This window comes from Nomascus leucogenys, chromosome 17 (assembly GCF_006542625.1).
Source record: "Nomascus leucogenys isolate Asia chromosome 17, Asia_NLE_v1, whole genome shotgun sequence".
NCBI lineage: Eukaryota > Metazoa > Chordata > Mammalia > Primates > Hylobatidae > Nomascus > Nomascus leucogenys.
In genome coordinates, this window is record NC_044397.1 from 9,634,727 (window position 1) to 10,619,653 (window position 984,927).

Consider the following 984,927-nt stretch of genomic DNA (forward strand, 5'->3'; position numbering starts at 1 on the left):
TCACATGTTTTGGAGCTCCAGAAGCCTCGACACTGGATAAAGTGGAGTTTCACTAGGTTACAGAATTCTTAAGGGCTGAGATCCTTTAATCTATTTTACCCACAGCAGTTGGCAAAGTGCCACACACTTAATCCTTAAGAATGTATTTATAGAATGAATGAATATTAATTAGTTAAATTGTGTTTTATTACATACATCCTTTTTAATAAGCCAGGCCAGTCCCTGGCCCTCCTTTATTTTTCAGAATACATGCAACCCAAAATGTCTCTCCAGGTAAAGATCTGAATCTGGCAGGGGAGGCCTGGGGCAGAGCTAGAAGAGTGTTTAGGGCTTATGGTGGTTTTGGTGGGAAATTTTTTGAATAGAAAAGAAGTAAAAGGCTTTCAGACATCGTTGGTATTTGTAAGAATCTGAAGGTGAGAGGGATAAACAAAATATTTTCAGAAAGCGCTGTTTCATGTGTAATGAATGGATTCCTCTTGAAGTGGTTCTTCAACAGAGATTGCACTAAAAAATCAATTGCTTGAAATTACATTTTTATGTCATTCTGCCTGGGACGGGATTATCAGGCTTTAGACAGATGACAGCATGAAAGAAATATGTATGCCATATAGATGACTATAATGCCCTCTGGTGTTTTAGCCAAGGGCAATCCTTGCTAAATATGGAAGTCTTCCCCTATGGGTAGAGACAGTAGGGCTCCTAGTGAATACTCTATCAGTACCCAAATCAGGGTCAGAAACTTCAGAGATTAATAAAAAGACATTAACTGTCACCAGAGCTATTTTGTGTGTACTATAAAATGCAATAGAAAGTCAATTTCAATAGCTGGTTGGGAAATAAATGAAAACACGTCTGGAAATTATAATTCTTATAAATTTAACCATTAAATCCATGTGATTAATTTAAAATGCAATGTCTCTGCAATAATTCAATCTAAAATAAATCCTCTTTCTGTTTATTGTTGGGAAATAGGTAGTAATGACACCTGAACACTAAATTGTGCTAATCCTAATAAAATTGAGTTACACCAGCTCTGGACTTTGGGTAATAGCATTAGTTGTGTCAGTGGAAGGCACATGACACTTCTGTTATTATGTTCAGTGCGAGATGGCTTGGTTTTCAAAGTTGGAAAGGGTCATACATTTTCAAATGCATTTTTCAGATGGACATTTGCTGTCACTGCTGAGAATTCATTCAGATAGTTACTATGTTTGCAGTTTTCTTCTCATTTACAATAATATTAAAAGCAAGCTGTGAAGTCCAGGGCTTTGGCAGAGAGTCGGTTCTAAAGCAGTGGCTAATTTTCTTTTTTTTCTTTTTTTTCGAGATGAAGTCTCACTCTGTCACCCAGGCTGGAGCGCAGTGGCATGATTTCGGCTCACTGCAACCTCCGCCTCCTGGGTTCAAGCGATTCTCCTGCCTCAGCCTCCCAAGTAGCTGGACTATTATAGGCGTCCACCACCATGCCCGGCTAATTTTTTTATTTTTAGTAGAGACGGGGTTTTGCCATGTTGGCCAGGCTGGTCTGAAACTCCTCACCTCAGGTGATCCGCCTGCCTCAGCCTCCCAAAGTGCTGGGATTATAGGCATGAGCCACTGCACCCAGCCAGCAGTGGCTAATTTTCATTAGTGCTCACTGCTAAAGCCAGTTCAAATAAAATGCAACTGGCTAAAGAGCAAATCCCATAATTCCACTGTCTAGTTTCCTAAGGCTTCTGAAAGTTGTCAGAATCAAAACGGAGTTGTGGCAAAAACCCTGACAAGTAGAACTGAGAAGGACAGGAAGGGAGGGCTCTCATGCACAAAAGGCTGCAAAAACCACAACCTTGCAAAAAGGCCATTGCAACTTTATACACACACATATAGGCACACAATACTTCTGTGAGGACATCTGCCCAACAACTGCCTGTCCAACCTCAGACTGGTATTACCCCTGTTATTCATCCTTGTAGCCAAGGATAATTGTCTGAAAACAATTATTGACTCCTCATTTTAAAACAAACAAACAAAAAACCTTTGTCTTCCTTTATCTCCCTGAATACCCACAGAGTTTACTATGTACATGAACACCTATTCCAAAATAAGCATAATTTTCTTTTAGAGTCTCCTTCTGTGTTTGTTATTTAGGTTGACAGGCTGCTGTAACCAATACACATACTGGGGGCTTAAAACAACCTAAGTTTATGCTTTCACAATCTGGAGGCTAGCTGTCCAAAATTAACCCTTTGGCAGGGTTGATTTCTTATGGGAGGCTCTGAGGGAAAATCTGCTCCTTGTTTCTTTCCTAGCTTCTGGTGATTGCCTGCTATTCTTGGCATTCTTGACTTGTAGACACATCACTCCAATCTCTGCCTCCATCATCACATGGCATTCTCCTTGTGTGTGTGTGTGTATGTGTGTGTGTGTTTCTATTTGTCTCTGTGTCCAAATTTCCTCTTTTATTATAAGGATACCAGTCATCGTATTAGGGCCCAGACTAATTCAGTCTTTGCCTCTGCAAAGACTCTATTTCCAACTAAGTTCACATTCCCAACTACCTGGGCTTAGGACTTCAACCCTTTTAGCAGACATGATTCAACCTTAATACCTACCTTTCCCTGAGACTGCTACCCCTGTGCCCTCCTAGTCAGAAATTCTGGAGCCATCCACTGTACCACTACAATGTATGTGTGGGTCAGGCATGTTGCACATACCAGCTCATTTAATTCTTACATAGCTCGTATAGTCCTGGGCTAATTGTCCCAATTTTAAGAAAACAGAGGCTTAGAAAATTTAGACTACCAGCTAGAAAGTGTAGTACAGGGATTTCAATTCAGCCGTGCCCTTTCCACCATGCCCTACCATCACCCTCATTCAAAAAAAGTTTGATCTTTGTCTTTGGAAACAATTATTATAACCCAAGTCCAGCTCTTTCACAACTTTTCACTCAGAGTTACCAAAATAGTGGGTAGGAAAGAGTTAGTTGGCCATGACAAATAACGGTGATCGATTTTCTTCAGACCTTAGAATATCTGACTATTTTCCACCATGCAATGACGGTACTTTTGTGTTAGATTACATTTTAGCCATAGGAAAATGATCATCTGTCAAGAGAACCTCTCACTTCTCCCATGGATGCATTTCTAAAACATTTTATAAATTGCATTTGTGCACATCCACTTTTTTAATGCATTGGGGCAATTTGACTTTTAAAAGAATCTTATCTGTCATCAAGTTCTATTTCTCTGCTCCGTAAAAAATTCTTAAAGCCACTTTCCTCATCATTATCCTCAATATAATAGCTAATATTTACATTTCTCTAACTTGACTATTGCAATGGCTTCCAAATAGGTCTCTCTGCCTCCAATTTCCTCCCATACAATCCACCCTTGACAGTGCTGACTCATTCTGATGCTTAAAAGCATGTTTTATGTATTTAAAAAGTGTTATATTAACATTTAACAAATATTTACTGAGTGTCCTCTGTGCCAGGTGTTTATCCAGGTACTGGGATACAGCAGTAAACCAAAGGAACAAAAAATCCTGCCCTCAGGGAGCTTCTATTCTGCAAAGTTGATTCTTGTAATTATATATCTTTGCACTACAAATTTTGCTACAACTCTTGGCAGACAGGAATAATGATGATGATGGTGGTGGTGGTTTCCATTTTGTTAAACTTCTATTATGTGTCATCCATTATCCTAAGCCATTATAACAACCCATGTGGAAGCTATTATTGTACTGATTTTTGCACAGGAGAAAACTGAGACTCAGAGAGTGAAGTAAGTCCAAAGGCAGAGACTTAAAAAAAATGAGGCTAGGCATGGTGGCTCACACTATAATCTCAGCACTTTGGAAGGCTGAGGTGGATCACCCGAGACCAGGAAGTTCAAGACCATCCTGGGCAACATAGCAAAACCCTGCTTCTCCAAAATGAAATGCAAATTAGCTGGGCATGGTGGCGCACACCTGTAATTCCAGATACTTGGGAGGCTGAGGAAGATGGATTGCTTGTGCCCAGGAGCTCGAGGCTGCGGTGAGCCATGATCATGCCACTGCACTCCAGCTTGGGTGACAGAGCAAGACCTTGTCTCTAGAAAAACTGTTGAGCTGGGCACAGTGGCTCATGCCTGTAATCCAAGCACTTTGGGAAGCCAAGGTGGGTGGATCACCTGAGGTCAGGAGTCTGAGACCAACCTGGCCAACATGGTGAAATCCTATCTTTACTAAAAACACAAAATTAGCTGGTGTGGTGGCACATGCCTGTAATCTCAGCTATTCAGGAGGCTAAGGCAGGAGAATACCTTGAACCCTGGAGGCAGAGGTTGCAGTGAGCTGAGATTGTGCCATTGCACTCCAGCCTGGGTGACAAGAGTTAAGACTCTGTCTCAAAAAAATACAACACGAAACCTCATCTCTACTAAAAATACAAAAATAGGCCAGGCGCAGTGGCTCACGCCTGTAATCCCAGCACTTTGGGAGGCCGAGGCGGGTGGATCACAAGGTCAGGAGATCGAGACCATCCTGGCTAACACGGTGAAACCCCCATCTCTCCTAAAAATACAAAAAAACTGGCCGGGCGTGGTGGCGTGCGCCTGTAGTCCCAGCTACTCGGGAGGCTGAGGCAGGAGAATGGTGTGAACCCGGAAGGCAGACCTTGCAGTGAGCTGAGATCGCGCCACTGCACTCCAGCCTGGGTGACAAAGCGAGACTGTCTCAAAAACAAAAACAAAAACAAAACAAAAAAATAAATAAAAATACAAAAATTAGCTGGGCGTGGTGGCGGGCGCCTGTAGTACCAGCTACTTGGGAGGCTGAGGCAAGAGAATCGCTTGAACCCGGGAGGCGGAGGTTGCAGTGAGCTGAGATTGTGCCACTGCATTCCAGCATGGGCGACAGGAGCGAGACTGTGTCTCAAAAAACAAAACAACATCAAAGGCTAGATTTGAATCCAGCACTTTCTTTCTTCAAGGCGTTGGCCACTTCACTACACATCCTCTCTTAGATGTTCAAAGGGTTTATGAATAAATAATGGAACTCTATGAAACCTCTTTATAATACAAATAACCACTGCAATAGTCTGTTTATAAAATGAAAATGTTGTATACTTACTTCACCTAAAGCACGGTTTACCCTCCAGGGGACATTTGGCAATGTCTGGAGGCATTGTTGATAGTAATGATGTCAGCAGCAGGGGTGCTACCGGCATCTAGTGCATAGAGGCCAGGGTGCCTTCGTCTGCTCTGGCTGGTATGACAAAATACCTTAGCCTGGGTAGCTGACAAACAACGGAAATTCATTTTTACAGTTCTGGAGGCTGAAAGTCCAAGATCAAGGTGCCAGCAAATTAGGTATTTACTGAGGGCTTGCCCTGTACTTCATAGCTAATGCCTCTAGATGCATCCTCATTAGGTGGAAAGAGTCATCAAGCTCCTTCCAGCCTCATTTATAAGGGCACTAATCTAACTCATGAGGGCTCTGTCTTCATGACCCAATCTCCTGCTAAAGGCTCTTAATACTATTACACTGCCGATTAAGTGTCAACATATGAATTTTGGGGGGACAGAAACATTCAGACCATACCACAGGAGAACAGACCTCTACAACGAAGAGAACTATCTGACACAAAACAGCGCTGAGATTGAGAAACCCTGACACATTATGAGGCAGTTGGATACACTTTAAAAACATTTGGACCCTTATTTTTCCTTTCTATTTTTAACATCGCTCACTGAATGTACTCTTTATGCATTGAAATAAACCTTGTTTATATTTTAAAGGCACCCGCCTCCATCCCCATCTTTCAATTTAAATTTAGTAATGGATTTTCCGGGAAAAGTGCGTATCAGTTGAATACATTTAAAAAACATATTCCTAAGTTTTAAGTACTATTTTACCCAACTGAAACATCAACTTAACTCTAATGCTTTTGTATAATTTTAAAATATTATTCATATTCTGTTCTTCATTTATAAAAATGATGCCAAAGAGCAATGCCAGGGGACATTCTTCTTTAAACCGATTTACTGTAGAAATGATGGATGGGCACTGAGTCATCCGCTCAAGCAAGTCTTCATCCTGGTAGCCATTTGGAAAGCGGTTGAATAGAGACCTACATGTAGTCTGTGACTGTGGAACAGTTGTTTTTTGTGGGAGACTACTTGATCTGTGTTTGATTCAATTCTGTGATATTGATCTTGACAGCATCATGTTTTCCTACTAAGTCCCAAGAACATTCCTGGTCTTCATGATCCCACCTCATGGTTTGAAAGTCAAAAATAGAAATTCATATGACAAAATAGAAGTCATATTCATTTGATCATTTTTCTTTTCCTTTAAAAACAGTCCGTAAAAGTTCTTTGGGGTAGGGTGGAGGCAGCACTTGAAGAGGTCAGCAACCATGGCTTGGTATAAAGAGCTCCCCTGTCCTCAGAGGCCTAGAATTTGTTTATGAAGGGCTCTGTTTCTTGACAGACATGACAAGACACAGTTTTTGAAGCCCTCTGCATCAAAGAATGTACACTTAGTTCAGCATGAACTTCTGCTTCAAGACCAGAGCGAGGTAGCTGCTTTACTCCAACTTTTGTAATGCTCCAAGAGATTAAGTGCCCTCATCTTCAGTGGACATCAATGTTTTGATTAGACAACTAACTTTCCTAATAAATTTCTGGGCTTCTTCTGAATAATCTTTCAAAAATTTTAGGGAGATTTCTGTACATACACTCGGGAGACAAAATCTTGATATCCCTAGCGTTTTTATTACTTCCTCGTTATTCTTACCTATTTCTTCAGTAGTCCTAGCAATGAGAGCCAGACAAGATCATCTTGGCCAGACTACCAATACTATTGGTTTACTGCCCCGTTTCAATTAGAGACAAGAACGTGGATCCTGGTCACCTCCACGGAGGGAACACAGAGAACATTCACTGTTAAATATGACACCTATAATTAGGAAAACCTATGGTTTTACCATAGCAGTTTTACAGACGAGGTTATTTTTGGGGTGTTGAAAAAGCAGCAATTAAAAGTTTCCAACACAGTTTATTCATGCCCCAATAAATTATTTCCCCACCAAGTATACTCTGTTAAAGAAACGCCTGATGTCTGGCCTCAGTGTCCTCACGGGCTAATGTGGCAATTATTAAGGGTGTAGAATTTGAGCAAACTTTCTAAACCTCTCCTGCATGTTTTATTCTAATTCCACAGCCCCTTAAATCGCCTCCCTGGGATCCAAGCGGCTTGGAAAAAATGAAGAAAGTCTGAACAGCCAGGGACCTAAGGAATCAAGTGTCATTTACTAAGAAAAACTAGAAGGACTGCGATTAGATTAGGGAAGGTGGGAAAGGGATACCGGCAGGTAAAGCGCCGGAAAGTTACAACTTGGGTTATTTTCTAACTGGCGTCTTGCAAAGGGACACCGTGTAGGTATCCCGCTCGCTAACTTGTAAATGAACTTCAGGTTCTCTTTGGTGGCAGGAGAATTCTGAATGTGAGAACCTGGCCGCCGTTCAACGACCCCGCCCTCGGGGTCCCCAGGGAGCGTCCTCAGGCTAGTCTGATTGTCTGGGGCGAAGGCGCAGGCCGAGCAGGGAGGGAGGAGGAGAACCAGGGCCGCTGGCCCCGAAAGTACACACAAAGCGGCCTGACTCTCCTTTGGTGGGAACTTCCCCGGCCGCCAGCGGAGCAGGAGCGGGAGGGGGCGGCGGGTGAGGCGGGGCGGCGGGGCGGCGGTTGCCCTCGCCGAGGCGGAGAACAGCGCGCGCTAGGCTCCGGGCGCGCGGCGAGCGCAGCGGCCGCCGCCTCCTCCCTTCTCCGCCTCCGCCGGCGCTGCCTCCTCCCTCCGCCCAGCTCGGCCTCCCTTGCTCCCTCCCCTCCTGGCTGGCTTCGGCGGCGGCGGCGGCGGCGGCGGCTGGCGGGGAGGGCGTGCGCCGGCCGAGAGGTGTCGGCGGCGAGGCAAAGGAAGTTTCAAGTGGAAGGTCGTCCGTCGGCCGGCGCGTCCTCCTGCTCTCCTCCGCAGCATCATGGCGGAGCCGAGCGGCTCGCCCGTGCACGTCCAGCTTCCCCAGCAGGCGGCCCCGATGACAGCGGCGGCGGCGGCCCCGGCGGCCGCGATAGCAGCGCCGGCCCCGGCAGCTCCCGCGGCCCCGGCCCCGGCCCCCGCCCCGGCCCCAGCCCCAGCCCCGGCGGCACAGGCTGTCGGCTGGCCCATCTGCAGGGACGCGTACGAGCTACAGGAGGTTATCGGTCAGTGCGGCGGGCGCGGCGGGGCCGGCACAGGCCGGGCGCCGAGGCCGGGCGGGAGGCGCGGCCGGGGGCGGGAGGGGGCGCGGGATGCTCGGCTAGCCTGCATGCACGCCCTGGAGGCAGAGAGGCCGGCTTCGGGGCCTACCGGCTTCAACAGTTTTTTTAAAAAAAATTTTTTAATGTATTTGTTCGTTCTCTGAGCACTGGTGCTGCAGGAGGCGGCGCGGCGGATGTGACTCGCACTGCAGACGAGCCGCATGCTGCAAACTTTTATCTCCGGGATCGCCGGGGCGGTGGAGCGGAGGACCCGGCGGCGCCGCCGCATCTCCCTCCCCCCGCATGCCGGGGCCGCAGCCCGTGGCCGGTGGCCACGCGGACAGGCAGCCGCGGGTGGGGTGTGGTTGCGGGGGCGCCGCCCTGGGTTTCCAGTGCCCCGGGGGCCGCTTCCTGGGGGACTCTGCGGGCGCAGCCGCTCCTTTGCCTCCTGTAGTGACCCTCTCGTCGTGGGTAACGGGGCCACGTAGAAGCCGCGGAGGCCCCAGTGCTTTCTTGAGGCCGGGGAGGATGCTGGCCTCTCTCCCTGACAGCCGCCACTCCACGCCCGCCTTGCAGCCCGGCTCTCCGCGCCACTCGGCGCGCCTGGGTACCCGCCTCCCTCCGTGCCAGGGTGCGCCGCCTGCCGCCCATTCCGGCCCCCCGAGGAAAGCGGGTGCCCTGGCGTCCTGCCCTGCACCGGGCCGATGCTTCCCTCTGTTTCAGGCCGAGCTGCAAGAGTGAAATCCGAGGCTGCCGGTGATCTGCTCCCTGCCTTTCGATGCCTTCTGGCCGGCTCACAAATATCACCTTATCTTACATTTTTAAATACCTGGCAGAGTCGCAGGGCTCGGCGTTACTTTTCCTTGGGCCAAGCACAGGAAGGGCCGGGAGATTTGTTTTGTTCTTTAACTTAGAACCTTCCCTATTGGATCATCCAATTTGAGAGTCTTGTCACTTAGGGAAGCCTCCAGGTTAAGTGGGCCCTCAGCGTCTAACCTTGCTGACGCAGGGATGGGATGTTGCCTTCCCAGAATCTTGGTATATAAGTACAGCGATGAAAAAGGAGTTCAGAATATTTATCTTAAGTATTTTTTCTAACCTTCACTTCCAAAAATTCTTCACCTCCTTTTAAAAAAATTAAAACAGATATAAAAATTTCACTAGGTGTTTAAATCAGCCTTTATCACCTGCTATTGTGGAATAAAACAGCATAGACAGAAATATATATATATATATATAAAACTATATACATAGAAATATATATGTATATATATATATGTGAGAAAATGTTGGGCAGGTCAGTAACCTAGGATATATACAAGCTTCAGATAACCTATAATAAGCATCTGTAGACAAAATTCTTTGAAAACCCAGATCTTTCATAATTTTTGACCAAAGACTCTCAAGGGATGAGTCTTCATGTCACTGCCTGAAATAGCTTCAGGGGCTTCTCAAAACCTGGAATATTCCATGGAAACCTCTTTAACCTGGCATATAAGCCCTGTACCCTCAACCTGCCTGCCTCCTCCCGTTGTCTACTCTCACTGATTGCTTCCTGAATACACCGCTGTCTTCCGCACATCTGGTCTTCCATTCTTTGCTGCCTTGCAGAGGCTCTTCCCTCCTGTGAGTGCCCATCTTTGTGTACTAAATCTCACTCCGCTTCCAAGGTGAGTGTGAATATTCCCTGAGAAGACTTCTGCTTCTTTCAAGGCAAAACACCGTGGTTTCTTCTGCCCCTCGTTTTACAGACCTCATAGCTTGTAACCTCATAGTTGTTATTTGCGCAACAAGATCTGAAGGCCTGCTGTGTCCCAAGCATTGCCCCACTTGCTAGCAATATAGAAATTAACAAAAGTGATCCCTGCCCTAAGCTGTTAGGAGACATAGGGAAAGGATCCTATAGGATGTGATGAGTAAGTGCTGGGAGAGCCCAAAGGAGGAAGTGACTGCCAGGAGAGAGAAGGAAGCAGAGTATTTCTTAGTAGAGGTCATAGTTGAGCTGGGTTTTAAGTCTTGAGTTTGTAAGGTGCTTAATTATTTCCACTGTTGCCTTCACTAACCAGCTGTGAACTCTGTTTCTGACAGGAAGAGGTGGGCCATAAAAGTTGAATAATGGTTATCTGCCACATAATTCTCCATAGAGTCCAATTTGCATACCTACTTGGTTAATTATTAGGGTTAAAATACAAACGTTGCCTTTTGAAAACAGTATTTTTTTGTGAACTAATAAAATCTTAGTTTAAGTTGAGTGGGATTAATGGCAGGACTTCTTTCTGTTTGCAGTCCCAGCAGTGTTAATTATGGTTGGTCAATTTACTGGAAAAAAAGAAATTTACCTGAGGAGTTTGAGAACAAAAACACCTGCTTATTCTACCCTGGCTTTTGCACATTTGCATTGTGGGAAGGGCTTTTCTACATTTAAAGTTTATCTCATGTTTTCCCAACTAAAAGAGAAGGCGATGGCCTGTGTGGAGGCCCTGTTATTGAAAAATCAAATTGCTGGAATAGGTTTTTCGCAAGGGCTTAATGTTTATAAGGAATTACAAACTTGTTTCCATTTAGGGTTTAATGCTAGTTGAGAGATTAAGACTGAACTTGTGGTTAAGCACTTTTGCTTAAACATTACACACAGAAGTTAGCAGTTCAAACACTGAACCAGTTTCAACATGAATGCCAGTTGACAGCCTTTGCTTCTACCCGTCATACGGCAGGTGTCATATGATATGACTCCAGCAGTGTGAACCGTGACCAGCAGCAGGAGGCTCAGATGTGCCTGAACAGAAAGCCAAAGGAGGCACCGTGTTTTAACTTTCCAGCGTGGCACGGGCACAGAGGACTTTTTCTTCATTTCCTTCTGGGCAGAGTTTGGGGCCCCTAGGATTAAGAGAGAATAAGTTTACTAAAATCCCAACAAAGCAGATTCAGTTGTTTGACTTCTGTTTTAGAAAAATAAACACAGGATTTTGCAAACCTAAAAATAAAGTTTTCTCTTTATTGTATTGTATTGTTGTGTTTTAAAAGGTCAGTGGAGAAATTGTAATGCTCTTAGGAGTATTCTGGTTCAGAAGTTTATTCATGACCTGGAAATGATGTAAAATCGATTGGAGGGAGCTTTATATTTACAGAGGGGTTAAAAATGTTGGAAATTATTAAATTCCTTCTTCCAGCCATTGGTATCCTTGTCTTAGTAGAGTTCAAATATTTCTGTCTTTTTGGAGGCTTTCTGACCTGTTTATACTCTTCAGCCTTGTTAATCTTTGTTCCTTACCTCTCTAAAGATGGAGTTTGGGGGTGAGTTGAGCCCCCAAAGGTAGGTACCCCTACCTTTAGAAGTATAAGGGGCACTTAAAGCTATGCCAGTTGAAAACTTAGTTTAATTGTTGGTGGTATTAATAATATTACCTAGGTTTGCTAAACAGCGAATGACAGTGAATCATGTGTTTTCTTGGCCATCCGTAATGGAATGGAGCAGCGTCAATGAGCTTCTCATTTAAAGAGTTGTAGTCATTGAAGTACTAATTTCAGTATTTGAATCAGGTGATGCCAGCAGTGTTGTTATCTTTGCTGAATTTCTTCTGAGAAACACTAGACTCCTGTCTCAGCGTATGTTTGATTTTCTTAGGGTTTTTGCAGGATGCACCTTTCTTTATGTAGTTTTATACTAGATTTCTCAGCATTGCTTCACTTTTGTCCCGGGTGGTCATTTAGAATGACCTAAAAGTAACCAATTGCCATCTTAGTCAACACGAAGAGTTTGAGTTCTAGAATCCTGGACATGGTTTGACAGAGGGTTCCTTTGAATGCTTTATTTCTCTCCTGTGAGGCTTTGTTTATCCATTCAGGTACGTTTTCCTCAGGTCCAGGTAATAGCACATATGGCCAGGTCTTTAAGGAACATCAGCCTCTCGTAAAACAAGACCGTAAATAGCCCCGGGCATTCCCACTTTGCTCTGTGCTCTCAGAGTTTCTGTGGATTTCTATGGTTTGGGGGTTAGAATTGGTTTTTATAGCTATCCTAGAGGTAGTTTGAGGACAGTGATAACTTCGCTGGCACTGGAGTAAGGGAGCCGGAGCACTGAGTGTGTGTTCTGATCTCCCAGACCTTTACATCAGGCTGCCTTGCTGCTGCAGTGCGTTCTTTGACCTTGACTAGTTTGTTTGTTGTTGTTTTTAAAATACTAAATAATGCCTGAGATGCTTTGTCTCAAAGAAGACAGAGCTTTGGTTTTAATTTCATTTCACTTATTTTTTTATAAATAGAAAAATGTGTATAGAAATGTTCTTTTGTATTTTGTATTTTTATTTTTGATAAAGGGTCTCACTCTGTCACCCAGGCTAGAGTGCAGTGGTGCAATCATACCTCACTGCAGCCTCGAACTCTTGGGCTCAAGTGATCTTCCCACATCAGCCTCCTGAGTAGCTGGGACTATAGGTGCAAACCATCATGCCTGCTTAATTTTTTTAAATTTTTTTATTTTTAAGAAATGGAGGTCTCACTGTGTTGCCCAGGCTGCTCTTGAACTCCTCAGCTCAGCAATGCTCCGGCCTTGGCTTCCCAATGTGTTGGGATTACAGGCGTGAGCCACTGTGCCTGGCCTCTTTTTATATATTTTTTATATATAAATATATATATATATATTTGTAAGACAGAGTCTTGCTCTGTTGCCTGGGCTGGATTGCAGTGGTGCCATCTCAGTTCACTGCGGCCTCTGCCTCCTAGGTCCAAGCAGTTCTCCTGCCTCAGCCTCCCGAGTAGCTAGTATTACAGGCCTGGCTAATTTTTGTATTTTTTGGTAGAAACGGGGTTTCACCGTGTTGGCCAGGCTGGTCACGAACGAACTCCTGGTCTGAAGTAACCCGCCTGCCTTGGCCTCCCAAATTGCTAGGATTACAGGTGTGAGTCACTGTGCCCGGCCTCCTTTGTATTATTTTTATTGTGGTAAAATTACACAACAAAAATTGTACCATTTTAACTGTTCTTAAAGTGTGCAATTCAGTAGCATTAATTATATTTACAAGATAAATACTTTTTTAAATGTGCTGTCATGGGGCTGGGGGGAGAGATCTCAAGATCTCTCTTGAAACTGTGGTAAAGTGACTGCAAATCCTTTATGCATTTGATTTTTAACTAGTGATATTATGAATTCTTCCCTGACTTTTATGGTTTATTGTATACTACATTTTCTGATGGTGTTTGAAAATAAGTTGCAGCAGTGCCGGCTCTGGAGTCCGACAGCCTGGCCTGTTTCATGTCCTGCAATGGCGGTCACTGACGCTGCGACCTTGAGCAAATGACTTAGATCTGTCTGCACTCAGTTTCCTCATTGGTAACATAGAGATGATAAAAATAGGGTTGTGAGGAATGAGAGAATGTAAAGCACTGAGAATCGTGCCTGGCACACAGCATGCTTTCAATTAGTCTTAGCCATAACTTCTATAGACTTCATTTGCTAATCAGATGCAAGTTATCAGGAGAGAACACAGTCCTATCTTTGGCAAGATTCTGGAGTGGCTTGAAGATTTCTGTGCTATGTTTCTAGCAGGGAGGAAGTGGGAAGGAGAGGTTGTTCCCTAGTCCCACTCTTCTGCTGGGCTGCTGGAAGGCACCTACAAGGGGAGAGGCCCCCGGGGATCTGGCTTCCCCTTGCACCTCCACTGCTGTGGGAGGAAACTGAAGAGACCTGTGGAGCTCCTGGCGATTTGGACAGCTCAGGGGTTTAGGTGCCAAATGGCCCTCTGACAAGTGATGAGAGCATCCTGCGGGAAGGTTGCTGAAGAGGAGCAGCCCATTATGAGAGGGCTCCGAGAACAACCTGCTAAGACTGCACTTTTCCTCCACCTCTGAGTTTGCCCGGAGGCTGCCATGCTGGCAGGAAATGCTGCTGACTAAAAGAAACGCTCCCTGTGTGTCCCAGCCAGTGCGAGGACAGAGGCCTTCATTTTCAGATAAAGTCATCACCATTGCTTCCCTGTCTCCTTCTTTCCCTCTCTGCTTTTCCCTCAGTTTATAAGTATTCTCAAGCCTGTCCCTTATCTTTAAATGACAAAAGAGAACAAAACAACTCTCCCCACTTCTTTCTCCTCTGGCTACTCCCTTATCTCATTTCTTCCTTTCACCGCTGAACTGTTGGAAGGAACCTCCCATTCCCTCTCAGCCCACTGCAATCTGGCTTCTTCCCTTTCCCTAAGAAACCCAAGTTACTCTCTCTGAAATCACTGTGACTCTTCTGTGGCCAGAGCCAGTGGACACTGCAGTCCTTCTCTCTGCTCTCTGCAGGGTTAGGTGCCATCTTTCATTCTCCTTTTGGAAAGGCATTTGCTTGAGCTTCCATGCCATGCCTTCCTTCTGGACTTCCTGTACTCCCTTGCCTGCCCCGCATGCAGGATCCACATCTCTGTCTGTCTGAAGCTTCAATTACCACATCAAATGCCGAGGGTCTTCCTGACTATATACCAGTGTTTGGACTACCTTTTTAATGTCTTCGTTTGAATGTTTCACAGGAACTTCATACAGTTAAACTCATTGTGTCTCCACCCTTGCCTCAGTCCTGATCTTGTTTCTTCTATATTCATCTTCTTTAGAACCCTCAAGGGCAAAACCTGCTGGCCATCCTATACTTTCCTGTCTTCTTCCATCTCTCACAACTATTTGGTCACCAAGTCCTAAATACTCCACCTCCTTGAAATCATCTTTGATTTGACTCTGACTCTTCATGTCAGCCACCACTGGTTTAGTTCAGGCCCTTACCGATTCTTATTTGGATTATTGTAATAATTTCCTAACCAGGTTCCTTTTTTCCATTCTTGTTTCTGGCTGTCGTGCGCATTGCTACCAGAATGATACTGCTATACCAAAATTCTTTATCACGTTGCTCCCAGGCTGAAATGCCTTTAGTAGCTCTCCCATCACCCTCAAGACTTAATTTGAAGCACGGTGCTTAAGGTCTTTTGGCAATTGTCTCTTGCCTCCCTTTTCAGCCACATCTTGTCATTTCCAGTCTCAGGACAGACTCTCCAGCCAGTGGGAACCTTTTGCAGTTGCTGAAATGCCTGTTCTAGGCAAGATTTCCCTCTGCTTGGAACACCATTCCAAGACCCTTCCCTTCCATTTTTCATCTATGTAGCAAAGAGCTCTGTCTCTTCTTTTAAATATTGCCCTTATTGAAGTATAATATGCATGTGGAAAAGTGTACATACAAAAAATGTATATCTTGGTGCATGTTCATGAATTGAACACACCATGTAACCAGCACCCTGACTGAGCCTCCCGTCTCATACCCTGAACAAGTGATTTCTTGTCACACAAACAATCTCTGCCTCTAGAGCCCCTCTCCCTCCCTTGCCCTTCAGGCTCTGTTGGGTCTTTCGCTCCCTGGCAGTTGTCATATTGTCTGCAAATTGTTTTTGCCTTGCCAGCCTGGCTCTAGACTGTTAAGTCTTCCTTGAGGACACGGTCTCTCATCTCCATACCCTGCATGTCATAATAGATATTTAATAAATGTTTTCTGGATGAAGGTCTGAGTTTTGGGGATAAATATTCCTTCGCCACCTTGTGGAAGAGGAACATTGCCTGACGTCTAAAAATTTGCCTCACTGGATCCTGAGGATTTGATCTTGCCTGTGGTTAATGATGGTGCTTATTTAGTTGCGTTTGGGCCAATCAGCTTAAAGGGCTCTGTAGAAATTAGCTCATTAATCCTCACAGATCAAGAGTAAGCACTTTGAGTGCGTCCACCTGCCTGTGTTGTGGAGGTAGGCAGGCAGAGGCCTGGCTCTCCTGAGGTCTTAGGACTGAGAGGTGGCCTTTCTGGCTGGATTAAAGGACCCAGAGCTCCCTGCCACAGTTCTGGCATCCATAGACATTGTAGGGTGGAGTGGGGGAAGTCCCACACTGCCCTTCAAAAGCTCTAGAGCTTTCTTTTCTTTTCTTTTCTTTTGTATATCAGTGATCTCTCTCTCTCTCTCTCTCACTGTTCATGTATTTATATATAACACCTTGAAGTTCTGTGGAGCCTCTTCCTATGTGGGAATCAGGGCTGCTGGAGACGATCAGGGATGCAGGTGAAACACAGGAGCAGAATTGCAGAACAAGTGGCTTTCAAAGGTTGTTAGGATGGCAGGAGTCCTATTTTTATAAATTATAAGGGACTGACATGATAGGATGGGTGTGGTACCTGCTAAGACCATAGAACCGGGTTATTCTAATAGATGTTTTAGTTCCTTTACAGTGTACTTTTTGGGAAAGTTTTTTTTTTTTCCTATTTAAATATAATTCTCCATGTAATCATGTGAAGTCATACATTTTCCTCTAGGATAGTTTTGTTTAGATTATACCAAAACAGCTCTTAGTTGAAGTGATTCAAGTGTTTCTTTTTTCCCTATCTGCCATTGGCCAAGTTTTTGATACTAGACAAGAATTCAATATATTAATTAAAAAGGCATTTCAGACTTGGCTTAACTGAAAAGCAGAAGAGAAATAAAAATCCTTTAGAGAATGGATTGGCAGTACTTTATTTCTAGAGTCGATTTAGATAAATATTTCGGAATCCGATATGAGTAAATGATACATTTCACATTTCTTCTCACTTGCCAAACAGTTATTTGAGAATAAACTCTGGCTTAGCTTTAAGAAACTTCTTGGACATTGAGGATTGAGATTAATTGACCTTTTAAACTGATGTGTATTTTGATATATGGGAAAACATTTTAAGATAGAAATGGTAGAGACCTCTACATTCATATTATCCCTGACTTTATTTTCAAACTTCTTCCAGGTAAGTGGCATTTAGTATAACTCTCAGAAGCCTAGTATTGGGGGTGCTCATGTGATTCTTCCCTTAGGTAAAAAATATACATTTTATTGACATTTATGGGTTTAGGTTTCTAACCTTTAGTTACCACTGGAGCCATTTGTCAGAAAAAACTAGATGGAAAGTAGAGGTGGATGACTTTCTGCCCTGTGAATGATAGATCGTCATTCGGGGAGTATTTTGGAAGCCAGTGACCTGTGACAGTTGTGAGACTTCTCATAATCATTCTGTGGATGGTTGGGATCTTAGAAGAAGTAATGATTTTGTTTTGAACTGGTTGCATCAGTTTGAACCAGAGTTTGTACTAAGGATATTCCAACTGCTTTATTTCCTACTCTGTTTAGTCTGGGGATTGAAAAAGGATTACATTTTGAGGGGGTTGGTCCCTATTGACCTATCCTGTGTAGCTTAGATTTTAATTTGAATCATCTGGTTCTCTTTCTTTCTCTCAGGCAATGTCACTATCTCTCTTTGTTTAATTATGGGGTGACTCAAGAAAGCAAAGGAAGAGGAGCAGCAGACTGGGTTTCCTGGGGAAGGAATGGCAGGTCATGGCTGGCTTTTATAAGTAAGTTCCTAGGTAAGAAGTGGCACAAGAATATAGAGAGAATTAGGAAATTTAATTTTAGAAGAGACCAAAGGAAAAAAAAATCCATCCCAGCTGCTTTGTCTTATAACTGAAAACTCTCTAATGGCCAAAGTTGAAGAAACTTGCCTATGGTCCCAAAGTCCTTAGAATCCCAGGCTCCAACCCTTCATGCTAAAAACTCCCAATAAATTAGGTATCGATGGGACGTATCTCAAAATAATAAGAGCTATCTGTGACAGACCCACAGCCAATATCATACTGAATGGGCAAAAACTGGAAGCATTCCCTTTGAAAACTGGCATAAGACAGGGATGCCCTCTCTCACCGCTCCTATTCAACATATTGTTGGAAGTTCTGGCCACAGCAATCAGGCAGGAGAAGGAAATAAAGGATATTCAATTAGGAAAAGAGGAAGTCAAATTGTCCCTGTTTGCAGATGACATGATTGTATATCTAGAAAACCCCATTGTCTCAGCCCAAAATCTCCTTAAGCTGATAGGCAACTTCAGCAAAGTCTCAGGATACAAAATCAGTGTGCAAAAATCACAAGCATTCTTATACACCAATAACAGACAGAGAGCCAAATCATGAGTGAACTCCCATTCACAATTGCTTCAAAGAGAATAAAATACCTAGGAATCCAACTTACAAGGGACGTGAAGGACCTCTTCAAGGAGAACTACAAACCACTGCTCAATGAAATAAAAGAGGATACAAACAAATGGAAGAACATTCCATGCTCATGGGTTGGAAGAATCAATATTGTGAAAATGGCCATACCGCCCAAGGTAATTTATAGATTCAGTGCCATCCCCATCAAGCTACCAATGACTTTCTTTACAGAATTGGAAAAAAACTACTTTAAAGTTCATATGGAACCAAAAAAGAGCCCACATTGCCAAGTCAGTCCTAAGCCAAAAGAACAAAGCTGGAGGCATCACACTACCTGACTTCAAACTATCCTACAAGGCTACAGTAACCAAAACAGCATGGTACTGGTACCAAAACAGAGACATAGACCAATGGAACAGAACAGAGTCCTCAGAAATAATGCCGCATATCTACAACTATCTGATCTTTGACAAACCTGACGAAAACAAGCAATGGGGAAAGGATTCCCTATTTAATAAATGGTGCTGGGAAAACTGGCTAGCCATATGTAGAAAGCTGAAACTGGATCCCTTCCTTACACCTTATACAAAAATTAATTCAAGATGGATTACATGTTAGACCTAAAACCATAAAAATCCTAGAAGAAAACCTAGGCAATACCATTCAGGACATAGGCATGGGCAAGGACTTCATGTCTAAAACACCAAAAGCAATGGCAACAAAAGCCAAAATTGACAAATGGGATCTAATTAAACTAAAGAGCTTCTGCACAGCAAAAGAAACTACCATCAGAGTGAACAGGCAACCTACAGAATGGGAGAAAATTTTTGCAATCAACTCATCTGACAAAGGGCTAATATCCAGAATCTACAATGAACTCCAACAAATTTACAAGAAAAAAAAGAAACCCATCAACAAGTGGGCGAAGAATATGAACAGACACTTCTCAAAAGAAGACATTTATGCAGCCAAAAGACACATGAAAAAATGCTCATCATCACTGGCCGTCAGAGAAATGCAAATCAAAACCACAGTGAGATACCATCTCACACCATTTAGAATGGCCATCATTAAAAAGTCAGGAAACAACAGGTGCTGGAGAGGATGTGGAGAAATAGGAACACTTTTACACTGTTGGTGGGACTGTAAACTAGTTCAACCATTGTGGAAGTCAGTGTGGTGATTCCTCGGGGATCTAGAACTAGAAATACCATTTGACCCAGCCATCCCATTACTGGGTATATACCCAAAGGATTATAAATCATGCTGCAATAAAGACACATGCACACGGATGTTTACTGCGGCACTATTCACAATAGCAAAGACTTGGAACCAACCCAGATGTCCAACAATGACAGACTGGAATAAGAAAATGTGGCACATATACACCATGGAATACTATGCAGCCATAAAAAAGGATGAATTCGTGTCCTTTGTAGGGACATGGATGAAGCTGGAAACCATCATTCTCAGCAAACTATTGCAAGGACAAAAAACCAAACACCACATGTTCTCACTCATAGGTGGGAATTGAAAAGTGAGAACACATGGACACAGGAAGGGGAACATCACACACCGGGGCCTGTTGTGGGGTGGGGGGAGCAGGGAGGGATAGCATTAGGAGATATACCTAGTGTTAAATGACGAGTTACTGGGCGCAGCACACCACCATGGCACATGTATACATATGTAACCTGCACATTATGCACATGTATCCTAAAACTTAAAGTATAATAATTAAAAAAAAAAAAAAAGAATCCCAGGCTCGTGATTCTGCCCTAATTCAGTGTTTTCTTCTACTTATATCACATTGTTTCCTTGTTGGTGTGAAGGCAGATGTTAGAAATATTATTGACTCGGGCCGGCCGTGATGGCTCATGCCTGTAGTCCCAGCACTTCAGGAGGCCGAGACAGGCAGATCACAAGGTCAGGAGTTCGAGACCAGCCTGGCCAATATGGTGAAACCCCGTCTCTATTAAAAATACAGAATGATTAGCTGGGCATGGTGGCACATGCCTGTAATCCCAGCTACTCGGGAGGCTGAAGCAGGAGAATTGCCTGAACCCAGGAGGCGGAGGTTGCAGTGAGTCAAGATCACGCCACTACACTCCAGCCTGGGTTACAGAGTGAGACTCTGTCTCAAAAAAAAAAAGAAAAAAAGATTATTGACCCAATAAATTTTAAAGTACTATTAAATTTTTTTTTTTTTTGGTAGACATGGAATCTTACTGTGTTGCCCAGGCTAGTCTCAAACTCCTGGCCTCAAGTGATTCTCCTGCCTTGGCCTCCCAAGGTACTGGGACTACAGGCATGAGCCACTGCATCTGGCCTATGACTCAATTTTAATAGAGTAAAAATATGTCAATAAATAAATAGAGTAAAAACATGTAGGAATCAGTAAAAATCTTACGTGTTTAGGGGCATTAAAATGATTTTTATTTGCTTATATTTGTTTCTTCATCAGAGCATGTTTATCTAACATGTAACCAGGTTATATGTAAATGTACAATGTCTTCATTTCAGCCATCACCTTTTGCCTGGTCTATTACAGTAGATTATGTTTTTAATCTTTGGTTATAATCTGTCAGTGAGGTGGAGGTGGGTGTGTGTTGTAAAGTAAGGTCGAGGAACAGGAAGTTGAGGGTTGAAGAAAAGTACGTGAAATAGACGTACTCCATGACTGATCATTTGTTGGAGGGAGGTGGTCCCTTATGCGGGGCTGATATTTTATAACAGAGCAGAAGCAGTGTTCCCAGAAGAAAGGGGCTGGCATCACACTGTCCAGCTTGGTAGCCACTAACCATATGTGGCTATTTACATTTAAATTAATTAAGTAAAGTTAAAGAAATAGGATACAGTCCTTTGGTTACACTAGCCACATTTCAAGTGCTCAATAATGAACTGTGGCTACGACTGCCTTACAGGATAGTGCAGATACAGACTGTTTCCCTCATCACAGAAAGTTATATGGGGTGGTGCTGGATGTTAATTTCTCGGAAATGTTCAAAGACTGGCTAAATACTATTATAATGGCTGTAAGTAGTGTGAGGCCACCTTTTAATAACATGCAAAGGTATTGCCACTGACTTAGTACAAAAAGGAGACAGTCATCACCTGATTTTTAAAAAATGTTTTGTTTTCACCCTGTGCCTATTTGCAAGCTAGTCAATTCATCTCTTCAGAAGAAGAGTATTCTTGTGTGTGGTGAAACAGATACCCCTGTCGACTTAGGAAGATGGTTTTGAAGTATAAGTTTTTATCTTACTGACTTACCTCATTTTGGAAATGTTCTTGTGATGACTAAACACAGATTCTGTCCAAATGAAACCCAATATTTTCAGAAATATCAAAATGTGTCATTTCTTAAAAAAGATCATTTTAGACTCTTTGGGTTGCATATCGTAGTCAGAATCACTTCAGTTTGTCTTTTATGTTATGAAGAAGGGACTGATTATAAGGTTTAAAAAATGAAATTACAAAGCAGTTCTGAAATTAACCCTAATTAGGAAAAATAATACCAAAATTAATTTCAGTCACTTGAACGGTGAATTTGAATCGTAGTCCCTTCTTTTCCTTTGAGTTAGAAACATTTTGGTATTTTAGTGAGTCAAGGGTTAATAGTTTATCCTAAGTTATAGATCACAAAGCAAGTAAAACATCATTTAAGCGAGTACCTTAATAGAAATTCAAACTCAGCAAGCACTATTTGGGTAGGATACCTGCTCTTTTGGGAGAAGGAATTAATGACTGAGGGGCGGGAAAGAAATCTATGTGGGGAGATTAAATGGGTTTAATTTTGGGCAACTCAGGAACAGTGTGTCCTTTCTCACATTTAGTGTCCCTTGAGTGACCGGAGCTGTAACAGAGAATGTTTTACTATGTAATCCCTTTAAAATTTTTCCTTGTATATGCCCTTTCAAGTTTCTGAAGTCTTAAACCCAGTGCCTGACCTTAAACACCAGTTGTTGTGGAAACGTTTTTAATGTGGCAGCTTTCCTGAGGAGTCGGGTGGCTGAAATAGGACTAGGGAAAAGTGTTTCTGTGTAGTTTCAAAATGTGATCATTAGGATGAACTTAAGAATGGTAATATTTTTGGCATAAGTCAAGATCGGGGCTAGAGTGTTTATCTTTAGTAAAGTAAATACCCATCAGTTGTTTAAAAAGTGACGATCTCTGATCTCTAGGGCCAAGAGATGATGAGCCTCTCAGTTCATCTATAGCTATTTTTCTGATTGTCTTCATAAATGCTGCAAGACTTTCTGAAGGCTATAATTTCATGTCCTGTTCTTTTTTCTTTTTCTTTTTTTTTTTTTTTTTTTTGAGACGGAGTCTCACTCTGTCGCCCAGGCTGGAGTGCAGTGGCGTGATCTCGGCTCACTGCAACCTCCGCCTCCTGGGTTCAAGTGATTCTCCCTGCCTCAGCGTCCTGAGTAGCTGGGATTACAGGCACCTGCCACTATGTCCAGCTAATTTTTTGTATTTTTAGTAGAGATGGGGTTTCACCATGTTGGCCAGGCTGGTCTGAAACTCCTGACCTCGTGATTTGCCTGCCTCGGCTTCCGAAAGTGCCGGGATTACAGGAGTGAGCCACCGCGCCTGGCCTTCATGTCCTGTACTTTAAAGCCCATTCGAAATAGATAATATAGGCAGCTTCGTAACTTATATTTTTGCTTAAACAGTCTTTATGGAAAAGGGGGATAATTGAAGTTCCAGTGACCAAGACAGGTAAAAGTTACAGTTGGGTGCTTGTTTTGTTCGTCTATCATATTAAAAAATGAAATTATTTTTAGCCATATGTAGTTGTTTAAAATTAAGTATTTCCTTGTCTTTTGGAGCTACCTGGAAGAAAGGGAGTGACAAAAATAGGAAAGATGACCTTTATGACTGACCTTAAATTGATCATATCAGAATTTTTATATACAGAAAGTGTTCTTTCCTTCAGGGGATGTGTGGGAGGGTGTCCATTCTTACTTTATAGCTACATTTTATTTTAAATGAAAACTTAGATCTTTTGCCGCAAGCAGGCTGATGTTGCCATCGGAAGACTACTTGAAAATTGTGACGGCAAGTGTGTGATTTGTGACCCCTGTGTGCATCCCTGCACTTTGGTGATGTGATGAGTGTAACTGTGGATCTTACCGGGGCACTGTGTGGTCTGTGGAGGTCCTGGAGTCTCTGATGCCTGTTATTGTAAGGAGTGCACCATCCAGGAGAAGGATAGAGATGGCTGCCCAAAGATTGTCAGTTTGAGGAGCTCTAAGACAGATCTCTTCTATGAACGCCAAAAAATACGGCTTCAAGAAGAGGTGATTGGTGGGTGGCCCCTTCCTCCCCCACCCACATCAAGCTGCTGCAGCTGCCAGAAAAGATGCCTACTACTACCAGCAGAAAGGAAGCAGAGCCCAGAGCATCACCAGGAGTGCCTGCTAGTGTACTGGCACTTTGCCACCCCCTCCTCTCCCTTCACCCAGACACATGGTAGGGATGGAAAAGGATTCTTCACAGAGCACTCTGGCACACTGTATCAGAGAAAAATTGATAGATTAGTTAGTGGTTTTTCTTGAATTCGAGAAGCAAAGATCTGTTCTCCATATTGATATGTTCTCCCTCAACCAAGATCTTCTAAAAAGAAATATATTTTAGTCTTCTGCTTGAGGAGTTGACTGTGAAGCTACGCCCAGTGAGAAACATGTTCTTGCAGCAGCTCTGGTGGCAGCTGTCCTTGAGGAACCTTCAGCGTGTGGTGGGAAGCTATCAGAATAAGAAATGTGGCCATTTAACACTTAACCATTTAACATCTTTTAACACTTGTGCTGGTGTCATGTTATTTTCCTTCTGAGAAATTGGAAATCCTTTCTGTAGTTATTATGTTAATAAAGGTGGTGTTTATTTTCTGGTAAAAAAAAAAATAACAAAAAAAAACTTAGCCATTTCTATCAGTCCTCCTGTGAACAAATGAGACTAATTTTCTAAGGTGACATTAATTTGCTTTTAAAATACTTCAAAAAATGTTTTAAGCAGTGGTATTTGTATTGGAATAAGTATGTAACCTTACAAAATGACTCTTTAGCATGACAGTGCTGTTGTTTACCGTCAGTTTTGTTTACTATTATTTGTAGTAAATTCTGGATCACTATTTCATAGAAGTGATAAGACTGGGACTTGGTTGGAGATTACAGTGAGCTGTTGGCATAGAGGTAGGGATTGCAAAAGTAAAAGCTGATGGTGGCTGAGAGGAGTCTGGTGGCAGAGTGGTGGGTGGGATTCTACAGTCAGGTCTGTGAAGCCAGGGAGAAAATGGATGGGCTCGTTCCAAGGCAAAGACTACTACACAGCAGCAAGAGACCTCAAACCTGAGCAGGCCTGAGAAAGGGGGAGAATAAGAATTTGGGGGCGTTTCCAAGTTTACAATTTGCAGGACTTGACAAGGGGTCAAGGCAAGGGAATTGGTAGGGAGAGTGTAATTTTTCCAAGGATGATTCAGCAGCAGCCTCTTGTTGAGGTAGGTGCCTCTTTTGAAGTTTTGCCATCAAGGGTGCCTCTGACAGACTGAAAGGATAGGTTCTTTCATCATGGATTCTGACATTCCCTGTATCAGCTATCTATAGCTGTGTAACAAAGCACCCCAAAACTTAGTGGCTTAAAGTAAGGACCATTGTACGTGCTTATAATACAAGTTAGCAATTTGGGTTTGGCTGGGCTGGGCATTTCTTCAGTTTGGGGTCAGACCCGTGGTCAGCTTGGTTGGGGCTCTCTTTTAAGATGGTCTCACTCACGTGTTAGGTGGTTGGTGGTGGCTGTTGGCTGGCCCTCACTTTCCACTGATGTCTCATCCTGAAAGAAACTTGCCTGTACTTTGTTTCTTGGCTGCAGCAGTGTTCTAAGATAGTGGGAGTGGAAGCTGCAAGGACTCTTGAGGCCTAGTCTTGGAAAGTCACACAATGCCACTCTGCCACATTCTGTGGGTTAAAGCATATCACAAGGCCAGCTCAAATTCAAAGGGAAAAGAAATAGATTTTTCTACTTTTTGGGAGGAGTGGTAAAATCCCATGGCAGAGGGATATATATACAAGGATGGAAGGAATTCTTATTGCCATTTTGCAAATTCCTTGCCACAGCAGCTCAATTTAGCACAAGGAAGATGAATATACAATGTTTGTCATTCATCTAACTTTTGTTTTTCACACGTGTTAGGGGAAACTATTACCCAACTACCCTTGTGTACACTCTTGTTGTTATAGTGCCATTGATTATAGGTTTTATAGACTAATTTGCTGTGTGAACTAAGCATCAGAGTGATTTTTGCTATGGAAGTGGCTTCAGGAGTGTATCGCTTGCTAAACAATCTAAAGATGTTGATTCCAATGTGATATTTGAAGGGTGAGGGAGGGTGTGTGTGTGTGTAATGCTGATCCTTTTTTAGCCTTGAGGTGTTTTATTCCAGACTGACTTTCTTAAAACTCAACACCACGTTAAAAATATAGATTGTTTGCATGCATATGTATTTGTTTCTCCTGCCACCTACAAGTCATGAGCTAGATTTGTCACAGCCTGAAAAATAACACGTTGTCTGTGCATCACTCAATGTAAAGGTAGGTTTTTGCTTAATTAAGAAAGTTTCTTTACTTTGAAGTCAATCCAGCAATATTTTATTCCCTGTTTCACAGTTTTTCAAAAAGAATTGCTAGCCTATTAGGATGGAAATATTAGAAGCTTTGTAATAGTTACTGACAGAATTACAGAGTTTGCCCCTCTTCATTTTTTTTAGTTCTTGTTTTAGTTTTTTTTTTTTTTTTTTTAGTTTAGAAATAATAGAAGGAAGGGAGATGTACTGTTATACCTTTTATTTATTTATTTATTTATTTTGAGTCAGAGTCTTGCTCTGTCACCCAGGCTGGAATGCAATGGTGCGATGTCAGCTTACTGCAACCTCTGCCTTCTGGGTTTCAAGCAGTTCTCCTGCCTCAGCCTCCAGAGTAGCTGGGATTACAAGGCACCTGCCACTACACCTGGCTAATTTTTGTATTTTTAGTAGAGACGGGTTTTGCCATATTGGCCAGGCTGGTATCTTGGCCAGGCTGGTCTCAAACTCCTGACCTTGTGATCCATCCACCTTGACCTCCCAAAGTGTTGATATTACAGGTGTGAGCCACCGCGCCTGGCCTATTTTACCTTTTATTAAGTCATAAAGTCTTTCTGGTAAAAGCCCTTATCATAAAATATTATATGCTTTTAGATGTGAGAAGAGGGCTAAGTGTTATCTTCATAAAATTAGAGATTTAAAGGCTAAGTGACCTGTTTATTACATTGGAAGACAGGTCTGGACGTGGGATTAGAATTGTGGAGTGTCCTTCCTGTGGCTGGCCTGGGTTCCTTTCTCATGTAAGGAAGAAGCACTGAGAAAAAGATGTTATCTGGATCTCTGAGGTTATTAAAAATTCCAACCTTATTTTATTTATTTATTTATTTGAGATGGAGTTTCACTCTTGTCCAGGCTGGAGTGCAATGGTGCAATCTCGGCTCACTGCAACCTCTGCCTCCTGGTTCAAGTGATTCTCCTGCCTCAGCCTCCTAAGTAGGTGGGATTACAGGCATGTGCCACCACACTAGGCTAACTTTGTATTTTTAATAGAGATGGGGTTTCGCCATGTTGGTCAGGCGGGTCTCAAACCCCTGACCTCAGGTGATCTACCTGCCTCAGCCTCCCAAAGTGCTGGGATTACAGGTGTGAGCCACCGAGCCTGGCCCTATTTTGAACTTCTCAAATATTATACAAACAATAATATAAGGTCATTGTAGAAAATTTATATAACACTGATGAGTGAAAAGGAGGAAAAGTAACCTCATCACCCAAGGCTAGACACTGTTTGAATTCTGATGTAGGAGCATATATTTACATGGCATAGGACTTTAAAAAAGTGTAAATTGATATTTTTAGAAATGTCTACCTTTTTTGTATTCCCAGTACTTTCACATTTAATTTGCTACAGCAAGTAAAATAAACTAGTCTTAGATTAATACTTGCTTGGCAAAAGTGATTTTTTTTCTTGAGATTTTGGCATACACTGATAGACAAGCGTGCCTTATGATTACTGCAAAGTGTGTAAGTGTATTTTTTCTCATACTTAAATGTTTTCAGAATCACAGAATACATCTAATACAATCTACTCTTAATGTCTGTGTTACGATTTAGATTTCTTAGGAGTGTCTATTATACTTTGCCTTTTGTCTTCCAGATACTGCTGGATCACCTTATTCTGATATTTGGCACTTCGTCGATTGGTAGAAAAATCGTTTTGGCCAGGCGCGGTGGCTCACGCCGGTAATCCCAGCACTTTGGGAGGCCGAGGAGGGTGGATCATTAGGTCAGGAGATCGAGACCATCCTGGCTAACACGGTGAAACCCCGTCTCTACTAAAAATACAAAAAATTAGCCGGGCATGGTGGTGGGTGCCTGTAGTCCCAGCTTCTTGGGAGGCTGAGGCAGGAGAATGGTGTGAACCTGGGAGGCGGAGCTTGCAGTGAGCTGAGATTGTGCCATTGCACTGTGAGACTCCGTCTCAAAAATAAATAAATAAAAAAGAAAAATTGTTTTACAAAAAGTTCTGGCACAGAGAGAAGTTAAGAGTCAGTAACTTTCTTACTGTTTGTGGATGTGTTTGAACAGAGTAGTGACTTTTGGATTTCATAGTGACTTTGTATCAAACCTAGAGCTGGCAGCGTGAGGATTTTCTAGATGAGTTAAATATATGGTATCTTTTTGTAGAACTAGCTATGTGATTTCATGCGGATGTGGGAGAAATGAATAGGAATTTAATTTGATGATATAAATATTGAATTTTGTGGTCTTCTAAATTTTAAGGATTTTGTGGTATTTAGAACAAAAGGACAAAATAGCTTTTGGCATGACTAGTCTTTATTTAAAAAGTTTTTTAAGTTACAAATGTATAATATTTGTGAATCAAGTAGATGAAAGTAACTCCCAACTTTCATTGCCCAGAGATGGCCTGTATGGCCACTTTGGTGTGTATCCTTGCAGATGTTTTTCTATGTGTACATCTACATAAAGATTTTTCCAAAATGTAATAATTTTACATGTAATGTGGAAACTATACATATTGTTCTGCAATCTGTAAATTTTACTTCTTCAAAGTAATATATAACTTGGGTATTTTACTTCTGTATATTTTCTGTAAATATTTTTAGTAAAGTATACACATTATAAATATTCACAGCTGTCATTCCAGGCCATTTCTCAGAGATCCATCTCCTTTAAAAATGCCTATTCTGGATCCATTTCTATTCTATGAGTGCAGCTTAATTTACTTAACTAATTCCTTTATTGATGAACTTATTGATTGTTTCCAAGTTTTTATTATTTCTGTGGGATAGATATCCAGAATTTTTGATGGCCAGGGCCAGTAGTATCGCCTTTATACTTTTGATAGATACTGTGAAAATTTCTTCCAGTTGTACTAATTAAATGCTAGCTTATTTGCTCCCATTACTGACTTTAAAGGTAAGAGGGAGCTATAGTGAGAAGGCATCTTGTCTTATTCCCAATTTGACCCAGGCCTAAAATATCTAAGGTCAGGAGAAAATGGTGGGTGGGGTAAGGTGGGGTGGGATGGTTGGGTAATTGTGGATTGGAAAAGAAAAAATTATTGCCTCAGTTTAGGGAACGAAGATTGCATCACTTATGGTCTAAAAAATGAAGTGTGATGAAGTTTATTCCTATGAGCAAATTTATGGAAAGATTTTTTTGAATTGGTGAGAAGTCTGGATTATGGAATATAACAAAATTGGTTAATCTGCCCTTTAGATTGTAAGGAACAGGGACTCACTAAAATTACCCAAATAATGGGGCATTCTTTATAAAGGTAGATGTGGGAATAGGGGGACAGGAATCTCATCCATAATCCTGGGTTTTCTAGCATCCCTGGAAAAGTTGAGGGTCTCGGTCTTGGGAATTGCAGTGAAATGTCTACGTATGGACTGGGAAGTGGATAAGACCTCAGCAGCAGGAAATTTTGGATCCTCACTATTCTGGATCCTCTAACCTTAGTGTAACCGGCCAGTCAGCGTGTGTTTGCTTTGCTCATGCCCACCTGCTTCTCTGGCTGTTTTTACCTGGCTTTCTTATCTACTATCTGTGCATGTCTTCTCTGTCGTTGTTTCTACTTAGTCAGAATTTTGGCTCATTCATAGCTCCTTATGGCCCATCCAGCTTCTCTCTTCTTTCCCTGTTAGCCACAACTATGGCTGCTAATTGCTGGATTCTGTCTTTATTTCCCAATCTTAATCCCAAAGATTGAGAATCTAGTTTTTAGCGAGTCCCTTTGTAGAACACCTGACTGCCCTAAACTCAGACACCCTCCTTGGAGAAGGGTGTAGCATCGGAAGTTCCTGCCTGGGAAGGAATCACAAGTGTGGCAGGCACCACTAGTGAGTGTTTTATGTAATACTGCTCTTAGGTACGTAACTGGTCATGAGACAGAGATGACATGTCACCCCAATCAGCAAAATGTAATCCTGATCTAATGTACTTTCTTTGTTAAAATATATACTTACAATGTGTTTAAAGAGGAGTTTATTGTTTTGAGTCAATAAATAACTTTCTTCCCTGGGAAGAACCTCCCTTTTCCCTTATGGATTGTAAATCGGGAAATCTTATGCCCAGTTTCAGTTGTAAATTGTCTTAAATTCTGAAATAATGATACCCGAATCCTGAGATATGGTCTGGTCTTGCCTTTTCTGCTGGATTTAAAGTACTATGAAGTAGCTCATCCTGTTTATGTAATGGTGATAAAATTCTGAAAAATATACCTGGAACCTGATACATTTTGAGGAACTAACTTTCCTGTGTCAACAGTTTTCTCAGCAGTATCTTCTCCATGGATATTGAGGCAGAATCTGATCCTCTCAAATTTTATGATGTATTTGGTGGTCCAGTGTTTCAGAGATGCAAGTTTGTTAATATCCTCTGGAAGATTTCTCAAGGTTGCTTTGTTTTCCTCTTGAGGGTCACTATTAAGTATCCCTTTTTTCCCTGTTCTCTTCCTCCTGAACCCCATTCTGCTTCACTTTCAAAACGATGGCTAGAGGGTTGGATGTGTCAGTGATCATGAACTGCTGAGTCCTAAACTTTGGTGTCTGTTTCCCTCAGAACCTCAAAGGGCAGTTTCCCTGCGACTTTTTAAAATGAGAACTATGTTCATAAAGTGCTGTCTTAGTTTCAGATCACTTGAAATGTAATCTGATTTGAGAGGCAGTGTTTAAGCTCCTGTTTACCAAAAGGCTGTTTGGATTATCATTTTGCAGGAATTGTTGCTGGGTAAAAGACAAATGAACAACGTACTCAGAAGAGATGACCAAATGGTCTGATTTCATATTGGAAGTTTTCTTCTGGTGGTCTTGAATCTGCGTTTTAATCTCCTTAAAAATGCCTTTTTAGCACATAAGCAAAATTGAACATTATTATTTTATTAAAAACTATGCAGTGCTCCTTATTAGTTAGGAGAAAAATCTCTTAAATTCTTTTTGGTAAGGACATGTGTAATTTAAGGCTTTCATTTTGACAGCCTGGTTTCAGCTGACAGGTATGTTAATCTCTATTTGATTGCTTTGGTGAGGAGTTGAAAATCACCTAATGCCTGGCTTAGTGTGCATTTGTAAATGCGCTTTCTTTTGGTTTTCATTTCATGCAATAATGAAATGAGTTTTCCTACTGTTATTTTATTATAGATTGATGGTTTATCTGATTAGCAGATTTAAATAAACAGTTGAACCATATTCCCTTTGACTATGTCCCCTTGTTTATCCTTTTTTTTTTTTAATGCTGATGGGTCTTTATAAGCATTATTATCAGCATTATTATCAGTACATATGTATGTATAGAGCCTCTTCATCAGTTATCTTGTAGCATAACAGTGTTCTAAGAAAGCGACTTTTTTTTTTTTTAAGTTTAAGAATTTCCTATTCTTTTCTATTTTGGTTTAATTTTCATTACACTCTTTTCTTTCTTCCCTTATAAGTGGCAAAGTTTATGTGAATATGATTATATATAGAACATATGACTATATATAATCTTTTTTTATATTTACAGAGGCAAAAGATATATTTGTGTTTATGTGTGTAAAGTAACACGTGACAAAAGAAAAATCATGTGTAATAGAAGTAATTTGACTCTGGGGAGAATTTTACTTTATGTTTTGAGGGTAGAATAAGCTTTAGAAAAAATATTCAAAGTCAAAATTCTGGGAGGGATTTTTTCCTCCATACCAGGAGGACTTTTAAAAGGAATTCAAGTCCACCAGATAATTCTGATACAAACACTTATGGGGCACCTGCTGTGTGCCAAGGACTGGACCAGTTACTCAGCATACTTGATGCCTGATCCTTTCCTCATTCCTGTGAGGGTTGGTGTGATTATCTCAGTTTTACAAATCAGGAGGCAGAGACTTGGATGATCACAGTCTGTTGAAGGTCACGCAGCTGGATCTGAACCTAGTCTTGGCTGTTTGCAAAGCCCTCACCCTTGCTGTGGTCCTCTTTGCCTCCTCTACTTTTGCTGTCTGACCTAGCTTTACAATTCTCAAACTTCAGGACAAGAAGTGAATTTCTTTTTTTTGAGACAGAGTCTCACTCTGTCACCCAGGCTAGAGTGCAGTGGCGCAATCTCGGCTCACCGCAACTTCCGCCTCCTGGTTCAAGCAATTCTCCTGCCTTGCCCTCCTGATTAGCTGGCACGTGCTAATTAGGTGGCACGTGCCACCACACCTGGCTAATTTTTTAGTATTTTTAGTAAAAACAGGGTTTCACCATGTTGGCCAGGCTGGTCTTGAACTCCTGACTTCAAGTGATCCGCCTGCCTCGGCCTCCCAAAGTGCTGAGATTACAGGCATGAGCCACCGTGCCTGGCCAAGAAGTGAATTTCTAGAAGAAAGGTCCCTATTTTTAAAGTAGCATCACTTGGCAATTGGAGGAAACTCCAGGCAGACCCTGGTTCAGAGCCCAGTGGCATCATTTGCTAGCTTTGTGACTGAGAGCCAGTTACTTGGCCTCAGTGTGTTTTGTGGTGTTTCAGCACCAAATCTGGACCATCATATTGGCCTTGCAGAGTTGTTTTAAGGATTAAAGATCGTGAATGTGCAATACATAGTAAATGGCGATGATGATTATGATAATAGCAGTTAGCACTGAGGAGTTGTTATTACTTGTCAGCTCCTGGGCTAAATGCATTTCATATTTAGCTCATTTAGTCCATACAACAACCCAGTGGACAGGTATTATTGTCTCTGTTTTACGTGGAAAGAACTCAGTGTGTGAAGTCTCTTGTTATTTATATTTTCCACATCAGTGTACCCTTCCATTGGTATGGCTAATTGAGAATTCACCCACTAGAGAATTCACTGTCATTCAATAAACATTAATTAAGCACCTCCTATAGGGTAATTAAGATAGATAAAAGTTCTCTTTTCAAACCTTATATTTTAGTGATCACTTTTTACCTATTTATCCTTTAACTGGTTTTATTTGTGGCGTTAAAAAAGGATTAATCTTATGGTAGCTTAAGCACTTAAACATTTCACATACAGGGAAATCATGAACGGAAATGCTTACATTCCAAACCACTTTTTATGTGTCTTCAAAATAATTAATGCTACTACATTGGTAAAAAGGCTCAGAAGATATGAGGAGATGAGGAATCTTCTAAAAATACCCTCTTACTACTCCTCTCATTCTTTCTTCCATCACACAAAGTACCTAAAAATGCAATTGATAAAATAAGTTGCATAAAGCAGCAATCCTCATGGCCTGTCATCTCTCCAGAGCAATGGTGGGGACATTGGGAGGTTTAGAAAAGTTATTAGCATTAAGGCTAAAGTGCTGACAGCTGAAAAGAGCACAGAGGAATTCTGGCAGTGGACTCACAGTTCATTATAGCAGGGAGAGAGATTCCTACACGAAGTGAAAACACTGTAGGGTTTCGCTCATGTGCTTCCCACCATTGAAACCAGACTGGAATATTCAGCCAAAACAGCAGACTGTTAGACATTTAAAAGAAGGAAAAAAGATGCAAATACACTACTCTATAAACATGCCTGTCATCTCCTGGCTGGTAGTGCAAGGCACCATGTGGATTAGGAAAGTTCTTCCTTCCATGTTAGAGAAAGTGGAACCATACTTGTTAAATTGTGAAACAGGGTGGGAAGAGTGGAGAGTCTGTTCTTTAGAAAGACCTGAGCAACTGTGAGCTGGCTGAAGGTCAGAATTTAAATCTCCCTGCTTTTTCTTGACTGGACGATGGGTTAATTATCCTCCATCTCTTTATTCGGTCTTTGTTGCGCTCCGGTCAGTGCCAGCGTTGCTACATGTTGGTGATCCAAAGAAGAAGCGCCCTTTGTGGTCTGACCTTGAGGAACTTGGAAAGTCTGCAGGAAAGAAACAAACAGGGAAATGATTATACCCTGTGAGGTAATTCTCTGGTGGAGGTGTGGTAACTAATCATTCCATCTCCAAAGTCCTTCTGTCTTTCGTCAGTAGCATGTTATATAGTTGTACTGTTGATCCTAAAGGAAGGGATTTCAATTCCAACTTAGAAATTCCAGCCATCTACTCTGTCTTGCAGACTAATTTTCTTGTTCCCGGATAGACTAGTAGTGAGAGACAGGACTAATGTTTTCATACAACTTTGCAATTTTGTTCATAAAAAGTTTTTGAAGTTTAGTGCTGCCTATACAAGCATGGGTTAAATGCTAACAGTAACTGAATATACGTGTAAGTGTGTGTGAATTTGTTTTTTGATATGCATGTATTAACATCATGTTCTAGCTTGTATGTAAACTCTGGACTCTGAGACAATGTTTAAACTTTCAACAAGGAAGAGAAATAACGAAAAGAAGCAATGGTTTTTTTTTTGTACCCAGTAACTAAATTTACCATTGTTCTAAGAACTCGACAAATGACCACAGGATGTGAATTTAATCAAGTTGTGCCTTTGAACAAAGGTATCCTGGTTATAGTGGAATTTTTTACTTCCTATCATCCTGCTCATGTGTTCACTTTCCTGCCTTTTCTGAAATCACCAGCAGTTCGGTATGACTTAACCAACTAAATGAATTACTGCAATGCAAAAGAAACCAACCCAGGAAACAAAAGGAATCACCATTATTTCTGACTCTGTCTCCTAGATCAGCATTCGAAGCCAAAGATTTCTACCTTTTACTGGAAAAATACTAAATGAAGTGACTCACTTTAAAAAAATGACCCCTGCAGTGCAACCTAGATTTAATTGAAGGTGGTATTTAACTGAAGGTGAGGGCAGTGTGTATAATTTTAATCTCCTCAGTCGGACACATGTTCAATTATATTATCTTTGACAAAAAACTGGAGAACTGTTAGGAACCAAAATTTCCCTAGAAATATTGCCTTTGATTTTATGGAATATTTTTCTTGATGCAGTTGAAATGGCTTGCCTTTGATTTTGACATCTCTTTTGGCATTGACTATACATGTCATCTCTTTGGGAGAGGAGAGCTGTATCCATGTTGTTAGTCATCTCTTCCACCTATCAGTGCTGTATTAATCGCTGCTCTGCCAAGTACTTTTTACATGCACATCTCATTTAATATTGATATTAAGCCAATGAAGAAAATGAAGCCGAAGATTTAAAATATTTGCTAGGGTCAAATTGAGTTTCTCGCTCTCCGGAGTCTGTAAATCCCCTCTTAACCATTATGCTGTGCTGCTTAGAGTGGTTTTCTCTTTGCCCCGGAGAACTCTCAGTAGATAAACCAACAGCATATTCATTCAGTACATGTGTGTTGCTTCTCAGCAGAGAACTTCTCAGCTTTGTTGGGCATTTGTTGCTGTTGCTAATTGAGTTGTTTAGTTTCCTTTCATTATTGGCACATGCTTGTGATCCCAGCACTTTGGAGGCTGAGGCAGGAGGATCGCTTGAGGTCAGCAGTTTAAGACCAGCCTAGGCAACATAGTGAGACCTTTATCTCTATTTATAAATGTATATATTATTCACATTAAAATTTGTTAGCAAAGAACAACTTTGATTATCATCATTATTCAAATACTCAAGCAAAGGAAGGCTCTTCATCTCTTTCCTTGGACAGTACCTCATAGCATGCCATTATGTTTCAAGGTTCGTTCTATAGTAAGATGAGCAAATAATGCTTGGATGATAAAGTTTAAAGTAAACTTGTAAATCGAAGTTTGCAAAAAAAAGAGAAAAACTAGATGAAAGCAAGAAAAGTAGGTTAAAGGAACTTGATGTCTCGTTTTTAATATCAAGGTAACTTGTGAGGGCCTGGAAGGGATCTATCAAGTTGTGAACACTGTCTCATCTTTTTATTTATTTATTTTTTTAAATTTTTTTCTTTCCAAAATTTAAAAAAAGAATTTTATTTTATGTCTCATCTTTTTAAATGGTGATTCTAATAAATGGCTTTTTTAGTTTCTAAACCTGGACCATTAGACAACACTGAGATTGGTAGGAGAACAATTGTGAGACCAGAGTTTTGTTGCATTGAGAGGAGTGCTTGCTTGCCCCAGACCACTTGGAGAGAAAGTCAGGAATGGGTTGGATATGTTTTCTTTTTCTTTAGCTAAGGGCATCTGTCTGACTGGCATTGGGTTTGGACAATAGAGGGATAGAGGAGACCTACACACAACTCTCTGTGATTTAGTAGGAGGGAAGGAAGTAAAAGAAGTCACAGAAAAGCCTCCCTCTCCCTGAGAAAGTGGACAGAGAGAGACCTCTTCCATCCAGGGTAGGAAGTCCCCATAGTACCTGACTTATCTGTATTCTGCTAGGCTTTTGAGCAGTAAATTGAGAGTTAAGTGTATGTGGAAAGTATCTGAACACACCGAAAATATCTGAAGATTTTTTTTTTTTTTTGGAAACAGAGTCTCACTCCGTCACGCAGGCTGGAGTGCAGTGGCGCAATCTTGGCTCACTGCAACCTCCACCTCCTGAGTTCAAGCGATTCTCCTGCCTCAGCCTCCGGAGTAGCTGGGATTACAGGCGTGAGCCACCACGCCTGGTCCCCTGCCTACTTTTTAGAGTGCTATCATCTCACTTTTTCTTCCTTAATATGCAAGTTATGTGAATCTTTCAAGGTTCAATCTAAATGCCCACCCCAAATTCTTGATTCATATGATTCTTAGGGAAAATCACCTGTAGCTGTGTAATGTAGCAGCTTGGGCATAATTATAGCTTATTTCCTCTGGTAGCTTTTTAAGTTCCTGAAGAATAAGAAGCTTGCCTGTCCTGAGTTTTCTGTAGTGAGTAAGATTTAACACGGTTCATACCACTAGTTGGGAGCTGGTTGTTATTTGTTGAATGGATGCATGAACTTCTGTCAATCTTTTGATTCTCCTAATAGCTTTCTCTGTGTTTAATTGAGGCTTTCCCCACGTCTTTTTCAGAGTCTAGACCTTTTGGAATCTGCTTTTATTTCTTACACTTGATTTTTTTGGGGGTGGGGGAGGAGTGTATTCTGTGTTCTTCTCTTTGCTCTCTATGGCCGGAATTACTTTTGGAAAGATGTGACACTGTTTCGATTTTTTCTCTGAGCCTTTTTACTCAGACAAAATCACGGGAGTTTCTCTCAGGACAGTCATGTTCTTTAGGTGACTTGACCCTTGCTCTAGCAAATCTACCTTGGTTGAGCATTCGGCTAGGAGAAGTGGGAGAGTAGTTGACGCAAATACCGCTGTCCTATGACCTGACCCTGGTATGCATGGTGCTGTGCCCTACGGTCACTATTTTTGATGGTAGGACTTTGTCCAGTCAACTTAGCGGAAAAGATCATACATGTTGAACACTGCAAAAGTGAACTTTCCCAAGATATTCTTTTGGGGAATTTTCTGAGCTTTTGTGGTTCTTTACAAGTTACTTGTCTAATTTGTACATTCACCTCTGCTGTCCCATGGGCCTTGGCAAGTGACAGCTGCAGTGCCGATGTTTCAGAGTAGAGAAGCTTTGTTAGAGCACGGGGTTATCTGGGAACTCTCTTCCAATTTATGTGGTCTAGTTCTGTTTAAATTCTTTCTCCATTACAATTCCCGTTAGCAAAAGTTATGCCAGTAATTTCCATTTATTGCCTCCTTAATGGTGACATGGTGTTAAAAGATGTTTATATGATCCTACATATCTTAGTACTTTCAAAATAAAGAGACTTTTAGTGATTTACTGCTAGGAGGCTATTTCTGTCTAAATCATGATAACATGGACGTGATCTTAGAATTGGTAGTTATGCTTTTTTCTTCCTCCCCTCCATAGGACATTATGTTTCTAGGGCTGGCTTTGACTATTAAATATGTATACAGTCAGTCCTCCATGTCCATGGCTTCTGCATTTGTGGATTCAGTTAACTGTAGATTGAAAATATTTGGAAAAAAATGGATGATTGCATCTGTACTGAACATGTACAGACTTTTTTCCTTGCCATTATTTCCTAAACGTTATAGTGTTAACAACTATTTACAGAGCATTTACATTGCCTTAGGTATTACTCTAGACATGATTAAAGTATACAGGAAGATATGCATAGGTTATATGCAAATACTACATCGTTTTATACAAGGTTCTTGTATAAAATCCATGAATTTTGGTACCAATCCAAAATTGGTACCAATCCCCCACGAATACTGAGGGACAACTGCATATATTTTTTCTTTTGTGGGATGTGGGGCCAAGGATAGGATAATCTGTGATCCTCACATAATAAAAATATTCTGAAATGTCAGTTTATATGATTCTTTGATTTTTCCAGATCTATATTTCCGTGGTATAGGAAGGTAATAAAGGTTATGATAAAGAAACAGAGTATTCCCCTTCCTGCATCCGGATACTGGCCTTTTTCTGATTGATAGAAATCGGGGTTTTCTAATTCATGCTGAATCTGAATCTCCTCCTCCAACAGTGAAGGTCCATAGGAAATTCTACCAGGTGGATCTGTAATGGAACGTGTTCCCTGTGTGACTTAAGGAATTCAGACTCATTACTTTCTAGGCACCCTTGGTGGAATGTTCTTCAATAACATGGGAGAGTGGGATGCTTTTGAAGACACAGGTAGAGCTGCAGGGAAACACATAATCACTGATTTTCGTGTTGTGAGTTTATTCACATCATAAGATGATGGCTCGTGGAAATACAATCCTGGCAGGTCTGAGCAGTCTCCTTTTCCCAACAGAGCATGTCTGCTTCTGCTGAGAACCTAGGACTGGAGCTCACCATATTCCAACCAGTGCCCCTCTGGGCTCCTGGGCTGACTTTTAAAAAAGCCTTGTTCCTAGCAGGTTGGTTGGGTGAAGCTTCCTGATATGGGAAAGGGGCAGGTATGCAGGTAGTCACCAAGCTGGGGAGTGCCTGGCACAGAGCCGGTAACCAAGACCTCTCAGGAGATGAAAGTCCGCTGCTGTTCATGAGATCATCCATGCCTAAGAGGTATGGCGGTGGCATTAGCCTTGGCTTTAGAAAGTTGAAAGCGCACGAATAATGTCTTCTTTTGGAGGTGGCTTATAACAACCTTTCTCTGCCTAAAAACTCGTATTTCTGTCAGGTTTGCTCAAGCTGAGGATGGCGATTTGCCACGTCATTAGATGACTCACGTCACTGAAAAAAGACATTTAGCCCCCTCTCCTGGACTGTCCAAACCTAGGAATTTCCTGCAGGAATGCCAAGGAGATCTTCAAACAGCCAAACACAACTTTTGCCTTGGTGTGCAGGCATGCTTCTGTTTCTGTCAAAATAAATTAGGCTGCTAAGTCGTAAATTAGGAAAATATTTTGCTACTTGTGTTTCTTATTTAGCAAGTAGAATAAATAGCTGGCCTCAAAACAAAACAAAAACCCAAACCAACCTCAAGTCGATTGACAGAAGATGATTCTGCCTTTGCCAAGAGTGAGGACATACCTTCTCTGGGAGACAGGAAGCCTTCATCTGTCTCCCTCTGATTTGACTCAGTCCTTACCTTCCGTGTACCTCTGGTCAGGTCACCTTGCTCATTTCTCCCATTGCCCCTCATACTGAGTTGGGTTTGCAGGCCTAAGGAGGAAGCGTCTGGGAGGCCTATCCATATCTGAACTCTGTTTCCTGTCTCTCTTCCACCAATGTGAGGTTTCTCCTCACATTGCTTTTACCCAATACATGAAAGATTTCCTTTGTCAAGCTTATTGGAATGCCCTGTGGGAGGGATGCTGTGCAAAAACATGAATGTGTTGCATAACTGCCCAGTCCTTAGAGATGCTAGAGCACCCTTGGCACCTTCACAGACCCCACTCTCTGGTCAGTCCCCAGAGAGCAGGGTGAGGTGCACTTGAGAGGTGGCTTTGTCCTCTACCCCAGTACCATGGTCCGTGGTGATGACCTTTATCCCAGCTCTGATAAAAGGCTATTTTAGGTTTTCTAAAATACAGTTCCTTACCTATCCCAGAAAGGAATATTTCCATTTTTTCCCCCTTTCCTCTTGTCTGATTCTTTCCAGCTGCTGTTCCTTTACAAATTTCAGATTTGTTTCTCCTGTGTCACCTTGAGGCAACTGACATTCGTGACTAATTATTAGGGCAGCCTTGTAGTTTATTTTGATGAAAAAGTCTCAGAGAACTTTGTTAGATAACAGTGTATTTGAGCAGGTGACATGTTGATGTTTGGGATTTGGGAAACAGATCCAGCAAAAGTAGACTTTTTAGCATAGTAGTTGGAGGAGTCAGAAGGTCCAAGGCGAGCTTCATGAACTTATTTATTACTAACACCCTGTGTTTTCTCTGAACTAATTCCAGTCTTTTAAACTTAATACCAAACAGCCAGGCCAGGTGGTCACGGGGCTTACAGAAGGGTCATCTTGGAGCAAAGAACCACACAATGAACTCTTATCCAGCTAACGTTTTTTTTCTCCCCTGTAAAATCAAATTAAATCAACCTCAGTTTGGAGGATGTGGAAATGGGGGGAGAGTATGATTGGAGTCCTGGCCATTTGGTAATGCCAATGGTTTGTGGGAGCAGTCTGGCTATGAAGGATGCATAAAAAACAACTCTACAATTTAAACTTATTTCAGAAAAGGGCTTTTTGTTTGGCACACACTGTTGCAAGCCATTTTTGATCCTTCATTATGAGACCTTCATTCATTGGCATATTATATAAGATCAGCGCAAATACCATGTTGAAAACACGTGGATCATGGTACATCCCTAGAGCTGTAAAAGAGACTGATAAAAGATGGCATGTACTAACATGAAGAGAGCTCCAAGATATATACTACTGGGTAAAAACAGCAAATGACAAAATGAAGAATAGAGTTGCTACCAAAAGGGGCAGCAAACCAATACAGTCTTTTGGATTTCCAGTGTAGAGGAAAATCTTACCTCAGTTCGTGGCACACAGTTATCAGTGGTCTGGGCAGGACCTTTTTCAGAATTATCCTGTACAACACTATTTCTTGACTTTCTTTTATCCTTATTCCCTTACTCATGCCTTTCCCCCGTAGTCAACCTTTTGAATATTTATGTATATCCTTTGTATATATTCTTGTAAAACATGTAATAACATGCTTCTTTTTCTGAGGTGAAATCCACATAACAAAACTATCCGTTTAAGATTAACAATTCAGTGGCATTTAGTACATTTCACAGTGTTGTTTGACCATCACCTTTGTCTAGTTCCAAAACACTTCCACTGTTCCCCATGCCATGAAACAGTTACTCTCCATTTTCCCTTCTCCCAGCCCCTGGCAACCACCTCTTCTGGATATACGTCATATCCAGAATACAAATGGAATTAAACAGTATGTGATTTACCTATTCTGGATATACTATCCAGAATATAAATGGAATTAAACAATATGTGATCTTTCGCATGCATGTATTTTCAAATCAATCTTTATTGAGATCTAATTTACGTAGATAAAATGTACCCACTTTTTAGTGGACCTTGTGTTTTTGTTGTTTTGTTGTTGTTGTTGTTATTTTTGACATCTTTCACATTTGCTTACAGCAACCCCACTAGGCAGGCACCGTCATCACCCTGTTCTGCAGATGAGGCTTGAGGCTCAGGGACGCCGAGTGACTTGCCTGGGATTGCATGACAGCTTAGGATGTGGAGGTGGGCAGACTGGCTCTAGAGTCCACGCTGCTCCACCGCTGTCGTCCACCGGCCTCTCAGGTCTTCACGGGGGCGATTTCAGAGCCTGCCTTTTTCCACACAACATTATACTGTTTATCAGGTTGATAAAAAGTGGCTATAGAATATTCTACTATTTGTATATACCACAATTGAACTACTTAGCCTTTGATGGATTTTTAGGATGTTTCTAATTTTTGTTTGTCATAAACCATATTGAAAGGAACATTAAGGATTAAAGAAAATTCTAAAGTCATATATATTCATTATAGAAATATGAGCAAGCAAGGAAAATAAGCTAAAAACGTATAAACATTCCCCCCAAAGTTAACTGCTCTATGCAGTTTTTCACATGGTGTTCCAGTTTGTCTTACACTTTTTTTTTTTTTTTTGAGATGGAGTCTCGCTCTGTCGCCCAGGCTGGAGTGCAATGGCGCAATCTCGGCTCACTGCAAGCTCCGCCTCCTGGGTTCACGCCATTCTCCTGCCTCAGCCTCTCCGAGTAGCTGGGACTACAGGCGCCCACCACCACGCCCGGCTAATTTTTTTGTATTTTTAGTAGAGACGGGGTTTCACCGTGGTCTCGATCTCCTGACCTCGTGATCCGCCCACCTCGGCCTCCCAAAGTGCTGGGATTACAAGCGTGAGCCACCGCGTCCGGCCTTTTTTTTTTTTTAAATGTGGTCTGGCTTTTGTCACCCAGGCTAAGCTGGAGTGCAGTGGTGTGATCTTGGCTCACTGCAACCTCCACCTCCTGGGCTCAGGTGATCCTCCCACCTCAGCCTCCCAAGTAGCTGGGAATACAGGCACACATCACGATGCCTGGCTAATGTTTTTGTTTTTTGTAGAGACAGGGTTTTGCTATTTTGCCCAGGCTGGTCCTCTATATATATTTTTTTTTAATAGGAAAAAAGCACTTGAGAAAGGATGATATCATAAATGAAGTTTTGTAATAGAAAGTTTATAGTATACTGTGAACATCTTTTTATCTAACAATAGTGAATATTTACTAAGTGCTTAACACATGACAGGGAGTATTTTCGTGTTTTACCCTACTCATGGCAATCATTTGAGGTATGTGGTTATTATGGCAGATGAGATTTGTGTATTTTTAAATCTACACTAATAGTTTTGTGCTCTAGCACTTAGTATTTCTCACTTTTTAAATTCAGCGCTATATTCTTATGATTAATCCATCTATCTACCTTGCTAGACATTTGCTGTCACCTTGGGTTTCCTTATTTCTTGCAACTCCCAGTTTCCACACACAGCGTTTCAGGGAACATCTGTGAACATGCACTCATGGATCTGTGGGTCGTGTCACTGGGAGACACATCCAACAACAGGATGAATGGATCATGGGATATTTATGAACTTCATATGATTAAATATTGGCAGAGGCAGATTCTCCTCCATAATGGCTATCCTGGAGTCTACACTCTTATGCTTTATCTTTTTTGTGGTTTCAAGGATGTATGTATAAAATGGCTAGGAAAAAGGACCAGAAAGAGATATACCAAACCAGTAACACTGGGAACATTTACAAGGAACCCAGGACGGAGAGGATGATCGGAGGACCCTTAGGCTGTACTGGTCATGACATGATGTGTTGTAAGCACAGTGTCTTCACGTGTAACTTACTATTATAATTTACTGTTTACAAAAAAGGTCTGAAATGTGACCTTTACCTGAAGTTTACAGGGCTGTGCTATGAACACATTTCAAATTGTGAATGCCTGGGTTGAGGTTAGTCATGGAGCATGGAATGAGTTCTTCTTTGCAGCTTGGTGCTCTTTGAGGCATGCTCTAAACAGTTATCAGGTTATACCAGTGAGCCCTCTTCAGACATTTAACTGAAGTTTTTCACATCTCAGATGGCTCAGAGAGGTTGAGTAATTTTCCCAGGAGCACGGGGTCAGGAGAGTTGGCCAAGGCAATGTGGAGAGGTGGGTCAGAACAGACAACTTCATGAATGAAGGCTTGTTCAGGAGGGCTTATTGGTCTGTACTTAAGGTTGGGGAGGAAGTCGGTGCTTTTTACCTGCAGGTGAGATGGGGAGGAAACATTCTCAAGAACAGTAAGTTTCAGTAGCTTCCTTATGCAAACACTCCACTGAACAAATATATTTGTCTGGTCTGTTTACTAAGCACAAGGTATTCAGATTATCTTTGCCTGACAAGCTGCTTTTGTTTCTGTAAAAGGAAGGTAACAGGAAGGTCTTCAATTTATGACTCAAGCTTTCTTCTTTCACCTCTTCTAAAGTGAGAGAAACAGGTTCTGGATGACTGGATGAGATATTTTTTAAAGGTGCCATTCAGGTTCCTTTTGGGTATTAGTTTCAACTGAGATGTCTCATTCTTTCTGTAGAACTAAAATGAATAATGATCAGTAAGTCATTTTTGAAAGTAACTGTGACAGAGTGGGGAAGTTAACTACCACCTCTGCATTCCCGGCACCTGGTTACACACACCCTGATTATGGTAGAGACTTAGTTAATAAGAGAACCAGTGAGTGTTTGTGTCAGAATTTTACTTTCAGAACCAAGCATAGGAATTTATACATGAACGCCCTGTGCAGAAAGAGGAGGTGTTTGCACACAGCTACACCGATAGGTTATTTTCCACTCTTGCACAGTGACTAGTACAGATTCCTCTCATGAACTCCTCAGAGACAAGACAGGGCATTGATGATACTTTATCAAGTGGACAGTATGTTTGCTACTCACAGCTAAGTAAAATTAAAATATAAGAATAAATTGGAAGGCTGATGCAGATATAAAGTCCCATCTTTAAGGCAGGAATACTTCCTACCATCAAATATTACCCAGAACTCACTGGTTTAGAGGTTGAAGGCACAAAGCATGGTTCAGAAGGCTGAACTCCTGGCCTGTCTCTTCACAGGGTTGGTGAACTCTGGTAAACTCTAGAACAGAAATGACTCTTATAAACAGGTGCACATATGTGGTGAGTACCTGATGAATGTGTGCTGACCAATAAATAATTAATACTACTTCCTCTTGACTCATGTGTTTGAAATGAAGAACAATCACTCTAGTTGTAATCTATACTTGTGTGGAGAAGGGAAGTTGAGCAATACACCCATATTTAGTAACACTCGAGATAGATGGGGTGGGAGAGATAACAGTCATTCTTTGCCTTTTGGGTGGATCTAAGTTAAAATATTTTTATTGTCTAGATTTATAGCTAATTAATAATTTTTTTTTTTGCCCTAGAATATTGAGGGTGCAAGATTTTAAAGTTGGATTTAGAGGAACTGAAGTTTCAGTTTGTTCATTGTGATTACGTAAATAGAGAAAACGGACTAATACATTATACTTTCTCTTTTTAACCATATAATGACTACTCACCATTGAAATTTTGATGAGCATTGTTTTTGCTTTATTTCACAGAAAGACAAGTGAAATTATAATTAAATTGTATATTATTTTGTGTAGATGGTCTTTTCTCTAGTGTTCCTGCTGGAAACAGAGGAGATTAAAGATTTTCCTGTTCAGATTTTAAATCCGTTATTCAAAGTTTGAGGCTGGGCATGGTGGCTCACGTCTGTAATCTCAGCACTTAGGGAGGCCGAGGTGAGAGGATAATTTGAGGTCAGGGGTTTGAGACCAGCCTGGCTGACATGGCAAAACCACATCTGTACTAAAAATATAAAAATTAGTCGGGTGTGGTGGCAGGTGCCTGTGGTCCCAGTTCCTAGGGAGGCTGAGGCAGGAGAATTGCTTGAACCCGGGAGGCGGAGGTTGCAGGGAGCTGAGATCATGCCACTGCACTCTTGCCTGGACGACAGAGCAAGACTCCATCTCAAAACAAAACAAAACAACAAGGTTTGATAGTTTGCTTAATTAATGGGAGTAGGTGTCTTGATGTGTGTGCAGCTTTTATGATCCAGGAACTGATAATAAAGTTTGCAACATCTCTAAGCTAGAAATTTTAATGAAACCACAACATATTTTCTTTCATAGCAATTCTCTGAGCCAGCATTTCAAGAAGGGTGGGAAAAAAATGGTGATAAATGACCTTTGAGGTGAACTTTTGATATTTGCGTTGCAATTCTTTGGGTTTACACTTTTAATTTTTAAAATTGTATGTGATTTTTGTGAAAAGTGTCAGTTTCCACTATGTTCACAGTAGTGATAGTAGGACCCTTAGAAGTAGGCACATATATGCCTATTTTATCAATGGATGTCTTCAGAGTTGGTGTGCCATTTTTGCAGCATGGGTGAGAATTGAGATTGAGAATTGAGATTTTTCTAATTACATGAGTTTCTTTCTTTCTTTCTTTCTTTCTTTCTTTTCTTTTCTTTTCTTTTCTTTTCTTTCCTTTTTTTTTTTTTTTTTTTTTTTTGAGATAGAGTCTCGCTTGGTCACCCAGGCTGGAATGCAATGGTGATCTTGGCTCATTGCAACCTCTGCCTCCTAGGCTCAAGCAATTCTCTTGCTTCAGCCTCCTGGGTAGCTGGGATTATAGGCGCCTGCCACCATGACTGATTAGTTTTTATATTTTTAGTAGAGACTGGGTTTCACCATGTTGGCCAGGCTGGTCTCGCGAACTCCTGACCTTAAGTGATCTGCCTGCCTCGGCCTCCCAAACTGTTGGGATTATAGGCGTGAGCCTCTGCGCCCAGCCTAATTACATTAGTTTCGTTCTTTTCATTTGTTTCTGAGACAGAGTTTTGCTCTTGTTGCCCAGGCTGGAGTGCGGTGGTGCGATCTTGGCTCACTCCAACCTCTGCCTCCCGGGTTCAAGCGATTCTTCTGCCTCAGGCAACCGAGTGAGTAGCTGCGATTACGGGCATTTGCCACCACGTCTGGCCAATTTTGTATTTTTAGTAGAGATGGGGTTTCTCCATGTTGGTCAGGCTAGTCTCAAACTCCTGACCTCAGGGGATCTGCCCGCCTCCGCCTCCCAAAGTGCTGGGATTACAGGCGTGAGCCACCGCGCCAGGCCTTACATTAGTTTCTTATAGTAAGAAAAAGGTTTCAAGGTTATATATATCTAAGAATACACCTACCTTCATAGTTGAGCTTTTTTCCCCAAAATACATGTTTTTCTGGTGGTCTCTGTATTTTCCATCACTTTAAAAAAATCTAACTAATTTATTAAAATTAATTTGACTTTTGCTTAAGACTTTCGTCATCATCAGTAAAAATTTATGAAACTGCTTCTGTGCATTTGCTTCCTACGGGCCTAGGGGTGCAAAGGAAAGGGGTAGAATCTAAGATTCTAGGGTTAACCAAAATCTAAGGTTTATAGGCTTCTCTGAATTTAGGTGGAAGAAGGTGGAGAATGTGATTCTGGGTGGTTTTGTGCTATCCTCGGGATAGCCACTAAGCTTGTTCTACCAGTCAGGCTGGGCTGAGCTACGGTATGGTAGCAAACAACCCCACATCACAGGAGATTAGCACAACACAAGTGTATTTCTTGCTCTTGCAGTTCCCTGTGACTGTGGGAGATATGTTAAGTCAGCTGTCCTTCCTGCAGCAACTCAGTCAGCTTCAGTCTTGTGGCTCCATCCTCTGTTATCTCTAGCAGCAGGAGGGGAAGAGTCATGGGAGCACTGCTCAGGGGCTTCCCTGCTTCAGTGATGGAGAGGTGCTCATCATTGCTCACATTTCGTTGACCAGAACGAGTCACGTGGTCCTGCCTATTGCAGGGTAGTGCAGTGCTTTTGTGCTCAAGAAGGAGACATTTGTAAGCCCTAGTAATGTCTATCACACGTGTCTAAATGAGAATTGGGATCTTGGAGAAGACATCGGAACTAGAGATGAGAATGTGAAAGATGTTATGTACAGAAAAGAAAATGGTGGAGTGGATTCATAAGGGAAAGCACATAATTGCGGAGGGTACAGTTTTCCATGATGGTGTCTCTGCATGTATCTTTATTCACAACCCAAGCAATATGCTACTCTGGACTAAAAATATAAGGATAGTCGTAGCCACTGTCAGGAAAGTCAGAAAGTTTCTGTTGGTTCTGTTGTTGATTTGTGTGCTATGTGGACATTGTCTGCCTCCAAAAGTGTACTTTCACTTGATCATTTTAGGGTTATATAGTCCAATAGGTTAGCAGATCCTTAAATCTTGTTGGTGACAGGTTGTATTGGCCAGAGCTTAGGTGGTAAGCTGGTGAAAATGCCTAATTTTAAATCTCAATGGGATTAGGAGAGAGTTTATATATCTTCTTACACATATTAAACATTATGAGCACACCTTCTATTATGTTTTTTCTCAGGAGTGTTCATTACATGACCTTGACATTGGAATGTATGACCATATTTCTGCTCCTATCCCCAGAACATCTCCGGAGAAGGAGTCTGCTGGGTCAAATGATGAGCCAGTTTCTGTGGGTTTTACTGTCCTGGTTCTTCCTCTCTGATCTTGCCTTTCCCACTACTGTTCTTCCTTCTCAGCTATTCTTCCAGTTTACTGTTCCCTCCACTTTCGCCTATTAAGGTGTGGACTTTGGGAGTAGGCCGACCTCAGTTGGGATCTCATTCCTGTGATTAGCTCTTTGACATTGGAAAAATCACTGTCCAAACCTCAGTGTCCTTATCTGTAACACGAGGCTAAATATTTGTAATTTATGCAAAAACACCAGACACAGTACCTGGTATGTTTTTATTGCTCAGTAAATTTTAGTTAACCATTAGCATCATTGTCATGTTCATTTCAAGGCTCATCTCAAATAATTTTTTCATGATAGCTTTAAAATTTTTTTTATATTTCACCAAGCCTGTGGATATGATTTACTCCGTGGAGCTCAGATATCATTTTATATCTCCTCTGACATTTCATATTCTTTGTGTGTGAATATACTTGAGTACATCCCATAGGGCAGTGGATATCGTTTCTTCATTGCTGTATCTTCTGCATTGCCTTCATTTAGGTGGTGCAAATGATATGTACTCAAAGTTGAATTGAGTCAAAATGAGACATAAGGGGGGAGGCCTATCATATATTTATAAGGCAGTCCACCTGGTTGAGTGAATTCTCATAAGCTGGAAATATAACTACCCTTGGCATAGTATTCAGTTACTTCCCTCGTTAGGGTGTGTGTATGTTTCTCAATGTTTATATGTAATTGAAACTGTAATGCAACAACAAAAAAGGAGAATTAAAGAAATAATAAAAATAATGCAAATGTTATAAAAGACAATCACTATCATAGGGTAGCAGTTTACCAGAACTCAGAGGAGGCCTTAGTGTGATCTTGGTCATTTATACTGCTGAAAAGGTAGCTTTCGTACCTTTATGCTCAGCTGTTTGCAAGGTTCACAACTTTAGGATTGGTTTTGCATGTGTAAAGCTATGCCTGATAAGGCAAAAGAGGGGTATAAATGAATCTCACCTGAAATTGGAGTCTTGTACAGTGAATGGGTTTACCTGGAGTTGTGCTCATATTATGGACCCAGCTTGTTTTAATGGAGGTGTCTGTTAGTCTTCCTGCTTCTGTTCTCAGGGTATTATAAGAAGCATGAAGATGTGTGTGAGCTTTCTCTTCCTTAATCACTTGAAATTGATCACTGTCTTTGAATACTGGACCCTTAAAGATATCCGTTTAAGAAGTCCTTATTTTTTCATTTCTTTAATTCTCTGCCAGAAGTGAGTGGAATATTGGGTGTCTGTTTTGTAGATCCATAGCACCATAAAATGTTAAAGGATGTACTATGCTGAGAAAAGTACTCCCGTTTTATATTTAGGGATTATGTGATCTGCCCAAAGTCACACAGGGAATCAAGAGTCTAGATCTCGGCTGGGCGCAGTGGCTCATGCCTGTATTCCCAGCACTTTGGGAGGCCGAGGTGGATGGATCGCCTGAGCTCGGGAGTTGGAGACCAGCCTGGCCAACATGGCAAAACCCCGTCTCTACTAAAAATAACAAAAATTAGCTGGGAGTGGTGGCGGACACCTGTAATCCCAGTGACTTGGGAGGCTGAGGCAGGAGACTTGCTTGAATCCAGGAGGCGCAGGTTGTGGTGAGCCGAGATCACGCCATTGCACTCCAGCCTGGGCAACAAGAGCGAAACCCCGTCTCAAAAAAAAAAAAAAAAAAAAAAAAAAAAAAAAAAAAAAGAAAGAAAAGAAAAAGTCTAGATCTCGTTTCTGCTGCAACACTTGACTCATCAGGTGTTTTTCTGTGCTTGTGCCAGAAAGGTAGGAATTGTGCTGTATGCACTGGATGTGGATAGATATGCCAGCTGTGGGCCTATGTGGAGGCAAAAGGAGGCCCTCATGAGGACATTGCTGTCAGCGATTGTGGTAACTACAGAGTATGCCATGCCTTGGTGGTAGACCAGATGAATATTATGGGACTAGTAGAGTTATTTGAATCGGGGGCTTTGATTTGAAAATCTGTTTAAAGGGAACTGATTGCTAAAACACATTTCGTTGTTTTTCTTGCCTTAATTGCTGAGATAAGGGATTATAGGATTGTGTTCTACTGAGACACTTTTTCAAAAAGGGAATTGAATTCATATACAAAAAATTCATTATAATGTATTATAATTGATAAAATTTTCTTTATTTTTAAATTATTTTTTATTTTGTTGAGACAGGGTCTTGCCATCTTGCCCAGGTTGGAGTGTACCATCATGGCTTACTGCAGCCTTGAACTCCTGGGCTCAAGCTATTCTCCCACCTTGGCCTCCCGAGTACCTGAGACTACAGAGACGTGCCACCACACCCGGCTAATTTTATTTTATTTTTTGTAGAGTTGAGGTCTTGCTATACTGACCAGGCTGGTCTTGAACTCCTGGCCTCAAGCAATCCCCGCCCCTCCCCACCTTCCTCAGCCTCCCAAAGCGTTGGGATTATAGGCATGAGCCACTGTGCCCAGCCCATATATAAAATAATTTTCCATAGCAAGTAATTTAGATTTGGCTTCAGAAATTTTATTTTTTTAAGATTTAATATTATAAAGTAATTTTTAAATTGCAATTCAATATATGCTCATTGAAGAAAAATTGGAAAATACACAAAAGGACAAAGAAGAAAGTAAAAGTCACTCATAATGGTATCTTCAAAAGATAACCACAATTAATATTTTGGTGTTTCCTTTATACTCACAAATTTGCAATTAAGTTGTACATAATGTTTTATAACTGGTTTTAATACATTTTCTCCTTCTAAAATGAATGCAGTGTTATTTAAAAATTGCTTTCAACATTTTCATTAAAAATTTTCAAACATGCAGCAAAGTTAAAATTGATACTGAATACCCATCTCTCCATCACCTATATTCTACCATTAATATTTACCATACTTGCTTTATCACTTACCTATTCATCTCTCCACCCCCTCTATTCATCCATTGATCCATCTTGTTTGTTTTTCCATACATTTCAAAGTAAATTTCAAAGTAGTGTATTACGTTTAACCAAGCTGGTTTACCTTCTTAATTGTTTTTGGTTTACACTAGTATACAAAGGAATTGGTGTTCTCTGAGCATATACAACTGACAGCCCAGGGAACTTGCGGAGAGTATTTTGTTGGGTGTAGTGAAAAAGGACATCCAGGGATTTAAAATTTGCCTTGGAATAGAGTTAAATGTATGCATTATTAGCATTTGAGATAGCACAAAAGAACCATTAAAAACGATCATCTCCTTTTTACCTGCTGTTATGCCTAATTCAGACTCTAGCATGGGGACAAGGAAAATCTTTAGAGGGGCTCATACTTTCTGTAGCTTTCCTCACTGCTAGAGACCTCAGTGCTTGGTAGGTTGTGAACATGGATTGACTTGTTGGCAGGAAAAGCCCTTCAGAATCGTTTCCTCCAGCCTACCAGTGGGACAGTTCAGTCCTAAATGTCCTGTGGATCCAGGTCTTGCATTCCCTGGGCAGGGGGTTGAGGGACTGTTGGTCTCGTCTGTAACTTGACTCTTGTTTCTGATGTGGCTAGATTTCCTGCCAGTTTACCAGGTCTTCCTATGTGAATGACAGATTCTTTCCTTTGTATTGGCAATGGTTGGTGGAGGATGGGGAGTGAGGTGGTGGGATAACCTTGGTGGACTGAGGAAGCCCCTGCTTGTATCTCTCTACCGCCTCCTTTTAAAGTTGCCTTAAGGTGCCTGTCCCACGGGGTGAGGCAAGGTATGGTGACCTTGCTTTATGTACAGTTCCCAGCATAGCACGTTGTGTATTTAGGCATTTAGTAAATGTCCCTTGACAAGTAGACTGTCCCTGTTAAACCCTCAGAATCCCTGTAGTTGTTCTACTTTGCCAGCTAGCACCTGGTGCCTTTCACACACATTTCAAGAACACATATCCGTTCTTCAAACCTTATAATCTTAACTGTGTTTTCAAGTGGCTGGAGGCCCTTAAGATAGAGCAGCCTCTGTGTTTTTCCCCCTTTCTTTTCCCATGTTTCACATTCCAGGGTGTTCAGTCTCACTATCACGTCAACACCATTTTAAGTGATAAGACGACTCAACTCTGGCTGGGTGCAGTGGCTCACGCCTGTAATCCCAGCACTTCGGGAGGCTGAGGCAGGTGGATCACCTGAGGTCAAGAGTTCAAGACCAGCCTGACCAATGTGGTGAAACCCCGTCTCTACTAAAAATACAAAAAATTAGCGGGTCGTGGTGGTGGGCTCCTGTAGTCCCAGCTACTTGGGAGGCCGAGACAGGAGAATTGCTTGAACCCAGGAGGCGGAGGTTGCAGAGAGCCGAGATCGTACCACTGTACTCCAGCCTGGGCGACAGAGTGAGACTCCGTCTCAAAAAAAAACAAAGAAGGGTCAACTCTGACACTGGTGACAGCTCTGACGTGTTCTTTCTCGTAAACTCTACCTTGGATAAAGCACCTTCCTAGGAGTGGGTGTCTGTGGAGCCCCAACTTTATATGACCAAGGCAAAATGATCCTGTTTTTTTTTTCTTTTGTCTTCATCTTTTCTTTTTTTTTCTTTTCCTGAGGGCAGTTGATTCTTGGACATCTTAGGCAGATTATTTTGTTTTTGGATAATCCATGTTCCTCCATGTTTCCTTCGGGCAGTTTTAGTTCTCCATGACTGAGCTAGCCAGGACCTTAATGGGTCGAAAGGACATCTGGTTCTTCTTTTACCCCGCTCCCCTTTCTCTTTCTTCTTTCAGGCAGAACCCGTCTAACTCTTAGAGCTGTGGTCCTCAGCTGAGGGAGATTTTTTCCTCTCTTCCCTGAGCCTCTGAAACAGTTTCCAGTGTCTGGAGACATTTTTGGTTATTGCGCCTGGGGAGAGGTGGGGAAATGCTACGGCCAGGGATGCTGCTAAACATCTGCAGGACATAGGACAGTACCCCACAACGAAGAATTATCCTGCCCAAAATGTCCGTATTGCCAAGGTGGAGAAACGCTGTTCTACTGATAGAGGTGCTATGTTCAAAGTCTTCCTGTCAATAGCATTCTGTAACCTCCATGGCAGCATTGCACTCGTCAATATATCTGACTTGAGTCCTGCATGCTTCCGTTTGTTGCTCTTAAGGGGAAATGGAAATGCACACTCACCATTCTATGCATATGATCATACTCTCCCAGCTTCGTCTCAGTTCACTTTTAAAATTTATTGTTTTACAGCCTCTTTACTCTTTTTTTTTTTTTTTTTTTTAAATCTCTCTAGATGTTTCCCAGATTCTTCACATATTATGTTTCTGAAGTTATAGTGACCCAATCCAGGCACAGCATTCTAGCAGTTTGGTTGCTGCTGCAAATGATGGAAGTGGTTATCTTTGGGCTGGGGTTGGACAGAGCATCATGATCAACCATCTGTAAATGACCACTAGGAAAGCAAGAAGCAGTTATGTCTCCTGCTTGTTAGAGGGAGTCATGTGGAAGTAAAACTTTTTCATGTCAGAGAGACCTGGAAAGAAATCTTTCTTCTGCCACTTAAGAAAAGTGTGACCTTGGGCCCTAGTTTTCTCAGACATAAAATGGGGTTAAAATACTTCATAGGGTTGTCAGGAATATAAAGTGAATGTGTCTGTACTAACGATAAGTAGCACGTGTAAGAAGAGACTTTGTGTTTTACTGTACTGTAGCCATGATTTCTGTTGGAGAAAATAGAACTCTGGGAAATATAAAAGTATAGTTTGAATTTGATGATGGTTTTTCAAATGTTACTGTGCAGGAGAGTTCCTGGGAGCTTGTTATACATGTATGTCCTCAGGTTGCATCCCTAGACATTCTGTTTAGGAAGTTTGGCTGAGTCTGGGAATTTGTCTTTGTCACAGTAACCCAGTTGGTTCTGATGCAGGCGGTCCACAGATAACACTTGGAGAAATTCTGGCCTTATGGCAACCAGGTGAGCATGTAGCGGGGGCGGGGGGCCCAGACTTCTCAGGAAGCCCCAGCTCTGGCTAGTTGTTTTCTGTTTCTCTGGGCTCACTGACAGAGAATAATCTTTCAGAGCTCTTTCAAGCAGGACAAAGCTGTTCTTTGTTCTTGCTTTTAATGACAACTAGAGATATCTTTTTATTGGATTGTCTCCTTGAACATTATTTTGACTCAGTGTCCTAAGAAGTCTTTTGGGAACCAGCTTAGGAACTCAGGGTAGAGAAATCTCCTTGTTCATTGGCTGAGGGAATTGTGACTTGGGGTGAGGAAGGGCAAATTAGAAGGGGGGTGATTTTGATTCTCAGTGGGTCTTGGAAGGGTTTGGGAACCAGAAGTGAAACATGGACAGGATCCCTCCTAGCTCTAAACTGAATTCCTTTAGGAATGGGATGAAAAATGACCGCATTCCTTCTACTCGTAAATTATTTGTGTCTAGTTTATCTCTTCTTTCATTGAATTATGCCCGGCAATCTATAATATTGACTGCTTTGTGATTTTAAGGAGTTTCTTTTTGCAGCTGTGGTTTGAGGGATGTGAGGCCAGCTCACCGAGTGGACCCATGATGGCCAGAGCTTGCTAGCTTCTGAAACGAATGTTTGTAATTTCCTGACATAGGGACAAAATAAATGGCCCAGGCCTGCCCATAAATATGCATCAGTGCTTCTCTGTGCTGGAATGCTGGGTCTGCGTGTGTTCTCAGAGGTCTCTTTCTGTGGGACATGCTCTACCCACACCTTTCTGCCAGACACAGTGTCTCACTGCCAGCTATAGTTTGGCCTCTGCAGCGTGGGCTGCGAATCCAAAATATTTAAAAAGAAAATCTCGGAGGAATTTCTAATCATATATTTAATAAATGAAAGTGTGAGGTAGAAATTAAAAGTCCACTGGGGAGTGTAGTTGGAAAATGTAAACTATATGAGATGTGCCTTTAAAGTTTGAACTCCTTGTTGGCAATTTTCTGCCATGGGAACTCCCTTTAAAGTCCTGTCGGTTGAATTTAGAGAGTTCTAAGCTGTGAATGTAAACCTTAGATGAAAAATGTGAACCCAAGAGCTAGGTTGTTCTGGGTTGCTAATTTTTCCACCCCTGCATTTAAGATGTCTGTCAAATAAGTCTTAATGTACCTGAGTTAATAATAGGAGAGTGTTCTGTCTGATGATGATGGGCCCCTGAGCCCATTGGCAGGTGGACATTTCTGTGGATTTCATAAAAATAAAACTAAAGGCCATATAATTCTTTATAAACTGAAACAAAAATAAAAGGTAAACACATAATGGTTAAATGGTAGTGAAAAATGAGAACGTGTTTAACAGAATAGATTTTTAAGTTCCAATTTTATTTTATTTTATTTTTATGTTTTGAGACAGAGTCTTGCTCTGTTTTCCAGGCTGGAGTACAGTGGTATGATCTTGGCTCACTGCAACCTCTGCCTCCTGGGTTCAAATGATTCTGGTGCCTCAGCCTCCCAAATAGCTGGGGTTACAGGCGCATGCCACCACACCTGGCCAATTTTTTTTTTTTTTTTGTATTTTTAGTAGAGATGGGGTTTCACCATGCTGGGCAGGCTGGTCTTGAACTCCTGGTTTCAAGCAATCCACCTGCCTCAGCCTCCCAAAGTGCCGGGATTACAGTTGTGAGTCACCATACCCGGCTTAAGTTTCAATTTTAACTGGCGGTTTCCTTGGAATATGCTTCTTTTAGGGTTGAGAGTGAAGTAAGATAGTATTTTGGCATGTATGTGTCTTGTAAGTTTAACGTGTGCTGATCCCTAAGGCTAATTTCATGGCATTTAATATTTCCATGGATGTTTTTGTCTAATCACTCATAGCCTTTCCCACTTCTCATGTGTTTTGATGTATAGTTTTTGATGCATAGATTTTAAAAGTTCATGAAAATGTTACTTTAATGTTCAAGAGAGAGATGAAGGTGAATGGAAAATGGAACATTATTTTGTTGGCCTTATTTGGTCATTCTGGTTGTTGCTGGAGAATGTGAGAGATTGTGATTCAGGTCAGATACTATCTTGAAATCAAATATGAGTTCCAGATACTCTTATAGCCCAAATATTTCCAAGGCTTTGCTGACAGCTTAATTATTTCAAGCAATATTTGATATGGCTGAAGACCTGTTGTCCAAAGAATTTGGATGTCCTTTTGGGCTCTTTTTTCAGTGTAAGCCTTGCCAAAAGATGTGAAAATCTGCATTAATATAAATGCTAAAATATGGCCAGGCACAGTGGCTCACGCCTGTAATCCCAGCACTTTGGGAGGCCGAGGCGGGCGGATCACAAGGTCAGGAGTTTGAGACCAGCCTGACCAACATGGTGAAACCCCATCTCTACTAAAAACACAAAAATTAGCTGGGTGTGGTGGCGTGTACCTGTAATCCCAGCTACTCAGCAGAATTGCTTGAACCTGGGAGGCAGAGGTTGCAGTGAGCCGAGATCGTGCCACTGCACTCCAGCCTGGGCAACAGAGCGAGACTCAGTCTAAGAAAAAAAAAAAAAGTTAAAATACAGGATTACCATTTCCTTTTACAAAGTAAATTATCATGGAATTCCTTGAAGTGGCACTTCTTCATTTGTGGCTTTGAAATACAATACAATTTTGCAAAATGGAACAATTTTCCCAGTTGGAGTCCAGTTTCTCCTGTGATGGTGTCTGATCTGTAGTAGCCACTTCTTTTTCTTCTTCAGATGTTCTCCTAAAAGGTTGGGGCTCACAAGTTAAGGTTTGCAAATAAAAACAGAGAAGAGGTGACATGCTGCTCCAGGGCTGTTTGAGAGTTTTCATAGAGAGGCTGCTGCTGGCTTTTTTTTGAAGCTGAGAGCAAACCTCAGTGGTTTTAACTCATGTCCACTGAATGATGTAACCCCCTAAGTATCAGGGTATAAGGAATATAGGATTTTTATTTTAAACATTGCCTGAAGCCTGAAGGCCCTGAAGTTTCTCCCGCCCCCTGCTACTTTTAGCATTGCCCAAAATATGATGCCATAGCAAAGAATCTGGAGACATCAGGGAAACTTGCAATTGCATAAGCATGTGAAACTTCTTTAGATGTGCATTGAGGAGTTAGCAAGCCTTAAATAAAAGACACCTTTAGAATACAGTATAGTAATCTCTCTCCCTGTAACATTTATCTATGTGTTATATATACAGTTCTAAATTTACTGAAACATGTTTAAATATAGTAAACTGTTTTAATGTGAAACTATCCTTAAAACATTCAGAGAGTTGTCTCTTGAAGCGTTTCATCTGTGGACTCTTGCCAATAGCACTTAGCCATCTAGTGAACGCTGAGACTTCGGTGAAGTTACAGTGCCAGTGAGTGCGATGTGCTAAGTCCATATTTGATTCGCCAGTGAGGACAAATGCACACACTCTGGTTTAGATCAGATTCAGATGATTTCCTACTGTGCTTTGTGAGTCATTCTAGTATCATCGGTAAATAATTCCTAAATGAAATCTATGTATTTCTTTTTTACTTACTTGGGTTGGGAAGTCATTGACAGGTGAATGATTTTATAAGCAATGTAATGAGTTGCTAAATACAGCAACTTTTCAAGACACTTGAAGCTTACAAACTTGACATTGTTTTAGCTTTAATTTGCACCAAACATGGGTTATCCCTTTGAAATTATTACACAACACTGAGATAGAGAATTCAAGTGCTCAGTCTTAGGGCTAAAGGCAATAGTTTATGGTTCAATAACATGTTGGGATGTTGTGCCACAATTAATATAATTATTAATAGGTTTTAGAAACATGAAAAGTGGGATCTAATTCTCAGTGACAATAGCAGAATTGAAAGTCATAATTATTGTGGCTATAAATGTGAGTACATCATGTGCGTGTGTGTGTGAGTAAAGATTGCAATGGAATATGCATCATGAAAATAGTTGTGTTTGGGCAATGGGATTTCTAGTACACTCTTTGTCATTGTTGTTTAGTATGGTTTTATTTTTACTTTTTTTTTTTTTTTGAGACTGAGTTTCGTTCTTTTTGCCCAGGCTAGAGTGCAATGGCGCAGTCTCGGCTCACTGCAACCTCTACCTCCCGGGTTCAAGTGATTCTCCTGCCTCAGCCTCCCAAGTAGATGGGATTACAGGCACCCACCACCATGCCTGGCTAATTTTTTTGTATTTTTAGTAGAGATGGGGTTTCACCATGTTGGCTGGGGTGGTCTTGAACTCCTGATCTCAGGTGATCCAGCCACCTCGGCCTCCAAAAGTTCTGGGATTACAGGCGTGAGCCATTGCATCTGGCCAGTATGGTTTAATTTTGAGGAACAAGTTAATTATTTCTTTTAAGCCTTTACAAGAGAAAGAGTTGGGTGGAAACAATACCTACAAATACTGGATATTTACATACATATTTTTTGGTTATACGTAACATTTGTTTATAGGAGGGCAGTACACATGAATACCCATTTGTAAGATGTGATTGGACAGTTCTTTCCCCCTAAAATACCTCTTGAACACGGGGTAGTACATCCTCTTCTTGGTTTTTACTGTTGCTTTCCCTGCATCCTCACCCTTCCTTGTTCCTGATGTTGGAGGTTCATTGAGCAATATGTGGCAGCCCGAGGCTTTCAAATTGACATCTGGAGCACGCAGAACATATTCCGGTGGATGGGCCAGCATTGGCAGGGTTTTGGGATAGATGAAGAGAGAATCAAGGCCTTTCATTATAAAATGAAGTGATGATTATAGTAGAGGTGATTACATATTTAGTTTTAGTACCTAAATGTCTCCTCTGCATTTAACTTCCAATCTATCAGCAAGTCCTGTGGCTCTACGTCCAAATATATTCACAAATCCAACCACTTTACTTTTCTTCTTCTCTACTTGCCATCGTTGATTCATGCCCACACATCTACAGCAACACCCTAAACAACCAGGCTGTACCTACTTTTGCCCTGCATACAATCTTATCTACACATAGCAGCCAGAGTGACCTTCGTACAATGTAAGCCAGATTCTGTAATTCTTTTTTTCAAAATCCTTTAAAGTACTCACCTTGGTCTACAGGACTCTCTCCCTGTATTTGGTCTCCTGCCAACCTGTCCTACCACCTCTTTCCACCTGCCTCTTAGCTGACAAGCACCAGCCACACCGCCTCTGTCTTTGTCCCTTGAGCTCTCCAAAATCATTCCTATCTGAGGCCTTTTGCCCATGCTGCCCTTCATCTTAGAATGCTCAGATCTTTGCATGGCCAGCCCCTTCTTGTCAGCCCACATGTCACCACCTGAGAGAGGCTTCTCTGACCACCATAGCTCAAGTATTGTCCCCACCAATTTTATTTTTGTCATAGCACTTATTACAATCTGAAATTATTTATATTTTCCTTTTTTTTTTTTTTTTTTTTTTGAGACAGTCTGCTCTGGAGTACAGTGGCATGATCACAGCTCACTGCAACCTCTGCCTCCCAGGTTCAAGCAATTCTCCTGCCTCAGCCTCCTGAGTAGCTGGGATTACAGGCACCCGCCCCGCTAATTTTTTGTATTTTTAGTAGAGATGGCATTTCACCATATTGGCCAGCCTGGTCACCTGACCTCAGGTGATCCACCTGCCTTGGTCTCCCAAAGTGTTGGGATTACAGGCGTGAGCCACACCCAGCCATTTATGATACTTTTAAATCCACATCCCCTCTCACATAAAATGTAAACTCTAGGAAGGCAGATACTTTTTGCTCTGAGCTTCCTTTCTACCACCCTAAATAGCACATGGCACATACTAGAAGCTCAGTGAAATATGTTCAATGAATGAACAAGTACATATTCTTCATTATTGTATAAGATGTAAATTGAGGTGATCATATAAACCATAAATCGAGGTTCTTTGCAACGCCAAGATGCTATTATTCTTAGTGTGAGGAAGGCATTATTATAATTATTACACGTAATCAGTAGATCATATGTGTTTGATAACTTCTTCCCACTCCATTCCCATTTATAGTGGTAGAATTATTTTCTTTTGCTTTTGCAATGGAGTTTCGCTCTTGTAGCCCAGGCTGGAGTGCAATGGCACGATCTTGGCCCACTGCAATCTCCACCTCCCAGGTTCAAGCAATTCTCCTGCCTCAGCCTCCTGAGTAGCTGGGATTACAGGTGCCCGCCACCACGCCCAGCTAATTTTTGGATTTTTAGTAGAGACAGGGTTTTGCCATGTTGGCCAGGCTGGTCTTGAACTCTTGACCTCAGATGATCTACCCACCTAGGCCTCCCAAAGTGCTGAGATTACAGGCGTGAGCCACCTCATGCAGCCAGTAGTGGTGGAATTCTTACACTCATCCATTCATTTTGTTCTTGTTACTCTAACTGGGTGGACTTAAGTATTATCTTTCGCATGTAACAAAGTGCAGCTAATTGACACATCAGGAGATTGAATCTGAATCTTGGGCTTTTACAGAGATTGAATCTGAATTTTGGGCTTTTACAGGATTTTCGTTTGCGTACTGTAGCTAGTAGGCTACAGCTTAGAGTTCAGACTGAAAAGCATGGCCACCCACCAGACTTTATTAAATTATATGCAGGAGAGTTATCTTGGCAGCAAATGAGGCAAATCAATGGTAGGTAGCTGTCTTTTGGTGGTTTTGTTTTGAGACATGATCTTGCTCTGTTGTCCAGGCTGGAGTGCAGTGGTGCCATCATGGCTCACTGCAACCTCAACTTCCTCTGTTCAAGCGATCTTCCCACCACAGCCTCCCAAGTAGCTAGGACTACAGGTATGTGCCACCATGCCTGGCTAATTTAAAAAAAAAATTTTTGTAGGGATGGGGTCTCATTATGTTGCCCAGGTTATGTCTTCTGAGAGCTTAGAGTTCAAGGTAGAAACGTTAGTTACAAAAACATGACAACGAGGATGTAAAACTGAATACTTCCTATCATTTGAGTAAATGAGAGAGGAAATAAAGTTCATCTGTGAAAATGTCAATTTAACAAGTACTTATCAATCTAATCAGCCTAGCTGTTAAAAAAAAATGTGAATGTGTGACTGTAAGTCATATTGAAACTCATGCTATCCTAAGCAGCTCTCAGTCTGCTTCTAGTTAGAGATGTGTCATACATCTGGGGACCTGGGCCTCAGGCTGTAAGAAAGTAGTTTCAATTTAAAAAAAAAATCAATACTTGTAATGGTTTTCTTTCTTATAATATCATACCCAGTAACTTGTATAGGTTGAATTTAGACATAGTGTTATAAAGTTTATTTAATGTGAGTGTGACTGGAGGCTCAACATTAGTTGAATAAAAGCAGATGCAATCAGCTGGCTGTTCAGCTTTGTTTATATCTTTACCCATAATGTTTGAGGTATCATGTTTTCTGGATTAATAAAATAAATTTCCAGATAAATAAAGTCCAACTTAATTTCAACCATAGGTGCTGGAAATAATTCTGAAATTTAATTATGCCTTTTCTACTAATTTCTACTAAGACTAAGACAGGAGTTGTCTTCATCTTTCATTTGTAGTGAATTTCTGAAAAACGCACCCAAAAAATCAAATAGTAAACTTACATGTTATGAGATAGAGGGAATGTTGAATCTTCATTTTTGTTTTTATTTTACTTTAATTAATTAATTTATTTTGAGACAGAGTCTCGCTGTGTTGCCCAGGCTGGAATGCAGTGGCGTGATCTTGGCTCACTGCAACCTCTGCCACCCAAGTTCAAGCTATCCTCCCACCTCTGCCTTCCAAGTAGCTGAGACTACAGGCCTGCACCACCAAGCCCAGCTAATTTTTATTTTTATTTTTTAAATAGAGAAGGCATTTCGCTATATTGGCCAGGCTGGTCTTGAACTCCTGACCTCAAGTGATCTGCCTACTTCGGCCTCCCAAAGTGCTGGGATTACAGGCATGAGCCACCATGCTAGGCCAAATCTTCGTTTTTGAATAGCCCAATACACGTAAATTTCTTGATTATTATTCTTTGGAGTGGATCTGCTCCTTCTGGATGCTTACAGGCAGGCGAGACCCTTCCCAGGCTGGCACCTCTTGTCCCTGACGCCAAGGCATCTGCTTTTCCATGCTTCAGGCCTCCTTTCCAGTTCCTTCCATAGGGGCCTAAACTCTATTCCCTTATTAGGAGGTGGGTACCTGGCCCCTTTGGGGATAATTTAGGGAAGCTATGCCACCTCCGTGGTAGCAACTGAAAATGTGGCCCATGGACCAGCAGCATCACATCACCTAGGAGCTTGAGAAATGTAGAACTCACCCCCATCCTGTACTAACTAAATAAGCAGCGACGTTTTCACAGCACACCCAGGTGACCCCTTATGTTGTCTCCACATCTTTCAATACGACACAGTCCTAACACTTCAGCCCCCAGCCGCAAGACTAAAGGAGGGAACATTCTCCTGATGTCCTGCCAGGCTCCAACTCATGGTATTGGGGGATCTGCAGGTGGCCTCGCTTAGGAGGAACTCTGGGCTGGGGCTGCTGGAGGCAGAGACTGCAGCATGCTGCTGCTTCCACTGGGGCTTAGCAGGTGTTCCGTGCCCTTCATGAGGGTGTGTCTTAATTTTCCTTCTCACTCAACGATGTTCTCAGGGCCTCCTGGGGTTGCCAAGACACTGCTTTGCACTGCACTGGACATTTGCGTTCCTGCAGTTCATATGCTCTTCCCTTGTGGCTCTTATTTTCTGCCATCATTTCAGACTATGGCATCATGCCCCTGCTTCTGGGTGAGAGTGTGTCAAGAGAGGGGGAAGGAAGACTTCTACCATGCAGAGGGTGACCTGACTTCCTGTTTTGCGGTTGTAACGTAGGGGAGGACCTCAGGTTGTCAGAGGAGACAGGAAAAGCAGGAGTTGGATTATAAGTGCAATCAGATCAGATGGAGAGGTGGCATTAAAGTGAATGGACTTTCTTTTCCTGTGTCCGTGAGTAGGAGAAATGTTTTAGTTACTTGCGTCATGGATGTGGTAGCCAGGGCTGTTTACCTGAGAAGTGGGGCTAACTGTATCTTGAACAATGAATCACTTTCCTGGCGTAATTTTCTCTGTGCCCAATCATTACCATATAAAAGTTGTCAGTGCTGGCCCTCAGGAATGGGGTTTGAAGAGGGGGAGTTAATAGGAAGCTGGCAGAGCTGGGGCTGAGTGGGAGCAGAGCTGATCATAGGGAGGTGAGGATAAGTAGGCATTTTCTTAAAAGGTTGTAGTGGACCTGGTTCTAGTTTCTATCCAGGTATCTGGGATAATCGTGTGAATACTATTAACCCCAACAGTCAACATTATTAAACACTTCAATGCCAGACATGTACATTTATATTATTACGTTTACATGTATAGTCTCATTTAATATTTACAGCCCTCCTGTGAGGTAGATGCTATTGTCATTTGCTTTTTGTAGTTGAGCAATGTGCAGCACAAAGCACACAGGCAGCTTGCCCGAGGTCACATAGCTGGGGGCTGTGTGACCCCAGACCCTCCGTCATAACCAGCACTCGATCCAGAGGAAGTAGATCGGGGTGGAATTGGGCGGGGTTTGCAGGTACAGAGTGAACATTTGAAAAGTGCTAGATATTAAAAAGGGTCATTTTAGGAATTGTGTTGGAGAATAGAGTGAAATGAGAGTTTTTTTTAAAAGCCTGGCCATTGTTAATGGAGCTTGGAAAAGCCCCAGCCTCTTTTTGGAGCTGGTGGAGGTCACACTCCCTTGGCTCCTTATTAAGTGATTTCCTCTAAGCTCCAGATAGACCTTGCTAGAATCTGCTTGTGGTGTTGGGTTGGTAGTCAGCAGACCTCCTTCCATGTTCCTTCTTTGCCTGCTGTTTCCCTGTTAAGCTGTGCTAATGGGGGTACCAGGGGAATTCTGGAAGACTGTAGGAGGGAGAAGGGACATGCTTCATCCTGTTACTGTTCTTGTCAGCTTAGCTTTGGAAAGGGTCTTTCCCTCTGCCAGCAGTAGTTGGTTTCCATTTCCAGTTTCCTTCTACCTCCTGGAGCCAGCCCCCTGCCACCCCCTGAGATGCCATCCCAGTCCCATGTGGACCTTCAGAAAGGCCTTCTCTTCAGGTCAGGGTCCCAGCCCTGCAGGTTTCCTCCTAAATGTGTAGAGTCTAATAACCCCCACCTCCTCCCTTTGATTCCTGCAGTCCTACTCCAGGAGTGGTAGCTGCTTCCTACAGCTTCCTGAGTAACTCTGTGTTACTCAGTCTTTTCCATTCTCTAGCACCTGTTGAATAAGATCTTCGTATTAAATAATATCTGTCGCATTACATAGTATTGCTTCCATTTTCCTGATAGCCCCTGACTGATTAATTTCCCCAAGCCCTAGAATCCTGGCAGAGGTGTGGCGAGAGAAGCTGATATGCAGGAGGGAACCATGGTTCTCAAATCTAAGGATATGGGTGAATTGCTGGAGAAGCTAATTAAAAATGCAGATCTCAGGCCTCCAGTTGCAATAATTGTGATTCAATAGGTTGGATGTAGGGTTAAGAATCTGCTTTTTAAACAGACATCTTAGGTGTGGCTGATGTAGTTACCCTCTTCCTGAGGCTTTGAAAAAATCTACCCAAATCCAGGGCCTTCCCATGGGGTTATTTCTTGACTCTGGAGTTGTTGTACTGGGGCTTAGACACCAATTTTAATTTTTTTTTAATAGGGCATGGGCTGTGGATATGCTAATAACCTTTGATTGAAGACCACTAAGGTTATATGTTGCCCCTGGAGGCTGAAAATCCAACCCTTGTTTAGCCCACAAGCTCTGATGCAATTAGCTGGGAGAAAAGAGCTTTTCCCCCTAACTGGGTATTGTCCACAGGTCAGGCCCTGCACTCCGTTGTGTCCAGTCAGAGGGATTCCTTTTTCTTATTTATGCAAAGCCAACGTGCCTATAGCTGCAAAGAAGGGATGGAATGGGACTGACCTGGAAGTAGGGACTGGCTCTTCTTTTTGCATTTAGAGCCCTTCCCATTTACAGGTGGCTTGAGGTTGAAGCAGTAAGGAATCAGAAGCCATCACCACACCATACATATTCAAACCAGGACACTTGTGCCTTTTGGCCTTGCCAGTGGGTGTATCCGTTTATCTGCGTGAATAGCAATAGACATTTCTTTGTGGAATGTTGGCTTCCATTTGGTTGATTTAATCAGTAAAACAAGTGGGTTTTGCTGGGAGGAGCTGGATTATCCCTTCCAAGCAGAACAGGAAGTTTTTCAATATTGCCAGATCGTTGGACTTTGAGTTTGCAGGGGGCAAGGACTTCAAAGTGACCTTTTACTGACTATAAAAGTCAGATTTTCTCTGTAGGAGTGTGTCCAGCCTACAGTCTAGTGCCCGATGCAGTGTTCCCTGACATGGATTTCGAGGGCTGTTGTGGGCTCTTGTCTGTCCTTCATGTTGTTGTTCAGTGTTTTATATCATCTCTCTATGCTCACATAGAATTATTGAAGGCCCTAGTTTATATTAGCCTGCCACGTTTTGTGTGGCTCCTACATGCTGAGCAGGGGCCAGTGGATTCAGTTTTTAAAAATTGAAATTCGGATGGAACATTGCTCTTCAGAATGAGCTCTCCTATGAGACCTGACTTTAGAATTGAACTGGATGTTCTGCAAATCAGAAATGCCTGAAGGCAGAGAGCCTCCCTAGGCTTATGCCTTGAAGTTAACTGCCACATCCCCCACAGCGACCTACTTAGAGATGACACATTGAGTAAAAGTGCTCTTCCCCTTGCTTTAGGTTATATAGCCCACTAGTGCCTACTCTCCTCTGTGTAGACCTGACTTGGAGCACACTTCACCTCCCTTGTCTGCCGGTATCTTCCCCAGTGATGGGCTGATGTGCATTCCATTCACTTAGCCAACACTTGTGGAGGCCTCCTGTGTTCCAGGCAGTGGTCTAGGTGGAAGGGCTGATTCTAGGAATAATAAGGCAGGAGGAGACGGCTCCACAGCATGGAAGTTCTAGGATGAGGTACGTAGAGAGTCCCTGCCTGGGAACCGTGAGGAAGTGACTGATTGTCCTTGGGGTTGTTCAAGAAGGCAACATCTCAAGTAATTCATTCATAGCTCGGGCGGGCTAGGTTGTCCTCTCTTCTCCCTATACTCCCCATCAAAATGAAGTAATCTTTTTCTTAAAAGGTAAACAGCTTCACTGGCAGAAAGGTTATGTGTTTTACTCCAGGTTGCATGTTCGTCAGTATCAATATTAGGACTAAAATCCTACAATAGAGTTTTAGCTTTGAGGGGCTGAACCTCTGAGTAAGTGTTACTCTTGAGACTAATGTTTTTGTTTTTGTTTTTAAACCAGCAAGCAATCATATTCCCAGAGTGATTTTTAAAAAATCTATTGTGTTTCATTAAGAAAACAAAAATACCTAGAAATAAATTCCAATATTAATCACGTTGAATTGATGGAAATTAGAGTCTGTTCTTTTTTAGCTGCTTATCTCACACTTGCGACTCATCTGGTGGCTGGCTTAAATTTACCTAGACTCCCTAATGATAATTTTCATTATCATTGAAAGTTATTACAATTAGTAAATTATTGAATTTCTTTATATTAGGTATCCCAATCCACATACTTTCTGCATGTTCAGTAAGTGTACTCACTCTAGGGTTTTTTGTTTTTTTTTTTAGTTGTTGCTTGAGATGTAGCTTGTGGTCCAAGGTGAGTTTATTTACGTTTGTTCTGGTTTGATTCCTCTATCTCTTTTAAAATCAGAACTGAGGACTACTTTTTATTTTTCTTTGGTATTATCAGATGGTTCTTGATGAGTTATATACAAGGGCTGCTTTTTTTCAGTGAGGTCTGTGACCTCTAAATGTTTTAACAGGCTTTCTCAGGTAAGGTAGTTTATCCAGGTCAGTGGTGAAACGTAAGTACATTTCACTGAGTGGCCATTAATCCACCTCATCCTACTCTTTGCTTTTTATATTTTATTTTATTTTATTTTTTTGGTAAGCTCTAAATCTTTTCCAGCAACCCTGGAAGGAGGCTCTACTAACTTGTTCTTTTGACGGAGGCAGAAGGACAAAACTCAGTCAGCATGGTGGTGACACAAACCAGGTCACTTAGGAGCGTCACCAGTTTGTAGCTGCCTTGAGAAACATGGTCTGGCTGTGCTGGGCTCAGTGGAGGCGAGCGGTTTGTGCACTGTTATCCAGACAGGCCAGCAGGAGTGTCTGTTTTATAAATTAATGCGTAGGGCAAGTTGTGTGTGTCTCACCGTTACTGTTCTTTGTCTTTGACTTGAGATTGCACTGTGCACATGTTCCTGCCACATAGAATGCGCCAGATGACAGAAGCGTCACTGTGATAAGGTTTTCTTTCTGTGTGAAATAGTAAGACGAGGAGGATGGTGACATGTAGTAGATCAGTTTGGGTCAATGTGCCGAGTACATGCTCATACTATGTTGAACCATATGACATGACCATTTTTGATCTAGAGAAATGGCAATTTCACACGTGCAATCTAATAATTTAAAATTGGGACCATCAGGTAAGAAAGGGTGTACCTTTGAAGGCGAATAGCAGTAACACACTCAGGCAAAATAACAGCCTGTGGTGAACTTTTGTTAGACTCACAATGCTTTTATATTTAAAAAATTAATCGTCAACCTTATTATATTAGGAGATGTCACACAGAATTCTGGATTTTCAGCCTTTCTGCAAAATTCTGACTGTCTTGCTATGCCAGGTCAACGATCTCAGATGGTGACAGTTGGCTGAAGCAGAGTGGCAATTGTACTCCTGTAGAGCTCACATGTGTGTCCATTCGTCCAAGTCCTCTTCTGGCCAGCTTCTGGTTCTCATGTGACTGACTGGCCTGTGGGCTTTGAGGTTGGACACATGATATAAATAGAGCTCAAAGAGTAAGCTGGGGAAAGGAAGGATTAGAATAAATCAGCTGAACCAAAGCCATTTGTTTTGTTTACTATCCATCACCAGCTAGCACCTCTAAAAAGAAAGCCTGAGCCCACTCTTGATCTGTTCACTGGTAAAGGACAGCTAAGCATACTTAAGGAGTCCTTGCACGTGCTAAGAGATGGTCAAACTCTTATTAAAGTTCCGACTTTGTGCTTCTCATTTAAATATAATATGGTGATTAGAACTTCCTTCCAGGGACCATAACTAATGTTACAGGCTAATGTGATGCTTTGAAAAAAATTTTGCCATTTATGGGAAGGGGTGACTGGACAATTGACATCTTAACTTTAACATAAAGTTCTTATGGACTAATTTTATTTTAAAAAGTACTAGATGTTTATTGCTACATTGTTCATATGGGGATGAAAACTAGAAATAAAGGGGATACTCATCAACAGAAAGAGGGCTGAATAAATTATGGTACATTAATACTATGAAATATTACGTGGTGTTAAAATGACAGATTGACAGGACACCAGTTGACCTGGAGGGATTTCCCTAAGGAGCAATGCTAGCTATTATTGCCATCTTACCAATGAGGAAACTGAGGCATGAAGAAATTAGGCAAGTCATCCAAGCATAAGCAGTTAGTATGTGGTAGGGCTAGGATATGAACCCATGTAATCTGGATTGACATAGATATTTTAAAATCTTTTTTTTTTTTTTTTTTGAGGTGGAGTCTCACTCTGTCACCCAGGCTGGAGTGCAGTGGCACTATCTTGGCTCACTGCAGCCTCCACCTCCCGGGTTCAGGTGATTCTCCCGCCTCAGCTTCCTGAGTAGCTGGGATTACAGGTACGCACCACCACGCCCAGCTAATTTTTGTTTTTTTAGTAGAGACGGGGTTTCACCATGCTGGTCAGGCTGGTCTCAAATTCCTGACCTTGTGATCCACCTGCCTTGGCCTCCCAAAGTGCTGGGATTACAGGCGTGAGCCACCATGCCTGGCCTTAAAATAACTTTTTAAGGTTAGATATCAAAGTGCATTATACGTGACAATCTTTACTATGGAATATTAATTCACAGCTGTTCCTGAATTGGATTATCTCTTATATTTTAAACTCTTATGCTCATCATGCTGTATCAGACTTTAGAAATCATTTAGTTCTTTGGTTTCCAAATTTAGCTCTCCTAGCCTCTCTTTTAAACCAATCGAATCTTCCTGGTGCTAAGCAAAATGAAACTCAGTTCTGACCCTGAGCCACTTTGCCCTCTTTTCCCTTGGGTGCCATATAAACAGTAGATATAGTTTACTTCCTTTATGTCACAGATGGAGAAATGAGTCCCAGAGAGAGAGCCTAACATTTATTGAGTCGATATTTTCCAGGGACATGAAACATATTATGTTATGAAGCCTTAAAGGTGTATTTTATTATGCCCATTAAGGAAGCTGAAGTCTAGATAGCAGTTAAGTCCAAAGTCACAGAGGGATTCAGTACCATGTTTGGATAGAATCCCTGTCTAACTTTCTTTTCAAGGCCCCCACTAACCTAAGATGGGAACTACAATGAGCTACCAGAGGCCTTTCAGTTGAATCTTGCCATTTGCTGTTGACTTAATCAGGAAGTTTCTAAGAACTTCTAATTAGTATGGCATTCTCTGCCATAGGTGTTAGTGGAAGAATGACTTTGAACAGACATTTCAAGGCTTTTGTATTAGTCTGCTTGGGCTGTTGTAACAAAATACCATACACTGAGTGGCTTAAACAACAGAAATGTATTTCTCACGGTTCTGGAGGCTAGGAAGTCCAGATCAATGTGCTGACCAATTCAGTTTCTGGTGGGCTCTCTTGCGGGCTTGTAAACAGGCACCTTCTCGCTGTGTCCTCATATGGCAGAGAGGGAAAGTAAGCTCTCTGTTGTCTCTTCTTGTAAGGATACTAATCCTATTGGACCAGGGCTGTGTCCTGATGACCTCATTTAACCTTTAATTACCTCCATAAAGGTGGTAATTATCTGTTAACCGTATCTCTAAATATAGTCACGTTGGGGATTAGGGCTTCAACATAGACATTTTAGGGGAACACAGACATTCAGTCCACAACAGCGCTTCAGTCATCCCTGTTAACCTCTGCAGAGGAAGTGATCCTATAGAAGGATTTATTCCACTTGAAACAGGAATGGTCACCTTTGGCACTTTATTATCTAGTGAACTGCCTGCTACATGGCACGGATTTAATTACTGTTTGTTGATGAATTAATATAAGCAAATATCTTTTTGCTGCTTTTTTTTGTGCCTAAAGTTTTCTTGGAGCTGTTAAGCACATTCTTTCACATTTGGTGATCAGGTAGTGATGTTTCAAGAAGGTTTTGCTTTGGTAGACTCTAGGAACATTGCGTCATGTGATGGAAGTACCACTAAATTAAGCATAAAGGAATAGGTGCCATGTAACAGAGAGGGCAAGGAGAAGAAATCACGGAAAACCTGGGTTAAGGAGAGTTGCTGTTATTAAACAGAAAATTTAGGTTTGAGCTTTGTGACAGGACAAAAAAGGAAAATGTGATGTGACGTATTTCTTATTATCTGTTAAGTTACTTGGGAGGAAGACATTTTTACCCTAGCACTAAATGCAAAGAGGAAGTTATTGTGCGAGTCATAGGAATAGGGACTTTGAACATACTGTTGAAACTGCATTTGACAATAGTAGTGATTTTTGCAAAATAAACACTGCAGTTTTTCATGTTAATTTTATATAGACCTTAGTGAAATGCAAAGTTATAATACTGAATTATATTTCCATGAAGTATTTCTTTGGATAACTGAAAGTATAAAATGCAGGCATGCAGTGTTCTGGTTATTTACCTTAATACCAGCAGCAGTATGGAGGGGAAAATGAGAAGAGGTGTCAACTAAAGGAAAAATCTGCATCATGGTAATGAACGTGAGGAATCTCTTACCTCTGATTGCCATTGACATAATCACTATCTAAAACTTCCAAGTAGCTGTTCTTAGTCGGGAATTACTTAGCAAAAGTGAATTGAGATACAGTGACTTAAAAGAGTGAACTGAAAAGATTTAAAGCCACGCCCACTTAACTTGTGCATATGTGCATACAGGCCATAATCCTATAGAATGATTTATTGCACTTGAAATAAGAGTCAGGAATAAAATGAGAAATTCATAAAATGTTAAGAACTCTTATTCCCAAAGTGGTGCATGATACTTCATTGAAAATAGCTACTAATGTTAATGAGTCATGTGTCAATATCATATATTGTTCAAAATAAATACAAGGTGTTCAGCATAGTAATTGCTCCTATTTTATTTCATGTTGCTAACACTTGTCCAATTCCTATATTTACAAGCCCCACATTTTTTAGCTTCCTCTTAAACTAATCAGCAAAGTGCATAAAAACCCTTAAAGCAAGACAGTCTTGGTATTATTTCTAAATGTCCTTTAGAATTACGCAGTTAGGTCACCTCCTTTCCTTTCAAAGCATGGATTTACTCTAATCCTGGGAATCCTAATCTAGTACTAGCAGACTTCAAACTTTTGATCATCACAGTAAAACGTGTCATACTAAAGCTTGGGCGTAAGTGAAACAAAAGTTTCATAAAGCAGTTTTTACCCGTAGTACATTCTGATGCTTCCCTTAAACAACGCTGGCCTCCACTGAGTAAGTGGATTTCGTGACCAGTGGATCCTCACTGGCAATTTGAAAAAACACCAACCTGGTGCACAGAATGGTAGATAAGGAGTAAGGATGCCTAGGGTCCTAATCTTGTGCTTTCCAGTTGCTGCAGGAAACACATCCCTATCCTTCACAAGACCCTGTTTAATCATTCATAAAGTGAGGGGGTTGGACTTGATGCTCTTTAAGGTGCCTTTCCACCTTTAACTTTGTTCTTGGTCTCTTCTATAGTTGAAGGGTAATCTTTGGATTTAGAGTAGAATCTCCCAAATTGTTTAATGAATGATTAAATCCATTCATGTTGTGACAATGATCTCAGGTCACAAAGCTTCATAATTATTCTGTCTAGAGATGAGAAGTAGCCAGTTGTTCCTTAGTCAGCTGTGGTTGTAAAGCAGTAACAATTCTCTAGTTGTAAAGCTCTAATAAAAGATTTTTCACACCACCTACCCCTCCCTGTTTTTAGAATTCTTATTTTTTGTTCCTTGGAGGTGAGGAGACTTTTACTGTCAAGGACTTAACTGACTGTGAGAGGTATCTCTGTATTACATACGCTTGTTTTGTCCTTTCTGGGAATTAATTTATTCTTTCCTGTTTTTTGAAACTCCTTGATTTGAGAATGTTCTGGAATGTGGATTAAGGATGGAGAAGTTGAGCTGGGGGGAGACTTATTGCAGGTAGAGCTGAGGATGGTTTCCCACCAGCAGCTAAAGATGTTAGTTGATTTCTCTGCTGGGTAGCAGGCCCAGTGCCAACCAGCTGCATAGCACTTTCTCTGCGGCTCCCTTCAGTTGATAGTGTCTTGTTCCGGAGACTGGAAAATATACTTTGCTATCAGCAGACTTTTTGTAGCGTTTGGCTCTGCCATCTGGACCATTCTGGATTGAACCCAGTGGGCTGTGATCTGCAGGGCCAGTGAAGCCAACCTAGTGGGACCTGGAGTAGCAGCCAATGGGGTAGCAGCTGATGGATGAGCAGTGAGATTAGGGAGAGGAAGGCCCTTTGAAGCAACCTGTCCATAGCACTCTCTTCCCAAACAGCTCTAGCAAGTGAGGTCATGCAGACCTTCCTCTGGGTTGTTTATCTTCTGTTGAACCATATAGGATGGAAGAAAGGTTTTTCCCAGCAAGGCCAAAACAAGTGAGGAAGGGAAGCATGTGCTCTGGCTTGTGGGAAGTAGAACAAAAGCACAGATCTCGGAGTCTGGCAGACATGATGCTGATACTGGCTCAGGTACTTATTAGCTCTATGTGACCTTGGGCAAATTTTCTGAGTCCCAGTTTTCTCACATGTAAAATGAGGCTAGTAATAAAAACGTACAGGCTCATAAGGAGTCAAGTGCCTACTGTGCGGTGGGTGGTCAGTATGTGTGTGTGGATTTTCTTTCCCAGTGAACACAAATTGGGCTTCCCTGGAATGGTAGTCTTTAAGTTGGAGACCTGGGTTTGGAGGAGTAGGGTGATCTGCTGGGGTTGCCAGATCGGGGGCCAGACCTGATGATGAGGCCACAGGGCAGAAGAAAGGGCAGAGCTTCAGCCCTGTAAACACCCATTTGGGCCCTTCCTTGGGGTGGGAAAGCCTTGACTCGCACTAGAAATGTCATGCCTTTCTATCACATAAATTAGGAAAGCTAATACTGATCTTTCTTGTTGCCAAATACTCCCCTGCTTTCCCTTTTATGATGCTATTTGATGAATCATTTGAGAAGTATTACCTGAAGAAAAACTTTAGGGAGAAAGATTGTCACCTCTGACCACCTTTGCACAATCCTGAGTGCAGGCTGTTTCTCTTGTTGGCTATCTTGCAGTGGTGGAGGATTTATGTGATGAGAATGGCATTTTTGGTATTATTTGCAGAATTGAGATGCCTTAACCTGAAAACCTTTTTGCCCCTATGGAATATAAAGCCGATTAGGAGCTCTTTGTGCTCTGCCGCAAATCATTACATGTCTACATTTTGCTCTTATAAAATACGGATAATGACATGACTCTGTCTCTTAGGAGTCTGAGTGCATTAGCTAATGATCATGAAACCTTAGAAATAGAAAATTTATATGACTGTCAAGAGCTTTTGTAATTACACATTTGCATCATTTTTCTTGGCATGCTTGAAAGTTGTGCTTTCAACATGAGAATACTAGGGTTGATTCTTGTTTTTCTCATTGTGGAGCAAGCTCTGAAAAAATAGGCCCAAAGAGTGTTCAAACAGATCAATTATCTCAGCTTCTCATGAAAGCCCTGAAGTAGCTCAGACCACAGTGGTTTGGTTTGGGCTGAGGTGGAAGAAGAGCTTGAGATATTTTAAAGGCACTCAAGCTAGAAAATACCAGGAACTGAGGATGGAAATGGCTTTCATGCAAGGTTGTATGTAGATGCTCATGTCCCTTGTCCCCTGTGTCCTCAGACATACATTGTCTGGAAAATGCAGTTTTTTTTTCTCCTCCAGATAATTATTTTAGGATTTAAGAAACTCTTTAAAAAAAAGATATCAAATGGTAATGTTCTGAATACCCCGAGTAGAAGAGTTTAAAAAAATTGATCTTTAGGAAAATAGTTACAGATAGTAACCTCACAGTGTGCCGTTTGATCGCTGATGTTGTTTTTATTTCATTGCAGGCAGTGGAGCTACTGCTGTGGTTCAGGCAGCCCTATGCAAACCCAGGCAAGAACGTGTAGCAATAAAACGGATCAACTTGGAAAAATGCCAGACCAGTATGGATGAACTATTAGTAAGTAACAGTGCAGGGAATACCTGCTGGTTGCTTTTCTTAATCTATGAGTATATGGGGATGGTTGGGAGAAGAGCAAGGCGTTGTCTCCTATTTTGACTTATGCATTTCTTGGAAAGCAGCCCCTACCACTTCCTGCTCCCCAGATTAATGGGACTGTACCTTATGATTGTGTTGTATAATGAACACCTTCCCTTGCTTTGAGAAACAGTATTTTGTTCAGTTCGAATAATCCCAAGGTGAGAATGGCCTCAGCGTTGGCACTCCTTGCTGTATCAAGGGCACACACTGTGGCGTGACCTAACGTGACAGGATTACTGACAGCAGTTTTGGATGGTGAGCTTCTGGCCCTCCATCTAGAATGTGTGACACAAATGGAAGTTGTCTCCCAAACTATTTGTTGATCATTTTAGCTTTCATAAATTATAGCATCACACAAATTTGAATTTTTTTTTTTAAATGCTCTGTAGCTTTCATTTGGCTAATGAGAGGAGTTTGTTTTTCTTAATGTGGCAATTTGTACTTCTTATTCTAAATGAGTACCTTATATAAATAATCGGAGCTTGTCAGTGTGGATATGACTATAGTGGCAATGGTTGGTTGAAGGAACATTTGCTTTTGGCTTAGCTGACTCATTATTAAATGAACAGCTTGGCAAACGGTTATTAGTTGCCCGGCAAACTGTGAAGGGTTTGAGGGTTTAATCTCATAAATATCGTTGTTGTTCTACCGGCCAATTTTCTTTTTTTCCCTTTTGGCCATTTATTTGAGGATAATAGAAAACTGCAGTGGAGGAGTTAACTGATTGGTTATCCCCACGCTAATCCCAGTACAAATATTAGTCCAGTAGCTCCATACAAGCTACAAAGTATAATGACAGTTGGCTGCAAATGAAGAAGGCTTTTGTTACAGTCTACATTGAGAATGGAATGTCATTAACAACAGCTTTTTGTCTTTACTCAGAATATAGCTTTTATTTTAGGCTTAATTACAGTACAGTATAGTATAAATTAAGTACAAGAATAAAGCTGTACTTTTCCAGATCTGTTTGGCCTTACATTTTAAATTGGGCTACACAATGCATAGATTTCATTGGGTTTTATTGAAGCAATGGATTGCCCGCTAAAACTCAGAAGAGAACCAGGGCTTCCACAATTTAATGTTAATTTTTGAAATTTGCATACATTTAAGGCTTTTACGGACCTTGAAATTTCAGCTGTGCTTTGTTCTTACTGAAATTCCTACTGCATGCTACTTGTCTGTTGCGTGCTATCCTAGTGACCAGTAATATTGTGCCTTTGTCACCCAACCAGTTTTCAAGGTCACTTTCTCTGAGTTGGAAAAACCATTTAATAAACTGTGGGGAGAGTTGGGTCCTACTTCTGCAACTAAACTTGTTTTCACTTTAGTAGAGTTACACAACAGCTCTGCGTGATTTAAAAAGAGTTGAATTGGAAGTTTTCTTCTAAGATCCCTTTAGGAATCCTAAAATTCTGTGGCTATGCATAAGTGTACTTTAACATTTAAAAAAAAATTTGGAGTATGCAGTTAAATGTATGTACTGTTTGGATGTATCACTCAAGAATTTGCCTATGATAGTTGTGTTTTTTTTTTGTTTTTTTTTTTTTTTGAGATGGAGTGTTACTCTGTTGCCCAGGCTGGAGTGTAGTGGCGTGGTTTCGGCCCACTGCAACCTCTGCCTCCTGGGTTCAAGTGATTCTCCTGCTTTAGCCTCCCGAGTAGCTGGGATTACAGGCATGCACCACCACGCCCAGCTAATTTTTGTATTTTTAGTGGAGACAAGGTTTCGCCATGTTGGCCAGGCTGGTCTCGAACCCCTGACCTCAGGTGATCCGTCCGCCTCGGCCTCCCAAAGTGCAGGGATTACAGATGTGAGCCACCGTGCCCGGCTGATACTTGTGTTTGATTGTGGTATTCTTAGAGGTCTCAGCCATTTTTTTGCCATTAGCAGAATATTGATACAGAATATGTGTAAGGCTTGTGTGTACTTGTGCCTGACAGTTCTGGAGCCTGCCTTCTGGTTTGATGCTATGGTCTCTGGTCTCTACCAAGCCCTCAGTTGCCCACAGCCTTCACGTTTCCCTCTGCTGGCGTTTCCTCCACAGTGTCCAGTGATGGTAACTGTGTAAACGCCTGGGTGGAGGTCAGCAGGGAGGCTGGTCATTCCGGTTTCTTTCCTTTGTTTTCCTGGAACCAGTAAGCATAGCAGTGTCATTTGGAGCTACTTGTAACTTAGGTAGAGCTGTCTATCTAAGGACTGGTGCTTTTGTGGCTTTGTGCTTTGCTCCATTTGTCTGAGGTCTTAGGATTTATGAGTTTGCTTATTAGGAGTTAATTTATTTTCTCATTCTTATTTTCTTTTCTTAATGCCCGTGTTGCAATAGAGTATAATATATTTGCATTATTTATTTTTCGTTTTATATTGATTTATTGCTTTGATCTTTCCTTATCTTTGAACCTTTGACCTTTTGGTGTGTTCATATATTTAGAGAGGGGGGAAATGGCTATGGTTCTTTAGGATGTACAACTCTCAGGTCCTTTTCAAACAAAAATAAATAGAATTTACAGAGTATAGCCTGCCTGATTTGCCAGGCTTCTGTAGCCCAGTTATTGGCACATGAGATCGTGTGGAGCACAGTTGCTTTCATCTTTTCAATGTCTAATACTGCTGTTGCTTGCACTTTTATTATTTCAGAGGGCTCACATTTTGGCAGTGTTTGGACATCCGGTATCCTAATAATCCTTTAATTCCATGAATGTGTATTATATACAGGTCAGTGCACTGCATCATCTCACAGACTGTGCCATGTGTTAACTGGAAACCATTGTTCCTAGAAGAAACAATGGCCACTGGGATCTTTTCTTGTGAGAGTGTTGTGTCATAGAAATCACAATTATCAACTATTTGTTGGCCACTGGGACATGTTTCTCCCTTGATGAAACTGTATCACCTCCTGACCCCCACTCCCAGCTCAGCCCCCACTGAATACCTATCCCCATCCTGTCCCCACTCCCTTTGTCCCATAATAAAGGGGGATTTACACACACAGGTCAGAATTGATGGCACACAACAGTTTTAGACAACTGGGCCAGAACTCTACTTCTTTATGTGGTAGGGGCTGGCAGTTGAATTTCCTGTAGGTCATGGAGCTGGATCCAGGGTTTGCTGAAGAAGGAGTCAAGCGGTCATCATTTCTGAAGGGAAGTGCTAATTACAGTGTCAGTTTCTCTGTGAATGAGGAGAGGAAAAGAAGTGTTAGATAAGATCATTGGTGCTAAATAATTGATGATTCAGATTTATACTCTTGAAATGAGTACTGTAATATTCTGCAAAGATAAGTTAGTTACAGATCAAATAGGCATTTATTTATTTATTTGGTAAATACTTACTGAGTTTCTGTATTATGCTTAAGCCCATCAAAAGGATGACTTTTGGGTGTGTATATGAGAGTACAAGGCTTTATGCCCACTAAAAATTCATTTTAGTTTAGCAGCAATTAGATTAGAACACTCCCAAATAAATGTTTTTCTTGGTATGATATGAATAGCAATTAATCTAATCCTTTTTTGTTTATTCTTTTGAATTTTCATGTATGTTTTGGAGTTTGGCCTTTTAACTGTATTCTGATCTCTGAAGGTATAATGATCTTAGTGTTTAGTTTTCCAGGAGCCAAGGATATGTTCTGGTTTGTTCTGTATTCCTTACTGCGCCACATAGATGCTTTGATAATTTCTGAAATTTGTTAACCCCACATTTGTTGTTAACTCCACATTTGTCAAGCCCATTGATGGTGTAAATGACTAATTATAACTAGTTTAATGCTCTCTAGGAGATACTTACAGTTTTAGAGCAGAACTTGTTAACACCAGAATTATCAAACCCCATTAGATGCTAGGCACTGACTTCGGTGATGGGAAAACAGAATGGATTCCTATTTTTGGGGGAGACCATGGACTAGTGAATGAGTCTCTTCATTTTTGTTTTGGGTTGGTGAGATTTTCGAACTAAGAAATGTTTTTCTGGACCTTTTGTCTTTATTTGCCCAGAAATGGTTTAGCAGATGACCAGTTTACTTTTGTCTAATATGTATTCCCTTGAGGGAGTTCCTGCTTTCCAATAGGAATTTAAGATTTGCTCAATGGATCTGACCCATTGTCTTGCAGACTAGTATATTCTGTGTCAAGATGGCCTTGAGGTTTCCTGCAAGAGCTTGGTTCTCTGGTTTGTGGTCAACCTCAAAGGCTAGGGATGCTACCCTGGGGCACTCTTGACTTCCCTTAAAATCCATCACATGAGTGCTTTTTCTTGCAGTCATGTGTCTTTTCAGCCTTTATCACCAGGTGACAAAATGAAATCCATAAATATAACAGTCCTTCCTTCTATTTACCCTAACCCCACTTTTTGTGATGTTCAGGTTACTCTACTTTATCCAGGGATTGATGAACATTTTGGTTCATCACCTTATTTGACTTTATGACTTTTAGACTTTAAATAGATCCCTTTCAATTTTTTCCTATTGCCTCAAGTTCTCATATTTCTAGTCTGCCTTTGGTACCCATTCACAGAGAATTCAGCCTCATTTGCTCATTCCTACACACACATCAATGCCATCAAAATTTACAGTTTAATTCTCAGGGGCAGGAGAGTCATAGGAGAAATCATGGCCCAGGGACCAGGCAAAGCATTTGTGTCATTAAAAAAATGAAAGAAATAATTAACTGATTACATTATGAAATTATGGAATGCTTATTCCATAATTTCCATATGTGAATTCCATATGTGAACAAAGCCATTTCAAGAAAACACTGGCTATAAAAAAGTGATGAATGTTGATCCTTGTTATAGAAGGAAAGGAACTCCCTGGGTCAGGGGGCTTGCTTTCTTTACTTGACTCCCCTGCAGAACTGCTCATTCTGGAAAAATCACCTTCACCACTGGTCCTTATTTGTGTGATGAGAAATTCTGGCAAAATTTTATTTTTATTACCCAAGTGCTATGAATCTATGTATTTAAAAGTATATTAACAAAACCCCCTTTTCAATTCACTTAAATAAAAATACTAATTACTAGCAAATCATGCATGATAATTCAGGATAGAGTCAATTCACTATAGCATTACGGTATGATAGCAGAAATCTACTGTAAATTCATAGATTTGGGTACACAGTTTATCATTTTTTTCTCCTATGAACATAATGAAAGAGTTTCTCTGTCGTTCAATAGTCTTCAACTGGCATCTGCTTTTTTCTTCCTGTATCATCTTTCTCTAGGGATTTTGGTCTATCTCACTGACGGTATTTATAGATAAAATCAAGAACTTTTTCCTCAGAACAAAGCCACTGCCCTCATTTTGCTTTCTGCTGTAGTGTTGTTTTATTGTTTCTCCTTTCTCTTGATCTACTATTCACTCACTCCCTCCCTCCCTTCCTCTCCTCCCCTCCTCTCCTCCCCTCCCCATCTCCCTCCCTCTCCTTAGAGAAGTGAGTTAGCTATGATTTGTGGGTATTGGAGAATAAAGCTCTAGATATCTTTGTGGCTTCATGATCATTTGAGAAGAACTGTTATCCCTAACCATTATCTGATGCAGGTTGCTCTCATCCTTTTTAATTTAAAAGATTTGGTGACCTCTGAGCAGTTCCTCCAGTCAGAAGTTATTTTTTTCTCTTCCTTTTAATTGAAGTTTAAGGGGGGGAAAAACTCTCAAGACCTTTTTTGCAGTGTTTTAGCAAATTTATGGAATTATGTTAATACTTTTGCAAATCTTGTTTATTCTAGAAAGATAGTGATTAAAAAACTTCCATCTTTTTAAGTTGACCCTAAAACAGTATAATTTTGTATGTGTGTGTTTTCTTTATTGCATCTACAAAAGTATGTTTCCATTCTTTTTGAAGTTAAGAATTTTCTAATTAGTAAATTAATAATTCATATCCCAGCTCATTCATCATATGTGGTAACAAATTGCATTTAGCTATTTGTTGTAGAGTTTTTTATATTAAGGATATAGCATTAACATGCAAGCCTGCTTCACTGAATATAGTACTGTTTTGAGCATTTCAGGTTTCAACCATTAAGTTTTGTTCTGTCATCTGTCTCAAATTAGTTTTGTAATTATTTTAATATAATTTGTAGTACTATTTCGAGCATTTCAAGTCTCGACCATTAAGTTTTGTGCTATTATCTGTCTCTTGCAACTTAACTTTGTAACTATTTTCACATAATTTGGTGTTTATGATTATCCAGGTATAGTCCAAATGAGGGCAGGATTGGAAATAGAAAATTTTTGGATATTTTGAAAGCACAAAGCATTCTTAAGGAATTAGAGAATAAATACTATACTGTATATGCAAAACTAACATTTTTAGAGCACTAAAGTTATATTAGCTTAGGAACATGTATAATTTGGTTGGAGAAAACAACTTTTATTTTTGGAACATCAAATTTAAAAGTTATGTAGCTTATTTGGATACTAATTAAATATACTAATTGAATTTACTTTTAAGTGTTTTCTACATTTGTTAGAAATAGCTCATTAAAATGGCTAACATCTCATGCTATTTTTTCAAAAAGAAAGAAAAAATTAACATTGCAGAAACACTTATGTTTTGGGGCTTATATGTTTTCAGTAACAGGGACCCAGCACACACTCATTTTCAGAGTAGGAGAAAATGGGGAAAACATGCCCAGATTGAATATAATTTTAGTTACTTCTTTTTTAATATCTCACTTTTGCCATCCTCCTAGACTTCAGGAAAATGTTGCTTAGGTTGAGACAAATGCTTTAGTTCTTTCCTATGTTATTGTCATTCTTATTTTGGTTTGGTTATTTCCATAATTAATTAAGCTGTTGCTGAAAAAGGAGGGCTGTGGAATCCTCAGGAGAAAGGTTGGAGAGTATTAAGAGGAGTCTGTGCTGCTTTTGCAGGAGGGTTGTTCCCTGGCAGAACCCCAGATGGCACACAGTATCCAGGGTGCCACAGGGGATACCACAAAAAGAAGACACGTTGCACCCTATGTTGTCACTGTGTGGTGGTGAACCCAAATACAGCAGCAATGGTAAAAGTTGGCCTCCAGGTTTCCAGCAGTACAATTTGGCTGACAAGAAAAGTTCTTCCTGTTTCTGGTTTTTTGTTTTTTTGTTTTTGTTTTTTAAGAGATGGAGACTTGCTATGTTGCCCAGGCTGCCCTCGAACTCGTGGGCTCAAGTGATCCTTCCACCTCAGCTTGTTGAGTAGTTGTCATTACAGGTGCATGCTGCCAGGCTGGCCATCTATTTCTGTTTTTGATGACATCTTCAATTTGAATTTTTTCTGTATTCCCAGTCACAATTTCATGGTCAAAAAGCGATTGTTCATACCTGAGTCTGATTCTGATTCCACTGTGGCACTCTCAGCACTTTTAGAGCCCAAAAGACATCATTATTGTTTGTTGAATAACTTTTTTAGCTAACTGTAAAAGAAAATGGCACCTTCCTATTGAGTTTTCATATAGTATTTCAGTATCACTACTGTATTTTTTGCTTTCTCCTCCTTGTTTCATCTGAAAAAAATAACTATACATGTGGCTTCTTCATTTCCGAGCAAATTTATTTAGTTTTTTAAGACAGTTTTTGCAGAGCACCCAATTTCATGACATTATAACGAAGCAAGTAGGCCTTGGGATATTCATTCTGTTCTGTTAGCAAGTAGATGTTTGCCCATCAGGATTTCTCTGCTACTTCTGAGAGATTTTCCAGACCTCACATTGCCCTGACACTTTACACTTTTATAACTGCTCCTCCCTAGTTTTAAAAACTTCTCTACAAACACCAATTAAGGCTATCACAAAATTTATGCTTCCCTTTTCCTGATTTCTTAAAAATGTTTCTCTTTATTCAAAATACCTAGTTCCCATTTGTAAACCTGCCTTCCATTGGACTATACTTCGGTAAATTCAGACACCAAATCACATGAAAATAATTGTAAAGTTAAGTGGCAAAGGACATTCGTTGATTGATTTGTAAGTGGTACAAGACAAAATGTTTGACTCTTCCTTGAATAGGTTTTTCTCTGCTGGTACTTTTCTTATAAAGGAGGCAAGAGTTTGCTGTATAAATGGTATATCATTTTTACAATTAAAAAAATTCATGACTGGGCACGGTGGCTCACGCCTGTAATCCCAGCACTTTGGGAGGCTGAGGCAGGTGGATCACCTGAGGTGAGGAGTTCAAGACCAGCCTGGCCAACATGGTGAAACCCTGTCTCTACTAAAAACATAAAAATTAGGTGGTACACACCTGTAATTCCAGCTACTCGGGAGGCTGAGGCAGGAGAATCACTTGAACCAGGGAGGCAGAGGTTGCAGTGAGCCGAGATTGTGCCATTGCACTCTAGCCTGGGCGACAAGAGCAAAACTCCATCTCAAAATGAATAAATAAATAAATAAATAAAAATAAAAATAAGAAAAATTCACAATGACATTTTCATGATTGAAAATGACAGTCCAGAAAAATACGTTGCTCTTCTAAGAGCTTTATTAATCCTGTTCTTACATGTCTTGGTTGACATTTGAAATCATTGAAATTTGTTTTTGGTTACACCTGCTACTTACAGTATTTGGTTATTTGTGAATATTGATTAGGTTACCTTTCATAATGCTGCTAAAAGAAGTGCATGCTGGAGAATGACTTTCTGAAAAGTGTTTTTATTTAACAAGATTACTCCTATACCATTTAAAGAATTCTTTAAATGTTTCGAGGGTATTGCATACATTTTACAGATGTATTTGGTCATCTCTTGCATTTGGAAGTAGATGTTTTATTTGATAGTATTTGTACATTGTACATAGATTTCCTTTGTTGATTGCATCGCAGTGGGGAAATGTGCCTGGGAGCTAGATGTTTCTCTCACCATTTCATTGAAAGAAAAATACACTTCAGCCCTTAGCTTGCAAGTAGGGGTTCTAAGCTTTGGCTGCACATTAGAACCACCTGGGAGCTTCTGAAAATGTTCATTCCCAGGCTGTCTCCTAAACTAATTTACAGCAGCCTCCCTGGGGCCAGGACTCAGGCATGGGTGTTTTTCAAAGCTCCCCAGGTGATTTCAGTATGCAGCCAAGGTTGCGATCCATTGCTTTAGAATAAAGTTAGAAGTATCTCCTCAGATTTAACTGCATACAGTTTTGGAGCTTGAGTAGGTTTGGTTTCTTAACTAAGTACTTGAGTAGAATATTTTGCCATCATTATCAGATAAAGAAGAATTTATTTATTTAGGATTTGTATAAGTTGTAAAATATGCAAATTTGGTCAAGTATAGTTTAATATTTTGAATTCAGAATCATTTAAACTCTTCCCTTTCAGTAATAAAATCTCTTTCCTTTTAGTGCTTTATGAATCTTACGGTCTTAGGAACAAAAGAAATCAGGTTTTAACTTTTTTCTAATTCTTATATCTTTAAACTTGTACTATTTCTCTTTGTTCTGAACCCTTTGCATAAGTATCTATTTAGATAACTTATTCCAGAAGAGTTTGAGGCAATTTACCAGGATACATGAAGTATGACAAGGTGGTATAAATTAAATACAGGGTGAATTAGGAAAAACATGGGTTGGGACAATGTAGAGGTTAAAAATTCATGACTAAGTGACCTATCCATGCATTACAGCAAACTCCTTGAGCCAGTGGGACCAACAGATGTGTCCTGTGACATTTCTATTGGAAAAACTGAGGGCTGCTGCCATGGTCTGTCTCTGTGCCTTTGAGGCTTAGTCAGGAATTGGGACACTTGAGATTAGGGGGATTCTCACACGCAAAGAAGAAAGTGAGACATTGAACAGACTGAATTAACTTTGAACATTTGTGTTATGTGCTAGGCATTCTGCAAGGAGTTTTATACATCTCATTTCCCCTACCTCACAATAATCTCATGTAGATGGTAGTAATCTCCTTTTACAGAAAAGGAAACTGAGGCTCAAAGATGTTGGATAACCTGCCTAGGTAATCAAGCCAGTAAATGGCAGGGCCAAGCTAGCTGTGACATAGAGTGCGGTCCTTCTGTAGTAGATCCTGGAGGATCAGATCCTTGCTAATCACAGTTCCTGATTGGCCTCAGTACTATTTGTAGGAGAAATAATGTTTTTTTTTTTTTTTTTTTTTTTTTTTTTCTGTGGGGAGATGAAAGGCCGTATAGCAATATGAGAAAATCTCTTATTATATTTAGTTATGGCAGGGTACAGTGGCTCACAGCTGTAATTTCAGCACTTTGGGAGACCAAGGAGGAGGATTGCTTGAGCCCGGGAGCTCGAGACCAGCCTGTGCAACACAGTGAGACCCTGTCTCTACAAAAAATTTTAAAAAATTAGCTGGACGTGATAGCATGTGCCCATCACCCCTGCTACTCAGGAGGCTTGAGGTGTGAAGATTGCTCGAGCCAGGAAGGCCGAAGCTTCTGTGAGCTGTGATTGTGCCATTGCACTCCAGCCTGGACAACAGAACGCGATTGTCTAAAAAAAAAAAAAATTAAGTTTTTTTTTTCCATTTTTTTTTTTTCAGTTCTGTTATTTTTTGGGGGAAGGGGAAGTTTTTTTCCTCCCAGCTCCTCATATTTGTAGGGTAGGATACTTTATATATTTTGTATTCCTCACCACAGCTAGCATGCCGCACGTAATGTCTGGTTTGGCAAATTTTGCAGGGCTGGCATAACAGCAGGGTGTGGGTGTCCTTCTTTGATATGTCTTTCTTGCACATGGCTCCCTGCAGAGGGGTGCTGCTGTGGCTGCCACTTCAGTTCTAGCAGATGGATAGGGGATCTTCCATGCTACCCCATTTTAAGGTTGGTCTTCCCACTCTTGTGAAATTTCACTTGTGATGCATTTCAGATGGAGATGCATGAACAGCTCTGTCAGCCTCAGAGAAGATTAACTACTGTGCCATAGCTTGGCTTGGTGCTTGTGACATGTCTAAGTCTCATTTCCTAGGTTTCCAAGGGAGCCACTGTGTTCAATTCCTTGACTATATCTTTGGCAAATGTGTTGCCTGGATTTCAGAGTTCTGTAATTTCTCCCATCTTTGACCTCGTGGGATATTTTTTTGTTTGTTGGCTTGTGTTTCTTTTTTAAATCTCAATGAAGTTTTTACCCTTTTCTGTCCTCGTGAAATTCATACCACTTTAGTACAACAGTCTCCCTTATTTCCAGCTTTGCTTCTTACCCCTCTCCTCCAGTTAGACTGTCCTCCAGTTAGACTCAGCCAGGCGGTACTGTCGGCCAGACCCCCTACTGGGCACTTTTGACACTGTCGGCTTCATTGCAGTCATCTGTGTCCCTCCTCTCACATCCCCCAACCTTCCTCTCTGCCTTCTTTCAAAGCTCAGTCTACCACTTGGCGGCTCAAAGTCTGGTTTCTGGGCCCACAGCATCAGCATCACATGGAAGCCTGCTAGAAATGCAGATTCTCAGGCTGCACCGCAGCCCTTCGGAATGGGAATCTGCATCTTAGCAAATTGCTGAGGTGATCTACATGTCCATCCAAATTAGGGAAGCACCATTTAACTCACGCTTCTGCCTCAGGTTGTGACCTAATTAAGAGAATAGGATGTTGGAACCCATTCATTCTGTCGAAAGAATCAGCTAAAACATTTTTATATTTTCAAGTTGTTCATCTTTAGGCAATAGTTTTGTCATTTTTAGGGATAGGGACAAACAAATATGTCTGGTAATGAATGTCTTTTCCTAACCATATGAATGCGGTTAGGGCATTAGGAAAAGCTTAGATAATTTACCTGATAGATTGTTACCAAGGGAGCATTCAAATAACACCCATCATTGTTTTGAAAAGAATGGAGGGGATAGTTTTGTGGAAAGATTGCTAGTTTTCAGGTTTTTAACTTTATGTGGAAATATTACTTACCCTGGGGATCAGTGATAGCACAGTTCATATCCCAAGACAGAGCGACAGGTGTTTCTCCCTAAGGCGAGTTTCATCATGTCCTTAAGCATTGATGCTTGTGGAAAAGCTGCTGTGCAGGACAATGGATGGTGCAGGAGTTGGGGACATGGACCCCCTAGCCAAGAAGTGAAGAGGGACGGCTCAGCTGCATAGAAGAAGAATGTGAGATTGAGTGATCAAACTGATGCAAAGCCACTCTCGGGCCCCCTGCCCCTTCTTTTACCTGTCCTTATACTGCTCCTGTGGTTGTGTTGGTATGGCAGTATCTGTGACCCCTCATCCCCCGCTCATTTAAATTCTGGAACCTTTTAATGTCCAGATGGTGTCTCTAAGACTCAGAGTTTTGAAGGAATAGAATTTGCTAAGTTATATCTATAGGTTCTACAGGTTTTCTAAAGGAGTTACACACACACATACACACACACATACACACACGCTCACTGCAAAGTCAGAGAACCTGATACTCTGGGTGGGAAGTGATACTGGCCATCTAAATGCAAAGGGCTAAAAAGTGTGTTTTTCTAGACTGACTCAACCTTGCCTTCAATGTAAAAGAATTTCCTTTTGTATGACCATTAGTTGCTTTGTGCATTTTGATAAATTATTTAAAAGTTTGGAGTTACAGTACTAGAAAAGCATTCACTTACATTTAGAGCACAGCTGCATTTAAGAGACATTGTTCTCATTTCTTTGAACACTAGGCATCTGTTTAAACTGGACCCTACCTAATGCTACAGACTTTCCATGTGGGCCATCCCCTCACTGAGCAGATGCTATTGACTTGAAATAGGAGTGGCCAGGGTAGTGTTCCATTTCTCCTTCAGAAGCGTCTTATGGCATCAGAACCTAATACCGGAAACAGATGGAAACTGAACCTCAGGTTTCAGATCTTATTCAAAGGATAAGAGTTGCTGAATTGAAAAGTGTCAGATTTAGAAAGCCTGTGATCGGTCAAATGGATGAGGGGAATGATGAAGGAAAAACATTGTTATATACTGAAAAGAAAAAAGAAAAATTAGTAGTTTGTAAGGAGTTTATCTTTGGTTAAAAGCACTTCATTTTTATTATTTTTAAATTTTTTTTTTTGAGACAGAATCTTGCTTTGTCACTCAGGCTGGAGTCCAGTGGCACGATCTCAGCTCACTGCAACCTCCACTTCCCGGGTTCGAGTGATTCTCGTTCCTCAGCTTCCTCAGTCACTGGGACTACAGGCACACACCACCACACTCAGCTAATTTTTTTGTAGAGACAATGTTTCCTCATGTTGGCCAGGCTGATCTTGAACTCCTGACCTCGGGTGATCCACCTGCTGCGGCCTCCCAAAGTGTTGGGATTACACGTGTGAGCCACTGTGCCCAGCCAAAAGCACTTTAAATAAACATATATATTAGGGAACGTACGAGTGTTACATGTTACAGAATTTTGGCCAAGTTGTTGGATATATAGGATCTTTTTAGTAGTATGAGGATTAGGCAGTACTGGACAAGCAAAGATAACGTCCAAATTGAGATGTTCTACTTGGGTAACTTTGAGTTAACGCGAAGCTTATTATTATTGAATATATTCATAGGATGCATAAATGTACTCTTCTTTCATCAATACATAATGGCAAAAATGAGGTTTCTTTGATCATTTAGGTTATTCTTGTCCTTTTTGTAGCACCTTGAAAGTGAGTTACACTGGTCTGGTGCCTTTGATTGAGAGTTACATTAGACTGAAGCTTTTATGGGAGTCATCCAGCAATAACTTAAAACGACAAACTGAAATCAATATGAAACTGAATATTCCAGAAAAATGTGGTTTATTGAAAGTTTCTATTTGTTTTATTTCCCAGCTTTGTTGTTTTATGTCTTTATATAAAACAACAAAGAATAAAATCTATTTTATTCTCTATAGCAGTGTTTCCAAGATGTGACCCACAAAGCATTCTTTTCCTGCTTTGTTAATATGGATTAAACTATGGCAGTTTATCTACTGCAGGACTTCTCAGAGCCTTTGACAGTACTAATATTCCCTGTGATTCTTTTAGAATGAGATATAGTATCTGATCTTTCCCAAGCTTGTTTTACTTCGCCTGCCGCTCTCTTCCCTGCCACCTCATTTTTTTAGTTAATGGAATATCTACTATGGCAGATAGCTTGGAAATAATACTGTAGCATTTTCAAATGTATTTTCTTATTTACCATCACAGCAGTCCTGAGAAACAGAGACAGTTTTGTTGTTGTTTTTTGGATGAGGGAGGAGCTAAGATCCACCAGAGTTCAGGCTGGCACCAGGATGCAGGTGTCCTAGTAACTCACCCAGTCTTTTATCTCCCTGTCAAGCCTTCAGTTCAGGTATAAGGCTCTTAGTCCTATGTGGCAGGGCTCTCTGCTGGCAGAGTTGGGGGGTCATCTGGGTGATAACAGTGATCCGAAGTTCCTGTGTCTGGTGGCTGGCCCACAGGGCTCTGTGGTCTCCTGCAGAGAACTGTCTAATCTGTGTTGATAATGTGGGTGAGAGAGTTGGTCCTTATATACCTTCTTTGAAGTAATGGCATAGGCAGCCCCTCAGGTAGGCTTTCGAGTAGGAAAGTTACCCAGGTACTCAACTGTGATTCACTTGTGTTTTGCTTGCCACCTTTCACCCCGTGGTACTATGTCATGTTTTGCTCTTTTTATAGAAAGAAATTCAAGCCATGAGTCAGTGCAGCCATCCCAACGTAGTGACCTATTACACCTCTTTTGTGGTCAAAGATGAACTTTGGCTGGTCATGAAATTACTAAGTGGAGGTAAGTGGATTTTGTTGTTGTTACTTGTTTGCTTGTTTTCTCTCCTTTTGTTGGAACCAGCATGTTGGAGAAGACTTTAGATTGAATCCTTTCTCTCTCTGTGTTTGAAAGTTTGTTTGGTTTCTCATTGCCTAGAGGATAACGTCCAGATTGCTTCACATTGATCTTCAAAGCTTTTCATAATTTTGCTTAACTTCCGAGAATATGTATGTCCTCTTCTCCAGGTATGAAATGCCCGACCTTCTAGGTTGAGAGGCAGCCCCCGGAATGTATTATGTGCTCTCATGCCTTTGCCCCTGACCTGTCCTCTTTCTCAGCCTTGCAGCTCTCCTTTGTTTTCCATGTGCTCAGGCCTAAAAGGTCACATCCTCTCCACAGTCACCGCTTACTCTTCAAAAAAGTTAGTCAGTCCTTTCTCCTTGAGTCCTTTCTTTTTAACATTGTTCAGGTCATTAACACATTGCAGTTTGCTGAATTATCTCAGTGCCGTTTATCAGAATGTTCTGTGATGATGGAAATGTTCTGAGGCGCTGCTATCTACTTTTTACTAATCTCATGTGACTCTTAAGCACTTGACATGTGGCTAGTGTGACTGAGGGACTGAGTATTCAATTTTAATTAACTTACATTTAAATCACCTTGTATGGCTCCAGTATTGGACAGTGCATATTTAGGTTGTGGACTTCGTGAAGATTGTCTAATGCACTTTGAATTCATTGAGCTTGGCACCCAGTAGGTGCTCACTAAATGTGGTTCCAGTTGACATGGGGAGAAATGTGTGCTACATATTCACTTGCAGTGTTGATCAGAAGTGGCACTATTCTCATCCTATTGTTGGATTTGGGAAGGGAAAGTCACTTCCTCTCTCTAGCTTTAGATCCCTGCAGTGATGCAAGCCATTGACAATTTAATTTACAAGGTGCTTTCACATCCTGTATTTTATTTCTTTTAATCTTCTAACATCATTATCAGTGAGGGAATGATAATGATAACCATTGCCTTTTTTGAACACTTAATCTGTGGCTAGATCCTGTCCAAAGCAATTTACTGACCTTATCACATTTAATCTTGACAGTATCCCTGAATGGCCTGTGTCACCATCCCTGTTTTTCAGAAATTACACCAAATCTCAAGGGAGTTTAGCAACTTGCCCAAGGTCACACACACAGTAAATGTTGGTGCTGGAATTTGTGACTCTAAAATCTGTTGACTTAAAAATTAGTATGCCGTGCTGCACGTATTTACACCTTTGTTTTGCAGACATGGGCACTGCAGCTTAGAAAGCCCAAGTGATTTCCTTGGGAACGCCCAGCATACTCACATCTCTGGTGTGTTCTCTTTAGAGGGCTTCATTCTCTGTGTATCTTTCTGAGACATGAAGTATGGTTTAGGATCAGAGGAGAACATTTTGCTGTGCCTGGACGACACAAAACTAGCATAGCAGAATTTATATGATAGAGCCCATTTTAATCTGCAGATGTCGAGGGAGGTGTCTTAATGTTTTCCTTTTTTAAAAAAGAAACTCCCTTGGATGAAGCAGAAGCCCAAAAATGAGATGACGAAGGCATTGTAATTGGCTTGGGTCTGCTTGTGTAGGTCTCAGTGGGGAGCCCTGGAGAGCTTAGTTCTGTTCTGTTTTCAGTCTTCCTCAGTCTTATTAGTCATTGTTTCCTTGAGTGCCTACTTCAGTTTTTAATTAAAAAGAAAAAAAGAAAAAGGAGCCTGCCAGAGCTGGACTGCAGTGTTGAGTGCTGGGACCGCCCCTTTATTCAGCAGAGGAACTTGTGCTTTGCCAGCAAGATGATCTTAAGCCATTCTCTTTTTGTGGGGTTCCACCAACTCTGGGGAAATGAGAAATTCTGGTGACTCGAGACCCTGAATAGTCCCAAATGCTCTGCTCAAGCTGAAGATTTTACCTTTTGCTTTTATGAAGCTGAGAATCTTCTGTTTTCTGAGCAGGATCTGACAGAAAATTTCTTTGTCTTTTTAAGAGTCCAATTTAGCCTCTGGGCTTTAGGTAAGAACAGGTTTTAAACGGGTTTCCACAGGTGAGGACGTGGGCAGACGTGGACTCTTGTCCATTTTTCTCTTAGCAGGGCAGAAATGCATGCATGTGTGGTATATCCTTATACAATAAAAAGAAAATGTTTTTGGAATTACCATTTTTTAAATGACACAAAAATCTAAGAGGCAACAAATAAACAGAGTTTTTTTTTCTTCCTCTGGGGAAAAACATGCATTTGTTTTCTTCTGTTTCATTACATTGAATCTCTTAATGAGGGGCAGGCAGCTATATCTGATGGGGAAGCTCAATCCTCTTAGTTAATTATAAAGAGCCTAGAGCCAAATTCAGGTCCTGAGGTAAGCCGTTTGTTAACTCTTCAGAAATGTCAAACCCCCAGGTAATTTTGGCTTTTAAACTGACCCAGGGGTTTGGAATACTAATTAATATGTGTTGAAACATGAATTCACAGTGCCAAGGATACTAATCTGTATATGGTAACAAAGTACTAGGTATTTGTTTGTTTATTGTGTTAGTGCCTCAAATATATCAGGTAAATGAAATAAAGATCAGCCAGGCTCAGTGGCTTATGCCTATAAGCCCAGCACTTTGGGAAGCCAAGGTGAGCAGATCACTTAAGCCCAGAAGTTCAAGACCAGCATGGGCCACATGGTAAGACCCCATCTCTACAAAAAATACAAAAATTAGCCAGGCGTGGTGGCATGTACTTGTAGTCCCAGCTACTTGGGAGGCTGAGGTGGGAGGATCGCTTGAGCCTGGGAAGTTGAGGCTGCAGTGAGCTGTGATTGCTCCACGGCACTCCAGCTTACATGACAGAGGCAGACTCTGTCTCAAATAAAAAAAGAAAAAGAAGGAAAGAAAATAAAGATCATGTAGTGTCACAGGAAGGAATCTTCCGGTTATAAGCAGAGGTCTAGAAACAACATACTTCTTTCCCCCTCCCAACTGTGATTTAGGCCCTCAAAGAGTTGTTTTTTTTTCTCTCAGCAGTTCACTTCTGCCTTTCCTCCTGGCCTCATACTCCTTTCTTTGTCACTTCAGACTTTTTGCACCCTCTTTGGAGGGTTGCTCTTAGGAATTTTTGGGAGAAATACTGGAACCGGTATTTCTAGGGAAAAGGAGCCAACCATGGAATGACCATCCACAGCCTTCTGGTCCCTGACCCAGAATCCTTCTCATTAAATTCACACTGAAAATGCTCTTGCAGACTTGGATTTAGTGTTTTTGGTCATGGGGCTCCCATTCAATTGTTTGTTTGCCTTGGGAATATTCGCATTAAATAAAGCCCATATATTGATGTTTCCATTTAATTTAATTTTTTTTTTTTTTTTTTTTTTTTTTTTTTTTTTTTGAGACGGAGTCTTGCTCTGTCGCCCAGGCTGGAGTGCAGTGGTGCAATCTCGGCTCACTGCAAGCTCCGCCTCCTGGGTTCACGCCATTCTCCTGCCTCAGCCTCTCCGAGTAGCTGGGACTACAGGCGCCCGCCACCACGCCCGGCTAATTTTTTGTATTTTTAGTAGAGACAGGGTTTCACCGTGGTCTCGATCTCCTGACCTCGTGATCCGCCCGCCTCGGCCTCCCAAAGTGCTGGGATTACAAGCGTGAGCCACCGTGCCCGGCCAATGTTTCCATTAAATTTTATACATAATGGAGTCTTATTCTGAAAAGGTGATGAAGGTGCTTATGTTTTAATTCTTCTGTTTGTCTACTTAGGTTCAATGTTGGATATCATAAAATACATTGTCAACCGAGGAGAACACAAGAATGGAGTTCTGGAAGAGGCAATAATAGCAACAATTCTTAAAGAGGTTTTGGAAGGCTTAGACTATCTACACAGAAACGGTCAGATTCACAGGTATGACCTCTGCAGAGATGTTTAAATTCAGCTGTTCATATCTTCAGCCCTAGTTTGTAAAGAATGTTAAGGAAACACATGTTGCAGGCAGGTATTGACATTACTTAGGCTAAATAGATGGAAAAAAAGTACTTAAGAAAGAAACAAGAGAATACATTTTGATGAATTATATTGGTATCCTTGGGATTGCTTCAGTTGCTTTCACTGAAATAAGAGTGGAATCTAAAAAGGACTACATGGACTCATTTAAAGAAATCAGTTTTGATAACTACTCTTGAATTATACTAGTTGAACTAGACAGCATCTCTATCTTTCTAATACAAGCAAGACTATCCAAACATTGTACTATGCGAATTATTTTTGATATGGTGGTGAGAGGGAAGGAGGAGGCACTCATCTTCTTTTGTGACATAAAATGTTAATTCTTTATATAGTCAAATCACATAGAATAGGAGTGCTTGATGTTTCAAGTGAGTGAGTGCTACTTGGGCTCTTAGGAATTATTGCAAGTAAATAGCCATTTACTAGTAATGCTAATAATGTAATTCTCCTACCCTGAAATTTATATTTAATTATTTCTACTATATTTTTCTTTTTTCTTTCTTTCTTTTTTTTTTTTTAGACAGAGTCTTGCTCTGTTGCCCAGGCTGGAGTGCAATGGTGTGATCTCAGCTCACTGCAACCTCTGCCTCCCGAGTTCAAGTGATTCTCCTGTCTCAGCCTCCCGAGTAGCTGGGATTACAGGCATGCGCCACCATGCCTGGCTAATTTTTGTATTTTTAGTAGAGATGGGGTTTCACCATGTTGGCCAGGCTGGACTGACACTCTTGATCCCAGGTGATCTCTCCGCCTTGGCCTCCCAAAGTGCTAGGATTACAGGCGTGAGCCACTGTGGCTGGCCTATATTTTTCAATAATTAGAAAAAAGTTACTTTAGAAATCAAACTTATAAATTGCAAATTGTCATTTTTCAAAGTACTAAGATTACACAGGTTTTATATGGTGAAGAAATATAATATCTATTATTATAATTAGTATTTATAATCAGTCTCTCACCAGAGGAGAGAAGTTCATTTTTCAGAAAGAGAATTAAGTTGGAATTGCACCCCAAATTTAAGTGGAAGTAGAGGAGCTTTACATAGACTGGGCTTTAATACCTGATAGAATGACAGTAGTGTGAGTTTATGGGCAGTCTCTAACTCTGAAGCATAAAATAGAGAGTCTACTTACTGATGATTTAATTAAATTTGGATAATTATTTCATAGAAAATATTTCTTTCTAAAATCCTGACTCTCCCCCATGAGTAAACTATAAAATGACAGGTGGATCCTCATACCTTTTTTTTTTTTTTTTTTTTTTTTGAGACCGACTTTCACTCTTGTTGCCCAGGCTGGAGTGCAGTGGCACGGTCTTGGCTCACTGCAACCTCCACCTTCCAGGTTCAAGTGATTCTTCTGCCTCAGCTTCCCAAGTAGCTGGGATTACAGGCACCTGCCACCACGCCCAACTAATTTTTGTATTTTTAGTAGAGATGGGGTTTCGCCATGTTGGCCAGGCTGGTCTCGAACTCCTGACCTCAGGTGCTCCACCCACCTTGGCCTCCCAAAGTGCTGGGATTACAGGCGTGAGCCACTGTGCCCAGCCTATCCTTATAACTTTTAAAATCTGTGATATAATCTTAATATTTATGAAATTATTATGTCAAAGAGCTACGTTGTATGATATGTTTTAAAATCTTCCTGAGTGAATCAATACACTATAAAGTCTGTACCCTACAATTTATTTTATTTTATTTTTTTCTAATAGGGATTTGAAAGCTGGTAATATTCTTCTGGGTGAGGATGGTTCAGTACAAATAGCAGGTAAAGCTGATAAATAGAAAAATTTTTTACTTGATTACAGAAGTGTTACAGTTTCAAGGAATGTAGACTCATTCCTGAGAAATGAATAAATGCATGTAATCTATTTTCAGAATGATATTTACGGAATGTTTGGGTCCGAAGGATAACATGTTTTCCGTATTGTTTTGATAAGTCATTAGATCATCCTGTGAAAAATGCCATTTTAGTACATAGCTTTTTGATAAAGAATAATTTTATTTTCAATTTTATTATGTTTTCTACCTTTCACATTTTATATTGGTAATACTCATATAACTTCAAGAAATGCACTTGTAAAAACGTTTTTCGATAGGTTTGAAAATTTAAAACATCGTACACATCAATTAAAAACTAATTTATTTCTTAAGAGATATCTGAAAGAATTGTGAACATTAAAAATCTGGGCCTTATTTTGTTCTTAACTCTGACCCAACATGGCTATTCTTGACAAAGCTGGTAGCCTGGGGATGCAATGAATGTCTTTTACATGAACATGCAATATCAGGTGAACACCTTTCATGTTCAAAGCCTCTATTTTGTTATTGGCCCTAGAGTAACCTTAAAGGCCTGGGATAAGATGTAGCCACACCCATGTTAACTCTTGCTTTACCCATGTCGTTGAAAGTCTGTCTCAGCAATCCTTTTAGCTTTCATGGTTTCTTAGGGGAGTGTTCTTGGCATTTTTTGGCTAGACAGTCCTTCCCTGTACTGAACTGACCCTGTCATTGCAGAGAAGAGTAAGATGAGCCCACTTGTACCCATCACCTGGTTTCAATAATTATCAATCTTTGGCAATTCTTGATTCATCTGCTGCCCCCACCCCCAACCCCTAGACTCTGGTGCCTCTCCTCATCGTGGATGCCGGATTTTGTTCTTGAGCCATCTGAGTTAGTCCTTTGTGTGTGCATATCTTGTCCTCACGAGTGGACCTTATCCCATAGGCTAGGGACAGTTTGAAAAAGTACTTCAGTTAAACAAGTAACAGCTGAGAAACATCTGTGGGCAAAAATTTCAAACTGTCCAGCCCCAAGCAGTCTAGTTGTTCAGAGTGCAGGCTCTGGTGTCAGCTGACTTGGTCGAAATTCTGAGGCCACTGCTTAGTAGCTCTACCACCTTGGGCAAGTTACCAAACCTTCTTAAGACTCAGTTTCCTTAAAGGGGTAAAAATATAAACTACTTCATCTTCTTTCGTGAAATCAAGGTCCAGTGATCTTAACAGTGGCCGACACATAATAGGCAAGCAGTAAATATCAATAACTGCTGTTCTACCATGGCTGCTGCTGCTACTACTGTTGCTACCGTTACTACTATTACTTCTGTTACTACGACTAACAGGATCACACTGATACTCCCTTGCACTGACTGGAGATCACGTGACCCTCAAATTGTCCTGCAAGAGCTTCAGCTCTGAGGAGAGTTTATGACTTATCAAAAGGTAATACTTACTAATTATGGAATTTGGAAGCTAACTTGCCATTAATCTTGCTCTAAGATGATAAGGAAGTACAACTAATTTTCTGTTTTATGATGAAATGATGATTTCTCACTAAAAGGGTCAAAATAGCAGTGAACTGCCTTTGAAATGTGAAGGCTGGTCAGCCCCTGCCTTATTCTGTTACTTAGTCCTCTGCCAGTCATCTCGTCCCATTATTCTTGTCAGATTAATGATCTGAGCCTCTCCCTGAGCCTTCTGGAACACACTGTCCTTTTCTTTTTTCCAGTAGGAATCCCCCAGGTAAGATTTCCTGGCTTTTTCCTTCCATCACAGGCCTTTGGGTTTTTCCTTACTGCCGAGGAGTCTGTTGTGACCCAGTACGTGCCTGCACTGTGGGGGCTGCTGAGTTCAGAAGGGCTCAGGCAGGAAGCCCCTGCATGGGGTAGGTGTGGGAATTAAGTGAATTGATGTGTAGAGAGGGCTATGCCTTTTCTGTGCCTGGCATGTGCTGAGGACTTTGTGTTCCAGCCATCCGGGGCTTCCTTGGTATCTTTTTGAGTATGCAACTTCATGCTTGTGTAGTAACACAAACTGGAATGGCCATTTCCCAGATGTATGGTGGCTGCTTGACAGGCACCTAAATGTACAGCTTCTGCATTTCTGGAACTATCGCTTTCTGGAACTCACATTTAATTTCTCCCATATTCTCTGACCTGATCATAACATCCAACTAATACAGTATTTAAAGTTTGAATTTTTAAAGTGTTCACTATAATATAAGGTTATTGCCTTAAAGCATTTTTAATGTCTCCTTGGAAAGGTAGATGTTACTGCTGTCCTCATTTTATAGGAGATTGACTTTCTTGGTCAGGTACTTGGTTGCTGCCTGAACAAAAATGAGGACCAGGAGTCTCTGGGTCTTTTACTGGCATCCTTGTCGGTGGGCGAAGCAGGCAGGGTGGGGGGGAAGAGTGGAACGTGGAGACTCAGCAATGGCAGGGGTGAGACAGTCCCTTTTCGTTGCTACCTGGCCAAATAATATATCATTTTTACCCAGTCTGTTTTTGCTCTTTTCCCTTTGTATCTTTATGCCTCTGCAGCCATGTAGTTTAAAATAAAAGTTAAGCAGGGGAGAAGTTAAGTTTGCATTTATTTCTTTGAGTGTAATATACATTGCCCACCTTGAGAGTATTATTGTGTGCACTGTTTTTAAGAAAGGGCATTTTTGCTATCCTAATAGAAAACATGATTTTTGTTTTTTTAGGGGAAACACTCACTTTTACATATGTATAAATTCCCTTTTTCAGAACTTTTTATCAGAAAACAGAAGATTAAAGGGCCTGATTTAGACCATGAGAAACCCTCACTTTATTATGCAGCTAGAAGTGTGGTGGATAAGATAATGAGCCTGGTTCTGTTTAACACAGTCCAAATTCTCTGGAAGAATGTACATTTCTATTGAACGTGGGTAGAAAATCAGGAACTAACGTGTCTTGAGTGCTTCCTGTGTGTCAGGCCAGGTTTTGGGTTCTGAATGCTTTGAGTCTCATTCAGTCCTCAGCACAACTTCATGGGGAAGGTACTATTGCATCCATTTTACATAGGAGAAACTAAGTTACAGTGGGGAAGTCAGTTGCCCAGGTCACACGTAGAATAAGCGGTGTATCCATGCTTTGGGTTTGGACAGTCTGACTCTAGAAACTGTCAACTCACATCTGTGGGATTTCCAGGAGGAGGACCTTAAATCTGGATTTAAATGACCTCAGTTTCAGATGGAATATACCACAGCGATCGCTAGCTCTTCTGTGTCTCTGCATAAATCAATTCCCCTTTGGGTCAGGGAACATATTCAGCACCTTCTTCCTCTTTGCTCCTTTAGGTTGAAACACAGGGGTATCCCTGGTAAGGTTTCAGGGGATAGGAGAAGCAGCCATCTAAGCGTCATTTGGTATAGAATTAAGCTCAATAATGACACCACTCTCTTTTCAGATTGGAAAACTTCAGGTTTGACGTAGTGAATTAGAAACTGAGGACTGCCTACTCAGGGTTTAAGAGAAAATGCTTTCCTTCTTACTGTACCTTCTATGCTTAGAGGTCCAGTGTGTGTAACTTCCTGATAATCAACTTGGGTGCCTTGGAAAATGTAATAGGTTTTGCTGCACTGTGTGATAGAAGGGGGAGTGGCTACTTGAAAGTCCTATTCTTCCCACGGCATAGCATTTTATCTTCTGATTTGATGCCCTCTCATATTGTCAGGAAGAGCTTAGTGCTTTGGCACATGACTAAGCCTGTTTGTCCAGAATTAATGAGAGACACTATTTTGAGCAAACAGAAATTCATATGAAACAGATCACTTTGGGGTGATTTCTGCTAATCTTTTTAATCTAAGATTTAAAAAAAACAGTGGCTACTCTTGATGTTCTATAAAAATGTTGATTTCAACACATTTGATTTATAAAGAACTTTGTAGAAGTTTACTACTACATTATGTAAGGTAGGTCTCATGCTCATTTTCACTTACTTTTGCCTTTTAGGTGTGTGTGTGCTATGGTTTGAATTTTGTGTGCCCTCCAAATTCATATGTTGAACCCTAATCACCAATGTGATGGTGTTAGGAGGTGGGGCCTTTGGGAGGTAATAAGATCATGAGGGCTAAACCCTCATTAGTGGGGCCAGTGCCTTTATAAAGAGGCCCCAGAGAGCTGCCGTGCCCTTCTACCATGTGAGGACATAAACAGAAGGCACCATCTATAAACAAGAAGGTGGGTCCTTACTAGATGGTGAATCTGCTGATGCCATGATCTTGGACTTCCCGGCCTGCAGAACTGTGATAAATAAGATTTTGTTGTTTTTAAGTCACCCAGTCTAAGACACTTTGTTATAGTAGGCCCAACACACAAAGACAGTGCTTATGTGTGTGAATGTCAATTTCCCTTCCCTGGTTTTACATAACAGAAATAAAAACTGGTACTGAGCGAAAGCAGCCTGGAACTCTAGAAAGTTACCATCAAACTGCCTCACATATGTGCATCCATTCAAATCAAGCTTATGCCCTGGGTTTTTCACTGTCCAAGGTACATTGGTAGAACTTTGGGTAGCATCTCTTATTTACTGGGAGGGAGATTATATCCTTATCAGCCTTGAATACATCTTCAGTTTAAGTCTGCATCTTGAACACTGAAAACCCCATGACTAAAAGTGCTAGGAAAACATGCAATGAAACTTAACTTGCTTCTGTCACTTAGATGTTATCCATAAGGAGCTAGAGGAAGATGTGCAAGGTGGTGGAGTTTTTACACCCATAGCTGCTGGGTTCTTTCATTTTCCTTCTGTGCTCTTTGGCCCTCATAAAGTGCACTTTGATGGGGAGGGTAGGGGTTGAAGAGTTATTTTTTGTGTTGTAGGGAAGAGAGGCTGCTGCTTTGAGCAAGGCACCCGAGCAGCCCTGGAGTCAGCTTCTGATTAGTGTGGGAAAGCGCTGAAAGCCCCGGAGGCATCCAATCAGGAAATGATGTCATCACATTTATGAGCACCTTGGCCCAGAGCATGGGCTCTGACACCAGACAGCCATGGTGCAATCCTGGCATTGCTCCTTCTAGCTGTGTAACCAAGTTACAGCTTTAGCTTCTCTGTGCCTCACTTTGCACGTTTGTGTAATGAGAATATACTACAGCATTAAAGGAGTTAGAATTTTATTTTAGAATTTGCTAACTCATTGCTTTCGTATTGAAATTGGGATGGTGTCCTCTAATTACTTAGGGTGTGGTAAGCTCGCGGTGGCTAGGGAGGCACGAGGCCTTAGGCACTCCATCTGACCTCCTGCCATGTTGTTTTGCTCTTTTCTTTTTCCCATCAGTTTCCTCAATATCACCAGAGTGAAGAATCTGCAGTGTAGACCTGACTGTATCTTCCTCTTGCATAAAGTTTATAAGCATTGTTGATGGAATAAAGCATTGCTGATGGAGTAAAGCACCAGCTTCCTACTAATGGCAGATGAGGGACCTGCCCGATTTTCTGGCCATGTCTGCAAGTGCTTTCTGCTGTGACTTGAAATGCTTACAGCTTCTTGTTCAGGGTTCCCCTTTCTTACCTGAGTAACTTCTTTTCATGACTTATTCATGAAGAATTCTTTCCCTGAGAAACCTTTCATGATCATTTCCTCCACCATGCCCACCTGCACTGGGTTAAGCACCTCACCCTGGTGGTTTGCAAGGGTTCTGGCCATACTCTAGCTAGCCTATGACACAGCACTGAAATTGGGCCTCTACTTTCTCATCTTCCCTTCTGACTGGATACTTCCCAGAGGGAGAAACTGTGTTGTTCATCGCAGCATCCCCAGATAGTACCTGATACATGGCAGGTCTTCCTGAACTTTGGGTCAGTGCACTCTGCCTAGAGGCACGCGAGACACGCTGTCTCAGCGGCAAGTTATGCAAGTACACGTGCCTGTCGGTGGCAAAGGGAACAGATGTAAGGCATAGCTGAGAGTTCAAATGAGTAAGAATATATCAGCTTAGGATGGAGGGAGGCAGAAATATTTTAAATATTTAGGTATGTATACTACTGCATATTTTAAAGGCTGAAAATAGTTTTTAATGAGAAATATCACTTCTGATTTTGGACAAGCACTGCCCTAGCCAGCAAGCCATGAAATGATAAAGTTAAGGAAGAGTGAAGCAGAGAACATGAATGAAGAGGCACTGGTTATACTCAGAAAATAGAATACACGTGAAAATTAAAATCTGTTGGGGGGGTTTCCAGTGCTTTACAGTGAATCAAAATATTTGTTTTGAGTTTCAGGAACAGTTTATAACTATGTGAATTATGATTTGATGAATTACAACAAAATTCTCATACATGAATTTTTTTTGGCATAAGTGAATAAGGACAGTAAATTAATGTGGTTCCCTGATTTTTGGTATCTCGACAAATGATAACATTTGATGAAAGCTCTAGAATGAACCAAGAATGTAGTCAGTTCTGGAAACTGAGTTTTTCATTCCAGCTACACACCCATCAGTGAGAAATACTTGGGGAGATTATAAGCAGCTTCTCATGCTTTAACAGCTGCTAGCAGTTGTTTGAGCAACAGCTTAAGGAAACGTTACTGGGTGAACCCGGTGGAGGAGAACCACTTTGCTCTACTCCCCTGCTGGAATTTTTGCTCAGCTGTGCACGTTTAGCTGCAGGGGGGACAGGGTTGAGCTTCACAGAAGAGTGTCTAGGGGGGCATGAGGCAGATGGGACTCAGTCTCCCTCCTTCCCTCTCGTTTTTCCTTCCTGTAAGGGCCTGCAATTCATTATTAAATTAAATTTCACATATTACCAAAAGCTACGGAGGTCTGCCTAAAATAAGAGTTTTTAGACATGAAAGCAGAGCAGTTCGGTCCTTTGCTTATTTTTTCGTTTGTTTTTCTTTTTCCCAGAACCTCCATTTGTATAGCCTGCTCCTTCTGTAGGGGAAAAGGTAAACATTAGGTGTTTGGTTTCAGTGTATCCTCAGCGGTTAGTTGACAGGTATTTACTGAGCATTTGCTATGTTGTGGGCACAGTCCTCTGAGCTGACACAGTGGTAAGCAATGGAGACATTGTGTCTACTGTCATGGAGTTTATAGTTTAGGTGACACATTAAACAGTCAACTACATAAATTTAAAAAATGTGTTAAGTGAAGGGAATGCCTATACCTGGGTAACTTAAGTTATCCACATTAGGACTAGTCAAATAGGTTATAATGGGGATAAATTTTAAATATGTACTATAAATAGGAATAGGTTTTGGTCAATAACATCTTATAAGTTATTGCATGTATCATATGTTGATTATAGATTTTTAGGACATTTAAATAGTGTTAACCTGTGGTTACATTCTATGGAATATGATTTAACACTTGATTGTATGTAGTACACTTGAGGACACAGTAGCCCGTCTAGGCCCCCCGTGGTCATTAATTTACTGTCCTTACCCTTTGCTGGCCATAGTTTGTATCGCCTGTAAAATGATGTGCTTAGGCTCTCAAATTTCCTTTCAACTCTAACAAATGGATAACTTCAATAGAGAACTCTATGACCCCTGTGCTCCTGAACTGCGCTTCTCGCAGTCTTTCCCAGTTGTTTTAGTGGGAGAACCATTCTTCCATTGAATGGGCCAGAAATCTTGATAGTCCTTGATCCTTGTCTTTCTCTTGGACCCTATATCCTGTCCAATATGTTAGTAAATCCTATGGTTGACCATATTTCACCAGCTCCCTGTGTCATCGTGGTCCATGGACCCATCAGTTCTTGTTTGGATTATTATGGCGGTGTCCTGAAAGGACCTCTTCTGCCTTTGCCCCTCTGTGGTCTGTTCTCTACATGGCATCTGGAGTAATGCTGTTAAACTAAGTTGACTTGTATTATGCCTTTCCTCAAAACCCTCCAACCCCTTGCCATTTCAGAGTGAAAGTCAAAATCCTTAAGGTGGCTCACGAGGCCTTACAAGATCTGGCCCCTCATTATGTCATTGATTTTGACTCTTACATCTTCCTCTTCAGTCAAATCGGCCTCCTTATCTTGCATGCTGTTGCCTCAGGATCTTTGCATGGGCTGTTGCTTCTTTCTGGAATACTCTTTTCCTTATCTCCTTCAGATCTTGGCTCAAGTGTCACATCAGTGAGACTTCCAGGCCTCATATTGTAACCCCCCCCCCACCCCATATTTTGTATTCCCTGCCCTGCTCTATTTTCTTTATTGTACACATCAGCGTACTCTCTATCAGTGGCTCTCTCAAGGTGTGCTCCTAGAGCAGCAGCAGCAGCATAAACTTGATAAAAATGCAAACTCTTGTGCTCTCCTACCCTAGACCTTCTGAATCGGAAACTCTATAGGCAGGGCCCAGCAATCTGTGTTTTAAGAAGCCCTCTAAGGGTTCTGAAGCAGGCTGAAGTCTGAGAACTACTACTATGTATTATATTTTGCCATTTTGCTTTTATCTGTATTTACCTGTCCCCCTTACCCCTGCCCCAACTTAAAAGTCAGCTCCGTGAGAGCAGGGGTTTCTGGTCTACAGTCCCAGTACTTAGAACTGGAAGTGGCATTTAGTAAGATCTTGGCAAATAGTTGTCAAATGAATTAATAAACATCTGAGTAGTAAATTTAGATTAAAAGAATATTGAGCAATAGTTCAGTGACTCTTTAATGTTAGGAGTTTTCAGTGTGAGGGTTTCTTTTATCACAGATTTGGAAATCTGCAGATTCTTTGAAGATTCAACTAATCCTTCTGAAAACTTTATAAAAAAAAATGGTGTGCATTGTTTCCTTAAATACTTGTAGCAACTGGAGTTGTGTTATTTTAATCTTCTCCCGTAGGGATCATATCTTTAACATGTACAGATGGGCTATTGTGGCTTAATGGAGGCTTCTGATAGTAGGGCTGGTTGAGTGAAGATTTGTATAAAAAAGAAAAAGATCACCTGCAGGTATATGAATATTGCATTGGAAATTTAGACATATTAATATTTGATCTAAGTTGTTCGTGCCTGTCTCTGCGGATATGGCCGGCCAGGAGCCCTCGCTGACTTTAGAAGCTTGCCTTTGGTTTGGGAAACAATAATACCTGTATAATATACTTACCTGGTGCTCTCCTTACAACAACTGTGTCGGTTCAGCACAATAGTTCCTTCAGATGAAGCATCTGAGGACTGCTGAGCAATTGTGGACTTGTTGAAGGTCATTCTGAAAGTCATAAAAGCATTTCACTCTCAGATCTCCTCAGACTTCACTTTCGCTTCTTGCCATTAGGTTTCGCCCCTACCCCACCAATATACTTCTTAACTCTATGCCTTTTGACAGTCCAGGAGCCCCAGGGCTCAGTTCCTTCCGTTGTAAAGTAAGGAAGGTTGACAAGATGTTCTCCAAGGACCTACCTTGCATCAAAATGTTCAAATAACCCTTCATTAGCTGCAGTCACTAAAGACATTCTCAGTATTATTTTAAAGAATTCAAATCAGAGGATTATCTTGGGCATGGAGAGGAGAGTAAGCCAAGCTTCTGTCTTGTGGCTGCTTTTACCAGAGCATCTTTAAAAATAGTCCTCCCACCTCACATTGGGGATCCAGGGAAGAATGGATATGTGGTGTGGGAATTATCTGTGTTTTTCCTTTGTTCAGTGTAATTATCTTATTTAATAGAAAGCTGACCACTAGTGAACTCTTGAAAAAGCTGTCTCTTGGCCTGGAACCTTCAGCACAGCTGGGCTGGGACTCCTGCTCCAGCCTTCCATTCTGTTGCTGCTCCAGGTGTGACCAGTGACTCTACTTCTTACTGAAAATTCACCTGCTTTGGGGCAAGGGTTCTGTAGCTCTGACATAGATGGGCAGATTATCTGTGGTTTGCCATTTTGTTCAACTGGTGCTCTCCACTGCTGTGGCTAATTGACTGTATCAGTCAGCTGAACTTTGAGCCAAATATAATTGGCATTGACCACCACTTATTCTTTTTGTCCCTTTTAAGCCTGTGGTGTCTTGATTGAGAGAATGGCTGAGGAATTGGGGAGGGAGTAGCAGCTTCTGTGTTTTTACCAAGAATCATCCTGTTGAATTTTTTTTTTTTTTTTTTTTTTTGAGACCGAATCTCACTCTGACGCCCAGGCTGGAGTGCAGTGGCGTGATCTCGGCTCACTGCAACCTCCGCCTCCTGGGTTCAAGCGATTCTCCTGCCTCAGCCTCACGAGTAGCTGGGACTACAGGCACGTGCCACCACCACACCTGGCTAATTTTTTGTATTTTTAGTAGAGACGGGGTTTCACTGTGTTAGCTAGGATGGTCTCAATCTCCTGACCTCGCGATCCAACTGCCTCAGCCTCCCAAAGTGCTGGGATTACAGGCATGAGCCACCGTGCCTGGCCTGAATTTTTCTTTCAGTTTTTCTGTCGTGAATTGATTTGATTCCTTGTAGAAGGTGCAAAGGATATAGCCTATTTGAAGGAAACTGGTTGATGGCAATGTCAAGAGTCTACATATGAGACGCCAGTCATGGGAAGGCTTGCTTCTTTGTGTTTCTTTTATTTTAAAAGATGAAACTCTGCCTTTATGGACTGTCTTATGATTTCTTCTTTTGCTGTCAGAAAAGGCTGTGAAATTGTCATTCTCTGATGTTTCAAAGAAGGTTATGACTACTGCTCCCTCATTAATAGGCATGGAAGATGGATTTGTCTAGAGCAGTTGATAAGTGACTCTCCAGGGCCCAGACTCAGGAAATGCTGTAGGATTATGTTTTTTTGACTGTGAATGACTTGGACACCGTGCCATGGTTGGGGCCATGGTGTATAGAGCCAAACAAGGCCATTGAGCACCATTTGCTTTCAAGAAGGAATAAACAGAAATGAAAACGAGGAGCCTGATGTGGGGTGAGGGGAAGGGATTGGGTGGGAGTGAGGGTGTCAGAAGAACCTCTTTGGTTCTACCTGGTTCCTCTTGGGGTACCAGGTTCTCTCCCAAGCAAGAAGGGTGGTGTGTCCCAGCATGTAGTGGTGTGTGAATAACTGATTACTAATAGTAAAGTGCCAACATATTTATTGACTTGCTTAAAAGATAAGCAAATTCAAGGTTATCACTCTAATAATATGATATCAGGTTGGTGCAAAGGTAACGCGGTTATTGCCATTGCTTTTAATTTAAAACCGCAATTACCTTTGCACCAACCTGATATCACCCTTACACAGTTCATTAGAGGTTTTCACAAATGAGAGAGAAAGGAGTAGTGCCACATAAATCTGTGCAAAGAATCATGTTTACCTATAGCCTCTCCCAGTACCATCACACCTGCAGTGAGCAACTGTTACTGATAAACTGTTAGTAAGTATTGTGATTATAAATTATTTTCATGCACTTAAAAAAGATTTCATAAAAATCTGTGTATTCCCAAAGAGGTGTGCCATGTGTATGAATTTATTCTACTGCACATATGAGACACAGTTGAGAATCGCTGGGTTAGATAGTTCTGTGTGGGATATGACTTATGTTTTTAGAATTGCCCTTGAACTAACTGTGTCATAAGATACATGAATATGCACACATAAATACTTTTTTCCTGCTACTCTTTCTCGACTGCCGTGGTTCTCTTCATCTGAGAGGTGAAAGAGGAACCTGTGGAGTTGGCTGTGCATTGAGATCTTCCAGTCCCACTGAATCATGCCACAGTGCCTGCTAGGAGGACAGTAATCTAGAGTAATGCTTCTCTTCTTCGATGTGCATTCAGTCAGCTGGGGATCCTGCTGCAATCCAGATTCTGATTCAGTAGGTATAGAGTGGGACTCAAGATTCTGCATTGAAAGCCTCACAGGTAATGCTGGTCTGGCTTATGGACCCCACCTTGAATTACAAGGGTCAAGACTAGGATGGCGAACTTACTTCTGTCTCCTGTTTTCCTAGAAGTGTGCTATTTTCTTTGTTGTAGGTTTATGTAAATATAGCCCCAGCAGCAACTATTGGCAAAAAAGTGAATTAGATTCTTCTTGCAGTATGTTTTCTTCCCCCTTGAGATGCCTCTGCATTTGCTTGTTTTAATTTGTGCTTCTGGCATGAAAAGTCATACTTGATACTGGAGCTGTTTTAAAATCCAAAATTGCACTGTGTGCTAAACTGTTTTCTTGCTAATTTTTTACCAAGTCCTTTTGGGGATTGCAGTGACTTTGGCCTCTGATGCAATGGTTAACCCTTAGCAGTCAGGAAGTATGAATCAATGTGGCTAGACTGAGGAAAGGCAGGAGACTGTAAGAGTTAAGAAGCCTTTAGGTACAAATAACAGAGTACTGGTCTGAAAGGAGATTAAGCAGCAGAAACATTAATTATCTCACGTAGCAAGAAGTCTGGGCATTTGGTTTCAGAGTTGGTGCAGGGGCCTAGAGATGTCACAGAGGTCAGGGACTCTTTCCTACTCTCCCTTCTGCACTGCCAGTGGGGATTGGGCAGCACCTGTCAGCATGGGCTGTATCACTCCCATACATCACATCTTCATGGGCTGTTATCACTGCCAGCATCATCTCTTCACATGACCATTCTCAAACAGGAAGGAGAATGGGGAGCAAAGGAGCCTTGTAGGATGGTTCTTTTATTCAGGAGAAAAACTTCCCTGCAAGAGCCTGTACTGTATTACCTTTGGATCTTATAGGTCAGGACTAGGGCAGAGCCACAGACCATTCACTGGTGAAAAAGAACCATATGCCGTTATTGGCTTAGATCAATAAGATGAATCTCCCAAGGCCTGGCAAACAAAATCAAGATTCTGGTAGGAAAGAACAGGATATGGATGTTGGGTAGTCAACCAACAGTGTGTGCTGCAAGAACTGATACTGAGAACTTACCATATTCTAAGCTCCTCATGGTAAAGCTTGAGGACCTGTTGCTCAAAGAAGGAAACGAGCAGGGAGTGTCATTGGGACTTAACATTCAGGCCTGTTCAATTTTAAAGCACCTCTTTGGAGCAGAAACATGGCTCCTTTGTATGCACTGTGTCTTCCCTTGCTGCCTGTCTTCTTTCTGTTAGTTTTAGGGATTGTTGATGGTAGACTTACTAGAATCAGGATCCCACAGTATGCCTCTGAATAGCGGCCACATATGTTACATCACACACATTGCTATCTGGCCTCTTTGGCTGTGGGTGTGCTGGAATACCACTATAATAATAGGAGGAAAACTACTCCTATGTGCAAAGTGGCATTATTTCAAGAAGGACGCCAGCTCAGTGAGTGTGGGTGGCTGCTGCTCCAGGTCTTGTTGCATCTTGACTTGGCCTGCTGGGCTTTCTGCTCTGCTTCTTGCCCTGAGCTATGCTGTGTTCTGCTGAGCACAGCGCAGGTGCCCAGAAGTGCACCGTCCACCTGGAAGACTTAAGTTATCCCTCTGCCTCCTTTAAGTCAGGACAGCAGAAAGCTTTCTCCTGCTTTGGGTTGCAGGGTTTCCTAGTAGGTTGGAGGGAAGGGGTGGCCCTCCCAGTTTGCACTCAGAGTTGGCTTTCAGTGCCCAGAGGTCTGGTGACATTCTGATGATGGTCAGGCTCCAGGAAAAAGTTGCGCCTATTTCCTCTATAAACAAAAAGAAAACAGAAGAATTAGTATCCAAAGGCTGGATTTAATTATACATAAACATAAAGCAGAAATGGTGATTTGGTCAGTTAAAGGAGCGAAAGCACTTTGCTAAAGTATACCATAATTGAATAAGCATTGCAATCAGAAGGAAACAATACTAGAATCCTGTCGGCTTCCATATAAATGCTGAATTATGGCCTAGGATGAGCTTTCTTGTTATTCTCAAATGCCCTGGAGGGAGAAGAATTTTGACCAGAGAGTGCTATGATTAGAAACTGCACTTTAGAAAGATTAATCTGGATGTAATAAGTAAGTCTGGATTGCAGTTGGAAGAGGCATGCCTCTGATTCTGTAACTGCTAACTGCTAAAGCCCTGACTTTCCCTGGTCTGTGTTTTTCTTCTTTCACCAAGGAAATTGGGCGAAAGGGCCCTGGGAATAAGCAGCAGAAGATGGTGCTTTCAGTGCTGAGTATAGTATACTGGGCCCATTAGTATGTTTCTTGTATTTATGTTGTTTAGGTCATGTCATAGTCATTCTATTTTAGTTAATATATTCCCCCATGTTAGCTCTCACTGCAAGGCCAGGATTATGTCTAAATCACAACTCTGTTAGCCCATGGTATCTAAACCCACACCGTGCATGTACGCAATTGTGCACACCCATGCGTACCGGGCATAAGTAGGTGCTGCACCACTGACACACATCCTGGTACAAAAATAATATGAAAATAAGGAAATACATGGTTTAAAAAAAAAGCTCTCTTTAGTCTGTTCCGAACAGAATTAAGAAAATATTTGCTTCTGTTTTCTACTCATTATTGTACAGTTTGCATAATTGAAGTCACAATGTACTTCTTTAATCATCCAACGTTGGTGGTATAACATTTTAAGGAAACCTGTGGAACTTGGGAAGGCTGGATGCTGGCAGCCCTGAAAATGTTCCCGGGTGTTTAGAAGAACATTTCAATTTTGTCAGTCAAGTCCTGAGAGTCTCTCATGAGAAAAAAACAACTGGGAATCAAACCACATTATAAAGAGATTGGTTTTGATGATACAAATATGACATTTAGGATTAACCAGTGAACCTCAAACCAGTTTTTCTGTGTTGGGTAACCACAACTTGATCTTTACTCAGAGAAGAGCTTTGGAGTTGTGGAATCTTAACCCCATTATTGCATTTTGCATTTCCTTCTCAATAAAGAAAAATACACTGAACTTTCTGGAAAAGAAGACTAGGGCTAAGTGGCTGAATCCTTTCTGAAGGACTGTGAATTTTATTCAGACCCTCAATAACTTGCTGTGTGTTCCTTGGCAAGTCATCTAATCTTTTTTATTCCTTCCTCTTTTCTTAATTCCAATAATTACTAAGTCATCATATTTTCTTAAGAATTGGTCTGATCCTCTCCATTTCCAACCTCTCTGTTCATATACAGGCTTTGTTGATTTTGCTCCTGGGCTATGGTTGTGGTCTTCTCTGCTTCCAGGCTTTTTCCTTTCTTGAACATCCATGCATGGTCACTTTTTCCAAGTGTTGTTCTTCTCTAACGAGAGAGGGAACAACGGCTGTTAATTGAATCAGGTACAAGTTCCCTTACCTGGTGCTCAGATTCTGTGGTTGGTTGGGCCCCTCAACAATCTCACCCAGTACTTCCCTGCTTTTAAAAATAATGGCCTCTGTGGAAAAGAAGCTGCTTGTAGGAAAGAACTCTCAGGGTCCCCTGAAGCTATGGGGGCTCCTATATTGCTCCAGACTCCCACCCAGCCACTTAGGCATCAATGTCTCTTTTAACTCATTGTAGCTACATTTTAGGAAGCTCTGAACTCTCAAACATTGATCCGGTTACTCTCTGATCAAAGAGAGTCAATGTTGTTCATGCACAACTCAGGTTCCTTTTTAGAGAGAATAGCAGATACTGTAGAAGTTTGAGGTAAGTGAGGCTTCGGTACTCACCCACAGCCTCCCTTACAGGTTTTAGAGAAATCAACTTTCAGACCAAATTTTGCCCTTCATTAGCAAGCAAGCCCCTAAACAGTTCTTACAATTTGTTCTGTAAGCTCAAGGAAATCCCAGTTCTTTTTCCGCATAGGTGAATGAAAAATTCATTAGAGGCAGACATGCCAAGATTCCAGATGCAGTTTTTGTTTTATCCTTACACTTGCTATTAGGAATCCAACCATCCACAGAACTGGCTGGGGTATAGTTTACAGTCGAGCTGGGCTGGATTGTTTTATTCTGTTCATGCAAGAATGAGGAGTATATCTAAAATATTTTAGCCACTCTCTGTGTGCTAAGAACCTTTATTTTCAGCAGTGAAAGCCCATTTCTAACATGTATCATACCTCTCAACAGGTTGCTGTTTTCCCTAATAATAACCCCTTTGGACAGTCAAGTCACCTGGCTTATACTCATCTATATTTAGATTTGGATAATAGAAATACTTCCAGCAGCTGCCTCTGGCATCCTGAGTCGAGTGCTATCGGAACCCCCCCAGCACTGGACATTCTTGGTTAGAATGCCAGCTGACCACCTAGGTTGTGGTATCACAAACATAATATCACATGGCATATGTTGAAGTATTTTAGGTACATTTTAGACATCATAACCACACAGTTGGCAGACTTTAGTTTTGTGGACTAAATTAGGCAGGAGAAATCGCTTTTCGAGTTTTTTAAAAATGAATTTATTGCCAACTACAGTAAGAAAGGGAGCTTTTTCATAAAGATTCCAATGTTTGGCTTCCCTGGGAAAACTGGGATATCCAGCAATCCTGGGTCTACATTTCTCTATGGCAACTTTCTTCTGGTGCCAAGCAGCAGGTGCCTGCCTTGGACCTTGGTGGGAGGGTGCTGACAGTGGGCTCCAGGGCTTCACACAGGGCCCAGCACTCCTAAAGTCTCCTGTCACAGAGACTGAGTATCAAGGGCCCTTGTTACTGAGACTGTAGCTGTTGGTTTTCAGGACCCTCTTTTCTCCATTGTATTCCTGCCTGGCTGCTGTAGGTGTTTTGAGTTTTTGACCATTGCAGCTGTCAGTTTTTCTTCTTGGCTCCACACTTGTGCTTTGCTCATGCCGTTTCTTTGTCTGGAATGTGTTTCCTGTTGGGCTTGCTCATCCAAGTCTTCACCTCATCTTCAAGGCTGGCTCCAAGGCCCACTTTGGAGATAGTCTTCCGTGACCATTACGGTTATAGCTCCTCTGCTTCTACACAGACAATATAGTATTTGATTTTATACATCTTATCCTACTTAGGTGGGAATATGCTTTTTTTTTTTTTGGATACAGGGGCTCACTCTCTTGCCTAGACTGGAGTGCAGTGGCATGATCATGGTTTACTGCATCCTCGACCTCCTGGGCTCAAGCGATTCTCCCATTTCATCCTCCTGAGTAGCTGAAATTACGGTTGCATGCCACCACACCCACCTAATGAACCATCATGCCTGACAAATATTGTTAAAGTCAAGAAACATGTCTTCTCCTATTTTATCTCTGCCACTGTAAAATACTCATGCTTATCCCCTCAGCCTACTTGCCTGCTTATGAAAAGGCAGTGAGTAGCTTATTGATCTACCTAACAGTTGTTGTAAAGAATAGTCATACATGGTTAAAAAAAAAATATGAGTCTTATAAATATGAAAGTAATATAAAAATTGAGGCTGGGCCTAGTGGCTCATGCTGATAATTCTAGCATGTTGGGAGGCTGAGACAGGAGGATCTCTTGAGCTCAAGAGTTTGAGAACAGCTTGGGCAACATAGAGAGACCCCATGTCTACAAAAAATAAAAATAAATTAGATGGGCATGGTAGCACATGCCTGTAGTCATAGCTACTTGGGAGGCTGAGGTAGGAGGATCACTTGAGCATGGGAAGTTGAGGCTGCAGTGAGCCATGATCATGCCACTGCGTTCCACCTTGGGCGACAGAGCGAGACTCTATTTCAAAAAAATAAAATAATAAAAAAAGGCCTAAATAAGAAGCCCAATAAGGCCCAGAAAGTTTAAGTCCCTTTCTGGAGTCATACAGTTGGGTAACAGTCTAGCCTTAGGCCTAATCGCTGTTAACACTCAGATCTTGCCCATTAGTCCTGTGGTGTTTCCTAGTAGATCTGCCACTCTCCAAATCAGATAACCATACCTGCAGATCCTCCTCAAGGCTAAGTAGCATTTACACATCAAAACAAGACCATGAACAATGTTACTGAAATCAAATTATGCAAAGGTGATGAATGCACATCAAACTACTCACCAAGAGCCAGGGTGCTGGAGATGCTGTGTCATTAACAAGGCCATGCAGAAAGCCTTCTGCTGGTGCACCTGTTCAGCATGGAGAGTTGATGTACCTAGACGACAAAGCATCATGTGCAAGGGCAATGCTGGTGAGGCCAAGGAGGTGATGGGATCAGGGAATAAAAAGTAAGTCATTCAGTAGGCTGGAGCTTACTGTCTGAAGCTGAGAGTAGTGATATAGGTAGGGCAGAAGAGGAAAGGGCAGTCAGGTTTACATGTTATGCTGAAGGATTTTGACCTTTTCCTGAGGGGACAGGGAGCCTTGAAAGACTTTTTTTTTTTTTTAGACAAAGTCTCGCTCTGTTGCCAGGCTGGAGTGCAATGGCATGATCTCAGCTCACTGCAACCTCCGCCTCCTGGGTTCAAGCGATTCCCCTGCCTCAGCCTCCAGAGTTGCTGGGACTACAGGCCCGTGCCACCATGCCTGGCTAATTTTTTGTATTTTTTAGTAGAGATGGGGTTTCACCGTGTTGCCCTGGATGGTCTCGAACTCCTGACCTTGTGATCCACCTGCCTTGGCCTCCCAAAGTGCTGGGGTTACAGGTATGAGCCACTGCTCCTGGCCTGAAAGACTTTTAAGGAGGGCTCAGACATGTGACATAGAAAGGCCTGGTTGCTGGAGCCTGGATTTGGGGAAAGAAGAGAGATGGGAACTTAGGAGGCTGCTGCAGAAATCTTGGCAAGAAGTAATGGTGGATTAAATGAAGGCAGTGGCTGTGGAGGAGCAAAGAAGTGAATGGATTCAGAAGGTCTTAGAGCCTTTTTGTTATTAGGATGACAGCATTATTTGTTGTTGTTGTTGTTGTTCTTCTTAAAGCAGCTTTTACCCATATCCTCCAGTTATTCCTGGAGGCAGGGAGATGGACTGGCTAACTTTATGTGTAGCCTTTGATTCTGTGTTGCTAGAGAAATGTCCGTGGTTTTGGACACAGGTGAATCTGGCTCCATTCCCTTTGGCTGTATAGATGTACCCCTTAGGAAACAAGGACAGCTTTTCACTGTTACTGTTCTGCCACCTTGTTCTGTCATATGCAAGCTATCTCAATATAATATACCAATTTTTTGTTTATATAACATAAGCACACTATGTACTTTGCTCAAAATGTTCTGTTACTGAGTACATATAATCTATATACACATCAGCCATACATAGGAGCAAATTGTGTATTTATTCTGTAGTCATAGAGGGAGTAGATGTCAGGATTGGTGTTTTCTGCTCCTGAAATTTTTGTTCTGAGTTTTAAAGACATTTAACCATCTGTTTATGACTTTAAAGTGAGTGTTCAAAGTGGAGGCTCTGAATAAATATATGAATCATGACAGATATATTGAAAGTGTATTGTCAGTAATAAGTTGCTACTATACATCTTTTTCAGCTGTTTTTCTAACTTTTTAAAATGTGTAATGTAAGCAGGTAGTATTTTTAAGGAAGTGAAAATATATCTAACGTTAACTATGGATTTTTACCTGGATTATGTCTTTTAGGAAGAGACTTTAGGGTGCAGAGTTGCTTCAATTGCATTTAAAAGAATCAATTTTTCCTTAAAGCAGCTTTTACCTGTATCATTAATTTATAGATGATATGTATTTATTTCATAAAATATTTATTTCATATTATATTATAAAATCATTTTTTAGTAGAGATGAAATGAATTTGTTAAACTTCTTTTTAGAAATACAAATTAAGCTGAAATTAGTAGCTTTAAAAGCTTTATCATATATATTTTTTTCCAGCAGATATAGTAGATGCTTACAAATATTTTAATTCACCTATCTCTTCTCTAAGAGAATGAATTGTATCTTCACCCACAGGAGACTGACTGGTTTCAGAAATTTCTTTTCACAAGACTTCAGCTTTCTGGCTGCAGTATAAGAATTAAAAGGGCTTTAGAGTTGGAAACATATATGCATATTAAGTTATATAGCAGTTTAAACATATATACTTTTATTCAATATGAACATGAGAGTAGTAGTTGGAACAAAGACTCCATTTGTCAATTTTCATTCCTTTTATTTGTAGTTGAAATCCTGTTGGGAGTAGGAGTAAATTTAAATATAAATTAAATGCAACATTCAATATATTTCTACTCAGGAAACTAGTTACAATGTTATTAAGTCGCAATTGCATAAACTAACCCTATAGGCCTACAGCAAATGCTAATACATTTTGACCTTGGTTTGTACTTGAGGTTGTTTTTTGGTAATTGCTGTCACCCTGACAGCCAACGAAGGGGACCAGCAAAGGAAAAGTATATGAGAGCGATTTGCAGGGGCTCAGACTGCACAGTGCGCTGTGGTGTTTTGATGTGTTGACTGCCTATTTTTATTACTACCCACCATCTCGCTATCAAGCAGTCCTCGACCTGGCTATCATTGATAGGTACACTAGTCTTGAGTAATTGGTACTTTAACTTATTAACTACTTTTAACCGTTGTGTAAAAATGAAAGCAAGAATAGTGCATTAATAATTGCCAGGCATTCCCTTCTGTACTGTACATACAAATAGAATTTTTACACACGTGCCCGTATGTATATATAGGTTGAGTATCCCTAAATCAGAAAATGTGAAATCCCACATGTTCCAAATTCTAAAACTTTTTGAATGTGAGGTGACATTCAAAGGAAATGTTCACTGGGACATTTCAGATTTCTGGTTTTCGAATGAGGGGCACTTAACTAGTTTAGTATATAATGCAAGTATTTTAAAATTAGAAAAAATCCAAAATCTGAAACATTTCTGGTCGCAAGCATTTCCGGATGCTCAGCCTGTACAGTATGCCTAATTAATTCATCTTCTTATAAAATTAACTTCTAGTATATAATGAGTTAAAGTTAAGAAAAATATTGACTTGTACAATCCATTGCCTCTGTACTTCTGAAAATTGTCCAGAAAATCAGTCTTTGCTGGCTAAGCTTTTTTGCATATGGACAAACTTGGGCATGTTGGCTTTATGTGTCTTATCTTTATATACCTCAGCTAAAAGCTAAGACCCTGTATATTTAATCTGGTATGCTAAGCTTTTGGACCTGCAGGCTTGTGGCCCATTACCAGTGATGGTATTCTCCAAGGTGTAGGGGATGGCAGAGGGCAGGTCTGCCTCTTTTTTTTTCCTGAGAGGGCACCGTAGACATGTTCGGAACAGTTCATCACCACTGTAAAGCTCACAAAGAAGAGACATGCTCAAAAAATCACAATTTATAAGCAATAATGTCTTACATAAAATAAAGGTGATTTTTTTTTTCCCTTTCAGATTTTGGGGTAAGTGCATTCCTAGCAACAGGGGGTGATGTTACCCGAAATAAAGTAAGAAAAACATTCGTTGGCACCCCATGTTGGATGGCCCCTGAAGTCATGGAACAGGTAAAAAACAAAAAAAAAGTGACTTTTTGATGGACATAGTACAATCTTACAGATCATTAATACACTAACATTTCATTTGTATCTAGCATTTTAGTAGAATGCATCATGTAACTAAGATTTAATTCTCGATTGCTAGCTAATTAGCAAACTAACGTGAAAGTTATACATCAACAGCTGTGGATTTCTGACATGACATGGACTTGATGATGTGTAACATGCCTGCTGTATGATTGTGTTTTTTTCCTACTTTCTTTCTTAGGTGAGAGGCTATGACTTCAAGGCTGACATGTGGAGTTTTGGAATAACTGCCATTGAATTAGCAACAGGAGCAGCGCCTTATCACAAATATCCTCCCATGAAAGTAATTACAATTGGAAATACTACATCGGGGTTGAAATGTGGTTGGACAGAATCTGTTTTCTAATTCTCTTCAACATCTTCATTCTTCTCTTAGACCTGAGGAGAATTAATGGAGGAACGCAGCCAAGTTGAACGTTGTCTGATTTTCTCAGTGGACAGAATAGGACAAAAGTAGCATAATTCCCAGCTTTGAAGTTTGCTTTATAGTCTCAGCACAGAGTTGAGAAAATAATGTGATCAGATTGGTCGATGGAGGTTGATAGCTATGACAAATGCTGGTCATTACTCTTTTGATAGCAGAACAACGCCAGGTTCCCAAAGAAAATCTCAAAATAGATTATAGTGATGTCATCTCTGCAAATGGATTTCCCAGATTTTCAGGGCTTTTTTTTTTCTTTCCTTTTAAGTGGACTACAACATTTTTACCCCTGCTCTCATAGTGTAATGTTGGCAACTCATCTGATATAAGTGAGCCACAGTGTTTTTAGGATGCTATTTTCACGTTTCTGCTCTTTTTTTAACTGGCTTATACCTCATTATTTCTCTTAGTCCTGAGAGAGTCGTATCAGGGCTCATTTACCCAACTGGATTTTGTTTTGAGGCTGAAATAGTTTAGTGAAATTATAATGCTATTTTACATAGAGCATTACATAGGTCTATGATTGTTTCATGGTTATTGGAAAAATTGGGGAGGATTTATTTTAAAAACCCAAGAATAAAAAGTGAGTTTTACTGATTAAAAGAAGTAGTATACTCATATTGTAGAAAGTTTGGGTGTGCAAGTCAGACTAAAGAAGAAAAACAATCATCCGTAATCTCATGAACCACAGACAATCTCTACTAAGGTTTTAGTGTAATTCATTTTATTGTTTTCTATACATATATATATATATATATATATATATTTAACATAGTTAGGTTTTTAGTGTATATGTGTGTGTGGGTACATATACCGGATTTTGCTAGCAGAAAATTTAAAATTGAAGTGTAAACAATTGAAGTGACCTCTTGGAGAAAAAGCACTGAAGTAACGCTAAAGGATTTTTTCTTTCATTCAGTTTTTCTTTCTTCATTTTCTTTCTTTTGCCTCTTCTTAGTGTTTCCCACCTGAATTCAAAGTCGCTCTTGCTTGTCCCAGCCTGAAGTCCTCTAGGACTTTTCTTCAGAGTTCCCAGTCCCCCGCTTTCTCCTGTGGGCTATTATCCTCCAGAAACAATAAGCCGGCACTTTCACGCTTCATCCATTCACACATCTGAAAGTGTTTGAAAAGAGGCTTGACATGTATAGCATTTGCATAAATTAAGGCTGAATTATGCATTAATGAGGTTTATTGATTGTACAGGCTAGTAGTTTTCTACACCTTCCACTTTTTTTTTAAAGCAAATAATTTTGAAGTTAGTATGAAAGAGTGGAATTGTTACCTTTTTGATTTAAAGTAGTATTTTATTTTGTTTTGTCCCCCTCCAAAAGCAGCAAGGACTTTGGATTTGATGGCAGTTTGTAGCAACTCAGTTATATTCTGGCTGTCCTTCAGTGTCTTGCTCTTGCCAAGCCTTTTAGCAATTTTCTGTATGTTTTCTCATTTTTTTAAAGGAAATCATGTTACCTCCTGGGATGTTGTGGTTTTATTTTTAGGGCTAGTAATGTGTTACAGAAGCCTTGAGTACAGGCAGTTCCTTACTTATGAATGACCTGTACACATGAACAGTCACTGCCTCTCTGGCCCTCTCTCTCCTCCTCCACCCGCTTTCCCAACCAGCTGTACTGGAGCTACGTGCTCCCAAGGCGGTACACGAGCCAGTTCCCAGAAAGCTCTGTCCGGGATCATTCTTAACACATAGAGCAAGTTTTGTAAGTTCTGTCAATGGAATAACAAAAAGGTTAAAGGGGGCATGAACAGATTTGCAGTGGCAATGAATACTTTAAATACACAATTTCTGCAAAGTTAAAATCATGGGAAAGCACTTTGTATCTAATCAAGGATGGTTTTTTACACTTTTATGAAAAATTCAAAACTAGATTGTAGCAATTGCTATACTGAGATTCTGTCTTCATGTTTGTTTCTGCTGCAGGTGTTAATGTTGACTTTGCAAAATGATCCACCCACTTTGGAAACAGGGGTAGAGGATAAAGAAATGATGAAAAAGTACGGCAAGTCCTTTAGAAAATTACTTTCACTGTGTCTTCAGAAAGATCCTTCCAAAAGGTAAGTGAAACTTAGTGGATGAGTTAATGACCTGGTTTGAGCCATGACAAAGCTTTTTTTGTAGATGGGGAAAGGCTTTGTGAGGACACTAGAAAGGTATTTCTTGTCTGGGAAACCCTGCTGTGGTCCCCAGATTTCCAACCTGTTAGCGAAAGACAGTGTGGGTCCAAGAGGGAAAGAAGTGGGTGAAGAATGAAGGAGAGGCAGAGGAAAAATTGTGGCGTTAATAAGATTCACTGTGCTTGTTAGGTGTGGGCTCTGTCATCAAAGGAAATGAAGTAAAACAGAAATCAAAAGAAACTGGCAGTGCTGCATTCAGAAGCTGAGCTAATATTCTGCACTGTGTAGGTTGAGCTGACCTCTCAGGATTTGAATATCCTGCTAGCTCCAGTCTAAACTAGGCAGAGCTATTGAATTTTGCATGAGCTTCCTGTTAGTTGCAGAACAAGTTGTTGGTGCTGTTTAAAAGATTATCAGTAAAGAAGATTAAGGAGATTTTTTACCTTAAAAAGATTAATCATGTAAACAGAAGCAAATGACTTTAAATTGACATTAGTGTTTCCTATTTATTCTTGGGTTATTGCCCTGCGCGGTAGTGTGTCTGTTTTCTGAGTTCCTTTTCTTCCTTCTTAATTTCTGTGACTTTGAAATATCCTGGTTAGTGATCATGGAGCCCACTGTTCTTTGTCACCTAGAGGAGATTGTTAATTATGTGAATGGCCTTGCCTGGGTAAGGTCCCTTTGTGGTTACTTGGTTGTATGTGGCGTTATCCTAGCATAGACCAGGAGAGGCCTCTGAGAAGTTCCTATCTATCCTAATCCACCTGAGGATCCAATTTGATCCTTAAATTTTAAAACGTAATAACTGACTTCTCTTCTGAAACCTTCTTTTTCAGGGAAGGACTCTGCTGTTAGAAGTGATTCCTTTATTTTGATCTTAAATTTTTATGAAACTTGTTAAGCCTTTACACAGTAACTTACTGTTTGAGTAGGCAAGCCTTCTCTAGATTAAACACAGTTTCCATAATTGTACCCATTCTTTGCAGCTGCTCACTTCATTCCTTTACATTTGCTGAATTTGCCTTGAATCTTTTCCGTATCAATCACTTTTCTCATGGAGCCTGGAATGAAGACTGCTATTAGCCATTTTGAATTATTTATTGTAAAAGGGATGATTATTTTGTCATGCCTATGTACTATTTCTATGTAAACATCTCATTTGTTATTTATATTTGATTCGTAGGGCTTGTTTTCCTTCTAAAATTTTTTGATCTTTCATTGAGATTATTTCTTCAACCTCCATTTGGGTGAAATGCTCTTAGATTCTAATTTTGTTTTCCAACGTTTGCTTATCTTCCCCTTGAATTTGGTGTCATCTCCAGTAAAATTTTTTGACATCTTCAAGAAAACAGAATTTGATCCTTCATAGCCCAGCAAGAGAAGTTCTTGTCTTTCCAGTTAGCACTAGGTTATTACAGATGGTCTTCCTGATTCTTGAACGACAGTAATTGAGATTCCACCTAGTGGTTGTGACTTGTAATGTCACACAATTCCAGCTTTTTAAGAAAATTGTTCTGTAGGGTAGAATTGTTAGTGTACTTAATGGTGTAATAGTATATTTCTTTAGGAGATTCGTATGTGATTTGCTCAAAACAAATTAGATTGACATACATTATATTTAACAAACCATTTTTATTTTTTTTTTCTTTTTTCTTTTTTTTTTTTTGAGATGGAGTCTTGCTCTGTCACTAGGCTAGAGTGCAGTGGCACGATCTTGGCTCACTGCAGCCTCCACCTCCCGGGTTCAAGTGATTCTCCTGCCTCAATTCTCCCGAGTAGCTGGGACTACAGGCATGTGTCACCACGCCAGGCTAATTTTTTTGTATTTTAGTAGAGACGGGGTTTCACCCTGTTGGCCAAGATGATCTCGATCTCCTGACCTCATGATTCTCCCGCCTTGGCCTCCCAAAGTGCTGGGATTACAGGCCTGAGCCACCGCACCCGGTCCATTTTTATTTCTTAATAAGCTTGAAAGTCTTTCCGGATTTTATTCATTATATGAGCTTAAATATCAGGTTCCTTCTATTCCACCAAAAAAAAAAAAAAAATCCTTTAGAAGAGAGTCATATACCATATATTCAAAATCTTCAAATCTTTCCTTCAGAGACTACTCTTTTAAAAACACTGTTGATGTACAAAGTATTAATCGTTTAAGGTCTTCTTTTAGATATTTTCTCTGTAACTTAATTTGTTCTCACTATTGTGCAATTGTTCTCTATACCAAACAGCTGTAGACTGTTAGTGGCACATCACCTTCCCAGGTAGCTCTTTCTTATAATGAAAAGACACATAGGTTGAGTTTGGGTGGGGGTGGGGGGGGGAACCTCTGCAATGTAAGAATGGAAAAAAGCAACATTGTTGAATTACTTTTTAGATAGGATGCAATTTCAACATATGAATTCATGACTAATTTGATAAGTAAACATTGAATTCCTGCACAATAATAAAAGAAACCAGGAATATTTTCTGCCTTTGCTTTTGTCATTCAAGAGTTCTTGCGCTTCCTCTGTCCCCTTTCTATCCCTCTTTTTGTGCTTGGTTCAGGTGCCACATCCTCCTAGAGTTAGGTACTTGTGGGTGGGATTCCTAGCTCTACTTTTTCAACATCTGCATGACTTAGCTTTCTTGTCTGTACAGTGGGCCTTAAAATACCCACTCCATAGGATTGCTATGAGGATGGGAAGAGAGAATGCACTTCAAACACATAGCACAGTGCCCAGGGAGTCTCTAAGTACTCATGAGATTAAGATTGCCATTCATTATTTGCCTTTTTTTTTTCTGACCAAGTGGAGTTGTTGAAACTTTTATGCAATAACTACAGTATGTTGAAAATATGTCTTTTGTAGCACTTATTACACTATGTACTCTTATTGATTTACACACCCCAATTCCTCAAAAGTTTATAAGTTTTTTTGGGAGAACCTGTGCCACTTATCCTTATATCCAGTGTCTGGTCTGTATTATATACTCAGTACCATTTCTTGAACAACTGGAGATGATTGGGAGCTTGCAATTTGGGAGTGATTTGGACCCATTGAAGAGTGTTTCATAAACAGAAATCAGATTTGAGTAGGTTGAAGAGTGAATGCAAAATTTTTGCCAATTTTTATTATTTCTGTTGCCTAAATGTAGATCGTCTACCTGTAACCTGAAAGTTTACTGGTGCCAAAGCCCTGGTATTGCTAAGGACCTTATGAGCAATGAGTGAAAAAATATTGCGAGAAAACAGCGACCAGGACAGATTCACTCATACGCATCAATTCTCAGGCCGCTGAGAGTGGGCTGTGTTTTTTTGTCAACGATGAGAGCTCATGGGACTTTCCTCATAAAAGGGAGCTGGAGTGTTGCAGCCCTTTGGTTCATCTGAGTCTGTGTTCTGCATTGACGTAGACAGAGAGTTGCTTATATTTGCATACCGGAACATCTTGCTATTCCTTAAAAATAAAAGAGCCTTAATCTTGTAGACTACATGCTTTGTATGGCTAGCAACTGTAAAAAGAACCAACTTTTTTTTTTTTTTTTTACAACAAGGGGATGATGTTGCATTGATAAATCCTTAAGAAAGGAATATGACTTGAATATTTCTTTTGTGGGGAGTGGTGTGGGGAGGAAAGCAGCTCTGCTTGAGGTCAAAGGGCTGTTGGAACTTATTAATGCAAATTGTTAGAACTATTTAAACTATATCATATTCATCTTGAATCTTTTGAAAATTATTTTAAGTCTCAGTGGACTTTGGTTCATCCATATGTATTAGCTGAATCCTTTAAGAGATTTTCTTCTGAGAATGTTGTTACTTGCAGACTGCTGCATTGTTTTTAAGGATTTAAAATTGAATCATCATTCAAAGCCTGGACCATTATTTTGTTTGCTGGTAACATTTTAGCATTTCTCATAAAACTGTTTGTACTTACATTATGCTGAATTGTTTGATGTTTGCTAGTGGCCATGTAAGACGTGACTGTGCTTGCAGAATTTTCTTCTGTGGCACTCAGCTAAAAGGTAGGCAGTACTGGTGGTTCCACATTAGCCAGGCATTGATAGTCGCTATGGCATAAAATAAAAATAGATAAATGAGAAAGTAAAAACCAAAAAACCCTAAAATCAAATGGGCAGCAGGACTTCAGCTTTTCTCACACTTCCTGTCACTGTCTTCCCTCTGTCATTTTCTTTTTTTTTTTAGACAGAGTCTCGCTTTGTCACCCAGGCTGGAGTGGAATGGCGTGATCTCGGCTCACTGCAACCTCCGCCTCCTGGGTTCAAGTGATTCTCCTGCCTCAGCCTCCTGAGTAGCTGGGATTACAGGTGCCCGCCATCACGCCCGGCTAATTTTTGTATTTTTAATAGAGTTGGGGTTTCACCATGTTGTCCAGGCTGGTCTTGAACTCCTGACCTCAAGTGATCTGGCCTCCCAAAGTGCTGGGATTACAGGTGCGAGCCACTGCGCCTGGCCCCTCTGTCATTTTCTTAATTTCTTCCAGTTCCATTCTTTCATTCTTTCTCGTGGAGATAGTTTGGCATATGTAGGATTTTATCCCAAAGTGATAAACACTTCAGCTGATTTGAGCAAAGAGAAACCTCTGATCTGCTATTTAGTTATTCTCTGTATAAAGTTGGAATTACCTATTACTTAACAATTAAGCCTATAAAAAAAGAAGGCAGGTTGTTTAAACCAATTCTGTTTTGTTACCTTATTGTGTTTTTGTACTTACTGATGAAGGCTGAGAGTGGAGTGGAGCGCAGAGAAGGGAGTTTTCTTTGCAGCATGCTTTTCCCTTTTACGTTGTTGGTTACCATGGCAATGACCTTGCTGGAGAAGGCAAAGTATTTTCCCAGCCCTGTATCTCAAGGTATCCCTGGTACTTCCCAGCTTTCTCTCTACATCATCCTACACTTGACCCTTTGTGTATGGGGAGGAGGATTTTTGGTGGGGGTATGGTGCAGAGGAGACAGGGAGGCACTTTGCTTCCTTATGTTGGCACTTCCTCTGTCCTCTTTTTTTGCTAGCACAGGTCTCATTTTCATTAAGTCTTTCCCTGTTCCCCACTGTATTGAACAGATGCTTAGATTTTGGTGCTAACTGAATCTAGCTCCAGGAGTTGTAGTGCTGTGTCCAAATGTGTAGCAGCATCACTTTCCCCCGTATTTGATTATAGTATGAAATTGAGCTGTAGCAGTTTCTGTTCTGTGCTAGGTATGGGAAACATACAAAGGAATCCTATGAGTTGCCTGCCTTGGAAGGGCTCATATCCTAGTGGAGTGAAGCAGGGAGACATAGGAACAGATAAATACATGATGGGAATGTGGGTAGCATGGTGCATGAGTGCCAGTAGGGAGCAATGCCTTCTACTTGCAGGAGCTAGGAGGGGTATCTTTGAAGATGACATTTAAATTGGCTCTTGACTGATGAGCGAGGGTGTGCCAGTTGGTTATGAAAAATTTGGAAGCAAGAAAAGCAGTGTGTGCTTTGTCACGAAAGAGCAAGAGATGAGTGAGAACATCGTTGCAGTTGAAGGGTGGCATCTCCGGGGGGTGTGGGGAGATGAAGATGGAGGAGTCAGGGCCTAGAATACTTGCTTCTGTCTCAGGCCACTGAAATGCATCAGGATAGATAAAAGAGGATGAGATTTTTTTTTAAGATGCTAATTTGGGAAGCAGTGGGGATGGTGGATGATGGGTTGGAAATAGCAAGGGAGAAGTAGTGAGACACTAGCTGGGGGGCTGTTTTATTTAACTATATTAGCCAGAGATGATGAGGGCTTCAATTAGAACAGGGGCCTTGAGTTTTTTCATCATTCTCATTTTCTTAGGGTTCTTTTCACATTAAAAAAGAACACTTGGATTTAATTTTTTTAATGTGAAAAGAACCCTAAGAAAATCAGAATGATGAAAAAACTCAAGGCCCCTGCTCTAATTGCAAATCCAAGTTATTTTATATGCTTCTTGGTTTTTAAAATGTTGTTTCATGTTGTGAGGTTCCCAAACATGACATTTTGGTCCATTTCTGAGTCTACTGTAAAGTGGTTCTACTACATGTTCCCTCAGGAGCCCTTCTCCTTCTTCCAAGGTGTTTGAATGTGCTGCTGCCCCTCTTGCCGTTGAGCAGCACACTGCTCTTACCTGCTAGATAGTGACTTGTTGGAGGTATTATTTATGTCTGCCATCTTCATCATAGTATGCCTAGCACCTAGCATAATGCCTGACAAACAGTGGGTGCTTAGTTAATATTTACTGAGAGAGTGGAAGGATGAATTTGGATTAGCTAGAGGTGAAAACATCTGCTGGTGATCAGGAAGAGTATACATTAAAATAACAACCAAAGTTGAATCATTTGAAAGAGTTATGCTATAGTGTTTAGTTCTAGGGCCTATTTAACAAGGTGCAGATTCATGGCCTACCTGTTGTTTAGACCCTTAGTTACTCAAAGCAATTAGCAGGTAGATATGGAGATCCAGGGTTCTTTGTCACGTACCTACCCGTAACCGGTGTTCCACTTGAAATCTGAGGAAAAAAACAGTAATGATTTACACAGAAAATTTATTTGCACAGACATAGTTTCTGGGGCCCCTGTAGACTTACACAGTTTGTGTACTGATGCACGTAATGACATTTTCTAATTCTTTCTATGCTTGGGTTTGATCCCTGGGAATATTTTAGTGGAGCTTCCTGATTCCAAAGCAGCGGTTTCCAATTGTTTCAAGCGTGAGGATTCCTTTTCAACTTGCCCCGCCCCACCCCCCGCTACAATATTATTTGTGCGTTTGGTAATTGTTGCCTAAGATAATGCCTGATGATATTCAATAATGCATCCCTCCTCCTTTCTCTCCCAGTATCTTATTATGAAACATTTAAAACATATGGAAAAGATAAAAAAGTAGTGCAGTTTACTTCTATACCATCACCTAGATTAAACAAGTATTAACATTTTCTATAATTGTGATATCTATCTATGTTTTATTTGCTGAACTCTGAAAGTAAAAGACTTAATACTTTAGCTTGCATTTTTTATAAACAAGGACATGTTCCTACACAACTACAGTACTTTTCCACACCTAAGAAAATGAAGAGTACGTTCCTAAAATTATCTAATATTTAGCATATTCACACATCTCTAATTATTCCCAAATGTCCTGTATAGCTTGTGCAGCTTCTTTCTCAAGCCCAGGATCCAGTCCAGGGCTGTGTGTTACATTTGGTTTTAATGTTTTGTAAAGTCTGTTGAGTCTAGAACAGTTCCTTCAGTCTCCCTGAAAGAGATCAGGCCAGTTGTCTTGCTGACCAACCCTACACTCTAGTTATTTGATTCTTTCTCATGGCTGCCTTTTTGGAAGGAACTATTGATGAAGGAAGCTATTCTTTGTGTAAGAATGTCAGTCAGTAAACAAGGAAGATAGAAGTAGGAACTCAGTATTCTGCTACTTCCTATAAAATAACTATTGAAGGCAAAGATACGAACACAATTAGCAGAAAGGTTTTCAGGAACAGGATATTCATAAAATGTCAAAGTATTACCCAACAGAACACTTGCTAATTGCAGTGGGGGAAAACATGACCTTTGCAAGGGAGAGATTTGGTGCCTGGGGACCGATGGTTAAATTTAGCGTCACTAACAGTGGAATGACCTAACAGGACCTGCCTCTGAGGTGCTGCTGTAAGAAGTGTGTGCTATTGTCTATGAAGTATTCTTACCCCAAATGCTTAATTAAATCTCTTCAAGCCTTCAGTCCTAACTTAGAGTTTACAGGAAATATGGGCTAGAGAAGCAAGTTGAATGACACCATGAGGAAATAATCACACCATCTAGTAATGCTTCTAAATGAATTTGCATTTTATTAATCATGATCACATTTACCTTCACCTGGCAAACAGCAGTCCATATGCACTTGAGACAGGTTTATTGAGCAGGCAAACAGAGCGTGGACACGATGTGTGGACCCCTTGCAGTACCTGCTGCTCTTGGGGAAGCATAGAGCACAGTAGAGTATACTTTCTTTGACAGGGTCATATTGTAGCTTGTATGGTTTCTTAATAAATATAGAAATTTAGCTCACAGATGTGTCAGTCTGCCCCCTTTTAGAAACACTAAATTCACTTAGTTAAGTGTAACGATGAAGGATGGAAAATTGATTACGCCCCAAGCACTTAACGTACAGGAGTTTATGTGTTTTGCAGTAGAGGTATTTGGAAAGAACTGGAAAATTGGCACTATTTTATTTGGTGGCAGCCTGTGATTAATTTGGTTCCTAGTTTTGCTATTCCTGAAATTGGTCTTCCAGAAATACTCTTAAGGTTAAGTTGTTTCATCAAGGCAGTGCATTTATTAAGTGGTCATTGTTTCAACTCTAATTTATTATTGATCTTTCAGGCCCACAGCAGCAGAACTTTTAAAATGCAAATTCTTCCAGAAAGCCAAGGTAACATGCTTAAAAACCCAAGTAAATCTGCTATTTTTGAAATCACTGTGAATTTATATGTATCATATTTGATGTTAAACTGTTGGGAATATTTGTTTTGCAGAACAGAGAGTACCTGATTGAGAAGCTGCTTACGAGAACACCAGACATAGCCCAAAGAGCCAAAAAGGTAAGTGCCATTAGCCTTCATGACCGTGTAGGAACCAGTCCCCAGGGAAATGAAACCCATAGAAAAATTGGAAAAAGATTTCCACATATGCAGGATATACTATTCAGAGGCTGTATCTCATTAGTGGTTACTCAGATAACTGCATTTGCCTTTTCGTTATCTCAGCTAGTTGTTATACATTTGGGTGTGGAAAAAATTTGAATCTCAAATGATTTCATTTTTCCCTTTATCAGCTTTGCTTAAAGAAGGTCAGAAAGGAGGGGATGTGATGAGGTTTAAATACTGGAGAGGTAAAATATCCTTGAACGTCTTTCCTTTCGGTTTTACAGAAGAGGCATGATCACTTTTTAGATACAGTTTGTAGTGATGAAGATAAAAAGCACAACTTTTAATGGTTTGAATAGCTGTGAGATAGCATTCTTTCCTCATGAAAGACCTATGGTCCCTTTTTTAGTTTACCTTATGTTAACTAAATTATGGTAATGATTAGCTGAAAAATTTTCCATTCTAGGTTTTAGATTTCTAAAATGGCATGTATGTATGTATGTATGTATGTATTTATGTATTTTTCCAGACTTATTTATTTGTAATTACAGATTTCATCATGGTGTGAAACCTAATACAATTTAACCTCTGGTTTGGTTTAGTTTGGTTTTTAAATTATATTAGATATTTATTAAAAATATGTATATAGTCACATATTTTAAAAAGGAGGTTCTTCCCCCCCATTTACAGTTACAGAGAAAGCTGACATGAATCTGTGTTGTCTGTGCCGTAAATAAAAATGGCAAAAGAAATGTGCTTTAGGGATTGCATCTCATCTTGCCAAGGTATACATAACTGAATATTAAATTCCAGATACTGCCTTTTCTAAAATACTCTGCAGAAAATGCATTAGCTGATGCTTTAGAATTGTTTTAAACAGATTTTCAAGTGGACTTTAAGAAATGTCCCACTCTGTGAAGGTATCTGAGCTTCTCTCCTGGACCAGAAGAATTCTGTGGGGTGGGCTGGTTTCTGGGCTGTGGTTGGGGAGGATTGATGTGTTGACTTTGGAGATATGAGCCCAGTTGGTCTCTGAGGGGACAGCGAGCACTGAGCAGACAGTTGATCAGAGTGGAATATCTGAAGGGGAAGCACAGGAAAGCTAAAGCTTCAGTTTGAGGCCACCAGAGTTTGAGGACTCCTATCAGAAGACTGAAAGAGATGCCTGGAGAGATTCCCAGGAGTGTTGGAGTCTAGCGTGGGGTCTTTTGATCAAGTTATTTAAAATGTCAGCCAGAGTTGAGAAAGCTGTTCGAAAGCCATTAGCTTATACATACATGTCCTCAAAAGACTTTTTCTTTTTCTTATTTTTGGGTCCACACTTCTTTTGCTAGAAGTGTCATCGGATCCCATCCTGTTAGCTGGTCCCTGAGAGGTGTTTTCCAGGCTGCTTTCTCTCTGCAGCTTTGGCGCTAACACTCCAGCTCCTTGTTGAGTGGCCTGCCAGCCTCCCTGTCACAGTGACTCCACCGGGCCCACCTTCCCTCCCAAGCCTTACCTTCCTGTGTTCTGTATTTCTTTCTGAGCCCCCCAGCCTCAGAACCCTGGGACTATATGTGAGCCCTCCTCCCCTAGCTTGTCTTCCCCATCTAACCACCCTCCACATCTTCTCTATGATTCCCTCTGCAATTTTGGTTGAAGCCTTTTTCTCCACTATTTTTAACTGGACAATTGCAATAAATTTCTAACTATTCTCCCTCCATTCCCCCTTTCTGTTCTTTCTTAGGCATTTCTAACAAGATTTAACTTTCTGGTCTTAATTGCTCAAAAGTCGTTTCCAAAATTAAACAAAACAACCAGAAGAGCAAATAAATGAAAAAATAGAAATTTAAAAAATAGTTCCTAATAAAGACCAAGATCCTTAGCCTCAAATTTATGGCACTATTTCAACTTCCAGTCTTATATTCTAACCTCCAGCCAAACTGAACCATCTGTGGTTCCCACTGTGTAACCCATACTTTCCTTTGGAGCTTTTTGAAATTTGAAAAAATGAAGAATCTGTTCAGGCTGTAACCCTCATTTCTTTGAAGAAAAAAATTACTTGGCTGGGCGCGGTGGCTCACACCTGTAATCCCAGCACTTTGGGAGGCCGAGGCAGGTGAATCACAAGGTCGGGAGATCGAGACCATCCCGGCCAACATGGTGAAACCCCATGTCTACTAAAAATACAAAAATTAGCCAGGCGTGGTGGTAGGCACCTGTAGTCCCAGCTACTCGGGAGGCTGAGGCAGGACAGTCACTTGAACCAGGGAGTCGGAGGTTGCAGTGAGCCGAGATCGTGCCACTGCACTCCAGCCTAGTGACAGAGCAAGACCCTGTCTCAAAACAACAACAACAAAAAACTTATTATATATTAGTGCGCTGTGTGTTCCAAATCCCAGTTTGCATCTATCTTAAACAATAAGCAACTAGAGTTTTGTGAGATGTGATTTTTCAACCATGTCTTCTGCCATTTGCTTACTCTTTGCTTTTAAATGAACCTCAGGTCTTGTTCCATCATCCATTCCTTCAAATGCAAGGTGGCCGCACAGCTCAATGTCACATAGGAGTGGAGGGAGAATGCAAATTAGTTCTTTAAGCATCCTAGAGAAAAGAGAGTGGCCTGTTTTGATGTCATCCTGGCTCTCTAGTTTCATAATATTGGCTGTTTTCCGATCATAATTCTAATTTTAATGAGCAATTGGGTTGTCAGCTACACTCCACCCCTCACCTGTAGGTTCTTTGGCATACTCTTCCCGGGACAGCATCGATCATGGCACATTTCTCATTCATAGTAAGTGCCCACAAATGTTTACTGACCGAATTGTCACATGCCAAGGAAAAGCCCTTTGGAACTATTTTGCACTCATTTGAATCCCCAGAATGCTTGGCATACACATGTTCCTAGGATTCCTGTTATTAGTGGGTAGTCTCCCCGCAACCCCAGCTCTGGCTTGTGATTCCGATAAACAACCATGATCATCCTAACGGGAAACTTCGTGCAGACATGGCTGCTGGAAAGTAAATGTGATTTTAATCACCCTGTGCAATGAAATGAAAACGTTTCTGTAGGATTCTCTGCTTGTCTTAGGTTGTTCCAGTGTTTAAGTAACTTCTGTTTAGGAATTGGTTCAGGGGAATCGTTAATTTATTTGTTCTTAGACTGTCTCGATAGAGATCTCAGCCATTCTCCTGTTCACTATGGCGCCTCCCAATTGATCTTGCTCTGGCTTCTGTGGTATAGACTGCTCCTCAGAGGCTACTCGTTGATGTTGATCCATTGATTTTTGTCTCATTAGTTTGCTGTTTTTCAAAGAGAAACAGACAGTCCATTGATACTTGAGTGTTTAAATGATACCTGGGCCTGTGGGCAGGGCTCTTGGGCATGGAGGCAACCATGTTGATTAGAAATTTGCTGTCATAAACAGCATTCTCTTCTCCTCTCTTCTGCTCACCAACATTAAGAGATAATTTTCAACGTGCATTTTTCTTTAATATGAACAATTTTCATATTTAAAGGAGAAGAGAGGCTGGTATTGTGGCTGTTCTTAACGCCATGGAGCCCACCAGTGCTGCCCTTTAGCAGGAGAGAAGCAGAGGCCCATCATACTCATGTTTGGCCAAAATGGGATGTTTTTGTTGGGAGCCACATAATTCCACGAGGGTAGGTGATCTTGTCTTCATCCGGATTGACTCCTCTAAATCACGAAAAAATAGAAAATGGAAAAAGATCAATGTGGCCTCTTTGGTAATTTAGTATGCAAAACAATTTTTTTGGTGTGTGTGGTAATTGTAGAAACTGAGGATATTTATTTTCTTCCTACAGGCAGAATATTTGGTCCATTCTGGGTTCTTTTGCTGACAGTGTTGTTTAGGGATCATCTTGATTTTCTTTGGCTCTAGTCTGACCCCAGGCATGTGGTGAAGGGTAATATAAGATTGGATGTTCCTGGACCTCAAGACACTCTATATATTCTAAATGAGAACATGCTAGTCATGACCCATGAGAACAGAGCTAAGTGCAGCTGTATAACTTTTTTTTCAAGTTTTCACTATCTTTGTGCATGAGAATAAAAGGCTTCGTAGCCATCGCTGCCTCTCCTGTGATTTTCTGAGGGGCCTGTTTCCAGCCATCTTTTGGGGTTTGAAAGCTTACCATGTGGTGTTCCATCTTTTACTGTACTGAATTAATTAGGTGGGGAAGGGAGTCAATGGTTTGGTTAAAATTGAATGTAGATGCTTAGAGCTGTGTGCATCTTCTTTTTTTTTTGGATTATCAAAATCAGTTATTATTATATCCTTTTCTTTGTATCAAAGACAGTATCTTGCTATTTTTACCCATGTTTCACATCAACTCTTTTGTTTTATTATTATACTTTAAGTTCTGGGTACACATGCAGAACGTGCAGGTTTGTTACATAGGTATACATGTGCCATGGTGGTTTGCTGCACCCATCAACCCATCATCTACATTAGGTATTTCTCCTAATGCTATCCCTTCCCTAGTCCCCCACCCCCCTATAGACCCCAGTATGCGATGTTCCCCTCCCTGTCTCCATGTGTTCTCATTGTTCAACTCCCACTCATGAGTGAGAACATGCAGTGTTTGGTTTTCTGTTCCTGTGTTAATTTGCTGAGAATGATGGTCTCATAATCTGTGTGCATCTTCTACAGGAACATTTAACCCTCAGAATTGGCTGATGTCTAAGTTTTATGTTAGTGATAACATACTTGAGACACCACACTCACACTCATATTCATATGCTTTCTGTGGCTTTCTAAAACCAACATATGGGTTGGGCGCAGTGGCTTACACCTGTAATCCCAGCACTTTGGGAGGCCGAGGTGGGAGGATCACTTGAGGTCAGGAGTTCAAGACCAGCCTGTCTAACATGGTGAAACCCTGTCTCTACTAAAAATACAAAATTAGCCAGGTGTGGTGACACTTGCCTGTAATCCCAGCTACTCGGGAGGCTGAGCAGGAGAATCATTTGAACCCGGGAGGCAGAGGTTGCAGTGAGCCAGGATCGTGGCACTGCACTCTATCCTGGGCAACAGATCGAGACTCCATCTCAAAAAAATAAAAATAAGAAATATAACCCACATGTGGCAGGACAGAGGGCAAGGGGCTCGTAGCTATGCAAATGTCTGAATGCTCGCTGCTTATCCAAAAAACATTGGCCATAGGAGGGAATGAGGAGGAAACATGTAATAGGCAGTTCTTTCCCTTCTTATGGTTGCCTGTGTTTTCACTGGAAGTAGATTTACTGGAGGGTTATTGCTTGAACTTTCTTAATCACGAAATTAAGTAAGCAATTAACCAAACAGTACAATGTTTAGTCATTATCAGAAGGAGGTAAAGGGTATCACATCGCTGCTGTCTTTGGGTGGAACCGCTGTGAAGTGGAAAGACTGGGATGTTATTTGTGGGTCCTAGAATTTCTAATATTAGGCTGTAAGATTGGTTTCATGCCAAGGCCCCAAGGCCCCTGGCCCCACTGGATCCACTGATATGCTTAGGAATCAGTGGGTAGGGATATTTCAATTCACATTTATTTAATACTTACAAGTGTTGAGAACTTGTCCTGTTTGTTTTTATCTTTTTTTTTTTTTTTTTTTTTTTGAGATGGAACCTCGCTCTTTTGCCCAGGCTAGATGAAGTGCAATGGTGTGATCTTGGCTCACTGCAACCTCCACTTCCCAGGTTCAAGCAATTCTCCTGCCTCAGCCTCCTGAGTAGCTGGGATTACAGGTGCCCACCACCATGCCCGGCTAATTTTTGTATTTTTAGAAGAGACGTGATTTCACCATGTTGGCCAGGCTGTCTCGAACTCCTGACCTTAAGTGATCCTCTGACCTGGGCCTCTGAAAGTGCTGGGATTACAGGCATGAGCCATTGGTGCCTGGCCTATTTTTACTTTTTATTATGAAATAATTGCAGACTTACAAAAAAGTTAGAAAAATAGTGCCAGGAATTTTTGTATACGTTTTCTCTTACTCTTTATTTTGAAACATTCCACAGTAGGTTGCAGACAGAATGCCCTTTACCTCTAAATATACTTCACTGTATATTTCCTAAAAACGAGGATACTCTCTTACCTAACAACAGTACAGTTTTCAAAATTAGGAAAAGAACGTCGATGTAATACTATTTTTTTTAGATCTTATTTGAATTTTGCTACATTTGCCAATTTTCCCATTCATGTCATGTATCTGGTCCAGGATTCAGTTCAGAATTATTGAGTTGTTACATCTCCTGTAGTCTCTTTTAATCTAGAACAGTGTTTCTTTTCCCAACTGTGACTCCTTTGAAGAGTGTAGGCCAGTTATTTTTATAGAATGTCCCTCCGTTTAGGTCTGTGTGATATTTCTGAATGATCAGATTCAGTTTATGCACTCTTTGATAGACATACCTCAGAAGTGATGTTGGGTTCTTCTCAGTGTATCATATTAAGAGGCACATGGTATTGATTTATTCCTTTAATGGTGACGTTCACTTTGATCATATGCATAAGGTGGACCTACCAGTTTCTTTACTGTAAACACAAGTATTACTTCTTAATAGGATGGATTTATTTACATTCACTGATTACATTAAACATTAAAAGATAAAGTGAATATATTTACTGTATTGAATCATTAATCTTTTTTCAAGGAAACATACTTTATGTCATGGCTGTACATTCATAGGCTATTAATGAGGAATTATATTAATAGATAGAATGATAGAAATCTTGTGTATAAAAACACCTTGTTGGCTGGGTGTGGTAACTCACACTTGTAATCCCAGCACTTAGGGAGGCCAAGATGGGAGGATTGCTAGAACCTAGGAGTTTAACACCAGCCTGTGCAACATAGCAAGATTCTGTCTCTACAAAAAAAAATTTAACTGGGCATGGTGGCGTGTGCCTGTGGTTCCGGTTACACAGGAGGCTGAGGTGGGAGGATTCATTGAGCCCGGGAGGTTGAAATTGCAGTAAGTCATGATCACACCACTGTACTCCAGCCTGGGTAACAGAGCAAGACCCTATCTCAAACAAAATCAAACCCCAAATGACAGTAGACTGGATAAAGAAAGTGTGGCACATATACACTATGGAATACTACACAGCCATAAAAAGAACAAGATCATGTCCTTTGCAGCAACATGGATGGAGTTGGAGACCATTATCCTAAGCAAACTAGCACAGGAACAGAAAACTAAATGCCGCATGTTCTCACTTATAAGTAGGAACTAAGCACTGAGTAAACATGGACACAAGGGAACAATAGACATGAGGGCCTCCTTGAGGGTGGAGGATAGCAGGGGGTGAGAATTGAAAAACAACTTACTGGGCACCACACTTATTACCTGGGTGATGAAATAATCTGTACACCAAACCCCTACAACATGTCATCTACCTGTAAAACAAACCTGCACATGTGCCCCTGAAACTAAAATAAAAATTTTACAAAAACCAAAACAATACAAACCACTTTGCTAGCAGATTTAGGCAGGAAGTGGAGGTGCACCTGCTGCCCCAGTCTCTATGCCTGGTCTGGAAACAGCAAGAGCTATATCTATATGTTTTGTTGGGTGAGCTGCCTAATCTCTCTGAGCCTAACCTGTAAGGCAGAGCTGACAATACTTACATTGTGTTGCCGTGAGGATGAGAGATGGTTTGTGCAGGATGTCTGGTGCTGTGTTTGACATGTAGCGGGTGCTCAGTCAACAGTGGCAGTGTGATTGTCATGTAAATAAGGAGAATGATTATTGTGGCTACGGAACACTGGACATTTTAGAAGTATGTAGTGAAATCAGGAGTGAAGAGAGTGTCCTGTGGGTGGGGTGGGGTGCAGATGGGTATTGAAGGTTGTTTCTGCATTGCTGTTGCTTTGGGTGAAATGGAGGAAAAGCCTATGGATGCCTACAGAAAGAAGGAAAATAATTACAGTAGTTAGTTCATTGCCATTGCCTATTCACCTGTCTTCATGTTTTCTTTTCTGATCCATCAAGGTGCTGGCAATGGGTGAGAACCAGGGCTTTCTTTCACTACAGGAAACCCTCCCTGCCCTGAGAAGGGGCGTGTGTGTGTGAAGAGCCTCAGAGTAATGACAATTAAATACAAACACAGCCAATATTCTTTCACAGCTTTCAGATCACTTTCATATATGCTTCCATATTTGTCCCAAACAATTGTTCTTGAAGACAGGTAGAGCAGGTGTTACTGTCACACTTTACAGATGGGAGTGTGAGAGGTGAAAAGGACCTGGCCAAAGTCACATGGCCAATAAGCAGGAGTGAACTCTAGTTCTTATTCTCAATCTGTGCTCTTTCCACCAAATCATACCTCAGAATGAAGAAGAAGAGAAGGGAGAGGACAGGAAGGAAATATAGATGGAGAGAGTAGGCAGAGTTAAATGGCATACACAGGAAAATGGGAGCGCATTTGTCATTCTCAGAGTGAGTCGGCCACCATTTAACATGTGTGAGGAGGATGTCTGTGCCATTCACAGGCACTAGGAGATGCTGCAGGCATCATTGCAGGAATCTGTGAAGTTTGCCAGGGTTCTAGCAAGTATAGAGGGAAGGAGGTGACAAAAGGCCTTTGGAGATTCTGTTGGGGAGAGAGATGGCTCGTGAGAGTTTGGTTAGCATCAACAGTGGTTAGATACCGTCAGAAGCTCAGCTTCTCACTCATGACGTGGCAAAGGTAATAATAGCTATGTTTGGGAGGACTAAATTAGGTAATACATAATATAATAGTGGCTTGGACAAAATAATAAGTGGCACAGGTTATAGCAAAATTTTTTATAATCACATATATTGCTTTTATTACTATAGTTATTATAGTCAAGATTGTTTTTGTAACATTTATGATTGCTGCCACAGCTGTGGGCACTCCTGCTGCTGTTCCGATTTCTGCTGCTGCTAGAACAGCTGCTTCCATTACAACCACTGCTACCAGTAGTGGGCACTCAGGTACACGTGATACAAGGACATAGCACAGACAGTGAAACTCACCTTTCTGTGAAGAACGCACAAACGTCATAAGACATGCAAAACTCAAAGAGTAACAGAGAATAAGTGCTTTGGTATGTGGGCATAGCATCTGTACTACAGCTATGGGAAAGGTCATGAAGCTGGTAGATGGGGGACATGTGAAGGGGGAAGAGAGAAAAATAATATTTATTGTGCACCTTTATGCATCCTGCTAGATGCTTACTTCACATTTATCTCAATTACTGCAGCCATACAACAATCAGTAAAGTTCTGAGTATAAGATATGTTAAATAGGTTAGGCCAGAGGATAAGATACATTAGACTATTAAGAATGATTTGTAAAAAGCTATAAATATTTTGAAAGATCAACAGAAAAGGAAAAACCATCTATTAAAAGTGAGTTAAGCTATCCCTAAAGCGTTACAGGATTTTGAAATTGAGAAGAACCATAAATAGCTCCTGGTTTGCCATGCTTCTGTGTACAGGCCTGAAAATTAAGGCCTACGGAGATCGAGCCTTAACCAAGGCCAACTGCCTCATCGTGTCCTAACAGAGTCCAAAGCCAGTATCCCAGTTTGTTAACCATTTAGTTTCTTCTTTTAGTCGATAAAGAGGGAAAATTACCCTGAGTTTCTACAGGATTGCTTTTTTCCTCTTGGAATCTTATAATTAACTTATAAAATATCAAAGGTTGTGCATTGTCATTAAAGCAGAGACAGTGATTTCAAATGCTTGATGGAATGATGTTAGTCTTGTTCCAAGTTTCCCCAGTAGAGGGCAGCAATGAGTTTTAAGTCTGTGCCATTGTGGAAAGCTAACTGAGCAAAAGTTTTGGCTTTGTCGAAGGTCTCAGACTCGGAGTTGAGGGATCAAAGGGGTGTTAGGTCCCTACTGAGCCATGAACACGAGACACCTTAGTCAGTTGGGGTGTTACTTTACTGGGCAGGAGATTGAAGGGTGATGGTTTAACGACTTTTCACTATTACTATTTTTAAGTTACATTTTCTATTAGCCAATCAAAGCAATCTAACATTTGCATTTTGCATAATTCATGTCAGAAACAAACATCTCAGTTTTGAAGATGGGATTGGAGAGCTTCCAGTATTTTGTGGTCTCAAGCTATTTTTAGAAAATTCTTTGGTTTCTGCAGTTCTCCTTAGAGCTTGGTAAATACGGGCAGAGGAGAGTCAACATGTACAATAATAACAGTGGAGGAGAAGTGGACCCATTTCTGCAGTTACTGTGCATATTATGGGTTTAATATAAAATACTCTCAGTGATCCACATAGGCCTGAGTGCACATGTCCTCTCCCCACTTTGTGTTTCCTTTTCCCATCCTCTCGCTTAAAACCGACCATGTGCCTTGGGAATAAATCTCACTGAGGAACTCACATGCTCACAGGGAGGAGGGCAAGGGTGGTTGAGGATATTATTTTTCCTATTTTAGAGCTGAGAGAACAGTAGGCCAGAGAGGTTAAAGTTACTGATTTCACTGGGGCTGTTACAGGGACAGGCGTTCGCAGAGCGTGAGCTCATTGATGTTTTCACTGCTTTTTTATTTTAAATGCATTGCTTTTTAGTTATTTGAGAACTGAGAGTTCCTTTGGTCAGAAAAGAGCTTTTGGTCACTAGGGGGTGCTATTAGAACAGTTCATTGACTAAGAATCTGGACAGGAATTGCTTACTAGTCTGTAAAAAGCCTTGCAGCTGTAGATTTTCTCCTTTTGCTCTGTGTCTGTGGCTTGATTGGCATTTGCGCTGGGGGTGAATTAGGCAGAGGTGAGGGTAGAGGAAAGAGCAAGGGGGAAAAGCATCTTACAGAATTACTTTCAATTCATTTGGTGAATTGAGTTTTTTTTTTTTTTTTTTTAAAGCATATGTTCTGGGAAAGTGACTCCTTTCTGGTTGCCTTTGACTGGGAGCTGAGAGGATCCACTCTGGAAATTGTAATTTGCTGATCCCCATTTAGGGAGAATGTCTTTATTTTTAGATTGATCTTAAAAGACAGTGAGCTGTGTAAACTTTCACAGACTTGGAGGTCCAGTTTTGGATATTTAGAAATAATGACACATACTCTGAAATTATTGTAAGAGATACTGTTTCTACAAATTTAGTTTGTAGAAAACTAATTGTTACTGGAAATCCCATCCAGTTAGATTTGTGAGGTCTGGATAGTCTTCAAACATATTATGTGCTTCCTTTTTGCCTTTGGGAAATTTGCTAACTTTTCCCAAAAGCTTGTGTGCATGAGCTAGCTTTTCTGGAACTGAAGTGGCGTGCTACGTGCTGAGAGAAGCTCCCGACTGCCTCCTCCTCCTCCACCTCCACCTGTCCATACAGTGCTCCCCGAGCATCTTGGTAACCTACTAGGTGCTGACCTTCCCTACGGTAGGTGGCCTTTATTCAGCCTCTCAGCTCCCTCTAATCCTAGCGTTCATTTCTTTCCTTTCTTCCGAAAGGAAAAGAATTTGGCTAGACTTGCAGAAAAACTAATATAAAATGTTATCAGCAAATGCCCTTTTGATCTTGTCAAAACTCTATTGTGGTTGTACTGTCTTTTCTCCCTGATTGAAAACTCAATGGCTTCTTGTCATTAATAGGATAAGATGCAAGTTCCCACCACTTATAAGATGAGGTGCACATCACTTGGAGTTAAGGGATCACTCCAGGGTCCCATGATCTATGTCTCCAGGCTTTCTCTCAGCCATGGGCCACCTCGGCCTTTGACACAGCTTTACCAAATTAGGTGTGTTTGGTAATTGCACTTTTCTACCAGTACACTCCTGCAATCCCCACAGGCACCATGAAGGCCTCTCCCTACACTTGTATCTCTCCCAGCCTAGCACCTTTTCTGTGAAGCTTTCTGATACTACCCTCCCCGCACCCCAGGAGGTTCATCAGTCTGTTCTCTGTACTACTCCTTACCTTGAGCTTAAATATGTTGTTGCACTTGGTGTCATTTATAGCTTACTTTCTGATACTTTTACCTTCTGTAGCCTACTATCAATTCTTGTGGAGCACGGATGGTGTCCTTTTATCTCTGTGTTCTCAGTACCCAACATAGTATTTTGGTCAATTAGTAACTATTTTTCAAATTGAAGTTTAGCAAGCAAGATGGTGATGAGGATCGCCTTCATGGGAGCTGGTGTGAGAGTGCAAGGGGAGGTAGAGGAAATCTGCTTTTAGTTTTAAAGAATAGTTAAGATATTTTTCAGCTGGTGCTGTATTCTTGTATTTGAAGTCTGGGATTCAGGGTTTAGCCGACCCTAAATTTAAAATCAACTTTTTTAGCACCAACTTGTCGAGAGTCTTGACTGAGCCGTTAACTTGATTCACCTTTGCCACATGATCATAGAATAGAATGGTTAGATTTTATTAGGTAATAATTGTGAATTATGCACTTTGCATTATTTGACAACAAAAATGTAGTCCCTACCATTCATAGATATTGATATTGTCTATATCATTTTAATAATAATAATAATAATAATAGATAATAGATATTGTCTAGTATCATTTTCTTCTCTGAGCCAGGATGCACATACGTTTTCCTGTTACTTGAAGCTGCATTTAATTAGGAAGATATTCCAAAACTAGCTTTAAATTAGGTTTTAGTATGCTCCACTTTTGGATTACCTCTTACTTATCTCCTCACTTAGAAGAAATAACTTAAACTTTTTATATCATGATCCTGCAAGTCTTTAAAATGAGTAAGATGTTTTGGAGTAGGGAAGGTGAAGGGAATGGAAAGTAATGGAACTTTTATGCATCATGGGGAAAGGAAGGGGTCTGTCATCTGTGGGAGGAAGGCAAATGTTTGCCCCTCTGCCCTGGCCTCTTAGGTTGTGGTCATTCAATCACGGAATGTGGCGAGGCCAGCAAGGGGTGTGGTACATATGTTTGAGACATCATTGTTGGGGGTCGGAAGTCTGCTTGTTTTAGGCTAATCAAACTTGATTGACTTAACAAAGATTCAGGGCTCTATTTATTTTAAAAGGCTAGAAATATCTTGTTTTTAATAATTTATTTTTTTACTTTGAAATCCAGTAGTTCTAAAACAAATTAAAATTCAAGGGACTCGATTAAGGTTGCACTTTGATATAGAATTTTCTAAGCTTTCCATTGAATTACTTCTGACACATTCAAATACCGATTTAGAAGAGTGTCTAATGACTTTTAATTTTGTTCTTCACATATAGACATATACAAAATAAAGGCGCCCTTGTACAACTTTCACAGCAGTCATAGAGCTAGGAAATGCAAACAGTAGCCTTTAATTTAACGCAGGTTGAAAAGGCCAGTTGAAGTTGTTTTGGGTGAGGGGTGGGCTTTCTCTGTGACTGTGTGGAAAGCTGTGAGAGGTAGATGAAGGAGGGAAAGGCTCAGGAGTAGCTCTCGCTCAGGAAGCTGGGACCAAAATCTATGCTTGAAGGTTAAGACCAAGTTTTGGCTCTTGAGACAGACTCCAGCCAGCCCTGGCTTCACCACCCACTCATGGGGTAACCTTGAATGGCAGCTGAGCTCCCCAGTGCCTTCTCTGTGACATGGAGACTGTTCAGTGGCTTCTTGTTCTTCGTGGGTGAAAACTAAAATCTTTAACCGGGGTTCCAGTGCTTGGCATGGTCTAGTCCCTTCCTCGCTCTTCAGCCTTGTCTTGCATTCTTCCCCCTCAGTTCTCTGTTGTCCACTTGCCCATAGCCCTTGTCCATGCTGCTCTTCCCCCTGGAAGTGTCAGCTCTTCTCATCCTGAGCAGACCTCAGTTTCAGCTCAAAGAGTCATTTCTCCAGAAAACAAAGTTGGAATCATGCCATATTTATTGTCCTGCAATCTACCTGCAATTTCATTTAAGATATAATATCTTTGGACATCTTTTTGTGTCAACAAACATAGATTAGCATAATCAAATGGCTGCATGAAATTCTGCAAGAATGACTATAATTAAGAATCAATTTTTTCTTGGTAAACACTAAATTGTTGCCAGTTTTAAAATTGTTAACCACACTGGGATGAACATCATTGTACTTGCATTATTACATAAATGTTACCTATTTTGTGAGTCTATTTCCTAGGAACAGGATTGCTTGGTCGAAGAGTATATGGTTTATAATTATTGACATGTATCACCTTACAGATGTTTAAAGTGAGAGGTGTTATATTTCAAATCCCAGCCTGAGTCTCAGGTCCCTCATCTGTAGAATAATATATTACTTATGTATACACCCATGCACATGGGTGCATGCGTATATATGCTTAATTCAGTGCCTAGCATATGGTATTTAATATTATTTATTTTTGGCATTAAAATGTTATCCATGAACACTTACTTAATTTCATTTTTTTTCCTAGATCTACAGTTAGCTGTTTTGTAGAGAGAATTCCAGATCTTCTGGCGGTTCTGCAACCTTGAGACTTTCAGTACTTTAGGAGAGATTAGACTATACCAGGTACTTCAGGCTAATTGACCTAGAGCCTATTATGTAGATCCCGGCTTAGGGTCCTGAACTCTTGGGGCCATTAAAATTAGTTAGGAGAGAGCCATTGGTAGTAAAACGTATTGAAGTCGTTTTGTTCTGCGGTCTGTTCTTGGACACAGACCGAGTGTGCAGCATTACGAGGTGTTTTGCCCATTACTCTGTCACTGTAATCTCTTCTGTCCAGAACAAACAAGTGATAAACCAGCTGCCTGCCTGAAAGTAAGACCACGCCATTTTCATCATCCTCTGGCTTCTGGTTGTAGATGCTTGTTATGAGGTCCGATGTCAGCCATTCATGCGGTGCCAGGTGTTGGTCTGACCAGTGCCTACACTCAAGGATAGCACTGCAGTTTCCATAATCCTATGATCTTAACCATTCATAACTTTTAGAGTTGAGAACCCTATTTTTCTTTTTTCCTGAATCATTGCATTGTTTTTAAAAAGAACATGTAACCTTGAGATTACAGCCTCACTGGCCCTGGGCTGGTTTTGAACCTCATGTAATCACATGGCTTCTCTGAGCCTGGATTTCCCCACCTTCCCAACCTCCAAGGGTTTTTATGAAGTTGAAATGTGACAGTTTATATAAAACACTTATGCAGATTATAATAGAGATTCTAAAAATGCTTTTTTTGCCTTCTTCTCCCTTCCCTCATTGTGCGTCAGGGAACATTTTGTAAGGAAGGAGTTGTGTATTATACAAGTGAGCATAAGGAAGCATTTAAATGTCATGTGAGAATTGTCTTTTATTTTCTTAAGGAAATTATTGTCTAAGGTTAGTGAATTTCATCCTGCTCTTTCGTTCTTCCTTCCTGTCTCTGTAGAGCACAATAACCCAACAGCTACAACCTTGTGCTTTAGATAAAATCGTTCTTGCTCTTCTGCCAACATACACAGTCCTAGAAGTTTCCTTAAGGACTCTGAATTACTGAAGCTTATTTGGAACTCTACCATTTATTTTTGTTTTAATTGTATAATTTCTGATTTCTTAATTTACTGATGAAGTTTTAAGTTGAAATTAGAAAGTTAGCCTATTGAGTGTATTTTTTAAACAGTTACAATGAATGCATCTGTTTGAACAAAGTAAACATTTTCAGGAATAAATGACATCTGAATCAGCTCGTCTTCCTCTGAAGTTTTCTGTGATATGTTATTTCTATGGGGTCTGTCCTGCTTTTCTCTTTCCTTCTCAAGAGATATTTGCCTGTCCCCCTTTTCCTGACAGAAGCTTCATGCCTAGTTCAGTGGTTCTGAAACTTACTGTGAGATACCTGGGCCCTTTAACCAGAGATTCATATTCTGTAGGTCTGGTGACAGGATTCAGGACTCTGCATTTTTAATAAGCAAGCCAAGTGAGAGTGGTGCGAGTGACTGAGACAGCCTCTTTGTTTTGTCTCTCTGTTGGAGAGGAAGCCATATGGCTAAGTTCACTTTACAAAAAGAAAAATTTGGTAGTCCTGCCATATGATTATATAGCTTTAACAAAAATGCCTATATTTCACAAGCTACTTTCCTCTCTTTGCCCACCAACCCACCTAACTGTCATTTATAATTCTCTTTTTTCACTCTGAATGTCACTGGAGCAGCCCTTCCTAATTGTTGCATGTAATATGTGTCTTATCCGGTAATATGCCATGTGTCTTCGCTCTGTTACACCACGTGAAACAGAGCTGCAATATCTCCTTAAACCATGGCCTCTTTTGGTATTGTTTGATAGGTCTTATATTCATTATTAAAGTGGGCATATCTATCTCCAGAGAGCTCTGACTTTGCTAGCATTATTAATGTAGGCACTCATTTACCATCGACATTATGCTCCTTCCTTTGATGTATAATAGAGGCAGGGATGTGACATTCTTGCTTGTGGAGGAGGCAAGATGGATGAATGAGCCTTTGACATATCCTGGTATGGACATAGAATGGTGTGGAGAGTTTCTATTTAGACAATGGAGAAGAGGTCTGGGAAACAGTTTAGGGCTCATTTTATAGGAGAGTTTCTAATCATGGAAGCTGGGCAAAGATTAAATAGACTGGAACTGCAATCATAAAGGATCTCTAGAACTGGAAGATACCCTATTTGTCCTTTCAACCAGAGCTTCCCACCCAGTGGCCAGAGCACACTGGTGGACTGTGAGTAGGTGTAGTGAGCCAGGAGAGTAATCCCCTCATCCCTCAGGGCAGCTGGATGAGGCCTGGGATGAATGACATTCTGGGGCCAGTTGCTGCGAATCACTTCATCATTTGATTCTAGTATGCTGTATAAATATCATCATTTTCTATGTGCGCCATGAGGTAGACAAAGGTTGTAAAACAATGGTCCAAACCACTGGTATTAAAATTCTGTGAACCATTAAAAAAATCTTACTGGAAGTTCAAAATTTTGAATATAGGGGTTGTATTAGTTTGTCTTCATATTGCTATAAAGAACTACCTGAGACTGGGTAATTTATAAAGAAAAGAGGGTTTAATTGACTCACAGTTCCACATGGCTGGGGAGGCTTCAGGAAACTTAAAATCATGGTGGAAGGTGAAGGGGAAGCAAGATGCATCTTACGCGGCAGCAGGAGAGAGAGAGAAGGGAGAAGAGCTACACACTTAATCAAAACAACTAGGTCTTGTGAGAACTCTATCATGAGAACAGCATGGGGGAAACCACCCCCATGATCCAATCACCCCCTGACCAGCCCCCTCACCTGACCCGTGGGGATTACAATTCGAGATGAGATTTGAGTGGGGCCGCAGAGCCAAACCACATCAGGGGTTTTTGAAGAACCTTAGGAGTCCCAAGAGTCCAGTGTGAAGACCACTGCTCTGAACCTGTCCTCTTGGAGTAGAGAGGAGATACTGAGTTCTGTAGAGATTGAATGGATTTTTAATAGGTGACTAAGATCTGGATTTCCACTTTTGGCTCCTGGTTCAGTGTTGTTTTTTTTTTTTTTTTCTTTTTCTTTAAATGTTGCTTAAGCTGAAACTAGATGATAAAAATAAGAATTAATGGATTGTTAGTTAATCAAAGAGCAGGGACCATCCTAACTGGTCCTCTCTCTTCAATGCTTAGCATGGTGTATGCCAAAATAGTTGCTGAGTAGTTGCAGGTCAGGTAAAATGACTGTGATGGGACTTATTTTGTCCATATTGGGAGGTTGGGCCAGATGTGTTTCAAGCTTCCTTCAGTAAAGATCCAGTGAGGTTTTTATATTTATCAGCATTTGGATGGAGGGTGGGCAAGTTTTTTCTATTGAAATTGAGAATAGCAAAAGCTCTTACATTGCATATCACATTTAAGCTTCCAAGAGCCTTAGGAAGTACAGAGGAATTGAAAAGTGGAGTGCAAATTGATATTGAAAACTTCTCTTTGAATTTATAAGGAGAAAATTGCTGTATTTGTAATGAATTTACTTGTTTTAGAGTACTTTTCCCCTCACTGTATACATGTGAGAAGTAAAATAAGTTGGGTTATTTTATCAACAGCACAGAAATAAAGAGAAGATCCTAAAATCAGCTAGAGAAGTAAAACAGATCATCTATCAGGTAATAATAACTAGACTGACAGCAGGTATCTCAGTAACAACAACCAGTGGCTGAAAACAGAGAAATAACTTGATATCCTCAAAGTATTGGGGAAAAGTTAAAATGTTCAAGAATGAGGATAGTGAAAAGACATTTTCAGATTAACAAAACTGAGAAAATTTATGTTTACTGGGCCTGTATTAAAATAACATTCAGGAAGATGGAAAATGAAAATTAACAAGCTCAACATCTAAATTGAATTAGAAAAGAACAATGTTAATCTGAAGAAAGTGGAAGGAAGTTGATAAAGGTGTGAACAAAAATTAGTGAAATTTCAACCAACAACCAAAAGGATATTGCAAATAAATTATAGCTTCAACAGAGATTTTTAGAACCCTATAATGAACTATGAATTACTGTATGCCAAATGTCTAGACAAGATGGATAAATTTTAAGAAAAATATAACTTACCAAAACTGAGACAAGTGAAAAAATAGAAAGATGAGTAGTCCTATAAGATGAGGTTTTTATTATTTGTAGTTTTTATTAAATAAATCTAACAAAAGGTATATAAGAATTTTAGGCAGAAAAAGTATAAAATTTATTGGAAGACATTGAAGAAAACCTAATAAATAACAGCAAAACTTTGCTCATGGATGAGAAGACTCAATATAGGAAGGACACCATTTATTTCCAAATTGATTGAGTCAATGCTGTTCCAAATTAGGCTTTCCACAAAGATTTTTGAGAAACTCGACAAGCTGATTCTAAAATTTATTTGAAGATTTTAGGCTCAAGAATATACAATGTAACTCAATAAAACATTGTGATATTAGGGATAGACAAATGATAAAGGGGATAAAATAAAGAACCCAGAAGTAAACCCTCAGGTATAAGGAAAACTTGATGTATGACAGAGATGTATTATGGATCTGTGTGGAAAAAAGGAGGGACTATTCTATCAAGTAATAGTTCTGGGATGAGATATACATCTATATGAAAAATAATCATTGGCAAGGCACAGTGACTCATGCCTTTAGTCCTAGCACTTTGGGAGGCTAAGGCAGGAGGATCTCTTGAGGCCAGGAGTTTTTGAAACTACCCTGGGCAACATAGCAAGACCCCGTCTGTACAAAAACTAAAAATAAAAAATTAGCCAGGCATCGTGGCATGGTCCTAGCTACTGGGAAGGCTGAGGCAGGAGGATTGCTTGAGCCCAGGAGTTTTAGGTTACAGTAAGATCTGATTGCACCACTACACTGCAGCCTGGGTGACAGAGCAAGACCTTGTCTTCAAAAATAAATAAAAATAAATAAATATTTTAATCTCACACCATACATACATATAACTTCATTCCTAACAGATTAGAAACTTAATGTAACAGGCCAAACTTTAAATCATTTAGATAAAGAAAACCTATTGCTTTGGAACTCAGGTTTTTTAAAATAAGAGTCAAGGGGTCTATCTATAAAAGAAAAGACTGTTAAAGTGACCCGCATTGAAATTAAGGACAACTGTTCATCAGAGGATACCATTAATGTAATAGAAAGACAAACCTCAAACTGGGAAAAGACATTTTTAAGACATACAGCCAACAAATGATTGGCATCTGAAATAAAGAACTTCTTCAAATCAGTAGAAAAATGAACATAAACACTCAAAAAACAGGTACTTCCCTGAGGAAGAAATATGAATGGCTCAGGATTATATCAAAGGATGTGCAGCATCATTAGTATTTAAGAAAATGTATATCAGAAAACATGTTCCATTTTACCCCTAATTGATGAGCAAAAATTAAGAGGCCTGGTAATACCGTATTTTGGTCAGGATGTGGACTTGTTGCATGTCTTACAACAGCTGGTAGTTGTGAAAACTGGCAAAACTGGCACAACCAATTTGGACAAGAATGTGGCACCTTCCTGTAAAAGGTATTTCTATATCCTGTAGCCCCACAATTTTACACTTTGAGAATTCCACACCCAGAGAAACTTTTGCACACCATGCCGGCAGATATTTGCAAGAATTTTCAAAACAACAATGTATAAACTCAAGAAAATAGCCCAGATGAGAATGAGTAAATGCTGTCTATCCACACATTAGAGTATCATACAGCAGCGAAAATGAATAGCATAGATGACTTTCAGAAATGTAATACTGAGTGAAAAAGAGCAAACTATAGAAGACTGTAGTCAGAGTGATACTATTTTTGTAAAGCTAGAAAATAACACTAAGTGATGTCCTATTTTAGGATATACATTTGAGATAATATTTTTTAAAAGCAGGTAAATGATAAACACAGAATTCATGGTAATGACTGAGGCTAGGGTACGTGCCATGTAGCAATATTTTAAGTTGGGTGTTATTGTTCCAGTTCATTACTTACATATATAAATGTATGTTGTTTGTATATATTGAATATTACATCGCAACAACATGAAGAGTCAGACTTCCAAGGTTCCAGTCATGGTACTCTGTTCAGTAGAGGTTCAACAAAGGGCAAGGCACCTAACTTCTTCAAAGCTCAGTTTCCTCAACTGAAAAGTAGGGTGGTAACAGTACCTACATATTGAGTTGTTATGACTATTAAATGGGACACTCCACAAGGATTAAGTTAGTGCCTAATACACTAAATTTACAGTGCAGCAAATTTAGCTTTTGTTATCTTTTTGTTAAAGCATGAAGTGTGATGGTTTCTACTTCCCTTGGAATTAAAGTAGATAGTGTTTCTGTGCAAAATGCACTTCTAAACTGATGATACGATAGAAATGAGGTGTTGGCAAGATGAATTGAAATATGCATGAATATTGCTTATCGATTCATTGAGAAGGTTTAGTGAGTTTAGTACAGATTTCTTACCTATGACAGACCAAACAAGAGGCCTGCTGAAGGGAGGAATGACCTTTATGGACTCCCAAGTCTGTGAAATTCTGGAACATTAGCAAAAGTACCCCATCGATTCTTTTCTTTTCTTTTTTCCTTTCTTTTCTTTTTTTAATTTTGAGACAGGGTCTCGCTCCATCACCCAGGCTGGAGTGCAGTGGTGCAGTCATGGCTCACTGCACTCTTGACCTCCCAGCCTCAAGTGATCCTGCCACCTCAGCCTCCCAGGTAGCTAGGACTACAGGTGCATGCCGCCACGCCCGGCTAATTTTTGTATTTTTTGTAGAAACAGGGTTTTGCCATGTTGCCCAGGCTGGTCTTGAACTCCTGGGCTCAAGCGATCTTCCCACTCCAAGTGCTGGGATTACAGGCATCATTCACTGCACCCAGCCTATGTTGTTTCTTGCCTGCAGCGAGAGAACACTGGAGAAAGGCAGTTTTTCAAAAGTTTGTCACAAGTTGTTATACCATCAAGTCAAACTGTGCTCTTGACACAGAGGTAATCACAATTACAGCAGTTATGATTTAGGTTTAATAACCCCAGAAAACATTTTAGAAAGCTTGTTCCAGTATACAATTTAAAATGTCATACATATTCTGTAGTAAGTGGGATTTTGCCAGGGTTTTTGAAACAGTTGTTTTGGAATTAGGATGAGAACATTTAAAATTTGGTTGGCTTGGAAATGATTTGACCATACACGTTGAGAATCACTAACTGGATTCCTCGATAATGCCGTTAGTGATGCGAAAGCAGGTGTCTCTATAAAATGAGTGATTCTTGAGCTCTTTACCCAAAGTTTAGGACACTATAAACATTTTTCACATGTGTCGTCAGAGGGCACAGTCACTATGAACAGTGTTACAGTACCTATTACCACTTGGTGAATTGATAGGGAATGTGAAAATGAGTACATTTTCCAATAATGCCCCAGAGTTTGGGTTATATTCCCATGCATTTTCATTTTAGTCTTCAGTGTACCTGTGAAGCAGAGAAAAGGCTGGCTATTTATGGGGTGGTCTGTGTCTTACAAAGTTAAATAGATGTGAAATGATATTTTTAATGTCAAGTAGTGAGTCAGTCCAGACTTCCTTTATTTGATGGCAATTCCCTGATAAGAGATATTTGAGCTAATTTCATATTTAAGTGCTTTAAAGAGGATGACAAACAGAAATAGTGCTTGTCATGCACTAAATATAATTATCCTAACATCTTTTAGGACAGATATTTTCTTCTTTCAAGAAGGCACGTGACAAGCGAGGTTAGACATCCTTCTGGGAAACTCCAGATTCCCAAACCTTTCAAAGTATTTCCCTGCATCGAGGTGTGTTACAGAAAAGCCCTCTAATTCAAGACCAAAGGTTTTTATAAGACCCATTCATCATGTTGTGAAGTTATTCATTTGGGAATTAGGACCAGAAGAAAGCAAAGTTGAGAATATTTGAGAATAACACCTGAGGATAAAATCACAGTCACCTTCTGGCTTTTGATTTAATAGCTATGAATTTAACTAATGATTATTTTAAAAGCAGGAAGTATTTTGTAAGCAGTGCCATTAATGCTAAGTAGATGTTTGTAGTAAAATAACCACCTGAGATGACTTTTTAAATTTAAAATTATGTGACATGAAGCAACCACCCTTCTCCAGGAGACTAATCTGTTATAAAAATAGCAATCTTCAAAACATTTTTTGATTAACAAGTTCTGCTTGAATGAGTTTTATATTATGTATTCCACGTAGTTCTAGATTATATACACATACTAACATATGTATGTATGTATACATGTATGTATGTCTACATAAGTGTTTTTTCTTTGAGACAGGTTCTCACTTTGTAACCCAGGCTGGAGTGCAATGGTGTGAACATGGCTCACTGCAGCCTTGACTTCCTGGGCTCAAACCACCCTTCCACCTCAGTCTCCAGAGTAGCTGAGACTACAGATGTGCACCACCACGCCCAGCTAATTTTTCAGTACATTTTGTAGAGATGGGGTTTCTCTGTGTTGCCCAGGCTGGTCTCCAACTACTAAGCTCAAGTGATTCTCCTGCCTTGGCCTCCCGAAGTGCTGGGATTATAGGTATGAGCCACTGTGCCCAGCCTGGATTATATTTTAAGCTTTACCCCACATGTAACTAATATAGTACATAATCTATTCTTTTAAATTTTAGTTTTAATATATGTATATATAGCCAATAGGAGAAGAGGTATGGATAAAAGCCATAACAGTAACACGAGTAATAACAGTAATTATTGAGTTTAAACTAAGTCAAAGATTGCGCCAAGTGCTTGACTGATATATTTTCATTGAATCATCACAGGATCCCTATAAGGCAGGTACTGGTGTATCTCAAAATTGCAGATGAGAAAACTGAGGTGCATAAAATGTAAGTAATTTATCCAGAGGCTCACATCTGGTGTTAGAGCAGGGATTTGTACAGAAGCAGTCTGACTCCAAAGCTAGTGTTTTTAAGTATTATGCAATCTTGCCTTCTGATTGTCATTACTTTAAAAACATATTGGAGTCAATTAGCTGGGCATGGTGGTGGGCATCTCTAGTCCCAGCTACTCAGGAGGCTGAGGCAGGAGAATCACTTGAATCCGGGAGGCGGAGGTCGCAGTGAGCTGAGATTGCGCCACTGCACTCCAGCCTGGCGACAGAGCGAGACTCCGTTTCAAAATATATATATAGGAGTCATGATGTATTCCTGTTTTCAGGGTTTGTACACTAGAACTGCAAGGTAACCCTGCCTTAAATGAAACCCTCATTGTTCTTTAAGGAACACAGAGTTCTTATCTTGAATTTCAGTGCTAAAGTGAAGTTCTGGAATAATTATAGCCCTTCAGTAGGGCACAGCCAATTTCATTTCTCCCAGAATTGGAGTCATTTCTCACACAACGTCTTGCCCTTTTGGTTATTAATCCTGAAACTCTGGCTTTAAAAATCTCAATTAAACGGGCATGCAATCCTTCTAAAAGACACAATTGGTATTTCCTATGGATATTAGCTTCTTTAAGAAATGGTGTTTGCTTGTTTAACATTTTCCCTTTGATTTTCCAAGGTATACAGCTGCACCTTCTCCGCCTGAGCTTGCATTTGAAATTGACTTTCAAGCCCAGGCTCCCTTTCACAAGGCCCCTTCTTCCTATGCCAATTAGATAACATCACACCGTGGGAATTTTCTGAAGTGGGCCCCCTGAAACAAGGGAGCCTGCCTTTCAGATTGTGTCTGATCTGCAGACTTTGTTGTTTTATCAAATGACTTCCAGTTACCTGCATGGTCTGGAGCTGGTTCTCAGTTTGTTGATCATTGAGTTATTTTGTCCCTAAGAGAGCACAGGCCTTTTGTTCCCAGTGAAGATTAGGTTGGAGGAGAGTGTGGAGAAGCTGTGAAGTTCATCAGACTGAGTATGGTGGACTGAGTTCTCTTTCATTCTCATACTAACAAACTTTCAGGCAAAAACTAGAGGTTATAAAAAAAGAAGTGCTTTGAAAATTCAACTTGCCTAACCACTGTCAGGTTCACCTTTTTGAAATTGTTCTTCACATGTTGTTTATCTGCTCAAATATGAACACACAGTCTTAGTATTTATTCATTTTAACTCCAAAAGGTAATGTACTATGCAGTTCTTTGTCTTGCTTTTTTTCCACCGATTATATTTCCACATCTGTACATGATTTCCTCATTCCTTTTTGTTACTACCTAATGTACTACTGGGTAGGATATACTATAATTTATTTAATCTGTCCCTTGTTGGACATCTAGGTGTTTGCAATTACAAACATTGCTTCATTAATTGTTCTTGTGTATGTGTCAGTTTGCATGTGTTTACCTTTTTCAAACTGTAAATGCAAGGTCAAAGGGTATATACATTTGTAATTTGGGTAGATACTGGCAAATTGTCTTCCAGAATGTCATGGTTTTCAAAACCCTCATCTCTTACTACTCACCAATCAGAATGGTAAGCTTCAGCTACAATGAAGCCCTAATTAGTGGCCCTGGAAAACATGATGTAGATTTTTACCCCTACACTCATTTTCTGGAAATATTCCTTTGTTCCATTCCATTCTGTACCTTTTATCCTACCCACCCCTAAGCATGTGCAGGTGAACACACACTCATACATACACACATGTAACTCCTCCTATGGGCTCACACCTTCACAGTTCCTGTTGCTTTTCTTTTCTGAATTTTTGTGGTGTGTTCACACTGTACTCACTTTGACAATCTTATACTGCTTGCAATAATGGTTTCTTTGGCAATGTCTTTTTTTCATTGTGAGTTCCTGCTTGATGACTAGGCCAGTGTTTTGCATGTTGTGGGATTTTTTTTCCTAATGATTACAGGAAAATAGATTTATTCTTCTGGTAAAAATAATACTTATTATGAGAAAAAATCAATTGGTAAATAAAAGTGCTCAGATATGTAAACATTCCCTCAAATACTGCCATCCAGGAATAATTACTCTTAGAGTTTCGTTACACATCCTTTCAGCCATATCTTTATGAATATATGTACATATATATCCCCAGATAGGTGTGCACAGTTTTACACATGACCTTATACTATTCTGACTATTGGGTACCTTGCTTTTCTTAGAACTTTTCCCATGTCGGCTGGTGTGGGTTTATTTAATTCTTAATGGCTATATGGTAGCTGTTTCTATGCACATACCATAGTTCAACCGGTGCTGAACCGATTGACATTTGTGGTTTATAGTTTTCTGTCTGAGTGAATACAACTTTTGACATTAGTGCCTCATTCTTTAGATAAGTTAAAGTCTTAGAAATGAAAGAACTGTTTTAAAGTGTGGATACACAGATTGTGAGATCTAATTAAGTAATTATGAAAGAGAAGAAAGTTTACAGAAATGTTGAGCCTTTTTCTTAGGAAACTGTCAAATTCAAATTGGTATTCATGGCCTCTGGTACCACCACTCAGCCATCAAAAAGTATTGAGAAATCTTACACATATATAAAAGAAAAAAATGTTAAAGAGGTAGTCTAAGAGAAATAACCTTTCCATGTATTCATGAATGTGCAAAGAATCATTGCTTTCTTCCTTTATGCTGCTGGGCCCTGACTATCTTTCTCTTTCCCCAGATTATTTTGGAACACTTGTGTAATTTAGAATATTATAAAAGCATTTTCCCTCCTACTAAGGTACAAAGAAGGGCAATGTTTTCTGTTTCTTGGAGAATAGTTTGCTCAGGAAAATACACAGTCTAATGAAAGGGTCTGCAGCTGTGGGCTATTTTGAAGCCTACTTGAAAACATTTTGATGTGTTTATTTCTTTACTACTCTATTTCAGAAAAGATTTGAGATGGCTTACAAAGATGCAAACAGTGTAGCTGGGTAAAATTTATTTGATAAATGCAAAAAGGAAGGTAAAGGAACATAAGGATAAGAAAGTAAATAGAAAGTCAGGAGTGAGATTAGTTTACGAAATACACGTGAAACATGAAATTATCATCAGCAGTCCAGAATGGTTCAATATGGGTGATTTTGTCTGGTGCAGCCAAAATACTAAGTTCAGTGTACTTGCTCAAGTTAGACCTCAGATGTGACCCTGAGCCAGTGTGACAGGGATGTAGCCTCATCATCCCTGTGATTGGAACACAAACCTCCTACACAGAAGGAGTCCAAATAGTCCTCATATTGAAGCCAAAGAGAAAATTCACCCAGAGAAGAGATTTTTTTTTTTTTTTTTTTTTTTTTTTTTTTGAGACGGATTCTCGCTCTGTTGTCCAGGCTGGAGTACAGTGGCGTGATCTTGGCTCACTGCAAGCTCCGCCTCCCAGGTTCATGCCATTCTCCTGCCTCAGCCTTCCTAGTAGCTGGGACTACAGGTGCCCACCACCATGCTGGCTAATTTTCTTTGTATTTTTAGTAGAGACGGGGTTTCGCTGTGTTAGCCAGGATGGTCTTGATCACCTTACCTCGTGATCTGCCCGCCTTGGCCTCCCAAAGTGCTGGGATTACAGGCGTGAGCCACCACGCCTGGCTGAGAAGAGCTTTTTAAACAGTATAAATTCATGGTCCCAGAATGTCATAGCTGGAAGAATCTTGAAGGGCTGGCTTGTACAACCTTCTCAGAATTTGTGAGACCTTGTAGTCTCAGCCCCTTTCTTCAGCTGGCTGGAATGGGCTCTGGAGAGTACAGAATCTGCATATGACTTTTATCTTTAATCAGTCACTGAACCTTTCCAATCCAGTTTCCTTGTATACCAAACAGGAATACGGATTGGTTTTTACCTCATAAGATAATGCAAGGGAGGGAAATGCAAATGAAAATCACAACAGGATACTACCTCATACCCACTAGGATGGCACTAATAAAAAAGATGGACGATAGCAAGTGTTGCTGAGGATGTGGAGGAACTGGAACCCTCCCATGCTGGTGGGAGTATAAAATGGTGCAGCTGCTTTGGAAAACAGTCTGGCATTTCCTCAGAAGGTTAGCATATGGCCCAGAAATTCCACTTCTAGGTACAAATGGAAGAGAAATGAGAAGGTATGTCCATTAAAAAAAAAGTGTGCATGAATGTTCAAGGCAGTATTATCCATAGTAGCCCAAAGTGAACACAACCCAACTGTCATCAACTAATGAATGGAAAGAAAGACCCATATTGGATGATTCCATTTATATGAAATACCCAAAACAGGCAAATCCATAGAGATAGAAGTAGATTAGTGGTTGCCTAGGGCTGGTGGGTAGGGGGAAATTGGGGAATAACTGTTAATGGGTATAGGAGTTTCTTTTTGGGGTGACAGCAATGTTCTAAAATTGATTGTGGTGATGGTTGCACAATTCTGTGAATATACTAACAATTGACATTCACATTTTACATAGTTGAGTTTTATGGTGGATTATATCTCAATAAAAATGTATATACTTTATTTTAATTTTTAATTTTTTTTTTTTTTTTTTTGAGACAGTCTTGTTCGGTTGCCCAGGCTGGAGTGCAGTGGCATGATCTCGGCCCCCCCTGCAGCCTCTGCCTCCGAGGTTCAAGCAATTATTGTGTCCCAGCCTCCAGAGTAGCTGGGACTATAGGTGCATGCCACCATGGCTGGCTAATTTTTGTATGTTTAGTAGAGATGGGGTTTCACCATGTTGGCCAGTCTGGTCTTGAACTCTTGGCCTCAAGTGATCCACCTGCCTCATCCTCCCAAAGTGCTGGGATTACAGGCGTGAGCCACAGCGCCTGGCCAATGTATATATATTTTAAAAACATAGCACAGTTCTTAGTGTAGTGCAGTAAGTAGTATACCAAGTAAGCTCTCAAATGTAGGCTTTTTCTTTTTCTTTTTATTATACTTTAAGTTTTGGGATACATGTGCAGAACGTGCAGATTTGTTACATAGGTATACATGTGCCATGGTGGTCTGCTGCACCCATCAACCCATTATCTACATTAGGTATTTCTCCTAATGCTATCCCTCCCCTTGCCCCCAACCCTCCAACAAGCCCTGGTGTGTGATGTTCCCCTAACTGTGTCCACGTGTTCTCATTGTTTAACTCCCACTTATGAGTGAGAACCTGCGATGTTTGGTTTTCTGTTCCTGTGTTAGTTTGCTGAGAATGATGGTTTCCAGCTTCGTCTATGTCCCCGCGAAGGACATGAACTCACTCCTTTTTATGGCTGCATAGTATTCCATGGTGTATATGTGCCACATTTTCTTTATCCATTCTATCATTGATGGGCATTTGGGTTGGTTCCAAGTCTTTGCTATTGTGAATAGTGCCGCAATAAACATACATGGGCATGTGTCTTTATAGTAGTATAATTTATAATCCTTTGGGTATATACCCAGTAATGGGATTACTGGGTCAGATGGTATTTCTGGTTCTAGATCCTTGAGGAATCACCACACTGTCTTCCACAATGCTTGGACTAATTTACACTCCCACCAACAGTGTAAAAGCATTCCTATTTCTCCACATCCTCTCCAGCGTTAAGTTTTTTGTGGATTCTGGATATTAGCCGTTTGTCAGATGGATAGATTGCAAAAATTTTCTCCCATTCTGTAGGTTGCCTATTCACTCTGATGCTAGTTTCTTTGGCCATGCGGAAGCCCCTTAGTTTAATTAGACAAATGAAAAGGCTGAGTGAGGTGACTCACACCTGTAATCCCTACACTTTGGGAGACCGTGGCAGGAGTATCGCTTGAGCCCAGGAGTTTGAGACCAGCCTGGGTAACATAGCCCAGGCCTCATCTTTAAAACTAAGTAACTAAATAAATAAATGAAGAAACTGAGGCTCAGAGAGGTAAAATGACGTATGCTGATCATGTGGTTACCTTTGGCTAAACTAGAACCCAGATCCCCTGCAGTCTAAATCTGCATGCTGTCCCCCAGCAGCACAGTTAACAAAGGCTGGCAAGGCATCTTCTTTTTTGTTCTAATGTGACCCTCAGTCGTTTTGACTTTGGTTGGCCTTCCTTTGGTCTTGAGCCTTTCTGCTATAATTATTTTCAAGTTTCCCAATTGTGAGTGCAATATAAACCTTGAAATAGTCTGTAAAACTTGTAATTAGCCATGATAAACTGTATGAAAAATTGATTCATGGCCCTGCCTGCTATTGACTTTTGAGATACTTACTAGCCCATCTAAGAATTACCCAGGCATTTTGCTTTTTCCCTTTTTTTCCCATGTGGCCTGTCTTTGGCCCTTTGACTTTCAAATTTTTCCACTTGAAATAGGCTGGATAGATGGGTCTCCATTTCAAAAGCAACGGAGACTCTTGTCTCTTGAGTTTTCTCAGTAGCAAGCCTGGCATAACTTTTTGAAATTGCATTGTTGCTATGAAGTGAAATTTGGGTCTCCGGTATGTTTTTGTTATGCTGCTAAAAACATGCTTTTTTGTTCACTGCACATGGGCATTGCCAAATTATTGTGACATGAAGAAATTCTGAAGGTCAGTATCAACCTGGTATTCTCAATTCAGTGAAACTGGCAAGATTTTGTATAACTTGAATTATATTAATTTTCTCTAGACTGGTGTTAAGAAATGTATGAATTGTCACAACCTGAAAAACATGTATGTTTAACTTACATTGTCGAAAGTTTAGTCCCCTACAGGCACAGCTGAGGTTATTGACAAATACTATGGTAAAATCTAAGCTTTCTGATAATTAGATGTCAGGAATACCCAGGTTTCCAGAGTAGCTTTCTCTTCTTAGAAGTAGTTAGGGAATGAAGCCATAGGACTCTTCTTGGGACCATAAAAGTAGCCACTTGGTAATAAACATTAATACAAAGCTAACAAAGAAGTTAACTCTTCAACCTAACAACCCCTTTTGTGTTTGGATTGGTGATTTCGCTCTCTAGATGTTAAGAAACACTCTGATGTATTAGATGACTATTGATGATCATTATCTATTGCTGCATGACGAATCACCCCATCACTTAGTGGCTTAGCTCAGCAACAGCCATTTTATTATTGTCTCTCTTGGTTCTGGGGTTTGACTGGGCTGAGCTGGGCAGCCTTTGCATGGGCTCTCTCATGGTGTTGTACCTGTGAGTGACTGGTGGCTTCTCAAGGCTTGCCACTCACATGGCTGGAGGCAATTGTAGACAGCCATTTGCTGGGACCTCAACTGAGATGTCAGCTGGACACCTACACCTGACTTCTCCACGTAATCTCTCCACCTTACAGTGTAGTCACTGGATTCCAAGAGTGAGCTTCCTAAGGAGACCAGGCAATGCTCTATGGCCTGGTATGACGGAGCCTTGGAAGCCACGTAGCTCCACTTCTGGTGTCGTTACAGGATTCCCCAGATTGGCGGGGAGGGAACAATAGATTCTACCCATCAGTAGTAGAGTGTCAATGATATTAATACATTGTTGGAAGAGTGTGTGAGATGGGATATCTTTTTTTATTATTTTGAAAAACACAATCTTATGCAGTCACTTTTTGACTTAAAGGTAACGTTAGGAAGAGGAGACAGGAAAAGAAAGGAGGAAAGGAGCCCCAGAGTTTGGTAGTGGAGTGACAGCAGTCAGCTGCAGATGGCAAAAATGGGAGCAGAAAATAAAAGCAGGGGATAGCACAGTTCAGATGGTGTGGGAGAGGCAGGACAAGCAGCCCCTGTCAATAGCGTGTCCCTGATGCTTATTGGGCTGCACTTGACATTGTGGCTTTGACGGTATCCCAGTCAGGCGTACGTGGTGCATTAACTGATCACGTTCAGCATCTGGGAGGCAGTGGGGCCGCTCTTTTGTTGCTGTAAGAAGCTGGCCAAGGTAGCATATGGTAAAGTGCAATAGGTATAAAACCACCTTGTGATATGGATTTCTAATCTTCCTTTAGAGGGAAGTAAAGGATGCTAGTATAAAACGATTGTGCTGACCTTGAAGGAGAAAATAGGCACTTACAATTGTCTTCTCTCACCCCCTTCCCATGCAACAGATATTTGATTATTAAAAGTACATGTACACTTGATTTTTAAAATCCTCAAATATTTATTGGGTGCTGAAAATATGCTAGGCACTAGCTAGGCACTATTCCAGGTTGCATATTTGACTAAAGAAGAATGATAAAACAGAGTAAACCTAGTGATTACTTAGTATTGTTTTACACAGTTGTTTCACTTACCCCATATGATTTCTAAGAAAGGGTTAGTGTACATTTGCTATGAGGCTTCTAGAAAATCATTTAGCTTCTATTAGACTCTTGTTTTACAGACTCTATCTGTAATACCTATTTGTGTGGCTCTTGTAAAATTAAAAGCACACAGGAAGTATTTAATAAATGCTAAATATTTTTACCTTTAGTTCCTTTAAAGACTGTGATTCAGACAAATGTTCTATAACAGAATCACATGACATACTTGGATAAATTCAAGCATGTAACAGTTGCATCCATTTATTCCACTAGTAGTAGTCGTCGTCGTCGTCTTTTTTTTTTTTTTTTTTTGAGACAGGATTTTGCTCTGTCACCCAGGCTGGAATGCAGTGGCATGATCATAGCTCACTGAAGCTTGCACTCCTGGCCTCAAGGGATCCTCCCACCTGAGCCTCCTGAGTAACTGGGACTACAGGCATGCACCATGATGCACGGCTAATTATGTGTGTGGGAGGGGGTGTGGGGGGAGATGAGGTCTGGCTGTGTTGCTCAGGTGTGTCTCAATCTCCTGGCCTCAAGCCGTTCTCCTGCCTCATCCTCCCAAAGTACTGGGATTACAGGTGTGAACCATCATGCCCAGCTATTCCACTAGTCTCAGTTGAACACCTGGAATGTGCCAGTTAGTGAGCCAGGTGCTGGGGATTCAGGGATGAGCAAGTCAGATAAAGTCCTCCTGCGTAGAACCTAAATGAGGTGGGCTCCTCCATGAAAAGGGGTGGCAATGCCTAAGGCTTGGTAAAATGGATACATGAACAAATACAGTCAACTGTGCATTTGCAGAAGGGGCACTTTACATACCACATCTGTCTGAAATATTAAAGGATTTGAGTGACTAAAAAACAGCCACGATGTAGTAGAACTCTGGCATTTTCAAAGAAGTCATCTCCAAGTGTGGTGTATTGCCTGAGTTGTTTCAGAGTGCTGGTAAAAGTGGTATACTTGGTGGTACTTGCCAACTTTAACCCTGGGTTGTGCTAGGAATGAAGTTCAGTAGGACAAGGACCCGTAGTAGTATGTGTTAAGAAAGGGCCATAGAAGAGTAAGTTAATAGCGTTTTCTGCTCTCTCCTCTATAGTATTTTGGGCACATTTATACCTATTGAAAGGTGGTTTTTTTTTTTCTATGTTTATTGATTTAGCCTATCTATTTATAACAGTATAATTCAGAATATAAATATGGAACAAGTCTCATAAGGAAGTTTATCTTTAACTCAGACATTATATCATTAATACTTTAAATCTCATTATACCATTATAACCTGAATGCTACATTTTTCTTCCTGTATGGAGAGCTTGGGGAAAAATTGTGGCCTGATGTCTTCATACATTCACTTAACATCAGTGTACATAATGATCTCAAATATCCACAAATGGTTACATTCAGCTGCATATTTCTAAGAAAATAGATAGGTCCACAGCAGGTTTTTAAATTCTACATACTTGGATGTAGGACACAGGGATTCATTCCCTGAGAGTTTTTGAAGCTGAGGAGACACCCGGGTTTTGTTTTTCCAGGCTAGAATTCAGTACAAATCAGCAATTGTTGAACACATACTAAGTTGTGGGTACTGGACTAACTGTTTCACCCACATGATCTCATTTGTCTACATAATAACCTGATGAGGTAGGTATTATCACTCTGTGTTACAGGTGAAGAGACTGAGACTTCATGGTTAAGTCATGATGACTAGCAAGTGGTCAGGTTGGAACTTAGTGCCAAAGTCTGATGCAGAGGCCTTTTATTGGTAAACACTGTGCTGTACTGTCACCCAGTGGAAGGATTCTAATCATATCCTTGTTCTAGTCTTTATTTTCTAAATTCTCTGTAATAAACACGAATCAATTTTAAAGTGAAAAAAATCTTAGCCAATATAACTTAAAATAGGTAATGCAGTTAGATTACAAAAACTTATATTTGTGTGTGTGGTATGAAAATATAAAACTATATGAATCTGAACACTGTAACCCTATGTTTAGCAATTATATAGATATTATAATTAATGCTTCTTAAAATGCAATAGACATATGGATATTAAGGTTTCTGCTTCAGTTATTTTTCTTGGGAAAATAACACCTATTGATTTAAGATCCTTAGTCCCAGATTCTAAATTGATTTTCTTATTTCATTGTCAACATGATTGGGGATTTGTCTTTTAACAAAAGAAAAGCAAAGCATAGTCTCCATCTTGGTAGACATTTATGTATATAGGAAGGTCATAGGTGATTTTTGAGGAAGTTTGGTGATTAAAGAAAGAGATAGACAAGTGGCTAGCAGATTCAGCACAGGCGTTTGATGATAGTGGGGATTTGAGTGTTCTTTTCTTCTTTTTTTCCCCTTCAATGCCACAATTTTATTTGTGATTGAAGGGGAAAAAAAGTATTCTGGGAGACTAATTGTAGATCATTGAATCAGAGAATTGAAGATTGTTCTTTAGACCTCTTTGGAGGTCTTGCCTTAGTGAGTGTTGGGTAGAACTCAGAAATCTACATTTTTAACACATGACCTAGGTGAATTTTATGATCAGGCATATTTGAGAACTGGGCTAGAATAAAGCTTGCATGAAAAAATGCAGTAGAAAGTGAGGTTGTAAAGCTGGATCGAGTCCAGAATGTGGAAGCCTTAGATCTTAAGCCATGGGGTTGAGATGCGGTGCTGTGAGCTATAAGGAGCCCATGACAGGTGCCTTGTAAGCAGAGAAGCAACCGTAGAAGTTGGCTCAGGAGTGAACAGTAGAGAACGGTCTGAAGGAGGAGATCAGACTGGAAGAAGCTGTTAAAGACAGCTAGGCCTGAGGTGATGGGGGTCTGAACTAGAACTGTGGCAGAGGCATAGGACAGGGTACAAGTGACATTGAAGTGCTAGACTTGGCATAGCCTAGTAAGTGATTGGACATAGAAGGCAAAACAGAAGGGGGAAAGACAACTGGAAGGATTTGAGGCTGTATGGATAGGAGGATTACAGTACCTTTTCTGAAACTGGTGGGAACTGAAGGGGGCCTGTTTTGGAGGGAAGATCAGGAGTTCATTAGGATGCATTTGAGTTTGAAGTTCCATCGGGATTTCCATTTGAAGGTGTCTTCTCAATGGAGGTGATTGTGGAAGCCATGTAATAAGATTACATGACAGAGAGAACAAAGGAGCCCTGGGGAGTCCTGGGGGGAACAGTTACAGGAACAAGTGGAGGATGCAGAGAACTATGAGAGGAGGAAAAGAAAGTGCCATCCCAGGAACCAGGAAGGTGAAGGTGGTCAGCAGTTCTGAATGCTGCAGAGAGGTGAAGGAAAATGAAGACTTACAAAAGGACATTGGATTTAGCTCGTTTTTCACAGTAAGAGAGAAAGCTGGACAGTCAGAATTAATGAGTGAAAGGATGAAGAAGTGCAAGTGGGTAATTTTTCAAAGTTTGGTTGTAAAGGGCAGAAGACACACATAGCTTGGGATGTGCAGAGGCTTCTGAGGTCAGTGGAGACCTGTGTCTATTCAAAAGCTCAGTGTGGAGGGGGAGAAAAATATTGAAAATGCGCAAAGACAACTTTTCATTTGGTGCACATTTGTTGTTCATATATCAAGTACCAGGACTGTGTTGAGGCTACAGAGATAAGACTTACTCTTACTCTGTAAGTAACCCAAGAGAAGAATGAAAGTTGACAATGTGAATTTGAGCCTGGATGATTGCGAGGGTAGTGGCCCCCACAGATCAGGGGAGGACGTGGCCCGGAAACAACCACTGAGCATCAGGATGAATGCTGGGTTGGAATGGCGCACAGCATGCTGGGGAGGGCTGGGGAGGACCCTGTGAAGGACTTGGTCCTGTAGTTGTCCTGTGTAAGATATGTGGTGGTCTTCCTTTCCTAGAGGCAAGGAGGCCCATCTCAGGTGGAGGGACCAGCATGGGCAAGTGCTTGCAAATGTGTTGGACAGTAATTGTGTGATTGAAATAGAGGGAAGATACGCAGAAGTGAGCAGGAGCCAGAGCAGAAAGTGTCTCTGTGTCTTGATGAGGAGCTTGGGCTTTCCCTCCACCACCCACAAATCAGGAACTGTGATAAGAATTTCAGCAGAGACATGCAGCGACCAGTTTGCCTTTAGAAAGAGCTCTGAGGCAGCAGTGTGGCAGTGTGTTGTGGTTTAGAGGGATAAGACTGGAAGCAGGGGTCAGGTTGGCTTGTATATGTATATGCATATTCTCACACGGTGAATAAAGATAAAATACAGTTTTATCTGGTAGTGGACTGGTAGTTGGCAGACTTTGCTGTGCAAGTGAGGATAGGTGGGAACAAAGGCAGAGCAGGCAGAGAATAGGTAGAAGAGATATTTAGGAGGCAGAGTTGACATGACTTATGGTTTGGCTGTGTCCCCACCCAAATGTCATCTTGAATTATAGCTCCCATAATCCCCACGTGTCGTGGGAGGGACCCGGTGGGAGGTAGTTGAATCATGGGGGCGGGTTTTCCCGTGCTGTTCTTGCGACAGTGAGTAAGTCTCATGAGATCTGATGGTTTTATAAAGGGCAGTTCTCCTGCACATGCTCATGTGCCTGCTGCCGTGTCAGATGTTGCTTTAGCTCCTCCCTTGCCTTCTGCCATGACTGTGAGGCCTCCCCAGCCATGTGAAACTGTGAGTCCATTAAACCTCTTTTTCTTTATAAATTACCCAGTCTTGGGTATTTCTTCATAGCAGTATGAGAATGGACTAGTACAGCTTAGGTCTTGAAAGGTTTTCATGGGAATGGGAGTTTGAGAAGATGGTGAAGGATAAGGAGAGCTTTACGGAGAAGCTCAGACTGACTCCCTGCTTTCTGACTTAGAGACTGTTTGGAAGGTGAGAGGAGACATTTCCTGGGAAAGATGCTGAACATTCTGAATGTGCTGAGCGAGAGATGCTTGCAGGGCTTCCAGGGGGAGATGCATAGGAGACCAATATGCATGTCTCCAAATCACAGGAGAGTGTGGCCTGGAGAGAGAAATATGTGTGTCCAACTATGGGAGTGACAGTTGAGAACGTTGTGTGCAAAAGATTCTGTACCCTGGGAGTGTGTAGCCTGCACACAGCCTCTTGACTCAAGAACTGATTCTCTTCCGTGTTCTGAATTTTCTGAGTGCCTTTTTGCCCTTCTGCTTTTAGCCATCTACAATACTGCCATTGGACTCTTATTGGGATTAGGCAGAAAAGGAAAAAAAATGATGGTACTCAAATATACTTAGTTTTACTAACGATGAGCAGATGTGATGAGAGGATTAGATCCTTAGATAAAGAAGCTTAGGTCCTGCAGTGTGACCTGGGTTACTTGTGAAACTCAGTTTTTGTCAATACCTGTTCTCCTCTGTCTTACCATGGATTCTGAAGCTTGAATTTTTTAAATTGTATTTTATCTTTATTCACCGTGTGAGGATATACATATACAACTATGTTATTTCTTCTTTGTTTTTAAAATCAGTGGCTGGCCCTTGTGAGGAAAATATATGAATTAGAATACATAGTCTTTGAGAACCATTTACAGGTAAATCTGTGTTATTTATTTTGCTGCTCTGGCAGTCTCCTGTTAGTATGAAATGAATTAACCAGATAGAATTTATGGCCCATTTCAGTATTGAATTCGATCACAGTTGAGACATTGCCCCTGAAATAAAACTCCTGTCTGGAGCATTTTTACAGTGGAGCTTCCATCATTGCTTTCCTTGAGGACTGAGAATTGTCCTGATGATGTAAGGAACAGGTGTCTGATCCCTGTGAAGATGGTGTTTTCTGTTAGCAATAGGAAAACACTGACGTTCCTACTCTGTCCTTTTGGCTGAAACAGCAGCATCTAAATCAGAGCTTGTTTAAGTGGATATGATGGCTCTAAGAGAGACCCTGACAACAATGGTTATAGATTTCAGAGTGTGGACCACATTTGGATTTTGGGGGGATGCTGTTTTGAATAAGTAAACTGAAAAAGTCATTTTTGAGACGGTAGGACAAAACTGAATGTAGACTGATATTAGATTCTAAGGAATTATTGGTGATTTTGTTCTTTGGGAAAATGATATTGTGATCATGTTTTCAAATGTCCTTATCGGAGAAGCACACTGAAGTATTTACAGGTAAAATGATATGATGTTTGAGATTTAGTTTAAAAATACTGAAGCCAAAGAGTTGGAATGTATAGATAAAATCAGATTGGCAAAATGTTGATAATGTTGAAGGTGAGTAAAAGAGGTTTATTATACTATTTTCACCTTATGCATTTATGAACATTTCCATTAAAAAGTATTCCATTAAAAAGTATTCAAAAATGAATATAGTAGCCAAGAAGAAGAGAAAGTTGAAGGTCTGTTTCTCTCTCATTTTGACACACAATGTCAGTGTGTCACACCTGTTAGTCTTTCTGCACATAGGGTGATAATCTTTCTGCCTTTCTGACCCAATAACTGAGGAATCTGACACCACAGCTAAACAGTTTGTGTGATGACAACACTGTCCCACCAGGACTTGGGGCAGCTTTCTGGCAGTTCCTATCTCATCTCCCTCAGAGGCTCTAGCCTCCAGTGGAAATGGGAATTCAGGGGATTCCTTGTCTCCCTATATTTTTGTGATTTTTGAATGAGAGAGACATGAGAAGATAACTTGGGTGGAGTGAGCTGTAGAGATGGAGTTGGAGAGAGTAGAAGTTTAAATGTGAGGCATGTTTCTGCATAGAGACCTTGTGATGCGGTCATTGGCTCTTCTTTCATATCAATTTAAACTTGTGCTGGAATCAGACCCTTCAGTCTTTCAAACCAGAGTGTAAGTCTGTGCTGTATTGTGTGTGTGTGTGTGTGTGTGTGTGTACCTGTTTGTGTTTCTAACCTCACATCTGAAGTCTCTGCCCTTTGCAGACAGCACGATAGTGAAATGAGTTGATTACAAGGGGAAAAGGATTTTAGTGAACCAACATGGGTCTGTTTGCTTCTTTGAATTATTCCCAGCACGATAGGATGTTAATATGTCATCTCAGAGGCAGATGGGCCCATCTATTTTGATCATCAGCTCTGTCATTATTTGGCGTTTAGAACCATGCCTTTCCTCGCAGGATCTTCAAGATACTCAGAGGAAGGCCCAGAGTTTTCTTGACACCAGCTGCTGCTTTGCTTAAGCAGATGGAATAAATTAAGCCCCTCAGCCTCCCTATACTCATCACTATTAACCACATCCCCACAGCGAAAAGGCTGGTGATGGCCAAAGATGGTTGTTTTCTGAGGACATGGTAAAATGCCTTTGAGTCTCAGGGTGAGACTCTTGGCCCAGAATGTTCCTGTGTCTTATGTTTTAGCCTAGGGTATTTATTTATTGACTTGTTCAACTAATATTTCTACAGTACCTGTTGTGCACTAGTAGTGTCTGTGTTGAGTGCTGGTTCACAGAGGTGAACAGTTTCACAGAAAGGTTTTCTGTTGACTGCCTGAGTTTCAGTTATGTTGGATCTGGGGAACTAAAGGGTTTCAGAAACTAATGGAGTCCTCTTTTCTTTTTCTTCATATCCCTTCAACAGTTCTAGGATACGATGTCACTAGCTCCTGACATTCCTCTCTAAGGGGAAAGCATGGGGGAAGATGGGGAGAAGTTTCCTTGTGGTGCAGGTTTGTTCTGGCAAGACCTTCTTCAGGGAGCAGAAAATTGCTATTCATTCATTCATTCATTCATTCATTCAACAAATGTATGTTTGGTCCCTACTAAATGCAGGATACTCTAAATATAGGGACACAGAACAGATGTAACTGCATCTTACTTTCGGGGCACATGCTTTCCCACTTCCAAATTTTCTTATATGCTAGAACATTTTCTCAATATCTTTGGAATTTTGTAGCAAATGCCACCTTAACAAAAACAACAGTATCCATTATTCTGTAGACAGAATGTAGAAGAACACAAACTCAGCTACCTCTGAGAGGAATGGAAAAGCAGAGTATTAATAAACATGAACTCATATCTTTACATTACTATGCATTCAAAAACTTAATGGCAGTTTCATTGACCAAACCAAATAGCTTATTATAACAGTGAGTCTTCATTCCAGAATTTGTTACATAAAAATAAAATATTAGACCAGGCATGGTGGCTCATGCCTATAATCCCAGCACTTTGGGAGGACAAGGCAGGCGGATCACCTGAGGTCAGGAGTTGGAGACCAGCCCAACCAACATGGAGAAACCCCATCTCTGCTAAAAATACAAAGTTAGCTGGGCGTGGTGGCGGGTGCCTGTAATCCCAGCTACTCGGGAGGCTGAGGCAAGAGAATTGCTAGGACCTGGGAGGCGGAGGTTGCGGTGAGCCGAGATTGCACCATTGCCCTCCAGCCTGGGCATCAAGAGCGAAACTGTCTCAAAAAATACATCTATTAAAAATGTTAGAAATCCTAAGTTGGTACATGTATTGCAATAAATGCAGGTGAAAATAAGTTGACATTCTTGATTTGACCATATTGTCATGTTAAGGTTTTAGAAATATTTTTCATTTTTTAGTTCTTGAAAAGTCATTAGGCAACTTATCTTTCCATTGAAAGTCACATCTTTGTACCTTGTTTAGAAACAGGAGGTGGTTACTTATACTTTCTGTTTTATCTACTTCCATGTTGTTTGTGTTTTTTAAAAGAAGTATGTTTTTAATTTTTAGATACTTCTGTTTTGACTGACAATGTAACTCATAATGATAAAAATCCAAATGATGCAAAACCTTTACTGGGCAAAGAAGGCAGGGAGAATGTTGCTTTTCCACTCCTGATATTCCTTTAGCAAAACATTCTTGGACACTCTTCGCCTAGGAACTTACCTCATTGATGAATTTGGAGGGAAGAATCAGAAACAAAAGTGTGGCCCCACCCCTTCTTCCTCACTTTCTCCTGGAGCTGGCCTGCTCACCCAGGGAGGTGCCCTTGGTCACTGAGGACGGCCAGTGTGAGGGAGGAACGTGCTGATTAACATCACTGGGAAGCCCTAGGGAATCTCTTCGAAATCTAGAGATCAGTTCCTCAACTGAAAAAGAAAGGCCGTTCACTCAGTGTTTAAGCCACAATCTCATATATCACCTTTATAAGTAATAAGGGTGATTTTTAGTCCTTTTATGCTTACTGGTCTTATTTCTAAATTCGTTTAGTGATAGGAGGAGAGAGGGTTATTTATTGGGCCTCCTTGAAGTGTACAACATGGTGAAAAAGTCCTGCTTCCAACCCAGTAGGCATTACCACATCCTGTAAATGCTTCCCGAAATGCTATGTGCATGTACGAACATATCTAGAAACGTGTATGTGTGCCTCTCCTCATTTTCTTTTACACAGTGGTGGATGCTGTTCTCTATTAGCCTTTTCTACTTACTACATTTTGATGGTCTCTGATACTTGTTACTGGCTGCATACTATTCCATAATATGGATTTGAATTAATTTTCTAACCAGGAAGAATAAAAACATGCTTCTATTTGAAACTCACATTCTGATAAACAGTGAGGAACTGTGAATTTCTGCTGCTGGGGGACAGGATAGCAACTGATTTCTGTGCTTCCTTTTTCACATGGAAAAGGCATATCATATATATCTCTCTCTATGCAGGTGATAGACTTGACTTGGTCCTTGATAATGGAGACCACACTGAAAATTGACTGTGTAGTGGCCTACTTTTTCAGAGAGCCTATTGCTGCCATTTATCCAGGAATTGTAAGCTGAGTAATAGACCAAATGTCTCTTTAGGGCAGTTAGTAATAATTTTTATGAAGGAACCCCCTTGGTAGTGACATTTAAAAGTTATTCTGAAATGTTTGCATACATTTGTATGTTGAAAAAAATCAGGTATCTTAGTGAAATTAGAATATTAGGAATATTTTCTATATTACATCTTGCGAGTCTGAATGGAGTTTCCATTCCACAAAAATCAATGCATTTGAGTGTCTTTCCGGGTTTTTTCTCAGGTCATTAATCTCTAAGCAGACGTAGTTCCTGACAGAAGGTTTTCCAAGGTGGTGGTATCGATTGTATTTCTTAGACCTAACATAAATGATGTTTAACCAGTAGCTAACCCCTGATCTTTATTTCAGGTGTCTTTGTAAGAATTTAGTCTCTGTTAAGTTATGGTAATTCATATCATCTTAGTTTTCATTTTATTGTCCTTTCAGTTCATTTTCGCTTAATATTTCACTTAGAGACATTAACATATTCCATTATGGGGGTATTGCTCTTCTGCTAGCTAATTTGCCTTTTGTTTATAAATACCGATAGCGAGGCTGCTGGATTTTAGTGTATCAGTCAGGCTTCAACAGGAGAAACAGAACCAGTAGGAGAGACCTATAAAGAGATATATTGCAAGGACTTGGCTTACTTGATTGTGGGGGTGGTCTAGGCAAGCCTAACATTCACAGGGTAGGCTGTCAGGAAGAGCAAGGTGGAGCTCTAGGGCACAGCTAAAGCTGCTGTCCCCAGATGGAATTTCTTCAGAGAAGCCTTAGCTCAGCTCCGAAAGCTTTTCCACGTATTGAATCAGGCCCACCCAGATTATCAAGGATAATTTCCCTTTACTTGAAGTCAATTATGGACTTAATCACATCTAACAAATGCCTTCACAGCAATGCCTAGCTTAGTGTTGGAGGGAGTAACTGTGGACAGTAGCATAGCCAAGCTGACAACTAAAACTGACCATCGCAGTGTGCTTCTCTGTTGCTTGTCAGTAATCTTCTGGTTCCAGCCCTGCCTTGAGCCATATTTGGTTGGCTGTGTGTTTCTCTTTCTCTTTGCCACCCCTCTTTCTTCTGCAAGTAAGCTAACTCTTAACTTATTGCTGTATCCTAAGCAACCTCGACTCTGCTCTGCAGCCAAACATTTGGTTTCTGCATTTTCCTTTGGTCTTACATGATGTGTGTTTTCTCTTCTGTGCTATTTGTCTTACCAGGACAGAGTGTTCCTATTGTTCTCTTTATTAGCTAAAGTTACAGATCAGCTTGGCACCCTTTCCAGCAGGAGCTTTGGTTTTCAAAGACAATAGTTGCAAAATCGGATTCTGCTTTCGTGGCTCTTAGCTGTTGCCATTGTTCTTTGTTGCGCTCACTTGGGGAAATGCCATATTGGAGGTTTGATAGGACTGACGCAGAATAAGAAATCTAATTGCTTCTCTGTGCTTTGTGCTGCCTCCTCAGAATAGTTCCCTTCCAACTTCCAGAACATTCTCTTTCAAGACATTGCCCTTTCATGTTGGGTTTCCAAAGTTACAATATTCCATTCTCATTATCTGAAGAGCAACGTTTGTCAAATTTGCTTCTCTTCCCATTAGAAAATATTCAGGCATTGTAAGGAAGTTGCTATAAGTGTGTCTTTCACCAAGCTAGCTGAGTATTTTTAATTATCATTATTAAATTATAAAGTCTTTGTTTCTCTAGAATTTTTTTCTAATAGCCTATAGAACTTTTCCATATCCTCATTCTTTTATTCTATTCCTTTACATTATAGAAAAAGGGAATGCCAAATTTTAGCAGAACTGGTAGAGCTTTAAATTCCAAGAAGTCAAAAAAAAAATGTTAACGGGAAATCACTGACTAAAAGTTCCAAGATTTAGCTCTTGCCACTTGCCTATGATGAATAGAAATGGGCATTTTTCCTCTTGGTAAATTTTAGTGTATAATAACATAGTCAGATGGAGATACTTTGTAAGTATACATTAAAATCTGAATGTTCAGAGGCCTAGAGTATACACAATTAGAAAACATGACCTAAAGTGTGTGGTAGAGTCTGTTATCTGGTATGACAAAGGCTGCCAAATATGACCTACTAATTTTCAAAGAATCACTAAGTATACAAAATGAAAACAAATTCAGTAAATCCCTTATCACCATCATTATCCTGATCATCCATTTCTGTGTAACAAATCACCCTAGACCAAATGGCTGAAGACAGCAGCAGTCCTTTAGTAAGTCTCCCAGTTTCTGTGGGTCAGGGATTCAGGCTGTGCAGCTTCTAGTGTCATGCCACTGCTTCAGATGGTCAGGTTATCTGGGGGCTAGTCTGGGCTTCCTCACAGCACAGGGATCTGAAGGCAGTTGGAATGCTTACATGACACCTAAAGACTTCAACCGCGAGTATTCCAGTGAGCAAGATAGATGTTGCATCACCTTTTCCGACCTTCCCTCACTTCTGCCTCATTTCTGTTGGTTATAGGTAAGGCACAAATCCACCCAGATTCAAGGAGAGGGCATTAGACTCTGTTGGTAGTGAAGTGGCAAGATTCTTGGACATGTGGGGCAGGAGATATTGTCATGGGCATCTTTGGAAAAAACAATTTGCTCTCTGTCTACCCTCTGGCCACAACAACTTACATCTCTTCCATGTCTAAAATATGCTCTTGAGCTTTTAAGACCCTCCAAAAGTTTCATCCTGTGACAGCTCCAGGCTTAGGCTCAAAATCATGACCTTGTCCTCTAAATCAGATCTGGGTGCAGAGGAGGCTCTTCAGGACTGGTGCCGTGGGTACAGCTCCTTAATCTTTCAGTCTTAAAGCCTGTGAACGAAAGAGACAAATATCTGCTGGACATACACTCAGGATGCGGCAGGAGGACACACATCTTAAAGATTTGCCCAAAAGGGGGAAAACGGGAGCACACAAGTCCATGGCAGTTCTGGAGTCTAGCCAGGTGTGGGTGGCCAGCTCCTTGATCAGAGCTCTGTCCAGTTTTTCTGTTTTCTAAGGCTCTTGGCTCCCCTCTCAAGTTCTGTTCTTTAAGGCATCCTTCTTTTTCCACAAGAAAGAGTCAGTATTTGCAGCTAAGGAGCCTTCTCAGACTGCTTCCTGCCAGCAAAAGTTTAGGATCTGAAGGCCTCTTTTTATTTTGTATTCTGTTTCTTTTTGTCTAACCTGGCAGTATTTTGTAGTACGTTATCAAAAAAGGTAGTGGGTTTTCTGTGAATCTTGTTGGGTTCACTCCGTTAGTGAAGATCCATGACCACAAGATGCTTTGTCTACCGTGGGTTCCCTGTGAGACAGCTAAGGGGCAGTGCCCTGTGATTCTTGGAATCCCTGTTATTTAATGCAGAGGTTCTGCAACACAAGCTGTTAAGATCCTCAGAAGGTGTTAGGTACTTTTGAAGGTGTCTACAAGGCACCACCTTAGATCTTTCTGAATTCTTAAAAGGTTGTACAGTTTCACCCTGGGTTTGATTTTTGCTCTGAAACCATTTCTTGGCTCAAGAATTGTTTGATGTGTGGAGAGATTGGGAATGAGAAACAGGTTTATATTTAACAGTTTATTCTTTAGCTCATCTGTCTCTGCTCACATCTTATCATAGGCAGTGAGCAGAACCCAGGTGTCACTTTAAGTGGCTGCCTGGAAATCTCTTTAGCTAGATCATTGAGTTCATTAGGTGCATTTCCACTTCCCACCTTACCGTAGATGTCAGTGTTGCTAAACTCTCTGTCACTGGACAGCAGGGTCCTCCTTTCCTCTAGCTTCCAGGAACATTTCCCTCACTTTTCTTTAAGCCCTCACTGACGACCTTCTTAAAACAACAGCAGTCATTTCATTATCTCGCATTCTTGCTATGTGTCAGGCATTCAGAAAGGGCTTGTCCTCCTGACTCAGGGTCTCTCGTGCTTGCTGTCAGCCATCTTGCAAGCAAGTCTGATTGTCATAGGGCTCATAGTTGTTGCTTTAAGTCACTCAGTTTTGGGGTGATTAGTTACATGTCAGTAGTGACTGGAGTGATTAACATGCTGATTTCTTTCAGGCCTTTGTTATCCTCAAGTCCTAGCACATCCTCTGCTGTGCTTTCAGAAATCCAGATTTGCTCATTCTCCCTTCCCCCCACCATGCCCACCTGAAAGCTTTCCATGTTTTCCCATTGTCTGAATTCTAAGCTTCTGACTGGTGTACAACAGGGGTGTGAACTCATAGGCCAAATTTGTCCCAAAGACATTAATTTTTAGGCTGTACAGAGAAAGTTTTTTTTTTTTAACTTGATATGTTAACATTAAAATAAGTCAAGAGCATTCACATAAAAATCCAAATTATCCACTTCTCTAGAAGAATCAGAAGATCTGGCTATGCTGGGGCTCTCTCCCTGTGGCAGCCGTCAGTCAATGCTGGGTGCCTTCTTATGATGGGACAGGTGCTTCTCAGGTCACCCAAGTCCTCACTTGGCCAGCTTTTCCTTTGCATTTTCTGCTTGCCTGCTATAGGCCTTTGAATTTGCCTTTCTGATTGTACAAGATTCTTTACACAACTTTTCCAGCCTTGCTCTTAGCCATTTTCTTAAACCAACCCCCTAGACCCCAGTATCTTGTGACCCAGCCACATTACATGAGTCAGTAGAATGTGCTAAGTTTTTGCTTTCTCTGCGTGCTGGGCTAATGCTCTAGCAGCTACCCTTCCATACTGTCCCTTGATAGATAGTCATCCTCTCTTCTGCAGATTCCCATGATTTGTATCTTTTTTATAGTATTTATGTCTTTTAAAAAAAAATTTCTAGCTTAAATGTGTGTCCACCTGTCTGGACTGTGAACTACTCCAAGGTGTAAGACTTTGTTTTATTCATCTTTGGTCTAGAACTTGGTAGACGAAGGTAGTTAGTCAGTAAAATTTTGTTGACCAAATGAAATAAGAAGTGATTTTTAAAAAATGGCTAAAACAAGCTCTCTGCCCTGAAGGAGTATACAGTTTGATATGTTATCTGTCCAATGTAACACAAAGTAGAATGACGTAGAGGTATAGGCAAAATTCCTATTGGGAGGATTGACAAAAGCTTCTTAGCTTAAAAAAAAAAAAAAAAAAAAAAAAAAAAGGAGAACGTGGAAGGGCAGATCAGGCCAAGGATGTAGGTAATGCATATGGGAAATGGTAGAGTCACAAAAATATGTGACATGTACATAACTGGATTGTAGGGTATCTAAAGGGATGTGGTAGAAAATATATAAACAGACAAATAATTTGGGGCTGGATTATAAATAGATAAATAGATTTGGGTTGGGAGGAGCATTGAGGATATTTGTGATAATAGCATTTGTCATGTCTTGAGTGTCTATTATGTGGCAGGCATCATGTTAGGAGCTGTATATGACCATGCCCCTGGTGAACGTGATGGCAGTGGGGGTTGGGATGAGATTCAAAGGCATTAACTAAGACAACACTGGAGAAGTGTCAGAATGAGGCTGGAGATGGAGGATTAACAAATGGGTTAAGGGTGGCAAACTCAACTTGGAAAAATTGACAAGGTGTTTATATCCAACAGAACACTTGGAAAACAAGACTAAGAAATGCAGTTTCCAAGGATTTCAAATCAGATGAGGTCAGGGAGGCCATGGAGAAGGTGTGTTCACTCAGGGCAACAGTGTCTAGTGAGCTCAGAATGTGTACTGGGCTGGTAGCAGTCACATTTATCGTGGAGGCAGAACAAAGAACAGTTGGAGGACACAGAAGGACAAGAGAGGTAGGAGGAGAAATATTGTGAACACAGATTTGGAAAGAGCTTAAAGGAAAAGAATGGAGTTCAGCAGTGTCTACAAGACAGTGTTATAGCCACAGGGAAGAGCATTGAATTACACTATTAGAAAGTCATTAAATCTCAAAGGGAGAGAGAATAGTATTGGTGGCCTAGTGGGGACAGATATCATTTTTGCACGGTATTAAAGTGTGAGGATAAGATAGGAAGTGAGGGCCACAGTTGGAGACTATCTTTAGCAAAACGTTGACAATGAAAGAGAAGAGTGATGGAGTAATTCTTAAGGAAGAATTCAGTGGGGTCCCTGGCGCTCTTTTGATAGAAGTATAAGAGAGACTTAAGCATATTTACAGATGGATGTAGAGGAGGCAGGGCCTGGCTGTAAGTGTCTTGAAGGAAGGAATAAATGAGTAGATACATGAGGAGTGCTCCCAGAGGCATAGGTCTTGTGAAGAGAAGGAATCCATTGTCTTTGCACACAGCAGGAAAAGAGGGTGAGAGTGTGAAATTTATTAGGAAGATAGGGGCGGTGAGTATGTATTAGTATGTTTTTGCGCTGCTGATAAAGACATACCCGAGACTAGGCAATTTACAAAAGAAAGAGAGGTTTAATGGGCTTATAGTTCCGGTGGCTAGGGAGGCCTCACAATCATGGCAGAAAGCAAGGAGGAGCGAGTCACATCTTACATGGATGTCAGCAGGCAAAGAGAGAGCTTGTGCAGGGGAACTTCTCTTTTTAAAACCATCAGATCTTGTGAGATCTATTCACTGTCATGAGAACAGTGCAGGAAAGACTCGTTCCCATAATTCAATTACCTCCCACCGGGTTCCTCCTGTGACATGTGGGAACTGTGGGAGTTACAATTCAAGATGAGATTTGGGTGTGGACACAGCCAAACCATATCATTCTGCCCCTGGCCCCTCCCAAATCTCATGTCCTCACATTTCAGAATCAATCATGCCTTCCCAAAAGTCAGAACTCATTTCAGTATTAACTCAAAAGTCCACAGTCCAACATCTCATCTGAGACAAGGCAAGTCCCTTCCACCTATGATCCTTTAAAATCAAAAGCAAGTTAGTTACTTCCTAGTGGGGGTATGGGAATTGGGTAAATACAGCTGTTCCAAATGGGAGAAATTGACCAAAACAAAGGGGCTACAGGCCCCATCCAAATCTGAAATCCAGTGAGGCAGTCAAATCTTAAAGCTCCAAAATGGTCTCCCATGACTCCATGTCTCACGTCCAGGTCACGCTGATGCAAGAGGTGGGTTCCCATGGTCTTGTGCACCTCTGTCCCTGTGGCTTTGTAGGGTACAGCCTCCCTCCCAGCTGCTTTCGTGGGCTGGCATTGAGTGTCTGCGGCTTTTCCAGGCCCATGGTGCAAGCTGTAGGTGGATCTACCAGTCTGGGGTCTGGAGGACATTAGCCCTCTTATCATAGCTCCACTAGGCAGTGCCCCAATAGGGACTCTGTGTGGGGCCTCTGACCTCACATTTCCCTTCTGCACTGGCCAAGCAGAGGTTCTTCACGAGAGCCCCACCCCTGCAGCACATTGCTGCCTTGATATCCAGGTGTTTCCATACATCCTGCTAAATCTAGGCAGAGGTTCCCAGTTCTTGACTTCTGTGCACCTACAGGCTCAATATCATGTGGAAGCTGCCAAGGCTTGGGGTTTACACCATCTGAAGCAATGGCCCGAGGTGTACCTTGGCTCCTTTTAGTCATGGCTGGAGCAGCTGTGATGCCGGGCACCAAGTCCCTAGACTGCACACAACAGAGGGACCCTGGGCCCAGCCCATGAAACCATTTTTTTCCTCCTAAACTTCCAGCTCTGTGAGGGGAGGGGCTGCCACAAAGTTCTCTGTCATGCCCTGGAGATGTTTTCCCCATTGTCTTAGTGATTAACATTTTTTTTTTTTTTTGGAGAAGGAGTCTCACTCTGTTTCCCAGGCTGGAGTGCAGTGGTGCCATCTCAGCTCACTGCAAACTCCGCTTCCCAGGTTCACGCCATTCTCCTGCCTCAACCTCCTGAGTAGCTGGGACTACAGGTGCCCGCCACCATGCCTGGCTAATTTTTTTGTATTTTTAGTAGAGATGGGGTTTCACTGTGTTAGCCAGGATGGTCTCGATCTCCTGACCTTGTGATCTGCCCGCCTCGGCCTCCCAAAGTGCTGGGATTACAGCTGTGAGCCACTGTGCCAGGCTGGGATTTTCTTTTCTGTCACATCGTCAGGCTGCAAATTTTCCGAACTTTTATGCTCTGTTTCTCTTTTAAAACTGAATGCCTGTAACAGCACCCAAGTCGCCTCTTGAATGCTTTGCTGCTTAGAAATTTCTTCCACCAAATGCCCTAAATCATCTCTCTCAAGTTGAAAGTTCCACCAATCTCTAGGGCCAAAATGCCACCAGTCTCTTTGCTGAAACATAACAAGAGTCACCTTTGCTCCATTGGATGGACTTGATGCTCTCAGAGTAGCAGAGGAAGTTATTTTAAGTGATCGGGGCTGGTGAGCTGAGGCCCTACTGTAAGCTGCAGTAGCAGAGAGAGGAATGGAGAGTTGGGGGTCTGACTCCTGCTCTTACATCTCCTAGTATTGTCACCTCCCAGCTGTATGAGCTTGGGCCGTGGTTTAATCTTCCCTGTGTCACAGTTTTACCTCTGAAAAATGGGGCAGTACAATCATTCTCAGCTCACAAGCTACTATGAAGATTAAATTAGTTAATACATGTAAAATCCGTAGAACATAGTACCTAACATTGTATGAATACCAACTAGGGGCAAGGGGCTAGGCTGACAATGAGGAAAAGTGTTGTCTAGCACAGTGCTTCTCAAACTTGAATGAGAATATGATCCCTGGGGGATCTTGTTGAAAAGGAAGATTCTGATTTTGTGGGTCTAGGGTGGGTCCCAAGATTCTGCATTTCTAACAAGCTCCCTCCCAGGTGCTGCTGTTGCCTCGGTCTATGGGCTTCACTTAGAGGGGCAGGGTTGTAGTAGCACTGGTGCCCCATCTAGGAGTGGCTGGTGGTCATCTGTAGTGGCACCAGGCATCACGTGCACTTGACTGGTGCTCTTCTTGGCTGGCAGTTCAGGATTAGAGAGTACATGTTGGGGCTGATCCCAGGGCTTGCTTTTCAAGTGTGGATTGGATAGGAAGGTTCATCTGGCCAGGGGACATGGGGACATTGAGTACTAGTAAGTACAGCATCTGGAGCTGTGGGTGCCAGGCCTTGCCTGCTGAGGAGTAGAGCCAGGAGGGGCTGGTGGAAGGACAGGAGAGGACCTAGGCTGGAGAGGACAGTGGGGCCAGGCAGTAGGTGTAGGATGGAGGTGCCGAGAGAGGTGGTGGTCAGAGAGGAGCAGTGTCAGTGTATAAACTATGGAGACAGTAAAATATTTATTGCTAACATCTTACTGAGTCACATTTTGTTAATTTTTCATGATTTAGAAGGCTTTTTGCTTGGCAGTGCCTCAAGTACATGATAAACAGCAAGTAATTAGAAACATTTTTTATACTTCTCATCAGTGGTATGCCTGATAACAGGAATGTCACTATGTGTTGCTTTCTGCTGGTGCAGTAGGTTCTTGATAGGTGGACGTGAGGCTGGTGGGCTCCCTGGATCACTCAGGTTTCGACTGTAGTTAGTGTGCCATATGTTCAGCAGGTGGAAAAGAGGCTGAGTGCAGGATTCCCACCGAAGGGGTAAAAATCATTCCAAGGAGATTCCCAAATCCCATTTCCAGGGAGAAGTTAATGTGGCAGTGGGAGAGGCTAGTGGGTGCTTTTTTTTTTTGACAGATGGACATGCCAGGTTGAGACAAATTCTACTAAGTTTTGGTCAGTATTTCTTTGGGTCACATTCTTCTTTTGTTCGGTAGAGTGTTAGAGTCACACACCTGCCTTTCTGACACGTTTAGCATGCCATTGTAGAAACTTTACCTGGTGGTTCTTCACATCCTTCCTCCCAATTCCTGTGTCAGGGGCCAGGTGCCTCCTTTGAGTTGCATGGGGACGGTACAACTGTATTTGCAGACAGCTCCTGTTTAGAGGTGCAGCACTGGAGTGACAGGTCAGACCACTCTAGGGACTGTTGTCCACATTGCTGCCATCTCCTCTCTGTGGCTGCTCATCTTAGCCCTGCCCAGTGGCCACCTACATCTTGCCTGGTGGCCACCAGCACTGGCCAGGAACCATGCTTCTCCTTTGTTCATCTGGCTGAGCCTGCCTTCTTTTCTTGTGAGAATCAGAACTTGGGTTCATTTATGTAATGGGTTTTCGTTAAAAATAACATTTAGAGAAAGAGAAGAAAATATAAAACGTTTTCTAACCTCACTACTGCCAACTATGACCTGAAGAATTTGTGAGATTATGAATTCCTTTAGGTATCACTTAAACTGAGCTTGTTTCTCTGAGAAGCAATGGATTTTTTAAAATCCCTGGCAGAGAAAGTAGAGAATAAATTGTTTCTACCACCTCTTGGCTTTACTAAATGAGCAAATCATTTAGTAGAACAAGAGCAATATAATAATCAATGAAATTAGAATTCCAAGGGTAAATAATCTCCATTGTTATCATTGCAGTGGGTGGGGGGAAGACGGAAGCTTTTCTGCACTTTTTTTTTTTTTTTGAAGTTTTAACTTTGCAAGGTATTATTCAATTCCCGAATAAGACCATTTGCTAAACTGTGTGAAACTTAGATGGCTCTAAAAGATAAAAGTTGTTTCTCATCATCCCTACAAACTCCCTACAAGGATGTAACTTTATAAAATTGATTTCCCGTCTCTTTGGTAGACGTCAATGTCACATAAATCCACCATGAAACCTGGGTTTCAAATTTTGCTGCAAGTTTATTCCTAGGAGTAAGTTGAGGGGATGTTCTCAAAGAAAGTTGAGGGGACGTTCTCAAAGACAAGTTAGTATTCTTATTCTAGTGGCAATTTTACCAGTACTATTCCCTACATAGGTTTTTGAATGTTCTTTCTCTTAATTTGGTCAACATTTATATATTTATTTGTTTAACCAATGTTTATTGCTTAAAGGCCCATCCCACCATTTCTTTCAATGTCTAGAGCTATAATCCGAGACGTTTTGTTTTATCTTTTTCTCTTCCAGCAAATAAAACAAACAGAGAGACAGCCAGGGCTCTAAAATAAAATAAAAATGGGCCATTTTATTGTTTATAGTAGGATTCTGCTTGTGGAAATGAAACTGACAGAGCTTGTAAACATAGAGCCAGAGGGGGAAAGGATGTAAACTAAATTTTAGGATGTTAATCTAGACTCTCTCTGGAAAAGAAGATTTCCTTAGTGTAATCTCTTGGGTGAGTACTTAAAGAATACTAATTCATCAGCTATCCTTGGGTTCTACAATTTTAGTAAAGACAGAGTTTTATTCTGTGTCTGATAGATAATTTTACTTGTTTTCTCACTTCTTAGTTGACAGTATGTTTTGTAATAGATGTGGCTTTAAATTCTTCCTTTTAAATGTAGTCATTAACGTATGTTTCTCTGTGTTGCTACCACCATGATCAGCGTTGCTAAGAAAATAATTAATTTTATTGTATATGTCAACAGAAAATTATTTTCTCTTCCTTTAGCTATTTCTACAAGCATTAAAATGAGCAATCTGTTCTGCAAATCCTGAAGTGCATTTTGGCATTTTTTCTATAGTACTTTGCCAACATCTATAAGCACCATTAAAATCACCATCATTAGAAAAGACTTTTAGAGCAACTCAAAATGCAAGTGGAAGAAATATCTGATGCCAAGCCCAGAAGAGGTTTTACTAAGTACTATTTCAAAGATAAATTAGTTAAAAAAAATTTTTGTGCAGGATGGGGAAAAAAGCTTTTTAAAAAAAAAATGAGCATAACTATCTGCAATTATGAAAAAGCACTTTGTACTTTCTTTCTGACTTTCTGTGTTGGAGCTCAAATCTTCTAGACCAACTGGTCAGGGTTACTTTTACAGGCTCTAGATGGTAAGGCCCTCAAATCAAAGCCAACCCCTAGCATGCATTTTTTATGACGTCACATTGATCTGACATGTATACTAAACTTAAATATTTAAATTTAAGTTCTGTGTTGTTTCCCTTGGCTTTACTGAAGCTCCTGTGATACAACTAAATAGTGTCTATTATAAAAAGTAGGCTTTCTTCACATGATAGTCTTTCGGTCTTCAAAGGACATTTTTAGATAACTTCTTGCTGGCGGTTATCATTCAGTGGCATAAGTAGAGGCACATTTGAGTGGGAGTCTAAGGCTTTGTTTCTTGCCTTGCTTTGCCTTCATTACTGTATGATCTTGGGTCACGTTCTGGGCCTTCATCTCCTCATCTGTAAAATGGAGAGGTGGGACTAGATTGTCTGGAAGCTTCCTTTCCACTTGAAGTTTCTCTGAATCCTTGGACCACGGCTGTTGGCGTTCACATCATGTTCATCTGCTACAGTGCTTTGTTTAATTACGTCTCAGTACATTTTTTAAGCAAATTACTTTGGTCTCAGAGGCTCATTCTCAGTCATCCTGTCCTTTTAAAAGTTTTGCTTTTCCAACCACAAAGACATTTGGAAAGCTTGCCCTATGGATTACATCTCTACCTTAGCTCAAAACAATTTGAAATAATGAGGAAGACTGATTATAATCTAGACACTAGCATGGCTGCTGATTATCAAGCTGTGTTCCTAGCAATTTCACAAGTCTCATAAGTGCTACAAAGTGTGTTAAGAATGGTCTGGTGCTGTTTTGTTTTGTTCAAATAGGTTGAGCAGAATCCTGGGGAAATAAGCATAATGTCAGGTTCTGTAAGAGAGTGAGGTGGCAATAGAAGGGTGTGCTTTGTTGTCTTAGGTTTTTAGATCGCTGATACCCATGGTCTAGTATGCGTCGTTAGGCTTCCTGATTTCTGTGCCTTTGCTCAGTCAGCGGGACGTTGCTTGCATGCACTTCCTTAGGCAATTTGAAGCCTACCACGTGGCCTTTTTTATATGGCAGCTAATAAAGTGTTACCTGAAGTAAACATGAAAAATGAGCTTGATCCTTAATTGCTTATGGGTGCAGTATTCTTCCAAAATATTTTGTTCTTCGTGTATATAGTAATGCATTTAAAAAAAACACAGCATTTTTGGAAAGAGGATGAGTTTGGGAGTCTGGACGCTGTGTAGTCTTCTTGGATCTTAACCGCAAGCTATCCCTGGATTCACAGCCACTCAGGTTATTTTCAGGTTGGTGTGTATGCTGTATAACCCAAGTTGCAGCACCAGTGAAATGGTTCACATGTGACTAGTGAAGAATTGTGTGGGCTTATTTTGATTCAGGTAAGAAGAGTTCCTGGGTCAAGCGGTCACCTTCATAAAACCGAAGACGGGGACTGGGAGTGGAGTGACGATGAGATGGATGAGAAGAGCGAAGAAGGGAAAGCAGCTTTTTCTCAGGAAAAGGTAAATGACATACTGACGATGAGCTAATCTGTGCAAATTTTATTTTTGTGATTGTGTATGTGTATGTATATATATATATATATTAATGGATACATAATTGTTTTACAGTCACGAAGAGTAAAAGAAGAAAATCCAGAGGTGAGCTGTGGCTATTTGTCTATTATTTTGCCATTTCATTTCTTTCTTGGGGTATCAGAGTCTGATAGATTTAGGGGAGATGCTTCAAAATCTCACGGAGTAGAAAGAAAAAGCAAAGGCACATGGACTTCGCAGCTCCTGATTCTGTCTGAGTTACTTTGGGCTGAATAAATCAGGGCAAATTGCTTTCTGAGCCTGTTTCCTCGTCTGTCAGATGAGGATGATCCCAGTACTTATAATAAAGTTGCCATGAGGATTGGCAAAATCACGTACACAAAACCCTCCATGGAATCCTTGGCACAGGCTAGGTAATCAATTAATTTTAACTCTTGGGATTACTGCCTTTAGAAAACATACTAAGCATACAGGCAAAATGTCTTCCATGTTTTTTGTTTGCAATAAAGTAGATACTAAAATGGTTAGAAACTCTTGGTTGAATCTATTGGTCTGTTTTTAAATCTTCTGAATAATACCTTAGTAGGTTAAGGAGCACTCAAAAAATTTTAACAGCTTCCCTTTGAGGCCTGGTCATCTTTTGATTAAGAGATCATATTTGATTTACTTCCTCCATCTGATTAATTATCCTAATGCCTAATGACTAATGATAACTGTAGTTCACAAGACTTGCTAATTCTCCTAGAGGAAATTTGAGCGTATTTAAATAGCTCCAAATATTTTACAGACCTAGTAATTAATGTATACCCAAATAAATTCTCATTAAGAAAACAAAAAACTTTGGACTACAAATGATATCCATCCCAATTTTTTTTAATTAGCAGACATTTCCTTTTGATTAAATGTAGTACCTCTCATCATGGAGTTTGAAGTGGCAGTAGCCAGCTGGGTCTTGTAAGGAGGAGGGCAGCAGAGCCACAGGCCACCCTTTCTTCTCCTTTTCTTTCCACTCACCCTTCTCTCTCCATCTTTCATGCCATATGGATAGGCCTTTCCTAGGCATTTTTCAGCTTGCCTGCCTCCCCATGGTAGCTCTCCTTCAGATTTTGTTTTCTCCTGTGTTTATCATTTAATTCACCTCTCAATTTCATACATAAAATATAAATTTGGCCAGGTGCGGTGGCTCACTCCTGTAATCCCAGCACTTTGGGAGGCTGAGTCGGGTGGATCACACAAGGTCAGGAATTCAAGACCAGCCAGGCTAACATGGCGAAACCCCGTCTCTACTAAAAATACAAAATTAGTTGGGCATGGTGGCAGGCACCTGTACTCGGGAGGCTGAGGCACGAGAATCACTGGAACCCGGGAGGTGGAGGTTGCAGTGAGCTGAGATTGTGCCACTGCACTCCAACCTGGGTGACAGAGCCAGACTGCACCTCAGGAAAATATATATATATATGTATAAGCTTTGATCAGAGACCTCATCCCCCTTTGTTAGGAGCAGTGGTGATGAGCCCCACACGGAACACGCTGACTACACAGATGTTGTGCTGAATCTTCAGAATGATCTTAACCACGTATCATGAACTCTGTTTCTCCTTCCTTTCTCTCATTTTATCTCAGGTGCAGAGTCTAGGCTTTTCTGCTATTTCTAAGAGTATTTTTTACTAAAAGTGTCAGTTCTGCCGAGAAATAGAACAACATAACATGGTTAAAGTAGCATCATTGACTCACAAAACATTTGTTGTTCACTGCAAGAAATCTTCATTGGACGATATCCATTGGATCCTGCCTTGCTAGTAAGGCTGGTGGGCGCGGGTCATAAGGATTTAGGATAATCTCTTACTGTATGCTCGTTGAAATTGCTCTGATAGCTGATCTGTTATTTGGAGAATAGCAGTATCTTTTTGGCAAGAATATTTTCTGCACAGACAGGAAGGGAAAGACTATGTAGCGTGCTGTGAGTTGATCTTCAGGCATCAGTACTGACCTTCTTAAGTGGAATATGAAAGTCATAGGTGGTTTACTGCATGTAGACTCATTTGATTTCTCAGCACCATATGTCTGTTAACATATTGATTTATAATTAAAGAAGCATATGAATAGAACTCTTATTTCTGTGAAAGGATATATGTGTTTGCATGTAAACACTTCCACCAAATTTTAGGAATAACAGGCCCCACCTGCTATTGCACAGCTTCTCAGGCTAGTTTTTTGACAGCTGTTCCTTTGACAGCCTTGATATTTGATTATCTTGAGCTGTATTAAGAGATGCTACAGTGATGCTTCCTGTGTTCTTTCAGCTTTTAATTAAAGTATCCCTCTGATTTGCCAACTACCCCAAACTGCTTTCTGTAAGCAAAGCATGAAGTACTGTATTTTTCTATTATAAAGGAAATTAAAAAGTGTTACATATGTAACTATTCAGCAAATATGTATTATGTCCCTACTATGTGCCCTGTCTTAGTAGGTTTAAGGGATAGGTCAGTGAGAAATACAGAGCAAAATCCCTGTCCTTTCTTATGGGAGTAGGTAAACAATATATAATAGCCTTAATAAGTAAGTAAATTATGTGGTTTGTTACAATGGAATAGGAGTGATAGAAAGAAACAGAATGGCATGGGGGCTTCAAGGAGTGTGGTGGGAGGTTGTAATTTTAGATGAGTTGGTCAGGATAGGCCTTACTGAGGAGACATAGAATAATGATTTGAAAAACATAGGAGAATGACATATAATAAAAACTGAAAGACCGCTTTTATCCTGCTCCCCTTTTCACCCCTGTGACTGTCACTTCATTCCACAGAAGTCATCAGTTTGAACAGAGTTTTCTTCCAGACCTTTTCTGTTTCTTTCCATACTAATATGTTCATTAAAAAATCTAGCATGTCATTTTTAAAACATGAATGGAATTATAAAAACTAGAAAATATTTTTGCAACTTGCTTGATTGTTTTGGCAATCTTTCCACCTTAGGAACTATAGATCTGCCTCTTTTTTATTTCCTGTCACATAGTATTGTATTAGATGAATGAAAATTGTTTATTTAACCATTTCCTTCTTGGTGAGCACTTAGGCTGCTATTACAAATATCATTCCCTTAACTTTTTTGTGTATATATTTCAGGGGGCACATAGATAAGTAAATTATAGGTACTTAGAATTGTGATTGCTTTATGCGTCTGCTGATTTTGAATTTTTTTTTTTTTTTTTTTTTTTTTTAAGACGGACTCTCACTCTGTCACCCAGGCTGGAGTACAGTGGTCCGATTTCAGCTCACTGCAAACTCTGCCTCCTGGGTTCACGCCATTCTCCTGCCTCAGCCTCTCCAAGTAGCTGGGACTACAGGCACCCGCCACCACGCCTGGCTAATTTTTTGTATTTTTAGTAGAGACAGTGTTTCACCGTGTTAGCCAAGATGGTCTCGATCTCCTGACCTCATGATCCACCCACCTCGGCCTCCCAAAGTGCTGGGATTACAAGCATGAGCCACTGCGCCTGGCCTGATTTTGAATTTTTGTAGTTGCTATCAGTAGCTGTACCAATCAATATATACAGCTTCTGACAGTCAGTGCACCTTACACCTGTAAACATCTTTGAGAGTGAAAATGCTTATCTGTGCCAAATAACACATTTAAATGCCAGAGTATTTACATTTTAATAAGTTTTTTCATGTTTGTCATTACATTGCGATTCAGTTGTTTTTTGACTATAAACCACTAGAAGATTGAGATAGTATTTTATGAAAAAAATGCAAAACATGAAAGTTTGTGTTTCTTTTGCATCTAGTAGACACTATACATGTTCACTGATGACATGAATTGGGTATGCACTGCAAGTCAAGTATTAAGTGCACAAGTAGGCATATAGTATTTATGAGTAGGTCAGAAGTGATTCGAGGGATCAGAAGACATAATTGAGGTGAAGTTCAGAAAAGTAGCTTTGTTAGTACCATGTTTAGACAGAGTAAGGTGCTACAATAAACTAGGGATATTTTAGGAAAGCTTAATGGGTGAGGGGCTATTTGGCCTCCTAGGAAGTATGAGGTAGAATGTCCAAGTATTACAGTATTAATCGAAGAAGACTGAGAAGGCCAGAGTGGGATGTTTGTCAGAGGGACATTGAGAAGCTCCACCTCATCCTGGGTCATATTGGGAGATCCTCCGAAGTCCAAGAGAATTTCCAGTATAATCTGTAAAGTTTTAGAGTTACATTACTTATCTTGGGGTTCAGATCTGGCTTGAGATTCATAGCCATCAACACTGAAAAATTGGCCCTGTGTTCCTAACCTGATATTTTAGAAATATCAAAGTATTAAAAAAGGATGAGTTCATGTCCTTTGTAGGGACATGGATGAAGCTGGAAACCATCATTCTGAGCAAACTGTCGCAAGGACAGAAAACCAAACACCGCATGTTCTCACTTATAGGTGGGAATTGAACAATGAGATCACTTGGACACAGGGCTGGAAACATCACACACCGGGGCCTGTCGTGGAGTGGGGGTTTGGGGGAGGGACAGCATTAGGAGATATACCTAATGTAAATGACGAGTTAATGGGTGCAGCAAACCAACATGGCACATGTATACATATGTAGCAAACCTGCACGTTGTGCACATGTACCCTAAAACTTAAAGTATAATTTAAAAAAAAAAGAAATATCAAAGTATTAGTCACCCACTAGTAGTTAATAATTTATAACAAGTAGATAGCTGATCCTCATTTCATTTGTTTATCATCATATTCTACTTGGTTGATGGAAGCCAGTGAAGACTAAAGGTTAATAATAATGCTAATATTAATAACATCAGTTAATGAAACAGATGTTTAATCTGTGTCTGATTTCCACATGGAACTGTGTTAGGCACTGTGGGAATTTCATAAAAGCAAAGAGAGCCTGCTAGCTGGATGCTTTTCGTCTCTTTGGGGGCCAGGGGAAGGGGTGGTATTTCAAGGACGGTGTCCTTAGGTAGTGTTTCCTAGCTTATATAGCTTCTTAGCGTATATAAAACTTTTCAACTGTTATCCCATTATTGATCTTCTTTTGACCAGTGGTTTTGGAATCTCTTTTTGTCAAAAATAATAAGTACATGTTTTATGACTTTCTGTCAATTTTGCATTATATCCTAATTTTCTAAATAAAAAGTGAAATTGACTTTATCTTTAAATTTATAGTTTCATTGGGGTTCATTTAACTGAGGAGGGCATTTGCTAAGGCTTCTATTAAAGTAACACTTTTTTATAGTAGCATCTCAGTTAGGTGACATGAAAATAAACAATTCACAACCCTGGCTGGAAACCTTTAAAAATGCAATGTCTAGACTCAACCCACAGATTCTGATTTGGTAATTTGGGGTGATGTCCAGGCAACTCTGATTTTTAAAAAGCTGCTCACAGGATTCTGATTCACAGCTAGGATCAAGGACTGGCTAGGAAAACTGCACAAATCCCTCGGAATCCAGAAGTCCAGACTGGAATCCAGGAAGCTGGTGTGCTCAAAATTCCTGAAGATTTGTTTTAAATGTCTATCAGAAATTTCCAAAATAAAAATAAGATAAAAGAAAATGTTTCAGAAATCCCTTGGAAAAGTTGTCTTTATTTAATCAAGGGTAATGAAGCAGGTGGGAAAGGTTTCTGGCTGAAGCCCAGTAGGGCTCGCAAAAGGTATATTGAAAAGTTTTGTTATCAAGAATCTAGACTTGGCTAATTATGGAAATGTTTCTGTTTCCTAATTCTGGGATTTTGCTCTGAGGAGAAAATACATTTGATATTTAAATTGAGTTAATTTTATTAGAGATTAGATGCAATGTGAAAACTAATTTTTTCCCTTATATTACTTATTGCTATTGTCACATGTTATTTAAGACTGCTGTTAGCTTTTAAAAATTATTACTATGGGCCAGGCGCAGTGGCTCATGCCTGTAATCCCAGCACTTGGAGGCTGAGGCGGGTGGATCACCTGAGGCCAGGAGTTCGAGACCAGCCTGGCCAACATGGTGAAACCCTGTCTCTACTAAAAATACAAAAAATTAGCCGGGCATGGTGGTGTGTCCCTGTAATCCCAGCTACTCAGGAGGCTGCGGCAGGAGAATCGCTTGAACCCAGGAGGTGGAGGTTGCAGTGAGCTGAGATCATGCCACTGCACTCCAGCCTAGGTGACTGAGTGAAACTCCATCTCAGAAAAAAAAAAAAAAATTTCTACGAAAACATGTTTTCCAAATGTCTGTGAGCTGTCAAACATGCTTGTTCTATACCCATATGGAGATGGAGAGAGAGATTTGACTTCTCCCTCCACTTTTATTATGGTTATCCTTAGCCATCACAGACTGCTTTAACCTGATATTTTCATGATGCCACTTTCTAAAAGGTGTTGTTATTGCAGGTGACTGCCCTTCTGAGTAGTTGTGAGGAAAGATAGATATGTTATCAGAAGTCCAGAAATCTGCAATATATCTGAAGATGAACTTTTGATTTTGGAATAATTTTCAATTTATAGAAACGTTGCAGAGACAGTGCAGAGTTCCCATATACTCCTCACGCAGTCTCCCCCACTGTTGATTTCTTATGTATTCCTGACAAATTTGTTACAACTCAGAAACCAGTGCTGCCATGTGACTGTTAACTAAGCCCCAGAATTTGTTCCCATGTCACTAGTTTGCCTACTAGTGTCCCTTGTTTTTGCCAGGATCCAATCCAGGATAGCACATTGCATTTAGCTATCATATTTGCGAAAACAGGAAAGGAGTTCATTAGGCAGAGCTCTATGAAAAATTGGAAAGCAGATGTTGTCTCTTTCTTGTCTCTATTCTGAGATCTTTTCCTCTCTTATCCTGTCCTAGATCCCCATCAAGTTCTATTGCCATGGTGGTGTTCAACATTAATCCATTGTTTTTGCCTCCTCCTCTGATATGGTTTGGCTGTGTCCCCACCCAAATCTCATCTTGAATTGTAGCTTCTATAATCCCTACATGTCATGGGAGGGACCCGATGAGAGGTAATTGAATCATAGCAGCAGGTTTTCCTATGCTATTCTCATAATAGTGTACAAGCCTCATGAGATCTGATGGTTTTATAAAGAGCAGTTCTCCTGCACACACTCTCTTGCCTGCTACCATGTAAGCTGTGCCTTTGCTCCTCCTGTGCCTTCTGCCGTGATTATGAGGCCTTCCCAGCCATGTGGACCTGCGAGTCTATTAACCCCCGTTTTTCATTATAAATTACCCAGTCTTGGGTATTTATTCATAGCAGTATGAAACCGGACTAATATACCTTCCCATCAAAACGCTCATTCTCTCAAATGTCCATCCTATAGCAAATTGTTTAAAAGGAAATGAAAAACCCTGATAAATTGACAGCTGCTTAATATGTTAGCTTTCTTACAAGTTTTTACACTTAGAAGAGTATACCCAAAAAACCATGCCCTAATCCCATAGAATGGATCTGTAGTGGTGACATTTGGAGGACTGCAGTTCGTTGTCAAGGAAGATGTTTTGTACAGTGGCCTCCTGTATTAGGCCATCCTTGCGTTGCTACCTGAGAGTGGATTATTTAGAAAAAAAAGAGATTTAATTGACTCATGGTTCTGCAGGCCATATAAGCTGATGCTGGCAGCTGCTCAGCTTCTGGGAAAGCCTCAGGGAGCTTTTGCTCATGGTGGAAGGTGAAGTGAGAACAGGCACATAATTTGGTGAAAGCAGGAGCAACAGAGAGATTGGGGAGGAGGTACCACAGACTTTTAAATGACCAAATCTCGTGTGAACTCAGAGTGGGCACTCACTTATCACCAAGGGAATGGCCCAAGCTATTCATGAGGGATCCACCCCCATGATCCAAACACGTGCTGTCAGGCCCCACCTCCAACGTTGGAGATAACATTTTTTTTCTTTTTTTTTTTTTGAGACAGAGTCTCACTTTGTCACTCAGGCTAGAGTGCAGTGGTGTGATCACAGCTCACTGCAATCTCTGCCTTCTGGGTTCCAGTGATTCTTGTGCCTCAGCCTCTCAAGTAGCTTGTACTACAGGTGCAAAACACCACACCTGGCTAATTTTTGTATTTTTAGTAGAGATGGAGTTTCACCATGTTGCCCAAGCTAGCCTCGAACTCTTGGCCTCAAGTGATCCACCCACCTCGTCCTTTCAAAGTGCTGGGATTAGAGGCATGAGCCACTGCGCCTGGCTGAGGATTACATTTCAACATGAGACTTGGGTGGGAACAAATATCCAAACTATATTCCCTCCCTCTCCAGTTCTCCTGTGCATCTCAGCACATTTTCTGAGGAATTACCATATTGCTTGTGCATCAGAGTGGAGGCTGGTCCCCTCATTGTATTCAGGGTTACACCTACACAGTGAGGTTGCAGGGTGTGTGTGGGGTTCCAGCCCCCTGCCTAGTTGATTAGCCCTCCATCCTGATGATTGTGCAGGGCAGGAGATGGGTCTCCCAAGGGGAAAGAGAAGTTTTCACCTCTTAGTAAATGCCACTAAGGTTTTTCAGGTTACAGTAGTTCTTTGACTAGAGGAAGTCACAATGCTGTTTATAAGTACTGATGTGGCCTTTGGTTGTATCACAAATTTAAATTAAGATTGTGGAATCACCCTGAAAGATTCTTTGCAAGAGATCATTTGAAGTAGGTCCAGACCCTCTGGCTGGTTAATGAATACAGGTTGTTTGTTCTTCTAACGTAGTCATTTTCCCCTAACATCTTATTGTAAAAATAAATATAGCAACTTTAAAACATTTTATAATGAACGCCGTATACCTATAATCTAGGTATCATCATTACTGTACTTGCTCTATCACATATATATCCATCTATTCATCCTTCAGTCTGTCTTAACTTTTTGATGCATTTCAAAGTAAATTGCAGACATCAATACACTTCTCCCTATTACTTCACTACCACCATAGTTATTTTGGAAGAAGCATGGAGAGTAAGAATTTTATGCTCTTAAACTTTAGAAAGCTCTTCTCACAAATAATTTTTGATGATTTCTGATTTAGAATTGATAGTAAGTTTAGAAATAGGAGATCCTTTTTGTTCATTTTCATTGCTGTTTCTCTTTGAGTTTTTTTTTTTTTTTTTTTTTGTCTTTCAAATTTTGCTCCAGGGCAGAGTTCACAAAAGTAGAGCTTGAGGCAAAAATAATTTGGGTGTAACCTTAGAGTTGGGTTTCTAACTTTGAGAGAGGAGTATAACCTATCACTTTAGCATTAATGTCTTTTAAAAATGCAACTATCCTTATGTATTTTTTAAATACAGTGAATAATTGCTCATAGTTACGATTAAAGGGGCAGGTTTTATTAACCCTAACGTCTTTTCATTGAGGGCCCGTTAACCTTAGATGAAATTGTGCAATAAGAAAAAATTATCCTAGGACATCTTTTGGTTATCAAATTTAAAATATCAAGTAATTCATGCCTTTTCACTTTAGCTTAGTGGTTCTTTAACAGGATAATGAGGGTTATTTGGGGAACTTGGTAAAGACACAGATTCTCTTCCATCTCTGTGTAATTCTGAGTCATAGGCCGGGAGGGGCCCAGGGGTCTTTAACACTTGTCCTAGGTGATTCCAACACAAGTAGTCAAAGAGCCACACTTTGGTAAATGTTGCTTTATGATCATTTGGAAATTATTGGGTCTGATAATTGGGACTTAATGTAACCACACTCACCATGTCTCCCTTTGGCTTTCTTGAATGCTGTAATGGTGGCTCTCGTAACAGATTGCAGTGAATGCCAGCACCATCCCCGAACAAATACAGTCCCTCTCTGTGCACGACTCTCAGGTATGTTTCTCTGCCAGTCATTCCGTTTGAGATGCTTTGTAGACAGATCTTTTAAAAAGCCAACATTTTAGAAAGATAGATAATTCCAAGGTAGTGCCTCCAAATCAAGGGCTTATAAGCTCTCTTTTTAAATAGGTTGCTATTGACTGTGCTTTGTGGGACCTCCAACCTTTAAATGACAGGCTCAAGAGTGAGAATTGATTACCAGACTGCTCCTGAAATTGCTGGTACTGTGGAAAAGAAGAAAAGGAAAGAAAATGACACCATTCTGTTATATTCCAGCCACAGAACATTGTGGTTAATTGATACTTTTATTTTTTGCTCCTGGTTGGATTTCCATAACCTGTTTTCATAATTCTGTTATCATTGAATTTTATGGGCCAATTCATCTCTACAACTTGCCTTGTAAAAATAATAGTCCAGTAACTGTGACATGCATTTATAATGCATATTTATTAAAGTTATGGGACAGAAGACGTGTGCTGTGAGCCACGGTGGGAGGTGATGAGGGATGCTGAGCAATCCAGGGAAAGGCCTAGGGGCATAGAACCAGAGCACAGGCCTGCATTCTGGTTCTGCTGTATAATTAACAGGCAAGCCCTTTTGTTCTCAAAGTGGTTGTACTATAAAGCGTCACCACTGTCATGATCATAATTTTCTTTCTTTCAAACTCTGCATATTCAATTTAAATTCATTTCTGTTTTACTTGGTCTGTGTTTTATAAAATAGCCGTACATTGGAGAGAGAATTAGAGTGATTTTGTTGGCTTCAGGAAGCCTGTTTGAGGTCAGATAGCTAATGCGGGGCCCTTATTTTATAGTTGAGGGAGTAAAGACTTGCAGAGGTGAAGTGGCTCCCCCATAGTCACACCGCTAGTTAGAGGCCAAGTCAGGATTCGGTTTAGGTCTTTACACTGTATCAGGCAACTCAGTAAGAGACCTTGAGATAAACTGTAGGGATTGGTTGAATGATAAAAGGCAAGTTAAGAATAATAATGGATCAGAGGGCAAAGAGAGTAAAGGAAACAGGAACAGGGATTAGGATAACTAGTACTGTAGAGCATTTTATGACTCGCTTTCATACGTATCATTTTGTTCTCCCTGCAACCTTTTACGGCAGGCGTTATTCAGAGAATGGCTTGCTCATGGTTGCATTTCAGGTCAGTGGCAGCGCCAAGTCTTGACCTGAAATGCTTTATTTTTTCTACTCCAACAATAAGGTCTACTCATGTCCTGGGATTCCCTGAGAACAGGGAGAGGCTGTGTATTGGAGACATTCATGGTTAATAATCAATATTCAAGAAAATGGGCTCTAGGTGAGAAAGGCAGGAAAGGTAAACAGTGGCTGAATCTTCTGGACCCCGCCTTTCTCTGCATTGCAGGGTTTAAGGTGCCCAGCCTTTGTGATCCCCAAGTTTCAATAGTAACAGTCCATGTGTGGGTTGTGAGGTGCCATTTTAGGTAGCTGGACTTTACTACAGCTTATACAAGTTGTTCATGATGCCCATCCCATAACTGAGGCTTTCCATATGAAACATTCATATCCGCAATTGTGGTGGGAATTAGGCACCATTACAACCTTTACATGGAGGTGTTACGATGCCAAACAAGGCCTGCGTGTGTAAAGATCTAGTTTTGAAATTTCCAGAAAGAAATGGCTGTATGAATCAAGTGATATTGTGATTTTATTCATTCCTTTCCTGATACAGTTTATAACACTGTTTGCTGTTTTCTTTTTAAAGGGCCCACCCAATGCTAATGAAGACTACAGAGAAGCTTCTTCTTGCGCCGTGAACCTCGTTTTGAGATTAAGGTAAATAATGTTGTTTCTTCTGCATTGTTTTTCCTATAGTACAATTTTTTAAATTTCCTTCGTTAACTTTTCATAATATTAGCATAAAATAAAATCGTTAGCTTGTTTGATTTCCCCGAACCAGGAGTGTGTGCTGTATTCCCAGGACTAATTGTGCTCTTCTAATTGCTTGCTAAAGAAGAGTAAGAAAGAAAAGCACCATATGAGTGTGTCTGCAGGCTCAATGTACCTTTCATTATGTTTTTTTTCCTTGCCTTTTCCTTCTTAGGTTTTTTTTTTTCTTTTTCTTTTTCTTTTTTTTTTACAATGTAAGATCACAGTAAGAGATTTTTAATGAGTTTCTTTCACACTTCAGCAGTCGGTCTCTGACAGATATAAACCATGCTTGTACTACAGGTTGCCTGTTCAGAACATTTTTCAGTGGCAAGTTTGATCAGCCACTGTGGAGAAATGACAGATATATTTTGAAAGAAATCTCAGTCTTCTAGGAAATGGATACAAATATGGTGCCTGACAGTATGGTCTTTGTCTGCAGTCGAGTGAATGAAAGTGTTTTCTGTTTTAAGGATTTTTTTTTTTAATTATTTAAAGGTTCATCTTTGTGATGTTCTTTGCTAAGAATTTGATATCTCAAGACAAAACTGTTTAAATTGAATTATAAACAGCCTAGTTTATCAGTTCTATCAGAATACTGTCACATCTTTGAAGATGTTTTAAAAGAAGTTATACATACGTTTTTCTGACCATTAAACAAAGCATGTGCATATACTAGGCATTTTCTGAGTTGTAGCTACAAAAAGCGGGTTCATCAGCAAGGTTAGTTTCTGGCCACTAGGGATTTTCAGAGTTGTAGCTACAAAAAGTGGGTTCATCCTTAAGGTTAGTTTCCACCCCTCTGAGTTATCATAGTCCATCTAAGTAGACCATTGGCACCATAATCACCCCTCACTTCTGATGGTCATTTATAGTCTGCATTTTCACATATTTATCAAGGGAACCTCACAGTAACCCTTGGTGTGATTCAATTCAGAGTTAATTTCCCAGTCGAGAAGTGCAATTATCACAAGGCTGTTTTTCTTATATTTGACGGTAGCCTTGATTATTATTCACAGTTCGTGAATTTAGCAATCACTAAAGAATGAGGTAGCCCATTCCCTTTTTGTTTGACTTTCGAATGAGGTACTTCTTTCATTTATATTTTACTTGTTCAGTTATTCATTAATTCAGCCCATATTTATGAGGAGCCCACTCCGCACCAGGAGCTCTGTACCAGGCTCTTGTTTGTCATTGAGTTGCAGTGGTGAGCAAGACTTACCGAGGTTTTAGTCTAGCCCACTGAGCACGCAGTGTTGGAAGTGACCTTTAGAATCCAACAGTCTAATCGCCCACTTTATATATGCAGGAATCTTTTTTTTAGTGTCCCTGCTGGATGTTTACCTACCTTCTGTGCATACTAAAGCTCACGTTTTCTCCATGATGGCCCCTTTAATACTAAATAAAAGCCTTAATTGTTTGATGGTTCTTCCTCCTCCTGAAGATTAAACCGACTTTTCTGTTCTGGGCTCCTATGGGCTGTAATATCAGACTGTCTGGATAAAAGTCTCCTGGAAAATGTGTCAAAACACGTACTACTGAACCTTAACTTTAGATATTATTTTGCCCTGGGTACTAGAGCAATATAAGACAAATGTGTTCCCTTATTTTTCTGGGAGCCATTTTTATATTTGTAAGGAACGTTCTTCTCTTTTCTTAGACAAAATACTATAAGAATCTTTAGCCTTTTTCTCATGATACAGTTTCTATATTGCTCTTGCAATCCTAGTTGCTCACTTTTATTAATATTTAGTATATATCTGCCTTTGTTATATTTTCTCTTGTGGGTGTAGGTTGTTTTCATAAGCTTGTGGCTTGGATCACTAGTCCTACATGATGCTCCAGGAAGAAAGGGTTCTGTGTTCAAATAAGTTAAAAAACAATGCACACTATTCATCAATCTGTGCACGTGCACACACACGCACACACAATTTTTTTGGAAATCATAAGGAAAATTAACATTAAATATTTTAAGAAGTTCTACAAGAAGGGAATTTGTTTAACTTTCTTTAATCTAAAACCTGTTTGACCTCATAACTCTTTTTATGTGGTTATTTTGTGTTCCTTTTGTATGTAGTGCCCATATTTAAATACAGGATTCCAGATGTGGTCTGAGCAGGCTGGAATACAATATTAAGATAATGTGTTTTGTTTTTTTTTTTTGTAATCCACACTCTATAGTTCTCCTAAATCAGCGTGAGTTTTCATTGCCTTTTGAAATATCCATGCACAGTGGTGACATGTTCAGCATGACTCAGCAGCCAAACAAAACAGCTGATTTTTTTAAAGGGCTACCAAGCCTAATTCTGAACTGCAACTCTAGATACAACTTACCATTTATCACTAATAATTAACCTGATAGTTTTGATGAATTTCTTGTCCACTGTATGTTTCAGTCATGACCATCGATGTGTCATATTCCAGTGTTTAGTTATATGTCCATTGCCAGTCTGATTAACCTGCCTTTTAATCTTTATCCAAAACACTGATTAAGGTGTTTAGTAGTTTGAGGGAGAGGAGTCTTCTGACATCTGTTAGAAACCATTCAGTGTCAGAGTGACTTTCAGTAATGAACTAGTGTTCTTTGGTACAGTTGTTCAGCCAGCAACAAATTCAATGCCTTTTAGTGTACATCTAACACAATTCAGAAGGATATCATAAAGGGATCTATTATATATGTTGCTGAAGTTAATATGTACCACATTAATGGCATTTTCCTGAATCTAATGACTATAGAAACACTTTCAAATAATAGAAATGTATTTTAGTATGACTTATTTTCAGTGAACACTTGTTGATACCTAATTGTTGGTAAGTTTGTCTACTTAGGTTGCCATAAAAAAATACCATAGACTAGGCGGCTGAAACAACGGAAATGTATTTTCTCATAGTTGTGGAGATCAGGATGTCGGCATGGCTAGTTTCTGGTGAGGGCTCTCTTCTTGGCTTGCAGCTGTCTGTCTGCTTACTGAGTCCTCACATGGTGGAGAGGGAGTGAGAGCAAGCTCTCTGGTGTCTCTTGGGTCCCACCTTCATGAGCTCACCTAAACGTAATTACCTCCCAAAGGCTCCATCTCTAAATACCATCACATGGAGGGTTAGGGCTTCAGCATATGAGTTTTTTTCTCAGGGTGGGCCACGATTCAGTACATAGCAGTTGGTATACTTTTTTTTTTGCTAAATATTTACAAGCTAGTTATTTAGACTATTACTTTTCATATTTGTGAACTCATGAATCTCTCAGAAATTATTTCTGGAGTGGGGTGGAACGGGGGAGATTTCCTTGTGCTTCAGTTTGAGAAACAGCCTTTGAAAGTTGTGAGTTAAACAGTATTACTTTTTTTTGATCACTGTGTTCTAGAGTAAATGAACACGGTAGATACATTCGTTCATTCTATAAATATTTATTGAACACTTCCCATGTGCATGGCATTGTTCCAGGTGCTGTAATGTACCAGTAGACAAAAGAAAAGGTGGACTTCTTGCCCTAAAGGAGCTTACATTCTAGAGCCAGGGAGAGGAAAAATTCAAATATTTAAATTGCATGTATGATATACCAAGTTGTCTGAAGGAAAAGGTATGTCAGGAGGATAGAAAGTAAGGGGGATGGTGTTCTATATTATAGAAGGTATATTAGATTTCTGTTGCTTGTGAAAAGCTACCACAAACTTAGCAACTTAGAACAGCACCCATTTATTATCTCAGTTTCTGTAGGTTGGAAGTTGAGCGGGGTATTCTGCTCAGTGTCTCGCAGGCTGAAATTAAGGCATGTTCATCGGAGCTCATGGTCCTCTCCCAAGCCTTTTTGGGCTGCTGGCAGAATTTAGCTCCCTGCAGTTGTGGATTGAGGCCCTGAGCTCCTATAGGCCACGAACAGTTTACAACATGACTGTTGCCCTTTCAGGAGCAGCTGTGGACCATCTCCCCTACTCCACCCTCGCTCCCAAGGCCTCAGTCTTTCTGTTCAAGGTTTTTTACCTGATTAAGCGGGCCTCACCTAGGATAATCTCCCTTTTGATGAACTCTAAATCAAACTGATTTGGAACTTTAATTACATCTTCACTTTTGCCATGTGACATAACTTAATCGCAGGAGTGACATCCCATCATAGGTACAGGTCCTGTTCATACTCAAGGGGAGAGGATGCTGCTGGGCGATTTCACTAGGGAATGGGTTCATTGGGGTCATCTTAGAATTCTGCCTACCACAGAAGGCCTCTCCAAATAAAGTAATATTTGAACAGACAGACCCCTATTGGAAGTGAGGAAACAACCCACGAGGCCGAGCAAATAGCACTTGCATTGCAGTCTGAAGCAGGAAGCATATTATAAGCAATTGGAAAAGCAGCCAGGAAACCAGTGCAGGCCTCTGAGCCAAGGTCATGGGCACAGAGAGTTAGCAGAGGCCAAATCACGTAGGGCTGTGTAGCCTGTGGTGAAGACTTTGGATTTTACTGTTAGAAGCCAGAAAACCAGGAGGCCTGTGAGCAGAAGAGTGATAATGATCTGAATAAAATTTTAAACAGAGAGCTGCAATTGATTTATAGAGAACAGACCATGTAGAGAGCATATAAGGTGGCTGTGAGAGTCCCTTGGCAAGCTACTGCCATGACATAATGAAGATGATGTGACTTGGACCAGAGTGAGGATTACTGGAAGTGGTAAGCAATTATTGGATTCCGGGTTGGGGAGAAAGAACTTGATTACTCAAGGTTTTGGCCGGAAAGTATGGAGGAATGGAGTTACTATTTTTTGAGATGGATAAGAGTTTGAGTTGCAGATGGGATGAAATAAAGAACTCAGTTTTGCACATGTTAAGCTCGAGCTATCTGTGAGGATGTATCAGGTAGGGATTTGGATGCATGATTTCAAAGATGTCTGGGCTAGAGGTGTAAATTTGGGAACAATTGGTGCCTGTGGCATTTAAAGTTATGAAATGAGTGGAATCATCTAGGGAGTAAGTGAAGGTAGAGAAGAGAAGTGGGCTGGTACTGTCACAGATGTTGCATAGATAAGCATCCACTGATTGAGAAGGAGAGGCTGGTGAGGTAGAGGAGAGAGTGATGTTCCTAAAAAACAAATAGAGGAAGTGTTTGAAGAAAGGAGTGAAAAGCTGCATCAAATGCTATCAATAGATCAAGTATATTTGCAAAACGAAGCACATACTTGACCTTGGCAAGAATGTTTTCAGTGCAGTGATGGGGACAGAAGCCTGGTCCAACTGGGTTCAAGAGATTGGCAAGAGAGAACAGGGGATAACAAATAGATAACTTATTAGTACAGATAACTCTTGTGAGAAATTCTCAACACAAGGGATCAAAATTATGCAGTGATAGCTCAATGAGAATATTGGGTAAAGGAAGATTTTTTTAAAAAAGCATGTTTACAGGTGAATGAGAATGATTCAACAGAGAAGGAAAAATTGAATGAGGGAGGGGACAGTGCCAGACTGATGTTCTCAAATGGGTGAGCAGGGATGATCCCCAGACATCTGTTAGATAGGAGAAAGGAGAGGTCATCTCTTGGATGGTGCAGCTACCATCAGGGGAAGGCAGGCAGGGGTGGCAGGTAGAGGTGCAAGGAGACTGTACCTTGCGTGGAAGTCTTCTTCTGTTTCTATTTTCTCAGTAAAACAGGGAATTTCATTAGTCGAGAGTGAGGAAGGAAAAGAAGGTGATGGAGGTTTTAGAAGAGAGGAGAATAATTGTGTAGGAGAGCAGGAGAGTAAATTTTCTAGGGAAATGCAGAAGGATTAACAGGCTGGAACAGGGATCACTGGAGGTTAATAATGACCCAGCACGTAAGTGTCTCTGTGTGTGTGTGTGTGTGTGCGTGCATGTGATTATAATTAAGGAAACACAACATTTAAAAAACATTCATAGAGGGCCAGGCGCGAAACACAACATTTAAAAACATTCATAGAGGGCCAGGCAAGGTGGCTCACACCTGTAATCGCAGCACTTTGGGAGGCCAAGGCAGGCAGATCACTTGAGGTCAGGAGTTCGAGATCAGCCTGGCCAACATGGTGAAACCCTGCCTCTACTAAAAATACAAAAATTAGTTGAATGTGGTGGCGCATGGTTATAATCCCAGCTACTCAGGAGGCTGAGGCATGAGAATTGCTAGAACACGGGAGGTGGAGGTTGCAGTGAGCAGAAATTATGCCACTGCACTCTAGCCTGGGTGACAGAGTGAGACTGTGTCTCAAAAAAGTAAGTAAATAAATAAAACATTCGTAGAGGATTCTGTGAGCATAGCCATGGGCCACCATCTTAGAAACACTGTTTAAGTCATAAATAAATATGAGTCATAGAATTGCTGTCAAGCTGATCTCTTGTGTGCAAGGTGGCAGTCCCCTGCCCTCTTCTCTCACCCCAAAACCCCTCAAAGGTCTGACTTCCTTCTTTTATAGCCTTTGAAGTTATAAACTCTTTGAGTATCGAAAACCCACTATCCAGTGTTGTTCCCTGCCACACAATTTGTTCATACCCATTCCGCATTTGAAATCTACGTTGGATCATTTGCATCATCTCTGGGCCTGAACAAGCTATTCCCTAAACCATCCTGTGTGATAAGGAGCTGGAAGGCTCTTCTTGGCTGGTGTTGATCAGATTTTTAAAAATCCATGCCCTCTTTTGCACCTTCCTCATTTGTTTCCATCTCCATTCAAGACTCTGATATATGTGAATGCATTTGTACATATACATATCTACATGTACACACACATATATGCCTGCATATGTGCACATACACGTAAATTTGTATATGCCCTCACTCTCTGTGAATCACTCCTCAATGCAATGCGTGGCTGTCGGGTATTGGGAAGTAGTATGCTTGCATTTCTTATCCCCTGAGCCTATCTGGGCGTGACATTTATGTGTGTTATGCTCCACAGGCTAGTGGGTAGGAGACTTTAGTTCAGGCCAGCCCTTCATCAGTCCTTAACTAATGCTGTGTGGGTGGCTGCCTTCTCCACCTCTTGGAAAGGTCACTGTGACTTTCTTTTTGACATAGCATTTTACGGCCCTACCTGCTGGGAACGTGGCTTCCTTCCTCACTGCACACCCCTCCCCCTCGCCCCGGAAGCTCACCTTTATTCTCTAAGTAGGAAACTGGGAAATATTTTCCTTTTCAAAATGTCACACTCTAGGAGAAAAGACAAATATGTTGTGGCTACAGGTAGTGTATTTCTCCACTATTTATTTGTTTTTGGAGATCATAGGCAAAAGTCTGAGGAGGCAAAAGGGTAGTTTCTTCCTTGAAAAAAATATGTTATTGCTTTAATTTGCTGTTATATGCAATATCGGAGAACAGGATTAGACCTTAAGGCTCAATGTTAAATGCTAGAGATGGTTAAAATGCAGATTTATCTTTTTCTTTTATGTGTTTTGCAAATTTTTTTTGTCCATGGTATATATGATAATGTCATCTATGATATAAAAAAATTGAATTATCATAAAGCCAGTGCAAGATAAGGAAATCCTCCTGAATGCTAAACTCAGGAGAAAAATACCAAGTGGGCCACCTTGTAATTTATATACTGTCAGTAGATGGTAATACAGTTTCTGTTTTGAATCAAACATTATACGAATTTTTTCCATTAGTATATTTTTCATCAAATAAAATAGTCATGCATTTGGCACAAAACATGTTTATTAGAATCAGGCTCAGTGACTTGGAAAATGATAAATCTATCAGTTAAATTCTTTTGTATTAGATGCTGTTCATACTTTGACAGCTCAGCCCTATGGATGGCATTTACAGTTTTGCTGAAGGCAGCCCTGCCAATTGCCATAAATAGATATGCTGGTATGGTACGTCCCATCAACTTGCTCATCATGAATTTACCTTGTTATTATGTAGCAGTATCATTGGACCTTGAAGGACCAGTTAAAGACCCCACATCAGCACAGTGGCTTCCTGCTGGTAGGGAAAAATGATCTCTAGCATGGGACACTTATTTTAACTCAGCATGACAATTGTTGCCTAATTCAATTTATTATTTTAGTTTCATTATTAAAACATGTACTTAGCTATTTGTAAAGAATAGACTTAGTAAATTATGATTTCATAAAGAAAGCTAAATCTGTTAGAAACGATGTTGACCATTGTTTTAGCATGAGTATGCCAGAATTCTAATTCCATCATTATTCAGGAGGAATTAGAATTCTTAAACTCTTCTCCAGCCTATAAAATAGGGTTAATTGTATAATTCTTACTAGTCAAATGGCTGGGAGGTTTGATTAATTTTTTTCCCTGAAAGGTTAGTGTAGGCATAGTATTCAGTTACGCAATGCTTTTTTAGTACATGTTCTTTTTCCCTCCACAGCAAACTACTTATTTACTGCTTTCTTTGTGCAAGTCTTTGTTGAAAATTCAAAGATGAATAAAGCAAGGTTTCTGCACTCAGAGAGCTTACCACGTAGGCGGAGAGATCAGATCCCGCACAAGTGACCATAATATAAGGTAGAAGGTGATAAATGCAGTAAGAAGAGAGATAGAACTAAGAAGCTATGGGTAGTTAGTTAGAGGAAGGTGAATGCTCTTTTGTTTAGATGTTATCTTTGGTGTGCTTGTTCCCGTAGTAACCAGTGGTGGGGTTTTTTTGTTTTTGTTTTTTTTTTTTTTTTGTTTTTTTTTTGTTTTTCGACAACCAAATTTTGAGAAGAGTAATGGATAGGACGAATCCAGGGGCAGTGTCAGGCTGTGGTCTTTGGTAAGGGGTTTACCCGTCTTATTTCTGAAAAGACCACATTTTTTTTTCAGTCGAGTGGTATATGTTATTACGTAGGTACCAAATTAATAGAAATACAGTGCTTTGATCCAAAAAATGTCTGGCATTTTACTTCATTTTGGGGGTGTTCTCTTTTGGTTGTTTTCTTTCCTTTGAGAATTTGAGTCCTCGATGCATATCTTGGCTTTATTAGTGGTATCCTTCAAAAAGATGAAATGCCTACTGTGTGCCAAGCACGATGATAAGCACGTTATTTGCTTTGTCTTGTTTAATCATCATAAAACCACCATAGCATCCATCCTATTGTTACCAGAATTTCACATGTAGGAGATTAAGGTTTAAAGTCATGAAATAATTTGTTTAACACTGTAAAGCTCACAAGAAGCAGAGATGGGTCTTGAACCTAGGTCAGTTTAACATGTTGGTCCTTGTTCTTCTTCCCTGACCCTGTGGCCTTGCTGTATTCAGTCCTGTTTCGAATGCAGTAAGAAACTCCTTTACTTTAGGGATTGTTACATTTACCTGTCTTCCCATTAACGTTTCACATAAATATTCTTTTAACAATGTTTCCCAACAAACTCATCATTAAATGTTATGACAGGAATATTGGAAAATATTTTTCTTGGAGGAGATGCTAAAGATGCTGCTGCAAATAGAAACTGGCATTTATCGTGTTTTAATAATTTTTCAAGCACTGTCACATCACTTGCTTGATTTAGTTTTTCCTTTCGTCCTACATTTGATGCTGACAGATGAAACAGAAAGACTGGAGATGTTAAGTGGCTTTCCTGCAGTCACAGCTGTAATTCTCCAGCTGGCTAGCATCTGGGTCTTCTGACACTAATTCAATGTTATTGATGATATGGTATAGGGAGATAGTATACATATAGGTGATAGAGGGTCATGTAAGGTGTTGCCTTTGGCATATACAAAATCCTTCTGCTGGTAAACATGCTAAAGGAAAGAAGGTTTGTATTCAGAAAAAAATGGTATAAGGGAAGCAAAATAGAAGAATGAAAAACCATTCATTCTGCGATAATATTGTTTTTTCCTTGACAACTGAGCAAGAGGACATTGTGAGTACAAATACTTTCAGCAATAGAGGATGCATAGAGTTCTTTAAAGATATTCTTTATTTTCAAACCGTAAATGATCATCTTAGAAATTCAGAAAGTCAACATAAATTAAAGAAATAACATCATCCATAATCTTACCACCCAGAAATAATTATTAGCCTCTTGGTAAATATTCTTCCAGACTTTTTTCTACATACATGTTAATGTAGATTTTTAATTTTTTAAATGTTATTTACGAACTTTTTATTTTATTATAAAATAACACATGTTGTTTTCCAATCTGCTTTGTTTATTTTGGTAGTATGTCCTGGATACCTTTTCATATCGGTGAATACAAATCTGTAGAAACCTTTTTAATGGCTTGCTTATATTTGGATTGAATGCACCAAAACTTATATTACGGAAAAAGTGTTATTTGATATTGAGGGAGTTCCCAGTGTTTCAGTATTGTATCATATAAAAGGTTAAATGTACAAGAATGATGTTTGAAAACTGCCCAGTAGGAAAATCTCTTTTAGCTTTGAATTTTGACCTTAGTGATATGCTCTTAGACTTTGAGAAGCCTGAAGATACAGAACTGAGTAAGCCCAGTATCAAAGCACATGGGGATTACTTAGAAGCTGGTTCTGGCTCTTGGGTCAGCAGAGGTTGTCATCATCTGTGTAGCAGCAGACACTGCTTCCTCGCTCTGTGTTGATGCTGAGTTCTTACAGCAGGGTTTTAACGAGGTCCCTGCACTGAGAAGCTACAAAACCGAATGATTTCTTAATGTAAGAGGGTTCCATTTTGAAGCTGTTCTTTTGGATACTTCCTTCCAAAGCTTATTCTTTAAAGAATCCTCCCTTAGCTGCTTGCTGTGAGCACCCAGGAGTTAGAGGAAGCAGCCTGCGTTGGACCTCACAGTTGGAGGAGATGAGAGATCACCTTTATGCTCTGTGAGCCCTACACAGTGGCTAGCATGTTACAGATCCTGAATGAATATGTACTGCACAGGTGCCAGCCGAATGATTTTTAATGAAAGGCGTATTTTACAAACAATATCGAGATGCTTCACAAGATGCTATTTGCAGCTCTTTATTTTTGACATTATAGTAGAAATGTATACAGAAAATACTCTTTTGCTAGATTGCTTTTTTCCAAGGCAAATTAATCCTTTTGGCATAATCTCCTATATTTTGTTCTTTTAAATACTTTTCTGTTAAGATAAAATGGACTTTTTAAGGTACCTACTATTTTAAAGACATTTTCTCTGCATGCTAATCTATATAAAGACATGAAAAGATTCATGAGAATAGAGCAAAAGTTCATAAAGGTGTGGAGAGTCCTGGAAATATGACCAAACGATCAGTCCAGCAGGCAAGAACTGCAAGGCAGGTTCTGTGTCAGAGAATAAAAGAAGGGATGCTAAACATGGGCCTTGTGCGAGCATTCCCTGCCCTCCATTGAGACCCAGCTGTGTTACCTCCCCTCGGCTTGGCACAGTGTCTATTGGCAGTTCCCACCTCTAGGTCTCAGGACCAACTCTCACCGTTCACATTTGAAAGTGTGAATGTGCTGTGTTTCTTTCCACAGAGCCTTCTTTGGTAGAAGATTTCCTAGTTAAAAAAAAAAGTCTTCCTCATTCTTTTTTTTTTCCACTGAAAGAAGAGTGAAGCCAAACACGTATCAACAGCTAGAGGATGGAAGCTGGCATGCCTCTCTGGAGCTTTCCATGGCTGTCTCTCTGAGGCAGGGCATTTTCAGGGCAGCTCTCGGCTCAGAGAAGTGGGGTGAATTGTGCCATGTCACGTGACTAGTCAGTGTCAGCCCCAGGAGTCAAATGCTAATATCAACCTTAAGATTAAGAGTAAAGTAGAGGCGGCTGGGCGCTGTGGCTCGTGCCTGTAATTGCAGCCCTTTGGGAGACCAAGGCAAGGAGGATCGCTTGAGCCTAGGCATTTGAGACCAGCCTGGGCAACAAAGTGAGACCCTGTCTCAAAAAATTAAAAAAGAGTAGGGTGGAGGGCCTCCTTGCTCTCCTCTCATCTTAAGTTCCACAGCACCGTAGCCAGGAGTCAGTCTTGCATGGTAGACCAATTGTTTGGTTATGTTTTGGGGACTTTCATGTCTTCTGTGAACTATTGCTTCTTTCTCATGAGCCTTTTAATGTCATTACACAGATAGACATGAAGAGAAAATGACTTAAAAATAGTTAGTACCTTAAACAGCTTTTTTTGGTGGTGTTTAAGTCAATGTTAATTACCTGATACCTTGCCTGGTAGTAGCCTGAAATTTTAACAAATGCCTTTGTATTTTAAGTTATACTTCCTGTCGCTGTGCAGAGCCTGTCTCCCTCATCCTTCTTTATATTCCACCTTTCCTGGCTGCTGATGAGGTAACCTGCTGCTCTTAGCATTCTAAAAATTCTCCTCTCCAGTTTTATCAGGGAAGGTTGTCTCTTAGGACTTGTCCTCTTGATCAGAGATGAATAATTCTGGAGACTGTTTGCAGAGTTATTTCAGTTCTCCGTTACCATATCCCTGAAGATAATGAGTGGTAAAATTTCTTCCTCAAGATGCTGAGTCTTGGAAAGGTAACAAGTATATTTCAGTTTGGGGGCTTTCTTTTTCTTTCCCTGTTGAAACTAGACTTCTTGGAATGTAATTTAAACTTTATTTTGCAATCCCCGAAGTGCTAGAAAACTTTATTCTCCTTGGTAAAATTCATACAGTTGTCAACTGATGGTATTGTGGGAAATCTCTGCTGTCCAGTGAATTTCATTGGTTGGCCTTTGTATTAGTTTTCTATCACTGCTATAACAGATTACCATATACTTATTGGCTTAAAGCAGTACAGATGTATTGTATTCCAGTCTGTAGGTCAGAAGTTCAACAGAAGTCTCAGTGGGCTAAAATCAAGGTGTCTGTAGGTCTACATTCCTTTCTGGAGGCCCTTGGGGAGAGTGTTTCCTTCCCTTTTCCAGCTCGTAGAGGTAGCCTGCATCCCTCCGCTCCTTCTGCCATCTGCAAAGCCAGCAGCTTAACATCTCTCTGGCCTTGCTTCTGTTAACACAGAAGCAAGATCTCTTTCTCTGACCACCAGGAGGGTTCTCTGCTTTTAATGACCCTTGTGATTAGAATGGTCTCACCAGGATAATCCAAAATAATCTTTCTTCACAAGGTCCTTAATTTAATTACATCTACCAAATCCCTTTTTGCCATGAAGAGTTAACTTATTCACAGGTTCTTGAGATTTGGCTGTGGACGTATTTGGGAGCTATTATTCTGACACTAAAGAAAGATTTTAAGTGTCTCTCCTTATTCATGGTATATAATTTCTAATTTTTATTATACTTGCTTCCTGGTCCCACATTTCTTGGTATTACAGGGCCTGATGCAGTGCCTGTCACATTCCTAACATCCAGGCTTCCCTGAAGTAGGGCTGTGAACTTTCATGAGCTTGGATTATCATTTTGGAGCACCTTTGGAGTGCCCAGTGTACACCAAATGTTACAAAGAAGGTATACATGTGTGTGAAGCTTAGTTTCTTCTATGTTTTGAGACAATCATATGGAAGTATGAAGTTGCATATTATCCCTTTCAGCTGATAAGAGGGATTGCTTAAAAGTACAAGGTAATTTGGAAGGTGTGCCTTCCTATGAAATCTTTCAAGTAGAGATCTGGAATCTGTAGTTCCCATGTAGCCCCCTCCTTTAGAATCGGACACCCAGTTCTCTCCTGATGTACGTGAGTAGTGTGTTTCTAATGCTTCACTATTACAAACAATGCCACCCTACGCACATCTGGTTATTTCCCAAGGAAGAGTATGAACACAGACACAAGTCAGGCAAGTGCAAGGCACAGGCAAGGAGAATTGCTAGTTCTCAGATGGTGGCTGGAGTCATAGTTACTATTATGGATAGCATTTACTGCTTGCTACTCATATGCAAGGCAGTGTGTTAAATGCCCACCGCCTTGTTTCTTTTACCTCTGACAACACTGTGAAATAGATACTAATGTTATTCTCATTTACAGATGAAAAACAACCAAAGCACAAAAGTTAATTTACTTGCCTAGAGAGTTAAACACTCCTGTTTAGTACCTGAGCAGGAATTCTAACTTGTGTTATCTGATCCTGGTAGGCCCTCATTTAAATGATGCCCTGGATAGCTTCCAATGAAAGGAAAGTCCAGAAATATTGATTGGCGGATACTTGGTTAAGGATTTTGTGCTAGGGAATTGGGATTTTGTTTTCTAGGCAATGGAAAGTAATAAAAATATCTTTTGGGTGACAGGAGGCAACCTGGTAAGAAAATTACCAGGACTTTTGTTCACTCAGAAATTGGAGCTTATCTATCTCGCTGCCTCCATTCATGTCATTATCCAGCATTAGCCGTGTGTTCTGGATGTTAGGTGGTAGCTGGGAGAGAATCGATTAACTCAGGAGAGTCTTCATCTTCTTCTTCTTCATTTCACTTTCAGAGATCCTGAGTCTTGTGTAGTGCTTATTTCACACTGTTTTTCTTTGACCGTTACATCAACTGACAATCCAAAGAGCATCTGGGCAAAGGGCTGGTGGTTTTACAAGGTACTCAGTGGCCACTGGTTATCAGGGCTATCACTTGTTCCTTTTGCAAACGGTGATGAAAACCATCTTGTCAATAGCATGATGCATTAGGCATTTGCCAGAGCTGACCACATTTAGTCTGTGTAATGCTGTTGAGGGTATTACATGGGTAAAGGAAGGTCTAGGGTCACATCAGAGGCATTGCAGAGCTAGGGGAAAGAGACGATATGAGCATCTGGATATGGCGCCTAGCTTAGATGCCAGTAGCTGGTAGTTAGGTGGCAGGGTTGCTAATTACAGAAGGTAGCTAGAGAACCTGAAGAGTCAACAACAAAGGTGGTGGAAAGAATAAAGCAAGAGCCAATTATTGGAGCCTTGAGTGGTTCGGGTAGTGTTTTCTAGTAGGTTTCATTTGCCCAGGTCCTGTACTGTGCCTGGGGCCTGCAGATGACCTCTTAGAAGTGGCCCAGTTTGGCCCAATGTTCATGAGAGACAAGAACATGAATTTACCTGAACTTAAAAAGCATAGGCCGGGCTGGGCATGGTGGCTCACGCCTGTAATCCCAGCACTTTGGGAGGCCAAGGCCGGCGGATCACGAGGTCAGGAGATCGAGACACCATCCTGGCTAACATGGTGAAACCCCATCTCTACTAAAAATACAAAAAATTAGCCGGACATGGTGGCGGTCGCCTGTAGTCCCAGCTACTCAGGAGGCTGAGGCAGGAGGAGAATGTCATGAACCCAGGAGGCAGAGGTTGTAGTGAGCCGAGATTGTGCCATTATACTCCAACCTGGGTGACAGAATGAGACCCTGTCTCAAAAAAAAAAAAGCATAGGCCAAGAAGGAGGTAGAAAATAACTGTATTTTAGGGAACTATGACAAAATAAAACCCATCACTTGATAAGGATCTTAATTTAATCAGAATTTCGCTGCATGGAGTAACTAGAAATTATCTCCTGAGCTTTCACCCTCTGGGCCACATAGAAATGGGACTATCAAATATAAGAACTACTCTTTTAAAAAATTTTCAGAAAATAAACTCCACGCTGTCCTCTGGTAATCTGCTTAGCTCAGTGAGTTTCCCCAGTGAGGTAAGTAGTTAAGCAACTTTAATCTCCAAAAGGAAATAGGAGTTTTGGTTGAGTTTTTAATGAATTTGGATATGGAAGATGCTGTCAAGCATACCTGGCCAGAAAGTATTAATGTAAGCCCTCTTTAAAACCCTTTGACTCATTTTTATTTGCAGAGATACGTCTTGTTTCATAAAAGCATTGGAGGGCTTCTGCCCTGGGTAAGAAAGCAAAGCACCTTTCTGACACAGAGGGTCCTGGGGAGGAGGTCTGGTCTCCCGTCCCCGTAAGTTTATACTAATCCTTTACCTCGGAGCATGCTGCAGTGGCTACTTGAAGACGACTTTTCAATGCCTACGTGGAGAATTTCCAGCATGCCCACCAATGGCCTTTGTTGTCTTAATGGAGAAGCTCTGGGGATTTTGTAAAACCAAACTTTGTACGTTTGTCTGGAACTAGTTCTAGAGTTCTTGCTGTGGAGCAGATACAAGGTCAGCTCAGTCAAAAAGCTGATGGGGTTTTTGTCCTTTGATCCTTTCTCTTTTTATGGTTTGATTGTACCATTTTGCTCCCTCCCCCTAAAGAGAAGGCTTTTTCTGAGAATGTTCAAATGAATTATTAGGCCTCTAAAGCACTTAAAATGAATGTTTATTACCACAGCATGGCTATACCATTTTAAACTCTAACATTGTAAATCACACCAAGGATCCTAGTCAGATTGGCCTTTTGACTGCATTAGCCTAGCTGTTCTGTTGCAGGGAAGTGTATTGTTTGCTTATAGAGTATTTTTAGCAATATCCAAGTAGCTAAGAAGAATCTTTTTTTTTATTTCTTAAAACATTCTGTCTCTTTTACCTCTTTTCTCTAATATCTAAAAGAAAATGGGGAACTTAAAAAATATCAGGGCTAAAAGATATTTAACAATGCTTCATTCTTTTTTTTCCTTTTTTTTTAGTTGTTTTTTCTTCATTCTTTTTTAATCAGTTTATTGTACAATCTATACTCGCTGGGTAAGAACAAAACAAGTTGCATGTTTCTTTAGTCACTGCCTTTAAAGAATTGTCAGATCTTCCCTTCCCATCTTTTAATGGCATCTTTAGCATTAAGCCATAATTTTCCTGTCACTTGGAATGTAAAAAAGTTTGGTTTAAGCTTCCATTTATTATGCAGTTTCACCTTTATCCCCTCCCGTCACCCACCTGACCCCTCTCCCTGAGGAGGGAACACAGTTAGCCATTTCTCCCCTTTTTGGGCTGCTTTTTTCTCTTGGTTGCCGCTGCTTCTCTAAAACTAACTGGCTGCCAGTGTCCTCTGAGGCAGGTGTCCAAAGGCCAGCTCTTCAGTGGTGACCCTGGTGGGACTCTCTGAAGAGATATAGGCCAGCTCTGCTTCCTTTCACCTAAGGAGGTGAGCAAGTGACTCACCTCCACTTGGGAGGAGTGGGGTGATGGCAAGATGGCTTGATGTGGGCTGCCTTCCAGGTGACCCCTTCACCACACCAAGACATGGGGGTAGGTGTGCATGCATGCTGAACGGCTGCTCCTTCTCTGCACTCTGCCGTGTCTCACTAGTTTTCTTTTGTTTGTTTGTTTGTTTTGTTTTTGAGATGGAGGAGTCTCCCTCTGTCTCCAGGCTGGAGTGCAGTGGCACGATCTTGGCTTACTGCAACCTCCATCTCTCAGGTTCAAGCAATTCCCCTGCCTCAGCCTCCCACATAGCTGGGACTACAGGCACGCACCACCACGCCTGGCTAATTTTTTGTATTTTAGTAGAGATGGGGTTTCACCATGTCGGCCAGGATGGTCTCGATCTCCTGACCTCGTGATCCGCCTGCCTCAGCCTCCCAGAGTGCTGGGATTACAGGTGTGAGCCACCATGCCTGGCCATCTTGCTAGTTTTCTTTTCCTTGCTCAGGCACTAGGGGTAGGGTTGGTCAATATGTCTGCTCCCTAAGCAGGTATTGATTTGGGGAATGAGATGCCAGCCTTGCCTCCTTGCCCACTCCTTTGACCTGTGGAGTGCCTCACTGGGGGACTCCTGCAGTTGTATTGGTAGTGGGGAGCCTCAGCACACACCCTAGACCAATAACTCGTGAGGGTTCCCTGTCATTCTTTACTCCTTCCCCATATTTTCTTTATAAAGATAGGAGTCGGAGGAGTCAGATGTCATGGTTGGGGCTAGCATAGCCATTTTGGCCAATTGTTAATAAGCCTTAAAGGAGTAGCATGATATTTGCATCAATCTTTAGAATATAGGGTAGCTGATGCCTGATTATTTTTAGCTTAGCATCCTAGGAACAGTGCTAGGGTGACAGGAAAAGATTCACCTAATATCCACTGTCACAGTCATTCATCTCTAAGTCTATTGAACTCCTGCTGGGCGAGTTACCATGGGAATATTCTAAAACATAAACTTTGTCCTTGAAGGATCTTATATTTTGGTTTAAGAAAATAAGGATATAAACAGAGAAAATATTGAATAACCATATAAGACAGCATGTGAAGAATTGTTCAAATAAATTAAATTGAGAATAATGGTGTCATTTTTCAAATATCAGTGTCAACTGGGGTAGATGGCTAAGACTGCCTCTGGCCTGCTGCAGGGGGTGTGGGGGTGGGTGAGGCAGGGGGCCTGAGTGTTTCTGTTCTAGAGGATGCCTGCCAGCTCTGCCGTGTAGCTTCTAGCTGTGCTCTGCAGATTAAAAGAGGAAACACCCAGAGTGTGGGAGGAATGGAAGAAGAAATGTGAAAATGTACCAAGGCACAGGTTTAGGACTAACTGATTTTTCTTTTTAAACCAGATTAAATTTTGAAATAACATCATTATATTCTTGTTTATAACTTTTTTTTTTTGGTCACTCATAAGATGCAAATGAGCAATGTTGATTTTTTTGTTTTTTTTTGTTTGTTTTTTGTTTTTTTTTTACTTGTGCCTTTCAACAGAAGTTATAAGGAGCTTGCTGTTCACTGAATGCTTTTCTTTCTCTTCTCTGTTATCAGGTTGATTCCTGCTCAGTATAGTTACTTATTTTTTCCTGTACTTACCTGAAAGGAGAATGTAATTAACCACTCTCTTTGGTAGTGGGTCTGTTGGAATTATTACCTGTTTGGCCCTTAGACATGGTTGGTTGGTTTGCATTCTTTGTCTCCTTTTCCAATCTTATTTGTCTTCTGTGATCTGTGCCCAGCATGCAGTTGGCCTCTCCTTCCACTGCAGACAAACAGGTCTTCGCTCACCTTCCCAAAAAGCTGTCACTGGTTCCCTTGGGTTTGCCTCAGCACAGTGCAATAAAGTGTATGAATTTGGGTATTTGTAGATTTGGTGCAGTGTACATTTTAATCTTCTTCTTTCTTCTCTTTTTCTAAATTCCTAGTCCTTTTATACTTTCCTTCCTTTTTCTTAGAGAATTATTAGAGGCTGATCTTTTCAGTTTTAGCATCTTTCTTATAAACAGCCCTTGGGTCATATTTCAGTATTTTATCAAGCTTACTTTAAGGACAAATCAAGCTGATGCCCAGTAACCTCTCTCAGGCTAAAATTGACTTTATGATATTCAGTAAATCCCCATGTTTAAGGACTCTAAACTTATTGTAGTGGCCTTGGACTTCAAGTTGCATACTGAGTGATAAGGAAAGAACATATATATATATATATATATTTTTCCATCCTAATCTCTACTATGTTATTGGTGTTGAAACTGTAGAAAGGTCCATTAAGTCTAAGGTTACCTCAAAGGGAGGTTATCTCTGCTGTTAAAGTGACAATACCTGTGATATACTCAACAGTATTGCAAGGATCTTTCCCCTTTCTCTCAAAAGTCAGCTATTGTTATTTACTTGTGCTCCTGCCTACTTCAAGAAAAAAAGGAGCCATATAAAAATGATACATTTTAACATGTTGCAGAGATGAACAAGGGCTTTCACACAACCTCCCTAGAGAAAGGAATAATAATTATTTTGATAAAGTGCTGTTCTATTTGAGAGGTTGCTTTCCACTAGCTAAATCCTCAATAATAATGCCTACATCTATTATTGTTCTGATATAAAGAATTGTGAGTGTAGGGAATTACTTTATATAAAGAGATTCTCACTCTAGGGAATTTCTATACTGGATAATCTGCAGCCTCCTGAGTGCAAATAAAAAATGGAAATTAAAATCCTCTAGCTTTAAAGCATACATAATAAGGCTGCTGCAAGTACGAAGTCAGAAATAGCGAGACAGTCAAAATCTTCACAGAGTAATATGTGCTAATGACAAAGTTCAGGTCAGAAACCAGGAAAAGAATTGAGAAAGGGCTATGGTTGTGTTAGCAGCAGCCTACATCTTTGTTGGTGGTCAGAAATTGTGCCTGTGTTGTACTTTTGACTTAATTGTAAGCTATTAGATTCCTTTTTGCTGTGTCCCTCCTGCAAGGAGAATTTGCAGGGAAAATTCACATTTGCATTGCTTCTGTGTTTTAAAATTTAGAAGCAGCTGCAACATGATTTAATCAAGTAGGGAAATATCGTGTAACTACATTTTGGGGGTTGTTTATTTTCCTTTTTGCTGTATATACACACAACTAATTCTGTTACTGGGGTTTGTATTTATTTTCAATTTAAAAATTAGGAATCATCAGCCTCCAGATTACTTGCCTCTATTAGTTATTGATGAGTGATTTTCTTTTGCCATCAATGACTAATAAATAGAATGCCTCAAATTAATTAATTCCATTTGTTGAATTGATCTTTTTTTCAGATACTGTTCTGGGGATATAAAATGAATAAACCAAGTTAAATGATAAAGGAAAACATACTCTGATTTCTGAGTAAAAGATGGGCTTTGAACTGTATTTTGTATTCACAGCCATCAGTCAGGTAGTTGAAGATTGACTGGGTAAAGTTGGGCAGTGGGGACGGAGGGGCCAGGTAGATAATAGTTCTTAACTGTGGGTGTTAGGGACCTAAAAACTCAGATTAAGGCTTTAGCTTCCCCCTCCTGCCCCCACCAAATACATATTTAACATTTACATAGTATTTTGCAGGTGGTTTAGATACGTTTACTGATCCCCAGAAACCCATCTATGGACCCTGCAGAGCTCCTAAATTAGAAGGAAGGTGGCTGGGTGCAGTGGCTCACTTCTGTAATCCCAGCACTTTGGGAGGCCAACATGGGCGGATCACAAGGTCAGAAGTTCAAGACCAGCCTGGCCAAGATGGTGAAACCCCATCTCTACTAAAAATACAAAAATTAGCCGAGCATGGTGGCAGGCGCCTTTAATCCCAGCTACTCGGGAGACTGAGGCAGAGAATTGCTTGCACCCAAGAGGCAGAGGTTGCAGTGAGCCAAGATCATGCCACTGCAATGTAGCCTGGGTGACAAAGCGAGACTCTATCTCAAGAAAAAAGAAAGGAAGGAAGGGAGATAGAATTCAGATCCTTCAAACCTGTTGTTACTGTTTTTCCAGGAATGCCCAGACTCCATTGTAACCCCTACCTTTGAACTGGGCTAACCGGACTCAAATAGGAAGTGTGCCATAACCTATCTCTTTGTTGTTTTTAATATACAAAGTAACAGTAGAAAGTTAGGTTGAGTATGAAGATGATTTTTAAAGGGAGGGCTTTTCCGTAGAGAGATGGACAGAGAGATACCCTAGAAATATTTAGAGGAACTGAAAGTTGAGTAAGCATTGATGTAACCACATGATATAAATGAATGACTTATTTTTACCTTGCCTTGTTCCAGAGAAGATTTAAGGTGACTTACAGTATGAAAGCATAAAGTAGGTGAAGTAAAATGAAGCTAAAATGAGATTTTAAAAATATCTTGAGAGTGGAAAGAGAATTGGGCAGGGAACCCAGAGTGATAGAATTACAATCACTGAGAAGAAAATTTAGCCTTCAGCTTGTTAGCAACCAGGAAATTATAGTTGTCTATTTAGTCCTCCTCTCTTGACAAAAGTAGACCTATAGGATTAAAAGATTATATAGCAAGGCAAGCTTTTGCTTGAAACCAAATTCAAGTGGAATTTATCTCTTGGTTCTTTCTATAAAGAACCTTGGATAACATGGCAGAGAGCTTGACCTACTGTTGCAAAAAATGTTCTTGAGTTATTTTTTCTTAGATTGACACTCCTTAGAAGTCAAGGGCTTGTCTTCATTGAATTACAGCGTACAACATAAAGTTATTTCTTCAGAGCCTAAACCAAGTTCAGGTCAGTTTTCTTTCCACTGATCAACTCTGAGAGAAGATCTTGAGCTTAAAGTTAAGGAAATGCTTTTAGCAGGGAAAGAATAGCAGTTAGTCCAAGTTAGGAGTTCTGACCACCATCCAAAGTACCCATTTGCTGTATGTTGACTGAAGGGAATTCTTAGGTTTAGAGATCAGATGAGTAACTAGCAGCATTACCATTCTCATTGGAAAATTCAAAAATCTGATTTTGATGTCACCGAACCTCCACTTGCAGACATACTGTAGAGAAGGGACTATGGGGATAGATCATATATATATATTTTTAAGAGCCAATAATTATTTCCCCAAATATACAGTGGACAGCATACTTGTAAACCATACGGTATAGGAGAAGTGATATTAGCCTGGGCAAATTACTTTTCAAGTAGGTGTGATCAATGTCTTCCTTTCCCATAAACCTAGTGTATCCTTTGGAACTTTTATTATTTTAAATAATATGATAACATTTTATAATAATAAATAGAATAATATTATTAATACCTCTCCAAGAGTTGGACTTTAGGAGTTGGAAGGATTGCGTATTTTTTAATTATAGCAAATATTTCTCACCAGCAATAATATTAGTTTTAGCATATTAATGTTAAACTTGTTAAAAACACGGCTCCTCCTGGACACACCTGAGGCCAGATCCCGTGATCTTCTCCCTAGACGCTAAGCTCCAAGTGGGCAAGGACCAGGTCTATTTTGTTTACTCCTCTATGTTGCATACCTCGCATAGTGCCCTTGATTCCCATAATGCATAAAATTTAAAGAGGCATGAGTATGAGACCTGTGTAACTTTATGGGTTAACAGTTTCATGTACTAAAAAAGAGAGAAACGTCACTTTATGTAATTCAGTGGCTATTTTTTTAAGGGCTTACTCTATAACAAGGCAGTGCTGTATTAAGCGTCAAGGGAAAATAACCCTTAGCTTTGGAGAGAAGATAAACATATACAGAGATAGTTTCAATGTGATGGGTTAAGTCCTTGATAATCCTAGGGTTTCAAAAATATAAACATTTTGTCAGTTAAAGGTATGAAGATCCCATATGCTTGTATTACTTCCTTATGAAAATGAAACTGTTCATATAATTATTACTTAAAGTCTATATTTCACTTAAAATTCTATGTGAAGAAATCTGGATAAAAAATTTATTGGGAAATATTTTATGTTTTGAACTGTTGTCCAGTGAGGTTATATGGCAGTAATTTTCTCCAGCAGGGAGTTCCTAAAGTTATCCCATTTTGAAGAAGGTATATATTACATTTTTCATCCACGTGAAGAAGATTACACTTGAGAACTTAGCAAAAAGCATTTGTTGAAGCCAATTTTGTGATTTATATACTATGACTCTTTTCAACTTAAGGGTTTATATTTTCCTTTTTTGTGTAAAAAGAAATACTTGGAACCTATGAAAATTTTTTTGGCATCCTTGTTGATTCAGCCCTTTTGAAGTTAGTTTTTTCTTCCCTTATTTTTTCTGTATCTGTCCACTTGTGCATTTATCCAAATATATATATATATATATATATATATATATATATATATATATGGCAACAGTTTTTGAGCTTAAAGTTAGTAATATAAAGATGTTAGTAATATAAAGATGAACAAGGCAAAAACCACAGCATACAATCGGCTCACTGTGAGGAGGTCATTAAGTAATTTGTAGGTCACAGTGCGGTGTGACAGGCATTGTAATGTACAGGATGATTGAGGACCAGAGCACAAAGATGGTACTGAGTTCTACCTAGAGTAGGGTAGGGAGTCTGAGGTAGGGATAGAGAGGCTCAGGGAGGCTTCCCAGGGGAGGCGATGCCTGAATGGGACATTTCTTATTTGGTTGTATAATTTATCAGCAATACTTTTATCTAAAAATAAATTCCTGGGTGGTGAATAATAGGTTTCTTACCTTTCTTTTAGCCTTCTGATTTTTAAAATAAACTTAATTGCAGTATAATTTATATATAATAAATTGCATCCACTTAGTACAGTACATTTGATGAATTTTGACAGCTGTGTACACCCGTGAAGCTACCACAGTCATCAAGATACAGAACATTTCCTTCTCCCTGAGAAGTTTCCTTGTGTCCCTTTTGCAATCCATTCCTCCCTCCACCTCTGGCAAAGGCCGTCACTGATCTGCTTTTTTCAAGCTGTAGATTAGCTTGAATTTTATAGACTCTTATATGTATTCATTTGTGTCCGTCGTCTTTCACTCAACTATTTTGAGATCTATTTTGTTGCATTCCCTTTGATTAAAGAGGAATATGGATATACCACATTTTGTTTGCTTACCTGTTGATGGACATTTGGTTTTTTTTTTTTTTAGTTTTTACTGTTATGAATAATGCTGCTATGAACATTCATGTATAGTCTTTAAGTGGTCTATATTTTGATTTCTCTTTGAAAAATTTCTAGTTGTACAATGGCTGGGTTAGGTGGTAGGTGTGTGTTTAACTTTTTAAGGAGTTTTGCAAAGTGGATTTTCCATTTTACAGTCCCACCAGCAGTGTATGAGAATTCCAGTTCCTCTACATCCTTGTTAATACTTGGTATCGTCAATCTTTTTAATTTTAGCCATTTAAATAGGTGTGTAGTGGTATCTTATTATAGTTTTAACTTTCATTTCCCTGATTAGTGACATTGAACCTTTCTCATGTGTTTCTTAGCCATGTATGTCTTCTGTTCAGATCTTGTGTCAGTATTTTACTGGATTGTCTTATTTCTGAGTTACATAAATTCTTTATACAATCTGAATGTAAGTCCTTTGCCAGATACATATGGATAATAAATATTTTTCTCACTCTGTGGCTTGCATTTTGGTTTATTAATGGTATCTTTTAAAGAACAAAAGTTTTCAATCTTGATAAAAAATTTAAAGTATCTTTTTATGATTTGTATTTTCTTGTATACTATTTAAGAAATGTTTACCTATCTCTAGGTTGCGAAGATTTTCTTCGTTTTTTTTCCTGTGTTTTCTTCTGAGAGTTTTTTTTTTTTTTAAATCATTTTAGCCTTTACATTTAGGTCTATGGATATTTTAAGTACTTTTTGTGCAGTGGTGTAAGGCAAAGGTCAGTGTTTTTTTGTTTCCTTCCAGATACACACTTGCACCAACCCCATTTGTTAGATCTGAACATTTGTAATAAGTTTGATTGTCATAATAAAACACACACTTTTTCGTGGGCTTGGGGGGATGCAAAAAATAAACTCAGAGGTAGTCTCCCACCTAAGCAATACATGTATTAGCATTTTATTCTTTCTTCCAAGCACTTTCTCCAAGTTTCATGTGTGTTTTTAATTACACTGTAGACTCTGCTTTGTATCCTAGTCTATCTAACTATAGGTAACGTTTCTCCAAACCTTTCAGATTTTCAACTAAACCACACCTATTTCACTCTGTGCATTTGTTTGTCTGAATCACTGACAAAACACATTTACATAGTGTAAGTTTTAGTTCAATTCTCTGCCTTTTCTTTTAAGTCTTTTGCTCAAATGATGATGAGTCATTACAGCACAGCTTCTGTTTCAAATATTAGTGGATCTTATTAAAGGAACTCTTTCCCCCTCATTATAAAAGTAATATATGTTCATTAGAGGAAATTTGAAAATACAGAATGTTATAAAGAAGAAAATGATTACCCATCGGACCATCACTCAGGAATAAGCATAATTAACATTTTGGCGTATTTCCTTCCCTTTCTTTTACTTTGCATATATTTGTATTGTTCCCATTATACCATATATGCAGTTTTGTGTCATGATTTTTACACTTAAGATTTGGTTATTTTACTTAGGATGATCGTATCTTGTGGTTGTTTTTACACTTAGGATTGCACCTTGTGGTTATTTTACTGTAGTTTATTTAAGTGTCTTCCTATCACTGGAGACTTAATTTGGTTCCAGATTTTTGCCACCATAAACAATGCTCTAAAAACTGATCTTATACAGAAAACTGTCAGATTTCTAATTTATTTCACATGATAGATTATTGATGTTCAATTGTTAGGTCAATGGGTAGGTATAACCCTCTTAAAACTTTGGAAACATTGCCAAACAACTCTCTCAAAAGCTAATATCAATTTATACTCTTGATGGCAGTGAAGAAAGCTCTAATAGACTGAATTCTTGCTATCATTTGGTTTCCTCTTATCATTTTGTAATCTTTGCTAATTTAAATTGGTAGATTAGAAAGTAGTGATTGAATTTTGTATTTGCATCTTTGCAGAGCCAAATCTCAAAATACCCAGGTGGGCAAAGTGAGGGAGGGCACAGAAAGACCTTTTGGTAGTTACAGGGTTTCCACGCCCAATAAAATAACTCACTCTTATATAAAAAGACATTGATTTTTCTATTTTTACTCTAAAAGAATTCACACCATGTCCCAAAATGTTCATTTGTCTTAACAAAGCAAGCCTAAGGCTTTCCTTTGAAATGAAAATGTTTATTATAATAACAAAGAAAGAAATTAGGTTATTCTGAACGTATTTGTTCTTAGTGATTACCTGCTGAAGTCCAGTAGTGATTATTTCCTTTTTCGAGTAACTCTCAAATTACCCGTTTATAATGAAATGCTGAGGAGCAGCCTCTTCCTACAAGTCTCTCTGTCTCTTCTCCTTTCTCAACCTTTCCCTGGAAAGACTTGGAGCATGTGCCTACCCTCACCCTTGATCTATCATTAAGCTCTAGGAATCCTGTTGCTAAGTTTCCTTAGTGGCTTTTAGAAAGCAGAAGCAGGTATCTGAGTGAAGCCCTTGACTTCTGAGCATACAATGGGTGCTGCTTCTATGAACCTCATCCATGGCACCTGTTTTCCTCCAAAGGTACATCATGACATGTTTCTGACTCTGATGGAGTTCTTGTAGTATAACCTCCCAAAGGTTAAAAATGAATAGAGTGATTGGGGGTCAGGAGCCCACTGCCTGAGCCTTCTTCACCAGCTTTCTCATCTTTCAACCATGGCAACAAGTTTTTTTTTCCCCTGTATGGACTCACAGTACTGTGGTTTTGGTATTGGCACCCACACTTGATTTGGGCTAATCCCAGGGAAAAATATTTTGAGTTATGCATTTTCCTTTGGTAAATCTGGCCACGTCTGACTTAATGTAAGAAATCTGCAAAGTAAAGTTGAAATTCCCCAGTCATTCCTCTCCCCTCCATCTTTGACAGACTCACATATTCACTGTGTTATACATTTATTTACCCATTAATTTTAGGAAATGTGAAGGCTGGGAAGTCTTGGTTCTCTTACTGCTTGCTTTATAGTATAAGTGGCTCCTTTGTGCTTACAATGTGTTATGTTCGAGGAGAGGGTGCTAAAGAAGGAGAGTGGCAGGGTGTGATGGCATAGGGATTTTGTAGGTAAAGAAGGAGGCATTCGTGGTTTCAATGGCTGAGATGAGAATTATCTTAAGGACAGCACGTTAGACACCTTTGCTCACCTTATCCTGCTCACCCACAAAGTTTCCTTCCAGCTCTGAATGCCATGATTGATCATGACCTTACTGAGCACAGTCAGTATGGTACTTCATTTCTACATGGTTTCTCTTTTGGAGTCTAACACATTGCCTTGTGCTAAGTATTTGTCCTGTATGTATCTGAGCCGAACGGTTTTTCTTCTTCTTTCGTTTTTAACTCACCCATCAGTGTAACACGTCTTACTTCCTAGATGGACTTGATCACGTCTACCTAATTAAATGTCCTGTTAGACATTCTGCTGAAGTTTAAAAAGGTATGGTTTGTATATATTTTTACTTATTTTATTTTTGTTAGAGAAAGGGAAGGAAAACCTAAAAGAAGATAAAATTCTTTGATTTGCTTTTAATAACTACCCTTTGGGATATTTTAGAATTGAAGTTTTTAATTATTATTCTAAAATTGAAAGGAACTTGTAAGCAAGCATGTTGGTGATGACCTGTCAGGTGCTGAAGTGAAATTGAATCATCTTTTATGTCCCAAGCAAAGCAAGAGCACCATCACAAGTATCCTTATTTCCATCTTTTAAAACCCCTCAAAGGCAGAAATCTTTTTTCATTCATAACCAGTCAAAAGCATGAACAACCCTTCTGGATACAGGAGGTTCCCAGGCCAACCTCAAATCATTAACGACCAACTTTGATACTGGTTCCAAGTCTTTCAAATACATGGCTGTTTGGCAGCCAGATACAAGCTCTATTTTTGTAAAAAGCCTTTTCACTTCTCTATTCAGGTCATTTTTAAATGTTTTATTAATGACCACATCAACAGGCTGAAGGAGGTCACTATGCTGAGATGCAGATAAAAATGAGTATTGTGTTTTTTTTTCTCCCAGTTGGCTCAGTGGGAAATCCTATTAGTGCTCTAAGAAGTTATATAATTAGCATGGCACCTGCTGCTCATTTGTTGAGCCAAACTGGTTTTTAATGTTCAGAATACAAAACATGGCAGGGCCATTTTCATAATGCTCTGTGCTGTCACTGGTTGCCAGGAGCGTTTCTGTGTGACCAATCCATAATAACAGCGATGATGAGAGCCACAGTTAAATAGCACCCTGTGTTTGGAGCACTGGTCCTTCAGGTATCCCTTAGTCCAGTGAGTTCCTGAATGGTGGAGAGTGTGTAACATCAGTGCCATGTGTGCTCTGTCTTCTGGTGCAGAGGAAGAGAGTTACCAGCAATGGTGGCCAGCCACTGGCCAAATGAGTGCTTTTCTTCCGTCCCTTTTTTCGGCAGAGACTTCCTCTGATTTGACAGGATCACACACCTTAAGCATGTTTCAGTCCTCTGCTATATCTTCAGAGTTCACATAAACTAAGCTCTTTGATTTCACCAAACAAAGCCATTACTTTAAATTTATTTATAAAGGCAACAATTTTTAGATGGATTATCAGAAAACTTCTCAGATTCTCATGGGCTTATTTCACTCCCTGACAATTATCAAGGTAAGTCAATCCCAGTGACCAGTCTCTTTGTTTCAAACCCCAAGCCAGAGTGTCAGTCTCCACCTCCACATGGTCAGGGCCTGTTTACTCAAGCAATGCTGGGCCGCTTGAGGACGTGCAGGGGCCTGCCTCCCCCAAATCTTGTTACGTATGTTGGGTTTATTGTTAGAAGCTGCTATAGGACTCAGTGGAGGATTTGATACCTATGCTCTTGTTTAGGATAGGTGAAGGGATGAGACAGAAAAGATCTCAGGGCAGGGACTAAGATTGGACTTGTAAAACACAACACCTAAAGATTATACGTATTGCTGTTGATGTTTTTTCACTAATACTGAGTGCTTGCAGAAGGCACTATCCATGCCTTCTCCTCTTAGTTATGCCATGAAGTAGTTTGTGTCACTACCATATTTTATAGATGAAGAGATAAAGACTTGGAAAGTTAAGTAAATTGCCCCAAGGTCTCATAGCTCATCAATGTTACAATCCGTATTTAAACTCCAGCATGTTATCTCCAGAAACCAAGGTAGGACAGGCTGAGTCGGCCTAAGCAACCAAGTACTTTGTGTTCTCCTTTGACTCCTCTTGATGAAAGGATAGGAAAGGAGTCAGAAAAGAGGCTGTTACAAGGAGTTATGCTCCCCTGCCTTCTCTGTTCAAATAAAATAAGTATATTGTACACTTTAGAACAGCCTGAAACTCAGTGCACAGGTGGCTCAGGAACAGCGTTTTAGAGCCATAAATGTAAAGCTTTTGTAGCCACCCAGAGCTCTGCTACATATACCAAGGCCAGACTAGGCCACAGCTTCAATATATTGAGCCTTGTCTGAGCTGAACCCACCATCCCAAATGTTGGCTGTTGGCTCACTGCTCAGGAGGAATAGTTTCTTAGCCGGAAGTCTCTTCAATGGAACAGAACGCTTTACCTTTCTTAGATTTCGTCCTAATGCGGTATTTCCTCTATTGAGCATAGCCCTGACCTGCAAAGCACCTCAAATGCTCTCAGCCCAGAAACTCTTTTTTTTTTTTTTTTTTGCTGGTGTTACTTGGGTATTTATTAAGGGTTAAGGGTTGCTGACTTCTGTACCTAGAAATGTTGTCAAGTATACTTACATTTAATATACTGCCATGCAGCAGGTAAGGATGACTATTGTATCCCTTGATTCAGTTCAACTTCATGAATATTTATTGGGAATGTACTTATGTTGGCAGACCCTGTGCCAGGTTCTTTAGGGGAGAGAGACTACCCAACATCTTAGCTCCTCTGACCCATCTCTTGAATTCTGTGTATTTGCCAAAAAGGCTTATAATTGTTAACCTTTACCATCCTTTTATTTTTCAAATGAACATTCAGCAACTCGACTTCTTCTTAAACCAAATAATTTTCTTAAATTAAAGTTGACAGATAATCAATGGTTATTTTATTTTGCCTCAGACATAGAGGAAAGCTCTCCTGTATGTTACCCATCAGGGAAAGGGCCCTCTTATCTTTTCCTTCAGAGCTTCTTTCCTCTCTCCTGTCCCAGGGGCACTGTTTTTTAGGTTTTTGTTTTGCTTTGTTTTTTTGTACCTGCTTTCTGAAAAGCACATCTGTCACTTTACTCTGAAGAGGCAAATAGCAAGTTGTTTGCAGGATGCACTGTAGATACACTTCTGAAGAGTGAGAACTCTTCTTTATCCTGCCTGACATCCTTTATTCAATTTTTACTTAAGTCAAGAGGTCAGGAAAGGTAAGTTAGTCTTAAAAACTTGTCAGAAGTCAAGGTTTAGGTAAAGGACAGTCATTGAAGAAACCATTATGAAGGAAATTGTTAGGTGTATCTTTTTCATTAGTTATTCTTAGGTATGGAAAACACATTACCCCCACAGTCTTGTTAAGTCCTTAACTTGGTGGTACAGTTACACCCCTGGGAGTTGCTTATTCAACATTCTCAAAGAACAAGTTTTTCAAATCATCCAAATGTGAGTTATGGCTCTAATCATACAGATTCCATGACTCATACACAAAAATCAGCTTTATTATTTGACAATCACATGGCATGTGTTTAAACACTGAGGAAAATGTTTTGAGCGTTTGAAATAAGATTACATATTATACCCATCTGCTTTTAAGTCTTGTCCTTGGATATGTCCTTCATGGTGGAGTTGACATTGCACCATTGAAGACTATACTTCATGAATAAGCCCAAGGGTTTTTCTACTTTTGGCAAACTTCAGGTGCTTGGAAATTTCCAATTAGGGTGGCTGGTATCTATGCCAAGTGATTGATTTCATTTTATTTACTTTATTTGGAACTGTTGAAGGGATGAGTGGTATAAGTTAGTGTTCCAGAGGCCGAGAACAAATTTAGTTTTTACCAAAGGGACAAATGTTGACTTTTAAATATTTGTCAGAATCAGATAGTATATTAGTTTGCTAGGGCTGCCTTAACAGAGAACAACAAACTGAGTCGATTAAACAATAGGAGTTTATTTTCTCATAGTTCTGGCGCCCAGAAGTCTAAGATGAAGGTGCCCAAAGGTTTAGCTTCTCCTAAAGTCTCTCTCTATGGCTTGTAGAAGATCTTCTTGCTGTTCTTAAGTGGTCTTTCCTCTGTGCGGGCACATGTCTGTGTCCTAATCTATTCTTATAACGACACCTGTCCTGTTGGATTAGGGCCTACCCTAATGATCTCGCTTAACTTTAATTACCTCTTTGAAGACCCTGTCCCCAAATACGGTCACATTCTGAGGTGCTGGCTGTTAGGCTTTCGACATGAATCTGAACTGTGTGTTCAGCCCATAACAAATGAGAAGGGAAAAGTCTTCATGTGGTGGCCACTTTTCAGGGCCACTCTGTGTTAATAAGAGTTGTGCAGGCAGAACAGCAGTGGGGCTTAAGAAGGGGCATCCCTGGGAAGCAGATAAGGCTGAGCTTCAGATTTTCCTTCTCTCACTTGGGGGAATCTTCAGATTTAAAAAGAAAATAGATTTTGTAAAAAACTTACCTGAAAACGGTGTCAGGTATTTGTCATCTCTTTAAATACTGTCATGCAAATCATACCCCTTCTGGTACCCTTGCCCTTCTGGGAGATGTTACCCTAAAAGGGGCTTTCCAAGCTCTGCTCTCAGCTCTCGGGCACCCACCCCGCTCTTCTCTAGGGCAGGCCAGAGGAGTTTCAGTCCTGTGAGTGTTAGTCATTGGAGAACCACGTAACCCCAACCTCCAAAAACAAGCAGATGCATTTTTTTTTTCTTTTTGCCTTGAGAGAATCTTTGGATTTTTGGTTTGTTTAGACATTCTCCATGAAAAGTCCTGTCCTCATCCAGTCTCCTGGCAGGTGTGCCCTGATGTATTCTTGTGCATGGATGTTTCCTTCTGATATACATTAACAACCTAGCAAATGCCTAGGAACAATGTTATTTTCTGTGCAACTATGTATTTTATAAATAATCATTTGCTGAAGTAATTTCAGAAAAGTTGAACTTGAGGATTTATAGTGGCTTTGCCCAAGGGTCATTCATCCTAGACTGTAAATGCAGTTACTTACAGGCCTTTTACCTGCAGTGGATCAAAAGGGGAAATACTTGCTCCATCACATTCATCATTAGATTTAATTATCTTGCAATACCACCTGTGGAAAAGTCAGGGGGATTCTGCTTACATTTCTACCCTGGAGGACACTGGCGTTAACACTTCTTATTAATTAGTTCTTCACAGTTTTTTCATTTGATGAGCGATCATTTTCCTTTTAAATTTGCTAATCTTTAATTTCCCCTGGATTCGATTACACATATACACACATATACATTAATAGTGAAATTACAGGAATAGGAAAATTAAAGTATGCTTCTATTTCTGTGATTTCCTAGCTAAAGTTTAAAGAATGTATTGTCTGCTCACTTTATATTTTTGTGATTTATGCTGGTTCTCTATGGCTAACTCACTTGATTAGTCACACACAATCTTTAAAACTTTCAAGCAAAAAAAATTACTTCTTCCCTATTCGGAAGCAACAAAATTGGGGGATTATTATTATTATTTTGAGACGGAGTCTTGCTCTGTCGCCCAGGCTAGAGTGCAGTAGCTGGATTTCAGCTCACTGCAAGCTCTGCCTCTCGGATTCATGCCGTTCTCCTGCCTCAGCCTTCCGAGTAGCTGGGACTACCGGTGCCCGTCACCACACCGGCTAATTTTTTGTATTTTTTAGTAGAGACGGGGTTTCACCGTGTTAGCCAGGATGGTGTCAATCTCCTGACTTCATGATCCGCCCGCCTCGGCCTCCCAAAGTGCTTGGATTACAGGCATGAGCCACTGCACCCGGCCCAAAATTGGGAGATTTAGCTGAGTACATGTCCAAGGTGTTGGCCAGACACAGAGCTTCCTTTGGAAGTTGCCACAGCCTGCAACCCACTCTCTTAGGTGTTAGCCACTAGCTTTCCAAGAGAGGACATAAGACAGTCTCCTGCATGTTCATGGCAGAATGTTACTTCTGCTTCCTACAGATGGTTTAGCTAAGGGGAAAGATCTATGTCTAATTGGTACATAGACTTTCAGACCCCTTCAAATACCCGTCGGAGAAAGCAGTCATGAAATCGCCCTTTGTAGCACTTGACAAGACACTTTTGGGGCCTCAGGAAGAAGTGTGTATAGGCCATCCATTTCTCCAGGTTCTTTGAGCTCCCTCTGTTGAGGTAAATCATCAGTAAACAATGTACTTCCAATGTATTATTTCAGCTCCTAGCAGAAATGCCATCACTCAGGCAAGATTTAATATTGTGCCTTCAGCACCTGGGAGAAAAAAGCTTTCATCGTTTGCACCTTATGGTTGAAGACATTTATATGAAAAAAGTTTCTGTCTTTTGTAACATAAGTTGAAGACATTACTCAGTGTCCCTTATAAAGGGTCTTCCATAATAAAATTCTCCTTGAAATTAATGCCAAGATAAACAAAATCTGCCTTGCATGTTTCTTTTTTGATGAAGTTAGAGCTATACTATGCAACGGTTTCCCTTTTCTGCCTTAGTTTCAGGCAAATAAAGCTAAATCCAGTGCTCAGCTGGAGTAACTGACATCTCAAGTATGTACTAATGTCTCTTTCTGCATTCCTTTTAATTTCTGTTGTTTTTGATAACAAAATGTTCATTTATATATTTAGTTTAATTTTGAAACTGTTTAACATCCTTCTTGCAAGAATTAAACCAAATAACTAGTTGGCAAAAACCATAATTGTCCTTAATAGTTAGAGTTTGTAACAGTTTGTGCCTTAAAGATATAAACTTCTATTGTCTTAAAAATGTATTTATCTCAGAATGTACCAATGTGTGCAGCTCCACCCACCTCGCCATATACTGTTCAGTTTGTATAAATACACCTGCTAAGACTTGATGTCTGGGTCCCAAATGGACACATGTTAGGTTCATGTCTTATAGATGCCTTTACATTCCTGTTATAAAGGACTTAGTGTGTTGGTTTGGGAGCCTCATGCATGGGAGAGAGGTATACATCACGGAGACAATGATGAGTCTGTGCGTTCTCTGCAGTAAAACCCACCACACCCTAAACTTAAAGGCACAAATAATGTTAATGAAGGCTGGTCCTATATCCGTTGATTGAAAAGAACAGTGATCTACAGAGACCCTTACATAGTAAGCATGATTAACATTTTTTCCTGCTACAAAACAAGTGTGAACTTTGACCAGACTATCATGTTTCTGCTCCTACCTGCCATTAACATGAGTCTAGTTTTTATATGATTACTCCTTTTCCCTTTTGCCCCATAGGTGAAAATAAGTTCAATAAATATATTCACTAGACATCCTAAATGCTGAAAAGGACTGCTTGCTACATGTGACGATATAGTTCCATAATCTTGACAGGAAGCATCACCCTTACACGATGACCTGTTCTCTCCTGATTTACACAGCTGGAATGTGACACAAGTGACTTTGTGCTGTGTAGGTGAAACATTCTTAAAATTTTATGTATTCAGCTCCGAAGTAAATATGACAAAATATTACCATTTTAAAAATTCTGAATGGTAGGCACATATATATTCATTGTATTACTCTTTGCACGTTCCTGTGTGTTGAAATGTTTTTCATAATTTTTGAAACTATTATATAATAGATAAAAAAAAAAAAAAAAGAGTCCACCATGGTTGTTTAGGTTGAAGAGTGGGTAAGGTTAGGGAGAGGAAACAGCCATGCCCTTCACCTGGCAGGCATGGAGATTTTCCAGAGGATTTTGTCAGAGAAAATCACCTTAACTTAGTTTGGATTACTTCTAGATGAAAACTCTTTTTTCGTAGCTAGGGAAGAAGTCTATTATTTATATTTCTGCATGCAATTTATTCATGTGTCAGCCCTGGACTGAGTATTAGAGATCTCTCCATGAAAGGCTTACATGTGCACCGCTAGTGTTGGTGTCAGCTGTGTGAAATCCTGTGCAGCCAGACTGTTTGCGCCCTGCAGGCTGCAAACCTAAAAGGGTCCTTCAGGCTGTCAGGTAGCCAGCGGGAACTGTCACAGTCTCAAGCCTGAGGTTCCAGTTGCAGAAGAACCTGCAGACAACCAGTGTGTGAAGCCAAATTCTTTAAAATATGTAGAGATATCTTATTTGAAGAAAACCTTGTGCGTGTTTGTGTGTGTCTGTGTGCTCATGCACCCATGTGTACATGTACATGTGTGTACATATGTGTGTATGTGTACATGCGTGTATGTATATCACTTAGTCACTGCTTTTGTTGTTGTTAAAGGGAACAGTGTGACTTTCAGATCTATTTGACATTGATTTGGGGCTGTGTGATGCCAATGGCTTGATGTAGACTAGAATTCCAGATGCTACTAACTACATTTTCTATGCCAAGGGCATATTTCTGCATGTGTGGAGGTGCACGCTGAAAGGATTTTTCACTTTTTAGAAGACTCACTGATCCAAAAGGCACTTCTGCAGTAAGCCAAATGTAAGGGCAAGGGTTTGGAGGGGAGGGGAAAGTATGTGTTTCAGTTATTGTTCTCACAGCCTTGGAGCATATGGCCCATGGTAGCTGGAGATACACACATCCAGGAGAGCTTCGATTTCGGGCAAGGCTGTGGGCCACAGTGCTGATAGGTTCAGCAGTGGTTCTCAACCTTTAGAGCCACAGATAGAGGGCACAAACTGTTTCCTTTCCCTGCCTTACCCACCCTTCAACCTCAACAAACTTAGTGGTTCTTTTGTCCTCTAGTGTATAATACTTTCAAAAATTATAAAAAACATTTCAACATACAGGAATGTGCAAAGAGTAATTAATGCATGTGTATCTACCATCTAGAATTTTGTGTGTGTGTGTGTGTAGAGACCAGATCTCACCGTGTGTCCCAGGCTGGTCTCAAACTCCTGGGTTCAAGTGATCTTCCCTCCTCAGCTTCTCAAAGTGCTGAGATTACAGGCGTGAGCCACTGGGCCTGACCTAGAATGTGTTAAATGGTAACATTCTGTCATATTGACTACAGAGCTGATTATATAAATTCTAATTTCTGCCATCATGTCAGTCATGGAAAACACTTTCCCATCTACAGTGCCTCTCACTGCATGCAGCAATTCTTAACTGAGTGCAGGGATATAACTGGGGGAAAAGCCTTCCTTTTAGAGATTGCACTCCCTCTCACCCTGCCTGCAGTTTGAGAGCCATCAGTCTAGAATAAAGAGCAGTGGTCTAGAGGTCCTGAGTCCCAGGTTCTGTTGTCATTTCTGCCATTAATGGCTCCTGGCACAAACCTGACACCTAGTAGGTGATCAATAATGATTTATGGAGAATGGCATGAATTAACCAGCTGTGTTATCTTAGGCAAGCCACTTAATCTCCTTGGCTTCAGTTTCTTCACCTAAAGAATCAGAGAAATGGATTAGGTGACCTCTAAGGCCTCTTTCAGTTGTAAAATTATGTGATTCTGTCATTGGACCTTTACCTCAGAGGAAGATTAATTTGACAGGAGTGTGAAGGATGGATCAGAGTGAGAGCCAAGAGAGGGGAATACACCTTTCTCTGAATTAGTTCAAGATTTCCTTCGCTACTAGTATTTTTTAAGCACTTACTTACATTGTTTTTCCCTGTAGTTTACGTAGACTGACCATCATTTTCTGCAAAGATCATAAACTGGTTAAGGACTGGAACTAAGACTTTTTTTCCCTATTTCTATGTGCCTCAAAATATAAGGCCTAATAATGGCTTATAGCAGTAGCACAGAGTTCATACAGTGTTTTCACACAGCTTGTTAAATCTGCGAGGGAAGCATTATTTCCCCTTTTTACCGCAGAGGAAACTGAATGTTGGAGAGGTGAAGTGGCTTATGAATGTCATTGCTGGTAAGTGGATCAACTCCAAATTTGGCTCAGCTGACCAGTCTTCAATTCCCGATGGAGTCTCCAGTTCTGACATAAAGACACTGCCGTAGGAAGGCCCCAGGATGAGCAGGGACACTGCTTCAGAGCAGCCGTCAGCTTGGCCACAGGAAGCTGCCCTTTCACTTCGTGGCTCTTATTTCTGGCCTTCGTTTGTAGGTTCCTTCTGTGTATCCTCATATTGCCTAATCTTTTCATGTTATTAAGTACAACAGTTTTCCCTGAGGGCTGCACATTCGTCTGCCAAGGACTATTCCCTGAATAGCAGCTTCCGCAACCTTTTACAGCCCTTTTTCCTTCTGTTCTATGTCTTTAGCCTTAGCAAAAGCCATGTATACGTGCGTATATGTGAGTGCATGTGAAATACTCTTTACTTATTCAGTCATTTCATCTTATCTGTGGTAGATGATGGTGGCCTGACCTTGGTCAGTAGCAGTGAAGTTTGAGAGAAACGGATGATACGAGAACTCTTACAAAGGTATAACCTACTGTAAGAGTTATGGCATTTACTGCCATAAGGAGCTAAGGAAGGGAAATGTATCTGAGAGGAAAAGTGATACATTCCATTTTGGAGATGCTGTGCCTTTTGGTGTCTTTTTGGACATTGCATTGAGAGATACCATATAGGTAGTTGATAATGAATTTTCAGCTCTGGGACAGTACCTGAGATTGAGTTATGGATTTGGAATTAATCATCAAGGGAGAAGGGGAAATGGTGAGGGATGGAACATTAACATTGAAGAGACAGCCATACAGAGGTAGAGGAGTGTTTGGGGCACACAGAGAAAGGGCAGCTGGGGGACTGGAGGAGACCAGAAGGAGATGGTGTTACAGAAGCCAGGGAGAGGCACTTTATAAAAGCCAGACTTGTTAACTCTGCATTCATTCATCTATTCAACAAATACTATCTGTGTACCCAGTAGGCGGGTAAGGGATGTGCACTGGTGAAGATAATGGGTAACATTTTTTAAAGTTCCAGCTTTAGTTCAGCTCTGTTGTTCAGACTGTGATTTTGGATCTATTCTTTATCCTTTCTAAGCCTCAGTTTCCTTGTCTCTAAAATAATAGAGGATAAGAGCAGTTGCTGCTTTAAGAGTTGCTTTGAGTTTGGAATGAGATAACATATGTAAAACATCAAGCATGTCCCAGCAGATAGGAAATGCTGTTGTCTTAGTCCGTTCTTGCTGATACAACAAAATACCATAGATTGGGTAATTTGTAACGACCAGCAATGTATTGGCTCTTGGTTCTGGAGGCTGGGAAGTCTAAGGTTGGGAGCTGCACCATCTTAAGGTCTTCTTGCTGTGTCATCCCATAGCAGAAGGGCAAAGAGAGGATGAGAGAGAGCAAAAGATTAAGCTCACAGCCTCAAGAGCTTTTAGAATTGGCATTAATCCATTTGTGAGGGTGGCGCCCTCATGACCTAAACACCTCTCATTAGGCCCTACCTCCCAACACAGTCACATCGGGGATGAAGTTTCCAGCACATCCTTTTTGGGGGAGACATTCAAACCATAGCAGTGATGAATTATTATTTCCCCCTCTCACAGTTGAGGAAACAGGTTACAGAAAGCCAAATAAGTCGTTTGTGGTTTTGAACTCAGATCCCCGTCTGCACGGGTCACATTGTCTCCTCATCCTGCCCCAGGCGGCCTCCTCGTGTGAAGCAGAAGTATCTGCCCAGCTCACTGGGAGCCACAGTCCATCCATTTCTCCTCCTAAGACTGTGAGGATGGACTTTGGTTTGGTGCCCAGAGTAGGACAAGCTGAACTAAAAATGATGTCCTGACCAATTCCTGGCTCTGCCTGTTTAAAAGGCTCCCATCCTACTCCTGATAGCAGGGAGGTAGTCCAGGAACTGAGTGTGTGGGTATCCCTTTGAAATTCCTTGGACACTAACAGCTGCACCTTCACCTGGAATTTCAGGTAAAAGTAAGGAAGAAGAGGGCTGTTGATGAGAAATCCTCTGCTGCTTGGGAGGGAGCAGCTGCTCCTGGGTCCCTGGGAAACACTATCCCTGGCACTCTTACAGAGACCCTTGGTGGTGTTGCCAACCTCAAAGCTCGGGGAAATAGTTGCCTTTCATCTTCATTTGAGAGCATCCCTGCGGTAGAGGGTATACAATGCCAGTGACACTTACTGTTTCTGATGCTCTTTGACAATGAGTGGTCTTTGGATTTCTACTGCTTTAATCACATCTGGGTCTTAGAATGTGAGTGCCCTCATACTGCTGCTGGCATGGACTAAGAGACAGTAATGGGAGGCTGAAGGATGCAAATAGTTCTGAGCTGGCATTTTGGCTTTGGAGCCCTCCAGGAGCAATAACTCTGTCAGATTGTCCTGACACGGTACATTAAGAGGTGCAGATAAAAGCTACATCCTGTAAAATATATACTTCAATCGCACCTGCCTTCTGCACCTCCACCACTGGGAAGGGATGGGTGTCCGTTCATGTTCTGCATTACCAGCCTCTTAACCAGCTGCCTCGTTTGATTGTTCATTGTGTCACTTGAAGATGAACTGAAAGAACAAGAAGAAAAACTATGCATGCCAATCTGTATCTCTGAACTTCTCATGTTAAATAGACATAGCAAAAAAAAAAAGAAAAGTTTGTCAGCACTGAACATCAGTTACTAAACATTTTTTAAAAATCAGGCTGGGCATGGTGGCTCACACCTGTAATCCCAGCACTTTGGGATCCTGAGGTAGGGGGATCACGTGAGTCCAGAGTTCAACACCAGCCTCAGCAACATAGCAATACCCTTGTCTCTACAAAAAATTTAAAAATTAGCCAGGTATGGTGGCACATGCCCATAGTTCAAGCTGCTCAGGAGGCTGAGGAAGGAGGATTGCTTGAGCCCGCGAGTTCAAGGCTGCAGTGAGCAACAAGTGTGCCACTGTACTACCTGGGCAACTGAGACCTTGTCTCTAAAATAATCCAAAAAATGAAAAAAATGAATTTCAGTTTTATAAGTTTATGAATTGTATTTTCTTTTCGTTAGGTTCCTGTGGCTTTATTTTTCTTTCCCGTGATTAATTTCTCCCATGCCTTCAGTCTGTGGGTCTGTGTGTCATTTATTTGACTCTTTTTAGTAGATCCTTAAAAAGAACTTTGAAGTTTACCATTTCAGAAAACTTCATCCCCAGAAATCGGTTTGTTTATTACTACCAGCAGAAGTTATATTTTATATTTGCCCTCACTTATGAATGGTAATAGACTGAATCTGGCCCACACATTAGTATGAACATTTTAAAATTAGTATCAACAATGAAAACTATGGAATGTCATATAAAATTTCAAATTTCTTTTTTCTCTGACAAATCTGAATATTGAGCAACATTGAGTCCAATCCTGACTGGCCATAACGTGCAGGCACTGAACAGTGGTTGTCCCCTTTAGATGGGGAAGAAGCTTTCCAGCTGGCACAGTCCCCACATCCCCCTGGTTATTAATACATTCTGATTTATTCAAAGTTCCTGCAATAGTGCTTACAAATGGTGGGTAAGAGCATAAATAGGTGCAACTTAAATGAAGGGGAATTTCATACTATGTGTCAAATTACAAATGCATTTATCCTTTGACCAAGCAATTCACCTCTAGACATTTATTTTTATACTCATATTTATGCAAAATGACCTAAGAATAAGGTTACATATTGAAGCACTGTTTACAATAGTGAAAGATTGGAAACAATCTGTTCATAGAATGGGAACTGATGAAAAAAGGCTATAGCATCCCAGAGAAAACTATGTAGTTATAAAGAAAAGAATGAGAAAATTCTCTACAAACTAACACGGAGAAATTCCAAGATGGTATTATGTTAAAAGAGAGGCAAGATACAGAACAGTGGATATACTATGCTATCATTTGTATTCAATATGTATGTGTATTTGCTAGTACATGCATAAAACATCTCAAGAAGTGTGCACCAAATTCATAAAACACTGATTGCCACTGGAACGGCAACCAGGTAGTTGGGTGACAGGAGTGAGAGGGCCAATTTTCACAGAATATTTAATGCCCTATTGTACCTTTAATTTTTAAGCCATATGATTGTATCACCTACTTAAAACAATAAATAAATGTCCTTTCTGAGTTCTGTATGTATTTGCATTTTCAGTGCAATAAGCTATAAGAGGCTGTACCATACCAAATTTAAGAGTTTTTATTTTAGGGTTAAAAGGATTTTTAATAAAAATTATCAAAGGCAGCCGAGTGTTGAAACTGTTACTCTCAAGTTTTTATCATTTCCTCTATAAAGTTGCTCAGACTTAGTTTCTGGCCTTGAATCATACCTATTTTCAACTTCCCTGAAATCAAGAGTGCCCTATGCCATATCAATTAAAGTAAATGTACTTTCAATTAAAGGTGTTAAGTATGAGTCTGAAAAGATTAATTCTTTATAAAAGGATGACCTTCAGTAGTTCGCTCCAATTAGGCATTTTTCCAACTATATTTCATCTTGATGGGACAAGTCTACTACTCACAATCAATCACTGTGATCTTTTCAAAGGCGAGTATTTTAGGTTCAGAGTCATAAAAGAATGACTTGACTACGCAGCCTCCATAACTTGAACCACAGTTGATATAGACAGAGATTATGGGTGTTGGATATTACTTTTTGTGTTATTAATATTTGAAGCATCAGGATATGCATAATGATATTCTGGGTACAGTTCTTACACCTCTCTTCTCATGACCTTACTAGAATAAATTTATTTAAATAAGACTGATGGAAAGGAAGAGAGGAAATGAACAATGACACAAATTAATGTCCAACCAAATTCCTCATTTTTTTCCTGTTACTTTATTATTAAATACATTGTAAATACTTGCTTCCCTCATGGTTGTTTTCTTATTGGACTACTTTAGTTTGAAGTGAATCATTGCTCATATACAGCACACAAAACCAAGACTATTAAGGAAATGAATGCTTGGTGATTGTCTTATGGGAACATGCAAAATCTTGGGGAATAATATTGCTTTCTCTTAAAGGTTAAAGGAATTGAGCATTTCTGTTTGTATTTGGTACCTTCAATATGGAATGATTGGCCTTCACTCTGCCATTCATTAAATTTGTAAACTTGGAGAAGCCATTGAACACAATCAGGGACCTCTTTACATATCTCAAAGGTCAATTATTGGAATTAAATGAGATTATATATCATATATAAATAAATGATTATACATATCATGTATAATAAATGATTATATATGATATATAATCTCAATTATATATCATATATACATATATATGTATATTATGCATACATACATATGTGTGTATGTGTATACATTTATATATTAGTGTTACTTAAAATGTAGTCCAGTGACCCTGGGAGTCCTTGAGACCCTTTCAGGGAGCCCATGAGGTCAAAACTATTTTTATAATAGTAGCGAGAAATTACTTGTCTTTTTCACTCTTTCACACATATTCAGTGGAATTTTTCAATTCCTGTCTCTGTAACATTTGACATTGCAACAGATTGCAGAAACAATTGTAAGATTCGAGCTATCCTAAGCCTGATATTACAGAGGTTTACAAAAATGTGAAGCAATGGACTCTCTTTCGCTGACTTGTTTTCATTTTGAAAAGGAAAGTAATTTTTCATATAAAATTTATATTGACATATAATGGGGTTGTCATTTTCAAATAAATTAATAAATTTTTTTAAATCATCAATTTTAATTTCTAATACAGTAAACTTTGATAGATATAGTCCACATAAACAAAATCTCTTTAGGGGTCCTCAATACTTTTTAAGAACATAAAAGTGTCCTAAGACCAAAAAGTTTGAGAACTGCTAATATATATGAAAGCACTATGTAAATGTGCAGTGGTGACATTGGTAGTTTATTAAGAAACTTTGCCAGGCGCAGTGGCTTACGCCTGTAATCCCAACACTTTGGGAGGCTGAGGCAGGTGGATCACTTGAGGTCAGGAGTTCAAGACCAGCCTGGCCAACATGGTGAAACCCTGTCTCTACTAAAAATACAAAAAAATACTAAAAATACAAAAAATTAGCTGGGCATGGTGGCACACTCCTGTAGTCCCAGCTGCTCGGGAGGCGGAGGCAGGAAAATTGCTAGAACCCAGGAGGCAGAGGTTGCAGTGAGCCAAGATCTTGCCACTGCATTCCAGCCTGGGAGACAGGCGACAGAGCAAGACTCCATCTCAAAAAAAATAAATAAATAAAAAGAAAGTTTAAGCTATTTAAACAATGCAGCACGCAAACCATCTTCCCACTGCAGGCACTGTTGTGAATGGTACACTCCACCTCCAGGGCAGGGTTCTTTAGTCTGGGGTCCAACATGATTTCTAAATCTTCTGTAGTTATCTACAATTTTGTGCGTAAGTTATGTGCGGTAATCCCTCCATATCTTTGCAAGGGTACGTTTCGAAACCACTGTGGATAACTGAAGCCAAAGACAGTACTGAACCATCTACGCAGTATGTTTTTCGCTATATATACATACTTATATATAGGGAATATATAATATATTAATATATACTTATATATAAATATATACTTATATATTAGTATATACATATATACTTATCATATATAAATATATATAAATATATACATATATACTTATATATAAATATATATAAATATGTACATATATACTTATATATAAATATATATAAATATGTACATATATACTAATATATAAATATATATAAATATATACATATATACTTATATATAAATATATACATATATACTTATATATAAATATATATAAATATATACATATATACTTATATATAAATATATATAAATATATACATATATACTTATATATAAATATATATAAATATATACTTATACATTAATATATAAATATATACTTATACATTAATATATAAATATATACTTATCATATATAAATATATAAATATATACTTATCTATATAAATATATAAATATATACTTATCTATATATTTATACATAGATATATACTTATCATATATATTAATATATACTTATCACATATACTTTATATGTGATAGCTTAATTTATAAATTAGTTACAGTGAGAGATTAACAAGAAGAACTAATAATAAAATAGAACAATTACAACAATATAGTGGCATAAAGGATATGTGAATGTGGTCTCTGTGTCTCAGAATATTTTATTGCACTGACATGGGTAACCGAAACCATGGAACGTGAAACCACGGATAAAGAGGGACTGCTGTATCTCCTTTCTTTTAGGGTGAGGATCCACAATTTTCACAGTTTTCAGATTTCCACAGGTCCTAAAAGAAGCACAGTTATAGGAACTGCTGCAGTCTCTGGTCCCAATTTAGCCCTGAGGGGAGTAGTGATAAAGTCAAGGTTGGGGAAACCTGAAGGGAGATGCAAAGTTCAAGGTCCAAGGCTCTCATATCTGGGTGTGGGCTTGGACATGTCTTGAGTTATTGGCCCTTTACTTCTCCCTGTTTTGTTTATGGAAAGGTCTGTGAGACTTGGGCTGGCTTTCTAGACACTGAGGAAAAGGGCATTCTTTCAGCAGGTGCCATGCCCTGTGCATCGTTGTGGGCCTCCTCGCTCTTAGTGTGGTTGGATGTGGTGAGACATAAAGAACCAAAATCAGGCTGTGGACCAAAAAGGGCCCAGAGACCAGCTTCATTGTGGTTTGGGCACAGTTCACAGAGACCAGGAGGTTTTACACAGAGCTTTAGAGTGCGAATGCTCAGTTTCCTGGCTCCTCAGGAGGATGTTCAGGAGTGGGTATTCAGGCCATCTCTGACTCTGTCTTAGACACTTTCAGAGGCTCAGCTAATACTAGTTCATGTTTCCTACTGCAATGTCTTTTTTTTTTTTTTTTTTTTTTTTTTTTTTTTTAAATGAGACGAAGTCTTGCTCTGCCACCCAAGCTGTAATGCAGTGGTGTGATTTTGGCTAACTGCAACCTCCACCTCCCGGGTTCCAGTTCTCCTGCCTCAGCCTCCTGAGTAGCTGGGATTACAGGGATGTGCCACCACTCCCGGGTAATTTTTGTAGTTTTAGTAGAGATGGGGTTTCACCATGTTGGCCAGGCTGGTCTCGAACTCCTAACCTCAAGTGATCCACCTGCCTTAGCCTCTCAAAGTGCTGGGATTACAGGCGTGAGCCACCGTGCCCGGCTTCTACTACAATTTCTTAGGATGTTTTTATTAACCTTAATTCTAGCATCTGTTGATACTTATAATATTTTAGTGTTCTTACAAGAATTTGAAACTATTCTAATTATAGCTCACTGCCCCTTATTATCATTTCTTAAAATTAATTTGAATGGAAAACTTGTGTCTCAGATATTTATGTATTTTGTATCTCCCCAGTGCCATTTAATTTTTAAATTGCATATGCATGTATATTTTTCAGTTTTATGTAAGCCTTTACATTTACTTAAAGTTTTATGTATTCATAGGGCAAAATGTTGCAAAATTGCCCACTTAATATATAAAACTTTTAAATTTAGATAAAATTTTAAACTACCAAATGCGTACCTTTTTCTTGCTGTTGTGCTACATGATTTAATGTGTAGTGCTTCTTGGATTCTGTCACTGAGACCGTCTTCTCTGTTTGTTTCACTTTTAAAAATGATTTAATAAAATAGTATTTTTCAAGAAAAAATATGAAAAATGCAATGGATACCATTTATTTTAGACTAAAGGCTTCTGAAATTTTTAATGAAAGTATATTGGCTGGCTGTGGTGGCTCATGCCTGGAATCCCAGCACTTTGGGAGGCCGAGGCTGGGGGAATCACCTGAGGTCGGGAGTTTGGGACCAGCCTGACCAACATGGAGAAACCCCATCTCTACTAAAAATACAAAAAATTAGCCGGACATAGTGGCACATGCCTGTAATTCCAGCTACTCGGGAGGCTGAGGCAGGAGAATAGCTTGAACCTGGGAGACGGAGTTTGCAGTGAGATCGCACCATTGCACTCCAGCCTGGGCAACAAGAGCAAAACTCCGTCTCAAAAAAAAAAAAAAATTATATTTAAGGTTTCCTGTTTAGTGCAGATTTTATAAAATGAACATTTTGTTTTGGGAATTTGGTGATATAAGCATGTTTATATAAGGTAAATTCAATCAAATTAAACAAATCTCTTTATTATTACTGTCATAACTATCTTTTCCAGTTAACAAAATACTTGGAGGTATCCTCAAACTGTAAAATGTTATCCACATGTTAGTAGCATCTTGTGAAAATCTGAATACATGTAGTTCAACTAAACTCTGCTTCCCTAGACTTTAATGTATTGTATGTTATGTATTTCAGAAACTCCAGAAAGGAACTTAATGACATACGATTTGAGTTTACTCCAGGAAGAGGTAAGTTTTAATTGAAGTTATTATTTTATTGCCTCCAAGAGCATTGCAGAAATTGATTACAAGCATGTGGTTATAATCTGCTATTTAAAACTGTTTTAATAGTGAAGGAAGGAAGGAGAGATAGATAGAAGGAAGGACTTTTGATACTTCTAAGGATTCCAAACCAAATCACAGCTGACTACATGAATCTCAGTGACACATGCGGCACAGTATACATGTCAATATAAGTCAGATATATTAGCTCAACCGTGAAAATAAGTATTGCTATGGTAATGCAGGCCCTAAAGGAAATGATGATTAATGTAATGAGAAGCATACCACAGTCCTAATGAGGGTTGAGCAGCAGTGGGATCATACAAAAAGGTAACATACTTTGCTTCTGTGATCTCAGCTCAGATTACATGAGGCCTCTATTGGGGAGTGTTTACGAAAATTTTGAAAACTCTGAAGTACAAGAACTTTCTAGCTTGATAGCTGGTCCAGTAGTAAACCCTTTGACCCCCTCCCCCCTGCAGTTATTACCTGCAGGAAGACACAAACTCAGATGTCCACAGAAGCCAAAGTGAATGGTGAGCACTTCAGGAAACTGGAGGATTTCCTGTCTAATTTCACTCATGTTCAGTAGTGTTTTTTGTTTTTGTTTTTGTTTTTAACAAAGGCAACCAGCCAAACAAAATATTCCTGGGCAATACTTGGCCATAGGCTCTCTGGTCCCTGATTGCTAGTCTTCTGCAAATACAAAGATTTCAGGATTCCTGGTATATTTGAATTAAACTAAAATATGAAGTATCTTTTAAAAATAAATATGCAGGCCAGGCACAGTGGCTTACACCTGTAATCCCAGCACTTTGAGAGGCTGAGGTGGGTGGATCACTTGAGGCTAGGAGGGTGAGATCAGCCTGGCCAACATGGTGAAACCTCGTATCTACTAAAAATACAAAAACTAGCCGGGTGTGGTGGTGCACAGCTGTAGTCCCAGCTACTTGGGAGGCTGAGGCAAGAGAATCACTTGAACCTGAGAGGCAGAGGATGCACTGAGTCAAGATTGTGCCACTGCAATCCAGCCCGGGTGACAGAGCGAGACTTTGTCTCAATAAATAAGTGGACATAAGGCCCTGATGGATTTGCTAATTGATCTTTCTTTCCAGAGGTATCCATCTTTGACAATTTAGAGTTGGTTTATGAAATTGTACAGCACCAGCTAGTATTGTCAAAAAGCTATCTATTTTGTCATAATATAAAAATATTGACCAGGCCATGCTGTGATAAAATCTAGTAATTATATTATAAATGTTGCAAGTACAGCAAGTAGAAAGAACAGATTCTTATTTTAAGATTGTTTCTTTTCATCTGATTGTTTAAAATTGACTATGGCAATGAAAATCAATTTTAATTTTAAGAGGTAACAAAGAAGTGAATATGAGCTCAGGACTTTTGTGGTAACATGGCCCTGTCAGCATTACTGGGCCACTGGCACTGGCTTTGGCAGCCGCTTTTGCCACATTTAGATTAACAGTCCCTGCTTCTGTTGCACAGACAGAACCCATGGCATTGTCTGCCTAATGACAGCCGGCCTTCACTGGGCGGCAGAGCATAGGTCCATTATTAAAGGAAGCAAGGTGCATATATCACTGCACCTCTGTGACTATTAATAGACGCTGTCTGTATTCCAGACTTTGCTTACAGTAAATCTGTGTGCAGTCCACATGCATTATGTTTGTGCTGTATATACACATGAATAAATATATACGGCACAAAATGTATAACGTAAACATGTAAAATATTCTCTTTCCTCACGTGAGGACAAGCCCGTTGTGTTTAGTGTGCCCCATGTGCTCTGGAAACCAGAAATTAATACATGAATATTTATCCTGTTTAGGCACCAGGGATGTTAAACAGCTTAAAGAAAAATAGATGACTAATGAAATATGAAATAAGTTATTTCACACTTCTCTTCTAAACTATTACTAGTATCTTACTTACATGCATACAAAATGATTGTCTAATGAGACACACAGATATGGAATATTTCCCATTTGGATCAGCCAGCGGTACCTGTTTGCCATTTTGGTATGACTCATCTGGTGCCCAGGAGTCCTGAAAACAGTAGGACATGCTGTATGCTTTAATCATTTGGGAATGGCAATCATTTTGGTACTGTTTTAGTGCTATCCCTCAATGCAGCTTTGATTATTTCATTTTTGGCTACATTCTGTGATTATAGCTCCTTGCTTAAGTGTAAGATCTTACTGATACTTTAGAAATGATGGGTAACACATCCAGATGCTTTGGCAGATGACCAATCAGTAGAAATATAATGAATGACTACCTGCTATCTGCTCAGTGCCTACTAGGTGTTAGGCTCTTTAATTCAGTTCACTTATTTCCCTAAAGATTTGGGTAACATCCAGGAAGATGCCAGTTATGAGGCTGAATGTTCTAGCAGCTTCAGAAAGCTAAATCATGTTCAGAGTAGAGCCTCTCATTATGCTACCCTAACTTCCATTATTATGGGATCATTTTATCATGAAGAGACTTTGTAAGGTTTTTTTTTTTTATTTTTTTTCTTTTCTTTTTTAAAAAATAGACAGAGTTTCACTCTGTCACCCTGACTGGAGCTCACTGCAGCCTTAACCTCTCAGGCTCAAGTGATCCTTCCACTCAGCCTCCCAAGTAGCTGGGACCTGTACAGGTACATGCCACCATGCCCAGCTAATTTTTTCTGCTTTGTGGAGACAGGGTCTCCCTATGTTGCCCAGGCTGGTCTGTAACTCCTGGGCTCAAGCAATCATCTCTCCTTGGCCTCCTAAAGTGCTGGAATTACAGATATGAGCCATTGCACTGGGCCAAGTTGTTTTTTGTACTGCTGGCAGAAAGGGCAAAGCCTAAGACAAGCTCATCTTATATGGAACTTTATAGTTGAGTAAGATTCCTATATATTTCTTTGCCATTTACTTCATTTTATTCCATTTCATTATGACTTCATTATGAAATGGAATCAGTAAAATGGCAGAATACCACAGTTTCTCTGGAAGTATAAAGTGTAAGTTGTGTTTCAAATGATCTTTGGCTGCTGCATCATCATCATAGTTACCATTTATTGAGTATTTACTACGTCAGACACTGGGCAAGCTCTTTAAACCCCAATAATTGTGAAACAGAAATGTACCTCCAGCTGCACACTCACATGTATATGCACACATGCAAACACATACACAAACACACACATACATATACACATACACACACACCAGCCCGCTTACATAGTCACCACATCTGAAGCACAGATGAAGTAAGGAAACGCAGTTTATGTTTAGGGCAGCTTTCGGTGTCACAAACCGCAATTTCTTTTAGATGCTCATTTGATTTAGCAGCTGTACTTTCAGGTGCCCCCTGACTTCGGAAGACATTTCTGTCAAGTCCCCATCTAGAGTATTACAGCCTGCTGAACCAGTTTCTTCTTATCAAGCTACAATTCTAAATATTTGTGAGACTATCCGCAGTCCCTGAGGACCAAGTCAGCTCCCTTGTAAAAACGTGGGGGCTTATAACAGTTCTTCTGAGCACATTGCAATTTATCAATTTCTCTTTACAAAGCCTTCAAATAGAAGATTACAGTGTTATCATGTTCATTCGTAACCTTTCAATTAAGTAATTCCAGCTGTATTCACTTGCTGCAGACTCTTTAGTCCCATCCTTATGAGATTGCGAACTCCTATCACTTATCATTGAGAAAGTACGGTATTTTATTCAACCACATTTTTCTAAGACAATGAATCTGTTGCTATCAAATGATCAATGTCATGTTAAAGGAGTTTCTTAATAGCATACGTTTAAATAGCTCATCTTAATAGTCCAACAAGCTCATAGGCTGTTTGTACAAAATACAAGGTTATATCAGATGCTACCCATTCAACCTTTGCTGTAAATTCACTCCATAGCTACTAATGATAGAAAAGGATTGATGATGGTGGGTGGGATTAACCTTGGCAGGAAAGAAAAGCAGTGTCATAGGGAACAGTTATAACTTCTGGAGGTGCATTTGAAGATTAATTCAGATAGTAGCCAGAGGGCACAAGTTTTTTAGTTCGCCAAAAATAGAAAAAATAATTTTGCATAACTTCTGTTGAATAAATAGCAAGATGCAAATGGCACATGGCAAAATGTATTTCATGTTGCTTCTGATTTTCTCCTGATAGAGTCTGAATTGTTGAATTAAAACTCATGGGTGATTTTAGTAAATGAAAAATATATATTTTACATTGTACTCGGTTGTTGATTTTTCTGTTATGGTTACTAATACATATTCATTTCACATTTGGACAGATACAGCAGATGGTGTATCTCAGGAGCTCTTCTCTGCTGGCTTGGTGGATGGTCATGATGTAGTTATAGGTAAATTGTTTTTTAGTATGCACTGTCATTTTGTTGGTATATAAAATGGAAATGTGTTTGGAAGCAAAAGTGTTCATTAAGGAATAATGCACCCTGAATATTTGAAGAATTCTTCTTGAATTCTTATCTTTTATGTAGAAGTATATTTAAGAATCATATTTGGATGGGTGCCATGGCTCATGCCTATAGTCCCAGCACTTTGGGAGGCCAAGGTGAGTGGATCACCTGAGGTCAGGAGTTAGAGACCAGTATGGCCTATTTGGTGAAACCTTGCCTCTACTTAAAATACAAAATTAGCCAGGCATGGGTGGTGTATGCCCGTAATCTCAGCTACTCGGGAAGCTGAGGCAGGAGAATCGCTTGAACCTGGGAGGCAGAGGTTGCAGTGAGCCGAGGTCACGCCATTGCACAACAAAAGTGAAACTCCGGCTCAAAAAAAAATTCATGTTTAATTTCCTTTTTTTTCAAAAGCTCTTAATGTAATCCTGTCTCATGTATCTGGACATGATTTGTCCAATGAGGAGCCTCATTTATTGGAAATAAAGAACTCAGAAGACCCAAAAGTCCATGACGTAACAAAAATGAGATGCTATAAATTCTGTGCACTAAAGCATAGGGACCTCTGAGACCCTTACTCGGAGTTTCTATATTCTGTTTTTGGACACACTTCTAATAAACTTAGAATTCGTTTTCTCAGCCCTCAGCAATATTCATTATAAAATCTCAGGTTTGGATGGGAACTTAAAGGTCATTCAGGCCAGTTCTTTCACTGTATAGATAAGGAAATGAATTCCTAAAGAGGTTCGGTGGTGTGTCTAGAACCATGCAGCTGGGTTGTGGCAGAACAATTTCACTTTGAAACTGGGGGTCTTTCTGCCTCCTTTAGAATCATAAGACAGCTGCATGGAGATAGGGGAGCCTGCTCAACATAGGCCTGCTGATAGGAGCAAGCAACCACCCATAGACCTCCTGACAAAGCAAAGGAGGCAGAAAAGCTCTAAGAGGCAGACATAGCCATCTGAGAAAATGTGTAGCCTGGTTCCACCTAGGGTGAGGATGAATAGCTCCATGCTCTTCAGCAAATTCTGACTTCATAGAGATTTTATGATGTATTACTGTATAATCATAATAACCCTAACTAATCAAGATTAGTTAGCATATTAATAATTATGTTAATATATTAATTATATTGACTAATAACGTATTACTTAGAGGAATATATATTATGATAATGCCTTATTAAAAAATACTCAAAACTGATTTTTGAAATGACATGCTCCCCTTAAATGATACGGTTTATGTTTTGTTTTTGTTTTTGTTTTTTTGAGACAGGGTCTCACTCTGTCACCCAGGCTGGAGTGCAGTGGTGTAATCTCGGCCCACTGCAACCTCCGCATCCCGAGTCCAAGCAATTCTCATGCCCCAACCTCCCGAATAGCTTGGGACTACAGGCGCGTGCCACCATGCCCGGCTAATTTTTCTATTTTTAGTAGAGACAGGGTTTTGCCATGTTGGCCAGGCTGGTTTCGAACTCCTGACCTCAAGTGATCCGCCTGCCTTGGCCTCCCAGAGTGCTGGGATTACAGGCGTGAGCCACCACTCCCAGCCCCTTAAATGATATGTTTTAATTTTAAAAATAACTTATTCAAAATAAGTCCTTCCCCAATAATGCTAGAGTATGTGACTGAGAGGGAGTTTAAGGCAGATGCACACACCTATCAGAATAATTTGTTCCTAGTAACTTTGGAATGTAAATCATTACAAAGTGAATTATTTTATGTAAATAAGAGTAATTGAGTTTATAGTGGGAGATTAGAATTCTGACTAAAGACATAATACCCAATATGTTATTTACATACAAATGATATGTCATAAATGCAGATACAAAGATACCTTTATAATTAGAAAAAAATAGGTTTTTTCCTAATTATATATATTTTTATTATATATATTATATATAATAAATATATATAATAAATATATATAATTATATATATATATTTACTGATTATCCATCAAGTGTACACATTGATTTCACAATGACGCTCCACCTCCTTTGCCAAATGGCTCCATACATGAGGGGACACAGACATATTTTAAAGGAAAGTGACTTAACGTGCATTTATGTGGTGTGAGTTGTATTCGCTTATATATCTTGTCTTTCACATTTTCCTTTACAATCTTGTGAGGTTTAAGGCCAGCTAAGTTCTCACCAGCTAAGTTTTCTAATCAAATCTGAGAGGGAAGCTGAGAAAAAAGATTGATTCAACTTTGGTGTCTACCTTAAATTCCATCTAAGAATTCATTATGTTCACCCACCAATTCCTTGATGAAGATGAACACTCTTCTTCATTAGAAAACATAAGTACACACTTTTGTGTCTTAGTTTACCAGAAGAAATAGAACAGTTAATGGCTAGATCAGGAGACCCTGCAAAATGTATTTTCCTTGAAGAGAGCTATGGTCCATATGCTAAGCATCCAGAACAGAAAATTAATCAGCAAGTGAAAATAATAATCAAAAACTCCTTTGAAACACCTACTAATGTCTCCTATTGGGCAAGAAGCCAACGATCAGATTGTTCTTTTATTGGAGTTGATCCTGGCAGGTGGCTAGGAATACAGAAAATAAGAGAGCTTCATGGAAAGGCATTAGGTCACATCTTCTTTTAAGCATGGTCCTTGCTTCAGATCTACAGTCAAGTTTAATGTACTTCTTTTTTTGCCCCAGGCTCAGCTAAAGTTAAGAAGGTTTTATTGTTGTTGTTGTTGTTGAATTTTTAAAAGGAGGAGATTAAGGCAGAGTTCATGTACAACTTATTGAGTGTATTTTAAATACAATATATAACCATAAAGCTTTTCTTTTTCTGTGCCTTAGTTAATTATTATTCTAAAAACTCTTCAGCTTGCCTTTTTTCCCCTTCTTTGAGCTAAATTATTTCTATGTAGAGAGTGTTGGAGTAAGAACAGGCATATCTAACTCTTTTTGATATAGTAGCACTTAAAAATGCCTTACATGGACATCACACTTAAGTGTTTACAGACAATGTTTATGTATTTCATTTGATCATCACATCAGTTCTATAAGGTAAAGAGGACAGGTTGTTTTAATCTACGTTGTAGACTGAAAACTGAGGTCTTAAGAAATATCTAGACTATCGCAACTGGTAATGGTCCTTGAGCTTGGGTCTTGTTGACTCCCCAATGTTGACACTTTGCATATAATTTATACCTTCACCCTTAAAAAGTGGATCCAGGTAATTTTAAATGATGGTGGTTCTTGTGTCCCCTGGGAGAAAAATAGCTTTTCCTTGTTTGTTTTTCCATGGACCAGTGGATGTTTTCTATTTTAATTGCTGATTATTTGACAAACTAATGTATTTGATCTTGTTCCCTCTAACCAATCCTAGCAAATCTCTACTCCCTCACTCCTCATCTATTTCCCTCTTTACTAGATATGTCCCACCAGCATATGAATATGTTTTTATTTCTCTTATCTTCAGAAAGCCCTGTCTTTACCCCACCTCCCATTACAGCTATTTCTCTCCATCCCCTTAACAGCTAAACTTATCAAAGACAATTGCCCTGGCTTTGATTCCTTTCTTATCGCTGTCTCTTAAATCCATCTCAGTCAGACTTTTGACCTTCCTACTCCACTCAAATTGTTCTTTTCAAAGCTGTACCTGGGGAAAACACACCTGCAAAAAGGAGTGGCAAGATGCACAGGTAGGCGTGGCTGGAGTGAGGGGAGAAAGAAGGAAGATAAAGGACACATGGTCTGTGAATGGCTGCCATGTTCCTAAACCTGAGGCTCATCCTCAGTCCTTATCATGCTTGACCTATTGGCGGTATTGGGCATAGTTGACAATGCCCTTCTCCATGATAAGCTTTTTCACTTGGTTTTAAGACTCCACCCTCTCCTAGTTCTCCCATCTTACTGGGATTTCCTTCTCAGTCTTTTTTATTGGTTCCTCCTCATCTCTCTAACCTATAAATCTTGATGTGTCCAAGGACCCTTTCCTTAGATCTCTTCTCTTTCTCTACTTGCTCCTTTGCTGATCTTATCAGGTTTCATGGTATTAAATACCTTCCACTCTTTAACTCCCAAATTCATATCTTTGATCCAGACTTTTATTTTGAATTCCAGACTTATATTCAGCTCCCCTTTTAGCGTCTTCACTTGGAAAGGTAATAGACATCCAAGATTGAATCCACAGCTTCAAAATCCAGCCCCTGGTATTTCTTCCCAGCCTACCCCTCCAGGAATCTTAGACTCGTCATAGGCATCATCTCCACCTTTCCAGGTGCTCAGGCCAAAACCCTGGGCATTGTCCTTGGCTTTTCTTCCTCTCATGCTTCACATCCAACCCATCTGAATGTGCCCAGGATCCTGCCTTTGCTCACCATCTCACATCCCATCCTGTTTCAAGCCCCTCTCAACTCCCAGTTGAGTTCTTGTATTCATCCCTTTGCTGTCATTCCAGCTTCCGTACTTGCCTCCCTTCAGCCTGTCCTCATCTCAACAGCCAGAGATCCAGGTAAAGTAAATCAGATGCAAAAGGCCACATATGGTGTGATTCTTTATACGAAATGTCCAGAGTAGGCAAATCCATAGAGTCAGAAAGCAGAAGAGTGGTTGCCAGGGGCTGGCAATGGGGGGGGCAGGGGAGTGACTACTAAGTGTAGGGTTTCTTTTTGGGGTGATGAAAATGTTCTGGAATTAGAAGTAGTAATGGCTGCACAACCTTGTGACTTTACTAAAAACCACTGAATCGTGCATTTTAAAGGGGCGAACTTTATAATATGTGACTTTTAGTTCGGTTTTTAAAAAGTAAGCCAGATTGTATTCATAGTTCAATCAGAACTCCGCAGTGGTTCTCCACCCACAATCGCCATGGCCTCCAGTCCTCTGCACCGTGTCCCCTCTCACTTCTCAGATGTCTCCTCTCCTGCTCTTCCCCTTGCTCACCCCACCGCAGCCACCCCGCCTGTTGAACTTGCTCTTCTTCCAGGACACTCCTTCCTTAGGGCCATATATGCCCACCCCCTGGTGCTTAAATATTACCTCACAAAAGGGTCTTGAGCAGCCTCATTAAAATTGCACACCATCTCCAACTCTCTACCTTCTTTCTTATTTTGTTATTCTACCTAATCTCTCCCCATTCAATAGCCTGTATGTTTCATTTATTTATTTTGTCAGCTATATAGGACTTCCCCTTGAGCATCAGTTTTTTAAGGCCAGGATTTTAATCTGTTTTGTTAACTGCCACATTCCCAGTGCCCCAAACTGCATTTCACGTCGTAGGCCCTCCATAAACATTTGTTAGAGATAAACAAATCCCATTTTGATATATATAGATATATCATAACATTTACTTTAGAAACAAAGGATACTTTGAGTTATAGGATTCTAGTGTTTTGAGAATTTTGCTTTCAAGATTGCAAAATTCAGAGTGTTTGCAAATATGAAATAAGTTCACCTGAGGAAAGCTGTGTAAAGAAAGAGTCCAGTTTATATAGAGGTTTGAATGATTTCTTACATGTGTATTTTTTCAGCTTCTATAATATAAAATAGCTAATATTTAAATAGATTAAAAATCTGTTTCTTTCCCATCAGCATTTTCTTTTGAGTTGGAGTAAATGCTTACAGCATTGTGAAAAGGCTGAAAAAGCAATAGCATATGTTATGGAGCAGTGAATGTTATGAGTTTTACTAGAATATGGCAAACACAGGTTACAAAAAGTCTTCAATACCTAGCTTCAGGGTAGCCTGCCTTTAGTGTGCCAACCTTTGCAAAGCAGAGTCTGGATTGAAGAAGGGCCAGTATAGTGACATGCTTTCGAGCAGAAGCAAAGCAGTGCAGAAATTAAATGTGCTGTTTGTAGACTGAAATCATAAACCCACTTGACTTGTGCTTAAACTCAGCATTACCTTAGGCAAGAAACAGGAAACATTTTTAGGCTTTGTGTAAATAGCCGTTGATAAGATTGGCAAGGCCTCCTGGGTGGGCGTTGGTTTAAAAAAGTTTGCAAGATGAAAAACTAGAGGGCATGCGTGCATAAATTTGCTTATCTTGCCTGGCTGGGTTGGCTGACAAATGGAAAGATACCAAATCTGAGTCCCTATTCTAGTTGTTTCAGAGGATTCCCAAGGATGAGTGATAGTGAGACAGCAGAGAAACTCCTTGTTTCCTTTGCTTCCTGGTGAAAAAACAGCCGGCGAGAAATAAGTTTTCTCTGCAATGGAAGCATGGGGTAAAAATGCAAAACACAAAATTCATATGTACAAAAGTAAACAGAAGCTCTAAGTTCTCTGGAGACTTTGTGATATAAATTTTTGAGGAATTAGTTTAGTAAGTTTTAGAACCTCAGCTATAGAAGAAGGAACACCAGTGGGTATGTTAGGCTAAGCAATTATGTGACCTGCCTACCGACTCTTGCAAAGCTGCTGAACTCCAATCTGCACGGCTCAATACAGAGGCCAGGGTTTGACTGTGTGTATACACCGGAAGAGAAGCTGCTTGACAGATGCCTTTCAGAAATGTGCCCACTGACTGCCCTTTGCTGTGTTTTTATACCACCCTTCCCTAGCCTTGTAGCAGCGTATGTCTGTTTCCTTTAAGTAGAGTTTAGAACCAGATGTTGGAATTTCTGTTTCCTGAGAAGGGAGCTGTGTGCCTGCATTCATTTCTATAGTTTTCCTTTGACGGATTTTGAGCATCACTGACTAGTTGTCCCTGGAAGGAAAACTTACTTTAGTGATAGGTGTTCCCAAACTCTCTCAGTAGACTTTTGGACTATTGTTCATGCCCGCATGAGATGCTCTTTTCCTGCACATGAAGAATCATGTTTAAAACCTGTCTGCTTGCAAGACTTACCATACATGTCACCATCATGAAGCCTCCTCTGCTGCCTGACACCCCACTCCTTGCACAGTTTGGAGGACAGCTTTTCCTTGTCTAGAATGCCAGAGAACCGTATTTTTACCACCTCAAGACGTATGGCTTTCATCCTGCTGTACTACTGCGTGCTTGTCTTCCTTTGTGTGGAGGTTGAAGGCATCTTTAGGGCAACGCTTGTCTTCTATGTTATTGCATCACTACCATTGTTGACACACATAGGCATTTAATAAATAAATGTGTTGGATAAATGAATACATTGTATACCATTTGTAAATTCAGTACTGGATTATTGCATGAATTGATGACTTGGATAATGTAAATATTGTTGTATCTTCCAAAAAAGAAATAGTAATTCACTATGATTGATTTTTTTTTTCCTCTCTCTGCCTTTTCCCACATCCTTTCCTTTCTCTCAGAAATTGAATTGTCACATGACTTTTGAGTCTGGTCTCTTGGGAAAGGAATATGGTTTGTCTCTACAGCCTTCTGGCCAGGCATGGTAGCTCACGCCTGTAATCCTAGCACTCTGTGAGGCTGAGGCAGGTGGATCACTTGATGTCAGGAGTTTGAGACCAGCCAGGCCAACATGGAGAAACTTTGTCTCTACTGAAAATACAAAAATTAGCTGGATCTGGTAGGGCACACCTGTAATCCCAGCTACTCAGGAGGCTGAGGCAGGAGAATTGCTTGAACCCGGGAGGCAGAGGTTGCAGTGAGCTGAGATCGCGCCACTGCACTCCAGCCTGGGCGACAGAGCGAGACTCTGTCTCAAAAAAAAAAAAAAAAAAAAAAAGAGGGCCTTCTGTCCCCTAGTGCTTGCTAAGGTTAAGTATTCTGAGTGTCTCTCAAAGTATGAGCTGTGAGATGCCTGTCTTATCTGGGATGCTTATTAAAAATGCACGTTTCTGGGTTCCAGCCCAGAGATATAGCATCAGCTGTCTTTTGGGCATAGAATGTGGAAATTTGTGTTTTCAACAGTTATCCCAAGTGATTCTCATACACACTGGAATTTCATAGTCACTTTATCTTTTTTATTTTAATTTTTTTTTTTGAGATGGAGTCTCACTCTGTCACCCAGGCTAGAGTGCAATGGTGCAATCTCGGCTGACTGCAAGCTCCGCCTCCCAGGTTCACGCCATTCTCGTGCCTCAGTCTCCCGAGTAGCTGGGACTACAGGCGCCCACCAACACGCCTGGCTAATTTTTTTGTATTTTTAGTAGAGATGGGGTTTCACTGTGTTACTCAGGATGGTCTCGATCTCCTGACCTCGTGATCCACCCACCTCGGCCTCCCAAAGTGCTGGGATTACAGGCGTGAGCCAACGCGCCCGGCCCATAGTCACTTTATTTTATGCTTATAATAATCTTTGGAGATGCCTTCAGCTCATTTCATCATCTATACCTTTTTCCCAGTCTCACTAATCTCCTTTGCTTTTCTGCCTTATTTGATTCTCTGCTGTCTTTAGGAGTCTGTTTTAAAACTGTGCCAGTTAACTTTTAAAATTGTGTTTATGTGTATGAATGGTGTAGATGCCACATATATGGCATTGGTATAAATTTTTACCAAAATGAGTAGTTACAGTTTTGATTAAAACTAACATTGCTGCTCAGGAGGCAGTGGATCCTCCAGATGGCCTTCAGCTTTTATTTCTCTGCAAAATGGCAAAGTACGCTTAGGCTCTCGAGTATGGGAGCAACAGAATCTCTCTCCTCAGTCATGAGCATATGGTTAGATGTGCGAAGTGCTCTGTTCTTCCTGCTACAGTCAGGGATATTTAAGTCTGTTATGAGTGATCCACAATTTACTGAGCAGCAGTACACTTTTACGATGAAAATCTTGGAAAACAGTGAACATATTTCATCTCATATTCATTTCAGTGATCATGCTGTGATATTCACTGATATTGACTTTTAGTGAAGAAAAGCATTCATTATTAAAATAGTGTCTTTATTACACAACTGTACTATGATTTTGAAATGGTGACAAGGAATAAAGGAAGAAAACTCCTTAAACCCTTTCTGGGTTTAGACAGGCTTGTGGTTAGTTGAATGATGTCAATAAATACAGCTGAGTGATTCCTGATTAAAAGTTGTCTGTGTGTTAAGTTTAATACCTTAGGGAATTAGGACTGTAAGTACTTTGGGGGTGCTGTGCTGATTACTTTTCTTGTATATTTTTACCAGAAATAAATGTTGACCTGTTAGATATGACGTAGGGTTTCTATTTTCAAAAAGGCACTGCAGCCTATTTGATTGTAACTCATTGCTCCTAGTTTCCCAATTATCTTTTCTTTCTTTAAAAAAAAATCTTTATTGAGGTATAATATTTATTCCCTAAATAGAAAAATTGGACATTAATATTAAAAGCTGGCAAAATTATGTTTTAAATATTCACAAATGATAGGCTGGACTACCTAATATAAAAGTATCCGTGTTGTATAATAATTCTAATTCCATTCAGATGAATGACTGCCATTTCTAGATGAATTAAGATATTCAGCAGTTGGGCCAGACGTGGTGGCTCAAGCCTGTAATCCCAGCACTTTGGGAGCCCAAGGCAGGCGGATCACGAGGTCAGGAGTTCAAGACCAGCCTGACCAACATGGTGAAACCTCATCTCTACTAAAAATACAAAAAGTAGCTGGTGGCGCGTGCCTGTAATCCCAGCTACTCAGGAGGCTGAGGTAGGAGAATCGCTTGAACCCGGGAGGTGGAGGTTGCAGTGAGCCAAGATTGTGCCACTGCACTCCAGCCTGGGCGACAGAGCGAGACTCCATCACAAAAAAAAAAAAGAAAAAAAAGATATCAGCAATTGAACTCTTGAGAGGTGGTAGAATCACATGTTGCTTTAAACATCCAAAGAGCTGTTTGCAGAATGCTGGGAAACGAGGCCCAAATGAATGTGCAATGAGAGCACATGTGCACACACACACAAACACAAACATAAGCACAGACAGAGCACACAAATTCAGCATTAGTTTGATCACACACCTAAGGGTTACTATATATTTTTTGAAGTTTATTTAAGAACAATTTATTTAAGAAAGACAGACTAAAGTAAAATGGATAGAATTCTTGCTTTGACAGAATATCATTTTTTAAATCCGATAAAAGCACAAGAGAGTGCCCATACTCCTCTGCGCCAAACTCAGAGGAATTAAGCGGAAGAAAGAATTCCTAGAAAAAAGAAAGAATTCCTAGAAAACTAAATCAGAAGCTTAAGCTGTGATGTCCATTCATAGGATTGAATCCTCTGCCAGTCCAGCCACTCCCTGTGCTTATCTATGTAGAATCTGCAGATTCTAACATAGAATGACCAGCTATCCAGGGAAATGTCGGTAGAAGTTCTTTGTAAAGAACTTCCGATTTGGGGATGGGGGAAAGGAGTGATTGAAAACTACCTTTCAAAATGTGAGCAAATGTTATTTCCAAGAAGTTCTAGCATAAAATAACATTTATAATTTCCCCAAAGACGTTCTCAGTTTCTGTGTCACGTGATTATGACTCATTGCAGCAGTAAACCACACTGTAAGCCCTGATTTTCTAATCAACTTTGTTACTTTGTATTTAGTTAGGAGTTGTATATCCTTTTTAAAACCGATAGTACAGAGATAGAATCCAATTAAGACCTGTACTTTACTTCACTTGGGTGAAACAAGAGCTTGCCAGTGGATTAGTTGTAGACATCTAAGTCAGTAGAGTCTTGCTTTTTTCAATTACTTTAGATTGCCCTGTTTTAATTTATGTTAATCTGTCCTTTAACTCCAGAATCAAATATGCTTGAAGATTACACTCAGTCTCGCCACACTTTCTGATCAGTCCTTACTTAAGACAAAAATATAATTCTGGTGGAAGTAAAGTAGGCTTACTTTGGTGCAGTAAACCTAGTCTTTGTGATGACTTACATTTTTCTAACATTACCAAGTGTGTAGGATTTAAATTAAATGGCTCTTTTGTTGAACAGTCTACTTGTTAATAGCCTGACAGGCAAGTCTCCCAGTCCCAGATGAAATCTCTCTGCTGTTTTTTCACTTCATTGGTTAAAATAAAAGAGAAGTCACTGCCTCATGATTTCTTATATAACAGGTAATACCGCTCCTTGTTTGCCCAATCAAAAAAATCTGAAAGTTAAGGAAGAAAACTAAATCCATATTTTTTTATTCATTGTGGGTTTATAATCACTATTTTGGTTCCATATCTGATTATAATCTTAAATTTGGTCCTGCATCTTATATTAGGTTATCATTTTTTTTTTTTAAAGAGGACTTTCTTGCCATTCCCAAGAAAGCCTAGTTCTTAATCTTGCACTACTTAAGTTTAGCATCCAAAAGGTTGTGTAAAAATACGTTTACCCCAGATCCATTTTAAAACAAGGAGAGATCTCAACTGGTCACCTGCTGATAGATTTAGAAACTTGTCCTTGTCATCAGGTTTATACTGTCCCCATTGTATCATCAACATTTGTGCCCAATTTTGTTCTCTTTGTTTTTTTTTGTTTGTTTGTTTGTTGTTTGTTTTTGGTGTCTTTTCAAATTGATACATCATAGTTGTACATGTTTGGGGGATACATGTGATATTTTCCAATTTCGTTCTTGGGCTAATGTTTTTCAGAATCACCCACTATACTGCATAACCCACAGTAACCATTCCATAAAAGAAAATTTTCTTGCCAGATTCTGTGTCTGCTGAGCTATAGAACCAGATAGCAGGAATTCATAGTCAGGAAACCATCTGAACAGCTTTAGGTGCAAATGCATGGGCCTGGCCAGTGTACCCTTCTGACACAAGTAAAGAGGGAGCTGCCCATTAAACTTGAGAAATAGATTTAATGCCTAAATCTTTATCCTTGTAGAATTTGGTCAGTGATGAGAGGTTTGTTACTCAAAATCAGACCATCAGATTCAAAGCATCTTTTCAGTAATACACCCCTTGGAGGGCTAATTTATTACAGTTTCTGAGACTCCTTACCAGTTTGTGATTGTTGACTAGATTTTTAGAAAGTCATGCTCATGGCTCATTTCTTCACTGGATGAATAGATCTGGGGTCAAGATTGTGCTGTCGGAGCTCTGCACTTTCTTGTCTTTCTGTGATATGTAGGGTCAGAAGGACAAGAAAGGACATCTGAATTTCTTAGCCACTGCCCTGGCTTTCCTTTCAGGGTTGACTGTCAATTCCTCACATATCCTTCTAACTATTTTGCCTCTAATTCTTGTATTTGTTCATGGTATTGATTAATAAGATGAGAGTGACATACAAGGGGAAATCAGTGTCTAATAGAAAGGTAGAATACAGGTTAGAGGACATGATTTGGACAGCATTACTCCGAGGAAGCATAAAAATGCTATCAGTTATTCTGACTAATGAGCTTCTCAGCCTCTGGCACTGTAGGCTTGCTGGAGCTCTCAGGATTTCTTTTAAAAAGAAAAAAGTTGGCTCTTTTCTTTAGTGCTCATGAAAATTTTTTTTTTTTTTTTTTTTTTTTTGAGACGGAGTCTCGCTCTGTCGCCCAGGCTGGAGTGCAGTGGCGCAATCTCGGCTCACTGCAAGCTCCGCCTCCCGGGTTCACGCCATTCTCCTGCCTCAGCCTCTCTGAGTAGCTGGGACTACAGGCGCCCGCCACCACGCCCGGCTAATTTTTTTGTATTTTTAGTAGAGACGGGGTTTCACCGTGGTCTCGATCTCCTGACCTCGTGATCCGCCCGCCTCGGCCTCCCAAAGTGCTGGGATTACAAGCGTGAGCCACCGCGCCCAGCCGAAAATTTTTATTAGATAAGGAATGAGTATGAGAAATTAATTTTTGGTATTTTTTCCTGATGAACTTTTTATGTCAAAAATATTGAACTCTGCACTTAGAAGAACTCTGAACAGTGGCTTTAGGTGTTCCATTAGCAATAATTAAATGTAAGTTTAATCTTATAGGCATAATCTGAAATATCCATGCAATTCAACTGTTTGCAGGCTAAATAGTTATTAGCCAGTAATAACACATATTCCCCTGGGATATTATTGGGAGTCCCCAAAGGGATGTCCCAGGGGTCCTTAAATGACTTTGTCAGTGCTGGTTACCATGTGGTGGTCTCACTAGCTCCCTGCCCAAAAGACTGCATGAAGAAGCCTTACCTGTATCACCAGCCAGTATGAGGACACCAGTGCCCACAAGGGGAGTGCTGCTTCCAGAAGTTCACAGGGCAGTACCTGTGTGGGGCCAGAGTGGTACCTGCTTCCGTGCAGAAGTAGGGGGAGGAGACTTCTACCACTCTTTGTCATCCAGGCCCTTAAGCAACTGTACTTCATTCATTCATTCAATAAATAAAGCAAGCATCTCGGGCCAGGCACAGTGGTTCATGCCTGTAATCCCAGCACTTTGGGAGGCCAAGGTGGGCGGATCACGAGGTCAGGAGATCGAGACCATCCTGGCTAACACGGTGAAACCCCGTCTCTGCTAAAAATACAAAAAAATTAGCTGGGCGTGGTGGCGGGCGCCTGTAGTCCCAGCTACTCGGGAGGCTGAGTCAGGAGAATGGCGTGAACCCAGGAGGCAGACCTTTCAATGAGCCGAGATAGCACCACTGCACCCCAGCCTGGGCCACAGAGTGAGACTCCATCTCAAAAAAGATAAAAATAAAATAAAATAAATAAAGCATCTCATCTACTGTGGTGCTGAGTACACCTGATTAACAAAACAGGGTCCTTGCCCTCAAGAAGCTTGCAGTCCAACTGGAGAGGCAGACCTTAGACAAGTCAGTACACAGGTGTCAGTGAAATTACAAATTGTGAGAAGCATTCTGAAGGAAAAATGATATGCTGTAAAAAAAGACAATAATGAAAAAACATGGGGTCTTCATCTAATTCAAGAGCAGGGGAAGCCCCTCTGAGGGAGACATTTGAGTGAAGTCGTAGATAGGCATGTGTAGAAAGAATGGATTTTGTAAAAGCTGACCAGTATGGCCAGAACAGGCGAATGAGGAGGTGGGATTGGGAATAAGGATGGGGAGGGGGCAGGGGCCAGATCCCAAAGGACCTTGTAAAGAGCCATTAGCCATAATGATTTGCGAAAACTGAATCCTAGTGTTTCAACTCGATTGGGTCCCTTTGTAGTTAAAGTATAAATCTTGTGCCTCTCTAGCCATTTTCCTCTCCAAGAGGGCAAATAAATGCTTTCCTTCAGATGCATTTAATTAGACTCCTTTGCTGCCTGAATTTGATTTTCGTTTGACTGAGGTGAGTAGGAACCACAGAGAAACAAGAAAATAGTCCTGGAGGACTTGAGAAATAAAAGCTGAGATGATGTCCCAATGTTCTGGGTTCATTTATGTGCAAGGACATTGAAAAGTGATTTGTAATTTAATGTTTGGGGGCCAGGAGGACTGCAGAGATACCTTCCAGTAATTCTGAATCCAATTATTTTATCAAAAGGAAATTAGGATTTCTAGAAAAGGCAAAAAAAAAACAAAAAACCCAACTTAGGCATTAATCACGGGCATCTTCTTTATATTAATTGGTAACCAAAGGGCCTTCACTTCATGTATATTCCCAAAATGGATGAAATATATTTCCATTTCATAATGTTGCCTTATTCTCACACAAATTATGGTGTGGGCTAAGGTAGCACTACACACAAAGTAGAACTATTATCTTTATAATAGAGTACAGAATACATAAAATATTCATGTTCATTGGGCTAAAGCAAACCTGCCATTTCAAGTCCATTAATTGCAGTTGAATTTAGTGAATATTTTTTCAGGGACTAACACTCTAATTATCTAAATTAAAGTGAGCATTCAAGTGGCTTCATGTTCAGAATGCAGGTACAGTAAAGTAAGTTCTTGTTTAGCTAACCTTTGTCTGGGTGAACTGGATAGAGGGCTGGGGAGTGTTTTCCCACAGTGGCGATTTCTGGAGTGGGAGTGTTTATGCATTGGTAAAGCCATCTGACAGTTCTGGTCATTCCTTAATTTTTTTTTAACCTTCCCTTTAATTGGGTTTATTCTCTATGTAATACTTTCTTTTAAGGGAAAGAGCTTTCCAATCTTTTGAGAAGTAGAGGTAACAAAAACATAGAATGGCATAGAAATTATTATACAGCTCTGTAGCCTCCATTAAATAACATCCCCCACAATTCTTTAAATTGCTGGTTTCAGATTGGTTGGTTATGGTTGAATTTTAGTAAAATCAGTTTTTCTATGTCTCATGGCGTACAAATTATCATACAGCACTGTAGTCTCCATTAAATACCACCCCCCACAATTCTTTAAATGGCTGTTTTCAGATTGGTTGGTTATGGATGAATGTTAGTAAAATCAGTTTTTCTATGTCTCTTTTGAGGAGCTGTATGACTCTCCATATTGTATATTACTTTTTGTGATTAACTTTTAAAAATATCCCCATCTTATTTCTTAGACTTTTAGGATCTGAAACTGCTGTAGAGCTATGTGGTGTAGGGAAGGAACACAGGTTTTAAAATCAGATGGCTGCAGGTTGAAATCCCGGCTCTGTCAGTGAAGATATGTGACTTGGGGAAGTTAGTTCATCTCTCTAGGCCTTCAATTTCTTCCTTACCCTAGAGTGACCCACTTAACTCATGGAATGGTTATAAGAGTTACTGGATTACATGAAGGGGTTAGCGGGATGCCTGGCCTCCAGGAGGCACTCAGTAAGGGGTAGTTCTTCCCTCTTTCCATTTTGAAATCAATTCACCTGGCCTCCTATAAAACATCAAGCTTCTTTTACAAAATACCATATCGGTCAGAGAATATAAAGCAACCCTGCAGTTTCCCCAAATACAGTGAGACCCAGATTCCTGGCAGAGAATGGAGGTAGACATTCCACGTAGGGAAGAATGACTGAACCACTGTTGTCCTACTTATAGTCCACAAGATTCACTGTGTTTGCCTCTGCCACCTCCACACTAGCAGTGGGAAAACCTTCTCCCATTATTTCTCTGGCACAAAGAGAGCTGGAAAGTGGTGTAATAACAACAGAATGAATACAGATACTCAGAAGGGTGTAGGCAACTAGATAAATTGGTCTAACCAAATAGTTCACTTGTAGTGAGCCTGGAGGTAACTCTAGGGTTACCTCCTGGTTTAGTTTTCTGCCTACTTCCCAGTAACTGAAATGACCCTTTCTTACTGCCTGGGAGGACCATCCAGCCTCAAAGTCTAGACCTAAGAGGAGAATCCAAGAGAGAAATGCAAATCCCCTTGTCCTCCTCAGGCTCACCCTTTGCACTGCAGTTCCTTAGTCAGTGATCTACCTCTTTGAGTTCTAGTTTTTTTGCCAAACACTTACCTCTTTCTTTGATACTTGATAACAAGAATCTCCACCAGTTTCGGGGGAGTCTACACTACCTCAAGTAAACTCACACTTCTTTCCCATGGAAGGACAACCATGCTTATAGGCCTCGACGGGACAACCCAGACAGGAGACAATGCAATAAGCCTGCTGTTTCTGCAGAGGACTAGCCAACCACCATGAACTTGACCCACTGACTTAGGTGATGTTCTAAATTGCCTGTGTAAAATGTACCCATGATGCCCGGGGGGCGGGCTGGATGCTAAGCTATCAGAGATGACACATTAGTGCATCCTCCTTCATAGCCCCATGGCTGCCCCTGCCAGGTAGGTTCTAGGTTTAACGAACTCGTTTGTACAGACTTCTTATTATGATGGTGTCATTTAATAAACTGATAAAATATGAGTTCAGAAAGTGAGTTGTGTCTGCAGAAAACAACTGGGATGCTTTAGAAAATCTTGATAAAGGCAAATTATTAAAAACTGTTGCTAAGTTAGATGTTGGAAGGATACTATGAGAAAATAGAGACATTTTTTAAATCTAGGATTTTTTAAATGTTCTTGGCCCTACATCACACAAGTGGACAGTAAATTTTAAAACATTAAATTTAAGCTTTATTTGTATCGCAGTTTTATGTTTCCCTGCTTAAACTGCCAGTATCTTTTACCCAAGCAAATACCACTCCTACTTCATCAGATAAGAGTATTTCTTCTGTACATATTAACAGGACCGGCTACATAATTTGCAGGGCTCAGTGCAAGATGAAAATACAAATTCCCTTCTTCAAAAATTAAGAATTTCAATACGGTGACAACAGAGCATTAAAGCAAGCCCAGCACCCTCTGAGCCTGGGCCCCATGTGTCTGCAAGGGCTGCAGGCCATGAAGCTGGCACCAGCAACAGACAAAAGGGCTGGGAAGGAAAGGTAGTTTCACATGTCACCCAGCTCTCTGACAATTTCTGGTGCCAAAGAGTTTCCCCTTGTAAGAGACACCTGTTCATTGTTGAATTACTGCTTAGAAGGGCTTCTATTCTCCTTTAATTTCTGCTCTCTGATGTAGAACATACCTAATCCCAAAGCCTCACTTAATCTCTTCTTCTTAATGTACTTTTTTGGGTGGCAGTATAGTTTCTAAAACCACCTCCATCTTCTCTCTCTTGATACTCTCTGTTTTTTCTGTATCCTTCTGATGGGCAGTGCTCACATTATTATGTATAAACTCCAAATTCCTAATGTGGTATGGGAGTTTGAAAGCTTGGGAACTCCTCATGAAAATACTGTATTGGAATTTTAGATACATTGTTTTGTTCTGAACTTAAAGAAAACACTTACCCTGTTTAAAATATTTTAAATGTTTTGGCTGGGCACGGGGGCTCATGCCTGTAATCCCAGCACTTTGGGAGGCTGAGGCAGGTGGATCACGAGGTCAAGAGATTGAGACCATCCTGGCCCACATGGTGAAACCCCGTCTCTAATAAAAATACAAAAATTAGCTGGGCATGGTGGCGGGCGCCTGTAGTCCCAGCTACTCGGCAGGCTGAGGCAGGAGAATCGCTTGAACCCGGGAGGTGGAGGATGCAGTGAGCCAAGATTGCACCACTGCACTCCAGCCTGGGTGACAGAGCTAGACTCCTCCATCTCAAAAACAAAAACAAAACAAAACAAAACAAAAGAAATATATATATATATATATATATATATATATATATATCTTTTAAATGTTTTAATGATGAAATCAAATATATGGAAAAGTGTATAATACTGTAGACTTCATGCAGTCATCATTGAGATTTCATTGTTGCTTAATACCTCTCCCATCGTCTTTGCAACTCCTCTTAAAATATTTTTCCATCTGGCTGCTACTTACGCAATTTACTGTTATTCTGTATTTATATAGTTGATTTTCATGACCTGAAGGATTTAACTTTGTTTGGGCCCATCCAGAGTCTCTGTAGCGGTACTGGAGACTTCTCTCCAGGGAGCCCTAAAACTAAAATCAACTCTTTCTGGCATAATTTTTAAGTTTATTAAAATTCTATGAAATGAACCTCGAAAGCATTATGCTAAGTGTAAGAAGCCAGACACAAAAGGTCACGTATTATATGATTCCATTTACCTGAAATATCCACAATGGTTAAATCCATAGAGATAGAAAGTAGATTTGTGGTTGCTGGGAGCTGGGAGGAGGTGGGAATTGGGGAGTGACTGCTTACTGGGTACAGAGTTTTCCTTTTATGTGATGAAAATCTTTTAGAACTAACTAGAGGTAGTGGTTGCACAACATTTTGAATATGCTAAATGCCACTAAATTGTTCACTTAAAAGAGTTAATTTTATGTTATATGAATTTCATCTCCACACACAAAAAAACAAATTCTATGAAATAATATTTAAATGTTTGCATTGTAGCGTTGTATATACATATTAAAATCAGTAGTATTGATTTTTTTCTTTTTCACTGGTAACTACATCATGAGTATTATTTTCTGTATACTCAGTTTGAAGTACTACTACTTCTTTGAAGCCAGGAAGATGGTAATTGATGGTGGAACAATCCTTATAGATAAATTTTATATTAAGAACCAATTAAGTTTATATTATATTTGAGACGGTGGTTTCATTTACTCTTAACAATGGAAAATTCTGTAACTCAGTAGTAGTGTCTTGGGTACCGATGTGTACTTCCTTTACATTACTTTAACTGTTCACTGGTTGGTGTAAGACTATATTCCAGAATGACATATGAAAGTGGTTGGAGCAAACCCAGAAAGTTTTCCTTTAAGGAGACTCCATAGAAATGTCTCTTGGACCCAGGTGTAAAAATTGCTCCATTTGCACTTAGCCTATTAACATCCCTTTCAAAATGGAATATATCATTCCTAGTATGTGACAGTATTTTATGAAACTTAAGAAGACAATCTTTTCTTCCAATTCTGTATGTTTTTATATGAATGCAGTCAATGCCTACCAGAAAACCATACTGTGTAAAACTTGACTCTTAACATTTTGAAGAATTGGAATGATTCTCCAGGAGAAACTGCACTTTCAATTAGAGTGGTTTAAGCTACAAGTAACAGAAAACTCTGTTCAAAATGGTTTAAACAAGGACTTTAGCTCACATACTGGATATACAAAGGAAAGGAAGGTTTCAGGGTTGTTTAGCATCTCAGTGGTATCAGCCAGGACCTGGGGTCTTTTCCTTCTCTTAGCCTGGCTCTCCACAATGTTGATTTTATCCTGAGGCTTATTCCCTTCATAGTCTTAGGAGGCTGCCAGTGAAACAGTGATTCATGTTTCCTTGAACTCCTGGCCTCAAGCGATCCTCCCCTTTCGACCTCCCAAACCACTGGGATTACAGGCACGAGCCACCACACCTGGCCAACTGCATGTTTCCTAATTCACATTTGGCTTTTAGTGATTCTTAATAAGGAGCAAGAAAGTTTCTCTCTTGGAAGTCCCCAACGATCTTCTCCTCCCCTGTGATTGGTCCATACTGGCTTATGCCCATCTCTAAACAGGCATATTGGGGTGGAAAGTTGAGTCTCCATGAGCCCATTGTGGGGCTTCAGCTGTAATGCACACTGCCAGCTCTATAATACTCTCATTAAATAGTCTTAAAACTTTTTAAATATCTTACGTAAATCGCTCATTCTGGGTGCAGATGATTCTTCAGAACACTTATTACGTTGCTTTTATATTATGTCACTGCAGTGTAGCATATCTTTCAAATGTGCTATTGAGATGTGCTATTTGCAGCCCATTTTCAAAAACTAGGAATATTAAGAGGAGAAGAAACCAAAGTTTGCTTTCATTGGTGCGTGCATGTCATTGGTGAGTGTCTCATCCTTAAGAGGAAAGCAAAATCTAGGTTGTTTATGCATTTTCCTTTGGATTATGTATGCTATGTGTTTATTTTTAATAGACAAATGGTCTTTTATAGTTGGTGTACCCTTGGTGCTTCATTGCTGATTATGTTGTTTTATTCTATTTTCTTACCTATATTTGGTATGCAGAGATTCAACCTTAATTATATATTACAGGTTTTTCTTTGACTTTAAACCATGACTCCTTTTGTTTGAATATGTTAAAAAGATAAATCTCAAATTGTGAAAAACTGAGTTTGAAAATTACTTCAGCCCGTATTTTCTATCTCGAGTCTTAATTTAACACAGTTCTTAAGGAATGAACCTAGGCACTTGTAATTGAGTGCCTCTTTGCCTGTGGAATTCTTTTCCTCTGTTGGTATACCAAAATTGAAATTTGTTGAGCTTCAAGTTTTACCACAAAGCCTCTGAACCACATTAGTCAATAATTCATCCCACATCCTTCTTTCTGCTCTGACCCCAGTTCCAGACAGTTTCTTCAGGTTTTTGCTATAGTGCAGAGGTTACAGCCTAGTGGCCTACAGCTCTGATCTTGCCTGCAAATGGTTTTTTTGGGGGGTGGGGGGGGATGGCGGGTTGGGGGGGCTGCTGAACAAACAAAATTTGGGGATTATCTGACAACAATTGAAAAGTGGGAGAGTTGACATAAGAATCTAGTTCTGGCTTGTCTTGGAAAAATCCAAAGATCTGAAAACAATTCTTGGCATAAAATCCTGAATGGCAAAAATTCTGTCCCCTCTTTTCCAACTGAGTTATGTTATCTTCCAGGCCCCTGAAGACTGTTGAACTTCAGACTCCTTTAGAGTGCATTAGTGCTAACTGGTGCCATCCTGTTTTCTTCCTACAAACAGAGCACGTCATCTCCGCAGACCTAGATAAAAGCAGTTTAAGAATATTTCTGTAAGCAGAAAGACAAATATGATTGTTTGAGCCGATCAGGCTGTAGATGTAAGGCCCTACAGCTTTTTAAAGATTTCTGTCTTCCTGATAACTCATTGGAATCACCAGCATCCTTAGACAAGACCTTGGAACAGCAGAAGAATTCAGTATACACCTAATTGTCCAGTTTTGGTAAAGGTTTAATACAAGATCATTAGGATATAAAGTCCTAACCCGTTTCCTCTAAGGGAGGGGAAGTCATATATCCAGAAGGATTGACTCCACGCAAACTGTGAGGGTCATTCCTGCTGATATTCAGTCTCTAATATGGATTCTCTGGTCATTTGTTAAGACTTTATTGGTAGTCCTTATTAAGACTAAACTCAGTATGCGCTCCCCTCCTAAATGTACAATTGCAGCATTAACCTACATACTGTATTAATAGGACTGGATAATAAAACAGCAGCAACATCACAGGGTGTTCTTGCTCAAAGATGATTACAGTGTCATCCTAATGTCCCCTTATTGCTCTTGAATATTCCCATTAGCCCAACTCTAGGACCTCTTCCACCCCCATCAGATAAATTCATTTTACAGCTCTAACTCATGTACCTTTACTCTTCTCTTTGGGCAGACTCCTTAGGTCACCCTCCATCCCCTTTTAAATACCAGGGTGCTGCCCAGGGCTGGGTATTCCAGTGTTAATGACAGTCACAGGCATACAACTTAATGTTCTCTTCTTGGCTTAGTTTTTCCAGTCTGATTTAGATGTTTATCATGACCAGTCCTATCACTGGGGAAGGGTGTAAGTTGAAAGAAAGCACATGTGTGCTTTCAATAGTGACTTGGTTGGCCATTATAACATTTTTGTGATGAATAGGATTTTGCAGACTAGCAAGCTTTGAAAAGTGTTTGTATCTGCCAAACATTCCCATGTATTGGGTGTTTGTTACTTTGCCCAACTGGGTAATCTGGATTGTCCCTAAAATTGAAGCTATTTACACCATTTTACCGTGACATCCCACTGAAGTCCACGTTCCTAGTGTGTCTTTGCCACTTTGGGCTCTGTTTGAGCACTGTGGCTAGTAATGCCTGGGGAAATGTAATTTTGGGGAAATATGGGTCATTCAGTGACTTTGCTGAGACAGAGTTCACTTATCACAGGACTAAGCTCCATGTACACAGGAGTTTGTTGACCAATGAATCCTAGAGCACTAGAATAATGACTAGCGCCTAGTAGACATCCAATAAATATTATTGAGTGAATGAATTGTTGACAACTTAAAACATACCACTGTACATATTATAAAGATATATGGGTTCTTTTTCCTATTGGGTTTTAATCAAATTGCTGGCGTTTAATTAGCAGCAAAAATTGGGGTTCTGCATTTGCACTGTTCAGATTTATAGATTAAGCAGGATGGGCATTCCAGAGGTTTCTGTCTCCTAGAGTTATGTCTCAGAAACTAGAAGCTGGATGTGCAATCGTTTTTTACTACATTACCCAGGCAAGAATTAATTCATCATTTTTATCTCACCATTTCTCATTAAAAGCCTAATACCAATATCTTGTTCAGAACGGTGCCAAATTTCAGCTTCTGCTAAACGAAGAATTGGATATCTGCTTGAACAGCACACTGTAGACCTATGGCAGATTGACTCTTTGGAAATAGAAAAAAATATATATTTGACTGACCTCCAGCCAGGCAGAAATAAATCCTCTGCATACTCTTGCCAAAACAAAATGTCATTTGGTTGTGAACAGGGCCCTTCATTTGTCTTAGGAGAGCCTGCATATCAGGTGCCAGGCCACTGCAGGCTTTTCTGCTGTTCTTTTGTTCTCCCAGGCAGCTGCATCTTTGATAATGTGGATTCATGAAAAAATATCATTGTCCTCCTTACCTGTGTCGTGAACTTCATTCTCACCTTATTGAATTATCTGTCGAGTCAGGAAGTTTTTTTTTACAGTTTAGTTTCTAATAACCATTTGATTATTATTATTGGTCATTTTAGCTCTTGTGTTATAGCTCACATTAAGTTCTCTTCTGATGCCAACTGGAAATTTTAATCTACCATTACTAAGTTTAAAAATACGTTCTCTTTTGCATATGGGTAGACAACTTTAATCATGATTTTTTTTTTTTACTGCTTATCACTGTTGACTTAGCAATGCCTCTACTGGGTGATTGATGTGTTTTCTTTTTTTAGTTCAGAATTTCCTGCAGTTTTAAAAATTTCCTGTCTATAATGTGTATAACATAAATAACACTTAATTGGACTAAGTGATATTTCATTTTTACTTTTCTAGGAAAAACGTCCCTTATTCTGGATATGTAAATAGGGATGAAGACTTACAAACCTAATGTTCTTTTTAAATTTCTCGATTATTCTGCACTTAGAGTCGAAGTCATCAGCTTGGCCCTGCTAATTCTATCACCCACTGCTGTCTGGCTGTCCTCACCTGGGACCCATCAGATGCCAAATTTACCAGCTCTCTTCCAGCATTGGTTGAATATTTAAAATCTTGATTTCATTTATCTTGTTCTTGCATACAAATGAATGAAATTCCTGAGCCAGGTACAACTGGTTCTTTGGAGACAATGGACTCCATCTGAGAATAGCTATTTAGTGAAGACAATTTTCATGACAGTTCATCTTAAGGATCTACTTTGTGATGTTCTTACTAAGTGTTGGACTTTTAGAAGCCGCCACGTGTGGTCCCCCATTCACCACAGTTTATTATTCTTCATTTTGGGGAATGACTAGCACTATTGCTTAAAGGATGCCCCAGGTGGTCATCGTACAGACCACTGGGAATGGGCTTAAAGCCCTGAAGCAGCTGATGAATGATGGAACATTGATCACCCACCTCTCCCTACCCTGGCCTAATCTTTCATCTGTACCAACCAATGGCTATCTATATGGAGAAAGAAAAATAACAGCAAGAGATGTAAGCTGGGAATGCCTCTCACCCTTGTTCTGTGGGGGCTGAGCACTCTGGTCTGGGGCTTGAGGATGCCTTCAACATCTCTCTTGGTTGAAGCTGTCAGTCACTGATTGCTCCCGATCTGTCATTGTTGCTGCCCTTCCCATAAGGCATGACTCTGAGCAGGCAGATAAGCTGCCAGTCTTCTCAGTCCTCTTTGTTCCATATGCTTTCTAGAGGCATGTTTGTGAATAGACTCAAATACAGTCATTTTTTAAAGGTGTTTAACTGTGGTAATGATCTCAGGAACTTTATATGTAAATTTCTAAACTGAACATTTAATGTAAACTAAATCAGCTCTATCACCACCTTTGATTCCAGAAACACTTTTTTTTTTTTTCTCATATTAACAAGATAAAGCCTTCACCTATGGAAGGAGGATTTTTTTTTTTTTTCTTAAAGCAGGATAAAAGACATGGAAGCATCCACAACAAAATAATCCTCAAAACAGCTTTGCTTTTCTACAGCTTTAACTGGGACCAGCTGTCAAATTCTTGAGTGTTGAGGTGTTTGAAAAACCATGGCTGAAAGGCACTAAGATGAGAAAGATGATGGGATTTCATGTTGGGAAGCATTAGCCCCAGTTCTGTCTAAAATGGTCTTGCTAGAAAACATGGAGAGCTCGGCCGGGCACGGTGGCTCACGCTTGTAATCCCAGCACTTTGGGAGGCCGAGGCGGGCGGATCACGAGGTCAGGAGATCGAGACCACGGTGAAACCCCGTCTCTACTAAAAATACAAAAAAAATTAGCCGGGCGTGGTGGCGGGCGCCTGTAGTCCCAGCTAGCTACTCGGAGAGGCTGAGGCAGGAGAATGGCGTGAACCCGGGAGGCGGAGCTTGCAGTGAGCCGAGATCGCGCCACTGCACTCCAGCCTGGGTGACAGAGCGAGACTCCGTCTCAAAAAAAAAAAAAAAAAAAAAAAAAAGAAAACATGGAGAGCTTTTTGATGTGTGTTTCATTCTCTCTCTGTTCACTATTTGGGTCCCCAAAGAGATCTTCATATATGCCTGTGATTTCTTTGCAGGAAAAAAGTCAGCTTTTACATGAGATAGAAGTCACACTGGCCCCTGCTGTCTGATATAGGGGAGGGGACTCTGTGCATAAGGGGCACCAGCAGTGCCTCTCTAGTCCTAATTCTTATTTTAAGCACCTGCCTTAAAAGCAGTAACAATCTATTTTAAGGAGGTAAATGCTATCTGAGAGGCGGAAGGCACTGTGGTTGTGTATATAAGCACCAGAGAGCCAAACTGCCTGCATTCAAATCTTGCCTCTGTCCCTCCCAAGCTGTGTGAGCTTGAACAAGTTGCTTCATCTCTCTGTGCCTCCATTTCCTCTGCGAAATGGAGCAAATACTAGTTCCAACCTCACAGAGTGGCTGTAAGGATTAAAATTTGATACATAAATTGCATAGTAAATCTCAGTAAATACGTTATCATTAATCATTAATAATAGTTTTATTTATTCTGAACTGCCTTATTACTCTAGTTTATAGGATTTCTCCAAGTTAAAATGAGGAACTGTCAACTCGGGGACTTGCTCAACAGTGAAATTAAAATCTCATTAAAAGGAGCACAGAAAGATAGGGTTATTTTGGGGTTATTTGGAGGTTTCGCTATTCTTTGGGTGGCTTAGTACAGGGCTGGTCTTTGAACTTAGCACGGTATGGTCTTTGTTAAAACATTAGGATTTTACCAGCTGGGGTTTCCTCTGCCATGCCCTTCGTAGGATCTGATTAGAATTTCAAGGATCATCTTAATGATCTGTCTTATTAAATGATTGGACAGCCATGAACAGAATACATCAGTGAGAAAGAGAAGTATTATATATATATTTTTGTCCCATCATTAGTATATCCTATTTTTTCATGAATACTCTACAGCCTTCCATAGTTAACTTTTCTAAGTATACTCTGCCACCATAGAGGTTTCTACGAAGAGGGGTGATGATATCACAGAGTTTTAAAAAGCTTCCGAGTATATGCATCCTCGCTTTTCTCACAGTTGGTTAATCTAAATCTGTAAATCCTCTTCTTAACACTCTAAAAGTATAGGATTATGATAAGCCAGAGAAAAGGGTAATGGGAAGGGAGGGTGGCAGTTTTGTAGGGAAACTACAGTGGAATTGGCACTGCATTGTCTTTGCTCGTGCCCAGTCTTTTGAACTATGAATTGAGTGTAGTTAGAAATCATAGCTTTTCATTTGATTTCTTCCGATGGGAGGGAAAAGCCAGTCCTGTCCACAGTTAATGAGATCTTGCTGCCTTAAATAACATTGGAATAGGCAGTGCTAACTTGTTCTCTTGGAGACTACACATACAGCCCACAGTCTTGTTGGCCCTTTTCATTGCTGTCAAACATTCTTCTGATTTTTACTCCTTAGTGCATTATTGATGATCATCCCTAAGTCAGCACTCTTTTCTGGCTCGTCTTCTGTCTTTTGATTGCTTGTGACTCGTCTTCGTACTCAGCCTCATTACTGCACACTGCATGAGGCCTTCTCCACATGCTCCTACAAATGTCTGCCTTCCCTAAGATAACCAACAGCTTTATTTACATGGGTAGGAAGCTACCTGCACCTCATAATGACCTCACAGTGTTCCTTTCTTGTCTGTTTTCTTACCAGAAGTGTTCGGTTTGTCTTCTTCTGTTTTTTATTTCCCAAATCAATGTGACATCGATTTCACTCATTTTTACCTGCTACCTATCTTAAAAGTCTTAATCCATTTCTGGTGCTCCGGTATCTAAGGCTGAAAGACAGCAAATTGGTATCCTCTCTCTTTATCTAAGAGGGAAGGAATGGAAATCTGAAAGTCAAACACTTTTTTTAAGTTTCATATGCACATGAGGAACTTGTGATATGTGACCCTTTTATAAATATAAAACATTTCTGAAAGTTTGGTAATCTACAAGTTTAGAAATTGTAATACCATTGCAAGGACCAAAGCAAAAATTGTAGTAGCTGTTCCCTGGATTGCTTTGGATCAAAATTTTTCAGCATGATTTAATTCCCCTCCAGTCCTTAGAGCCCAGTACGTCCTCACTGCAGGCTGTCTCATTTCTCCTGTCATTCCTTCAAATAATTTCTGATAACAGCAACCAAAAAAACTTTTTGATAATCATCACAATTGTAGTTAGCATTAAGGGCAGTCAGTGTTCCTGAAGTGTATGTTTAAGATTGTCTCTGCTTCCCCCACCCCAAGTAAGATTGGAATTTCTAATAAATCACTGTGTTGTACAAGTTGGCAGTGCTGGCCATGTACATATAGCAGGTGAATTCCAACCTAGAGAAATATTAGTGGAGACTTAGAAAAACTGTGACCATGGACACTATGATACAAGTATTTGGCATATTCGGAATTTCCTTTCTTCCTAAAATACCGTGTTTTGTTTAATGAATAACATAGACATGCAGCCCGTTACAACAGCCAGTCTTGGGCTGCTAAGAGTTTTAAGTATAAGGTTGTTGTTAAAGCTATTGAACTTTTAGGATATTTATTTCCTTAAAATGCCTTCTTACGGCTTGTGGTAGGTGTTGAATAAATGTTTCGATTTCCTAATGCATGCAAATTAATATTATTATTATTTAATATTAGTAATAGTAATGCATATGTTGAGTCTTTGAGGCTGTGTCTTAGTATATAAATGGCCACTTTTCCCCTAAAATAATGTCATGTGTCCACCAAATTCAGTAAGGCTAGTGGTTTTATTAAGATGCACTGCCAGGTAATGAAGCTGTAGCCAGTGTACTGTGGAAATAGGTAATGAAGGAAGATTGGAACTTCCTTCTGTAGACAGTCTCAAATGTAGGATGAACAACTTCCTCTTGATCTCAGATGATGTGCAGATATCCTGCTTGGTGAAGAAAGGATGGAGCTGGGAACGCTGGCATGACCTTTCTAACATCAGGACATATTACAAGCTTTTCCACTGCCAAATTTATTCATGCAGTGTTGTGTGAAACAAACAAGTGCACGAACAACCAATCAATTCAGAAGTTCTTCCCCTGAAGAAGGGTTTTTTCCAGTGTTGTTTGTTTATCTTCTTTGCAATAATAGCTCTTCCTTCTTCATTACCCTGGTGGTAAGAGAACAATATCAGGGAAGAAGAATGAATTCCCTGATAGAGTATTTCTTATCTGTTCAATTAGCGCAACTAATATAGTGAGATATGGTGATTTCTCAATTAATGAATCATCTAGAGAAAAAGGTCTACATATGGTTAGTTGCATTCAAACCCATACCCCATGCAGGCAGGTGTCTTAGAATATATGAGACAGAGCTGCCTGCATGAGAGTAGTAAACCCAGGTACTGTAATGTCCACTTTAATTTGTCTTAATCCTGGCAATGTACTTCATTTTTTTTTTTTTACATTCTATGTGAGAACATCATTTTATATGGATGGTGTTCATGAAGACTGGCTCTATGTGCATAAAGCTTTTCATTTGAAAATGTATTTTAAAAGTTAATTTGACCTATTATAATGTTATTTAACATTCTAAATAATATAATACAAATATTTATTATTTTAAATGTATTTTTTAAAGTTAGTTTGACTCATTAATATGTTCAGTCCCAGTCAGCAAATCACACAACTGTTAAAAATATTTTATGTTTACAAAGCCAAACCAAAATTTTATATTTTCCTCCCCAAACTTTGATATAAACACTAACATTTTTTAGCATGTATAAACATCATTATTAACTAGTATCCTATTAAAACTCCTTTTCTATAATAGAACGTCTGTGCTTTTAGGTGGACAAGGCCTAGATGATCGGCCTCCACCAGCATCCTCATCTCTGTCCCTGATCCCCAGCTTCAGCCTCGCTCCTGCATGCTGGACCGCTTCAGTGCAGCTCTCAGACTTGCTCTGTGTCTCACATGCACTTTGGCTATGTGGAATGCTCCCACTCACCCAGCAAACTCCCACTCCTCATTTAAGATGTAGATTAAGTGTCACCTCCCTCTCGAATCCTACCCAGAACTCTCCAGGTGGTTTGCCTCTGTGCTGATGTTGCACCTTGTTCCTACCCCTCCAACAGCACTCATGAGAATGTGTTGTAACCATTTGTGTATGAATCTGCCTATATGAGATGCAAGGCAAGATTTGCATTATTTGTGTTTATATCTCCCCAGCATCTAATAGGAACACCAGTTTATGGCATATACTTGTAAGAATTCGTTTAATAACTGAATAATCATAGTCTACATATTAGAACACACACCTGCTTAAAAAGTAAGTCATGGATCTTAATAGGCAACAGCTTGAATTTCCTCCTATGCAACCACTCACCATGCCATCCCGCTCACCTCCCCAATCTTGACCCCCAGCACAGAGGGACCACATTCTCTATGGTTTCCTCACAAGCTTTCTCATGACAAAATGTATAATCTGAAGGATCTTGGATAAGTACTACTGCCTACCTCCCTTGGAGAGTTGGAAACAGCAGAAATTAGGATCTGGAAGGCTTTGTGTCTTCAAGCTGGGATGGGAGCAGGCACAGAAAGGTAGGATGACCTAGCTTAAATCCATATGTCAGTTGAGGGAGAAAGACCTGGGGCATGTTGTCAGGATAGGGAGTGATCCATTACAGAGAGTGCTACATCCCCAGCGTCCAGTGTCAGAGAGACAGACTGCAGAAGGGACAGATGAGGATGTCTCCAATTCAGTGCACCTGGATCAGAAGGCACACTAGCATGCCTGAACCCTTAATAGTCAAATTTTAGGAACAGAGAGAGGCTCCATCCCTCCTTTCCCCAATAAAGGAGAATAATTTCATCACCACCAGTTTCTATTTCCTATAATTTCCTTCCTTCCTTCCTTCCATCCTTCCATTTCTTTTTTTTTTTTTTTTTTGATGGAGTTTCACTCTTGTTGCCCAGGCTGGAGTGCAATGGCACAATCTGAGTTCAAGCGATTTTCCTGCCTCAGCCTCCCAAGTAGCTGGCATTACAGACATGTGACACCACGCCCAGCTAATTTTGTATTTTTGGTAGAGACGGGGTTTCACTATGTTGGTCAGGCTGGTCTCGAGCTCCTGACCTCAGGTGATCCACTCACTTCAGCCCCCCAAAGTGCTGGGATTACAGTCACGAGCCACTGCACCTGGCCTATTTCCTATAATTTCTGTGCTATGAAATACATTCTTCTATCCATAATGAGAGTTTAAGGCTCAGGTTTAATTGCAGATGCCTAGAAGAGTTAACATATTATCCTCAACAAAAATATGCTGGTAGGTTATTTTCATTCGTCCATTCCATAATTATTTATGTGCACCACCTAAGAGCTAGACACTGCACTCAATATTTGGTGTACAGCAGTGAGCCAAATGGATTGTGTCTCTGTCCTCATGCTACCTTGGCCTTTACTAGTATGAGAAGGGAAAGAATTTTTAAAGCATCTAATAAGGTCAGGAAGATTACTTCTGTGAGATGGGGTGAGTAACATAAAGTGAAAGCCGGAGATCTGAAGACAAGCTTTTATAAATTCACCCTGATCAGCTCTACCTATCTTCATCTTTGTTGGGGGAAAATAGCAGCTTCTGAAAAAGTACTTCCTATTCTTGGCTGCCAGGTACTCCCAGGTCTTTCATTTGTTAATTAATCAGTGCCTATTAGATACCAGCTCAGTGTTGGGTGATGACTGAGAATCTAGAGGTGACAGATGGGTCTACTGTGAAGGAGCCTCAGTCTAGCTCCCTTGTAAGTAGAGTGACCACATCAATTTATCATCCACACTAGGGCATTTCTGAGAGTGTAGAATAAAAAGGCACCTCTTGCAGAGTGATATAAACATACCTCCTGCAGCTGTGCCTGTTACATCACCTTCTTAGGGAATAACCTATCAAAAGTAAGTGCTGCCTCTTGAAGGAGAGTCTGATTCTTTGTCAGCCAACTTTTGTCTCCTGTTTTTGGAGGGGTCAGTGCTATAACTGTAGCTTCCAAGATGGGTGGAAAATATTGACAGACATTTTATGTAGGTTACATGCCTTTCTGGAGAAAAAAAATTCAGCACTTAATTTTTTTTATTAGAATGCACTTTTTAAAAGCTCATTGGTGTCAGAAGGGTTTAATGCAAGCTAAAAGGATGACTAATCAAGAAAATAAATAAATAGTTGTAGGCTTATACCATACAGCACATATTGGGATGCCTGTAACAAGAATGTTCAAGCCGACTTCTCTGTGTCCTGTGGCAGGACTGGTCAGGTTTTAACTTAGTATACAGATTTGATGTTTACTAACCTCTCATTTCACAATGACTCCACCAACTGTATCTTGCAGGCTGCCCAGTGGGTCTCAGCTCTACTAGCCAGTACCTCAAGTTTCTGGCAAGGACGTCGGCACTGAATATTTCTCCCACCACCACCCTAACTAGAAACAGCTGCCCATGCCACCCCTTATGTTATCTGCAAGATCTCTCTGTGTTGTCTTTCAAGGAGAGGTGTGACTTACTTTGGATCAGAGAAGAAGGATGATGGCAGTGGCTGTGGGAGGGGTAGAGGAAGGAGAAGGTTATTGGGATGATCTTTCAGATTTAATCACGTGTTAAAATGAGACCTTTGCACAGTGAAATAAGATTTGAAGCTGGAGGTACAAAGTAAAAGTCCGCCAAACCCATCCCAGCTTGTTTTCTTGCAGCAATTAATAATAATTTGTTTAAAAGTTTAAAATACAAGACAAATGTTAAATTGAATATGACACCGGGACAAGAGACTTCTTTATGAAGCATTTGATTTTTTTGTATTCCATAAGTTCTTTTCACTTTCCTAGAATTCTTCTCTTCTTCTACCACTGATTGTGAAGTTTCTGCAAAAAGATCCCTTTAAACATTTTACCTTGTTAGAGAAACTATATAAAATACTCAGCCAGTTTTCTTATACTTGATCCAAACCAATCCATCAAGAATGGAAGAAGGAGGAAGAGCAGGATAATATTATTTGGGGAAAAGTCTAAAACAGTGCCACTTACAGTTTGATCCATGCACTGGCTTGAGCCACATTGTCAACCAGCTACATTATTAAGCACGTTGTACAGTTCAGCTGACTTTTTTTTCTTGGTAGCAAGACTTTCCCAATGAAGGAAGCAATGGTTGACTTACATTCTGGTGCACACTCTATACCTCATGTGGACCTGCAGTGAATATTTTGGCAACTGGCTACTTTGAGTTTTCACTGATACAAGGCACAAAGAAGGTGATTTTCTAAAGTCTCATATTAAATATTATAAACAGGATTAGATTTCAAGTCTTTCTTTTTTTTTTTTTTTTTTTTTTTTTTTTTACTCTGTGGCCTAACCTAGAGTGAGGTCTTAGTTCACATCTTTGAATTGATTTGATTTCTTATTATTCAAGAAGTGAATTATTCACTCTTACTCTGTACCTTTCACTGGCTGTTAAACCTTTACTTTAAAGGTTTTGGAAATTACTACACATTAAAAAAAAAGAAGAAGAAGAAGTGAAGATAAAACCTTTAAAGGTTTTGGAAATTACTACAGATTTTTTTAAAAAAAGAAGAAGAAATGGAGATAAAACCTTTAAAGGTTTTGAAAATTACTACAGATTTAAAAAAAGAAGAAGAAGAAATGAAGATAAAACCTTTGCTTTAAAGGCTCTGGAAATTACTACACATTAAAAAAAAAATACAAGAAATGAAGATAAAGTAGATGTCCTTCCCCAGAGCAGTGCTGCATAATATAAACAAAGGCTTAGCTCCCTCCGCCTCCACGTGACTGGCCACATGTGTGAGAAAGCCTCTGCTTGGGACTGCCACCGTGTGCTGGGCTCAGAATCCTTGTGGTTTCCCTGGGCTTTGTGCTTATGCCAGATGGCTCTGCCTCAGCTGGCTGCGTTGGCCCATAATTTAGGTAGCATTCCTCATATCCGTAGGTTTACTATCTCATTAATTTTAACTTTTCCAAAGCTCTTCCCAGTCCAGAAGCCACTAGATTAAATCTCAAGCTGTGTGTGTCCTGTTAATAGGTGACTATCAAAGCACCTCTCTATAAATGGATCAAAGTAAAGTGAGAGTGACAGTACGAAAAAGTTGATCCTGTGAAGTTATGTGTTGCCTTTTCTTTTCCTTTGGCATATTTCTTCTCACTGATTAGAACTTTTCCGGAATTCACATGGTTCATATGGCAAGATCATAAAGAGAGCTTGAAGCTTATTTCCATAAGTGTTTGTTTTTTAATCAAGTGATTATATGCATTGAAGGAGACACAAATTATTTCTGATCTTATACATAGACTATATTGCAGAACATTTGGCCCACTGTTTTAATTTGTAGTACTAGCTGCATGTGAGCCTTCCCCTCAACAGTGGTTGTGAGATTGTCATTACAGTCCTAGAGTATTTTGGCTTATATGCATATCATCTTGTTAATATTTCCAGAATGTGCTCCTGGATATAAGACTCTTCTCTCGGCATCCAAACATGTAGCATAAGTAAATAAGACCTTCTTGCTGTAGACAGAAAAGACCTGGGAAGACTTTGCTTTGTGCCTCTAGAAATCAAAGTTGGGTGGATTCCCTGTGTCATGTCACTTCTTCCCTCCATGATGTGATCATTTTCTTCTCTCCTTTGTTTAATTATATTCAAACTCATGACCTACACATTTAAAATCCCTAGAAGAGAGTCAAGGTTTCTGAACTGTACAAAAAGCTCTAGCACACTTTCCAAGATGCAGAATGATGCTGCTTGAGCTATGCCTGATGCCTCTATGTACGTTTTATTCATCTACTGCCTGACCTGCAAGAATGCCTGAGAAGCACTCTTGGAACGTTTTACCTCTCGGATTAAGAAACACCTATGTTTCCCTAATAAAGACTTCTGTTTCTTTTTAGAAAGAGGCTTCTACCTAATTCAGCAAAACCATACTTGTACGTATGGGAACGTTTAAGACCTTTATTGTCAGAAAGTAGCCCTAAAAAGACTTCACCAAATATGCACATGAAAAGATGCTCTATTAGAGAAATGCAAAGTAAAGTTATTACAGGATACCACAACAGAGTTATTAGAATGGCTTAAAGACTGACCATACTAAGTGTTCGCAAGTGTGTAAGTTCTAATGTATAGAACTCTCATACACTGCCGGTGGGAATGTAAAAATGGTACAGTCACTCTGGAAAACATTTTGGCAGTTCCTTAAAAAATTAAAAATACTTCTATCATGTGATCCAGCCATTCCACTCCTAGGTATCTACTCAAGCAAAAAGAAAAAGTGTATCTAGGCTGGGCGCAGTGGCTCACGCTTGTAATCCCAGCACTTTGGGAGGCCGAGGCAGGTGGATCACGAGGTCAGGAGATCGAGACCACGGTGAAACCCCGTCTCTACTAAAAATACAAAAAATTAGCCAGGCGTGGTGGCGGGCGCCTGTAGTCCCAGCTACTTGGAGAGGCTGAGGCAGGAGAATGGTGTGAACCCGGGAGGGCACCACTGCACTCCAGCCTGGGCGACAGAGCGAGACTCTGTCTCAAAAAAAAAAAAAAAAAAAAAAAAAAGGTGTATCTATACAAAGATTTGTACATGAATGTTAATAACAGCTTTGTTTGTAACAGCAGAACTCAGAAATACCCAAATATTCATCAAGAGGTGAATATGTAAACAAACTGGTATAGCATACAATGGAATACTACTTAGCAATAAAAAGGAATGAATTATCGATCATGTTCCATCATGGATCATGATCGTATTTTTTATTGATCAGTAAAAAATAATCATGATCAATAATTTATTCCTTTTTATTGCTAAGTAAAATAATTATGATATATGAGAGAAACTAGATAAGATGGGTATGTACTAGATGATTCTGCTTGTGTAACATTTAGAAAACGTAATCTATAGTGACAGCAAACACATCAGTGGTTTCCTTGAGAAGGCAGCGGATCAGGAAGAGAAAGGTGGGAGGAATTACAAAGGGACACAGGAAAACTGATGGACATATTCATTATCTTGATTGTGGTGATGGTTTCATGAGTGTGTACACATGTTCAGACTCACACCTGAAAAACATGCAGTTCGAGATATGTTAGTTATACTGCAGTAAGGCTGGTAAGCAAACAAAAAGCCTCACCCCTAAGCTGCTTACATTAGTATAAGAAAAGATGTTAGGAAGTATTTAGGAAAGTAATTGTTAAGATTTTGAAGGACGTGGCCCCACTGATAATCCAGTAAATGCCATGAAACCACTTTTGCAAAAACTATGAGGAAATTATGACAGTCGAAGAGATCAGACCTGACTCCATCTTGCTTCTAACCTTTAAGCTGTCCTTGTTCATTCCTGGGAGTAGGCCATTAACCTTGGGGAGGAATTTAGTTTATAGTTTAACTCTGAAAATTTTGTTTCAGAGTTAAAGCCCTCTCCCCCACACCTCCCAAAAAACCACCTCTTGCCTGGGAAACAGTCTGCCTTTGTAGGATTAACATATTAGCTACAAGATTAGAAATTACGGTTTAGGGGCCATGCAGCCTCTGGCTGCCAAGAGTCTGAACCACCCCAAATTGCTTGGGAATAACATCACTATTGTGAAACCTAAGATCAGTGCTTGAGATATTTTGCAGACCCTGCACTCAGTGCACCTGCCGGCATCACCCAGACTAGTAATCTGGCTCAACAAGTTCTGTGATCCCACCCAGGAACAGAAGACAGCAACTTCACTTCAACCCCCAATGATTCCATCTCCAAACCAACCAGTCAGCACTCCTGACTTCCCAAGCCCCATCCTCAGAATTATCCTTAAAAACTCCAACCCCAAATGCTGTAGGAGACTGATTTGAGTGATAATAAAACTCCAGTCTCCCAGACAGCCAACTCTGTGAATTACCTTTTCTCCATTGCAATTCCCCTGGTCTTGATAAGTTGGCTCTGTCTAGGCAGTGGCCAAGGTGAACCCACTGGGCAGTTACAGCCGTACACCCTCTCCCCAGAAATGTGCACACAAAGTTTTGCCTACAATTCAGAGGATTCCAAGGCTGAAAACCCCTGGTTAAGACACCTATAGAATTATTAATCATTTTCAAAGAAACAAAGTACTTTTCAACAGCAGTGGCTGCCACTCAACAATCCCCTTTGTTTTTTTGTGTGTGTGTTTTTTTTTCCGAAGCAAGTAAATTAATTCTTACCTTCAACTCAGATGAATTTTGGGTATTCCTGGTAAACATGACTTTGTTTCAAGTTTAGCCATTTTTCATACAGTATTTTTATTTCTACTTTCTTCATCCTCATTCTGAAGGGGAATTAAACTATAAGCTTACCAGTACATCACCTCTGTAAGCTAAATGAGGATACAGTTTTATTGATTACACCATTTCATTGCTTTCAAAATGAGCAATAATAACATAATATTATTGGACACTTCCCATTACCACACTGTCAGTTCATAAAACTGTACCTTAAACACATTAAAGGAAATTCAGGATCAAAATACCAATTTTATGGTAATGTTTTAAAGGACAGATTCAGTATCAGCCAGTTTTGTTATGCCAAACTGAATCAGACATTTGGACTAGGACCAAATAATACTAATAAACTGGAATTTACCTGAACTGTAAGAAGAATGGCAGGTGTATTTCTATGTTTTCTTTATTTCTCATACATCCCTTCTATATGTAAATAATACTAATACTCAAGTCTGTTTGACATTTTAGTCTGAAAGTCTGCATATCTATAATACCTGTAACATTCCTAGAATTGTAACCATCCCAATGGGTTCTTCCTGCCCACTGCACAAATAAAGACCACAGCATTGCAGTAAAAAAAAAAAAAAAAAAAAAAAAAAAAAGGTTTAATTGACATGAGGCTGGCCATGCCACACGGGAGAAGGAGTTATTACTCAAACCAGTCTCTCTGAAGGCCTGTAAGCTAGGGGTTTTTCAAAGGCAGTTTGGAGGAAGGGATGTGAGTGGGTAGAAATGGGTGCTTGCTGCTGATTGGTTTGGGCAGAGATAAAATCATAGGGGGTCAAAGCTGTCCTCTTGAGCTCACTTGCTTCGGAGTGGGGCCATAGGAGCAGAGGTTAGCTGGTCCAGGTGGAGCCATGGGTGTCAGACATGCAAAAAACCTGAAAATCTCAAAAGGCCAACCTACAGTAGTGATGTTATCTACAGGCATGGCTGGCAATCATTTATTTCTGCACCTTACCAGAATTCAGGCTCCTCTCCTCCCCCTAGCCTGGTGGTCTCTCATTAGTTTTACAAAGGTGATTGAGCTTTTGAGAAGGCCTGTTATCATTTAAACTATTAATATAACCTAACTATCTTCCAAAGTTAGCTGGCCTAAGCCCAGAAAAAATTAAGGCAGCTTGAAAGCTAAAGGCAAGAGGAGGGGTTGACTAGATCAGATCTTCCTCTTAATTTTTGGAAAGGCAGTTTTAGAATTTTTTCTAACTACTGTTTTTTCTCACTATCCAGAATTCTAATTCTAAGTGAAATCCCAGGGAAAATTGCATGTAGTATACTCACTTCCTTTAATTGTTATTTGCACTTTTACAAATTTGATCATGAGAAATATCTTCTAAGGTGACCATACTGTGTCCTTCCCTATAGGCAGAGTCTTAGGGTTTCCGAGGAAAAATTTTGAGAGCCATAGATTTGTATGCAGATAGTTTTTTGAGGAGTGCTTTTAAGATCAGTATCTGTGAGGGAATAAAGGAAGCAGAATTTGGCAGATAGAGTAATTGTGTTTGAACTGCATCAAATGCCTCCTTCAGCAAAGGAGGAATGAAGCTGAGATGACCCTTAGCGTTGTCCTGCCTTGAGGCGATGGGGCCTTTTCACTATCATGACCAGTCCTTTGAAGAGAGGGCATGACCTTGGCTAAGACAGCTTTCTGTGGTCATGGAGAATTCCCAAAGAAGAACTAAACTGATGGTTACCAGCCACCAATAATGCCAGCAGATGGCAGAATAGTTGCCTTATTCCTGAAGAGAAGATCTGGGCAGCACACCACAGTATCCACTACAGTCCACCTTTTGCATTACTTGGATCTACCTGGGAATGGTTCTTCTGGATTGGTTGATCTCTTTTCCTGGGGGGAAATTGTAAGAGGGAAGGTTAATAATGTGAGTTATAGTCCTTACATCTGGTCTTGAGGCCTCTCTGATACTCCTCATCCCCATCATCCTCATTCTATTGTAGATTTCCTCTGCTAGTCTCAGTGGGTTATGTAGTTGGGGTGGCCTAGACTCTCATCCCTGAAAAAAACTGAGTGAAAATGGTCAGTCTTTGAAATCATGTTTGCCTAGGATATGATACCAAATACTCAATTGAGGTGAACCAATTGTAATTTATTTGCATTTTGTCTTTTCCATGATGAGTCATAAAATGCAGAACTTTTTTTTTTTATTATTTTTTTTTTTTTTATGAGACGGAGTCTTGCTCTGTCACCCAGGCTGGAGTGCAGTGGCGCGATCTCGGCTCACTGCAAGCTCCACCTCCCGGGTTCACGCCATTCTCCTGCCTCAGCCTCGCCAAGTAGCTGCGACTACAGGCGCCCGCCACCACGCCCGGCTAATTTTTTGTATTTTTTTTAGTAGAGACGGGGTTTCACCGTGGTTTCGATCTCCTGACCTCGTGATCCGCCGGCCTCGGCCTCCCAAAGTGCTGGGATTACAAGCGTGAGCCACCGCGCCCGGCCAAATGCAGAATTTTTAATAACAAAAGCTTTAAAGATTCAGGAAGGACAAGGTGGCCATCATGGTTCTCCATGAGTCCATGCTTAATTATCATTAGACATATTAACTTTTGAATACCAGTTGTTTCTCCAAATTAGGTGCATAGCACTGATAACTGATGGGTTATCATAGGTAATTTGACTTAGACCATGGAGTTCATTCAAATTGTATATGTAAACAATGCCAATATCAGCTGATTTGGTATGAAAATCAATTTTTGTTCTACTTCAGTTAGCAGTTGTATAACCCAGTCAGTCTTTTCATTAAAATTCCAGGAATTCTTACCCAATTTGAATGATGTGATTCTAAAGTTATTAGAAACCTGTATTCAAGAGTGCTTTTAGGGTCCTTTCCATCCTTTTGTGAATCTCCTAAAAGACACTGTACTCTAGCATTTTGCATGCTTGTGAAGTTTTCAGAAACTGCATGAGCATTAAGCACTTAACCATGGAAATGACTTTAAATAGTTACAGTTAAAAACACAATTGACAAATTTAGTTATTTCTATGGTCTACAATAACAACATAATAACCATAATTATGATTGATAGCATATACTCAGACATATTAGAATTTTAGAAATCTCATACAATTTTGGAACATATATTAATATCGTTCACTAAAATATAACCTGAAGAAGATTAAACTTTTTTATTTCTGACAATGCTTCCTACTAAACATGTTAAATAATTGCTTGCCTTTCTTTTAGATGCTTCAGGGGCCCTCTGTAGCATCTCAAAGTTAGAGGTCAGAAAAGACCATTTTGAAGCTGAAATTTGATTTTGAAAAGGCTACCAAATATATTAAAGGTTTAAAACACTTGGTATTATGAAATAGAATTCCAGGTTACCATAAGTCATTCATTTAGCCAAAATGATGACTCAAAATTTTTTAAAGGCGAAAACCTTTACTCATTGATAGAGGGAAGACTTAGCTTTTCAAACAGTCTGTCTCTTGTCTTTGCCTTCTTTTTTTGTCAGTATTTTATTCAAAAGGCAAACAAAAATCTTTTATTATCTTTTAATATTACATGAAAATTTGTTTAAGAGAGAAAGCCAAATTTCACCCTTGCATTAGTGTACTATTAATGTCCACCCCAATTTTTAATAAAACCTTGTAGACAAATCTTTCCAATCTTAATCAGTTTAACCATAAGGTGAGATTCTTATAAACCTTTTATAACCCTTTACAAATTTTTGTTAAAGAGCATATTAGTGCTTTAAGAAAATCCTGTTTGTGCTTTTATTTCAGTGTTCAGTTTAAATACACCTTTAAATTTAGTCAGTATATTCACACACAGAATTTTTTTACATGATTAATTTTTGCAGACCTTCCATAACTGTTCAAACCTTTAGCTTATTCTTACTTAATTTAAAACAATCCTTTAACCCTCTAAATTAGGCAAAAATTTACATTCCTATACCATCTTACAATCTTTTACCACAAACGAATTTCATTCTCCTCACACACCTTGCATGTAAAACTATTTTTTCAGTAGTCTCAATCATATGTTATAATGGTAACTCAGCAACATTTACTTTTGATGCATAAATTTTCTTTCACAAATCTTTTCACTACTTACACAGACCATGTTTGGACTTCTTGACTTGTCCTGAACATCCCTGTTTAATTTAAACAGCCAGTTATTTTACTTTAGGACAAGAATTTACTATACAAAATCCTTTCTGGTATAAAATCCATTTTCTTTATAACCTTCTTTGCATAGCTAGGGGGCATGGCTAATTACGAATGTCCTCAGGCCTTATCTAGAATCTAATGCTCCAAAATAGGTAAACTGAACAGTTTTCAAAAGCCTAAGAAGCAGTTTATGACCTTAAAGCATTTAGCAAACCTCATATCTGACTGGCCTAATTTAGTCCAAATGTCTTTATTTTACCAATAATCTTTAAAGCTGTTTTTATTTCCCAAAGATTACTAAAGTTACATGAACTAAGACAGTACAGTTTTTACTTTTCTGACAAAATATTTAAGCACTTATTTTTCTGAAAGCCAATTAATTAGAGCTCTTTTATATAAACATTACACACATAACACATATAACTACACAGACAAATTTTTTATTTGCCAGTTTTTAATTTTTTAAATTGGATTACTGGCTTTAGGGTGGAGTTTTTGGAAGAACAGGGCCAGGAAAGCATGCAGTTTCTAGGGCCTAATAAGTAGGCACAGCTGGAAGGCAAAACAGCTGCCCAAAAATTAAGGGTCTTATTTTTATACTAGATCTTGGATCCCAAAAAGACCAGAGCCTTAGATTTTGAGGGAGATTTATCCATATCTAATTCCTGGGGTTCCATGAGGAAAACAGATTTTTTTCCAAATGTGGTCTCTGGCACCTCCTGTTTTACCCAAGGAGTCCCAGGCTGTTAAAGCTTGAATATCTACTTTTTATTAAGCTGACTTTCAACTATAGCACTTTTTTACAAAAAGCCCTTTTAAATCTTTTATTACCCAACCCTGGCCAGCCAAATGGCCAATATTTCTGTGTTCAGAAAAAGGAAAATTTAAGATGGTTTGTGGAGGGGAAGAGAATCAACAAATGGTAAAGGCCACACAGTTATCATACCAGAAAGTACTCATTCCTGAAGCCAGGAATTGAGCCCTGAACCTGGGCTGCCATTATGAAAAGAGAAAGCAAGGCCACATGGTTACAAGGTCAAGCTCCCAAGAACCTAACTGACCAGTTTGCTGGCCGTCTTCATCAGCAGGCTTATGGGGTCCTAGGCACATGTTTTATCCTAAGATACCCCTCTTTATGGCAGAACAATGCAGAAAGACACACAAAACACACCAGATTTACTATAGCTCAAGATCAGCCTCAGAATTCTTTTTTTGTGGTAATTAAAACTTTACAAGAGAGATAAACAGTGACTTTTACCACTCATTAAACCAGTTTGCACAGAGAGAGGCCAGAGTCTGAGGGGTAAGAAATTCTTACCCTATTGCCATCATGCCAGGCTTCTGGATTCCCTTTCCCTTAGCAGCCCTAGTGACTCTGCTTGCCACACTGTAGCCCTGGGGCCAAGCCACATCATAAAGGAAAATCATCTTTTTATGTTTGTTTGTTTCATCAACCACAGGCAAAAAGCCTCTCAATTTTGCAAGTTGCTGCCCAAGGGGTTGCATGGGGTAACCCAATTAACACTTTTTGTTCTGGCCAGAGTAAAATACATGAGACAAAACACAGACATCAGCCACTCAGCATTGAACTGGCAAGGCTCAAACTTGCCCCTGGTGGGGCCGTGTCATGTTTAATCCATTTTTAACTGAGAGGGACTTTACTGAGGGGAGGGCCTCTAACCCTATCCCATCCTTTACTCAAGTAAAATGTACCCCATTACTTATCCAAAGTCAGCCAATTGGTGCTGCAGTCTTTTTCCTTTGTATTGGGATAGTAACTAAGCTGAAAGATTCGCAGATTTAATTTTTCATTTTTAAATGCACTTCCGTGCATTGTTGCTTATTCAGAACATTCCACAGTAAGTTACCTTTAGTAAGAGTTAGCCATTTCTGTAAGACTCCACTGCTTTCTGTACCTAATGTATAAGCATGAAGGAACTCAGTTTTTCAGAAATTAAGGATCTCATTTTCACCTAAAATATTGGCTTTCCTCTCGGGTTCCCTTGATTAACTTAGCTAATAATTTTTTTCCTACCTACGTGCACAAGAAAAATGAAACAAAGGGGTAGAACACAAAAATCCCCACAAATTTTTAAAAACCAAATTTTACACCCCTACAATATTATCATTTGCTACCAGTTTCTTTCTGACCTAGTCAGATGTAAGAGGCCTCTAACTGGATCCAGGCCAGTTAGTTACCAGATTAAATCCATTCCTGGACCCAGTCCAGTTTGTGTCACGACTTCCAAACCGAGTTTGGATCAGAAATTTGCTCAAAGAAACTCAGAGAGCTCAAAACACAAATCCACTGGACCTCCAAAATCAGAGAGAACTTAGCCACGATCTCCAGCCGCTCCAAGAGATCAGTGGATACAAGTGGGTCCTGCAGTTACCTTGCATGTTCACTCAGTGCTCCTGGGGGTCATTAGAAGCTCTTCTTCAGATCCCACTTCTGACACTATCTGTCAAAAGAAAAACTTCAGCCAAATTAAATTTAAAGGACTTTAACTGAGCAATGAATGATTCGCAAATTGGGCAGCTCCTAGAATCACAGCAGATTTAGAGAGACTCCAGGGGTGCCTTATGGTCAGACAAATTTATGGACAAAAAAAAAAAAATAAAGTAACATATAGAAATCAGAAGTGAGGTACAGAAACAACTGGATTGGCCACAGCTCAGCATTTGCCTTATTTGAACACAGTTTGAACACTCAGCAGTGTATGACTGGTTGAAGTATGGCTGCTGAGATTGAGCTTGGTACAGGCGCATACTCCTAAGTTAGGTTTTCAATCTTGTCTACTTATTAAGTTAGGTTGCAGTTCATCCACAAGGACTCAAATACAGAAGTACGGAGTCTTTCTCAGGCCATATTTACTTTGCTTTAACAGCGCAAACGAATAGGATTATTGCTTAGGAGACAAACGTTTGTAGAAACTTTCCAAAACAGGAATAATTCTTCTTTCAGAGAGTCTCAATTTGGGGTTCTTAGTGTCTTAGAATCCTCTAAATTGTATGCAGACTTTTGTGAGCTTGTGTCTGGGGAGAGGGCCTTGAGGATATTTACCAAATACGGTGTACTAGACATTGTGCTGGGCACTTATATCACAAAGATTCATTTTTCCATTTATTCATGTATTCAACACAGATTGATTCCATCTGTATCAGGCACTGGGAACATAGTAGTGAACAAAACAGTTCCTGTATTCATTGGAGCTCATTTTCTGGGTATGTGGAGTTGGTAAAGGGCCACATCCAAAAATAATGTATAAATATATAGCACATCAGGTGGTGATAAGTGCTATGAGAAAGAAAAATTCTGGGTAACGAGAGAGTGAGGGGGGATGGTGGGGTTGTTAGTAGGGTAGCCACGGACATTTGAGCAGAAACTGAAAGAAAGGGAGGGAGGCAGTCATGGAGTTGTGGAGGAAGAACATTCCTGGGAGAGGGAATGGCAGGTACAGAGGTTCTGGGTGAGGCCCTGCCGGGAATGCTCCAGGGTCAGCATGGAGGCTGTGTGGCTGGAGCAGGAGCAGCAAGGGAGAGAGTGGTGAGGGATGAGAGGAGAGAAGGAGTGGGAGGCCTGATCAGATGGGCTTGGTAGACCATTGTAGAGACCATGGCTTTACTCTGAGCTGGAAGGCCAACAGAGGGTTTTGAATAGATAAGTAACATGGTCTGCCTACATGTTAGAAGTCTCCCCTGCCCTCTGGGTGAAGGCTGGGCCACTGAGGGACCAGGGTGGAAGCAGTGAGACCACAGGCTACTGGACGAGTCTAGTGGCGAGTTGGTGGTAGCCTCACTTGGGGAGCAGCAGCGGAGGTGGTGAGAAGTCATCAGTTTCTGCATATGTGGATATATTTCAAAGATGAATGTTTTACAGAGATGAATAAGATTTTTTCTGGGTTTTCGGAGTTTGAATCTAGCGGGGAAATCAGATCTGTGACAGATTATTTCAGTACACGATGATAAGAGTAGGGGTAGAGAGCTGGAGGAGAATGGAGTTACAGAACCTTTGCTGGGAGGATTCAGGGTAGGAAATGGCAGAAGATAAGCTGGAATGGTTGGCCGAGGCCAGACCATGGAGGGCCTCATTGACCATGTTAAAAATGTGGACTTTATCCCGAAGTTAATGGGAACAGTTAAACAGCATTGCTCAAGGAGGTAACACACTCCGATTCTCAGTCTAGGTTATCCAGTAACTCTGGTGAGTATGAGAAAGAGGGCTCGGAGGAGGTAAGACCGAAGGCAAGGAAACCAGATAAGATATTGCAGTTGTCCAGGGCAGAGAGGAATAATTTATTAACCACTTGCTATACATCAAGCATTATTCTAAGCACTTTATGTGTGTTAATTAATCCTCAAAACAAACCCTATCAGTGAGGCACCATTAATATCTTCATTTCACCAATGACCAATGCATGGCCACAAATCCAATGCATGGATTGTGACCAATCCATGGTCACAAAGAGGAGGCTAAGTGAACTTTGTTCAGGAAGGTCACACAGCTGTGAGCAGGAGGAGGATTTGAACCCCGGCACTGTGCTACAGTGCATCCCATGAAGATAAGAGCCTTGAGATTTAGGGAAAATAATGGGGTGAATCTTTTATTTTGTCCCAAACTGAGTAAGTTTTCTGTATGTGTGGCTGTATTTCAGAGAAATCTAATTAAAATAAAATTTTAATTTTATATTAGTGTTCTAGCAGTATCCATAAGAAACCTACCCTCGTACCATCTCCTTTTCTCCTTACTTAGAGCTTGGATTGTCTCTTTCTTTGCAATCTCATGCTGCCTTTCTGCATCAATCTATTCAGGGTGTCTCTTTGGATAAAACAATATTTCGAAGTCATCACCTTGTCAGGTAACCCAAGACCATGCTTTTGTCTAATGTTAGAAATTTCTTACTATTGGAAGTAGTACATTAGACTCCGTGTTCATTGGTTCTCTTTTCCCCATAGCTTGTGTTTGGAAACAGCTAGAATTAAGTGAATTAACTCACTGTTACCAGAACATGGGGTTGTTGTGAAATAAGCTGGTATCTCAGGAAAAAGTGTATCTTTTGACTAATTACTCAGAATATAGACGTAGACTGTAAATAGTCATATAACTTATTTTTCTAACTGTCAAAATGCGAATAACTTCTCAAATAACTTAAAACGGAACTAGTATTTAACCCGGCAATCCCATGACTTGGTGTGTATCCTAAAGAAAATAAGTTGTTCTACCATAAAGACACACGAATGCATATGTGCATCACAGCACTATCCACAATAGCAAAGATATCTAATCAACCCAGGTGCCTGTCGACAGTGGATTGGGTAAAGAAAATGTGGTGCGTATACAGCACGGAATACCACACAGCCATGAAACAGAACGAAATCTTGACATTTGCAGCGACATGGATGCAGCTGGAGGCTGTTATCCTAAGTGAATTAACACAGGGATAGAAAACCAAATACCGCATGCTCTGACTTGTGAGAGCTAAACGTTGAGTACACATGGATACAAAGAAGGGCACAGACACCAGGGCCTACTTGAGGGGGGAAGAAGAAAGGGAGGCAAGGGTTGAAAAAGTAGTGAGTACTATGCTCAGTACTTGGGTAACAGGATCAGTCATACCCCAAACCTCAGCATCACACAGTACACCTAGGTAATAAGCCCACATATGAACCCTTGAATCTGAAATAAAAGTTGAAATTATATTTTAAAAAATGTGGAGAATTTGAATAGTGCAAGGAATGCATACAGAAAACAGTGTCTGGAGAATGCCTGACTTAGTTTGCCAAAAAAGTGTCGGCTCTGCTGCCTTGCCTCCAGTGGATTACCCCCAGGATGATCTTATTTCCTTCTCTGTTTAGATTCAGGGAAGTACTGAGCATCAGCGTCTTTTCTGTGTGGCTGTTAATGATATTATTACAGTTTCATAAAGAACAATACTTACCATACCTTAGGCCAAATGTTCTCCAAAACAAAAAAAAAGTAAATAGAAACTTCCAGCCCTGACAGGTATTCAAGCCTAAAGTATGATACAGAGAAACAAAAAAATAGAAAAAAAATTAATTGTTCACAGAAAGATACCCTGTAGTGACAGGCAGGTGGGAGGAGCGTTGGTAAAGCCCTAGTGACAGGGCTTGAGGGCCACAGTCCCTGGGGGCCTCAGTGCATATTATTGGTGTCCCTGTTTGCCCAAATGACAGAGAGAGTGTGGGCTGGGAAGGGAGGGACTAGTTCAAAGAAGATAGCACAATGTCTGCAGCAGAAACCAAGCGGCATGAGTTTTATTTGGGAAAACCAAGAGGGATTTGAAATGAGTCAGTGGCTACTGAGCAAGCAGGGTTCAGAAGCCCCACATTTTCCAGAAACTCGAGGGTCTTACAACACAAAGGTCAGTGTTCTCGGCACAGGCTCAGGCAGCTCTAAAGCAACAGCCAGCCCTATCCAGCCCTTCCTTCTCAGCTCACGTTCCAGGTAAGGAGCGTTTTTATTTTTGAAATCCAGGTGCACAGTCAGGAGATGGGAGGAAACAGTGACACCCATCTTTTTAATGAGCATTGCTACTGGAAAAGAAATTAGCATCACCCTGAATTTTATGTGATGTCAGTTAAATGAAGGTGTTTTATAGCACTTTACAACAAATTAGAATCAACCAAATTGAAAATAAGCCTAGCAGCTGGGATAAGTAATCAGGTAAGTGGCCAGTTTTGCTATTTTTGCTTTGAGCTGAAGACAGAATTTGCATTTTTAATGTCCCAGAAGTGTGAGATTCACAACTGAGGAGCATGGTTTCTGGGATGATTGTTTAAGATGCAGGCAGCTCCATCTTGCCCTTCAGTCTCCAAGTTGCTTGACACATTGCCTGGAAATTGGCCCTTGTATATATACGTATATATACGTGCACACCGGAGAGAGGATTGTGAATTAGTGTAGGCTAGAGCTCCGCTTTTGACTGAACATTAGAGAGCAGACTGGAAATAGATGACCCAGAACAAGACAGTAAATCATCCACATTAACCGAGAAACTCTAATGAAAGGACTGAAATTTATACGAAGAATTTATGGCCACTCACGAAATCAGCCCAAATCAGAGGAACTATTAGAACACTTTTATGTGTTTGAGAAAATGGGTACTGTGTTCATTTGCTGTAATTTGCATATAGTCAGAATGCCCTGACATCATAAATACTGGCTTTGGTGGACAGGATTTTACAGCAGAGCTTTGCACTCCATGAGCCAATGTTTCTTGCATAAATGACTTGATGATTTTAGTGTCTAAAATATGTTCAGAAAACTGTTGAAAGGCCACAGGAAGCTTTGCGATGATAACTATTTTGGAATTGGTGCCCTGGGGTGTACCTGATATGTGTGTGCTTGCATATGTGGGCAAAAGAAAGAGGAGAAAAAGAGGAGGCGGATGGGAGGAGTGTTGGTAAAAATGAAACTGCAGATCACTCAGAATGGAAGTATTAAAAGGGCAACAAATGAAGATAAAATGATGCTTGCAATTATGGTTTATAAAGAGAAATAGGCCATATTGAGTACATAATTTTTCTTTTTTCTCCTCTGCAGCTGATGGATTAAATGAAATAAACTAATCTGCAGAAAATCCATGTATCTAGGTTGTTGTCAGTCGACCTTAGAGAAAATTAAGATTTGCACAGATTTCTTACTATTTTCTACTTAAAAATTTTCTACTTGAAACACTTTTCTCAAAATACTTACATGTGTACTATTTTATCTTAAATTTTTTTTAAAATTCAGATAACTTTTCAATACCTAACTACTGAAGCAGCAGATAATTTTACTCATAAAAAAATAAAAATGACAAACAGGACATTCTCCCATAATTTATTCAGCAGTAACTTCTCCTTCCCTAAGCAATAGCCCTTATTTGACTTTCGGGACTTTATACTTCAGGTGTGGATATGGAAAAAGTAAGTTTTAAATTTCCATCATCATTACCTTTTGATAATTCTGTTCATTAGCAGTACCCTGAGCCAGTGGAGTAAGCAGGAAAAGCTGGCTTCTCTACTGGGGTATCAGATAGATCATTACACCATGGAGAATAAGGACAGATCTCCAATGAATCCAGCTAATACTGAAAACATATCTGCAGCACTGAGCTCCAAACTGACAGCCTCTAGTCTAATGCTTGACCCTGTTCAGCGAACTTGGGTATTATTCAAGGTGGCACTTCCCTGGTTTGACAGATCATTGTGCTCTGAAAGCCTTAAAACATGCGCTTGAGTTGTACAGGTTATCCACTGTATTTTGTTGCCTTGTTAAAAATGGGTTCAGAGAATTGAGTGAATTTATAGGACAGGGGTTCAAATGTGCTGTGACCTTCTGTTTCCGGAGAAAGGTTTTGTTTTTTTTTTTTCTCTCCCCACTACCTCTCCTCTTTGTTTTGTACTGCCCTCTCCTGGCTAATAAATTTCTTAGTAATGAATATTTAGAGAAGCCAAGTGGCAGAAACACTGGGGGCTGCTATCATTTCTACTTTCCATTAGAAAGTAATTTCAGATTTTATTATAAGAAATGCAGAGTTGACATATAGTGATTAATTCAGATGTGCATAGATACAAGATTGCTGAAATGATATCAATTGTTGTAGAAAATATCTGTATGAGAGTAATTTGGTCATTTATATGGACTTTGCAATGTTTATAAAAAATGATTTTGCAGTTTATTGCATCATTAGTCAAATTTTCTGAGTCATTGATGTGAAAATCCAGTGTTATTGGAAATAACTTGGACACTTTCTCTCTATGTTTGTATTTTACAGTGGCTGCTAATTTACAGAAGATTGTAGATGATCCCAAAGCTTTAAAAACATTGACATTTAAGTTGGTAAGTGGAAAGTTATGGAAAGAAGGAGGTAATATTTTGCCATGCTGTGCCAGCAGGGAATAATAATGTAGTTTAATAACCTACTCTGTAATTTTGCTGTTGTTGTTTTCTTTTAGAATCAGTTTTTGCATTTGGAAACATTTGACTCTGCAACATTAGGGAACATTTTCTGATTGTGACTGGAAATTTCCTCTTCTATGAGCATAGCTTTTTCTTTTATCATCACGCCTTTGACTAAGAGTGGCCATTTGAGAATCTTGAAGCCTAGATCATTTTGCTTGTGGTTTGTATTGCAACTTGACCATGAAGACGAAATTACACTGAATTCAAAGCAACACTCTTAATAAAGCTTTCCTAAGACAAAAGCCAAGTGGTTCTAACTTTTAAAAATAGAGGCTGATTGTTGTAGAAATGGTTTAGGTAATTGGAAGCAATTGTAGAACAACTCACCAAAGGCTGGTGAACAAAGACACAACAATTTACTTCCACATTTCAAATCACAGTAACAGATTTGTGTAGAAAGGAGATATTTCAACAGTTATTCTGCACTAGTAGATTTTAAACTTAAGTACTAGGTGGCCACAGAGATACAGAGTACTGGACATTCTGGGGTCACTGTGAGACCAAGATGGTGGTGGTCAGAAATGGAGAGAAGTCCAGATAGTCAAAAGTGACCATTTTCCAAAAAATTTTAGCAAACAGTACATTAAGTTACATTTTAAAAATCGTAAGTTAATTTTATCAAAGGCTGGTCAGAATCTCAGAAGCAATTTTAGATCTAGATGACCAACACTTTGCTGTGCACAACATATATTGATGATCTTTTTTATATTTGTGAAATTAAACGGAAAATGTGGGTGACCAAAAATGCTAAATGATTAGTTACAGTAAATGTGAGCCTGGTGCTAATTAACTTCCTGGGTCTTGCTTCCCATCTAATTTTAGATAGCTAGGCTATGTGATTAAAGAAAAACACAAAGATTTTCACAGAAAAGATATATCTGAAGGAATTCTTTTTGCTTTGATAAAAAAGTAACATTTTATTCAGATGTAGAGTGCTAGGTTAACAAATAGGAAAATCCCTCTTCTGGTTTGGGATGACACTGTCGCCTCTTAATGTGTGTGTGTGTGTGTGTGTGTGTTTTTTTTTATGAGAGTATATTGATGAGAAAATGGCATCCTGTGTCAGCATTTCAAGCCAATGTATGTCCCTTTATTCATTTTTTTAATACCGCCTTCAGAACATTTTCCTAATTTCTAATATGCAAACAGAGATAAGAGTCTGAAACTCTCATGCTGGACTTTTCTCATTTTATTATGAAAGAGGAAAAGTAGCCCTGGCCCTTTCTTACTACCAAAGATTTTGTGAAAACAGCCGCTGTACAATCTCTAGGTAAACCATAAGAATAATGTAAAACTCTCCCTCATCTCCTAATCAGCTTATATGTTTCTTAAATTCTCTCTGGATTCTGTCCTCTTCCCTACATCTCCATTTCCTGCACCCAAGCAGGATTCTCTCATCTTCAGAAACTAATCTTCTTGCCACCAATTTGTCAGCTTTTGGCTCATTTTACCACCCTGTGGCCGTAGCCAGAGTAATCTGCCTACAATCCCAAAATGTAGTAGACACAGTGTCTCCACTGCCCTATTGTAAACCGCACACCCAGGACTTGGCTAATGAAGCCTGGTCTGCCCCCACTCCTCCAGCTCTCCTGCTTTACCATTATCTCTGGTAGCAAGCCCATTTCACATCTCGGGAACCTCGGGATCTCTGGGGTTGATTTGCCCAGGATCCCACAGTGATCACACAGATCCTGCGTCTGGAATCTGCAGACTCAACCCTGGTCTAGCCTCAAAGCCCGTGCTCTCAACAGCCATTCATTCTTGGAGGCAGACCCCTGCAGCCTTAGGGTTGTACAGTTTTCTGTCATTTTGTAGATTCCTCATTTTGGATGACTGGGTACATTTACACTGGCTGGGACTGAATCTACATTGGCTGAGACTGAATCTCCTTTGTACCTTCAGCAGATTGAGTAATAGTGGCCTGTCAGGCACAGCAGAGTTTTGGAAACAAGTCCATGTATGTTTTCCTTCCCATTACAGCTTGAAAATGTAGTAGTGTGGTGTTCACAGTAAATGGAAATTGATGGCTTATTCTCCCCAAAGATAGTTAAAGATGTTAAAGAAAACCAAACTCAGGAGGGACCTTATTTCTGTCACTTAACTTTCTGTCCAGCCCTTATTAAGCCCCAGGAGGGTTTCTTTGTTGCTATCAGCTGCCAGCCGGTTTGAGATCCACTTGACAGAGCTCATTTGAACTGGTTTTTGGCCTGATCTTGTGTGGGACGCTAACATCCCGATAAACTGCAGAGATTCAAATGTATTTACCTTCATTCATCAACTTGATTATTTTATTCAGGAATAAAAGATCAAAGTATTTCAGCAGCGTTTTTCCTCGTAAGCTGCTGCCGCGCATGGTCCCTTTATCTCTCAGCTGTTTATCATTATTTTAATCTCAGTGCCTTTCATTACTTTGTAAAGGAAAACGTCAGGGGCCTGAAAATTGTCTAAAGAACAGCAGTGTCATGATACTGTGGTTCTTTACCTCCCTGCACAGTGGTTTCACTCAGGGGAGCACTGGGACACTTTAAAAAATTAAATGCCTAAGGCCGCAGGGGTCTGCCTCCAGGAATGAATGGTTGTTGAGAGCATGGGCTTTGAGTCTAGACCAGGGGTGAGTCTGCAGTTTCCACTGTGTGATCCTGGGCAAATTAACCCTAGAGAGCCTCGGGTTCCCAAGATGTGAAATAGGTCCTGTTGTAGGACCTAATGTCTGGGTCCTACAACAGATATTCTGATTTAATTGCTCTTGGTGCAACCTGGGCTTTGGGAATATTAAAAGGACTTCGTGGTGGTTCCAGTGTTCAGCAAACCCTGAGAAGCATTCCACAGGGAAGATAATAAGTAGGATTTCCATTGTTGGTATGGCCAGGGGCTGGGAGGTCAGATTCTTCTCTTCCCTTTTAACAAAGTGGTTCAGGCATAGAGGGCATTTCAGCTCAACTATTATGTGCCTTGAGTTTGATGTATTAGTAGTGTTTTATTGTTGTAAGCCTTGAGACAGGTCTTTATTTCTTTATTTTTAAGCCATTTTTGAATGGACTACTTGGCAGTTTTGTAAGTAGGTGAATCTTCCGGCTTTCAATGTGGAATTTTTGAAATGGCATTAGAAAAAACATGAAATAAGATACACTTAATTTCCCCTTGAAGATAGAATACAGATTTTGAGAACATGTAATTAACATCTAATTGGTACACATTAACAGAAGCATTATAGATTTTGGTTACTGAAGTTTAATAGCATTATATGTATTGCAGATAGAAATTTCATAAGCATTTTCACAGTGACTAAAGGGACTTATTTTTAGAGGTTCTTAGCTTCTGCATAATTGGAGGCTGTATGACTAAGGCAATATTTTGCCAAGTGCAGGTAAAGTCAAGCCTGAAATGGGGTAAAAACTACCTAAGAGTTTTAACCTTCTCCTCCTACTGAAGGGGTAGAAAAGTGAGACAGAGATCTTCAAGGAAACTTCCAGTTCCAGAAGGTCCACGTCTCTGTGCCTCCTAATCCCCGCCTGAAAGAGTGGCTGTCCACATGTGGCCCCCAGACTGACAATGTCAGCTTCCCTTGGGAACTGGATTACAATGTAAATTCTAAGACCCCATCTCAGTACTAAGGAATGAGAATCTCTTGGGAGGTGGGACACAGGAATCCGTTTTAACAAGCCCTCCAGGTGATTCTGATGCAGGCTGAAGTTTGAGAACCAATGCTTTAAAGGAAACTTGTAGTTTCACACTGGGAAGCACTGGGATAGACCAGTGGTTCTCAGACTCTATGGGTGGGGGCGGGGGGGCACCTCAGACTTTCCTAGTGATTCCAAAGTGCACCCGCATTTGGGGTGGAGGCATTCCTTTTCAGTGACGCCAGGTAAGCATAACTTCACCTCCTACATGGGGTGCAGGCCACACCTGCTGTCATGGCAGGAGGGGTGAGGAGATGGGTGTTCAGGAATCAGAATACACCCTGAGTAAGAGCATGCATGATGTCATACACTGTCACACTAGGTCCCTGATAATGTATACATTTTCCTTTGGTAGGGGAGGCAAACTGTTATCTCTGCCTTCTTAGGGTTTTTTGGCTGGGCCTGGAAGTAAACTGACATAAAACAGATTAACAGGAGAAAAGCATACATATTTATTTAATCTAAGTTTTACATGACATGAGAGGCCTCATAAAGAAATGAAGATCCAAAGAAGCTGTTAGAATTTAGCACATATATTGAGTTGGACGAAGCAGTAAATGATGAAAGGGGGCAAGGCAGTGGGGGCTGGGACGAGGGTTCATTGTGGAGAAGTGACTAGGAACACGAGGATGAGTTTAACAAGGTTTGTTTGTGCAGATGTCTGTCAGGGGCTTCAGCTCCCCACCCCTGGTGATCAGAATAGCTTTCTTCTTCCAGGTGCAGGGAGGAAACCTTCCACATGGGAGTTTTAACTCCTGCTTTTAGGAAAGTCAGAGGGCCCTTCCTGCATCTGCTGCTGTTTTTTAAAGTGTCTTTAACGCAAAACAATGAAATAGAAGAGTGGCATATTTTGGGGTAGCATGTTCTGAACTTCTCCTTCACTTTGAAATTGAGGCTCACAAAGCGTGGGCCTGAAACTTCTGAGTTTCCCTGAGACCCTTCTCGGGGATCCTGGATGTCAAAACTCTTTGTGACTTGCCTTTTCCACTGTGTTGACGTTGGTGTAAAGCCATGGTGGGTAAAACTGGTAATGTCAGCACACATGCAGCGACATCGGACTGCACTAATAGTCACTGTGTTCCTCAGGGCCAGGCACTGTCACTCACTGTAAAAAAAGCAAAGCCAGTTTCACTTGAGAATTTTCCTAACAAGGCAGGAAACATTATTGACTTTATTGAATTTCAGCTACAAGACACATCTTTCGAGTGTCTAGTGCGAAGTGGGACTCCCTCCTTCATTATACGGGTGTACATTGACAGTCTCCAGGAAGAGCACTTGTGAGATTGTTTGGTTTGAGCTTACCTACATGTTTTTTCTTTCTTCATGAAACATCATTTTTACTTGAAAGAATAGCTGACAAATTGTGGTTATTCAGACTCGGATATTTGGCAGACATTTTTTTTTCAAATTGAAGAAAGTAAGACTGACACTGAAAAAAAAAAACAAAAAGCTGATGGCCAGGCGCGGTGGCTCATGCCAGTAATCCCAGCACTTTGGGAGGCCGAGGCATGTGGATCACGAGGTCAGGAGATCGAGACCATCCTGGCTAACACGGTGAAACCTCATCTCTACTAAAAATACAAAAAAAAAAAAAAAAAAAAAAAAAAAAAAAAAAAAGCTGGGCATGGTGGCAGGCACCTGTAGTCCCAGCTCCTCGGGAGGCTGAGGCAAGAGAATCGCTAGAACCTGGGAGGCGGAGGTTGCAGTGAGCTGATATCACACCACTGCACTCCAGCCTGGGTGACAGAGCGAGACTCTGTCTCAAAAAATATAAATGAATAAATAAATAAATAAGACGATATTTGTTATTGATAATAAATTCAAGCTTTCAAGCAAAAATAGGATTTTGGAAAACTCGTATCGCTACTGTAAGCTTGACAGTAACCCAGTACTTAAAGACTTTTCTGATGAGATTGGTGATGGGTGATATTAATGAATATAATTTGTTGACATTGTATAATGAATTGTTCATATTGTATAATGAAACATGTCAACATTTAGAAGATCTGCATAAGTCAATGATGCTTAAAGTCATGCGTGGGTAAAAGAGCCACTCAAAGTGCAAGGTAGACCGATAGATTTTAAGGTAACGGGGTATGAAAACTTCAATACTGTGGTTTCAGAGTGTACATTGCGACTAAAATTAAAGAAATTGCCACTTGGCAAGTTCTAGTGCAGTAATAAATGATATCTACAAGTATGGGAAAGCTATCAAAATACTCTTCCCTCTTTCATACGTATTTGTATGAGGCTGGATTTTTTTTTTCATGTACTTCAGGGAAGACAGCATAAAACAGTAGATTGAATACAGAAGTAGGTATAAGAATCCAGCTGTCTTTTATTAAGCAAGACATTAAAGAGGAAATGTAGAAGTCAGGCCACTCTTTGAGTTTCCTTGCAGTGGGTAGGAGAACTATGGTTATTTTCCATAAAGATTTTATTTATGTTTGTATGTAATGAGTTTATTATGGTTAAGTTTAATGAATTAGTAAAGGAATATTTTTAAAATGTTTTAGTTTTAAGATAGTATAATTAACTTATGTAAACCTATTTTATGTTTTTAAATGTAGTTTGTATTATTACTTTAATATCTTGACATAATTTCAAATAATATGTTTAAAATACTTTTTAAATCTCTCAGTTTTAATTTCTAAGACAGTCAGTCTAACGAATATAACCCACATAAGCAGACACTTTTTGGAGTCCTCAATAATTCTTAAAGAGTATCAAGAGATCCTGAGACCCCAAAGTTTGAACATTGCTGTTTTGAAGGGTCATTGGTTCCTTTCTCTGAATTTCAGAGTCATTTGCATATCACCCTCATTTGTGCTTTGCAGGCTGAGAGAGCCCTGGACTCAGCAGTGAGAGCCCAGGTAGCAGAGGAAGGAGGGCTGAGCGCCTTGAAGCAAACACAGCCAAAGGTCCTGGCCAGGAGACAGACATTTCAGTGTAGCTATGGGAGGCACTGAGGACCCAGGGTGGGTAGGGACTTTGTGAAGACTCCTTCTGTGATGTTCTCACCGTAACCACTGGTTTATCACCTACTCTAGTAAGTTCTCATTTCCATTACTCTTCACAAGAAAGGATTTAATATTCTCATTTCTAGTCAGTTCAACCACTATTGGATATTGTAGTTTTATTCTAGTCATTTTAACCTCCTGATATTCACATTGCCAAATTTCTGATGAAGATTTGAAGTACATTGGTGTACTTCACATTTGGCAATCTGACCTTTTTGTCACCACCAGCAGCCGTAATTTGTCTTTGGGTGTTTGTCAGTTGCCTGTTAATTACACAGATTGTCTGCCATTATTCAGTGGGTTGAGTAAATGATGTTAACAAGAGCTACACATGAGAGAAGGGATGATTTAGTAAGGTAGATAAAGAAACAGTGATAACACAAGGAGAAAATGGATAGGGAAGGTGAATATTATAGTGTCAGTGTGACACCACCAGAAATACCTCAGCCAGAATGCCCTCTATGCCTGTACTACTTTGTTGAAAGTGATAAGGAGAAGAGCATTTCAGACCTCATTGCCCATGTCAACACAAACAATGACAGTTTTACTTCACTGAATATCTTTATCTGTCAAATGAAACCAGAGATATCACTGGATAGGTACAAAGTAAATTCCTTTCTTTAAATACTGATTAATATTTTTATCTTTTAGGCTAGTGACTTTTTTACATAAGCATAACTACTTACATAGAATGTTATTTTAAAGATAATCATTTGAAAATATTCAAGGTACAAACATTATAGTTAGCTGCTTATTTAATAGAAAATGCTAGAGTTGATGCTGGTTTTCTGTACTGTTTTTTTGAACAGACAGTTCAAAAAACAGTACACTATGAACAGTACAGTTAAAAAAGCAGTACAGTACATATTCTAAATGTATACAAGCAGTGCTAAGCAGCTTAATTGTGGTGATTGGAAAGGGCACTTTTCCATGGGAAACTTAATTGTTGTGACAATAATTTAGCAGGAATTAGGCTCTGAAAAGGGTTGTATGATCCTTTGGTAATTAATTGCCCATTCCCAGTCATTCATCATACTTTTTTCTCCCCTCCTTGTTGTTCTTATGTAATGTCCAATTCTGATTTATGTACTATAGGATGAGAGGCAGCTTAGAATGGTGATCTGAGGTGGGGGTGGGGAGAGAGAGAGAGAGAGAGAGAGAGTGAGTGAGTGAGTGTGTGCATGTGTGTCTAAAAGCAAGCAAGGGGGAGAGGTCACAAGGAAAATGAAATAACTTATTAATTAGGACCAGTGAGAGGTTTGAAGGGAAATGGCTTCTTCTTTTTTTTTTTTTTTTTTGTGAGATTGAGTCTCGCTCTGTCACCAGGCTGCAGTGCAGTGGCGCGATCTCGGCTCACTGCAACCTCTGCCTCCCGGGTTCAAGTGATTCCCCTGCCTCAGCCCTCAGCCTCCCGAGTAGCTGGCACTACAGGTGTGTGCCACCAAGCCTGGCTAATTTTTTGTATTTTAGTAGAGACGGGGTTTCACCATGTTGGCCAGGATGGTCTCGATCTCCTGACCTCATGATCCACCTGCCTCAGCCTCCCAAAGTGCTGGGATTACAGGTGTGAGCCACCACACCTGGCCAGGGCAATGGCTTCTTTCCAATTCTTTCTGATTTTGAAGTAAGAAAAATAAAGTATTTGACACACCATAATTTTGGCCAATTTTAGGCAATTAATATGTCTGAAAATATTACAAACAAAATTCTTTTATAGAAAAGAATTGTTATAATACCTTTCCCTGTAAAACTTATTCACTGGTATTTATATAGCAGTTCTCTCTAATGAGCCCATCGCAGTACTTGGTGATGACTTTTTTCTGGCAAGTTTTAGAGAAGAAATGAGTTTGGTAAAAACTAAATTACTCCTGAGTGACCTGTTAGATCTCTTCTGCTTATTTTCATGTTGTTTTCAGAATGATTACTAAGGTGACTTAGTTAGAAAGTATATTTAAAATAATTTTATTTAGTTTTTGAAAAATTTGTTTGTGGTTTCTTAGCAGTGGTGTTTCACTGACTGTTCCAAAGCTTCCAGCCTGGGCGTGGTGTTTTAATGGATAACAAATCCCTTCCCACCTCTGTTCTGTACTTCATAGCATGATGGCCACAGTGCTGACAACACTTAGCTTCCAGTTGTCATTCAAGAGAGTGGCTGGCATCTCTCTTCTGGAAGAAATGGGACACATGGTCCCATACCAACTGTGCCTTTGCTTAGATCTGCCATCATAGGAACAAGACTTTAACAACCAGCAGCAGCAGCAAACCAGCATTGAGGCTTTCTTTTTCCCTTTTCAGGCTTCTGGCTGTGATGGGTCGGAGATTCCTGATGAAGTGAAGCTGATTGGGTTTGCTCAGTTGAGTGTCAGCTGATGTATGTCCCTTGATGTCACCCTGATCTGTCATGTCCCACCCCCACCCCTACTCCCTTCAACCCTCCCTCTTTCTGCCCATTTCCTCCCACCCCCTCACTCCCATTTCCTAGCAAAATCAGAAGATTGTGAAGAGGCCGGCTTCAACAAAATGGGATAAAAAAATAATTTTTTAAAACTTAAAACACTCCGAGTTCTGCTTTATTCTCTAGCAATCCACAGTACAAGAACAAGCAAATGCCACAGCTGCACGACTGTTGCTAATTTTTCCAAAAGCTATTTAATATTCTTAGCAATCAATTTGGATATCCCTTAAGTGAAAAGAATCTGAAATACACTCAGGTGGTCTTATTTATTGGCAACAAAAGGAATTTTCTATCCAGAAGCCTATTTCTCCTTTCATTGTCGTTATTTCTGTTATAATACTTTAATTGTACATCTGACAATACTGCCTCTTTTATGTTGTATTTAGAAATTAATATACTTATAAAATTAAGATTTATTAGCCAAACTTGAATTCTAGTTTTAAAACTGACTGTGAATTTTATTTTTCATATATTTATGCATTACACACCTTAGCTATAAGAAAAAAAGGGTTTTGATTATATGCTTCTTGCAGTTTATCTCGTTATTTAAACAAAAGTTTTGGGTCTATCTTTGGAGTATTTGTAACTTCTAAATTTTGAAATGACTGAATTAGGAATTTGGATGCTTATTCTTTTAGTCTGTTTGCCTAAAAACCAATTTACAATCTGACTGTCTCTTGGGAGAGGGAGGTGCCTTGCAAACTTTCACATTAAGAATGTGCCTGAGGCTGCTTTACTCTGGAATAGTCTCAGATCTAAAATTTCCTCTATATAAGGTGGCATATGTTAAGTTTTGCTTCATTGGACCGTTTAGAATGCTATGTAAAATGTTGCCTTTCTGTTAGATTGCTAACTATATACCCATCTCTGATTTGGCTCTCCTTAAGTGATAGGATTTGTTATTCTAAAGGTGATAAACTTGAAAATATCAGAATCTGAGTTTTACTTGAAATTTTGCAGAATACCCAGGTGGAGTGAAAATTGGAAGGGTTTTGTGCAATGACTAAAAGGTAAAATGCTGTTAAGGTTCAAGAATAAATACTTTCAACCCAAGTAGCCCTCTGCTTGACTGTATATTATGGAACTAGTAAACCTTAGGATTTTGAAAATTGGAGTCTAATCTTTCAGGGAGATGAGCTCCCAGGATGGTACCATTGCTCTTTCCTAGCTAACCCTAGATATGGCAGCTCTTTAATGTACTTTAAAAAGCAAATATATATTACTAAGGAAAAAAAGTTATTTATAATTGCCTTGTCATAATTGTTAAGGTGTTCTAGAGCCATTTGCATACAATTTAATGTAATTTCATTCCATTCTATTGTTTACACAACGATTACTCAAAGATGACTGCAAAGGTAAAAGGAAAATAAAAGTGTATTGCACAAGGAGATTGTTTTGCATTGTTTCTTTCCTCCTTTAGATATCATCTGCATTACTGCAATGGCATTTAGCACTTTCATAAAATGCCTAGTAAGAGTTAACTAGTGAAAGTGCCCTAGAGGCAGAGTAAGGAGGCATCATGCATCCAGTACAGAGAATTGGGTTTGACAAGTAACTTAAATTAGCATGAGGAGAGAATGAAAGGCAAACATTTCTACTCCATGTAGACAGATGGTCTTCGAATTAAAACCCCTATAGGGCTATAGGGGACAAGAGAGAATAATTCCTTCCAACCACTTCGTTCATTTTAATGCTGTTAGTCCCTGAGGCTCAGAGTGGTTGAATGACTTGTCCAAGGCCCTTTACAGGACCACTTGCAGAGCTAAACTCCCAGGATCCTCATTTCCTGACATTCAGAGCATGTTCTTTACACTCTTCTGCACAACTTGTGGGTGAAAAGACAAGACCCTCATCTTCTACTAAGAGGATAAAATGTACATGAATAACTGGAGGACTTTGCAACATGGAGACTAATCAAAAATCTTTCAGAGGTGTGGACTCCCAGGATGGTGCCATTGCTTTTTCCTAACTAACCCTAGATATGGCAGCTCTTTGATGTACTTTAAAAAGCAAATTGGCCAGGTGCGGTGGCTCATGCCTGTAATCCCAGCACTTTGGGAGGCTGAGGCGGGCAGATCATGAGGTCAGGAGATTGAGACCATCCTGGTTAACACGGTGAAACCCCGTCTCTACTAAAAAATACAAAAAATTAGCCGGGCGAGGTGGCGGGCGCCTGTAGTCCCAGCTACTCGGGAGGCTGAGGCAGGAGAATGGTGTGAACCCGGGGGGCGGAGCCTGCAGTGAGCAGTGAGCAGCCTGCAGTGAGGTCACGCCACTGCACTCCAGCCTGGGTGACAGCGAGACTCCGTCTCAAAAAAAAAAAAAAAAAAGAAAGCAAATATATATTACTAAGGAAGAAAAGTTATTTATAACTGCCTTGTCATAATTGTTATATCATTTAATATCTGTATTTAAACGTGGTTATAAATATCATTTAATGTCTGTATTAAATTTCCACCCATATTTTCATATCCACCCTAATGGCATTTGAGGTAGTTTGCGTACATTCATACAATAGGATAGAGATGTAAAAAATGCATAAAGAAATTAGGATGAAGGGACAATAAGAACTGGCTTACAAGATGAATGCAAGGATAAAGTTAGTACATAAAAATCACCACAAGGGCCTATATAATTGCTAGAATACACAGATGTGGACTAGAGCTTCCTACCCACCGTACTACCTTAATTCCCACCTATGCAGAGCAATCTACAAATTCAGTATAATCCTTATCAAAATTTTTAAATTGTATTACCCACAGAAATATGAAAAACAATCCTAACATTTGTACGGAACCACAAAAGACCCTGAATAGCCAAAGCAATCTTGACAAAAAAGAACAAAACTGGAAGCACACACTTCCTGATTTCAAATTACATTATAAAGTTATAGTAATCAAAACAGCATGGTATTGGTATGAAAACAGACCAGTAGAACAGAATAGAGTCCAGAAATAAACCCACACATGTATGGCAATTTTTGACATGTGTGCCAAAAATATACAATGGGAAAAGGACAGTCTCTTCAGCAAATTTTTTTGGGAAAACTGTATATCCACTTGCAAAACAATGAAATTGGACCCTTATCTTACAACTTACACACAAATCAACTCAAAATAGATTAAAGACATTATAAGACATGAAACTCTAAAACTCCTAGAAGAAAACAGGAAGAAATCTCCTTGGCATTGGTCTTATCAATGACTTTTTTGGATATGACACCAAAAGCACAGGCAACAAAAGCAAAAATAAAGTGGGATTATATGACACTAAAAAGCTTCTGCACAGCAAAGGAAATAGTAGACAAAGTGCAAAAGCAATCTATGGACTTAGGAAATGTTTGTAAACTGTATATCTGATAAGGGGTTAATATCCAAAATGTATAAAGAACTCATATAACTCAAGAGCAAACAACAACAACATTAAAAATAGGCAAAGGACTTGAATAGGTATTTTCCCAAAGAAGACATATAGATGGCCAATAAGCATATGAAAATGTACTCAACATCATTAATCATCAGGGAAATGCAAATCAAAACCACAATGAGGTGTCATCTCACACCTGAAGATAAATGCTGGCAAAGATATGGAGAAAAGGGAGCACTTACATGCCTTTTGGGGGAACATAAATTTGTACGGCCATATGGAATACAGTATGAAGGTTCCTCAAACATTAAAAATAGAATGAACATATAATCCAGCACTCCCACTTCTGAGTGTATAGCCAAAGGAAAAAAAAAATCTGGAAGAGATATCTGCACTCTCATGTTCATTGCAGTATTATGCACAATAGCCAAGATAATGGAAACAACTGAAGTGTCCATGAATGTATGAATGGATAAAGAAATTGTTGTGTTGTTTTGTTTAGAGACAGAGTCTCGCTCTGTTGCCCAGGCTAGAGTGCAATGGGATGATCGCAGCTCACTGCAGCCTTGACCTCTCAGGCTCAGGCAATACTCCCACCTCAGCCTCCCGAGTAGTTGGGACTACAGGTATGTGCCACCGGCCCAGCTGATTTTCAATTTTTTTTTTTTTTTTTTTTTTTTTAGAGACAAGTTTTCACTATGTTGCCCAGGCTGGTCTTTAACTCTTGGGCTCAAGCGATCCTCCCACCTCAGCCTCCCAAAGTGCTGAGCCTGGCCAATAAATTGTTTTATACACACACATACAATGGAATACTCTTCAGCCTTTAAAAAGAAGAAAATAACATCACTTGGAATGGCATGGATGAACTTGGAGGACATTATGCTAGGTGAAATAAGCAGATACAGAAGAAAAACTCTGCATGATCTCATATGTGGAATCTAAGAAAGTGGTAGTTATGAGGGGCAGGAGGGCAAGGAGAAATGGGGACGTGTTTATCAAAGGGTATGAAGTTTCAGTAATACAGGATGAATAAGTTCTAAAGATCAAATGTACAGCATGGGTACTATAGTTAATAATGTATACTTGAAATTTACTAAGAGAATATATTTTAATGTTCTCACCATATACATAATGGTGACTGAAGAATATATAGGTTAATTAGCTTGACTGCAGTTCACTATATTAAAACATCCATTTGTACACCTTAAAAATAAACAATTTTTATTTTAAAAAGGAAAGTTAGGAGAAAACACTTTTTCTGGCATAAATTCTTAAAAATTCTAGGAAGTAGAAGTTATGTATTCAGAAATACTTAAATTCTCAAAACCTTCACACAATACATATACAGCAAGTTGTGGACAATTTCCTTTTATGGATCTTTCAATAGGGGCCTAGAGTTAAACTGTATGGTGAGAAATGCAGGTCAGCAAGGAGCTGAAGGAGCATGGTCCAAGGAGTAACTCTCTCTTTTGGTCTAGAAACATACAATCATCAAAGCTAAAAGTTTAAAGGAATGAGTAGACTACATATCCTTCCAGCAATCCTCTGTGCCTGTTTTTCTTAACCAGGCTTTTGATTAAAGATGACATGCCCCAATTCAATGTTGTAATTCTGTTCAACTTCCCTAAACACAGATATTTGGTGTTACTTATTTGGACAGATTCATATGCTTTGAGAAACTGGAGAGTTCACAACCTCTTAGTAAAAGCAAGGCACCCACATCTCATGCCTAAACATGTACAAAAGCTATTGTGCCTCCAGTGTGCCTATACTGTGGTCAACTCAAAAAGATGTAAAATAGAAGGAAGTTCTCATTTCATTTTACCTCCAATATACAGGGTTGGTTTGTTTGTTTTTTGAAACAGAGTCGCACTCTGTCACCCAGGCTGGAGTGCAATGGCGCAATCTCGGCTCACTGCAACCTCCGCCTCCCGGGTTCAAGCGATTCTTCTGCCTCAGCCTCCCGAGTAGCTGGGATTACAGGCACCCGCCACCACACCAGGCTAATGTTTTAGTAGAGATGGGGTTTCACTATGTTGGCAGACTAGTCGAACTCCCGACCTCAGGTGATCTGCCCATCTCAGCCTCCCAAAGTGCTGGGATTACAGATGTGAGCCACCACTCCTGGCCTAACACCAATATGCAGTTCTTATATGAACAAAATGGTTTTCTGTATGTAAAAAACATTTAAAGAGACTTTGTTTTTTACATGTTAGAGAACTTTAGAGAGACTTTAAATGCTTTTAAAACATTAGAGAACTTTAAACCTATAAATCATGTGTGGTGAAGAGTTCTTAAATATTTTCCCCCAAAATTTCCCTCATAAAGCTGGAAAGTTACCTATATGTTACGTATCTTATGTGCTGAAAAATATGATAGATGACCGCCTCATCTCCATGACCATAAAAAAAAAAATCTAGTACTATGTGCAATGACCTTAGCATGGAAAAATTTCACATCAGGATTGCCATTCATTCATTTCAATATTGTACCTATGGTCTGTTTAGTATTAAGTAATATACCTTCCTGATGAACCCACCAAGTTGAACTAGTAAACGGAATCTACCATTAAGTAATTAAATTATTCAGTCCATACAGAGATGATGAATATGAGTCAATGAACATCGGAGGACTTCTGCCTAAGTTAGCATTTGCAATTGATAATAAGTGATCTTAGGTCTTCTTTTATCTTGTAAGTATATTGGACAGGAGAAGCTGTTGCTTAGCAAGGCCTATTTAGTTCATCATAGAATCCTATCAGTATAAAATAGGATGTTTATCCATTCTTTACACAGAGGGTATGCTGCCAGCTCATCCCAAAATGGCTTTATATAATTAAGATTCAATTTAAATATACCCCTGTTTTTGTGTTCCACACATTTATTGTCCAACTTGTTAGGAGATCCTAGCTATGAATTCTGATAGGTATAAGTGGTGCACCAGATGGGTGATATGTCAATATTCCCTCAGGACCAGAAGGTTCTAAGCAGGAGGTATGTAATGCCTTCCAGGGTTCTAAGTTTCAAGAGATCTAATTACTAGGCCTAATAGCCATAAACAAACGGTTTTCAAATGGCAATTTCCATTGTGTATTGGCATGAAATAAAAAATCAAGTGCTGTGAGTTTGATTTTAAGAGATTTCATTTACGTTGATGCTATACTTCCTGGAGTTTTCAGCTTGGGGTGTACACTACCAGGAATGATTACAATGTTCAGTGCATCCAAAGTGAAAGGATTGGAAGAGCATGTGTTTAAAAATATGATAAAGTGACTGACTCTGTCAACATCCTACACACAATATCTGCCAATTAACATCAAACACCACCAAGAAAAGGGCTTCTCCCAACCCACTAGACAAGCCATAAAAGATGGTCTCTAAAATGCCCCAGTGATTGCCCCAATGCTATTTTGCTACAGAGGAAATGCATGGTCAGGTAATTGTGATGTCCTTTTATCTACCATCTTGCGCCTTGCCCACCAAATCTACCCAGGCTAGTTGAAGCTCTAAGAGCAATGGAAATAAAATGGACACAATCAGGTTATCAACAACTGTGCATTTTGTAACAAACCAATGGATGTCTTAATGGAGCATCTTCAGGTGAACAAGGATCTTATACTGAAGCAATGTACACAAAACTTCCCCCTACATGAATTGTAGCCTACAAAACAAGCATCATTAGCTGAAGAGATTTATCGAACCCATATACTTTAACTCATAATTCATCAAAGGGCAAGGAATGTTATTAAAAGTTACAACCCTGTGCTATTATTGATTGAATTTGCTACAGAATGATGAAAGGTCAGTAATAGAATAATCATTTCTACTGTGCATTTATCCCTCATGTAAAATACTGGCTTGAGAAACAAAAGCTTACATCACATAGGAAATTTACCACAGAAGAAACCGGCTTATTGTTTAAAAAGAATCTTCAGTAAACTAATGGGTCCATAATCGGAGAAGTAGGATAGTGCCTTTCTTCAAAAAGTGGAAGAGATAATACTCTGGTCCAACCTTGACCCAAATGAACAATTTGGTATTGAACTATTTCAGCAGCAGGCTGTAGATGTGTTAGGTAATATTAAGTTCAAAATCAACATGTGATCAGAATCAGATTGAGTACATTCAGGTAGTTTTTTATATACTTAAGTCTTCTTTTTCTCTTCCACACTCTGTGGGAAAAAAGGAACTCAGTGAATCAAAGTGAAATGGAGAATTGAGGAAAAGCACAACCACATGGCCTACTGAGATGCCAGTGGTGTTCATGCTTATTGGGAAAGGCTGAATTCAGGTCCACCACACTATTTTCTCATTTAGAGCATTGTATGAAGCTTGGTCCTATACATTATTGAGTTTGAGTCCCACAATAGTTCTGCGATAATGTGGATACATGCACTAAGGAACAGTATTAAGATCTATGTCTTACTGTGGGTTGCACCAAGAAGTTTGAAAGCCACTGCTTTCAGCCATTTTGAATGTTTCTGGCTATTACTTGCAGCCCAAAGCAGTCACTTTGCTAAGCACATTATACTATCGCATTTAATCTTAACTCTGTCAGTTAAGTGTTATTACCCCCATTTTAAAGTGGAGAAAACTAAAGCTTGGAAAGATTAAGTTGCCCAAGATAACAAAATTAGTATTACAATATGAAGCAGGAATTTGAATGTAGGTTTATGGGGTTCCAAAGCCCATGCTCTTAATCATTATATCAGACAACCTCCTAATATAAGACAAGGCACACTTTACTTCAGGTTTGCTGTGGGCCAGATGTTAAGCCAAAAGCTTTTCCTACATTACCTTGCTTAAGCCTTTCCAACAACTTTAGGAAATTGATTTCACTATCTGCATTTTATAGATGAGGAAATAGACGTACAGAGATCGTAAGTAACTTCTCCAAGGTCAGCCAGCTAGTAAACGGCAGAGGGGATTTGAACCTAATTCAGTCTGACGCGAGAGAATTTCCACTATACCATGCTGCCTTTCAAAGGGCAAATCCAGGTTTTGTGGAGCCTAAAGTTTATACATTTTGGGGTAAGAGACTCAACATTTTGGGTACAAAATTATTTGTAGAAAATTAGGTAGAGTCTTGGCAGAGGCCTTGAAGATTATTGCTGGTCACTCCACCACCGTGCCATAGGCTTTTCATTGCACTTGCTTTTTATTTCGTTATTTGTATTATAACTAGCTTTTATGTTCGTCAGTCCCTTTTGTGATATGCCTTCCAAATCCCAAAAGGTAAGTAATTTTCCCAAGATCAAAGAACAAGAAATAGTTGTATGAAAAGGGACCATTTCAGTGTGATTCTTTATCTTAAATAGACTTAAAAAATACAACTAAAAGAATTTGAATAAACCAATTACATTCTGTGGTAGTAACATGTAAAACCCAAATGCCTTCTGCTGCAGCTTTGCTGCTGACTGTGTGACCTCACTCAAGTTCCATTTTACTTCATTAAGCCTCAGTATACTCATTTTTAGATTGAGAGGGATTAATTAGTTGATCATTAACTTCCTTTCCAACATGAACATTCTAGAGGCCTAATTGAGCAGAGGAAGGAATAAACCGGTTGCTGCTTGACTGAACTGGTCCATCCATTCAGCTGTAACAGTTGAGCTGTTGGTGAATAGGGCTTTAGAAATTCCAATCAGCTAATTAGGGTCTTTTGTTATAGCAAAGAATTGTACAGGGAGAGTCAGGGACAATCTACTGGAAGTTACAAAGAGGTGGAGGGTCATTGCTCTACAATGCAGCTTTATTGCTTTCTGTTTTTCCCCTGGAGCCTCTTAAAGAAAGCTGGTGGGCAGGAGGAGGGGGAGAGAGAGAGAGACAGCCTCATCTTCATCCTGCAGAAATCTGCAGACAGCTCTAGTCTCCAGGGGAGCATAGTCCTAAGGGCTTCTCTCAGGATCTGGGCTGCTTTTGTGGATATTATTGGTGGCACCATCCCTCTTGCTTGGAGCTTTCCCCTTCTTTTGGGTGTGGCTGTGAATCGGGGCATGAATGGCCAGAACAGACAGTGGGCATAATTGAGGAAGCGAGAAGTGAGGAGGAAAGAGCCTGACAAATAGTCTTACCCACTCTCAACTGGAGAAAGATAAGGTTCATGAATTTGGAAAGGAGAGCTTTATTTCTCAAAGGGTTGCAGCCTGCAGGGTGACCTTCTCACAGGCTAGGAAGCATAGCCTCTGGCCACATGCCAGAAACAGACACTTTAAGGGAGGGGCAAAGAGAATAGAAATTTATAATCAACAGGGTAGCCAAATATACATATTCAATAAGCTATAGGAGGAGTTATGAATATTTATGAGAGGAGAAATAGGTGCATGTGCAATTGAGCTTCATGCCCCTTCATTTGACCCCTATTCAAAAAATGGCAGCTTCAACATGATCTGAGGGTGAAGTTTTCACCCCTCTGACGTCAAATGGTGAAGCCGAGGACATGGAAACCCCCTCTGCACATTCTCTGTGGACTGGCCAAGACCACTCAGTGGTTGGTAGTCTCTCATCTGGCGAAAAAGGAGAGGCAGGGTCAGATGGTTGGGTCGTATCAGAAGAGGAGTCTTTTGAAAGGTCTGGTTTCTGTTTAGCCCTTAGGGAAGAAAGCCCAATAGCTTTCTTAGCTATTAACTAAGCTAATCAGCTTAGTTAGCAAGGGATGGGGTTCAACAAGATGTGTCCTACTCCCCCACGATCTGTTGTTACTGGAAAGAGTCCAATCTAGATCCCAAGAAAGGGCTCTTGTACCTCATGCAAGAAAGAATTTGGGGCAAGTCCATAAAGTAAAGTGAAAGCAAGTTTATTAAGAAAGTAAAGGAATAAAAGAATGACTACTCCATAGGCAGAGCAGTGGTATGGGCTACTCAACTGAGAATACTCATAGTTATTTCTTGATGATATGGTAAACAAAGGGTAGATTATTTATGAGTTTTCCAGGACAGGGGCAGGCGATTCCTGGAACTGAGGGTTCCTTCCACTTGTAGACCATATAGGGTAACTTCTTGGCATTGCCATGGCATTTGTAAATTGTCATGGCTCTGGTGGGTGTGTCTTTTTAGCATGCTAATTTATTGTAATTAGCATATAATGAGCAATGAGGATGAGCAGAGGTCACTTTTGTCACCATCTTGGGTTTGGTGGTTTTTGGCCTGTTTCTTTACTGCATCATGTTTTGTCAGCAGGGTTTTTGTAACCTTGTGATACCAGGCCTTACCCACCTCCTCTCCCATCCTGTGACTAACAATGTCTGACCTCCTGGGAATGCAGCCCGGTGATCTCAACCTTATTTTATTCAGCTTCTATTCAAGATAGAGTCGCTCTGGTTTGAACACCTCTGACACCATTATGGCGAAGAATTCAGTTTTCAAGTTTACTCTGGGATCCCCTTGGCCAAGAGATGGTTGGTTTGGTCAGGTGGGGGACTCGGAATTTTATTTTTAGTTTACACCACTTACCCTGAACATGTGGATAAAAGCAGCCATGTTGTTCTTGTTGATTCCTAGGATTGAAGTCAAAACCCAAATCTTGGAAATTGCATATTCCTAGTATTTCTAGCATTTTCCTTTGTGAATTGTTAATGATTAATTAAAACTATTAAAAGATAGTTATCATTACTAAAAATAGTAACCACAGAGTGCCTACCATATTCAAGTTGCTTTTCATATGCATTTTTTTGTTATTAAATTATGCAAAGTAGGTATTCCTGTGTCCAATTTGCAGCTAAAGGAAATGAGACTCACAGAATTTAAGTAACTTATCCATGGTCACACAGCCAGTAAATGGCAGTCCTGGAATTTGAACTCACGTGTGTCTTCCCACCACACCAAATCGTCTCCCAGTTAAATCTCCATTTTCCCTTATTTATTATGCTATTTGATTGCCTTTCAATCCACCAATACAGTGCAAGCTTCTTATAGGAATTAGTTCATATGAAGCTTGAACTGGTAATCTGATATAGACCTTTATTTGACATTTATTGGAAAATCCAATAATACAACTGGTAAAAACCAAAAAATCTACTGAGAGAAATATGTTATTGAAAACCAATGATTACAGTCAGACCAGCAGAGAATCCAGACCATAAAAATTGCAAATGGTAGTTGGAGGCAGATCAAGAAAAGGACAGTCTGGCTGGGTAGTAATATTTGCAGCTGTTCCTCTGTGCTGGCAGCCTTTCAAAGCCACAACTATTAAATGTATTAATAAAAGGAACGCTGTGATAGCACCAGTCAGCTGTGCAAAATGAAGTTAAGAGTGATTGACAGAGAAGTAGACTTTAAGCAGCAAATTGCTGAAAAGATCAGCCAGGGGCTGTGAAACATGGAATGATACTTTATGTGGGTTAAAGAGAAAAAGAGTTGATTTGTCCTTGACTAGACCTATCTTAGGGATCAGTCAATTTTTCCTTGAACTTTTTGGTACAAGAATGATATAGAAGAATAAGGTTAAACTTCTTTAAGTATTACCTGGATATTGCTCACTACCATAAGGGGATTACCTCTGAGTCTAAATCCTTCCTGTCTTGTTTTATGTAGCTCTTTGCCTTCTATTAGAAAGAGAGGAGACTTATTTTTATTTATTTATTTTTTTTGAGACAGGCTCGCTCTGTTTCCCAGGCTGGAATGCAGTGGCACAGTTACAGCTCACCGCAGCCTCAACCTCCAGGGCTCAAGCAATCCTTCCACCTCAGCCTCAAGAGTATCTGGGACTACAGGTGCAAGCCACCATGCCCAGCTAATTTTTTTATTTTTTATTTTTTGTGGAGGCGGGGTTTCACCATGTTGCCCAGGCTGGGAGACTTACTGTTAAACAATGATATAATGCTGGACTCTATTGGGTAGTGTGATGGTTAATACTGAGTGTCAACTTGATTGGATTGAAGGATACAAAGTAATGATCCTGGGTGTGTCTGTGAGGGTGTTGTCAAAAGAGATTAACATTTGAGTCAGTGGGCTAGGGAAGGCAGATCCACCCTTAATCTGGTGGATCAATCTAATCAGCTGACAGCGAATATAAAACAGGCAGAAAAACATGAAAGAGGGAGACAGGCCTAGCCTCCCAGCCTACATCTTTCTCCCATGCTGGATGCTTCCTGCCCTCGAACACAGGATTCCAAGTTCTTCGGTTTGGGAACTCAGACTGGCTCTCCTTTCTCCTCAGCTTGCAGACAGCCTATTGTGGGAACTTGTGAATGTGTAAGTTAATACTTAATAATATATATATTCCTCTTCTGTCCCTCTAAGAGAACCCTGACTAATACAGGTAATACAGGTAGGGTCCTCTGAATTTCAGAAAGCAGTTCAGTGTTGCCTTTCAGGAAGAGTGTTACCATTGTCTATCCTCGATTTGTTCAAGGAGACTGCATTTGCTCATGGCAGACATGGCTAATCAATCACAGTTCTAATCCTCATTGAGACTCTGAGTATTTTTCATTACAGCAATCCAGACAGCCTTGACCATTTGAAGTTGGCACTTGTGAAAACACAAGAACCTCATGTTTATTTTATCCACAACGATACACATACCACTTAGCTTACAGTTATGTAATAATTGTTGAATTAATTAATTATTGTCATGGCTGATTTATACTAATTCCCTCAAATTTAGAGTCATTAAACATAATTTTGAAAAGATCACAGGAGTTCAGAGATCATCTGATCTAATCTCCTAGCAGTCTTCCTGGGAACTCATGCTTCTAACCCTCAGCCTTGCATTTCTTATGCTCTGCACAGAAAGAAATTCCCTTTCTGTTAAAGGAGAAAGATCATGCAAATATGAGATCAGACAGCTTTCTGAGTGGAGTCAGAGGTCGTGTTTCTGAAGCTTTTAATCATAGAGAGAATATGTTAAATGTATGATAACCCCAAAATGTTATCCCAGAGACGCCTGCTCTGGAAAAAACACCTGAGTATACAAGCAGATACTGGATGCATAAACTTAAAGTTTTATCAAATCACCTTGAAGTCCTTAGCTGCAAAGAAATGATTATTTTTTCCACAATGACTGAGCCAGGGAACTTTCTCTACATTCCTGTGCTGAAGACGTTTGAGGCTGAGATTCTGTATTCATTCAGCCTCCAAGGAGCCCTTTGCCCCAGGTCCCTCCAGGTTGAAGGAGAGCCAAGCCCTCTCCAAAATAACGCTTTCTTCGAATATGTTGTCCACCTAGCTCAGAACACATGACAATGGCAGTGTAGGTTTTTCAACAATTTTTCAACCTCCTTTTCTTATTTGAATATGGAGCATCGTACCTTGTGTTGACTTCGAGAAAACGCAATCCATCTGTAGCCTCTAAAAAACTCCTGCATGTAAGTCGAATCCTGTGTCCCCTTTCCCTCCTTGTTTTCTGCCGAAGACCCCTTCGCTGTGCTGGAAGTGGGGTGGAGAGCTGAGGATCCTGAGGGGCTCTGGCTCTCCGTCACCGCCATGGCCTCGCTCCTCCTCTGTGCTTCTGCACCCCAGCTGTGCTCGCCTCCTTGATGTTTCTCTAACACACCAAGCACTGCTTTCATAGTTTCTTCAGAGACAGGCTTCTTCCAGATCTCCTTAGCTAATTACCTCTCCTTCTTCAAGACGCTGCACACATATGACTTCTTCAGTGTGGCCTCCCTGAATTCTATATTTAAAATTCTAACCTTCAACCCACCTACCCAGTACTCTCGATCTCCCTTACTCTGCTTCTTTTTCTTTTGCCAAAGCGCTTACCACTGTCTCTAAAAGTATATAAAATTTACTTAGATTATGTCTGGTATATATTGTTTCATGCTGCTCCCCAGGGTTAGAGACCTTTGTTTTGTTGACTGAGGTATGCAAGCTCCCAGAACAGTAACAAGGATATTATAGGCTCTGAGTAAATACTTATTGATGAATAAATGAATGATTTCTTAAGTAAAAACACAGGGAAAGCTGTGAAACAACAGCGACAGTTCAGCTGTGTCGCCACCCAAATCTCAACTTGAATTGTAGCTCCCAGAATTCCTATATGTTGTGGGAGGGACCCAGGGAGAGGTAATTGAATCATGGAGGGCTGGTCTTTCCCATGCTATTCTCATGATAGTGAACAAGTCTCATGAGATCTGATAGGTTTATCAGGGGGTTCTGCTTTTGCCTCCTCCTCATTTTCTCTTGCTGCCACCAGGTAGGAAGTGCCCTTCACCTCCTGCCATGATTCTGAGGCCTCCCCAGCCACATGAAACTGTAAGTCCAATTAAACCTCTTTTGCTTCCCAGTCTCGGGTATGTCTTTATCAGCACTGTAAAGACGGACTAATACACCCCTTTTCATGTAGCCTCAAATTTAATCAATTATGGGTTTATTTGACTTAATGGATGTTATCTTTTAAAATACAAATACTATGGTACTGGTGCTAAAGACTGTCAGTTACTAACACATTATTGTGAATCCATTTAAGGTAATCACTGCCTCCCACTCTCTAGTAGAGACCAGCTTCCTGATGAGAATGAGAATGTCCGAGGGATGTAGGATATTTTGGAACACAGACCAGTTCAGGCACCATGGAAATCCTGGGTGGAAGCCAGAGTGGGAAGGCCTAAGGCAGCAGAATAGGGTTCACCTTGGAGAGATGGGAATGGTAAAACCACATTTACATATTAATCTTTAGTTGCTGAGATGATCTTTTAAAAATCCCTCCAAGAAAAGCTTGTTTAGATCAATGACTGCCTCCCTTAAATCAATAACATCTGTTAGCCAAGTATATGTAAGTCTATGTCCCAAAATGTGCCCAGCAGGAACTTATTTAAAGGAGTAAATGGCAATGGGGATGGACATTTGATTTCCTGGATTGCTCCATGTGTCTCTTGCCAGGAGACTGAAATGCTTATTCGATTTGCTTCATCTAGAAAGAATGATTCAGTTTCTCATGCGGCTCTCTACAGGCTGGTCCAGCTGATTAGCTATCCAGATGTCACTGCCCGACACTGTGGCACTTCTACAATTTATTTGGCCACCATGAATAATACCAATATTACAGCCCATACAAACACCATTTTATGGCTATTTTATGATTGTTAGATTGTTGATGGTCAAGCTGTTTTCAGAGTCAACACATCATTGTGTAATGTCCTCAAACACAATCACAGACCTGAACCAAACAACTTTGGGATGATGGTGAGGGGCTGTGGGGTTGGCATAAGCAGTGGTGTGTTAAAGAGCTCAGGCTTAAAAGTTTGTGATCATTATAGTTATTCACACTCTACAGAGCTAGAGAAGCTTAATGAAATCATTTCCTTTCCATCTTTCCTGGAAACCAAATGGCTCTTTGTAGTATGATATGAGATTTTTGAGCAAACGAGGGAGAGATAATAGAATGAGAAAACACAGGACTCTGAGGGCATCGCGTCCCTCTGAGCCAAATGGAGGGATATCTTTACAGAAATGCTGAAAATTCCCCTAAAAACCCTTCTGGATGTAAAGTCTTCCACAATAAATAACAATAGCTACCATTTACTGAATGCTCACTCCTTGCCAGGCACTGTACAAGCAAGATTGCACTTAATCCTCACAATAGCCCCCCATTAGCTCATTGGGTAACTTCCCATACTCCCAAATTGAGGAGGTGGTAGAGCAAGAGCCCAAACCAGTGGCTATGATAACACCCAGATCCTCCTTCCCTCTGTTACATTGTCTCCACACAAAAACCAAGGCGGGATACTGAGGTCTCTTGACTGTGTCTGCAGACAGAGGGTTTCAAGAGATTATTTTACACCAGAAATCTCCCTCATTGGAGCTGGGTGTCAGGTTTTGGAGTATATATGCCATGAATATAGGAAGAGTATAAAGAGCTTTTTAAAGTTTAATTTCTTTTTAAATAAACATGTTTACATTTAGCCCAGGGTAGATTGTCCATAATCAGGAAGGTGTGTCTGGCTTCCCCAGTGAGAAATGAAATTCTTTTGCTCATTCCTAGAGCCGTCTTTCTCCTCTCATTTAACGAAGCACCCTTGCTGTTGATCCCTGCAAGTTTCAAAGAATAAAAGGCAATGCAGAGAAGGTAAGGTCTTGGTTTGTTTCCTTCACAAAATGAACCAAATGTTTTCTCTTCTAAAGCAAGAACCCAGAGAGTTGTCATTAGTCGGCAGCACTGATATGGGGATTAGGCGACTTCATGTTGTCTCCTTAAGTGTTTTTAAAATGGGTTAATGTGAAGGAACATCACATTTCTCTGTTGCCAAATGCCTTTGGGGATGTGAATGAATAATTTGGGTAAAAATTGGGAAAATGGCTGAGAAAAATGCTTCTCTTTGATTGAACAGGGACGAGACGCAAGAGCCCTAGAGCTCTGTGATTTGGAAGAGTGTCTGGAGAAGAGCCAAGGGCTTAAAAATTAAGTATATGTTCAGCTTTTGTGGTAAACTTTATCAGTACTTATGCCATTGGGTATCACAGGAGGAGAGTTGAATTAGAAAGTCAATAAACACACAAGCAAGAAAAAAAATAAAGAGTAAAAGTGTTCTCTTAATTTTTTCTTGACCCATTAAATGCCCTAGATCCATTTGATGATTTCTTAAAGAATTTCTTTCCTCCATATGCCTCTTTTGCTACTATTTACACTGTATAGCTGCCAGAGAATGCTTTTTTTACTACTAACAAAAGTCATAAAAACCAATCTACGATAGTTTTTGTAAAAATGTTGCCACAAAATTAAAGACACAAAAGTCTACAGCTCCGAAGTAAAGCCTATATTTTGCAGTTATGCTAATTTTTCTGAAAAGTCAACAAATAAAAAGTACAATTCTAAACTCCATCAAAGGGCCAAAGTAAGCAGATGCTAGTGAAATACTGTTCTGTAGTGATGACATTAAGCTCATTGTCTCTGCTGCAATCCTAAATGAATAACTTCTTTAACTTCTACATTATTCTTGCAATTCTAGCTCGCAACAATATTTTCAAGTATGTCTTGGTCGATATTTGCTTTTTTTGTTGCTTATATTACAAACTATGTAAGCAAGAATTATTTTTATTATAGAACCCAAATGGAGTACCAGAAATTATTGATGTTTACAATGAAACCAATATATAAAGCCTTAGGAAATAGAGAATATGAGCCAGTGAAACTCTCCCTTTAACTAAAAGGAACATGACATCATGATATTCAGTTTTAGCTGAAACAACAGAAAAAGAAATAATTGCAAAATGTACACGCTCCACCATAAACCTGTTTATCTTCAAGGAGTCTTTCTGGAGTCCCACTTAAATGTAGCTGAAGCTAGACAGATGCTTTCCTATCCACAATCTCAATTACTAACAGAGTTGGAGCAAACTTTGGAGACAATGTAGATTGTTCACATGGTAATCAAGTTTTCCTAACCTGAATAGAGACTAAATCAAACAAATAGACACCCAACAAATATTTGTGAATTAAAGAAGGGATGGAAAAGTACAATTATTGAGTCAAACCAAGGTCTTTTAAAAAAAGGTTTTCTTGAGCTGGGGTCTTGCTCTATTGCCCAGGCTGGTCTCAAACTCCTGTCCTCAAACTATACTCCCACCTCAGCCTAACAAGTATCTGGGACTACAAGTGTGAGCCAGGCTAACTAAGCTCTTACATTTTTTTTTCCTTTCTTGGGTCTTGAAAATAATGGGCATCATAATACCTGACAGCTTCACTTAGAGTTAGAACATTCCAACAGAAGTCACGAATTTAAGAAATCCTGTGCCCCAGTCATGTCTGTCCACATATGAAGAAAGCTGGGCCCAGAGAGAAGGAAGCTTCTTGCCTGCATCACACATAGCTTGTTACTGGCAGAGCTAAGGCTTAAACTCGAATAACTACTCGCAGGCTCACGCTCCCTTACCGTGCCATACTGCCTTCTCTTTGCCTTCACCAGGGTGTCAGCCTTATCTACAGTTATCCCTCTGATACTATTTCAGTGACTCGCTGGTTTCTAGAAATGTGAAATCATCTAAGGTACCAGTAAAGGCTTTAGGGGTACAAGCAATTATGCATCAGTTTAGCTGTGAATCTTCCAGAGCCCCAAATATTGACAGGCCATGGAATGGGCCCACGACATTGGACACCTTACCTGCTTTTTGTAGCTGACTACATGGTAAATATTTTATAGTGGCTTGTGATTTTCCAAGGCTCAATCCCCTAAAAAACACTTTATTAAGGGGTATTATGAATGCAGACTGACAGTTCTAAAGTAGCAAAAGAAAGATTTTACCAGGCACATTTTGAGGTGGAGAGAGGTTTTTTGTTTGTTTTTGTTCCCCCCACCCCTTTGGAAGTTCTGTTATGCTTGTTTAGCATAACATGTTTCTAGTGAGACAGCAGTTAATATATTAGCATGTGTCAGCCATTATAGTCCTGACAGGGAATTGAGCACAGATAAATGGATTCTTAAAGAGACTTCTAATACCTGCACTTAGTCTGCAAGCTGGAGAAAAAGCAAAACAATGCACATAAGTGTAAATATGCATGGCTGGTAGTGGAATGATCCTCAGCTGCTTTTTTTGACAACAAAGCCTATTGGTCTTAATTCTTTTTGAGACCGAGTCTCGCACTGTCACCTGGACTGGAGTGCAGTGGCACGATCTTGGCTCACTGCAACCTGTGCCTCCTGGGTTCACGCGATTCTCCTGCCTCAGCCTCCTGAGTAGGTGAGATTACAGGCACCTGCCACCACACCCGGCTAATTTTTTGTATTTCTAGTGGAGATGGGGGTCTCACTATGTTGGCCAGGCTGGCCTCAAACTCCTGACCTCGTGATCTACCCGCCTCAGCCTCCTAAAGTGCTGGGATTACAGGCGTGAGCCACCGTGCCCAGCCTTTTTTTTTTTTTTTTTTTTTTTAAACATAGAAGTTATATTAGTCAGGGTTGTCCAGAAAAACAGAACTAATGGGGTGGGGGTAGAAGAGACAGAGAGAGATAAACATATAAAGAGATTGATTATAAAATTGGCTCATGCAATTACCGAGGCTGATAAGTCCCAATTTCTGCATCAACAGGCTGGAGATCAGGAGAGCAATGGTGTATTTCCAATTTGAATCTGAAGGCCTGGGAGTCAGCAGAGCTGCTGGTATATTTATGCCCAAAGGCCAATAAACTCAAGACCCAGGAAAAGCCGATGTTTCCATTTGAGTCCAAAGGTAGAGGAAGACCAATGTCCCAGCTGGAAAGCAGTCAGGCAGAGAGAGTGAATTCTCCCTTACTCCCTTTGTGTTCTGTTCCAGTTGATTGGATGAGGCCCATCCACATTAGGGAGGGCATCTGCTTCACTCAATCTACCGATTCAAGTGTCATCTCACCCAGAAACGACCTCACAGACATGTCCAGAATAACACTTGACCAAATATCTGGGCACCCAAATGTCTGGGCACCCCACGACCCAGTCAAGTTGGCAGAGAAAATCAACGTAACAGCAGGGATACCAATGCATTTATTTTTTTTCTTTCCCTTTCTCTTTCTTTCTTTCTCTTTCTTTCTTTCTTTCTTTCTTTCTTTCTTTCTTTCTTTCTTTCTTTCTTTCTTTCTTCTTTCTTTCTTTCTTTCCTTTTTCTTTCTTTCTTTCTCTTTCTTTCTTTCTTTCTTTCTCTCTCTCTCTCTTTCTTTCTTTCTTCCTTTCTCTCTCTTTTCTCCTTCCTTCCTTCCTTCCTTTCCTTCCTTTCCTCTCTTTCTTTTCTTTTCTTTTTTTTCTTTTCTTTCTTCTTTCGTCTCACTCACTCTGTCTCCAAGGCTAGAGTGCCATGGTGCAATCACGGCTCACTGCAGCCTCCACCTCCCAGGTTTCAGCGATTCTTGTGCCTCAGCCTCCCAAGTAAGTGGGATTATAGGCACCCTCCACCATGTACAGTTAATTTTTGTATGTTTTTTAGAGACGGGTTTGCACCATGTTGGCCAGGCTGGTCTCAAATTCCTGACCTCAAATGATCTGACTGCCTCAGCCTCCCAAAGTGCCAGGATTACAGGCGTGGGCCATCGAGCCTGGCCTCCACCAATGCCTTTCTGCCACATAGTCATTTTCATTAGATGAGTGGGCAATTTTCATAAGCTGCTTTACCTTCTGTATTAGTTTTCTAGGGCTGCAGTAAAGTACCACAAACTGGGTGGCTTATACAACATAAATTAATTTCCTTACAGTTCTGGAAGCTAAAAGTCCAAGATCAAGGTGTTGGCAGAGTTGATTCCTTCCAAGGGCTGTGAGGGAGAAATTTGTTCCATGCCTCTGTCCTGGTTTCTTGTGATTTGCTGGCAATCTTTGGCATTCCTTGGCTTATAGATAACATCATCCCAATATTTGCCTATATTTTCATGTGGTTTTCTCCTTGTGTATGTGTCCATGTCCAAATCTACCCCCCTTTTTTTTTGGAAACAGAGACTTGCTCTGTTGCCTAGGCTGAAGTGCAGTGGTGAGATCTTGGCTTACTGCAACATTTGCCTCCTGAATTCAAGTGATTGTCCTGCCTCAGGCTCCCAAGTAGCTGGGATTACAGGCACTCACTACCACGCCCAGCTAATTTTTGTATTTTTAGTACAGGTGGGGTTTCACCATGCTGGCCAGGCTGGTCTCAAACTCCTGACCCCAAGTGATCTGCCTACCTCAGCCTCCCAAAGTGCTGGGATTACAGGTGTGAACCACTGCACCCAGCCCAAATTTACCCTTTTTATAAGAACATCCGTCTTATTGTATTAGGCCCACCTAATGACCTCATCTTTACATTGATTACCTCTATAAAAACCCTGTTTCAGTTCACATTCTGAGGTACTGACAGTTAGGACTCCCACATTTTTTTTTGGTGGGGAGACACAACTCAACTCATAATACCTTCTGAAACTGAACAGCAGTTTCCTTGTTTCAAAGCAATGCTACAAGAAAAACTTGGGACTGTAACATCCCCCTGCAAACTGGGAAGGAGCTAAGAGACCAAAGCCAAGTCCAGCTTGACGAGTAGATGAGTGTATCAGGACTTATGTACATGGCACTCCTGGATAGTGGCAGGACAGCACTGGAGATCTGCGCCACCTTCCGACTCCAAACTGCTTTTAAATTAATTTCCTGGCTCTTTGCCTACTGTGTTTGAGTGATGAGACTGTTTTTCTTGATCGGTTCTCAGATACTCACTGGGATGTTTGGGTTCTTAGAGACACCTGCTCCTCAGTTGGGCACCCTAGCCTTGGCTCACTGCCCAGCCTTCAGAATTCAGGCAGTGGACATACATCCTTAAGTAACTTGGTGGGGGACCCATCACACTACAGATACAACAATAATAATTTGGCTCAAATCACTGTCTAGTTAACAATCTGGTAAAAGCAATAAGTAGGATAACCATATAACTTATTAAGTCGAAACAGTTACGAGGCTAAATTTTAGTAATACTCACTGAGACAGGGAGCAAAAACATGTCCCAAGCAAATTGGGATGCATGTTCCACCCTAGCTATATAAGATAACATGCCAGGTGTAGAGAAATTGAAAGCTCCTTACTCCGTCTGCCCAGGTCTTCTGTCTCAGCACCTGAATAGGACTGGCTGCCATCAATCACATCCCAGAATGAGGGTTTTAAAAGAATCTCACAGCATTAAGTCAGTGTTGTGCAGCTTCCTGCAGTGGCACATCCAACATCAGACCTCCCAATCATCTTAGTATCTCTTCCAGCCCCAGTGTTTTGCTCTTATAGCTCTATCCCTCTTCTTAACATTATCATGATTATAATTAGATAATTGATTGTGTTCCTAGCAGTTTGGTATCTGACTTTTTCAATAGGTTGTTAGCTTCCTGAGGGCGGGGGCCATGTCTCTTGTTCTTCCCTGTATCCTCAAGCAGCTCATGCTAGACTTTGCCGATATTATGTGCCATCAATATCTGTTGAATGAATGTAAACAGCACTTCTAGAAGTACTTAATAAATGGTGGTTAAATAAATGAATGAGATACATACACATATACTGAAATAAAACTTGCTAATTCAAGTTTTCCAATTATGTTTAAGAACCTTTGGAATTCTCTAATGCATACTCATGGGAGAAAAAAAATGAAAAGGACCAAAATGTCTCAATATTCTTGTAACAATAATTTTGACCTTACAGGCCTTTGAAATGGTCTCAGAAACCCCTGAGAACTCCCTGGATCACACTCTGAGAACCACTACTGAGGATAAGATAGAAAAGAGCAGGGTCCCCAGTTGGTTGCATGGAGCAGAACCCTCTAACCGCCCCACTCCCCACCCCTAGGACCAGCTACCAGCATAGGTCTTCATATAAATGGTAAATAAATCTTCTACTACCTTATGAAAGCCATTGTACTCTGATTTCTGTTTCAGCAATCAAACCAACATGCTAATTAATACAATCCTTTGGTTGTCACATAGTAAAGAGGAAAGTGAGTTATTTCTTGTATAAAGCCTTGACTAAAGACAGGAAACCAATTGTAGATCCAGAAGGTCTTCGTTTTCAAGATAAATGGGAAGCAGCATGTTTCCTTATAGAAGTTACACGTTTCCTGGCTTTCAGATCCCAAGGGTGCCTGTTTCACTTAGTGTAGCCACGTCCTTCATTTATGATACCTGCTGGCCCCAGTAGGTAAATGAACCAGTTGGGGGCCAGTGGAAGTTTTCTGGCAGAAAAGTGAAGTCATCAGAGCAGTTCTTCAGGAAGGTCAATCTGGCAGCCATGGGGGCAGTGGACTGGAAGGGAAAGAGGCCAGCAATGGGAGAGCTGGGCAGCTGTAAGGCCACCGTTAGATTCTATGAGAATTAATGAGAGTCTAGATTAGGTGCTGGGTGGGAGAAGTGAGTGAATTAAAAACATTAATGTTCCAATTTCTATTACCTACACAGCAACAGCTACTGAGAGCCATAACCCAGAGCATACCCCAACTCTGCACACAGACCATTCCTTTTTGTGGCTTATTTTCAGATTCCTGCCTGTTGGCCTGGGGCATGCAGGAACATCAAGGATCCCTTTAAGCCTTTTCCAATGAGCATAAAGGAAGGCTTCATCTTACTTTTCCCAGGACCCAATTACCTCATAATGCTGAGGGCATGTGGAACAGAGGACACACTTGGCCACATTACACCACTCAGTAGGCAGCAGAGGAAAGAGAGTTGCCCCTACAGGCTGTCTGCATTATAATGCCACCAAAAGGTCTGCCTTCCAGTCCCAAGAAGGGAACAAGGGGGTCATTGCCCTGGGTGGCCCCTATATATATCCAGGGATATCCTTGATGGTCCTTGGCACTTACCATAGCCCTTCCTTCCTGAGTGTAAGAAGGAGACAATATGTGCCTGGCAATAGGAAGGGTAATAATAGCTAACATGTCTAGATAATGTGTAATGTTCTGGGTACATCTTTAAGTCCTTTTATGTACATTGCACCGTGTAATCTATTTACACCTGGTACTATCTCATAAAAACTATTTAAGACAAGTGCTGATATCCCCTTATTATAGATAAAGGAACTTAGGCACAGAGGCATTAAATCACTTGCCAAGGTCATATGTCGAATAACTGGAAAAGTTGGCATTTGAACGAGGTCACCTGTTTCCAAAGGCATGAAGTCTTAACCATAGCATTCTACCATCTCAAATATAGTGACAAAAGTTCTGGAGAAGAGTGGTTTCCAAGAGTGTGAGCAAAGGGAGGGATAGATTTCATATACCTATTCAGAGTACCTGACACCCAGACAAACAGAACTGGATCAAAATCAATCTGATTCTCTTTCTATGCATTTACACCACATGCCCAAATCCATCAGGACCTCCTGTGCTAGAGACAGAATGAAATTAAATACAAGTCTTAAGTGATGAGTCTGGGTTTCTGGACTATTGGTTTGGAATCAAATCGGAAGCTTTTTTTTTCATAACCTGCAGAACACAGGGGAAAGCGTGCCTGGTTCCAGGTTGCTACTGGGCTTCTGACTACACATCACATAGAGGAGAATCTGTCACCAGGGCAGACACTTGGAAGCATTTGCCGTCATACCTGTACACTCCGAGGAAGCCAGCAAAGCCTTGCGCTCTCTCCCCACTGGGGATCTGCCTGGTAGCTAAAGACCTAGAATCCCCAGGCTTTCTTGATAGATAGGAAAGACTTTGGCACAGTTGCTCAAAGGCCTTCCATATATTTTTCTTACAGAAAGATTGGGAGTTACATTTGCTGGATCTATGTTAATGCCATTTGCCACCAGACAATTTTCTATGCATTTAAAAAATGCTTAGTTAAATCTTACCAACTCTGTGATACCTTTTTCTCTTCCAGTAGGCAAAATACCCTTCCTGGGGCTTTCACAGCACTTGGACCACAGTTTATTTTAGTATCTGCTAAACTACATTACAATTGATTGTTTATGTATTCATTCTTCCACCAGATTGTGAGCTTAAGAGAGGGACTCTGCCTCTTCCATCTTTGGGCCTTTGCACTGAGCACAGGGGTGTGACCCAGAGTAGGTTCAATGGTTGACAAAGGAAAAACAGAAGAATGAAAAGCAAGTGAGAGGTGGATAATGATGCTAACACACTTTATGACATGATTCAGGATGAAAGATGTCCTGGGAATAACCCTCCTGTCCCCCTTCCTGGCCCTGTTTCTGTATGTGACATTGTACTATAATCAAGGAGTTGTCAAAAAATAATTAATTTGTCATCAGCACTTATCTATTAATATAAGATAGAATGATTTAAAAAGTGAGTTTCAGGGAAAAGAGGATTTGGGAAAGATGGGGACTTCAAGGTGCCCACAATGGGGAGTCCTGGGTGGAAGGGAAAAAGCCACAGACATTAAGTGTCTGGACAAGTAAAGGAGGGAAAGGTAAAGGAAAGGGATAGGAGAATTACAGACAGATTTCCTTACATCATTATTTTGTCTAGAACGGCCCCAAAGGGAAAAGTATGATTAATCTGCCCATTCCTCTAATGCATTTTTAGAATCCTGGTGCTTATTTTGGTCTCAAGTTTGCATGTAGATATCAGAGGTACACCAACTAGTCTAATTCTCCTAGCATTGTGGGACCCAATGAACCATACTGTTGAAGTGTATAATTCAGTGCTTTCAAGGCAAAAGTACATGCTGCACATTTAGCCTTCTTTTCCTCTGAATAAATTAATCTGCTGGATGAGACCACATTTTCCTTTCACAGCCAAATCTCACATGCTATGATCATGATTCTCCAACCTGCAATGGTAGTTGGGTCTGGAATTGGTTGTGCTATATGATTTGGTGGCTTATTAAGCTCCACTATGACTGCATTAGACCTAGGAAAACAAACTACACCAAGCTGCTGTGAACTGCTCATGTGAGGCTAATGTCTGCAGGGACTCCAGTCATCCCTCTCACTGACCACTACTTCCCTTCTCTTGTCATTTGTTTCTCTCCTCCCCAGCTGCCTACCCTCAGGGTCACTCACTCTTCCAAAACCACCTGCTCCACGCCTTTGAGTTCCCACGTGTCAGCTCTCTAAGATCTGACCTTCGGGAACTGCCAACTCAGATCTGAGATAGCTTTTCCCATCTGCAGCAAAAGCCATTTCAAAAAAGCAGGGAGAGATCTGGGCTTCTCATATTTTTCTTGCTGGATGTGTTTGAGGCTGCAAAAACCAATTACTGAAGCTCAGCTGTAAGATATGAAATGTATTTAGTCACAGGTAAAGTTCATGAACACAGTATTAGCTGCAAAATGTGTGTGGTGGCATCTTTTGCAAATTAATGCATATCCTACATCCTGCTCCTTTTACAAATAAGCCATCTCCAGAGTGTTGTTGATGGCAAAAACAGAATCAAGTATAATGGACTGGCAGCCTCAATGCTGCTCAGAATAATGAGCTATGGCACACAGCACTTTATCTTCATCAGATTTTTCCCTCTGCTTGTTTAAAGCATCAGAAGTCCCCATATTCTCTTAGGATCAAACAGGCTTGTAGCCCTGCAAAACAGACTCATTCCTATACACTCTCTGGGTTAATATTTGAAGCTGCTGCACCAAGAGAAATCTTGAGTAGAGAACTCAGAAGGCAGACAAAGGCACATATGGACGACACTTTGGCTCTACTAGAACCGTTCCTGAGAATGATCATACGCTCCCCTCCCATTGGCCAAAAACCATTTGGGAAGCAAGGAACTAAGCCACCAGATTTAGTTGGCTTGTTCATATCTGATGCGAGCTTTGGTTAAAATGATTTTTTTTAATTGAGAGGGAAAGTTGCTTTCGATGATTTGTGGTTTCATAAAGAAGTTAAACCCAGAAGACCACTGAGCATTGAATGGTATTCTAGGTGAAAAGAAAAACTTTCTAGTATCATAGATCTGAAAGGATCTTGAGAAATCAGATTTTCCAGGCCGTCGGCTCACCATTCACGAGAGGTATTTGTGTGGTTCCCTTAGGTCTTTGATGGAGTCCTGGCCTCTGCTGTGGCATGTTCTCCTCAGTTTGCCTCCCGTCAGGAAGCCAGTGGAGTTACCGGGTTGAGGGCTGATTTACACTGCAGCTCCCTATCAATCCTGCTGGGTGGCGCTAGATTAATCTTACAATATTTCCTGATTGTTTTTTTTTAAACTCTCCTTTGTTCTTTACTTTCTACTTGGAGTCATGATGGAGCAAAAGTCTTGAAAGGCAGTTTAAACTTGAAGAAAATAGAATTTGTTGTGAATCTTTGCAAATGCTTACAGAGACACCCCATCCCACTCAATTCTTCTCACTTGGGGCCAATGGCCTCATTGCTTCTTTTACTGGGACTTGTCCTCTCTCTGATCTCTTCAGATTTCCAACTTCATCTAAATCCTCTTCTCCCATTTTTTTGTTTTTTGTTTTTGTTTGTTTGTTTGTTTGTTTTTTGTCTCAGATGGTGTCTGACCCTTCTTTCCCAGATTGGTCACCTGAGACCTGAGTTCTTTTCTTTTTTTCTTTTTTTTCTGAGACAGAGTCTGGCTCTGTTGTCTAGGCTGGAATGCAGTGGCATAATCCTGGCTCACTACAACCTTTGCCTCCGGTGCTCAAGCTCAGCATCCTGAGCAGCTGGGACTACAGGCACATGCTACCACGCCCAGCTAATTTTTGTATTTTTTTGTAGAGATGGGGTCTCGCCACGTTGCCAGGTTGGTTTCGAACTCCTGGACTCAAGCGGTCCACCCGCCTCAGCCTCCCAAAGTGCTGGGATTATAGGTGTGAACCACCATGCCTGGCCCTAGTCACCTGAGTTCTGAAACTCCTGTTCTCCTCTTCCTCCCCTCAGGGACTTTGCTCCTTTACATTTCTTCTTCCCCTTGGCGTCTTTAGCTTCTACTCCTGCCTTGGCTCCTTCCCAGTTGCCTCCAGCTATGCACAAACCTCCGCCTGGGATGATAGGCCAAACTATCCCACTAGTTTACCTCTGCTTTTTCCTATCAAGATCCTTGGCCAAAAGCCACGAAGCATTCACTTATAATAAAAATAATACTAACAACAAGAAGTGATAATATGGAGTACCTACTCTGTTCCTACACTGTTAAGCAATTTGCATACATTGTCCTTTAGCCTCACAAAAACTCTATAAAGTCGGTACTATTATTACCATTACCATCCCCATTTTAAAAATGAAGAAATGGAGGCATAAAAGAGTTAAGCAGCTTGCACAAATCACAAAGCACACTTGTAGCAAAGATAGGATTGAAACTCAGGCAGTCTACTGTGTTTAAATATTTGTCCCCTCCAAAACTTATGTTGAAATTTAATCCCCAATGTGGCAGTATTGAGAGGTGGGGCTTTTAAGGAGGTGATTGGGTCTTAAAGACTGTGTCTTCATGGATGGACTAATCCATTCATGGATTAATGGGTTATCATGAGCAGGGAACTACTGGGGTGCCTTTATAAGCATAGGAGGAGAACCAGGTATGGTGATATCTGCCTGTAGTCCCAGCTACTTGGGAGGGTGAGGTGGGAGGATCTCTTGAACCCAGGATATTGAGGCCAGCCTGGGCAACATAACAAGACCCCCATTTCTTTAAAAAAAAAAAAAACAAAAAAAACCACCAAAGGTAGAGAAGAGATACCTGAACTAGCATGCTTGGCCCCATTGCCATGTGATGCTCTGTGCTTCCCTGGGACTCTGCAGAGGGTCCCCATCAGCAAGAAGGCTCTCATCAGATGTGCCCCCTTGACCTTGAACACCATAGCCTCCAGAACTGTGAGAAATACATTTCTTTTCTCTATAAATTACCCAGTTTCAGGTATTCTGTTATAAGCAACAGAAGAGAGGCCAAGACACAGTCTGATCTCAGGGCCCACTGCTTACGCCACTATCTTGTACTGCTTCTCTATCCCATTCTGCAATCAGCCTTCCTGGTATTCTGAACCCATATGCAGAAAGTGCACTGATCTAAGAGCTGAATCCATTGACATTATCAATTTATCATTCTCCTTGACCTTTCTGCAGTATCTGATATGTGGATCTTCTGTCCCCACCTTCTTTCTGACCCTCTCCACTCATTTGGCTCTCATACTGCCATACTCTTGCAGTTCTTATCCACTCTCTGACCTTTCTTTTCCTGTCTTCTTCACTAGCTCTATTTCCTTCAAATAGATATGAACATGATCCAAGTGTTCGTCATTGAAACATTGCCACTCTCAATACGAAGTCTCTCAGTTCAACTCATGCCTCCAGTGTTGTCATCTGCCAATGAACCTCAGTTCTATAGCCCCAACCCTGTTGTCCTTTGTGGTGCTAGGCTAGAATTTACAAGTGCACAATGAACTTTTCCACTAGATTATCTCATCTGCACTTCAAATTTAGTATGAATTAATACAGTTGACTCAACATTTCCCCCAAAGTGCTAAGATGTTGCTCTCCTCTGCCCTCTATCTCTGCTTTTGTTCAGTGGTACTATGACTTGTCAAGCCACCCAGGCCTTCAAATGTGTACTTCATCTCTGAAGACTCCCCCGTCATCATCATGTCAGCACTATCTAATCAAAATTATGTGCTTTTCAGTTCTTTCTTTTATGTTTCTCTTATCAGTCTCCCCTATTTATTCTCTTTTCACTGCTAGCACACTATTAGGTGCCCTTATTAGCTAATGGTTGGCCTACAGCCTAAGCCAGTCTCTGACCTTCTTGCCTCTCATGCTGACCCCAGTCTATATGGCTGGCTGCCAAAACGTCATCAGTCTGAAACACCATTTCCATCATGCTATTATCCTGCCCATAAATCTAAAGAAGCTTCCTATGAGCAAAACCCAAACTCATTAGCCTGGCATTTAATGCCCTCTCTAATCTGACCACAATTTATCTTTCCAGCTCCAGGCGGGCCTTTGCTTATATCCAAACATTTTCAGCTCACTTCTGCATCGACCCCATGGCTCTCCCTATCTGGAATGATACTCCAACTCCTTTCCACAGACTACTTACCTTTCAGGATCTAGCTTTAGTTCTTATTTCTTCAATCAATATGTTACGGCCACATCCCCCTAGAAATGATCTCCTTCCTCTGAATTCTGTAGTAATGATTGTCAATGCTATCAATTTAGTGCTTAGCATTTCCTGCCTGTATTTTCATGTGATATGTATTTCTTCCCCAACTATATTTTTAAACAGGAGCAGTTGTTACAGTCTGGGCACTATATTAGGTACTTTAAAGTCACGCTATTTTAACAATAATCTTGAGAAGTCTGTATTTTATCTGTATTTTACCACCCTGAGGCCAATGGTCCATTTTCTACCTCCTTGTATACTCTAGGATACCCAGCACAGCTCTTGAACATATTCAGTGCTAAAAAACCTTGCTGATTGAAAGATATGCTGCCCCAAAATCAGAAAATTCATAAAATTAGAAGACAAATTATGAAAGGAAACTTTATTGTCACATTGAAAAGGAAAAGCATTAACATCAGTAACATAAAGGGAAAAGGCTTAAAAGAATTTTAATGTACATTTATTTATTCATTTATATAAATGTTCAAAAAGATTCAAAACTCAAAAGAGCATTGTCTTAGGTTTGCTTCTGGAGGGAAACAGAATGGAGGTTTGCATGTAGGAAGTTTATTGGGGGAGAGCCCTGGGTATCTCCATCAGAGGGAGTGTGAAGGAAATTGAGCTGGGCAGAAAGAAAAACTGAACTGTGATGCAATGAAAAATAAAGGCTTCGGTTGATAGCACAATCTGTGACCTGTGAGGAGTTCTAGAGCAGAGATAGTACTTCAGATTTGTCCTGTCCTGAGGCAAGGGGGCCAGCCTTTATAACTCCTTCTCCCTATCAGCTTCATTAGGGCAGGCTGCCCTGGCCAGCTGAGGGCAATTCTCAGGCAGGGACTCAGCTGAGAACCTGACACTTGTGGCAGGTGGGGAAATGAGTGCCTCTGATCTGCAGCAGGTGATGGCTCACCACAGCCTCTGCTCCTGTTACACAGTGAATTGTCTTCTTCCTACCCATGTGCCCCAGGCACAAAGTTGCCTCCCCCAGCAGTAACTGGTGTCATCACTTTCTTTTGTATTTTTCTAGAAATATTCTATGATATTTAAGAAAACACACATAGATATTATTTTCCTCCTTTTTACACAAATAATAGCAGACTGTACATATTGTTCTGATTCTTGTTCTTTTCATTTAAAATACTTTGGTTTTCAGTCATGTCAATTTTTTAACGAATGTTCTTCATTTTAAAATAATTTTTTAAGAGCTGCATTTTATGTGGATGTATAACAATTTAATTAACCCATTCCCTACTGGTAAATATTTAGGTTGTTTCTAATCACTTGCTCTTACACTGCTGTAATAAATACCATTGTACTTGCCTTATTTCATCCCTATGAGGTCCTATATGTAGAATAAATTCCTAGAAGTGAAATTGATAATCCACCGGGTATGTATACCTGTAATTTTGAGTTTGATGCCTATGGCTAAATTGCCTTCCATGCAGTCTAGCAGTGTAGAAGAATGCTTGTTTCCTTGGACCTTCGCCAACACAACGCATGATGAAATGGTTTTGCTTTTGCATATCTGATAGGTAAAACAATGATAAATCAGTACAATTTTAATTTGAATTTATTTGTTTCATTTCTATAACATTATATGGCTTAGTATTCTTTTCTTTTCTTTTTTTTTTTTTTTTTTTTTTGAGACGGAATCTCGCTCTGTCGCCCAGGCTGGAGCGCAGTGGCGCAATCTCGGCTCACTGCAAGCTCCGCCTCCCAAGTTCACGTATATGGCTTAGTATTCTTAGTATTCTATTCTTAGCATATGCTAGAACTGTCAGAAGCATTTTACAAATACCAACAAATATCAACTCATTTAATCTTCAGAACTACCCGAAGAGATAGCTTCTACTACTTACTGTCCTCAACTTATTGATATGAAAACTGAAGCACCCCAAAGCTAAATAACTTGCACATGGTCAAAGAACTAGTAAGGACGTGGGGCCGGGCGCTCACGCCTGTAATCCCAGCACTTTGGGCGGCCAAGGCGGGTGGATCACGAGGTCAGAAGATCGAGACCATCCTGGCTAACACAGTGAAACCCCGTCTCTACTAAAAATATAAAAAAATCAGCCTGGCGTGGTGGCAGGCGCCTGTAGTCCCAGCTACTCGGGAGGCTGAGGCAGGAGAATGGCATGAACCTGGAGGCAGAGCTTGCATTGAGCCGAGATCACGCCACTGCACTCCAGCCTGGGCGACAGAGCAAGACTCCCTCTCAAAAAAAAATAAAAATAAAAATAAAAATAAATTAAGACGTGGAAGCAGGATTAGGACCAGGGCTAGAAAGGTTGGCTCCAGAGTTCATGCCTTATTATGAGTGAGGTTGAACTTCTTAATTTAATTAATTAATTAACTTAGAGATGGGGTCTCACTATGTGACCCAGGCTGGTCAGGAACTCCTGGCCTCAGCCTCTTGGCAGTTGTCCTGCCTCAGCCTCCTGAATCTCTGGGATTACAGGTATGAGCCACCACACTCAGCTCTGAATATCTTTTCATGTGAGTTATTTGAATCTTTTTTTCCTGCAAAGTCTCTTCATAGCCTTATTGTGTCTTTTAAAAAATTCATTGGTGAGCTTTTTATTTGTTAGGAAAATTAGCCCTTTTGCCTACTCTTCCAAGGTTTTTTTTGTTTTTTTCTTTTTTTGTTTTTGAAACAGGGTCTTGCTCTGTCGCCCAGGCTAGAGGGCAGTGGCATGATCACAGTTCCTGGACCTCCTGGCTCAAGTGATCCTGTGGCCTTCACCTCCCCAGTAGCTGGGACTATAGGCTTGCCACCACACCTAGCTAAATTTTTCTATTTTTTTGTAGAGATAGATTCTTGCTATGTTGCCCAGGCTGATCTTGACTTCCTGGGCTCAAGTGATGCTCATGCTTCCGCCTTCAAAAGTGCTGAGATTACAGGTTAGAGCCACTGTGCCTGGCCATAGCTGCTTCTTCTTCTTTCTATTTTTATATTTAAATCTTTGATGCATTTTGAATTTATCCTAGTGTAAGGTAAGAGGTATGAATCTAGGCCTAATGTTTTTTTAGTTGGCTTACCAGTTGTTTAAATGACATTTACTAAAAACTTTCTTCCCCATGGATTTTAGATGCCACTCTTATACTATATGAAATTTCTTTATGCATTAGTTTCTGTTTCTTAATTTCTTTTTTCTTTTCTTTTCTTTTCTTTTTCTTTTTTTTTTTTTTTTTTTGAGATGGAGTCTCACTCTGTCACCCAGGCTGGAGTGCAGTGGCACAATCTCTACCCACTGCAAGCTCCGCCTCCTGGGTTCACACCATTCTCTTGCCTCAGCCTCCTGAGTAGCTGGGACTACAGGCACCCGCCACCAGGCCTGGCTAATTTTTTTGTATTTTTAGTAGAGACGGGGTTTCACCATGTTAGCCAGGATGGTCTCGATCTCCTGACCTCGTGATCTGCCCACCTCGGTCTCCCAAAGTGCTGGGATTACAGGCATGAGCCACCGCGCCCGGCCTTCTGTTTCTGAATTTCTATCACTTTGATTCAGCTGTCCGTACATAACATAATGTTTCCATTATTATAATTTTTGTCTTTATGTGTCTCATAGAGCTAGTTGTCCCTCACTCTTCTTTGTTTTGTTGGTTATTTTTCTCCCAGACTTTTCCTGGATATTTTTGCTTGTTCATTTTTCCAATTGAACTTCATAAAATTCATTTATTCTTTATTTTCTCTCCCTCAAATTATATTGTAATCACATTAAATTAATTAATTAATTTGGGAAAATTGGTATCTTTATGATGTTCAATTTCTATCAAAGAACAAGTTATACGTTATTATTATTTCAAAATTTTACTTGTTTTACTTAAGATAATTTTCAAGTTCTAGTCATAGAGATTTTATACATTTATTTTTAATTTTACTACTAATTATTTTCAATTTAAATCGAAATTATAAATGGCATCTTTATTTCTATTGTATTTTATGCCTAGTTCTTATTTGTTATCCAAAGATTGTTAATTTCTGTATATTAGTTTTATGTCTAATATTTCACTCAATCCTCTTATTTTTGTAGCTAATTTTCAGTTGATTAGCTTGTGTTTTCTAGGCATAATTTATATAATCTGTATTTAGTTTTATCTTTTACTGCATAGTTTTTATACATATAATTTATTTTGAATCTCTAATTTTATTGTCTAATACCTACAAAAAAGTTAGATAATAATGATGATAATGAAAACATTTGTTTTATTTCTAAATTTAATGAGAATGATTTTAGTATTTCTTCACCGGTCTAATGATAGAAGAAGTATTTCAGCAAGTAGAGATTCAGCTATTTTTAGTTGATTGAGATTCTATAAAATCACAAATGGACTTTGAAACTTATCACATGCATTTTCAGAAAATCTGAAGGTGCTTATATCATTTTTCTCCTGCTTAGATCTATTTGTGTAGTGAATTAATATAAATAGCTTTCGTAATACTGAAAATTCTTAAATTACTGGAAAAATCTTAATTGGCCAGTATGTAGTTTTCTTTTAATGGGGTGCTTCTTTCTGCTAATATTTTATTTAGAGTATTTTGTATTGATAATCATAAGAGAGATTTGCCTGTACAATTTTTTATTTGAAATTTTTGAATTTTGGTATTAATTGTTGCTTCATAAAGAAAATGTTAAAATTTTTCTCCTTTTCCTATGCTACAGAATTATTTGCTCTTTGAAGATTTGTCAGAAATCCCCACAAAACCATTTGGTCCTTTGTGTGTGTGCTTTTACTGGGGGCAGGAGACTGCAGGGAAGCTTTATGAAATGGCTTTCTATTTTTTTCTATTTAATTAATATGTTTATTTATTTTACCTATACTTGAGTCTGTGTTGGTAAATTATATTTACCTAGAAAGTTATCTATTTTATCTGAATTTTTAAACAATTGAAATTGAGCAAAGTTATGTTTCATGATTCCTGTAATTTTCTCTGTAAATATAATGTCTTCTTCCTCATTATTTCTTATTTTGTGCATTTATGCTTACTCCTATTTTCTTAATTGCATTTGTTATGGGTTTATGTATTTTTTCAAATAAATAGCATTTGTATTTCTTTTCTCTCTCTTTTTTTTTTTTTTTTTTTTTAAAGACGGAGTTTTGCCCTTGTTGCCCAGGCTGGAGTGCAATCGCGTAATCTCGGCTCACTGCAGCCTCTGCCTCCTGGGTTCAAGCGATTCTCCTGTCTCAGCCTCCTGAGTAGCTGGGATTACAGGCACATGCCACCATGCCTGGCTAATTTTTGTATTTTTAGTAGTGACGGGGTTTCATCATATTGGTCAGGCTGGTCTCAAACTCCTAATCTCAGGTGATCTGCCCGCCTTGGCCTCCCAAAGTGCTGTGATTGCAGGTGTGAGCCACAGCGCCTGTCCTATTTGTATTTCTTTATTAGTTCTATTATTCATTTGTTCCTTAATTGGTTACTTTCTACGTTCATCTGTATTGATTGTTTTATTCTGCTTTCCTTTGTTTTATTTCACTGCTCCTTTTCTAAATTCTTATGTTGAATGTTTAATGAACTTGTTTTCATTCTTTTTCCCTTAATGTAAGTATTGAAATCTCTGCATTTTTCCCAAGTATTGCTTTAGTCCATCACACAGATTCTGACATGAGTATTTATATTCTTATTATTTTCAAAGTATTCTAACATTCATTTTGGAGTTTCTCTTTGTTGCAATAGTGAAGACACAGTGTATAGATTTCCAGCTAGTAGGGCTTTTAGTTTTCTGGTATTGTTATTAATTTCTGGTCAGTGACTACATCATTTCTACCTTTGGAACACTGTTTTTCTTTATGATCTAATTAAATTTTATGAAAAATATTCTTTAGATTCTTAAAAAGTGAAATATTCTCTGCTTCTACGTTACAGATTTTGATATTAATATTTATTATTTTATCCGCTTATTTAGTCATTGCCTGAGAGAAATGAATTAAAGTTTCTTCTTATTTATGTATTTCTGCCTTTATCTTCTTGAATTCCTGAAGTTTCTGATTTATGAAAGTTGCTACCAAGTTGCTTGCTTCATAGATATTCATGCTTACTACAATTTTCTTATGCACCTTTAATACACACAAAGTACCCTTCTGTGTCTTGTTTATAGCTTTTGGTCCCAAATTATACGTTTTCTGATATTAAGTTTGTGACCTTTGCTTTCTTTTTGTTTGCATTGCTCTGATGTTCTCCTTTCATTTTCAAACTGCCTGAATTACTTTTATTTTTATTTTTTTTTTTTTGAGACAAGTTCTCACTGTCACCCAGGCTGGAGTGCAGTGATGCAATTCACTGCAGCCTCCACCTCCTGGGCTCAAGAGATCCTCCCACCTCAGCCTCCCAAGTAGCTGGGAGTACAGGCACGTGCCACCACTACTGGCTAATTTCTTCTTTCTTTTGTAAGTGATGATACCAGCCATTTAGTCCATCCCTAAAGAACTGAGGGTCTTGGGAATTTAACCATGTCAGTGGAGTTTTTTTACATTATTGACTGAAGAAAAATGGGCTTTTTAACAGATTTTTAAAGATTAGGAAACAAAAAAGAATTCAGAGGAAGCCAAATTAGGACAGTAAGGTGGATACCTAATGATTTCCCATCTAAACTCTCACAAAATTGCCCTTGTTTGATGAGAGGAATGAGCAGGAACATTGTCGTGGTGAAGAAGGACTCTCTGGTGTAGCTTTCTTGGGCATTTTTCTGCTAAAGCTTTGGCTAATTTTCTCGAAACACTCTCATAATAGGCAGGTGTTATTGCTCTTTGGCCCTATAGAACATCGATAAGCAAAATGCCTTGAGCATCCCCCAAAACTGTTGCCATGACCTTTGCTTTTGACCAATTTGCAATTTATGTATTTATGTATTTGCCTGGACCACTTCCACCTCTTGGTAGCCATTGCTGTGACTGTGCTTTGTCTTCAGGATCATATTGGTAAAGCCATGTTCCATCTCCTGTTGAATTCTTTGAAGAACTGCTGAAGGATCTTGATCCCACCTGTTTAAAATTTTCACTGAACGCTCTGCACTTGTCTGCAGCTAATCTAGGTACGATAATTTTGGCACCCATCAAGTGGAAACTGTGCTCAAGTTTAATTTTCCAGTCAGTTGTGTAAACTGAACCAGTTGAGATGTCTATGGTGTTGGCTGCTGTTTCTGCTGTTAATCTTTGGTCTTCTTGATTTAAGGCATGAACAAAATGAATTTTTTTCTCATAAATTGATGTGGATGGTCTGCTGCTGCAGGCTTCATCTTCAATATGATCTCAGCTCTTCTCAAAATGATCACTTGTAAACTGCTGATTTTGGTGGGGGCGGGGGTGTTGTCCCCATGAGCTTTTCATAAAGCATCAGTGATTTCACCATTCTTCCAGCCCAGCTTCACCATAAATTTGATGTTTGTCTTGCTTCAGTTTTAGCAGAATACATGTTGCTCTCCTAGGGGCTGTTTTCAAATTGATGTCTTATTCTTCTTAGTGCCTCAAACTAGATCCTCTTCAGACACGTTATAACAAATTAGTATGAGTTTATTTTGGTGCAAAAAATGTTTGAATCCATGCATAGTGTTTTTTTGTTTTTGTTTTTGAGACAGTCTTGCTCTGTCACCCAGGCTGGTGTGCAGTGGCACAATCTTGATTTACTGCAACCTCCGCCTCCTGGGTTCAACAATTCTCATGCCTCAGCCACCCGAGTAGCTGGGATTACAGGTGTGCGCCACCTCCCATGACTAATTTTTGTATTTTTAGTGGAGATGGGGTTTCGTCATGTTGGCCAGGGTGGTCTCAAAATCTTGGCCTCAAGTGTTCCTCCCACCTCGGCCTCCCAAAGTGCTGGGATTACAGGTGTAAGCCACCACGCTCTGCCCATACATAGTATTTTTATAATATGCATTTTCCGTAAGCATTTGAAGACCCCTCATAGGTTGTATAGTTTGATCCCAGTATCAATATCCATATCTTTAATCATACCTATATAACTACATAAAACTGGAAGATGTTTATACAATATTAATAGTTGTTATACCTAGGGGTAGTATTGCAGATGTTTTTAACTTTCTTCTTTGTGCTTTTCTATATTTCCTGAAGTTTTAATATTCACTTTTATAATATCAAAAAACGATGTTTTTATAATCTCAAAAAACGATGTTTTTTCTAAAAATGAAAAACTTTTAAAGGCTCTAATTATTTGACACTAAAATCCTGGCATCGATTAAGGACAGGACTCCCAGCTGGGCAAGGTTGCATACGCCTGTAATCCCAGTACTTTGGGAGGCCGAGGCGGGTGGATCACCCGAGGTCAGGAGTTTGAGACCAGCCTGGCTGACATTGTGAAACCCTGTCTCTATTAAAAATACAAAAATTAGCCGGGTGTGGTGGCAGGTGCCTGTAATCCCAGCTACTCAGGAGGCTGAGGCAGGAGAATTGCTTGAACCCAGAAGGCGGAGGTTGCAGTGAGCCGAGATCGCGCTACTGCACTACAGCCTGGGTGACAAAAGTGAAACTCCATCCAAAAAAAAAAAAAAAAAAAAAAAAGGATAGGACTTCTTGTTACCTACCATTCTTCCCAGTGCTCTGGCAGAGGTCTACAAGATATATGGTTTTCCTTGAGTGGAATCCTGAAGACTTTGACACCTGAAGGAAACCCAGTCACTGTCCTTGCTCATCCTGAGGCTGGGCCTGACTCCCTGGAATGGGGTGCAATGGCTCTCTCCCCTCCTAGGTTCTGCCTGTTTTCTTGCAGGCATATAGCCTCATTTTACCTGCAGGTTTCTGTAGCTGCTCATTTCCAAGAATTCCTCACGGAATAGCTCCCAGGAGAATAAGAAGTTCTTTTTCTTCCTTTTATTCGCTCACTAGTCTTTGTTTACTTGGGCGACATGAACATTCCTCTGACTAAAAACCTCTCAATTTGCTTTTCTGCTCTTTCAATGGATAATTTAACTGTCTCATTAGTGTTTTTATGTGTGGATTTTACTAGAATTCCTCTGAGTTTTTGTTGTTCTTTTACTAGTTGATGTGGAGACACAAGCTATCATTATAAACCCTCTTAAGAAATTAAACCTATTTCTCTGCAACAGTCTCCTGAAGAACTCCCTCAATTTGTGTTTTACATATCAGGCAGGACTTGTCTTTGATTAAATTCTTCATTTGTCAGTTTCTGAAGCTGAAAGGAAATTCATTGGAATGAAATTTCAAATTTTGAGAGGGGCATGAAAGCGTTCGCGGTATTCACTTATTTGCTGGTTTGCTTTTTGCTGTCATTTTGGTTTTTGTTGTTGTTTTTAAAGATCTAGCTATTTCCATATAGGTTTGGGCAATTACATAACCTATAAAGGAAAAGAACTGTCTGAAAATGAAACTTGACAAAACAAAATGAACATCCTGAAACCATTAGTTTCCACATCTCTCAGTATAATTGGGCACTGAGTTGACATTCAGAGCAAAAGCCTACAATTTTGTTGAAAATTTATTATACTCCTTCCTCTTGTGAAATTTCTATATCCAATTCTCCTGTAAATTCTTAGAGCAAGCACTGTATTGATTAAGTTTTTATATAAAATCTACTGCTAGACTGAGATGAAACTGGCCCAGCTGAGAAAACCAAGTACTTTCTTCTTTTTTGTCTTGTAACCAGGACCAGATCCTGAGAAACAAAATAAAACAAATAGGCACAAGGTGTAACTGTTTCTCCTCCTATTTTGACCCTTGCCTGGGGTCCCCACCAATAAACCTGAAGCATCTGTGATGCCCTGGATGACACCCTAAAGCAAGCACTGTCCACAGGTTTGGCTGACAGATATATTTTGTGTAGCCTGTACACAGTTAATAATGGGTAAATGTCACATCAAAACTCAATTATCCAGAATCTCTCAGAAAACGTAACGATTTGGCCTGGTGACAGTGACAAGAACTCAGAGTGCAGAATAGCAGTTTACCCTTGAGGCTGAGCATGGACTCTGCCACAGTCCCCACCACTCCTTCTTGTTTTATACCTGTTTCCTTTATACTCACTCATTTACAAAACTTTCATTATCCTTGTAGGCATTTGGTCTGTGTCTTCTGCCTTAATACAGAAATTGATTAAGACTTAACTTTAAATTTGTAGTTGTAAAACTTTAGTATTTAGTGAAATCATCTGAGGAGTTTGTTAAAACACAGATGGCTAGGCTTAACCCCTAGAGTTTCTGATTCAGTAGGTCTCAGACAAGGCCTGAGAATTTCCATTTAAAGCAAGTTCTTAGATAATGTAGTTACTGCTAGTCCAAGGACCACACTTTGAGGATCACTGCTTTAAGGTCTTACTCCTCTGAATGATATCGTATGTTCATTCATTGATATATACAATATTTATTATAATGTGCTTTACTCTATATTGAAGCTTCAACAGTGATCAAATATATATGGTTCTTGTCTTGATAATCAGGCAAAATTACACAATTTTGTTTATTTGCTACATAGATATAGAGTTATGGCTGTGACAGTGATGTGAAGAGAATTCAGACATGGCTTCCTTGAGGAATGACATCATGCTAAGCTAGGAAGGATAAGGGATGAGAGGGGAGCTTCCCAAGTTGTAGGAAGAGCATGTGTGAAGCTAGGCAAAGCTGCCTCCCAGATCTAAATTCATGAATCTCTGATGAGATTTCAGAGACTGAGGTCTTTCAGGTTGGGGAGCTTCCTGGTCTTTATTCCAAGGAACCAGCACCTATTCTGATGACCTCTGAGAGGCTGATTGTTTCCAAAGCAACAGGAGAGAAGGAACCACCAATACTGGTGAGGGGATCCAACAGCCCTAATGAAGTGGGCTGCATGGGGGAGCAACAGCAAAGTTATTTTGAAATCTTCCTGTTCTGGGGGAAATCCCAGTGGTATGTTGGCAGCTCATCTTCATTTTCCTCTACTTTAGTTTCTGGGCTGCTGAGCACTGCTAGGGAGAAAAAAAAAAAAAAAAAAAAAAAAAAAGATACCAAATTGGAAGATCAGATCATTGACATTTCACGCTCAGTTCAACTGCGTCTCTTCCCTGCTTAACCTCTCACATCATCTGTAGATTCACCTTCCATACAATCTGAAATCAGTTACTTTTCTTTATTTGCCCCCTAATTCTTTTTCTTCTGATTTTCAGGGTCTAAATGTAAAAACCTTGGTTTTTGTTTGCTCTCTGATTTTTCTTTTTCTTTTTTTGTAGCAATCTATAAACAAAAATACTTCCTATTTTTAAGAGGTCTTCATTTCCTCTCAAATTTCTTCATTTATATTTTCTATTTATGCACATAATAAATTCACTTGGAAATAAGAATAACTAATTCACTCCTCTAAGCCTTTGCTTTACTCTATCTGTTGAGAAAATTGGATATTTGAAACATTATCAACCACTGTTGGCTTTTTTTTTTTTTTTTTGAGGCAGAGTCTTGTTCTGTTGCACAGGCTGGAGTACAGTGGTGCAATCTTGGCTCACTGGATCCTCTGCCTCCCGGGTTCGAGTGATTCTCCTGCCTCAGCCACCCGAATAGCTGGGATTACAGGCACCCACCACCATGCCTGGCTAATTTTTTTGTATTTTCAGTAGAGACAGGGTTTCACCATGTTGGCCAGGCTGGTCTCGAACTCCTGGCCTCAAGTGATCCACCCACCTTGGCCTCCCAAAGTGCTGGGATTACAGGCATGAGCCACCATGCCAGGTTGGCTATTTTTTTTTTTTTTTTTTAAGAGAGGCAGTCTTGCTATGTTGCCTAGGCAAGAGTGCAGTAGTTATTCACAGGTGCAATAAGGCCTTAAGCTCCTGGGCTCAAGCAGTCCTCCCACCTCAGCCTCCTGAGTGCTGGAACTACAGGTGCACACCACCACCCAGCTTGTTGACTATTTTTTTAAATTTTATTTTAAATTTTAGTTTCAGGGGGTACATCTGCATGTTTATTCCATGGATATATCACATAATGGTGACGATTGGGCTTCTAGCATAACCATCTCCCAAATATTGAACATTGTACCCAACAGATAATTTTTCAACCCTCACCCTTTTCCCACCTTCTCCCCTTTGGGGGATGGAAATAATAGACACCTGTTAAATATTTTTAAAACTGATTTGCTTTCTCCCCTTCATTACTTCTCATAGATTGTCTTATGTCTTCACTTTCTAATACAGTAGTAGTATGAATGTCCTTTGAGGTCTCCTTTAGTTCTGAAATATTATGATTACAAAGAATGTTCTCCTCCTCCATAGGAATGTTGATTGAATTCTCAGCTTATAATAAATTAATTTTCGTCTTTTTCATAGCATCATCAAAAAAAGATCATGCCTTTCACTTTACATTTTACAACCTCTCTCCTACCTTGTAAGTTAACTATATTAATACTATTAGCCAACTTTCTTTTATGTATTCTACACTTTTTATGTATTATTTTATGTATTCTACACTCTTAAGATGGATACCTAAAAATATGTCCTTTCCTAAAAGATGTATCTTACACTTCAAATATTTAACTTTGGAGATTTTTTTGTTTCCATCCAGGTTTTTCTCAAGGCAGTGGACTTCTGCCATCTTTCTTGTATGCAGAAAGCATAGCAGAGTCTTAAATAACTTTCTTTGCACATTTCTTTTGGGAGTATATGTATTTTACCAAACTGACCATGTGTCCTTCCCAGTTTATATCTATGTGCTCTAGTTTTAATACAGAGCTTATGGATCTTTCAGTGTCTGACTGATTATGCACAGCCTCACTCAGGAATAAGTCCCTGAGCTTCCTCTTTTCCTAGAACGTGGTTGAAGGAGGTGCTAATCCCCATTCCTAGTTCCCTTGTATCAAGTACATGGTTCTCAGTCTCCTATCTCAAATATAACACTTGCCTTTTTTTTTTTTCCTCATGGTCTGATAGCATGGGCAGTTTTGAACTTCCTTAACCTATTTGTAATTATTTTTTTTCTGTTTGGGTAATTTTTATTTATTCAGATAAGATTTCTTTTGACCTAACCCTTTTCTCTTTGACTCCTTGGGTTCTTTGGCTTTATTGAGGGTACTGTGTTCTTCTCCCATGTTTGAATTTCTTTTGTCATCTGTCTTATTATTTTCATTTTCTTTCATATTTTTCTCAATGCTGTTACCTTTTCTTCCTCCTCTAAGGATTTCAGGTAGAGACGCATCATTATTCTCTGATTACTTGTAATGTATACATATACTTTTAAATTCTGTTAGTAGTAATCTTTATGTCAAACATGTTTTGATTGATGTTTCTTGAATTGTCAAAAACAAGAAAAGGATAAAGACTTTTGACTCTTTTCTACACAGGCTAAAGACTCTAGCAAATCTTTATTTCCTCTATTTTTTTTTCTAACACATTCTAGTGTTTGTTATAAAATCTGAACTCTTTCATTCAGATCATTTTCAAATCATTATTAATTGATATTAGATTTTCTCTTTCAACTTCTATTTTGAAATATGTTTAGTTACGTAACCATGTTATGACAACTATATTTATGTAATCTTTTGTTTAAACACTTTCAAAGCTAACTATCAAGACTTATACAACCTTGAATTCAGTATTTTTATTTCTTTCTAGATCAACTCAAATATGCATTTAATTTTATCAGAGTTCAGTTAAAATATCTGAGAATTTCTTACTGTTTATTTCTCCTTAGAAAACTTGGAAATGAATAGATTTAGGGGGGATACAAATTTTCTCCCTTCAAAACTGCTAAGTAAAAAGAGCACAGATATATTTAGCATGGGGTTAGTTAACTATATAGTGGCCCATCAACTCCAAAAAATATACAGTGACAATATTTTTAAAAAAGAAAACCAAAAAGTTCTCTGCCCATCATATTGAAAAATCTCCATATTATAACCTCGATGAGATGAAAGCATCAGTATGTTATATGTCCATGTTAACAGCAGCACTGTGCACAATAGTCAAGAGATGGAAGCAACCCCAGTGTCCATTGCTGGATGAGTGAATGAATCAAATGTGGTATAAACATGCAGTTGAATATTATTCAGCCTTAAAAAGGAAGGAAATCCTGACATGCTACACTATGGATGAATCTTGAGGACATTATGCCAAATGAAAGATGCCAGTCACAAAACGACAAATATTATATGATTCCACTTATATAAGGTACTAGAGTAGTCAAATTCATAAAAATATAAAGTAGAATGATGGTGTCCTAGGTCTGAGGGAAGGGGGAATAGGAAGTTGTTGTTTAATGGATAGAGTTTCAGTTTTATAAGATGAAAACATTCTGGAGACTGGTTATACAACAATGTGAATATACTTAACACTACTGAACTGTACACTTAGAAATAGTTAACTTAAATTTGATACTTTTTTTTACCACAATAAAAATTATGGTACAGAGTATGCAAATTTAGGAGTCAAAAATGGGCTATAAAATTTTCAGCTGGTGCTGGAACAACTGGACATCTACATGCAAAAAAAAAAAAAGAATCTAGACCCAAACCATAAAATTCATAGAAGATAACATGGGAAAATCTAAAGGACCCCAGGTTTGGTGATGACTCTTTAGTTGCAACATTAAAGGCACAATCCATGAAAAAAAGAACTAATAAGCTGGTCTTACTTAAAATTAAGTATTTATGCTTTGAAAAAGACACTGTCATGAGAATGAAAACACAAGCCACAGAATGAGAGAAAATACTTGGAAAAGACATATCAAATATAGGACTATTATCCAAAATATACAAAGAACTCTTAAAACAATGATAAAGGCAGGCACAGTGGCTCATGCCTGTAATCCCAGTACTTTGGGAGGTCAGGTGAGCTGATTGCATGAGCCCAGGAGTTCGAGGCCAGCCTGACCAACATGCCGAAACCCTGTCTGTACTAAAAATACAAAAATTAGCCTGGTGTGGTGGTGCAAGTAGTAGTCCCAGCTACTTGGGAGGCAGAGGTAGGAGCGCCGCTTGAGCCCAGGAAGCTGAGGTTGCAATGAGCTGAGATGGCACCACTGCACTCCAGCCTGGGCAACAGAGAGCAAGACCCTGTCTCAAAAAGAAACAAATGAACAAACAAACAAATGAAAACAACAACAACAAAGAATACACAGAAAACCAAACTCAACAATAAGAACACAAACAAGATTTAAAAATGAGCCAAAGACCTTAAGAATTATTTCACCAAAGAAGATTTACAGATGGCAATAAAGCAGATGGAAAGATGCTCCACATCATCTGTCACCAGAGAAACGAAGTTAAAGCAACGAGATACCACTATGCACCTATTAGAATGGCTAAAATCCAGAACGCTGTCAACACCAAATGCTGTCAAGGATGTGGAGCAACAGGAAATCTTGTTCACTGCTAGTGGGAAGGAAAAATTGTAGAGCTACTTTGGAAGACAGTTTGGTGGTTTCTTACAAAACTAAATATACTCTTACCATAAGATTCAGCAATTGTGCTCCTTAGTATTTACCCAAAAGAGTTGAAAACTTGCATCCACACAAAAACATGCACATGGACAATTACAGCAGTTTCATTCACAATTGCCAGAACTTAGAAGAAACCAAGATGTCCATCAGTAGGTGAATAAATATACTGTGATGCATCCAAGCAATTGAATATTATTCAGCACTAAAAGTTAGCTATCACGCCATGAAAAGACATGGAGGAAACTTAAATGCATATTGCTATGTGAAAAAAGCCAATCTGAAAGCCCACATATGATATTATTCCAACTACATGACATTCCCAAAAAAGGCAAAACTATGGTGACAGTAAAAAATCACTAGTTGGCAGGTACTAGGGAGTAGGGAGGGAAAAACTGGCAGAGAACAGAGAATTTTTAGGGTAGTAAAACTATTCTGTATGACATTGTATTTTTGCATTGCATGCATGTCCATATATTTTCATCAATATCCATAGAATGCAGGACACCATGAGTGAATCCTAATGTAAACCATAGACTTTGGGTGAATATAATGTGTCAATGTAGGTTCAGTTGTAACAAATACACCACTCTCATGAAAGATGCGATAATGGGGGAAGCTCTGCATGGGTGGGGCAGGAGGTTTATGGGAAATCTCTATACCTTAAGCTCAATTGTGCTGTGAGCGTAAGCATATAAAATACAGATATATTTGTAATCATGTACCCAAATATCCAACTATCAGAATATATTAGTAATTCATTTAAAACAAAGCAACAAATCAAATCCATGAGTATATGGTTCTGTTGTTTATGTTCCCAGTAATCAATCTCCCACTTCCCAGTGAGAGGGGCTGTGTATCTGATAGTGAGGAGATGCTTTTTGGAGCTTCCATACTCAGAATTCAAGACGTTTCTTTTTACTAATAAAACCTGTTTAATGTCTGCAGTAGGGAGAATAATAACAGCTCCCTCTTCAAAGATATCGTGACCCTAATATCCTGGACTTGTGAATACTGTATGTTATTTTACATGGCAAAGGGGAATGAAGGTAGCAGGTAGAGTTAAGATTGCTAATCACTGACTTTAAGTCAAGGAGGTATGCCGGGCGCGGTGGCTCACGCTTATAATCCCGGCACTTTGGGAGGCCGAGGCGGGCGGATCACGAGGTCAGGAGATCGAGACCAAGGTGAAACACCGTCTCTACTAAAAATACAAAAAATTAGCCGGGCGTGGTGGCGGGCCTTGTCCCAGCTACTCGAGAGGCTGAGGCAGGAGAATGTCGTGAACTCGGGAGGCGGAGCTTGCAGCGAGCCGAGATTACGCCACTGCACTCCATCCTGGGCGACAGAGCGAGACTCCGTCTCAAAAAAAAAAAAAAAAAAAAAGAAAGAGGTTATTCTGGATTATCTGATGGGCCCAAAATAATCATGAGGGCTCTTTAAAGTGGAAGAGGAAGGTGGAAGAGGAGGCCAGAGTGATGCAATGTGAGAAGTGTTTAAAGAAAAACTGCAGCTGAATTAAATTTAAAGGAGACCAATTGAGCCTGCAGCTGAATTAAATTTAAAGGAGACTGAGCAATGAATGATTCGTGCATCGGGCAGCTCCCAGAATTACAGCAGATTCAGAGAGACTCCAGCGATGCCTCGCGGTCAGAACAAATTTACAGACATAAAAAGGGAAGTAATGTACAGAAAACGGCAGTCAGGTACAGAAACCGCTGGATTGGTTACAGGTTAGTGTTTGCCTTATTTGAACACATTTTGAATACTCAGCAATCTATGAATGGTTGAAGTATGACCACTGGGATTGGCCAAGATTCAGCCACTGTTACGGGTGCATACTCCTAAATTAGGTTTTCAGTGTTGTCTGCCTATTAAACTAGGTTATGATTCATCTGCAAGGACTCAAATATAGAAGTAGGGAGTCCTTCTCAGGCCATATTTAGTTTGCTTTAACAGAAGTCAATCTACGGTTTTTTTTTTTTTTTTTTTTTTGAGATGGAGTCTCGCTCTGTTAGGCTGGAGTGCTGTGGTGTGAACTCAGCTCACTGCAACCTCCACATCCTGGGTTCAAGTGATTCTTGTGCCTCAACCTCCCTAGTAGCTGGGACTACAGATGTGTGCCACTAGGCCCGGCTAATTTTGTACTTTTTTTTTTTAAGTAGAGATGGGGTTTCCCTGTGTTGGCCATGCTGGTCTCGAACTCCTGACCTCAAGTGATCACCCACTTTGGCCTCCCAAAGTGCTGGGATTACAGGTGTGAGCCTCCATGCCTGGCCTGTTGCTGTCTTTGAACATGAAGGAAGGGGGACTGTGATCCAAGGAATGCAGGTGGCTTTTAGAAGCTGGAAAAGGCAAGGAGAATGATCCTGCACTGGTCCCCAGAAGGAATGCAGACCTGCCAAAACCTTAATTTTAGCCCAGTAAGATCTAGACAGGACTTCTGACTTACAAAACAGAAGATAATATAATAACATCCATACTGTTCTAAGCTGCTACATTTTGGTAATTCGTTATAGCAGTAGTAGGATACCATGGCTGTGGACTGAAGAGATGACCAGGAACAAAATAATTAAACTCCAACTAGTCTCTCTAGAAATCTGTTGATTGATTTTTGGAACTAAATTTGGATAAAGATGAGGAAGAAGTCTCTCTCCTTCCCTTATCCTTTCCTTCCCTCTTTCCCCATCCTTTCCTCTCTCTCTTCAATTTGGAGCTACTCTTCTATCTCACCTGGTAAAGTATTTGTTTTCCACTGTCATTTCCACTACTTGGCCTCACCTGGGATTTGTCTAGTAGAAATTTCTTCCAGAGTGTCAAATTGTTGATAAGTGTTTCTAATTTTCAGTGCTGACATAACTTTGTAACTCATTATAGCCTTTCATTGTTATTGCAATAGAAGGTTGAGGAGGGTGAATTGGTACCAGGACCATAACAGGAAGTCAGCACCACCAAGATAAGTTTGTCTAAGTGCTTCTTATTTTTGTCCTCAGCTGGAGCCATCATCGCTGCATACCATTTTCCATTCTTAGCTAATTGCTCTATTTTCCTTTACCTTCCTCTTCTTCATTTCTTTCTGAAGCCCACTTAGGCTATGTGCTTATACAGCACCAAAGGCTCTGTGTTTAGCTGGGTAGCCATTTCTCTTATCACTTGTCATCTTTAATTGGAAATGTTTGAAACTGGCACTGATTACCTATTTCCCATTCAGGACCTTGAATACTTTGCTTATAGGTGGCCTTCTTTCTTTTTAAAGGTTGAACCAATGACTTTTTTCCAGGGGTTCCAGGTGTGTCCTTTTCTCCAAATCTAATGTGTTTTCGTGACTCTAGGTTATACTCAGGTGATTAATTGAGTCTCATCTGTAATATGTCTTTGATTCTCTGAGAACCTTCCATATCCCTAAATGAAAAGCACTTGGCAGGTAGTTAACCTTACCTTCCTTTGCCGCAGTTCTATTTCATGCTTGTGTCAATGAAACCAACTCCTAAACTGTCTGCTACTTTTACCGAAACCATCCATATGTCACAATCTCTCTTTAACAACTCATGGAATCTTTGATTCTTAGGGTTGAGAAGGACCTTGAAAGTAACTCAGTTATATGTAATGACATGAGAATAGCATGATATGAAATTAAGCAAATCACAATGTAAAATTACATATACAATATGATGTATGTGTTTTGTGTGTCCTGGAGGAGTATATACTATAGTGTTAATAGGATTGTCTCTGGGTGGCAAACTTACTGATGCTTTTAATCTTCTTTCTTATGATTTTCCACAATTTCCAAATTTTCTATAATGAGAAATACTAGCTTATAGAAAGTAATGGAAAATTGCTTTTAAAATTCCACAGGGAGAAGTTTTCAGCCTAGAATTCTCTCATGTAATTATAAGTAATTATGATCCAATTATGTATCAATAGGCTAGAATAAAGACATGTTTAGACATGAAACTACTGAAAGAATTTAGCTTCAATGTGTTCTTTTTAGGGAACTCAATGAAGGTGATTTATTATAAGACAAGGAAGTAAGCTAATAAAGCAAAAGTCACAGGATGTAGGAAACAAAACTCCCAAACCAAAAAAGCATTTGAAGAAATTCCTAGGATAACAGACCTGCAACAATCATGGAAAACCGTCATCTTAGAAAGGAACAGGAGCTGAAAAGGATAAACAGTTTTTTTTTTTCCTTTGGAAGAAATAATTAGGAAGAGATAGGAAATAGATAAATAATTAGGAAGAACTATGTCCCTAAATATGTTTCCATAGATAGTGTTATTCACACATTTATTCATTCAGCCATATTTATTAAGCAAGTACTATGTGCCTTTGCTATGTAAGTGCTGGAGACACAATAGTGAACCAAAAATATCCTCTCTTTTTGTGAAACATAAGAAGATAATGGCTATTATCTCCTTTAATTTTGCCCACAGCCTCATTTTATAAATGAGATATTCTTCCCATGTTATAAATGAGAAAGTCAAGTTCAGAGGGTTTACGTAACTTGTCAATTAGCAAATGCCAGGTCTGGAAGTTAAACATGAACTAGAAGCTCATACTTTCTTTGCTCTACTCAAAGTGGTCTCTTCCGCAGGGAGAAAAAAGTATTTGCCAAGAAATCTACTTTCTTAGAATTGTATACTTAGCAAAAACGGTGAGGAAAATAATTTTGAAAGCTCTGGCCATTTTGTGGATGATGTGTCTGGATAATCTGCACCTGATCGTCTGTGACAAGACACTCCTGTACAGATGGGGGCTCAGCAGATGACGCTGCAGCGCAGCGCCTGAATTACTGCCGCGCGGAGCAAAATGTCTGCTCAGCATAACCTCAAATTGAAAATAAACTTGTAAACCATTGTCAGTGATGTAGCTCAAAGACTTTATGGCTGAAGTGTCTTTAAAGTTGTTTTTCATTACAGTGTGCCCTTTTTCGGTGGGCAGAATTCATTTTGTCCTCTTTAAGTGTGCTTAGTGAGGGGAAAACGGATCTTGGAAGGAAGATAGATCTGATTTTCTGGAGCTGTGTGTGAAATGCATCCCGTTCTTCAAAGCTGGGGGTCATTGTTGTCCTTCCTCCCCTGCACTTCATCCCGCCTCCCATCTCCTTTCCCAACACCCTATCACTGCTCAGGCAAGCAGCTTCAAGGTGCTCAAGCTTGGTTCTCACGCAAGAGACATTTGCAGGGTGTGGACAGATGTCTGCTCAGTCCACAGCCTCCCTGAAGTTAGGTTTTATATCAGCCCCTACGCCAAGCTCAGGTTTGGTTAGCACAGTGGCTTCAGGCTTTGGTTCTGACACCAAGACCACCTGGGGTCTAATCCTAGCTTCACCTCTACCTAGACCTTAGACAAGTTACTTAGTGTCTGTGTGCCTTGGCTTTCCATAAAGTAGGAAAGATAATAATAGCCCCTTCTTTGTAGGATTTTAATGAGAACCCTGGTGTGAGTGATTTGGGGTTTTAAGGAATGATTTCCTCACCAATATTCTTTTTAACCATGTTTTTCTATCCTCAATATAATTCACCCCAAGATTTCAAATAAAAGATTCCCAAAGGCCGGCACAATTCATCTACATGTCGACTTCGGATTTGAAAAGCAATCAGTTTTCATTTCCAATCTGTTCTCGCTGGTCACACACTGAATACCCTTAGGAAATGCAGTCAGCTCAGATGCCCCATGTCTGGTAGGTTTCCTCTCCTTGCTGGTGTTAAAAGCTTAGCTGCCTAACTCTTCCTTGTAGGAGAGTGAGCACCTTTCTCTTTCTAGGGCTGCTTTATCCCCAGCACCTAGCTGTTTTCTCATAATACCTACTTGGAAAATCTGTTTCAAGGATTCTGGCAAGCATTTAATTGGTAACTTTGAGAAAGTTTTACATTATTAAGAGATTTGTAATGCTGAAGCCAGATTTCAAAGAAAATACTTCCTCAGTAACTCAGAAAATATAACTAGTATTCTGCATTAGCTGTAGGGGCTACCGTGGCTTCAGTCTTGAACACATAGGTGTTTCATCCATTTGTTAAATCTTCTCTGTGCAATTCTAGGCAAGCTCAAGTTCCCTGTGGTTGGCTAATCAGGAATTAAGAAGAGAAAACGGTGTCCAGCCTGGTATTTTTCATGCGCGTCCGTGTAAAGAGACCACCAAACAGGCTTTGTGTGAGCAATATGGCTGTTTATTTCACCTGGGTGCAGGTGGGCTGAGTCCGAAAAGAGAGTCAGCAAAGGGTGGTGGATTATCATTAGTTCTTATAGGTTTTGGGATAGGAGGTGAAGTTAAGAGCAATGTTTTGTGGGCAGGGGTGGATCTCACAAAGTACATTCTCAAGGGTGGGGAGAATTACAAAGAACCTTCTTAAGGGTGGGGGAGATTACAAAGTACATTGATCAGTTAGGGTGGGGCAGAAACAAATCACAATAGTGGAATGTCATCAGTTAAGGCTATTTTTACTTCTTTTGTGATTCTTCAGTTACTTCAGGCCATCTGGGTGTATACGTGTAAGTCACAGGGGATGCGATGGCTTGGCTTGGGCTCAGAGGCCTGACATTCCTGCCTTCTTATATTAATAAGAAAAAGAAAACAAAATAGTGTTGAAGTATTGGGGCGGCAAAAATTTTTGGGGGGTGGTATGGAGAGAGAATGGGCGATGTTTCTCAGGGCTGCTTCAAGCGGGATTAGGGGCGTCGTGGGAACCTAGAGTGGGAGAGATTAAGCTGAAGGAAGATTTTGTGGTAAGGGGTGATATTGTGGGGTTGTTAGAAGAAACATTTGTCGTGTAGAATTATTGGTGATGGTCTGGATACGGTTTTGTATGAATTGAAAAACTAAATGGAATAAGAGAAGGAGAAAAACAGGTATAAAAGGTCTAAGAATTGGGAGGACCTAGGACATCTGATTAGAGAGTGCCTAAGGAGGTTCAGCATAGTCCTGCCAGCAAAGATTATTTGTTTACTTTAAGAGCTAAGAGTGGCAGTTTGGGGATAGCACGAGGAGATATCAGCTGTGATGGCTTGGAGAAACAGTGTAAACCGGCAGTGTAAACAAGAGCAGGGCATGTATGAGTAGTTGAGAACGGAGAATAGGAGTATGACTAGACAGAAAATAGTAGGGATGACAAGTTTTTTTGGGGCACAGTCTAAGTTGGTCCGGTGTCTGGAATGAGACTGGGGCCTAATAAAAAGGAGCTGAAATGGACTGTACCTTGTAGCATTCCGAGGACAGGCCTGAATTCTGAGAAGTGAAAGTGGTAAAAGTATTGTCTATTCCTTTTTAAGTTGGTGGCTGAGCTTGGTGAGGTGTGTTTTTAAAAGACCTTTAGTCCGTTCTACTTTTCCTGAAGACGGAGGACTGTAAGGGATATAAAGGTTTCACCGAATACTAAGAGCCTGAAAAACTGCTTGGCTGATTTGACTAATAAAGGCTGGTCTGTTATCAGACTGTATAGAGGTGGGAAGGCTAAACTGAGGAATTATGTCTGACAGAAGGGAAGAAATGACTGCAGTGGGCTTCTCAGACCCTGTAGGAAAGGCCTCTACCTATCCAGTGAAAGTGTCTACCTAGACTAAGAGGTATTTTAGTTATCTGACTCGGGGCATGTTGAGTAAAGCTAATTTGCCAGTCCTGGGCGGGGGCAAATCCTCGAGCTTGATGTGTAGGGAAGGGAGGGGGCCTGAATAATCCCTGAGGAGTAGTAGTAGAATAGCAGATGGAACACTGAGAAGTTATTTCCTTGAGGATAGATTTCCACGATGGAAAGAAAATGAGAGGTTCTAAGAGGCGGGCTAGTGGCTTGTACTATAGCATAGCCTGCCTTTGATGGTGTGTGGCGATTAGGCCTGGTGGAACTGCCAGCCATAAATCAAGCGTGATCAGGGTGAGGAACAGGAAAGAAGGAAATATGGGGAAATGAGGCGAATGTCAGGTGGATCAGAGAGATACAGTCATGGGGGTCAGGCGTGGTATCAGGAATAATGTGGGAGGCTGGATTGAAGTCCGGGCCAGGAACAATGGTAATTGTGGAGACTTAACAAAGAGTGAGTGCAGCTGAAGGAGTGGGAGAGCAGAAAGTATATGCATCAGGTATGAGGAAGAAAATAGATTTTGAAAGTTATGAGAACTGTAGAGAGTGAGTTGAGCATAGTTTGTGATTTTTAGGACCTCTAAAACTATTAAAGCAGTGGCAGCCACTGCACACAGACATGAGGGCTAGGCTAAAACAGTAAGGTCAAGTTGTTTGGACAGAAAGGCTACAGGATGCGGTCCTGGCTCTTGTGTAAGAATTCTGACCGCACTAACCATACCTAGGAAGGAAAGGAGTTGTTGTTTTGTAAGGGATTGAGGTTTGGGAGATTAGTCGGACACGATCAGCAGGGAGAGCACGCATGTTTTTATGAGAATTATGCCGAAATAGGTAACAGATGAGGATGAAATTTGGGCTTGACTGAAGTAATGGGGGCTATCTGTGAAGCCTTGTGGCAGTACAGCCCAGGTAATTTGCTGAGCCTGATGAGTGTCAGGGTCAGTCTAAGTGAAAGCAAAGAGAGGCTGGGAGGAAGGGTGCAAAGGAATAGTAAAGAAAGCATGTTTGAGATCCAGAACAGAATAATGGGTAGTAGAGGGAGGTATTGAGGATAGGAGAGTTTATGGGTTTGGCACGACGGGGTGGATAGGCAAAACAATTTGGTTGATAAGGCGCAGATTCTGAACTAATTTGTAAGCCTTATCTGGTTTTAGGACAGGTAAAATGGGGGAATGGTAAGAAGAGTTTATAGGCTTTAAAAGGCCATGCTGTAGCAGGCGAGTGATAACAGGCTTTAATCCTTTCAAAGCTTGCTGTGGGATGGGATATGGGCATTGAGCGGGGTAAGGGTGATTAGGTTTTAATGAGATGGTAAGGTGTGCATGATCGGTCGCCAAGGAGGGAGTACAGGTGTCTTATACTTGTGGGTTAAGGTGGGGGGATACAAGAGGAGGACGCAAAGGAGGCTTTGGATTGGGAAGAAGGGCGGCAATGAGATGCAGCTGTAATCCAGGAATAGTCAGGGAAGCAGATAAATGAGTTACAGTGTCTCAGCCTAATAAGGGAACTGGGTAGGTGGGGATAACTAAAAAGGAGTGCTTGAAAGAGTATTGTCTAAGTTGGCACCAGAGTTGGGGAGTTTTAAGAGGTTTAGAAGCCTGGCTGTCAATACCCACAACAGTTACGGAGGCAAGGGAAACAGGCCCTTGAAAAGAAGGTAATGTGGGGTGGGTAGCCTCCATATTGATTAAGAAGGGGATGGACTTACCTTCCACTGTGAGAGTTACCTAAAGCTCAGCGTCCGTGATGGTCTATGGGGCTTCCGAGGCAATCGGGCAGCGTCAGTCTTCAGCCACTAAGCTGAGAAGATCTGAGAAGGAGTCAGAGAGCCTTGGGCCAGAGTTCCAGGGGCTCTGGGAGTGGCTGCCAGGTGAGTTGAACAGTCCGATTTCCAGTGGGGTCCTGCACAGATGGGACGCGGCTTAGGAGGAATACTGGGCTGCGGGCATTCCTTGGCCCAGTGGCCAGATTTCTGGCATGTGTAGCAAGCTCCTGGGGGAGGAGGTTCTGGAGGAACACCTGGCTGCTGCGGTTCAGGCGTTTGGAAGTTCTTGTGTGCTGGAGATGTGGCTGGGGTTTGTCTCACAGTGGAGGCAAAGAATTGCAACTTTTTTCTACTATTGTACACCTTGAAGGTGAGGTTAATTAAGTCCTGTTGTGGGGTTTGAGAGCCAGATTCTAACTTTTGGAGTTTTATTTAATATTGGGAGCAGATTGGGTAATAAATTGTATATTGAGAATAAGACGGCCTTTTGACCTTTTAGGGTCTAGGGCTGTAAAGTGTCTCAGCGTTGCTGCCAAACGAGCCATGAACTGGGCTGGATTTTTTATGTTTGATGAAAAAGAGCCTAAACGCTATCTGATTTGGGATAAAGAAAAAGGAGCATTAACCTTGACTATGCCTTTAGCTCCAGCCACTTTTTTAAGAGTAAATTGCTGGGCAAGTGGGGGAGGGCTAGTCATGGAATGAAACTGCAAGCCGGACTGGGTGTGAGGATTGGAGGTGATAAAAGGATTATAGGGTGGAGGAGCAGAGGCTGAGCAAGAATTGGGACCTAGCTTGGCCTGGCGAGGAGGGGAGAGGTCAGATGGGTCTGTAGAAAACGAAGGTTAGAAAGACTCAGCGATGCTTGGGGTTGGGATTGAGGGGACAGGTGGAAGGGAAAGAAGGAAGATTTGGGATGAGTTGCATTGGGCACAGAGACTAGGAAGGGACTGATGTGTAAAAGAATGCCTGGATGTCAGGCACTTCAGACCACTTGCCCATTTTATGACAAGAATTATTTAGATCTTGTAGGATGGAAAAATTGAAAGTGCCATTTTCCTGCTGTTTGGAACCACTGTCGAGTTTGTATTGGGGTCAAGCGGCATTGCAGAAGAAAATAAGATGCTTAGATTTTAGGTCAGGCGAGAGTTGAAGAGGTTTTAAGTTCTTAAGAACGCAGGCTAAGGGAGAAGAAGGAAGAATGGAAGGTGGAACCTTACCTATAGTGAAGGAGGCAAGCCCAGAGAAAAGAGTAGAGACACAGGGAAGGGGTGGGGGGGTTCTTGCCCTCCAGAAAAGCAGAGAAGGGGTTGGGGCATGGAAATAAGGGATCGAGGTGCAGAGATAAGAGGTCGGGGTGCATAAATAAGCGATTAGGGGTTCTTGCCCCCTAGAAAAGCAGGACTTGCCACTAAGAGTGAAGGAGAAGGGTTTGAGGGGTACTTGCCCCTCCCCCAGAAAAGCAGAGAAGGGCTAGAGACAAGGAGAGAAGGGGTTGGGGTACTTGCCCCTTCCCCAGAAAAGTGGGACTTGCCACTAAGGGTGAAAGACCAAGGCAGGCGTCCCTGTGTGGTCTGACACCTCTGAAATGTGGGTGAATAATCAGAAAGGCATCCCTGCAATGATTAAACACCAAGGGAAGGCTGCCTTCCCAGTCCGTGAACAGCACTGGAGTTTTGGGTCCACAGATAAAACATGTCTCCTTTGTCTCTACCAAAAAATGAAAGGAATTGAAATTAAGAGAAGGGAGAGATTGAAGTGTGTCACCAAGATTGAAAGGAGAAAGTGGTTGAGGGATAGTGAGGGAGGTTGGAGAAGAGAGTAAAAAGAGGCCGCTTACCGGATTTGAAATTGGTGAGATGTTTCTTGGGCTGGTCGGTCTGAGGACCTGAGGTCATAGGTGGATCTTTCTCATGGAGCAAAGAGCAGGAGGATGGGGGATTGATCTCCCAAGGGAGGTCCCCCGATCTGAGTCATGGCACCAAATTTCACGTGTGTCCGTGTGAAGAGACCACCAAACAGGCTTTGTGTGAGCAACATGGCTGTTTATTTCACCTGGGTGCAGGTGGGCTGAGTCCAAAAAGAGACTCAGCAAAGGGTGGTGGATTATCATTAATTCTTATAGGTTTTGGGATAGGAGGTGAAGTTAAGAGCAATGTTTTGTGGGCAGGGGTGGATTTCACAAAGTACATTCTCAAGGGTGGGGAGAATTACAAAGAACCTTCTTAAGGGTGGGGGAGATTACAAAGTACATTGATCAGTTAGGGTGGGGCAGAAACAAATCACAATGGTGGAATGTGATCAGTTAAGGCTATTTTTACTACTTTTGTGGATCTTCAGTTACTTCAGGCCATTTGGATGTATATGTGTAAGTCACAGGGGATGCGATGGCTTGGCTTGGGCTCAGAGGCCTGACAGTATTAACCTTCAGAGACTTTGAAAACCAAAGCCATCAAAACCTGTGAAGGAAAAGAAAGCCTGCTCTTAAAGTCTGGGGCTCCTCCAGCATGTGTCCTAGACACCTCTCTATCTTCTTTCATTCTTCTTCCCTCTCCTCCCCTTTCTGCCATTTACACACTCCTGAGAACTGTACTTACATCCATGGCTTTAGAAATCATCTCTAAATTTGTAGATATTTGGAAAGGAATTCTCCTTGTTCCTCTCCAAGGCAGATGGATACTCATCAGATGGCTGGCCCCCTTTCAAAGTAGGCAGAATCACTGCATACTGAAAGATCAGGTCATGAGAGTGCCTCTTTAATTTGTTTCTTCCTTTCTCTTGGCTTGAATATTAAAGACCAATACTCAATCACTCATGAGAGGAGGCTCTGCCACCTTGCTCTGTCTCTTCTTTCCACGCAGCTGGCTTGATTGGCTGCTTGAGGGCTTACTACTTCCAAGTAGACCTGGCCACCACCATCATCTGGTTGTTGTCAAATTTTCCTGGACTTCCTTCTTTCTCTTCCCCATGCTTGGTATAATTAGGGCAAGGGCCCACTTTGCATGGGGCAGAGATTCAGCCTTCCATTTCTCTCTCTCTTTCTGTCTCTCAGTTTGGTATTTAAATGTATTTTTTGGCTACTGCCTCTCTCTCTCTCCCTCTGGATCTGATGAATATTTTTTAGTTGTATTTTGCATGAAACAAATTGAGATTTGTTAGCTTAGAAAGATAGGGTTATAGTGGACCTCTGTTGTTTTTACCTCCTAGCACCCATTTACTCTTCTGGAAATAGTTACCCAGTGTCTGGGAAACTACCCTCTTCTCCACCCTCGATTCATGTTCTTTGTATGTCCATGGAGCATGTGACTCCAGCCTGGGCAATCAGAGAATTACATTGGCCTGGCCACAGCACTTGTTTCAGGGATAAGAAACCAGTGTAATTTTTTTTTCAGGGCTGTTAAGCAAATGCTCTTTTCCATAGACTTGAGCTGGGAAGATGTGGTGTTGGAACTTCCGGCAGGCATTTTCCAATCACAAGGAGACAGCCTACTTGAGAACAGAGCCAGTACACAGGGTTGTGTTAAGGTATGAGTGGAAAGATACCTGTTCTTGTGCCATTGAGCTAAGGATAAAGTACCCCTGAAACCAGGCCCCTGTGAACTTTTTTTGAGACAGGATCTCACTCTGTCACCCAGGCTGGAGTACAGTGGCACCATCTCCGTTCACTGCACCTCTGCCTCCTGGGCCCAGGTGATTCTCCCACCTCAGCCTCCTGAGTAGCTTGGACTACAGGTGTACCATGATGCCAGGCTAATTTTTGTATTTTTTGTAGAGACAGGGTTTGGCCATGTTGCCCAGGCTGGTCTCGAACTCCTGGGCTCAAGTGATCTGCCCATCTCAGCTTCCCAAAGTGCAGAGATTTTTGGAATGAGGCACAGTGTCTGGCCCCCCTTTGAACTTTGCATTTACAATCTAGTATATTCTGTTTTCTTAAGCCAGCTTAGAGATCATCTGTCACTTAAAATGGGAAAATACCAATTGAAGAAGGGGAATGCAATTTCAAGCTCTCTAGTTTACTAGAGTTTTCATTGTTCAGATTTGGGGCCCATCCCCAGTTAATTATTAAATGGTGCTTTGATTTATTCAGCTATTTTTCATTGTTTTTATATCTTCCCCAGGTTGATGGGGACAGGGTTTGAGTGTTCTTAAATTCCCTAGTGACAATATCATATTGACAAAACCAAAGTTTCATCCCAGTTTGAGAATTTTGAAATTTATGTTTTCAGACTGTACTTTTGGCTTTTACATTGAGGTCTATGATCCATTTCAAGTGTGGTGTGAAGTAACAGTCTAAAATCTTTTTCCTTTTTTTGGGGGGGGGAGGAGGATGTCTAACTATTGCAGACCCTTTATTTTTTAGGAACCTGTCTTTTCCCCATTAGATCGCCTTGGCACCATTTTTGAATATCAATGCACCATAAATCTAAGACTTTATTTTAATTCAGTATATGTGACAAACCCAATAAAATAGTGTTACAATTATTTACTTATGCAATCATATCTTTTAACATCATAAAGAAAAGAAAACATTTATATTAGGTTGGTGCAAAAGTAATTGTGGTTTTTGCCATTTTAGGTTGACGCAAAAGTAATTGCGGTTTAGAAGTAATGGCAAAAACCGCAATTACTTTTGTGCCAACCTAATACAAGGTGTTAACAGTTTTCATTTCTTTCTGTAGAATCCTCTTAACATCTGGGGTTATTTCCTGTAATCGAGATAACTTCAGTGTTTATTGTAAGGCAGAACTGATAGCAATATATCTCAGTTTTTGTTTATCCAGAAATGTATTTACTTTCATTCTTGAAGAATAGTTTTGCTCAATATAGATTAATTCACCAACAGTTAAGAATTTTGAATGTTGTAACAGTGCTTTCTGGTTTCAGATAAGAAGTCAGCCATTAATTAACAATACTGTTGTTTCTGGTGTGTGATGAGTTAGTTTTCTCTTGCTCCTTTTAAGATTTTTTTCTATGTCTCTGTCTTTCAATTGTTTGACTATGAGATGTTTAAATGTGGCTCTCTTTGTATTTGTTCTATTTTTTTTTTTAAGATTCTTGGATCAGTAGATTGTTTTCATCAAATTTAAGAAGGTTTAACCATTATTTTTAAAAATAGGTTTCCCTTCTCCTCCCTTTCTAGAACTCCCATTTCACGTATGCTAGTAGGGTTGTCCCACAGGTCTCTGAGGGACATTTTTCTTCAATCTTTCTCTGTGTTCTTCAGGTTACATAATTTCAAGTAATCTATTTTAGGTTCATTGTTTCTTCTGCCATCTCAAATCTGCTATTAATTTTTTTTTAATTTTTCAACTGTAGAATTTTATATTTTATATTGAGTTTTTCTATTCAAGAACCATCGCCATCACATTTTCTTTTAATTCTTTAATTTATTGCCTATATTTATATGCTTTGAAGCTTTCTGCTAAATCTAACACCTAACCCAATTCAGGGTCAATTTCTATTGATTGCCTTTCCCTTGACTGTAGGTAATACTTGGCTATTTCTGTTCATTTCTTATGATTATTTTCCCTGAACACTGGACGTGATAAATAATATTTTAACTACACTGGATTATGATGATTTTTTTTCCCTGCTGGTTAGTTGATGGTAATATTTTGTCTGCTTGGATGATTTAGCCCTTTAGAATCTTTCTTTCCTGTGATTTGTGGCTGCTGATGTCTCTGCTCAGTTATTGTTACTTTTTCATCCAGGGTTCTCAGGCATCACATCTATATCTATATAGCTTAGTGGTCAGCTAATGATTTGTTATAGATTGTACTCAGACACTTTGAGCCTATAATTCTTCCTCCTCGGCTCATGGGTCTGTATGTGGACTTGGGAAGTATTTTTAAATTTCAGTCCGTTGTCTAATCAGTCTCAATTTGTATTCCTTTCTAGGTCCTCCCAGATCTACCATGTGAGTGCACACATCCTTCCAGTCAACCAGAGGTATGTGGAGAGTTTTTGTGGCTCCTCTGTGGCGCTCCCATTTCAAATAACTTCCTATTAAAGTTCTGGACCGTCCTCTGGTCACATGATTCTTTCCAACTGGAACTGTAACTTTAGGCTGCCAGTGTTGCTGACTTGGCATTAGCAGAGCCACTGATTACCAGTGCTGTTACTTTTTACTGATGGCATAGTGGGATGTGGATTTCCACGTTCTACTCCAAATCAAGTCATCCTCCCTCCAGCAATGAGGCTCTCATTTTCATGGCCAGCCTCACCCTGGCACAATTACTGCCCTGACTGAGCTGGGGAAAGGGAGGAGGGAATGTGAACCACCATAGGCAAGAAAGCCACAGACTCCTAGTATTCTTATATAGAGTTCTAGCAGCTTTTATGAATAAGCATTTCTCAATTTGGTGTTTACCTTTAGTCAATTACCAGAGCTCTGAAATGGTTGTCCATGAGAATTTTAGCCCGTATTATAGTTGTTTTTTGGGAGAATATATTTGCCAACCTCTTTATTTAGTTGTTTTTGGGGGCAATGTATTTGCCAACCTCTTTACTCTACCACAGCCATTGGTCATTTGTTTGGGTGTTTTGGAATGCTAAAATTATATCTACTTCTTGAATATATTCATATCTTTAATTTCTCCTACCATTTTGAATCAATAGGAAATTCCTCTTAGTCAAAACCATTCCCTTGTAATTACATAAAGGCTTTGAAAGTTTGGTTTCTCCTGTAATCCACTCATCATAACACTCGCCATGCCAAATTGCAAATTACCTACTTAATTATCTTTAACCACCACTAAGCTGTAAGCTCATTATGGTAGAGACTAGGTCTCTTTTGTTCATCAGCTATATTTCCAAGGCCTAGCACAGTCTGATAAGAGGCCTTTAGATTCATTTATAAATATTTGCAAAAGAAATGAGTAAACTTCTCCTGCTCTTATGGATCCTCATCTCATGTAGGTGAGGCTGTGCTGAGGTAAAAGGGAGTGCATAGGATATGCAGAAGGCACTGAAACTAACATTCTCCCTCTAAGTAATCAGTTACCTGGGTTTTCTTTGTTTAGGAGAACACTCCTTTGCTCTCCAAATGAGTGAACATTTAGCTCATTCACATTTTACTTGGTGAACCCTCAAATTGTTTTTGAGGGCACTTAGCATGTAGTTACAGTTTTAGGAAGGCAGTGTGATAGAGTGGAAAAACTAGGGCTAGAAATTTTGATCTTGCCTCTGTAAGTAACTAGCTGAATGTCATCTTCTCTGGCTCTCTGTTTTTTCATTTGTAAAATGAGAAAGTTGTACTGTTTTATTGGTTTTCAAGCCCGGCTGAGCAGGAGAATAAACTACGAGCATTGTCCTGTTGTTAGAATCCCCAGGTCTGAGTTGTGGTAATCTGTGTTTGTCAAAGCTCCGATGGTGGTATTTTTATTTTTATTTTTATCTTTATTTTTTTTTTTGTAGTGAGTTTGCACTGGCAAATAGAAGGCATTTGAGAATCCTTGAACTAGATGATCTCAAAGACCCCTTTCAGCCCTAACTTGATTCTCTTCCATTCCTCTCAACAAAAGAGACGCTCTCTTTGGGTTATGCACCCAGGGTTACTCCAAGCCTCTGTGTGGGGAGTGTGTCTTTGAAAATGTAGCTTATTCAGAGAAAAGGAAAGATGGCTTCTGTCTTGATTTTTGTGTAGTCACACAAAACAGAGGTTGCATGTGCCCCCCAGGGTGAAGAACTTAATGAGAAATGGGAGTTGGATAAATAAAATTTACATCGTTTTTGGCTGACTGATAATTGATATAGGTAAGATACTGCCACTTATCTAATAAATGAGGCTAGCAGTGTATTTTCATTTCTTTATCTTTCCAAACCTGCAAGTGAATGTCTGCTATTGTTTCTTATTTCCCAAGCTTTAGAAAAGCAGTCCTTCCCAGCAGGTACTTACTTTTAAAAATAAATTAAATGAGACCTTGCCTGCAAAGAGGGTACACAGTGTACTATAAACAGGACTCCTCTTAACCAATTCCCTGGTCTGTTTTTCTGGGAACAGAATGAAATAAACTTGAGGAAAGTATGGCAAATAACTGCCTAGGCCACATAAATGTTCCTGTTCAAATACAGGCATTGCGTTCTTCTTTGTCTGTGAGAAATAAAGACCCACTTAGGTCTCTAAAAGGGAAGCTGAGATCAATGGAATATTCTGAAAATGCTAGCGATCTCTGTGATGCCAGAAGAGAATGCCTTATCTGGATGCCACAGGCCAGTATTTGCTAAGTCAGGCTATCACCAGGCAAGCCTAGTTTGTGACACAAGGGATGTTCTCCCAGTAGAACTGCAGACTCTTATTTCCCTACTCAAGGATCCCCAGTGAACTTGGTGCTATCGTTTGGCAGGTAGCGATTTTATTTTGAAGGCAGGAAAATAATAAATAGTTTTAACATATAGTTTCCTAACCCAGTGATTCTCAGTCTTCTTGAACTGATAAACCACTTTACTTGATAGAAATATCTGATAATAGTAGACATTTTGATTAAATTATAACATGTGCCCCAGCAGAAACATAATGTATCCACTAAAAATAATACAGGTTGGCCGGGTGTGGTGGCTCATGCCTGTAATCCCAGCACTATGGGAGGCTGAGGTGGGCGGATCATCTGAGGTTGGGAGTTCAAAACCAGCCTGACCAACATGGAGAAACCCTGTCTCTACTAAAAATACAAAATTAGCCAGGTGTGGTGGTGCATGCCTGTAATCCCAGCTACTCTGGAGGCTGAGACGGGAGAATCACTTGAATCTCTTGGGAGGCAGAGGTTGCAGTGAGCTGAGACCATGCCACTGCATTCCAGCCTGGGCCACAGAGCAAGACTCCATCTCAAAATAATAATAATAATAATAATAATAATAATAATAATAATAATAATACAGGATGAGCATCCAAAAATCCAAAATCTGAAATGCTCCAAAATCTGAAATTTGTTGAGTGCTAACATGACACCACAACGACAATGCAACTGTGCTGCTTAGTTACCTGGAATGCATTCTTTTTTCACTGCATTAATGGTATTTCCTATTTTTACTGTTAAGTATTTGTGTGTGAAAAGGTAAGAAAATGATTGCTTATTGCTAGCATATCAATTCAGAGTCAGGAAAGATGATGAGACCAAACAATCACAGATTGTCCAAATGAGTGGCTGACACAATGATACCTTTGCTTTCTGATAGTTGAATGTACACAAACTTTGTTTTGTGCACAAAATTACTAAAAATATTATATAAAGGTAATTCAGGCTATATGTTTAAGGTATGTATATAACATAAATGAATTACATATTTACACCTGGATTCCATCCTTAAGATATCTCATGTATATGAAAATATTTCAAAATCTGAAAAAAATCCATCATTTGAAACATTTCTGGTCCGAAGCATTTTGGATAATAGATATGCAACCCATATATACAAACAGTGGATCAATATATGAAATGCTTTTGTCTTCAAATAATAAAATGGGATTCAAGATAGTGTGGTAAATATTGCTAATATATAAAAATAGACAAGGGAAAATTATTTGAAAGGACTGTGCAGGATAATAACTGCATGAGAATGGTAGCATTAATAGGCTTTTCCTTTCTCATACTTCCTGTAAGATGGTTTTCAAAAATTTATTATATGGTTAATTAACAATGAATGGTATTTAAGTGAAGCTCATCTAATGGTCTCAGCAGCCATCTCTACCTCCATGTCTCCTCTTTCCTCATGCACTCCTTCAGTCAAAGAGTAACAAAGGAACAGGACAACTGCTTTTTTTTTTTTTTTTTTTTTTTTTTTTTTTTTTTTGAGACAGAGTTTCGTTCTTGTTGTCCAGGCTGGAGTGTAGTGGCACGATCTTGGCTCACCGCAACCTCCACCTCCTGGGTTCAAGCGATTCTTCTGCCTCAGCCTCCTGGGTAGCTAGGATTACAGGCATGCACCACCACGCCTGGCTAATTTTGTATTTTTAGTAGATATGGGGTTTCTCTATGTTGGTCAGGCTGGTCTCTAACTTGCAACCTCAGGTGATCCCCCCACCTTGGCCTCCCAAAGTGCTGGGATTACAGGCTTGAGCCACCGCACCAGGCCACAACTGCTCTTGTATGGGAAAGAGACTTACAGGTTTGAGTTGACTGTAGACTTAATAGGAATCTGGCATTCTCGAGCTTAGGTGATTTTGGGGTGATGGACCACTAAGCACACCTAGACTATTGTGCAAACCATGAACTCATCTATCTCACAAAGAATATTAACAAATTATATTGACAAGGAGGAACTCTGAGACATGAATGCTGAAAATATTGTTCTACCTGCTCACTCGGTCCTGCACTTGAGTCACCACCTAAACCCATTCTACTCGAGTCCAAATATAGCTCTTTAATCTAATCCAGTCTTCACTACCATACTACCTACTCTGCTTTAAAATCTTTCAGTACGACCTATTTTCTACAGCAGCCAACTTTCAACACGATGTTTCAGTCAAATGAACTTCCATGGCATTTTCTTTCTTTTTTTGAGACAGAGTCTCGCTCTGTTGCCCAGGCTGGAGTGCAGTGGCGCAATCTCGGCTCACTGCAAGCTCCGCCTCCCGGGTTCACGCCATTCTCCTGCCTCAGCCTCTCCGAGTAGCTGGGACTACAGGCGCCCGCCACCATGCCCGGCTAATTTTTTGTATTTTTTTTTTTTAGTAGAGACGGGGTTTCACCGTGGTCTCGATCTCCTGACCTCGTGATCCGCCCGCCTTGGCCTCCCAAATTGCTGGGATTACAAGCGTGAGCCACTGCGCCTGGCCTTCCATGGCATTTTCATCTCTGTCTTTGCTCACACCATTCTCTCTATCTGGTGTATCTGCTCTCTTCCTTGATAAACTTTTACTCATTTACTCATTGGTAAAAAGCCTCCTTGATAAGCTTTTACTCATTTACTTAGCTTAGAAATTACCCATTCTATAGTGGCTACCACAAAGCTACCATGGAGCGACTTGCTCCTCATTTACTCTTCCATTATATTCTTTACATATTGCTGTTACACAAATCATCATGTTATACCACCAGGATTTACTTCCAGTATTTTTGTTTCCTCTGTTCCCATACATTCAACTCCCCTCAGGAGGGACCCTACCTTGTTAATCTTTGCATACCCAGATTATGAATATACTTCTGACACACAACAAATAACAATAAATATTTGTTGAATGAAAAAGCATTGATTTATCAGTCACTGTGTGAATGAGTGAATGAATCAATGAAATGGCAGCAATCATTTTCCAGAATAGTGGAATAAGGACCTCTGAAAATCTGCTCAGCTGGGTGTGGTGACTCATGCCTCTAATCCTAGCACTTTGGGAGGCCAAGATAGGAGGATAACTTGAGCCCAGGAGTTTGAGACCAGCTTGGGCAACATGGCATAACCTTGTCTCTACAAAAAAATAATAATTCAAAAAATTAGCAAGACGTGGTTGCATATACCTCTAGTCCCAGCTCCCCAGGAGGCTGAGGCAGAAGGATCACCTGAGCCTGGGAGTTTGAGGCTGCAATGAGCCATGATTGCCCACTGCACACCAGCCTGGGCAACATAGTGAGACCCTGTCTCAAAAAAAGAAAAAAAAAAAAAAAGAAAAGCTACTTCTCCATAAAAGCAATGAAAATACTAGCAAAAACTGTTAAATGTCAAAATTAAGTTTGTCAGAGCTTTGTAAATTAACTAAAAGCTTGCAACAATTTGAGGACTGTTTTATTTAGGAAATATGGCTGACTCTTGATAGGAACAGTGATCACTGTGGGGTTTTAATTTGCTTAAACCCATCCCTTTCCTCCTAGCTCTGCAGTAGTCTTAAAAACTAGCATCCTCACAACTATGTTCACTATGGAAACAAGCAGTCTAGAAGTCACTGGAGGAGACATAATGAATTTGAAGCTCCCCAAATATCCAATCACCAAAGAATTGTCACTATTTGACCTTTCTGGCTCCATTCTCAGAGCTTGCATTAGTGAGACCTGACACAGTTCTCACTTTATGCAAATAGCCCTACCTACAGAGCATTTGTCAAAGACAATCAGCAGCAACTGCTTAACAACACAGCTGTCTGAGGCAGGGTTACTAGTTGGGACTAACAAGAGTCTGAGCAAAAATCTTCAAAGGAAAACCTTGAGAATGAAATGTCCATAGAGCTTCAACATGGCTGGGTGTGGTGGCTCACACCTGTAATCCTAGCACTTTGGGAGGCTGAGGTGGGTGGATCATCCAAGGTCAGGAGTTTGAGACCAGCCTGATCAACATGGTGAAACCCTGTCTCTACTAAAAAGACAAAAATAATGCGTGGTGGCGCATGCATGTAATCCCAGCTACTCAGGAGGCTGAGACAGGAGAATCGCTTGAACCTGGGAAGCGGAGGTTGCAGTGAGCTGAGATTGTGCCATTGTACTCCAGCCTGGGCAGCAAGAGCAAAACTCCATCTCAAAAAAAAAAAAAAAAAAAAAAAAAAAAAGCACAACATATTTCTTGGAATCTAAAAGGCCACATGCATCTACCAGGATATGCACATGCCCAAGTAGGCCTGATGATCACGCCTCTGGATAACTTTGAAGCTCTCGATAAGCAGGAAGTAAAGGCTAAGGCAGAGCTATAAACTGACTGCCAGAGCATTGAAAGCATGCTCCATCATACACAAAGGTCCTTGACAAAGTCTAGAAAATATATTGATTGGTTGAAGACATTTAAGGGAAGCTCTCTCCAATCACTAGCTGGCCATTAACCTTACTGATTGGAGACTTCAGTGGCCACATACAACAACAAAATAGAGTATTTTACAGAGTTAGTTCAGGAAAGCCACTAAACAAACAAATATATTAACAACTACCACAACAAACAGCAATAACAACAAACCCTGGGGAAGGGGGGAAGAGAAAATCTGATTTCTTGAGTTGGCACATTATATTATATAAAATATCCAGCTTCAATAAAAGGTTATGACACATGCAAAGAAACCAGAAAGTGTTGCTCATTTAGAGGAATAAAAACAGTCAATAGGAACTGTCCCCAAAGAAACCCATATGTTGAATAAACTAGGCAAAGACTTTAAATCAGCTATTAAATATTATACATATATTCAAGAACTAAAGGAAATTATGTATAAAGAAGTAAACCAAAACATAAGAACAATGCCATACCAAATAAAGAATATCAATAAAAAAAGAAAAATTATAAGAACCAAATGGTAATTATTTTCAAGAGCACATGAAACATTTTCCAGGATAGATCTTGTACTTGGCTACAAAACAACAAATCACAATAAATTTAAAATAAATAAAATCAAAGTATACTTACAAATCCCAGTGCATTTTAATTGGAAATCAGCAATGGAAAGAACACTGGGAAATCATCAAATATTTAAAAACTAAACAACACACTTCTAAAAAATATATGAGTCAAAGAAAAAAAATCATGAAGTATTAGAAAATATTTTGGACTGAATGAAAGGAAAATGAAAGATAAAAATTTATGAGATGTGGCAAACACAGTCATTTAAGTGAAATAGCCCAAAGTTGTCTATATTAGAAAAGAAAGAAGGTCTAAAATTAATAATCTAACATTTACCATAAGAAACTAGAAAAACAGCAAAACAAAAACATAAACCAAAAGTAAACAGAAATGTGGAAATAATACAGACCAAAATGAAGATTCATAGGGAAATAAAATCGATAGGGAAAAATTAATGAAGCCCAAACTTGGTTCTTTGTGAAGATCAACAAAACTGATAAATCTTGATCTAGACTCACCATAGAGAAGATATAAATTACTAAAATTAAGAATAAAAGAGGGACACATCACTACCCAAACTACAGACATTGAAAAGGTTTGTAGAGAATACTAAGAAAAATTTATGCCAACGTGGTACATCCATACAATGGAATATTATTTTTTTTACATGCTACAACATGGTTAAACCTTGAAACATTGTACTAAGTGAAAGAAGCCAGACACAGAAGACCATGTATTTCATGATTTCATTTATATGAAATGTCCAGAATAGGTAAATCCAGAGAGACCAAAACTAGATTCATGGTTTAGAAAGAGGTCAAAAGGAGGGGAAAAGAGGCAGTGACTGCTGATGAATATGAGGTTTTATTTTAAGGGGTGCTGAAATGTCCTGAAATTAGTTAATGGTGACTAGTGTACAATTTTATGAATACACTAAAAGGCCTGAATTGAACACTGTAAAGGGGCCAACTTTATTGTATATGAATTTTATGTTGATAAAAATTTCACAGGACTATAACAAAATTAATGGGGAAAATAAAGGCCTCCCTCAACCCCTCCAAAAAAACCTCAAGTGCTTTATATTTGCTTCACTTGAGTCCATTCTCGACAGAGCCTTCCACGTGGTTAAAACTCAAGTTATGTTGTTCCCCTACTCAAAACCCTTTAAAGGCTTTTCAAGTGTGGTCTGTACCCAGTTGAGATTTCTATTAAAAATGGAGATTCTCAAACAGAATTCTTATTAAATATGCAGATTGATAGGTTAGAATATTTTCATCAGAATCTTCATTTTCCAAGACTCTCTTCTTTTAGTTCTTACTCATACTAAGTTTTAAGAACCATCAATCTAAACTTAAATCTAAAAATCATTAGTTTGACTTACAGGGCTTTGTATGGCTTGGTCTTCCCTCCTGCTCCAGCATCATCTCTAATTCCACTTTTGGTTTACTCTGCTCTACCCACATTGTCTGTTTTCCATTTCCTTGTATGTCTAGGCTCTTTCCTGATCCAGGACCTCTCTAGATGCTGTTTCCATAGCCTGGAACACTCTTCCCACCATTCTTCACCTGGAGAACTCCTCTTCTTCTCTGACAAATTTGTAGAGGTACATCTCTTACAAAGTTGTGTGGAAGGCAGGTAATGGAGATAAATCAAGTGAGCTGGGGTGGACGACATCAGGGAGAACACACACCTCATCTAAAGGACACAGAAGCTACTCATTCCTGTCTACTAAGATTATGCAAAGTGCTCAGGCGGGGTTGACTCATGTAAATTTTATAATGCGGGCTAGAGAATGCGGAGGATTGGAGAGGATCATGGCGGACGGGAGGCAGGACTAGATTGCAGCTCCAACTCGGATGGACAGAGCAGCGTGTGGAGGCTTGCACTGTGAAGTTTTGCTCCAGTTCAACTGCAGGAGTAAATCAGGAAACCTGAGAGGACCCACAGACTCCCTGAAGGAAGCAGATTACTCCTGCAGGACCTAGGAGACACCACAAATACTGTGAGAGCCCAAACTGTGGAAGTGGGAAAGGGAGATCGTCCACCCCCAAACACACACACCCCACTGGGGGAACTGAAGGCCTAGATTACTGGAGAAGATTTTGACCTTACCTGGAGCTGAGTCAATTTAGAGAGCCTGGGCGAAATACAGGGGTAGAGGAAGCAGCGGGAAATGCCCTGGGAACTCACTAGGTCCCCAAGCAAGACGTTTTTGCCTGGCCTCACAGGGGTCCTTCAGCAAGGCAGCCAGAGGTGCTGGGAAAAGGCCACAGAGAGAAGGAAATCTCCAGCTAAACGTGTAAAAATTTGAACTGATAGAGAAGTCTCCTGGCCAGAACTCAGGGGAAGGTGTGAATCTGGTGTGCAGACTCCATAGGTGGGGAAAGAAGGAAAGCCATATTTGTTTTCACAGCTGGGAGATGGGTAGCCTGGGGCAAGTTCTCAGCCTGCTCACCCACTGCCTGGAAACAGGCTTAGTGCTGTTGGCAGGGGCAAGGTGAGAGTGAGACTAGTCCTTCGGATTGCATGGGAGCTTGGTGAGGCCTGTGACTGCCGGCTTTCCCCTACTTCCCTGACAGTAGAGGCAGTCATAATCCTCCTAGGAACATAACTTCATTGACCTGGGGCCTTATCCCCATCCCCCACAACAGCCACAGCAAGAACCTCCCAAGAAGAGTCTGAGCTCAGACATGCCTAGACCTGACCCAAACCCAGTGGTCCTTCCCTACCTGCCCTGGTTACTGAAGACAAAGGGCATATACTCTTGGGAGTTCTAGGGCCCTGCCTACCACCTGTTCCTCCCCATGCTACCACAGCTGATACTCTCTGGAAAGCACCACTTCCTGGCAGGAGGCCAACTAGCACAAAAATAGCGCATTAAACTACTAAAGCTAAGAACACTCACTGAGTCCTTTTGACCACTCTGCCACCTCCACTGGAACAGGTGCTGGCATCCATGGCTGAGAGACCCACAGACAGTTCACATCACAGGACTCTGGGCAGACAACCCCCAGTACCAGCCTGGAGGCTGGTAGACTTGCTGGGTAGCGCAATCCAGAAGAGAGAAAACAATCACTGTAGTTCACCTCTCAGGAAGCCACATCCATAGGAAAAGGGGGAGATTACTACATCAAGGGAACAGCCTGTGGGACAAAAGAATATGAACAACAGCCTTCATCCCTAGACCTTCCCTCTGACAGAGACTACCCAAATGAGAAGGAACCAGAAAACTAACCCTGGTAATATGATAAAACAAGGTTGTTTAACACCCCTGAAAATTCACACTGCCTCATCAGCAATGGACCCAAACCAAGAAGAAATCCCTGATTTACCTGAAAAAGAATTTAGGAGGTTAGTTATTAAGCTAATCAGGGAGGCATCAGAGAAAGGCAAAGCCCAATACAAGGAAATAAAAAGATGATACAAGAAGTGAAGGGAGAAATATTCAAGGAAATAGATAGCATAAATGAAAAACAGTCAAATCTTCAGGAAACAATGGACACAATTATAGAAATGCAAAATGCTCTGGAAAGTCTCAGCAATAGAACTGAACAAGTAGAAGAAAGAAATTTAGAGAGCTCGAACACAAAGTCTTTGAATTAAGCCAATCCAACAAAGACAAAGAAAAAAATAAGAAAATATGAACAAAGCCTCCAAGAAGCCTAGGATTATGTTAAATGACCAAACCTAAGAATAACCGATGTTCCTGAAGAAGATAAATCTAAAAGTTTGAAAAAAATATTTGGGGGAACAATCGAGGAAAACTTCCCCTGCCTTGCTAGAGACCTAGACATTCAAATACAAGAAGCACAAGAACAACTGGGAAATTCATCGCAAAAAGTTCATTGCCTAGGCGCATTGTAATCAGGTTACCTAGAGTTAAGATGAAGGAAAGAATCTTAAGAGCTTTGAGACAAAAGCACCAGGTAACCTATAAAGGAAAACCTATCAGATTAACACCAGATTTCTCAGCAGAAACCCTACGAGATAGAAGGAATTGGGGTCCTATCTTCAGCCTTCTCAAAGAAAACAATGATCAGCCAAGAATTTTGTATCCAGTGAAATTAAGCTTCATATATGAAGGAAAGATACAATCTTTTTCAGACAAACAAATGCTGAGAGAATTCACCACTACCAAGCCACCACTACAAAAACTGCTAAAAGGAGCTCTAAATACTGAAACAAATTTTGGAAACACATCAAAACAGAACCTAAAGCATAAATCTCACAGGACCTATAAGACAAAAAACAAAAACTAAAAACAAAAAACCAAGGTACACAGGCAACAAATAGCACAATGAATGGAATGGTACCTCATATCTCACTATTGACATTGGATACGAATGGCCTAAATCCTCCACTTAAAAGATACAGAATTGCAGAATGGATAAGAATTCACCAACCATCTGCTGCCTTCAAAGACTCACCTAACACATAAGGACTTGTACAAATTTAAGGCAAAGGTGGAAAAAGGCATTTCATGCAAATGGACACCAAAAGTGAGAAGGAGTAGCTATTTTTATATCAGACAAAACAAACATTAAAGCAACAGCAGTTAAAAAAGACAAAGAGAGACATTATATAATGATAAAAGGCCTTATCCAACAGGAAGATATCACAATCTTAAACATATATGCACCTAACACTGGAGCTCCCAAATTTATAAAACAGTTACTAATAGACCTAAGAAATGAGATAGACAGCAACACAATAATAGTGGGGGACTTCAGTATTCCACTGATAGCACTAGACAGATCATTGAGACAGAAAGTAAACAAAGAAACAATGGATGTAAAATATATCCAAGAACAAATGGATTTAACAGATCCAGATACATACAGAACATTCCATCCAACAAAGACAGAGTATACATTCTATTCAACAGCACATGGAACTTTCTCCAAGATGGGCCATATGATAGGCCACACAACAAGCCCCAATAAATTTAAGAAAATTGAAATTATATCAAGTACTACCCAGACCACAGTGGAATAAAACTAGAAATCAACTCCAAAAGAAGCCTTTAAAAACATGCAAATACATGCAAATTAATCATCCTGCTCCTCAGTGATCATTGTGTCAAAAATGAAATCAACATGGAAATCAAAAATTCTTCGAACTGAACGACAGTAGTGACACAACCTATCAACACCTCTGTGATGTAGCAAAGGCAGTAGTGCTAAGAGGAAAGTTCATAGCCCTAAACGCCTACATCCAAAAGTCTGAAAGAGCACTAACAGACAATCTAAGGTCAGACCTCAAGGAACTAGAGAAACAAGAACAAACCAAACCTAAAACCAGCAGAAGAAAGGAAATAACCAAGATCAGAGCAGAACTAAATGAAATTGAAACAAAAAATAAATACAAAAGACAAATGAAACAGAAAGCTGGTTCTTTGAAAAGATAAATAAAATTGATAGACCATTAGCAAGATTAACCAAGAAAAAAGGGAGAAAATCCAAATAATGAGAAACAAAATGGGAGATATTACAGCGGACACAATAGAAATACAAAAAAATCATTCAAGTCTACTATGAACACCTTTACATGCATTAACTAGAAAATCTAGAAGAGATGAATAAATTGCTGGAAAGATAAACCCTCCTAGCTTAAATCAGGAAGAATTAGATACCCTGAACAGACCAATAACAAGCAGTGAGATTAAAGTGGTAATTATAAAGTTACCAACAAAAAAAGTCCAGGACCAGACAGATTCACAGAAGAATTCTACCAGACATTCAAAGAAGAATTGTTACCAGTCCTATTGACCCTGTTCCACAAGATAGAGAAAGAGGAAACCCTCCCTAAATCATTCTATGAAGCCAGTAGCACCCTAATACCAAAACCAGGAAAGGACATAATGAAAAAAGAAAACTACAGACTAATATTGCTGATGAACAACTCTTACCACTCCTCTTCAACATAGTTCTAGAAGTCCTAGCCAGAGCAATCAGACAAGAGAAAGAAATAAAGGGCATCCAAATCAGTAAAGAGGAAGTCAAACTGTCACTGTTGGCTGATGATATGATCCTTTACCTAGAAAACCCTAAATACTCCCCCAGAAAGCTCCCAGAACTGATAAAAGAATTCAGCAAAGTTTCTGGATACAAAATTAACATACAAGAATCAGTAGCTCTTCTATACACTAACAGCGAACAACCTGAGAATCAAATCAAGAACTCAACCCCTTTTACAATAGCTGCAAATAAAAATACAACACAATACAGTACAGTACAATACAATACAATACAATACAATACAATACAATACAATACTTAGGAATATACCTAACCAAGAAGGTGAAAGACCTCTACAAGGAAAACTACAAAACACTGCTGAAAGAAATCATAGATGACACAAACAAATAGAAACACATCCCATGATCACGGATGGGTAGAATCAATATTGTGAAAATGACCATACTGACAAAAGCAATCTACAAATCCAACACAATTCCTGTCAAAATACCACCATCATTCTTCACAGAATTAGAAAAAAAAACCAACCCTAAAATTCATATGGACCCAAAAAAGAGTCTGCATAGTCAAAGCAAGACAAAGCAAAAAGAACAATTCTGGAGGCACCACATTACCTGATTACAAACTATACTATAAGGCCATAGTCACCAAAACAGCATGGTACCGATATAAAAATAGGCACATAGACCAATGGAAGAGAACAGAGAACACAGAAATACACCCAAATACTTACAGCCAACTGATCTTCAACAAAGCAAACAAAAGCATAAAGTGGGGAAAAGACACTCTTAACAAATGGTGCTGGGATAATTGGCAAGCCACATGTAGGAGAATGAAACTGGATCCTCATCTCTCACCTTATACAAAAATCAACTCAAGATGGATGAAGGACTTAAATCTAAGACCTGAAACTATAAAAATTCTAGAAGATAACATTGGAAAAACCCTTCTAGACATTGGCTTAGGCAAGGATTTCATGACCAAGAACCCAAAAGATAAAGATAAAAACAAAGATAAATTGCTGGGATTTAATTAAACTAAAGAGCCTTTGCATGGCAAAAGGAACAGTCAGCAGAGTAAACAGACAACCCACAGAATGGGAAAAAATCTCCACAATCTATACATCTGACAAAGGACTAGTATCCAAAATCTGCAATGAACTCAAACACATCAACAAGAAAAAAATAACCCCATCAAAAAGTGGGCTAAGGCTATGAATAGACAATTCTCAAAAGAAGATAACTAAATGGCCAAAAACATGAAAAAATGCTCAACATCACTAATGATCAGAGAAATGCAAATCAAAAACCACAATGTGATACCACCTTACTCCTGCAAGAATGGCCATAATAATAATAATAATAAAAAAATAGCAGATGTTGGCATGGATGTGATGAAGAGAGAACACTTCTACACTGCTGGTGGGAATGTAAACTAGTACAACCACTATGGAAAACAGTGTGGAGATTCCTTAAATAACTCAAAGCAGAACCACTATTTGATGCAGCAATCCCACTGCTGGGTATCTACCCAGAGGAAAAGAAGTCATTACACAAAAAAGATACTTGCACACTCGTTTATAGCACCACAATTCATAATTGCAAAAACATGGAACCAACCCAAATGCCCATCAATCAAGGAGTGGATAAAGAAACTGTGATATATATATATATATATAAAATCTTCTAGAATGTTACCTTCAAAAAATGATTTAGGGAGGGTTTCCTCTTTCTCTATCTTGTGGAACAGGGTCAATAGGACCGGTAACAATTCTTCTTTGAATGTCTGGTAGAATTCTTCTGTGACTCTGTCTGGTCCTGGACTTTTTTTGTTAGTAACTTTTTAATTACCACTTTAATCTCACTGCTTGTTATTGGTCTGTTCAGAGTATCTAATTCTTCCTGATTTAAGCTAGGAGGGTTTATCTTTCCAGGAATTTATTCCTCTCTTCTAGATTTTCTAGCTTATGGGCGTAAAGGTGTTCATAGTAGACTTGAATGATTTTTTGTATTTCTATTGTGTCAGTTGTAATATCTACCATTTTATTTCTCATTGTGGTTATTTGGATTTTCTCATATATATATGAAGGTATATTATATATGTATGATATACATATAACATATGTATATGATATGATATATATATATATATATATGAAGGTATATTAGCCATAAAAAGGAATGAATTAATGGCATTCACAGCGACCTGGATGAGATTGGAGACTATTATTCTAAGTGAAGTAACTCAGGAATGGAAAACCAAACATTGTATGTTCTCACTCATAAGTTGGAGCTAAGCTAAGCTATGAGTACGCAAAGGCATAGAAATGACACAGTGGACTTTGGGGACTCAGGGGGAAAGGGTGGGAAGGGGGTGAGGGATAGAAAACTACAAACTGGGTTCAGTGTACACTGCTCGGGTGATGGGTGCACCAAAATCTCACAAATCACCACTAAAGAACTTACTCATGTAACAAAACACCACCTGTTCCCCAATAACCTATGGAAAAAAAAATAAAAATAAAATTTATAATGCAGGCTAGAAATTCAGATTTTGAGGGGATTGGGTGGCAGTCAAATTCACATATTTTAAAAATAGTGTCCAGACCAAAAGATCTGCACACCTCTGGGGCAACATGCAGCCTGAATGTCCAGGTAGGATTCCAAATTTGATTGTTTTTATGTCACTTCTTCAGAGTCCACCTCAAACTCTTTAATCTGAAACATATCTTCATAGCATCCACAGCGCTTTCATATATATCTCTTACTGCAATTTGTAATTATATTTAATAGGATTTTTTCCAGCATCACCATCCCCAATTCCCCACCCACAGAGAGGCCAAACAGACCTGCAAGAGTTAATCAGTTCCATATCAGGGATTGTTTCAGAAGCTGATGTCATTGAAGGGTAAGATGGGTGATACGAACCTAGCAAAAATAAACCAAAAACTTTTTACTCACTGACTTCAAGGGACATGGAAAGAACTTGCTGTATCCTTTCTCAATATAGCAAATAAAAATCCATTTACAGGAGATGTACATATATGCATGCTGTACTGGATCTGGTAGTTAAACAACTGAAGTGTGATCATCAGATTTAGACAGACTGAGTACTTTGGAAGCAAAGAAAAAGAATGTGCCTGAATGAGTTGGAGAGGGTGTCAGGAAGGGCTTCCAGAAGGAAGGTCTTTAGAGCTGAGAACTAAAGATTGAGAAGCAGATACCAGGTGAAGAGGTGGGAGAATGGAAGAGGGAGGAGGGAGGAGGGAGGAGGAAAGTTCCAAGCAGAGAGGATAACATGTGAAAAGCCCTGGGAGAGATAGAGCACATATTCAGTATGGCCAAAGCACACAGGGATGGCAGAGACTTGAAGAAAGCAGGGGACAGCTCCTAAATGGCCAGGTAAACTCTGTTAAGGCATTTGGTCTTTGTTCTTTTTCTGCAGACATGGGGAACTTTTGAACAGGGAAAAAGACCCTGTTCACAGGAGGGGTTTATGGGAAAAAAAGAAGATTAAGGGTCAAAACGATACATTATTTTATAATAGCTAGAAGAAGGCCAGTGATCTGCCCAGAAAGGGAAAGCATATCCTTAGGAAGGAATGAGCTCCCTGAATCTGGAGTTAACTAATCAAAGGTGGATGTGCCATTATCTGGATATTGAATTTGTTGAATTAAGACACAAAAGGCCCTTCCAACAACTTAGATTTCATGACTTGCAACTTTTCTTCTATCACTCTTAAGGAATGGAATAATTAAAAAGCGAATTAGAGTGCAAGAAAATTGACTTCGTTTTGAGAACTGTTTGAGACTTTGGAATTTCTCTTGAAATAACAGAAAACAGTTAATTTAGTTATTCAACAAGTGCCTTCTTTGTCTGACTCTGTGTTTGGTGCTGAACATACAATGTGGGCTAAGAAGATCTGGTCTCTGCCTTCATGGAGATTGTGGTCTCGCGGGGGAGATAGACTTTAAACAAATAAACACTAAAATAAACAGACAATTATAAAGATTGGTGCATGCAATAAAGGAATATAATAAGGTACTACACAAATGAGTGACACAGGAACTAATTTCAAGTGGGAGAGTCTGAGAAATGACACCTCCACCGGATTGTGGATGGCAGGGAAGAGTTTTCAAAATTGAGGAGGAGTAGAACCATGAGGGAGAAGACCATGCAAGCAGAACAGAGTAGGGGCTGAGGAAGGAGAAGGCTGGGCAAGTTCCTGGAAATGGAAGTGAGTCAGTGTGATTGGAACATGAGGACAGGGTGTGGTAGGATGAGATGAGGTCCCAGATGTCATCAGAGATCCCATGATGCAAGACCATATTAGGGATTTTGTATTTGATTTTACATTGGAAAATCAATAAAATGTTTTCAGTGGTGGGATGATGTGGTCTGGTTTTTGTTTTAAAAAGGCCTCTCTGGCTGCTGTGTGGATGAGGGATTGGAGAAGGGAAAGTGGGATTAGAGAGATGAGCAAGCAGGCTACTAACTAATCAAAACCAATCATAACAATAAAAAGAGAGGGCCTCGTGATGAACTCTAGCTCTGTGTAAAGTAGACGCAGATTCCAGTTGCAGGTGGGAGGAATTCCCACAGTTCTAACTTGTGCAACTGAGACTTGAGAGCCCAATTATTGAGATGGAAAAATGGGACATAAAGTAGATTTTGGAAGAAGATAAGTAATGTCCACAAAGTCCAAGGTTGCTAATCATTGCTTTGATCTATTCCAAAGGAGCTCATCAACTCTTTAAACATAAAGGGAAATTATTCAATAAATCCTTCCCTTACACCAAAGGATTGACATCAGGGGACCTTTGTGACTTTGGCATTATATCTGGTAAACTTTGTATTTAGAGAATAAGGGGCCTCAACAAATGCATTGAGAAGCCCTACAACTGTCATAGTGTATGAGTGCCCACACACAGATGCTTTCTTGGAATTATAAAGAATTTCATAAATGAATAGCATTTGACTTGGGTCATGAAATTTGGGTACATGGGGATGTGGGGTGAGGAGGTCATCCCAGACCACAGAGCTGCTACCTTGTATCAGGAGAAGACTTTAAACAAGCCCTTATTGAGCATTTGTGTGGAGTTCAGTAAAGCTAAGTGAGAGACGCCTCAGTCCTATTGGGGCAATTGATGAAAGGTCTAAAGATTTCAACCATGTTCAGCTGCACATTCATGGCTGTGAGTGCAGATTGGACATTGAGGCTGACTCCAGATAGGTGATGGAGATAGATCTGCTCACCCGAAGCTTTTCAACAAATTCTATTGATCATTGTGCTATATGCTTATCTTAATTTCACAGAAGTGCATTTTTATTTTAAATCACGAAACCTGTCTAGTGTTTTGTATAATCTTCCATTTGTTTGAAGAAACAAAAACATCACCATGTAATGTAATTGAATCTATTGGTTCTTGGTTGGGGCTGGATCTCTAACACAATTTACTTTGATGAAAATGGGTTTAGTAATTGGAGACCCAAATATAAAGGACTAAATATGTGTTACTATTTTTCTTTTTTGGTTAATAGGCACTAATTTAACCCATATGCTAATCTATTATGTTTATTCATAAAATTAAAAAAAAATGTTGATTCCAAGAACCAAGTTATAAACAATTCTGGCTTGGTAAACTTGGGATCACAAGTCCTATTAGCATAAAGCATCATCTGAGAAGACATTCACGGATTAGGAATTCTAGGAAGCAATTTCTGATTTTGAAGATTATAACAAAAAAGTTTCAGCTTTGAAAAGAATATTGGACAATAACCTCCTAAATATATAATAACACTTGGTGCTAACACTCTCTGGTCCCTGGTCAACCTTCAAGGAATATATGTGAGTGAACAGCTGAATGAATGAAAGAATGGATATGCCTTCATAGATTTCCATCAACATTCTGCCATGTACCCAAGGGTAATAAAGGCAAAATAACAAGTTTCTCAATTGAAATTGATTTTATAGTTTATCAGAAACCTAATGTGAATCTCATTATTTTGACTTTAATGCTAAGTTTAAAGCTATACTCTAAAGTGAGATTGCTTTAGTTTGTAACAGCCTTCTAATGTTGTAGAGAGAAAGGTCTCCAACAATCTCCTTCTTCACTTAAATTAGGGATTTTGCTTATTATTACGCCCTTGGAAATCCAAACATGTATAACCTCTGGGATCTAATCAGTAGGACATCTGCAAAATTTAATGCAAAAGAGTGTACTGTTTATGGAATGGGAATCAGAACCAACTGAGTATAATAATAAGGAAAAGGTAAAAAAGCAAAACAAACAGGCCACAAAAAACTAAGCTGAAAATATGAGAAAATATGGGTTGGTGTCTGCCTCTGGGAAACACCTCCCCCTACCTTTTTTTGTACTCTAACTGAAAGAGAAGTTGATGGAAAGTGGATTGAAATTTATGATAGATAATTTTTACAATGGCAAAAGCAAAGAAACATTGGTCAACATAATCTGAAAACAGGTGTGGCTCTTTCCCCATCTTCCATCTCCCCCTAAATTAGTTCCTTCTGCTCTCTTACTTCCCTGGTCTTCCTGCTTCTTGCTCATTGTCTCCTTCAATTCTCATTGTCTCTACTGCTGATTCTTCTCCTTTGTTACTTTGGAGTCATTTTCTCTTCGTTTGTTTTGTCTTGGAAATAAACTGCACGCAAAGCTGTTGTAAAGTGTGTTTTGTGTTCTTGTTGAACACTTATTTGTGGCGACCTCTGATCTAGGTTATTTCTAGATTCCAAAGCAGAGGTACAGCCCTCCCTTTGCGGATCCTGTAGTCAACCCAATTCATGGTAATTAAAAGGTTTCCTGGATGAGAGCTCTGCCTGAAAAATCAGGTTCACTGTGTTGTGCCATTTGATATTAAGTCAACCTGATGCCTGTTCTGAACCTATTTATCTGACTCTTGCCTAGGTTTTGACCCTGTTGTCTTAGCTATTTGCACATTCTTTGAGCTGCATATCTGGACTTGGGATTACTTTTTTTTTTTCTGCTGACTTTTCAGATTTGTATGTTAATTCAAGCACTGGCTGCTCATTTGACCTTGGATATATTGCCGATTCTAACCTTTAAAACCAGGGAGGGTTTGCCCCTACTTGTTTCTGAATTGCAAATAAAATTTAGAGCAATATGACATAATGGAAAATAAAAAGACTGGACTCCAGTCAAAATACCTGGGGTTTGAATAGTATCTTTCCAGTTATTGATTTTTTGCTTTGAAAAAGTCTCTTGATTTCTCTGACTCCTGGATTTTTCAACCCCAAAATGGTGACAATAATAAATGCTGGATTCCTTGTTTGGGAGGGACCACTCAGTTTCTCATTAATGCCAAAAAAACAAAAACAAAAAACAAAACAAAACAAAAAAGCTTCCTTTCTCTCATCCTAATGATGTTCCTCTGAAAAAGTCAGATTATAAACTTTTTTTTTTGAGATGGAGTCTTGCTCTGTCACCCAGGCTGGAGTGCAGTGGCAGAATCTTGGCTCACTGAAACCTCTGCCTCCTGGTTTCAAGTGATTCTCCTTCCTCAGACTCATGAGTAGCTAGGATCACAAGTGTGCACCACCACATGTGGCTAATTTTGTATTTTTAGTAGAGACATGCTTTCACTATGTTGTCCAGGCTGGTCTCGAACTCTTGACCTCAAGTGATCCACCCACCTTGGCCTCCAAAAGTGCTGGGATTATAGATGTGAGCCACCGTGCCTGGCTGTAAATCTGAATGGTCATATCCTATGACAATAATTTGGCACCATTTGTGCATATGTGGGGTTGCTGTTTCTTGAGATGACATACTTGCATGGCTCTCTCTGCTGCTTTCCTTCTGTTCCTGTTGTCTCCATTGTCTTGTACCAGAAGCCCTGTAACCTGGCTCTACATACTTCTCTCTGCCTACTTTCTGTGCTGTATAGTATGCCCACATACTATAAATGGTGGTTGGTGGGAAGATAAAGCCATCAGGTCCGACTTTGACCTGGCTGCATCATAAGCTCCAACTTGGTTTTAACATAGAATCCTATATTGGGTTACCGGGTACTGAATCAGCAAAATAATAGTGCGATATTTTGCTTCCCATTGTTTTTGTTTCTTTGATATATTGCTTCCTCTAGGACCTCACCCTTCTCCCATAAGGTCTTAGAGAAAGCTGCATACAAGAAATAAAAAGAGTGAGTTTCTAACCTAAAATTGTACTACAGACTCAAACCTCACTTTAATCCATAATCCCTTCCAACAAGTTTTTGTGAATATTTAAAGAGGTAATATACGCAAAAGTCTCTGGTATGGTAAGCATCTCTGGTATAGACGCTTATTGAATACTAGTAACCCTAGGCTGGGTGTGGTGGCTCACGCCTATAATCCGAGCACTTTGGGAGGTCTAGGAGGGTGGATCACTTGAGCTGAGGATTTGAGACCAGCCTGGGCATCATGGTGAAACCCCGTCTCTCTAAAAAAAAAAAAAAAAAAAAAAATACAAAATTGTTAGCTGGGCATGGTGGCTGTAGCCTGCAGTCCCAGCTACTCAGAAGGCTGAGGTGAGAGAATCACCTGAGCCTGGGAGGTCAAGATCATGTCACTGCACTCCAGCCTGGGTGTCGGAGACCCTGTCTCAAAACAAAACCAAAACCAAGCAAACCAAAAAACTAGTAACCCTGTCTAGAATCTAGCCTTGAATTCCAGAGCCCTGTTACTCAAAACACAGTCTATGCACCAGGCATCAGCATTGCCTGGAAGCTCACAAGAAAGAACTGTGGGTTAGACTCCAGAACTACAATTCTGCATTTTGCCAAGATTCTCAGGTAATTACTTGGCATATGCCAGTCTGAGAAGCATTGCTATAGCGTCTATGTGTCCCTCATCCTGTCCTTTCTGCTCCAGTATCCTATTTTGCTTCCATACTTATGCCGCCTATGGCTCCAACTCCTGCTAGGACAGAGAGGCATTTTGTTGTAAATGACATGCTTTCCAAGTTAACTCAGATGATTCCATTGATAAAGTTTGAAGAGAAGCTTGTAGTGGTGAAAGTATCTTTTCCTAAAGAAAATTTGGACTAGCATATGTTGAAGAAACCAACAGTAAGTCAGAAAGCACAAGCAGATGCAGAGGGAGAGCTCATCAGAGTGTGGTTTGCGACAGGTGTGGAGCCACAGCCTTGAGTGTAAACAGGGCCTGCCTTTTTAAGGAGCTAGCTAGTGATGGATACCTCTGCAGAGGATCCTTTGCTTCCAAGAGGGAAAAAGGCATAATTGAACTTACAGATCGTTCTCTCTATAGAAATGTGAGCTCTGAAGGATAGAAGCTCTGTTAAAGTTCCTAGTGAGCTGGTCTAAATGTCGAGTGACTGAGGTGGTAGATTTTTGACTGGCATCTTCTTATTAATATTTATTAGACTTGGATTTTATTGAATTAATGGTGGTTTATTTTTAAATTCCTGAATCTTTTTTCTGTATTTATGTGTTGCTTACCTATTTTCTTAGGATTCTGTTTTCTTGTTTTATTCTCTTCTTTTCGATTTTTTGCCTTGTTGGATGCTAAGGTGTCATGATGGGTTATTTGAAGAAACTTTTTCTATACATTAAACATTATAGATGATGACTACTAAATAACATGTAAATCTCAAGTAAAATAAAAATTTGGAAAGAGACCAGCGGTTACCAGAGGCTGGGGGAGGGGGCTGATTACAATGGGTCATGAGAAAATTTGGGAAAGTACTAAAACTGTTGTATTTCTTATTATGGTGGTTGTCACCTGAATGTACACATTTGTCAAAACTCATAGAACTGTACATTTAAAAAAAGAGAATTTTAAAGTATATAAATTATAACTCAGTAAAAAGAGGGCAAAAGTTCCAAACTGAAAAACAAATTAAAATAGCTACACTGAATTCTGCAGGAACTGGGGCCTGGGGCAGTGTGGAGGTGGGGCGTGGTATGTGTCTTTATTTTTGAGAAGCAAAATGCTATGTTGGTGATGAACATGGCCTCTAGAGCCAGAGGGCCTGAATTCACCCTGTAAGTTACAGAAGCCTCTGTTGCCTCAATTCCCTAATCTGCCAATTTGAGATAAGAGCAGCATCTACCTCATGAGGCTATTGTTAGGATTCAGCAACAACAATGACAAAACAGAAGAATGGGCACTGAAAATTTAAGATTTTGCAATGGGAGAAATTCTCTGATGCTTTCTTCCCCTTATGCTTGGCGAGGTCATCTTCACTTCCGCTGAAAAATAGTCTTCATTACAAACCCCCACACGTAACTCGGCCCAGCCTGCTGTATCAGGCAGCCACTGCTGAGTAAACACTCTACAATAAACCTAGAGAGAGAATAAATCACCTCTTTTGCCATTTTCCCACCAGGTAAGGCCTGAGGTCATTGCAACAGATCTAACAAATACTTGACATAATGTACTAAACTGATAGATTCTAGAAGGTAAACTAAATGGAAAAATTTTCTTGAGCACTAGGCACCTCTGACTGAAGAGAGTGTGGAGCCAGCATTATTATCGATGTGGTTGAATCAATAACACTTTTTCATTCATTTCTTTTTCATTTCACAAAAATGCCCATTTTAACCAGCAAGGAGGTAAGCAGATCTTATCGAGGGCGATTTTTCATGCTCACATGGATTATATGGTGGGGCATATCGCTCTTTTAAATATCCCCATTTCTGTTTTTGTTCATTTTTGTTTTTTCTCTTAAAAATGTATTCAATTTCTCCCAGCAGTGTGAATTCATCTGGAAATCTATGACAATCAATTAAGTAAATGAGAAAATAGAATACTTGCAATTATGATAATCAAGCTATATGAAACCCACCCTTTTAGGTCTAATATGCACACATCTTTAAGCAATATATTAATTAAGATGTGGGTAATTGTGACAATTAGAATCAAGCTTTCATAATTTTTAAAAATTACTCAGAGAAAAGGAAATATTTCAAAAATATATGCAGCTGTTGGTTTTTAATGCAATTCATTATCATGACTACATCGTCATTTTCCTGGCTGCCTGGAAGACAATTCCAATGCTGATGATCTTCATCCGTAACTGGAAACATTTTGTGTGTAGCACCTTTTTCAGATGTTTTCCTGTTTCTCTAGGTCAGAGGTTGACAAACTTTTCCAATAAAGTGCAATAAATATTTTCAGCTTTTCAGGTCAAGAAGCAAACTTGAAAATATATGATAGTACTGGCCGGGCGCAGCAGCTCACGCCTGTAATCCCAGCACTTTGGGAGGCTGAGGTGGGCGGATCACGAGGTCAGATCAAGACCATCCTGGCTAACATGGTGAAATCCCGTCTCTACTAAAAATACAAAAAATTAGTCGGGCGTGGTGGCGCGCACGCCTGTAGTCCCAGCTACTCAGGAGGCTGAGGCAGGAGAATGGCATGAACCCGGGAGGCGGAGCTTGCAGTAAGCTGAGATTGTGCCACTGCACTCCAGCCTGGGTGACAGAGCGAGACTCCATCTAAAAAAAAAAAAAAAAATATATATATATATATATATGTATATTATATATATATATATATGTATATTTTATATATATATACATAACAAAAGAAAAAATAAATTTCCTGTTTTTGTATTGATGGAATTCAAAATAATAACTGAGTACAATTTCGTTTATTGGTAATACACATCTACTAATGAGAGGAATGGCATTCTTCCTATTGGACTAACGTCCTGCTTAGTTGGAGTTCCATGTTAGCATCTGCTGTCATCAAGTCATTGCAGCTGTTCATGGGAACCACTCCTAGCTTGTGGACAGCAGGCCAGATGGAGTTCGCAGACTGTAGTTTGCCAATCTCTGCTCTGGGTCAGTGTTCTCAGCTCCAGCGGGCATTGGAGTTACCTAGAGGGCTCAGTAAAATGGACTGCTGAGCCACACGCTGAAGTTTCTGGAGGGACTTGAGAATTTGCTTTTCTAGCAAGTTCCCTGATGAGTCTAGTTCTCCTGGTGTGGAGACTATACTTTTATTTATTTATCTGTTTGTTTATTTATTTTTGAGACAGAGTTTTGCTCTGTCACCCAGGCTGGAGTGCAGTGGTGCAATCTTGGCTCACTGCAACCCCCGCCTCCCAGTTCAAGCAATTTCCCTGCCTCAGCCTCCCAAGTAGCTGGGATTACAGGAGTGTGCCACCATGCCTGGCTAATTTTTGTACATTTAGTAGACACGGGGTTTCACCATGTTGGCCAGGCTGGTTTTGAACTCCTAGCCCTCAGGTGACCCACCACCTCGGCCTCCCAAAGCCGTGGGATTACAGGCATGAGCCATCGTGCCAACCCGGAGACTATATTTTTAGATCACTGCTCTTGATGTTGGTCCTTTGAAAAAGTTATGTGGAATACAAATCTGTATATTTTATGTTTTTATTGTTTATTCACATAGTTCCACTCACCTGATAAACTTTATCTTTTTGAACTCCAAGATATATGGGGAGTAAATCAAAAGTTAAATTTCCATTAAGAAATGAATATCTGGAATACTATGCAGCCATAAAAAGGAATGAGATCATGTCCTTTGCAGGGACATAAATGAAGTTGGCAGCCATTATCCTCAGCAAACTAACACAGGAACAGAAAACCAAACACCACATGTTCTCATAAGTGGGAGCTGAGTGATGAGAACACATGGGCACATGGCAGGGAACGACATACTGCAGCCTGTCAGGAGGGGTTCAGGGGAGGGTGCATCAGGAAGAATAGCTAATGGAGGCTGGGCTTAGTACCTAGGTGATGGGATGATCTATGCAGCACACTACCATGACACATGATTTCCTGTATAATAAACCTGCACATCCTGCTCATGCACCCCTGAACTTAAAATACGTTGAAGAAAACAAAGAAAAAAGTGAATATCTGTTTAGCTAGATCAGGACTGATAATAAAAGGAACTTTTGTCTCTTAAATAGCTCTCAGTCTCTTGCTTACACAATCAGGCATCAGCAATCAACATCTACTTGGGTGCTGTGAAGGATGTCTGAATAAATCTTTTCTGATCCAATTAAACTTCTAAAGTAACATGCAGTATTCCAAAGGATACATGCAGATGAAACAGGAATGACATTTTTGCCTTAGATTTAACATGTCCTAATTTGCCAAGCACAGTATTAATAGAATGCCCCCCTGAGTTGGAATTTGTTGGCATGTTTAACCCATAGACTTTAATACAGAGGCTGGTTAAAATGATTCCTTGAGGCCGCCAAGGGGCAAGTGAATCCCTGTTTCCTAAATCCCAGAGTAGCCACTGGTCTACTTACTAGATGGAATAGTCTCTGTGTTGACTGTTAAGTTGCACTGGGCTCTTGGGGATGAGCTCTGAATGGCATGAACTATTACCTACATTGAGATTGTGGAAAAGGTTAATGGTAAACGGCAGGGCATCAGCTTTTAACAAACACGTCTCACCAAAGAGATTCTTTCTAAAAAGAAGAGAAGTGACACATTTGTTCTCCTTCTGTTTATTTGTCCCAATGGTTTAAAAAAATCAGCTTTATGGAACCATAATCTTACTCATGACAGATGGGCCTGTACATAAGCATCGTGCTTTCAGTCAACAGTTTACATTTCAAGAGGAAGGTGAAGAAAATGTAATGATATCTTCAGTGTCTGTCATTTTTAGTTTTATAACATTGATACAAAAAATAGTATTCTGATTAGCAGCTTGATTGGCAACCCATGTAACCCTAAATAGTACTACAAACCTGGAGAGTGCACTTTTACAGACAATTACTTTTGGCGAAACAGTATGTACAATTTTGACAAATAAATACATAAATACAATCATTCATATATAACTTTATACCTAAATGTCAATTATCATCAACAAGCGTTGTTCTAGTAAATTACTTCTTTCATTCACAAGTTACTTTGTTGTTTATAAAAACTATTTTCACCTTTACAGAAGAAATGACATAATCAATTCTCCCACTAAACCCACATATTAGGAAAGGTAAAAAATGAATCCCAGATGCTTTAGGTAAATATTCCATTGTCTTTTGATAGAAGAGATTTGATTGAAAAACTTCCTTGGCTCCTCTGTAAATAGTTTATTTTCACCATATTGTGTCACACAAAGGGGTTTTATTCTTCTGAATTGAATCCAAATTAAAAGTGATCTTCGTTTTGTTGATTCTGGTTATTTAAAAATACAATATTATATATTGAAATGGACACTTGTTCCAATATAAGAAGACACAAAGCCACCTAAACTAGCCACCAAAGAGAAACTTTTTTCCAAAAAGTAAATTAAAAAAAGGAACTTTAAGAACATAGACACTGATACTATTATTATCCAGTGCATAATGGAAAAAAAGAGTTTTTGTAAAAATTGAGAGACTCTTGGTAGAATACTGTCTAAAACATTGCATATTTTATGTCAGGGAAATGATAAGAATGGTTCAACAGTAATTGAAACAATATTTTGGCCAGTGTCATGTCATAAAATTAACAAAAGTCGAAAGTTAGAGCTTTTTCTTGATCACTTAAACATTTTTTGAACATTCAAAAAACGAAGGGCAAACATGCTTAAGGCTATTGAAACACTGGACAAATGGCCTTGCTTCACCAAAAGCTCCATGCAGAAGAAAATGTTACACAGCAAGCAGATTCTAGCTACACATACAGTTGGGGAGAAGAAAAAAATGCTTTTAAAATATATACATGTGGTCTTTGATGAGTATTTACATGTTTGTCACATGGGCATTACCTAGCATAAAAAAGTAAGGAAATAGTTCTTTAAGACATAACGATTCTCTGATTTTTGCCCTTTTAAAGATTAGGGCTGTATCATAATGTATGCACACACATATAAAACGATTCATAGGTGTACATATATGATGTTTATAATGTGTAATTTCTTGACACCAGAGGTGGTTTGACTGAGCATGGGGTAGATGCAAGGCAATAGTATGAGACAGAGGCTTGATTCAGCTGCACAATTCGAAGGTAAACCAAGTAAGAAGTCGTGAGACTTTCCCAGTGATCGAAACTCACAGCAGCTGAGGCTGCAGGTTGGCGGGTGCTTCACCTTGTGCTGATCCATCTCTCCCCAGGTTACCTAATTGCTATTGTCTAATCAAAACCAGCAGTCCTGCTGACCATAAGATGAAGATGTGTTAGGGGATGGGAAGTCTTGTCTCATATTGGGTCCTTTAGGGCAGGGGATGAGAGATCGTGTTTTGCAGAAACAAGCCATGACTTCCACTGGTTCATTGTGTCTATCTGTTTGCTATCAACTCCTATGGGGGGCTCCAGGGGTCAGGTTAAAAAATAAGTAAATAAATAAAAAAGGTACACTCTTTCAGCTGTGGGGCTTTCTTTGAATGAGAACAAACAGGTGTTTTCTAATAAATGGTAGAAGATGTGCAATGTGCAAGTTTGCTGACTGCCTATTCTGCTTCTTCTGAAAGAGGTGAACAAGCTTTACCTGCGCTCAAAGTTCTTAGAGAGAATTCAGATTCAGTGGTTCCTGAGATCTAAGTTGTCGTGATGCATTTTGCCAAGCATATGCTTCATTTACTGTAATATACCCCCAACCAGAGGTTCCTTCCCAAAGAAAGGCAGCTGCCTCTACTTTCAGCACCTTGGGATATCAAGGCAACACAATGACCTAGTCACTTATTCATTGAAACCAGAAGAAATCGCAGAGAAATGGAAGCTTTCCCAAACACCTAAATTACAGCCAAGGAAAAGTCAAAGCCTTGGCAGAATTAGGTGCAGTGATAGTTCACAGCTGATCTTTATTTAAGCAGATTTTATATTAAGATGATATTACTGCTACTGATGACCATCATTGTAATTATGCAATTATTTTAGCATTTAGCATAATGCATGATACATTGCATTACATAGCACCTTTTAAGCTAAGGATCTCAAAATACTTAGCAAATGCAATTTGCTCTCACAGCACCTGTGAGGTAGGTGTTTTTTACAGCCATTTTTATAAATGAACACATTGAAGCACAAGATTACAATGCCTACTCATATGGCCCAATAAGTACGGTGGCATCAACGGGACCGGAACCCGGCCTTCCCCATCCTTCCTCAATCACAGAGCCCCCAGAATACCTCATAACAGCATTGCTGCTGAACATGCTCTGGTGTTTTCAGATGTTAGCAAGTAGGGCCAAGTCTTTCAATAATATTGACACCCTTAAAGATTTTCTCATGTGCTTTGCAAATGTGTGTGTGGGGCCCATCTTATACCATTGCTAAGCTTATGTTAATTATAATGCATACTTAAATTTGTATTTTCTCAATGTGATTTATTGTTCTCTGGCCTCCAACCAACTTATTTTCTACATAGAGACATATGCCTGCCAGATCCAAAAACTGTGAAATGCACTTAGCGACACTGTCTGGAAGGAAGCAGGTGAGATTACATTTGGCAAAGTTTCCTTGGAGGCACCATTTAATGTTTGTTCTGAAAGAGCAAAACAAAAAAGAAAGAAAAAAAATCTTTTGTTTACTTTGTTAAGTAGCATTTTATACACATTCCACCTGCTGACCAGATTTAATCCTTGGATGAGCAAGCAGAGTTGTCTTCCAAACACATAGAATGTTTGGTTCTCAAATTTAAACTCCCATCTATTTAACTGCAGCCACTCTGTAGGTACCAAGTTCATTTCTTGGTGGAACTGCAAATACTGTACACATTACATGGCAATATATGTAAAAATATAATGTAACAACACACACGATATTAATAATCACATCTAGTGTGTCTTCCTGACTGTGCATGCTTTCTGAATTGCTTTTGAAAATGGTTTCTATTTGTGTATTAATTTTTGCAGGGATGATATGACACATTACTGTTTCAGTTTCCCAGAACCAAATTTTTATCTCAGATGCACAGTACGTCAATCCTAAGTGTTGTTTGGAAGTCACTTTTTGAGATAAATAGCAATGCTCTGGGACTGAGAATGAAATCTGGCCCTTCTAACTCATTTACTGTTTCTATGACCAGAGTCTAACATTTATAAATTGGTAATCCAAGAAAAGAACTTATAGCAGGAAGCAAAAACTTTACAAAACCCCTTCACCAGTTCATTTCCCCCGACACCTGGAAAATACCAACACCTTAGGTCCCATTTCTTAAAAAAAGAAAAGAAACATATTTACATTGGTAAAAATCCTAACATCTGAGATGTTTCTTGCTTGACATGTCATTCCAGATTCTGTGCATTTCTTCTGGAGAGATCTGATGCACGGTGATAACTCGGCGATACCTACACAAACTGTAGGCCATTTTCCAGTGATTGAAGCCACTGTTCTGGAAAGGATGTATGCCCAGCTTTCGAAGACACAGTCCCACATATACGTCTTCAAGGTGAAGCAGCCTTGTGTGGAGTGAGGTCTTGTAAATGAGTTCAGCCACATCGGCTGAAAAGATGTAGCCAGTCCCCGAACAGAAAGGTGGGTAGTTACTGTCTGGGTACAAATCCCTGGGCATATACCACTTACTGCGGACGTCCCGAATCGGTCCTCCATTAATGACATAGCCAGTAAAATACCTTCTTCGTGGCTTGGTGGAGGGTTTCAGTAATTTATAAATAAGATTGTCCATGTTTACAAAAATGTCGCTGTCTGTTTTCATGACATACTTGGCTTTTGAACAAAAAGTGGCCACCCATCTCATCCCCATTAGTGTTTTGAGGGTAAGGTTATGGTAGGAGTCAATAAAGTCCTCCACGATGATATCATGGAAGATTTGGCTCTCTTGCTCCACCATCTGATTGAGAACAGGATCCGCATTCTTGCCCAGGAGGAAGAGGGTGGCTATCTTGATCCCCTTAAAGTTGTTCTCATCCCCCCACGTCTCTCTGATTGCCTGACGGGCATCAAATTCCTTGTGAGTGGTGCTGATGAGGATAACAAGAAAAGGAATGTTTTTCTCACATTTATTGGGCTCGTTGATCAGAAATTCAAAAGAATGTGGGTTGATAGGTCGAGTTCTTATGTTGCCAAAGGTGAAGTTTTTCCTGGCAACTGTTAGGTGGCTGAATGGTTTGGAGCCAGTGTAAGAAGAAGTAGGACGAGTTATACTCAAGTACCAGAGAGCGCTGGCCCAGCACACAACTGTCAAAACATACAAACAGGAGACCTTTGAAGCCATTGTCTTGAGAACACGTCTATTCCAAATATTGAAGAATACGCCTCCTTGGCACTAGTTTCTTTTCATCTTCCAAAGGCAGCATATTACTAATAAATCTTAAAGTTTGATAGAGAAGCGTGAGGTGGAGATTGTCCATGGGCCTCAGTGGCTGGCAGTCACCTCTGCGCTCACTCTATTTTCTTCCAAATCTGATGGAGGGTTCCATGCCTCATAAATCTTCCTCTTAACTCTGCAAAATCAATAAAGTACAGTTGTCATTTAGATTTATGTCATCATTCTACATCCTGAAATAAACATAACAAGGGTATAAGAATTGCCCACAAGGATTAAAATACACATGATCATTCATTTCCATTAGAACCAAAAACTTCCTGTCATAACCATCTCCCCTTTTCCTCTCTCCTTGATAGAAGTTGTGTATGTATATTCATACCCAATTAAGAAATACATAGATTATAAATTCTAGATTAAGATGAAGTAAGTGGAACATTAGTCATTTTTAAAAAAGAATTCCTCCTCTTCACACGAGGTATTTTTTTTTTTTTTTTTTTTTTTCAGTGAAATACCTTCTGGCACTAAAGTCTTCTTTCAAGATAGGAAATCTCACCCATGGCCTCATATCTCTTTTCCAGTTTCTGAGTCTGAGCTTTGTTTTGCTTGATTCTGGTGAAGGAATTGATTCTCAACATTTCCTTGCTTTCTCTATTTATGTGTTTATCACACTGGAAAATCTCTGCTAATGCTGTGTCTCTCTTGGTTCAGACTTAGAAGTAATTCCCAACTGTTCCTCCTTTTCTCCTGACTTTGGCTCCCACAACTCTTAGCTCCTAATTCTAGTTTTCTATGAAACTTCATGCAGAGGATATGCTGACCTCTCAAGCATGGAACCCATCACCCAAGTGACCTTTCAGACAGCTGGCAGCATTTATTTTGGACTTGAGCTAAACGGTGTCACTTTTTATGGTTTTCAACAATTCACCCATGTGTTCCCTTGATGAAATTATACTGGCCCTTTTAATTTTTTTTTTATCTAGTTACATTTGCCTATAAACCCAACATGAGTATAATGAGAGGGACAATTGAGTTTGGGGGCCACAGATCCAATGAAGATGTGATGGAGACTTCAGCTGGTGTTCAGATTTAGTTTTCCTTTGGAACTTTCATTCTTTCTAGAACTTCTACTGCTTTCTAGAACTTTTAAAACTTCGTGCCAGTTCCTATATGCCTGGTTATGAAGTCCATTCTTGTAAAAAATTGTTTCTTCCTTTCTTGTTAGAGCAGAATGTGGTAGTCCTGGAAGGCAGAGATAGTAGAGAATAGATACCAATTTTAACAAAGTCTGCTTCAAAGAAAACTATGTGCTTACACGTACAGACTGTGTAGAAATAATTTAATTGGGAATATAGATTGAAAATCGTGCTTCTAAGCACAATAGTCATAATGAAATAAAAATACATGATGTGAACAGCAGAGACAATATATATCTTCTTGTCTAAGCCAAGAGCTGACTGTGAATATATGATCTGTATGAGACCAGCAATAACTCAGTGTGGTTACTGTTCTAACTAAATGAATATTTGAATGGCTTCAAGCAGTTTGACTCTAGGCATAGTTAGGCCTTCATCCAACTCATAATAAGTACTTTCTAAATATAGGCTCCTGTATCCTGTCCTCCCGGGAGGAATTTCTGTTCTAAGGTGCACCAAAGCTGATAAAAAGAAGGATGTGATGTGCAGCAAGTTTTGAAACTTTAAACAGTAAGCAAAAGGAAGTGAGAGAAACTAGGAATAGACAAAAAGAGCTTCTCGGCCGGCGCTGTGCCTCAAGCCTGTAATCCCAGCAGTTTGGGAGGCTGAGGCTGGCGGATCACGAGGTCAGGAGATCGAGATCATCCTGGCTAACGTGGCGAAACCCCGTCTCTACTAAAAATACAAAAAATTAGCCGGGCGTAGTGGCGGGCGCCTGTAGTCCCAGCTACTTGGGAGGCTGAGGCAGGAGAATGGCGTGAACCTGGGAGGCAGAGCTTGCAGTGAGCCGAGATCACACCACTGCACTCCAGCCTTGGGCGACAGAGCGAGACTGCATCTCAAAAAACAAACAAACAAACAAAAAAGAGCTTCTCAACTTGGGATATACAGACATGGACTCCATTTCAATTACAAAAGGTTATAAGTAAGTCCCAAGATGGTACTAGAAAGCAAACTTTCTCTGCCATTGTCCTAAGCTATGTATCTGATTCTTAGTCTACTTTTGTCATTATATTGCTCTGTCCTCTTGCATACTTTCCTACTCCATTGTGAGCCACCTATTAGTAAGATGTTAAGGGCCTCCCCAAAAGCCTCTCCTGGTAGAGGCTCCTGTCAGGTAATATTTGGGAGCCAGTAATCAGGCTATTAATGGAGGATTTTTCCACTTTACATTTTGATCTCCTTTTTATTGTTCCTTCCTCATCTCTACAGAGTTCATTTCACAAGTTATTATCCTCTATCTCTATGGTTAAGCCTTCATTCAACTCTTGAATTTATTCATTCATTTGTCAATCCATGCATCTATCAATCAACCAATTAATCAAATGTTTATTGAGTGCTGGTTGTATGTGAAGTATTGGACAAACAAACAGAACCCATATTCCTCCCTTAAGAAACTGCTAGACTAGGAGGAAAGGTTTCAAGTAAATGGATAAAACGGTGGAATAAAAATTTACGTTAGGAGGCTGCTGGAATACATAGGGGAAGAATGCTGGGCAGAATGTGGGAGAACAAGGTTAAGTCCTGCAGACTGTCCACAGTACCACTCCAGAGGGTGCCATTCACACAGGCCGTAATGTGAATCTCACTCCTCCACCCATGCCAGAGTCAAACAATGAGGGAGTCCTGGGGAAGATGCTATGGCAAGTCCACTAAAGAAGAGCCAAGTTGAATCTTTAAGGATGGCTAGAAATTATCCGGATGGGGGTCAGGCATTCTGGGCAAAGGAAACAGCATATGCAAGGGCATAAAATGAGAGAGAGCATGATGTGTACCAGGACTAGTTGAGTAAAAGAAGAGGATAGGATGATAGGGAGGAGGATGGGGGAGGGCGGGTGGAGATTAGCAGGGGTCAGATGGTGAGTGGTTCTCAGACACCGTCCTGAGCTGAGTAGCTAGTTACCCATCTGTGAAATCTAAAGGGTGTGAAGGAGGATCTTATCTTCCCCAAATCCTATTCCATTTATTTATTTATTATTTATTTATTTATTTTTAGATGGAGTCTCGCTCTGTTGCCTAGGCTGGAGTGCAGTGGCACAATCTCGGCTCACTGCAAACTCCGCCTCCCGGGTTCACGCTATTCTCCTGCCTCAGCCTCCCAAGTAGCTGGGACTACAGGCGCCCGCCACCAAGCCCGGCTAATTTTTTGTATTTTTTAGTAGAGACGGGGTTTCACGGTGTTAGCCAGGAGGGTCTCGATCTCCTGACCTTGTGATCTGCCCACCCCGGCCTCCTAGAGTGCTGGGATTACAGGTGTGAGCCACCGCGCCTGGCCCCATTTATTTCAATAGCAGTTCACTCATTCATATTAAGGATTTCTCCTCTTGCGTAGTTCTATTTATTAGAAGAGTGAGAATTTGTTTTTGTTTTGTTTTGTTTTTTGAGATGGAGTCTCACTCTGTCACCCAGGCTGGAGTGCAACAATGCGATCTCAGCTCACTGAAACCTCCTGGGTTCAAGCAATTCTCCTGCCTCAGCTTCCCGAGTAGCTGGGATTACAGGTGTGCACCACCACACCTGGCTAATTTTTGTACTTTTAGTAGAGACGGGGTTTCACCATGTTGGCCAGGCTGGTCTCCAACTCCTGACCTCAGGTGATCTTCCTGCCTTGGCCTCCTAAGGTGCTGGGATTACAGGCGTGAGCCACCTTGCCCAGCTGAGAGTTTGTTTTATCTGATACTTTTCCGTGTGATTTTCTGGGGGAAGGGGCTGCATAAACATAGGTAGCTGGGAGGTTTAGAAGGAGCTAAAAAAAGGAGAAATATAATAGAAATAGAGGAGAACATGAAAAAAGTTTATAAACACCTTTTTTTTTTTTAACAGAAGAATGAGCATTCTTTTCTGGACAGATAATAAATATAATACTTCTTACCATTATTACTATAGCTTTCATTTTAAAAGGCCTGTAGGAAGCACTGTGCTGTGTGCTGCATTCCATGCCATTCTATTCTGTTTATATTTTAGAGTTTCATTCCTTACAGTGTTATAAGAGAGGTACAATTTTCTCCATCTGACAGATGAGAGAATGGAAACTCAGAAACATTCAGTAGCTTGCTCAAGATCACACAGCTAGTGAGTGACTATATAAATAGCCACTTCCAAGCTTCCTAAGGCCTGTTGAGACATAGGCAATATCTTGGATGGGAAAGCCCAAGGCATCAGGGAGCATCTCAGGCTGCTATTCGCCCAGAGATACATGCATTTATTTTTTATTAACTTGTTAATACAGGGTCTCACTCTGTCACCCAGGCTGGAGTGCAGTGGCACAATCACAGCTCACTTTAGCCTTGACCTCCTGAGCTCAAGCGATTTTCCTGCCTCAGCTGCCCGAGTAGCTGAGATTACAGGCACATGCCACCATGCCTGGCTAATTTTTTAAAAATTTCTATTTTTCGTAGAGACAAGGTCTCACTGTGTTGGCCAGGATGGTCTCAACCTCAGCTGGGCTCAAGTGATCCTCTGGAATTGGCCATCCAAAGTGCTGGGATTACAGGTGTGAGCCACCACTCCTGTCCTCATGCATTTATTTTCTTAGATGTGTTTCCATGGCTTGGATTTTTTCTAGTTCATTCTAGTTTCCTACACACTGTGCTATACCAATTCTGTAGGGATTCTTGATAATCAAAAAGTGCAAAAAGGGATGATTTGCAAAGAGCACATTAAAGCTTGAAGATGCTGAGGGCAGGGTGGGGAAGCTGAAACTGTTAAAGAGGTTTAGAAACACATTGCAGGTTCTTTTCTATGAAGACCTGAAACATACACACACACATACACACACACACCCACACGCATGCATGCACACAGAATCACTATTTCTACTGACCTTTTTTCCTGTTGTCTTCAGACGTGAGAACAAAAGTAGGCACAGTATTACATCTTAGACAATACTGAATGCAAGTTAGAATCTAGTAAATACTCTGTTAAAAAAAACAGAGAATTTGAAGTGTGAAAAGAAACTCGCTTAAAACCTAAAGAGTGGCTAAGGACAATAAGAACTCATAGCAAGGGGTACTAAAAAATAGCCTTTTTGCTTATAACCAAACAGATTTCTCAGTTGGCAAAACAGTACAAAAATATGCCCATGGTCCAGAAATAGTAATGTAACTAAAGACAAGAAAGAGTAGCATGATGCACGGAACTCTAAAGATTCATTTCATGTATGTTGGATAAAGTAGTTGGTAATGGGTCAGTATGTCCGTGGTTACTCCTTGAGTAATTCTGACTTGTGTGGATTTTCTGTGTCTCAGTAGCCTTAAACATAAAGAGAGGGCAAAAATACATCTGTTTTATCTCCAAATACATCACAGGTATTAACAAACATTGCCAAATCATTGGAGCTTCCAGGGAAAGGGTTCTGTCCAGGCAGATGGTATTATGATACAAAGTGCAGGATCTATTGTGAGTGAGGGGATTATGTCAGTTCATCAGTTCATGGTTTTAGATCCTGAGGACATATATTGATCAATTCTTCTAAAGAAATAGTATTGCTGTTAGTGTTTTGGTTTATTCATCCAGTTTAGTGAGTATATTGTACAGGTTTTTCTGCTTGAGAAATCCGTCTCCTTCCTGGAAAACTCAAAGCCAAAAGCCCACTGAAGAGAAAAAAAAAAAAGAGAGAGAGAGAATACCACAAAAGCAGAAACCTCTGGAAAGTTCTTTCAGTTTTACAAGATTAAAAAAAAATCCTTTTTAACAGACCAGTTAGTGTATCAGTAAAATAGAAAGTTGCACGTGTAACACTTGTCATTTTCCTAGCAGCTTCACCACAGCCACAGACACTGATGACACATTAACTTGTCATCCATTAAATACAAATCCCTCTAAAAAGACACATTCAACTGGAACACTTGAAAGACTTTTTCCCCAGGGGCCTTACTGTATTTCAGATTACCTCATTCACAGAACTCTTCAGTAACTATCCACTTTCATCTTTCAGGAAGTTAGTAGGGCAGAATTTTCAATTTAAGAAGCACATATTTCTCCTACAAACTGCATGGTAGATTGTCTGTTATTCTGAATAATTTATTTCAAGAAACCCACAGAATTGCTGAAATTCTTTCGTACAGCCAGAGGTAAGGCCTAGGAGCGGGGGGGTAGTGTGTCTCTGGTGAACTGTGCATTGTTTGGGGTGCCAGCTTCATGTCCATCTTCATGGTTCAGGCAGTGTAATGGTTAATTTCATGTGCTAACTTGACTGGGCTAAGGGGTGCCCAGATAGCTGCTAAAACATTACTTCTGGGTGTATCCGTGAGGGTGTTTCTGGCAAAGATTAGCATTTGAATCGGTAGGCTGAGTAAGGAAGACTGTCCTCACCAATGTAAATGAGCATCACCTAATTCACTGAAGGCCTAAATAGGACAAAAACTTAGACGAACGGCTGATCTGCTGTCTCTGCTTGAGCTGTGACATGCATCTCCTCCTGAGCTCAGACGTCAGTGCTTCTGGTTCTCGAGCCTTTGGGCTCAGACTGCGATTTACGACATTGGCTCCCCTGATTCTCAAGTTTTTGGGTTTGGACTGAAACTATTCCACTGCTTTCTTCTTGGGTCTTCAGCCTGCAGAGAGCAGATCATGGGACTTCTCAGCCCTCATAATCTCATGAGACAATCCCTCATAATAAATCTCTTTCTCTATATCTAAATATATCCTATTGGTTCTGTTTCTCTGGAGAATCCTAACTATAGGCAAGTACAAGTCAACACTGATTTCCTATGTCTTGGTTGCCAGTTACACCGAATTGGCTTGGCAATCATTTGAGCTTCCCTTCACCACGGGCAAGGTTGCAGAAGCCTCACCAAGCAGCTTGCTTCCATTCTCGGGTGTCTCAAGGAATGTCTCCAGATTCTTATTTCCTTTGCATTTCCACATCTACTTCATTTGTTCATGAAGGATGCACTGAACACTACTAGGTGCCAGGCAGTGAGCTGGTAAGACATCTGAAAAATGTTGAAAACAAATCTACAAATGAAGTAGATTTGGAAATGCAAAGGGAATGCAAATGTCTCCTCTCTCTTACTTTCTAGGAGAGAGAGGCAGAAGATAAACAAATGCAAAAACAGTTTCAGGTAGTGGTAAGGGGGGTAATCGGACAGAGACTAAACAAAGGTGGGATGCGGGAGAAGGGCTACCTTAAATTAGTCACTGTCTAAGGAGGTGACATCTGAGCTGAGAACAGAATGACTTGCTATCTCTGGTTCAGTCTTTGAATCTTTTACTAAGTTTTTGTCTCCTTTGCTTGGCTTTTCTTGATTCATGCTATATTAGGAGCATCATTTTGGTTATTGACCTCTACCCCTGCTGTTTTTTTGGCTCTTGTTATCTTTGTGTTTCCCAGCTGTGGCCATTCTGCCCACTCCTGCAAACTCCTCTGGCCTCCAGAGCTGCAGGTTATCTACTGTATTAGTTTGCTAGAGCTACAGTAACAAAGCACAAATGCTCCTCTATTTATGATTGGGTTACATCCCAATAAACACATTGTAGATTGAAAATATCCTAAGTTGAAAATTCATTTAATACACTTAACCTACCAAACATCATAGATTAGCCGAGCCTAACTTAAATGTGCTGCCTGGTTGGACAAAATTATCTAACACAAAGCCTATTTCTTAATAAAGTGTTGAATAACTCACATAATTTATTGAATGCTGTACATTACTTGAAATCGTGATGGTTTGGCATCATGGTAATGTCAAAAAATCCTAAGTCGGCTCATCAAAGTGGAGAACTGTCTGTACTTTGCTCCGCAAGACTTCACCCCTTTACATTTTAATTTTCCTGATTTGAGCAAGTAATTTCTTGGGTTTCGGTAAACCAACTTTCAAAGGGTGAAAAATTTGTAATTAGCATTCAAAGAAGGATGAAGCACGAGTGTGAAAAGGGATGCAAAATTTGTTTTATTTTTAGATGAAAAAAAAAGAAAAGCCAGTTGAGATTCTTTTCCTAAGACCACGTAAAGAATATATCATAGTTGAAAGCAATTCCTTGCTCCTGCCACCTTCTTTTCTCTGATCCCTTTAAAAACTCAGATTAGTTGAGAAACTCAAGCTGGGATTGAGGCACATTTCCCAAACCAGCAGTTCCTGATGCACTGGCTTGGTTTTGGAGGATACAAACAATTCTCCTGTCTCACTGCAAACTACTACTACATCTTATACTATCTCAAACTACTACTCAGAATAACTTCTGTTAAAATTGACTCTGAATAACTTCTGTTATTAATTGACTCTGAATAACTTCTGTTAAATATTTACAGATCACATATGGCATACACAAGTGGCTTTAACATAGAGATTTGCATAGTAACTTTAAAAACATGGTGAAGAAAGATAAAACAGTTGAAAAAAAAAATAAACCCCACATTAACCAGCTAAAAGGGAGGTAAGACAGGGAAAGAAAGAGAGCACGCAAGAGAGACAGAGAGAAAGGGTTAACTATTTGTGCTACGAAATCGTCTTGAAATGAGTGAGGAGCTGGCTGTACAGTACATCATGATATTGAAAAGGGGAAAAGAGATCCTTTCTGAAAAATGTTTTGATCTCAAATGACTTTCCTTGGAGATGGCATATGAGTGAAATCAAAGTATCTTCATTCTGTGGGGAAAAACAGAAACTCAGATTGTGACAGAACTAATTGATAAACAAGCCCCAAGGGCCAGAGATTCTAGTTGGCTGCATTAATTTGGCATATGGTTATTTTGATACCCACCTCCTCCCGCCCTTTTCTCACTCTTATAATTATGCTGTAAATAAGCACAGGAGAGGAAGACATAAAACACTATTAGCACTAGATAATGGTCCTTGAAGGAAAAATTTCATAAACCATTATGCTATCCAGTTTGCTAACTTATTATCTCTCCAAATCACAGAGGGCTGACTCTCCTAGCCTTTCTTTCAAGTCAGCCTCCTTGGCTATTTAAGGAAATCTACCCATAGATGTTGAAATCCCTGAACGCTCATAGGAATAAGTGTTCTGACTCCTCTGCCTTAGACAGACAAAGAGCTAATTTGTTCCTTTTAAAAATTTAATTATGAATCTTTTCCAAGAGACCCCATAATTGAACTTACCCAACTTACTCATTTGCAATGAGGCAGTGGTGTAAAGCAAAAGGTAATATTCATCATGACTTGGCAGTTGAAATCATTTCCCTCCCAAATCTGGAAGAAATGATTTGAACCTTTCTCTTTTTTAGTTCAATATACCGTGACATTTATTGAAAAGGTCTTTATAAATCCCTGCCTTGGGAAGAATGGGGCCGACCTGAAAGAGGAGTGGTTGGGATGAGGATGTCTTTGTGTGTGTGGGCCTAGGGCTCTTGCTATTCTGAAAGCCACACTTTGTTTCACTGAGGAGAAAGTACACTTCAAATTAGAAGGGAAGATTATAGCTTTCTTCAAATCAATGTGTTGCCCTAGTTCTAGAATTCAGAGAATTTTTTAACATCACTACAATCCTCTCAGGGAAAAATGAAAATGAGGATATTTCATTATTTTAAATAAATGCTTGGCTTCCTTTACAGTGATGGATATTGTGTCTTGACTGCCTTATATAAGACACATTTTTAAAGCTAGGCAGAGCAATCACTTATTTAATCATTAGAGCCTAGAAACCCGGCAATGTGATTGGGCTTCGGGTGGGGCTTCTCCACTGGGAAAGGAAATGCCAGTGTTTTTTATTAGAAATGTGGAAGAGGATGAGAGGAAAGACATCCTACTAATATAAACAGCAGCTGGGAGAATTTAAAAATGATGAACTATGTGATAACAAAAAGAGAATTCATTTGGCCCATTATTTTGGGGGAGGCTGATATTAATGGATATTCTTAGAAACCAGAAAGCTGTTAGTGTATTCACTATCTAAAATTTACAAAGTCTAGGGAGCTATTTCTCAGCTCACCACAGAGAGATAGTATTATTTTAGATCATATTTCAAAGAATGATATTGGTACTATGCAGCGACTGATAATACATGGAACAGACTTGGCGATTTTTCTTTTCTTTTTTGTTTTCAATTGTTCCTTTATGTAATATCGATTTACTGGAATCCATAATAGCCAAACATAATTTTATGTAGCTGCTGTCAGTGGAAATTATTTTGTAGGCAGTCAGCCTTATGGCATTGGAAGACCCAGATTCAAGTTCTAGATTTTGAGTTATCAGCTCTGAAGCCTGTGCAACTCTATGCCTTTGTTTCCTCATCTATAAAATGAGAATGATAATGTCTGGCCAGACTTTGCCAGTAAGGATCACTGTAAAGATCAAATGAGATAACGTATTTGAAAATACTATATAAGTCAAATGGTGCTACCTGAACATAAAGTATTATCATTATTAATGTAAACATGATAAATAAACACAAATTCAGAGAGGATTGCCTGTAAGATGTTTCATAAGGAATGATCAGTCAATGCATCTTGACTAATTGGTGCAAAAGCAGTTTTTTGTTTTTTTTTTTAACTTTGCTCTTGTTCAAAAGAAAAACAAAAGCTTGGCACCTCCAGTTGACTCTTTGCATAAGAAGCTTTCAATTTTACTTGACAGAGCCTATGTTAAAAAGTTGCACTGTTGTAAAAAAAAATGGGGAGGATATATACAAGTTAGAGGAAATGTCATTATGACTATTGCCATTACTAGCACTAATGTGACACAGAATTATGCTTTTCTCAAATATAACCTTAGGATATTAAAAATCTACCAGATTTAAATAGCCTTCCGAGTGATATTTACATAGCCATAATTAACATTCTGTGTATACGAAAACAGCCTGAAATGGCTATACCATGATTATTTTACAGAGGTTTAAGACAAAGCCACTATAAAATATAACTGTGATTTTGTGATTATTTTTTCTTCATAGGCTTGTCAAGCTTGTAATGAAACTTAATCCGAAGTGTAATCTTGCTAAGAGAATCATCGTTTAATCACTTAATAGAGGGACTTACCAATTTGCAGCACTAGAATCAGATTTATAAATTGTTCTAGTAATGCACCCAAAGGAATGCCTGGGTGACGATGACAGACAGTTTTATTTGGCAGAGTAGCTTTTTAACCAAGCCTTTTTGTTTCTGAAATCTGTGGTTATGTGTACAATTTTCCTAAATTAGTACTTACTGGCCAATCAGATGAAAATGCTGTGCTTTGTTTTGTTCTCATGCTCAGTCATTTATGTTGGCTCTCCACAGTCCTCCCCGCTGCCAATCTCCAGCATTGCTTGGATTCACAAGCTACTCACCAAACATTTGCTCAGCTTCACTCTCACTGGATACCATTTTATGCTTGAGATTTCTACTTCTAGGCATTCTCCTCTTTTACAATTTCCTTTTGGCTAATGATTCTTACTTCCCCTATGGCTAGAGACTCAGCCTGCCAGTTTTCATCCTACTGGTGCCTTGAACTCTTCGCCACAGCCTACTCACATTGCTCTTGAAACTCTTTCAGGCTATGCTGGACTCTTCTCATTTGGACTCTGTGAAGAGGGATTACAATCTTAATCTCTCCCAAGGCCTTTGCTTTTCAAAGCCAAGGAACTCCTGTTCCTTTATCACTTCTCTATGCTCTCTTCCCCACTGCATCAATTCCCATTACTATCCGTCATCTGTATTTTTACTCTTGAGCCTTAAAATATTCTGGGGTTAAGGTCTCATAATCAAAGAAACTTGAAGGTAAGTTGGTCTCCTGGACAAAGCATAAGGTTGTCAGTCAACAGAAAACTGGTGGTAGCTCTGTTATAAAACCATAAAACCTCTTTGGAAATGTTTTCCCCTTAAAAATCTCTCTTAGTTTCAAAATTGCGTTAATCCTCATGGATCAGAAATCATCACTAGTACATGCTTTTTGCAGCCTCCAAACCTGTGCTCATCCCTCCTTCCAGTCTCATCAGCATGGAGTACTCACGCTCTTGAGAACAAGACTTCTGCTATTGTCTCTCCAACTATGTTCACCAGCAAGGTGGATCAGAGACCAATGCACTTTATAGCCCTGCGCATTTTCAGCACTGCTTTCTTTCTCTCTTAAATGGTATAAATGTAAGTTTATACCAAAGGGAGAAGTTTGCCTTCCTTCTGCTTTTTGCTCTTGTTTTTCTTAAATAGAAAACATATTTTAGAACATGAGTGTTTTGAGTTAAATTTCTTGGGATATTTGTATTATAGACAAACTTAGTAGGCATATAGGACAGGTTTTGCTAATGACAACAAAAGGTCAAAAAACAATTCTGTAGTTTTTGTTCATCGACATTGATGGGAGTTTTATTTTTCTTTATATTTTAGATGTCAGCTTGTTTCTGAAATTGTTAAAATGTTGTAAAGTCTCATTCAACGGATGTTTTTACTTGGCCCTTTAGAGATGACTTTCCATGAAATTCTGAGGCTATTTTTTTGTTCTTGTTTAAAGACTATTAAAGAAATGAGATTTTAAGGCCAGGCGCGGTGGCTCAAGCCTGTAATCCCAGCACTTTGGGAGGCTGAGGAGGGAGGATCACGAGGTCAGGAGATCGAGACCACCCTGGCTAACATGGTGAAACCCCATCTCTACTAAAAATACAAAAAAATTAGCCAGGCGCGGTGGCAGGCGCCTGTAGTCCCAGCTATTCGGGAGGCTGAGGCAGGAGAATGGCATGAACCCAGGAGGCGGAGCTTGCAGTGAGCCGAGACCGTGCCACTGCACTCTAGCCTGGGCAACAGAGCAAGACTCTGTCTCAAAAAAAAAAAAAAAAAAAAAAAAGAAATGACATTTTAATAGTCATTTCTTCAGTAAGTTATGAACAGATGGTATAGGTGATTTTTCTAAGAAATTCCAAGCTATTTGCTTTCCCTTAGTACATAATTTGAAAGTCCATCAGACAGTTTGAAAGTTTGGTAGAAGTAGAATTTAGGGAAGGTCTCTAAGTATGGCTGGAAACAGGTCAGTTGTGAAAGGAAATAGTCCTTGTTTTAAACACATGAAACCATACAAACTACCAGAAATCAAAGGAAAAATATCTCACTTGCCATTCTCTATATCTGTACACTCAAAAGGTAACCATTTTCATAGCTGGATGGATTACTACAGCACATATTTTTAAAGATTTGTTAAATCAATGTTGTGACATTTAGTAATTACTTCTTTTAAAGTAATGTTAAACAGTAACTTCTATTTAATCAATACCTTCTGTATGTGACACTCTATAAAGTGCTTTACAAATAATGTATACAATCTCACTAATAATTACTTCTACTAAGAAATAGGCATGGTTCCCATTTTACAGAAGAGAAAACTGAGGCCCAGAGAGATTAAGCAACTTGCCCCAGCTTTACATAGCTAATGAGTGATTAAACCTGGATTTGAACACTAGTCTATCAAACTGTAATATGGAGGTCTATATACCATATTCTGCATTTCACTTTTTACATGGTCGTCAGAATCAAATTTATTTTATTTCCTTTAATTATCCATGAATTAATGTGACAGGTAGGGAAAATGTAGTACAGCTGCTGTGCATTTCACCTTGGCTTAAGGGTTCGTCTAGCTCTGAGCTTCTCAGTTTCACAGTGTAGGTGTGCTAGTATTTTTAAATGAAAACTGGACAGAGAATGAAGAATTCATCCCCATTCACTGGGCTACTTCCTTAACAATATTAAGATATCTACAAAGCCAAATCAGTAATGACACTTGTAGTTCATGCAATCCTAGGTTAAAAGGCAACAGTTGCTCTTAAGGTATATTTCAATTAAGCTCTGAGAGCCAGGTGAGCTGCTCATCTCTACTACAATGAGGCACTCATTTTATCTTGGGAAGAACCTAAGAGATGGCATCAGAAGGCTCTGCCCCTTACTAGCGATGTGACTATGGTCAATAAATTCTCCACTTATGGCCGATTTGGCAGTTTAGGCAACTCATCTCCTGTTCCAATTCCCCCTTAGCTTTTCTTCCTGGAAATGGGCCAGTTGTAAAAGAAACTGACATCCATAATGAAGTCTCCCAGGCTCCTTTACGACTAGGATAAAAGTAAGTGACCTAGTTTCCACCCATCAGATACTTCTGGGCGAGACATAGATGGAGAAATGAGCAGCATGAGATGGCAGCTGTTTTCTGGTTATTTGGATGTTCCAGAAAACACATGGAGTGACAAAGTTCCCTGGTTCTAGTGAAGCAGCTATGATAGAATTTGCAGCCTCCAAATGTGAACATCACAGTTGTGAGTAAAGGCAATAGAAGCAATAATGTGTCCACTAAAACAACTCCAAAGAATTATCAGGTACTTTTTGGGCTGCATTGTTCATGGCCATGTTGTTCTGGCTGGTTAGTTAATAAATCCAGGTCAAGCCCTTCAAGAGAGTCCATGAGCTCCTTGACACTTTTTGATAAGTCTCTTTCTCCTTAGTCTGGTTGAATAGATTCCCCTGTTTACAACCCTTAGCCAAACACCATTGTCTCTATTTCTTTAAGTATAAAATGAGATGAAGATAATCTAATTTACAGGCTGGCTATGAGGTAAATCATAAACTTTAATATGGTACAGAGTTTAATTTTGGCTATTATTAATTGCTGGTCATTTTGGCATTGTCCAAGAGAAATATCAACCACCATAAACTAAATCAATCAATCCCCACTGTGCTCATCCTGGAAAATGCTACTTAGCATTGCCCATGTGAGGAGCAGCACTTTGAAGATTATATCTGAAAACCCTATTTCTCTTTTCATGTTGTCTAAAAACGGCATGTGTCTTTTGACTGGATGTCACATGGCCCTCTTGTGAACTTGTCCTAGATGGCTACTGATTATCTCTCTCAGGGAACACTTGCATGCCCTCCCCCTAGGTGAATTAACTGAAAACCACAGAATCTTCATTTTAAAGTAGGCCACCATAAATGTACTCTCAAAAATTGCTGAGAATTTATTTGGTTCATTTATTGTGATGTGTTAATTTTTATTTATAATTACATGTGCCAACATACATGTGCCTGTTGGTGAGTCTGGAGACACGCTGACAACTTATTATTCTCTTTTCAGTTTTTGGTACTGAAAACCACTACGCTTTTGTTTGTATTTATTAATTCATCATATTGATAATCCCACTATTAACGTTTATTAACATTATAATAAATATACAAATGAAAATGCAAATTTCCTACCTTTAAGGAGCTTCAAGTTATATTAACTATAATCTATATGGGAAAAAATAAGGAATCATGAATGGTACCACTTGTATGATACTACAATTAAAATAGTTAATTACTGATAAGGATAATTGGGTTAGATTCATGGAAAAGACAATATTTGACTTGGTTCTCAAATTAAAAAAATAAATAGAGAACTCTCAATAGGAGAAAACTCGATTGTGGGGGAGAGACATTCAATGGTAAGGTAAGAACATTTGCAGAGACACAAAGGTGTTAAATTATTTGATTTGTTTCAAGAGTAGGGAGCTGTCCAGTACGAGAGAATGCTTGATTCATGGTAGAATAAAGGTAAAATTGAGAATGTGAAGGGAGGTTTTGATCATCTGAATATTTTTTCCTCCACCATACCTACATCATTTTTTCCTTCAGTAATCCTTTGTAGCTTTACAATTGATTGTATTTTAGGTTCGTTGTTTCCTTACATCAAATGGGAAAATAACTCAATAGGTTAATTTTTCAACTGCTTTGAGATGTGACTCTTTGATAAACTTTAACCTCTGTAAGGGCAAAGATTTAATCTGGTTTTATCATTATTTTTGTCACTCTCATTACTATTTCTCTCTTTATCATATTTGCCTTAGCATACTAGCACAGTGCAAGAAACATTGTTGAGGAAGAAATAATCCGAGTAAATGGGTTCCAGATAGCCATAAACAGTAATTTGTCATCCAATATTAGCTTCAACAAGAGTCCTTTGCTGAGATATCATAGAAAAGTGGACTCTATTCTAGAGTAAGTTTTTTTTTCCTTTTAAATGTTATTTTTATTTTTAATTATTTTTTTTCTTTTATTTTATTATTATTATACTTTAAGTTTTAGGGTATATGTGCACAATGTGCAGGTTTGTTACATATGTATCCATGTGCCATGTTGGTGTGTTGCACCCATTAACTCATCATTTAGCATTAGGTATATCTCCTAATGCTATCCCTCCCCCCTCCCCCCACCGCACAACAGTCCCTGGAGTGTGATGTTCCCCTTCCTGTGTCCATGTGTTCTCACTGTTCAATTCCCACCTATGAGTGAGAACATGCGGTGTTTGGTTTTTTGTCCTTGTGATAGTTTACTGAGAATGATGATTTCCAGTTTCATCCATGTCCCTACAAAGGACATGAACTCATCATTTTTTATGGCTGCATAGTATTCCATGGTGTATATGTGCCACATTTTCTTAATCCAGTCTATCGTTGTTGGACATTTGGGTTGGTTCCAAGTCTTTGCTACTGTGAATAGTGCCGCAACAAACATACGTGTGCATGTGTCTTTATAGCAGCATGATTTATAGCCCTTTGGGTATATACCCAGTAATGGGATGGCTGGGTCAAATGGTATTTCTAGTTCTAGATCCCTGAGGAATCGCCACACTGACTTCCACAATGGTTGAACTAGTTTACAGTCCTACCAACAGTGTAAAATGTTCCTATTTTTCCACATCCTCTCCAGCACCTGTTGTTTCCTGACTTTTGAATGATCACCATTCTAACTGGAGTGAGATGGTATCTCATTGTGGTTTTGATTTGCATTTCCCTGATGGCCAGTGATGATGAGCATTTCTGCATGTGTTTTTTGGCTGCATAAATGTCTTCTTTTGAGAAGTGTCTGTTCATGTCCTTTGCCCAATTTTTATGGGGTTGTTTGTTTTTTTCTTGTAAATTTGTTTGAGTTCATTGTAGATTCTGGATATTAGCCCTTTGTCAGATGAGTAGGTTGCAAAAATTTTTTCCCATTTTGTAGGTTGCCTGTTCACTCTGATGGTAGTTTCTTTTGCTGTGCAGAAGCTCTTTAGTTTAATGAGATCCCATTGGTCAATTTTGGCTTTTGTTCCATTGCTTTTGGTGTTTTAGACATGAAGTCCTTGCCCACGCCTATGTCCTGAATGGTAATGCCTAGGTTTTCTTCTAGGGTTTTTACGGTTTTAGGTCTAACATTTAAGTCTTTAATCCATCTTGAATTAATTTTTGTATAAGGTGTAAGGAAGGGATCCAGTTGCAGCTTTCTACATATGGCTAGCCAGTTTCCCCAGCACCATTTATTAAATAGGGAATCCTTCCCCATTGCTTGTTTTTGTCAGGTTTGTCAAAGATCAGATGGTTGTAGATACGTGGCGTTATTTCTGAGGGCTCTGTTCTGTTCCATTGATCTATGTCTCTGTTGTGATACCAGTACCATGCTGTTTTGGTTACTGTAGCCTTGTAGTATAGTTTGAAGTCAGGTAGCGTGATGCCTCCAGCTTTGTTCTTTTGGCTTAGGATTGACTTGGCGATGCGGGCTCTTTTTTGATTCCATATGAACTTTAAAGTAGTTGTTTCCAATTCTGTGAAGAAAGTCATTGGTAGCTTGATGGAGATGGCATTGGATCTATAAATTACCTTGGGCAGCATGGCCATTTTCGTGATATTGATTCTTCCAACCCATGAGCATGGAATGTTCTTCCATTTGTTTGTATCCTTTTTTATTTCATTGAGCAGTAGTTTGTAGTTCTCCTTGAAGAGGTCCTTCACATCCCTTGTAAGTTGGATTCCTAGGTATTTTATTCTCTTTGAAGCAATTGTGAATGGGAGTTCACTCATGATTTGGCTCTCTGTTTGTCTGTTATTGGTGTATAAGAATGCTTGTGATTTTTTTTTTTTTTTTTTTTGAGACGGAGTCTCGCTCTGTTGCCCAGGCTAGAGTGCAGTGGTGCAATCTCGGCTCACTGCAAGCTCCGCCTCCCGGGTTCACGCCATTCCCCTGCCTCAGCCTCTCCGAGTAGCTGGGACTACAGGCCCCCACCACCACACCCGGCTAATTTTTTTTTTTTTGTATTTTTAGTAGAGACAGGGTTTCACCGTGGTCTCGATCTCCTGATCTCGTGATCCACCTGCCTCCGCCTCCCAAAGTGCTGGGATTACAATCATAAGCCACCATATTGATTTTGTATCCTGAGACTTTGCTGAAGTTGCTCATCAGCTTAAGGAGATTTTGGGCTGAGACAATGGGGTTCTCTAGATATACAAACATGTCATCTGCAAACAGGGACAATTTGACTTCCTCTTTTCCTAATTGAATACCCTTTATTTCCTTCTCCTGCCTAATTGCCCTGGCCAGAACTTCCAACACTATATTGAATAGGAATGGTGAGAGAGGGCATCCCTGTCTTGTGCCAGTTTTCAAAGGAAATGCTTCCAGTTTTTGTCCATTCAGTATGATATTAGCTGTGGGTCTGTCATAGATAGCTGTTATTATTTTGAGATATGTCCCATCAATACCTAATTTATTGAGAGTTCTTAGCATGAAGCGTTGTTGAATTTTGTCAAAGGCCTTTTCTGCATCTATTGAGATAATCATGTGGTTTTTGTCTTTGGTTCTGTTTATATGCTGGATTACATTTATTGATTTGTGTATGTTGAACCAGCCTTGCATCCCAGGGAAGAAGCCCACTTGATCATGGTGGATAAGCTTTTTGATGTGCTGCTGGATTCAGTTTGCCAGTATTTTATTGAGGATTTTTGCATCAATGTTCATCAAGGATATTGGTCTAAAATTCTCTTTTTTGGTTGTGTCTCCATCAGGCTTTGGTATCAGGATGATGCTGGCCTCATAAAACAAGTTAGGGAGGATTCCCTCTTTTTCTATTGATTGGAATAGTTTCAGAAGGAATGGTACCAGTTCCTCCTTGTACCTCTGGTAGAATTCGGCTGTGAATCCATCTGGTCCTGGAACTTTTTTGGTTGGTAAGCTATTGATTATTGCCACAATTTCAGAGCCTGTTATTGGTCTATTCAGAGATTCAACTTCTTCCTGGTTTAGTCTTGGGAGGGGGTATGTGTCGAGGAATTTATCCATTTCTTCTAGATTTTCTAGTTTATTTGCATAGAGGTGTTTGTAGTATTCTCTGATGGTAGACTGTATTTCTGTGGGATCGGTGGTGTCTTTTAATTGGAACATTGAGTCCATTTACATTTAAAGTTAATATTGTTATGTGTGAATTTGATCCTGTCATTATGATGTTAGCTGGTTATTTTGCTCGTTAGTTGATGCAGTTTCTTCCTAGCCTTGATGGTCTTTACTATTGGGCATGATTTTTCAGTGGCTGGTACCGGTTGTTTCTTTCCATGTTTAGTGCTTCCTTCAGGAGCTCTTTTAGGGCAGGCCTGGTGGTGACAAAATCTGTCAGCATTTGCTTGTCTGTGAAGTATTTTATTTCTTCTTCACTTATGAAGCTTAGTTTGGCTGGAAATGAAATTCTGGGTTGAAAATTCTTTAAGAATGTTGAATATTGGCCCCCACTCTCTTCTGGCTTGTAGAGTTTCTGCCGAGGGATCCGCTGTTAGTCTGATAGGCTCCCTTTGTGGGTAACCCGACCTTTCTCTCTGGCTGCTCTTAACATTTTTTCCTTCATTTCAACTTTGGTGAAACTGACAATTATGTATCTTGGAGTTGCTCTTCTCGAGGAGTATCTTTGTGGCGTTCTCTGTATTTCCTGAATCTGAATGTTGGCCTGCCTTGCTAGATTGGGGAAGTTCTCCTGGATAATATCCTGCAGAGTGCTTTCCAACTTGGTTCCATTCTCCCCGTCACTTTCAGATACACCAATCAGATGTAGATTTGGTCTTTTCACGTAGTCTCATATTTCTTGGAGGCTTTGTTCCTTTCTTTTTATTCTTTTTTCTCTAAATTTTTATTCTTTTTTCTCTAAACTTCCCTTCTTGCTTCATTTCATTCATTTCATCTTCCATCAGTGATACCCTTTCTTCACGTTGATCGGCTCCTGAGGCTTCTGCATTCTTCACGTAGTTCTCGAGCCTTGGCTTTCAGCTCCATCAGTTCCTTTAAGCACTTCTCTGTATTGGTTATTCCAGTTATACATTCGTCTAATTTTTTTTCAAAGTTTTTAACTTCTGTGCCATTGGTTTGAATTTCCTCCTGTAGCTTGTCATAGTTTGATTGTCTGAAGCCTTCTTCTCTCAACTCGTCAAAGTCATTCTCCATCTAGCGCTGTTCTGTTGCTGGTGAGGAACTGCGTTCCTTTGGAGGAGAAGAGGTGCTCTGCTTTTTAGAATTTCCCGTTTTTCTGCTCTGTTTTTTCCCCACCTTTGTGGTTTTATCTACTTTTGGTCTTTGATGATGGTGATGTACAGATGGGTTTTTGGTGTGGATGTCCTTTCTGTTTTGTTAGTTTTCCTTCTAACAGACAGGACCCTCAGCTGCAGGTCTGTTGGAGTTTGCTAGAGGTCCACTCCAGACCTTGTTTGCCTGGGTATCAGCAGTGGTGGCTGCAGAACAGCGGATTTTCGTGAACCACAGATGCTGCTGCCTGATCGTTCCTCTGGAAGTTTTGTCTCAGAGGAGTACCCGGCCATGTGAGGTGTCGGTCTACCCCTACTGGGGGGTGCCTCCCAGTTAGGCTGCTCGGGGGTCAGGGACCCACTTGAGGAGGCAGTCTGCCTGTTCTCAGATCTCCAGCTGCATGCTGGGAGAACCACTACTCTCTTCAAAGCTGTCAGACAGGGACATTTAAGTCTGCAGAGGTTACTGCTGTCCTTTTGTTTGTCTGTGCCCTGCCCCCAGAGGTTGAGCCTACAGAGACAGGCAGGCCTCCTTGAGCTGTGGTGGGCTCCACCCAGTTCGAGGTTCCGGGCTGCTTTGTTTACCTAAGCAAGCCTGGGCAATGGCGGGTGCCCCTCCCCCAGCCTCGCTGCCATCTTGCAGTTTGATCTCAGACTGCTGTGCTAGCAATCAGTGAGACTCCATGAACTTATGACCCTCTGAGCCAGGTGTGGGATATAATCTCCTGGTATGCCGTTTTTTAAGTCCATTGGAAAAGCGCAGTGTTAGGGTGGGAGTGACCCGATTTTCCAGGTGCCGTCTGTCGCCCCTTTCTTTGACTAGGAAAGGGAATTCCCTGACCCCTTGCGCTTCCCGAGTGAGGCAATGCCTCGCCCTGCTTCGGCTCGTGCACGGTGCGCTGCACCCACTGTCCTGCGCCCACTGTCTGGCACTCCCTAGTGAGATGAACCCTGTACCTCAGACGGAAATGCAGAAATCACCCGTCTTCTGCGTCGCTCTCGCTGGGAGCTGTAGACTGGAGCTGTTCCTATTTGGCCATCTTGGCTCCACCCCCTAGAGTAAGTTTTCATGTGATGTGCTGGAAAGGTGTATCAAAAGATGTTTAATATTCATATTTTGAGTATAAAGTATCTTTTCCCCTGCCCTGCCCTTTTCGCTGTGCCATTCAAGGCAAATTTCTGCCTCTGATTTAATTCTTGAACTCATATAACTTCATTATGTTTCTAGATTAAAAATAAATTTTCCAATAAAATTTCCTGTGTTTAGGAAAATAATCCTAGTGGAAGACGATAAGCACATGCACACACACACACACACACACACACACACACACACCATCATGAATAAAAGAGACACTTGGGAAACCTAATTAATTCAAAATCTGAATCTTTTCTGTGATGAATGGTTGTCAACTGCCTAATCTTTGAATTATTCTTTCCTAAATGTCTTTCTGAGGTGATTTTTAATAAATTTCTGATTTTCTGTTGTGGTAGGTCATTTGTGATTATATCCATCTTATCCAGTAAGAGCAGTAATGTGTAAATTGTGTCTCTAAGAAGTGATAAAGTGGTGCAAATGGTGCTTTTCACCTTGGGTGACCATAGCCACAGTCATTATTTGCAATAGCTACTGTGCTGTGTTCTCTGAAATCTCCTAACAAGATGCTTCACCTCATGTCACACCCAAGCTATTGATAAGAATATATACATTGAAAAGTTTGAAGACAACATAACTTCACTGCCAAAATTGCCCTTCCAAGAAGTTGTCAGCAGAGCTATTGGTAAGTTGGTTTTAATATGCTTGAAAATTCTTTACATAGGCTGTTTACTGCCAGATTGAAGAGAATAAATTGCATTTTTGGGTGAAGAATAACCCTCCAGCAACTGGAAAGTTTTCAAGGCATGATGCACAACAGCAATAATGTGCTCCGTGTTTCCCCAGGCACATGTCAGTCTCAGAAGACTAGTAGAGAAGTGCCAATGCTTCTGGTTCCTCGAGGAACTCTAGGTGATGGTTCCTGGAACAATTGTCAGAAATCAGGATTATTCTTTATCTTCTACTTGGGCTGGAGAACTAAGCACATAAGTAAATGCTCAATAGAAGTAACATATTCATGGAGTTCTGAAAGAGGTTTTTCTAGTGCTGGCTTATAGCCAGAGTGTATTCCAATATCCTTATTACTTTGGGGAGTGTGTCGCTAATGGGTAGAAACAATGAGTTGAACAATGTTCATCAGATTTATTTATGGAAAGACTGCTTAGAGTCTTTAATATGATCCATTTCTTTGAGAAACTCAAGACGGAGGCACAACATGGCTCACAGATTTTTGTTTTTACTCACAGCTTCTTGAGAAGACAGTTTGAGGTGTCATGCCCTAGTGGACAGTTAAGATGTCCCATGACTTCCCTTTTGGAATTGTAAATGACTATCATCACTTTTTTGTTATTGTGTTTTTTGCTTTTTAAACAAGAGGTCTAATAAAATGTGGGGCTGGTTATCACCTTTTGGTTTGCCTTATGGGGTAAACATAATCATATGTATTTTTTTAATTCTTGTAAATTTAGTAGCTTATTCTTGATTTTTTTAACCTCTCTCTAACAGTGTTTTTGACTTTATTGCCTTTGAGAAAGCTTTTGATGCATGCTCAAAACAAAATCTAAAGGATAAAAAGAAATCTAAAGGATAAAAAGAAATAAAAAGAAGAAAATAAAAATCACCCATAATCCTCTCAAGTATATATAGGCACTATTGACAAGTAGATGTAGATAATTTGCTTTTTTTTTGTATCTTACATATTTTCATTTATTTTTTGTATTTATTTATTATTTTTCCATAAGTTATTGGGATACTGGTGGTATTTGGATACATAAGTAAGTTCTTTAGTGGTGATTTGTGAGATTTTGGTGCACCCATCACCCAAGCAATATACGCTGCACCATATTTGTAGTCTTTTATCCCTTGGCCCCCTCCCACTCTTCCCTCCAAGTCCCCAAAGTCCATTGTACCATTCTTATGCCTTTACATCCTTATAGCTTAGCTCCCACATATCAGTGAGCACATACGATGTTTGGTTTTCCATTCCTGAGTTATTTCACTTAGAATAATGGTCTCCAATATCAGTTTCTTTATCCATTCCTTGATTGATGGGCATTTGGGTTGGTTCCACGATCTTGCAATTGTGAATTGTGCTGCTATAAACATGCATGTGCAAGTATCTTTTTCATATGACTTCTTTTCCTCTGGGTAGATATCCAGTAGTAGAATTGCTGGATCAAATGGTAGTTCTACTTTTAGTTCTTTAAGGAATCTCCACTCTGTTTTCCATCGTGGCTGTATTAGTTTACATTCCCACCAGCAGTGTAGAAGTGTTCGATCACAGCATCCATGCCAACATCTACTGTTTTTTGATTTTTTGATTATGGCCATTTTTGCAGAGGTAAGGTGGTATGACATTGTGGTTCTGATTTGCATTTCCCTGATCATTAGTGATGTTGAACATTTTTTCATATGCTTGTTGGCCATTTGGATATCCTCTTTTGAGAGCTGTCCATGCATGTCCTAAGCCCACTTTTTGTGGGATTGTTTGTTTTTTTCTTACTGATTTGTTTGAGTTTGTTGTAGATTCTGGATATTAGTCCTTTCTCAGATGTACAGATTGTGAAGATTTTCTCCCACCCTGTGGGTTGTCAGTTTACTCTGCTGACTGTTCCTTTTGCTGTGCAAAAGCTCTTTAGTTTAATTAGGTCCCAGTGATTTATCTTTGTTTTTATTGAATTTGTTTTTGGGTTCTTGGTTATGAAATCCTTGCCTAAACCAATGTTTAGAAGAGTTTTTCCAATGTTATCTTCTAGAATTGTTGCAGTTTCAGGTTTTAGGTTTAAGTCCTTAATCCATCTTGAGCTGATTTTTGTATAAGGTGAGAGATGAGTATCCAGTTTTGTTTTCCTATATGTGGCTTGCCAATTATCCCAGCACCATTTGTTGAAAAGGGTGTCCTTTCCTCACTTCATATTTCTGTTTGCTTTGTTGAAGATCAGTTGGCTGTAAGTATTTGGGTGTATTTCTGGGTTCTCTATTCTGTTCCATTGGTCTATGTGCCTATTTTTATACCAGCACCAAGCTGTTTTGGTGACTATGGCCTTATAGTATAGTTTAAAATCAGGTCGTGTGATGCCTCCAGACTTGTTCTTTTTGCTTAGTCTTGCTTTGGCTATGCGGGCTTATCTTTTGTTCCATATGAATTTTAGAATTGTTTTTTCTAATTCTGTGAAGAATGATGGTGGTATTTTGATGGGGATTGTGTTGAATTTGTAGATTGCTTTTGTCAGTATGGTCATTTTCACAATATTGATTCTACCCATCCATGATCATGAGATGTGTTTCCGTTTGTTTGTGTTGTCTGTGATTTCTTTCAGCAGTGTCTCATAGTTTTCCCTGTAGAGGTCTTTTGACTCCTTGGTTAGGTATATTCCTAAGTATTTTATTTTTTTTTTGCAGCTATTGTAAAGGGGTTGAGTTCTTGATTTGATTCTCAACTTGGTTGCTGTTGGTGTATGGAAGAGCTACTGATTCATGTACATTAATCTTGTATCCAGAATCTTTGCTGAATTCTTTCATCAGTTCTAGGAGCTTTCTGGAGGAGTCGTTAGGGTTTTCAAGGTAAACAATCATATCATCAGCAAACAATGACAGTTTGACTTCCTCTTTACCAATTTGGATGCCCTTCATTTCTTTCTTTTGTCTGATTGCTCTGGCTAGGACTTCCAGTACTATGTTGAAGAGGAGTGGTAAGAGTGGGCATCTTTGTCTTGTTCCAGTTCTCAGAGGGAATGCTTTCACCTTTTCCCCATTCAGTATTATGTTGGCAGTGGGTTTGTCATAGATAGCTTTTATTACATTGAGGTATGTCCCTTATATGCCGATTTTGCCGAGAGTTTTAATCATAAAGAGATGCTGGATTTTGTCAAATGCTTTTTCTGCACCTATTGAGATCATCATGTGAATTTTGTTTTTAACTCTGTTCATGTGGTGTATCACATTTATTGACTTGCATATGTTAAACCATTCCTGCATCCCTGGTATGAAACCCACTTGATCATGGTGGATTATCTTTTTTGATATATTGTTGGATTTGGTTAGCTAGTATTTTGTTAAGGATTTTAGAATCTATGTTCATCAAGGATATAGGTCTGTAGTTTTCTTTTTTTGGTTATGTCCTTTCCTGGTTTTGGTATTAGGGTGCTGCTGGCTTCACAGAATGAATTAGGGAGGGTTCCTTCTGTCTATATCTTGTGCAATAGTGTCAAAAGGATTGGAACCAATTCTGCTTTGAATGTCTGGTAGAATTCTGCTTGGAATCTATTTGGTCCTGGACTCTTTTTTTGTTGGCAATATTTAAATTACCATTTTAATTTTGCTGCTTGTTATTGGTCTGTTCAGGGTATCTAATTCTTCCTGATTTAAGCTAGGAGGGTTGTATTTTTCCAGGAATTTATCCATCTCTTCTAGGTTTTCTAGTTCATGTATGCAAAGGCGTTCATAGTAGCCTTGAATAATCTTTTGTATTTCGGTGGTGTCAGTTGTATTACTTCCTGTTTTGTTTCTTAGCGAGGTTATTTGGATTTTCTCTCTTCTTTTCTTGGTTAATCTTGTTAACGGTCTATCAATTTTATCTTTTGAAAGAACCAGCTTTTTGTTTCATTTATTTTTTGTATTTTTGTTTGTTTGTTTGTTTGTTTCAATTTCATTTAGTTCTGTTCTGAATTTGGTTATTTCCTTTCTTCTGATGGGTTTGGGTTTGGTTTGTTCTTGTTTCTCTAGTTCCTTGAGGTGTGACCTTAGAATGTCAGTTTGTGCTCTTTCAGTCTTTTTGATGTATAGGCGTTTAGGGCTATGAACTTTCCTCTTAGCACCGTTTTTGCTGTATTCCAGAGGTTTTGGTAGGTTGTGTCATTATTGTCATTCAGTTTGAAGAATTTTTAAATTTCTGTCTTGATTTCATTTTTGACCCGGTGCTCATTCAGGAGCAGGTTATTTAATTTCCATGTATTTGCACAGTTTTGAAGGTTCCTTTTGGAGTTGATTTCCAGTTTTATTCCTCTGTGGTCTGAGAGAGTGCTGGATATAATTTCAACTTTCTTAAATTTATTGAGACTTGTTGTATGGCCTATCACATGACCTATCTTGGAGAAAGTTCCATGTGCCATTGAATAGAATGTGTATCCTGTGGTTGTTGGATGAAATGTTGTTTTTGTTCCAAGGTATAGTTTAAATCCATTGTTTCTTTGTTGACTTTCTGTCTTGATGACCTGGCTAGTGCTGTCAGTGGAGTATTGAAATCCCCCCATGATTATTACGTTGCTGTCTATCTCATTTCTTAGGTCTACTAGTAATTGTTTTATCAATTTGGGAGCTCCAGTGATAGGTGCATATATGTTTAGGACTGTGATATTTTGCTGTTGGACAAGGCCTTTTACCATTATATAGTGTCTCTCTTTGTCTCTTTTAACTGCTGTTGCTTTAATGTTTGCTTTATCTGATATAAGAATAGCTAGTCCTGCTCATTTTTGGTGTCCATTTGTATGAAATGCCTTTTTCCACACCTTTACTTTATGTGAGTCCTTATGGGCTAGGTGAGTCTCCTGAAGACAGCAGATGGTTAGTTGGTGAGTTCTTATCCATTCTGTGGTTCTGTGTCTTTTAAGTGGAGGATTTAGGCCATTTACATTCAATGTTAGTATTGAAATGAGAGGCACCTTTGCATTTATTGTGCTGTTTGTTGCCTGTGTACTTTTTTTTGTTTTTGCTTTTTAAATTATATTTTTGTTTTATAGGTCCTGTGTGATTTATGGTTTAAAGAGGTTCTGTTTTGATGTGTTTACAGGATTTGTTTCAAGAAACAGAGCTTCCTTTAGCAGTTCTTATAGTGGTGGCTTGGTAGTGGTGAATTCTATCATTTGTTTGTCTGAAAAAGACTATCTTTTCTTCATATATGATACTTAGTTTCGCTAGATACAAAATCCTTGGCTGATAATTGTTTTGTTTGAGGAGGCTGAAGATAGGGCCCCAATCCCTTCTAGCTTGTAGGGTTTCTGCTGAGAAATCTGCTGTTATTCTGATAGGTTTTCCTTTATAGGTTACCTGGTGCTTCTGTCTCACATTTCTTAACATTCTTTCATTTGTCTTCTCTTTAGATAACCTGATGACAATGTGCCTAGGTGATGATCTTTTTGCGATGAATTTCCCAGGAGTTCTTTGTGCTTCTTGTATTTGGGTGTGTAGGTCTCTAGCAAGGCAGGGAAGTTTTCCTCGATTTTTCTCCCAAATATGGTTTCCAAGCTTTTAGAATTCTCTTCTTCCTCAGGAACACCAATTATTCTTAGGTTTGGTCATTTAACATAAACCCAGACTTCTTGGAGACTTTGTTCATATTTTCTTATTCTTTTTTCTTTGACTTTGTTGGATTGGGTTAATTCAAAGACCTTGTTTTTGAGCTCTGAATTTTTCTTCTACTTGTTCAATTCTATTGGTGACACTCTCCAGAGCATTTTGCATTTCTATAATTGTGTCCAATGTTTCCTGAATTTTTTATTGTTTTTTCTTTAAGCTATTATTTCCTTGAATATTTCTCCCTTCACTTCTTTTATTGTTTTCTAATTTCCTTGCATTGAGCTCTGCCTTTCTCTGGTGCCTCCCTAGTTACCCTCCTGAATTCTTTTTCAGGTAAATCAGGGATTTCTTCTTGGTTTGGATCCATTGCTGGTGAACTAGGGTGATTTTGTTGTGGAGGGGGCGGTGTTAAAGAGCCTTGTTTTGTCATATTACCAGGATTACTTTTCTGGTTCCTTCTCATTTGGGAAGGCTCTGTCAGAGGGAAGATATAGGGTTGATGGCTGTTATTCAGATTATTTTGTCCCACAGGATGTTCCCTTGATGTAGTACTCCCCCCTTTTCCTATGCATGTGGCTTCCTGCGAGCCAAAATGCAGTGAATGTTGTCTCTCTTCTAGGTCTAGCCACTCAGTAAGTCTGCCTGACTCCGGGCTGGTACTGGGTGTTGTCTGCACAGAGTCCTGTGATATGAATCGTCTATGGGCCTTCCAGACTTGGATACCAGCACCTGTTCTGGTGGAGGTGGTTGGCGGGTGCAATGGACTCTGTGAGGGTTCTTAGCTTTGGTGGTTTAATGCTTTATTTTTGTGCTGGTTGGACTCCTGCCAGGAGGTGGCGCTTTCCAGAGAGCACCAGCTGTGGTAGTATGGAGAGGAACTGGTGGTGGGCGGGGCCTGAGAACTCCCAAGATTGATTGTATGTTCTTTGTCTTCAGCTACCAGGGTGGGTAGGGAAGGAGCATCAGGTGGGGGCAGGGTGAGGCGTGTCTGAACTCAGACTCCCCTTGGGCAGGTGTTGCTGCAGCTGCTGTGGGGGATGGAGGTGAGATTCCCAGGTCATTGGAGTTGTGTACCTAAGAGGATTATGGCTGTCTCTGCTGAGTCACGCAAGTTGTCAGGGAAGTCGGGCAAAGCTGGCAGTCACAGGCTTTGCCCAGCTCCCATGCAAACCAAAGAGCCAGTCACACTCCCACTGTGCCCCCTAAATGTTTCCAGGCAGAGGGCGAGCCAGGCTTGAAAACCTGCCCCAGGCTACCTGCCTCCCTGCCTCCCAGCTGGGAAAGAACAAGGCTTGGTTCTTCCCCTGCCTGTGGAGTCTGCACACTGGATTTGCGCCCTCTCCTGAGTTCTGGCCAGGAGGCTTCTCGCCCCATTCAAATTGTTACACAGTTCAGCTAGAGATTTCTTTCCTTCTGTGGAGTTTTACCCCCTGCTCCTCTGGCTGCCCTCTCGATGGATCCTCGTGCTGCCCAGCAGGAAGGGCCTGTCTGGGGACCCAGTGAGCTCCCAAGGCCTTTCGGCTGCTTCCTCTACCCCTATATTTCGCTAGGCTCTCTAAATTGACTCTGCTCCAGGTAAGGTCTGAAGCTTCTCCTGCAAACAGACCTTTAGGTTCTCCAGTAGTGGTGTGTGTTTGGGAGAGGAGGGTCTCCCTTTCCCACTACCGCAGGTGGGGCACTCACAGTACTTGGGGTGTCTCCTGAGTCCTGCAGGAGCAGTCCGCTTCCTTCAGAGGGTCTGTGGGTCCTCTCGGGATTTCTGATTTGTTCTTGCAGTCGATCTGGAGCTAAAATTCATAATGCAAGTATCTATCTGCATGCTGCTCTGTGTGGAGCTGCAATCTAGTTCTGCCTCCCATCCACCACGATGATCTTTGCCTCTTCTTATATATTTTCATTTATTAATAAATATGGGATCATGTAGTCTGCAGATTTTCATGTGCTTTTCCCCCACTTAGCATGCATCATCAACACTTTTGCATTTGACTATGTACTCCTGTGCCATTCATTTTCAATGACTGCCATATTCCAATCAATCATGTAAGCATCTCTCCACTGTTATTAGATATTTAGTCTAATAGGCTTCCTATTCTTCCCACATTTACTCTGTGAGCGTTCTCAGAGAGTCCAGTGGTATGAATATTGGGACAGATGACACTGTTCTTGGTTCTATAAAGCCTTGTCCTAGAAACTTCACATGCCTCAGTTGTGGTGTCAGAGAACAAAGGCACTAACAATGATCTGCTGTCTGGAGTCCTCAAATCATACTCATAGTGCCACTGAAAGTCATAATTTCCCAACCTGGCTCATCATTCTGCAACTACAACTTATTCCCAGGCCACTAATATTTCAGAGGAACAATACAGGCAATTGAAACCTGCAATTTATGGGTCAAGTGCACAGAATGGCACTAAGTCAACCCTTCTGATGTTAGGATGACAATAGTATGTGATCTGGGGTCTTTGGGGTGGCAACATAAGACAGCACCATGTTTGGTTTGAAGTCTTCCAGGTTATTTATCTCAGAGCTTGTCCTGGAATGACAGAGACACATCACTTCTATCCTAGGTAGTGTCTCCAGCACCATAGCGGCAGTTATTAAGAGGCTGAAATCAGCAATCCTGGCAGTCTGTCTGATTAGCCAATAGAATAATGATGTGACCTGACTGCCAAGCACTGAGGATTCCTATCTGGGGATTCACCACAGAGGTCCTTCTGGGCATCTGGTCAAGTGTGGCATGATGGAGTCTGGCAGGCTGGATTTCCCTGGTCTAAATGGAGCCCTACTCCAGGTATGTTATCTTGATTTCCTTTCATCTTACTTTCCCGAACTGTGAAGTATCTTGAAATAATCTTTCATATAAAGGTAGTCAAATTAGACTAGAAACACATCAGCTTTCTCTAAGTGTCAAATATTTATGAAAATTTACAGCTGCAAACTTTTATTTTTTCCTTATCAGGATTTTTAATTTTGTCAGCAGTTTTGAAGACCATTTGTTAAGGGACTTATTCCAGGAGGCAGTATTGTGAATTGCTAAAACTGCAGACCATGTGGTCAGGCATCCTGGGTTCAAATTCTGCCATTTACTAGCTGTATCACTGCTCTGCAATCATTTCTTTAGCTTCAGTATGAGAAAAGTGTGCCTATTTCAGGTTCAAGAAAATGAAAGAAATAAATGTCAGAAAGGCACTTAATACCAGCCTTGGCACAAAATAGTGCTTAATACATATTATTATTATTATTGATTCAGGGTCTGTTGTGCAGGCTGGAATACAGTGGCATGATCACTACTCACTGCAACCTCCACCTCCTGGGCTCAAGTAATCCTCCCGCCTCAGCCTTCCAAGCAGTTGGGACTACAAGTGTGTGCCACCACACCCCGCTAATTTTGTCTTTTTTTGTAGAGACGGAGTTTCGTCGTTTTGCCCAGGCTGGTCTCAAATTCCTGAGCTCAAGAGATCCTCCTGCCTCGGCCTCTCAAAGTGCTGGGATTACAGGTGTGAGCCACTGCACCCAGCCAAATATCAGTATTATTAATTTTAACATTTAAAGAAAATTATACACACAGTTAAATATTTAATACAACTTATTAGCAATCTAGGTACTGTTATTACTATTGTCTCTACTAAGTGCAGGTGCTCCTGTCCTCTAAGGAGTTGAAGTCTAAACAGTGGTCACAATTTATTTCGGTATACATTCTACAGAAGCTGATGAAATAATGACATAGAAGTAAGTATGAAATGTGAAGATGCACTGCTCAGCTTGAACAGATGTGGGAAAGAATTGCCAGAGTCAAAAGGCACATGCAGTGGAGTTTTACTTGGCCAGGCAGCAGCATGGGTAACTGAAAGTTTGTGGTTGCTACTTCTCTCTAGGATTTTAAACTCAGGCTCAAATCTAAAGAAGTGGAGAGACCTCATGTGTTTCTATTTTGCTTTGTTTTGACCACTGGCTTTTATTGTCTGGAAGATATGATAAAATAGGTCCCTACCATAATAGGTGAAAAGTAACTTTTGTAATAATATGTGTCTTTATATAGCCCAGTTCAGGGAATACATTTTAATTCATTTGGTCTTTTTTCAGCTTCGTCAATATTTATGCTAAACCACGTTCTAACAAAGTGCTTAAAAACCTGGATGAAGTCAAGTTAATAGGTAATAATAGTGTTGAAGTAAAAACAAGCAAAAAAATTTTATTATTTTAAAGGAAGCACATTATTGTATGAAAAGTTACTTAAATATAGTCTTTCTATCATTATTTCCTATGGTTAACCTTATTTTCCCCTTTCCCTGAAATACTCACTTGGCAAATATAGAATCTGAAAAGCTATATTCACTGTAACCATTCTGATTTCTAGTATCTTGGTCTGGGCATTTTACTTTCCTAATTAGGAGCATGGCTCAGTGGCTTCTGGCTAAAAAAAAAAAAAAAAAAAAACAGTCTGGGACGTGCTCCTTACTCTCTTAGGAGAAGGGGAGGCTGGAAGGGGCCTTCTATCCTCATTAGATGGTTGATACATTTCATTTGTATATTTCACAGATGCTGCTCAGGCAAGTGTGGTCACATCACTGCAGCCAGGTTTGCTAATTGGAGAATGCGAAGGAGTATACATATAATCTCAGTATCTCTGGAGAATTTGTGAAATAGGAGGTTTAATCCCATTGTCTTTATTGGCCCAAAGGCATAGAAAGGCACCGACCCAAATTTTGGGTCTCCATTTAGACCCTGAGGTGGTCACAATGATTAAATGTCAGATGTGAGGAACCAGAAAGTCGACCTTCCTGTCGTAAGGCTGAGCATGTTGTGCTCACCTGTATTGTGCTCTAACACCGTGGGGCAGGAGATGGCTCTTGAATGGCTTTTCAAAAAGGCTTTTCAAGGAGGTTATGACTGTCACTTAGGCACATCTATCAAGTTGTCATTTTCAGTGAAATTAATGACAAGATGTAAGATAGAGGCAGAGTTTCTTAGCTTGCATAAAAATGTCAGCCCTCTCCTCAGGCACAGTGCTTGCATCAGAGGATCTCAACATATTTATGAGTGTAACAAGTTTAGAAACTTTTTTTTTTTGAGGTGGAGTTTTGCTTTGTCGCCCAGCCTAGAGTGCAGTGTTGCAATCTTGGCTCACTGCAGCCTCCACCAGGTTCAAGCAGTTCTTCTGCTTCAGCCTCCTGAGTAGCTGGGATTACGGGTGTGTGGCACTGTGCCCTGCCAATTTTTGTATTTTCAGTGGAGATGGGGTTTTGCCATATTGGCCAGGCTGGTCTCAAACTCCTGACCTCAAACTCCTGATCCACCTGCCTCGGCCTCCCAAAGTGCTGGATTACAGGTGTGAGCCACCATGCCCGGCCTAGAAACTTTATTACTATATCTTATGGGGAGAACATTTGTAGAAAGTCTAACCATTTGTAACCAAAGTAAAAGAACCAGCAGAATCTAACCTAGAACTGAAGTCTCTATTAGGAGACTTGTCATCTTCTGGAAAAGAGACCACAATGGCTTTCAAGGATGGACAAGCCAGGATAAGCCAATCTTTCTCCATCTTCTCATTTTATGACCTTACAAAGGATGCACAATAAGGAAACCATTATTCGGACACTGCTGGCTTTTTATAAGGAAAAACCTAGGCTCCATTTGGGTGCTATTTATTATTAACTTCGAGCTTAAATTTTCTACTGTGGGCACAGACGTTTATACAGAAGACTGTTACATGTACCCAGTCTTCATGATACAAAGTGGAGGCTCCTTTTAATCTGAGTATAAAGACATGATGACCCACAGGAACACCACAGCTCTGATCTTATTCTGTTTATTTTTGAACTCTGCCTTTTGTTAAAGGCAGTTTTTGAAATACAGACCAGCACACCCTATTTTGTGCAGCAAAGTTCCTTTTTTAGATAATAATCTATTCTGCAATAGAGTTCTACTCCTCACTGATACAGAAATCCAACATTGAGCTTGTTTTTTTTTATCAAAAATTCTGATTTTATCCTTATACCTCAAATTTCAGTGTTGAAAGTAGTCTTAGTGATAATTTAGGACAATTATCTACTCTAGGTGTAAACAGAACCTTAGATACAGATGTATCTTAGGAATTACAGCAGGAGCTTCCAGTATTTCCTTTGGGAATTTGTACTCAGATCTGATCGTATTTACTTAAAGATGTCATTTTTTTCATGGATAGAATAGCTATTTGTGTAGTTTGAGCATGTATCTATCTTCCAGTTTTATTTTGGGACTTGGTCCAATCAATTATCTTTTTATAGTACCTATGTTTAGATAGATAGGTAACTTTCAGCTTTCCTTTCTCCAGGTTAAGACATGCCCACTTCAATGGTGAGAGAAAAGAAGAATTTACATCATGCATAGTTTTCCTGTTATTGCCCAGTGTCACTTTTCAATGAGCAAATCAGGAAATAGCTACCTTGGGGAGTGATTTTCATCTGATTCATTATCACTGAAACATCTTTGGAATCTTTCCGAATCTTAAGGAATTGAATTTCCCTGAGATACCCACTGTATGACCTGCAATAATCCCTAGTGCCTCTATTTTTGTTTTTGTTAAATTAATTTCCTAGCCTGTGAGTTTCATATTCATAACCTCTGCAGGAGATACTGCCATCTGCCATACAGCTAAGCCTCCGAGCTGTGGGCTTGGAAGAATCTATATTTATTTCAAGGACAAAGAAGCCAAAGAGGGAAGGGAGACATGTTTATTTTCACTTTTCCCAGACCACGGTGAGAGTGAATATAAACTCTGGCAGGGAGACTGCATTAGGTGCCAAACTGCCACAGTCATTTGCATAATGTGTAATCTAAGGTGTTGATCATCTCTGATAAACAGGCATGTTCAGTGAGGGGAGGAGAAATTACACATTGCCCCTCTGCCTGTCCCTTAAGAAACCAATCACACTGCTCTCCATCAACTCTGCAGAGCAGAAACCTTTTTGCTCCATTGAACTTGCTTCCCATTTCTACTTAGCAAACTGACTAATGGCCCTGGCTCGTTCCCTGCTGTCACCTCTAATGGTGCCATGTGCAGCCGCTCCTCCCCCAAAGGAAGGAACCCATGTTCACGTAATGGATTGCTTTGGGCTGCATTTTTACTTTACGTTGCTTTGTACATTTAACTACTACACTGCACTACCCCCACTTGCCCCTATATAGAATTTTTGAAGATTGTGAAGGAACATGTTTGTTAGGAAAGCACTTTGCTGTTAAAAATCTAACCATTTGATGTCAATGAAATTGCATAGTAACTAATTTTTAATAGAGCATTTGTTGAGGGTGGGTGTTCAGCATAAAAGTTTGGTTTTAGAAACTGGACATATATTTGTTTGCATGGTTATGGCCTTTGCTTTAACAAGTGAGTCCTCATATTTAATTGAAAGTCCTCATATTAACTGTTCAGTGAAATTTGTATTTTTAAGTATATGGTGGTTAAAAGTGAGATTCTCGTCACTTTGGATTTTGCTGCATTGACTTATTTTGTCCCCATTCCCATTATACAGTAATGGCGTCATTTTGCTGGGGGATTGACAGTGGGGGGTTTGTACACCTCTTCTGGCATGTGTTTATATGGTAATTACAACCTGTGATAACAATACTACTTTTGCTAACAGCGTGTAGTACCTTGGCATCAGAAACTATTCTGTAATTCTCAAGCTATCATCCTTACTTTTAGAAATAATGAAACTGAAGCCTGGGGTATTTAGAGACTTCTAATTCTATTTGGTGGAAGCACATGAAATTGTCAATTATGTAGCTTAAAAATGGTTGAACATCAGCAGCTCTCTATGGCTCTTCGGGAGAGCCAGGATTCAAACTACTGTCAGCCACAATCTATAGTCAGCCTTCCTTCCATGGTGCCATGCTGCTGCCTTATTTATTTATATTTTGTCTTATTTCAAGACTCTCACCTTGTATACATTACACACAACATAATATATGGCTGCTGTCTGTTGACTGGCTTTTTAAAAGGGAGTTTGGAGAGTGCCACAGATTCGTGTTTTGTAACCATCTGGCGAACTATTAGGTCTCAGGTTTTACCACTGTAAATCTAGGTGACTATAAAGGACTATTAGACAGACACTATCTTTTGAGTCATTATTTCCTCTCCTCTCTACATATGTTGCAGTTTTCCAAAGTCCAAATAGCTGTCACCAGTGATGGGCTCTTCCTGAGACAGGTAAAATCTTGCATCTCTGATCTCTCTTCCTCATTTATATTTCTCTGTGTTTTCTCCAACCAGTGAGGCTCAAAAATGTCACAGATTTCATGAGATGACTGAGAAAGCACTTACTTAGTAATCCACCTTTAAAGCGTCCCTCCCGTCTCTTTCTCCCTCTATTCATATCTCCTTTCCACATTCTCATTTCTTCCCACCGCACCACTCTCTCTTTCTCTCTTCTGGAGATAATACTCTAATTTTTTGGCCACAGGTGTTTACCTCAAATCCTTATTTTGGCCATTTTAAGAACATACCTGCCCATTTTGAAAGAACCCAGGTGGTTTTAATATTGAGTATGTCCCAAAGATATGAATTTTGAGAGCAAACCAGTGACTACACAATTTACAGTGTGATTACATAGTAATTACTCAATTTGCTTACGAACACTGAATCCTCTCCATGGGTTCCAGACAGATGTCACAGCAGATGCACCTAATATAAAGGAGAATTTCCATTAACTGCAGTTGTAGTTGGGCTTATAACTAACTATGGGAGTGCTGAATTAAATTGTTAATAAAGGGCACTGTTGAGAACTATTAGGAAGTATGATTCAGACAGGAGAGGGACAGCAGTTGTTAAGCATGGGAAGGTTCCTGTGAATAAGTGTGTCAAATATAATGCTGACATTTCAAAGAGTTGATGAATATTTGGCTTTGGGGCTATGTGACAGTTATTGATAGTAATAACTGGATTTTGTAGAGAACCTAGTAGCATACAAATTTATTTCTACTTACACTGTGATTATCGCCAGAATCCAGGAGGTAGAGACAAATGTCCAGAGGCTCAGAGGCTCACCCATGTTCTTATAACTGGTGTGCAGTGGAGTCCAAACCCATGGCAAGGCTGCCCTGACATTCAAGCCACTTCTCTTAGCATCACCTCACGCTGCTTATTCCTGGGAACGGTCAGTTCAGTCAACCAATCAATTAGACTGTGCATGTATTTTTAATGAAACTGACTTGTTGACTTGCTAATTTAAAATCAAAGTGATTGAATCAGCTGTTTGTGAAAACACAGGTTAAGGAAGCACTTGCTTATTTTTACATCAAACTTTTTGGTGGTATATATTTTCAAACGGCTACAGTTTGAAATCGGTTCTTTGTGCAACAGAGGAAACAGCTGAGCATGCAGCAGTCTTTTCAACTAAATTCATACACATCCAGGATAATCAACACTGGTAGCACCATCTTCAAATAGGCAGCACGTGGGCCCATATTGATATTGACAGTTCACAATTGTGGACAAGTTTGAAGTAAATTAATGCACAAACTTTTCAGGTGAAAGCCTGAAAGCATTTCACTGAAGGCTGGGGAACATTTGCATGTCTCCTTGATTTTCTAACCAAACTTTTTTTTTTTTTTTAAAGTATGAACGAATCCCTACCCTGCCCTGTTCCCACTTAATGTCTTTCCTCATCCAAATGACAATGGTATGTTTGTTTGCCGCACAGCCTGCCCACTACTGACCCCTGCTCCCAGGTCTGTGAAAAAGACCTGGCCTTAGTGAGGTTTGTCATTCAGGAAGCTGCTCAAGTGTTGAGGGCTGCAGAGAATTCACTTCTGCTCAGTCCTTGAAGACATTTCTCTGGGCATGACTTCCAGTCTCTGGTGGGCATTGGTGAGAACGACAGAGAGAAATGATGCAGTGGTCAACAGGACTTCCACACAAATGTCAATGCTTGGTGAGGAAAAAACTGCTTTTAATCTTCCTGTGCGGTTCTTCTTCAAAAAGAACATCCGTGCTTTCTAGACATTTCTTTTGCCTTTTCCTCTCCTCCCAAAAGACTCTGTGGTTACTTGTAGTCAGCCCCTTCTCCTGTCTTTCCATTTTCTCCTCAGAAGGACCACCACTCCATTTCATTTACCTACGTGGACTCTGCACCCCTCCTTGGAGCACTCGCCCTCCTATGGCTTCTCTTTCTCACATAACTTCCTACCCCATTCTCCCGTGCATCTCAGAGGACTGTCCTCCCAGATCATCTCATCCTGCCCAGCAGGAAGCCGTAGCTCACATCCTCAGCCAAGGGAGGGGTAGAGATGACGCCAGTGGAGAAAGATATCAACAAAGGAGGAGAGAAGGAAAGGCATCCACTGAGACTTTTCAAGAGTGCGAAAAAGAGACATGAAAGGCCTCTGGAGCCTGAAAAATGAAACTCATAAGTGGGGAAAGACTTGGCTTCCCTTTCTGTCCTGCTCCAACTTTATTTATCAATCTATTTTTCTTCTTCTTTTTTTTTTTTCCCTTGAGATGGAGTCTCGCACTGTCACCAGGGCTGGAGTGCCATAGCATGATCTTGGCTCCTTGTAACCTCCGCCTCCCAGATTCAAGTGATTCTCCTGCCTCAGCCTCCTGAGTAGCTGGGATTACAGGCACCTGCCACCAGGCCCAGCTAATTTTTTGTATTTTTAGTAGAGATGGGGTTTCACTATGTTGGCCAGGCTGGTCTCGAACTCCTGACCTCATGATCCACCCACCTCAGCCTCCCAAAGTGCTGGGATTACAGGTGTGAGCCACCACACCTGGCTTGGATATCTATTTTTATTAGAAATAATTTTTGAAAAATGTCTGATATAGTGAGTAGGACATTACAGACAATCAGTAAGAGACCGTTATTAACTTATTGCTTTGTAAGACCCAAGTAACTCAAATCAATATAGACAACGCGGTTCAAACCATGAAGCAAAAAGTTAGTTTTGATAAAAGCAAGATCGTACTTTTGGTAAAAGTTTCTCTCTGTTATAGTACACAGATTGTGGCAGTCAGTTGTGAGGGACAGCATGACAACTGATGATGTTAGTCACCAAGTACTGAAATTTGAGTATGATAATTTTTAGAGACAGGACAGTGTTAACGTCAAGACCTGCATTTCAGTCCCACACACATATTACTCCTGGAAATGTTCTGTAACCTCTATAGGCTCCTGTTTCCTAATCTGCAAAATGAAGATCCTACAGAACAAACCACACAGGGTTGGTTGTTCCTAGCTCAAATGGGATCATATATGCAAAGTTCATGGCACAGTGCTTAGCATAGAGTAAGCACTCAGTAAAGGCTGTCCATTATTAGGACTGTGATTTTTAAAAAGAGAGCACATTCAAGTTTGTCCTTGTGAAGATATCAGTTTTATGCATTTGCTTTCTGATTTACTTTCCTGAGAGACAAAGAAAGGGACATGGTTTAAGCGTGCCTGTTGGGAATGTAGGAGCCATGAGAAATTCATCTCTTATGCAGACTGTAGCAGGAAAAATATCAGAAACCACACTGGTGGGTTTCTCATCCACTCTATGACCTCTGCCAATCATTTCTGACCATGTCACATTCCCACAGAACACTTTCCATGAAGTGGTGTTTATTAATTCATTCGGCAGTTCATCACATGTTAGACTTACTTCACTTGAGCTTGAGAGCAATTTTGTGCTATTAGAAAAGATGTGAGAAGTCATTTATGGGACGGCAGGTAGACTCAATCGGTGACCGGGGATTTGTTGACCGTTTCACATTACAGGGCGTTTTCCAAATTCTGGGACTAGACGGTGTATGCTAATTCATTTGACTAACAACTGCAGAGCATCCACTTCTTTTAAGCCCAGGAATAGGTGCCAGGGAATCAAAGGTGCATTACACAGCATCACAGTCTGGTGAGAAACATGAGGCCTTATACATAGCTGAATAAATATTTGTTGAGGCAACTAGGAAATAAACCCTTACTTAATTCTGTGTGTTCTTACAGAGCTTAGAGCAACCTACCCTAAGAGGGCAAGGGAGGGGGCGGAATGCATGGTTGTGACGGGTTTGTTGCCTGTCTCTGCTGTGATTCGAGAGCCCTCTGTGCTGACCTTCTAGCGGTCCCTCTAGGGCTCAGTGAAACCCTCTCAGAAATAACTGTTACAAAGTCCCAGAAAAGCACACTGGGATGTGGCCAGTCTCAATCCCAACAAGCCACTCTTGGCGCCTTTCAAAGTCTGTAAACCCAGGAATTGTGTAATGCTCTGGTTTCCATTCCAGTTTGTTCAGTGGCTGAAGCACAGCTTGTGAAGGACTTCGGACATAAAGCATCCGAGGCCATAAGCAAACACGCCATCAGAAAGTGCACTCTGAGCAGCAGCCACGCACTGAGCAGGGACTGCCAGAGAGGGAAGGGGTGGGGTGGTCGCTATTTGCAGAAAACAGGCCTGACTCCCTGCTCCTTAGCTCACTACTGCCAGTAGCAAGAGCTGCTTGGCTTCGTCTTGCCCATTCAGTCTCACCTAGGTGCCAGTCTAGACCAATGCAGTTCCCTAGTTAGGGAGAATTTAGGGGGCCCAAGGGCAGTAACACAGTGGCAAGGATCTCGTCATATTTCCAACTGACCGTGTCCTCAGCCTTTAGGAGCTGAGCCAACTGCATTTTGTTTTGTTCTTTGTGACTAAATAGACCACCTTGTACCCTGCTTACCGTGAGTGGCACCTGTCTTGTTCTTTGTACCCCAACCTTTGAAGCCTTGTTTCTTTAACTGGCAGGTGAATCTTTAAGCACTGACTTGAAGGGCCGTTTTGGGCAGTAGATGAAATAGCTTGTGAGGCATCTGGCACACAGAATATGTGCCATTTGTGCCGGTGTCTGAGTCTTGACCTTTGTACAGTCTGTCCCACTGGTGTTCTTGGAGCCTGGAGTTCTGCCTCTGAACAGGAAGCATGATTGTTTTGGTGTCGAGGACATTTGGTAGAGTACAGTGGAAAAATATGTGATTTATTTACCAATACTGTCATTTCCTTGGCATCTGATGGGGATTGATTCCAAGATTCCACCATATCAAATCAGCAAATGCTTAAGTTCCTTATATAACATGGTGCAGGATTTGCATATAACTTACATGCATTCTCCTGTGGGCTTTAAATCATCTCTAGATTACTTATAATACCTAATACAATGTAAATGTTATGTAAATAGTTGTTATGCTGTATTTTTTAATTTATATTATCTTTTATTGTTGTGTTGTTATGTTTTATTGTTTCTCTTTTGCAAACATTTTCAATCCACGGTTGGTTGAGGCCTCAGATGTGGAACCTGTGGATATGTGGATTCATATGTGCCATAAACATCCCTGACTCTCACCCCATCTTTGACTCCTTCATTCCTTCTTTGAGCCTTATTCAATACTGGCCATCACCTGATCCCTTACACTCACCCCATTCCTGACAGGGTGTCTTCTAATCAGTTCTTGAGTTTCTTCAAGGGTTTAAGCCTCAGAGACCTCCTCAGGGACATGGGGAGCACTAGGCTGCTATGCTAATGTGCAGGGAACTGAGTCTAGCCCAGCATCTCCTGTTGCCTCCTCTTCCTCAGCTCTGGCTCAGCTGCTTGGGGAGCTGTCCCAAGAGAGATCAGGGACCAAATGGAGGGTGGAGTGGTAGAGAGGACCGAGGGCAAGACCGGGAGTCAAGTGACCTGACCCATTCCCTGCTGTGTGACCTAGGCTCACCCCACTTCACTTTAGGAAATGTAGGCAAGATGTAGAAACCAAATGCAGAGGTGGGGTCTGCTACTCTGCTCAGCTGAAGAATGTCAAGGAAAGCCCATCTTGAGGGAAATTGTATGGCACCAATCTCTACTCTGAATAAAAAGAAATGATGCTGAAATTAAGGCCTTAGCTTACCAGACTGAAAGAGAAGGAATCAGAGGGAAAACATTTGTAACATTTGCTCTGAATTTGTCATGGTCTAAGATCTTTATCAGTATTTAATTTAAAAGGAAAAATAAAACCACCTGGCAACCTCACAGTGGATATTGAATTACAAGCTGGATAAGTTGTTAAACACCTATGCAATAGCTACAGAGATAGGAGAGTGGAGCCAAGGGCTGTGGCACAGACTCCCTGCCCAAGCCCGAGACAAAGTCAGAGGGGCAAATGCACAATCACAGTGTCTCTAATTTCTACAGGAGCTGGAGTCAAGAGTGGTGTGCTGTCTGAACAACTGCCCTGCGTGGGTCAGAGAAAAGGGATTGATCCCTATCTCAGAAGTGAAAATGAAAAAGATGCTCTAAGGAGAAAAATTATTTATGGTGTACTCTGTGTCTGACAACGTGGAATTAGTAAGAGAATTGTCTTCTATTGGTTGCCTCTTTATATATGTATATATAATTTATATATGTGTGTTTTATATATATTTATATTTAAAATTTTAAAATATATTTTTAAATATATATATTTATATATATTTTTATATATATAAAACACACACACACACCCCTGCATATATCTTATTGGTTCTTTTTCTCTGGAGAGCCCTGACTAACATTGTCTCCTTTGCTAACAAGTTCCTCGAGGCAAGGTCCTAGGCCTTCTTTTCTTCTCACTCTAAGTTTTGCTTGTTTTCTTTTTTCTTTTTTTTTTTTTTTGAGACGGAGTCTTGCTCTGTCGCCCAGTTTGGAGTGCAGTGGTGCGATCTCGGCTCACTGCAAGCTTCGCCTCCCAGGTTCACGCCATTCTCCTGCCTCAGCCTCTCCGAGCAGCTGGGACTACAGGTGCCCACCACCACGCCCGGCTAATTTTTTGCATTTTTAGTAGAGACGGGGTTTCACTGTGTTAGCCAGGATGGTCTCGATCTCCTGACCTGGTGATCTGCCCGCCTCGGCCTCCCAAAGTGCTGGGATTACAGGCAGTTTTGCTTGTTTTCTATGCAATTTTTTTTTCTGCCCATGGCCTCAGTTGCCATCTGCATGTGAATAACTCTTAAGTTTATATTCTAGCTCAGAGATCTCTTTCTGTGGATCTCCAGACCCATGCATCTAATTGTGTACTTGGATATCTGAAGGGCATCTGAATGCAACATATGCAAAGGTAAATTCATGATCCTGCAACCCTGATCTTCTTTCAGGGTTCCCCACTTCTGTGAAACTTGGGGAGCTGTCCCAAGAGAGATCAGGGACCAAATGACACTGGTCCCTGTCCTTCCTGTCAACTCCTCTTCCTTAGGCTCTGGAGGCTTGAGGGGAAACCTGGCCAGGTTGAGGCTGGAGAGGATCAAGCCATGAGCCCTGGAGGGTGGAGCGGTAGAGAGGACCGAGAGCAAGACCGGGAGTCAAGTCCCGGTTTACCCTCTTAACTCTGTACCTAATCCATCACCACATCCTGCCAATGTCACTTCAGAAATTTCTCTTACATCTCTACTTCTCTCAAGCTCCACTACCACCACTCAAGCTATCGGTATATCTCATCTTGACTCCTATATTAACTTTTCAAGTTGCAAGTTGCAGGTAGCTGCCTATTCTCAGTCTGTCCTCTAATTCTCTTTCTTTACACTCCAGCTACAGTGACGTTTCTAAAAACTAAATCCGATCCTATCATTCTGTGCCATTACCTGTTGAAAATCATACCATGATTGGTTCCCAAGGCTCTGCATAGTCTTATCCTGCTGCAGTTTTCCCCTTGCTTTCTAGACTCCAGCTAAACTAGCTTTTTCTTTTAACTCCTGAAAATGAAGTCCCCATCATGGGTTCTTTGAATATACTGTTTTTACTCTAGTTTTAAAAATTTGGAATATTCTTCCCAACTTCTCAACTATCATATCAGGAGTCATTTCCAGAGGAAACTGCTGTGTTCCACACACCCCTTCCTCAGCCTAGTTAGACTCCTTTATTATACAATCTCATAGTATTTCTCTAAATCAAAGCAAATAATAATTAATAGCCAAGAATTATCACGTGCTTGCCAAGTTCAAGTGTCAAACACACTGCTAAATATTTTATAATTGTTATATCTAAATATTATCTAATTAAAAATTAGAGAAATAGCCAGTATTATCATTCTTATTTTCCAAGACAGGAACCAGAGAACCTGGGTGATATGCTGAGAGCATATTCAGCAGTGTGATGAGTTTAGTGGATATTTGGTTCCCCCCCTGGCCTGTGTACTTGGAATGAGCTGGGGCCACTGTTAACGGATCAGCACTGTTAGAGGACTGCCTGGCAAGTATAATGTGTTCCATATGTACTTGTTGATTGAAATAATGAATATTCGAATGAGAAATGAACCAGGGCACATTTTAACATGAAAACTAACTGGGTATTCCTTTTGTTCTCTATACCAAATTAGTCACCTATGAGATTGTTTACAAAATTCTAGACAGCTGCTTGCAAATGAGAAAATGGCATCCCAATATTGGAGATGCTTTAGAGTATCCTCCACTCTTCATTTTAATGACCATCTGCTCCATTCCCAAATGAGGCACCAATTCAGTTTAATTTTACACACAGTTAAGAATGATTTTTTTTTAGTTCCAGTCCTTTTGGGGCTTCTAAAAGCACACACACTCAAGCACACACTTAGAAAATGCATACTCTCTGTTAGGTCCAGACCAGCAGCTGTAACAAATAAGCCCTACATTTCTAAGCCTTAACACAATAGGTGGTTATTTCTTATTTGTGTAACAACCTAGCGATGCTGCTTGGCCAGAAAGCTTTTCACCCGGTGATTTGGGAACCCAGACTTTCTTCACCCCATGGGGCCCCCACCTGGGGGGTCTCAGAGTTCCTTTACTGATGGCAGCAAGGCAAAAAGCACAGAGGGGGCATACCTCCTTCCTCAAAACCCTGGCTTCCAAATGAAGCATGTCACTTCTACTCATTTTGCACTGCTAGAAATTTATTATGTGGTCAGGCCGAACTCTAAGGAAGGCTAGGAAATGCTGTCTATCTATATGCCCAGGAAGAAAAAAGAGAAAACACATTTGATTGAATCATCAGCATTCTCTGTCCCACCCTTGTCCTCATAGTACAATGCAGAGAGATGCTGTAAGATTAGTAAAAAGTGCCCTCGGGTAAGGGAAGAAGGAGCTTAATTTTCACTGTGGACATCTGAAAAGGCATGTGGAGGAGTGAATTTTGAGTGGGGCTTGAAGAATAAGCAAGTCCTTGATAGGAAGAGATGGCAACAGGCATAACTGAGATGAAAACTAGTGCCAAGAGGGATGAGGTCTGAAGCCAGGTGGGAGTGAGAAGGTGAGAAGAAATGTATGCCTGTGCCTTGGTCTGTGTGTAGGCAACTCAGTCAAGTGTAAACATTATTTTAATAATCTCTTTGTCTTGGTTTTCCTTTGCTCCTTCTTTAAGTAATTAAATAATGAACAGAATTCCACCCTCCACCATGAGTATCGTGGTCCCTAATGTGAAGATATGAAATAATTAGAGGGTGTGCTGTGTAAGAATTTTAATGTCATGGAAACTTCTACTTTCAAGACTGTGCTAATTACACAGGATGAGGCGGAACAAAGGGACGATGCACAATTAGCAGAGCACAGCTTGTTATAACCAGCTCTGTTTAGAGCCTCTTCTAAACCTGGATATGTAATAAATCAATATGTAGTAGTGACCTAGCAGTTATTTTTTAGAGAACTCTCAAATTTTGGAAATGCAGGATTTTTGGAATGCGAGATTTGGCCATTTTGGATTTGACTATAGGGATGGTACAGGAGACTTTTACATTCTAGTCTACATAATAAAGAGGAAAAAGCAGGGTCTTTAGAGGGAGAAGACCTCTTCCTTGGTCTGCCACTCACTGGCTGGGTGATCATAACTTCTCTGAGCTGCTTCCTCCACTGTGTGGGGAGAGGGGATAGTAATGCATATGAAAGCACCTAGCGCTAAGTCTAGACTATATTAAGGACATAATTTTAATTTTAGATCCATTTCCTTTCCCCTTCCCAACTTTCCTTTTCTTTAGTGAGATTTCACTCATCTCGAAGAAAAATCCTTAAGACTTTAAGAACTGTACAAGAATGACTGTAATAACCGACAGATGTACTTCCTCTAATGCTACCAAACTTCAATAAAGGCAATTATGATATCAGTGGCTCTAGCTGAGCGGTGTCAAGGATTAAAAAAATACCTTCCTAGGCTGGGTGCAGTGGCTCACGCCTGTAATCTCAGCACTTACTTTGGGAGGACGAGGAGGGTGGATCACCTGAGGTCAAGAGTTCGAGACCAGCCTGGCCAACATGGTGAAACCCTGTCTTTACTAAAAATATAAAAATTAGCCAGGCATGGTGGCACATGCCTGTAATTCCAGCTACTTGGGAGGCTGAGGCAGGAGAATCACTTGAACCTGGGAGGCGGAGTTCAAGTGAATTCTGATTCTTGAATTCACTTGATCTCTGCCACTGCACTCCAGCAGAGATCACACCACTGCACTCCAGCCTGGGACACGAGTGAAACTCCGTCTCAAAAAAAAAAAAAAAAAAAAAAAAGTACCTTCCTTGTCAAATCTCATGAGGGGCTGACTCAGCTCTTCTTTTCTTCCAAAGAAGATAAATTGTGTATCAGGCAATTTGCTTTCTGCTCGGGGGTTTTGTTTTGTTTGCAAACAAGATCTTAAGTGCAAAAGACTTAAACAAACATTCAAGGGCCTATGATGAGTCCCATAAAAGTTGGGCTTTTCACTAGCTTCTGTTGCCAGAATATTAGAAATTGATATGAAAAACTGAGAGCTTAAAAACTGCACAGTATTACATATGATTCAATTGCAAAGTGCTGTGAACTGCCCATCCCAAGCCTCAGCTATGAATGGCCTATACACCCAAGTGCATCTCAGTATTGACTGAAAGGATAGAGGCTCTTAGCTCTTGGGAAAGCATTAGGATAGCATTATCATATCAATAGCCCACATGCAAAGTTCTTGATAAAAACTATCATAATCCAGAGGCAGAGATAAAATATGAGAGTTTGATTTGTGTAAACAAATCAAAAGCATTTAGAGTCAAGCTACTTAATCTGTCTTAAAGCATTGCCAGGAATATAAACATCAGAACAGCCTGAGGCAGGCAGCCTGCAGTAGAAGAACTCTAATTTGCTACTTTTTCTTGCTTTGCTATAATCCAGCCATATTGGCTTTCAGTTTTACAAACCAGCGAAGCTTAACGCTTTGTTTTAAAGCCCCTAATAATAATAGTCAGGATAGTCTTCAGTTACGCTGCACTAACAAATAGCTTCCATATTTTAGTGGCTTAAGACAATTAAAGTCTGTTGTTTGCTCAGGTTACAGGTCCATTGTGGGTCCATGGGTTGGGCGGGGGGATGGAGAGGGGAGCTCTGTTCTTTGCAGTCACACAGGCTCCAGGCTGAAGGAGAAAACCACACCTTGAGCCACATCAGTCAGAATGCCATAGGGAAAGGGAGCTAGGGAGTCTTGCAACAGCAATTAAATACTCCAGCATGGAAGTGCCATAGATCCTTTCTACTCACAACTCACTGGTCATCCCACATCCCATGGCCCCAAGCTATTTGGGCCTTTCATGTGCCCAGAAGGGAAGGGAAGCGGGGAAAGCTGTCTTGACTCTCACACCTCCCCTAACCACCCTTTCTAAAGCAGGTTCCACCTCTTCACTACCTGAGCACCCTATTTGTTTTCTTCATAGTGCTTATTGCAATTTGTAATTGTATTATTTACTTATTTTCTGTTTTGTTTTCAGTCTGTTTCCTCCACTGGATGCTAAGATCCCTAAGGGAAAGTATTATTTATACCAGCAGGCTGATTCCATAAAGCTGTTCTCAAAAGTACCCAATTGGCTTCATATATTTAAAATACTCAGTATATTTGTCTTGAACTTGGAGAATCCTTATGAGTAAAATCTCATGTCTCTTAGTCTGTGTTCACCCATTTAGGCTGTGTGCTGACCCTGCCTCCACTGCTCCTCATCAGAGGGTCCTCCTGCTACTCACTGCCAGGGGCTGAAACAAACTGCGCATTCCTTCCAATGCTGTCAGTAAGCGGAGGGAAAAAAAACTATCAACTGAAACCTTACAGAAATCTCCAAAGGCTGTGAAAACCAACATATCCAGTGCAAATTACTATGAATTTTGTAAATAAGGACCAGGAGAGAGGAATTTGGTGAATTGGAGTTTTGTTGAACTTGGTTTTGGCAAATGAGCTCACAGGGAATTGGCTCAGAGCTACCCGCCACCTCCCACTAACAATTGTATTTCATGGTCTGATTCTGCTTGGCATTTTGAAGACACTCTGAAATAACTGTCAATTTCACGGACAAGGAAACTGTAGTTTAGAAAGGTTAAGTAAGTGGCCCAAAGCCACAGAGGCTATGACGGGAAAGACAGGAGTGTCATCCAGGTGACCTCTTGCCAGCGTGGTGCTTCTTTCCCTGAATCACAGTCTGGATAGGCTGCAATCATTTTTTTTTATTTAATGTGCCGTTTAGTGTATAAAGGAATATTCTAAGTATTTATCTTGCTTTTTATCACTTTAAATAAAAACATTTTAACAATTATTCGCTATTTTAGAGACTCTTAATAACTGTACCATCATTTCCTATGCAAAATCCTATTATTTTCAACTGAAATAAGAAATGATTGCAGCACAATTGCCTGTGGGATGAGTTTACTTCAGCAAAGAAGATTCAAGAATCAATTAGTGATGGCCTTGGAGAAATGGGTTTTAAATAGGAATTGTCTTAGGTCATCTAAAGCATATCTTTAGTTACCTAATAGTTTATCTTAAAAGGAGGCCACCACTAAAATCAAAGGTTTCGTAGACACTTGTAAGTATGAATTTTTTAAAAAGACACTTTTTTTTTTTAAGCTATGAGTTTTTTTCTCCTGTATCTTTCAGAATAAAGGCTTTTTCCTGACCGTCCTACACATGTATCCTGGAACTTAAAATAAAATTAAATAAAAATTTTAAAAAAGAAATTAGGCTTTTATGGCAAGGATATTTTGCACACTATAGCAGGTAAACATTAATAAAGAAAAAAACCTAGACTTTTCTCTCTGCTCATTACTCCTTAGACACTGATTTCTGATTTTGTAGAGTTGCTGTTACTTTTCCTCGATGCCGGGCTGCATAACTGAGAAATGTATTTCTCTCCTACCTGTTGACTCCAGCGTGCTGTGTTTTCCTCCTTCTTACTACAAGTTCAGGAAATCAAGCATGGTCTCTATCTGTGTGAGGAGGAGATTCAAGGTGCCCGTGCCAGGAGCAAGCTGCATAGCCCTAAGTGGACACCAAGAAGACAGAAAAATTTAGAAATAATTGAAATGAATTGGGTTCAGAGAAATGAAAACAGAACTGCCACTTTAAAAAAAAATATTTCTATGTAAGTACAATACAATACAAAGAATGGCAAGTGGGTAGGCGTTGAATAGAGGTGGACTGAATGAAAAAAGAATTAAGAAATTAACCTCATTTAGGGTTTCAACTGGTACTAGGATTACAAGCTCAGATGCCTTCAAGCCCATGCAGGTGGTATCAATGGGCCAGCAGACTGGGTGTGAGATAATAAGGAACGGTGGGCACTGTGATGAGCTAGTGAGCCCATGCCCCATCTGAAGGGGCAGCTACTGCTCAGGTCTAGTTGATGATTTTGACTGATGCCACAAAGATAAACAGGCCCAATGATGTCACAACGTCCAGTTTTTAGGGAAAAACAGAAATACAGATTTTTAAATGTGAAATATTTTGAGTTTTGTACTTTAGGATCTAATTTTAAAAATAAAACAAAACTGCACAGGTCAGACAAGGCTAAAACCAAAGCCCATGTGAGGGGTCAGGATTGGCACATGGATGGCCAGCTTTCACCTAAGGTCTACTGCAACATCGTAACTTTCCAAGTGATAAAAAAGGTCCAGAGGGCTGAAGCTGCCTTTGGGCAGAGACACTTGGTTCATTCATGGCACAGCTGGGGTTTTAGGCATGCGCACCTTCCCTTTCACTTAAGACCTTTTAGTGTCACTTATGACCGCTCTGCCACTGGCTGAATCTGATCCAGACCTGTTTAAATAACAGGATGGAAGCCAAACAGACCTGCCTTCTATTGATCAGATTCTTGGGTCTCAAGCTATATGTATATAAAGCTTCATAATAAAAGGTGCAATGTTCTATTCTAACTAACTGTTCATGTATATCATCGAGTAAGTTCTGGGTAATGCTGAGTGACTGAAATGTGATGGGTCCTCCTATGAAATAAAACTCTTATTAAAGGCATTTGTTTGTTTGGGATGGTGTTTAAGCAGTGTGGCCCCATGTGAAGAATATGGACAGAGGCACAAGTGGGTTCCAGTGGATCCAATTGCTGGTTCCAGTTTCTGTTAAAACACTCTCTGTTTCTATGATAATCAGTGTTGTGTGATGGGTAAGTGTATGGGTTGGGTTTTAGAGACTGACTCAGCCACTGATGATACCTAACCTCTCTAGGTCCTGTGTGCAAAATCATGATAACGTACCTGAATCCTAGAGTTGTCATGAGGTTCAAATAAATGAATACATAGGAAGTGCTTAGGATGGTGCTTGCATAGGTAGTCATCAACGTTAGCTAGTATTTGTAACAACTACCAACATTTACTGAATGCCTGCACCAAGTTACTTATATGTATTATCTGTCATCATCTCCACAATCCTCTTAGTTTTGTATTATTACCTTCATTTTAATAACGAGAAAACATGACTGAGGGAGAGCAAGTCTACTGTTCAATGTCATCCTGGGATTAGTGGAACTAGTGTTTGAACTTAGATCTACTCAGCCTAGACAGTTGATTAACCTACCTCTCCAGTGCCTTGTCATTTGTTCAATTGAAGACAAATTTCAGAACTTTAAAGGAGAGCACGTCTATTTGGCCAAACACCAATTGCTTATCAAGTCAGATGCCAAAGCAAAAGAGTCCCAGAAACAATCAAAAGTATTGCGACACGTGGGAATCTTTTGCCTTATGTAAAAAATGTCTTATTCTAATAATGGGAGTGTACCATGTAAGTAAGCGTAAGACAGGAGAGCATGTAGTCAGTTTTTAGTCTGCATGAACCCTCATTCTGCTCTTTAAAGTGCTATATCTCTTACTAGATTATTTGCTTAATATTGATAAAATAATGGAGGTAGCTTTTAAGAATTTAAACATGTACTGAATGTTGACATTGGAAAAATAGCACCCGAAAGATTTTACTCTACGACATTTTTAAAACATTTCCTTGCTTTTGTAGAATATACTATGGAAAGAGTGGAATAAAACGTAAACATTATTGAAATATATGAAGCCTTAATATGAAACATCTTCTATAAAATATTATTGAATGAAGAAAAGGGAAGCAAGGACTGAAAGAAATGAGAAGTTACTGAATGCTGTCATGAGACGGACTCTATCCTGGGTATTATTATAGTCATCATAACATTCACTGAGTGAAAAATAACCAAACCAGGGCCAAAAAAAAGGTGTGGAAAATGTGTAAATAGCTAACTCATTTTTCCATGGGCAGATGCAGGTTTAAAACTTAAGTCTTACTTAGATACAACTTTTATCTTGAATATCCATTCTGTTTTGGGATTTTTCTTTTCACACATTAAAAACATAATTTTAGCAAAGCAGAGGCAGGAAAGGAGGGTGTCCTTTTAATGAAAATACTTAATTGCCATCAATGCAGGAAAATATTAACTAGAAAACATATACATGCAAATTTTCTCTGCTTTAGAATGAACTGCACATTATCCTAAGAGATAATGACATCTATTCACAGGAATAATATAGAAAGTGGGAACGTATTGTACAAGAAAAGATGAAAAATATAAGCTACTTTCTTTAGTCTGATTTCTAAAGTGTAATTTTCGTACTTAAGTTAGAGGCACTGCAACTTTACAGAATATAAAATGCATCTACATTCAAATGTTGGTTTTAGAATACAAAATAATATTTCAAAGTCAAGTAGAAATGAATTTGTTCATTATCTACTCTTTTGGATAATTGCCATTATTGCTATTTCTTCTTGGGCAGATAATTGAAAATTGACTATATAAATAATTGTTGTGTTTTTCTGGGGAAATAGCTTAGACTCAACATTTGTCACCCACATTTTAATCTAGTTTACAATTTTACCAGGTCTAAAAAGTATAGTTATTCTAGCACATTATTCCATTACATTTCATTAATATCACCCCTTCTTTTTAGCTTCATGTGGCAAAAAGGAATTTTGCCGGTGCTGTTTATGGCTGAGAAATCCATTCTTTCTGTGTACCGACTTGTGAGTGCTAGCTATGGGAGAATTTAGTGACATAATAGGATAAACAAGACAGTGATAATATTTGGACATGAGATTTAGTCTTCCCAGTTTTGCTACAGCCCTCTGTGGCAACAAAGGACTTTGTACTGTGGATCTCTAATGTCAGCATCTGGTTACATTTGATCCTGGTTTGTGTGTGGTCTGTTTGAGATAAAGGACTTAAATAAAGACCAACAGAACAAAACACAAAGCGCCACTGAGTTGCCCATTTATTAACTTATCAATCAAGGTAAATTCTATGACTCATTAGGGAACCAGGTGGAGGCCATAGTTGATCTAATTAGTTAATGAATTTAGGAGAGAGAACAGAGGACTTTCGCTCTCTATGTTTCAATGATCATGAACTTAACTTTCAATTTCTCTTCATTGTAGGTGGGGTCACTTTGGGACTCTGAGATTCTCACACAGGAAGTTTATTGGAGCATGTTCTTAGGAACAACACCTGTCTCTAATGTGAGAGGAGAAAGAAGAAGGCAAAGGGAGAGTCTGAACCTTGATGCAGTCACAGCACAGAGCTGAGCTGACCCTGCAGGGAGCTCTGGAGCTGGGATAGTTCTGCAGAGTCCAGTGGGTGCCAGGCCAGCTTGCATGGGCTTGGGCAGAGCTGGTGGTGCACACTTCTTCCCAACTTCACATTCAATGACATCATGTTGATATCTTGAAACTGGTGGCACACACATTTATAACACAGTAATAGGCAATGCTAGAAACCAGGGGTTCTCCCACTTCCCTTGCCTAGAAAGCTGGTTTGCCAGAAAACCCACAGTGAAGAAAGATTGCTTCCATATCTCTGTGCCCAAATTCATGCAATAAATTATTTGTTGTTGTTGTTGTTTTTGAGATGGAGTCTCACTCTGTCACCCAGGCTGGAGTGCAGTGGCGTGATCTCGGCTCACTGCAACCTCCACCTCCCACGTCCAAGCAATTCTTCTATCTCAGCCTCTCGAATAGCTGAGACTACAGGTGTGTATCCCCAAGACTGGCTAACTTTTATTTTTATTATTATTTTTTTTTTAGTAGAGATGGGATTTCACTGTGTTAGCCAGGATGTTCTCGATCTCCTGACCTCGTGATCCGCCCGCCTCAGCCTCCCAAAGTGCTGGGATTACAGGCGTGAACCACCGCTCCCAGCCCCAGTAAATTCTTAATTGTTTGTTAGCAGTGCCACAGTAGAAGGAATTCTATACAATAATCCTAAGTCTTGTATTGTTATAGCTTCTCTAGGCCAAGCCTCCTCTGTTCTACCAGGTATTAATCTAATCTCAGGATTTCTATCCCTGCCATGCTATCAGTGATTTTTCTTACTGCCTTTCTGAAAGAGGCAACTAAGCTCCCATGAAAATGGAACAATCTCTTTAAGATACAACTTAGTGATATGACTCCAAAGCCCAAGTGACAGAGTTATCAAAAAAGTATTTAATAAGTACTAGTAATGATCAAACAATATCCTGAATAAAGTACTTAGAAAGAAAAAACAAACCCAGCTGAAATGATTTTGTTTACATGTATTGCTATGCCTTTACTTGTAAACATGGTCATTCATACTAATGAAGTAGAATAACAATAATTATGGCATGTATTTGTTTAATGAAGTCATAAAATATTTTTGCAGCCAGTTTAGGGTGCAGAAGGTAGGAGAAGATTTTAGATACATTAGCCAAGAATTCAACCGAAGAATTTCAGTTAAAATCACTCCAGCTATTTTAAAAGTTGATTTTAAACTTAGTCCATCCTGAGAAGGATATTGCTGTATGCAATTCAATATCCAATTGCTGTATGCAAATACTATTATCTTTCGGAAATTCAGAGAGTTGGTATGGGAGAGTTCACCATTAGCTTGGGTAGCAGAAATATTTAAGGGTACTATTCTGAACAAAGCTGCACATGTATCAGAGTTCTTTCTTCTTCTGAGCTCTTTATAGAAAAAGGCAACTAAAGGAAGATCCAAGATTCGACAGGCACAGATTATACAGAATTTCTTCTCAGCTTTGCACCTTACATCCTATACCCATATTAACACCTGGCAATGTAGTAATTGCAAAAACATCAGTTAGGCAATCAATTTAGGAAAAAGAAATAGGCATAAAATGGGGGAGAAGTTGTCCTGATTTTAAATAGGCTAGAATGTGGAAACTCAGTAAGACAAGCATGGATGATTCTGAAATTTAGCGATTAAAAAGTGACTCAATATTGACTATATCTATTCTATCGGCTACCATATTTCTATAACAAGCATCAAAGAAGAGAGAAAGTGAGGACTCCAACAAATATTCTTCCATGACATAAAATCATTGGGAGCAAACTGTCTTATACATCACAACTCAGCACAGAGTCTATTTCAATATCTTCTTAAATGAATTGATGAGATACAGCTAGGGCCACATTTGGATTCTGTAATCAGTTTCTTACTTCCTCTCCTGTTATATTCATTGCTTCATTCAAAAAAACTGTGTTATTTTCCGTACTGTCATATTCTACCAGGGGCTGGGGATACAGGGACTCTTGTGTCTTTCTGGAGACAGATATCATCCAGATAATAAAGTATAGTAATGGAGATAAAAAACAGAGGGACCCTGAACTGTGTGGTGTGGTGGTGATGGTGGTGTGTGTGTGTGTGTGTGTGTGTGTGTGTGTGTGTGTGTGTGTATGTGTGTATGCATGTATGTCTTGGTGTGTGATTAAATGCATTTTTCTCTTGAATGAGGTATTCAGGATACTGATAATTAAGAGCAAAGCTTCCCTTTTTTGGACTGTAAAATATAAATCCAGTTACTGTTTCTGCTGATCAAACAGGGGATATTGAGAGGATGAAGGAATGTAGCCTGGAGCCCTAAAAATAATCTGGCCTATTTTTCCTGATTTTAAACTGAAATACATCTGAGCCAGTCTTTCAACAATTCAGCAATATTTTTATTTTCCTTTTACATGGAATTCACATGCTAGGTCCTGAGGACTGAAAGAGGAATGGAGAAAACCCAAGTTGTTTTCAAAGTCTTACTAAGCGATAAATTCCAAATATCTGGTATACCATGAGCCTTTTAAAATTTTGATGTAGTTTTATAATGCCATTCAGGAATATAAATGTTCTAATTTATATCTACCTATAAAATTTTAGCCTAGATAAATGAGTTGTTTCACAAATAATTTTGGTAGAACATGCATTTACCTTCATAAGAAACAGAACAATGGGATAGATCCTTGTTCATGTCTGGCTGTCAAACTTTTTAGATAACAGCTTTAGGTCTCTGCCTTTACAGATGGAAGAAACTAGTTCTTAAAATTAAGTCCATTCCAGGGCATATGTGCAAAGGAATTTTGGAAAGTTTATATATTGACTGAGTCTACTTCTGCCCAGCTGGATTTCTCAGGTCATGCTCAGCATATCTTGCAAACACTGTTGTAGGAAACTATGCCTTGTAAGCTCATGGAATTTGAACATGACTTCTGATTTTAACACAGGATCTCTGCAGCCAGTTTGCTCCAGTGAGAAATGACACTGACCATCTGTGGGGGGCAGTTGTTTTGCTTTTGCTTATTTTTCTATAGGCATTTTGTTCTAGATCAGTCTTTTTGGAAATGGATATTGTATCTATTGATAGGGAAAAAGGGCGAGAGAATAGTCCAACATCTGTACACATGTATCACCACCACTGAAAAATAGCAAAACAAAACCAAGAGCTTAATGATTATGCCCTATGGACAGTTAAAACAGCAATAGTATCTCTTAATTTAAAGGATGGTATCTTGACCTGTTATGTGCTTGGAAAACAATCCTCCTCCTGACTTAAGTGGTTCTCCATTGTATATCCAGGAATTATATATCCAGGAATATTTGATACAGATGCTGGCAGCTGTATTGACCAGAGAGGCATAACAGGGAAGCTGCAGCAGCCCCCAGAAGGTAGGAGATTGGGAGGTGGCACTTACAAAGAAGCCACCCTTTGCCCTTAATCAATTGTACTGGATGGGGATTTGTATTTTGCAAACATCAATGAGATCAATGAGATCTTGAATGAGAATTGATCAAGATCAAGGAGATTTGTTGAAGTTGTACATAGCAAGCAATAGTCCTAGTATAAGAGTATGGTGCCCTTTCCTCTGAAGCATAAAGTTCTTTTCTCACCATAGGTTTTTACTGATGAGCACTAGAAAGTGAACAGAAAATGCATACCTGTTACTTCCAAATTGGACACATTTTCCTTAGTAGACCTTCGAAAGAAAAAGAGAGTTAAATCTGCCCCTGTGAAATGTTCCCCATGCCTTGGCTAAGTTGTGAGATAAATCAGTTTAGAAATGCCATGAGTAAACAGAGAAATGGTTAGAACTCATGATCAAAAACACAAGTCCTTTGATTGGAAAACAAAGATAGGTAAAGCCTGTAGACTGAAGATCCCAGAAGAACTTGATCTGAATGTCAGATATCAAGTAATAGGTTTATAAATCAAGAAATAGGTTTACAAATCAAGAAATAGGTTTACAAATCAAGAAATAGGTTTATAAATCAAGAAATAGGTTTATAAAAGAAGGCTTACAATTTTCATTACAATTAGGCTACATGAATGCAATTTTATACCTATTCAGTACTTTGATTAATGCTATTTTTTCCAGGTTTTTGGATCTAGAATCTCTTCTTTGCTAAGCATCTAGGATGCCACTTCTTGCTACCTCCACAGCAATATATCACCTGGACAGCTTGCCACTCTTTGTTGCCAAGAACTTCTCTGATGTTTAGGCAGCCCATTCTGGTACTGAGAACACAGTGAATGAGCTACATCCTCCTGCTTTCTTCTTCTGTTATTACTTTTACCTGATTTCTTCCCAGGAGGAAGCTGTACATTTTAACAGGACAGATAGGAGGAAAAGCAACTATTTTTCTGCCGAGATAACAATCGACAACTTGGGGTAGTATGTGCAGAGTTTTTCTGGAGTTCTATTAAAAATTATCTGATAAGCTGCCTTTAAGTCTGTGTGTTGTTTTCTTTGTGTGGGGCAAGCAGTGCAATCTATGAGGCTCAGCAAGCTTAGTTGGATGTTAAACTTAGGTAGTAAACAATGACATACTTTGTAATACACAGATGGCTGGAATGGTCAATGTTGGAGTTAAAATTTACATTAAGATTCCTGCTGCTGCCTATATTCATTAAACTTGGCACAACAGTAACCCCAAAGATATGATATCTTAAGCAGTCAATCTGTTCCTTCTTCTTTGTCTGGCTCCTAAATACCAATCTGTTCACTTTTCTCTTTCAATGAAAAAACAAACAAAGGGTGGAGCCAAGATGGCCGAATAGGAACAGCTCCAGTCTACAGCTCCCAGTGAGAGTGACACAGAAGACGGGTGATTTCTGCATTTCCAACTGAGGTACTGGGTTCATCTCACTGGGGAGTGTCGGAAAGTGGGTGCAGGACAGTGGGTGCAGTGCACTGAGCGTGAGCCGAACCAGGGCGAGGCATCGCCTCACCCAGGAAGCGCAAGGGGTCAGGGAATTCCCTTTCCTAGTCAAAGAAAGAGGTGACAGAAGGCACCTGGAAAATCGGGTCACTCCCACCCTAATACTGCGCTTTTCCAACGGTCTTAGCAAACCGCACACCAGGAGATTATATCCCGTGCCTGGCTCGCAGGGTCCTATGCCCACAGAGCCTTGCTCATTGCTAGCAGAGCAGTCTGAGATCAAACTGCAAGGCAGCAGCAAGGCTGGGGGAGGGGAGCCCGCCATTGCCGAGGCTTGAGTAGGTAAACAAAGTGGCCAGGAAGCTTGAACTGGATGGAGCCCACTGCAGCTCAAGAAGGCCTGCCTGCCTCTGTAGACTCCACCTCTAGGGGTAGGACATAGCCAAACAAAAGGCAGCAGAATCCTCTGCAGACTTAAATGTCCCTGTCTGACAGCCTTGAAGAGAGTAGTGGTTCTCCCAGCACGCAGCTGGACATCTGAGAACGGACAGACTGCCTCCTCAAGTGGGTCCCTGAACCCCGAGTAGCCTAACTGGGAGGCACCTCCCAGTAGGGGCAGACTGACACCTCACACAGCTGGGTATTCCTCTGAGACAAAACTTCCAGAGGAATGATCAGGTAGCAACATCTGCTGTTCACCAATATCCACTGTTCTGCAGCCTCCACTGCTGATACCCAGGCAAACAGGGTCTGGAGTGGACCTCCAGCAAACTCCAACAGATCTGCAGCTGAGGGTCCTGTCTGGTAGAAGGAAAACTGACAAACAGAAAGGACATCCACACCAAAACCCCATCTCTACGTCACCATTAGCAAAGACCAAAGGTAGATAAAACCACAAAGATGGGGAAAAAACAGAGCAGAAAAACTGGAAACTCTAAAAATCAGAGTGCCTGTCCTCCTCCAAAGGAACACAGCTCTTCACCAGCAATGGAACAAAGTTGGACAGAGAATGACTTTGACGAGTTGAGAGAAGAAGGCTTCAGACGATCAAACTACTCTGAGCTAAAGGAGTAAGTTCGAACTCACGGCAAAGAAGTTAAAAACCTTGAGAAAAGATTAGACAAATGCCTAACTAGAATAACCAATGCAGAGAAGTCCTTAAAGGACCTGATGGAACTGAAAACCAAGGGACGAGGACTACATGACGAATGCACAAGCCTCAGTAGCTGATTTGATCAACTGGAAGAAAGGGTATCAGTGATGGAAGATGAAATGAATGAAATGAAGTGAGAAGAGAAGTTGAGAGAAAAAAGAATAAAAAGAAATGAACAAAGCCTCCAAGAAATATGGGACTATGTGAAAAGACCAAATCTACATCTGATTGGTGTATTTGAAAGTGACAGGGAGAATGGAACCAAGTTGGAAAACACCCTGCAGGATATTATCCAGGAGAACTTCCCCAATCTAGCAAGGCAGGCCAACATTCAAATTCAGGAAATACAGAGACCACCACAAGGATACTCCTCGAGAACAGCAACTCCAAGACACATAATTGTCAGATTCACCAAAGTTGAAATGAAGGAAAAAATGTTAAGGGCAGCCAGAGAGAAAGGTCGGGTTACCCAAAAAGGGAAGCCCATCAGATTAACAGCTGATTTCTTGGCAGAAACTCTACAAGCCAGAAGAGAGTGGGGGCCAATATTCAACATTCTTAAAGAAAAGAATTCTCAACCCAGAATTTCATATCCAGCCAAACTAAGCTTCATAAGTGAAGGAGAAATAAAATACTTTACAGACAAGCAAATGCTGAGAGATTTTGTCACCACCAGGCCTGCCCTAAAAGAGCTCCTGAAGGAAGAACTAAACATGGAAAGGAACAGCCAGTACCAGCTACTGCAAAAACATGCCAAATGTAAAGACCATCAAGGCTAGGAAGAAACTGCCTCAACTAATGAGCAAAATAACCAGCTAACATCACAATGACAGGATCAAATTCATACATAACAATATTAACCTTAAATGTAAATGGGCTAAATGCTCCAATTAAAAGACACAGACTGGCAAATTGGATAAAGAGTCAAGATCCATCAGTGTGCTGTATTCAGGAAACCCATCTCATGTGCAGAGACACACATAGGCTCAAAATAAAGGGATGGAGGAAGATCTACCAAGCAAATGGAAAACAAAAAAAAAAGGCAGGGGTTGCAATCCTAGTCTCTGATAAAACAGACTTTAAACCAACAAAGATCAAAAGAGACAAGGCCATTACATAATGGTAAAGGGATCAATTCCACAAGAAGAGCTAACTATCCTAAATATATATGCACCCAATACAGGTGCACCCAGATTCATAAAGCAAGTACTTAGAGACCTACGAAGAGACTTAGACTCCCACACAATAATAATGGGAGACTTTAACACCCCACTGTCAACATTAGACAGGTCAACGAGACAGAAAGTTAACAAGGATATCCAGGAATTGAACTCAGCTCTGCACCAAGCAGACCTAATAGACATCTACAGAACTCTCCACCCCAAATCAACAGAATATACATTCTTCTCAGCACCACATTGCACTTATTCCAAAATTGACCACTTAGTTGGAAGTAAAGCACTCCTCAGCAAATGTAAAAGAACAGAAATTATAACAAACTGTCTCTCAGACCACAGTGCAATCAAACTAGAACTCAGGATTAAGAAATTCACTCAAAACCACTCAACTACATGGAAACTGAACAACCTGCTCCTGACTGACTACTGGGTACATAATGAAATGAAGGCAGAAATAAAGATGTTCTTTGAAACCAATGAGAACAAAGACACAGCATACCAGAATCTCTGGGACACATTCAAAGCAGTATGTGGAGGGAAATTTGTAGCACTAAATGTCCACAAGAGAAAGCAGGAAAGATCTAAAATTTGACACCCTAACATCACAATTAAAAGAACTAGAGAAGCAAGAGCAAACACATTGAAAAGCTAGCAGAAGGCAAGAAATAACTAAGATCAGAGCAAAACTCAAGGAAATAGAGACACAAAAAACCCTTCAAAAAATCAATGAATCTAGGAGCTGGTTTTTTGAAATGATCAACAAAATTGATAGACCGCTAGCAAGACTAATAAAGAATAAAAGAGAGCAGAATCAAATAGACGCAATAAAAAATGATAAAGGGGATATCACCACCGATCCCACAGAAATACAAATTGCCATCAGAGAATACTATAAACACCTCTACGCAAATAAACTAGAAAATCTAGAAGAAATGGATAAATTCCTCGACACATACCCCCTCCCAAGACTAACCCAGGAAGAAGTTGAATCTCTGAATAGACCAATAACAGGCTCTGAAATTGAGGCAATAATTAATAGCTTACCAACCAAAAAAAGTCCAGGACCAGATGGATTCACAGCTGGATTCCACCAGAGGTACAAGGAGGAACTGGTACCATTCCTTCTGAAACTATTCCAATCAATAGAAAAAGAGGGAATCCTCCCTAACTCATTTTATGAGGCCAGCATCGTCCTGATACCAAAGCCTGGCAGAGACACCACAAAAAAAGAGAATTTTAGACCAATATCCCTGAAGAACATAGATGTAAAAATCCTCAATAAAATACTGGCAAACCGAATCCAGCAGCACATCAAAAAGCTTATCCACCATGATAAAGTGGGTTTCATCCCTGGGATGCAGGGCTGGTTCAACATATGCAAATCAATAAACATAATCCAGCATGTAAACAGAACCCACAACAAAAACCACATGATTATCTCAATAGATGCAGAAAAGGCCTTTGACAAAATTCAACAACACTTCATGCTAAAAACTCTCAATAAATATTGATGGCATGTATCTCAAAATAATAAGAGCTATCTACGACAAACCCACAGCCAATATCATAGTGAATGGGCAAAAACTGGAAGCATTCCCTTTGAAAACTGGCACAAGACAGGAATGCCCTCTCTCACCACGCCTATTCAACATAGTGTTGGAATTTCTGGCCATGGCAATCAGGCAGGAGGAGGAAATAAAGGGTATTCAATTAGGAAAAGAGGAAGTCAAATTGTCCCTGTTTGCAGATGACATGATTGTATATCTAGAAAACCCCATCGTCTCAGCCCAAAATCTCCTTAAGCTGATAGGCAACTTCAGCAAAGTCTCAAGATACAAAATCAATGTGCAAAAATCACAAGCATTCCTATACACCAATAACAGACAAACAGCCAAATCATGAGTGAACTCCCATTCACAATTGCTTGAAAGAGAATAAAATACCTAGGAATCCAACTTACAAGGCACGAGAGGGACCTCTTCAAGGAGAACTACAAACCACTGCTCAATGAAATAAAAGAGGATACAAACAAATGGAAGAACATTCCATGCTCATGGGTAGGAAGAATCAATATTGTGAAAATGGCCATACTGCCCCAGGTAATTTATAGATTCAATGCCATCCCCATCAAGCTACCAATGACTTTCTTCACAGAATTGGAAAAAACTACTTTAAAGTTCCCAAAAAAGAGCCCACATTGCCAAGTCAATCCTAAGCCAAAAGAACAAAGCTGGAGGCATCATGCTACCTGACTTCAAACTATACTACAAGCCTATAGTAACCAAAACAGCATGGTACTGGTACCAAAACAGAGATAAAGACCAATGGAACAGTACAGAGCCCTCAGAAATAATGCCGCATATCTACAACCATCTGATCTTTGACAAACCTGACAAAAACAAGAAATGGGGAAACGATTTCCTATTTAATAAATGGTGCTGGGAAAACTGGCTAGCCATATGTAGAAAGCTGAAACTGGATCCCTTCCTTACACCTTATACAAAAATTAATTCAAGATCGATTAGAGACTTCAATGTTAGACCTAAAACCATAAAAACCCTAGAAGAAAACCTAGGCAATACCATTCAGGACATAGGCATGGGCATGGACTTCATGTCTAAAACACCAAAAGCAATGGCAACAAAAGCCAAAATTGACAAATGGAATCTAATTAAACTAAAGAGCTTCTGCACAGTAAAAGAAACTACCATCAGAGTGAACAGGCAACCTACAGAATGGGTGAAAATTTTTGCAACCTACTCATCTGACAAAGGGCTAATATCCAGAATCTACAATGCACTCAAACAAATCTACAAGGAAAAAATAAACAGCCCCATCAAAAAGTGGGCAAAGGATATGAACAGACACTTCTCAAAAGAAGACATTTATGCAGCCAACAGACACATGAAAAAATGCTCATCATCACTGGCCATCAGAGAAATGCAAATCAAAACCACAATGAGATACCATCTCACACCAGTTAGAATGGCGATCATTAAAAAGTCAGGAAACAACAGGTGCTGGAGAGGATGTGGAGAAATAGGAACACTTTTACTCTGTTGGTGGGACTGTAAACTAGTTCAACCATTGTGGAAGTCAGTGTGGAGATTCCTCAGGGATCTTGAACTAGAAATACCATTTGACCCAGAAATCCCATTACTGGGTATATAGCCAAAGGATTATAAATCATGTTGCTATAAAGACACATGCACATGTATGTTTACTGTGGCACTATTCACAATAGCAAAGACTTGGAACCAAGCCAAATGCCCAACAATGATAGACTGGATTAAGAAAATGTGGCACATATACACCATGGAATAGTAGGCAGCCATAAAAATGATGAGTTCATGTCCTTTGTAGGGACATGGATGAAGCTGGAAACCATCATTCTCAGCAAACTATCGCAAGGACAAAAAACCAAACACCGCATGTTGTCACTTATAGGTGGGAATTGAACAATGAGAACACATGGACACAGGAAGGGGAACATCACACACCGGCGCCTGTTGTGGGGTGGGGGGAGAGGGGGAGGGACAGCATTAGGAGATATACCTAATGTTAAATGATGAGTTGATGGGTGCAGCACACCAACATGGCACATGTATACATATGTAACTAACCTGCACATTGTGCATATGTACCCTAAAACTTAAAGTATAATAAAATAAAATAAAATAAAAAAACAAAACAAAAAAAAATAAAGAAATTTTGAGGCTGGGCATGGTGGTTCATGCCAGCACTTTGGGAGGCCGAGGCTAGCAGATCACTTGAAGTCAGGAGTTCGAGACCAGCTTGGGCAACGTGGTGAAACCCCGTCTCTACTAAAAATACAAAAATTAGCTGGGCGTGGTGGTGCGCACCTCTAATCCCAGCTACTTGGGAGTCTGAGGCAGGAGAATGTCTTGAACCCGGGAGGTTGCGGTGTGCCGAGATCATGCCACTGTACTCCAGCCTGGGCAGCAGAGTGAGACTCCATCTCAAAAGACAGTTTGAGAAGAGTCATAAATCAGGGCAAATGTGTGTATACTTTGTGTAATACATATTCCCCTGGAAAAAAGTGGTCATAAATACAAAAGGACCTGTGAAATATGCCTCCATTAAAGTAAAATACAACTCTTTCATGGGGCTAAATTCCTACCCTAGAACTGCTCACTACTCAATAGGATTGTGCTGTGTGTGACAGAACGAGAGTGTGAATGGGTCAGTAAGAGTGTACTTTATATAAAAAAAGTATTCCTTAGGAGAGTTTTGGATAAATGGACTGAATGTTCTTTCATTTATGAGGCTTTTGCTTAGGAAGCCAGTGATGCCAAGTACGCACAGCAAAACCATCTGCTAAAGGTCAAAGGGACGGGTGAGCTGCTACATACAAGCCCCTGTTTTGATGAGGCTCCGCAGAGTCACAGCACCAGCGTATTTCTCCCCTTCCTTACCTGGAAGACTGCAGATACCTTAAATCATCCAGAATCCAACAACATTATTTTCCAAAAACAATAGAGCTACGCCTATTGTGAAATCTCAGGGAAGACAGAAAACTCCACATATGCCCACGCTATACCACTGCCACAGCAAGTTTTTATTTTTGTAAAGTAATGATCAATTTATGTATAAATGATTACAGTATTTGAGATCCAAGATCCTTGGAAAATCTGATGTTGCAATCAAAACATCATTGAGCTGTTTTGGAATAGGAAGTCTATTTGTTCTTCAAAATGCATAAGTATCTAAAAATTAAATGATGACCCATTTAGCCATCTTGTTTAGTGCACTATTGCTTCACCGCAGTTTTTTTAAGGATTGGCTCTAAGTAGACTTTCCTGTTTGATGGAAAGTTTCTGTATTCTGAAACCATTCCCCTGCCCAAGGTGTGTGTGTGTGTGTGTGTGTGTGTGTGTGTGTGTTAGGGCCAAATGAACCTTGTCAGCAGTGATGAATTAATTAATTTTCTCAAGTTACCTCACAATCCATCTGCACATCAATCATTTTTTGCAGCCTAAATAACATATGTGTAGGTACTATTATTTTTTCCAATGTGAATATATACCTTTGTGATAAAAACATACTAATTTATTTAAAAGTGTTGTCAACTTCATTGTACATATTTGTTATTGCTATTTTTCAATCCATCGATTGAAAAAACACAGCAACTATCTATGGGCAATCAGAACACTTTAAAAGTTAAGAAAGATTTGTCCTTCTTGGATTAGATGCATTGCTCTAACCTGGGGTAATGTATTTCAAGAGTTACTAATAAAATAATTGTAACAAGGGCTTAATAGGGGCATGAATACAATGGAGGTATGATAGACATAATAGGATTTTCAATTATGAATGAGTTCCATTATAAGAATCATTAAGCCATTTGGTTATATTAAGATGAAATGTTTAGGCTTAGCCCCAAAGTAAAACACTTGCAAAACAATAGGTATTACCTCTGGGGATAAAAGTGAAATTGTGTGAGGAGCTGGTGGTGCACAGGGATTTCTTTTCATTCTCTAGACCTCTGTATTGTTTGAGGTGTTTACAGCAATCATGCATTCAAATATTGCTTTATAATTTAAAAAATGATGAAAAACAACCACACAAAATGAGATCAATAGCCTATTTGGGGGCCAGTGAGGTGCTGGCTCCAGGGCCCCTCTCTCAGATCTGTTTTCTTCCACAAGGCTTAAGTTCAGATGCTGAGAATGTTTTCATTGCTTGTAACTTCAGAGGCTGCCCCCCAAATTGACAATCATGTTCACCACATGCTAAGTCCGTGTGCTGGACACTTCACAATGAAGTCTGTTTGAGCTCACAGGGAGGGCTGCAGTACAAGTTGTCATCTCAATACATCACTTGTAGTGTGGCTACAGGTCTACAGTATATCCCCACCCAACTGTGCCCTGTGGCACAGCTGCCTATGTGTGCAGAGAGAAATAATGATTCTTGCCTCCTGCCTCCAAACATGTGAAGGGATAGCCCAGAAAGCTTGTATAAAATCCCAGTCTGTCAGACACCAGGAGATTGTAGTTGGCTGATCCATGGTGGCTTCTCCTCAGTGTAACTCTATGACAGCTGGTATTTGGTGTTAGGGATGCACCGAAATCATGTGACATTTAATGCCTTTAAACTTGAGAGGCTGTAGCAAATTCCATGCAACACTTGCTAATATGGTAAATCAATCTAAAATACTTGAAATTCTTTCCCCACAAATGTTGCCATGCTGAATTACTCCACGTTAAGTGTTGTCATGTTGTGTTATGGCATGACATTCAGGTAACTCATGATAGCAAATAAAAACATTTATGTCCTTTAGAAAATTTAATGGAAAGCAAATGCACTATTATTTTTTTCTGAAGAATCCAGCCAGATTTTAATAATGCATTATTTGCTACTTGACAAAACACACTCTTGCCTAGATTGCATAGTCAAAGTACAGTGTTGGATACTGTACTGCAAACATCAGGGCCTGGGGCTTTGACAATATAGGTCCTTCAGGGCAATAGTGAAAATAAAGCCAGTTGAATGGGACCAGTCTTTGATGTGAAGTGAATGAAAATATCACAAATATAAGACTCAAGTTTCTCATTTTAGGTTTAAGCTAGATCTTTAAATTTAAAGTGTGGTCTGGAGGAAATGAATTATTGAAAATGAAGATTCACATTTTTTTCTTCCATCTCCTATGTCTACAATGATTTCTCTTACTCATTCAGAGAGAATACAAACAAAATGGGGTGAATTTTCCAGGGATGGGTTCTTTGATAGAGGACAAATACACATCAACTGGTTTTGTTTCCACTATTGCTCTGAAGCATCTATATTCAGAGCCTCAGGCCCAGATGTTTGCAGTATAGTATTCAAGACTAAGGCTATAACTATGCATTCTAGCCAAAAGCCTGTTTTGTCAAGTACTAAATAATGCATTTACTCATTATTTACATGTCTGATTGGCCCCTTCACCTTTTACCCTGATGAATTTCTGTCAAATAGAAACAACCCTCAATGGATATATTCACTGAGTGGCTCTTTTGAAATCATTTCTCATGTTTGGTTTCCAAACATGGGTGTTTAGACACTGTCTCCTTTCTACAAATGCTTTCTCTAGACTCTGCCTGTCGAAGCTAAATGAGTGTGGGACCTCTAGGCGAAGACGTGAAAGCTGTGCATCTACGCTCTTTATGGTCTCTAAGGACTCACCAAGAACTGGTCTCATTCAGACAGCAATTGCCCATCCCCAGTCACTGACAGAGACAAGGATCAACAGACTTTTTTTGGTTCCTCAGTGGAAACCTCTCTTTTGTGAAACTGAAAAGATGAGTTTAAATAGTGTGAGGCCAAGTTTCCAAAGGCTGTCCAATAGTGAGGAATCATTTCAAAGTCTCAAGGATCTGTGGTCAGGTAGGGAAGCTGACATGCAGATAGTACTAGGCAGATAGTACTTTCAGTGTATTAAGTACTTTCTTTTAGGTTGGAACTTAATGGTATTTGTATGTCTTTATGCTTTATTTGACTTCACTCTGTTGGGAAGAAAGTTTCAGGGGAAGATTGTGAACAGGGTAGAGTGATAATGGGTGTGGGGAGGGTAGTTCAGGTGTGAGTTTTTCCTTCCTAAACATTTTACTTAATGGTAAGAAAGTGTTCCAGAGATTATTTGATCGTGGGGATAAATAATCTTGGGGTTTCAAATTTTTGGAGGCATCATACAAAGATGCTGAGCACTGACTATTCTGGGAGCTACTTGTATATTCCATGTTTCTCCTCTGGGGCTTCCTGTCTCAATGATTTTATGTCCATAAAATAAAATGATGGGAAAAGTTTAATTGGACTGCATTAGAGCTAATAGTGAAATTCTATCTTTCACTCAGCATGAACTTTTTATATTCATTCAACAAATGTCTACTGAGAATAGATTCATGTCAGGTCCCATTTTAGGCACTTGGAATAAATTAGTGTACAAAACAGATAAAAATCCCTGCTCTGGTGAAGCATATGTTCTAGCGAAGAGAAACTATGTGTATACATATGTGTGTATATACACTTTGCATTAATAGAACTTTTATGGAAGTCAGACAGAAATTTTGTTAAAACTAAGAACCGTTGTCTGTGGGTCTTGAACACATTTCACATTTCACGAAGTAATTAGATTGCCCTTTAACATTTGCTTTAAAACTTGCCCCTCATTTCTTAATGAGATTACAACCTCTTCACAGCTTGACAGGAACAGGCACCAGGCACAAGAAATAAAACCACTAAGAGCCATTTAGAGTGCTCTAGAAAGCATGACTTCTCAAAACTTAAAATCGGGTTTAATGATTTGGTTTGAAACAATTGTTCAAACTCTCTGTTTATATGTGCTGGATAATCACCACTATTTTTAGGAAAAGTTAGTATAGTAAAAACAATCCTTTGCTATATATTGTGTTAATTTTTCTTGGGTTCTGAAGATGACAGTCTGTCTTCAAGAGTTGATTTTGGTATATTTCATTGACAGCGAGAGAAATGCTTGGATGCAGGCTTCTTTTAATCTGAAAATGTCCTACTGCATGTTCTCACGTATAAGAGGGAGCTAAGCCAAGGGTACACAAAGGTATACGGAGTAACATAACGGACCTTGGAGACTTGGAAGGGGGTGGTTGGAGGGGGCTAAGGATATAAAAATCACCTATTGGGTACAATGTACACTGTTCGGATGGCAGGAGCACTGGAATTGTAGACTTCGCCACTATACAATTCATCCATGTAACCAAAAACTACTTGTACCCCTAAAGCTATTGAAATACAAAAATCTGATAATGTCCTGCTCACAGGTGAAATGATTTCAAAACCAAGGGGCTGCATCAAGTACTATATTAAGGAAATGGTATCTATGGCAACATAAATAAGAGGGCATTCACTGAAATCACAGGATTGGAAAGCACCTTGAAACATTAAGACAGGAATGCCTCTGAATATATGAAAACTCACTGGACATTCAGAAATATTTACTGAAGCCCTACTATGGGTCACATATTGTGGTATCTACTGGGAATGACTAAATAACGGGTCATACCCTCAAGAAGACAACAGCTTTTAGAAAAGTCAGAAATATAGACAATCTGACTGTAATTTAGTGGTAAAATGATGGCATATTTAAGGTGATGTGAAAAAATTGCCAAAACTATCCTTTACTTCATGGCCTCTTGAAAATGTTCCTGCAAACCAAAAAAGAGCTTCAATAGCCAAGACAATTCTAAGCAAAAAGAACAAAGTTGGAGGCATCATGCTACCTGATTTCAAACTATACTACAGGGCTACAGTAACCAAAACAGCATGGAATTGGTATAAAAATAGACACGTAGACCAACAGAACATAATAGAGAACTCAGAAATAAGACCCACACCTACAACCATCTATCTTCAACTAACCCAACAAAAACAAGCAATGGGGAAAGGATTCCCTATTTAATAAATGGTGCTGGGAGAACTGGCTAGGCATGTGCGGAAAATTAAAATTGGACCCCTCCCTTATACCTTATACAAAAATTAACTCAAGATGGATTAAAGACTTAAAAGTAAAACCCAAAACCATAAAAACCCTAGAAGAAAGACTAGGCAATACCATTCAGGACATAGGCATGGGCAAGGATTTCATGATGAAAACACCAAAAGCAATGGCAACAGAAGCTAAAATTGACAAATGGGATTTAATTAAACCAAAGAGCTTCTTCACAGCAAAAGAAACTATTATCAGAGCAAACAGACAACCTACAGAATGGAAAATGTTTGCAATCTATCCATCTGACAAAGGTCTAATATCCAGAGTCTACGAGAAACTTAAACAAATTTACAAGATAAAACAACCCCATTAAAAAGTGGGCAAAGCACATGAACAGACACTTTTCAAAAGAAGACATTCATGCAACCAACGAACATATGATAAAAAGCTCAATGTCATAGATCATTAGAGAAATGCAAACCAAAACCACAATGAGGGGCCGGGCACGGTGGCTCACGCCTGTAATACTAGCACTTTGGGAGGCCAAGGCGGGTGGATCACAAGGTCAGGAGATTGAGACCATCCTGGCTAACGTGGTGAAACCCTATCTCTACTAAAATTACAAAAAATTAGCCAGGTGTGGTCGCAGGCACCTGTAGTCCCAGCTACTCAGGAGGCTGAGGAGAATGGCATGAACCCAGGAGGCGGAGCTTGCAGTGAGCCGAGATTGTGCCACTGCACTCCAGCCTGGGCGACAGAGCAAGACTCCGTCTCAGAAAACAAAACAAAAAACAAAACAAAACAAAACAAACAAAACAAAACCCACAATGAGATACCATCTCATACCAGTCAGAATGGCGACTATTAAAAGTCAAGAAACAACAGATGTTGGTGAGGTTGCGGAGAAAAAGGAACACTTTTATACTGTTGGTGGGAGTGTAAATTAGTTCAACCACTGTGGAAGTCAGTGTGGCAATTCCTCAAAGATCTAGAAGCAGAAATACCGTTTGATCCAGCAATCCCATTACTGGGTATATACCCAAAGGAATATAAATTACTCTATTACAAAGATACATGCACTCGTATATTCATTCCAGCACTATTCACAATAGCAAAGACATGGAATCAACCCAAAATGTCCATCAATGATAGACTGGATAAAGAAAATGTAGTACATATACACCATGGAATACTATGCAGCCATAAAAAAGGAATGAGTTCGTGTCCTTTGCAGAAACATGGATGGAGCTGGAAGTCGTTATCCTCAGCAAACTCATGCAGGAACAGAAAACCAAATAACACATGTTCTCACTTATAAGTGGGAGCTAATGATGAGAACACATGGAGACATGGAGGAGGGGAACAACACACACTGGGGCCTGTTGGGTGATAGGAGGAGGAAGAGCATTAGAAAGATTAGCTAATGGATGCTGGGCTTAATACCTAGGTGATGGGTTGATCTGTGCAGCAAACCACCATGGCACACGTTTGCCTATGTAACAAACCTGCACGTCCTGCACATGTACCTCAAAACTTAAAATAAAAGCTGAAGAAAAAAATGCTCGATTTAAAAAGAAAAGAAAATGTTCGTGCAGTCTCCCTCATCAACCGAGCCTCACTGGAGAAAAATCTTTAATTTTACTAATTGCTTGTTAATGTCTACTATAATCTATCATATTAATTTCTGTTCTTCAATATTTTTAAAGTAAAAGATAAAATATTTGATTACAATTTCTTTATAAAACCTTCATATGTTTCATTTTATTATTATTATATTTGAGGCAGAGTGTCACTCTGTCACCCAGGCTGGAGTGCAGTGGCACAATCACAGCTCACTGCAACCTCCGCCTCCTGGGGTCAAGCAATTCTTGTGCCTCAGCCTCCCGAGTAGCTGGGATTACAGGCAAGCACCACCACACCCGGCTAATTTTTTTGTATTTTTAGTAGAGATGGGGTTTTGCCATGTTGGCCAGGCTGATCTCGAACTCCTGGCCTCAAGTGATCTGCCCACCTCATCCTCCCAAAGTGCTGGGATTACAGGTGTGAGCCACTGTACCTGGCCTATAAAACTTTCATATGTTTTAGAATGAGAAAATGTTATTATGCCAAGATAAGAATAATTTAATTTTTGCATTTTCAGACACATCATCTCTTACCAAAAAATATTTGAAGGATATAAGGCAGAAGAGATAATCATATGGCACATAAAAAAGTGAAAAATCAGACCCGATTTATGAAACAATCAAATTAAGTTAATCATAAAAATTATTATTGTCACTAATAGCCACAGGCCTTGTTTAGATTTGCATTGAGCTTCCTGGCAGCCAGTGCAAAGGTGAGAAATGTGACAAGTTAGTCACATATTTTTTAAAAAATCTGAAAGTAATAAACGTGTTTCTCACAGGAGACGAAGTTATTTTGACATTAAATTCTAGAATAATTTTTGCATAAAGAGGGAAGATTAAATTATATAATGAGCACTATCCAAAAGTTGAAGTGTATTTTACACAACCAGTTATTAAATCAACTGAAAGCCATGAACAAACATCAAAGCACAATTTAGTGAAGGCAGTTCCAGGAGAAACCAGATCATTATGATATGAATGCATTGCCCAGGATATGAATGTATTGTCCATGAATGAATCAATTACCCTCCATTTTCTCTTAAATCACTCTTTTATCTGGTGCTAGAAATATCCGCATTGCTGACCATTCAAAGTTCATTTTCTGGAGCAAACCTTGGAGAGCTAGTTTTCTATAATGCTGATTGGTGATGGATCTATAAGCTTTAGAATTTAAATCAACCGGTGGTAGGACGGTCAGTTTCCTGTGAAAAATGAGAAAACCAACCAGCATGGATTCCTGTTGGTAGAGGTTGTGGGGGCAACCTATCTTAGCATAGAAATGAGCGAAGGCATCAGGATTCTCCTCAGAGTACAGCATTGGACTGATTCTAAGATTTGAGTAAATGTCCTGAATGTTACCAAAGAACAGAGAAAAAAAATGGTTTGGGGAGGGAGTTATTTTTAAGGTGGATATAAAATAACTGATTATTTTAGTGAATTCAGGCAAATACAAAGGCAATTCTGCCAAAAAAACAATGATGACTTTAACCAGGGCAGAAAGGAAGCAACCCACAGGCAAAAGTGAGTTATTTGGTGGCTTTTCCTAATTAAAATTTTCAAAAGGGACCATTGGTGTCATGTGGTCACAGAATACTCTTCCCCTTAGATTTCTGTTTTGGAGAAAATAATATGAAATTATTTCTGTCTTGCCTTAGAGTTTTGGCTCTCTTTAATTCTCTTAACCACATACCTTCTACATAGGTTCATGGGAAAGTATAAATGATAGTTTTCCAATAGAAATTTAATTGAAATAATAAAAAAGCAAAGGGCAGCTGAGTTTGGTAGTAGAAACCTGTTCAAAGTGCACCATGCTATCATGGTACTCACTGAGACTACCTAGCAACCAGGTTACCTCTCCTTCTACTCATCCATGTTATTTGTTCTTGTTCAGAATCAATTTTTGCAATCAGAAAGAAAGGACTTGAGGCTATGAAATGTATTTTGCATACATCCATATATAATTCCAAAGATGGGAAAAGGAAAGCTATTTCTTTTTTATCCTGATATTGGTAATTGGAGCTCTGTATGACTGTTTACCTTCCCTCTTCCATGGAGGCAGCAAGATTAAAGCAAGGTGAGAAATCACTTTGTCTTTGATCATTTTGACTTTGTGGAATTAAGTGACCAGGATGAAAGTCAACAGCTTATCACATTAGTGCATTCCAACCTAAACTTTTTTGGAGGAGAAGTAAAAGGAATTTGCTCAACAAACAGCATGTTAGAAAAACAGTGACAATGCAATTGACCTTTCTATTACATCAAAGGGGCTTTACTAATGCCTTTTGTATAAATTTCAAGGTTGAGGAAAATAACGGGTATGCAGCAAAGCTTTCTGGTTTTCTGTTCTGTTAGGTTGGCTAGGGAGGAGTCAGAATTCTAAACTATCACTTAAATTGGGTTCCTGCTAAATGAGGGAATTTTCAACATATATTTTGTTTATTAAATGCTCCGGTTATTGTTATACGAAGTACAACAAAGTAGCTGGCACTTCTCCTACCATTTTTTATGCAACAGTAAACTAACAGAAATAATTTTATTCTTTTACTTCCTGAACTAAAGCAACATGTTCCAGACTGTATGTTTCTTTATTAAAAACATCGAATTCAACCAGACTTATTTGAATAAAACATACATTCATTAGGCTTGCTGTAAGGTTTTAGTTTATTCAGTGACAATAAAGCTGAAAAATAATTGAATCAGACTAGTGTTAAACGCAGAAGAACATGTTTGTGTTTCAAGAAATACTACAAATATTTCAAAGCAGTTAGAAGCAGAGTCCTAGAATGTGAGAACGGCTCGGAGGACTGAGAATTCCAAGGTGCTTATGGGGTTTGAAGTAGCAAAAAGTGCATCATGTTTGCTGTGGCTCTTCCACTAAAATATCTGGTGGCAAAGAATCCTAAACTTCCCCTTTTTGGAAAATCTCATTTGAAACATAGTCTGGTTTTGAAGTAAAAAGGGAATCAGCTGAGTGGTAAAGTCAGGTCTGATTGCTTCATCTCTTCCCTATGCGGAGGGCATGAAGGCAGAGTCTTTGAAAGAGGAAATGTGTTCAGGGAATTTATAGAGAGACACAGTCTGTGGCCTGTAACATTTGCAAAAGGCAAATGAATGTCCATTATTCATATGTTTGCTAAGTATTTGGGACTAGATGCCATGCAAGTCAAACATTAGGTTAGGGGGCTGAATTTTTTGTTTCTAAAAATAAAAACGATTGAAGATGTCTGCTTTATCTCCCGAGTCTCCAAAATATTGATCATGTGGGTTACTTATATTGGGGAAATTTTACTTAACACTTTACGCTTAGAATTTTCCTTTTCCTCCATGCACCTTGCCTACACAATTGGAAATGTGGAAGAAAATCCGAACTAATCATCTTCCCAGCAGTAGACCAGGTTAATTCTAGTTCCTACCTGGTGTTATTCTTCTCTAACCCTTCCTTAGTAATAACAGCATTTTGTTCCTATCTGTACCCTCCCCGTGTTCCAGGACGGGGCGAACCCAGCCCCAGCAGTCACAGTGACCTAAGCCACTCTGGGGGCATCCTTTCCTTTGTCAGCGATTGGGTGAGGCAGGAGCATTTGACTCCATTCTGGCACTGTGACTTGAGATCTGCTGTGAGATTCTGGAAATGGCTTCCTTTATCTGAAAAAGAAGCACTAGGTGCACGACGCTCCCTTTATGCTGCCACATGTTGATGCTCGGAACTGTGGGCACTATCCTGTGCCTGCGAGCAGCATGGAGAGTGAAAAGATGGAGGGAAAGGGAGCCTGGGCCCTGGTGGACTTGTTCAGTTGACTAATTCTGGGCTTACTTGACTTCCACACTTGTGGTTGAGATAATAAACTCCTTTTTGGTTTATATCATTTTCGTTGAAATTGCTGTTATTTGCTATTGAAAGCACCTTAACTGATAAATTCTGTCCTAAGCTCAGAGAATAGCACTATTCTCCCAGAACCACATAAGTGAGTAGTCATCTTCCTTTATTTCCTCCTTCTTCATCTCCCCAATCCTATCCATTTTACCTCCTTAGTTTAAAAAAAAAAAAAAAAATTCTGTTCCCCGTCTTGCTTTTGTTCCTGAATGTCTTTCTTTTGAGCTTTTAGAATATTTTCTAACTGACCTCCTTGTCTGCAGGCTAGGGCTCTGTGTCTATCTAGCCAATTTAACCATAAGATCTTTTCCAGAAGGGAAACTAAATCCCATTATTCTTCCACTCAAATTCCATAACAGTGTCTTACTGTTAGAAATGGTCAACAAAGTCAAAACTATTTTCATGGTTTACAAGGTGTTCTACCATCTGGTTCCTGCCAAGTTTTGTATCCTAAAATGCTCTTTTAGGATACTGTTCAACTGGCTCCTACTTATCCCTCAAGACCTAACTAAAAAGAAAGAAATTCCCTGTACACTACTGCTGACCCATTCTGGTCAATGGATTACTCCCTCTTTGTACCACTTCAGCATCTTATAGGTAACTTTACCAGTACTTATATCAAAATATCCTTGGTATTTGTTTGTAATTCTGTCTTTTTCAGTAAACTACAAACTCCTTGGAGCCAGGGGCCATGCCTTATTTATTTTGGAATCTCTAATATGCAATCTAGTGACACGCTCATAGTAGGTGTTTAACAATTACATTGTGATTGATTTTGGAGAGACGTCTACAGGGCAACAGTGGGAAATTTTAGCTCAAGAGGGCTTAAGTTTCAATGTGAGAAATGTATATAGTATCTCTGCTTTCTTCACCTTTAGTTAATAAGGCCTGTATCATGATTGGGTACGATCAATACCACAATAACCAGGATCCCGTCAGAGAGATTATATTGTTCTTTTTTTTTTTTTTTTTTTGATTTGCACTTGTTTTGGAAAATCATTCAGGAGTTATTGATAAATGGCCTCTTAAAAGTCATAAATTGCACTAAATAATGATCAAGGTATGAATTGTTCAATAATTCAATCGATAAAGAAGTAGTTACTGCATGTCTATTACAAGCCCAGTATTTTTGCTTTTTTATCTTTTTTTTTTCCCCTAGGAGCAGGTTAAATGAGTATACCTTTCTGCATTCTTTTGAGAAATATATAAATAAAATACAAGATCTAGTGATCTAAAGGTCAAAACAATGTAATTTTCATCCTTGTTTACAAGGACAAAATACAATTTTGGTTAAGGGTAAGCCACAATGCTCATAGGAATATAGCAGCCTTGATCTATGCTCACTTTATGTGGAAATAATTTATAGTTTTCTCTGTGTTTTACAAAATGGATTCATTACAGGATCCTCTGGGCACATGTGCTCTGCATTAGTTAAAGGTCTGATCAAATGACTGTATTGATAGCAAAGTCAAGTGAGGAAATAAAATTCTATAGCAAAAATTCCTTCATGTTTATCTTCAGAGACTACATTGAGTAGACCCAGGCAGGCAGAAGGCAGTCTACTGTAGCTAGACTGTGGATTTATACAAGTACTTTTCTGAATTTGAGATTTGGCCAATTGTGACCTGGAAAAACCATGTAGCCATTTTAGAGTCTAATTTCCTTCCATATCTAAAAACAATGATAAAATTACCTACATCTGGATTTTTTTTCAGTGTGATAAAAATTGCGAAAGTAGTTTGTATGACAAAGCCAGGCAAGATAGTCTACTGGTCAAAGCTGCCTGAATCCTACCACTCACTAGCTGTGTGACTTTAGTTGGGTTACTTAACCTCTCTGTGCTTTAGTTTCCTCATGTGTAAGTTGGGTTGATGATAATGCCTCTCTATAGAGTCTTCATGAGGATTAAACGTGCTAATGTTTATAAAACACTTAGAGCACAGCCTGGCACATAGGAAGTGTTTGGTGGATAAATAATAATTTGTATTCATCTCCTGACATGGTTCCAGCAAATAGAAATCTAAAGTAGAGCCTTGAATTTTGCCATGTCAACATAAAAGGGCAACTAGAAGAAAATAATGTAATAATATAACTAGGAAAAAAAGGAAGCGCCTTGTTTAAGACTTAATTAGGTCAATACAAAATATAATTTCAAAGCTTTGGCTTGGTGTTTTTGTAGCTTAGGGAACAGCCATTAAAAGGTGCAAATTTGATATTAAAAAAAAGTCCTTTTAGAACAATAAATGGCAAATTAGACAATAAAAGGAGGAAAACGTTTTGATGGAAGGAGCTAACCAGGCTTTTGAACAATGAATGGCACAATTAGACAGAAAAAGGAGGAAAAGATTTGGATGGAAGGAGCTAACCAGGCTTTACACAAGAATGTGGACACTAATTCCATTTTGAAGAAGAGGTGGGAGGGATGGGTCTTTCACCTTTCAGAGAAATGCTGTACTTCCTCCATGCTTTCCAAGCCTTGCCTCTGAGAATGTTAGTTTGTGTGTGGAAAGCGTGTGGTTGTGTGTCGAGAGTAGGATGGGGAAGATGGTAGAGACGGACAGTCCCAACAGTAGTCACAGAAGAATAGGAAAGTGTGGCCACAGCTTACCCAGGTGGAGACATCTCAGATGAAACCAGACTCATAGTGCCCCTCCTGGAATCTCTGTGTCAGCAGATGTAGATTACCAAAGCCCACCCTGAATTCCTAGTTTGAGTCCCAGCAGAGGGTAATTCTAGAGTGAACAACCCAGGCTTGGGGAAACAGAGCTTCAGAAAAAGGTGAGTCTGACTCACTGGATAGAATTGTATTTCTCAAAAGGGGGTTGACATGGTAGTAGATATGTAAAAGGAGAGGCAGACAACCCGAGTGAAGAGAGCAAGACTAGGAATTGAGTGTGCCATCAAGGTGCAGCAGTGAAAAGATTTATCGGACTAGGGGATTGTCTGATGAAATAAACAGTTAGGTTAAACAAAACAAAACAAAACTCCTGTCTCTTGTAATTGTCTTTGGTTCTTACTAACCCCCAGAGAAGTTTGAACCACCTGTCTGTCTTTGCGTGGTGGTGGTTTGTGTAGAGAATAAAAGAATAAGGACAAGAGGAGTGGGCCTACCGCACGGTCACCCTTCTCTCTGCAGATTTGAAGACACTGTTCCCAGGGGCCCGTGTCTATAATTTCCAGACTGTAACCACTGGGCACAAGTGACTGCTGATCCATGGTGGAGCCGGGAGCTGTGGGGGAGGAGGAAAGGTGGAGAAGCTGTGGGGGAGGAAGGGAGGAAAGGGATGGAAAACTCTGGAGGGATCTAAAATAACATTCCTCTTTCCCAGTATGTACTAAAGGAAAGTGCCTTTTTTTGGTATTGGGTATTGGCATTGCCATTTGGTATTGGTGTTATTATTACCTCAATAATGAATACAGCAGTTTGCTGTGGCAACATCCTTTCAATAATAATTGTTATTATTATAACCATCATCATTATTATATTGGAATCCACTGTTCTCTAGAATTTATGAACCATAGAGTGTGCCAAAGGCTTTATTTGTACTCTATCATTTAATCCTTAAGACAATCCTATAAAGCAGATATTATTCTCGTGTTGTTGGCGAGAAAGCCAAGGTTAGAGAGGTTAAGGAACATACTAGTATGACATACTTAGTGACAGAGTCAGGGTTAAAACTCACATCACTCTGACTCTCAAACCTATGCTTCTAACTTCGTCTACATACCTGTATAAATGATGAGCTCAGGATGGTCATCAGGAGAAAAGGGCTATATGACAAAGCCACAAAGACACGGTGATATCTTTCTGCTTAGGCTGCAGAAAAAAACTAGAAGTGATGTAGTGACCTGTCTTCCGACGCCTCAAATTAAATAAGAATTAAATAAGTTATGTGACATGCGAGTTAATGGCTCGCACCAATTTAAAAAATGTCAGGGAAGTCTTTAGCTTGAAAGAAATCGAGGGAGCTGTTACAGGACTAGAATGATATGTGTCAGAAGAGTCCTGATGCCATTTCAAGTCATCTCTGGAAGTGCCAAGGGACCACTGACCCTCTGCCTGGGAGAAAATATACACAGGAATATGGAATGGACTAGGCTGGGTAGAAGACAGTCACGAAATATGATTAATTCTTCTGACACTATTTTGCTTTGAATCTGTTCTATTGGTTCTCCCTTCCTCTCCCTTGGTCATTATCTTAGGTTCATCCCATAAATTTTCTGGTCACTTTGGGACATTAGAAGGGTCTCATTTTCAAGTTATGGAAAAGCCAAGTGTCATCTAAATTAGGGGTCCCCAACCCCTGGGCCACGGACTGGTACCAGTCTGTGGCCTGGCCACACAGCAGGAGGTGAGTGGTGGGCAAGGAGTGAAGCTTCAACGGTATTTACAGGTGCTCCTCATTGCTCGCATTACCCCCTGAGCTCCTCCTCCTGTCAGATCAGCAGTGACATTAGATTCTCATAGGGACATGAACCCTATTGTGAACTGTGCATGTCAGGGATCTAGGCTGCAGGCGCCTTATGAGACTCTAATGCCTGACGATCTGTTACTGTCTCCCATCACCCCCAGATGGGACCGTCTAGTTGCAGAAAAACAAGCTCAGGGGTCCCACTGATTCCACATTATGGCAAGTTGTAGAATTATTCCCTTATATATTACAATGTAATAATAACATAAATAAGGTGCACAATAAGTGTAATGTGCTTTAATCATCTCAAAAACACCCCCCTCCCCGCCCCCACCCACCTCTGGACTGTGGAAAAATTGTCTTCCATGAAACTGGTCCTTGGTGCCAAAAAGGTTGAGGACTACTGATCTAAATTAAAACTCCAATCTCTCATCTAATTTAAAGAAACTCTATTTCCCAGCTCAGACCTGGTCAGGGGTCAGAAAGGGGTGGGGCATCTCCTTTTGCACCACGATTCCACTTTTCTCTTCTCCTCTCCGCTATACCCCACTCACTGTGCCACTTCTGGCTCCACCAGGGCCAGGAAAAAGTCTAGGCATTCAAGTAAGACGGCAAGGTCCAACCTGAATGGGGCTACTGTAATCTGGTATCAACATTTTTGGAAGTTGCCCAAATGCTGGCGCTTTGGCTCTTGGGGCACGTTCAAGGTCTCCTCTCTGCCAATCACCACCCACTCAATTCTGCATCCCCAGGATCCCCTGAACAGTACTCATCTCTGACAGGTGACAGATTCTCCAGCTGACCTCCTCTCTGCTCCTGACCTTTGGGTTAAGGCTGCTGCACCCTCAAGGGAGTCGTCTTGGGAAAGATCCTTTAAAGATGGCTCTGGTTCAGCAGCATTTGGCAGCATGCCCTGTCCTGGAATGGTGCTGGGATAGGGGTCATAGAACCCTACCATGGCATGTCCAGAATGGATGGGGAAGCACCTCTCTTGAAAATGTGATGGTGAGTCTTAATATGTCAGCTTTGAGGCTTCAGCAGAGACTTAAGACAAAAAGAGAAGTACCATTTATGCTCTCATTATTTCAAGACAAATAGAATCAAATACATAGAACCAGAAAGTTTTTATTCAATTTGGCTGGTACATCCTACTCCCTTGCGTTAGCATCAAGGTCCTTTTTTTCTGACCTACTTATTCAGTTTGTTCATTTCTGATGAGGAAATAGGGACCTGGTTTATTGCATTACTTATCTAAGGAGCTATCATTTTTTAGTACCTGCTAGTACATCTACTTCCTGATACAAGCCTCACAGCAGCCCTACAAGGTAGGTGCTCTTATCTCCATGTGACAGATAAGACACATTGAGGTCAGGTCACTTGTCCATAGCAACACTGTTAGGATGGAGCAAATCCAGATTTCACCCCATGCTGGCTCCAAAGTCTGTGTTTTTCCTGATATTGCACACTTGCCTGTCCACAGCTGAATTTAGGCATCCTGGCTACTGATGGCCTTCTAGCTGGTCAAAATACAGACTGACCAGGCCATAATCAGATCCCAGGGATTTCCTACTTCTAGTTAATCAAAATGCAAAGTAGTGGGCCTCAGTCTTAACTGTATATTTGAATCACATGAAGAGGTTAAAAAACCAAACCAAACGAACAAACAAACAAAAACACACCACTCCTGAGACCTCTTCCAAGCCAATTAAATCAGAATCTCCCTGTCTGGGAACGGACTCACGCATGGAGTGTGCCAAGCTCGTCAGATATTTCTAATTGCAGCCACGGGTAAGAACCATTCCTGCTTACTTCAGTACTTTCTGGGTTGCAGGTGAGAATTAACGTTGCTAAGAAAGTAGGTTTTGAAAAGAAATACTAGTAGATACTTCTATGCAATCAAAAGAGAAGTTACCAAACAGTACATCCTTGATATTTCAGTTACAAATATCCCATGTGCCTAAATGCCACTCTGCTAACATGAGACAAAGGAATAAAGACATAGTGGGTTATATTTATTACTGCCTGTCTCTTAACTACATCAAGTTACCATTTAACTTACTGAAATCATTATTATAACATAGAAAGAAGACCAAAAATAGAAGTAGAATTTTCTGTCAGTAACCTGAGGTCATATTGTTAAGTAAGCTATGAATAAGGGTAGTACGATTGCAGCCAACATAGAAAATGAACACAGTAGCTACCAAAGCACCATTCTCTGAAAGAGAATCAAATGACGCTATATAGTTTAATTACCACTTCCCCATATTTATTTCATTTGACCTTCGTCACAGTTCTGTAAGACAAGTGATGCTATTATTCCTGTGTAACAGGCGAGGTTTCTGAGATTCCCTGTTGTGAAAGACTTACCCAAGGTTGGAAATAAAACCCAGATTTTCTAAAAATTGTCTTTCTTATACTACTTCACACTAACAGGAATGATCTAGGGTCAACAGATCTTTTGTAATTTCAAAGCCGATCCAAATTCAGGGTAGGAGGCAGACCTGCCATTTGCATCTGTGTTGATTTAATAGCTATGGTGACTCAGAAAAGCTGACTAGTGGGAACAATTGGAAATGAGCAGGGGAAATTGCTTTCAACGTAGCACCCATGAATCAATGGTTGTTGCTGATTTGAACAGTTGTTAAGAGTTTACTGCTATGAAATCGGAAAAGCAATCGTAGAAAAACCCCAAGGGTGAACAGAGCTTTGTCAACCTCCAGCAGAGGGCTTTGACTTCTCTTCTCTCACATGACTTCATGAACAGAGAGCAGAGTAAAAATGCATGCCGCTTCCCAGAGGAGAAGCCACACAGAGGGAGTCTGGAGTCTGACTAACCACTGCATTCAGAAGGAAATCCCCGCATGAATAATTCTAGATCCAAGCACTCCTGCTAAATGCTCAGTGAAGCATGACATTTGAAGGTTTTATGCATTTTGTTCCAATTAGCTATGTGATTTATTCCAGGAGTAGGAAATAAAATATTGCTAATAACAGGACATAGACCATATACCACGGTGTCCATCATTGAAAATTATACTGTTCATTTGAATCTCAGAATTCCCATGGCCTCCTACCTGCAACACAACCTGATTAGAATGGTATGTGGATCCTCTCTAGAAAACTTAAGATGGGTCCTTTCCAAGGGGTAGCTGTGGCACTATTGTCTGAAATCTGAAAACAAATACTAAGGAGAATAAAGCTGCCCCTGGGATAGCCCAGTGCATAAAGCCCTGGATGAGGTCTGCTTCTCGGTCGATTCTCTACTCCAGTCTTTGGGTCTGGCTGTTCCTTCCCTGATCTATACCTCTATGATCCCAACCATCTTCCCACAGATCCCTCACCTGTCCTGTGCTTCCAACTCAGATCCAGTCTTCCGACTCTGAGTCTCCCTTTGCTTATTTGTCTATAAAATTCTTGGCCTTGATTTATATCTTGATTTAAATGGTGAATATTATTACCAAAGGCAACGTTAGGTCTTACTTTTAGGTAAGGCCAGTTCTATGTCGTTTTAACCTACTGACTTCTCCAGGGCCACCAATTTGTGTTGATCCTGTGGTGAAGGTCAGACGTACACGGCAGATGAGTGGCTAGACCTATATGCAAGTTAGGTCTTGCATAGAAAGTTTCAATGCTTTCTATGCCAAAGTAATGATACTATCTTGAAATATTACATTTTAAAATAGCTTCATATTTTATGTGAAAAAAAGACCACCTTAAATTACCTTAAAAATTCAAAGTCCTCATTCACTCTGAGAACTAATTGTATGAGACTGTGGTCTTTTCTGTTCTTATCATTGTTAAGCTATGATATTCATGTCATAATAACATTTTATATTATACTTGGAATATTGTGTGGTCCCCTTTTTAATGCAGCATTGTTTTACATAGGCTTTCTAAGTATTTACGCAGTCCAGATATTCATCGTTTTCACTGCCACAGACTTTATTACCATATTAAAGTTCTAAAGTTTGCTTAATCACCCCCAATTGTTGAGCATTTGGGTTGTTTCCGGTTATGTGCTATTACAAATAGAGTGGCTATAAACATCTTTGTACAGGTAGGCTTAAATGCTATTTTCTTTAGACAATTCCCCAAGGTGGGAATACTTAGCTTAAGGGGCATGATCATTTTATTTAGCTCTTGCAGTACCAGTATACTCTTAAAAAATAACAATGATGAGCAGTGCTGCCATTAATGAGTGGGAGCACCTGGGGATCTCTAGTCTTTTACTACCTCGATGAACATTTACACTGTGATGAAAAAAATGACATGGCTGCAAATCTCTACAAAAACAATGGTCTGTGGACAGCATCTTCAGCAGCCAAGCATGGTCACAGGACTCTGCAGGGGTGCACATCTCCTGGTAATCGGAAGCCAGCAATCTGCAGATGCAGTGATGAGGGTGGCTGGGTACTCTGATGATTCAGCTTCAGGCCCTTTGTGTGTTTTAGCTGACCTGCTAGAAATCAGTACCCTGGGGACAGCGAAGGGGAGGGGACGGAGTCAGGGGGCAATGGTTTGGAGTTCGAAAAAAAAAAAAAAAAGTCTAGATAAGGTGGCTTGGAATTCTTCTGGCATTCCCAGATTCAAATTCCTCAAAGCCATCTATTTCATAGCGTTTTACAACCACCACTGCTGGCTCCTCCCCAGACCTTGCCACTGTGGTCACTGCAGATGATCATGCTTATTTCTGTTTTACAGAGTCATCAGTCCTGGATTCCTCCAGAGGTTACTAGCCTGGAAAAATGGCTTTCAAATCTAATGAGATGGGTGTTCTCCTCAAGACAGAGTAAGTTAATGACCACAGCAACTTTGCTGAATTCCATTTCACCTGACTGCAGGACTTGGCATTTGAAACCGAGATTAGCTAGAGAGGCACACTGTCTCTTTGACCTCTACTTCCCCCTGCCCCTGCCGAGTCACTGGGGAGCCATATGGACAGGATCACAGAGTTTCCTCCTCCTCTTCCAGCCTGTGCTAAATAGTCATCTCACCCTTCTTTCCTATTTGCTCTTAGCTGTCAGCTCTGTTGCAGATAAGAAAATAAATTCCCAACTTGCTTCAGGGTAAAAAAATGTGTGGAAAATGTCTATTCCTTTTTTCTTCAGATTCCAGAAAAATAACTCCCACTCTACTGGTGGGAGCATCACATAGTGACTCAGAGTCAGGCGTTAGGTGGAGGTGGGAAGGGAACATAATGGATTTTGCACCTCACTTGGCTCAAGGAAATAATAATTGCATGGACTCTCAGCTTTTACCATCTCTTCACTCACCACCACCGGTTGTAGTTGACACGAAGACAAACAGGAAAATGTCCTCATGTGGGCCACAAACATTTGACATTTTTTCCCTCTGTGTACTCTTGTTGAGTTCAATAATTAGCCTTATTGAAAGAGGCATTACTTTTTTTTAAATACCTCTTTATTCTTTCAATCACTTTTGCTTTTCTTTCAAACTTCACTTGTTTGCCATGAGATTGGGGGCATCACAGGAGGCAGAAGTAGTGAGTTTAAAATTATCCACCTTATTCCCCCACGAATTCAGAATTCACAGCAGATAGCCTATTTTCTTGTTCTCTGCTGATTCACCATAAATTAAACATCTCACCAGATTCTATGCCCATACATTTGTGAGAGCTCCCTAGCGATCCAATAAATCATGCAGTGAGATGCTGTGTCTAGTATTTTATCTAAAATGTTTATTTCTTTAATATATTCTTATTATTCTCTTTTTACTCTTCATACTAAAATAATTTCATGACCTTATAAACATGGCTTTCAAGGGGACTTTGGTAGAGAATATAATTGTACATATTTAGGAAGGTTTCGTAAATAACTTAAGGTTTTTAGAAATCATGTTTAGAAAAATGCTTGCATACTTTTCTACTAAGAATCTTAACATGCACACCCTGTTAAAATGACTTTCCCCCCAGGAGCTGGGAAGGGTGTATAATTACCTATTTTATTTATGGAATAGCTGAGATAAATATGCCACATTCACCTGGAGAGCAAATCCTTCTGTGATATTGTTGCATTTAAAAGTCTGAAGGTGATTTTGTTTGAAAAGAATATTTGTAATATGCAACATTTACCCAGAGTTGTGCCCCATCTTATCAGACAGATGCTGACATTTCTTGAGGCATATTAGATGATGCCAGGTCTTGACTCCTGGCCCCTTTGCTGGGTCTTAAGAGTTCCCCACATCTGTACCACTGGGGTCCTTTTCGACAACCCTCAATCCTGCACACCCACCCAGACCCAGTCAGGGATGTTCAATAAAGTCACCAGGGGCATCACCATTCCTCTTCAGGATTCCCAGGCCACTTTCATTCACCTGCTCTGTGGGTGCTGCTCACCTTCTCAGCTTCTTCCTTAAGCATGGAATCTCAGTTAGTGTACTCTACCTAGGTCCCTGCATCCTGGACACAGTGTGAGACTTACTATTCTAGTTTTAGCTGTCAGCTCTCTGTCAGAATTACAATTTCTGGTCTCTTATCTCTGGCTTCCCCTATCACAACCATAAATAAGACGCAGCTGGCTGGGTGTGGTGGCTCACACCTGTAATCCTAGCACTTTGGGAGGCCGAGGCAGGCGGATCACTTGAGCTCAGGAGTTCGAGACCAGCCTGACCAAGATGGTGAAACCCCATTTCTATTAAAAAGTACAAAAATTCACTGGGCGTGGAGGCATGCACCTGTAGTCCCAGCTACTCAGGAGGCTGAAGTGGGAAGATTGCTTAAATTCAGGAGGCAGAGGTTGCAGTGAGCTGAGATTGCGCTACTGCATTCCAGCCTGGGCAACAGAGTGAGACCGTGTCTCAAAAACAAAAACAAACAAAAAAAGAGGCAGCCAACACCCCCCACCTCCAACCACAAGCCCAGGGGCCCAGGCTGGAAGAAACTGACCATGGTCCATTCCCTGCCTGAGAGGGAAAGGGGGTCAGCCACTCAGAAATAGTCTGGAAATACCATGAGGAAATAACACCAAACTCTGAGCCAAAATCATTTTGATTTTTTTATATGCTTTGTGTCTTCATCTTCCTCTTTGGTTCCTGAAGCTTTACATACAGATATAACTTCAGAGCAATCGCAATGTGCCTTATTAAATGTAGTATTGCACCCATCCAGCAGCCTTTAACTTTAAATAGTAGATACAGGAGATGAACCCCTGGCTTTGAGAAAGTTCCTGTGAAAAAACCAATCAGATTTTGCCAGGGAAGAGAGGATGTCGCCATATTTTCTAGGAGGGGTCACTGCCCAAAATATTTTAAAAACATTCTTTGCTGTGCTGGATCCAAAAAATGGTCAATCATTCTCTTTTTCATCCTTAAATTTAATAGTATTAAAGAATTCTGAGTATTAAAAAAATACTAAAAATTCTTAGTAGGGCTTATTTAGAGTCATTCATTCATTACAGATGACTAATAAACTATCTTACGCTTATGTATCAATTAACAGAAATTTTGCATGTAACTTTAGTAACCCTGAGGGATGTTCTTCCTCAACTATGTGCTGGACTAGGTGGGTTCCAAGCCCTCTCTAATATTACATTTCTCTGATTTCAAATGTTTAAAAAATTTTTTTAATTGCAGTGAAATTCACATGACATAAAATTAAGTCCTTTAAAGGGAACAATTCAGTGGCACCTAGTACATTCACAATGTTGTGCAGTACCACCTCTATTGACTTACAAAATATTTTCATCACTCCAAAAGGAACCCCTCTTGGTGTATTCTGTCAATGACCATAGAGTGACACTTTACACATTAATTCGGGCTGCCTATCAGATTCAATAACACCTGCAGAGGAGAAATCAAGTTTCATTAAGTGAAATACCTGAATCAAGAAAGTCCATACCTGAAACTTCAGCATGGATCACATCTTTGGTTCCAGAAAAGTAGCATTTTTGTGGTGTTAGGAAACAATTCCAGAGGACAATGATGCATCCAAAATATAGCAATCTAGTCAGTAAGTTGGGCTTTACCAACAAAGCGTGCATCTCTAAGAGTTTGTCAAGATGCGCTAACAGAAAAGTATGACAGTTCCTAGAAGCTTTATGGGCAGAGTAGTGTTGCTGGAATTGACTACCTATTTGAAAGTGCCTGCCAATGAACAAGTGTGTACAGATGCCATCATAATAGCTGTCTTCTCTTTGTTAGTGAGTTCTTCGAATTTCAGTGGTCCTTGCAGAGTACAAAATGCTTTTCTTATGATTACTAAAGTTGATTGTTGAAAGCACACTCTCAACCTTTTCCTTGCCAATACACACACAAGAAATGAGAGTTCAATATCTCAGCATACCAGCTTGGAAGCTCCAATCTAAAACATTGTGTGCAATGCAATACCTTCCATAAGTATTTGTAATTCAAGATTCTCTCAGATGCATAAAGTTTGTGTTTGCCAAAACTTATTTGAACTCTTGAATCACTGTCTTGAGGCACTCTCTAGAATATGGTGGAGGTTACACAGCAAAGATAAAAAATAAACACTTGTGATGTATTTTCTTGAATCTCTTCCAAACCTGCTTGAGATTTGTGATATGGGCAGTAAAATAGACCTTGGCAGTTAACAAATGGCTTTAGAAAATAATCTTTCTAACATTCACATTGACATTTTGATATACATTTTAAAATGCTGGATGTTTTTGGGGTATGTTAGATCAAATGGAAGAGACTGCATATGTGGTAAATCTTTTAATAGTTTTCCTCAATTCTCTGAACAGATGGATAGAATTCTTATCATTCAGTGATTACTCTGAAGTTAATAACAGTTAGGAGTTTTGAGTGGCAGTGTGAGAACAATGCAATATGTAATGCTCCAGTTCTTACTGTTCTTTTTGATGGTTGTTTTCCTGAACAGACTTTCAAATTTGGCCCTCTGCACTGAACTGCAGAGCATCTAGACAAAGAAAATGACCATACCTACAAATTAGTGCAAGACACTAATAGTCCGCCAGAGCATGCATCTTGATTTGTATTTCCACAGTCATTCTCAGTGTAGTAGCTATGATCAATAAATACTAAACAACGACCCAACAAAAGCTTATTTATTGATCAGGGCTAACTGCATCAGAAAAACAAGAAATGACTTGTGGATATATTTTATGCAAGTCACAGCCATATTACAGTGGAAAGAAAACGCACCTGTCACAGCAGGCAACTTAAAGAAATCTGTTGGCCTTAAAATATTTACCAACCTGAAACATTTCCACTAGCTTCCTGGTGAGTCTGTCATTCCCTTCTAATCATGCAGATCATTAAATTCAGATTATATCTACATATGGCAAGCAATTCCAAGTGGCCCCAAATGTCTTTGTTCTGCTACGTGGCTTGTTTAAACAGCCTCCAAAAATGTGTAGAAAGAGAGAAAAAGGGAGAAAAAAAACCAAGACATGTTACCCAAATACTTCACTTATATCTGGCATACATGTAGTAACATTCTACGAACGGGTGAAGAAAAGTGAGTGAATGAAAGAAAGACGTATTTCTATTTTGTAAATTTTTCTTAGTGCTTTCCTGGGCTTTCCAGTAGAGTGCGTCTGCATAGATCTAGCCTCCTTCCAATTCTGTGGTCAAAATATTTGCATTCAATGTCATTGTTAATGGGTAGGAATTGACAGGTGCCACAGAAAAACCTTATTGCATCCTCATTGGGAGGTAAAGAGAAGTTGGCTGTGAGAATGATCCTATGTATCTTAACCTTTCCAATGAGGTCTGAGAGTTGCTCTGTGTGGTCCCCTTCCCTCAGTCCAGCAGAATGGGATGAGTTAGAGAAAATGGGTTGCTTTAATATTTCATCAATTCCCAGAGGATTTCATGCCAAAGGATTTGCCACCCACACACATTTGTACGGACTCTTTATAAGTTGTTTTTTTCTTGTGAACATGTGGTCTAAAAGAAAACATAAGATTCTCTTTGTTAAAAGGACATAAGTTACTTATAAATCCAAAGCTTTTTCAAAATACTAACAAAAGAAGAGAATAGCCAAAATATTGTAATAGCTATTGGGTCTCCATTCTGAGTGCTGATGAAAGAAGTCTGCAGTCTCTTCTTCCTGTGAGAAGAGGGAGTTGTAATTGTAGTTGTATCTCTACAAATACAACTTGGTTTTCATTTCTGCATAGTTTATGCATTGATTAGAAAGAATGTTTAAATTCTTGGATCTTAGAGGATTAAAATAAACTCTTTAAAATTAAGAAATTAAAAATTAAAAAAGATAAAAGAATAGAAGACAAAAGGTAGAGGGTGGGTGGTAGGGAAACAAAAGGAAATTGAAATGGGGGAGTTGGTGGAAGGGAGAAATAGGAGGAGGAAAAGGAGAAAATAAGATACAGAGGAGACAGTAGAACACAAGGAAGATAAAGTGAAGAAAGTGATAAACCAATTCAGAGTTAAGGAAAAAGCCTTCTTACTATCTTATTCTCTAACTGCAAATGTTCATCTGCCAAATGACTAAACTATTTGTGGTGCTTTGCATTGCTATTCACTCTGTATGGACTGAATAAATGGATTATCCCGAAATTCATTCTTGTGCTAGGCCAGTGTTTTTCAAGCTTAGAACTATTGACAACTTGGGCTAGATCATTCTTTGTGATACTGGCTGTCCTGTGCATTGTAGGATGTTTAGCAGCATCTCTGGCTTCTACTTACTAGATACCACAGCACCATGCTTCCTGTCAGATGTGACAACCAGAACTGTCTCCAGACATTGCCATATGTCCCCTGAGGGCAAAAAATTTCTGGTTGAGAATCACTGTCCTAGTCCTATGTCACATTGTAATATATCTACTCAGCACTATGAAATGTACTTGGTAATTAGTGACAATGAGATATTTAGACATCAGGATAAAAATATGTCACGTTGTAACTGAGAATCTAGGATAGTTATTTGGTCTCAGGGGACTGACAATGTACTCCTTTGCAAGAATGCTATAACAATATAATAGGTTTGGCCAGGTATGGTGGCTCATGCCTGTAATCCTAGCACTTTGGGAGGCCGAGGCAGGTGGATCACCTGAGGTCAGGAGTTTGAGACCAGCCTGGCCAACATGGTGAAACCCCACCTCTACTGAAAACACAAAAAATTAGCCGGGAGTGGTGGTGGGTGCCTGTGATTCCAGGTGCTTGGGAGGCTGAGGCAGGAGAATTGCTTGAACCCAGGAAGCAGAGGTTGCAGTGAGCTGATACTGTGCCATTGCACTGCAGCCTGGGCAACAGAGCAAGACTCTGTCTCAAAAAACAAAACAACAACAATATAAGAAGTTTTTTAAAAAGAAAGATGTTTATTGGTAGACTATGATGCTTCATAATGATCATTCATAATTGATATATTGATAAGTGTTATTGGGTGTCATTTTCATATTAAATATATGGTTATTTGCTCATTTTGTGATTGTGCTATTATAAAACTCTATTATAAACTCTGTTTTTTCCAAATGCTAATAAACAGTGGGGCTGTATATTTTTAGTTGCAAGAAAGTCAAGTATATGCCTGATACTTAGAAAATTAGAGATTTTGTCTCTTTTTTTCTCTCCAACAGTCACTGACAAGTTACTGTGGTATATTTTGTTCCATATTAATAGATCATTACCAAAACCAACACAAAGCAGAACAAAAAAACCTTAGTCTGTGTACACACAGAGAAGCAACACATGTAAGTGGAGACCAAAACCAATAAGACTTTAAAAGTTTTTTTTCCCAAAGACAAAACGAAGCTAGATAACACCAAACTCAAGGTGTACAACTGTAGAAGTTATTTAGAAAGTTTTACTAAATGTTATTCTCAAATCTCTTATGATCGAATTCAGATTTGCCACTGTAGTCCCTCAGATGTTTAAAAAACAGACACTGAAGTTATATAAGTTCCCATTTCATAGACCCAGATGACCTCAAGGAAGGGGCCCATGAAAATAAGTTCTTATGACATGGCACTTGCCAAACAGTGTGCTAGATAGAAAGAAGCAACCGAAGTGGAGTACTTGGCCTGTCCACTCCTGGTTAGTCCACATCTAGGCTCTGCATCTAATTTCAAGTAAACTTATTGAGTGCCTGCCATGGGTCAGCACTCTGCCCAGCTCAGTCACCCGTGTTCTCTGCTTTACTGCTCAGAAAACCCTATGTCATCAGTTCTGTCTTTCATACTTTAGAGAAAAGGTTTAGTGAGGTAAAGTAATTTAAGAAACCCAGCCAGTGGCAGAACTCGGAGTGGGTGGGGGTCTTTGAATTCTAAGGTCACGGTTTTTCCTCCACACCATGTCCATTTCTGTGGAAGCATAGTTGAGGAAAAATAGTGTGGAATTTTCCTCACTAAACACTCCCTCACGTAGTTTACATCTCCGGAGTCCCTTGTCATTCAGTATCAAAGTATCTTCAAGTTATGTTAATTGCATAAATGCTCAAAGATTGGAGAGACCATATCCAGGTCTGGAGGTGCTGGGTACTGAGTACAGAGGTCAGAAAAGTCTCTGTGAGAACGGGAGAACATTCCAAATACCTATAACTGTGTGTGTGTGTGTGTGCGCACAGCTGCATAATTATCTACTTATATAGTTACCTAATACATGTTCTGTGTTTGGTTGTTTGTTTCTTTGGGTACTGTGGTGTATTTCATTTAGTTACAGGTCCCTGAAGATTAAGGACTTCGTTAACTGTCTCTGTTGTGTCTTTTGACAGTTCCTGGAGTAGAGTTCTGTATGTAGTGAAGACACATTTCCTATTATTGTCTGATTTATATAAAGATGTTGCTGGTCATGTAATCAGTTGCGTAGAAATCGGTAATACATGCCATACTGTTTCTTCTGACATAACAGTATAAAGAATTTTCTTATTAACAAATCTTTGTCTGAAAATATATATTTATCTTTCTTCTTATAGAGTTCTAGAAATCAGATTATTGGATCAAAAGGCAAAAACATTTTAATGACTTTCCAAGGGGTTAAATGTACTACTACAAGTCACACATGGGAGTGATTATCTAAAGGTAATCTCATCAGCATTAAACATTACCATTTAAAAATAAGTGCTTCTGCTCCGATAGGCAAATGATAATATCCTATTGCTACTTTAATTTGCATTCCTTTGTTAGTGAATTTGATTTTTAATAAGTTTATTAATGCAATTAAGAAAACTTGGTTCATTAGTTTAAGTTCAAGTTTTAAGAATAAACATAGAGGCCGGGTGCGGTGGCTCACGCCTGTAATCCCAGCACTTTGGGAGGCAGAGGCGGGTGGATCATGAGGTCAGGAGTTTGAGACCAGCCTGACCAATATGGTGAAACCCCGTCTCTACTAAAAATACAAAATTAGCCGGGCTTGGTGGCACATGCCGGTAATTCCAGCTACTCAGGAGGCTGAGGCAGGAGAATCGCTTGAACCCGGGAGGCAGAGGTTGCAGTGAGCCGAGATCACGTCACTGCACTCCAGCCTGGGTGACAGAGCGAGACTGTCTCGAAAAATAAAAAAAAAAAAACAAAAAAAAAAACATAGAAAAACTTCAGAAGCAGAGATGCAAAGGATACTAGTTTCCCCAGGTTCACATAGAAAGAATAGTCTTGGAATGGCAATGACAAAGACAATGATTCTTCAATCTTACCTGTTTTCAGTAATGTTCTCATTTTGATATGAATTACTGGTGTTTTCCAGGGTAAAGAAACATAGGGGACTTTGACTCTTAAATACATATTTATTTTAACATTAATAGTAAATATTCAAAGAATGAGTATTACAGAATTTGAACATACTGGGTCACATGGCTGATTTGTTGTAACATGGGATTCTTAGACCAAATAGAAATTACTTTCTTGGTGATTGCATTATATCCACAGAATGGCTCAATAAATAAACAAGTGAATATCAGGTTATGAAAAAACGTGCTCTACATTTAGGAATAATAAATTGTCTTTCAAATACTATAAAAAATGGAATATCACTTCAGTTGGAATATCTGAAGCATGGCTCTCTAAATTGAGCATTTAGAATAACTAGCTATCAGTTTAACCTTTCAATTAGCTCATTAGAAACACATCCAGGCTTGGGCTGGCCCTCCTCTACGTCAGAAGACAAAGCCTTGTCCAGATTAGTAGACTGGCAAGAATGAATGACGACTTGGACTTGGTTATGGTTGCTCCCACTTTGTTTTACTTTGGAGCCAACTAACAAGCATGAAAAAGAGAGATGAGAGAGCAGATTACATGTGGTTGCCTCTGGCTCCCACTGCCTTTGGGAGAAACACAGAAAGTATAGTAGTTGAGCAGTCTCCATGCAGTGAGCACTTTGCCAGGTCAGTGGAGCCCAGAATTATAGGGTCTCTGACTTTTGTAACTTTATCTGGGGAGGGTCTTGTAGAATTGAAGGGTCTGCCACTACAATATAGTCAGTGTCTTGCTCTTCTGCAGTTAATTTCTTCCTTCTTATATTTTTAACTTTAGTCTATACAAGGTTCCAAACCTAACATGTGACAGCTGCTTATTATTTTATGAATCTTTTATGCAGCTCTTTTATAAAAGTGATCTAGTTTATAGTAAACCATTTAGAAGTGTTAGTCATGAGGACATATCCATGAACTATAAATGTAATATCATGAAAGTGCATAGTAAATTAGGATAAATTAAACTTGATACTGTTTTTCTTAAAAATATGTATATACATACATATATACACAATACATATTTGCATTTTTGTATTCAAATACAACATATAATATCAAAAATGGCTTCTAAATTATCTCATTCTAAAATTCATTCTAAATGGGTTAAACTATTATTTGATATGCTAAAATTTCTAAGTAGATTAATAAATTCTCAATTCATCCATCCTAAAAACACTTATTGAATTAAAAATTTCCAATAACAAAGCTGGAGGCATCACGCTATCTGACTTCAAACTATACTACAAGGCTACAGTAACCAAAACAGCATGGTACTGGTACCACAACAGAGACATAGATCAATGGAACAGAACAGAGCCCTCAGAAATAAAGCCGCATATCTACAACTATCTGATCTTTGACAAACCTGACAAAACAAGCAATGGGGAAAGGATTCCCTATTTAATAAATGGTGCTGGGAAAACTGGCTAGCCATATGTAGAAAGCTGGAACTGGATCCCTTCCTTACACCTTATACAAAAATTAATTCAAGATGGATTAAAGACTTAAATGTTAGACATAAAACCATAAAAACCCTAGAAGAAAACCTAGGCAATACCATTCAGGACATAGGCATGGGCAAAGACTTCATGTCTAAAACACCAAAAGCAATGGCAACAAAAGCCAAAATTGACAAATGGGATCTAATTAAACTAAAGAGCTTCTGCACAGCAAAAGAAACTACCATCAGAGTGAACAGGCAACCTACAGAATGGGTGAAAATTTTTGCAGCCTACTCATCTGACAAAGGGCTAATATCCAGAATCTACAATGAACTCAAACAAATTTACAAGGAAACGACAAACAACCCCATCAAAAAGTGGGTGAAGGACATGAACAGACACTTCTCAAAAGAAGACATTTATGCAGCCAAAAAACACATGAAAAAATGCTTATCATCACTGGCCATCAGAGAAATGCAAATCAAAACCACAACAAGATACCATCTCACACCAGTTAGAATGGCCATCATTAAAAAATCAGGAAACAACAGGTGCTGGAGAGGATGTGGAGAAATAGGAACACTTTTACACTGTTGGTGGGACTGTAAACTAGTTCAACCATTGTGGAAGTCAGTATGGCGATTCCTCAGGGATCTAGAACTAGAAATACCATTTGACCCAGCCATCCCATTACTGGGTATATACCCAAAGGACTATAAATCATGCTGCTATAAAGACACATGCACACGTATGTTTATTGCGGCACTATTCACAATAGCAAAGACTTGGAACCAACCCAAATGTCCAACAACGATAGACTGGATTAAGAAAATGTGGCACATATACACCATGGAATACTATGCAGCCATAAAAAATGATGAGTTCATGTCCTTTGTAGGGACATGGATGAAACTGGAAAACATCATTCTCAGTAAACTATCACAAGGACAAAAAACCAAACACCGCATGTTCTCCCCCATAGGTGGGAATTGAACAATGAGAACTCATGGACACAGGAAGGGGAACATCACACTCCGGGGACTGTTGCGGGGTGGGGGGAGGGGGGAGGGACAGCATTAGGAGATATACCTAATGCTAAATGACGAGTTAATGGGTGCAGCAAACCAACATGGCACAAGGATACATATGTAACAAACCTGCACATTGTGCACATGTACCCTGAAACTTAAAGTACAATAATAAAAAAGAAAATTTCCAGCAGACTCATTCATTCATTCATTCATTTACCAACACAACAAACATTTATCATTTCTCTCCTGAAAGGTAATGCAATGTGCCACAATAAACAGGATATTTTCCTTTCCTTATGAAGCCCATAGAAATTTTTTATGAAAGTGTTATTAGAGGCTTCAAATCCCTTTGGCCTAAGGGGTAAAGGAAATGTTTACTTTTGACTGGGGACGTTCTGCACTTAGTAAATTAGGAAACATTTGGACAGCTCTGTTAAATGATAATTACCTTTTGACAGGTGTCAGTAATGTTTAATCAGCATCACTGGATATGTTTATATGAGCTTGGGAAGAATAACACAGTGTGTTATACATTTGAAAGTGCTAAAATGTTTAGAAGATTAATGAAGAAACATAAAACTAGAGTGACCTTTAATCTGGTAATTACAAATTGAAATATATATGCACCTAATCAAAAGGGCTTGTGCTGCATATCTAAAAATGAGGAACACTACTGATTCACCAAGTCTCCGAAATGAAGGCTGCATGTTTTAGAGCATTTCTACAAGCTATAAACCATTTGGGGTAAGGTGATAAAGGATAGCAGTTATGAACAGTGGCTTTCCAGTTACACTGCCTTGAGTTCAAATTCTGAGTTAGTCATTTTTCAGTAGTGCAACTTTAAGGCAGATATTTTACTTAAGCCTGCATCCTGCCTGTTCATAAAATAAGGAGACTAACTGCACTCACTTCACGGGGTTGTTAGGAGAACTAAATTAGATAATACACAAAAGCCCTCAATGACACTGGCATTGAGCATACACTTAATAAATAGCACTATTACTAGGAAAAATACCGTTGTGACTTTCCTTTCAGGTCGTTTTTCAAAATAATCGATTTTAAGAGTACCTCAAGATATTAAATTGGCCTGTGCTTCTGTGCTAACTAATTTTGGTGTTTACTTGCACCTTGTCAATTAGGCACGTGATAGTTTAGTTTACCAATATAACGTCTGGGACTAGAAACCATGGCAGCCTTTTGGATTCCCCTGGTCTAGTTAGTGAGCCCTTCTAACTAGAAAAATCCTCTTAGTTCAGTAAAAGTTTCTGGTATTTTAAAATAAAATGTAGCACAACTTACAATGGTAATGATCTGGTAAGCAAACATGAGCAGAACCATTCTCCCCCAGTCTGTATTTCATTATTGGTTAGCATATCTGCTTCCTGGCCCTGATTGAGCCAAATGCCAATATGCATGAGAAGGGACTCTCCCATGGATGCTGCACTTCATTTCCCCTCTGCCTCCTCCCCATCCCAACCTGGCGCCTTTTCATTCCCTCTACTTTTGCACAGTAGAAGGGTAATCCTAAGAAGAGAACCTATTGAAAATGGCTATGTCTATCTGAGTCTTCTTATGTTAAAAATGCATGTATACATGAAACAATATATTCAAAGGGCAAATATGGAATATATTCATTTATGACATGATAGTTTTCAGTTATTCTAAACCAGAGCTACTTGACTGTTTTTTGTTTGTTTGTTTGTTTTTGTTTTTTTGAGACAGAGTCTCGCTCTGTCGCCCAGGCTGGAGTGCAATGGTGTGATCTCGGCTCACTGCAACCTCTGCCTCCTGGATTCAAGTGATTCTCCTGCCTCAGCCATCTGAGTAGCTGGGACTATTTTTTTTTTAAATAGAGATGGGGTTTCACCACGTTGGCCAGGCTGGTCTCAAACTCTTGACCTCAACTGAGCTGCCCGCCTCGGCCTCCCAAAGTGCTGGGATTATAGGCATGAGCCACTGCACACGGCCTACTTGACTGTTTAAACATACACATATTTAGGATTTGGATAGAAGAGAAAAAAGGGAGAAAATAACTCTTCACAGGATGCCAATATATGTCAGGCACTATGAAGACGCTTTCACATGTTACCACATTTAATCCTCACTAAAATCACAAAATACATTACTAGTCCATAGTTTAAAGTCATGAAACCCAGCCCAAAGAACTGAATTATGAAGCTCCTGCCCAAAGACATACAGCCAGCAGGACACGGAGCTGTAATTTGAATATACAGCTGACTAAAAGCCTATTCTTTCTGTACTACACAATGCTAAATAATAAGTTAGCTTCTCCAAGAGGATTTATTAATTCTTAATAAGTGTTTATTGAACATCTAGCTGCTACCAAAAATGGAGATAGGGCAAGGCACAGCAATATCACTGGGAGATGCAACCTTTGCCTTCATTGAAATAAAAATCTAATTGGGCATTTAAAAGTTTCCCTGACATCTTAAATTTTCTATGTCCATTTATAATATTCAGAATTCACAGAGTACTTCCTGGCCTCCTTAAAATAGGACACTGATATGAAAAACTATAAACCTTTTAGAGGAAAATATAAGAAAAATTCTTTGTGACCTTGGGTAAAGCAAAGATTTCTCAGGTTTAGTGGAAATAGTATGATCTATGAAAAAAAATTGGTAAATTAGACTTTACCAACGTTAAAAACTTTTGCTTTGAAAAAGACACCACTAACAGACTGAAAAGACCAGCCATACACTGAAAGAAAATAATCTCCAAATCATACATCTGAGAAATGACTTATATGCAGAATATCTAAAGAACCCTCAAATCTGAACAATAAGCAACCTAATTAAAACATGGACAAAACAGCTGAACAGATATTTTACCAAAAAGAATATACAAATGGAAAATATATGGAAGACTGCCCAATTTCATTAGTCTTTAAGGAATTGCAAATTAAAACCACAATGATATATCACAATACACCTATTAGAATGGCTAAAATAAAAATGAAGCGAGACAGCCAGGTGTGGTGGCGCATGACTGCAGTCCCAGCTACTTGGGAGGCTCAGGTGGGAGGATCACTTGAGCCCAGGAGTTCAAGGCTATAGTGAGCTATGATCACACCACTGCATTCTAGCCTGGGGGACAACAGGAGATGCAGTCTTAAAAAAACAAAACAAAACAAAACAAAAACCTAAATAAACATACAAACACAGCAAGCAATAATCAGACAATACCAAGTACAGAGAAGGATGTAGACTACTTGGAAATTTCATACATTGCTGGTGAGAATGCCAAATGGTATAACCGCCTAGAAATCAGTTTGATAGCTTCCTACAAAGTTAAATACACTTACTATATGACCCATACATTTTACTCCTACATATTTCAAATGAAATTAAAATTCATGTTTGCACAAAATCTGGAATATATTGTTCCTATATGTCTGATTCTGGCAAAAACCCAACGTCCCTCAGCTGAGGAATAGATAAATAAACTGTGGCACATCCATATAATGGAATACTACTCAGAAATAAAAAGGAACTAATGATTAATAAAAGCAAGAATATGGGCTAATCTCAAATACATTAAGCTAGGCAAAAGAAGCCAGACTCAAAAGACTATATATTGTATATGTATATTTATATGATATTCTGGAAATGATAAAACTATAGGGAACAGAGACAAGTTCTGCTCAGTGTTAATGATGGGTGAAGGATTTGACTAGAAAGGGGTTGCCTGATGGATTTTGGGGGTCTCAGAATGACAGAACGATTCTGTAGTTTAATAGTGATTGTGGTTATGAATTCCATGCATTTGTCAAAATTCATAACAGTATATACCAGAAAGTGAATTTTACTGTACAGATACTTTAAAAAGATGAAAATAAAAATTCAAAGTACCGAAAAAAGGAGGCACCGAGATTGATGTAACTCAGCATAAGACTTCCTTGGTTAGCTTTGGTGAAGCATGGAAGGTGTTTGGAGGGGGCTAGGATTTGGCTTAAGTCATATTTCTTGCAGCACACTACATCTTGCGCCCACTAGGATTTGTGCAGGCTGAAGTGGCAGCTGTGAAGTCTCAGAGCTCAGAGGCTTCTCTGCCACAGCTGAGGCTGGCCCAGTACCCCAGAGAGATTGCTTGGCCCTGGGCACCAGGTACCCAAGGGAGAATGCAACTAATTGAGTGCAATTTCAAATACATTTTTTTTCCTGCTTCTGCCTAGCCATTTAGATAGATTCAGTAGAAAAATTTCTTATGTTACTCCTTTAAAGGTGGGAACATTAAGTAATTCTGGAAGGATATTACTTTTCTAAGATGACTAGGATCCTCTTAAGCAATACTTTCCTAAATGGAATAGCAAAGGTAACAAGATTCTAATTTATGGACAAGGCATTAGGAAAAGCAAATAGGATTCAAAGGCACCTTGGCTATTGTTAGAATCTTCACATAATTGCTATCAAGCACAGTCAGACCTTGTGATTTCCAAATGTCTCTCATACACTTTAGGCAACCTTAAGTGCATTTAAAAAGTAGGGAAATTTCAGGTGTCTGCGTGAGTTTTTGGTGACGATGCCAAGAAAAGGATGCATTCTATGAACTTGTCAGAGGCAAATCTCTACTTTACACACTGGGAATAACCTTTGTTTTTCTAGATGTCAGTTTGAGTATCTAACATTTTAATTTATATTCTGATATCTTTGAGAATAAATGTGTTCCTGTCATCCTCCTATTATCAGTGGAATTTTTAATTGCATCATCATCCCATAGCCTCTGCCCTAGAGTGGATATGCCATGCAAGTTAACAGGCTTCCATCAGAATGTAGCATCATAAATACTGAGTAAGGAGGTTTTTTGGCCTACCATTTTTCAGACTATGATGACTATTTTCTTTAAGGAAAAAAGAAAGGAAGGAAGAAAGAATTCCAGCCAGATGCATAATAAATCTAGTCCTACTATTCAGTGTAGAGAAAAATTTTGGTTGTTGGGAAGCATGGAGTAAATATATTACTAGAGCATGAAGGAGTTTCTCTACATATTTTACAAATACCTTTTGTTAATGGTGAATCTTAGGTGTCAACGTGACTGGGCCAAGGGATGCCAGGTAGCTGGTTAAACATTATTTTTGGATGTGTCCGTAAGGATGTTCTGACAGAGAGATCAGCACTGGAACCGATGGACTGAGTAAAGCAGATGGCCCTCCTCAAAGTGGGTGGGCCCCATACTTGAGGGCCTGAATAGAACAAAAAGGCAGAGAAAAGTTGATTTCTTTGTCTACCTGACTGCTTGAGGTGGGACATCAGTCTCCTGGTTTTCAGGCTTTCAGACTCAGACTAGAATCTACACCATCATCTCGTCAGCTCTCAGGTCTCTGAACTACACCACAGGCTTTCCTGGGTCTGCAGCTTGCAAACAGCAGATCATGGGACTTCTCAGCCTCTATAATTTTGTGAGTCAAAACTTTATAATAAACTTCTTTATATATATTGTATTTGTTCTGTAGAAAACTTTCCTAGTTAGAACCATAAAGTGTTATAACCATTTTTCATACAATTCTCCCTTTGAGAAGATACTTTACAATAAAATTTACTTAATTAAGGCTAAATTCAAAGAAACTGCTAGATTTCTTCCATACCTGACACATTAACAAATATGTGGTGTCTTCACATTACCCATGGAAAATGTGTATTATGAAAAACCATACAGGAATTTCAAATTTTTTTTGCACAAACACAAACTTGTACTAACTTGTTATAACATGTTAGTCTGAGGCATGAAGAAGGATAAGACAGCAGTTTGAAAAGATCCCCAATCAGAGAAACATGAATTCTGCTAAAATTGAAGCAGAAACAACATCAAATATGTGGTGAAGACTGGGTGAAAGAATGGTGAAATCATTGATACTTTACAAAAAGTTTACGGGGACAATGCCGCACATAAATGAGCAGTTTACAAATGGATAACTCATTTTAAGAAAGGATGAGATGATATTGAAGAAGAAGCCCTCAGCAGCAGAACATCCACTTCAAATGTGTTGACGCCCCAATTGAAGAGGACCAACAACAGCAGAAACAATAGCCAACACCTCAATTGGTTTAGCTTACACAATTCTGGCTGAAAAATTAAGATTGAACAAACTTTCCACTTGATGGGTGTCAAAACTGTTGTACCCAGATCAACTACAGACAAAAGCAGAACTCTCCAGGGAAATTTTTAATAAATGGGATCAAGATCCTGAAGCACCGCTTTGAAGAATTTTAATAGGAGATGAAACATGGCTTTCCCAGTACAATCCTGAAGACAAAGCACAATCATAGCAATGGCTACCAAGAGATGGAAGTGATCCAGGCAAAGCAAAAGTGGACTGGTCAAGGGTAAAAAGGTCATGACAACAGTTTTTGGGGGGATGCTTAAGGCACTTTTTTGTTGACTTTCTGGAGGGCCAAGAATGATCACGCCTGCTTATTATGAGAGTGTTTTGGGAAAGTTAGCCAAAGCTTTATCAGAAAAACTCCTGGGAAACTGCACCAGAGAGTCCTTCTCCACCACAACAGTGTACCTGCTCATTCCTCTCATCAGACAAGGGCAATTTTGTGAGTTTTAATGGGAAATTATTAGGCATTCCACTTTATAGTCATGATTTGGCTCCTTCTGAATTCTTTTTGTTTCCCAATCTTAAAAACTCTATAAAGAGCATTCATTTCTTCTTCAATTAATAATGTAAAAAATATTGCATTGGCATGGTTAAATTCCCAGGACCCTCAGTTCTTTAGGGGTGGAATAAATGGCTGATATTATTGCATACAAAACTATCTTGAATGTCACAGAGTTTATGTTGAGAAATAAAGTTTACATTTTTAATTTTCATCTCTCAATTCCATTTTTCCATGAACTTTTTGAAGTCCCCTAGTACATGTGATTTTCCTATGTGGCTACGATTTCTACAGAAAGGTTTTTCTTTGAGTTTTGTCGCAATTTCTAGTAGTGACAAGTAGAAGTAATGCTAGAAGACTTGTGCCATTAGTGCATTCAGATCACTGAATTTTTCATGATTCTCCTGCCATTCACAAGTCCTTTATTTTACACTGGTTCCAACTTTGATTTTCCATTGGTATTTTGTCAGACCAAGCCATGTGAATCTTTCTTCCTTGGATGCAAAACCAAGTACTTAGAAAGATCTTTAGGGCATCTGTAATCTATGGGAATCAAATAATTTTGCATCCAACCCGTAAACTTATGTATGTGTTCGGAGAATTCAAACACCCCAGAATGTTTAGAAAAATTCTGCTCAATCACACTCCGGGGACTGTTGTGGGGCGGGGGGAGGGGGGAGGGACAGCATTAGGAGATATACCTAATGCTAAATGATGAGTTAATGGGTGCAGCAAACCAACATGGCACATGGATACATATGTAACAAACCTGCACATTGTGCACGTGTACCCTAAAACCTAAAGTATAATAATAATAATAATAAAAAAAAAACAGAAAACATGCTTTCATGACGAGAATGTGCTGGCTAGATTGGACTGAAAATAGAATTATTTGACAGTTATTTCAAGTTGCACATAGGAATTGGCATTCTGGTTACAAATTAGCTTTCTATATAGAAAGGAGCCTTATTAGGGGACATTTCTGTACTGGTTTGTCTGCAATGTTCATGAAAGCTTCAATTAGCCTAGGCTTCTCTATATATTACTGCTTGAATAATATACTTTACCAGTATATTATATAAAATAAAACCTACATATATTGGCTAATAAAAAAAAAGAAAAATTCTGTTCAATAATCCCTCCTTCCTCTCATTATTGGGCAGAAGGGGTTATAAAACTAGCTGGCAGCTCGGTAAAGGAAGTATGCTTTCACTTGGTCACAAAGGTCTGTTCATCTCTCAAATAGTGTATTAATAGATGGCAACAGAGTTTAAATGCTTTTGGAAGATCCTTAGCCAGGTACGAGGAAAGCCTCAAGAGAGTGCAAGCTTATTATGGTGTTATAAGGTTTATTGGTATAATACACTTTAGAGGGTCAATGTTCATGATTTATCTTCATCTGATGAAGAAAAGGCATTTCCTAACACACATTATCAGAGTTAAAAATTGGAGTAAAAAGAATTTTTATGTCTATGTATTTTATAGGCAAATTTGGTATCTTTTTGTCATGAAAATTTATTTGCTCCTTGTATTAATGCTGGTTTTAAATTCATTCATTAATTACAGCCAAATAAGAAAAGAATAATGTTCATTTGGCCAATAGGCAAATTCTAGTTATAAACCCAATTGTTTAGAAATAAAACCTATTATGAATTGCTTTGGATCAAGAACAAGAGATTTATTGACTATTTCTATTTTCCCACTAGCAACGTGTCATTTGCTCCAACCAGCCTTGACAGAACTTACACCTGAGGGGCTCCCACTTCCTCCTGGACTCACAAATTTGCCACAGCTCTGAGTGGAACAAGAGGATTCTTGTTATACTCTCTACTTGGGCTTCAGTTTCCTTTTAAATTATTATGTGGCTGATTTTGCAGATTGTTGTTTGTATATATGTATGGAAGCAACTGTTGAGCTTCCATCCATCCATCCACATAAACAGTGCACACAATCAGCCAAATAATAATTCCACAGTGAATCACCAGTCAGAAGGCAGTCCAGTCTCAGGCAGTAACTGCTGGGTCTCCAGGCTGCGTTTATACTTAAGCCACTTTACACAATCATAATGGTCAAAGGGTAATAGTAAGTCACGAATAGTGACCTTAGAACTGGACGGAGTCCCTGCTTCTTCCAAAATGCCAGCGTGAACGGTTTTCTGATGTGGGTGGGTAAAGGTTCCCATCTCCATATGATCTGGAGATGAGTCACTTAAAGGCAGGGAGTGCCAGCAATACCTAAAGAAAGAGCTCATCCTACCCTATCCCGAACTTCCTTTTCTCTGGCCTTTGCAAAGCAAGAACTACCAAGGCTTCCCTTGTTTACCCCCAAGCAGTCAGTCTACTAGCAGGGATCAAGATCTAGTGCAGAAAGCCATTAGTTATTTTCATATCCTTACATTCTAATAATTCTGTGGCCGAAGGAAAGCAATCTGTGGAGTCCTTCCTTATTTGCATTCATTATTTGCTCTGTTATGTTTTAGGCCCTTTTGCTAATGTGAAATAAATCAGAAAATAATATTTTTCTTGTCTTTCTCAAAAAGTGCATTTATCTAGAAATATAATTATAAAACTCATTAAATTCTCAAAATATGTTCATTTTACATATGTATAAAAGTGTATTTGAGATGCATAAATAAAAATGAATGTTTTGTTGTACTGATGCCAATCTAATTTAGACCTTTATTAACAATAGCAAGGTAGGACTATTTCTGGGAATAAACCATTTATGTCTTTGAGATTCAGTATGCATCTGCATACCTACACTGAATATGCAACTTTTCCCCAGCTGTGCAGAAAATTGCCACCCAAGACCCTTATATTATTAATAAGACCCTTACATTATTAATAACTTTAATGAAAAGTGTGGACTATGTCATATAATTTTAAGGGAAAAAATGAGAAGCCTATTTTGAAGGACTGTAAACCATTTAGAATTAATTTCTGAATATGACAGTGGGGACTAATGTTGGTAACCCAACGTACGTTATTTGGAATTCAGTGACTCGAATAAACCAGAAAACTTTTGTGAAGGGAACAGGGCACTTGATGCTTAATGTAGGCTACAGGGCTATTTGGATCTCTTAAATCTAAAAAAAAAGATAACTTTTCTATTGCAACAAATCTGTTGAAAATTGAGATAAAAGTAATTTTATCTCAGTAATTTCTAAATGCACTCTACCACTTCCTATAGCACTTAAAAATTTGAGACCTATATACTGCATACTTTTAAGCATGGAGTGATTTCATTTCCAAAAGCATCAACTATACTTCCAGGTAAATGCCTCTAGGTCATGTTTTACCTCACACTTTTGGTCCTATCTGAATACTCAATAGGATGAGGGTCCTTTGTCTTCCAGGAGATGCTTGTAGGCCATGTTTTCCTTTGACGCTCTTAGACTATGTAGTACTTTTCCTTACAGGCTAGAGATGATTCCAGTGATCAGAAATCTTTTATTTTATTTTGAACACAAATAGACTAGCTTCTATTTTCATACCTGAATAGTTTACTAGAGGTTTTTTTTTTTTTTTTTTTTTTTTGACAAGAGTCTTGCTCTGACACTCAGGTTAGAGTGCAGTGGAGCAATCTCGGGTCACTGCAACCTCTGCCTCCTGGGCTCAAGTGATTCTCATGCCTCAGCCTCCCGAGTAGCTGGATTACAGGTGCGTGCCACCATACCTGGCTACATTTACTAGAGATCTTAAAATGAGTCTGTTGGACACAGAGGAGGCTCTAGTGAAGGAAGAACGGACCATAATTTTTCTCCTTTTTTGTCTCAACAGATGATGTCCAGTCTACGTTTAGTTTAAAACATGCAGCTCTTATCTACCTTCCAAAGTGTTTACTTTTTTATTGATAAACTGATTAAACGAAGTTGTCCCTTTATGTCTTTTCAACTGCTAATTAGAGAAAAGGCCAACTAAAGGTTGAAAGAAAATATTAGTTTCCCTGAGCTTTACTTTCATGAATATTTTTAGCATTTATTTCACAATTCAAGACAGAATCGGCATAGTTATTCACTTGCGGCATTTTCAGATACCTAGTATAACCCTGTATACATTCTGGGTACTTCATAAAGGTTCATTGTTTAAAATTATTTTAACAATAAATAAATAAATAAAAACAATAAGTTTGAAACCTAGAGATCACTTATGGAATATTTATTAAGACTCGCTATGAAGAAAAAATGCACTTTATCATAAATAGACGTACTTTTCCTACATGGCTGATGAGTTTCAGGTCTATTCACCCTCTGGGCAAAAATAATGGTAACTGTTTCAGAATCACAACTCTAACAGCACTCTTCTTGTGCTCTAAAGCAAGCATTTTTGGCAAAAGATTAGTTTTTACACAAGAAAGAGTGTTGCCTTTGGGATCTTACTTGTTTTCTCACTATTTCAACCTTAAGTTAGCTAAATTGAGCCACTTCTGAAGTCCTTCATACAAAATGTTCAATTCAAATTCCTCTCCAGCCTCTCAGGAAATTTGGTGGAGTTTTTTCTCCAGAAAGGAGCCCAGTCATACCCCAAACTCTAAGTGTAAAGAGGCTTCAGTCCCATCGGCACCCAGATAAATCATTAAGCAAGAATTAGCTGTCTTTTTTCAATTTTATCTTTTCAGTTCATTAGTGTTTTTTTATTTTTGGTCCAGACTTCCTTTGTATTCACAAAGCAATTTTGTTTGACCTTCTTGAAAGATGCCTTAAGACTCCTAAGGTATGTGTTTGACCTGAGTGCAGAGGTAGTAGTGGCCCGCTCCAGAGGAAGAGGACCTGTTTTTATTCTTTCGGATGTTTCTGAAATGTTAATCCCAGCATTTTCATAGGGATGGTAAATTTTCTCTCAAAATATAATTGTAAATACAAAGGAATCAGAGTGGAAGAAGAAATAGTTCTCATTCAAAATGCCATATTCTTGGTCTAGTAATCTGAATTTCTTGTATGTATTGATATTGTTTTAAATCTTATTTTCATCTCAATTAAACATCAAGTGACATGTCATTGTGCTAAGAACTGTAGGGAATAAAACCAAACCACTTTGAAGCCAAAACAAAGAGGTTGAAAACTCCTGGGTGTTCACTTTTTAATTACTTGCTAAATGGCATATTTCTTTATTTTATGTACCTTTCCCTACGTACAAATATTTTTTAATTAGAAAAAGGAAAAAAGAGAAGTTACGCCCTCTGATAATTTCCAAGTCAAATCTAAATTCTTACTCTCTCAAAATTCCAACTTAGTTTGACTAGTACTTATTTGCGTGCCTGCTATGAGCCAAGCATTGTGGTGGGAAGTCAACAATGAAAAAGAGGTGAGTTATTTAGAACTTGGACATTTAACAGACATGAGAGACCATGAGAGCAGACCCTGTCCTTAAATGTGTGTAGATTAAATGTCTTGGTCGAATACGTTTGTAGGACTTAGAGACTTTTTATCCTGTGGAGATGTTGGAAGTGGAAGATAATCAATTTCTTATCTCTATTTCTAGATGGTGAACTTCACAGCTTCGGAAAGACTTTGACCTCTGAACAAAAAGCCAGAAGGCTGCTTAAAAAAACAGTAGGGGTTTCACTTGCCGTGGATAGTCACAAATCTAGGAGTACTGGTTCACTGCCTTGGGTTACCAGGTATCAGCTCTTTCACACAATCTCTCCTCTTCCCATGCTTCCCCTTAAATGCCCAGTTGACAAAAAAAAAAAAAAAAAAAAAAAAAAAAAAAAAAGGCCTTGATTTATAGTATTGCCAAACAACATCATAAGAATGGGTAAAATTACATACACACATACACAGAGAAGGAGACAACGCTGTAAATCTACTGAGCTAGAATGCACTCTACCTACGAACACGTGCCCAACCTGTAATTTTATTTCTAACTTTTATAAATATACTCCTTTTTCATGTATGACATTTCTCCAACGAGGGAGGATCTGATAATGGCAACTTCAGCAATGTTCTGAGGGAAATGATGCTTTGTATCAATCCAGCATCGTAATTTGAAAATATATCTTCAGCTGCAGAAAAAAGACCTGCTACTGAAATTCAAACTTGGACTTGTTTTTATTATTACAAAAAGGGTGCTGATAACAGGCTAAACTATCACTATGTGATTGCTGGTAAAATATTTTCTATTACTTTTTTCACTTGGAAAAATGATCTAGAACCTTGAGACCATGCTGCCAATGAATGCCCCACAAGAGAGTCTGTTCTCAGGGAACTTAAGGTCAAACAGGCACACGTAACACTGAGTTACAAAGCACCCTGCTGCACTCCAGGCTCACATATGCCGTGTTCCAAATCCTGCCTCTGATGTATGCAATGGTGCATACAGTAAAAATGTTATAAACTCTTTGATGAATGCCAAAGATATGGGTGACATCTGTATCCTCTTTTTCTTCCTTTTCTAGAATTTCTAGTGCCACATGACATGTATTAAGCATTTTAACACACATATGAGAGTTCTACTTAGTAGGTAGCTTGAGAAACTAACAAAGAAGCCAAAGTCATACAAAGGCCAACTGCTATTCTTTAGATCAGCCTGTGTCTTAAGAAATGTGTAAGGTAAGATTGAGCTGATACCAAAAGATAATTTTCTTATGTTTAGAAGGAAGATGATAAGAACTGTAAAAAGTTCAGCATTTCATTTTATCTCAGACTAAGGTGGTGACTGTGATGTTGTGGGCCTGATTTTTAGCAGATCCTTCTTGTCATTTCAATGCATCGCACTGTTCCTGATTACCTACTTGCTCAGTATGTTGCAGGTAGTGACTTGGCCTGATTATCACAGAGGACAATTGCTGCTGTAACATCCAGCGTCTTCATTCATCAAAACAATGCATTTTCCTGTACCCAGTGTATGGAAATCCTTATACTCAGTGATTCACAAAAATTCACTGCCATCATAATTCTGGTCAAGTTAATATTATAAGTTGTGACCTCTACTCAAAAATGAGTTCTCATTTATTATGAAAATTTCAGGGGACCTTTTACTTTAGTCTGAAGCTTAAACAAGTATAGTTTTCCTATGTGGTCTAAAACAATTGCATAGCAAAAAATGAATCTTTCTGGCTAATAGTTTTGTGTTTAATTTTTTACATGGAGTAAACTAAGTATGGCAGTATCCTTAACCGAACTCTCGAGGTCTTCTCTAATGACCTTCTTGACTGTTAATTAAATGTTCAAACGAGTACCTTGGGTTGAGACTCCTTCAATGATGGAAAAACTTGAGCTAAATCAATCCAAGACCATAGTCATGTATTTTTCATGCTATGCTTTCCCTACGAGGAGTTAAACTTAAGTAAACAAACTCTCAAAATGGTGGCTCGGCTATAACAACACCCCAAAAAGCCTAGATGAACACAAAATCAATGCAAATCTATAGAAATTCTGAGCTCTCCTATTATAACAAGATACACATGTTGCAAGATAACAAGAGTAGCTTACTACAGACACGGCTGCAGTTGCCCCCTAGCACAGTGGCACGTTTCAGTTTTGCCCTGCAGAGTTGCCTCTGGCTCCCCATCAGGATGGGGAGAGAAGCTGCAACAGCTCAGGACAGCACAGTGGAAAAAAATCAACACTCTGCCCATCAGTTTCATCATCAACCCTGCCAATTACCGGCTTGCTCCTAACAACTAGCTCTCAGTAGAGGCTTCTCTGGCCCTCATTTTCTCTTTTTTTCCTTCCATGGCACTTTATGGTTACTTTCATTTTAACTTTTAGGTTGCATTGGAAAATACATCGCTATCCCTCAGTAAGATCTCTCTGTGCTCTGGGCACTGTGCTAAGTGATTTATGTGCAAACATCATGCAAGTTAGGAATTATCGCCCCCATAGTCTAGTTCTCCACATAGCATCAGACTATGCAGCGGTTCAACCCATTTCCTCGGTATCTTTCCTTTCTTATTTATTCCCAGTGCAAAGCCCTACTTTAGAGACAAGGAAACTGAAGTCTAGGCAAGTTAAGATCAAGTAGAAAACTGATAGTTTGAAGTGGTGTTCAGTGGCCCACACTCTTAGCCACAGTCATATGCTGCTGGTCTTAGGCACTCCTACTGTCTTCTGCTGCTGGTCTGTGGACACCTCGAGAGTGGGGTCAGTGTTTCGTCAGTCATTCTCTCCTCTATGTCTTGCATAGCATTGGCATTTGGAAATGTATTCTGGTTTGTGCTTGTCTTTAAAAGAGGTCTATTATTTGCCATGCCTAAAGCAAAGGGCCAGCCCCCAACACCAGTTGGCCATCCAGAAAACATTTTTGGAGAGCTTATCTTCTTGGCTGGAGGAAAGGTGCTGCGAGGCTGAGGACCTACACACCACGAAAGCTTCTTTCCATACACAGTACCCAGAAACACACTGGGCCTGGTGGACATGTCTTGTCCCAAGTAACAGTTACCCTGGACCACAGCTGACTGGGTCAGGGATCTGAGCCTGACCACCTGTAGACCAGCCAGCAGCCCAGGGAGATGACTTAATATAAAAACCCTTTATAATAATTTAACAAATCGATCTGCTCCCTGAGAGTTCAAATATGAGGCACACACAGAAAAGTCACTGATGCCAAGAGATTCATAGGGAAAAAAAAATGCACGAAACAGGCCAGGAGACGACAGGCATGAGGGAAGAGAAGTGTTAGGCAGAAAGCAGAGCAGTGGTGGGCAGCAGCATCAGAGGCAAGGCAGCAACATCAAAGAGGAGGCCGGAGTCACTGATTGGAGCCCAGAGGTGCTGATGTGTCCTTAGTGAGGATCCAGTGCTCCATGACCCATTAGGATGCAAATTGCCGAGCCCATTCCTGGGCTTCCTTCCTTTCTTTGTATCCCCAGCACTACATCCTGTCGCTGGGATCATCTCAGAATGTCTCTGAGCCGGGGACTGGGGCAGGGAGGAGTTGGGGCTGGGAGTAAAAAAATGATGCCAACACACCATCCCTGTCTATAGGAGCTGTGATCTAATGAGGCAGATGCAGATATTCACAGGTGATTACAACCAAAGGCTATGCTTGGGCTGGGCTGGCCTATCAGAGGGCTCTTTAAAAGAGACTCCTGGGATATTGTTATATGTTCTTATTACAGTCCTATTCGACAGAGCTGAGAAAGGAGGGAAAGGAGAGGAAAGAAAAAGGGTGGAATCCGGGAAGCCTAAGAAAACCAAAAACCTATTATAATTCTACTCTCATTTGAATTCATATATTTCAGTAATTGCCTACAGTGCTAAAAGAGAAGCTAACCTTTTTCTTAATATCATGTTTAATAAAAATGATCTCTTAGTATATTTTGAGTGAGTTCAGTGCTCATTAGAGTGAGGGACAAATAGCAAATGAGTTACAACACTGCATAATGAAGAGGGAACCTGCATGGCTTCCTCAGTCCTGAGCTGTGGAATTTGCTCTTTTCCTTCATCTGGGGGAACTGGAATTATACCCTGAATTATGGGCTGGCTTTATAAGGTGCACCCCAGATGTCCTCATGCTGGACATGGCCCACAGTTACAAGGCAAATAGGAAATCAAATCAAATCAGCCACAGGCTGACCTTTATATATATATATATATATATATATATGACCTAGATAAGAGGGGGGCCCTTCTCTCCTTTTCAGATTGTGATCAGTCCTGTCCTAAGATTACAATGAAGATGGCCACATCCTTCCAGAAACTTAACTGGTCAAAAAAAGTCCAGCCTGAGACTAAGGTACCTATGCCTTTTTCCCCCCTTTAAAAAAATTTTAGATTTAGGGAGACACTTGTGCTTGTTACATGGGTATTACAGTGTAATGGTGGGGGTTGGACTTCTAGTGTGTACCCATCTGGAAGTTGCTCACCTAACCAAATATTGAACATTGCAAGGTACCTGTACTTTCAGAAACTTGAGGTCACTGAAAGGCAGCTTTGAGAAACAGTGGATTTTGTCACCCTGGACACCCGCCGTCATGGGGGTGGCAGAGTTGGCATACGGAGTAATGATTATGTCTGGATGGGTGGACTAGGATGCTATTACACATAGCCCATTATTACACTGAGCTGAATGGGGCTTGGCAGCAAATTATTTCCTTCAACCTAATAACTGCTTACACCTGGTGAATGCTGATGGAATGCCAGGCTTCTTCAGGCATATCTTCTTCTGTACCACTTCCTCTGATGTAGTGGATGATAATAACTATTATTAGTCCCGTATGATAGATGAGGAGAAGGATGCTTGAGAGAATAAGTAACTTGTCCCAAACAAAATGGTTGAGAAGTGGAGAAGAGGTAGGATTTGAATCCACTCATTTGGACTTGAGGACTTGAGAACCCCCTCTATTTATCGCTCCATCCCACCACCTCCTAACACTAAAAAGAGGTATTTCATCCTCTTACAAAGAGAATGGAATGAAACCAGATGAGTGTTCCGCTTCTGCAGTAAATGGCAGTAAATGGGCCAGTCCTTCTGGATGACTTCTACTCCAAGTCCCAAGATTCTCTTAGACATCCACACAGTTTCTTTCTCTTTCTGCCTCTGAAATTCTTCCCCTGCAGTGATTACGTTTTTCCCTTTCTGCAGAGGTTCTCTGGTTGAAACACATCAACAGAAAGCAGTGATGTGAGATGAATTATCCACCCCCGGAAGCTTAGCCATTCACTAGTTTAGTCCACAAGTAAAGCAATGCATATTTCAAATTCCATTCCTTGGGTAGCTACAGTCTGCTGTTCTAGCCTGCCGAGCCAAAATTAATTAGAGATGAATATCATAATAGAACAGTACTGATCGTAGCATATCACTGAGAAGTGTTGGTCTGTGTTAATTAACATGATTTGCCATCAACACTCAGTGTATTTATATGCAATCAACAAGAGTATTTGTCTACATAGATCAACATGTTTTTCGGTAGTGGTGAAGCTCACCTACAAATGATCCGTGTGTTCAAATGTTTGTCCCTTTGGCTCTACCCAACCCCTGCTTGGCACACACCTATGGGTGGTCTCATTGCCTTCATATTGGCTGCCTCAAAACCTAACGCATAACCTTTGGAATATCTTAGCAGTTGGAAGCAGAGAATTAGAAGTTGTTGGTTTAAATGTGAGAAGCATCCTGGGGGGGTGGGGATGGGCAGGCTAGGGGAGGATTCTTAAGTAAGTGTAGACTATGTCCCTTTCCTCAAAAGAATCTGAATATTTCCCTTTTATGTTTATGTAGTTCTAATATTATGCTACACTGCCTCCCATTTCAACAATTAGAGATTCATTTTATAAAAATAAGGAGTCTCTTTTATTTTATTTATTGTTTGTTTTAGAGACGAGGTCTCACTCTGTTGCCCAGGCTGGAGTGCAGTGGCTCCATCATGGCTTCTTGCAGTCTCAAACTCCTGGCCTCAAACAATATTCCTGCCTCAGCTTCCTCAGTAGCTGGGACCACAAAATTGTGAGGCCATGCCTGGCTAATTTATTTGTGATTTTATTTTTATAGAGTTGAGGTCTCACTGTGTTGCCCAGCCTGGTCTCAAACTCCTGGCCTCGACTGATCCTCCTGCTTTGGCCTCCTGCGTCACTAAGAGTACAAGAGTGAGCCACTGCACCCAGCCAATGGTCTCTTTTGAAAGGCAAATAGCTCCTGGAAGGTTAGGGGACTCTCAGCCATTTAGTTACTTAATCAAATTTGTCCACACTTCTCTTCGTTACATTTAGTTCGGACCAACTGCAGTTAGGTGAGTGAGGTTTGCCTCCCATTCCCTCCAAAATATCCTGCCTCCCTTCCCCACCCCTCATGGATTGGAGGGGTGGGGAAGGGAGGCAGGATATTTTGGAGCATAGAATTCTCAGAAGAAATGAAAGGGCAAGTTTGGAGGGAGGAGAGTATAGGAGGCCCTGGGACGCAACACTAGGAGGGTAAACAATGCAACATCAACTAGTCATGTTCTAGTCAACATTCTGCCCAGGGTCCTCCTTGAATCTAGGAAAGAAAAAATTCTTCCTCTCCTCCTCTCCTTCAGTGCTTCATAAGGGCATCATACTTCCAGCAGTCATCTGGGTATTTTAATCCGTATCCTACTTTAGCTATGTTATGGATTAAAGAGCCTTCTGTGGGCTGGCCTCAGTAGTTAACCACTGCACATAAAATGGTTTCCAGAGGAAACTATGCTTCGAATTTTGAATTGTAAACCAACCTGTGAGACAGAATCTGTTTGAAACTGGGGGCTACCTGTGCATGGCTCTAGGGTGCATCATCACCCCGTCCCCTACAACATACTCATTAGACACTGACTGCTCAAGAACGAAAACACATATCAAAAGAGAAGGCTTGAATGCATGGCTCGGCTCTGCACACAAAGCCAAAACATCTGGATAAACTGTTGACTAAGTATGCTAGCCAGATGTTTTAAAACAATTGGTAGGGCAGACAACACATTTGTGTGATTGACATTTTTAATTTTTATTTTATTTTATTTTATTTTTTGGTGTTGAGTAGCCTTGGTCTTTGTAACTGCAGGGTTGCTTACTAAAACCTGTCTTTATTTCTGAGAAGGAGAGAGTGTTGAACTCAGTGGGTGCTTATAAACTTGGGGATTAGTGCTGGGTTCTCTTGTAAGATGTGGACTTGATGTTGATCAAGAGAAAGGGAGCAAGGTGAGTGGCCTGACTATATATATTCTTTTTTATCTTTTCCCTCTCTTTTGGTACTCTAAACCAGAGGCTTGATCTCAGTTGATTTTAGCTATTTTAAGCCTCTTAACTTTCCTTCCTCTTTCTGTGAAATCTGATTCAAAAGTAGGATGCACTCCATTGCAGGTTGTCTCTAACTATAATCAAGGGTGACCAGCATAGAAATACGTGGGGTATTTCGTGGAAATGCAGATTGCTAGGCCCTCCTATAACTACTGAATCAAAACCTCTAGAGGATATGGTAGTGGGAAACTGTCTTTTAAACAAACTCCCCAGGTGAGTCTAACTGCAGACTTAAGAGAACTGCTGCATTACAGCCTCATTCTGAGCCATGAAACTTTCACTTTTCAATTTTATTAACCTGTAGAATCTAGAAATCAAGTAACATAGGAAAGTTTGTAAGTTGAAGTACCAGGGTGCTTCTGAAAATGTAATGTAAGCAAGTTAAGAACTTGATAACAATTCATCACAGATACTTGCCCTGGAATCTATTCTTAAGCATGTCAGGCATTTTTCTGTCTGAAATCTGATTTTCATAGAAGATCAATAAGGGGATATTTACACTGCCAATATGGTAACCATTTATTATTTGAGTTTTACAAAATCCCTGCCTCTAAGCAATTGGCATTCGAAACAAATCAGACCTTCATCAGCCATAATAATAGTTTATTGTCTTCGTTCTGAGGTATGCATTTTATTTCCATTATCCCTATTAAATAAAGCAGGCATAAAACTAGCAAAGCCCAGTTTGTCACAGTGCAAATTGAGTGCAGAGGCTAAGTGAATGAATCTGGTGGGTTTCCCTCAGATTAGCAACCAGAGGAGTTTAGCTTCTCTAAGAACCCCCACACTGGGCTGTGGTGAAACAGTGTGAATGAAAGGTCTGCAATGTAGAACTGTAACATGCAAAATCATTGGCAAGCAAATTTCGTGCGATTAAAACAATGACAAAGCGGGTTGTCTGGAATCAAGACAAACCATTTGGTGAGTCCATGAATTTTTCCACATGTTCACGGGCAGGGCGGAGGAGGAATGAGGTGGCTGTGGGGACAGAATCTCTCCAGGACGCCTTCTCAGTGGAGACACAAGAGCTCCCAGAAATGAAAAAAGCTTCACAAGGGCTTTTTAGATGTCTGAATTCTCTCTGCATGGAAAGTGGGAGGATTACCAAATGGCTTAAGGACCAGGAACCTCAGAGCCTGACCATGGTTTCACTCCTCAGCAGGCTGTGTGCTTGGGTTTCACCTGCTGGTCAGGGACTCTCCCAACCTGGCACGGCTTTAGTCCCATGGCTAGCGCAGATTGATGGGCCTGTCTCTTGCTCACAGTTTCTGCTAAGGGGCATGGCTCTGGGTATTGCTCTAATCTGGACAAGTGAGAGGGCTTTGCTGTTTACCTTAGTTTTAATTTTCCTATGTTTTCCTTTATTTAAAATGAGTACTGCTCCTAATCCTAAATTTCAAACTCAGGTGTATGATTGCATTTGGGCTCTCAGTTTCCATGGCAATGGCCCCTCTCTCCAGTGCAATGCTCTGAATGCTGTAGGACCTTCATTAACACTGGTGGGCTGCCCCATTCATGGTTATTTCCCAGAGTCACCGTGGACCTATAGGCAGATGTTCTATTATGTCTCCTCTCCACATTCCACTATTCACACGCAGAGTTATCCTTGTTCCTGAAGGAACCAAGCACAATGAGTGCTGCGTGCACTCAGCAGTTGCATCTCTCCTGGCTCACTCAGGAGACACTTCAGTCAGGTTTATCTCAAATTCACTTCCTCTGCCTCTGTCGGTTCAACCGCAGCTCCCCAAATGCCCTTGCCAAAGAGCCATGTGACTAAAGGTGACAGTCCTGCAGTTTTCAACAATTGTGAGTTGCTGAGTTGAGGCTTTGTTTTTGTTTTTTCCTTTTCAGAGCTTTGTTCACCCAGGAGATGTTAATTTCCAAGAATCAGAGTGCACTTTTCTTCTCAGACAAATCTTATCTAGAGAAGCCACTGTGACATTAAAGCAGGGGAGGGGGGGTGGGGGGAGGGGGGAGGATGCTATTATTCTGCACTGATGGAAAGGTCTGCAGTTTATTTAAAAAAACAAATAGAGTACCTCTTTTTGGAAAGTTTACAATAAATCTACATAAATGGTATGCAACGTCACGTAGGTCTCCTCATGGCTATAAAAGCAATATGCTTTACATTTACACTGCCTTTATAAAATTACTATCAAGTATTCTCCTTTCCTTTCATTTGTAAGTACACTGCAATTCCTGAATTCTTGTCATAAATCGTAAAAATGTTTTATGAGTGTTTAAATATACACATAAGGTTAAAAGTATTGTTCTTTTTATTTTAAAAAAATCTAACTCATCATCATCACTGTAACTCATCTTAACCAGAAGTGTCTACTGTGCATAATAGCTATTGTGCTGCTCTTTGTTTCCACTTTTCACCTTGAAAATGCTGCAATTTCCAAGTTAAATTCTCACTGCATCTCATAAAATCTTTTTGCAATGTAAAAGTTCTTTATGTGTCAAAAAAAAAAAAGGTAGACAATACGACTTTCAGTAGCTAAGACTGTCCTGGAACAATGCAGTGTTATGCATAGTGTCTGATTTTCCTGTGGAGGTATAAATGAGACTGTATAAAGAAAGAGTTCATTTCTGGCTCTCACAGTGTTTGCCATATATGAGCAAAATGCCTACAGTAGTAATGCGGTCAGCCCCTACTTGGTTCCTAGGTCTTGAAGATCTCCTTTCCCAGACTGCAGCAGTATCTGCTGACATCTACTCATCGTTTGATCAGAAACTCGGGCACACACTCCAGAGGTGCCTTAACTAAATCTTGCAGTACCCCAGGAATTGTCTGAGACAAACTTGGATGACTAAAAGAGCTGTGAAATAACACAAGTTTCATTTTTCTGAATGTCTCACCCACCACTCCCTCACCTCCACTTACCCAGCAGCACACATACCTTCTGTCAGTCCAAAGTGGTGCCTAGTGGGCAGCCCAATATCTCTGCTGGGACTGACTGTTTTCTGAACTGACTATGAGGCTAGGGTCCAATTATCCTCATAACTCCTAATTCCTTAAGACCCTGGATGGAATCTTATTTAGAATGGACATATTGGCAAAAATATTCTGTTCTGAAATTCTCCCGCAGCCAGACAATTTCCTCCACTCCATTCCACATTATTAATACCTGGGAAAACATACCAGGGCAGATTGTCTGGTGCCCTTGTCCAATCTCATCTGGTCCTTTTCTGCCTTTTACTCAAGTACTTGTTGCCTAGGGTCTTCTAAGCCTTGGAGCAAGGGTTTGCTGGTATTATGACACATTTTAAATAACTTTTCAGTATCCAAAGGAGCCACAACACTTTCTCTGTATTATGTGTCAGGAAAATTTGTATTGTCACTATTTCTTTAGTAATGTGCCAAAATATAATCCACAGAGGAGTGATATCTTACACCAGGGGTCAGAAAACCATGATGCACGAGCCAAATCTATCCTGCTCCCTATTTTTGTAAATAAAGTTTTATTTGAACTCAGCCAAGCTCATTCATTTATATATTGTTTATGCCTGTTTTCTTGCAGCAACAGCAGAGTCGAGTAGCTGTGACAGAGACTGTATGGCTCACAAAGCCAAAAATATTTACCATCTGGCCCTTTATAGAAAAAGGCTGCCTACTTCCATGTTACACTCACCCGTTACTTAATCTCACTGCTTGGATCCTAAATAGATTCCTGCCTGTGGCACAGGATTCGGGGACTTTGAGTGAGAGGAACAGATGGGCAGGAAGACTTGATATGTAGGTACCAGAGAAGGGATATGACACTCCAAAGATCCCTGAGTGTTACCTGCAAGGTGCTTAGTTTTTTGTTTTTTGTTTTTTTCTCAACAGTCCTTTAAGGTATGTGTCCTTAAGGTTAACTTGTTACACAATATCTGTCTATGAAAAGGTTGTGAACCAAAGGACTTTCATGATTAATCATATGACACCTCAGCAACCTGGTTGAACTCCAAATTATTTTCACCAAAAGGGATGAAACCCATTTTCAAATTAGTGATATCTGACTCAAGACCTTAGTGTATGTGAAAGAAACACAAAACTTGGCTTTTCTAGGCTCAAAGACTTCTAGAAGAAACGACTTAAAAAATGCCACCAAGAGAGGAGCAAGCTTGAGATAAATTGTTAATAATTATTGTTGTCCAGTGGGGATTCAGAAATACCAATCCCACTCCTTTGTGAGTGTTTTCCTTACAGTCTATTTACTCTGGCCACACCCTGCTGCTAGACAAATTTCGCTTTGTTGGATTGGAAATACAATTAGCATAGATTTTTTTCCCATTAAGTAAAATATTATAAAGCCATGCTTCTAAATATCTACATCACTCAGGCTGGCAAATAGACCAGATAAAAACTTTTCTTAGCCTTATTTGCTAAACTGAACCTGATAGCAAAATTTCTAATATAAGTCAAATGATGGATGCACTGACAGTTAATGTCATAAAGTAGTCATTCTACAAGAATACATACATAACTACTAAAATTTAAAATGGCCAAAGGAAGGGGTTTTACACACTCTCATGCCAAATTTTCTTATTTTTTTCTTTGCACTGATTAAAATAAAGGAGTCATCATTGCCAAAGGGCAGAGCCGTTACATTGCTTTTATCAAATGCAAATAGGTGTAAATACAAACTGTAAAACAGAAGAGAAAGATCATGACTCACCGTCTGACAGCAAAGCTTATTAAGCATAATCAAAGACTCAGAATGAACTCATGTTGCCTTTCAACACATTGCTAAAGAATTCTTTTTGCTGTAAAACTAGCATTAAATGTCACAATCTTGAAACTGCTGTTGGAGAAACTTAGTTTAAGGCATTTAAAACAACTTCAAGACTTCAAGTGGAGAGGATTTACTTACCATAGGATAAATCATACTGCATTTAATCTGGACATCTCACCCCTCAAACTGTAGTCAATAATTGATTAAAAGTTGATCCCTCAGGGCATTAGCGTCTGCAATTTTAGCATACTTATTGGTGATTAAAATATATAGTCCATTGGATGAACGAAGCCTCACATATGTTAACAAAATCAATGTCTGTTGTCTCTTATGAAATACAAGGACAATGATTTATTTCTCAGGAAGTCAGTTGGAACATGGGGTAAGGTATATGGGTCTATATTGGGAGGTGAAAATCCTGCTCATGGCGTAGGATTCTGGGACTTTGAGTGAAAGAAACAGATGGGCAGGAAGATCGGACAAACAGGTACCAGAGAAGGGATACGACGCTGCAAAAGTTCCCTGAGTGTTACCTGGAAAGAGCTTAGCTATTTTTTTTGCTCAATAGTGTTTTAAGGCAGGTGTCCTTAAGGTTAACTTGTTACACAATATCTGTCTATGAAAAGGTTGTGAACCAAAGGACTTTCATGATTAATCATATGACATGTGTGGGATGCTTAGTCATGACTATTTAAAAGTTGAAGCTAGTTCTAAGGCCAACCCTTGGCCAGCCTCACAAAAATACATGCATTTTAGCTACGCCTGACTTGTCTGTTTTTTATTTATAGGTGTCTTTGGACTCTACATTCTGGAGTACCAACTACTTCTACTTGAATCTCTGTGCACACTCAGCATGGAGCCTGGAACATAGTAGTTCCTTAATAAATGTGTGTGGCATGAACGACTGCAAGAATGATTCTCATCACTTATTATTGAGCAGTGTGAGAACACAAGGACAGAGATGCTGATTTGTCCAAGGAAGACTGGCTTGTCTGGCAATATCCACTCAGTCCGTAGCCTTTCTCCCACAGACTCCTTAAAAGCAAGTCTCAAACACTAAAATTCATTGTTCAATGTGACTAACAGAATTCTTCAGTTAGGCATTATCCTGCCTCTGGCTTCTTCTAATTGGTGGTCCGTTAAGTTTTGCTGACATTCCAAGTCATGCACTTCCACTTAGTTGTCCACGTTGAACCTTCCTTTTGCCTTGGTGCCTTCTGATACCTCAGCTCAAAAGTCCCTACAGGACTGTGAGATCTCTCAACCCCCAACCCTACTTTACCATGATAACGAGAAATCCTGACCTGAAAAGAATAATCTCAGGAAAAGCTTCAAGAGATATTTTAATTTCCATTTTCTTCCTTGAAGGCTTAATGAATCTGTGGAAATTTCTAGTGAAATTGGGAACAGAAATTCTTTTCATCAATGATGAATCCCAGGATTTGCAGGTTATCACTCATCTCAGTGGGTAACTGATGGCTTGCCTTTGGTGATCTGCATGAAACTAATTGTCACCCCCAACTGCCAATCTTTACAGCAATGGCTGAATAAGTTATTTATAATGATGGCATTGAGCATTGTTTAACACTCCCCACATATCACATTGTGCTTCATCTGTGCTTTCCAGAGAGCTCATATCATAGTCTAACTTGCATTATAGTTACTGTTTTATTTTCTTCTTGCAGCTTTGTAGTAGCTACTTGGAAACAGCTTTTTTGTATTTCTTATTCTTTGTGTTCCCCAGAATGCTGGCAGTAAACTTTGTACAAATATGGATACTAGAAATGCTTACTAAACGTAAGAAGAGGAAAAGGGAGCATATGCAGACATATCTAATTAAAATTTGGTGAAATAAATACTTAACCATCAGCCTGAAATGAGACTTTTGACCAGTTCTGCTCAGTTTTAATAGTCATGATCAGAATTACACATTTGTTTTGAAATTTTGCAAATGCAATAAACAACCTCTAGCCCATTCTGACGCCTTCATACTTTTGATCATCTACAAGTTAATTTCTGTAGGTACTTCCCATTCTCCATGACTATTGTGTATATAGTGATCCCAGATGAAATTCCGCAGGAAACTATGTTCCCTGGGCTAGACTCACAGGGTATTTATGTGGATGTTTGCTTTCTTCACTTAAACATAAAATCACACTTAGGACCAAGGTTGGGCAAAACTGTGAATTAGATGAGTTTCTCTTGAGCCTCTTTAACCTCTAGTTGTTTTTCCTCTCCCTCTTGTCTGTCTACAATGGCCTTCTACTGCCCTCTGGATGTTTAGTGACCTCATCTAGTTCTGAATCTCTTTCAAGCTGTATCTCTCTAGTTTTTCTTAAAAATTGCTGTCAGCCTAATTCTGCTGGAATGATTCCAATACATGAATTAGTTGTATGATGTTAATGAATGATAGCAGCTTAGGCATTTTCTGGCCTTGAAGGATTTACATTTTGATAAGGGGCAATGCCCTAATCCAAAGGAATAAATTGCGATTGGTAGAATTTTAAGTCTTCAAAGGTGGCATCAAGGGTTCAGACAGCCTTCCAACCCCAACATCTTGGCTGCCTGCTCTAAGAGTACTGGGGACTCTCCTTCCCACAATGCTCTCCCCCTTTATCACCATGAATAATCAAGTCCTTTTACATATAAGCCCCAAATACTGACAGTGGCAAAAGCTGAACTCATTATAAAAGGGAAAAATGTCGACACAATGCTTTAAATCATCTGAATTTAGTGGGTTGGAGGTACAATATGGGGAAGGGGAAGAAAGAAAAGCAGAAAGGGAGGGAAAAAGGGCAGCAACATAGGGCACAAAAGAATTAGCTCTTTAATCTGAATGTTATCACAATATATTATTAGATACATAGAATGCATGCATTTTCAACACCTCTGTGAGATCAAATTATACGTACTAACCCAATTTTTCTATAAAATGAAAAAAGAGATTGATTCACAGTCTGTGGGAAAGCCAGATGGCAAAGAATAGCAAACTTAAGGGCTATTACACATAATATGTTGAGCTTTAAAAACACATTTCATAATGGTAGCTCTGTATTTTTAATTAGTGTATAACATGGAATACTAATTTTTACAAACAAGTGCCTCAGGGCTATTTACCAGACATTATTAATTGAAGTGTATGACCAATTTGTCATTGCTAAGAAGAGTGGGACAGCGGCTCCATTGTCACACATTTCTGAAGAAAGTCAATAAAATAAATTTGTTCAATAGCAGGAGAATTCAGCTATATTTGTTGAACTCATGACTTTTTTGGAAAACAACAAATCACATGCTCACGCAACGTGATGCTGGTCTTTGGTTAGGTCATGCATACCCTATCACAGATGTGAGAAAAAAGGCTTGAGAGGGCTTGGAAGATGATTCTGTGTCAAATAAATCAATGCAGTGGGCTTGCAAATGCATGTTACTGCATTAACTTTCAAGTCTCTAAACTTTGAAACTTAATAAAGATCTCATTTTATTTGTCTTTTAAAAAGAAAAATTAATGGCCTCATACAATACTTGGAAGGGCAGTTAAATTTCTTTTAAGTGAACAAATCAGTTGCACAGCATGAATTTTATAGATACTTCACAACAAACAGAACAATAATAATAACAGTTTTAATGTCAGTTAACTAATAGATGGATTAATTTGTCTCCTTTACCTTTGAAATGACTCTACCACTTTCTAAATCATCCCTTACTTCTCCTTTTCTAACCACAACAATTCATCTGACTCAGAAGATTAGACAAAGGTGAAGACTTAGATCTGATACCATTATGTAGACATAAGAAAATGAGAATTATTAGAGAGAGGTTAAGAGATATGAAGAATAATATGAGGATATTAATCATAAATATACAATTTAAGTGCCAGTAAGACAGACTAGAGATAACAGAGGAGATATGATATTTAAATTCAATATTTAATTGAAAAATTTCCAGAACTGATGAAAAACATGCATCCACAGATAGATAATGGAACCACACTATACGTCAGTAGAATAAATTTTCAGAACTCTACCGCTACACATATCCAGTAAAACTGCAGAACACCAAGATAGATGGTTTTCAACATAACAGAGAGAAAAAACAGAACAGCTAAAAAGGATGAAAATGTGATAGATTCTCAACAACAAGGGAATCATAAGCCAATAGAATATCTTCAAATTGCTGAGAAAAAAATAGTTTTAAACATAAATATCAAAGCCATCTTTTAAGAATGAGGATAAAATTAGAGGCATTTACATTAAAAATAAGCAAACAACAAAATGGAGTTTCTAATATGAAGTTATATACTTCATAGAAGGAAAATGATCTCAGAAGAATAGTATGAAAGGCAAGAAGCAACAGTGAGAAGAAACTTTAATAAACAAATAAATCAAAATAAACAGTGTCTACATAGATAACTAGACATGATTAGTGTCTAGTTCAGGGAATTAAAACAAATAGAGAATAATGTAAATGTTAGCAGAGGGGGTGAGCAATAATCTACATTACATGTTTCAAGGTTTTGTATGGTTTTAGAGTAGAATTAATATATTGAGGAATATGAGACTTTATTAAATATGCATATTAAAACTTCTAGGGCAACCACCAAATTCGTAAAAATAACTTCCACACCAGTTGATAGAAAACAATGGAATAAGACAAAAAATAGTTTTCATTAATTCAAAATGTAAAAGGACAAAAAGAGAAAAAAAAGAGGCAGAGGAATTATAAAGCAAAATAACACAAATAAGTCCAAGTATATTAAGAATTAAAATAAATGTAAATGATCTTAAATTGCCAATAAAAAAAATCAGAGATTATTTGATTGAATATAAAAACAAAACCAGACATTTGCTGTGTATAAATGGTATGTCTGGTCAGATGTGGTGGTTCACGCCTGTAATCCCAGCACTTTGGGAGGCCGAGGCAGGCAGATCACGAGGTCAGGAGTTCAAGACCAGCCTCACCAACATGGAGAAACCCTGTTCTACTAAAAATACAAAATTAGCCGGGCGTAGTGGTCAGTGCCTGTAATCCCGGCCACTTGGGAGGCTGAGGCAGGAGAATCGCTTGAACTCGGCAGGTGGAGGTTGCAGTGAGCCGCGATCATGCCACTGCACTCCAGCCTGGGCAATAAGAGCGTAACTCTGTCTCAGAAAAAAAAAAAAAAAAAAAAAGATATGCCTATAAGAAAACAGAAAATTAAAAATAAAAGGATAGACAAGGTTTAACAGGTAAATATTAACCAAGGAAAAGCTGAGGAATAAAAAGTATTCTTAAAGACAAAAAGCCTTCGAGAATAGGAATGGACACTACAAACTAATAAAAAGGTTTAGTTCATGAGAGATCTATAATAATAGTTGCAAACTTACATTAATCTAATAAAATAACATGAAAATATATTTTAAAATTGCTAGCACTACAAATAGAAATCTCTTATTATAATGAAAGATTCCGAATACAATCCTTTCAATTATTAATAGATGAAGCAAATAAAAATGATGAATATATGAAAGATTTGATCAATACAATTAACCAGCTTGATTTATTGACTCCTGCGCACAACTAGTGATATTGCATTCTTATCAAGAAACATGAGGCATTTAAAAAATTATTCACATAATAAGCCATCGGTACTCATAGACCATAGGTCTGACTGCAATTCAAATAAATCAGAAGTTAATAATTAAAGGATTAATTTAAAAATCCCCCCATAATTGGAAGTTAGGCACACATATAGTGTTGAATAACTCACAAATCAAAACCTTTTTAGTGGAAATTAAAAATATTTCAGCTGAACAATAATGTTATATTGAAATAATACTCAATAAAATTTTGCAGTCTTATATGTTTGTAGCTAAGCCATCAAATTAAGAAGTTAGAAAAGCAGAGGAAGTCCCAATAAAGCAGAATAACAGAGATAATAAAGATGAGTTTTTCAAAAAAACCACTGGAATAAGAAACATTAAAATAGATGGTCAACACAGCCAAAGTTGTTTCTTTGTAAAAACTGTTTAAACAGATAAAATGGTGCCCAGATTGATTAACAGAAAAAGAGGGAAGACACAAATAGAAAATACTTGGGATATAAATGAGAACATAAACTACCAATATATCAGAGATTTAGACAAAATAAAGAGAAACATATTATTACCAAAACCGATTTAAAATATAGAAAAGTGAAATAGTTCTATAACTACAAAAACATTTCAATGGAAAAATGGGCAAAAGATAAAAACAGACACATCTTACAAGAAAATAAATAATAGCACATAAATACATTTAAAAATTTTCATTAGTAATTGGAGATATAGAAATTAATAATACAATGATAAATATTCTATTGTTTTCTTATTTAGCAAAAAGACAAGAAGTCTGACTGTACAAAATACTGCTATTCTTGAGGCTCAATGCTGATGGGGATTTAAATTGGTTCAACCTCTTTAGAAAACAATTGGTTACTATTTTGTAAAATAGAACCTTTATAAACTTAACTCCCAGCAATTCTCCTAGGTACATACTCGAGAAACTTTTGTTCATGTACGTCAGGATATATTGCTTGTTATAACAAAAAAGGAAAAAATCTATTAGTAGGAGTTTGGATAAATAAATGTGATATATTCACATTGGCACGTTAGACATTAAAAAATGAGTGAACTACAGCTACAATAACAATTATATATGGATGCTCCTTAAAAATAATATTCATAGAAAAAGCACATCATGAAGGCTATATGTAGTATGATATGGTTTTTATAAAGTGTAAAACCAAGGAAAACCAAGCAATGTGCATATTGTTTATGATATACATGTGATACTTCTTTTTCTTTATAAATAGCAAATAAATGATAAAACAAAATTCGTTATCGTAGGTAACTTTGAGCAGGAAGTAAAAAGCGGATTAGAGGAGAAGCAGAAGAAAGGCACAATGGTATTAGAATTATTTTAGTTCTTTAAGTTGGGCAACGATTTCGTGGATATTAATCATATTATTCATGACATATTTGAAATAGATTTCTGAATGTTCAAATACTATATAATAAAAAACTGAAAAACAGAATTACGTAATTTCTGTGCTCATACTTAAAAAAAAAATGGGTTCTTATTATTTAACAAATAAGGTCCTAAGTGGTTAGCAGGAAGTTCTAGATGCAACTTCTTTCTGCTATGTTGCCATCTTTCTGCTGTGATAGAACAGATTTCTTTACCTCACCATATGCCGCTACACACCCATATTTTGGACTTGCTGCTTTTTTACTGTCTTTACTGAATACACATTTTTTATGCTCTTGTGTTTTTTTCTTAAACTATTTCCTAAGCTTTCAATGCCTTCCCTTTCTTAAAGATTTTCTACACAAATATTTCTCGTCTCTCAGGAACCAGATCTGCTCTTCTGCCCAGTGAGGACTGACTTCACCAGCTTCAGAACTCCCACTGCACATTACCTGTCCCTACAATGCAGTGTACTCTGCATCCCTCAGGCAGGAAACAGCCAAGCAAACAATAATGGTGAAGCGACTGTCTCTCATACTACAATGGATAAAGACTACACTTAAAGCAATCTTAAAGCAAGTATTTCATCAAAAACTGAGAGTGAAAAACACTGATATAGTAAAGTGACCTTCCGGTAAGGACTCCTCAATTACACCTGAAAAGGTAGATGCACAGAAGAGCATGAGTAAATTAAATTACTTTAGTAGAAACTTCTAGAGTCATCTGGAGTCGTTAGAGTCTGTTACCCACAACTGACCGAGAGGTATCATCAGTTTCTCAGTAAGGGCAAATTGAAAGTTCATATCAACTCCCACTTTACAGTATTAATACATTGTGGTATATTATATTCCTTATACTCTTATGTATCTTCATATAGTCTCAGTAAGTTATGAAGTTGCCTTCACATAGCATTGAATTAGATACTCTCTGTTGCCAATATTATAAAATCTAGATAGCTCAACTCCATTATTGTAGTCAAGATTTTGGTTCCCAGTACGGTCAAAGAACAGCATACTTTAGGAAGTTTATTTCTGTAAAGGTGAGCTTCAAGGTCAAAGATGTCTAGTGTGATTTATAGATCGTTACTTAACAACCATTGTAGTTACAAGGGCTGGGGAACTGAAGGCAGTGACATGGTCCACCCTGGCAGGGAGGAGTATTTTTATCACTGGCATTGTTTAGAATTGGCATGCATGGTGATAATAAAAAGTATGCAAATTTCAAATCTCTATTATTATTATATTCTAAATAATTTGGAAACAATGCACCCCCTTATCTCCTACATCTGTGATGGACCACTCTGGCTATATCCACCCCACCTTGGTATTTTCTTGTTGGCTTTTCCTACCAGATTGTAACTTCTTTGAGGGCATGGAAGATGTTTTAACTATCTTTGTATCCCAAAGTTTAGCACTTAGTAGATGTTTGTTGAAGAAAGGAATTTCACTTGTTAGAATGTGCTCGGTGGTAAGTAACCAAACACCCAATTTACATTGATATTTACAATAAAGTAGATATACTGACTCATGAGAGAGTCCTGGTTCAATGACTAACAATGTCATCAAATGCCCAATTTTTTTTTGCCTCACTGTCCTACATTCTGTGGTGTCAGCTTGCCTACATAGACAAAAACTGGCTGCCAACAACACCAGACGCTACAGAAGTCCTTGTGCATGACAGAGACAGACAAAAGTGATTCCAGAAGCATTCTCAGAAGAGCAAGGGAGCTGCTTTTCCAATTTCTGTTCTCTATTCTCATTGTCTTGGCTTGAGTCCTGTGCTTACACCTGAATCAATGACACCTAGTGCCAGGGAAGGAGGGAGCTTCTCCCAGAGATGGAAGGGAACTGGCTTATTTACCAGGTGAAGTGGGACCAGCAGTTGAGAAGTTACCACAGCGCCTGCCAAAAGACTAAAGTGTGGTTGGTTGTATAGTGGGGTCTGAAGGCAAGCTTTGACTTAGGATAGAGCTTGTGATGATATATTGAACAAAATCTAAATGTGACCCAATGTATATGAACTATTCCTAGAAATTTTTTATTACTTATTTAAATTGTTAATATTTTACTTTTCAGAGTATTTGTACAAAGATGAATTTCATCTGCTTCTTACTATCATTTAGAGGGGTGACCAGGAACTATATTTCTATTTTATACTCTTTTTATTATAATTTACTATGTGGGTCATTCCTATAATGCATTTGCCAAGTATCTACAAAATAATGTAGTTATTTATTATCATCCTATAATAATATTGTTTTACTTGCCACATTTATTTGATTACAATAAAGTCCACAAAAGACTTTTTTCAATATCATTTTGCATCCAAGTCAGGAATGCCAGCTGGGCCAAAGACATCTCATTATAAGGTGGTTTCACTGGTGTTCAGGAATAGCGTGTACCAACATTCCTGGAGAGAAATAGGCCAAACAACTCTGAAAATTCTGTATTTACAAATTAAAATATATGCTTCATTTTCTGGAATGAAATTAGAGATGGTAGGTACCATCTACCTTCACTGTTGTAAAAAAGTAGACCCCTCGGAGAACCTATTAAATGTGTTCCATTTATCCTAATCTGAGCAGCACCAAACATTTTGCTTTATAAGCTTCCCTAGTAGAATTTATTTTCTATTTATTTACTTATTTATTTATTTATTTATTTAGAGACAGAGTCTCACTCTGTTGCCTAGGCTGGAGTGTGGCAGTGCAATGATGGCTCACTGCAGCCTTGAACTCCCGGGCTCAAGCGACCATCCCACCTCAGCCTCCCAAGTAGCTGAGTTTACAGGTATGCACCACCATGCCTAGACTTTTTTAAAATTTTTTTGTAGAGACAGCTTCTTACTGTGTTGCCCAGGCTGGTCTCAAACTCCTGGCCTCAAGCAGTCCTTCTGCATTGGCCTCCCAAAGTGTTGGGATTACAGGTGTGAGACCCTGTGCCTGGCCTAGAATTGCTTTTAAAGAAATGTGGATTATATTTTAAAAGGTTGTCTCACTATTCATTGATTCATTCCTTAATTTCACAAATATTTATTGAACTTCTATGGGTTAATCTTTGGAATGATGGGGAACTTACAGTCCAGTGATATGAAAGCTGATAAACACATAAATACATAATATGTTAGGTAGAGAAATGCACTATAGAGAAAATAAAATAGGCTAGAATCAGAAAGAAGAAAGAAAAATGCTAATGCTAAATACCCAAAAATATGTGATTGAAGGCAGCACAAGTCACTTTCTCATGCTTTTCTAAATATGAGAAATAAAGCCATCTGGACCATGGTCCTTCCAACAGCAGCCTTCAGGAAGAATCTTTGGCCTTGGCACTATGAACAAATATTTCCTAATTCCCATTTCCATTCATCCTCCCCTCTGCTTTCTTTCTTTGGATGAAGGAAGCTGTTATGTCTTATAAGTAGGTTTCTGGGCTTTCATCTGAGGGATTATTTAAACTTTTCATCACTTCACCAAGCTGTCCTGAAAGTTAGAGCAGAGCTACATGTGAGTCATAAATTCAGAAATTACAGGTGTTTGGGAAAAAGTTAGAAAGAACAATTTAATTTAAAAATCTCCCCATTCAACAGGGTGCAGCTTAGAATGATAGCCAATTTATTTTTCATTACACAATTCCAATTCTTATAGCTAAGGCAGCTGAAAGAATATCAATCCAATCTAGAGCAGTAGGGCAGAGGGAATGGAATATGGACTTGAATTGACCGCCATAAAACTGAAATGTAGGGTAGGTGTAGCATAGGGAGACAGAATATTTCATGTCCAACCATAAAGGAATGACTGTTTATAATACTGTCTTAATAGTTGTACATTTGAATCTAAGTGCTGTCAAGGGAAACCTGGAAAGATAACGTATGTCAGAAAATGGAATATATCCAGGATATATGAAGTTCAACATGCAGCTATTTTTTGGTTTCAAATGTAGTAAGAGTTGGTCCCACAATAGAAAGTATACAAATAACAAGAACATCAGAAGGGTGAGTTTGACTTTTCTCTGAAACTTCTAGCTATTCTAAAAGGCTAAGAATCTTGAGGCATTACTTGAAATCTGAGATCTCTCTTTTCAGTTTTGAATTGTAACCCTGTCTCTCTGAGAGGGATCTTATGGTATTTTTTTGTTTGTTTGTGTATCCATATTCATGTTTCACACAGAAGATACTAGTAGTATTTGAGATTGAAAGAAGAAAAAACATAAGAACTCCATTGTGGTGACTTCTAACAACTGTTTCTGCTTGTCTTTAGAAAAAATATCACTTGATAAAAACTGAAGATGAAACTGATTCCACCTTCACGGTATTTTCTGAGTGGGTCCTGTCATTGCCATTCTGTCCAATATTGACTGATTTTACTACACTTTAAAAATGCTTTTGATCTTCCATTTAATTTGAATTTTCCACTCCTTGGCCCACTCCATATATAGATGCACAACGACATTCAACCAAGAAAGATTCCCTGTCAATGGGGACTGTTGCCTCTCTAACTTGCTAATATTTTATTTCCTATAATTTCAATAGTGTTTTGTGCTTCTTGAAACATTTTCTTAGGAGTTATCTCATTAGTTCTTGCATGGATTTTCTTACAACCTTGTCTGTCATTTTAGAACTCAAGTGTAAGATCTGAGAGCTTGCACTGCTGTCACTGTAAGTTCTTCTCTCTAATCTTCCCTTTCAATGAGAGGCTTCTCTAGGAGAGCAAAAGAAACATAAATCTCAGGCTCTGAGGAACTTCAGCAGATAGTCTTGGGGTCTGTCATCACGGAGCATTTATTTGTCAGTTCATGGCTCTCAGGTCCGGGAAAGGCATTTAGTTTAATCAATCATTCTATATTTAAATTTCCTTCCCAAAATTCCCACCAAGTGTTTTTGTGGCTTATGCTAGAAACTCCACTCACAGGTTAAGTCTGAGGCACCACTGCCATCATCAGCTTACTCTAGTAGAAAATTCTTTCTCATGCTCAGCTAACATGTAGCTTCCACTGACTCTACTCCTTGGATTCATGAGGAAATACATCAGAGAATCACAGATTGCCAAAAACCTCGGAGATGGTCTCTTATAGGCCCCTCCATTGACAGGCTCATTTCACCTCCTTCAGGGCAGTTCTCCAAATGTCTGAAGACAGGACCATATTGATTTTTCTCTTCTTCAAGCAAAATGTTGCTGGCCCCTAAGACTCCTCTTCAACTGAAGTGGTTGTGGGCCCTTCACCCTTTAAGTTGCTCTTTTCTGAGCACACTTCAGTTTATCTGTACTACTTTTAAACAGCAAGATCCAGAACTGAAAACAATACACAGCCCTTCCATGCTGGAAATGATGTGTTAATCCACATCGTTTGAGTATAATTATTTGACCAGTTATGAATTCAATGAATGCTGATTAAGAGCTCAGGCTTTGTAGTCAGAAATACCTGGATTTGAAGTCAAGCTCTTTTTAGTTATGTGATAAAGGAAAATTAACTAATGTCATTAAACCACAGTTTCCTCATCCACTTAATAGAGATTAAAAAGTACCCACTTCACATAACTTAACTGCAAGCAAAGTACTTAGCATGATGCCTGGCATACAGTGAATACTCAATGAATGTAAGCTCCTTTAAGTCCATACTCTTTTCAACTCCTCAAAATTAATATTGCGGAAGACAAGGAGATCTAAACAATTAAAGGGAAAGGTAATTATTGGAAAAAAAAGATTTTAAAATCTGCATTGCTTGAAAGCCTACTTTTAACAAAGGAAATACTGACATCACTAATTGCTTTAATGCTGTAAAAGGGATTTATTAGAATGAGTTCATTGGTTTAATTATTTTTCTTGGGGGGTGAGGCGGGGACAGAGTCTCACTCCATCACCCTGGCTGGAGTGCAGTGGCAAATTGGGCTCATTGCAACCTCCCAGGTTCAAGTGATTCTCATGCCTCAGCCTCCGGAGTAGCTGGAATTACAGGCATGCACCACCACACCCAGCTAATTTTTCATGTGTATATATATACACATATTTTTTTTTCTCTTTTGTAGTAGAGACAGGGTTTCGCCATGTTGGCCAGGTTGGTCTCAAACTTCTGACCTCAAGTGATCCACCCGCCTCAGCCTCCCCAAGTGCTGGGAGTACAGGCGTGAGCCACTGCACAGCCTCATTGGTTTAATTCTACTGGGAGTCCTAACATCTGAAATCTATTCTAGCTGAATTCTTGCAACCTTTTGAATGTATTAGTACAGTTCAATAGCAATCTAATTCTGCATGACGGATAGAGTTACTGGATATGCTGAGCTTGCCATTTTAAGACTGCTGTCTTCTCCCCCACCCACCACTGCCTTGAACCCCTAAGGCAATCTGAAGGAGTCCTACATGTTCTGTAGTGATGAAAAGATGTTGATGAATACTTCCCAGACATGCTGAATTATCTTTTGACATAGCCTTTCAGTATTTGGGCTACACTGAAATGCTATTTTTGAATGAAATAGAATTTCTATTATAATATCATTACAGACATGTCATTTTTCTTAAATGTGGCACTAAAATATAATTTTGATGCTGGATTTCCATTTTGAATATCTCAAGAGACATGGTTATATAGTGAAAAAACATGGATTTGGGATTGACACTGTGGAATCTGAAGTGGTTCACTGTGGTTCAGATCCTGAAATTTCTACCCACTAGCTCTGTGACTTGGACAAATTATTTTACCTATGCTACACTTTGGTCTTTCATCAGTAAAATAGAGGTATCAATATTGTTTGCTTCAGAGAATTTCTGTACATGTGATAATTAATATGAAATGCTAGTATAGGGTCTGGCTTGATAAACATTCTTCCTCCTCCTCATCCTTCTCTTCTCTTCCTCTTCCTTCTCCTTCTTCATCATGTGGATTCATTCATAGATAACTCTACCACTTACTAGGTGACCACTGGCAAGTTACTCAATCACCTTGCTCCTCTATTTTTCTATCTTTTAAAAATGTTTATTTTAATGTATTCTTCATTGGATAATTGTGGGATTAAATGAGATAATGTATCTAGGGCACTTGGGACACAGTAGAGGTTCAATGAATCATTATGCATTATTTCGTTTCCTTCCTGTCCTCCACTCCTCTTGTATTTTTTACTGATACAAATCTGTATCCATATATATCTATATCTGTAGGAATATATGCATAAGAGATACATTTGTTTCCCTATTTTTAGGCAACTAGCTTTGAGCCAGTGAAGATGTTTCTCAAATATTATTCTACACATTATCAAACATAAGCAGTTCCTGCTAAGAGAGCAAAGCACAGGGAGAAATAGATTGGAATTCTCACACTCATTGCTCTCCCTCTGTGGTTGGCCCATTGAGATGTTTAGCTGCTGTAGAAGCAGGACGTCTCTAAACAGTCTAGCGAAATTTCATCTGCCAAATGCTGGAGTTAGTAGAGATCTAGGAAATATATTAAAAAAAGCATGGCCCCCAGAATTTATTGGCAAGTTCAAAGTAATAAAAAAGCAGAATTTGATATAACCAGGGGCTCTTTGCACTATCATTTTTCACCTTTGCCACATTCACTGTAGCTGGCCTAAGCCATTTCTCTGTGTGGTTTTGGAAATTGGAAGGGGGGATTTAATGCTTCGCTTAAGCCTGCTTTCACTTGGCTCCAGCTGATTTATATTTACGATTGTATTCCTTCCCCCAGTGACAGTTGGAATATTGTTGGAGTGATTGTTTAAAATATAAAACCATGTGCAAATCCAGTTACTTGAGCAGAGAGTGAGAAAATGATGGCAGCATAAGCAGAAAGGGAAGAGAAATAAAAGACTGAACATATTTAAAATGAGGAGGGGGCAGAAAAATGGGACTTATGAATAAGGTATTTGAAAATAGCTGGAAATCAAGCAAAGAAAGATGGATGGAAAAAGACATAAAAGAAAAAAGTTGGACGATAAAAGATGCAGAGACAATATGATGAACAGAAGTCAACAGACTTGGAACATGTCTCTCAGTCTCCCCTTTACATTATCAACTTAATTTAATAGAAAAGCAGTCCAGGAATGATACTTGGGGAATCAGATTGTTAGAGAGAAGGGAATTTTACAAGAGAAACTTTCATAATTTATTCCCTGTCCTCTGAAATCCATATTTGAGAGCTTTAAAAAAGTGACTGTGAAGGCTGTTGGGACTACCTGCACATCTTTTGGTGTCCTCAGGAGCAAATGGATCATGGCGTTGATTTCACGGCAAACGACTCACATGGTGCACGGGCGTCCCACTCTTGTCATTCATTTTTGGCTCTCTGAGTAATCTCTGTGTTCCCACACATTCAGACCATGTCCACAGAAACTGAAAAGTTGCTATTCCCTTACAGCAAAAGTGGCCTGGAAATTGATTTAACTTGATGTTACAGTGGCAGCCACAAGCAAACAAACTTGTAAACTGGTGAGAAATGAGATCAAAGACCACTTCTACTTTTTTTTTTTTTTTTCCTGTACATCCTGGCTTGGGTGAATAGTGACCAGACCAACATACATTTACTTCCTCACTGATTCACTCTGAAAGTATCATAGGGAGTCCCTTCTGCAGAACATTTCCTGGACTTATGTTACTGAATTTTTATAGCAACCAATTTTTTTATAGGCCTGTAAATATGACTCTCGGATGTCAATAAACCTGTTAGTTCCATGTCCTGCCTGTGCACAGGGAAAGTGACATGTTGTTTTGGAACTGAGCAGCCTGGGATCTTCTCTCTGACTCACTCTATTACCTTGAACTTAAACTGTCTGCTTCTTACTTTCCTGGCCTTGAAAGCTGAATAGCTGCAGTTAGATTTTTTTTTTTTTGAATTTTAATGTAATTATTTATTGACTAATTCTTTTTTTTTAAATACTTTTCACAATAGCAAAGAGTTGGAACCAACCCAAATGTCCAACAACAATAGACTGGATTAAGAAAATGTGGCACATATACACCATGGAATACTATGCAGCCATAAAAAATGATGAGTTCGTGTCCTTTGTAGGGACATGGATGAAACTGGAAAACATCATTCTCAGTAAACTATCGCAAGGACAAAAAACCAAACACCGCAGTTAGATTAAACCAGGAAATGGCAACATGCTTGGTACTTTCAAGTGAATTTGGTCATAACTTCACCATGTTATTGGAGGAGGACAGTGTGTCATGGATCCTGTCACTTGCCACACAACATCTCCTTAAGACCATAAGAGACACACTGAAGCATTCCTGTTAGCCTCATCTGTGGAAACCTGAGCCAAAGGCAAATGGCTTCGAAGAATGTTAAGTTCCATGGGTCGTTTAATAGTAGAACACTGTTACTGAGTTCTCATACTGACTTCACCAGCAACTAGCCTTCCATTCTTGGCAAGTCATTTGGAGCCTCTCTGTGCCTCTGCTGCTAGTCTGTAAAATAGAGCTGTGTGTCTTACAGGATTGTTGAGGCAATCAAATTGTAGGCAATTGGACTTGTTTTAGAAAGTGAGAAACTATTCAGGGCTGTCCAATCTTTTGGCTTCCCTGGGCCACTCTGGAAGAAGAATAATTGTCTTGGGCCACACATAAAATACACTAACGATAGCTGATGAGCTAAAACAAACAAACAAACAAAAAAAACAACTCAATAAAACTCGTAATGTTTTAAGAAAGATTAAGAATTTGTGTTGGGCTGCATTCAAAGCTCTCCTGGGCTGCATGAGGCCTGCGGGCCATGGGTTGGACAAGTTTGATTTAAACAAATAAGGCATCATGAGGTAGGTATCATAATGGTTAAGAGTGCACTGGAACCGAACGGTCCGATGAGAAGTATCCAGGGTGCCATCCATGTCAGACAATGTTAAGGTATCCATAAGTTCCCCTCATGTCCCTGCCTCTAGACATGCTGCTAGTTAAGAAAATCAGATTCTCGGCCAGGCACGGTGGCTCACGCTTGTAATCCCAGCACTTTGGGAGGCCGAGGCAGGAGGATCACGAGGTCAGGAGATCGAGACCACGGTGAAACCCCGTCTCTACTAAAAACACAAAGAATTAGCCGGGCATGGTGGCGGGCACCTGTAGTCCCAGCTACTCAGAGAGGCCGAGGCAGGAGAATGGCGTGAACCCGGAAGGCGGAGCTTGCAGTGAGTCGAGATTGCGCCACTGCACTCCAGCCTGGGTGACAGAGCGAGACTCTGTCTCAAAAAAAAAAAAAAGAAAATCAGATTCTCCTCCTGCTCCCAACCAACAACGTTCCTAAAACTGCCCTCACAGGGGGTCACAGGTAAACCCCTGATGGTTAGATTTAGTAGATCCTTTTCAGTCCAGCTGCCACTTACCAGCTGTGTAACCTTTTGCCTTATTTCTTCCAGTGTAAAATGAAAATAAAAACAGCATCTGTCTCACAGGGTATTGTGAAGATTAACAAGGCAACATATCTAAAGAGTTTGCACCATCCTTGACATACTGTAAACACTCAAAGTGCTGGCTGTTAACAAAGCATAATCTTCCTAAGTCATCAAAAGAATATTCTTTGCTCTTCTTTTTCCTTCCATTTAATTATCTTCAATGTAGGGTCCTGATAGATTATTGTTATGTTACCAGAACACCAATACTACATGTATAAGAGAAATACCTTTCATTAAAGAACGTTTTACTTTGCTTACACAAATAATCAATTCAGAGGAAACATTTACTTCCCTTTTCTACTCCCTCCCCCACCTTATTCAATTATTGGTTTCCCTTGCAATCAGCCATTGTTTTGGTTCTATGCTGAGACAGTGGGAACTCACAATGGAAGCAGTTGTTCTGCCAAAGTCACAGCCACACCAATATCAGATTCAGCAGTTTCCGTCTCACTAGCTTATTCCAGGTGAAGTTAAATTTGTGCCAGTGGCATATCCACTGCATGTCGGCTCCAGTGCTGTGGAAAAGGCTCACCAGGACTTAATTCTGGCCATCTGCTGAAGGTTTAAAAATGTAATTGTCTGGAGTGACCACTGTGAATCCAAACAGGTTCAACTTCTAATTATGTTAGTACTACTTACAACTCTATTTTTTAATGTGGTGCCAAAAATGAGGAGACTCGACGGAAAGTCTTACCATAATATTTTACAATATCAATAAAGCTTATCCACGTGTCCAATTTACAATTTTATGCCTCTTAATGTATTCTAATTTTGGCTACACTGGCTGTGTGGACTGAGTTTACGGAAATATTCAGATCATAAAACATCTGTTCCAATTAAAGGCATTGTGTATTTGTTTTATCACAATGGCATCAGGTTTGACATTGAGCTTAGAGTATTTGTTCTTGGCCATATTCACATAGAAATATATTATATAGGTTGTAATACTGTGTATAAAAAACTGCCCTCCAAGTGAGTACAGCCTGGCTTAACAAAAGTGTTTCACCAAATGGTCGTAAGTCAAAAGGAAAGTGAAAGTCTGTAGAATAAGTTCTAAGGGCTGAGGAATGGGAAAAACAGTATCTTGGAAAAGACAATTAATAGTTGGGGAAAGGGGGGTCTGGAAACAAATCTCCTTAAGTGTAGAGAGCCATCAAGCACCACTGCTCTGACTTTGAGAGGACAGTCCATGATCCAACCTACCAGCAGAAAAGATGGTGGAGCAGGAAAAAGAGGCTGCCTTGCAATGGAAGCCTTTAATTTTAAATTATGCCATGTAAAGGGAGATGCCTGCAGTAAAACCTGGTTTCCTTCATTCACACAGAGGGTGTGCTCAAATAGCCCTAGAAAATAATCAAATGAATTCCAGCATTTTGAAGAAAAAGATATTGGGAAAAGATAGACTGGTAGTACTGTCACAAAACAAAAGATGCTGCAGTTGCAAACTCATTTGAAACAACAGCAACTCACACCAGGCTCAAAGTGAGTAATCCTGACTCCATATGGTGCTCAAACACAGGAAAGAAGGAAAAGTGCCTGGTTAGCCTTGGGCGCTGATGATCTTGGGGGTACACAAAATATGAAACCTTTTAAAACTAAGTGTGCAGAGAAATATCGTCTGGCACACATAGCAAGGAAGGGCTCAATACCTAGTTGAGGAATAAAGAAATAAATGAAGAATGTGTAGCATCAGTAGAATACAAGCTAACATTTACTGAAGACTAGCTAGGTGCCAATTTTTATTCACTTATTTCATCATGTCACAGATGAAAAATTGATCTCCAGAGAGATTAAATATTTGCCCAAATTTCAGCTAGTCAGTGTGCAGCTGAAATTTTACCTTAAGGCTGATTACAGAACCAGAGCTCTAAATCCTTATGGTTTAGTGGTTAAGAGTATGCTCACTGGAGCCATGTTTCCTGGGTTCAAGTCCCTACTGTACCACTTACTAGCTTGAGGGGCTTACATGATCTCTTACAACTCAGTTTCCTCATCTACAAACTGAGGAGGATACTAGTACTTTCTTTATAGGTTTGTTCTTTGGATTAACTGAGATAGTATTTGGAAAGAAATTTGTATGGAGTATGGTACATTGTAAGTACTCTATAAATGACAATTATGAATATCTTTAAAAGTACCTGCCACTGATTTTGTGTCTTGTTTTCATGTTGGCAGAGACATAAGAAAATATTTCTGACCAACATCTATGGTCAGAGCATCTTTCTAGACATTCATTCAAGTTATTGAATTTTATTCAGTTTCCTGCTAAATAATAATAATATTTGCCATTGGTAACTGCTTGTGTGGAAATACATAGACAGGAATTAGTAAAGAAGGGCGCCAGCTCTGAGTGGTATAAAGGACATGGGGTCTGGAGCCAGAAAACCAGTTTCAGTCTCAACTTTGTTAGTAGCTGTGTAGCTTTTGACAAATCAATTAATATCTTTGAGCCTGTCTCTGCCTTGGTAAAGAGAGTTCCTGATAATATAATAATACTACCTCTCAGGAGATAATGGGTTTGAAAGTATTTTGTAAACTATAAAGTACTAGACAAATATTAGTTATGATGTTAGCACAGTGAGAAGGTTTGAAAAAAGCAAGAAAACAACACTTTGCTAGTGAAGTTTGAAGAGCTTTCTAATTTGGGAGTTGTTGCAGACACCATTAAGAATTGAGACACTATGCTAAATTTAGTTTAAAACAAACAGAAAAATGAAATGCAATTCAACCTTGAAAAAAAATGTAGCTTGCTGTATGTGTGGAAAGGACTCAAACAGATTCAGAGAAACCTAGAGACCAATATTGTGGAGGAGCGCCCCGGTGGTTATAGTAAGCCAGAAAATAGATTGGACCATTTACAATGTTGTGCAGTATTTAAAAGGGCAGTTCTATTTTTGGCTGTCATAAAGAGACAATGGACTCCTTTCTTTCTTTTGGAGCTGGAACAATGCTTGTGGTGCACCCTTCTGGGCACTGCAGGTCAGCTATAAGCCAGGATGGCTCACATACTACACACACAAACTCACACCCCCTGGAATTCCCCCTATGAAGGAGAAATGGGTCTAATTGGAGGAGGAAGACCTGCGGTGGGCTTGGCCACCACCTGCAGCTTGGCAGGTCAACAGGATGCCCCTTAGCTCTTTTCATGCTTTTATCAAAGGGATTTTGGCCACTTCACTTCTTCACATGACTTTTGGTTCTGCTTGAATCTATTTTGAGTCTAAGCATACAGACAATGGGTAGGAAACAGGAGACTGTTGGGAATGCATTAGAAAGGACGGACGGATGTGATGATTGATAGAAATGAATCATTAAAATGTGGTAGAGAAACACGTTGAAGAATGAAACCAGACTTTATTAAAGATTTAAATAAAAATCTTACATAATAGAGAGAGGAAGAAATACACAGAACTGACAAGTTTTACTCACAGCAGAAGTTCCCACTGCAGGCCCTGGTGAGGTGTGACATTATATACAATTCCAGGCTATTATTGCCTTTCCATAATTATGAACACTCAATCTCTGAGCTGGTGTTTCAGGGGCCTACGTGCTCTTCCATTTCCCCACAGCTCTTCTCTAATTCCTTGACATCGTCCTAGTGTTAACTATTTGTACTTGCCCTTTGGCAGGGGAAGCACAGCAATGAGTGTGCCATTCAGGTGAATCCCTAGGGTAAATTAAGAAGCAGACAATGTTTGTCTTCCACCATCCTCCATCATTCTTGTTAGCACCTGTCCTTACCTGCTCATTCAACAAGTTACTCCTTAATGATTTTTAGGTGTCCCTGTGAGTGAGCAAGATTGCCTTTCCCTGATACTCACTCATGGTCCAGGACTTTCCCCATCATCCCCACTCCCTCCCTCACAGCTCACCAGGGCTGAGCCTTCTTCCTCAAGTCTTTCTTTACAGTGTACTGAAACACATATAACAAACAAGTATATATGTAAGGTGATCATGACTTAATGGGATACACAGTCAATTTATTCAACCAATACATTAAAATAAGGGCTAAGAAGAAAACATGTCAGAATCTGAGATAAAAAAGCACTTCCATTTGTGTATTAATCCAGGGTATCTTCTTAATTCACAGTAAGATACTTTCTGGAATAAATGTTAAAACATCTGAACTCCATTTCAGTACAAAGGTATATACTGCAAGCCCCAATTAGAGAAATTTTGAAAAAAAACTAAATATTCAAAAAAAGTGGTTGTCTGTATACAATTAAACAATATGCAGTCATTAAAAATGACTCTGTGAAAGGATATTTAATGATATGGAAATACCACATCATCTTAAGTCTACAATACGCAAGGTTTGCTTTTTAACATTCAAGAAACTGGGAAATATTTCACAACAAACCCCCAAACAAGTCAACAGTTACTAAGCAGATCAGAAAGTCGTGACATAAAAGGTTACCTGCATGAGCAAATGTAGCTATAAAAGAAAAATTTCTGTTTATTTGTGTGTCACCTCAGTTGAGTTATTTGTAATGCTATAGCCATATATGTTTAATTTTCACTTGTTTGTACCTCTAATTGTCATTTTATTTGTCAATCTGTCTTAAAATACATTTTGGTGCAGCTTTATTTATTTATTTTGATGGAGTCTCACTCTGTCACCCAGGCTGGAGTGCAGTGGCGTGATCTCGGCTCACTGCAACCTTCGCCTCCCAGGTTCAAATGATTCTCCTGCCTCAGTCTCCCGAGTAGCTGAGATTACAGGTGGTGCTACCATGCCTGGCTAATTTTTGTATGTTGGCCAGGCTGGTCTCCAACTCCTGACCTCAGGTGATCCGCCCTCCTTGGCCTCCCAAAGCGCTGAGATTATAGGCATGAGCCACCTTACCCGGCCTGGTGCAGCTTTGACATGAAAAATATTGTGTATACAGAGATTGTGTCTGTCACATGGCAGACACTGCGATTAAAGGCACTAGAAATAGCCAAATCTCCAGGACTAGATTACAGAAAGTTCAAAACCAGAAGAAGCTAGTGTGACTGATTCAGACATCATGAAGGACTCTCATTCAGACACCAATGTATCAAAAGCTTCTAGCCGACTTTCAAGAAAAGCTGTTTAACTTTCATCCGTTTGTGATACAATTAAGCAGAAAACAAAACTGAATCTAGCCAAATAAAAAATTCCTGTGAAGCCTTGGAAGTTCTTTGATTTGCCTCACAAGTTTAATATCAACGCTGAATGTAAGAAAGATGTCTTGATAAAGAGCCTGTTATGAGAAGCAACAACGAGAGGAATTCTGCCATAGGATAGAATGTACCCAGCCTCTCAAATATACCTTATTTTCAATGATTTTGATGATAATTCTAAATCATTTTTGACTTCTTAGTTGCCGATATTTAGATGAGATTTGGATGAATTTTAAATTGATGCAGTAATGGGTTGAGATTTTGGGGTATGCTGGAATGTGGTGAATGGGTTTTTCATGTGGAATGAACATGAATCGTTGGGAACCAGAAGATGGATTGTGGTAGGCTAAACAGTGCCCCTCCTAAAAGTCTATTTTCTTTCTAATCCTAGGAGCCAATGCATATGACCTTATATGTGATTAAATTCAGATCTTTAGAAGAAGCGATTATCTAACTAGTTGGCTGGCCAAGTTAGTTATTAATGCAGAGTGAGTTAGTTCTCTGAGCCTTGGAACTTTGCAATTAGAAGGACTGAAGATTAAAACGCTAGAAAATGAGCTATAAGAGTGTGAACAAAAGCTGATGGAGATAATCACATCTAGCTTCCAAAAGACAAAGGTTAAATCCATCATTTGCAAAACTGTGCTTCGTTTTGGCTATGGGGCTCTGTGACATTAATAGTATCTCTAAGCTAAAAGAAAAAAAAAGTAAAGACGCCTTGTGCTGGTCAATGATCTTCTGGCCTGAAGCAAACTACTCTGATTTAATTGCCTGTTACCTGGGACAAAGAAAGGGGTTAAAGGTTTTTGATGACATAGCTTTACACCTGTACTCAATCAGTCAGTTTGCAAAGAACATATATCTTCCCTAACTTTGGTCAAGGGTGAATGAGCATGTGACATAAAAATGATAAAGTGCCTAAATCAAAGAGATATTAAAGGCCAGATGCTAAATGTTACTTACATGTAAACAACAATGAATCTAAGGATGCTTGAGGTTATTTCAGATTCTATTCTGCAAGGCACAAAGCACTGGGTATACAGCCAGTTAGACTGAAGTGTGAAACTGCCTCTGCTACATATCAGTTGTGTTAAATTAGACATGTTATTAATTTCTCTGGGCCTTGGTTCCCTCAACTGTAAATTGGGGATAATGATTTTTATCTCCAATTAGAGATAAAATCCATAGAGATGTTATGGATGTCAACTAGACGAAGTATATAAAATATTTAATCCAGTGCCCTGTGCAAATTCAGTCACATTGTTCTTTGTTGCTACATTCCCAAATAGGAGGTTTGTCACATTCCAAGTCTAAAATGGAGGAATACTTTGGGGGTAGGAGAGGTTTTCCAATCATCCTTAAATCATGCTTACTGGTTGCTTTTAAGGTTAGTCTTGGTTACTCTTAAAGTCAGTCTCTGTCTTGGGCAGGGCAATATGCCTGGACCAGGGGCAGGTGGGTGGATTCCTGGCAAAGATGGGGCTAGCATAAAGAAGGCGATGAATAGGTAGGGGGTAGGACTGGAAATATTAACCTGCAGGATAAGGTCTCTGGGAATGAAAAACATAGGTACCATTTCAAAAACTAGTCATAGCAAGACTCACAAAGAAGCTTGGTGTGCTAGAAATACTTGGAAGCAGGGCAGACCTAAGCTGGCAAAGCAGGCTAAAAACATGAGTCCCTTAGATAAGTTCCATGGATAGCTCCAAGGGAAGCCATTTCTTCTTCCCTGTAAAGGAGACAACTCAGACTTACCAAACTGATTTTATGAAGAAACCAACATATCTCTGTCTTAAAGGGCCAAGATCTGTTAAAGCATATTTGATCCCCAACACCAGAGAAAACTTTAATCCCATAAATATTTTTAAATATAGGTCAGCAGTGGCATAATATCTGCACAGAAGTCTTCTGAATTGGTTCTTCTATATAGAGAAAGAAGTCAACTGTCACTTTAATTGGTTTGACTTAGGGTTACCCTTCCTTCTTAGAGATCCTGAACTAACACATGGTTCTGTCAGGAAGGTCTTCACCTCCCTCAACACTATGTTGCTGGAGTTTGGGGTTCATGGGGTCAACTGTGGAATGTTTCAACTAGGTGAGGTCATGAGTGTGGAAGAGGGCTTTCGGGTATATTTTTCCAGGGCCATATTTATTTCAGTCCATTAGACCGTCTAACCACACTTATATTAAGGGTCCAAAAAGAAGTGGACATAAATTCTGTCCTACTTTCCGTGTACCCTTGGGAAAGTATTTTAGTCCTTCTTAGCTTCTGTTTTCTAAAAACTGAAGGGACTGAACTAAAATACCTTAGGAATAGACAAGAAATTTTATTATAAAAGATAAGAAATTTGGAGTATTTGGCTTAACATTATTAGTCCAGGGGTTCCAGAGATGCAACATTTATTCCTGAGGAAAATGAACTGCCAAAGTCTAAATAATCATGACTCAACCAAGCACTTCCAGGACCACACACAAAATATATATCAAGGTATCACTGGTGTGGTTGCAAAGTACCATGGTGTCTTAGAACTGGAACAAGAGTATAGAAGCCAGTCAGTGCTTCTAGGGCAAGAATTGGTAGAAATATAGGCTTCATATATGGCTTTGAATTGACAGTTGTCCTCCAAGTTTTGAGGCTTCCAGAAGACAGACAGTAGGGTTTTATAAGTTCAAAATGCTGAAGGGCAGGACATGAGAATACAGGAGAGAGCTGTGGGCTAAAATGCCCCTGCTGGAACATACAGGTTTTGTATCATAGGAACCTCTCTGACAATGAAGTGTTTGACTTAATAGTTTTTACATTTTTACATTCTTCTGGACAAATGAGTCTCATTGTCATTTCTGAATAATAAAACTGGGGTTCTCCAGTGGTCATGTTCTCCAAGCACTGAATGGAAAAAGGTATTGCCTTTTCTGGAGCTGTGATTCTCAAAGTGTGGTCCCTGGACCCCTGTAGGTCTCTGATACTATTTGAGGAGATCCTTTTGCAACTGCATATCTCCATGAAGCCTGAGTTTTTTTCTTATACTCCAACCAAAATAACAGATCATGGCACATTGATTGCAAAAGCAGATAGGAGAAACCAGCTGTTTTCCTTTGGGCCAGCCACTGTCATCTTCTCGCTGATTTGTAAAGTATAATTCTATTTTTTCTTAAAAAAGATATTATTTATTTCTAATATATAATGAGTGTATTGCTTCTTTAAAATTCAGTAAAAGGTGTTAACATTATCAGCTTTAATTTATAACATGGTAAATGTTGATAAATATAACCCATATAGTAAAAAAGCTCTTTGGGGTCTTCAATAATTTCTAAGAGAGTAAAGGGTCAGAGATCAAAAAGTTTGACAAAACTACTATAGAGGCAAAAGAATTCAAGTTCTTCTGAATAAGTAACCAGTCCTTTAATAATAGCTTAAAGGTGAACAAATACGTTTGGTTTCCGAGTTTGTAGATGTTAAGTTGTCTGGGAAATACTAGCGCTGCCCGCGGGGTGTTTAGATTATTTACTTGTTTTGATGTGCGGCTGGCTCATCAGGCATGTGAGGTTTCCCCTGTAGGACTCTGAGTCCCTCCACTGTGGACTGGATTTAAGCTTTGGAATAAGCCTTGTAGATAATATTGATGGGCATTACAATATTCACTTACATTTTAGCCTCTGGAGTAAACCAATAATCAAGGAGAGTGTTGCACAACCAGGCATGGTTGAATTGACTGAAGACAAATTTAACATAAATGCAAGGAGAATGTCTCTATTGATGTTGGTGCCAAATATTCCATTTTGAAATGTTATCTCTAGGTAACTGGTTGAACTTTCATCACTTAGATGTCTCAAATGTAAAAACTATCACTCAATATTTCACTAGAGTGTAACTTATAGGAAACAGTAAACAATACTGTTAAGTTTTATATTCAGAACAAAAAGACTTATGACTATAGGCCAACCTCAACAAACTAGGCTAATGAGATGAAGTTCAAACTAAATATATGAAAATAAATTGACAATGGGGTCAGGCACGGTGGCTTAAGCCTGTAATCCCAGCAATTTGGGAGGCAGAGGTGAGTGGATCACCTGAGGTCAGGAGTTCGAGACCAGCCTGACCAGTATGGTGAAACCCCGTCTACTAAAAATACAAAAATTAGCTGGGTGTGGTGGCATGCACCTGTAGTCCCAGCTACTCGAGGGGCAGAGACAGGAGAATTGCTTGAACACAAGAGGCAGAGGTTGCAGTGAGTTGAGATCACACCACTGCACTTTAGCCTGAGGGCAACAGAGTGAGACTTTGTCTCAAAAAAACAAAAAAAAGGAAAGAAAGAAAATAAATTGAGAATGGTAACATGTTCAAATAAAATATTTAAATGAATTAAATCTTAATATTTTGAAGTATATGTCAAATTTCTGGTTAATAAATAATAGCATTTTAAAATACATCTATTGTTGGACTTACTTTAATGAAAGCAAAACTTCTGCTTTGAAATTTTCATTAAGTCCTGTAGTTTCACTCCTCTTTAGTTTTTACATCTACTAAATGAGAAGACTGCATCAATAATCACCAGCTCTAACATTCATTCCAATGTAAGCCATAAACAGAGTAGGTTTCTTAAGTAGAGTCTGTTCTCTCAGGTAGTTTAAACACGTCACCTGCTGTGCTTTATTTCTTTTTGTTTGCCCTATAAACTATATTTGCTATGAAGTTCTACAGTGAAATTCATCACAACCTTAGAAAAGATCAACCCAAAATAGTGACTGCTGACACTAGTTAAGTGATATTAAGTGGTATTTTACAGAAAACTTTGAGACTATCTTCACAGAAAATTATAGTATTTCAGGAAAGAGTAGAATTTTTACCTGTAAGGAATTTAGACCTTTCAATAAAATAATTTTGGACTCACCTATCATTGAACTTTCTCATTTCCTTTACACTTTTTTTCTGGGTTACCTTGGAGGTGGTGACAGTGGAGTAGAGATAGAAGCCAAGGGAAGAAATAATTTTGGGGCCAATTCGGTTTTATGTCCCTGGTTCACTAAAATTCATGTCACTTGATTTAGGAATTTGAGCTTTTACTACATCTGATCTTTGTCCAATTCTAAACAAATCTTTCCTAAAGCATAGGATTCCCAGGGCAGTGGAATAAAGCTCTTATCAAAGGCCACGCTAATTCAAAGCCATAGCTTACGGTTTGTCTACCATGCTATTGCATTTTAAGTAACCAATTATTATGTAAAATTCTGGCTTCAGTGGTATTAAGGATACGCAGGAGTCATGAACTCTGTATGATTATAAAAAACTTGAATCTTCATTAAAGGACATAGAAAGCTAATTAAAAGCTAATTAAAAGGAATGAAGATTTCTGAATATCTGATATTCTCTACTTATTCAGTACATTTGGAAAGTTGAAAACTGTGGTCAATGTCAGGTCAAAGACACTAAAGTCTTCCTCCTGGGGTAATTGCAGCCTCTTGACTTTGCTTGAGAAGAGCAGTCAATTGTTTATATAATTTGTAATTCACTATTATGTCAAAAGGAGAAAAAAGTATTCAGTCCGTAAAGTATTACATAGATTCATTATCTTTGGAGTATCTGTGCAGAGAACTCTCAACTACAAATGGAATTTATACTTACATTACAGTGCATTTATACTATAGCCTACCTCAAAGCCTATGATCATTATACAAAGATCCCAAGTAAACGAGTACTGGTACTACAATTAACATTTGAGAAGACTAATTAGTTGACTCCTTTATCCTCTTTACACAAAATAAATTTCTTCAACAAAAGCAATTTGGAGAGAATACTATAGCCAAGGGTGATAATTTGAAGAAACAATCAAAATAAATGAAAAACACTGGATTCATCATTACGGAATATTTATCATTAGAGACAAATAATTGAACCCCCCAAGAGTTCCGAAAAATGAAAAGAAAACAGTGCCGCTAAAGTGGCAAATGCCAGTCCCTGACTGCTCTCAACCTCTACTTTACTACCTGGCGGGAATTTAATTTGCTTACAGTACCAGCTCTCCCCAGATTCAGAGCCATTGCTGCCTGATGGCCAGGGTATGCTCGGAGCCCTAGGTAGCTCTCCTTGGGATGTGTCAGCCACAGTCAGGTCCCCGAGATTCTACATTGATTTCTTCTTCTTTTCTGAGTTGGATGTTTCTTGTTTTGAAACACTGGCTTTGTGCCCTGGCGCTTTGCACAGCTTTCCCCAGTTTTCTCCTCCTTTCTCTATTTTGAGGTCTGATTCTTGTTCTATCAATTTCTAGCTGCTGCCTGTGTTCTTGTTCCCATAGGCAGTGCATCCAGAAAGAAAACACAACACTGTTATACCTCTCTTAAGATACATCTGGCATTTTCTGATGGGAAAAAAAAAATCTAACTTATATGGCTATTTTCTATTTCTGCCTCTGTCCACAAAGAGGAATTTTTACAACAGGGAATGATCAAAGGCAATACAGACAATGAAATCTACCAACTCTCCCTTTTCTGCACTGCTTCAATTGCTCACAAATGGTTTCCCTTTCCTCAGCTTTAACTGCATATAAACCTGCTAAATTCTTTCGTGTTGTCCAACTAGAAGCTCTGATCAGATACCAACATTTCCTGGTTGCATTAAATAAATTGTAACTGTGTATTTGCTCTAGCACATAAACTAAATTGTCTGTAACGGAGTGTATTTTCAATGATGAATAACACCTGCACAGCATTTTCTGGCTGAGATGAGAGAGAGAGGAGAGAGAGAGAGAGGGAAGAGAGAGAACGATAGAGATATATAGAGAAAGACGGGGAGAGAGAGAGAAGAAAGGAGGGAGATGAAGAAAGAATGCTGAACAATAACAATAACAATAACAACAACATACAATAGAAAGTTGATTTCATAGGATGGCTCGTGTGAGATTCCCAATGCATCTTTTGTACCTCTTCTCTAGGGGAAACTTGAGAATATTATACTCTCAGTGTTCAAAAGGCAGAAACACGCCAGTCAGAAAGCCCCATGTAATATCCTCAGTAAACAATTAATCAAACCAAAATTTCAAGAATGGTTATAAAGAGCATCAGTGTGTAGCAGGGGTATTTTCTCTTGGAGGAAATTTAAACAACACCACACTCCAATGCACCATTTCCAAAACCAAAGTCTTCTTTCAACAGCATTGCATATATGTATTGAATGACACTGAGTAGATGAATGAATGAATAAATGAGGTGGTCACATGTCCTGTTCCTGGGATTCTTCTTTGGTGACTATGCAGCTGTGTAAAAACCTTGCTTTTGTTGAACTCCCCAACTGAGATCCTCTTTATGGATCTTGCAAGTTGTGTGACCGTGTTACTTCAATGCAAGTGGTGTTTATTGACAGTGACTGAGTTTGGCACCATTGGTAATCATGTGAATACAAAAACTGGGAACAATTTGCAGTGTCCAGATGTTTGCCATGCTGTAGGTGAAGCAGACAGATAATGGAATGTTTTAACTTCCCCCCAGATGTTTTAGCTAGTGTCATCATAATATCCCCTCTACCAGCAAAGACCAAATAAGTGACTAAAATTAGTAGACAGCATCAAACCACAAAACTAAATAAACAAAAATCAATTTCACCATATAAAAGCCAATTCCTAAGTAGAAAATGTTGATATAAAACAATACTTGTTTTTATCAAAATGTTCAATCCTGCTTTATCTCTAGAGTTGCATTACTGAGAAAGCCCATTATGTAAAATATATATATATATATAACATTTTAATCACAAAATATGATGTAAAGGAAACCACACTATAGTTTGCTAGAATTTTAGACATGGTACAACTCAGTTTGCTCAAGTGCAGCGGTTGTATCTCCCCATTCACCAAGGGAACTGTTACTGGGCCAGGCTTCCTGGACTTTCTTTTTTTTGAGACAGGGTCTCACTCTGTCGTCCAGGCTGGAGTGCAATGGTGAGATCTCAGCTCACTGCAACCTCTGCCTCCCGGGTTCATGTGATTCTCCTGCCTCAGCCTCCTGAGTAGCTGGGATTACAGGCGCGTACCACCATACCTGGCTTATTTTTGTATTCTTTAGTAGAGATGGGGTTTCACCATGTTGGTCATGCTGGTCTTGAACTCCTGACCTCGTGATCTGCCTGCCTCGGCCTCCCAAAGTGCTGGATTACAGGCGTGAGCCACCGTGCCCGGTCCCCTGCACTTTCTTATCTATCACCTTTGTTACCTACTGCTCTGATAAACAAAGAATCAAGCCTCTCAAACAAAGCAGTTGTATCTAGTGACCAACAAGTTTTTCCTCTGCCGGTATAAAGTTGGGACTAGGATTCTATTATAACAGACGGCAATCACAGACATGAAATCCTATTTTCTATAAATTTGATAAGCTTGTGTTAAATTATATCAGGTAAACTTTAGTGCAAGAAGAGTATTTGCAATCATTTAGTATTTATTATTACTCTTGCAGCATATCAAGCACACATTCATGGAATCTGCCTGTACGTCAAGCATTATATTATTTGCAAAATTCATAACTAAAAAGGTATTTACACATCATTTAAAAAATCTCAAAAATCAATGCACATACATGAACACATATCTGACACAAAAACATAGAAAATGAATAAACTCAAAGAAAATTATAGTCATGAAGCTTGGGATAATTTCAAACTCTCTAAATAGAAATGCTAGCGTGCTTTGGTAGTCAAGCCGAATATGCCACTATTTTACTTGACCCTGATTGCTACAATTACTATGCTATTTTTTAGATTAATTTGTGTATTGATAATAAATCTATTACTGAGATGATGTTGCATTAATCAAACATCTTTCCTACTGAAGTGTATATTGTTAAATTGTATACTACAATTCCTATCTACCTATTGACAGCATTCCAGATATGCTACCCTAAAATAAGGCACCTTGGCATTTGAGAAAACAGCAGAAACAGGAAGTTCTCTGCTGTCCTCCCCTGAAGCAGGCCGTAAAACTTAGAAAGGTTATTTTCTGACCTTCTCCCTCCTTTCTCCCCTGAACACTCTCATGTGACAGGTGTCCTACCCTCTACCAGAAAAGAAGGAATGTCACACAGGGACACAAAGAAGAATCTAAACGAACAGGCCTTGCTAAATCTCCCCTGACCCAGTTGATGACCATTAGATCATGCCCTTTTGTCCTCCCATCACACTTCTGTGCAACTGTTTATAAAAACACACGGTTTGTCTGTTTCTTGGGTCTTCAATTTTGAAGGCCTTGTGTCACATAAAACATAATAAATACATTTGTATGAAATAATTTAAAATTTATTAAATAGATTTGTATCTTGTTAATCTATTTTTTTTATAGGAGTCTCAGCCATGAACCTAGCAATTGGTGAGGAAACATATTGCTTTTCTCCCCTCCACTATTCTACACTTAAAACTCAGTGATTGCAAAAACTAATATTGACACTCAAAAGCAATATTTATTAAGAATACATTCAGCATATGCAGAATGACACTAACATATTTATATCATGTCTTTGCCCTGCAGAGCAAAGATGATATTTGATTGTTTCATGAATCATAAGAAAGAGAGGTTTGAAATTGAGGATTTTGTTTGTTTATGAACCAATTTGGATAAATCCTGTTTAATAACTGTTAGTCCACATTTGACACAACTCTTGCAAGAAAAGAATCTTAATTCTTGCTGAGAAAGTTGCCCTTCCTTTCCTGACCTTCTGTAATTTGGCCACAGTTTGATTCATGCTTGTTTTTCTGTTCTCCCCTCTTGTATACTCTATAATCCAAACAAATCAAAATACTCTACATTTCTGCCTTCATCAACCTGAGTTTTCTGATGAAAAGACCTCCCCCTAACTGGACAAACTCATTTAAAAAACTGTAATAGATCATACAAAAGGAAGAAATATAATTATTCCTTAACACGTTAAAATGATTTCACTAGTAAACAAATAAAAATGAAAGCATGAAGAAAATTGCATTTTTTAACCTATTAAATTGCAGAGAGACAGATGGATAGACATTCCTTTGCTGACAATATTGAGGTGAATCTGGAAACTTCATGTATGGCTGGAAAAAGAATTAATTATCTTGTCTTTGCAAAAATAAATTGGCATCATATATTAACAGTTGTAAAAATGTTCAGAAGCATAGATCTCATAATTATAAATTTATCCTAAATAAAGAAACCAAAGGAGGAGGAATAAATCTTATCTGTAAAGATATGTTTTTCTAATATCATAACTTAATGTCAATAGTGAATAAACTAATTAAATTATGTTAAGTAGAATATTATGTTGCAACCAAAAAAATGACAATTATGAGGACAAGTGTGGTGACAAAGGAAAGTACTTTTAATAAGTAAGTTGCAAAGTTAAAAAAAAATTATATATAACAACGTGACTATCACTGTATAAAACATGTATAGTGGGGGGAGGGACAGCATTAGGAGATATACCTAATGCTAAATGACGAGTTAATGGGTGCAGCACACCAACATGGCACATGGATACATATGTAACAAACCTGCACGTTGTGCACATGTACCCTAAAACTTAGTATAATAATAAAAAAAAACAAAAAAACACAAACTCATAGATAATCCAGATATTGGAGTTAATAGATAGGGCATCATAATATCTATGATCAATATAAAGGAAAGAAAGAAAAACTGAAAGACAAAACAGGTTGTGTCAGATTTCTTTCTGGCAGCTCTAAAATGCTCACTTTATTTTCATAGATTCTAATTTCCTAAATTATGTTTGATGTTTCAAGCAAAAATCATAGCATTGTCTAGTGTTATTCTAAATGTATGTAAGACAATTATACTACAAATTTGAGAGGGTAAAGAGACATAATATAACAGAGGGCTGCTATACTTCACTCAAACTGGAATAAAGATGATACCAATTGACTGTGATAATGTATATATAAAGGAATATACACTAAGCTATAAAATGCAACCAAAAAAACTATAAAAAAGAAGATACACTATAAACACTATGAATAACAAAATGGAATTCTACAACAACACTGTGGCCAGTGTTACTGCGGTGACCGCCAGAGCAGCTTGGTGCTATGGAGGAGCCCGGCGCTACCCCTCAGCCCTACTTGGGGCTGGCCCTGGAGGAGCTACGCAGAGTTGTGGCAGCACTGCCTGAGAGTATGAGACAAGATTCGAATCCTTATGGTTTTCCATGGGAACTGGTGGTAAGTGCAGCTGTTGTTGGATTTTTTGTTGTTCTCCTTTTTTTGTGGAGAAGTTTTAGATCGGTTAGGAGTCGGCTTTATGTGGGAAGAGAGAAAAAACTTGGTGAAACGCTTTCTGGACTAATTGAAGAAAAATGTAAACTACTTGAAAAATTTAGCCTTATTCAAAAAGAGTATGAAGGCTACGAAGTAGAGTCATCTTTAGAGAATGCCAGCTTTGAGAAGGCGGCAGCAGAAGCACGAAGTTTGGAGGCAACCTGTTCAGCTTTTCACAGGTCCAATTCTGAACTTGTGGCTGAAATCCTCTGTCCAGAAATAGAGTTAAAAGAAGAGAAATCTAAACATTCTCAACATGATGAATTGATGGCAGATATTTCAAAAAGGATACAATCTCTAGAAGATGAGTCAAAATCCCTCAAATCACAAATAGCTGAAGCCAAAATCATCTGCAAGATTTTTCAAATGACTGAAGAACGATGGGCGATAGCAACAAAAGATGCTTTGAGTGAAAATTCTCAACTTCAGGAAAGCCAGAAACAGCTTTTGCAAGAAGCTGAAGTATGGAAAGAACAAGTGAGTGAACTTAATAAACAGAAAATAACATTTGAAGACTCCAAAGTACACACAGAACAAGTTCTAAATGATAAAATCACATCAAGACTCTGACTGGACACTTGCTAAAGATGAAAGATTAGGCTGCTATGCTTGAAGAAGACACAACGGACGATGATAACTTGGAATTAGAAGTGAACAGTCAATGGAAAATGGTGCTTACTTAGATGATCCTCCAAAAGGAGCTTTGAAGAAACTGATTCATGCTGCTAAGTTAAATGTTTCTTTAAAAACCTCAGAAGGAGAAAGAAACCACATTATTATTCAGTTATCTGAAGTGGGCAAAACAAAGGAAGAGCTTACAGAGCATATTAAAAATCTTCAGACTCAACAAGCATCTTTGCAGTCAGAAAACATGTATTTTGAAAGTGAGAATCAGAAGCTGCAACTTGAAATGATGACTGAATTATATCAAGAAGATGAAATGACACTCCACAGGAAACTGACAATAGAGGAAAATTACCGGATAGAGGAAGAAGAGAAGCTTTCTAAAGTGGAAGAAAAGATCAGCCATGCCACTGAAGAGCTGGAGACCTATAGAAAGCTAGCCAAAGATCTTGAAGAAGAATTGGAGAGAACTGTTCATTTTTATCAAAAGCAGGTTATTTCCTACGAGAAAAAAGGACATGATAATTGGTTGGCAGCTCGGACTGCTGAAAGAAACCTCAATGATTTAAGGAAAGAAAATGCTCACAACAAACAAAAATTAACTGAAACAGAGTTCAAATTTGAACTTTCAGAAAAAGATACTAATGCACTTGATGTTTCAAATACAGCATTTGGCAGAGAGCATTCCCCATATGGTCCCTCACCATTGGGTCAGCCTTCATCTGAAACGAGAGCTTTTCTCTCTCCTCAAACTTTGTTGGAGGATCCACTCAGACTCTCACCTGTGCTTCCAGGGAGAGGAGGAAGAAGCCCAAGCGGCCCAGGGAATCCTCTGGACCATCAGATTACCAATAAAAGAGGAGAACCAAGCTGTGACAGGTCAACTGATGCTCACAGGGCTCCTTCTGACACTGGGTCCCTGTCATCTCCACGGGAACAGGATCGTAGGATGATGGTTCCTCCACCAAGACAATCATATCCTGATTCAGCTCTTCCTCCACAAAGGGAAGACAGATTTTATTCTAATTCTGATAGACTGTCTGGACCAGCAGAACTCAGAAGTTTTAATATGCCTTCTTTGGATAAAATGGATGGGTCAATGCCCTCAGAAATGGAATCCACTAGAAATGATGCCAAAGATGATCCTGGTAGTTTAAATGTGCCTGATTCATCTCTCCCTGCTGAAAATGAAGCAACTGGCCCCGGCTTTATTCCTCCACCTCTTGCTCCAATCAGCGGTCCACTGTTTCCAGGGGATACAAGGGGTCCATTCATGAGAAGAGGACCTCCTTTCCCCCCACCTCCTCCAGGAACCATGTTTGGAGCTTCACGAGGTTATTTTCTACCAAGGGATTTCCCAGGTCCACCACATGCTCCATTTGCAATGAGAAACATCTATCCACCGAGGGGTTTACCTCCTTACTTTCATCCAAGACCTGGATTTTACCCCAACCCCACATTCCGAAGGTAGAAGCGAGTTCCCTTCAGGGTTGCTTCCGCCTTCAAAGGAGCCTGCTACTGAACATCCAGAACCACAGCAAGAAACCTGACAATATTTTTGCTTTCTTCAAAAGTAATTTGGACTGATCTCATTTTCAGTTTAAGTAACTGCTGTTACTTAAGTGATTACACTTTTCTCAAATTGATGTTTAATGGAATTATAGTTCTCAGGATAGTATTTTGTAAATAAAGATGGTTTAAATATAAAAAAAACAAAAACAAAATGTGTATAGTGATGTAGAAACATGTTTGAAAGATATACAATACAGATAAGTTTGTTAGGATGGTGCAATTACATGTGTTTACTCATGTGATTTCCATTTTATAGAATTTTCACTTCATTTTGTGATAATAATTAAAACAATTAAAATTCATGTTTTATCTCTCAGTTCAAACAGATCTTCCTTCCAAGAAAACCTTCATAATGCCTTATTTGTATTTTATTCTTGGAATTTATACATGTTCTTGTGGTAGAGTTATCAGTGAACTTGTAGTAAGTTAGTAAGTTGTGTAATTACTTGTTACTAGATTTTGGAAATGGGCACAAGAGTTTGTAAATAGATCCTATGTTTCATTAGTAGTAAGAATTGTGACTAAAATTTTGAGATGCACTCAGTTGTCTATTCTGCTCAGAAGGGATAATAATTGCCACGTGTGCACCTGTAAAATCCATGGGCCTCATTCTCCAAAGACTCATTGTTATCTAATATTCCCATACGGACATTATCCAAAATGGTCACTGATTTCAACCCTTGACATGGTATTTTTTTCCCCCTATTGACAGTAGAGAAACTAATCATTGCAGCTACTTAAATAAATTGAACATTGAACACATTATTTTTCTAAATCTCTGCTATTACAGATGGGGTCACTTCCAATAGGAAGCAACACTTTTCCCTAGTGCTTAAAATGGAGAGAGCCCTAACAGATGCCCCAGGTAATTTCAATGGCTCAAAGAATTCCAAGTGCAATAGAATCCACAGTAGGATCTGGAAGAAGAACAAAAGAAAATGGGTCTTGTTTCAAGTCCAAGTTCTCTCAAGTAAGCACACAGTAATCCAATTTGCTAGATTTAATCCAACAGGGTTAGTGAGCAAGGCACCTTCAGATTTAAAAAGCAAAAACAAACCCTGCAAAACTTAAAGACTAAAAAATCATTACTTAAAGCATTTCAAGCATGGGCCAAGCTGAGGATCAGGCTCTTGGAGGAAATGCTGGCTTTTGCTTTCCCCCAGGCTGCCGTCTGGCTGTGCTCTATGGCATGCTAGATGCTGTGAGTGTGAGTTGCTATCTGCAGGCATGTGGACTCGCTGGATTCCACATTATTTTTATTCCGATTTCTTCATTCAACACTAATCACATGTGTTTGTACTCTGGAAACCATCTGGCAGGTATGGCGACCTACCATGGCTATGTCATGCTGCAGCATATTTAGAGGCGCTCTTAAAAAATACAAATACAGTAGTAGGTTAAATTGAAGAGGTAAATCCAGGTTCTGGACCATATTTCCTTGATCATTGTCTTTTTTCCCACTGCTCCATTATTAAAAGTTTGGATTAAAATTTGGGAATCAACCCACATAACCACTCAGAAAGAGATGCTTCCAAAAGGCTTAAAAGAAGTAAGCAATGAAAGCCAAAAACACAGAAATAAACTGAACATTGGGGAAAAAAAATCTATACACTAAAGCTAGTAAGTTTTGCACGGTATTTCCAAGGAAATGGTGGAAACTTTTTATTTTTGAGACAAAGTTGCGCTCTGTCACCCAGGCTAGAGTATAGTGGCATGATCTCAGCTTACTGCAACCTCCACCTCCCAGGCTGAAGCAATCCTGCCACCTCAGCCTCCCAAGTAGCTGAGACCACAGGTGTGAGCCACCATGCCCAGCTAATTTTTTTGTATTTTTAGGAGAGATGGAGTTTTGCCATGTTGCCCAGGCTGGTCTCAAATTCCTGAGCTCAAGCTACTTGCCCACCTTGGCCTCCCACAGTGCTGGGATTACATGCATGAGCCACCACCACTCCCAGTTGGAATTTTTAAATTATTACTTTTATTTACAAGACTTAGGCTACTTATGTAGAACTGGTAGTGATGAAAGTTCCTACCACTTGGAAATTACCAGATTCAGACTCAGAAAAAAAATACTGAATAATTTTATTTTAGACCTTAAGTCAGAATAGCATTTAGTGCTTTAAGTTTCTTTCTTCTGTACTCTTGTCAGTCAGTAGTTGCTTCAGTGACTCAGAGGACCATCAGGTACTACCTTTTTCTACCTGCAGTGCCATTCATTCACCCATTTGTTCATTCTAAAAACATTCATTGAATATCTGCTATTGTCAGACATTAATGCAGGTGCTGGGTTACAATGAAAACCAAACAAGTAAATAAAGCATGAAGATATTAGATGCTACAAGAAATATAAAACAGAGAAGTGATGTGATGGAGTGCAACTAGAGGTCTTGTTTAGATTGGATCAGGGAATGCAGCCTTGAGGAGGTGACATGTAAGTGGAGATGGGATTGATTAGATATTGGAGGCTTTGGTGGAAGAGCATTCCAAGTAGATGCAACACAGTATTAGGGCCCTAAGATGTTCAAGGAAGAGATAAAGGCAAGAGTAGCTGGAGCATAGGCCCAAGTGGAAGATGGGTAAAAGATGAGTTTGAGTGGGGAGAGAGGGATCATCTTACATAGGGCCTTGTAGGCAGAGTGAGGCATTTGGATATCATTCTAAATGCAGTGGAAAACCCTGGAGGGCTTTACACAGGGCCACTAATCTGATCCACTTGAAAGATTTCTGCCATTAGGGAGACAAGATAAAAGCAAAGAGACCAGCTATGGGCTATTTATTAACTTAGCCCAGGTGACAGATGATGGCCTCTTAGACCAGGATGGTATGTCTTAAAGGCAGATTTAGCAGGTCTTGCCTATTGATTTGAAGGGGCTAGGAGCAAAAGGAAAAGAGGAACCAAGGATGATCACGTTAAATAAACTTAAAAACTCAGCAAAAATATTCCCAGCTCTGCAAAATGAATGGGAAACAGGGAGCTCACTTGATGAAATTCCAGTGAAGTAACATCTGGATTGCAGTAGATATATGCATTTCCTTTTAGACATTAATGCCCTAGGAGGTTGGTCTACCATACATCGAGGAGGACCTGCAGACAACGGTTTGAGAAGCACAACCAATTCTAAATGAAAGGCAGGACAAACTCCTAACAGAAACTTCCCTAGCAGTTTCACCACCCGTGGGTAGCTTTGGAGCACAGCCAGGATTTTCACTGCGAAAGAGCCACGGTTTCCTCATCTGTAAAATGAGAAATTTTAAATTAGATGTTCTCTAAGGTTGCTTCTAATTTAAAAATTCTGTGGTTTAACACCCTACTGGGTCTATTCTAGGGATCTTGAGTACATAAGCCATACACAATAAGTTACAGTAATAAAGATACTTCAGAGTTTTAAAAAATTGTTTCATTCCTACACTTAATTCTGTATTTAAAATAAGTTTTTCTTGGTTGAGTATTTATAGTCTTTCTGAAGTGAGAGCAAGTGAAGATATTTTTGCTTGAACATTAAGTCTACCCTTTGCACCTGGGGTAAAATTTTTCTCTTTAGGGGTAAATAAACCACAGTTAGAATGTTTCCTTTTATTTGAATAATTTTTTTTTCTGGGTACCCGGTGTGCTGGGTCACTTCCCTGAGTGGAAAAAACATATTATCTGTACTTACACAAATATATACATAAACACATATTTGCTATTATTGAGCATGTGCTATGTGTCACACTTTGTGTTGTGATAAGTGATTTTCACATATTTACTTATTTAATCCTCACAAGAAGAAGTTGTAGGAATATTTGTCTCATTTCACAAATGGGTGAACCGAGTCTTAGCATGTTGTAGAGCTAGAATTTCTACCCAGTTCTGCCAGACTTCTTAGTCAGGCTCTTATCTTTGGAAATGAGAGATATACACCTACCACTTCTCGTGGCGAGGATTAAATAAGTTGATATGTGAAAATCACTTATCACAACACAATGTGTGAACCCAGCTGTTCCATGTAGCATTCCGATGTACAACCATCACTATGCCTTTTGTGCTATTTGAGGCTGTAGCCTTTCTAAATTTCTCTCATTATTCATAACTCTGCTCCACTCACATTTCCTATCAAGGCTTAGTACATCTTCCCAAACAAATATTAACACAATTTTAGCATACTCAAAAACCCAATGTCTTCTTGAGCCCTGGGGCACCAGTTAGAATAGGGGTTTATGCTACACCTGTGGATTTTATTAAAGGTTTGTTTCTTTCCCTAGTCACCTTCCTTCCCTCTCTTTCTCACCTCATCCAAAATTCAGCAGAATTCCACAAGGCACAGTGCTCAGAAGGTATTATCTGGTTATTAGTTTTTAATTTTCCTTGGAAACTCTAAAGCACTGCTGCAGACTCTGGATTCCATCTGGGTTTGTTATCCTTCCTCCCTTTGGCACCACACTGCTCTGGGCCTAGGCCAGCTCATGGCAAAAACATCTCCTTTTGTTTCTCAAGCACACATCACCAGGTACTTGCCCTGTTGATGAGCAGCCTCTCAGTCTGCTTGCTTTGTCTGCTTTTTGGTCTCTTGGTCACAGCAGGGCATGAAATGGGCAGAAGCAAAAATACCCAACAAAACATTTATCCTAAGGCCTCCAGACTCTTGAATTCACAGGATTCCCCAAGTATCAAAGTTACATAAATATTTTCTTTATGGTCCTATAACCAAGTGGAAGAGAAAAAATATTTTAAAGCAAAATAGACAGTAATCTTTTCTGTCTTCTTACTGGGGGAGATGGAGGTGGTGGCATTATTTATATTATTCTAGAAATAAATCTCTCTCTCTCCCTTCCTCTTGCAGACACTGATGAGGGAAGGAGAAATGAGAAACTGGGCACATCAATAAGCTTGGTGTATACAATGGGAGGGCTAGAGCTGAGCTTGGGGCTGGAGCTAGAATGAGCTGCCTGGTTCAATCTGCATGAAGTGATAGGATGACACCATTTTCTTTTCTTTTTCTTTTTCATTTTTATTTTTTTGAGATGGAGTCTCGCTCTTGTTGCCCAGGCTGGAGTGCAATGGTGTGATCTCAGCTCACCGCAACCTCCGCTTCCCAGGTTCAAGTGATTCTCCTGCCTCAGCCTCCTGAGTAGCTAGGATTACAGGCATGCATCACTGTGCCAGCTAATTGTTTGTATTTTTAGTAGAGACAGGGTTTCTCCATGTTGGTCAGGCTGGTCTTGAACTCCCGACCTCAGGTGATCCACCCACCATGGCCTCCCAAAGTGCTGGGATTACAGGCATGAGCCACCGCACCCGGCCTGACTCCCTTTTCTTATGTTTTGCTCCAGAAGAAACCACTGAGCCATGCAGGGAGGCTGGCTGAGCAGAGTTAGCAGAACTGGTATCCAATCAGAATGTCTGAAGTGTAACTTTAAGTTGTTCTTCTTATGCACACCTTCTGTCTCCTCACACTTCAGGTAAAATTTGTCTGTTGGCTTATTTCCTATATTTGATTTGCTATTTTGTGGCAATCAAGGAAAGGAGAGAAATTGTATCGAAGTGAGATGTAGTACAGAGCAGAGACACCATGTGTGGGATGGTGAAAAAATCCATAAACTTAACAAATTCAGGAGGCATGGGAGTGTAAAAATAGAGGTGACTGGGAACAATGTAAGTCATCCTCTCCTCCACCGGAATTCCTGAAGTGATTGGAAAGAACATTGAAACCCACACTACGCATGATGTTTGAACCAATTTTATTCATGTCTCAATGGATGTGGTGCCCTGGCTAATATCTAGAGGCCATTACCAATGTAACTGCTATTTTATAATTACAATGCAAGTTTCATTGGTTCTTGCCCTTACATGTTGTGATAGCAGAATAATGGCCCTCCAAAGAGGCCCACATGCTAATCCCTGGAATCTGTGGACGTGTTAGGTTACGTGGAAAGGGGATTTAAGGTTGCTGCTGGAATTAGGGTTGCCAATCAGCTTTAAAGAGCAGATGATCCTGGATTATCTGGGTGGGCCCAGTGAAATCACAAGGATCCTTCAAAGTGGAAGTGAGAGGCAGAAGCAATGTCTTGTGAGAGAAGGATTCCACCATTTCTGGTTTTCAAGATGGAGAAAGGAGAGCACGGGCCAAGGAATTTGGGCTTCTTCTAGAAGCCAGAAAAAAAAAAATAAGAAAAATAAATTCTTCTGCAGAGTATACAGGAAAGAACTCAAACCTGCCAACATCTTGACCTTAGCTCATGAAGACTCATGTTAGACTTCTATCCTACAGAATGGAAAGACAGTAAAACTGTGTCGTTTTAAGCCACCAAGAATACTATGGCAGCAAACGCATATCTGTCAATAGTTATCTATTGCTACATAATAAACCACCCCAAAATTAATTGGCCTAAGCAAAATGAATCATTTATTTTGTCTGGAAACCTATAATTTGAGCAGGGCTCAATAGGGGTGTTTGTCTCAGTGCTACACACCATCATCTTGGGTGCTTCTTTTGGGGCATGGAGAGTCCACTCTCAAGGTGGCTCACTCCCATGGCTGAAAGGTGTGCACTAGCTGTCAACCAGGAGGTGGGCTGGGAAGCTCAGCTGGGGCTGTGGGCTTGGGAACTCATTCCCTTTCCATGTTTCTCTCCACAGGCTGTTTGGACTTCCTCACAGCATGATGCAAGATGATTGCAAAATCAAGCATTCCAAGAGAACAAAGGAGAGGATTTAGGCCAAAATGCATGACATTGCTATGACCTAGCTTGGGAAGTAATATACTTTCACTTCTGTCAGATCCTATTGGTCTGCTTAGGTTCAAGAGGAGTGGACAGAGATTTATCCCTTGGTAAGGAATGGCAAGTTTTTAGTAAAGCATGTGAGATGGCAGGCAGTTGTGAAGCCATCTTTGGAAGTTACAATCTGCAATACTCACTTATGTGAAACCTCAGCTGCTTGTGCACTGTATCCCAAAATCATTTCTGGGGGACCACTGGGGATATTCCATGTGTACTTCGAAGTAAGCTTTGCACTTACCACCTACATGCACTTTTAGTTTTCATCTCCTGTTTCCAAACTTGTTTCTGACTACAGCTGTGTCTTCTGGATAATGAAAAGTCTGTTGTTATTCCCATCTCACTATCACCATTGAGGAGCCTGTATGTTAGGCTGTAACAAAAGAGGAATGGCAGCTCTTAGTCTCTCTGCTTTTGGTTTTCCTCTGATAAGGAATACCCAAATAGGACATTTTCTTTGAAGGTCCTCAATGTCTTATGCAAATAGAGTCTAGCGAGTCCAGACCTAATTGAACTCTGGAGTATATACATTAGGTTCAGACTCACAATAACAGAACTACAATTTAGATAACCTTTGGAAATTTTAATTACTCAAGGTACATCATCCCACATAGTCTTAGCCGATTTGCAATTAGAAAGATTAGCGTCCTCTGCCTTCTTTGCCACAGTTTCTTTATATCTGTGTTTCCTGGCTGGAAGGCTAAGCTTGGTTGAAATGATAAATAAGTAGATAAAATGAGGGAAGTTAAATTTTGCGTATCTTGTGCTCTTTTATATCAGTTAAAGTAGCTTCTGTATAGAGAGCTCAGTTACTGATTGTCTCTTCTTTTCAGCCTCCCCCGACCCCCTTAAAAAGGGTTTAAAATTCCAAACCTAGACTGCTTCAGGCTCTTGATTTTAGAACTCATATATGGGTCCTCTTGCCTCTAGTCAATGCTATCCAACAGAAATTTCTGCAATGATGAAAGTGTTTTATATTTGTGCTGTCCAATATGGTGTCCAATAGCCGCATGTGGCTATTAAGCATTTGAAATGTGGCTAGTGTGATTGAGAAAGTGAATATGTAACTTAAAAGTAAATAGCCACATGTGGTTAGTAGCTGCCATATTGCAGAATGTGACTCTGGATGTTGGAATATGAGTGTGACTTTTATGTCCTCAGTTTCTGAAAACTGCCTAGAGCCAAAGAAGAAAGTCTGAGGCAATTCGAGTCCCAATTAGATTTAGGAGTATGTGGGTCTATCACATATTGTTACAGCTCTAGCTGCATCACAGAAGTAAAGGCATGAAGAGTTTAACTGGACTCTGACTTTACAGTCTGATCAGTTTTATTTTATGAGGTTAGCCTCATTTACCAAAGACAGAGCTACGCCAATTATCTTGTTTTCATGGACTTCAAGGCACTTCACTAGAAAAAAATAAAAAATAAAAAAAAAGCATCTTGATTCTTCCTATAAGGTTCCCCAAGCCTTGCCTTGACATTGATTAAGTCTGCCCCGGGCCTGTATTGCCTTTCTCCCATTTTTTCTAATATGATGAATAGCTTTGCACACTGCAAAAGAAGAGTTCTTCAGGGATTAAAGCTGAGACAAGTTTTTCTTTTGGGTCTGCTGTAATAGTTATCATAAGTCAGCCAATGCAACATCATGCTGTGTAACATATCACCCCACAAGTCAGTGGCTCACAACTCAAACAAGTATAGGTTGACTGGGTTCAGCTCATCTAGGCTGAGTACAATGAAGTTTGGCTCTAGGCTGTAGGTTGCTCAGGTCTGCTTATGTCTGTGTATCTCAGGGCATGTTCTCATAGAGATGTCAAATACACAAGCAGGTCACATAGCCAAGCCAAGAGACAAGAGTGAAATAGCACGCTTTTCCCACTAGGAGGGACGGATGATGAATAAGAGTGAAGATTTATGACCAGTAGCTCAATTTATCACACCTATCCCAAAGTTTCTCTCTTTCTCTCCCTCTTTATTTTATCATGGTGATGATAAAATCAATGCTTTTTTAAAAGCTTCTATCCTTGGAAAACTGATGCTTTGATTTTTATAGTAAATAAATCAGTGACTTTGGGTATCTGGAAATTAGATTACCAATTGTGATCTTTAATAACCTATTTTATATTCCAATGAATGTGGATGGGATAATTCATCTTAATGCATCAATTTGATGATATTTTCTCTTTTTCTTAAACTTTCATGTTCATTTACTTAAAAACAGACCAACTAATGTACCACTGATCTCTCTGGAACTACCCACTTGGAGCTCTACAGCATCTGTCTACAGTAATTCCAGCTCAGTCTAATCCTTTAAAATCTTTAGAGGCCAGATCTTTAATATAAATGAGGCATTCCTATTTTTTTTTTTTAAAGTAGGCTAGAGAATAATATGTGGGTATATGTGTGTGTGTGCATGGTATGATACTATTTTTGCAAATAAATATATGTGTGTATCTGCTTAGAAGGATTAGGAAGGTTAGATGATCTCTAGGGAGTGTTAGTGGTGTCTCATTTTCACTTTTTCCTTTACATACTATCATATTGTTTGACTATTATTCTGTAAGCAGGCATTATTTTTATGACAAAAAGTTGTCAAAAATAAAAACTACATCATTATACTTCTAATATTTTGACAGGCTGTCACAGTTGGCAGGATAGAAACTTCACAATTCCATGACTTACCAGTTTATAATTCTGAGTTACCTTTTTTTTTTTCTTTTTTTTTGAGACGGAGTTTCACTCCTTTGCCCATGCTGGAGTGCAGTGGCGCGATCTCAGCTCATTGCAAGCTCCGCCTCCTGGGTTCACGCCATTCCCCTGCCTCAGCTGGGACTACAGGCGCCTGCCACCACACCCGGCTAATTTTTTGTATTTTTAGCAGAGACGGGGTTTCACCATGTTAGCCAGGATGGCCTTGATCTCCTGACCTCGTGATCCGCCCACCTCAGCCTCCCGAAGTGCTGGGATTACAGGCGTGAGCCACCACGCCGGGCCCTGAGTTACCTTTTCAGAGGAGAAGAGAAAGACATATGGGGTGCTTCTGAGGGGTCAGTCAGTAGGAGTCTTTTAGGGTTCAGTAGGAGATTTTATTTTGTATTGCTCTAGTTTCAATTGAGGTTTCCCTTAGCTCTTTGTTTTTAAATATCTCTTACTCTGAAAAGATCTGCCCTTGCACCCATTTATAAGCATTCCAGATTTAGTACAGCTTCCAATAAAGGGAAGTCACTTAGCGGAAAAGTGACCAAGCGTTTCTGCTTTCTTACAAAAGCTCTGTGGTCTCCATAGCATCATTTTGTGTCATCTTAAAATGACTTGTAGCCAGGCAGCAGATGTCATCTATTCTAACAGCAAAAGCTTTTTGCAATGCTCAACCATTCCTGTTTTTAACCTTAAGATAATTTTAATCCTTCAGTAGCAACCGTTAAAGCAAAAAAAAAAAAAAAAATACAAAACGTAAGTTTCCCAGGACCAAGCTTTTCCTGGGTCACTTCAGCATGGGTCAGGGGCTCATACACCAAACTCCTGACCATTCATGGAAGTCGGTGCCCCTACTCCAGCCACTTGCATACCTTCTAGGCATCTAATGTAGGGAGAGTAGTCCAGTAGTCAGGGCAGCCCTGTTGATTCTTGAGTTTGAAACCTGGCTCTTCATGTATGACAACCAGTAAGTTACTAAAACCTTACTGAGCCTCATTTTTTTCCTCCTGCAAAGTGTGGATGAAAATGACACCTATTTCTTCAGGTCCTATGAGAACAAAATGAGAGGGCATTTGAAAGTATTTAGGAGAGCATCTGTCAGGTAAAAGCACCCAGTGAACCTAATTGATTGTTCCCGTGATGCCCTAAGGGGTTGGTACAAATCCACCAGGTGAGCATTCACTCTCTAGAAATACACAGGATCAAGTATGGTATTTTACTTTGTGAGAAAACCCATGAGTGACTGGGATCTAAACTAGATGCACTTACATAATTTACATGAATATTTCATAGCCACAAGATGCTTAAAGCTGAAGTTTAAACTGGAACAAACTTGGGAGCACATCTGCTTTGTAATGTTTCTTTTGTAGCTTTTCTTGTCATTATAAACTACGCACAAGATTGGGGATAAGGGGAGAAAGAATCCTTTATTTTTGACATGAAAATAGCTTTAAAAGCCTGAATTAGAGGACTGTAAATCAAGTAACATTGTTTCAGTTTTATTATAATGTACTTCAGAGAATAAATTTGATTTTCTGAAATATTTCATAGGAATGGTTATATTATTCACTTTCCAGGGTTCTAGCTATATTGAAATACACATCACGTAATCATCACATAATGTTACTGAATTTTATTTTCATATTATATATTGTCCCTCTGAAATCAATATCTGGAACATTTAATTCCTGTAAATGGGAATTTGCTCATTAAAAATGCATAGAATGTAAAACAAACTAATGACTATTTCATCTATATTGTGCAATATCATCCTCTGCTCTTCAACATATATGCACATTATTTTAATCATCCTCATCTAGAAATTGAAGATGGAAGAATATTGCTTCATCGAGAACACTTCTCAGAGAAATAATGTAATGCAGGAATAATATACAATATTTGGCAGGTATAGGAATGACTCTGACTTAGGTTTGACTATATGAGATCCTTTTTCTTCTTCCCTGCTTGCTTTTCCACAGAGTTGCTGCTGAGTGACCAAGGAAGATTTTGGGCTTTTGGCATGTTGGGATACTGAGTGGGATAAGAGTTCCTCAGGAAGCCATGAAGGGAGGACTTCTTCTGGTGGAGGACTGCATCACACAGAGATACTTATAAGCCACTGCTCTGGGGTTTAGTTAAAAGAATTAGAGATCCTAATGTTATGAATGTATAATGTTTTTTCTGCAAAGGATTCCAGAAAGTCTCAACTCTTTTAAAACTCAAACATAATTCAGGGTGGTAGCTGACACGCCAAATTTGAAATGGATGAGAAATTATCACAGGTGTTAACAGGTCCAAAGGCAGTGCAGTAGTAAAGCACCAAAGAGCTCACAAAGGACTTGAAAGACGCTCGATGTAGCATGTTGATGGCTGCCAAATAGCATCTGTCCTCAAAAATGCCTGGCCAGGAAATGTTATGCCAAATTTGAAAACTTATCTGAATGTTAGTCAAATAAAAAGATAGCCTTGCATACTGCATTTTATTTGCAATTATGCAGAACCACTGATTTATATCATAACTAATTAATTTTTGATCAAGGACATCTGCCTCAGTAAAAACAAAGGAGCATAAAGAAATCATAGATCTTAAAAATTTTTTCAATTTAACAATCCTTGGGGAAAAAAAATCAGGTTCAAGACATAACTTATTTTTATTGTTATAAAACCCAGCCTTCATTACTCTGCTGATGCACTTAGAGAGGAAACTTTATGACCATCATAGGTATCTTTATAGGAAGCAGATCATTTTCTTAAAGAAAAATGTTGATGACTTTGGCCGCTCTAAGCTTCAGTGCCTGTGGTCTCTGTCCACAGGCTGCTGCACTGGAAATCTTCAGCTAGTCACCCCGCCACACCTAGCACCAAGACTCTTCCCCAGGAACTCACTCCCCCTCACCATATCTGGTGGTCACGCCCCTCCTCCTCCCATAAGAAAGCTCAGGAATTAGTGTTTTAGCATTTGCTATCTACATTCTCCTACAGCTTCCAGACACTTCTGAATTTCTATCTACTCTTAGTCTTGGTAGAACTCATTGCACTAGTGAGGTCTTGCCAAGCTGCTGAGTGAGGTGGTTTCATCTTTTTTGTTAATTTGTTTTTTGTCTTTTGTAAAATAAAGACAACAAATAGTGCTTTTTTTATAAGGTTGACGTGAATATTAAATTTATATTGTGTGAGGCACAATCCATGGTACATGGTAAACATTCAAGAAGTTACTATTATTATGAGGGCAGGTGCTAGGATCTTGGTTCTGAGAAAGTACAATCTGTTGAATCATGATCCTATGTGATTATAAATGTCACACTTTCTTGGAGATATCTTCTTCTTGATCACTCTCTACCCCTCCCCTACCCCTAGGTGAACCCCGGAGATATGAGTGCAAATCTGGGCCCAGGCTTGCTATCTGATTGAGCCTGTGGGTCACACTATTCGCCATAGTAGTTCCACGCCGTGGTTGGCTCTTCAATCTCAACCCTACCCACACTGCACCATTATTTTCAGTTTACTCCTCTTTCTTTTTTTTGACTGTACTGAGAATCCAATATGCTTTTCTGAAACTATTTGAGATATAGCAGCAAAGTTGTGTTCCATTAATTTATTCCCTCTGTTTCTCTTTGAAGACATACATTTCTATCATATTAATACACTTTAGAGACTAGTACATTGAGAATTAGACTTGAAATCTCAGAAAATGCACATTTTCTAAGCAGATCAGTTCCCGAAATTGATGTTCCAAAAATTTTTATCTCTCTCATAGGTGGCCATATCCTTTTGTTTTTCAATGAAGAGGAGGGATTTCTCTAGATTATTTCTATAGTGGTAATAAAATAGGAAAATAAAAAACTCTAACAGATCAAGAAAAGGTAACCTTTCCCATATAGATTGTTAAACTACTAATATTTTACTTAATGTCATATGGCAACTAACTATATATATATATTTTTTATTATTATTATACTTTAGGTTTTAGGGTACATGTTATTTTTTGAGACAAGGTCTTACTCTGTCACCTAGGATCGAGTGCAGTGAATCAATCGTAGCTCACTGCAGCCTCTTAGGCTCAAAGGATCCTGCTGCCTCAGCCTCCCAAGTAGCTGGGATAACAAGTGTGCACCACTGCACCTGGATAATTTTTAAAACTTTTTGGTAAAGATGGGGTTTTACCATGTTGCCGAGGCTAGCAATAACTATATTAAACTCTAACTAAAAATTTGTCTAGGCTACACATGGTGGCTCACGCCTATAATCCCAGCACTTTGGAAGGCCAAGGTGGTTAATCACCTGAGGTCAGGAGTTCAAGACCAGCCTGACCAACATGGTGAAACCCCGTCTCTACTAAAAATGCAAAAATTAGCCAGGTGTGGTGGCGGGTGCCTCTAATCCCAACTACTCAGTAGGCTGAGGCAAGAGAATCACTTGAACCTGGGAGGTGGAGGTTGTAGTGAGCTGAGATCGTGTCATTGTAGTCCAGCCTGGGCAACAAGAATGAAACTCTGTCTCAAAAAATATATATATCATCTAAAATATATTGGTTCATATTCTTGCCTATGTAAGGTAAGTGAACTCTATGTTCCCTAACATTTTATTGATGAATGAGATGCTATAAGAACTAAAAGTAATTTTCATGAAATTCAATTCATATTTTTAAATATTTAGACATAAAAATTGTAGGAGACTAAATACATACTTTTAATATTACATGTGAGAAATTTACTTTAATTTTAGCAAAAATTTTCTATTCACCAAAAATGTCATTTACCCCTTCAACTGAAGGAGAGTATATAATGTTGTGGTTAATTGGGGTTTTAGTTAATAGGTTTTCTTCTAAAAAAAAAAATAGAAATAATGACAAAAAACTCCCTCAAACATGTATTGTGCCCTTCCTGCAACAACTTCTTTAAGGCGATGTTATATAAATGTTTACAAACCTATCTTTATAAAGATATGCCTCTGCTAAAGAGTCATTATTGTTTTAATTGTGAGAAAAAAAACAAAATCAATTATTATTTTAATACCATTAAAAAACCACTTATTACTGATATCTTAGAGTGGGGAAAACCCTCCAGATCTTTGCAAATTCACAGTAATTCTGTGGTATCTTTCCCGTAACCGAAAAAGTTAGAAATTCCCTTTTGGCTCCTGATGGGTTCTTTAGATATTGAATAAAATATGTTAAAAATGATTTTAATACTAAGAAAAACTATTTTCTTTTAAGATCTCTTTATTCTCTCATCATTTTTGTTCTGAACATTAAAGGTGGCTTCCCTTTGGGGATGGAAATTCCACAAACAGTATCCTCTGAAGATTTATTATGTATTCAATGATAAGTAGAGAAAAATTCAGCTGTTCTGAAAAGTTCAAAATTCCTGCCTAAGAGCATGTGATGGGCCATCAGGGTCAAAAACGCAAATGTCAAACCTCCAAAGGACAAAGACTTATTGAACGGCAGTGTTTTGTTTGTTAGTTATTTTATTGTGCATAATCGTCCTCTAACATTTCTATTTCAAGAACATTTTTTGGAATAGCTTACCCTTGAATAAACTTGTCAAAGTCTTGTGCTTCATGTAACTTTCAGAAGCTCTAAAATAAAAGCCAGTAAGTCTATTTCATTTTCTTTGCCCCTTAATCAGAAATGACAACATGGTGTGGAGAAGAGCACAGGGGACTGGTAGTTGGGTGACCTCTCCAGCTCGGTTCCTGCCTCTGCCTGGATTAGGTAGATAGCTTAACTTTGAATTGCCGTGATCATTTGTAAAGTGAGGGACTTTGAGGGAGATAATCTCTAATCCCCATTTTTTATATCTTTTTTCATTTAAATCCATTAACACACTAATGGATTGCAAAATAGGAAGGAGATGATCTTAAAATAAATGCTTTAAAAATAATTTTGTATTTTTTCCTCACTAAGTTTATTTCTCAGAGCATTTCTGAACCTGAAAGTATGGCTTAATGAGCCATAAATAAAATTCCGACCACAACCTTGAGTTGCTTATAAACAAAATAACCACAATGACCAAGATGTTTCAAAATACTTTCCTTCTTTCCATAGAACTACTAATTTGCAAAACCATGCGGTTAAGTGATGTAACTAACTCCCTACAGAACCATCAAGCTTCCTAAGACCAGCCCAGAAACCATAGCGCTGGCGTAAATAAACATGGTCTTTTTAAAATTCACAGTTATGAAGTGCAATCATGATAATACTTAGAAAATAAATACATTTCCAATGCTACATAATTTAAATTTTTAAAAGCTTTTCTTTCGGAGATAAAACACAACTGAAATTGCACAACTTAAGTGTTTCTGAGGCAAATGTTTTGATGGGTAAAATATCAATTCAAATGGTAAAACGGTGCTTTCCTCATGACTGCCTAGCTCACTTCCACTTCGCTTGTTTGCTTGCTTGTTTTCAAGGATCAACCTAATCAATGCTTTCACTTATCTGCTTCTTGAGCTATGCGCTCATGGGAAAAATGTGTGGCATCTCTCGGCTGATACTTTTTTTCCTTTTCAAACAATCAGTACCTACTTCCATTAGAATACTTAGGTTTCATAATACTTGATTTCCTGGTTAATTCTCACTATCTGTTAGCTCCTAGAGGGCAGAAATTAAGTCTTAACTTTAATTGTAAATGAAGGTTTTGTTACTGAGATGGGCACATCAACTAGGACTCACTGACAAACTCCTTGCAAGTGATAGCAAGCTGATATGTTGTGTGGAAGAATCCATCAGCATAGGAGACTGAGCATATTTCTCAAATGGGAAACCAGAGACAGTTGGGTTACCTTGCTGAACAGGACCACAAATTGCCCAATGCAGACATCTTATTGGAATGCAAACAACCATCACAGCCCAGGTGTGGAGCTTTGATGCTAGGATGAAAGGAACTGGTCTTTCACAATTGCATGGGCATTCATGGCATGGCTTCTTTTCCCAGCTAATTCATTCCTTGTTTATTCATCTCAACCAATCCTCTAATCATGAGCAACATCACTGATTGTATTTAAACTTTGCAAGTGGGTATATAATTGTTACAACCACTTATTTTCACAACATAGTTATTTCTATATAATATGTTCAATTTTATTTAATCCAGGGCAATGCTGCGCCTTTTTTGAGGTCTACCACATCTGAATCAGTCAGTCAAGGCAACATCTTGTCTTGAGAGCAATGCATGAACAACAGAAACAGGAACAACTGCTCAAGATTATTAAACTCTTACTGTGTTCAAGACAGCATGCAAAGTAATTTATGTGCCTTCACTGATTTAATCCTCACAATAGCCCAATGTGTTAGGAATCACTATACCTGTTTTTGTAGATTATAAAACAGAGGCCCAGGGATACTAAGTAGGTCCCCAAACTCAGATTAAATCAATCAACAGCTGTTGCTGCCAAGACTTATGTCTTGATAGAAGAGATGGACGAGTCTTCTTGAAAGTGTCAATATCTATAGAAACCTGCTATACAATACTGCTATTATTTATGTTACCATTTACATCATGGTGCGTTCTTGTCTCTTGATTGCCCGCTTGAGGTTGTTCTACATTAACTTCAATTCAGATATAATTTGACCAAATATTTTATTATATGTGAGGTTGGCAAAGTGGGAAAAGTCTATAGAACTGAGATGATATCCCGTCTGTTCTTGTTTGAAGAGAGAGTAACACTACATAGGAAACTAGGGCAGACCTGTTTGATGGCATGGAACTGATTGCTATATGTGTAAAACTGGAATATAAGAACAAGGCATTCCTTGAGGGTTAAGACAGTCAGCAAAGCTTTAATGAAGAAAGTAGTACAACACAATCACCATAGTAACCATCATTAACTGAGTGCCTACTACATGTCAGATACAGTGCTAGGTATTTTATATGTCTTATTCCTCTTGATAGCTTCGACAGGTAGGTACTTTTTTTTTTTTTTTGCCTCTTACCAATGAGACTACGATGTTAAATAATTTGCCTAAGGTCTCACAACTAATAAGAGGCAGAACTGGTATTTTTATGTTACTCTGTCCAACTCCAGAATATAAGTTAGGTTTTGAAATCTATATATAATAAATATATTTTTAAAAGTGTGACAGGGATAACTTTTTATTCCAGTGTCCATTCTTTCATTCTTTAGGAATAGAATCCTCAAAATGTGGTAGGGCACATGGATGCCAGTTAAAGGCCATTTTTCCTTGTTGCAATGTGTGGCCATGTGCTTGCATTCTAGCCAGTGAAATATGACCTGAGGGATGTGTATAACTTCTTAAAAAAGAAAATACACAACAGACAGTATACAACTGTCACTTCCCCTGCCTCCTTTCCCTCTGGTTGGAATGCAGACATGATGGTGGGAGCAACGGTAGCCATCGTAGGTCATGAGATGAAAGCTGCTTGTTGAGAATAGGAAGATGTGAAGTTTCCAACACCATGGGCTTGTAGTATTAGCCCTAGAATCATTATGTTTTGATTATTATTTAAGAAAGAAATAGCTTCCCAACTTAAGTCGCTGTCATTTCAGACTTTAATTTGGATTCTGACCTGTATCTGAAATAATTCATCAAGTGGGACAACAAAGGTTAAAAGGCAGAAGCAGTAATAAAAATAATTGTGTTGAGAAAGAAAATGAAAGCTAAGGGTGTATTTGATAAACAGCAGGAAATGTTCTTAGACGTATAGGGAAGTCAGGTTGTGAAGAGATTTCCCTGGTTAGGCTGAGGAGTACAGATTTACATTTTAGTAAACCAGAGCAACTGATGAGTTTTAAGCAAGAGTTTGTAAATTTATTAATTCATTAACTTGCTTGTTCATCAAATACATGTTCATTACCTATTCTGAGTGGTATGGTAAAAACTCTTTTCTCAAAGATTAATCATTGACTAAAGATAACCAATAATCACTTGGGGAATGATTAGTAAGAAACAGCCAGGAAATAGGAACAAAAGGTAGAAGATTATCCAATAATCTAGATCAGGAGTGCTGATATACAAATTAGAATCTGTCACCCCAGAGTGAACTGAATTTGAGAATAAGAGAGAAAATGGAATGCTATTGGTGTCCATAGAGTAAAACTCACTTCTGATTTGGATGATCATTCTAAAAGAAGTGATGCTTAATTTGAGACCTATAAGAAGATTAGAAATGAATCAGATGAGAAGACAGGAGTGATAAGGTAGAGAAGGCTTTGGGCAGAGCTCAATTGAGAAAGCATGGCTCATTCTGGGAACAAGAGCAATCCAGAATGGTCAGACTGCAGGAGGTGTTGGGGGATACTTAAAAGAGTTTTCAGATGAAGTTATCTAAGCAAAGAAATTTAAAAAGAAAGAAGTAGACAGTTAAGATTCAACTCTTCAGCAATGGAAATACATATTGATTGGAAAGACGAAAAGGAGTAGATGAAAGTGCTTTATAAAGAGACTGCAAATTTTTTGCCATTGTTACCATTAAGAGGTAGGGTCTTTGACCTTGAATCTCGGCTGCCCCTTGAATCTGGCCACCTGCTTTCACCAATAGAATGCGGTGGAAATAACACCGAAGAACTTTATAGCTAGACCTTGGAAAGTCATGCAGCTTCCATTTTTGTTACCTTAGGAAAGTCATGCAGCTTCCATTTTTGTTATCTTAGTGGCTTGTGCCATCTCCTTGATGAACAGAAGAGGCCTAGACAAATTTTTTTCTTACCTTTTCTTTAAAATTTATGATTTCACAGATTATTGAGTAATTACTCTTTGCTAGAATGAGATAAATTTCAGTATCAATTCTACTCTGATTTTTAGTTCTTTAGATAGAAAACATTGAGAGCCTTGTTTACATAGTTAAGTAAACAAAATGGAGGAAGTTTTGTTACAGCAATTTCACTTGATTATTTGACCTCTCTTGAGGTATAAGCCAAAAATAAATATCTACCAACAAAATTATTTTAAATGATCTATTAATTGAAACTTAAATTATCATTCAACTCCACAGAAAGTAAAAAGCTGGCAAAGTAATCCATTACCTACTTATTCAGTCTTTGGCTATGCAATTTCTGAGAATTATGCCTGCAATAGACCAAGTGTTTATATCCCCACAGAATTTATAAATTGAAACCCTAACCCCTAATGTGATGGTATTAGGAGGGGGGCCTCTGGGAGGTAATTAGATCATGAGGGTAAAGCCCTCATGAATGGGACTGGTGCCAAAAAGAACCTAGCTAACCTTAACCTGCTCCAGTCACCATAGCTTTTCCAAACATGTGAGTGAGGCCATCTTTGATGGTCCAGTCCCAGCTGAGCTCTCAATGAATATAGCTGCATAAGGAACCCCAGACAATAGCACATGGAAAAGAAGAACTGCCCAGCTCAGACCAGCTCACTAGTAGAACTGGGAGAAGTAATAAATTGTGTTAAACCTCTGCGTTATGGGGTGGTTTATTATACAGCAATAGCTAACTGATATGGTAGAAGAAACAGAAATCTGAGAGGGTTGGAGATGGTTCAGAATCATGGAGTGTTATAGAAGAATAGGGAAGAGACCATTTCAAGTAGGGGATAATCTATAGTACCAAATGCTGTAAAGAGAACAGATAGCATGTCAAATTTAGAAAGTGTACACATCCATAGCGTCAATTAGCAAAGTGAAATATCTGAACTTGTCATTGGTATATTGAGTTTGTAAAAGGGGCATTTTCTTTCTTTTTTCCTATTTATGAGGCATCACTCTGAGAATTTCTTTCCCCCATATAATGGTTTCTGCAAAAGATTGTAGATTGAGCATCTTACAGCAGACAGTGTTTGCCACTCTCATGAGGTTGGATGAAGCCTACAGTTCTACTGATTCCCTTGTCTATTCAATCATGTTGAAGCTCACTGAATCTTTTCCTATGGGGCTTTAAAATGGGAAAAGCACAAGGGTCTCTGCCTTTTAACATCAAGTTCCTGCTTCCTAGGCTATTTTGAGAGACTGCCACACTCATTGGCATCTGGTGCAACATCTGCTGACATCTCTTTTTTTGTTTCTATCTCCCACTGTTTTTCAAGTTGGTATTCAATTTCAAGTCTGGCTCTTCAAAAAGAGCCTCTTGAAATACTGAAATTTAGGTAACCATTTCTCCATACTCTGTAAAGGGTATTGCACCAGGACCTTGGGCACTCTTGTGTTGTGAATTCTCATTTGGCTTACCAACATCTCAATGCTCCCACTGAGAGCCCCAGAAGATTCAATCATGAGTTCAGCAACCCCTTATGTTGCTCTTGCTTCCTCAAGGGCTATAATTTTACTATAATGCTGTCAGCTTGAGTTCTTACAGTCTTCCTTCATTTTCTTGGCTCATCAAACTTGTTGGAAATTGGCCTGAATTGCATATCTGGGGAACTTGAAAGAAGAGCCCATCTCATCAGTTTTCTCCCAGATTATCCACAGGCCATGAAGAATTCACTGAGTTAAAATAGCAGAGCCTCAGTGATTAAAAAAATTATGATAATTTTAAAAAATCATTTATTTGTAGTTATGTTATTGAATAGATGACACTTGGCATTTGATTTTTATGATTTGGAGTTATTTTAAAACTCTTGAAAAGTTCTACTATTAAGTTATTATTAATCAGAAATATATCCAAGCCCATTAAAGTGAAAATATCTGTTTAAGTGCAAAGAAAGACATAAAATTTAAACCACAGGGCACTTACAAAGCTTGCACCAAGTTAATAATAAGTGCATGTTAGTTCTCAAACCAATTCAGTGGAAATAAGGGGGAATTGTGCTGAGCTCTAAAATTTTTAAAAAATGAGTATGCATGCTCTTTTTATTACAAAGTGATACATATTTACATATATACTAATATCATGGAAATTATGCCATATGGGATATGATGCAAGGTAGACTCTAAGTACATGATTAAGCAAATTACCCCAAAGGCCATGGAATAGAAAGGCTCATAGACCAAATTAAGACGCCTGACTCACTTGGTTCATTGAATCAATTTAAACACATAGAAGAAAGAGGCAAGAGATGCGCAGGAGAAGTGCAAGCAGAGCAGGAGTCTGCTGCCTTAATTTTGGATTATACAATGTTATATATCCACTCTCTCTCTTCCTGCTAATTGTGTGGTCATGAGGATCAAGGATGAGGTGTGAGCAAAGGGGACCTGGCAGTTGGAAGGTGCCTAGACCAACATACACATCTTACAACAGAGGCAAATACACCTGGCCACAGTTAGAGGTTACCAATTAGCCTAATGAGCAGCAATGGGTTTTATTTGCTAAAATGTGTGCCACTCAAGGGAGGCCAACTAATATATATGTGAATATTGAGCACATGTCCCACATGGGCCTCACATATATTTAGTATGTGATGCATATTAGGTACTTACAAGCTCTACTTACTTTATGCATGACTAATATGTCTCGTAGGTTACTTATTTACTTATATATGCACATCTTATAGGTCCTGCCTGTGCTTCACAAGCTGCCTACTTGTTATCTTTATCTAACACAGCTTATACATTTTATCTATGCCTTCTAGGCTACTAAATTAATTATTTATGTTTAACACATTCATCTCATTTTTTAGTCTTCCACAGAAGAACCGAATATTCTCAAATACAGCAAATACACATTACACAACATTTATTTAGCAAATCTGCTACGCATCAACAAAATGCAAGTGCTGGTGATACAGCAGAGAACAAAGCAGACGGAAACTGTCCTCCTGAAGCTTTTAGTGAATTTTGAGCGGTCAGAACTTTTCATTCATGGTGACACAATACCATTTTGTAAAAGTTTTTTTTTGTGATGATCTTAGTTTGTTGGTATTAATTTTTACTAAATGTGAAAAAATACAGGTAAACCTGTAATTACAAGTTTTGATGATGAAAACAAAGTGATTGCACAGTTAAAATCAAATGTCACTTTTCAATGTTAGTTGTGAGCAAAACAGGTAAAAACACTTTAAGATGTTTATTTGTGATTAGAAAAAGAGGCCCATTCCACATGGGAAGGACTAAATGGGCCATTTGAAGCCAGTTTAAATTAAATACACTTTGAAACAAAGGTCATATGCATACAGAAATGAAAGTTCTGACCAGCTCTGAAGAAGAAAACAAATGAAACAGGAAAGTGATCTAGACCTACTTATAAGGATTTTAGTTTTTGAAATGTTTAGCTGTAATTGCCTAAAAATATACTAGAGTGGAAAATTACTTATCATTGAATTTAAACATCAATTACTTATATTCAAGTGTTCTGGTATTTTGTACTATTTTAAATAATTGAAATACTGATATTTTTGTTTGCATTCTTATTGTTATTTCCCGTTTTAAAAATATGAAATTAAGACTCATTTCCATGTTGCAATTCAGCCAGAGAGTTAAAAACTGATGAAAATTTTATATAAACAAAGGCGCACCTGCTTAGAAAGCATTCTTCTGCATGCAAATAATTTCCAAAGGGAAGAGAACAATGAAAATCGGCAAAGCAAAGCTTCTATTGAACAAATAATTCTTAGTTCAGATCAAAGACTTTCTGAAAAGTAGACCCTGCATTGAATAGTGATGAAACTAAGGGACGATAGATTGGTAATACATTCTTTGAAACACAATTGCAGCTTTCACTCAATAAAACTATTTCAGCTCTTGTAAATAACAGAAAGTTGTTAAAAATGATTTCCAAAGGTATCAAATAAGACAAAGAATTGTTTGAAAATGGAGTCACTGGAAAATATTTGGAATTGGTTTATAACTGTGTTCTCCCTCTTCCCTAAGCCCTTTTTGTTCAGAAAGACTTTTTTGTAATAGTGAGAAAATCTGCACCAAAACTAAACTTAAAACTCAACAATGACAATTCTGTTTTTGAAGGATTTCGCTTTTGAAAAATAAATATTACTTCATTTTCTTTTTAAAAATTATTAGTTAAATTTTTTTTTACTTTATAAAAAATTTGTTATTTTTGAACTATTTTGCAATTACTTTTACTGAGTAATTATTTTCATTGGAATGTTAAGTTATGCTTAGCATATTTTATAGTTAACTTTACTTGATGTTTTATAATGTTTATAAATGTTCATATTTTATAGTATTAATATTTAGTTTGATTTTTTTAAATCATAAATTTTCAACATTTTAAAAGGATTGTTTTTGTCCTTTTTCTCTTATAATAAATCATTGTTTATATATAGCTCAAATCACAGTTAATGGTTTGGAATATTTCCAAATCTCCAAATTTCAGGATGTCTCTAATATGCAAACAGATAAATGTGGCTTTCTGCACGTCTGTATGAGAACATAATTAAGGAATTTAAATTTTATCAAATTTTACTTCTCGATGGCTTCTTACGAAGCTCATTCCCTTCTTCCCATTTCTGCTCTACCAGAAGCCTTTTCGATATCAAGTAATGCCAACCTTATGCTTCCAGTTGTTGAAACAGAAATCCTGGCACAGTCCTTAACAAAACCTCTCTTTCCGTCTTCCTCTACAATCAATGCAACAGCAGATCCTGTTGATTCTTCCCTCAAAATATATCCAGAAATAGACCATGTCTCATCCCCTTCTCTGAGGACATCCTGGTCTGGGTCCCTGTCATCTCATTCCGGGTGATCATATGCCTGTCTCCCTGCTTTGACTCTGGTTTCCCGACAGCAGCCAGGAAGATCCTCTTAAAGGCCAGATCAGTCCTCTGCTTCTGACCTTAAAATGGCTCCCCGTATCTTCTGGAATCCAGAAGTCCTTATAAGGTGATCAGTCGTTCACCCCTTGCCTGAAGACTCAAGAGGAAAAGAAAAGTCTATTGTATTTAGCCGTATCTTTGCTTACCATGTTCTTTCTTCCTGCTGGATGTTCCACTATTCCTCCTTTTACTCTTTTCATTCTATTTGGAGAACCTCCTGTAATTATTCTTTTCAGGTGTGTCTGTTGGTGACAAGTTTTCTTACTTTTTCTTGATCTGAGAATGTCTTGATTTCCTCTTCATTCCTGAAGGATATTTTTGCTGGATATAGGATTCCAGATTGTTAGTTATTTTCTTCTTTCAACACTTTCACAATGTGTTCTGACCTCACGGTTTCTGATGAGAGACCCACTGTCATTCAAACTGTTTTGCTCTATAAGTAATGCATTTCTCTGTTGTTGCTTTCAAGGATTTTTTTTTTTTTTTGGTCTTTTTTGGGGTGAGGTTTGACTATGGTATTTCTATTTGATGATTTTGTTTTTATCTTCAATTGAAAACAGCAATATTTTAGTAAGATTTGACTCCTCCTCAAAGCCAGTCAAATTTTCTAAAAAGTATTTAAGTAGTGTGGAGTGTGCAAAGTCACTGTGTTGGTTCTGTTCCAGGTTCATGTCAACATGTCTATGTTCACATGTACACACATACACACAGAGTAAATACATAAGGCTCCCAGAAAAGAGGTGAACAAGTATAAACTTGTGGATGCTGACTACAGTGTTATGAATTTCTTTAGGCCTATCCTATTTGGGGTTTTGCTCAGTTTCATAAATCTATAGGTTTGTGGGGTTTGGGGTCAAATTTGGGAAAATTTCAGCCATTATTTCTTTGAATGCTTTTTCAGTTTGGGCCCCTTTTTTCTCTAGTTCTAAAACTCTGATGATAAAGATGTTAGTTTTTTTTGTATTAGTCTCACGTGTCCCTGAGACTCTGTTCATTTTTTTTTAGTTGACTTTCTCTCTGTTGTTCAGACTGAGTAACTTTTATTGCTCCACCTTTAACTGATTTTTCCCCTCTGTCCCCTCCATTCTATTGTTAAGCCACCTATCGAGTCTTAAAAATTTCATTATTGTATTTTTCAGTTCTAAAATTTCCATTCAGTCCTTCTTCATATTTTATATTTTTTGATGAGGCTTTTAATTTTTTGCCAAGACTCTTATTTTTTCATTTGTTTTAAGTGTGTTCATAATTGCTTGTTGAAGCATTTTTATGACAGCTGCTTTAAAATCTTTGGCAGAAAATTCTCACATTATGTCAGATCTGTTTTGATATCTATTGATTGTCTTTTTCATTCCGTTTGACATATTTTGGTCTGACAATGGTCCTTTGCTAAGGTGCTTTTATTATGTCCTCTTTTTCATATAAGGGAAATGAGGCTCAGATGGGCCCCAAAACACACCTTCAGAAATGGGACTCAGAGCTGAGTCTAGGATCCACGTGTATCTGATATCAAAGCCAGGTTTTTAAGCTAACAAACTGTAGACAAATACGTATAGTGTGATTATATTTTATAAGAAAAAAATTCACAGCTAGCTATGAATTTCTAGCATAGAAAAAAGTTAAGAATAGATCTCAAAAATATTAGCTGGGATTTTTAATGAATATAAAATTTGGATGATTTCTATTTCTGACTCTTGGTACCTTAAACTATCTGCAATAATTACAATTTAATTCCTTGTCTATCTTATGATTTTGAATAAGGCTCTGACTAGTTTGTATATTTGTTTAAACTTATTTAAACTTGTGCTTTTGGGGTTTTGTTTCTCATATGAATAGTCAAAAATTGTGTGTTCTAAAAGCAATTCATTTAAATGGTAAAAAACATGAAATTATTCTCCACTTCTAGATTCTTTTTTTGAAGGAAACAGATTTAACATATTTTTATAAGGAAGCATATTTGTTTTTTATTTTTCTTCCATGTTCTTTATTTTTAATATCAATTTTGTTTTTAGTCAAATTTATTTAGAATTTAGATCATGTTATTTTCAAACCAGTATTTTCCTAATAAAAAAAATGTTAAATATAATCCTTGCCCCTCTATTCTCTTATCTTCTTCTTTTCTTTCCTCCTCTACAGTCAGTATTTAAAGTAGCAACAAAAACCTTTGGCATAATAATTTATTTTTTTCTAATAGACTTGAATGACATGGTATATTTTCACATCATGTTGCCATGACTACCAAACCCTTTAGCTTATCTTCACTTAAATATGTTTGCAGTTAAATTAGAGATGTGGTTTCAGCAATTTGGGATACTCTATAATTTTTGTTTAAAATGTTAGTTCTCTGATAAGTCCTCAAGTTCTCTCTTTCAGTGAGAATAATGCAAGAGGGTTGCTGGCTACGAAACATCTATTTTCCATAATTCTTTCAAAGCCAGCTAAAAAGTCCAACTGTTGTCTAAAAGAGCTTTTCAGGTTCTGTGCAGGAATTTGTCACTCAGGGTCAGAGCACAATTTATGTGTGTTGTGAAATAAATCACAGAGCTTCTCCTAAATTCCAAGATGTCTGGGTTGACATTGAGACCTCTGAAACACACCCACAGCAGAATTATATGACAATAAAGATCTTCCTGGCAGATTTAGAAATGTCTCTCTAGATATGGGTCCCCTTTGTCCTCTGGCTATGTGAAGGTGTGACTGTCCGCGTTGCAGGAATCAGCAGAGGGCCTGACGTGCTGCTCAGGGATGAGCACTGCACAGAGAGAAAGCAGTGGTTCTACGTGAAGAATAGTCAGTCCCCACAAGTTTATGCTTGGTCTCCTCTTCTCTTGGAGGCTTACATATTAAAAACTAAAGAAATGTATTTACTCTGTGTGTATGCGTGTAAGTGTGCACATGGACATGTTGGCATGAGCATGAAATAGAACCAAGACAGTGACTATGAGCTTTAAAATACGTTTTAGAAAACTTGACTGGCTTTGAGGAGGAGTTAAAATTTACTAAAATGTTGTTCTTTTCAATTTAAAATAAAAACAAAATCATCAAATAAGTAACGATATTGCAAGGAGAAGGAATTGGTTTGATCCTGAGAACTTACAGTAGATGTTTAAAATGGCACTTCCTTTAAATTTTATGATATTTGGAAGCACAAAAAACAATCTAGATTCCTCTAATGGCTAATCAGATAAAAATACACATGAATGAATAAGCATTGCTGAATTTTCTAAGATTATGTTTCATTCTCCAGTAAAAATCTTAAATAGGTGAGGTTTTTGCCTAGGTGGGAACTATAAAATCAGGTTCTAAATATGTTATAAAACTGTAACCTAGTATATAACTGTAGGTAAATGTGTGAGAATGTGGAGATGAATGTAGCACATGATTTTATTAGTAAAACTAAATTTTGCATAAAGTATTAAAAGATTTTATTGAAATCAGCTCTTCATAAATCCTGATGTAGTATCTAATCTTTCTATCTTTAATTATTCTCAAAATGAAATACTAAAAACAATGAACAAGTCAAAGCAGGGTTAAAGAACTCTAACAGTCCTTCTCTTTGAATTCTAGGCTCACAGACTGACAGTCACCGCTTATTGCAAATAACTCTTGATCTTATTTTAGTTTTCAGTAAAGCAAACCAATAATAAATAAATTAAAAGTGACCTTTTTTATTTAAGTAAAGCAGGCGAAGTAAAATATTTGACAGGTTTAAGAAAGCAAACAAAACAGTGCATGTCCTTAGCTGATTTAAATTTGCCTGAGAAACTGCCTTTTGGGTCGTTCCTCTAAGGAAAAAAGTAGCTAAAAGAGCAGGGTTTGGGGGCCATTGAGCATGTGGCTACACTGCTTTAGAATTCTCTGATAGTATTCCACTGCCGAGAATAAAATCCAAACTCTTCACCTTGGTCCACAAAGCCTTATAAGATCTGGGCCCTGCTCTCTCTCTGACTCATATTCTACCTCTTGGGCGTCACTCTCTATTCTCTACCTTCAGCCTGTTTCCATCCTTTAAATATGTCAGACTCCTTCATGCCTCAGGGCCTCTGCATCTGCTTGGGATTCTCTTCCTCAGATTCAGAGCTCTCAACTCAAATCGCAGGCCTTTCCTGAGCTTCTTTGCTAAAGGCTTTCTCAGAAGCTCTGAAAACAATTTTAATACTTTGTTTGTTTTCCTATGTGATTGTTTTCTATTTACTCTAACTAGAACAATGGATAGCTAGGCACTGTGGCATGTACCAATAATCCCAGCTCCTCAGGAGGCTGACGTTGGTGGATCACTGAGGTCAGGGGTTCAAAACCAGCCTGGGCAACACTGCAAGACCCCATCTCTTTAAAAAAAGAATAATGGATAACATTCTTTTAGAACCATGCCAAGTGCTGTGTTTGACACATATGTGCTTAATAAATATTTACAGACTGACAGACTTTCGGGTTATTTTAAAGGGAGGCTCCACGGCAGTCTGAATTTGTCTAAGAACTAACATCTGCAGCATCATTTTACAACTTACCAAGATTTCCATGTACAGTATCTTGTTATATCCTTAGACTCTTATACAATCTGAGAGACAATTAAAGTAAGGTGACATTATCCTTATTTCCACAGTTTAGAGCAGGAAGTGGTTATGTTGGGACTCATTTTCAGATTTAAGTGGTTGTAGTTGATGTTGTTTATGCCCCTAAGTGTCATGTGTCTATTTTTCATGAGCCTGAGGTGGCTGTGATTAACTGATGGGACAGGAGTGTGGACTCTGTTAGCTGATCCTTCAATATGTGGCATCACTGCCACCTGATCTGACTGCCAAGCTGTTGCCATCACCATTAGGTATGAGTTACATTTTCTTTCTTTAATATTCAAATTAAAGAATGCTAATAATCAGAAGTATTAAAATAATAATTGTGCTTAGAATAAAGAGGGAAAACGCTATGTGGCTAAAGCCATTGGATTTTGATTAGTGTTACAAAATATCATCATAAAAACTTTTATCACACCCTAGGAGAACAAATGAGGCTTATATTTATCATGGGAGCAGGAATTTTTCCTGAAACATGAAGACTATCTTTTTGGACTCATGGAATCTCTGGGCTGGAAATCAGCTCTCTGGGGTAACAAAAATAGGACCAGAAAGGCATAATAATCTGAAAAAAGGTGAGAGGGTTAATTAGTAATAGAGCCAGGACCGAATGAAGATTGTTGCTGTCTGGCTTTCCAGACTATACAATTTATTCCTCTATTGAAATTAAATCAGACACTGGGTAATGTTTCAGGCTTGGAGGGAAGAAAACAGGAACATGGGAAAAATTTAGGTAATTTGTAGGCTGTGACTATATTCAGTGATTTTATTGAATAAACATACACAAATCATTGATTCACCTAGCAAATGTTTATTCCTTGCCTACGTCATTGGAGGCAATTGCCTATGTTATTTTCTAGATACTGGGGGTACAATGGAGACTGCAATAGCATTTCTTCCTCCGAGAACTCATAGTTAAATGGAGAGACTAATCAGTTAATGTGAAATTTTGATGCCTTGCATTAGGTGCTAGAGACAGGCTCTGGAAGACACAGAGGGTGTCAATTAACCTAGGTAGTAGAAGACAGAAAGGTTTGCTGGAGAATATGGTTTCTAAGCTAAGATGTGAAGGATGAGTAAGAAAGAGATTGGTGAAGAAGGAAAGTGTTCCAGATAGAGAGAAGAACATGGATGTCCATGTGAATGCATTAGTGTATCTTGCCATCTGACAGGGCCAAAACACAAAAAATAAAATAAGAGTTATGCTTATTCTCCTAAGTTCTTTTGAAACATAGTTCCTCCTGAGGAATCACAAAAGGTACTTCAGAAGCTGGATTGTCTTTGATGTGTGTGTGTGTGTGTGTGTGTGTATGTGTGTGTGTGTTTTCTTTTTAATTTTAATTTTTGAGACAAACTCTCACTTTGTCACAGGCTGGAGTGCAGTGGCACAATCACGGCTTACCACAGCCTTGACCTTTCAGGCCCAGGTGTTCTTCCCATCTCAGCCTCCTGAGTAGCTAAGTCTACAGGCACCCACCACCATGCCCAGCTAATTTTTGTATTTTTTGTAGAGATGGAGTTTGGTCATGTTGCCCCAGCTGATCTTGAACTCCTGGGCTCAAGCCATCTGCCCACCTAGGCCTCCCAAAGTGCTAGGCATGAGCCACTGTGCCTGGCCTCTTGGATGTGTTTTATCTGGACTATGACTTTATACCAAATCCAATGCCCTGGCAAAGTGGGCTATAGACAGCTTCCACTGGCTGGTACTGCAGAGGGGCAGGGCTTTATGAACTTTGAAGAAGACTGGGTTCATAGTTATTTTGATCACCCTGCACCTTCCTTGGAAGGTCTTTGGTGTCTACTGCCACCCTGTAATGTGAAGAAGTACAGATATCAAAGAAGTACTGTACCTAATAATATTAACACACTGTCACAAATGATCAACAGTATTCTATTCTTGCTCCAACTGCTTAAAGTATTTAGGGAATCTGTGCCTTGGTCAATGAACAACCCTGAAAATTAAAAGCAAGTCCATTGTTTTTCTAAAAATCTACATGTTTAAGAGTCATCTTCATAATAAATCATAATAGTAATAAATTAGAATTTCCTCCTCTAAGGGTAACCAGAAATTAATCAGAGCCAAAGCTGAATGCTCTATAAGATTTCTTTTAGTCTTGAACAATTGATGCATTCATTTTAGATAGTTGTCAAAAACTCACAAATTTCTAATTTTATCAAAGCAGACAGTTACTTTGAGTATACCTATTATTTCCTTCTTTCATTTAAAAGTAACTATGAAGAGCCATCCATTCCCTAAGTGCTCTACCGGGTTCTGGGGACATAGATTCCTATCTGCAAGGAATTTACAGCAAGGAGATAGAGGGAAAGACTAGGTGGGGAGGGCGGAAGTGGAGGTGCTGCCAAGAAAGAAGGACACTAGGACAGTGGGCACTCCCGCCATGCTGGGCTGGATCCCCACCTCTACTCATCAGAATCAGAATCTCGGGAGGGCTTGGCTTTGAGAATTTGCATTTTTAAAAAGCTCTTCAGGTTATTCTCGCACATATTCAAGTTTGAGAATCTGCTGCAGTAATAGGTCATTGAAGACTTTTTAGCAAGAGAGAGGGATAATAGGTTAAACCTTTTAGAAGGAACGCTCTGTTAGCTGTGTGGAAGAGGGCAGAGCATTTTAATTTTGCAATGCAAATGGGACCATTTTGATAACATGGCAGCAGAAATTACGAGATGAGAGATGCAAAGATATCAAATAATATTTGGAATTTGGATGAAGAATTATTTTCATAGCTATTTGATAATTTTAATTAGCTGAAAGCTCATTATCTTATTTATTTTCTCTTTTGTAAAAGCTCATTCCATTGGATCAAAATGCCACAGTTAAAATATCAAAGAAAAAAAGACAGTAAATTGGAGCTAGCCAGGAATAAAGACAGGGAGGATGCAACAGTCTAAGCAAGAGAAAAGAGGATGGACACCAAGGCAATAGGAACAGGATGGGGAGAAGTGAGTCACAGAACAAGGGGAAAATTAAAGGACATGCTCTCCAATTAGATAGGAAAGGCAAGGAGCAAAAATAGCTGTGGCATTTTCTTAAGAAAACAAAAATTCATTATTTTAGAATTATTGGAATATGGAACTGATTTAATATGATTTGCCTTAATGACATCACAGAAGTGGGACGATGGAAAGCAAGCCAAAAAAAGGACATCTCAGCATAATTCTTCATTGTTCTGAAAACAACCTGCACTACCGACAAAGGCTTTGTGCAACCTCTTTGGATTTAGGGCCTGCACGGTGCCATGAGCATCTTGGCTGTAGGATCCACATTATTCTTATGTTGCTACGGTGACTTGCACATAGTAGGCCCTACATATATGGGTTTAGAATATACGAACTCATTAATTAATTGTGGTGCTGATTGGAAGTAGCATTTTCTGGCTTAAAATAACTTCTAGAGAAACTTAGTGCATGCCTCTACTTTCAAACAAGGTGATATGTAAATCAACCACTGAAATCAGTTGTCTTCTTGCTATATTTTTACACTGGAAAATCCAAACGAAAGGTGCTTCAGTCAGTGACACAGTTATTTAGGACACTGTATATTACAGCAGGGACTAGTTTGAGTCTGAGATTTCCTGCATGAACAGTAGCAGATGGCTTCCAGATGTTTTTCCTGGTTAACAGCAACCATCAGTTTGACTTTGGAGAAATGACCTATAAGATGCACTGGGGTTGAAAGGGTGGGGAGGTATTTCACAAAGGAGATGACTTCACAGACGATTTGGGTCATTAAAACAGAGATAGGGCAAAAATAATAATTTGATTTACAACAGATTTTGGGGACAGATAAAAATATATATATATCTGATGGCTGCAACTTCACTCCTTGAAAGCAAAATGCTATGCTGGGAGTTAATATTTCTATATCAGGTGGCCCTCTCCCAAGCTGTGTGCTTGCTGCAGCATGGTTGACATGAGCTCCTCTGCTCATTTCTATTCCATCCCCTTCCTAACCTCATTTCTGGCTATACAGAGCTCCTTGTCACAGCCTTTGTTGTCATGTTTTATGCTTTCTGGTTAAACAACAACAGTAATTATAGCAACCTTGCAATTACAAATTTTAAAAGAATTAATCAGCTTTAGAATTTTTTTAAATGACTAGAACACATTCACAGAAAAAATTAAAAAGTGCCTTATTTCTATTTCTGATATCGGATCAGATTTTTGCAAATATGAGCAACTTACTTTGCATTATATGTCATTTTATTTTATCTATTTCATTTTATCAGAAGTGTAATAAAAATTTCTTAATGGTTTCAGCTCTTTGAAAGGAGTAAATTCTGTGCGAATAATCGGAGAGAATATGAGGAATGTCTCCAAGTCCTCATTCTAGTGCTACATTTTCAACAGCCTTGGCTTAGACAAATCCCTTAACCTCTTGAGATATCCATTTCACTTACTAAAAACTAAATGAATCACAAATAGCTAGCTCTTTCAGAATCTGTGAATTTAGAGAATGTTGGGAAAACAGTTTGACTACTTAAAAACAGGATTAAAAAAGAGGATAAAAAAAGAGAATAGGTTTTTAGCTTCCCTCTACCAAAAAAAAAATATTCTCATCCAGTGTCAAATGCTTTGGAGGCTTGGTTCTTTAGTGATTTGGTGGTCAGAAAGGTTGCCTTCCCACTCCATGTCATGCAAACCACCAGGAGATTTTGATGTGTACTTGTGAGTGCATACAAAGTTTTCTCTCTCTCTCTCTCTCTCTCAATCTGTTTCTCTATTTGAAATCTTTATTTCTGGATTTCAACACGAAACATTTTGACAGATTGACTTTTTGTTAATGACTTTTTACATATCAGCTTACCGAAATGTAGAAACAGAAATCCCCTGTCCTGGGCTTTTAGCAACGTGGTGACTCCAAATCACTGATGCATATTTATAAATCTGTTCCGTGCATCTGAAGCAAAGGTTTAACTTTTTACGTGATATTTTCCATTTACAAAATATTTATGTAGAACTAATCTTACATCAGAAGTGTGTGTTTGGAATGAATTACCAAAGTGAGAAAAGAAAGCAATTAGCATTTAGAAAATGCCAGGCTGTAAGGTTTCGCCAAAGAGTAGTGGAAAAAAAGGTAATTTAGACATTGATATGGTTTATTAAGTAGAAAAAACCCATGTTTATGAATTGGAAAGACCAATATCAGATAACTCATTCTATCAATAAAGGAAAACCATGAAATAAGTATATCACCAAGAGAAGTGAAAGGGATACTCACTTTCATATCTAACAGAAAGTTGAGACATTTATTTTTAAAAAGCAGCCTATGCCCATAAGATAAATATGAAATTTAAAAGCAACTAACATTTGTTGAGTATATACTATGAGCCAGGCACTGAGTTAAGTGTTTTGAAGATGCTGAGGTAGAGACTATTAAAATTCGCTTTTACATGTGAGAAAATGAATACTCAGAGATGATGGGTGACTTTGTTCACTGTCATTCAGTTAGTAAAAGACAGATCTAGAGGCTGATGGATTCTGAGACCCACAATTTTAACTACTGGGAGCTCCGATTTCTCAAGACCTGGAAAATTCTCAGAGGCCACTGCAATGTTCCGAATTAAGAACAATGTTGAAACCGGGTGCGGTGGCTCATGCCTGTAATCCCAGCACTTCGGCAGGCTGAGGTGGGCAGATCACCTGAGGTCGGGAATTCCAGGCCAGCCTGACCAACATGGAGAAACCCTGTCTCTACTAAAAATACAAAAATTAGCCGGGTGTGGTGGCACATGCCTGTAATCCCAGCTACTCAGGAGGCTGAGGCAGAAGAATTGCTTGAACCCGGGAGGTGGAGGTTGCAGTGAGCTGAGATTTTGCGCCATTGCACTCCAGCCTGGGCAACAAGAGTGAAACTCTGTCTTGAAAAAAAAAAAAAAAGAAGAAGAAGAAGAAAAAAAACAATGTTGGAGAAAAAGAAATGTAGTTATTGCGAACAGAAGAGGTACAAAAAATAGGTATAAAAAGATTGGAAAGGTTCAAATTACACACAGTTAATTTAAACAAACTCCGTTTTTGGAAAAATAGAAATAGAAATAGAAATGCATACATTACTCATTTTAAGATATTTTACAGGAAAAAAGCCACTTGAATATCACAACATGAAAATATACATTACATGAAGCAAACTGTCTACCAAATAAGCATGTTTAATATATTTACATAAAGTTTATCCAGAAAACAATGATAAATCTATTAATTGAAATTACTTTAAAATCTTTTAAATTTTGATTACCATTTGAGCTGCAAGCTGCTATACTGTGATCTAGCCTTCTTAGTTTTATCAGTTTATAAGAAGGTAGGGAAAACTGGAAAATGGAAATTAATAGAAAAGCCAATAAACATTTAACAAATTTTTGAGTTAAAGTTTATCCGTGGACTGAGTCCATGAAAAAAATCACTCATTTGATTTTTTCAACAGCATTTCTGAGTGGTGGGTATTGTAAGATGTATAAGATGGGAATGGTGCTTAGGGAGGTCACAATGTAGAAGGTAGCAGGTGCCAAAAAAAAAAATAAGGTGCAGTCATCTCATCAGGCAGACTACTTAAGCTCGGATTGTGATGCTACCACTTCCTAGTCATTGAATAGCCTTGGGGAAACTGGGCCTCAGTTTTCCTATCTGTAAAATGGGGATGCTATCAGTACTTATCTCGTAGGATTATTATGAGGAAGAATTGTTAAAACGGAAAGGGGGTCGAACAGCCCTGGTACAGTGGAAACTATCTATCAACAGCAGTTGCTATTATGAAACCTGTGATGGATGTCAGAACAGTGTGGAATGGGGGCACAAAGACAGAAAGGCTAATTATCTAGGGATATGAAGGAAAACATCCCAGAGAGCAGATAGAAGGTGGGTAGGTATTTACCCGGGTGATTGGATAAGGGGGGGTGATATGGTTTGACTGTGTCCCCAATCTCATACTGAATTGTAATCTGAATTATAATCCCCACGTGTTAGGGGAGGGACCTCCTGGAAGGTAATTAGATCATGGGGGTGGTTCCTCATGCTGTTATCATGATAGTGGATGAGTTCTCACAAGAGCTGATGGTTTTATAAGGGGCTTTTCTCACCTTTACTCTGTACTTCTTTCTCCTGCCACCATTTGAATAAGGACCTGTTTGCTTCCCCTTCTGCCTTGATTGTAAGTTTCCTGAGGACTCCCAAGCCATGCAGAACTGTGAATCAATTAAACCTCTTTCCTTTATAAATGACCCAGTCTTGGGTAGGTCCTGATAGCAGCATAAGAATGGACTACTACACAGGGTCCAGGGTAGACGGAGCAGTGAAAAAAAAAATACAAAGGCAGGAGACATTCTGAGGCACCTGAACTGCCCCTAGCAGCGCAAGGTGGGATGCTACAGTGTGAGGGTGTCTATAGTGATGGAAGGGCTCTGGGATCAGAGCCTGGGGGCCTCATAGAGCCATGCTAAAAATCTTTCATGAATCTTGGGGTCAGTGGTTTCCTGAGAAAGAGGGTCCTGTGGAATTGCTTTAGCCACTGTGAAGAAGAGGTTAGAGTGGGATGGTGCTTACGCCAGTTCTAGCCAAAGCAAAACTGCTTTTATCTCTTTTATATAGTGTGTTTTCATGTAAGATTTTTATGTGAAGAAAAGAATCTGTTCCTTAAAAATAGTTTAAGTAAGTCTTATTATGTGTATTTAAGGTATACAATGTGTCAGTATGAGATGCATACATGGTATTATGAGATATATACCCATCATCTCAGTTACCCATCTCCCCTGTAAGAACAGCTATAATCTACTCATTTTGCAAAAATTCTGAATACACTGCTGTTAACAACAGTTCTCATGTTGTACATGAGATATTTAGATTTGCTTATTCTACGTATCTGATACTTCATATTAATTGACCTACATCCCCTTTTTCCTACCCCTCACCCAGCTCCTGATAACCACTATTTTATTCTCTATCTATGTATACATATTTGACTTTCTTAAAAGACATTTGAATTTAAAATAAAAATCCAATGAAGTTTTTGATCAAGGAAGAAATAGGACCAAATTTGAATTTTAAAATAACTTTGAGAGTACTTGTTCAGTTACTTAGCAAAGACTATATAGAACTTATAATGTGCCACACACTGTTCTAAACATTATAAATATTAACTATTGGGGCCAGGTGCAGTGGCTCATGCCTGTAATCCCAGCACTTTCAGAGGCCTAGGCAGGTGGATCACTTGAGGCCAGGAGTTTGAGACCAGCCTGGCCAACATGGAGAAACCCGGTCTCTACTGGAGGTGGGCGCCTGTAATCCTTGCTACTTGGGAGGCTGGGACAGGAGAATCATTTGAATCCAGGAGGCAGAGGTTGCAGTAAGCTGAGATCGCACCACTGCACCCCAGCCTGGGCAAGAAAGCGAGGCTCTGTCTCAAAAGAAATGCATACACATATATGTGTGTGCATGTGTGTGTGTGTGTGTGTGTATATATAAACATACACATGTGTGTGTATGTGTGTGTGTGTGTATATATATATATATATATGAGGTTAGATGGGAAGAGTTGATAAAAATTCAAGGGGTTCTCTCAACTCATCTGATGCATCTTTAGCTCTGAAAGCCTTTACATATTCACTTAAAAAATAAATGTCACTGTCAGTACTTTCTGCTTTTCTGAAACCTTACATTTTTTTCTTCATATTTTTGTGAGTATAAAGGTTAAAAAAGCAAAACAAAACAAAACCTTTGGGATAAAAAAGTTATTTACGAGTTTGCATGTTGCACTTGGTAAGAATTACTCGTAAAAAGAGAGGGGAGTGTGTGAGAGAGGGGAGAGGGGAGTAAAATTACTCGTAAAAAGAGAGGGGAGTGTGTGAGAACAGCGTGTGTGAGAGGAAGCGCAGGGTGCTGCAGCCTCTGGGAGAGGGAGGAGCAGCACAGCATCTGGAACCATAAGATTCGCTCCATCCTGCATCAGGAGGGGCGTTGTCTAGGCCCTTAGGGGGCCAACGCAGGGTGGAAGCAGTGGGTGATCCTGTGCCATGTGGAGAACCAGGTGTGGCTCTCAACATCCTTGGTATCATTTCTGGGAGCTGCTTTGGAAATCTCTGGAGATGGTTTTGGTAGTCACCAAAATGGAGAGGGTGCTACTGGCATTCAGTGGGTGGGGGCTAGGGATACTAGATACCCTGTAATATACAGAATATTCCTCGATCCTGCATGGGTTTCCATATGCACTCAGGTGAAATATCTGGCTGTAATTACAGAAGGCTGTAAACCTAATGTTTTCACATGAAGTCACAAAGTATTTTTAAAAGCATGATTTTAATGTATATTGAATTTCTCAGTAGTGGAGCTACTGTGTAAAGAAAGGAAAGGCTGTATCTTGGTCAGAGTTTTTGGGGTTTGTTTTTGCTAGGAGTTGTTCGCTGTTTTGGAAAATAACATCACAGGACAGTAACACTGCTCATAGCATTTGAATTCCCATTCCAATCACCTATATCAGTCTGCCTGTGTAGCTGCCACATTCACCATGAGCCGACAGCCAGTCTACCTCTCAATGGATGCAAGTGTCGGATCACTTCATTATGTTAGCACTGTCCTGCTCCGAGGCATTTATATATTTTTCCTTTAGATTGCATGTAGGGCATTCTATTTATTTCTTTGAAATAGTCTGTGTGGGTAGTTTATCTGAATTTCTTTGAGGAGAATACAGGTGTGTCATAAAATATTTGCTATAAAAATGGGGCTTGGAATATGACAGCATTGAGAGCCAATGTGACAAAGTAACATAAAACTGTTTTCAGACCACTCAGTTTCTCTTACACTATGGTGAACTGGGAATCCAGTTCATTTCCTGATTTGATTTTAACGTTTCCAAGTAGAGGCCATTTTAATTCACATACTGTGGAAAATTGAGGATGATAAAGCACACCAGAAGCAAGAAGACCCTTGTGTGTGCTACACAAGAACTCAGTCATCAAGGTGCACAGGGGCTTATCTGGCAAGTCCAGACCACAGTCCTGGGCAAGATGCTTAAGGCTGTTATGTGTCTGTAATTTTGGAAAATATACTTCCAGGGTCAGGTCCCATGCTGGCTGCTTGTCTTGAAACCCAGTCAAAAATGATTTCAGAAGGTGATATATTACAGTTTTGCCTTTTTGTACTGAAGATAAAAGGTTTTAAAAATAATTTGATAATATATTTTATACACATATCACAAATATGCAACTATTCATCACATTTAACGTCAGATTTCCTAGTATTTAAAAATAGTCAGAATCCAAATTCTTAAAAAAATTTGTTTTCTTAAAAAACAGACAAAGCTTGATTTTTCTTCCCTGGTCCTTTGTATCTTTGGCTTAATATTTTCATCAAGTACTATTCAGTTTATCAATGCATTTGCCAGAATATCATTTACATATGTCCCAAACAGGATGTAGTAGGCTCCTTTGAGATACCTGGGTCTATACAACTCTGAACAAATTGAACTCTGGATGGACTATTTAGTTAAGTCATATGGTTGTTATTCTTTGAGAAAAGCTTCTCTGAATGTTGCATCAAAATGTTTTTCAGTCCAGACATGGCCCCTTGCCTCATAACTGGCCATTTTATGTTACAAGTATACTTCTATTTAATCTTTTGCTTACATGAAACAAATTGGAACATTTATTAAACATTTTTTTTTCTAAAGTAAATGAAAAAAATTTAGTAGCTATAATGGGATAGGATGCAGGGAGAGGTAGATGCTTTTCCATTAACTTTCCATTAATAAGCTAAAATAAATTCTTGCTTTATAACTCTAATGGGTATTTCTGAACAGATTGTTGGCAGGCACCATCTTAATAACAAGTAAAAATATTTGATTCACAGTTGCAAAGGCCCTAAATACAAGTATAAATTGTCTTCCTCTTTTAATACCAATATCAGTTTTATTTCATATACACTAAATTCTGGTAACTACTAGTTCATGTAGATTCTGAGACCACTTAATGCAATTTACTATGGTTGTGTATTTAATTAAAATAACAATTTGCATGAATAAACAGAATAGCAAAGCTTAACTGAGAACCAGTAAATATACAACTTCCAACTGATCTAACTATATGATTAATCATGCATAGCTAATGTTACAATAATTCGTGATTACTTTATATCTTTGTTCAGCAATGTAATGAAGGGGACAAATTTTCTGATTAGTCAGAGGTCCTTGAAAATATTTCACCCCAAAAGGCTTTGCTAGATAGCTAACTGTATAAATCTAACTGTATTCCAAATATATTCTAAATATCTAACTAAATAATTCTGAAGTAGATAATTTTTGTAACTGTTATGATTACTAATCAGATAATTTGGTATATTAATACTATCTTGAAAAGTATTTGTTTAAGACCCTTTTGGGCTCTCAATATAAGGATTTTGGTGTTAATTTTATAAATACATATTTATAAAATATTTTTTTACTATGGGCAAGGTAGTATGCAAACACTAATCTTATTCAAGTATATCCCTAAGTGATTGGATCATTGGAAGTAAATGGGTAGAACTAAGGGATTTAATCTAATTAACAGCAATTTCTTTTTCCAAAGCTACAGAATCTAATAAGTATCACCTTGATCTCTCATAAGAGTTGGTGCTATTTTCTGTTATTTCAAGACCTAATTATTTTCTGCCTTTTCTATCTTTAGAAATAATGCATTTCTATCATTAAAAATAATGCATTTTCTATCTTTCAATTTTTTATTCTGCACATTAACAAGTACAGTGCTTTGGTTTATTGTTTATGACTCACAACAAGGTGATCAGAAACTTGCTTTTTAATTAATTTTCCTCTTTCCCTCTCATACTTCATGTCATCACCTTCTGCACAAAGCCCTCTTTGAGATTTTTTGGTAGAAAGGGATCTTTCCCACCTTGATGCTCTATAACGTTCTCCCATGCCTTATCATAGGAATCACATTTTATCTACTATATCAACTCCTATTTCTCAACTCCTAATTGAGTCTACCTTTTGAGGGCTATCTTTTTTTATTTTGCACCTTTATTAGATACCCCCAGATACCCCCCTCCCGCCCACACACAGTCTGTCTCACTCTTACACTCCTAGTCAATTTTCAGTAGAATCTACTGGTGTTTTACAGGCCTTCAATGAGGTCTGAAGAATAATTGCAGTGAAATTAATAGGTTTTCCATAAAATATAGTTATAATTATTCAAATTGGACAATCTGAGTCCCTTATCTGTATTTATAAATTACGGTTAGTACCTTGTGACCATTTCTGAGTTTATAAAATTAATTTACGTACAAATCTTATACAGCACTTACTATGTACCAGGCACTCTTCTGAGTGCTTTACAAGCATTCAATTATTTAATCCTCATTACAACCCTAAAGGTAAGTACTTTTGATTATCTCTACTTTATAAGTGAAGAGATTTGGGCACAGTGGGATTAGACTTTTTTCTAAAGTTGCACAAGTACATGGCAAAGCTGGCTTCACCCCAGAGTATCTGGCTCTTAATCACTGTATCAGATCTTTCTAAAAATCAGTGCAATTGTTATTTGCTCAGATCTTTGAGTCTCATGTTGAGTCATGTAGAAGAAGGAATGAAAATTAACATCTTCCATTAGGGCTATGCATTTTTAGGGCTAGACCAGAGGATACAAACCTAAGCTTTTTCTTATTCCTGTTTAATTTCAGTGTAGTACTAGCTTTTCTTGGTACATGAAATTTTTTTAGTAAATTGAGAAAACAGTATTTTAAATGTAGGTTGTGTTGGTATGCAGCTGGCACCATGGTTCATAGGGCTAACATGACAATATCTGAAAGGTAGTTGGGGATTGTAAGGAGGCTGTCCATGAAATGAGGTAATGGCAGGTTTCCCCAAAAGGGAAGCTAGAAACTTTCTGAAAAATTTCAGGTTAAACATTTTCAAATGCTTTATTTAGTTTGGAATATTTTTATAAAATAACAGAAAAATTTCCATGACAAATTCAGCAACAATGCCAATACTGTGTTTCCAGGAATTTATCCATTTCTTCTAGTTTATCCAATCTATTGGTGTATGATGGTTCACAGAAGTCTTTTATGATCCTTTGTATTTCTGTGGTATCAATTGTGATATCTCTTCTTTAACTTATGGTTTTATTTATTTGAGTCTTCTCTTTTTTTCTAAAAAAATAGTCTAGCTAAATGTCAATCTTTTCAAAAAACCAACTTTTAGTTTTGTCATTTTTATTTTTATTAGTCTCTAATTTATTTTTGCTTTAATCTTTATTATTTCCTTCCTTCTGTAATTACTTTGTGCTAAGTCTATTCTTTTTTTCCCTAGTTCTTTGAGCTTTAAAGTTGTTTATCTGAGATCTTTCTTTTTTCTTTATGTAGGTGTTTATCACTGTGAACTTTCCTCTTAGAAATACTTTTGCTGCATCCCATAGTCTTTCCACTTTTGTTTGTCTCAGGATATTTTTAAATGTCATTTTTGACTTCTTCTTTGACATATTGATTGTTTAGGTGTGTGTTGTTTAATTTCCACACAGTTGTAAAATTTCCAGTTTTTCTTTTATTGATTTGTCTTTTTATATCATTGTGGTTAGAAAAGATACTTGATATGATTTCAATCTTCTTAAATTTGTTAAGACTTATTTTGTGGCTCAACATATGATCTAAGCAGGAGAATGTTCCCTGTGCACTTGAAAATAATTTGTATTCTTTTGCTGTTGGATAGCATGATCTGTATTTGTCTGTTAGGTTCATTTGGCCCATAGTGTTATTCCTCCCACTGTTTCCTTATTGATTTTTTTTGTCTGGATGATCTATACATTTTTCCATGGGGGTTATTAAAGTCCCCTAATACTATTGTATTGCTATCTATTTCTCTCTTCCATTCTGTTAATATTTCTTTTGTATATTTAGGTGTCCCAACATTGGGTGCATATATAATTGTTACATCCTTTGTCATTATATAATGACCTTCTTGGTCTTGTCACAAATTTTTACTTAAAGCCATTTCGTCTGATATAAGTGTAGCCATCTCTGCTCCTTTTTGGGTGTCATTTGCATGGAATATCTTTTTCCATCCCTTCACTTTCAGCCTATATACATTCTTTCTCTCTCTCTTGCCAGGCAGTTCATAGAGCTCCATAGAGCTCCATTTCTTTGGGGTTGTTACTGGAAAATTATTTTATTCCTTTGGTGGTATCATGTTTCCTTGACTTTTCTTGTGTGTATGTCCCTTGAAATCTTGCATTGTTGTTTTTGCATTTAAAGAAGGAGTCACCTCTGCCAGTCTTTATTGACTGGTTTTGGGAGAGAAAGACTTCCACCATCAGCTTGTCTAAAGACTTGGAGGTCTCAGACTTTTTCTATGGGTGTGCCTGCTCTACTCCCCTTTTTCCTTTTTGGAAGGTAATTGTTAGGATTGCATGTTTTCTCTAAATCCTGAAAAGCTAGGGTGGGGCCGAGAGCCTCCTGTTTATTTTCCCTAAGGTAGGGCTTTGAAGTGTTCCAGGTTAGGCACCTTCTTCCAATCTAGCAGAGTCAAGCCTGTCTGCATGAACTCATGCACAGTCTTCAGAGGCTCATAGGCACCATCAGTTAGTGCACACACAGGATGCCAGCTATATGAGACATGTAGAGTACTGGAAGCATGGATAGGCTAGCTTGGAGGGGGTCTGCAGGTGATGTATCCTCTGCGATTTTTGAATGAGCCTCTTCATGAAGTCTCTCAGGTAGTTAAAATCTGTGGCTTGTTGTTGAGTTCTGCACCCTGGTTGCTGTGAGCCCATGCCCCTTTTCACTGCTCCTAGCTGCCTACTGACTATTTAACTGTGTTTATCCCCTCAGTGTTCTGGGTGGGGTGAGAAATAGGCGGGCTTCTTGGGCAGTGTCCCACATGGCTGGGGAAGCCAGGCACTATCTCATTTTTCCTGATAAGACAAACTGTAGGCCAAGGGGGTCTCTCTTATATATATCATCTATAGATAAAGTAAATTGGTTATCTTCTCAGAATACGTTTTTCAAAGAATAAAATATTTGAAATAATAAATTTACATACATTTCTAAAGTGTAAATGTACAAAATATATGATAAATTTTAGATACATTTCTTCTTCCTCAATTTGATTAAAGCCAAAGTTAATAGTCTAACGATTGATATTTTCCTATAAAGTATACATATACTTCAAAATCATGATGATTTAAAACCATTCAATAAATTTCATATTTCATATTTCACACTGGGACATTCCTTGAGTTGTCCATTATTCCTCTCCATATCTGATTTTTTTGTTTCTTGGGAAAACAGAGAAAAAAACCAGACCATATTCAATATAATTTGAAACTCTGTCCTCAAGATATCTTGAAACTTCATGAACTTATTTGAATTTTACACTTTGAAAATAAATTTTGATTATCATATCCATTACTTATTTTCATGAGTTTCAAATGATGCCACTAGCCTACCTTGAAACTTATCATGGAACCATTCAATAAGTATACATCAATAGCCCTTATAACAGGAGAAAAAAACAGTAAAAAGTATGTCTTCATTCAATTTTGTTCTTAGGAGGAGTGAAGGATACAGACCAAAACAAGGAATTAATATATTAGAAGCTATATGTTTTGGGGAAAAAATAAGAGAAAGATAAAGAGAAAGGCAGTAGAATGGGGAGGGAGTGGGATAACAACTTTATATAAGGAAGGCAGAGGAGGCCTCATTAGAAAGTGACATTAATGCAGACTTGGAGAAGACAAGACAGTCATACGCATATATATCTTTGGCAGAGCATTACAGGCAAAAGAAACAGCAGATGCAAAATTCCTGAGACAAAAATGGTGTGTTCTAAGAACACCAAAGGGGTCAATGTAGCTGGAGAGGAGCAAGCAAAGGGGAGAGTGATACAAGATGAAACCAGAGAGGTGGGGCCCTGCAGACCATTGTATGCTCTTTAGCTTTTTCTCTACGTCATATGGGGAGCCATTGAAGGCTGTGAGCGGAGGAGTTACACGATGCTGTGATGTTGACAGGATCTTTTTGTCTGTTACAGTAGAGAATAGACCTTAAGGGACAAGGTGGAAGCAAGGAGGTAGTAAATCGGCTACTATAACAGTCTTTGGGAGACATGACGCCATTCCATACTGGTGCCAAGTGGGCCCTGATTGTTGGAGGGGATGACAAACTTAGTTTTTCACACCACAGCATTAGGGACAGTGGGATGTTGATGATGTGTGAAACTATGCAAGTGTGGGGACAGAGGGCATATGAAATATCTCTACACTGTCCTCTCAATTTTGCTGTGAAACTAAAGCTGCTGTAAAAAGAAATCTTAAATAAAATGAGAAACCACAGTCAATCATGGCTCAACTATTGAATTACTAAAGAACAGGCTATTTATATACAAAAAAATGTACTTGTGGACCAGCATCTGAGTGACAAATATTTTCATGTCATGGACAAACCATTCATGGGGAAACAATAATGTTATTATAACAATATTTTTATTTGAATTATACCACAGAATTTGATGTTTCTCTTTAATTCTCTGTCTTGTTGAAAAACTTCCTGCTTTTTTTTTTTTAACATCTCCAAAAACATATACAGGATCAAGTCAGAGTCAGGAATAACGAAAGTAGACTTTGTATTCTTTTCGAAGTTTCTTCACATTTCCGAAGGTTTTATTTCTCTTTACAGAAAATGTCCTAGAGTGAGATAGGTATATGCTATCCTACTTGTCTTCAAACCCATCCCTGACACTTAGTTATCTCATAGTGTAGCTTCATGTTTTGATATTGAGTCCGGAACCTGAAAGCATCTGTTTTACTGCTTTTATGGCTTTTCTATAACCCCTGACTAATTTATCCTTTGGTTTCATATTTGATCATTATAATCACATGGACGAGAACTAATTCTCAAAGCATCTGATCCTTATTCTCTCAGGGCATATTTAACTTGGAAAAGAGTACTCCAGAACAATGATTCTCAACCAGAGGTGCAATTTTGTGCCCCAGGGGACATTAGACAACGTCTAGAGATATTTTTGGTTGTCACTTTTGTGGAGATGGGTGCTTCTGGTACCTAGTGGCTAACAATGCTGTTAAACACCCACAGTGCACAGGACAGCTCCCATCTACATAGATTATCTAGTTCCAAATGTCAATAAGTTAAGTTTGAGAAACTTCTCTTGAACAACAGTTTAGAATGGAGTGGCTGGCATTCTAAGCAGGCAGAATTTTCATCAGTTTGAAGAAATCAGCCTGTAAAGATTGGTTTTCTTGGGGCTAGAGACAGTTAAAGCTGTTCCATAATGGGCTTTTCCAAAGAGTAATTCAAGCAGCAGTTCAGCACCTACCATGGTATATTATAGAAATTGCTTTGGGGCTTAATGAATCACAAAGAGCTATAAAAGCATCTTCAATAAAATACTAACAAGATTTCACACATTGTAATTGAGGGATAAGAGGGTGACAACATTGCCTCCAAGATTTAAAGGAATATTTTTCTACTTATTCAATTAATTTCTTTTGTAGGATGAATGATGGTGGTGAATGTCCATCCCGTATTAAGGATTTAAGCTCCATTGCACAATGAAGAAAATCCAGAGATTACAGTGTACCCTTCTTTCTTTTCATTCCAGTTGATCAAACACACATCTGAAGACTACAAATTTCATTAACAATGCCAAACTATCAGCAACAATTTTTCAAAGGCTATTTATCAGATTTGTAAATGTGTTAGGGTAGTCCAGAAAATTATCTCTCATTACTTTATTCTATTGATTTTCAGCTGCACATATTTTCACTTTTTAACCTCTCTGAAAAAAGGTTTATCTTGCAATTCAATGCAATCATACAATCACTGCCAACCTATAGTTATGTGAAAATCATTTGATAAGCTAAAGAAAATGTCAGCATCAGTGCATCCTACATTCAATAAAATAAGGAGGATTACTTAAATATCTGCTTATAGGGGCGTGGCTTACACCTTCTAGTGACAGTGAGACTCACATGCATACTGAAAGGAAGGTCCAGACTCTTATGATTTGTATTTTGAAAGATTCCTCATAGATACTAATTCACACAGTCCATTCGTGAGTTATTCTAGAAATAGTATGCAAGCAATTAGGATATGGAAAATACTCAGGCCCCTGAGACCTTAAAAGCCAAATTACAATAATAGAATCTTCCCTCACGATACCTTTGCAATCTTAGAGAGCATTAAGCTTGTTCCTTCTACTGAATCCTCTTTGAACTTATCTTAACTGCATTAAAGTTATTCCCTGACATACTGGACTGTTTCTAGACCCTTAAAGCACAGGCTAAATGCATACCACAGTACCTATCACTATTCCCATTTCCATAAAGTGGAGAGCCACACAAGCAAGAGAGAGGGCAAAACAGCAATTAGAGGCAACTTCCTATAATAACTTCCAGGGTTTGCATTTTTTAGTTAGAAATAGCTATGAAAAGATATAGCTCTCAATGCTCAAGTGATAAAATCCACTTCCTGAACATGCTGCATAAACTTCAAATTTTTCTGCCAAAACATCCTGCTATGTTTATGAAATGTCACCTAGTTTACAAATTGGCACGCCTTCTATGAGGAGTTGGGGTAGTGATACGAAGAGTTTTATGGGGTCCTTTCTAGGAGTTATTTCTTGGGGTACACCAGATGCAGATCACAACAAATAGACCTGAAACTGGGATAAAAATTGGAATTGCATACAAATCGGTTCTGGAATTGGGGGAAATAATCACTACTACACAGTGACAGGCAGCTCGTGCTCTGGTTCTAGGGTAGGAGTAAAATTATTTTCTCCACTCGAGGAAGAAGAGAGGAGATTCTCTCTCTTTGAAATGCCCTAAGACTCAACTATTGGTGATCTGGCAGGGATATCAGCTACATTAGTGTCTCCCTGCAAAGGAGCCCTCTCATAAGCAAGTCACAAGAGATTGAAGAAATATTTTACAACTGGAGTGGCTAAAATGGTCTCTTTACAAATGTTTCTCTGGCTTTATCATGAAGCATGAAGACAGAGCCCAGCACAGGTGGACTTTTCAGTGTTTGCATCTACTGTCCACAAGCCACATGAAACACTATTTGGTATTACATTTTTGCCTCCTGCCTCTGTACAATGTATGTGACTGAGGAATAAAGATCATCTAGACAGTGTTGATAAAATAATAAATATTCTACAAATTTTATTTTGATAAAACTTCAATGTTTTCATCTAGTAAGATTTCAGTATTGAAGTTTTCATCTATCTAGTCACTTGTCAAAAGGCTCCTAATAATAAATATTGAACTACCCCGTAGTACTTGCACTGCAATGTGGAGACAAAGGAACATAACAGAATAACTACTGACAAAGGGTAACAATTTAAAAAATTAATTACAACACCCCCCCCACAAAAAAAAACACATGGAACTAGCTCAAGATGCTTTTCTAATTAAAGCTTTTATATCAGTTTCATAATGTCAACTGTTCAGGTATATATATCTTGTTTATATCTCTGAGTTGGTTTTTTGTTTTTTCCAAATTGCAGTCAAGTTCTAAATCATAGAATTACAGACTTTTCAAACTGAAACTTGGTGTGCAATTGAATAGTAGTGATAACTAAAATCAGAAAAGTGGCAAGTGATTCTTATATTCATATTTACAAAACTCGAGACAAAAAGTGGACTAGAATTTGTTGTTTCTTAGCAATCACCTTTACGATAAAAATCATATAGTCTTAGAGTTTGGTAGGTCTGTTGGTATCATCTAGTTCAAAGTTTTACCAGATACACAAATCTACATGGCCTTGATTCACAGCAACTATCCAGATTTTATTTAAATGCCTCAAATATCCTATATGTCACTCCTATATGTCATATTGTACACTATAATCAGTTTTCCTTTTGCTAATTACCTCGCATTATACTTCATAGAAATAAGTAGATAGGAGGCAGTAAATGCCCCATCTTCCTATGATGAACTGCATCAACCTACTTATACAGTTTCCATTAATGTGTATATGTATATGTATAACAAACAGTAGTTCAAAAAAATTAAAAGCCCTTATTTCTATCATTTGCCAATTTCAGTGGTATAAATACTAATTTCAGGAGACCAACATGAAGCCTCTGAAAGTGGAGTTAGGAAGAGATGCACATAATCTGTTCTCAGGAGCAAACAGTTCTTCTCTTTTGTTATTATGATGAAGTTGTTCTATAAACGCCAATTCTTCAACTCGGGATTTGGATCCAATCTCTTTTAATTTTCCAAAAACTTCATTCCTATTTAAACTTGCCCTCTCACTAAATCATCAATTTCTTCATTTTTGGAGGATTTTTTTTCTACCAGCATCTAACAAGCCATGTATAATCACAGCATTCTTTTTCAATTCTCTCAATAGCATTTACTATTTGATATTTTTTTCTTACATGTTTAGATTTTTAATTGTGTTTATATTCTGTCTCCCTCAAATAGAATGGAAGCCTTACAAGTACAGGAGCCCTGTCTATCTTGTTCATACCCTTTTCTCCAGAACTTATAATAGTTCTAGGCACATAGCACATACTTACCAAATAGTTGCTGGTTTATGAAAACAGTAGGGAACTTCGTAGAAGAGCCTTTTATCTTTGGCAACACTTACTGTTAGAAATTTATCTTTTATGTTGGTTGGAATGAATCTCTTCCTAATTCTACCCACTGGTCTCAAATATTCCCTGGGTCTTAAGACAAATGAATAGATTTTGATTCATTTAAAGAGTATGAAAAATAATACTGTATGCTTGGGTCATCAAAATACTTGAGGGACTCATATCAGTTTGAAACTAATAAAATAATGTTTAATGATTTTTATATTATACATTCTTATAAAATATACCACATTAATTTAAATTGATGTTTATTGGTAAATGTCCTGACAATTAATGTTTAGGAAGGTTCAAAAAAACCTTACACACCACACTACCTATCACTATTGATAGGTACTGATCACTATCAGTCCACTAGACTGATACCTAAACAGAATACTACTTGTTCCTTGGTTATAAAGTCTTGGTAAGTGAATAATTAGATATTTGTCCCAATTTGATAAATCATATATTTCACAGTAGAAACTAAATTTATCTGATAAAAATTTCTATGAATTACAAGCAGATGTAATAGATGGTTACCTATATCAGCAGGGTGATCCCTGTTCCCTCTGTACTGTGGGGACATGCCGGCAGTGTCTTTCACCACTGATAATGCCCCTTTCAGGCTGTCCTGCAGGCTTCCCTTCCCCAGCACACCCCTTGAATGGTAGTGACCCTTAAGGTTTCTTTCCTGGGCCCTTTATTTTTCTCTCTCTGTATACTCTCCTCTGTTGAACTCAGCCAGTCCTGAGGATTCAATGATCAAAAGCTGATAATTCCCTAGATCTTATTCTTCAGCTCAAATATCTCTTTAGCTTTAAAATTTGCAAACTCAACTGTCCACCAGACATCTCCATGTGAATATCCCCTGGGTATCTCAAAGGAACCGCTCTCAAACTGGATTCATCTTCCTGCACTCCCCGGTAAGCACACTTCCATTTCCCAATATTGCCTATCTCAGAGAATGATACCACTCTCGACCAGTTGAAAAACCATTTTTTTTCCCCTATCATTGCCCTTTATTATACGCTTTTCAGGGATGCCACTTTCCTGATTTCTCTCCTCACTAGAGGGTGAGCTCTGGCTTCTTCACTGTGGCATCTACAGCTGCCAGCACTGTGCATAACAAATATAGGTTCTCAGTATTTGTTGAATACCATTATTTCTCTAGTTAGACAAAAAATCTATTCATCCTTAGGGGTTCCACCTCTCCCCCAAATCCAGACACTAAATCTATTAGGAAAGTGCCGGCCAGGCGCGGTGGCTCATGCTTGTAATCCCAGCACTTTGGGAGGCCGAGGCAGGTAGATCACGAAGTCAGGAGATCGAGACCACGGTGAAACCCCGTCTCTACTAACAATACAAAAAATTAGCCGGGCGTGGTGGCGGGTGCCTGTAGCCCCAGCTACTCGGAGAGGCTGAGGCAGGAGAATGGCATGAACCCGGGAGGCGGAGCTTGCAGTGAGCCGAGATTGCGCCACTGCACTCCAGCCTGGGCGACAGACCCAGACTCCGTCTCAAAAAAAAAAAAAAAAAAAAAAAAAAAAGAAAGTGCCAAATCGAGTATTTACTAAGTGAATATGGTCCAATTTGGTATAGATTATACACTACAATCAGTTTTCCTTTGCTTCACCACCAATAACCTGTAGGACAGCTAATCCAGTATAAGTCACAACTTTCAAATATGCCAATTCAGTGCCGGAATGCCTTGTCATTATTGTCATTTTTGATGCCTTTTTCTTTCCAATTACATGCTTGAAGCACAAGTTACAGTAAATATAATTCTTCTTCCTTAATATCATAGAGGTTTAAATGTAGATTCCTTAGAGTTTTCAGGAAAATGCATGTAAAAGAGGATTGAAAAAGTTGTTAATACTTTGTAAAAATAATTCAACTCTACTGAGTACAATTCTTAAAGAAAAAAGGTCCTGAAAATTTCTCTTTTCCACAATGAACATTATGCCTAAATTTGCTGTGGTCACTTTGCTTGTTTTTGCTCTTTGTCATCAAGTTTCCATGGATCTATTGTGATGAGATACAAGTGTTGAAACATAAGGAAGACCCAAGAATGATTACTTTCTCGGAAGTGAAACTGAGCTCTATTAGAACTTGGGAGGGTGGGAGGGCACTCTCTAAATAGGAAAATTATGGGCAGGAGGAAGATTACAAAGTGGTTTTCAGTTTGAAGGCCTCTACTGTCTTAGAAAGCCCAACATTTTGTGCTCACATAAATCTGGAAGATGTCTATGGGATGGGAAGAGGACACCCCATCTGAGTCCACTAGACTGATACCTAAACAGACAGCGAGACTGTCACTGTCATCAGGAGAAGGGGACTTCCAGAGGGGCTGACACAATGTAAGGAATACTTCGACACTTTCTAAATTGAATACATTTTTACATGAATAAAAATGCTAGAGGTGTGTGTGTGCATGGATATTTATATACTCAGGCATTTTCATTAGTTTGCTGACATTTGATCAGACATTTAAAAGTCTTTTGACTAACTCACAGGCCTACACGGTCAATTTCTACAAGTACTAGACAATATAAAACAGTATTAATAACAGCTGTGACAGAATTTAATAAGGCATACGAATAAAATGTGTAGTTTTCACAGGCTGATTTACACATATGTATAACTGAGAAATGAATTTGGAAGATGTTAGCCTCCCATCTGTACCACACAGATAAAGATAGGAAAAAATGATTTACAAACTGTCAATGAACAATTTTAAATGAATTCTCACGTTCCATAGTGAGATTTCCAAAGTAAATTTCCAATGCCCTAAATATACTTTCTGAGCTCCCTTGCTATGGGTGTTATTTTATTTCCATATGATTCCATAATTTCTATGTACATGTAACAAGATGTTGATTTTCAGGCTCTAAATTGTTAATTTTTAAATTTGCATGATAAAATTTAGTGTTAATTGTGGTTGATTTGTGTGAGGTCAAATGCTCAGGATCTTTCTTCAGTTTTACTTTTCTTCTGAACTCCTGAATTCTCACCTCCTTCACTGAGTTAATTTCTGCTCTGATGAGCTATACTATGAAATTGCAGTACACATGCCAGCCCTAGAGATGTATGTTATTTAAGTTGAGACTACAGATTACAGAGATAGGCAGTCTTGTTGTTAATCTTCCTGCTTGTTTCAAGATCCAACTTAAAAACATATGTAGCCTATAATTTGTGCTGCATTCAAATGGGATTTGTGTATCTCATTAAGTATAGCAAAAAAAAAACAAGATTAAGTAGGTTCAAAGAATAAGATATTAGTATAAATCTCTAAGGAGAAGTGTAGTTCCAGATTTATATGATGGAATTTTGTTACAGGGGATATTAATCAATTCCCTTTACCTCCCTTTTATTCATGGACTTTGTTCATTAATTCTCTTACATGGGCCTTCATTATCCTCCCCAGATCATTACAGGCACTAACTACTGATTTAGTGGGCAGTTACCTGGGGGAGAGGGAATATAAAAGGTATTAATACAGAATCTGAGAGTCAAAAATTACAGTCTAAAGTTAAGTGGAAAAAAAAAAAAAGAAAGAGGCTGGGCATTGTGGCTTATGTCTCTATTTTCAGCATTTTGGGAGGCTGAGGTAGGAGGATTTCTTGAAGCCAGGAGTTCAAGACCAGCCTGGGCAACAAAGCAAGATCCTGTCTCTACAAAAAAATTTTAAAAATTAGCTGGGCATGGTGGTGCATACTTGTTATCCCAGCTACTTGGGAGGCTGAGTCCAAGAGGCTGCAGTGATCTATGATTGAGCAACTGTACTCCAGCCTGAGTGGCACAGTGAGGCCTTGTCTCAGAAAAAAAAAAAAAAAAAAAAAAAGAGAGAGAGAGACAGAGAGAGAGAAAAAACAAAAAGCAGTTGAGTTTGGCAAAAGAGAGAATATTCTGATGCAGACTTTCAGAGTTAGTTTTTAGCTCCCCTTTCTCACTCATTCCTAGGCTGGGAGAAGTGGGGAGCAGAAAGCCTGGAATAGATTTCACAGGGTAAGGCCTCAGAGGTCAGCAGAAGCTGATAATAAGGAGTTAGTTTTGTCTTTAGTCCTACCCGATGAGAGACTAATAGTAGATAGTATTATTATCAAATATATTCTAAATGCCTTGCAGTCTAAGTGTGTTATGAGTATTGGCTCATTTAATCTTCACATAATCCAATAAGTGCTCTTATTATTTCCATTTTCTGGAAGAGAAAACGGAGGCACAAAAAGTGATATACCCAAGGTGTAATAAGTGCTGAAGCCTGGATGTCAACCAGCCAACCTGACTCCAGAGGCCACACTTTAACCACCACTGTACTGCCCTTCAGGATGGTCCATTCAGGTAGCCAGTTTGGCATCTCCTGTTTCTTGCCTAAATGGAGTCACATCCAAGACTTTGCCTACCAACCCCACAGATCTACTGTGAATAGGTAACTTCAACAGCTCAGAAAAATAACTCATAAGACTGAAGAACGCATGGTGGGACCTTAGATGGCTGCTGGTGATGAACTGAGCAAAGAAGGACTAAATGGAGCCAATCAGTGAACTCCCACCAGGGCACTGGCAGTGGTGGCACATATATTTGTACCTTTTAGCTACTGAGGTGGTTTTGCTACTTTAATTCTTGTGGTGTTAAGGAGACTCCAGCATAGACCCTCGACACTGGGTGCAGGTACTGCTCGGCAAATGAGGAAGCCTATTAGGAGCGTGAGCCTGCAACATCTCCTAAAAATATCATGCTGAAGGAATGCAGTGCACAGGGAAGGAAGTTGAGGCTGTTGACCTCTAAAGCCTTTCATTTTGGAAGCCTTGATAATTCTGTGATTCCAGAGAGATATTGCTGCTCTTTCTGCAATTTCTATCTTTTAATGTTGGCAGCTCAAACAGGTTCTCAGATGCTTGGAGTGAAGCTACTTATTAAAAAATAATTAACAGTGAGATCATCATGGGCAAGGCTGAGTTTTAACAAAAGAACTCATGGAATTTTCGGGGTTTTAACACTGCTATATATAAGTCCGAAGACTAAAATTAGCAATAATCATTAGGAAATAAAGCACTGTGGTTAATGTCCACACTGACCACAATTGGGTAGCTGCCTGCTGTTTTGAATCCTAATTTCTTCAGACCTTTTTGTACTAAATACTTTTTAGGTGATAAACCAGCAACTGCCACACAAATTAAATGACTACATTTTATTTTTGAAGCACAGAAGAAGTGTCTTCTTTATGTGCTTTTACTATCATTGGCATTTAACATATGTACATATTTTTACAAATCCCATTTGTAGATATTCCCTTCAACAAATGAGAAAGGTATTCTCCACAAATCCTTAGGATGTGTAGGCACTCGGGTATTAATAGGTGAGGTGGTTTTCCTTTTTCTACACACAAGACACACACGTATATGCATACATAGGTACACATCCATATAAATACACAAACAACTTCATTTTTCTTATGGTATGACTTTTTAAGTTAAAAGATGTATGAAAATGTGGCATTTAGTGATAAAAAGAAAGACATACAGAATGTTAAATATTTATATGTAGCATACCTACTATGTGCAAAAACTACCACAGTCACTGGGGACAAAGATGAATGAGACATGGGTCTGGCCTGAAAGAGCACCTATTATAGAGGGTGCAGGAAGTGGGAGACGTGAAGTACACAGATAAATATATCATTAATATGTAATAAGGGCATCATAAGATGTACCACATTTAAGCAGAAATAAATCATTTAAAAGGAATCTGTAAGGCAGGCATCCTGATTTCACACCAGACTCTTAACCACAAAAGATAATGTTGGAACTTTAAGAAGACTACTGAAGAATTCATTTGTGATGAATGAACACATACTTCAGAATAAAAGTAGCTGCTATTTACCGAATGTCTACTTTATTTTTGTTTTCTCTAATTCTCACAATGCTGCAAGCTTGTTTTACAGATAAAACATCTAAGTTTCAGAGAGGGTCAGTGAGCTACATAATGTCACAGTGGGATAGTGGCAGAGCTAGAATTCAATCCTAGGGCTGGCCACAATTCCACACCACTAAAACAAGAACAAGCTTGTCTGCCTTTGGCTCTGCTGGTCATCTTTTCTTTAGCCAGGACCACTCTTTTCCCAGGCTGTCTGTTCTGAGATTGGCTGCTTTCTCCTTTCTGTGCTCTTAGCTGTTGGTAGATTATCTCACTCTTGGCTGTCGAGATTGTGCTGGGTACAGCCTCTGTCAATGGCTTCAAGGTTTTGCTTCCCCCCAATATGTTCAGCAAAATGTTGGCTTCCTGCTTTCCTTGTTAACCCCTGGGGTGGCTCTTGTGGGTTTGGTTGACCCTGCAGTCTTCTGTCTATTGTAAGCATTCAGAATTCTCTGCTTGATCAGTGGTGTGGGGTGTGCTGGGGCAAAGGGATGGGATTTTTCTATTCCCTTTGGCAGGAAGAATTGCTTCTTTGTCAGGGTTAGAGTTGCAAACAGATGCCCCTTTGTAAGATGTCATGATACTTCCTGGGTAACACCATTAAATGTTTCCCAGGGAGCAGAACTCTAGGGTCGTTGTTGAATTACTATTTAACTTCCAAGGGTATGTGAGCCTTCAACTGTTGTTCAACTGCACTATTGAACTCAGCACGTGGTAAAAGTAAGATTCTCATGAACTGAGTTTTGATAAAAGGAATCATGGGCTGAATCTTTTACAGAACACGTTTGTTTTGTTAAACATTGCGTACTCAAAGTCCAACATAATGGATACATGGCACATAGTAGGTGTTCAATAAAAGTTAATTGAATCAATGAACTTGGAAAAGAAGCAGCTGGCTGTGTGTGGTTATCTCAGCACTTACCTCTTTTTTTCTCTGACTGAAGAAACATAACTATGTTGACTGCACAGGTTAAAAGATAATCTAGTGACTCAGGTTATAAGAGGTAATGAATATATAGGGAAAGTAATGAAGATGGTATCAGAAGACAGTTTTGGGGTTATGGGTAGTACTGTCTGGACTAAACTGTACCTATTCTTAGAGTGACTAATAATCACAAATAAAGTGTCTACTTTTCTCTTTCTCACACACGTGTGCATGTGCGTGTGCGTGCACACACACACACACACACGTGCACACACACACACAACCTTTCTGCTCTTCCAGGAATATATCTGGATACGCATACAAAGGTGCTGCAGAATTTCTAGGGAAGGCAACATGAGAAGGACTGGAGCAATTGTATTCTGAGTTCCCTAACAAAAGTTCATTGCATAAATACTGAATGCTTTTTTCACCGAGAATCTCAGGACAATTTATCTTTCTAGAAAAAAAATAGGCTTAGAAAAGGCTTTGAAAGGTCAAATCTAACATATGTTTCCTTAAGAATTTTGTTTTAAAGCATGGGGAACATATAATTAAGGAGCATTTATTATATGAAAGGAAGAGATATTCTTTTGTCTCATTTGGTTTGTTTCGGTGAAGAAATTGGCTTACTTCTGTTAGCATATTTCCATTTAGATTTACTTTCAGAGAGGGAGTATTTCTTCTTTGAACTTCAGCTTTATTTAATCTTTGAAGATGGAAGAAGAAATAAAATGTGATGAAGAATAATAGTAAGGGATTCTGGAAGCACAGAAGCTACTAAATTTGCTTAAAGAGAAATAGAAAATCTGAGCAGACCTATAACAAGTAAAGACATTGAGTCAATAATCAAAAACCTCCAAGCAAAGAAAAGTCCCTGATCAGATGTCTTCACTGATGAATTCTACCAAACACGTAAAGAAGAGTTAATACTAATCCTTCTCAAACTTTTCCAAAAAATGAAGGAACACTTTCTAACTCATTCTATGAGGTCAACATTATCTTGATACCAGAGCCAGATAAAGACATCACAAAAAAGGAAAACTCTAGACCAATATGACATATGCATAAAGATGTAAAAATTCTCAACAAAATACTTGCAAAATGAATCCAGCAGCTTATCAAAGGGATTATGTACATATAACATGACCAAGTGGTTCTCTGATACATATTCTCACTGTATCAAGTGGTTTCTTCTGTTGAACCACCCTTGTATTTCATTTGTCCCTGAAATGCAAGGGTGGTTCAACAAAACAAAACCAATCAATGCAATATATCACATTAGTAGAATGAAGAGAGGAAAAAACATGGTCATCTTAATTGGTGCAGAAAAAGTATTTGAAAAAATCTAATACTATTTCATGACAAAATCACTCAACAGAGTAGATATAGAAGGGAACTTCCTCAAGCACATAAAGGGCATTTATGAAAAAGCTAGTGCTAACATTATATACAGTGATGAAAAAACTAAAGCTTTCCCCCTAAGGTCAGGAAAAAGACAAGGATGAACACATTCATTACATCTATTCAACACTGTATTGTAAATTCTAGCAAGATCAATTAGGCAAGTAAAGAAATAAAGGACATTCAAACTAAAAAGGAAGAGGCAAGAATATTTGCTGATGAAATGATCTTATCTATAGAAAATCCTAAAGAATCCACAGAAAACAAACAAAAAACGATTGGAGCTAATAAACAAATTTGGTAAACTTGTAGGATACAAGATTAACATACAAAAACAATTGTATTTCAGTACAAAAGCAATAATCAATCAAAAATCAAATTAAGAAAACCACGCTAGGGTAGCATATCCATATAATGGAATATTATTCAGTCATTAAGAAGGAAAAAAATTACTGATACATATCCACTGGTGTGGATGGCCCTTGAAAACATGATGCTAAGTAAAACAGTCCAGACACAAAGGTCTGTATTGTATAATTTAATTTATATGAAATATCTAGAATTCATAAATTCTTAGAGACAGAAATCAGATTAGTGTTTGTCAGGGGCTATGGGAAGGAGAGAAATGTAAAGAGACTATTTAATGGATACTGGGTTTCCTTTGAGGGTGACAAAAATATTTTAAAACTTTAAGGTAGTGATGGTTGTGCACCATTGTGAATGTACTAAATGCTACTAAATTATACACTTTAAAATGGTTAATTTTATGTTATATGAATTTTGCCTCGATAAAAATAAAAACAAGAGAAGAAGGAAATTCTGTGTTACATTTATTATGCATGAATTAGAGTGAATGCAAATGAAAAATGCCAAGGTTTATCTTTGAAAAATTGACTAATATTAAAAAGTAAATCAAACATTTTTAAAAAATGAAAAGTAAGAGATTATCTGTGGATAAGGTAGGGGTGGTAAAGCTGTGTTGATAAAAACAAAAATCTTTTCTACAGGCCCAGTGAGTCACTAAAAAAACATTATTTGCTCTTACTATGGTCACAGCATGACACTACATAGTTTGAGCAAGTGAAAGGCTATAAAATCTACTGTCATCTCCTCTGCCTGTTGTGGAGGCAGGCAGACGCCAATGCAATTGACCTAGAAAGAATATTCGGAGTCTGACTCAGGCATGGAGGTGGGTTAATGGAGGTTAAAAGGAATAATAAATGGGAAAACCAAACTGAAATCCAGGGAACACATCCAGTAGTAGTCAATCTAATGGAGGAAAAACAGAAGTATGAGGCAAAGCAATTAAACAGGGGCTACCAGATGAAATAGTCCCCATAAAAGAGGATGAGTTGGTGGCATATGGAAAAATAAAGATAAGGTAATTAAAGGCATTAGCACCTGTGGCCTTTGATGGCTAAACAAAACGCCACTAAAAGCACCCACTTAGCTTGAACAACAAATACACATGAAGTAGAAAATAATTTGGTGTTAAATTGTACTTAATTTTATCTGAACACGAGAGAAATCTATACATTAGTGTGGGGCAAAGATGGGTAAGAATATTTCATATGGCAAATTGGATTCATATTGTATCCTAAGAAATGGGTAGGAATTGGACAGAGATGGGATGAGTAGAGACATTTCTTGTAAGGAAGGAGCATAACCAGATGGACATGAGAAAGGGGATACATGAGACAGTAAGGACTTGGTTTAGTGTAATAGTTTATGTTGTACAGAAAAAAAATCGAGTTTGGATATGAAGCTTGGGACCAGATCAACGACGTTCTTAAATGCCTGTGTGCAGAGTTTGAACATTATCCTTCATGCTTTGAGCAAGGTTATCATATGATAAGAGCAGAATTTTAGAAGATAAATTTAATGGTATTTATAATGAACTGAAAATTTAAGATATCATAATAGGGAGATGACTGTTCAGGAGGTTTTTATGGTAATCCAGGTAAGATTATCATGAGGCTAGGATGATTACACTGAGATTCAAAGAAAAGATTATATAAGCATAAAATTTAGTGGCGGATTAATTAAAAGGATGAGTTAGAGTTGAAAAATTCCTCATGATTCAAAGGTTTGTAAGATGAGAAACTAAAAGGAGAGTAGATAATTGTACATTTTAGAACAACTTAAAGAGCGAAATTAGGTTGTTTGTAGCTCAAAGGATAAATGCTTGAGGAGATGGAAACCCCATTCTTCATGATGTGCTTATTTCACATTGCATGCCAGAATCAAAACATCTCATGTACCCCATAAATACATACAACCACCATGTACCCACAAAATTTAAAAAATAAAGAAAGAAAAATAAAAGGAGAGCAGAAACACTAGAAAAAATTGAGTGACTGGGAAAAAGAACTAGATCTGTGGCATGAACAAGGAGTCCACTTGGACATTCTGAGTTTGAGAGCCCGGATGCATATCTTAATGATTTCCTCTAGGGAAGACATCCAGAACAGGAAGTAGAGAGAGAATCCAGGTCAGAAAATACAGATTTGAAAGTCATTGTTTGACCACCTCTAGTACTCTTTCGAAGGGTTTCAAATGTTAAGGACACTCTGGAAAAATTAGTCAGCATATTGCATCATTATTTCATGGAAGGATTCTGCCCTTCTTCTTGCATTTGTCTATTTCTACAGAAGGATGAAGAAACAAAGACTTATGGGATGAGAGAGATGCTGTTACAGGGTACCACACAGCATGTAAGCTGCTGCTTTGAGGGAAGTATACCCCTCAGGGCTTCCCTTTCCTGTTCATGCTCAGCTTGGCGCTGTAAGAAATATAACCCACGTCAAGTATAAACTCAAATGTAAATAGTCGAGTTGGATTTTCAGGAAAATTTGTGCATACATGCATCTGGGGTCCCTATTAGCCTCATTGTGTAAGCTGTGTGGATACCTTCATGGGGAACATGGCCACTTCCTTTCTGAGATGTACACTAAATATACTTGAGAAGGTTCATGCCTAATTTTTAAGCTGGCTTTTCTTGCAGGTGATTTCTCTATTCTAATAAAGGCAATTTTCTAGTATGGAAGGCTAGATGAGACCACTGAGCATCAAAAGCAATCAAAATAAGAAACTACAGTAAGCCAAATAAACTTTACACTTACGCTTTCAAGGAGGCGATCTCTAGAACATTTCTGAGGACCCAGCAGCACAGCAAGAGAACTTTTTCAAGAGAAGAAAAAAAATACATTTAGATTAAAATCTTACAAATGCTGCAAATAAAAAAGCCCTATACAAATCTTACAATAATATACACCCACTTTCAAAATTTATTGTCACAAAAATGGTGCATTTCACTAACAAATGATTGCTGACCAATCATTTGTTGGGCCATTACTTTCTCTTCTTGTCATTTTTTATTTCTTTTTCTACTCACAAGGGGGAGTGGGTCCTTATTCACCCTCAGGGAATAAATGGTTTCAGAACTGTGCCAATTCAGCTTTGTTTGCTAGATGCATTTTTACAAGTATCTGATTTTCCACTGCTGTGGCTACAAGTATCATTAGAAGATCTTGTGATGGCAGGTAGGGGGAAACACAGCAAAAGACAGCAACTCACAAAAAGGTAGTTTCAGCTGTGTAAGCAACTACACTGGTGAGTTGGACAAAGAGAATCTGAGGTGGGTAGGCACTAGGAGAAGGAAGAGGAACAGGGTAATAATAAAATAGCTCTCTCTTGCTCCCTTCATGCCAGGAAAGAACTGCTTTCTGATCCGGATGACTTAGAAAGAGGGGAGTTTGGCAGAAACCCTGAGTGCTACCCATGAGTGACCTGGAAGGCTAAATCAAGGAGGCCTTATCTTCCTTTACCCAACCTGCTGGTTCACTTAGAACAGCTCCCACATTTTTACTAGGTCTGTGGTAATGCTTTTTGAGCTTGTGGTTGTCTTTCCTGATTTATCCTCAGGAAATTTAATTTGTACCAAATCACTTCTTTGCACCAAACCTCAGATGCCCGTAAAAAGAGGGGTCAAAAGAGATCATCTCTGTGCTTTCTTTCAACTTAATATTCTGTGATTTCAGAAAAGGTACAGAAAACTGTTCACCAGGAAAGGGCATTCAGGCTGACATAATTTACTCAGAAGTCACTTCTGCATTTCCATTTATAGCTTTTGAAGCCATTCTCCTTATGGTAAACTCACACAGACATTTCACAAACACTGCAATCACCCACTTCCACCCCAAGTATACATTTTTATTGGGCCGGGTGTGGTGGTTCACGCCTGTGATCCCAGCACTTTGGGAGGCCAAGGCAGGCAGATCATTTGAGGTCAGGAGTTTGAGACCAGCCTGACCAACGTCATGAAACCCCATCTCTACTAAAAATACAAAAAAATTAGCCGGGCATGGTGGCTCATGCCTGTAATCCTGGCTACTCAGGAGGCTGAGGCAGGATAATTGCTTGAACCTGGGAGGCAGAGGTTGCAGTGAGCCGAAATCATGACACTGCATTCCATTTCCAGCCTGGGTGACAGAGTGAGACTCCATCTAAAAAAAAAAAAAAAAAAAAATTATTGGCAGTGGCCAAGGGTAGAACAAGTGTAAACACTTCTAAAACCAGTGAAGTGTCATGAGATGTGTTGACAATTTAGTCCTCAGTCAACCAGTGCTTATGATTTCTGATAATGTCCACAGCTTTACCTTTCTGTGTTCATAATTTGATAGTTAAATATTTTATCTTGTCTGCATCACCCTGCTCCTCCAAAAAGCTCTTAATGACTTTTTGGAGAAGAATTTAATATCGCCAAGAAATTTAAAAATTATCTTCCATTACAGTAATTCTTGTTTCATAAAAGTATTGCTAGAAAAGATCTGGAAGAGCTGTAAAAAATAAATCAGGTTGGGGAGCATTTGGTGGTCAATTCTGCAGGCATCCTTTTCTGAGCAATGGTGGATGGCTGAGTCCATTCAAAAGTCAGCACCCTTAGTCTTGCCTGCCTCAATAGTTTTGCTTTAAAGATAACAAGAGGGGTGGATTATGGTGAAGATAAAGAAAGCTCTTGGCCTAGTACTCTCTATGGTGCTGTACTCAGAATAAATGCAAAATGTACTGAAAAATATTCTGAAAGTGAAGTTTCAGACTTTCTCCAGTAAATATTCAGTTGCAATTAAGCACTTTAGATCAGCATGGCTCTGAGTCCGAATGGTGCTAAGCTTAGATAACAATATGGCAAAAGATCAACATGGCTCTGAGTCTGAATGGTGCCAAGCTTAGATAACAAGATGGCAAATTCTGGAAAGAGGGCTCCCATTTGGAAGTGCAAAGGAAAATCTATTAGGAATGTATTAGCCAGAATAAAAGCTAGTAAATCTTTTTTTTTTTTTTTTTTTTGAGACGGAGTCTCGCTCTGTCGCCCAGGCTGGAGTGCAGTGGTGCGATCTCGGCTCACTGCAAGCTCCGCCTCCCGGGTTCACGCCATTCTCCTGCCTCAGCCTCTCCGAGTAGCTGGGACTACAGGCGCCCACCACCACGCCCGGCTAATTTTTTGTATTTTTAGTAGAGATGGGGTTTCACCGTGTTAGCCAGGATGGTCTCAATCTCCTGACCTCGTGATCCGCCCGCCTCAGCCTCCCAAAGTGCTGGGATTACAGGCGTGAGCCACTGCGCCTGGCATAAAATGTTTTTTAAGATCATTCAATAGGTGAGCTTGAAAAATGTTTCCTTTAGCTACTCTGGGTACAGGGTTTTCAGGGCTTTTTACTGGAAAATTATGTCAGTCAAATAAATGGTGGAGCTCCTTTCAAATCTTCCAGGAAATTGTCCCTTCCCATTTTTTAAAGATATAATGAGGTTTTTTGTTTGTTTTCTACTGGTAAGAACTTGCTTTCTCTCATCCAAAACACCTTAGTTAAACTCATTCATCTGTGTTCTTGCTTTAGACCCTACTCTGACTTTTGACCATTTACTCTAAAACTGGCCTTCCAATGAGTATCCACTTCTGCCAGTATGGAAGCTAATAACTATCATGACACAAAATAATTATTTCTAACAATTCTAAACACCTCCTTAAAACTGTGAAAACTGAACTCTTATGGTTATTTTGTGCTCTTTTATCTTACTTTACTTTTTAATTTTGGGTTGTATTTTTCTCCTCTCTCTTTTCTGCACTGCTAATTCCACCCAATTTACAGACATTGACACTGTCTAAACATGAAAGAGAGAGAGAGGTAAAGACAAGACAATTCAAAACAACTTCTTCAGTTCTCTGGTTCACTCAGCAAAAAGAGCTATCCCCATAAACAACTTGTATGATAATAATCAGGAGTATTACTGCTCCCACAGACCAGTCTGCCTATGGTGTCTGAGGTTTGCCAACCTATATAAATCATAACTGCCAGTTTACCCACACCTTATACATTTGTAAACAGATACTGTCCAGTTTAAAGAAACTTCATAAAAGGGAAGATTTTAGGAAGAATGTATTAATTCTAGGAGGGCTGGGTGTATGGAGACCTCTCCCATTTAGCATGATGACTAGGGGAAAAGAGGTTATGGCATGTTTTGAATCATTTGGGATTTTTGCTTTTTTCTTTTCCTCTCCTTTTCTATTATCAGTGGTCTGGGTCAGCATCCCAAATTCAAGTTTTCTATGTTACTCCAATTCTTCATAGACTACTTTGGTTTCACATCTTTTCTCTTCTTTCCCCTACCACTTAACATGAGAAGGTGACATCAGATCTCAAGTCATGCCAGTGCACCTCTCTGGCCAGCAATGCCAATAGATGGATGATGTAAACCACAAATGTGATGGCTTTTGATCCAATCCCAATATGTATTATTTAATGCCACTTATAACATGATCAATTTCAGCATATACATGAACAGATAATATCCCAAAAATATTTGAATCATCAACAAAGAGTAAAAGAAGGCTCTGAACGTCTCATTCTTAGTGTAGGTAAACTCAAACACAGATTTAATGTATACCAGTTTTATCTTTTCTTTGTAACAGAATTTCATAGATGATATGTGCACAAAGCTTATATTACTTATATGAAGAATTATCTTCATAAAAGTTAACCTACTCCATTGTTTTATGTTTTTAAAATTCTTATAAAGTAAGCTGCAGCTCCAAGCAACTTTATAATTGGCAGGCTCTTTACATCCTTACACATAACTATGGTCTTAGATTTTTTGTTGAAATAATGCAGGATGAGTCCTCTGAAAGTATACAAAATATACATTTTTATACATTTTACACATTAATAGGATTCATTCACTTATAAATTTCTATTTATTGGATGCCTAATATTATATCAGCCATTGTTTTAAGTGCTGGGAATACAATAGTAGCACAAAATATGAAGCCCCTCTTCTTGCAAAGTTTACACTCCTGAAGAGGGAGACAGATATCAACAACAACCACCACAACAACTCAACAAGTAAATATACAATATATGAGAAGAAAAATAAGGCAGGTTATAGGCTATATTTAGCCTTGCTCCTCTCCTGAGTGAGTATAGAGTGATGAAGTGCCATGTCAGATCAGGTCAGGACCTTTCCTAATAGGGTGACATTTGAGCAGAGATTTGAATGGAGCTCTCAGGAGGACAAGTGTGAGATGATTTTTCTTCTGATAGATTGTAGTCACACAGCACTAATCCAAGAAGGCAATCAGAAGATAAAATTATTTCAACTAATTAGTCCATTGAATATGGACAAAACAACTGGTTTTATAGTCCAAAATTTTTACTTTTTATACTGGTTGGTTTTACGGCACATGAATACAAACTAAGATATAGCTTTAGGTTAACTATCTTCTAGGGCAAAATAAAATCCCTAACTGGACCCCCGATGGTGAAAAATCTTTGGTGATTATCACCCTTTTTTATTCTAGAATTTGAGTAGCAAGTGATAAACCCGGGGAGTAGTTGAAAACTGTGATGGCTGTTGAGCTCTGTCTCCCCAAGTCTGCAGTGAGAGTAATCAGCCATCACACAACCAAAGGGATGACGGTGCTCACAGCTATCTGTCAACCAACAGAGATGGACTGAGTGATTTGAAACTTAGAAACAATCATTGTGCTATTTCACGGAGAACAGAACCTCTGGAGAAAGAGTCAAAATAGAAGGAACAGATGTGTGAAGGAAACTAGGAATTCCAATGAAGGATGCCTGATAGATATGTTGAGAAGGCACTTGGCTATATGCAAGCCTAAAACTTAGGGAAAGTCAAGGATGGAGACAGAAGTTGAATATTCATAAGGGCACAGATGGCACTTAAATCTATGATTACTATGGAGAAAGAGTAGACAGGAATGAGAAGGGGTCCCACCACTGAACCCTTGAGTACTCCAACATTTGCAGGGCTGACAAGAGAAGGAGCCGGCAGAGAAAACCAGGGCCAGTCCCATTACAAGGGAACCAGGAGACTGTAATGTCACGGTAGGCAAGCCAAGAAAAGACAGCGCTATAAGAAGAATGGAATGCCCAACTGTGTCAAATGCCACTGCAAAAATAAGCAGTGATTGTATAATAAAAATAATAGCAGCTAACATGCGTTGTACCTATATTATCTGCAAAACATTGTTTTAAGAGTTCATACAGATGATCCCATTTAGTGTGCACAGTACCCATATGGTAAATAATGTTCTAGTCACAATTTTACAGATGAGAAAACTGTGGAAGAAAATATTAATAACTTGCCCCTGGTCATGAAGTCTGACTACTGGATTTAGGAAGATGGATAACGTTGATGGCCTTCAACAGAGCTGTTTCAGTAGAGCAGTGAAGCACCTAGAGTGAATGAAGTGGTTTGAAGGGAAAATGGGAAGTGAGAAAGTACAGATATCAGGTACAGGCATGTACAACATTACTATGTCTAGCACTTAGAATATTCCATAAAGACAGAGGTTATTAAAATAGTGCTGATAATTGTAATTATTATTTCTGATAACTGTCTTTCCTGCCAAACCAGAAGCACTTTTACAGTACATTTTGTATTTCTTAATCTCTATATTTTAGCCCTTACCCAAATTTCTCAATTACTGTTTACTAGGTGTAGGATTAGGAAGAGGTTAATGGAAGAGATTCATTTTGAGATGCTTTTATAGATAGGTAGGGTTTGAATAGATAGAAAGGTCAAGTATAATGTCCCAAGGATATTCAGACCATTGTTGAGCTCAATATATAAAATTTTATGAAATGTTAAGTCAATAATTTATCCCAAATGTTCATTTATGGGATGATAGCTCTGTCTGTCTAGATTGAAAGTCCAAAGCTCAAAAGCCTACAGAGACCAGGCTGCAGTGGAAATGAGCACCATGAGTCAGTTTTAAGCTTTGGACTAAGAAGACTGCGGCATAATAAAGAAAAGCCAGAAGTCAAGAATTTTCCTGTGAAATCTGCCTCATTTTTTAAAGTGCTGGCATCCAATTCAATGTTTTTAATAATACTATTCAGTGTAAAACGAACATGGCTATGGGATATACCTGGTCCGATGGCACTAGTTTATGACTTCTGGTCTGCACAATATCTACTCAGCTAATGCGGAGAGTTGATTTTGAGGGGCAAAAACATCAAACTTACAGTAAAACAAGTGAATTAAAGACTTTTTGACATAGTTTATTAAAATTTTAGATAGCAAGGCAGCTGATAGTTTAAAAATAAAAGCCATAAGGGAAAAAAATATATTCCAAGGCCTTTCACGAGAGTAGAAAAGAAAAAACATAGGTAACCTGTTATCATTAATATTTATAACACATCTGTCTGAAAAACTGTGTGCTCTAAGGAAAACTCCATTGCATGGGGGTGGCTCTGAGGACTACTGTTAAGGTGAACAATGTATTATACTGCTCACACTTTCCCAATTCTGAGGCAAGAGTTGAGGTGATAGCCTTAGGCGGCATTCATAGAAGTGGGAGGATGCAAGATCAATTTTTTTCTAAGGGAAAAAACATATCTTCTTTAGTCAGTAAATATTTTATAACTGCTTGGCACATCTCACAACATACTGCTTAGATCAAAGGAATGTTATCTACAGAGATGTTATTGGGAACATCATATTATACAAAACTATTGCCTGTAGCAGTGCTGACAAATAATATTCAAATCCATCATTTAATCTTAAAATAATTTCCTTAGCATCTCAAATTACAATGTGTCCCAGATAACCTCAAAAGAAATTTTCTGTCATCCACTTTCACAAGTGACACCATTTCTCCTGGTGGGGTCTTTGGGATTTGACATCAAGGAAGTATGGAATTGAGGTGCTAACCATATGCAGGGGCCAGTTAATACTTCAATGATTTGGATGTCAACTTAATTATTTCTTTTGATCAACAATGGCAGCAGACTGCTTTGTTGTCTGGATCTGTGGAATGATACATCATTTACACATAGATAGACCAAAAGAAAAAAAAATTTTTAGTGTATTGGTGCTTCAAGGTTACTTTATTTGCATGAGTATATGTTAGAAGGAAGCTCATTTGCCATAATATTGCTCATCTCTGTATCTCTGTCTATCTAAGTCTCCAGTAATCACTAATATATAGCTTCTGGATTAAATTAAGGTATATAGAATTTCAATTTACTAAAAAATTTACTATGAATAACAGTTATGAAGGAGTTACCCAAAATAATGGGCTTTCTTTCCTTAATGTGTTTCTGCTTGGACTGAAGAATCTTTACAGGTTACTGGATATTTAAAAAAAAATAATTTCTATAAACTTTGACATTTAGATTAAGAATACAAACTCATTACTAAAATGTAGATTAATTCTCAAATCATAGGCAAACCAGGTATCAGACATCTAGGACGATACTGTGGAAACAGTCAAATTTGCAACATGACATTTCTGAGGCTGGATTTTACAATGATCCATCATAGCTTACACTATGTAACTTTCTATATCTTAATGACCCATGCTGGTTTATAATGTGTAACTTTCTATCTTTATTTCTTCCGGAGACAATGGATGTTCCAGAAGGGGAGATTACAGGCATACTGTATATTTGAGGTCCTATGGCTACTTTTTACCTTTAATCATTTTTGAGCATATGTACAACTTACATCTTAATTAGAAGTTCAAACTCGTTAAAATATTAACTAAGTATACTCCTTGCTCTCACCATAGGCAGGCCAATAGAATTAAAAAATATGAGCACAGAATGATGGGACAGAATTGTTAAACCAGGAAATTAAGGACCAAAAAAGTAATTTGCCGAAGTTTACACAGCTAATCAATGTCAGGGTTGCAACTAGAATCCCAGATTGGTGCTCTTCTTACTGTATTAATGGACTCTATTAACATTAAAAGCTTGATATTCAAGAAAGACTTGAAAACCATTAATAAGATTCTATTCAAATTTTTTCTTATTTACCATGAATATAGCCTAACCCCCTTTTTTAATGAAGGCACAAAAACACAATAGAATTATACAACTTACTAGATCCAGTGTTAATATCAAATGTATTGTTCCAAAAAGTAAAAGTGTCAGTTCCTATATCACTAACATTTTGCATGTTGGGTAAAATTTCCTATTCTGAGCTCTAACGACCAGATCATTCCTTTGAGCCACTAGAGTATGTGTTCTCTCTTTTAGTTCCCTCTCTCTGACTTAAGAAGTTTCAAACACAAATCTCACTGCGTGGTACAGTGACACATGAAACACAACAGACTGCCGACTATGGAAAGCCAAAGGGCATTAAAGCTTGTTTTAAACAAGATCATTGAAAAATCAGTTTTGTTTTAAGTTCATACAATGTCATATCATTAAACTGTGTTTTCATTTATGAAATATGACTGCCATGCCAATGCTGTTTTGTTTTAGTAGTGCTATTGAATGGTGAAAATGTTTCAATATCATACAATAGCCTAAAACACATTTTAGTTAAACTTTATTGAAATTATGGATCTCTGAGCTTAATTTTCAAATTGATTAACTAAAATTCATTGGGTTGCTCTATCCATGAGCCCACTTCAATAGCAGACCCACAGGGCTAGAATTTTCAAATATGCCACTTATTGGTCTTATTCTGTATCCAAAGAAGTATTATATAGTGTCCTGTGCATGACAAATACTTGCCAAATGTTGACAAAGGAAGCAGCTTTGCTGATTCTGACTTCCTGCTTTGTTCACTATAGCCACTACTATTGATGGATTCTGTAATTTGTTTCTATTATTGGCCCAGCAACTATGGGCAGAGACTTCAGAGAGGTGAGGCATACAAACAAGGAATGAGTCAATGGTGGAGATATCCAAAAGAAAAGAAAAGAAAAAGAAAAGAGTGGAATCATGTCATTTGCAGCAACATGGATGGTCATTATACTAACTGAAATAAGCCAGGCCCAAAAAGACAAATACTGCATGTTCTCACTTGTATGTGGAAGCTGAAAAAGTTGATCATATAAGATAGAGGGTGGAATGACAGTAACCAAATACTAGAAAGGGTGTGTGGATGGAAGGGGGGATTCAGAGAGGTTGCTTAATGAGTACAAGCATATAGTTAGAAGGAATACATTCTAATGTTCAATAGCAGAGTAGGGTGACTACAGTTAACAACAATGTATTGTATATTTCAAAATAGCTAGAAAAGAGGACTTAAAACCTTCCCAACACATACAAATGAGAAGTACTTGAGGGTGATGGATAGTGCAAATACTCTGACTTGATCATGACATGTTCTATGCATGTAACAAAATATCACATGTGCCACATAAATACGTACAAATATTATGTAGCAAGAAAAAAACAGGTAGAGGCATCTGACTTCTCTGGGCATTAGTATAATGGTGCTGGTGCTGCGGCCATCAGAGCATTGGTGACAGAAGAATCCCCATGATGTTTTAGTCTCCTAAAGAGTAGCAGAGTGATTTCAAGCCCTTCTATTTCACTTAAGCACCATATACGTGCACCACAAAGTAGAAGTGAAAGCAACAGAGATCCATCTTGATTCCGAACAGGAGTTGGTGTCTGAGTCTGCTCCCCATACATATTCCTGCAGACATGGGTGAGAGCCAAAATATCCAACAAACTGGAATAGCATGGGCACTAACTAATCAGGGTAGCTGGGAACAGTCATAGAGGCATACTACTGAGTACCTACCTTCTTTTTTTTTTTTTTTTTTTTTTTTTTACTGTTATTATACTTTAAGTTCTGGGACACAGGTGCAGAACGTCCAGTTTTGTTACATAGGTCTACACGTGCCATGTTAATTTGCTGCACCCATCAAGCCATCACCTACATTAGGTATTTCTCCTAATGCTATCCCTTCCCTAGCCCCTGACCCACTGACAGGCCCCAGTGTGTGATATTCTCTTCCCTATGTCCAGGTGTTCTCATTGTTGAACTTCCACTTATGAGTAAGAACATGCGGTATTTGGTTTTCTGTTCTTGTAATAGTTTGCTAAGAATGATGGTTTCCAGCTTCATCCATGTCCCTTCAAAGGACATGCACTCATCCTTTTTTATGGCTGCATAGTATTCCGTGGTGTATATGTGCCACATTTTCTTTATCTAGTCTATCATTGATGGGCATTTGAGTTGGTTCCAAGTCCTTTGCTATTGTGAATAGTGCCACAATAAACATATGTGTGCATGTGTCTTTATAGTAGAATGAGTTATAATCCTTTGGGTATATAGCCAGTAATGGGATTGCTGGGTCAAATAGTATTTCTAGTTATAGATCCTTGAGGAATCGCCACACTGTCTTCCACAATGGTTGAACTAATTTACACTCCCACTGACAGTGTAGAAGTGTCTGAGTACCTACCTTCTTAGAGAGCATGTCTTCAGCTTGGTGAAGAGACGGTCTTCTGAATTCCTAGGTGGGGGTAAACTAAGCCCCTTTATTTCACCATTATCAGAAGGTGCTTTCCTCATGCCCTGCCATGCTCTACCGCCAGGCAGGAGAAGAACCAGTGATGAAAAGTTAATATTGCTTTGAGAGTATAAATCTCCTCAGCTTCTGACAAAGTTGCTTTTACTCTGCTCATTACTTAGTTCAGTTCAATTTCTTTTTTAATCTCTTTAGAAAAGGTGAGGTAGGTTTTTGTTGGGTTTGTCAAAGATCAGATGGTTGTAGATATGTTCTGTTCCATTGGTCTGTATCTATTTTGGTACCAGTACCATGCTGTTTTGGTTACTGTAGCCTTGTAGTATAGTTTGAAGTCAGGTAGCGTGATGCCTCCAGCTTTGTTCTTTTGGCTTAGGATTGTCTTGGCTATATGGACTCTTTTGGTTCCATATGAAATTTAAAGTAGTTTTTTCTAATTCTGTGAAGAAAGTCAATGGTAGCTTGATAGAGATAGCATTGAATCTATAAATTACTTAGGTCAGTATGGCCATTGTCACAATATTGGTTCTTCCTATCCATGAGCATGAAACTGTTTCCATCTGTTTGTGTCCTCTCTTATTTTCTTGAGCAGTGGTTTGTAGTTCTCCTTAAAGAGGGCCTTCACATCCCTTTCAAGTTGTATTTCTAGGTATTTTATTCTTTTTGTAGCAATTGTGAATGGGAGTTCACTCATGATTTGGCTCTCTGTTTGTCTATTATTGGTGTATAGGAATGCTTGTGACTTTTGCACACTGATTTCGTATCCTGAGACTTTGCTGAAGTTGCTTATCAGCTTAAGGAGATTTTGGGCTGAGACAATGGGGTTTTTTAAATATACAATCATGTCATCTGCAAAGAGAGACAATTTGACTTCCTTTCTTTCTATTTGAATACCCTTTATTTCTTTCTCTTGCCTGATTGCCCTGGCCAGAACTTCCACTAGTATTTTGAATAGGAGTGGTGAGAGAGGGCATCCTTGTCTTGTGCCAGTTTTCAAAGGGGATGCTTCCAGCTTTTGCTCATTCAGTATAATATTGACTGTGGGTTTGCATAAATAGCTCTTATTTTTCTGAGATATGTTCCATCAATATCTAGTTTATTGAGAGTTTTTAGCATAAAGGGGGTGTTGAATTTTATCCAAGGCCTTTTCTGCATCTATTGAGATAATCATGTGGTTTTTGTCTTTGGTTCTGTTTATGTGATGGATTACATTTATTGATTTGTGTATGTTGAACCAACCTTGCATCCCAGGGATGAAGCCAATTTGATGGTGGTGGATAAGCTTTTTGATGTGCTGCTGGATTCAGTTTGCCAGTATTTTATACAGGATTTTCACATCGATATTCATCAGGGACATTGGCCTGAAATTTTCTTTTTTTGTTGTGTCTCTGCCAGGTTTTGGTATCAGGATGATGCTGGCCTCATAAAATGAGCGAGACTCTGTCTCAAAAAAAAAAAAACGAGTTAGGGAGAATTCCCTCTTTTTCTATTGATTGGAATAGTTTCACGAGGAGTGGTACCAGCTCCTCTTTGTACCTCTGGTAGAATCCATCTGGACCTGGGTTTTTTTTGGCTGGTAGGCTATTAATTACTGCCTCAATTTCAGAACTTGTTATTGGTCTATTCAGGGATTCAACTTCTTCCTGGTTTAGTCTTGGGAGGGTGTATGTGTTGAGGAATTTATCCATTTCTTCTAGATTTTCTAGTTTATTTGTGGAGAGGTGTTTATATTATTCTCTGATGGTAGTTTGTATTTCTGTGGGATCGGTGGTAATATCCCCTTTATCATTTTTTATTGCATCTATTTGATTCTTCTCTCTTTTCTTCTTTATTAGTCTTGCTTGTGGTCTATCAATTTTCTTTTCAAAAAACCAGCTCCTGGATTCATTGATGTTTTGAAGGGTTTTTTGTGTCTCTGTCTCCTTCAGTTCTGCTCTGATCTTAGTTATTTCTTGTCTTCTGCTAGCTTTTGAATGTGTTTGCTCTTGCTTCTCTAGTTCTTCTAATTGTGATGTTAGGGTGTCAATTTTAGATCTTTCCTGCTTTCTCTTGTGGTCATTTAGTGCTATAAATTTCCCTCTACACATGGCTTTAAATGTGTCCTGGAGCTTCTGGTATGTTGTGTCTTTGTTCTCGTTGGTTTCAAAGAACATCTTTATTTCTGCCTTCATTTCGTTATGTACCCAGTAGTCATTCAGGAGCAGGTTGTTCAGTTTCCATGTAGCTGTGTGGTTTTGAGTGAGTCTCTTAATCCTGAGTTCTAATTTGATTGCACTGTGGTCTGAGAGACTCTTTGTTACGATTTCTGTTCTTTGGCATTTGCTGAGGAGTGTTTTACTCCCAATGATGTGGTCAATTTTAGAATAGTTGTGATGTGGTGCTGAGAAGAATGTATATTCTGTTGATTTGGGGTGGAGAGTTCTGTAGATGTCTATTAGGTCCACTTGGTCCAGAGCTGAGTTCAAGTCCTGAATATCCTTGTTAATTTTCTGTCTTGTTGATCTGTCTAATATTGACAGTGGGGCATTAAAGTCTCCCATTATTATTGTGTGGGAGTCTAAGTCTCTTTGTACATCACTAAGGACTTACTTTATGAATCTGGGTGCTCCAGTATTGGGTGCATATATATTTAGGATGGTTAGCTCTTCTTGTTGCATTGATCCCTTTACCATTATGTAATACCCTTCTTTGTCTTTCTTGATCTTTGTTGGTTTAAAGTCTGTTTTTTGAGAGACTAGGATTGCAACCCCTGTTTGTTTTGTTTTGTTTTGTTTTGTTTTTCTTTCCATTTGCTTGATAAATATTCCTCCATCCCTTTATTTTGAGCCTATGTGTATCTTTGTATGTGAGATGGGTCTTCTGAATACAGCACACCAACGGATCTTGACTCTTTATCCAAGTTGCCAGTCTGTGTCTTTTATTTGGGGCAATTAGCTCATTTACATTTAAGGTTAATATTGTTATATGTGAATTTGATCCTGTCATTACGATGCTAGCTGGTTATTTTGCCCATTAGTTAATGCAGTTTCTTCATAGTATCAATGGTCTTTACAATTTGGTGTGTTTTTGCAGTGGCTGGTACCAGGTTTTCCTTTCCATATTTAGTGCTTCCTTTAGGAGCTCTTGTAAGGCAAGCCTGATGGTGACAAAATCTCTCAGCATTTGCTTGTCTGTAAAGGATTTTATTTCTCCTATGCTTATGAAGCTTAGTTTGGCCGGATATGAAATTCTGGGTTGAAAATTCTTTTCCTTAAGAATGTTGAATATTGGCCCAGCTTCTGGCTTGTAGGGTTTCTGCAGAGAGATCTACTGTTAGTCTGATGGGCTTCCCTTTGTGCGTAACATGACCTTTGTCTCTGGCTGCCCTTAACGTTTTTCCTTCATTTCAACCTTGGTGAACCTGACAATTATGTGTCTTGGGGTTGTTCTTCTCGAGGACTATCTTTGTGGTGTTCTCTGTATTTTCTGAATTTGAACGTTGGCCTGTCTTGCTAGGTTGGGGAAGTTCTCCTGGATAATATCCTGAACGCTGTTTTCCAACTTGTTCCATTCTCTCCATCACTTTCAAGCAATGGGGAAAGGAATCCCTATTTAATAAATGGTGTTGGGAAAACTGGCTAGCCATATGTAGAAAACTGAAACTGGACCCCTTCCTTACACCTTATACAAAAATTAACTCAAGATGGATTAAAGACTTAAATGTAAGACCTAAAACCATAAAACCCCTAGAAGAAAATCTAGGCAATAACATTCAGGACATAGGCATGGGCAAATAATTCATGACTAAAACACCAAAAGCAATGGCAACAAAAGCCAAAATTGACAAATGGGATCTAATCAAACTAGAGCGTTTCCGCACAGCAAAAGAAACTATCATCAGAGTGAACAGGCAACCTACAGGACGGGCAAAAATTTTTGCAATCTATCCATCTGACAAAGGGCTAACATCCAGAATCTACAAGGAACTTAAACAAATTTACAAGAAAAAAACAAACGAACCCTTCAAAAAGTGGGCGAAGGTTATAAACAGACACTTCTCAGAAGAAGACATTTATGCGGCCAACAAACATATGAAAAAAAACTCATCCTCACTGGTCATTAGAGAAATGCAAATCAAAACCACAATGAGATACCATCTCATGCCACTTAGAATGGCAATCATTAAAATGTCAGGAAACAACAGATGCTGGAGAGGATGTCAAGAAATAGGAACACTTTTACACTGTTAGTGGGAGTGTAAATTAGTTCAGCCATTATGGAAGACAGTGTGGTGATTCCTCAAGGATCTAGAACTAGAAATATTGTTTGACTCAGCAATCCCACTACTGGGTATACACCTGAAGGATTATAAATCATTCTAATATAAAGACATACACACACGTATGGTTATTGCAGCACTATTCACAATAGCAAAGACTTGGAACCAATCCAAATGCCCATCAATGATAGACTGGATAAAGAAAATGTGGCACATATACACCATGGAATACTATGCAGCCATAAAAAGCAATGAGTTCATGTTCTTTGCAGGGACATGGATGAAGCTGGAAACCATCATTCTCAGCAAGCTAACACAGGAACAGAAAACCAAACACTTCATGTTCTCACTTAGAAGTGGGAGTTCAACAATGAGAACACATGGACCCAGGGAGGGGAACATCACACACTGGGGCCTGTCAGTGGGTGTGGGGCTGGGGGAGGGATAGCATTAGGAGTAATACCTAATGTAAATGAGTTGATGGGTGCAGTAAACCAGCACGGTATGGGTATACTTACGTAACAAACCTGCACATTCTGCACAGGTATCCCAGAACTTAAAGTACGTTAATAATAAAAAAAGAGATTAAGTAAAAAAAAAAAAAAAGAAAAAAAGGAAAGGAGAGGTAGGTAAGAGAGAGAGGAAAGAAAGCTAGCATTTGTAGTTATCCTACTCTAAAAAACTACTATTAAACTAAGACAACTAAGAAAAATATATTCCAATAAAAAATTTTAAAATTACATTACAAAGGTGAACATGACTATTTCAACAATTTGTACTTTAATTAATTAGTGAAGAATCCAGATTAGTAAAAAAATTTTAAAAATCCAGATTAGTATTAGACCTCTTCTAGAATTTGTCTAGTAGGTTTTCCAGTTTCCACCAGAAAACTCCCCAAAAATACTTATCTATTGGGTTATCCCGGTAGACAAAAATCTTAGCTCTAACATTAATCTGGATTTTTTAAAAAGGCAAATTGTAGAATCTAAGGAGCAGGTATCTGAATATGTCTTCTATTCATAGGAATGGCAGGTGTGTGTGGCAAACTTTTCTCCAGGTGTTTGAGCCCTGATCAACCCTTGTTTTCTTTATGGTCAAATCAGTGTCTTCAGCAGGCGCTCTGCACAGAATCATTGGTTTCAGAACATGATGCCCTATTGAAAGGAAGAGTCTCATTCAGAGAAACACTAATAATTTTGGGTTAAATAGCTAATAATAATTAACTTAAAAATATTTGGCTGTGACTTTTATTTAAACATTAAAAAAGAGTTAAAGCAATATATGAATATGGTAAAAAATTCAAATAGTACTGAGCAAAGTTAAGTGAAAAGTAAAATCCCCCCATTTTTACCCCCAATCCTAGTTCCTCTTCTGATAAATAAATGATGGTTGATAGTTTCTTTTTCATTCTTTGAAGATAGGAAGCAAAGGAAAGAAGGCAGGAATGAAGGAGAGAAATAAGGAGCAAGAAAGTTGTACACAATGGGATTATTTTGTACACTCCTTGGCATTTTGGTATATTTGTTCTACAGTATTTCTTGGAATCTGTTCCCTGTCAACGCATTTGGATCATTCTTTCAAAGTTTGTATTATGATCATTTTCAAATATATAGAAAATTACAAAGTTTGGTACAATAAGCACCCATACACTCCGTCTTGATTAAAATTATCAACATTTTGCCCTATTTGATGATTCCATCTTTCAATTATCTATCTAGCGTTTTTTTGCTGAATAATTTCAATGTAAACTGCAAATATCATGACACTTCACTCTAAAATCCTTCAGCACTTAGTGCTTAAAACCAAGAACATCATCTTGTATAGCCATTTCCGTATCTAACAAAATTAACAATAATTGTCAAATATAATAATAATTAATAATACCCAGTGACTACCAAAATGTCTCCAATTATTTCACAATTGTCATCAATTGATTTCTGTAGAACTTGTATTTAATTAATGATGACATCTTCAATTTGGATGTCAAGTTTTTAAAATCTCTCATAATCTAGAACAATGAGCTTCTTCATACATTTTTTAAGGATGACATTGACTTTATGAAGAGATCAACCCTGTTTGGTTGTTTCCTCAGGATGTCGTTTAACTTGTCCCTCTACTCCCTCATCTTCTACATAACTAACCAATACGCCTACATTTCGTGCATTGTGGTAAGTGTATTTTGTGTATTTAAACTCATTTAATCCTTACAACAACCCAGAGATGCTAATTATACTAGTACACCTATTTTACTGATAAGAACCTGGAGGTTAGAGAGGTCAATTCAATTCTCTAAGGTCTAATATTGTCTGTGTTCTCTTCCCTGTTCTTTATATGTATGCCACATATAGTCTTGTCTAGTGTCATAACATTTAGAGTTGGAAAATACGTAATTTTACATATCAAGAAAAAAATGCCCAGAGAGACCAATTGTGTGATACGGCTAGTCATGTAATTATTTAGTACATAATTTTCAAATGCAAAAAGCACTTAATGAGCTGGTGTCACCACAATAGGTCAGCTGACTTCTCACAGGGTGGCATTACATTTGTAAATCTGCCAAGGTATAAAGCAGTGTTTACAAAGTGTGGCAAGCAAGGTAATTTTTGATCCATGCATGAAAAATTTTTATTTCTGTAGTAATTTATTCTAATGCATCTTAGGGAAATAACATAACTAGTTCACTGATCTCAGATATTAATCTTTAATCTGAGGCTCAGTTTAAAAAAGGGGTGAGTTAATTTAAAGAAAAATGTTAATAAAACAATGGTTCAGAGGTTCAGAGGATATTATATAGTTAGAGCAATAAAATTATGACAGAAGACAATGAATCCATAGAGGACCTTTTTTAGGATGAGCTCATGTTAACTTAATTCATGTATGAAAATGGAGTGTATATTTATTAATTCATGACGAGAAATAAAACAGTTGTGTGTGCTGGAACTCTCATCTATGTGATGAATAAATTATCTGCCCATAGGCTGACCTCAGAATTAAAACAAGGGAAAATTATTTAAATGATTCCAAAGTTTAAAAACTTCAGGCCAAATATGTCCAGTTCATCCCTGTTCAGAAAAGTTCTGGCCTTGTCAATGGGACTTTTACACCAAAGCTCCTCTGTTAAAATTTATCTATCTCTTAGACATTACAAGATCACCAATTTTCTCTTCTGGTTGATTAGGTATGCTGATACTCAATATTGTTACTGGAAAACCGTATCTGAAAAGCCATTTTGCCTCTCTAAGGAATCATTACATATCTCTGCTCCAATCTGTCCCCTGTTGGCGATACAATGTAACTCAGAGAGGTTATTTTTACTTCCCTTATGTCCAATTTATGGTAGGCTCCAAATATTAATGGTAGATACTAGTTACCTTGACCTAGATTGCTAGATTCTGGCGCATTTTCTTCTATATCATGTGCCCTATGCAAGTAACTTCCACAGAACAAATAAAATGTCCCACACTAATAAATCTGAAACCTGTAAAATTTATGATGTGACATATCACCGCCTCACTCCATTGAATATATATATTTTTAGTAAAATATAGGCCTTTACTGCTTACAGTTAATACAATGAAGATGGAAGACTGACAGCTTGCTCCCGAAGTCCCATAAAGTCTAGAGAATTTATCCCCAGGCCCATGCCTCCACCCTCCACTTTTTTGTACGTTTACCTAGTTTAGTGATATTGGAGACACAAGAGAATTTGAATGAATTCTTACAACGATTTATACTCAGACCATTGATTTAAAAATGAGAATTATTAAATCTACTAGCTTGCTTATCTTTTATTTTTACCATTCTACAGAAATCCTGCTGGTGGCTGTGGATCAAGGTGAAACCGGGAGGCCAGGTAGGTTCATCTTCAAAGTTTGTACCTTAAAATATTGGCCACATATCCATCTATGATTTGGGTAGAGGTTAGATATACAACCTGAGTTTTTATTGAATGGTACTACAAACCATGTTTCAAAATAGGAAGAATGACTGTAGAAGCAATCATCTCAACTCTGTCTCCTGAAAGTTTACTCTCATAGACCTTAAATGGAATTAAAGTGAAATCATAATGTATACTGATACACAAAGGCCACTTCCATGTAAAGGGTTTTAGTTTATTCTCTCCAATTCACAACGGAACAACAGGCTAAAAAAGTCATTTGGGGTCAAAAACACAATGTACACTGTTAAGAAAATGAAGAGACAGGCCATAGACTTGGAGAAAGTATTTGCAAAACATATATATGGCAAAGGACTTTTCACCAGAATATGTAAAGAACTCTTAAATTGCAATAATAATAAAACAATAATCCAAATTTTTTTAAATGGGCAACAAAGTAAAATGGACACTTCATCAAAGAATTGAGGCAGGTAGAAAATAAACATATCAAACGTTATTCAAAATTATCAGTCAGCAGAGGAATGCAAATTCAAGTCACAATGAGATACCACCACACACCTATTAGCATGTCTCATATATTCATATGAATACTCATAATGGGTTAAAAAGTCTGACAATAGCAAATGCTGGCAAGGATGTAGAACAACTAGAACTTTCACATATGGCTGGTGGGAACACAAATGGGTACAGCCACATCCGAAAATGATTTGGTAATTTAATATTTTAAAAATTTAGCATATACTTCTCATATGACCCAGTTGTTCCACTCCCAGGTATTTACCCAAAATAAAAAAAAGATATAAGTTCACATAAAACCTGTACACAAATATTTATAGCAGCTTTATTCCTTATTGCAAAAATCTCGCAACATTTCAAATGTCACCAAGTAGAAAAGGGAAAAACAAACTGTGGTACATTCATACACGGGCATACTACTAGCAATAAAAAGGAATAAGCTGCAGATACATGCAGCAACATGGATGAATCTCAAATGCATAATGCTAGAAGAAATATGCCAGACTCAAAAAGTTATATATTGTATGATTCAGTTTATATGTCATTCCAGAAAAGGCAAACTGATAGAGACAGAAATCAGGTATCAGTTGATTGTCTGGAGGGAACAAAGGGGAGAAGTGGGGACTGATTATAAAGGAGCATAAGAAAACTTCTCAGTGTAATGGAAATATTCTACATCTTGATTGTGGTGATGCCTACACAGCTGTATAGGTCTGTTAAAATTCACAGGACAATATATTTTAAAAAGCAAACACTATAAAAAACCTGACACACACATACACACACACATCATAGATTAGATAAACTTGAATTATGGAGACCTGGGCCCTGGTGACCCCAAACTGCAATTAGACCAAAGTGCACTATGCTGGGCACTGGAAATAAAATGATGAGGAAAAATACACATAGCCCTTGCCTTCCTGGAGCATTCATCTAGGCAGATATTGATGAAATCACTGTGTAAATGTGAAAACATACATTGTGATAACTGCTTTGTGTTTTGAAGAAAACTACCTGAGTAAAGAGTTTTAGGATCAAGAGACTTTGTACCCCTTTCCACTCTCTCCCCAACCTTATTAGCATGTTAATATGTTAAGAACCCCAAGAGTCTCTGCTGTGACTATAAAGATGCTTAATTGAATATTTACTACATGTTTTTGGTTGTGAAATTTTCCTATTAGCATCTTACAGAATATTTAATACTACATGTAAAGAGACATAGGAATAAATAACCATATTATATTTTTTTCAATGTTTAACTTTCTTCATTAAATTGATATTAACAGAAAGATAGCAAAGAATCCAAAACCACTAAGAGGGAAAAATATATTTCCCTGTTTTGGTTTTTTTTCTGGGTCTTTGGATAAGAGAATGAATCAGGAACTAAAAAGAACTGTATGTTCTCTCCAGATCTATTTCTGATGAAATCTGCCTGTTTGGCAACATTTTCAGCCTTGAAATACATTATCCAGACACCCAAATTCTTGACATGGAATCATAAAGCAATCTCGACTTTTACTTAACAGGTTTGTTGTCCTATATTGTAGGATGGAGCAAATGAGTAAATACATTGATATTGTTGAGTGCAGAGCTTCTTACTGTGAGATAAAGAAGATACACGTATTTAATGGAGGAAGGCAAAGATCTATGTGGGTTTGGATTAGAATTAGAGATTTCAGCATGATTTTATTATTTATAAACGTATTATTTAATTTAAAATTTAAAAAACCTTGATATGGCTAAGGTCCACTGTCACTTTAACACCAAAAAATAAATATGGTATTTCCTTAAATAGTTTTTAATCTGCTCATGACCAACTTCATGTTTCTTTTCAAATCACCTTCTCTTTTTCTTTTTCCTAACCCTTTTGCTGTACTTTCAGTTGAGCTGCAAATTGTTCCCTTCAAAGTGAAATTGTTTTGGAGTTTTCAGCAAATATTGCTGTGGCTTAGGTTTTATACATATATATATTTATATTATATATATTATATATTATATTATATATATTATATATTATATATAAATATTATAAATATATATAAATATAATATATAAATATAAATGTGTGTATATATATGTGTGTGAATATATATGTGTGTGTATATATATGTGTGAATATATATATATCCTAGTCGTTGATTTTTCTGTCATCTAGGATGGTTTCTAATTTATATGACCTAGCTTCAAGTAGAAAGCAGACATTACAAATATCTCTACACACATTACTACAGCCTCATTTTAATGTGCCACACCCAAATACAATTCTGCAGTCAATGGACAATAATTACATAAATTAAAGGGGGGGACAGAAACAAAAGCCAGTTTCCAAAGATTAAAAAGTAGAAAATTAATTACAAGTAAATTGCAGAGAAAGTATAGTTTGCAATGAATCATGCCATACGGTTAATTATAACACGAATCTAAAGCTCTCCTTTGACATGGAAAATAAATAATCAAGTATTAGTGGATTTTCCCTTCTGAATGTGAAAATAAATATCAGGGTGTGGGTTGATTTCGTTTAGTGTTTTACATCCAATTTCTTCTTCTGACAGTCGACCTTTTCAAAATTTTTATTTTACTAATCAAATAATCATATTATAGGAACACATATATTCTTAGCCCATTGAATCTTGACTTGTCTAAATTATACGCACCCTTCAAAACCGAGATCAGATGATTCCTCTACTTTAAGACTTTCCAATACCCCAGAAAAGTATCCATTTTTACTTCATTGGTGTTCTGGTAGCAGTTAATACCATGACTAAACACGTTTTGTATTGCTCCATTAAATACTGCTTGGTCAAGAAAAATTTTTTAGCCCATTACATAATATTTAAAAGTACTCCAAATAAAGGAATGACAAAGCTGTTATCAAAGTACTGAACTGGTGAAGGTCAGAATTATTGTGGCCACGTTAGTACCTCCTCAAAGGTTAGCCATCCATTTTTATTTCTATGGCATTTTGTGGCATTTGGAGTTGCAGACCGGTCTATGTTTTTTTAAAAATCAAAAAGCACATGACTTGGATTTTAAATTGTTTGAAAGAAAAAGAGGGAAGGGTTTATACTTTTCCAATTTACCTGCACTTTGGTCTGTAGAACTCCAATTTTTTTCTGAAGTTCAAGGCACCTCCATGACAAGTTATTTGTAGAAAATAAAATAAAATCTATATTTCTCATGATGCATGCCTGAGATTTATTCTCTAATTAGGCATAGCCCTCTATTCTTTATGGAATGAAATTTAACTCAAGGGAATGGTAAATACTTTTGGCTGACAGAAAATCACTAGCCAGTTGATCAGTTAGAATTGACTAATCTTTAGACAGCTATTCAGTAATTTTTTCCATAAAGTAGGTAATTATAGGTTATTTCATAGTTATAAATACTGGATGCTCCTCATGAGCATTCTTCATACGGTTTGATGCAAATAGCATTCTGAAGCAGAAATAACTTTGCAAAAAGAACAAATAAACTAAAACAAAATAACGCCTCCAAATCCTTCCTTTCACATGGCAAACCAAAGAGCTAATCCCACCTATTTAAATCTGTACTTGAAAAGTGATTGGTAGTCATGTAATATAGTGGATATAAATTTAAATTTGGGAGTTAGACTGTAGTAAAATTCTAGCTCTTGTTAACTAGTTGTTTGACCTTGGGCAAGGTACTTAAACTCAGCTTTCTCACGAATGAAACGCTCATGTCTATGTCACAAAGTTGCTTTGAACATTAGCTAAAATATGTAAAATGCTTAGCACAGTGCTGGCATGTAACATAGATGAACTGTTTCGAGTTTCATTTTAACTGAAGTTCCTATGAGTGTTTAGTTACAATTTCCTTTCCTGTTCTTCACCATGCTGTCCTAAGTTACTTTGGAAAACTGTAAGGAAGCCTATTAAAGAAAGCTGAAGGTCAGTTCTTGCTTATGAGGGATTTCAATCTCCAGGGGTCAAAGATTAGAATGTCATCAACATGTCTTTCCAGAAAACCTGAGAGAAAGAAGTTGGTGGTGAAAATGCATCTAAACTTGCTTACCTGTCAACTCTATTTCCCATTATTTTAACATTTTTAACATCTTAGTTTGAGGCCTGTTTCTGGAAAATGCTCTGGCCATTGCAGATTCTATGATTTTGTTCGGAATATTCTTAGCCCATTGAATCTTGACTTGTCTAAATTATATGCACCCTTCAAAACTGAGATCAGATGATTCCTCTCCTTTAAGACTTCCCAATACCCCACAAAGGTATCCATTTTTACTTCATTGGTGTTCTGGTAGCAGTTAATACCATGACTAAACATGGCCATGTGTTATAGTTACTTGTCTGCATTTTTATCCTGCCTAAAATGTTGAGTTCATATATTAAATACATCCCTTATGTCCAGTGAAAACATCCTGCTACACAATATTCACAGTTGGCTTCAATTGAATTTATGTTCAATTAATCGGAAGTGACTATGTATTTTCTTTCTTGTTAATTATTATACTCTAAGTTCTGGGATACATGCACAGAACGTGCAGGTTTGTTACATAGGTACACACGTGCCATGGTGGTTTGGTGCACCCATCAACCTGTCATCTACATTAGGTATTTCTCCTAATGCTATCCCTCCCCTTGCCCCCCACTCCCCGACAAGCCCTGTTGTGTGATGTTCCCCTCCCTGTGTCCATGTGTTCTCATTGTTCAACTCCCACTTATGGGTGAGAATATGTGGTGTTTGGTTTTCTGTTATTTTGTAAGTTTGCTGAGAATGATGGTTTCCAGCTTCATCCATGTCCCTGCAAAGGACATGAACATCCTTTTTTATGGCTGCATAGTATTCCATGATATATATTTTCTTCATCCAGTCTATCATTGATGGGCATTTGGATTGGTTCTAAGTCTTTGCCTCAAATAAACATATGTGTGCATGTGTCTTTATAGCAGAATGATTTATAATCCTTTGGGTATATACACAGTAATGGGATTGCTGGATCAAATGGTATTTCTGGTTCTATATCCTTGAGGAATCGCCACACTCTTCCACAATGGTTAATTTGCAACTCCCACCAACAGTGTAAAAGTGTTCCTATTTGTCCACATCCTCTCCAGCATCTGTTGTTTCCTGACTTTTTAATGATTGCCATTCTAACTGGCGTGAGATGGTATCTCATTGTGGCTTTGATATGACTATGTATTTTCAAAGCAAATACCTTTTTTTTCTAGTGGAAAGAATGCTAACCATATATAACAACATATTTGAGGAGGATCAGAAGATTTTATAATCTTGACTGTTTCATCTTGAGTCCATGATTACAGTTCACACTCTATAGTCATTTTTGTAACTAATCTAATGGGTGATGCATTATTTCATTTTGTATCAGATTAATACTGAATGCCCTAGGTTCTACCAATGACTAGATACCTTAGAATGACATCAGGATACCTTTGCTTAACATAATGATTTGCATATATTAATGTTGAATATTAAACTTATCATAGAAATTTTTTTTTAGTTCATTGAAGCTGAGATGCCATCAATTGTAAGATGCATTTCCTTTTTAGAGATATTGAAATGTAAAAATATGTGTATCTTACAAATGATGAAGTATGAAATAATAAACTTCCTAATGGTGGTTCATATTGACATGCTTATAATTCCAAGTTATAGAAGACTCAACCCAAAATGTCTTAAATGCTGAAAGCAGTAAGCTGCAGATACAATTTCCTCTGTAGGTTGGTTAATTCGGTCATTAGATGGTGGCATCATACACCTAGATTTTTAGTATATTTCCTCAAGGCATTGCCTTTTGTCCTCATGCTTAAACTGCTATAGCTGCAAGATGGCTTAGACATCTCCTGGCACCACTGGCTCATTTAACCCCACATTCAGAGACGTATTTTTTTCCACGTGTCTCTTTTCATCTGGAAAATCTTTCTTAGAAGTTATTACAACAGACTCAAGGTTCTTTGGCCAGAGTTGGATCACATGACTTTCCCCAAGCAGAGGGGATGAAATGATCATCATTGGCTAAAGTGGTTCAATTTCCAAACTACTGGGGCTGGTGATAGAATTGTCTTTCCCAAGAACACGGACATGTGGAGGAGATTATGTGAACAATGCTGACTACTGCTAAGAAGAAAAGGGTAACAATTTGAGCAGGTAATGAATGTGTATGATATAATATGTTTATGTATGTCTCTGCTGATGTATATACTTCTGTATTAGTCCGTTCTCATGCTGCTAATAAAGACAAACCCAAGACTGGGTAATTTATAAAGGAAAGCGGTTTAATTGACTCTGAATTAGTTCTGCATGGCTGGGAAGGCTTCAGGAAACATACAATCATGGTGGAAGGGGAAGGGGAAGCAAACACACAATCATGGTGGAAGGTGGAAGGGGACGCAAACACGTCCTTCTTCACAAGGCAGCAGCAGTTAGAAGTGCCAAGCAAAGGGAGAAGAGCCCCTTATAAAACCATCAGATCTTATGAGAACTCACTCACTATCATGAGAACAGCCGCATGGGGGTAACCACCCCCATGATTCAATTACCTCCCACTGGGTCCCTCCCATGAACACGTGGGGATTCTGGGAACTAAAATTCAAGATGAGATTTGGGTGGGGACACAGCCAAACCATATCAACTTCTAAAGAAATTTCTTTGCTAAAGTAATATGTTTTGCCTCAATTGCTTAATCTTTATAATGGAAAGCTCTTGGAGTTCCTTTGAAGTGAAAAAAAGTCTTATGATTAGTGGCAGAAAGGTTCATCAATGACTGCTTTCTTCCTAAAAATCCCTCTGATAAAATAATAACATTTTAATTAAATTGATTGAAAATAACTCACTGGCCAGGCAAGGTGGCTCACGCCTGTAATTCCAGCACTTTGGGAGGCTGAGGTGGAAGGATCACTAGAATTCAGGAGTTTGAGACCAGCCTGGGCAACATATGGAGACCCTGTCTCTATAAATAAATATGTAAGCCAGGTGTGGTGGTGCATGCCTGTAGTTCCAGCTACTCAAGAGGCTGACGTGGCAGGATTGCTTGAGCCCAAGAGGTCAAGGCTGCAGTGAGCCATAATTGTACCACTGCACTCCAGCCTGGGTGACAACATAAGACCCTGCCTCAAAAAAAAAAAAAAAAGAACTGAAAAATATAAAAGATGGGAACTTCATAAATATCCCAATTACAGCTAGCATTAAGTATTTTAATATACTAAACTCTCTACTATGAAAATGAAAGAAAGCATCCTTCAGCTTGATGGTGGTGGGAGGGGAATATCTTTTTGAGGCTCTCTGGATGATGATAAGGTTAAAAAAAATTGCACTTATAGGCTGATTAGTATTAATATTACAAGTTGATGAATAAGACATTTTCTGACAGATAATGATTTAACAGCCATTGAAAGCCTATTAAATATATGTCACATGCATAAATGAATTAAGCCCACATCTAGCTAAAAGTTTCGAAAACATGGCACTAAATGGTCCATAAAAAGGACATTTGTTTACAGCATGAGAGCTGAAGCAGGAAGACAGGGCCTTACCTTGTTAGGTCTCAGCTGGGAATGTGTTTGTTGATTGGGTGACTCAAATTTTTCACCGCTCTGTGACTGCGAAAGTGCCACAAGTTTTGGGCACATTTTGGGGTTACAAATAAATCTTAGTAAGTAGGTGAATTTGCAAATACAAAATTTGCAAATACAAATATAAAATTTGCAGATACTAAGAATTGATTGTACTTTCAATACCATGATGCCTCTGCTTAAAACCACTAATGATTTTGTATTTTGCTCAGAAAAAAATACAATCCCAAATCCTTAAGACAGCCTACAAAGATCTCTACAACTTGACTCCAGCCCCTCCCTCTGCCTGTTCTCTAGTTACTTTCTCTTGTATACTATGGGTTAGCCACATGCACTATTTTTCAATTCTGGCTACCTTCTCTGTACTTATGGGTTAGCCATATGAGCTATTTAGCAATTCTATGGGCATCCCAAGCTTTCCCTACCTGCAGTCTCTCACACACTTTTTTACGTTTTTACCTACACACTGCAATGCCCTTTTCCTCTTTCTCTCCTACACACATGTAACACAAACTGCACACACACTCCTCATACCGTTGGTTCCTTCTTGTCCATCAGATCTCAGCTAACATATCATACTCTTTGCAGACATGATTTTCCTAACAATCCACTTTAAAGTAGGTCCTTCCTGTTAATAATCCTTCATAAGATCCTCTTTGAGCTTTTTAAATAGCTTAATGTGATTAATAGTTTGGTATTTGTTTGTTTAATGTTTATCATTCTTACTAAACTGCAAGTTCTATGAAAATAGTTCCTTTTTGATTACCAGTGCATACCTATTCTTAACATCATATCTGGCCACTGCAGTGCCTTAATAAATATTAGCTGACTGACTAAATGAATGAATAGTGCTTTTAAAAATTAATTAGTTGGCCGGGCGTGGTGGCTCACGCTTGTAATCCCAGCACTTTGGGAGGCCGAGGTGGGCGGATCACGAGGTCAGGAGATCGAGATCACGGTGAAACCCCGTCTCTACTAAAAAAAAAATAAAATAAAAAAAATACAAAAAATTAGCTGGGCGTGGTGGCAGGCGCCTGTAGTCCCAGCTACTCGGAGAGGCTGAGGCAGGAGAATGGCGTGAACCCGGGAGGCGGAGCTTGCAGTGAGCCAAGATTGCGCCACTGCAATCCAGCCTGGGCGACAGAGCGAGACTCCGTCTCAAAAGAAACAAAAAACAAACAAACAAACAAACAAAAAATTAATTAGTTTTCACTACACAGAAATTTCACAATTGACAACTGGAAGGTGGACAAAACTTACTTATGTGAGACTTAAAACCATTTATATTGGGACCTTTGCATATAAACACGTGTGATAGAATTGCCATAAAATATCTGAGAGATGCCAGTTTATCAAAATCATGAAACCAGTTAATATTATTTCTTAATTTGGTTTGTTAACCTTCATGCTTTATTTTCTTTCTGCATAATGTACTATATATATAAATATATATATATATATATGTTTAAGTCTTCAAAAATATATTCAGATACAGAAGCGTTCTCTCAAAAAGTAGCTATTACAGTCAAGCACTCCACTGGATGATAAATGAATGAAACAGACCTAGTCCCTGTCCCCAGGCAGTTTAAATCTAGTATGTTGGGGGGGCAGCCATTAAACAAATGATTATATAAAATTATATATACATACTATAAATGATTATACATACATATATAACTGGAAATTGTGATATGTGCTAGAGAGTAAAGTAAAAGTGCTAAGAGGGCATTCAATGGGGAGGGCACAGCGGGACCCAAAAATATTTCTGAGTTGGAATTGTACTTGTGAGAGCCATCAATAGTATAACCTATAGAATAAAACAAAAATCTAGGAATGCATACCGATAAAAAATAAATGAGAGAGAAGAGAAAGATGTTTTTTAACGGAAGAATGACAACTAATAAATGTATTGGGAATAACGGAATTAGAAAATCATTTGACAACTACCATAGTAATAATTGTTTCAGGCAAAAGTATTAGGTAGGGTAGGTGAGAAACATTATATTTATACAGTCTCAAACTATTTTCCCATAAGATATTTACTAACTAGAAAGAAAAAAAAAGGTAACATTAGGGTGCATGAAGCTAGCAAAAAATCTTAATCAAATGATCAATGTTAACATCATCAGGAAAGGAAAAAGATATAATTTGGTTCTTGATGCACTAAGAAGGATACAACTCCACTGCTCTGAAATATCCACCAAAATATTAACTTGAATCTAATCATAAGTAACAGACTAACTCTGAGAGACATTCTATTAATACAAAATAAATGACCTGTATCCTTCAAAAACAACCAAGAGTCTAAGGAATTGCTGTGGGTACAGGAGGTTAAAAAGACGTGAAACGAAATATAATATATGATGCTGAATTGACCTAGACTAGAAACTTTTTTTGTTATGAAGAACATTAGTCATATAATTAATGAAATTTGAGTAAGATTTGTAGATTAGATAGTAGTAATGTTTCACTGTTACCTTTTTTTATTTTGATCATGGTTTTGTGGTTATGTAAGAAAATGTCTTTGTTTTTGGACATACATGTAGAGGTATCCTAGAATAAAGGCATGTCATATCTGTACTCTCAAAAGGTTCAGAAAAATTTATACATACACATATCTAATATAGCAAATATGCTAAAATGTCAATAGTTGAGTACTATGGATGAAATATACATGGGAATTCTTTGTCCTGTCTTTGCAATCTTTCTGTAAATCTGAATTTAATAAAAAGCTTAACAAATATTCTCTGGTCCAATATGTTTCTCAGGAATTTTGTATTAGAGAAATTATTGAAGCATTAGCTGTTAAGAATCCGAAACTGAGTTAATATCTCAAGTAAGGAAGTGAAATAAAGGTTCAAGGAAGAGATTTTCATGGAGGGACAGGTAACAAGAAGGAAAATTAAGTTCTAAAGCATTTTCTACCTTTGCTTCTGTTTGTTTTTGTTGGTTTGTTTTCTGCCATGGTAAAATATGACAAGTTTCCACTTACATTTAACAAGAATTAAAGTAAGAGAAAGCCAGGAAGTGGTAAATAAAAACTTCTAATCCAACAGCAAAAGATCTGACAAAACAATAAACGAAGAGAAGCCCATTATAACATTCCTTTTAATTATCTAGATTCAAATATGCTAAAGGCAAAACCATGGGAGGCACTGCATTAAAGAGGAAATCAGGAGGCTGGGCCCAGCTCTTTAATTATAGCCAAGTGGTGTGGAGTAGATTAGAGAACCCTGATGCCCCCCTTTCCTCATTAATTAATTAAGTGAATTAGGCTGGGTGATTTTTAAGGATTTAAAACTTTCCTTATGGTTCTAAATTTCTATGATCCTGTACCCCCCAAATTAGAACTGATAAAAGAATGTAGTTAACCAGAAATGTGGGCTAGCCTATTCCTCCAATAAAAGTTTTACGAAGATTTTTTGTTTTGTTTTACTATATTAACAAGAAAATTCAGCTTCTATGGCAGACACTGCTTGTGGCCTACCTAACACCCCTTTTCACTTCTAAGAGAACCCTAATTCTGTATAGGCGGGAGTGGAATAATGGGCTATTCCTTAATCACAGCGAGGGGGAATCCTCTCCCAGCTCCAGGGGGTGACTCATAATTGTTCTAAGCATATCATGTCTCTTTGCCATTGATAGGTTTAAGAGTGAATATGTGAGTTTTGCCTATAATAAGGTGAAGTTTGCTGAGATGGAACAATTATGAAACAGATGTTCTTTTCAGATAAAAAGATGGAAACTCACAAGAAGAAAGCATTTCTCCTCAACCCTTCCATTATTTTTTCTGCCTTTAATGTGGATGATGAATGTGATGGTTACAGCTTAGGCAGCTATCTTATGACCATGAGGCTTTAAGTTTAAAGGAGAAAAAGCCAACATATGGAGGGTGGGACACAGGAAAACAAAAAGTTCCTGGGTGCTTAATGATAGCATATAGCCACTAGATCAAGCTTGAAACTGCCTACTTCCAAAAGTCAAGTTACTTGATGTAATCAAAAACTTTTATTTTATAATAGACCATTGTATGGTTATTATATTTCTTTCAGCCAAAAGCATTGCTAACTGACGTGATTGTCTGCTTCAAAGCTTTAAATAATACATAACCTTTTCAGACAGAGGAGATGTGAATCAATTCAAAGTACTATCAAGAAAAATTTAGCTGTATTTTTTTCTGATTTTATAAGAATTACAGCCTAATTTCAAATAACCCAGAAAATACAAGAAGTTTACAAGGAAAAATAAAGATTGCTGTCAACCAGAATTACCACTAACATTTCAGTATATATTCTTGTTATTTATTTATTTTTGAGACAGGGTCTTGCTCTGTCATCCAGACTGTAGCGTGATCTGGGCTCACTGTAACCTCTGCCTCCCAGGTTCAAGTGATTCTCAGTCTCCTGAGTGGCTGGGATTACAGACATGCACCACCACACCCAGCTAATTTTTGTGTTTTTAGTAGAGATGTGGTTTCACCATGTTGGCCAGGCTGGTTTCAAACTCCTGACCTCAAATGATCATCCACTTCGGCCTCCCAAAGTGCTGGGATTACATGTGTGAGCCACCGTGCCTGGCCTAGATTTTACTATATATTCTTCCTACAGAGACACAGATGTGCATGCGCGCACACACACACCCTTGCTTAATAGTTTCCCCAGGGCAGTAATTACTGGGTCAAAGTATGTGATTTAAGTTATTTTTATACAGTTTGCAAAATTGCCCTCTAGAGATGTACTTATCTATCAACATAAGAGTTCCTATTACCACACTCTTCAGGAGATTTATTCAACATTTGAATCATTACTGCTCTGAAATATTAGATATTCAATCTCCTTTTATTTTTCAGTATTTGATAACCATTATTGTTTAACATTTTCTAAGGATTTATAAACTAAAGTATTCCCTCCTTTTTTCTTTGTAAAGTGATTTTTGTTTTGTTCTGTTATTCTACTGAACGCTTATCTTGACCTTCCTGACCATGAATAACTCATAAATGTTGAGTGGCATATGTCAGAATGTGCAGAGCACAGTCTCAACAGCCAATCTACCTGTGTGCTGGGTTCAAATTCTGGCTTCACCACTTAGAACTGCCTAACTTTGGGCAACTAAAAACCTTTCCACACCTCAGTTTCATTGCTTGTAAAATGAGGATAATAAAGTACCTACCACATGGAGCTCATAGGAAGATTAAATGAGCTACCACATTAATGCACTTAGAATAGTGCATGACACGTGCTAAACACTACATAAGACCTGGTTATTATTATTGTTACTCTTATTAGAGATATTAGTATTCTGTCCTAAGTCTTAACATTGTTTGCTTTTCAATTTTTTTTTATTTTTTAATTGACAAAAATTGTATATATTTATGGTATGCAACATGTTTCGATATATGTACACATTGTGGAATGGCAAAATAGAATTGACAAATTCATTACTGCGTATACTTATTTTTAGTAGTGAGAACATTTAAAATCTACTTTTCTGGGGTGGAGCCAAGATGGCCAAATAGGAACAGCTCTGGTCTACAGCTCCCAGCCTGAGCGACACAGAAGACGGGTGATTTCTGCATTTCTGTTTGAGGTACCGGTTTCATCTCACTAGGGAGTGCCAAACAGTGGGTGCAGGACAGTTGGTGCAGCGCACTGTGCGTGAGCCGAAGCAGGGCAAGGCATTGCCTCACTCGGGAAGCGCAAGCGGTCAGGGAGTTCCCTTTCCTAGTCAAAGAAAGGGGTAACAGACGGCACCTGGAATATCGGGTCAGTCCCACCCTAATACTGCGCTTTCCCAACAGGCCTGGAAAATGGCACACCAGGAGATTGTGTCCCGCACCTGGCTCGGAGGGTCCTATGCCCATGGAGTCTCACTGATTGCTAGCACAGCAGCCTGAGATCAAACTTCGAGGCAGCAGCGAGCCTGGGGGAGGGGTGCCCGCCATTGCCCAGGCTTGCTTAGGTAAACAAAGCAGCCAGGAAGCTCAAACTGGGTGGAGCCCACCACAGCTCAAGGAGGCCTGCCTGCCTCTGTAGGCTCCACCTCTGGGGGCAGGGCACAGACAAACAAAAATTCAGCAGGAACCTCTGCAGACTTAAATGTCCCTGTCTGACTGACAGCTTTGAAGAGAGTAGTGGTTCTCCCAGCACGCAGCTGGAGATCTGAGAACGGACAGACTGCCTCCTAAAGTGGGTCCCTGACCCCCGAGCAGCCTAACTGGGAGGCACCCCCCAGTAGGGACAGACTGACACCTCACTCGGCCGGGTACTCCTCTGAGACAAAACTTCCAGAGGAACTATCACACAGCTGAATTTGGGGTCTCACGAAAATCTGCTGTTCTGCAGTCACTGCTGCTGACACCCAGCCAAACAGGGTCTGGAGTGGACCTCTAGCAAACTCCAACAGACCTGCAGCTGAGGGTCCTGTCTGGTAGAAGGAAAACTAACAAACAGAAAGGACATCCACACCAAAAACCCATCTGTACATCACCATCATCAAAGACCAAAAGTAGATAAAACCACAAAGATGGGGAAAAAACAGAGCAGAAAAACTGGAAACTCTAAAAAGCAGAGCACCTCTCCTCCTCCAAAGGAATGCAGTTCCTCACCAGCAACAGAACGAAGCTGGACAGAGAATGACTTTGACAACTTGAGAGAAGAAGGCTTCAGATGATCAAACTACTCCGAGCTACAGGAGGAAATTCAAAACAATAGCAAAGAAGTTAAAAACTTTGAAAAAAAATTAGACGAATGGATAACTAGAATAACCAATAGAGAGAAGGGCTTAAAGGAGCTGATGGAGCTGAAAGCCAAGTATTGAGAACTATGCGAAGACTGCAGAAGCCTCGGTAGCAGATGCGATCAACTAGAAGAAAGGGTATCAATGATGGAAGATGAAATGAATGAAATGAAGCGAGAAGGGAAGATTAGAGAAAAAAGAATAAAAAGAAACGAACAAAGCCTCCAAGAAATCTGGGACTATGTGAAAAGACCAAACCTACATCTGATTGGTGTACCTGAAAATGACGGGGAGAATGGAACCAAGGTGGAAAACACTCTGCAAGATATTATCCAGGAGAACTTCCCCAATCTAGCAAGGCAGGCCAACATTCAGATTCAGGAAATACAGAGAACGCCACAAAGATACTCCTCGAGAAGAGCAACTCCAAGACACAAAATTGTCAGAATCACCAAAGTTGAAATGAAGGAAAAAATGTTAAGTGCAGCCAGAGAGAAAGGTCGGGTTACCCACAAAGGGAAGCCCATTAGACTAACAGCTGATCTCTCGGCAGAAACTCTACAAGCCAGAAGAGAGTGGGGGCCGATATTCAACACTCTTAAAGAAAAGCATTTTCAACCCAGAATTTCATATCCGGCCAAACTAAGCTTCATAAGCATAGGAGAAATAAAATCCTTTACAGACAAACGAATGCTGAGAGATTTTGTCACCACCAGGCCTGCCTTACAAGAGCTCCTAAAGGAATCACTAAACATGGAAAGGAACAACTGCTACCAGCCACTGCAAAAACATGCCAAATTGTAAAGACCATCGAGGCTAGGAAGAAACTGCATCAACTAACGAGCAAAATAACCAACTAACGTCATAATGACAGGACCGAATTCACACATAACAATATTAACTTTCAATGTAAATGTGCTAAAGGCTCCAATTAAAAGACACAGACTGGCAAACTGGATAAGGAGTCAAGACCCATCAGTGTGCAGTATTCAGGAAACCCATCTCACGTGCAGAGACACACATAGACTCAAAATAAAGGGATGGAGGAAGATCTATCAAGCAACCGGAAAACCAAGGCAGGGGTGGCAATCCTAGTCTCTGATAAAATAGACTTTAAACCAACAAAGATCAAAAGAGACAAAGAAGGCCATTACCTAATGGTAAAGGGATCAATTCAACAAGAAGAGCTAACTATCCTAAATATATATGCACCCAACACAGGAGCACCCAGATTCATAAAGCAAGTCCTGAGTGTCCTACAAAGGGACTTAAACTCCCACACAATAATAATGGGAGATTTTAACACCCCACTGTCAACATTAGACAGATCAACGAGACAGAAAGTTAACAAGGATGTCCAGGAATTCAACTCAGCTCTAAACAAAGTGGACCTAATAGACATCTACAGAACTCTCCACCCCAAGTCAACAGAATATACCTTTTTTTCAGCACCACACCACACCTATTCCAAAATTGACCACATAGCTGGAAGTAAAGCTCTCCTCAGCAAACGTAAAAGAACAGAAATTATAGCAAACTGTCTCTCAGACTACAGTGCAATCAAACTAGAACTCCGGATTAAGAAACTCCCTCAAAACTGCTCAACTACATGGAAACTGAACAACCTGCTCCTGAATGACTATTGGGTACATAATGAAATGAAGGCAGAAATAAAGATGTTCTTTGAAACCAACGAGAACAAATACACAACATACCAGAATCTCTGGGACACATTCAAAGCAGTGTGTAGAGGGAAATTTATAGCACTTCATGCCCACAAGAGAAAGCAGGAAAGATCCAAAATTGACACCCTAACATCACAATTAAAAGAACTAGAAAAGCAAGAGCAAACACATTCAAAAGCTAGCAGAAGGCTAGAAATAACTAAAATCAGAGCAGAACTGAAGGAAATAGAGACACAAAAAACCCTTCAAAAAATTAATGCATCCAGGAGCTGGTGTTTTGAAAACATCAACAAAACTGATAGACCACTAGCAAGACTAATAAAGAAGAAAAGAGAGAAGAATCAAATCGATGCAATAAAAAATGAAAAAGGGGATATCACCACCGATCCCACAGAAATACAATCTACCATCAGAGAATACTACAAATACCTCTATGCAAATAAACTAGAAAATCTAGAAGAAATGGATAAATGCCTCGACAAATACACCCTCCCAAGACTAAACCAGGAAGAAGTTGAATCTCTGAATAGACCAATAACAGGCTCTGAAATTGTGGCAGTAATCAATAGCTTACCAACCAAAAACGGTCCAGGACCTGATAGATTCACAGCCAAATTCTACCAGAGGTACAAGGAGGAACTGGTATCATACCTTCTGAAACTACTCCAATTGATAGAAAAAGAGGGAATCCACCCTAACACATTTTATGAGGCCAGCATCGTCCTGATACCAAAGCCTGGCAGAGACATAACCAAAAAAGAGAATTTCAGACCAATATCCTTGATGAACATTGATGCAAAAATCCTCAATAAAAAACTGGCAAACCGAATCCAGCAGCACATCAAAAAGCTTATCCACCACGATCAAGTGGGCTTCATCCCTGGGATGCAAGGCTGGTTCAACATATGCAAATCAATAAATGTAATCCAGCATATAAACAGAACCAAAGACAAAAACCACATGATTATCTCAATAGATGCAGAAAAGGCCTGTGACAAAATTCAACAACCTTCAAGCTAAAAACTCTCAATAAATTAGGTATTGATGGGACATATCTCAAAATAATAAGAGCTATCTATGACAAACCCACAGCCAATATCATACTGAATGGGCAAAAATTGAAAGCATTCCCTTTGAAAACTGGCACAAGACAGGGATGCCCTCACCACTCCTATTCAACATAGTGCTGGAAGTTCTGGCCAGGGCAATCAGACAGGAGAAGGAAATAAAGGGTATTCAATTAGGAAAAGAGGAAGTCAAATTGTCCCTGTTTGCAGATGACATGATTGTATATCTAGAAAACCCCATCATCTCAGCCCATAATCTCCTCAAGCTGATAAGCAACTTCAGCAAAGCCTCAGGATACAAAATCAATGTACAAAAATCACAAGCATTCTTGTACACCAATCACAGACAAACAGAGAGCCAAATCATGAGTGAACTCCCATTCACAATTGCTTCAAAGAGAATAAAATACCTAGGAATCCAACTTACAAGGGATGTGAAGGACCTCTTCAAGGAGAACTACAAACCACTGCTCAATGAAATAAAAGAGGATACAAACAAATGGAAGAACATTCCATGCTCATGGGTAGGAAGAATCAATATCATGAAAATGGCCATGCTGCCCAAGGTAATTTATAGATTCAATGCCATCCCCATCAAGCTACCAATGACTTTCTTCACAGAATTGGAAAAAACTACTTTAAAGTTCATATGGAACCAAAAAAGAGCCCGCATTGCCAAGTCAATCCTAAGCCAAAAGAACAAAGCTGGAGGCATCACCCCACCTGACTTCAAACTATACTACAAGGCTACAGTAACCAAAACAGCCTGGTACTGGTACCACAACAGAGACATAGATCAATGGAACAGAACAGAGCCCTCAGAAATAATGCCACATATCTACAACCATCTGATCTTTGACAAACCTGGCAAAAATAAGAAATGGGGAAAGGATTCCCTATTTAATAAATGGTGCTGGGAAAACTGGCTAGCCATATGTAGAAAGCTGAAACTGGATCCCTTCCTTACACCTTATACAAAAATTAATTCAAGATGGATTAAAGACTTAAATGTTAGACCTAAAACCATAAAAACCCTAGAAGAAAACCTAGGCAATACCATTCAGGACATAGGCGTGGGCAAGGACTTCATGTCTAAAACACCAAAAACAATGGCAACAAAAGCCAAAATTGACAAATGGGATCTAATTAAACTAAAGAGCTTCTGCACAGCAAAAGAAACTACCATCAGAGTGAACAGGCAACCTACACAATGGGAGAAAATTTTTGCAACCTACTCATCTGACAAAGGGCTAATATCCAGAATCTACAATGAACTCAAACAAATTTACAAGAAAACAACAAACAACCCCATCAAAAAGTGGGCGAAGGACATGAACAGACACTTCTCAAAAGAAGACATTTATGCAGCCAAAAAACACATGAAAAAATGCTCATCATCACTGGCCATCAGAGAAATGCAAATCAAAACCACAGTGAGATACCATCTCACACCAGTTAGAATGGCGATCATTAAAAAGTCAGGAAACAACAGGTGCTGGAGAGGATGTGGAGAAATAAGAACACTTTTACACTGTTGGTGGGACTGTAAACTAGTTCAACCATTGCGGAAGTCAGTGTGGAGATTCCTCAGGGATCTAGAACTAGAAATACCATTTGACCCAGCCATCCCATTACTGGGTGTATACCCAAAGGACTATAAATCATGCTGCTATAAAGACACATGCACACGTATGTTTATTGCGGCACTATTCACAATAGCAAAGAGTTGGAACCAACCCAAATGTCCAACAACGATAGACTGGATTAAGAAAATGTGGCACATATACACCATGGAATACTATGCAGCCATAAAAAAATGATGAGTTCATGTCCTTTGTAGGGACATGGATGAAACTGCAAAACATCATTCTCAGTAAACTATCGCAAGGACAAAAAACCAAACACCACATGTTCTCACTCATAGGTGGGAATTGAACAATGAGAACTCATGGACACAGGAAGGTGAACATCACACTCCGGGGACTGTTGTGGGGTGGGGCGAGGGGAGGGATAGCATTAGGAGATATACCTAATGCTAAATGACGAGTTAATGGGTGCAGCAAAACAACATGGCACAAGGATACATATGTAACAAACCTGCACATTGTGCACATGTACCCTAAAACCTAAATAATAAAAAAAAGAAAAAACAAACAAAAAAATCTACTTTTCTAGTGATTTTTAAGCATTACATTATAATAACAATACATTATTATTAACTGTCGTCACCATGCACAGTAGACCTTCTAAACTTATTTCTCCTAACTGAAATTATGTATCCTTTGACCAATAGCTCCCCAATTCCTACTCTCCTCAACCTCCACCAGGCCCCAACCCCTTGGTAACCATCATTCTACCCTTTGTTTCTATGAATCCGATTTTTTCAGGTTCTCTATATAAGCGAGATCACACAGTATTTGTCTTTCTGTGTCTGGCTTGTTTTACTTAATATAACATCTTCCAGGCTCATCCGTGTTGTGGCAAGTTACAAGATTTCCTTTCTTTTTAAAGGATGAATAATATTCTGTTGTGCATATACACTCCAATTTCTTCATCCATTCATACCTTGCTTTTTAACTTTTTAAGAAGTGTCATGTAACTCAAAGTTTTACATTTTCATGTGGTTAATCCAAGATTATTTTCATTTGTTACTTCTTGCTTTGGTAGTATGCTTAGGCAGTCCATTTTCAAAACATTATTTATTTTTAAACTCCTATGTTTTCTTTTAGTATTTATATGTTCTTATTTTTAACATTCAAATCAATCTGAAACTTCTTTTATTTAAGAGTAACCTATGAGTAAATCTGTCTATCTATCTATCTACCTATCTACTTACCTACCTACCATCTACCTATCCATCCATCTATCTATTGATCTATTTTTGGCCAATTGTCTCTATTTGATTTACTGAATATTTTATCCTTTTCTAATGTATTTGAAATATGTTTATCACATTTTGCATTTGCATTATAATTATAAATCCAATTTGCATTTAAATTTTGGTCAGCTTCTGGATGTTGCGCTATGTCCCACTGACATAAATTTCTGAAATATCTATTCGTTCCATACTGTTTCAAATATAAGAACTCTAGAATGCATTTTAACAAGCCTACTTGCATTCATCTTACATCCAAAATGGTTGTTTTTAGCTGCTCTTGAATATTGATCTTGGTTGGATGAATTTAAGAATCATTTTGTTCTAAGAACTTTACATTTCCTCACAATTCCACTAAGATGTTCATAGAGATTTCCTTACAAATGGATTCAGAGACAATTGAAAACTCTTAAACATTTAGACTTTCCATTCAGTTTTGTTTTCTAATGTCTGTCCTCATGATTTTGTAGTTTTTTTTTTTCACAGAGGCTTTGTCTCTGTTAGGTATCTTCCTAGGTTTTTCATATGTCAAGTTATTTTAAATGGAATGGCTTTTTTTTTTCATTTTCTTTGCTATTGATTATGAATGACATATACTGCGGTGTAGGACATTGAATTTTTGTATAAACAAGTATAGTCTATTTACTAAATTTTTAAAATAAGGCATTTATTTGCTCATTTACTTAGGTTTTCCTTAGGCGTCATAAATATTATGTACAAATAATAGTAATTTTGTTAATTTTTCTCTTTTTTCCCCAGTATGTATACATTTATTTAGTGTTATTGTTTTAGTAAATTTGTTAGAACATCTAGAAAAATATTGAATGAGAGTAGTGTTCATGGAAGCTTGGTCTCATCATAGCCTTTAATAAACACGATATTAATATTTTCTTGTTTCTTGATTTCTGGTAGATTATAATGTCAAGGGAAAAAAACCCTTCCATCTTAGTTGACTGAAAAATGTATTGGAAGTGGATGCTTGATTTTTTAAATAATTTAAAACATTCTTGATATTTAAATATCTTTATATTCTTGGGGCAAACCACATATTTTGGAAGTTCTATTATATACAATAAATATTTCAGAAAATAAAATATAGACAGAGTATAGAGAAGTTTTGTGATATCTTAACCTATTTTTACTCTGGCTTCTAAGAGATAAAGCACAGAAATCTGGGCTTTCTTTCCAACATCCTCAGAGGAAAAGTACTTAAGTATATTTTTTAAGCATTTTTTTCTTATGGAAGTAACATGCATCCATTAATTTAAAAATTGGAAATATATACAAGACTAAAGAAAAACAAAAACTCATGTTATAAACAGGAGACAATGAGTAGTCGATATCTGGTATTGGGTTTTCATATGTTTTGTTTCCTCTTTCTAGTATATTATGTAAAATATTTTAAGAATATAGTTATATTTTTTATCCTTATTGTTGACTTAGCAATACATACTATGAATAGCTTTCAATGTCATAAAATGTTCAACTACAATTTCACGGCCTAGCCTCCAATATATTATACTATATGAATGTACCATATTTTACTTGATCATTTATCTGTTACTAGGCATTTCTGTACTATATACATTTCTTATATTATAAAAAAATCCTGTGATAAACAACTTCGTTAACATTAAAACTTTTTTTTCAATTATTTACATAGGATAAAAATCTTAGAGATTGAACTGCAACGCTGAGCATGTGAACATTTATAAGACTTTGTAGAGTGTGCTAGCCCTAGCTCCCTTTTTCTTCTCTCTCAGCAACACAGGGCTCTGATTCTTTTCCCTCTCTCTTTACCTGTCCCCATTGCTTCTCTTTTGGGGAAAATGCCAGATGCTCAAATGTATAGGATACATTGAACAAAACACTACATTTATTTTTGACACACAGTATGGACTTCTAATAACACAACTTAGCAATCAATTTTGACAAACTCTTCATCAGGACAAACAATTATTTCAATCTTGCTTTCTCAATAAGATGAACCAAAATAGAAGCTGTTGTAGAAAGTGCAGAAAGGTTTAGAATTGCTCAAGCTAGTAAATCTTCACAATTTCTCCCATGATCCATGGTTAGATTCTGACAGCATTATCAGTACTAACGTGTTATTCTTCAATGCAAAAAGGATATTCTTTACAATTTTTTAAAATTCCATTGTAAAGCTCACACATAAGTAATTATAGAATATTTGGAAAATGGCAAAAAAATTCATGTTTTTAAAAAGCAAATAAAAAATGTTGGAATTCTGAGTATCAGAGTTCAAGACACAAAGAAACCTCGATCACCTATCCTATGCAAATCAAGTATACAGCTCAGTGTACTCAATGTTTTAAAGGGAATTACAACATACAGGATTACCAGAGAACTGGGTAGTTGTATTATGGAATTCTATGCTGATACACAATGCAAAAGTACAGTGAACAAGTTTTAGTAGGAAGCATGCTACAAAATAATAACAATAAAGGCCTAATAATATCTGCTAAAACCATTTGACTCCTGGTTTTAGGCAAAAGATTTAAAAAGGTTAATGTCTCATTTACTGCAAACATATTACCACAGGGGAGAAATATTGAATTTTTTAGGTCCACTATTCATGAATTAACCATCTAGTGTTAAAAGCTACAAACTAGATCATTCAAAGAAATTGGTAATTTTCTTAACTGCCCTTTAACAGTGAAAAATGGATTTGCATACTGCTTTAGATTGAAGTACGTTAATTCTTTTGTTTATCCACAGGCTATCACCAACCCTCTGAAAAAGTCCTACTGTTAATGATTATATATGAAGACATTTTCATCAGCTGTCTGCCAGCAATATTAGGAACTAAAGCAATTCATCAACAGGCCACTTGTTCTCTTTTTCAAATTAAACAATCTGTTAGATATTATTTTCTATAGGAGAATAAATATGATGGATTTTATTTCTCAGATTGTAAATGATTTTTGAGTCTGGATGTCTGAAATATTTCTGCTTAAACTGGACAAGGAAGTTTTTTTTTTCACAAGGCAAAGTCATCCTTATGGCCAAAAGTAATGTGGTCCAGGTGCATCATATTTTACCATCGTATCAACGGAATAGGAGAGAACTAAGGGTGGATATTGGCTGAGATGTAACTATGTGACCCCAAGGCACTGCTCTTCCTTAGAAATTCCTTGGTACACAGAATTACTCACAGATATACCCCTTTTACTGGGCAATGCAAGGACATCATTTCTCAACTACAACTCGCTGGCAATGTCTATTCACACCATAAATAATCTTTATACGTATATTTCTATAGAAACCAGCTATCTTGCCAGGTGATAGCTGGTTTTTGTGTTTAATGCAAAAAGGACTTTTTGTGCCTTTTCAACACTTTCATAATTGAAACTCCAACATACAGTCTAGATTTGGCCAGAGGGAGAATTTTGAGAAAATGAAAGAAAATGACGAAGGGCTCCAGGTAACCTCCAGAAAGGGCAGTTTGCTATATTTTAACAAGTATAAAATATTATATTGTAAAAAGCTCAGTTATTTAAAAACGAGCATACTTTGGGAAAGTGTACATATGCCTAGAATTATTCTACAGAGGCGATATGATTGGTGAAGCAATTTCTCAATTAAAATAATTTAAAAAATTAAAAATTAATTAAAGTTAATCAGATAACTGGTTCTCAATAGTAGGATTTTCGTTTTTTTAACTTTTAGGTTCAGGGGTACAGGTGCAGGTTTGTTATGTAGGTAAACTGTGTGTTATGGGGGTTTGGTGTAGAGATTATTTGTGGCCAAAGTAATAATAGGTAGTTTTTCATCCTCTCCCTCCAGCCACCCTTCACCCTCAAGTAGGCCCTTGTGTCTGCTGTTCCCCTCTTTGTGTCCAGGTGTTCTTGTTGTTTGGCTTTTCTCTCTTTTTTTTTTTTTTGTACAAATAAATCAGGAAGATAATTTCCTGAATTATTCCCCAAACGACTTCTCCTCTAAGGTTGGTCCTATGACCCCCAATACCTTATAGTTTACTCGCCTTAAGACACAGGTTTGGTTGTTAGATTCTATATGGTTTTCTTTTTGGTCCCATTACTAGACACACACACTTGTTCCAAACACAGATACCTGTTCCTCATCCTAGATTTCAGATCTGGGTTGGTCCAGGATTAAACTTAAGGAGGCAGACATTTTGGAATAACTACCACTACCAGGTGTGGTTCTTATTTCCTGCTTGAAATGCCATTAGAATAAATATTATGGTTATCAATATTTAACTATGGCCTGCTTTTGTGATAGTTCCACCTTTAAGCAGGGGAATCTGTCAGTCTTCTAGGGTTCTGTACTGACATGTTTGCATAGCAATAGTGTACATTTTGAAACTATTAACTGAATACAATCTTGATTGTGAAATGGTAAAATCTCCCCTATAAACAGAAATCCAGAAAGGAATATGGAGATAGGTTTTCTACAAGGAACATGTTTTCCAATGTGCATAAGAGAAGGCTTATTACAACCTATTACAAAAAGAAGGCCATTGATTTTAAGTACGGTTAAATTTCTCATTAGCTGTGCTCTGCCTGCTTGAAACAAACCATCTAATTAATATGTCAACATTTATGTGGTTAAATCTTTACATACAGACAAAATACATCCATTCAAGCAGGAGCAAAAGGTTAGTCTTTCTTACAACTAACCTTCATCCTAAATCATGAGTTAATATTCACTAAAAGATAGCACTGTCTCATTTTTCTTTTGTCCTCTTTAACTATATCCTCATTTTCCTCTCAAAAAAATTTTTTTTGCAAAAGTTTAGCACTATATATTTTTTAAATGAAATATCCTTATCTGTCTTTGATTTGTTCTTTCTTCTCTTCTTTTAACTTCACTCTTTTGCTTGGTTTGTATTTTTTCTATTTCTCTCTAGTAAAAGGGTGGTTCCATTAGCCCCACAGTACCTTCGCTCCACATCTATTTCTTTATTCTCTTCCTGCTTGCACTTACACCATTGTGGTAAACATGGTGGTTGGTAATGCAACAATCATTCCCATTCATTTCCATGTGGAAGCAAAAATTCAGTTCAGGGAATTGAGCTTTCCGTGATATGCCTTTGGGCATTCCATCCTCTTTGCCAGTGACCCTCTCAAGAACAGTGTGTAACACAATAATGGACAACGAGATACAGGAGATAGTTGCTGGAGACCTGTAGAAAGTTCTTCCTAGCTCTTAGAAGAGATCAGCTGAAGCTAAGCTCTCTACCTCCTACTTGACTTGAACAATGCAGTATGTAACAATCACTGGAAGTTGTCCTAAATCACAGGGGAACTAGCCTCCGGATGAGGATGATGCTCTGGGTGGTAGAGCGGAAGAGAGAAAAATTGTAGAACCTTGAGGACACTATTGAGCCACTGGTCCCACCCTACCTTATGCTCTGTTTCCTCATTGCCTAAATCTGCTTAAGTTGGCTTTTCTATTATTTATGGCCAAAAGGACCCAAACTGACACAATCTCTCCACATTACTGGTTGGAACAGTAAAAGTGGTCACATTGGTAAAGGCTGTCCCCAGTCGGGAGCTAAAGCTTTCCTTGTTTAAGTTTTCCCTTTGAATTTAAGTCATGAAAACACAGAACAAATACATTATTATTGGTCTGTGTTCCTAAACAGCTTAAATATCTAACAATATTTATATGATCATGACAGTTGGCGTGGTTCTGACTACATCAACAACAATTAATTAGAAAGTAGCCAAGAGGTTATAAATATAAGTAAGTCATGGGTCCCATTTTCAAGAAGCAACATTTATAATGGAAATGAGCAACAGATACATCAATAAGTGTAATATTTGTTTCTCTAATGATAAAATATTCCAGGGGCCTTAGGAGCTGATCCCATCACTGAGTCAACGAGAGACTTTTATGAGGCAGATGAGACCAAATCAGTCTAGAGGCCATAGTAGCATAATACAAACCTCTCAGCTTACCAAAAAATATGACTTTTTGGTAAGAAATCTGGCAGCTTCTCTTAAACACTTTAGGTTTCTGTATTTAAAACCGAAAACAATTGGAAAATTCCTCTTGGTCACTCAAGATTTAATGTAACCCTCCAAATGTATGATTTGCTGATTTGTTTTCCATCACATTTGATGGTTTTTCCATCATGTCAACAGTGTGAAGGTCAGAAATAAAAGTCCATATGTACCTTAACAAATATTGGATCAGAACTTCCTATGCCAAACAAATAGCTTAACAGGAAAATCCTAGTAAATTCAGAATCAGTGTTAAACATACCAACTGTTTGAAAGAAATATGTTATACAACCATTGATAGATAAAGTACACACACACACACACACTTAGACGTTTGAGGTATCTAAACACCTAAATTTAAAAGATTAAGAATTAAATCTTAAATACAAGAGTTTTAAACTCTCAAAGATAAGGCATTTTATAACTCTAACGTCAAATTAACTTAAATCTCAACAAAACTAAGTTATGCTATAGGCCAAATATGTCAGATGAATATGTATTATGACAAAAACTAAAATGCCTCCCATGGGACAGAAACAGCTTCTTGATTCCCTATTTACTAAGCAACTCTCTAACTTATTAGTTGTCCACTTATGTTTGTTTAATTTTGTAATGGATTAAAAGCCAAGGTTGTTAATTCATCTTTCTTTTGTCTCAGGTACCAAGTAATCATAATATTAACAATTTATATATTTTGCTACACCTTATTTAATTTACATGGGCAGTTAGACATATCAGCATGTTGGAATGCCTTCTTTTCATAATTTTGTCTATGGGAACACTGTTGCATAAATCGTCTGCACTAGAGGTAGCCATGGGTGAAATGGCCTTTCTTATTAAATGTCACAAGATTTAATGTCACAGTATAATTGGGATGGAAGGATAATTGCACTAAGCGCAACATGTCTTTTTCTGCTAACACATTATTAATCCACAGGAGTGTTAAAATATGTTTAATAAAGGCCCCATTCACATGGAAATTGTTGGCACTTGCTAAAAATTACACTCTTTCATTGCTCAGCCCTAAGAGTTTCCAGTGGAATTCGCAGCAAGTTTGATTTTCAAGTGAAATTATAGTAGGAGTCCACACTAAAAATTCAACATTTGTTCTCAAAGTATGTTTTTTAAAAGATTAAAAAAGGTCTCATGCTTGAAGCACTAATGCGTTGTAGTATTACCCTGGTAGTGCCAAAACTCATGCTTAACAAGGGCTTTAAAAGAAAGTACAATATAGATAAATTCTTACCTTTGTTCCTTTCTCCTGACTGCGTGCATGCACGTGCGTGCGCGCGTGCACACACACACACACGCGCGCGCACACTCACACAGTACTCCTGGGCATATAGCTAAGTTATATGCACTATTTGTAAGTAATAAGGTGGCGTCATATGATTGAGTTCTGACTAATTGCAGGTAGGCAGAAGTCGTGACCCAGAAAACCTACTCCATAATTCTACATATTCTTCTTGCATAAAACAAAAGACCCAGGAGAGACTCCAAAAGCCAGTGCTTGCTGAATATTTGTACTGAACTATGACTGAGCAAAAAAGGAAAATGATAGCATTACATTTCTGAGAATGTAGGGCTCATTGCAATGCAGTTAGATCATCCTGGCTTTCTTTTCTTTTTATTTCTTCCCTTTTCCCTTTTCAGGTAGAACCTATCTACTGAAAGAAGAAAAATAATCATCTTCAAATAATCTGTTTTCTTCTTGTTAATACAGTCAACAACCTTGATTAAGCTAATTAACTTTTTTGGGTTTCATGTTCTCAATCATAAATCCAGGGATACATACCAAGCATTTCATAAAATCATAACCTGCAGGACCTTTTGTAGGTCTACTGCTCCACCTCCATGCCTTCATGTAGAATCCTTCCCCCTAAATGCTACAAACTGAGACTCTTCATTGCTTTTAAAGGAGCTTATGGTAAAAGATTCTACATCCTTATTTCGAAGTCTAAAGTTCTTATTTCAAAATCCTTATTTCAAAGTCAAAGTTCTTGGCAAAATTTACCTGTAAAGAAGTCTACTTGGCCGGGCGCGGTGGCTCACGCTTGTAATCCCAGCACTTTGGGAGGCCGAGGTGGGCGGATCATGAGGTCAGGAGATCGAGACCACAGTGGAACCCCGTCTCTACTAAAAATACAAAAAAAATTGGCCGGGGGTGGTGGCGGGCGCCTGTAGTCCCAGCTACTCGAGAGGCTGAGGCAGGAGAATGGCGTGAACCTGGGAGGCAGAGCTTGCAGTGAGCCGAGACTGCGCCACTGCACTCCAGCCTGGACGACAGAGCGAGACTCCGTCTCAAAAAAATAAAAAAATAAAAAAATAAAAAAAGAAGTCTACACATCCCATAACTGTCCTTTGAACACATTTTTATTTGTCTTACTTTCAACAGAGCATAGAAGTTTCTATTCGTGAGAACACTTTAAGTTTTCCCCAATCTTTTCTTCTCTGGCTAAACTAAATCACAACAGCTTTTTAATCTTTACTTACAAATGAGTTTCAAAACGTCAAACAATTCCAACTTTTCTATATCTCTCTTTCATAAGCCATAGTCACACAATTGATCTATTTGGTAGAAAAGTAAATGGAAGCAGAAAAGAAACCCATTCAACCAGCTGTTTATACAGACAAAACTACTTTTGATTGAATGCTTTCTTCACATAGTTTCTGTAGCCTTAAATAACAGAATCTGAAACTGAGTACTCAAAGAAAATGATAATGAATAAGTTTAAGGATATAATTTTTTCAGAGACTTGAAGTGTTAGATGTCTATGCATATTTTATAGTTCAATTCATTTGGATTAAATTTAGCTGTGATAATAGTTACTTTCAATTCAGCTAAGCATATTCCCCCATAGGTTTCTTTCAATTAAGTATATTTGATCAGGCCAGAACTGGACATAATTGAAAAACTTAGAGGCATATGATTTGCCCTAATCTCCCTTTGTAATTCCATAAGTGGCAAGAACTCAACACACCCATTTCTTTTGAAGAACTAGGAGGAGCAAAGCAAGCTAGTACAGAAAATTATTCCAATGAAATTTTGAAACAATTTAATCAACTTAGCCTTATACGCTTTAAAAAAATATCTTGACTTTAAGGTGACAGGAATGGGGCAGGGAGGATATAATCAACAGTCTTTGCCAACAGAGCCATCCAATTGACCTAATACATGCACATAGCCTGTTACCATCCCTATAATCTTTCTCTGTGGCTTATTTGGGCTATGGAGATAGAGTTATACTCAAATCCCATCTAATTCACTTATTAACTCTATAAATTAATATCTCTGAGCATCAAGTTTCTTAATTGACAAACTGAGTATATAATGTTTAACTTGCTCTGTTAACCTTGTTCTGAGGTTTACAGAAGATAAAGTACCTACTAGAGTGCCTGGAACAATAAAATAAAGATGCAGTAAAATAAAGATGGCTGCAAATTCTTTGCAACTCTTTCCTGAGACTTGCCTTGACCAAAAGAATATCACAGGAATATCACTGTGCAACTTCCAAGGCTAGGCCTTAACATATCTTCAGCTTTCATTCTCATGCTGGGAACACTTCTTTTTTGAACTCAGCCATCAAGCCATGTGAAACCCATAGGACATACAACAGGCACCCTGAGGAGACACAAGGCACTCGGGTTGACAATGCCATCTGAGCCCTCAGGTGACAATCAGTACCAACCACCAACCATGTGGGTCAGCCACCATGGGCACTCCAAGCCAGCCAAACCCTCAAGAGAACTACAGCCTTAGCCAACAACATGCAGAAGAGAAAAACCACCCAGCTGTGCCTACATAATCCACATATTCAGAAAAAAAAAAGAAGAGTTTTGTTTTTTGAAGCCACTAAGTTTGGGGTAGTTTGTTACACAGCAAAAATATCCAAAACAATGCTCAATAAATGAAGCAATTATTTTTCCCCAGTGATGTGGAAAAAAGTATATGTTGATGTTTCTTTCTTTGCTCTACTGAGAGGCTTTAGGGACAATATGTCCCAGACTGCCATCCAGTGCCAAAGCATTGGGGTGGGGGGATAGGGAAGTAGGTGCTTTGCCAAAAAGAAGGAAAACTTGACTTGAATACAAGACATCTAGAAGAACTAGTGCTCTCTTTCCATTGTACACACTGTAGTGTGCATCCTCTCATTACATCACAACCTCTTGTGAGTTCTTAAATGACTACAAAAAGCAGGACAGAGAATATATTTGCCCTCAAATCAGATGTTACAACCTGTTTAAAGGGTGTAGCCCTGAAAGGCTCACTCTTCCTTGCCTATTATCTTCCCAGATTCATATTCTATTTGCTTCCCTGCTCCTCTTCCCATCTATCTTTGTGAACATCACAGACTGGGCACCAAACATGCCTGTCCCCATTTCCTGCCCGTGTAGGCTTCCTGCCTCTCCTTTTCGGTATTCTCTTAAGCTTCTCCTTATGATCACTGATGCTTCCCAACCCACTTACCCTTGGCCTTGACTAGTTATCTCCTTAAAGTCTACGACATCTAAGGGACACTCCTTTTAGATTTCCAGTTTGGGCCTTTCTTTCTCTGCCCTGAAGCATTGTTGCTACACCCAGTGTGGTACTAGATACGGTATTGCAGGTGTACAAATGTCCACAGTCTTTCCCCAGAACACAAGTGAATGAAAATTATAGTAATCTACAAAACAAAGTGATTATGTGATTCTATGTAAATTTCCTTACAGAGGTCACAGTAACAAAATACACAACTGCATACTCAGTAACCAATAATGTCCCTTGTTTTTGATACGTAATCAAACTCCTGAATCCTCTGAAAGTTCCTACCTCCAGTGGAGCAAGTTCTTGTCATCTTTGGTGAGCTTTGTAATCACATATAATCACATGGGGGCAGCTGAGCAATGATCATGGCACATTTGGCATCAGTATATTAAAGTTTCCCTGTCTTTGGGAGCTACCTTTCCTTTACCCAAAGAGGCCACGATCAATTTAGCAACAGAATACTTATTGTGTATGTGCAATGTGAAGAAAATGATTACTGCAGATTATAATAATTTAAGATTTTTAGTATAAAAAGTACATTCAGTTCAGGAAATTTCTTCTTAGACATAGTAATTATTTTAATTATTTCTTTTCTGGCAATTTTTCTATAGAACATTTCTCATTGTATTGTTTTAATTGAGATAACTCAAGCCATAGAAATTTTAAATTATTCAAAATTGCAGTCGTTTTTGTTCTATGTGATTTGAAAAAAAAAACTTTTTCTTTTAAAGACTTCAGTTTGAAGAAATGTTTACAACTCACTCCTTAGCTATGTGTTTCTCAGCTGCCTGCATCTATGTGATGACAGTCTCCTGCGTTTCACAATAGTAAAATCTCCCAATGAGGACAATTTGAACTTCAAGGAAAAGAAGATGTGATTTGAGAGCCAGAAAGCCAAAAAGGTAAGAATCACATATAGAGGCAACTGGCTGCCAAATATGGATGTGAACAAACAGGCAAAGAAAGCAGTTCTAACAATTTGTTATTATGCTGGGTAGGAATATTTAGATAACCAGCATGTAAGGATCACAAGTGCAAAGGAAGAGGCTGATGAATGAGGTTCCCTTCATCTTTACATTTCTATAGTAATGTTCAGCTTACACAGAACTTCCATCTCCTTTATTTCATTCAGCTCTCACAACAATCCCATGATGGATACCAGGATAGTAATGTTTTCCCTGTTTTACACAGGAGGAAACTGAGGCTTTCAAAAAGATTGCTGAATTTCCTAATATTATCTTTCAATAAGACACAATCTAAGACATAGTAAAGAAGATGGAGTTGGCATTTATCTGTATCTTCTGACTCTTGGGCCTGGGTCCTTCCACTGCATCATTCTGTGGCTCTAATTTTGAGATATATAAAGTTGTGAGTAGAGGTGGAAAAGCTGAGAAGTCACATGAAAGATGACATCTGCCTGATACTGACAAAGAACTAGAATTGGTTATCTTAATAGGAAACATGTTTGTAAAGTCCTCTTTATTAAAATCCTGATGACCTATATGCTGGAAACTACACTTGTGTGCAATCCCTGTTTCCTGTCAGGAGGAAAGCTAAGAAAGTTCTCCAAGCAGGAGATCTGGCAATGGTGCCATTTATTTGATCCTGCCATTATTGAGTAAGGTGGTGGCTTCACTCATGTGAATGATAGTGCAGGGCCAAACAAGAATAATTCTCACTAAAGAAATATTATACAAGGGGTGCTGCTGATCTCATGTGCCCTAGTTTTCAGAAACTGTCATTTGGGACCATTCTATTAAATAGCCATCTCTAAAAATAGATTTTTTTTTTTTTTAACTCAAGATTTTGTGAAGGCAATAGAAAGACCGGGATGAGCAAATGATTACTATGGGCTGAGTAATCATTTATTGTATCTTTATTTGAAGATACAATAAAGATTGTAAAGATACAAATACTATTTGAGTCATAATAAACCACAGGTAACATGTATATCATTAAGCCAAAATACTTAATCCACTGTTCCTAGAAATTATGGAAATCTTTAAAAAATGTGGCTACTAGCTTATTAAGATTAGTATTAGTATTATGCTTTTATTCCTAAATATTGATCTACTCTCTGCTTGCTGGAGTCCTACACTGATATACTAGAAAGCCATTTTCTTGTATCGAGGCCTGTACCATAAATTGCAAAGAATCCTGCAATTATTTGTCTCTAACTCTGCAGTCATTTGAAAATAGAATCTCGGCTATATTTCTAAAGTGGTTTTAATTCCCCTAAATATGTTCTACAAATTGCCCACAACTAGGTATTGAGTACTCCGGAACTGTTCAATTGTGTGGCACTGCAGCTCTCTGTCTCTCTATATGCTCTCTTTGCTGGGAACTCATTTAGCTCTGAAAAATGATAGCTGCAGCTCTCTGTACACTGCTGTTTCTCCAATTTGCCTGCTATTTTTTACTCAGCAGCTTCATGCTCTTATGGTAATGGGAAGGATTCTCACAGTTCCTAGCTATTTTCATAGTAGTTTTCAGGTCAGTCTGGAATTTAAAAAATATTCTGTCTCAATTGCAGATACTCTATATCAATGTTTTAAAAAATTGTGGTTAGAGACCTATTGGTCCTAAAATCTGTATGGAATATACATCTGTGATTGAAACTTTTGTTTATAAGTAGTGCTCTGTTGTTTTGATATAAAACATATTTCTTATTTTGGACTGTGATAAAAAGAACTTTGAAAGTCACCATTTTATGCTATTTAATGTAGAGTATTAAGTATTCAATACTTATACAGATATTTGAGGTTTTTATGCATAAGCTTTTCATGTTCACTGCTGAGTGTGTCTATGTTGAAGTGAAGGGTTGAAGCAATCACATAGAGTTGTGGATAAACTATTTTATTTGGTGTCACTAGTCAAGCACTTCTCAGTATGGAATCACCTGGTGTGTGAGAAGAACTCAGGTGTCTCAGCCATATGGACTTTTTCTAATACATTTCTGCCACTCAATTAGCTGCAGGCCTTGAATGAGTCACTTAATTTCTTTGAACTGAAGTTCCCTCACCTGTAATAATGGGATGATAATATTTATCTCACATGGTTGTAAAGTGGTCAATAAATGGACACCATAAGTCTAACAGTGGAAAGTTTGTTCATCAGAAGTGTAAAAACATGTAATGGAGATATTAGAGCATTTTGGGCTAAAATAAATGACCAGAACAATAGATTTTAAAAATCTGAAATATCTGGAGAATTGAAATCACTTAATCTAGAATTGAGGCAAAGAGGGAATGTAATCTTGCCTATGACCTGGGAATCAACTCTAAAGAAGGATCTAGGCCAGGCATGGTGGCTCATGCCTGTAATCCCAGAACTTTGGGAGGCCAAGGCAGGCAGATCATGAGGTCAGGAGATGGAGACCATCCTGGCCAACATGATGAAACCCCATCTCTGTTAAAAATACAAAAATTAGCTGGGCGTGGTGGCATGTGCCTGTAATTCCAGCTACTCGAGAAGCTGAGGCAGGAGAATCGCTTGAACCAGGGACTCAGAGGTTGCAGCGAGCAGAGATCGCACCACTGCACTCCAGTCTGGCAACAGAGCTAGATGCCTTCTCAAACAAACAAACAAACAAACAAACAAAAGGAGGATCTAGTTGTTTTTTACAGAAGTCAAGACAACACTCTGATGGTATAATAATCTAGTTCAATTTAATAATAAATTTCATTTTAAAATCTAAAAGTGGCTAAACAATCCAGCACTTCTACTCCTATGTTTATACTAAAACAATTAAAAATAAAAACATGCATTTATACAAAAATTTGTAAATGAATGTTGATTAAACTTTATTCATCATAATCAAAGGCGGGGAGGGGGAATCCAAACTGTCCTTCAACTAATGAATGAACCAACAAAATATGATATATCCATACCATAGAATGTTATTCAGCCATGTTTTCAGCCATGAAAAGCCATGAAGTCCTGACACATGTCACAACCTGGATGAACCTTGAAAACATTATGCTAAGTGAAAGAAACCAGTCACAAAAGATCACACATTACATAGTTCCATTATATGAGATATCCAGCAAAGGTAAATCTACACATAGGAAACAGATTAGTTGTTGTTTAGGGCTGGGGGGAACAGAAGTGGGTGGGGAGGATGGTGGAGCAGTACCAAAAGGGTACAGATTTCTTTTTGAGGTGATGAAAACTGTCTAAATTCGATTGTGTTGATGGTTGTACAACTCGGTGAACAGATTATAAACCACTGAATCATATCTTTTAAATGGGTGAATTATGTGGTATAAGAATTATATCTCGATAAAACTGTTAGCAAATAAATAGTGACTAAAGATTGGAAAAGGCTACAAAATCCACAAAACCTTAATACTTTGCTAGACTACTGGCCATTCTCAATAACGTGGTGGCCTTGGAGTTGTAAAAGAGGGGTGATGACTGATTGTGGGATGCTACCATTGTGGTTACGGCTCAGATTTTTGCTGAATTTTGTCCTAATTTGGTTTTCAAGGTCATTTCACTCTTGATCATTCTTATAAAATTTTCCTCTTTTTAGGGATTGATATTATCCTGAACGGGCTGTCTCCATCAGAAAAGAAATAAATAATGCATCAAGTAACACAAAAGTAGATTGGTAATGTATAATATCAAGTGTCTACAAAGGCATTTAGCATATGGGAGACACATTTCTACTCCAGTACAGATAAAAATATGATAAATATTTCATTTTTGCTTATTGCTGTCTTTTTCCATTATAGATTTCCATATCTACAATTAATCATCAACAACCAAGTGTTAAATACTCTGGATACAACTAACTTTCCCACACGAATAAAACTGTCAGAAATGGAAAAAAACGTGTCCAGTTGGCAATGCATCAGAATTGTTCAATTCTGAAGCAATAACAATTTTGGCAGTAAAACAGTATACGCTGTGATAAAGAATCTGAATTTAGTTTATGTTTATCTAAAGTTAGGAATGTATAAGATGTAAAATGAAATGTTCTACCACAAACTGACAAACTGACACATAGTTTGGTGACACACAACAAAAATGTTTAATTTGAAGATATTCTTACGACATATGGGAAGAAAACGCCCACAAAAATCACAGCTTTCTCCAACACATGCATCATGAAAAACTGTCTGTCCTTTCCCACCTATGTAATCTGAAGCCTAATCTATAACAGAGCTTGTAACTGGGCTCTTGAATGTGATGTGCAGATGGAGATTTTGATAATATCACTGGAAACCAAAACCAGAAATGTGATCTGTCTGTTTTTGGATTTGTTATCTATGTTTTTGGATTTGTTATCTTCATAAAGCAGAATCTCAATATTTTCCACTTCTTTGATTATTTTATCTTCTATTATGACTTATACTCCAGACTCTAAAAAAGTCACACAAAACATAATAAGAATGAAATCCTTTCCGTCATAAAATATTATTGGTTTTGGTAATTTCTGAATCAGAGAGAACTGCATATTTTGTAGCTAATAGCCACTACTGAAAGCAAATGCAGAGAAAAGCAGCTTACTGTAGCAGTGAGGATTGTGAACCCAGGAGACCTAATTCTACTTGCTGTTGGCTCACCTTGAGCAACCACTCTCTGAGCCTCATTCTTCTCATTTATACAGAAAAAGGTTTGGACCAGATGATCTCTCTATATCTAATATTTTACAAATCTCTGGAGGTCTATGATTCTGTGATATTCTGTGGTACTGGATAGTCTAAAAGATAAAGAAAGAGAATAGAATGAGAATAGTAAAGAAAGATAATAGAATGTCCTTGTCTACCACATTTTAATTAACCCACTCTTATGATCGAGTTTATCTGTGAAAAGCCTTAAGCAATTATAATCTGAAGCCAATAAAAATGGAATAATTGAAGCCATTTCAGGTATTGTTGCAAAGAGCCCCATTATATATGTAACAAACACCTAGATTTAATAAAGGGAGCCTTATTCCACAAGTCACTGATACTGGACACATCACATGAGAATGTGTTAGAGATGGACACATCATGTGAGAATGTGTTAGAGAAAACCAGTTTACTCCGGTTCTTCAGGGTCAACTAAGTTAATTATACTTGAGTCTATATTTGAGCCTATAATAGAAATATTTTCCAAATATTGCTTTTGAGGTTTTTTTGGGAGAATTTTCTCTTTCCATTTTATAAGTACTTCTCTACAGTGACAAAACTTAAATTCTGCACAGCACCTGATATCTGAGGCAATTCACATTGAATCCTTTTGTCACTCACATTGGCTGTCTCCCTGATTTTGACAAATTAATAGTTTATCTTAAAAACTTCCTTTTGATATTAAAATATATTCTATATTATGCAATATGCATATATAAATGCACGTATACTACATATAGTGTATGTATGTGTACATATCACCCTCTCTCACACACACAATCAGAATTGAGGGTTTGAACATAAACATGGCTTACAATTTCTGATTTCTCTGGCTATACATTTCAGTCTTGCTTCAATTTTTCAAGAACAGAATAAATGTAGTTCCACCTTTCAGTCTAGATCCACATAATATCTGCTAGAATTCTTTAGTTCAACAAACACATGTGAATTCTGTACTGGATTCCAGGAACATACCTAAAGATTAACTAAATACCAAAGCTGTCCTCAGATTGGTGAGTACGTGGTAAAATGACTTTCCATTTCTTTAGTTTGTGAAGGCAGTTCTGGGTAAGCACGTTTATCTATGGTTTAATTTATGTCATATCTTACCTTCTCACCACTGGTTACTCCCTCATATAATATCTATAAATCTGATGAGATTTAAGTTGCTAACCATTTTGGGGGAAGCAAAGCTGTTCCTTATATTCAAAGATGGCATTATTGGAGAGTCATTTTTACATGTTTTCCCCAGTAGCAGAAATCTACATCTATATCTACATCTACAAAATGGCTGCCTAGATTTGGAATCAACTTTTTCTTCTGAAGAAAGCGAGAAAACCCTAGAGCTTTGCATGCCCTTGGATAAGTCACAAGTTCTTTAATTCTCACTTTTCTCATCCTTAACATAAGGGATTTAGATAAACTCTAAAGTGCTTTCCAGAACCAATTTGACATTTGTATAATCTATAATTAGCAAAAAAATTTCTACTTATGCCATTTAATTCACGCTCTGTTATCTATGTCATTCCTATTTTACCAATCACTACATTGAGGGCTCCCCAAGAAAACTTTGTAATAAATGTGCCATCTAAATTTCCTTTAAAATTATTCAACTACTGTGGGCACTAATGTGGTCATCTTAATGCATGCTTTATTATTTAAGGGTATTAGGCTTTACTACAAAAAAAAAATCCTTTGTTTATTTTTATATTACTGGGGAAAAACCTAAGAGACAGAGAAATTAGGTGAATTTCAATAATAATAATAACAATAACAATGAAATTCTATCACTTATTGAAAATTAACTATGTGGCCTATACTATACTCAGTGTTGTAAACACAGTATCTCCAATTATCCTTAAAGTGTGTAGTAATATTCTTGTTTTTCAGATGAGAACAATGAGACTTGGAATGTAGGTACCTATTCTAAGGCTGTGCATTTAATAAATGGTAGAATTGTGTTTGGAACTTAGAAATGGGTGTTCTCTCAACTATAGCACACTGCCTCTCTTTTTCACTCAAATGAACAAGGATGTAAAAATGTAACTATATCTAGAGTCCAGTGTTAAGTCAGCAGGCACAGTTAAATAAGGCACCACACTTTAGGCACTTCCTGTTACTAGATGACTGGCACACTCAGTAAATGACCTATCGTTCTCTGAGCTTAGGTTGTTCTCATTCCATTTCTCTCAAAAGCAGCTCAGAGCATTACCCTGAAGTCTAAATAAGATGAAAACATTCCCAAAATATCTATGCTCTTCTAGGCTAAAAGGAAGAAATTTAATTTCTCTCCTCGGGAGACCAAACTGCGAGTGCACAAACTAATTAACCACTACCTGCTGAAGAGGGAGACCAGGGAACCCTGCACAATTCTCTCTTCTAGGAAGGCTCCTAGGAGCTTTGCCTTTCTCTTACAAAATAGCAGTATTAGGAGGTAAGAAGATAAAGTGACAAGAACTGAAAAGCTTAAATCCCTCTGGAATAAATGAGAATAACCATTACGTGCAGATACTAACACAGAAAAAGACAAACCAGCCCTCTTAATCTCTCTCACATGAGTCTTTGATATTTTAAAACAGAGAAACAACTTTCATTTTCATTTTATCAAAGTATAAAAGCCCATATTTTAATTCACACAAGTATTGACTGTGTTCTCGTTCCATTTTGGTGGAATTAATATTAAACATTAAATTTCTAAAGTGAATAATTTAACCTCACCCCTTGTCCCCATGGTGAAGTCATCTGTGAAAGACATTGGGCATTGCTAGGGGTTGCCATGGTACTGTGAGTTTGGGATTCAGTGATTCTCCATTTTATTTACAAAACATAAAACAGAATGAAGAGTAGATTATTTTTATAAGTCCCCTGAACATATACATACACACATGTGGAGGAAGGCACAATATTTCAAAATTTTATCCAACAGTCTGAAGGCTTTTAGTCACCTATGATTTAATGGGACCATCTTGCTTTAATTGTGTTTAATTCCAAGAAGAATTAAGACACCAAAACGGATTAATGAGACAGCACAGGATGTGGGGGGAAGATGCAGAGCAGACAGTCAAAATGACTTATTTTTGTCTATTTTTGCTCTATTTGCCCCAGAGAACTTTATAATCAGTGTTAGCCCCCTAGTGTTGACCTTCTTTCCTTGTCATTTCCTTCATGACTCCTCTGCTGGTCCCCACAACACAGCACCCATCCTAATGTCCCTGCAAAGTGTCACACCCAGCCTGCTGCATCCTCTCCTGTAGGCTCAACTTCCAGCTCCACATTTGCTTTCCTGTCAAATGTTTGCCCTAGAAGTCTACCCAGTTAGAAGCAAATACTTGGCTCCTTGATGGACAGATCAAGTGCCAAAGTAATATATAGGGATGGGTTTAAGTTGATTGTTAAATGAAGTTCAGAACAAGCAGCTGCCCACACGTTTGTCCATTATCCAAGTTTTTTTTTTTTTTTTGAGACAGAGTCTCACCCTTTCAACTAGGCTGGAGTGCAGTGGCGCAATCTTGGCTGATTGCTACCTCCATCTCCCATGTTCAAGTGATGCTCCTACCTCAGCATCCCAAGCAGCTGGGATTACAGGCGCCTGCCACCGCACTCAGCTAATTTTTGTATTTTTAGTAGAGACAGAGTTTCACCACATTGGAGAGGCTGGTCTTGAATTCATGACCTCAGGTGATCTGCCCGCCTCGGCCTCCCAAAGTGCTGGGATTACAGGTGTGAGCCACCGTGCCAGGCCCCTATCCAAGTTTTTATACACATTTGTAATTCAAGGCTGTGACTCCATAAGTGATTAAGTGGCCACTTGATTCCAGAAAGTTTAAGAAAACACTCTGGAAAAAATGTTGTTGACAGGACGAGTGGTTTTCAAACCCCAGTTTAGTCATGCCACATAATGGGGACCATATGCATTATTTCACTGTATGGTGTATTTAGTATTTTAGTCAGTCAATTGATCTGGAATATTATTTCTTTATTTTTAATAATGGTGTCATCCTGACTTTAAAAGAAATTTATAGAAGTATACAATATATTCAGTGAAAGCAAACGACCTATGGTTTACTGAGCACTATGTGAGAAGGACATGCAGTGCCTTGATTTGTCTACTGCCACCCCCAAAGGATGGAGCTAAGTCTGTGACCTTGACATCTACACTACGTAGCCTCCCACAGCAAAACTACCTCCACTCGAGATAACCACTATTAATATATTGCGCCCTATTCTTCCAATCCTCTTGTCATGTTGAACACCTGTAATTAAGTGGCTATTTTTGGTAAGCCAGGTACATAAAAAGAGTTCATTTTCACCTTATAAATGTATAGAAAAGGCCAAAGCAAAGTAAGTACAGAATTTGTAAATATCTAGGCTTCTGTGTTTTTGTTTGCTTGCTTTTAATTCACTTTTGGGTGGTTTATCCATTCTCATAGTTTTGGCCTATCTCCTCCTGATAACTCCTCAATTTATATGCCCAATATTTCCCTCCCTCACCTTCACTCTACTTCAGTTTTTCTCTATTACTTTAAATCCATCATTCCTGAAAGCGCCCTTGCCAAACTGGCTCCTCCCACTGAGCTCCGGGTTGTGGAACTGCACCGCCCATCACCCAGGCTGGGACCTTGGCTGCCCTTGTTCCTCACCCACCTCAGTTCATGCTGTTGGATTTTCATTTCAAATGGCTGTGTTCAGTTCTTCTTTTCTACCATATTAATCTACCTCAGTAATTTTATTATAATTTGAAATTTCATAAGCACACATAACTCATTCTTCTTTCTTTAAAAATTTGAAGTCTATCTACAAAACTGAAATCATTTGACTGCTATCCAAATTCTAGTTTCCTTGCCCATTCCCTGTAACCACTGTTATGAGATTTGTGGATATAATTTTAGACTTTTAAACATTATTTCTAACACACAAACTTTGCACTGAACAAAACAGATGGAATTATTGTGTGCGGTTAGGAAAACATGCATTTAATATACAATAGTATTTTATACATGTATTTCAGTCAATAATATCTTGGGATCCATCTATATTGACACATATGGAAAAAGTTCATTTCTTTTAACTGTTGTATAATATATCACATGAATACAGTATATTTTACCTAGCCTTTCCTTATTTATATGTATTTCAGTTGTTTGCTACTTTTTCTATTATGATGAATGCTAAAAATAATATTCTTGCACAGCCATCTTTGTACTTAAGTGTTTAGATAATCTAAGAGAGGAAATGCTAGAGTGTATGGTATGAATATTTTCATTTTTCACATTCCCTTCAAAGAGGTTATGCTAGTTATACATTACCTGTATTTTGTTCACAGTCTTCCTGTACCTTGATCTCCCTCCCCACAACTTCAGTTAGTTTGACGGGTTATGTGACTTCCCATTGCATTTATTATGCATGACACTGACCATCTTTTCTTTTCTGTTTCTTTTGCTGTGTAGTCTTTGCTCTGATCCTTTGCAGTACTCTGTATATAAGTTAAGGAAATTAGCCCTTTTCCTGTAATATATCTTGCAAATGTCTTTTTCCAGGATAAGATTAACCATGCCCCTCTCCTCAAGCCTAGTGTTTTAACTTGTCTAGAGCCAGAAACCAGGGTGGAAACAATGGCCAAGATAGAAACCATTAAACTGATGACTGGAGGACTGAAGAACAAAGAGCCTTTTTCTGTGACACAGACATTCACAGAAAGGGTTCTACCCTCCAAAGCCATGACTCTGCAACATTTCTGGCTTTGATAACTAGCTCATAAAATTCAGTGAATGGAAAGAGATAGAAAGAGCATTAAACAATTGAGAGAGCTGTAACTGCAGAAAATCACTGTCTCTCAAACAAGATGGGTCTGCTATTTCATACTCAATGAAATTTCTATGTCCAGAAACCTGCACCAATAGAAAGTGGGCTGATAAAGACATGCAGCACCTCCCTCTTATGCCTAGGAGCATCTTCCATAATGCCCGTTTCATGGAGGGCAAAGGGTGAGAGAGATCCTCTTAGATTAGGGGCAGCAAGGTTGACTGACCATGGAAACTTCATGATTGGGGCAGAGTCTTCAGTGACTGCATTAGCCTCATAGTTTTAAGACTATCTATACACTGAAAGCTCCCAAATTGATATCACTATCTTAGATCTCCACTTTGAATTCCAGATACACATATTTAAGTACACAGTTGACATCTCCACTTGGTGTTTCAAATCTTTTGCCTCCAAACTTGCACCTCCCATAGACTTCCCCATTTCAGATAATGGTAAAATTTCTAGCTCAGGCCAGAATCTTATCACTATCATCAGTACTTCTCTTTCTCTCAAACCCTACACCTTACCCACTGTCAAATCCTATTGGATCTACCTTCGATATTATATTCAGAATCTGCCCACCTATCGCTACTTTTTTTCCCCCTACTATCACTCTATACCAAGCACAATAATCTCTCCTTTGTGTCATGGAAATAGCTTCCCTACTGGTGGATATGCCTCTGACCTTGTCCCTCTCTATTTACTGTCAACACAACTGCTATAATAACAACAACAACAAAAACAGGTCAGGCCAGGTGTGGTGGCTCATGCCTGTAATCCCACCACTTTAGGAGGCCAAGGAGAAAGGATCTCTTGAGCCCAGGAGTTTAAGACCAGCCAGGGCAACATAGTGTGACCTCATCTCTACAAAAAAAAAAAAAGTTAGCAGTGTGTTTTGGTGGCATGCACTTGTAGTTCCAGCTACTCCGAAGGCTGAGATGGGAGGATTGCTCGAGCCCAGGAGTCTGATGTTACAGTGAGCATGACTGCACCACTGCACTTCACCCTGGAAGACAGAGTGAGACTCTGTCTCAAAAAATAAAAAAATAAAAAATAAATAAATAAAATAAAGCAAAACATGGATCAGATCAAATCTCTCCTCTGTCCTACATCCTCTGATGTGTCTGTAAGAGATAAAGGATTTACAGTGGTCTACAAGGCCCACCTCACTATCCGTGTAACCTCATCGCCTACTGTTCTTCTCTACTTTACTTGAGCCATACTACCTCCCTGCTTGGCATGCCCCCAGATCATGACTTTTGAATGGGAAGTCTTTACTCAAGTATCATCTTTACAGTGAGACTTTCCCAATAATCCTGTCTCGAATTTATACCTTCTTACACACACAAATACTATCAACTTCCTGATTCCCCACTGTACTTAGCAACATCAGATTTATTTTACTTATTTATCTTTTTTATTGCTTGTATCCTCCCACAAAAATGTATGCTCCAAGAAGGCAAGGATTTTTGTCTGTTTTGTTCATATTATAATTCCAGTGCCTTTTGTGGTGTCTGTCACATAAGGAGCTCAATGTGTTTTAAGAATGCATAAAAAATGAATGAATAAATGCCTGTCCAGCAGGTTATGAAATGTAGTATAGAGCAGATACCATTCTTTGTTACTTTATACTCTCTCTTTTTTCAAGTGGACATTTTTATTGCAGTTATCCTGAAACATAAGCATTTTGTTTTGGACTTGGTGAGTGGTGCTTTATTTTAGCATCAGCCTTCTTACACATTAACATTTTAATTTTTCATATATTTATTCAAAAAAATCTCGAGTCATTTGGGTCATGTAGATTTTTAAAGTAGCTTAGTGTTAGAAAATGTGTAAAACTGCATTCAATTTTGGCCACTAAGTCATCTTAAATAGTCTAGGACAGTTGCTCATAATCTTTATGGTCATCAATTCCTTTGAGACTCTCTTGAAAGCTTTTACATACTTCATGTTATTTCTTCTTTTTTCCCCCTTTGGGTTCTATTTTATTTTATTTTTCCTTCAACTTTTATTTTAAGTTCTGGAGGACACGTGCAGGATGTGTAGGTTTGTCACACAGATAAACGTGCCATGGTGGCTTGCTGCACAGATCAACCCATCACCTAGGTATTAAGCCCAACATCCACTAAATGTTATTTCTTTCTTTTTTTTTTTTTTTTTTTTTTTTTTGAGATGTAGTCTCACTCTGTTGCCCAGGCTGGAGTGCAGTGGTACAATCTCGGCTGACTGCAAGCTCTGCCTCCCGGGTTCACGCCATTCTCCTACTTCAGCCTCCCGAGTAGCTGAGACTACAGGCACCCGCCACCACGCCTGGCTAATTTTTTGTATTTTTAGTAGAGATGGGGTTTCACTGTGTTAGCCAGGATGGTCTCGATCTCCTGACCTCGTGATCCACCCGCCTCGGCCTCCCAAAGTGCTGGGATTACAGGCGTGAGTCACCGTGCCTGGCCCGCTAAATGTTATTTCTAAACAGGATGTAAGGTGGTTAGCAGCTGTCAACACAATACAAAAGATTTTCAAAGATAATCAAATTAGGCAATGGAGATGGGGAGAAAATGATAAAGTTAAAGATAGGGATACTATATAAAATGTGTACCTGAAAGCCCTCTAGAGTCACTGGAGATGAACCCAAGTTTTGTTGCTGAGCTTCTTATTATTCAAAGCATTATAACTGTCAAGTTATAAGAATAATAAAAAGTCTCTATTTTGTGCTATTAGAAAACTGCCAGTGTTTTATTATAGCTATAATAAAAATATAAAGTAGGTAACAGTGATTTTTTCAAAATAATATATAATTTTAATGTAGCCTAATAAAAATCCCTAAAAGTAGTACTAGTGTCAGCATAAAAGACAAATTAATGAAAATAAATAAAAGTTCAGAAAGAATCAATTATATCAGAAGTATGTGATAAAACTGGAATATTAAATTTGTGGGCAAAGTGTAGATTATTTAACAAATGTTATTAGAATAAACAGAGTTGTTTCAAACAACAAAAATTTTTCAGTCTTTACCTTACACCTTGTAAGAATGTACATTTTAGCCAGGTTAAAATTTGAAAGTAAAAATAATTATAAATAATGTTCACATTTATTAATACTTGGGGTAGGGAAGGCTGTCCTAAAAATAATATTGAAGGCAGAAACCATTAAAAAGAAAAAGACTAATATGTACGACCACTTAAAAATTCAACTTCTACATGTCAAAAACATAACAAGAAAAATATAGTAAAGAAACATATCTAACATATTTAGAAAATGGTTATAGGCTGGGTGTGGTAGCTCATGCCTAATAGCCCAGCACTTTGGGAGGCTGCAATGGGAGGATTGTTTGAGCCCAGTAGTTTGAGACCAACCTGGGCAACATAAGGAGACCCCATCTCTACAAAAAATAATTTTAAAAGATAGCTGGACATGGTGGCTCATGCCTGTGGTCCCAGCTATTTGGGAAGCTAAGTTGGGAGGATCGCTTGGACCTAGGAGGTTGAGGCTACAGTGAACTGTGACTGTGCCACTGTACTCCAGCCTGGGCAACAGAGTCAGAACCCATCTCTAAAAATCAAGGAGGGAAGAAGGAAGGGAGGGAGAGAGGGAGGGAGAGAGGGAAGGAGGGATGGAAGGAAAGAAGGAAGAAAGGAAGGAGGGAAGGAGGGAAGGAAGGAAGGAAGGAAGGAAGGAAGGAAGGAAAAAGAATGGTTATATAAAAAAGAATTATATATATATTATAAAAACCATTTCCTTTTTGGATATACATATATAGACAGAGACCTTATAAATTAAAAAATATATAAATAGCATAATAGAAAAAACATATAAGCAAATAGTATAAAGAAATAATTCTTCCCCAAAGAAATTCAAATGCCAATAAACACATGAAAAACCCTCAACTAGCTCAGTAATAAAATAAAGGCAAAGTAAAATATTGAGATGCTACTGAATCTGATAAATATAGAAAAATAATAACCATCGTTTGTATGAGTGTGGAAAACTGTCACCCTTATATGCTATTGTGGGGAGTGTAAATTAGTTCAAAATTTCAAGAAAGGGATTTAATAATATGTATAAAATGTCTAAAGTTGTATTAGCTTCAGCAAGTCTTTCAGCATTTTATATACATAATTATTTGTCAATTATGCAAATGTGGAATCTATACTAGTACCTTATTTTTCCTTTTGCTTTAATTAGGAAAACAGCTTAATTTGTTGATGAAAAGAAGACAAGAAATATATACCACAATGTTATCAGTGGTAATCATGGTTTTTTTGAGATCACAGGTGATTTAAATATGTATTTGCATTTCCATATGTTTGGACTAGAAGCCCTAGTTGGAAATAAAAGGCATAGTCCTGAGCTGGCTATTTTCAGAGGCACGGTGGATTTCCTGAACACATTTAATACATGGCAACTAGGAAGAGCAACGCCTGTTTAAAGAGGTGCAATGACTTCATCAGGATCAGTAAGCAAATTTTCATCAGTGCCAGTCAATTTCTAGTTCTCAAATATTTAACAGTAAACTCAATTTCCATCAAATGAGCCTGTGTGACATAATATGGCAGCAATTTCTCTGTCTCCGCAAGCTATGGAACCTGAATTCTGTTTCTAAAGGACAGTAAAATAGTTAGTTAAGATTGTCTGTCCAGTTATATCCAAAAGGTTGTATAATATTTTTTAGAGATAACATAAATATATTGAATTACTAGACTGAAGAATTTGCAAATAGAATAATTAGTGGTGAGCAGTTCGACACCAGTTGCAAAAATTCAGGCCCAAATTTTGGTGATGTAATTCAAATAGTCTTGTGAAGAAAATATAAACTCAGTATTCAAGGAGAATAGACCTTATGCGCCATATCTTGTGAAGTAAAGAAAATTTTGCTATGGTTAAAAAGTCAACGCTGAAGAAAAGCCTTTAGACTCTTGGAGTACCTTGGAAGTGTCCTTTTCCTACTATGCTAAGCTGGCTTCAATAAACAAGAGACAGCATTTGGTAGATGCAAAAATTTAGGTCTGGAGCTAGTATACTGGCTGTGACTTCCTCTAACCTATTCTCTGTGCCTTATTACCTAATTTATAAAATGAGTATAATAATAAGTTTGTATGAGTTTTACAAGGACTAAATAAGTTAATAAGTATATTTAATTTGTAGCAGCCAAGAAGATGCCGTGTTTACAAAGGTGCTGACAAATAAGTAATGGCTAAATTATCAATAAAATGATAATATGGGTTTGATACATTTTAAGTAAAAATATGTTGAATAATACTTCCTGGACATGACAAGGTACCTAGGCAAGTAGTAAAATATTTTAAAGAAAAACAACATGCATACAAATATAACTGGTCCAGCACAGTATATAGTTAGGATCAATTAAGTGATAACAAATAATAATTGAGCAGTTAGTTGAAGTTTAGACACAAGAGTAGTAATTAAGACTTCTTAGAGAGGAGGGGTTAAAATAAGCTCTAGAAATAGGAATAGAATTCAATTTGATGGGATGAAGGTAGGATTACAAGACGTTTAACTGAAATTTATAGGTGAAACAAATCAAGTTTTATCATCCAATGTTAGTAAGTATATGATTTCATTTCCTGACTCTTCTTTCTCCTGTCCTATATGAATCCATTTGGGATATAACTTGTTTTTTGTTACTCTCTTGAGTTTTAGTTTCTTTTGAATAGGCACACCCGTGTGTTTTTCTTCTCAAAAAAATTACATATTTTCAAACAAATATGAGCAGAAAAATAGTATAATGAAACACTGTGTTCCTTAACTCATCTTAAAACTGGTTAACAATATTCTGACACTTTAATTCTACGTGACATATTGATTAGCATATAACTTCAAACACTCAGCTCTCTGTTAAAATGAACTTTAAATGTGCAGTGAGAGGTATCTGTGAAAACATGACTTTTGGCCTGGTGTGGTGGCTCACACCTGTAATCCAGGCATTTTGGGAGGGCAAGGCAGGTGGATCACAAGGTCAGGAGATCAAGACCATCCTGGCTAACATGGTGAAACCCTGTCTCTACTTAAAATACAAAAAATCAGCCGGGCATGGTGGCAGGCGCCTGTAGTCCCAGCTACTCGGGAGGCTGAAGCAGGAGAATCACTTGAACCCAGGAGGTGGGGGTTGCAGTGAGCCGAGATCGCGCCACTACACTCCAGCCTGGGTGACTGAGCAAGACTCCATCTTAAAAAAAAAAAAAAAATGACTTTTTTCATTATTGGGCAAAATGCCCCCAAAGAGGCCTCCTGGACTTTGCACATTGCTGCTTCCTGGAATAAGAAAGGATTGAAGAATTTTTTTCAGAACAAAGAGTCTCTCATAAATTGAGTAACTTTTAAGTAAACTTTTACAAAATCAAACTATTATGAAAATACAGGAAAATGCATAAATCAAAGTGCATAGCTTCATTAGTGTTTACTAAGTGAATACACCTACCAGCCACTCCAAAAAATGGTGCTTTACCTAGACACTTCACTTATGCTGTCCCAGGTATTAAGCCCTCCAAAGGGCAAATGCCTATTTGGACCTCTCATCATAGATCAGTTTTGTTTGAGTTCCATAAAAATGGATACATATACATTCTTTTGTGCCTGCTTAACTTGCATAACACTATGTTTAAGACAAGCATCTATGTTATTTTTATTTTTGTATATTCTTCCATAGTATTTATTCCTAAATTTTCTAGGTATTATTCCAAAAATTATCTACTCTATTATTGATGGATATTTGAGTTGTTCCCAATTTTTTAATATGAATGTGTTAATGAGTTCTTCCATCTGACTTTTGGAGCACATATATTCATTTATATTGGGTATAAATTTAGAAGAATTATTAGATCATAAAAAATAGATGTTAAGTTTTGGTAGACTTGGCAAAAGAGTTTTCCAAAGTGAATGTTCAAATATACGTTCCCACTAGTTCTCAATTTGCTCTAAATCCTTAGACTTGTCATTTTCTTAAATTTTAGCAATTCTAGTGGGTGTGTAGTTATATCTAATTTGGATTTAATTTGTAATTCCCCAATGACCAATGAGGTAATGATTGTGAGCATCCTCTCGTATGTTTATTGACCATTTGGATAGCCTCTTGTAAAGTGCTTGGTTAAACTGATTGCCCAATTATTAAGGGGCTTTTCTAATGTTTTTGTTTAATAGATTTCTGGGACCAACATAGAAATTTTGGACATGAATTTTCTGTCCATCCTGAATATAGGTACTGAACTCCCAATTTCGATTTGCTTAAAACCATGACACTACCAAGAGCTCTGATTAGCCTTTTAGCTTACTGTGATAATTGTAAAATTCATTTGGTCTTCCTCCTGTTTCCCGGCATACAGTTCCTAAAATCCTTTGAATTTTAAGAGCAAAAAGAGTGTCTTTGCCTGTTAATAAGATGACTGGTGGCTGGAGGCCCCTGGGTAGATTCAGGATGAGGGCTGTTTACAGGAAAAATCAAGGCAGGAGTAGAGAATTGGGACATTCAGCTCCAGTAGCACCCTCCTCTGGGGATGAGAGAGGAGGCAAAAGGTTAAGTTAATCACCAACAGTGAACGATTTAATCAATGGTCCTCATGTAATGAAGCTTCCATAAAAACCCAAAAGGACAGGGTTCCTGGAGCTTCTGAATAGCTGAACATATGGAGGTTCCTGGAGGGTAGTGTGACTGGAGAGGGCAAGTAAGCTCCGTGTCCCTTTCCACATGCCTTGCCCTGTGCATCCCTTCCTCTGTATCCTTTAGTCAACCAGGTAGAAAAGTGTTTTCCTGAGTTCTGTGAGTCACTCTAGCAAATTAGTCAAACCAAGGAAGGGGTTGTAGGAACCCCAATTTATAGCCAGTCAGTCAAAAGTATCACAGGTAAAACAACTTAGGGCTTGCAATTAGCATCAGAAGTGGTGGGCAGTCTTGGGGACTGAGCTCCCAACCTGTGGGAACTGATGCCATCTCCAGATGGATAGTGTCAGAACTGAACTAGAGAACACCCAGCTGGTGTCTGCTGTGAAACTGATTGCTTGCTTGGTGGGGAGAAGTCCCCACACATCTGATGTCAGAAGTGTATGACTATGCTGAACTGAGAGTAGAGAATAGGAAAAACGTAGGGTTTTCTTCTATATCTCAGAGCATAGTCGGAAAAACTGAGTTTTTTCCCCATAGAAAAATTAGTTACTAGCAAATGCTTCAAGGGGATAAAGGGCTCGCATCTCTGTGTTTCCTTTTACCTGGAAATCTTGGCCCCTTAACACTGGTTTCATTGTTACTCTTAATTATAATTTTCATCTCCCTAACTTTAAGAATTGCTGAAAACTCCAGGACTGCTGTATTCTACTCAGCCTCTCAGCTCCATGCCATTTAAGAAACAGCAAGTATCTTGTGATGAAAAGTGGGAAAAAAAAGCCAGGTCCACTTGACTACATTTCTCTTCTCTATGGGATCTTAGTTCCCTGCTCCCCCAGCCCGCCACCCCCAATCTCCAGTCCCTAGCTATCTTGAATTACTCTCCAATGCCTTTGGACAGCTGGGTATTTGGTATATATGTCTAGACATAATTTTGCTATTACAGTTGTTTTTAGAGGCATGGTCAGTTTGGCTTAAGTTATTCTGTTAACAGCAGGAGCTAACTCTAGATGTGGAGCTTACAGCCTGGGTTTTTTTCCAAAATTTAAGCAGAATTTCATTAGTCAGAAAATATTCACGGGGCAGAGAATCCAAAATTTCTGTCAGATTATTAAAAACACTGTAAAATTAAAAAATTTAAGAATTACTGCCCTGGACATGTAAAGTGATTCATTAAGATCTGACAAATCGAGTATATATGATCAATATCAAATGCAATTTTTAAAGAATGCTGACATCAAGTTTTAAGGCATTCAAATATTCCCGATAATGTTCACACTATCTGGAGAAATGCATATTAGTCTGAGATACTGATATATAAAGATGAATGTTGAAACTAAAGTAACAGATGTAATGTTTGTAAATATAAACAGCTGCACTATAAGTTACCTTGTAAAAGACATTCCCAGAGTTGTCTAACTCCCAGAGAAGAAGCAGGTGAAAAAAAGGGAGAGAGGGAGAAAAAATGAATTTCTTCAATTTCTTTAACATATGAACAAGAACCTCTAATCACGAAAATGATAGATCATAGCATTTTTTCCCAAAATGTAGAGAAGATGCTTTTTTGCAGCTACATCATGAAGAGGAAATGACATAGGGCAATAAAAGAAACGTCTGCCCCTGCCATCCAAGGGATAAGAGGGGACAAAAGGAAAAGAAAGGAAAAAGACAGCAATATAGCAATAGGGTGGTAGAGTGTCTGACTCATGAGGCTTAATCTTGCTTCTTTGGGCTGCAGCCGGAGATGTGTTACAAAAGTTTAAAGTAACACTGAGAGCAGAGGAGTTCTTGTCCCTCTCCCTCATGGGCCTTGAGAAGACTATAGTGTGGGGTAGATGCTTACTAACAGGGAGCTGTTCAACCAAGTCACTAGGGGTGGGGTGGGATGGATGATCACAGAGCCCAGTGTGGAGCCCATGGCTCTTTCAGTGCCAATATGGCAGGAATGCTGAGCTGTGAGGTCTTGGGCTGCTTTGGGGAGCATGGCAGAAGCTCAACATGAATGTGAGACAGAGCTGGCCAGGATCAGCACGGGGCCTTGATCCAGATGTGAGAGGTTAAACCATGGATTACATCAGCCTCCAGATCCAGCAGCACATTGCTGTAGAATGCCCAGGGATGGGCTTGGATGAATCCTTTCTAGACTCTTGCCAGCACAGACTAAGGGACCAGCAAGGGGCTTAGAGGACCGCTCCTTACCAATGTACTAGATCACCTAAGCCCTGCCCCATCGCCAAACACCATCTTATGGAGGATCGAAATAAAAAAGGGAAAAATGAGAAAACCAAGTTATCTTTTTAAAGAAACAGTTAAATCTAGAGAGACTAAATTACTGGCTTCAGGCTATGTTTAGACTATCTTTTGTATGTCTTCACTTTCTACTACTTAGTGTGTGGATGCTAGTGAAAGACATAAGAGCAGTTTTAGAGAATAGACACTATATTTTCTTGGCATATCTGAGTATAGTGTGAGTAAACTTATGATGCCACTGCAGTGCTAACCATAAAGCCAGTCTCATAATGCTTATTACTATTGTTAAAACAACTGCATGCCAAGTCTGGAAACCCAAGGCAGACAACAACACTCCGTTTTCAAAATCATTTGAATTTTTTGTTTGTTTGTTTTTTGCTTCAGGGTGAGTTTGAACAGAATAAAATTCCCATGTTGGCTAAAAGAAGAGGAATCTAGCCAGATTCCAAGATAATTAAACTGGTCAACCGGCTCTAAGACATTAACAGCTGGTGTTTCAATCTCTAATGAGATAGTCAGTTTCTATAATCTGGGAGATGGACCAAAAAACATGGGCTTGGTTTTCCTTTCATTTTAAATCAGTTCATTGGAGAAGAGCTATTCCTCTATCCTAGTGCTGTCACTCTGCAAGCTGCTGATAACCTGTAGCAGAGAAAGAACACTGCAGTATCACCAGTACACATATGCACAGAAGACAGGGCACATTCAGTTAGACCATTCTTAACAAAATAAACAGAAAGCAGACCTAAAAATTTATTTCTGGGCACTCTAATTTTAAGGACCCATGTGACTCCCAACAGACAAATACATAAATAAAAAGGATAGCTACCTTCTGGAAATATTTGGAATGTGATTCCTCAAAAAAAGTTGCAAACCCCTTTATGGTTTTTTAACAGCCTCTGCATTACTGAAATTAATGTTCTGATTTAATGGACATTATGTTGGTCTTGAAATACAGTTTTCTGTCATTACTTTGTTATTTATGATTTTCACTTGATATAACTGCATGAATGGCACAGGAGGCTTGTCAGAGCTGGAATCAGAAAACACTTGTTCACAAGAACTAGGAGATCTAGTGATGTCCAGATATATCTGTTTAAGAAATGTTTTAAAGCAACAGGAAACCCAGCAGAAATACTTAGTCTGTTTCAGTTGTATTAAAGGCAAGTTCATTTTACAGTGGATTAAAAATTTCAGAGGAAATATAAGGAAATGATTATAGGTTGTTGACTAATAATGGAACAGTCAGGTGGAGAAGTATGATTCTAATGATTATTAGCAATTTATTATAGCGTTTCTAAAGGCATATTATGCTTTAACATTTTGTATGTGTCTCTACCACAGCACACAGTTCATATATTATATCGAAATTGCATATTTACAAAGTGCTTTCCATACGTAAATGTGTGCATACTTTGGACATGGGCAGTCTTTTAAATCTTTTTATGATGCTGGCAGGCAATCAATGATGTTGAATTGATAATGGATGATCCTTTACTCTGTAGGAACAGAAAACCTTTAATATCAATCAAATTGGAATGCCATCAAATAATTTTAAGAGCTTATTGGGAAGAAATGTTTTGCAATAAATATTTCTTATATTGAGCCTAGAATGGGGTGAGTGGAGGAGGAGAATACAGTTTATAACAAAAGACTTAAGAGGCCATTCTGAGTTTCTCCCAAATTTTAAAAAATCAAATATATAATAGTAGAAACTGTAGTGAACACATATCAGTGTCTCTCCACACCTGTCTCTTTAGGCCCTTGAAGCCTCCTCCCTCAGATCACTGATCACTGCAAGGGTACACGGCTCCTACAAAGAACTCTTACTCTATCTTCACCGGAGACCAGTAGTGTATCCTCCAAATAGACTATAGACATTTGATGAACAAAACCCAGTCCCTCCCCACCTTCATCCTGGATGTTGGTAAATAATTTTTTTTTTTATCAGTTGGAATGACACTAACAGAACTAAAAAGCAGTGAAATTTCCAAAAGCTTATTGATATTTTAACATAGAGCCAGGCCCAACAGAGAGTGGGTTGCATTTCTTCAGAGAGGCTGGGTAGGGAGGACACAGGGGCTTTGGTCTCATTGTGAAGTTAGATACAGTTTCTCATTGGGGCTAAAGTGATTTTCTCCTTAAAGTCCCAAGGCTGGGGGATGTTTTCTGCTTGTTTGGTTTTGGTTTTTATTTCTTTAAAGGAGGATTGGTGTTTGGCCTTTTTTCCAAGAAAAAGAAAGAACTGAGCAGTTAAGTGCCAAGTTAGACAAGAGAAGTCGGAGGGGTTGGAGGGGAGAGAAAGTGTTGGATCAAGGGGCTACTATTGTTTTAGTGATAGGGTTTATTTTAGAGTAACTAAAGCAAAATATATTTCTTTAAGTATTTTTGTTTCAATTTTATCATCTTAAAAGATTATAAATTTAATGCCCTATTTAATTTCAGTAAGAGCCCAAGCATATTTTAAAAGGTATTCTTTCATGAGCCCATTTGTGGCTTACCACAGGACTCACCTTGCTGCAGAAGATGCAATACAGTACTGAGAACACTGAAATATCATTATTTTATCCAACACTGTGCTTCCCAATATCGAGAAGATGATGCAAGAATGATTGGCATCTGGGAAGCATTAACCTAATTTGTCAATTTCAACAGCTTAAGTTCAGTTAAAAAAGTTGAACTCTACCATCTATCAATCACTATCAATCACCTATGTAAAGGCTAGGAACTTAAAATATTTTAAAAAATTAGTCCCTACATCCAGGAATTGATTTTTAACAACTGACTGTGTAAAGGCGAGGGACTTTAAAGACAGACAGATTAATGAAATCTAATCCCTGCCTTCTCTAAAGGTGAGAGGGAGAGACAAAAAAAGAGCAACAATTTTGCTAAAATGAGGTAAACACTATAAGATGAACCAACGGTACTGACTGCAGTATCAAGAGGGAATGGCTTCCAATTCAGTTAAATTCCTTGTTTCCTCAACAGTTCATCAAATGGCTCTTTAGAGTAGCCTATGTACAATGTTTCCTACTTTTGAGAACTTTAACCTAGCAGTTATCAGGCCTCATTGAGTGTCAGCAACCTTGAAAACATACCTATGTCCAGAATGCTCAGGTGAGAAATCTAGAGATTTTTAGATATTTAAGTGTTCTTGGGTGGAGACCGGGCATCAGAATTTAAATGAAAAACAACAACAACAACAATAAAACCCAAACTATTCTCCAACTGATTCTAATGTGCAGTTAGAATTCAGAACCACTTCCTTCTCCAGGCATTTCTGGTTATTATAAAAAATTTAAATAGAAAATAGTAATAGTTGAGGGCAAGAGTTTCTTTCTATAAAATTGTATTTAAAGAGAGGAAAGGATTGAAAAGAGGGTACTGAAATCAAGATTGGGGTCATAAGGTTGAACAAATTCAGCATAGCACATGTAACATTAACAGAGAAAGGCAAAATCAAGCTGCAAACTAAATTCAGTCTCTGAAGACTTATTAGTAGGCAAAGAAAGTCAATGAGCAATGTAAAAAATGATTTAAGCCCTGCCACTGCCATTTTATCTGGGGGGCAAGCTCTGTCAAAGACTATTTAGTGCTTCGCCCTATTACCACAAACTTATCACCATCTGTTCCTTTTTTATCTTCCTCTTTTTCTGCTGAAAGGAAATGCTTCCCACTATATTATTAGGTTTCCTATTATACACACTCCATTCTGTGGTTTGAATATTGGAATTTTGCAAGGAAAAAGCAGAATATTTGCCCTCCAAATATCCCCGTAACTCTTGGTACCTGTTAACTTCCAGAGCACCACTGACTTCCAGCTTCTGGGATTTCCCTGGAACATGTTTAAATGAGAAAAATATTATGCTAAAGCTCAAGAGCTTAACTACATTCCCACCTAGGCTATTTTTGTTTGTTCACCTGTATCAGGATATCTGTTATGATTTTAAGAGAACCCTTATTAGAACATCTGATTTTGGTTGCTTTGGTCTCTGATGAAAATACATTTATTACAGAAGCTGAAGATATCTGGGCTACATTTTCAAAGGTGAGCTCCCCTACCCTCCAATGCCCCCCGGAAAACCTCAAAGAAAATTCATTTTGAATATATTGATGCAATCAGGGAAAATCCTGGCCTAGAACTCATTTAGTCATGATTCCAGCAGCAGTTTGAAATGCAGTTTCTCATTAGAGTAGTAACACTAATGAACACAGTGTGGGTCTGGGGTAATCTACAGCCTAGCACAACCTACTGCCGTGGCATTTCGGTTTGTCCTTCGATAGTCCTAGAACTTTTCACTAACAAGTTTTCACATCTGTAATTAGGAAAGGTTTCTTCTTATTCTGTTGAAATGATTTGGGTATGTCCCTCTTGCTAGAGAGCTAGGCTAGGTAATATCTGAATGGCCCTTTCCAGAACTCAATACTATGCTTTACAACCATACAAGAGTAATTGCTCACATGCCAATATAATGCAGAGCACTCATAAAAAGAAAAAGTAATGAAATCCATTCACTAACATTCCTGCTGTTCAAGGTTTATGGTAGATTATAATAAATCTCTGAATAGAATTGTGTCGGGTAAAAAAAATTTTGGTTGTTTTATTTATGCAATATTTTAATATACTCAATTTCAAGGACAACTTGACAAGTTAAGTGTCTGATAGGACTACAGAGGCAGAGTTTTCTCATGTGTGTATTCACTAAGAGACATCTTTCTTAACTTCTCTTAACATTTTTTTTTTCAGTAAATTACTATGGGGTAGCTAGGTTAATTTTAGTAATTCAGAATGTTCTTGAATGAAGTAATATTTCTATGCTGTTTGATATTTCTTCCATAACACTGCATGACCTATAGGAAATTTATTTCAATGTCTGCAATCCCTGAAGCCATCTTCCACACCAAAAATATGCCACTGTGCTACATACAAATCAGAAATATGATTGAGCTTAAAGAAGTACAGTGAGTCAGGAAAAAAAATTCATTATGAAAGAAACCTATTCATTATGAATCCATGCAGCATGGGTTAAGTGATCAACTGATGCATCTGGATTAATTCATTGAAAGCAATGCCTTATTGTCTATCATTCTTAAACATATGTCATTCTGCTACTGTATCCAAATGCTCATCATAAAAATAAAAATAAAGGTGTTCATTTTCAACTGATCTATATACCATTATTAATCTAGTCCTATCTTTCCATTTGATAAATGAGTATCTTGAGGGGCACAAAGAAGGGACTTTTTCAATGTAATTGTTAGCATCAGTATTAGAATTCCAGTCATTTGGTTTCAATTTAATTGCCTTCCTGTCTTACAAGTCCTATGTACTAAGGCATTTCTTAATATTGTAGTATGATGAGTAGGGTGCAGAAAGTGGTAGAAGTATCATATATCACATAAAGACAGAGAAGGGGATTTCATAATTGCTCCTTGAGGTTAAGACTTCATATTCAGTTATACCAAAAAGTCATCTGTTTCACAAACCGCTAATATGACCAAAAGGTTGCCTGTTCAAGAAAGAAGTGCTTAGTGTGTGGGGAGAGGAGGAAAAAAGAGAGAGAGGACAACGACGTGATGAAAGTCCTAGAGTACATTAAGCCTAGTGCTCCTGGGGACCTGGAATAAGGACAGATGGGAGCAATCAGGGATAGGATTTCTCTTTTGTTCTCTCCATTACTTTCTCCTTACAAGCTGTGATATTTGGAGTTGAAGGGTAGGTACCATCACACAAGGGTGGCAAGAAGGTAAGGCAGGGTGAATGTGGTGAGAGTCGCATTAATTTCCCTTATCCTCTCTCCCTAACAGTGAATAGGCAGACTTGGAACAAATAGGATTTATGCAAATGGAGACCACACACCTTTAGGAAGAGAGAAGAGAAATAAACCCAGGACAAATGGTCAATTGTGAATAAACACTGCTCCTCCAATAATTTATTTAGTCACATATTTAGTGACTATATATCTTATGTATGTCACAGTCATTGGATCTGAAACACTTTGCTAAGGCCTTTGCCCTGAATTGTATCAAATGTTACTCAGTGAACTGGAAAAAAAAAAAAAAAAAAAAAAGTTACTTTTACTCCTCCAGGAAACCATTAAACCTGTCCTCACTAAAAAATTCTCCTTAGCATGTGCCTTTTCAGTGTACAACTGAGATCAGCAATTATCTAGCTAAAGCAATCAGAGCAGTCTAATTAAAGTTTCAAAGTACACTATTCTAATTAGAGAGACATATTTCTCTATATACAATATTTCTGTGATCAGAAAAATATTTTCGAGGTAAGTTTTGGCGTTTTGATTTTTAAGGTAATAGAAAAGCACATTTCTTAAAAGGATCTACAATGAAACATTTTGAAAAGGGAAGTATTTTACAGAAATGTAAATAAAGTCCTTAATTCAGTGTTGAAATAAAGAGGCCTATGGACAACTTGCAAAAATCACCTGGAACAAAAATCAGAGTCCTGGGCACCATCAAAACTTACAAAATTTGAAGTTTGAGAACCACAGTCCTAACTTAATTCATTGTGTACTGAGTATATGGATTTTTATTTATGGGGTTTAGCAAAGGTATAAGATTATTGAGAGATAATTATAGATTGTTGAAGAGGCAAAACTGTGAAACAAAGAGATATGCCTAAATGGCTCTATTCCATGTGTACCCTGGAAATTGAAAACGTGAACTCCCTGTTTTGAAAACATTTGGGGAAGCCATAAAAATCAGGTTATAATAATGATAATAATGGTTTACTCCATTGGTTCACCTTCTTTTGTTCTTTCTATGTGGAAGATATAGAGATAGAGTGAAATAACTGAGTAAGGCTACAGATTGCCTATGTAAAACTTCAATTAAAAGGTGCTTTGGAGATAGGCATTGTTAGTTTTATAAAAATGCATTTCAGAAAGCCATTTCACAATATGTGCCATGATATCCTCAGACACAAGATAGAGATGTGTGAGCTGAATGATAATCTGGTTAAGCAGATGCAAAGCTAGTTGATCCACTGTATGAAGAGTGTGAGATTAGTGGATCAGTTTCACCCTGGCAAGGAGCCTCTGCTAGTGTGCCAAAGAGCTCTGTACTCAACCATGTCTTGATGAACATTATGAATGACTTGTATGAAGACATAGAAGGAAATTCTGTCATATTTGCAGACCTCACAGAGCTAAAAACTGTAAAACAGCATTAGAGTTCTATAGCAAATTGGCAGGCTGGAATGATGGGCTGAAATCAGCAGGAATGTATTTGTGGCCACAAAACGTCCATATCCAGGCTTGAGCCCAGACTGTAAAGTCCGTATTTGACAACTGAATCCCTCATATGAAAGAATAAAAGCAATAGCAATGTTTTATTTTAGCCATTACTGTGTTCAGCTATTCTTCTTCATGTTTACATGTATTACTTATTTCATCCTTATAACAGGGCTATAAGTTAGTTCCTATCATTCCCATTTTACAGATGAGAAAGCCAAGGTAAAGAGAAGGAAGCTACTTTCTGTAAATTGTAAAGCCAGTAAATAGAGAAGAGGTGTGAACAAAGTACAGACCATCTAATTCTAGAGACATTATGCTGTAAAGTCTGCATTTAGGTTTCCAAAAACAAGTACATAAGCACAGGATGCTAGGGGAGATATGGTTTAACAGCCCTTAGTTGAAGTTTTCGTTGACAGACAGTTCAGTATGAGACATCAGTGTTGCAGAATGGTTAATGCTATCTCAAGCAGCATTTGTGGAAGAAATGTATCTAGAATTAAAGAGAGAACATTTCTGTTCTTCTATATGGTGTGTCATCTTGCTTCAAATTAATTCATATGCTAATTTTATGCCCTATACACTTTCTAAATTTATATGGACACTGATAAAGATTCTTAATTCATTAATGAAGAAACAATAACATAAAATCAAACATGGTATAATTTGAGCTCAATACAGAAAATTATGAGAAAATTTGAGAAATTCAATAAATCCAGTTGATGAAGGCAGCAATCTAGATAAAGTGAAATTGTAACCTGTGACTTAGTCCCTTCATTTCTTTTTCAAACATGTTAATGTACAATTACCACATTGTCAGTTGAATCAACTGGGTGATCCTCATGTTTCCCAAATAATCAGCCCTTCTTTCAATATTCACTTAATTTGATCAAATGGTCCCTACTTTGTCTTATTTTTAGTTGACTACTACTGGTATGTTTATGCTAAGAAAAAAGGAATTGGATGTAGATTTAATGGATTCAATTTACTCTGAATATACAAAACTAACAATTTTATCAGACTTTTGTTTTGGATTTTAAATTTAAGATTGGACTGCTGAACTCTCTGCTACTTTTTGACGGTATCGTTTGAATGCAAATGCCCTTGTAGACTGTTTTTTAAAATACAGTATTATAGTACTAAGTGCAAAGCTTGTATTTTATGGTACTGAATTTGAAATTTACACTCTTTCTTATATTCTGAGGGTTGATTGATGGTAAAGTTCTGTAAACAAAATAATTTTGAAAGTAAATTCAAAATGATTCTGGAAGCAAAATGAAGTTTAAATTTTAATCTTCTTAATTAAGAAGTTGTATTGGATCACATATTGTTACTCTTATATATTCCTGTTTTCATAATTCATATGGCAAAGTTTGTGCACAATAAAAAAGAAACTTGTACATAGAATTCGGACTGTGTGTAGGATACACACGAGCTTCATCTCTTGAATGGCACCTTCTCAGATTATTTATTCTTTATCCCTCTGACCACCCCCCATCAGCCAATTGTCATGCTAAGTACACTTTTTTTCTGGATTATTGGAATAGGTTATTTATGTAGCCTATTCCTTATGTAGTGATCTTCAAAATCTATACATTAAGTGAAAAATTAAGTACAAAAGTTCTATTTTTAAACATGAAGAAAATGCTAATTACAATTCTCCAGATAAACATACATAATTACAGCAATTACAATTCAACAATAACTCACTGGTACTTACTATTATAAACTCATAAACTATTATTCAGTATCCTATAAAATCCAAAATCTAATCGAAAGTGCTAGTTTAGCATAATTCCCACAAGCCATCATTCTTTAATATTCTGGAATGAATGAGGTTTTCGTTGAGCTATTAATTGATACTGACAAGCAATAACCACTGGAATGAAACTGCAATTATGAGTGGCAATTAATCACATTTGCTGTCATCTCTGGTGTCAAACAGAATTCAATAATCTTCTAAATAGTTCCTAAAAGTTTATACCTTTTATTTTTCAAATCACTTAGTAGAAACCAAAGCAATTTGCTGGGATAATCAAGTAACACCCAAAGACTACTTCTGTAAAATATAAATATTGTATTTTCTTGGTTAAAAGAGCTTTTATCTTTCTTCTGAAATTATTTTCAGAAGAAATCTATCTCTTTACAGCCTTGGTGACACACCTCATCTCATCTCATACCTCTCTTATCTCAGCACATCTTTTTGACAGATCACTTTTGCACACAGCAGGAATTGCACATGCTGAAGAGACTCTTGTGAGCAGGAACTTGAGTAAGCATCATTAAGGACTTGGGATAATTTGAGAGGGAACTTTAGAAGCTTCAATTCAACAATGTCTCTTTGAATTGGGGCAAGGAGGCAGCAGGATTTAATTTACTTTCTCTCATTATTTCTAATTTAGTAGGGCAACTGGCAATATTTTTTTCCGGCTAACCTAAGGCATCCATACATCAGCATCTCTCACCAACCTACCAGTCCCTTCAAAAGTCATTGGAGGCTCCTTTTGGCATCCAGGTAGTCACCTTAGGAGTAAAAATATGGACATATTTTTTGTAAAGTGAGCTAGGTCACCTACCAAATGATCACATCAAGGGCAGTATTAGTAACAAAAGATCCAATTCCAGACAAATGAAACACTCTGTGCAAAGTGGAGGTAGTGACCTCAATCAGCAGATGTGTACCAGATATGCAAGCAGACACACAGCTTTCCTTAAATATTCATGACTTCCAATCTTTGTTTTGTTGGTGAGACACGGCTAAAATGAGAAAGTCTTGTTTCATTTTCTATGCTTACAGTTTGTGGCAAATTTAATGTACTGGAATAGTTAATCCTCAACAAACTAAGAAAGGAAGCAAAGCATCTGTTCACTCTACATCCCAAATCTGAAAAATGTTTCCTGGAAGTTTTCCCATAAAGCTGAAAATGTGAATAACTTTAAAAAGTGGAGGTTTGTAGCCTATAATTTATGACTTGAACAGATATAACAAAGTTACTTATTTAGAAATATTCCTGAACAGATAGCATTTACATATTTTCCATGGAAAGTTATTAAAGTGAAGGAATTTACTAGCAAGCAGACATTTGGAGAAGGAAAGAATACTACATGAATAGCCTGTATGTATTAATAACGTAAATGAAATGACTTTCATTTTATTATTGTTTTTCCCTTTACTTCTGTTTCTACTAACTGCATTTATGCTTATTATTGACTTCTAATAACATATGATGTTGGCCAAGACTTAGACGCCATATTGATTTAACATTGCATCAATATAAGAGACGTTTTCTTTCTTGATGGTTCTGGTTCTGATATAACTAGGTTACGGCATCTTTTTGTTTGATTGTAAAAGCTGTATAATTTATACTCTAATTTTGGATTCTTTTCTTTCTATCCTTCCTTTCACTGATTGTTTCCATAGTTATAATTTCATAAAATTTCAAGTGTCTAAATTACTCACTTCAGCAAGTCAATTATTTTCAGCTCTCTGGAGTTGCATGTTTTGGCTAACTCATGCTGGCATGTATACTGCAAACAAAACCTGCTTAACTTGGGAAGTGCTACAGAAAGTGGTACTATAATTCTTATGGCTTACTAGAACTGCTAGTTACTTTTGACCTTTGGAAAGTCCAGGTTAAAATTCTTGTTCCATAGCTTGGAACTCTAGCTTATGTTGAACCATAAATTGGGTGACTAATCAGAACCCATGTATTTCTGGAGGGAACTCTGCAGCACGCCTCTGTGTGAGGTGCTATGGGTAAGATCCAGCAAGGTTTCTCTTTATTCCAAGTAAATGCTGAACCTGCCTCTGTCTACACGCTGCCCTTCGATCAGAAACATAGAATACTCAAGGAGTATAATCCTCAATTTGCTCTCTCCAGGCCTATCAAACATCTGGCTGCCACGGTAACAGTAAATAAAAAGAATTAAGGAAAATGCTTTTTCTAGGCAAACTAGGAGCTCTAATCTGTGCCTAAATCATTGGAGAGGTGCACGTTTGAGCCACATGGGATTCCCCCACTACAGAATCACCTATACAGAATTATGCTTTAATGTGAATGCAGAGACATTCATTAAGGGCAGATTCCAAAAATGATTATTCAATTTTCTGTTGAAATTCCCATGTGTGGTGTTGTTGAATGTCCCTTGCAAAAGCCCTCTTTCGCTCCATGGTGAATTTCTTTTAGAATGTGATACCTGGAAGAAATGTATTTCTTGAAGATAGAATCTTCCTTTCACCAGAATGAGAATTATGTAACTTAACAGTTTCCAAAATAGTTTTAAAAGAAAATTATTGTGGAGGATGTTATTATGTATGAGAATCAAAAAGTCTATACTTGCGAAACTAAATTTGTTTGACAATTGAACTAAGATTAAAAAATTGAACAGATTTCTTTTTAACTGCTTGATGTCCTCAAGAATTAGATTTGCTAATGTGTACTGAGAGGTTCCAAAAAGAAGATTTTAGCAGCCACATTTTCCAAGCTCACTATATGATATAACCCCTTGTTTTCAGAACACTGTTTAAATTGAGGGGTGGTTAAACAATAGCAACAAAAGAACACTGATTAAAATCTTTCTAAAGAACTAAAGAAAAAAACTAAAGGACATGAATTTGAACATATGTAAGTTTTCTGTATTTATTTTTTGACTTAACTGGTAAGAAGCGCAAAGCTAAAAAAATGCTGAGTATTCAAAATAATGATTAATAGTTAATATATCATCCACTGCATTAAAACTATAACACTTTTTTATTACCCACTACAATATCTTAGAAGCAAATAATGCATAAACATATGAAATCATAAAAACATTTATAGCATTACTGAAAATATTACAATTCCATGAACAACTGTACACTCACAAATTTGATGACCTAGGTGAAATGGACCCATTCCTTGAAAGACACAATCTGCCAAAACTCACACAAGAAAAAATATACCTATATCTATAATAGAAATTGAATCAATAACTAATAACCTTCCAAAACAGAAAGCACCAGGCCCAGATGAGTTCACTGATGAATTCAACCATTTAAGGAAGAAATTACACCAATTCTCTATAATCTCTTTAAGAAGACAGAAGCAGAGAAAGTAGTTCTTAACCCATTCCATGAGGCCAGCATTCCACTAACACAAAAACTGAGAAAAATTGTAAGAAGAGGTACAAACCAATATCTCTCATAAAAATAGAAGCAAAAATTATCAACAAAATATTAGTAAACCAAATCCAACAATGTATGTAAAGAATACGTTATGTTCAAGTGGGATTTATCCCCGGTATGCAAGCCTGGTTCAAAATTCAAAAACCTATTAACATGATCTATTACATACAGAGGCTAAAAGAGAAAAATCACATGATCATATTAATAGACATGATACACATCAATATAATCATTTGACATAATTCAACACCCATTCATGATAAAAACTCTCAGTAAACTAGTAATAGAAGAGAACTTCCTCAACTTAAGAAGAATATCTACATAAACCTTACAGCTACCATTATACTTAGTGATCAGAAACTTGAAGCTTTCTTACTAAGATCAGAAACAAGGCAAGGATGTCCCCTCTCATCACTCCATTTCAAGACTGTGCAGGAAGTTCTAGCTGATACAATAGGACAAGAAAGGGAAAGAAAAAGTATACAGATTGGGAAGGAAGAAGTAAAATGTTCATTGTTTGTAAATGACATGATTGTCTAGAAAATTCAAAAGAATCAAGAAAAGACTTCCAGAACTGATAAGCAATTGTATAAAAGTCAACTGCTTTCCCATATACTAGCAAGGCACAAGTGGAATGTGGAATTAAAACACAATACCAGTTAAATTTGCACCACCAAAAATGAAATACTTGGGTACAAATATTTAAAAAATTGCATAAGAGCCATATGAGGAAATCTAAAAATCTCTAATGAAAAATATCTAAGGAGAATGAAATAAATGGAGGGATATTTCATGTAAATAACCAGGAAGATAGGAAGATGTTGATGTATTGATTCAATATAGACTCAATCAAAGCCCTAGCAACTTATTTTGTGGCTGTGGACAAACTGATTTTACTATTTACATGGAGAGGCAAAAAATCCAGAATAACCAATATAATATTGAAGAAGAACAAAGTTGGAGAACTGACATTATCTGACTTTAAGACTTACTGTAAAGCTATAGTAATCAACACAATGTAGTATTAGTAAAAGCATAGATAAACAGATCAGTGGAACAGAATAAAGAGCCCAGAAAAAGCCCACATAAATATGGTCAATGGATCTTTGAAAAAGGAACGATGAAAATACAAATGGAACAATGATGGTCTTTTCAACAAATGGTGCTAGAACAACTGCACATCCACATGCAAAACAATGAATCTAAACACATACCTTATGGCACCTTTCCCCAAAATTAAGATGGATTATAGATCTAAAACATAAAACTATAAAACTCCTAGAAAATAACATAGGAGAAAGAAAATCTTGATGATCTTGGGTATGGCAATGACTCTTTAGATAAAAAAATCAAAGACATGATTCATGAAAGAAACACTGATAAGCTGGACTTCATGAAAATTTAAAACTCCCCTGAAATACAATGTCAAGAGAATGAGGATACAAGTCACAGACTGGGAGAAAATATTTGCAGAAGATGCATCTGATAAAGTATTGTTATCTAAAATATAAAAAAACTAAACAATAAGAAAACAAATAACCCAATTAAAAAATGGGTCAAAGTCCTTAGCAGGTAACTCACTAAAGAAGACATTCAAGAGCAATTAAGCATATGAAAAGATGCTCCACATCATCTGTCATCAGGGAAGGCATATTAAATCAGTGAGAGACCACTACCTATCTATTAGAATGGCCAAAATCTAGAACACTGACAACATCAAATGCTGATGAGAATGTGGAGCAATAAGAACTCTCATTCAATGCTACTGGGAATGCAGAATGGTATAGGTACTTTGGCAGACAGTTTGGCAGGTCCTTACCAAACTAAACATACACTTACCATACAAACAATGGAGCTCCTAGGTATTTACCAGCAATTATGCTCATTGGTAATTACTCAAAAAAGTTGAAAACTAATATCCACATAAAGACCTTATAGCAGTTTTACTCATAATTGCCAAAATTTGGAAGCAATGAAGATGTCCTTCAGTAGGTGAATGAATAAACTGTGGTACAACCAGATAATGGAATACTATTCAGTGCTACAAACAAATGAACTATTGAGCCATGAAAAGACATGGAGGAAATTTAAACGCATATTACTAAGTAAAATCAGTTGATCTGAAAAATGCTATATACTGTATGATTCCAATTATATGACATTCTGGAAAAGGCAAAACTATGGAGACAGTAAAAAGATCAATGTTTGGGGTTGAGGGGGAGTGAGGATGAACAGGTGGGGCAGGAAGGATATTTAGGGCAGTGAAACTATTCAGCATGATACTATAATGGTGAATATACGTCATTATACATCTGTCTAAACCCATGGAATGTACAAAACCAAGAGTGAATCCCAATGTAAACTATGGACTTAGGGGGATAATGTTGTTTCAGTGTAGATTCATCAGTTGTGATATTTCTGCCATTCTGGTGGGGGATGTTGATAATGGGGAAGGCTGACATGCATTGGGGATGGAAGGACATGGCAAATCTCCGTACCTTCCTCTCAATTTTGGTGTGAAAATAAAACTGCTCTAAAAAAGTAAAGTTATTAATTAAAACAAAAACAAAAAACACCACAATAAAACAACCAAAACAGGCATGGTGACAGTAGATATTTTTTCAAAAGCCAATTTAAACATCACTGTCACTATCATTGGCATAGTGACAGTAGATATTTTTTCAAAAGCCAATTTAAACATCACTGTCACTATCATTTCACTTTATTTAAAATACAAAACTTCGGGGGAAGGAGCCAAGATAGCCGAATAGGAACAGCTCCGGTCCACAGCTCCCAGAGTGAGCGACGCAGAAGACGGGTGATTTCTGCATTTACAACTGAGGTACCGGGTTCATCTCACTGGTGAGTGCCAGAGAGTAGGTGCAGGACAGTGGGTGCAGCACACTATGCGCGAGCGGAAGCAGGGTGAGGCATTGCCTTACCCGGGAAGCGCAAGAGGTCAGGGAACTCCCTTTCCTAGTCAAAGAAAGGGGTGACAGACGGCACCTGGAAAATCAGGTCACTCCCACCCTAATACTGCGCCTTTCCAACAGGCTTAAAAAATGGCACACCAGGAGATTATATCCTGCACCTGGCTCAGAGGGTCCTATGCCCACGGAGTCACGCTGATTGCTAGCACAGCAGTCACAGATCAAACTGCAAGGCGGCAGCGAGGCTGCGGGAGGGGCACCCGCCATGGCCGAATTAGTTGTTTGATTAGGTAAACAAAGTGGCCTGGAAGCTAGAACTGGGTGGAGCCCACCACAGCTCAAGGAGGCCTGCCTGCCTCTGTAGGCTCCACCTCTGGGGGCAGGGCAAAGACAAACAAAAAGACAGCAGTAAACTCTGAAGAATTAAATGTCCCTCTCTGACAGCTTTGAAGAGAGTAGTGATTCTCCCAGCACACAGCTTGAGATCTGAGAACGGGCAGACTGCCTCCTCAAGTGGGTCCCTGACCCCCGAGTAGCCTAACTGGGAGGCACCCCCCAGTAGGGGCAGACTGACACCTCACACGGCCGGGTACTCCTCTGAGACAAAATTTCCAGAGGAATGATCAGGCAGCAGCATTTGTAGCTCATCAATATCCACTGTTCTGCAGCCACCGCTGCTGATACCCAGGCAAACAGGGTCTGGAGTGGACCTCTAGCAAACTCCAACAGACCTGCAGCTGAGGGTCTTGTCTGGTAGAAGGAAAACTAACAAAACAGAAAGGACATTCACACAAAAAACCCATCTGTACATCATCATCAAAGACCAAAGGTAGATAAAACCACAAAGATAGGAAAAAAACAGAGAAGAAAAACTAGAAACTATAAAAATCAGAGCGCCTCTCCTGCTACAAAGGAACGCAGCTCCTCACCAGCAATGGAACAAAGCTGGACGGAGAATGACTTTGACGAGTTGAGAGAAGAAGGCTTAGATGATCAAACTACAGGAGGAAATTCGAACCAATGGCAAAGAAGCTGAAAGCTCTGAAAAAAATTAGACGAATGGATAACTAGAATAACCAATACAGAGAAGTCCTTAAAGGACCTGATGGAGCTGAAAACCAAGGCAGGAGAGCTATGTGATGAATGCAGAAGCCTCAGTAGCCGATGTGATCAACTGGAAGAAAGGGTATCAGTGATGGAAGATGAAATGAATGAAATGAAGTGAGAAGTTTAGAGAAAAAATAATAAAAAGAAACAAACAAAGCCTCCAAGAAATATGGGACTATGTGAAAAGACCAAATCTACGTCTGATTGGTGTACCTGAAAGTGACGGGGAGAATGGAAACAAGTTGGAAAACACTCTGCAGGATATTATCCAGGAGAACTTCCCCAATCTAGCAAGGCAGGCCAACATTCAGATTCAGGAAATACAGAGAACGCCACAAAGATACTCCTCGAGAAGAGAAACTCCAAGACACATAATTGGCAGATTCACCAAAGTTGAAATGAAGGAAAAAATGTTAAGGGCGGCCAGAGAGAAAGGTCGGGTTACCCACAAAGGGAAGCCCATCAGACTAACAGCTGATCTCTCGGCAGAAACTCTACAAGCCAGAAGAGAGTGGGGACCAATATTCAACACAGTTAAAGAAAGGAATTTTCAACCCAGAATTTCGTATCCAGCCAAACTAAGCTTCATAAGTGAAGGAGAAATAAAATCCTTTACAGACAAGCAAATGCTGAGAGATTTCGTCACCACTAGGCCTGCCCTAAAAGAGCTCCTGAAGGAAGCACTAAACATGGAAAGGAACAACCACACTAAACATGGAAAGGAACTACCAGCCACTGCAAAAACATGCCAATTTGTAAAGACCATCAAGGCTAGGAAGAAACTGCATCAACTAATGAGCAAAATAACCAGCTAACATCATAATGACAGGATCAAATTCACACATAACAATAGTAACTTAAAATGTAAATGGGCTAAATGCTCCAATTAAAAGACACAGACTGGCAAATTGGATAAAGAGTCAAGATCCATCAGTGTGCTGTATTCATGAAACCCATCTCATGTGCAGAGACACACATAGGCTCAAAATAAAGGTATGGAGGAAGATCTACCAAGCAAATGGAAAACAAAAGGCAGGGGTTGCAATCCTAGTCTCTGACAAAACAGACTTTAAACCAACAAAGATCAAAAGAGACAAAGAAGGCCATTACCTAATGGTAAAGGGATCAATTCAACAAGAAGAGCTAACTATCCTAAATATATATGCATCCAATACAGGAGCACCCAGATTCATGAAGCAAGACCTTAATGACCTACAAAGAGACTTAGACTCCCATACAATAATAATGGGAGACTTTAACACCCCACTGTCAACATTAGACAGATCAACGAGACAGAAGGCTAGCAAGGATATCCAGGAGTTGAACTCAGCTCTACACCAAGCGGACCCAACAGACATCTACAGAACTCTCTACTCCAAATCAACAGAATATACATTCTTTTCAGCACCACACCACACCTACTCCAAAACTGACCACATAGTTGGAAGTAAAGCTCTCCTCAGCAAATGTAAAAGAACAGAAATTATAACAAACTGTCTCTCAGACCACAGTGCAATCAAACTAGAACTCCGGATTAAGAAACTCCCTCAAAACCGCTCAACTACATGGAAACTGAACAACCTGCTCCTGAATGACTACTGGGTACATAACAAAATGAAGGCAGAAATAAAGATGTTCTTTGAAACCAATGAGAACAAAGACACAACATACCAGAATCTCTGGGACACACTCAAAGCAGTGTGTAGAGGGAAATTTATAGCACTAAATGCCCACAAGAGAAAGCAGGAAAGATCTAAAATTGACACCCTAACATCACAATTAAAAGAACTAGAGAAGCAAGAGTGAACACATTCAAATGCTAGCAGAAGGCAAGAAATAACTAAGATCAGAAGAGAAGTGAAGGAAATAGAGACACAAAAAACCCTTCAAAAAATTAATGAATCCAGGAGCTGGTTTTTGGAAAAGATCCACAAAATTGATAAACCGCTAGCAAGACTAATAAAGAAGAAAAGAGAGAAGAATCAAATAGATGCAATAAAAAATAATAAAGGGGATATCACCACCAATCCCACAGTAATACAAACTACCATCAGAGAATACTGCAAACAACTCTATGCAAATAAACTAGAAAATCTAGAGGAAATGGATAAATTGCTGGACACATATACCCTCCCAAGACTAAACCAGGAAGAAGTTGAATATCTGAATAGACCAATAACAGGCTCTGAAATTGAGGCAATAATCAATAGCTTACCAACCAAAAAAAGTCCAGGACCAGATGGATTCACAGCTGAATTCTACCAGAGGTACAAGGAGGAGCTGGTACCATTCCTTCTGAAACTATTCCAAACAATAGAAAAAGAGGGAATCCTCCCTAACTCATTTTATGAGGCCAGCATCATCCTGATACCAAAGCCTGGCAGAGACACAACCAAAAAAGAGAATTTTAGACCAATATCCTTGATGAACATTGATGCAAAAATCCTCAATAAAATACTGGCAAACTGAATCCAGTAGCACATCAAAAAGCTTATCCACCATGATCAAGTGGGCCTCATCCCTGGGATGCAAGGCTGGTTCAACATACGCAAATCAATAAATGTAATCCAGCATATAAACAGAACCAAAGACAAAAACCACATGATTATCTCAATAGATGCAGAAAAGGCCTTTGACAAAATTCAACAGCCCTTCATGCTAAAAACTCTCAATAAATTAGGTATTGATGGGACGTATCTCAAAATAATAATAGCTACCTATGACAAACCCACAGCCAATATCATACTGAATGGGCAAAAATTGGAAGCATTGCCTTCGAAAACAGGCACAAGACAGGGATGCCCTCTCTCACCACTCCTATTCAACATAGTGCTGGAAGTTCTGGCCAGAGCAATCAGGCAGGAGAAGGAAATAAAAGGTATTCATGTAGGAAAAGAGGAAGTCAAATTGTCCCTGTTTGCAGATGCCATGATTTTATATCTAGAAAACCCCATCATCTCAGCCCAAAATCTCCTCAAGCTGATAGGCAAATTCAGCAAAGTCTCAGGATACAAAATCAATGTGCAAAAATCACAAGCATTCTTATACACCAATCACAGACAAACAGAGAGCCAAATCATGAGTGAACTCCCATTCACAATTGCTTCAAAGAGAATAAAATACCTAGGAATCCAACTTATGAGGGATGTGAAGGACCTCTTCAAGGAGAACTACAAACCACTGCTCAATGAAATGAAAGAGGATACAAACAAATGGAAGAACATTCCTTGCTCATGGATAGGAAGAATCAATATTGTGAAAATGGCCATACTGCCCAAGGTAATTTATAGATTCAATGCCATCCCCATCAAGCTACCAATGACTTTCTTCACAGAATTGGAAAAAACTACTTTAAAGTTCATATGGAACCAAAAAGGAGCCTGCATCGCCAAGTCAATCCTAAGCCAAAAGAACAAAGCTGGAGGCATCAGGCTACCTGACTTCAAACTATACTACAAAGCTACAGTAACCAAAACAGCGTGGTACTGGTACCAAAACAGAGATATAGACCAATGGAACAGAACAGAGCTCTCAGAAATAATGCCGCATATCTACAACCATCTGATCTTTGACAAAACTGACAAAAACAAGAAATGGGGAAAGGATTCCCTATTTAATAAATGGTGCTGGGAAAACTGGATAGCCATATGTAGAAAGCTGACACTGGATCCCTTCCTTACACCTTATACAAAAGTTAATTCAAGATGGATTAAAGACTTAAATGTTAGACCTAAAACCATAAAAAACCTAGAAGAAAACCTAGGCAATACCATTCAGGACATAGGCATGGGCAAGGACTTCATGTCTAAAACACCAAAAGCAACGGCAACAAAAGCCAAAATTGACAAATGGGATCTAATTAAAGAGCTTCTGCACAGCAAAAGAAACTACCATCAGAGTGAACAGGCAACCTACACAATGGGAGAAAATTTTTTCAACCTACTCATCTGACAAAGGGCTAATATCCAGAATCTACAATGAACTCAAACAAATTTACAAGAAAACAACAAACAACCCCATCGAAAAGTGGGTGAAGGATAGCAACAGACACTTCTTAAAAGAAGACATTTATGCAGCCAAAAAACACATGAAAAAATGCTCATCATCACTGGCCATCACAGAAATGCAAATCAAAACCACAATGAGATACCATCTCACACCAGTTAGAATGGCCATCATTAAAAAGTCAGGAAACAACAAGTGCTGGAGAGGATGGGGAGAAATAGGAACACTTTTACACTGTTGGTGGGACTGTAAACTAGTTCAACCATTGTGGAAGTCAGTGTGGCGATTCCTCAGGGATCTTGAACTAGAAATACCATTTGACCCAGCCAACCCATTATTGGGTATATACCCAAAGGATTATAAATCATGCTGCTATAAAGACACATGCACACGTATGTTTATAGTGGCACTATTCAACAATAGCAAAGACTGGGAACCAACCTAAATGTCCAACAATGATAAACTGGATTAAGAAAATGTGGCACATGTACATCATGGAATTCTACACAGCCATAAAAAATGATGAGTTCATATCCTTTGTAGGGACATGGATGAAACTGGAAACCATCATTCTCAGCAAACTATCGCAAGAAGAAAAAAACCAAACACCACATGTTCTCACTCATAGGTGGGAATTGAACAATGAGAACACATGGACACAGGAAGGGGAACATCACACACCAGGGACTGTTATGGGGTGGGGGGAGGGGGGGAACAGCATTAGGAGATATACCTAATGCTAAATGACGAGTTAATGGGTGCAGCACACCAACATGGCACATGTATACATATGTAACAAACCTGCACGTTGTGTACATGTACCCTAAAACTTAAAGTATAATAATAATAAAAATAAAATAAAATAAAATACAAAACTTCGAGAATGATCCCTTTTTTCCAATGGCACAGAGAGCTTAATACATCCTTGAGATGGCCTTGGATTATCAAAACTAAATAAAAATTCCATGCATAATAAAAGATAACTCCTATATTTAAATCAAATGATTACATTCATTTGAACAGTATTTGAAATATAATCAGGTATTGTCATCTACATTCTTGCAGATTAATTCCATTTCTTATTTTTTTGAGTTTTAAAATACAGTTTTCTAATCACCAGTCACTGTTCTAATGTCAATTTTATAGAGCCACACTCTCCTCAGCTTCAAGAAAAAGAGAGGAAGAGAAAGAGAGAGAAGATTCATATACTACGCAGGAAGGGGATCATCTTTCCACTTCAAAATTCAACTTCTTCACAAGTGCTTTCTCAAACCTATGTCTGTATGAATTACCAAAGAGCTTGTGAAAAATGCAGATTCTCTGCTATTTTCCAGAGATTCTGATGCAGTAAGATTGCAAGAGGTACTGGAATCTCTACCCTTAATAAATACCCAGGGGATTCAGATAATGGTTCATGATCCAATATTCAAAAATTGCTGTTGAAGAATATGTGAAGGGGAGAGACCAATTTTATTGTATTTAAACTCAGTAACCCTCCTACCCCAAGAGGGCACAGTCACTGGCACTGCCTGTGAAAGGATTTATGAGTGACTCAGGACAGCATTGAAATTACCACCCTTTTGCACTTCATTAGCTCTTTTAGTCCCATTCTATCCATGCTCAAGCACGCTTTCAGCCTGGACGACCTGGGTGCTAGTACCAACATTGGTATTAACTACTTATATGGCTCAATTAGCAAACTCCATAACTTCACTAAACCTCATGTTATTCAGATAAGGAGCCTGGACTACCTTATTCTTAAAATCATAATCAACTTCAAGGTTCTCTGAATCTGTTGTAAACTTGATTTTTATTTTCTCCATGTTATTTTATCTAAATGATCTGTTGTCAAAATTTGCTTTAAAGGTAGTTTTTCTGATAACCAAAGACTTGTCTTTTTCAGGTTGTCACACACTGTCTTCATTCTCCTTCAGAGATAAGACAAAAACAATGTAAAAAATTAGAGAGCACCTCAATTTTAACCAGAACTCAGTATTACTCCTCGCAACCCTGCTTAGGTAAGTGAATGACTACCAGTCCAGAAGCAAGGCTGAGCATTCTGAAGCAGGAAACAATAAACATAAAAAAAGTGATTAAATGCATTGTGGGCTTTTGCTCCCTTTTCCTTGAATGGGCAATGTAGATGCAGTCTCACAGTTTGCAAAGGTTTAGACTGAATATAAAACTACTATATGAGTGATGCTGGCAAACAGATTGGATTCTTCCTTTCCCAGGATGAAATTTCGATAAGTACCCTTCTTGGTCTCCAGTCAAGCCAATGATGTCTGTTTATGTGGAACAGAAAAGTACATAATGTTCATTTGTTTTGGGTGAGTTAAAGAAACAGACATATGCCTTTGGTCCCTCATACCAGCTACCAAGAAGAACATATTATACATCTGAGGGCTATGGGATGGGGTGCAGTCCATGACCACTTTGATAATCCAGGGCAGAGCTGGGGCTGGAATGCATACAGGGTTCTCACCTCTTACATTCTGACCTCCAAAGAGCAGAAAGAAAGAACGAGGGTTGCCCTGTGTGCTGCCAAATACTGTTCTTGAAATCCAAGATATCATGTTTCTAAGTTCTACTGAAACTTTAAGAGCCAAACACTTTAGATATTAAATAATATATAACAAACCTAAAATTTCAATCAGGTAATTTCCATTTTGTAGCCAAGTATTTTATTACTTTGCATCAAAATGATAAGGTTTTAGTTGGGAAGGTAAAAATATCCATAACTTTTTATTAGAAAAGGGGACATTCTTGGCAACAAAGAACTCTTTGTTGGTCAGTGTTTGTACTTCATAAAAGCATACAAAATAAGATATTTAAATGAAAATGTCTTTGATCACACAACCCATCTCCAAGTCACTTAATAATTTACTTTGAGGTATATAAACAGAATTAAAAAAAAACAGACTAATGTACTTATGTAGATAACCAGCTTTTATAGTCAGTAGTTCTGTAAAAGGCAGTATATTATTTTTCTACAATGTAGAGTGATTTATAATATGCAGCCAAATGGTTTAGTTTTAAGAGACAGGTTTTTAGAATCACAGAGATCCACAAATGAACTTTGGCTGGACCCAAGGGCACAATTCCTTATTTCTCCAGTCTTTACGCTTTTCCTCAGACATAACATTACCTACCTCCTAGGTTTATTGTGAGAAATAAATATTCCATTGCAGGAAGATGGCACACAGTAAGAAGTAAATCAGTTTTTCTATAAGACAATTTTTCTTAAATGAGAATAGTGTACCATACATACCTAGAATGTTCATTCCTCTATGAAGTTGCAGTGAACGAACATTTTCCAACTAAGGGCATCCTTGACCAGTGAAAATGAGGGATGAATAATCTACTCACTGCGTTGTTTCCTACAACTCTTTGGTAAATATTACTTCATCGTCTTAGCTCTAGATTTTAATAAAGCAGTGAAGTTCTTGAGTTTAAATATTTTGATCAAAGTAAAACTTTATTACTGAAATTAAAAAGACAAGTTTTAAAAACAGCAGAATTTATCAAAGATTCTAGAAAGGCTTCCTCATGTTACTTAATCTCCCCATGGTGTCCTTATAGTACATTTTTAATACTTTAGCTTGCATGCTTGCCAATAATTGTTTCCTAAAAATTTGTACATTCTCATTATTGTTCATTATAGATAAATAGATAAGTAGGTATCTTCTACATGAAAGTATTTTGAAGTGCTTTAGTCCTCAAAAATGTTTACCTGCTTCTATTCCAATGCCTCATTTGTGCTCAGTTTTAAGCATCATAGTTACAGCAGTATTTTTTTAATCCAACCTGAGTATGTGAAGCCTCCATAATTATAATATTTAATACATTCTTAATCATATTGTTGAATCCTTCCATATAGAGTGATCTTTCTTTTCATTATCTGTCCTTCTGATTACCATTGAAAATGTGAAGCTTTTTTGTGCTATAATTGTAAAAAAGAGCAATTCGCAAGTCAGTAATATTTGACATTGGTTCCTTCCAAGTTGTCCCTGGGATCCATAGAATAATCCTTGGAGATTCCATCCCATTGGCATAATTCATATTCGGCTAAAGTCAATAGCTACAGAATGGTGAGACATGTATTCAGAGCCTCTGGTGTTTCATTATCCTCGCTGAGTCATTGTGCATGTTGGTATAATCAAAATCCATTCAGACTCAGATGATTATTCAATACACTTCTGAAGGATTCCATTCTCCTTTCATCCTTAGTGCATTCCCCAAGGAAATAGGATATATTAACATGCCATATGGTAAGTGGAACCCATCATGGCACCACATTGTATTTTCTATCACATGCTATTTCACAATGTGACATGCTCAAGTTCTCTTCTAATGAAGACTGTTAACTCCTAATATAGATCTGGCAATATCACTCTTGCTTTTCTTCCCCCTTCACAGTCATCCCTGTAATTGCCATTAGCCTATTTTTATGTCTGAATAAAAGCCTGTGTTTCTTCCTGGAATGCAGCTTTTATAACAGTGTATAAAAGTAAAATGTAAGCAAAAAGATAACTCCAGATGTGGTAATTCAGTGACAAGCAGTTGAGCTATATGCTGGTAAGAAGAAAATACCCATAAAAGATTGAATTTTACTTTATCCTAGTAACACGGGATAGTGGAAAGAACAGGGACTTTGCAGTTCTATCTCAGCTTATGAGGAGTTGTGTGACCTGAGGGGAAGTTACTTCTGAACTCAGAGATAAGGACACTCACTATGTGAGACTATGGTGAGAGTTATGTGTATGATAATGTATGCAAAATTCCTAGTAGAGTGCAATGCATTCAATAACTGTCTATTCCTATGCTTCTCTATCCTCTATTGTTTCCCGAGATTTTCCCAATAGATTGGATGGAAACTGTGACTTTGAAGAGTGAAGCATATACATAGCAGTCCTATGCATTCCCATGGCATATAGTTCAGTTAGCTGAAATATAAGTCTATTACACACATTTGGATTTGTCTATCACTCAGCACATACATCATTTCTGTGTCATCTATTTTATGTTTGAAGACCCAGAAGACAGAGCCGTCCTTTGTACCTTATGTTTCATTGCCTGGTATCATGTATATGATTAATTAATAAGTTTTATGATGAGTTACATGACCTTTTCTATGGTGATCAAATGGCAAGACATCTAAAGAAATAATATGAAAGGACATAAAGAATTAGCTTTGTCTACTAAAGCTAGTAGGTACCTTACAAGTAATCCAAACGTTAATTTTGCTTAATTTGACTAGCAATTTAGTCTTATATTTTGGATAGGCTTAAAATAATGTTCAGGCAAACAGGCAAAAAATCTTTTGTGGAAGATATGCTATGAGTTTTATGGAATAGCAATGAAAATGAGATGTGATATCTAAATGGCTAAAATAGTCTTTATTCTTATTGCATACACTTAGTATTTTTCACACCAGCCCTGCAATAGAAGGGGAGGAAAAAGAAGAAAACTAAGAGTGTATCTATTAAGGTAACAGGCAGATTATCTGCATAACATTGGTTTCTAAAATAATGCTGGTTTTGAAACAATTCTTAGTGTTACCTTGGGCTGTTACCTGGTCATCCTACCACTGGTTCATCCACCATTACTTACTGAGCACTCCCTCAGTGAGGCGGCACCTGGTGAGGTGACTTGGCTTGGTGATGTCTTCCTTATCAATCATTCTTCCTTATAGGTAGAAGGAGATGTACAAATTTAACAACCTGTACAGCATAGGAACTAACTATTCAGAAAGGACATATCTTAAGTGCTTACTACATGTTAAGCATGATGATAAATGTATCAATACATTATCACTGTATCTTCTCTTAAACACCGTAAGTTAAGTACAGCTCTTATTCTCATTTTCAATATGAGAAAACTGAAGTTTAGGGAAATTGCTTGTTCAAAGTCATACAGTTTGCGGGTGGAAGAGCCAGAATTGGAATATAGGCCAGTGACCAGCAGTCATGCTCTTAACTAGGTTATTCTGTTATTCTCCTAATAAACGTAGATCCCCAGGAGGCAAATCCATAACATGGTTGGTCAGGTACGGTTGAAATGCTTGATGGGTGCCTTATTTTTCTGACATTTTGCCTGTACAGTTGTTGACTAAATGTACCATATAATTATGTCTCTCATTTCTGTCCTTTTACCTTCTTTTTAATCACTGGGAAAAGTGATTACGAAATTTGTTTTCTGAATTTCTGAAAATTGCATCAGCTTAAGTGCTTAGGAAAAATGCCTTGATGATTAAGAGCTTCATATCCATAGCTGTAGTTCCAAAATTACAGGTTTAAATTGTGCCCAAGAAAAAGATTTTGTTTCTATCACTAAGAAAAATGAACCATGGTGGGAAAACACAGCAATTTAGGTATAAAAAAGATCTAAGCCCTTATATGGTGCAGCTGACCATTTTATAGATGAAATGGAGGGCTTAGAAGTGGTCTTGGATTGTATAATACCTAGGGCATACCTTTAGGTGGAACTGGGACTGGGATGCAGCCATGGGATTCTGCATGTTTTCTTGGAGGTAAAATACAAAGAAATCCTGACCAGTAGCCAGGGGTCCCATAAATCGAGATCTGCCACTGCACAGCTGTGCTGTCTTTGGGTAGCCACTTAGGTTTTCTCAGTCTCAATTTCCTCATGTGAAAAGAAGGGGTTCTTCTTACTGTTGAATCTCTTAGTTTGCTCCTAACATTTTATTAACCCAAGTTGTATTACATCAGAGTCAATTTGGCTATGTCAGATAAACATTGTTATTATTTACTCATGTTTAAGCCTACCACGGTGCTGATTCAGAATACTCCTCTCATTCGCTTTTCTGATATGAACAGCTTTTATGCTAAGATCTAAGTGTTGTTTTAGATTTGGTTATCCTTGAAGCCTTTTTAAAATCTGACATTCTTATCTAAAACTCAGGTAGCTTAAAAATTATTCTCTGGATTGGAATTAAATATTTTAATAATGATGATACAATAAATATTTGATGACGTTTTGATTATATAATCAGGGATAAAATAGTACCCCCCGAAGATGTGTACCAACACATTCAAGTACTGAAGACTTGATTAAAACTCCTCTTAAGGAATAAGAAATAAGATGATAAAGGTGACCAATGGAGAAATTCAAGGACCAGAAACATATTTCAAAAAACAACAAGATGGGATGCACTGTATGATTAAAAACACGAAGAGAATATCTTGTTTGGAAATCCATGCCATTTTAATATTTGTAGTCACGCACACTGGTTTTCCCAAAGGAAAAAGTATTTCAGGAAAAGCTCACTAATATCCTTGGAGAAAGTCAAAGCCACATCAGAATGAAGGAATCTAGAAACTTATTCCAAACTCACTGAAAGGCAACTTCCGTTTGGAAGAATTTTTTTGATTACAGTTAGACTATTCACTCTATATTATTGGTCCCAGTAAGAAAAAAGTGTTAATGATAGTAACAATAATAATAACAATAACATATACCTACACTGCATTTGCAAAGTGACAAGCAGTATTCTAAAATATACACAAAAACATATCAAATGTTTTAAATTTGTTTTACTACTTATCTGCTTTATAACAGTATTACTAAGTTCTTCATAGAAGTTTAAATAGGTATTTTTATTTTTATATTCTAAATAAATACTTGTGTTTATTTTCATAAAAACAGATAAATGCAAGGTTGTACACTTCTGGGTCTCCTAAATTTTTATATGAAATATCTTTGTCTAAACTGCTGTGCTTGCTATTTACCCTAGAATCTGGAAATGTCAGAACTGAAGGAGAGGTTGGTAATCATATAGTCAAGGAATCATTGGTATTAACAAAATGAGTGCATTTTACAGATGAGACAATGCAGGGTCAAAGATGCGAAGACTCTCAAGGTCATCCAGTTAGTCAGGGGGAAAGTTAGACCCAATTCTCCTTGCTTCCGATACTGAGAATTTTCCACTGCAAGCAAAACTGATGCAGCTGCAAGCTCTTAGCAGCAACTAGCAATGAGAATAAGGCTCTAAGAAAAATAAACAGCCTCCTTACAATAAGTCATTAAAACCCTAGAACATGACAGAAATGTTCCATGTCTGTTTAAGGATTATTTCAAATGAAATAGCGAAGTTATAATATAAGGACTCAGCTCTGAGGACTCCAGAACCCTTCTCAAATGCCCCCTCCAGTGTGCTCCCAGACTTCCAACAGTGGAGACACAGTGCCACTTCTCACATATCTACTTCGGTCTGGTCCAAGTCACCCCTACTCTTGAGCAGGGCTGCTGCTACCCCATATGGTGCCTCTGTGTGAATTTAAGAAAATGTGCCTCATCTGGGTGGTTAAATTAGAAAAAGGCACCTCATCTGGGCAGTGTACATTTCCTCAGGCTGGAGATGACTGCACCCCTCATCCAGGAGGATGCAGACAACCCCCGAGGGCACTGCTTAGAGAGCAGACTGTTGGCTGATTTCTATCATTTCCTGCTTTCCTGGCACGACATTTCTGTGCAACACACAAACTGCACAAGTCTACACAATGATCTTGATTTTGAATCTGTTGTCTGTCTCATTCGTTCCGTGAAGACTAAAATGTGATTTGGTGGTTGCAGAGTCCTCTATTGGGTACCTATCAACACTTGTATTGCCTTCTCTCTAGTCTCAAAGAACAAATTTTTCTACCCCCTTATCCAAAGGCAACATCTTCACCAATGCCTTCTAGCTCATCTTCCGCCAACTCAATCAAACAACATATTTTTGCTTATTTATCCTCACCTTTTTATTTACACTGAAAACACAACTACCTTCCAAGTAACAGTAATTTGCTGGAAGAGGCTGGCTAGCTGTTCACCAAAATTTTTCCTCTTTCCTCCTGGGCACACAGGTAGACTACATTCTGCAGGTTCCCTTACAGTTAGCTGTGCTTTATGACTAAGATCTGGTGGATGGGCAAATGGACAAACATCAGAGGCATGTGGGCCTAGCCTATACAATGTCCTGGGCAATCCGACATCACCACCATCTTTTCTCACATGCAGAATATCCAGTAGAGGTCTGTGGGCCGTGGGGGATGGTAGGATCACTAGATTGAAGGAACGGGGTCCCTGAACAACTCCAGAGCTGACCAGCCATGCCAACCCTCCCTGAACTGTAACATAAGTGAGATGGTGTTTGGATTAAGTCACTGAAATTGGTAGTTTTTGCAGAAGCTGGCCTACCCTACTTAATGCACATATTCAAGCCTCTCCCATTCAAAAACTAAATAAAACATCTTTTAAGTGTATGTCACTTCATTCTCATTCTTCAGATGCAACTTCCTCTCTTTCATCCCTCTTTCAACAGAACGTCTTTTAAAAGGCATCACCAAAGCCCACTGAAAAAATGCACCACTTTCCATTTGCTAGGCTCTAGTGAGAAGTCAGACAACCACTAGAGGCCACTATTTTTATATGGTACAGGAAATTCAATGCTACCATGTTTCCTCTCTACATCCAAAGACATCAAGGCTACAGTAAAGTGAAAAGTAGCTCTGGTTTATCAAAATTTTAGAGATCATCATGCAATTTCTACCTTCCCAGTTATCATAGAATGGATTTGGGCTTGGGGTTTGAGATACTTTACTGCTGGAAGAGAACATGTGGAGTCTGTTTTTTGCTCTTAGTCAAAATGCCACGGTTCTTAAAGGAAAAGTAAGTTTCTGGAGACTTATTGCATTTTAGGTCACAAAGTCTGGAGTGTATCCTTTAAACTCCACCACTTCCCTCCCAAGTACTCAGACTTTCATCTAAAGGATAATAAATGTAGTTAATTATTTTTTGAAATGCATGCACTACACAAAATTACCTCATTATCTGAGATTACCTTGCATATTCCATCTGCTTTCTCCAACTCCCTCAGTGGATAGCAATGCAAAGAGATGAGAAGGATGTTGACTTTTGAGATTAGAACCAACTGTTATGGTTAACGTAGAGTTAGTGATAAGCTAAGTACATTTAAAACAAAGTAGAAAATGGTATGAAATACTACTATAGATAATCAAAACTAGAATTGGAAATTGAGACCTGAAAACTAAAAACCTTAAAAAATATTATGGAGAATATCCGATTGCAAGGTAGGTCTGATACAGCTATTTATACGGTCAAAGAGTAAGAGTATAAAAGAATATTTCTGAAGTATTTTTTTTCCTCAAAACTACTTTTGCTCTGGAATAACCCGATACAAACATTAAAAGGAAAAATAAAAATAAAATTACATGCCTTTAATGGCAATAATATTTGATGCTAATATTAGGTTGAGAGAAGGCAGCAAGTTTCTGTAAAGTTTTCCAATCATCTAGACTCAGATTTATGACTATATTAAATACTCACTGAATGACATTTAGTCTGCTGCTGTGGGCAGGTAGAGAGGCTGCTTATGCCTACACAGTGATGTCTCCACACCAAGGAAGGGGAGGCACACTTGTCAGGTATAGGTAAGCCACTTCTGCCAGTGTTCATAAAGATGGAGGTAAGAGTTGAACATAGCAAGGGAAAGCAATGATTATTTGCTAATATGAGGGAAATACCATATTAATGACTTTAATGGGAAGCTTCTTGTTGTCAGGGACTCGTCTGAAGTATGCCATAAAGAGTGAAGAGCATACTGTTATTTGTGAACATAAGGCAGCAGGGCACTGTGGAAAGTCTACATGTGTTCTGCAGGCCAGGGTTTGGTTCTGCTCTATCTCTTCCAAGATGGACATCCAAGGAAGGTTAGTACGCAGGTTATGAGCCTCTTTGATTGTTTCCTTCTTTGCAAAATAGGGATACTAACACACCTGCCTAAGTTTGTGAGCCCCCCGCCAACATACATACATGCATTGCTATTTTTAACTGTTATAAATAGCTAACAAACATTGATAATTCATTTAATACAATTCTCTAAATACTTTTTGAGAGGTTTATGTGTTGTCAGTAATGAGTTAGAAACTATAAGTTATTCTGAAAAGTGGTTGGACTTTGGTTTCAAGGAGATTACAACCTATTTGGATAGTCAACACATATTCAGGCATCAATAAACGTTAATATAAAATCACATGCCAGTAAGAGTATATATGGATTGTAGATTAATATAAAATGAGAGGTAGAACTTGATCCAGGTCAAATATATTCCTGAACAGAAGAGATTAAATATTAGTTAAGAAACAAAAGACAAATAATAAAAAAAGACACCTCAAGTTCTTTTTGGTTTGCTTTACTTCTTGAAATTTAATTGGATAGATTTGTCTGCATGAGACAGAAAACCCAAATAAGAGTAATCTCATTTAAGACTTAAGATAAAAATTTATTTCATACATAGACACACACGCGCGTGTGCACACACACACACACACACATCTGGACAGGCAATCCAGGGCTGGTATGGCATTTTCTCAGTGTCAGAAGCCAGGTTCTTTCTACCTTGATGCTTGCATTCTCACTTTTGCCTCATTGTCCATGATGGCTGCTAGAGCTCCAGCCATACCTATGCATTCCAGGCAGCAGGAGGGAGGAAAAGGAGAAGGGCCCACACCCTCTCTTTTAAAAAGACATCCTAGAAATGGCAAGCTATTTCCACTAACTTTTTACTATCAGAACTTAGTCATGTGTCCCTACTGAGATGCCAAGCATCTGGGAACTAGAGTCTTTAGGCATCTATGAGAGAGAAAGAGATCATGGGTATTAGGTGGGAGTGATAATGAAGGTGGAGGTGGGAAGTCTCTGGTAAGCTTGATTTCTCTTTATGATTTCCCTCTCTAAGGAGAAAACTAACACAGGCCCACTCAAGAAAGAGGCAGGGAGAAGGCAGATATGGGCTTCCATTCCAGCCCTGCCACCCATTTGGTAAGGCTGCTGTCTTTCTCTCCACTTGCTTTTTCTCATCTGTAAAATAAGGGCTAGATTCTTTAACTGATTTGAACTTCCATAATTCTATCATGAGTAAAAGCAGACTGGTGAAGCTGGACCCAGTGACTTCATGAAATGGGAAAGGTTCAAAAGGTTAACATTTAAAAGATTAGATTAATAAATCAACTAGGTCATTGTTCTAGAGAAAGGTTTAGAATCCCAGAGTCATGAAGGGAGAGGTTTCCTTCCTTGGTGATATTGGTCCTAGTGTACACATAGCCAGTGGAAATTGTCATTTAGAGATTGTTGACATGATGTTTCATGAGCCTCTGCATGCAGAAAATCTCATATAGCAAGGTCTGCTGGATCCAATTCTTTTTGGCAGCTAGCCTGGTAAAGCAAGAAAGATATGTCAGAAGACCTTGATTTCTGTCCTGACTTGGCCACTCACTGCCTCTGTGACTTTTTTTTTTTTTTTTTTTTTTTTTTTTTTTTTTTTTTGAGATAGTCTTGCTTTGTCGCTCAGGCTGGAGTACAGGGGTGTGATATCAGCTCACTGGAAACTCTGCCTCCCAGATTCAAGTGATTCTCTTGCCTCAGCCTCCTGAGTAGCTGGGATTACAGGCGCCTGTCACCATGCTCAGTTAATTTTTGTATTTTTAGTAGAGAGGGGGTTTTGCCATGTTGGCCAGGCTGGTCTTGAACTCCTGACCTCAAGTGATCCGCTCTCCTTGACCTCCCAAAGTGCTGGGATTACAGGCGTGGGCCACCGCACCTGGCCCTCTGGGACTTTTAACAAATCATTTAACTTCTTGGGGTTTCAGTTTCACTAAATGTAATTTTTTTGTTGGTATCCCAAGAAGATAACGTAACCCAAAATCTTCCTGCTTCCCACTAAGGATGTCACAAATATTTTAATGTGCAGATGTACATTAAACGGTCAGGCTGACCAAGAGGGAAATAAATTGCGCATGGATCTGTTGAAACATGTGGCTGCTCTCACGGTGGAAGGTTTTAGTAGCAGCAACAGCAGCAGTACAGCATCTGCTGCAGAGCAACTCTGTGTGGTATTGAGAAGACCGAGGACATGCTGCTGTGGTGGGACTGAGCCAGCCCAGGTAACAGCTCAGCTTTCTGAGCTAGTGAGGGATCATTTCCAGCAGCCTCGGTGCCCAGCTCATGGAGGCTGAGGAGCAGAATATGGGATGCAATGCTGGGAAAATGGCCAGGGGCATAGTGGGACAAGGGAAAGTGAAGGATGAGGGTGCTTCCTGACCTTGAGGAGATTTGGCTCAACGCAGAAACACTCTGGTGAAATAACATTTGTTTTCTGGTGCTAAGCATGCTTCATACTCCTTTAGGCTGGTGATGTTGAAAGATGTTTGACTGCACCACAGGGAAATATTTGAGTGAGAGAAAAAGTTCAAGGTAAAAAATATATATAGGGGGATGTGCAGAGAGTGTGTTCTTCTACATTAAGCAGAAACCTTATACTATGAATTGGTGAGTGGTACATTTGGATGCCAGAAGTATGTGAGAACTGCAGCACTGAAGCAGATCCTCTGTTCAATTCCCCTAGGTCCCCACAATGTCCTGACTAATAGAAGTACCTTTGTTTGCCTCAGGGCTTTGGTCACCACACAGCCTAACAATGTGATATATGACGGGGGCTTAGGACATACCTTATCAGTTGCAAACTCTGGAGGAACTAGCAACTAGAGGTATTTTCCTAAAACTCTGGTAGGAGCTAGAGACTAAAGATCAGCCACATGGGCAGTAGACTAAACTCCAGTAAAATCTCTGAACACCAAGACTAAGGTGAGCTTCACAGTTGACAATATTCTCTGAGTTATGTCATATATCATAGCTGGGAGAGGGCAATACCATCCAGGATTCCACAGGGAGAAGGTGACTGCAAGCTCTGCATTTGTATCCCTCCTCTGCTGTGCCCTCTTTATTTGCCTGGTTCTAATTTGTCTCCTTTTACAGACTAAGCAAACCTTATCCCAAACTCCAAAATTCAAAATGCTCCAAAATCCAAAACATTTTGAGCACCAATGTGATGCCACAAGTGAAAAATTTCACACCAGACCTCATGTTTCATGCACAAAATTAGTAAAACTATTGTATAGAAGTAACTTCAGCCTACGTGTATAAGATGTATATGAAACATAAATGAATTCTGTATTTAAATTTGGGTCCCATCCCCAAGATAACTCATTACGTATATGCAAATATTCCCAAACCTGAAACATGTCAGAAATTCAAAACTCTTTGGGTTCCAAGCATTTTGGATAAGGGTTACTCAACCTGTATTATAATAAAACTGTAATTTTAAGTATAGAACTTTTTTGAGTTGTATGAGTCATCCTGGCAGATTACTGAACTTGAGGGAGTCTGTGGGGACTTTGAATGTGACCAGCTGGTCTGAAGTGAGGGTGCCCTGGGGACCCTTGAACTTGTGGCTGGTGTCTGAAGTGAGGGCAGTCCTGTAGAGTACTGTGTCATTGACAGACTAAGTGCCTAAGTTGGCTGGACTTCCTGGGTCAATAGAGACTTCCTTAAGGGGATTTTCCCCTAAGCCAAAATGAGTCATAGCTGCAAGCTAAGGGACTGAAACTTCAACCAATCATATAGGGAGTTAAAGCTCTAGCTGCAGCCTGATGTTTTTAACCAATCAGGCCCACCAACCCACAAGCGATAGAAAATAAGCTAATTCTATAGGACAGAAAAAGGAAAAGGGGAGGGGTCATAAGGGGATATAAGCATAAGACACCCAAGACAGAAACGGCAACCCTTCCGAGTCCCCTTCCACCACGTGGAAGCTTTACTTTCGCTTTCATTTTACTTTCGCTTTTGCTTTAATAACTCTTGCCGCTGCAAACTCTGGGTCCACACGCGTTTCTCAATCGAGCTGTAACACTCGTCGCTGTGGTCCACAGCTTCATTCCTTGAAGCCCGTGACACCACGAACCCTTCGATCAAGAAAAGACCTTTGATCAGGGAAGACTTCTGGTCTCACTACCAGACTTGCCGTTTGACAACTAGTTGCAGGTTGGTGTCAGACAACGTCGGCGGAGTTGGCAATCTAGAAGGCTATGCCTTGAACGTGGAGTTTCACTTTGGGCACTCTTCATCTAAAGTCTCCTTCCTCTTCAGGGTCTGCTGCATCCTTGTGGTTAACGCTGTTATCTGGCCATTAAATATCCGTCCAGGTGCAGAGGCTCACGCCTGTAATCCCAACACTTTGGGAGGCCGAGGTGGGTGGGTCACTTGAGGTCAGAAGTTTGAGACCAGCCTGGCCAACATGGTGAAACCCCATCTCTATAAAAAATATGCAAAAATTGGCCGTGTGTGGCAGCCTACACCTGTAGTCCCAGCTACTTGGGAGGCTGAAGTGGGAGAATTGCTTGAAGCCAGGAGGTGGAGGCTGCAGTGAACCGAGATCGTGCCACTGCACTCCAGCCTGGGCAGCAGATTGAGACTCTGTCCCAAAAACAAAGAAACAAACAAAAAATCCATTGTCCTTTTCTTGAACATTTTTAAGGGCAGCAATGTACCTATATGAGCTAGGGGTTGGATCAAGTTCAGTCACAGTCAATCATGACAATTCTATTTTCTGTTTCCCTTTAATCTGTAGGTCTTCATGTGACTCAGGTCTGACCACTGAGCTCTAAGTAGATTTCTTCCGGGGAATGCATGTATTCTGGGGAAGTTTTTGCCCTCCTAATAAGAAAGTATATCGCTTTTCACCTGTTGCTGGTTTATCTGCCTTAAATGTGATGCAATGCTTGGAGGGCAGACTGTAAGGCTATAAGCCAACATGCTAAGGAGAGCTGAATCCAGCCAAGGGCACTAATGACATTTTTAGGCCACTGCATTAGCCTTCTGCTACCTATTTCCAGACTTCTTGTTATGTAAGGAAAATAATTCTGTATTTGGTTATAGCCAGTATACGTCTGATTCCCTGCTGTTTGTAGCCAAATGCGCTTATAGCCGGTCTAAGTCCCTAGAGAAGGAATAAAGAGACGAAGCACCACATTCAAAGTCAGAGGCTGCACCAAGATGATGCTCCAGTTTCCTGACTCCTACTCAACACTTTTTTCAATGCTACCTTTCCCCCCTATTTTATCCCTTATTTTATGAATGATAATAAGCTTAATATTCTACATACTATTCTATAATGTAAATAACCTTCCAGTTACATAAATTATATATATAGTTCAGTGATGAATTACCAGAGCCTCAAAACAGTAATTTAACTTGAATGATCAATTTGCTTTTTTCATAATTTTTATTTTCTTGTATTTTTCATACATCTTTTTATATTGACATTTACCAACTCCCATCCCAGCACACCTTATATCTTCATATGTGGTGCATAATCATGTCATATGCATTTATACTAAAACTACTTTATTCTATCCACTGAAGCATTAACACTTTCAAAGAATTTCAAGAAGTTTATTAATTTTATCTCAGCTGCTGGAAAGCATCTATATAATCTTTGCTCAAAATAAATTTGTTTGTTATTTGATTTTAAACAAATATTAAACTGACTACATTTATGAGTAATTATTAAATAGACTTTTCTCACCTTATTCTGTTTATTTTTAAAAAAAGTCATCTCTGTTTTACAGGATAAATCCCATAGTTCTAGAGAATACAGCCCATAAATTGTAATTCTCCTCGTTATTGACCAAGCTGAGAACATAATTAGTATATATTTCCCTTCCAAAATGTCTGCACTAAACAAAAACCTATAAATCAATCACTTTTCAGTCCCTCTAATTTCTTATTATTAATGTTTAATTACGAAATCTCATATAAGAATATTTACATCTACATTTTCACACCAAGAACTTTAAGCTCACACTTCAAAATGTTCTAGTCTGGAGTATTTTTTTAACTTATAGGGTACAAATAAATAAACAATATACATCTAAATAATGTCATTGTTGGTTTTAGAATCTACCTGAGTTCTTTCCCTTTCTTACAAAAAAAAAAGCTTTAATATAAAGATCTATAGGATATTACAGTACTGAAAAGATTCTGCCCATTCTATGTAAACTATGCATTTCAAAAACAAGATAGGAGAAGTAGAATTCCACTTCGTGGACTTGCTTTTCCATCAACATCTGACTATATTCTCAAAGACCAATAACAGGTTCTGAAATTGTGGCAATAATCAATAGCTTACCAACCAAAAAGAGTCCAGGACCTGATGGATTCACAGCCGAATTCTACCAGAGGTACAAGGAGGAACTGGTACCATTCCTTCTGAAACTATTCCAATCAACAGAAAAAGAGGGAATCCTCCCTAACACATTTTATGAAGCCAGCATCGTCCTGATACCAAAGCCTGGCAGAGACATAACCAAAAAAAAGAATTTCAGACCAATATCCTTGATGAACATCAATGCAAAAATCCTCAATAAAATACTGGCAAACCGAATCCAGCAGCACATCAAAAAGCTTATCCACCATAATCAAGTGGGCTTCATCCCTGGGATGCAAGGCTGGTTCAACATACGCAAATCAATAAATGTAATCCAGCATATAAACAGAACCAAAGACAAAAACCACATGATTATCTCAATAGATGCAGAAAAGGCCTTTGACAAAATTCAACAACCCTTCATGCTAAAAACTCTCAATAAATTAGGTATTGATGGGATGTATCTCAAAATAATAAGAGCTATCTATGACAAACCCACAGCCAATATCATACTGAATGGGCAAAAACTGGAAGCATTCCCTCTGAAAACTGGCACAAGACAGGGATGCCCTCTCTCACCACTCCTATTCAACATAGTGCTGGAAGTTCTGGCCAGAGCAATCAGGCAGGAGAAGGAAATAAAGGGTATTCAATTAGGAAAAGAGGAAGTCAAATTGTCCCTGTTTGCAGATGACATGATTGTATATCTAGAAAACCCCACTGTCTCAGCCCAAAATCTCCTTAAGCTGATTAGCAACTTCAGCAAAGTCTCAGGATACAGAATCAATGTACAAAAAACACAAGCATTCTTGTACACCAATCACAGACAAACAGAGAGCCAAATCATGAGTGAACTCCCATTCACAATTGCTTCAAAGAGAATAAAATACCTAGGAATCCAACTTACAAGGGATGTGAAGGACCTCTTCAAGGAGAACTACAAACCACTGCTCAATGAAATAAAAGAGGATACAAACAAATGGAAGAACATTCCATGCTCATGGGTTGGAAGAATCAATATCGTGAAAATGGCCATACCGCCCAAGGTAATTTATAGATTCAATGCCATCCCCATCAAGCTACCAATGACTTTCTTCACAGAATTGGAAAAAACTACTTTAAAGTTCATATGGAACCAAAAAAGAGCCCGTGTCACCAAGTCAATCCTAAGCCAAAAGAACAAAGCTGGAGGCATCACGCTACCTGACTTCGAACTATACTACAAGGCTACAGTAACCAAAACAGCATGGTACTGGTACCACAACAGAGACATAGATCAATGGAACAGAACAGAGCCCTCAGAAATGATGCCACACATCTACAACTATCTGATTTTTGACAAACCTAACAAAAACAAGCAATGGGGAAAGGATTCCCTATTTAATAAATGGTGCTAGGAAAACTGGCTAGCCATATGTAGAAAGCTGAAACTGGATCCCTTCCTTACACCTTATACAAAAATTAATTCAAGATGGATTAAAGACTTAAATGTTAGACCTAAAACCATTAAAATCCTACAAGAAAGCCTAGGCAATACCATTCAGGACATAGGCGTGGGCAGGGACTTCATGTCTAAAACACCAAAAGCAATGGCAACAAAAGCCAAAATTGACAAATGGGATCTAATTAAACTAAAGAGCTTCTGCACAGCAAAAGAAACTACCATCAGAGTGAACAGGCAACCTACAGAATGGGAGAAAATTTTTGCAACCTACTCATCTGACAAAGGGCTAATATCCAGAATCCACAATGAACTCAAACAAATTTACAAGAAAAAAAAAAAACAACCCCATCAAAAAGTGGGCGAAGGACATAAACAGACACTTCTCAAAAGAAGACATTTATGCAGCCAAAAAACACATGAAGAAATGCTCATCATCACTGGCCATCAGAGAAATGCAAATCAAAACCACAGTGAGATACCATCTCACACCAGTTAGAATGGCCATCATTAAAAAATCAGGAAACAACAGGTGCTGGAGAGGATGTGGAGAAACAGGAACACTTTTACACTGTTGGTGGGACTGTAAACTAGTTCAACCATTGTGGAAGTCAGTGTGGCGATTCCTCAGCGATCTAGAACTAGAAATACCATTTGACCCAGCCATCCCATTACTGGGTATATACCCAAAGGACTATAAATCATGCTGCTATAAAGACACATGCACACGTATGTTTGTTGCGGCACTATTCACAATAGCAAAGAGTTGGAACCAACCCAAATGTCCAACAACGATAGACTGGATTAAGAAAATGTGCCACATATACACCATGGAATACTATGCAGCCATAAAAAATGAGTTCATGTCCTTTGTAGGGACATGGATGAAACTGGAAAACATCATTCTCAGTAAACTATCACAAGGACAAAAAACCAAACACTGCATGTTCTCACTCATAGGTGGGAATTGAACAATGAGAACTCATGGACACAGGAAGGGGAACATCACACTCCGGGGACTGTGTGGGGGTGGGGGAGGGGGAGGGACAGCATTAGGAGATATACCTAATGCTAAATGACGAGTTAATGGGTGCAGGAAATCAACATGGCACATGGATACATATGTAACAAACCTGCACATTGTGCACATGTACCCTAAAACCTAAAGTATAATTAAAAAAAAAAAACTATGAGAAAAAATAAAAATTTTTTTTGAGAATAAAGTAGCTTTTATACAAGTGGATCAGAGTTATTCCAAATATTCTTCCATTTCTCTATGAAAGCGTTCTGCTGAATTTATATCTCATTTTATTGGCATAAAACAAGCAAAAGCTCCTGAATCATAATATATATTTTGTCTGAAAGGAAGAAACTATGCCTGTGGCTTTCTCCTTCCAAACGTGGAGATTTTAGGGAAGAAATGATATCCCCTGATTTGGCCACATTTTAAACACAGAATAAGCATGTAGCAAAACCACCATCTGGGCTCCCCATTGTAGAAAGTTAGTGTTTTGCAGGATACTTCATAGCAGAATAACTTCTTAAGCCTTATTTTAAATCTCAAAACATCTTAGAAAAGAAAATTGAATACAACTGACTGAAATTTTAGAAAACACAAAGAGAACATCAATAAATTATGAAAGGACAGGTCCTTTCCTTTCTTTTTTATCAGGCAGAAAAATCATCTTACATTATTTATACAAGATAAGTGAAACATATTTTAAAAAATATATAAAATATGTGATGGGATTCAATAAAAGCAGAAGAAAACAATTAATAGGATTTATTTAAACATGTAATAAATAAATAGGTTCAGAAGGACTTACAAAAAGAATTTAATGTCTTTTCAAAATATCCCTCTAAGTTCAGTGTCTGTATTAATATTGCCATATAAACGTGGAGCGCAAGTGGCTCCTTTTAGGAAACTCACTCATCAAATAGCAGCTTCAGGACCAAAAGCTTCATGTTGTGACCTCTGAACCCAATCCTGTTTCAACTAGGTGATTTGTCTTTCATGGGAATGGGTCATGTTCAAGAGATTAACTGCTATGTAAATTCAAAACAGGTTAATTAGGAATAATGAATTAAATAATTGTATCCTTATGTGGCCACAGTTGGGAGTTTGGGGTGAGCTGAGAGATATTCATGCAGGACAATATAATCAGCATAAAAATATAAAAATCTAATAGACAGACCCCCAGTAAATGTTCAGCTGGCACTATTGCAGTGATTCCAGAAAAAAAAAATATATATCTGTACAGATAAAAAGAAGGTAGAGAATTCAGGCAATTTCTAAATGTTTTAGACTTTTCCTAAAATCACAAGTGAAATATTGAGATTACTTTATAAAAATTTGAATTACTTAAAATCTTCACGTTTCATCATGTGTACCTAGTTGAAATCCTTGTGCGACACATTTTCAAATATCCGTAAGAAAAAAGTGGTACAGAGAAAAGGCCACTCACAAAAACTTTACAACTTCAACTTACCTAAAACAGATTTTTCTCATCTGATGTCGTTTATATGTACATTGTAAAATAAATTAGTATTTAGATGTGAGGAGAAGAATAGAAATGAAAGAAATATAGGCTGAGCAAGAAACCACATCTTTAATCAAAGTGAGTCAGAAAAGCTAAAACTGACAATTTATCCTCTTGATCATATAATCAGTAAAATCAGAAAGGAGAATACATTGTTTTCCACCTTAAAGGGAAGAATGCAGTGATAGAAAAAGAAGTAGCAGGTTTGAAAAGTAAGGCCTCAGAACTTACTCTTCAGTAAAAAAGCTTATGCATAAGGAGACTTTACAAAAGTAAGAATGAGCCATTATTTATAAAAAGGTTACCACTTGGCTAGAACAAAAAATTCTGTTTTAAAGTAATTTCAGAATTTCATCCAAACAAAGCATGCTTTTATTTTGGGTTGTTTTAATGATTGATTTATATGTGCCAAGGTTGGAAAGTGATCATTTCAATAATTTCCTATTAACATCCACTGTTGCCATTTGGTTGGTAGCCTTGTTTGAATGAAGTCACTTTTATATTTCCAACATCCCTACCTTCTGTTTTTCAAGATTTGATGGTGAAATTAATTTAATTCTCCAGAATTAGACTTCATGGGGAGTGAGATAAAATATAAAAGTAGATTTAATGGTACATTAGAAATAATATATGTGAGGTAAGGCATGCTTGTCTACCAGATGGAGCCAATGGCATAAGGACAACCAAAAACAACAATGAAAAACAGACAAGTTGTTTAACATCAACTGGAATCTCTAAGATAGAACAGAAAGTAAGCACCAGGTTTTTGGCAGAATTTGAATGAAAGAAGAAGCATGGTACATAGTTTTCAATACTTAGTAAACTCTATCAGGAAGAGTACGCAGGCACCAAATAAGTAGCCTAGAGCAGTGCCTCTCATACGTGAGTACGCTTGTGAATCATCTAGAGATCTTATTAAAAAGTAAATTCTAATTCAGTAGTTCTGGGATGGGGCCTGAGATTTTCCTGTCTCCAACAAGCTCCAGGAGATAAGGATGCTGCTGGTCTGGAAACCACTTTTTGAATAGCAGGGCACTATAGTTTGGAGTAGAAACAGGTGCAGGCACTTTCTTGGTGCATGCTTGAATAAGCTGTCCTGGAGTTGAGATAATCTTGGCAAACCCTGGACTAGCTGGTTCTCTTTCCTGTGGATGTCACTCTAGAGTGACGAGACCACTCAGAGGGGAGACAAGAACAGAATATGCAGAATTCTCTTGGGAATTCATCTTTCTTTAAAGATGACTTTAAAGAATTCATCTTTCTTTAAAGATGACTTTAAAGAATTCATCTTTCTTTAAAGATGACTTTAAAGAATTCATCTTTCTTTAAAGATGACTAGTGTTTTCCCAAGCACAAGACAGAAAATGATCATTTGGTAATTGCTTTAAATTGATTCATTTTAATAGATTCTACCTGTTCCTAATAAATAAAATCTGAAACATATTCAGTATGCCTTTTCTCCTGAAGGAATAGAGTTATTTTTTAACTGTTGGAGAGACAAAAATTATCATTGATTTGATTATTAGCCAAGGTTCAGAAAACAGAAAATAATTAAAAGCTTACAAGAAAGCCATTTAAATTAAATTAAAAATTATATTTAAATTATATCTCGTTATTTCCTATTTTCAATAATATTTTGTGGATACCAAATTATATTATCTTCACCTTATATTACCTTCAAATAACCTCAAATAAAGCTGTATAAATAGAAAGAAGGCTATTTTTAGTTAACTAAAAGAGAGTTATATGAGAAGAGACTGAGTATAGCTCTGCAAGTGAGTTTACAATAATTCAATTTTGCATGTTTATATGACCTACAATTTATGCTGTACTGTTAAAGAATAGTCAGCATTATCCTGTCTTCTCACAAAATATATCAGTACCAAAAGTCAGATCAATCTGAGGTTCAAAATCACTCTGTTGAAAGAGGGCAACCTGTTTCTGCAAAGTAATGCATTATTCAGGGTTTATTTGAGATAAAGAATAATTGTTGTTGCATTATTCAGGGTTTATTTGAGATAAAGAATAATTGTTGTCTAACCTTTGCTAGATGTATATAACTTTACCATTCGGAGAAATTACAGGTATTTTCACTTTATTCTTGTCCTTGGAGGTCTCATTTTTCTACTTTTACTAAACTACAAAGACTTTTTCATTGATAAAGCTAACTCTGTCCCAGTCCAATTTTTTTTTTTTAAATAGAAAAAGAAATAAATACTTTCTGCTAAAGCTCTTTTTGAGAATTCTAATCCTGTTTACACTATTGGAGAAAAAGTAGAGCATAACATAATTCATGAGTTTAAGGAAATTAACCTATTTGTTACTCTTGTTGGACTGCTTTCATTTGTCCTTAGTTTTTAGCATAGATTAACAATTAACAAATAGTGTATTTATCTTTTTATAACTTTTACATTAACTATTATAAACTAAGTATAATCGGATGTTTCATTTGAATTTTTTATACAAGTAACAAGGCAATAATTTGGAGCACAAGAAATATTTATCACAGAATGTGAGGTACAATTAGGCCTTGTAGATAAATTACTTTTTTTTTTCACATTTTTAAACACTGTATTACCTATCAGTGCTCTAGAAGCAGGTATAGTTTTTGTGTGTGAAAACTAAGAAGACACAGTTAAGTATTTTAAAGAATCTTCTACTAAAAATCTGTTTACTTTCATATTAAATCCAGTGGTTTCTATGATTTATATAATATTCTAAACTATTTGAGTTATACCAAGATAAGCCGTAGTTATTTTCTTTATAATTTTTCATTTTGGTGAGCAAAACAGACCGAGTTTGGAGAATAACTAAAGACATCTCCTGTGAACAGAATGATATACACTGCTCCACCCAGGGTGATTCAAAGGGAATTTGCTCACCAATGTTTTAAAGTCTAAAGAGGTCAGGTATATTATACAGAAGCAAAAAGGTGAAACAATACTTACAGAGATTAAAATGACACCCTTAATGCGTCCTCACCAATATTTAAGGTTTTATATCCTCAACCACCCTACTATTCTCAGAACTTTAAAAACATAAATATAGATACACACATACATATATATGTAGATACATGTACATATACATATATACTGATACACACTTTAAAAGCATATACACAGATAGGTATTGTATGCATGCATGTGTGTAATTTACTCAGCTAAACCAAGTTTGTTTATAGTGTTTAAAATCTTTTGCTTGTTTGTTTTCTAGTATCCAGATGTGGCATAAATCTTAGTAGATCTAAGTTAATATGACGTGAATCAGAGGAAGCCACCACAAAGTAATAAGCTGGGGTAACAGGTGACTTTAGAACAAGGATCCAGGGCCAAGTATGGTGGCTCATGCCTGCAATCCCAGCACTTTGGGAGGCCAAGGTGGGTGGATCACCTGAAGTCAGGAGTTCAAGACCAGCCTGGTCAACATGGTGTAACCCCGTCTCTAGTAAAAATACAAAAATTAGCCAGGCGTGGTGGCACTTGCCTGTAATCCCAGCTACTCAGGAGGCTGAGCAGGAGAATGACCTGAGCCAGGGAGGCAGGGAGTTGCAGTGAGCCAAGAACGTGCCATTGCACTCAAGCCTGGGTGACAGAGTGAGACTCTGTCAAAAAAAAAAAAAAAAGAACAAGCATCTAGGAATTTAAAGATGAATGTTTGAAAAGGCTTCAGACTTTTATACATCATAGATTTTGGATCATTTTGAGCCACCAGTAGGAGCAGAAAGAAACAGTTTAGATAGGCAGAGAGGAGGTCAGAAAAGTTCTAAGTACAGTTGAGGGAATTTGCTGATGCTTTGTGATGGTATTAGGGAAGGGGCTTGAAAACAAGGAAGGAGAAGAATTAAGAATGTCTCCTATGTTTGGCTTCAGCGTCTACGTGGATTATTGTTCTATTTACAGAAATCTGGGAGGGGTAACTGAAGGAAGCATACATAAGATTAACTACAATCTCTAGATTTTAAGTCCTTTTCTTGATTATATCCCTTCTATGCTGTCTTTACTAGATTCTCTCAGAAACATATACTACGTATAGATACTGTAATTTTTTTTCCTTTTTGATCACTGATATGGTTTGGCTGTGTCCCCACCCAAATCTCACCTTGACTTGTGATAATCCTTATGTGTCAAGGGAGGGGCCAGGTGGAGATAACTGAATCATAGGGTGGTTTCCCCCATACTGTTTTCATGGTAGTGAATGAGTAAGTCTTATGAGACCTGATGGTTTTATAAATGGGAGTTTTCCTGCACAAGCTTTCCTGCCTGCCATCATGTAAAACCTGACACTGCTACTCATTCACCTTCTGCCATGATTGTGAGGCCTCCCCAGCCATGTGGAACTGTGAGTCAATTAAACCTCTTTCCTTTATAAATTACCCAGACTTGGAATTAGCAGCGTGAGAACAGACTAATACAATCACCACGTTAGGCTTCAGAGTTAGTTGGCCCAGGGATCTGGGACTTTTAGTAGGCTTTCAGAAATCCATGTTGGGCAAGAAGCAAGCAGATGGAGTTTACCTTCCAAAATAGAGTTTCAGAGTGTTGGAGTTGAAGGGCAGCTACAATTTTAATTTTCTTCTGCAACTTTAGTGGGTCAGTTTCTAGTTCCTTAGTCAATATGTTCCCTCACAACTGGCAGGAGGTCCTTTCCCTTCTCCATGTCTGAGCAGCAGAGTGGAGGGGCCTGGGTACATTGGTTCCTACAGGACTCTTACCTCTCCCAGAGTCTTTAGGGGGACATATCCTGTGTAAGAGGGATCAGAAATGTTTACTGCTTTTCTTTCACAATTTCCTCTCTCTTCTAACACACAAATATATCTTTATCTCTAATACAAGAATTGCTTTGGTTAAAGGATAGAGAATAGGAGAGCAGGAAGAGAAGGGCAGTGAGCCTTCAAATACAGATTGAAAGAACTTACAGAGCAGTGATGAATGAGATCGTATATTTATGTTTCTTTTTGCACACTTACCATTTTAGGACAAATAAAATGTTTCCCAGTCTGCATTATAAAAAGAAATTGTCTTTTGTAACCACCAATGCCTCTGTTGCTTCCATGTGAGTTAATAATTCTTTATTTCCATGTCTTTCTCTTTTATTCCCTCTTCCCTCCCTCCCTGCCTCTCTCCTTTACTTCTTTCTTTATTTCCTGTTCTTGCTCTTTCTCTCTCTCTTTCCGGCTAACATTTAAGAAAGTGTGTATCTGTCATGAACTGCAATATCTAATTGCAATGCTTGGCGGGGAGCGGTGGCTCACTCCTATAATCCCAGCACTTTGGGAGGCTGAGGCAGGTGGATCATTTGATGTCAGGAGTTTGAGACCAGCCTGATCAACATAGTGAAATCATGTCTCTATTAAAAGTACAAAAATTAGCTAGGCATGGTGGAGCTATTCAAAAGGCTGAGGCACGAAAATTGCTTGAACCTGGGAGGCGGAGGTTGCAGTGAGCCATGATCACGCCACTGCACTCCAGCCTGGGTGACAGAGTGAGACTCTGTCTCAAAAAACAAACAAACAAACAAACAAAAACTAATTGCAATGTTGCTACATTAGACAACAAATTTTGTTGAATAAGACACTTTTGAAACTGAACTTTTTGACCTTGTACACTATTTAAATACAAAATGCAGATTGACTCATAATGGCTCTTATTATTGTATTCTATATAACAGGAGTTGTTCAATAGAAATGATAAAAACCACATTTTTTTTAATACAGAAGAAAACTTTTCCAATCTTATTACTTTGAAAACATAACTAATGCCAGCCATTTATTCTTGGGAAATAACAGAGCATCTGTTAAATTGGGGGGATGACATGGTATGCCTCTCTTTCTTATGCCTATGTGTTCTGTTTTTTTTTTTTTTTTTTTTTTTTTCATTTCAAAATATATTTTCCAATAGTATACTTTATCATAGTTTTTTAAAAAATTCAGAGACAAATGATCTGATAAATTTATGTGTTCTGTTTTTTATTTTTTTATTTTTTCTTTTTGCCTTCTTCTCAGACAACAAATTCAAAGGACTGAGCTGCCTCTTTCTGCAAGGCATGCCAGTATAATACTGAAGCAGTTAGATTAACTCTGTTAGCTGACCGAGCTTGAATTTTCCCTAAGATTCAGTATCCCCACATCTGAGGTATTCCTGAAATTACATTGCAGGTGGCATCTCAGAGCTAGGAAGACCAGATGGCCATGTCTTTCCCATGATGGGCTGGTGCACTGTATAGATTGTGCACTGAACAACTCCAGGGTCACCACTTTCATAAGCTCCCTGAAGTTGTACACAGTTCCATCTCTTCAGGCATGCTCAGCCTTATTGCAAACTCATCCCTACCATAAATGGAAGTCTCTTCCACTTAAAAAAATCTATAACTCTATGATTTACTGTTTTTATTCTTTACACTTTCTAATGACTTACTCTAAGATAATCCTTTTTCATTTGTTCCTTTGATGACTTAGCTTCATCAAGGGAATGGGACTTCTGATAAAACAGCATGGCTTTGTGAAAGATCACGGTCCCAGAAGTGACCCTTGGGTTTGAGTCTGGCTCTGCCACCTGCTAGCTTTGTAAACCTTAGTGGCTATACTCCTCCAAGATGACTTTCTTCTTTTTTAAAATGAGGATAACAAAATCTTAACCCCAGGATCATTGTAAGAATAAGTAGTGCCTAATGCAGAATATCACAAATGCTTAATAAATATTGGTTTCCTTCTCCCACATATTTGCCAGTCCAGATTTGATTACTAAAATTGTAAGAACAGTGGTACTAATACTTCACAAATTTACCTAAGATCACATAATTTAACTGTATCTGTGCCCTCCCCTCATATAAATATCTAAATATCTATATACTTTCTCTTCATGTTTACAGTCATAGTTGCTTGGCAGAGAAATTAAAGGTTCTTATGGTAGCCTATGAGTCAGCTCAACTACCATCTTGGGATCTCTTTTTGATCCATTCCTTGTGATACTCATTGTACTTAAAACATCTTAATTTAGAAAAATATTTTTGATTTTCCATAGCTAACAAAGATTTCCCCATTAAAAATGCCCACCCACAGAAATAGTCCCAACTAGTATATTTTACATAAAAACAGGGCAAACCATGAACAAATTCTCTTCCATTCCCTAATCCCCAAAAGTTTCAATGTCTTGCCTGTATTCCCTCTTTCCCCTAAAAAAAGCACTAATTGAACTAGATAACAGATATGAAGAAATCACCTACTGTACAAAAGAAGAGAAAAAAGATACAAAATATAAAAGAGAAGTTAAGAGATGTAGATGACAGAATATGCAGGCCCAACCTACGTCAACATGAGATTCCAGAGGGAAAGAAAAGAGAGGATGGGAGAAAGCAATGTCTTCGGAGTTAAGGGCTAAAAATGGTCCAGAACTGATGAAAGATAAGTATCTTCAGAAATAAGCTTTGAACAAGATTAATAAAAAGAAATATACCATATATATTTTGTAATGAAATAGTAAAAGCTCAGAGACAAAGAAAACACATTAATATCAGTCAGAATAAAGGCAAATTACCAAAAATGAATAATTATCATAAAACAAACTTTTCAACAGCAACAATGGAGTTTAGAAGACAGTAGAATATCATTTTCAAAGTGCTAAGAGGAAAAAAAACTCGTTACCTTTGAATAGTACACCTGTCTAAACAATTCAAAGAATGACATTTCTAGGCAAACAACAAATTGAAAGTGCTATCACTAAAATAACTCACTACCAGACCTTTTAAAGGATGTACTCCAGGAGGAAGAAACATGGTTGCAAAGAGAAGGACTGAAATTAAAAAGGAATAGTGAGCAAATAAATTGGTAAAATGTAAGGGAATCTGAACGATAACTATCAAGCACAAGAATAATAATGTCTAACAATTAGAGTAATTAAAAATAGTACAAAAACAATCGGTAGTTACATGTATAATGACAGAGCAATCGTAAGAAAACTACAGACCAATATCCCTCATCATCAGGGACACAAAAATTCATAGCAAAATACTAGTAAATGAATAGAGCAAGATAAAAAAGGACAATAGATCATGACAATTGGGGTTTACCACTGTAATGCAAGGTTGAATCAAATATCTAAATATCAAATTATCTAAAATACAATACCAAAAATAATATGCCATATTAGTAGAAAGAAAAGTCAAAGTATTAATAGATTCTTAAAAAGTATTTGATGTGTCAATATTCACTTATAATAAAAAAACTCTCAGAAAACTAGGAATAGAAATAAAAAGTACATATGAGAAACCTACAGGTAACGTAATGGTGAAAGACAGAATGCAAAGATGATCATTCTTATTGTGGATATTACACTGGAGATCCTAGCCAGTGAAATGAGTCAAGTGAAAAAATTAAGGGCATTTACATGGAAAAAGATGAGGTAGCCAGGCGCAGTGGCTCATGCCTGTAATTCCAGCACTTTGGGAGGCCGAGGCAGGCAGATCACCTGAGGTCAAGTGTTCAAGACCAGCCTGACCAATATAGAGAAACCCTGTATCTACTAAAAATACAAAATTAGCCAGGTGTGATGGCGCACGCCTATAATCTCAGCTACTCTGGAGGCTGAGGCAGAAGAATCGCTTGAACCCGGGAGGTGGAGGTTGCAGTGAGCTGAGATCACGCCACTGCACTCCAGCCTGGGCAACAAGAGCGAAACTCCATCTCCAAAAAAAAAAAGATGCAGTAAAACCGTCTTTCTCTATCTGCAGACATGATTATCTATATAAAATACTCTAAGAAAGCTATAAAACAGGATATAAACAAAATATACAAACTCATTTGTAGTTTTATTTACTAGCAATTAAAAAAACTAAAAATGAAATGTTGCATTGTTTTCTTTAAAAATAAGCACTCAACATGCATAGCCAAAATATTCACAATAAGCAAATGGCTAAGTAAATTAAAATATCTTGATAAGTTTTGAAATATTATTTGATTACTGAAATTAGGTATTTGTAAGGAATGGGCATATATTGCCATAATAGTTAAAAGTTATGATACATAATTATAGAGTATAGTTAACACGACTCTCAGTAACATGTTAAAATATGCATAGAAGATAGGAGAAAGAAAGAAAGTGCAGAAATAATAATGATTCTATCTAGATGGTGGCATCACAGTGTTTTACTTTTTTTAACTTTTTAGAACAATACATATTATTTTTATGATCAGAAGTAGGCTGTGTAGTAGTTAAAGAAAGAAATAATTGAATCAGACTTTCCTATCTTGGAAATATGCCTTTGTGACAGGCTTTAATAATGCTGTCCAAAGGGTAGTCCTACTCACCACAGCAGGTTCAATCTTCACACCTGGTGGTTGATCATTTGGGTTACTCTAACGTATTATGAAAAAAAGAAAAGACTACATTATTAAAGAAGTCCCGTCCTTCATTTAATTTCCCGACAGTATCCTTTCTGCTCTATCCCCTTTCCTTTTCCTCTGCCACCTCCACCCCAATCCACCCTCACACAGATTTACGCTGAGATTTATGCCCATCACCAGACAAACAGAAGGGCTATTATTTAAACTCATCACATGTCACTGAGATGAAGTAATTATTACTTTGACATTCAAGACCTTGGGATTAATATTTTAAAGTTCCCATTGCTCATTTGCTATGTGAACGTTGATGTCTGTGTTTGGTAGGAGAATGAAACAGTATTTAAAGCCAAATAACAAAAATAGTTAAATGGATAAAAACAGTCTCAAGATAAAAACCCTATAGTACTTGAAATGGCTAAACAATTCTTTCTTGTTCACATCCAATCCATTCAACTACATACAACAAGCATTAGTGCACCTATTATGTACCCTTGTACTGAATATGCAGGCTAATCTACCTAAGCAGATTGTATGCAGAAGTAATTTTCTATTTCCCCAGAAGATCTACAAAAGAAATGAGCTTAAACATGTGTGATTAAATCTGACTTGATTTAAAAAAAATAGATATTCAATTGAAAGAATAATTAAATATTGGAAAAGGTTTCCCATCAAGGTTGTGAATGGCTGAAAGAGTTGTAAAAATAAGACAAGCATTCAATACACATGGATGATTGCCTCAGTGCCACGCAGGCTACAGGGTGGTAGCTAAGTCAGCTGAGCATTTGGATTCTCTTCGATCCTTAATTCTCAATTTTTTAATAGCTGTTTTATGGCATCACTTTAACATCAAACATCAAAGAAAGTGGATTATTCAGTCCAGTCCAGCACAAAAGAGGATTAACATTTTATTTAAGGAACTATGCCAGCAGCATGTATATATTGCACTGTAAGAAGACCATTCATTCTTTCATTCTTTCCTTTAGAAATGGTTAGCAAGCACCTACTGACTGCCAAGCACTGATCTTAGGAGCAAGGGAGTTATAGGAAGCCTGTGCCTTCATGCAACGAACATTCTAGTGGGGGAAACAGATAAAAAAGAGATAAACAAAAATATGTAATATATAAGTGTAATAGCAAAAATAGATTTAGAGAAGAGACAAAGGGAGATGTGAGTGCTATTTTAGTTAACACTGGGCAATAGGGGGTAGAATATGTTTGAGGAGAATATTTGGACAGAGATCTGAATTAAATGAGGGAGCAAGCTCTGCAAATATCTGAATGAAGAGCAGTCCAAGTAGAGATCAGTGTCACAGAGATTGGATTGGCTTTCATGATCAAGGAAGAAATAGGCACAGGGAGATTTGTAGGAAGTGAGCTCAGAGAAGTAAACAGGAGCTAGACAAGTAGAGTCTCATTGGCCACTGTAAAGATTTAAAATATTACTTTAAAGATGACAGGACTCCACCAGAGAACTGAGAGAAGGGGAGTGACATCATCTGATTTATGATTTTTAAAAAAAACTGCTTTGGCTGCTATGTAAAGAATAGATTTGGGGGAAGGGTGGAGTCAGAGAGATAATATAAGAGACTACTGAAATAATTCAGGTGAGAAATGGTGTGGCTTGTACCAGAGGGGTAGCAACAAAGAGGGATGAGAAGTGGTTAAGCTCTTGATATAATTTGAGATATAACCAACAAGATTTACTAAATGATGAGATGTGAGCTACAAGAAAAAGAGTAGAATCAAGGATGAATCTAAGAGTTTTGGTCTGAGCTACTGAAAGATGGAGGTGCTAGCAACTGAGATGGGGACAGCTGATGGTGGTGCTCATGTGAGAGGAGAGTGAGATTGGAAACAAAGTTTTCCATATGCTGAGTCTGAGAATTCTATCAGCTGTCCCCATCTCAGTTGCTAGCACCTCCGCCTTTCAGTAGCTCAGACCAAAACTCTTAGATTCATCCTAATTCTATTAGTTGCCCTCTTAGAGTGCCAAAGAGGCAAATGTCAAGAATGTGGCACTAGTGTAGAGGTTTGGGCTGGAAGTATAAATTCAGAGGTTGCCAGTGTATATAGATGGTATTTTGGTACATATGATAAGAAAATCGCCTTGCAAGATTGCAGATACAGCAGGGATCAAAGGTTTAGTCTGGAAGGTGATATGCCAGCATTTAGGGTTATAGGAATGAGAAGCCAGTAATAAAAATTGAGAAGAAACTACTGGTGAGATAGGAGGAAAACCAGGAAGGTATGTGTTCCAGGAGATAGGCAGAAAATTTGTTAAATAAGGATGGAGTGATCAAAGTGTCAAATTTTTTTGACACATAAAGTAAATGAAAAACGAGAAATGACATGAGTTTCAGTGAGATGGGAGACTACTGGACTGCAATGTCAACTGAAGCATTTCAATGGAGTGGTAGGAAAGAAAATGCTATTGAAATGGGATCAGTACACAAAGGGATATAACAGGAAGCACAGACAGAGCTCTAGAGGAGCTTTACTATTAATACAAAAGCGGGCAGAGAAGCCAGAAGCAGACCCAAGATCAAGGGCACAAAGCTGAGAAACAGGAGACCTCCCAGGAATCCTTGGAATCCTAAGATCTCTACGTTTAGAAAACAAAACAACATAAATAAAAAGTATTACAACAATTAATGCCTTATTTGATGTAAAATGGAATAAGATTTCCTTTCTGTATCCTCCCATTATTCCACAGACCTGCATTAACAATAGAAGAATTAATGAAAAAACTGTATAGAGCATGTAGTTCTATTTCCTGTAAGAGTATTTCATTAAGTACATTTTATACATAAGGAAACTGAGATACAGAGAGACTAAGAGACTTGCCTAATGTCATGCAACCATAGTAGCAAAGTAGAATTTGGTCTAGGTTGTCTGGCTATGGACTATACACTCTTGTCTCTTGAAGAAGTCAACATGGTCCCTCACCAACTAGTCATGGAAAATGCTTTATAGGAAATAAACAGAGCAATATGACAGTGAATAAATGGAGGAGATGCACCCTTAAATAGGGGACCAGGAACTCCAGAGGCACAAAATAGATCAAGAATTAAATAAAACCCAGATGTTCAGAGGCCAAAGGGCAGAGTCTCCAGGTAGAAGAAATACAAAATGCAAAGTCTCTCACATGGAAATAACCTGACATTTTCTTGCAATAGAGCGGAGGCCAGCCCAGGATGCTTGAAGCACAAAGAGCAGGAAAGTCAAACAAATGAGGTTAGAGAGACAGGCAGAAGCCAGATCATGTCTGGCTCACTGGGCCACAGTAAATTGTGTGGCTTTTATTCTAAGTGCAGGTGAAGGATCATTTTTAATGCTCCACATGGGCTGCAAAATGTATGGTCCATCTCTTGATGGTATATTGCAACATGCTTTTTCTCTTCAAATGTCCAATCTGACTTAACCTTATCTTTTATAATGTTATCCAATGTCTTCCCTCATCCAAAATCAAAAAAGAGCAACAGTTTATTGAATTGCTCCCTTCTTGAAAAACAATTCTGGGAAAAAATTAACACAAACAAATAACTTTAATATTCTTTTTCTGGCTAGAGTAGACAAACTTCAGGTTCTAAACTTGACATTGCCGTTACATATGCAGCTAGTCCTCAGAAAACCACTTGACCATATAATACCCATATTTCTTCAACTTTTAGAGAGGAAAAGCACAAGGTTTAGAGGGATTGTATAAGATTGTGAATAATATTTTTAAAATTGTACACCAGTACACACAATTATTATTATGTTATGAAAAAAGCATGCAATATGGAGTCAAATAATTTTTTTGATGCATACACTTGAGTTTGAAAATAAAGTTTTATTATTTATGGTTTTGTGAAAAGGAAGTCAAATTATTAGTCAAAGTTATCCGAGTAAAAACATCTTTTATAAATAAATGACATAAGATGATTTTCAGTTCTGGTCTGGAAAAGTAATCATAAATGTATTAGTTTTTTTTTCATTTCTATAAAATGAAGGTATAAATCACATAAGGGAGAAATTTATTTGTATCAAAGATAATGGATAAAGATTGAATGTCTTTAATATGAAGAAAAATGATTAAAATCAACCAAACACTGAAGCCAATAGGAAAAAAATGGGCAAAGGACATAATAGATTCTTCCAAGTTCATAATATTGAGAGAGTGATGTGAGACGGGCAACTTAAATATCATTGATATGGTTGGTTGCCTGAAATCTATATAAAAACATATTAATCTTTCATACCATTAACCACTGTAGTTTCATATTTAGGAATTCCTCCCAAGAAATGAGAAATAGGAAAAAAGAAAAAGTAGAAGGACTATAAACATCATATCATAGGATATGATTAAATAAGTTATGACAAATTCATTAGTTGTAATAAATGCAGATATTAAGGAAATATATTAGAAGATAATGGGGAAATGCTCTTTATTTAAATGAATTAGAAACTATATACAGTATATATTAGTGATATAGTTGAATGCAAATTCTATAATAATCTGCATTCAAATACATATTCATAGAAAAAATTCTGAAAGGAAATGCAAGAAAACGTTAATAACTATTTGTAGGTAGTAGAAATATATGTAATTTATATTATCTTTCTTTGCTGTTTTCTAAAATACTGACAAAGGCCATGAATTGAATTTACAGTTAGTAAGAAAGAACAATTTGTAACTATAAATTATGAAATAAAGTGCAGCTGTTAAAATATTCTAACTAAGCTTTGATACTATAAAATGCAAATTACATTTGTGTAAGCACACCTATGCATGAGTTCTTGGGTACTCGTGCCTATGAGAGAGGTGCGCATATACACACATACACAAATTGTGCATGACACAATGACATAACACTACACATATTTATGAGGACTTGAAGAAATAGGCCTAATTATTTTTTTTTTATAAACATGTATATCTCAACTTCTATTTACTGAGTTTGTCTAATAGCCGCATACAGGGGTTGATAAGGTTATATTCTTATAGGGATACAGGTTATAATTCTGAAATGGCTTTAGGTTTGTTGTGGGGTTGAATGAGTAAGTAAACGGATGGAGACAGCCATGTTGTTCACACCCGCAGAGATGGAAGTTACAGAGAAACAAAAAAGGAAGACTAGAATGTACTACTGGATAAGGGTTGGAGACATAAACACAAATTCATGTTTACCTTAATGTATAAACAGAGGGATAGATACAGACATAATTTTATATATACGTGTGTGTGTGTGTTACCTAACTCTGTGCACTAAGATGGCTTTGAAGCAATGAATCTCCAGTAGCAACAAACATAACCAGTATCCAGATTTTCATTTATAAATACCATTCTCCAATAAAGGGAACCAGGGGTCCTTGGAGAAATGGTTGATTGCAGGTGTAGGCAAGGAAGTACAAGATGATCCAGGAGCATCTTGAACCAGAAAATTAAGAAGTGTTCAAGGAACAAAATGTTGGGAACCGTGATCAAAAGGACACAGGCGCCAACCTGAAAAAGCTTCCACCAGGCTAGATGGCTCACACCTGTAATCTCAACACTTTGGAAGGTCAAGGCAGGAGGATCACTAAAGACTTAAGCTGAGGAGTTTGAGACCTACCTGGGCAACATAGGGGGACCTTGTCTCTACAAAAAAAAAATATTAGCCAGGTGTGATGGCATGCACCTATGGTCTCAGCTACTTGGGAGGCTAAGGTGGGAGGGTCACTTGAGCTGTGAGGTGTCACTGCACTCCAGCCTGGGTGACAAAGTGAGACCCTGTCTCAAAAATAAATACAATAAAAAATAAAAAAATGAAAGCGCTCCCAATGGCTACATCTGAAAGAATCTGAGCAACAAAATAAACAGCAGAGTGTTGGATTACGACCTAAAGTTATATAATATACATAAGTCCATAGCAATATAAATAAATGACTGAATAAATATATAAGTGAGAGAGAAAATACAAATGTGTTATCTTTGAAATATTTATGTAAATTTAAAAATATTACAAAATAAGTTTATTAAAATATTGTTTATAAAGAATAAATGTGAAATGTTCTAAATATTTTGCTAAATGAATAAAAGAAGACTAAAAAATGAAATAGACAATATGATTCCAATTTAGAAAATAAAAAGGAAAACATACCAAACAAAAAAAACTACAGCAAGACACAATTTCCTTTCTCAAAGACTGACAAATATAAAAATATTGAAAATACACTGGGTTGTTCAGGCTGTGTAGAAACATTCTGATATAGAGACATGTTGAAGTGAATGTACAATCGGCATCAATTGCCAGGGAAGGCAATACAACAACATGTGTTAACTGAAAATATACCTGCCATTTTATCAAAGAGCTCTCCTAATAATTTATCCTGCAGATGCTCTTGCATATATGGGAAATGGCATGTGTACATGATCGTTTACTGCAACATTTTTGATGATGTAGGCAATTTGTGCTGTATATAATCTAAATATCCAGTATTATGGACTAAAGCATGTCTACCCATTAGAATACCACATAGCTGTTAAAAAGAATGATATGACTTTATACATACTGATATGAAAACGTCTCTAAAACATGTTGATATGTTGTCCAGAAGAACAAAGACAAGGTGCTGATAGTGTGACTATTTGGCTTGATAACAGTATATACTTGCGAGCTTTCTCTCTGCCTCTCTCTTGCAAAGAAATTAGTTAAAGGTGTTTGTCTTCTGGGAGAAGTACTGTCTGATGGCAGATCGAGGAGCATAGATGAGTTACTTTCATTGTATACTGTTTTGAATGTGAATTTTGTAGACTGTTCGTGGTTTATGTATTTTAAAATCTGAAGAGTTCAACACAATCTCTCAAAAATGCAATTCATTTAACAAAGTTTTGATTAGTATTCTGCTAACAAGATAATCAATTGAGTTGACATTTTTATAAAACATTCAGAGGTTTTTAACAGCCTAAACTAATTAATTAGCTATGAATTGAGTTTAGCAGTTTACAGCCATTGGGAAAGGAATTATTTACCCTGGAGAAGAAAATGTTGAGACAGTGTTTTCATGTTATAAAGAAGTCACTGAACAGTGGTTAACCTGCTATTTACAATAAATCTGCATTTTTTCTGAAGTGGTTAATGGTCACAGAATATTTTTCTTTGGGGTGCATAGATAAGGCCAGGTATTAAATTAGTATGATTTGAAGAAAAGCAATATATATGACAAAAATATGTCCAACCTCATGAAAAGAAATTCCTACTTAAAATACAAGATACAACTTTTGCTTCTCATGGGCAAAAATAAAAATGTTTGATGTGGTATGCTGGTAAGGATAAAGATAAACTCTGGTGAACTACTGGGACAATTTCTATGGAGGGCAATTTAGCACCGAATGTTAGAAGTTTTTAAAATGCTCACATCCTATATCAAGAAAATTCTATATATATAAAAGAATAATCATTTGCATTTGCAGTATTGTTCGTAAGAATAAAAATTTGAAAATTTGCTAAATGCCCAGCAACAGTGACTGATAAAAGAAATAATGCTCCATCCATCGAATGGACTATGAATCCATTAAAAAATGAGGCAACTTTATATGTGAGAAAATAAAATGTATCTGTGATATCACTATATTTCAAATAGCAAAGTACAGGACATTGTGTATATACTGCTCTTGTTTGTGTAGAACTTACAAGGAACTGACAGAAGTGCTTACAAATAAGGCTGGGTGCAGTGGCTGACACCTGTCATCCCAGCACTTTGGGAAGCCAAGGTGGTTATATCACCTGAGGTTAGGTGTTCAAGACCAGCCTCGCCAAGGTGGTGAAACCCTGTCTTTACTAAAAATACAAAATTATCCGGGCATGGTGGCACACACCTGTAATCCCAGCTACTTGGGAGGCTGAGGCAAGAGAATTGCTTCAACCTGGGAGGCAGAAGTTGCAGTAAGCTGACATTGCGCCACTGCACTCCAGCCTGGGTGACAGGAGCAAAAACTCTGTCTCAAAAAAAAAAGGGATACACAAGAAACTTTTGATAGTGGTTGCTCTTGAGGAGGGGAAATGGGTGACTGGAGTGGGTGGGCAAGAGCGGAATAGAGACTTTTCATTACATACCCTTTAGTAATTTGGGATTTTGAAACATTACAGTTTTAATTAATAAAACTTGTGTGATTTTAGGCATTGATCCAATTCCATTATAGAAGTCATTCTTTCAGATTAAGATGTTCTTTCCAAAAATCTGACACACAATCAGCAATTTTAGTTTTAACTGCATGGAATTGTGAATGAAATAAAATTGAGACTAGAATTAAAGATAAGAAAAAACAGAAGAGGTGTGGAGGATGGGTGCCTATGGGACAGCAGATGCTCTTCTGGGGAGTCATGGGTATCCAGTGGCATCTAAAGAGAGGGAGATCATCAACATGAAAATCACTGGTTTACCACTTATACTACTATGCTCTTGGCTGGTCCTAGATTGGGAATTCTTCTGAAGTACTTACAGGGCTCTTCCTGTTTGAAAGCACCTTCACGCTTTAGAATGCTTTTACTGTACATCCTATAGGAATGTATAGGCACAGGTGAAAGACTCCAGTGAAGTCTACTGTTCATAAAGAATACTCATTCTTTAATTGAAAAACATTAAATCTCATACTAGTATCAATTTAAGGAAAAACATTTTATTTTGGACTCGGGAAGGTTAGATAAGGACTTCGTCTACTCTTTTTCAATGTGTACAGATTTTTTGGTACTTTGAATTCTAAAACACTGTTTAACTTTCAATAGAAAGAAACCTAAAAGTTGCTAATTAGCAGTGTATTTTAATTTGTGAATTAAATACACAACCAACATTGGAAGACATCTTTCTTTCTTCTAATTAAATATGTCTTTTGATAGAGAAAATTCAGCCCAACATGGAAGCAGAGACTTTCATGAACATCTTGGATATTGGCAAGAGAAAATTCTAGAAAAATCTAGAAAAATGTGTCCATCTGCTGCTAATTCAGTATTTTTACTGGTATATGGTTTTAAGTGCACATGGAATAGCTGACTAGAATTGGGATAATATTTTCAGGGCAAAAATAAAGAAAGAACAAAGCTGGGAGAAGAAGAGGCAAACCCAGGTGCACATGAATGACTAAATCTGGAGAAGATTTTGTATATTTAGTTTGTCTCCTCAAAAAATCCTAATAGAATTCTCAAACCTGGCCTCCAATAGGCTGAGTAACGACTCGACACTTTATTAATGATACCAAAGCAGGTCTCACAAAAGTTAGGTTGCCATTTCCTTTCTAGAAGCCTTATGGCAGAGGTCACACTACAATCTATAATTTTTGTGGTCTAATGGGCATATTAATAATTCCTAATATATATTGGGCCACATTTAAACAATTTTATCTTTTAAATCATATATATATGATTATATATGTATATATATGTATATACACACACACATTAGTAATGTCTATTTTCATTAATTTACAAAAATTAATATTGCTTTGTGACTAGAATATATCTTTCTAAATAACATATGTATGATTTTGGGGTAATAAAATAAAAACACATGAATGATATGTCTTTTGCCATGTAAATTTGCTTAGAAATAAAAAGTTATACAAAGCAAGTTCTAGGAATTACATAAAATTGTAGTGCTTCCAGTTTTAAAATAATGGTAGTAGAGGTAGTGAGACTGCAAAGAACTGAGTGTCCTGTATTGTGATAGTAGCAAAATAAATTTGAATGATTTAGGAAAGGTGTAAGAAATTTGGCAATTTATGATAAAGGACTTGTACATATTCAAACATTTTAAAGTAACAATGTCAGTCTTTAGTCTTACTAAAGAACCAATGAAAAATTAGGCCACATTTGTAGACAAAGATGTTCACTGTGATATTATTTCTAATATAAAAAAACATAAATTCTAAGATTTGGATAGTAGTTAAGTAGTTAAATAAGTATATACCTAGAGTGGAAGATTATACAGCCATTAAAGTGGTATTTTAAAAAAACTGATAGAAAATAATTATGAAATGGGAAAAAGTAGGCTACAGTTTTGCCTGTAAAAACGATCTTCAAGAAGATCATGGAAAATATGTACTTTTTGCACTACAAAAAACTTTCACTCACTTGTTGTAAGATCTCTGAACAGAATCTAGTTTGAGGCACTAAGAAGGATAAGACACGAGTTTTACAAGAGCTTCTATGAGAGCAACTTGAATTCTACTAAAATGGAAGCAAGAACAAACATCAAGTATATGGTGAAGCTTGGGTGGAAGAATGGCAAAATCACTGATGCTTTACAAAAAGTTTATGGAGACAATGCTCCAAAGAAATCAGCAGTTTACAAATAGATAACTTATTTCAAGATGGAAAAAGAAGATGTTGAAAATGAAGCCCATGGTAGCAGACCATCTATGTCAATTTACAAAAAAAAAAAAAGTTAATCTTGTTTGTGCCCTAATTGAAGAGGATCAATGGTTAACAGCAGAAACAACAGCCAACACCATAAACATCTCAATTAATTCAGCTCATACAATTCTGACTGAAAAAGTAAACGTTGAGCCAACTTTCCACTTGATGGGTGCCAACCCATTGCTCCCAAATCAGCTGCAGATGTGAGCAGAGATTTCAATGGAAATTTTAACCAAGTGGAATCAAGATCCTAATGCATTTCGTTGAAGAATTGTAACAGGAGATGAAACATAGCTTTACCAGTATGATCCTGAAGACAAAGCACAATCAAAGCAATGGCTACCAAGAGGTAGAAGTCATCCAGGCAAAGCAAAAGCAAACCAATCAAGAGCAAAGGTCATGGCAACGGTTTTTTTTGGGATGCTCAAGGCATTTTCGCTGTTGACTTTCCTGAGGGCCAAAGAACGATCACAGCTGCATATTATGAGTGTTTTGAGAAAGTGAGCCAAAGCGTTAGGAAGAAAACTCCTGGGATGCTTCACCAGAGAGTCCTTCTCCACCACAACAATGCTCCTGCTCATCCCTCTTCTCAGACAAGAGCAATTTTGGGAGAGTTTTGATGGGAAATCATTAAGCATCCATATTACAGTCCTGATTTGGCTTCTTCTGAATTCTTTTTGTTTCCTAATCTTAAAAAAATCTATAAAGGGCATTTAATTTTCTTCAGTTATAATGTTAAAAAGACTGCATTATATGGTTAAATTCCCACAATCCTTAGTTCTTCAGGGATGGACTAAAATGCTGGTATCATTGCTTTAAATAGTGTCCTGATGGGGCTTATGTTGAGAAATAAAGTTTATATTTTTATCTTTTAATTCCATTTAACATGAACTTTTCAAAGTATCCTTATGTATTTGATTCCATCTTTCATATTAATATGTTTTTCTTTCTTTTCTTTTTTTTTTTTTTTGAGATACAGTCTTACTCTGTCACCTAGGCTGCAGGGCAGTGGCACAATCTTGGCTTACTGCAACCTCTGCCTCACCTCCTGATTAGCTGGAATTACAGGTGCCCGCCACCAGGCCTGGCTAATTTTTGTATTTTTGGTAGAGATGACATTTCCCCATGTTAGCCAGGCTGGTCTCAAACTCTTAACCTTAAGTGATCTACCCGCCTTGGCCTCCCAAAGTGCTGGGATTACAGGTGTGAGCCACTGTGCATGGCCAATATATTTTTCTTGTATAGAGAAAAGAAACAAAAGGACATGCAATGATACAATTATGTGTATTGGCAGGAAATGTGAATACTTCATGTTTTCGTTTTATTTACACTTTTATATATTTTCCAAATACCCTACAGTAGCTACTTATTTCTGTTAAAAATGCTATAGAGTTATTAAAACAATATGTGAAAAGTAATTTAACATATACAATAAACCTAAAAACAGTTGAGTTTTTTAACCTTTTAATACACCAACAACTGGCTAATATGCAGAAAACATATGGCACATATAAAATATACTTTCAAAATCCATGTTGATTAGCGATATTTGCCACAGACAAAGCAAACTGGATAAAATTAAACTAAATTTAATTGTTTATCTTAGTAAATGTATCTAAATGAATGTGTTTTTAAGTTTGGTATTGCTCAGTTTGATAGAATATTTATAGCAATTAAATAATGAGTCTTAATAATTGTTCTAGCAAGGGGCCCTTTCTCAATTATTCTTTGCATTCTGCAGCTCTGATCTGTGTTCAGTATGCCCGCCAATTCCAAGTGATTTCCAATGGCATGGAGCTAAAGGAGAAATGTGCTGAGTCCATATTCCATTTAAGTGTCCACTTACATAACTATATGTAACATCATAGAAAATGATGATGCTACTGTCCAGTAGACAAGCTACATACTCTAAATTTACCAAAAAAAAAAAAAAAAAATTGTATTTGTTTTCTTTACCTGAGAAGTAAAGCCAGCTTTGCCATGAGCTCTTCACAACTCATATCCTCATTCTCCCTTCATAAGAATTCCATCGGGGATCCAAATCATGGCCTTTGAATGGTTTTCTTCCACATAAGACTAATTGCCCTATACAGGAATCAAACCTGCAATTGTAATCTCATTAGCACCATATTCTAACCAATGTGCTTCCATCAGTAGAACGTTGACCGTAAGTGGCTTTAAGGAAGAAGATACATGCCTGGGGTAAGGATAAAGTTTAAGGTTGTAAGGAAAGTACCAGGCATTAACTTTTTTCCTTCAAATGCATTGTAGCAAGTTGGCACACATTGAAGTCCTAACAAATAGAGGATGAGAACTTGATTCACTGACTGCACATACCGAGATTTGGTTCTGGATTTGCATCTGAATAGACGCCCATCTTTCGAACAGAGATAAAACTTTGTAAGAACAGTTCCTGAGATGATGCTGATGTCAGCTATTGCATGCTGAATTCTTACCAAATGATTTGCTTTCTGTTACCTAAATAGAGCAAATATTCAGTATTCAGTATTACTTGTTTTATTCTCTCACATTTTACCCTAATGTCTAAAATATTTTTCTTTCTTATTCAGTTATTCTTTAAATCAATTTTTACATTTATTTCTTGTAAGACTTCATACTGTTTATGAAAGGGTCTAGTAATTTCAATATGTGAGCCTTTTGCCGGAAAGAATAAAATGAGTAGTTTGAATTTACATTAAGCTTAAGAAAATAATTTTCCATTTGCTGATTTCTGAATAAGTAAATAGGAGTCAGCTAAATTGGTTAGAATATGGTGCTAATGAGATTACAATTGCAGGTTTGATTCCTGTATAGGGCAATTAGTCTTACGTGGAAGAAAACCACTCAAAGGCCATAATTTGGATCCTCGATGGAATTCTTATGAAAGGAGAATGAGGATATGAGCTGTGAAGAGCTCATGGCAAAGCTGGCTTTACTTCTCAGGTAAAGAAAACAAATACATTTTTTTTTTTTTTTTTTGTAAATTTAGACCAGGAAATCTCATGTCAAGGAGAGTTCACGGATATTGGGATCAAATGAGATTACACTGATACTATAAAATGTTTTTTATAGACTTGAGTGGCACAAAATCAAAAGGATAGTTCATAAAATTAGAGTTAAGGATTTTATCCTAGGATTGCTTGGGACTAAGCAATAGATTAATTTATGGAAACACCTGTTTTGCCCATACAAATCCAGCACTGTGGTGTCTGTGGAATTATTCATAAACCTGTCAAAGAATGTAAAAGTAGATAGTCATGGTAAATGGCAGACGCTTATGTCCATTACAAAGCTAGTTTAAGGTTTCATTTTTAGTTGTCTGCTGACTGTTCAATCTTCAGAGAAACTTCCAGTTCACCTTAATTAAATTAGATAATGCAATTCATGGGTTGTTTCTGGACCACTGCTCTTCTCACTCTAATGGTAATCAATGAAAAAGTATGAGGCTTACTTATAAAACAGAAAATAAAAAGTGCATATAAAATTTCAGAAAAGCAGTTCTTGATTACATGGGCAGTATACTAACTGGCTAAAATTGGTTAACAGTAGAAATCAGCTCAGTATAATAGTTGCTATATTTTTTTAACTCCTTCTTTACTAAAAACTATTTTGCTTTGAGAAGATTTTCTTATAACTCCTCTCAGCAAATCGTATCTTCATTCAAAAATACAAAAGCTTGCTTTGTACTTGACCTGAGGTTGCTGCTACTAATCTCTTAGCCCTAAAGAGAAAGGCAGGTTCTGAGTATTAGATTTCTTTTTAGACGCACTGAAAAAAAAAACCTTAACAATAAAACCCCAAAGTAGCAAGTGATGTTTTAACAGAGAGAAGGAAATTCAACTGAGGAGAGTCTGCTTGTCTCTATTTCACAAAAACAATTCAAATATTCATCAAATATTTAATATATGTATACACCAGACTTTGTTTTGTTAGAGGTTCAGGGATTAGAAATGAAAAGCTCACAATAAACCAATTCCTGACTTTAAAATATTTACAATCTTTTAATATAGATAACCAAGAAGATTAAGGGTTTTATATATATATATATATATAAAGAAGTACTTATATGTCATATGAGCAGGTAACCTATGTGGAGGCTGGTCACAGGATTGAAACATGAAGTAAATCTTGAAGAGCAAAAAGAAGTAATAAAGAGAGACAAAGGAATGCTAACTAAGTATGATCAGATCATTATGGCTGCAGCATGACATGTGTTTCTACTGGTTTCACAAGGCTATGATAGGAAAAATAAACATAACAACAACAACAACACAGCAACAACAAAATAGTAACAGTGGCTAAAGTTACATAGTTTCTATTTTGTGCCAGGCATCATTCTGAGCATTTTACCTATATTAACTCATTTAATCTTCTCAACAATAACTTCTAAAAATAATACTATTATTTCTAATATTTTACAAATGAGTATATAGAGGCCTATAGAGTTTAAGTGACTTAAGTGACTTGCCAAAGGTAACCCAACTAACTATTGAGCTAGAACTTAAACTCAGACGCTTTGGTCAGAGTTGAGGATTAAAGAGGTAAGTATAATCTTGTATATCACAGTAAAGTTTGACATTAATTCTGAGGATGATATAGAAAAAATAAAAAACTTAAAAAACAAAAACAAAAGCAAAAACAAAACTCAGGTTTATATTTTAGAGAACTCGCTTAGGCAGAAGTGTTGAGGATGGCTTGTAAGGAAATTAGATACTGTCAGGGCCATTGGTAAGTTCTTAAATCAGTCCTGACAAGAAATCACAAGGGCCTGATGGAAAGCAGAAGGCAGATGACAAATATCTCTTAGCAGAAAAAAACATTATGTTGAAATTTTCAGCATTTCTAACAATCTTCTAGCTAGAGATAGTATCACAGCCAGTTAAATTGCGGTGGTGGTGGGGGAGGCGTGTCTAAAAAATAAATAAGAAAAATGGGAAAAACTACAAATAGGCAAATATAATTTAAAATGATGGTAAATTTTGTTCAGAAGACAAAACTGATTCTGCCTAATCCTTGCTTCAGAATAGTATTGCTAGAATACGCTGACTACATAGATAGGCCTAGAAAATTTATGAAGGTTTGTGTTGTGACATAATCAAGTTGTTTTTTACAAGTCATTTGTTTGGCTAGAGTATTCTTTAATCACATAACATAAAAGTTACTTTGTGATAAAAATATCTTGATTGCTTAGTAAAGTGAGAAGATTCACTAGGTAAATATGTTCTGAAGAGGGTCTAAAATTTAAGTCATTACATCATGCATTTTACAAATAAGTTTTCAGATAAACTTGCTCTATGATGGGTGTCATTTCCTTAAGAAAATAAAGAAATTGAAGGTAGTTTAAGATCAAAACAAAATATACATATATATTCCATACTGACAAACAACAATGGAAGTGGCTTTATCCTCAGTATAAAGACAAAATACTAGCAACACATCATCCCTGATGCTGTAATCTGTTGGCAGAGGAACTTTTCAGCATTTTGCTTTATGCTTCCCTATAATTTTATGGTTTATCAGTTGATGCTTAATCAGTAGGACTGTGTTAACTAACACTCTTCAGTGGCTCATCATTAAGAATTCTTTTTCAAACTCCAACACAAACAGGAGGACAATTTGAAGTAAAGACCTTCTCCATCTGAAGTATTTGTTTCTTGAAGGATGCTTGATTGGCCTTAAGCATAGTGAATGTAATAAAAACATTTGAAGTAGATATGTGCATCAGTTCTAGGGGTCTCTAGCTGAAATCTATTTACTTACTTACCTCTAGAGGAAAATCTCTAACGTTTCTCTGAATTTTCCAAGCTATTTTAGGTTAGCTCCAGCTGAAAACATTACCTTTGTTTCCCAATATTATTTTGATGGCTAAATGCTATATCATTAAAGATGATGGCTTGTAAAATGAATGTGTGAATGACAATAATTAAAAATAGACAAATTAGTTTCAAAATTATCAAAATATTTATACTCAATTTTTTACTAAACTTTTGGTCTATTTCTAAGTAAAACATAAAAATCATAATGATAAGATAATGATCATAACAAATTGTCATAGTTTATATTTATTAACCAGATCCTATGACCTATTTTACATTTCACCTTTTCTTCATAACAAATTATAGTAGTTTATATTTATTAACCAGATCCTATTACCTGTTTTTACATTTCACCTTTTCTTCATAACAACCTAATTATTATTTTCATGTTAAGGATGAAATGACTATGGCTTGGACAGTTTCAGGAATTTATCTATATTTCCAGTTAGAAGCCAGGATTAGCTGCTTGATTCTAAAGTCTACATTATTAATCATTATTCTGTGCAGTTTATTTGATGACAAACAAAAACTAAAACTGGATTAAACTTTAGCATATAGAATCACTAATACTCAGTTTGCCAGTTATTAAGTTATTAAGTCTCAGCTCCAAATAAACTCATTTATACTTGGCTCTGATGCTGGGGCTGGGACTGTAAACTAACTTTCTCCTTAGCCATATGCATCCATTGAGATTCTTTCAACAGGGGACATTAAAGAGAGATTGCAAGGCAGGAAGACAGAGGTCTTCCTGTTCTCTTGTAGGATATTACAGCTGTCTGACAATCATCTAATGTTCAAAAATTAACATCATTTTATTCATAGAAAACTGCAATGATTTTGCTTATTCAGTTCCAAATATTTTTCTTTTACAAAATGGGATAACTGAGATCCTTTTTAAAATGTGGTTTAAATGTCTTAAAAAGTACCTTGTAAAATATTTATTAATTTTGAAAATTATTTTAAAGTTTAAAATAAACCACATGTGGCCGGGTGTGGTGGCTCACGCCTGTAATCCCAGCACTTTGGGAGGCCGAGGTGGGCGGATCACGAGGTCAGGAGATCGAGACCATCCTGGCTAATATGGTGAAACCCTGTCTCTACTAAAAATACAAAAAAATTAGCCAGGCGTGGTGGCGGGTGCCTGTAGTCCCAGCTACTCGGGAGGCTGAGGCAGGAGAATGGTATGAAGCCGGGAGGTGGAGCTTGCAGTGAGCCCATACCACACCACTGCACTCCAGCCTGGGCGACACAGACAGACTATGTCTCGAGAAAAATAAATTAATTAATTAATTAAACCACATGTAATAGGGAAAAGCAAAGTAGATAAGTTTATAGCAGCAGTAACAATAAAACTGAAGACTGTACATCTATAAACCAGCAATTCTTTTTTATTCTTTTAAAAAATATTTAAACTTTTTATGATAGTCGTTTTCAACATAAAAAAATTAAGTAACATAAATGTTCAATTACCAAATATAATAACTAAGGGCTTTATGCACATAGTTTCATGATCCCTTCACAATACGTATCTGTCTCTTGGTATTGGTTAGCTACTAATACATATTACCGTAATTTTCCCCCAAGTTAATAAACATTTGATCCACTAAGTTTTAGTAAATAATTATTTTCATTCCAACTATTCTTTTCTTAATACCACCTTTATCTTATTCTACTTTTTTTTTTTGTTTTGTTTTGAGACGGAGTCTTCCTCTGTCTCCAGGCTGGAGTGCAGTGGCGCCATCTTGGTTCACTGCCACCTCCGACTCCCTGGTTCAAGTGATTCTCCTGCCTCAGCTCCTGAGTAGCTGGGATTACAGGTGCATGCCACCACACCCAGCTAATTTTTGTATTTTTTTAGTAGAGACAGGGTTTCATCACATTGGCCAGGATGGTCTCGATCTCCTGACCTTGTGATCCACCTGCCTCGGCCTCCCAAAGTGCTGGGATTACAGGCGTGAGCCACTGCACCCGGCCTCTTATTCTACTTTTTAATATTCACCAAGATCTGTTAGTGGAATTTCTCTTCTATTCCACTCATCTTTCTGTTCTTGTGGCAGAACCACATTCTCTTAATAATGTATTTTTTAAGAAATATTTGGCAAATTTTCTATTATTCATTTTTATGTCAGTTTTACGGTTTTAGTCTTGACAAAGCACACTATAATCATGCCCTTCAATTTTTAATGATTCTCCATTTTCTATTGAATAGTCTTCTTAGAGTGATAGCAGGGTATGTAAGGCTTCCATAGTCTTGTCCTGCCTAATCTTTTAGGGTTCGTCTTCTACTCACTCACTTTATACATGTTACATTCCAGTCAATGAAATTTGATGTTTGCAATGTATACCATTAAACTTTCACCCATACACTTGTTCTAATTCCCCTGCATGGATTAACTTTCTCCACCATCCAAATCCAACTCATACTTTAAGGCCAAGCAACATGATTATTTTATCTATGTGTCTATTATGCCACATGCTACTTATACTGTAGATATTTATTTGCATAATGTGTCTCCTGTATTAGAATATAAGGCCCTTGTAAATTCTGTCTTATTCACCTCCCAGAAATACTAGCACTTGCATGCCTGAATGCCTGAGTATATGTAATGTCTGTCATAAATCATAGTACGTGGTTTTACTTCTTTCTTTCCTCACCCCACAAAGTTTAAAGTTTTCTTTATCAGCTCATCGAGTTTCCTACCTAACACTTTTCCCTAAGCATTCACTTTATTTGCCATAAGTTCTATTTCTAGGATGGTAATCCACTTTTCAGAAAACCAAATTATATTCTAAATCATCTTTCTAAGAAGTATTTAATTTTAGATAGTCTCCTTTTTGCTTCAAAGTCATTCATTCATTGAACAGATATTAAATCTCTACACATTGTACTCTATTTTTATTATATGCCATTGATACAATGGTGAAAAATAAAGACTCTTTAAAGAAAATAATCACATCAAAAAATCTGCCAGCAGGGGCAGCATGACTTATATGAAAATAGAGGTGTGCAATGCTTGCTATTGGTATACAGAGGAGGGAGAATCTACATTTGCTTCAGGGTATAAGGAAAGACATCATAGAGTTGTGTTGCTTGAACTATGAATGAATAGAATTAGTATCTCTCTTTTTTTTTTTTTTTTTTTTTTTTTTGGTGGAGTCTCGCTCTGTCACCCAGGCTGGAGTGTAGTGGCACGATCTTGGCTCACTGCATCCTCCACCTCCTGGGTTCAAGTGATTCTCCTGCCTCAGACTCCCAAGTAGCCGGGACTACAGGCGCCCACCACCATGCCCAGCTAATTTTTGTATTTTTAGTAGAGACAGGGTTTCACCAGGTTGGGCAGGCTGGTCTCGAACTCCTAGCCTCAAGTGATCTGCCTGCCTCAGCCTCCCAAACTTCTGGGATTACAGGTGTGAGCCACTGTGCTGGGCCTAGTATCTGTGTCTTTAAGATAATTTACTCAGTAGAAAGAGTCTAGATTTTTTTCCCAGTTGTATTATTTTTTTCCCACTTGGATCTAAAATACATTTTTGTGAACAGGATATCAATGATTTCTAGGTAGCTCTCCATCATGTCTTGAGTATGTGCTCAAACTCCACATACACTGAACACCTCATGATGAAATGCATAAGCTTTCCAAATGTCTACTTTCATGCTGTTATATAGGAAATAATTCACCTTCTCCTTAGAGTCTTTTCTCCTTAGAGTCTCTAATCACATGTCTGTAACTTGGCCATTGATAAATTTGTGAGTGTTACTATCAAGAAGAGGCACTTTGAAGATCTATTTCAGATTGTTATAGGCTTCACACAAGTCTATTGTTTTTAGAAAACCTTCACCAGCTCTATCACACTTAAAAATATTCCTTTCTTTTGTTCCTCCCCTTTTATTTCTATTTAAAAATTTTTAAAGATTATTTTTTAATAGTTAAGACACCCACATGGTTCAAAATTTAGAAGATACAAAGTGTATTAAGTGAAAAATTTTCTTCTCATCTCTTCATTTTAATTAGCCACTACCCTCCAAAGATATCCAGCATAACCAGCCCATTGTGTAATCTTCCCAATACATCCTTTATATATATAGATTCACCCATATTCCTTTTTATTTATTATACAGATGGTAGCATATCATACATGCTGATCTGCCCTTGCTCTGTTCACTTAATATATTTTGTAGATCTCTCTATATCAATTCATACAGAACTATATACTGATTCTCTTTTATGGCTGTACATATAGTTATGCATCACTTAATAATGGAGACACATTCTGAGAAATGCATTGTTAGGTGATTTTGTCATTGAGCAAACATCATAGAGTGTACTTACATAAACCTAGATAGTATGGCCTACTATATATCCAGGCTTTATGATATGGTCTGTTGTTCCTAGGCTACAAACCTATACTGCATGTTACTGTACCAAATACTATAGGCAATTGTAACACAATGCTAAGTATCTGTGTATTCAAACATTTCTAAACATTAAAAAGGTACCGTAAAAATATATTATAATCTGTGAGACCACCATCATATATATAGCTATCAAAGACCAAATTGTCATGCAGTATATGACTGTTATGTTGCACAGATGCATCATTTCATTAATCAGTCAGCTATCAATGAAGATTGAAGGATGCTACTCCTTTCTGATAAGTAATTTTCTTTTCACTTTTTCTTATCACTAGTTAAAGGGAAAAGAGGCATTTTCATGGTCATATAATCCTATAATTTGCTTTCCCATGCAACCCAATCACAAAACAGATCAAAGCAGGACCTTTGAGACGATTTATTTTGAAATCCTGAAAACTGGGTAGTGCTTATTTTCATAGTTGACATATAATTGCATACACTATGTAATCTTGAGCTACTTATAACTAATTCTAGGCTATAGACTCTAGGCTAGAATTGTATCCATTCCAATTTAATGTTCTGTACAGTCTCAGGAAATGATTACCACTAAGTAAATAAGGCCAAATAAATAATAGAAGACATTCAATCTATGGGCTTGGCACAGAATTACAAAACTTCATTGTGATTCTAGTATAGCTTCTAAATTCTGAGAGTATTTTAACTTCTTCATGATTGGTAGCAATTAATCTGTTATGAAATTGTGCCCACTGCATATCTGCCCAGGAAGCCAGGAAGTTCTTGGTGTTGATGTGGTAGTTCTGTTGCTTGGTGGATATTGTTAAGTCTCTGTCTCCTTCACCAACCCAGCACTGAAGATGGGCAAAGTAAGGATTTAAAGAAAAGCTAGAAAGGAATTTGGAGCAAAAAAGACACCTAGAATATAGGAAAATATATGGGTGTAGTGTGTAAATGGAACCCATGCATACAGTAAAGATAACAAATTGCACTTGAAATTTTAATACAATGAAGGCAATGACCATTTCATAAGTGTTACGAAGTGGATGGGCATCCAGGAATGTGGAACGGCATTAGAGAGCGCCTGTGATTTTTAAAATTGCAATTTAGCAAAAGAATGTTCTGGAGTGAGGTGGTCAGTGCTGATATGAAGAATGAATAAGCTATTCAAGAAGAGAAATTGAGTGGGCATTTTAGTTGAGGGAAATTTCTTGGAAATGCGATACTCAAGGGAAGAGTAAGTTTGGTCAAAACGTAGAATTTGTGTCAGCAGGTAGTGGATAATGATGCTGGAAATGTAGGTTGGCGATCACATTTACTGTAAAGAGTTTTTAGTGTTAAGCTTCTTTATTTTGACATTATTTCATAAAATACATCAGTTATTGGAGGCTTTAGTCTAACAAGATGAAAGCTTAACAGTAAGCTTTTTCACTTTTTGCCAGTGTTCAGGAACCGGCATAAGCCTGGCTGGTGGTCAGGTGAAGGGAATCCTTGTGGTAGCCAGACACTCTGTAGGTACTGATTTAAAGTATACGCACCCTTGAAATTTTCTCGAAAAGTCACCCATATATACCTGTCAGGTCTATTCACTGCTTGTAATAATTTTTATAATAGTTGAGTGAGTCCATGATTGGGTAGAAAGGATTATGAAGGGAAAATTTAAGACGTTTCAGTGTGTCAATAATCTTAACTTTAAAAGTATCATGAAATAGTTTATATGTTATAAAGCAATAATACAGTTTGAATTTGTGGCTCTGCTCAAATCTCATGTCGAATTTTATTTATTTTTTATTTTTATGTATTTTTTTGAGACAGAGTTTTGCTCTTGTCACCCAGGCTGAAGTACAATGGCATGATCTCAACTCACTGCAACCTCCGCCTCCCAGGTTCAAGTGATTCTCCTGCCTCAGCCTCCTGAGTAGCTGAGATTACAGGTGACTGCCACCCTGCCCAGCTAATTTTTGTATTTTTAGTAGAGACTGGGTTTCACTATGTTGGCTAGGCTGGTCTCAAACTCCTGACCTCAGGGATCCACCTGCCTTGGCCTCCCAAAGTGTTGAGATTCCAGGCGTGAGCCACAGTGCCTGGCCTCATGTCGAATTTTAATCCCCAATGTTGAAAGAGGGGTCTAGTGGGAGGTGATTGGATCGTGGGGGTGGATTCCCCCCCTTGCTGTTCTTGTAATAGTGAGTGAGTTCTCAGGAGATCTAGTTGTTTAAAAGTGTGTAGCACTTCCCCCTTTGCTCTCTTTCTCCTGCTCCAGCCATGTAAGATGTGCCTCCTTCCTCTTCACCTTCCTCCGTGATTGTAAGTTTTTTGAGGCCTCCCCAGCTATGCTTCCCGTACAGCCTGTGGAACCGTGATGCAATTAAACTTCTTTATAAGTTTCAGGTAGTTCTTTCTAACAATGTGACAACGGACTAATCCAAGTAATAATTAAAATCCTATACATTCGTGGTCCTACAGTTTTTTTCAGAAAGCATCCAAGTGAATATATCCCTAGAATATTGTGGTTGCTTTTCTTTGGATATTCCCCTTACTTTCACTGATCTTTCTCCTGGGGAGTCACCCCTCCGACTATGTCAGAGGCTAGTCAAAAGGCATTGGGTTATATTTGCTCATCTTACCTTGTTCTTTTCTTTATCGCATTTCTCATAATTATAACTATGGAAAGATTGGTGAATTTTTTTTGTTTAATGCATATCTGCCCTACTAAAATGTAAACTTTTAATAGGTTGTCCAGTGCCTTCCAGGAAACTTTCAGTAAATATTTGTTAAATGAATGAATGAACCACCATGGTTTTTTATTTTTCGTTTCCATTATAAAAAGATAAAAATAGGATGTAGAAGTTATGTAAGACTTTGTTTACAGTTATTTCACTAATATGCTTAAAACATGAAATGAATTAACACTTTAAGAGTGTAAAACAGAAATGAGACAAAGTCTTGCCATAAATGTCATATGGAATTCATTCATGTACTTGTCTCAAACTCGACACTACTTAAAGGCTTAATGCCGAGAAACAAGTAGGTACTTCAAGATAAAGTTCAAGGTATTTAATTACTCCAAGAGTAGCCCAGTGGTTGCTCAGCCTCACTGACTTTTTTTTTTTTTTTTTTTTTTTTTTTTTTTGCCACTGTAGATGTGTGAATTAACATTTCTGAGAACTGCCTTTAGGAGCAAAAAGTTTTCAAAATTTGGAAATGACTGAACTGATTTTATATTTACATTACAACTAGAAGTCTAATGCAAATTGTTTCATAATGTTAAAAATCTTTTTTGTGTTTTGTAAATAAAATGTATTGTTTTTATCTTGGTTTTGTTGCTGTCTTTTAAGTTTAAACTTTAAACTAAAATCAGAAATTTTTTTAAAAAGCGTATTTAAAAGCTTACGTGGAAGCAACTGACAACTTGAGATTTGAACACTAGGAATTGCAATTGAACATCTTACGTATTATTATAGCTAAAACATTACCAAATTATTTAAAATTATAAAGTGATATTAATATAAATATTTTTAAATATTGAGTTAATACACATTTTTTATTTGCTTTAATTTGCTATTTAATAATACGCAATCAGAAAGAAAAAAACAAATTTTGCCCCAATCATACTAATAAAAATCAATTAGGAGTTCAACATACCCACTTTAAAGAGTTTTCTGGATTTGTGAATTCAAAGTCCATTTCCATTTACTTCTACCACACAACACCTTATACGGTTAGTTAAAAGAATAGTCATTTTTATTATGGCTGTATTTTAATTTATTAAAATACATCCTGAAGTTGGTTGTCTCATTGATTTGTTAAATGTCTATTTTAAATGGGTTCTCTATTGTTCTACTCTAGGAATTTAACAGCAAACCAATTTAAAAAAATCCAAATTATCCAATTTATAGTTAATGGTCTCACTATCCCAGATAGTATGGTAGACTTGCTATCAGTAAAGGATTATGGTTCTAACAATCGAAGGTTATTAAATAACCAATAATTAATTACCTCATTGGCACCAACTTCTTCCTATGAATCATTCTTCCAAAGATTTTTCTACTCTTACCCCAGGAGTAAGTAATTTAGCACATGAATTAAAAGTCTCAATAACATTAGCCAAAAGATGATTAGTAATATCGTTCAAGACTTATTGATGCTCATAAAAATATAGCAATAGGCAAACACTCCCGCCTTAATAATGAGCACAGTATGTGCAGGTTTTTTTTTTTCCTTATAAGTCAAGTTCTATCTGAGATCCTTGTGTAGCACAGAGCCTCTTATCTGTCTGCGGTTACTCTAGGGAAGAACATAACCAGAAAATCTAGATATGGCCAAACTGAGAGGAGTGCCAACTCCAGTCCCCCAATTCATAGAACAAATACAAAGGAAGAGAATTTGCTGCAAAGATCATTTCAATGACACCCTCACACAATTTTTTTTCTCATTAGTTATCATTTACAGTGGTGATATAAAACTGGTCACATTGAACCCACGTTTTAGAAGAAGTGCCACTGAAGAATATCAACCTGTAATTGTCTGGTCATTATTTGACTAGCATTTTAATAATTTCTAAATAAATTTTCTTGCCTTTTGGGACCTATGTCTTGATAAATAAGCCCATCTGGTTTTCAATTTGTTCAATTAAGATTGACAGAGGTTGAGAACTCCTTTGCAAAACTGCATCTTCTATCCTGAGAGTCCTTATAGGCTTTTACCAGGGACTATTAAATTGTTCCTGTGGGGCTATTGTGACATTAAGTGGATGTTTTTCTCAGAAAAATTCAGAACCAAGGTGAAATGATGTTTCCAAAGGAACAAAAGCCATTTTGTCTCTCTCGGACTGTCTCTCTTGCATGCACAAACACACACGCACACAGGACACACATACACACACCACCCCCGATCCGCCAGTATTTTATTTAAACTTCTAGTAGTAGAAAGGAAAATCAAGTTAATTTAACTGTGGTATCTCCAGATTCCAGCCCAGCCACACACTCTCAGTTGGCTCACTTATTTCCTCTACCTACATTGTTATTTTGTTGCTCTTCACTGGGGAAAAGAAGAACTGTAATTTATTTCGTCTTTAATATAGGGCATTGAGATGTTTCCTAAGTGTTATGTTCTCTTTTACTTTGCTTGTATCAAGCATACATCTTATGGATTTGTTGGGAACAGTGAAAGGGGGAAAAAAACCCATGCATATTTCTGTGCTTATAAAAATTAAGAATTCTGTTTTTTATGCAATTATCATGACTAGTTGAAATAAAAAGTTTGTAAAAGGCTTTTAATTTTAGGTAACCACTTCTAGTGTTGCCAGATTTGCCATCAAATATAGAAATTCAATTATCTTCCTCTTAATATGATATGCTCATTTTTTCTTTAACAAAGATTTTGTTTTACTGCTAAATCCTTGAGTCTCATAATACCAAATAAACTAGATCACTACACCTTACTACTCTGACTGACATTTTTTCCCTTCCAAGAAATAAAACCAATAGTGCTATCTTTTAAAAAAAATCTTTTCTGGGGCAATGGCTTAGGGGAAAATGTGGTGATTTTTATCACAGAATATAACATCTAGAGCTGATTTTAAGATTTGTTTCATTTAAAACATAATGATGTAAGCATCAAATAGTAGACAGTAAAATCAACATGCAACTAACGCAGTCAGAATTTTTCATTTGCTAACGAATTTAGCCAAGTTAATTGTGGAGTTGAGAAAGAAAAAAGCAGGTTAATTAAAAGCAATGAGAATCTCATCATGTTGCAATTATGGGAACTACAGAATTCTTTTAATATAAAATGGAAGCAAAAATAAAAGTGTAACTACCAACTCAAAAAACGACCAACAAAATTCCCCAGGTCTTACATACAGACCGAACAGGCTGTTTTTGTAATTATTTTAAATGGAGATACCACCCTCTTTTCCTGTTGAAAATGTAAACACTCTTCAGAGAAGTAACACACTGATTTAAATTCATATGAAGTTAGGAAGTTATAAAAGAGTGATAGTGGGTCCTTTCTTGACAGCGGTTTTTAACAGGGGCAGCATGATGGGGATCTGCAGGGAGAAGAAATAATTGACTTGGGGCAATTAATTGACTTGGAATATGACTTGGAATATGAATTGAATCTTTTCCAGAAAGTTCCTTATAACTAATCCTGAAATTCCAGATGACTCCTACCATCTATCACATCAACTTTAATACACTTTCTCAATTTGTTTCCCAGAATAACAAGCCCGCCTCTTTTCTTATATTAAGATCTGTTCCCATTCTTTAAATGTCTGATCTCCTACTTCTTTCAAAGTACTTTTTCTGGTATGCTTGCTATATAACACAGAAAGATATTTTAAAAAATGAATTTTAGGTCATGGCACAGAAAGCAGGAAACAAAGCTTACTGTATCAATTTCATAAATCCCTGATTTTTGCATACCTTTTTATTAACATTTTAATAGAAGAATACTGAGTTATTACTTATTGCTATGTTTTAATTCTTACAAACTTAAAAAAATCCAATAAGGAGTTATTGAAGAGACTTTCAATTGACAGGCTCCATTCTTAATCTTAAAACCATGTGTTTCTTCCAGTTTTCTGAACGAAAAACATCAACGTGTCCTATAAAAAGCCTTGATACATTAATAAAACACAAGCTTTGGTGATGACCTGACAAAAGCCATACTTCAGGTCAGGGAATTTCTGTAAATTGAGCAATCCTGCAACATCACTTTGCCAAAGCATGTGTAGACCTCAGTTCTTCAACATGTCAATACTGGGCTTTGTTATAAAATCAGAGCAGATGGTAAGAGCAAAAGGGAGCAGAAGTTGCACACACCTTAAGTATAAAGCCTAACACATTTAACTTTAGGCTTTCACACTTGTCGGCACTTTTTTTTAACCAAAGACAGACTACAAAACATTGTTAATATTTAACAGGCAGTTGAAAACTCATATACTCCTTGGTTAGTATACTACTAATTCTTAAAAGTACAGATTTTTCACTGTATCTAGTAGAGAAAACATGAGCTGTTGGGTACTTGGGAATCCTGTGCTCTCCATCAGTGGCCTCTCTCTAAGGTCATCAATGGCCTCTGTAAGCCCCGGGTTCTTGTTTCTCCAGTCTTTCTTCTTCCTAATCTTTTTGTTGCATTTGTCACCTCAGAATCTCCTTTTCTTAGCCAAGCCTTCTTCATATAGTTTCAAGGACAGGCACAATCCTGGTTTTGCTGACTTCTCCAATCTCCCTCAGGTTCTTTAGCTATGGGCATGGCCCAAGGCTGACTCCTTAATTAACTCTTCTTTTTATCTCTTTTGTCCCAATTCAATCTAGCCTGAAGCAGAACTTCTAAGAAGGAACACCCTTCCCCAGGAAAAAATCCTCTATTTTAGTAGTTGGTGATCGGTACAGTTGAGCATCTTGCTTAAAGATTGATTTAAAATTCAAAACGTGGCTTTTGCTGAGACATCCTTAGCATATTCCCACTTTGGAGTTTTGGCACTTCCTTTTCCTTCTGTCTGGAATACTCTCCCTTAGGATACTAGCTCATTCACTTTTTTCAGATATTTGCTTAGATACCTCCTGCTTCATGACGCCTCTTCTAACCATCATATTTAATATTGTAACTGTTGCTCATCCCTCCTGATTTCCCTTCCTCTGCTCAACTTTGTATTTTTGTACATTTCTAAATTCACATTATACATTCTTAATTCTCTTTATTAGATATTGCTCTTTTTGTCTGCCATTTTCTTAGTTCCAGCCATTATAACAAAATATCATTAAAAAGGTGGCTTATAAGCAACAGAAATGTACTTCTTTTTATTATTATAAGTTTTAGGGTACATGTGCACAACGTGCAGGTTTGTTACATATGTATACATGTACCATGTTGGTGTGCTGCACCCATTAACTCGTCATTTAACTATCGCAAGGAGAAATGTACTTCTTATAGTGCTGGAGGCTGGAAGTTTGAAATCAGGGTGCCAGCATGGTTGGGTTCTGGTGAGAGCCTTCTTCATTGACACAGAGTGTCAATGTTTCATCATATCCTCATGTGGTAGAAAGACAGGGAACTGGCTCTTTGGCTTCTTCATATAAAGGCACTAAGCCCATTCCTGAGGGCTCTACCTTCATGACTTCATTACCTCCCAAAGGCTTCACCTCCTAATACCATCACACTGAGAGTTAGGATTTCAACACAGGAATTTTGAGGGGGATACAAAACTTCAGTCCATAACACCCTGATAGAATATGCTTTATTTTGTTCACTGATGTCACAAAGGCCTAGAACAGTGACTGGCACTTTGAAGGGGATCAATGACTATTACCCTAATTGAGTTTAAAAACTTCCTTATAATATCCACTACCTTCTTTCTCTTTTCACTGCCAACAGCCTAGTCTAAGTTTCTTCTCACGGTAATTAGCCAATTAGCATGCTAATTACATTTCTTTCTACTCTTCTCTTTAATCCATCTCCTTTACTGTTGGCTGATTTTCCTCTTCAAAGCCCAAATTTATCTTCTCATTAACCTTCTCAGAAACCTTCACTGTAAGGCCAAGTCAAAATTCCTTATTCTGGAACTTAAGGCCCTGCTCAGTATGACTACCAATCACTTCCAGCCTCATGGGCACCCACTCCCAAGTCAACTTTAGCCAAGCTGGTATTGACTTTTTTCATTTAAGAAATAGGTGACCTCCTAGTCCTAGGTCCTATGTGTGATAAAAATAATTTACTGTCAGTTTAGGCAAATGAACTGGAAGAATAAAAGCTTAAACAACATTTGTACTAAAAAAGAAATCGAGACCACAGAAGAAAGACACTTGGCCAATTTACTCAGGTACATGTGGTCCCATCACTGAAACGTCTCTTTCTTCTATACTTCCATGTCTGGAAAAGCAAACTGTACCTATATTTAAAGGTTCGAGTTCAACTTGCTCTGTGATTGATTCTATGCTTTTTAAAAGCCATAATTCCTTTTAATAAACATTAATATGAAATGTTTTGTCTTCCACAAATATTCTGAGGTGCCTTTCCTCACCTTCTTTCCCTTCACCATACGAAACATTGATTTATGGATTACATATGCCTTCCCATCCCAAAATTCTAAGCACCATCTTTTCCCTGAAGGCATCCCTTGCCTCAAAGCTAGGATAAAACCTGGAAGGAAAAGCCTAGGAAGGGATCTGGGACTCTGGGGAAGGGGTATAGGGCTTATACTTTTGATTGGTAAGAAAGCTGGCGAAGCCGGGCATGGTGGCTCACGCCTGTAATCCCAGCACTCTGGAAGGCCGAGGTGGGTAGATCACCTGAGGTTGGGAGTTCGAGACCAGCCTGACTAACATGGAGAAACCCTGTCTCTACTAAAAATACAAAATAAGCCGGGCGTGGTGGTGCATGCCTGTAATCCCAGCTACTCAGGAGGCTGAGGCAGGAGAATCACTTGAACCCAGGAGGCGAAGGTTGCGGTGAGCCGAGATTGTGACATTGCACTCCAGCCTGGGCACCAAGAGCAAAACTCCACCTCAAAAAAAAAAAAGGAAGCAAGCAAGCTGGAGAAAAAAGCAAAATGGCACCTCTTCTTCACCGCCTTCTCTAAGTGTATCAAAGTTTCACTTTCTCATCACTTCCCATCCACATGAAGGTTGTTAAATGATGATGAAGCTTTTGGTTTCTGCATTCCTACGTCTGCCACCAATGCTTATGAGATTATTGTTCTAGAAGGCCCTCCCAAGTAATCCTCCTTATTTATGCTTTCTCTACTCCGAATTTTTGCTGTACTTTACTGTGTTACAAACATTAAACAGTTTAGAATTTGATAACATTTTACCTTATCTTTTTGTCTTTGTCATATACATTACAGAAATTCCTAAAGACAGAAATTGTCTACCCCACAGCAGTGGTTGTCATCTTTCCCTTATCAGTAAAGCCAATGGTACAACATTTAAAAAAAACAGATTCCAGGGACCCAAGTCAGTTCTGAAGAAATTGAATTACTTGTCTAGCTTTTGTAAGAAATCTATGTTTTCAAAATGTCTCCCAAATGATTCTGATAATTTGCCAGATATGGGTATCACTGCTTTACAGAGTTTACCATGGGCTCATTAAGTAGAGAAATCTCAAAACACCTTTCAACTTCAAAATTATTTACTTTAAAATTAAAAACGTATGACTAAAGCTTGTGATTATTAATTTGCCTCATCTAGATTTTAAAATCTAACATTTGATTTTATGAGTACCATAAAATATCTAGGAAAATTTTAGAATTAAAAATACCTGAAATTTCAGCACATATGCTATTTTATGTAGATATAATCATATCAAACATACAGTTATAGATTCTCATTTTTCTTTGACATAGGTTTATTTTAAATACTTCTTACATGTTGTCATATTTTAAAACAGGGAAAATAACATTCCATTGGAATGGGGGTACTAACTAACTTCATCATTTTCCTATTTTGGACTTCTTAGGTATTTATTGTTTTCCCTAAAATATAAATATCATAACTGATATCTTTTATATAAACAATTCATTGAATATAGACGCAACTGTATTGCATTTGATCTATTTATTAAATATTTATTCTATTTTAAAATTATACACTTCATTCTTTTTTTAAAATGCTGTAATCTTAGACACAATTTTTTGCTAGTCTCTCCAATGAGTTTGTTTTCTAATTTTCAGACTCTTAGGACAATCTGCAATCAAGGATACCACTATAATGGGCCATAAAGTTACTCAATCTTGTTGGCACATTCTCTTGGTTTCCCATATTTAGCCCAGATCTCCCTATTCCTCTGTCTCAGGAGTACTTCCTAACATAAACCACACTGAAGGGATAAAAATTGTAACTGGTACATATCAGTTTCTTAGAGTGTAGCCTATAGATCACCAGTAATACAACAACATGAGGAGCTTGATAAAAGTGGAGAATCAGGGACTACAAAATTAATCAGATATTTAGTTCTGAAGTCTAGGAAAATGAAATTTAAACAAGGATCCAAAGAAACTCTTCTGTATACTAATGTTTGAAAATCCAGCATTGTATATACCATGTCATCAGCAAATTTGCAGCATAGATTTAAGGTACTTCCAATGCCAATACACTTCTTATCATCCTACTTCTTTCCCCACCCAACGCTCCTGCACTGGAGTCCATCTTTTATAGAAAGTAGAGAACATGTCTATTTTATCTTTGCATTTCTGTCACTGTTGAGACTCTATTTTGCACATAAAAACTGCATAAGAATGTTAGTTGTTTAATTTTTAACCAGATCCATACTCTGTTAAGTTAGTTTTGATCATTACACAAAATTACTTGCATGGCTTGAAATGGTTTACCTATTTTTTTCTTAAATTATAAAGCTTGTCTGGTATCTTTGGAACTTTGTTAAAATATTTCTACAGTAACTGATGTAGGGCTTTGTATATATTCACAAAATAAATGTGTCAGGCATTGTGATATATTTGAAAATGGAAATATTAGAGGAGTGGTCCTTACGCTGGAGAAAGTAGCCCTCTACCAGTGAAGTTGGTATCATCAGAAAGGTTCACAAAATAATATAATCAAATCTAAAGCATGCATCAAACATACAGAAAAATGACTATAATGTGAAAGGCTCATGAAGAATTTCTTTTCATGACTACATCTGCATGGCCAAATTTAACTGAATACAAAAATTGAGACTGCCTAATTTGATGTGGCTCATATATAACACTGTAGTTCATGCCAAAAAGCTAACTTTGAACAGCATCAAACATGGCCTATTTTAATATCAAGATCTATAGAATATACATATTTAAACAAGCCAGAATCTTTTATATCTTCTGCATATTTTTATTTCAATGGTGTATTATTAAAAGAGTCTTTGCCTACTATGACCTCTTTCTATAACAGAGAATACTAGGTACACACACACACACACACACACACACACATCTCTATATACACACACTTGGATATAACACACACTAATCTTGGTGCTGTCAGGGAAAACCTCAGATTCTTGATCACTGTTATTACAAAGTAAATACTGAAAAAATTCATAGTAGCTAAGAATTCAGAGTCTTTTGGGCAGTCACACTCTCTTTTACAGTTTATTATGTTAGAACATGAGACCATGAAAAACCACAACATACTTATTAGAATTGCTAAAACTCTAAGCATTGACAAAACCAAATGCTTGTAAAAATGTGAAGCAACAGGAAGGTCCTTCCAGTGCCGGTGGGAATGCAAAATGTTACAATTACTTTGAAATACAGTTTGGCAGTTCCTTATAAAACTACACTTTCTTACCACTTGATCCAGTCATAATACTCCTTTGTATATACCTAAATGAGTTGAAAACTTTTGTCCACACAAAAATCTGCAAACAAATATTTATAGTGACTTAAAAAAGTAATTCCCAATTTGGAAACAATCAAGATATGCTTCATTAGGTAAATGGGTAAACTATGTACATCCGTCCAATGAAATATTATTCAGTGATAAAAAGAAATGAGCTATTAAGCCACAGAAAAACATAGATGAATCTTAAAAGCATATTGCTTTGTAAAAGAAGCCAAACTGAAAAGGCTACATACTGCATTATTCCAACTATATGTCATTCTGGAAAAGGTCAAACTATGGAGGCAGTAAAAAGATCAGAGATTGCCAGGTTTCAGTGGAGGGAGAGAAGAGGAAATAGGAGGAAGACAGGGGATTTTTAGAGCAGCAAAGCTATTCTATGTGATACAGCAGTAATGGAAATTTGTCATTATATGTGTGTCAAAACCCACAAAATATCCAATACAAAGACTGAAACCTTATGCAACTATGGACTTTAGTTTATAAGGCTCTATCAATATTGAGTCATCACTTGTAACAAACGTACCATGTTAATACAAGACGTTAATAACAGTGAAAACTCAGTGTGGATTGAGGGAGAAGATTATGTGGAAGCTTTCTGTGTACTTTCCAATTAATTTTTCTGCAAACATAAAATTACTCTTTTTTTTTTTTTTTTTTTTTTTTGAGATGGAGTCTTGCTCTGTCTCTCAGGCTGGAGTGCAGTGGCGTGATCTCGGCTCACTGCAAGCTCCGCCTCCTGGTTTCATGCCATTCTCCTGCCTCAGCCTCCCGAGTAGCTGAGACCACAGGCACCTGCCACCACGCCTGCCTAATTTTTTTGTATTTTTAGTAGAGACGGGGTTTCACCATGTTAACCAGCATGGTCTCGATCTCCTGACCTCATGATCTGCCCGCCTCAGCCTCCCAAAGTGCTGGGATTACAGGCGTGAGCCACTGCACCCAGCCCATAAAACTACTCTTAAAAAAGTCTGTTAATGAAAAAAAAAGCAAAAGCAAAACCAAAGACACAGAAGTTGTTAAAACTAAGCCAAACCAAACAAAGACTACAATTCTGGTCAGATGAGACAACTTCTAGAACTGTAACTGCAGTCTTTTATGGTGATACCCCCTAGTTTCCCAGTTGTTACTTCTTATTCCCGAGGTGGTACCTGTGGTGGTACCTGTGATGATACTGGAATAAGGTACAGCAGAAATACCACAGAGTGTTCAGGCCCCATTAGCCTGAAACCTACAATTCTTCAATATTCAGTCTGGCTTTGAGTCAGGTCCAGAACCTGCTGAGCACTTCAACTATTCAGCTATGGGTGGTTTTGCCACAATGCTAGCCATGGTGGGTGAAGGACAGGCAATCATGAATTTAAGAGAGGCACTGGTTTGCTCAGAAACGTCCACATTTACCACTCTTACTTAGCCATTCCATCACCTTCCTTTGGTTTAAAATCCACTTTTTCAACAGTTCTAGGATTATGCCATTAAATCAGATCTAAAACCTAGGTATTACTATTAGAAGTATTAGTAAATTCAAGATTTCGTATTCTCCTTCTATGGGGTGTATTTTTTGAATGACTACTAACATAACAGAATCAGGAGTTACCCAGCCTAGTCCAAATATTGAAGTGAGGCCTAAAAGTACACATCTACCTCAGATTATGGGGAGTTCTCATTACCCTGGGGGCAACATTTTGTCTTGTGTAAATTTCTACAGAACCCTAAGAAAACAAGGGATCCTGCCAGAATTGAGATGTGCCCCTGGGTCCTCTAAGGAAGAGCTTCTTTATCATTTTGTTAACGGATAGGAAAAAGGAAAAGATTCCAAGTTCAAGTTTCTTGACACAAGATCAGGAATACTGGTTAATCTTTAGGTCAAATTAACTTCCACTGAAAATCTAGAACCCAATGTCTTAATTTTTTCCTAAGAAAAACTCCTCTAAGTCCAGACTTCGATCATAGACATGCATAAAAAGCAGCAGACACTGTAGGGCTTTCCAAAAGGAAAGGTTCTATTGCTCACCAGCACAGATCCCCAACACAATGGTTTACAGATGTGCTAATAAGATGCCAAGGCTTCAGCCCTGGAGCTGCTCAGCAGTGCCAGTCATCTCTGCTTGTGAGCAGCCCCCTCAGTGTATCCTAGGAATATTACCATTTTCCATGTGTGTCATGGCACGAAGAATGACAAAACACTTTGCAATCTCTGCTAATGGTGCTTCTATTCCAAAGTGGTCAGACTGATGCTTTGCAATTACTCTTGTTTCTACATATCATCCTACTCCAAATGTGAGGATGATATTTGGTGAGGAGTTATTTCTGATCATATTTCACATGAAAGGTATAAAGCATGAAATACTACAAAGCTATAAGCAAATTCACAGCATACTTAACATGTTGGATAATATCGTCTATTTTTATATCACAGTTTTGTAAATATTCAAAGACTATCAAATCAAAAATAGGAATCGGCTGTTACCCTATGATGAAAATTTCTGCACTCCTTTTAGGGAGCATCCGTGTCTTCACAAAATCCCTCCATTCCTGGATTGAGCAGCTCTTGAAGCGTTTCTAATGGGTCTAAAAGGAAAGAAAAATATATGAGTAACTTCAGAGGCACTTCAGCTGACATTAGCACTTTGTTTCAAGTTGCTCAGATTCTCTTTTTACCAGTTCGTAAAATTTCCACATGTCTTACATCAAATTATTCTGCACAAAACAATCAGCACTTGAAGAACACTTAATTTGAAAAGGAATTTTCTTCCTTTATATCATTATAATCTCCTCCTTATCCGTTTATTCAAAGACAGATGTCTTTGAATAAACGATGTCTTTACTGGTTATAAAGTCATTTTAACAATTTTCCACAATTATTTGCTTACTTTCCCTAGACATTAATTTTATTCTGCGGTCTCACTTATAATAGCAAGTGTTTCCACAAGAGAAGTAGAATATTGTTAGTTCTAAACAGTCTTGTCTGTGGCTTCCTTAAGACTGTCTTGTTACTTTACTCTGCTATGATAAACTAACACATTTGGCTCCTAATCTCCTATGCCTAATTTTTTCTGATGTAAAAATCCATACCAAATCCCAAAGTACCCCGTCAAGTCTATAATAATACTGACCAGAGCCAGTGAAAAAGTGTGTTCTGTCAGCATGTTCTATAAGATAGCGTTCCATCAACACAAAGTCTCAGGCATTCTTTTCTGGAACTCGCAAGGAAAATAAGCTGGCTTTGGCAGTTGATCACAGACTGTTCTAATTCAATGAAGCCATTTTCTACAGGCTTTACTTGGCAAGCTTCTTTCCACTGCCTGCAAACTGACTGTTTCTTTGCAAACCTTGTTGCAATTCAACCCAAACACCTCTACACCCCAGTTATCTGTTACTGAAAAATCTATTTTAAAGAAGACTTTCAGTGGAATACCTAATTTTGGAGACTTTCCTTAACCTTTACAAACTGTTATGCATAGGTCATCATCTACAGAAGTGTGTTGTGGAAAAAGGACGCCAATGGTGTAGTGATGTATAACACTGGAGAAGTCAGAAAGCCCAGGCTGAGTTACCTGCTCTAAAATGTGCCCCTCTTGATCTGCTTGGCTTATCAAATGATCTGCCTATGGAAGTTCATAGTACAATGACGTTAGTTTGATGGCACCTCTGAACTCTACTTCTAACAATCATTCTGTGTATTTTTAGAATTCTTAAAAGCACATAGCTGTAGATTGGGGAAAATGTCATCAATAAATCCTCCAAAGAGGCACAAACTATTTTTTTTTTGTAGTATCATAGTCCTTCATTATTAATCTTATTTTTAACATGGTTAAGTTCCTGATTCCCATGAATTCAATTAAATATCTATGGATATATCGAAAAATCTTAAAGTTGCATGAAACAAGCCTGACACAAAAAAGTGCTTAATATATAGTTACTTACATTTATATGAAGTTCTAGAAAAGGCAAAAATAAGCTATAATGATCATCAGAACAGTGGCTGTGAAGAATTGACAGAAATGTAGCAAGAGGGAACTTTCTGGAATAATGAAAAAATTCTCTATCTTGATTGGATAATGGTTACAAGGGTGTATACACTTGACAAAATTCACGGAACTGTGACCTTAAAATTTGTACACTTTATTGTAACTAAACTTGTACTTAAATTAAAAAACAGACAAATAGGACTGAGGCTTCTCGAGTTTTGGTATGATTTTGAGTGACAGAGTCTTTAAGATGAACTGTACACTGAAAACCAATTCTTTATTCCTTCATTCATTTATCCACTTGAGAAGGATTTACTAAGCACAAATATACCCAGAATTAATACAATGGCAGTGTGCTAGAAAAAATAATGGTTAGCAAAATAGACATAGCCCTTATTCTCACAGACATTAGAGTCTGTTGGGGGAAAATAGACAATTAAAGTAGACAGAAACAAGGAATTATCACTGTAGCATTGGGAGAAGGCCTATATTTTAACCAAGAGCTGCATCAAAACAGAATGAACTACTTTATACTAAACCCTAAGCCAATGTGCGCTGAAAATATTGGTGTTTGCTGAGTCATTAAAAGCTGATAGAGTGCTTAGACCAAAGCAAAACAAATAATGTTTTTCTATTAAACCAACCTTATATATGCTCCAAATCTAATGAATCAAAACATCAAAATACTTTTCAAGTCAAATTTCGTTTGGCCATTGAAGACCTTTTTTTTTTTTTTTTTTTTTTTTAACAGAATTTAGGTCGTCTATGTCCTAAGGCATTTTACATATACAGCTGTCCACAGGAATAACATGGTGTTAAATGACCTTCTTTTCCATGAGCAAGTCCCAGCTGGGAAGACAGGTGCATCTACTTCTGGTCACTCTGCTGCCAATGGGGGATTTGCAGGCTTTCCCAACAGCAAGCATTATGCATACTCACGATAAATCCAAGCTTGTGACAGGTGCAGTATTTGATATACAAAGTATAACCACGAATAGACCCGTTTTCCAATACAAAACGCTTTCAGATACATATATCCCCCTCACTACTACCAAACTCACACTTTAAAATGAAGTCCTTCTGTGGGCAATCCCATTTTTAAAGCACATGAAAATATTTTATAGCCTAACTAGTATTAAAAAATCCTCTTTTTTCTTTTTTGGTTTCCCAACCAATTTGTTCAAAATCTCTCCAAAATGAGAAGAGTCATAAGATTAAACAGATAAAAGAATATTATTAACATGAGAAAAATAAATAAAATATGAACCATATAAAGAGTTATTGGATTTTTAAGCCTTCTAAGGAAGGCTAACCTATTTTTATTTTGTGAAACTGTCTAGAAGGAAACCAATATCTGTTAAAGAATACTCTAAGAGGAAACATGCTAATAACAGTGGGTAGTTAAAAAATACGCTTTGGAATGAGAAGCTTACTTTAAACCGAGGCCATAAAGGATGTTGAATATTTTATATTTAATCAGCAAGACATGCACAACATTACCTCCCCAGTCTCTGACCAGACAACTTAGGGTTTGGGCTGCAGTCTACTGGCAGGACAAAAAGTGGCCTTCTGAACAAAGTAAGTGGGACTTGAAACAACTAATTCAAATAGATGAGCCACTTTACACCCTCAGAAAACATGGTCAGATTTCAATCCTAACTCCGCAATGACAGTTTCATTACTTTCTCACTCTGGTCAGTGATAAATTCAAAAGAAATCCTTTATTACTGATGAGGAATTATAGTTCCTGTTTGTATACTTTCCACATATTTAATATTTTTAAAAAGTATATATTTTAACAAAAATGTAAACATTTTTAAATCTCATGTTTTATTTTTTATTCTACAGCCAAATGGTTATTAAAGGAGTTAACATAACAGAACATTTTCCCAACATCCTTGTGTGATTTTTCCTTCTACTTCTCCAATTTCTACTCTCCCAATCCCACTTTAATATTTTTGCTTTCTATTCTTTCTTTTGGCCAATGTGAGTATCAGTTCTCTGTATTTCCTGGTCATTCTTTCATATTTACCTTCTCATAAATATGGTACTTTTAAAAAAATTTTTTTTTATTTTTTCTCACTCTTTCACCAGGCTGGAGTGCAGTGGTGTGATCTTGGCTCACTGCAACCTTCGCCTCCCGGCTTCAAGCGATTCTCCTGCCTCAGCCTCCTGAGTAGCTGGGACTACAGGCGTGCGCCACTACACCCAGCTAATTTTTGTATTTTTAGTAGAGGCGGGGTTTCACCATGTTGGCCAGGATGGTCTCGATCTCTTGACCTCGTGATCCGCCTGCCTTGGCCTCCCAAAGTGCTAGAATTACAGGCGTGAGCCACTGCACCTGGCCTAAATACGGTACTTTAAAGGAAATGTGGTATTGAGTTTGTGAGATATAAAGAATCTTTTCTTTTCTTTTTTTTTTTTTTTTTTTTTTTGAGACAGAGTCTCACTCTGTCACCAGGCTGGAGTGCAGTGCCACGATCTCAGCTCACTGCAACTTCTGCCTCCTGGGTTCCAGCAATTCTCCTGCCTCAGCCTCCTGAGTAGATGGGACTACCGGCATGCGCCACCACATCCAGCTAATTTTTGTATTTTTAGTAGAGTTGGGGTTCCACCATGTTGGCCGGGATGGTCTTGATCTCTTGACCTTGTGATCCACCTGCCTTAGCCTCCAAAGTGCTGGGATTACAGGTGTGAGCCACCACGTCTGGCCTGAAGAATCTCATAAATATTTGCACTTAAGACTTTCTCAAATTTCCATCCATTAGATACATAATTGTGGTACAGAATTCTAGATGATTTCTAATGTTTTTCATGGCCATGGCTTTCTTCTCCAGTAATGCCCAAAGATATCATGACCTTCAGTCTGCAGGGCTTGTATCTAATGCTAAGACAAGCCTTTCCTCTGGGTCCTGAGAGCAAATTTTAAGCAGCTATAACTTAATGCATCTATTGACACTAAAATCTAACTAATGGCATTGAACATTTTGAAAACAAAAGTGAAATCTTTGGAACTAGTGACTTGGGAGTAAATTTTTCCAGAGGTTCAAATGTACGGATTATCTTTAATGCATATGCATAGTTTAGATTAATTCAAAAAGCATATATTTAGCTACTAGGATGCGGCAGTCTTCATGCAAAGTACTAAGGACACATGGCCATTCCTCTAAATTAGCTTCATACCTTAGCCATTGAAGTCAAAGGAGACATAAACACATACAAGATAACTTAATGCCATTTGTCAAGTGCTGTGACAACTGTATACATAGCACTATGAAATATGTAGCCTGTACACTCAATTTCCCAGATGAAGTGAGAATGACTAGGACATGTTCCATAAATATTGACTGAACATCTATCTAACTTTGGGATAGCAAACCAGTTGTTCCATCTAATCTAATTAAGATACTATCCTGATTGTTTGTTACAGAAGACCTCATTAAATGCTTACACACGTGGTTTTGTCCTGTTTTTCATTCAAATAATCTTTTTTTTTCAAAACTTGCCATGTGGGTGGTTCAAGCAGAATTTTCTCACCCATAAAATGTACACATTAATAGCATTATATTTTGATATTTAATGAAATAATATATATGCATGTAAACCAAAAATAAATTTCTAAGCCCTCCAACTAACTGAATGGATCCCTCCTCTTGGCCAAGGGGATTCCAAAGTAAACCTGAAAAACTTGTTCAGGCCATGATGGGAAGTAGGGGTTGGACATGCCTTACTATACTCTCTTCCCTTTGGAATTCAGGCACAACTGACCAGCATTAGCATTAAAACAGAGATCTTAAGAATGACAAAATAGACTCTTTACAGCGGTAAGATACCGAATCCTAACTCACTCTAGTCTAGCATCACATGACAGAATGTAGGCCTTGAAAGAAATTATTTTACCCTGAAATATATTTCTTGGACATATTTTGAAATGGCCATGGCAAAGCTGTCTCTTGTGAGGGAAGTGTACATTCTGTAGAGAATCCCCTTCCCTTTCTAGTTCTTTTTCTGATCCTGAAGAGATTAGCTGAGAGTCAAGCACCTTCTAAGATCTGAATAGGAAACATTTGCCACCTATTGCCTCTAAGGGTAGCCACTTATGAGACTTCATCTACATAACAGAACCTTGGTCTCCACAATCTCTTCTTAACCTAGACATTCCTTTCTATTGATTCCAGGTCTTCAGATAATAACTTAACTCTTTCAACTAATTGCCAATCAGAAAATCTTCAAATCACCTATGACCTAGAAGACCCTGCTTCTAGTCGTCCCATTTTTCTGGATTGAAACAATGTATAACTCATATGTATTGACTGAAGTCTGCCTGTAAGTTCTGTCCCACTAAAATGTGTAAAATCAAGTTGTAATCCAACCACCTTGGGCACACGTTCTCCGTACCTCTTGAGACTGTCTTGGGCCTTAGCCACTCATATTTGGCTCAAAAGAAACCTTTTTGAATACTTTATAGAGTTTGACTCTTTTTTTGTTGACATAAAGTACTTAGTACAGTACCTGGTAAAGTAATTGCTCTGCACTCCACTCCCTCCCAAAAAAACAAAGAACAAAACTCAATACATTTTTACTGAAGGCATGGCTTATCATTGTAATTATCTGTCCTTAGGCAAAAATTTTCACATATAAAGATGTGAGATTAGTTGTCATAGTTAGTCCCTCAGAAGAGGTCATCCAACTTATCAAAAGAGGTTGCTTACGTTTATATCTGAAGGAAGAGCCACATATTCCTTAAAGACAATAGGGCTCATATGGAGCTTCTATATGTGGCTAGAGGTCAGTTCTTAATGGAGATAGCTCCATTGAAGACGCTTGTTGTGTGCAATAGAGACAGAGGGTTTCAGAATTTCCATACGATCCATGGATAGGTTCTATAGGGTCTGTACGTTCCTCTTAAATATACTGAATGAACAAATTATGAACCAAATAATGAACCAAAAGAACACCAGGTATCTTCATTGGAAAAGCAGGCATTATTTAACATATAGTTCCAAGTTATCTGATTCTATGGAGGGCTGATTGAGCTATTTTACAAGGCTATAAATTATATATAGATGATAGCAATTAAAATAATACTTATCCAAAGACACGTAAATTCCTTTTGGTGGAGGAACAACTGATCTTTCTCTCCACTGTAACCTAGGGGAAAAAGCCAGTTTTTCATCTATTTGTAGATTCATTTTGACATTCCGGACTCAACCATATATGTGTATTAATTTGAATTCTATATTAAACCAGTTAACATTTTACTGGTTTCCTTGTTAATAACTGAGTTAAATAACATTTTGATAGATTTTTATATTTGAATTTGTCCCTTTTGAAAATTATCTTTGAATATTTTTATTTATTTGTGTTTAGACTTCCCATAATAATTTAGCCAAGTACTGCCATATGAACCCAGTGTTTATGTTTGTAGATACTATCATTTTGGCCTCAAGAAGTTTTTGTTGTTGTTGTTGTTGTTTTGAGATGGAGTTTTGCTCTTGTTGTCCCGGCTGGAGTGCAAAGGCACGACCTCAGCCCACCACAACCTCCCCCTCCCAGGTTCAAGTGATTCTCTGGCCTCAGCCTTCCGAGTAGCTGGGATTACAGGCATGCGCCACCATGCCCGGCTAATTTTGTATTTTTAGTAGAGACAGGGTTTCTCCATGTTGGTCAGGCTGGTCTTGAACTCCCATCCTCAGGTCATCTGCCTGCCTCCACCTCCCAAAGTGCTGGGATTACAGGTGTGAGCTACCCCGCCTGGCCATCGGCCTCAAGAAATTTTAATGAGAAAAGAACAGAGACAGCAAAAGGCAAACAATGATACTGTGCAGAGTCTGCAAAATATTAGAATTATCGTAATACAGCACACTGTGTTATGTTTTGTAAGAGATATAAGCACAGAGTGTTTACGCTTGGCTTTCTTTTTTGAGACAGGGTCTGGCTCTGTTGCCCAGGCTGGAGTGCAGTGGTGCCATCTCAGCTCACTGCAAGCTCCGCCTCCTGGGTTCGAGTGATTCTCCTGCCTCAGCCTCCCTAGTAGTTGGGATTACAGGCACCCGCCACCATGCCCAGCTAATTTTTGTATTCTTAGTAGAGGTAGGGTTTCACTGTGTTGGCCGGGTTTATGCTTGGTTTTGTCTGCATATTTTTAAGTCACAATTTAATAAAAACGATTTAACACTGGGGTTCGAAGAGAAGATTTTTGTACTAGTTTTTGTTTTTGTCTTAAAGACACAGTATATATTGTAGAAGTTTGAGAAAAAATGACCTGGAGGAGGTGAACAATGTATATTTCAAATTTCGCATTTGTGAAAATTTAGTGTCTAAGTTATAAAACTCTGGTGTCCTGAAGAGTTAATGTATTTTAATCTCATGATCATCTTTAATTCATACTTACTTCCCATCAGATCATGTACTATAAGAATAAAGAAAGCTCAAAATAAATGTTTTTGTTTTAAAAACCTAGACATAATGGAGATTTGAAAGCCCCCCTGTATAGCTATAAAGTATCATTCATCTCTTCAGATTTTGATATATTATTCATTTGAGTTTAGTAATATTAGAGTCAGACTATGAGATTATTTTATTAACCAAGAACTATGAGGAGAGATGTCTTTATGCTGCATCCATTTTAAAGCAAGAAGGCAGGAGGAAAGGAATGACACAAAATTTGTGCTGTTTAAACTTATAGAATTATTTCCTACCCTTCTACAGCTAACTGTATCTTGGGAAAATGACAGCTGTTAGGTTGGAAGTATGTTTTGTTTTCTAAAAAAAAAAAACAAAACTTTTTTTTGTATAAGTATTGTTTTTCTGTATACTATTCACTTAAGAGACTTTTAATCTCTGCCTTCAAAAACAGGATTTTAAACTCTGCCTTTAAATTTTTAACTCTGCCTTAAAATTGTGTATCCTAAAATAACTCTTTTGGGCATGTAACAGAGTGCTCTCTCTAGCGGTGGAGAAAGAAATACAAAATACACAATTAACTCTACCGCCATACAGAACAGGTGAAGATTCCAGGTTTGGCTGTGAACCTCCTGGAAAGGCAAGCTGTAGGAGGTTCTTACTGTTTGAAAAATGATGTTCATTTGGTCAGAGAGGAATTCTTAGCATTTAGGAAATTAGGGACATGACCATCATTCTTTCTCAGTTACTTACACCTACCTAGTGCCTGGCACATAGGCATTCAATATATAAATCAATCATGTTTATAGCTAAGATTGTACCAAGACAGCATGGCCGTGTTGAAACATTTTGGAAAAGCAAATTCAGTGACAGCATGTGCAGTTCTATTATAGCAAAAATATTTTAGCATTAATTTTATTTTAATGGAGGAACATTATTTAAGTTAGACTACAGAGGTATATAATTAAAACATTTATTGTTTTGTTTTTATTTTAGCTTATGAAGATAGGCAAACTTAGATAAATATACAGGACAGCTATCATTTTATTCCACTGTGGGTTTGTTCTGTAGTGGGGTATTTTGATATTAAAGTAAGTGAAGAATTTTTCAATTTATTTTAGTTATGTTTTCCTACCATATATAAGCAGCAAAGAGGACTTTATGCCTCAGGGTAAGGTTGATTCAGAGAGAACAAAGATGCACATTTTTGGCCTTTGAGCAATTAATTTGACCTTTGTAAGTCAACAGTGCAGACAATCGTCTTTAAAACCATGGTTTTGAATTGCAAGTACCAGCTGCTGGAGAGAAAAAAAATTCCAAAAGCTTGGATTTAAATATCAAGAACCAAATCTTACACGACTGGGAGCAAAGGGTTCAAGGCCACAGTGAAGGTGGAAAAGATAAGTGATGCCATATGAGCAGTTTTTCTACAGCACTGAAGAGGAGAGATAGGGAAAGTAAAACAAAAGGAGTGTAGACAGTATGGGTTGCCCTCTTCCCTGAACCTACTGTGGGGTTGAAACTCTGGCCAGTTGGGTGATAGGAACTTTCCAAAATATTTAGTTACTCTTGTACTGGGGACTCACTCCAAGTGAACTCTGAAACTTGAGAAGAAAATAACCTTGCTGATTGCCTTCATCAAACTAAGGGGCAATAGGTGGAAATGTCAGCAAGGCAGGTCTGGGTAAAGAGAAGGCCTAAGATAGTCCCCACCCCACCTGTGGTGGTTTTGTTTGTTTGTTTTTTAGCACTCACAAGTTCTCAACACCATGGCTGAGGAACAACACGGAGTTAAGGGCTGACAATCAGCAAGCCTAAAGAGTCACTCCAGCTTGATGTCATGGGAGTCCACAGCTGCACAAAGCTGCAGAGTGAGCAGCCCTCCTTTGCAGAGGTTATGACAGTGGGAGAAATTGAGCATGGCTGACTCCATTTTGCTTCTAGCCTCGCAGGCTGCTGGCTTCGCTCATTCCTGGGTGTGGGGCTGGCTAGGCATGGGAGGAGTTTAGTTTATCCTTTAACTGTGAAGCAAAGATGGTAATAGTCCCTCCCTAAAACTGATCCCTCTCTGGGGGCTGAAACTGCCTTTGTAAGACTAATGGAAGGCTACAAGATTAGGTGGGAGGGGCATGAATTCTGCTAAAATGTAGGCATGGTTTCTATAATCCCTTACTACTCAAGAGTCATGCAGCCAGGGGTCACAAGATTTATAACTTCATCAATTGCTCCTATAGTTAACATCATGACTGTAGAGCCCAAGATTGCTCTTTCCAGATGTTTTACAGACTTTTGCATTCCAGCAACTGACTGACCCCATCCAGACACAATCCACAATCATCTGGTGGCCCCATCCAGAGGCAGACTCAGTGAATCAGGACCATTTTCCACATCCCTACGATGTGCAAAATTGGTTCCCCAGCCAATAAGCAGCACCTATTCTGTAGTCTTCTGCCCACAAAACTATTTGAAAGCCTCTAACCTCTGAGCCTTTTGACTGATTTAAGTGATTTTACTACATGGCTAGTGTCTTTCTTTATTACTCTTTCTTTATTACAATACCACGGTCTCAGTGAACTGGTTTTGTCTGTGCAGCGGGCAAGAAAGACCCATTGGGTGACTACAGTGGTGGTATATCCTGAATTAAACCCAAAGAGGATCACTTTGAGACAGGAGGTAGCCAAGTTACCTCAAATTGCAAGATTGAATTTTCTGCTACCAATAAAAAAAAGACCAGAGTTGAATCGTGCTTAGTAGCAGAAATATGAAAGTTATGTTTTACTCACTTGAATCTTGTTACATTTCCATCTCAGTCATACAGAGTCTTAAAACAAAAGCTAATACATTCCAAATATATGCTCTCCCACCAACATATATCAGTTCACTCTTAAATAATCAAATAGTAACTAACAGGGAGGAAAAGAGATTGTTCTGTGCGGTCCCTAGCATTTAGTGCAATGCTTGATCTAAAATATACATGCACATTTTTGAATTAGTAATTGAATACATTAATTGTTGCCAATACCCATCTAGATAATAATAATAAATGCTAATATTACTGAACACTTTGTTGGAACTAGACCTTTGCCTGTACTACCTCATTTAATCTTCAACTACCTATACACTAATATCAGTATTCTTGTTTTACACAGTGGGAAATTTTGGTTTATAAGGGTGAAGTGATCCTCTCCACGTCCCAAAACTAGTAAATAGCATTTCTTTTATTTATTTATTTATTTATTTATTTTTTGAGCCGAAGTCTCACTCCGTTGCCCAGGTTGGAGTGCAGTGGCGCGATCTCGGCCACTGAAAGCTCCGCCTCCTGGGATCACACCATTCTCCTGCCCCAGCCTCCCGAGTGGCATACAATCCAAAATATTATAATGCTGAAGCTTAATTTTAAAAGTTGTTTTCAAATATTTGAAGAAAATTTAGAAAGTTGGTTTCACACAACCATCATTCTCAACAAAGTATCGCAAGGACAAAAAACCAAACACCACATGTTCTCACTCAAAGGTGGGAATTGAATAAATGAGAACACTTGGACACAGGGTGGGGAACATCACACACCGGGGCCTATCATGGGGTGGGGGAGGGGGGAGGGACAGCATTAGGAGATATAGCTAATGTAAATGATGAGTTAATGGGTGCAGCACACCAACATGGCACGTGTATACACATGTAACAAACCTGCACGTTGTGCACATGTACCCTAGAACTTAAAGTATAATTTTAAAAAAACTATAATAATTCTAAAAAAAAAAAAAAGAAAGTTGGTTTCACACTGCCATTTGCTTTTGTTTTTTTATGAGCCTTTATTTTAGTGTCTTCACTTAGCATCATAACACAGTAGATCTGGGAGGGACTTTATGGATTACCTCGTCCAGCCCCCTATCTAATGATTGATGGAACTGACTTCCTCAAGGGCACAGAGCAAACAAGGAGTTCTTTCTTTTGGAATAAATCACCATGCTCTCTTCTTTCCTCTTCAGTTTTTTCTCTTAATTGTTAAAAGAGTTGGAAGGTGAAGTGGGTTGGTGTTTAGGATTATAAAGGATTGGGAACACAAGATCAGTGAATGAAGGTTGAAGGGAGAGCAGGTAAAGCAAACTCCTTTGCATTAATATATTACTATAAACTCTTCCTAAAGCTATGCTTTGAAAATGCCTGCTAAATGTATCCACTGTAAAGAAATTCTTTATAATGGCACAAATACTGCTATCTCCAACCTCAAATTTATTTCACTGCAAAGCAGATTTTCATATTTTGAAGATCTATTTTGTATATATGCTATTTTAATGTTCTGTGCCAACTTGCACAATACCCAAAATATAACAAAATATCAATCTTGTTTGAAACAATAAATAGACCTTTCAAATTCACACATCGTTAGTATTTTCTATTCTGCCATTCAAAATGTGTTTTTGTTGTTTTCTTTTCAATCAGCTTTACAGGAAAAGCATGGGTGGACAAATAGATGTACTCAAAATTGATGATTCAATGGAATGTGTCTGAGGAGAAATGATGTCTTTAAAATGTTGAACAGTTTCCACAACTACTCATTCTTTAAAACTGTTAGACACCAAGGTACATTGATAAATGGGTCTAATAGTTTCTCTGCAGTAGCCATCACAGCAGAATTGGTAATATACTCTATTATTTTGTTAGACATGCACTTCTAGTGACATTATAGTGCCCATAAAATGGTCTGGTAACTTACAATCGGGATAAAACTAAGTGATATATTTCAGACTTAGAAAGGTTTCTTTGGAACTTACTTTTGCATTATTACAGGATCTTACTGTATCATCCTTCCTCTTTCTTCTGTCTAATCACCTAATTTTATTCTTCTTATGATTCTTAAACTGTTCTTGCAGCTAGTTTTTGTTCAAAGACTCAGGTTTGACTATTCTGTATGGTCAATCACTGCATGGCCTGGAGTGGCAAATGTGTAGCCAGGCCCAGGGTGTGGGCACAATGGAATATAACCTGAGATTGGGTCACATTACCCCAAGGGTGTCATTTCATCCTGTACCTCCAGCTCTACTTGCCAATGTGGCTTTTTAACATCTTTAATTTATGTCCTTCTTCCCTTTTGTCCAAAAGGCTAACTTGTCAACCTCCTTCCCACGCACGAGGATTTAAATCTGCCCAACATTCAAAAGCACATATGCTTATAAGTGGGAGGAATTTGAAACATGAAAAGCATTTGCCAATATCTTAGCTTTTGCTCCTCATTTTGAGTTATGCATTGGGATTCTTTGATGACTCCTAAAGCTTGAATAATTAATGAAAACATGGATATGATCAAACACTTTGAAAGTAATTGGTCAATCTGCTCCTTTTATCCTCTGCAGACAGAATTATTTACGGAACTTCAATACTTATTTAAGAGAGGCTTTCTGAAAATTCAGAAAAAAAGTATTTTCTCTTTTCTTCATATTTGGTGATCCCCCTTTCTTCTTTTTCTTCTTTGCCGTCTCCCCCTTAATTTCCTTCTTAATGATTCCATTTCATCAGTTAAAATTAAGAATAAATTATAGATGATGAAATGAATTGTTCAACTTTGCTCAAAAATTTAAGGAAACCATTATCTCAGTGAGAGGTGTAGAGGATGGAATTTTCAAATTCTATTTCTAATGAAGTATCTATAGTTTGTTTTTAATGGGGGAGTACAGATTCAATATAGGATGTTTTATTAAGATACAGATACCCTAAATATTCGACAGAATTCCAAAACTGTCCAGAGTATTCCCCCTTGAAAGGAAAACCCAAGAAGCTGTGAAGGTGTAATAGGACAAGAAGGATCATAATTTATATGGTTCAACATCAGCTGCTTTTTAAAAGTTTTCTGCTGCAGGCCCCAGAATTGAAATGTGACTTGAGGCTGCAACCCAGTGGGCAAGATATGGTATTTTCTAAACTCCAGACCATAAAAATAATAAACACTTATATTCATGTCTACTGACATTAAAGAAATGCTCAATACTTTTAGCTGTCCCAAATCTGCCTGTAACTACTGAAGATAAATACCTAGAGCTGCTTTCTTGAATGCTAAGCACTGTCTACAGCAGAAGCAAACCAATTAATGAATGTTGACAGTGTTCTTTCTGAACCATTCACTATCATGAATTGTTGTTATGGGTTGAATTGTATACACTGCCCCCCTAAATTCATATGTTGAAGTCCTGACCCTGAAGACCTCAGAGCATGAACTAATTGGAAATAGTGTCGTTGCAGATATAATTAGTTGTGTTAAGATGAGGTCATTCTGGAGTAGGGTGGGCCCCTAATCCAATATGACTGGTGTCTTTGTAAAAAGAAGAAATGTGGACACAGACAGGCACACAGAAAGAATGCCTTGTGACAATAAAGGCAGAGATTTGTTGCCTTGGCTGCTGCTGCTGCTAAGGAACAACAAAAGTTGCAGGCAAACCACCAGAAGCTAGGAGAGAGGACTGGAACATATTCTCCCTCATGGCCTTCAGAAGGAACCCACCCTGCCTTTACTTTGATCCCAAACTTTCAGACCCCAGAACCATAAGACAATTAATTTCTACTGTTTGAGGCCACCAGTTTGTGGTATGGTGGTACCCCCTTATCGGTGGGGAATACCTTCCAAGACCCCCAGTAGATCTTAATCAGAAGACATTTCTGGTCATGTCTTCCACTCACACACTTAATGCCTTTTCCATCTTAACTAAGCGCTTATCAGGCACTGTGGCTGTACCTTTTGTAGTTGAGGTTCAACAGCAAAACTGGCAAAAATTTCCTTTTCCTTCTTCACAATTTCACTAATAGAAGGTTTCTTTTTACTGTAGATTTTAGCAAAAAAAAATTTCCTCTCTTAGGTCAAAGACTTTCACCTTTAAAGGAAGTACTTTATGGCTTCTCTTTGGTATATCTGAAGTGCCAGCATCACTAGTTTTATACTTTTGTGCCATTATTAAGTAAAATAAATGTTACTTGAACACAAGCAGAGTGATACCTTGAGAGTCGATCTGATAATGGAGAGGGCTACTAAGTGTCTTAGGGGTGGGGAGTGTCTCCAGTGTGGATATGCCGGACAAAGAGAGGGTTCAGGTACCAGATTGGACAGGGAAGGATGGCATGAAATTTCATCATGTTACTCAGAATGATGTGCAATCTAAAACTTAGAACTTGATGATTTCTGAAATTTACTATTTAATATTTTTGGACCGCAGCTGACCATAGGTAACTGAAACTGAAGAAAGCAAAATTGCTAATAGAGGGGTATCTACTGCACTTTGTTATGACAGCCCTAGTGAACTAATAAAGTCGTTTAGTAGAAAGATGTATAAAATCTGATTTAATATTTACAATGCATAGCATGTATATTTATTATTATGAGGAGACAAAGTCTTCAATCACCCAGTAATTATATCTGAATTGGCAATACAGAATTTTTAGAATCACCTTATAGTCACATTTATGTACTCCCTTTGGAGAGCAAACTACACCTTGAATAATTTACATTTTAACATCTGGGTCAAAAATCACATCAAATTTTAGGAGTCTACCAAATGATGATAATGAGAAACTAGAATGTGGCTTCAAGGACTTATTAAAATACTGTTGACAACTATTTCACCTTGTGATGCACCTTTGGTGTCAGAGATAACTGCAGGAGTAGAATCACGTTTTACAGGGCCTGAATCTTATACAACTTTGGGGTTCCTGTTTAAGAAAAAGATATGATTATATGTCAAAAATTAGATCCACATGAAATGAGCCCAAGGGAAGTGTTAGGTCCTGAAGCTTAGTCTTGACTAATATTACCTTGAATCTACCTCTGGAGATAAGACAGTAACAATACAGCCCAGAGACAATACAACCAGTTTCACAGGAATGAAGTGCTGTTAATATCAATACCATTTTGCTACACTTCATTTGTGAAAGAGATAGAAGGTGAAACAAGGGAAAGGATAGATGACAATACCAAAAGACTGTAAATGTGCTAGATGGATCAATTCAGCCTAATATCCAATCATCATTTCTTTACAAGCAACTAAGACTGTCACCAGACGTCAAGTCAATTAGCTGGTAGTGTGGCAATTTATGCTAATAGTCAAACAGCTGTTAAAATTATGAACCATTAGACTGATTAGAAATTATCCATATTATGATGGGGTATCCTATAGACACAGCTGCATCTACTGACATGTCCATGCTATTACATTTCCCCTCCCTCTGTACAGTTGTCAATACTAACTTTCTTAGAGTCAGCTTAAAAGCCCATGCTATTTCATGTATCTATGCCTCTGCCATTCTGATTTCTCTAGTTGGATGTCACTTTCATCTTCCCAGTAAATATCCACTTACCCTTCTGTGTCCCATATGGTTCACTACCAGATCTGAAAATACTGGGTGGAACATTTATTACTTCACGTGTCTCTACACTACTCCACAACATTTAAGTTCTTGAAGCAATAAATGCGATACATCATGTAGAAGAGCTACACTTTCTAAAGTCTGTACCTTTCTCTCCTGTTTATTCTTCTCATAGACAATAGCATCCCCTATTTGTCCTCCTAAATTAACCCCAAACTCCTTTCCCAATCTTGGTTCACTCATGTGGTCACCTTCTTCCATCTCTTGATTGTGATAATCAAAAAACTGATCAGGCAATGGAGAGAAAGAAACTAAGAAAAGAACCTTTGGCTCCAGGTGGCAGGGGGAGTCTGGGAACACTCTATGATGATAATATGAGTTCCTTCTTTTTTCAAAACTCAGGCACTTCAGGAAAACCTTCCTAATGATCCACTGCCACCTCTCTCACCATTAACTATTTTGTATCGTTAACATGTTTACTTTATTATATTTATGATAATATATTGAAATTATTTTTTAAGCCTTTTTCTGCCAGAAAGTGACCTTCCTGAGATCAGGAACTCTGTATTCTCAAGGAACAACAAAGTTTGTTGCCTAGCACAGTGATGGGCACACTATACATTCTTAAGTAACTGTTGTAAGAGAGTAAAATATCTTCACAGGTTGATTCTAATGTTTCTATTCTCTCAGGACATGTTTACATGATAACTAGAAATTTGACATGCTCCCTTTTAGAAAGACTTACATGTAGTCATTGTCCAGTAAGTATTTATGGATTAAGAGATGAGTTCACAAGATTTGAACTTGGGAATCATCAATCTCTGCAAACACACTGTTAAGGTCCTAAGTGGAAATCATTGCAGATTTCTGAATACAAAATGTGCCCAATACAGATTTCTTAATTATATAATTAAGTAGCCAAATTCAGGCTAGATTTGTTTTTGGCAGTTTTAATGTGCCACATGGAAAATGACTTAACTTTCCCTCACTTTTTCACAAAAAAATCGGAAGGACATTTAGACTTCTCCCACATGTATATGATAATTTGTCATAAAGAAATCCAAACAAATGGAAATACTGATATCACTGCAGTTGGTTGCCATTTTTCACCATGTTTCACTTAAAATTTGACAGCTCTGCTCCTTAGATACTGCCAAATAAAGACTATACTTCAATTACAAAAATGAAGAATGAGGAAGAGCACAGCAAGCGGAGGAAAGGATGAGGCAAAGACTCTGACAAAGGAAGAGCATGAAACATCCAGCGAAGAGAAAGGATACCTGAATGTTTTCCAGATAACAGTGACAATTTGGTAGATGAGATGAACTTGTATAGAATATTTTAGGTTGTGATTAGAGATTTGCACTTTATGCTAAAATTTAATGGTGAGTCATTAGAGGTTCTACAGGCTAAGAGTTACCAAGATGGATCCACGGGACTCAAGGGGTAGAGCCCACAGTGAGATTAGAGTTTACAGGAAACACTGAATTAGACCTATGAATTGGGAAGGATGCTGAGATGATTTGGAAAGGTCTAATACACTTGGGGGCCACAATCTTTGGCACAGGTATTTCTGTCCATTCTTGTTAACAGCCCCCACCTCCACTTTTATTCATACCCTTCCAAACACACATATTGATACAGCAGGACTGAGCAACTGAAAAATACATGTCTATGAATACTGACTTCAAGTCCCATAACAGCATCTTACCAGCATCAACACATAACGATTGTCTAATTTGTATATCCCTGTAAAACCTACAGTCAGATGTGCAGATTCCTGAAGAGCCAAACGTACTAATTATATTTAGGATGAACACACTGAAATTAGCTACTTAGTATATTATCATTCATGGCAAGAAAGTAAACTGCAAAACTGTAAGAGGAACCAGCCACAGAAAGGAAGTTCCTTACTACAGAGTATAAGAAATGTGAGCTTTTGTGGTCTGCTAGCACTTTCTTCTACTACAGTGTTTCACATTATCCCTCTGCTCTCCTACCACCTGGCCAAAGGCCCCGGGCCTCTCACTGAGAGCCATTGTACTATCCACCAATTGTCTTAGGTAGCAATCACTAAAAAAAGCCCAGCCATAGTGTTATGGTGACTAATGGACCATGTAAGCCACCCACCAAGAATTTAAGGTATCATCACTCCTACTTTAAAGGAATATGCATATGTGGTGTATTTATTAATAGGAAGGTAAAGTTTAGATATATTGAATAATATTACATTAGGCAGTGTTTTTTTTTTTTTATACTGTCGAATAATCTTATAAGTAATTTGGAAAGGCTACCTCTGGTCAGTTTCCATGTTCCATCTTGAAGCTGGTTCACTACAGGTATTAGACACCCTGTAGCTTTTATAGTAATCTACCAAACTCTGCATCAGCTGGGTTTCCCCAAAGCTCATTAGTTTCTGACAGAAGCTGCCAAAATCTCAGTTTCTACATCTGCTCTCTGAAATCTTCACCTCCAAAACCCATCTTTCGTTTTCAATGGGGGTAATTAGAAGATGGGGTTTGGTATATAGATTTTTTTTTCCTTTTCAGCTAACTTTGAAAGGATAAAACTGTTCCATCTGTGAAAGGATAGCTTGTGTATAACAATGTTTCTTCCCACCAAGTCTTAGCTCTTTTTATGTGGTACAAATGAATCGAGTGTTGATTTTTATTTTTGAAATGCACATATTTTACTATCTGCTAATTAATTCATGGGTCTTGTTTAGAAATAAGAGTTCTCACAGGCCTTTTTAGGTAACGAACCTAAAGAAGAAAGGGTCTCCTTATTTTGTTGATCCAGCATTCTGCTTATCTATTTTTAGCAGATTCTTCTTCACTTTCCCCATTGGACAGGATGAAGGAGCTGAAACTATACTATAATGAATCTCTTCAATCAGCCTACTCTCCTTCCTACCTGCATAAAGCATAACAAAATATTAGGCTGCCAAAACCCATGGAAACTGTTTTCTCTGTAGAATAAGGAATCCTTAGGGCAGCAGTTCTGAATGTGCCCCTATAATAGCTATATGAAATTGATCAAGGTATGTGGAAAAGTAGGTGTATATTTTATTTTTAATTTTACATTTCCTCAGTGCTTTGCACAGTTCTTTAAATAGAAATCAGCTCTCAGAAACTGGTTTGCTGTATCTCTCAAAGTAAAACTAAAAGATGAACCCAATCTTTACTAATATTGTAACATTTTCAACAGAGTGAATGGATCATGAGCATACTATGCAGTGAGCTGTGGAGATTATGGGGGTGGGACAATCTCAAATCATAACCATGAGTCCCAGGCCCTCCTTCTGCTTCAGGAAAGATCCTTCTGTTTCTAAATACAATCTAGACATCAACATTTTGAAAAAAACAAACAGGACTACTATATAATTATTAAAATAACCTCACAGCACTCCATATAGTATTATTTAAAATCCAATTCTTTACAGTATTCCAATAAATTGCACTGGATTACAATATGTTTTGTATTATTTAAAATTTAAAGTTAGAATGCCAAGACTAAAATCTATTTCCTAATTCAAGAGAAGGAAGACTAAAATATAAAAACTACTATTTCAATTTTTAATTGCTAAAACCCAGAAAAATTAGTTAACAGGTTTTTAGTGTTTTCTGGAATAATCCGACAGTAGAAAATGATTACTGAGACCATTCTTGGGAATGCTTATGCCAGTGAACTTAGTGGACCTTCTTGATATTATTAAATTAATGGTATCAAACACACACCCTATGGGTATAGCAGAAATCAAGTAGAGAGACATGGGGTTTGAAGCTGGTGAGATGCACTACTGAGGCCTTGGTACTAGAACTCACAAATATACATCAGGATGAGGATTCAGAGGAAGGATACTGTGATGAGAGTTTGTTATTGAAAGGGGACAAAATGAGCGTTCAAGAAAAAAATTACAATCCTATTCTTGAGAATCAACATTGTGGGAAAGACAGTCTTTTAGGTCCTAAAAAATTTATACAATTTGCTATTAATAAGTAAACATAATATCTGACATAATAGGCTGGTTACTTTTTAACGCTGACCATAGTTTTTTCTTACCTGTCATGATTTTGTAATGATTGTATGTATTAATTAAATCATATGTTATACCTAAAGACATGAATGATAATTAGAAACCACTTTCCAGTGTAGTTTCATGTTTCCAGTATGACAATTATCATTCAACAGTATGTTATCAAAGTTGTTTATATAATACTAGTTTTAACTTTTACTTTACAATCATAAGTATTTGGTAGGTCACATTTTCAGTACTATTACTAGTGATTTAAGATGCATTTTATTAAGATTTAGAACGTATTCTTATCATGGGCACATTTGTTAACATGTACTACTTAAGTGTAACCATGTGATACTGATTATTTGGACAGACAATATAAGTGAATAAAACCATTTTAATTTTCGACTTAAAATTTCAAAATTTCATAGTCCAAATTTTGTTTTTCCAAGTCATTATTTATTAAATGAATGCATACCACTTATGTGTCAGGTACTATTCTAAGTGTTTTACAAGCATTCATTTATTTAATCCTCATAATAATCCCATAAAGCAGATGGTGTTATTCCCATTTCACAGATGAGAAACTGAGGCACAGATTAATAAGTAAGATTCCCAAAGCTACTTAGCTAGCAAGAGGTGGCATAGGGTTTTTACACTCTAGCAGCCTGGTTCCAGAGTCCATAATTTTAACCACCACACCATGCTGCTTCTCAGAATATCACTACGTAGCTCACCTTACATATTTGATTTCTACAATTGTTATTGTAGAATGAGTGTTTCATACTATTCAGGAATAGCGTCACAGGAGGTCCTTGCACCTTCATACACAACCATGTTATTTTTCTAATCCCTTGATATTTGTGTCCTTTTATTTTATTCAGTAAATACATGGTCCAGTACAATATTGGATATAAGTGGCTACAGTGGTATTCTTGCCTTATGCCTGATTTTATAGAGTAAGTTTTAAGTATTTCATTATGATTATTATTATTTGAGATGGAGTCTCATTCTGTTCTGCAGGCTGGAGTGCAGTGGCACAATCTCGGCTCACTGCAACCTCCGCCTCCTGGGTCCAAGCTATTCTACTGCCTCAGCCTGTCAAGTAGCTGGGACTCAGGCATGTGCCACAATGTCTGGCTAATTTTTGTATTTTTAGTACAGATGGAGCTTCACCATGTTAGTCAGGCTGGTCTTGAATGCCTGACCTCAGGTGACCTGCCCTCCTCAGCCTCCCAAAGTGCTGGGATTAGAGGCATGAGCCACTGCGCCTGGCCAAGTATTTCATAATTAAGTATGATGTCAGACACACTTTGTCAAGTTGGAAAAATTCATTTTTATTACAAGTTTGAGTGTTTTTAAATTATGGAAAATGTTAAATTCAAACAAATTTCTGTGTTTACTTAGAAAAACATTCATTTCTTCTTTTATTTTGTAAATATGATAAGTTATATTGCTTTTTAATCTTCCATGATTGGAATAAACCCAACTTGATCATTATGTTCTATTTTGTAAGATTTTTTATATTTATGTTATGAGAAAGAGTATTATGTTTTTATCTTTTCTTATAGTGTCCCTGTCCAACACTGATTAGATTTGATTTTAAAACCATTTTATAGCCCACTCTCAAAAGTAATTTACTTTGAAAAATTGTTTATCATAGACCTGAGTCATAAGATCCTTTTCTATAAGATTACAGTCCTTCAGATAGTGCACATTAGTAGTCCACAGAATTTTTCCAAAATTGGTATCACTCCAGAAAAATATGCTCTTTCACTATTTCATGGACCTTGGAGCCTCCTACTGAACAATAAGTGGCATCACTACCCATCCTTTTCCACCCCCTTAATAAACTTTATACTTCTTTCAGGCACTATCACCAACTAACATATTATACATGTATATTTTTGGTTGTTTATTATCTACTTTCCTCTACTGGACTACAATGTATGGTCTTCGCCCCAATGTCATAAACAGTGTCTGGCACATGCTAGATATTTAATATATATTTTTGAATGAATGAATGAATAAATGAATCAACGAATACATTAATCTCACACTATGTACTCTAGGTTGTATCTATGTTTGTATGTTGTATCAAGCTCATAAAGGGTGTGTTGAATTAATTTGCTTGATTGATTTTTCCTAGGAATGGAAAACAAGTATTTTTGACAAACAAAATACAAATTCTACACAAAATGGCATTTTGATTTAAAAGCCAATTTGTTAATCTCCTCATTATCTTAACCATGGAATGGCCTTCTGCTCCCCTGCTGTACAAGGAACACAACTCTGCCAGTCACATGTCATCATGTCAGACTCTGGCTGACAGGACAAAACAAACAATCGGCAGCCAACAGTTTATAATATAGGGATTACAAACACGTAGGAGTAACTCAAAGAAATAAGGCAGTCTTCTTCCGAAAATCTTGATGTGACATTTTTGTTTTTTACTGTTTGCTCTATTAAGTATTATTATAACTCAACATGGTTGCTAAAAATCTATTTTTGAGTTATCAAAAATAATGCTCGAGGGAGGCCCTAGATGAAGTAACAACCCAAAAGAATACTTGGGTTTTCTTCTCATTTTTTCTCTGGAGAATAAATAATAGTTATAGTTTAACACAGATAAAGATGCCTAGTATTAATGAGGTCCTGAGTGGGTCAGTCGGCTTGGCTCTTTTTCTTAACATCCCTTCCCGTCAGCTCCAGAATGTGAATGTCTCCTACCCTGCTGGTGATTACACTGACTAAAAAAAAAAAAATTGTAGATAAATTTGCATCCATCCGGAGGCCTACTGCTACAACACAGTTGTATCATTTTTTATTATAAACGAACATGATAGGCCAAGAGTTGTGGCTCACGCCTGTAATCCTAGCACTTTGGGAAGCTAAGGCAGGGAGATTGCCTGAGCTCAGGAGTTTGAGACCAGCCTGGGCAACACGGTGAAACCCCATTCTCTAATAAAATACAAAAAAAAAAAATTCGCCGGGCGTGGTGGTGGGCACTTGTAGTCTCAGCTACTTGGGAGGCTGAGGCAGAAGAATTGCTTGAACCTGTGAGGCGGAAGTTGCAGTGAGCCAAGATCACACCACTGCACTCCAGCCTGGGCAACAGAGCAAGACTCTGTCTCCAAAAACAAACAAAAAAAAGAGTGGTAATAGTTAAAAAATTATACAAACAAGGTACACAGCTTACTGAGAACAAGTTAACAGCTTTTATTTTCAAGACTTTTTTTTTTTTTTTTTTTTTTTTGATAGAGTCTTGCTCTGTCACCCAGGCTGGAGTGCAGTGGCAGGATCTTAGCTCACTGCAACCTCCTCCTCCCAGGTTCAAGCAATTCTCCTGCTTCAGCCTCCCAAGTAGCTGGGATTGCAGGCATGTGCCACCATGCCTGGCTAATTTTTGTATTTTTAGTAGAGACAGGGTTTCACCATGTTGACCAGGCTGGTCTTGAACTCCTGACCTCAGGTGATCCACCCTCCTCAGCCTCCCAAAGTGCTAGGATTACAGTTGTGAGCCACTGCACCTGGCCTCAAGACCATCTTTCTTGAAATATTCACAAATAACATGCAAATTTCTTAATGTATGCTGAATAGCTCCAAATCTGATTATCAACTGTATTGTTTCTTTTGATATTATCTTAGCATCTTATGTCTTTTCATGATAAAACAAAAACAAAAATGGCTCCCAGGACACATCAATGAAGGTAGGCCATTATTAACATTTCCTTAAGAATTCATTGAAATATTTCAGTCCAACTATAAGGTGTGAGGTTGCATTTATAGGAGAGTGAGCCTTCTGAAGTTGGGACACCAAGGTCTGACTGGGAGCAATGTGTTTCCTTGCCTTTAAGCAAAACCTGTGATTGACTTAGAAGCAGCAGATGATGTCTGCAGGCAATGTCACCGAGCTTTTCTTTCACAAAGGCCATTGTGAGAAAGGCCCTTGGAGATGGAGGAAAAAAAAAAAAAAACTTATGAAAAAGAAGAGGAAAATCAACTCACATCTTCCTCAAATTGTCCACTTTCCCCGCAGGTGTATGAAGTTGTATTTTATCACTTGGTGCTATTGCATTTAATAGTTTAATCTCAACTACTAGACCATGTTTTAGATAAGTAAAATAACGTATATTTGCTTCTTGGAGTTCTTTTTGAAATACATTTAAATGTATATCTGCTGTGGTCTAAAGGTATCCCCTCAAAATTCATATGTTGACATCTATCACTAATGTAATAGTATTAATAGATGGGACATTCAAGAGGTTATTAAGTCATGAGGGTGGAGTTCTCATGCATGGAAATTATAACCCTATTAACGAGGTGCAAGGGAGCTATTTGCCCTGTCTGCCCTTTCTGTCATGTGTGGACACAGCAACAAAGCACCATCTTTGAAGCAGAAAGTGAGCTGTTCCCAGACACTGAATCTGCTGGAGACTTGATCTAGCATTTCCGGCCTCCAGAACTGTGAGGAAAAAAATTCTATAACTTACAAATTACCCAATCTAAGGTATTTTTGTTATAGCAGTAAGAACAGACTGAGACAGTATGTTTGATCTTTCTATGAACACTTTATGCAATATTAAAAGCATACACACTGTACTCCATCATGGACAACAGAGTGTTGGAACCCTGTCACTAAAAAACAAAATAAGATAAAATAAAATAAATATACAAACTCTAACAAGTTCAGTAGACTAATTTTTCTCTTACTTTATTAACTATTTTCCTTTTGCTTAATACTTAATACTTTCCTCTTCACATTACAGCTTAGAAAGAAAATCTTAGTTTCATACAAAGGATTAAAATACAGCAGGTAGCAGGAACCTCCAAAGTAACTTGTGAGGATGCCTTGTCTGGAATCTAAATAAATTTATTTACTTATTTATTATTAAAAGATCTTCCCTTTCCAGAACAACTTGGATACTTTAAACTAGCATCTTATTTATGTGAACACATAAACAATTGAGCAGAATTACAATGCCAATACAAATTTCAAAAACATTTTTGTGATCAACTATGCTGTGGATAATACATAAATAAAAAGCAGAGGGTTGAGTATATATAATATCATTGTAACTTCATTCATTGCACTCAGCATCTCGTATCTATTCCTTCCTACATTGATATTTTGAGTCAATATGTCCATTCATATCCATGTCAAAGATTTGCAAGTGGAGGTTAGGAAACTTTAGGTAACTTCAGGTCATGCAACTAATAATTAGAAAAGCTGAGTTTTTAATTTAAAAAATGTCACATCAACCCCCTATGATCATAACCACTATCTTGTGTTGCCTCACTCTACTTTATATTGGATGAATTCTGATTCTACTAAACAGACGACTGACCACTATTAGCACTATACATTTTATTTCTAGAAATGGTTTGGATTATAGTTTTCTTCTTAATTGGAATGTCATGAAACTTTCAGTTGATCAAATAAAATCTGCTGTAGCAAACAACAATTTTAACTTCTTACAGGAAAAACAATTCTACTTAAAATAGGGTAAACTCTATTCTTGTCTGAGAAGAATGATTATATTTCATACAGATCAAGAACTTGCATTTCCATTGTTTTGTTTTCAGGTGACCCCTTCAAGATGCTACTGAAGCAGGGCAATGAGGACATTGATCATACCTTTGATGCTTTGGGTTTTTCTAATCATTAAGTGAAAATAGATCCTTTTTTAAAAAAAAAAAAAACAACTGCACACGATTCTTGGTTTTTAGCAATGAATTCCTCATACAAATCATTTAAATTAACTGCTTCAGAAAGTCCTTTTCAGTTTGACTTTTGTTAGAAATTATATAAAAGATTAAAGATGGAATAATTTAGTTTCTCAGACCTGAGTAAGGCAGAGCTCTGAAAGGATGGCGTAGCCCAAAGCTCAGCTTGTCTTAGCTCTTGCTCAGATCATTGGGGTTAGACAGGCCTTGCCAATGATGTGAACTATAGTTCCAAAATGTCAGGTCTGATCTTAAAAATGCCTCCTGTCTTTGTAGTAAAATTTCAATGAATTACCATATAACTCTTATCTCTCACTTTCTAAGAGGCTCAAATCAAATGTCTATATTACTCAGTTTATTCTCATATCTATTTTTACATTTGGTCTTACGCTTTCCATTTTCATATCTTTTACTTGGCTACTCTTGGAGTACTTTGGAAATTCTAAATTCCACTTTTACATAATCTTAAAAGCACTGAAATCCATCAAAGTTGGGGCTTTCGTTAGCAGACATCTGAAACATGTGCTATATTGCTTTATCATACAGGTATGTGAAATGGTCAAGTAAGTGATTATGGGTCCAGATTTTAGAGTCAAACTTTCTGGGTGCCTGTCCTTAACCCATGGGATCACAGGATATCTTTTTTTCCTATTACCTTGGGTTTGTAAGAAGAATTTTATAGACAATACAGGTAAAATACTTACAATAGTGCTTAGTATTTAGTAAGCAGTAAACAATACAGGCTATTAATGTATTAGTAATATTATGAGGGAGGAGATGACCGTATAGACACACGTGGAGAACCTTACACTTCTTTCTGATAAACTTTAAAAGGCACAACATGATACTATGTTCCTGATACTGCTAGGCGCTATGGAGATATTAGTAACATAAAAGCTTCTGCCCTTACAGATCTTATAATTTTTTTTTTTTTTTTTTTTGATACGGAGTCTCGCTCTTTGGCCCAGGCTGGAGTGCAGTGGCACGATCTCTGCTCACTGCAAGCTCTGCCTCCCGGGTTCACGCCATTCTCCTGCCTCAGCCTTCCCAGTAGCTGGGACCACAGGCGCCTGCCACCACGCCCGGCTAATTTTTTTGTATTTTTAGTAGAGACGGAGTTTCACTATGTTAGCCAGGATGGTCTTGATCTCCTGACCTTGTGATCCGCCCGCCTGGCCTCCCAATGTGCTGGGATTACAGGCATGAGCCACCACGCCTGGCAGATTTTATAATTTGACCCAGATAAGAAGATAGTGAGAGAACAATGAAGTCCAAATTTTGCCACCAAGAAAATAACTATAATAGATTTCAGAAACAGAGAAAATAAATAACCAGGACGACTCATTAGGAAAGATTTTGCAAGAAAGATGAAACTTAAGTTGTACCTTCAGGAAAAGGCTTATGGTGTTTTCCAGAAGCTTAAGTAGAAATCAAATTTCATTAACAGATACATTCTTATTTATTTTATCATAAACAATCTCAAAAACTCTGAGGAAAAGTGCCACAGAACAAATTTATATGGCACTTACCTTTTTGTCATATTTGAAATTTTATTCTCTGAAAAAGGTGCTTCCTTTGGTATCCTTTACAGGAAACAGAAATAAAATGCAGACAGAATGGGTATAATTAGCATTAGTTTTAAAAAATATATACCAAGTTTCGAGAACTATGTGAAGATTGCAGAAGCTTCAGTAGCAGATGCGATCAACTGGAAGAAAGGGTATCGCTGATGGAAGATGAAATGAATGAAATGAAGCAAGAAGGGAAGTCTAGAGAAAAAAAGAATAAAAAGAAATGAACAAAGCCTCCAAGAAATTTGGGACTATGTGAAAAGACCAAACCTACGTCTGATTGGTGTACCTGAAAATGACGGGGAGAATGGAACCAAGGTGGAAAACACTCTGCAAGATATTATCCAGGAGAACTTCCCCAATCTAGCAAGGCAGGCCAATATTCAGATTCAGGAAATACAGAGAACGCCACAAAGATACTCCTCGAGAAGAGCAACTCCAAGACACATAATTGTCAGATTCACCAAAGTTGAAATGAAGGAAAAAATGTTAAGGGCAGCCAGAGAGAAAGGTCGGGTTACCCACAAAGGGAAGCCCATCAGACTAACAGCTGATCTCTTGGCAGAAACTCTACAAGCCAGAAGAGAGTGGGGGCCGATATTCAACATTCTTAAAGAAAAGAATTTTCAACCCAGAATTTCATATCCAGCCAAACTAAGCTTCATAAGTGAAGGAGAAATAAAATACTTTACAGACAAGCAAATGCTGAGTGATTTTGTCACCACCAGGCCTGCCCTAAAAGAGCTCCTGAAGGAAGCACTAAACATGGAAAGGAACAACCGGCACCAGCCACTGCAAAATCATGCCAAATTGTAAAGACCATCGAGGCTAGGAAGAAACTGCATCAACTAATGAGCAAAATAACCAACTAACATCATAATGACAGGATCAGATTCACACATAATAATATTAACTTTAAATGTAAATGGACTAAATGCTCCAATTAAAAGACACAGACTGGCAAACTGGATAAGGAGTCAGGACCCATCAGTGTGCTGTATTCAGGAAACCCATCTCACGTGCAGAGACACACATAGACTCAAAATAAAGGGATGGAGGAAGATCTATCAAGCAAATGGAAAACAAAAAAAGGCAGGGGTTGCAATCCTAGTCTCTGATAAAATAGACTTTAAACCAACAAAGATCAAAAGAGACAAGTCCATTACATAATGGTAAAGGGATCAATTCCACAAGAAGAGCTAACTATCCTAAATATATATGCACCCAACACAGGAGCACCCAGATTCATAAGGCAAGTCCTGAGTGACCTACAAAGGGACTTAAACTCCCACACAATAATAATGGGAGATTTTAACACCCCCCTGTCAGCATTAGACAGATCATCGAGACAGAAAGTTAACAAGGATATCCAGGAATTGAACTCAGCTCTAAACAAAGTGGACCTAATAGACATCTACAGAACTCTCCACCCCAAATCAACAGAACATACATTTTTTTCAGCACCACACCACACCTATTCCAAAATTGACCACATAGTTGGAAGTAAAGCTCTCCTCAGCAAATGTAAAAGAACAGAAATTATAACAAACTGTCTCTCAGACCACAGTGCAATCAAACTAGAACTCAGGATTAAAAAACTCACTCAAAACCGCTCAGCTACATGGAAACTGAACAACCTGCTCCTGAATGACTATTGGGTACATAATGAAATGAAGGCAGAAATAAAGATGTTCTTTGAAACCAACGAGAACAAAGACACAACATACCAGAATCTCTGGGACACATTCAAAGCAGTGTGTAGAGGGAAATTTGTAGCACTAAATGCCCACAAGAGAAAGCAGGAAAGATCCAAAATTGACACCCTAACATCACAATTAAAAGAACTAGAAAAGCAAGAGCAAACACATGCAAAAGCTAGCAGAAGGCTAGAAATAACTAAAATCAGAGCAGAACTGAAGGAAATAGAGACACAAAAAACCCTTCAAAAAATTAATGAATCCAGGAGCTGGTTTTTTGAGAAGATCAACAAAATTGATAGACCACTAGCAAGACTAATAAAGAAGAAAAGAGAGAAGAATCAAATAGATGCAATAAAAAATGAAAAAGGGGATATCACCACCAATCCCACAGAAATACAATCTACCATCAGAGAATACTACAAACACCTCTATGCAAATAAACTAGAAAATCTAGAAGAAATGGATAAATTCCTCGACAAATACACCCTCCCAAGACTAAATCAGGAAGAAGTCGAATCTCTGAATAGACCAATAACAGGTTCTGAAATTGTGGCAATAATAAATAGCTTACCAACCAAGAAGAGTCCAGGACCTGATGGATTCACAGCTGAATTCTACCAGAGGTACAAGGAGGAACTGGTACCATTCCTTCTGAAACTATTCCAATCGATAGAAAAAGAGGGAATCCTCCCTAACACATTCTATGAAGCCAGCATCGTCCTCATACCAAAGCCAGGCAGAGACACAACCAAAAAAGAGAATTTTAGACCAATATCCTTGATGAACACTGATGCAAAAATCCTCAATAAAATACTGGCAAACCAAATCCAGCAGCACATCAAAAAGCTTATACACCATGATCAAGTGGGCTTCATCCCTGGGATGCAAGGCTGGTTCAACATACACAAATCAATAAATGTAATCCAGCATATAAACAGAACCAAAGACAAAAACCACATGATTATCTCAATAGATGCAGAAAAGGCCTTTGACAAAATTCAACAACCCTTCATGCTAAAAACTCTCAATAAATTAGGTATTGATGGGACGTATCTCAAGATAATAAGAGCTATATATGACAAACCCACAGCCAATATCATACTGAATGGGCAAAAACTGGAAGCATTCCCTCTGAAAACTGGCACAAGACAGGGATTCCCTCTCTCACCTCTCCTATTCAACATAGTGCTGGAAGTTCTGGCCAGGGCAATCAGGCAGGAGAAGGAAATAAAGGGTATTCAATTAGGAAAAGAGGAAGTCAAACTGTCCCTGTTTGCAGATGACATGATTGTATATCTAGAAAATCCCATTGTCTCAGCCCAAAATCTCCTTAAGCTGATTAGCAACTTCAGCAAAGTCTCAGGATACAAAATCAATGTGCAAAAATCACAAGCATTCTTATACACCAATCACAGACAAACAGAGAGCCAAATCATGAGTGAACTCCCATTCACAATTGCTTCAAAGAGGATAAAATACCTAGGAATCCAACTTACAAGGGATGTGAAGGACCTCTTCAAGGAGAACTACAAACCACTGCTCAATGAAATAAAAGAGGATACAAACAAATGGAAGAACATTCCATGCTCATGGGTTGGAAGAATCAATATCGTGAAAATGGCCATACTGCCCAAGGTAATTTATAGATTCAATGCCATCCCCATCAAGCTACCAATGACTTTCTTCACAGAATTGGAAAAAACTACTTTAAAGTTCATATGGAACCAAAAAAGAGCCTGCATCACCAAGTCAATCCTAAGCCAAAAGAACAAAGGTGGAGGCATCACGCTACCTGACTTCAAACTATACTACAAGGCTACAGTAACCAAAACAGCATGGTACTGGTACCACAACAGAGACATAGATCAATGGAACAGAACAGAGCCCTCAGAAATGATGCCGCATATCTACAGCTATCTGATCTTTGACAAACCTGACAAAAACAAGAAATGGGGAAAGGATTCCCTATTTAATAAATGGTGCTGGGAAAACTGGCTAGCCATATGTAGAAAGCTGAAACTGGATCCCTTCCTTACACCTTATACAAAAATTAATTCAAGATGGATTAAAGACAAATGTTAGACCTAAAACCATTAAAATCCTACAAGAAAACCTAGGCAATACCATTCAGGACATAGGCGTGGGCAAGGACTTCATGTCTAAAACACCAAAAGCAATGGCAACAAAAGCCAAAATTGACAAATGGGATCTCATTAAACTAAAGAGCTTCTGCACAGCAAAAGAAACTACCATCAGAGTGAACAGGCAACCTACAGAATGGGAGAAAATTTTTGCAACCTACTCATCTGACAAAGGGCTAATATCCAGAATCTACAATGAATTCAAACAAATTTACAAGAAAAAAACAAACAACCCCATCAAAAGGTGGGCAAAGGACATGAACAGACACTTCTCAAAAGAAGACATTTATGCAGCCAAAAAACACATGAAGAAATGCTCATCATCACTGGCCATCAGAGAAATGCAAATCAAAACCGCAGTGAGATACCATCTCACACCAGTTAGAATGGCCATCATTAAAAAGTCAGGAAACAACAGGTGCTGGAGAGGATGTGGAGAAATAGGAACACTTTTACACTGTTGGTGGGACTGTAAACTAGTTCAACCATTGTGGAAGTCAGTGTGGCGACTCCTCAGGGATCTAGAACTAGAAATACCATTTGACCCAGCCATCCCATTACTGGGTATATACCCAAAGGACTATAAATCATGCTGCTATAAAGACACATGCACACGTCTGTTTATTGCGGCACTATTCACAATAGCAAAGACTTGGAACCAACCCAAATGTCCAACAACGATAGACTGGATTAAGAAAATGTGGCACATATACACCATGGAATACTATGCAGCCATAAAAAATGATGAGTTCGTGTCCTTTGTAGGGACATGGATGAAACTGGAAAACATCATTCTCAGTAAACTATCGCAAGGACAAAAAACCAAACACTGCATGTTCTCACTCATAGGTGGGAATTGAACAATGAGAACTCATGGACACAGGAAGGGGAACATCACATTCCGGGGACTGTTGTGGGGTTGGGGGAGGGGGGAGGGACAGCATTAGGAGATATACCTAATGCTAAATGACGAGTTAATGGGTGCAGGAAATCAACATGGCACATGGATACATATGTAACAAACCTGCACATTGTGCACATGTACCCTAAAACCTAAAGTATAATAAAAAATATATACATATATATATATATATATATATATATATATAATGTGTTATAGTGAGCTGAAGATTACTATGAGAAGAATCTATACTGAAAGAATCTTCAGAATGGTGAAAGTGATCCAACCAACAGAAGATAACTGCATTTAAATTATTATGATTCCTGTCTCCTCACTGAAGCTAAAGATGCAAAATTACACCAACCTTTGAATGTCAGATGGTTTTCAACTCCTCTCTTCCCTTCAGTGCCCAAATCCAATTCATCAGGTATACTAGGATAAAGATGGATACAGCTGCCAAGTTTGAGGGGAAAAATAATTTGATTATGGAAAAGAGAAATGGATGGAAATGAGATTTTCTTCTTCTAATAAAGAAGCTTATGTAGTCCAGAAAAAGGATAAAGGTCTTGAAATCATTTATTACATTTGCCATTTTCTCTCATAAATTTTGAGTCAGCAGTAAGGACCAGGAGGAATAGCCTAAATCAGGGGCTTTCAAATTTTTTGGCACAGTCCAGTTGTGTGCTTAAGCTGGTTTATATCAGCTCTTGAGAGCCAACTGTTATATTCTCAGGAAGCTTGTAAGACAGCTGCTAAAGATGGCCATTATTAAAGATTCAATTATATAATTCTAAATTAATTATATTAAAATAAAAGCAATAAACACTCAAAACATATCACTGCCTAACTCCTTTACTACATTTTACTATATGCTCTTGAGGTTATTTATGATTATAGTATTTTTATCATGGAAATATACAATGGTGTGTATTGTGCATCTTGCCCAAATTCTCCTTCAGTGATGACACACTTGTAGCTTGACATCTGCTATGAAGGGGTGTGAGGGAGGTTATTTACTCCACAGAAATTGGCAAAGACTACAACTAGGGCATCTTGCTCCCAGACAAATAGTTGTTAAACATTTTATATTGCAAAATGGTAAAACATACATATTCATACACATAGGTACATATTTGAAAGGAAAGGTCACATTGATACACTCTATTTTCTATTATATTCTCTACATTACATATAAAATATTAAAATATCTGTGATTAAAATAATTATGTAATTGCCTAAAAGAATCACAATCCAAAATTTGAAGAACGATGATGTAAATAATCCAAATAGATAAGAATTTAGCTAATTTAAAATATACTCAAAGAAATTACTTCATTTGACTAAACATAATGCTTTTGAAAAATTTTCATTATCAAATAAATATAATTTATAAATTTTTATAGCTATATATCTACATTCCAAACCTTTATAATTAGTTGCCATGTAGTATGAGAGTTTGACTCTAGGTACAGAGGTGGCCTCTGATTGGTCAAAAACAGTAGTTATCAAATTTTACTGTGCACAGAGGTGAGAGGATTCTAGAAAGACGGTGAAGTAGAAAGCACCAGGAATCCGTCTCCCCACCTAGAAAACAATTGCACTGGCAGAACCTGTCTGCTATTACTAGTTTAGAAATCTGGCATCTATTGAAGGTTTGAAACTTTTAGAGGGATGATTGAATGGCAAATTGTGGTTAATTTTGGTCAATTTTGGCTATTAGCACAGTACTGGCTACCCAACCCCTAGACCTAGCCCTATGGCAGGCAACTGGTACATGGCTTGTGGGGCCCAGAGTGGGCAGAATGAACTCTGTCATCCAAATATCAGGAATCTGTGCTCTGAGTACTGATTATTGCTTCTGATCATAGACGTGCAGACAATCAAATGAGTGGCCATTGCTGTATCCCCTCCCATTGTTGCAAGCCCTTCCTCCTCCAGCTGAAGCGGCTTCCAAAGGAATTAAAGGACCACTGACCTTCCTCCCCTTAATTTCTCTCTTTTTTCCCCTTTTAGGAACCAGGCATTAATGATTATAATATTAAAAAGCAACTGCATATATAGGGAAAACTAGAAAGCAATTGTACATGCTCAGGAAAAGGCACAGGCTCAGAAAAGACCTAAGATCTTAAGTTTACACTTCAGTTTAATCCTTGGCACATAGATAGCCTATAACTTTTTTAACTTACAAAACAATAAACCAAAACAACAACAAAACCCAGAAAATCTTGGGAAAGAGGAAGAATCAATTTATAGAGTTACCACATTATTAGATTCAAATGTTCAGTTTTCAACAAAAAAATCACGAGGCATAAAAAGAAACCAGAAAGTATGGCACATTCAAAGGAAAAAAAATAGAAACTGTCCCTGAAAAAGATCTGATGGCAGATCTATTAGATAAAGACTTTAAAACAACTCTCTTAAAGTTGCCCAAAGGTTTAAAGGAAAATTTGGAAGAAATCAAGGAAATCATGTGTAAAGAAAATGAAATATCAGGAAAGAGACAAAAAATCTTTTAAAAGGAAACAAGAAATTCTGGAGCTGAAAAATAGAATACCTGAAATGAAAAATTCACTAGAAGGAGTCAAAGGCAGAGCAGAGAGAAGATAAAAAATCAGCAAACTTGACAACAGAACAAAGGAAATTATCAAGTCTGAAAAACAGAAAAATGACTGAAGAAAAGTGAACAGACTGTAAGAGACCTGTGGGACACCATGAAGCAAAACAGTATATGTGTTGTTGAACTTCCAGAAAAGTGAGAGGTAGGGGTAGAGAGAATATTCAAAGAAATAATGAATAATTTTGCAAATTTGATAAAAGACATGAATATAAACTTCTATGAAACTCAAGTGAACTGCAAGTAAGATGAACTCAAATGGATTCACACTAAGAATCATTTTAATCAAACTTTTAAATTCCAAAGTGAGAATCATGAAAGCAGTAAAAGATAAATGACTTCTCACATACAGGGATTCTCAATGAGATTTTCAGTAGATTTCTCACCAGAATTTTAGAGGCCAGAAGGCAGTGAATCAACATATTTAAAGGGCTAAAATAAAAAAACAAAAACAAAAACACCCTGTCAACCAAGAATCCTATATCAGCAAAACTGTCTTTCAAAATTAAGGAAGAAAGTAAGATATTCCCAGATAAACAAAAGTTCATGACCACTGCATCTGCTCTGCAAGAAATGTTCAAGTGAGTCCTAATGGTGAAATGAAATGACACCAGACAGTAACTTGAAGCCATATGAAAAAATAAAAAACTCAATAAAGGTAAATGCATTAACCATTGTAAAAGCTAGTATTATTATAATAATGATTTGTAAATCTACTTTTTGTTCTCCACATGACCTAAGAGACAAATATATTTGAAAAAAATTATTAGTCTAAAGCTAGTATTCTTATAACTTTGGTTTGTAACTCCACATTTTGTTTTCTACATAATTGAAGAGACTAATGTATTTAAAAGAACCATTAGTTTATATTTTAGGGCAGGAAACATGCAAAGATGTAATTTTATGACATCAACAACAGGAAAAGGGTTGGGAACAAAGTTATCTTTATATCAGAGTTTTGTATGTTACCGAAGTTAAGCTGGTATAAATTCAAGTTATAATATTGTAACTTTAGGATGTTAACTGTAATCTTTGTGGTAACCACACAGAAAATAGTGATAGAAAATATGCAAAAGGAAATAAGAAAATAATTTCAACACTTCACTACAAAAAATCAACTAAACATAAAAGACAGTAATGTAAGGGTGTGAGGAATAAAAAAACTAATGTATATAGAAAACAAGTGGAAAAATGACAGAAGTAATTCTCTCATTGACACTAATTACTTTAAATGTAAATGAAATATCCAGTCAAAAGACAGAGATTAGCTGAATAAATGAAAACATAAAATCCAACTATATTCTGTCTACAAATGACTCACTTTTATATCCAAAGCACAGAGGTGCTTTGGATATAAATCACAAAGAGATTGGAAGTGAAAGGATGGAAAGAATATTCCAGGCAAATACTAACCAAAAGAGAGCAGGGGTGGCTATACTAATATTAGAGAAAATAGGCTGATTTTAGCAAATAGATAAGTTCAGCAAAGTATCAGGATACAAAGTCAATATAAAAAACTTAGTTGCATTTCTATATACTAACAATCAACAACAACAACAAAATCTGGTTTAAAAATAGGCAAAGGACTTGAATAGACATTTCTTCAGATGATAAACAAATGGGCAATAAGCACATGAAAAGATGCCACAAATCAATAAGCATTAGAGAAATGCAAATCAAAACTACAGTGACTTACCACTTCATACCCATTAGCATGGCCACTATCAAAACCACAGAAAATAACAAGTGTTTATGAGGGAGTGGAGAAATCAGAACCCTTGTACACTGTAGGAATGTACAATAGTACAGCTGGTGTGGAAGACAGTAGAGAAGTTCCTCAAAAAATTAAAAATAGAATTACTATATGATCCGGCAACTCCACTTCTGGGTATGTACCCCAAAGAATTGAAAACATGGCCTCAAAGAGATATTTGTACACCCATGCTCATAGCAGCATTATTCACAATAGCTAAAACATAGAAGCAACCCAAGTGTCCGTGCGTGGATGAATGGATAAGCAAAATGTGGTATGTACATACACTGGAATCTTATTCAGCCTTAAAAAGAAATTTCTGACACATGCTACAACACAGATGAAAGTTGAGAACATTTTGCTAAATGAAATAAGCCAGTCACAAAAAGACAAATACTATAAGATTCCACTTATATATGAGGTAGTTAGCATAGGCAAAATCATATAGACAAAAAGTAGGGTGATGGTTGCTAGGGGCTGAGGAGAAGGGGAAATGGGGTGTTATTGCTTAATTGGTATAGAGTTTAGTTTACCGGATGAAAAGAGTAATGGAGATGGGATGGTGATCATGGCTGTACAACATTATAAATGTATTTCATAACATTGAATTGTATACTTTAAAACTGTTAACATGGCAAATTTTATGTTATATGTATTTTACCATAATAGAAAACAGAAGAGAAACAAATTAGTGTGTACAGAATCTTCCGTAGTATTTGATAAAATACAGACTGTTGGGGATCACCCCAAGAGTTTCTAATTCGGTCGGTCTAGAATGGGGCCAGAAAATCACATTTCTAATAAATTCTCAGGTGCTGCCGGTGCTGCTGGTTCAGGGACCATGCTTTGAGAACTGCTAGTCTAATTTACTTAGAGTAACACCAAATGACTTGCCCCAGTGATTCAATCAAGATGAGCAGCCTACATCACAGCCATTCTGCTGGTCCTCTGAATTTGCTTGAGAAATTAGTATATTATGATTTCAGCCCAAAAACATATAAAGACAAGATTGGTGATGGATTATGGAAAAGCTGCTACAGTACAATAATGAGTCAACTTTTGGAAGTCACTCTCTCTGCCTTTGATCTGCTTGTAAATGTAAAACAAGGAGTACAATGGCCATTCTGTAAAGAAGCTGATGAAGGCCGGGCATGGTGGCTCACGTCTATAATCCCGGCACTTTGAGAGGCCAAGGTGGGTGGATCACCTGAGGTCAGGAGTTCAAGACCAGCCTGGCCGACATGTTGAAACCCTGTCTCTACTAAAAATACAAAAATTAGCTGGGCATGGTAGTGTGCGCCTGTAGTCCCAGCTACGTGGGAGGCTGAGGCAAGAGAATTGTTCGAACCTGGGAGGCAGAAGCTGCAGTGAGCCGAGATCGCGCCACTGCACTCCAGCCTGGGTGACAGAGTAAGACTCTGTCTCAAAAAATAATAATAAAAAAGAAGTTGATGAAACTGACTGTGATAAATAAGAAACCTATATTGGGCCTTTGTCCCCAGTTCCTGCTACACAGCTCCTAAAAACGTTGGAATCTCAGGTGTGATAATAGTGTCTTTTGCATACTAATGAAATAACTAGTGGCTGTGAGCTCCTACAAAGCATCAGAACCAGGATTGGATCTGGTTGCCAGAAAGCAAGGTTAGCCCCACTCTTTGACTTCCAAGGAGCGAAGGAGGGGGTGGAGTTTGAGTTAATTACCAATGATTTAATTAATCATGCCTACATAATGACACATCCATAAAAAATCCTAACCTATGGAGTTTGGAGAGTACCTGGACTGATGAACACATGGAGATCTTGTGAGGATGGTGGGCCTGGAGAGGGCACAGAAGCTCCACATGCCCCCCACCCATATCCCTAATGAATGTATTCTATTTGACTGTTCTCGAGTTGTATCCTTTATAATAAACTAGTAATCATAAGTAAAGTGCCTTTCTGAGTTCTGTGAGCCATTCTAGAAAATTATCAAACCTGAGGGGGGATTTGAGGGAACCCTTGACTTTTTAGCCAAGACTGACAAAAGTATGAATAACCTAGAGACCTGATATTTGCAACTGATCTTTGAAGATGTTTTTTAGTTTTCTTCTAAAAGTTTTATTGTTTTACATATGATATACAGATTTGAAATGACCTGCAGTTGATTTATATGTATGGTATGTGTTAGGCGTCTGTTATGGTTTGGATGTATGTCTTCTCCACATTTCATGTTTAAATGTGATCCCCAATGTTGTAGGTGGGGCCTGGTGGGAGGTGTTGATCATGGGGGCAGATCCCTCATGAATGGCTTAGCTCCATCACCTTAGTGATAAGTGAGCTCTATTAGTTCATGCAAAAACTGATTGTTTAAAAGAAGCCTTGTACCTCCACCTCTCTCTCTCACTCCCTCTTGCCATGTGACATGCTTGCTTCCCCTTTGCCTTCCACCATGACTGGAAGCTTTCTGTGGCCCTCACCAGAAGCAGATGCTGGTGCCATGTTTTCTGTACGGTCTGCAGAACCATGAGCCAAATAAACCTTTATTCTTTATAAATTACCCAGTCTCACACATTCCCTACAGCAATGCAGAACAGACTAAACAGGGTCATATTCATTTCTCTTATATCCAACTGCCCATTTATATGAAGGTCACTTCCCCCAACTGTTCTGTAGGTCTCTTTGCCATAAATTAGGTGATTATATATGTGTTGGTTGGGCCTCATTTTTAAGGGACTAAAACATGCTGTACTCTACAATTCAATGTATATTTATTAAGAGTACAGCATTTAGAGTGATTCATTAAAAATAATGGAGAGATCCAGCCAGGTGTGGGGGCCCATGTCTATAATCCCAGCACTATGGGAGGCTTAGGCAGGTGGATCGCCGGAGGTCAGGAGTTGGAGACCAGTGTGGCCAATATGGTGAAAACCTGTCTCTATTAAAAATACAAAAATTAGCTGGGTGTGGTGGTGTGTGCCTGTAATCCCAGCTACTTGGGAGGCTGAAGCAGGAGAATCTCTTGAACCTGGAGGCAGAGGTTTCAGTGAGCCGAGATTGCATCACTGCACTCCAGTCTGGGTGACACAGCGAAATTCCATCTCAGAAGAACACATAAATAAAAATGAAAATAAAAACTAATGAAAATAAAAAGTAATGGAGAAAGCTACTTCAAGATGATGGAGAAATGGCACTTTTATTTTACTCCCCTTCCTTAAAGTCCAGCAAAATCAACAGAACTAAATATATATATATATCTATATTTAATGAAGTAAGGAATGGGCTCATTCCCAAAATGATAAGATTTTCATAATCTTTTTCATAAGATTTTTAAAATATTATGAAACTTGGATTCAAATCTAGGAAAACACTAAAAGCTAATCTCGTTCCAGTTGGTCTGAATTTTCCCTAAAAGTAAATGTCATCATTCCGTAAAGTCCAATGTGTGAGCATATTTTTTAGAGGTTCTCAATCTAGGAAAATCATGGGACATAGAAAAGTATGGACTCTCCCATTTATGGAAATCCATATGTGGATACGTTTCTATTTAGAAATGCCGAACTTAGGTACATGGAATTCTTGCAAATGAAGTTAGTCAGTAGATTGAACTAAAGGCTTGGCATTTTAAACATGTTCTTCAGGGAGAGTGTCCCCGGGCTTACTGCTGCTCTTTAATGGATCCCAGGCACAGAAATGCACAACCAGCAGGCCCCTGTATATACTTCTGGATCCTCAGTGATGGCTGAGGCCCAAACATTGCCTGGAAAGTGGCAGGCATTCAATATATGTTTGTTAAGTTGATTGTTTTTAGCATGGTTAAGACTCACATTTATTGACCTTGATTTTCTTATATGAAAACATGGTATTACAGTAAGAACTGCCATCTCACCTCAGAGAGATGTTCTGAGTAGCAAAGGAGATAACAGATGGGAATTTTGTTTATTACTGAAACTTCTGTTTAAAGGCTTTATTATTTCTAACATTACTTTCCTCTCTTAGCATACTCAGTTTTCCAGGAGAACAAGGTTGACATTATTTAAATAAGCAAATAAAATTTACATTAGGCATATTCTGAACCACGTCTCTCCTGCTGTATCAATTGTATTTGAGAAACTGGTCTCCAAACTTTAGAAGTATTTATCCTACTGTACAGCTCCCTAGATTCCTCTTTCTTTTCTTTTTGCTTTTATACAATGCTGCGGTTGGCTTTAGGTCTTCCAGGCCAGCAGGTAAAGGAGTGAAAGGAAAATGAGGACTGAGCGAGAAGTGGCTATCCATTCCCTGCTATGTACTATGGCTTCTCCAGGTCAGTCCTAGTGTTCCAAACCAAGCTGACATTCTATTCGCATATTGTTGGCTCTGCCGATGGTTTACGTGCACGTGCACACATACATGCACACACACACACACTTTCCTGTTATTCCTATATCGGAAAACTGGTTCATCTGCACTTGTGTATAGAGAATATACAAATATAATCTAGACATGACTATGAAAAAATCTCAGTGCACAGATACAAAAATCAGAAGGCTTTAAATATGTCTCTGATGTGGATAAATAGAACTGTAACCATGCAAGAGTCTAATCTAAAACATCTGTAATTTGTATGCCAAACAAGTAGAAGCCAAGCTCATTTAAAGTCCAGGTAAATTACAGCTGTTACTTTAGCCGATACATCAGTCCTATCATTCTGACAGACAGGAAAATTCAATGAGCCTGACAGAACTTCACAAAGAAATCCTGATCACTACCTCCCTCCTTTTACAGGTTTGAAAATGATCTTGTTAAATTTCCACTGAGTTTAATAAAACTTTACCTGAAAAAAAAGGATAATTCTGGGTCAACCATTTTCTTAAAATAGAGTCCGTTAAACACTTCACTGGCACTTGTTCAGTTTTTAAGTTGATGTGTCTTTGTAAGAAAGTGCCTTTGTAAACATAATTTCCCTTTTACATTAAATACTTTTCCCTAAATAACAGAAAAATGTAGTATTATACTATAATCCAAAACCAAAATATCTTCTAAACAACCATGTTTCAGCTTTGTCTTCAAATATTAGAGCTCTTGCATTAACCTTGTGATAATTAGTAGAATATATACATTTAATTTCATACATTCTTCTACTAAAACAAATGATTTAGGAAATATAAATGGGAATAAAGAGAATTACAATCTTTGTGTGAAACAATGTTGAAACTATGTGTTAAATAATTAAGGAAAAGAACAGAGGTGGGATTACCTGCTTTAGTGTAGAAAATGGGGGCTCAGAATGCAATAATATATCCATTGGAAAAGGGCCCTGGAGGGCATGCTTGCACACTAGCCTCCCTAGCACGTTTATCTTATAGTGAAGGTGTGCACATCAGGCCTGATTAGGCTAGATCCTCAGATTATCTGACTCCTTCTCTTATGATTCTACGTTTCTCAGGCAAGCCACCAACTTCCTCTTGACTGCCTATGTAGACATCTCTTCAGGATTGAGAATGTGCTGATTAGCTAACAAAGATATCCACTTTACTTGGCATTACAATTCCCAATGTAATTCTGTGATCTTCAATGTGGCTCCATATTAGAACAACCTGGGAAATTTTAGCAACTACTGATATCAGGCACCCTTTCAGACCAATCAAATCAGAATTCCCTGGGACTGGACTTAAGCAATGACACTCTACAGGTGACTCTCATGGCACCCAGGGTTAAGAACCAGAGTTATATTAAACTGTCAATTTGGCTTCTATATCAGCCTCTTGTATCTTTGGTTGTTGTATATCATTTCCTCCTGATCAGATTTAATGTGATTTGGCAAAATTAAGATTTTTGGGAGGAAAATGGCGGATATGAGGCAGGACTAAATGGCAGCTCCCACTCGGATGAACAGAGCAACGTGCGGAGACTCACATCGTGTACTTTTGCTCCAAGTATGCAGGAACATAGCAGGAAAGCCGAGAGAATCCACAGACTCTTCAAGGGAAATGGATTGCTCCTGCAGGCCCTGGGAGACACCTGAAAACTGTGAGTGCCCGAAGTGTGAAAGTGTGCAAAAGGGATCATCTGTCCCCCAAACACACACCCTCACTGGGGAACCTGAAGGTTCAGATCACAGGAGAAGGATTTGACATTACCAGGAGCTGAGACAGATTTAGAGAGCCGAGTGAAATACAGGGATAGAAGAAGCAGCAGGAAGAGACTTACGGGCTGTCTTGGTCCCCAAGGAAGCCATTTCTGACTGTCCCACAGAGGTCCTTGGGGAGGGCTGCCAGAGGAACTAGGAAAAGACCACAGGGAGAAGGAAACTTTCAACTGAACTTTGTAACAATTTTGACAGAATGTAAAGTTTTCAAGACAGAACTTGGGGGAGGGAGTGAATCAGGAGTGCAGACACAGCACAGAAGCCATGGCAGGAGGGGAGGCGTGAAAACTGAAAGCCCGGCTTGCTTTCTCAGCTGGGAAACTGTTAGCCCGGGGCAAGTTCTCAGCTCTGCTTACTGGCTGCCCGGAAATAAACTCAGCGCTGTTGGGGAGGCATGGTGGGAGTGAGACCGGCCTCTTGAGCTGCATGGGAGGTGAGTTTAACTGCTAGCTTTCCTCCACTTCCCAAGCAGCCTGCACAACACAGCAAAGGCAGCAATAATCCCCCTGGAAACATAACTCCATTGGCCTGAGAACCACACCGCCATCCTCCACAGCAGCCACAGCAAGACCTGCCCAAGGAGAGTATGAGCTCAGACATACATTGCACTGAACTCACCTGTTGGTCTTTCTCTACCCACCCTGGTAGCCAAAGACAAAGCTCTTGGGAGCTCTAGGGTACTGCCCACTGCCTGATGGTCCCTAAACTACCTCAGCTGATGTTCTCCTGAAAGAGCCACCTCCTGGCAGGAGGCCGACTAGCACAAAAATAGGATTAAATAACCAAAACTAAGGACCCTGACTGAGTCCATTTCACTCCCCTGCCACCTCCACCGGAGGGGGTGCTGACATCCATGGCTGAGAGACCTGCAGATGGTTCACATCACAGGACTCTGTGCAGACAACCCCCAATACCAGCTTGGAGCCTGGTAGCCTTGCAGAGTGGCAAGATCCAGAAGAGAGATAACAATCACTACAGCTCTGCTCTCAGGAAGCCACATCCATAGGAAAAGGCGGAGAGTACTACATCAAGGAAATACTCCGAGGGACAAAAAAATGTGAACAGCAGCCTTGAGCCCTAGACCTTCCCTCTGACATAACCCAAATGAGAAGGAACCAGAAAAACAATTCTGGTAACATGACAAAACAAGGCTCTTTAACACCTCCACGAAATCACACTAGCTCACCAGCAATGGAACCAAATCAGGAAGAAATCCCTAATTTACTTGAAAAAGAATTCAGAAGGTCAGTTATTCAAGCTAATCAAGGAGGGATCAGAGAAAGGTGAAGCCCAATTCAAGGAAATAAAAAAATATACATACAAGAAATGAGGGGAGAAATCTTCAGGGAAATAGCATAAATAAAAACAATCACAACTTCAGGAAAAAAAAGATGCACTTAGAGAAATGCAACATGTTCTGGAAAGTCTCATTAAGGGAACTGAACCAGCAGAAGAAAGAACTTCAGGGCTCAAAGACAAGGTTTTCGAATTAACCCAGTCCAACAAAGACAAAGAAAAAAGAATAAGAAAAAATGAACAAAGCCTCCAAAAGGCTTGGGATTATATTAAGCAACCAAACCTAAGAATAATTGATGTTCCTGAGGAAGAAGAGAAATCTAAAAGTTTGGAAAACATATTTGGGGGAATAATGGAGGAAAACTTCCCTGGCCTTGGTAGAAACCTAGACATCCAAATACAAGAAGCTCAAAGAACACCTGGGAAATTCATTGCAAAAAGATCATCATCTAAGCACATTCTCATCAGGTTATCTAAAGACAAGATGAAGGAAAGAATCTTAAGAGCTGTGAGACAAAAGCACCAGGTAACCTACAAAGAAAAATCTAACAGATTAACAGCAGATTTCTTAGCAGAAACCCTACAAGCTATAAGGGACTGGGGCCCTATCTTCAGGCTCCTTAAACAAAACAGCTATCAACCAATAATTTGGTATTCAGCAAAACTAAGCTTCATAAACGAAGGAAAGACACAGTCTTTTTCAGACAAACAACAGATTATTCAAGGCTACTATTAGACCTTTACATGCATAAACTAGAAAACCTAGAGAAGACGGATAAATTCCTGAAAATATGCAACCCTCCAAGATTAAACCAGGAATAAACAGAAACTACAAATAAACCAATAACAAGCAGCCAGACTGAAATGGTAATAAAAAAATTGCCAACAAAAAAAAAATATTCCAGGACAAGGCGGATTCACAGCTGAATTCTATCAGACATTCAAAGAATTGGTCCCAATCCTATTGACATTATTCCACAAAATAGAAAGAAGGAATTCTCCCTAAATCATTCTATGAAGCCGTTAACACCCTAATGCCAAAACTAGGCAAGGACATAACTAAAAAAGAAAACTACACACCAGTATCCCTGATGAATAAAGATGCAAAAATCCTTAACAAAATACTACTAACTGAATCCAAAAGCCTATCAAGAAGATTATCCATCATGATCAAATGGCTTTCATACCAGGGATGCAGGGATGGTTTAACAGGTGCAAGTCAATAAATACGATACACCACAAAAAGAGAATTAAAAACAAATTCACATGATTATCTCAATAGACACAGAAAAAGTATTTGACAAAATCCAGCATTCCTTTATGATTAAAACCCTCAGCAAAATTGGCATAGAAGGGACATACCTCAATGTAATAAAAGCTATCTATGACAAACCCACAGCCAACATAATGCTGAATGAGGAAAAGTTGAAAGCATTCCCCTTGAGAACTGGAACTAGACGAGGATACTCACTCTCACCACTTCTATTCAACATAGTACTGGAAATCCTAGCTAGAGCAATCAGAGAAAGAAAAGAAATAGTGTATGCAAATCAGTAAAGAGGAAGTCAAACTGTTGCTGTTTGCTGATGATATGATCATATATCTAGAAAACCCTAAAGACTTTTCCAAAAAGTTCCTAGAACTGGTAAATACATTCAGCAATGTTTCAGGATAAAAAATTAATGTACAGAAATCGGTAGCTCTGCAATACACCAACAGTGACCAAGCTGAGAAATCAAGAACTCAACACCTTTTACAATAGCTTCAAAAACAAACAAAAAACAAGCAAACAAACAAAAAACCTAGGAGTATACCTAACTAAGGAAGTGAAAGACCTCTATAGGGAAACTACAAAACATTGCTGAAAGAAATCATAGGTGACACAAACAAATGAAAACAAATCCCATGGATGGGTAGAATCAATACTGTGAAAATGACCATACTGCCAAAAGCAATCTACAGATTCAATACAATTCCCATCAAAATGCCATCATCATTCTTCACAGAACTAGACAAAAAATCCTAAGACTCATATGGAACAAAAAATAGCCCTCAGAACCAAAGGAAGACTAAGCAAAAAGAACAAATCTGAAGGCATCACATTACCTAACCTTAAACTATACCATAAGCCCATAGTCACCAAAAGAGCATGGCACTGGTATAAAATAGGCACACAAACCAATGAAATGGAATAGAGAATCCAGAAGTAAAGCCAAACACTTATACCCAACTGATCTTAGACAAAGCCAACAAAAACAAAAAGTGGAGAAAGCACACCCTATTCAACAAATGGTGCTGGAATAATTGGCAAGCCACATGTAGGAGAATGAAACTGAATCCTCATCTCACCTTACAAGAAAATCAACTCAAAATGAATCAAGGACTTAAATCTAAGACCTGAAACCATAAAAATTCTAGAAGATACCATCAGAAAAACCCTTCTAGACATTGGCTTAGGCAAGAATCCAAAAGCAAATACAACAAAAACAAAAAGATAAATAGGTGGGACTTAATTAAACTAAAAAGCTTCTGTACAGCAAAAGAAATAATCAGCAGAGTAAACAGACAATCCACAGAGTGAGAGAAAATCTTCACAATCTATACATCTGACAAAGGACTGGTATCCAGAATCTACAAGGAACTCAAACAAATCAGCAAGAGAAAAACCAAAAATCCCATCAAAAATTGAGCTAAGGACATTAATAGATAATTCTCAAAAGAAAATATACAAATGTCCAACAAACATATAAAAAAAACTACTGATCAGGGAAATTCAAATCAAAACCACAATGTAATACCACCTTACTCCTGCAAGAATGACCATAATCAAAAGATTAAAAAAACAGATGTTGGCATGGATGTGGCAGGATATTATCCAGGAGAACTTCCCCAACCTAGCAAGGCAGGCCAACATTCAAATTCAGGAAATACAGAGAATGCCACAAAGATACTCCTCAAGAAGAACAACTCCAAGACACATAATTGTCAGATTCACCAAAGTTGAAATTAAGGAAAAAATGTTAAGGGCAGCCAAAGAATAAGGTCAGGTTACCCACAAAGGGAAGCCAATCAAACTAACAGCTGATCTCTTGGCAGAAATTCTACAAGCCAGAAGAGAGTGGGGGCCAATATTCAACATTCTTAAAGAAAAGAATTTTCAACCCAGAATTTCACATCCAGCCAAACTAAGTTTTATAAGTGAAGGAGAAAGAAAATCATTTACAGACAAGCAAATGCTGAGAGATTTCATCACCACCAGGCCTGCCTTACAAGAGCTCCTGAAGGAATCACTAAACACGGAAAGGAACAACCAGTACCAGCCACTGCAAAAACATGCCAAACTGTAAAGACCATCAATGCTAGGAAGAAACTGCATCAACTAAGGAGCAAAATAACCAGTTAACATCATAATGACAGGATCAAATTCACACATAACAATATTAACCTTAAATGTAAATAGGCTAAATGCTCCAATTAAAAGACACAGACTGGCAAACTGGATAAAAAGTCAAGATCCATCAGTGTGCTGTATTCAGGAGACCCATCTCACCTGCAAAGACACACATAGGCTCAAAAAAAAGAGATGGAGGCAGGTCTACCAAGCAAATGGAAAACAAAAAAAAGCAAGGTTTGCAATCCTAGTCTCTGATAAAACAGACTTTAAACCTACAAATATCAAAAGAGACAAAGAAGGCCATTACATAATGGTAAAGGAATCAATTCAACAAGAAGAGCTAATTACTCTAAATATATATGCACCTAATACAGGAGCACCCAGATTCATAAAGCAAGTCCTTAGAGACCTACAAAGAGACTTAGCCTCCCACACAACAATAATGCGAGACTTTAACACCTCACTGTCAACATCAGACATATCAACAAGACAGAAAGTTAACAAGGATATCCAGGACTTGAACTCAGCTCTGTAGCAAGTGGACCCAATAGACATCTACAGAACTCTCCACCCCAAATCAACAGAATATACATACCTCTCAGCAGCACATTGCACTTACTCCAAAATTGACCACATAGTTGGAAGTAAAGCACTCCTCAGCAAATGTAAAAGAACAGAAATTATAACAAACTGTCTATCAGACCACACTGCAATCAAACTAGAACTCAGGATTAAGAAACTCACTCAAAACCACTCAACTACATGGAAACTGAACAACCTGCTCCTGAATGACCTCTGGGTACATAACAAAATGAAAGCAGAAATAAAGATGTTGTTTGAAACCAATGAGAACAAAGACACAACATACCAGAACCTCTGGGACACATTTAAAGCAGTATGTAGAGGGAAATTTATAGCACTAAATGCCCACAAGAGAAAGCAGGAAAGATCTAAAATTGACACCCTAACATCACAATTAAAAGAACTAGAGAAGCAAGAGCAAACACATTCAAAAGCTAGCAGAAGGCAAGAAATAACTAAGATCAGAACAGAACTGAAGTAAATACAGACACAAAAAACCCTTCAAAAAATCAATGAATCCAGGAGCTGGTTTTTTGAAATGATCAACAAAATTGATAGACCACTAGCAAGACTAATAAAGAAGAAAAGAGAGAAGAATCAAATAGACGCAATAAAAAATGATAAAGGCGTTATCACCACCAATCCCACAGAAATACAAACTACCATCAGAGAATACTAGAAACACCTCTACACAAATTAACTAGAAAATCTAGAAGAAATGGATAAATTCCTGGACACATACATCCTCCCAAGACTAAACCAGGAAGAAGTGTGAATCCCTGAATAGACCAATAACAGGCTGTGAAATTGAGGCAATAATTAATAGCCTACCAACCAAAAAGAGTCCAGGACCAGATGGCTTAAGAGCCAAATTCTACCAGAGGTACAAGGAGGAGCTGGTACCATTCCTTCTGAAACTATTACAATCAACAGAAAGAGGGAATCCGCCCTAACTCATTGTATGAGGCCAGCATCATCCTGATACCAAAGCCTGGCAGAGACACAACCAAAAGAGAGAATTTTAGACCAATATCCTTGATGAACACTGATGCAAAAATCCTCAATAAAATACTGGCAAACCAAATTCAGCAGCACATCAAAAAGGTTATCTACCATGATCAAGTGGGCTTCATCCCTGGGATGCAAGGCTGGTTCAATATACACAAATCAATAAACATAATTCATCATATAAACAGAACCAAAGACAAAACCAAATGATTATCTCAATAGATGCAGGAAAGGCCTTTGACAAAATTCAACCATGCTTCATGCTAAAAACTCTCAATAAATTAGGTATTGATGGGACATATCTCAAAATAATAAGAGCTATTTATGACAAACCCACAGCCAATATCATACTGAATGGGCAAAAACTGGAAGCATTCCCTTTGAAAACTGGCACAAGACAGGGATGCCCTCTCTCACCACTCCTATTTCACATAGTGTTGGAAATTCTGGCCAGTTCAATCAGGCAGCAGAAAGAAATAAAGGATATTCAACTAGGAAAAGGGGAAGTCAAATTGTCCCTGTTTGCAGATGACATGATTGTATATTTAGAAAACCCCATCGTCTCAACCCAAAATCTTCCTAAGCTGATAAGCAACTTCAGCAAAGTCTCAGGATATAAAATCAATGTGCAAAAATCACAAGCATTCCTATACACCAATAACAGACAAACAGAGAGCCAAATCATGAGTGAACTCCCATTCACAATTGCTTCAAAGATAATAAAATACCTAAGAATCCAACTTACAAGGGATGTGAAGGACCTCTTCAAGGAGAACTACAAACCACTGCTCAATGAAATAAAAGAGGATACAAACAAATGGAAGAACATTCCATGCTCATGGATAGGAAGAATCAATATCATGAAAATGGCCATACTGCCCAAGGTAATTTACAGATTCGATTCCAGCCCCATCAAGCTTCCAATGACTTTCTTCACAGAATTGGAAGAAACTACTTTAAAGTTCATATAGAACCAAAAAGAGCCCGCATTGCCAAGACAATCCTAAGCCAAAAGAACAAAGCTGGAGGCATCACGCTGACTTCAAACTATACTACAAGGCTACAGTAACCAAAACAGCATGGTACTGGTACCAAAACAGAGATACAGACTAATGGAACAGAAAAGAGCCCTCAGAAATAATACCACACATCTATAACAATCTGATCTTTGACAAACCTGACAAAAACAATAAATGGGGAAACAATTCCCTATTTAATAAATGGTGCTGGGAAAACTGGATAGCCATATGTAGAAACCTGAAACTGGATCCCTTCCTTACACTTTATAAAAAAATTAATTCGAGATGGTTAAAGACTTAAATATTAGACCTAAAACCATAAAAAAGCTAGAAGAAAACCTAGGCAATACCATTCAGGACATAGGCATGGGCAAGGACTTCATGACTAAAACACCAAAAGCAATGGTAACAAAAGCCAAAATTAACAAATGGGATCTAATTAAACTAAAGAGCTTCTGCACAGCAAAAGAAACTACCATCAGAGTGAACAGGCAACCTACAGAATGGGAGAAAATTTTTGCAATCTATTCATCTGACAAAGGGCTAATATCCAGAATCTACAAAGAACTTAAACACATTTACAAGAAAAAAAGCGAACAACCCCATCAAAAAGTGGGCGAAGGATATGAACAGACACTTCTCAAAAGAAGACATTTATGCAGCCAGCAGACACATGAAAAAATGCTCATCATCACTGGCCATCAGAGAAATGCAAATCAAAACCACAATGAGATACCATCTCACACCAGTTAGAATGGCCATCATTAAAAAGTCAGGAAACAACAGATGCTGGAGAGGATGTGGAGAAATAGGAACACTTTTACACTGTCAGTGGGACTATAAACTAGTTGAACCATTGTGGAAGACAGTGTGGCGATTCCTCAAGGATCTAGAACTAGAAATACCATTTGACCTAGCCGTCCCATTACTGGGTATATACCTAAAGAATTATAAATCATGCTGCTATAAAGACACATGCACACATATGTTTATTGTGGCACTATTCACAATAGTAAAGACTTGGAACCAACCCAAATGTCCATCAATGATAGACTGGATAAAGAAAATGTGGCACATTGTATATGCAGCCATAAAATATGATGAGTTCATGTCCTTTACAGGGACATGGATGAAGCTGGAAACCATCATTCTCAGCAAAATATTGCAAGGACAGAGAACCAAACACCACATGTTCTCACTCATAGGTGGGAACTGAACAATGAGAACACCTGGACACAGGATAGGGAACATCACACACCGGGGCCTGTCATGGGGTGGGAGGAGGGGGCAGGGATAGCATTAGGAGATATACCTAATATAAATGACGAGTTACTGGGTGCAGCACACCAACATGGCACATGTATACCTATGTAACAGACCTGCATGTTGTGCACATGTACCCTAGAACTTAAAGTATAATAATTAAAAAAATGTGATATATACACATATATATACACACACACCATATATATACATATATATACACACACACCATATATGTACACATATATATACACACACACACACAATGAGTGGATAAAGAAATTGTGATATATATATACCACAGAATACTATTCAGCCATTAAAAGGAATGAAACAATGGCATTCTCAGTGACCTGGATGCAACTGGAGACTGGAGATCATTATTCTAAGTGAAGTAACTCAGGAATGGAAAATCAAACACTGTATGTTCTCACTCATAAGTGAGAACTAAGCTATGAGGACGCAAAGCATAAGAATGATATAATGAACTTTGGGAACTTGGGGGAAGGGCGGGAGGTGGGTGACGGATAAAAGACTATACACTGGGTAAAGTGTATACTGTTCTGGTGATGGGTGCACCAAAATCTCGGAAATCACCACTAAATAACTTATTCATGTAACGAAACACCACCTGTTCCTCAAAAACTTACTGAAATTTTAAAAAAAAAAAAGATTTTTGGATTTGCAAAGTTGAAGACCATTCTCTAGATCTTTTGCTCCTTGAGGTATGGTTCTTTGAATCAGCAGCATCCACATTATCTGGGAGATTCTTAGAAATGTAGAATCTCAAGGGAGATCCAAGAATGTGTACTTTACTGAATCAGAATCTGTATCTTAACAAGCTATTTTGTGGATTCTTTTGACCACTGAAGTTTGAGAAGCACAGTGCTTTAGTGTTTCTCAAAATACATATGTTGCACCTGGATATCTGAATGATGTGACTAATGGCCATTTCTGGGCCATACCCAGACTGATCACAACGAGCTCCTGACTATGCAGCCAGCCAGCTTTCTACTGTGCCTACTTTGTCACAAGTTTCTCTTTCATCATCTATATATATTGCAAATACTTCTTAGAGACACAGATAACCACGGTCACAAATTGTTTATGAAATATGAACTATTTTGAACTTAATTAATCCAAAAATACTAGAGGAGTGGTAATTCTCTCCTTCATGAGTCTTTGCTGTTATTCAGCCACTAAGAACCAGCCTGGCAATAAAAGTAGTTATTAAAAAGGAATAGAAAAAACAGGGACTGTTGTGGGTTGGGGGGAGGGGGGAGGGACAGCATTAGGAGATATACCTAATGCTAAATGACAAGTTAATGGGTGCAGCAAACCAACACGGCACATGGATACATATGTAACAAACCTGCACATTGTGCACATGTACCCTAAAACCTAAAGTATAATAATAAAAAATAAATAAATAAAAATACAAAAAAAAATACATTTTACATTTTTAAAAATTTGCCACTGAGTTATTGTTATTTGTGCAGTTGGCAGAGGCTCTTTTCAGAAGAAAATAAACTACCTGGTGTTTACACAGAATTGGTCATTCTACCATAACGTACTGAATAATATATGAGGGGTCTAGGAAAGATTAATTTGAATAAAAATATTCACAATAACTTTCACTTCTTAACTTACATCAAAATGGAAAACAATATTGCTAAATCATTCATTCACTTTTGTTTACATTCTGAAGCTCGTATGGCTGGAAGTCTCCCTAGGGAAATGATGACAAGAGCATGTTCATTTTTCCTTCTTTGTTGGTAGACAGCAAGTCCCTAAATGTTCATGTCTGTAAACGGGAAGGGAATACAAGATCCTTCCACTACTTTAGGGAAAAGTTAAAGGTGGAAGACACCAGGTCATCAGTAAGAGTTCATGATCCTGACTCATGAAGTGCCTCAGAAAGAGCGAGCTATCCTTGGAAGCCCTTTTGAAAGCAAGCTTTGCAGATATGACTCCCCAAAACACAACTGCTTGATAACAGAATAATTGTGTTTAGGATGCTATGACATGACTTTTTTTCCTACCTTAAATCATATCATTAATATTTGTTTGTTTTAATGAACTACAAGATGCAGATATGGGGGAGGGTGACTACTATTTGCTATTGGTATCAAAAGAAGGAAGATTTTCTCTACCTTACACATTCTGCTGACCTTTCTTATTTGGGGAGGATTAAGGAACTTGACTGAACATTTTGATATGAATTCAGAAAGCAAAGGAAAAGGTACCTGATATTCTTCCTGGGCATCTCTGCTTTTCTTGAATGTGTTATTGTGGCAGATTTTCAATGTTATCTCCCCAGTGAAAGTTAACAAATGTGATTAAGAGATGCCATAAAAACAAAACATCCTACTTTAACTATTTACAAGCCAAGTAATTCAGAGAACTGGATATCAGAATAGCAAGGATCCCAGTCATTTTGTAAATATTAAAAGATAATACATACATATATATATATATATATATATATATATATATTTAAAGTATCTGCTTTTTTAAAACGTGGGATCTTGCTATGCTGTGTGGCCTGGGCTTGAACTTCTGGACCCAAATGATTCTCCCATCTCAGGCTCCTGAGTAGCTGAGACTATAGGTGCATGCCCCTCTGCCCAGCTCTGTATCTGCATTTTAATAATCAGATATCTAAATGCAATAATCCAGGTCATTAAAACCGAGAGCATCTGAATGTATTTGTTCTTCTTAAACCCACTGAAGTGTTAAAAATATAAATTAATGTAAAAATAAACCCAGTATAGTAATGGTTAAGGAAGAGTGCTATCAAATCAAATCTTTAAGAATTTCTGGAAAATAACACGTGTATCATGTAACATTGGTGGAGAAACCATATAAAATGTAAGAACTCACAACAGTATAAAAACAGGATTGCCAAAAAATGAGCCTTCTCAGAAGACCCTTGTAACAAACCCAAGACCTGAGGCAGCAGAGACTGGGAGAAAGGCTGAAGGGTGGGTAATCAGTGGGCCCATTAATAAAAAGGCTGCAAAAAAAATACCTGTTTAACTCCTCTGCTTTCAAAGTTTCTCACTCCAGAGTTTGCTCCAGCTAAAGATGAAAGAACAACCCTCTAAAGTAATCAATCTTCCACCAGAGATTCATACTGTGGGTGCTGGAATCCAAGTCAAAAGTGCAATCATGTCCCAGGCAACTTTTGGATCTCTTCATGAACCTTGAATATCAACTAGTCATGCACGCAATGCTAGAGACCATTTGGCCAAACACATGCCCCATCCAATCCTGACAGCCAGGGAACCTACAATCAGAATCTAGGTTCACTGTCCCTGAGGATCATTAGACAAAAATAAACCCAGTCTAGCAACTAGTACAGATCAATCCAGACTCTATTCTTTATAATATCAAATGAATAACCATATTTCATTAGAATTCTCAAAAATTAAACTGATCATTATTTTAAAGGTTCATAAAAGAAGTTGAATCTAATAATATTGAAGGCTAAAGAGAAAATAAATTGATTAAAAAATAAAAAAAAGATCAAATTAGGAATCTAGAAAGTCAAAACAAGAAATTATCTCAGAACACAATATAAAGGAAAACTTACTTAAAAAACTATGAGATAAGAAAGATCAATTTAAAAGATCAAATAACTAGCACAACAGTCATTCCAGAAAGAGATAACAGAACCAATAGGGAGGAAAAATAACTGAAGAAAAAAATAGGGAGAAATATTGAAATTTAAAAAAAAAACACTTGGACATAGCTAAGCTAAATTCAGAACCAAATAAAGAAAAAATCATAGGGCCATACAAAAATTAAAAATGTGTTATTTCCAATGCACAAGAATCATACTTGCATCAGACTTTTAATCTAAAACATGAAATAATTTTACAAAAAAACATAGCACAATCTCTATAAGGCATGAGGAAAGAATAATTCAAACCTCAGCTCTTCTGTCACATTAAATCAGTATTTTGAAGTCATATTTATATTCATGTATTTAAAGTTTCAAAATGTTAGGGTTTATGAACGTTTTAAATTATTTTTTTCCTTTTTTCTTTTTTTTTTTTTTTTCCAGATGGAGTCTTGCTCTGTCACCCAGGCTGGAGTGCAGTGGTGCAATCTTAGCTCACTGCAAGCTCTGCCTCCCGGGTTCATGCTATTCTCCGGCCTCGTCCTCCTGAGTAGCTGGGACTACAGGCGCCTGCCACCACGCCCGGCTCATTTTTTGTATTTTTAGTAGAGATGGGGTTTCACCGTGTTAGCCAGGATGGTCTTGATCTCCTGACCTCGTGGATCCACCCGCCTTGGCCTCCCAAAGTGCTGGGATTACAGGCGTGAGCCACCGCACCCGTCCTTAAATTATTTCTTACTGATTGTTTCAAAATAAAACAAAACAAAAATCCAAGATAAGAGGTAAAAGAAAGGCAAACTGAGAGTTCAGGAAAATGTATTTAATTCCAAATAATTGTTTATAATGTAGCTGTGAAGTATCCTGCTTTTATTACATAGGGATTCACGAAAGAGGGATAATGGAAATACGTAGTTTAACACATTGAGGCTGAAACTGTAAAAAAAAAATACTACAAAATCTGAAAAGTAAATAGGGAGGAAGAAGAAATAGATAAACATTTGCTAAATGTCTTCTCCTATTCACAGGAAAGTTAATAGATAGTGATTAGACGTTTTCATCAATAGCAAAATTTTTATTTAAATACATCTATTGAAAACTTAATGATAATTTTCAGTAGTAGAGAAATAAGCTAGAAAAATATAGCAATATTATAAGACCAAAACATTTCTATAATTTTAAACATGAATTCTCGGACTGGGAAAAGTATATGCATATACACCCAAATCTAGCAAGTAAAACAAAATAACATATGCATTTGAAAATAAGTAAATACAAAATGACATATTAGGAAAATATGAATAGAAAAAAGAACAGTTGACAATATTGATGTGAAAAATAGGATTCAAAGGAATTGATGTGGCTAACGATGATGTAACAACTACAAGCCTTTATGAATCGGACAACATAAATTTAAAGTATAGAAAGTAAAATCTGTTAATGTAGAAGAAAATTTGCAGAACAACAATATTACTAAATTTATCACTACTATTTCAGGTATCAAAGAATGAGAAGGCAAACTCTACTTAGGACGTACAAGATTTGAATAACAAACAAACAAACATTTGATGTCAAGAAAAAAGAAGCAATAATAAGGCAACTTTGTTCTTTCTCGTGATTGCCTTTGAACATTTATTCTGTGGGAGCCAGGCCTTTCTTTGTCCTTGGATAAAGTCTCAGGCAGAGCCCGACTCTCATTTGCTCACTTTTAGATAATACAAAGTCTTTCTATGTGCTGTAGATGGACACACTTCAATGGGAGAGGGGGAAATAGTCACTTCCTCTCTTCTGACCACACCTGAAGCTGCTGTCTTTCTCCCAGTATCAATCCACTAGACTGCCAATGTTCTGAGAAGTCTGAAATGTGGTGGGGAAAAGTAAGGATGAGAACAAATTCCTAAACTGAAAGCATTGTAAGCTGGAATCAGTACTCTTCTAGCTCAGTATATGCTTAACTATTTCTCTCCTCAGTCTGCCCTATGGGGCCCCTGAAGAATACTCGTTGCTCGGGATCCATCACTGAAATTCTCTGATGCATTTTCCAGCTGGCTGCTTATGAGATGACTTCCTCCCCATTCCCCACCACTTTAGATTTTGTTTGGTTCTCAGCAATTTATGCCCATCCAAAAAGTTTTCTTTTGGAATTCCACCAAATATCCAGGTTGCACTCTTAGGAAAAATCCCAATAAGACAATCCTAAGTAATTCTCTCTCTGCATATATCCACAGGGAACATGCGTTCTTTAAAATCAACCTTTGACAAAACAGTCATTCACCAATCACAGCCTTCTACTGAGCTGACATGAGTCACTTCCATTTCCTGCCCTTTGGCTTCCCAAGCATGTCAGGCACTAATCAACAGTGTGTCACTTGAGCTCCCAGAGAAACTTCTTGTTTTCTGAATGGTCTCTTTGAAACCTCTCTTAAAATACTTGAGGCTGGAGGGCAAGTATCCCTCTTGCCCCTCTCATGGTCTACGTGGGGATATGCCACAGCATTCCAACAACTTTTTACAAAGAAATTATCTCTTTAATTAAGAATTCCTTTTCATCTTTTCTAGATGGCCAGACAGCTGGATGTTAAAAACCTCCTTTGTAGGATGTGTAGGTGGCATGTTACTTTAGAACATGATAGAAATTGTTTACTATTGCTTTCTACTCTTTTTGGCCTCACTAGAAGGGAAGAAAGTGCCATTTTAATATTTTGTTACACAATGAATTGGTATGGGGGTCAATGGGTCTACCTTAACAGACTTTAATTTTCCAGTGGCCATTATAGATCAGATATCAGCAGAGAAGATGTGAATATCTCCAGTTCAGGTCATGGAAACTTTCCCATGACAGTCAAGCTAATCTGGGACTCAATGGCAACATAAGACAGTCTTAAAGAAGGAATGGCTGAGCATTTGGGGATTTTCTGTGGCTAACGAATATGTGACACTAGAAAAAATATGCATTGCTTCCATCACTTCAAGTGACAAAGAGGAAGAGAAAAAGCCATAAGCTGTTTGAACAGATGAGCCAGGGCCATTTCTAAGCCTCAAAATTTCTTTGGGTAGTGAATTCATAAATAAGGTATTATTCTTTCAGCTCAAGGTCAGAGAACACAGTGGCTTTACTCTATGAGTACCTCCCGACTCTGAGAAAATTACATGATGTTTTAGATATCTGAAGGGGACACAAATTTTAAAACTAATTTTGACAGTGATTTCTACCCCACCCTCCAAATTGCAGAAGTTATCAGATCCAAATGGAAAACTTGTGCCTGCTGCTTCTAGCAGAACACTCTGCCCACACAGGAAGCTTAACTTAAAAGACAATTTAAACAGGAAGAATTGAAATTAGTGTGCATATACCTTTGTCCTCAAAATAGGGTAGGCAGAAACTACGGAATAATATACTTGCAGTGACTGAACATTTCACCTTTCAGGCCTAAGCTTAGCCCATCCAAGACCACAACACACACTTACCCTACCAGACTAAATGCTAACTCAGTTAGGGACAGTATTTCCAGAACACTTTGGTACGGAAAATGCTTGATCTAGTGGGAATTCAGAAATCCAGAGCTGTCACCTTCCATCTCCAGAAAGACCCTCACCAAAATAAATTCAATGAAAGTAGCTTAGGGATACACTCCCCCCAAAAAGGGGCATAGAGAGTGTTTCTCCATAATGCCACAAGAACTTTAACATTGCTCCCCGCCTCCCAGTTTTTCACCTTGGGAAACATATCTCAGCTGCCCATTTATGTCTGTATAGTGTAAATGGTCAAGATTCTATATCCAGAAAGCATGACACTAACCTCAGGGGCAAATTTCAGAAATAATACCTCTGATTATGAATGTAGTAGTTAGGCTATTTAACCAATGGGCACTACACTATAGTGAATTCCAGCACCCTCTTAACTGGGGGACTATAGGATATGAGCAAACTAGATGACTACTGGAAGCCCACACCGTATCTTGTATTATGGTGGTATGGATTTTACCTGTATACAAAGTAAGAGATGAAAGTGGGCCACATTTGTTGAAAATATATTTATTAAGTAAATGTACTGTTCTAGGATCTAGGGATATAACAATGTAGTTTACATCCCAATGGAGAGAGGCATGTAATAAACACAATTTGTCAATGAATTACTTAACATTTAGTGTTTCAGGTGGTAACTAACAGCAATGAAGTCATTCAGTCAGGGTAAGGGGATGGGTAGGTATTATTTTTGGTTGGTTGTCTAAGGAAGGACCCCTTAATAAGGACAAGTATTCGTAGAAACCTGAAAGTAATGAGGGAGCAAGTCATTAATACGTCTGGGAAAAAGTGTAGTAGAGGGGGGAGTGGTGCAGGCAAAAGACCTGAGGTGGAACTCTTCTTGGCAGGCTGAGGGAAGAACAGGGAGGCCAACGTGAATAGAGCAGTTCCAAAAAGTAAAAAGCAGTAGGAGAGGCCAGAAGTGTCATCAAGAGCCAGATTGTACTTGTTATTCTAGGCCTTGGTGAGCATTTTGAATCTACTTTCGAAATAAAGGTTTTGAGCAGAGAAGTGATGTTACGTGAGTTGTTTTCAAAAAGATTGTTCTCACCATTAGATGAGGGTCACAGGGGGTCATATGTTGGGCAGAGGGATTAGTTCGGGTGGATTGCAGTAGTCAAGAAGTGATATAATAGTAACTTGGACTAGTGCGTGCGTGTGCGTGTGTGTGTGTGTGTGTGTGTGTGTGTGTGTGTGTGTGTGTGTGTAAGGCAGAGATGGAGAAAAGCAGAGATCAAGACAGAAGGACAGAGAAATTCATACCCACCAAATAGGGACTAAATGTTCTTCTTCAAGCAATTATGGGACATTTATAAACTGAATCACTTACAAGGATGTCAATTAAACTCAGTCAATTCTAAAAAGTAGAATAGAAACAGGCAACATTCCTTAATCACAATGAAACTAAACTAAAAATTAACAATGATAGATTAGACACAAATTTAACCCATGGAAACATTTTAAAGTCGTCTCTGTAACTTTGAGCTTATCTTGCTCTTATTAAACTAGGCACCACACAGTCAGTCTCCTCTTGTTTGCCCAGGTAGAGTAAGACTGCAAAACTAAGAGTCTTACATTTCCCAGATATACATCTAAGAACAAATATTTTTGGATATCCAAGGTTCTTGTGATTTCTCCTCGCATCCTAACTCCCAGTATTTTAAAAGCATATATTTCTCTGCTGTTTTTTTTTTTTTTTTGCAAGTATATGTTTCTAAAGTACACATGTCTATGTAAAGGCTTTTCTGCCCTTTTTCCTATTTTAGGTGTTATTCTAGGTAAGAATTTTCCTGTAGACCAAGTCTGGATCTTTCTGAAGGCTCCTCCACAGTGATGACAACACTGGAGTTGCTCTCCAACCTTAATTTGTGCATGTATTTTCAAGGATAAATTATCAATGAAGCCCTTTCCACAATAATTACAGAGTTCACAACCATGTGCTCTGGTGTGACTAAAGGTTAGTTCTCTGGCTGAAGTCTTTCTCACATGTATTACATTTACATAGATTTCCCCTGTAAATTTTCTAGTGTCAATATAGGTGCACACTCTGGATGAAGGCTCTTCCATACTTATTACATTTATAGGGTTTCTCTCCAGTGTGAAGTCTCTGATATGTTGTCTGAGGACAGAATATGCATTAAAGGCTATTCTATGTAGATGACATTTAAATGATTCCTACCCAGTATGATTTTGTTCAGGTACTTTAAGGAACGCATGATGACTGAAGGACCTTCCACAAAGATTTTAGTCCTTGTGAGTTCTCTGATTGTATAAAGGTAAACACTGAGGTTGAAGGTTCTCCCACATTCAGTACATTTTCTCATGCTGTCTAAGCACACAGCTTTCCCACATAGATTAAGACTCTTGTTTCTCTTCTGTGTGAATTCACTACATCACTTGAAGAATTATTGCTTATTAAAGCCTCTTCCACATTGATTACAGTGGCTTTCTCTCCTACATGTTTGCTTTACCAGGAATGGGTATCTTCTCGGGGAACACCATATGATTCATTCTGGAGAAGCAATTCACTGAATTCATTGGAATTCCATTATCCATAGAGCTGCACTTATTGGACATGGCAGGATTCACACTTTATAAAACACTTGATGTACAGAATGAAGAGATGTGTTTAATAATCACTCATTTCTCAGTTAACATTAGAGGTCCCCTGTTGAGAGTATACCGACTCTACAGTCAAAGTGGAAAAGGCTGCAGCTGGAGTTCACATCAGAATATTCATACTGGGAAGATACTCTGTAATCATTTAGCATTAAATTGAGTAACAAGTTCAGACGAGTGCTCAATGACCTATTATTGAAAAAAACTGTTAGAATAAAGATGTAATGTTCTTGGAAATGTTGAGTCCAGGATTTGGTAAGAAGTAATAAACAAGTAGATAAATCCTCTTCAATATATTTATACTTGTGATTATGTATCAAGCAAAGGTTGTTGAAAAGCCTAAAAAAAAAAAAAGTTTGTATCTTTCTTAAAATGTCTTCAGCTTCTTAAACTTTGCTTTTTTAAGTTATTCACTTCAAGAATAAAGAATGTGTTGACCACTGACTATGAAAAAATCAGTTTAATAATATGGTTTTATCAAAATCATTAAGGATTATGGACTCTTACATTATGTATCTTTGCTTTAAGAACAAGCCCCAGTATTTTCATTCTACTTTGTAAGTTACATTATAATTTTAAGACTTAATCCTATTTTCATTGCCAGTTCTATATCACAACATTTCCACTTTGAGATTCTTTCTTTACATATGTTTTGTTTGCTGCTTTTCAGGAGAGATATATGGGTGACACATTTTCTAATTTCATGAACAAATAAGTGACGAGTTAACTAAGCTAGAATTTTTAAATTACAGCATTGGCTCTTTAACTCTGTAGAAATAACTATTTCTTCAACAAATAAGTTGAAGGGAAAAAATATGGGAGGGGTCGTTCATAGATTAAGTTATGCTTTAGAGACATATCAACTAAACAATTTGTGAATACATCTGGAATGCTGATTTGAATAAGCCAGAAGTAAACATATAAACTGGGGACGATTTATACCCTAATTGGCTATTTAATAATATTACAGAAGTGTATTTTAGGTATGGTAATGCTTTATAGTTATGTGGGTTTTTTTTTTTTTTACAGAGTACTTACATTTTAGAGAGATATATTGAAGTAATTATGAATGAAATGATACAGTGTTTAGAATTGCTTACAAGATTGGGGGGTGGGAGAGTGGGTAGAGATATAGATGAAACCAGTTGGCAATGAGTCAATACGGTTGAAACTGGGGAATGGGTATATTTAGGTTGATGTGGAAGTCTTCCTACTTTTGTACATATCCGAAAATTTCTCTTGTAGAACAAATGTGGGATGGAAAGCTAGTTATTTATTCTTTTCTACAACTGTGAAAGAGATCTAAGAATATATGGTTTTCTTGGCAAGCAATTTTATTTATTCACTATTTCCTGCCAAAATGTTAGATTCTTTTTGCTTAAATTTCAATATCTTGACTATGTCCATGTCTTGGTCTTTTAAAATTAATTTTATAAATTTTGTGATGTGCCAAACTATATATTTAAGCTTTGACATGTTTCCTTCCCTTATATGGTTGTTTTATTTATTTGTTTATTTATTTATGACAGAATCTTGCTCTGTTATCCAGGTTGGAGGGCAGTGGCATGATCACACCTCACTGTAAACTTGAACTCCTGGGCTTAAGCAATCTCTTCCCACCTCAGCCTCCCCAAGTGCTATAATTACAGGCGTGATCCACCTCACCTGGCCTATTATGTGTTTTAATAGAATTTTTGTTTAATTTATTCTGATCTCCAGGAATTCTTTGTTGTTTTCCATATCACATTTTTTTTTCTGTTCAGTTAAAGGCTATTATCTGCATTCTGAAATCTATACACCCTTTAATTTTCTATTGTGTAGTTTTTGCTCTTAATTGCTTTTAAAACATTTTGAAATTTCTTCCATAACTTCAGAACCTTAGTTTCTTATATTATTGATCTCTGAGAGGGCTCCAATTTAATAATCTCTCTTTTTTAACCTATCAACTCTTGTCCTTTGTAGTCTACGTTTTCTTCCTTTGTCAAAAAGAGGAAGCAGATAGAATCTAGAACTTTTTGCCACACATATAACTTTTTTAAATAAGTTTTTGGATGTTTATAGCAGCTTTACCATAATTGCCAAAATGTGGAAGCAACTAAGATGTCCTTCAGTAAGTTAACAGATAAATAAACTATGGTACATCCAGACAATGGAATATCACTCAGTGCTAAAAAGAAATGAGCTAACAGGTCATGAAAAGACATGGAGGAAACTTAAATGTATATTACTAGGTGAAAAAAGCCAACCTGAAAGGGCTACATACTGTATGATTCCAAGTATACGACATCCTGGAAAAGGGAAAACTATGGAGGCAGTAAAGCCATTAGTGGTTTCCAGGAGTTGGGGAAAAGGAGGGATGAATATCACTATTCAAGCGCAGAGGTATTTTTAGGGCAGTGAAACTACTCTTTATGACACTATAGTGCTAGATACATATCATTATACATTTGTCCAAACCCCTGGAATGTACAATACCAAGAGTGAGGCCCAATGTAAACCACAGACTTTGGGTGATATTCATGTGTCAATGTAGGTTCATCAATTGTAACAAATGTACCACTCTGCTGCAAGATGTTGATAATGGGGAGGTTATCTATGCATGTGTGGGGACCAGGGTATGCAGGAACTCTGGGTACTTCCTGCTCAATTTGGCTTTGAACCTAAAACTGCTCTAAAAAAAAAAAAGTCGACTTTAATGTTTTTCCTCTGCCTTTTGAATACTTTATTCTCCATTTTATTGTAAAATCTTTTCATAGGCTCCACTTTGAGTTTCTTTTTTTAAATTTTTTCAAAGGTGGAGGACTATCTATGCCTGATAAGAGCTCCACAAAAATAGGGCAGGGGATTCTTTGTAGGCTTCCTCATTTTCTACTTTCATGCTGTTAGAGAAGTTCTTTTAAAGCCCAATCTAGAGGACTTGCTTCTCATGTGTTGACATAGTAAGTAAGACGAGTGAGTGGAGCTGCTAAGGCAATGAATGATCCCAGCAGGCCAACTTTGTCTCTGCATGCTTTCTTCCCTGTCTTTGCAGAAACCTCTGGGTCAGTGGTTGGATTTGGTGAGACCTGGAATCCTTCCAGGTGAACCAATTGTCTTATTTCTTTGGACCAATCTTATTATTTTTTCAGTCAACAAAACCTCCCACTCAGTATCAGAATGCCACTATTCCAGATCAACAGCCATTGGTGTCCAAATTCTATTTCATCTTGGAAGTCTGTCACTAGAGTGTTCAGCCAACTCTCTGCAGTCATCATTACTGCAGATTTCCTGCTCCTTTACTTTTCTGAGTCCCCAGATCCAGAGCCCCTGCAGTGTACAAGATCTCTGCTGACTCAATAGGGTCCTATGTAGAGTTTGCCTCATCAGCCTCACAGTTCACTCTTCCAAGCTCAGCAAGGCTTATGTCCCCCAGGGTATTTACTGCATAATCCTATGGGACAATCCTTCTCTTCTAGGCCCGTGATTTAAGAGTAAATTCTTTGTTCATGCTCCAGCTCCACTTATTCAAGTAGAAAGCATTTTAAATTAGTGGTAGTTTTGAGGCTTTATTCTGGAGTTTCCAATGTTGTGTTGTGGATTTTCTCCTACTTTTACATTTTCTAGATATTTTTCTTAGAATATAGGGGGATGATCCCCTTCCCCCAAATTCCAAGCTATCTTCTTTTCCTACAAAACTGACCAAATTTCAGGTAATAATTTTAAGTGGTCTGAAAGAGCAGGATGCTTTGCCCATCCTTTTAAAACAAGTACCCTAATGACTTGAACTGATTTTGGCTGATTTGCATGCATGCACCTCCTTCACAGTAAATAGAATGCTGACAATTTTATATTTTTATTATCCCAAAGCAAGAGAAGTCTCAATAGATAGACAGGATGTCCAATTATTGTCAAGAAAAACGAATTAAGGACTAATATTCTAAAAGCAAAACATATCTATTTGGGGGAGATATTTTTCCAACACTAAATTGTCATTTAAACATGACATCTTATAGAAAAAGTTAACCCACTTAGCTATTCAGAGATGTATTTTAGCCATTTAATTATTCCTGAAGAATTCATCAAAAAGTTATATTACTTTAAAATTAAAACTCTCATGGCTCCATTACTGAAATTTTTCTATGGTCGGTGATTTGTAATGGTTCTCTGAAATTTTGCCAGGCTAAAATTATTAGAGCAATGCTCCATGGAAAAGAATTCCAGGGCTTTTATTTTCCCATTTACCTAAGTATTGTTTTCTGAGGAAAATATTAAATCTGACCATTTACTACTTCACTTTACTCTATGTGAAGGTCAGATGATTATTCAACCGAGACTGTTTCTTTCATTTTCATTGTGGACAATTAATTGTACTATCCACTCAATTGGCTATCAAAGTACATGGATCTTCCCTAGGCAGCAGCATAAAGGACATTACAGTTTCATGCCGAAGAATTCTCTGTTATCCAAATATAAAAATTGCAGTTATAAGAAATAATATCGGAAACTGCCTGAAGGACAAGCAGTTCATTTATTCCTCCTAATAACCTAAATTTTATCCTTGCTTTAGTTAGGCCACCAATAAGTTGCACATGTATACTGCATTCTCTAAGATCCTCATTGAAGTGTTTTCTCTGGATCATAATTTGGGGGTATGCCATCACTTTTGCTCTGAAGAAAATAGCACTACTATTGATAATAATGATGATAATGTTGATGCCAATATTAATTTCCCCGAAACTGGCTCCTACAATATTCCCATAATGCCCCCTTACCTCATCTAGTTAGTATCAACTCCATTCTTCTATTTGCTCAAACCAAAAGCTTTGGGGCCATCACTTCCTCTTTCTTTCCTCTAACATCCAACATGGAATCCTTCATCACAGCTTGTTGATCCTAACTTCAAAAAACTCCAGATGCTGACTATCTTTCACCACTTCCACTGCTACTACCATGATACAACCTACTATTACTACTCACCTGGAAGCTTCCTGATTTCCTTTGACTCTTCCGCATCCCTAACACACAGCCAGTTCTCAACTGAAAAATTAACCTATGTCATTACAAGTCAGATCCTATCATGCCTCTGCTCTAATTCTTCAGTGGCTCCCATGTCATTCAGAAGGCAACAAGGTGTTTACAAGGTCCTACTGGGTCTGGTCCCTCATTAACTCCTTGACTTCATCTATCACTCTCCTCCTAATTCCCTTTCTTCAGCCAAACTGGTCCCCGTGTGGTTCCTTAGACAATCATAAACAGTCCATTCTGCTCCCTCTCTGGAGTGTCTTCCTCCAAATAGCCTCATGACTATTCTCTAACCCCTTCTGAAGAGACTACCTTCAGCTACCTTATTTAAAACTGAGACCACTGACCTTGGCACTGTTTATCCTCATTTCTGATTTTTCTCCCCACAGCATTTAATGGTATCCTACCATATTGTGCATTTCACTTAAATATTTTGTCTGTTGTCTGCCTCTCCTTAGTCTAATAAAGCTCTCTGTGTGCAGGGATTTTGATCTGTTTCGTTCACTGTTGTATATCCAGTGTTTAGAATGACATCTTGCATATAGCAAGTGCTTAATAAATCTATTTTAAATAAATGATCATGAAGAATAATGATAACATTAGAGGCTAACATAAATTTGTCACTTGGTATTGGTCAGGCATTGTTCTTTACAGGAATTATTTATGCCTCACATCCCTATGACGTTGGCACTTTTATTCTTCAGGAGGGGAAACTGAGGCCCTTGGGGGAAACTTAGCTGAGGTTACACAGGTGGAAGTGACAGGCCTGAAATCCAAACCTAGTCTCTTCATCCTCAAAGCCTTTGCTTTTTAAATTACAACACTGTGCTTGCTTTTATCAGAAACTCATATGGCCATTGTGTTTATCTTTTCTTTTAAATAAAAAAAAAATTTCACTATTTGAGATAATTTACCCTTTCTGTCCCACAGTTAAAACTTCTCACATGTCTTAAGCTATGTTTCTCTAGATACTTGGTTTATTTTTATCTTTTGGACACTAGAGTATTTAAAATGTTTGTTTCCATCTGGGTTCTTCACTAGGAAACTCAGAAATTTTCAGCTAATAAATTTTAGCATGCTAATGTTAACCTTGGCTTTATTCTACTTTCCAAAAGCTTCTGCCCCCATACACCCTCCAATTTTTAAAACTTTTTTTTTTTTGAGACGGAGTCTCGCTTTGTCACCCAGGCTGGAGTGTAGTGGTGTGATCTCGGCTCACTGCAAGCTCCGCCTCCCGGGTTCACACCATTCCCTGGCCTCAGCCTCCCGAGGAGCTGGGACTACAGGTGCCCGCCACCACACCCAGCTAATTTTTTTGTATTTTCAGTAGAGACGGGGTTTCACCGTGTTAGCCAGGATGGTCTCGATCTCCTGACCTCGTGATCTGCCTGCCTCGGCCTCCCAAAGTGCTGGGATTACAGGCGTGAGCCACCGTGCCCAGCCAAAACATTTATTTCTTTATTGTAGTGTATTGTATTTGTGTAACCTCCTTGAATCCCCTTTAGAATAAGATGGCATTGTCGATAAATATATTTATTAATTAAATTAGAGTTGTGTTCTTGCATTTTGGCCTCTTATAAAATAGCCTGATTCTCAATAGTCCTTTAGTATTACACTCTCAGCTTGTATTGTGTGTGAAATACTCTAAGGAGCAGCCATGAAACTCAAACAACAACAATAAAAACAAGTAAACATCACCTTTGCTTATGTTTAATATACAAAAGAATTGCTGTCTGGATCGTGCCCACTTTTTTTTTAGATGGAGTCTCACTCTGTCACCCAGGCTAGAGTGCAGTGGGGCGATCTCGGCTCACTGCAACCTCCTCCTCCCAGGTTCAAGCTATTCTCCTGCCTCAGCCTCCCAAGGAGCTGGGATTACAGGTGCTCACCACCATGCCTGGCTAATTTTTTGTATTTTTAGTAGAGATGAGGTTTCACCATGTTGGCCAGGCTGGTCTCAAACTCTTGACCTCAAGTGATCCTCTCACCTCAGCCCCCCCAAAGTGCAGGAATAACTAGCGTAAGCTGCTGTGGGATCCTGTCCACTTAACACCAGTATTCTGTTGAATTAGGAATGACAGAAAAAATTTCTGGCATGCCACAGGGCCTTCCAAGTAAGTGATATACTTTTCTCCCATGAGGATTCACAGCTGTATGTTTTGCTCTTATTCAAAACCAAATTTTCTGTCTACCTCTCACAGTTATGTAAGATCCTGTTTAAAAGTGCTGATTTTATTTCTAGTTCCATTTGTTTGCCTATCCTTATTTTCTCATGTCTCTAATTATTAATTCATTTTCTTTTTTATCCCACAGTATTATCTGTATTTATGTGTGGCTCGATAACACTTAGTGGCAAAAACTCAATGTTTTTCCTCTCAATGTTTTCCCATTTCCCTTTCATTCATTCTAGCAAGTAGCAGACTCTGTACTTTATTGCATTAGGAGAGGCATGGGGCATGGCAGAGAAGAGGAATAGCTCGCAAATATTTCTTGCTTTTGTTTTCCAAATATCTGTATCTTTAAAATAACTTAGAGGGTTTGTGGAAGAGGGAAAAAGAAGGCAGAAGGGTATTTGTGGGCAAAAGTTGTGAGAAACATGGTGCAAGGAAGAGATGAAAGAAACCAAAGAATGGCCAGTGAGAGGCTGAGATTGGAGGATTGCTTGAGTCCAGGAGTTTGAGACTGGCCTGGGCAACATAGCAAAACTCCATCTCTACAAAAATTTAAAAAATTGGCTGGGTGTGGTGTCCGCCTGTAGTCCTCACTATTCAGGAGGCTGAGAGGGGAGGATCACTTGAGCACAGGGATTCAAGGCTGCAGTCAACTGCAACCATGCCACTGCACTCCAGCCTGGGCAACAGAATGAAATTCTGTCTCTAAATAATATTACATAAAGACTATATGAAAGTATCCAAAGTGGCTAATAATTTTAGGCCTAAACTCTCTTATACATTTATAAACTTTGAAGGAGCTATGGTCATGAAAAATGGCATTCTTTGTTGGTAGCTTCCATGGTATGAACCTTTAATAAATATTAACATTTATAAGGTCATATACTTTTTTTTAGATCAAAAATATGTCAAAATTCACACTAAAAAAGAAAATGCTAAATTCTTCATATTAAGGTCAATCTTTAACTTCATAGAAATCTCTGATAAAACTTCCAATAACTTAGAGACTGAGAAACTTTTTGTTCATAATGGGTTTCTAAACCCACTGTTTTTCACATCAATTATACCGCCCAATTTGTGTTTCTTTTGGGCCACAGCATCGGAATCTTATGAGTGCTTGTCAAGAAGGCAGGTGGTAGGACCTCATCTTAATCTATTATTGTAACCTTAGGCTCTTGGTAGTCTAATGGGCTTTTGTCATTGTTCAAGAACTTCTGCACCAATCTCAATCTTTCACCAAAATTTCCACCTGAACACCATCTGTGCAAAAACATCTTATTTTCATCTTATTTATTTTGCACACAATTTAGTTCATAGTAGAATCAATAAATACTGTTAAGCCACAACCTTATCCTATTCACAGTACTGCGGCTAGACAACAGAGGGAAGAAAAGTTCAGAAAATAAGAAATATTGCAAGATACATAGCCATGTGGCCTCAAAGGGAAGAAAGCTGGAGTCAGGCATCGAATGAGGGGTGAACATTTTTCCCATAACATCACTGACCAAACAGAAATTCAGGAATAACATGTCATAGTATTAGGGGGAGAGACAAGGTGGGCATTTCTGATCTTTAACACTCAGATTGATCTAAATTTAACCAAGTCCTTTTGGTCTCAGTGGCCTCATCTGGATAGTGACATGAAGAGTTGGGACTACCTGACTGATTACATTAATAGTTTATGATTCCAGCATTAAAGGTGATCATGAGGACTTGATAGTACAGTATGAATTATCAAGAGAAAGTTATTAGTGATCTGCTACTTTTTGCCAACAATGCCTTGCCCAGCTAGTTCATGACAAATATAATTTCCAACTGCTTTAAATAGATTCTGTTAAGTACGAGTTAGATTAAACTTTTCATTTATCTTTTTAATGTAAAATATGTTGTATTTATATGAGAGTATCTAAAACCTTCAGAGAGCTTAATCACAAATTTTAAAGTGCTACTAGTGCTACTAGTGCTACTAGTGTAGCAATCAATCAAGTCAAAAAATAGAGCATCACCAACAAGTAGATGCTCTCCTCACCCTACCTATACTTCCACAACCACAGCTCTCTTTCTTTCCCATAGGGGTAACCACTGTCCTCACTTCAGAGTACTAATTTCCTTATTATCTTAAGCTTGCTGCTTCTGTATAACTTACCTAAACAATAGTTTAGTTTTGCCTATTTGTGAGCTTTGGATAAATGAAATCATATTGTGTGTCCCCTTGTACTTTTCAGTTTTGCTCAATATAATGTCTGAAAAGTTGAGCCATAGTGGTTCTTTAACTTTCATTGCTATATAATATTCTACTCTATGACATACCACAACTTATCCATTTTGCTGCTGGGGAACATTTAGGTTGAATCCAGTTTGGGATATATTAAAACAATGTTGTGATGAACGTATATATTCTGTAGCACATAAGCATGATTTTCTCTAGGATATAAACCTAAGAGTGCAATGCAAGGTTACAGGGTATGTGCATCTTCAACTTAACTTGATAATGCTACATCATTTTGCGGAGTGGTTTTTGCCAGTTTATACACTTATCAGCAGTGCATGTGCATCCTTGAGAGCTCTGTCACTACCTGTCTAAATTTGTCAGGCTACACAGGCCATTATTTGCATTTATTTATCCATCTTAATAATTACTAAGACTGTCTATGTTCCAGGCAATGTGCTGGGTAGTGGGAACAAAAAGGCAAATACAACAGACGCTTCCTTGCTGTGTCCATTATAAATTGGTTATGGCTGTAATCCCAGCACTTTGCGGGGCCAAAGTGGGTTGATCACCTGAGTCAAGAGTTTGAGAACAGGCTCCTCAAAATGGGATGAAAGCCCATCTCTACTAAAAATACAAAAATTAGCCAGGCATGGTGGTGGGCGCCTGTAGTCCCAGCTACTCGGGTGGCTGAGCCAGGAGAACTGCCTGAACCCATGAGGCGGAGGTTGCAGTGAGCCAAGATTGTGCCACTGCACTCTAGCCTGGGCGACAGAGCAAGACTCCATCTCAAAAAAAAAAAAAAAAAAGAATGATAAACAAATCCTAAGTGCCCCTCAAGTTTCAAATTTCTATCATACTCCAGTGAACCAATGAACTATGAACAAAATTTTTCAGGAAAGTCCTTCTGTAGAGACAAAAAATCCAATGTATCATCCTGGTAATAATTGGAGATCACATTCAACAGCAGCTCGAATTTCTTTCCTCCTATTCTATTGGTCTAAGATGTGCATTGTATATGGAGGATATTTTTCTCTCAAGTCATAGCAAATAATCCTTGGATTGTTTCTTTGAAGGTTATAGGTTACATGTCTTAGCTTGAAAAATTGCTGAGGGAATGAAAAAAAGGTGCTTTAAAGCAGCAAAAAATGGTATATTATGCCTGATGTCAAAATAATATTTTTTTCAGTTAGACTTTTAGGTAGGAATTTTGATTTCATTTAAATTCAATGGACACTGGTTTCTGAGTGCTTCTGGTTTCACACATGCATCTCCTGTGCTCATAATTACAAAATTAGTGTATAAGTCACGTACAAAGGCAATAAATCATTATAGCCTGATATTCAGGTACAAATGTATATTTGTGTGCATAAATGAAAAATGAAAAGAAAAGAAAAAAAGAACCTGAGAAAAGCTGACACTGAATATCAAGTAAAAAAGACTGTGGAGCATAACAATTCTCTTATTCCCATATTAATTTGCCAAGGAGTTAATTCTGATAACCCAAATCTGGCAGTGGTCTGCACAGCTTGCAACTGGAGAATTATATATCATCTGGAGATGTATGAAAAAGTAATTTTTTTCTCAACTATATAACTGCACTCTTACTAATCCTTTAAAACCCATTATTTGAGATAAATGCTTTTTAAAAATAGGTGTAGTGTATTTTTTCCTTTGCTGGGATTCATTCTTTAATACTCCATGGTGCAGAATCTCTTGATTATTTTATGTCGCTTGTCACTGCATTATTCAATACAAATATGACAAAAGTATGAGTCACACACAAAATAACAACCAAAGAAGTTATACTTCAACATTAAAGTGGTAAGTGGCAACTGCCAAAGGAATGTGTAAAGCTCACATTTTTAGATTTGCACTCAATACAGGACATAAACAGCAGAGTTCTGCCTGCTACCAACAAAGACTGCAGGCTCTGTCAAGTGCCCATCATCCAGAGAGGTTGCCAGCACTGCTTACAGTCACAAATACAAATTATTTACTGCTGCATACGAGGTAATAGGGTAGATTTATAGTAGCAGGAGAGGCTGATAAAACCACTGGCAAGATGTAGCTTGTAGGAGTAAACAAATTAACCAGAAGGAGCAGCTGGGGAAAGAAGTGCAGGCATATGTGGGTGCATTTGGTTAAAATATAATGTTGACTTCAAAATGATGGGGAAAAAATTCTCTTTCTCCTCCTATGCTCGCCCCAAGGCACAGAATCTAAACAGGATACTTTCAAATTTCATTGTCTGTCTGCTGCTGGAAATCAGGTGTAGTATACGTAAGTCTTCTATTATTGTTATAATTCTATAATCCCTCACAAGAACCCCATTGGCTATAAAAGGGAATGACTATTACAAAAGCATACATTCTCATTGTCAGTTATAGAAATATGAGAGGAGATGAGACAGCCCTAGGACTTACAGACTTGCCTCAATCTAAATATGGCTTGCAAACTATTTTGCTTCATCATTTTGGAAATCACCACACACACACATACACACAAACACACACGCACAAGCACACACACACACTAATGTAGAGAACACTTCTGAAAGTTTCAAGGTGGAAAAAAAAAGCTCTTCCTTGTATTACATAATTATGTCTTCCTTCTGGCATTTTAGCAGGTGGCATTTCAGTGATCAATGAAGCCCCAGCATCTGTGCTTCCTTGTATATTATGCTAGTCTGCCAGTCCACTGATCTCAAGTTACATTATTGTCAGCATCATTTTTAGATGCCTATAACAACCAGGTCTTCTGGCACCTTTCCTCATTTTGTAGCATGAGAGTTATCCCAAAATCCTTTTCATTCTATTCTTAGGAAGACATTTTTTGTTGTTCCAAAATTTCTTTTTCTTTACCTCTTTGGTTCCTTTCAAGAGCCTTTCACTTATGGCATGTGTACTACTGGAATGAAAACATCAAAGCAAACAATTTAGCATGTTAGATGCTTAATAAATTGCAGTTGAATGATTAGAGACGTTGAATCTGCTTGGAAAAGAATGGCATCTGGACATTTAAAAGCATTTCTGTCTTGTGTAATGATACTTTGTGTGTATCTCTGCTTTGGTGTCGGGCTTAAAAAACATGTTGTCATGTCTACCACCTCATCTTATCTTCACAGTATTCCTGGAGCTAGGCAGGAAAGGCATCCATTCAATATTTATTGAGTATCTCCCCAGGCACTGTTCTTGGCACTAGGCAAATAGAGATAAAAAGAGAAAACCTCCTTGCTTTATGTGGGGAAGTGGGGGGAATTATATTCTAGAGGTTTTCATTGCCAATATGAAAATGCGGAAACAGAAGTACCAAGAATTAAAGGCTGGCCTCTAGTTAACAGTTACAGGGATTGCTACATCTAGCAATCAAGACTTCTGGGTGCTGCTCTTGGTTGCCAGGCTACTTACAACCTCTCTTTGGATTGGGACTAATTGCTGCAAAGAACAATGACAACAAATCATAAGCAGAAATATTGTTTGTTAATTTGAATGGAAATCATCTGCTTGTCTCTGACAATGTATCGTGTGCATTTTTACAGCTCTTTATTTTAAAAATATAGTACTAATTGTTTCGGGGAGAAACACGTTTGGTATTTGTATCTGGTTTATTGCATAGATCGGTCCTGGTGGATTGCGAGTAGAAAGTCCACAGATTCTTTCTCACCAAGGCCCTTTCAAACAATCTGTTTAACATCTTTCTTCCCTTCTGCTTTTTAAAGTTGCCTTTTGGTATTTCAAAAAACAGTCCAGTTAAATGTAATGACTCATCCAGCTGAAAATTTCTCTACTCTCCCAGCTCAGGGCTGACACTGGCTCAGTACCCCCATATGGATCAGGGTATAGTTAACTTCTTTACTTTCTGGTTCCTCTAGCCTTTTACCTTCATTTACAATACTGCCTCTTGATCCCCCAGGTTAGAGTAGGGAGGCAAAGGAGAAGTAAATAGCAGACAGGTCTTACTTGACTGGTATGTGTATGACTTAATATTGGTGCTCTATGGATTCTGATGCCCAAATGCTGTATTTTTCTCCTTTGAGAAGCTTTTGAGGAATTTTCATATTCCTTTGCTGGGAATCTCCCAGCTGCAATTCTATGGAATGGATCATGTCTTTTCTGAATGATGTTTCTATAGCTCCCCTCAGCTCTGTATTTCAGTAGTTCACCCCATGATATCCTCCATAAGATCACCTTATCCCCAAAGATTATCTACCCCAGGACTCTTGGCTGGTGTCCACTTCAGGATGAACTAAGCCTGACTCCCTTCTGTGGAGTCCACATAAGGCTCAGGAAAAAAATGCACCTCTGTCCTTATAATCTCTGGAAGTGGAGGCCATTTCCAGAACATCAGTCTTGGCTTTGCTGTCATAGGCAACTCCATTCAGCTGACAGCCACCAAGCTTTGCACTTTTACAGGCATGAATCAGGTATCCATAACCATTCTCCCTCCCAATCTCCAGGAGACTCAAGTCAAGTACACTCATGGTTTCTTTGGAATTGCCTCTCACTTGGCATAAAGTGGTGAGCCCTGCACTACAGAGGGGACAGGTCACAGCATTACAATCAGCTTGTCTCTGAAGAAATCCTGGCTATGTAACCATGCTTCAGCAACTTGCAAGTCAAAAGGGGGCTGTCTTACTCAGCTCAGGATGCTTTAACAAAATACCATAGACTGGGTGGTTTAAACAACAGAAATTCATTGCTCATAGTTCTGGAGGCTAGAAAGTCAAGATCAAGGCACCAGTAGATTCAGTTCCCAAGTGAGGGCTCTGTTCTTGGCTTGCAGGCTGCTGTGCTCTTATATCTTCACACGGCAGAGAGGGGCAGAGGGAAAGAGAAGGAGATGGGGGTGGGGAGGAGAGAGAGAGAGAGAGAAAGAGAGAATGCTCTCTTATGTCACTGTCATCTCCTTCTCCTTCCTTCTCCTTTCTCTTCCTCTCTTCCCTCCTCCTCCCCCCTTCTCCTCCCTTCTTATTCTTTCTTCTTCCCTTTGCACTCCCCCTCCCGCTCCCCCCATCCTCCTCCTCTTCCTCTTCCTCCTCCTCTACCCTCATAAACTAATTACCTCCTAGAGGCCCCATTCCCAAACACCATCACACTGGGAGTTAGAAATTCAAAATCTGAGTTTAGGGTTGCCTTTTGTGTGATAATATTTGAAAGCAGAGTTAGTTCCTAATAGGTTAAATTCTAGTGCTTACTTACTACTTCTTTACTACTACTTCTTTCTTTGATAGACTGTGGATCTTTTCATTTAGATATATTTTCCTAAGCTATGGTCAAGCTGTTTTTATTTCATACCTCAGTCCACAGCAAAGGTTGATGAGCCAACATTCATATCATCATCTTTTGGCCACTTCTTTGGAAGAACTGCATATGCAATTTAGGACCTCCCTTTCTGGTGGGAGCACTTAAATTCATTTTTATCAGCTCTGTGGATTTCGCTGAAATAATGGGACTGGAAGAGTGACATTTGAATACCCTTTTAAAGATGTGAATGCTTGAAATACTAACCCCTTTCTTCCATTTGTAAAGCTTTGTCTCATTTTTAAAATTCCAATATTCATCTGCTCCTTCACGAAGGATTTGAGGACAACTCTACATACAAAGAGTAACTACATTAAGTTCAACAGAACCTGAGAGCTTACTAAATATTTTTACACTGTGATATTTACCATTTGTGTTTGCTTGACTGTTTTGTGTTTCCTGTCTTCTTCAGGTATACAGAAACCATTTAACCCTAGGCTCAACCACTTGTCCAATACAACTTTTTGTGATAATGGAAAGTTCTTCCTTGTTTGATGTGGCAGCCAATATCCACTTTTGGTTACTGAGCAATTGCAATGTGACTAGTACAATTAAAGATCAGAATTTCTAATTTTATCTAAGTTTAATTAATTTAAATTAGAAATATAATTAAATTTAGGTAGCCATATGTCATTAGTACTTACCACAACAGATAGTGAAATACCAGATAATTAGCATCTTGATTTCTAATTATTTTCCTTTGAAAAATACTCAGAATGATGTCCTACTTATAATGCATTATATTGTTCCACTCAGTAAATAGTGAATGACTGTTATTTCATCATTTTCACATTAGCAAATATTAGCACTTAGATATGTCTAGCTGGTGATATTAGTATAAGTCACTTACATTTTTTAGCTACTTACTTTTGATAATATTCCAATACCGAATAATGTCCCTTTCTATCTGCCACCACAACCGTGCCTATGTCCTTCCTCTACTTCACGCAATCACGTTAAGTTTAGAAGGCAGACCTTAACAAAGCACGCATCATTTGTCCCTCAAAAAAGCAGCTTTGGGGCAATGACTATGTATGTTCTGAGAATGAGTCTAGGTGCAACTGATAGAATGGACAAGAGTACAGTGGTTCATATAGTTTCCAAGGCCAATCTCATGGATGATATGGCTTACCACGGCCATGCTAGGCATGAGGTAATTTAAATTTATTTCAAAACACCCTAGATATTCAAAGGACATCCTTACGTCACGAGGTGCTCACTAGTCTTTTCTGAAGTTAACCCCATGTGTAATGAGTTTTTCTGATTTATGGATCTCTCCTTGTTTCTTGAAATACACAATGTTTATAAAAACAAAACCACACCATCTTTGGTAACTGTATGTTGAACTAGCTACTGCCGAGATTTACTAGGAGCTCCCAGGTTATTTTTAGTTCATCTAATAAATTTACAGTTGTTCTTCTTTTCTTGTAGTTACATTTGTTAGTTTGCCAAGCAATCCAGCTGCTATCCATTTTTCACCAGTTTAAGTGGAATGTCACTGAGATTGAGCTTCAGTGGGTCTTATGGGCATATTCCAGCATTTCTCTGGTTACTAATCCTGTCATTTGAAACTACGGACGACACAGAGGTAATACTGATGCCAATGCACAGAAGTCATAAATGAATTTTGATGCATTACTAAATCTGCACTATATACAGCACTCTGGACTGCTGCAAAATGAACCTTCAGCTCATTCTAGAGCTTCACTTTGGAATGATGCTCTAAGACATGGAGAAAAGCCAAATACTAGTTTGCTGGACTAATCTTATAAGAGGGATCCCATCAAGCTGATATTTAATTGTGTTTTAAATACTCAGAACAAATTCCAAAGGAAAAGTAATACGTTTTCCTTAGCATGAACTACTCTCATTATAGCTGTGGCTTTAGTCCAGTCTGATAACTTTACCTGATACAGTATTGTTGAAATCTACTGGGAAATAATATTATTATGAGACTCACTGGTTTTGACACAGGCAGGCCCAGGGGACTGTTTCTGAATAAAGGTGGTGAATAAAGTCAACAGCCACTGAAAATAGCAAGCATAATTATCTTTGTGCATTTTCAGAGTTGCAGAGAGACTATCAGATGATTCTTCGTGCATTAAGACACTAATTCAGGGATGATGTAAAATTCTCCATTCTTTGGGTATGAATGATGATACAAAAAAAGGCTTTCTGTCCTTACTTTCCTGAAATACCATCCCAGATGCTTTATCTCATAATTGTCTTTTATATTTTCTAGCTTCCTATGGCAATGTAATGATGTCTTCCATTATTGCCTCTCAAATACAGACTGTGCTTATGGACAGGGGATATACCTCATACATTTTCTGTATTCTTCATAGTGCCTGGCACCAGACAAATAGAAGGCATCTAATACATACTTGTTTATCAGCAGTATGTATAATGTCAATCATTCTTGGGAAGGAAAAAACACAAATTAACGGTTGTTACATTTTAAGGGCAGTGATTAAACTCTAATACCTCATTTACTGATGGTAAGCTAATCTATGCTTTAAATAACTTTGCAGTTGTCTTTTTGTATAATAATATTTGAAATCACAGTAGTTCTCAGCAGGTTAAATTCTAGTACTTATTTGCCAGTTCTTTATTTGATAAAACTATGGATTTTTTTTATCATTTAGATACATTTTCCTAAGCTATGGTCAAACTGTTTTTAATTTCAATGTACTATTCCTAAACTAGAGGATACAGAGTCACTTCCCTAATAATATTTTTTTCTGTAATGTAAAAAAATCATTTTACACACAGAACCATCTCATTCCTACAGTGAGACTCTAATGGAAGCAGCCTGGGGCTAAGTGGTGTCTGTGCTGCTGCATGCATTTACCAAAGGCAATAACAGTACTCACCAATGAAGTCAGAGTCTCCCAGTTAATCCTCCCACATCTTCTTGCTCAGATGGGTGGAAAAGAGAGAAGAAAGAGGAAGAGGCTGGGCACGGTTGCTCACGCCTGTAATCCCAGCACTTTGGGAGGCCGAAGCAGGCGGACTGCCTGAGGTTAGGAGTTCAAGACCAGCCTAGCCAACATGCTGAAACCCCAGCCTGGGCGACAAGAGCGAAACTCCATTTCAAAAAAAAAAGAGGAATAAATAAAGGAAGAAATTGGGAAAGTGGCTTCAGCCATAGCCTTTGATAAAATCAGAGTCCTCTTTATGAGAAAAGGTTGAGGAACCACTACTGAGTATAAATTTAATTCTACAATGGCCTTCACGGTTGTTGGGGTCTATGGAAGGTCTAAGATAAGTCAATGGAAAATTGTTTTTTTATGGCACTGATGCAACTGGCTTCCCTTCTGGTAAGCTACCTTCAATCACCTAGAAAAACATGAGCTCTTTTTTTCTTTCATCATCCTTTCCCCACACATGCCTTACGCCCCTACCTCTGCTTCCCCTAAGGTACAAAGGACAACATTATGCTTTGCATGAAGCTGTTTTCCCTCAAGTCTCTTATTGCATATCTAAGAAGAGAAAGTGAAAGAAACTAGAAGTCAGAGAGTTAATTCACAAATTTCTGGAGATCTGAGCTCTCAAGAAATGCTAGAAAAGCACAGGGACTGGGATCTGTAAAACTTTGAGAGTCAGTGGCTTGACGGAAACAATAAATACAAGTGACTCCTAAAATTGCTTTCAAACAAAGGAGAATAAAATGGCCACGAGGTAGAGGTCCAAAACAAAAAAGTCACATGCAATCTCTAAGTGAATATTAAAAACTATGACCAAAGTCTGCCATTTTTAAGGGCTAAGAAACTCTTCTAAGCTTCAGAACACAGTAGAACTTTTGCAATGCAGTAAACAGTACTTAACATAAAAGAGTTAGGAACTACTATTGCAATATTCAACTGACTGTGCTATAAAATTTATATTGTACAGCTTACCAGATCAAGATCTGCTCATCAATGCTCATTATGGCATCTGAGTCACCAGAGCAATAGGAAAACTCATTTTGTCAGAGAACTCAATATTGTGTGAGTAGTTAAGACTTTCAATGACCATTATTATAATAGTCTGTGACTCACTGGGCTTGATGGGTGAAGTGAAATTATAAAACTATTCACTTGTAGACTAACCCTTATTCCTAAAGCCACCTCTTAATGGTGGGCCAATGAGTCCTAGAAATTTCCATGAAAAGTTTGAATAATACTAGTTTCCTTTAACTACTTCTTAAGAAAGCACAGATCTTGACTTGGCAATTGACTAACGTTAAGTATGGTCAAATGACATAACTACACTGTCTTAGTCCGTTTTCTGTTGCTTATAGCAGAATACCTAAAAAGGAGTAATTAGGAAAAACAAACAAAAAATTATTTCTTACAGTTATGGAGCCTGAGAAGTGCAAAGTTGAGGGGCTGCATCTAGTGAGAACCTTCTAGCTGGTGGGAACTGGGCAGAGTTCCAAGGTGATGCAGGCATCACATCACACCATAAGAAAACTGAGTATGCTAGCTCAGGCCTCTTTTCTTCTTATAAAGCCACCAGCCCTATTCCTGTGACAATCCATTAATCGACTAATCTTAGAATGGATTAATCTATTCATAAAGGTAGAGTGCTCATGACCCAATCACCTCTTAAAGGCCCCACCTCTCAATACTGCCACATTGAGGATTGAGTTTCAACATGAATTTTGAAGGAGACAAACATTCAAACCATAGCATCCCACCCCTGGCCTCCCAAAACACATGTCCTTCTAACACATAAATATATTCATTCCATCCCCATAGCCTGAAAGTCTTATCTTGTTCCAGCACCAACTCAAAAGTCCAAAGTCCGGTCTTACCTATGAGCCTATGAAATCAAAACAAGTTATCTACTTTCAAGATACAATAATAGTACAGGCATAAGACAGTCATTCTCATTCCAAAAGGAAGGAGGAGGCAAAAAGAAAGTAGTAACAGGCCCCAAGCTAATCTGAAACCCAGAAAGATAAACATGAAATCTTAAAGCTGGAGAATAATCCCTTTGATTTCATGTTCCACCTTCTGGTTATCCTGGGACATGAATTGGGACCCAAGGCTTTGGGTAGCCCCATCTCTATGGCTTTGCTGTGTGCCAGTCAAATGTTGCTTGCTACTGGTGACTCTACAGCTCTGGAGTCCCAGTGGTGCTTCCATGGCTCCACTCAGCATTGCCCTAGTGGAGATTCTGTGGCAACTCCAACCCCACATTTCCACTCAGCATTGCTCTAGTTGGAGCCCTTTATTGGGGGCCCTGCCCCTGTGACAAGTCTCTGCCTGAGCCCCCAGGCTTTCCGCAGCATCCTTGACATTTGGGTGAATGTTGCCAACCCTTCACAACTCTTTCTTTCTGCAAGCCTACAGAATTTGCACCACATGGATGCCACCAAGGTTGATGACTTGTATCTTCTTAAGCAGTGAGCTGCTCAGCACCTGAGGCCAGCCACAGCTAGGGTGGCTGATGAGGACTATGTTGGAATGAAGGGAGCAGAGACCTGAGGGAACCCTGGGCAGCAGGCCTGAGTCTGTCCCCAAAACCACTCTGTCCTCCTAAGCCTCTGGGCCTGTGATGGAAGAGAGAGCCTCAAAGATCTTGGAAATGCTTTCAGGGTCTTCTTCCACCACCTTGATGGTTCCTTCTCTCTACTAATCTTAGCAAAAGTTGCTCAGCCACTTACTTGGTTTCCTCTCCTGAACAAGCTTTTTCAATTCTTACATGGCCAGGCCGAGAGTTTTCCAAATCTTTTTTTTTTTTGCTTCTCTTTTGATTATAAATTCCATCTTTAAGTCATTTTTTTTTTAAATCACAGCTTAATGTAAGTGGTTAAAAGTAGTCATGCAGCAGTCTGAATGGTTTGCTGCTTGGGTATTTCTTCCATCAGATATCCTAATTCATTGCTCTTAAATTCTACAATCCATAAAGCCCTAACTAAGGCACAGACACAATGCAGCCAAGTTCTTTGCCAGTTTACAACAATGATGGACTTTTCTCCAGTTTCTAATACCTTGTTCCTCAGTTCCATCTGAAATCTCATCAGAACGTTCTTTGCTGTCCCTATTTCTATCAGTATTCTGGTCACAAATAGTTAACCAATCTCTAAGGAGTTACAAACATTTCCTAGTATTCTTATCTTCTAAGCCCTCCCCTGAATATAAGCATTTTCTAGCCTGCTCCTTCAAACTCCTGTAGCTGCAGCCCATTACCCAGCTCCAAAGCTGCTTCTGCATTTTTACGTATTTATTATCAGCAATATGCCACTTCTCAGTACCAATTTTCTTGGCTCATTGTGCAACATTTATAACAGAATATTTGAAACTGGGTAATTTATAAATAAAAGAAATTTACTTCTCCCAGTTATAGAAACTAAGAAGTACAAGGTCAAGGGGCCACATCAGGTGAGGGCCTTCTTACTTGTGGAGATTTCCTGCAGAGACCTGAGATGGCTCAGAGCCTCATATAATGAGGGAGCTGGGTAGGCTAGCTCAGGTCTCTCTTCCTCTTCTTATAAAGCCACCAGTTCCACTTCGACGGTAACCCATTAATCCACGAATGGATAAATCCATTCATGAAGGCAGCACTTTCATGACCCAATGACTTCTTCAAGGCCCCACTTGTCAGTACTGCCACAGTGGGGATTAAGTTTCAACATGAGTTTTGGAGGAGACAGACATTCAAATCATAGCACACTCTGAGATGCAGTTTCTTATTTGCAAAGGAGGTATAACATATCTATCTCATCAAGTTGCTACAAAATTAAATGAGATAATGCATGTAAGACATCTAATAAACACTCAGTAAATGTGAATTTCCTTCTCACTTGAAAAGCATTAATGTACACTAAGTTTGAAAAATATCTGTTAAAGAATTAAAGCAGAAGTTTGGGCCATGGGTTAGGGGAATATAGCTCATAAACACCATACCTGTGGCTACTGAGATTGTTAATATTTCACAATATTTGTGAAATACTGATAAAAGATGGGGGTAAATTTGAATGAATCCATATTACTGCCAACTTATTAGTGGCATCAAAGAGTTGTTGATTGAAGGTTTCCAACAGTGTTTACAGTGGGCATTACCCTAGGTTCATAAGATGGAGTATGCATTCATTTCAAATGTAATGTGTCTTATTATAACTCATCTCTTTAAGATTCCACAGTTCCTATAAATGGCTTTTCTGGAGAAAGTTCACTTTACTTTTCTGCATTGAAATACAGGATTCAGCACTGTTAATTTATTGTGGATCTTATAAAAAGCACTGAACCAAGAAGGGAACAAATGGTTAATTATGTGGTACTTTAGCAGTAATGTAACACATAGTGAACAAAAATGACTTCCATAAAGTGAACATTATAACCTAATTGGTTTCTTGCACCTTATAAATTAGAGCTAATTAGCAAAAAAGAAATTTTTACATCTCAGAGTCACTTGGCCAGAATTATATAGTCAGTCAACTGCCAAGTCGAGATAAAAGCACAAGTTTTCCTGATTCAAAGTTAATATTCATTCCACTTGCTGTATTCTCTTAGGAAGTAAAGACACTAATAGTATTCAGGGTTTTCCATTCATACTTCTGCACAGCTGTCTACTCTTCATCAAACCTAAGCATAAAAAATACACAGGTTTACTTCTTTCTTTGGGTCTCCATTTCCTTATTAAGGCCCCCCATGTTATGTAAAACTTGTATTAAATAAATTTGTATACTTTTGTCTTTTTAATCTGTCTTTTGTTATGGAGCCTTAGCCATGAACCTAATATAGAAAGGAAACATATCTGCTTTCCTTTACAATACTGATATATTAAATATATCAATTGCGGTAAATAAACTGAACATGGCTCTTTAGTATATGGTAACTACCATAATATGTGAAATTAGAATGTATTTCTTTTAGACCAAGAAGAAAAAACTTTAAGTACTCCAAGAAAGCAAAAATTAATCACACTGAGGCAAAACGATAGTATAGAAACTTAAAAATACAGGCAAAAACCCTAATAAAATAGCAATTACAATATATGTAAATGACATAAACCAAAAGACATGGAAACTATGATATTAATAGAATGAAAAAGGATATATCAGGTGAAAATAAACCTGAAGAAATCTGCAGTAATATGACACTTGAAAACAGAAAATTTATAGCAAAGAATGGGAGATAAAAATGCTATACACTTTTAAAATGAACAATAGGTGAACAGAATGCATTCATTATAAATACCTATGCATTCAACAATACAGCTTCAAAATATGTAGGATTAACTGACAAAACAGGAGGAAGTAATTTATGAATTTAAAAATTGGATTGAGGATTTTATCATACCCTCTTCCGAAAATATAGATCATGCAGAAAAAATATACGGTGATATAAGAAAACCTCAACAATATAACTTAACAACCACTGTTATGTTTAAACCATGAGACATAAATGAAATTTTGTCTCTCAAAGCAGAATACACAATCTGTTTAAGTACACATAAACATTTACAAAATTGGTCATATATTAGGTCAATAAAATAGCCTCAGTACAATCCAAAGGATCAATATAATGTCTTATGTTCTCCACTTTTTTCTATCCCCCCATCTCTCTCCTTGTCAGCTTTATTGCAGGACAATCTATACAAGTGTACAATCATTGTACACCCAATTAATGTTCACAAAGTGAATAAATTATTGTAACCAGTCATCCAAACAAGACATAGAATATTATCAGAATCCCAGAAGCCCTTCTGCTACTCTTCTAGACGTTATCCCTCAGCAAGAGGTATTCTGATTTCTATCACAATGGAGGGAATTACAATATGTATTCTTGTGTATAATGTCTTTTGTTCAACATTATGCTGGTGAGATCCATTAAGTTTGTATCTTACTTCATCTCCCATTTCTTTTCATTTTTGTAAGGTACTCAAATGTGAGAATATACCACAACATATTTGTAGACATTTCAGTTGTTTATAGCTATTTCCAGTTCTAGTGATTCCATGAATATGCTTATACATGCCATTTGATGAAGAGATGTACACATTTATTTTGTCTCTATAAGAGGTGTGCAATTTCTGGGTCATATGGAATACATATACAATATGTTCAACTTTAGTACAGAATTCTAAGCAGTTTTCCAAAGTGGTTGTACCAACTTATACTCTCATTATCAATGAATGAAAGTTTCAGTGGCTTCACATCCTTGTCAACACTTACAAGTTCTTCCTTTTTCATTTTAGTCATTTGGTACGGTATGTTGTAGACTCAAGTCTTCTTTTTATAATGAAGTTGAATATATTGTCATTTTTTATTTGCTATTTGTGTATCCTCTTTTGCAAAACGCTTGTTCCAGACTTTTGCTCATTTTTCTATTTGATTGTCTGCAATTGATTATCAATTTGTGAACATTCTTCATGTATTCTAGATATGAGAGTCCTTTGCTCGATAAAGGTTTTGCATGTATGTTCTCCATTCTCTGGCTAGACTTTTTCACTACTTGATGTCATGTGATTAATAGAAATTTGTTATTATGATATAACTCGATTTACTTCTTTCTTTATTACTTTTCTTCATGTTTAATGACTTTTTGATGAAGAGAGACATTGTGATACATTTAATTCAAAACATATAGGTATTTAGTTGTTATGGTTAATGTTTTACTTATTTGTTCTACTGTGCCATTTAATTACCTTTTTGTGGTAATGAATACATTTATATTCTTTTTTTCTCCTTCATCCCCACACCCTACCCTTCCTGACCTCTAGTAACCACCATTCCACTCTTTGTTTTCATGAGCTCCACACTTTAGCTCCTACACGAGTGAGAACACGCAATATTTGTCTTTCTGTGCCCGACTTATTTCATTTAATATAATGGCCTCCAGTTCCATCCATGTTGCTGCAAATGACAGTATTTCATTCATTTTATGGCTGTGTAACATTCCACTCTGTATATATACTACATTTTCTTTATCCATTCAACTATTGATGAGCACTTCGGTTGATTCCGTATTTCAGTGAATAGTGCTACAATAAACATGGAAGTGCAGATATTTCTTTGATATACTAATTTCCTTTCTTTCAGATATATACCTAGTACTGTGATTGCTGGATAATATGGTAGTTCTATTTTTAACTTTTTGAGGAACATCCATACACTTGATAGTAGTTGTACTAATTTACATTCCCGCCAACGGTGTATGAAGGTTCCCCTTTTCTACATCCTCACCAGCAGATGTCATTGCCTGTCTTCTGATACAAGCAATATTAACTGGGGTGAGATGGTATTTCAGGATTAATGATGTTGAACATTTTTTCATATACCTATTGGCCATTTGTTTGTCTTATTTTGAGAAATGCCTATTCAGATCTTTTGCCAATTTTAAACTCAAATTATTTGTGTGTGTGTGTGTGTGTGTGTTTGCTATTCAGTTGTTTGAGCTTCTTACATATTCTGGTTATTAATCCCTTCTCAGATGGATAGTTTACAAATATTTTCTCCCATTCTCTAAGTGGTCTTTTCACTTTGTTGATTTTGTTGTTGTTGTTGTACAGAAGATTTTTTTTGCTTGATGTAATCCCATTTGTCTATTTTTGCTCTGGTTCCCTGTGATTTTTTTGAGGTCTTCTCCATAAAATCTTCATTTAGACCAATGTTCTGGAATGTTTTCTCAATCAATGTTTTGTTTTTTGTTTTTTTTTTTTGGTAATAGTTGTGTAGACATTTTTAGAGCAGGTTTATATATATTTTGTGATTTAAAGTTTATTTTGTATGGGTATCTTTATAAAATTATTTGACATATGCTCCTTTTTCTTAAGGTAAAATACATTTACATAGCTTCAATATTTTCTGTTAGGTCTATTAAGAACCTCATTTTATGACCTAAGAGGTCATAAGTGACACTTATACAAGGTCAGTCTTAATGACCTGTATAAGAACCTCAATTATACAAGGATGTTTTCGGGGAGTATAATTTGCATCCCCCTTTGCCAAAGAGCCTCATAGCTCTGTGCTTTTGGAGCTATTTATTTTATTTTTTTACTTTAAGTTCTGGAATACATGTGCAGAATATGCAGGTTTGTTACATAGATACTATATATGTTCCATGGCGGTTGGCTGCACCCATCAACCCATCATCTAGGTTTTAAGCCCGTATGCATCAGGCATTTGTCCTAATGTTCTCCCTCCACTTGCCCCCCCCCAGCCCCTGACAGGCCCCAGTGTGTGATATTCCCCTCCCTGTGTTCCTGTGTTCTCATTTTTCAACTCCCACTTATGAGTGAGAACATGTGGTGTTTGCTTTTCTGTTCCCATGTTAGTTTGCTGAGAATGATGGTTTCCAGCTTCAACCATGTCCCTGCAAATGACATGAACTCACTCTTTGTTATGGCTGCATAGTATTCCATGTGTATATGTGCTACATTTTCTTTATCCAGTCTATCATTGATGGGCATTTGGGTTGGTTCCAAGTCTTTGCTATTGCAAATAGTGCTGCAATAAATATACATGTGCATATGTCTTTATGGTAGAATGATTTATAATCCTTTGGGTCTATACCCAGTAATGGGATTGCTGGGTCAAATGGTATTTCTGGTTCTAGATCCTTGAGAAATCGCCACACTGTCTTCCACAATGGTTGAACTCATTTACACTCCCACCAAGAGTGTAAAAGCGTTCCTATTTCTCCACACCCTCGCCAGTATCTGTTGTTTCCTGACTTTTAATGATCACCCTTCTAAATGGCATGAGATGGTATCTCGACAAACAACTCTGAGCTAAAGGGGCATGTTCTAACCCAATGCAAGGAAGCTAAGAACCTTGATAAAAAGTTACAGGAACTGCTAACTAGAATAACCAGCTTAGAGAAGAACCTAACTGACCTGATGGAGCTGAAAAACACAGCACAAGAAATTAGTGAAGCATACACAAGTATCAATAGTCAAATCGATCAAGCAGAAGAAAGGATATCAGAGTTTGAAGATTAACTTACTGAAATACGGTGTGAAGACAAGATTAGAGAAACAAGAATGAAAATGAATGAACAAAGCCTCCAAGAAATATGGGACTATGTGAAAAGACCAAACCTATGATTAACTGGTGTACCTGAAAGTGACAGGGAGAATAGAACCAAGTTGGAAAACACATTTCAGGACATTAACCAGGAGAACTTCCCCAACCTAGCAAGACAGGCCAACATTCAAATTCAAGAAATACAGAGAACACCAGTAAGACAGTACCTGAGAAGAGCAACCCCAAGACACATAATCGTTAGATTCTCCAAGGTCGAAATGAAGGAAAACATGTTAAGAACAGCCAGAGAGAAAGGTCAGGTTACCTACAAAGAGCAGTTTTATATTTACCTAAAACAAAATGAAGTATGGGGATGTCTCTAGATTTATTCTTTTTGCTCAAGATTGTTTTGGCTCTTTTGGATCTTTTGTGCTTCCAAATAAATTTTAGGAGTTTCTTTTTCTATTTCTATAAATAATGTCATTGGTATTTGGATAGAGAATGCACTGAATCTGTAAATTGCTTTGGCTGGTATTGCCCATTTTGACAATGGGCAAATGTTGCTGAGTCTGATTTGGTGTCAATTGGGATAAATTGATTTGGTGTCTCCTTTGGTCGAGTCACAGAGTTTCCATGGCTGGGAATGTCGGTCTTGTTCCCTCCTTTGTCTCTGCCTGTCTGCAGGGATATTTCTTCCTTCACTCAGTCATGAGGATTCCTGTGGGTTAAAGCAAGGACAAGTCTCCTGCTGGGAACCCAAGAAGGTGGGGAAGCTGGTTGACCATCTCAATCTCACTTTTTCAAGTACATAAACTGTGAATTGAGGGGAGATTTCCTGTGTGCTTGGTGCTGGGAAGAATTTGGGGGAGGGGCATTGTGGATGTGGGAGTCTGGATTCTTTTACTATCTGCTTGGAGTTTCTCCACTTTTCTGCGGCTCCAGGAATGGTTTCATCCCATATTTGAGTTCTGGATTGTTGCTGGTGAAAAATTTTGGTGCTCTATATTTGTTTCTGGATTACTGTGGTGGGGAGTGAATGAAGCTTGCTTCTATACTGCCATTTTGGAACCAGAAGTCCAGTGCTTTTTATATTCTGATAAAGAAATGTCTGCTAACCCCATGTCATGAAAAGTTTCCCCTATAATTTCTTTTTAAAAGCTTTATTGTTTTGCCCTTCACATTTATTTCTACAATCTCTATGGAATTGCTTTTTTCACATGGTATAAAGTAGGGTCAAAACACTTGTTTTTTCAACTTACCAAGAAGTTGCACTGGGTGCCCATTTTAAATAATTACTTTAAAATATTTCAATTATGTTAAAACTTAAAAAAAAAAAAATTTCCCCAAATACCATCTATCCTTACACAACAGCTGCTTTATTTTCTAATATTTCTTTCTGGTCTTTTATTTTCTTCTATTTACCCATCCATCATGTTTACATACTTCATTTATTCAACAGTATTTGTTGCCCCATATAACTCTATTTGAGTCCTTAGAGTATATAATTCTCTATGACTTTTTTGAGCTTCTCTGGATAATAGTTGGATTTGTTTATTTCATGATTCTCTACGGGGAAATTCAATTTAAATCACAGCCAAAAGCAAAGTAAGTTTTAAGATAAATGGGATTAAATAAAACCATGTACTATATTTAAAATTTTACATTTCACATGAAAAGGGAAAGCATAAGGAATCTAATGAGTAATTCATTCTATAGCTTCAAATATATATATATATATATATATATATACACACAAAGAAAACCCTTTGTCTGAACATGTAACAAAGACAGTGAGATATTCTTTATCTTGATCTCTTATTTTCTTTAACATAAACTTGCAAGTGATTTCCTTATAAGAAATAATATCGCCTCAATTTCTGAGCTATTCTGACCTAATACTCCAGGAAACGGAGTTCATTATAATAAGGAAAGATTTCTATAAGAAGAATAGCATTTGGAAAATAATTATTGCACTGTTATAGTTAATATTAACACCTGGAAATTCAATATCCTTTAAACATTCTTAATTTAATAAATTGGACACATTTAGGATTATTAAAAGTATTATTCAAACATAGTCCTTTTAAATGATAGTAATTATTTACTAATACTGATATAGAATTAAATATTTGCTCCTGATGTGATTGACAGCTACTTTATACTTATAGATACTTAAATAACAGTATTATAAACTGGCTATACCTATTAGAAATCTCAAGAATTCTTATTATATAAAAACTATTGTAGCAATATGATGCTTACTCATCATGGCTCAAATGAGTCAATCCTTAAGGGCAGTAACTCAAAGGCCCATCCTTCCTGTCCGAGAAGCGAAAACAAACGTACAATCAGCAGTAATGGTGGGGATAAAATAATTAAAACATTGGCTTATTGACATTCGGGATTTTTTCCTGTGCTCATAACAGCAAAATGAGTTTATAAATTACCTATGTATGTAACACACATGGTTTGAAAGCTGCTCTTTAGCTGCCACAACCCAGTGGAAATAAAGGGACAGCAATTAAACAAGCATCCTAATTATCATAAACTCTGAGGAATACATGCACAGAGTGCCAGGAGGCATTCATTCATTTTCATGCCAGGATGTGCTTTATTTAAGCACACTACAAATTACCAAAGCATTTGAAATCTAGGCAAAGGTAAAACGCTCTTGTTAATAGAGATGTCTTCAAGCAAACTGTACTGAATGAAGAATGACTGTGCCATCTTACATCAATTTTACTATGAAAAGAGGACTTACATTATAGTGAACATATTTATATTGACTGCGACGCATCTTCACAGTTTCAAAATAATTAGTAAAGTTGAGCATATCAGTCAAAAAGTGCCAGGTAAACGAGTTGTACCTGGTACAACTCGTACCTGAATAGAAAGGAAACAAAGCCCAAAACACTACAATCTGTTAATTAACTGAAATTTTCTCCAGCTTAGTACTTAAACAATCACTAATCACAATACAGTCCATTTTATTTTTGTCAGCTCTGACTTTGACAGAGTATTTCTGTTATCATTTGGTTTGTTTTACCATCTCCAAACTTCATGTTGAAATTTGATCCCCAATATAAGAGGTGGGGCCTAATGGGGGGGTGGTGTTTGGGTTATGGAGGCGGATCCTTCATGAATGACTTGGTGTCATCCTGGCAGTAATGTCAGTCCTTGCTCTGTTAGTTCCCATGGAACCTGTTGAAAGCCTGGCACCTGCCTCCCCTTTCCCTTGCCTCCCTTCTTGCCATGTGATCTCTCAAACACTGGCTCTCCACCTTCCACCATGAGTGGAAGCAGCTTGAGGCCCTCACCAAAAACTAAGCAGATGCTGGTGCCATGCTTCTTGTACAGCCTGAGGAACTGTGAGCGAAATAAACCTCTCTTCTTCATCAATTACTCAGCCCTGGGTATTCCTTTACAGCAACACAAACATACTAACACAACTTTCTTATATTGACCTGAAACCTTTTATTTATATGCATCTGTCCTTGCTTCTTGGGACCCAAACAAACAAAACCTAATCCTGGACCCTTTTCAAGATCAGGCCTTAACATTTACATTATTTTTAAAGATCATGTCCTCCCTTTTCCTTTCCTTCCCTTTCCATGATAATAGTTGACTATTCCTCACCAACCTTATTTCAGGTTCTTTCCCTATAGAGTTGTATAGAGTTGTCTCCTTTATGAATATCCCAGTTTGTCAGTAATTGTGTGCAGTACTCCAGTCCAGCCGTATCAGTGCAGATGAGAGCAGGGCTTCCCTTCCCTTGTGTTTTGCCACTACTCCTCATGCCATCATCAGATTATGTAAATCATAATATTGACCAGATAACTCTTTGGCCTCACACTAAGTCAACCAAAACCATATTTGTACAAACCAAAACTCTGAGTCTTTTTTTAAAAAAAAACATGGTGCTCTGCACGTATGTTTACTGCAGCACTATTCACAATAGCAAAGACTTGGAACCAACCCAAATGCCCATCAATGATAGACTGGATTAAGAAAATATGGCACATACACACCATGGAATACTATGAAGTCATAAAAAAGGATGAGTTCATGTCCTTAATAGGGACATGGATGAAGCTGGAAACCATCATTCTCAGCAAACTATCGCAAGGACAAAAAACACTGCATGTTCTCACTCATAGGTGGGAATTGAACAATAAGAACACTTGGACACAGGATGGGGAACATCACACACCGGGGCCTGTAGTGGGGTGGGGGGAGCGGGGAGATATAGCATTAGGAGATATGCCTAATGTAAATGATGAGTTGATGGGGGCAGCAAACCAACATGGCGCATGTATACCTATGTAACCTGCACGTTGTGCACATGTACCCTAGAACTTAAAGTATAATAAAAATAAATAAACAAACATGGTGCCCTTTAGCCAAATCTTGCTCATTATTTACAGGTGAATGCAATCGGGGGTGGGGGAGTGGGGGTGGGAGGGTCCTCCTATTATTCTGCATTATGCTTATTTAAAAGTTTTGAATGTTAATTGAACTATCAGATTGCATTATTGAAAAATTCCTATTCTCTTCAAATCATCTTTCAAAATTTAATGCCATGGAAACATGACTAACTCAGGAACTTCAGAAATCTGACACCATGATGACTTCCTTTTTTTCACAAAAGTCTGGTCACTTCCAGCACCCTAATTATAAAAAGCAGAGCTCTGATGCCAGATGACTTGAGATTTAAGTTTGCTGCTTACTGGTTGTATTATCATAGAGTTATTTAATTCCCTATGCCTTATTTATTTATGTATAAAATGAAAATAATACCTACCTCCTAGGTATTTTGTGAAGACTAATTTAATTAAAAGACATTCATAACTAAGAAAGTACCTAGTGCACAACAAGCCTTAGTAGATACTTAGCTATTAACTTGCAACCAATTTCTCATAATTGAGACCACAATAGAGGTTCACTTAGCTATTCTATCAGAGAGTAGTTTTTCAGAATTTACTAAGCTTACAAATCATCTTGCCTAAATGCATGTTTCCAGATTCCACTTTATTTGATAGGTATTTTGACTTAAAAAATATGGTGTTCTGCCACATAAGACAAACTAAAAATATTTTTATTAGAAATATTATTACTCTAAATTTTTTAATTGATGACACTCTATTATTTTTAAGCTGATGACTTCCCACTATTCATGAAGATCAAAATCAAACATTGTCCTTTATGAACTCTCTTTAGAAATTAAAATTATTTTATCATATAGTAACATTAGTAGGTATTTTAACATTTAGCTCCCTTAATGAAATTATCTATAATATTGTTATTATTTAATTTGACCCAACCAATTCTTACTCAAATTTATGCCATCTGAATTTCTTAAAAGCTAGTCCATTCTTAGTGTTCACTCAGAACCTTTTATTTCCAAATTAGGGACTGTCTCAAACCATTTATTGGCAACAACCCATTCATTTCCATTTAATTTCTTGTTTTAATGAGCTTCTACTCCAGTTACGGCATTCAAGCCTAAATAATCTTCCTTAGTTCACAGAATTTCCCAAAAGCAATTCAAACTTGTCCTCAATACTGTGTCCTAAGAAGTATTAGCCTGTACATAACAGGCTGTTAAAATGTGACTCTTCCCTTCGTGGTTTTGGCTGAGGCTTGAAGGCCGTAGCTGATGCTGGCCAAAGAGGATTCTGAGAAAGATCATCATGACTGCTGAAATTTTAAAGGAGGATTTCTTTGAAGAGAATGGAGCTGAGACTTCTAATCCCAAACAAAAGTGACAAAGAATTCTACGGGACAACTCAGAGAACTTGATATGGATCTCCTGTAGTTGGGGATGCAGTGAATTAGTGAGGGTCACTGTGAAAAAGGTCTTGTTAAAGAAGGCAGCCTGCCAGGGAAAGAGGACCCCAAGGGTAAGAGCCTGTATATTACACTGTGGGGAGCTCAGGAGAAGTCTGGCAAAGGAGAAACACTGCCTATCTCAAGGCAGTTGAAGACAGAAGGACCCAATGTGGGACTCTTCACAGAATTCACAAAAGTTTCCATTGAGAGAGTCAGTTTCAAACATCCGCTAAACTCAGAGAATGCAAGACTATCATTCTCTTGCTTTCTTCAAACTCCAACTGAGCTGAAAATTTAGGTTATCCTGCTGAAGTAAGAGGGACAAGGAAAGATGCAAGGTTAATTTTAAATAAAATTTCAGAACTTTTTATTCTATCTGTGATCAAACTATTTTAATTACTTAATTGAGACTCTCTGGTAATTTAAAGTGACTACTGGTTTGTCATAGGCTTTTCCGGAGGCAAGAATGTACAGTCCCTCTGCAAGCAGATTAAAGGGAAAGTAGAAGATAAAAATAATGATGATTTCTAACTATATTATATGAGACCTCCCTACTCAATTAAGCTGATTACATATCTGCGCAGAGAAAAAGGGGACTAAAAAATAGACAGCCAAAGCTGTCTGTTTGAAGTTCCCGCTATCGGACTGAGTATAATAATTTCCTATTTAATTCTTGTCTGTGGAAGTTTAGGTTGCAGTTTCTGTTTCCTGTCTGTGAATGCAGTCTTTTGGGATATATTTCCTACACAAAGCCTGATTTTCTAGTAAGCTATTCACCCAATTAAGCTATTAAAAATGTGCCTCCTGTTCAGTTCAAGATGGCCAAATTGTCACACAGGTTTTCCCTCCAGCCCTTTCCAAATCCCACTGAATTGGCAGTGAAGATGCACAAGGAAAAGTTTAAGTCTACAACAGTGAATAAAACAGAATTGAGAGGGAGATCTTCAGTGAATGAGTCTGCAACAAATTTCTGCAAGTTAATGTATCTTCAGGGTCTAGGCATGGTATAGGAACCCATAGCACTCCCTTTTGAAAAAGTCTAACAGATTCAGCTGGCAAAGCAGATAGGAAATAGACAGAGATGTGCTGATGGATAAAACATAATGGAAGAATTTATATCAAAATATAAAAGAAGATGGAAAATATGAGCAAAATATAAAAATGAATAGAATTTATTCAGGAGATCTGAGATCTGACTAAAAAAATTTTAGGAAAAGGAAGATAGAGGAAATAAAAGGGGAAGAAATTATCAAAGATGTGACCAAAAAAATTGCACATTACTGAAGAAAACAAGTCCTTAGATTGAGATGGCTCACCTAGCTTCAAGCAGAATGAATGAGGAAACGCCTGTTCTAACACACATACACACACACAGACACACACACACACACACACAGACATAGATATAAAATTTCATAACTCCAAGAAGAAAGAGAAAATCTTACAGAGACTAAAAATCAGATCATTTGTAACAGAACCTTTCACTCTGGAATCAGACTTCTAATAAGCAAAAGTAAATACTACATAATACTGAAGTGATATGTTCAAGTTTTAAAGGATAATAATTTAGATTTAGAATTTTATGTTTGATAAAGTTATTAAGCAACAATAACAGCACAATAAAGACACATTCTGGCATGCAACTATCAGACTTTTACTTTTTTAGTCTTTAATTCCTCCTTCTGAGAAAGCAACTTAAGGATACACCCTAGCAAAATGAGGGTAAAAACAAGACAGAAGAAAATATAAAATCCCAGAAAATAGTGTCTCCAACACAGAAGTAAAGTTAAGAGAAGTCTTATAATGACAACTTTACAGCATGCCCAGAAAACAAACTATTCATACTAAAGTAGGAAATAAAGCAGTGTAGGAGAGATCTCACTGGGAGCAAAGGGGATTTGCTATATAATTGAAAAAATGAAAAATGTGAAGAATAGGTAAAGGAATATGCTGCTTCTATGAATCAGAAAAAAACAAAAATAAAAAACTTAGGAAGAATTGAAAGCAATATAATAAATGCTAAAATATGAAACAATTATAACACATCATGATATTAAATCACTGGATGTAAAAGAAAAAAGAATGAAGAGAGAATGGGTGCAAGCCATTTGGACTTGATGCTAAAAATATACTTTCTAGTGACACAGGTGTTATTACATTACACTTACATTGGCTGCAATTATATTTTACAGAATAATTTAAATTTAAATTTTATCCAATTCATTTCTATTCATCCTATAAATTAACAACTATTCTGAGCTCTAAGAAACATAACACAGTGCATGCATTCTAAGGGAAACTTGACACATGTTTTGAAGATGTTTTCTGGTCGGAGGCTTCTAACTCAATTATTGGTATGTACTGTTCCTGTTGGTTCACATGTTCCTAGGATTTCAGAAGGCTGCAGCAAACTGCATTCTATCACACACCTAATGAAGCCACCTGCACCACTGCTATCCAAGGCATCTCAATTAAATGAGAGGCTGCCCTGTAATGGCTGTAAAAATGTTTCTGCCAGACAGACATGGCCATGGCGGTTTGCCATATCTAGAACTGCTCAAACTGCTGTGAACCCTGTGGATTATTTGCAGTCAGTAAGGTCTTGGCGTATGAGGTCTGTGCTGACAGATGTCACCTAGGCATTAAATATACTGGCATCAGAACAGAGATCCCTAAAGACTGAGCTTCATCACAGAAATGCAAGACACTCTACAGGACACTGGCAGGTTGTGGTGGATGAGAACTAAGTTTCCCTTGCTTTGTAGCTACAACTATTGGTCCAACTCCTGATATAAAGTGGGCAACTAAGACATGCTTAAGGGAGGGATAAATTAAATGAGTAGTTCAGTGAATGATATCCTGAGCAGTTAGTCTAGTCAGACCTATTATACCTCAGTGGATTCTCTCATAAATATCCTTGGTGGGTATTCCTCTCAAGAATTGTTAACACTTTCAAATGTATATCAAAATGTGTCTTTCATAACATTTTAACGTACAATGGCTTTGTTCTTCATTTTACCTTTCCTCCAAATCCAAGTAAGAGCCATGAATGTAAGATTTACACCTGGCACACATTAAACACTCAATAAAGATGACCTATTAGCTATTATCATCTTTAAAATGTTGGAGAATAATAAAGAGATAGCAATAGAGATAAAAATAAAGAAAACAGCAGAGATAGAGGGATAGCACTATCAATGAAGGGAAGAAGGAAGGGAGAGAGAAAAGACTAGAAAGGGGCAAAAACAAATCAAATATTGTTTCTCATTACCTAATGGAATTTGTAATCACTAGATCTAGACTGATAGTATGAAAAACAAAGCCTTTTGGTCTTCCGTTGGATCCTGATCCAATTAATTGCATAACCACTAACTCCAGTACTAGCATGAACTAATCTTGATTATATCCTGAGAGATTGAAGCAAAAACTTTGTTCAAGTTAAAGAATAAAGCATTTATATATAATAAGATATAGGCCAGTGAACAGGATTTAAAATTCAGGGGCATATAAAAATGTTTCATGCTATTATTTTGTACGGTAACAAAGATTAATTGCTCCACAACACTTGAGGTGCAAGCAATGTCATATTACTTTGCTTTTCTACCAATCAAGTCAAATCCAGGGCTGGCTGAAGTCCTTCACCTAGCTGAATAAAATGTCCTATCTTGGCGCTTCTTGCCTTCTTTTTTAGGTTCTGGCAGCAGCTTGAATTAGACTGCCTGGGAATGGTGGAGACAAAATTCTGTTCATAGTTCTGTTGTCTTTAATTGATGATGATGTTCTTAGGTGGAATGAGGGTTAGCCCGATCTACTCACAGGACAAGAAAATTCAGAACCTGAGAACACAAAGGTATATAGGGGAAAAAGCTTTTCATTCTTTACATGATTATTCTATAATGTCAAGAAAAGACAGGACACCAATACATTTCTTAATAATTCGTTTGTTACATATGCAATATAAAACACTTGAGCAGAAAATGATCACTTTCCCTTAATTCTCTTCCATTCCCCTAGTGTCCAAGAATCTGCTTACATTCAGGGTTGGTCAGTACAATTAGAGGGCCAGTGAGAACAGAATGTGCCAGGAGGTTTTCTATATTAACATTTCAATACAGTGCCTTCTGAGTTGAGAGGAAGAAGACTCTCCTTTCACTTTTTCAAAGATTTGAGAATTATTTAAAAATAATTTTCCTCATATTTGCCTCAGGAAAAATGGGCTCAGCATTTCGGAGTCAAAGGAATCTAAAAGGAAATTTTAAAAAGGAAGTGTAGGTGAAAAAAAGGAATAGAAAGGAAGCAAGAAAAAAGGAAGCAAAGGAAGGACAATGGAAAGGAGGGAAGAAAGGAAGGAGACAGAGGGAAGAATGAATGAATGAAGGAAGGAACTTCAAGCAAAATAAGAGATCATCAATGATACAAAAATCAGATTTCACCTAAGAGTACATAAGAAATATAAATCTTTCTCTAAAAGCCATATTGCCTTTCAAATGGTACAATTTCACAACCTTTTAGGAGAAGTTGGATTTGAAGACTTGGCAGATTCTGCTTGAGATTGTTTCATTCAAATTTTATTACATTAGCCAGTCTGAAGGCTCTCTATTTGAAAAACTTCTCTTAAATAATTGTAGTAATACCACAAGGATGCTGTTGAGAACTTTGTTCATTGCATTAGAGCATGCCATTTTTATGAGGACCTCCTTCACTTGGTAATGACAGAACAAGTTGTTTTTCCTTTCCCTAAACTGTGTGAGGGATAGTATTATACTTCTTGCATTAGTTTTTGGAAATACTACAGCCATGTCTGTGGCTCTTCTTGGTCATGTCCTGGACTTCATGTACACTTAGGTCTTACACATCTCAGCAGGCACTGGGCTCTTCTGTGTTGATGTCTCATGTTAATACAGTATCAATGGGTAAAGGCTAAGTTTTATTTTATATATTGTTTCAAATTCAAAAATAAATATAATTTATATATTATAAACCTTTCCATCCAAATGTTTAAAATTAAACACACACACACACACACACACACATATTTTTTTGCGGACTTTTGATTAAAAGAAAATAATTCTATTCGGAAAATGTTTCAATCTAAAAAACTTACCTTCCTGAGAGTTCTAAATAGTTCTGATTTTATTCTACTTAATGAAATAAGCCGTCTATTCCCCAAAGGCTCACTCTATTTACTAAGCATTCCTACACGTAGAGGACAGCAAAACAGGAAGTATGTTGCTAAATAAAATTTATAAATGACATACTCCCTAAATAAATAGCATGACAAACTTAAGATGAAAAAACTTTTAGATTCATAATCAACTCTGTTTCCATTCAACGGTTTCCCATGAGAAATTCAAATCAAATTATGCAAAATAGCAATTAGATATAAGCTCTTCAGAGGAATTATTTGGTTGTATTTCCAGTAAAGCCAAGTCTTCTTAAAAGCCATTAATTAGTATATCTTTTGTCTCAGCAGGGAAACTAAGAATTGAAGCCCTTGAACTTCATTTAACCTTCAGAAGAGTCTCTGCAGGTCTATTTTAAAATTCTCTAGAGGGGTGAGGGTAGGGGCACCAGTGAGAACATATCCAGGAAAACCAAGATGAAAATGGTTATTGGTGTAGTTTTTTGGATAAAAGTCAAGACAATATTGACAAACTGTGAAATTACTCTTAGTTATTAACCAGCAATGTATGTAATAAACATTCCTTACCTTTACTTCATCTCCAACTCCCATCCCCATTACAAAGAGTTTTATTTTTGTATTTGCTTGATTTTTTTTTCAAGAAGTATGAATTAATATCCAAGGAAGCATCTGTTTTCTACCAGAATTCATCATTATAAAGCAGTTTCACGTAGACACCTTGTATTAATTTCTCATTGCTGCTGTAAAACGTTACCCACACTTAGTGGCTTGAAATGTTACCCACACTTAGTGGCTTAAAACAACACAAATTTATTATCTTAGAATTCTGGAAGTCAGATGTCTGAAATCGGTTTCTTTGGGCTGAAATTGAGATGTCAGCAGGGCTGCATTCTTTCTGGAGGTTCTGGGGAGGGATCAGTTTCCTTGCCTTTTCCAGCCACTAGGAGCCATTGTATTCCTTGGCTTATGGCTCTTTTCTCCATCTTCTAAACATATTATTCTAATCTCCATCATCACGTCACTTTCTACTCTAACTCTGACTCCTCCTGTGCCTCTTTGTATGGGCCATTGTGATTGCATCAGGCCCATCCAGACAATCCAGGGTAATCTCCCCATCTCAAGATCCTTAACGTGATCACTTTTGAAAGTTCCTTCAGCCTTATAGAGTAACCACAGGTTTCAGGATCTAGGACATGAACATGTCTGAAGAGCCATTATTCAACCACCCGCTGGCCCCTAAAGATTCATATCCATCTCACGTGCAAAATGCATTCACCCATCTTAATACCTACCCCTTAAAGTCTCAACCAATCACATCATCAATTTAAAATAAAAATCATCTAACATTATCAACTCAAAAGTCCCAGATGTCATCTAAATCATATAATTTAGGTGCGGGTGAGACTCTAGATAAGAGACATCCAGGGGAAAAATTCCTCCTCCATTTATGAACTTGTGAAATTAGAAAATAAATTATCTGTTCCCAAAGCACAATGGTGGAACAGCATAAGATAAAACAGATACAGACATTCTCATTCCAAAGGGAGGAAGATAGAAAAAAGGATTCCCTAGCTCTAAGTAATTTCGCTTCCAACTGGACAAACTCTATTAGGTTTCAGTGCCTGAGAATAATATTCCGTGTTCTGCAATTTTGCCCTCTGGTCTCTTCTCCCACCCATAAAACACTTCATGTCTACCTTTCTTTGGGAGACACAGGGAGCATTGAGTGGAGTGTGCCTCAGGGATGGAGAGAAAATGCCTATTTTGCCTATCGCTTAGTTATGAAATGTGGAAAATAATGCTTTTTAAGTTGTATTAAAATGCTCCCACATCAAATTGCTCCTAGTAAAAAGATGACTTCAAAGGATCCCCAACATAAAAAAAAAAAAAACCCTTTACTAGGGTTGCATCAAAGCTGTAGCATCAAAATATCATGTACACATCTGGAATAATATATAAATATATCCTGTTGCTACAATTACCTATTATATTTTAGAAATACAGCACAGTACATTGTGTAGTGGAAATTTGGTTAGGGCAGTTTTGTTTCTGAGTTAAATGCAATGATTACTTTGGGATAATCTGATTTTTGTAGTGACAGATATAATTTAGAACTGTCAAAACTCTTCTATATAGATATAGAAAACGAAGTGTGTTTGACCTAAAACTGTGAATGTTGAAATCAGTAGAAGGCATAATTGGTTTTAAGTTTTTTATCAGAAATTTGTGTTTTATAGAACCTCATCAAAAATCTTCATAACTCAGAGGTGGATGGACATTTCATTGTTAAAAGGTACACACTAAGGCAGCAATGTATTTTGCTACTTACTTTGGATTAATTTCACAGCTAAAATTAAATATGAAGAATGGCTTGCTTATTTTAGATAAGAATTCTAACTGGAACAAAATTGAGACGTTTCTGCAATGTGAGCCATCCTCACCTCTAATTCAACAAGCTAGCTCTGTATGATGCACGCAGAGTAATACATTGTAAAAATTAAATTGTTATATTTAAATTGCTTGCTCCATGTCCACTTTTGGAAAAGTCAAGCAAAGTCAGACAAGTGGATAAGGGCTTTAAAACATGATGCATGTATAGGTCCATTTATTGCCTTTAACTCTTGCCCTATGTGATAAGTATTAAGAGGTGACATATAAAAGCCTGCAGTTGAAAAAAAACTACCATACTACGTCAAAAGATTGAATTGAGATGAAAATTCCAAAAGGTTACACAGTACAGAAGTATATTATTGAAAACAGATCATCTTTACTAAGAATAAACCCTATTTTTAAAAGAAGGAATGTAGAAATTTAAATTGTTTTCATAATTTACATTTTTAAAAAGTATTTATACAACTGCATTTATTTTTAAAAATGAAATAAGGGCCATGCGGATTGATATTAGCTGTTTTGTTTTCTAATATGTCTTTGTTTCATGCTGTGTTTCTGTTAGGGGAGAAACAAAATGAGATCCATGTTGCTTTCAGGGTCCTTTCCTAACCCCAGAATCCCTCCTCTTAGCATCCATACTCTCCCTGCTCTTGAGTACCTTGGTGTTGCCCAAATCTGCTTTAATGAACCTTGGTGCTTAGGACAGTTTCAACTAGATCACAGGCGTGATTATATAATTTAAAACAAAAAAAACTCACCAACAACACAAACATTTCTTAATGGTACACTTTTAGTCCAGAAACGTACCGCTTTTTCCAAGTGTTCATTCTATAGGAGAGTGTGTTATGATACATCTATCAATATCATATGGACTATAGATTGTTCTGGGCATGACTGATTTGTGTAAATTAAAATAAATTATAATATGTTAAGTCAAATAAATGCACTAAAACACTGTTTCTCCTATTGTCTTGAAGTTTTAATCTTCTTTTGTGATAATTTATGGGTATTTTCCCAAAAACACTGAAGTTTGAGCCAGAGTAGCTACCTAAAAATATTTATTAGACAAGTAATTTGAATTATTTTTACTTGATTTAAAAGATAATTCAACTTTAAAACAGCAATAATACAGTTTAATACATCTCAAGACAAGGTTCAAAAATTGAAATCGATAATAATTCTCTTAACTCTGACCTTTCCTAGCATGGACAGTCGTAAAGCCATTACAATTGAGACAATATTGTTTTTACCATGAATTGAGTTCAAAATTACTTGGAGCAGTTTTATATATATTGTATGATACTCCTGTGCCCAATGGGCTTATAAAAATAAGATTGATAAAAGAACCAGATCAACAGGCTGAGAAGTAGATATCCCTAAAGTTAAAGAGTGCCCTATTTAGATTTTGTTTTTTGGTGGGGGTTGGCCTTTCTTCAGATTCTTCCATATTCCTAATGATTTTGTCATCGAGGGCAAACTTCCCAAGTTAGATAATTGTTAAAAGTTTATAGAAATGATTTAAAAGAATAATTTGGAGAATGAGGAGGAAGAGATATTTCTGGTCTAGTTTACTCGTAGGACTCAAGCAGAAGAGGAGAGAAATACGGACACATGAAAGTAAAAACAGGTCTGCTTGGACAATGCAAATGATACAGGAGAAAAACACACCCAGAACTGATGATGCCTTCAGAGTTCTACAGAGACCAAGAAGTCAAGTCTGATAAGGGTGCAAGATAGATTCATTATTTAGTCACTTTCAAATGTGTACATTTGCCATTCAGATTTACCTTTGACTTATTAAAAGTGGGAGTGCAAAGTTATATCATTTAAGAATACAATGGGTATTAATTGAGGGTCTTTATTGTCCTAGGCTTGGCTTTAGGTACTAGAGATAGAAAGTTGAGACAAAGTAGGCAACCTGCTCTCCTTATAGAAGTTACAATCCCTTTACAGTAGGATGGAAAATAAACACCAAAACTGGGACTGCAGAAAGAAAATAGGGATAAAGTTCTAATAGACAAGCAACAAAAAATATAAAGACAGTTGAGAGGAGAATGCTTGTACATTATCGATCCTCTAAAACCAGGAAACTTTAAAACCTCACATTTGCCCATAAAAATCTATTAGATCAGGTAAATCTAGATGGAGCTTTAGCAAAACTATACCTACCTAATGAGAGCTATCATTAAAGCAACCAGCAGTGGATGGAAGAGCATTCATTATTCTTTCATCAGTTATTCCCATGATTCATGTAAGTGTTCTTCATCACTGATTTATTAGGCTTAAAATCCAATATTATTAAAAGGTAATTCTAAATCTTATCAAAGCAGCGAAACTGTTATGTGAAAGCTTCTGAATAACAAATGAGCTAAAATAAAAGAACAAAAACAAGCCTCAGGGAGCTCATATAGTTAAAAAACAATCACAATGCAGAAACTGTGGGACTACGATCAAACCTGCCACATAAATATACTGTTATCCAGTTCATCACTCACCTGCCTAGTACTGCTATGTTCTGAGGAAACGGAATTTCTACAATACAATTAAACTACTTAGTTATGCCCATGACAGTGGATGATAGGACTGAAAGTATAACCTCCATCTATGGGAATCCAGCAAACTAGAATCCTTCACATACTCTCCACATTCCTCTCCCTTCAATAATTCTAGGTGGCAGAGGTGAGAAATCTTAAAGCAAGTTTCACAGTATATTTGGGAATAAACATAGACCTGTCTTATTCTCCCTTATCTAGAGTCATTTAAAATGAGAATGATGGTCAAGATGTCATGCAATTTAAAAATAAATAAAAAGATGGGATGCTCTATATGTGGTAGTTGTTAAAGCAGGAAGGGAGATCAATGACTACATTAGATTAAAATGAATAGATGAGTAATTTGATTGATTGACTCATTCACTCATTCATTCAGATATTTACTAAATGCTTTATCTGCTTCAGACACAGAACCTTCCCTCAAGAGACATTAGTAACATGGCTTGCTTACATTCTAGCAGAGGAAACATTAAATAAATAAGTACAAGCCTCGAGAATGATGTGGAAAAAAGATCTTAAACAGGGGAGATTCCTGCGTTTTGTCCAGGATCTGGGTAGGAGGGTTAAGATAGGGAGAGAAAGGACACATCAGAATTTCTGGAAAAAACATGGAGATAAAGAGAAGGTAGGGGTGTGTTTAGTTAAAAGCTTCAAAGGTAGTATTAATACATGCACTCTAATTGAGAGCCTTTGCCTAGAGCCTAAGTCCAAGTCTGAGATCTTTAAAAATAGCTTCTTCTCTCAGCAAGTCTGATGTTCCATTTCCATTGGCAATGGGGAGGTTAGGGGAGGAGAAAAGTAAATTCTTTCAGCAGGTGAGAACAAACTCATTTTCTTTGAGGAGTAGTAGACCACAGTTGACAATTTCTGAAAGGGACAAGATCAGGATCATCCACACCAGGAGCAACTCTATCAGCTCTTGCTTCATTTCTTCTGTAGCCCCTACAAACTTGAATCAATGATTTAACCCCACCTGCACATGGCTCTGGATTCAGCCTCTCAGATAAATTCCAGCTGGGGCAGGACTTGGACGCTATCAACAGAGTACAGCAAAGGTTTCGTCCTGAGATCCTGTGTAGCTGAGATTTTCTCCTCTTTCCTCCATGATGGCCCAGTGTATATAGGTTGGGCTTCTGCCTTGATGCCTCCTTAATACAGCTCATGTCCCTCTCAGTCAAAATGAGGCCATTTCCAGAATCTCTTCTCATGCGATGGACTCTTTTTTTTTTTTTTTTTTTTTTTTTTTGACAGGGTCTCCCTCTGTCACCCAGGCTAGAGTGCAGTGGCACAATCGCAGCTCCATGCAGCCTCCGTCTTCCGGCTCAAGGATCCCCCAGCCTTGGCCTTCCAAAGCGCTGGGACTATAGGCATGAGACACCCTGCCTGGCCAGTATGGTTCTCTTGATAATTCACCTGGCCATCCTCTTTTTCTGTAGGTGGCTAGGCTTTGCGTCTCATACCATGGGTCTCTGACTACGGTCCTCTGGCAAATAAACAAATTTCCTAAAACTGTCATGCAATTCTAGTTCACTCTACCATCACCTAAAATTCCCCATTTCAGCGGCCTGTTCATGGAACTGGATATCCTGGTACTTAGGCTGCCCTCTATTGTGCCTTGAAGTATTTGGTTGACCTCCCTAACAATGGTAGCATCAGCAAGTTGGGTAATTGAAGGCATTCTCCAGCAGACACTCTTTTTAGGGTAGTTGTTTCCTTCAGGCATTGCAGTTACTCATACCCCCATTGAAATGACAAAATGGCACCAAGCCACTAATAATTACCTGGGTCCAATTAGTGGTTGATTCATTGACATTTTTATTTTTCTCTGCTTTCTACTGAATGAACCTACTGATGTCTATGCATCTGAATTTGTTCTCTGACCTGCAAATTTAAGAACTATGATACTGAACACAGACAAAATCTTTTATCCAACACTTTTGGCTATAGGAAAAAATAATCTAAGCCTTGGATTCACCATCAAAAATATTCATGTGCACACCAGAAGCACAAAATTTAGTCTATGACAAGTTGTTCTTATATAATATACTGGCTCTCTTTGTAACCAGATTGTGACTTCTTCCTGCCAGCCAAAAAGCTGATATATTCTTGGAAATGTCTCTTCCAGAATTTAAAAGGAAAAAAAAAGATAATTTACACTCTAGGAAATTATTTTGTCCACAAAAGAAACAGATGGATTCTTCCTTAGGGGTTAAGACCTCCATGTCCTTTAGTTACATTTGCAGAAGTCAAATTTGTCAAATATCAGTATATGGTTTTATTGTAGAGATGGCTTTTCTTGGGTCTAGTGGAAGAATTGCTATTGTATTCTTATTATAGTACAGAAGTTCTCAAGACTGGCTACACGCTGAATCACCTGCTGAGTTTTAAACAAATCCTTCTATTGCCTATTCATCATCTGCCAGGGACTTTGATTTAATTGACCTGGGGTGAGGCCAAGCATTAAGTCTTTTTTTTTTTTTCAAAACTCCCCAGGTGATTCCATTGTGCAGCTAGGCTTGAGAACCATGGCTACAGAGGGTCAATTAGTTTTCCTTTTTCCTTGCTATTAAGCACTGGAATCTTGGTTACTTGGACGAATATTTACCCTCAGGTGTTTTCACTCTCTTATTCTCAGGTATTCCCTTCAAGCTGATAGGTTGGAATAAATGAACTTGAGTGAGGCCCAGGGGAGCATCCATTTGCTGTGAATATCTGTCCACCCCTGAACCTCCAGGAACCTTCCTGGAGATTTCTTCAGTCTTTCTCCTTCCGACGCTTTGGAACAGATGGTTTGTCTTAACAAAACATTTTGCTATTTTTAATTTGTTTGACGATTTAAGGCCAGATTCTTCCGTCAGATAACACATAAACCTTCAGTGGATTTCAAGGCAGTCTTAAATCCTACCAGGTAAAGCTTATTTTACACTTATCAGTGAATTACACACCATATTCATTCTCCCTTTAAGGGATATGTGATATCTATATCGCTCATCATTTTACATCTACCAATAAATGCAGGATTTAGTATTCTAATGCCTCTGAAGGTCTCCTCCATCTCTAGAATGCTCCTTTTGAGAAACGATATTTAATGCTGCCGACAGGAAAGCTATCTCTCTGCGCAATGCCACCTGCTATTCAAAAACATTCAATATTTGTTTTATATTTTTATTCAAGTTTTGCTCTTTAGGAAATGCCATTAGTGATGTAATAGGTGGCATTCCATTAAGTTACATACGTTCCTTTCAAATACCATTCAATGCTATTATGAAATAAAGAAAATAAAATTTTGAAATGCAATAGTCTGTATTCTGTCAGATGCAGAAAATAAGGCAATTTTTTAGCCTTTTGTGGGAGGACTGACAGTAGAGATTAACATTAACTATTTTTTTTCCTTTTCCAAACACAATATGACCACACTATTGTATGGCTTATTCAACCTAAATCAAATGCACGTAAATAAGCACCTTCTATGATTTCACTAGTAAATAGGTGTATTTAAAATGAAATATGCAAGTAACAAATTGATTCATTAGTAACAAAATGATTCAGACCCTCTTTCGAAGTTTTTACAGCAAGTTTAGTGGTTACTAAAGTAAGAAGATAACGTTGAGTTAAATGGCTTAGTTTTCTTTACCACCATTTCCCTTTGTAATTCCCCTCAGTCTTTTTTGACAGGATGGGGCAAGGGAAGAGAATAAGATATTTTGCAGTTGAATGTATAAAAGAGAAGCCACAATGAGACTTTATATGATGAGATAACATATCACCTCCTCTACAGGGCCTTATCCAGATCCAATTTTACAATTTTGAAGCTTCATTATATGACTCTACTTAATTAATGTAACATCTGATTTTATTAGATTTTTCCCAACTGACAAAATCAAATGGTTTCTTTAATGCAATAATAAAACTAATTTAATTTTACACGTATTTTTCTATTTATTCTAGCAGTGTCATAAATCTGAGTTTAGGGATAGCATATTGTTGATCAAAATGCTAATGAGGACAATGACAGCCTACCATATCTTTTAATGCCCTCTCTTGGCAGAATTAAATAAATACAATAATGCAAAGTACATTAGACCAGCAATGAAGACTCCCTGGTTCTAACACTGGTTTCTAAAGCAGTTTCCCTACCCATGAAATGAGAAGATGAGACTACCTACCAGTATTGAAATCCGTGTTCCACAGAGCCCTAAAGCAACCAAGGAGTCACTCCAGTGGCAGAGGAGGTGAGAGACAGTTACGCAGCTTCCACTTCATCCAGTCTTCTCTTTCATCTGTTTTACAGTTAGGGCTACTTTTATTTGGGGAAAAATGGTTTAAGTTTCTAAAACTGGTTTGAAACACCATTAGAAGAAAGATTGGCTAAAGTCTTCTCTAATTCCAGAAGCGAAGGATACTTTACAATAAGATTTAAGTTCTTATTTTGTGTGACCCAAGCCTGACTGGAAAGCTGAATTTGCATGTCAGACAGTGATACTGTATGAACTTTGATATGAGAGGAGAAAATCTCACAGCAGTGTAAGGCTAGTAACATGATTTGAGACTATCACTTACATTTATAATCCAGTATAGTATGTCATCATTACTTGAAAAACTTTCAGAAAAAAAAAAATTTCAATACCTGGTGATATCCCAGGTATACTGAGAATCTAACGAAAACAGGAGATAGCTGCATTGTTACGTATTTTGAAAACATATTCCCGGGTTATTCTGTTGCTCACCTTCAATTAAGAACCATTCTTTATACTACTGTTTTGTGTGTTTTCACTCATTTTCTATTTGATTTCCCACCATAAAATTAATACCACTATTTGCAGTAATCTAATCACCTGGGTTTGGGAAGCAGAATTTTCTTTTTACCCTAAAGAACGTTCTTCATAAAGAGTGAGCAGTGCAATCTTAAAAAAATGGCCTGCTCAGGTACCCAGAGCACTTTCAAACCATAGCTGAACTTCATTAGTGCTACTGAGTAAAGGCAGTGCTAAATTCCTGCTGAAGAAAAGATAACCAGAATTCCTACTGTGTATCAATCTCAATTCTCCTCTATGTCAGTTAGCAAAAGCCACTTAAAGGCTTAGCATCTCCTTGAAGGGAATCAACCTGTTTTGACTTCTCAACTGCAATATGCAATACAATGAAGAAAGAGAAAAAGTTAAAAGATCTAAGAAACTGGGTACTATTTGTTTTACTTGAAATATGTTTCCCAGGAATATAAATGAAAGTTTATAAACAATTCTCCTTTCAATCATTACTGTGTTTAGATGCTGGAAAATTGGGGAGACGGGTTGATAGAACACTTTTAATGCTCATCCTCCAAGAAACCTGAGGCCGAGCTGCAAAGTGGAATTCTATGGTAGTCAAAGGGTTGTTTTGGATAGAAACCTGTGCTAGTGGTGTCCACCAAGGCAACAATTTTGGTGAAAAAAAGGGTGTCTAATACAGCAGCATCTCTGAAGTTATGCTCTCATTTCCAATCACAATTTTGTTATTTCCTAGCAGTATGGTCTTTGGAAGCCTCCATAAACCCTCTGCCCCTCAGTTGCCTGATCAGCAAGTTATTAGTGAAAGCTAGTCATTGTTCCTACCATTGCTACCCAAATCAATCCATCCCAGGCCTGACTTTTCAGGCCAGGAAGAAATTTTACATACTATAAATTCAAATATTTACTGAGCCTGTACCAAGTAATGGGTACTGTATTAGTGCCAGGGAGTGGTGGTTATAAAAAAGATACAATTTCGCCTAAGAGAGGAAGACATGTAAATAACTCTAAACAGGGTGTTAAGTTTAAATACAGTTACACTAAAGTGCTATTAGGCAGTGATTAATTCTGTGTCGGGGAAGAGCTGGTTCAGGAAGAATTCTTGGGGAAGGTGGAATGTGGGCAGAATGTTAAAAGAGAGTTGGAAGTAGACAGGCAGAGTGGGTGGAAGAGCATTTGTGGTAGAAAGAACAGCATAGGCAAACACTTGGGAGTTAGAGCTCCTGTTCTTTGGGGAAAATGACAAGAAAGCAGAGGTTCTGAGATCTCAGTGGTGCTGAGTTGGTAGCCTTGCTTCCCAAATTTTACTAAACTTCCCCAAGCCTCAATTTCCTCCTCTGCACCTGACTGTGGTAAAGGTTAAATGAGATGACTGATTCTCGGCACAATACTTAGCATATGGTGAGCTGCTACTGTGGTGGTGGTGGGAGGAGACTGAGGACACTGCTGATGATTTGGAGGGAGATGGGGCTCAAAAAACAAAAGGAGACCTCCTTTTGGAAACTTTTGGGACAAGATGGAGGATATTGGGTTTTTAGCCCAGAAAAATTGGTGAGATGGAGGTTTTAAACAGGTGAGAGGGATGATCACATCAAAACATCATCCAAGCAGCAGCACAAATGCTGGCTTCAGTGAGAGAAAGGAAAGGCCAGATGCTAAGAGGAATACTGAGCAAATGCTATGGCAATAATGCAAGAAAGACAAGCTGAGGGCTGGCCTGATGGCAGCAGCAGTAAGGATGGAGCAGGTGAGACAAGACGATAGACATTTTGGAGGAACCCAGTGACTGACAGCATGAGGGAAGGGAGAGGAGAGAAATCAGAGGTGTATAACTTGGGCAACTGACTGGATAATGGTTTCTGCCAAGCAAATCAGGGAATATAGGAAGTATGTGTGAGGAAGTGGGTGGATGGGTATCAGGAAGGGGTTTCAAAAATAAGAGTTCAGAATTTAAATTGCCCAAATTACCCTTAAGATCCCTTGAGAATTCCGAGAGAGCACATGATGCTTACCATGTATTTGTTAGTTTTTTCAGGGAAAAGAGAGGTGTGTCAGTAAACAAGGTTTATCTGGCATGCATCTGTACCACCCAGGGAGGAAGAATACTTTTTTTTTTTTTTTTTGAGACAGAGTCTCGCTGTCGCCCAGGCTGGAGTGCAGTGGCACGATCTCGGCTCACTGCAGGCTCCGCCCCCCGGGGTTCACGCCATTCTCCTGCCTCAGCCTCCCGAGTAGCTGGGACTACAGGCGCCCGCCACCTCGCCTGACTAATTTTTTGTATTTTTAGTAGAGACGGGGTTTCACTGTGTTAGCCAGGATGGTCTCGATCTCCTGACCTCGTGATCTGCCCGCCTCGGCCTCCCAAAGTGCTGGGATTACAGGTGTGAGCCACCGCGCCCAGCCAGAAAAATGCTTTCTAGTATAGTTCCTTATCTTTAAGGATCCAGAAAAGATAATCAGACAGCACCATTTTACTAATAGCTAATACTGTGTGTTATTTAAATATAGTTTTCAAACTCTTCTAATACATTATCTCATATAAGATGCACAACATCTCATCCACCAAAGGAATTGCGGTTTTTTGCTTCTATTTTAAAACTAAAATGGAAAGGCTTGCTTTAGTTCAAATCACTGGTTACTGAAGTAACTGGTGCTCTTTACTCGAATTCACAGTCTCTAGCCATGTATGTGTAACCTACATGCAAATATTTTGCATTTTAAAAGTATGACATCAATTTTAGAAAGTGTTATAGTAGTGTTATACTACATTTTTAAATGCACAATAAAAATTTTAGCCATAAAATATAAAACGTTAATCATAAAACTTGAAATGCGGAAGAAGCTACGTTAGGTAAATGTTGAGAAAAACTTTAACAACGTCAATGACTGAAAGTTTATATTGCAAAGGGCTGTGAAGTGCTTGGTTCATCAGTACTGAAGCAGCCACCTGCAGAGGTGAACTGTGAACAGTTATACCAGCCAGGCTAAGTATCTAGACACTCATGCATTTGCTTAAAAAATTACTGAACATTTATAATGTTTCATAATTTCTTAGATGCGTGTTTCAGAGCTGAAAAATACGATCCCTGATCCCATCTCAGTGGAGGAGTCAGAAAATGATCCCAGAAATTATTTTACTAACGTGTTATTTTTTATGATGGAAAGAAATTCAGAGGCGGTAGTTCCAAATCTAGGCTCTAGAGCTCAGGAAGGTCAGTGATCACCTCTGCAGGATGTGTAGGAGTTAACCAGGATGAAAGTTGGACAAGCGTATCTTGAACAGTGGGAACAGTCGAGGCCTACTTCATGTTATTTGCAAACTTCCTGCTTCCATGACATCTCTGATTTGGACTCCTCATATTGACTTTCTTTGGAGCTCCTTTCTTGAATAACTATTTCTGTTACAATTAGAAATTACTCAGAATTGAATCACTATTACCCCTGTTCTCTGGTAGCAAACCTTGGTAAAGAGGTTACCAAATAAACACTAATAAAAAAAAAAAAAAGGCACTGCACATAGAATTATCAACAGCCAGAGCTGGAAGGGAATCAAATCCAACTTTAAAAAAAATTTAAGTATATTTATGGGATATATGAGAAATTTTCTTACACATATATAATGTGTAGTGATCAAGTCAGGGTATTCAAGGTGTACGTCATCCAAGTACAGTACATTTTTATTAAGTATGGTCATCCAACTCTGCTATCACACATGGAATTTATTCTTTCTAATCTTACTGTAGGTTTGTACCTTTAACACATTTCTCTTCATCCTCCCTTGAATCCAACTCTTTCAGTAAATATATAAGGAACCTAGGAGGTGTTTATAAATAAGGTAGGAGGTATCTATGAATAAGGCATAAAGTACAGCCTCTAAAGTTAAGGTAGGTAAAATTCTCCCTGGTGATTAATTTAGAGTAATATTTGGCATACATGAAAATTCGGACATGCTCCACCCACCTCCCCCACTGCCCTAACTCTTCATTTCACCAATAAAGAAAACTTGGCTAGGTTTCTATATGCCATATTCACCAAGTTGAATTTCAAGGTGTGCAGTTCACTGCAGTTTATTCTGCCTTTTGTATTTCTAAAAGTGGTTGTTTTTTGAAAAGTACTGTATTTCCATTCTAAAGTAAAAGCTCAATTAGCTCTTGAAAGATCCTCATAAGGGGTTGCTTGATAAGTACACACAGGGGATGAAGAAAAGAAGAAAAGGAGGAAGGGAGGGAGAAAGGGAGGAAGAGAAGGAGGGAGATAGGAAGATGAGCAAAACAGTGCAAATATAATTTTTAACCATAAGCAAATCCTTAACTAAAGAAAAAACTAATGAAAAAGTAGTAAAAGGGGAGAGAGTTCATTTTTTAAAAAATCAGGAAAAAAAGAAACAAAAGAGAGAGAAAAAAACTTAGAAAGCAAGGTTAAATGGAAATGCCAAAACTATGATCGGACTACCAATTCCAAACCAATGAAGTTTTGCCATGTGAGGGAAATTATTTGATGGTGGAATCATGGACATTATATAAATGAGATTAAAAAGTGACTTGATAAGTCTGTAAACGAAGACACAGGAAAGATACATCCTGCATTTATTGGGCTTAAAATGAATGGCCTCAATTTAAGCCCAGTAACTTATTTCTGTTGTTACAATCAGCCACCTTTGGTTCGTACCATTAACTTCCAATAAAACACAGTTGGCAGCACTGGTTACTGAGGTAGTAGGTTATGCCCAATATATCCGACCCAAATTTAATAGGATCCCGCTGTCTACATCATCAGAGTAAAATGAAAGATAAACTGATCAAAATTGTAGGTAAATAAATCATTAAATGAGATGTTGGTTGCAAATTTTTCAGCCTCAACACCACAAAGACTTTTTATTTAAACTTTTAAACAACAGTCCCTCTCCAGTTAACAGCTGGTATTACTTGTTCCCCATAGTTTCTGTTGTATAATAACTAATATATCTTCATAAAGTTGGCAATGGTAAATCAGATTTTCATGGCACAAATTCAGTGCAGTTTACATATGCTTCCTTCAAACCTAGAGTCTGAAGTATAATACAGCATATAAGTATCACTTAGATCATTGGCCCTTAACCTTGGCTGCACATTAGAATCACCAAAAAGAATGCGAAGAATGCTGCTGTCTCCAGGACCTTCAACCAAAGATTCTGGTGATGGAGGCTGAGCTTTAGTGTATTGCTGAGCATTAGATCCCAAGTGATTCTAACATGCAGCCAAGATTGAAAATTACTGGTTTTGATATTTTTAATAAATCAGAGTAAAATTTGAAATAAAATTCCATTGAAAACAAAAGCAGGCCCAGGTGTATAGTAGCTCATGCCTATAATCTCAGCACTTTGGGAGGCCACGGCAGAAGGATTGCTTAAGCCCAGGAGTTCGGGACCAGCCTACACAACGTAGTGAGACTCCATCTCTGAAAAAAAATTAGCCAGGCATGGTGGTGCACACCTGTAGTCCCAACCACTCAGAAGGCTGAGGTGGGAGGATCACTTGAGCCTGGGAGGTTGAGGCTGCAGTGAGCCATGATTGTACCACTGCACTCCAGCCTGGATGACAGAGCGAAACCCTGTCTGAACAAATAAACAAATAAAAAAAAAAACAGAAGTTTTATTTTGTTTTGTTTTTTCCCCACGATGATGAATTAGAGGCTTTCAGCACACCTCAACCACTTGGAAACAGCAAGATAGTATATAAAGATCAACTCTGTGATCTCTTAATTCAAGAAGGAAAATGGGAATCCACCAGAACTGTCAAAGACACCCCAGATCCCAGAGAGGAGAATGCCAACAAACAGCTCCCATGATAGCATCTGGTTGATAAAAAGTAAAATAAAAGTGAGTAAAGCCTCAGTATGTGAGAGAGGCAGAGAGCCTCCCTCTGTGACTCATCTTTCCCCAAGGACTGAACAACCCAGGGCAAGGGAGAGCACTTTGTTTCTCCCACGCCCTGGAACAAACGTGGGGAGAGGCTTGGAGATGCTGTGAGGGAAAGACACAAGGAAACACTACAGACGTTTTCCCAGACTCAGGACCGAGAACAGGATGCCATTTTTAATCTGGGTGCATACAAAGTCAGCCATTCCTTGGCAACCTGGCAGTGTGACTGTGTAGGCATTTTAGTTTGGGGCCAGAGATTGGAATGCCTTCTCTGGAGTGGAATAGGGGCTTCCACAGCCAGAGCTGTGGCAAGTGCCTCAGCAGTAAGGCTAGAATTATTTTCTCCCCCGTCACAAGTCTGGGGGCAGAAGCAGAGCTGCTACAGCTGCAGTTTCTCCTGGGCAATGAGACTTTCAGCAAGGGCCAGCTTGGCAACCTGGAACTGATCTGCCTGTCCCATCGCTGGGTGACCCACCCTGTTCTCCTGAGATCATGGTGCAGTGAGGCCCTCTCTGCTCCATCTGCAGGCAGAAATCCAGGCATTCAGAGCACCTGCTTGCCTGGACCAGCAGCCTGAGCTGATCCATCCTTCTGTGCAGAGAACCTCATGCAGGGGGACACCCTCTACTACATGTCCAAACCGATCTACAAGCATTCAGAGCACAGCTTATCTGGATCAGCAACCTGAGCCACCCGACTCTTCCTGGACATAGATCATGATGCAGGGTGACCCGCTTTGCTCTACCCCCAGGCAGATCTTCAGGCATTCAGAGAACCAGCTCACCTGGATCAGGAGCCTGAGCCACCACACTCTTCCTAAGCAGAGATCCTGGTACAGGGGGGCCCTCTACTCTAAATGCACAGGCAGATCTCCAGACATCTGAAGTTCCCATTCTCCTGTGTTAGAAGTTTAGGCCATCCCTGTGCAGAGAACTTGAAGACAAGGTGGTTTCCAAGCTCTATGCCTACGCACACCTCTACCTTGGCACTGGTGCCTGTGCCTACTACTGCGGGACCTATAGGTGGACCTGCCCAGTATGGCCCTGCCGTTTGTGGCCCCCACTATCTTGGGACTGAGCAGGGAGCTCAGACCACTATACACTCCACTAAGCCCATTGTCGGAGGTAACAAACAGCTTCTTTCAGTAAACAAGAATCAAATATATGCCCAGCCACATTGCCTGTAGCCAACTCTTACCTTTAAGCATCATCTATGGGTTTATAGGTTGAACTCCACAGCCCAATATAACACCTGCCAAGAGAAGTGCACAGGGCTGTAGAAGCAAAGTCAAAACCCTGCACAGCAATCTCTACAGTCACAGCCCCTAGAGAATGGGGAAAAAGGAAAGGGGGAAGAAAATAATGATAATAATAATATTATAGGGAAAGAAAGTGATTTGGTTAGGCTTTGTGTCCCCGCCCAAATCTCATCTTGAATTGTAATCCCTATAATCCCCATAATCCCCACATGTCAAGGGAGAGATCAGGTGGAGGTAACTGAATCATGGGGGCTGTTTCCCCCATGCTGTTCTCATGATAGAGAGTTCTCATGAGATCTGATGGTTTTATAGGTTTGGTAGTTCCTTGTGTGTTCATTCTCCTTCCTGCCACCTTATGAAGAAAGTGCCTTTCTTCCCCTTCACCGTGCACCATGATCGTAAGTTTCCTGAGGCCCTCCCTCACCATGCTGAACTGTGAGTCAATTAAACCTTTCTCCTTCATAAATTATTCTTTATGGGTAAGTTCTTTATAGCAGTGTGAAAACAGACTATTACAGGAAGAAAGAAAAAAATCCTATCTACATGAAAATAATAAGAATAATTAGAAGTGCCAGCATCTCCAGATGAAAAGGAACCAGTGCAAGTATTTTGGCACCTTGAAAAATCTGAATGTAGTGGCACCACCAAAGGATCACACTAGCTCTCTAGCAATGATCCCTAACCAAAATGGAAACTCAGAAATGACAGATAAAGAATTCAATGCATGGATTGCAAGGAAGCTCAATGACATCCAAGACAAGGTGGAAAATCAAGACAAAGAAACTTCTAAAGCAATCCAGGAAATGAAATAAGAAATAGGTATCTTTAAAAGAAATCAATCAAAGCTCCTGGAATTAAAAACTCATTTAAGAACTTCAAAATACAATTTAAAGCTTTTAATCAATAGCCTTGACCAAGCAGAAGAAAGAATTTCAGAGCCTGAAGACAAGTCTTTTGAATAAACCCAGACAAAAATAAAAAGAATTTTAAAAAATAAACCAGGCCTTTAAGAAATATGGTATTATTTAAGGCAACTAAACATGAATTCTTGACATTCCTGAGAGAGAAGAAGAAAAAGTAAACAACTCAGAAAATATCTTTGAGAGAGTAATTTAAGGAAACTTCCCTAATTTTGCTAGAGGCTGACATCCAGATACAAGAAATCCAGAGAACACCTGTGAGATACTATACAAAATGAACATCACCAAGGTATATAGGCACCAGATTGCCTAAGGTCAATGCTAAAGAAAAAAATATTAAAGGCGACTAGAGAAAAAAGGCACATCACAGACTAAGGGAACCCCATCAGGCTAACAGTGGACTTCTCAGCAGAAACCTTATAAGCCAAGAGAGATCAGGGACCTATTTTCAGCATTTTTAAAGAAAAGAAATTCCAACGAAGAATTTCATATCCTGCCAAACTAAGAACCATAACTGAAGGAGAAATAAAATCTTTTTCCAGACAAGCAAGTGCTAACAGTATTTCTTACCAACAGACTGGCCTTACAAGGGATGCCTAAGAGATTTTTAAACGTGGAAACCAAAGAACAATATCTGTTACCATGAAAAACAAATAAGTATACAGCCCACAAACACTATAAAGCAGCCACACAGTAGAAACTACATAGCAGCCAACTAACAACTTCATGATAGGATTAAAACCTCACATATTAATATTAACCTTGACTCTAAACGACCTAAATGTCTCACTTAAAAGGCACAGAGTGGCAAGTTGAATTAAAAAACAAGACTTATTTGTCTACTGTCTTTAAGAGTCCCATCTCACATATAACAACACCCATAGGTTCAAAGTAAAGGGCTGGAGAAAGACCTACCCCACAAACAGAAAACAAAAAAGGGCAAGGGTCACTGTTTTTATGTCAGATAAAACAGACTTTAAACCAAAGTAAAAAAGGACAAAGAAGAGCATTACATCATGATAAAGGGTTCAATTTAACAATAAGAGTTAACTATACTACATATATACATACTGAACATTAGAGCACCCTGATTCATAGAACAAGTACTTCTAGACCTACAAAAAGACTTGCCACACAATAATAGTGGGGGACTTCAACACCCCAATGACACCACTAGACAGATTATCGAGGCACAAAACAAAGAAATTCTAGACTTAAACTCAACGCCTGACCAACTGGATTTAACAGACATCTACAGAGTAATCTACCCATCAATCATAATATACATTCTTCTCATCTGCACACAGAACATACTCCAAGATCTACCACATACTTGGCCATAAAGCAAATTTCGATAAATTCAAAAAAAAAAAAAAAACAAAATTATACCAACCATACTATCAGTCCATAGTGAAATAAAAATAGAAATCAATACCAAGATCTCTCAAAACCACACAATTACATGGAATTTTAACAACCTGTTCTTGAACGACTTGGGTAAACAACAAAATCAAGGAATAAATAAAAGTTTTTTGAAATAAAAGAAAACAGAGACACAACATTTTGAAAACCTCTGAGATGCAGCAAAAACAGTGTTAAGAACAAAGTTTATAGTGCTAAGTGCCTACCTCAAAAAGTTAGAAAGATTTCAAATTAATGATCTATCATCACATCTAGAGGGACTACAAAAAACAACAAATTAATCCCAACGCTAGCAGAAGAAATAACTAAAATCAGAGCAAAACTAAATGAAATTGAAACCTCCAAATCCATACAAAGAATCCATAAAACCAAAAGTTTGTTTTTTGAAAGGATAAACAAGATTGATAGACCACTACCTAGGTTAACAAAGTAAAAAAAAAGAGAAGATCCAAATAGGCACAATCGGAAATGACAAAGGTGATATTACAACGAATCTCACAGAAACTCAAAAGATCCTCAAAGACCATTATGAACACCTCTACACACACAAACTAGAAGATCTACAAGAAATAGATAAATTCTTGAAAATACACACTCTCCCAAGATTAGTTAGGAAGAAATGAAAACACTAAATAGGCCAATAGCAACTTTTGAAATTGAATCACTAATAAAAAACCTACCAACCCAAGAAAGCCCTGGACCAGATGGATTCACTGCTGATTGTACCAGATGCACAAAGAAGAGCTGGTACCAATTCTACAGAAACTATTCCAAAAAATTGAGAAGGGACTCCTCCCTAACTTATTCTACAAAGCCAGCATCACCCTGACAACAAAACTTGGCAAAGAAACAAAAAAAAAGAGAAAACCACAAGCCAGTTTCCCTAATGAACATAGCCACAAGATCCTCAACAAAATACTAACAATCTGAATCCATTAGCACATCAAAAAGTTAATTCACAATGATCAAGTAGATTTCATTCCCTGATCAAGTAGGTTTCATTCCAGCAATGCAAGAATGGTTCAACATATATAAGTCAATAAATGTAATTCACTGCATAAACAAAAATAATAAGAAAAAACATATGATCGTCCCAACAGATGCAGAAATAGCTTTTGATAAAATACAACATCTCTTTATGATAAAATCCCTCAAAAAATTAGGCAATGAAAGAACATACCTCAAAGTAGTAAGAGCCATCTATGACAAACCCACAGGCAACTTCATACTGAACAGGCAAAAACTGGAACAATCATTAAGAAATGAAACAAGACAAGGATGCCTCCTCTCACCACTCCTATTCAATATAGTACTGCAAGCACTAGCCAGAGCAGCAGGCAAGAGAAAAGGCATTGCAAAAGGAAGAAGACAACTGATCTCTTTTTGCTAACAATATGATTCTATATGTAGAAAACCCTAAGGACTCTGCCAAAAGGCTATTAGAACTGATAAACACTTTTAGCAAGGTTTCGGGATACAAAAATCTATGTACAAAAATCTATGTACAAAAATCACTAGCATTTCTATACACCAATAACATTCAACCTAAGAGCCAAATCAAGAACATAATCCCATTTACAATAGCCACACACACAAAAAAATACCTAGGAATATATCTAACCAAGGAGGTGATAGATCTCTACAAAGAGAACTATAAAATACTGCTAAAGGAAATCATAGATGAAACAAACAAATGGAAAAACATTCCATACTCACGAATTGGAAGAATCACATCATTAAAATGGCCATACTTCCCAAAGCAATCTATAGATTCAACGCTATTCTTATCAAACTACCAATGCCATTTTTCACAGAATTGGAAAAAACTATGCTAAAATTCATATGGAACTAAAAAAGAGCCCAAATAGCCACAAAAATCCTAAGCAAAAGACTAAAGCCACAGATACCATTTTACCTGACTTCAAACTATACTATAAGGCAACAGTAACCAAAACAGCATGGTTCTGGCACAAAAACAGATACCTAGACTAATGGACTAGAATAGTGAACCCAGAGAAGTAAAGCCACACACCTCCAGGCATCTAATCTTCAACAAAGTTGACAAAAAAATAAGCAATGGGGAAAGTATTCTCTATTCAATAAATGGAGCTGGGATAGCTGGCAAGCCATATGCAGTAGAATGAAACTGGACCCCTACCTTTCACCATATCCAAAAATTAACTCAAGATGAATTAAAGATTTAAATGTAAGACCTCAAACTATAAGAATTCTAGAAGAAAACACTATTCTAGACATTGGCCTTGAGGAAACAATTTATGACTAAGTCCTCAAAAGCAACTGCAACAAAAACAAAAATTGACAAGAGGGACCTAATTAAACCAAAGTGCTCCTACACAGCAAAAGAAACTATCAATAAACAGACAACCTACAGAAAATGTGAGAAAATATTTGCAAACTATGCATCCAACAAAGTTCTAAGATCTACAACAAACTTAAACATTTAAACAAGCAAAAATTAATAACCCCACTAAAAATGGGCAAAAGACATGAACTGCTCAAAAGGCACACAAGCAGCCAACAAACATATGAAAAAATACTCCACATCACTAATCATCAGAGAAATGCAAATCAAAACCACAGTAAGATACCACCTTACATCGGTCAGAATGGCTATTATTAAAAAGATAAAAAACAGAGCTGGTGATAACTGTAGAGAAAAGGGAATGCATATACACTGTTGGTGGGAACGTAAAGTAGTTCAGCCACTGTAGAAAGCAGTTTGAAGATTTATCAAAGAACTTAAAATAAAACTACTATTCAACCCAGCAATCCCATTACTGGATATACACCCAAAAGAAAACAAATCATTCTACCAAAAAGACCCATGCACTTGCATGCTCATCGCAGAACTATTCACAATAGCAAAACATAAAATCAACCTAGGTGCCCATCGGTAGTGGACTGGATAAAGACAATGTGGTACATAACATCATGGAATACTATGCAGTCATAAAAGAAACCAAAATCATATCCATTGCCAGCTGCATGGACACAGCTGGAGACAATTATCCTAAGCAAATTAACACACGAATAGAAGACCGAACACTGCATGTTCTCACTTGAAAAGGAGACCTAAATGTTGGGTACTCATGGACATAAAGGTAGCAACAACAGACACTGGGGACTACTAGAGGGGGAGAAGAGACAGAGTCAAGTGTTGAAAAACTAAACTAAGTGTTGGGTACTATGTTTAGTATCTGGGTGATGGGATCATTTGCACCCTGAACTTCCACATCACCCAATGTATCCAGGTAAGAAGCCTACACATGTACCCCCTGAATCTATAAGAAAAAGTTAAGGACTGGAGGCAATGGCTCACACCTGTAATCCCAGCACTTTGGGAAGCCGAGGCGGATGGATCACTTGAGGTCAGCAGTTCGAGACCAGCCAGGCCAAAATGGCGAAACCCCATCTCTACTAAAAATACAAAAATGAGCTGGGATAGTGGCAGTGCACGCCTGTAATCTCAGCTACTCAGAACACTGAGATTACATTTAGTCAATACCTAAATGCTAATATCTTCATTTTGTTTCCCTAAACCATAATGATGATATTAAGCTCCTCTTTTCATAAGAGTGTGTGTTCAAGTCTTTTGCTCTACCTCTTTTTTATTTTCCTGTTTTTCTTATAAATTCACAGGAATTCTTTAAATATTCTGAATACCAGTCCTTTGATATACGTATTGAGTCTTTAGACTGAAATATGTATTTAGAATATTTACTCTCAGTTTGTGGCTTATTTTTCAATATTTTACTTAGTGTTGTCTGTCAAAGAGCAGATGTTTTAAATTTAGATAAAAAACAATTTATTATGTTCTTATACTGTTTGTGTTATATGTGTCCTGTCTATCCAAAAAGTTGTAAATATATTTATATGTGTTCATCTAGTAGCTTCATAGTGTTGGTTTTTAAAATTAGATTTATAATCCATTTTGAATTAGTTTTTGAAAATGATGTGCAGTACAAAGGTGGGATTCTTTTTTTCTCATAAACTTATCCAATTGCTTTGAAACAATTTCTTCAAAATGTTTTTTTTCTCAGTGGAATTATCTTAGAACCTTATGTAAAAATCAATTGGCTATATAGGTACAGGCCTATTTCTGTATTCTCTATTATATTCCACTGATGTATGTATCTATGTTTTGGTTATTCTAGGTCAGGTCATTTTTATTTCCACATAAATTTTAGACTCATAAATTTCCACAAAGTCTTTTAGGGTTATGATTGAGATTGTGCTGAGTCTGTGGATGAATTTGGGGGAGAGCTGACATTTTAACAATATTGAGTCTTCTAATCCATAGACATGATATATCACACCATTTATTTAGGTCTTCCTTAATTCTACTCAGCAACATTTTCTAGTTTTCAGTTTATAGGCCTTTTACAATTTTTGTTATTTTTTTCTAGATTTCTTTTGCTTTGATATTATTAAAAATTATTTCTTCAAATTTCATTTTCTAACTTTGCTTTTGGCATCAATAATCATAATTGATTTTTGTATGCTAACTTTTCAACTGTGACCTTGCCAAATTCATGTACTAATTTTAGAAGTTAGTCCTTAGACTATTTAGGGTTTTCTAAATAAACAATCATGTTTTTATTCTTTCTTCATTTCCAATCTGTGGGCCTTTTACTATTACTTCTTTCCTAATTTTACTGGCTAGAGTCTCCAACAAAATGGGGAATGGAAGTGGTGGAAGGGGGCCTCTGGGCTTCATCTCCAATCTTAGGAAAATCATTTAATAGTTCACCATCCTATATATTAGTTACAGGTCTTTCACAGATTTCCTTTATAATATTGAGGATGCTTCCATCTATTTTCAGTTTTCTGACAGTTTTATGAAATTTTTTAAAAAATTCATAAATGTGTGTTGGATTTGGTCAATTGCTTTTTCTGCATTAATTGAGATGATCCTTTTATTTTTCTAATTATTCTGTAAATACAGCAAACTGCAGCAAGTGATTTTTGAATGTTACATTAGCTTTTCATTTTTGGGCTAAATCCCACATAACCATGATATTTTACCCTTTTATTCATTGTTAGTATAAAAATTAGCCAATAGCAACTCAAATGTACTAATAAATGAAACTATCTAGACATTGTGAAAATATTATTATAAAATTATTTTCCTTAGTATAGTTTGATTAAATATTTTTTGAAATTTTAACCATATCTTTTAACCACATTTCAATAATTACCAATTTTGAAAAAATTATTATAAATATATTTTAAAGTTATATGATCAACTCCCTTTATGTCAGCAAATGTTTTAAGAAGTCTCTAATTTTCTAAAAATTTTACCTCTGATTAAAATTTTATAATTGCTATAGCAAAAAATATCATCTTAATAGTTCTTATTAGAGATTCAGAACTGATCAATTAAAAACATACATAGATCAATTAATTTACTTTCCCCACTTATGAATACGTGTAATTTAGGAATTCATAATTTCCGTCTTCCTTTTCAGTTTCCAAATTTACAAAATATAAGGATTAGATTGGATAATCTCTAAGAATTCAGCTCCATAGCTTATTCATCCCAAGTTACATCATTACCTTCTTCAGATAAGGTGTTAAATGTTTTACCCAAAGTTTGAATAAATTTAAGCTGTCAATAATCTTAATAAAATCTATTTGTAAAAGTTTCTAAAGTACTTCACAAGAATATTTTAGGCATTTGTCGACTTTCTCATTATATATGAAGTGGAAATTCAGTACTATCTGTTTCATCACATTACTACTAGTAGCCAAAGGAGATCTTTAAGATCTAAATGTTGCCATTTTAGCAATATACTCCTCAGTACAAGGGCCTATTTTGTAATTTTTCAAAGAAATTAAAGATGTGACTTTATAAAGATTAAAGAGAGTTATGACATACTATGTCAACATTTGAGAAATATTTTTGAGTACCTACTATGTACAACAAGGCATTGGGGATAGCAGTGATAAAAAAAAAATCACCCGCCCTCATAGAACAAGCATTTTTTGTAAAGAAGCTCTGATATTCTTGACTCTGAGTAGAAATTTTGTAATAGCTGTCTCCACTGATTGCTATCCCTTCTTTTTTCTCCAAGGGATCAATCTCTACTACATCACTGCTGCCCTACTTCCTGATGAGAATTTTAGATGCACAGAATTTGTAATCCAGGGTTCATAATGCAATTTTATTGTTTCATGCAATTGATCAATAAGGTTTGTTTGTTTGCTTGTTTTTAAGACGGAGTCTCGCACTGTCGCCCAGGCTGGAAGGCAGTGGCGTGATCTCAGCTCACTGCAACCTCCACCTTCCAGGTTCAAGTGATTCTCCTGCCTCAGCCTCCTGAGTAGCTGGGATTACAGGCACCCGCCACCATGCCCGGCTAATTTTTTGTATTTTTAGTAGAGACGAGATTTCACTATGTCGCCAAGGCAGGTCTCGAACACCTGACCTTGTGATCCACCCGCCTCAGCCTACTAATAAACACCATGGAGACAGATCCCAACCAAATAATTAGAAAATTACCAATTAGTTATACCTACTTATGTTTTTCACTCCCCTACTCCATCTCAATGTCTTTCCATCAGAAGTAGCTATCCTTTAACTCTCTAATTTCTCCAGTAGACTAATCTTGCCATCTCAGAGTCACCAAAATGGGGCCTGCGTCTGTGTATGCTGGATTGGAGGGCAAGGCTGTATCATCTTCATTTTTCTTTCCCCCAGGGCCTAGCACTAGGCTAGCACAGAGTATGTGTTTAAAAAATCTTTGTTGAATGAAATCATCAAAGAAACTCTTGGTTCTGTCATTCGATCCTTGCAGACATTGCCATTAGGTGTTACATATGCCCCTGCAAGAAATGTGCTCAACAAAATGAACCATCTGTGTACAGGCACAACAGTTTAATGGACACAGTGTTGGCTTTTTAAGAGGCGGGAATCTAAACTAAACTCCTATGTATATACAGCGATAAAGTATTTGCTTAATTATAGACAGTATGTTAAAATCTCATAATACAAGCAATGAGAATACAGTAATATTTGCATAGCAACAGAAACTCTGACTTAAAAAAAAGAGAGCAACTTCCTTTGCATTTAATTACAGTTAATTTCAAGCATCACTGCTTCCATTAGAAACAAACAAACAAACAAACAAATATACAGAATATTACCAAGTGTCAGTAATGGAATTCAGTGTCTTCAGGCTTACTATTTAATTGACCTGGAACAATTTTTTTTAAATAGCACCTTCCTAAATAAATAAGTAAAACTGCCATGAAGAATATTTTTTTATCTGCACTGTGCTGAATTTTACTTTGCTCTTTAGTTCAATGTGATACTGCTAAAATACTCTCTAAAACTTGGTTTTTATTTAATCATAATCACGATTATACTTAATATCACATATCCCTTTCCTTGTTGGCTCCTGCACATACCGTATTGAAACTAAAAGCCATCTTGTTCTGGACCTGCAAAATCACCCCAGCCTCATTTCCCCCACTTAATGTACTCCAATCTACGCTTGGATGGTTAAAACAAAATTAAGTATTACTATCACTACCTTTGTAAGGTATATATTTTTACTCAACTATTTTGCAGCTCAGTTGATTTGGTAGTGAGTTGATGTAAAATATTTCCAATCTCTAGTTTACTTAGTGTAATACTTCAAACTTTAACCTTATCTGCTACCATTCAAAATAAAACATCTACATTATAACCCTTTCCTGAAAACCCTCTTTCATCTTTCACACATCTAGTAAATACAAAATACTGCAAACCTATCATTCTTAGCAACTTTGCTTTGATTTCCCCACACTGTTCAAATCATGGAATATTCTACCCCTTGCTCATTGCCACTATTCTGAATATGGAGATAGTAAGAGGCAAGGCCTTCAAAACAGCTTTATCCTATTCCGTCATGCACATGCCAGCATACAGACGCCCCATACACGATGGGGCCTGCACAAATTTTATATGTGCAAAGCTGGGCACATATAAAATAGATTAATCCCTTCTCCACTCAAACACACTGGACATAGAAACATAAAGATACACACACACACACACACACACAGAGAGAGAGAGAGAGAGAGAGACACACAAATAAGAGTTTTATCTTCCCAATACAAAAATATTTTATTTGGATTAAAAAGGTAAATTTTGTGATAACTGTCAAGCTAATTCCTTATAATTAAGCCACTGAATTCTTTACTTTAATCTGGCTATTATTACTTCCCATCTACTATCTTAGGAATACTCACATAGAGGGGGGAAAAGCATGCAATAACTAATGCATATATTAAAATACTGCTGCATTTTGCACTGGGACTGAGTTGGTAGAGGGATCCTAAGATTCAAAAGAGCATGGACACATAGCAGCCTATCAATAGTTAGACAACATGGTAAGAATAACATTTGAACATACGCAAGGTTAAAGTTAGAGACATCACTGTGAATCATAAAACGTTTTAAATAATAGCACCTAATCAGATGTTTCAGGTGAATGTGACTCGTCTCTGTAATCTGCTTAAAGAGATGCAACAAAACTACCAGACCTGTGCAGAACTACAAAATGAGGGGTGCCTGAATCATGTACAGCAAATGCTTGCTGAAAATGCTATTTTACTTACATAACCTCTGTGTCACCATGAAGTGATCATAGCAGTCCTTGTTACTTCTGCCCTCTAGAGAACCAGACCCAGGGACTAGGGACAAGGTACTTGGAAATCATGAGTTGGGGGCAACGGGATTCAAGGCTTCCAAAATTTAAACCCTCAGGATTTATGTCTTATCCCAAGTAATGAACTCAACAGAATTTCATTTTCCTTAATAATTTCCTTATTTAATCTACACATTGTTTTGTAAAGCAATAAAAAAATTGGGATACATTCCAAGGCAACTGAGGATGAAACTTGAGTGAACTTGAGCACTCCAGTCACACACTCCAGAAGACAATTTTTCTCTCAAATTAGTTTTTTCTTGGCTCTCATTTAATGGCTTCCAGAATTTTCACATTTTCTGGTCTATAGATTACTTGAGATGAAGGTGTCATGCTTTCTCATTCTTAGAAAAACATGTCCCTCATAGCTATTTGGTCCTCTTGATTTTTAGCCTGGCTGCTAAAGGAAGGAGCATTCACAGCAGAGTGCTACAGTTTAGTGCCAACTGACAGAAAATTCTTTTCTGGCTCACAAGATTGGTAGAAGAATAAATTGGAAAACTCTTGCTTTTGAAGTCCTGTTATATTTGATTTGCTATACCTTGAAACACTCCAGAGATTCCTATTTATGATTTAAAGAATGACTAGACTAGTGTAAAGGGATGTTAGCAAGGTAGACATTGCATTTGATAAATATCCCATGAAGGATCCTAGTCTTGCTCAGGGCAGAAAAGGGTGGTGCTTTCTTTTTTTTATTTGGCAAGGACTTGCTCAAATTTTTGATCAAATTCCTTCAGGGTCAGTCTATGTGTTTAAATGTAAAGAACTGTGTTGCCGTTCCCAGATGTAAAGTTGTTGACAATGGTTGATTTTTCAATTCTTAATATAATTGCAGATGCCTCTTGCTGAACAGAGCTGAATACATAACAGACAAACCTGTATCGAATCTCTAAGATATCTTATTCACTTAATCCTAAAAAACGTGTCCTATATGCAATAGAATTGATTTCTACAAGGTAATACGGTAATATGAATGAGAGGCTATTCTCTCGTCTCTCTATCCAGTAGAGAATTCTGGGGAATGTTGACCACTTTCCCTAAGAAGATCCAATGCTAAGCAATGGGTAGTCCATCACATCCTCACTGGAAAGATCTAGTTGAGGTCAGATTACAAATTTTGCTTTCAGTGCTTAAGGGGAAAAAATAGTTAAGTTATATTATTTTAGAATGCTCTTGAAATTACAGTTTATTCTTTTGATTTTTTCCTAGGCTTATTGGGAATAAAATATTTGCCATTAACTTAAATTTATCTTTGTAAATACAGGACTTGTTGGTAATCTTTCAAAAATCTTTCAACGTCTCTGTCCTTCTTGATCAGAATATTCTAAACTCAGTGTGATGTAATAGTCTGTTACATCAGTAGCGTTCAATGAACCATACCTCCTACGATTTATGCCCTTGTGTAGTCTTCCCCACTTGGGTTTGGACTGGCCTGTGACTATATTTAACCAGTAGAATGTGGTGAATGTGGCACTGAGCCATTTCTATGCCTCAGACTTCCGAAGGCCTGGCACCTTCTGCCTTTGTGCTCTAGAGGAGGCCAGCTGCCCTGTCAGAAGTCCAATTGCCCTGAGTCTCATGGAAAGCTCCAGGCGGAGGAGGTCTGAAGTTTCTAGCTGATAGCCCCAGATAAGCTTCTAGCCAATGCCAAAGTCAACTTGCCAGACATACATATGTGTGAATCACCTTATGAGTGGATCCCCCAGCTCGGCTGAGTTGAGCTAGCTGAAACACTCCATGAAGCAGAGATGAGCTACTCCCTACTGCCCTGCCCAAGTTGCTGACATATGAGAAATAATGAGACTAGTGTTGTTCTAGGCGACTACGTTTTTGGGATAACAGACAACTGAAACATTGTACTTGATCTTTTTTTAATGACTCATGGTTATCATGTTTTGATGAACCCAATAGATATCAGAAGATGTGGGTTCACCATTTACAATCAGGTTGCCTGGCTATTGGTGTTCCCAGTTTTCCCATGTACAAATCCTGACAACCCCACAGGGATGCTGTACAGATCAAGTGATATAAAACACATTACTGTGCTTTCAAAACTATTCTATATATCTGAGCCTATTCACTGTTAGCACATTTCCCTTGACTCCAGATTCTAATTTCTTATCTATTACTACCTATATAAAAGAAAAGTTTTGGAGCCAAACAGGTAACTTAATTTTTTTCATCAATATACTTGATTTTCTATATAATTTTAAGTTGGTAAGCCACAGTCACCACCAGTTAAATGCTTCATAAGCAAAGTATTGCTATACTTTTACACATACTAGGCCAATTTTAATTTTAGACAATTACAAGTATTTCAAAATTATTAGTCTCTCAAATATTTTTTCAAACTTTACAGTGCATCTTTGATAATACATTTCCTAATACTGTTCTCTGCAAGCAATTCTGCTGCCTTCATTCTGATGTCTCTGTAGCCTTTGGCCAGTCATTTAACCATTCAGAGATTCAGTTTCCTTCTATATAAATTAAGGACAATTATTTCTGCCCTGCTGTCTTGTATAAGTACTTGTTAGAGGTACTATAGAGGCATTCAATAATTATTGTCATTATTATCATCCTGATTTCTTTTATGTGCTATGTCAGTAGGTGTGTCTTCATTTTTATGGTTTAAAGATTTTAGGACCATCTGTTTTTATATCCCCACCCAGAAGAAATAAAATGGCAGAAAACAAAAAATTCAAAAATAGCAAAAACAAGGCACAATTTTTTTCCCCCTGAGAATTTGGCAAAGGGCATTTTGCATGCACGTGTGTGTGTGTGTATTTGTATCTCTATTATGAATATGCATTCCCTAAGAAAAAATACGATCTTCTTATATCTTCTGTTTGGCATCTTGCAAACTAGGGGTGATTAAGAAAAATATCATTATGACAGCAGAAGCAGCAGCAACAACGAGAACAGATATGTGAGAGCCAGTTTCTCCGATCCTTTCACAGTGGAATAAGCTCTTCATATTTTAGTGAGAATAAATGAAACATAACCTGAAGTGTTATGCCTGGTTTTAAAAGCCAGGTTTTCAGGCAGCTTTACCAAATGCTCCAAACCGAAAGGGCAGGAAGAACATAATTCTTTCTGATCTCTTCCCACTCTGAGACTGTTCTCAGACTTCAGTTTCTGATCTATGAAGAGAGGTGGGCAAAGAGCCTAAATGCAAGTCTCTAGTTCCATATCCGTGACTGTAATTCATTCTGTGAAACCCAGGAAACTACGTGTAGTCAAAAAATTCCCAAACTGTTCTGGGGTCTGCTGGTGACCTAATATCACAAATCAGAAAATGCAATGCCCATCGGAAAAGTGGATTCTTACAGTACACATTTTTATTGTTCTTGCTGTTATATTTCAAACGTTTAAAGTACAGAGAAAATGTCCACCTACTAATGAATCATTTATAAGAAGCACTTTAAGGCCCTCTATTTTGTTTATTGAAGCAATATTTAACACTCCCAGAGGTAACAGTGGGTTTTAGGAGGATCTTATGTATATTTTGATTCTACATAGCCTTGCAATATACATGATATGCAAACTGGAAAGGACAAAGTAAAGAAAAAGAGGAAATGAGTTCATATCAACACTTATGCTAAATGTAAAGCACAACTTCCATCTGGGTGTATGTGTATATATATAAGAAAATGTGGCACACATCCACCATGGAATACTATGCAGCCATAAAAAAGGATGAGTTCATGTCCTTTGTAGGGACATGGATGATGCTGGAAACCATCATTCTGAGCAAACTATTGCAAGGACAGAAAACCAAACACCGCATGTTCTCACTCATAGCTGGGAACTGAACAATGAGAACACTTGGACACAGGGTGGGGAACATCACACACTGGGGCCTGTTGTGGGGTGGAGGAATAGCATTAGGAGATATACCTATGACAAGTTAATGGGTGCAGCACACCAACATGGCACATGTATACATATGTAACAAACCTGCATGTTGTACACATGTACCCTAGAACTTAAAGTATAATAAAAAAAAATGAAAAAAATATATATATATGAAAACAGTATGAGAACACCTTGCTATAAATCATTTTGTCTTTGGGCTTATACAAACTATGCCCTAGCATCACTCCCAGTAACCTTGATATAAGTGTGCAGAATGGTAGAGGTGCTGAAAGTGAAGTTTTCTTTTCTTCCTTTTTTTTTTTTTTTTTGAGATGGAGTCCCACTCTGTTGCCCAGGCTGGAGTGCAGTGGTGCAATCTCAGCTCACTGCAACCTCCATCTCCTGGGTTCAAGCAATTCTCCTGCCTCATCCTCCCGAGTAACTGGGATTATAGGTGCCAGCCACTAGGCCTGGCTAATTTTTTTGTCTGTTTTTAGTAGAGACGGGGTTTCACCATGTTGGCCAGGCTGGTCTTGAACTCCTGACCTCAAGTGATCCGCCTCCCTCAGCCTCCCAAAGTGCTGGGATTATAGGCGTGAGCCATTGCACCCAGCCTGTTACCAGTTTTCATAGCAGACAACACGATGGATTCAGTGTTTATTCTCTCATTGCAAAACTGTTTTGAGAATTTCTGCTACTTACTAAGATGGTGGCAATCAGAGATGGAAATTCTGCCCTCAAAAACTAAGAAAAATAAGTTAAGGAAATGAAAACATGGCAAAAGTAACTGATGGGCCATAAAGAGTGGAGGAAATGGTTTCAAGAGTATGGGTGGGAAAATGTACCTTAATTTGGTTCCACAGATGTTTAAGTTCCTCTCGTGAGCCAGGTACTGGGCATATAAAAATTACTATGCCACAGGCAAGGAGGTGAGCCGCTCCTTGTGAAATAGAAAATGAGGTAGGAACGTATGCAACTTGAGATGTACTGGACGATTTACCAGGTGAAGTGTGGGGCTTGAAGGGAGAGAAGAGGAAATCAAAAGTTGAGAAAATGTATGATCAATGGTATCTTTTTTGTGTGTGAATCTGGAGGCAAGCCAGCTTCTAATACAAGGGTGACTGAGATAGGGCTTCAGGGAAGAAAAGAAAATGAGGCAAGTGTGAAAGTGAAACAATTAGAAATGAGTAAAATAATTATCACAAAATATTAAGGGCCCAGCTGACAAACAAACAGGATACATTTTAGAGGCATGCGTCAGAAGTCTTTTTGAATGCTCCTGGGTGCGGTGGCACAGTTAAAGTTGGCATACTAGACAATAAGAAAACAAAGCCTTAGGCCGGGCATGGTGGCTTATGCCTGTAATCCCAGTGCTTTGGGAGGCCGAGGTGGGTGGATTACATGAGGTCAGGAGTTAGAGACCAGCCTGGCCAACATGGCAAACCCCATCTCTACTAAAAACACAAAAATTAGCCGGGCGTGGTGGCACATGCCTGTAATCCCAGCTACTTAAGAGGCTGAGGCAAGAGAATCACTTGAACCCGTGTGGAAGAGGTTGCAGTGAGCCGAGAGCACACCACTGCACTCCAGCCTGGGTGACAGGGCGAGACTCCATCTCAAAAAAAAAAAAAAAAAAAAAAAAAAAAAAAAGTCTTTGTGAATGCTGCCTTCTTTACAGGCAGGAACCATGCCTTATTCATCTTGCTATAATTAAGAAAAATTTAGAACTTTGCACACAATATGCATTTTACTCAGAGCATCATTTTATTAAGAAAAGAGTAAAAAAGGAGACAAGAGAAAAAAAATTAAGAAACCAGAGGTCCTCAGGAAGGGGAGATATCAAAAGACAGTTAAGTAAGGCCCAGAAGGAAAAGGGTGGACTACAGCAAGAGACAAAGGGTACATGGATGAAAGAATGGGGGTGGGAATGAACCTGAAAAAATAAAAAATGAAAATGTGACCAAGTAAATCAAATAATGAATCAAAAGAGAATCTCATACTTGGGACTTGGGAAAAATGCTCTTATTAAAACAGGAAAGTTGGAAAAGGAGGAGAATAAAGGATAAGATAATGAAATGAAAATGAAAGATAACATCACAGAGTGACAAGAAGTAAATGTGTAGAAAGGCAGAAATGAGGAAAGTGAATAAAGGCTAGCATAGCAAAAGTGGGGAATGTATACATATATTTCATGGGACTAATTACATTCCATTCATATTTTGATGTATCACCCTATCTTGTAAGTCATGCTATGTCCAAAGAGCTTTCAAAGTCAAAAGTGGAAAAACAGTAGTTTTGGGGGAAGAATTTACAAAACATTATATATCTTTGAAATGTAGAATATCTATTTTTTAAAAAATCTCTGCTACCATGACAGGTAATTTTCTTAGAATCCAAGACTCTGATTTTGTTTTCTGAGATGGAGTCTTGCTCTGTCACCCAGGCTGGAGTGCAGTGGTGTAATCTCGGTTCACTGCAAGCTCCGCCTCCCGGGTTCACGCCATTCTCCTGCCTCAGCCTCCTGAGTAGCTGGGACTAAAGGTGCCTGCCACCATGCTCAGCTAATTTTTGTATTTTTAGGAGAGATGGGGTTTCACCATGTTGGCCAGGCTGGTCTCGAACTCCTGACCTGATGTGATCCACCTGTCTCGGTCTCCCAAAGTGCTGGGATCACAGGTATGAGCCACTGTGCCCAGCCCAAAACTCTGATTTTGGACAAAGAAGGATTTACAAAGGAAAACAAAAGAGATATAAACAAGGAAACAGGAATAAGTGTTGATTGGTGTTGGCTGTCAGCATGTTGACAAGAAGGAAACAGATGAACCATCATCCAGAATGCTAAGCAGTAAGCTGCTCTGACAAAGGAAAAGCAGAGAGATTTTTTTTCTATTTGTCCTTTTGGAGTTTTTGTTCGTGGATTACAATCTGCTGTGCATATGGAAGCAATGCAATTGCCAGTACTCTGATTAACACCTGACTTTAATATCTGTTCTGTTTGCATCTTGTGGTTTCTAAACTACTGTGCCTTGTCAGCTTTTGCTGGATCACCTGATTGATTGTTTCTTTAATAACATTTTTTTCTGTATAATTAAGGAGAGATAATTTATTGAGAATTTTCTTGGATTCTTATGATACAACTGGTCATATACTCCCCATCACATGCGACTCCTCCATGTATGCAGATCAATGGTTATCAAACTTAAATATGCACAGTATCACATGGAGGGATTCTTAAAAGACGTTTGCTGGATCCCACTGCAAAAAAAAAAAAAAAAAAGTGGGGGAAATCAGTATATCAAAGAGATATCTGAACTCATATGTTTACTGAAGCACTATTCACAATAGCCAAGATATGGAATCAAACTAAGTGTCCATCAGTGGATGAATGGATAAAAAAAATCGACATATACACATAATGGAATATTATTGAGCCATAAAAGAATGAAATCCTGTGATTTTCAGCAATATGCTTGGAACTAGAAGCCATTACATTAAAGTGAAATAAGCCAGGTACAGAAAGACAATGTCCACATGTTCTCATTCATGTGGGAGCTAATAAAGTGGAACTCACGGAGTTAGAGAGTAGAATGATGGTTACCAGAGGCTGGAGAGGGAAAGGAAGAGGCAGGCATTAGACAGCTGGTTAAGGAGTACAAAAATACAATTAGATAGAAGGAATATGTTCTAGTATTTGATAGTACAGTAGGGAAACTATAGTTAATAATAATTTATTGTGTATTTCAAAATAGAAAGGAAGAACTATAATGTTCCTAACATAAAGAAAAGATAACCGAATTATCCTGCTTTGATCATTACATATTGTACACAGGTATCAAATTGTCATGTGTACAAAATATGTACACATATGTACCCGAAACCTGGGGGACAGAGCGAGACTCCGTCTCAAAAAAAAAAAAAAAAAAAAAATGATTGCTGGGCCTCACTTGGAGTTTCTGACTTGGTAAGTCTGAAGTGAGGCCCAGGAATTTGCATTCTGAAAAGTTCCAAGATGATACTGACGCTGCTGGTCTGCAGACTACATTTTAGAAATCAGTGATGCAGATCGCTCCTACTGACAAGATGTTCTCAAAGACTTTGTTGTGTTTCTACAACAAAAGTAAATGAACTTAAGTTTCCTTGATCAACAATGATGTTCTCTGCTCACATCATTAATTGGAAACAATGTTTAAAATATTCCCCACTGCTATCAATAGCAGAAGTATGTAGTTGCTTACTATACACTTGGTTGTATCTGGCAGAATATAAGTTCCTAACCTACAGATTCCTCATGTCAAAATATGTATATAAAAATGCAAAGTATATAAATATCAATAGTTTACATGTCACAATACATTTTCCCATATATAATACCTTAATTTTACCATTGATTTTGACTTAAAAGAGAAAAACTTTAAAAAATTAAATACAAATAACTGTCTGGATGTTTTCAACCATGATTTTCTATTATCTAAAATTATGAGAAAAGCAGATATACATGGTACATGGAGAATGTCAATAGAATCATAAAAATCTGAAAGAGAATTTTGAGTGTTTTTCATCACAGTACTTGATTGTTATATCTTAATTTATTTCAAAACGTGGGGCTTTATTTTTTTCCTAATAACATGTAATAACACTACTTCTTATAGTTTCCAGCTGTGGTAGGGGTTGTTTTTCTTTACCACTGGAAATTAGTTTTCTTGGTTTAATTAGACAAACATTGCAGAAAAAAAAAAAGATGAAGGGCAAAGCCTGTAAAAACCAATAAACTGTATTTCTAAAGATGAATTTAACCAAACTCTCTGGGATGTTGTGCAGATGGCATTCTTGAATGGGCAAAAGAAAAAGGTGCTAAGTATTCAAACTTGGATTAAAATTGTCATGGTTAGCCAGGAGGAGGCCCTGTTGACACAGGGCAGCTTAGTTGCTGCCCGTAGGTAGTACTGTGATGCTCTCAAAATGTGATCTATGGATATCCTGTATCAGAATCACCTAGAATGTATATAAAAAATGTATATATATATATAAGACCTACTGTATCTGGAAGGGACATTTATAAACTGTAATTGAAAGTTTACACCCTAAAATTTTAGAATTAACTGCAGTTGTGAGTAATGGCAGAGACTTACTGTGGGTATTACAGAAGGGAGCAGTATGCAGCTAGTATTTTGTATTTTGGGAGTGTGTTAAACACAGATTAGATTCAGCAGATTGAGGATGTGCCTTGGTATATTCTAAAATCTGTTATGCAGACCTAGTGTGCACTCAAAGAAGACACTAATGGCAATGACAACAAAATTTTTGAGCTTTTTTTTTTAATTTAAGAGGATATTTTTAACAGGTATTTTCATGTAAAATATGGATTAAACATAACAATATGACTGCTGCTTTAAAAAATAACTTTAGCCAGGCGTGGTGGTGCACGCCTGTAGTCCCAGCTATTCGGGAGGTGAGGCCGTGGAATCGCTTGAACCCAGAAGGCAGAGGTTGCAGTGAGCCAAGATCACACCACTGCACTCCAGCCTGGTGACAGAGCAGGAATCTGTCTCAAAAAAATAAAAAACTTTTGCCTTCTATTGTTACCAAGAATTATAGCCTCTAATTTACTGCTAGAAATTAGCAACCTATATAGGTAAAATTGAATAAAATCCTATCACATTATATTGTACAGTATTAATAATTCCAATATAGTGTATAATATATAGTGTTAATTTAAATATCACACTTAAGGGATTCTTAATGTTATAAGATTTAATGAGTAGAAGATTTGACAATTTCAAATTAAGCCCTGTTTGAAATAGTCATTATTACTAAAAAAAAGTTCATTATTACTAAAAAAAGTTCACAAACATGCTCAACAAAATTGGATAGATGTTGTTAGCTTTATTTATACACAAAAAGACTTTAATGATAAGTGTATAGCTGCCTCCAACAAGACAAAACAAGATCTATCAAGCAGAATGTGCCTGATATTTTACCATTAGGCCATCCTAATCTGCCGATGTAATCAATAGCCCATAAAAGTAAATCCTAAATTCAATGTCCGTCATTGAAATCACCCAGAAGCCTTCTTTCTTCACTCCTTTTTAAAACTACACTTGCTCCTCATACATGCTTCTACCTCTAGGACTATGGGTTTCTGGACTTATCTTGGTTTTTCTGCCTTGACCTTTGGCTCTTTCTAATGTAATTGGCTCAGACTCCATTTCTGGCCATCTGAACTCTGGTTCCAAGCATTAATCCAGGTGATCAACACATTTATAGGTTTGCTCTATCCCTTGCAAAAAGAAGTAGGTAGTAACTTTGACATAAAATAATTAGAGTGGGCTTTTTATAAACAGGGATGTATATTTGAAATCCTATCCAAAACACTCAAATTGTGAAGATATATTCAAATAAAATGAAACAGAAATTCACTGTAACTCACATTCAAAATGCTCTTAGTTTGATATCCTATGATTTCTGCAAATGCTAAAAATTAATCCTGAACTCAAATTTGTTTATAATTTTACCTATCATTTATATTGCAGTTTAAAAAGATGAATGTGCAATGTTTTATTAAAAAGCTATGAACTGTGTCCAAACAGATATAAAGAAATGTTGAAATAGGTTCCATGTAGAAGAATGTATGGCTTTTATTTTCCAAATAGTAACTTCAATAAATTAAAGTGCTCAATATTGTACCAGCCAGTGTCAGAAATGAATAGTGAACCTGCCAGCAGAAATGTTTTCAATTTCTTAAGCACCATATTGGTCCCTGACAGAATAGATTGGCTTTTTGACACAAAGTTGTAGTGGCAGGGATTTTTAAAAAGAGGAAGAAAATTCCTCTTTAACAAACTACCCAAGTGACGAACTATATCCAAATGTAACTTAGTATACCAAAAATTCTATTTTGGAGTAAGCTAAAACAAATATCAGTACAATTATATGTTGGCATTTTTGGTAGTAATAATAATTAAAACATAAATTATTTTCTAAAGGAATATTTTTTAAAATTAATTAAATATTTGTTGGTTTTTTAACTACTATTTTTTCTCCTGGATTTGCGATATGAATTAACTACACATTCTGAACCTATTCTACTTCAAAAACATTTTTACTATAAGAGAAATGCAAGTTAATTGGAGCAAACTTGGAAGGCACAAAAAATTATCAAGATAAAACTAAAAATGTATACCTAAAATGGTATTACACATAAATATTGTTATGTATTATACAATTTTTACATAACTTGTCTGCAATGTAAACAAGTTCTAGAAAGCACTAGAAAAGTAATTCTGCATAAATGTTAATTCACATTTATATGTGTACTGTCACACATACATATATATATATATACATATACAAACTGGGAAAATCATTTGCAACAGTCATGTTAAAAATAAGGTTAATGATTTGTCTATTAAAAAATACATTTTTACAATTTCCTCATTTATATTTAAATTACTAATCCATTTGAGAGTTGTTTTCTGACTATATGTGAACCAAGAAGCCACTCTAATGATGCTTGACTCAATTATTATTTGGAAACTAACAATATGTTGTCTAAATATATACATATTTAATTACTATATATATTTAATAACTATATGTGTGTGTACATATATGTATATATGTCACTATTTAGATTTTACTTAAACCATCTTTTAGCATTTACCTTGAAGCCAAGGTTAGGCAAATCTTTTAGAAAAGTCTAAAGTTCTGGCATATATTAAATAAAATAAATAAATTACCGAAAACTTCATCTTACAAAAGGATTTGCAACTAGCTTTATTTAAATATCAAACTCCCACTAGTATGTAGTGTTTGTTTATATACCACAGTCTTTTCACAGTGTTGCAGACACAGAAATTCAAAATTAGAATAATAGAAGCAAGTGATGGGATTTAGCAAAATTATATTTATACACTTTTGTCTACTATGAAAAACTACGCCTTATGCTACAGTTTCAAGACAACAATAATCACAAAAATCAAATAAATACATCACTCTAATCTGCATCTTCATCCATCCATCATTCTTCAAATTATGACCAAGGGCATATATAGGTATTTAGGATCTATTATATTTTCATTACTTGGTGTAGTCAGTATAATGTTTAGTTGCCGAGATACATGCAAAGTATCTCCATTTCAGACATCACTGTTCATACTGTATCATAAATGAAGTATCAACCTGCCACCTAATCAAGAGCAGTTCCTGCAGTGAGCAGGGGAGAGAAGTTAGGGTAGTAACTATCTTGCCAGAGGAGATTTAACCAATCTTGGGCTTCACACTCTACCAGTTGTGCTTAGTTTCTCATTTTCCTTGAAGAACTTGATATGCTCAGTTGCTGTAAACATTACTATGGAACTAGGAAACAGGGTAGAATCATCTTTAGTACTAGGGTTTGATCTCTTCCATATTGAAAACAAAAATACTCTCCCATCCTACCACCCTTGTAATGACTCAGTATACTTATAATAAATTATCCTTTTTGAAGAAAGAAAAGCTGTAGATGTTAATTTTTCTACATTTTATTAAAAATGCCCATTACGCATATTTGGTATTAAGTGCAAATGTTCAAAGTAATTGCACACATTTTAAACTTAGTGGTTGTGAAAATTGGTCAGTTAGTCTTAAAAAAACACAATGGATTTTTTAAAAAGTTATAATTTTAAAAAGTATTCTGAATTTCAGGAATATAAAAAACATAAGACAGGGACTAGTTTTAATAAATATTTTTCGTGGACAATAGATGGTGAAAGGCTAATACTGAACAATAAATCTAGGAGAGTATACACAATGGCACTATATTTAAATAGCCTATAGAGTTCAGATTCCTTAAAAGTAAGACTGTATCTCTAGACAACCTACTGTATTCATTGACCCTGCAAAGTTATTAAATACAATACATAGATATGAGTTTGACAGTTTTGATCAAGTTCAACTTTATAAGCTGGGATCACCCAGAATACTCTATGAAAGCATTGGGCCCACCAATCCTCACTTCCTCACCCATGTAATGCAATTTTTGTCAATTCTGTTTCTGCAGTAATGAACGAAGAAAGTTAGCTCACTTTTAGATTATCTGTAATTTTCAAATTACTTGTAGGGCTCTCAGAGCCATCAAAAGTCTGGAGATGATGACCTGTAAGGTTAAACTGGAAATGCATCATCATCCTGAGACATGTTGAAAAGAGAAAGAGGTAAAGAAACTCATGCTTAATGACCACTTTCTAGGTAACAACTGCAACTCGTGTCCCACATTATCTTAGTTAAAGCCTATTAGGCATGCTGCTTTTGTTGGTCTGCATTCATGGAGGAGCCAATATCTGATGCTGGCCATGAAGAATGAAAAGAATTACCATATTTGAGGAAGAGGAAGATAAGGAAGTGTCTAATAAGCAAAACATGATGTCAGTCTAGACTCTGCATAGCACATTCTGGCAAACCAATTTGCTGAGAACTAATGGTTGATGTATATTATGAGTGATAAAGATGAAAAATAAGTTAGAATTAGACTACACGGGAAGACAATAAATGTGGTGCAGGCAATAAAAGACAACTGAAGGACTGTGAGGCAGGGAATAACTTGGATGGAATATCAAGATAGGCTGAAGTGTAAAGCCATTTAAATAGGATCTTAATAAACTGGGCAGTAGGTTATAAGGGTTGTTGCCTAAGTGGTGGCAAAGGAAGTGGAAAGAAGAAAACAGACATAAGAGATTTGGCCAGACACAGTGGCTCACGCCTGTAATCCCAGCACTTTGGGAGGCCGAGGCGGGTGGATCACGAGGTCAGGAGATCGAGACCATCTTGGCCAACATGGTGAAACCCCATCTCTACTAAAAGTACAAAAATTAGCTGGGCGTGGTGGCACACGCCTGTAGTCCTAGGTACTCGGGAGGCTGAGGCAGGAGAATCGCTTGAACCTGGGAGGCGGAGGTTGCCATGAGCCGAGATCGCACCACTGCACTCCAGCCTGGCAACAGAGTGAGACTCCATCTCAAAAAAAAAAAAAAGATTTATCAAGGAAAGAAACAAGTAGTCTACTAGTCTTGTGGCTGTATCACTGTGAGAGGGAAGGAAATAAGAAAAGTTAGTAATAACTTTAATAACTTCAAAGAGAGACTTTAGCTATTTTAGGGAGATCATGGCACTATTGTCTGATGATAAGTTAGGAAAAGAAGTATATAAAACTGAAAGCTATTACACAACGTGGCAACCTGGGCAGGACATTGTTCTAAAATGTGCTTATCAGACAAAGGACACATAAGTGGTAGAAGCTTCCTTATGACTTACTGCATCCTGCAGGTGAGACGGTGTGCCAAAATGGTAGCATCTTTACAGAACAAGAAAAGGACTAGAAGATGCTACTAGTATCCATGCATTGTAGATTTACGAATTTAGCTCTTAAGATTTCACAATGATCGTAAATAAAAAATATTTATATCATCCTTCATTACCACAAGAAAAAAAAGGAGGATTTGTATTTCATCATTCAGAACAGCAACATTAAATTCCTTTCCCAAAACTCTACGAGGTATCACATAACCAACAAATATAGCACCTATTAGGCAAGTATTTGGTATTCCAAGTGACTCAGCCAGGTACAGGAAATTGAAAACTTATTCAAGAGTCTCCTAAACTGACATATTTCAATATGATTTTATAATATAAATTTTATACTGTCATTTGTCTAACATACTAGGATTTTGCAATGATACAAACTACATAATAAAAAGTATTATCCCTGATGATACTTGTACTTGCTCTGTTAGCTGAGTTGTGTATATACATTGAATAAATAAGACACCCCAAGACTTCAGAGAATATCCTACCTAGCAACATTGAGAATGCTTATATAAAAACAGCTGAATGTCACGAAACAGCCATTTGGCCATCTGAAAAAAAAAGTGATTACTGAAAAAAAATACCACTAAGGTTCAACTTCTGGCAATATTAGAAAAAGCTCAAGTCGGGCCAGGCGCTGTGGCTCATGCCTGTAATCCCAGCACTTTGGGAGGCCGAGGTGGGTGGATCACGAGGTCAGGAGATAGAGACCATCCTGGCTAACACGGTGAAAACCCGTCTCTACTAAAAATACAAAAAATCAGCTGGGCGTGGTGGCGGACGCCTGTAGTCCCAGCTACTCAGGAGGCTGAGGCAGGAGAATGGCGTGAACCCAGGAGGCGGAGCTTGCAGTGAGTGGAGATCACACTACTGCACTCTGGCCTGGGTGAAAGAGCAAGACTCTGTCTCAACAAAAAAAAAAAAAAAAAAAAAAAAAGAAAAAGCTGAAGTCATCCAACTTGCAGAATGCTTTGAATCTTAGTGGACACTCTTGGAAAAATTACTGACTCTCCTCTTGGAACCCTGGCTGTTAATTTTGTACCTAAAATACACTACCTCAAGACCTCAAATCACCAACTCCAAATACAATTTTAGGAAATAACTGTGTCCCAATCATCCTGTATATATTCAGTTTTCTTTTCCAGTTGAGACAGGAAATAAAAGAGGAGGAACTATTTTTACCTTATTACCATCTTCACGCAACTCTTTAGAACACCCACTGATTGTTATAGCTTGGTCAAGATTGAATAAACCAGTCAATATATGACATACTTACAATACAGAGATAGGTCTCTCTCCCTTCTACTTTCTCACTCTTAACTTTTCCCCACAGGGCTTCTGTTTTAAACATATATTATCAATAATCTCTTGGCACCTCAAATCACACTGGGTTTACTATGTACAGTGTTATGTCTCATTATCATTATCCTAAGATTCAATCTTCCAGAAGATGAGACATGCTCTCCTTTGAGATATTGGGTAATCTATCAATTTCACCATTCTTTGGGGCACTCTTTTAGGTTACTGAGTGTGACTACTGGTGTTTTTTATTGTAATAGTCCTTCCAGTTCTTGGTACAGTTTGTTTGTTTTTTTTCTTTTTGAGATGGAGTCTCGCTCTGTCACCCAGGCTGGAGTGCAGTGGCGTGATCTCGGCTCACTGCAGTCTCTGCCTCACGGGTTCACACCATTCTCCTGCCTCAGCCTCCCGAGTAGCTGAACTACAGGCACCCACCACCACGCCTGGCTACTTTTTTTTTTTTTTTTTTTTAGGAGAGATGGGGTTTCACCGTGTTAGCTAGGTTGGTCACAATCTCCTGACCTTGTGATCCGCCCACCTCGGCCTCCCAAAGTGCTGAGATTACAGGCGTGAGCCACTGCCCCCAGCTACAGTGTCTAGATATCTTAATTATTTCACATGCTCCCAATATACTTACACAAACTCTATAGACAGGTCTATGTCAAATGTAGAAACAAACTGCTCACATATCTCTTAATAAATTGATTATGCAGAGAAGCAAATAGCAAAGGACTTTAAAAAAAAAAAAAAAAAGCAGGCCAGCCACGGTGGCTCACACCTGTAATTCCAGGACTTTGGGAGGTCGAGGTGGGCGGATCATGAGGTCAGGAGATCAAGACCATCCTGGCCAACATGGGGAAACCCGTTCTCTACGAAAATACAAAAAAAAAAAAAAATTAGCCGGGCATGGTGGTGCACTCTTGTAGTCCCAGCTACTCAGGAGGCTGAGGCAGGGGAATCATTTGAACCCGGGAGGCAGAGGTTGCAGTGAGCCAAGATCGTGCTACTGCACTCCAGCCTGGTGACAGAGCAAGACTCTGACTCAAAAAAAAAAAAAAAAAAAAAATCAAAAACAGCCTTCTCCTTTCACTATTGGAAGATTCTGTTGTTCACCTGTAGTCACAGCTATTAATTCACAACCACATTAGTTTATTACCTGTGTCAAGAGTGAAAAGCAAAGAGAGTAGTGGTCATGTGTGTCTTTGTATCCTTGCTAGTGAACTTAGATGAAAACAGTTTCAAATAATGGATGGAGGCATGAAAAGTAAGAGAGAAAGAAAGTTGAATCATTTCATAATTTCCAAATGTTTCAGTCCCTTTAAATTCCATCTTATTTTCTTTTACTAGTATGTTATTCATTACACATGAAACATTCAGAAATATAAACATCACTGAACATCAAACAAATCTTCCATCCTGACCACTCCTCTACACACACTTGTGTACTTTAGTTGCTTTGCTACACCAAATCTTTTCTCACAAAGCTATGTCAGCTTTCTGTGGCAAAATTCTCTCTTATTTTTGATGCCATGAAGAGTAATTAATGCAAAATTGCCGAGGCTTATTTTTATTGTCAGGAGGTATACTTTATTTTTGTTTAGAAAAAACTACAAGAATACCATCTGCAATATCATGGAAAAGTTGTAAGAAAGATTGTACAAAAACACCTCCAGTATGACAAAACCTAAAATGACATTTTTTTGTTCATTTTTTGTTTTTGTGTGTGGTTTTTTTATTTTTTTCTTTTTGAGACAGAGTCTCACTCTATTGCCCAGGCTGGGGTGCAGTGATGCAATCTCCGCTCACTGCAACCTCCGCTTTCCAGGTTCAAGCGATTCTCCTGCCTCAGCCTCCTGAGTAGCTGGGATTACAGGCACCCACCACCATGCCCAGCTAAGTTTTATATTTTTAGTAGAGAAAGGGTTTCACCATGCTGGCCAGTCTGCTCTCGAACTCCTGACCTCAAATGATCCACCTGCTTCGGCCTCGCAAAGTGCTGGGATTACAGGCATGAGCCACCACGCCCAGCCGAAAATGATATTGTTTCACCAGGTGGTCAGGTAGTGCCACAGGATGGAATAACATATGCATGCTGCCAAGGTTAAAAGGCAGATAAGGAATACCCAGGGAAGAGATCAGTGCATGATTTGAGGTCGCTGAGAATAGTCAACATGCACACTAGGCTCAAGAGGTAGAGCACTGACATAGGAGAAAGGAGTGTAAGCACAAGATGCAGCTCCTTGCAACGTGTAGGTCCCACGTGGCTATATCCATGCGGAACATGTGGCTGAATTCATGCCACTTTGTATTGCAGTAGACTGACACCAACCCTTGCCCCACAGGGACTGAAATACAGAATCCTGGGAGATGACCAAGGGTCACTGTTGCATGCATACCTAAGCATTTTCCAGAAAAGTTTTCATATGCTGGATGCAGAGGGAACAGGGGTGTACCAGATGTGCTCTAAGTTATCTGCATGCAATGCAATCTGTGAGCTTTCTAACACATCCACGCTGAGCACAAGGATCTTCTTGGGAACACAGGGGATGTGTCGTCAGCCTGTGTATGAACCCTTTGCTCAGATATATAAACCATTTTTCTTAAAAGACTACAAACAAGCATTATAATCGATTGTAATATTTGTATTTTATAAGAAATCCAGAAATTAAATGTTCCTTTCCTTATATAATCATAGTTGATCCTCTCAGTAACACACAGGGTAGGCAGGCTATGTGCTATTATCTTCATCTTCAAATGATGAATAAACTGTACTTCAAGGAGATTTAGAAATTTACCAAAAAACCTACTGTAAATGAGTATGGCAGTTACTTAGCATTATGATTCTGGGCAGTTTGGCATGCAACTAAAATCTTTTTCAACAATCACCTTTTATTTAAGCTTTAAAGATTACAAATAAAAATCCTTTGTTATCTCCATGAAAATGCTTATTAGTCCCCAATTGGTTATTACAAATATGAAAATACATTTACTTTATTTGCACTGACATCAGACCTTTTATAAAACGTATTTTATAACTGGAGTTCTATTTTTGTATTCTGTTTATTGTATATATTGATTGGGGTTACATTCCTCAACATTATTTACAAAGAAAAATGTAAATCCAAATTGCTATTGATGTAAGTATGCTTCATTAAAAATTCCTATAGGGAGAAGATACACACTACGTCTTTATGGAATACTGAGTACAGCAATCCCCCCGTTATCTGTGGGGCATACATTCCAAGACCCCCACTGGATGTCTGAAACTGTGTAGTATGGAGAACCTGATTGCCACTAATTGGATACATTTCTGTTCCTGTCTTCCACTGACAAATTTAATGTCTTTTCCATTTTAGCTACATACTTATCATGCACTGTGGCTGCAACTTTGCAGTCTGAGGTCTAACAGTAAAATTAGCATGACTTTCTTTTTCCTTCTACACAATTTCATGGATGGAAAACTTATTCTTACCATAGACCTTAACAACCTCGGCATACAATTTTTTTCCTTCCTTATTTAAAGCCAAGAACTTTCACTTTTTCATATAAAGGAAGCACTTTACGGCCTCTTTTGGCATATCCGAATTGCCAGCATCACTATTCTTGCACGTTGGGGCCGTTACGAAGTAAAATAAAGGTTACTTGAAACACAAGCACTGAAATACTGCAACAACAGATTTGATAACAGACGGTTCATGGGTGGGAAGTGTCAACAGTGTGAATAGGGCTGGACAAAAGGATGATTAAGGTACCAGGCAAAAAGGATTGAGGAGCTGGGAAATTTCATCACGCTACTCAGAACAGAGTGCAATTTAAAACTTAGGAATAGTTTATTTCTGGAATTTTTCACCTAATATTTTCACACCATGGTTGCCCGTGGGTAACTGAAACTGCAAAAAATAAAACCATGAATGGCAAGGGGCGAGTACTGTATACAGTTACCTATTTCACCACTTATTTCATATTTCAATACACTATCCTGAACTGAAAAGTATGAAACATGATCAGTTTCTAACAAATATATACGGCGTGCCTCCTAGGTGCAAAATCCTCTGCTCACTACTGCAATTACACAGAAGATTAATCAAGCCCAGATCCCACTTTCAAGGAACTTTTACTATAATAGAAAAGATGAGACGTGAGGACTATGATTATATTACCATGTGAAAGATAGATCTTATAAAACCTCTATATAAAGATGGCAAAAATGGGGGTTCAGAGGAAGGGCAAGTACTTTTAACTGAGGTAATCTGGGAGAGCTTTCTGTAATAGGTAACTTTCAGAATGAATATGTGAACATATTGAGAGGGGTGAAAATGCCTTACATCCTGAATGAATAAAAAAAATCTGTGATGCCAGAAACTGAAATTCAGCCCACATAAGGAGAAGCAGATTAGTAGAACGTAAGTTTGGAGCAGAGGATGAAACTAGTTCATAGAAGGCCTTGAATAACAGACTAAGAAGTCTGAATTGAGGTCATTTAATATGGTTAAGCATCTCAGACTCTTATCAGTTACTTCAATTTTCTGGCAAATCTTAAGCCCTGACTTTCATAAATAAAATTTATATTGTGAAGTTTTATCTATGCATGAAAATATTCTATGCAATTAAAGGTAGTAATGCTCAAGAAGAATATAAAAAATAAATTTACAGTTAAAACACTGCCTGAAGGAAACTTCATGTTTCACACAATATAGATGAAACAATATAAAAATGACTGAAAAGACATCTGGATAAAATTGGTTAAATGGACGCATGTATGTCAATAGCTTGTACTAAACTTACCGAAATTTTCATATTTAAAAAGTATATTACTGTTTTTAATAATAATATTTTAAGGGTTAACCTTTACTGAATATGTGTTATGTGCCAGGTGCTATGCACGATTTGGGTTTATATACACTATCTTTGATCATCACAATGGTTCCATAGTTTGGAAATGACTAATATTTCATAGAAGATGAAACAAAGATTCAGAAATGCCCAAGGTCACACAGTAAATAAGTTTTGTACATGGGGTGGTAACACAGGTCAGCCAAACTACAAAACTTGTGCCACTTCTTTCTACTAACCTAAACCCCAAACTAATATTTCTAAAGATAAACTTGAAGCTGATTTCTGAAGATATTAATACATTTGGGTTTTTCAGACAACAGTTCAACTCTTCCGGTTTAAAAAGTAAGTGAATTATTTTGTTTCCTTTTTCTACATGGTCAAAGAAAAAAATGATAATTTTTTAAATTTCCATAAAGAAAAGCAACAAACGCATGGTTACTAAAGCAACAATTAGAGAATTGCAGATTCTACTGGATTCCATCCTACCTACACTTTATATACTGACACTGATACTGATGTTGAAAAATGTCAAGCCACTTTCAGGTATAAGCAGTTTTGGTGAATCCCAAGTCACATAGAACCTAAAGGGTAATACAGTCCACATATAACTTAATGTTCCTATATTTTAAATAATACAAATGAAATCTGATGCAGAACCTCACACAATTTCTAGAAATCAGTTGGAAAGATGATCTGATAATCAGAGAGATATTGGAATCTCTCACAAGCCCCCTCGGAAACGACAATTATTATAGAACTGAATTCCATTAAAAGATTCCTAATGGTCAATTAAGATAAAAGAGGATTAATGCAGTTTCATCAAGTTAAGCTCACTCTTTCTAAGCATCAACTTGTTCTAAGCCAGTGCAAGTGGCTCCTAAGTCTCTTAGAGATACCCCTTTCGACCAATAATTAAGAACTGAAGTTAATTAGAGTGAGGTAATAACCTAACTGGGATGACTCTGCATTGGGTCCATGAGGCTCTTTTATAAATTTAACATTCAAGTGCCCAGAATACTTTTACTAGAATCCATAAGATTAGAACAATTATTAGTTATTTACATTTGGTTTAAGATTACCTAATATTTAGTTGGTGATAACTACACAGAGATTTAATGATTGCATTGGGATATTAAATGTCACTATCAAAACACAATATATTTTGTATTTAATGACAAAAATAAAAACTACATTTATATGAACTTTTACAGTTTTTTGGCTAACATAATGAAAGGTGGATAAGAGCTTTAGTCATAATGCCTGATAAATAGCGGATCAATCCTTTTGAGCAGTGTGTAGAAAATTGTTTTTTCCCTTTCATATAACCAGAATGATTCGTTCAGACCAGGACCCAAAATTAGATCTCACTAAATTACAGGTATACACACACACATGCACACACACACATGCACACACACACACACGCACCCCCCCACACACAAACAACTCAGAAATTAATCATGCAGACTTAATACTTTTTAGGTGATGGTAGTTTTACACACCCAAAGAAAATGGACCCTCAAGATACTGAATCAAACTTATGATAACTTTAATATTTCTTTCCTGTGTAGTTAATAAAACATTATTCCATCAAGCCTTGACATTGTAAAAATAAATTGCTTAATTCCAAAATCTCCTTAACTTTGCATTAATTCTTATTATTCAAGGATCTTAGAATTTTGCATTATATTGACATAAGGGATCAGTTTAAAAATGGCTCTGCAAGTTGGTATTAGGTGATACTTAAGGCTGGGAGAAAATCTTGATGTTGTGGTTTTGGATTATTTTAAGTAAATCAGAGTAGATATATATTGTAAATAGATATACAATAGGCAAATGCAAATACATAAGTAAATTAAAACATTTATCTTAGAGCCAGTACTTATTTTCTGAGCCTGAGGGTGTTATACCCCAGAGTGGGTGTGGGGCACACTCAATGGGTGAACTGCATTGGAGCCACCTTTGCCTTTCATGGAATATACTGATATGACATATACTTTTTTCCCCCTCCAAATCACAAAATGGTTATTTTTGTACTGAAACTGCTAGGAAAAAAAGTGTAAAATATATTTATTTAAAATATATAATTACTAAATCATTTTAAATTACCATTCATAGAATGTTTTTTGAAAGAAAAAAAAATCCAACAAGTAAGTATCTAGATAAAATGACCAAGAGTTGGGACTCCACCTCTGTGCTAAAGTAAGCTGGAAAAAATACCATGAATCAGGTCTACCTCAGTGAAAATGGACAAAAGCCATTTAACTTTGTTTTCAGATGATAATATGGGAAGATCAAGAAAACTCCCACGAAGAATTGTTTTTTAAGACTCCACTCAGTGAAGCCATTTATAAGACTCCCAGCATAATTGCCTCTTCCTCTGTTGTCCTAAAGCACTCAAGTAATCATCTACCACAGCACACTGTATTTTAACAGATTACATGTCTCTACTAGTTGACTAAGAGCTTCCTGAGAGTACTGTGTCTTATTTTCACCTACTGACATAACAGCGAGCACATATTTGTGGAATAAATGCATTATGGATAATGAACACGCCTGGCTTTATACTACTGGAATATTTCCTTCAAAATACATAAACTCTGTGACTCTTCTAAGTTGGTCTGATAACAGAGTTCACAACTGCTCTGATTAAACAACATAGATTTAAAAAAATAATTTTGTTAAATTTAGCAAAATTAATCAAAACTTCAAAAATCCTATCTTGAGTCGGGGTCCTGATCTTACCAAAGTTGTCATGCCAATTCCCTGTGCTTAAAGACTTTGGTTATCTTTTTTAGGGTGGTCAGTAGCAATCTCCATTAGAAAAAAATGCTGTGATAGTCTGGACTCAGATGTCAAGACTCACAGATGAAAATTAACCAGGCCACCTATACTTCATGAGCCTATAGTGTTTGAATCTATCATAAGAATGCTAAGATTCAGTTCTTATCAATGGCCAACTTATAGAAAAATCCTTCTGAGAGATGCTTATAAGGACAGTTCATGCATTCCTCAGAGACAATCATTCTTGATTCAAGTGAGATCTCCAGACTGGTGGCCATCATTTACTTAACACTCTGCAGTAATGGGTACATGGTAAGGGTTCAATAAATATTTTGTTGATTAAATAAAAATTAAAATATTTTATTAGGATTTTTTATTTCTTCATTTTTTAACAAGATCCCTTAATTGACAGCTCCAAACAAGAAATACTTTTATAGTTTGTGTAAATCCAGTGTTGAAATCACTAACCTTATCCTGCTTAATATCTTTAGTCTCCACAATCACATGACTGGAAGAAAATTAAGCAGATTTTGAGAATAAATCTGGCTATGACATTCACTAGTAATGTGGTGAATTATTTTCCAACATTCTCTGAACCTCATTTGTATTTTTTACCAAATGGGATGAGACGTAAACTTCTGTGTTTATTTGAAAGGTTAAGGAAGAGCCTGAAAGTGCTTTCCTCAAGCTTGCCACACCAGAGCTCACACAGATAAAGAATGAAGTACTTACCTTGACACAAAAGTCTTCTTTCACTTAATATCAGGGCCTATTTGAAAAATTTTATTATCCATGAGAACAAAACACAATCTCTTTTTTTCTACTTGGCATGTTGCTCTGCACCTATATAGATTAACATTCCCAAGGAGAGTTACATAAATTGTCATTGCATTCATCTACCCAAAGCGTCAAGTTTAATTTAATTCCAGAGTGTTTGATTACCATGAGGAGGGAGAAGAAAAATGTTGATTATGAGCTCATGATCAAAATAAAAAATCAGCACAATAGAATGCTAAATGAATTTAAATGATAAAAAAAAGTCCTCAATTTTGCTTCTTTTCTTGTCCCTTCCGTTCACTTTTGGAAGTGAAGGTGAGTTTGTTTTGGGGGCGAGTAGATAAAAGTTTGTTCTGAAGATACGGGAACAAACTGGTTCAATTGCTCACCTCCGTTTTACAAGTTAAATCCTTATTTGTTTTATTTCAATTATGGCCATGGATCACACTGTCCACTTGTTACATTGATACTGTATTTACTTATTAATCATACTCATCCATTATAATTTTATATGAGTATTTTTTGTAATTATCTAGAAAAAGAAAGAGATGGAAACAAGTGTGGTAGGCAATGGTCACCCCATAGCCACCCAATACTCCCTTTTCCCTTTTCTTTCTCTGGAGGCAAGGTTTTAAAACATGATCCAGCTTTAGCCAATGCTATGTGAGTACGAATCAGAGTGTATGTGGGCAACGGACTTGAGCAAGCATTTTTAAAAGCAGATCTTTTCCTATCTTTTGCCTTTTAGCTTCTTCCATCTTTCCCCTTCTAATACAGCCTGAAAAAGAGAACCAAAACCTGAAGACACAGAGGTCATCATGCAAGCATAACAATAAAAACTCTAATGGTAATCATAAGCTCATAATCTATATCCTTTTTCTTCCTCCTATAATTACTAATAAAAACATAAAGAAATTAAAGTTGGGGTTCTATAATTACTAATAAAAATATAAAGAAATTAAATTAAAGTTGGGGTTCTAGGGGGAGGAATATGAGGGAGGACAATGGGCATGCTTTCTTTGAAGATATCAGCCTACACAGGTTAAGAGCAGAGTATCATGCTAAGCAGGAAAAAAGAGGTTTTTCTTTCCCCATAATCATAATAATGGCTAATAAGGAGCTAGAAAAAGCCTGGTTCCTTCTGACATTGCTTAGCCATCATGTCAATGTCATTGCTTAAAATGAGTCCATGTTTGTTTAAATCACCTGTAACTGATTTTCTGATGTTTGTAACTAAAGACATTCTCTGAGTGTTACAATTTGTCAGACTCAGAAAAATATATTCATAGTGATAAATTGCTTTTATTTAACATTAATTATATCACCTTACCGCTTTATAATAAAAATCTTCCTAAAATTTGAGTGTCAACAGAAGAAATAACTCTTTGCATGTTTGGAATAAATGGCTATAACAGACCCCCAACTTATCTAATGTCATAAAGCAAGTTTCCTCTTTTCCTCCTTCCCTGGTTACTATTTCCATTTTTCACTCAACCTGCTTCACACTTTAAGTGTTAACATTCATCCACTATAATGGAAGCATTAAACAAAAATACGAAGCTACTTCTGACTACTACAGGATTTTCAAATTTTATAATGTTCAACAGACACTCAATTCAGTGGGCAGGACAAGGACCTTCTTTCAAGAAAGAACAATGAATAAATCCTGAATGCCCCCTTGAGGTGATATGTGTTTGGGCCACCATAAGAGCTCACTTGGCATTTGTTATGCTTTTTTCCTTTCAGCAAATACTTAAGAGCCAAGAAGCACAATTTTTGAGATTAAAAGATATTAGTAAATACAGATGTAACACACTGTGATAATGGCTACAGAAAAAGGTGTCCCCATGACCAGTCAAAGCCTTTATGTTTAGAATACATACCAGACCGTGTACACGGAAATTTGAATTGTAGTTAAAGAGACAAAAAAAAAAAATGCAGAAAAGGAATTACAGAGGAACAAGAATGGGGAGGGGAAATGGGAACTAAATATCCAGAGAATGTGGCATGCACTCGTTTCCAGCAGTATTGTACAAATTGGGTTTTTTGTTTTTTGTTTTTTTTGAGATGAAGTCTCTCTCTATCACCCAGGCTGGAGTGCAGTGGCACAATCTCAGTTCACTGCAACCTCTGCCTCCCAAATTCAAGCAATTCTCTTGCCTCAGCCTCCTGAGTAGCTGGGACTACAGATGTGTGCCACCACACCCAGCTAATTTTTTTGTATTTTCAGTAGAGACGGGGTTTCACCATGTTGGTCAAGCTGGTCTTGAACTCCTGATTTCAAATGATCCGCCCACCTCTGCATCCCAAAGTGCTAGGATTACAGGCGTGAGCCACCGCATCCAGCCTGAGTTGCTTTTTGATAAACTCCATTTCATGTTGGGAAGTATTGATTCCAAGATTTTTTGACTTTTCTTCCACATTTTCAAGATGTGTCTTTTTTTTCAGTTTAGTATTTTTTCTTCATGCTATTCACTCTATTTCCCCATGGAGCCTTAGATTTTAAAAAACTTACAATTTTCCATTGCTTAGAGCAATTTCTTTTGGATGCTTTCAAAGACTTTATAACTGTGATTATTTTAGTTATTTCTCTGCTGAGTCTCAATGTAATTTTTATGTGGCTTGACCATGTAACAACACTGAGTTCAAAATAAACTGGGCCAAGAGGGATGGTCCGGCCAGGCAAGTAACATCCATCAATTTATTTAAAATTTCCTAATTCACTAAGAATGTAATAAGGTGAAGAAATTGGTAATTATCAGAATGCTTCTCAGAAAGAATACTCCAAGTAATTTGAATGAATAGTTTGATAAGCTCATTGGATAAATAAGATTACAAAAGTCATACCAAGTAACAACAGGAAATATCTTTCCAAGAAAAATGAGTCTGATGAAGGATATTTATAAGGTCAAGTGAAGAGGGCACATTTGGAGCCAAAGCTGAATTGTTCATTTGTAAGAGAGAAAAAGCTGAGCAGTAATCTTTTTTTTTTTTTTTTTTTGAGATAGAGTCTCACTCTGCTGCCCAGGCTGGAGTGCAGTGGCGTGATCTTGGCTCACTGCAACCTCCGCCTCCTGGGTTCAAGTGATTCTCCTGCCTCAGCCTCCCAAGTAGCTGAGACTACAGGTGCAAGCCACCATACCTGGCTAATTTTTGCATTTTTTTGTAGAGACAGTGTTTCGCCACATTGGCCAGGCTGATCTCAAACTCCTGACCTGAAGTGATCTGCCCACCTTGGCCTCCCAAAGTGCTGGGATTACAGGTATGAGCCATGACACGCAGCCAGTAATCTTTATTTTTACCTTTTTCTGTATCAGACTCTCTTCTAAATAAATGGCAAACAAATATTTGAAGTGCATCAAACTCCAAAGAGTTCATCTGATCATAATACCCTCACATCTCACTGAAGCCCTGGAATAAAGTACTCCACCAAAAAGATCATGTGTTTTTCCCTTGTTGAATTGTTTGGAGGACTTTTGTTTCCATAGTCTAAATCATCTTTTCTGTTTATCTGTGTTAATTTTAATCTGTGACTCAGTTTAGATATCTTCTAATATCCTGTTTCAAGTTCTATGATCCTATTTTATGTTGCTCTTTGTTAAATCCATCCACTGAGTTCTTAATGTCAGTTTCCAGTTGTAGAATTTCCATTTGTTTTATTTATTTTGTTGTTTTGAGATGCAGTTTTCCATCTTTTCATCTTTTTCCCCTATTTCCTTTGTAATCTTGAACATATTATAGTTATTTTCAAATGAATTCTTGCCAATACTAAAAACTGACTCACTGAGTGCCTGTTTCTTTACATTATCAATTTCATGTTTCTATCTTTTCTTTCTCCATGTCTGCTAATTTTTGTTGAATGCAAGACATTGTGAATTTCTAATATGAAATGGTAGAGGCTCCAGATGATGATCACTTTGTCTAGAGACGATCTTTGCTCTTCCTTCTGCTGGCCTGATAAAATGGTGTGGTGGGAACTTATTCCAATAATCTTAATGGAGCCATGGAAAGAGTTATGTCAAGGTGACATGGCCATTTTTGGAAGACTAAGTCTATCTCTCCTTTGCCTTTTTCCTGGAGAGAGTGGCCCTTCACAATTTTCCTTGGAAATCATTGTAAATATTTGTCTCCTCAGCAATAAAGGACTGCAAAAATTTAACTTTTTTTTTTCTTTTTTGGTCCTTTTTGAACTACCTCTTCAATTCCTGCTTTGAATAGCTTCAGATTTTGACTATTGTCTTCAGGGGTAGACTGCATGTTCTTTAGAGGTCCCTCAAGTCTCAGATTTTGTCACACCAACCCTTGTTCCATTGCCAAAAGCTCTGTTTTTTGTTTTTTGTTTTTTTATCACCCTCTAAATATGTTCAGATTTTTAAGTGAACCTAGGGAAAAAGAGGTTTAGGAGATGATCAAGGTCAAATTGGCACTCCTACAAGTACTTTCAACTCTCATTTATTGATCTCATGTAACTTCCCTTGCTCCAACCCTTGGCAGGTATTTATTTATTGAACAGTGCATACATGCAAGAAATGCACTCTGTTTTTACAAAGTTTTTGTTCAAATCTTGTGCAGCTTTATAATCCATGAAATGTCAGACTTGAAAAATGTACATGCATTTGAAAACCCTCAAGTTCCATTTTTGTTTCTCCAGCCCAATAGGCTTATAAAAAGCTCTGCTTGTTTCTTGTTCCTAACAGTGACCTTCTATCTGGGCCTAGTCCATATTTGCAACTTGCAACCTGTGTGGAGATTGAGTAACTGCCCCTCAGGGACCACTACAGATTCTCAGCTCACTTCTGAAAAGTTCTGCTTGCTATTTTTGTAATTAATTAATTTTTCTATTTGTTTTTAGTTAAGTCTTACCCTACTGTGAACTATTCTATCCTTCTTCGAAATGGGAAGCTTATATTGTTTTCAATTTCGGTTACCTAACTGAAACACTCATTTGCTTATGTTAGACTAGCAAAATACATAAAGTATAGAGATTAACGTGTCAAACACCAATGTATCATCCACCCACCTTAAAAAGTAAATGTTCATAAATCAACCAATTCCCCAACTTAATAAACTACTGCAAGTAAAATTGAAGGTCCTTGTACATAAGTCTCACTCCAAATTATTCATTATGTTGGATTTAGTATTTACTTTTCTTATACACAGTTTTACATTATTTCCCTACATCCCCCCACATCCACACTCACCCCCACACTCTCCACACATATGCATTCAAATTCATAATTCACTATTTGCTTTTTTGTATTATGTTTAAACTTTATATAAGTTGTGTCATACGTTTGTATTACCTGTGCAACTTGCTTTTTAAAAATTCAGCATTCTTATTTTGAAATTTAAATTGCGTTGATACGTGCAATTTTTGTTATATATTTTCACTGAGCATTTGCATTCTTTCCGTTCTTTGCCATTTCAGTCAATGTTGCTATGAACATCCTTATGTGAGTTTCTTCTTTCACATGTCTAAGAATTACTTTGGAGTACACACCTAAAAGGAGAATTGCTAAGGCAAAGTATATGCATATCTTTAATTTGAGCAAACTGCTCTCCAAGATAATAATTCTAATTTAAATGCCATCCACATTTTAAGGGAGTTCTGCTCCTCTACAGCCTCACAAATACTAAGATTAATCAGCCTCTGTAATTTTGCCAATCTAATTATACTGACATCTCATTTCATTTTTTAAATTTAAATATTTATTGGAGGATTTTTATATATGCTAAATATCAATGACTTCTTGATTAAATGTATTGCAAAATCTCTTTCCTCTTCATGGTTTTTCTTTTATACTTTGTTTATGGGGTCTCTTAATGTGCAGACATTTAAAACTTCAACGTATTCATTTTTAATCACTTTTTTCCATTATGGCTTATGTATATTTGTCTTGTTTAAGAAAGAATTCCCTTCTCTCAATTTTCTTCTAGGAGTCATAAATGCTTGCTTTATACATTTTGGGTTTTAATCCAACTATAGTTATTATCTAAAAAAGGTATCCAATTTTCTTTTTTCATATGAGTAGCACTGGGTCTCAGCACTCTCACTGATTTGTAACGCCATTCATAACATCTTCTAAGTTTTCATGTATTCATGTGTTTCTTTTCTGAATGTCCATTTAATTCCAGTCATCTATTTGTTCTCTGACCATGTATTTGTTTGTCTTCAAAATTATGGAATATTCTTGACATTTTACTGCTTTGTACATACTTTTAGTATTATGTTAGTGATCCAGATAGGTAAGGCTACGTTCTACTGTGATTAATTTTGTATGTTGATGCATTCACACCACAAACTTTGATCATGTATCTAATATCTGCCAAGATTTGTATGGAAGACCAAAAACTAAGATGACTAAAAGTCTGTTTACTCTGGCTTAACACTTTTGATGACTGCTGTACACTTTTACATATAATCTAAGAAAATAACAGATATTGTCTGTTGTGTGTGACCATTTTGACCTTATTAAATTTTCCTAAAATGAGAAATTAGGACACTTCCTTAAAAAATATCTTGGAAATATGCAATCTTATCACCTTTCAAATCTATAATATTCAGTGTTTCTTTTAGTCACACAGAAGAATGTAATGGAGTTTCTAGACCCATTCACCACTTGGGTTTCAGAGCTGTTCCCATGTGGCAGTGAAGGGAAGGCAATATATACTCCAGAAAACTCCTCTAATTGGTTTCTGGGAATCCAGAGAATTGGTTCCAATGTGAGTAATAATATTGATTATTCTTTATAATTAATAACTGGGGGAAAAATGCATACAAATGATTGCTTCTTTAAGCAATCTACTTTTCAGTGCCTTTTACACAGTAAGTGCTAAAAAGCCAGTGGATACAAAGGGATATTAGTTTTACATGGCTATAAGTACCCAAAGCTCAGAATTTAAATGCAGATATCCTGTGCAGCAACTACACAACTAACAACACTGTCTCTAGGAAAAAAAAACTGCTCAAGGAAAAGATACTTGAAACTAAAGGTGCATTCTTTGTTGTGTTTTTTTTTTTAACTGTTAGCATGACAGTTAGCAAATGAATACACAAATCTATTTCAGCAGTCTGAAAGATTTAATTATACATCCCAAATGCTAAAGTTGCTTCTAGAAAATAAATTATACAGGAAACCCAGCTGGTCAGATATTTCTTCAGAAAGCCAAAGTATTTTGGGAAAAGTTTTATTGTGGTGTGTGTGGGTGTGTGTGCGTGTGCATGTGTGTGTGTGGTGTGAGAGTGTGTGCGTGTGAGCATGCGTTTGGAGAGAGTGGCAAAGGAAGATAGATGGATATTCTCTCTCCAGAAATAATTTTATATACTGAAATCCTCACAGCATATTACCTTATATCCCCTGGTAAGTACCTGCATTATAGGAAGCCACAAAAAAAATATATCCTTTGGCTCTGCTGGAGTGAAGCTTATTTTTCAGTTAAAATTAAAGAACAACTTCACATCCCACTGCAGTTTTGAACCAGCCCTCAAGTAATACTGGTATTGTCCAGCATTCTGATCTTGCTCTAACCAGCCCTGGCTTGTCCACACCCTGATCCCCTCCATGGAAGAGGGGTAGGGGAGGTAAGGAGGGCATGTAATCCTCGGACAGCTGAATGGGCTGCAGAAGTTCTGTTGTTCGCACCACAGCCCAATTGTTTGAGGTAGAGATTTCCAGGTAAAACTCGATCTCAATTGTGGCTACAAACTGAAATTACAATTGGCTGGGCCTGTTGGGTTAAATTCATGACACATTTCAGGATATGGGCCCTTGAGGGAAATGTTTAGAACTGTAAAAGTTATTATAGGCCAACTACTGATTTAAGAAAAAATCAATAAATACTATAAATACATAAATTTATAAATAAATAAAATACTACATCTACTGCATCTTCCGGTTTATAGACTTTGTGTAGACTGATAAATAGCTAAGAAACAACAAAAAGGGAAACAATTACTAATAAGTATCTATATTTTAAAAGCAGATAAAGAAGAGTCACAGGAAATGAAGACACCTAACTTGATTTCCACACCTGAAGAAAAGGACTAGAAAAAATAATCGGTAATCAATAGTGAGTAATACTCAGCCTGCCTTGCCAGACTAATCTAACCTGCTTTTATGTAAGAATACCCTTGACCTAACACTCTGCTCAGAGTGCTGCAGCAGCAAGGTCTTTCAGAGATGAATTTGAATGACAACTAATTACCATCTTTGTTGATGGCCATTAGAGTAAGTGCCTTCTGGACAGTAAATTATCTTCCTGGGTAAACCATAAAAGACTTGCCAAGCATGGACACCAATGCCCACACCAATGTCCACCCAATGAAAGGGTGGGGATAATGTATGTGGTTACTAAGGATTCCACATCATCTTAGATTACATAAAACAGTAGGATTCAGGTTGATATGTAGGAAACTACTTCAACACAAGGGTCATTACAGCTGTAAATTTGTTGAAGTAGAGTGAACTCCACTAACGTTCCCTCTGGAATCCCCACCACCAAGATATTAGTAATCAGTAGTCCACTATTTGACAACCATAATTGAGATAAAGCAAGAAAAAGCAATAATGCATGCAAAATATCTAGTTGTTGTTTTTTTAATCAAAACTTTCTTATTCTCCCATTTTTACTCCCCAGCAATCAAATGAATCAGTATCTGATACTGTCAGAGGCATTTGAACCAGAGCAATTCCATCTTGAATAGGGGCTGGGTAAAATGAGGCTGAGACCTACTTGGCTGCCTTCCCAGGAAGTTAGTCATTCTAAGTCATAGGATGAGATAGGAGGTCTGCACAAGATACAGGTCATAAAGACCTTGCTGATAAAACAGGTTGCAGTAAAGAAGCCAGCCAAAACCCACCAAAACCCAGGGCAATGAAAGTGACCTCTGGTTGTCTCACTGCTCATTATACACTAATTATAATGCATTAGCATGCTAAGAGACACTCCTACCAGCACCATGACAGTTTACAAACGCCAAGGCAATGTCAGGAAGTTATCCTACATGGTCTAACAAGGGGAGGAAACCTCAGTTCTGGGAATTGCCCACCCCCTTCCCTGGAAACTCATGAATAATCCACCCCTTATTTAGCATATAATCAAGAAGTAACAATAGGTTTAAGCAGCTGAGTGGACCATGCTGTTGCTCTGCCTATGGAGTAGCCATTATTTATTCCTTTACTTCCTTAATAAACTTGCTTTCACTTTACGGAATCACCTCTGTTAAAGCAAACTAAATATGGCCTAAGAAGGACTCCATACTTCTATATTTGAGTCCTTGTGGATGAACTGTAACCCAGCTTCATAGTCAGACAAAACCGAAAGATCATTAGAAAGGTAAGCCAGTCTACTTTTTAGAATAAATTTCAGCTATACTACTGTTTTTTGTTCCGGCCCCCTCCCACCTTTTTTTTTCTTTTGAGAAAGTTTTGGAAAAAATAGATCAAGAACTAAGAGAGAAAGAGGAGTATTTTGTGCTACTTAAAGAAAATGGAGTTTGACCTAGAGACCCATTCATGTAAGTCAAGCTACAAATTACACCTAAAGTTAAAATATAAAAGAGGAAATAAAAAGCATGAGTGCCCTAGCAAGAGAGTAAATAATAGTAGTAGAGCTTCAATAGAAAATCTAATAAAGCAACAACACAAACCAACGCTGTACAAATACTAAAAAAATAAAATTACAAAACACAATCACTTGGAACTTGAGAGAACAGTCCTGAGAAAATTATTTTGCCACAATAGAAGAAAAGCAACCTCATGTCTATAATTCTTAAGAGAGGAGTCCAGGATTAGTTTATATAAATAAACTTATGGTTATAGTAAAATACTCTCCATTGTTAAAACATCTCTGTGTTCCCCTTATTCACCATATCTTGTCTAGTTCTTATACATTTATAAATTCCTCATAACAAATGGCATGCTAAAATAGCTTCCTTTTCTTTAAGGAAGAAACACAATCATCGTTCATTTAAGAATTGTAAACTTTTTTATTATTTTTATTGCTCATTTCAACTTCTTCCTTCAGTAAGGAAGTAACAGGAGAAAATATGCTTCAATGTTAGTCCACATTTATATTGCCCAAAACATCTTTAGTTTAAAGCTGATTTCACAGGGAATTACAAACTTGAATGGATCAGTTCATGACCTCCTTTAAAACTAACTTCAGATATGACTGCTTCACGCTTCATCAACTGTCTTTAACATAATGAATTATAAAGCATGGTTAAACCACCTTGCAGGGACTATTTAAAAGTGAATAGAGTCCTTTTACTTTCCAACTTATTCCTCTTAGAAGAAGATTAGGAGGAGATACCAGATGGTTCGTTTTCCAACCATACTAATCTTAAAGGCAGTCACATGTCAAATGGTCCATGCTATCATTAAGTTCTTTTGTGCATAGTAAAGTCATTTTTGAGGGTCACTAGTAGACTAATTATCATAATTACCTAAATTATGTGTTGAACTGCAGTTATATTTATTATCCAATATATATAGGATCATGTTCTAAATTGTATTCAATTATAATATAGTAACTGACATAATTAAATTCTAATTGATATAATTTTTTAAAAAGAACTTGAATAAAAGTTTGTAAGGTATTATCTGGAAAGTAAAAAAATAATGACACAAAAAGTGCAAAGCTCTCAAAATTCAAAAATTTTATCTTAAGCCTAAATAAGAAGGTTTTTCAGTGCCACCAAACAGCACTCTGAGAAGACAGGTTGCTTTTTCTCTAAGTCTTTTTAAATCTGTCCTTGTGCTTCCATTCTCAGTAACTTCACCATAGTTTGGGCTAATCTAGTTCACTTCCTCCCTGAAGTATTGCAATAACCTAAATGAGTTCCTTTCTAACTCTCTAAGTGTCATCTAATGCATTCTGGAAGCCAATTATTTCCTATTATATTGTCCAGTTCCAGCATCTTGAGATGGCTTATCCTGTTACCTATACAGTTCTCTGACACTGCCATTCTAGGTCATCAGGTAGTTTCAATGCGGGTAGAAAGAAATGCAGAGCACAGTGCTTATGAAGCCTCAGTCACTACCTACGTGAGCATGAGGAAGCCACCTTGGAATCATGATTCAAGGACCAATCTAACACTGGTTCTCAGACTGTCAACTCCCACCTCTGTGCAGTACTTTGATAGTACCAGCAGAAGCAGTCAGAGATCTGGGGATTTAACTAATTCTTAAAGAGAATTTTGACCAATTCTCCTGGTGTTAGCCCTGCTTTATACTAACTTCCAAAGGCATCTGTCGGCACCAGTTGTTGTCTTTTGGGGTCCACGAAGTAAACTAGGTAGCTTCTTGGCTTTCTGCATAATTACTTTAGGGTTTAAGTATTTCAGTACTGCTAGGTTAGTTATCTCTTGTCCATCCACATTTTGTTTTCCAAAACTGGGTTGCTGTTGTCTCCTCTTTTGTTTTTGTCCTTGTGAGTTCATGCCTTTGAAAAAGCTTCCTTTTACTACCATTTTAACAGAATTTCATAGAAGAGTGAAAGTAAATGCACATGGTTCAATTTGCCATCATTACCTAGAGTTAAGTTTTCTGAAACTTGTTTTAGGAAAAGTATGCTTGTGAAAGCTAAATCCAGCAATCCAGCAGACCTGGAATTTGCCTGAGCTGTGTCATGAAAATAAAAAATATATCTGCACAGTGCAGACACCTAGGTAAGGCATGAAATGTACTGATTAATAGTGTTGCGTTATAACCTGAGTCCAAGGAGTTTGGGGAGATTTGTACTAGCTTGTCAGCATGCTTAACTGGTAACAGTAAGATTGATGATTTGCGTTTGTTCTCTGTGAGATCCTTAGAGGGCCTGTTAGTGGGGCTGGCTATGTAGCAAAAATCTGCCAACACGTCCAGCAGAGTCATCTGGGCCAAGACTCCACTTGGGCATCCCTGGTTCCGAAGTCTTTTGTGCACACATCTGTGGTTTCTGATCTGAGAGAGAAAGTACATCCTGTATGATCTCTACTAAAGAGGGTAATTGGGGCATGCACCTACCTTTCCTGAGTTCTTGCTGTGAAACAGCCTTTGGATGTGATACATATCCTTAACTAAATGCTGTTGCTATATTGTATCATTTTCCTGCAGTAAAATATATGTTTGTGTGCACTGTCACTGTTGATACTGTGGGTCTTATTTAGAAACCTAACACTGTTTAACTGCCACTATTAGCGCAATAGGTAACTACATAATTCTACATTGTCATATATTGCTTCAGTAATTTCTGAATAACAAATAAGTGTGTTACATTTATTAGGTAAAAATCATTCTTGTTGGTTTTGGACCCTAATAAAATAAAAGCCTCAGAATCGGCCAGGAGCTGGGAGAGACTCTTCAATGCAGGAAAAGGAGAAGTGAGAGCCTCCAGCAGTCCACATTCCTGCTGTGGACTCCTATAATCCTAGCCATGGGAAGTCCCCTTGACCATTGTGTACTCTGAGATTAGTACAGGGAACATCCTGGAAACCATGCAAAGGCACTTCTACAGAGAGAGAGTTCACACTGGGTCTCATAAGCCCTCAAGTCTAGGGCAGAGGCAGCATGGCACCATTTAGTGAACACAGCCCCCACCTCACCAGACTGCATCCTGCCGTGCAACCAGGGCTGCAATCCCATGCAGCTGCGCATGCTCAGAGGCCTCAAGGACAAATTCCACTGCCTACAACCACTGCAACTGCAGACTGCTGTGGAGCAAGGCAGAGGGGAAGCCACCCGCCTATGGCTGCTCCCAGGGAAAGCGACTCTGCCCTCCTCAGTAGCAGGGCTGCAGCACAGCTGCTGCCACCTCCACCTGAGCATCCTACCAGTGGCCTGGGACTCACCCTGTCCCTGCAAATCACAGCCAGTGTCATTAGGTACCACCAGGGGGCCCCAGCATGTCTCTGTTTCTGGCCCTCCTCCCCAATCCAATACTACAGCATACCATCCAGAAGCCTGGGGATCATTCAGCCCAACACACTAATGGTAGCACCTAAGCATGCCTCCTGGGGTCTGAGGCCAGGCCCACTCAACCTGCCATGACTATTACAGCTAGCACCCACTCCAGTATGCCACCTGCAGGTCCAGGGACCAGCTTGTACAACCCATCACAGACACTGCCAACACCAGCCTAGACCACGTGGGTCTCAGAGGGTTGTCCCAACACTGCTACCACTACTGCTCATGCCATGACCACTGCCCGAGGACTTGGGAAACCTCCCACCCACCCAGCCCACTGCTCCCATCCCCAGCACCCAAGTAAGCCACCTGGAGGCTCAAGAATCAACCTGCTTGGACCTACTAGCACCATCACCAGCAATATGCTGCCATGGGGCTCAAGGACAAGCATGTTCAGCCCACTGTGATCATTAGGGCCCATAGCTGGCCTACCTGTCATCCCAGTCCCCAGAATAACTTCACCACAGCCTCTACTAACAATCACAAACTAAGCCACCAAGGAAATCATAGACCCTTCTGAGGCTATTTACAACCCTCCTCCAAAAAAATCGTAACACCAGACTGTACTACTGTATGTATCCAGAATTGAAGCCCAAGTGCTACATTCAACACCACAGATACAACTTCAGAAAAAAAGTCCTTCCATATGAAAGTAAATTTTAAAATTTGGGAAAAAAACACTGTCACACTAGATGTGCAGATACGAACAAAATAGATACAGGAAGCATAAAAAAGCAAGGCAAATTGATACATTCAAAGGAATGCAATAATTATCCAGCAACAGAACCCAATTTAAGAAACTCACAAAATCCCAGAAAAAGAATTCAAAATATTGATCTAAAGGAGCTCAATAAGAGAATTCCAAAAACAATACAAACAAATCAGAATAACAATTCAGAATATGAATGAGAAATTTACCAAAGAGATTGATATCATAAAAAGATACAAACAAACTCTGGAACTGAAGAATTCATTGAAAGAAATACAAAACATATCTGTATTTTTTTGGGGGGGGAGGGTGGGGGTAGGCAGGGTCGCGCTCTGTCGCCCAAACTGGAGTGCAGTGGTGTGATCATGGCTCACTGCGGCCTCAACCTCTTGGGCTCAAGAGATCCTCCCACCTCAGCCTCTCACGTCACTGGGACTACAGGCATGTGCCACAATGCCCAACTAATTTTTAAAATACTTTTTTGTAGAGATGAGGTCTCACTATGTTGCCCAGGCTGATGTCACACTTTTGGGCTCAAGCAAGCCTCTCATCTCAGCCTTCCAAAGTGTTGAGATTAAAGGTGTGAGTCACTGTGCCTGGCCACAAGATACATTTGAAGCTTCAACAATAGACTAGATCAAGCAGAAGAATCTCAGAACATGAACAGAGGTCTGTTAAAATAACCCAGTCAGACAAAAATAAATAAAAAAGAATCTGAAAGAATGAGCAATGCCTTTGTGACATATGGGACACCATAAAGCAACCAAATATATGAATTATCAGGGTCCTAGAAGGTGAAGAAGAAATGAAAGGGTTAGAAAACCTATTTAACAAAATAATGGATGAAAACTTCCCAAGTCTAGCAAGAGATTTAGACAATAAGATACAGGAGGCACAGACATGTCCAAACAGATACAAGGCAAAAAAGGACTTCTCCATGCACATTATGTTCAAACTGCCTACAGTCAAAAACAGAGAGACTTCTAAAAACAGAAAGACAAAAGTATCATCTATTAAGTAACCCCCATCAGACTAACAGCAGATTTCTCAACAGAAACTTTACAGGCCACTGAGAGAATGCGATATAGATTCAAAGGCTGAAAGAGAAAAACAAAACAAACCAAAACAAAAAACCCAAAAAAACACCTGCCAGTTAAGGATACTATATCCAGCAAAATTATTCTTTGGAAATGAAGGAGAAATAAAGTCTTTCCCAGACAAAGTAAAGCTAAGGAAATTAATCCCTACTAGACCAGCCCTACAAGAAATAATCAAGTTATAAATATACATGCATACAAAATTGGAGGACCCAGATTTTTAAAGCAAATATTACTAGAGCTAAAGAAAGAGACAGACTGCAGTACAATAATAGTGGGGAACTTCAACCTCGAAACAGAAAATCAACAAAGAAACATTGGATTTAAACTGGACTTTAGATTAAATAGAACTAACAGACACTTACAGAACATTTTATCCAACAACTGCAGAATACACACTCTTCTTACCAGCACATTTAACATGTAACATTCTCCAGGATACATATTATGTTAGGTGACAAAATAAGTCTCAACAGATTCAAAAACATGAAATCCTCTCAGACCACTACAGAATAAAACTAAAACTGAATACCAAAAACTTTGGAAACTATACAAATACATGGATATTAAACAAAATGCTACTGAATGACCATTGGGTCAATGAAGATATTAAGATGGAAATTTAAAAATGTCTTGTAATAAAAGAAAATGGAAACACAACATACCAAAACCTGTGGGGTACAGCAAAAGATTCTCTGAGAGAGAATTTATAGCAATAAACACCCACATTTAAAAAGTATAAAGACTGTGGCCAGGGGTGGTGGCTCACTCGTGTAATCCCAGCACTTTGGGAGGCCGAGGTGGGTGGATCACCTGAGGTCAGGAGTTCAAGACCAGCCTGGCCAACACAGCGAAACCCCATCTCTACTAAAAATACAAAAATCAGCTAGGCATGGTGGTGCGCCCCTGTAGTGCCAGCTACTTGGGTTGCTGAGGCAGGAGTATTGTTTGAACCTGGAAGGCGGAGGTTGCAGTGATCTGAGATCATCCCACTACACTCCAACTTGGGTGACAAGTGAGACACGGCAAAAAAAAAAAAAAAAAAAAAAGTAATATAATCTAATGATAGACCTCAAGGACAAGAAAAACAAGAACAAACCTAACCTAAAATAAGCAGAATGAAAGACATAATAAAGATCAGAGCAGTATTAAACAAAATAGAGACTAAGAAAATTACAAAGGATCAAATACATGAAAAGCTGGTTCTTCAAAAAGATAAACAAAATTAATAAACCACTAGCTAGAGTAACCAAGAAAGGAAGAAAGAAGAAACAAATAAAATCAGAAATAAAAAGGAGACATTACAACTGATACCACAGAAATACAAAAGATCTTCAGAGATTATTATGAACAACTGTATATGTGAATGAACTGGACAACCTAGAGGAAATGGATAAATTCCTGTAAACATACAACTTACCAAAATTGAATTAGGAAGAAAACCTGAATAGACAAAAAAAAATGAGTAGTGAGATTAAATCAGTAATAAAGTCTTCCAACAAAGAAAAACCCAGAATCAGAATAATTCACTGCCAAATTCTACCAAACGTATAAAGATGAACCAATACCAGTGTTCTCTAAACTCTTCCCAGAAAACTGAAGAAGAAGAAGGAATTCTCCCTAATTCATTATACAAGGTCAGCATTACCCTGACCAAATCCAGACAACGGCACAACAGGAAAAGAAAACTATAGGTCAATATCTCTGATGAACACAGGCACAAAAATCCTTAACAAAATACTAGCAAACCTAACTCAACAACACTTCAAAAAGAAAATACACCATGATTAAGTGGTATTTATACCAAGGAGGCAAGAATGGCTCAAAATACACAAATTAATAAGTGTGACACATCACATCACCAGAAGGAAGGTGGAAATTATATAGTCATCTCAATAGATGCAGAAAAGGCATTTGATGAAATTCAACATCACGTCATGATAAAAACTCTCAACAAACTAGGCACAGAAGAAACATAACTCAAAATAATAAATGGCATGTATGACAAACCCACAGCTGACAACATTCTGAATGGGGAAAATTTGAAAGCCTTTCCTGAAAGAACTGTAACAAGACAAGGATGCCCACTTTCATCACTCCTACCCAACATGCTACTGGAAGTCCTATCCAGAGCAATCCAGCAAGAGAAAGAAACAAAAAGCATCCCTATGGGAGAACAGGAAGTCAAACTGTCCTTCTCTGCAGATGACATGATCTTATATTTTAAAAAAACAAAGACTCCACTAAAAATCTCTAAGAGCTGATAAACAAATTCAGTTAAGTTCCAGGACATAAAATCAACATACAAAAGTGAGCAGCATTTCTATACACCCATAATGAAATAGCCAAAATAAAAATCAAGAAGGCAATACGACTTACAATAGTTTCAAAAATACCGAGGAATAAAGATCTCTCTAAGGAAAACTATAAAACATTGACGAAAGAAACTGAAGAGGACACAAATGGGAAGACATCCTATGTTGATGGATCAGAAGAATTCATATTGTTAAAATAACCATACTGCCCAAAGCAGTCTATAGAATCAGTGCAATCTCTATCAAAATACCAATGTCATTTTTTCACAGGAAGAGAAAAAACAAGCCTAAATTAAATTTGTATGAAACCCAAAATAGAGCCAGAATGCCCAAAGCAGTCTTGAGCAAAAAGAACGGCATCACACTACCTGACTCCAAAATGTATTGCAAGGGTATAGTAAACAAAACATCGTGGAACTGGTATAAAATTAAACATACAGATCAATGGAACAGAATAGAGAACACAGAAATAAATCTACATATTTATAGCAAACTGATCTTCCATCAAGAACATACACTGGGGAAAGGACGCCCTCTTCAATAAGTGGTGCTGCGGCCAGGCATGGTGGCTCATGCCTGTAACCGCAGCACTTTGGGAGGCTGAGGCGGGCGGATCACCTAAGGTCAGGAGTAAGAGACCAGTCTGGCCAACATGGCGAAACCCCATCTCTACTAATAATACAAAATTAGCCGGGTGTTGTGGTGAATGCCTGTAATCCCAGCTACTCAGGAGGCTGAGGCACGAGAATTGCTTGAACCTAGGAGGTGGAGGTTGCAGTGAGTCCAGATCACACCACTGCACTCCAGCCTGGGCGATAGAGTGAAACTGTGTCTCCAGAAAAAAAAAATAAATAAATAAATGGGCAGGGGAAAACTGGGAAACTGGGAAACTGGATAACCATATAAAGAAGAATGAAACTGGACTCCCATCTCTTCCCATATACAAAAATCAACTCAATTTGGATTAAAGACTGAAACATAAGTCTCAAGACTATAAATCTACCAGACAAAACCATAGAAAAACCTCTTCAGGACATTGGTCTAGGTAAAGATTTTATCTCTAAGATCTCAAAATCACAGGCAACATAAATAAAAATAGACAGATGGGACTTCATTAAATTAAAAAGCTTCTGTACAGCCAAACAGTCAACATAGTAAAGAGAAAACCTTTTTAATGGGAGAAAATGTTTACAAAACACTCATCTAACAGGGGGCTAATATGCAGAATATACAGGGACCTCAAAAAACTCAACAGTGAAAAACAAAATCCAATTAAGAAGTGGGCAAAAGACATAAATACACAATTCTCAAAAGAAGACATCCGAATGGCCAGCAAGTATACTGCAAAAAAAAGAAAAAAAAAAAAAACAATTCAACATTACTAATCGCCAGGGAAATGCAAATTAAAACCACAATGAGATATCATCATACTCCAGTAAGAATGGTGATTACTAAAAAAACAGGAAAAAAAAAAAGATATTGGTGAGCATGTAGAGAAAAAGGAACTTTTAGACATTTAGTGCAGCCACTATAGAAAACAGGGCAGGCAGGCTGAGGCAGGAGAATGGCGTGAACCCGGGAGGCGGAGCTTGCAGTGAGCCAAGATCGCACCACTGCACTCCAGCCTGGGCAAGAGTGCGAAACTCCGTCTCAAAAAAAAAAAAAAAAAAAGAAAACAGGGCAGCAGGGCAGGCCTGGCACTGTGGCTCATGCTTGTAATCCCAGCACTTTGGGAGGCCAAGGCGGGTGGATCACAAGGTCAGGAGTTCAAGACCAGCCTAGCCAACATGGTGAATGCCCATCTCTACTAAAAATAGAAAAATTAGCCGGGCGTGGTGGCACACGCCTATAATCCCAGCTACTCGGGAGGCTAATGCAGGAGAATTGCTTGAACCTGGGAGATGGAGGTTGCAGTGAGCTGAGGTCGTGCCACTGCACTCCAACCTGGGTGACAGAGCAAGAATCCATCTCCAAAATGAAAAAAAAAAAAATAAAGAAAACAGCGTGGAGATTTCTCAAAAAACTAAAAACAGAACTACCATACAATCCAGCAATCCCACTTGATATGGTTTAGATCTGTGTCTTCACCCAAATCTCATGTGGAATTGTAAGCCCCAGTGTTGGAGGTGGGGCCTGGTGGGAGGTGATTGGATCATGGGGGGTGGTTTCTCATGGTTTATCACCATCCCCCTTGCTGGTGGTGTGCTAAGAGTGAGTTATTGTGAGATCCAGTGGTTTAAAAGTACGTAGCACCTCCCTCCTCTCTCTCTTCTTCCCGCTCAATGTGAAGAGGCCTTCTCCAGCTTTGCCTTCTTCCATAAGTAAAAGCTCCCTGAGGCCTCCCCAGCCATGCTTCCTGACCAGCCTACAGACCTACAAGCCAATTAAACCTCTTTTCCTTATAAATTACCCAGTCTCAAGTATTTCTCTATAGCAATGCAAGAATGAACTAAAACACAGCTCCTGGATATTTATCCAAAAAATAAAAATAAATCAGTATATCAAAGAGATATATGTATTCCCATGTTTATTGTAGCACTATTCACAATCTCAATGATATAGAATCAACTTAAATGCCTATCAATGGATAAATGGGACTTTTTAAAATGTGGTACATACACACAATGGGATGTTATTTGACCATACAAAAGAATGAAATCATGTCATTTGCAGCAATGTGTATGGAACTAGAGATTATTATGTTAAGTGAAGGAAGCCAGTTAGAGGAAGGCAAATATCACATGTTATCACTCATCTGTGGGAGCTACAGAAAAAGACCACACAGAGGTGGAGAGTGGAATGAGAGATACCAGAGGTTGAGAAGGATGGATGGGTAGTGAGGCAGAGGGAGTGACGAAGAGAGGTCAGTTAATGGGTACAAACATATAGTAAGACAGAAGATGTAAGTTCTAATGTTTGATAGCAGAGTCGGGGGACTACAGTTAACATGATATACTACATTTTTCAAAATAGCCAGAAAAGCCACGAAATGTACCTGACACACAGAAATGATAAAGAGGTGACAGAGACCCTAAATGCTCTGGCTTGATCATTACACATCTATGCATGTAACAAAATTTCACATGTATCCCATAAATACGTTCAAATCCAATATATCAAAAATTTAACATTAAAAAGCCTCAAGTATGAGTAAATTAAAACCTACCACAGAAAATTTCTAAACAATAACAAATAGAAGCCAGCATCAGGCAGCAATGTTAAGCACATTTTTTGTTGCCATGTGGACAATCTATAAATAATTGATTACTCATGATTATCAGCCTGACACTCTACCATCTATTATAAAGTAATGTGCCTTGCACCATGAACTAATGTCATGAACTAAGACAATCAAAATCAGTACAGAAGTTCAGAGATACAGATTTTCTATCTATATACCTGGAAAATTTTAAAGAAATATTATTATAAATTTCAACTATTAGCTAATAAAAAAGAAAAAAGAACTGTATGTATGGTAATTTTGGCCCATATCCTATAGGAATTTCAAAACCTATGCTGATAGCTTGAATTGCATTTTGAATCAATATTAGTGTTCACTCTGAAGCAGAGTGCTAGTGCATTTCCAACCAGAATAGTGTAGCCAAATCTTGCACCTGCTCAAACACCATTCATCAATCACAGTTACATGTGAGCCCACAGCACCAAGCCACCATCGAGATGACTGTGGCCTGGATTGCTTCCATGAAGCTCCCACCAGCAAGGCAACATTGACCAAATTTCAAAATGGGATTGGGCAACTGAGCCAATGTCAAAATCTGGACTCAAAAAGCATAACTTTGGAGTAATAGGTCACAGATGTCATAAGGAGTGGACAAGTACAACTCCTCGAATTAAGAAAAAAAAAATAAGAATTTCTGAATGTCTACCAAGCATGAAGTACTGAGTTAAGAAGTGTTTTACACACAAAATTCAATAGGATAAATATAATTATTCTTATTTTAGTAATGAAAAAGCCAAGGCTCAGTTTTATGAATGGGAAACAGAATGTAAGTAATATACTGACATTCTCAGTGCTTGAAATGTCATAAGCAGAATCTGATCACAGGTGTACAGAACTGCAAAGTGTACTTTTTCTGCTGTATCACATTCTCTCCTAAAAAAGCTCTATCACTCTTTCAACTTCTGACTAGACATACTCACTCTTAGTATCCCCTCTGTATTTTCTAAGTATAATCCTGCTGCTTATCTTGCTCCATTATTGAGTTTCCTAACAAGCAGGCATTTCAAAAAGATAATCATTCATTTATTTATTTAATAATACATTAAATATTTTCTGAATACCAGCCTACTCAAGGTGATCTTTAAATATAGTCCTACATGTAGAAATAAGAATACACAGACCTCAACTAAGGATTTTATAATACAGACACAGACATGCATTTAGGATATCACCTAAAATGAATCTTTCATGTATCCAATATGCATGCCACATCGTATATACTCACACTTTTAAATTTTATTTTCTTTGCTAAATTATGACATTTACATTATCAGCTGCTATTAAACAGTGAGACTACCTGCCTGCCTGATTTGCATGGCTATGCTCTCATATAAAGTACATATTTGTCTATGCAGCAACTCATGTTTGAGCAATCATAATAATGTTTTATTGTGCTTTGCTTTTATTTTATTTTTTAAAAAGGCCAGAAAATGGAAAATAGAGGCATTGTTTTAGACATAATACAATTGAGACAAAATAGAAATGGTTAGTCATGCCAAAAGTGATAAATTGTAAGCTGACTGGCTCTGTTTTCAATTATGAGGAAAAATAACACAGTCTAAATATCAAAAAGAACTGCCAGATTTCTACCATTTGAAGATTTATTCTGAAAGCCCCCATTTAGTGATGAATAAAACAAACAACCATTTTAAATTATAAGTTTAAAATCAAGATTAAAAAGCACACCAGTAATTCAGATGCAGAGAGGTCTTCACAGTGCTAGAGTTGTAGTTACACGATTATTACAGGCTCCTTTACCAAGAGAAGAAAACTTAGAGTTCACACTTCTTTTGACAAATTCTTCAAGGAAATTGATAAGAATCCACCAAAGTAAGGATCAGAATCTCTCATTCATTCCCTTGCAAAATCACTACCAAATACTTTTCAATATCCAAATCAGTTGTTTTAATTTTACTAAATGTCGTTCAAATAAACTGTGAAATTATTTAGTCTATTACAGTAAAAATGTAGCATATTCTGTGTTCAGAGAAGTCTATCAGAAAAACTATTATTTTATACATGAATTTTTCTATATTTAATGTTGAATCCAGTTTTAATTTTTTAAAATGTTACAACTATACTTCAAAAGGGTTCAATAATTATAAAATAATTATAAATTTTATTTTTTCCGCTCGGAGAGATGAATCCCATTTTTGATACTGGTCTATTTTTTTTTTTTTTTTTTTTTTCAGAAACTCAACTATTAATTTTTAGGAATGTTTTAATTGGAAATTATAGGACAATTTTATCAGAATAATCCCTTTAACAACATGTTGAAGAATAGTATTTTCGAAATATTCTTTCACAGAAATTAGGAATACATTTTAACCAAAAAATTAATTTGTTTATATGTTCAAAATAACCAGATCCTAAATTTCTTTGAGGAAGTGTGCCTTTATTTCACATGGGTAATACACAAGAGGAGAAGGTCTCACCTTTAGTGCCTCACTAGAATCAACTATGTCACTGCCTGGATTTTTGGAGTCAATCAAAATTTTAACATTGAAAAATTAGATTCTACTTGGTAAGAGATAGTTCATTCCTCAAATGAAATATTCCTATAATTATTTGCTCAATATTGGTATTCTCTTTATTAAAAAGCTTACAAATGTTAGATAGCACATATTTTTAAGCTTGTTAATGTCTTAAGTTGTCCCCAGGTAGCTCAATATAATGGAATTTATTACAGATCTTTGTTATTTCGGAGTCTTTGAAAGGCATGCCCAGTTCTTTATGGATTGTTTCAGATAACCATGTATTGTTAATAGCAAACTTCTTGGGATGTAGAGTGTAGAAATAACTAATAATAACACTTACATACATTTCTTTGTTTATGCAACAAAAGTTAAATTTGAATCAATGTAATCTAATTTTTGAAAAATCAAAAAGAACAATTTCCTTGATGTTTTATTATAAAAGTGTTTCTTTAATTGTTTTCAAGTCCATTATAATAAAATGCAATCTTATAAAATGGCATTTAACATTCTTTAACAATGTAAATGCTTGCCATAAAAATATGAAAGGAGAAAAAAAATTGCCATGTCCTTAGAATCACAGGGATGCAACTTTAGTTTTTCCACTTTGATGGGTTATTTCTTTAATCTTCTGCCACCTAGTCAATAGTAATGTGTATAAAAATACTGTGAAATTATCTATCATGTTATAGAAAAAATATAACACAATAATGCATTTAAATCATTTTGAATACTAGATTTTTGAGTTCGGTGCTGTAGTTTGGACACGGTTTTTTTAAAAAAGAAAGAAAGAAAGATGTTACCATACTTCAAGGAATTTACAGGACACACAGCCTCAGAAAAGTGAGATGGGCACTTAAATATTAGTAGAATGAATGAATGAACAAATGACAATATCACTTGGGTCACTTAAAGAGTCAACAGTAGAAGAGAAGCCACAAAGGAGACTGAGATTGAGCAACCAAATCCTAGGATAGTGCAGTGTTTTACACAACAAGAAAGAGTTCTCGAGTAGAGAACAAGTGGCCAAAGTTACTGGCTGCTGCTGACATTTCAAGCAAGAAATGGAACAAGCATACTGTGTATTTAGCCCCTTAAATGTTAATGGCAATCTCACTGAATGCATTTTACCTGACTGATAGCTATGGCATTCTGAATACAATTGTCTGAGGAGTGAACGGGAGTTGGGAAAACAGACCTAAGTTTAGATTACCATATTGGGAAGTTTATAAGTGGAGTAGGAGCTGAAAGGGTGGCAGTTAAAATGGGATATGGGGTACTGAGTCACTTTTGTTTTTGTTATTAAGACAGAAAGTAAACCTTTTAAATGCACGTGGGGAGGCACGAATAGAGGAGGAGGTAAGATTCCTGAGAAAATAATGAAAGAAAAATCTTGACAGCACAAGTAGAGAGATGTTTTCTCCACCTTGACCTGATTAAAGAATCAATGGATTGCTGGGAATGCAAGTGTCTCATTAGATGTGGTGCTTGGATATTCAGGGAGAGCCTCTGTTCTCTGGTTTTGATTTTCTCTGTGCATTGACAGGAGATGTTATAAGCTGAGAATGGTGAAGGGGTGGAATTCAAAGCTGTTTAAGTAGGTGGTACAATGGAAAAAACAGACATTATATATAGCGAATATTTAGCTTCCTGGATTAAAACAATTAGTCTAACAGTTGGCATACTAAACCAATAATTTTATATATGCTAAAACTGTTTTCTAAGATTATTTTCTGTGTAAACAAAAATTCTTGAAGATTTATTTTCTTCAAAATGTTATAAGTACTACATTTTTTGCATTTATTCATTCCACTTCAATACATACCCTTTCTTAGTTTTTTTCTGTAATTTTATGAGTATAATAAATATTAATAGATTGGGGGGGTCATATTATCAGATGTTAAACTAACATGGAAAAGCCCATATTAAAAGAGAATGCCATGAAGGCCTCGCTTTAATTTTATTCTTACATTTTAGATTTTTTTTCCCATTTCTAAGCCATATTAACTTTTCAAACAAAGTTCGTTTTTCTTTTAAAGTCTTCTTAATGATTTCCTTTCTACCGCAATTACCAGAATTCCTTAAAAAGATGTGACTCTATTTTTTTTTTCATTTTTAGGATATTTGAGGGGAGAGGTGCTGTTTCACGGTGATTAACAGGTTTAACTTAGAAATTTTCCTTTTAACTTAAAAAGTAGACATTAGGTAAACTATTTTTCTTAAACAGCCATTACATAATGACAATGACTACTCCTGAATTGCTTAATTTCCATTTATCCAGTTAAATGTTTCCAATTCATTTTTTAAAAACATGTTTTCTTAAAATATAGCCAAATGATAATCAGTTTGTAATCTATACAGGAAACATGACTTAAAGTGCCTTAAAAATGTTTTTATGCTTATATGAACTGGGGTGAGGGCACTGTGAAAGGAGAAAGAGTAAAGAGGTAATAGTGGCTTTTATTCTTTAACAGAAACATGGCAATGTCCAGCTGTATAATGACTCTAGAAGCCTAGATTTAGACCACCAGAGGCAGAGTCTTAGATGATACTTCTTAGATGATAGTCTTAGATGATAGCTCAGGGCAGCGCAGTGGCTCACGCCTGTAATCCCAGCAGGTGGGCGGATCACCTGAGGTCAGGAGTTCAAAACCAGCCTGAGCAACACGGTGAAACCCCTCTCTACCAAAAAATATAAAAATTAGCCAGGTATGGTGGTGTGCTCCTGTGGTCCCAGCTACTCAGGAGGCTGAGGCAGGAGAATCTCTTGAAACCAGGAAGCAGAGGTTGCAGTGAGCCAAGATCATGTCACTGCATTCTAGGCTGAGTGATAGGAGCAAGATTCCATCTCGGGGGAAAAAAAAAAAGATAGCTCAGGAGCTCAGGATGTTGAATTGCATAAAGGGAGAAACACTTAATAAATTCATAATATCAGTATTCTTTGACTTAACTGTTAAAGGCAGGTTTTATTTTATTTCAAAAAGAAGCAATGTAAGGCAGTGACTGATCATGCCAACACAATATTCTCACTGATCTGGGTCCAAATCATGGCTTTATCACTTCTAGCATACGAAACCTGAGGTAGGTAAGTAATAATCAAGTCACTTAAGGTATGTAATTAATAACCAAGTCACTTAACTACTGAGCCTGTGTTCTTACCTGAATATTGAACTAATTCACTAGCTTACTGGAGGATCCAATGGCGGTAATCGTAACAAAAGGCTTAGAACAGGACCTTGGCATGCAGTAAACACTCAGAGGGATTAATCATGATTTTAAATCATTAATAGGATGTTTTTGTATATAATTATCTATGTCTAAGGAATTACAAACATTATATATATCTTTTTCTGCCCCTCTTTTAAATAATAAAATGTTTCTTCTTTTGGATAATGTGTTTTGCTTTTTTGCTTGTTTTTCATGTCAAAAATTAATTAAGCCAATATTATCATTCCCATCAGATAACTCTTAGAAAATCCAATAAGTGACTTATGGGGTTTTCTTTATACTGTTCTATTTTCTGTCTTATTACAGTGGCCATTGCTTATAGAAATTTTATTATTCTTTGTGTCTTTGCATAGGTATTTGATAATTGAAAACCATTTCAAGCTTTTGCTGCATTTGTGCATGATTATTATCTTCAGACCAGTAAAGGATAATACTCGATGTAGGCTTCCTAGAAAGGAATTTCAGCTATCGGAGAAGAAAATTGCAACACGTAAACTAGAGTCAGGAAAGGAGGGAACATTTAGAAAAGCTCCCTTAAATGTTTAGAGATAGTTACATGCAGATCTGCCTATTGTAGAAACGATGTTAAGGACATGGAGATTAATGTTGGCTTTGCTGTTAATGTGCTCCAAACAGCCATCATGAGCAAAAGGAGGTCAACCTCCAGTGTGCCCTGGCCATTACCATTCCCCACAAAGAGTCCTAAAAACCATCTCAGAGCAAGACAATGGTGTCTAATGCTGAAGTTCTCTAAAGCCCATTTGACCTGTCTGAGGCTCCAATGGAAGTCAGCTTCCTTCACAACATAAATAGAAGTGGCTGGAGCTCCTCTGAGAAAAAAGGTAACAAGAAAAGTGTTCTCCTCAGGGAATGGGCCCCTGCAGGCTCTGATAGGCTTGATCCTCTGGGTTGCTGGGATCCTACTATCCTGTACACAGCTGGCTTTCTGTGGCTGATTTTCAGCCTGTGAGAGAGACATTTCTGGGCTTCTGTATAGACAGGAGTCTATAGGCCATAGCAGCTGAACATTTCTCCCAGGGAGGCTGGCCAAAAGCCCAGGCACCTCAGGGAATCCAGGATGTTAGAGAAGGAATTTCCTTCCTCTCCTTAGCCAACGAGTGCAGTTGGCTCGCATTCCTGAACCCAAAAAGGATAATTAAGATTAACAAATGTTAAGCTTAAATAATTATGAAATCTTAATGAACTCGTTTTTAAAGAATAACTTTATAACCTTATATAGAAGATAAGTGCAGAAACATAAGTTGGATTTTCCTTACCTCCTAAAAAACAAGTTTCTAAATAAAATAAGGGCCTGAATGCAGAAAGTTTCAGAGAAGGTAATAACGGGACACACTTATAAAAATAGGAAGAAATCCTATTTACATCTAGACTTGTTTAGGGAATGGAACTTCTGTAAACATTTGCTATTATTTGGGCTTCAGTAGTATTTTATTTTGCTTGTTTGTTAGTTTGTTTGTTTTGAGACAGAGTTTCACTCTGTCGGCCAGGCTGGAGTGCAGTGGTGCGATCTCGGCTCACTGCAACCTCCATCTTCCAGGTTCAAGCAATTCTCTGCCTCAGCCTCCGAGTAGCTGGGATTACAGGTGCCTGTCAACACACCCGGCTAATTTTTGTATTTTTAGTAGAGATGGGGTTTCCTCACCTTGGTGACGCTGGTCTTGAAACTCCTGAACTCATGATCCACCCGCCTCGGCCTCCCAAAGCGCTGGGATTACAGGTGTGAGCCACCGCGCCTGGCCCTTTATTTTGTTAATGTAAGGATCAGAATATTAAAAGTGCGGAAATCAGTTACATGGGATAATTATTTTGGTATTGGGTATAACTAAGCAAATGATCTTGAGTATACTCACAGAACTTGTATCAGGTTATATTTAGCTTCTAATGATGAAATTTAGGCCCTCATGTTGGAATTTATCTATTTGCAATGTGAAAATTCACCTTCCAGAAATTCTGAAAATAAGTTTTCCCACATTTACATGAAATAGTCTCAAGATTAAATTCTGCAATGTGTCAGGAAAGAAACTATCATTCCCTTTATGCACAAGAAGCAGCGACCTTTTGTATAAAAATCATATGATGCAATGATTCCTTTACTTATAACTGCTGTGATGAAAGTTATTCTTAATTATCTGACTTTTGATTTTGTAAGGAAGACTATATGCTGGTTGTAAATATGGAATATATATCCACACAAAACTGTAAAGACCTGTAAAGACCTTACTCAAGGAGAATATAGAAGTGTCTTTTGGAAATCAAATAAGTGACTAGGCTTCTTTATGATGGCTGTAAGAAGCTCACCAGACCGCCTTGGTATGGACGCTCAGGGAGCTCACATGTTTTTAAGTATCTTCTGAAATTATCTCCAGGAACAATGTGACTGTGCTGTGTTGGCAGAGCTGAAGAGCTTGCCTTTTCCTTCTCCATACTTGGAGCCCACAAGAGGCTCGCTGAGCCCCATTTGCACATGATTCCCTTCAAAGCCTGATTTGTCCACTCATTTGTCTATTCAAATGCCATGCCAGTGGCTGAGCTGATTATCTGGATCCTCTAACATTGTCTGCAATGTTCATTTATGTTTCGATCAATGCTGAAGTAGCCCACATGTTCCAGTCTGTCCTATGACATAAACTCATTATTTATGTAGCCATCTAAATGCCTATAGTGCTTCACTGTGAAATAATTAGAGCTGTTCTCTTCATTGTTTACACCTCTCAACCTAGGATATCCACCCCACTCAATCCTTAGTGGCCTAGGAAAATGGAATCATTACATTGCCAAATCTCAAAAGATTGAGAGAAACTGAAAATCGTTAAACACACACACACACAAAACAAAACCAGTCTATCCTTTCAGTATCTGTGCTATGATATTCCTTTTGTTAGTGCTCTCCAAATTTTGTGGAAGGTGTGTATCTTAGACCGAATTCTCCCAAAATCAGACCCTGTGACAAGGACTTGAGTGCGAGTAGTTTATTTGGGAGCTGATCTCAGGAAGCACCAATAAGAAATGCAGAAGAAAGATAAAGAAGAGTGGAAGCCAATCAAGCGTGTGTTGCTGAGTAGCTTGTTACTTTGGGCAACTGCCTAGTTAGGGAATGCTGGCAGACAACATAAAATATGCCTCAGACTTATCTCATCTTGGGGACAAGGGAGCTGGATATTCACTTACAACTTCGATATGTTATTAGCCAAGACCTAACCTCTGGACATGTCCAACCTGCCCTGCATGGGGGCTGAGGGAAAGCCCTCAGTTGGAGAGTGACAAGACTTGCAGCAATGACATGTGACAGCATGGCCAATGCTGAGTGGGTTATGTGTGGAAAATTTTTAGAAGGGTAGATACCACTCTTTAGATAGTAGGTGTGATGGCAAAATATTTTAAGTCATACTTAAGTAAAATTAGCAAGACTGATATTTACACAAAAATTCATTTTCAATTGTCTACTACAGGCCAAGACACATTGTGCTATGCAAAAATCCTAAAGGTTTTTGTGAGTTGAATGCACACTCCAATGTAGTTTTCATTATTCTTTTTCTACATGCCATTTTCATATCTTAGGCATGCATAAAGCATTCCTTACCATCTCCTCCCAGGGAAAAAGAAAACATTCTAATGAGGTTAGCATGGCACCTTTTGCACCAAATACCCTAGTTCTCCCATTTTCCCCTCTATCTCTATCAGTTCTCACAGTAGTGGTAAAAAAATAATAATAATAAAATAACTGCTAGAAATTCAGCAGGATTTTTTATTTTTATTTCCAAGCCTAGGTTAAATGTGAAAGAAAATTCTGATCAGTACATTTCTCCTTACACTATGAAAAGATATGTAAATATATAAAAGACTGGGTGTTGAAAAACATCTGCATTTTATTAATAGGTCAAATATACAAAATATACTTTGAAATAAAATATAATGGATAGAAATGCTTCAAAACATATCCTATTATATCAAGCCAAGTGGAACATTTTTTCTACCTGTGTGGAAATAAAACTATCATTACATTTTCAAAAGATCTCCCAGCATAAACTTGTTGCCTTGGAAGTAAACATGAAGACTATGAAGTCAGGTCTGTGAGATGGAGTTAATTCTACTCGACTTACTGAGTTAAATGGCACTCTATTTGGTACAGGAGGGATAAGAGGAGGGAGAAAAGACATTTTGAATTTCATAATAATTATATTCAAGGTACAAATACCTCATTTGATCTTCAACTTTTCTGAGCTAGGTAAGATGCTACTTCCATTTTCCAGATATAACTGTGATGAGCAGGGAAGATTTCCCTGCCAGCCCTGAAAAGCAGGAATTATTAAGTGGAGGATAATAAAGTTGGTGACAACCACTACTGCTTATCCTACTTTTGTCAAAAAAACACCTAATATGTCACAGGCCATAGGTTAATACACTCTGAAAATGTCCAACCCAAGCTAAAAAAAAAAAATTAGTGTTTTCTGTTGACATACAAACAGAAGAAAATAAGTCTATATGGAAATAATTCTCACTTTATTTTGGGTATAGATTAACAACTCTTCCAGGAGCTTCTTCATAAGAGGCGGATTTACACTTACCACAATATTAAACAGAGATTTTAAATGTGGGTTGACCTGGAGCAAAAAAACAGTTTATTGTTCTCTGGCTTATATTTTATTATGTCAAACAAGCTCTTCTTTTTTTAAAGAGTTAACTAATATTTCAATTAGGTTGTAAGAAGCAGTGAATAGACATCACACTATTATAAAAGAGTTCTTACTAAATATGTATGACTTATTTTAATAATGCTTAAGAGATAATTTATTAAACATTCCTGCTCTGGAGATGTTTGGTAATCTAATGGACACATTGAACTGAGCCATGAAACAGCTCTCTAATTAGAAATGGATAGTCAATATGTAACAACCCATTTGTGTAGATTTAAGAGAGTTTTATTAGGCTATGAGGTTATATATTCATATAACTTATGTAAAATATCTTTTCTATGACCTTTATTTGTGAGAAGGAAGTTCAGAATCTCAAAGGGCTTTAAAATACAAAATAGAGTCATTATTTTAGTTAGTATAAATGTACCAAAACATTTCTGCATCCAAGTTAACAGCCTTATCACACTCAGAAAAAAAAATGTGTCCACACAAAATGTGTCTTATTTGCATGCAAGCTAAAACAAAATATTAATTCTTAATAAAATGACAAATTTAAAATGGTAAATAAATGACGATTCATAGTTTTGAATATTTTGGCCTTTGAAAACAACAAAGTAAATCCATGGTATGATTCCAAACCAACAATTAATTTGGTAAAACCATGAATGGTACATCAACTCCTGGAACAAATCAGGTCTTTGTTAGAAGAGCTGGCAAACATACATGAGCAGAGGAACACTTGTTAAAGAAAACACTGGAACACACCAATTAGCTTATAATGTTATACAAGTCAAAGTAACATTGTATATGCTAGTCACTGTGACAGACTCAGTCTAGTGCTGATAGGACGCCAGGTTAAATTATTAAAGGGCAAAGACATCCTTTGAGCAATTTTCTTTCCCCTTATGGGAGACTCTTCCGTTCCTCAGCAGCTAAGTGAATTTTCCCAAACTTTTTTTTTTTTTAATTTTATTCTTCAACATTTTAAGTCTGGAAATCTGTGCCAAGCAGCATTTATATATACATGAGTAGGGAGCATTTGAAAATGTTCACTACTAAGCTCAGTTCAAAAGCACATCACATTAATATTGTTGACAAAGTCTTTTGTGTGTAAAGTATTAAGACCCTCCAATCTCCCATCCCGTGATGCTCATAACACAATATGATCTTGCTGAGGATGTCAGCCTAGTGACAAAACTGCGTTACTATTACTGGGTGCAGAGTGAGAAGGCATACTCTTAACATAATACAGGATTTAAATAAATGCAATCAAGAGACAAGTTTTACTTTTCTTTGGCCAAGGCGTGTAATAATGGTAAGAGAAAATCTAAGTGACTCCCAGTGACCTGGGCTTTGAGAGGTCTGCAAAGGAAGGATATTTTCTGTTGGAAAACGAGCTTGCTGTGCATCTGTCAGGATCATAGTGATGGAGAACATAACTGATTAACAGAAATAGGACCAGAGACCACCTTGCACTGACAGTCTCAAACCAAGAGAGGCCATACGACAGCTTCCAAACACTGGGCTGAGAACTGGTTTTTCTTTCTGCCTTAACCAGTTCAAGAAACAAATGGGATGATCTGTATTCGAGGGACGCTTTATCTGACCTCTTAGACTAGGTTCTTCAAAGAACTAGAGTCTGTAGAATCCCCTTGGACTGGGAGGTCCAGCCCGGACTTAAGATACCAAAAATATCCTTAATTTTTCTATATACAGGTATCTATTTATGTTTAAATTAAAACTATTCTATTACTCATAGTCATAGTCATAACACATTGGTCATAGTCAAGAATACTCTGTCAAATTTTTAGGTAAGGCTACTGGAATCAACACTTGTTATTTACTCAGTGATAGCTTAGGGATTGGGATGTGGACCTCAAAATATGCCCTCTGCCTCCTTCTATAAAAAGTAGGGAACAGCCAGGCAAAAATGTACAAGTTACTCCAAGGGGAGAGTTAGTAAGATCTCCATAGAAGATGGCAAAAGTGGTGGTACTCTGGCTTTTCCATGAATAAGTGGAAAATCGTGACTTGTTTAATCCAAGTTGTTGTAGCATTTGGCAAATTACTCTATCAGATTACTACACTGGAAAACTGCTTAATGCAGTTGAGTATATTTTGAGAGGGAAAAATAATTTCCAGATAAATAGAACAAAACTACTAAAATAGAACCGTAGCAGTAATGTAATGGTACGTTTTATACCCCTTCTTTGCAGTATTTTTAATTATCCTACTTACATGTATTTTGTGAACTGAATCTTATGTTTTATCAAAATAATTTAAAAAGTTGTAACAGTACCATGACATTTCTACCTGATTTATGGTGGTACAACTAGCCATGCCTAAACTGTTGTGCTATCTTGAAAAGAACTCTCACTGCTCAAATAGAATCAAAGTGAAGAGTGATAGTTTTTCCCACCTTCTTCCTTTCAAACTGTCCATAACCTAATGTTTTAGATATTCCGTTGAAAACAGGATATAGTTTAATTTTTACAATGCAGTCTGACAGTCTATATCCTTAAACAAGACCACGTAATCAATCTATATTTTATGTCATTATCAAAATATTATGATGTGACTTCATCATCTTACATTTTCTATTGGTGCCTGTTGTTCTATGTTATAGTTTCTCTCGTTTTTTGTTCTCTTTTAGACTGAGTGTTCTTTGTACAGAGCATTTTACTTGTCTATTTTTATACACTTTTGTGCTCTCTTAGATTTACTCTAAAAATTGCATGCATCCTTAACTTATCAAAGTCTTACATCCTTGTTCAAATAATTTAAGGGCCAAAGAACCAATTTCGCTTCACTTAATTTCCCCTTGATTCATATTATTTTTGTTTTTTATTCCCTCCATTCAATTTATTCAATTTCAGTATTATTTTATGAAACCAAATTTCATTTAGATTTCTCCATATATTTACCATCTTCTTTGCTCTTTACTGCTTCCTACATCTCTGGGATAATTTTCCTACTACATAAAGTAACTCTTTTAATATAGGTTTGCTATTAATAAACTCAGGATTCTTGTTTAGTTTTGCTTGAAACTGGCTTTATTACTTTTTTTGCTTTAAGAACATTTCCAAATCCGTCAACATAAATTTGTCTTTTTCTCTTTTATTTTTGTTTTTGGAATTTTATTATGATGGACCTAAGTGTCGTTTACTTTATTTTTCTTTTCTTTTTGAACTGACTTTTTAAAAACAGTTCTGGAAAATTTTCAGGGATTATCCCATCAGATACTGCTTCTGCCTCTTTCCTGTTTTTCTGGAACTACAATTAAATGCATATATAAGGTCCTCCCACTATTTCTTCTCTTACACTCCTTTTATTTTCCTACTATATCTTCCTGCTATAATATTTATTGTTTTGTCTGCCTCAAGTTACAGCTCGCTGATCTCTCTATTGGATCTAATCTACCATTAAACTCATTCAGTGAATACTTAGTTTCAATTACAGCATTTTCAATTCATAATCTTAATATGATTCTTTTTCAAGTATGTTATGTCACCTTTACAGACATTTTCAAGTTTGAGTTTTGATCTCAATAAAAATAACAAGTATATATTTATTTTTATAGGCTATATTACAGTTTACATCTGATCATTTAAATATTTTAAGTCCTGGTGCATCTACATTTTTTTAACTTTTCACTTCGAAAAAATTTTTAAAATTACAAAAGAGATGCAAGAATAAAAACAGAACATAGAACACTCATATAATCTTTCCTTGATTCAAATATGTACATTTCCCTCTTTGCTTTACCATTTTACCCATAGATAATTATGAAATGATCTCATTTTCCCCAATTCAAACTTTTTATCCAGATATGCCTGAATTTGCCCCTTGTATTACGCAGCTTTGCAAGCCAATAAATTCTTCTAAGCTATTTTTAACTGGATATCTATCTTTTGTAACTCAAATTCTGAACTGACACAAAACTTTTAAAATCTATGTACACAATAACATTCTGTGTATAACTATAGCATATATCTCCTCTCAATACTTGCATGTCAGCAAGCAATAATCAAATGAAGAAAAGGCAAATAAAATGATAAATGCTATAGTAGGACTTACATCTAAAGAGAAAATAAAAATGTTAATTAGCATATTTAATTTTTATGTAGTTAAATATTTTAATGTTCTAATTATTGATAAGTTGCCTTAGGAAAACTAAAATGCACAACCATGATAAATGGACAAAACTGCTCCCAAATCAGTCCACAGCCCCTTGGTTTCTGCCACTGTCCTTATATAAAATGTTGAATCAAATGTGAGACATTAGCAAACAAAATAAATAACTTCCAGAAGTGCTTGAACACAACTGAAGAGTTTCTAGTCCAAGCCTCAAGGTCCCTGAAATGGCCTTTAACTCATCTTCCAGCAGGCTTTTTTTTTTCTTGTCATCAATTCTACTCATGTCAGCCAGAGAACACATTACCCCACCTTCCCATTCAAAACCCTTAAATAGAACACTAAAATCCTTTCTACATTCTACAAAGGGCTCATTAGCAGGCTCTGGCTACCTCCCCGACCACACTTAGGGAATTCTTATCTCCAACCACTACTCCCCACTTAGGCCATTCCAGGAGCCAGATTGCCTGAGGTGCCTCTAGGATACTGGTTTGATTCCTTCCCCAAAAACCCTGCCTGGAAGATTTTTCTTTAAATATTACCACGGGTTGGCCCTCATTTAACCCAGGTCTCTGATCAAATAGCACACTTTGCAAATAATCTTTCTCAACTACCCCTGCTAAAATACACTTCCTATCCTTCCATCAGTGTTTCTGCTCTTTCTCTGTCTTGTTTTTATTCATAGCAATCATACTACCTGAGATGTAACACTGTTTATGTTCTCTCTCTCTCTCTCTCTCAAATGTAAATAAATAAACACTGTCAAGGGAGATACTAGCTCACCAGTACAAATATAAGTTAATTAGTGAAAATAATGTGCCCTGTTGAAAAAAAAACATTAATTGTAACTTGCTAAACGGAAACAGTTTGCTTGTGATCTCTGCTCAGAAAATCTTTTATATATTCTTGTCTATTGCTTTTGAGATACTAGCTCACCAATACAAACATAAGTTAATCAGTGAAAATAATGCATTCTGTGTAAAAAATTATTAATTGTAACTTGATAAATGAAAGCAGTTTGCTTGTGATCTCTACTCAGAAAATCTTTTATATATTCTTCTTTATTGCTTTTGTGGTACGTACATGACATTGCTGTTAAAACTAACATGTATTGCATGCATCCAGTACCCAAATATTCAGTTTAGTAGACTTGTGGCTTTTGCCTGTTTTGGACAATACCATTTACTGAAAACCAACATTTGAATAAAATTTATAAATAAGAATTATCTAAATATTTTTCCACATTGTTGAATACCTATTTTAAAAGTCAAAATGAAAGTGCCATATTATTAACTTTGTCAAATATGTATTTGCTTAATGAAATAGGTCAAAACTATCAACTTAACTTTTTTGCAAAAAAGTTACCCTTCATTGTTAATGAATTGGGTTCTTAGAGTTATAAATGTGATTTCAAAAGGAAAAGAGAATATAGATGCTATATGTTTTAAATCATTAGATGACTGAGATTAGTAAACAGCCTAAATAATTTTTAAGAGGTAGATCAGTGTAGCTATGGAGCCCCACTAGGACATGAAATTTTGTGTGCAATATATACTGATTCTGCCACATACACAAAAAGTGGTTCATAAATATAGAATAATACCAAAGAAGTAGGTATGTAATTTTAAGGTCCATAAACTCTAAGTTTCCATCTTTTGTATATTATCTATTTCTTCATTCTCAGAAATTATCAACTCTTGCTATTTATTTGAAACTTTACAGTACATTAATTTAGCTTAGAACTAGCCCTGAATGTATAAAAAGTAACTGAAAAGAAAGAAAAGCAAATGTGAGGAAAGAAAAATTGAGGAATAATGATTAATGCCAAATCTAACCTTTCTGCTCTAGAGCATCTAGCACCAAATATAGACCAAGTTACTTTTAACAGTCTCTGCTATGATTTCCTTCAATTATGAGCTATGACAAGTCAATTTCTTGACATAAAACATTAATAGGGTTAATTTTTTAAAAAACAGAAAAGAACTCGTTTGAGACTCATGGCACCTTGGATATTAAGCCAGGTATTACTGAATATGTTACATTTGCAACTGGTAAAGTTGCAGATACCACTATAACAATGAATATGACTAAAAACATCTAGGAAACAAGGGTCCAAGTATAATGCCCCAGTCCAAAAGGAGTTTATCACTGAGATTCTGAATACTGACATCATTGCTTTAGATATTTTTGGTTACTTTCAGGATTTTGTACAGATGAAAAGGATCAGCCATCAAGTTATTTGCCAGGCCACCGATGGCACTATATAGTTCTCATATCCTATCTGATTTAAAGCAAAGAATTATGTACAGGATGTCATTTCCTATTGCCAACTAAAGAACAGGGGAAAAAGCTAACAGAAAATGAGCCTTTAAAAAAAAATCTTAGAAGACATGTGCTCAACTCCTCACTCTTCACCTATACCCTTCAGAAAAAACATTAGATAGTAGTAGCCAAATCTCTTCATTTCATTTTTCAACTGACTACATAGAAGGAATGTTATCGGAGGGATTTTCACATTGAATGTTAAAGTATCAGTTACTTCATTTCTCAAATTTATATTGAAACGGAAAATAATAAAATAGCATAGTAAAGTATATGACAGAAGATATGAATAATACAGACAGAAATTATAGTCAGTGTCTAAGAAAGATAGGGCAGTTTTTTCCCTTATTAGACTACCCTAGGCCTGCTCAGTTGACGTCTTCTTTCTAGTAATAGATATCATTCTACTTCAAAAACTAATAAACAAAAGGAGTACATGTTTTGTTTGAGGTTCTGGTATTAAATTCTTGGCTCTACCAAAAACTCAGTTTTGGGCTTGTAAATATTATATAACCTATATGTTTTTCTCAGTCCCAACAGTTATAAAATAGAGATATTATTATAGTAACATCTACTGCCTAAGGTTTTATTAAGTATTCAATAATATAATGCCTATAAAAAGATTAACAATTCTATTTCTAACACACAGTAACATTCCAATAATTATTTTGTGTTACTAATATTACTCTCCATAAAATGCTTAATGGGATAGCAACTATTTTCCCATTTGCTAAATTAATATTTTAACTTTATTTTCAAGTTTTGTGGTCATGCTTACTCCTAATCATGGACTCAACCTTGAACAATAAAAGCAATTTTAACTGAATATGTTTTTCTATCTTGGAAAGCTTTTGAAGGTCTTTCTAGTAACAAGACTCACAACTATTTTAACTATCAACTGGTATGAGTGGGGAATTTAGAGGAGCAGAGAGTGAAATCTCTGAATTTGAACAGGAAAAGGGAAGGGAAGATCTTGGAAGGGACATCCCTAAACGGTAGAGCAGAGGAAAAAGAAAGAGGCTCAGCACTATATAAGCAAAACAGAACGGGTTCTTTAACATTCCATCTATTAATATTTTCTGATGACAGTCCTGGCAAACCATGAACAGGGCCTGGGGCAGAAGCAAGTCCTTTTGACAACCACCTCACCATTCATTGTCCACCATGACTTCAAAATGATTCCATCTACTTATTAGTGCACTCTTAGAAAATAACATCTTTATTATGGAGAAATCCAAAATCATTTCACTTGACAAGAAAAATAAGTACATAGAACTACAAAATGTTATGCTTCAGACATAAGATGACACTCATATTCTTGTTGTAGTCTCTCTGAAATTAACTATGAGCTTAATACTTTGAAGATGATGTGATAATCAACTGAGCAAAGAGAACAAGATAGACTATGATATAAAATGCATTTCAATAAAGAGAGATAATGTTACCACATTCATTCCCCAAAGAGACAGTGAAGAAACATATATACTTCATTGTTTCTTCCTATTTCACTTCAAATTAACTCATGTATAAAGGGAACTTTTCCACTATATTTTAGTTATTTGCTCTTTTTTTGAAGATATACCACTACCATGGGTAATCTTTTCTAGGATATATCAAATCTGTGGGGTAAATATAATATTTTTGCTATCTTATTTACTTTCCCTGAATTTATTTCAATGAAATACGCAGAATTTTAAAAAGATTAGGAGATGGTCCAATTGGGTAAACTTTTACAAAATATGTTCATAATTGCCTTTTTTCTAACTAATTATTCTAAAAGAGAATACCATTTATATGAGACACAGTATCTCTTTAAAATGTTTAAAAAGTAACCATGAGGCTTAGTGGGTTTAAGAAAGGGAAAGACCAGCATAAGGGCTTACTGGGCAGGGAAAAGAGTGTTAGATTAATTTGAGAAGCAGTCAGGAAGCTAGCTGAGAACTGTCCAAAATGTCTGAATTTGTTCTTCTAAAAGAAAGAGAATATCATGAGAAATGAGACCGAAAGGAAGTTCCGTGATTAAGAGGCACTTTGTTACACGGAAGAGAATGAGACAACAGTTTTGAAGACAACATGCATTGTATTGCATGCAAACTCTGTGATAAACTCACCTATATAAGGAGATGAAAAATCTCACACTACTGAATAGTGAGAAATAAAACTATCCAAAACCATGACTAATATTCAGTGCAAAATATTAAAGTCAAAAGGGAAAATATAGGTGTGTTTTTTCATTGAAAAATTTTTTAAAGTTATAAAATATTCTAGAAAACTGGACATAAAAATAAAGAGGAAATAATCTGTATTTTCACCATTTTACAACATATTTATAATTTCAGTGTTCATATGTGTATATTTTGCCTATTTAAAGTAGGACTTTATATAATTTTGTACCATATTGCCCCCAAGAAACATTAAAGCATGTGCATTTTTATATTTGATTATAATCATTTTATATTTTATTATAATCACATATTTTAATGTTTGCATATTATTCTCAAATGTATGTGCATAAGTCTATTGTTGGCCATTTGAGTTATTTCTGATTTTTTATTATACATAATACATTCATCAACATCTTCAAACATATGACCTTTTCCATATTTTGTACTATTTCTTTAGAATAGATTCCCAGAAGTAGTATTAAGGATTAGACAGTCAGAATTTTTTTTATAATTATTTTCCCCACATACTGCCAAATTGTTTTCCAAAAGGGCTGTACCAATTTTAATTGCACCAAAGAGTATCTGAAAGCACCAGATTCACAGCATACTTGCCAACACGGAACATGATTATTTTTAACACTGTTATTTAGTAGGTGAATAACTAGTCCTCTATTCTTCCTATAATTTAGTCTAGTAGACCGCAGGATGGCAAAGGAGAAAATCTGAACTTAAGGAACAATTTAACAGAAATTCTTTATTCTCGTGGCTATCTTTGTGGTCAAGATAAGTTAAACAGATGCTGAAAGATCACCAAATGAGATTAGTTCACAATAAATGTGTATACACACAAAGCATGCTAATAGATAAGTGCAAACCTGGGTAGGGGTCTCTAGACAAATGCCATGAAACCAGGTATTTGGTCCAGTCTTATTCAGCATTATTAATCACACAACTGAAGACAACGAAGGCAAGATAATCAAATGTGAAAATAAATACACATATATTTTCACAGTGAACAAGCACACATACACTTTAAATTCGCAACTCCACTTCTAGGTCCTTTAGTTTCTTGTACACATGTGAAATAATGTGCACAAGAGCTTTACAGCATTGGTTGTGTTAACCAAAATATCAGAAAAAATATTAATTGTTCATCAGGTGGGATGTCTCATAATAAATAAATTATGGCACTTTCAACAAAGGTAGTATCATGGAGTTGAGGAAATGAATGAGGAAGCTCTTGTAAACTTTGACAGTCCTCCAGGATTGCTGTGTTTAAAAATCAGGAAGCAAAATATGTATATAATATATTAACAACTGTCTAAAAATTGGTGAGAAAATATTTAGTGTATGTGCATAGGCACAGTATCTAAAAAGATACTGTGATGGTTAATTTTATGTGCCAATTTGACTGGGCTAAAGGATACCTAGGTGGCTGGTAAAACATTTCTAGGTGTGTCTGTGCAGATGGATGAGATGAGCATCTGAATCTGTAGACTGAGTAACAAAGATCATCTTCACTAACCTGGAGGGGCATTATGCAATCCTTTGAGGGTGTGAATAGAACAAAATGTCACAGGAAGGGTGAATTTGCTCTCAGCTTGAGGTGGGAAAGCTATCTTCTCCCGCCCTTGGACATTGATGTTCTTAGATCTTGAGCTTTCAAACTCAACATAAATTTACACTACTGACTCCCCACATTCTCAGGCCTTCAGACTCAGACTGAATACTACCAGCTTTCCTAATTCTCCAGCTTGTTGATGGCAGATTATGAGAATTCTTGGTCCCCTAACCACACGAGCCAATTCTTATAATCTCTCTCTCTCTCTCTCCTGAGCCAATTCTTATAATCTCTCTCTCCTCTCTCTCTCTCTTTTTCTCTGTATCCTCACATACACACACTTTATTGGTTCTGTTTCTCTAGAGAGCCCTGAATAACAGATTTTGGTGCCAAGAGTGGTTCTAGAGGAACAAAATTTTAAGGACAAGTTTTCTGAATTGGTTCTGGGATCTCTGGATTTAGCTCTCTAATCTGATTAGATTTGTTGGTGCGAATTTAATGGCCTTATTTCCACTGGTAAAGAGAACACTGAGTATAACAATACATAAAATACTGCATTGGATACTTCCAATCAACCACTTATAAGAAATAAAGAGCTAAGGGACTCTGTATATGATACTTTCAAACATTTTTGAAAACTAAGGGATATAATCATGTTGCTGGACAAAGTGGTGAGCTCTGGGATTTGAATTCCCAGCTCAAGTGCTGCATAAATAACTTAAGAGCTTCTGAGTGTCCCATGAAGGAGAGCCTTATCTCCTGTATCTGCAGGGCTGAAATTGCTGAAAATCAAACACAGAACTTTATCCTGGGATTAGCTGAATTACAACACAAGTTCAAATTCTAGCCTTTCAGAGTATCTACCAGTAAAGTAAGGGTATTAATTGGGGAAGAATGGAATACTGTAAATTGGGATGGGAAGGTATGGAAGACCTTGATGAAGCTGGGGACAGTAAGCTTAAAAATTCTGATGAGTCTTCTTTGTCAGGGAAAGAGGTCTCCCCAACCCAGTGAAAGCATCCTTTCTGTCTCCAGTAGAAGCAGCCTCCCACTCCTATTGGTAGCAACCTCCCAACCCACAGTGGCACTGGCCTTTCCAGCTCAGTCTGAGGGGATAAACTCTGAATTGCTCATGGAAACAATAATGACTTCCCCTGAGGTCATTACTATGCAAGATAATGCTCATTATCCTCAGGCTCCATCCCACTCCTGGTACCAAAATTGGTATTAGGGTTCTCCAGTAAAATGGAAGCAACAAGGTCTCTCTCTCTCTCTCTCTGTGTGTGTGTGTGTGTGCGCGTGTGTGTGTTTCCAAGAACAGGAGGAAACAGATGTCTCAACTCAAGCAGAAGGAGCTATTTGCCCTTCCTCTACCTTTCTGCTTCCTTCAGGATGATTCCCATTCATACTGATGAGGATAGTCTTCTCTAGTTGTTCTAATGATTCAAATGCTAATCTCTTCCAGAGGTATGCTCCCAGACACACCCATAATGTTTTACCAGCTACCTAGGCAACTTAGACCAATCAAGTTGACACATAAAGTTAACAATTACAAAAACCACGAAACTAATAAGAGTGGTTACCTATTTGAGGAATGAAAACTAAGTGTATGCGGAAGGATATGAGAGAGAGAATTTTTACTGTGTGTTTTTGGAACCAGTTGTATAATATATTATCTATTATAAAATTAAACACATTAATTTCACAAAAGGAAAAAATAACCACAAAGCTGGCCCTACCTTATATTCTGAAAAGAAATCAGCTGTCAGATTGTACATTCTCATGAACCAGAAAAGGGCAATGGCTACAAGGCAACCAATGATCAACCAATTTTATTTTTCCTCTTTTATTCTTTTCCAATATTTTTATTATTTGCTCAAATATAGTTCATGAGATCATCAAAATCATTCTGTGCAGAGCTCAGTCAATATACCAAAGTGCTGCTCAAAAATATATTACAAGATAACATATTTATGCTTTTAGAAAAATTCAATTTCTCTGCCCAGACCCTTTGTTCTTCTTTCAAAGTTATAATTTATGAGCTACAGATATGAGCCAAGAGAAAAAAACCTCAAAACTTTCCATGATATTTGTTTTCTGATTTATGTAAGGAAGCATGAGTTTTAGCTTTATTATAATCATATTTAATAGAATCTTTAATTGTATTTAATAAATAACTGGGCTAGACTAGAATAGCTCATATTGTCTCAATTTAATCTTGAGTTAATACAAATTAGCAGGACAACTGATAAGATACACGTATATACATATATATGCAATTATTTTATCTTTTTTTAACCTGATATGACAATAAAAAAATTTTATTTTAATTACAAAATGCAAATACATCTTAAGTTCAATTACATTAAGATAAAGATGTGAAAAGCAAAGTCTAAAATTACCCCTGAAAAGTTACCAACTATGAAATTAGCCAGATATCACTGAATATATAGTAACGATATAGAAAACAGAAATTTGTACAAGTTAGTCCTTTCTTTCCAAAATTAAGCATATCACTCCAATGTTTTGTTTCCAATACAGCTGTCTGGAACCCAAAGCCATTATCATTTCACCCATTTTTAGTTTGTTTTAGTATAGTTTTTTTTAAATGATTATTAAAGTAGTGCCTGTTCCTGGCAAAAACATTTTTATATATTTAGAAATGAAATCCCTATCATCCTACTAGGCAAAAATCAAAAATGTTAATATTTTATTTAACCCTTTTTATATATGTAAATCAAGAGTCCTTCTTCATACTAAATTTTGTATTCTAATTTTTTAACTATTATTTCATCACCATTTTCCAATGTTATTATCAACAATTGAAAATCAATGATTTAATAGTGTATGCCACAATTTAATTATTCCCCTTTTGTTGGCCAAATAGTTTATTTCTACCATCACACTACTACAAATGTCTCTAATTAATTCCATGGAATTAATTCCTACAAGAGATATTACTAAAACAAACAGTATTTTTAGGTTTCTTGATATACCCAGTGGATGTCTGTTGTTTTTACCTATTGAGGAGACATTTTTCCCTTCTGCTAGTAACAGTCCCTTGATCTTCCTTTCAATATGGTCTTGGCTGGGCACAGTGGCTCACACCCACTGTGTAATCCCAGCACTTTGGGAGGCCCAGGTGGGTAGATCCCTTGAGGTCAGGAGTTCGTCACTGGCCTGGCCAACATGGTGAAACCCATCTCTACTAAAAAATAAAAAATTAGCCAGGTGTGGTGGCAGGTGCCTATAATCCCAGCTACTAGGGAGGCTGAGGCAGGAGAATTGCTCTGGGAGGCGGAGGTTGCAGTGAGCTGAGATGGCACCAATGCACTCCAGCCTGGGTGACAGAACGAGACTCCATCTCAAAAAATAAAAATAAATAAATAAATAAATAAATAAGAATACGGTCTTGGTAGGACTGATAGTCAAAGTGCCCAATGATCCACTCACTAAGGCATCATCATGAAACCAAAGCTAGTAAAGTCACACTTTCCATTCTAGGAATTTGAGCCTGAAGCACACAGACACATGAACAGAAAAGTACTGATGCTGATTTAGCCCATCAGTGATGGTACCCAGAAAGGACTTCATCATTTCCTCTTATGTTCTCTGCAGCCATTCTGTTTTCTCTCATTTTCTTTTGATTCTACAAGCTTCAAAATACCTTCCTTTGTTGTGGATCTTATTCCTTAAATTAGTCATGATTCATTTCTATAGCATGCAACTAAAGAATTCTGTAAACACCAATGAAGAATCTTACCAGAAGTTTAGGAGTATCTGTAGTTACTGTGCCCAAATTATATTCAATGCACTCAGAATAAAATGATGAATATGAGCCTCTTTCTTCAAGAAGCTTTCAGTCCACTAAAGGAGATGAACATAAACTAGGAATTTCTACACTGAGAGAAATCTTCTAATAGGAGAAGACACGGATGTTGAATGTACTTCCTCTATTTTCCACTTACTTGTAATTATGGTATTTTTAACTTAAAGTTGTTAACTTTTATAAGGTAAAATCTTTTCCCCACTATGTTTCTGTTTATGGAGTCTTTATTTGCTCTTAGCTTGTTTTGGAGTTTCTTTATGTTTACTCTCCCTTCATCTGATATTTATTTTAGAATGCAGTGTGAGGTAGGGAGTTTACATTTTTCACAAATAATTATTCAGTTTTCCCAGAACCATATATTAATCATTTTGTACTTCCCTACATATCTGTGATTATTTCATATTGTGCTTTATTTTCGCATATTTTAGAGTTTGCATCTGAGGTCATTTATTCTCTTCTGCATGTTTGTCTGCATGTTAATCATCACTTGTAATACCTTTAAATACTTGAAAATGCAGCTTCCCTTAATGCATTCTTTATGTTAAAATCCTTTGCTGTTATAACCTATTTGTTATTCTAGATGAACTTTAGAATCGCTGTAAATTTTACAACAATCTCTTTGGAATTTAACTGCGATAATCTGTATGTATATATGTGAATATACATATACATTCAGTATTACTCTTTTTCTCTACTTATTTACATTTATTAAAAATGTCCCTTAGGAAGCTGTTGAATTTTAATAGCTTCTGATTCTTGGCTTATAATGACATAAAATCCGGAGAAATTTTCAGGCGGCATTGAAATAACTCTTTATAACATTTAAAATATAAAGTTCAGCCGGGTGTGGTGGCTCATGCCTGTAATCCCAGCACTTTGGGAGGCCAAGGCAGGCAGATCACCTGAGGTCAGGAATTCAAGACGAGCCTGGCCAAACTGAAACCTTGTCTCTACTAAAAATACAAAAAAAAAAATAGCCAGGCATGGTGGCAGGCGTCTGTTATGCCAGCTACTCGGGAGACTGAGGCAGAATTGCTTGAACCCAGGAGGAAGAGGTTGCAATGAGACAAGATCATGCCACTACACTCCAGCCTGGGCAATAAGAGTGAAACTCCATCTCAAAATAAATAAATAAATAAATAAATAAAGTTTAAAAATGTATATATGTTATATAAATTCTACATATATATGTTTATAAATAATACATATATATTTATAAATAATACATATATATATGTTTATAAATAATACATATATATGGAGAGAGAGACCAAAAGAGAAAGAAGGAACCAACAGAGGGAAAAAAAATGACTATTTTTAGCTGCCTTCAGTAATTTTGGGATCGGCCTATTTTGTATTTCAGTTAGCAAAGCTAGAAACTAAAGATTATCTTTTATTTCTTTGCATAAAGGAAATCAGGCCAAAATAATGACTAAAATAATTTTATCAATGCAATCTATTATTTGTTAGTTGTTGCTTATTTTAAAATACAGCACCTCTCCTGTTTATAATTAGCTGGGTTCACTCAAGAGAAACCAACATGTATTACTCATATTTTTCATCTAACTCCTCAAAAATTGGAATTCAAGCAATCAGTGATGCTATCACTATTTTATAAAAATAAAAACTAAAGTAGTGATAAACTATGATACATACTCACCAGCCCTATGACTGGCACAGACAGATACGGAATTGAGGAGGCCTAACTATTAGTTCATATGCCCTATTCACAAAGCCATGGTGCATTTGTGAACATTTAGTACAATTCTTCTTGTCTAGTAGTATCTAAATTTCCAACTAATTGTTTGCAAACAACCTCTACCTCTGGCAGTTGTTTTTGCCTGAGTGCTAGGGTCCTAGAAAAGTTACCCACATGTCTTACTGTTCAGTGAGGAATTGATTCAGCCCTGACGTCACCTATATGTGTCAAGGAAACATCTCACAGCCAAAGACTAAACAAAGTGCTAAGTACAATTACTCATAACTAAGTGCAGTATATCAGTTATAAACCATCTCTTCTGTTTCAAATTAGTATTTTAGGAGAATGATATGTCTCTTCAAACCCCTGTGGGAGGTGTTTTCTGACAGAATCTAGCAATAGGTTTATTTTTTTCTTTTAGAACCAACAAAGAGGTTTTTAATTGTTTAAAATCCTCTCATTATCCATGCAATTTACCCCTCTCTACCTAGTTTTTTTTGGTTTTGTGTTGTTGTTCTTTTAAAAAAAAAAAAACTTACAGCAGTAGCTTTTAAATTTTCTTAAGCATTTTTTTCTTATTCTAGAACATTCAAGAAAAATAGTAACAAAAAACTGCACACAGTTTTGGTATTTTCTGGAGTCCCTGAAGTTTACCTGTCAATCACATTGAAGTCCAAAGTGATTGACCTTGGGAAATAAAAAGTCCTGTAAGAAGAGGAAAATAAGAAACCTTATTTTAGCAATTCTATTCTACCTGTTATATTCTATAAACTAAATTCTATAGAGTCTATAAATATATGTATATAGAGTATATACATCTGTATGCTATAGACATAAAGAATGAATTAAATATAAATATTTTACTTGCAAAGTTACCTCCAGCCTTTTAAATCTTAGATAACGTCTCTAAATGTATCTCAATTTCTCATTTTCTTGGTCCTAACACAATATTAATACAATGTAATAGTACACCAGATATTAAAATAATAACATGCACAAACTAGTAGATGCAGTCATTTCTCCTCATATTGTTTATTTTACAAAATGTACAACTGTTCAATGAGCAACTGGCAAAGAGTTAACTTATATACTTCATTGTTAACAAATAGTGTTTCTAGATCTTCTACTTCAACTGAACTGGCCATAAATATCAACTTCCTGGAGTAAAGTTCTTCCTTATACATAGAGGAAGTTGCACGAATCACCTGGGTTCTTCCCAGCTCTAAATACCTGATGTTTGCTTAGTTCTCATTAACAGTTTCATAATCAGCTGGAGTGTGCTAGATACGGTAACCATTTGTTGGTTTACTTGTGGTTTAAAAACATTGTTTTCCTAAAGTTTTGCATTTAGGCAGAAAGAAGAAAAACTAGGGCAAAAAAGATAAAGGCTTAAATGAGTGGTGAATGCATTCCTGAATCTGGAGAAATAAAATATTGAGTTGACAATATCAGAAAAGTCTTTCTCCATCTCCTAAAACTGGGGTGGGTAGCAGCAATCTTGAAGGCTTTTCTTGAATGATGTACCCTGCTCTATTGTCCTGTAATCATACAACCTGTGAATAAGTTGGCACTAATTCATCATGTACTATAGCTTCTTCAGAGTATAGTTTCAGCTTTGGTCTAATACGAAAATATTGTTCGCAAACCAGTTTTTGAAAGTCAAGCTAGGTTCCATTCTTCATATAAGGATAAGTAATAATTCTGAGATGTAAGCTAAAGACCCCAAAGAAAGTAATGAAATAGAAGTACAGAAAGCGACACTGGAATCATAATTGTACGGTTTTTTTGGCAAAAAAGAATAGAACCTGGGATCTAGGTAAAATTTAGCAAAGTTTGATCTGTTATTGGACTGATTGCATACACAAATCTATTTTTAATTACGAACAAGCTTACTTGAAAATTGCTGTTTCAGCATTTCTTACTAGATAATCAGATCATGAGTCTTTTTATTTTTTTGATGCATAAACTTTAAGGAAACTTTGACCTCAAAACCTACTGTTTTTTTTTTATGTTTTTACAGAGGTACATAAATGTGATACTTTCAATGTAGAAGAGAAAGAAGAATTCTCATTACAAATATGCTTTTGAATCTTTCCTAACTACTAAAATTCACTCATCCCTTTTGAATGAAGTTCTGTAGATTTGACTTTGCACAGTCATAAATACTGTTATTTTGTTTAAATGTTGTTAATTTGGAACCATTACGTTAAAAGATAATGTTGTCCTCTAGTTCCTCTGAAAAATATTATAATTTGATTTTAAAGATATTTTAAAGGACAGATATCTTATCACGTTATTGCTGAATAATCATCTTTAGATCTCTCTTTTTTGCCTTTAACCCTCACATATTACGCAGTGTTACTGTTCTCATACATAGCTTCAGGATGAATGTGTATTATTTTTCTGTTCTTACATTAATTTGTGTAGGTATATATGAGTGGGGATGGATAAGTTCAAGAGAAAATGAGATGGAAAGAGATTGGTCCATGAGATGTAGAACTTAGAATAAATAGGTTGGTAGGAGATAAATATTCTATGTAAGTTATCACTATATTTTTATGAGCTATTGCACCCCAATAGAATACAAACTGCAAAAGGGTGGGGATCTTTGTGTGATTTACTCATACGAGTATTCATTGAATTCATACAATAGTGTATGTATTCATTCACACAGTCAAAGCAAACAGAACAGTATTTTGCACACAGTAGGAACACAGTACAATTTGTTAAATGTTATTTGAATAAACCAGTATCATAATAATAGATTACTAAAGAGAATGAGAATATTCCTTTATGACACGCATTCGTCATTCAGAATAGATTAGTCAATTTGTTTCAAATGCAGCATGGCGAAATTCCTTCTGAGAACCTTTCTAGTATGCATGTGTTTTTGTGTGGTGAGAGAGAGAAAGAGAAAGAAAGAGACATAAAGAGACAAAGAAAAAAATGAGAATTAACTTCTGATTTACTAACCAGTTGAAGTTTTTAATTCCCCTAACATTGTTAGTTTTAGAAAAAGAATGATTTCACTATTAATTAAAACAAATCGCTATAAACTTCACTTTCTTACCCATTCACGTACAAACACTAATCGTGACTATCTGACAAATTAAATAAGTTGTATTTCATAAAATAATTGTATCTATTAGCATTGCCATTCATATTGATGTGATCTTCTTAGAAAAGTTATCCGATGCGTATTAAAATTAAAATCTTGTACAAGTCAAAAAGTGAATTTAGTGGCCTAGGGTCTTGACAAGTTGACATTACTTGTATTACTAAAATTCATCTAGAATATATTGCAGTCTAAGCTCATGGGCTGCCCTGAAGCAAAACAAATTAAAGCTTAAGTACATTCGCAGAAATGGTACAATTTGAATTGCTTGTATAAACTAAGTGGCTGGCACTACCCATTAGCTCCCAAAAGCCTGTGCCCACCCCCAACCCCAACTCTGGATCATTTATGTTTATGCTTAAACATATTTCCTATGGCTTTATCCCAATATTTATGACCATTGACACAATTCTCTGTACTTGATTATATTTGTCCTACTCGTTTTAAAATTAATTATCTAAAAAAAGATTTTCTCCAAGTAAAAGTTCCATAGACACACACACACACACACGTACACACACAACCTTAAAATGAGTACAAAGGCTCTTAATTCCATTTTAAGACTTGTGGCTTACTCCAATACATAATGCAGTGGATATATAAAATGTTACTTGATGTCAAGGTGAAAAAGCACTTTCTTAGCCAAGTCGTTAAAATTTTCCTTAGAAGTTCCATTTTTAGTATTGGCTGTTACTGATAGCTTAGTTTTAATTTAAGTTTATTTTAAAATTGTTAATAAGTATAAAACACTTTAATCCTATTTCCCCCATATCAACCTATGAGGAAAACAAAAAGTTTTACCAGCCCATAGTATTGCATAAAAGAAACACAAAACTAAAATAAACTGCTTAGCCTGTTTTAATAACCTTAACGAAGTCCCGAAGGTTTCAATAACTACAATATTGCAATATGAATCACCTGGAAGCAGGTAAATTTTGCATAGAAACAACCACCACAAACTATATACTTTCTTTAATCATATCAGAAAACCACACTTTTAAGCCAGACATGATGAATGCTAAGAAGAAAATACTTAGCACCAATTTTTTACTAGTCCAAATGCAGTATGTGACTAAAATCATAGTAAAAAATCCATTTACAGCACAACAATTAAGTGATGAAAACCATGAGACCATCCTTGGACCCAAAACTGACATCACTACTAGTTTATCGTAAGTTATTCATCTGCTTTAAAATAACTTAGTTATTAAATTGGGAGAAAATAGAATATTTACAATGAAAAATAACTATCGAAAAATGCCTGACATTTTTGGACAGCTCCCTCCTGATTTTCTATAGCATTTCTATTACGTGCCTTACTTTCATTTTCTCTGTTTTACCAAATCAGAAATGAGCCCAAAGTGGTTTCTGCGGTTTGGTTTTGGGTATTTTTGTTGTGCTGTGATTTGTTTTGTTTTGGGACAAAAGATCCCTCTAGTGAAAGAGATTACGGAGCTACATAACAAGAAAAATGCTGTCCCCAGTTCAAGATCCGCCTCTGTATTGAGCCAATTTTTGTTTTACCAAAGCTGGCAGGCAGGGAGCTGATGTTCCACCTCCATTCCCTGCTGCAACCCCATCGCCAGTCAAGGACCGGAGCCTCGCCCCATCTGAGACAGTGGGGAGTGCTCCTTAGTATTGAGGTATTTCAAGAACTTTCCTAAGCAGATACTCCCACGGAGACAAGGAGCCACACAGAAAACGATCGCCAAGATTAAGTTTGTGCGTCCTGAACAGGGATGGAGAAGCCACTGCACTGAACTACGGAGATTCGGATTTGGCCCAGTGGCACCATCCATTTTCAGCAGCGCACAGAACTCGCCTTCTGCGGAAGGCTTTGCAGCACGGGTGGAACTCTCGATAGCTTTATCAAATAAGATAATCTAATATGAAACAAAAACGCTCTGGAGGCAGCTGGGTACCCTAACCTGATTACTCTGCGTGGTTAACGTGCCCTAGGTCTGATAGCCCAGACCCCAGCGGGCCTGAACTTTGTCGGAAGGCGGAGCCGCCAGGCATTTGGCAGCTGCCAGCGGCGCACCAGGCCCGGTCTCAACCTGGGAGGTCACGCGGGCCAAGGCGGCCTGGGGAGGCGGTGGCCCCACCTGGACGCCAGGCGTCCGAGCCCCGCTCCGCCTCCACAGAGCTGTCCCGCTGCGCCCTACGCCGCCACCAGGCAGGAGGATCCGCTGCCAGCACCTCAGAGTGGGACTCTCCATCCTCAAGTCTGCGCTCCAGAAAAGTGTAGCAAGTCTCCCACACGGGGCTTCAGACACCTAAAAGTCGCCACGCCCCCAAGAGTAACCTCCACCTCCACCCCCAACTTCTCTTTCCTCCTTTTCTTCAGCAATGTGGACCAACAGTTACTTTTCCCTCTCCTCCCTTCCCCTCCGAAGTCCCCGGGGCAAAGTGGGACTGTGGGGAGCCTCGGGGAACGCGCCTCTCCCCTGGCGCGCCAGGTCCACAGCTGCTTTTTATCACCGCAATAAAGTTCAATTTGCTCGGCTCTTTACGAGCCACGGTGGACTTTCCCGTGCGCTCCGTGCGTTCTCCCTCCCGCCGAGCCAACAGCATCCTACTCACTCCAGCCTAGCTTGGGTCCTTGAAGGACGTCGGGCCACGCAGAGGGGACCCACTGTTCTCGCTGCAAAGTGCCCCAAGCCGCGCGCGCGCACACACGCATCCACATCCACACTCACACAATACCATCCCCGCGCTGTCAAAGTCTGTCAGCGCGGAAGGGAGAACGCACCAGCTGGAGCCGCACTGGCGCGGGCAGCAGCCCAGCCCACCGTCGGGCCACGCAGTCCGGGTCCCAACACCTTCGTCGGGATGCCCCGGCCACCACGCGCCTCGTAACCCCCAAAGACCACGCCAGCCGTCCCGGGGGCCTCGCGGGCGCTGCCGGACAGGACCTTACCCGCAGGGCGCGTGGTCTCCGGCCGCTGGGCTGGCGCGCGGGCCACAGGGACGCTGCAGCCAGGGTCCCGAAGATGCTGCTGCTCCGCTGCCGCTGCCCCGATCCCCGGCGCCAGCATCACTTCTCTGCCGCCCCCGCCTCCTCGTGCTCCGCTCTCTCGGCCGCCCCTTCCCGGCGGCCGCCTGCAAGACCGGCAGCGCCGGCGGCGCGGCGGGGTGGGCAGCAGCGGAGGCGGCGGCGGCGCCCGCGCGAGCTCGCCCAGCTGCACTAGCCGAGCAGCCGCGGCGGCAGCCGGAGCACCCGAGCCCGGCTGCGCTTCCCCGGCGATGGCTCTGGCCTCGGCGACTGACAACGCCCGGCAGCCAATCGCTGCCTCGCCCCGCGCGGCGGGGGGAGACCAATCAGAGCGGAAGGCCCAAGGTTTTCCTCCGCCTTTGCTCAGCGGGCTTGTTTCCGGGAGAGGCAGCGACGCTGCTGGGGTTTGGGATGGGGGAGGCGCGGGAGGGGCGCAGGATGGGGGACTCGTGGCCCCGGAGCCTTAGGTGAGGAGGGAAAGCCGGACCCGCAGGGGTGGGCCTGGGGCGCTTTCTGACCGCCAGGAGCCCGCGGCTTGGCAGGAAAGGGCGCCGCGGGTTGACTCTGTCCCCAGAGCCTCGTCCCTGCGGTTCAGCGTCTTGGCATCGCTGGGGGGAGCGGGGAGCGGGGAGGGGTCGCGGGACCCGAGTACGAACGGCGCGGCTGGAGAGCGAATCCCAGGAGGTGGTCGCCGCCTTGAAGGAATCACGCGAACAGTCACCAGACAGCGCCCCCGTCCTTCTCCCTTTGGCAGCTGAAAAGAGTAGTACTTCTTAGGCTCCGAACCACTCATAGTAATCAGCCCCGAAGTGTCCCCAGCTAGCAAAGACGCACACGGAGAAATGTCAGAGTTGTAGGCAGAGTGGACCTTCCCTGTCTTCCCTCCAAATAAACGCCCCTCACCTCCCCAAACGCAACAAACAAACAACCTTGAGAATGGGGAAAGATAATTTAAGCAGCCAACCTAATTGGTTTGCTTCCTTTTTTCCTTTTTCTTTGGATAATCAAGTCTGAATGTTCTAATAGTTTTTTTTTAATGTGTGTTTGACTCAAACACTAGCGAAGTAATGTTATTTAGCAATAAAAGATAAAGAAAACAAAAGCCCCAAAATGTTTTTCTGCACCACTCTCCCCTAAATTGTAATGATCTTTCCTTATGGAACATTTTCAGTTTCCTTAGTGCAAATATGTCTGAATGGCTCAGAGTTCTACCAATAAGTTTATATTACAATGTTCTAGTTAAAAAAAATAGTTGTACATGAAGGTTTTAATAAGCATGGGACCTTCCCAAAGTGACCCTCTCTGATAAATAGTCATACGTCACAACGTTGTTGTGAGGGTCAAAAATCAAGTGTGTATATCAGCTACATAGTTGACAAATTGCTGGAATTCAATGTGTCTTAGCTATGATGCTGCAGCTCTTCTTGCTAATTGTATTTTTAAGTGATCCTTTTTGTTTGCAATAATAATCACTCTTTTCTTCACTTACCTTACTCTAGAAACTCCATATATCCTGTGATCACCAAAACAAACCCTGTCTAAATTTTATTAGCATTATGAGGAAAATTTGATTGCAAAATAGATGTGTATTGCCATCTTTTAGTACTATAGAAAGTATGTGCATATATCATCACTGTTTTTTCCAATTCTCTTATGCCTTCCTCCCCTTCAGTAATTTGACCAATGTAGTTTGGGAGCCAGATGATCTCTTCTTAAAAGAACTGGCTGTGCTAATAGATAAGTTCATTTTTTAAGGCTAAAAACAGAGAATATGGACCACACCACACTAGATTTTTAATCTAGAGAGGGGTTTTTGTTGTTGTTTTGTTTTTAGAAATTGTATATGTAGTTCTTTATTATTGTGCGATGAAATAAAATAAGCACCCTAATTGACTATATGAGGTATTAAAGGGGAAAAATGAATAATAAAGGAATAAAAGAGTGAAGTTGAAATCTGGGAGAGAAAGAAAAATATATTTATTCAAAAATATATTTTATTCATGGAGAGGAGCTGATATTTGCAAAATGTAGAAATCTTAAAACTTAAATCTCAAAATCAGAAAATTAAAATGCAATGACAATTTAGAAATATGCCTGATAAAAGGTAAGTTTTGAATGATTTTCCATTAAAAGCTAATTTTGACTTTAGAATGTTGTAAGCTACGTGGAAACTCGCAGAAATGTGCTGCGCAAGTATCGATGTGATTTTTCTAACCATTCTCCCATTCCCTGCCAATTATGCTATTTTCCAGTATTTTATATCATCTTTCCATGTTTTTCAATATTTTGCAACAGTTATCCCTGAAAATACATGGGTCCTATGTACCATGTTTCTTAGAGATTAAGACAATTAAATGACTATCCTACAGAAGCAAAAAAGCTAAAGACAATCAACAGTCTGCATACAGATATAACACTAATATATCACTATTGCTATCATATCACTAATGCTGTATAAGCAGCTCTGAGAAAAAAAAAACTTCATAATTAACGTACTAATGGTGAAAACCATGAAATATTTAAAATCAATAAAGATGAAAAACCAAGACAAAATTTTTAAAGTATCTGAAAAGATTGCATGTTAAGTAGGTTTTCATGCATTATTATGAATTTCATGGGATGTATTGGACAGAAAGTCCAGTGTTACTTAATTATATGACTGTTTAATAAGATAATTTAATTTAATAACTTTTTTTGGCCTATGGATATGTCTGTTTTTCTCCTTGTGCAATGAAAGAATTCATTCCACTTGTTAATAGAGAAAGAAATTGGCTTGGTCAGTACCAGCAATAATGGTCAATAATGATTGACCTAATCCTGAAAGTATGTAAAATAACTTCGTATTAATTGATGTAGAAAATCTATATTTATTAGGAATAGGAACTGAATACTTCATTGGGATCCATTATGACAAAAGTTACATCTAGCAGGCAGAAAACTAAATAAGAAGTAAGAGAAATCGGTCTAGTTCCAGCTCTGGTTATGTCTGGGTGAGTAATCACAGGTCAGTCACTTAAACTTTCCCAGTATTCCTTATCTGTAAAGTAGAGATTAAAAACAAAATAAAACCTATAGCTGCCTTTCTTAGAGATGAGGATTAACTTATAATTGAAACTGCGAGCCACAATGGACTCTTGCAGAAAAGCCCTTCTAAAAAGGTGAAGAACTGGAATTTAAAGATAAATACTACCCTCTCTCAAATGTGAATTAGTTTAATTCTTAACAATAGCACTGTTCATTATGGATATATAATACCTATTTCTAAAGATGAACATGTTAAGTTTCAAAGAGTTTCTTTACCAATTTTGGGATAAATTGACTATCAGTTACACTTTATTTGTTGATGTTGCCTAGCTTAGAATGTTTTTCCTTTAGTTCCTTCACTATGCCACTTCCAGTATTATTAAAATATGCAAGTTTAATGGTTGGCATTTTAATTTAAATGAAGGGCAGACTTTTATGTTTTATTATTGGATGTAAATTACACCTGCAATAAAGCCTATTTCCCTAAATAATATAACTTGTTAGATAATTTCAAATACAGAACACCTCAATTATCATATTTAAAACTATAAAACATCTATAGATTTGTGCTCATATTAAAAGATTGCTACATTAGGTTTTCTTTGCATTGAAAGATTGAAGCAAAATCAAGAAGACAAGAATGAAAACTAACAGAATAGATTAGATTCTAATGAGTTAATCATAACTAGCACTTTTTAAAATATTCTTTATACCAGGACCTGTGTGTACACACACATCTCTCTCTCTCTCTCTCTCTCTCTCTCTCTCTCTCTCTCACACACACACACACACACACAAATATAAAAGACGAAAATCATTCATCAAAATTTTGTAGGAAACAGGATTCCAAACAGGCAAGTGTTCAAATTCCTAGCCCTGTCCTCTTACCACCACAACATACTCATTGCTACTGAGATGTGAGAGTTATCAATAAAGAGGAAATCATTGAAACTAAGATAATGTAAAATATTTCAAAGGACAGAGTATAGCAGGGCAACAAAACTAGAAGATCGTTTATAATTAAGAAAAAGTAAAGATAGTGTTTATTTTGGAGCGGGGCTGAAATTTGATCAGAAAATCAACTCTTGACTGTAAGTATTGACAAGAGATGGTGAGAATGGGTGAGAAGATCTTCGGTTTCCTTTAAAAAGAATTGTGGTAGGGCGATTAGGGTGACAACCATTTGATCCACACAGAATGGGGAAAGGATAATTCAAGTGGGATATTTACATTAGAAAAGAGTTATGTTTCTTTACATTCAGTATTTTATAATGGAGGTAGAGTCATGATTTATGCAGAAGGCTGTATAAAAAACGAATTGACATAGTTTCGTAAAGTCTTAAATTATTAACAGTCTTTATTACTGTTATGTTTAAAACAAAAGCGTGTTTAAAGATATGCAATCCTTCATTTGAGTGTTTGTTTATAATGTTATAGAAATCAAGTCATTACCAAAATTGCAGAAAAGATACCTCTTTACCTCATTAGATTCCACTTTCAATTTTTATAATTTAGAATTTGGTCATTTGCTTGAGTAAGAGAATCCAACTTCTATTAATAATGAGTTTTTTTTTCTTTAAGCTGTGATTACTTAAGAGCAGCTACATATGACATTGGTGCAGCATGACATGGAAAAGTAGAAGGAAGGCGTGTGCTCATGTGTGTGTTTGTGTCGGGGAAGGGGGAGTAAGGAAGAAGTGAGAGGCAAGAAGAAGTAAGGAAGGAGAAAAGGAGCAGAGTTTTCAAGTTATTTGTAAAGCATTCTCTATGGCTTCATTAGTCAATACTAGGTTCTGAAGCCACTTAAAGCATAGGACACTATAAAAATAATTTTAAAAAATTAATGACTCCTGTATTACCATAACAATGCTATTTAAGTGTCTAGCATGGTGATAGGAGCTCAATAAATGTTTGATCAAGGAAAAATGAATGTATAAATGTTACATGGGGTTTTGTGGGGAAGAGCAGGGAGAAATGATGCTAAAAGTTGAAACCAAACTATAGTATTTAACATGAATTTTTGCAATTATGACTATTTTAACTTTACATAAGTTAAATTCTAGCAGTAATTTTATTTTCTATTGTATCCCAGGATTGTTGTCCAGATTACACAGGCAAGTGCATTCTTCCCTTAGACTGAATCTTCACTTTCTTTTAGCATCCTAGACCCTCACTCAGTTTGGCTTTTAACAAATTCTCCAGGTGTTTTAGGGTGATTAGGAAGTGAGCCTAGAGAATAATCCTACTTGCCTCAGGAGAAAACTGCTAATAAAAGGTCAAAGCTGAGTTCCTAGGGACTGGAGATATGGAAGCTAATAGCATGAATCATCATTAGCTTTTACTGATGCCAAGTCATGCAAGTCTGTGAAGTTCATACAGAAAGAGAAATTTGGATCAATAGGACTTTATGCTACCATGCAGCTTGATAATTACTTTCTAGAAATTAAGTTTGCCAAGCTTTTTTTTCTTAAAAAAATATTATCTGCTCTGAAAGTCTGCCTTAATCTTTGTACCGTATGGAAGATAAACCTATAGTGTTTTCCTTTAGCAATTTCTTTTTTTGTTGTTTGTCATATTATTATGGAGGTTAGCTGCAAGCATATTTTATATTCAGTAACCTTTGGTGTCTATTTAACAGTGGATCATATTTCATAACAGGATTGATATTTTAAACCCACTTCTATAAATGTCTATACATCAAGTCGCCAAGAATACTTCAATACCTGTGATGTAGTCGGTTAGTACTGGCTGTTGACCTGGTGATTCTAAGGGGACGTAGGCTATGTTGTTTAGTTGGTAAGTGAAGCATGCAAGTCCATTGTTGCTTCTGTTTTATTGCCTGCTGGCTACGCAGAGACCCAATGAGCAACATAGAACACCTTCACATTCACAAGGAAAAATATAACAGACTTGCACATCTCCCTGTTGAAGTCCTTAAAGTAAAATGCTCAAAAGATATTTTATATACCTGCTATTTCAAGAATTTTTGACCCCTTAAATCAGAAAGTTGATAGCATGTTTATGAGCTTAATACCATATAATGTACCAGTTATATTGCATGTAGACTCAAACATGCCTAATTGCCTTTATCTGTTAACAGAAAGGATTTTTAGCAGTTATTAGAAAAAGTGGATTTTTTTTATGGTAGAAAAAATTAATCTCCTTAATATTCATTTAATTATAATGTGAAAATACAGTTTCACACTTCACAATTTAAAAAAAATCTAGATTATGTGAACATTAAAAATCTTACAGTCCACATCTTTATGTCCAAGGTTTGCAATCCTTTCTGAAATTACTTACAATTCTATTACTTTATAGATTATTCTTATCTCTCAAGATGTGAATTCTTCATAATTTTATGTGAGTATCCAAAAACAAAAACCGTTTTCTTTAATTTTTAAAAATTTAGTAATAATGGCTTCTATTTTTGTATTATTCAGCATTTTGGTTGAGATTTTTTATTTGTATATACCATATTCAGTTTTTAAAAATTATACTCAGCAGCTAAACCTATATAGTACTTGACTTGAGTACTTCATTCTTAGAAAAGCAGTTCTGATTATTATCAGGCACTGTTAGATTAAGACATTAATTACAAGTATTTATAACAAGGGCATTACAAAACATGACTGCAGAGGGTAAGATAAGTCAGATTTCCAGCATGATACATTTTTAACATCTCTATTAGGCTTTCAGTACTAGAAATATGTTATATTCAAATTAATGTTATTTTATATAAGAAAGATGACAATGTATTTTACTTTGCTTGTATTTATCTCCACCAGCCTGCTTGGTCAGCTCTCAAGAGAGCCACTATCCTGTGATTTTTAAGCCTTTTATGTAATTATCCTTGAATAAATCCAGTGCTAAGCCAACAGCACACCCAGGTTTACATCCCACAGTCAAGTTTACCAAAGGTGTTATAACAGGGCTGTCTATTAGATGTTATAGAAAATCTCAAGTGGTTGCAGCAAATTGGAAATCTCTTAATAGTACATTGAATCAGGTACTTTAGTGTAACTAATTAATGTCTTTTTGGCCTTAAAAATTTTTATTTCTGGGAAGTGAATAGGAATCTTTGAAATCTAGAAGAAATAATTGCATTAGAGCTAGGAGATAACTTCCAACAGCTGATATTGGTACCGGACCATAGATCCTCTTTGTTGGGCTTTAGCTTTTGAAGGCAAGAACATCACAATTTTCTAGATTGTAACAGAGTAATTGAATTAGGTACAATTTCAGATTAGTCAAAAGAAGGAAATAAAATAACTAAAATATATGAAAGTACAGTTTTGTGCTTGACTTTTAATGAGAAATTAATGAAAACCATTGGGTCATTAATGTGTTGTCTATAGTCACTTAAGTGGAGTGGTTAGTACAAATTGATACAAACACAGGTGAGCTATATATTTTTCGGGTTATCTAAACAATAAACACGTGATAGAACTACAATAAGATGGATCCTGGTTTTGGTGGTCAACTGAAAATATGTTTAACAGAAGCATGATTTAGATCATTTTGGAATACTCAACCTCAAAACCTCAACCATTCCATGCAAATTTTTATTTATATCAAATGAGTATTTACAGAGAAGTTTTAAAGTGTTTTGCTTTCTAGGCAATAGAATGAATTAAAAATGTAGGTTCTGGGGACAGATCAACCTGAGTTAAAATTCTAGGTCTACCTCTTATGAAATGTGAAATCTAGGCAAGTTTCTTATATCTTCATGTCTCCATTTCCTCACTTATGTAAATAAAGATAACAATAATATCTAGTTCTTAGAGGTACTTTGGAATTTAAATGAGATAATATGTACAAAGTACTTAGTTAAGTATCTGGAAGATTACTGTTCAGTATACATTAGCTTTGTAGATAAACATTATTATTAATTAATTGTTATAGTAGCAGTAATTATAAAGTTGAGGTGGTTAACTTGCCTCAACTTCCATATAATCTTTCAAAGTTCAATGGAGTCTCAGACTTTTGTTCCTGTGTTTCCCACTAAAGCAGATATGTTTCTTCATTGCAAGTAAATTTCGTGGCTCATTTCACCACCTTTTTTCAAAAACTCTTTTCTAAAGTATTCATTAGTGTAGCTATCTTGCAACACATAAACTATAATATATCAATGGTGTAACACAAGGGGATTTTTTTAAAACTCATTCTTTTCCCATTAATATGAGGAGAAAGGACAAAGGGGTTTGCTCCACACAGTCACGTAGGCACTTTCGTCTTCAACATACAATTTTCAAACTCATTCTGGAACTCAATATACTGATGAAAAAGGCATGCAAGAGCAAGAAGCATCATTTAGGTGTGACGTGTCATTTACACTGACATTTTGTTGGCCAGAATTCATAGACATGGCCACATCAACTGCAAGAGAATTTGGGGGTAACAGACTAGCTATGTACCCAGGAGGAAAGAGAAATGTTTTCAGTGAACAATTCCTCAGTTTCTGCTGTCCTTTTTCGTTTCACTCAAGCCCTCTATGGTCAGAAACCAGTTCCCAACTAGATACTGCATCTGGCTCAAAATCAAGATGTGCACATTATTATCTACCAGAATCTAATGTGCCTCTTCATTAACTATAAACTAAAAGACAAGTTATCTGACATGAATACTCAATGAACAATGGCATATAAAGTAGCAATTGAAAACTATCTTTTTAGAAAGGGTAATAATGGGATATACTAAGGAGATACTGGTGCATAGCAGTCAAGAAAACTTTATTGTGGACCTTGTGAAATTCCTGATCCTGGGTGAGGGGAAGTTCTTTAATGAGGCCCTGATTCTACTTTCTGGGAGGAACGCTTTTGTGCCTATTTCTGTATGGCCCTGCTTCCACCTGCAGGAAGTTCTTCCTTGTAAATTATTCTCTATGATCCCATTTGAAGCTGGTGATGCTACATATGTCTGTCCTGTTTTTGCAGCCTGCTTCTTGCTGGTGCAGGTTTGGGAGCTTGATGTTTGTTTAAAAACTAAAGCGTCAAAGTTTTGTTGTTGTAGTTGTTTCAGAAGTGTGAGCTTCTGATTTCTTTGACGATACAACTTATCAAAAATGTAATAGGCTTTTGTGCTGTTGTTTCCAGACAGTTGTGTGTGTTAGTATCCACACTTGAAGTTTTCTTCTTAGACATAATCCTCAAGACTTCTTTATATGTTTTTATCCTTACCCTTCTGCCCTTAGCTTTCAACCCAATGGAAGGTTCCTTGAGGTCAACATAAATGAGTGGGGTAAACACACATTTAAACTAATTCAGTGGACCAAGTTGCTCATTCTGTCTTTAAATTGTAATCCCTGATATGTGAAGACTAGAACCAGTATGATTTTTTTAACACTTTAACCTCCAATTTTTTGGACTTTCACTATTCTCTTTCATTACTGCATGTAAACTGACCAATTCTTAACAGACTTCCTCTCTCTCTTTACAAATACCTTCCTAAATTTAGCTATTAACAAATAATGTACAGTATTATGATTGTGTTTTTCAACTTTTTCTCCTAATTCTAAATGCTCAGTGGGCACCTAAATTTTATTGCAGACAATTTTTCCAATTATTTTGCCTGTGCATGGTATTATTATTCTACATTTTTCCAACTCATAAGATTAATTTGCTTGCAGTGCTACCTGTTAGGTTTTTGTTTTTTAGCACCCCACTTCTGGTACTAATTTATGTGTTAGTCAGAAGAATACTAGCTGATTGTGACAGGTAAACTTAGAAATAGCATTAGTTCAATATAGTGGAAGTTTATTTCTTGAACTCATAAAATCTAATTGAGGGTAGGTAGTTGTTACTGTACTCAATCATTCAAGGATACAGGCTGATAGAAGCACATCTATCAGCTTGTATTATAAGATTATAAAGATTATATAGGTGATTCTTATGGGCCAGGCTTGGAAATGATATATAGTAATGACCAGAATAACTAGAAAGTATGCTGAAAAATGAACTCCGGCTGTCAAGAAGTTCCGGCTATCACGAGAACAGCATGGAGGTGACCTCCCCACCGGGTCCCTCTCATGACACACGGGGATTATGGGAACTACAAGATGAGATGTGGGTGGTGACACTGCCAAACCATATTAATCATTTCCTGTTTCATAACTTCTGACAGTATAGACAGAAATGAGTGAAGAGTGCAGTGGCTGACTTGTTGATCAGCTTACTAGTTCTGTCTCACCAGTTTCAGTTCTTACTGATCTCTCATTACACTCATTATCATACCATATGAGGTTATTTTTCATCACCTACCAGGAACTATATGTCTATTCTGCCTTATCTCCCACCCAAATGAGAAGTGTTTGTGTCAAATATATGACACACTTGATTTGCATGATAATTATTTGTGTATGAGTAGCTGAGAAAGCTCCAGCTCTTGAATCAGTCAGTCCTTGGTTAAAAACCCAGCTCCGCCTGGCACGGTGGCTCACGCTTGTAATCCCAGCACTTTGGGAGGCCGAGGCAGGCGGATCACGAGGTCAGGAGATTGAGACCATGGTGAAACCCTGTCTCTACTAAAAATACAAAAAAAATTAGCCAGGCGCGGTGGCGGGCACCTGTAGTCCCAGCTACTCGGAGAGGCTGAGGCAGGAGAATGGCATGAACCCGGGAGGCGGAGCTTGCAATGAGCCGAGATTGCGCCACTGCACTCCAGCCTGGGTGACAGAGTGAGACTCCGTCTCAAAAAAAAAAAACAAAAAACAAAAACCCAGCTCCATCACCTATTAGCTGTGTGATGTTGGATTACTTAACTTCTCAGAGCATTAGTCTTCTCATTTGTAAAATTAGGTTAATAATAGTTCCTTTGAAGGGAAACTGAGAAGATTAAAGAGATAATGGCATAAGGCAAAGTATCTTTTTTGTTGGGTGCATATTACGTACTAATTTACTTGATTAACATTACTGTGAATGAAAGACAGTTGGTGTACAAATTCTAGAACAGAACACTAAATGCAACCTTTTCATTAGTAATAAGCCTCCATGTCTTGATTATTATCAAGATACAAAAGACTCAAACAGCCCAAAGTCTTGAACTTTCTTTTAAATTTTATCTTTAAATTCAGGGATTCTATGATTCAAATTCACTTCCACACTACACATTTTCTCTCTGGAGTCCATTCTTAGGTTTTAAAGCTTTTTATTTTATATTACAAAGAACTAGGCTATACTTTAAGTAGCATAACCAAAGACATGTTAACATTCTGATCAGTTTTCAACATTCACCTTGACATTGCAACAGTGATAGCAGAACAGAAATTAAATTAAAAAGAGATAATCAAAAATATAGAGAGAATATAATATAGGTTGAATTTTAAATAACATATTTATTCACTCATAAAATAAAAACTGTTTTTTGTACTTTCATGCTTAATAAACTTAGAAAACATTTCTTTCTCCCTTGTTTTTCTCTGTGTCTGAAAGTATTTTTTCTGCTTTTTGATACTATAAATATATATTTATTAGCAAGAAATATGTTTAAAACATATTGTTAAGTGGAAACAGCAGGTTAAAAACAAATGAACTTGTTCCATGACAGTGAAAAATTGATAAGTTGAACTTTATTGAAATTAAAAACCCTGCTTTGTGAAACACCCAGTAAAAAAGAATTAAAAAACAAGGCATAAACTGGGAGAAAATACATTCCAAACACATATCTGATAAAGGCCTTGTATCCCAACTATGCAAAGAGCTCTTAGAACTCAACAATTAAAAAAAATGTTAAATGAAGAAAAGAGCTGAAGAAACAAAAGATCTCACCAAAGAAGATAAATAGATAGCAAACAATCACGTGAAAATATGTTCAACATCGTATGTCATTAGGGAATTCAAATTAACACAACAAGATGCCACGACATACATATTAAATCCAAAATACTGACAATAGTTACTGCCGGTGAAGGTGCAGGGAACAGGAACTCTCATTCATTACTGGTGGGAATGCAAAATAGTACAGTCACATTGGAAGGCAGTTGGGCAGTTTCTTACAAAGTTAAACATAGTCTCACCATATGATTTAACAGTTATGCTCCTCAGTATCAGCCCAACTGATTTGAAAGGTTATGTTTGCTCAAAATGTTTATGCCTTCATGCAAATGTTTATAGTAACTTTATTCATAATCAGAAAACCTGAAAGTGACCAAGATGTCTTTCAATAGGCAAATCAATAAACAAACTATAGTATATTCATACAATGGGATATTATTCAACAATGAAAAGTGAAAGTCATATGCTAACAAGCTACACAAAGACAGATGAATCTTAAAATACATACTTCTAAATGAAAGAAGCCAGTCTGCAAAGGTTATATACTGTGCTATTCCATTTGTATGACATTCAAGACAACACAAAACTACAGAGATAATAAACAAACAGTGATTTCCAGGAGTTCAAGTCGGAGTTACTGAATGGCTGAAGCAGAATGGATTTCTTAGGACAGCGAAAATATTCTACATGATACTACAATGGTGGTTACGTGACATAGTGCATTTCTCAAATCTGTAAATTTACAGCAGAAAGAGTGAAACAATATGTGCAAACCAAAAAGAAATCATTTAAGATGTCAGCAGATCTCAGAATGCTTTCATTTATTTATATATTAGATATATATATATATACACAATATATAATAGGATAGGTAATATATCTTATAAGATATATATGAAAAATGTAAGAAAGTTATATTCATATATACTTATAGATGTTTTATATAAATAAAGCTACACATATTACACATTTCAAATAAAACTACATAGTATATTAATATAAGATTTACAGTATATGTATATAATATATATTTTATATATACTGTAAATAGCAGTGATTATCTCTTGATGATGGGATTACATTGATTTTCTATGAAAGTTATTTAAATTATATCAAAATAGGAGGAATGGGCACTACTATACAAATTCCAAACCATAGTTGAAGCACTTCTTGGCCGACACAACTTCTACCACTGAAAATTCTGGCTTGTGGAGACTACCCCAGCCCCACTAACATCCAAGACTTTGACCACTCAGTGTAGCCTTCCTCACCAAGAAGACCAACACACTCAAAGTGAGTTTCCACCACTACAGCCACTGCACTCTTCACTCATTTCTGCCTATACTGTCAGAAGTTATGAAACAGGAAATGATTGATATGGTTTGGCAGTGTCACCACCCACATCTCATCTTGTAGTTCCCATAATCCCCGTGTGTCACGAGAGGGACCCGGTGGGGAGGTTACCTCCATGCTGTTCTCATGATAGTGAATGAGTTCTCAGGAGATCTGATGGTTTTATAGGGAATGTTCCCCCTTTTGCTTGGCACTTCTTTCTGCTGCCATGTGAAGAAGGCTGTGTTTGCCTCCCCTTCCACCATGACTGTATGTTTCCTGAGGCCTACCCAGCCATGCTGAACTGTGAGTCAATTAAACCTCTTTTCTTTGCAAATACCCAGTCTTGAGCAGTTCTTTGTAGCAGCATGAGAATGGACTAATACAATGGTCTTCCTCCATCTGTTGCCAACTCGCCCTCACCGAAACCATTGTCCCTCCCTCCAGCCTAGTAAGTAAATTCTTATCAGGATCCCAGTTTCTTCTCCTGCACAGTAGCAAATTGCTGTTGCCAAGGCCATCCAAGCTTTCGCTGGCACCAGAGCTGCTGGACCTTTCCCTGCCGATCTTCCCTGACTGCCCAGCAGCTTTTGGCAGAGAGGATCCTCACTTAATCCTACATATCCTCTTAGCTTGGCTTACAAGACACAGGATTCATTTGATTTTTCTTCTATTTTGCTGTCATCTCTTAAAAATGATGTAGCTCTTGTGTTGGAATGTTAGAATATCCTCCCACTATACTGAAGGATAGATTGTCCAGATTCTCCCATCACATCTTGAAGAGTAAAATGTGTTTTTTTGTTTGTTTGTTTTTGCTGATTTTGACTTTTTTGTGTGAGTGTAGTTTTTAGAAAAAAAATCAAAGAAGAATATTTGTCTTATTACTGCATCTATTCCTCACTGTTTTCTTTCCATTTGTTTGCTTTTTTTTGAAATAATAATAATTATTGATGGCATCAAAATTGCCACCAATAAATTTTAAAAAGGATATTGAAGGAGCAGATGTCATTTTTTGGAATGTTGAAAGGACAGTATAAACAATAATTCATTCTCAGTCTCTCATTGGCTACCTCTCAATGCCTCCTCATTCTTTTATTTCAATAATTTTTTGGATGAATAAGTCTAGTACGATCAATATTCTTATGCTAGAAATTATAAATTTGCAACACTGTGGACTCTGGTCTTTATATATGTTTTCTCTGGCCATTTAGTGTCTTGAAACAACTTAAAATACTAACCATTAAAATCTGGGTGCTTCAATATAAAAATTTTAATTTCTGGCTTATCCCTTTTAAAAAAGATGATTATCTGCCAACACTGTGTCCACATTCTACAAAGCAACAATATTGCACCTAGTGCTGAGAAAAAGCCGTCCCCTTGCGATCAGCTAAGCACACTCAAGTTTGCCACAGGCTTGCCACCCCACTTCGTTCTCTGTTCTGGAAGATGAATATTAGCTACTATTTATGATTGAACTTGTATTCTATATCCAGTCTGCTTATCTCATTTAGAGACCCTGCTTGACTCTCTGGGCATTTGTGCTTGCTACCTTGTAATGTGTATTTTCAAACCTGAAGGGGAGAGACAAGCAGTGAACCAAGACTGTGGCGGTTTCTATGTCCTCTGCTTCCTAGACCACTCTGAGCATCTGTCCTAAATACAAGATTTGAAACAAATGGAAACATGTTCAACTTTTTCACTTTCATTCAATATGAAGAATGTATTTAGGAAAGATATAATGATGGATTAATATCAAAATTACCTTTTCATTTCCTTCTGCTGTCAAACTTCTGGTGAATCCAATTTTTTTTTTATGTCTTTTATAATCACAAGGAAATGTTTTATAGTTATAGAAAGAACACTTGATTTGTAGTTAGAAGACATGGCTTTGTTTTAGATCT

General features: G+C 38.4%; 2 protein-coding genes, 1 non-coding gene and 2 pseudogenes across 4 annotated transcripts; 4 read left to right on the forward strand and 1 right to left on the reverse strand.

The window, feature by feature from the left end:
- Positions 1–7,703: 7,703 nt before the first annotated feature.
- Positions 7,704–303,276, forward strand: STK39 (serine/threonine kinase 39). 2 transcript variants are annotated; one of them, XM_030795817.1, is made up of 19 exons: positions 33,707–33,753; positions 73,857–73,969; positions 76,686–76,763; positions 88,574–88,682; positions 92,419–92,560; positions 94,367–94,422; positions 115,473–115,582; positions 115,842–115,943; positions 118,015–118,148; positions 126,571–126,619; positions 126,723–126,788; positions 181,026–181,148; positions 181,257–181,286; positions 190,900–190,962; positions 192,704–192,774; positions 239,069–239,121; positions 243,448–243,516; positions 292,544–292,608; positions 301,727–303,276. In XM_030795817.1, exons 3-19 carry the CDS (start codon positions 76,743–76,745, stop codon positions 301,799–301,801), a joined length of 1,338 nt encoding a protein of 445 aa, XP_030651677.1. In that variant the 5' UTR covers positions 33,707–33,753; positions 73,857–73,969; positions 76,686–76,742; the 3' UTR covers positions 301,802–303,276. The 2 variants fall into 2 exon arrangements, with proteins under 2 accessions (XP_030651676.1, XP_030651677.1); XM_030795816.1 differs by lacking the exons at positions 33,707–33,753; positions 76,686–76,763 and adding an exon at positions 7,704–8,226.
- Positions 21,276–23,586, forward strand: LOC100599019 (annotated as a pseudogene).
- Positions 303,277–389,012: 85,736 nt separating the features above from the next.
- B3GALT1 (beta-1,3-galactosyltransferase 1) lies at positions 389,013–970,143 on the reverse strand. The gene is made up of 5 exons (XM_003266206.3): positions 969,825–970,143; positions 766,874–766,974; positions 609,603–609,660; positions 442,611–442,732; positions 389,013–393,912 (listed from the first exon to the last, which is right to left on the reverse strand). The coding sequence occupies exon 5, from the start codon at positions 393,681–393,683 to the stop codon at positions 392,703–392,705; it is 981 nt and encodes a 326-aa protein (XP_003266254.1). The 5' UTR covers positions 393,684–393,912; positions 442,611–442,732; positions 609,603–609,660; positions 766,874–766,974; positions 969,825–970,143; the 3' UTR covers positions 389,013–392,702.
- On the forward strand, positions 546,565–549,013 carry LOC100586720 (annotated as a pseudogene).
- LOC115831035 lies at positions 625,367–625,428 on the forward strand. The gene has a single exon (XR_004026585.1). It is a non-coding gene; the product is annotated as a U7 small nuclear RNA (small nuclear RNA).
- Positions 970,144–984,927: the final 14,784 nt, after the last annotated feature.

What these genes read in the sequence shown, in the direction of transcription:
- STK39 (XM_030795816.1), top strand. Translation starts at nt 8,004, where the DNA reads ATGGCGGAGCCGAGCGGCTCGCCCGTGCACGTCCAGCTTCCCCAGCAG. An exon ending in TGGTTCAGTACAAATAGCAG is followed by an intron (nt 94,423 to 115,472) that starts GTAAAGCTGATA and finishes TTTCCCTTTCAG; the next exon opens with ATTTTGGGGTAAGTGCATTC. An exon ending in CCCCTGAAGTCATGGAACAG is followed by an intron (nt 115,583 to 115,841) that starts GTAAAAAACAAA and finishes TTTCTTTCTTAG; the next exon opens with GTGAGAGGCTATGACTTCAA.
- B3GALT1 (XM_003266206.3), bottom strand. Translation starts at nt 393,683, where the DNA reads ATGGCTTCAAAGGTCTCCTGTTTGTATGTTTTGACAGTTGTGTGCTGG.